Genomic DNA, 1,153,433 nt, shown 5'->3' with positions numbered 1-1,153,433 from the left:
ATAATAATCACATCATGGAAAACGGGGTATCCATTTCCTCAAGCATTTATCCTTTGTGTTAAAGACAATCCAATTATACTCTTTTCGTTATTTTTAAATGTGCAATTGAATTATTTCGACGATAGTCATCTTGTGCTATAAAATACTAGGTATTATTCATTCATTCTTTCAAAGTACTTTTTCTATCCATTAGCCATCCCCACCTGCCCCCAATCCCTCACTACCCTTCCCAGCCTCTGGTCACCATCCTTCTACTCTCTATCTCCATGTGTTCAATTGTTTTGATTTTTAGATCCCACAAATAAGTGAGAACATGCAACGTTTGTCTTTCTATACCTGGCTTATTTCACTTAGCATAACGACCTCCAGTTGCATCCATGTTGTTGCAAATGACAGGATCTCATTCTTTTTAATGGCTGAATAGTACTCCATTGTGTATATGTACCACATTTTCTTTACCCATTCATCTGTTGATGGAAACTTAGGTTGCTTTCAAATCTTGGCTATTGTGAACAGTGCTGCAACAAACATGGAATTGCAGATATGTTTTTGATATACTGATTTCCTTTCTTTTGGGTATACACTTCTGGTATACACCCAGCAGTGGGATTGCTGGATTATATGGTAGCTCAACTTTTAGTTTTTTGAGGAACCTCCAACTTTTCCACAGTGACTATACTAGTTTACATTCCCACCAACAGTGTATGAGGGTTCCCTTTTCTCCACATCCTCTCTAGCATTTGTTATCGCCTGTATTTTGGCTATAAGCCATCTTAACAGAGATAAGATGATATCTCATTGTGGCTTGATTTGCGTTTTTTGATGATCAGTGATGTTGAGCACCTTTTCATATAACTATTTGTCATTTGTATGTCCTCTTTTGAGAAATGTCTACTGAGATCCTTTGCCCATTTTTTAAATGGATATTAGATTTTTTCCTATAGAGTTGTTTGAGCTTCTTATATATTCTGGTTATTAACCCCCTGTCAGATGAGTAATTTGCAAATATATTCTCCCATTCTGTGGGTTGTCTCTTCATTTTGTTGATTGTTTCCTTCACTGTGCAGAAGCTGGGATCTCATTTGTCCATTTCTATTTTGGTTGCCTGTGCTTGTGGGATATTTCTCATGAAATGTTTATCCAGACTGATGCCTTGGAGAGTTTCCCCAGTGTTTTCTTTTAGTAGTTTCATAGTTTCGGGTTTAACTCTTTAATCCATTTTGATAAGCCTTTAATCCATTTTGATTTGATTATTTGATTGGAATCAAAAACCTTAGAAATTTGCCTGATGTTCTATTCTACTGCAGCCAAGCTGGCACTTAAACCGTAATATAAAGTCCTCCCACTCTCCCTCCTCTTTTCCATAGCAGAGGAGCCTCTCCCTGTAGGCACCACCATCAAGTTTCATTCTGCCAGGCACCGCCGATGTTCACTTAAAACCCAAGGATCCTGCAGTCAGCTTGTGGTAAATGCTGCCAGGCCTGGGACTCACCCTTCAGGGAAGTGGGTTCCCCTCTGCTCCAGGGCAGGTCCAGAAATGCTGTCCAAGAGCCTAGGCCTGGATTCAGGGACCCCAAGAACCCACTTGGTGCTCTACCTCACTGTGGCTGGTACCTAAGGTGTAAGACAAAGTCCGTTCACTTTTCCCTCTGCTTTTCTCAAACCGAAGGGGTCTTTCATCATAGCCACTACAGCTAGGAATGTGCTGGGTCACACCTGAAGTCAGCACATCTAGAGCCCAAGACCCACAGCATACTACCTGGGTATCACTGCTGGTTATTCAGGGCCCAGTTGCTCTTTGGTCAGGAGGTAATAAATCCTGCTAGGACTGGGTCCTTCCTTCAAGGCAACAGGTTCCCTTTTGGCCCAGGGTGTGTCTAGAAATGTAATCCAGGAGCTAGGGCCTGGAACAGGGCCCTCATAGCTCTGCCCAGTGCCCTCTCCTACTATGGCTGAACTGCTATCCAAGATGCAAGACAAAGTCCTCTTTATTCTTCACTCTCCGCCCCTTAAGCAGAAGGAAGGAGACAATGTCATTGCTACAAGCTGCACTGCCTGGTGTTAGGGGAGGGACAGTGCAAGCGCTCCTTTAGCTGCCCTGACTGGTGTCTTCCTAGGTCACGTGCCACTTTAGTCCTGTAGCTCTGAGCCCAACCCAGCACTAGGAGTTGCCTAGGATTTGCAGTTCTTGTGTCCTAGATTGTCTTTCAAGTTTACCTATGACCCCAGAGCACTTTGGGCCCCAGTGGCAAAGCTTGCCAAGAAACTTTAGGTCCAACCAATGGGATGAGTGGTTCCCCTCTGGCTAGGTCTGATCCAAGTTCTCCCTCGGTGCACCCGCACTGGCTGAGCGCAGCACGGCTTTACTCTCTGCTATGACAAGACAGTACTGAGTTCAATGTAAAGTCCCCCAGTCACTGCTCTCCCTCCTCCAATGGCACAGACTCTCCACACTACAAGGCTGCTGCCAGGGGAGGAGAGAGGCGTGGCATCAGCATTTCAAGATTTTCTCTCCTGCCCTCCTCAATGTCTCTTTCAATGATATGAAGTTAAAGACAGGTACTATGATTGCTCGCCTGATTTTTGGTTCTTATGATGGTGCTTTTCTGTGTGCAGATAGTTTTTAAAATTTGGGTTCCTGTGGGTAGTAGGAAGGATGTAGGCTTGTAGTCCGCCATTTTTCTCCACCCGCCTATTTCTTTTTTTTTTCTTTTACAATCTCCACGCTATCATGTCCCAGCCGCCAGGAAATCCTCCATTGGTGGCAGTAGTGGCGTTAATGGCAGCAACAGCAGCAGCAGCAGGGTCCACAGGCACCTAAAACTTTGTAGAATGGAAACTTTCTTCTCTCCTCAGAGAAGCTATGGTCCCAAGAGGATGGATCAACTCAAACAGGAGTTGATTTTTCTCTTCTATTTCCTCCTACTGCTTGGCCCCAGATGCGGGTGCAATTATGAGACTTCTGTGGCAAACTATGATCACAAAAGTTCCAGCTTTCTGCCTAAAAAGACAAAAATAGGGCCAGTGAACTGGAAAGGACCACAAAGATCATAGAAAGGAAGGAGCTCAGGAAAGTGACCACATGACATTGTTTATGAGCTCATGGACTCACTCTCAAACTACACATGTGGGATATCATAGACTTGAGAACTAAACTATAGGATAGACCACTGCTCAGGTCCCAGACTGACCAATGGATGGTGCACACATAAGACAGATTCAAATAGCACTTCAAAACCTTTGAAAGCAGAACTGACATTGAAACCATAACCCACAGAAGAAAGGTCAGAACTTACAGCCTGTATCCAAATGAGTGAATTGCCTACTAAAGCAAGAAGACCAACATTATCCATAGGATTTAAACAAGACCTAGAGTCTCATAACATATTATCATATTATTCAAAATTTCCAAGATATAATCCAAAAGTAATAAGCATATAAAGAATCAGGAAAATCTCAACTTAAGTAAGAAAACATGATTAACAGACACAAACATCAAGATTACACACATATTGCAAGTATCTGAGAGAGATTATAATGCAGCTAATGCAAAAGTGCTCCAAGAAGTATGGCAAACACTCTTAAAGCAAACAGAAAGATAGAAAATCTCAGCAAAAAAAAATAGAAGATAGAAAGAAGAACCAAATAGAAATTTTGGGGCTAATAAATACAATAGCCAAAATTTTAAAACTCACTGAAAGAGCTTAATAGCAAATAAAGATGACAGATGAATGCATCAGTGAACTTGAAGATAGATCAATAGAAATTGTTCAACAATAGAAAGAAAAAAAATTAAAAATATAATTGAGTGGAGCCTCTGTGACCTAAGGTGCTATACCAAAAAGCCTAACGTCTGTGTTATAGGAATCTCATCAGGAAAGGAAAAAGGGTGTGGGGCTAAAAAAATATTTAAAGAAATAACAGCTAAAAATTTACTACCTTTGGTGAAAGACATAAAACATAAAACTTACAGATTTGAGAACCAGTAAGCCCCAGCCCCAAAAGAAATACATGCCCAAATACATCATAATCAAATTGCTGAAAACAAAACACTAGGCCAGGCGGGGTGACTCACACCTATAATCCCAGCACTTTGGGAGGCTGAGGCGGGTGGATCACCTGAGGTCAGGAGTTCAAGACCAGCCTGGCCAACATGGCAAAACTCTATCTCTACTAAAAATACAAAAATTAGCTGGGCGTGGTGGCATGCACCTGTAGTCCCAGCTTCTTGGGAGGCTGAAGCAGGAGAATCACTTGAACCCGAACCCGGGAGGCAGAGGTTGCATTGAGCCAAGATTGCACCACTGCACTCCAGCCGTCAAAAAAAAAAAAAAAAAAAAAAAACCTTAAGACAAGGACAACAGTGCATTACTTATAGGTAAATAATGATTCAAATAATTCAGATTTCTCGCTGGAAACCATGGAGGCCAGAAGTAAAATGACATTTTTTTTTTTTTTGAGAGGGAGTCTCCCTCTGTTGCCCAGGCTGGAGTGCAGTGGTGCAATCTCAGCTCACTGCAAGCTCCGCCTCCCAGGTTCACGCCATTCTCCTGCCTTAGCCTCCCAAGTAACTGGGACTACAGGCGCCCGCCACCACGCCCGGCTAATTTTTTTTTTTTTTTGTATTTTTAGTAGAGACGGGGTTTCACCGTGTTAGCCAGGATGGTCTCGATCTCCTGACCTCGTGATCCACCCACCTCGGCCTCCCAAAGTGCTGGGATTATAGGCATGAGCCACCATGCCCGGCCCAGTAAAATGACATTTTTTACAGTGCTGAAAGAAAATAGTTGTCAACACAGAGTGAAATATCCAGTGAAAATATCCTTCAGAAATGACAGGTTTTTTAAAAAATAAATAAATAAATAAAGGACATCTCAGGCAAGAAAAAACATGAGAATTTACTGTCAACAGACCTACTCTAAAAGAATTGCTAAAAGAAATTCTTTAGACAGAAGGAAAATCATACCACAAGGAAACGTGGAAGATTAAGAATGAAGAAAGAGCAACAGAAATGTTAAATATCTGGTTAAGTATAATAGACAAATCTTCTCCTCTTGAGGTCTTTAAAATATGTGTGACAACCAAAAGCAAAAGTTATAACAATATCTGATGAGGTTTTTATTGTATGTAAATGTATTAGATAAGACAACTATGACATAGATTGTGGAAAATAAAGAGATGCATATGGTGGCAAGATTCTACATTTCACTTTGTGCTGGGGTCCCTACAACCACACTCAGGTTCATTGATTTGCTAGAAAGATTCACAGAACTCAGAAAAGCTGTTAATGATCATGGTTACAGCTTATTACAGCGAAAGGATACAGATAAAATCAGCAAAGATAAAAAATGCATGGGGCAGAGTTCAGGAGAAACCAAGAGCAAGCTTCCAGTTGTCTTCTTAATTTTCCCCACAATGATGTGTGAAAACACGTATGGCTGACTGCCAACCAGTGCCAGGATTTGGTGTCCAGGATTTGTTTTGGGGGTTGGCCACATAGGCATGAAACATCCATATGACAAACCTTACTCAGTCTCCAACTTCTACAGAGGTCAAACGGATACAACGTGGACAAGGCCCCAGTCATAAATCACATTGTTGGCATAAACTATCTGGCAAGGCCCAAGGCCCAGGTGTACAAAGATACTTCTATCAGACAGGATATTCAAAGGGCTTAGAGATTACCTCCCAGAAGCTGGTCAAAGGCCAGTCCTTTTTTGGGAATGTTCAGGCCTTGAACATTCCAAGCCTGCTGAATTAATCCTTTACTGAACATACTTGAAGAGGTATAATATTGATTCTAAGTAGAATGTAATGAGTTCTGTTATTATATATTATTTTGATGTTATTATAATCCCTAGATCAACTACTAAAAAGAAATACCAAAAAACGGTCAAAGACACAATGAATAAATTAAATAGAATACTAAAATTTGTTCAACTATCCCCAGAAAAGAAGCTGAAAGGGAAATAGAGAAATAAAAATCAGAGGAAAAACAGAACACATATAATAAAATGGTAGGTTCAAATTTAGATATTTCAATAATTACATGTAAATGCTAAATTAAGTGTAAATATTCTAACTATATCAATTAAAAGACAGAGATCAGAATGGATATAAATGGATTTAGAAGTCAATAAAAACATGAGATCACATGCTGCCTACAAGAAATGCACCACAAATATAAAGATATAGGTATGTTAAGTAAAATAATGGAAAGAATATACCATTCAAACACGAATTAAAAGAAAGCTGGCATGGCGTTATTAGTAACAGACAAAGTAAATGTTAGAGCCAGGGATAAAGAGACATTATACAATGATAAAAGGGTCAGTTCATCAAAAACACATAACAATCCTAAATGTGTATGCACCTAACAACAAAGCAGGCTGGACGCAGTGGCTCACACCTATAATCCTAGCACTTTGGGAAGCCAAGGTGGGCAGATCACCTGAGCTCAGGAGTTTGAGACCACCCTGGGCAACGTGACAAAACCCCATCTCCATGAAAAATACAAAAATTAGCCAGGCGTGGTGGTGCACACCTGTAGTCTCAGCTACTTGGGGGGCTAAGGGCAGGAGGATCACTTGAGCCTGGGAAGTTGAGGCTGCAGTGAGCTGTGTTCACACCACTGCACTCCAGCCTGGGTGACAAAGTGAGACCTTGTCACAAAACAAACAACCGAACAAGTAAAAAACATAAAGCTTCATGAACTGAAAAGTGAGAGAACTAAAAGAAGAAATAGATACATCCAAAATTATAATTGGAGACTTCTATACTCCTCTCTCCCTAATCAACAGAACTAGTAGATATAAAATTAGCAAGGATATAGAACAGAACAATGCTATCAACCAACTAAATCTAATTTCATTATAGGACATTTCATTCGACAGGTAGATTGTACATTTTTTTCAGATACTTATGAAACATTCACCAAGACAGAGTGTATCCTATAGATTTCAAAGAGTTGAATCATACAAAGTATGTTCCCTGACTGTAATGGAATTAAGCTAGAAATCAATAATAGGAAGATAACAGGAAAATCTACAAAACACTTGGAAATTAAACAATATACTTCTAAATAATCCATGGGTCAAAGCGGAGTTATCAAGGGAAATTAGAAAATATTTTTAACTGAATAAAATAAAACTACAATATATCAAAAATTATGGAATGAAATTAAAGGAGAGCTTAGAGGGAAATTTAAAGCATTAAATGCTCACATTAAGAAAGAAGGTCTCAAATTAGTTCATTTAAGCTTCTACCTGGAACAAAATAAATCCAATGCAAGCACAAGGAAGAGGATAAAAAAGTTAAAAGCAACAATCAATGAAACGGAAAAAAGAAAAACAGTAGAGAATATTAGTGAAACAAAGAGGTAGTTCCCTTTAAGAGATCAATACGATTGATAAGTTTCCATCAAGACTAAAAAAGAAGATCAATAAAATGGATAAACCTGATATGGTCTGGATTTGTGTCCCTGACTAAATCTCACGTAAAATTGTAATCCCCCTGTGTTGGAGGAGGAGCCTGGTGGGAGGTGATTGGATCCAGAGGGTGGATTTCCTCCTTGCTGTTCTCGGGTTAGTGAGTTCTCACGAGATCTGGTTGTTCTAAAGTGTGTAGCACCCCCACCCTCGCTCTCTCCTCCTCCTGCTCCAGCCATGTAAGGCATGCCTCCTTCCTCTTCACCTTCCACCATGATTGAAAGTTTCTTGAGGCCTCCTCAGCCATGCGTCCTGTATAGCCTGCAAAACTGTGTGAGCCAATTAAACCTTTTTTCTTTATAAATTATCCAGTCTCAGGTAGTTCTTAATAGCAATTAGAGAACAGACTAATACAAACTTCTAGCAACACTGACAAAGGAAAAAACAGAGAAGTCACAAACTACCAACATCAGGAGTAAAAAGGGTGACATACCGTAGAAATTAAAAGAATAATAAGAGGATGTTGCAAACGATTCTACACACATAAATTCAATAACAGATAAAATGGAGCACTTCTGCAAACCACAAACTAACAACTCACTCAAGATGAAATAGAAAACCTTGGGAAAATTGAATTAGGAGTTAAAAATCACCTGAAAAAGAAATCTTCAGGCTCCAGGTACTTAATTGGTGAATTCTACCAAAACCATTAAAGACGAAATGGCCAGGCATGGTGTCTCACCTCTGTAATCCTAGCACTTTTGGGAGGCCGAGGCTGGCAGATCACTTGAGGTCAGGAGTTTGAGACCAGCCTGGCCAACATGGTAAAACCCTGTCTCTACTAAAAATACAAAAATTAGCTGGGAGTGGTGGCACGCACCTGTAGTCCTAGCTACTAGGGAGGCTGAGGCAGGAAGATCACTTGTAACCCAGCAGGCAGAGGTTACAGTGAGCCAAGATCACGCCACTGCACTCCAGCCTGGGAGACAGAGCAAGACTCCGTCTCAAAAAAAAAAAAAAAAAATTAAGAAATAACACAGATTCTTTTTTCTTTTTTTTTTTCTGATGGCATCTCACTCTGTCACCCAGGTTGGAGTGCAGTGGCGCAATCTTGGCTCTCTGCAAGCTCCGCCTCCCGGGTTCACGCCACTCCCCTGCCTCAGCCTCCCAAGTAGCTGGGACTACAGGCACCCACCACCACACCTGGCTAATTTTTTTGTATTTCTAGTGAAGACGGGGTTTCACCATGTTAGCCAGGATGGTCTGGATCTCCTGACCTTGTGATCCGCCCGCCTTGGCCTCCCAAAGTGCTGGGATTACAGGCATGAGCCACCACGCCTGGCGAAATAATACAGATTCTAAACAAACTTTCCCAGAAAATAAAAGAGAAGGGAACACTTCCCAACTTATTTTATCAGGCCAGCATTACTCTGATACTAAGTCCAGACAAAGATACTACAAGAAAATAAAATGATATGCCTTATGAATATTTTTGCAAAAACACTCAATAAAATATTAGCAAATTTAATCGAACAAGATATAAAAAAGAATAACATACTGGTTCAATGTGCAAACATCAATCAATGTAACCCATCATTATGACACTCTAAAGAAAACCACATGATCCTATCAATGTATGCAAAAATATCACTTGGCAAAATTCAGTATTCATTCGTGATTTTAAAAACTCTCAGCAAACCGAAATAGAGTGGAACTTCCTTAACCTAATAAAAGGTATTGTCAGTGGGCTAAATTGTGTTACCCCAAAATTCATGTAATGCCCTAATCCCCAGTACCTCAGAATGTGACTGTGTTTGGAGATAGAACCTTTAAAGAGGTAACTAAATCAAAATGAGGCCGTTAGGGTGGACCCTAATCCAATCTGACTGTCGTCTCTATGAGAAGAGGAAATTTGGACAAACAGAGAAGCACCAGGGATAAGCCCGCACAGAGGAAAGACCATATAAGGATATAGCGAGAAGGAGGCCGTCCACAAGCCAGGAAGAGAAGCCCCAAAGAAAATAAACCTGCCTACACCTGGTTCTTGGACTTCTAGGCTCCAGAAATGTGAGAAACAAACTTCTGTTATTTAAGCCACTCAGTTGATGGTACTTTGTTATGGCAACCTCAGCAAACTAATACAAGTACCTACAAAATATCTACAGCTAACATTATATTTAGGGATGAAAGGCTGAATGATTTTTCTCCCAGGATCAGGAATAAAGCAAGAATGTCTGCTGTCATTGCTCTAGTGCATACGAAGAGGAGAGTTCAGGTGATTTATCAAGGTAGCCCATTCCAGAGATGTTATCTCCTCAGGTCAATACACCCCAAGACCAGCTACACACACACACACACACACACACACACACACACATATACACATACACCTGTTATCTGGATGTCTTAGTTAAAACTAATTTTCACCCACAATATCAAAATAGTTGCCTCAATTCACTTTAAGTGTCCAGAAGCAGCTTGGGCATAATGAGGAAAACGGACAGGGAATCAAATTAGCAGCAGGATTATGAGGTCTGCATAAAAGAAAACTTAAAAAGGAAAGAAGAATTTCAGGGCGCTCATATATGAAAAATTACAGCCTGCACATCCCTGCAGTGTTATAAAGGGTCAGGGTGCATTTGATGGAGCTTTCTAACCATTATGTTCTCTGGTCATAATATAATATCTGTATTCTAATTAAAAAGGAGAAAAGGATGATTATTTAAAAAGCACAAAGCTTCTTAGAAACCTCAGTTTCTGGCATTTATTTGAAGGTTTCTACTCTCCCCACATATAATGTATCTGAGCAATTTAGAACTATATCTAACAGGCTCCACTTCACATCTACTCTTGCAAGAAAAGGGTTTCATGCAAAATGTGAAAATTGCAGCTTGAGCCATTATGTAAGCTACTTAACCTATAGTAGGGGAGGTCTACATGCTATATGTTGCTCTGGATTGTCATGGAAAAAAAAGGTTCAAAAGAAAATAAGGATTATGTTCTGAGGCTGTTTTTCCCTGAGGCTCTTTAAACAATGCCTCTATCTGTTCCCCATTTTCCAATTGTCTTTTCCAGAGATGTGGCAATAATTTAGTTGTATTATGTGCTGTCACTTCTGCATTAGTAAACACCAGGACCTGCTGAGTAATTACAGAATAACCTCATAATAAAATGCAGTGAAGAGCTCTAATTAAATGTTAATGTTGCTTAAAACTATCCTACTTTAAAATGAAAATTTTCCATCCATGTATCCTAATGAGTTATCAGAATGCCTTACTCCCAAATAAAATGTACAAATGAGAAGGTAAACATAAAATATTACCACCAGTAGGCATGTGTGTGGAAACATTTATAATCAAAATTAATATACTACATTAAAATTACTGAAATATAAATGCATACCAAAATGCTGTAACAACAATGGGGGAAGATTTTTATGAAAGCTCATGCTTCACTTTGAAAGGGAAAAATGCCAAATTATTCTTCAGTCACGTAGTAGGCAATAGAGGTTAAAGCTACTTCTGAACATGGGACTAACACAAGTTAAACTGAGAACATCTACAACTTCTATAAAATAATAGAGCTAAAAGAAAACTCACTGTCTAATTGAGGAAACAAGGCCTTCCATTTACTTTATTCTTTAAAATCTGCCAAGAAGGGGTTCCCCTCCCATGTTATGTTGCTCTGCTTCTTCACCCACACATCATCCTTCTGGGCATTTAGTGTGCTGACCTAGGTAGACATGGTGAAAATCTATTACTCATAGGTATCTATACAAACCCATTACTCTTTTTGTTTTTTGTTTTTTGTTTTTGAGATGGAGTCTCACTCTGTCACCCAGGCTGGAGTGCAGTGGCACAGTCTTGGTTCACTGCAACCTCCGCCTCCCGTGTTCCAGCGATTCTCCTGCCTCAACCTCCCAAGTAGCTGGAATTACAGACGCCCACGACCACACCCAGCTAATTTTTTATAGTTTTGGTAGAGATGGGGTTTCACCACATTGGCCAGGCTGGTCTCAAACTCCTGACCCCAAGTGAGCCACCCACCTCAGCCTCCGAAAGTGCTAGGATTACAGGCGTGAGCCACTGTGCCCCGCCCAACCCATTTCAATTTTCATATCACAGGAAGAAAGTCATAATCATTCCTCCTTCCTTTATGTTGCCGGAATAAACAAGTCAATCCATTTAGTCTTTGGAAAAGACCTATCCCCCAACTCTTCTGCCATTATCTGCTGAAATCTGCTATACATTCTTCTCACATTTCTGTCAAACCACTTATACTGCTACTTCTCATAGGCCTAATTAATATTCTTTCATGTAATCAGTCTTAAAATACAATCACAAACCTAGTATAGTATTGCCTAAAGAATTCTGCAATATGTATTCCTGTTTTGTACTTCCTGTTAGCTTACTCTTCTTCTCCAAGATGAAAAACTAAGAAAAGTTTTATCATTGACAAATTTGAAATCTTTGTTTCCATTATCAGGCTCTTGTGTTATTAGGGATATGTGCCCACTTCACTGACCTGAGTCCTGGATATCTCCCACACTTGACCTTCCAAGCAGTGGAATCCCTCACATCCACTTATAATACAAGCTGTTGATGCTGCTATTGATAAAGATATTTGTTTACTGCTGACTGTGATGAGATATGTTGGGACCTTTTCTTCCCAGTTTACACCAAATACATAGAAGAAGTGACTTTTCCTAGCATTCCTCAGATTCTGTTTGGCCATGGCTATGTCTCTTTGGAACAAGACTAGATGCTCTAAGAACTTCTGCTGAACAGTTTGTACAGCCCGAGAGGAGAGGGAGGGAAGGCAAGGAGACATCCAGGGCCTGGCTGAGACATCTCATGTTCACTCCCATCACTGGGAACTTCCCATCTGTGTGCAGGGGATTGTCTGTGTCATGAAGAACCAACACGGCACTGACCACCAATCAGTCACCAGACACCACAAAGAGTTGTCGGCAAATGGCGAGACCTCCCCTGCTGCCCCTTGGAGAACAGGAAATAGATTCACTCGGCAGTTTTCAGGAGGATAATACTTCAGGACACAAGCTTTGGAGTCAGACAGACTTGAGTTTGCATCTCAGTTCTGATGCTTGCTAGTTGTGCCCCCTTGAGCAGTTTGCTTAATCTCTCTGAGCCTCCATTTCATCATCTATGCATTGAGAATAATGCTCACCTCACAAGATTATTATGAGAAATAGGTGAGCAATATATGACAAGCACTTGGCATGCTGAGTGATTCAAGTATTTAATTAGTGGAAGCTGCTATTATTACTACTACCGCCTCTATTAATGGTGTCTTTCCCCGCAAGTAGCAACACCTCCTGGCTTCTATAGTAACAATGATGTTCTTACCTTGCAAAACTTTCAAGTCATCCTTGCCTCTCCCTCAGTCCCCACATCCAAAGTCACCAGGTCTTATCAATCTATCCTCTCCTTTGCATCTCCATTGCCACTCCTCTAGTTTATATCTTCACTAACTCTCACCTTGACCTTCACTCAGTAAATGTCTATTAAAGCACCTACTGTGTGCTGGGCATGGTGTAAAATACACACATGTAAAATATCTCAAAATATGTATAATCTGGTGGTACGGCAAGGAAATACAGACATTTAGACAGGTAACCAGAATGCAAGGCCAAATGAAACAGCATGGAATATTTAGAAAGGTTTCACATACATATGATTCAACAACAACAAAAAAGATGTACAGGAAGGTTTCACAGAGACATTGCCCCTTGAGGGGAAACTTGAACAATGAATAAAAAGAAGAAAAAAAAGGCATTACAGTCTGAGAAAACAGCATGAGCAAACACAAGACCTCAAGAATTATGTCACGTGGAGAAAATGCTGAGTTATACAGTGGGACCAGAGTGGGTGGGGAGGACAGAGCCACAGCTGAAGTCGGAAACAGTCGGTCAGGGGAGTGGAGTGCTTCCAATTCCCCTTCAATGTGGATTCCTCCTGCCTCAAGGTGGATTCCCCTTCAAAGTCTGCCTCCACCCCTAAAGGCTGTACAGCTATAGAGAAAGTACTTACCTTCCCTGAGACTCATTTGTAAAATGCAGACAACAAAATACCTACTTCATGCTGTTCTTGAGGGGATTAAATGAAATAATGTAGGTAAAGAACTTTACACAATGCCTAGACTACAGTAGGCACTTCACAGATGGTAGTTACTGTTTTCCTAGGAAGCTGTCATGGACTGAATGTTTGTGTTTCACAAAAATGTGTATGTCAAAGCCCTAACCCACAGTCTGGCTCTATTTGGAGATGGGGCCTCTATGGAACTAAGGTTAAATGAGGTCATAGGGTGTGACCCTGGAGTCTTGATTCAAAAGGATTAGCCTTTATAGAAAGAAACACCAGAGAGCTTGCTCTCTCTCTCCACGAGCACCACCAAGTAAAGGCCACATAAGCACACAGTAAGAAGGTGGCCATTTGCAAGCCATCTGCCCTCACCAGAAACTGAACTGGCCAGAACCTTGAACTTCTCGCCTCCATAACTGTGAGAAAATAAATTTCTGTTGTTTAAGCCCCAAGTCTATGGTATTTTATTATGGCAGCTCAAGCTGACTAGTACGGAGGCCTTGAATGGCATTTTAAGGGGTTTATTTTTTATTTTGTGGACAATGGAGATGCCTTAAACATTTCTGAGAAGGCAAGAATTAACATTTATATCTGACTATCTGAGAGTTGAAGAGTAATGGGGATGTTCTCTTTACTGACCTCCTGCACCCTGCCCCTGCCTCTTCCCATCCATTCATGACAACCAGTCTATGACTAATATCTCCAATATGGTTCAGATGAGCTGCTCAAAATGTTGGCCTATAGAATACAGCCTGGATCCCTTAGTTTGGCATTCAAGCTGGGAAGATCAGACCCTGGCTTTTGCCACATTTGTGTCTTTGCTCAAACTGTTCCTTCCACCAATAATATTCTTTCCTACTGTTTTCAGACAGAATCTAATTTATCCTTTAAGACCAATGCCCATGCCACTTGTCTTATGATGTCTCCTCTCCACTGAACCCCTACCGTTTATGCCTCTAGCATGTCACGGTGGTCAACCTCTCTATTCTAAATAATGTTGTTTATAGCTCCTCCAGTAGACTGTAATGACCTGAGGTCAATTTTTGTGGCTTTCACATTACATGGCACAGAAAAGAATTTGAAGGAGGTATGAGGGAAAATCTATAAAGCAAGAGAGAAAAACATTAGGCTTACATAGGAGAGAGACAGTCTGGAAGAGAAGAGGGTTTTGGAGAGCAAAAACTCTTATTGAAAGGAGAATTAGAATCACTTGATGTGGGTGTGCATTGTGAAACAGATGAATTTCCCCACACCCCAATTCCCTACAGAGTCTCCATCTCCATTATACTCCCATACGTGTGAATTCTCTGAAATTCCCATGAGATACTAGATGGGAAAGATGGTTATTGGGTGACAATAATCATAATCATAGTTAACATCTGTTGAAGATACACCTGGTGCCTGGCGCTGGGCTACAGTACAGGTTTTCAGTATTCCATATGTTATGTTCTTTTTTAGTCCTGAAATGCCTGTCTTTCTGTTGGTATAATGTGGCCATTTAAGTGTTCTTTTCATCTGAAATTTTATTCACAGATTTATCCAGAGGATTATATGCTGCATTAAAACAATGAGTTCAGTCAGGGAGCATTCATTTAGAAAGTTTCTAACCCTATCCCTCCTCTGTTTAAGACTAATATTAAGACCCTTACTTAAGACTCAGGCACTTACATAACTGTAGTTTTAATTCCAACTTTCTGGCTTACTAATGAGGAAAAACAACTTTTATTTTGATTTTGAAAACATCTATTAAATCCCTATAAAATATCTTGGTTTTTTTAAAAATACATCTGAGATAATCTTTCCCTACACATATTTTAAAAACCTTAAAACCTTTTCCTTTTTTTAAAATGTTTTATTTCCATAGGTTTTGCGGGGAACGGGTGATGTTTGGTTATATGAGTAAGATCTTTGCTGGTGATTTGTGAGATTCTGGTGCACTTATCTCCAGAGCAGTATACACTGAACCCACTTTGTAGTCTTTTATCCCTCACTCCCTTTCCACCCTTTCCCCTGAGTCACCAAAGTCCATTGTATCATTCTTATGCCTTTCCATCCTCATAGCTTAGTTCCCACTTATGAGTGAGAACATACGATGGACAAACAACTTTTTTATGTCATTAGTCATTTCTATTTGCCCCCCAGTCTATCAGAGTCACTGGTGAAAACTGGCAAAGGGTGAAGGAGAACTCAGAGAGGAAGAGGCGAGGTGCCCAGGATTAATCCCAGCCCTTGGCATGGAGCCTGCCTGCCTCCCTTTTCCCAGGACCCAGTTCTGTCTCCCTCCCTCCCCTCTATTCCTCCAAGGCCAGCCCCAACCTTTCCTAAGATTTTTATTTTATCTAAAAACTTCCCAATAATTCTACTTGGAGATACTTAAGCCAGGAGGACAAAGGATCCACAGTCACAAGCCCGGCGTACTCGCAAGTGAAACAACACCCAGAGACAAAATTTATTTTTAAATGAAATACGGAGATTTCTCGTTACATGAAATAAATATACAAATTACCAGTATTCTCAATGGGCTTCGACATTTGTGCAGTTAGTAGCCATGCCCTTTGCTGAGAACTCTACTTGCATTATCTATGTCAGTCCTCATGGAGGGAGGTGCTGAATAATTACTATCTATCTCATTTAGCAATGGGGAGGGTAGGAAGTTACCCTGGGTAGATGGCGCAGGACACTGAGAGTCCTGTTTTAATTTTGACACAAGGAAAAGAGATTTTGCTATATGCCCTCAGCTAGCTTAGGTAGGAAAGGGAGACTCTCCCTTCTTATTTTAATCAATATGTGACTGATCTAAAGGAGCCTCAGAGGCCTTTAGCACTAACAAGGCCCAATCTCTAGGAATTTAAGAATGACAGTGAGTCTGGCACTGTGAGGAGCCTGATGCATGATACCACCGGGGCGCTGAAAGAACACGGCTTATATCACATCTCACACCCTGCCTAGAGAAAGTCACTTTTATTCTAGGCCAAATTCCAAAGTGAACCTGGCAATGGATTTGTTATAATGTTAAAGTTAAATAAAATTGTTCCCAGTAATACAATCACTTTCCTGCTTTTGAAATCTTTATTGTTTGTTATTACAAAAGCAAATAAAACACACAGAGACTGTTGCTGTGCACACCTGCAGTTCTTATTGCAAGCTCCCCCAACCCTCCCTGAGGGCTTTCTCTAGCAGCAGAAATTAGCTCACTACTGTGCAGGGCAGGCAGGTGCTGCCAGGCTGTAAGCCAATCCCTGTTGCCCCCATAACGAATGGGAGATGGAGGGTAAATTGCCCCTCGGGTGGGACAACCTGAGGTGTGTTCTACACAGTTTTCAGAGGCCCCCAGTGGGATGCAGATCCAGTTGCCCCCAGCAGTGACCTGCTCTGAAGTAGTTTCCTTCCTTTCCCTCTCCCTTCACCTCTGTCATCAGGGCTTCCTGGGATCACCTCCCAAATAAACTACTTCTGCATAAATCACTATACACATCTGAGAAAGCCCAACTCAAGACAATTGCTGTAGTTTGAATATATATATATATATATATATATATATATATATATATATATATATATATAGTTTGTTTGTTTGTTTGTTTGTTTTGGAGATGAAGTCTCACTCTGTCGCCCAGGCTGGAGTGCAGTGGTGTGATCTCGGCTCACTGCAACCTCCACCTCCTGGGTTCAAGCTATTCTCCTCCCTTAGCCTCCCGAGTAGCTGGGACTACAGGCATGTGCCACCCCACTCGGCTAGTTTTTTTTATTTTTAGCAGAGAAGGGGTTTCACCCTATTGGCCAGGCTGGTCTCAAACTCCTGACTTTGTGATCCGCCCAACTCGGCCTCCCAAAGTGCTGGGATTACAGGCATGAGCCACCGCGCCTGGCCCAGTAGTTTGAATATTTATCCCCTCCAAAAGTCATGTTGAAACTTAATCCCCAATGTGGCAGTATTGAGATAGGGCCTTTAAGAGATGATTGGATCATAAGGGCTCTGCCCTCATAAGTGGATTAATCCATTCATGGATGAATGGGTTAAAGCGTCAATGAATATATGGGTTACCATGGGAGTGGAATGGGTTGCTTTATAAGAAGAGGAAGAGGGACCTGAGCTCACACATTCACAGGCTCATCCCTCTTGCTGTGTGATACCCTGCCCTGCCTCAGTTCAGAGTCCCCACCAGCAAGAAGTTTCTTACCAGATGTGGCCCCTCGCCCTGGGACTTCATAGCCTCCATAACTGGAAGAAGTAAATTTCTTTTCTTTATAAATTACCCAGTCCATTTTCCATTGTTATAAGCAACATAACAATGCCCATATATGAGTTTGCTGAGGCTGCAATACCAGAGTACCACAGACTGGGTGGCTTAAACAACAGAAATTTATTTTCTCACAATTCCAGAGGCTGGAAGTCCAAGATCAAAGTGTCAGCAGGGTTATTTCTTCTGAGGCCTCACTCCTTGGCTTATAGATGGCCATCTTCTCCCCTTGTGTTTACACAGCCTTTCCTCTATTGTGTCTTTGTCCTCATCTACTCCTCTTATAAGGACACCAGTCATATTGCATTAGGGTCCACCTATATGACCTTATTTTACCTTAATTATGTGTAAAGACTCTTTCTCCAAATACAATCACATTCTGAGGTACTGGGATTAGAACTTCAGCATAGGAATTTGGGCAGGAACACAATGCTGCCCCTAACAGCCCAGTATAATCAAAACAAAGTTATATCAAATATTTATTGAAAACACATGCTTGTGTTGACTTCACCCAGCCAGTGAATGAGTCAAGCCTGGTAGGCTGTGGTGGGATGTTTGCTCTGAATCTGCATAGGCTTGTCTTCCAGAGACACATTTATATTCTGGTACTATAAAGCAACCATCAGCATTAAGGGAATTGCCCAGTTAGGAATTTAGCATAGATTAATCCAGGCTCCTTCATTCTAACTATTTCTACTGCCCTCTAGGGTGACCAACTCATCTTGGTTTGTCTGGGGCTGTCCCGGTTTTAGCAATGAAAGTCCTGCATTTTAGTACTTTTTCTGGGGCACACCAGGATGGTTGATTATCCTTAGTCTCTCATATTTGAGAAATGCGGGGATTTGGGGGAATCAGGAGTAGATAGAAAGAGAGAGAACAGATGACCATTTTGTTTGTCAGGCTGGGTTGGATTGGATGACTTCTGAAATTGTTTCCCGTTTCATTAGTATGAAGAAACAAAGATGTTATCAACTCCTTGGATATTTACCTCTGAAATTTAGTAGTTGGTGAGAAGGTGAGACCAAACATGATAAAAATAATAACTCTAGCAATATTCCAAGAGAAGCTGAAAGGAAGGTGAGAGAGCAGATAACCCCTTGGGAAAAGGTGTCCTCACACTTCCAGACAGAAGAGATCCTCTCTTCTTCTCCTGCCTCACTCACACACTCATGCTCCTCTCTGATTTCAGGTTATACTGGAAATCATCTGTTAGACTTGTCTGCATGCTTCTTTTTCCTACTAGATACCAAGTTCCTTGAGAGACTGGGTCTTATTCATCATTGAAGACCCTGGCACCAAACAGGTATAAATAATTACCTTTTTTCTTCGTATATTTTATTCACAATACATTGTGCTCCCAAAACCAGCATTACCTCCAGTGGGTATCAGGAGTGCCTGGAAAAGAACATTATTGAATGGGTGATCTCTTCCATAATAATCAAACTGATCCTATTACTGATAGAATTACTGATTAACAGTGCCCTTTCACCCCTTGAAGCTTAGTATTTGTGATAGATCTACACTGTGTCTTTCCATTTGATTCATGCAAGATCTACATTATTAGATTGTAGCCATTTCTCAGCCAAGAGTAATTCTGTTGCTTCAAGCTATACATCTATTCTAATAGATAGAGGTGTTTTTTGTTTTTGTTTTTTACCCAATCTTGTCTGAGGTTTTCCGTTGTTTTTGCTAGATAAGTCCAACATTTGTGAAGTACCCACTGAATATTTTGCATGAATACCATTGATTTAGTCCAAAAAATTGTGTTGGATATTTTAGGACTAATTACAGTGGCAGTGTGATATTATACAGAATCTCTGCCTTCAAGCAATGTCTGATCTATTGAAGGAAATGAGACATATATACATGAAAAAATAACTGATTGTGGATCTTATGTAAAGCAGTATATTTAATGTACCAGATGAGTAACATAGAAAATAAATTCCCTGAATTATAATTATTTTGTTTATGTTGCCAATTATACTGTGAGTATATTGAGAATATATTATTTTATAACCTCAATACCTGCTTTTAAGTAGACATCTGATTTTTAACAAGCTTCCCAGGTGATTCTTTTTTTTTTTTTTTTAGAAAGAGTCTCCCTTTGTCACCCAGCCTGGAGTGCAGCAGTTTGATCTTGGCTCACTGCAACCTCCGCCTCCCAGTCTCAAGCAATCCACCCCCTCAGCAGCCTCCTGAGTAGCTAGGACTACAGGTGCATGCCACCATGCCCGGCTAATTTTTGTATTTTTTGTAGAGACAGGGTTCACCATGTTGCCCAAGCTGGTCTCAAAGTCCTGAGCTAAAGCAATCCACCCACCTCGGCCTCCCAAAGTGTTGGAATTACAGGCGTGAGCCACCACACCCAGCCTTCCCATGTGATTCTAATTATGCTGAAGTTTAAGAATCACTACTGTGGACAATAGGAAGAGATTAAAGAATTTGGGCAATAACATGGCATGATAGAGATATTTGATGGAGATTCATCTGGTGGAGTGCAAGATAGAGCAGGGCATGGAGAAACTGAAGATAGAGGAGACAGAAAGAAAGCTGACTGCATTTTTCCATGCATGAGATAATAACACCAGAACATTAGGAATAGTATGAAGGAAAGAACGGGTAGGCTTGGAAAACATTGAGAAGGAGGAATCATTGAACTTGGTGACTGAGTGTTAGAGAAGAAGAGGGGGAATGAAAAATAACTTCAACATCTTTAACTTTAAAAACTGGAATAATAATAACAGTAACAGCTAACATATATTAATCACTGTGGCAGTCACTGTGGCCTGGCTGCCTCTACAACCATGCCCAACTCTCTTCTTTTATTACAGAAGCTGGAAAACTAGATCGTCACTTTCTTAGCCTCCTTCAAAGTCACGGGAGGACATGTGACTTAGTCCTGGCAATAAGATGTAGGGAGAAATCTTTTGGAAGGCTCCTGGGAACTGGGAAAGCTTTTGCTTTCCTGATGCAAGAGACAGTCGATGCCACCCCTGCCTTTCCCTCTTCTTTTTGCCTTGATCCCTGGAGCTGCAGCAGCCTGGTGACCTGTGATAGCCATGAAGATGAAAAGCTGACATGGGAAAGATGGCAGAAGGGAAAGAGAAAAAGACATGCAGTCTTTGGTGGCACCACTGAACTGCTGCAGCAAGGCTGGAACTTCCCACCTCCAGAATTCTAGTTATATAAGATAATTATGAGCCAGGTGTGGTGGCTCATGCCTGTAATCCCAGCACTTTGGGAGGCCAAGGCAGGTGGATCACCTAAGGTCAGGAGTTTGAGACGAGCCTGACCAATATGGTGAAACCCCATCTCTACTATGTTGTGGCATGAGCCTGTAGTCCCAGCTACTCGGGAAGGCTGAGACAGAAGAATTGCTTGAACTAGGGAGACGGAGGTTGCAGTGAGCCAAGATCGCACCACTGCACTCCAGCCTGGGCGACAGAGGGAGACTCCATCTCAAAAAAAAAAAAAAAAAAAAAAAAAAGATAAATGTATTTATTGCCTAAGCTATTATTAATTGGTGTTCTGTTACTTGCAGCCTAATACAACCAAACTAATACAAGCACTGACTACATTCCAGGCATTGGTCTAAACATTTAATTCAATGCTTACAACAACTTGATAAGGGATGTGTTATTACTACAAAGAGGAGGTAAGGAGGCACCAAGAAGTCAAATAACTTATCCAAGTCCACACACCTAGTAAATAGCACAGCAGGGATTTAAAACCCAGCAGTCAGCCTCCAAAGCCCTCAATTGTAATCACTATATATACAGTTTCTCAATAATCATGATAGCACAGATAGAAAATAAGGAAGTTGGGAACAGGTGTTAATGGCTGGAAATCCGAGTAGAAATATTCATCAAGGAGTTAGAAATGCCAAGTCTGAGGCAAAAGAATATAAAGGATATTATTTAGAATAAGGAGCCATCTGCATTAAAATAAGAGTTTATTTAGAGCCTACAGCGGTTCCAAATCCTCCTTATCTACAAGGTGAGATGAATAGAACCATAAATATATAGCATGGCCTGAATACTCTTTTGTTGACAAAATGCCTTTGACTATCCAAAAACTGGCTCCCTTGTTACTGCAAACCTTTAAATTCTGGCCTGTGAATACAGTAACATCATTTAAAGGAATGCTGTGAAGTGGGGTCCAAGGCTGCTCTCCACTCCTGGCTGCCAGGGAAGATTTTTGGCTACGCATAGCAATTCTCCATTGTAAGCCAATGCCAAACATAGCGTCAATCTTCCAGCCAGCTGCCAGTTTGCAAGGCCGTGGTGACCCAACAAAGCTACCCAGAATCTGAAGTGGGCTTCCAGGGCTGTTGACCATTCTATCACCTTCAACATCAGGCCAGCCTGTCCTCAGAAATGAGAACGGATGCTGTTTACCTTTATTCCAGTGCTATTCCGAGTAAAAAGTGAGGACCAAAAAGGGAGAGGGAGGGGGAAACAGATAACATTAATTCCAAATAATAAAAATAATGGTAATAAGAGCTTGCCGTTTTTGAGCACTGACCCTGTGCCAGGCTCTGTGTGGAGTGAATGCCTTTCACGGATTATCTCACTTGAAGCAAATTAATCTTGTGTCTGCTTCTATTTTAACAGACTCACAAGGTCTGTCGCCCAGGCTGAAGTACAGTGGCGCGATCTGGGCTCACTGCAAGCTCCGCCTCCCGGGTTCACGCCATTCTCCTGCCTCAGCCTCCAGAGTAGCTGGGACTACAGGCGCCCGCCACCACGCCCGGCTAATTTTTTTGTATTTTTTTTAGTAGAGACGGGTTTTCACCATATTCGCCAGGATGGTCTCGATCTCCTGACCTCGTGATCCGCCCGCCTCAGCCTCCCAAAGTGCTGGGATTACAGGCGTCAGCCACCACGCCCGGCCCAGACTCACAAGGTTTCTAAAGAAAATCGTTGTTAATCACTGAAGATACTTTGGCATTTGCCAGTTATTTTTGTCGTTGTTGGCTTGCTTGGGGTTTTGTTTGTTTTGCCTTCTTTATTCAAAGGCCTAACAAAGGTCAGCTGGAATATTCCACTGATGCCCATGGACACTGCAATAATTTTCAAACAAGGCTGACAACCAGAGCAATAGATCAGTCCTGTGGAAAACAGATTGGCCTACCTGGGAGAACTGAGAGGGCAATATATGAAAAAGAAACATCTATGAACTTCCTATCACCAACTTTGTCAGGTTGGTATTTACATAGTTCTAGAAATAGGGCCAGTGTAATCTTTGTTAATCCAATACAAGGATATAAATGCTCAGTGGCATTGGAAAAGAACTTAAAAAGGGAAAGATGTCTACACTACAGTCCTGGTATTGGTTAGAATGTTTTGTACTTTCCTTGGTGATGAGCTGCAATTAACCCAGTTTTGATCTGGACGTGCTGATCTTCATCACAAATCACCGATGACACTGGAACAATTTCACTGTCATTAAATGCTTAAATGATGTTACAATCACCTAAACAACTAAAGTACACAAATTAAAGCTTTAATTTATAATCCTTTTGCAAAAGCACTCCTGTTAGAATTTAATTTAAGATTTCTGTAGACTCACACTCTAAGTCCAATCATTACAATTAATCCAATCTCTCTAATCAAGGATGCATGTCTTTACTTACTCTCCCTAAAAGTAATGGAGATTATAAATGAATGAATTTCATTACTGTTCATGATTTTGGTCTCAGTTTCTCAGTCTGAGGTCATTTCTCTCTGGGAGGCTATTTGAAAGATAAACAACTCTATATTTAGATACTACCAACAACAATAACAACAACAACAAAAGACAAAAAATACACATCAAGCTTATTGCAGAGATAAGAATGAGACAAGCTGAGTCATCATTGAAGTGGTCAGCAGTCCAAGGCCACTCATCTTTCATAATCAGCAGCTGTGAAGGGCTTTGCCAAGCCCACTGGCCAAAGGGCAAGGGGTAAGAATCGCTCACGGCCTTAGAGAAGTGGTTCCCTTGCATTAGTGGCTAAATCCAGACAGACCAGAATAAAACCCGGCGGTGAATCTGATCCAGTATTTAAAAGTGCACAAGCAGGAAAGTAGTTAGCAAGTCCCTTCATAATTCTGCAAAAGTTTATTCTTTGTCCCAAAAGAAAATGAGGAAGTGTATTCCCCCCTCCTAGACTTTAAACTCAGGATAAAGAGATACTCCTAGTGGAGTATCTGGCGCATGATGGGAGATTAGTAAATGTTTGTTGAAACTAAAATTAACTAACATGTCCTATCATTGAATCTGCATAACAGCTTGACAGAATAGGTATTGTTGTCCTATTCTGTAATAAAATTGAGGAATTAAGAAAGATCAGTTTGGTAACTTGTTAACAAGGAATGAAGCCAGGACTCAAACTCAGGTCTTTCTGGCTCCAAAGTTAGCGTTCTTTTCATTATGTCATGCTGCTGCAAAACACCTGCTTTGCTAACTTAAGACCCTTTCTGTTTCTTTTCTAATTATACAATGCACAACACTCTTCTATAAATGTAAAGCCCCCTTCTATTCCAATCTCCTTATTCTCTGCAGATGATCTCATTGTTCCTTTATTCAAAATGTGGTGGTGCTTCTTCTACATTAACATCACTTCCTGTCTCTTCCCTATCTTTGCTTCCTTCACTGCTGTCCCAGATTAAAAAGTGACCTTCCTCTATTTCAAGGTGAAAGCCCCTCTTTATGGCTCTTAATCTCCCCAGTCTGACCACATTTTAATACTTCTTCATTCTTTCTTCTGTGACTTCTTCCTGCCAGTGTATAAATGGTTTGATGTGCTTCCCATCTTAAAATACACACATACACACACCCCACCTCCACTCACCAGGCTATCCCTTGAACTACATTCCTGTCTTTCCCTCCTTCCCTTCACTACCAAGTTTCTTTTTCACAGCCTTCATCTTCTAACCATCTCATCATGTACAGAAAATACTCTCTTGATAACAATTGAAAAATCAGATCTACAGATTTTCTTAATTTTCATTCTCCTCAGATTCTCTGCAGCAAGCCACTACCACCAATTCTCATTTCTTCACGTGATCTTCTCCCATGATTTGTATAAAGCTGTTCACTCTCAGATCTGCCTCTCATTCTCTGACTCCTCTTTCCTCTTCTGACCCCAGAGGTAATTGATGCCTTTGGTTATGCTCAGAGCCCATTTCTCCTCTCCACATTCTCTCCTTTGGGTATTTTACTCAGTCTTTTATAACAATCTTCAGTTTTGACTAGTGCTCCAGTCCACATTTCCAACTCCTGTTAGATATTTCCATCTGCCTGTTTCCTACTGACACCCCAAACTCACTATGCTCAAAATATAGTCATAATCTTTTTTCATACATATTTATTACATTGTAAATACTATTATCTCAGTCATTATGGAAAAAAAATTACCATGTTAAGGTTGCAGTGTTCAATGCTACAAAGGCCAAATATTAATCATAGGAGGTCTAATATTCAAATAGAACTCATTTTTTCTTTTGTTTAAAGATTATTTTCCAAAATTAATGCATTTTTCCAAAAGTAATGCATATGCTAAAAAGAATAATTCAAAAAATACAAAATAGTATATTACATACGTAAAAAGTAGGTTGTCTTCATCCCTGAACACCTTAAATCGAATTCTCTTCCTCAGAAGCAGTATTATTGGTTTTATCAGTGTTATCAGTTTGCTATAGAAACTGTGCCAGAAATATTCCGTGTATTTTCAAGTATATATGCATAGATGCCTGTCTTAGTTCATTTTCTGTTGCTTATAACAGAATACCTAAACCTCGGTAATTTAAAAAGAAAAGAAATATATTCCTGGCCAGGCACAGTGGCTCATGCCTGTAATCCCAACACTTTGGGAGGCCCAGGTGGGCGGATCACCTGAGGTCAGGAGTTCAAGACCAGTCTAGCCAACACGGTGAAACCCCATGTCTACTAAAAATACAAAAATTAGCCAGACATGGTGGCGGGCGCCTGTAATCCCAGCTACTTGGGAGGATGAGGCAGGAGAATCACTTGAACCTGGGAGGCAGAGGTTACAGTGAGCCAAGATCATGCCACTGCACTCCAGCCTGGGTGACAGAGCAAGATTCTGTCAAAAGAAAGAAAGAGAGAGAGAAAGAGAGAAAGATAAAGGATTGGATTCCTTCCAGTTATGGAGGATGAGAAGTCCAAGGTAGTGTGGCTGCATCTGATGAGGGCCTTCTTGCTGTTAAGGACTCTCTGTAGAGTCCCAAGGTGGCACAGGGCATCCCATGGCAAGGGGACCAAACATGCTAGCTCAGGTCTCTCTTCCTCTTATAAAGCCACCAGTCCTACTCTCATGATAACCCATAAATCCATTAATTATTTGACTTTCTCATTAGGGGGATAAGGGAGTCGGGGGAAATGTAGTGGGAGGACAAGCAGGAGTGGAACAGTCTTGGATTTTGCTAATGAGGGCTACCTGGAATAGTGTGAAGACCTCTGCAGAAAGATGCTAAAGATGTACGAACATATGTCCAAGGGATACTGAGGTCATCATAAGTGACCAGCCAAAGGAAGTCATTCAACCCTGTCAAGGCACCTGCAGGTGGAGATCCCCAGCAATGGATCTCTGAAGAAACCACTAAGGTGCCCCAAGGAAGTCTGATCACTACTAAATTCAGACAGACTTAGCCTAATACCTTCAAAGTCCAGGGAATAACAGTTGAGAACTTTCCTATTCCTTGCCTCTTTAACCTTGGATGTGTCAGATATCATAACTACTGGGAGCAGGGAGTAATAGGAGGTACAGCCGAAACTAAACTAATCTTACCTGATGCATAAGCATAAACCCTCAACAAATTATTGCACGTGTGCCCCAAGACTTATACAAGGAGGTCCATAGCAACAACATTTGTAAAAGCAAACTATGGAAACAATCTATCTGCATGTCCACGGATACATGGATCCAGAAGATATGATCTTTTCCTATAATGAAATATTATGCAGCAAAACAAATCGAGTATAGCTGCATACATCAACATGGATGAATCTCAAGAATATAATGTTTAGGAGGAAGGAAAGAAGGAAACAGACACAAACTGTACAATTCCATTTATATAAAGTTCAAAAACATGCAGCACTGAACAACATATTCTTTAAGAACATATACAGACTGGGCCGGGCACATTGGCTCACGCCTGTAATCCCAGCACTTTGGGAGGCCGAGACAAGTGAATCACTTGAGGTCAGGAGTTTGAAACCAGCCTGGCCAACATGGCGAAACCCCATCTCTACTAAAAATACAAAAATTAGCCAGGCACGATGGTGGGCGCCTGTAATCCCAGGTACTCAGGAGGCTGAAGCAGGAGAATCGCTTGAACCCGGGAGGCTGCAGTGGGCTGAGATCACACCATTGCTCTCCAGCCTGGGTGACAGGGCGAGACTCCATCTCAAAAAAAAAATAAATAAAAATAAAACATATACAGACTGGTACAATTAATTAAACAAGAAAGCAAGAAAATATTAAACAAAATTCAGGGGGCTGCTTCTGAAAGAGGGAAGTGGGGTGAGGAAGGACAATGGGAATTCTAAAATGCAGGGAATGATTCTAACTCTCAAACTGTGGGGTGGGTGGAGATGCTTGTTTTTGTTTTATCATCATTCTTTAAACCTTAATAATTTTCCTCATTTGCATATAAGATGTTACCATTCACTAAAGACCTTTAAAAAAAAAATCAATTTTCTACAAGATCCTGGTTTTTTCCTTTACAAATGTTTTTAACCTGTTCATTATTTAAACAAATTTTAGAAAAATATAACTATATATTTTAATTAATCTGAACATATCTTAGTTTTCTTTCATTTTCATAATCATGTGGAATATCCATAAAGTACCTAGCACAATGCCCAGCAAATGGGATCTATTTTTATTTGCCTTCAACTCACCACCTACTTGTCTTTGGGGGATTTAAAATATCCAACCCAAGAGTAGCGAGGGAATTTATTTGCTAAGTATAGGTGATTCTAGTAATACTGAGCAGCCGTAAGCCGTCTTAGGCCGTGTCAGCACAACACCCAGCTGAAGCAGGAAGGCTGGAATTATCACACTACCCTTACAATGCCAGAAGTCCAGTGGGAATTATCTTCTCATCAAAGTGAGTAAGTCTGTCCTTCCTGCTTGCAGCATTTGTGTTCACCTTGACAACCTATCACTGCCTGCCTGCATCCTCCCCACTCCAGAACCCTCAGTCATTACCTTCAGCATACTGGGTCAATGTGGCCATAGGTCCATTAACTGAGCACTACTCTGTGCCAGGCACTGCTGTCTCTTTTACTCACCAATATCCCACAGGGATAGTGTGTATTAATTCTATTTTACAGAAGAAAACAGGCTCAGAAGAGATAATCTGTCTAAAACCACTGTCCACAGCAAGTACTAGAGGCAGAATTCAAGCCCAGATCTCTCTGACTCCAAGTGCAAACTTCCCACCTGGCACCCAGCAATCTTCACCACAGGCTTCCCTTGACTATCTAATTTCCCAACCAACACTCTTCTTTGTTAAGTAGGCAACTCTCCTTAATGCCTCCTGAATAAGTCAGCTCAATTTGTGTCTATGCTTTTCCTTATGCTATTTCCCTGCTGCAAACATCCTCTCCTCCTTTCCTCTACTCACCTAAACACAACACTTCTTTCATCTTCATTTGGAACTGCTCTCCTTGGGAAGCCTTCCTGAACCAACTCAACTCCCAAGTGGTCTCATTTTCTCAGAATCCTTTCTATCATCTAGTTGTTTTATTAGCTAGACTATAGGATCCACATGAGTCAAAATGGTACCTTCCTTTACAGCATTTTGTTTCACTTTGTTTGGGGTTCTCCAGATAGACACACCCAGTGACTGCTAAATAAATGAAGAAACCAGTGATTTGGGTACTCTACAGACACAAATATAATCCCTGGGGCAGTAGTTCCAAGAAGACTCCAAGTCTCCCTTGAGGCTTTTTAAATGTACAGATGCCAAGCTCCATTCCAACAACCTCACAAGGCAGAATCTCCCAGGACAGGGGCTGGGGAGAACTGAGTATCTATATTATTTACAGACAATTTTTACGTGCACCCTCAGATGAGAATCTTAAGCGTTGTTGCAGTTCAGGACCATGTCCATCCAGATAAACACACAAGGAATAGCCATATGAAGACAAGTGTACCAAAATGCTAAGAAATGTGTGTTTATAAGACAATCAAGAAATCTATTTTCTGATAGGCATGACTGTTCTAAGGGAAAAATAAGGAAAAGGAGGAAAGGAAGAAGAGATGCAGAGAAAGGAAGGAAGGAGGGAAGGAGAGAGAAAAGAAGGAGGAAAAAGAAGGGAAGGGAAGGAGAAGGGTCATAGTCTGCTTGGGCTGACACAATAAAATGCCATAGGCTGGGTGGCTTAAACAACAGAAATTTATTTTCTCACAGTTCTGGTGGCCAGAAGGTTGGGATTGGGGTGCCAGCATGATCAGCTCCTGGTAAGGGCTCTCTTCCTGGCCTGAAGATGGCTGCCTTCTTGCTATGCCCTCACATGGCAGAGGGTGTATCTCTCTCTTCCTCTTCTTATAAAGCCATCAACCCTATTGGATTTGTACCCTCACCCTTATGACCACATTTAACCTTAATTACCGCTTAAAAACCCTATATCTAATACAATCGCAATGGGGGTTAGGGCTTCAACACATGAATTTTGAAGGGACATAATTCAGTCCATAACAGAAGGGAAGAGAAGGGAAGAGAGAGAAAGGATGTGGGCTGTGACTTTATGAAATTTCATAGAATCTCAAGGCAGCCCATTCTGCATTTGAGCAGTCCTGCTTGATAGGACTGCTATTTTGTGCCAAAATCCATCCCTATTACTTTAACCTCCGTGGTCCAAGCTCCTCCCTGACAGGTCTTACATGGCTAGTCTGCCTAGGGATTGCAAAGGCAAATACCTACAAGGCCAACAAGGATACCTAAATGAGTGAAGGCAGCAAGGTGTTAGACAGCAGGAAGTGGTAGGAGCTCAGCTGAATTATAGAAGGGGCACCCTACCTAAAAGAGGTAGCAGATAATCATCTCCATGCAGCTTAAGCGACCATTGACAGATCCTCCCATTTATCAAGAGAATTGGGATGTCTCACAATTTTTAAGTATTGACCATTGTTGTTGTTTGTTTTGGTTTTTTGTTTTTGGTGGGGGGGTTTTAGTGCTAGTCAAGCCTAGCTTCCACAGATTAAAATCCTCAGCTCTTCGACCACTTCCTCCTTAATACAGCACCAGGCCTCTTCTGCCTATAACAAAACACCGCTTTTCTAGTGCCATCTAATTAACAACAGAAAAGTGCTTCTATTTTTTTATTTTTATTTTTTTATTTTTTTTCTTTTCTATTTTCTTTTTTTTAATTTTATTATTATTATACTTCAAGTTTTAGGGTACATGTGCACAATGTGCAGGTTTGTTACATATGTATACATGTGCCATGTTGGTGTGCTGCACCCATTAACTCGTCATTTAGCATTAGGTATATCTCCTAGTGCTATCCCTCCCCCGCTCCCCCCAGAAAAGTGCTTCTAAATGCTGCCTTCTAGTAAGAAAATCTGAGACTACCATCAGATTTCATAGTGGCTACCTCACATTGTGCACACTAGGTATTTTTAATACATGCTATTGCTAAGCCATGTTTCCCCCCATCATAAACTACTACAGTTGTATTTCTTGGACCTAAATGTAAGACATTTAAGTTATTACCATTAAATTTACCTGAGCGGTTTCTGTTGCCCTACGCTGTCAAACACATTTTTTGGATTCTGATTCTGTCATCCAGTATATTTCCTATCTCTTCCATACTGGGTGGGAGGGAGTCCTTTCTCTACTCATTCAAATCACTGATTTAAAAAAAACTGTGGAACAAGAACAGATCACAGGGAAAGCTCTCTGACACACTACTGAACTAAAAACCACAATCTCATTAACCCATTCGATACAATCAGTCAACAAGAAATGAATCTTAATTGTTCTTGATTCTAGACTATATTGTTAGCAAAGATTCTGTGACAGAATGTGTCAAATGCCTTGCTGAACCCTAAATACAGTAAATGCATATTCCTGTTTTCTCTAGTAATCTATAACATTTCATTCATTCATTCGACATACCTCTCAACACTTACGATATTCACAACATCGAGCTAAACCCTGAGATTGCAGCCGTGAAGAAAACACTCAAATCCCTGAGTCCATGGAATTTACAATGTGGCAACAGAGATAGTCATTGAACAACAGTGTTCACAATTAATTATTAAATTATAATTATGATACCAAAATATTGGTGATTAAATTGTATAATGTCTAGGGGTATAGTTAAAATAAGGTTGACCTTGAGTTGATAATTATTTAAACAAAGTGACAAAAATGCAAGGACTTATTATACTATTCTCTCTACTTTTTTGTGTGTTTAAAATTTTCCATTAAAATTTTTAAATTATAGTTATAATAAGTAATATAAAAATGTATGGAGTTTTAGGAGAATACATAACAGTGAAGAGCTAAACTAATCTGATGAGGCAGAGAAGTTTTCTCTGAGGAATTGACTTTTAAGTGTAAATCGGAAGAATAAGTAGGAATTATCTAAATTGAAAGGGAAATGGAAGAGAAGAAATCCTTCCAGGAAGACAGAACGGCATGTAAAAAAATTACTTTAAAGCAGGAAAGAACAGTATATGTTCAAGGAAGAAGCCCAATGTGGCTGCAGTACAGAAGGTAAAAAAGAGTTGCTTGGTTTAAAAAGTGATCAAGTAGACAGATGCCAGATTATGGGGACCATCTGAACAATGTTTTTATCCTAAGAATAATAAATATTTGCCAAACAGTTCTAGTTACATGATCAGATTGGCACTTTTAGAACAGCACTGTATGTGTATATATGCTCCTATAACCAATAGTTGAACCTAGAAATCGTTCATGTATATCTATGAGTGAATATATATATATACACACACACACATACATATTATGTCACTATACATATTATTTTGAAATTAAGTTGTATAATATATATTTATTTTTTAATGGGAAGGTAAACTTTTTAAAAAATGGTTACCTGTATGGGGAGGGAGAGAAGGGGGTGATAGAGGGGAAAGAGCTAGAAACCAGACTTTTTAAATATATCTTTTTTATTCATTTGGCCTTGAAATTATGTCAGTGTATTTCATAATTATAAAATAAGTTAATTTTAAAAAATAAATCTCTAAAAGTTAAAGATAAAGTAAAATTATCTGTGTATTGCATTTGTAGCATGACCACAGAAAAGAATGTTTTCAAGTGTTTTAAAACATAATACTTTGTGAGAATTTTATGTAAATTAAAAAAATACAAAATACATAATCCTTTAGAGGAGAGGCTTCGAGATGACTGACTAGAAGCACCTAGTACTTGCCACTTCCATGAAGAGGAAGCAAACCAGCAAGTAGATAATCACACTTCAAATAGGTTATCCAAGAGAGAGCACTGTAACTCAACAGAGAAGAGATGGGAAGCACTGGAAGCAAGGAAGGACAAAGCGAGGCAGCTTCTTTGGCCAGGATTGGCTGAGAGTCTGGAGAGGCTCCCAATGTGGGGAAAGAGTAAATGAGAGACCCCCAGAAGTCTGCATTCCTGCCACAGATGCTTATAATCCCAGCCACAGGAGATCCTCTTGGCTCTAATGGGTCCTGAGACTAACATAGGGAGCTGCCTGGAGCCCTTGCAAAGGCATGGCTCCAGAAAGAGAGCTCACGCTGAGTTCCATAAACCCCTGAGTCCTCAGCAGCTACAGCACCCTGCCATTTTGAGAGCCCAGGACCCAGCAGACTGTGTCCTGCCCTGCTACCAGGGGTCAAGGCAGTAGCCACAGGCAGCGACTCCACCCCCACCCCCAGCAGAGGGGCAGTCACACATTTTCAAGTGCCCTGAAGACAAATTCCACTGCCTGCAACCACTGCTACAGGCTGCTATGGGGCCAAAGTACCAGCAAAGTCCAAAGTACCAGCAAAGTCCACACCTGCACCCCCCAAACCCAGGCTGCCAGCATATAGGCTGCTTCCAGGGTAAACAACCCCAACCTCCCCCACAGCACCACCACTGCCGTCCCCTAACTGAGCATTCCAACAGCCTGGGGATCACCCTGCCCCTGCCTACCACAGCCAGCACCCTGCAGTCATCACCTGGGGGACTGAGGGCAGGTTCACCCAGTCTGGTTTGAGTTCGATTCCCTCCTCCCAGTAATCAAGTATACCATCCAGGGGCCTGGGGATCACCCATCCACACTGTCTAGGGGCCTGGGATCACCCAGCCCAGTCCACCACTGGTGGCACCTGAGCACTCCACCTGGGGTCTGAGGTCCGGTCCATTCAACCTGCTGCTACCACCACAGCTGGCACCCACCTGCATATGCCACCTGCAGGTATGGGGACCAGTCAGCCGAAGCTGCCACACTCACTACCAACACCAGTGCAAACTGCTTCGGTCCCAAAGAGTTGTCTCACCACTGCTACTGCAATTGCCCACTGTTCCTGCTGCCCAGGAAGTCAATGACCTGCCCACCAACCTGACCCACTACTGCCATTTTTGGCACCCAAACAAGCCACCTTGAGGCCCAATAATTGGCTTACCTAGACCCACTAAAAATGGTGCCAGCATATACAACCCTGGGGCCCAAGGACAGGCCTGCTCAGCCCATCACTACCACCACTGAGGCCCAAAACTGGCCCGCTTGGCATCCCAGTCCCCAGAAAATCTTCTCCATAGCCTCCACTAACCATCACGACCTAAGCCACCAAGGAAACCACAGTATCCACTGATGCTGTTGACAGCTGAAAAAATCATAGAGACTAAACAAAGTCACAGACTCAGAATCAAAGCCAAAGTGCTCTAGCCAACCAACACCATAGATATATCTTCAGGAAAAAGTGCTCCCCTGTGAAAGCAAATTTTAAACATTGGAATAAGTAACTATTACACCAGATATGCAGATAACAACATAAGAATACAGGAAACATGAAAAAGCAAGGAAACATGACACCTCCAGAGGAACACAATAATTCTCCAGCACCAGAGTATAATCCAAACAAAATTTCTGAAATCTCAAATAAAGAATTCAAAATATTGCTACTAAAGAAGCTCAGTGAAGGATTCCTGGGCAAGATGGCTGAATAAGAACAGCTCCAGTCTGCAGCTTCCACCAAGACCAATGCAGAAGGCAGGTGATTTCTTCATTTCTAACTGAGATACCTGGCTCATCTCACTGGGACTGGTTAGACAGTGGGTGCAGCCCACGGAGGGCAAGCCAAAGCAGGGTGGGGCATCACCTTACCCGGGAAGCACAAGGGGTCAGGGAACTCCCTCCCCTAGCCAAGGGAAGCCGTGAAGGACTGTGCCATGAGGGATGGTGCTATCCAGCCCAGATACTATGCTTTTCCCACGGTCTCCACAACCCACAGACCAGGAGATTCCCTGGGGTGCCTATGCCACCAGGGCCCTGGGTTTCAAGCACAAAACTGGGCCGCCATTTGGGCAAACACTGAGCTAGTTGCAGAAGTTCTTTTTTTCATACCCCAGTGGCACCTGAAATACCAGTGAGACAGAACTATTCACTCCTCTGGAAAGGAGGCTGAAGTCAGGCAGCCAAGTGGTCTTGCTCAGCAGATCCCACCCCCACGGAGCCCAGAAAGCTAAGATCCACTGGCTTGAAATTCTCACTGCCAACATAGCAGTCTGAAGTCAACCTAGGATGTTCGAAGATGGTAGGGGGAGGGGTGTCCACCATTACTGAGGCTTGAGTAGGTGGTTTTCCCCTCACAGTATAAACAAAGCCACCAGGAAGTTTGAACTGGGTGGCAAAGCCACTGTAGCCAGACTACCTCTCTAGATTCCTCCTGTCTGGGCAGGGCATCCCTGAAAGAAAGGCAGCAGCCCCAGTCAAGGGCTTATAGCTTGAACTCCCATCTCCCTGGGACAGAGAACCTGGGGAAAGCGGTGGCCATGGACGCAGCTTCAGCCAACTTAAATGTTCCTGCCTCCAGGCTCTGAAGACAGCAGCGGATCTCCCAGCACACCACTTGAGCTCTGCTAAGGGACAGACTGCCCCCTCAAGTGGGTCCCTGACACCCATGCCTTCTGACAGAGAGACACCTCCCAGCAGGGGTTGATAGACACCTCATACAGAAGAGCTCTGGCTGGCATCTGGTGGGTGCCCCTCTGCGATGAAGCTTCCAGAGGAAGGAGCAGGCAGCAATCTTTGCAGTTCTGCAGCCTCTGCTGGTGATACCCAGGCAAAGAGAGTCTGGAGTGGACCTCCAGCAAACTCCAGCAGACCTGCAGAAGAGGGTCCTGACTGTTAGAAGGAAAACGAACAAACAGAAAGCAATAGCATCAACATCAACAGAAAGGATGACCATGCAAAAACTCCACCTGAAGGTCACCAACAGCAAAGATCAAAGGTAGAGAAATCCACGAAGATAAGCAAAAAACAGAGCAAAAAGCCTGAAAATTCCAAAAACCAGAATGCCTCTTCTCCTCCAAAGGATCACAACTTCTCGCCAGCAAGGGAACAAAACTGGAGAGAGAATTAGTTTGATGAACTGACAGAAGTAGGCTTCAGAAGGTGGGTAATAATAAACTCCTCTGAGCTAAAGGAGCGTGTTGTAACCCAATGCAAGGAAGCTAAGAACCTTGAAAAAGGTTAGAGGAATTGCTAACTAGAATAACCAGTTTAGAGAAGAACATAAATGACCTGATGGAGCTGAAAAACACAGCATGAGAACTTTGTGAAGCATACCCAAGTATCAATAGCCGAATCGATCATGCAGAAGAAAGGATACCAGAGATTGAAGATCAACTTAATGAAATAAAGCATGAAGACAAGATTAGAGAAAAAAGAATGAAAAGGACCAAACAAAGCCTCCAAGAAATATGGGACTATGAGAAAAGACCAAACCTATGTTTGATTGGTGTACCTGAAAGTGACAGGGAGAATGGAACCAAGTTGGAAAGCACACTTCAGGATATTATCCAGGAGAAATTCCCCAACCTAGCAAGACAGGCCAACATTCAAATTTGGGAAATACAGAGAACACCACAAAGATACTCTTTGAGAAGAGCAACCCCAAGACACATAATCATCAGATTCACCAAGGTTGAAATGTATCGGGGTACCACCCCCGATAATTCAACATAGGTTCTTTTCTATTTTCCTAAGTGTTGGCTGGTCTGAGAAATAAAGGGAAAGAGTACAAAAGAGAAATTTTAAAGCTGGGTGTCTTGGGGAGACATTACATGTTGGCAGGTTCTGTGATGCCCCCTGAGCTGCAAAACCAGCAAGTTTTTATTGTGGATTTCAAAAGGGGAGGGGTGTATGAATAGGGTGTGGGTCACAGAGATCACGTGCTTTAAGGGCAATAAAATGTCACAAGGCAAATGAGGGCAGAGCAAGATCACAGGACCAGGGCGAAATTAAAATTGCTAATGAAGTTTCGGGCACGCATTATCATTGATAACATCTTATCAGGAGAGAGGGTTTGAGAGTAGACAACTGGTCTGTCTAAAATTTACTAGGCAGGAATTTCCTCGTCCTAATAGGCCTGGGAGCGCTACAGGAGACTGGGGCTTATATCATCCCTTAACAGCAACTGTATAAGACAGACATTCCCAGAGCAGCCATTTCAGAGACCTCCCCCTAGGAAGGCATTCTCTTTCTCAGAGCTGTTCCTTGCTGAGAAAAAGAATTCAGTGATATTTCTCCTATTTGCTTTAGTAAGAAGAGAAATATGGTTCTGTTCCACCCGGCCCTCAGCCAGTCAGACCTGATGGTTATCTCCCTTGTTCCCTGAACATCGCTGTTACCATGTTCTTTTTTCTTTTCTTTTTTTTTTTTTTTTTTGAGATGGAGTCTCTGTCTGTCGCCCAGGCTGGAGTGCAGTGGCACTATCTCAGCTCACTGCAAGCTCCGCCTCCCACGTTCACACAATTCTCCTGCCTCAGCCTCCCAAGTAGCTGGGACTACAGGCACCTGCCACCACACCCGGCTAATTTTTTGTATTTTTAGTAGAGACAGGGTTTCACCATGTTAGCCAGGATGGTCTCGATCTCCTGACCTCATGATCCGCCTGCTTCGGCATCCCAAAGTGCTGGGATTACAGGCGTGAGCCACCGCACCCGGCCTCCTGTTCTTTTTTCAAGGTGCCCAAATTTCATATTGTTTAAACACACATGCTTTATGAACAATTTGTGCAGTTAACGCAATCATCACAGGGTCCTGAGGCGACATACATCCTCAGCTTACAAAGATGGCGGGATTAAGAGATTAAAGTAAAGACAGGCGTAGGAAATCACAAGAGTATTGATTGGGGAAGTGATGTCCATGAAATCTTCACAATTTATGTTTTTCTGCCATGGCTTCAGCCGGTCCCTCCGTTCAGGATCCCTGACTTCCCGCAACAGAAATGAAGGAAAAAATGTTGGCCAGGTGTGGTGGCTCACGCCTGTAATCCCAGGACCTTGGGAGGCCAAGGCAGGTGGATCATGAGGTCAGGAGATCGAGACCATCCTGGTTAACACAGTGAAACGCTGTCTCTACTAAAAATACAAAAAATTAGCTGGGTGTGGTGGCAGGCGCCTGTAGTCCCAGCTGCTCGGGAGGCTGAGGCAGGAGAATGGCATGAACCCAGGAGGTGGAGGTTGCAGTGAGCCGAGATCACGCCACTGCACTCCAGCCTGAGCAACAGAGCAAGACTCTGCCTCAAAAAAAAAAAAAAAAGAAAGAAAAAAGAAAAAATGTTAAGGGCAGCCAGAGAGGAAGGTTGGGTTATCCACAAAGGAAAGCCCATCAAATTAACAGCAGATCTCTCTGCAGAAAACCTACAAGCCAGAAGAGAGCAGGGGCCAATATTCAACATTCTTAAAGAGAAGAATTTTCAACCTAAAATCTCATATCCAGCCAAATAAAACTTCATAAGGGAAGGAGAAATAAAATCCTTTACAGACAAGCAAAGGCTGAGAGATTTTGTCACCACCAGACCTGCCTTGCAAGAGCTCCTGAAGGAAGCACTAAATATGGGAAGGAAAAACCAGTATCAGCTACTGCAAAAACAAACCAAAATGTAAAGACCATCAACACTATGAAAAAAACTGCATCAACTAATGGGCAAAATAACCAGCTAGCATCATAATGAAAGGATTAAATTCACACATAACAATATTAAACTTAAATGTAAATGAGCTAAATGCCCCAACTAAAAGGCACAGACTGGCAAATTGGATAAAAAGGCAAGACCCATCAGTGTGCTGTATTCAGGAGACCTATCTCACATGCAAAGACACACATAGGCTCAAAATAAAGGGATGGAGGAAGATTTACCAACAAAATGGATAGCAAAAAAAAAAAAAAAAAAAAAAAAACAGGGTTGCTATCCTAGTCTCTGATAAAACAGACTTTAAACCAACAAAGATCAAAAAAGACAAAGGGCATTACATAATTGTAAAGGGATCAATGCAACAAGTAGAGCTAACTATCCTAAATATATATGCACCCAATACAGGAGCACCCAGATTCATAAAGCAAGTTCTTAAGAGACCTATAAAGAGACTTAGACTCCCACACAGTAATAATAGGAGACTTTAACACTCCACTGTCAATATTAGACAGATTAACAAGACAGAAAATTAACAAGGATATTCAGGACTTGAACTCAGCTCTGGACCAAGTGGACATAATAGACATCTACAGAATTCTCCACCCCAAATCAACAGAATATACATTCTTCTCAGCACCACATAGTGCTTATTCTAAAATTGACCACATAATTGGAAGTAAAACACTCCTCAGCAAATGCAAAAGAACAGAAATCATAAAAAAACAGTCTCTCAGACAACAGTGCAATCAAATTAGAACTCAGGATTAAGAAAATCACTCAAAACCACACAACTACATGGAAATTGAACAACCTACTCCTGAATGACTACTGGGTAAATAATGAAATTAAGGGAGAAATAAATAAGTTATTTGAAACCAATGAGAACAAAGACACAACGTACCAGAATCTCTGGGACACAACTAAAGCAGTGTTTAGGGGGAAATATATAGGACTAAATGCCCACAGGAGAAAGCGGGAAAGATCTAAAATCGACACGCTAACATCACGATTAAAAGAACTAGAGAAGCAAGAGCAAACAAATTCAAAAGCTAGCAGAAGACAAGAAATAACTAAGATCAGAGCAAAACTGAAGGAGATACAGATACAAAAAACCCTTCAAAAAAATCAATGAATCCAGGACCTAGTTGTTTGAAAACATTAACAAAATAGATAGACTGCTAGCCAGACTAATAAAGAAGAAAAGAGAGAAGTATCAAATAGATACAATAAAAAATGATAAAGGGGAGATCACCACTGATCCCACAGAAATACACTACCGTCAGAGAATACTATAAACACCCCTGCACACATAAACTACAAAATCTAGAAGAAATGGATAAATTCCTGGACATATACACCCTCCCAAGACTAAACCAAGAAGAAGTTGAATCCCTGAATAAACCAATAACAAGTTCTGAAATAGAGGCAATAATTAATAGCCTACCAACCAAAAAAGCCCAGGACGAGATGGATTCACAGCCAAATTCTACCAGAGGTACAAAGAGGAGCTGGTACCATTCCTTCTGAAAGTATTTCAAACAACAGAAAAAGAGGGACCCCTCTCTAACTTATTTTATGAGGCCAGCATCATCCTGATACCAAAACCTGTCAGAGACAGAACAAAAAAAGAAAATTTCAGGTCAATATCCCTGATGAACATTGATGAGAAAATCCTCAATAAAATACTGGCAAACTGAATCCAGCAGCACATTGAAAAGCTTATCCACTATGATCAAGTCGGCTTCATCCCTAGGATGCAAGGCTGGTTTAACATATGCAAATCAATAAACATAATCCATCACATAAACAGAACCAATGACAAAAACAACATGATTATCTCAATAGATGCAGAAAAGGCCTTCAATAAAATTCAACACCCCTTCATGCTAAAAACACTGAATAAACTAGGTATTGATGGAACGTATCTCAAAATATTAAGAGCTATTTATGACAAACCCAGAGCCAATATCATACTGAATGGACAAAAGCTGAAAGCATGCCCTTTGAAAACCAGCACAAGAAAAGGATGCCCTGTCTCACCACTCCTATTCAACATACTATTGAAAGTTCTAGCCAGGGCAATCAGGCAAGAGACAGAAAGGGTATTCAACTAGGAAGAGAGGAAGTCAAATTGTCTCTATTTGCAAATGACATGATTGTATATTTAGAAAACCCCATGTCTCAGCCCAAAAATTCCATAAGCTGATAAGCAACTTCAGCAAAGTCTCAGCATACAAAATCAACGTGCAAAAATCACAAGCATTCCTATACACCAATAATAGACAAACAGAGAGCCAAATCCCGAGCAAGCTCCCATTCACAATTGCTACAAAGAGAATAAAATACCTAGGAATGCAACTTACAATGGATGTGAAGGACCTCTTCAAGGAGAACTACAAACCACTGCTCAAGAAAGTAAGAGAGGACAGAAACAAATGGAAAAACATTCCATGCTCATGGATAGGAAGAATCAATATCATGAAAATGCCCATACTGTGCAAAGTAATTTATAGATTCAATGCTATTCCCATCAAGCTACCATTAACTTTCTTCACAGAATTAGAAAAAACTGCTTTAAATTTCATATGGAACCAAAAAAGAGCCCATATAGCGAAGACAATCCTAAGCAAAAAGAACAAAGCTGGAGGCATCACACTATCTCACTTCAAACTATACTATAAGTTTACAGTAACAAAAACAGCATGGTACTGGTACCAAAACAGACATATAGACCAATGGATCAGAACAGAGGCCACAGAAATAACACTACACACCTACAACCATATGATCTTTGACAAACCTGACAAAAACAAGCAATGGGGAAAGGATTCCCTGAAACTGGACCCCTTCCTTAAATCTTATAAAAAATTAATTCAAGATAGATTAAAAATTTAAACGTAAGACCTAAAACCATAAAAACCCTAGAAGAAAACCTAGGCAATACCATTCAGGACATAGGCATGGGCAAAGACTTTATGACTAAAACACCAAAAGCAATGGTAACAAAAGTCAAAATTGGCAAATGGGACTAAAGAGATTCTGCACAGCAAAAGAAACTATCATCAGAGTAAACAGGCAACCTACAGAATGAGAAAAAACTTTTGCAATCTATCCATATGACAAAGGGCTAATATCCAGAATCTACAAGGAACTTAAACAAATTTACAAGAAAAAAACACACAACCCCATCAAAAAGTGGGCAAAGGATATGAACAGACACTTCTCAAAAGAAGACGTTTATGCGGCCAACAAACATATGAAAAAAAGCTTATCATCACTGGTCACTAGAGAAATGCAAATCAAAACCACAGTGAGATACCATCTCACGTCAGTTAGAGTGGCAATCATTAAAAAGTCAGGAAACAGAGGCCGGGCGCAGTGGCTCATGCCTGTAATCCCAGCACTCTGGGAGGCTGAGGCAGGCGGATCACGAGGTCAGGAGATCAAAACCATCCTGGCTAACACAGTGAAACCCCGTCTCTACTAAAAATACAAAAAATTAGCCAGGCATGGTGGCGGGTGCCTGTAGTCCCAGTTACTCAGGAGGCTGAGGCAGGAGAATGTCATGAACCCCGGAGGTGGAGCTGGCAGTGAGCCGAGACCGCACCACTGCACTCCAGCCTGGGTGACAGGGCGAGACTCCATCTCAAAAAAAAATAAAGTTAAAAAAAAAAAAAGTCAGGAAACAACAGATGCTAGAGAGGATGTGAAGAAATAGGAACACTTTTACACTGTTGGGAGTGTAAGTTAGTTCAACCATTGTGGAAGACAGTGCGGCGATTCCTCAAGGATGTAGAACTAGAAATACCATTTGACCCATCAATCCCATTACTGGGTATATACCCAAAGGATTATAAGTCATTCTGCTATGAAGACACATGCACACGTATGTTTATTGCAGCACTATTCACAATAGCAAAGACTTGGGACCAACCCAAATGCCCATCAATGTTAGACTGAATAAAGAAATGTGGCACATATACACCATGGAATACTATGCAGCCATAAAAAAGGATGAGTTCATGTCCTTTGCAGGGACATGGATGAAGCTGGAAACCATCATTCTCAGCAAACTAACACAGGAACAGAAAACCAAACACCACATGTTCTCACTCATAAGTGGGAGCTGAACAATGAGAATGCATGGACTCGGGGGGTGTGTGTGGCAAGCATCACACACCAGGGCCTGTCAGGGGATGGGGGCCTGGGGGAGGGATAGCATTAGAAGAAATACCTAATGTAGATGATGGGTTGATGGGTGCAGCAAACCACCATGGCACATGTATACCTATGTAACAAACCTGCACATTCTGCACATGTACCCCAGAACTTAAAGTATAATAATAAAAAAAAGTCTCCCAACAAAGAAAAGTCCAGGACCAGATGGCTCCACTGCCAAATTCTACTAAGATTTCAAAAAAGAATTAACACCAATTTTCTTCAAACTACTCCAAAGAGTTTAAGCAGAAGAAGTTCTCAGCCAGGCGCGGTGGCTCACACCTGTAATCCCAGCATTTTGGGAGGCCCAGGAGGGCAGATCACGAGGTCAGGAATTTGAGACCAGACTGGCCAACATTGTGAAACTCTGTCTCTACTAAAAATACAAAAATTAGCCAGGCTTAGTGGCACACGCCTGTAGTCCCAGCTACTTGGGAGGCTGAGGCACGAGAATCACTTGAACCTAGGAGGTGGAGGTTGTGGTGAGCCGAGATTGAGCCACTGCACTCCAGCCTGGGCAACAGAGCAAGACTCCATCTCAAAAAAAAAAAAAAAAGAGGAAGAAGTTCTCCTTAAATCATTCTATGAGGCAAGCATTACGCTGACAATGAAACCAAACAAGAACAAGGACGCCAACAAAAAAACTAAAGGCCAATATTCCTGATGAACAGAAATGCAAAAATTCTCCACAAAATACTAACAAACAAAAATCAAACAGCACATTGAAAAAAAAATCCCCAAGTGGGATTTATCTTAGATATGCAAGGGTGGTTCAACACACAAAAATCAATAAATATGATACATCACATCCACAGAATAAAGGACAACACCATATGTTTATCTCAATAGATGCAGAAAAACAATTTATAAAATTCAACGTCTTTTCATGATAAAAACTCTCAAAAACTACACATGGAAGGTGAGAGATGAGGTAGATCTATTTAAGAAAAACTACACATAGAAGGAATATACCTCAACATAATAAAAGCCATGTATGACAGACCCACACCTAGTATCATTCTGAAGAGGGGAAAACTGAAAGCCTTTCCTGTGATCTGGAACACGACAAGGATGTCCACTTTCACCACTGTTATTCAGCATAGTACTGGAAGTCATAGCTAGAGCAATCACACAAGAGAAAGAAATTAAGGTCATTCAAATTGGAAAGGAAGAAGCCAAATTATCCTTGTTTACAGATGATATGATCTTATATTTGGAAAAACCTAAAGACTCTACCAAAATACTGTTAGAACTGATAAATTCAATAAAGTTGCAGGATACAAAAGTAACACACAAAAATCAGTAGCACTTTTATATGCCAACAGTGAACAATTTGAAAAAGAAATTAAAAAGTAATCCCATTGACAATTGCCACAATAAAATTAAATACCTAGGAATTAACTGAAGAAGTGAAAGACCTCTACAAGGAAAACTATAAAACACTGATGAAAGAAATTGAAGAGTACACAAAAAATCGAAAGATTCTACATTCACGAATCAAAAGAATCAGTAATGTTAAAATGTCCATACTACCCAAAGCACTCTACAGATTCAATGCAATTCCTGTCAAAGTATCAATGACATTCTTCACAGAAATAGAAGAAACAATCCTAAAATTTATATGGAATCACAAAAGACCCAGAATAGCCAAAGCTATTGCATAAAAACAGACACATAGACCAATGGAACAGAATAGAGAACCAATAAACAAATCCACACATCTACAGTGAACTCATTTTTGACAAAGGTGCCAAGAACATACATTGGAGAAAGGATAGTCTCTTCAAGAAATAGTGCTGAAAAAACTGGATATCCTTATGCAGAAGAATAAAACTAGATACCTCTCTCTCACTATATACAAAAACCAAATTAATATGGATTAAAAACTTAAATCTAAGACATCAAACTATGGAACTACTATAAGAAAATATTGGGGAAACCTTCCAGGACATTATCTAGGCAACAATTTCTTGAGTAACACCCCATAAGCACAGGCAACCAAAGACAAAATGGACAAATGAGATGGTTAAAATGCTTCTGCACATCAAGGAAAACAAACAACAAAGTGATACAGAATGGGAGAAAATATTTGCAAACTACCCATCTAACAAGGGATTAATAACCAGAATATATAAGGAGTTCAAACTCTATAGGGAAAAATCTAATAATCCAATCGGAAGATGGGCAAAAGATTTGAATAGACATATTTTAAAACAATGCATACAAATGGCAAACCAAAGACATATGAAACAGTGCTCAACATCAATGATCATCAAAGAAATGCAAATCAAAACTATAATGAGATATCATCTCACCCCAGTTAAAATGCCTTATACCCAAAAGACAGGCAAGAACAAATGCTGGAGAGGATGTAAAGAAAAGGGAACACTTGCACACTGTTGATGGGAATGTAAATTAGTACAGCCACTATGGACAACCGTTTGGAGGTTCCTCACGAAACTAAAAATTGAGCTACCATGTGATCCAGCAATCCCACTGCTGGGTATACACCCAAAAGAAAGGAAATCAGTATATCGAAGAGATAGCCACACTCGTGTGTTAGTTGCAGGACTGTTTACAATAGCTAAGATTTGGAACCAACGTAAGTGTCCATCAACAGATGAATGGATAAAGAAAATGAGGTAATTACACACAATGGAGTACTATTCAACCTTAAAAAAGAATGAGATCCAGTTATTTGCAATGACTTTGATGGAACTGCATGTCTTTATGTTAAGTGAAATAAGCCAGGGACAGAAAGACAAACATCACATGTTCTCACTTACTCGTGGGATCTAAAAGTCAAAACAATTGAACTCATGGACATAGAGGGTACAGGGATGGTTATCAGAGTCTGGGAAGGGTAGTGGGGACAGGTAGGGGAGGTGGGGATGGTTAATGGGTACAAAAAAATAGCTAGAACTAGTAAATAAGACCTACTATTTGATAGCACAACAGGTGACTATAGTCAATAACTTAACTCTACATTTTTAAATAACTTAAGAAGGTAATTGCACTATTTGCAACTCAATGGATAAATGCTTGAGGGAATGGATACCCCATTCTTCATGATGTGCTTATTTCACATTGCACACCTGTATCAAAACAACTCATGTGCCCATAAATATATACACCTACTAGTGCCCACAAAAAATAAAAATTAAAAAATTGAAAAAATACTAAAAACAGAGCTACCATATGATCCAGCAATCCCATTGCTAGCTATATACCCAAAAGAAAAAAGATCAATATATTGAAGAGATATCTGCACTCCTATGTTTGTTGCAGCACTATTCACAATAGCCAAGATTAGGATGCAAACTAAGTGTCTATCAACAGATGAATGGATAAAGAAAATGTGGTAATTATATACAATGGAGTCCTACTCAGCCATAAAAAAATGGGATCCGGTCACTTGCAACAACACAGATGGAAGTGAAGGTTATTACGTTGAGTGAAATAAGTCAGACACAGAAAAACAAACTTCGCATGTTTTCACTTATTTCTGAGTGCTAAAAACTCAAAACAGTTGAACTCATGGAGATGGAGAGTAGAAGAATGGTTACCAGAGGCTGGGAAAGGTAATGGGGAGGCTGGGGATAAGTAGGAATAGTTAATGGGTACAAAAAAATAGTTAAAAATAATGAATAAGATTTACCATTTGACAGCACAACAGGGTGACTATAGTCATCAATAATTTAATTGTACATCGAAAAATAACTTAAAGATATAATTGGATTGTTTGTAATACAAAGAATAAATGCTTGAGGGGATGAATACTCCATTTTCCATGATGTGGTTACTGCTTATTGCATGCCTGTATCAAAGTATCTCATGTAGCTGGGTGTGATGGCGTGTGCCTGTAGTACCAGCAACTCGAGAGGCGGAGGTGGCAGTGCCGCTTCAGCAGAGGAGATCAAGGCTGCAGTGAGCTGTGATTGCACCACTCCACTCCCTCCTGGGCAACAGAGCGAGACTCTTTCTCAAATAAAATAAAATAAAATAAAATAAAATAAAATAAAATAAAATAAAATAAAATAAAGGAAACTATCAGTACATTCTCATGGTATATTTTATCTTTAACAAAATTAAAGTGATTAAAACTTTCCTGCCCTTCACCCTGAAAACATCTGTAAAAATAACAATTCCTGTAGCAATGAATGTCCTCAGTGCCCATATGATATGCTCTGCATATCATTTTCCACTAAAAGAAGTAAGGGTCCCTGATAGTAATGGTCGATTCGAGGTCTGGGGCAGTAAATGTTCAAGATGAGCTTGGAGGCCAGGCGCAGTGGCTCACACCTGTAATCTCAGCACTTTGAGAGGCCAAGGCAGGTGGATCACCTGAGGTCGGGAGTTTGAGACCAGCCTGGCCAACATGGTGAAACCCCGTCTCTACTTTACTTCAACTCTCTGAGAAGGTGATTTATTACTTATGCGGGAGAACGCTCAAAATCTGGTGCTAGAATGGTAACAGTGATTTTTAAGTGTTCAAGGCATTTGCATACTGCATCTCACTTGAGACTCTCAAGACTCACCCCAACTTTACCAGTGAGAAAACTAAGGCTCAAAGAAATTAGGCGATTGTTAAGAACAAATGCCCTAAAAACCATACCCTAACAGCCCAAAACTCCCTGTGACACTGGAGCAGACCTGCCTTCTTCCAACTGACCACTTCCTCCAATATTAGCCCTGGGTCACCAGTCAGCAAAAATCCTTATTAAAAAGTTGAAAGTTGAATGTCTAATTATAGTACTGCAATTCACATTAAGGTGTGGATTTTAATAGGTTGATTTTAAAAGGCATTTTAATAAACTAATTTCTTAAATCTCTGGAGTGGTAGGAAAAGGGAAAGGATTGTTTTTGTTTTGCTTCATTTTTGTTTTGTTTTTGTATTGGCATACTCAGGATGATTTCGGAGAGAAGATCTGGTCAGGATGTTCCTTCTCCATACACCTTAGCTACATTTTTACACCTTACAGAAAGGCAGGAGTCAGGAACTTGTTCCCCCTTCTGAAAGTTAGCTAACTCCAACTAAAAGCTAAAAAATACTTGATAGACTTCTTTTCCATTCCTCTTCCATTTTCTAGCTCTACTTCCCCTACCTCCACTCAGAGTTAAATGTTAAAAAATTTAAAAACTCTTGAATAAATAGCTTAATAATATTTAGTGGCCGGGTGCAGTGGCTCACGCCTGTAATCCCAACACTTTGGGAGGCTGAGGCAGGCAGATCATGAGGTCAGTAGCTCAAGACCATCCTGGCTACTACAGTGAAACCCTGTCTCTACTAAAAATACAAAAAATTAGCCGAGCGTGGTGGCACACACCTGTAGTCCCAGCTACTCGGGAGGCTGAGGCAGGAGAATCGCTTGAACCTGGGAGGCAGAGGTTGCAGTGAGCCGAGATCGCTCACTCCACTGCACTCCAGCCTGGGCAACAGAGCTAGACTCCATCTAAAAAAAAAAAAAAGATTAAATAAATTTGGGCTTAGAGAACTCTGTTTCATTTTATTACCATTGAGGTCCCATAAAATTGACATAAAGAATCAGGTAATCACAGAAAACCAATAACATCAAATACATAGTTAGAGTTGATTTATATTGGGTCCTAAATGCGTTACAGATCTGCTGTCCCAAATCCCAAAGCTGCAATGAATACCAACAGCATGAATTTACAAAGACATAAACAGAGTAGTACCAAATTTACTGGATTTATTTATGGGACAGTCACCTGTCTCTCACTCCTAATTACCAGAGACAGTTCCAAAAACTTAGTATCCTATTGTTCATTCCAACATTTGAGAAATATTTAAAATCATCATCAAGGAATATTTATAAATAATTCACAGAAGAAATACAAATGATCAGATTGACAAAGGTATTTCTTAAATGATAATATTTTGTATAAGTATTTGAGAGGTTTAGAAGTCCTGAACTCTTAAATACTACAGCTAATAATATTAACTGTAATAATTTTTTAAAGTAGTAATAGCTGCCACTGAGTACTTACTATGTGTGAGACACTATGCCAAATATTTTAAAACAATGTATTCTTCTATTATCTCCATTTTATGGATGGAAACTGATGCTCAAAAACATTAGGTAACATACCCAAGGTCACAAAACTAGTAGAAAAAGAAAACAGAGCAAGAAGGCAATTAGGCATGAGGTATCAAAAGCCTTCAAAATTTGTGTATATTTGGAGCCAGCAATCCTCCTTGGAGTTTATCATAAAGAAAGAATTATAGGCCAGGCACGGTGGCTCACGCCTGTAGTCCCAGCACTTTGGGAGGCCGAGGCAGGCGGATCACAAGGTCAGGAGATCGAGACCATCCTGGCTAACATGGTGAAACCCCATCTCTACTAAAAATACAAAAAATTAGTCGGGCGAGGTGGTGGGCGCCTGCAGTCCCAGCTACTCGGGAGGCTGAGGCAGGAGAATTGCGTGAACCCAGGAGGCGGAGCTTGCAGTGAGCCGAGATCTCACTACACTGCAGTCTGGGTGACAGAGCAAGACTCTGTCTCAAAAAAAAAAAAAAGAAAGAAAGAATTACAGAAATATCATACAATTTTGGCCAGGTGCGGTAGCTCACACCTGTAATTGCAGCACTTGGGGAGTTTGGGAGTTCGAGACCAGCCTGACCAACATGGTGAAACCCCGTCTCTACTAAAAATAAAAATTAGCCAGGCGTGGTGGCAAGCACTTGTAATCCCAGCTACTCGGGAGGCTGAGGCAGAATTGTTTAAACCCAGGAGGTGGAGGTTGCGGTGAGCTGAGATCGTGTCACTGTACTCTAGCCTGGGCGCAAGACAGGGAGACTCCGTCTCAAAAAAAAAACAAAACAGAAAAGAAATATACAGTTTTATTTTTACAACAATGTCCATTGTAATATTATTTATAAAAATGAGAAGTGCAAACAACCTAAAGGTCCAACAAAAACCAAATGGCTAGTTTCAGTATATCCTGCATTGATGTAACAGAACACTATGCAGCTATTTTAAATGATGGTTTAAATGTATATTTATTGGAACAAAATCTAGTCCCATGTTACATGGAAAAAGCAAAATACAGAGAAGTACATACAGTATAAGGTTTTACTTTAAATAGCATAGGTAGAAAAAAGTTAAGAATAATATACTCCACAATGCTACATCTTGTGGTAAGATTTTAAGTGATGTATTTCTTTACTCTTATATACTTTTTAATATTTCTATAACAAAAATTAACTACCTATATAAACATTTGTTTAAAAGGTCCTAAGAAAACTCTATATACTGCCCGTGGGAATGCAAAACAATGTTATCATTTTGGAAAACTGGCATTCCTTATCAAATTAAGCACAACTGTGATATAATCCTATCATTCTACTCTTCAGTATGTACCTAAGAGAAATGAAAGTCTATGCCCACACAAATGTTTAAAGTAGCTTTATTAACAAGAGCCAAAAACTGAAAATAATTCAAATATCCATCAACAGGTGAATGGATAAACAAAATGTGGTACATCCATACAATGGAATACTACTTAACAAAAAGGAATGAAATATTGATATATGCCTGGATATACACATGCTTAACCCTCAAAATCATTATGCTAAGTGAAAGAAACCAGACACAAAAGAGTACACATTACAGACATATCTTGGAGATACTGCAGGTTCAGTTCCAGAGCACTGCAATAAAGCAAACATCACAATAAAGCAAGTCACACAAATTTGTTTCCCAGTGCTTATAAAAATTATGCTTACAGCCTGGTGCGGTGGTTTATGCCTATAATCCCAGCACTTTGAGAGACTGAGGCAGGTGGATCACTTGAGCCTAGGAGTTTGAGACCAGCCAGGGCAACATCGTGAAACCCTATCTCTACAAAAAATACAAACAATTAGCCGGGCGTGGTGATGCATGCCTGTAGTCCCAGCTACTCGGGAGGCTGAGGTGGGAGGATCACTTGAGCCTGGGAGGCAGAGGCTGCAGTGAGCCGAGATCATGCCACTGCACTCCAGCCCAGGTGACAGAGCGAGACCCTGTTCCCCAAACTCAAAAACAACTATGTTTACATGATACTGTAGTCTATTAAGTATACAACAGCATTTGTCTTAAAAAAAAGTGATACTTTAATTTTTAAATACCGTATTGCTAAAAAACGCTACTGATCATCTGAGCCTTCAGCAAGCAAGTAATAATAGTTTTGCTGGTAGAGGGTCTTGCCTTGATTTTTTTTTTTTTTAATTTTAGAGACAGGGTTTTGCTCTGTCACCCAGGCTGGAGTGCAGTGGTATGATCATAGCTCACTGCAAGCCTCAAACTTCTGGGGCTCAAGTGATCCTCCCACATCAGCCTCCTGAGTAGCTGAGACCACAGGTGTGCACCACCATGCCCAGCTAAATTTTTATTTATTTATTTATTTGTAAAGGCAAGGTCTCCCTTTGTTGCCCACGCTGGTCTCAAACTCCAGGCCTGAAGTGATCCTCCTACGTTGGCCTGAAAAAGCGCTGGGACTACACGCATGAACCACCACGCCCAGCAGTGCCTGGATGTTGATGGCTGCTGACTAATCAGGGTGGTGGCTAAGGCAATTTCTAAAATAAGACAACAATGAAGTCTGCCATATTGATTGACTCTTCCTTTCATGACAGATTTCTCTGTAGCATGCAATGCTGTTTGATAGCATTTTACTTACTGTAGAAATTCTTTCAGAATTGAAGTCAATCTTCTTAATCCCTGCCACTGCTTTATCATCTAAGTTTATGTACTGTTCTAAATCTTGTGTTATCATCTCAACCACATTTGTAGCATCCTCACCAGAAGTAGAGTCCATCTCAAAAAATCACTTTCTTTGCTCATCCATAAAAAGTAACTCCTCATCCTTTCAAGTTTTATTATGAAATTGCAGCAATTCAGTCATGTCTTCAGTCTCCACTTCTAATTCTAGTTCTCTTGGTATTTCCACCACCTCTGTAGTTCCTTCCTCCAGTGAAGTTTTGAGCCCTGCAAAGTCATCCATGAGAGTTGGAATCAACTTCTTCCAAACTCCTGTTAATGTTGATATTTTCACCTCCTCCTATGAACCATAAATGTTCTTAATGGCATCTAGAATGGTGAATCCTTTCCAGAAAATTTTCAATTTACTTTGCTCAGATCCATCAGAGGAATCACTATCTAAGGCAGCTATAGCCTTATGAGATATATTTCTTAAATAATAAGACATGGCCAGGTGCGGTGGCTCATGCCTGTAATCCCAGCATTTTAAGAGGTCTAGATGTGTGGATCACTTGAGGTCAGGAGTTCAAGACCAGCCCGGCCAACTTGGTGAAACTCTGTCTCTACTAAAAATACAAAAATTAGCCAGGTGTGGTGGTGCACGCTTATAATCCCAGCTACTCAGGGGGCTGAGGCATGAGAATTGCTTGAATCCAGGAGTCAGAGGTTGCAGTGAACCAAGATCATCCCACTGCACTCCAGCCTGGGTGACAAAGTGAGACTCTCAAATAAAAAAGATGAAGAAGAAGAAAGAAGGAAGAAGAAGGAAGAAGGAAGAAGAAGGAGAAGAAGGAGGAGGAGGAGAAGAAGAAGAAGAAGAAGAAGAAGAAGAAGAAGAAGAAGAAGAAGAAGAAGAAGAAGAAGAAGGAGAAGAAGGAGAAGAAGAAGAAGAACAACAACAACAACAAAAACAACAACAACTTGAAAAATTAAGATCAAGGAAAAATTATTCCTTAATCCATGAGCTACAGAATGGATATTGTTTTAGCAGGCATGAAAATATTAATCTCCTCATACATCTCCATTAGAGCTTTTGGGTGACCAGGTGCACTGCCAATGAACAGTGATATTTTGAAAAGAATATTTTTTTCTGAGGAATAGGTCTCAACAGTGGGCTTAAATTGTTTAGTAAATTATGCTGTCAACAGATGTGCTGTCATTTGGGCTTTGTTGTTCCATGTATAGAACACAGGTAGAGTAGACTTAAAATAATTCTCCTTCTTTGAGATAGCGTCTCACTGTTGCCCAGGCTGGAATGGCACAATCATGGCTCACTGCAGCCTTGGCCTCCCCAGGCTCAGGTGATCCTCCCACCTCAGTCTCCCAAGTAGCTTGGACCACAAGCACACCCACACCTGGCTAATTGTATATTTTGTAGAGACTGGTTTTCGCCATGGTACCCAGGCTGGTCTTGAACTCCTAGACTCAAGTAATCCACCCACCTCAGCCTCCCAAAATGCTGGGATTACAGGTGTGAGCCCTCACACTTGGCCAACGTAATTCTTAAGGGCTCCAGGATTTTAAACATGGTAAATGAGCATCAGCTTCAACCACATGTCACCAGTTGCATTGGCCCCTAACAATAACGTCAGCCTGTCTTTTGAAGCTTTAAAGCTAGGTGTTGACTTCTCCTCTCTAGCTGTATAAATTCTAGATAGCATCTACTTCCAATTTAAGGCTGTTTTGTCTACATTGAAATTTTCTCCAGTGTAGCCACCTTTATCAATGATCTTAGCTAGACCTTCTGGGTAATTTGCTGCAGCTTCTACATCAGCACTTGCTACTTTAGGTAGTACTTTTTAAGTTATGTCAGTATTCCATTTTATGGATATACCATATGTCGTTTATTCATTCATTCATCAGTTGATAGACACTTGAGTTACCTCCACTTTTTGGCTACTATGAATAATGCTGCTATGAACATTCATGTGCTTTGATATATAAATCATACATACTGTTTTGTTGCATTTATATGAAATTCAAGAATAGGCAAAAGTAATCTACAGTAGTAGATGTCAGAAGAGTAGTTACCCAGGGGCAGGCAACTAGTGTTTACTGAAGAAAGGTACCAAATAAATTTTCAGTAGGAATAGAAACATCACATATTTTCATGTAGGTGGAGGTCACAAAGATGTAGATAACTTAAAAGTCATGGAATAATGAGATACCACTTCACATCTATTAGAATAGCTATAATCAAAAAGATAATATTAATTAATTTTAATGCTTAGTAATAATTGGCCGGGTGCAGTGGCTCACGTCTGTAATCCCAGCATTTTGGGAGGCCATGGCGGGCAGATCACTTGAGGTCAGAAGTTCAACAATGGCCTGGCCAACATGGCGAAACTCTGTCTCTACTAAAAATACAAAAATTAGCTGGGCATGGTGGTGCGTGCCTGTAATCCTAGCTACTTGGGAGGCTGTAGCAGGAGGACCCCTTGAATCTGGAAGGCAGAGGTTGCAGTGAGCCAAGATCATGCCATTGCACTCCAGCCTGGGCAAAAAGAGTAAAACTCCATCTCAAAACAACAACAACAACAACAAAACTTAGTAATAATTGTTAGCAAAGTTGTGGAGAAAAGGAAATCCTTGTACATGTTAATGGGAATGTAAAATGGTGCAACCGCTCTGGAAAACAGTTTGGCAGTGCCTCAAAATATTAGAAGTAGAGAACCATATGACCCAGCAATTCTCCTGGTATGTAGCAAAGAGAAATAGAAACACATGTCCACAGGAATACAATTGTTCATAGCAACATTATTCATAATAACCAAAAGTAGAAACAGCCTAAATTTTCATCAACTGATGAATGGATAAATAAAATGTGGTACATGCACAAAATGAACACTATTTGGCAACAAAAAGGAATGAAGTTTTGATACTTGCTACAACGTGGATGAATCTCGAAAACATTATGCCAAATGAAAGAAGTCAGTCACAAAAGATGACACATTGTAAGATTTCATTCCTATGAAAGGGCCAGAATACTGTAGTGAGCCATGATGTCACCACTGCACTCTAGCCTGGGTGACCAAGCAAGACCTAGACTCAAAAAAAAAAAAAAAAAAAAAACAAGGGCCAAAATAGACAAATATTAAATATATGGAAAGAGCAAGTAGACCAGTGGTTCCCAAGAACTGGCAGGGTAAAGAGAAAGGGAGGACAGGAGCGACTGCTAATGGGTACCAGGTTTCTTTTAGGGTGATAAAAATTTTCTAAAATTAGACTGTGATGATAGGTATAAAAATCTTTAAATATAGGCCACACGCGGTGGCTCACGCCTGTAATCCCAGCACTTTGGGAGGCCAAGGCAGGTGGATCACCTGAGGTCAGGAGTTAGAGACCAGCCTGACCAACATGGAGAAACCCCATCTCTACTAAAAATACAGAATTAGCAGGGCCTGGTGGTGCATGTCTGTAATCCCAGCTATTCGGGAGGCTGAGGCAGGAGAATTGCTTTAACCCAGGAGGCGGAGCTTGCGGTGAGCCGAGATTGCGCCATTGCACTCCGGCGTGGGCAATAAGAGGGAAACTCTGTCTCAAAAAAAAAAAAATCTTTAAATATACTAAAAACCATTGAACTGTACACATTAAACAGGTGAATTTCGTGGCACGTTAATTATATCCCAATAAAGCTATTTTTATTAAGCCATTGAGCAATACATTTAAAATTTGTATATTTAAACATATGTAAATTATACTCTAAGGTATTGATCAAAAGACATATTATGAACCACTAAAAATAAAGTAAGAAGATCTAAGTAATAGAATCATGGAATTTTATGGAAGGATGAGGTCTTGGAGATCATCTGGTCCAGTATTTCGACTGGATAAATAAGAAAACTGAAGTTTGGGGAAACGTGACTTGTCTATCTCGATGGCACAATTGAATAGAAAGTCAAAGAGTAAATTTGATGATGGGTTGCCAGGATATATACTGAATATCCAAAAACAGGTTTCTAGTATAACATGTATAGATTGCTATATTCAAACATAGAAGTTCCAGAAAATACCTGCGCTCGCGTATATAAAGCAATATTTGTTGGAAAGTATTAACTGGTCTTCTTAGCATGGCCTGTCTGACACATTCTCTTTCATGCAAGTCCCTTAAGAATAAGACTTCAAGACTGGGCGCGGTGGCTCACGTCTGTAATCCCAGCACTTTGGGAGGCTGAGGTAGGCAGATCATGAGGTCAGGAGATCGAGACCATCCTGGCTAACACAGTGAAACCCCGTCTCTACTAAAAATACAAAAAATTTGCCAGGCGTGGTGGCAGGTGCCTGTGGTCCCAGCTACTCAGGAGGCTGAGGCAGGAGAATGGTGTGAACCCAGGAGGAAGAGCTTGCAGTGAGCCGAGATTGCACCACTACACTCCAGCCTGGGCAACAGAGCGAGACTCTGTCTCAAGAAAGAAAAGAATAAGACTTCAGTGGAAAAGGATGTAAGAACAAACATCTTTTATGTGTGCCACTTTAAACCATTCCACTTTCCCTTTCCAGTTGTTATCCATTTCTCTGGATATTGTTCTTTTCCATTGCTTCTGATTGAAAACATTTTAAAATAGTTAGAAACTGAGTTCCAAAGAAGTCAAATAATATGTAGCAATTAATGACTAAATATAAGGAATGCAAAGTTGGATAATCCAGAGCAAAGATAACTTGATTTCATCTTTCAAACATAGTTAATTAGGTATATACTTAACTAAGTATTTCCTGGGTCTCTTAAAATGAAATTCTTCAGGATGCAATATTTCTGTCACCTCCTAGGATATCTGTAAATATGGCCTTAGAATTTTATACTAATAAATTTAGAGAAAAAACAAGACCATGAAGCTGTAGAGTGGATTTCCTGGGATTTATTCCCTCCTCCATCACTGAATAACTTATTTCGTTTAGAGATATCTATTAATATTTGGTCTCCTTGGGCCAATGTTCCCAACTCCGTAAAATAACATGATATAGGATTGTTCTAAAAATTAAATGAGATTTGTTTCTGTTTAAGATGATGGAAGAGCTATAAGCTTTTTGTTAGTCCCTCTGAAACTTTATTAAAATGACAGTAAAAGTTATTTTCAGGGTATAAAAGTGCAATATTGAAGAGAAAGAAAGGAAAGCCATCAGCAAACAAGTGATTTTATCAAGCTTTTGGAAAACACTGAGTTTGGAGGACTGATCACTGATAAAGGAGGAACCACTACTTAGAAAATGAGTGCATAGCCAGGAGCAATGCCTATAATCCCAGCTATTTGGAAGGCTAAAGAGGGAGGATCACTTAAGGCCAGAATTCGAGACCAGCCTGGACAACATGGCAAAAGCCCGTCTCTACTAAAAATACAAAAAAATTAGCTGGGTGTGGTGTCGCATGCCTGTAAACCCAGCTACTCAGGTGGCTAAGACAGGAGAATTGCTTGAACCCTTGAGACGGAGGTTGCAGTGAACTGAGATCGCGCCACTGCACTCCAGCCTGGGCAATAGAGCAAGACTTTGTCTCAAAAAGAAAAAAAAAATTAATAAAAATTAGCCGGGCATGGTACCCAGGAGACTGGGGCAGGAGGACCCCTTGAGCCCAGGAGTTAGAGGCTGCAGTGAGCTATGATCAAACCACCGTACTCCAGCCTGCGTGACTGTGTGAGTATGAGTGTGTATAAGTGGAAAAGACTCTCCAATAGAAGAGTACACCAATCTTACCTGGAGAAACTTCAAATGCTTAGATTCAGAAAATTCAGTTAGGATGAAAAAGAGGAATGAGACCTGGGAATGAAAGCAGGGTTATTATTTAAAGCATGTGCTATGGTTTGAATGTCCCCGCAAAACTCTTGTTGTAATTTAATTGCCTGGCTAGGCACGGTGGCCCACGCATGCCTATTATCCCAGCACTTTGGGAGGCTGAGGCTGTTGACCAGCCTGGCCAACATGGTGAAACTCTGTCTTTACTAAAAATACAAACATTAGCTGGGCATGGTGGTGCACGCCCGTAATCTCAACTTCTCGGGAGGCTGAGGCAGGAGAAATGCTTGAACGCAGGAGGCGGAGGTTGCAGTGAGCCAAGATCATGCCACCACACTCCAGCTCCAGCCTGGGCGATGGAGCAAGACTGTCTAAAAAAAAATAAATAAAATAAAATAAATAAAAAGAAAAAGAAAAAAAGAAAGAAAGAAATTCAATTGTCCATGTAACAGTATTAAGAGGTGAGACTTTAACAGATGATTAGGTCATGAGGGCTCCACCTTCATGAATGAACTACTACTATTATCATGGGAGTGAATTTGTTATCTCAGGAGTAGATTCGTAATTAGAAGGAGGGGGTTTGGCCAGATTTCCTTTCTCTGTCTTGCATGCTCACTTCTGCTTTCCATGTTTCTGCCCTGGGATGGCCCTCACCAGATGCCAGAGCCATGCTCTTAGACTCCCTAGCCTCCAGAATTGTGAGATGAATAAACTTCTTTTCTTTACAAATTACCCAGTCTCTGGTATTCTGTTATATCAATAGAAAATGGACTAAAATAGCCTGTATAATATAGAGTATATAAAAAGCACCCACTCCACTCCCACTAACCAGTAAGCAAAACATCCATCAAGCAGGTGGTTGTTCTCCAGGCAGAAAATAATAGTAATAGGCCAGGTGCTGTGGCTGACGCCTGTAATCCCAGCACTTTGGGAGGCCGAGGCGGGCAGATCACGAGGTCAGGAGATCCAGGCCATCCTGGCTAACATGGTGAAATCCCGTCTCTACTAAAAATACAAAAAATTAGCCGGGCGTGGTGGTGGACGCCTGTAGTCCCAGCTACTCTGGAGGCTGAGGCAGGAGAATGGCGGGAACTCGGGAGGCGGAGCTTGCAGTCAGCCGAGATCGCGCCACTGCACTCCAGCCTGGGCGACACAGCGGACTCCGTCTTCAAAAAAAAAAAAAAAAGGAAAGGAAATAATAGTAATAATAAACGTAAACACAGTTTTCTATAAAGAAGTTTATTGAACCATCTAGGAAGAATTAGGGCAGCTAAACGGGGCACTGCTGGCCAAGAAGCCCATTCAAGTATGAAAAGTTCAAAGTCAATCTTTCTATTGCTTCATTCTTTTTTTTTTTTTTTTTCCCCGAGACGGAGTCTCACTCTGTGGTGTGATCTCGACTCACTGCAACCTCCACCTCCCGGATTCAAGAGATTCTCCTGCCTCAGCCTCCCAAGTAGCTGGGACTACAGACACCTGCCACCATGCCCAGCTAATTTTTGTATTTTTAGTAGAGACAGGGTTTCACCCTGTTGGCCAGGATGGTCTCGATTTCTTGACCTCGTGATCTGCCGCCTCGGCCTCCCAAAGTGCTGGGATTACAGGCGTGAACCACCGCACCCAGCCTATTGCCTCATTCTTAAAAGTGGACAGATTATCAAAGATTGCCAGACTTTTAAGGAAAATCTGTAATGTGAATGAGAAACACAAAAGAAAAGAGAGGAATGTGTTAAGAGAACTAAAGATAAATTCATAAGACAATTCATAAAACATAAAAAACTTTTTTAAAAAAAGATTAGGCTGGGCACGGTGGCTCACGCCTGTAATCCCAGCACTTTGGGAGGCCGAGGTGGGCGGATCACCTAAGGTAATCAAGAGTTCAAGAGCAGCCTGGTCAACATGGCGAAACCCCGTCTCTACTAAAAAAAATACAAAAATTAGCTAGGCATGGTGGTGTGCACCTGTAATCCCAACTACTCGGGAGGCTGAGGCAGGAGAATCGCTTGAACCCGGGAGGCAGAGGTTGCAGTGAGCCAAGATCTCACCACTGAACTCCAGCCTGGTGACAGTGCAAGACTCCATAAAAAAAAAAAAAAAAAGAGAGATTACTATGTATCCTCAAAAATATACAGAAGATACTACATTTATGAAACAAGAACCAGCTGCTATTAAATTTTTAAATATAATAATTCAATTAAATAACAGAAAGAGTTTTGGGAGATTAACAATTTGATGGCTGAAAAAAATAGAGGTTAGAAGGTAAGGTCAAGAAAGTCTTTCAGAAAGAAGAAACAAGACAAAAAAGCACACCAAGAAGAAAGTTAAGGCCAAGCACAGTGGCTCACACCTGTAATACCAGCACTTTGGGAGGCCAAAGTGGGAGGATCACTTGAGTCCAGGAGTTAGACCAGCCTGAGCAACATAGGGAGACCTCCATCTCTACAAATAATTTAAAAATTAGCTAAGCTTGGTGGCACATGCCCATAGTCCCAGCTACTTGGGAGGCTGAGGTGGGAGGGTCACTTGAGCCCTGGATGTTGAAGCTGCAGCAAGCTGTGACTGTGCCTCTGCATTCTATCCTAGGCAACAGAGCGAGACCCAGTCTCAAAAAAAAAGATGAAAGTTAATACACATGAAGACCAATCCAGAAGCCCAATATTTAACTAAAATGATAATTCAAGAAAAAGAAAATGAAAGGATTTTAAAATTAATAATACCAGAAAAACTCCCAGAATGATAGATTGGACTCGGGAAGCTGAGGCAGAAGAATTACTTGAACCTGGGAGGCAGAGGTTGCAGCGAGCTGATATCACGCCACTGGACTCCAGCCTGGGCAACAGAGTGAGACTCCATCTCAAATAAATAAATAAATAAAAACACACAAAAATGGAAACATATTCCATTTTCATGGATTTGAAGATTTAATACTGTTAAAATGATAATACTACCCAAAGTAATTTACAGGTTCAATACAATCCCTATCAAAATTATAGTAACTATTCTTCAAAGAAACAAAAAAAGCAATCCTAAAATTTACGTAGAACCATGAAAGACCCCAAATAGCCAAAGCAATCCTGAGCAAAAAGAACAAAGCTGGAGACATCACACTACCTGTCTTCAAAATATACTACTACAAAGCTACAGTAACCAAATCAGCATTGTACTGGCATACAAACAGGCACACAAACAAAAGAAACAGAATAGAGAACCCAGCTATAAATTCACATATTTAGTCATTTTCAACAAAGGTGCTAAAAACATATATTGGGGAAAGGATATGTTCTTCAATAAATGGTGTTGGGAAAACTGGATATTCATAAGCAGAAGAATGAAAACAGATCCCTATTTCTCACCATATACAAAAATCAAATCAAAATGGATTAAAGACTTAAATCTAAGCCAGGCGCGGTGGCTCACGCCTGTAATCTCAGCACTTTGGGAGGTCGAGGCGGGTGGATCACAAGGTCAGGAGATCGAGACAATCCTGGCTAACACGGTGAAACCCCGTCTCTACTAAAAATACAAAAAATTAGCCGGGCAAAAGGGAAAAGGAAGGCAAAGCAAGGCAGGGCAGGGCAGGGCAGGGCAGGTCAGGAAAGGGAAAAGGAAAGCAAGGCAGGACAGGGCAGGGCAGGGCAGGGCAGGGCAGGGCAGGAAATCCCAGAAACAGTGGATCCAAGTTAAAAGAAAAATGGAAGATAGTCAAGATGAGAGTTGAGCAGCAGGCTAGAAAATACTGAGAATAGATTAAACAAATTGACTCCAAAAAAGTTATTTAATACCCAGTGTCCAGATGTCCAGACATTTTTTTCTACTACCATTTTCCAATAAAAGAAGACATTACTGATTCTAGGTCTGGAGAAGGAAATATAAAAGATAAGTCTTGAGCATCTTGTAATACCAGAAAGTAAAGTACTTTAAAAAATGATGGGAGTGGCTGGGTGTGGTGGCTCACACCTGTAATCCCAGCACTTTGGGAGGCCGAGGCGGGTGGATCACTTGAGGTCAGAAGTTCTAAACCAGCCTGGTCAACATGCCAAAACCCTATTAAAAATACAAAAATTAGCCAGGCATGGTGGCAGGCGCCTGTAATCCCAGATACTCGGGAGGCTGAAAAACGAGAATCGCTTGAACCCAGGGGTAGGGGGGTGGAAGTTGCAGTGAGCTGAGATTGTGCCACTGCACTCCAGCCTGGGCAACAGAGCAAGGCTCTGTCTCAGAAAAAATAAAATAAAAAATAAATGATGGGAGTATGTCAAAGGGACACAAGAACCAAGGGAAAGAAGATCCCAATTGCCAAAGCTGGAACAATTTGAACAACAAAATTTAAAAAGTACTACTGAATTATAACCCAAATTATAAAATATATATCTATGAGTCTATATTCATATAAATGATTGAATAAATTAATTTATGAGGGAAAAGAAACAAATCTCTGTTTCAGAACAATTTCAAATAATTTATGTAGATACTCTGTCCTCAAGGAAGGAGGAACATAAATGGAACACAAACCTTCACTCCTTAAGTATAGATTACACACAGTTACTTCCCCAAAGCGTTCAGTGTGGAAAGGTTGGGGGAGAGTGGAAGAATAACTTTACCGTAGAAAAACGACAAACACTATCTCATCCAGGTGATCAACGTCAACATGAACAGTGATTAAATATGTTGATAGTATGTACCCTTGATATGATATAGTAAAAATGACACTTTACGTGTGTGGTCTTCCTCCCAGAAACGAATTAGCCAGTATCATAATGAGAAAAACATCACACAAATTCCAATAGACGGGCATCCTACAAAGTACTTGACCAATACGCCTCAAAGCTGTCAAGGTCATCAAAAACAAGGAGAGTCTGAGAAACTGTCACAACCAAGAGGAGAGTAAGGAGACATGACAACTAAAGGTAATATAGTATCCTGGATGGGATCCTGGAAGAGAAAGACATTAGGTAAAACCTACATACAATATAGACTTTGGTTAATAATGTAACAATACTGGATCATCAGTTGTAACAAATGTACCATACTAATGCAAGATGTTAATAATAGAGCAAACTGGGAGTAGAGTATATAAGAACTCTCTACTATCATCTCAAATTTTCTGCAAATCTAAAAAGGCTTTTTTTTTTACAGGAGGTATCTAGAAAAGTAAGAGATGCAAGAGATTTGATATTGTCCTTAAGAAGTTGGAAGAACTTAAGGATGAGAAAAAGGTGGGAATACCCCCAAAATGGACAGCAAATAACCCCCCATCGCCCAAAAAAATCTCTACAAAAAGACTGGTAATGCCAATATACTACACATAACAACCTGTGCAATCACCAATATTTAAATAGTTGTAATAATGTGATCACTGCTTGACGTTTAACCTTTAGAATAAGCTTATAGAGGAAACAGATGTCATAAATCAGATTAATTAACAGAATGCAAACTTATCAGTCTGATAATGTTGAAGTATGAGGAGACATTAAGCATAAAGGAAAGTTAAGAGTACTAATTAGACTATTTTGTAATATGAGTAGTCAGGAGAAATGTCCTATAGTTGTAATAAGAAATCAAAGTGTAAGTTCATCATTTCATGGTTTTGTTGTTTATTTGTTTGTTTGTTTTTGAGACAGAGTCTCGCTCTGTCGGCCAGGCTAGAGTGCAGTGGCACGATCTCGGCTCACTGCAACCTGTTTCCTGGGCTCAAGCAATTCTGTCTCAGCCTCCCAAGTAGCTGGGATTACAGGCGTGTGCCACCACACCCGGCTAATTTTGTATTTTTAGTAGAGGCAGGGTTTCACCATGTTGGCCAGGCTGCTCTCAAACTCCTGACCCCAGGTAATCCGCCCACCACGGCCTCCCAAAGTGTTGGGATTACAGGCATGAGCCACTGCACCCGGCCCATCATTTCATGTTTTAATAATAGCCAATAAAGAAAACCAAAAAGAGTTTTGTAATGGATGGAAAAAAGAGATGCAGGAATAAAGTGAGTTAAAGCTTTATCAGAGCTAACTTGACAGGTAGAAGTCTAAATAATGGAAATTCCCGTATTATTTAAAGAATGAGGACAATCAATAGATACACTAAAAACAGACCTTAATAGGCAACATCGGTCTCCCTGGGGAGCAGAATAGGAGTGGGACGTGGGAAACAGTGAAAAAGAGGATTGCTAATTTTTATCATGGTCTTTCTATACTATGTAATTTTGCGACTATGTTTATGTATTGCTTTGATAAAAGGATTTTAACTTTCTAAAGAAACATTCTTTGTAAAGCATTTAGCACAGTGTCTAACACTCAGCAAGGAGCTCACAACCTTGGCAAAAATTCTTGGATCCATGCATGGCACAAAAGCTTCAAATCCTACTTTGGTAAAAAACAGTAAACAGAAAACAAAGAACGCCATTTCTCTACTCACATCCCATTTCTAGCACAAATTCTAGAGTGTTTTTCCAACACCAACAACCAATTCTCTGATTCTCTGGACACAAACTGGGTGTCCAATAATTCAACTCAATACTGAATTCAATTCAATTCAATACTAACTACCTGGAGTTAAAGCAGACCCCACAGGTTAAGAGCTCAGTCTCACAAGACTGCTCCCCACATCCAAGTCCAGGCCACCTGTACTTATGACCAACTGGGTATAAATCAGGGGATCCCACAAGCCACTCCTTGGGTTCAATAATTTATTAGAACATCTCATAAAACTCAGAAAAACAATACTTAAATTTACAAGTTTATTATAAAGCAAACAATTCAGTGAAGGAGGGGTCAGAGCTTCCATGCCCTCTCCAGCTGTGCCACCCTCCCAGCACTTTGATGTATTCACCTGGAGGCTCATCAAATCTAATTATTCAAGTTTGTATACAGAGGTGAGTGGGTGGGGCAGAAAGTTTCCACCTTCTAATTACTTGGACTTTCTGGTAACCAACTTGATCCTGAGGCCTTTTTGGGGCCCCACCCTAAGTCGCTTCATTAGCATAAACTCAGATGTATTCGAGAGGCTCCTTGTGAATAAAAAGGACACTTATGTGAGTTATTTTACAACTCTATTAATTGTAGATAACTGATAGCAATACAAAACAACTCTTGCCTCATAGTTTTTTAAAACTTTTGTAGAAATGGAGTCTCACTATGTTGCCCAGCCTGCTCTCCAACTCCTGGCTTCCAGCAATTCTCCTGCCTTGGCATCTCAAAGTGCTGGGATTACCCATTTGAGCCACTGCACCCGGCCTTCTCTTTGGCTCATCTCCACAATCCCAATACTTTGGGAGGCCAAGGTGAGAGGATTGCTTTATGACCAGCTTGGCACAGGGAGACCCCATCTCTACAAAAAGTAAAAATAAATTAGCCAGGTGTGGTGGTGTGTGCCTGTAGTCCCAGCTACTCAGGAAGCTGAGGTGGGAGGATTGCTTGAGCCCAGGAATTGGAGGCTGCAGTGAGTTATGATTATGAGTTATGATTGTATCACTGCACTCCAGCCTGGGCAACAGAGTGAAATCCCGTCTCCAAAAAATATATTAAATACATAAATTTAACTAATTAAAGAAAGAAGAGAAATAATCCCATATTAGGCCTTTTATCAGCCAGTGTGATGGTACCAAGTAGGATGGAAGTAATAGTAGGAGAGACAGACACAGAATTTCTAAATGGTTTGTTTTGGCTCTGCTTCATCAGTTAATTCAGAATTGTTGGTATAAACTTGTCCTTACATAACTAAAAGTATTTGCCTTTGGTGCTGAGTAGTGCATTTCAATTAGCTAGTGACTATGAATTATAATATTAATTCTGTGGAATAGCTTATGTAAAGTAGTGTTATTCTTAATATTTTGGAAGAATTCAGTGGGGAAGTCATGAAAGCTGGGAATTTGTGGGAAGTCTTTAAATCATAGATTCTATTTTTAATTCTTAAATTTTAGAAATATATTAAATCACACACCATAAAAATCACCACTTTAAAGTAAACAATTGAGTGGTTTTTTTTTGTACACTCCAAAGTTATGCAACCATCACCACTATCTAACTCTAGAACACTTAAATCATCCCAAAAAGGAACTCCGTATCCATATCCATATGCACAGGAGTCCTCAACCGCCAGGCCACAGACCGGTAGTGGGCCATGGCCCTTTAGGAACCCAGCAGCACAGCAGGAGGTGAAACGTGGGAGAGCAAGCATTACCACCTGAGCTCCACCTCCTGTCAGATCGGCAGGGGCATTAAATTCTCATAGGAGCTCAAACCCTATTGTGAACTGTGCATGCAAGGGATCTAGGTTGCATGCTCCTTATGATAATCTAATTAAAGCCTGATGATCTGGGTGAAACAATTTCATCCCAAAACCATCTGCCCTTCACCCCCAATCAGTGGAAAAATTGTCTTCCATAAAACCGGTTCCTGGTGGCATAAGGATTGAGGACCACTCACCATTCATCCCCATGCCTCTGCTCCCCAGTCCCTGGCAACCACTAATCTGTTTTCTGTCTCAATGAATTTAACTGTTGTGGATATTTCGAGTTAATCTTATACTAGTGATTAACACGGTGATTAACTATTATGGATGTTATGGATATTATGTGTACGAACATTCACGTACAAGTTATTCTGTGAGCATACCCTTTCAATTCTTTTTTTTTTTTTTTTTTTTTTTTTGAGATGCAGTCTCGCTCTGTCATCCAGGCTGGAGCGCAGTGGCGCGATCTCGGCTCACTGCAAGCTCCACTCCCAGATTCATGCTATTCTCCTGCCTCAGGCTCCCGAGTAGCTGGGACTACAGGCACCTGCCACCATGCCCGGCTAATTTTTTGTATTTTTAGTGGAGACGGGGTTTCACTGTGTTAGCCAGGATGGTCTCGATCTCCTGACCTCGTGATCCCAAAGTGCTGGGATTACAGGCGTTAGCCACTGAGCCCGGCCCCTTTCAATTCTTTTAGGTAAGAATGAAATTGCTGGATCACATGGTAACTCAGTTTAACTTTTTGAGGAACTGCCACACTATTTTCCAAAGTGGCCGTACCATTTCACATTACCATCAGCATTATATGAAGGTCCCAATTTTTCCACATCCTCATCCTAATTGTCATTGTCTTCTTTTCAATTATAGCCATCCTAGTGGATATGTAGTATCCCATTACAGCTTTTATTTGCATTTCCCTAATGACCAATAATCCTGAGCATCTATTCATGTGTTTACCAGCCATTTGTGTACCTTTGAAGATATAGCTATTCAAATACTTTGCCCATTTTTTAATTGAGCTATTTGTCTTTTTATTCCTGAGGTGTAGAATTTTTTCTATTCTGGATACAAGTCCCTTATCAGATAACATGATTTGCAAATATATTCTTCCATTCTGAGAGAGTTGTCATTTCATTTTCGTCATAGTGTCCTTTGATCACAATTTTTAAAAATTTTGAGGATCTCCAATCTGTTTTTCTTTGATTGCTTGTGCTATACACGTTATATCTAAGAAACCATTGCATCATCCATAGTCACAGATTTACATCTATTTTCTTGTAAAGAGTTTTATAGTTATAGCTCTTACATTTAGGTCTCTATTCCATTTTTAGCTTATTTTTGTATATAGTATGAGGTATAAATTCAACTTCATTCCTCTGCATGTGGTTACCCAGCTGTCCCAAATAACTTCAGCTCTTTATGTTTTCCTTCCTTCTTTGTGCTTAATTTGCAGTTTTTATAACTTACTGGGATAAATGCTCAGCTTATTGATGTTTGCCCTTTATTCTTTTCTAATAAATTGAGATACGAAGTTCCCTCTAAGGACAGCTTCAGCAATATTCCATAAATTTTGATGTTTTATTATTATAATTAAAATATTTTCTAATTTTCATTGTTTTTTTTCCTTAACCCAAAGTTCCTTTGGAGTATGTTTTATAGTTTCTAATCATGTGGTGCAAAAATAATTATGGTTTCTGCATTGTTGGAATTTGCCATTTGATACTGGAATAGATCTTAAATAAATGTGGTTATGTTATACATCATTTTAATGGGCATTTTTTGCTTTATTGTTTTTGCTAATGACTTATTACTTGCTATTTATGTTGATTTTAAACTATGGAAATGATGTTAGACAAAAAGCAAATTTGAGTGATTTTCTTATCTGAGTTCAAAATGCATAGTGGCCGGCCATGGGAAGTTGACAACAACCAATTGAGAGCAATCATGGAAGCCGATCCTCCTATAACTGCCCATTTCTCCATTGGGTTGTGATGTACCACAAAAAGTGGATTTTATACAACAACCGGCGATGGCCAGCTCAGTGGTTGGACAGAGAAGAAGCTCCAAAGTACTTCCCAAAGCCAAAGTTGCACTAAAAAATGGTGATGGACACTGTTAGATGTCCTACTGCCACTCTGATTCACTACAGGTTTCTAAACCCCAGCAAAACCCTTCCATCTGAGAAGTATGCTCAGCAAGTCAATGAGATGCACCGAAAACTGCAATGCCTGCAGCCAGCATTGGTCAACAGGAAGGGCCCAATTCTTCTCCACAACAACGCCCAGCCATACATTGCACAACCAATGCTTCAAAAATTGGACAAATTGGGCTACAAACTTTTGCCTCATCTGCCATATTCACCTGATCTCTTGCCAACCGACTACCACCTCTTCAAGCATCTCGACAACTTTTTGCAGGGAAAACTCTTCCACTCTTCCAGCAGGATGCAGAAAATGCTTTCCAACAGTTTGTTGAATCCTGAAGCACAGATTTTTATGCTACAGGAATAAACAAACTTATTTCTCATTGGCAAAAATGTGTTGATTGTAATGGTTCCTATTTTGATCAATAAAGATGTGTTTGAGCCTAGTTATAATGATTTAAAATTGTCTGAAACCACATTAATTTTGCACCAACCTATTAAATATATGAAATGTCTAACCATTTTTTCTAGCTTACTTTAATTATGATCAGAGAATATACTCTGGATCGTTATAATCTTTTGAATCTTATTTAGACTTGTATTATGGTATAGCAGATGGTCAGTTTTTGTAAATGTTCCACATGTACAGTAAAAATGTGTACTATAGGGCCGGGTGCAGTGGCTCACACCTGTAATCCCAGCACTTTGGGAGGCCGAGGCGGGTGGATCACCTGGGGTCAGGAATTCGAGACCAGCCTGACCAACATGGTGAAACCCCGTCTCTACTAAAAATACAAAAATTAGCTGGATGTGGTGGCAGGCACCTGTAATCCCAGCTACTCAGGAGGCTGAGGCAGGACAATCGCTTGATCCTGGGAGGCAGAGGTTGCAGTGAGCCAAGAATGTGCCATTGCACTCCAGCCTGGGCAACAGTGAGACTCCATCTCAAAAAAAAAAAAAAAAAAAAAAAAGAAGGTACCAGGCATTTGTTTTCTATAAATGTTGACTAGGTCGTTTAATTGTATTTTCTGTATCTCTGCCAACATTTTTGATTGAGTGTGTAATCTTCCTTTATGGTTGTGGATTTTCTATTTCTCCTTATAATTCTCTGATAAATTTAGAAGCTATTATTGAATTATACGTCTAGCATTGTTAAACCTTCCTTGTGAATTAGCCCTTTTATCATTAGCAACTGTTTCTCTTTACTAAGTCTTTTGACTGAAATTCTACTGTTTGATATTATCATAGCCACAGCAACTTTCTTTTGGTGTTTAGACATCTTTTTATAACCTTTCCTTTTTATCTTTCTCTATCTTTGCATTTTATGCATCTTATAAATTGGCTGTATTATTATGTTTCTCTTTTATTAGAGGATTTAGCCTATTTACATTTAATGCAATTTCTAATAGATTTGCCTTTAAATTTACCACCTCACCAACCACTTTTCCCCATATGCCACTCTTTCTTTGTTATTTCCTCTTTCCTACCTTCCTCTGGGTTGAGTGCAATTTGTTCTGTATTATCAAATTTTTGTCCCATTAGCTTGGTGGCAATACTTTTAAGATCTTAAAAATCTTTTAGAGTGGTTACCCTGAGTATTATAAAAGCAACTTTGAATATTCGAGCTTAATATATCTGTAGGCCAGGGTTGGAAAGGAAAAATAAAAACTTTAAAAAAGAAAAAAAGTTTAATGTAAAACTACAGCTTAATCTTTCCTCGGAAAATAAGGCCATTAAAACATTTTAACTTGATTTATCCCTCTCCCAAGTTATATGCTTTTTTTTCTTTTTAAAATTCAGATTCTCACTCTGTCACCCAGGCTGGGCTGCAGCGGCATGATCTTGGCTCACTGCAACCTCCACCTCCTGAGTTCAAGCAATCCTCAAGCCTCAAGCCTCCCAAGTAGCTGGGATTACTGGCATGCACCACCATACCCAGATGATTTTTGTATTTTTAGTAGAGACAGGGTTTCACCATGTTGGCCAGGGTGGTCTGGAACTCCTGGCCTCAAGCAATCCACCCACCTTGGTTTCCCAAAGTGCTAGGATTACAGGTGTGAGCCACTGAGCCTGGCCTGTTTTAAAATCACTATTCATTTATGCTGGGTGCAGTGGCTCATGCCTGTAATTCCAGCAACTCGGGAGGCTGAGGCAGAAGGTTCGCTCGAGGCCAGAAGCTCAATATCAGCCTGGACAACATAGTGAGACCTTGTCTCTATAAATTTTTTTTTAAACTTAGCTAGGTATGGTGTTATGCACCTGTAGTCCCAGCTACTAAGGAGGCTGAAGCGGGAAGATTGTTTGAGCCCAAGAGTTCAAAGCTGCAGTGAGACATGATCACATCACTGTACTCCAGTCTGAGTGACAGAGTAAAACCCTGACTCCAAAAAAAAAAGAAAGAAAAACAATCACTATGCATTTAATCCATATATTTACCCTTTTAATTCATATTCCTTCTTGCATCTCCAACCTTCTATCTGGTAATGTTCTCCCTCTGCTTAAAGGCAATTTTTGTGTGTGTGCAGGATTTGTTAGGGGGAAATTCTCATTTTTCGTGTGAAATGTTTTGGTATTTTTGCTTTTTGTTTTTTGAGACAGAGTCTCACTCTGTTGCCCAGGCTGAGTGCAGTGACACGATCTCAGCCAACTGTAACTTCTGCCTCCCAGGTTCAAGCATTTCTCTTGCCTCAGCTTCCTGAGTATCCCAAGTAGCTGGGATTACAAGTGCACACCACCACATCCGACTAATTTTTGTATCTTTAGTAGAGACAGGGTTTCACCATGTTGGCCAGATTGGTCACAAACTCCTGACCTCAAGTGATCCATGGGCCTCAGCCTCCCAAAGTGTTGGGATTACAGGTGTTAGCCACTATGTCTGGCTGAAACGTTAATTTTTCCTATTGCACCCTATTTTTAAGGACAGTTTTGCTTATTATAGACTCTAGGTTAGCAGTTATGTCATCACTTTGAAAATGTCAGTCCATTATCTTCTGATTCCCATTGTTTGTATTGAGAAGTCAGTTGTCACATTTTGGTCCTTAGAAGGTAATATACCTTATTTTTGTCACTGCTCTACAATTTTTCTTTACTTTTCAACTGTATTAGTAATATTTGTATGTGTATTTTTAAAATTTATTTTGCTTGAGGTTTGCAGAGCTTTTGAAATCTATAGCTTGATGATCTTCATGAGTTTTATGAAATTCTTAAGCATTAACTCCAAATATTCTCTACTTTGCTCTTTCTAGAACTCCAGTTGCTTAATGTTAGCCCTTCTGTTACATTGCTTTCCGGTTCTTTTCCTTCCTTTTGTCTCTGTATGTATCATTCAGAATTTTTTTCTTCTGACCAAACTTATTTCACTATCCTCAGCTTTGTTTCATCTGGTTTGAAACTCATTCATCAAAAAAAAATTTTTTTTTTTTTGAGACAGAGTTCTGCTCTTGTTGCCCAGGCTGGAGTGCAATGGCATGATCTTGGCTCACCACAACCTCTGCCTCCCAGGTTCAATTGATTCTCCTGCCTCAGCCTCCCGAGTAGCTGGGATTACAGGCATGCACCACCACCCCTGGCTAATTTTGTATTTTTAGTAGAGATGGGATTTCTCCATGTTGGTCAGGCTGGTCTTGAACTCCCGACTTCAGGTGATCCGCCCACCTTGGCCTCCCAAAGTGCTGGGATCACAGGTGTGAGCCACAGCACCCGGCCTCATCAAATTCTTAATTTTAGCTCTTGCTTTTTTGCTGTTGTTGTTGTTGTTGTTAGAATTTCCACTTAGGCTAGGCACTGTGGTTCACACCTGCAATCCCAGTACTTTGGAGGCCAAGGCAGGTAGATTGCTTGAGCTCAGGAGTTTGCGACCAGCCTAGGTAGAAATGGCAAAACCCCATTTCTACTAAAAACACAAAAAACTTATCTGGGCCTGGTGGCGCATACCTGTAGTCCCAGCTACCCAGAGACTGTGGTAGGAGGTTCGCTTGAGCCCAGGAGGTCGAGGCTGCAGTGAGCCATGATTGCACCACTGCACTCCAGCCTGGGTGAAAAAGTAAGACCCTCTATTTAAAAAAAAAAAAAAAATCTATTTAGTTTTTCAGTTCCCAGTTAACTAAAACTTTCAATCTTGTCTTTTTTCAAGCATACTACATTGTTATTTTTAAGTCTAAAAATAACTGAATGTCTGAGAGCTTCATGTGGTGCCTACTAACTCCAGAATTAGGTAGACTAACCCTCCAAGTCACAAGCAGTACTGGACCCAGGACAAAGGCCAACCAATTAAGACTTAAGAATGAACAAGCAAAGAACATATATGGTCAACCCTCACACCCATGGATTCAACCAACCATGGATCAGAAATATTCAAAATTAAAATGCATCTGTACTGAACATGTACAGACATTTTTTCCTTGTCATTATTCTCTAAACAATACAATATAACAACTATTTACATAGCAGTTACATTGTATTAAGCACTTTAGGAGGCAGAGGCACGACAATTGCTTGAGGACAGGAGTTGGAGACCAGCCTGGCCAACATGGTGAGACACTATCTCTACAAAAAAAGTTTAATTAGCTGGGCGTGGTGGCATACACCTGTGGTCCCAGCTACTCGGCAGGCTGACACAAGAGGATCACTTGAACCCAGGAGGTCAAGGCTGAAGTAAGCTGTAATTGTGTCACTGCACTCTAGCCAGGGTGACAGAACAAGACTCTGTCTCAAAAAAAAAAAAAAAAATTATAAGTAACCTAGAAATTAAATTATTTAAAGTATATGGGAGTATGTGCATAGGTTATATGCAAATACTGTGGCATTTTATATCAGAAACTTGAGCATCTGGATGTTGGTATCCATGGAAGGTTCGAAACCAGTCCCTCATGGATATCAAAGGACTACTGTACTCTGAAAGCAGAGTCACTCCCAAGAGAAAGAGAAAGCTCATCTGATTATGCTTATTTTTTTCTTCCCATTTGCTACTCCCAGGAACTCTTAGGATCGTTCTTTTTTGTGTTAAATTATTAGTCCGGAGATTATCGTGCAGGTAACTTTTAAGTGTCTGGTTAGCCCCACATAAGCACAGACCTATGGCTACAAATTCTCAGGGAAAAGAACACATTTTCCCCCACCCAACCAGAATCTAAACCAAGTCATCCAAGTTTTCTCAGTCACTCTTTACTATAGGCCAGATTTTTCTAATCTATTCTTTTTTTTTTTTGAGATGGAGTCTCACTCTGTCGCCAGGCTGGAGTGCAGTGGCACGATCTTGGCTCACTGCAGTCTCCGCCTCCCAGGTTCAAGCAATTCTCCTGCCTCAGCCTCCCGAGTAGCTGGGACTATGGTGCGCACCGCCATGCTGAGCTAATTTTTTTGTATTTTTAGTAGAGACAGGGTTTCATCATGTTGGCCAGGATGGTCTTGATCTCCTGACCTTGTGATCCACCTGCCTCAGCCTCCCAAAGTGCTGGGATTACAGGCTTGAGCCACCACGCCCGGCCCTAATCTATTCTTTCACTAAAGAGAGCAGCTCTTTGAGATGCTGTGTATGCATAGATGTCAGGGCTTTAAGTACCATGCTATTGGAATGGATGACGGGAAATCACAAAAGATATTAGACAACAGAAGATGATCAGATTTGATGAAATACTTACTGGAGCTACAAGGTAAACCCCTCAACCATACTGTCAAGCAGCTTATATTCCAACAGAACAATGGTTCTCAACTGGGGGCATCTCCAGCTCCAGGGACTATCTGGCAATGCCTGGAGAGATTTTTGGTTGTCACAGCTGGAAGGATGCTGCTCACATCCAGTGGGCAGAGGCCAAAGATGTTGCTAAATATCCTACAATGCACACAGGACAGCCCCATAAGACTTATCCTACCAAAAATGTAGCAGCAGAATAACAGAGAAACAAGCACAGTAAAAACACACATAATATTAGTCTGTACGATGTACAGGAGAGCATGCAAGTGGGCAGGGGAATCCATGAAACACTGTAACAGGCACCTAAAGCTTAAACTGAATTGGAAATGATTTAGGAAGGTAGGGGGATCAGGCACTATAAGCATGAGTATGAAAGTAAGAGGTATATTCTTCCACATGTTTAGTGCACTACAAATAACTTGGTACCCCTAAAACTCAGAGGCAAAGAGTAATGGGGCAAGATAAGGCTAAAAAAGAAGTCAGGGGCCAGATCACGAAAGTCCTTACTTACTCAATGAGGAGTTTGGACTTCACCCTATAAGTAATGGGGTGGGAGGAGGTTGGTATTAAAGGTTCATGAAGAGAAAACAAGAAGAAACTTATTTTCGAAAGATCACTCTGCTAACATTATGGAGTACGGTTTGAGGGCAAAATAAGATAAAAGACCAATTAGTAAACCACTGCAGTAATCCAGGCCAGAGAAGACTAGAAACAGGATGTACCAAGAACCAATATAGTAGCATAGACTGATAAAAAGTACGATAGCCAGTCTTTAATGACAATATGAAAAGAAGTTCTAATCCCAATTTTCAAGCCCCATTCACAGAGATAAGAGTATAGAAGGAGAAAATTTAATGAAAAGATAATGAAAGATAAAGCTATCCCATTCAGATCACTTATTAAAAAGCTATGCAAGTATATAGACAAGATTATTACTAGGGCATATATTAGCAATATCTGTGTCCTGGTGCTTTGAACCCTGATACAACAATGAAAATATTTTAAAATCTTTCTCTTCTACTTCTATTATCATACATCATACATGTATTTATCTTACTTCCTGATATTTCGTTACATTATTTTCAATAAAATAAAACACCAATGTATTTTTTTATTTAAGGATTTGTTTAATGTTTTAAAATTCAAAGCACTTTAAATTATTTTAAGACAAAAGATTAATAAAAACAACATTACCTTTCAAATACAACTTTATAACAGCACAGTGGAAGAATGGTAAACAGTCCCTCTTTTTTTAAAAAAAAAATCAGTACTTAAAACCAAAGGAAGGCTTATATGTACAGCTAATTCAGAAAGGGAACAATGACACCTAAAGACATAGATAAATGCTTCATTTTAATCCAATAAATGTCCTACCTACTGGATCTTAATAATGATGTTTTCAATATGCCATTTAAAATAAACTATCCTTGAAAATAAAGTTTTAAATCATTCAATATAATCTATGAAATAGCATCTAGTTAACTAGATTACCTTAAATATACCAAATATTATAATCAGCAAAATAAAAACCAGTAAATCAATTTGCATCTGAAAGCCTGATGTTCCAATCTACTGGATTTTAATTTTTTTTCCCCTAAGATTAACAATATAAACAAATCTTTTGGGTACTCAACATATTATGACAAGCTCAGGCATGTTCAGGGTGGTATGGCCATAGACAGTACCAACATATTAGAAGGAAATTACCTATTTATAACTATTAACTTTCAAAAATATGACTCACCACTGAACACCAGTACAATATTTTAGCAATCATCTTATGTGACGTGACAAGTGGAAAACAAATTTCTCAACAATAGTGGGTCACCATATTCCTCCATCTAACAGTTACTTTTAAAAAAATTAAACTTTGGAGGCCATGACGGCAGGAGTGAGAGGCCAGGAGTTTGAGACCAATCTGGGCAACATAGCAAAACTCTGTACCTACAAAATAATAATAGTAACAATAAATTAGCTGGGCATGGTGGTACATGCCTATAGTCCCAGCAACTCAAGAGGCTAAGGCAGGAGGATCGCTTGAGCTCAAGAGGTTGATGCAATAACCTATGATCATGCCACTGCACTCTAGCCTGGGCAACAGAGCAACACCCTGACTTAAAAAAAAAAAAAAGATTAACTTATTTTCAAAATCTCCATATAACAAACATGATTAACACTTTAAAATTAAACTGAAATAAGCTATGAAATTTCATTTTTCCTTTTACACAAAGTATCATAAGTAAAATTGTGAACAAATTCTAAATATTTCCTTGTTGTTTTTAATTGTTCCTAATACTATTTGTTTAATTATTTATTTAACCGCTTCTTTAGATTCTCAAGGTGTTCCATATTAACATCTTGTAATGCCAGTACCATTGCTTTAGACAAGGAAGGATTAAATGAAATAGTCATTAGACAGCACAAATCTATTAGATCTCTTTGACATTTCTGCAACCCTTCCAGGAACTTTTGGTATTGAAGAGGATCCTTTTTTGACTGTTTCATTTCTGGTACTGAGAACCCTATCAAGCTAGTAAGTATTTCATCCACAAAGTCTACATCTAGATATGCAGTACCATCAGACACCTTTGCAGTTATACTCCAAATGCCACCAGAACTTGAGAGATTTCCAGTTAAGGTTACAATAAATGCTTTCACTTTCACTGTTGTAACTTCCTTTGGTTTGCTGGCCATTAGAACAGACAAATAGACAAAGGGTGGAGAATACAAATCCATGGCAATAGAAAGATTAATGCTATTCTCTGATGATCTTAAAGAACAACTCTGTAAATTACGATCATTTTCATTAGAAATTTGTGAACTCCTTTTCTGTACATAGTTGACCACCTCTCTATTTAATATTTTATTATTTAAGGAATGTCCATCTGAACTGCTGGTTTGTTTTATTTTATTATCTGTCTCTAAGTTCTTTTCTTTATTTGTAAAATCATGGGCTAAGGGTACATTACAATGAACTGAAAAAATACTCCTGTTTTGGTCTCTAACAGATGGACAACCAAATGATTTGTCTTCATTAGTCATTTGTTCAGATACATTTTTTTCACTCCAATTATTGTTTCCATTTTTGCAAGTCAAAGAAAAGTTATTCGTAGTATTAGGATTATGTGAAAATCTCTCTATACTTCGATCGGCATTTCTGTTAAAAGTCAATGGTTGCAATTCCTTAGTTTCCATCTGTTCTTTCTGGACAGTTTCTTCTAAAAGCAAGGCCTCCTCCAGTGAAAAGTCATCTAATTCTCCATCCATTACATGCATAGATAGGTTTGATGGTTCCTCTTTTGGTCTTGGAGAAATAACAAATTCTGGCTCAAAACTTGACTGTCTTGTGGGAATGGTATTTGAGGAACTACCTGTGGTGAAACATCTTTCTGAGGAAGTGTCATTATTTGCTGTAAGCTCATCATTTTCATCAAGACTTGCCAAGAGTTCTTCATCAGAAGGACCTAATGCAGGATCTAGAACATCTGTAACTCTGGGAATGTTTTCGTTAGAATTGTTTGGTATGACTGAAACTACAAGATCAGGTTCCCCTATTAATCTTGCAAGTACTTTTTCTTGGGCATATTCTTCTAAAAGAGCATCTACTTCACCTCCTAACACTTTCACATTTTCTGGTTTCAATAAGAGAACACCAAGACGGAAAGATATATTTCCATAAATCAAAATTTTTGTACCTGGAGGAAGATCACTATGAAGAATTGGAATAGGCTGATATTCCATTCCCTGTATTTGTACGATTCCATCAGTTAGCTGCAGCATCAACATTCGTGAAGGCTTTGCTTCCCAAGGTTTTGGGGTTACTTGTGCTTCAGCTGTAACTAGATCATTTGTTGTATTCTTTCCTCTCAACTTCTGTATCTGGGAGTATGCAGGCTGACTTACATCAACCAAGGAATTAATCTGCAGAGCATAAAATCCATTTAATTCTCCTTTTGGAATTTCTAAAATGCCATCGGGTAAAAGAGGATGCTCCAAATCCCTCAGATCAGTAAGGAGCCACTGCTCAAACACTTGTTTATTCATTTGGGCCTGACTCAAGTTAATATTATTATTTTCTTCTTGAATCCAGTTAACACAAGCTTCCAGCCACATCGGAGGTACTTTAACATGCCATGTAGCTAAAAGCCAAGTTTCAGCTCTTAATGCAATACTAGTCACATTCATTTCTTTTAAATAAAAGAAATAATATGCATCTATTACCTGAAAACAAAAAACAAAAAAATTAGATAATTCAGTATATTTGAATACAGCTTCTGTAATTCTCTGCACAGACAGGCACACCCTTTAGATTTTTCACTCTTCAGCATCTTACATGGTCGAAATTGAAACACTACACATAATCAGATGGTATAATGAGAAAATCAAAAGGTTTGAGACAGCTATACCTAGGTTTGAAAGCTGGCTCTGTCAAGTTACAAGCTATGTGACCTAATATAAAATTCTCAACTTCTGTAACCACTTTTTTCATCTTAAATGTCAACACTACCATCTATCTTATAGGATTGTTAACAGGATCACATGAATTATATTTGTAAAGCATAACGTCAGACCTATAAAGGATATTCAGTAAACAGTAGTTACAGTAGCCTCCCTTATCTATGGGGAATATGCTCCAATACCCCCAGTGGATGTCTGAAACTCTAAATATTATCAAACTTAATATATACTATTTTTTAAAATCCGATAACCAACCAGCTACTAAGTGACTAAAGGGTGGGTAGCATAAACAGCATAGATATGCTGGACAAAGGGATGATTCAAGTCCAGGGTATGATTTCATCACACTATTCAGAACAGCACTAAATTTAAAACTTATGAATTATTTCTGGAATTTTCTGCTAAATATTTTCAGACCTTGGTTGACTGCAGATAACTGAAACCACGGAAAGCAAAACCACGGAGAAACGGAGACTACTGTATAATATATTATAATTGATCTAATAATCACATTCTAATCATTTAAAATTTAGTTAAGAAACAATGTTCACTAATGTTCTTTATGTATGTGCAATAGTTCTAATTTAACTATTAAAACATACCACTGTGTCTGTCCATTTAGTACTTGAATATGTGGTATAAAGATAAAATTATAACAAATAATAGCAGACTCTGAGCTGACAGATGTAAAGCATCTTATTTGTTGGGCTAAATATTTTCAAAAGTCTGGCCAGGCAAATATATAAATATTTAACTTCTGATTTTCTCAGTATGATAAAGCAGTAGCAAAACAGTAAAGCCCAATCAATCATGTGTTCACAAAAGTATACTTTGTTCCTTCTACAGATGAAGATATTTATGAAGTAGAATATATTAAAGTTTTACTATGTCCATAAGAAAACTTACCACGAGGAATAGCAGCACAGGATTTGATGACAGAATTTGGAACTGGTTGTTAGTGGATTACTTGAAACTTCCACTGCTCAGAAATAGCCCTGGGAGATAAGACAAAAGGCAGTAAGAGTTATAAGATGAAGTTGTAGAAAGACTGGACTATTTTCTTAAGTGCAAGAGTTTGATGGTATGGTTCATGGGGATCAGAAACAAGCGACCATGAGAAAGTTACACATTCTCTCTAAGCCTGTTTCCTTTTCTATATACTTACCTCATAGGCTTACTGTGAAAATTAAAGAAGATAAGAGGTATAGTATTTGATGTTAAGAGTACATCTCTGGTGCTAGACTTATAAACTCTTACTTATAAACTCTGACTCTAAACAAGTTACTCAACTTCATGATATCCTCCTTATCCTTATCTGATTTGTAAAACAAGAATAACAGGATTTTCCTCAGGCTTGTTATGAAGATTAGATTAATATGAAAAAAGCAGCACCTGGCACACAGCGAGAACTCAGTAAATGTATACTATTATTAGACTTACAGTGCCTACTACAGCAACTGGCAAAAAGCAGCCACTCAGAAACTATACTTATTGTTATTTTATTTATTTTATTTTATTTTATTCTATTTTATTTTACTTTTTTGAGACAGTCTTGCTCTGTCGCCCAGGGTGGACTGCAGTGGCGCAATCTCGGCTCACTGCAACCTCTGTCTCCCAGGTTCAATCGATTCTCCTGCCTCAGCATCCCCAGTAGCTGGGACTACAGGTGTGCACCACCACACCTGGCTAATTTTTGTATTTTTAGTAGAGACAGGGTTTCGCCATGTTGGCCAGGCTGGTCTCAAATTCCTGACCTCAAGTGATCTGCCCACCTCAGCCTCCCAAAGTCCTGGGATTACAGGTGTGAGCAATCGCGCCCAGCCATTATTTTAGACTGAATGACCAATTCCTACATTGGATATGTTCTACACTGCTCTGAAATTACTGAAATGAGACTTTTTTGTAGGTTCTCAAGAAAATAATACATACCTACCTGAGATTTTAGAGGTTTAAACCCTGAAAATGCTAATACAGCTCACCTTAAGCTACTGCTGTAACAAAACTATTTTACATTGCATCCCCAGAAACAGCTGAAAGAAATGCAGCACATGCCTGAGAAATGGAAGGAACTAAAACTTCAGTTTATTGCTGATTCTAATGCTAGCAGTTGAACATCTTTTCATATTTCTCAGTGACATGGATTCCTTATCACTGCCTCTAAACAATTTCTCCTCTTTTGTTCTGTACTTCTGTCCTAGCACATAGTAAATGTATGTAAGTGCTTGCTACCATTAAAAATTTTTAAATGTCCCATAAAAGAAGACATAGAAGCATATAGTTCTCAGGAACCTATAAACAGTGGGTACATTAATTTAATTTAATGGATGATTAGAATTTAAAGGACATGGGGAAGTTAAGGTCATAATTATAGAACTGATTAATCTTTATATTAAAGAAAATGAGAGTATAAACTTTTTTAAACTATATGTAAAAAACAATGTAAAAATTCAAAAGTACAAAAAGTCTTTACTTGTTGTGATAAAGATAAACTATGCAGGTCAAATGAGCAGGTCTCTTTAACAAAGAAACCAAATCTCCATGCCAGCTCTCTGATTTACCTAATGGAAATACTTCCTATCTTGGCTGGGCGTGGTAGCTCACGCCTGTAAACCCCAGCACTCTGGGAGGCCAAGGTGGGAGGATCACTTGAGCCCAGGAGTTCAAGACCAGCCTGGGCAACAAAGCAAGATCCCATCTTTAAATTTTTTTTTTTTAATTAGCCTGAGCATGGTGGTGCATGCCTGTAGTCCCAGCTACTAGGGAGACTGAGGTGGGAGGATTGCTTGAGCCCAAAGGTCGAAGCTACCGTGAGCTATGACTGCACCACTGTACTCCACCTGGGTGACAGAGCAAGACCCTGTCTCTCAGAAAAAAAAAAAAATACTCCCTATCTTATTAAGAAAAGCAAAGTATAGGTGATATGGTTTGGGTCTGTGGCCCCACCCAAATCCCCAGTGTTGGAGGTAAGACCTGGTAGGAGGTGACTGAATCATGGTGATGGATTTCCCCCTCAGTGCTGCTCTCATGATAGTAAGTGCTCCTGAGATCTGGTTGTTTAAAAATGTGTGTGGCACAGATGAGGAGAAGAAGCCCCTATGCCAGTTTTCCATGTGACACCCTCCTCCCAGTGGGTGCGGAGCCCTCCTCACTCCTCTCTGACCCGCCCTGTTACACAGCCCACCAGGGTCCAGGGAGGCATTTGTTCTTGCTTTAAGTCAGGAGTAACAAATAATTTCTTTCTTTTTTTTTTTTCAATTAAGGGAAAAAAAGGGCCGGGCACAGTAGCTCGTGCCTGTAATCCCAGCACTTTGGGAGGCCAAGGTGGAAGGATCACCTGAGGTCGAGAGTTCGAGACCAGCCTGACCAACATGGAGAAACCCCATCTCTACTAAAAATACAAAATTAGCTGGGCATGGTGGCGCATGCCTGTAATCCCAGCTACTCAGGAGGCTGAGGCAGGAGAATTGCCTGAACTTGGGAGGCAGAGGTTGTGGTGAGCTGAGATTGCGCCATTGCACTCCAGCCTGGGCAACAAGAGCGAAACTCTATCTCAAAAAAAAAAAAACAAGGGGGGGTGTTGGACTCACCTCTACCTTTAAAACCACCCAGAGCCCTGCCAAAAAAAAAGGGGGGGGGGAATCCACCTCTATCTTTAAAACCACCCAGAGCCCTGCATCCCGCCCCATGTCCTACGTTGTTGCTAATGACAATATGTTTACTCTGTTATTCAAAAACTATTTTTATGTAATTAATGTATGCTTTGTTTATAAATGCCTGATTAAAAAAAAAAGTGTGTGGCACCTTCTCCCTCTCTGCCCTCCCCCTGCTCCGGCCACATAAGATGCGCCTGCTTTGCCTTCACTTTCACCACGATTTTAAGTTTCCTGAGGCCTCCCCAGCCTGTTCCTGTACAGCCTGCAGAACCATGAGCCAATTTAAACCTCTTTTCTTTATAAATTACCCAGTCTCAGGTATTTCTTTACAGCAGAACAAGAACGAACTAATATAATAGGATATATAGTATACTAACTTCTGTATACAAAACAAAGGAAAATAAGCACATTATTACTGAATAAACATAAAGTACCTCTAGATGGATATACAAGAAACTAGACAAAAATTTAAATATTTAGCTACACTCAATAACGAGAGTAAGATCTTCATGGGTCAGGAACAGATGACAAACTTAAGAGTGGTTAAGTGGGCACTAAAGCCGTGCAGCCCCCAGGAAAAGGGCACTTAGCTAAAAACAGTGTAGCTAAAGATACAAAGCTCCAGAAATCCAGCATGCCATGGATGGGACAGAAGACCAGAAACAGACTCCTTGCTGGAACTGGGCCAAAAAAAGTTCCACCCAACACCTACATGTGGCGGGAACGGAGTTACCCTGAGAATAGACACTGGGCCTGCATAACACATATAACACACGTAGTGTGGTCCAGAACTGGGCTATTCACTAAGTAAAAACCCAAATTCCTAATGAAACAGCTGACCTAGAGCTATGTCAGCCAGAGGGACAGGTGGAGTAAACTCTAAAGCCACACAAAAAGGGTAAAACACACACAGGAAAAAACAATCCAACGTGAGCCTGCAAACCAAAATTATAATATACTTTAGGAAAATTACTACCAATCAGCAGACAGAGCAAACAGAATTTACACTTGAAGACAGTTTTTTAAATGAAAAATCTTAATTTTTTTTAATCTCTTTGAGCATACTAAATATACTTAAGTGGGACTAACATCCTAAAAGAAGAATAGAAGATAATTAAATGATCACGGGCATGTATAAAAAGAATCTACTGCAAATCTTGGAAACAGAAAATGGTCTCTAAAATTAAAATCAATAGATGGGATAAACATCCAGCTAACAACAAATGAGGAGATAACTTATGCATTAGAAATTACCTAGAACACAGTATAAAGAAAGATTAAGATATTACACGCTGGGCGCAGTGGCTCACGCCTGTAATCCCAGCACTCTGGGAGGCCGAGGTGGGTGGATCACCTGAGGTCAGGAGTTCAAGAACAGCCTGACCAATATGGTGAAACCCCGTCTCTACCAAAAATACAAAAATTAGCCAGGCGTGGTGGCATGTGCCTGTAGTCCCAGCTACTTGGGAGGCTGAGACAGAAGAATTGCTTGAACCCGGGAGGCGGAGGTTGCAGTGATCTGAGATCGTGCTATTGCACTCTAGCCTGCGCAACAGAGTGAGACTCTTGTCTCAATTAAAAAAAAAAAAAAAAAGATATTACACAATGAGGAAAAAAGAACTAAGAAGTAGGGAACATAGTTCCAACAGTGAAATAATTGCAATTTCATAAAGAAAAAATAGAAGAGGTGAAGGAAATGTTTTTTAAAAAGTAATGGTTGAGGCCAGGGGCAGTGGCTCATGCCTGTAATGCCAGCATTTTGGGAGGCCAAGGCAGGTGGATCACGAGGTCAGGAGTTCAAGACCACCCTGGCCAACAATGGTGAAACCCCATCTCTACTCAAAATACAAAAATCAGCTGGGCATGGTTGCACGCACCTGTAATCCCAGCTACTCGGGAGGCTGAGGCAGGAGGATGGCTTGAATCTGGGAGGCGGAGGTTGTGGTGAGCCGAGATCTCGCCACTGCACTCCTGCCTGGGTGATAGAGTGAGACTTCATCTCAAAATAAATAAATACATAAAGGTTGAAATTTTTCCAAGATATTATTTTCTAGGTTGAAAAAACTCTCTACTGCTAATCAGTATTTTTTTAATCTACACTTATACACAGTAACATGGCAAAATACAAAACATTAAGGATAAAAAAAAGTATCAGAAGACCTAACAAGCTGGATGTAAAATATAAGATAACAAAAATGTGGGAGCTAGACGTGGTGGTTCATGTCTGTAATCACAACACTTGGGAGGCCGAGATGGGCAGAACGCTTGAGCTCAGGAGTTCAAGACCAGCTTGGGCAACATGACAAAACCCCATCTCTACAAAACATACAAAAATCAGCCAGGTGTGGTGTCACCTTCTGGTGGTCCCAGCTACTTGGGAGGCTGAGGTGAGAGGATCACTTGATCCCAGGAAGTATCTGGTCAGTCTTTTGACAATGGTGCCAAGACTCCACAATGGAAAAACGATACTCTCTTCAGCAAATGGTGTTGAGAAACCTGGACATGCCCATGTAAAAGATTAAAGATGGACCTTATCTCATACCATATACAAAAATTAACTCAAAATGGATTACAGGTCTAAAGGTAGCACCTGAAACTATAAAATTCCTAGAAGCAAACATAGGGAAAAAGCTTCATGACATTGAAATGGGCTATGATTTCTTGGATATGACACCAAAAGTACAGGTAACAAAAGCAAAAATAGACAAATGGGACTACATCAAACTGAAAAACTTCTGTGCACCAAAGGACACAATCAACAGAGTAAAAAGACAATTTATGGAATGGGAGAAAATATTTGCAAACCACATATCAGATAAGGTGTTATTACCCAGAATATGTAAAGAACTTCTCAACTTGATAATTCACAACAAAAAATAATCCAATTTGAAAATGGGCAAAGAGCTTGAACAGACATTTCTCCAAAGATATACAATGAGCTGATAACAGTGGCTCACACTTGGAATCCCAGCACTTTGGGAAGCGGAGGCAGGTGGATCACTTGAGCCCAAGAGTTCAAGACCAGCCTGAACAACATGGCGAAACCCCATCTCTACAAAAAAAATACAAAAATTAGCCGGGCATGGTGGCGCACGCCTGTAGTCCCAGCTACTCATGAGGCTGAGGTGAGAGGACTGCTTGAAGTCAAGGCTGCAGCAAGCCATAAGTGTGCGACTGCACTCCAGTCTGGGCGACAAAGCAAGACCCTATCTTAAAAAAAATAATAATAATAATAAAAAGATATACAATGGTCAACAAGCATATGAAAAGATGCTCAACATCACTAATCATAAAAGAAATACAAATCAAAACCACAATGAGATCTCATCCTCATACCTGTTAGAATTGCCAATATCAAAAAACCAGAAAACAACAAGTATTGGAGAGGATGTGGGAAAATTGAAACCCCTGTGCACTGTTAATATTATCGTAAAATGGTGAAGCTACTACGGAAAACAGTATAGAGCGTCCTCAAAAAATTAAAACTAGAACTACCACATTATCCCACTTCTAGGTGTATATCCAAATGAACTGAAAACAGGATCTTGAAGAGATATCTCACAATCCACGTTTGTTGCAGCATTGCTCACATTAACGATATAGAAACAACCGAAATGTCCACTGATAGAAGGATACACAAAACATAACATATACATACCATGGAATGTTCAGTATTATAAAAGAAGTAAATCCTATCATACGCCACAACATAAATTAACCTTGAGGACATTATGCTAAGTAAAATAAGCCAATCACAAAAGGACAAGTACTGCATGATTCCACTTACATGAGGTACCTAATATAATCAAGCACATACAAATGGAAAGTAGAAGGGTGGTTGTCAAGTGTTGTGGGGAGGGAGAAATGGGTAGTTTCAGTAATGCAAGATGAAAAAGTTATAGATAACTGTTGCACAACAATATGCACATAATTAACAATGCCATAAATTGTATTTAAAATTTGTTGAGTGTAATTTTTTTTTTTTTAGGCTACTCAAGTAAAGCACTGGAAATGGAGAAGGAATAAAGAAATCTATAATTGGTTGTGATCAATTAGTTGTAAACATCACTGCAATCACACCAGTAGGTAAATTTATTTGATGTGCTTTTCACTACAATTTTAAAAAGAGAAAAAGATGGAAGAGAGAAAAAAGGAATAATTAAAGTACCCCTATTTGCCAATGACATGAATATTGATGAAGAAAATGCCAAAGAATCTACAAAAAAGCTCTATCACCTGAGTTAGCAAGATATAAGGCCAATATATAGCACAAAAGTCAATTTTATTTTTATATAATTGATCTTCATTCACAGATTCCTTATTTGCCTACTCACTAAAATTTATTTGTAATCCCAAAATCAATATTTGCTGCACTCTCGTGGTCATTCATGAACATGTGCAGAGCAGTGAAAAACCTGAGTCACCCAACATGCACATTCCCAGCTGAGGTCAAAGTGATACTGTGCCTTTTTGGTTCAGGTCTCATACAATAAACAAGTCTCCTTTTAGTGCTCTACTTAGTGCCATGTTTTTATGCTTTTTTTTTTTTCCAGTAGTTTTGATGTTTAAAATGGTTCCCTGGCACAGTGCTCAAGTGCTACCTAGTGTACCTAAGCACAAGAAAGCTGTGATCTGTCTTGTGGAGAAAATATGTATTTTAGATAAGCTTATTCAGGCATGAGTTACAGCACTGTTGGCTGTGTAAGTTCAGTGTTAATGATTCAATGATATATATTAAATGAGGTGTCTTTAAACCTTCAAATAAGGTTGCCAACTGCACAAGCAACGGACAAAACAGTGTATTTTATAATAGCACCTAAAAGGCAAACACTATGCTGAAAACTATAAATTACAGATTAAAGAAATTAAAAACAACCTAAGCAAATGGAGAGATATGGATGTGTTCATGGATTAGAAGAGTTTACCTGGTTAAGGTTTTAGTTCTCCCCAAATTCATCTATAGATTCAATGCAATTCCATTCAAATCCCCAGCAATCTTTTTATAAAAAATAACAAACTGATTCTAAAATTTATATGGAAAGGCAAAGGAACTAGAATTGCCAAGACAATTTTGAAAAAGAAAAACAAAGTTGGAAGATTCACACTATCTAACATCGACACTTCATATAAAGCTACAATAATCAACAGTGAGATGCTGACAAAAGGATTAACATACTGGAAAATAGGAAGAAAGGACAGTCTACAAATAGACACACATATATATGATCAATTGATTTTCCACAAAGTTGTAGAAGTAATTCAACAAAAACAGGACAGTCATTTGAACACGTGGCACTGAAACAACTGGATATCCATATGCAAAAAAACGATGAGCTTCAACCAACACCTCAAACTATGTATAAAAATTACCTCAAAATAGATCACAGAGCCAAGTGTAAAAACTAAAACTACAAAATATGTATAAGAAAGGTTTGCAGAAAAAATCTTTGTGACCTTGGTTTCCTAAAAGTTTTCCTAGAAAAATGACACAAGGCTGGACGTGGTGGCTCATGCCTATAATCCTAGCACTTTGGGAGGCCAAGGTGGGAGCATCGCTTCAGGACAGAAGTTCAGGAGCAACCTGGGCAACATAGCAAGACCCCATTTCTACAAAAAATTTTTAAAACAAACTGGGGTATGGTGGCATACATTTGTAGTCCCAGCAACTTGGGAGGCTAAAATGGGAGGATTCCTTGAGCCCAGGAGGTTGAGGCTGTAGTCAGCCATGTTTGTGCCACTGCACCCTACCCTGGACACAAAGTGAGAACCTGTCTCTAAAAAATATTAGTTAAAAAAAAAAAGAAAAATGACATCAAAAGCATGATCCATGATGCATAAAAGAAAGAAATTTAAAACGTCTGTTCTATGAAAGACACTGTTAGGAATATAAAATGACAAGACACACACACATGCATATTAGTCTAAAAGAAACATCTAATTGACAAGAGAAATATCCTGAATATCCAAAGAATTTTTAAAATTCAGTAAGAAAACAAATATCGTCCAGGTACAGTAGCTCAGGCCTATATTCCCAGCACTTTGGGAGGCTGAGGCGTGTGGATCACCTGAGGTCGGGAGTTCGAGACCAGCCTGACCAACGTGGAGAAACCCCGTCTCTACTAAAAATACAAAATCAGTTGGGCATGGTGGGACACGCCTGTAATCCCAGCTACTCTGGAGGCTGAGGGAAGATAATTTCTTGAACCCAGGAGGCGGGGGTTGTGGTGAGCCAAGATCGTACCATTGCACTCCAGCCTGGGCAACAAGAGCAAAACTCCGTCTCAAAAAAAAAAATAAATAAATAAAAAGAAAGAAAGAAAGAAAACAAATATTAAAATAAGCAAAATACTTTTTATTGATACATAATAACCTACATATATATGGAGTACACGTGATATTCCGATACATACATACAGTGTGTAATGATCAAATCAGGGTAATTAGGATATCTATCACTTCACACATTTATCATTTCTTTCTGTAGAGAACATTCCAAACCTTCTCTTCTATTTTGAAATAATAAATTATTGTTAACTATAGCCACAATGCAGTGCTATCAAACACTAGAACTTATTCCAATTGTATTTTTTTTTTTTTTAGACAGCATTCTAGCTCTGTCGCCCAGGCTGGAGTGCAGCGGCGCTATCTTGGCTCACGGCAACCTCCGCCTCCTGACTTCAAGCGATTCTCCTGCCTCAGCCTCCCAAGTAGCTGGGACTACAGTCACGTACTATCACGCGTGGCTAATTTTTGTATTTTTAGTAGAGACAGGGTTTCACTATGTTGGCCAGGCTGGTCTCGAACTCCTGACCTCGTGATCCGCCCACCTCAGCCTCCCATGCTGGGATTACAGGCATGAGCCACTGCGCCCGGCCTCTAACTGTATTTTTACACCCATTGACCAATCTGTCTTCCTACCCTTTGACCCCCTACCCTTCCCAGCCTCTGGTAACCATTGTTCTACTCTCTACCTTCCCAAGATCAACCTTTTTTTAAATCCCACGAGTGAGAACATGCAATATGTCCGTGCCTGGCTTATTTCACTGAACATAATGTTCTCCAGTTACATCCATGTTGCCGCAAATGACAGGATATCATTCTTTTTTATGGCTGAATAATATTCCGTGTATATATAGCACATTTTCTTTATCCATTCGTCTGCTGATGGATTCAGGCTTTTCCATATCTTGGAAACTGTAAATAGTACTGTAATAAACACTGGAATGCAGATATCTCTTCAATACATTGATTTCCTTTCTTTTAGTTTATACTTTGCGGTGAAATTGCTGGATCATATGGCAGATCTATTTTTATTTTTTTGAGGAACCTCCATACTGTTTTTTACAGAGGCTACACTAATTTATATTCCCAATAAAACTGTCCTACCATTCCCCTTTCTCTTTATCCTCACAAGAATCTTTTTTATTTTTGTTTTTTTTTTTTTTGTCTTTTTGATAGCCATTTTAACTGGGGTGAGACGATATCTCATTGTGGTTTTGATTTGCATTTCCCTGATTCACGATGTCGAATATTTTTTCATGTACCTGTTGGCCACCTGTACATCTTCTTCTGTGAAATGTCTATTCAGATCATTTGCCCATTTTAAAAATCAGATTATTTGGCTTTTTGCCATTGTTTCAGCTCCTTATATATTCTTGTTATTAATCCCTCGTCAGATGGATATTCTGAAACTGTTTTCTGATTCAATAAGTTGTCTCTTTACTCTGTTGGTTATTTCCTTTGCTGTACAGAAGCTTTTTAGCTTAATATAATACCATCTATTTTTGCTTTTATTGCCTGTGCTTTTAAGTTTTTACCTCAAAAAAATCTTTGCCCAGAACAATGTCCTGAAGCATTTCCACAATGTTTTTGCCTAGTAGTTTCACAGTTTCAGGTCTTACATTTAAGTATTTAATCCACAAAATAAGAAAGAGATTTGAAAGGATACTTCAGTCCAGGCATAGTGGCTCACACCTATAAGCCTGGCACTTTGGGAGACCAAGGCAGGAGGATCACTTGAGCCCAGGAATTAAAGACCAGCCTGGACAACACTGAGATCTTGTCTCTACAAAAATATAAACAAAATTAGGTGGGCATGGTGGCATGTGCCTGTGGTCTCAACTACTCAGGAGGTTGAGATGGGAGGATCACTTGAGCCTGGGAGGTCAAGGCTGCAGTGAGCCAAGGTCACACCACTGCATTCAGCCTGGGTAACAGAGCAAGACCCTGTCTCAACAAAAAAACAAACAGAAGGCAAAAAGAAAAACGATATGGAAACTTCACCAAAGAAAATATGCAGATGGCAAATAAACACAGGAAAACAGTTCAATATTATTAGACATTAGGGAAATGCAAAATTAAAATCAAAGGTGATATCACTACCCATGTAAAATAAAAAATAACTGACAATACCAAGTACTAGAATTCTCATTGCTAGTGAGAATGCAAAATGGCACAGCCACCGTGGAAAAGAATTTGGCAGGTTTCTATACACAGGAAAACAGTTGGGCAAGGTGCAGTGGCTCATGCCTGTAATCCCAGCACTTTGAGAGGCTGAGGAGGGCAGACTGCTCGAGCCTGAGAGTTCAATACCTGCCTGAGCAACACAGCAAAACTCTGTCTCTACCAAAAATGCAAAAATTAGCCAGACATTGTGGTGCATGCCTGTAGTCCCAGCTACTCAGAAGCCTGAGGGAGGAGGATCACCTGAGCCTAGGAGGACAAGGCTGCAGTGAGATGTGATCATGCCTCTGCTCTCCAGCTTGGGCGACAGAGCAAGACCCTGTTTCAAAACAAAACGAAAGGAAAACAGTTTAGCATTTTCTTAGAAATCAAAACATACACTTACCATACAACCCAGCAATGCAACTGCAAGGTATTTACTCAAGAGAGTAAATAATTTTGACATCCATTAAAATCCTGTATGTGGCCAGGTGTGGTGGCACACACCTGTAATCCCAGCACTTGGGGAAACTGAGGTGGGAGGGTCACTTGAGGCCAGGAGTTCAAAACCAGCCTGGGCAACATCTCTATCTCTCTATCTGTTACAAAAAATTAAAAAACTGAGTGTGGTGGCACATGCCTGTAGTCCTAGCTACCCAGGAGGCAGAGGTAGGAGGATCACTTGAGCCCAGGAGGTTGAGGCTGCAGTGAGCCGTGTTTGCACTACTGCACTCCAGCCTGAGTGACAGACTGAGACTCTGTCTCAAAAAAAAAAACCCCACCCACATGTCCTTCATTTGGTCAACGGATAAACAAACTGTGATAATATCCATACAATGGAATACTATTTAATAATAAAAATAAATTATGGACACAAGGAATAATACGCATGAATGTCAAATTCAGTATGGTAAGTAAAGGAATAATTCCATTTATATGACATTCTGGAAAAATGCAACACTATACAAACAGAAAACAGTTCAGTGGTTGCCAAAGGCTGGAAATGTGGAAAGAGGTTGACTACAAGGGGCAAAAGAAAATTTTTGGGGTGATGGAATTGTTCTATAACATGACGATAGTGGTGGTTGGTGGTTACATGACTGTTATCTGTTTATCAAAACTCAGAACTATACACCAAAAAATATGAATTTTACTGAAGGTAAATTATACTCCAATTAAAAAACTGAAGGTAAACACCAAAAGAATAGAAATGTAACAACTACCTTTCAAACTAGCTGAGGAAAATATAAAGAAAACAATCTAAAAGAAGGCACAAAAGGAGCAGAAAAGTGATAAAAATAGAAACAATAAGAAGGCAGGCCGGACGCGGTGGCTCACGCCTGTAACCCTAGCACTTTGGGAGGCCGAGGCGGGTGGATCATCTGAGGTCAGGAGTGTGAGTCAACATGGTGAAACCCCATCTCTACTAAACATACAAAAATTAGCTGGGCGTGGTGGCACGTGCTTGTAATTCCAGCTACTCAGGAGGCTGAGGCAGAAAATCGCTTGAATCCAGGAGGCAGAGGTTGCAGTGAGCCAAGAGTTTCCCACTGCACTCCAGCCTGGGTGACAGAGTGAGACTCCATCAGAAAGGGAAGGGAAGGGGAGGGGAGGGGAGGGAAGGAACCCAGCCATGGCTCTTAGTTGCACCAATTCAATAAGGTTCCTATTTCCTCCAGTAAAATTTAAATAACACAGTGCTGGCAAATGGACCTAGTATAATTTTCAAAGGTGTTGTAAAAATGTGATGACAGACATTAGATTAAGTAAACTGAAATGAGGACAAAGTGTACTTTCAGTTGACTTTGAAACTTCAAAAGAAATGAATCAGTAAGAAAAGAAGAAAGACTGATTGGTTATGAACTGAAAAGGTCAAGGCTGGACAGAAAATAAGAATGAATTTCAGAGATATTAATCCTATATTTCCCAGCAGGTACAGATGTATAAACAGAGAAATGAAGACTTTGCTGAAAATAAATTAAAACCTATTTTGTAAGACTTAAAATTTTTTTAAAGATATCAATAAAAAATGTACTTCTACATCTACAATGTTATCTAAACCTCAAAACAGTAATTTTTTGATAGAAAGGGTATTCTCATCTATTTTTGACAATGATGAAACTAAGGCATGAAGATTAAGGCATACATATCATACCCAACAGCAGACCCAGAACTAGAACATAAATTCTGCTAATCTCCATTCTTTTACCTTTTTCTGTCAACTTAAGTGGAAAGAGGAAGTAAAACCAGTCCCTCAATTCATCTATAAAACTCACTTATGTATAAAATCCACATATAAACGGCCATTCTATAAGAGTGGTTTGCTGCTACTATAATGAACAGAATTCTCAGATCTCACGTAAATAACAAGCCCATCTAATGCATTCTAAATTGTTTCATTTACAAAATCAAATGAAAGAAAAACTTAAAAATATCACCTACACCTACTATATTTATCTTTGTGATAGCTTCGACATAGTGCTGCGGTTAAGTACTACTTTTCCTTTTGCTATAACTACTAACATAGCACATAAAATAATTTTTACATTTTTTGAATATTACAAACTGATATTCTAAGGCTCATGTATCAGTTTATTTTTTAATTTTTTTTTTAATTCCAAACTTGCTCTTCCTGGTATATGCTATTGTTTTGGTGGTTTTTTTTTGGAGTCTTGCTCTGTCACCCAGGCTGGAGTGCAGTGGTGCAATCTCGCCTCAGCCTGCTGGGTTCCTGCCATTCTCCTGCCTCAGCCTCCCAAGTAGCTGGGACTACAGGCTCCTGCCACCACGCCCGGCTAATTTTTTTGTATTTTTAGTAGAGACGGGGTTTCCCCGTGTTAGCCAGGATGGTCTCGATCTCCTGACCTCGTGATCTACCCGCCTCGGCCTCCCAAAGTGCTGGGATTACAGGCGTGAGCCACCGCGCCCGGCCGTATGTGCTACTGAACACCGCAAGTGGCAAAACTCCTTTCAGCCAAGAGTTGGGATGAATTCTGAAAAACACTGCTCAGTGAACCCCAACAACTAAACTGTTCCATTAAATGTGTCAGTCCTAATTAATAACTCTAAGAACCACCCTCAACTTCTGAAGCTGACATACTATAAATTTACAGTAATGTTATCGTAACTGGGCAAAGAAAAAAATTCCATTGACTAAACACCCAAAAGATAACCAAGACACCTGTAAAACACAAGCAAATGTGGTAAGAGATACTTAACACTGTACAAGCATTCCAATACAACTATTCTCAAATATTTTACCAAAAAGTCAAGAACTTTAGGGGAAATAAAATAATTGCTAACATACATCTGTTACACAGATTTCATCACTTAACAACAAAGTAGAAAGTAGGATTGATCTAGGATACGGATATAATTCCTACAACTGCATGTCTTAATTATAATAAAAAGATGATGTGTAATAGGTTATTTTTCCTACAGATTAGAAAGAGCTTATTAAAATGTTTAATCAAATGGAAAAATATTATGTAAGATCTATATTATAAAGTTTAGACTGGATATTAATAATTGAGACCTTTAATAATTTGGTAAATTATATTAATGGCATCTAGTCCTTCAGATAATTCCTAAGGTTTTCATCCCTTCTTTGCTTAGGAAATTGGGTAACCATAGTCACAAGCAGGTAGAAGCAGCTCAGAGACAGAGGTTAGCAAGGGCAGCACAAATTCCCGTGTGCAAAGAACAGCTCCTGATCCTAAAGAACTCCACTGTCCAAGAAAATAATAATAAATTTGGAAAACTGTCTTTTAAATTATACATTAAGATATGTTCGGGCTGGGTGCGGTGGCTCATGCCTGTAATTCCAGCACTTTGGGAGGCTGAGGCGGGTGGATCACCTGAGGTCAGGAGTTCAAGACCAGCCTGACGAACATGGAGAAGCCCATCTCTACTAAAAATACAAAAAAATTAGCTGAGCCTCATGGCGCATGCCTGTAATCCCAGCTACTAGGGAGGCTGAGACAGAAGAATCGTTTGAACCAAGGAGGCAGAGGTCGCAGTGAGCCAAGATTGTGCCATTGCACTACAGCCTGGGCAACAAGAACGAAACTTTGTCTCAAAAGAAAAGAAAAAAAGATGTTCAAAACTGGTAATCCCAGCACTTCGGTAGGCCAAGGCGGGTGGATCACCTGAGGTCAGGAGATCCAGACCAGCCTGACCAACATGGAGAAACCCCATCTCTACTAAAAATACAAAAAAATTAGCCGAGCTTGGTGACACATGCCTGTAATCCCAGCTACTCGGGAGGCTGAGGCAGGAGAATCGTTTGAACCCAGGAAGCAGAGGTTGCGGTGAGCCGAGATTGTGCCACTGCACTCCAGCACAGGCAACAAGAACGAAACTCAGTCTCAAAAAAAAAAAAAAAGGTATGTTCATACCATATTATCCACTTCTTTTACTTTCCAGAATTAAGGACATAATCATAAATAAGGACAAAAAAAGCCATATATTTAAGGAGATAATATCCCTGGTACTGTGATTTGATCTTTACAAATTAAGTGAATATATTAAATTATCACATATACCCCAAAACTATGTACATCTTTTATGCATCAATAAGTAACAAAATAAATAAAGACAAAGATTTATGTGGCAGAGAGTTTACCACTGAGTTTTTATATTTTGAAAAAAACAAAATGTTCAAAATGGGAAAAAAAGTTAAATACATAGCACTACCACCATGAAATGAAAAGCTATGAAATCTTTAAAGAAACCATTTTTAAGAATTATTTAATGACAAAGAAATATATTCACATTTTGTTGGGAAAAAGAACACATATAAAATTACATACAGCTTAATCCCCATTAATTTTATAATCAGGAAAAAACATTTTTAAGAAAGCTGATTAGCATTGTATGAATGATAAACTTGGCTGACCACACTAATCTGCATTCTAGATCTGAAGTGCCAGGAACTGAACAAAAGAAAATAAAGTGGGAAAATTTTATCACCTACCACGAAGGTCTAAGCATATTTGATTTACAGATTAATTTTCAGTCAGCCTCATATATTCCAATTTTTTTTTTAATAAAAAGCAAGGCAGGAGTGTCATCCTTTTGGACCTTACGTGTGTCATTCTGACAATAGCTGAGACTTAAAAGCACTAACGAATATTTAAATCTACTCCACATTTCCATTATCTTCATCTAAACAATAAAGGTAAGTCTACATTTTAATTCATTGAGGATGAGTTCAAGGTAATCCTGGAATTTTTGAGAAGATACTCCAAAAATTAGGGAGGAAAAATTTATACCGTATATGACTGAAATTAGAAGAAGTAATCAGAGGAGATTTTTGTGGATCCTCCATAACCTAAAGTAAGGAAAAGACAGAAAGAGAATCTGGAACCCCATTTTGCTATGTGACCTTGGATATGTTCCTTAGCTTCTCTTAGTGCTAGTTCATTCGTCCACAAAACAAAGATAACTAACAACTTGCTCAAAGAACTCTAAAAAGTATTAAACTGCCAGCACAACGTTTAGCACACAGTGGGGAACTCAGGAAATAGTAGTTATAAATACTATTTTAAACAATAATGCAGCTGGATAGTGTACATTCTCAATTATATTAGCCCATCTAAAGTAAATCCCCCATCTAAGTAATATTGGGTCTAAATTCAGTGAGTCCAAAGTGATCACTACACCATTACACCATTGTACCAATCACACAAGACTGGAGTCAATGAATGTATTGGTAAGTTCTTGAATGAACACGGGTATAAAATTATTGGGTTGAAAAGTCTTAATTTCAAACAGAGAATAAAAGGATGGAGAAAAAAGACTTCCCTGTTATTTAAAGAGCAAACCTAAAAATTAAAAAGACGTAAAGAAGAAATCAAATGGGGGAAAAATAGCAACCATCCCACAATGGCATCTAGAGGGGATGAATAATTTACACCAGTCGAGGTCCAGTCTGGACAATCAAACTGGGAGGAAGAGGTTCTTTTTTTTTTTTTTTGAGACAGGGTCTCGCTCTGTCGCCCAGGCTGGAGTGCAGTGGCGCGATCTCGGCTCACTGCAAGCTCAGCCTTCCGGGTTCACGCCATTCTCCTGCCTCGGCCTCCTGAGTAGCTGGGACTACAGGCTCCTGCAACCACACCCGGCTAATTTTTTTTTTTTGTCTTTTTAGTAGAGACGGGGTTTCACAATGTTAGCCAGGATGGTCTCGATCTCCTGACCTTGTGATCCGCCCGCCTCGGCCTCCCAAAGTGCTGGGATTACAGGCGTGAGCCACCGTGCCCGGCCGGAAGAGGTTCTTATATAGGGCTGCTTACTTGTGATTCCCACTCATCACTCCTTATCAAGAAAATGACTGCAACATAAATACTAACTTGAAAGAAAGCACAGCATCATCATTACCGTACCGCTATTTGTGCATATTAGTGTCAGTGACATGTCTCAGGTTTTAAATGACAAACTCAATTAAATGTTGCAAATACTAACTGGCGGATTAAATCTCTATAATCCAAGTATCCTAAGCCCCTACATAAACTCATCAGTTTTGAATATTTAATAAAACTCTGAACTTTGTGTTTTAGAACTGAAATGCGAGTTAAGTTTTACCTACCCAACAAGACTGTACACTCTTCATGGTGGGGACCATTTAAAAAATTATATTACCACTTAAAGAGAACTTTTATAAACTCCACAGTCCCGGACATTATGTTCTAACAGCATGTGTTAACGTATCCTCCCAGAATGTAAATACTGGTGTTTATCATGAAATCCTCAGTGCGCCCTAACAAGAGTTTTCCTCTAATCAGTCAAGTAAAAGATGCTGGGTGGATGCAATCATGGCCATTTAAAAGAATGCTGGTATATATGTTTTGCAAATTACCCAAGAAGGAAACATTATAACAGGAATGAATCAGCACAAATTCATCAACACTAAAATATATGCATGTATTCGGCCAATGGTGGATTTCGCTTTATGTGCAGATTATGACATCTTTATGCTTCAAAATGAGTTTGGGATTGTGGGCGGAGGCTGGAAGGTTGACGAGTAAGGATGTGGAAAGCGGGTACCACCAGGGCTGGAGATTTCCCAGGGCTGTCACCGATTGAATGTGACCTTATGTGCCTTAACAAAGGAAGTCATGAAAGCTTGGCACAGGAGCCTTAGAAGTAAGGAACCGAATACAATGCAAGTGTGCGCTGAACCCGCTAGAACAGGAGCACGTTTGAGAGCAAGGGTTTTTGTCTGTTTTCATCACTGCCACAAGGCAGGCGCTTTGAATGGAACGTGGAGGTCTGCAACGTATTCAGCCATACGCATTCATTTTAGGAGACAAGGGCAATATTTATTGCCTAAAAATTTTATCGGAATAAACTACAGCGACGACACTACAAAATACTTCCATCTCAGGTCCCATTACCCAAGAGGAAAGTCTCAGAACCGAGAGCCCTGTGAAACCGCCTGGGCCCTCTCGGCGAGAAGTTCTCCAGTACTCCCAGGCTCGCCCCGCGTTTCCCCGGCTCCCGCCCCGGCGCAAGGCAGGCCGAGAACCGCCAGCTGCGCCCCCGGGCCCGGCCTTGACTGACGGACGCCCCGGACCATTACAAACAGCGGGTTTCCGAAGCGTGGGCCCGGCCCAGCGGACGCAGACGGCCCGCACTTACCGCGCCGCAGCTCGTCCCGCAGCCCACAGACCACAGCCCGGGGCGGGGTAAGGGGCTTCGGGCACGAGTGTGGGCTGTGAAAACAAGGGCATAAGTCTGGGCCGAGCACCGACCTGGGCGTCCCGCATTTTCCTCGCGCAACATCGGTCCCTGGGCAGCGCAACCGTAAGGACAGGAACCGCCGCGGCGCGCTCCCAGATCCCTTTTTGCCTCTTCCCGCCCGATTTGCCGCGCGCTCGCGCCCCTCCTCCAACCCCAAAAGGACTCCTTCGGGGCTGGAAAACGCCCCTTCCCCGCCCCCTCCCTGTGCGCGTGAACTAGGCAGTTGTTAGATCTCGCGAGAGGTTAGCCCCCTAGCCGCCCCTCCCCCCAGCTAGTGAGTGCGCGAACGAGAAAGGAGGAGGGCGCTCCAGGCGACAGCACTGCAGACGCCATTATCCTCTGTTTCTCTGCTGCACCGACCTCGACGTCTTGCCTGTGTCCCACTTGTTCGCGGCCTATAGGTAATTGGAGTTATTGGAGCTTGGGTATTGCTGATTCGGGTAAGGGTTGGGGCTCCCTGGAAGGCTGCGTTGACTTTTCCCAAGCCCGGGTTTTCTCGAGCCCTTAGTGGCCTCCCAGCCCGAAGGGAGGCGCTGGCGGGAGGCGGGGTTGTCGCCTCCTCCGTCGCCTTGATTGACGTGGCCTCGGGCCAATCGCTTCGTCCTCGCACCATCGCTGAAGCCCTGGCAGCCAATAGGGCGCGACGGCGGGGAGGACGCGAGAAGGCGGGGGAGGGGAGCCTGCGCTCGTTTTCTGTCTAGCTCCGACCGGCTGAGGCGGCGCGGCAGCGGAGGGACGGCAGTCTCGCGCGGTGAGGAGCAGGGTTGGGGGAGCGGCTCGTGGAGGTGAGGGTCGGAGCCCAGTTTTTCCGCTTGAGGGAGGCGTCCTGGGAGCCGCTTTGGTGTTTGGCCGCTTCTCCGAGTGGGAACGTTGCCCGGTGTCCCCTCCCCCACCTCCGCCATTTCCCTGAGCGTGTATCCGCAGTCCGCGTTGTGGTCCTAGAGACTTGGGGATTCGTGAGGCATGTATCTCTAGGATGAGCTGGAGCTATGTGGCACTGGGAACTAGGAACCTCGTGGAGGAAGGGAGGCCGGTGCGGGGAGAAGGTCGCGCCGCCGCTCTCTTTGTGTGAGCCCCGCCTCACCTTGGGTCTCCCGGCCCGGGGTCGGAGCTGGAGCGGCGGGGATGGAACGGTCAGGGCTGCCTCGACGGCTTTGTCTCGGGCAGTGGGGGGAGGATGCGGGGGATGAGACCTCGGGACCGCGTGGTGGGTGGGGGAGGGGGTCGGCGCTCGGCTCCGCCTAGTAGCACGTAGTCGCCATTACGCGGGCCGCCATTTCCTGTCGGATCCGGGTGAGGAGAGGTGCGGTGGTTCTGCTGTCGACTTTCGCTTTTTCCCGTCCTGTTACCCGGCTGTTTCTGATCTCGGTACCGGGAGGCGGGGAGGGGAGGGCGCGTTGGCGCTCGGCCAGTCGAGCACATACTTAGCGGATTTTTGAGGCCTGGGGACTAGTGACTGCAGGACCCGAAGGGTGAACGGCACGCGGCAACGTTATTCTTACAGATAAGCCCTGCTGTTTTTGCTTAAACTTTCTTATCCAAATCTTCTCCCACCACACCTCAGAAATTGCTTGCTGGGCCGGAAGGATGTCGTTTCAGTTGTCGTTAGGAGAGCAATAAGTCGACCAACGGTATGGGAGAATGGGAGGCATAAATGTGCCTCGCTTGTTGGCTCTTTGCTGTCTAGCCAACCTTCTAGTAGAGGCCGCTTGTCAACTCCTAGTCCCGACAAGAGGGAAGCTTAAAAAGGCTGTTTGCAGTCCTATCGACCGTTTTGGCACGTAGACACTTTAGTTTTCGTGTTACAGGCGTGATTGTCGTGTTGTACTCTCTTAAGCCTAATTTAAAATAATCCGCTAGTGACTGTTAGTTTTCAAGGGCTCCATTTGTTTCGCTGATTAATAATAGACTGGTAGTGTGATAGTTTGGGTCTGGTCCTATATTAGATGTTTGGATTTATCCCTCCGGTAGATTGTTCTGGTTGTTGGATGTGTTCGCAATTGCCGTTGTATTTGTAAACTTTAGAGATGTCACATAAGATCGCTTCAAGCATGAGTCGAAAGAAATAGAAAAGCAATTGGAAGTTTTAATATAAAATTAGTTTTTCCAGTGAATAAGATGCATTGTAACTTTTCATAAATGTATGCTTTGTGGATGACATTTATCTTTTCAGGCTTTTGGGAATGTGCCGTATGAAACAATTCATTGCTGTGGTGGGACTTAATCCAGTGGCTAAAAGTTATTGTTCTAACTTAGCAAAAAATGAAACCAGGCTCCCTTGAATTTTGTATTTTTTAGGCAGTCATTTGAATTGTGAAACCCTAAAATGAAGAATCAAGTTTTAGAAACAGCTGGTTTTTTGGGTTCAAATCAGTGTTCACTGTGATCGGAAACAAATATTCAGTAATAAGAATAAACAAAAGCAAAACTGATTTGTGTTGGTTCTTATAGGCTACTGCAGCACTGGGGTGTCAGTTGTTGGTCCGACCCAGAACGCTTCAGTTCTGCTCTGCAAGGATATATAATAACTGGTACGTTCTAGAAGCAATGTCTTTTTTTTTTTTTTTTTTTTTTTTTTTTTTTTTTTACAGCTTGCTTTCCAATAAGCCAAATGTACTAGCTGCTTTATTTTTCCACAGATTGGTGTGCCAGTTTAATAAAAGAATATGGAAACTGAACAGCCAGAAGAAACCTTCCCTAACACTGAAACCAATGGTGAATTTGGTGAGAAGAAATTTTAGTTTTAACAGTATTTTTTTATCCTGTTAATAAATTGCCTTTTTCTGTTAATTATTGCCTTAGGAGTGTGTGGTGAATTTTTGGTATTACTGCTTAGGTAATTTTAATTCTGCGATTTATCAGTAGTTACATCTTAGCTTTTATTTATGAAGTAGAAGTAACTGATTTGCATATAAAGAATTTTTCTTGCATTTTGGGATTTCAAATCCTTTGAAGTATTTTGTCGCAGTATTTTGTGTTTGGTGCATTTTACTAGATGGAAGCATAACGTTCAAGTCTGTAGCAATGCCTTTGGTCTTTTCAAAACATGCCTAAGATTAGCAACAAGTCTCTTGAAACAGAATGGAGTTACTTTGGAGACTTCGCTGCTTTCTTTGAAATCTGAACTGTTAATTTTTAGGTAAACGCCCTGCAGAAGATATGGAAGAGGAACAAGCATTTAAAAGATCTAGAAACACTGATGAGATGGTTGAATTACGCATTCTGCTTCAGAGCAAGGTATAAATTTTACTCTTGAAAATTTGAAGGTGGTTCATACTCAGGTAGAAATTAAGGTCTGGTTTGGCTTTCTAGAAAGTCAAAGTTTTACAGATTGAAGAATATAAAACATTTGGTTCTTTCTAAACAGACTCGAAGGCTCTGGTGGTTTTCTTATTCCACTAATAGTTAAGATTAAAGCCTTTGCTGTAGTGAACCGCCACTACAGGTCAAACTAGGAGGAGAGTGTGATTCTTAAAGTGTTAATAGATTAAATCTTAATTATGTGTGGACTCCTTAGGAAACTGCTTGGTTGGCAGTTTATTGTTTGATCACAGGTCACAATATGAAGGTACCTACTAATACTAAATTAATTGACTTACTTTACCAAAGGGTGCTATAAAATCTGTGCTTAGTTTTATTTTATACTTGGTGTTATTTCTGACATTGAGTACTCCAAACTATCTAGTCCTCACAGCACTTAGAATTATATTTTGATTTTTTGGTTTGGTTTTGGCCTGGTCGTTTTTACAACCCCAAATAGATTTTTATTCTTAAAACAAACAGGTTAGAGGATTTTTTAGCAAAATCTAAGAGCGTAGGTAGCCATTAATTTTAGGGAAAGGCAAAATAATTTTTTGTCTTTGTATCTTCTCCAGAATGCTGGGGCAGTGATTGGAAAAGGAGGCAAGAATATTAAGGCTCTCCGTACAGACGTAAGTATTAAGAGTTTAAACTACTACACAAGCAGCTTCAGTTTATATGTCTATAGAAATTTAAAGATTTACATCCTAGAAATCATTTCATAGTTTAGCTACAAAGACATTTGTAATAATTCATTATTACAGAATTGATTTCGAAGTTATCCATTCCTGTTTTAACAAAAGCCCAGATTGAGCAGGGTGGGGGGGTGGTTTCTTTTAAACCTCTTCACATTTTAATAAGAGTCCACCAAATTATTCACTTCATCAAGCAAGATAACATCTTAATTAGAAATAGCGACAAAGTGTAAAAATCCTTGATTGCACCATTTCCTGTGTGTGAATCAATTACAGTATTACTGAAAACCATTGCAGGTGGCTGGTTAAATCCAGAAAAATTTTTTTGTTTTCTTTGGGAAGAAAAATGTCCATCTGTTCTTTAACAGCTTGCACATGGAGCACAAAGAATTTAATGTTGAGGTTGCATGATTTAAATATGGGTAAAGAATAGAGTAGGCACTTAATCTTATAATTGGGAAAACTGTTCGTCAATGCCTATGATTTGTTTGAGTCTTCATTTTACAGTGGGTTGACTCTTGTGATTAGACACATTAAATGTTGGCAGTGCCAGAAGTGAGCACATTTATAGGACTTGGCTACACCAAAATTTCTAAATTTTTTTTCTCATAGTGTACACATTTCTTAATGTTTTTCTTGCTAAAAATGAGGCAAATAACTTTGTGTCGAGTACTTATTTGACAGTATTTCATTTCTCTCTTGGTCGCAGATCTTTGTATGTTCCTCTTGATTACTGTAAACTGAACTTGAAAATTTGTTTAAAATTTTACAAACTTGCCTGTTAGGATCTAGGAATGCGTTTCAAAACCTCCAGAAAACCAAACCAGTCTTATTAGTTAGGGTTTTTGGTGGTGTGGGAATTTTTGTTTTGTCTTTTATAAACCTCTCTCCTCTTAATCCAGATGTTCTGTATAATTATCTGGGTTATTAATTTCCCCATTTCCTCAAGAATTTCAGTAAACTTTGAGTCAGGTTTTGTGTCTACCCTCATGAGCCAGCCTGCTACTGAAACATCGTTTGTTTTTCTTAAAAAATAAAAAAGGCTAGAACCATCATTTGAGGTCCTTAATGTTAAGCCACAGTCAGATTTAGAGAAGTCCATTATTGTGTTAGTCTTCAGAACAACTTAAGCTTGTTTCATTGAGAGTATGAGTATAGTTTGTATTAAATTAAAATTTATTGCTTTTCCCCCTTTTCCCTCTCCTTGTTTTTTTGGCCATATATCTCCGTTGCCCATGTACTGGATCGACTTACCCCTGCGTTGCCCACCATGACGTTGGCCCATCCGCCCCTGAACGCCCATGTGAAAACCCTGGTTGGCTATGCCCAAAAATGTGCTCGTTGCCAAACGGGTACCATACTTGACAACTTCTGATTGAATGCCCATGCCCAATGCCAACATCCACGAACGCCAATGACCAATGCAGTACAATGCCAGTGTTTCAGTCCCAGACAGCAGTGGCCCCGAGCGGTATGTCCCAACAGTTTATGCCTCACTGCCTGATTAGAAAGAGAGAAATGTATTTTATTACCTGCCTTTTATATAATTAAATAGTATCCCCTTTAGACGGTGTATTGTTTTTCAAGTTTCTGTCTTATTTTCCCCATTAAGTCTTTTTGTCACTGAACTTTTACCGTGAGTTGCCCACCCAAACGATCCACTAATTTTATTTCGATGGAAGGAGCACAGCTTCAAGTGTTGCATATTTGCCGCATTGTAAATCAAATTGTTACCAAAATAGTCTCTCGCTCTGTCTTTGTGGCCCACCTTGCTTCCCAACATTGCCTGTTCATAATTTTTTCTGATGAAATGCTAACTCTGGTTCACTTTCCTTCACTTCTCATTTGTGTTGTCTTTGTTTTGTCTTGCATTTGTATTTGTTTTCTTGCAGAGCCCATTAGTGATCTAATTTCTAACTGGTATTCATAACCTTACTCCAGATACAATGTTCACCACTTGCATATTCCCCCACTTTGCCTAAGAGAAGGTGTGCCAGTTTTACCAATGTAACAGCGAGGGTATCCTTAACTTAGTGGTGGCGGGGAACATAAATATTCAACTCTGCTTCAGTTCTGGTCAGTTTATTGCCCACTTAATCTGAGCCCTTCCAAAAGCCCATTCTCTCTGTCTCTCTGCAAGTCTCCTAATATTGTTATCATGTCTGTATTGGGTATAAAACAAAATGCATGTGAGAAATCTATAAATAGGCTACTTTAAATGGGGAATATTAAATAATCATGTGTTACATCTCTGTAAAAGTTTGTATGATTTGGTGACAAACAAAACTCATTTTTCTTTTCCGCCTTTTTTGTACTATCTGGTATTTGTGGTGTTTGACAGCATATTGAGTATCAGTGCTGATATTGAAACAATTGGAGAAATTCTGAAGAAAATCATCCCTACCTTGGAAGAGGTAGGCTCATTTTTTAAAAAATGTATTTGACAATATGAGGGGGGAATGTTTAAAGTATGTTGTATTGGGGTATGATGGGGGAGGTGGAGAGACAATGGATATGACAGTTTGTAGCAGTATCTTAACCTGCTACATAATTTTGTACATGCGTAATTTGTTTTTTTTTAAAAAAAAAAAAAAACAGGCTGGCCACTCCTGGAGTAAATGTGAACTTACCTGTGGTCATGTGCTTTCATGGGTTTAGTATGTATTTTATGGGCTTTAGTTATCAGAAAGATTTTTAAAATTAGAATATCTGTGGGAATATGTTGAAAAGGAGAATTAGTTAGATTTAGTTAGGATTTTAAGACTACATAATTCACTAGGTGTATATAGAGAAAAGTATTTTATGTTTTGAATCGTCTTAATAAAGCAGTTTCTTATTTAATAATATAGATTTAAAATATGTTGTAGTAGCTTTACCAATATATGCGACAATAGCCTGATCACGCTAGACACTTAACCTATTACTCTTATTTTTCTACTTTCAGGGCCTGCAGTTGCCATCACCCACTGCAACCAGCCAGCTCCCGCTCGAATCTGATGCTGTGGAATGCTTAAATGTATGTCATAGTGCCATTGAACCCCACTGAAGTATGGAGCCTGGCCCATAGGATCGATTATATTTTTAACATAGTGTGCTTTTCCCATCTCTATAGAAAAAGGCTTAAAAACATGATACATGAATGGTCTTACAACTCACTGTTGACCCTGCTCCATGCTGCAGTGGGAATTAACTACATTTGCAAAGTGCTTTGCAGTCATTTTTATTATGGTGTTATTTGAATGTTAATAATAATTTTGTGGTAACAGCGACATGCTAAATGGCTGCAGTGTGGGTATGGTGTTGCAGGACCTGAAAATAAAATAGTTTTTTAAGGTGGTGCAGAATGTCCTTTTTGGGCCTGGCTATTGAGGATAATAAGCACATAACTGGTAAAGTTATTGAAATATAAATTCAGGTTGCTCACTGCAACAGTATATTATTGTTATGCTTATAGCAGATAAGTGTGTATTGGGGAATTGTTGATTTGAGACTAAAATTTTATAATTCTCCCTCCACAGTACCAACACTATAAAGGAAGTGACTTTGACTGCGAGTTGAGGCTGTTGATTCATCAGAGTCTAGCAGGAGGAATTATTGGGGTCAAAGGTGCTAAAATCAAAGAACTTCGAGAGGTAAAAAAAAAAAAAATTCTGCTGTATTCTTTGCTGGAAAGTAAATTTTCATATAGACTTGTTTCTGTGAGCTTCTCTTGCTTCCCCTCTCAGTTCCCTCCAAAGATTGCTTATCACAAATGACAAAAAATGTCTGGCACTGCTAGACATGTTATTTTGTCAAAATTTTTATACCATTGCAAAGCCCTGTGATAATTAATGAAGTTTTTATATTGTGGGGGGTTAATTGTTGAATTCAAATGCAATTTTCACTGAACCTAGGAAAGCTAATTTTCTTCTAATTATTATTTTTTTTTTATGATCTTACTACAGAACACTCAAACCACCATCAAGCTTTTCCAGGAATGCTGTCCTCATTCCACTGACAGAGTTGTTCTTATTGGAGGAAAACCCGATAGGGTTGTAGAGTGCATAAAGATCATCCTTGATCTTATATCTGAGGTACTTCGGAACACTTTTTGTTTACATTTAATTTTATGAAACAAAGTGATAACCTTCTGCAAAAGTAGCTTCAGAGCATTTAGTCTAATAGTCTTCATTTGCCCTTTCCCTAGCAATTTTCTATCACCTGGCTTCAGCCATCACTTTAATTTAAAAATGGTTTTGAAAAAGTGGAGAGTGGTAATTTGTTGGTGGTATTTCTATAGCCTTTGAGCCTTTGAATGAATTTCCTATAGTGTTGCTTGTGTCTTTGTAACTACGCTGCAGGGCTTCCTATCTCAGGTGCCTCAGTATGGATTACAGGCTTGCCAAGACTGATCTCTTCAACTCTTGTTGTGAAATGTGCATTGTAGTTTGTCATGTGTAAAATGGGAGGGCTTTGTGGTTTCTTACGATCTAAGTGTAAGAGCAAGCTCTTACTTCTCCCTGTACAGGCAATAGAACTCACTTTTGTTTAGCATTTGCCAAAAGTATTGGATTTCTTTGGAATCTTTACTTTGCTACTTTTAGCGTTGACATAATTCCTGTTTCTGTCTCTAGTACCTCCTGATGGGGGAAAGGCTCTTATATTTTGTTTGATGATGATGATGTTAGAAGGATTGGTATGAAGCAGGACTCTTTTTCTTCAGTCTGTAAGTTTGTTCCATCTCTGTTTTTAGTCTCCCATCAAAGGACGTGCACAGCCTTATGATCCCAATTTTTACGATGAAACCTATGATTATGGTGGTTTTACAATGATGTTTGATGACCGTCGCGGACGCCCAGTGGGATTTCCCATGCGGGGAAGAGGTGGTTTTGACAGAATGCCTCCTGGTCGGGGTGGGCGTCCCATGCCTCCATCTAGAAGAGATTATGATGATATGAGCCCTCGTCGAGGACCACCTCCTCCTCCTCCCGGACGAGGCGGCCGGGGTGGTAGCAGAGCTCGGAATCTTCCTCTTCCTCCACCACCACCACCTAGAGGGGGGTAAGTTGTTTTTTTTGTTTGTTTGTTTTTTCCCCCCATCTATGAATTATTAACCTGCGAGAGGCTGCACTTAGTGGTAGACAAGGTAGACTTTGATTTGATATGTGTGGCATGTAAACAACGTTTAGATTACAACAAGTACTATGCTTGCAGAGACCTCATGGCCTATGACAGAAGAGGGAGACCTGGAGACCGTTACGACGGCATGGTAAGAACTTTGGTTTATTACCAGTGTGTTGGGTATGTGAGGGTTGTCACAATGTAGTTCACGTTTTGTTGAAGGTTATAGTGATTAAAAAGTTTTTCTTACAAGTAAATTTTGTTTGGATTACTAGTTAAATAATTCTGTTATTTGCTGCTGGAGGATTACGACTTTATTGAGCTTTGTTCCCCTCGATTACATAATTGCTGCCTATATATGTACCCTCTTGTTTTAATGTAACATGCAAATTAGGCATATTAAAAACAGCTCTATAACAAAATACAATGCGGGTTCATGTTAATGTTTTTATCTCTAACAGGTTGGTTTCAGTGCTGATGAAACTTGGGACTCTGCAATAGATACATGGAGCCCATCAGAATGGCAGATGGCTTATGAACCACAGGTTGAGTATCATAGTTGTTCGTGTGTATATCAGTGATAATTTAAGATGCTTACCTGCTCTCCAGTAAGTTTTTTATTCCCCTGAGGATACTTACTGAAAATAGGATACAGGAGGACTTTGGTTTCCTGAAGAGGGATTTTATGAGTATTAAAATACTTGAATAGTGAAGCTGGGTGCAGTGGTGCTCACTCATAATCCCAACTACAAAAGAGTCTGAGGCAGGAGAATCACTTGAGCCTGAGAGTTTGAGACCAGCCTGGGCAACATAGCAAGACTCCATTTTATTAAATGAATTTTTTTAAAGTACCGGTAATAATTACAACGGCAAAGTAATTTTCTATTTTTTTCTTTCTGTTTTTAGGGTGGCTCCGGATATGGTAAGTTCTCTCCTTTGTGAAGTCAAACATTAATTTCATACTTTTTAAATGAACTTACTGCTCATTATTTAAATCAGATTATTCCTATGCAGGGGGTCGTGGCTCATATGGTGATCTTGGTGGACCTATTATTACTACACAAGTAACTATTCCCAAAGATGTAAGTATCTTTAATACTACCAGGAACATTTTATCACTTTTATGATTATTTCTCCTTTCTGTATATTTTTTAATTCAGAAAGTTTTAACAAAAATACACATTTAGGATTGAGGTTATGTTAATGGACTTTAGTGAGCTGGGTTTTCAGCTGTTTGAGTCTTGTCAAGTAATCAGTGCTATTAATAAAAGTAGTTAAGTGGGTTTTGAGCCCTTAACTAACTAAGGGAAACATTAGTAAGTGTGACATAAATACATTATAACTCAAACCTTGACAGGTTTAGGGAGCGTTAGATAATCAGTTAAGAGTCTGAATGAATAAAATTAATAACTTCATGCTCCTTGAAAATATAGGTAGTAAATGTTAAAAAGTATATCGTAAACACATACTTTTAAAAAATCTTTTCAGTTGGCTGGATCTATTATTGGCAAAGGTGGTCAGCGGATTAAACAAATCCGTCATGAGTCGGGAGCTTCGATCAAAATTGATGAGCCTTTAGAAGGATCCGAAGATCGGATCATTACCATTACAGGAACACAGGACCAGATACAGAATGCACAGTATTTGCTGCAGAACAGGTCAGTTTAAGTTTAGCTTTGTGTTAGCTTATACATACTAAAACCTTTAAAAAGCTTTTCTTCTCAATTGATTTTTTTCTTTTAGAAGCCATGGTGTCTCAACCTTTTGGGGACCTAACTTCTAAACATTCTAATAGTTTGCCTTAATTTTCTTCTGCTTTCTTACTAAAAACGAAGACATTCAATACTAATCTTGCTGGAAGAAGCCTTAACCAAGCAAACTTCTCATTTCTCTGGTGAAAACTGCTGCCAAAACCACTTGTTACAAAATTGTACAGAGCCTGTAGAAAATATAGAAGATTCATTGGATGTTGGCCTAGTTCTGTGTGGAAGACTAGTGATTTTGTTGTTTTTAGATAACTAAATCGACAACAAATCACAGTCTGCCATATGGCACAGGCCATGCCTCTACAGGACAAATGATTGGTGCTGTAAAATGCAGCATTTCACACCTTACTAGCATTCTTTGTCTTTTCTACCAAATATTAACAACTTTCAATTCCGTTTTCTTAATTCTGTTCTACTAATGTCCGATTTACTACTCCTCATTTTTCTTGACACTTAACATTGCTTTAATTTGTAATTGCTAATGGTTTTTGAACTCTTCTAATTGTAATGGACATGTTTATCATTTTAATTTAGCATTGCAATTGTCTTGATGTTGATTAAGATGTTACGAGCAAAAATTCTAATTCGCACTTTTTTTTCTTTTCTTTTATAGTGTGAAGCAGTATGCAGATGTTGAAGGATTCTAATGCAAGATATTTTTTCTTTTTTATAGTGTGAAGCAGTATTCTGGAAAGTTTTTCTAAGACTAGTGAAGAACTGAAGGAGTCCTGCATCTTTTTTTTTTTATCTGCTTCTGTTTAAAAAGCCAACATTCCTCTGCTTCATAGGTGTTCTGCATTTGAGGTGTAGTGAAATCTTTGCTGTTCACCAGATGTAATGTTTTAGTTCCTTACAAACAGGGTTGGGGGGGGGAAGGGCGTGCAAAAACTAACATTGAAATTTTGAAACAGCAGCAGAGTGAGTGGATTTTATTTTTCGTTATTGTTGGTGGTTTAAAAAATTCCCCCCATGTAATTATTGTGAACACCTTGCTTTGTGGTCACTGTAACATTTGGGGGGTGGGACAGGGAGGAAAAGTAACAATAGTCCACATGTCCCTGGCATCTGTTCAGAGCAGTGTGCGGAATGTAATGCTCTTTTGTAAGAAACGTTTTATGATTTTTAAAATAAATTTAGTGAACCTATTTTTGGTGGTCATTTTTTTTTTAAGACAGTCATTTTAAAATGGTGGCTGAATTTCCCAACCCACCCCCAAACTAAACACTAAGTTTAATTTTCAGCTCCTCTGTTGGACATATAAGTGCATCTCTTGTTGGACATAGGCAAAATAACTTGGCAAACTTAGTTCTGGTGATTTCTTGATGGTTTGGAAGTCTATTGCTGGGAAGAAATTCCATCATACATATTCATGCTTATAATAAGCTGGGGATTTTTTGTTTGTTTTTGCAAATGCTTGCCCCTACTTTTCAACAATTTTCTATGTTAGTTGTGAAGAACTAAGGTGGGGAGCAGTACTACAAGTTGAGTAATGGTATGAGTATATACCAGAATTCTGATTGGCAGCAAGTTTTATTAATCAGAATAACACTTGGTTATGGAAGTGACTAATGCTGAAAAAATTGATTATTTTTATTAGATAATTTCTCACCTATAGACTTAAACTGTCAATTTGCTCTAGTGTCTTATTAGTTAAACTTTGTAAAATATATATATACTTGTTTTTCCATTGTATGCAAATTGAAAGAAAAAGATGTACCATTTCTCTGTTGTATGTTGGATTATGTAGGAAATGTTTGTGTACAATTCAAAAAAAAAGATGAAAAAAGTTCCTGTGGATGTTTTGTGTAGTATCTTGGCATTTGTATTGACAGTTAAAATTCACTTCCAAATAAATAAAACACCCATGATGCTAGATTTGATGTGTGCCCAATTTGAACAAGGGTTGATTGACACCTGTAAAATTTGTTGAAACGTTCCTCTTAAAAGGAAATATAGTAATCTTATATATTTTTCTGTGTAAAGTGTTTTTCTAGCATTTATAAGTGAAAGCTGGCAGGGGTGGTAGTTGGGCTCATAATTTATTAAAGTGGTAATTTAGCAAAATGAGAGCCTAGTCATCCAATTTTTTTTTTCTTGTAGTCAGCCAGAGCTTTCCTCATTACCTGTGAGAAATTTTGAGTGAGTTACTTGGTTCCTTTCTCTAAAATAGCTTTAGTTTGATGTTTGAGAATATCGGAGATAATGTAAAATAACTGCAGAGTATGGTTCCCGGCTCATATTCCTGAAATACTACTTACTAACCTCCAGCTGTCCAGAAAGCTTGAAAACTTTTTGTTTTGTTTTGTTTTTTGAGACAGTGTCTTGCTGTTTTTCCCAGGCTGGAGTGCAGTGGCATAATCTTGGCTCACTGCAACCTCCATCTTCTGGGCACAAGCAATCCTCCTGCCTCAAAACAGATGAACAACTATATAGGAAAGGAGTCATGAAGGTAATTATTGAATTTAGGTCAGAGGCTTGTGTATAATAAAAGTAACAGTTGGGCAGTTCTAGAATTCATGTAAGTATTAATAGTATGAACAGAATAATGTCTTTTAAGGGAAGTAGAGTTGAGTGACATTTAGTTTGGGGAGGGGTGTAGAGTGATCTTTTGATTAACGAAGAACATAAAATAAATGTCAAAATATTACTTAAAACTAGTGAATGCTACCTGTGGTATGGTTTCCCCAGTGTGGGTGAGTTGGGGTTGCTCAGGGTGAAATGAGCCCTTACCCCTAAAGAAAAATGACAAGGACACTTTAGTCAAATTGTTAATCCTACTGGAGGAAAGCATCCCTGGAGAGAACACTGGCTTCCAAAGCTTTTATCTGTTACCTGTAAATGAGTTATGTAACACATGGACCATTAGCTGCAAATGTTTTCACTTTTGCATTTTACAATAATTTCAGACCTTAAACACATCATTCTACTGAAGACTTAATGGATTGAAGAATATCTGGTATTGATATCTTTGATATACAGCTTTGGGAGGGAGAGGGGCCTTTTGCATTGCCACTGCTATTGATTGGTAAATGGTATTTAAAATTTGGGTTAGAATCGGGACGGGTTGGGAGAATTTTCACAAAGGGTGGGAGAAGTGAACATAAGATCTCTAATTAAATGGAATATTGAGACAATTTTGTAAGAAGTTACTGGTGCATAATGCTTAGTTTCAAAAATTTAGCCTAACTTTTTGTAAGTTAATTACCAAAATGCCAACAGACAGAAACCAAGTTGTACTAGTTATCTGAAGAATTTAAAACCTTTCCCTATTAATTCAAATTTTGTTTGCCTTTTATTGTACTGAGACATATAATGTAAAATACTAAATCTGATCTAATAGCAAAGAAAAACCAAACAGCAAAATTTCCTTTTAAAAAGCCCTTTCATTAGTTTTAAGGTTTTTTAGTACTCAATTACTATCGTTCCACGTGAATTAGGTAATGAATTGCTTCAGATTGCTGTGATTCGAAGTAAATTTAATTAGCCTCATGCAGTGGCTCACACTTGTAACCCCAGCATTTTGGGGGCCAAGGTGGACAGATGGCTTGAGCCCAAGAGTTTGAGACAGCCTGGGCAATATGGTGAAACCCCATCTCTACAAAAAATTAGCCAAGCATGGTGGCGCATACCTGTAGTCCCAGTTAGGAGGCTTGAGGTGGGAGGATCGCCTGAGCCCTGGAAGTGGAGGCTGCAGTGAACCTTGATGGCACTACTGCACTACAGCCTGGGTGACAGACCCTGTCTCAATCCAGTAAGTTTTTATGTTAAAGAGAACCAAAAAAAGGAGAAGAACTTTTTTTTTTTTTTAAGGTGGTCTGGCTGTGTCGCCCAGGTTGGAGTGCAGTGGTGCTATCTCGGCTCCTGGCTCAGGCCATCCCCAGAGACCTTCCTATATTTCAGCCTGGGGCAAGAGCAGTGGGAGATGATTAATGAGAGAGCAGAAACTCCAGATGGGTTGAAAAGGACGCCAAAAGCGCAAAAACAAGGCACTAGCCTCACTTCTAATTTGAAACCCTGCAAAGTGTTCCTATGACCACATGGGATAGAAAGCACAGAAGACCAAGAGATACACAATGTTTGGCACAGAGATGATCTGAGATTACAGACACAAACACCCCACAGAATTTTCCTTTGATTCCCAGATGTCGTAAGAGGGACATCACTTGAGAACCAATGGGACTTGTGATGGGGTCATTATGGTGAAAGATAGGGTTACTGCATAGTAGCAGCTGTAAGATAAAGAGCCCAGCTAGTGGCTGGACACAGATGGCAGAATACCAAAGATTTGCAGTACCAGTGAAAGCCAAGGCGAGATAGTCAAGGAGAGACCACTGAATTGAGTGCCAGTTATATTAGCTTTGGCGCACACCTGTAATCCCAGCTGCTCAGGAGGCTGAGGCAGGAGAATTGCTTGAATCTGGGAGGCGGAGGTTGCAGTGAGCCGAGATCGTGCCACTGCACTCTAGCCTGGGCAACGAGAAAAACTCCGTCTCAAATAAATGAAGACCAGTTTTTTCTGCTATCAGTGGGAATGGGAATTTATGAGAAAACTCACAAGGCATATCTAGGAATTTACAGACCCTGGAATTCCCAAGAAACAGGAGAGTTAAGACTAACGCTATCAAACCATAAATTCTAGGTGGAGGTGATCTCACTTGGAATGGGCCTTCAGATCATTTATTCATACTTTGTGTCTCAAATTGGTACCAATTCTGTGTATAGTTCAGACTCCGGAACTCGGGATCAGGCTGACACTGCTGAGACTGCATCATGGTTTGACCAATTTTCCCTGCCCTGTGCTCCTTTCCTCATTCTGCTTCAACTGAGAGCACTCTCGAAGTGAATCAATTGCACAAAAATCCCTGGCTTAGGCTCTGCTTCTAGGACTTGATCTAACACAGTTAAGCTGAAGCTAAAGCAGAAATCTACATCACCCACATATCCTGGACTTGATTGTGATGCAGCAAATAATGAGACTGGGTTGTCTCCCTCAGAAGAGGGGGTGAGAAACTTATGAAGAATAACTGCATTATACTAGTATTTCTGAAAGTACATGAGAAAAAAATTCTTGAATGCTGAACAGCTAAAGGGTGAATTATAATGGACATCTTGTTAATACCACATCAGTTTCCCCTTTCTAATTGCACACAGTTTTCCTTGAGTTTTTCTCTCCATTGTACATAGGCTTGAGGAGAAAAAAATCCTGGTCCTTACGGGTTATTTTGTCACCCCAGAGGGTGGACATTTGATTTAGGCTTGGCCAACCAGACTCTTTCTCCTGGGATTTTCAATCTTGAGGAGAATGATGCAAGCAAGCTGTAATGCTTATAGGTTTTTTTGGGGTTTTTTGTTTGTTTGTTTTTTGAGACAGTCTCCCTATGTCACCCAGGCTGCAGTACAGTGGCATCTCGGCTCACTGCAACCTCCGCCTGCCAGGTTCAAGCGATTTGCCTGCCTCAGCCTCCGGAGTAGCTGGGACTACAGAACTACAGCCGCCACACTGAGCTAATTTTTTTTTTTTTTTTTTGAGACAGAGTCTCGCTCTGTCACCCAGGCTGGAGTGCAGTGGTGTGATCTCTGCTCACTGCAAGCTCCGCCTCCCGGGTTCTCGCCATTCTCCTGCCTCAGCCTCCCGAGTAGCTGGGACTACAGGTGTCCGCCACCACGCCCGGCTAATTTTTTTGTATTTTTAGTAGAGACAGGGTTCCACCGTGTAAGCCAGGATGGTCTCCATCTCCTGACCTCGTGATCTGCCCGCCTCGGCTTCCCAAAGTGCTGGGGATTACAGGCGTGAGCCACCGCGCCCCGCCTTTTTTTTTTTTTTTTTTTTCCAGTAGAGACACGGTTTCACCATGTTGGCCAGGCTGGTCTTTTTTTTTTTTTTTTTTTTTTTTTCTGAGATGGAGTTTTGCTCTTGTTGCCCAGGCTGGAGTGCAATGGCGCAGTCTTGGTTCACTGTAACCTCTGCCTCTGGGATTCAAGCAATTCTCCTGCCTCAGCCTCCCAAGTAGCTGGGATTACAGGCAGGCGCCACCACACCCGGCTGATTTTTGTATTTTTAGTACAGACGGGGTTTCACCATGTTGGCCAGGCTGGTCTCAAACTCCTGCCCGCCTCGGCCTCCCAAAGTGCTGGGATTACAGGCGTGAGCCACCACACCCAGCACAGACTGGTCTTGAACTCCTAAACTCAGTTAATCCGCCTGCCTTGGCCTCCCAAAGTGCTAGGATTACAGGCATGAGCCACCATGCCCAGCCTATAGTTCATTTTTTAAATAGCACTAATTAGAAGACAACTTTGGACAGTTTCTGCTCTCAAAACTCTAAAGCTGCCTGTTTTCTGTTTATGAGTCTGGTTACCCAGCCTTCTCTTCCATCGTGTGAGCTTTCTCATAACCTTTCAAAACATTCCTCTCACCGCAAAAATAATAACTGTGAGGTAATGCATTTACTAATTAGCTAGATTTAAACATTCCACAATGCAAATATACTTCAAAACATCATGTTGTACATAAGTACATATAATTTTATTTGCCAATTAAATTTTTTGTTGTTGTTGTTTTTTGGAGACAGTCTTGCTCTGTCGTTCAGACTGGAGTGCAGTGGCGCGATACCAGCTCACTGCAACCTCCGTCTCCCAGGTTCAAGCGATTCTCCTGCCTCTGCCTCCTGAGTAGCTGGGACTACAGGCACGTGCCACAACGCCCAGCTAATTTTTTGTATTTTTAGTAGAGACAGGGTTTCACTGTGTTAGCCAGGATGGTCTCACATCTCCTGACCTCGTGATCCGCCCACCTCGGACTCCCAAAGTGCTGAGATTACAGGCGTGAGCTACCGCACCCGGCCTTAAAATTTTTTTTTTTAATTTTGCTTAGCCATTCAGTGGCTATTACATGCAGCCCTTCAGTTAAAGAGGTTTATCTTATACAGGCAGCATTGCTAATTTAAGGGAGGACAGCAACAAAATAATGGATGACAGCCCTTGCTCCACCTTAGCTGCCACTGCTGCCAACCAGTTTCACTAGACCATAGTTATGCCATGTCTGGGGCTGATCAGTCATTTCCTAGAACGTGCCAGGCTCTACCTCAAGGTTGAACAGGCAGGACAATGAGTAACATACCTGGGCTTTTTTTTTTTTTTTTGAGATAGGATCTCACTTTTTTGCCCAGGCTGGAGTACAGTGGCAGGATCTCTCCTCACTGCAACCTTTGCCTCCCAGGCTCAAGCCATCCTCCTGCCTCAGCCTCCTGAGTAGCAGGGACTAGAGGCGCGTGCCACCATGCCCAGCTAACTTTTTAAAAATTTTTGTAGAGATGGGGTTTCACCATGTTGCCCAGGCTGGTGTTGAACTGATGGACTCAAGACAATTTGCCAGCCTCGGCCTCCTATAGTGCTGGAATTACAGGTGTGAGCCACCATGCCCAGCCCATACCTAGGGTTTCTGGCTTTTCCTTCACTTTCAGACTTGGATAAAATGCCACACCTCACAGGGATATGACTTCCTGAGTAACCACCAAAGGAGCTGGATGATGCAACCTGGAATTATGGAGGAGTTAACTCCCTGTGGGGCAAACTGTAACCAATGGGAATTTGTTTTCCTTCCTCCCAAAAACTGCCCTGAGGCAGTTTGTCCAGAAAGTTTGTCGAGAGACTTCCCCAAAGACTGTGCCAGCACTCCTACTGAGTGACTAGCTGTGTCTCTCTGAGCTCACCATGAAGCAGTGGCAGGACAATACAGTGTCCCCGTCAATGTCCACGCCCAAAGATTGCACCTCATAGATTAAATATCAGCACTTAACCCCTGCCCCAGATTCTGTTTTCAAGGGAATCCAAGTTAAATAATCCTTTGTACCTGTTTATTTTTGTACTGTTTTAAAATAATACTTAGCTCTTCCTCCTAAGTAGGAAATATTAACTTCGCTAATTAAAAGCAAAATATGGGCCAGGCACAATGGCTCACGCCTGTAATACCAGCACTTTGGGAGGCCAAGGAGGGCAGATCACGAGTTCAGGAGTTCAAGACCAGTCTGGCCAACATGGTGAAACCCCATCTCTACTAAAAATACAAAAATTAGCTAGGCATGGTGGCACACGTGTGTAATCCCAAGCTACTCAGGAGGCTGAGGCAGGAGAATTGCTTGAACCCAGGAGGTGGAGGTTGCAGTGAGCTGAGATCACGCCACTGCACTGCACTCCAGCCTAGGCGACAGAGTGAGACTCTTTCTCAAAAAAAAAAAAAAAAGCAAAATATGGTTCAAAAAACTCTAACTGGTTTTGAACTGTAGTAATGTTAATGATATATAATGGGAAACAATAGATTTATTCCATTATAATTTAATATTTTAAATCAGAAATTGAAGTAATTAATAGGCATGTTTTTCACAGAAAGATTCCATTCTATCCCTAAGTCATATCCTATAAATAGGAAACATTCCAAACTCAGTAAGGAGAGAGTAGGAAGAGCTTTCAATGACACTAAGAAAACCAGGATAATATAAATGCCCTGCAAGCCAACGGAGAATTTCAAGGAAGTGCTCGATCTTAAATGCTAAATATGGATAAATCAAGAAGAAAAGGAACAGAAAAATTACACTGTAGTGAGCCATATCTCTTTTCTGCTATGGCTTCATGGGGATTCAGTCTGTCATTTTGTGTATATAAAAAGAAATAAAAATAAGAGATGTCTTACCTCCACAAAATCCATTTCACTTCTATGCATAACTCTTTGAGCATATATGGGAAACTATGTCCTCCCCACTAGCAGTGTCTATTGTCCATCCACTGCTCTAGGCAACTTTTGCAACTTCCTCTGTTGCCCAGGTTGGAGTGCAGTGGCACGAACACAGCTCACTGCAGCCTCGACCTCTTGGGCTCAAGCGATCCTCTTGCCTCAGGCGCCTAAGAAGCTGAGACTATAGGCACATGCCACCACACCTAGATAATTTTTTTTATTGTTTTTTGTACAGACAGGGTCTCACTATGTTGTTGAGGTTGGTCTCAAACTCGTGAGCTCAAATGATCAGCCCGCCTTGGCCTCCCAAAGTGCTGGGATTACAGGCATGAGCTACCACACCTGGCCGACCCTCCATTTCTTTAATGCTATAGCCTATCATAGAAAATAGAAGATATAGCAATAATCATTCCCAAGAGCTTGACATGTAATTTAGCTAATCAAAAATGATGACTCTCTTGATGACTGGAATAATCTAACTTGGATACTGTTCAAGGGGGGAAAGTTATATGGACACATCATTGATCATGTCTTCCTCCTTTGTTAACCTTTAAAATGCAAGCTTAGAGGTTATTTAGAGGTCATCACTATCTCTTCAAAAGCCTACCCCTACAAGGCATAGTAGCTCACGCCTGTAATCCCAGCACTTTGTGAGGCCGAGGCAGGCGGATTGCTTGAGCCCAGGAGTTCGAAGCCAACCTGGGCAACACAGCAGACCCCATCTCTACAAAAAAATTAAAAATTAGCTGGGTGCAATGGTACATGCCTGTAGTCCCAGCTACTCAGGAGGATCACTTGAGCTGGGGAGGTCAAGGCTGCAGTGAGCTATGACTGCACCACTGCACTCCAGTCTGTGTGACAGAGTAAGACCCTGTTTCAAATAAATAAATAAAGCCTATGCCTACGGGGTACAGTTTCTGCCAAAGATTTATCTATCTCTATGAGGAGATAGAGACCATCCTGGCTAACATCGTGAAACCCCCGTCTCTACTAAAAAAATACAAAATATTAGCCAGGCATGGTGGCGGGAGCCTGTAATCCCAGCTACTCGGGAGGCTGAGGCAGGAGAGAATGGCCTGAACCCGGGAGGCGGAGGTTGCAGTGAGTGGAGATCGCGCCATTGCACTCCAGCCTAGGCGACAGAGCGAGACTCCGTCTCAAAAAAACAAAACAAAAAAAACAACAAAAAAAAAAACCAAAGCCGGGCGCGGTAGCTTATGCCTGTAATCCCAGCACTTTGGGAGGCCGAGGTGGGCAGATCACGAGGTCAGGAGATCGAGACCATCCTGGCTAACCGGGCATGGTGGCGGTTGATAGAACCGGGGCGGGGAGGGGCTGACGCAGGAGAATGGCGTGAACCCGGGAGGCGGAGCTTGCAGTGAGCCGAGATCGGGCCACTGCACTCTAGCCTGGGCGACAGAGCGAGACTCCATCTCAAACAAAACAAAACAAAACAAAACAAAAAAACAAACTCAGGTTGCCATCAAAAGGACTGCAGCAATTCCAGGCCTTACATTCAAGGTCAATCAGGTCCAGAGGGAGCCTGAATCACTTCTGAAAATTCTCCTGGAAGAGTGAGGAAAAGCTTTTCTGCAAGCATTCTGCAAATCTTGCAACTCACTGAGGTGAACTGGGAAATATGCATAAACCTAATCCAGTTGCTGGCAAGAGGGTGATATTACCAGTCCTGACTACCCTTGAGTCTGAGGATGCTAAACTAAGCTACAAGGGAGTGCGGTTGAGAGATGGATTCCTAAACAGTATCACAGTATCTATTGGGAAGGAAAAAGCAGGAAAACCATGTTCAGTAGGTGAAGAACTCACTTTTTTTTTTTTTTTTTTGAGACAGTGGGTTGCCCAGGTTGGAGTGCGGTGGTGCCATTTCAGCTCACTGCAACCTCCGCCTCCCAGGCTCAAGGGATCCTCCCACCTCAGCCTCTGGGAGTAGCTGGGACTACAGGCTCCAGCCACCTGGCTAATGTTTTCTTTTTCTTTTTTTTTTTTTTTTTGTAGAGACAGGGTTTTGTCATGTTGCCCAGGATGGTCTCGAATTCCTGGGCTCAAGTGATCCTTGGCCTGCTAAAGTGCTGGGATTACAGGCCTGAGTCACCACGGTCAGCCCAACTCACTTTTTGTATTCTCAGCATCTTGTAGACACACTTAAAAAAACAAAAACAAAAATCCCAGACACACACAGTTTTGATTTATCTCAACGTTGAGTGAAGGAGGCATGTTTTATTCTTGTGTATACTACTTTTAGTGCTTAAATACCTTGAACATAGGCAGGAATTTGACTTTTTGGGTGGGAGGGGGAATGGGGGGGGTCTCACTTTTTCTCACAGTCTGGAGTGCAGTGACACGATCTCACCTCACTGGAATCTCTCTGCCTCCTGGGCTCAGACGATCCTCCCACCTCAGCCTCCCTAGTAGCTGGGACCACTGGCGCATGCCACCACACCCACCTAATTTTTTGTGTTTTGGGTAGAGACAGGGTTTCCCCATGTTGCTCAGGCTGGCCTCGAACTCATGCACTCAACTGATCCACCCACCTTGGCCTCCCAAAGAGCTGGGATTACAGGCGTGAGTCACCACATCTGGCCGGCATTTGACTTTTTTCTATCAATAAACCTCAGTGAGAGAAAAGGGTCTAAGTTATTTACCCTTCTGGATTATTTTGCAGATTGCTAGATTTCCTTGCTAAATCAATTTGTCTCCCAAGACTTAGGTGCTGTGGTAGAAAGGAAAAATCCCAAGCCAACAGACTTACATTTCCTTAACAACTGTATTAATGTACTAGTGACTTTTTCTGGAAAACGTATCATAGTGGAGTCCTTAAAGTTCCTTTTTCTTACCAAAATGAAGAAACTGGAGTGATGAAGATCTGCTTTTCTAGGGTAACAGCTGTCAAATTTAAAAGCTCCATTTGGGGCCAGGTGTGGTGGCTCATGCCTGTAATCCCAGCATTTTGGGAGGCCAAGACAGGCGGATCACCTGAGGTCAGGAGTTCGAGATCAGCCTGGCCAACATGGTGAAAACCTGTCCCTACTAAAAATACAAAACTTAGCTGGGCGTGGTGGCGGGCACCTATAATCCCAGCTACTCGGGAGGCTAAGCCAGGAGAATTGCTTGAACCCAGGAGGCAGAGGTTGCAGTGAGCCGAGATTGTGCCACTGCATTCCAGCCTGGACAACAGAGTGAGACTCCGTCTCAAAAAAAAAGCTCCATTTGGGAGGCCGAGGTGGGTGGATTACCTGAGGTCAGGAGTTTGAGACCAGCCTGGCCCACATGGGGAAACCCCATCTCTACTAAAAATACAAAAATTAGTCAGGTGTGGTGGCTGACACCTATAATCCCAGCTACATGGGAAGCTGAGGCAGGACAATCACTTGAACCGGAGAGGTGGAGGTTGCAGTGAGCTGAGATCATGCCACTGCACTCCAGCCTGGGCGACAGGGTGAGATTCTGTCTCAAACAAACAAATTTAAAAGCTCCGAATCCTCCAAAAATACCAAGATTTTCCTGTCGGTAACTAGAGATGGGTACTGATGATTATTTTTAATAGGTGATTTTCAAAGGTGTGAATGTTATCCATGGAGATTTAAGTCTCCAAAAGGAAAAAAAATGCATACCTTTATACTAAAACTTCATCACCAGTCAAATTTGGATCATCACTAAATTGGCTTCTACACCTCTCTCCTAATATAAGGTACTTGTATAAGTTTGCAGTTGTGAGACACTTATTTCCTCATTTTTAATGTCTTCTCAGTAGGGCCACTGATATAGTCACTATTTGACTGACCAGAATGGTTGGCACTGGTGATTGGCTCATAAAGTGCCCTCGATTTAGGGGGCTCAATTATCAAAGGTTTAAATCCTAGCCCAAACCATTGCTGTTGATGGGGGTTAATCAACGAACCACTCAGCTTCACTTGCAAAAGCGGGATCACAATAGCCGCTTTCGTCATGACCCAGCCTAGGTGAGATTTAGTACTTAAGTACACTGCCAGGCACACAAGGTTAATTTAACAATTTAACACATTTGTTTCCTCATCCATTTCTCCAAACCTTCCAACTAATCCTAACGTTCGTTCGGCCAAATGGGCCAGGAATTCACTTAACAAAAAGAAAATACAAACAAAAAAACACTCCCTGGGGCTTGGGGAAGGAGGCACCGCCGCCCCATGTCGCAGTCTGGGGGTGGCTCAGTCCTCAGCACCCAGATCTACGGCCATAATGCTCTTCGAGGCCAAGGAGCCCGGATGCGGGGCGTTGCCGAGGGCGTCTTGCCCAGGCTGCGGGAAAGGAGAGGGGTGGGGGCATCGCGACCCAGGGCAAGGCGGCGAGTCGCCGTCTTCGAGTCCCACCTGTCCGAAGCAGGGTGAGAAAAGGCACAACATGGCAAAGCCATGCACCTCCCAGGGTGGGCAACTCACGGCCGCTGAACGCCGGACCCCTAGCAGTTTCCAGACCTTTGGAACCGGAAGCGGAGCCTGGGAGCGCGCCCGAGAGGGCGTGAACGGGACCGCTTTCCCGGAAGTGCTTGCGGCCTCTGCCCAGCGAGCTGCCCCGGGGTCTCTCCGGTTTCCTAATCAGGGCAACGCCGCGGGAGAGAACCTTTACCTTGGCTGCACTAAGTTCTCGGTGCCACTCCCTGGCAGGGCGGGACCTTGTTTAGGCCCTGTGATCGCGCGGTTCGTAGTAGCGCAAGGCGCAGAGTGGACCTTGACCCACGTAGGGCGGGAAGAGTTTGGCCCGCCGGGTCCCAAAGGGCAGAATGGACGGACTCCTAAATCCCAGGGAATCCTCTAAATTCATTGCAAAAAACAGTCGGGATGTGTTTATTGACAGCGGAGGCGTACGGAGGGTGGCAGAGCTGCTGCTGGCCAAGGCGGCGGGGCCAGAGCTGCGCGTGGAGGGGTGGAAAGCTTTTCATGAGCTGAACCCCAGGGCGGCCGACGAGGCCGCGGTCAACTGGGTGTTCGTGACAGACACGCTCAACTTCTCCTTTTGGTCGGAGCAAGACGAGCACAAGTGTGTGGTGAGGTACAGAGGGAGAACATACAGTGGGTACTGGTCCCTGTGCGCCGCCGTCAACAGAGCCCTCGACGAAGGTTGGTGCCATACTCGCCGTCGGACCTAACAGCCTTTGAGGTTTCCATTTACTTGGGGTGTGTGTAGGGGAGTTCCAAGGAGCGGGTTGGGAGATGGAATAATGGAAAGCGAACCTGAAGTTCGTTGCAAGTCTTTATGCTTAAAATAGAAGTATGAAAAGGGGCATATTTTAGTGGAAAATGATGTTAATATTTATCATTGCAGCATAAAAGTTACAGTAGCATAAAAGTCAGTTTTATAAAGAATGCCATTTGAATGACACCTGAAGAACAAAAGGACCGATGTTATAAAGCAATTTACTCAAAATACATCTGATGTAATATTGCAATAGTTAGAAATGGGTGCATAAGTACAGATGAACAAGTAGAAAATGAGAGTTTTGCTTTAGATTTTTTATTCTTCCACTTTTGGTGCATTCCTATAACACTCATTTGGTTTCATATTAATTCCATGTTGTAAAAGCAAGGGTTTAATGCATATGGAAGTATGACATTGGTCCTCTGAATTTTATTTTTTCACTAAAGGGATACCAATAACTAGTGCCTCGTACTACGCGACAGTGACCCTGGATCAGGTTCGGAATATACTTCGTTCTGACACAGACGTTTCCATGCCTTTAGTAGAAGAGAGGCATCGGATTCTCAATGAAACCGGGAAAATTCTGCTGGAGAAGTTTGGAGGCTCTTTTCTCAACTGCGTCCGAGAAAGTGAGAATAGTGCGCAGAAGTTAATGCACCTGGTGGTTGAAAGTTTTCCTTCTTACAGAGATGTGACTCTGTTTGAGGTGAGTTGCTTCTGTTGCGGATTTTAGAAGTCTTAATCATCTCAGAGTTAACTCTTTTACTTCCAGAACTCATTTTAAGAATAAAAACTTAAATTTTTAAGTGTATTCCTTGTGGAAGAAACTAACAAAATCAAGTAGTGTTTCAAAGTCATTTCTTATGTTTTCTTTTGAGTAGAGACGGGGTTTCACTATGTTGGCCAGGCTGGTCTCAAACTCCCGACCTCGGGTAATCCGGTCGCCTCAGCCTCCCAAAGTGTTGTGATTACAGGCGTGAACCACCACGCTGGCGTCATTTCTTTCCTTTTTTTTTTTTTTTGAGATGGAGTCTCACTCTGTCACCCAGGCTAGAGTGCAGTGGCGCGATCTTGGCTCACTGCAAACTCCGCCTCCCGGGTTCAGGTGATTCACCTGCCTCAGTCTCCCGACTAGCTGGGATTACAGGTGCCCGCCACCGCGCTAGGCTAATTTTTGTATTTTTAGTAGAGACGGGGTTTCACCATGTTGGCCAGGCTGGTCTTGAATTCCTGACCTCGTGATCCACCCGCCTCGGTCTCCCAAAGTGCTGGGATTACAGGCGTGAGCCACTGTGCCCGGCCTTTTTTTTTTCTTTCCCTGAGATGGAGTCTTGCTCTGACTCCCAGGCTGGATTGCAGTGGCACTATCTCAGCTCACTGCAACCTCCGCCTCCCGGGTTCAAGCGATTCTCCTGCCTCTGCCTCCTGAGTAGCTGGGACTACAGGCGTATGCCACCACACCTGGCTAAGTTGTTTTGTATTTTTAGTAGAGATGGAGTTTCATCTCATTTCTTGTGTTTTCTAATCAATATTTCATTCTTTACTTCCTTTTTTTTTCCTTTTAAAATGTTTCAAACCTAAAAAACATGGAACCCTCCATGTAATGTTCTCCTTATGGAAAAGTAAGGATTTTTAGTACTTCAAGAAGGTTACTTTATTGGTTGAAGATCAGAATGTATACTAACCTCCCCCTAATAAAAAGTATTTCTGGCCAGACTCGGTGGCTTACGCGTGTAATCCCAGCACTTTGGGAGGCCTAGGTGGGTGGATCACCTGAGGTCAGGAGCTCAAGACCAGCCTAGCAACATGGTGAAACCCCATCTCTACTAAAAATACAAAAATTAGCTGGGTATGGTTGCACGCACCTGTAGTCCCAGCTACTTAGGAGGCTGAGGCAGGAGAATCACTTGAACCCGAGAGGTGGAGGCTGCAGTGAGCCGAGATTGCACCACTGCACTCCAGCCTAGGCGAGACAGAATTAGACTCTATCTCAAAAAAGTATTTCTTGAAAAGTTCAGTGTACTGTATATATATTTTGTGTTTTCTTTTTCATACACAGTGTACTTGAACAAATGATCATTTTGTTGGACCCTCACAGGCTGCACCCGGATTTTGTTTTCGTGAAATTCTTTTGGAATCTTTTGAACCTGGGAGGGGGAGGTTGCAGTGAGCCGAGATTACGCCACCGCACTCCAGCCTGGGCGACAGAGCTGGACTCCATCTCAAAAAAATAAAAGAAAAAATAAAAGAAATTGGCTTGGCGTGGTGGCTCACGCCTGTAATCCCAGCACTTTGGGGGGCCGAGGCGGGTAGATCACAAGGTCAGGAGTTCAAGACCAGCCTGGCCAACGTGGTGAAACCCCGTCTCTACTAAAAACATAAAAATTAGCCGGGTGTGGTGGTGGGTGCCTGTAATCCCAGCTACTCAGGAGGCTGAGGCAGGAGAACCACTTGAACCCAGGAGCTGGAGGTTGCAGTGAGCTGAGATCATGCCACTGCGCTCCAGCCTGGACGACAAGAGCAAGACTCTATCTCAAGAAAAAAAAAAAAAAAAAGAATTCAATTGTATTAGTCTGTTCTCACACTGCTATAAAGAACTGCATTTCATTTATAGCACAGTGCTTTGGTTTTGCTTTGCTGAATAGTTCAATTTTTAAAAAATGTACCAGAAAGTGGCAGTATCTTGGCTCACTACAACCTCCACCTCCTGGGTTCAAATGATTCTCCTGCCTCAGTCTCCCAAGTAGCTGGGATTACAGGCATCCGCCACCATGCCCAGCTAATTTTGTATTTTTAGTAGAAACAGGGTTTCACCATGTTGGCCAGGCTGGTCTTGATCTCCTGACCTCAAGTGATCTGCCTGCCTCAGCTTCCCAAAGTGCTGGGATTACAGGCTTGAGCCACCATGCCCAGCCAATCTGATACTTTTTTTTCTTTTTTTTTTTTTTGAGACAGAGTCTCACTCTGTCACCCAGGCTGGAGTGCGGTGACACCATCTTTGCTCACTGCAACCTCCGCCTCCTGGGTTCAAGCGGTTCTCTGCCTCCGAGTAGCTGGGATTCCAGGCACCCACTACCACGCACAGCTAATTTTTGTATTTTCTTTTTTTTTCAGACGGAGTCTTGCTCTGTCACCCAGGCTGGAGTGCAGTGGCGCGATCTCAGCTCACTGCAAGCTCCGCCTCCTGGGTTGACGCCATTCTCCTGCCTCAGCCTCCCTCGTAGCTGGGACTACAGGTGCCCGCCACCACGCCCGGCTAATTTTTTTGTATTTTTAGTAGAGACGGGGTTTCACCATGTTAGCCAGGATGGTCTTGATCTCCTGACCTGGTGATCCACCCGCCTCGGCCTCAAAAGTGCTGGGATTACAGGCATGAGCCACTGCACCTGGCCTAATTTTTGTATTTTTAGTAGAGACACGGTTTCACCATATTGGCCAGGCTGATCTTGAACTCCTGACCCTGTGATCCACCCACCTTGGCCTCCCAAAGTTCTGGGATTACAGGCGTGAGCCACAGCGCCTGACCTAATCTGATACATTTTTAAATGAAAATTGGTACAGAAACCATTTCTCATGAGTACTTGTTTCTAAAATACAGTTTTACAGAAAAATCCCCAAAATGGGCTAGGCATGGTGGCTCAAGCCCATAATCCCAACACATTGGGTGGCTGAGGTAAGAGGATTGCTTGAGCCCAGGAGGTCGAGACCAGCCTGGACAACACGTGAGACTCCATTTCTACAAAAAATTTAAAAACTAGCCAGGCGTGGTGGCATGCCTGTGGTTCTAGCTACTCAGGAGGCTGAGGCAGGAGGATCGCTTGAGCCCAGGAGGTGGAGGCTGCAGTGAGCTGTGATAGTTCCACTTTACTCCAGCCTGGAAGAGCAAGACCTTGTCCCCAAAAAAATAAATAAATAAAAATAAATAATTTGCACAAACTAGTCATGTGTTTTTAATGTATACCTATTTACTGAGATTATCATTCATTTTTAGACATGAACAGATTAATAAAGTTAACAATTTTTAATTTAGATAGATTTAGATCAGTGATTTCCCAACCTGGCTGTGCCCCAGAATCACTTAGGAGGCTTAAAATTCAGATATATTTCCAAAACACCACCCTCAAAGAGCCTGATGAATAGGTGAAAGAAGAGCTATTTTTTAAGCTCTTCAAGTTACTCTGATTTAGAGTAATGCAGTAACTTTGTAAAAGTTCTAATTAGCAAATTGGTTTTCTTATGACTATTACTGTTACTGTGACATACTGATAAATATAAAAAACATAAGCTTTTTGATATTTCAATAGATAACATTTTATTTTTTATTTTTAGTTTTTTTGTTGTTGTTGTTTTTTGAGACAGAGTCTTGCTGTCACCCAGGCTGGAGTGCAATGGCGCAATCTCGGCTCACTGCAACCTCTACCTCCCGGGTTCTAGCGATTCTCCTGCCTCAGCCTCCTGAGTTAGCTGGGATTAGAGGCGCGCACCACCACGCCAGGCTAATTTTTGTATATTAGTAGAGATGGGGTTTTACCATGTTGGCCAGGCTGGTCTCGAACTCCTGACCTCAGGTGATCCACCCGCCTTGGCCTCCCAAAGTGTTGGGATTACAGGCGTGAGCCACCATGCCAGCCTTTGTTTTTTGTTTTTTGTTTTTTGAGATGGAGTCTTGCTGGCGTGCAATGGCACAATCTCGGTTCACTGCAACCTCCGCCTCCCAAGTTGAAGCGATTCTCCCACCTCAGCTCCCGAGTAGCTGGGATTACAGGCACCTGCCATCATGCCTGGTCAATTTTTATATTTTTGTAGAGGCAGGGTTTCACCATGTTGGCCAGGCTGGTCTTGAACTCCTGACTTCAGGTGATCTGCCCACCTCGGCCTCCCTCCCAAAGTGCTGGGATTACAGGCATGAGCCACTGCATTTGGCCTATGTTGTTCTTAACTTTTGTAATCCTTGAACTTTCTATTTATTCATGATAAAATTATGGAATAATTTTTTCAAAAAAACTTAACTGTCCAGGTGCGATGGCTCTTTCCTGTAATCCTAGAAACTTGGGAGGCCAAGGTGGGTGGATCACTTGAGCCCAGGAGTTCAAGACCAGCCTGGGCAACATGGGGAAACCTCATCTCTGCAAAATAACAAGAAAATTAACTGGCCTTGGTGGTGAACACCTATAGTCCCAGCTATTCAGGAGGCTGAGGTGGGAGGATTGCTTGAGCCCAAGGAGGTCAAGGCAGCAGTGAGCCGTGATTGAGCCACTGAATTGAGCCACAGCCTGAGCGGCAGTGAGGCCCTGTCTCAAAAAAAAAAAAAAAAGAAAAAGAAAAGAAAAAAATTAACTCATGGTCATAGAGCTTTTTATTGACAATTATTTTATAAAGGTACGATTTAGAAAATATTTAAATCACAAAACAATATCATGAAACATGTAAGCAATTGTTATTTGGAGATTTACTAGTAGTTTTAGTGATACCAGTTAATATTTTAGAGATCCAGAATTTGATTACAAAAATCATTTGATTTCTAAAACCATAATGAGCTTACCAAGAAAATGTTTTATAGATGGCCGGGCGTGGTGGCTCATACCTGTTAATCCTTGCACTTTGGGAGGCCGAGGCAGGTGGATCACAAGGTCAGGAGTTCGAGACCAGCCTGGCACACGTGGTGAAACCCCGTCTCTACTAAAAATACAAAAATTAGCCAGGCTTGGTGGCGCCCGTCTGTAATCCCAGCTACTCGGGAGGCTAAGGCAGGAGAATGGCCTGAACCCGGGAGGCAGAGGTTGCAGTGAGCCAAGATTGCACCATTGCACTCCAGCCTGGGCAACAGAGCAAGACTCCGTCTCCAAAAAAAAAAAAAAAAAATAGGAAAATGTTTTACAGATTACTTGAATTTATTTTTGATTCCTCCCTTAAATTTTTTTGTCCTTTTTTATATTAATATATTATTATATCTATTATAATCTATTCTTTATATATACTAGTCTGCTACCATGGAAACAGCAGTGACATGATAATTTACATGTTTTCTTAGATGCTAGCACTGATTTTATTTTTATTTTTTGTTTTTTTCCATGTGGGTTGCTATGTAAGTTTCATTTCTAGTTTTTTCCATTTTGCTCTATGAATCTTGTTAAAAATAGCAGATAATGGCTTCTATCTATTATAATAAACTTGATGGTGTAGTAATTGTGTTTAATAGACATTTTTATAAGTTAAGTCTTATGTCTTGCTGGGTTTTTTGTTTTTGTTTTTGTTTTTCCCTTGAGACAGAGTTTCACTCTTGTTGCCGAGGCTGGAGTGCAATGGCGTGATCTCGGCTCATCACAACTTCCGCCTCCCGGGTTCAAGTGATTCTCCTGCCTCAGCCTCCCGAGTAGCTGGGATTACAGGCATATGCCACCATGCCCGGCTAATTTTGTATTTTTTTTTTAGCAGAGACGGGGTTTCTCTATGTTGGTCAGGCTGGTTTCAAACTCCCAACCTCAGGTGATCCACCCGCCTCGGCCTCCCAAAGTGCTGGGATTACAGGCATGAGCCAGTGCACCCAGCCATGTCTTGTGTTGTTTTATAAACTAGACTTGAACTAGAAACCTGGTTGCCATATATAAATCCAGTTTATATAGAGGAACAATTGCCAAGTTGTCATATTTAGATAGGTTTAGGAATATAGGGTGATAGCATAATGTAGGAATGTTTTAAATTGTGATTTGTTCCTTCAGCCCCTTAATTTAATTTAGAGACATTACACCATTTTCTCAGAAAATGAGAATGTATATTTGCTCTGGAAAACAAATTCTGACTTTTTTTTTTTTTTTTTAGTATTTATTGATCATTCTTGGGTGTGTCTCGGAGAGGGGGATTTGGCAGGGTCATAGGACAATAGTGGAGGGAAGGTCAGCAGATAAACATGTGAACAAGGGTCTCTGGTTTTCCTAGGCAGAGGACCCCGCGGCCTTCCGCAGTGTTTGTGTCCCTGGGTACTTGAGATTAGGGAGTGGTGATGACTCTTAAGGAGCATGCTGCCTTCAAGCATCTGTTTAACAAAGCACATCTTGCACCGCCCTTAATCCATTTAACCCTGAGTGGACCCAGCACATGTTTCAGAGAGTAAGGGGTTGGGGCTAAGGTTATAGATTAACAGCATCCCAAGGCAGAAGAATTTTTCTTAGTACAGAACAAAATGGAGTCTCCTATGTCTACTTCTTTCTACACGGACACAGTAACAATCCAATCCCTCTTTCCTTTCCCCACATTTCCCTCCTTTCTATTCCATAAAACTGCCATCATCATCATGGCCCGCTCTCAATGAGCTGTTGGGCATGCCTCCCAGACGGGGTGGCGGCCGGGCAGAAGGGCTCCTCACTTCCCAGACGGGGCGGCCAGGCAGAGGCGCCCCCCACCTCCCGGACGGGGCGGTTGGCCGGGCGGGGGGCTGCCCCCCACCTCCCTCCCGAACGGGGGGGCTGCGGGGCGGAGGGGCTCCTCACTTCTCAGACGGGGCGGCCGGCCAGAGACGCTCCTCACCTCCCAGATGGGGTGGCGGTCGGGCAGAGACACTCCTCAGTTCCCAGACGGGGTCGCGGCCGGACAGAGGCGCTCCTCACATCCCAGACGGGGCGGCGGGGCAGAGGCGCTCCCCACATCACAGACGATGGGCAGCCGGGCAGAGACGCTCCTCACTTCTTAGATGGGATGGCAGCCGGGAAGAGGCGCTCCTCACTTCCCAGACTGGGCGGCCGGGCAGAGGGGCTCCTCACATCCCAGATGATGGGCGGCCGGGCAGAGACGCTCCTCACTTCCCAGACGGGGTGGCGGCCGGGCAGAGACTGCAATCTCGGCACTTTGGGAAGCCAAGGCAGGCGGCTGGGAGGTGGAGGTTGTAGCGAGCCGAGATCATGCCACTGCACTCCAGCCTGGGCAACATTGAGCACTGAGTGAGCGAGCCTCTGTCTGCAATCCCGGCACCTCGGGAGGCCCAGGCGGGCAGATCACTCGCGGTCAGGAGCTGGAGACCAGCCTGGCCAACACGGCGAAACTCCATCTCCACCAAAAAATACAAAAACCAGTCAGGCGTGGCGGCGCACGCCTACAATCCCAGGCACTGGGCAGTCTGAGGCAGGAGAATCAGGCAGGGAGGTTGCAGTGAGCCGAGATGGCGGCAGTACGGTCCAGCCTCGGCTCGGCATCAGAGGGAGACCCTGGAAAGTGGGAGACGAGGGAGAGGGAGAGGGAGAGGCAAATTCTGACTTTCTTAAATGTAGCTTTAGAAGTTTTAATTTATTTAGTATAATAAAAATAGGTCTGGATCTGTTACAATAGGCATATCTTAAGGTTAAGCAATATTAGGTTATTTCTTGCTATGACAGGGTATCATTGGCATTTTCTTAGTAAATAAAAGAATCTGTAGTGTCATCTTAAGGAATTTTTATATAGAGCCTTTCCTTAAACTTTTAATCTCGTATTTATTTGTTTATGTCATTTTTACAAGTTAAAATATTCTCCTCCAAGGTGGTCAGGATATATTTTGGGAGCTAGTAATATTGATAAACATTTATAAAACATTATTTAAGGTTATTACTATTGGTATTAGGACTAGTAGTTGATTGTAATTATCTATGTTTTTCCATAATCTAGGCTGATTTGCATTTGTAGATTTACAGAGTGTTTTGGGGGTGTTGTTTTTTGAGATAGAGTCTCCGTCAGTTGCCCAGGCTGGAGTTTAGTGATGTGATCACAGCTCACTGCAGCCTCTACCTCACAGGTTCAAGCAAACCCCCTGCCTCAGCCTGGTGAGTAGCTGAGACTACAGGCACGTGCCACCACTCCTGGCTAATAAAAAAAAAAAAAAAAAAAAAAAAATTTGTAGGCCAGGCATGGTGGCTCATGCCTGTAATCCCAGCACTTTGAGAGGCCAAGGCACGCGGATCGCCTGAGGTCAGGAGTTTGAGACCAGTCTGGCCAACATGGTGAAACCCCATCTCTACTGAAATATGAAAATTAGCCAGGTGTGGTGGTTGTAGAGACAGGGTTTCGCCGTGTTTTGTAGAGATGGGGTTTCATCGTTTTCCAGGCTGGTCTTGAACTTCTGGCTTCAAACAATCCTCTGGCTTTGGCCTCCCAAATTGATGGGATTACAAGTGTAAGCCACCACACTTAGCTAGAATTTTTTAGTTAAATTATAACCCACTAATGCTTGGTTAAATTTGTCTTTTCTATGTATAAATATAATTGGCTATTTTATTTTCATATTTGGACTTATGTATCAACTTTGAGCATTTCCAAAATTGGTAAATATGATCATTTTCTAGCTGTTGATCAATTAATGTCTTTATAAAATAAGTTAATCATATTATCTGAAAGGAAACAGTTAAAAATGAATGTTGTCGTTCTCTTCAGACCTGAGCTTATGGATGATTATTCTTTATATGTTGCTGTATTTTTTTTTTTATTATTTTTTTTGACAGAGCCTTGCTCTGTTGCCCAGGCTGGAGTGCAGTGGTGCGATCTCGGCTCACTGCAACCTCTGCCACTCAGGTTCAAGCAATTCTTCTACCTCAGCCTCCTGAGTAGCTGGGACTACAGGCGATCGCCACCACACCCAGCTAATTTTTGTATTTTTAGTACAGACGGGGTATTACCATATTGGCCAGGCTGGTCTCGAACTCCTGACCTCGTGATCCTCCTGTCTCAGTCTCCCAAAGTGCTGGGATTACAGGCGTGAGCCACCATGCCTGGCCTATACTTGGCTGTATATTATACAATTAATGTGAATTATATTCCAGTCAGAAAAACAGACATGTGTTTTAATTTAAGAAACTTTCAAAAGGAATGCTATCTACACATTTAAAATAATAAGCCCTTGGGCCAGGCACGGTGGCTCACGCCTGTAATCTCGGCACTTTGGGAGGCCGAGGCGGGCAGATCACAAGGTCAGGAGATCGAGACCATCCCGGCTAACACAGTGAAACCCCGTCTCTTCTAAAAAAATTCAAAAAATTAGCCGGGCGTGGTGACGGCGCCTGTAGTCCCAGCTACTCGGGAGGCTGAGGCAGGAGAATGGCGTGAACCCGGGAGGCGGAGCTTGCAGTGAGCCGAGATTGCGCCACTGCACTCCAGCCTGGGCGACAGAGCAAGACTCCGTCTCAAAAAATAATAATAATCATAAGCCCTAGGATTATATTGCAGAAATCTGTATATGAAGTAATGCCATTGAAAAAGAATAGTAAGTAGTATCAAGATTACATAAATTGTATTTTATGTGCCTTGAAAAATGGGAAGTGAGTTTGGAGTGATAGAAAATTTAATGTTCATTAAATCCTTTTGTTTCCTGTAAAAGATCTATGAATTTTTTTTTTTTTTTTTTTGAGACAGGGTCTCCCTCTGTAACCCAGGCTGGAGTGCAGTGGTATGATCACGGTTCACTGCAGGCTTGACCTCCCAGGCTCATGCGATTCTCCCACCTCACCTCCTGAGTATCTGGGACCATAGATGTGTGCCACCACGCCCGGCTAATTTTTTGTTTTTTGTAGAGTTGGAGTTATGCCATGTTTCACAGGCTGGTCTTGAACTCCTGGGCTCAAGCAATCTGCCCACCTCAGCCTCCCAAAGTGCTGGGATTATAGGCGGGAGCCATGGTGCCCGGCCAATCTATAAATTCTTACCAACAAAGTAAGATTATTCTGCCTTTTAAAAAATGTTTCAACTGCACCTTTAAAAAATAGCATATATAAAGCTTTCAGATACTCAAATAACGTTTATATTCTCTTCATTCATCAGGGGAAAAGAGTTTCTTTTTACAAACGAGCCCAAATCCTTGTAGCAGATACGTGGAGTGTATTGGAAGGAAAAGGAGATGGCTGCTTCAAGGACATCTCCAGTATCACCATGTTTGCTGATTATAGATTACCTCAGGTTCTTGCTCATCTTGGAGCCCTGAAATACTCTGATGACCTACTGAAGAAGCTTCTCAAAGGTTTGCAACTTTAAGTCATTCTTTGTTATACTATGAATTGTTGGATCTCGGTTTAGTTTCTTTTACAAAAGGTCTCCTTTGCTTTAAAAAAAAAAGTACTATTTATTGTTCATAGTATATGTAAAGGAAAATGCAAAGACAAAATGTAGAGAAAATGATTTTTTGTTTACACTGTGAAATGTGGATATTGTAGAAAATTGTGCTATTTGAACATTATAATTTCATAGCCTAATGAAACCTAAATTTATGTTACATGAAAGTATGTAACACTGACAGTTCATCAGTTATAGTATTTGAAGAGTGTTAAGCTGAAGAGCACACTACATGGTTATATGAAGGTAGGCTGAAAGATAGGTAATATGAATTGGCTTTTGAGTGAAGAGACTCCAAGGTCTGCACTGGGATATCTTGCACAAGTCACTCACTTCCCTAGGCTTATTCGCCATTATTGGATATGATTATTGATATCAAGACTAGGAGCCTTATGATATATAAGCTTAGGTAAATTGGGTTGAAAAGTTTGTGTGAAAATTAGCTTATAACATTTCCTTGTATGAGGAAAATAATTATATGATTTTCATGTTAATTTCTCTTTTAGGTGCAAAATTTTCTGCTACTTTTTTCTTTATTTTATTTTATTTAAAAAATATGTTGCCCAGGTTGGTCTTGAATTCCTGGGCTTAAGCAGTCTTCTCACTTCAGCCTTCCAAAGTGCTGGGATTACAGGTGTGAGCCACTGCACCTGGCCTCTTTATGTTTTTTTGTTTGTTTGTTTGTTTGTTTGAGACAGAGTCTCACTCTGTTGCCCAGGCTAGAGTGCAGTGGTGCGATATTGGCTCACTGCAAGCTCCGCCTCCCAGGTTCAGGCCGTTCTCCTGCCTCAGCCTCCCGAGTAGCTGGGACTACAGGCACCCGCCACCACACCTAGCTAATTTTTTGTATTTTTAGCAGAAACGGGGTTTCACCGTGTTAGCCAGGATGGTCTCGATCTCCTGACCTTGTGATCCACCCACCTCGGCCTCCCAAAGTGCTGGGATTACAGGCGTGAGCCACCACCCCGGCCTTATGTATTTTTTAAAAGAAGTAGATTCTATGATTGAATAATTTCCTCTTGTGAAATAGATTTGAATCCCCCAGATCAGAATAACACAGAATATAAAGGTACCATTATTCCTATGGTTGGCTCTACTGGGTTTTTATGCTGCCATGGGCAATCTGTTTTGTCTTCCATTTCCTCATTTGAAAAAGAACATGCTATTTTTTGTCATCATGCGCATGTCAAGGGTCACTAATTGTTGGATACCTTTAAAAGGGACAACATTTAGCAATCAGGGCTTATTTTTCATATGGCCATATTAAGCTGCTTTTTTTTTGTTTTGTACACACTGTTCATTCCTGTCTCTGAGTATTCTCTTACATGGTTTCCATCGTCCAGTGTTCTTTCTTTTTTTTTTTTGAGACGCTCTGTTGCCCAAGCTGGAGTGTGGTGGCGTGATCTCGGCTCACCAGAACCTCCGCCTCCCAGGTTCAAGCCATTCTCCTGCCTCAGCCTCCTGAGTAGTTGGGATTACAGGCGCATGCCACGATGCCTGGCTAATTTTTGTATTTTGAGTAGAGACGGGGTTTCACCACATTGGTCATGCTGGTCTTGAACTCCTGACCTTGTGATCCACCCTCCTCAGCCTCCCAAAGTGCTGGGATTACAGGCGTGAGCCACCGCGCCCAGCTTCTTTTTTTCAATTCAAATCCTATACATCACAGAGGCTTCACTCAAATGCTGTCCTCACTTATAGTGATTTGTCCATCTCCTTCTCAGTTTTTATGGCACTTAATTGTCTCTGCTACTATGAGAAAAACCCTAGTGAGAAGGGATCATCCAGCATAGTTGTACAGAGATGTCAGAATTTTCTTCTCCCATCCATTTCAACTCCAGAGGCTCTTTTCCAATATCCACTGGCACTCATTACTGCCTCCATTTATGCCTTGCTTCTAAAAGGGTACTCTCCTATCCGTAGCTAGTTTGATACAGGGTGGACAAATTCTTTTGCCACTTAGTGCATTTAAGTAAAATTTGGATTTTGTTTTCCAAAAGGTATGTTACTGCAAAACTAGACCAAAAATAAACAAACTGTAAATGTAATGTAACAAACATAAGTATAGTGTACTCATTTTTAAAAACTACCTTAAGTGAAATCTAGGACCAGCTTAGTTTGACCAGGTGAGGTAGGACCTTCCTTAACTGGCTTCCAATGGTACTTCCAAACTTGAGGATTTGCTACATTTATATTCCTTCCCTTCTCCCCTCATCTGGGTATCTCAGGGACAGCCCTTGGAAGTGCCACTTAGATTTCTGTCCACTGTCTTTAACCCATCCCTTCACCAAAGACATAGTACTTGGCCAATTATAAAGACTAACAATGCAATTTAACTAAATTTAGCTTTTCACTGTGATTCCAGGGCCAGTTTTTAGACCAAATACCTGGGCCATATTACCTTCCCTGACTCTAATCTATGTCAGTCCACTTAAATGTCTTTTTCTGTCTGAAGTCTATGTTCTATCCCATACTGTAAGTTGCTGCATTAGTTATTACATTAGTTTCCTAGGGCTGACATAACAAATTACCACAAACTAGATGGCTTCAAGGAACAGAAATGTATTGTGTCACAGTTCTGGAGACTGGAAGTCTGAAATCAAGATGTTGGCAGGACCATCCTTCCTCTAAAGGCTCTTGGGAATAATTCTACCTTGCCTCTTTCCAGTACCTTGTGGCTCCAGCAGTCCTTGGCATTCCTTGGTTTGTAGCTGCATCACACCAATCATGGCCTTCTTATCCTTGTGTGTCCTGTCTCTTTGTATCCTCTTTTCTTCTTCTTTTTTTTTTTTTGAGACGGAGTTTTGTTCTTGTCGCCCAGTGCAATGGCGCCATCTCAGCTCACTGCATCCTCCTTCTCCCGGGTTCAAGTGATTCTCCTGCCTCAACCTCCTGGATAGCTAGGATTACAGGTGCCCACCACCATGCCTGGCTAATTTTTGTATTTTTAGTAGAGACAAGGTTTTACCATGTTGGCCAGGCTGCTCTCGAATTCCTAACCTCAGGTGATCCACCCGCCTTGGCCTCCCAAAGTGCTGGGATTACAGGCACGAGCCACCGCACCTGACCTGTATCCTCTTCTTTTCTTGCTTGCTTTCTTTTTTGTTTAGAAACAGGGTCTTACTCTGTCATCAAAGCTGGAGTGCAGTGGCATGATCATAACTCACTGCAGCTTCAAACTCCTGGGCTCAAGCGATCCTCCCTTCTCAGCCCCAGCCTCCTGAGTAGCTGGGGCTGCTAGAGGTGCATACCACCATGCCTGGCTACTTTTTCCATTTTTTGTAGAGAAGGGGTTTCACCTTTCCTTCATTGGCTTTAAGGTTGATCCTAATCCAGTATGACCTCATCTTCACCTGATTACATCTGCAAAGTCCCTATTTCCAAACAAAGTCAAAGTCACAGGTACCAGGTGTTATGACTTCAATGTATCTTTTTATGAGCCACAGTTCAACCCACTACTATTATCTATTGCTGTGTAACAAATTACGCTAAAATTTAGTGGTTAAAACAACAGACATTTATGATCCTGGGTCAGGAACCTGAGTGCTGCTTAACTTTGTACCTCTGCCTCAAGGTTACAGTCCAGCCGCCAAGTGGAGCAGTGTCTTACCTGATAGCTCTACTCGGGTGGGAGCGTCTGCCTCCGTGGCCACTCTGTTGGTTGATTTGGCAGTTTTAGCAAGTTGATAGTCAAATTTGGAGGAAGTGATTAACAGCAAAACTGAAGAGGAAGGTATGGGCTTCTATGCTAGCACCTGGGGCAAAGTAAGGAAATGGAGGAATCTGGTTAATCACTATTTCCCCACCTGTTCCACTGACCAGTGCCTAAGCTCATGGGAGAGTTGGATGGAGGGGGCATAAATAACACTACTTAAGGTCACAAGATATCCTGGGTACTGTGAGACTTTGTGCACGGGTGCAGTTTGGTGGCCAGAGGCCAAATACAGCTTGCAGTTGTGTTAGGTTTGGCCTGAAAAATGGCCTAGCAATTTTTAATTAGTTTCCAACACTTGAAAATTAGGAGATTTCACATAAAAATCAAACTTCCTGACTTCTCTCATAAGAAAAATATGGAAACACACAGTACCTTTGCATAGGACTATGTACACTACCTAGCTCACTACAGTTTGCATCTGGCTGCTGCATATAGACATGGGTCCATGAGTCCTACTCTAGTCTCAGTGGTAAGACACAGCCAGTGCCTACCTTGCAGGATCAGATATTCCCAAAATAAATATTTATTTATTTTGGAGATACGGTTGGTTCTGTTGCCTAGACTGGAGTGCAATGGCGTGATCTCGGCTCACTGCAACCTCTGTCTTCTGGACTCAAGCGACCCTCCCACCTCAACCTCCCAAGTAGCTGGGACTACAGGCAGTACTACCATGCTGGGACTACTACTCCTGAGTAGCTGGGACTACAGGCACATATCACCATGCCTGGCTAATTTTTGTATTTTTTGTAGAGACAGGGTTTTGTCATGTTGCCCAGGCTGGTCTTGAACTCCTGAGCTCAAGTAATCCTCCCACCTCAGCCTCCCAAATTGCTAGCATTACAGAGGTGAGGCACTGCACCCAGCCTACAATAATTTTATTTCTGGTATCAAACCCAATTTTAAATTCCATCTTTTTAATAACTAGCAGTCATAGTTTTAAATTTATGGTCGCCACTTACTCATTTATCAAATATTTATTGGGGAGCTAGTATGTGCAAGGTGCTATGCTAGCTCCTGGGAATATTGAGACAAGCCAGATATGGCCCCTGTCTTTGTGGAATTTAACTTGTAATTTAAAATCAGTGCAAAAGTTTTGAAATGATTTAAATTACCAAAAATAAAGTCTGAGATTTACAGTTTTAAAATGAGTACCATTTAAATACTCTGTTTTGTTCTACAGGAAAGTTCAAGTAGATTATGTATCATTGACTATTAATTTTTCTTACTGCTTTTCCCCCTTGCAGGAGAAATGCTCTCATATGGAGACAGGCAAGAGGTGGAAATCAGAGGGTGCTCGCTTTGGTGTGTTGAGCTGATCCGGGATTGTCTTCTGGAGCTTATTGAACAAAAGGGTGAAAAACCTAATGGAGAGATCAATTCCATTCTTCTGGATTATTACTTATGGGACTATGCCCGTGACCATAGGGAAGATATGAAAGGAATTCCGTTTCATCGCATACGTTGCATATATTATTGACCTCAAGTGTAAACTGATCCAAAGAAAACCCCCTGCGTTTTATATCATATCATCTGTACAGTTTTGCTTTGATATTTAGAGAACATGATCGAGGTTATAGGAAATTGATTACCCATTCTCACTTGAAAAATACTTCCTAGGCCGGGCACAGTGGCTCATGCCTGTAATCCCAGCACTGTGGGAGGCTGAGGCGGGTGGATCATCTGAGGTCAGGAGTTTGAGACCACCTGGCCAACATGGTGAAACCCCATCTCTACTAAAAATACAAAATTAGCTGGGCGTGGTGGCACGTGCCTGTAATCCCAGTTACTTGGCAGGCTGAGGCAAGAGAATCGCTTGAACTCAGAAGGTGGAGGTTGCAGTGAGGCGAGATTAGGCCATTGCACTCCAGCCTCAGCAAGAGTGAAACTTTGTCTCAAAAAACAACAACAACAACAAAACTTCCTAGGCCAGATGTGGTGGCTCATATGTATAATCTTAGCACTTTGGGAGGCCAAGGCAGGAGGATTGCTTGAGTCGAGGAGTTCAAGACCAGCCTAGGCAACATAGGGAGACCCCCCATCTCTATAAAAATTTAAAAATTAGCCTAGCGTGGTGGCACGCTCTGTAATCCCAAATACGTGGTAGGCTGAGGCTGAGGAGGGTGGATTGCTTGAGCCCAGGGGTTTGAGGCTGCAGTGAGCCACAGTCACGCCACTGCATTCTACCCTGGGCAACAGATGGAGACCTTGTCTCAAAAAAAAAAAATTCCTGACATCGCTATGTATTCCCAACTTTATCATTTGTCTGCCTGTTTAGTTTTGACTTTTTTTTTTTTTTTCCTGTGGACATGTAGTTGACAGAAATCGTGAAGGAACTTTAATATTTTATTTAAATTTCCTAAAACTAATCATGCCTTATGTGACTAATCTTCAGTGATAATATTTCATCTATTGATATATTTTCTTGAGGTGTGTAATTTTCAGTATACCTTAATCATTTGGTATAAAAGAGAGAGAGGTTTTTGATATATGAATGCTGTTCTTGTAAAAATCAATCTTGACACTTTATTTTAAACTTTTTATTGGTAATGACAGTGGGTTTTGTACATCATGATTTTCAATTTAGGATATCTGTCTAATTTGTTTTTTCAGAGTAACTATATTGGAATTCAATAAAAATATTCAAAATTTTTCTTAAACCTGGAATGGATTATTTCATTAAAATAGAATTTACCATATATAATTTTAAAAGGTTTACTGTAAGTTAGATTATTTACCTTCTGCTGCAGAACTCTCATTACCTGTCAAGTACTCATTTCCCACCACCCCCGCCACATTCCTTCTAACAGAATCTTGATTTTGTTAGGTATCTACCTTGTCTGCTTGCTGTGACTTCAGAAAAGTCAGAAAAAGATGCCCTTTTCCCAAGCACTTTACTGCCATCTGCTGGAAATTTGTCATAATAACCTTACAAATGACTGACTGTGAGTGAGGCCTCCTGGAGTTGTGCAGTACACAACTTGCACAACCATAGTAGTGGTCCTGTGTCTATCCCTGTCCTGTGTGACTCAGGGGATGGTGATCCCATCCCCAGTTCTGGAGGTAGATCTTGTATGAATGGTTTACTATTCCTGGTCACTTTACTCTCCTTGCCTGTGGTTGCTTTGATAATGGGTATATAATCTAGTTCTGGACAGTGACACTGGATGACAAGTCTGCTGGGAAGCTTCTAGAAAAGGATTCTTCACTTTTAAGAAAGAGATATAGGACAAAGTTCCCTTTTCTTTCTCTGAGCAATGCTTTTAGCATGATACCTGCTATCATGCAGGTAGCCATTTTGTGGCACTAGAGCCCAGCTATACTTTCCATGCCTGAGCCCATCCTATCCATGGACTTCATACTTGAGATAATAAACACATTACCTTATTATTTCCAGCATCTTGAATTAGTTTTCTGTAACTTGTACCAGAAAGCATCATAACAGTTTCCAGTGTAATCTCTGGGCCTCTGCTCCTGCCACCCTTCCGGCACTTCCTGTCTTCCCTTCCCCCTTTCCCTCTTCTCCTCCCCTTTGCTTCTCTGCCCTCCTCCTTCTTCTTCCCTTCTTTCCCCTCCCCCTTCTTTTTCCTCTCCTTCTCCACTCTCTTTTTTTTTTTATTTTTTATTTTTTATTTTTTTAGAGATGGTCTCACTGTCACCCAGGCTGGAGCACAGTCGTGAGATCATAGCTCACTGTAACCTTGAACGCCTGGGCTCAAGCAATCCTCCCAAAGTGCTGGGACCACAGGCGCATGCCACTATATCTGGCTAATTTAAATTTTTTGTAGAGATGGGGGTCTCACTATGTTGCTCAGGTTGGTCTCGAACTCCTAGGCTCAAGCAATCCTCCTGCCACTGGCCTTCCAAAGCACTGCGTTTACAGCTGTGAGCCATGGTTTCCCAGACCCAGCTGCCTTTTCTCTTCTGCCACTGAGCATAACCTGGAATCAATCCTGGATGCCTGCATTCTAATCTAGGCAGCAGGATTGAAGCAATAAAGAAGAGTAGAAAGAAAGGGTTGAAGCCAGGTGCAGTGGCTCGCTCCTATGGTCCCAGCCACTGCGTGGTGGGGAGGAACTGAGGTAGGAGGATCCCTTGAATGTAGGAGTTCATGTCCAGCCTAGGCAATGTAGCGAGATCCAGTCTCTTAAAAAAAAAAAATAAGGAAAAAACAAAAAGAGTTGACAAGAAAGGCTCTAGTAGCCACCACATTCCATTTTGGTTTCATCTTACTAGAATTTAGTCACGTGACCACAACTAACTGCCAAGAAGGCTAGGAAAGTGGCATGTATTATGGGCATTGGATACCAGCTAAACTGTGTAGAGAGTATGGATGGGCCTGGGCACAATGGCTCATTCCTATAATCCCAGCACTTTGGGAAGCCAAAGGCGGGATGATTGCTTGAGCCCAGGAGGTCGAGGCTGCAGTGAGCAATGATCACCACTGCACTTCAACCTGGGCAACAGAGTGAGACCCAGTCTCGAAAAAAAAAAAAAGTATGGGTGGATACTGGGAAACAGCAAGAAGTTTTTGCCACCCATTACGTGGATTTTATAATTTTCTTACCTGATACAGACTAAGAGCATTAAAATAACATTTTGCCTAATGGCTTTAACAGCCATTGATGATTATTTTTCAGATCTATTATTTCATTAGGGATTGCAAAATGGTAGTGTTCTAGTTCTAACGTTTTTGGTTTTTGGGGATTTGTGTGGAGATAACATCCCTCTTGGATTTCAGGGTAGTCTGGGGGAACATAATTAACATGGGGCTAGCTCCTGACGTTCCAGAAGAGAATTTAATGTAGAATTAAGTTCTGAAAGTGTTTTCAGTTGTGTTGATTCATTCTGCACACCCTTTTAAAGGTAATGAAAATGTGCACAGCCTCCTGAAACTCCCTGGCACAGTCCTCCATTCAGAGAAGTCTTTTCTAATTCTTTGGTGACTCAGTTTCCTTTAGTAGCCTTTGATTTGCCATCAGTTATAAAATGTTTTGTAAACAAATTTCAATTATTTTTCTTCAGAGGCCTCCTAATGATTTGCCTCACTCTACGAACTCAAGTTGTTTAGCCAAGGCACCTTGTCAATGCTTTCCAACCAAAGTAAACAGGTTAGATTTATTACTTGTAGCATGGGGTGACTCAGTAGGAGGATTATTTGAGGCAGGGTCTAAGGAAACTGTTCTGTTGAGATTGGATACTCTCAGAAAGCAGGATCAGTTATACTATTGGCTGCTCTACCATTGACTGCCTCAAATTTTTTCTATAGGGAGGGCAGACAAGAGTAAGGATAAAGCTGTCATTGGTAAAGAAGTCAGCAGTCACTCATTTTAGTGGAGATAGGATGTTTGGGTACTTTGTACGGCACGATGCCCTTGTATTTTTCTGTGGTTAGGCAAAATTCTGAAGTGGCCTTATTTAGTCTTACTTTATCATGGTCTCTGAGTAACCTTTCTGATCCAGTCTCTAAAAAAAAAAAAAAAAAAAAGAAAGAAAGAAAAAAACAAAGGGTTGACAAGAAAGGCTTTGGTAGCCACCACATTCCATTTTGGTTTCATCTTACTAGAATTTAGTCACGTGACCACAACTAACTGCCAAGAAGGCTAGGAAAGTGATTATGTCCAACAGAAGACTAACGTGGTATAGCTGTGGGTGCCAGGTCAGCTTTTTTATCAGGGGCTGCTTTTTTTCCTTTATCAACCTTAAACTTCTCCCTAATTAGCACCAAAGCAAATTAATAGATCTCGTTTCATTCAATTCAGAAATCATGTATTGAGCTTCCTCACAGTGTCCCCTCCCCTGAAGCTGAATGGATAATGGCTTAGTCGGGCTGGCACCCCAGTCTGCCCCAGATGCGGATTTAATGACTGTATATGACTTAGGGGATCAGCTTTGAGGCAACTAGACCTTCCTTTTCCTTGCAACTCTGTGACCCGTCTTTCTCGAGGTGTGCTTGAATTTTTTTTTTTTTTTTTTTTTGCTTTAGTTTAAAATTTCCAGCTTTTTGGTGGGTGCTATAGTCAAATACAAAACCTAAACAAGTAAGGGAATTGATCTATTCAGGCTATTACAATAGGAAAAGCACTCCAAATCCAAAGATCAGAGTCTCTTGGCAGGGTGGTTTTGCCTTAGACTTTTATAGAGAGGAGTATACAAGTTACAGGTGGAGGACTTACACGTGGGATTGTTTTGCAATCAGAAGTCTCAGTCAGTTGCCAAACAGGAAATATTTATCTCTGTGTCATGCTGTTTTTAGGTGGACAAAGAGTTCTAATAGAGAGACAAAGAATGAGGAATTGGGCTGAGCATGGTGATGCACATCTGTAATCCCACCACTTTGAGAGGCTCACACGGGAGGATCACTTGAGCCCAGGTGTTCAAGACCAGCCTAGGCAACATAGCAAGACCCCGTCTCTATGAAAAAAAAAATTGTAAAAAAGAATGAGGAATTGAAGGGTCTGTGTCTGGTCTTGTCCCACTGGGATGGGATAATCTCATGCGATACCATATACTATGGTGTATGCAGTTCATGGGTGACCAAATCATTGTTATGTGATGCATGCCTGTAATTTGTAAAATTCCTTGCAGGTATACAATTTATTGATTAAACAATTGGAAGTTTGGAGAAATATATTATTGTGCCATTCATCTAAATTTCTCTTTTTTCCATACACTGTGTATCTTTTCCTTTCTTTCATCCCTTTGGGTTAAGGATGTTTTAGTTTTAAATGAAATAAATCAAACTAAAACTAGCATAGTGAAAAAGCAATTGTAGTGATCAACAAAATAAGCCCAGGCATAGAGCTGGCTTTAGCCATGATCATGTAACTAGTTACAGTCTAGGGATTAAAATGCACAAAGACCATACCTCATATTTCTTTTCTTTTTTTTTTTTTTTTTTTTTTTGAGATGGAATGTCACTCTTGTTACCCAAGCTGGAGTGCAATGGTACGATCTTGGCTGAGATCAGGAGAATCACTTGAACCTGGGAGACAGAAGTTGCAGCAAGCTGAGATTGCATCATTGCACTCCAGCACTCCAGCCTGCGCAATAGAGCCAGACTGTCTCGAAAAAAAAAAAAAAAAAGGAAAAGAAAAAGAAAGCACTAATCCAACTTCCTGTCTGGAGACAGGACAAACCTAGGAATTCTCTCCCTTTCTTCACCATTCCCATTTCGCCACTCTCAAGATAGACTAAGAGTCAGTTGATATAGAATACTAACCTGTATTTGGTTGCAGGAGTAGAATGCAATTATTAAGGCTCAACAGCTTTGTTCCTTTTTTAAAAAAACATAAACATGTTGCTTTGGCCGGGCGTGGTGGCTCACGCCTGTAATCCCAGCACTTTGGGAGGCCAAGGCGGACGGATCACAAGGTCAGGAGATCAAGACCATCCTGGCTAACACGGTGAAACCCTGTCTCTACTAAAAATACAAAAAATTAGCTGGGCGTGGTGTCGGGCACCTGTAGTCCCAGCTACTTGTGAGGCTGAGGCAGGAGAATGGCGTGAACCTGGGAGGCAGAGCTTGCAGTGAGCCGAGATTGCGCCACTGCACTCCAGCCTGGGTGACAAAGCGAGACTCCATCTCAAAAAAAAAAAAAAAAAAAAAAAGTGTTGCTTTATTTTTTAGAGGCAGTGTCTCACTCTGTCACCTAAGCTGGAGTGCAGTGGTGTGATCACTGCTCACTGCAGCCTCAACCTCCTGGGCTCAAGCAATTCCCCCACCTCAATCTCCCAAGTAGCTGGGATTACAGGCGTGCACCACCATGCCTGGCTAATTTTTATTTTTTGTAGAGATAGAGTCTCACTAGGTTGCCCAGGCTGGTCTCGAACTCCTGACCTCAAGTAATCCTCCTGCCTCAGCCTCCCAAAGCATGAGCCATTGTGCCCAGCCAAGGCTCAATAACTTTGACGAAGCCTGAGTCAGTGAGAAGAAACAAATAGGTCACAATGGTATTTAGAGAGAAGCCTAGAAATACTTTGAGAACCAAAAATAGTATTTTGAAAGCAAGTAAAAAAATATAAAAAAAACTATGAGTTCATAGTTACCCTCCTTCTACCACACACGTGCTCCAAAGAAAGAAACCATATTGTTTGATTTTGAAGGTTGGTAGGGACCAATTTGTAATTCTGAAAATTGGTAAATAAAAAGGAAAAAAGCATTTATTCTGTTATTCCTGTACTAACTGCATTTCAGGATAACCTGATAGAGGAAAAGCTCTTCTTTATAGAACAATACCAGCTAATGAATGCAAAAAGGAATATTAGAACATTACCATTGTGCAATCCCTAATGAAATAACAGATATGGGAAATGATTCTCAATGGCTCCTAGGTAAAATGTTAATGAGGAACTTTTTTTTTTTTTTTCCCCAGACAGAGTCTCCTTCTGTTGCCTAGGCTGGAAGTGCAGTGTGGTGCCATCTCGGCTCACTGCAACCTCCGCCTCCCAGGTTTAAGCAATTCTCTTGTCTCAGTCTCCTGAGTAGCTGGGACTACAGACATGTGCCAACACACCTGGCTAATTTTTGTATTTTTAGTAGAGATGGGGTTTCACCATGTTGGCCAGGCTGGTTTCAAACTCCTGACCTCAAGTGATCCACCCGCCTTGGCCTCCCAAGGTGCTGGGATTACAGGCATGAGCCACCATGCCCAGCCGATGAGGAACTTTTTAATGGATGGATTATACTGAAAAATATCTGTACTCATCTATAATCTTAAGATCACCAAAAGCAGAATATGCAGACATTACATGCCTCCTGGTGTGTTGCAACAGGAAGTACATATGCCCATCTATGAATTATTCTTGCCAGAAGAATTGAACCTGAATCTAATCAAGAATCTAGATCTAACTTACTGGTTAACAGGAAATGTAGGAAACAGAGGAACAAGTTAAATGAGAATACAGTATATGATCAGCCAATTCTAAAGTGTGAGAAATCCTATAGGACAAATAGCAGCTTGCTTGCTTGCTTGCTTGCTTGTTTTCTTTTTCTTTCTTTCTTTCTTTCTTTCTTTCTTTCTTTCTTTCTTTCTTTCTCTCCTTCTTTCTCTTCTTTCTTTCTTTCCTTCTCTCTCTGTCTGTCTCTTTCTTCTTTTAAGACTGGGTCTCGCTCTGTCACCCAGGCTGGAATACAGTGGCATGGTCACAGTTCACTGTGGCCTCAACCTTCTGGGCTCAATTGATCTTCTCACCCTCAGCCTCCCAAGTAGCTAGGACTACAGGCACTTGCTACCGCAACCAGCCAATTTGTAAATAGTTTGTAAAGACAGGGTCTCCCCTTGTTGCCCAGGCTTGTCTCAAACTCCTGGCCTCAAGCCATCTTCCCGCGTCAGCCTCCCAAAGTGCTGGGATTACAGGCAAGAGCCACCACACCCGGCCCCTTCCACTTCTTAAAAGGACACTAATTCCATCATGGGGTTCAACCCTCATGACCTCATCTAAATCTAATTACCTCCTAAAGGCCCTACCTGTAAATACTATCACATTGGGATTTAGAGTTTCAACATATGAATTTTGGGGAACACAAGCATTCAATCCATAGCAATAATCCCCAAAACTGAAAGGTTCTCAAAGAGATATTTATGCATGCATGTTCATAGCAGCATAATTAACAATAGCCAAAAGGTGGAAGCAACCCAAGGGACCAACAGTGGACGAATGGATAAACAATTTGTGATACATACATACAATTGAATATTAATTCAGCCTCAAAAAGAAAGGAAATTCTGATATATGTAACAACATGGATGAAACTTGAGGACATCATACTATGTGAAATAGTCACAAAAGGACTAATACTCTATGATTCCACTTCTATAACCTAGAATAGTCAAATCCATAGAGACAGAAAGTAGCATGGTGGCTGCCAGGGGTCAGGGAAAGAAGGAAATAGTGAGTTATTGTTTAACGGGTGTAGAGTTTCAGTTCTCCAAGATGAAATGAGTTCTGGATATTGGCTGTACAACAATGTGAAGGTACTTAACCATTTTATGTATGTATGCATGTATGTATGTATATATTTTTGAGATGGAATCTTGCTCTGTCGCCCAGGCCGGAGTGCGGTGGCATGATCTCGGCTCACTGCAACCTCCGTCTCCCAGGTTCAAGTGATTCTCCTGCCTCAGCCTCCTGAGTAGCTGGGATTACAGACATGTGCCACCATGTCCAGCTAATTTTGTATTTTTAGTAGAGATGGGGTTTCGCCATTTTGGCCACATAGTCTTGAACTCCTGACCTCAGGTGATCCACCCGCCTCGGCCTCCCAAAGTGCTGGGATTACAGTGTAAGCCACCACACCCAGCCAGTACTTAACAATTTTAAAGTGTACAGCTCAGTAGTGTTAAGATAGTCAATTTTATGTTATGTACATTTTACCACAATTTTTTTAAAGGTGAGGGTAATTGTTACTGATTAAAAGAGAATTAAGGTACATATCAATCAAATGCCATATATGGTCCATGTTTGGATCCTGATTGGAGCCAATCAGCTGCAACACAAACAACAAAACTTGAGATTCATTATATAGAATACTGCAGCTCTGCTCAGCTCAGCCTCTGGGGAGGTGTGTTGACTTTGTCATCCGACAGATGGAAGCTTCAGTCTTGCCTTTGCCACTTAACCATGTAGGCTTGAGCAAGTTACTTGTTTTCTGTTTTTAAATTTTTTTATTTCCATAAACATTCATTGACTCTCTGGGATGTGCTTATTATCTATTATGTATTAGACATTGACTGTGCTCAACAATAGAGACATAAGGTCGGGCGCAGTGGCTCACGCCTGTAATACCAGCACTTTGGGAGGCCGAGGTGGGCAGATCACTAGGTCAGGAGATCGAGACCATCCTGGCTAACACGGTGAAACCCCATCTCTACTAAAAATACAAAAACATTAGCTGGGCATGGTGGCGGGTGCCTGTAGTCCCAGCTACTTGGGAGGCTGAGGCAGGAGAATGGCATGAACCCGGGAGGCGGAGCTTGCAGCGAGCTGAGATTGTGCCACTGCACTCCAGCCTGGGCGACAGAGCAAGACTCCGTCTCAAAAAAACAAAGAAACAAACAAACAATAGAGATATAAAGATAAATAACAGGTTGGGCACAGTGAATCACACCTCTAATCCCAGCACTCTGGGAGGCCAAGGTGGGAAGGAAGGCTTGAGACCAGGAGTTCAATACCAGCCCAGGCAACATACAGTGACCCTATCTCTACAAAAAATTAAATTAGACCGGTCGCAGTGGCTCACACCTGCAATCCCAGAACTTTGGGAGGTCGAGGCAGGTGTATCCTGAGGTCAGGAGTTTGAGACCAGCCTGGCCAACATGCCAAAACCCCATCTCTACTAAAAATACTGGGCATGGTGGCGGGGGCCTATAACCACAGCTACTCAGGAGGCTGAGGCAGGAGAATCACTTGAACCCAGGAGGTGGAGGTTGCGGTGAGCTGAGATCATGCCATTGCATTCCAGCCTGGGTGACAAAAGTGAAATTCCGTCTCAAAAAAACAAAAACAAACAAACAAAAAACAAATACAAAAAAAATTAAAATATTAGCCAGGCATGGTGGTGTGCACCTGTATCCTAGCTACTCTGGAGGTTGAAGTGGGAGGACCATTTGAGTCCAGGAGTTCAAGGTTACAATGACCTGTGATCAAACCACTACACTCCAGCCTGGACAACGGAGTAAGACCTTGTCTTTTAAAAAAGTCACAACGTTTAACTCCACCATCCAGAGATGATGGTGGTTATCATTTTAGTGAATTTTGTTGAACATTTTTACATCTTATGATTTTTTATTTTAGTCTTAAAAATTATTTTACTTTACAGACAGGGTCTTGCTCTGTCACTCAGGCTGGAGTGCAGTGGCTCAGTCATAGCTCACAGCAGCCTCCCACTCTTGGGCTCAAGCAATTCTTCTGCCTTAGCCTCCTAGGTAGCTGGCACTACAGGTGCAAGCCACTATGCCCAACTAATTGTTTGTTTGTTTCTTTCTTTCTTTTTTTTTTTTTTAGAGAAGGGATTCACACTGTGTTGTCCAGGCTGGTCTTGAACTCCTGTCCTCAACTGATCCTACTGCCTCGGCCTCCCAAAGTGCTGGGATTGCAGAAATGACCCACTACACCTTTGGCTTTCTTCTAATCTTCTGCCTTCTAGGTCCACATGGTCAACCTATGGTTTTGTCCAGCACCAGACTGGACAAATGTGTAAGTTAGCAATGCAGACATCATTGAAGATTTTGCAGGGGAGACAGAGGAAGGGGTTTGAATTGCACACTTCACAGCAGGAACATAAAGGCCACCACTGGGTGGGCGCGGTGGTTCACGCCTGGAATCCCAGCACTTTGGGAGGCCAAGGCAGGCAGATCATGAGGTCAGGAGTTCGAGACTAGCCTGACCAACATGGTGATACCCCGTCTCTACTAAAAATACAAAAATTAGCCAGGAGTGGAGGCGCTTGCCTGTAATCCCAGCTACTCAGGAGGCTGAGGTGGCAGAATCGCTTGAAACCGGGAGGCAGAGGTTGCAGTGAGCCGAGATTGTGCCATTGCACTCCAGCCTGGGTGACAGAGCGAGACTCTGTCTCAGTCAATCAATCAATAAATGCCTCCATTAGCCATTCCCAGTGTCCCTGGGATTCCCTTATCAGTTATTCTCTGCCTCCTCTCTGCTTCAGCTTCTCCCAACACCACCCCCTTCCCCCATCTTCCTCATTCCTTCTCAAGAGCAGTCAAATAATTCTTCCCCTTGTCTCATATGAGCAACACCACCCTCCTCTCTGAAGCTTGGGTACCAACCAAATCAGGCTTACGAGGCTTATCTTCCGCCTAGGGGCAGGCTAGCAAAGCACCTTCTCAGCAAAACTTTGTCTGTCCACATATAGATTTCCCATTCCAGCTGTTAAGGAATAGTATTCTCCATGCCATCACAGGAAGGCTTTAGGCAAAGGACAGACAGTGAGATTCATGTCCTAGATAGATCAGTGTAGAAGGTGTGGAGGGTGGATTTGTAAGTGCAAGACTGGAGACAGGGGGACTAGTTGGTAGGCTGTTGCAGTAGTCTAGGTGAGTGAGTGTGAAATCTTGAACTAGAGTAGAAAGGATTTGAAATATTCAGATGTAAAACAAGCAGAATTTGGTGATTAGAATAGGGAATGGGGTGGAGGCGGGGAGGAAATAAAGGTAGACTCCAATGAGTCCTGCCTCCTAGTATTCATACTTTCATGCAACCTGTCTCCTGAATGTGGGATAGACCCAGTGACTTGCTTCTAATGAACAGAATGTGGCAAAGGTGATGGGATATCCTGTCTACAATCAAGTTATAAGTGACTCTGACTTCTCTTTTGCTGGTTTTCTTTCCATGGCTCATCTTACATGCTCAATGTGATGCAGAGGGCCACCTGTTCAAGGAACTAAGGGGAAGGAACTGAGGGCAGCCTCTGGCTAATAGCCAGAAAGAATGTGTCCCTCAGTCCAACAACACTCAAGAACTACCACCAAACACTATAGAAGCTTGGAAACAGATTCTGCCCCAGTTGACCCTGAAATGTTCGTGGCCCTGACTGACACCTCGATTGCAACCTTGTGACAGCCCTGAAGCAGAGGATCTAGCTAACCCATGCTCAGATTTCTGACCTATAGAAGCTACGACATAAGAATTTTTTTTTTGTTTTTTTTTTGTTTTTTTTTTTTTTTTTTTTTTTTTGAGACGGAGTCCTGCTCTGTCGCCAGGCTGGAGTGCAGTGGTACAACCTTGGCTCACTGCAACCTCCGCCTCCGGGGTTCAAGCAATTCTCTGCCTCAGCCTCCCAAGTAGCTGGGATTACAGGCATCTGCCACCATGCCCAGCTAATTTTTGTATTTGTAGTAGAGACGGGGTTTCACCATGTTGGCCAGGATGGTCTTGAACTCCTGACCTTGTGATCCGCCCACCTCGGCCTCCCAAAGTGCTGAGATTACGGGTATGAGCCACTGAGCCAGGCCAAGAAATTTGTTTTAAGCCACTAAGATCTGAATAAATAGTTCAGCAATAGATAAATAAGGTAATAGGTGTATAATAGTGTTTAGTAGATGAAAATGTCATTTTTCATCCATTTTCAGCCAGATTGTTACCTTAGACCAGAATATTTCAAATTGCAGGCTGCAATCCATTAGTAGGTCATGAAATCAATTTAAAGGGTTGTAATCAACATTAAGAAAAATTGGGCTGGGTATGGTTGCTCATGCCTGTAATCCCAGCATTTTGGGAGGCCAGGGCAGCAGGATCACTTGAGGCTAGGAGTTCAAGACCAGCCTGGGCAACACAGCAAGAATCCATCTCTACAAAAAAATAAAAAATTAGCTGAGCATGGTGTCCGGTGCCTGTATTCCCAGATACTTGGGAGGCTGAGGTGGGAGGATTGCTTGAGCCTGGAAGGTTGAGGCTGCAGTGAGTCATGATTGCACCACTGTACTCAGCCTGGGTGACAGAGTGAGACCTTGCCTCAAAAAAACAAAAAAAAATTGAAGTAGAATAGGGCCAGGCATGGTGGCTCACTCCTGTAATTCCAGCACTTTGGGAGGCTGAGATGGGAGGATCACTTGAGGCCAGGAGTTCGACACCAGTCTGGTCAACATAGCAAGATCCTGTCTCTAAAAAAAAGAAAAGTAGAATAGAATAAAATAAAATACATAGAACGTTACACTTAGTAAAGGTAAGTATTGTTTCCCAAAACTTTTGTTTTCATTCATTTATTATTTATTTATTTATTTATTGAGATAGAGTCTCGCTCTGTCGCCAGGCTGGAGTACAGTGGTGCAATCTCGGCTCACTGCAACCTCTGCCTCCAGGATTCAAGTGATTCTCCTGCCTCAGCCTCCCGAGTAGCTGGGATTACAGGCTCGTGCCACCACACCCAGCTAATTTTTGTATTATTATTATTATTATTATTATTATTTTTTTTTTTTTTTTTTGAGACGGACTCTCGCTCTGTTGCCCAGGCTGGAGTGCAGTGGCGTGATTTTGGCTCACTGCAACCTCTGCCTCCCGGTTTCAAGCGATTCTTCTGCCTCAGCCTCCCGAGTAGCTGGGACTACAGGCACGCACCACCACACCCGGCTAATTTTTGTATTTTTAGTAGAGAGGGGTTTCACCATGTTGGCCAGGCTGGTCTCGAACTCCTGACCTCAAGTGATCCACCCGCCTTGGCCTCCCAAAGTGCTGGGATTACAGGCATGAGCCACTGTGCCTGGCCTTGTTTTCATTTATACACATACCTGTGTATTGAGTCATGATGTCAAGGGAATTTCTGACAGTGGCTCAGTATCAATCAAATTCGAAAGCCACTGTCCTGGGCTTGCTTTTCAGATTGGGGTGATGGATTATTTCCTAGTCTTCCAAGGTTCCCCTCATGATTGGTGGAGATTGTGGTTGCCCAATTTGACCATAGGGCCAAGCAAATCCACCTGGCACCAGTTGACAGGACCCAAGCAGTACGTTTCCTTAGGAAAGCTAACATTCTCTGCACTAAATTAAGGAGCCAAAGGCAAAATGATGGCACAGAAACCACCCCCCCCCCCCGCCTTTTTTTTCTCAGACGGAGTCTCACTCTGTCACCCAGGCTGGAGTGCAATGGCATGGTCTCGGGTCACTGCAATCTCCGCCTCCTGGGTTCAAGCGATTCTCCCACCTCAGCCTCCTGAGTAGCTGGGACTACAGGGCCATGCCACCACGCCCGGCTAATTTTTTTATTTTTAGCAGAGACGGGGTTTCACTATGTTGGCCAGGCTGGTCTTGAACTCCTGACCTCATGATCCACCCCGCCTCAGCCTCCCAAAGTGCTGGGATTACAGGCGTGCACCACCGCCCACCCCCATTTTTAAAGAAACCCCATTTTTAAAGTATAAAGCTTCTTTTCTCCCTGCCAGAGAAATTAAGGGAATTCATCAAACATTATAGCAACATTAAAAGAATTTAAAGTGGGAGAAGAGGTATGATCTGTGGTTTCCTTAATACTTCCTTTAATACTTCCTTTCTTTCCTGGATCCAGCTTTTCTCAAAATATGGGTGAGGGAAGATGATTTAGGCAAAAAGGGCACATATTTCTTTATTTAATTTGGTCTAGCTGTAATCTTCTGTTTGTTACTGCTTTTCTGGTAAAGTGGACTGGGCATGGATGTTTTTCTCTGTAGGACAATCAGCCCAAAGCTGGTCTCCCATGGGACGTATGCAGAGTTCTTCAGTGGACCTGAAAGATACAGTTCCCTTAAGGAGAAGACCTAGTTCCCTTAAGAAGATCCAGCACTGGCTCAATTACTTCTGCTAATCCCAAGCCCAGCTCCTCCCACTGCCTCTTACTGATGGGGACTTATCTGCGGGAGACAGTCCTCAAGACAATCTTCATGGGGCTCAAGCTTGGGTACCCTCCAAAGGATCCCCTGGACCATGAGCAAATCACAGCTTCTCCCCCTGCTAAACTGCAGGAACACAGGCTGCTCTACTACAGCAACATCTCAGTTGCTTCACTCCATTCTTGAGAAGAAAATCAGCTTACTTCTTCCCCTAGTTGCTCCCACCAGAAGGCCAGGTTTCCTCTTCTAGCACATCACACAGGGTTTGCCCGTCACTCTTAGAGCCTCCTTTGACTTAGGTGCGAGGCCTCTTACTCTCCAACCCACAAGGCCCAAGACCCTTTGACTCCACTGCCGAGTCTTTCTTACAGAGACTTAAAAAAGAGAGGATTGGAATTTGAATGGAATTAGCTTAGTCCTGCTATAAATCCTAGGGAGGAGGGGTTGGCAATGACTGGCATTCACTTTACAGTGTGGGGAACTTAAGTAACTCCTTTTCTCTAACTCTGGACTCAAGACATCAATTTGGGGACAATGGAAAATGCCCCATTCTAATGCTGTTAGGCATTTGCTGACCTCTCTGCAATTGCGTGGCCTCTTGAGAACTTCTGTTGAGACTTCTGGGTATTCCTAGACTTAAATTGTTACGTACTATTAATTATTGAAGCTTTGTCAGCAGACCAGTCTGACTTACCAATTCACAGTCATGATGTGAGTTTTTGTTTGTTTTCAAAGAGTTCTAAAAATGCAACTTGCCCCTATGGTCAAATTGGGCAACCACAATCTCCACCAATCATGAGGGGAACCTTGGAAGACTAGGAAATAATCCATCACCCCAATCTGAAAAGCAAGCCCAGGACAGTGGCTTTCGAATTTGATTGATACTGAGCCACTATCAGAAATTCCCTTGACATCATGACTCAATACACAGGTATGTGTATAAATGAAATCTTAGAATTTTAAAAATTATGTATTATTTATTATTTTTTTGAGGTAGAGTCTCATTCTGTCACCCAGGCTGCAACGCCATGGTGCAACAACAGCTCACTGCAGCCTTGACCTCCCAGGCTCAAACCATTCTCCCACCTCCGCCTCCAGAGTAACTGGAACTGCAGGCATGCTCAGCCACACCTGGCTAAGTTTTGATTTTTTGTAGGGATGGGGGTCTCATTATGTTGCCCAGGCTGGTCTCAAACTCCTGGGCTCAAGTGATCCTCCCAGTTCAGCCTCCCAAAGTGCTGAGATTACAGGTGTGAGCCACTGTGCCCAGACTGAATTTTTAAAATTTTAAATAATTCAGTTAAAAGAAAAAAAATAAAAACTATAAATAAAATAGTCAGCTTTTTTCCCCCACCTTCATTCCTATATTTCATGAGAGAAGGAAGGGTTTTTGAAGATGCTTAGATTGTGCTACTAAAAACAGGAGGCATTAAAGCATTTAAAACTAAATTGGTAAAGTTAAATATTACCATACGACCCAGCAATTCCACTCTTAGGTCCATACCTAAAAGACCTGAAAACAGGTTCGACGCGGTGGCTCACGCCTATAATCCCAGCACTTTGGGAGGCCAAGGTGGGCGGATCACCTGAGGTCGGGAGTTCGAGCCCAGCCTGACCAACATGGTGAAACCCCGTCTCTACTAAAAATACAGAAAACTTAGCCAGGCGTGGTGGTGGCGCATGCCTGTAATCCCAGCTACTCCAGAGGCTGAGGCAGGAGAATTGCTTGAACCCATGAGGCGGAGCTTGCAGTGAGTTGAGATAGCGCCACTGCACTCCAGCCTGGGCAACAGAGCGAGACTCCATCTCAAAAAAAAAAAAAGGAACTGAAAACAGACATCCAAATATTGTATGTGAATGTCCATAGCAGCATGGAAACAGCCCAAATGTCCACCACCAGCTGAAGAATGGATAAACAAAATGTGGTATGTCTATATCCATACAATGGAATTTTTTCAGCCCTAAAAAGTCCTGATAGGGCCGGGCAGGGTGGCTCATGCCTGTAATCCCAGCTACTCCGGAGGCTGAGGCAGGAGAATCGCTTGAACCCATGAGGTGGAGGTTGCGTTGAGCCTAGATGGCGCCATTGCATTCCAGCCTGGGCAATAAGAGCGAAACTCCATCTAAAGGGCCCGGTGTGGTGGCTCACGCCTGTAATCCCAGCACTTTGGAAGGCCGAGGCGGGCAGATCACGAGGTCAGGAGATCAAGACCATCCTGGCTAACACAGTGAAACAAACCCCGTCTCTACTAAAAATACAAAAAATTAGCCGGGCGTGGTGGCACGCGCCTGTAATCCCAGCTACTCGGGAGGCTGAGGCAGGAGAATCGCTTGAACCCGGGAGGTGGAGGTTGCAGAGAGCCGAGATCACGCCACTGCACTCCAGCTTGGGCGACAGAGCGCGACTCCGTCTCAAAAAAAAAAAAAAAAAAAAAAGAAAAAAAAAAAGAAAAGAAGTCCTGATAGATGTTACAACATGACTGCATCTTGAAAACATTAAGCAAAAGAAGCTAGACACAAAAGGTCATATACTGAATGATTCCATCAATAAAGAAATGCCCAGAATAGGTAAAGCTATCACAGAGTCAGAAAGTAGATTAGTGGCTGGCTGGGGTTGTGGGGAGAGGGGAACCAGAAGGAATGGCTGCTAACTGGTTTGGGGATTTTCTTTTGGGGTTATGAAAATGTTTCTGAACTATATACAGAGGTGATGGTTGCACAACACTGTGAATGCATTAAACGCCACTGAATTGTGAGTTTTAAGATGGTTTATGTTAGGCAAGTTTTACTCAATAAAAATAAAAATAAACTGAATTGGTAGCTAAGATATTGAAACACGGTGTGGAATCGTTCTCACTCATTTCACGAACCCGTAGAAAGATGTTTGCGCTCAGGCCTCACAGACCGGTCCCAGCGCGTTGGTGGGACACAACTCGGATTTGCAGGCAAGCCCAGGGGCCCGCCCTTTGCGGACTTCCTGGGGACGCAGGACTCCTGCGCGGCGGGCTTGGGGGCGTGGCCAGGATGGGGGCGGGGCCAGGACGCGGCATCCAGGAGAGGACGCGGCGGGAGGCGGGCTTCGCCGGTTGCCAGGAGAACTCGCGACAACAAAAGACGCGGGCGGCGGCTGCGCGGTGTGGCAGAGCGAAGCTGAGGAGTCCAGCGCTCGCCGCCAGGGGCTTGGGCTGTCCCGAGCCGGTCAGTGTTCGGCGGGCCTGGCCGGGCGGTGCGGGGAAGTGGGGCGCCCTCCCTTCGCGGTGCCCGCCCTCCAGCCCGCCGCGCCCGCCGCTCCCGCGCCCCCATCCCGCCGTTGGGACTAGTAGGCGCCGGCTTGGGGTCGGGGCCGCCGCCGGGGGGTAGCGGAGGGTGGGCGGTTGGGGCGCCAGCGAGGCCTATGGGGGCGTCCGAGGGGTCTGGGGTCGGGGCTGGGAGCCCGGCGAGCGACTAGAGGCAGAGCGCCCCTTCCGGAGGAAGTTGGGTCAGCCCTGAGGAGCGGGTCCCGGGGAACACCGATCGACCGGAACGCGGGACCCGGCCCCTCAGAGTGCACCCTGTGTTCGTCTCGTGTCGCTGCACGGCGTGAGGTGCGACGCGAGGGCCACCACCACCGAGCGCTTTGTTTTATCGCAGGCGTTTTTCCCACCGTAGAGGTTGAAACTTGGGCGCATTTCCCACCGTAGAGGTTGAAACTTGGGTGCATTTCCCACCGTAGAGGTTGAAACCTGGGCGCGTTTCCTACCGTAGAGGCTGAACCTTGGGTACATTCAAGCCCGAGAGCTCCCTCCCTCGGAGGCAGGTGACTATGAAGAGCAAAGCGCCCAGATTCTTTCTTTGAAACACCTTTTAAGTAACACCTTTTAAGTCTCCAGTGTTGAAAATCCTTGTTGTTTGCCCTTCTTTACTCTTTTGTCTTCTTTACGCATTTGGGGCCTTTTCCGAGCTCCGTATGCGATTTACTATCCATCTACTGGGAAGTTTTTTATGAAAATAATTAACAAACCACACATTTAAGACAACCACTTCTTTCTGGGAAATCAAGGGTACGGGATGGCAACGGTTTTTGGAGACACTCATTCCTGACCAGTGACATGACATGAGGGATTCAGTATTTCTCTTGCCTTTGCTCAGATTTCAAAAACCCGTTGAGTATACTTAAATACGACCAGTCAATCAGATTTTGCTTTTTTTAAATCATTTATTGGCGACATAATACGTATGTTTCTGATGACTATAATTGATCAGAATCTGAAGTATAAGTGCTATGGATTGTGTAAAAACTTTATTTCTTGTATATTGATGTTTTACAAGCCCTATGTTTGTGGACCATTATTATTGTTTGTTTGTTTTGTTTTGAGACAGGGTCTCGCTCTGTTACTCAGGCTGGAGTGCAGTGGCACACTGCAGCCTCAACCTCCCGGGCTCAAGCGATCCTCCAATCTCAGCCTCCCAAGTAGCTGGGACTACAGGTGCGTCACCACAGCCTGGCACATTCTTGTATTTTTAGTAGAGACAGGGTTTCACCATGTTGCCCAGGCTGGTCTGGAACTCGTGGGCTGAAGCGGTCCACCTGCCTTGGCCTCCCAAAGTGCTGGGATTACAGGCGTGAACCACTGTGCCCGGCCCCATTATTATTTTTTTTAATGCTTAGAATAAGTTTCAGTTGCCTTTATAACCAAATTCTTTATAGATATTACCATTAAAAACCCCAAGAAATGAGGCTGGGCATCGTGGCTCACATCTGTAATCCCAGTACCTTGGGAGGCCGAGGCGGGCGGATCTCTTCAGCCCAGCAGGTCGAGACCAGCCTGGGCAACATGGTGAAACCCCGTTTCTACTAAAAATACAAGAATTAGCCGGGCGCAGTGCCTGTAATCCCAGCTGCTTTGGAGTCTGAGGCACGAGAATCGCTTGAACCAGGAGGCGGAGGTTGCAGTGAGCCGAGATGGTGCCGCTGCGCTCCAGCCTGGGTGACAGAGGCAGACCTTGTCTCAAAAACAAAACAAAACAAAAACCCAACAAATGAAAATATCCCAATTTGGCAATTTTTATTAGCAAATTCATTGGAAGCACTTAGGTTTGGCTTAACATAGTCCACGAGTTTTGCTTTAATTTGATGGCATACAAAGAAATAAACTAATCTGTATGGTAACTTCAAATGTTGGTCTTCAGAGACATTTGGAAGAATTAACTCAGCATTCCTGCAGTTGGAAAAGTTTCCAGTACCAAATGATTGTAGAGTTCTTTAAGATCCAAGAAAGGATTTATCAAACACATGAGCATTTTTTTTTTCCAGTGTAAAACTCATTAGAATGATTTAAAAACTGCTAAGGTTAGGTGTATCTTTGTTTTAGCCATTAAAGATAGTTTGTTGACTCTGTTTTGGGATTTTACAGCCCAAGGGACCTGATTTTTTTTATTCTCAATGGGCTTTTAGAAGAGTGATGTAAATGTTTTTTGTTGTGATCCTCTTCACGCCATCTACTCATAGAATTACAAATGCAGAGTACTGTTGCAGAGTTTTGTTTTGTTTTTGACAGGGTCTCGACCCTTTCAGGATCAAGGGATCCTCTCGCTTCAGCCTTCTGAGTAGCTGGGATTACAGGCGCACGCCACCATGCCTGCCTAATTTTTGTATTTTTAGTAGAGACAGGGTTTCTCCATGTTGTCCAGGCTGGTCTCGAACTCCTGGGCTCAAGTGATCCACCCGCCCTGGCCTCCCAAAGTGCTGGGATTACAGATGTGAACCACCGTGCTGGGCCACGGTTTTTTTTTTTTTCAAGGGTAGTGAATATTATCAATTCATTGTTATTAGTGTTATTAATAAAATATTATTTCAGTCTAGTTGTCTGTGTTACTTAATGGTAATCTTCAAGACTCAGCAGCTTTTCCAAAGAACCTAACCTCACCTCAAATTCATTACTTTTCATCATCTGCACTTAAACATTGTCATAGATTACTTGTTAAATTTAGTATAAGCTTTATCCTTCCAAAACTGAACATTTGTATATAAGTTTTTATGCGAACACAATGTTTTCATTTCTCTTGGGAGTGGAATTGCTGGATCAAGTGATGGAGTGGAATTGCTGGGTCAAGAGATAACTGTATGTTTAAATTTTTGCAGAAATGTCAATCTGTTTTCCAAAGTGGCTGTACCATTTTACCTTCCCACCAATAGTGTATGAGGGTTCTAATGTGTTTATACCCTGCCAACACTTATGATCTGTCTTCTTTATTATAGCAGTGCTAGTGGATGTGGATTGGTATCTCATTGTGGTTGTTGTTTGTTTGTTTGTTTGTTTGTTTGAGACAGTCTTGGTGTATAGCCCAGGCTGGAGTGCAGTGGTTCGATCTCAGCTCACTGCAACCTCTGCCTCCTGGGTTCAAGCGATTCTCCTGCCTCAGCTTCCCTAGTAGCTGGGATTATAGGCGCCCACCACCATGCCCGTCTAATTTTTGTATTTTTAGTAGATACGGGGTTTCACCATGTTGTTCAGGCTGGTCTCGAACTCCTGACCTCAGGTGATCCTCCCACCTCGGCTTCCCAAAATGCTGGGATTACAGGTTTGAGCCACTGCGCCTGGCTAATTTTTGTATTTTAGGTAGCGATGGGGTTACACCATGTTGTCCAGGCTGGTCTTGAACTCCTGACCTCAGGTCATCCTCCCACCTCAGTCTCCTAAAATTCTGGGATTACAGGCATGAACCACTGTGCACCTGGCCTCTCATTGTGGTTTTGATTGCATTTTCCTGATAGCTAATGATGGTGAGCATCTTTTCATGTGCTCATTATTCATTTGTATATCTTCTTTGAAGAACTGCCTTTTCAGATGCTTTGCCTATTTAAAATTTTTAAAAAACTTTTTGAGTTATAATATTTATATATTCTAGTTGCAAGTTCCTTGTTAGATATATGTCTTGCAAATATTTTCTCCCATTCAGCGAGTTGTCTTTTCACTTTCTTGGTAGTTTCCTTTGAGGCACAAAGTTTTTAATTTTGATGTCGTTTTTCCTTCCCTCCCTCCCTCCTCTCCCTCCCCGTCCTGCCCCCCCCATTTCTCTCGTTCTCTCTTTCTCTCTCTCTTTGAGACAAGTTCTTGCTCTGCTGTCCACGTTATAGTGTTGTCCACGTTATAGTGCAGTGGTGCAGATACAGCTCACTGTAACCTCTGGCTGCTGGGTTCAAGCCAATCTCCCGCCTTAGCTTCCCAAGTAGCTGAGACCACAGGTGCGTACTACCATGCTGAGCTGATTGAAAAAAAAAATTTCTTTGTAGACATGGCGTCTCACTATGTTGCCCAGGCTGGGTCTTACTTATTTTTTAATCTATACTTCATCTTTATTTTTTGTTTTTATTATTATTTTTGTTTGACACAATCATTGTACATATTTATGGGGTACAGTGTGGTTTTTCAGTACATGTATACAATGTGTAATGTTCAAATTGGTATTTTTTATTTTATTGCTTTTGGTGTCATATCTGAGAAATTATTGCCAAATTCAAGGTCATAAACAGTTACTCCTGTCTTTTAAGAGTTTTGTAGTTTTACTTCTTATGTTTAGGTCTATGGTCCATTTTTGGTTAACTTTTGTATATGATATGAGGTAGGGAGTCCAACTTCATTATTTTATCCATTGTCCCAGTGCCATTTGTTGAAAAGAGTATTCTTATACTTCAGTTGAATTGTCTCGGCACCTTTGTTGAAAATCACTTGCCCATGAATGTGAGGGTTTATTTCTGGATTCTCAATTCTATTCTGTTGATCTATATGTCTGTCTTTATGCCAGTACCACACTATCATGATTACTGTTGTTTGGTTTTGAAATTAGGGAAATGTGAGTCCTCTTACTTTGTTCTTTTTCAATATTGTTTTGGTTATTCTGTGTCTCTTGAGTTTTTGTGTGATTATAGGATCAGCTTGTCAATTTCTGCAACTAAGTCAGCTGAGATTTTGATAGGTATTGCATTGAGTCTGTAGATAATTTGGGGAATACTGACATATTAATATATCTTTCAATTCATAAACATGAGATGTTTTTTCATTTACATCTTGTGCTTTCTTCTAACAGTATTTTATAGTTTTCAGACTATATGTTTTACACATCTTTTGTTAAATTTATTTCTAAGTATTTTATTCTTTTTGATGCTATTGTAAATGGAATTGTTTTTTACATTTATTTTTAAGAGTGTTCTGCCACAGGAAGGGGAACATCACACATCGGGGCCTGTTGTGGGGTGGGGGAAGGGGGGAGGGATAGCATTAGGAGATATACCTAATGTAAATGACAAGTTAATGGGTGCAGCACACCAACATGGCACATGTATACATATGTAACAAACCTGCACGTTGTGCACATGTACCCTAGAACTTAAAGTATAATAAAATATATATATTTAAAAAAAAAAACGAGTGTTTTGCCGGGCGCGGTGGCTCACGCCTGTAATCCCAGCCCTTTGGGAGGCCAAGACAGGCGCATCACGAGGTCAGGAGATCGAGACTGTCCTGGCTAACACGGCGAAACCCCATGTCTACTAAAAATAGAAAAAATTAGCCAGGCATAGTGGCGGGTGCCTGTAGTCCCAGCTACTCCGGAGGCTGAGGCAGGAGAATGGCGTGAACCCGGGAGGTGGAGCTTGCAGTGAGCCCAGATCGCACCACTGCACTCCAGCCTGGGCGACAGAGCGAGACTCCGTCTCAAAAAAAAAAAAAAAAAAGAAAGTGTTCATTGTAAATGTAGTTACCAATTATTTGTTTATATATATTTTTAGCCAGGAAACTACAGCCAACAATTTAATTTTTAATGTATTAATTCTAGCAGAGATCTTCAGAAATAAGTACAACATAATATTTAGAAGTAGAAAAAGCAGTTTTTCTGTTAGTTTTGATTATTTTTGAATAAAAATTTAGTTTTAAATTTATGTTGACTTATTGAAATTCTTAAAACTGTTTTCATGGATTTATTTCTAATAATTGTGGCAAAGAGGAGATGCTATTTTTCAATGCATAGCTATAAAATCTAGTACTAATGTTTGTTTTTAACACATGTACAGGCTGGGCAAGGTGGCTCACGCCTGTAATCCCGGCACTTGGGAGGCCGAGGCGGGCGGGTCACCTGAGGTTCGGAGTTTGAGACCAGCCTGGCCAATATGGTGAAACCCTGTCTCTACTAAAAATACAAAAATTAGCCGGGTGTGGTGGCGGGCGCCCGTAACCCCAGCTACTCGAGAGGCCTGAGGCAGGAGAATCACTTGAACCTGGTAGGCAGAGGTTGCAGAGAGCCGAGATCTCACCACTGCGTTCCAGCCTAGACTCCATCTCAAAAAACAAACAAAAATACGTGTGTACAGTTCCTTACTTATCTCCTTGCGTTAATTTTCTAACTCCCTGGTTATTTAATATTTAGATTAATGAACTGGGAAACATTATTACTGTAGAAATAAACGCCCAATGGAATCCCATGTACTTACCACCTAGCTTCATCATTTATCAACTCATGGACTCCACACCTAGATTATTTTGAAGCAAACCCAAGACATGCTATTTTGTCTACAAATTTAGGATGTATTTTACAAGACAGGTTTACTCTTTGTAACTATGTTGTATTGGAACAAAACCTGTTGTAATTGACTTTGCTTTAGAAGGTGGTTAGTTTATTGGGATACAAGGAATCAGTAATTAAAATTTGCTTTTTATTTTTGATACACAGGAATCCAGATCTTACATAAGATGGAAGTCTCTCACACTAGATACTGAACATTAAATAGAAAATCTATTTAGTAAAATCTAAGTTGCCATGGAAGAAATACCAGTAAAAGTTGCTGTAAGAATTAGACCTCTGCTTTGCAAAGAAGTTCTTCATAATCATCAAGTTTGTGTGAGAGTTATTCCAAACAGCCAGCAAGTTATCATTGGGAGAGATAGAGTCTTCACTTTTGATTTTGTTTTTGGCAAAAATTCCACTCAAGATGAAGTTTATAACACATGTATAAAGCCCCTAGTGTTGTCACTCATTGAGGGCTATAATGCAACTGTTTTTGCCTATGGACAAACTGGATCTGGGAAGACATACACCATTGGAGGGGGCCATATTGGTAAGATTCTCATACTCTTTGACTTTTATTTGTGACGCTAGAAAGAAGCTAAAATATGACCAATACCTGACACGTGGTAGGTATTTAGCATATTGATTGAATAGTGAAGGAATGAATCATGTAATCAAATGTGATCATAAGATCATCATCTTTGAAAGATTCGTTTTTAAATATTGAAGTTTCATTAAGCAATCTAACTTAGGATTATATTTGCTTGAGGAAAGAAGTTTAAAATAGTTTTCAGTGGTCAGCCCTTGTTATTTTGAACAGAATTTAAAATAGAGATAAATGAGTTAACATGATTAGATTTTGCATTCTTTAACAAGCCAGTTGTAAATATTAAGAGTCCTGCAATCAGGACTTAGGGACCGTAGGAAAAATTTATTATGTAAAGTATCTTTTCTTTTTCATATTCTAGCCAGATTTCTTTTTTAAATTCTGAACATTTTAGGACATAATTTCTCCTGCTTATAATTATAGTTTGGAAAAGATGGAATCATAGGATCTCATATAGAGCTGAAGGGAACCTTGGAAATCATTTTAGTTAAGTGTCTGGTAATAGAGTGGGGGAATTGACAGCCAAGTCCTCTGTTAAGATTGTTTACTGTATTTATATTTTTCCACTAAAAACAAACTTTTGAGTAGTGCACATATGCATCATTGTCTAAAGTTTTAGTTAGTATTCTCTGTATGAATAGTGGCTCTCAATATTTTTCTATTTTCATATTTCACAAATGTAAAATATATGGCTTTCAGAAACTTTTCTCTAGCTGTTCAGATATGAGCTGAAACAATAAAAAAATAAAAAATTTTAAAAAAGAAACTTCTCTCATTAAATGCATGGATGGGAGGTGGCTCAGAGGGTGGTTGTGTAGTTTCAGGAAATCTTTATTCCAAAGATTAAAATGGAGGAGCCTTAAGAAGCCAATACTCTCCAACTAAAAGAAAAAAATCTGTATATTCTGCAGGATTAGGAGATCACAGATACTAGATTGTTTCAGCATCTTACAATAAAAAGAATTCAGTTTTTCTAGTATAAATTGTGGCTTTTCTTTAGGATTGTAGGGTTTTTTTTTTTTGATTGGCAAATGTTTTATAATCCTAATGATCCATTATGTGCTTTATACCAATAGGAGTTATAAATGTTCAGAAGCTGGTGACTTAATTATAGCTATCTTTTTTTTTTTAATTAAGAGACCATGAGTACTATTTTAATTTTGTAAGGGAAAAAGTTATTGAAGTTATCTATTGTCCTAACATATTTTAATTGCTCTAAAGTTCCCTCTATCAGAAGAAATAGAGGACCATTAAGAACATTTTGGATGGTGTTTTCTTTCTACTTTTTTTAAATTAAAGAAATATTTATTATAAGAAGGATTGCAGGTGATGCATAAGAAATTAAACAAGTGACAGCTCCTCTCACCCCAAAGAAATAAGTTTGATGCATATTACTCACTTGTGTAGTTTTTTGGGTTTTTGTTTGTTTAATGAGATATTATACCTGTGATTCTGTAACTTTCTTTTTGCATTTAACAACGTAAAATATCATTTCAGACCAGGCGTTGTGGCTCACGCCTGTAATCCCAGCACTTTGGGAGGCCGAGGCAGGCAGATCACTTGAGGCCAGGAGTTTGAGACCAGCCTGGTCAACATGATGAAACCCTGTCTCTACTAAAAATACAAAAATTAGCTGGGCGTCGTGGCACATGCCTCTAATCCCAGCTACTTGGGAGGCTGAGGCAGAGAATCGCTTGAAGCTGGGAGGCGGAGGCTACAGTGAGCCAAGATCGTGCCACTGCACTCCAGCCTGGGCAACAGACCAAGACTCTGTCTCAAAAAAAAAAAAAAAAAAAAAGTTGGATTTATTTTTTTGATGTTTTAGTGAGCATTTTCTGTTTCCCAGAATGTCTCTATAGGACACCAATTCTGGGTCAGCTTTTTGGTTATTGACCATGCAAATAATGTTTTCTTTTCCCCCTCCAGTGAATATTTATTGAGCATCTGCGGTGTCTAGGTTACCGTGCTGGGCACTAGGGCAGAATGAAACTCTCTTATTTTAAAATGTATTTTACTTTATTTTAAAAACCTTTTTGTAGAGACAGTCTCACTTTGTTTTTTGTTTTTGATTTTGCTTTCAGATAGGACCTTGCTCTGTCGCCCTGGCTGGAGTGCAGTGGCACAATCACAGCTCACTGCAGCCTCAACCTTCTGGGCTTACGAGATTCTTCCACCTTGGCCTCCTAAGTATCTGGGACTACAGGGACATATCACCACTCCCGACTAATTTTTTTTTTTTTAATTTTTTGCAGAGACAGGGTTTTGCCATGTTGTCCAGGCTGGTCTTGAACACCTGAGATCAAGTGATCCGCCCTGCCTCAGTCTCCCAAAGTGCTGGGATTACAGGCGTGAACCACCACGCCTGGCTTTATTTTTAAATATGATGCTTATTTAGCTAATATTCATTTTCCTGCTTTTCAGAACGTTGGAATTACCTTTACAAGGTATAGCCTTTTCCAAAAACTTTTGTGTACTCTTTAAATACCATATAATAGCTAAATGAGAGTTGTTGAGGTATAAAACTTTGCAGGTTTTCTTTTGGAAATGGTTTATTTCAGGAATATAAGACTAACATTGCAAATTTTATATTTAAATTATCAAGATACATATTGGAGCTTTATTATAAATATTTGAAGTTAAGCTTTTTGATACATCTTTTAAATTGTGCTTTGTTATCTATAGATGTGGGGAATAACTGAACTATTTCTGGTCAATTATTTATTCTGGATAATCAAGATTGCTTATCTATACTAGAGTTTGAAAGGTTTAGATATTTCCTACAGGCTAGTTCCTATAAGCTCTTAAAAGGGAATCTTCCTTTGTACTGTATTAGAAGAAAACCCACAACTTACTTTACTTGCCACATGATGGCAGTCTTGCCTCTTAAATTAGGGGAAAGGCAGCCATCAAAGTTGATGGAAACTCGGATTTTCAGGACGATTGTTGCCAAAAACCAGAACTTTGGTAATCTTCGACTTGGAAGCAAGTTGTTTTGAAGTTTCATTTGTAAGTCAACTCTTTGTTGCTTGGAATACATTTTCCATGGAACAATGCTAAAAATGATGGGCAGTTTTCTAAATTAGCCTACAGAAACTTTTAAAGTCTCAGCTTTTCCCTCCACTTATTTTAAATTTATCTCATACACTTTTTTTTTTTACTATTTTTACAATTGTGATAAAGTACATATAAATATAAAGATCACCAAACTTACCATTTTAACTACTTTCAAGTGTAGAGTTCTGCAGCATCAAATATACTAATTGTTAATGCAATAATAACCAGTATTTCCAAAGTTTTCATCACCGAAACAGAAGCTATGTACCCATTAAGCAATAGCTCTCCCCGCATTCTCTGATAATCCCTGATTTACTTTCTGTCTCTTTTAGTTTGCCTATTCTAGGTATTTCATGTAAGTGGAGGCCAGGCATGGTGGCTCACTTCTGTAATCCCAGTACTTTGGGAGGATCACCTGAGCTCAGGAGTTTGAGATCAGCCTGAGCAACATGGTGAAACCCCATCTCTACTATAAATACGAAAAAATCAGTCAGACGTGATGGTGTGCGCCTGTAATCCCAGCTACTGGAGGCTGAGGCGGGAGAATCACTTGAACCTGGGAGGCAGAGGCTGCAGTGAGCTGAGATCGTGCCACTGCACTCCAGTGTGGGCAACAGAGCAAGACTCTGTCTCAGAGAACAAAACAAAACCAAACACATAAAAGTGGGCCGGGCATGGTGGCTCACGCCTGTAAGCTCAGCACTTTGGGAGGTCAAGGCGGGTGGATCATGAGGTCAGAAAATCGAGATCATCCTAGCCAACATGGTGAAACCCCATCTCTACTAAAAATACAAAAATTAGCCGTGTGTGGTGGTGGGCGCCTGTAGTGCCAGCTACTCAGGAGGCTGAGGCAGGAGAATCGCTTGAACCCAGGAGGTGGAGGTTGCAGTGAGCCAAGATGGCACCACTGCACTCCTGGGCAACATAGTGAGAGCTTGTCTCTACAAAAGCAACAAAAAAATTAGCTTGATGTGGTGCCACATGCCTGTAGTCCCAGCTACTTCAGAGGCTGAGGTGGGAGGATCGCCTGAGCCCGGGAGGTCAAGGCTGTAGTGAGCCATGATTGTGCCACTGCACTGCAGCCTGGGTGACACAGTGAGACCCTGTCTCAAAAAAGAAAAAGAAAAGAAAAAAAGAAGTGAAATCATACAGTATTTTTCCTTCTGTGTCTAGCTTCTCTCTCTTAGCATGTTATGTCACCTATCAGAACTTCATTCCTTTTTCCAAGAACATTCCATTGTATGTATATACTGTGTTTTATTTATCCATTCTTCTTTTGATGGACATTTGGTTTGCTTCCCCCTTGTAGCTCCTGTAAATAATGTTGCTGTGAACACCGATGTAGAAGTATCTGTTTGAGTCCCTCCTACGCCTATTTGTAAAGCTGCTCTAACTCCTTTTTGAAACAAGTGGGAGCAGAAATAAGTGTTTACTCATGATGTTATGGTACCGGTCTGTGTTCTGGTTTGTAGAAGCTGTGGGCTTAGATAGTGCTGGAGGAGAAGAGGTGTAGAGATGTTTCCTTCCTCATTCTTGAACTGAGGGTCTAGGCCTGGGCATAACTGGCCTTTCTGCACCTGTCTTCTGCACACATTCTCTGTCGCCATCAACTCTGGCTTACGTCCCTGTCTTTTCTTGTTGTCCCTTTCTACTCTCAAGCTCCTTGCACCTTTTCACCCCATCCAGAAATCTCAGAACAGATAAACTTGGTGACGTGAAGAAATATGATACAAGAATTTTTTTAAAAAAGCATCCTTGCCAACATAAATGAATTGTGCTCCAGTGATTGGGATTCCACCAAGACCATAATAAATGATCTAAAGAGAAAGATATTTTAGTGCAAAGGACTGTGAAATAGATTGGTCTTACCTAGGGTCAGTTTCCTGCTTTTTACAGCTCTTTTCTGCTTTAGAAATTATATATTATCTAAAAGCACCAACATTTTTATAACGTGGCTCCCACTAGTAGTAGTGAATATCCGAGAGGTGGAGTGGCTTTGGGCCGGGGAAGCCCTTTGTGTAGAATGATGTTTTATGAGCCAAGGGCCACCTCTCTGGATCTAGTATTTAATGAACAGTGAATTGGGAAAGATTATGTATGTACGTACGTACGTATGTATGTGTGTATGTATGTATGTATGTGTGTATGTATGTATGTATGTGTTTAGAGAAAGGGTCTTGCTCTGTCACCTAGGCTCTGTCTCCTGGCTTACTGCAACCTCTGTCTCCCAGGCTCAAGTAATCCTCGCTTCTCAGCCTCCTAAGCAGCTGAGACCATAGGCATGCAACACGATGCCCAGCTAATTTTTTGTATTTTTTGTAGACAAGGGGTCTTGCCATGTTGCCCAGGCTTGTCTCAAACTTCTTAGCTCAAGCGATCCACCCACCTCGGCCTCCCCATGTGCTGGGATTACAGGTGTGAGCCACCACAGTATGGCCTATTTATGGAATAAAATGCCACCCCATATAGTTTTATCATTTATATTAAAATGTACATTTCTACCATATCTACCTGCTTTGAAATTCACCTGTACCACTTAATGTCTGTTTCATTCCTGGGTCTTTTCAAATATATTTTCTTATTAAATCTTTTTTTTTTTTTTTTTTTTTTTGAGACAGTTTCCCTCTGTCGCTCAGGCTGGAGTGCAGTGGCGCTGTCTCAGCTCACTGCAACCTCCACCTCCCAGCTTCAAGTGGTTCTCTTGCCTTAGCCACCCAAATATTTGGGATTACAGGCATGGGCCACCACACCTAGCTAGCTAATTTTTGTATTTTTAGTGGGGACAGGGTTTCACCATGTTTCCCAAGCTGGTCTTGAACTCCTGGGCTCAAGTGATCTGCCTGCCTTAGCCTCCCAAAGTCTGGGATTACAGGCGTGAGCCACCGCACTCGGCCTCTTTCAAGTCTTTTCTCAGATGTCACCTTCTGAATGATGCCCACCATGACCTTCCTATTTAAAGTTGCAAGCATCTCTCGGCTGGTAGTTACACTTCTAGTACCCTTACCCTGCCGTATTTTTTTTCCTCCAGGTACAATTAACGCTTTTTAATATGCCATATAATTCACTTATCAGTTATTCTTTTTTGCTATTGTCTGTCTTTAGCAGAATCTCACCAGGGAAGGGATTTCTTTTCTCCCTGTTTTGTTTATTGGTGGATTGCAGAGTCCTAGAAAAGTGCCTGGCACATAGTAGATAATAAATAAATATTTGTTCAATGAATACATGAATGAATTCTTGGTAAGGGGATACATGTGAAAACTTTTACTTGTTAATTTTATAGTTGTGGTTTAAAAGAGTTATAATAGCCTGGTGGTGGGCATCTGTAATCCCAGCTACTCAGGAGGCTGAGGCAGGAGAATTGCTTGAATTTGATAGTCGGAGGTTGCAGTGAGCTGAGATTGCACCACTGCACTCCAGCCTGGGCAACAGAGCAAGACTCTGTCCCCCCGCCAAAAAAAAAAGTTATAATATATAGAAATGTAGTAAAATAAATTAACTATAAATTTGGGGTTGTAGCTTTTCTTTTGTTTTAAGTTCCAGATGTGCTTTCTTTTTCTAAATTTTCAGCTTCAGTTGTGGAGGGCCAAAAGGGTATCATTCCTCGAGCTATTCAAGAAATATTTCAAAGCATCTCTGAACATCCTAGCATTGACTTTAATGTAAAAGTATCTTATATAGAAGTGTACAAGGAAGACCTAAGAGATCTTCTAGAATTGGAGACATCCATGAAGGATCTTCACATCCGAGAAGATGAAAAAGGAAACACAGGTAAAGTAGCCCACTTAATCAGTTGCCTTCAATAGCAAACAGACATGCTTTAATGCTTTAATTAAGTTTCTGGATATATTCCAAGGAATCTTTAAAAACAGATGCAGAAGCAAAATGAATTTATTTTTACTTTTAAATTGAACAGCTTTATTATTAATCCCTCTCTCTTTTTTTTTTTTTTTTTGAGATGGAGTCTCACTCCATCACCCAGGCTAGAGTGTAGTGGTGCGATCTTGGCTCACTGCAACCTCTACCTCCTGGGTTCAAGTGATTCTCCTGCCTTAGCCTCCCGAGTAGCTGGTATTACAGGTGTGCACCACCATGCCTGGCTAATTTTTGTATTTTTAGTAGAGACGGGATTTCACCATGTTGGTCAGGCTGGTCTCGAACTCCTGACCTCGTGATCTGCCTGCCTCAGCCTCCCAAAGTGCTGGGATTACAGGCGTGAGCCACTGCTCCCAGCCTGTTAATCTCTCTTAAATCACTCAGATGAAAAAGTAGTTCAGACTGGTTGGTAAGGTGAAGTTATTGATTTGTAATGCAAGATACTGATTTCCTATCATTGTTCCCTCTAGACTGACTTCAGATGAGACTGTGATATAGGCTAAATTTGTTTTTGTATCTTTCTTCCTCTCAGCTCTACCGTGAGATTGGAGGTGGCTTTTGCTTTAAGTGTTTATCAAAGTTGACCCAGAACTTGCCTTTCTTTTCTTTGATTTTTGTCCCAGCACACATACTTCTTCCTCTTTTTTTAAAGTTGAGAGTTTATATTTTTGTTTTTTGATATTGACATTTAGCTGTTTTTTTGTGTGTGTGTTCCTCAAGGTCTGACTTTCTGCATTAGTAGCCTGTTAATTTCATTAACCAATACCCATTTGTTGGAAATGGGAGAAGGTTAGAATGGGAGGCTCAAACTGCAAATATTTTAAAGAATAACAATTTATGCTTTTCTAGTTTAAAAGCTAACATGTTCATCATAGAGTATTTTGAAAACAGGAAAGTATAAGGAAGAAAGTTAAAAGATTATCTTTAATCCTAGTGCCTAGAAATACCAACTTCTCTTTTTGGTGGGTTTCCTTCCAGAATTATTTTTCTATGTACATATTATTTATTTATTTATTTATTTATTTATTTTTGAGATGGAGTCTTGCTCTGTCACCCAGGCTGGAGTGCAGTGGCGCGATCTGGGCTCACTGCAAGCTCCACCTTCCGGGTTCACGCCATTCTCCTGCCTCAGCCTCCCGAGTAGCTGGGACTACAGGCGCCCGCCACCATGTCCAGCTAATTTTTTGTATTTTTAGTAGAGACAGGGTTTCACCGTGTTAGCCAGGATTGTCTTGATCTCCTGACCTCGTGATCCTCCCACCTCAGCCTCCCAAAGTGCTGGGATTACAGGCATGAGCCACCGTGCCTGGCCCATATAATTTTTTAAAAATGTATACTTGCAACCCTACACACAGTTTTGCATTTTATATTTCACTTAATATTTATATTTTGAATATTTTCACATATGATTAAATATTTTTCATACTTATGACTCTTCATGTTTATATGGTAATTTGTCTTATGAATGTGTTTATAGTTATTTAATATTCCATTGTTGGACATTTAGGCTGTTTCTAGGTTTTAACTATTATTAATAATATTGCAGTGACTATTCTTTTTTTTTTTTTTTTTTTGGGGGACAGGGTCTTACCTCTGTCAGCCAGGCTGGAGTGCAGTGGCATAATCACAGCTCACTGCAGCCTAAACCTCATGAGCTCAAGTGATCCTCCTACCTCAGCCTCCTGAGTAGCTGGGACTAACAGGCGCCCGCCACCACGCCTGGCTAATTTTTGTATTTTTTTGTAGAGACGGGGTTTCACCATGTTGCCCAGGCTGGTCTTGAACTCTTGGGCTCAAGAGATCTGCCTGCTTTGGCCTCCCAAAATGCTAGAATTACAGGGGTGAGCCACCATGCCTGGCCTATTCTTGGATGTCTTCTTCCCCTAAAAACCATATTTAGTAGAACCTTCCTGGAGAACCTGCCAGAGGAGGGAATTTCCTAGCAGTTAGGAAAGTTAGGAAAGTAAGATGGCTTTAGTCATTCAAATAGCAGGCTATAGGAGGCAGCAAATTCTTGCATCTTTATAGCCCTGTCCTGGCATTCCTGCATGGTTGAGGAAATTGTATTTGTTTTTGTTTTTTAAGAAGAAACTATATGTGGTAGCTTATGGTCTTATTAGATAGTTCAGTACAGTTTATCTTTTCTGGATAGAATTCAGACTGATGTTTTGAGCTCCTTTATCTTATGGAATACAATTATTGAATGTTTTCATCTTTTATCAAAGTTACAAAAATAATACATGCTTCTTTGTAAAATATCAAGCAGGATAGAAGTATATACACTTCACCATCACTCTTGATAAACTTGATCAAAATACTTCATATCTGATATCAATGCTGAAAAAATTTTTTAAGGATGTTACAAATGATCTTAAATTACAGTATGTCTTATATAATTTCCCACTCACAAGTAAAGTGCATTTGTTTGACATATTTCTTTAGAATCTCTGTGTGAAGCAGTGATGTCCATGCTGGCTGCCACACAATTAGTACATGTGGGAAGCTTTTTAAAAATACTGATTTCTGGGTCCTACTTCACAGGGATTCTGATTTAATTGGTCTGAGATGGTACCTGGGCATTGGCACTTTCTTTTTATAAAGCTTCCAGGTGATTTGCATCTGGATTCGAGAACCGTAGTGCTAACTTATAGCCTAACATTGGAAAAATTTAATGAAAGTTTTACTATGACTTACAGGACTTTAAATGAACTGGGTTGTTTAAAAAGTGTCATGATGGAAATAATGAAACTGAAATGATTTTTTTTTTAAAGAAATAGTGATGTGACAGTATCTGAGTAAAGAGGAATTATGGCAATATAATTTGAGCATGAAATCAGGAGCTTCTCTTCTCTGATTCAATTCCTAAGTCCACCTACTTCTCTTTGAAATATTTTTGGATATAGGCCGGGTGCGGTGGCTCACGCCTGTAATCCCAGCACTTTGGGAGGCCGAGGCAGGTGGATCACGAGGTCAGGAGATCAAGACCATCCTAGCTAACACAGTGAAACCCCGTCTCTACTAAAAATACAAAAAATTAGCCAGGTGTGGTGGTGGGCGCCTGTAGTCCCAGCTACTCAGGAGGCTGAGGCAGGAGAATGGTGTGAACCCGGGAGGCGGAGCTTGCAGTGAGCCGAGATTGCGCCACTGCACTCCAGCCTGGGGACAGAGCGAGACTCCATCTCAAGAAAAAAAAAAAAAAGAAATATTTTTGGATATAAACAAATAATGCGGGTAGTAAATGTAGGTTATTTTTAGTTCATTCTGCGATTGAAATAAAAACTTTTTTTTCTTTTTTGAGTATGGTACATTATGGTGTTCAAAGTGTTTTCTTTTAATTGCCATCTCATCTGTTTACCTTGCACTCTGATGCAAGGTAAACAGATACCTGTTTTTAAAATGAATAACCAACTTTATTTGTAAACCATACCTGTTTTTAAAATGAATAACCAACTTTATTTGTATTGAATTTTTTACTCTTCATTGATTATGACCTCATGATACCAAAAAACATAAAAACTAAGGATGGCTTGATTATTAACAAAACTGAAAAAAAAAACGAATGCCTTTTAATTGATACTAATTAATTCTTCTAATCTACTGATTAACTTTTTTGAATTATGTATTTGATTAATTTATAAAAGATTAATCTAGGCCAGGTGCAGTGGCTCACACCTGTTATCCCAGCACTTTGGGAGGCCAAGGCAGGTGGATCACCTGAGCTCAGGAGTTCAAGACCAGCCTGTCCAACGTGGTGAAACCCCATCTCTACTAAAAATACAAAAAAATTAGCCAGGTGTGGTAGCGCATGCTTGTAATCCCAACTACTCAGGAGGCTAAGGCAGGAGAATCACTTGAACCCGAGGTAGAGGTTGCAGTGAGCCAAGATTGTGACACTGCACTCTAGCCTGGGCAACAGGCCGAGACTCCGTCTCAAGAAAAAAAAAAGGATTAATCTATTAGGCTTTACAAATCAAAAGACTGGAATGAAGGGTTTTTCTTTTGTCAGTCATTTTAAGGAATTGAGTGTGACTCATGACTCAAGATAAACTAGATTGTTTTTTCAAAAAATTGTAGCTTTTAGAATATAAACATCAAAATAAGTGCTGTCTGTTAAAATAGTTTCTTTGGGAGATTATCTAAAATTATTTGATGATGTTGCTGATGTTATTATTATTATCTGAAATGCTGTTGACTTTTTAAAAAAGGGACTATCTTGGCCAGGCTGTTTAGCAAATGGTAACTGTTAACTATACTAGGTTTTGATGAAAACTTGGCTTAAAAACATGTTATTACTATTTTAAGTGATTGTTGGGGCCAAGGAATGCCATGTGGAGAGTGCAGATGAAGTGATGAGTCTTTTGGAGATGGGGAATGCAGCCAGACATACAGGTACCACTCAAATGAATGAGCACTCCAGCAGATCACATGCAATTTTTACAATCAGCATTTGTCAAGTTCATAAAAATATGGAGGCAGCTGAAGATGGATCATGGTATTCCCCTCGGCATATTGTCTCAAAGTTCCACTTTGTGGATTTGGCAGGATCAGAAAGAGTAACCAAAACGGGGAATACTGGTGAACGGTTCAAAGAATCCATTCAAATCAATAGTGGATTGCTGGCTTTAGGAAATGTAATAAGCGCTCTTGGGGACCCACGCAGGAAGAGTTCACATATTCCATATAGGGATGCTAAAATTACCCGGCTTCTGAAAGATTCTCTGGGAGGCAGTGCTAAGACTGTCATGATCACATGTGTCAGCCCCTCCTCCTCGAATTTTGATGAGTCCTTAAATTCTCTCAAATATGCCAACAGAGCACGGAACATTAGAAACAAACCCACTGTAAACTTCAGCCCCGAGTCAGACCGTATAGATGAAATGGAATTTGAGATTAAATTGCTTCGAGAAGCTTTGCAAAGCCAGCAGGCTGGTGTCAGCCAAACTACCCAGATCAATCGAGAAGGGAGTCCTGATACAAATAGGATTCATTCTCTTGAGGAGCAAGTAGCTCAGCTTCAAGGAGAATGTCTGGGTTACCAATGTTGTGTAGAAGAAGCCTTTACCTTCCTGGTTGACCTAAAAGATACTGTCAGACTAAACGAAAAGCAGCAACACAAACTGCAGGAGTGGTTTAACATGATCCAAGAGGTCAGGAAGGCTGTCCTCACCTCATTTCGAGGAATCGGAGGCACTGCAAGTCTGGAAGAAGGACCACAGCATGTTACAGTTCTCCAGCTGAAGAGAGAGCTTAAGAAATGCCAGGTACTTAGACATCACTTATTTATTTATTTATTTATTTATTTTATTGATGCATAATAGATGTACATATTTTGGGGGTACATGTGTTAACATATTTAGACATTGTTATGGATAACTCTTTTAAGGACTAAATTTATTTGGGCAAGTAAATTCTAAGAGTGATTTTGGAATTTTAGGTTTTTTAAAAAAATGATTTATATATGGAATCCCACTTGCCTCTCTTACTTTGTTCTTTCTACCCTCCCCTTTCCTATTGCTTCCTTCTCACAATTCATACCCTTCTTGGCTCCTCCTCCTTTCTCCTTTGGTTAAAGTATATTTTAATTTGTTATATTTATTAAATAGAACTTTTTGGACCTGGTTGTCAATTTAGAGACTGAAAATAAACTTGTTTTGGAAATAAAACTTAAGTTATCTTTTACTGAGTTTTTCTCCCTCTCTCGGTCAGTAGTTCTTGAAAGAAAAAAATACTTCCTCTCTTGTGTTTGGAGTATAGGTTTTAAAAAAAACCAACAAATTAGCATATTTATTAATGTTTAAGGAATGTAGGTATGTACATGTATACATGTTACATGTACGTGTATTGAGTTCAGATTTACATTTCCCCACTTTTCATTCAGAAACTGTTTATTGTGTGAAGATTGTATGTCGTGGGAATAGTGGAGGACAGGACACACCTAGTTACTGCTTGCTTGGGTGGAGTTTGCAAGCTAGTGAGCAAATGAATGGTCCTTCAGTTGTTCCAGAGACAACATGGTTCCCAGCTTCCATGGTTCTGTCCATTTTTCAAAATAGGAAAACTTAAAAAGATAGCTTTTTAGTTAAAAAGGAAATATAGTTAAGTATATTTCCTTTTTTTTAAGCTCTAAGCTTATTTCTCTATCTAGCTAGACATATTTCCTCAAAGCCTTTTTACATGTAATATTATAAAGAAGGCATTTGTATTATCCTCTGTTACAGCAGTGCTCAAGTTCTCAAACTTTTTGATCACAGGATGACTTCTTTACACTTTTAAAGTGAGATCCCTCAAAGAGCTTTTGTTTATGTGGGTTATATCTATTGATATTTACTGTGTTAGAATTAAAACTGAAAAAATCTAAGCTATTTATTCATTCAAAACTAACAGTAACCCAATTCCATGTTAATATAAAGGGCATTTTTAATGAAAAATATTCTCTTAACAATTTTTTTTTTTTGAGATGGAATCTTGCTCTCTCGCCAGGCTGGAGTGTGGTGGTGTGATCTCAGCTCACTGCAACCTCCGCCTCCCAGGTTGAAGCAATTCTGCTGCCTCAGCCTCCTGAGTAGCTGGGACTATAGGCACATGCCACCATGCCCAGCTAATTTTTGTATTTTTAGTAGAGACGGGGTTTCACCATGTTGGCCAGGATGGTCTCCATCTCTTGACCTCATGATCCGCCCGCCTCGGCCTCCCAAAGTGCTGGGATTATAGGCATGAGCCACCGCACCCGGCCAACACACAAAAACATTTTAGTAAGAGTAGAATTCCTTTACATTTTTGCAAATCTCTTTAATATCTGACCTAATAACAGACAGTTGGATTTTCTTATCTGCTTCAGTATTCAGTTTGTTGCAATATGTTTTGGTTGAAGATTGTAAAGAAAATTCAGCCTCATAATTGTATAGTTTGAAGGGAGAAGTATTTCACTGATTTTTTCAGATAATTGTGGATGTTCTTCTTTCCTATTACACCAAACTCAACAAGCAGAAATTTCTAGTTACTTGAAATATGAGATTTGAAACTATCTTGTTACATTAAGATCTATACATTAAAATGTACTAGTCTCAGCCAGCACAGTGGCTCATGCCTGTAATCACAGTACTTTGGGAGGCTGAGGCTGGAGGATCGTTTTGAGCCCAGGAGTTTGAAACCAGTCTGGGAAACAAAATGAGACCCCTGTTTCTACAAAAAATCAAAAAACTAGCCAGGCATGGTGGCATACGCCTGTGGTCCCACCTACTCGGGAGGCTTAGGTGGGAGGATTACTTGAGCCCAGGAGTTCAAGGCTGCAGTGAGCTATGATTGCACCACTGCACTCCAGCCTGGGTGGCAGAGTGAGACCCTGTCTCTAAAAATAAGTGAATAAATAAATAGTAGCATAAAAACAGGTAAGGTAATACTTCTTAAATCTTTTTTTAGTTCTTTTTTTTTCTGAAAGGTAATAACTGTCTAGGTAGAGCAGGCCCTTCCTCATTAGTATAAGAAACTGGTGGAATAGGAAGTACTGGTAATTGGAAGCTTGAATGTTGGAGTTGGTTTATATAGGAGTTGTGATATATACATATATATACACGTATATATACACGTTTTATATATATACACGTATATACACGTGTATATATATATATACATATATATATATGTGTATATATATATACACATATATATATGTGTATATATATATATACATATATATGTGTATATATATATATACATATATATATATGTGTATATATATATATACACATATATATATATGTGTATATATATATACACATATATATGTGTATATATATATACACATATATATATATGTGTATATATATATATACATATATATATATGTGTATATATATATACACATATATATATATATGTGTATATATATATATATATATATATCACAGTTTCTTTATCCATTCGTTGATTGATAGGCATTTGGTTTGGTTCCACAATTTTGCAATTGCAAATTGTGCTGCTGGAAACATGCGTGTGCAAGTATCTTTTTTGTATAATGACTTCTTTTCTTCTGGGTAGATACCCAGTAGTGTGGGATTGCTGGATCAAATGGTAGTTCTACTTTTAGTCCTTCAAGGAATCTCCACACTGTTTTTCACAGTGGCTGTACTAGTTTACATTCCCACTAGCAGTGTAGAAGTGTTCCCTGATCACTGCATCCACACCAACATCTTATTTAGTGAGATTTTTAAAATGCCAAGCCAATATGTGGAATGAGGCTCTCGACAAATAATTTTCTGTTTATTTAATTTGAAAACTACTTTATTATTTACGTATCCCGAATGTACTTAAAAATCGGCAAATTTACTAGAAACCAAAAAGTAAAACTGTTTAATCATTTTTAGACATCTTCAAAATATATCTCTTCATAATGAAAGTGTACAAAATCAGCAAATCTGCTTCATTCAAATGCCCTAATGTATTCTTATAACCCTATTTGTCAATTTGGAAAATGTGAGCTCTTTGATCCACATTAAAATCTCATAGCAGTTCTAGCAAACTTGTAAAAATCTTAGCGAAGGTACTCTAGAACCAAAACAACTAGTTTTTATATACAGGAAGTAAAAATCAGGAAAATCTTCTGTCTTCATGGTAGTGAATTTGTGTGTTATAGCAATTGGTAGGTTCTCTCAACTGTTCCTGCCTTTCTTAGAAAGAAATCAGAAAAAGTTGAAAATGAAAAAAATTTATGAGACATCATCAAGCTATAATCAAATCACCATTTTTGTGTTATCATATGGGGTTTCTTGATTATTTTCCGTGGTGAATGTCACTTGTGCCTTCTTTCCCCACTAGTGTGTGCTTGCTGCTGATGAAGTAGTATTTAATCAGAAGGAACTGGAGGTGAAGGATCTGAAGAATCAAGTGCAGATGATGGTACAGGAAAACAAAGGGCATGCTGTATCTTTGAAAGAAGCGCAAAAAGTGAATAGACTGCAGGTAGAGTTTCTTAATGCATCTAGCTCTGTAGATTTTCTTGAAATAGTACCTAACTAAACACAGTAGCATTTTAAATGATAAATGGGAACTTAAAAACAGGATGTTCATTTGAAGAGTTCTGAACATAGGCACCTGAAAGAATTATTAGTTTTTCCTGTAAATCTGCTTAAATGGAAACATTTTTATTGTTAGCCTGACTTTGGTTTTAGAAATATAAAGATAATACCCAGGAAATTAATTTATAAATCATATCATGGTTATTTTTCCATACTTTTCCTTCCTGTTGTTTGCCAAGGTATTAGGAAATGCAATATTGTTAGGAGTTGGATGGTAAATACATAATTTAAACTTTAAAATGTATTAAATTATCCTCTTACACCTCGTGAGTGATTTGCTTTTTAACTTTGCTTACATCTTTCAAATTTTCTATCTTAGCTTTCCTATTATATTAACATGGATATGTCTACAGTATAACATAGTATGCTTCTACATATTATACTCCCTGGCTGTGGCTTCTCCCATCACCCCAAACAGTTAATATCATTTAAAGCCTTTAGCTTCCTATCAGGGAATAATTAATGCCCCGAGGAATAATCTGATCCAGCACACATCAGATTTTGATTTACGTTGTTTGATTTTTGTTTTCTTTTTTAACCCTTCTAATTGTATTTTGTTGTTGTTTGTTGTTGTTGTTTTGTTTGTTTTGAGACAGGATCTCATTCTGTTGCTCAGGCTGGTGTGCACTGGCACAATCACAGCTCACGGCAGCCTTGACCTCCCAGGCTCAAGTGATTCTCCCGCCTCAGCCTCATGAGTAGCTGTGACCACAGGTGCATGCCACCGTGCCCGGCTAATTTTCTGATTTTTTTGTGGAGACAGGGTCTCACTGTGTTGCTCAAGCTGGTCTCAAACTCCTGGGCTCAGTGATCCTACCACCTCAGCTTCCCAAAGTGCTGAGATTGATTACAGGTATGAGCCACCATGCCTGGCCCTAATTGTATAATAATTTAAAAACATAAAACTAAAGTATATACAAAACAGTACATATTAATCAGTGATTTATCACAGAGAGAACAGCTGGGTAACCACCACCAGGTCAAGAAATTGCTAACTGCCAGCGCCTCAAAATTTTTAATGCCTCCTTACAATTATTATTCCTCCCTCTTCCTCAGAGAGCCACTCTCTTGACTTACATGGTAATCATTTCTTTGCTTTTCTTATGGTTTTACTATCTAAATATGTATCCTTCAACACTACAGTTTAGTTTTTGGAATTTTTATTAATTTATTCAGTATCTGGCTGCTTTTGTTGAACATTGTTATGATTCATCCACTTTTTAATCGTAATATTTTTTCTGTAAATTCTAATATTTTATCTGTAATGTGTGACTGTGGTTTGTTTAGTTTTATAGCTACATAGGATTTTATTGTATGACTATACCACAATTTATTTTCTGTTCTACTGTTTGATGGACATTTGTGGCTTTCTGTGAAATTTTCTCGTGAATTTTCAGTGTCTCTCGGTGCACATGCACATACATTTCTTTCAGATTTGTGCCTAAGAGTTGAATTGCTAGGCCATAGGGTAGATATATCTTTAACTTTTGTAGGTGATACCAGATTGTTTTCCACTTTATACTCCCACCCAGCATTCTCACTATTCCATGTGAGCATTCTCACTGTTCCATATGCTTCTCAACATTTGTTATTAATTTTTAAATCTTAGCCAATCTGGTAGGCATGTAGTATCATTTTATTGTGGCTTTAGTTTGCATTTCCCTGATGACTAGTGAGGTTGAGCATTTTTTTCATATGTTTTTGGCTATTTGGATATCCTCCTTTGTGAAGTACGCATTCAAGTCTCTTGTTTGTTTTTCTATTGAGTTAACTGTCTTCTAGATTAATTTGTAGAAGTTTGTTGTATATTCTGGGTGTGAGCGCTTTGTCACTTACATGATTGCAAATAATTTTTCTGTGGCTTGCTTTTTACTCTCAGTGGTATCTGATGAAGAGTTCTTATTGTAATCAAATTCGTCAATCTTTTCCTTTATGGTTGATGGTATTTGTTCTCTATTTAATAAGTTTTTCCTTTCCCCAATTGTTTCCTCTGAGGATACTTTCTATATTATCTTCCAGAAGCTTTATTGTTTTGCCTTCCACATTTAGCTGTATAGTCCTCCAGGAATTGATTTCTGTGTATGGAGTAAAGTAAAGATCAAATTTCGTTTTTTAAACATATAGATATTCATTTGTTCTAGCATCATTTATTGGAAACCATCTTCTCAACTGTTTTGAGTGCTATCTTTATCATAAATCAAGGTCCATTTGTGCATGAATCTCTTGTCTATTTCTTGGCCTTCTATTCTGTTGGTTGATTTGTATCTCCTTGAGCCAAGATCACATTTCTTATTTATTGTAGGTTTATAATAAGTCTAGATATTTTGTAGAGCAAGGCCTTCTGCTTTTCTTCTTCCCTCCCCACTCCCCAGTTGTCTTGGTTGTTCCATATAAATTTTATTTTAATTTTTAAATTTTTAAAATAATTACTTTATTGAGATATAATTCACATACTATAGAATGCAGCCCTTCAAATATACAATTCAATTTTTTTTATGTATTTACAGAATTGTTTAACCATCACACCATCTAATTTTAGAATATTTTTATCACCCCAAAATGAAAATGAAAATATTGTATCCACTAGCAGTCACTTCTCATTTTCCTCCTTTCCTCAGCCCCTGGCAAAAACCACTTTACTTTCTACTTCTATGGATTTGCCTATTCTAAACATTTCATACAACTGGAATCATACAGTAAGTGGCCTTTGTGTGTGACTTCTTTCACTTAGTATGCTATTTTCATTTATTTATTTTTTGTGGTCAAATAATTTTGTATGTTTCTGGGATACAGTGTAATGTTTTGGTGCATGTATACATTATAGAAAGATTCAATCAAGTTGGTTAACATTAATTAACTAATTAACATTGAATTACATTTATATATGTTTAGAATTAATGAACATATTTTGATTGAGTCTCCTAATCCATAAGCATGGTATTGTTCTCTGTTTACTTAGATTTCCTTTATTTTTTCTCAGTAATGGCCTGCATTTTTTTGTGCAGAAATATTGCAAATAATTTATAGATTTCTTTTTAGGTACTTGATTTTTTTCTGTCACTATAAATGGAATCTTTAAAAAATTTTATTTTTCAAATTCCCTAATTGTTGGTATGTGGAACTGTACTAATTTTTAGATATTAATACATTATATATCCAGCAACCTGACTAAACTCAGTTTTTGATCAGGAGTGTCTACAGTTATCATCAGGTGGGGAACCTTCAAAATTCCCAAGATAAATGGAAAATATCCAAACTTTTTGGAAGTAATTTCTTTTTTTTTGTTGTTTTTGAGACGGAGTCTCACTGTGTCACCCAAGATAAGAGCGCAGTGGCACAATCTCCGCTCACTGCAACCTCTGCCTCCTGGGCTCAAGCGATTCTCCTGCCTCAGTCTCCTGTATAGCTGGGATTACAGGCACCCGCTGCCACGCCTGGCTATAAACTTGTTTTTTTTTTTTTTGAGACAGAGTCTCACTCTGTCATCCAGGCTGGAGTGCAATGGCATGATCTCGGCTCACTGTAACCTCTGCCTCCTAGGTTCAAGTGCTTCTCCTGCCTCCGCCTCCCTAGTAGCTGGGACTACAGGCATGCACAACCATGCCTGGCTAATTTTTTTGTATTTTTAGTAGAGACAGGGTTTCAACATGTCAGTCAATCACTCCTGACCTCAAATGATCTACCTGCCTTGGCCTCCCAAAGTACTGGGATTACAGGTGTTAGCCACCGTGCCCGGTCTATACTTGCTTTTTAATTCTAATATTTTATCTGTAAATTCTTTTGGATTTTCATTTATAATTATGTCATCTGCAAATAGTAACAGTTTCATTTCTTCCTTTATAATCCTTTCACCTTCTGTATCTTTTTCTTCTATATCTTCTATATTGTATACTTTAAATAGTTGGATTCTATAGTATGTGAATTTTGTCTCAATAAAGTTATTATAAAAATACCTTCTTGTATTTGCTGGGATCTCCAATGCAGTGTTGAATACAAGTGGTGATAGAAAGCATCCTTGTCTTGTTTCCAATCATAGAGGAAAAGCTTTCAAAATTTCACTCTGAAGTATTATATTTTCTATAGGTATTTTTAATTTACCCTTTCCCAAACTAAGGAAATAACTGAGAATTTTTATTGTGAATGGATATTGATTTTTATCAAATGATTTTTCTTTATCATATGATTTTTCTTCCTTATTCTGCTAATATGGTGAGTTACACTGATTGACCTGATTTTTTTTTTTTTTTTTCGAGACAGAGTCTCACTGTGTCACCCAGGCTGGAGTGCAGTGGTGTGATCTCGACTCACTGCAAGCTCTGCCTCCTGGGTTCATGCCATTCTCCTGCCTCAGCCTCCCAAGTAGCTGGGACTACAGGCGCCCGCCACCACGCTTGGCTAATTTTTTTTTTTTTTGCAGTTTTAGTGGAGACGGGGTTTCACCGTGTTAGCCAGGATGGTCTTGGTCTCGATCTCCTGACCTTATGATCTGCCCACCTCAGCCTCCCAAAGTGCTGGGATTACAGGCGTGAGCCACAGTGCCCGGCCGATTGATCTGATTTTTAACCAATCTTTTATTCCTGGAATAAACCCTTTTTGTTGTTGATGTTGTGATGTACTGTTGTATTGGGGGTTCCCCAAAACCACCCTCAGATTGGATGACGTACTAGGAGAACTCAATATATATTCATTCTCCTGGCTAGGATTTATTACAGTGAAAGGATGCAGAGCAAGATCAGCAAAGGAAAAAGACACATGGAACAAAGTCTGGAGGAAACCAGGCACAAGCTTCCAAGACTTGTCTCTCAGCAGAGTCACAGAGGATGTGCTTAATCCCCCAGCAATGAGTTGTGACAACACCTATAAAATGTTATCTGGCAGGGAAACTAAGTAGACTCAGTGCCTATGGGTTATATTGAGGATGCGTGGGTCATGAAGGCACCCTTTGCCTAGCATGAACCAAAGTCCCAGACTACAAGGAAAGCAGGTGTACAGCATAAACCACATTGATTGTGCAAACAGTTGAGCACAGTGAGTCAGTATTATCAGAGTGTTTAAGAACACTCCCAAAATCCAAGTTCTCAGACATCTGACAACCTCATAGCAGGTCTTCTAAAAGATTGCAGTCAGGTCTGCTATGTTAACTCTTCTGCACAATTGACCTAGATTTGGTTTGCTAGTGTGATGTTTATATTTGTCAGTAAGTTTGTCCTATATTTTTCTTTCTCATAGTATTCTTGTCAGATATTGTAACAAGTTATGCTGGCCTCATAATATAGATTATTTAATTCCCCCTATACCTGAAAAGGTGTGTGAAAATTGGTATTATTTCTTAAATGTTTGGTTGAATTAGCCTGTTAAGCATTTGGGACTGGAAATTTTCTTTGGGGGTATGTTTTATGAATTAAATCATATTAGTATTTTCTTTTCCTCCAGTTTTGATAAGGTTTATTTTTCTAGGAATTTGACCATTGTATATAATTTTCAAATGTATTGGCATAAGTTTGTTTATGATAGTCTTTTATTCATTAATATCTTTATTGATGAATAAAGGGGACTGTGTAGTCACATGTCCCCTTTTTCATTCCTGATTATTTGTGCCTTCTCTCACTTTTTTTCTTGCAGTTTCACTAGCTAGTAAAATTACCAATTCATTAGTCTCTTCAAAGAGACAATTTTTGACTTTGTTAATCCTCACTAGTGTATGTTTGTTCATTATTTCATTAGTTTGTTCACTATTTCACTAATTTCTGCCCTTTATTATTTAATTCCTTCTACTTTTGGGGTAACCTCCTGCTATCTTTTTAACATCTTTAGATGAATATTTAGTATATTGATTTTTAGCTTCTCTTCTTTGTGAGTGCAAGTCAAGATAAGCTTACATATTTCTAAGCTTATCTTGACTTGCACTCCACATTGAGCTCAAAATGTTTCCTAATTTTCATTGTGACTTTTTTTTTGACTTGTGAATAACATAGTTATTTTATTTACAGGACATGGGGGATTTATTTTTGTTTAATCAATTTTTATTGCATTGTGATCAGATAACATACTATCTCTGATTTCAGTCCTTTGAATGTATTGAAACTTGCTTTTTGGCTCAGAATAAGGCAAATGTTTGCAAATGTTACAGAGGTACTTGAGAAGAATATGCATTCTGCAGTCATTGGGCACTGTTAATCCTATTATTCAAATCTACATTTTTTACTCACCTTTGAAGTCTTTTTGTTATATCAGTAATTTATAAAGTGATGTTAAAATCTCCCACTATGACAGACCTCCACTCTGTCACCCAGGCTGGGGCACAGTGGCACGATCATGAGGCACTGCAGCCTCGACCTCCTGGGCTCAAGCAGTCCTCCCACTTCAGCCTCCCGAGTAGCTGGGACCACAGGTGCACACCACAATGCCCTGCTAATTCTTGTATTTTTTGTAGAGAAGGGGTTCTTCACCATGTTGTCCAGGCTGCTCTCAAACTCTTGGGCTCAAGTGATCTACTGGCCTTGGCTTCCCAGCGTGCTGGGATTACAGGTGTGAGCCACTGTGCCCAGCCCTACTATAATTTTGGATTTGTCTTATTTCTCCATGAAGTGCTGATAGTTTTTGCACTACAAATATTGAAGCTGTGTTATTAAGTGCATACAAATGTAGAATTGTTATACCATCCTGGTGAATTGCTCTTTTAATCATTTTTACCTCTTCTTATCTAATGAGTTTTGCCTTAAAGTCTACCTTGACATTACTATAGCTACACCAGCTTTCTTTTGATTAATATTTACATGGTATCTCTTTTTCTATCTTATTTTTAATCTTTCTGTGTCTATTTTAGATATGTTTCTTGTAAGCAGCATATGGTTAGGTAATTTTAAAATCCTTTCTGATAGTCTTTATCTTTTAATTTCATTATTCATTTATTAATTTAACATAATTACTGTTTTGGTAAAAATCCACCATTGTGCCTTTTATTTATCCTTCCTCCTCTGTGTTCCTTTTTCCCTCGTTTGGATCATTGGTTATTTTTTCTTTTTCTGTTGTTTTCTCCACTAACTTAGAAGTTATAGTTTTACTCTTTTTTAGTGGTTATCCTAGAGAGTATACCATGCACCCTAATATTAATTGGTACTTTTATCCTTTTCCCAGGCAATGTAAGAACTCCATTGAATCCTTTGATGTTGTATATTTTAATTATCTGAGTACGTGATTTTTAAGTAAGGTTGCATTTTTATTGCTCAGCATTTATACAATGAAAATGTAAGGTTTTTTTTCCTATTTCAACATTGTAGTACATGTGAAGTATTAAGATGAATGACTGTTTCTTATTTACATAAATTTGTGCTTGTAAAACAAAGATTGACATTAGAGCTTTCTAGATTTGATACACTTCAAAAATTTTCTTTAGAGGATACACAAAAAAAACTAAACCACATATACACAAACACACACACACATTCCTGATATACAATTTTTTCTGCCTTTGATTTCCAAGTTCTCCTTCCTCTCAGGACTATCAGTTGGCTATCTTCTATCTGTCTGCTTTTGGCTTCCTTTTTCACTAAGGCTTTCACTTCCCTGCACTTGTTACCTCCTTCTGCCTCCTTTGCTGCAAACTCTGCTGCCTACAATTCTTTCTCCACTTTTTGAACTTTCTTGTTTCTTTTTACTTCTTGGATTTCACTCAGAAAGTCCATACTTTAATAAAGATAGCTAATCAAAGTGCTTCAGGTTGGCAAAGCAACCAGTCACAGTGGATGGCGTGTTATCTTTGAGTATTTGACTTTTGACTTTTTTGGCTGTGTTTGTTGCTCCTTACTATTAAAAAGGTTTTACCACTCAGAACAATGTTAGTTACTTGTGAACACCAGAAGGCTAGTCTCTGGATAAATGAGAATTGACTGTATTATTAAAGTAGTTATGATTTTGATCAATGTAAAATTCATTTTTAATCATAATCTGAATGTACTGAAGTGCTCTATTTTAAAAATTTTCATCTCTCTTCTACAAAGAATGAAAAAATAATAGAACAACAACTTCTTGTGGATCAACTGAGTGAAGAACTAACAAAACTTAACCTGTCAGTGACTTCTTCAGCTAAAGAAAATTGTGGAGATGGGCCAGATGCCAGGATCCCTGAAAGGAGACCATATACTGTACCATTTGATACTCATTTGGGGCATTATATTTATATCCCATCAAGACAAGATTCCAGGAAGGTAAAGTCCAAACAATCTTTTCCTTATTTGGAGATTAAAAAAATTTTAGCCATGTGTAATATCACAAGTGTATTTATACAGTCTCAGCAGATTTTTTTGTTTGATTTTATGGAATTTTGTGTATACCTTTTCTTTTAAGCATACTTCTTTCTAATAAAAAAACTAATAAACAAGAGAATACACAGTTATGTTTGGAGGGAATAGTTGGATGGAGATAATGTCTATACTTCATCAATGTGAAAAAGGTATCCTTTGCCATATTTTCAGACATGACCAAGTTTAATATCTATATGAATTTATTTCTTCCTTTAACCACACAAAGTTGAGATGTTAGAGGATATTTATTTCAACTTGTTTGGTCTGTCATTATTTTTGAAATAATATTTATATGCTATTCAGTCTTACCAAGTAGACATAATCAAGACAATATAAATATCAATATAAATTTTAGTTTGTGTGTGGTTGGTAAATATATACACACACAGTTTTAAGAATTATCAAAGAATCTCTATTATGGAAAAGACTTAATTAGCAGATTCATGAGTTTTGGTTTAGCAGGTTCATGAATTCTGGTTTCTGTTTCCTCATTTTATGAAGGGAAATGATTTGTTCACGTGAGATCCATCTGGTTGTTACAGTCAAAGGGATAAGAAATGAAAGGCAAGTGATACATGAGCAGTGCCATGGACTTTGCATCAGGCAGCCTTGGGTGGTATGAATACTATAATAGCTCTGGACATTTGGTTTTCTTTGTAAAAAGAAATTTTAAAAGGAAATTACAATCCCAGAGAACGAAGTTGGACTCTGAACAAAGATTTTATTATTTGCTCCTTAAATAATTCCCAAACTCTCACAAGAGAAAACTAGATGCCTGCCAGTTATGGGATAAAATAGCCATGTCTAGTATGTTGTATTTGTTAGATCAGTACTTTTTGAGTTGGTTCTTCTTTAAAGAATTCCCCTCCCTCATACCCCATTGGGAGGCCACCTAAAAAACTTTATGCCCATCTATCATGATGCTGATGTGACAGATGATCTAATTAGGTGACTGACAGCAGAAGCACAAAAATCAGATATAAGATGATTTTCAGAATCAGGTAGGATTTTTTAGGAGAGAATACATGACGGGGGCCTATTGTCAAGTGATTAAATCCTAAACACTGTGTGATACTCATATTCTACTATATGTTATAATTTTAACAGCTTATAATAATTTATATTGATAAATGGACTGTCTCCTCTAAGATTTTATTGCCTTTTGAGAGAAGTCATCTTGAGATTTGGTTACAGAGATGGTGCAAAGGAAATATTTTGTAATAGAAACCAGAACAAAGGTATAAAGGCAATTTCTAATTTATTGTTGTTGTTTTCCAAGGTCATTTTTTTTTTGAGAATTTAAAGTGCATTTCCAATAGAAGAATGTTGTACTGTAGAAAATTCCCAGGCTAGCCATACGATTTTATTTGTCCTATGACATATATTAAATATTTTTCCTAGAGCCTTAATTCAGCTATACCTGACTACCATGTATAAAGAATAAGTATATACATTGTGGTATTCAAATTAGGAATATTGCCCTGGCAGAGGGAGTGGAGACGGCTCTGGGTTTCTTCCTGTGGTAGGATTTGGATTGGAGGGGATGCAGACCTTTGGCGGCAGCACCACAGTTCTCCAGGTGTTCTGAACTGGGAAGATGGGGAAGAGGGCACATTTGTTGGGGTGTGTCTGTGCTGTGTTTAAGAGCTAGGATGTTTTCCATGCGTTCTTTTGGTTTCATTTTTGAATACTGTTTTCCGTAAGTGAAGATAGAAGAGTTGTCCAGAAGAGAAGGAGCTGTGTAGATTCTGAAAGAAGTATTTGTCTGTGAGGTGCAACAGTATTGTTAAATTAATTTTGACCTTTGTTTGAGGGGAGCGTTTTCCAGTGATTGGCTATTTTAAGAGTGCCAATCTAATAACCCCTTTAAAAGCACTTAGAGTAATAGGATAAAATTAGACTTTTAAAATATCACTTTTTTTGTTGTTGGGTGGGGGAATCACTTGCAAGGTCCACACAAGTCTGCCTATGTACTCTCTGGATCGAATATTTGCTGGATTTCGAACACGAAGTCAGATGCTGTTGGGTCACATAGAAGAACAAGATAAGGTCCTCCACTGCCAATTTTCTGATAACAGTGATGATGAAGAATCAGAAGGCCAAGAGAAATCTGGAACTAGGTATGTTAAATATACACTGATTTAATAAATATTTAGAATTATATGCTGCAATAAATATAGAAGTGTAGGTTTTTTCCATCGGAGTATATCTTTTATGTTTAATAGAAGAGTAGGTAACTTTTGCTAAATGTACTATCATCTAATGTGTTATGAAAATAGTATTTGAACACAACTCATCAGTCTTATAACTGAAAAATAATTTTGCTTTTAGAGCTTTTATAGTAATGAGATTCTAATTTTCAGAGGTTTTTTTTTTTTTTTTGGATTTCCTTATTCTGCTGCCACGTTGGCAACAAACATGACTTTTCTACTGGATTCAACATGGATGGGGGGGCATCCTTTTATTTTGAGCAATATTAGTAACATTCTGTTTTTATATGTAACTAATAATTTTTTTAACATTACTTTCACTTTTTGGGGAAACTAATTGAGGGCAGATTAGAAAACACTAACAAATAAGTTAACTTTCTGATTTTTTTTAAGATGTAGAAGTCGTTCATGGATTCAGAAGCCAGATTCTGTTTGTTCCCTTGTTGAATTGAGTGATACTCAGGATGAAACACAAAAGTCAGATTTGGAGAATGAAGGTACATAGATTTTCTTAAATAATGTAGACCTAATGGTTATAGGACACTTATCTTTTTCCTCAGTTGATAATTTAACAAACATCCAGGAATTCTCAAAGACCAGAATTTGGCACAAATGCTTTCCTAGTTGGTAGAACTTCTTTTATGTTCTCTGTTTTACCTCTTTTACTCTTTTACTCCTTAATAAAAAAAGATTTTCTATCAATTAATTATGGCGAAAGATATAGGCTAACTCCCTCAGAGTAAGGATTTTTATATTCAGACCTGAATTGATATGCTTTGTATTCCTGATGATGTTAAAATACAGTATAAATGTGCTAGGTGTCTACTCCTTCACTGGGACTTGTGCCTAACGTCAATGATGTATTTGGCATTAGAGCCCAATTAGTGTACTGGGTGTTGGTAATGTTTTAGTACACAACTGCTAAGAATTTTTATGCATCAATAACAACATCAAAAACATTTATGAGCCATGCATAGTAGCTCATGCCTGTAATCCCAGTGCTTTGAGAGGCTGAAACGGGAGAATTGCTTGAGGCCAGGAGTTTGAGGCCAGCCTGAGCAACATAGTGAGATTGTCTCTCTACAGAAAATTAGCCGAGCATGGTGGTGTGTACCTTCTCAGGAGGAAGGCTGAGGTGGGAGAATCGCTTGAGCCCAGGAGTTCGAGGCTGTATTGAGCCGAGATCACACCACTGCACTCTAGTATAGGCGACAGAGCAAGACCCTGCCTCAAAAAAAAAAAAAAAAAAATCTCCTACTACCCTATAGTTTTCACAACTTTTTTTTTTTTTTAGACGAAGTCTCTCCCTGTCACCCAGGCTGGAGTGCAGTGGTGCAGTGTCGGCTCATTGCAGCCTCCGCCTCCTAGGTTCAAGTGATTCTCCTGCCTCAGCCTCCCAAGTAGCTGGGACTACAGATTTGTGCCACCACACCCGGCTAATTTTTGTGTTTTTAGTAGAGATGGGGTCTCACTGTGTTGGCCAGGCTGGTCTCGAACTTCTGACCTTGTGATCTGCACACCTTAGCCTCCCAGAGTGCTGGGATTACAGGCATGAGCCACTGTGCCCAGCCGGTAGTAGGAGATTTTGTTAACTCATCTCTCTTGGTCAATGCGTGGTTGACCCACAAAAAATAAGGGAATAGGGAATATAAATAATACAAGTGCTACACTTTGAAAATATAGAGCATCTCTTTAAGAACCTATACGTGGCTTTATGAGCCAAAAATTTAAGTATAACTAAAATAAATTTCAAAATGTGGAAATAATAAAGGTAAATGCTACTCAAGCAGCCATGCTTGAGCTGTTTGTTACTGCTCTGCAACCAGGAAAAAAAAATTACTTCGGAATGTAAATGAGCTTACACTAGTTCCTTCCTTGAGAAAGTCTGGCTATGAAAAAAATGTCACCTGAACTAAAGCAGTGTGCTTAGTGACATAGTTGATTTACATTCTGGTGCAGGACAGTAACAAACAGTGCTAGACCACACTCTGAGTAGCCTGGTATAGTCTGCATTCTCCAATTACAATAAAAGTAGAAGTTAATAGGAAACAAATTCACCCCTCTCTCCATCTGGAAATTTTACACCTATCTCAAATAACGCATGTTAAAGGCAATGAAAAACTGTGTGTCTGAACCTATGGGATATTAAGAAAGAATATATACATACATGTATTAATTTGTAAGAAAATAAAAACTCTTACTGTAAGCTGGAATGCTAGAGTCCCAGTTGCTGTGTATTTTTCCCCTTTTTCCTCCCCTTCCTTTTTGTCTCTTCCACTGCCACCTCTAAATTGCTTTTGAGTCTGCTTTTCTTTTTTTAACTCTACTTCTGTTGAATATTTTACCAGCAGATAGTTTTATTTCTCCATTTTTTTAAAAAGATTTAAAGATTGATTGTCTCCAGGAGAGTAAAGAATTGAATTTGCAAAAATTAAAGAATTCAGAACGCATACTTACTGAAGCTAAACAAAAAATGAGAGAACTTACAATTAACATCAAGATGAAGGAAGATCTGATTAAAGAATTAATAAAAACAGGTAATAGTATCTTGTGAACCAGCTTAAATGAGAAAGAAAACTTCTAAAATTGCTTCTGATGTGGTAACAGTTACTTTAGTTTTTGAAGCTCAGGTCTATCCACTTAGCTTGGATTGGTGTAACAAGGTGAGTTTTTAGGCCGATATGTGGAGGTTAGTTATCAGAAGAATTTTGTTCTTTTGGGATTTCACCTCTGAATTGTTCTAACTGGTGTGAACTCTGCATTGTGCTGAAATTCTGTGGCACTTAATGTACCAGTTACAACATGTTTATTTTATTTTTTTGAGACAGGGTCTCACTCTGTCACCTAGGCTGGAGTGCAGTGGTGCAGTCATGACTCACTGCAGCCTTGACCTCTGGGGCTCAACCAATCCTCCTACCTCAGCCTCCCAAGTAGCTGGGACTGCAGGCGTGTGCCACCATGCCCAGTACGCATCAGTAGTTTTTATAAAAATTTTTTTGCAGTGTATTAGAATTGATAAAATATAGTATAGATATTTTATCTATAAAATAGATAAAATATAGTCTTGTTATTATTAGTTGGCAGAAGCAGCTGCTATTCAAGAGAAGTCTTCAGTGAGAGGGCATTGAAAAGTAAGCACTCATTGACACTTTTGATAGTCACCATCTCTGAGGATTTTTAGGAAAGCTCCAAATTGCCCTTGGTTCTAATGAGCAAGAAAAGGGTCTTCTCTGTATAAGCTCTGGTATCCTCTATTTTAAAACAACCACGTTGGGTATACCAGGCTACAAACACATGCTTGTTTAATGAGATCCATAGTAAGATAACCTTTCTGAAAGAAAGTCATTGATTCTAGTGGGTAAATATCCTCAACTTCCACAGGCAGTACCCTGAAATCTTGGGAATGGAGAAACCGTTCTAGATCAGCTCCTAGATACTCCTAAGAGGGGTCAACTGGTGTTTGATCCTGCCTGTGGGGAAGCAGCGTGGTCAAACTCATTTAAACATCTGGGTAGCTGGAGCTAGGATGATGCATAGCACATATGTCACTAGGAATGAGAAAGGAAAAAGCTTTGGGAAAGTAGCTAAGCAGAGGATGCTTCTTAAAAAATGTCAAAAAAAACACAAAAACGCAAAAAACTTAATGCCCTTAATGCTCTCTCACTGAAGACTTTTCTTGAATAGCAGCTACTTCTGCCAACTAATAATAACAGGACATCTATACTATATTTTATCAGTTCTAATACACTGCAAAAAAAATTTATAAAAACTACTAATGCATACTGGGCATGGTGACACACGCCTGTAGTCCCAGCTACTTGGAAGGCTGAGGTAGGAGGATTGATTCAGCCCCAGAGGTCAAGGCTGCAGTGAGTCATGATTGCACCACTGCATTCCAGCCTAGGTGACAGAGCAAGACCGTCTCAAAAAAATAAAATAAACATGTTGTAATTGGCACTGTATTTTTTTTAGTGGTTCATAAAATATTGGTGTGTTGAACAATTAATGAATAGTCCAAAATGATTTGTTAAAATATAGTAGTTGTATGTATTTTAAAGTTAGTCAAGTAATCATAAATTAGAGTCAGAGGACAGTTCACACTGCATTTAGTTAAATAACTTTTATTAAAAAAAGATGAGTATTTTTGGATAGCAGTATAACCAGCTATATAAATAGTATAATAGGCTGGGCACGGTGGCTCACGCCTGTAATCCCAGCACTTTGGGAGGCCGAGATGGGCAGATCATTTGAGGTCAGGAGTTCGAGACCAGCCTGGCCAACATGGTGAAACCCTGTCTCTACTAAAAATACAAAAATTAGCTGGGCATGGTGGCGTGTGCCTGTAATCCCAGCTACTCAGGAGGCTGTGGCAGGAGAATTGCTGGAACCCAGGAGGCGGAGGTGGCAGTGAGCTGACATTGTACCACTGCACTCTAGCCTGGGTGACAGAGTGAGACTCTGTCTAAATAAATAAATAGCATAATAAACTGTCTCTGGTGATTATTCATCCCCTGAGCTTTAGACTCCTGTTTTCTACTGCCATGAGTTTGCCAGTCTAGTTCACGGACGGTTGCCTATTCAGAGCAAATCAAAACCAAGCTTTTAGGGTCACTAGCTGGATTTAGAATCAAAAGAGATATAGAAATATCTTTATTCTATTTTTTCTGTTCTATATATTAATAAGAAAAGAATTTAAAAGGAATTAATCTTGAATAAGTTCAGGTTAGTGAAAAAGGAGAGAGTTAGCTTTGGATGAAAAGATTCTTAAGAGACATAACAAATCAAATGTATTGTGGACCTTGTTTAGATCCTGATTTAAATAAACCAATTGTGAGACATATTTTGAGGCAATTGGGGAAGTCTGAATATGGACTGATTGGTGTTAATATTGTTAGTGTGATAATGACTTTTTGGTTATGTCCATATTTTGTGTGAATGCCGATTGCAGTATGTGTAAGTAAAAAGAGGAATTTAACAAAATGAAGTATGTATAGGTGAGATGAATGACATTTGGGATTGCTTTATAATATTTAAGCAAAGTAAAACAATAGGCATATTTGAAGCAGCTGTGACAAAATCTTGATAACTTTTAAATCTGGGTGATGGGGGTTCATTTTATTATTTCTTTTGTTGTATGTAAAAATTCTCATAATAATTTAAAAAAGGAATTCAAGCAGACAGATTATTGGTAGCAGGAGGCTGGAGTATACTAAGCAAGAGGACAAACAGTCACTCCAAATATCCTTCTTAACTGAGTTTGATGCCAGCAAAGCTCAACTACAAATTCAGAGGACCAGAGATGTCACTCTAAAACGTCAAACATTGAACCAGTGAGACTGCCTGGCAGCAGATGGGAACAGTCATTAAGGAACTAATCATTAAGAGGCCTGATGGCAAGCTGTGTTTGATGGGGGTGGGTAGGGACAACTGGGTTTTTAATGCTATGCCTTAAATAGTATCACTGCCTGGCTGGATTTTAGAGTAGAGTATTTTTATGTTTTTGATGTTTAACTTCTTTTTACATAATTTATACTAATAATAATTATTATTACGGTTAAGGTAATGATGCCAAGTCTGTAAGCAAGCAGTATTCTTTGAAAGTAACAAAGCTAGAGCATGATGCAGAACAGGCAAAAGTCGAACTAATTGAAACACAAAAGCAGCTACAGGAGCTGGAAAACAAAGATCTTTCTGATGTTGCAATGAAGGTAAAATTACAGAAAGAGTTTCGTAAAAAGATGGATGCTGCAAAGCTGAGAGTTCAGGTAATTAAAAAAATGTAATTGAGAAAACTTATTTAAGCTTTCTTGCTTCTGAGGATTCTTGTACTGAGTTAGGAAAGAAGTGGGATTCAGTTTATACCAGCAAGAGAAACTGGGTATCAACTTTTCTTTTGTAGTGTGCTGGTCGATTTACATATTTTACAATCTGGGTAGTATATTTCTTAATTCAAGAAGTATCTTCTTTCAGTCATCATATCAAAAAACCACATGGTAAGAAATAAACATAACCACGAAACAGTGTTTATTTCTGAAGGACAAAGGATTAAATAATGATTAAATAATACAAATAAAACAGCTGGTACATATATGACACTTTGTAGACACTCAACAAATGGGAACTATTTCGAGATATGGTTTTCCCAAACCATAACTGATTGGCTTAAGAAAGGTTAATAACTTTGTGTACTGCAACTCATCCTTAACTTCCTAATGCCTGGTTTTAGCTTTAACTTTAGAAATAGCTACAGTTAAAAATTCTATTCTATGAGAAATATTCCATCACATGGAGATTTTGTGTGATGAAGCCATTTCCAGGTGCTTTGGAGATAGTCACAGTGCTTTGTTAGTCTGATCATAATGAACTTTCTAGGATGTGTCCTCTATTTCTTTATCTCTCATGGTCTACTGCTTTCTTTCATGTTATAGAAGCATTTTTATATTTTTCCATTTTAGGTAGAGTTGTAATTAACCTATTCACAGCATTATTGTTATTATTGAACTATGCCACAGTTATTTGCTTTAAACAAAATAGATGTTTACAATATACCTCTGGTGTGCCTGGTATATTGTAATATACCAGTATATTCTGGTGTGACAGTCCAGAAAAGTCTCTCCTGGGGTTTCTAATGCCACCTCAAACATCTGGATATTTCCACTAGAAGTTGTTACCTAAATAGCTTCTCAGGTCAACATCAAGTTAAAATAATACGGCTTGAATGTTTGAACTGCTTAAAGGAGGACATAGGGTGGTTATCTATGTCACACCTTCCATTTTCCTTCAGCGTAGTTATTTCCACTTTGGAATTCACCTTTCCATGCTTTGCTTCCTGCTGTATATCCTTTTCTGCTAAGAGTACTGATAAGGAAAGAAAATGAAAGGTGTAGAACTTTACCTCAAAAGAAACATCTGATACAGCAGAGGACAGAAACAAGACATAGTTTTAGAAATTTTGTACCTTTGACATATCCATGCACTACTCATGGGGATAAGGATGATAAGGAGGATGAGGAGGACAGTAGTTACCATTTGTTGAGGGCCTATACATACCAAATGGTTTATACTGATTATTTAATCCTTTGAAGTGGGCATTTTTAGCCATTTTACAAATGTGGAAAGAAAGGTTTAGAAAGGTAAAATAACTCAGTCAGAGTCCCATAGTGGTGATGACAATACCGGTTTTCAGTTCTCTAACATATCATACTTTTTTTTTGAGATGAAGTCTTGCTCTGTTGCCCAGGCTGGAGTGCAGTGGCATGATCTCAGCCCACTGCAATTGCCTCCTCCCAGGCTCAAATGATCCTCTTGCCTCAGGCTCTCAAATAGCTGGGATTACAGGTGCCTGCCACCACGCCTGCAAATTTTTGTATTTTTAGTAGAGACGCAGTTTCACCACATTGGCCAGGCTGGTCTCAAACTCCTGACCTCAAGTGATCCACCCGTCTCGGCCTCAGAAAGTGCTGGGATTACAGGTGTGAGTCACCGCACCCAGCCATAACATGCTGTTTTAAAATTTTGAAATACTAGTAGTTTTATTGGTATAAAACAGTTATTTCAATTTTTGAAACAAAACATTTTAAATTAAAAACTTCTAAAACCTATATTTTAATGTCTTAGGTATATGTAGGGCATTACATCCTGCATTAATAGTTTAATGCTGACAGATGCACTTTTGAGCAACTATGAAATAAGTGCAAAAGACAATGGCAACAGTATCTCACTCTTAAGTAAGACTTTCAGGATGTACACTGATATTTTTAATATTATGTGAAAAAGACACTAAAATGCTGGTATTATAATTTTTGCTGCAGTGTTGTAATTACTGTCAATTCTAAGTGGCAAAGCCAGTGTCCAAATTTAGGTACTGGAAACGGCAAAGGCCTGTGGCCTCCAAGCCAGTGGTACCCAAAGTAGTCCACCTGCCGATTGTTCTTGTTCTGTGATGAGATAAAGGTCAATCATTGCACAGCTTCCTTGATCAAAAAAGTCTCACATGAAAACGTCAACCGAATCTTAACAGTATGCTGAGGAGTGCAAATTGACAACGTCTGTGAACTAGCACTGGTCCACAGATCACATTTTGAGTAGCACTGCTCTAAGCAGCAGTGCCTCTTGGATACTTAGTTTAATTAAAACAAAACTTGCCTATGCTAACACTTTATTGCCAAAATAAAAGAAATACTTAATTGTGATCTGCATAATTTATGAATGACATCCCTTTACCTTTTTTATGCCACCTAATTGGTACTTAGTGCAATGCTAATCACATTATACAAGTTTAATATATGTTTGGTCAGGACTAAATTGTAACACAAGTATTTTATATTAGTGGTGTGAACACTTTGAAAGTCTAATGCTATCTGTACGTAATTTTAGTTAGATGAGAAGGAATTTAAGATAAATGTTAAAATAGTAATTATAATGGTTGGTCACTCTCAGGGAAGATGTTATCAGCTCTGATCATCCTAACTCAGGGATTAACGATTTAGGCTATAGCTGTAGCTAAAAAAACAAGAGCACAGTGGAATGCTGCGCAGCCACCTGGAACAAATCTATATGAAAAGACTTCTGAGATAAGTAGGAAAAAAGGGAGACAGTAGTCTATATAGAATACATATGCAGCTATTTGCATGCATATGCATACATTTTTTTCTGGAAGAATATTTAAGAAATTGATAATTTTGTGTTGGGAAGCAGGACAGGTAGATTAGGGGTGTATGACAAGAGTGACTCTTAAAATATAAATTCAGTTTTATACTGTTTTAACTATTTTTTAAATTAAAATACTTATTAATGAAAAGCAAATCATCTGTTTCATTTTGTTTGTTGTCCACATCAGGAAGTCTCATGATTCTTTATACTTTTACATATGTGATACAAATTATGATGGTTTCCCTAATTGCAAAAATGGAAATGTATGATAGTAAGCAATTGTTTGTGAACCTGTCAAAAATAAATGAAAATCTAGGGAAAATTTCTTCTTTTACCATCAAATGAAAAGATTAAGTTTAGTTGAGGATTGTGAGAGATTCAGTTTTTCATTTTGAAATATTCCATATGATCTCAGGTCTTGCAGAAGAAGCAACAAGATAGTAAGAAACTGGCATCACTGTCAATCCAAAATGAGAAACGTGCTAATGAACTAGAGCAGAGTGTAGATCACATGAAATATCAAAAGATACAGCTACAAAGAAAACTACGAGAAGAAAATGAAAAAAGGAAGCAACTGGATGCAGTAATTAAGTGGGACCAGCAAAAAATCAAAGTAATATTGTCATACATTCCTGCTAAGTATAATATGAAATGTTAAACGGCTCAGAGCTAACGAATCCATGGTCTTCATTCAGTTGGCTTGTGAAGTATCTATCCTTGACCTGCCCTTCACTGCTGTCCTTATTCACTTTAAAGCTTTGTTCATCTACGTAGTAAAACCTACTTATTGAATTTTGAGTACTGTCTTGAAGGCTTTGACTTCACAAAAGAAGGTACAATGATAATTTCTCTTAGTAGGATCCTAACTTTAATTGAAGCTGTCAAAAACATACATTTATAAAGCCAGCTTTCTAAATAATACCTATCATTTGAATAGGATTTTCTGTTTTCAAAGTGCTTTGACATGCGTTGTCCATGTGGCTAGACAGAAAAAGTACCAGGTAAAGTGGTACCATTTCATTCACAGTGAGCAGAAAAATGATCAGACCTGTATGCACAGCAGTTCTAGAATAGATTGGGCTGGGGAAGAACTTAGTGGTGTCAGCCTAGGCTCTTTGACCAGGCTATCATAGGTTCAAATCCTAGCTCACTCAGTTGCTGGCTGAGAGATTTATTGAGAAAATAAATTTTCTCAAATTTCTCAAAAATTTTACCCTCTCTGAGTCTGTTTATTCTCATCTAAAATGGCCTTAATCCTACTGGTCCCACAGGGCTTTTTTGAAAAAGATGATGATCATAATAACAGACACTTATCTAGTACTATGTGCCAGGCTCTGTTCCGTTGAAATGTTAAGCTGAACCCAAGGCGCGGGACATAATTGGAGATTTCCTAGATACTTTAAAAATTAAGATTTTATTTTTTTAGAGCCGTTTTAGGTTCACAGCAAACTTGAAAGGAAGGTACAGAGATACGCCATATACTCCCTGTCCCTGCACATGTTTAGCCTCTCCTGCTATCAGTATGCCCCAGATTTCCTAGATTTTCAACAATGGATATAACCTATTTTCCGACCTTAAAAAAAAAATCACAGAATTCAGCAATGGAAGGGAACTTAAAGAGCATTTAAACCAAGTTACTCATTATTTATTATTAATTTTTAAGTTGTGGTAAAATATATATAACAAAATTTACCATTTTAACTTTTTTTCCTTTTTTTTTTTTTTTTGAGATGGAGTTTCACTCTTGTTGCCCAGGCTGGAGTGCAATGGTGTGATCTCGGCTCAACGCACCCTCCACCTCCTGGGTTCAAGTGATTCTCCTGCCTCAGCCTCCTGAGTAGCTGGGATTATAGGCGTGCACCACCACGCCCGGCTAATTTTGTATTTTTAGTAGAGATGGGGTTTCTCCATGTTGGTCAGGCTGGTCTTGAACTCCCAACCTCAGGTGATCTGCCCGCCTCAGCCTCCCAAAGTGCTGGGATTACAGGTGTGAGCCACCGTGCCCAACCCATTTTAACTGCTTTTTAAGTGTATAATTCAGTGGCATTAATTACATTCACAATCTTGTGCAACCATCACCACTATCTATTTCCAAAACATTTTCATCACTCCAGACAGACACTCTGTAATATTATGGAATAGCTCCTCATTTTCCCCTTCCCCCAGCTCTTGGTAATCTCTAATCTACTTTCTCTATGAATTTGCTTATTCTAGATACTTCATATAAGTAGAATTATACAATATTTTACCTTCTGTGTCAGCCTTATTTCATTTAGCATAATATTTTCAAGGTTTGTTCACATTGCAGCATGTACAAGAACTTCATTCCCTTTTATTGGCAAGTAATATTCCATTGTATGGATATGCCACAGTTCTTTATCCATTCATCCATCAATGGACACTTGAGTTGTTTCTACCATTTGGCTATTGTGAATAATGCTGCAGTGAATACTGGCATACAAATAAGTCTCTGTTTTCAATTCCTTTGGGTATGTACCTAGGAGTATGTACCTAGGAGTAGAATTTCTGGGTTATATGGTAAATCTGTGCTTAGCTTTCTGAGAAACCACTGTTCTCCATAGCAGCAGCATCATTTTACATTTCCGCCAGCAATGTGTGAATGTTCTAATTTCTCCACACTTTTGTCAACACCTGTTTCTTTCCTTTTATTATAGTCATCCGAGTAGGTATGAAGTTGTATCTCTTTTTTTTTTTTTTTTTTTGAGACAGAGTCTCTCTCTGTTGCCCAGGCTGGAGTGCAGTGGCGTGATCTCGGCTCACTGCAAGCTCCGCCTTCCAGGTTCACACCATTCTCCTGCCTCAGCCTCCCAAGTAGCTGGGACTACAGGCACCCACCACCACGCCCGGCTAATTTTTTGTATTTTTAGTAGAGACGGGTTTTCACTGTGTTAGCCAGGATGGATGAAGTTGTATCTCATTGTGGTTTTGGTTTGCATTTCCCTAATGACTAATGATGTTGAGCATCTTTTCATGTGCTTATTGGCTGTTCATAAATCTTTGGAGAAATGTCTGTTCAGGTTCTTTGTCCACATTTTAATTTGGTTCTTTGTTGTTGAGTTGTATGAGTTCTTTACATATTCTGACATTAAATTCTATCAGATACGTGATTTCCAAATATTTTTTCCTATTCTGTAGGTTTTCTTTATACTTCGATAATATCCTTTGATATGCAAAAATTTTTAGTTTTGTTGAAGTCCAATTTATCTATTTTTTTCTTTTGTTGCTTGTGCTTTTTGGTGTCATGTCTAAGAATCCATTGCCTAAATCCAAGGTCATGAAGATTGATGTTTTCTGCTAAGAGTTTTATGGTTTTTGCTTTTATATTTAGGTCATTGGTCCATTTGGGGTCAGTTTTTGTATATGGTGTGAAGTAGTGGTCCACATTTATTCTTTTGCATGTGGAACTCCAGTTGTACCAGTACCATCTGTTGAAGAGACTGTTCTTTCATCCATTGAATGGACTTGGCACCCTTATCAAAAATCAGCTGGAGTGGGAAATAGGGAAATGCTGATAGGGGAAACGGGGAGATGTTGGTCAAATGGTACAAAGTTGCAGTTATGTAGAATAAATAAGTCTAGAGACTTAGTGTACAGCATGATGACTATTGTATACTGGAAATCTGCTAAGAGAATGGATTTCAGGTACTCTTACCACAAAAAAAAGCCAAAATGCTAACTATGTGAAGAGATAAATATGTTAGCTTGACTATGGTAATCATTTCACTATGTATACCAAAACATCATGTTGTATACCTTACATATGTACAATTTTGTTTTTTTGAGACAGGGTCTCACTCTGTCACCCAGGCTGAAGTGCGGTGGCATGATCATAGCCCACTGCAGCCTCCAATTCCTGGGCTCAAGTGATCCCCCTGCCTTAGCCTCCTAAGCAGTGGGACTACAGACGCACACCACCACACCTGGCTAATTTTTTTTCCCTACTTTTTATAGACAGTGTCTTGCTATATTTCCCAGGCTGGTTTTGAACTCCCGGCTTCAAGTGATCCTCTGGTCTTGGCCTCCCAAAGTATTGGGATCACAGACCTGAGCCACCATGCTTGGCCCCAATTTTTATTTTTAAAAAATCAACTGGCCGTAGATATATGGTTACTAAACTCTCAGTTCTATTCCATAGGTCTATATGTCTATCCTCATGCTAGTATCACACTATTTTGATTACTGTAGGTTTGTATTAAGTCTTGAAATTGGGAAGTAAGTCCTCCCACCTTGCTCTTCTTTTTCAAGATGATTTTGGCTATTCAGGGCCCCTACAATTTTCCATGTGAATTTGAGGATGGGCTTTTCCATTTCTGCAAAAAAGGCCATTGGAATTTTGATAAGGATTGTTGAATCTCTAGATTGCTCTGAGTAGTATTGACATCTTGACAATATTAAATTTTCTTATCCACGAGCATGGGAAGTCTTTCCATTTGTTTAGGTCTTCATTAATTTCTTTCAGCAATGTCGTAATTTTTAGTGTACCAGTAGTATTTTACCTCTTTACTTAAACTTGTTCCTAGATATTCTTTTAGATGCTATTATAAATGGAATTGCTTTTTAAATTTCCTTGACACTATACGATAACCCAGTGAAGAGTATGAGTTTAATTGCAGCTATGGAAAAGTATTCTATACTCACCTGGGATGGAGTATAGAAGTTAAGAGGGCAAAAATCAGAGCCATGAGGAACTCCCATATTTAAAAGAACTGGTAATAATAATAATGATATTCATAATAATGGTAATAATAATTATAGCAATAGTTAACATTTATTGAGATTTATATTCAGGCAATACTTTGCTAAGCATGTACATGTCATCTTTTATCCTTTTTTCTTATTTTCAACTTTTTTTTTCTTCTGGATTTGTCTTTAAATATCTTAGTTTTTTTCATCCTAAAATTATCCTCCTTCAACCTTTTTCCCCTCCCTTTCTTACCTCCCCTTTGTAACCAAACTTCTTGGAAAAGTTGACTGCATTTGTTTCTGTTACTTCGACTTTCATTCATTCTCTTATCCTCTCCAGCTGGCTTCTGGCTCTATCACCCACTTCACAGCTCTTGAGAAGTTCACTAGTGCTCTCTCTGTCACTAAAGTCCTTATCTTAATACTGTGCATCCAGCACAGTTCAGCACTCCCTCCATCTTGAAGTATTTTCCCCTTGCCTTTGTGACGTTATACTTTCCTTGTTTTTTCCTCTCTTCCTGATTGCTTGTTCTCTGTCTTGGCTAGCTCATCCTACTCCACCAGTCCTTTTAAATATGGGAGTTCCTCATGGCTCTGGTCTCTGCCCTCTTCTATACTCCATCCTAGGTGAGTATAGGATACTTTTCCATGGCTGCAATTAAACTGAAAATTTCCAAATTTAATGCTTAATCCCAAGTCTGTTCTTTGAGCTCCAACCTCTTCCCTAGGTTGTCTTATAGATGAATTAATGATCTTCCTTGCTTACCTTTCCATGATTCCCCACTCCCTGCTCCCTTCATGGGGGAAAAATGTAGTTCTCCAATGTGCCTTACATGATATATCAGTTGGGTGTGCTAGAAATTTAGGCATCATCATTGGCTCTTGCGTCTTTCTTATGCATATCCAATGAACCATTAAAGCCTTCAGAGTATATCTTTAAAACACCATGAATCTGTCCAGTTTTCATTTCTGCTGCCAACAACTTAGTCTGTTTTGTTTTAGCTCTTCTTCCAATGTGAAGATCAGGCCAGGCTGTTCAGTGTTGTGGTCTTTGGATTTTAACTCCTCATCTCTCATAGGCCATGGCTTAAACCAGCAAGACATAGCACTCTCTAAATCCATGCTTAGGGAAAAGAAGACACTGTCTTCTTCAAAGAGTAGAAGTCTGCTGAAATGCAACTCTGCTTGTAACTCAAACTTTTACCTTCTTATCTAGTGCACTTTTTTGTTGTTGTTGAGACAAGGTCTTGCTCTGTCATCCAGGCTTGAGTGCAGTGATGTGATCATGGCTCACTGCAGCCTTGGCCTCCTGGGCTCAAGGAATCCTCCCACCTCAGCCTCCCAAGTAGCTAGGACTGCAGGCACATGCCAGCATACCTCACACATTTTTTAATTTTTTGTAGAGATAGGGTCTTACTATGTTGCCCAGGCTGATCTCGAACTCCTGGGCTCAAGTGATCCTCCTGCCTGAGCCTCCCAAAATGCTGGGATTACAGGCATAAGCCACCACACCTTGCCACCTAGGGCACTTTTATTCCATCTTGCCACATCTCTAATTTTAGTGAAATGACCCATTTATGGGGGATGTCAGGTATTCCAGAAAAAGGAACAGACTTTCCCAAAGATACATTGATGTATCCTCTACTTAATGCAAAAACAGAAAACCTGCTTACAGTCCTAAAGGATAAAATTTGCTGTCTGTTTGGAGCTAACTCTCTGAGACTCCTGTCTCTTTTCTACTTGACTAAACCATTTCCAAAGAATAGTACAACTTCTGCATAGGTTCTCTTCAGAGCAGTAGTTCTTAACTGAGGTCCATGGATAGGCTTTGAAGAAAAGATATGAGAACTCCTGAAATTGTGGGTGGTGGTGTGATCTTAAGCTTTTTAACCACCCATTTCCTCATCTATAAAATGGATTTTATAATAGTCCCTATATCATAGGATTGTTGTGAGGGCTAAATGGGATAATTAAATAGATACAAAAAGCCTAGCACAGTGCCTGGTACACAGTTATTTTAATATGTATAACAAAGATTACAATGTAAGAAAAAAGGCATTGTCTGGAGCAACATGTGGAAGAGGGAATTAGAAGTACTCCTGTGTCCTTTTTTTTTTTTTTTTTTTGACACGGAGTCTCTCTTTGTTGCCCAGGCTGGAGTGCAGTGGCGTGATCTCGTCTCACTGCAAGCTCTGCTTCCCAGGTTCATGCCATTCTCCTGCCTCAGCCTCCCAAGTAGCTGGGACTACAAGGCACTTGCCACCACACCCGGCTAATTTTTTTGTCTTTTTAATAGAGACAGGGTTTCACGGTGTTAGCTAGGATGGTCTCGATCTCCTGACCTTGTGATCTACCCACCTTGGCCTCCCAAAGTGCTGGGATTACAAGTGCAGTATACTTTTAAAGTGTATGTGGACAAACAGAAATAGTAGAGAGTCAACTCCAAGTATAAGCTCTCTTTATTTAAGGTAGCTTTATTTCATCATCCTGAAATGTGTAGGACTATCACAGGGGCTAAATTATAGCTATGAACTAGAACTAGGGAAGCATCAAGAACTATGGGTGGTAAACATAATAGAGTCCAAATTCACTCATAACTCAGATGGGTGTAACATTTTTCTTTATTTAGTCTATAGCACCTGTCTTCTTTGTGAGTGCACTTCTCTTCTATCCATGTCATGATTATTGCTGGAAATATGGTGGAAACTAATCAGATGTTCTCTCTGTTCAAACCTTGTTCTAAAAATGTAAACACTTCCTTTAAATACTTCTCAGGTCTTTTGAATAAGAATGCTCAGTCTCTTAGCCTCCTCTTCCCTATGCTTCTCTCCCTAAGATGACAGCCAGTGTATGTTGTAGTTGGGGGTATAGCCTTCTTTTATCCTATGCCTTGGAGTTGAGGATTGTGACCAGCTGGAAATTGTGCTCCCTTGTCCACCTTACCCTGCCTAATCTGCTGGCCCCTGATGATGAAACCCCTGGCTGGTATAACTCGCAGTTTGATCTTGCTTCTGGTTTAGAGCATGGGGGTGCTTTCCCTTCATCTCATCTCCCACTAGCATTATAAGCCCCTACTGAGGCTACTAGGCATTCTGTCTAGCTTGCTAGCCCAGTGGCCTGTCCTTATACCTAGTTTGGGAGCCAGTTCCCCACAGTGACTACCTACATTAGCTCTCAACTCAGGATCCATGACTACCTACATTAGCTCTCAACTCAGGATCCATGCCACTTGAGACCAAGGAGTCCAATTGGGGTCTCTTTCCTAATCGTACCTCTCTGCTTTTTCAGCAAGGCTGGGCAATTGTATATGGGTGTGGGGCTTCTGCACTGCAGTCTGCATTTTCTCTCCTGAATAGTTTAGGAGCCCATCTCTCCCCATTGATACCTTTACTTATCATCCCCCTTTCTGGACCAAAACTCAGACAGAGGACAATTGGGAAACAAGTCTTCCTTACTGTCTGTTTTCTCCTTTCTGCCATTCCCAGGGCTGGAGAGCACTAGGCTTTTCTTTTACTTCCTATCAGTGCTTCTGAAATTACTTGTGGAGAAGGTATAATTTTTATTTTGTTATAAATTTGTCACAGCCTAACACTTTTATAAAACATGAATTAGTAGAAAAGTGAAATTTAAAATATACAAATAAAAGTCCATTTTAAAAATTGTTAGAGTCATCAGACATAAAATTATTCTGTCAAATTGCTATAAAAGTATCTCAGCACTTTCAATTGTGTACTTATCCATCACAGACCAGTAACAGAGAGTATGTGAACTGGCCAGCTTTGACTCATGGCCTCCTTCCTGTACTTCTAAGCTTTAGTGATGGACAACATCATTTCTAAACCCCTAGAAGGCACCATGAACATTGCGCCTTTTGTTTTGTTTTGTTTTGTTTTGAGACGGAGTCTCACTCTGTCACCTAGGCTAGAGTGCAGTGGCGCGATCTCAGCTCACCGTAATCTCTGCCTCTCAAGTTCAAGCGATTCTCGTGCCTCAGCCTCCTGAGTAGCTGGGAATACAGGCACACGCCCGGCTAATTTTTGTATTTTTAGTAGAGACGGGGTTTCCCCATGTTGGCCAGACTGGTCTTGAACTCCTGACCTCAGGTGATCAGCCTGCCTCGGCCTCCCAAAGTGCTGGATTACAGGCATAAGCCTCCACTCCTGGCCAACATCGCACCTCTTGACTTGACCCTTAAGATGTGGATGGAGGCTGGGCGTGGTGGCTCATGCTTGTAATTCCAGCACTTTGGGAGGCTGAGGCAGGTGGATCACCTGAGGTCAGGAGTTCGAGACCAGCCTGGCCAACATGGTAAAACCCTATCTCTCCTAAAAAATAAAAAAGAAAATACAAAAATTAGCCAGGTGTGGTGGCACACGCCTATAATACCAGCTACTCAGGAGGCTGAGGCATGAGAATTACTTGAAACCTGGGAGGCGGAGGTTGCAGTGGGCCAAGATTATGCCATTGCATCCAGCCTGCGTGACAGAGTGAGACTTTGTCTAGGAAAAAAGGTGGAAAATGCACTTCATAAGACCATGATCTGTCTTCCAAGTCTATTCTCATATTGCAAACTCCCATTTTTGAACACTAGAAATTGAACATTACTTTTCTTTTTGCATTTCTACATAATAAATTTTAATATACTCACAGCAGATGGATGTCTTGGGTGGAGTAACTATGAAAGTAATAAGCTCAGAAAGGCAGAAGAGAATAACCCACTTATAAATTTCAGACTCTTATCCTTGTTACGCTAATGTGTAACACTCACGAAGAATGAAAAAAACGCTGTTTTGTTAGTAAATCCTAATTTTTGCAGTTGTATTGTATTGCTTCAGTAAGAGCTAACATTCCTTTCTTCTTAGATATGCTAATTACCCTGGTCTGATCACTATACGTTATATGTATTGAAATAATCACTGTGTACCTCACGAAAATGTACAATTATTATTTGTCAATTAAAAATTAAGGTTGAGCATGGTGACTTATGCCTATAATCCCAGAACTTTAGGAAGTTGAGGCTGGAGGATCACTGGAGGCCAGGAAGATCACTGGAGACTGGCCTGGGCAACATAACAAGACCCCATCTCTACAAAAAATTTTTAAAAAAAGTTAGCTGGATGTGGTGGTACACACCTGTAGTCCTAGCTACTTGGGAGGCTGAGGTGAGAGGATTACTTGAGCCCAGGAGCTTGAGCTTACAGTGAGCTATGATCACGCCATTGCACTCTAGTCTAGATACAGAGTGAGACCCTATCTCTAAAAAATTTTTTTAAACAAAAAAATCCGCACATTATTTTCTTCTCAAATAGAGCCCCAACTGTCATCTACTCATTTTCTCTTTCTGTGACTAAGGAAGTAAATGTTAAGAAAATGTGGCTGGATGGCTTGAGCCCAGGAGTTTGAGGCTATGATTGTGCCACTGCACTCCAGCCTGGGTGACAGAGCGAGAGCTTGTCTCCAAAAAAAAAAAAAAAAAAGAAAAAAAAAAGAAAATAATTGTCATCAGCATACTTAATGGTTAGGTGTAAAAGCAATAAGGTGTTTTCAATTTCTTTTTCTATAGGAAATACAATTAAAAACAGGACAGGAAGAAGGTCTAAAACCGAAAGCTGAGGACCTTGATGCATGTAACTTGAAAAGGAGAAAATGTTCGTTTGGAAGTAGAGACCATCTCCAGGTTTGTCAATTCTATTTAGTGTTTCCTGGTTTCTCTTCAATCTGATGGTTGTCTAAATAGAGGTAAACTCACACCTGTAATCCTAGCACTTTGGGACGCCGAGGTGGGTGGATCACCTGCGGTCGGGAGTTCAAGACCAGCCTGGTCAACATGGTAAAACCCCGTCTCTACTAAAAGTATAAAAATTAGCTGGGCTTGGTGACAGGCACTTGTAATCCCAGCTACTTGGGAGGCTGAGGCAGGAGAATCGCTTGAACCCTGGAGGTGGAGGCTGCAGTGAGCCGAGACCATGCCACTGCACTCCAGACTGGGCAACAAGAGCAAAACTCCCTCTCAATAAATAGATAGGTAGATAGATAGATAGATAGAGAGATAGATAGATGTAAAAACTGGTGGACTCTGAATAAAACCTTCAAACGCTAGATGCCGCCCAAATGCAAAATTTCTAGTATTTGTTTTGAAACTTTTATTATTTTTCTTTTCTTAAATTTTAGATTCAGGGATACACATGCAGGTTTGTTACATGGGTATATTGTGTGATGCTAAGATTTGGGCTTCTAATAATCCTGTTGCCCAAGTAGTGAAAGTTTTATTATTACAAAATTATGTTCTCATCCAGAAATGTGCTGTATTTTTTGTTTTTTCTTGCTCTCAGCAGAATCAATATATTCTTATTTCAGTAGAAATGAGTTGATTTGAATGTTGTAGAATATAAACATGAAATCCATGTTCACTGGACTGTATTTATTCCCATCTCATGAAGACGAGTATATTTTATTTTTTTTTGAGACAGAGTCTCGCTCTGTCACCCAGGCTGGAGTGCTGTGGCACGATCTCAGCTCACTGCAAGCTCCGCCTCCCGGGTTCACACCATTCTCTTGCCTCAGCTTCCCAAGTAGCTGGGACCACAGGTGCCCACCACCATGCCTGGCTAATTTTTTGTATTTTTAGTAGAGACGGGGTTTCACCATGTTAGCTAGGATGGTTTCAATTTCATGATCTGCCCGCCTCGGCCTCCCAAAATGCTGGGATTACAGGTGTGAGCCACCGCGCCCAGCTGAAGACAAGTATATTTCTAAAAATCAGAACTCTACATTCAAAGAAAACCAAATTGTATATATACTTTATATATTAAAAAGCCATTATTTTAGTGCCACCTTTTAAAAAGAAAGTCATAATCCACAAACTAATTTTGAAGTTCAAAGAAATTGAAATTTTAAATTTTATGTAAGCAAAAAATACTGTATTTAAAATACCTAGAATGCAGTTATCTCTACCTTACTTTAGAAAGATTTATTCTCTCTTCATAAATTTTACATTACATTTTCTTAGTGACATTTAATAGTGACATGGGTACATTCCCATACAAACCCATTCCACCCAGAAATGTCATCACCAGTTGTAATTTTTTAGGCTTTTTCCTTTTAAGTGGAGCTTAAAAAGAGTCTCTTATTCATCTTTCAAACCCCACTCACAGTTTAAGAATGTTTGTAGAATATATTTAAGTAACTTGCTAGACTTCCTAGGATCTCCTACTGGAGTATTTAAGGATATGACAAAATTAACATTTTTATAGTTGCTCTTTCTCTTCCTAATAATTGTAGAGCTACTATAATATTTTAGGCTCCAGTGTTATCTGGACATGATAGTGCTTATAAGATTATACTATTAATATCTTGGTATTATTGGAAGACCGAATAGCTATGCATCTTCTTTGTCTTGGCCATTTTGCTCTCTTTTTCTCATATATATTCACTGTCTCATTGTATGATAGATTTCCAGAAACCCTTTCTATAAGGTTCATGAAGGACTAGGAAATAATACTATATGGATTTCTTTTCCTATTTATTTGTTGTTTTGGTGGCAGTGCTTCATTACCATGTCCACTTGGTAGAGTTCCTTTTAAACAGTCATATTCCATCTATATTTATGTTTGTATTTGTTTCCGCATATCCTTAATTCAAGAGAGTACTCAGATGTCTGTTTTGGAGATCTTTTCAGCAATTTTTTATTTTTGTTTTTTTCTTTTTTAAAAATAATTATTTGAGGTTGACAAGCTACAATGCAAATTGGCTTTCCTTCCATCCTCCATCATCTGTGTCTTCCACTGTGTGTATTCATTTATTCACTTCATTGACTGACTGAATCAGGCATTCATTCACTCATTCATTTAACATTTTATTGAATGCCTACTGTGGCCCAGGCAATATACCAGCCATGTGGATAGACGGGTAAAAACTACAGCCCCTGCGATCAATCAAGGAGCTCAAGCTGGGGAGATAGATACGTAGGGCAGCCACCAGTGTAAGTGCTGTGATGGAACTGTGCACCACTACAACAGAGTAAAAGACTCCAGCATGTTCTTAATATAGGCATAGAAAATTATCAGCCCTTTCTTCGTCAGGCTAAAAAATCCTAGACTGTTTAACATATCTGGGGAGTAAATTTTAATTCTTTATAAAACAACATAGCTACATCTTGACTAGAACCACTGATGTCTTTAGGATCTCAGACAGCTACCTGAGTTACTCTGAGTGATAGTTTTTAAATGTTCATTTAAGAGATTTCAGCCAATCTGAAATTCTATTATTACCATATAATTTTTATGGCAGAAGGAAAAACAAGTAACTTTTTTTTAATTTTAATGTAGAAATTGGATGAGCAAAAGAAATGGTTAGATGAAGAAGTAGAGAAAGTTCTGAACCAACGCCAAGAATTAGAGGAGCTGGAAGCAGACTTAAAGAAACGGGAGGCCATAGTTTCTAAGAAGGAGGCTCTGTTACAGGAGAAGATTCACCTGGAAAATAAGAAATTGAGATCTAGTCAGGTATTCTGTTTAATACACTACTTGATTCTGGTTGTAAACCACTCCCCACTCCCCACTAGGATGGCTATAATCAGAAAAACGTAGTTAGAAATGTGTGGGAGGAGGTGGAGAAATTGGGACCTTCATACACTCCTGGTGAAATTGGAAAATGGTGCAATTGCTTCGGATAACCATTTTGTAGTTCCTCAAAAGGCTAAACTTACGGATACTATGTGACCCAGTAATCTCACTCCTAGGGATGGGTGGGAGGGTGGGTGGGTGGATTAATGGATGGATGGATGGATGGATAGATGGATAGATAGATAGATAGATAGATAGATAGATAGATAGATAGATAGATAGATCGATCGATCGATCTATCTCTGTATGTATTTCTCCATGAGAAATGAAAGCATGTATCCACACAAAAACTTGAACATGAACATTCATAGTAACATTATTCATAATAGCTAAAAACTGAAAACAACACAAATGTTCATCAAGTGATGAATGGATAAACTGTGATTATCCATACAATAGCGTATTATTTGACAATAGAAGGCAATGAAGTACTGATACATGCTACAACATGGATGAACCTTGAAAACCTATGTTAAGTGAAAGAAACCAGTCACAAAAGACCACCTTTGTATAATACCATTTGTATCAAGTCTCCAGAATGGGCAATTCCATTTCTGTCCAGAGACAAAAACTAGAATAGTGGTTACCTAGGGTTGGTGGGGGATTGCGGGGGGAAATAGAATGCCTACTAATAGGTGTGGGGTTTCTTTTTTTTTTGGGGGGGGTGAATAAAATATAAAATTGATTGTGGTGATGGTTACATAACTGTGAATATATGAAAAACCATTGAATTATATACTTCATTTTTTTTTTATTTTTTGAGACTGGAGTGCAGTGGCGCGATCTGTGCTCACTGCAACCTCTGCCTCCTGGGTTCAAGCGATTCTCCTGTCTCAGCCTCCCGAGTAGCTCGGATTACAGGCACACACCACCATGCCCAGCTAATTTTTGTATTTTTAGTAGATACTGGGTTTCACCATATTGGTCAGACTGGTCTCGAACTTCTGACCTTGTGATCCGCCCATCTTGGCCTCCCAAAGTGCTGGAATTACAGGCATGAGCCACCATGCCCGGCCTTGAGTTATATACTTTAAATTGGTGAACTGCATGGTATGTAGATTATATCTCATTAAAGCTATTATGTTTTTTGAAAAGCCATAAAAGGGAAAAGACAGTAGAGGAGATAACAGAGGACAAAAGATTACAAAAAAAGAAAAGATGGAAAGCAAATAGATGAGAGCTTATTAACTTAGCAGAACAGAAGATGCTGCATTCCAAGTACCTAGAGAGACACAAATGAGAGCCAGGCCAAGACCCTACATATATGCTATCACCACACATCTTACCAGCTTTTTAATACCTGACTCTGAAATGTGATGGGCATTTTAGGAATGCTTTAGATGTTTTCCTTTTTTAAAAATAACAGTTTTAGAGAGATAAAATTCACATAGAACATCAAAAAGACTCAGAAATGAAGGGACCAAGATTTTCAGAAGGCAGGAGTAGCATAAAGATGAAAACAGGGCATAGTCATGAAACTATTTTTTCTCACTCTGGGACCGATTTATTTTCTGAAGATTGAACCAGGCACAGCAAAGGTTGTGATAAGTCAAAAAAACTCCAAATAGGGAATGAATGCAAGTCTGCATATGAATCGTGAAACATCTATTTCCTAATCTCTACTTGGATCTAAGAATGCTGGCAGCCAGATTTATACTTCCTAGCCGGAGATTGGCATATTTTCTGAAACATCTAAAAAGATATGAAAACTCTTAAATTTGGAAGCCCCCACTTAAATAAGTGGCCCACATATATGCTTTTACCACAAATCTTATCTGCTTTTCGATACCTGACTCTGAAATATGATGGACATTTCAGGAATGCCACTATTAAAGACAGAAAACAAAACAAAAGGAAAAAATAAACTCAGAGACATTAGAGATAGAGCAAGAAGCCGAAAAAAACTTCACAGAAATCTTAATATCCTCAATGTGGTAAAAGATGACTATTTGTAAATAACTACAAGTTATTAAAAACATGAAAGAACTCTTGGAAATTAAAAGGGTTGGAGGATAGGCAGGGCGTGGTGGCTCACACCTGTAATCCCAGCACTTTGGGAGGCCAAGGCGGGCAGATCACTGGAGGTCAGGAGTTTGACACCAGCCTGACCAACATGGTGAAACCCTGTCTCTTCTAAAAATACAAAAATTAGCCAGGCGTGGTTGTGGGCACCTGTAATCCCAGGTACTTGGGAGCTGAGGCAGGAGAATCACTTGAACCTGAGAGGCAGAGGTTGCAGTGAGCCGAGACCATGCCATTGCACTCCAGTCTGGGTGACAAGAGCAAAACTGCATCTCAAAAAAAAGGGTCAGAGGATAAAGTTGAGGAAATATTCCAAAAAGTAAGTAAAAATATAAGTTAATAGAAAGTAGGAGCAAAACATTTTTAATTGGCAGATAAATCCAGAAAGCCCAAGATCCAAGTAATGGGAATTCCAGAAAGATACAACAGAGAAAACAGAAAAGAGGAGAGTATCAAAGACATCATATAAAAAATTTTCTCAACACCAGTAATGTGAGGCTCTAGGCCTCTCACGTGCAGAGACACACATAGGCTCAAAATAAAGGGATGGAGGAAGATATACCAAGCAAATGGAAAACAAAAAAAGGCAGGGGTTGCAATCCTAGTCTCTGATAAAACAGACTTTAAACTAACAAAGATCAAAAGAGATAAAGAAGGCCATTACATAATGGTAAAGGGATCAATTCAACAAGAAGAGCTAACTATCCTAAATATATATGCACCCAATACAGGGGCACCCAGATTCATAAAGCAAGTCCTTAGAGACCTAGAAAGAGACTTAGACTCCCACACAATAATAATGGGAGACTTTTAACACCTCACTGTCAACATTAGACAGATCCATGAGACAGAAAGTTAACAAGGATATCCAGGAATTGAACTCAGCTCTGCACCAAGCAGACCTAATAGACATCTACAGAACTTTCCACCCCAAATCAACACAATATACATTCTTCTCAGCACCACATCACACTTATTCCAAAATTGACCACATAGTTGGAAGTAAAGCACTCCTCAGCAAACGTAAAAGAACAGAAATTATAACAAACTGTCTCTCAGACTACAGTGCAATCAAACTAGAACTCAGGATTAAGAAACTCACTCAAAACCGCTCAACTACATGGAAACTGAACAACCTGCTCCTGAATGACTACTGGGTACATAACGAAATGAAGGCAGAAATAAAGATGTTCTTTGAAACCAACAAGAACAAAGACACAACATACCAGAATCTCTGGGACACATTTAAAGCAGTGTGTAGAGGGAAATTTATAGCACTAAATGCCGACAAGAGAAAGCAGGAAAGATCTAAAATTAACAGCCTAACATCACAATTAAAAGAATTAGAGAAGCAAGAGCAAACACATTCAAAAGCTAGCAGAAGGCAAGAAATAACTAAGATCAGAGCAGAACTGAAGGAGATAAAGACACAGAAAACCCTTCAAAAAATCAGTGAATCAAGGAGCTGGTTTTTTGAGATCAAGAAAATTGATGGACTGCTAGTAAGACTAATAAAGAAGAAAAGAGAGAAGAATCAAATAGACGCAATAAAAAATGATAAAGGGGATATCACCACCAATCCCACAGAAATACAAACTACCATCAGAGAATACTATAAACACCTCTATGCAAATAAACTAGTAAATCTAGAAGAAATGGATAAATTCCTGGACACATACACCCTCCCAAGACTAAACCAGGAGGAAGTTGAATCTCTGAATAGACCAATGACAGGCTCTGAAATTGAGGCAATAATTAATAGCTTACCAACCGAAAAAAGTCCAGGATCAGACAGATTCACGGCCGAATTCTACCAGAGGTACAAGGAGGAGCTGGTACCATTCCTTCTGAACCTATTCCAATCAATAGAAAAAGAGGGAATCCTCCCTAACTCATTTTATGAGGCCAGCATCATCCTGATACCAAAGCCTGGCAGAGACAACAAAAAAAGAGAATTTTAGACCAATATCCCTGATGAACATGGATGCAAAAATCCTCAATAAAATACTGGCAAACCGAATCCAGCAGCACATCAAAAAGCTTATCCACCATGATCAAGTGGGCTTCATCCCTAGGATGCAAGGCTGGTTCAACATACGCAAATCAATAAATGTAATCCAGCATATAAACAGAACCAAAGACAAAAACCACATGATTATCTCAATAGATGCAGAAAAGGCCTGTGACAAAATTCAACAGCCCTTCATGGTAAAAACTCTCAATAAATTAGGTATTGAGGGGACATATCTCAAAATAATAAGGGCTATTTATGACAAACCCACAGCCAATATCGTACTGAATGGGCAAAAACTGGAAGCATTCCCTTTGAAAACTGGCACAAGACAGGGATGCCCTCTCTCACCACTCCTATTCAACATAGTGTTGGAAGTTCTGGCCAGGGCAATCAGGCAGGAGAAAGAAATAAAGGGTATTCAGTTAGGAAAAGAGGAAGTCAAATTGTCCCTGTTTGCAGATGACATGATTGTATATCTAGAAAACCCCATTGTCTCAGCCCAAAATCTCCTTAAGCTAATAAGCAACTTCAGCAAAGTCTCAGGATACAAAACCAATGTGCAAAAATCACAAGCATTTTTATACATCAATAACAGACAAACAGAGAGCCCAATCATGAGTGAACTCCCATTCACAATTGCTTCAAAGAGAATAAAATACCTAGGAATCCAACTTAGAAGGGATGTGAAGGATCTCTTCAAGGAGAACTACAAACCACTGCTCAATGAAATAAAAGAGGATACAAACAAATGGAAGAACATTCCATGCTCATGGGTAGGAAGAATCAATATCGTGAAAATGGCCATACTGCCCAAGGTAATTTATAGATTCAATGCCATCCCCATCAAGCTACCAATGACTTTCTTCACAGAATTGGAAAAAACTACTTTAAAGTTCATATGGAACCAAAAAAGAGCCCGCATTGCCAAGACAATCCTAAGCCAAAAGAACAAAGCTGGAGGCATCACGCTACCTGACTTCAAACTATACTACAAGGCTACAGTAACCAAAACAGCATGGTACTGGTACCAAAACAGAGATATAGACCAATGGAACACAACAGAGCCCTCAGAAATAATACCACACATCTACAACTCTCTGATCTTTGACAAACCTGACAAAAACAAGAAATGGGGAAAGGATTCCCTATTTAACAAATGGTGCTGGGAAAACTGGCTAGCCATATGTAGAAAGCTGAAACTGGATCCCTTCCTTACATCTTATACAAAAATTAATTCAAGATGGATTAAAGACTTAAATGTTAGACCTAAAACCATAAAAACCCTAGAAGAAAACCTAGGCAATACCATTCAGGAAATAGGCATGGGCAAGGACTTCATGTCTAAAACACCAAAAGCAATGGCAACAAAAGCCAAAATTGACAAATGGGATCTAATTAAACTAAAGAGCTTCTGCACAGCAAAAGAAACTACCATCAGAGTGAACAGGCAACCTACAGAATGGGAGAAAATTTTTGCAATCTACTCATCTGACAAAGGGCTAATATCTAGAATCTACAATGAACTCAAACAAATTTACAAGAAAAAAACAACCCCATCAACAAGTGGGCGAAGGATATGAAACAGACGCTTCTCGAAAGAAGACATTTATGCAGCCAACAGACACATGAAAAAATGCTCATCATCACTGGCCGTCAGAGAAATGCAAATCAAAACCACAATGAGATACCATCTCACACCAGTTAGAATGGCGATCATTAAAAAGTCAGGAAACAACAGGTGCTGGAGAGGATGTGGAGAAATAGGAACACTTTTACACTGTTGGTGGGACTGTAAACTAGTTCAACCATTGTGGAAGACAGTGTGGTGATTCCTCAAGGATCTAGAACTAGAAATACCATTTGACCCAGCCATCCCATTACTGGGTATATACCCAGAGGATTATAAATCATGCTGCTATAAAGACACATGCACACATATGTTTATTGCGGCACTATTCACAATAGCAAGACTTGGAACCAACCCAAATGTCCAACAATGATAGACTGGATTAAGAAAATGTGGCACATATACACTGTGGAATACTATGCAGCCATAAAAAATGATGAGTTCATGTCCTTTGTAGGGACATGGATGAAGCTGGAAACCATCATTCTCAGCAAACTATTGCAAGGACAAAAATCCAAACGCCGCATGTTCTCACTCATAGGTGGGAATTGAACAATGAGAACACTTGGACACAGGAAGGGGAACATCACACGCCGGGGCCTGTTGTGGGGTGGGTGAGGGGGGAGGGATAGCATTAGGAGATACACCTAATGTAAATGACGAGTTAATGGGTGCAGCACACCAACATGGCACATGTATACATATGTAACAAACCTGCACATTGTGCACATGTACCCTAGAACTTAAAGTTATATATATATATAAAGAAATAGCCCATCAAGGGGCCAGCAAAATGAGTACCCAAAAGATATCACTGTGAAGGTTTGGATACACTGACTGAGGAAAAAAGAAGGTCCTGAAAGCATCTAGACAAAAAAGACTACTTGTAAGTTGCAAGAATCAGAATGGCATTGGACTTCTCAGCTTTCCTCATTAGAAGTTTAAGATCTGAAGCAATCTTTAAACTCGTGAGGAAAATTAAGTCTAATAAATAATTTTCTTCTTAGCCAAACAATCAAATGTGAAGCTAGAATAAGCATTTTCAGGTAAAAAAAAAAAAAAAAATCTCCCATCAAGCCCATCCAGGGAAACTACTAGAGAATGTGCTCCACAAAAATAAGGGCACAAACTATGAAAAAGGAAGACTCAGGATTCTGAAAATGTGCTCCAACATGGAAATTCTCAGGAAATACCAAAGGGAAGACCCAGGACAACTGGTCCAGTGTGGAGCAGGAGGATGGATGCTCCAGGCAAAATGTTTCCAGAAAAGAACAGATTGAAAAGATTTCCTGATAAGTTTGATCAAATGAAAAAGTGTTGAGGAATTTTATAGTTCTGTTGGAGAAGAATTAGCTATAAGGTGCAATAAAAAGTTGTATCAAAACAGAAGCATGATCATTTCACACTAGATAGTTCACCTATGAATAACAAAGTTATAATAATGAAAATGAATATTGATTTAACTAAAAACTGTAATGTAACTTATATTGGGAGAATGGAGGAGGTTGGGAAGTAGAGTAGGTATAAGAGTGCTAAATCCTTATCTCCCATAATACATAGTCAGTAGACAATGTCTAAAATTGATAATGCCATTTAGAAACATGGACATAAACACCAGAAGAACCAACTGAAAAGGTTGAAGGCGGCCGTCTTGGAGTAGGATTCAATTAAAAGCTTGGGGGAGGGGAATGCTTTTTTGAAATTATAAACCTTATGATAGTACGTGTCTCTATAATAAACCTTATGGTAGTATATACAAATAATTACTGTGAAAAGTATTTTACAAATTACCTGAAATTTGACCATAGTGAACATCTCCATAAATCTGACCATATTTTCTGATTAGAATGAAATACGAGTAAAAACAAATTATATGTTTAAGCCAACCAATCATATGTTTAAACACACCACATCTCAACCCCTAGTAAATTGTAACATAATTCTACAATGTAGAATGTAAGCCAAGAAAGAAAAGTTCAATTTAGAAAATAAGGAAAAAGAAAAATACTGCCTCTGAAAACCTAGTCAAGGCAATTCTTGGTAGTAAACTCAGAGTTTAAATAGACTTTTTTTTTAAAAAAAGTCATTCAACTTAAGATTTTAGAAAATGAACACCCCGGTCGGGTGCAGTGTCTCACGTCTGTAATCTCAGAACTTTGTGGGGCTGAGGCGGGTGGATCACCTGAGGTCAGGAGTTCGAGACCAGCCTGGGCATATAGTAAAACCCTGTCTCTACTAAAAATACAAAAAATTAGCTGCACGTGTTGATGAGTGCTTGTAATCCCAGCAACCAGGGAGGCTGAAGCAGGAGAATCGCTTGAACCTGGGAAGCGGAGGTTGCAGTCAGCTGAGGTTGCACCACTGCACTCTAGCCTGGGGAACAAGAGCAAAACTCCATGTCAAAAACAAAAAAAGAAAATGAATACCCCCTCCCTCAAAAAAATCCATGGGAGAAAACAATAATATAAAAACTAAAAATATATTCATTTAGCAATTTTCTCTATGTTTTTCCTAATTTTTATGCAGTCTAGATTTCTAGTAACTGTTTTTGGGGTGGCTGGTGGGTTGTATCTTTTAGGCCTTAAACACAGATAGTTTGAAAATATCAACTCGCCTGAACTTACTGGAACAAGAGTTGTCTGAAAAGAATGTGCAGCTCCAGACCAGTACAGCTGAGGAGAAAACAAAGATTTCAGAGCAAGTTGAAGTCCTCCAGAAAGAAAAGGATCAGCTCCAGAAACGAAGACACAGTGTGGATGAAAAACTTAAAAATGGTAGAGTGTTATCACCTGAAGTAAGTCAGTATTCTTTGGAACTGGAGGTGCTGTATGATGGATCACTTGAGTGATTTCCTCAGTCTTTTTCACATAATCATAAATATTATCTGGTAAACTTGGTTCCGTGAGATTTTGTCAGATGTAGTGAGTTCACCTGGCACTTATTTGGCACCATAAACCACGCTGGACTAGAGACTGAGATATCCTTACATAGTGGTCCATGGACATGGCCCCTTCCTGGCACTGCCAGGCATTTGGAAACTATTACTTTCCTTGAGTATATTTGCCTTCTCAGCTGGGGTTTCTCGTCTGAAATCACAGAACATAGAAAATGATTTGAGGGACTCTTCTGGAGGGCACCTGACTTTTCTCTATACATATTTCTTGAAGGATACTAGGTAATTTATTACATACAAGAGATGCCTAAGGAATTAGGGGTTAATTCTTTCCATGAAACCTTGGTTTAGAAGGCCCAGCGTCCATACTATGTCCAGCCAAATAGATGCACAAAATTCCAATCCCAGTAAAAGACCTTTTAGTTATAGTTACAGTTTTTTTAAAACTATAGTTTTAGTTATAGTTTTTTAAAACTATGTAGAAGATGATTCATTTATGGGCTGTCAAATTGCCCCAGACTTTGTCTTTTTTCAAAATTTTCAGTCAGTTGGCAGTGGTACCTTTACCTTACTTCATCAGAGAAAGATGAATTTTTGAATCTGAACTTCCTCTGCAAATATTTATTGTTGGTGTCTCATCATTACCAAACCAAGGGAAAATTGCTAAGAGAAGGTGAATAGCTGAGAATCACACACAGTGGTGAATCTTATAATGTTTTAGTTTGGAGCAAGTGACAGGAAGTTATGAGGGCTAGTTAAGAAATAGGAGCAAGGATAACATTAGATTGTTGCTCACTGAGAATTGATGAAAGGATTGACTTACAAATCAATCCTTGATTGGGGGCTAAGTGGCAGTTGAAAGGAACATTATAGACCTCTGTTGCCCTGTTTTATAACTTAAGCTAGGTAGCTGTGCAGAGGAACAGAGAGCCAGGCTGTCCTCCCAAGGTATTAAATTGGAGCCCAAGGGTTATAGATTTGAAGACATGAGAGCCTAAGATACAGCAGAATTCAAATATTTAAGGAATTCTGCCTGCCTGTGACTATTACTAAGCTCTATAGAAGATAGAAGAAGCAAAAAAAAAAAAAAAACCCAAAGTATTATGTTTCCCTTGAGAAATTAATACTCTATTTGGGAAAACAGATAGAAATATAAGAAAACTCTAAACTCTGAAGGACATTGAAAATCAAGTTGTGGATAACGTATTACAGCTATACCTCTTACATTATTTATTCAAAGCAATGAAGTGATCATTTGGGGGAAGATTCATCAAGGCAGCCTCAGTAGATCAGAATCTTGAGCTAGATTATGAAAAACATGATATGCACTGGCAGATACAAGAAAGAAGTCCGTTTTAGACAGAACATCTTTGAAGAAGGCACAGAGATGAGAATTAACAAATTATGTTTGCAGTAGGGTAGAGTTCCATTAATATCAAGAAACATTTAGGTTTCTATTTCATGTGGGATCCTGTAACAAAAAACATTATTTACAGATTTGTGGTGAAAATATAGTACGGTGCATGATACCTATTTTGCAGCTATTCTGGACTGGGGTTTGAGGGAATGATGAGCCTCCTACAACTGGTAGAGTTCTACTTACTCACATGAGCTTCTATGCACCTTTCTTCCACATGGTTGGTTCTTAGTGTAGCTCTCAAGTGAGGCTCTGCTCTTATCACGATTTTAAAGCCAAGGTTAATATTCCAAATAGATCTGTCACTAGCAGATGATCGAGAACATGAGATTCTGATGTGACACAAGGTATCAATAAAATCTAGTTGGAATGGTTTGCTATCTTAATGTCTTTAAGCTTGTTTAGGATAATTTTCTCTTTCCACAGTAAATTAAAATATTTTTCCTAATTTTATTACTTTAAGGAAATGGATAGAAAGATTTTAGATCGTTACACTAATAGAAGATTACCCAACAGTTTACTACAGACAAGTCACACTGCTTTTTTTTTTTTTTTTGGTAAAATCCAGAAACTAAAATTAAAGAATACCTGAACTTTAGATTTCTAATAATACAGAGTAGTTGCTTAATAAGTAGGGAGGAAAATATAAGAACTATTATGTTTATCTAATCTTTTAAACTTTTAATTTCTCATTTTATGATGAGAACATACTTTTTTTTTTTTTTTTGAGATGGAGTCTCACTCTGTCACTCAGGGTGGAGTGCAGTGGTGCGATCTCGGCTCACTGCCTCCATCTCCTGGGTTCAAGCAATTCTCCTGCCTCAGCCTCCCCAGTAGCTGGGATTACAGATGTGCGCTACCATGCCCGGCTAATTTTTTTTTTTTTTTTTTTTTGAGACGGAGTCTTGCTCTGTCACCAGGCTGGAGTGCAGTGGCGCGATCTCAGCTCACTACAACCTCCGCCTGCCTGGTTCAAGCGACTCCCCTGCCTCAGCCACCTGAGTAGCTGGCACTGCAGGCACGCGCCATCATGCTTGGCTAGTTTTTTGTATTTTAGTAGAGATGGGGTTTCACCATGTTGGCCAAGATGGTCTCGATCTCCTGACCTCATGATCCACCCACCTCGGCCTCCCAGAGTGCTGGGATTACAGGTATGAGCCACCGCGCCTGGCCTAATTTTTGTATTTTTAGTAGAGATGAGGTTTTGCCATGTTGGTCAGGCTGGTCTCGAACTCCTGACCTCAAGTGATCCACCCGCCTCAGCCTCCCAAAGTGCTGGGTTTACAGGCCTTGAGCCACCACACCCTGCCGAGAACATAAAATTTACAGGGAAATCTCTGCAGTGCTTGCTCAAAAGTTGTTGTTAGTTTTTTGTTTCATTTTACTTGGTCTCTGGACCAGCAGCAACAGCATCACTTGGAGGATTGTTAGAAATGCAGATCCTCAGGCCCCAAGTGGACCTGCTGGATCAGAATCTGAATTCTAGTGAGCTCCTGGGTACACATTAAAGTTGAAAAGCAGTGCTCTATCATAAAGCAGAGTCAACTCTTGATAAGCTGTGGTTTGTATTGTGGCAAATTTTTCATCCCAGGATAGTTACTTACCCATTGACACGTATCTTGTCAGCCTACACCTATTGCTGAGTTAGAGGGAACTGCAAACACTGATATGCTGCAACCTCACTGGAGCGGGCTGTCCTTGGGTTTCTATATTCACACTACCTTATATTATCTCAGTACTTCCTTAACTTAGATCCAAAACCATAGAAACTGAATTTATATGAAATTGTCCTCAGCCATGTATAAAGGCAAACTCTTCACATTTGTTTTTGATAAAATATAGTCACAGTATAAATTCAAAAGTCAAGTACAGTAAAGTCCTCACTGAACATTGTGGATAGGTTCTTGGAAATTGTGACTTTAAGAGACACCATGTACATCAGGTCCTCAAATTACATTGTTTTCCTTCAACATAGTTGCTTTTGTTACAAAGTTAATAAGAAAAAAAATTTGTTTCATTATGTATTGTTTCTCTTAAAGTCACAGTTTCCAAGAACCAATTGATGATAAGGACTTACTCTATATTGGATAATTCACTTTTATTTGTGGCTCCTCTTATTCGTTCACCTAAGTACATTTTAGTATTTAAGGGGTTTTTTTCTTGAAAAGGTGAATATTATTTTATTCCTTATGGAGCAATTATCAAACCATCAAATTCCATATGGTTAGTGATTGCACAGAGAAATAGAATGGCTGGTGAACATTTTTCTTTAGGTAGATCAGAAATATTCACACTATTGGCCAGGCATGGTGGCTCACACCTGTAATCCCATCACTTTGGGAGGCTGAGGCAGGGAGATCACCTGAAGTCAGGAGTTCGAAGACCAGCCTGGCCAATGTGGCAAAACCCCTTCTCAACTAAAAATACAAAAATTAGCTAGGCGTGGTGGCATGCACCTGTAATCCCAGTTACTTGGGAGGCTGAGGCAGGAGAATTGCTTAAACCCAAGAGGTGGAGGTTGCAGTGAGCTGAGATCCCACCACTGCACTTCATCCAGCCTGGATGACAAAGTGAGTGAGACCCTGTCAAAAAAAAAAAAAAAAAAAAATATTCACATTATTTTCCTTTGGGGTTTTAGGGGAAGGAGTGGAGAGAAATAACATGGGTCCTGTAACCAAGGACACATGAAACTTTTTTCTCTTCTTCATTAAGTCAACAGATACTGAGTTCAAACTGTGTGATAGGTACTGTGCTAGGCAATAAGGGTGTGCAGATGGACAAGATAGTCTGCCACAGGAACTTATCGAGGTGGCCTCCACAATAGGTATGGGTATACAGAAACATATATCCAAATCTCACCAATCTGAAGTAATTCCTTACCATAGATTTGTATCACCAACATAACACGTATTTGGATAGTTCAAAGAACTGGAAGAGCTGGGCATGGTGGCATGTGCCTGTAGTCCCAGCTACTCAGGAGGGCAAGGTAGGAGGTTCGCTTGGGCCCAAGAGTTTTGAGTTCAGCCTGGGCAACACAGCGAGACCCTGTGTCCAAAAAAAAAAAAAGGAAAAAGAGAACTTGTAGGTTTTCCTACAGGGATTCATCGATCTTCTCTAGTATGTGAAAAAATACTACGTTGCCCTATTTTTAACACCTACATTTTCCTTCTGATAACATTTCATAGGAATCTTATGAAATATTTCAGATACTTAAATCCTCACTACTTTTTTATGCCATATTGTGCTTTTTTATTACTAGTTCTTAATAACTTATTCTAACATTTAGAATAAGTTATTCCCTCTAGGCAGTATATTGTTTTGATAGATCACTGAAGGGACAACAGTGAGTCTCTAGATCTCACTAGTGGAAATATTGACACACATTATGCACTTTAGGGGTTATGGGGGAGATATATGACAATACTGCTAATCCTATGGGCTTAGGCTTTGTTCAAGTATATTCCGTGGATTAGATGATCAGTATTTGTTGTATAACCTTGGAACATTTCAGAACTCCCCTAAACTTCTGTGTTTTCCATTTTACTCCATCAGGTTTATTGTGACGGCTTAATGATTATGTTAATATGTTGTGTGTGTGTGTTTATGTGTGTGTATACACACATGTATACACACACTGCATTATGTGGCATAGCAAGCGCTCAAAAAACATTTTCTTAAAATCTAGTACAAGAGTGGTAATATCCATTAGACTCAAATAGTTTAGTAGGATCTGAGTATATGACAAAGTCAAAGTTATACTATTTCATTTAAAATGAGTGATTTCTGTTATATCTAGGAAGAACATGTTCTTTTCCAACTTGAAGAAGGGATTGAAGCTTTGGAAGCTGCAATTGAATACAAGAATGAAAGTATCCAGAATCGCCAGAAGTCACTTAGAGCATCATTCCATAACCTCTCTCGTGGTGAAGCAAATGTCTTGGAGAAGCTAGCTTGCCTGAGTCCTGTTGAGATTAGAACTATTCTTTTCAGATATTTCAATAAGGTTTGTTTTTGAGGGTCAGAATATTTTTCTTATAAAGATGGGTCAAGATGCTTACATCCTATATTTATTTTGAATTTTTAAAGAAATTGAAAGGCTTAAAGATTTGATAATGTAACTACAAATTTAAGCATGATTTCTCTTGATAGAACTAAATGTTGTCATCTGAAAGCTTTGTGATTATCCAAATATGTAGGCCTAACTTTGTGAGGTTCTTAAAGTTGGAGGGCCTTTCAAAAGAAGTCCTTTTTGAAAGTTTTTAAAACCAAAGAATTTAAGTTATATTCCTTGCTCATTATTTCTTGGATGTTTTCTAGATTTGGATGTTCTACCTGGCACTCATGAAAAATCAAGGGCCCTCCAAGTTTTGATTCCCTTTCCTTCATTGCTGCAGGGTAGGGGAATCTGTACTTTCTCATCATGTATGAGTTGAAATGAAGATGAAGTGGTGTATCAGTGGCAAAGATAATAGTAGATTTTATTAACCTGAATGTGCTTAAATCAATTAAAATGTATTTTTTACAGATCAATTTACTGATCCAGAGATGTTTCATAGCATTGAGAACTATATCCGTCTTTTCTCTAATGTCTTTTCCACTTAAGTTATATATTACGAAGTGTTAAACAATGAGATAACTCTTTTCTGAAAAGTACATTCAATTTATGGGAATATCAGACAATTAATGAAAAATAAAACACTGATATTTTAAAATAAAGTCCTAAGGCCAGGTGCAGTGGCTCATGCCTGTAATCCCAACACTTTGGGAGGCTGAGTCAAGAGAATCACTTGAGCCCAGAATTTGAGATCCTTTCTCTACAAAAAATACCAAAATTAGCCGGGTATGGTAGCATACACCTGTAGTCCCAGATACTTGGGAGGCTGAGGCAGGAGGATCACATGAGCCCAGGAATTTGAGTTTGTAGTGAGCTGTGATCACTACTGCACTTCAGTCTGGGGCAACAGAACAATAGCCTGTCTCAAAAAAATTAAATAAAATTATAATTCTGTGAAATAAGATAAATGAAAATGTTATGCACAGCCTCCTCTTGGATAATCATCATCAGTAGTAAGCTACTGTTATTGATGAGAGTGCATCCTATTGCTGCATGTTTGGAGGGTAGAAAGATAGTGGAGTGCTTTGACATAGAGAACTTTTTTTTTTTTTTTGAGACAGAGTCTCGCTCTATCGCCCAGGCTAGAGTGCAGTGGCGTGATCTCGGCTCAGTGCAAGCTCTGCCTCCCAGGTTCACGCCATTCTCCTGCCTCAGCCTCCTGAGTAGCTGGGACTACAAATGCCCGCCACCACACCTGGCTAATTTTTTTTGTATTTTTTTTTTAGTAGAGACTGGGTTTTACCATGTTAGACAGGGATGGTCTCGATCTCCTGACCTCATGATCCGCCTGCCTCGGCCTCCCAAAGTGCTGGGATTACAGGCGTGAGCCACCGCACCCAGCCTGATATAGATAACTCTTTATGCTGTTCTTTTATATTTTTTTCCTGAGATGGAGTCTCACTCTGTTGTCCAGACTGGTGTGATCTCAGCTCACTGCAACCTCCACCCCCCCGGGTTCAAGCAATTCTCCTGCCTCAGCCTCCTGAGTAGCTAGGATCACAGGCGTGTGCTGCGATGCCCAGCTCATTTTTGTATTTTTAGCAGAGATGGGGTTTCACCATGTTGGCCAGGCTGGTCTCAAACTCCTGACCTCGTGATCCTCCCGCCTCGGCCTCCCAAAGTGCTGGGATTACAGGTGTGAGCCACGGTGCCTGGCCCTTGTGCTACTCTTAAAGCAAGGCAACCTGGCTAAGGTCAGTGGATTTTCTGATCCTGGGAACCCTTGTATTAATGATTATTTTTCTGGAGAGGTCATTAGATTATTAACAAGTTCTGTGATATAGACATTGTCTGAAGTATTTTTACTTCACATCAGCAGGGAAGAATCTAGTAGACAAAATGCATAACATGGCTGGGTGTGGTGGCTCACGCCTATAATCCCAGTGCTTTGGGACACCAAGGCAGTAGGATCACTTGAGGCCAGGAATTCAAGACCAGCTTGGGCAACATAGTGAGACCCTGTCTCTACGAAAAAATTTTTTAAAAAACTTAGCCAGGCATGATGGCATGTACCTGTGGTCCCAGCTATGTGGGAGGCTGAGGTGGGAGGATCACTTGATCTTAGGAGTTGGAAGCTACAGTGAACTATGATTGCACCACTGCACTCCAACCTGAGGTGACAGAGTGAGACTCCATCTTAACAATAACAACAACAACAACAAAACACCCAAACTGTCACTTATTTATAACATCCATTCTGGAGTTAAAACTTGGAATTGTCTAGATGTTTCAAGAATCTTTACCCTCTCACTATCCACTTAGACTAGAGAAATAAAGTTACAGAATTATTAAATGTAAACTGCATAGATTACATTTAAGAAATTATGGAAGGGTGATTATTAGAGCAACAGTATATTAAAAATGAAAGTGTCGGCTGGGCGCGGTGGCTCACGCCTGTAATCCCAGCACTTTGGGAGGCTGAGGCAGGAAGATCACAAGGTCAGGAGATTGAGACCATCCTAGCTAACACGGTGAAACCCCATGTGTACTAAAATACAAAAAATTAGCTGGGCGTGGTGGTGGGCGCCTGTAGTCCCAGCTACTCGGGAGGCTGAGGCAGGAGAATGGCATGAACCCGGAAGGCGGAGCTTGCAGTGAGCTGAGATTGCACCACTGCACTCCAGCTTGTATGACAGAGCGAGACTCCTTCTCAAAAAAAAAAAAAAAGAAAAGAAAATGTCATCAATTCAGAATTCCAACAAATTCTTTTTTTTTTGAGATGGAGTTTTGCTCTTGCACCCAGGCTGGAGTGCAATGGGGCGATCTTGGCTCCACTGCAGCCTCCGCCTCCCAGGTTCAAGCCATTCTCCTGCTTCAGCCTCCCAAGTAGCTGGGATTACAGGCGTGCACCACCACACCCAGCTAATTTTATATATTTTTTAGTAGAGACGGGGTTTTACTATGTTGGTCAGGTTGGTCTCGAACTCCTCACCTCAAGTGATCCCCCCCACCTCAGCCTCCCAAACTGCTGGGACTACAGGCGTGAGCCACTGTGCCTGGCCTGAATTCCAACAAATTCAAAAGACTGTTAGGTTGTTTTGTGAATATGTTACAAAGCATTTGCCTAAGGACCCAATACCTGGCAGGAATCATTTACACTATGGAGATTAAGGAAGTTCATCTCGAAGTAGCCTAAGAAAAGTAGATTATTATATTAGCTTATCTAAGACACACTTAACAGGTCAAAATATGTATTTGTTAGGTGGTGAATTTGCGAGAAGCTGAACGGAAACAGCAGTTATATAATGAAGAAATAAAAATGAAAGTTCTGGAACGGGATAATATGGTTCGTGAATTAGAATCTGCACTGGACCATCTAAAATTGCAGTGTGACCGGAGACTGACCCTCCAGCAAAAGGAACACGAACAAAAGATGCAGTTGCTGTTACATCATTTCAAAGGTAACTTCCCCTTTTGACAGTTATGTAAGGTTGATGTGTAGGTGTGGGTACTGAAGGAAGATAGGACAGAATTTGATCACTTAAAAGGTCAACATGTTTAAATAGTTGCTACTTAGACAAGTTTTTGGGCTTTACATGTTTTGGTTGCCGCATTTTGGGACAGTTGACTTTGTTGTAGGGCTATTCGTGCTTGGAATGTCATCCCTTCTGCCTGCCTCCAGTATGCACATAAGAACTGCTACAATCCTGTCAGCTTGTTGTTGGTCTAGTTTTTATGTAGAAATGTGGGATTGATTCAGGCTTTTTGGTATACAGTTGAATTATTTTTATTTCCCAGGGATATAATACTATCATATTTAAGTTATTTTCACTCACAAAATTAAAGTGATAGGTTCTGTCATATTCCTAGTTATATTTCTGGTTATAATTGTCAGTTGATTATAAAATTTTATGCATTAAAGTAATATCTTCGGTCAAAATTATACTGCCATTGATGGGCACATACCATTATCAGTGAGCAGTAGTTCGCCACCAACTCTGATAGAAAACTCTGAGAGTGATCTGGCCTCATTTTACCTAGGCATATGACCAGTATACAAACAGCTACTATGGCAGCAAAATCATTGTTAGGTGATACTGTTACTCCTTCAATTCAGGCTGCTTAGTCTTGATTCTCATGAATCCATAGCTGAAAATAGATCAAAAGGGATCTGGAAGAAGCAACCTGAGTAAGCAGAAAATTGGAAAAATCTGTGAATTTGAGTGTTGCGGCAATTTGCTTCTAAGTTAATTCTGTCACTGGTTAATTAGCAACCAGTTGCCTAATGACAATTTCCTTGCAAGATCTCACACATCATTACATTCAAACACGCTCTCCTTACCTTAGTTTAGTTCCGAAACTGATATTTTAATATTTTTTAAAGTGACTGGGATTATACCACAAAAGTTCATGCTATAGCCAAATAAGAATATATAAAAACTTGGCCAAATATGGTGGCTCATCCCTGTAATCCCAGCACTTTGGGAGGCTGAGTCAAGAGGATTGCTTGAGCCCAGAAGTTCGAGACCAGCCTGGATAACATGGCGAAACCCCATCTCTACAAAAAATACAAAAAACTAGCCAAGCATGGTGGCACGTGCCTGTAGTCCCAGCTACTTGGGAGGCTGAGATGGGAGGATCACCTGAGTCCCAGAGGTTGAGCCTGCAGTGGCTGTGGTCACACCACTGCACTCCAGCCTGGGTGACAGAGTTAAGACCCTGTCTCAAAAAAAAAAAAGTAAAAAAGTCATTCATTTCTATAGCTGTACAAATTGTTCATAACAAAGTTGTGGCTGGGTGCAGCGGCTCATGCCTATAATCCCAGCATTTTGGAAGGTTGTGGTGGGAGGCTTACTTGAAAGCAGCCTGGGCAGCATAGTGGGACCCCATCTGTATTAATCAAGGATCTCTAAAGGGACAGAATAGCATATATATATCATATATGCATATATGCATATATTCATATAGCATATATGATATATATATAATATATAGATATATGTATCTATAGATATATATATTATATAGATATATATATCTATAGATATATATATCTATAGATATATATATCTATATAATATATATATCTATAGATACATATATCTATAGATAGATATATATACATAGATATATATGTATATATGCATATATAGATATATATAGATATATACATATCTATATCTATATATACATATATATAGATATATACATATATATCATATATGCATATATAGCATATGATATATAGATATATGTAGATATATATAGATATAGCATATATGATATATAGATATATAAAATATATAGGATATATAAAATATACAGGATTTATATTATATAAATATATATATAAACATAAAGGGGAGTTTATTAAGTATTGACTTACATGATCACAAGGTCCCACAATAGGCTGTCTGCAAGCTTGAGGAGCAAGGAAGCCAGTCCGAGTCTCAAAACTAAAGAACTTGGAGTCTGATGTTCGAGGACAGGAAGCATTCAGCATGGGAGAAAGATGTAGGCTGGGAGGCTAGGCCAGTCTCACCTTCTTATGTTTTTCTGCCTGCTTTATATTCATTGGCAGCTTATTAGATGGCGCACCAGATTGAGGTTGGATCTGCCTTCCCCAGCCCACTGACTCAAATGTTAACCTCCTTTGGCAACACCCTCACAGACACACCCAGGATCAGTACTTTGCATCCTTCAATCCAGTCAAGTTGACACTCGGTATTTACCATCACAAGTCCATCCCTTGTCAATTTGAACTCATACACATCTCCTGAGATCATACATAATCTTCAAATAAAGACAATAATAAGGTTATAATTACACCTCACATAATACAACTATCCTTCGTACAACCGGAAATGCACCAATCCCCAACCCAAATGCTATTACATAAACTTAACAGTACTTAAGTGCTGATGTGAAGTCAATAAATCTTATGTCACATGATAAAGGAAAAAGGAAATAAAATGAAGATATTTTCTTAGTACAAGTGTATATGTGCACAAACATGTTTTTAACAAAATAAGGAGCAACTATGACAGTTACAGTCCTCGTTTCTGCAGCTGGTCACATGGTCGTAGCTGGTATTGATGACCACCTTCTTCTGCTACCCATTCTGTATTCCCTTTGCCTTTAGCAAGCAGCTCAGCACGTTGTGGGTTTTCCTCCTAGTGGAGTGACCCAACCCTTCATTCCTGAAGGGTCTGGACCATTTTTAGTCGTGACTGGATTGGGCTGTTGTAGTTTCCAATTGACCTTAATCACAGAGCATGGTAATACTAAGCGATGCCCTAATGGATCTCCTGTATTTCTTGCATACTCTTCCCTTACCTCTGTTATGAAGTAGTAGACTGATTTCATCTTGATAGTCCAGGTCAGTCACCCCAGCCAACACTGTAACTCCCTTCTTAGCCTGCTGACTTAACGGTAGGTGAAGCCCAAAGTGTCCAGGTGGCAATCTTAACTTTCAGTTTAATGGAATCATTGTTGTGTCTCCTGGTGGCAGTGTTTCTTCCTCTGAAACAAAGACCTCTAGGCCAGCAGAACGTAATGTTGCAGGAACAGGAAGCAAAAATGTTGCTAATGGATCACTAGGGGTGATGGTGGGTGGTGCCACTTCCACTTCCACCCCTTGGTCCCTGGACTTGTGAATCCTGACTATGGAAGAAGCAGTACCATATACTGGATGCTGATGCAGAGCATACACAGTCTTCTGGAGAACTTTGTCCCAGCCCTGCAAAGTATTGTCATGTAATTGGCATTGTAATTGTGACTTCAAAAGGCCATTCCACCGTTCCATCAATCTAGCTGCTTCAGGATGATGAGGACCTTCATCCCGTGAATGACCAGTGAATCCCATGAGCATGAGCCTACTGCCACACTTCTTTAGCCATAAAGTGAGTAACTTGGTCAGAGGCAATGCTGTGTGGAATACCATGACAGTGGATAAGGCACTCTGTGAGTCCATGGATGGTAATCTTGGCAGAAGCATTGCGTGCAGGATAGGCAAACCCACATCCGGAGTAAGTGTCTGTTCCAGTGAGGACAAACCTCTGCCCTTTCTGTGACGGAAGAGGTCCAATATAATCAACCTGCCACCAGGTAGCTCACCGATCATCCTGAGGAATGGTGCCATATTGAGGGCTCAGTGTTGGTCTCTGCTGCTGGCAAATTGGGCACTCAGCAGTGGCCGTAGCCAGGTCAGCCTTGGTGAGTGGAAGTTCATGTTGCTGAGCCCACATCCCTGCCACCATGGCCACTTTGTTCATGGGCCCATTGGGCAATGACAGGGGTGGCTGGGGAAAGAGGCTGAGTGGTATCCACAGAATGGGTTATCGTATCCACTTGATTATTAAAATCCTCCTCTGCTGAGGTCATCCGTTGGTGAGCACTCACTTGGGATACAAATATCTTCACAGTTTTTGACTACTCAGAGAGGTCCATCCACATACCTCTTCCCCAAAATTCTTTGTCACCAGTTTTCCAATCATGCTTCTTCCAAGTCCCTGACCATCCAGCCAAACCACTGGCTACAGCCCATGAATTGGTATATAACCGCATATCTGGCCATTTCTCCTTCCATGCAAAGTGCACAACCAGGTGCACTGTTCAAAGTTCTGCCCACTGGGAAGATTTTCGTTCACTGGTATCCTTCAGGGATGTCCTAGAAAGGGGCTGTAGTGCCGCAGCTGTCCACTTTCAGGTGGTGCCTGCATATCATGCAGAACCATCTGTGAACCAGGCCCTAGTCTTCTCTTCCCCTGTCAACTGATCATAGGGAACTCCCCATGAGGCCATCGGTGCAGGCTGGAGGAGAGAAGGCAGGGTGGTGAGTGGAGACCATGGGCATTTGTGCCACTTCCTCATGTAACTTATGCCTTCAGGACCTGCTTGAGCCTGATCACATATATAGCATTTCCATTTGATGATGGAATGCTGCTGTGCACGACCCACTTTATAGCTAGATAGGTCAGAAAGCACCCAGTTCATGATAGGCAGTTCAGGTCGCATGGTGACTTGATGACCCATAGTCAAACGTTCAGTTTCCACCAAAGCCCAGTAACAGGCCAAGAGCTGTCTCTCAAAAGGAGAGTAGTTAGCTGCAGAAGATGGCGGGGCCTTGCTCCAAAATCCTAGAGGCCTCCACTGTGATTCACCTATGGGGGCCTGGGAGAGGCTCCAAACAGCATCCCTATCTGCCACTGACACCTCAAGCACCATTGGATCTGCTGGGTCGTATGGCCCAAGTGGCAGAGCAGCTTGCACAGCATCCTGGACCTATTGCAGAGCCTTCTCCTGTTGTGGACCCCATTCAAAACTGGCAGCCTTTCAGGTCACTCAATAAATGGGCCAGAGTAACACACCCAAATGAGGAATGTGCTGCCTTCAAAATCCAGATAGGCCCACTAGGCATTGTGCCTCTTTCTTGGTTGTAGGAAGGGCTGAATGCAGCAACTTATCCTTCACCTTAGAAGGAATATTTCGACAGGCCCCACACCACTGGACCCCTAGAAATTTTACTGAGGTAGAAGAGTTCATCATTTTCTTTCATCACTTTGTCCACTGAACTTAGGAGCAACCAACCAGCTTCATTATGTTCCTTGGTTCTCCACATATGGTCAAATTTATTACACAGAGTCACTAAACTCCTTGCCTCTCATGAGCAGTGAATCAGGAGTGTCAAATGCATTTATTTTGCATAATTCTATAAACAGTTCATGTCAAGGACTACCAGTGTTCTCCATACTATTAGGAGTAGAGTCCTTAGCATTTTTGGGTCTAATCAGATTAAACAGCCAACTCCAGAAACCCCAAAACCAACAAAAGAACTCCATCCTTAATATTCTGTTCCTTTAGAACCACTCCTGGTACCAAAACCTGTATTAGTCAGGGTTCTCTAGAGGGATAGAACTAATAGGAGATATATAGATATAGATATAGATATCTATATAAATATAAATATATATAGCTGTCTATATAAATATCTGTATCTCTCTCTCTATATATAAAGGGGAGTTTATTATTAACTTACGCAATCACAAGTTCCCACAGTAGGCTGTCTGCAAGCTTGAGGAGCAAGGAGAGCCAGTCTGAGTCTCAAAACTGAAGAGCTTGGAGTCTGATGTTTGAGGACAGGAAGCATCCAGCATGGGAGAAAGATGTAGGCTGGAAGGCTAGGTCAGTCTCGCCTTTTTCTGCCTGCTTCATATTCACTGGCAGCTGATTAGATGGTTCCCACCAGATTAAGAGTGGGTGTGCCTTCCCCAGCCCACTGACTCAAATGTTAACCTCCTTTGGCAACACTTTCACAGACACACTCAATAACTGGCATCAATACTTAGCATCTTTCAGTCCAATCAAGTTGACACTCAGTAGTAACCATCACACCATCTCTACCAAAAATTTAAAAAATTAAGCCAGGCATGGTGGCATGTGCCTGTGGTCCCAGCTACTCCGGAGGCTAAGGTGGGAAGATTATTTGAACCCAGGAGGTTGAAGCTGTAGTAAGCCATGATTGCACCACTACACACTCTACCCTGGGCAACAGGGTGAGATGCTGTCTCAAAAATAATAGTAATAGAAAATCAAATAAAAACAAAGTTATAACTGACAATGTAAACAATTCATGAATTTTCTAATTTCAACTGAATATCAGACATAAAATTAAGTTGATTAATATGACATACTTTATGGGGATTCTGATTTATGATCTCATTAATTTTAAGTATTTTTTAAAACAAGATGATGGACTAATTTAAAATATACAAATACACTTAAACAAAATTCTACAAAACAGCCAATTGTAACCAAAGAAAATCACAAACCAGTAGGATCATTTTATAAATATGCCAGTAGGGGAGAGTAGGTCTGAAATTATGTTTTTTCTGAAGGTTAGTAAACTGGATTTCACTGGTTCAAGAGCATAACCCAATGGAGACAATGTTAGACATTCATAAATATTAATGAAAATATTAATAAAGTTTCTAAACTTTATTACCTGTAAACTTAAAGTTTAGAAACTTTAAGTTGTGTTGTGGCATAAACTAGAACTTTATGCTGGATTATATTCCCTCTTCTTTTTCTGTGGTGTTTTCCTTTGTGATTTAGTCTTTATGGCCTCTTTTAACAGGTTTTGGTTTTTGTGGGGGTTTTGGCTGTATATTTCTTGGGCCTATAAATCCTAGTCATGTGACTTTTTATATAACCACAGTTCCTGATACAAACTTTACAGAAGATACTAAAGCAGCCAATGAACAGAGTTCCAAACTTGAACTTTTTATAGAAAACACCTTACTTCTGGTGTTCTAAGGATAGGTCTAGTTGGTAGCTACTGCAAAAAAATTCTTATGAAAGTGTGAGGGTTGGTAGGGGGTAGGATGGAGGTGACTAAGGGCTCTCAATCCTACTTTGGGAAATTTTACAGGCAGAAAAATCCAAATCGTAGCTGAAAACAAACCCATTCAGGTAACAGATATGTGTAACATGCTTCTTATCCTTTAAATATAGTCCAGGGCCTATGTTAAAACATAATTTTGCAGCCGGGCACGGTGGCTCATGTCTGTAATCCCAGCACTTTGGAAGGCCGAGGTGGGCGGATCACGAGGTCAGGAGATCGAGACCATCCTGGCTAACATGATGAAACCTCATCTCTACTAAAAATACAAAAAAATAGCCGGGCGTGGTGCCAGGCACCTGTAGTCCCAGCTACTTGGGAGGCAGAGGCAGGAGAATGGTGTGAACCTGGGAGGCGGAGCTTACAGTGAGCCGAGCATATCACGCCACTGCACTCTAGCCTGGGTGACAGTGCGAGACTCCGTCTCAAACAAAACAAACAAACAAAAACATAATTTTGCATCATTTATTTAAAACTGATTTTAAATGCAAATTTTTGTTGTATAGAACAAGATGGAGAAGGCATTATGGAAACTTTCAAAACATATGAAGATAAAATCCAGCAGTTGGAAAAAGATCTTTATTTCTATAAGAAAACCAGCCGGGATCATAAGAAGAAACTTAAGGAACTGGTAGGGGAAGCAATTCGGCAGCAACTAGCACCATCAGAGTGTAAGACTTTTAGTGTTGTCACTCTTAACACTGTTTCTCTACCATTTGGTGAAGTCATGCCAGCTTTGTAGTGTAGCCTTTACCAATTGATTGGGTTATTTAGGATTAGATACTTCTATTTGTCTCTGTAAACAAAAATCGTTGTCTAAGGTAGAACCACATGAGAAGTGAATGAACAAATTTATAGATGCAAAGGAAATGATCAATTGTTGATTGTCTGCCATGTGCCAGGGGCTTGTAGACCTTATCTCATTTAATCCCTAAATTAACTATATAATCTAACATAGCTGTTGTTTTCCTATTTTATAGTAAATTAAGCCTTCTGATTATCACAAAAAAAGATGTATGGTAGGTAAGAGTAAAAGTATGTATTTTTAAGATAAATCAGGTCTTTTTATATATCATGAACCCTGGAAATTAAAAAATGTAATAGAACCTATTTTTGAGACAAAGATGTTTCCTTGTATAATTATATGTAGATATGTAGATTTAGTGCATTCCTAAATGAAATAACATGACAAAATATACTTTGCAAAAATAAAAAATACTATGAAGGTAATATATTGCTATGATTAAAATATACCCTCTTTAAGATAGCTGAATAGAGAGGAATCAATATTTCTAAAATAATAAAGTCTACATTTTATAAAAGAATTAGCTAATAATTTCTAATAATTCTAATAACTTCGATAATTTAAGTATGGTTTATGAAAAGTTGACTTTAAAATCTTTTAGGCACACATGTATTTTTTACCTGGAAAGAAAACTACTTAAAGATGGGCACACAAGATGTAAGAAGACCAGTGAAAAATAATATGGAGGAGCAGTGAAGTGATATATGCTGAAAATGTAATAGAAGTAGAATTGGCTAGGTGCGGTGGCTCATGCCTGTAATCCCAGCACTTTGGGAGGCCAAGGCGGGTGGATCACTGGAGGTTAGGAGTTCGAGACCAACCTGACCAACATGGTGAAACCCTGTCTCTATTAAAAAATACAAAATTAGCCGGGTGTGGTGGTGCATGCCTGTAATCCCAGCTACTCAGGCGGCTGAGGCAGGAGAATCGCTTGAACCCGGGAGGTTGAGGTTGCAGTGAGCTGAGATCGCAACATTGCACCCCGACCTGGGCAACAAGAGTGAAACTTTGTCTCAAAAAAAAAAATGCTAACTTATATTTGTGACATTTATCATGTATAGACATTTTCAAAAATAATTCCCTTTAGCCCTCAAACTCAGGATAGGCTGGGGTCTGCTAACTCCATTTTCAGATGAGGCAATTGACGCTTAGAGAAGGCAAGTGACTTAAGGACAGAACAGTAACTATAACATAGTCTAATGTCCCTCATCTTCTGACTGCTGGTTCAGTATTCCAAGATAAAAGTTGTCTGAGGATAAAGACGTGATACAAACATACAAATCCTGCCAAAGAGATTACACTTTCTGATTCTCAGTATAGTAATACAGAGGTGTTTACTGATGTAACTCATTTACTTGAAATACTGTCTGCTATATATAGCTAAAACTTTAACTTGAAACATTACTTGCCAAAAATTAAAAAGTAAACAAGTATCAAGTAAGAAACAAAACAGTCAACATAAGACCACTTTAGCTTTGAAAAAAAGTCTACTGTCAAATTTGAGGTATCTGATATTAGACATCTAGTTTGTAAATGGCCCATGTTTATGCCACCGAGTCTACTAGACATTTCTTTAAAATGACAATGTAGTATGGTGGTATACAGGTTTAAGAAATCTGGATCTTCATCCTGCTCTTTAACCAAACAAACAGACAAATCTAAAACATAGTTAATCTTGGAGAGATGTAAAATGAGAACAACACTGTTCTGACCAATTTACCCAAGGAGTCTAGTCTTGATAATAACGTTGGAGATGCTATTTCAGCTAATTTGCTATTCTACCTAGAAACATTTAAAATGCTTCTATTTTTGGCTATAAAAATAATGTATAGTCATTATAGAAAAATCTGAAAACGAAGAAAACAAATCAGTTATAATCCTACCCACATTTGAGCATAATTCTTTTCATATTTTGCCCATGCTTTAAAATATACAGTTGCAATTATATTGGGGATATAGTTTACACTATATCCTGTCTCATAATGCTACTCTAATATAATGACATGAAACAAGGTTTGTTTGAATTATAAAATATAGCAATTTATATCAAACCCTGAGTTCCATAAAATGTTTTATATGCTTAATAATCAGTATCCTAGTTAATAACTATCTTGGTGTTTGCTGCAGTGTTTTTTCTGTTTGTTTGTTTTTTGTTTTTGAATGGAGTTTCACTCTTGTTACCCAGGCTGGAGTGCAATGGTGCTATCTCAGCTCACTGCAGCCTCCACCTCCCAGGTTCAAACGATTCTCCTACCTCAGCCTCCTCAGTAGCTGGGATTACAGGCGCCGCCATCAGGCCCGGCTAATTTTTTGTATTTTTAGTAGAGACCATGTCGGCCAGGCTGGTCTCAAACTCCTGACCTCAGGTGATCCACCAGCCTTGGCCTCCCAAAGTGCTGGAATTACAGGCGTGAGCCACTGTGCCCGGCGGTTCAGTGGGTTTTGATAGAAGACTGCCTACAAGACTTATATTTTCTTTGAATATTTTTGGCATTTTCAAATTGCAGAAAAATTCATCTTTTGACTAAAATATCTTGGTCACTTGATGGTCATCCCTCTGTTACAGTGTATATGTTTTCTAACATGAGGATAAAATCAGTTTTATATGAACCTACATTCTCTCTACTTGTATTTAAACCTATCCTTGTATCAATTTAAATCACTATAAAACTATATGTAAGGATAATAGAGTCAAAAGATCTGGGTTGGAATCCTTACTTCTTTTACTAGTTGTTTGACCTTGGGCAAATTAATCTTTCCCTAGTCGGTTCCCTCAATTATAAAATTCTGGAAGAGGGAAACTTTCTTGTAAAAAATCCAAGTGGGCTTTGGAGTGAGCCTCAACAATGAGCCTCTTTCCTTAAGATCTTTTCAAAATAAGATGCCTTACTCCTTCCCCCAGATACTGTCACCTGGGGAGCAGGATTTTTTTTTAGAGTTGGCGTCTTGCTCTGTTGCCCAGGCTGGAGCTACCGGTAGTGGTACATTCATGGCTCACTGTAGCCTCAAACTCCTGTGCTTGAGCAATCCTCCCACCTCAGCCTCTCAAGTAGCTGGGGCTACAGGCATAAACCACTGCACCCAGCTAGGGAGCAGGATTTTTTAAAGCTTCCCAGTGACTCTGATGTACTGCAGAGTTTGGGAGCCACTGTCTGTGGTCAACTTAGTATGAGTTCCATGTACGAGGATCTAGATCATTTGCTAGTTCAGGTTATTTGATTTTGAGAGAATTTTAAAAACTAGAGAGTCAGTTATGTTTTAAACCAGGGGTTACAAACTAGAATGCCTACCTGAACCAGAGTGAGCAGTGGGGACTGCAGCAGTCATCTAAATGGTCAGTGGCAATGGTGTTCCAGCTGCTGTTGCAATTCAGAAACTGTTAACTCTGATAGTTTTTCTAGAAAAGCTGTAAATCTATATTTTTATATGAAACTTTTCAAATTTTAAATCTTGGGTCAAGTATTACTAACATTATAGGCCAAGCAAAACATGTCTATGGGCCAGATTTGGCTTGAGAGCTGCCAATGTGCAACCTGTGTTTTAAAACTTTGTCTTGGCAGGACTGGGCCAGGTGCGGTGGCTAATGCCTGTAATCCCAGCACTTTGGGAAGCCAAGGCAGGCGGATCACCTGAGGTCAGGAGATCGAGACCATCCTGGCTAACACGGTGAAACCCCATCTCTACTAAAAATACAAAAAATTCGCCGGGCGTGGTGGCGGGTGCCTGTAGTCCCAGCTACTAGGGAGGCTGAGGCAGGAGAATGGCGTGAACCCAGGAAGCGGAGCTTGCAGTGAGCCGAGATCACGCCACTGCACTCCAATCTGGGCGACAGAGCGAGACTCCGTCTCAAAAAAAAAAAAACAAAAAACTTTGTATTTGCAGGACTGAAAGTGTACTAAGCATGCATCAATATACTGAAGTTGGCATTTTTCATCGTATTAGGTCTAGTACCTGTATGCATTTCCCTTAAGCAAGTTTTTGTCTTTGCTATTATTCTTTGATTTAAGAACCTCTAGCTTTGATCTCTTCACTCTAATTCCAGTGGGGTGTCCCCACCAAGGGCATATTCTCTCATCTCCATTTCGATGACAGAAATTGTGGTGCACACCCCAGAGTACATCCAGACAGGAGAACCCCGCTATCATGCTGGGAGTGCCAACAAAGGCCAGATTTCCACACATATAATGCCAAGTCCCAGAGTTTTCCCTCGAGATATGGGGCAGAGCCAATATTATCCAGTGCTGGCATCACTTGGCCATGATTTAGAATTCACTAGTAGCAAGAACAGCAGAGAAGGCAGGCATGGAAAGGCACCAGAGGTGCCCAAAGCACTCTTATGTTTCCAGGGAGTACCAAACCCCCAAAAGACTATTTCTCAATTCGTTCCATGAATTAAAGTTGTGAGTTATTCACATGCAAGATGCCTATAAGTGAAATAAAAATATTCATATTCACACATCTGTTCATCTAAAATAAGTCATTTAACAAAAAAGTTGAAAAACATTATGCATATTGGGTGACAGTAATGTATTTATGTTAAGATGTTTTGATTAAAATACCCAATTTTGAGGAAATAGTATCTAATTTTTTGGTTTGGGGATTATTTTTAGATCAAGAGGCTGGAGATGGAGTCCTGAAGCCAGAAGGAGGAGGCATGCTTTCAGAAGAATTAAAATGGGCATCCAGACCTGAAAGTATGAAATTAAGTGGAAGAGAAAGAGAAATGGACAGTTCAGCAAGCAGCTTAAGAACACAGCCAAATCCTCAAAAGCTCTGGGAAGATAGCCCAGAATTACCTCCAATTCATAGTTCTTTAGCACCCCCCAGTGGGCATATGTTAGGTAATGAGAATAAAACAGAAATAGATGATAATCAGTTTACAAAATCTCACAGTCGACTGTCATCCCAAATTCAGGTTGTGGGAAATGTGGGACAACTTCATGGTGTCACACCTGTAAAACTGTGTCGAAAAGAATTACGTCAAATTTCCGCCTTGGAACTATCATTGCGACGTTCCAGTCTTGGAGTTGGCATTGGATCAATGGCTGCTGATTCCATCGAAGTATCTAGGAAACCAAGGGACTTAAAAACTTAGACATTGAATAATAGAACTTTTGGTAGATATGTAAAAAGATTCCTTTTTCTAACCTGTTAAAAACTAAAGCTCAAGTTCACTACCTCTTTCCTCAGAATAAAGGAAGAAGGGGAGGAAGGAATCCCTAATTCTTTTATATGCTATAGATGTGTACATCTTCTATATATTTTCGGGGAGTTTTAGTTTATATTCCCATAGTAATCAAACATGTTTTCCAATACTTGATAACATTTAAATATTTACATTTATAAATACGCTTAAATGTTTTTCCAGGCATATTTGAAGATTAAAACTAGTAATAGACTAAAATATCTATCAAGTATGTATTATTATATAATATAAATGTACATCATAAAAGTATGTTACAATATAACTGTATTATTGTTATTCTCAAATACAAGTATATTGTTTTTTTTTAAAAAGATCCAGCTAAATCTTGCTTTTCTCAGAGGGAGTCATCTGCTGCATATGTGGGCTAAGACAACCTCTCAGCTTTATGGATTGAGGCTCATTTACAGTCCTCAGAACTCACAGAAACGGTCAGTCTTGACTTTTTAAACATGCTCACTGTTCTGTTTCTGGAATCTTTTTGGATTTTTAAAAATTTATAATGCTATCTTTTTTGTTTGCTAATATTATGCAATATAAGTTTTCATGTCTTTCCTGCTCTATACACTCAATATATCTCTCATTATGTTACTAAAATTGGGAGAAATGAATGCTGTTCCATGGAACACGGAAATTATAGAATAAAACTAAAGCACTCTAACATGTCAAGAGAAAGAACACTGGTTATGACATCTCTGGTCACATGGAGTATGTCTGTAAGGCTTGAAGTCTTGCCAAAGCATCTTTAATGATTTGATGAGCTTAAGTCTGATATTTTTTTCTATAACCTGCTTAGTCAGGCTTTGCACACTGGCCAAACTACACTGGGGCTGTAAATATGTCAATAAAATTTTTACTAAAATCTCCAAGTTTTTCTGGTCAAAATTTTACTGTATAATGTACAATTTAGTTTGGAATTAAGAACGAAACAGTTTGCACACCAAATGTAGTTTGTACTTTTTAACCATATTTTTCAGTTATAGGAAACATCCATTGTAATGACCTGAGGAATTATTTTGTTACTTATGTTGTTCTTTGTTACTTTTCCAAAACACTTGTAAACCGAAGTTGAGTTTCTTTAATTAATGTTTTGTTGGGGGCTGTAGCAAAACCATCCTGACATGGATGCTTACTCAGAGTCACCCACTTCCTTGCTGAATCCATTTTTTCTGATGTAGTGCTGCTACAGACCTTTTCCTTTTGTCCTTTCCTCTGTTGCTGTGGATTTGATCATCTCACATAGGACCCAAACTGTCACCCTGTGCTCAAAGACTCAAGGCTTCCTTTCTCTCATTGCTAGCCCCTAGGGAGTAGAGTTTCTTGGTCTCCTTGCTAAAAACCAGTTCCTTTAGGAAACAAACCAAAACAAAACAAACTTATAAAAAGGAAAATATCTCTTAAGCATGGTACTGAAATTTATTTAAATTAAATAGATTTCTGTGGACTTACCTGGGAATGAAACAATTTATAAATATTGGTCCAATGAGATACTATTTTCTAAATTTCAAAAAACTAATTTACAAACTTAACTGGGAAATTTTATTTTTACCAGGGACTGTTTGAAGTCAGATTCTGGTTTCCAGCTAGTCTTCCACTTTTATAAATTTATGTATATTTATATATAAATATAAATCATAGAAACCAAAGGTAAAACATACACATTATAAATATGTATAAATGCACTGACCTTTTGCCATTATTATATATATTTCATATATATATGTATATACACTTGTACATATACAAGTATATAAGGAAATGTGTTTGTATTTCCATAGGTAAAACAAGTATGTGTAAATTAATTATTTCTAACTAAGGCATAGCACATAATCTTACAAGGAACTTATAATTAGGATCTTTGTTAATAAATACATATTTATTTAAATATATTATTGCTGTGCTTTGTTGAAGGCAGACCTTTTACCAGTATAATATATACACTTGTATATAAACACTTGTATATAGATAGTATTATATATATACTTGTATATAGATATGTTATACATTATACATTATTTCACTTTATAATACATTATTTCATATTTTATATCATGATATATCATTATATAACTATAATGTATATATAGATACATTTGTATATATACATAGATATAGATATATATAATGGCCAAAGGTCAGTGCCCTTAGCAAGCACAGCAATATTTATAAATAAATATTTATTAATGAAGATCCTAATAATAAGTTCCTTATAAGATTAAGTAATGTGCTATGCGTTATTTAGGAATAATTCATTTAAGAATGTATTCTGATACTGGAATCCTACTTGCTCAAGAAATTAACACATACTTGTTTTACCTGTGGAAATACACATTTCCTCAAAGCCAACTCACTAATAAAGCAAGAAAATTTATATCAAAACAACAATGATTAGGTTTGACTATGCAATTGTGAGTTGATTTCTAAATAACAAAGGTATGGTGTTTTTCTTCCTTTTGGTTAAACATATATCCTTTATATATATGACATTTCATGCCACATATGCAAACACACATATAAATAACGTCGTGAATAATATATTCTGGAAATGAACCTCTGGTCATTCTAGTTTAGTCGGTGTTCTCACAAAGGAAAGAAAAAAATTAGACACCTACCCAAGGCAAGTAAAATTATTTTTTTACATATACTAATAATGATTTTACTTTTTCACATGCTTTTTCTAAACATTTTGTCACTTTATTGCCTTTTTGCATGTATATAAAATGTTTGTGGTTTTCTTTTTTTCGTTCATTATGTTCTTTTTTCCTCTTAACTGTAATAAAGCATTTGAAAGGAAAAATATTTGTAAAGTACTAGTTACTTTCCTAACTCTAGAGTGTTATAGCTAACAGAGATGGAAAATTCTCTACGTTGGGAACCACAGGTGGTGAGAACATTGATGAAGGTGCTTTTGTGCTTTAATGTTTGCTTTCTTTTTGTTAATGTATTTTTTTGTTGTTGCCTCAATTCTTCATATCTTCATGAACCCAGGGTCCAAGGAGTCAGCAAAAATATGATCTTCATTAATTGTGGATTAGATTGCCACTAGCCATTGCCTTGTTCAGTCTAGGCCAGTAAAGTGAGGAATGCTTATTTGAGACTAAATTCCTTATATAGAAAAAAATAAAAGTCTTATACTAAGTTTTGGAATGACTATCAGGGAGTGAAATCCTTAGTGGGAGTTCGGTTCTGTGGTCAAAACAAATTCTCATACATTAAATGCAAGTATGACATATTTTGATCTTTCAGTTATTTCCTTAGGCACCTACTCGTGACTTTAAAGCAGTGGGGTATCAGTATTTGAAAGTTCAGGTAGAAAGTTACTTATGTCCACAATTCCTCTCTCAGCTTCACTGGACTTTTTAAAAAAATTCATTATGTATATTTTAAACATTTAAAGTTGTAACAGATTGTAGGCTGCCTTGATTAACACTGGTAATATATTCTTCTACATTTATATTTTCAAAAATTGAAAATAAAGGTGAGAATGAGATCCATTTGCAATAAGCATCTCAAAAGCATTGGGCATGTAGTACTTTTGAGCTTATGTTGGCAGAAGTACACCAAGGGTAGGGTACTGGGGAGCCTCTGCCCGATAAGGAGAAGTATTTTATCACTGTCATTGCTGCTGATAAAAGCAGGCTGACTTTTCATAGGTTTTGTTGTTTTTAAATTATCTGTAAACAATGCACCCCTTATTGCCTACACCAAGGTTGACTGCTGTGATTCCTTCCATTCCTTGGAATGTACGGCATACAAAGAGAAAGCATCAAACACTGGAATAGTGTTTGATTTTTATAATGGCTTTCATGTTGACCCCAACATGACTCCAACATGGAGGTAATTAGAACAAAGGAAATTATGAAAAGAAATCCCAGAGAAAGTTGATGTTATAATGATGGCTTTTGATATTTTGCATAGTTCTCATTTGTCTGTTTTTATATTTCCTTCTAGGAATTTCTGCAGTGAGTCAACAGAATTGGCACTATTTGAAATGCTAACAGTGTAATTTGAACCCAAATATATTGAATTAGATATTATGTTCTACTGGTTAATTATAACACAGAGCTCTATTGAGTTATCTACAGTACTTTAAGAGAAAAATACAACAATCTCACAGTCTGTTATAATGAGCAAGATCCCTATATGCCCAAGGAACAAAACCATTCACAACAGAAAAGAATAGAAAATTAAATATTTTTTAAAAATGTATACTTAATGATTCTTGGAAATTTAAAACTATCTATTAATAATTATATAACTAAAGTAGAAAAGGAATTATTTTAAAACCTTATTTGTATACTGTATTATTGTGTTTTCAAGCTTACTACAGTACTTATATAAAGCAAGGTATAATTTTTCAAGTCCAATGTGGTAAATATTGTTAGAAGTTACGTGATTGCATGCACACGTATGTTTATTGCAGCACTATTCACAATAGCAAAGACTTGGAACCAACCCAAATGTCCAACAATGATAGACTGGATTAAGAAAATGTGGCACATATACACCATGGAATACTATGCAGCCATAAAAAATGATGAGTTCATGTCCTTTGTAGGGACATGGATGAAATTGGAAACCATCATTCTCAGTAAACTATCGCAAGGACAAAAACCAAACACCGCATGTTCTCACTCATAGGTGGGAATTGAACAATGAGAACACATGGACACAGGAAGGGGAACATCACACTCTGGGGACTGTTGTGGGGTGGGGGGAGGGGGGAGGGATAGCATTAGGAGATATACCTAATGCTAAATGACGAGTTAATGGGTGCAGCACACCAGCATGGCACATGTACGCATATGTAACTAACCTGCACATTGTGCACATGTACCCTAAAACTTAAAGTATAAAAATAAAATTAAATTAAAAAAAGAAGTTATGTGATCGGCCAGGCACGGTGGCTCATGCCTGTAATCCCAGCACTTTGGGAGGCTGAGGCAGGTGGATCACGAGGTCAGGAGTTCAAGACCAGCCTGGCCATGATGAAACCCCATCTCTAATAAAAATACAAAATTAACCGAGTGTGGTGGCACACACCTATAGTTCCAGCTACTCGGAAGGCTGAGGCAGGAGAATTGCTTGTACTCGTGAGGCAGAGGTTGCAGTGAGCCGAGATCGCGCCATTGCACTCCAGCCTGGGCAACAGAGGGAGACTCCGTCTCAAAAAAAAAAAAAAAAAGTTATGTGGTCTGTCTTATTTTTAAACGAACCATTCCTTGGACCCCACGCCACACTTACCAACAACAAATCATAGGCATGTACTTACTTACCTTTCATTTCCCACAATGATCCAGGATTCCAATAGCTCTAAGACAGATGACTGGAGTGGGAGGGAGACGGGGGAAAGAGGTTTATTTGAAAGCATTCCATAGACAAGCAAAGGATTTTCAAAAAATATTTTGAGAGAATATAATTCTCTGGCATAAGGACTGAAACTTAAATTCAACCTTTGGCTATCTCTAAACACTAAAGAATACTCTTGGTTAGTACTGACTTTGCCATTAAAAAATAACTTTTTTATACTGGTTTTTATTTTTTATACTGGTTTTTATTTTTCATACTGGTATATTTTTATAGTGGTTCCTTTTCCTATGTTTACTATTCACTCAGGATATTATGAAAAGCCATCCTAGATCGAATTTGAATAGAAATTGTGGAGCCATTCAATAGAGAATTACAAGAAATAGCAGTTTGTGGTAAATTCCAATGGCCTAACAACATACACTGAAGGAAAGCAGTTAGGACTTAAGTGATTTCACCTTTGAAGAACCATGAATGATATGCCAAAACAAACAAAAAAATTGCTGTAGGCAAAATGGGATTTATTTTTGTAAAACAATGATATCTCGACTATTTTGCTTATTTTTTTCCCTCTGCTAAAATGTCCCTGAATTTGTCTACCGAAAAACCTGTGTATAAAAAAAACTTTAATTCAAGATTACAAACCAGCAGCTACTCGCCTGCCTTGAGGGGCTGGATTAATATTATTCATTTCCATTTGCGGGCTGTAGTTGCACTTCACTGTCTATCCTCTAGGAATGAAAAGGAGTGAGGAGTTATCCGAGTTCAACTAACTGATAATTTTCATAATTTATAACTATTAAAGTCAAAGTTTTGTTGTTACTTTCTAGCATGCTTTTTCTAGATGGGAATAATGGGAACAGGGCAAGGCATTTTAATACTGAGGAGTTAATCTCCTTTTGAAATTCCCATCACCTGAGAGGGTTGGATAGCATCTGAATTGTTCCATTCAAGGCCTGGGGCTAAGCCCATCTGTTTCACTAGACATTTTCCTAGCTAGCTCCAGGTGTCACCAGCTGTTAGACATGACTAGAATGACACAGGCTGTAATTTTATTAATAGAGTATATTAAATGACATTTTCTAAACCAAACAGCCTTTAAAAAACTATGAATCACTACCCTGCATTTAATATCAAAATCATATTTTTCAAATGAAACACAAATTAGGGAAATTACTATTTTTGTTACATAGTGAATATTTTTGTTACATAGTCTTGCTTTATCAAATAAATGCTTTATCAAATGAAAGCACTTTGAAAATTGAAGCATCATATATGTTTAAGATTAAATTATAAGTAAGTTTTCCATACAGTTGGATGTCAAAATGGGATAACTGTTTGGAACACATGGTTGTTTATTTTACATATATGCAAATCATAAGACATCTTCTAAACAAATTCTCAGTTTTAGTTATATATATCTTCTAAACAAATTCCCAATTTTAGTTATGTATGTTTCAACAGTATAAATAAGAGTATTCTCTGGGAAGATTAATGTGAATTCTAGCAAAAATATTTTAAAGACTTGCTGAATCTATTTTTATAGGCATAGAAGTGCTTCATGACTATTTCTTTGATTTATGAGTGAAAGAGGATGTTTTTTACTGGATCTTTGGCCACCAGTTTTTGGCTATTTATTACTTATTTTTTTAGTAACAGTTACATTTGTGAGCTATTGAACTATGGCTGGAAAATAACTTTTCTTAAAACTGATAAGAATTTTAAACTATTTTTCCCCAAAGAAACTATAAAACAAGAAGTTAATTTTTTTTGCACATGTATAGGTATATGATCAAATAAAAAGCAAATCAGTCCTCATTTAGCATCTGAGACTTTTAGCTCCTAAATACAACAAGTGTATTAAATTTAACATTACCACAGTGGCCTCTCCTTCATAAACATTCAGAAGGAAGCTCATTCCCCTTAGTTTGCAAGTATCTGCCAGTGTAAGGAACATTTTGTCTCTAGATCACAGCACCTATGACCTGAGCAGCCAAGGAAAGAGAAGGTCAAGACTTTAAGGGTAATGGAACCTACAATCATAAGTATTCTAGTGGATTGTGAACAAATAAATCAGAAAAGAAGAATACTAACATACAGTTTTCCTGAGTTACCTTAAGTGGTATGAGGTATTCTTAGTAAGGTTTATTACAAAATTCAGTATCTCCCATGAGAAAGGAAGCTAGGTTTAAGCATTTGATTATGTGAGTTTAGTTGGCCCTTCACCCTTCAAGACATGGGCCAGTACCGTGGGGTTTAGTTCTTATATGGGAATAATCTGTACCTCTTCCAAAGGGTGGGCTGGTAGCTAAAGTTATTTATTTCCTGAAAATATAAAAAAATGGCATCTATATGTAAATGCTAAAATGTAAAGATGGAAATTTCTACAGGCTTTTGATAGGCATTTTCCTGCTTTATATTTTCTATCAACCTTTGTATTTTTGCTGATAGAGTTGAAAACTAAAAGCCCTATCCCTCAAGGAACTTATAGTCCAGTGATATTACTTATGGAGAGAGTAAAGCAGGGTAAGGAGACAGAAAATTAGGGGTGCTTTTTCAGATGGAAATATGTTTCTGAGCTCACATATATATAAAGCTGTAAGAACTACATGTAAACATACTGATCAAAAAATGCTCTTCTAATGTATGCATGCTCAAAAGAAGCAAGTATCATAAATTGTATCTGAACATGGAAATCACATCCAACCAGCTTTGATGGAAGGAGAAGAGCACTTTACAGTTTTAAGTCTTACATTTGGGTCTCTGATCAATTTTGAATTAGTTTTTGTACATGGTATGAGTTAAGGGTTCAACTTCATTATTTTGCATGCAGATATCCAGTTGTGTCAATACAATTTGTTGAAAAAAACTATTATTTCCTCATTAAATTGTCTTCATACATTTGTTGAAAACCAATTGACCACACAGGTTTATTTCTGGACTCAATTTTATTCCACTGGTCTATATGTCTGTCCTATGACAGACCATACCACACTGTCTTGATTATGTAGTAAATTTTGAAGTCAAAGTGTGAACCCATGAACTTTGTTCTTCTTTTCCAACATTTGTTCATTATTTGGGGTCCCTTAAGTTTCCATATGAATTTTAGGACCAGTTGTCCATTTCTACAAAGAGGAAGATGGAATTTTGATAGGAATTGCATTGAATCTGTAGATCAATTTGGGGAGTACTGCCATCTTAGCAATATTTAATCTTCCAATCCATGAACACAGGCTATCTTTCCATTCTTTTAACTGTGTTTTTTAGTTTTCAGTGTACATGTCTTACACTTCTTTGGTTTAATTTATTTCTAAATATTTTATTCTTTTTGATGCTACTGTAAGTGGAATTGTGTTCTTAATTTCATTTTCAGATGGTTCATTGCTAGTGTCAAGAAATACAACTGCTTTTTATATATTGATCACCATTTATTTTTAGTGGATAGTAAATTGGTTTAAGAACACATGCCATGAATCAAGAAACTTAGGTGGTGCTTACCCATACAAACTAATTTAATGAGCAGAAACCCCAACTACTTTTTTGTTGTTGTTGATAAAATTTTAGCTGGTTATTTTTAAGACTGTTTCTTTCGGAATTGTTTCTATTTTATTTCTAGGTTAAGGGTGGTATGAGCACAGTAGGTCATTTGGCATTTGTAGTCTGTAGTATGAGATCTTTCCTATAAGTGAAACACAAAGGAATAATCCTGAGCAACCCATGTCTCTCTGTATCTTGAGAATACTTTCTATATATTCTTCAATGCTATATACTGTATTTTAAAGATTAATTATTAATCCTGACAAATTTAATTTATTCAATAAACTTCTGTGTGCTAGGTCTTCATGCTGAGTGCTAAATGCTAAAAGAAACAAAGCTTAATAAACCACAGATCCATCCACCAAGGAACATACAGCCTGTTGAGGAAAGACAGACAAGTAAATAGGCAGTTACATTTGAGTTTGTTCATTCAACAACCATTTGAATGCAAACAATGAGCCTGGCACTGTAGTGACATACCAGTGAGTAAAACAGACCCGGTCTCTGCTTTTAAGGGGCTCACAAAGTAAAGAGGAATATAATGACTCTGGTAAAAATATAGAGGGTACTGTGGGAGTATGGAGGAAGGGCATCTAACTTTTAGGGGTAAGGTAAGTGAGAACACATGGTATTTGGTATTCTGGTTCCTGCACTAATTCGTTTAGGATAATTGGCCTCCAGCTGCATCCATGTTGCTGCAAAGGACATGATTTCGTCATTTTTTAGGGCTGTGACTATTTTTCCTGGAGGTTTTTATTCCCTTTCTTCTTCTTCTTAGTTGTTTTTTTGTTTTTGTTTTTGGTTTTTTTGAGACGAAGTCTGGTGTTTAGTTACTATATGCAATGACCTTGGAACGATAAGAGATGGTTGGAGAGTGGAGGCTTGAATTAAATTAGAGGAGGAGCTGTAGTTACCAGTAATATTACAGTGTAAGGAATGCATATGAGAATGGATAATTGAGGTACCAGAGGGTACGAGATCCTTTGAAGGGAGGTCAAGGAATTGAGACACAGTAAGGATTTTGAAATGAACATCCACATAGTTATATATATCTATTATACATACATACATACATACATATATACACATACCCCTCACAAAGAATTACCACAAGAGTGATTCCACAATAGTGTTGTAGTAGTGAGTAGTTTTGGAGAGAGTGATAGTAGCCCTAGTACTAAAATCTTTAATCTATGAGTGAGGGGTTGAATTCTTCAAATTAGGCTGCACAGGGACATCAGTGGTTTAATATGTTAAACTCTTGCAAATATCACATTTCATTAAACAGATGCTTTTACATTTTATGTTGCTAAAGTGAGATTTCTAATTGCTTCTCTCTGACCTCTCAAATTACGATGGTAACTGTCTTCTTTTACAGGAAATGCCCATCTGTCTGTATTAAACACCAGACACATGCCAGGTTTTCCAATTTAAATGACAGTGCTTTAAAACTTGTCATAGACTACTCTGTCCTACCTCCAATGTGTATTTCAAGTAGATACATCTACAGATGCTAGCTCTGCCACATCAAACAATGCACAGTGAATGTTCAAAATCTACATTAAAAACCTCGGTTATAAAGAGCTAGATACCCTGTTTTACATGATGTGATTATTACACATTGCATGCCTGTATCAGAACATCTCATATACCCCATAAATATATACATCTACTGTGTACACACAAAAATTAAAATTATTATTATTTTTGAGATGGAGTCTTGCCTGGTCAACCAGACCAGAGTGCAGTGGCACAATTTTGGCTCACTGCAACTTCTGCCTCCCTGGTTCAAGCAATTCTCCTGCCTCAGCCTCCCGAGTAGCTGGGACTACAGGTGCCCACCACCACGCCTGGCTAATTTTTTGTATTTTTAGTAGAGACAGGTTTCACTGTGTTAGCCAGGATGGTCTGATCTCCCGACCTCGTGCTCCGCCTGCCTCGGCCTCCCAAAGTGCTGGGATTACAGGCATGAGCCACTGCGCCCGGCTCTTCCTTCTTTCTTAAGTTGCTTAGTTTTATCTCTCTCTCTCTCTCATTTTTCTGAGACTGGATCTCATTCTTTCACTAAGGCTGGAGTGCAGTGACGCGATGATAGCCCACCGCAGCCTCAATCTCCCAGGCTCCCACCTCAACCTCCTGAGTAGCTGGGACTACAGATGTGCACCAGTACTCCTGGCTAATTTTTTTTTTTCTTAAGGTAGAGACAAAGTCTCACAATGTTGCCTGGCCTGGTCTCAAAACTCCTGAGCTCAAGCCATCCCCCTGCCTCAGTTCCCAAAATGTTGGGATTACAGATGTGAGCCACCACACCTGGTGGTTGCTTAGTTTTCTCTATATCTATCACCATTACATCTCCGTATTTTCCACCAGAGTTGTGAAATTTTGTTCAAAAGGTTCAGACATATTAGGTAATCCATCATTTCCATTTTATTTTCTTGGAGACATCCCTTCTAGAGACTTCCATCCTCTAGTGTGCTCTCCAGGCCTGCTACACAGCTGACTTCCTGGAACCTTCCTTCACCTTCACCTAGGGCAGGGGTGTCCAATCTTTTGGCTTTCCTGGGCCACACTGGAAGAAGAATTGTCTTGGACCACAATAAAATACACTAACTATAGCTGATGAGCTAAAAAAAAAAATCACAAAAAAGTATGTTTTAAGAAAGTTTACAAATTTGTGTTGGGCCACATTCAAAGTCATCCTGGGCCACACACCACGGGTTGGAAAAGCTTGTCTAGAGAATTCTCTTTGTTTTCTGCTTTGTTGGAGTTCTGGTTTACCAGATCCCATGTTTTTCTGTTTCTCTTTTTCTCTTTTTTGAGACGGACTCTCACTCTTTCACCCAGGCTGGAGTACAGAGGCATAATCTCAGCTCACTGCAGCCTCCGCCTCTCAGGTTCAAGTGATTCTCCTGCCTCCACCTCTCAAGTAGTTGAGATTACAGGCATGTGCCACCATATCGGCTAATTTTTTTTTTTTTTTTTTGTATTTTTGGTAAACACGAGGTTTCACCATATTGGCCAGGCTGGTCTCAAACTTCTGGCCTAAAGTGATCCACCTGCCTCAGCCTCCCAAAGTTCTGAGATTACAGGTGTGAGCCACTGTGCCCAGCCACATGTTTTTCTGTTTCTTGATATACACCTTTACTTGGATGGAGTGCTCCTTCCAGCAGTTTCCTGAGTGAGAAGAGTATATGGAAGTTAAAATTTTTGAGAATTTCTTGATTTTGACATGTTTTCTGGCTTTCTGCACTGCTTTTATGTCCTCCAAGTTCTTTTTTTTTTTTCTTTTTAGAGACGGAGTTTCACTCTTGTTTCCCAGGCTGGAGTGTAGTGGCATGACCTCAGCTCACTGCAACCTCCGCCTCCTGGGTTCAAGCAATTCTCTGGCTTCAGCCTCCCAAGTAGCTGGGATTACAGGTGTGTGCCACCACGCGCAGCTACTTTTTTGTATTTTTAGTAGAGATGGGGTTTCACCATGTTGGCCAGGCTGGTCTCGAACTCCTGACCTCTGGTGACCCACCCACCTTGACCTCCCAAAGTGCAGGGATTATACCACACCTGGCCTCTAAAGCTCTTTTTTTTCTTTTCTTGTTTGTTCATTGTAGGTTCTGTCTTTCATGTAAGGAGGTTTCTTCAAATAAATGGAGATCATCAACTGTTCACCACATTTAAGAATGAGGTGATATCTGGGCATCGTGGCTCATGCCTGTAGTCCCAGCTACTTGGGAGGCTGAGGCAGGAGGATCTTTATTATTATTATTATTATTGTTATCATTATACTTTAAGTTCTAGGGTACATGTGTACAATGTGCAGGTTTGATACATAGGTATACATGTGCCATGTTGGTTTGCTGCACCCATCAACTCATCATTTACATTAGGTATACCTCCTAATGCTATCCCTCCCGACAGGCCCTGGTGTGTGATGTTCCCCGCCCTGTGTCCAAATTCTCATTGTTCAATTCCCATCTATGAGTGAGAACATGCGGTGTTTGGTTTTCTGTCCTTGTGATAGTTTGCTGAGAATGATGGTTTCCAGCTTCATTCACGTCCCTGCAAAGGACATGAACTCATCCTTTTTATGGCTGCATAGTATGCCATGGTGTATATGTGCCACATTTTCTTAATCCAGTCTATCACTGATAGACATTTGGGTTGGTTCTAAGTCTTTGCTATCGTGAATAATGCCACAATAAACATACGTGTGTGTGTGTCTTTATAGTAGCATGATTTGTAATCCTTTGGGTATATACCCAATAATGGGATTGCTGGGTCAAATGGTATATCTAGCTCTAGATCCTTGAGGAATCGCCACATTGTCCTCCACAATGGTTGAACTAATTTACACAGGCAGGAGGATCATTTGAGGCCAGGAGTTTGAGGTCAGCCTGTGCAACACAGAGATACCCCATCTATGAAAAACTTGTTAAATTTGTATTATTTTTAGAGAGGGTCTCACTCTGTTAACCAGACTGGATAGTGGTGCAATCACAGTTCACTGCAGCCTCAAACTCCTGGCTCAAATTATCCTCCAGCCTCAGCCTCCCAAGTAGCTAGGACTACAGGTGTGTACCACCAGGCCCAGCTAATTTTTTATTCTTTTTTGTAGAGATGGGATCTCACTATGTTGCCCAGGCTGGTCTTGAACTCCCGGGCTCAAGTGATCCTCTCACCTCAGCCTCCTAAACTGTTGGGATTACAGGTGTTAGCCAGTGCGCCCAGCCAAAATTTTTCAAATAAAAGAATGAGGCAATAAGATGTTGATGAGAGCCTCTGTAGGAACAATCAGGGATTGCTGACTATTGGGCTGACTGTAAAAGACAGTCAACAAGCCACACTCTTCACCATGGGATCCCCAAACCTCAATATTTGGAGACCTCTTCTCTTGGAGCAGCTGGTTTTCCCATAAGAGGAAGCTTCCAGTCTCTTGACAGGATCCCAGCATTCTAGGATCTGAATTTGTGAATGAAGCTGGGGGAAAGGGGTCTGCCTTATAATTTAATATGCACGACTTCACTTAATTCTGCTTTTCTGTGTAGTGAGTCATCCCTGTCTTCAGCTCTGCCTGGTGCCTAAGAGAGCTCTGAGTCAACCTGTCCAGAAAGTAAACCATCTATCTTCTGGTGAATTCGGGCAGCATGGAATGGAGTAGGGAATCCAGGGGAGGCAGGATCTCATTCTCTTTAGAAAACATTCACAGTGAATTCTCCTTTTTAGCCTTGCTCTCCTTCTGCTTTCGGAGAGAAAGCCACTCTAGTTTTAGAGCCTTTCCAGGGTGCTGTGACATGGATAGGCTCACTTCTGGCTGGTTCTGCCTTCTCCCAAAAGCTGAAGTAGTCACTTTGGCGGCTTTGGTAAGTCAGTGATCACTCATCCATCTGCTTTCCATGTTTCTAAGTTTTGTTGGCATTTTATTCAGCTGGGATCTCTTTCCCTGTTTGCTTTTTCTTTATAGATTTATATCTTTTTTATTCCTTTACTGTCATTTTAATGAGATCTCTGGAGTAAGTGGAAACAAACGTGTGTTCAATGCACTATGCTTAACCAGGAGTCCCCCTGCCACTGGGTCTTAACATGTACAGATGCAATGAACATTTTCTAAGTAGGAAAAGTCCATGTATAGTTAAAGCAATTCCATAATAATTAGAAATAAGTATGATAATAGAATAACCATACCTAACTTAATGCTTATATGTACTTGCAGTCTTTAGAATGGTTGTGTGTGTGTGTGTGTGTGTGTGTGTAACGTGTCTTATCCTCACAATAACCTCATAATTCTACCCCTAGCAGTCTGAGCCCAAAGCCCCTATCTTACATAACATGGTACATCATTTCCCAAGCTACAGGTAATCTTATTTTCAATTTATCTGGTCTTTAGCCAGTCCCTACTTACTGTTAACTTAAGCTATAACTGAAGTTTTAATTTTTTAATTTTTAATTTTAATTTTTGGCCCGGGTACTATAGCTCATGCCTGTAATCCCAGCACTTTGGGAGGCTGAGGTGGGTGGATGACTTGAGGTCAGGAGTTCGTAACTAGCCTGGCCATCATGGTGAAATCCCGTCTCTACTAAAAATACAAAAAATAGTCAGGTGTGGTGGCATGCACCTGTAGTCCCAGCTACTCGGGAGGCTGAGGCAGGAGAATTGCTTGAACCAGGGAGGTGGAAGTTGCAGTGAGCTGAGACTGCACCACTGCACTCTGGCCTGGTTGACAGAGCAAGACTCCATCTCAAAAATAATAATAATATTAATTTTTGTGTGTACACAGTAGATGTATATATTTATGGGGTATATGAAATGTTCTGATACAGGCATGCAATGTGTAATAATCACATCATGTAAAACAGGGTATATAGCTCTTTATAACCGAGGTTTTTAATGTAGATTTTGAACATTCACTGTGCATTGTTTGATGTGGCAGAGCTAGCATCTGTAGATGTATCTACTTGAAATTCACATTGGAGGTAGGACAGAGTAGTCTATGACAAGTTTTAAAGCACTGTCATTTAAATTGGAAAACCTGGCATGTGTCTGGTGTTTTATACAGACAGATGGGCATTTCCTGTAAAAGAAGACAGTCACCATCGTAATTTGAGAGGTCAGAGAGAAGCAATTAGAAATCTCACTTTAGCAACATAAAACGTAAAAGCATCTGTTTAATGAAATGTGATATTTGCAAGAGTTTAACATATTAAACCACTGATGTCCCTGTGCAGCCTAATTTTAAGAATTCAACCCCTCACTCATAGATTAAAGATTTTAGTACTAGGGCTACTATCACTCTCTCCAAAACTACTCACTACTACAACACTATTGTGGAATCACTCTTGTGGTAATTCTTTGTGAGGGGTATGTGTATATATGTATGTATGTATGTATAACAGATATATATAACTATGTGGATGTTCATTTCAAAATCCTTACTGTGTCTCAATTCCTTGACCTCCTTTCAAAGGATCTCGTATCCTCTGGTACCTCAATTATCCATTCTCATATGCATTCCTTACACTGTAATATTACTGGTAACTACAGCTCCTCCTCTAATTTAATTCAAGCCTCCACTCTCCAACCATCTCTTATCGTTCCAAGGTCATTGCATATAGTAACTAAACTTCAACAATTCTTCAACCTCATCAAAAACACCAATTCAGTCACTCTACCATCTTTCCACCATTCTTCACTCCTCTCATAGCTTTACTTCTTACCACTTCTGAAATTATAAGGCCTCCTTTGCCTCTATCACCACCAACTCTGCCCTTATCTTCCCCTTATACTTGCCTGGTCAAATCTCAGTCCTGGTTACTGCCAAAACTGCCTACTCAGTGCCTGCACATGAGCAACTGAATATGGCTAGAGAAAATTGCATAATCAAGTGGCTAGCCTCACTATAAATTCATGACCACTTATTCAATGGGGCTCTTAGTAATGCCTGGAAACTTTACCATGTTCTTTAGTCAGTTCACTCTCCCTCACTCATAAACTCTGATTTCACCTCCCTTCTCTCTTCTTTTCTCAGTACTTTCCGTTAAGGACTACATTACCTAGAGTAGGCTAAACTGCTATAAAAAATAGACTGCAAAATGTTACGGCTCCAACTCAATAGAAACATATCTTGCTCACATAATTGGGTGTCCAGGTCAGTGGGTAGTTCTCCTTCATCCAGGCACCTTCTTTCTTGCGGCTCTGCCAACCCCAGAGGCTTGTGGTCATCTGCATAATTGAATCAGAGTCACCGTGTCCAGGGTCCAGCTGGCAGAAAGGAAAATGCATGAAAGAGGCACAAGTACTCTCAAAGTAAACGCCTTGGCCTGACAGTGGCAGACATAACATCTGCTCACGTTCTATAACTTAATACTTGACCATATGCAACTGAAAGAGAGGCTGAGAAAAGCAGTCTGTGTTTTCAGGGAGAAAGGGAGACTAAATTGTGATGGACAATTAGCAGTCTGCCAAAATGATCTTGCTCCTCACTTTGCTGAGAAAACAGAAGCAACTGGAAGAGAACTACTTTCTCTCACTGTCAAATCTATCTACTTATCTCGACATGTCCCATATACGTGGGAACTGGGGAAGATGGGATGGATCCCTAGACTAACCTTGACCAGAAAGGGGATCTTTCTTCCCAGGCTTTCAGTGAGAACAATGTGGTCTTAAGGACCCTACTACCTAATCACAAAGTGCAAACATACCTTCTTTCCTTGTGCTTTTCAACCTCTGTGGTTTTGGATATTGTTGAGCAACACTCCTTCCAGCCCTGTTTTTGTGAAACTCCAATTTACCTTGTCTTGATGATTCTGCATTACCCTATTCTCCTCCCATTTTCTGCTCCACCCCCTTTCTTTGCTGGCTTGGCTCACCTAGATCAGAGCGTCTCAAACTTTTTGATGTGACACAAATCTCTTCGGGTTCTTGTTAAGTTGAAGATGCTGATTCAGCATGTCTGGGGTGGAGCCTGAGATTCTGAGTTTCTAACTAACATCCTCATGTCCGTGCTGCTGGGCCACTGACCACGTTTTGAGTAGCGAGACTCTAAAGAGGGTGTTTTCCAAGATTCTGACCTTTGTTTTCTTCTTTTATCTCACAGCAATATCACTCCTAGGCTGATTATTTATGAGTCTATTTTCTAGTTCAGTCCTCTTTCCCATATTACAAAATCTTTATTTCTAACTTATTAGTGTCCATGTCTCTCTGGCTGTCTTGACAACCCTTTGAATTCTTAAAATGTCCAAATCTAAACTGATCTTCTCTCAGGAAGTAGCTCCCTCTCCTTTCCTTTGTAATTGTCTCTTTTCTCTCTTGCAATTATCTAGAAACTCAAAACCTCCACTTTCTTTGATTTCTCTCTTCCTACCCACAATTAATCAATCAGTTGCCAAATTCTATAGATTCTGCATGCACATCATCTCTCAACTATGCTCTTTTAAATTCCCCTGGCTGTCCCTTTAGGTCAGACTCATCATTTTTACCTGGCCTACAGTAGATCTGTCAGTTTTTCCACCTCTAATTTCTGCTTCCCCTCACAGATAAATCACTAGCACAAAGAAAAAAAAAAACCTTCCTTTTCTTCCCCCAAACTTCTGAATCATAAAAACTCAAAATACTGAATTAAATATAAATTCATCCATTCGGTATCTTAAGCCCCATACTCCTTTGTCTTTTCTACCTCTCAACATACCCTGGAGTCTTTGGTCTTTCCCCAACACAACTTTCACTGATTCGCCTTCATATATATTCTCATGCTATCCCTTCTTGCTGTAAAACTCTCCCTGTCTCCTTCAAGGTCAATCCCAAATGCCTACTCCTTCATGCTGCCTTTCTTTCCTTATCCTCAAGACAGATACACACGGTTCTTTGATTCCCGGCAGTACTCTGCCACTTTTCACGTGGCACCTATCATGGTTTGTCTTTTATTGTCTGTTTTATCTTTGTTTTATTCCTTACTTCTTTGAAGGCAAAGGTATCTTCAACTCGCCTCTAACTCTGAAGCATCTTACCCGTGGGGCGTCTAATATTAGTCGAATCAGGGGGATTTATGGAGATAATGGGATGCGCTGGTAAGCTCACAGAATTGGAAGCCAGTACAGCTGGGTGCCGGCTCTGCCGTTTATTAGCTGTGAGGTTTTGGGTAAGTCACTTAACTTCGCCTGTAAAGTTAGTCCACTACGACCTGATGGAGAACCAAGGGAGATAACGTCAAAGCGCCCTGCAACTCTACAGGGAACTGAGCAATGTTAGTTATTTTCCTTACAGAGATCTGATGCACTCTTGCTACTGGAATCTTGACTTGCAGGACCATCCCTACTTCATTGCCTGGAGGTCGAACCCCAAGTTGCAGGGAACCCAAGCTACCAGGTCCCACTGCCCTTTTCCACTCCAGGGCCCTCTAACTGCTCTCCGCATCGCAGGTGATCCTGCCTTGCTGCGGGGGAGTGGCCTAGAGTCTCACTCCCTCGGGAGGCCTCCCTCCTTCCACCCGCTTGAGGAGAGCCCTTCTCTTCCCTGTGACCCCGAAGACCGTGGCGCCGCCGCCTACGTGAGGCGTTTGGACCCTGCCCGGCCCCCGTAGCTCCCCTTCTCCAGCAGGTGGTTCTGGTCCTCTCCCCCAACTCGGGCGCTCACGTCACCGGCGAACCTCTAACCAGCGCCAGCGCCGCTACCAACCGCGAAAATAAACAAACCCCCGCGCTCGGCCGACGCGCCAGGCCCCGCCCCCGCCCCCGCCCCGAGGCTCTCACGCCGCCCCCTCCGCCCGGGCTTCCCTCCACCCTCCGCCCGCCCGCCTGCTCGCAGCCGCGCTCTCCCCGCCCCTCACCGCAGCCTGCAGCCGCGCTCACCGCCGCGGTCCGCCCCGGCGCCCCGGGACCCGTTAGTGCCCAGCCTGCGGGCCGACCGCGACCCCCGCCCGGCGCGAGCCTGCCCCCAGCTCTGCCGACACTTGACCCAGACCAGTCCCAACGCCCAGTGCGGCCGCCCGGGGAGCCGCGGGAGAGGCGGCGGCGGGGGGAGGAGGGAGAGGAGGGCCGAGCCGGCGGCCCGGGAGGCCCGGTGAGTACGCGGAGGCGGGCCCGCCTCGCGGGTGTCCGCTTCGGCACCCCGGAGGCGTAGGCAGCGGCTCGACAGCGCTCCCCTCGGCGCCCCGGCCTCGGGTGGCGGGGACTCGGCCTGAGGCGACGGGCCCCACTGGCCGGAGCCGCTGGGCACAGGGCACGGGAGGGCCGCTCGGCGGAAAGGGCCGCGGCCCGACGCTCGGCGCAAGGCTCGGGGCGGCGGGGAGGGAGTCGCACCCGACTCCCAGGCCGGCGACCGCTGAGCCTCCCGAGACCCCGTGGGGGCCGCTCGAGTGACAGGTGCCACCGTCCCCTCCCCGCCGCTGGCGCCCGCGCTCCCTCCCGGGGAGCCGGGCGCTCGGAAATTTCTGGAGCAACGACCTGACTCGTTTTCTCCCTTTCAGGTTTTGAAGCCGCTTCTCTGCCCGAGTTAGGTTTCGCCCAGCGCAATTTCTTTCTCTATGTACTTTGCGAATAAGTTTCGGAGCATCGGTTAACAGCCTATGGGTGAAATTTGGCTTTCATTCATGAATGAGGTATAGTGAATTACTTTTTGAATATAGTGCTCCTCCTCCTCCCCCGCCAGCTTTTGAAAAGTGATTTTTTTTCTGTTATTGTTTGGAACAGCCTTACCGAATTTTTGTCAGATCTCGAGCATTAAGGTGCTTCATAAATATTGAACAGTAACGACAAAAATAGTTTATCAAATTGGCTGATTGCCTTTTCTCTTCCTCCTCTTTTTCACTCTTTCCCTTCGCCAGATTTTTCAGAGTAGATGCTAATGCTTTCATTAGAAGGACTAATGAAAGATTGTCTGTCTTATACTAAGAAGCCGGAGACACTTTTCTTCACCATTTAGCATTGTCTGTTGTGTGGTAAATGTGCTTGGGATTGTAACTGGAATCATTTAATAAATGTGACTTGTAGCTATAAAAATATTTGAGAAGCTTTTTGGCAAATTAAAATATTAAAAATCTTCATAGAAGTCTAGATTTTTTTTCTCAACAGATTTATAACACTATAGTAGCTTCAATTCTGGAGTAAGAGCAAAACCCAGAAGTTGACCAAAAGAACCTTGTGGGCAAATGAAAATAGATGTATTTTACTCGTGGGAGAATCCCTCAGGTCCTCACTGAGTACCTGCCTGTATTTTTTGTTTAACTTTCTTGGCCTGCAGAAAGTGGGAGCTGCAGATTGGAGAGGGATCTCAGTACTTAACTATGAGAAAAAAATGGAGTTTGGGGCATACCCATTGGGTTTACATCACTTACAGTAAGTGTGTTTGGAGCAGAGTTTTAGTATGCACTTCACACTTGCTGATTGTGAACCCTATTTTTTTTTTTTTTTCTTGAGGCGGAGTTTTGCTCTTGTTGCCCAGGCTGGAGTGTAATGGCGCGATCTCGGCTCACAGCACCTTCTGCCTTCCAGGTTTAAGCAGCTCTCCTGCCTCAACCTCCTGAGTAGCTGGGATTACAGGCGCCTGGCTAATTTTTTTTTTTTTGTATTTTTAATACAGACGGTGTTTCGCCTTGTTGGCCAGGCTGGTCTGGAACTCCTGACCTCGTGATCTGCCCGCCTCTGCCTCCCAAAGTGCTGGGATTACAAGTGTGAGCCACCATACCTGGCCTGTGAACCCTAATTTTTAAGAAGCTAAAGTGAAAGATGCTGTTTGGTTATTTGAAGAACAGAACATGAAATAACACAATTTTTTATTTCACCAGGTGTTAAATCAGTGATACTTGGTGCCATTTCATATTACGCTCAGTTAATTTCGATCTAAGTTATATTTCAGTGAGGCCACACTAATTGGCATCTACATTAATACCTTTTTTTGGTCAGGCTAATTGGTAGTGTTAATAGAAGATGGCTATCATTCATCTCATAAAAAGTAATATATTTGGTTGTTCTTGATTTAAGGATTTTATATATATAATTGTGTGTGTGTGTGTGTGTTTTCTGAAGTTCCCTAATTGTGGTCTTCTGGACTGAGATATGGCTGCTGCTGTCTGTCTTGATTCTAGTGAGGTCATAGTGTAGAGGGATAAGGTCATAATGGCAATGTGCCTCCAAACCTTGATAGAGGCCAAGACTACCAGCCACTTAGGAATTCTTCTGCTTGGGTCAGGCTTGGTGGTGCATGCCTGTAATCCCAGCACTTTGGGAGGCCGAGGCTGGAGGATTGCTTGAGCTCAGGAGTTTGAGATCAGCCTGGGCAACATAGTGAGACCCCATGTATACAGAAAGAGAAAAAAAAAGAAATTCTCCTGCTTGTAGCTTAGGCTATTCATTTTTAGAAGCAGTTTACTTAAGCAGCCAATACATCCTAGTTCTCTTAAATTAACACTTTTGTTTTTCATTTTTTTGAGACAGTCTCTCGCTCTGTTGCCAGGCTGGAATGTGGTGGTGCAATCTTGGCTCACTGCAACTTCTACCTCCCTGGTTCAAGCGATTCTCCTGCCTCAGCCTCCCGAGTAGCTGGGACTACAGGCGTGCGCCACCATGCCCAGCTAGTTTTTGTATTTTTAGTAGAGATGGGGTTTCACTACGTTGGCCAGGATGGTCTCAATCTCTTGACCTTGTGATCCACCCGCCTTGGCCTCCCAAAGTGCTGGGATTACAGACGTGAGCCACCATGCCCGGCTGGCTTAAATCAACACTTTAAAACCAAATATGCTTCCTAGACAAAATTGGTTGTGGCAATTAGTTTGTTAGAATAGTACTTACCGTAATGAAACAACTTTGAACTGCTAATAATTGCTCATGCACATCTGCATTATGGGAATTGAGGATTGTCTATTGTGCACTTCACATATTTTTCTACTTGTAGAGCACATTTTTCACTGCATAGACAGCTGTGTACTTGAAGAATGTAAACATGAAGAAAACACTAAGTTCAATAAATGTGTCTTCTATGTGCCTGATCCTGTGGTGTTTGTAAGGGATAGAAACTCTTGTCTTTCAGGATCTTGAAATCAGGATCATAGGGGCTAGGCACAACAATAAAGAGAATTTTTTTGGAGTCCATTCAATAATAGTAAGTTTAAAGTATGGAAATATTACAGAGGAGGGAATGTTTAACTTCAGGAACAGGTCAGAGAACGCTTCATAGATATGCTAGCACCTGAGCAGGATTTTGAGGAATAAATGGAAGTTTTCAGTGGAAGAGATAGATGGCATTGTAGACAAAAGAGAACAGCATAGTTAAAGATATGAACAAGTAAACTAATTGTGTGTTCAAGAAATTTCAAGTTGTTTTTTCTTGGAGTACATGCAAAATCTGAAGAAAGAGGGTTGCTAGAGAAAGCCCTAACGTATGCTATTACATTTAATAAGTCAAATAATTGGCTTTTTGGGTATGAAGTATATGTAAAATAAAGACTTTGTTATATTTTTGACATTGCTGCCATCTTTTTTTTTTTCTTTTTCTTTTTTGACAAAGGGTCTCAGGCTGTAACCCAAGGTGTAGTGCAGTGGCACAATCACTGCTCACTACAGCCTCGACCCCCAGGCTCGGGTGATCCTACCACCTTAGCCTCCCAAGTAGCTGGAACCACAGTCATGCACCACTATGCCTGCTAACTGTTGTACATTTTGTAGAGAAGGGGTTTTGCCATGTTTCCCTAGCTGATCTTGAACTCCTGGGCTCAAGCAATCTGCCCACCTCAGCCCTTCCAAAGTACCAGGATTACAGGTGTGAACCACCATGTGTGGCCTGCTGCCATCTTAAGTATAAATTAATAGTTTTTACTAGTGGTAGTCATTACATTATGGAAGATAGTAGAAGATATATTTATTTATGGTGAACTGCCTGCATATTGAGAATGTGTGTTTATTTCACATTTTGCCCTGAAACATTTCTGTTTTTAAAATTATCTTGTGAATTTATTTTGTCTTCCTTCAACTATACATTATCCTTGAAATTAGTTTTATCATTTATTTTATGAGATAGGGTTTTGCTATGTTGCCTGGGCTGGTCCCAAACTCCTGGACTTAAGTGATCTTCTGCTTCAGTCTCCCAAGTTGCTGAAATGACAGGTGTGCACCACTGAGCCCAGATATCCTTGAAATTATTTTTAAAAGGAACTCAAAGGGAAGAGGGGAAAAATATAAATAAAATAATCATTAGATTTCTGCACCAAAAACCTGATTTGTGTAGTATTTTAATAATATGTAAATGTTTAATATACAGTATTAGCCACCATATTCATAGACTAATTTATGTAACTTAATTGGCAGTCCATTGTATTTTCATTTGCATTGTATGGCTTAATTATATTATGTGTATATAAATGTCTAAGCATAGAAGCATCTAAATTTTAAAGACCAAGTGTATTTGAAGGAGAAAAAGTGTAGAGAGGGAGGGAGAAGAGCTGTGTTTGAATCTATTTATCCTAACATCTCTTAGATGTGACTGTATGTGGAGATGCAGAAGTTTAGGACACAAGACTGAAGGAATACTAACCCTAGCCATGACCTGAAATATAGTATCTTTTAAAAGCCTAATGTTTTCCTAGTCTCCCTATTTGTTTCTTCTTATCAAGATTTAAAAAAAAAGTTACAGAGGAATTCCTGGATTGCATAACATGACTATCTTTTTGAAAATTCTGAAAAATTAGTTAACGAGGGTAGTGTTCTCTTAAAAGTATGCAACATATTAGTCTTCGATAGTTGCTGTCATTTGACTTGTCCATCACTGATGTGAATGGCCAAAGGCATCTCATTGTCAATTCTGACCTGTAGTTGCCCTTTCTAAATTTTGACACAGGGCAAAAAAATCAATATTGTATTGATTACATTATGCTTAACTTTTTCAACTTGAGTATAGATAACCATTTTTTCTTTTTGAGGTTTTTTTTTTTTTTTTTTTTTTTAGAACTAATATCATTGTAGAGCCGGGCATGGTGGCTCATTCCTGTAATCCCAGCACTTTGGGAGGCTGAGGTAGGAGGATTGCTTGAGCCTAGGGGTTCAAGACCAGCCTGGGCAACATGGCAAAACCCTGTCTCTGCAAAAAATTAGCCAGGCATGGTGTCACGTGCCTGTAGTCCCAGCTACTCTGGAGGCCAAGGTGGGAGAATCACCTGAGACCAGGAAGTTGAGGCTGCAGTGAGCCGTGATCACACCACTGTTCCAGCCTTGGTGTGCGAGTAAGACCCTGTCTCAAAAAAAAAAAAAAATATATGTATATATGTGTGTGTGTGTGTGTGTGTGTGTGTGTATATGTATGTATGTATGTGTGTATATATATGTGTATATATATATTTATATAGTCATTGTAGAATATTTGGGGAAATAGTAAAAACCGTAGAAAGGAAAATAAGCATAGTGAGTAATCCCATGCATTTCTTTCTTCATTTTGGTATGTGTATGAATAATAGACATATTTACAAATTGGGAATTATTTTCATGTTAAGTTTTATTCCCTTCTTTCATTTAAAATTACATTTCCTTCTCTTCTACTTCTGAAGTACTGGTCATTGTACCTTTTGATATAGTATGTAGATTTCTGTCAAGGCTGTTGCAGTAGATGATGTGTTGGCTATTTTTTTTTTTTAAGTGTAGCATAGCACAGATGATTGAACCCTTCCAGTTGTTTCATCTCCTATCCCCTTAGCTGCAGATTAAGTAGTGCTATTTTTTGTCTTTAATATTTACTGTTATGTAAAGTATAATATAATGGGAAGTGGCTGCCACTGTCTTACTCTTTTTGCACTTTACCCTGATCAAACAAGGGGTCATTGAAGGAGCATTTCCCCCTTTCCATTTTGGCTTTTCAGAAGTAACCTTCTGACAGAAGTACGCTTTCAGACATGTTAACACATAGGTTGCTGATGTGACATAGCATAGGTAGCTGCTTTACCAGAAAAATAATTTTGTCTTTTGAGTGTTTGTCATTGGTTCTTTTCTTGATTAACAGTATTTGTCATAATACTTTCTGTTTGCTTTGTGTTTGTTTTGTTACTTCTTTTCATTCATTCAAGAAACATTTAGTATCTATTGTATGCCCACTATTTAAGATATAGTCTCAACTGTGACTCTTGGGTTTCTGGTAGATAGGTATTTTCCCTGGTAGATAGGTATTTTCCTTCCGTAGTATGTTATGTGTAATCTTTAGGTCTTTGACTCTTTTTAGTGGCTGACCACTCACCTACTACTCAATGCCTAAAAACTTTTTTATTTCAAAGATTAAAGCCTTAGCTTGTATAGGGGCCAGATGTTGATAAAGTTTCAAAACACTTTTCAATGGAGTCAGGCATGCTTAGTCAAATTTTTAGATAGTTTGTACCAATTCTCCTATGCCTCATAGCGCCTCATGGCACATTTCAGTCTAATAAGAATAGTAAGAACACCCATAAATGCTTATATAGTCATGTGCTGCAATAACTATGTTTTGTTTTGGTCAATGATGGACATATATAAAGCGGTATTTTTATTGTACCTTTTCTTTAGATATACAAATACTTACCATTGTGTTACAGTTGCCTCCAGTACAGTCACAGGCTGTACAGATTTGTAGCCTAGAAGCAATAGGCCATACCATGTAGCCTAGGTGGATAGTAGGCTGTACCAGTTAGGCTTGTGTAAGTACACTGTGTGATACTCATACAATGATGAAATCACCTAATGATGTATTTCTCACAACGTATCCCCATCATTAAGTGATGCTTGAGTGTATTGAATGCTTCTGGCTACTGTTCTAAGTACTTTATGTATATTAACTTATTCAGTTTTTACAACAACTCAAGAGAGATCAAGTAGGTTGCTCAAGTACTTACGTTAAGTAGCAAGTTGGGTGTGATGGGCATTCTGGCTCCAGGTCAGTGGTCTTGTGCTGGTGCTCCCTGCCATTTGCCTTTTGCATTACTGACATAAAGAACCAGAGGCATCTCATTCTCCCAAAACTGGAAAGAGATTTAAAGGTGTCTGTACTGAACTAGATGGAAAAAAATGTGAAAAACGTTTTCGTTATAGTATAGGATAAGTAAAACGTAATATAAATTTATAGGAAAGATACTAAATGTTGAATTTCTATAAAACTTCAGACTCTTTTCAGGGTTTCTAATGAGAGAATTGTACTTGCTTCTGTGAACATTAGCTTTTCATTTTAAAATCAGTTTATCCATGAAATAAGAATATTTAGTTCCTGATCTAGACTTTTAAATAATGATTTCTTAGAATTAATTGAGTGCCCATTACAATTTCATTTGTATGAGTAGGTAATAAAAACAAACAATTTTTATCTAAGCATTCAATAATTTATAACAGTTGAAATTATTTTTAAATGATCTAACAGCTCTTTTCATCAAAAATGTAATAGAAAATTTCTTGTGATAAAAATGAAAGGATTTGGGGCAGTTGCGGTGGCTCATGCCTGTAATCCCAGCACTTTGGGAGGCTAAGGCGGTAGGATCACTTGAGCCCAGGAGTTGGAGACCAGCTTAGGCAACATAGGGAGACCCCCATCTCTATAAAAATATAGAAAAAATTAGCCAGGCATGGTGGCACACACCTTTAGTCCCAGCTACTCAGGAGGCTGATCTGGGAGAATCATTTTAGCCCAGGAAGTCGAGGCTGCAGTGAGCCATAATCATGTTACTGCACTCCAGCCTGGGCGACAGAGCGAGACCCTGTCTCAAAAATAAACAAATGAATAAATAAGCGAATGACAGGATTTCAAATTCAATTGACCTTTCTAATTTCAAGTGTTTAATGACAAAGCTCTAGGTGACAGAAAGCATATGCATTGTTTGAGCAGTCACCTTGCAGCTAGATTTGATGCTGCTGAAAATGCATGTCACTGGCAAATGGGTAAAAATATAATCAATATAGAGATTTAAGGCTGTTGCTTTAAGGAAACCTTGCTCACTAGATTTTGGGCTCCCCCATTCTTGACTTGCTGCTTATTCTACTGTGTGCCTTGCTGTTTAGGCACCTTGAACATAATCTTCCAACAGTTTCACAAGCCTGTCTATGATAATGGGTAGCAGTGCATTCTGCAGTTGTCTGATGAGGTAGATTACTAGGACTTGGAGCACTTCCCTTTTCATAGTTGACATAACTCCAGAGCAGCATGTGCAGGAGCTACCCACTGAGGAGCACTGGATGAGGTTTCTTGTATCTGGAAGTGACTGGAACAGAGGCTTTTACTTTTTCAGGGGTTTCCTGGCTGCCCCAAGGCCCAAGAGAAACTTTATCTAAGGATACCCTGGTAAGATAGCTCTGCCTTATGCTACAGAAAGAAAATTTCTATGAGCCTTGGAGAGATGTTTCAGAATAGACATTTATGAACATTTTATGCATGCAAATAATCCATATATGAAATTCACAGTTTTCATATCAGTCCTAGAATGGGAAGAAATTTTTTTGTGTAAGATGTAAGTCTTGATAAGGCTTCAGTAGCAATCTGAAAATCTCAGCAGCTGAAAGCAGCAAAGTTGCTTTCTTGCTCAAGCTACCATGTCCACCACAGGTTAGTAAGAGGGCTTTGTTCATTGTGGTTGCAGACTTTATTAGATCTGGCTGATAGAAATTCCATCTCAGTATATGCTTCTGCAATTGCAGAAGCGGGAAAAGAGAATATGTTGAACCACACACTGACTTGTAAAGCTTTTTAAAGTTTATATTTCGCTGGCCAAAGTAAGTTACCTGGTTATGCCTGCCTTCAACAGAGAAGTGATGTATAGTATAATTCCCCTTCAGGGAGAGACAGTGAATATTTGTGAACAGTAATACAGCTGCCACTTGCAATTAATAGTCCCAACATTTAAAATCGAATATTAATGATAGTTGAACAACTACGTAGGATAATTGTACCTTGAGTGCTCAAGAAAGTAAAATTTTATATAGGATTATTTTTTTTTTTTGAGAGAGAGTCTGACTCCGTTGCTCAGGCTGGAGTCAGTCGTGCAACCTCGGTTTGCTGCAATCTCTACTTCCTGGATTCAAGAGATTCTCATGCCTCAGCCTCTGGAGTAGCTGGGATTACAGGCATGCATCACTATGCCCGGCTAATTTTTTGTATTTTTGGTAGAGACAGGGTCTCACTATGTTGCCCAGGCTGGTTTCAAACTCCTGGCCTCCAGTGACCTGCCCACCTCGGCCTCCCAAAGTACTGGGATTATAGGTGTGAGCCACTGCACCCGGCCTATAAGGTTATTTTAATAAGATATGTTGAGGTTGAAGCAGAATTCATCTTTTCCATAATATTTCTGGAATTTCTTTTCCATTTTGAAACATTTTCTCGTTTGTAATAACTTATGAAGCATTCATTCTCATGCTTGTAGAAAAGATTGGAGCCAAAAATCTGTCACAGTTTATCAATGTGGTATCATCTCTGTACATTGTGATATTTTATCTTGATTTGCATATTTCTAGGCACAGGAGCAATTTGTCTTAACATGATACTGTAATAAAAATGCTATGACTTAATGACGGCTAGATGGCATCTTCAGACATCAGTTCTTACTGTGATTTTTCTTCATTGCATACCAAAAACTTGAAAGATTTCCAGATATTTTTCTGGTTACTTAAGGTGGAAGATTGAATACATACTTCTCATTTTTCTTCCCTCCTGAAAACATACAAACGGTAATGTGTGGTTAGCTTTCAGAATGGATCTTAATAATCCTTACTTCTTAGTATTCACCTTTACATAGCCCTTTCCCGCAATGAATAGGGTGGACCTGTGTGATAATGTGAATATAGTAAGAAATATATATGTAACCAGTGGGATATTGTGGAAATGACAGCAGTTCATTCAGATATGATCACTGTGAATCAAGGCGTAGAATAGAACTATAAAGAAAAGCAAAGCAGTAAGTTATACAAAAATCAGGATACTTGTTATCTCTGGCTGGTGCAGTGGGGGAGTGCAATTGGAGAGAAGCATAGGAGTCAGTTAACGTTTTGTTAACCTTTGTGCTGGCTACTTGGAGTGTTCATCTTAATTTTTTCAAATTGAATATTTTATTCAGTTTTTACCTGAAACATTTCAAAATACAAATTTCTGAGTTGCCATTCTGTTAAGACAATCTTTGTCTTTTTTAATTAGAAGAGCACTTAGTCTTCTGGTTGTTACAGGGCTTCTTAATTTGGACTTTCAGAATAAGGTTCAACAAATCTAGGTCCAGGTGGAGACTCAGCCACTAACTTCCAGAAAGAACTAAGGGAAGTCACATAACCAACTTAAACTCCACTTACCTTAGCTGTATAACTAAAGGATTTGGATTAGGAACTACTAGGGGACTTTTAAGATCCCTTTTAAGTCTAAACGGTTGTGGAAAAGCTGACAGCACACGGAATGAAGCTACACTGACCTATGCTTGCATGGAAACTAGTGAACTAAAACATAATGTGGAAGGCATTTTGAAAAGTTTCCTTTGGTTGAGAGAATTTAAGCTCTTTATTTTTGCTGTCAGTTCTAAATCACAGTCTCTAGAAGCAAACCTATGGTAGTATTTTATATATGATAAGAGTGGTATTCTGTCTTTACTCCTTTTTTTCTTGTATTGGAAGTTGGGAGTTAACATGTAGTTGGACTAAAGGTCTTTTTTTTGTGTATCATGAAAAAATGATATTCTTTTCCACTGTAAACCATATTGATTTAGGATGTTCTCTATAACTATGTATATATTTCAGAATGATTGAGAGAGGAAGACCGTGAATTTTTAAAGTATACATGGAAAAATGAGTACATTATATCTGTGAAATCTCATATCATTTTTCTATTGTAAAATGTTATATCGTTTACTTAAATATAAAAGTATGTTATTGCTAATAGTGCTGTGGGTATTAATCCAAATTTACTAAATCCAGTGTCAGAAGAAATTTATTGTATCTACATATGGTTGTTTTAGAATCTACAACAGATTTTACTCTGTGTTTGTTTACCCATCTGCCTACTCTTCTGCCTCCCCACAGAAATTATTCTTGACAGAAGTATTTTAAAAGAAAAATCTTTACGATGGCCTCAGCAGTACTTAGTTCTGTTCCCACCACCGCTTCTCGTTTTGCCCTGTTACAAGTGGATAGTGGCAGTGGCTCTGATTCTGAACCTGGAAAAGGTAAAGGTCGAAATACTGGAAAGTCTCAAACTTTAGGAAGCAAGTCAACTACAAATGAGAAAAAAAGAGAGAAAAGAAGAAAAAAGAAGGAACAGCAACAGAGTGAAGCAAATGAGGTAACACAATTATTTGTGTTGTCTGCTTTCCCAGTAGATGGTAATCATCCTGAGAACAGATACTATCTTGTTCCCCTATGTATCCATAGTACCTGTTCCACAGGTACTCTGAAAATATTACTTCAATGAATGGATGTGAATTTGTGTACATTTAAAATCAAATGTAATGATCTTTTTTTTTTTGAGACAGGGTCTCACTCTGTCACCTAGGCTGGAGTGCAGTGGGACGATCACAGTTCACTGTAGCCTCAACCTCCTAGGCTCAAGGTATCCTCACACCTTAGCCTCCCAAGTAGCTGGGACCACAGGCACACACTGCCATGCCTGGCTAATTTTTGCATTTTTTGTAGAGATGGAGTTTTGCCATGTTGCATAGGCTGGTCTTGAACGCCTGGGCTCAAGCAATCTGCTTGCCTCAGCCTCCCAAAGGGTTGGGATTACAGGCGTGAGCCACCACACCCTGCCTGAACATTTTTAAAGTACGTTTTTTCTGACTGTGGAAGTTTGTGTGTTCATTGCATAAAGTTTAAAATAGGAAAGTCTTAAAAGGAAACAGGTCATTTATAGATATAACCGGAGATATAACCAATTAATATTTTGGTATGTGTTTTCTGTACACATATATAAATTTATATGAATATATACATGTATGTATATATCCTTCTAATACTTAAATGAAAATGGGGTTATATAATAGACTGTTTTATAACTGGCTTTTAAAAAAAATTAACCATGAGCGGTTTTCCATATTGGTAAATACAGATCTCTGTTATTTTAAATGAATCCACAGTTTACAATATTTAATTACATGGTTATTTCATACTTTATTTAATTGAACTCATGATAAGCATTTGGGTTGTTTCCTACTTTTTACTGTTGTAGGCAAAAATCATATGACTAGTTGTTTTTGTTTTTTTGAGACAGGGTCTCACTCTTGTTACCCAGATTGGAATGCAGTAGTATGATCTCGGCTCACTACAACCTCTGCCTCCCAGGCTCAAGTGATCCTCCCACCTCAGCCTCCCAAGCAACTGGGACCACAGGCACACACCACTACGCCAGGCTAATTTTTTGTATTTTTGGTAGAGACAGGGTTTCATCATGTTGCTCAAGTGATCCACCCACCTTGGCCTCCCAAAGTGCTGGGATTATAGGTGTGAGCCACCGTGCTGGCCTCTTTTATTTTTTTTTTTAAAGAGAAGACAGAATCTCTCTCTGTTGTCCAGGCTGGAGTTCAGTGGCATGATATAGCTCACTGTAGCCTCAAACTCCTGGGTTCAAGCAGTCCTGTTGCCTCAGTCTCCCAAGTAGCTAGGACTACAGGCAAGCACCACCGCACCCAGCTAATTTTTTTTTTTTGTAGAGACAGGGTCACAGTACATTGCCCAGGCTGTTCTCAAACTCCTGGCCTCAAGCAATCCACCTGCCTCAGCTTCCCAAAGTGCTGAGATTACAGGTGTGCAACACTATTCCTGACCCTCTGTAACTCGCATTGAATGTACATTTTTATGCATTCGATGGTCATTTTTTTTTTTTTTTTTTTTCTGAGATGGAGTCTTCCTCTGTTGCCCGAGCTGGGTTTTAGTGCCGTGATCTCAGCTCACTGCAACCTCCTCTGCTTCCCAGGTTCAAGCAGTTCTTCTGCCTCAGCCTCTCGAGTAGCTGGGACTACAGGCACGTGCCACCACGCCTGGCTAATTTTTATATTTTTAGTAGAGACGGGATTTCACAATATTGGCCAGGCTGGTCTGGAACTCCTGACCTCGTGATCCGCCTGCCTCGGCCTCCCAAAGTACTGGGATTGCAGGTGTGAGCCACTGCGCCTGGCCCATTTCTTTTCTTTAGAGTAAAAACTGTATGGAAGGCCCTTTTTTCCTAGACATCCTTAGCTTTACTTATATGACCAACATTTAATATGCCCATTGTTTTTAAAAGAAATGCTGAGCTACAACTCTAGTATGTGTTTTGTTTAATAGAAGGAGCCGTTGGGTATATAAGGACCTTTCTTTTTATTATTTAATGAAAGAATAGTGTTTTATTCTCATAGTAATGTCCCAAGACTTAGAAAAAAGCCTTTTCAGTTTATTTTTTTCTGTTACATTTCCATCTCCATTGCTTTCTAAATATTCTTTAAAATGCTATCCACACAGTAACTTTAAAGGAAAGATATTTTCCTCACTGGATGATAACCTTTCAGAAGTCAGATCTTTCAGAACTTTTGATTGCCCACTATTTTCTTTTAGGAATTAAGATGATTTGGGGGAAACAGAAAATAAGGCAATAATGGAGTTTATATTAGAGAATAAGAAAATATAAAACAGAATGAGTGTGAAGGATCCACCCTTTCCACTTCAGCCATTTGCAGTTCTATAAGCCTTTACTTTCTGTAAAGCAAACAGTAGCCGACCTACCAGTGTTTCATTTCCAGCAGCATCTCCTTCTGAATGTCCTTTCCAAATCAGAAACCAGCTACTTACAGTGGTGTTTCTATCTTACTCCCTTTTGCAGAACAATGTATTTGGTAAAAACCACAATTACTTTGCACCAACCTAATATTAACAGTTAAAATTGTTGATCCTCAGTTGAAATCCTCTTTATTAGTTTCTCAGGGCTGCCTTAAAAAAAAAAAACCACAAACTTGGTGGCTTAAAACAATGGAAATTTATTTTTTCACAGTTCTGGAGTCTAGTAGAGGTTCAAATCCACAGATCAAAAGGGCCATTCTTTCTCTGAGACTCTGAGTAGAATCTTTCCATGCCTCTTCTAGCTTCTGGGTGGCAGCTGTCAATCCATGGCATTCCTTTGGCTTGCTGTGTCCTCACCCCAATCTCTGCCTGTGTTGTTATGTGGCATTCTCTGTGTATCTGTGTCTTCACCTCTTTGTATAAGGATACCAGTCATATTGGATTAGGGCCCAACCTAATTCAGCATGACTTTATCTTAACTTGATTACATGTGTAAAGACCCAATTTCCAAATAAGGTCACATTCAGGGACACTTGGAGGTTAGGGCTTCAAGGTATCTTTAGGGAGGATACAATTTGTTAAAAACTTAAGACAAATTAAATTGAACACTTCAAATGCGCAAAGACCGATTCACAATTCAGCAGCCCCCAGAACCAGAATAGATTCAGAGCTACTCCTGGGCTGTCAGTTGGTCAGATAGTATTTGTGGACAGAAAATGGAAGTGAGGTACAGAAACAGCTGGACTGGTTACAGCTCCAGCTTTGCCTTATTTGAACATGGTTTGACAGTTGACCACCTGTGATTGGCTAAAACTGGGTGATTGGTACAAAAGTAGGTTATAGTTTGTTTATACATTGTTAGGTTACAGTTCACTATGTATGGAGAAACTTTCAAGTTGAACTTAAAATATGTAAGGAGGCAGTGGGGGCCGGGCGCGGTGGCTCACGCCTGTAATCCCAACACTTTTGGGAGGCTGAGGTGGGCGGGATCACCTGAGGTCAGGAGTTCAAGACCAGCCTGGCCAACATGGTGAAAACCCATCTGTACTAAAAATAGAAAAAGTATCTGGGCGTGGTGGCATATGACTGTAATCCCAGCTATTTGGGAGGCTGAGGCAGGAGAATTGCTTGAACCTGGGAGGCGGAGGTTACAGTGAGCAAGATTGCGCCACTGCATTCCAGCTGGCGACAGAGCGAGACTCTGCCAAAAAAAAAAAAAAAAAAAAACGTAAGGAGGCAGCTTTAGGCTAAACTTTGTTTTTTTTTAAACTGCTCCTTGCAGAACAGGGCTAACTCATAGGCAGTATGCTCAGAGTCTGCTGGCTAAACTTAAGAAATTCAGTTCATAACAGCCTCTCAGTATTTTTCTCTCTTGTTTCAACTACTTTGTCTCAGATTATTTTTATTGTTGGGAGTGGCTTGGCCCATGCTGTTTTAGTTGATTATGTTACTTTGTGGACTAGGCCCTGTATTTTTCAGGACTAGGAAAGTAGTTGTCAGAGTTGCTTAGGCGATCTCTCATTATTTAAACTTTTAAATGTGTATGCTTTCTGAACTGTATTGTTTTGCATTTTATTTTATTTTTATTTTTGAGACAGGGTCTCACTCTGTTGCCTAGGCTGGAGTGCAGTGGCATGATCACTGCTCACTGCAGCCTCAACCCCCTGGGCTCAGGTGATCCGCCCACCTCAGCCTCCTGGGTAGCTGGGACCACAGGTGTGTGTCACCACACCCGGCTAGTTTTTTTGTTGTTGTTGTATTTTTTGTGAAGACTGGGTTTTGCCACATCTCTGAGGTTGGTCTCAATCTCCTGGGCTCAAGCAGTCCACCTGCTTCACCCTTCCAATGGGCTAAGATTAGAGGGGTGAGCCACTGAGCCCAGCTGTGTTTTGCATTTTAAAAGCACACTTGTTTTACTGTTTTCTACTCCTATAAACTTCTTTTTAGTAAAGAAGAATGATTAAAATGGTGGTATAATAGAGTATAATACATTTTTCACTTAATCATTTTATATATAGATCTACCAACATTATCTCAAATGCTGGCAAAATTAACATTCTACAAAGATTATAGAAAACACAAATAACTTTAGCTGTGTGAGTTAGCAAAACGAGTGGTTGGAGTAGAAGTATAAAAATATCATTGGTTTTTTTTTAATTAAAAAAAAACATTAGTATCCCAGGATTGGTAAACTGAATTTAATATGTTTTTTGTTTGTTTTATAGCTCAGGAATCTTGCTTTTAAGAAAATTCCCCAGAAATCCTCCCATGCTGTTTGTAACGCTCAACATGATCTTCCATTGTCAAACCCAGTACAGAAGGATTCACGAGAAGAAAATTGGCAAGAGTGGAGACAAAGAGATGAGCAGGTACAACTAAGTAAATAAAATTGCTTTGTTTTTCATTGAATTTATGGACTTTTCAGATGGCAGTGCCTCTGAATTCATGTCACCACTGTTCTGAGAAGCAATTTGTATTGGATTAATTCATATTTGTTGCTTTTAATAAGAGGTTCTGTTTTTGATCTACTGAAAAACAAAAGTGATACATTTGTTGTTTATGTTAGTTTTGGCAATACGAAGCAGTTATTTTGTGGTTTTAAAAATCATCTGCCTTTTACAAATCAGGGAAAGACAGGGAAGGTAGGGGAACAGTATTAAATTATTCCAAGTAAGAAAATCACATTTGTAGGGCAGAAATCTCTTGTTAAAAATACACAGTGACTAGGCTGGGAGTGTACAGCCTACAGGTGGCCCACACCTGTAATCCTAGCAATTTGGGAGGCTGAGGCGGGTAGATGGCTTGAGCCTAGGAGTTTGAGACCACCCTGGGCCACAGAGCAAAACCCTTTGTCTACAAAAAAATAGAAAAATTAGCCGGGCATGGAGGCGCACACTTGTGGTCCCAGCTACTCCAGTGGCTGAGGTGGGAAGATCACCAGAGCTCAGGAGGTCGAGGCTGCAGTGAGCCATGATTTTGTCACTGCACTCCAGCCTGGGCAGCAGAGTGAGACCCTGTCTCATAACAAAAAACAAATAATACCCAGTGACAGTTTTGCTTAAAAAAGAAATCCTTTGGGAAACTTTACCGTTGTTTGTTTCTTTAACCTGTTTACATGATATTTTGTTCTTCTATGTCTCTATTAAATGTCATTAACAACCAAATAAAATAGATAACTCATTAAGACGAATACATATCTTTTTTGTGTGTGGAGTCCAGGAAAATAACATACTAAGCCTGGAATGTACTCTAGGAGATGCTATATGTATAGTAAGTGATGAATTATTTATTTGCCTGTCAAACTATCATTTGATGCATTCAGAATGAGTATCATTCTAGCAGATGTTAGGTCTAGTAGAGTGGCTATTTCTATCATTCTTGGATTACCAGTTTTAAAATAAATAGACTATACTGAGTTATTCTCTTAACATAAACTATGCTAATTATAACATTTTCTTTAGGATTTTGCAGTGCCTCAGGCTCATCATTATAAGCATTAATTATTACTATAGAGCCATGCAGTAGTGCTGTTCAAATGGCAGTTCCAGGTACTGGTATACTGGATAAATCATCTTGTACTGTTTCTAGGGGTTGATTCTTTTTTTTCTTATAAAATATTCATTATGACCGATTCTTGTTTACAAATATAAATGTTTTGATGATCTACTTGTTTAGCCAGTAATAGAATTTACCAGTGTCTTCATTGGAGAGAATTTCTCCCAGTGGCCTAAAGTTTACTGGAGAACTAATGAAGGAAAACTACTCAAATTTGCACCAAAATAAATTCCATGCAACGTGGGAACTTGATCACAGATATCTGATTGCCTTTTCTTCTGCTCCCACTGATTGCTGCTGAAATGAGCAGGTAATGATGAAAAGGAAATAGTGTGACTTGGCCCTGATCCTATATAAGGATGCCGTTGAAGGCCCAGGAACTTTGATGAATTTCTGCTGAGTATACTACTGATGGGTCACTTAGGAAGACCTGGAACCTTATGTGGGAGACTCACTTGGAAGAAAATAATGTGTGGAAGTAGAGTAGATCTTGGGATAATTACACTGAGAGGTGAGGAAAAGATAAGGGCAAGCCTTGCAACTGATGGACAATATACTGTCTGGAATCTATTCTATTATTATTATTGATAGAGTAATAATAGATTTCAAAAGTAGCTACGTTTACAGGGATCAGGCAATGACTATATACTAGGCAGAAAGCATACAATGTAGGGGGTGTTCTTCCTGACACAGTATGAGAAATTTCAGGGATGGAGGGCTGAGCATGAAAAACTTAGCTGTTACTTGGCTGCTTATGTCAAACACGAAAGAGAAATTATGCTAAGAACAAAGTTTCCTACTCCTAAATCACCATATTGATAATGCAAATTTACATCAACTAAGCCTTAGCATACAATCTGAGAGCTAGAATTAAACACCTAACCAGATGGACAGTAGGAAAGCACTCAGTTCACCTGTTTATGAGCAAACACTGGATCTCAGTTGATCTTGTATCAATGGAAGAAAAGTTTCTGCCACATGAAGGAAAAGAACACTGTACTTAGTGTCCGGAGTGAAAGCACACCTCGAAAAAGATTTGCTGCAGGAAATGGAAGTTTATTTTAGATAGCACCTATGTTTTGCTTTAATAAAAATCAAGAGGCTAGAACATTTTGTAAAAGTCAAGGGGATAGTAATGTTATATAACAAAGTAAGATAAAATAATGCACTAAAATGAAAAAGTGACTGAGAGAAATTAAAAGGGAGACGGGTGAATTAAAACTGAGATGGGGCCGGGTGCGGTGGCTCACACCTGTAATCCCAGCACTTTGGGAGGCCTAGGTGGGCCAATCACCTGAGGTCGGGAGTTCGAGACCAGCCTGACCAACGTGGAGAAGTCCCCGTCTCTACTAAAAATACAAAATTAGTCAGGCGTGATGGTGCATGCCTGTAATCCCAGGTACTTGGGAGACTGAGGCAGGAGAATATCTTGAACCCAGGAGGCAGAGGTTGTGAGCCAAGATTGTGCCATTGCACTCCAGCCTGGGCAACAAGAGTGAAACTCCATCTCAAAAAAACAAAGTGAGATGGGTGAATTTTAAAATTTAGGAAATAAAATCATAGCAGATTAAAAACTTAATTAGAAGGACCAGAGTATCTACTAAAGAAAGCTGAGCCAATTGTGTGAAGGAAAATTTGAGATAAGTTTTACTGATAAAATTGACATGATAGATTGGAACACTGAATTTAAATCCAACAGAGGCATAATTAATGTCCCTGAAACAAATAGAAGAGACACAGGTATTAGAGATTATGTTGATAGGCCGAGTGCAGTGGCTCATGCCTGTAATCCCAGCACTTTGGGAGGTTGAGGCAGGAATATTGCTTGAGGCCAGGAGTTTGAGACTGGCCTGGGCAACATAGTGAGACCCTAGCTCTAAAAAAAGAAAAAAGATTATTTTGATAAAATCTAAGCTTGAAAAGAACACCAAATTTAAGTCTTTTAAGAATTAGATTCTAATTTTAAGAATGAGGAATAAGGAAATAGTAGTATAAATATATACACAGGAGAAAACTGGTTGCCTACACAGGATGAAGAATCAGGCTGGCTGCTTTAATCACCAGAACCAAAATGTTAGGACCAAGAATTTCACATCTAGCCTAGAAGTCATTTGTGTGAATGTGAAAGAAACACACTCAGGCCCAGTGCAGCAGGTCATTCCTGTAATCCTAGCACTTTAGGAGGCCAAGGTAGGCAGATCACTTGAGCCCAGGAGTTCGCGAGACCAGCCTAGGCAATATGGCAAATCCCCATCTCTACAAAAAAATGCAAAAATTCACTGGATGTGGTAGCGCATGCGTGTAATCCCAGCTACTCAGGCTGCAGTGAGCCGTGATCATGCCAGTGCACTTCAGCCTGGGTGACAGAGCGAGACCCTATCTCAAAAAAAAAAAAAAAAAAGACACTCTCAGACATAACAATAACTGAGAGAGTATACCACCATTGTCCTTTCTGCAAATTTTTCTGAGATGTGCTCCTGTCAATTAAAAAGAAAATCTAAATAAAGAGCACAAACAATAAAAAAACACTAGTGGTGAGTATTTAAGCTAGTTCAATAAAGAATTAACTCTAAGTAGTAGCTAACTTGTATCTATCCCAGCACACTTCATTGTGGAAAAGTGGTCTTATATTCCCTACTCATTTATTTGCTTAGATGTATATATCAAAAGATGTGTATGTTTCTTAATTGAAATGAGTGTCATATGATATATGATGTATAAAATGATATGTAAATTATATCCCAGTAAAGCTGTTTTTAAAAAAATATGTAGGGCGTGGCTTTGACTTGGTTGTATGCATAATTTTCACTTTTTTTTTTTTTTTTTTTTTTTTTTGAGATGGAGTCTCGCTCTTGTCGCCCAGGCTGGAGTGCAGTGGCACAATCTCGGCTCACTGTGACCTCCGCCTCCCGGATTCAAGCGATTCTCCTACTTCAGCCTCCTGAGTAGCTGGGATTACAGGCATGTGCCACCACGCCCGGCTAGTTTTTTGTATTGTTTTTTAGTAGAGGTGGGATTTTACAGGCCAGGCTGGTCTTGAACTCCTGACCTCAGGTGATCCTCCCCTCCCCACCTCCACCTACCAAAGTGCTGGGATTACAGGCGTGAGCCACCACGCCCAGCCACTGTTTTTTAAAACGATTAAATCAAGATCAAGAAACATATTGTTCACCAACAGCTGTTGCCTATGAATGAATCTCTGTGTAGATGTTTTTCAGGTATAATCTGCTTTATGCATGATGCACTGATATTATTGACTCCAGTGTACCTTTTTTTAAAAGTCATGACTCAAAAAATAAATAGAAAAATCTCTTTTTAAGGGTTTCAGTGATTAACAGACCAAATTTTATTGTGTATTTCTTCTGTTACTGTATTGATTCAAACTCTACACGTCACTGGTATTTTTCTCACTCTGAAGTGAAATGTCTGTTACTATGTGCACAATAGCAAGTTCTCTCTTACGTGACATCCTTCAGTTCATTTGATAAAGGTTTTTTTCCAAAAGCTTGTTCTGGTTTTGTTTGTTTGTGAGTGTAATATTTATCATTAACTGTGTGGTTGGTATAATAAATCCCTTGGCAGTAGTTTGACTACCTGGTTTCCTTATAAGGAGTGTAAATTCAAATAAATCCATTGTATTTTTGGCTCTTTAGCAATAAAATTAATCACTTTTATGCTGGAAAGCATTACTTAGTAGTTGTTCTGGAAAGACTCCTACAGGTCCCTTGGCTTTGTTTGAAAGTGAAACAAAAACTGTGATATCTTCAGGCCACTGGTCTCACCAAGTTTCTTTCTCTCTTTTTTTTAATTTTCATATATTTTTTGAGATGGGGTCTTACTCCCATCGCCCAAGTTGGAATGCAGTGGTGTGATCATGGCTAACTGCAGCCTTGACTCCCAGGCTCAGATGATTCTCCCGCCTCAGCCTCCCAAGTAGCTGGGACTACAGGCACACTCCACCATGGCTGGCTAATTTTTTGTATTTTTAGTAGAGATGGGGTTTTGCCGTGTTGCCCAGGCTGGTCTTGAACTCCTGGTCTCAAGCAGTCCACATACGTCAGCTTCCCAAAGTGCTGGGATTGTAGGCATGAGCCACCACACCCAGTCTTCTGACCAGATTTCATGACAGGTAGCTAGGAGCAAATAGATGGATGACTCAAATGAAAAATTTAAATATTCATTATCTTAATTTTCTGTTTATAACTTTCCTTTTCTGCTCCTTTTGTGACATCACTCTCATCCTAACACATACACGTTTATATTCTATATTCACTGTATTGGAGTCCTGTTAATTTCAAAATTTATTGTGTTTTTATAAGTTGCATTATTTACGGTTCTATTTTCATTACTACTTTTAATTCTTTTGTGACTCATTAACCATTTTTATTGCTTGGAGGTGTGATAAAGCATACAACAAAAATACAGACTTAGTAAATGCAAACAGCACTCAGAAGACATAAAAATACATTAGCTGAGATGAACTGAATGTGGTAATGAATGTGAATTATATATGTCATTTTTGTAGAACTCTGACAACCTTTAGAATAATTATGTTCAATAAGACTACTGTAAGATTTCTGGGAAAATAATCTTGCCTTCCAAATTACTGAAAGATATGTAGTCTACACTTTGAAAATCTAATGGGTTAGAGGACCACTATGCACTACTGCTATTAAGTCCAATCAGTTGGCTGCAAGTGTTAGATGTCTTCAGAATGGTGATCTCTTTTGTTTTATAGTAGCTATATTTCCGTGTTGCCTATGAGAATTGAAGACTAACTCTTCATTTGGAATTTATTTTGTTTGGATTTAAATGAGTAAAATTGTAATGGTACTTAGACTTACAAATTAATTTTTAAAAAATGTTAGTACCAAAATATTTACTGTCCTTTAGGTTTTTCATTGGTTCTTCATACTCTTTAACTGATTGAGCTATAGGTTTGCTTAAATAGAAAAAAAAATGTTTTACTACTAGATGGGGAGTAGGAGGCAATGAGGAAGTCAAGAGGAAGGGGATCTGAAGTACTCCATCTTGGACACATGTAAGTATCTTCTTGAATTCTGTAGGCATTTTAGTGCCTGCTATTTCCTCTTTTTCTTCCTTTCCTCCTACTCCCATAAATAAAAAGAAAATAATAAGGAACTTCCCATTCACAAACTTAAACAAGGTACTTTTTTAAAAGTATGCTTTTATTTGCATTTTATTGCCTGGAGCCTGTCTTATAAGCCCAGTCTCTGTCTCTGTCTCCCTCTCTCTTTTACCTATACATTTACTGATTAAGTAGATTGTCAGCTATATTTATAGCAGTCTTTGACAGAGAATAAAGATATGTTTAGAGAATTTTGAATCACATTTTCTTTCTCTTTTCTGATATGTGTTAGTCTTGTGCTACCATTCTCCCTATTATCTAAGGTCAAAAACCTTATCTTTGAATCTTTCACACTTCATATTATCAGTGTTCCAAAACTTGATCAGTCTCTTCTTTATTTTCTGCATTGCTACATTTTGGTCCAGGTGCCCATATGCTGTCTGAGATTACAATGGCTTAGTCAGACACATTGATTCTAGGTTCTCATTCTTCTAATATTCCAGTTTATATCTTAAAAATTACTTTTATTTAATATTAGCATTCCTCTTTTATCTGCCCCATAGACTTAAATTTTAGGAAGTGTCTGGAACCTTATGCTGCCCTAACTGAGCAATCTTATTTTCTACTATTCTCCAACATGGGAGAGTAATTCTAATTCATTTGGTACTGCTCTTATGCCAGGAACTGTGCTAGGTACTTCATACACATTACAACTTTAAATCCTTAAAACTACCTTGTACAGTTGATATTCCAATGTCCTTTTTAAATGTTCTGAGATTCACAGGAGTTAATATAACTTGTTCAAGGTCACAGCTAGCATGGGTGGAATAGGAATTTAAATTATCCATTTCTGTGATCTCCCAAAGCCTGTGTTTTTTCCACATCTTTCTCTTGTAATGTTTAAAATTCACTTTTTGTCAGAATGACTTTCCTTAGTATCCCATAGTATATCTATTCTTAATATTATAACATTAACATAATGTGGCTCTTCCTGCAGTTCTATTTCTGCCTATCCAAATTGTATCTATATTTAAATACCAACTTAAAAGGATTTTTTTTCTGTATTCCTGAATTACATTTGTTGTTGATCTTCTTTTTCTCAACTTTTGTAGCTCTTTTAATGTCTTATTCTATTTCCTGTAGTTCATACACGTTAATCTTACATCCTCAACTGGGTAGGAATTCTTCAAGGGCAAAAGCCAAATTTATGCCGCTGCTTTAAATTAAGCCCCATAGGCAGGGAGGGCACAGCCCCTAGGAGACTCTAAATGAATCCTTAGTGGCTGATTGGTCATACAATGAAATTTTTGGAAGATTTGTTCTAGTTTTCAAAAATTTAAATTTAAATCATTTTTGTCTACCTGCATTTTCTTGTATACTAGTTTGTGTTAACAATTAACAGGTAAATTTAAAGTCTGAGCTACAATTAGAATCAGTTGCTGGGAGGGCCATATTTTTTTACTTTAAAATTTCTATTTCTATTTTCCTTTTTTTTTTGAGACGGAGTCTTGCTCTGTCGCCCAGGCTAGGGTGCAGTGGCGCGATGTCGGCTCACTGCAAGCTCTGCCTCCCGGGTTCACACCATTCTCGTGCCTCAGCCTCCCGAGTAGCTGGGACTACAGGCGCCCGCCACCACGTCCGGCTAATTTTTTTTTTTTTTTTTTTTTTTTTTTTGAGACGGAGTCTCGCTCTGTCGCCCAGGCTGGAGTGCAGTGGCGCGATCTCGGCTCACTGCAAGCTCCGCCTCCCGGGTTCACGCCATTCTCCTGCCTCAGCCTCCCGCGTAGCTGGGACTACAGGCGCCCGCCACCACGCCCGGCTAATTTTTTGTATTTTTTAGTAGAGACGGGGTTTCACTGTGTTAGCCAGGATGGTCTCGATCTCCTGACCTCGTGATCCGCCCACCTCGGCCTCCCAAAGTGCTGGGATTACAGGCGTGAGCCACCGCGCCCGGCCATTTTTTTGTATTTTTAGTAGAGACGGGGTTTCACCGTGTTAGCCAGGATGGTCTCGATCTCCTGACCTTGTGATCTGCCTGTCTCGGCCTCCCAAAGTGCTGGGATTACAGGCGTGAGCCACCGCGCCCGGCCATTTTTTTGTATTTTTAGTAGAGACGGGGTTTCACCGTGTTAGCCAGGATGGTCTCGATCTCCTGACCTTGTGATCTGCCTGTCTCGGCCTCCCAAAGTGCTGGGATTACAGGCGTGAGCCACCACGCCTGGCCTAAAATTTCTATTTCATTCAGTTTTTATCATGCGATTAGAATGAACTGCCTTAACATTTAAATTCTGTGAATTAATATGAAAAATAAAAATGACATCTAACAAGACTTCCAACTTCCTAACCTGTTCTGCCCACTAACTTATTTCTGGAATATCATCAGACTATGTGACATATTAGAAATAATCTCAAATGCCCTTTCTATAATTAAATGTCATTAATAGGGATTAAAATTTTAGTGGCAAATTGAAAAGCTTTGTTCAGAATAAACAAGTAGTTTTGTTACTTTTTCTTTTTTTCTTTTTCTTTTTTTGAGACGGAGTCCCACTCTGTCATCTAGTCTGGAGTGCAGTGGTGCAATCTCAGCTCACTGCAACCTCCGCCTCTGGGTTCAAGTGATACTCCTGCCTCAGCCTCCCGAGTAGCTGGAACTACAGGCATGCACCACCATGCCAGGCTGGTTTTTTTTGTTTTTTTGTTTTGTTTTGTTTTGTTTTTTGTATTTTTAGTAGAGACGGGGTTTCACCATGTTGGCCAGGCTGGTCTCAAACTCCTGACCTCAGGTGATCCGCCCACCTCGTCCTCCTAAAGTGCTGGGATTATAGGCGTGAGCCACTGTGCCGGCCTAGTTTTGTTAATTTTTCAGTTAGGATGATTACTGTCCTTTAAGTTTAGTGAAACATTTTATTATCAGTTTGCCATGAGGTTAGGTGGAGAAATTGATGGAAATTTCCTTTTACCTTATAACCGTTGAATACCCATGTACATAAGTGTATATAGTAAGACTAAAAGATTAATTTATTACTTTTTCTTGCTAATTACTAGTTTAGAGTAATTCTTCAATTCTTTTCAGTTATTCCGTAAAGTATGTATAATTTACACTGGACTTAATCTGATTTTCTAGTTCTATATATCCTTACTTGCCATTTTAATTCTAATTGTATTTTTCTGCGTTGGATTGTTTTTCTGTGTAAGCTTAATCTTTTTTTCCTCTCTTTTTATTGTATCAGCATAGGATTAGATGCTTTCAAAGGGATGACTTTGCTTAGAAATGTTTAGTTCATAGTGTCCAGTATTTTTCTAGTTTTTAAGGTTTCTCTTTGAAACAGATCACTTCTTTTTGGAGTTGGTTTCTATTTTAGTTTAGATTTTTAAAAATCATTAAGTAATAGAAACAATTATGATTAACTTAGACAAAAAAACTTTTTTGAAGGATACTGAGTGATTCACAGATCTGAATTAAAAACTAAATAATTAGGTCTTGGCAAAGCTGGAAACCAAGGAATTTGGGAGTGCTCAGAGGCATGAGCTAGTAGATGTCATTTTTCGAGGGTTATCATCAGATAATTAAACCCCACCTGCTTTTTCTTTGTTCTCAAAATTTAATTCCTGGGAGGAAAAAAAAGGAATTGGATCACTTGCCCCCACCTTTGTCATTGGTGATGACAGCTTGGGTGTTTGTGTGGTATGGTAGTGCTTAGTGTACAGAATTATGCGACTGGCTATTCTGCTGAAACCATGGGACTTTGGAATGAAGTGCACTTATTTAAAGGAATCGAGGAAGGGATTCTGGACAGATAAAAACAAGAGATGCCCACTAAATTTATGCTTTTGTTATCCTGTACACATAGACACATACATGTACACAAATCCAGGATGTTTACCCATGTCATGTTGCAGCTATCTTGTATACAGCTGCAAACCCACTCACCTTATGCCCAGTAGTGGACAACTCAAAGTCTCATCCAACTACTGCAACATTCTGTTTGGCAATTAGGAAAAGTAAGTCTTGTAGAGATTAATTGGATTGGAGGGTGGTGAAAACTGGATTTTAAAAAGTTAGGTGAGATTGATTAGTGAAAAAGAGAAACAAATACATATCACAAAGAATCATTATTAGATGACTTAAAGCAACCATATAGTTTATCATTTTGAGAGTAAAAATATGCACTGTGAACAATTATTCTGTAACACCTGGCATATGCCAGGACATTTGGCAAACTTATTTTGTACCTGTGGTTTTTTCTATATTCATGAAATGGTATATTGTGTTTAATAATGCTTATTGAGTTATTTTTTAGTATTCTTATATTTTTGAGTAATAATCACTCATAATTTTTAGTGTCCTAAACTGAATGTTGCCTTTGACATCTATTATAGTGCCAATTATTTGGTAAGATTTTTTTATTAAGGTAAAAAGTAAGATTATATCATATACAATAGATAATTAACAATGAAGAGGAGAAATGGAAATCTCAAAATTGGAAGTTTGTATTTTGATGTCTTCTACAGAATATAGGCTTCCTAGTTTGGCATGGTTAGATAACTTTGGAGAATCCATATTGTTTTTTAACATATTTGCTTTCTTTTCCTCTGTATATAGTAATATGTATGGTTATTTTGCTCATGTGATGTAATGATACTGTCTGTTTATTGTGAAACTTTTTTTTTTAGCTGACATCTGAAATGTTTGAAGCAGATCTTGAGAAGGCATTGTTACTAAGTAAACTAGAATATGAAGAGCACAAAAAGGTATTTACATACTTACTGATTTAGATATTTTAGAAGTTTAAGTGGTGAGAGGTTAAAATCAACCTACTTGAATTTTACATAAAATTTTTCTATAAAAGTTTGTCCAAAAATTCATTACCATAATAAAATATTACCAAGAAGTGTTTATAATAGGATTCCTTCTCAAGTTTTGAGGTAGAACAGAAACAGTTGGAATTAAGCTTTGTCCGGTGACTTGGAATGTTTAGTTAAGGAATTTCCCCACCCAAGATGAAAGGAAGAGAGAGAATAAAATTCACAACAGATGATTTTAATTTAATTTTATTTACTTTTATTATTATTTTTTCTTGGGACCGAGTCTCACTCTCTTGCCCAGGCTGGAGTGCAGTGGTATGATCTCACCTCACTGCAACCTCCGCCTCCCAGGTTCAAGCGATTCTCACGCCTCAGCCTCCTGAGTAGCTGGGACTACAGGCGTGAGCCACCACACGCAGCTAAATTTTGTTTTTTTAGTAGAGATGGGATTTCGCCACGTTGGCCAGGCTGGTCTCGAACTCCTGAGCTCTGCTGATCCACCCACCTTGGCCTCCCAAAGTGCTGGGATTACAGGTGTGAGCCACTGTGCCCTGCCAATTATTTTAATTTTAAATGAACATAGAAAATAAGTGGATTTAAAATTTTAATATGGGCTATTACAGTACAGGGGCATTTATTGAGAGACCCTCTGCCAGAGTTGCACTACAAATCAAATAAAGTAGAAGGCCATTTCTGAAATTTTGGCCTTGAAAACTCAGCATTTGTCACTGAGCTTTGATATTAGGTTGTGTGTTGAAATGCATTCTATAGCTTGTTATTGAAGGAGGATTTAAGTAAAAAGAAGTGTTGGTTTCCAGTTTCCCTATTTAAATTGTGTGAGTATTCATTACGTTAATATCATTTAACATTTTATTCCGTAACATTTATTGGGATTCTTTTTTGGTTTATAACATTTGTTCAAGCTGTGATTACTCAGTGGTTGATCATAAATGGCCTCTGGTCATCCTTAAGACTTTTTGGCCATGTGCTTGTGCATTAGTGTCTTTATCCAAAATGAAAAGAAGTGAATAATTAAAATTCACAGCAGCTACTCAGGAGGCTGAGACAGGAGGATTGCTTGAGGCCTGGAGTTTGAGACTAGCTTGGGTTAACACAGCAAGACACTGTCTCTAAATATGTTTTTTTTAATTAGCTGGGCATGGTGGTGTGAGCCTGTATTCCCAGCTACTTGGGAGGCTGAGGTGGGAGAACCCCTTGAACCCAGCAGTTAGAGGATGCAGTGAGCTATGATCATCCCATTGCACTCCTCCCGCCTGGGCAAGAAAGGGAGATCCCATCTTAACAAAAAAATTCACAGCATTGATTTTGCTAGTTATTTATAGTTCAAGGGAAAAAGAAAAAAGTTGCTAATAAAGTGGGGTGTATATATTATATGTGTTTCATTTCCATATCCCTTTCTGTTACCCCAAATAACAAAAAATGAACTGTAACCATTATTGTTACATACCCATTTAGACACAAAGCAGGAAAATTACAAAAATTGATACAGCTAGTTTTACTATGATTTAATCATTTAAATGGACTGTCAGGTTACACTGGAAAAGTAATCCTGTCTTGCTCAATTAGGAGATAAAATTTATCAAATAGAATATTATACAAAGATGACTTCTTGCTGTTAGATTTATGGATATATGTCTAGATTCTAAAGCTAGAAGGATTACCTGTATCCTTAGAGGAGAAATAGAGTAAATAGTGTTGATAAAATGTCGTACTCCCAGCCAGTGTTCTTTGCACAGTCATAGGTGTAGTACTCAAAATCATTGATTTTAGCCAACAATAATGACTAAGAGAAGGGAGGAACTTCTTTTGTATGCAATGGGTAGTTTGATGTGATTACATCGATGGGTAGTCATTGAGATAAAAGTCAATATTCAATAAAACAACTTTTAATACAATTGTTTTAGCCTAAGGATTTTTATTACAGATAACTAAAGTTTGGGATGGCATTTTCTTTTTCTTTTCTTTTTTTTTCTTTTTCTTTTTTTTTTGAGACAGAGTTTCGCTGTTGTTGCCCAGGCTGTAGTGTAATGGCGCAATCTCGGTTCACCACAACCCCCGCCTCCCGGGTTCAAGTGATTCTCCTGCCTCAGCCTCCCGAGTAGCTGGAATTACAGGCATGTGCCACCACCCCGGCTAATTTTGTACTTTTAGTAGAGACGGGGTTTCTCCATGTTGGTCAGGCTAGTCTTGAACTCCCGACCTCAGGTGATCCGCCCGCCTCAGCCTCCCAAAGTGCTGGGATTACAGGCGTGAGCCACTGCGCCTGGCTGGGATAGCATTTTCTGTTCTATTCTGTCAGTTATTCAGCAAATAATTATTGAATAGCCAAAGTGTGCCCCTTGAGTGTAGTGGAGGGAGACATAGTGTATAGTACTGAGAGATGTATGTTCTCAGTGCAGTGGAAATTCAGAATAATAGAAGGCTTTTCAGTGCCTTTGTTGGGGATGGGTTTTAGGAAAGGATTCTTTAAAGAGTCTTATTACATGTGTTAGAAGTTCATGAGGTAGACAAGAGGAAAGTAGGCATTCTGAAGGAAGGAGTGGCAAGTATATAAGATGTGTACATGTGAAAGAATATAGCATATTTGAAAAACTGTCATTTAAGGACCTAGAACTTCTAGAGATACAGCCAGAAGGATAGGACATAAATTTCTTCATGTACTAGGCATGGAGATTGGGTTTTATACATCCATTGGCAGAAAGCTGTTTAATCATTTTAACTTTTAGATTGATTTTGGGTTTTCATTTTAGAAACTCATGTGTAGCAGCGTAGAAGATGGATTGAGGAGCTAAAATTGGAGACTGTTGCAGTATCCAAGCAAAAGGGAGATGGGGGAATGACAGAATGTACAAAGAACAGAGAATGAATTTAAGATATCTTCAGGAGATAAGTTAAACAAGACCTAGTAGTTAATTGGCTGTAAGGTGTGCAGGAGAGTAGGCAACGATATTCTGAGGTTTCCAACTTAGACAGATGTGCAGATGGTGGCGGCATAACAAGGTACTTCATAAAGGATCGAGTGGGGAAGGCAGGGTAGTGAGATGGAAAGATAGAATACATTTCGTGTGGAGATGCTTATTGAACATTCCAGTTCAGTTGTCTGTCTATACAGAAATAATTAGTTTATTGGTAGAACTTTAAACTTTGAGATTGAAGAGCAGTGGGTATAAAGTATTAAAAAAATAGGTTAAGAGTGGGATAATGTGAACAACCGCTATGCTTTTGAGAAGGTTGAGAAAATAAGCCAGCAAAGGAAACTTAGCAGTAGTCAGAAATGTATTAAGAAAACCAAGAGATGCTTGACAAAAATAATGTGTTTTGGATATGGCAATAAAGAGGAGATTGACCTTAATTTTAGTATCAGAGACCAGCAGAAGCCAGATTTCAGTGGGATGAGGCAGGAAATTGCTGATTATTGTCTTAAATTTGGTCTTGAAAGGTAGAAGGTAGCAATGAGGAGGGGGTTATAGGCCAAGGTATGACTTTTTTGTTTTCATTTGAATGTTTAAGATGTAAGGGATTGAGTAAATGAATAAAGAGGTATCCCTTTATACAATTTGGCTAGCCTAAATTTTGGGTTTTTATTTGCCTTTTATCTTTAAAAAATAAACTTTAAGAAACATATTACCTTTTGGTGAGTTTATTTTACAGTTTGTAAACTGAACTTAATTGTTGTTGGTAATTCTTTTTAGGAGTATGAAAATGCTGAAAATACTTCAACTCAGTCCAAAGTTATGAATAAAAAAGATAAAAGAAAGAATCATCAGGGAAAAGACAGACCTCTCACAGTATCACTAAAAGATTTTCATTCGGAAGGTAATGTATATACAATGCTATTATGCTAAAAGAACTATTCTACGTCTGTTTTATACTTCAGTTGTAAATGTCTTTCTAATTTTTAAACAATAAGTAAAAGTTATTCATGTATCATGTAGAATGTAAAAAATGTAAACTTGTGTCTTAGTTCATTTTGTACTGCTGTAACAGAGTACCTGAGAATGGGTCATTTATAATGAATGGAAGTTTATTGGCTCACAGTTCTGGAAGCTGGGAAGTCCAATATCAAGATGCCAGCATCTGGTGAGGGCCTTCTTGAGGAGTCATCACATGGCAAGAGTGAGAGCAAAAGGGGGCCAAATTTGCCCTTTTATAACCAATCCCACCTGTGAGGGTAGAGCTCTGATAGCCTAATTACCTGTTGAAGATCCTACCTCTTAATATTGTTACAATGGCAATTAAATTTCTTTTTTTTTTTTTTCTTTTTTTAGATGGAGTCTCACTCTGTAGCCCAAGCTGGAGTGCAGTGGTGCAGTCATGGCTCACTGTAACCTCCGCCTCCATGACTCAAGCAATTCTTATGCCTCAGTCTCCCGAGTAGCTAGGACTACAGGCCTGTGCCACCATGCCCAACTAGTCTTTTGTATTTTTTAGTAGAGACAGGGTTTCACCGTCTTGCCCAGGGTGGTCTCAAACTCCTGAGCTCAGGAGATCTGCCCGCCTTGGCCTCCCAAACTGCTGGGATTACAGGCGTGAGCCACCACACCTGGTGGCGATTAAATTTCAACATGAGTTTTGGAAGGGACAAAACTGTTTGGAAATAAACTAAAACCATTTGGGGTTTTAAAGTAATTTAAAATCAGTCATTAAAACCCCATAAAACTTTAGTAAGAATTTATCTTTTTGTATTTTTGAGTTTGTCTCTTTCCTAAAACTTACTGAAAATAAAAACTGACATTTGTAGTTTGAGTCATCTTGAAACATATTATTTTCCTTATACATAAACTGATTTGGCTTACAGTAGGCCAGGAATAGTATTTTCATATTTCAGCCATTGTTGGTCAACCTCTTCAAGTTATCTGGAACTGCATCTTAGAAAATTAAAATACAAATTTTAGAATGAGACTTATTACCAGAAAAGTGTTTATAGTATCATTTGTATTTTTTATCAAATGGAGAAGACAGAAGGAATTTTACTATCCACTAAACTTTTGAAGATAAACTACAAAGCACATTATATTTAATGTGTGAAATGTTAAAAATACTTAGCCTGTGCTGTACAGTATGGTAGCTACTATTCATGTGTGGCAGTTTAATAAAAATAAAAATGAAAATGTTTCTTAATTGCATTAGCCATATTTCAAGTGCTCAGTCACATATGACTAGTGGCTTCCATGTTAGTCCAGCTATAGAACATTACTATCATCACAGAAAATTTTATTGAACAGCGCTGTGTCTATACCCGTCAGAATAGTTGCTCACCGTATGAACAGCTATTTGTTCATTGGCAGAGCATTTTATTTGACTCATATGAATTCAGCCTTAGTACATTGGGCATTGTTCTGTGAGGATAAATATTACCATAGCAATAATTTCAAAAAGAAAAAAACCCAAATACTGCTTTCAGAAATAAGCCTTTCTTTGAAAATCAGAGAATATATTTAGAAGATTATATTGTTTTCCTTTGAGGATCAAGGAAGTTTTTCCCTGTAGGCTGCCAGTGATTAAGTTGCTTTGCTTTGGGGTTAAAAGAACAAATACATATTAAAATTTCCAACTTTTGGTCGGGCGTGGTGGCTCACGCCTGTAATCCTAGCACTTTGCGGGGACAAGGCAGGTGGATCCATTTCAGGTCAGGAGTTCAAGCCCAGCCTGGCCAACATGGTGAAACCCTGTCTCTACTAAAAATACAAAGAGTAGCTGGGCGTGTGGTGGCGTGTGCCTGTAATCCCAGCTACTCCAGAGGCTGAGGCAGGAGAATCTATTGAACCGGGGAGGTGGAGGTTGTAGTGAGCCAAGGTCGTGCCACTGGACTCCAGCCTGGGACAACAGAGTGAGACTTCATCTTTAAAAAAAAAAAAAAAAAAAAGGCTGGGCGCGATGGCTCACGCCTGCAATTCCAGCACTTTGGGAGGCTGAGGCAGGTGGATAAGCTAAGATCAGGAGTTTGAGACCAGCCTGGCCAACATGGTGAAACCGCATCTCTACTAAATACAAAAAATTAGCTGGGCGTAGTGGTGCATGCCTGTAATCCCAGCTACTCAGGAGGCTGAGGCAGGAGAATTGCTTGAACCCAAAAGGTGGAGGTTGCAGTGAGCCAAGATTGTGCCATTGCACTCCAGCCTGGGCAACAAGAGCGAAACTCCATCTATCTCAAAAAAAAAAAAAAAAAAAAAAAATCCAAGTTTAGTAAAAAAGATTTCACCTAAGAAATCTATTTTGGGCTGGATGCAGTGGACCATACCTTTAATCCCAGTGCTTTGGGAGGCCAAGGCAAGAGATCACTTGAGGCTAGGAGCCAGAGGCTAGCTATAGTGAGCTATGATCATGCCAGTGCACTCCAGCCTAGGCAACAGAGTGAGATCTTGTCTCTTAAAAAAAAAGAAAGAAGTGGCTGGGCACAGTGGCTCACGCCTGTAATCCCAGCACTTTGGGAGGCTGAGGTGGTTGGATCACGAGGTTAGGAGATCAAGACCACCCTGGCTAACACAGTGAAACCGATCTTTACTAAAAATACAAAAAATTAGCTGGGCATGGTGGCACGCGCCTGTAGTCCCAACTATTCGGGAGGCTGAGGCAGGAGAATCGCTTGAACCCGGGAGGCAGAGGTTGCAGTGAGCCGAGATCGTACCACTGCACTCCAGCCTGGGCGACAGGGTGAGATTCCATCTCAAAAAAAAAAAAAGAAGAAGAAATACATTTTTTTAAAAACTAGGCAGAAACAAGGAAAGAATGCTTTCTAAAACTCCTGTTTTCCACATTTGATTTCTTAAATGGTGTGTAAATTTGAGAAAAACATCAGTATGTTATTAAAGAGAACCTACACAGCTTTTGCAAGTCATGATTAACACAGTTGAGGTTCTTAGGTTCTGGCATCACTGTATGCTAAATAGAACATGCTAGAAGAGTGACTGTCTAATTTACCAAGATTTGGTAGTTTGATCTGAAGTTGGTGATTTTGGCATTTACTGTGTTTATGGACACTATTCTGATCAAGAAACTCTTTAGAGAACTGGACCAGCTTTTAGATTTGCAGTCATAAGAAAGTTATATTATTTTTAGTCCTTGAGAATAGAAAATTTCTGCTGTACACAAGAAGCATTGTTAAGTGTTAGATATCCTGATCATCTCTACTTTAAATAAGAATACTTGCTCACTATTTGTACTTTATTTAGAGACAGAGTTTTGCTCTGTCGCCCAGGTTGGAGTGCAGTAGCATGATCCCTGGCTCTCTGCAGCTTCCGCCTCCTGGGTTCAAGCAATTTTCATGCCTCAGCATCCCAAGTAATTGGGATTACAAGTGTGTACCACCATGCCTGGCTAGTTTTTTTATTTTTAGTAGAGATGGGGTTTCACCATGTTGGCCAGCCTGGTCTCAAACTCCTGGCCTCAGGTGATCCGCCCGCCTGGGCCTCCCAAAGTGCTGGGATTACAGGTGTGAGCCATCGCCCCTGGCCTTATTTGTACTTTAGATTCCCTTATGCTTTCCTCATTCTGCTCTTGATAATTCCTTTCCAGAAATGCTGTGTTGTTTCTAGGCCAATAATTTGTTTCATCTAGATGTATTTGTTATGGGTTATTTTTTGTGTTAATTCTATAAATATGTATCAATTTTTAGGTTTTTTAATAGTGCTATTATGTCACCTTGATATATGCTTTTAAAATAAAATAGCTAGTAGTTTTAAAGGACATAAATTACTATTCTACCTTTTCATTACACAAAAGCAGTAATGTGAACATTTTTTATAGTTATAGTAACCTGTGATTTGATTTTGGACATATTTGTGTCCCCTTGACTTGCTCCCCCAACCTCCCAAATTATGTGGAACCAAAAAACTAGATTATGTGGAACTCATATGCTTAAAATGCAGTAATATCCCTTGATATGGGTGGGATTTACTAGGATTAGACGTTCCTTAAGCTGAGTAAATTAGTAATTATATACTGAATTTTAACATCTTAAACCTAGAAAAGTAAATCAGATGAGAATCCTAGAAAACTCTTAAATGACTTCTATAACTCATAGGAGATAATTTTGAAATTCTTTCAGTTTCTTTTTTTTTTTTTTTACATTTTTGTATGTTAAATTCCTTCAATAAAGTTTCATCTTTGTTTCTTTTTCATTTACAGATCACATTAGTAAAAAGACTGAGGTAAGTCTTATTGTAGCCATCTTGTAGAAAACACTGATGATTTTAAGAATAATACTTAAATATTTAGCAGTAAGTCTTTTTTGAGACATAATCATTTAAAGGACAACCCATAGGTTTGTCTTGAGTGAACCCAGTCATGTTTCTGCCATTATATAAGGATGTAAAATGCATTGTTGTAGAATAAAAATAAGATTATTTGCATGAAGCATAATATCATTTGGCTTTATCATCCTAATTTGTATATATATGTGTATGAGCCAAAGCTTACTTGTGTGTGTGCCAAGCTTAAAATCTCAGAGAAAAGTGGTTTAATCTCTCACTCTATATTTTAATCTTTATTAAAAACTTATCCTGAGAAGATGTCTCATATTATTTTGGAATTATGGAAGTTTGAAATAAACTGTGATTCTTTAGATATACTCATGGGTAAAAGTAACCTGATTATATACTTCTCTTACCATTCACTGTTAGTGTAGCCTACACTTCCTGGTGTTGGGGATTTGGGGTTTTTTGTTTCTGTTATTTAAATACTATAGTACAGCCTCTCCAGATCTTTTAGTTGGGAGATTGTGCCATTAAAAAAATCCTCTAACATTGAGGAAGATACTAATAAAATGTTAAAATTATTTTTATCTTTTAAGGTAATAATTTCAAAGTTTTATTCTTCTATTATGTATGTGTTCTTATTAGGCATTCCATTGTTTAATTTTTTATGGTCAGATGGTCCTCGATTTCACTTTAGAATATATATGTGTGTGTGTGTGTGTGTATATATATACACATATATGTGTGTGTGTATATATACACACATATGTGTATATATATACACACATATGTGTATATGTGTATATATATATATGTGTATGTATATGTGCGTGTGTGTGTGTGTATATATATATGGCTTCTGACCATTTTTTTGTTTGTTTCAAACATTTGCTTGACAGGCTAGGAAAACGAAATCTATCTCTTAAAAAAAATCACATCTAAATAATTTTGTGATTATATTAATAATTTAGTTCCTAACTACTATGCATGCAAACACAGAATTGATTTGTTGTTGAAACAGATGGTCAATTTTTTTTAAAGTTATTTGCAAACCATTGTCATCATTTTTTAGATTAAAATTTAAATGACTACATATATAGACTGAATATTAATTCCATGTTTGAAAGTGGAAAACATACTTTTGAACTGATTCCAATTTATTTTTGTCCATTGATTTATTTGGGGGATAGTGTTATACAAATAAGAAAGCAGATACACATGGTGTACCTGCTCCTAAGACAACTCTATAAACTGTTTGATGCTTGCGTTTTCTTCTTTCCTGATTTGAAAGAAGACAAAAAATGCAAAATGACAAGATCCTACCTATTTAATATATTAAAGATGAGTTGTATTTAAACAAGCTTCTGTATGTAGAATAATATATCTTGTCTTTCCTTATAATTTTAGAGCTGTGCTCTGTCTTGTTAAATAATCTGATATATAATAAAATTCATTTTGAAGATTTCTAATGATTAAGTTCCACATTTGTAAATACAGTCTAATTATGATTTATTTCCCTTACAACTATATTAAGAATTTGGTTATAAGAATATGTAATTCACGTTATCTTTATTTTTGTTTTTTAACTTTTAAAGTTCAGGGGTACATGTGTAGGTTTATTATATAGGTAAATTTTGGTCACGGTGGTTTGTTATACAGATTATTTTGTCACCCAGGTATTAAGCCTAGTACCCATTAGTTATTTTTCTTGATCCTCTCCCTCCTCCCACCCTTCACCCTCTGGTAAGCCCCAGTGTGTCTTGTTCCCCTCTATGTGTCCATGTGTTCTCATTATTTAGTTCCCACTTAAAGTGAGAACATGCAGTATTTGGTTTTTGTTTCTGCATTAGTTTGTTGAGGATAATGGCATCTAGCTCTATCCATGTCCCTGCAGAGGACACAGTCTCATTCTTTTTTATGGCTGCATAGTATTCCATGGTGCATATGTACCACGTTTTCTTTATCCAGTCTACCATTGATGGGCATTTAGGTTGATTTCATGTCTGCTATTGTGAACAGTGCTTCAGTGAACATATGTGTGCATGTGTCTTTATAATAGAACCATTTATATTCCTCTGGGTATATACCCAGTGATGGGATTGCTGGATCAAATGGTATTTCTGTTTTTAGTTCTTTGAGGAATCGTCACACTGCTTTCCACAGTGGTTGAACTAATTTACATTCCCACCAACAGTGGATAAGCATTTCTTTCTCTCTGTGACCCTGCCAGTATCTGTTATTTTTTGACTTTTTAGTAATAGCCATTCTGACTGGTGTACCTTTTGATACTTGTTAAAAGTATGCCAAAATTATGTTCCATTTCCATTAGAGGCATTACTTTCTGGGACTTAAATGTTTAAATGTTACAACGGTTATACCATTGATCTAGAAATTTAGAAGATCTTTTTTTCCACAGAGAATCCAAAAAAGCCTAAAGAAAATTCCAATTTGAACTCTCAAACAAAATGTTATTTGCTCCTACAAATGTACTAGTTTTGTTAACATTGTATGCTGAATGATTAATTTAATTCATTCCATCTTTAATATATTACTTAGGCCAAGGGATTTTTTTTTTCATGGCTACTCTTAAGTTCCTAACATCTGTGGCAAATAATATTCTTCTTACCTACCTCCCCTTAAATCAGATATTTATTGGATAACATTCAGAAGGGAAAATATTTCACTTTATTGATGGGTGATGAGGTGTACTTGAACTGCATATATATTCTTGGTGCTACCTAAACTTGTTCTCAGGTTAATTTCATTATTTCTTTTTTCTTCTGTCTAGAGTAGGTGCTTGTACATACCTCTTTATAATATCTCAACAAATCATGCCTTTTCAGGAGTTTTATTTGATTCTTAGTCTTTTTTCTTCTGTTGGACTGAAGTTGTTTTGTTTTTTAATATGTTGCTTTTTAAATGCCAGAACTGTTAGGAAGGGTATCTCATAGATACTCATTTCTCTCTAGTCCCAATTTTATCTGGCCTTCCAAACTCCAGTCCTTCTAGTATGGTTTTAGTTTTAAAAATCTTAGTGATCATCATATGTCTTGAAGTGTAAATGATCCAGTCTTCAATATGCTTGAATGCACTGTCATTGGAAGAGTACCCAAGAAACTGTAACAGTGGTTGTCAAAGGTGGCAGTGGGGGAGATATTGGACAGAGGGATATGAGAAATAGCCTGCCTGCTTTTTACAGTATAAGCTTCTGAATTTTCTATCATGTCCGTGTAACACTTATGTAAAAATTATATTAAAAATAAAAAGGACTGTGTGAAGAAAGGAACCAGGGAACAAACCCAGTCCTGTCTCTACAACCTACTTCCTTCTTATAGCACTGTGCTTTAGCACTATGCTCCACATGTCTACCTTTAGCTGATTATGAGCGTGGACAAATAATTTATTCACTTTAGGCCCTAGTTATATTATGAAAAGTAATGTTGGATCTGTTGATTTCTAAAATTATGATAAATGATCAGAATGCAATTGAAATAAAGAATAAAGAAAAATACGCTAAAAAAAATGAACCCTATAGTTAATGCTACCAACACACAGGAGTGTAGCAGTAATAAAATTAGACTATTAATTTTATTTTTCTTTCTGAGATGGAGTCTCGCTATCTTGCCAAGCTGGAATGCAGTGGTGCAACCTCCACCTCCCGGGTTCAAGCGATTCTCGTGCCTCAGTCTCCCGAGTAGCTGGGGTCTACAGATGTGCACCACCATGCCCAGCTAATTTTTGTATTTTTAATAGAGGTGGGGTTTCACCATGTTGGCCAGGATGGTCTCTATCTCTTGACCTCGTGATCCACCTGCCTCGGCCTCCCAAAGTGGGATTAGAGGTGTGAGCCACTGCACCTGGCCTAAATTTTTTATTTTGTTTCTTTTTTTTTTTTAGGTTATTAAATTTTAAAAGCAAATAAATTTAATCTAGCTTTAAATAAATCTCACCTAGAATCTGGTTTTACCTAAAGATTCAACCTATTTTCTATTCTTCTCAGTGTTTTGAGCTCATTCTTGTTACTAAGCCTTTCCTTGTTTGTATGTGTTACATTTGTTAGCTCTCTTTGGTTGTAAGCAACAGAAGCCCAACTCAATCCAGCATAAACAAAACAGAGACAGTTATTTGGTTAATGTAACCACATCATGGAAGAATAGGGAGAGAGTTGACCTCATAGTTGACTGGATCCAGGCATTTAGACAGCTTTAGGACTCTCCATTTCACTCCCTACTCTCAGCTGCTATCTGTTCCTTCACTTCAGGCAAGATCACATGATTACTTGGGGGTCTCGGGGTTATAGCTTTACAGAATTTCTTATAAACTGTTAATTAGCTTTTGAGGTTTGATAGATTCATTTCTTTTTTTTTTTTTCTTTTCTTTTCTCTCTTTTTCTTTTTTTTTTTTTTGAGACAGAGTCTCTCTGTGTCCTCCTGGCTGGAGTGCAGTGGCGCGATCTTGGCTCACTGCAACCTCTGCTTCCTGGGTTCAAGCGATTCTTGTGCCTCAGCTTCCCGAGTAGCTGGGATTACAGGCGCCCACCACCACGCCCAGTTAATTTTTTATTTTTATTAGAGACGGGGTTTCACTGGGTTGCTCAGGCTGGTCTCAAACTCCTGGCCTCAAGTGATCTACCGGCCTTGGCCTCCCATAGTGTTGGGATTTCAGGAGTGAGCCACTGTGCCCGACTCAAGTTGTTTTCTTTCAAAAAAAAATTTTTTTTCCGTTTTAACATCTGCCAAGGCTCTGTCATCCATCAAGTTGTTTTCTTGAGGAGTTGAGGGAGGCAAGAATATTTCCTAGATGGTGTGATATATTTCCTATCATATCACATCGGGGTCATAGAATATGAGGTTATTTTTATGATGTTAAATTGATTACTGGTTCTAAAACCATTCTCCAATAAAAGGAACCAGGACTCCTTGGAGAAATGGCTGTATCTAGGGCGATGACAGGGAATATACAAGACGAGCCCAGAGCCAGGCATGGTGGCTGGCGCCTGTAATGCCAGCTACTCCAGAGGCTGAGGTGAGAGGAATGCTTGAGGCCAGGAGATCCAGACCAGCCTAGGCAACATAGTGTGATCCCATCTCTAAAAATTTTCATAAACAAAATTAGCAGGCTCAGTGGTGCACACCTGTAGTCCCAGCTACTCTGGATGCTGAGGCAGGAAGATCATTTGAGCTCAGGAATTCCAGGATGAGCTATGATAGCACCACTGCACTCTAGCATGGGCGACAGTGAGACTTCATCTCTTAAAAAAAAAAAAGAAGGGGCCGGGCGCGGTTGTTCACCCCTGTAATCCCAGCACTTTGGGAAGCTGAGGTGGGTGGATCACGAGGTCAAGAGATCGAGACCGTCCTGGCCAACATGGTGAAATCCCGTCTCTACTAAAAATACAAAAATTATCTGGGTGTGGTGGCATGCACCTGTAGTCCCAGCTACTCAGGAGCTGAGGCAGGAGAATCGCCTGAACCCGGGAGGTGGAGGTTGCAGTGAGTCGAGATCGCACTGCTGCATTTCAACCTGGCAACAGAGCCAGCCTCTGTCTCAAAAAAAAAAAAAAAAAAAAAAATGGTTTTCTGTTTACTCTATTGATAGTTTCTTTTGCTGTGCCGAAGCTTTTTAGTTTAACTAGGTCCCGTTTGTCAAGTTTTTGTTTTTGCTACAATTGGCTTTTTTTTTTTTTGAGACAGGGTCTTGCTCTGTCACCCAGGCTGGAGTGCAATGGCACGGTCTCAGCTTACTACAACCTCTGCCTCCCAGGCTCAAGCAATCCTCCCACCACAGCAGCTGGGACTACAGGCACATGCCACCACTCCCAGCTAGTTTTTTGTATTTTTGATAGAGACAGGGTTTCGCCATGTTGTCCAGGCTGGTCTTGAACTCCGGGGCTCAAGTGATCCACCTACCTTGACCTCCCAAAGTGCTGGGACTACAGGCGTGAGCCACCGTGCCTGACCTGCAATTGCTTTTGAGGAGTTGGTCATAAACTCTTTCCCAAGGCCAGTGTCCCCATTGGTATTTCCTAGGTTTTATTCTAGGATTCTTGTAGTTTTAGGTCTTACATTTAAGTCTTAAATCCATCTTGAGTTAATGTAAAGTAGGTATAGACCAGGCACAGTGGCTCACGCCTGTAATCCCAGCACTTTGGGAGGCCGAGGCGGGTGGATCACTTGAGGCCAGGAGGTCGGAGACCAGCCTGGCCAACGTGGTGAAACCCCGTCTCTACTAAAAATAGAAAAATTAGCCGGGTGTGATGGCACGTGCCTAGAGCAAAACTGTCTACAAAATAATAATAATAATAATAAAGTAGGAATAAGGTGATGTTAACAAATATGATTTTTGTTAGGTATGATGATGATAATATGGTTAAATTGGACAATTTTTTATAGCTGCATGTGAAAGAATTTCGAGATGAACTATCATAATAACTGCACTTTATTATAAAATACCTAGGCCCAAAAAGGAGGGCTAAATGTAGAAAGTCCTTAAATCTAAATGTAGAGTATATGGGTGAAAATTTTCATAATAAAAAGTTAAGAAACCAAACAAAATGAAATTATATTATTTAGTGATGCATCTGTAAAACAACAAAAACATGGAAATGATCAACACTAAGTTGAGGTAATGGTTACCTTGTCGAGGCACGAAGATGAGACTAAGGGAAGAGTATATAGATGGGCCATAAGGTCTGTAGGTAATATTCTAGTTTTTAAGTAGAATGGTGTGGGATCAAGTGTGTTTTTTTTAAACAACTGTATTGAGTTACAATTTAAATACTATAAAATTCACCTATTGCAAGTATATAATTCACTCATAGTTGTGCAGCCATAAACACAGTCTAGTTTTGGAGCATTTCCATAATCTCAGAAAATTCCCTCATAGCCATTTGTAGTCAATCCCTACTCCCACCTTCAGCCCCTGGCAACCACTGATCTACTTTCTGTCTCTAGAGATTTGCAGTTTCTTGTAACCTATAATGGACTCATAGAATGTATAGTCTTTGTGTTTGGCTTCTTTCACTTAGCATAATGTTTTTGAGGTATATCCGTGTTGTAGCATGTGGCAGTAGTTATTTCAGCTGTATCACTGAATAGTATTTCATTGTATAAATGTTGTTTATTCACCAGGTTATAGGCTTGCTATGCACATTTGACGTATGTCTTTGTGTGGATGTGTTTTAATTTCTCTTAGGTGGTTACTTAGGAGTGAAATTGCTGGGTTGTATGGTGAATTTATGTCTAACTTTTAAAGAGTCTGTCAAATTGTTTTTCAAAATGACTACCATTTTTCACTCCCACCAGCAATATATGAGAGTTCTAGCTCCTATGCATCCTTGCCAACGCTTGATATTGTCTCTTGTTTTGATTATAGCCATTCTAGTGGGTATGTAATGTATTTCATTGTAGTTTTAATTTGCATGTTCCTAATAACTGGTGATTTCAGACATCTTTTCATATGCTTATCAGCCATTCTTATATCTTCTGGAAATATCTATTCAAATTTTTTGCTCATCTTTGTATGTTTTCTTATTGATTTGTATGATTTCTTTGTATGTCTGAAAACAAGTCCTCTATCAGATACATGATTAGCAAATACTTTCTTCCAGGCTATGCCTTGCCTTTTCTTTTTAATTTTTTATTGATACAAAATAGATGTACATATTTTGGGGATGTCTTTTTGGTTTTTTAATTGTGTCTTTTGAAGCACAAAAGTTTTAAATTGTTACCAAGTCTAGTTTGTGACTTTATGGATTGTACTTTTGGTGTTCATTAAATAAATCTTTGCCTAACACAAGTCATGATGATTTATTCTAGAGGCTTTATAGTTTTAGTTCTTCCTTTAAGAGTCTGTGATCCATATTTTGAGTTAATTTTTGTGAATTGTGGCATATGCGTAGACACTTCTCCCAGCACAACACTCTTATATCCTTAATAAAATACCTTGACCCCTTTTTAAAAAGTAAATTTGATCATAAATATGAAGGCTCATATCTAGATTCTCAATTCTGTTCCATTGATCTGTATGTCTATACTTACATAAGCACCATACTGTCTTATTCATTGTATGCTTGGTACCAAATAGGTGTGCAGAATTTGAATTAAACTGAAATTGAATTGGCTAGATTTATTATGTTAAATATTTTATGTTTTTACATTTGCCATATTTTAATCTTTTTTTCTGGTGTGTGTGGTGTGTAGTAGTTGATTTATTTTTGCTTTTCTCCCCCCTATAGTTTGTTATCAATATATCTTTTGAAAAAAATCCCATCTCTAGATCAAAAAGAAACTTTGTGCCTCACTCAAAAATACTTAAGGGACAGAATGCCCTTTGTGATAGGCATGATGTGATGGTAATGGGAGCAACTATCAACAAGCAGGGACATTGGCTAGAATTATAATTATAATTATAATCTCTAGTGATATTAAATCCAGAGGCTGATTAGTTGCTAGCAGTATGTTATTCTTTCCACAGAAGCTCAGCAGTGGTTTTTAGCATTTCTGTATTTATTGCTGTAAAATAAAATCTTACAAGAATATACTGGAACTGTTTTATGAAGCAGTAATTTTAGAGTTATGTCTGTATCCCTTAGCAATCGCACATGCATTCTTAAGGCCATAATTACTTGGGGGGGAAATAATACTTGCTCATCAACTTCTCATGATGTTTATGAAATTCAGATAAGGTAATGTTTGTTTAAGTGCTTTGCAAGATATAAAGTGTTGCACAATCATTTTTAATGTCATTCATATAGTAAGCACTGGTATACAAATAAATTTTTTTCAAACACTTTACTTTCTAAGATAATGTGAAGTGAAAAGTATGAACAATTATTGAACCTTGGGGTCGTTTGCCCACAGATACAATTGTGAATAGCTGTAGTTCAAGAATGTGGGGACAGGCATGGTGGCTAACACCTATAATCCTAGCAGTTTGGGAGGCTGAGGCGGGTGGATCACCTGAGGTCAGGAGTTTGAGACCCGCTGGCCAACATGGTGAAACCCCATCTCTGCTAAACAAACAAACAACAAAAAAAATTAGCCAGGAGTGGTGGCATGCGCCTGTAATCCCAGCTATTTGGGAGGCTGAGGCACAAGAATCGCTTGAACCTAAAGGGGTGAGGGTTGTAGTGAGCCGAGATCGGGCCACTGCACTCCAGCCTGGATGAGAGTGAGACTGTCTCAAAAAAAAGAGAATGTGGGACATAGGTGAAACCAATGAGTGAGAGGAATATTTTCTTCAGTCTCTGTCTTCATAACAGGATGTTGAAGAGGAAATGCTCCTTTTCTTGGAGAATGTAAAATTTCTAATATATAATTGGATAGACAGTGATAAAAATCTTATCTTTTAAAAATCTTCTATTGGCATGTGGAATTTATATAAAAATTATTTTAAAATGTAATGTAACGCCGGACGCAGTGTCTCATGCCTGTAATCCCAGCACTTTGGGAGGCTGAGGCGGACAGATCACCTGAGGTCAGGAGTTCGAGACGAGCCTGGCCAACATGGTGAAACCACGTCTCTACTAAAATACTAAATTACCCGGGTGTGGTGGCACATGCCTTTAATCCCAGCTACTCAGGAGGCTGAGGTGGGAGAATTGCTTGAACCTGGCCTGGCAGGAAGAGGTTGTAGTGAGCCGAGATCATGCCATTGCACTCCGCCTGGGCAACAAGAGTGAAACTCTGTCTCAAAAAAAAAAGCAGTGTAAAAGATTGAGCAACATAAAACTATAATAATCAAGACAATCTGGTACTGGCATAAAAATAGACATTTACAGATTGATAGAATAGGATTAAGAGTTCAGAAACAAACTATTGATTTTGGACAAGAGTCCCAACGCAGTTAAAAGGGCAAAAGAATAATCTTCTCAACACATGATGCTGGATATTGTCATGCAGAAGAGTGAATTTCGACCCTTTCTTCACACTGTGTACAAAAATTAACTCAAAATGGATCACAGAACTAAACACATGAGCTAAATCTGTAAAACTTTTAGAAGAAAATATAGGAGTAAATTTTTGAGTTAAGCAATGGTTTCTTGGATAAAATTGGACTTCATCAAATTTAAAAACTTCTGTGATAGAAAGAATACCATCAAGAATATGCGAAGACAACCCATGAAATGGTAGTAAATGTTTGTAAATCATATTCAATAAGATACAGACATTTAGAATATATAAAGAACTGTTACAACTCAAAAAAACAAGTAACCCAGTTAAAAAATGGGCAAAGGATCTGAGAAGACATTTCTCCAAGAAGATATACAAATCTTCAATAAGCACACAAAAGGGATGTTCAGCACCATTCGCTGTCAGGGAAATGCGACTGAAAACCGCAATGAGATAGCACTTCACACCCGGTGGCTATCATGAAAAAGGCAGATAACAACAAGTGTTGATGAGAATGTGGAGAAATTGCAACCCACTTGACTGCTGATGGAATTGTAAAATGATGGGCTGCTTTGGAAAATTATCTAGCGATACCTCAAAAGGTTAAACATAGAGTCACCAGCAGTTCTACTCTTAGGTATATACCCAAGAGAATTGAAAATATGTCCACACAAAATCTTGTGCATGAATATTATAGCAGCACAATTCATAATAGCCAAAAAGTAGCAACAACCCAAATGTCTATCAACCAAGAAATGGAGAAATAAAATGTAGAATGGGATATTTGGCAATAAAAAGGAATGAGGTGCTGATACAAGCCATATATGGATGAATCTTGAAAATATTTTGCTAAGTCAGAGAAGCCAGTCAAAAGTTCACATATTGGATTATTCTGTATATACAAAATGTCCATAGTAGGCAAATCTATAGAGACAGTAAATAGATTAGTGTTGCCTGGGGCGGGTGGCAGGTATTAGGAGGAAATGGGGAGTGACGGCTAATGGGTACAGTTTCTTTTTGGGGTGATGGAATTGTTATATAGTTGATTGGGGTGATGGTTGTACAACTCTGTGAATATATTTAAAAACCAGTGTCTTGTACACATTAAATTGGAGAGTTGTTCAGTATGTAAATAACAGAAATTTAAAAAGCAATATCTAAGTCCAAAAAATATGAAGTATGAAAGGAAATTTCCAGATGTGTCTCTACTGTTTTATCTTCTGGAGATGGAGAAGGATCAAGTCGTTAATTGTCTCTTAGCTGTCATTTTTCTTTCTTTTTTTATCCTTCTAGTGGTTGACTAGTGTACTAAATGCATATCCCTTCTTGTGGTTGACTAGGTGTATTAAATGCATATCAGCGCATGTTGAATGATAGTAAATCGTAATTCATTTTTGGCAGGAATTGAGTTCTTCTCAGACTTTATCTCATGATGGAGGATTCTTCAATAGACTGGAAGATGATGTTCATAAAATTCTTATTAGAGAAAAACGAAGAGAACAGCTTACAGAATATAATGGAACAGATAATTGTACAGCTCATGAACACAACCAGGCATGTAAAGTAGAAAATTCTCTTAAAATCACGGTGAAATTGAAATGTAATTTTTATTTTTTAAACAAGTAAGCAGTAGAATCAAATTGTGATTGTATAAAGTAGTAGTTTAGGATATGATCTTAGTAATTATCACGCAAAGATATTTATATTAAAAAGTATGAAGTATACTCATACTGTATGACTAGTTCATTCATTGATGACTATTTGCTGAGCATGTGCCATAAGCTATGTACTGTTAGGCACTCGTATGAGGGAGTGGAAACACAAAGATAGATAAGACCTTTCTTCCCTTAGACACTCAGAGTTGTGGGGATATGGAGAGGTAGACCTGTAAAAGGATCATCATTCAGCACAAATGAAAACTTTAAGGGAGATATGAACAATAAAAAAGAGGTTTTGAATAGCAAAGGTAATTGATCACTGCTTGGGTGAATTGTGGTGGGTATATAAAAAGTGACATTTGGGATGGAGTATGAATAGTGAGGAACTGTATAAGCTGAGAAATAGAGAAAGACTTTGGGTCTAAGGGAACTGAGACAACAGACGTCCTGAAATATAAAAGGCCCTAGACCAAATGTTTAGGAAACTGAAAAATTCTGCAACTAAGAAGTTTACAGTTAAGCAAGTGTGAGATGACATGACTGGAGAAATAGATTAGATTTATGTCATAAATGTCTTTTCTGTGAAACTAAGAAGTTAGAATTTTATCCTATACAACAGGGCAAGTTATAGCCCATGAATCAAATCTGGTCAGTGGTCTGTTATTATAAGGACTGTAAGCTAAGAATGGCATTCATATTTTCAAAATACTACTTAAAAAGAGAAAAGAGCCTGGCACGGTAGCTCATGTCTGTAATCCCAGGAACTTGGGAGGCTGAAGCGGGCAGATCACTTGAGGCCAGGAGTTCAAGACCAACCTGGCCAACATGGCAAAACCTCATCTCTACTAAAAATACAAAAATTAACCAAGCATGGTGGCACATGCCTATAATCTCAGCTACTTGGTAGGCTGAGACACGAGAATTGCTTGAACCCAGGAGGTGGGGTTGCAGTGAGCCAAGATGGTGCCACTGCACTCCAGTCTGGGTGACAGAGCAAGACTGTGTTTCAAAATTAAATAAATAATTTTAAAAATTAGAAAAGAGAGAATATGGCTGGGTGCTGTGGCTCCTGCCTGCAATCCCAGCACTTTTGGGAGACTGAGGCTGGCGAATCACTTGAGGTCAGGAGTTCGAGACCAGCCTGGCCAACATGATGAAACCCTGTCTCCACTAGAAATAAAAACAAAAATAACTGAGCATTGTGGAGGGCGCCTGTAGTCCCAGCTACTCGGAAGGCTGAGGAGGAGAATCACTTGAATCCAGGAGTCAGAGATTGCAGTGAGCCAAGATCACACCACTGCACTCTAGCCTGGATGACAGAGCAAGACTCTGTCTCAAAAAAAAAAAAAAAAATATGTGACAGAGACTGTATAAAACCCATAAAGTCTAAGATGTTTGTTGTTGGACCCTTTGCAGCAAAAGTTTGCCAGCCTCTGCTACAAACCAGTGTTACCCAAGATATATTATCTGAGGGAGAAAAAGATGCTTTCTCTCCTCATACCCCAGTCCTGGATATATGGGACCAGGAAGAGGTGAGACCTACTCCAAGATCCTCACTGCCACATCTTCAATTCCATCATACAGAGAAAGTGTGTTACCTCTCAGACCTCTATGTCTGCATTTATTTTTATCACCAAAACCACTAGTCTCTTACTTCGTCTTAACTATGAACCTGTTCTTGACCCTATATTGACCTCCAATCCATCAATTCTCCTAGCTTGAAACTTGTAATTTCACTAATGTCCCCATGAACACTTTACCCTTACTTCCTTAATTTTCTGTGATTCCTTTCTTGCCAGTATGTAGCACTGGCTCGCACAATATTGTCTACCTTGCCTGTTTTAATTCTCCAGCCAGCAGGTGTTTAAAAAGTATTTTTAAAAACACTGCTAATGTTCTCATCTGAAAATCAGTACTATGTAACTTTTGCCATAGTCTCATTTCTGCTTAACAGTCCTTTGATTGATCTCTTTCTGAATTTGACAAATTCCTACAATAGCCATTCCAAATTCGAATAATCTGGTTCCCATTTGTTTCTATCTTTTCCTCTCTTCAATGGATGTTATCGCTTTGTTTACTACAAAGACTGGTAAATTCAGTCTTACAGCAAATTAACACCATCTATTAACATTTGTGTTATATGGTATACAGGAGAAGCTTTAAGAACTTTTTACTCTAATGCAGCAATAAGGTTTGTCTATAAATAACACTGTTTCTTATGGAAAATCTATTTTCGACTCAGTAGTGGGGAATCCTTGCCTACCCTGACGTACTCGTGAGGTTCTTTCTGGCATTGAATTAAATTTAATGTTTTCCTGTCTTTCCTCAACTTCCAAATTTTATGTACAATCCAAGCGTATTAGTCCATTCTCATGCTGCTATGAAGAAATACCCAAGACTGGGTAATTTATCAAGGAAAGAGGTGTAATTGACTCACAGTTCCACTTGGCTGGGGAGGCCTCAGGAAACTTACAATCATGGTAGAAAGCACCTCTTCACAGGGTGGCAGGAGAGAGAATGAGTGCCAAGTGAAGGGGGAAGCCCCTTGTAGACCATTAGATCTCATGAGTATTCACTCACTATCACAAGACCAGTATGGGGGAAGCCACCCCCATAACTCAATTATCTCCCACCTGGTCCCACCCTGTACTCATGGGAATTATTATAATTCAAGATGACATTCAGGTGGGGACACAGCGCAACCATATCATTCTGCCCCTGGCCCCTCCCAAATCTCATATCCTCACATTTCAAAACACAATCATGCCTTCCCAACAGTCTTCCGAAGTCTTAACTCATTCCACGATTAACCCAGAAGTCCAAGTCTAAAGTTTCATCTGAGAAAGGCAAGTCCCTTCTGCCTCTGAGCCTATAAAGTCAAAAGCAAGTTAGTTACTTCCTAGATACAATGGGAGTACAGGCATTGGGTAAATACGCCCATTCCAAATGGGAGAAATTGGCCAAAACAGAGGGGCTACAGGCCCCATGCAAGTCTGAAATCCAAAAGGGCAGTCATTAAACCTTAAAGTTCCGAAATGATCTCCTTTGACTCCACATCTCGCATCCAGGTCTTGCTGATGAAAGAGATGGGCTCCCACGGTGTTGGGCAACTCTGCCTCTGTGGCTTTGCAGGGTACAGCCTCCACTTACTGGCTGCTTTCACGGCTGGCATTGAGTGTCTGCAGCTTTTCCGGTGCAAACCGTGGGTGGATCTACCATTCTGGGGGCTGGAGGACAGTGGTCCCTTCTCATAGCTCTGCTAGGCAGTGCCCCAATAGGGACTCTGTGTGGGGGCTCTTGACCCCACATTTCCCTTCCACACTGCCCTAGCAGAGGTTCTCCATGAGGGCTCTGCCCCTGTAGCACACCTCTCTACCTGGACATCCAGGAGTTTCCATACGTCCTCTGAAATCTAGGCAGAGCTTCCCAAATCTCAGTCCTTCTCTTCTGTGCACCCACAGGACCAACATCATGTAGAAGCTGCCAAGGCTTGGGGCTTGCACCCTCTGAAGCAAAAGTCTGAGCTGTACCTTGGCCCCATTTTTAGCCATGGCTGGAGCAGCTGGGACACAGGGCACCAAGTCCCTAGGCTGCACACAGCAGAGGGGCCCTGGACCCAGCCCAGAAAACCAATTTTCCCTCCTAGGCTTCCAGGCCTATGATGGGAGGGGCTTCTGTGAAGGTCTCTGACATGCCTGGGAGACATTTTCCCCATTGTCTTGGTGATTAGCATTTGGCTGCTTCTCACTTGTGTTGTAGACTTGAATTTCTACCCAGAAAGTGGGTTTTTCTTTTCTACTGCATTGTCAGGCTGCAAATTTTCTGAACTTTTATGCTCTGTCACCTCTTGAATGCTTTGCTGCTTAGAAATTTCTTTCACCACATACCCTAAGTCACCTCTCTGAGGCTCAAAATTCCACAGATCTCTAGGGCAGGGGCAAAAAGCCACCAGTTTCTTTGCTAAAGCATAGCAAGAATGACCTTTCCAGTTCCCAGCAAGTTCCTCATCTCCGTCTGAGACCACCTCAGCCTGGACTTCATTGTCATTCAACAAGTCTCTAGGAAGTTCCAGATTTTCCCACATTTTCCTGTCTTCTGAATCCTCCAAAGTGTTCCAGCCTCTGCCTGTTACCCAGTTCCAAAGTCATATCCACATTTTCAGGTATCTTTATAGCAGCCCGACTCTCTGTGGTACCAATTTACTGTATTAGTCCATTCACACACTGCTATGAAGAAATACCCGAGATTGGGTAATTTATAAAGAAAAGAGGTTTGACTCACAGTTGTGCATGGCTAGTGAGGCCTCAGGAGGCTTACAATCATGGTGGAAGGCACCTTTTCACAGGGTGGCAGAAGACAGAATGAGTGCTGAGCAAAAAGTGGAAGCCCCTTAGGAAACCATCAGATCTTGTGAGAACTCACTCACTAACCGGAGAGCAGTATGGGGGAAACTGCCCTCTCCACCTAGTTTCACCTTGACACTTGGGGATTATTACAATTCAAGATGAGATTTGGGTGGGGACAGAGCCAAACCATATCACCAAGCAACCATGTTAATTAACATTTATGGTTAGCATATTCACTTCTTCCTTTTTCATTGATTATGATTTTCCTTTTTCATTATGATTTTCCCCTTTGTAGAATCTTTTTTAAAGCCACCTGAGATCATTTTTGGATAGAAGGAATGATATTTGTATATTTCAGCACATACTTAGGTTCCTCAAGGCCTTTATAGAACAAAGTTGGGTATATAACTTTATATTAACAAGTTTAAATAATTAAGTAGCAGTATGATTTAAACTGAAGTGATAGTTTGACATAGTGGAAAGAGAACAGACTTTGAAATCAAACAGTTTTATCGATTATTACATTGGGATGAAATTACCTGCCTTTCTTACACTATTAGGAAAGTTATAGATTATTATTTAAAATGTTTAGCAGAACATGTTTTCCACAGTATGCACTCAATAGATAATTATTTTTGTACAAGCAAAAAATGGTGAGCCCCAGAAAAGATACACTGTTAAAATGCTATAGTAATTCACAGGAAAGGGGATCAGAGATGGCTTTGTGAGGAGAAAATAGCATTTGAATGAGGAACTTAGAGTAGAATTTGGGTTTTCTTTGCTCTTTTTAAAAAAATTTTAATTTTTGTGGCTACATAGTAGGTATATATATTTATGGGTTCCAAGAGATGTTTTGATACAGGCATGCAATGCTTACATAATCACATCTTGTAAGCATTTATCCTTTGTGTTACAAACAATCCAATGATACTATTTTAGTTATTTTTAAATGTACAATTAAATTATTGACTAATAGTCACCCTGTTGTGCTATCAAATACTAGGTCTTATTCATTCTTTCTAACTTTTTTGTACCAATTAACTATCCTAACCACCTGCCCACTCCCTCACTGCGTTTCCCAGCCTCTAGTAACCATCCTTCTACTTTGTAACTCCATTAGTTCAGTTGTTTTGAATTTTAGATCTCACAAATAAGTGAGAACATGTGATGTTTGCCTTTCTGTGCCTGGCTTATTTCACTTAGCATATGACCTCCAATTCCACCCATGTTGTTGCAAATAACAAGATCTTTTTTTATGGATGAAGAGTACTCCATTGTGTATAAATACCACATTTTCTTTCTTCATTCATCTGTTGATGTACACTTAGGTTGCTTCCAAATCTTGGCTGTTAGAAACAGTGCTGTGATAAACATGGGACCCAGATAGCTCTTCAGTATACTGATTTCCTTTCTTTTGGGTATATACCCAGCAGGATTTTTGGATCATGTGGTAGCTCCAGTTTTATTTGATTTTTGTATATGGCAAGAGATAGGTGTCTAGTTTCATTCTTCTGCAGATGGATATTCAGTTTTCCCAGTGCCATTTATCGAAGAGACTGTCTTTTCCCCAGTGTATGTTCTTGACACCTTTGCCAAAGTGAGTTCACCTCAGGTGTGTGGATTTGTTTCTGGGTTCTCTGTTCTGTTCCATTGGTCTATGTGTGTGTGTTTATGCCAGTACCTTGTTATTTGGTTACTATAGCTCTGTAGTATAATTTGAAGTCAGGTAACATGATTCCTTCAGTTTTCTTCGTTTTGCTTAAGATATCTTTGGCTAGTGTGTCTTTTGTGGTTTCATATATATTTTAGGATTGTTTTTCTATTTCTGTGAAGAATGTCATTGGTATTTTATTAGGGATTGCATTGAATCTGTAGATTGCTTTGGGTGGTATCGACATTTTAACAATATTCATTCTTCTAACCCATGAACATGGAATATCTTTCCATTTTGTCATCTCTTCTTCAGTTTTGTTCATCAGTGTTTTATAGTTTTCATTATGGAGATCTTGTTTGGTTAATTCCTAGGTATTTATTTTTATTTATGGCTATTGTAAATGGGAGTAAATGGGATTACTTTTGTTGATTTTTTTTTTCAGGTTGTTCTCTGTTGGCCTATAGAAATGCTACTGATTTTTCAAGGTTGATTTTGTATCCTGCAACTTTACTGAATTTATCAGTTCTAATAGTTTTTTTGTGGAGCCTTTAGGTTTTTCCAAATATAAAGTGATACCATCTGCAGACAAGGATAATTTGGCTTCTTACTTTCCAATTTAGATGCCCTTTATTTCTTTCTCTTGTCTGATTACTCTAGCTAGGACTTCCAGTACTACGTTGAATAACAGGGTGAAAGTGGGCATCCTTGTCTTGTTCCAGATCTTAGAGGAAAGGCTTTCAGTTTTTCCCCATCCAGTATATTACTTGCTGTGGGTTTCTTGTGTATGGCTTTTATTATGTTGAGGTATATTCCTTCTATACCCAGTTTTTTGAAGGTTTTTATCATGAAGGGATGTTGAATTTTATCAAATGCTTTTTCAGCATCAATTGAAATGATCATGTGGTTTTTGTCCTTCATTCTGTTGATATGATGTATCACATTGATTGATTTGCATATGTTGAACCAGCCTTGCATTCCTGGGATAAATCCCACTTGGTCATAATGAATGATCTTTTTAATGTGTTGTTGAATTCAGTATTTTTTGAGGATTTTTTGCATCAATATTCATCAGAGATATTGGCCTCTAGTTTTCTTTTTTCGATGTTTCTTTGTCCGGTTTTGGTATCAGGGTAATACTGGCCTCATAGAAGGAGTTTGGAAATATTCCCTCCTCCTCTTTTGTCAGAATAGTTTGAGTAGGATTGGTGTTAATTCCTTAAGTGTTTGGTAGAATTCAGCAGTGAAGCCATTGGATCCTGGGCTTTTCTTTACTGGAAGACTTTTTATTATGGCTTCAGTCTTATTATTGGTCTGTTCGATTTTGGATTTCTTCATGGTTCAATCTTGGTAGGTTGTATGTGTCTAGGAATTTGTCCGTTTTCTCTAGATTTTCCAATTTATTGGCATATAGTTGCTCATAGTAGCCACTAATGATCCTTTGAATTTCAGTAGTATTAGTCATAATGTCTCTTTTTTTATCTCTGTTTTATTTGGATCTTCTCTTTTTCTTGATGTGGTTAAAGGTTTGTCAATTTTAATTTTTCTTTTTTTGATGTTTTTTGTTTTAATTTTTTAATTTTTAGGGTTTTTTTCAAGTTTAATTTTTCAAAAAATCAACTTTTGGATTCTTCATTTCAATTTCATTTATTTCTTTTGTATTGCTTTCTTCATTTTAGTTTCATTTATTTCTGCTCTGATGTTTATTATTTCTTTTCTTCTAATTTTGTGTTTGGTTTGCTCTTGCTTTTCTAGTTCTTTAACATTAATTGTTAGGTTGTTTATTTGAAGTTTTTCTTCTTTTTGGATGTAGGCACTTATAGCTATAAATTTCCCTCTTAGTACTGCATTTATTGTATTCCATAGCTTTTGGTGTGTTATTTCTATTATCATTTGTTTCAAGAAATTTTTCAGTTTCCTTCTTAATTTCTTCATTGACCCACTGATCATTCAGGAGGATATTGTTTAATTTCCATGTATTTGTATAGTTTCTAAAATTCCTATTGTCCTTGATTTGTAGCTTTATTTCATTGTGGTCAGAAAAGATGCTTGATATTATTTCAATTTTGTTAATGTTTTAGGACTTGTTTTGTGACCTAACACAGGGTCTATCCTTGAGAATGATCTGTGTGCTGAAGAAAAGAATGTGTATTCTGCAGCTGTCGGATGAAAAGTTCTGTCAATATGTATTAGGTCCATTTGGTTTATAGTGCAGATTAAGTCCAGTGTTTCTTTGTTGCTTTTCTTACTAGAAGATCTGTCCAATGCTGAAAGTGGAGTGTTGAAGTCACCAGCTATTATTGTATTGGGGCCCATCTCTCTCTTTAGCTCTAATAATATTTGCTTTATATATCTGGGTGCTCCAGTGTTGGGTGTATATGTATTTAAAATTGTTATATCTTCTTGCTGAACTGACTCCTTTATCATTTTATAGTGACCTTCTTTGTTTCTTATAGTTCTTGTCTTGAAATCTATTTTGTCTGATATTAATATAGCTACTCCTGCTCTTTTTTGGTTTCCCTTGGCATGGAATATCTCTTTTACGTCTTCATGGGTGAAATGTGTTTCTTGTAGGCAACAGATCATTGGGTCTTATTTTTTAATCCATTCAGCCATTCTGTAAAGACAATAGAATTTGAACTGCAGAGATGAAGAAGAAGAAACTGGGATGCCTTGAGTAAAAGTATGGAGGTAATGAAGTATAAACCAGTTTAATTAAAATAGAAGGTTTATAGAGGAATGTAATATAAATTTGAAAAGTTAAGTTGGAAAAGACTGTGGCAAATTTAAAGGCTGGTTTATAATTTAGTCAGCAGACGTTAAATAATTTTTGAAGGTTTTTGAGCAGAAAGCAAAGTTTATTACAGTAATATTAATTTCACTGCAGTGCCTAGGAAAAAACCGAAGGAAGGTAAAGACTACTAATTATTAGGAAGGATATAGAACAGCATTAACATAACTAGTGGGAATGTAAATTGGTATAACCATTTTGAAAAACAATTTGGCATTCACTTTTAAAGTTGAAGATAATGGGCATGACCTTATGTTCTAGAAATTCTACCCCTAGATTAAACCCTGAAGACATGTCCAAAAAAATTGTTCAAAACTCAGTTGTTTGTAATAGCAAAAGAATAAGAGAAGTGAATAAGTTGTAGTTATACATAGCAACATGGATGATGCATATCAAGAGCATAGCATTTAATGAAAAACACAAGTCACCAAATAATAATTTGATGACAGTCATATAAATTTTTTTTAATAACCCTGTCTCTACAAAAAAAAATTATCCAGGTGAGCTGGCATGCATCTGTAGTCTCAGCTACTCAGAAGGCTGAGGTGGGAGGACTGATTGAACCTGAGAAGTCAAGGCTGCATAGGGCTGTGATCATGCCACTCCCTTCCAGCCTGGGCATTGAAGCAAGACCCTGTCTCAAAAAAATAAATAAAAATTAAAAATAGAAATTTAATACATTATTTAGGGCTTCATATACATGTAGTAAAATACTTTAACAAAGGAAAGGAACGACAAACAAAATCTGTAATCATGGATATCCTCAGGAGAGGAGGGAAAAGGGGTATGATTGGGGAGGGGCTGCCAAGGTATTGGTAATGTTCAAATTATTAATCTGCTTTTTGGTTTATTTTTCTTTTTACCTAATGTGTCATACATAAAATTCTTTTGCGTATGTGAAGTTTTTCATAAATGAAAAAATTAGAAGTTTTTCATAAATGAAAAAATTAGAAGTTTTTCATAAATGAAAAAATTAGAAGTTTTTCATAGCTTTCATTAAGTGTAAAGGAGAGAAAGGAGGATTCATGCAGTTTAAAAAAATCTCCACTTCTCTTTCTGTATATACTTCTTTCCTCTATCCAGTGTGCTCCTTTCTCAGAGAAAGAAAGCTCTTCTGCTTTCCAAGGTTAAAATCCTTTTTAACTGTGCATACATTAATATATTAGGCATTTTTAAAGGTGAAAAGTAAATCAACCCTAAGTCTGTCTGTCATTCAGTTTTTTTTTTTTTGGAGATGGAGTCTGTCACCTGGCTGGAGTTCTGTAGTGCTATCTTGGCTCACTACAACCTTCACCTCCTGGGTTCAAGCAATGCTCCTGCCTCAGCCTCCCAAGTAGCTGGGATTACTGGCATGCACCACCATGCCCAGCTAATTTATTATGTATTATTTATTTATTTATTTAGTAGAGACAGGGTTTTGCCATGTTGGCCAGGCTGGTCTCGAACTCCTGACCTCAAGTGATCTGCCTGCCTCAGCCTCCCAAATTGCTGAGATCATAGGTATGAGCCACTGTGTCCAGCCTAGTTTCATTTTTGAATTGTGTTTTTCTAGGAAAATGCCTAGATGCATAGGTATTTTAAAATAATTACAACAATAATGAATCTAGTTTTCTAACCCCTTTTGTAAACCAGGTGTTATATCCTGCCAAATCAACATGCTGTAAGTTGCTTGGTATTTGCCCTATTATTGAACATTGTTTAGAATTGATGGCTTGATATTCACTGATCATACATTTAATTTTTTGGTGAATCATTTCCTTGGAATCGATTTTTTAAGATAATAATTGAATCAAAGGATATAAGCCTCTGTGTTGCTCTTGGTGCATTCAGCATATTGTCTTCTAGCAGCAGGATGTGAGATTACTAATTTCTCCACAACTGCACCAACGCTAGGTAGATCAGTCATCCCTGATCCTGTCCCCTCTTGTGGCCTTTGGGGCTCTGTTTTATTAATTACCTTTGCGGCATATTCCATCCTGTTGTTTGATGGATACCTTAGTCTCACTGTGTTCAAACCCAGGCTCATCATCTTCCTCTCCATACCAAGCATTTGGCTTGACTTCTGTCATTTCAGTTTTTGGTTTCCTCATTTTATCTAGATATCCAGATTCTACACTTTTTTTTTTCACTTTTCTGTTTTTCAAGATTTTTAGAGTTTTAAATCTTTGAAATATTTTTCAGATCTATCTTTGTTTCCATTCTTACCAACATTTCTCTAATTTAGGCTCTCATTATCTCTTACTGGCATTATTTCAGTAATCTAACCAATCTTTCTGCTTCTTGCCTTTAATGCCATATAATGTGTTACACCCTGCTAACTAATGCCTTTTTATAAATCATTACTTCCATCATGCCATGCTGTGCCTTTAAACTTCAGTGTCTGTTGAATTAACTACAGTGTCCTTGACCTGACACCCAAAGTCCTTAGGCTATGCTTTTCAAACTGAGTTTCCCAACCCATTCAATAGGCCCTAAAATCAGTTTAGTAGATTGCTACCAAAAAAATGGGACAGGATAAAATGTCAGAGTATGTGACACCTATTTATATTTTGTGAAATTTGTTTCTATGTGTGCATGTGTTTGTATAAAACCTATCATACGTCACTGTCAAATAAGTTTGAAAACATTGTTATACAGGATATCCTTAAGTTAATTAACTTTAGCTGTTTGTACTCTTCCAATTTTTCTTCCAGCTGGAGCAGACCACTCCTGTCACAGAATGCTGAGTGGGTCCCAGCTTTATTCAAGGTTCATTTCATTCATTTCACATGCCATCTCCTCCCAGAAGCTCTCTCTCACTGCCCCAGCCAAACCCCAAACCCGAGACACAGAAAACCTGGATATAATTTTCCTTTTTCTATACTCCATAGCATTTTGTTTTTCTTATGGCACATTTCACACTGCACATTTTCCCTGTCATTTTTAATAGATTACAGATCCCTTGTCAGCATAGGCTTTACCTTGTACATCTTTTCATCCTCATTTTAGTATAATATTTTCTACTTAGAAGATACTTTTTAAAAGATATTTATTGAAATATAGGACTTCATTGAAAATTAGTGTACATTAAAACAATATGACTTTGTTTTAAAAAGTAGTATCTCTTGTAGAAATTTTGGGAACTACTGATAAGTAAAATGAAGAAATGATAATGGCAAAAATAAGTATTTGAGGGTTTGCTATGTATATGCCAGGCACTGTGTTAAGTACTTAAAATGCATGATCTCATTTGATTATTAACAACTAACTATGAAGTTGGTGGGTATCATTATCATCCCCAGTTTTCAGACGTAGTGGGAGAAAAATGACCCTAATCTCATTCACCTAGAGAAAACTACTACAGTACTGATAATTTGGTGTGGTCTTACTATGGATATATTCTTTTTCCCTCATTAATGTAGAAACTGTTAGATGGACCACTTTTTCAGTTAAATACAAATGATGAGCATTCAGGACATTAATTCTTTTTGTTTTGTTTTCTTTTTTTTTTTTTTTTTTTGAGATGGAGTCTCACTGTGTCGCCCAGGGTGGAGTGCAGTAGCACAATCTCAGCTCACTGCAACCTTCGTCCTCCAGGTTCAAGCCATCCTTGTGCCTCAGCCTCTCCAGTATCTGGGATTGCAGGCATGTGCCACCACACCCAGCTAATTTTTGTATTTTTAGTAGAGAATCACCATGTTGGCCAGGCTGGTCTCAAACTCCCGACCTCTGGTGATCTGCTCACCTCGGCCTCCCAAAGTGCGGAGATTACAGGCATGAGCCACTGTGCCTGGGACATTAATTCTTATACATGATATAATTCAGTTTATAGGTAAATTGCCTCTAATTACACTAAGAAAAAAAAATTTTTTTAATGTACCAGTTTGGCTGGGTGTGGTGGGTCACGCTTGTAATCCCAGCACTTTGGGAGGCTGAGGCAGGTGGATCGCCTGAGATCTGGAGTTCAAGACCAGCCTGGCCAACATGGTGAAACCCTGTCTCTAGTAAAAATACAAAAATTAGCCAGCAGTGGTGGCAGGCGCCTGTAATCCCAGCTACTTGGGAGACTGAGGCAGGAGAATCGCTTGAACCTGGTAGACAGAGGTTGCAGTGAGCTGAGATCACACCGCTGTACTCTAGCCTGGGAGATAAGATCGAGACTTTGTCTCAAAAAAAAAAAAATACCAGTTTGATAAAACCTGGATTTGCTTACTAGTGAGATTGTACTTTTTTTAATGTTTGTTGGTCATATGTCTGTCATATTGGTTGCAATTTATTTTGTTTTTCCTTTACCTTTTTATTTTGTTACAGTGGTTTTTTTTTTGAGATCTTTCATCAAATCACATCTGTCAGTCTTTTCCATTTTTCCTCTTTTTTTTGATGTCAATTTCAGAAGGGCTTCTTATTCAAAGATAATAATCATATTCATCAAGATTTCTAAAAATACATATATGGTTTTATTTTTATTCAAAAGTAAAGCAGTATTATTCCATGATTATTTACTCAGTATAAAATAATTTTGATAAAAGGAAATTTTAAACAATAAAGCAAAATCTTTGATAATCCCATGTTCACGACAGTTAAAGTTTTGGTGTATGTTCTTCCAGAATTTTTTCTTTGCACACATTACAACTTTGGAATCATGCAAATATTATTTTGTAGCTCTATATCACCATTTTTAGTGACTTAGTTTTCAGTTTTTGAATTTACTATATATTTAACCTATATCCTATTGTTTGGCATTTAAATTGATGTCCAGTTTTTTGTTGTGATAAATCTACAATGAACACTTTTCATAGATACTTCCCTACCTGATTTATCTATTGGAGATAAATTCCTAGAAGTGAGATTCCAGAACTTAATAGTAGTATATTTCTAATTTTGACCTACTCACCTCATTGCTTAAACTAGAAACTTAGATTGTAGTGTTCATCTTCCTCACCTGCCACATTCTTTAAACCTTTCATCAAATGCTACCTCCAAATTATTTCTCAAATATACTTCTCTCTATTTATACTGCTTTCACCCTAATCCAAAGCATAATATTATTTGACCCGGGGTTAGAGTAGTAATTAAAGGATCTTTCTACCTGTCTTACCTCACTCCATTTCATTTCCACACAGCATGAAAAGGGATCCTTTGCAAACATAAGTCTCACACAGTCAAATCTAACCTAGCAGTCCTGTTCAAAATCCTTCACTGCTTTCTGTTTTACTCAGAATAATGTGCAGACTGTTCTTATGGCTTACAAGGCCCTCCAGGATAAGTTCTCTACTGGCTTTTCCAAAGTCATCTTGTACCATCTTCCCCCTCACTATCTTACCATACTGGTTTATTTTTTTCTTCAAATTCTCCAGGCCCTTCGTGCAAGGCCTTTAAACATATTGTTCTTTCTACCTGGAAAGCTCTCACTTCCCCTTTTTACTTAGCCAGCTCCTACCCATCACACAAGGTTCAATTTAAGTGTCACCACTTTAGAGAGCTTTACTAATCTAGAAAAGAAACACAGAATCTTTTCAGTTCTGTTCACCATGGTGTACCCAGCTCCTAGAAGTTAGATGCTCAGTGAGTATTTGTAGGGTACTACATTGATGTTGCCACATTGCTCCTTAGATAAATAGAACCATTTATATTCTCATCAAAAGTATGACTTTGGGGTGATTTTTTGTTTACACTAAATTTGTTTATTTTGGTATATGGTGCAAGATGACAGGGATTTAACCTGATTTTTCCCAGTTAGCCATTTGTCCTATAACCTACCATTACTCTGTAATTCAGCATTTTCTCACTTTTTAAAAGTATCATCCTTACATTACGATAAATTCTTATATCTGAAGTCTTTCTGGATTTCTTTTCTGGTACATTGTTCTGTCAACCTAGGTTCCATGATTTTATTTATTTTGCCTTATATAATTGATAGACAAATCTTTCTTCATCAAATTAACTTTTTGTTTGCGTCCATCCTGAATTCTCCAGATGAAGTCTTTACTATCTTTTTAAGTTCCAAAGAACAACATCCTATTGGGATTTCTATTGAAATGTTATTGAACTTACAAAGTAACCTGTAGCCTTCCTATTTACAAACATACTTTGTTCTGTGTCATTTTCGAGATTTTATAAATTTCTTAGTGTTGGTCCTGATCACTTCCTAGTTTTATTGTTCTGGTTAGCTTTTCTTGCTGTTGTGAGGAAATTATTTTTCTAGTTCTGTCTTCTACCTGTTAATTGCTAATATAGTGAAAAGCTATTTATTTTAGTTTTCATATTTTTTATTAATTTTGTATTTGTAGTCATTTTTTTGAATTTTTGAATTTTTAAGATAGACTAATAACAACAACTTGTCACAGAGCACTTTTAATATGTTTGTTCCAGGATAGAAATATCCTTTGAAAGCCCTGATATTGTTTGTCAGTATGTTTGGGTTAATTATAAATACTTCCTTGCTTGCACTGTATGTATTAGGATTATATAATTGAGTGAAAGTAGAAATGTAGTCAGCAGCATAAGGTGGCCTCAGAAAATTAAGGTCAGAATTTTTCCTCTTAAACTTTTCACAAAGGAATACTATAAACCAGAATTAGCGGAATAATCAAAGTCCTAAAGTGTTGTTTCTCTCTTTTCAGGAAGTGGTTCTGAAAGATGGAAGAATTGAAAGACTAAAGTTAGAGCTTGAAAGGAAAGACGCTGAAATCCAGAAGTTGAAAAATGTAATCACTCAATGGGAGGTTTGTGTCCATTTACTGTTGTTAAAGAAAATAATTTTATAAATTTTCACGTTTTCTGTTTTTCTTACATGTAAATATTTTTAATATGCAATTCATGGGAATAGTCATTCTGTTTTTTATGTTCTTAAACTCTTTGATTAATGGTTTAAAGTCTGAATGATTATTTATTTATTTATTTATTTATGTTGTTGTTGTTGTTGTTGTTTGAGATGGAGTCTCATTCTGTTGCCCAGGCTGGAGTGCAATGGAGTGATCTCAGCTCAGTGCAACCTCCGCCTGGGTTCAAGCGATTCTCCTGCCCTGAGTAGCTGGGATTACAAGCATGAGCCACCACGCCCGGCTAATTTTTGTATTTTTAGTAGAGACAGAGTTTCACCATGTTGGCCAGGCTGGTCACGAACTCCTGGCCTCAAGACATCAGCCCACCCCAGCCTCCCAAAGTACTGGGATTACAGGCATGAGCCACCATGCCTGGTTGTGTTTTGTTTTTTAAAAATCCACTTTATTGTGGTATAGTTTACACATAGTATAATTTATTTTTGTTGTTGTAAAATACATGTAACATAACCATTTAAAGTGTACAATTCAGTGGGGCATTAAGTACCTTTACACATAGTATTGTGTAACCATCACCACTGTCTATTTCCAGAACTTTTTCATCATCCCAGGCAGAAACTCTTAACCCACAAAGAACTCCCCATTCTCATTTTCCACACCCCGGTAACCTCTAATTTCTATGAATTTGCCCATTCTGGGTACCTCATGTAAGTGGAATCATACAGTGTTTATCCTCTTATGTGTGGCGTATTCACTTAGCATAATGTGGTTTTTTTGTTTGTTTGTTTTTGTGAGACAGAGTCTCGCTCTGCTGCCCAGGCTGGAGTGCAGTGGCACAGTCTTGGCTCACCACAACCTCCACCTCCTGGGTTCAAGCACTTCTCCTGCCTCAGCCTCCCAAGTAGCTGGGACTACAGGCATGTGCCACCATGCCCGCACCACCATGCCTGGCTAATTTTTGCATTTTTAGTAGAGACGGGGTTTCACTATGTTGACCAGGCTGGTCTTGAACTCCTGACCTTGTGATCTGCTCGCCTTGGCCTCTCAGGGTGTTGGGGTTACAGGCATGAGCCACTGTGCCTGGCCTAGCATAATGTTTTTAAGGTTCATCCACGTTGTAGCATGTGTCAGAATTTCATCACATATTATAGCTGAATAATTTTTCATTGTGTGTATATATTTTGTTTACTGGTGCATAAGTATCTGAGTCCTTGCTTTCAGTTCTTTTGGGTATGTACGTACCTAAGAGTGAAATTGCTGGATTATATAATTCCACATTTAACTTTTCAAGGAACTGCCAAACTTCTATGGCACCTGTGTCATTTTACATTCCCACCAGGAGTGAACAAGGGTTCCAGTTTCTCCACATCCTTTCCAGCACTTGTGATGTATACAATGTATTTTTAACTACAAATCTTACCTCTCCCCTTAGGTTTTTTTTTAATCTATTTTTTAAATCTGTTATTCATATCAAGTGTCATTCCTTTTTGACTAATATGAATTCACTCAACAATTATTTATTGAGTGCCTATAATGTGCCAGATACTTTTTGCACCCTGTGTATGTGGTAGTGAAAAAAAATAAATCAAGTTCCAGCCCTGATGGTTCTTACATTTCCCTTCTTCTTCTACTCATGCCTTTAAGAATCATCCCTACTAAAACTTTTTTTGACTGCACCCACTCATTTACCTTAGCTTTTCATTTACATTTCCCTTCGCTTTTTTTGTACTAGACACAGAGAATACAAAGATGAGTTAGCAAGAAGCTTGTAGATTAGTGGGGAAGATAAACATGTAAATAGTTGCAGTACAGTGTAGGATATGACAGAATGCTCCAGAAGAACAGACAAAGGAATGAATGAGTTGCTGCTATCAAAAAATTGGTAAAGATCTCATAGAAAAGATGATTTTTCCAGGTAGAGAGAATTGTATGTACAAAGGCATGGGAATATGATGGAAGGTACATTGTGGCTGACATTCAGAGAAATGGGAAACTAGAAGTTGAAATTGCAGATATGAGTTGGGTTCAGAATTTGAAGGCATTTGGATTTTAGAGAGGTCTTTAGGCCGGGCATGGTGGCTCACACCTGTTAATTCCAGCACTTTGGGAGGCCGGGGCAGGCGGATCACGAGGTCAGGAGATCAAGACCATCCTGGCTAACATGGTGAAACCCTGTCTCTACTAAAAATATGAAAAATTAGCCGGGCTTGGTGGCACGCACCTGTAGTCCCAGCTACTTGGAATGCTGAGGCAGGAGAATCGCTTGAACCTGGAAGGTAGAGGTTGCAGTGAGCTAAGACCGTGCCATGCACTCCAGCCTGGGTGACAGAGTGAGACTCCATCTTGAAAAAATAAATAAAATAAAATAGAGAGGGCATTAAAAATCTTTAGAAGGTAAGTGACATGATAATTATTAAGTAGCTGGCACGTTACAAGCATTGAATAAATAATTTTTACATGAATTAATATTAGTCAAAGAAGAATACTTGAGATGAATAATAGATTAAAAAATAGATTTTTTAAAAAGCCTAAGGGAGGAGGTAAGATTTGTGGTTTAAAATAAAATGTATACATAACAAGTGCTGGCAAGGATGTCGAGAAATTGGAACATGTTCACTGCTGGTGGGAATGTAAAATGACGCAGCTGCTGTGGGATGATATTGAGAAGATATTTGCGATGATGATGCATGTTGCTGAGGCTTGGAGTGAAGACAGTCTGCTAAAACAGTGGATAAGTATAGAGTGTAAGAGGAAGAGCACGTCTTTAACTGATTTGGGGAATGGGAACTAATAGATTTCATTTTGGATATGTTGTGTTTTAAATGGCTACTTTTTTAGACAGTACAGTAACAACACATGTGTATTTAATTTTATCAACTTTGTATGCTGTCTGTCATGAAATTAAATATGCTAGCAAGAATGTTATGTATTTCATATGTGCTCTTTATTAGCTAATATGTTACTGGTATTTTATACATTTATATTTTTATATATGCAGTTTTTAAGCAATGCAAATAATTGTCACAGGTAATCATGCTCATTTGCAATTTTTGCTTTATGAGCTATTTTAGACCGTAAACCTTGAATAAGAGGTACCTCCATGAAGACTGATCTGGACCTTGAACAAAGGCTTGAGCCAGAGATAGAGTTTGGTGAAATACTAACATAGGTTGAAGCCCAGAGGGCGGGAATTTCATAGTGAGTGTAGTTTCATATTCACAATGAATATTTCTATATTCATAGCGAATATAGTTGTAGTTGAGTGTATGTGTTTTCCCCCATTATATTTTTATGTTTCCATTTGACTGGTCTCCCTTGTTCATTTCTGAGCTTCTCAGCAGTCTTCCTACGTTTATATTCAGTATGGTGCTTTACTTCAGTTTATTGTATTCACTGCAGTATTACTCAGTAAACATTATTTACTTATCATCAACAATTTAATGGACAGAGTACTATTTAGTAAAAGCCATCTTTATTGGACTTAAAACACATTTTAATTTGTTTTTAAAAAAAGATTTGAATCTGGTAACTTCTATACATATCTATGTATATGTTGAGAGGAAAAAAATGATTTTTCTTATATTAATGTTTTCTTTAGGGTTTTGTTTTTCTATATTGTGTTAAATGCTTTGTTTTCTCTAATGTATTAATGTATTAAATCTTTATAAATGATTCAGGCCTGGGCGCAGTGGCTCAGCCTGTAATCCCAGCACTTTGGGGAGGCCAAGGCGGGTGGATCACTTGAGGTCAAGAGTTCAAGACCAGCCTGGCCAACGTGGTAAAACCCCATCTGTACTGAAAATACAAAAATTAGCCAGTCATGGTGGCACACACCTGTAGTACCAGCTGCTAGGGAGGCTGAGGCAGGAAAATCACTTGAACCCAGGAGGCGAAGGTTGCAGTGAGCCGAGATCGTGCTACTGCACTCCAGCCTGGGCAACAGAGTGAGACTCCATCTCAAAAAAAAAAAAAAAAAGTAAATAAATAAGTGATACAGAGAGTGTTATAAGACATGTTTAATAAGGGTAGCGTGGGGTAAAATTGCCTAAAATATGGATGTTAATGTGGGAACACAATCCTTTTTGTTCATAAATGTATACTTGTATCATTTATGTAATGTGAGAAGAAGCTAAGCTATCTGGAAAAAGAAATTGAAAAAGAGTTGAAAGATATTTGGGTAAAGTACTAATTCATGCCAGCCAAAAATTATAACAGTGATTATTTAGTTAGTGAAATAACAAACGATTAGTGAATCTTCAACTGAGAAGGTATAGAACTGCCCTATAAAATTCAATATCCACTACAAGTCTATCACATTTTAAATTTAAAATTAAAGTTTAAAATTAAAAATTCATTTTTCTCAGTCACACTAGCCACATTGCTAGTGTTCTTTCAGTAGTCGCATATTAGACAGTGACAAATACAGAGCAGATGTAGAAAGTCCTAGTATATTGCCGGACAGTACTGCTTTAGAACTATGGCTCATTTTTCTTTTGGTTTTCATTTAAATTATTTTGAATTGTATAAGGGTTTTATCTGAGGAAGAAAAGAAGATTATTTAGGAAAATTTAGTATTATCTTGAGTTTTCTCCACTTTTATCCCTCTCTTCTTTAATTTTCAATCACGTATAATAATGATATGTATTATTGTGCCAGGGACTTAATTTAAGTTGTAGATAGTTCCGAATACATTTTCCTCCATCCTGTTTGTTTCTAAAGTAATTATATCTTTGAGCAAGCCAAGAATTCAGAGCTCTGTAAGTTGACAGTAAATCATTAATTATATCACTTACTTTTAAAAAAACTAAATCTTTTTTCTTTGACTATTAGGCAAAGTATAAGGAAGTAAAGGCAAGAAATGCACAATTATTGAAAATGCTTCAGGAAGGTGAAAGTAAGTGGATTTTATGTTTTTGTAATTAAAAGTTTATCTTAAATAATATCTGAAGGTACTTTTTCAAATGTGTGATTTACCAACTCAACAAAAGTGTTTGATAGCACAATAGGGTGACTATAGTTAACAATAATTTGTATATTTCAAAATACCTAGAAGAAAAGATTTGAAGTGCCTACAACACAAAGAAATGATAAATGTTTGAGTTACTGGATATCTTAAATACCTATTTGATCAGTACACTTTGTATGCCTGTATCAAAATATCACATGCACCTCATAAATATATATTATTATGTGCCAATAAAAAAAATTGAAAAAAAGACTCAACAAAGTAGAAAGGTTTCCCAGAGTGATATAAGCTACATAGTTGGCCAAGCATGGTGGCTCACCTGTAATCCTAGCACTTCGGGAGGCCAAGGTGGGCAGATCACTTGAGGCCAGGAGTTTGAGACCAGCCTGGGCAACATGGTGAAACCACATCTCTACTAAAAATAAGAAAAGTAGCCAGGCGTGGTTGTGCACACCTGTAATCCCAGCTGCTTGGGAAACTGAGGCATGAGAATTGTTTGAACTCTGGAGGCAGAGGTTGCAGTGAGCCGAGATTGCACCACTGTACTTGCAGCCTGGGGAACATAGCAAGACTGTCTCAAAAAAAAAAAAAAAAAATGCTGGATAGTTGCTGATAAAGTTATTATTACAGGTCACTCTTACAGCACCTTAGTTTTATACCAGTTTATAACTATTCAGGTAAAAGAAACTCTTAAAATTTCAATTCTTATAACTTACTGAACTATATTTAGAGGGAAAACAAGCCTAACATTTGCTTAGGATTCTGCTTTTTCAGTTATTGAAGGAGGCAGCCTGTCATCACTTTAGGTTTTCCTTTTTGTTTCCTTATTTCCCTCTCCCCTCCCCACTGCTCTTCATACTTTTGCTGCTACTCTGTAGACTTTTGACAAGAGGTTACCAGCAGGAAGCCAAGGAAATCAATAGAAAAAATGATTGCAGATGATAAGATTAGTAAAGCTGATATACAAAAGCCTGCCAAATCAGTTGCATTTCTCACTGTGTATATACCTAGTGACATTTATCTTGAAAGTTTTATGAAAATTTTCCATTCATAATAGAAAAAGAAATATATGTTAATTTTTTAGTATGAGACTTAGGCAAAGGAAATTATAAACCACAAAAGAAACACAGATTAAGACATAAAGGAGAAAATCTTTCTCTGAATAGACAAAATTAAATGTAATCAACAGTTTTCCTGTTAATAAATGCTAATGAAACTCCAAAGATAGCTCCTGTGAATATTGTATAGCTCTTAAGAAATTGTGAAATTCACCTTGAAAAATGAAAAAAACAAAATACCAAAAATGGTTTTCAGATGTGAAGGTATAGTCAGCCCTCCATATCCGTGGGTTCCCCATCTGTGGATCAATCAATTGTGGATCACAAATATATTTGTTGAAATTGTACATGTGCAGACTTTTTTCTTGTCATTACTCCCTAAACAATAACAGTGTAACAACTATTTACATAGCATTTATGCCATATTAGGTATTATAGGTAATCTAGAGATGATTTTTTAAAATTGTTATTTATTTATTTATTTATTTTTTGAGAAGGAGCCTTTCTCTGTTGCCCAGGCTGGAGTGCGGTGGCGCTCACTGCAAGCTCCACCTCCCAGGTTCACACTGTTCTCCTGCCTCAGCCTCCCAAGTAGCTGGGACTACAGGCGCCTGCTACCACGTCTGGCTAATTTTTTTGTATTTTTACTAGAGACGGGGTTTCACCATGTTGGCCAGGATGGTCTTTATCTCCTGACCTCGTGATCCACCCGCCTTGGCCTCCCAAAGTGTTGGGATTACAGGCATGAGCCACCGCGCCCAGCTAGTAATCTAGAGATGATTTAAAGCATATAGAAGGATATGCATAGGTTTTATGCAAATATACACCATTTTATAGTAGGGACTTAAGCATCTTTAGATTTTGGTGTCCTTGGGACGTCCTGCAAGCAATTGTATACCAAGGGATGACTATACTTGGAATATAACTGTCCAAACAAAATTTAAACTACATTCCAAAATAGTTGTCAAACAATGAGTAAAAATCAGAAATCATGTCCAGTTGAACAGAAAATGAATACTCTTGAAGTAGGTTCAACCTTATATTTTTTATAACTTAACTATTACACAAATAGAAGTTAAAGAATTATCGGGGGAGGCCAGGCGCAGTGGCTCATGCCTATAATCCCAGCACTTTGGGAGGCCGAGGCAGGTGGATCACTTGAGGTTAGGAGTTCGAGACCACCCTGGACAACATGGTGAAACCCTGTCTCTACTAAAAATATAAAAATTAGCCAGGTGTGGTGGTGCTTGCCTATAATCCCAGCTACTTGGGAGGCTGAAGTGCAAGAATCACTTGAACACAGGAGGCAGAGGTTGCAGTGAGCCAAGATCATGCCACTGCACTCCATCCTGGCTGATAGAGTGAGACTTTGTCTCAAAAAAAAAAAAAAATTACAGGGAAAAACATTATTTGGACATTTAGATGTCTACATCCTGAGATTAATTTAGACCTGTGCATGTTATTGATCTCCATGTGGGTCTTTTAATGAACAAAATTATGAAAATAAAAAATTAAGTTATTTAGAAGATATATTTCTAAGTGCAGAAATGAAGAGTATCATTGCGTATTGGATGTATAAATTCTAAATATGTAAAAATAAAATAATATTTTCTCCCCATAAAACACTGTGGAAATTGAGAAAGTTAACTGATAAAAGCTTGCTCTCAAAAATAGATTAAAAATCGCTATCAGTAACAACAGTGTCCATAGCATAAGTAATCCAAGTAGAATTTTATATAGGATCATTACATGAAAATACTTGTAACACTTATAATGTAAATGTAAATATGGTCAGTTCTGTAATAATGCAGCATGTGTTCCTAAAAATCACTAGTCTCTGCAAAATCACACAAGATGGCCAGGCACAGTGGCTCACACCTGTAATCCCAGCTTTGGGAGGTTGAGACAGGTAGATTGCTTGAGCCCAGGAGTTTGGGACCAGCCTGGGCAACATGGCAAAACCTTGTCTCAAAAATTATATGTACAAAAATTATCCTGGCATGGTGGTGCATGCCTATGGTCCCAGCTGCTTGGAAGGCTAAGGTGGGAGGATTGCATGAGCCCAGGAGGCTGAGACTGCTGTAATCCTGCCACTGCACTCCAGCCTGGGCAACAGAGTGAGACCCTGTTGATATGGTTTGGCTCTGTGTCTCCACCCAAATCTCACCTTGAATTGTAATAATCCCCAATTGTCAAGGGTGGGACCAGATGGAGATAATTGAATCATGGGGGTGCTTTCCCCCATGCTATTCTCATGTTAGTGAGTTCTCACGAGATCTGATGGTGTTATAAGAGGCTTCCCCCTTTGCTCAGCACTTATTCTCTCTCCTGCCACCTTGTGAAGCGGTGCCTTCTACGATGATTGTAAGTTTCCTGAAGCCTCCCAGCCATGTGGAACTATTAGTCAATTAAACCTCTTTTCTTTATAAATTACCCATTCTCAGGCAGTTCTTTATAGTAGTGTGAGAATGACCTAATACACCTGTCTCAAAGAAACAAAAAATCCCCACAATACTTACGAGAAAAAGGAAGGTTAGAAGCACAGCACTTAAAATCGTTGTCAGTGACACATGAAAAAAAGATGGGAAACTAACAAAAACAGTAACACAGTTTTACACATGTTAAAATGGTTAAATACATAAATATTACATAAATATGGCACTTTACCTTGAAGAAAACCTGAAGTTTGCTTGTGGGGAAGTAGGTCTCAGAAGGGTTATAGCTTGTGTGTTACTGCTGCATGGTGGAAGGATGGAAAGTTGTCAGACCAGATGGGTGTGTTTCCTAATACACAGTGAACCAAGGTAGCTGGTAGATATTCAAGGAGTACATGTGGGTGTGGTTTTCTCTGTTCATAAAATTGTACATAAGTGTATTGAAAATTTGTGTTATGTTCAAGTTGTTACCTAATACATCAACCTCATTGAAACAAATTTGTGTTTCAAAACAAGCATTATAGGAGAACTGATTGTAATTGAAATATTACATAACTCTTTAAAATCACTAGTTTTCAGCAAGTGTTTATAATCCTGGGGATGGAGGAGTAGAAAGCATAATTTGTAAAAGTTCCCAGGTTGATTCTTGAGAGACTGAATTGATTCTTGATAGGGTGTTTCATCTTATCATATTAAACTATGAAAATGAATTTGAACTACAATCTTACATTGGCAGAGCTGTGGTGATATCAGTACTCATTTTCCTCCTTTGCTAATTTTATTACAATTTTACCTCTCTAGTCTCTCCTAGTTTGTTTTCAAAGTGAGGAGTTAGTTTTTCATACATTAGCCATTACCATGAGTTAAGGAAGTTCTCAGCCATGTGAAAATTTCTGAAGCTTAGGAAACATAGGGCCAAAGTATAGATACCTCGCTTCTCCCAAGAGAGAGAAGCCTCTAGAAAAAATGAATAGTTCTAAGAGACCACACATGTCATATGATCATTTGTGATCATATGAGCTACATTTAATTGACATTGCCTTATTGGTATGAAAACTTATTCAGAGAAATATAATTTTGTTGGCATTATAGTATGCTCACCACCCCAACAATTCAACAAAAAAGCCCTCTACATTGTTTTTATTTATTTATTTTGAGACGAATCTCACTCTGTCACCCAGGCTGGAGTGCAGTGGCGTGAGCTTGGCTTACTGCAGCCTCCACCTCATGGGTTGAAGTGATTCTCCTGTCTCAGCCTCCCGAGTAGCTGGGATTACAAGAATGTGCCACCATACCTGGCTAATATTTGTGTTTTTACTAGAGACAGGATTTTGCCATGTTGGCCAGGCTGATTTTGAACCCCTGACCTCAGGTGATCTGCCTGCCTCAGCCTCCCAAAGTGCTAGGATTACAGGTGTGAGCTACCATAATTGTTTTTAAAATCATGCCTTAAGATTAGTCAAGGTATTTATAAAGTTTTTTCCATATGTGAAATTTTGTTTCCTTGTATCCTTGTCCTATTTAGAGTAGATGTAAAAATTAATCTTGCACCATATTTGTGCAATTAAAAAATATGTATTTTTTTATTGACAGAGTCTCTCTCTGTCGCCCAGGCTGGAGTGCAGTGGCACCATCTTGGCTCACAGCAACCACCACCTCCCCAGTTCAAGGGATCCTTATGCCTCAGCCTTCCAAGTAGCTGGGATTACAGGCATCCGCCACCACACCTGGCTAATTTTTATATAATATTTTTTAGTAGAGACAGGGTTTTGCCGTGTTGGCCAGGCTGGTCTCCAACTTCTGGCTTCAAGTGATCTGCCCACCTTGGCCTCCCAAAGTGCTGGGATTATAGGTGTGAGCCACCATGCCCAGCAATAAATATTTTAACACCACAGAAAATGTAAAATTTCTAAGAAAAAAATGCTGTGGTGATGATGATCAGAATTTACTGGTGAAAATGTAAAACAAACAAACAAAAAAGAATTTACCAGTGAAAAGTAAGAGCTGTGCAAGGTCAAGAAGTAGATTCTTTAAGTATGACAAGAAATCATTGTTCTAATTGCACTGCTATGTCTTAGTTCCCTGAAGTATTGTTGAAGTATTTGGGTGACTGGAAAATCTATACTGCTGTTTTTCCTTTTTTGTCAGTGAAAGATAAGGCAGAAATACTTCTGCAAGTTGATGAATCACAAAGTATCAAGAATGAGCTCACTATTCAGGTAAGGAACTGTGGAGCATACATGACTGGTTTTCTTAAGCTGTCTTTAGTCTTGAATTATTAAACTTAACTAAACAAATACAGCTCATCAACACTGTAAGGAAGTAGTATAAATTATACTTTATTATTATGTAATAGCCCATGAATGAAGATACTGTTTACAGCACTAAAAGAGGTAGGTATGTCCTTCCCCCTGAAGAATGGGAGATGATAAGGCTGTATTTTAATGAACCATGAATTTAGAGACAGAAAGAGCAGATAGAACTTACCCTGTATCTGGGCTTGATTTTTCTCCCCTTCACATCCTTATTGTCTTCTTCTCTCAGGACAGTTTGCCCCATCTTTAACATAGAGCTGTGTACAATACCAAATGGAAATTATGGGGGGAGCTTCTCTGTTACTCATCCATTTAGTTGTCAAAAACCTATCATTGTGAATATGTTAAGAATTGAGTATTTGCCAAAAACCCCCCAAATTTTTTCTTATTGAATATTTGGTTATAGGTGACTTCACTTCATGCTGCATTAGAACAAGAAAGATCTAAAGTGAAAGTATTACAAGCAGAGTTAGCCAAATACCAGGTATGCTTTTATAATTTATAAGTGTTTTTATCACAAATAATACATTTGGAGTAGATACTGTGTGAGAATAAATGCAGTATTTTATTCTTAGGCCAAAATTTATTCACTAAATATATTGATAATTTTATTATCGGTCATATAATTTACAATGTAGAAGATGTTATTCTAGACATTGGTATATACAGCAATAACTAGCATAATTCACGAAAATTCTTGGTACTACATAGATGATACAGCATACATGCCATTGAATCATATTGGGGAAAGGCACAAAAGGACAATTGTCCTGTTTATAAGGTTGATCACTTGGATACAGTGATATCTCCTAGATATCTCCATTGTAAATATATATTTTCCCTTTTATAATTAATATGTGAGGTGATACTTTGAGATTGTATGAATACCCTTTTCATCTAGTGGCTTTAGCATCCATTGATATTTGTGCCTTTTTTTGTGATTGCAAAATAGTGATTTTCTAACTCTGTCATTTCTTCTGCATTTACAAGCTAGCATTGAGCAGTTTGTTCCAGGATGAAGCAATTAAAAATACCAGTGCTTTTGTGTGTGTGTGTGTGTGTGTGTGTGTGTGTGTGAGATATATTTATGTGTGTGTATATATATGTGTTTCTAAATCATAATATAAAATACATTAACTGGAATCATAGCCAAAAAATCTCAAAAGCCACTCATGGTGTGGAGAACATAGCAGTTGATTAGCCGTGGCTTTAAAACTGAATCAGTCCCAGAAAGAGAATTCCCTTTACCTGGGATACCTTGAAAAGGATTCTTGTGTGTTTGTTGTTTTGGATTTTTAAGAAATCTCATCAAGAAGCATGGTAGGAGTTTTATGTATAGTGGGTGGGTATCTATTTCAAAAAATATTTTTGCTAAGTTTATTTTTATTTTTCTGCTAACTGGAAATAAATCTTGTTTTTAATACATGTCATTACACATCTCCTGTTCCAAAAAACCTATTCATACTGTTTTTCTCTGAATAAATCTTGGCAAAATTTTTATATGGTCAGGAGTGAATGACAGCATTCTTATGCTCGAGTATTGTTTCATTTTGTTTTATAATGTTGATGTTGAAATGGTTATTATAGTCAGAAAAAGAATGAAAGAAACAAAGAGAAACTGCCATCATTATCAAATGAGTCTGAGCTCCATATGCCCCTGATACAACCACCTCTCTTTGAGAGATGCACTTCCACGGAAAAGGTAGTTCCCAAACTTGGCTGATCATTGGAATCACTTGGAAACTTTGAATTAAAGATTGTTAGCCAATTAAATAGGTGTGGGACAAAGCCTAGATGTCAGAATTCTAAAAATATTACTGCTTAGGTAATTCTGATGATCAACTAAGTTCGGACACCATTGCCATAGTTTTATAAAAATGGGAAAAACTATACATACAACTGTTATAAAGTAAATACATTAAACCATTATTTATGGTTAAATTGAAGGGGGTAGAGTAGCTATTGATGATTTTAATTTTATTCTTTGCATGTTTGTACTTTCCATATTTCTATAATGAGTATTTGTTTTTTAAATCAGAATAAAACAGAAAACGTTATGTTATGTTATGTTAAAATATTTATGTAAAACCCTTCTTGTCCTTTATGCTGCCTTTCCTTTGCTTTGGCTCAAGTCAAATACCACAAATGATGTTTCATATGGAGCAAATTAAATACAAATTTATATATGCAACTAAGCAATATGAAAAGCATAACCTAGTTTTCAATCCACTAATGAACAAAATAAATTTCTAATGCTAATGTGAGCAAAACTCGACAGAACTTGAATTATAAATTGAATTACCCAAAAGGTAATGAACTGAATTACTAAATTTGCTGATCATATGGAACAAATTAAGTGTACTGTTTATTTTAGTATTGATCAAAAACTTCATTTTTAATTCTGGAACAGTCAAAATGAGTTCTAAAAAAATAAGATATCGGTGAGCTTACTAAGGCAAGACTCTTATTCAAATAGAAGTAACTTTTCTAAAACAAACCTTAACCATTTATAAAAAATAACCATATTAAAATAATGTAGGTATGTACACTCAAATTTACAACAAAATCAAAAAAGAAATTGCTTCCTTCTCATACCCCAAGATGCCTTTGGTCTATATTTTTTAAATGAAGTGGTCCCAAAATGGTATGTCGTAAATAATTTTCCCTATTTTTTTTTTTTTTTTTACAGGGTGGCAGAAAAGGTAAAAGAAACTCTGAATCCGACCAGTGTAGGTGATTACATTAGCCTTTGAAGTCAACACAAAGTTTAAAACTTCCAGGATTTTGCAAAGTTGTATATATTTAATGCTGTGCAACTGCTAAACTATGCAGTTTTTGTTGAAGGAACTAAAAGCAGCTAGCTCCCTAATGGTCTATAATTTTATTTCTTTTGGCTTAAAGTGAAAAAGAAGAAATAGTGAATTCCAGCAGAATTCAGTGGTTGTCTACTATCCATACTTCTTATCACTTTAGTTTTTCATCAGTCAATAAAATTAATTTACTCTTCCACTAATACGTTTGATTTGTTAAGTTTCAGAAACATGAAATGAAAGTATTTTTGCTTACAGCACAGCCAATCAGTTGGGTCCTTTCAGTTAAGTGAAAATTTTCTCAGCACTTTCCGCACACTAAACCCTGCAGGACGTGCAAGATGAAATATGGCTGATACCCTCAAATAGCTTATGCTTGGGGGAAGTAGAAGGTGGGAGTGGTTAGGCTGGGTGTGGTGGCTAACACCTGTAACCCCAGCACTTCGGGAGGCCAAGGTGGGCAGATCACTTGAGGCCAGGAGTTTGAGAGCAGCCTGGCCAACATGGTGAAACCCCGTCTCTACTAAAAATATAAAAATTAGCCAGGCATGGTGGTGTGCGCCTGTAATCCCAGCTACTCGGGAGGCTGAGGCAGGAGAATCGCTTGAACCTGGGAGGCAGAGGTTGTAGTGAGCTGGGTGACGCAGAGAGACTCTGTCTCAAAAAAAAAAAAAAAAAAAAAAAAAAAGGTGGGGGTGGGTAAAACAAGAGCAAAAAATAATTACCATAGATAGTAGAGTGTGAAATCACATTGTTTGGAGATGGAGAAAACTTGCATGAAATAGCTTTTAAAGGGTAGATATTTTTTCTGTAAATTTATTGACAGGCGGTCCAGGCAGGCAGAATGAAAAACAGTCTGTGGGCTGGGAATGGTGGCTCATGCCTGTAATCCCAGCACTTTAGGAGGCAGCGGTAGGAGGGTCACTTGAGCCCAGGAGTTCAAGACCATCCTGGGCAACATGGTGAGATCCTGTCTCTAAAAAAAAAATTAGCCAGGCATGGTGGCATGTGCCTGTAGCCCCAGCTACGCAGGAGGCTGAGGTGAGAGGATCACTTGAGTCTGGGAGGTCAAGGATGCAGTAAGCTGTGATCTTAACACTGAACGGATGACAAAGAAAGAAAAGAATTAGGGCTGGGTGCAGTAACTCACACCTGTAATCCCAGCACTTTGGGAGGCTGAGGCGGATGGATTGTTTGAGCCCAGGAGTTCGTAACCAGCCTGGGCAACATGACGAAACCCTGTCTCTATAAAACTAATAATAATAATGTCTGTGAATGCTTTCACCATAAGATAAGGGCTAAGCCAAGATTGTCTCATCTCCACACTTCCCCCATGTCAATACTGTATAGATGATCCTACCTCATGCAGTAAAACAAGAAAAAAAAAGTGTACAGATTGCAAACAAACAAAAACAATTTGGCTTGAGAATAATAACATGACTCACTGGGAATAGAAAGAGTATTTGTAGCTGGGTTTGGTGGCTCATGCCTGTAATCCCAACACTTTAGGAAGCTGAGGTGGAAGGATCACTTGAGTCCAGAAGTTCAAGACCAGTCTGGGCAACATAGTGAGAACCCATTCCTATGAGGAATTTTTAAATAATCAGCCAGTTGTGGTGGCATGTGCCTGTGGTCCTAGCTACTTTGGAGGCTGAGGTGGGAGGATTGCTTCAGCCTGGGAGGTTGAGACTGCAGTGAGCCGTGATTGCAACACTGCACTTCAGCCTGGACAACAAAGTAAGACACTGTCTCAAAAAAAAAAAAAAAAGTCGGCGGGGGCTTTGGTGTGTAGGAGGAATAAAAGAGAGATTTTTCACTAGTCTAATCAATTGCTATAATAATTAGTAGTTTATGGGATTCAACTGTTTTTAGTAGAGGCAATAAAATACAATTATGATTCATTAAAATACAGGATTTTAGGCCAGGCACAGTGGCTCATACCTGTAATCCCAGCACTTTGGGAGGCTGAGGCAAGTGGATCACTTGAGGCCAGGAGTTCCAGACCAGCCTGGGCAACATGGTGAAATCCTGTCTCTCCTAAAAATACAAAAATTAGCCAGTTGTGGTGGTGTATGCCTATAGTCCCAGCTACTGGGGAGGCTGAGGCACAAGAATCGGTTGAACCCCGGAGGTGGAGGTTGCAGTGAGCTGAGATCACACTGCTGCATGCCAGCCTGGGCAGCAGAGCAAGACGCTGTCTCAAAAAAATAAAAGTAAAATACAATTTTGTGTGTGTGATAACAAAGATGAACACATAAATGCTGGTCTTCAATTGAACAGAATAGGTAACCCAGAAATAAGGCCGCACACCTGCAACTGTCTGATATTTAACAAACCTGACAAAAATAAGCAATGGGGGAAGGATTCCCTATTTAATAAATAGTGCTGGGATAACTGGCTAACCATATGCAGAAAACAGAAACTGGACCCCTTCCTTACACCATATGCAAAAATTAAGATGGATTAAAGACTTAAATGTAAGACTCCAAACTGTAAAGACTCTGGAAGACAACCTAAGCAGTACTATTCTGGACATAGAAACAGGCAGAGATTTCATGATAAAGACACCAAGAGCAATTGCAACAAAAGCAAAATTTAACAAACAGGATCTAATTAAAGAGCTTCTGCACAGCAAAGGAAACTGTCAACAGAGTGAACAGACAGCCTACAGAATGGGAGAAAATTTTTGCAAACTATGCATCTGACAAAGGTCTAATATCCAGCATCTATAAGGAACTTAAATTTACAAGAAAAAAAAAAAACATTAAAGAGTGGGCAAAAGACATGAACAGACACTTTTCAAAAGAAGACATACAGCCAACAATCATGAAAAAAAAGCTCAACATCACTGATCATTAGAGAGAGGCAGATTGAAATCACAGTGAGATACCACATCACACCAGTAAGAATGGCTGCTGTCAGTCAAAAAATAACAGATGGCTGGTGAAGTTGTGGACAAAAAGGAATGCTTATACACTCTTGGTGGGAGTGTGAAATAGTTCAATCATTGAGGATGATAGTGTGGCGATTTCTCAAATAACTAAAAACAGAAATACAATTTGACCCAGCAGTCCCATTACTGGGTATATATCCAGAGGAATATAGATCGTTCTGTCATAAAGACACATGCACACATGTGTTCATTGTAGCACTGTTCACAATAGCAAAAATGTGGAATCAACCTAAATGGCCATCAATGGCAGACTGGATAAAGAAAATGTGGTGCAAATACACGATAAATACTATGCAGCCATTAAAAAAAAACCAAACAGCATAATTGTGTCATTTGCAGGAACATGGATGGAGCTGGAGGCCAGTATCCTTAGCTAACACAGGGACAGGAAACCAAATACCTCATGTTCTCACTTAACAAGTGAGGGCTAAATGAAAACACATCAATGCATAGGGGGAGCGACATACACTGGGGCCTACCAGAGGGTGGAGAGTGGAAGGAGTGAGAGGATCAGGAAAAATAACCAGTGGGTACTAGGCTTAGTACCTGGGTGATTTAATAATTTGTACAACTCCTGTGACACAAGCTTAGCTATGTAACAAACCTGCAATGTACCCCTGAACTTAAAATTTTCTAAAATGCCGGTCTTGGCCTCCAAAACCAGGCTTATATGAAAAATTCCACTTCACGACAGTCTTTGAAGAAAAAAACGCAAAGGTAATGAAATTGTCATCATTGCTTATATATGTCTGGCCCCTCCCATGAGGTTATATGAACATTGCAAAGGAATATAGTTGTAAGGCGTATAGAAAACAGCAAAATGACAGAAGTCTTATCAGTAATTACTTTAAATGTAATGGACTACATAATCCAGTCAAAAGACAGAGACTGGCAAAATGGATGTAGATAAAAACCATGATCCAACTAAATGCTCTCCACAAGACGCTTTAGATCCAAAGACACCTGCAACTAAATGCTCTCCACAAGACACTTGATTTAGATCCAAAGACACAAATAGGTTGAAAGTAAAAGGATAGAAATGGATATTCCACACAAATAGTAACCTAAAGAGAATAGAAGTGGCTACATAATATCAGACAAAATAGACTTTAAGTCTAAAAAGGTTGCAACAGACAAGACATTATGTATTAAAATGTCCAATACAGCAAGTAGATATAATAAACATTTATGCATCTAATAACAAACTATCAAAATATACAAAGCAAAAACTAATAGAATTGGAGAAATAGCTCAACAATGATGGTTGGAGATTTCAATATCTCACTCTCAATAATAAATAGAACAACCACACCAAAGATAAGGAAAATAGAGGACTTGAACCACAGAATAAACCAAATGAATCAAACAGACATATACAGAACACTCTACCCAACAACAGAATACCTATTTTTTCTCCAGTGCATATGGAACATTTTCCAGGACAGACCATATATTAGGCCACAAGCTAAGTCTCAAAAGACTTTCCATTTTTTTTTTTTTTGGTCTCATCTGACTCATCTTCCATCAATAGACTTCAAAAGATAGATGTCAAAGTATCTTGTCCAGCCACAAAGATAGGACGTTAGATATCAGTAACAAAAGAAAAATGGAAAAATTTACAAACTTGTGGAAATTAACACACTCTTAACCAATGGAACAAAGATGAAATTACAAAAGAAGTTGCAAAATACTTAGAGACAAATGAAAACAAAAACACAAAATACCAAAACCTATGGAACACAGTGAAAGCAGTGCTAAGGGGGAAATTACTATAAGTGTTTATATTAAAAAATAAGAAATCTCAAATCAACAACCCAACTTTGCAAAGTAAGGAATTAGAAAAAGAAGAACAAACTAAACCTAAAGCTAGTAGAAGGAAGGAATCCAAAGACTAAAGCAGAGATAAATTAAATAAAAAAAGAGAAAAATAATAGAGAAGATTAACAAAACCAAAAGTTGGTTTTTCTACAAGATTAACAAAATCGACTTCAGCTAGATTAAGAAAAAAAGGAAGAAGACTCAAATTACTAAAATGAGAAATCAAAATGGGAACATTACTACAAATTCTACAGAAATAAAAAAGGATAAGAGTACTATGAGCAATTGTACACCAACAAATTCGATAACCTAGATGAAATGGAAAAATTACTAGAAACAGAAAATTCACCGAGATTAAACCACAAATAAATAGAAATTTTTAATAGACCTATACCTAGTAAGAAGATTGAATCAATAATCAAACTTTTGTTTTAAGAAAGAAAAGCCCTGGACCTGATGGGAGACGGATGGTGGTGATAATTGTACAATATGAATATACTTTATGTCACTAAACTGTACACCTAAAAATGATGAAGATTTTAAATTTTATGCTATGTGTATTTATGTTATATGTATTCCCTACCATAAAAAAGTAGAGAAAAAACAATATTAGGCTCTTCACATAAAGAAAAATCTAAATGGCCTGCAATCCTATGTACTTGGGATGCTAAGGCAGAACAATCACTTGAACCCAGGAGGTGGAGGTTGCAGTGAGCTGAGATTGTGCCATTGCACTCCAGCCTGGGCAACAAGAGTGAAATTCCGCCTCAAAAAACAAAAACAAAAACAAAAACAAAACAAAGAACATACACAGAAAGAATTTAAATGACAGTAATGCAGGAAATGAGAAATCAAAACGCTATAAGGCATATAGAAAATAAACAGCAAAATGACAGCAGTTTTTTCTTATTAGTAATTACTTTAAATGTAAATGGACTAAATAATCCAATCAAAAGAGACTGGCAAAATGGATGTAGATAAAAACCATGATCCAACTAAATGCTCTCCACAAGACACTTGCTTAGACCCAAAGACACAAATAGGTTGAAAGCGAAAGGATAGAAATGGATATTCCACGCAAATAGTAACCTAAAGAGAATAGAAATGGCTACATAATATCAGACAAAATAGACTTTAAGTCAAAAAAGGTTGCAAGAGACAAAGAAGATTTTATATATTAATAAAATGTTCAATACAGCAAGTAGATATAATAAACATTTATGCATCTAGTAAACTATCAAAATTTATGAAGCAAAAACTAATAGAATTGAATGGAGAAATTGTTCTACAATGATAGTTGGAGACTTCAATATCCCACTCTCCACATTAAATAGAACAACCACACCGAAGATAAGGAAAATAGAACCACAGAATAAACCAATTGGATCAAACAGACATATACAGAACACTCTACCCAACAAAGAATTCCTCTACCAACATGGCAAAAATTTAAAAGTCTGATAATAACCAGGATTGGTGAAATTTGGGACCAACCAAAATTCTCTTACAGAACTGGCGGTAGTGTAAATTGTTACAACCATTTTGGAACATATTTTGGCATTACCTTGCAAAGCTGAAGATTCATGGATCTCATAACCCAGCAATTCCACCCTTAAGTATGTATACCCTGAAGAATCTTATGTACATATTCATAGAAGCATCATTTGTTATAGTAAAAAACTGGGGAAAATAAATCCATCTGAAATAGATTAACAAGCCTCCCCTATATAGTAACAATATGGATGGATCTCAAACAATACTATGTGAAAGAAGAAAGAAAAAATACAAATAGTATGATTTTAGACATATGAAATTTGAAAATAGGCAAAATTAATTACATATTGATATTTTACAGATGATAACATACAAAATCAAATACATGATTATCATGAAAGTCATTTTATTGTTTATCTCTAGGGGCTGGGAGAGGATTATGATAGGAAGAGACACACCAGGGTAATCTTTTGGGCTGCTGGTTCTATTCCTTGACCTTGGATACAATTATATATTTATGCATATCTTAATATATATCTAAATTATATATATGATGTGCTTTATGTACCACATAATATATATCACAAAATTAATTCTTAAAAGGGGGACTGTTTGCAAGCATCTCTTATCTTAAATACTCTCCATAAGGCAGTTACATGTTATGTTAGAAAACTAAAATAATCCTAGACCCTAGACCCTTAAATAAAATAAACTATTTAAATATTTCCAGGAAGAAACAATTAGGCTTTTTCCTCCCTCTTAAAAACATATGGATGTGTCTGGGGCCCTGGAAGACTCTAAATGTTTATTTTGCCTTTTTTGTGATTTTAAAAATATTCTCGATTTTGCCCTTTTGATAAATAATGAGCAAAAGGGGGAATTTTTGAACACCATGTAAATTTTAAAAGTGTACTTTAAAAAATATACATGACTACAATTGGGAATACTATATGCTGAGTAGTAATCTGTGATTTAAGATCACAGTAATGCATTGGCCATAGCTCTTACTTGCTTTAGAGCGTTGATTGTGTGCATCTTTTCCCAGGTTCATACTGAGTAATGTCGTATCATATTGATATCTTGAAATTGAATATGGTGGAATATTTACAGCATGGAAATTGGCAAATGATACAAGCTACAAATGCACCCCCTTCCCCACCCCAGCCATTTCTTAAACATTTATCAGCACACCACTACTTAAGGACTAAGAGTTCTGAATGTAAGTTTAAACTTTTTTTTCATTAGTTTTCGTATCTTTGGAGAAGCTTAATCTGCTTGACAAACAGCTCTGTCAAGGCAGTCAAGTATTTCTTAGGACTAAAACAAATATGCATCTCTAACAAGATAATTGGTGTAAAACTCAGAAAAGAATAAATTGAAATGTAGAAAAAAAAGGAAGAATAAACACAATTTGGCCTGCCTTAGACCATGCCCCTCCCATTTTGTTGCTAATATGAAAAAGAAAAATTACTGAAATAGTCTCCTTTTTAGGCAGTTTGCTCAGCAGTTGAGTTCTACTTCCAACTGCTCCATTTAGGAGAAAATAAAACTGTCCTCTGTTCTTTGGAGGTGAAAACATGGAGGCAGTTTCTCTATTTGGAATATCATGAAATTTGGGGTGAATGTGTTTAATATTTGATGTAAAGTTTTTTTCTCTTTGTCCCAGCTCCCTGAAGCTATTTAATAAAGGCCTTTACACGGGCGCGGTGGCTCACGCCTGTAATCCCAGCACTTTGGGAGGCGGAGGCGGACGGATCACGAGGTCAGGAGATCGAGACCATCCTGGCTAACACAATGAAACCCCGTCTCTACTAAAAATACAAAAAATTAGCCGGGCATGGTGGCGGGCGCCTGTAGTCCCAGCTACTTGGGAGGCTGAGGCAGGAGAATGGCATGAACCTGGGAGGCAGAGCTTGCGGTGAGCCGAGATTGCGCCACTGCACTCCAGCCTGGGCGACAGAGCGAGACTCTGTCTCAAAAAAAAAATAAATAAATAAATAAAGACGTTTACAGTTTTATTGCTCTTGTATTAATCAGGGATACAGACGTATTATTTATCCAGCTTTTCCATCAAATGGAAAACTTTATAATAGCCCTTCTAAAGTGAGATGTAGATACTACATGCTTGTGAGATGCAGTGGCCTTTAGTGAGTTAATGTCTAATGAAGGAAAATGGGATGGAAATCCAGAAAACCCAGACTATGTTTTGGCTGTGTTGACCATTTACCCGATGACAGCAATTTAGTTGTCCTTTGCCTCAGTCTCTTCATTCTAAGACTTAGACTTACAATACTGGTCATATAATTCATAAAGATTTGCACTTATCTTTTGGAGCATGTTGGGATAGAGGCAGTGTTGAAGTATGAAGTGGTAAAATAGATTTAATGGTCCAACACCAAACAAGACAAAAATAACTTCTGCATTTCAATAAAGGCTATGTTTTCTTCCTCCTCTTCCTTTTTCTTCCCCTTCTCCTCCTCTTTCTCCTTTTTCTCCTCCTTGTTTCTTCTTCTTTTTTGTAGAAGTGGCGGTCTTGTTTTGTTGATCAGGCTGGTCTCAAACTCCCGGGCTCAAGTAATCCTGCCTTGGCGTCCTGAAGTACTGGGATTACAGGTGTAAGCCACTTCACCCAGCCTCACCCACTTTTACTTTTGTGCCTTGTGATCTATTTCTTTTATTCTTTTTTTTAACTTTTATTTTAGGGTCAGGGGTACATGTACAGGTTTGTTATATATGTAAATTGCATATCACGGGGGTTTAGTGTACAGATTATTTCTCCATCCGGGTAATAAGCATAGTAACTGATAGGTAGTTGTTTGATCTTCACCCTTCTCCCTCCCTCCACCTTCAAGTAGGCATTGGTGTCTGTTATTCCATTCTTTGTGTCCGTATGTACTCAAAAGTTTAGCTCTCACTTGTGAGTGAGAACATGTGGTATTTGCTTTTCTGTTCCCGTGTTAGTTCACTAGGATACTGGCCTCTGGCTCCATCTACGTAGCTATAAAGGATGTGATCTTGTTCTTTTTTTGGCTGCACAGTATTCCATGGTGTTTGTGTACAACATTTTCTTTATCCAGTCTACCGTTGGTGGGCATTTTGGTTGATTCCATGTCTTTGTTGTTGTGAATAGTGCTGTGATGCTGTGATGAACATACACATGCATGTGTCTTTATGGTAGAATGATTTATTTTCCTTTGGGTATGTGCCCAATAATGGAATCGCTGGGTTGAGAGGTAATTCTGCTTTGAGTTCCTTGTGAAATCGCCAAATTGCTTTTCACAATGGCTGAACGTGTGTGTTTAGTACACTGAACCTAAGAGATTTGGCTTCTACTTTGCAGAAAAGCTACTCCTTTTGAAAGCATACTCTCCCTCCTGCTCCTCCTCCTCTTTTCTCTTCCTTTTTCCTCTTCTTTCCTCTCTCCCTTCCTCCCTTGCATTGTACTGGCTTGCTTAGCAGTGAATTTTAAGATACAGCCTTCTAAAAAAAAAATGGCTAGTTGTTGTGTAAGATATTTTACAGAGTCTAAACTCCTACAAAAATAGGTCTAAGCCCAGTCCAGCCTGCCTGTAAAGTTTTCATTTAATTATCAAATTCAGCCTATATTTAGAATAACATTCTAATTACACTGTTCACTTAGATGTATTTTTGTACTGATTTTTTTTAAATTCACAGTTTCATAGGGGAAACAGCCTCTTTTGAGGTTGAAAAAACAATATTTGTGCTGAAAAATTTTAGTTGCTTTTTTCTCCACCAGATTTTAAAGTGAGAACTACGTTGGAGGTTGCCAGGCCCTGCTAGGCTCAGTCAATACAAGAATCCTTCTGTAGCATCATGTAATATACCCATGTAACAAACCTGCACGTGTACCCCTGAATCTAAAATAAAAGTTGAAATTATTTTAAGAAAAAGAATACATACATTAATAGATACATTTCCATCTATAATTATATCTATACTGAAAACCATGAGTTCAACTGATTCTAATCCAGTATTGTAAATTTCATTCTAGTTTTCTCGCTTACCATATTTGTAATTCCCTTCTCAGACAGTAAGAGACCTGGCTCCCATTATCCTTAATATCCTTACAATTGAGTCTTATTACTCACAGTAGTTACACTCTATAAAGTCCCCGGGAACACCGAATTACTAAATACTGAACAACTGGTCAGAGAAGAAGCAGAGTTTGGTTCCTCCAAGTCTCTGGTCACAGCATTTCTATCCACTGATCAATATGTAACCTTCTTTTATGTGTGTTTCTATTTAAGGACCCTTATTTAATATATATTGTTCATTCATTAAAATTAAACTCATGGCCACAGCACTATAACTCATGCCTAAGCAAAGCTTGTCTACATATGTGTTTTCTCCATAAGGCACATCACAGCCTTCTTGTGCTTAAGAATGCTAGTCTGCACTTCAGCCCTATGCTTGGGGCCATTTTAAACAGTGAAATCGCCACAAAAAGCAAAAAATGCCTTTTTAAAAAATTTGGCACTAAATAAACTGTGGAAAAGATACTTGTTTACAGTATGAGAGCTGAAATGAAACAAGAAGGCCTCAGCTGGGAATGTGTATATCCAGCAACTTAAGTTTTTTGTTGCTATGTGCATGTCCATGAATGGTCATGAAAGCATCACAAGTATTGATTTTGAGGTTACAAATACATTTTACCAAGTAGGCAAATTCTCAAATATGGAATCCACAAGCAATGAGGATCAATTGTATTTATGTCATGAATGTCCTCATTTGTAACCGATCTCCTATCGGTGCTGCCTCCCCACTCCACTGTGGGAATGCCCTTCTCACCCTGCTCAGTCTCTGACACTCAGCTCTGGCTATAGTGCCTGCCACCATGCCCCCCTACCTTCTTCTCTTACACTCTTGAACCCACCTGTTGACTTTAGGACTGAATTAGGAAGAGAAAGGAGAAGGATACTACTTCACTTTGAAAGTTTAAAAAGAATCTGTCTAAATCAATGAGGCATTTCGCAGGTAGGGAAGAAATAAAACATGTATGTCTCACTGAGCTTAAGGAATAAAGTAATACGGATACAATTGAGGCACATCTTTCCATGTATTCTTCCCCAGTTCCATTCCCTTTCTCTCAAAGGTGTTACTATCTTCATTTATTTGTTTTTATTCCTATTCATGTTTTTATACCATAATATATTGTTTTGCATATTTTAAAACTTGATATAAATGATATACTATATGTAGTGATATACGACTTGCATTTGTTTCTGCTGAATGTTTTTTAGATTTTGCTAAATTGATACCTATATCTCTGGTTTGCTGATTTTGCTTGCTGTATCATATTCTGCTATATGAATATGATACATAAATATGTTATTTCCCACTTTAATTATTACAAACAGTGTTGCAATAAATATTCCTGTACATGTCTCTTGTGATACTATAAGGGAGTTTTCTAAGGCCTATACTTAGAAGTAGAATTGCTGGATTGTTGGATCTGGGTATCATCAACTTTACTGGATAATGTCAGTATTATTTTCCAAAGTGGCTATACCAATTTACACTCCCAGTAGCAGTATGTGAAACTTCCCTTTTCTTTACATCCTTAACAACACTTACTATTGTCAGATTTGTTTTTGCCTATAAGTATAATGGGTATGAAATAATACCTTGTTTAAATTTGTATTTTTCCATATAAACTAATGAGATTGAGCATTTCTTAGGCGTTTACATTTGAGTGAAATGCTCATTTTTCTTTTAGGTATTTTTTTCTTATTTATATGCAGGTATTCTTGATATATTCTGGATACTAATTGTTGTTTATGTGTTTCCCACATACACTTTGCAGCATATGGCTTGTCTTTTCATTTTGTTTATAAAGTTTTTGATGTACAGAAGTTTTTTATTTTTTATTTTATTTATTTATTTATTTTGAGACAAGGTCTCACTCTGTCGCCCAGGCTGGAGTGCAGTGGTGTGATCATGGCTCCCTGCAGCCTTGAAGACCTCTTGGGCTCAAGTGGTCCTCCTGCCTCAGCCTCCTGAATAGCTGGGACTACAAGGCACGCACCACCACACCTGGCTAATGTTTTTTCTTTTTTCTTTTTGTAGAGATTAAGTCTCACTATGTTGCCCAGCCTGGTCTCAAACTCCTGAGCTCAAGTGATCCTCTTGCCTCAGTCTCCCTGAGTGTTGGGATTATAGCTGTGAGCCATTGCACCCAGCCAGAAGGTGTTTTGTTTTGTTTTGTTTTGTTTTGTTTTGTTTTTTGAGACGGACTCTTGGTCTGTGGCCCAGGCTGGAGTGCAGTGACACAGTCTCTGCACACTGCAACCGCCTCCTGGGTTCAAGCGATTCTCCTGCCTCAGCCTCCCGAGTAGCTGGGATTACAGGTGCAGGTCACTGCGCTTGGCTAATTTTTGTATTTTTAGTAGGGACAGGTTTTTTTTTTATTTTAATGTAGTTATTTAAGTGTTTTTGTTATGATTTGTGCTTTTTGCATCTTTTTAAAGAAATCCTTTGCTAGCTTCTTAAAGTCACTAAGTTTTGCTTTCCACATTTAGGTTACCAATCCCATACATAAACTTCTTGCTTACCCCACTCAAGCTATGACACCATCTTCCAATGATGGTTTGGATGTGGTTTGTCCCCACCAAAAGTCATGTTGAAATTTGATTCCTGATGTGGCAGTGTTGGGAGGTGGGGGTCTAGTGAGAGGTGTCTGGGTTATGGGTGGCAGATTTCTCATGAATAGATTAATGCCAAGTGAGTTCTTACTGTTAAGGAGTGGATTAGTTCTCTCGAAAGTGGGTTGTTACAAGGTGAGGTTGCTCCTGTTTGGCCCCCCTTTGTGCATGTCCACTGCCCCCTGTGACCTTCTGCCATGTTATGACATAACCAGAAAACCCTCACCAGAAGCCAGTGCCATTCCCTGAACTTCCCAGCCTGCAGAACTATGAGTGAAATAAACCTCTATTCTTTAAACATGACCCAGGCCTAGCTATTCTGTTATAGCAACACAAAACAGACTAAGATAGTCAATATGTATATCAATACAGTCATACTCTTCAGGGATTGCACCTTGATTATACACAATTGAAACAGAGTGCTTAATCTTTCATGAAACTTCAGAGTTTGTCTTATAAACAGTTGAGCATTTCACCCTAAACTTAATTGAAGACTATTAGGAGGCCAGGCGCAGTGGCTCATGCCTGTAAACTCAGCACTTTGGGAAGCCAAAGCAGGTGGATCACCTGAGGTCAGGAGTTCGAGACCAGCCTGGCCAACATGGTGAAACCCCATCTCTACAAAAAAATATAAAAATTAGCTGGGCATGGTGGTGCTTGCCTGAGTCCCAGCTACTCAGGAGGCTAAGGTAGGAGAATTGCTTGAACCCAGGAGGCAGAGGTGGTTGCAGTGAGCCAAGATCACACCACTGCACTGCAGCCTGGGTAACAGACCGAGACTCCATCTCAAAAAAAAAAAAAAAAAAAAAAAAAGAAAAGACTATTAGGGAGTTCTTACAATTAGCATTTTTGTAAACCTTAGTAATTAAGTGATTTTCTTTTTTCTGTAACTCTAAATTCTCCCAATGTAGGGAATGTACTTATAAATAATAAATTAATTAAAGTGTTGCCATTTCTTAACTGGAATTATGCTAGTTTGAGGATCTTATTCTATAGAGTAGCATGGGCCAAATCAGATCTGCTGCCTGTTTGCCTACAGCCTGTGAGTAATAATGGTTTTTACATTTTTTTAATGGTTGAAAAAAAAGAAAAATATTTCATAACATATGAAAAGCAGAAGAAATCCCAATTTCAGTATCCACAAGTGAAGTTTTATTGTAACATTGATTGCTACACTGATTCATTTACATATTGTCTATGGCTGCTTTAGTGCTTACAACAGCTGAGTAATTGCAACAGAGACTGTATAGTATGCAAAGCTCAAAATAGTTACAGTCTCACAAGATAGTGTTCCCTGTGAGAGCAAAGGGCAGGAAGGTTTACTGCCTATTATAAAAGATTTGGGTTCCCTAAGCTCAGAGTTCCTCTCTTGTAATGCAGTCTACTACATGTACTGATGACATTTGGCCCTCTTTGAGTTGCCACAACTCTGGCAACTAGGCCTTGGGGAACTGGCACACTAAAATACTGATATTTTGCCTACTGTATTGCTATCAGTAATAAAGTCCTTTGTTTCAGGAGTCTTGTGTCTTCTATCCACATCCATAAAATTGTGGCAGACTAACTTGTTTTTTGTTTTTGTGTTTTTTTTGAGATGGAGTCTCACTCTGTCACCCAGGCTGGAGTGCAATGGCATGACCTGGGCTCACTGCAACCTCTGCCTCCCAGGTTCAAGTGATTTTCCTGCCTCAGCCTCCCCAGTAGCTGGGATTACAGGCATGTGCCACCGTACCCAGCTAAGTTTTGTATTTTTAGCAGAAACGGGGTTTCACCATGTTGGCCAGGCTGGTCTTGAACTCCTGACCTCAGGTGATCTACCTGCCTTGGCCCCCCAAAGTGCTGGAATTACAGGCATGAGCCACCATGCCTGGCCTCAGACTAACTTGTTAGTTGGCATGTAGAGTAAAACCTCAGATGCTTCACAGTTCTTGAAAGTTTTGATACCCAGGGTGGGATGCTGTCAGAGACGTGGCTTTTTGGAAGAGGAAAGATAGGGGTCTTGTGGCCTCATTAATGGGATTTTCGGGAATCATCAGGAAGTCCAAAGGAACCTATTGATTAAATTGTATTCTCAATCAGGCTACACATCGTTCTCCATTTTACTGCCTGTTAATGAGGAAGAATTGGAAAGGTGGTCGCAGGCCAACTACTGGGAAATAGGTTTAATGACAGCTACCCAAATGGTGGCCTGGTTGTTGCTGACTCTCCTCTGGGTGAGAGAACTTCTTTGTCAATCTGCAAGTTACTCCATTGTAACTACAGCTAAATTTTGCCTTCTTTCAAACAATGAAGAGTATGCACTTACATTGAACATAAAAGGGAAATATGCAACTGCTATGGGCAGAAACCAAGTAAATTTTTAGAACTTTTGACTGGTTTACTTGGGAGATGAGGGTGTAGGTGTGTAGTGTTTGATAAGAAAGGCAACAGCTAGGCTATCTTACAGCTCAGGTCTTCCTTTAGTCTATCATGCTAATCTTAGATCCATCTGGAGATGACAGTAAAAAGTCTTGGAATTTTTTGCAGTGCACATGGACTGCTACAAAAAGCTTTGGCCCTCTGAGAGAGATTTTCCTGAGACACATAACTCCTGTGGGAAATGATAAATGAGGCATTCAGATTACTATTAAGGCTCTAACAAACTGCCTCAGACTGAGATTACAATGTTGATGAGGTAACCAACTGAAGAATGAGAAACCCAAAGAAATCTAGATAACTTCTTGTAATTAGCCCTGCCGTCATGGAAAACTCCACCTATCACTTATGTTGAATTTAAGAAATGTTATTTTGATAATGGGGCAGCAGATATCCCAGATTAAGGTGGACTCCTCAAAAAGGTCACGTTTTGTGAGCCAAGCCCTAAGGGCACAAACCCCAGACATACTTGGAAAATGTGGTTCTGGCTGCCACAGTTCCCAAGGCTGAAATACTATGAGCAAATTAAGACTTTGCAACCTTATATATGGCTTTCAGTGGATGGAAAACATTGGAAGTTTGTTTGGTTAAGCTGTGGTCAGCCACTGCATAGCTTAAAATGCACCTTGCTTACTGTGCATAGTCACTCTCTCCTGTGCCTCTCAATCTGTCCCTCCCCCACTACCCCAGCCTGCTTTAAGGAATAGATGATTAGGAGTTTCCTGGTCACCAAGGGGGACTGAAGATCTATGCACCTGTCAAGTGTGCTGGGGAACTTTGGGGAGGGGAGGAACTCCAATTCTTATGGTTTTGCTGGATATAGGCATCCGAGTCACTATTCTACCCATTTCCATGGGAGGCACTAGCATGTGGATTCAGCTAATGGAATCTGGGCAGAGTTCACCTGGTGAAGGAGAGCTAATAGGTCGGTGGGACCCATGGTTCAATCAGTGTATTGTGTATTGCTTTTACATATGAACGTATAATAGGAATTGATGTGTTTTATACTTGTGGTCCCTCATCCTGTAAGTGCCATAGGAGAGTCTCCTGATTGGGAAAAGCTGCAGGTAGAAAAGTGCTAGTGCCTGAGGCACCATAGTCCTAACGACCCCTCTAAGTTACAAGTTTATGTGACTGATGATTTTGCTGATTGAAGCCTCTGACAAAGGGGGGAAGCTTCTATCTGGAGGTGCCCTTGGGGTTTGGGACTCATAGCCTCCCTGACATGGCAACCATATATATCCATTTTGAAAAGCACCTGGTAGTTTGCTACTGGGCTCTTGTTGAAACACAACGCCTGACTGATAAAGGCCTTTTGACTTCTAGCCTGATATTCCCATTTTGGGGAGCATCAACTTGAACAGAATGACTAACAAGGTGGGAAGGGCTCAACAAGCCTTGTTTGTCAAATGGAAACAATATATTCAAGAATGCCACTGTTCTGGCCCTAGAAGCATCTTGGCTTTATAGGAGAAAGTGGCACCTATCTCTCTGGGAGAAACCTTATCTTTCCCCTTTCCTCCTGACTTTTCTGTCTGAACGAAAGCCACCAGCTCAGTGATGCCTTCAATTCACAATTCATCATCCTAAATGCCTGTGCCTAATTCACTCATGGTTTGGCCAAACTGAAACCTGATGGGAGTTCTCTGAGCTGTTGTAGCTGTTCAGCCCCAGTGTTGACTATGTAGAACCAAAAATGGATGTGGTTACTGTATTAGTGGGCAGAATTCAAGGCCAGTCTCTTACCTGTGACCATAGTCCTTTTGATGAACCTTGTTATATTAATACTAACTCTTGGGCTGTTGCACTGCCCTGGCTCTTTGGTCTGCACTTGGAAACTACAAACTAGCAGACTGAAAACTCTCCTCTTTGGGGCCATGAACTGTGGAAACAAATCACAGCTGCTGACTCAACTATGTGGGTGCCTCAAGTAGATGTCCATGGTAAAAGCCCAATCTCTGATGAGGCTGATTGGAGTCAAGCACTGATCAAGCTTGGACTGCCCTGACACCATTGTTGCCTCTGTGCATCATTGTTCTAGACATGGTACACACTCATCATCATAGACAGGGCAGAGTAATCTATATACCTGATGCAAAGGCTACCACTGCATGCCAAACCTGTGACTCCTGACAAAAGTTGACACATTTGTCTCACAGTGAATGAGACCATGCTCCTGACATATTAATTTCACTGGACTTTTGACCCCCTCTCATGGATATTGGTGGTGCCTAACTGTTGTTGACACTATTTCACGTTATTATGTAACTGGTTCAGTCCAATCAGCTGACTTTAGCCACACTGTTGTGGTCCTTGAAACTAATTTGCATCATGCCTTTGAGTTTCTGGACCATTTGCAATCTAGTGCTGCTGTGCCTTTTATGGCAAAAGCCACTCAGTGGGCTAACAATCAAGATACTTAATGGACCTTCCATGCTCCCACTATCCACAGACATTTGGTATTGGTGAGCATTGGAACAATTACCTCAAAAATTAACTCAAAAAGATGTCACTCTATCTCTCACATTTCTTCTTAGTCCACACATTTTGGTACTAGGTATTTTGGTCACTGAATGGGGCTGTCCCCATAAAGGGATCATCTTTTCTTGGCCACTTCCTAGATAATGATCAGGACGAAAGGGATGGGATTGGGTGGGGCGTGTGTTGCTTATAAATCTGCCTTGCTGGGCGCAGTGGCTCACGCCTGTAATCCCAGCACTTTGGGAGGCAGAGGCGGGTGGATCACGAGGTCAGGAAATCGAGACCATCCTGGCTAACATGGTGAAACCCTGTCTCTACTAAAAATACAAAAAATTAGCCGGGCATAGCGGCAGGCGCCTGTAGTCCCAGCTACTCAGGAGGCTGAGGCAGGAGAATGGCGTGAACCCCAGGAGGCAGAGCTTGCAGTGAGCCGAGATTGCGCCACTGCACTCCAGCCTGGGCGACAGAGCGAGACTCCATCTCAAAAAATAAATAAATAAATAAATAAATAAAAAATAAATCTGCCTTGAAAATTCAGAATTCCACCCTGGGAATTCCTGGGCATGAAGCTTCTCTCTTTACCCTAATGGCAATCACAGGCCGACCCAGTTGGTACATCCTCTGGGTGGCGGCCAGCCAAAAGGGGGCCTAAGGGATTTAATTCTGGTTCAGCTACTTAGCTCTTGTTTAACAAGGTCCCAGGTCATAAGGATAATGACCACGTGGTTGGGAACATTGCTCCCTATAGTAGCCCATGTGGACCAAAATGGGGGACACAATGGGTCTCTATATGTTTTAGAAAAATATCCTTTTGTTGTTGTTGTTACACCTTACCTTTCTGGATACAAGATCTGGGTGTGAGAAGGAAATTATTTGACAAAAAGGTGACGTTACAGCTACTGGATTGAGACACATTGATTTTTTTTTTTTTTTTTTTGAGACGGTGTCTTGCTCTGTCACCCAGGCTGGAGTGCAGTGGTGCAATCTTGGCTCACTGCAAGCTCCACCTCCCAGATTCAAGCGATTCTTCTGCCTCAGCCTCCTGAGTAGCTGGAATTACAGGCATGTGCCACCATACCTGGCTAATGTGTGTGTGTGTGTGTGTGTGTGTGTGTGTGTGTGTGTTTTAATAGAGACAGAGTTTCACCATGTTGGTCAGGCTGGTCTCAAACTTCTGACCTCAAATGATCCGCCTGCCTTGGCCTCCCGAAGTGTTGGGATTACAGGCATGAGCCACTGCACCCGGCGTGGTGGTGGTGGAGGTAGATTAAACAACCCCAGCACTAGGAGAAGGAACATCTTAGAGCTTGGGAGACATAGGAAAGGTAGAAATATCAATGATCTTCTATCTTTCAGAGCCATCACTGGTTCTTTACTCATGAAGGAAAATAATCTGGTGAGGCTCTCCTGAACTAGCAAACACTTCGAATATGACGGACTACTGCGTCTGCCACATCCTGCCAGACAGCTCTGACTGCAGTTGATTGCCATACTCCTTCACCTTAATAAGAAAACTACTGAAAAGAGCAGAAAATGGCCCAGCTCCTGCATCTCTCATGCAAAACATCTGTCAGCACCTCTGGGTATCTTTCCCACTCCTGCTCCTGTAAATTTTGCTAGTCATTCTATAGAGTAGATGAATACCACCTGGCTGGTGGCACGGACAAATAGAATGGTATGGACTGAAGGCCCTCGGGCAGTCCCTCCATAAATAAAAACTAGGCTCAGTTATTCAAACTGCACTGGGAATCCTAAGGCCTACCAACCATCTGGGAGGCCCTAATGCGAATCATATGTTGGGGGCTCCAATAATTATAAACAATGTTTTCTTTCCAGGTGCATCACATATACTCCCAGGATTTAATTAATTAATACATTTATTTATTTATTTATTTTTTGAGGCAGTTTCACTTTGTCACCCAGGCTGGAGTGCAGTGGTGCTATCTTGGCTCACTGCAACCTCTGCCTACTGGGTTCAAGTGATTCTCATGCCTCAGCCTCCAGAGTAGCTGGGACTACAGGTACACACCACCACACCCAGCTAATTTTTTTTATTTTTAGTAGAGACAAGGTTTCACTATGTTGGCCAGGCTGGTCTTGAACTCCCAACCTCAAGTGATCCATCTGCCTCATGAATTTCTTATGTAGAAGTCAGCCAGTAACTTGCCTTATCTTAAAAACACCTTACAGGCTGGGCGCGGTGGCTCACGCCTGTAATCCCAGCACTTTGGGAGGCTGAGGCAGACAGATCACTTGAGGTCAGGAGTTCCAGACCAGCCTGGCCAACATGGTGAAACCCAATCTCTACTAAAAATACAAAAATTCACAGGGCGTGATGGCACGCACCTGTAGCACCAGCTACTCAGGAGGCTGAGGCAGGAGAATCACTTGAACCTAAGAGGTGGAGGTTGCAGTGAGCCGAGATTGCATTGCTGCACTCCAGCCTGGGTGACAGATTAAGACTCCATCTCAAAACCAAACCAAACCCCAAAACACCTTACAGTGACTTACACTGTAGGGGTGGTCATAAGAAATCTTCAAGTGTTTAAGGAAACACCATCAGTAGATAACTGGGAGAACTATGCAAATGAGGCTACTCTAGATTACTCAGAGGATTTTCTCAGAGGGATAGCTGACTTGCTATGTATATATGCACCTGCGCCAGTTATTCCTACAATGTGAGCCCACCAATTAAAAGAATGAAACAAAATTTTTCCTAACTTTAGCTGAAATGATCAGTGATATCATATTGGCTCTGGAAGGGATTCAAATCCACCTCACTTCACTGCTTAGGGTTGTTGATTGATATAACTGCCCTAGATTTCCTTCTTGCAGGCCATGATGAAATATGTGCAAATGCTAATACATCTTGCTGTACTTGGATATATTCCTTGGGCCAAGTGGAAAAAATCAATTCATAAACAATGCCAAGGAGGCAGCCGAAGTAGACCCTAAAGCTTTATAAGATTTGTTCAGCCGATTGTGCCTGGAACCCTGGGAAACATGGTTATTAATATTGCAGGTTGGCCTTATCTTGCTACCAGTAGTCTTGTTGACAATAGCCTTATTAATGCTGTATGAAACAAATTGAATAGATTTGGTCTCAGCCTCTGGTGAAGATTCATCAGAGTGACTTAACAGTGTGGCATACTCATGGGAAAGTTTGCCAGAAGTCAAGAAAGTACAGAAACAAGGGGTGGATGTTGAAAGACAATTCTCTATAGGTCTTCCATGATTCTGCATATCTGGTGAATAGAGGCACTGCCTGGCTATAGTGGATAGAACAATGGCTGCCCAAAAATGTCCACATTTTAATCTGCAGAATCTTTGAGACTGGGCACAGTGGCACAGGCCTATTATCCTAGCACTTTAGAAGGCTGAGGTGGGAGGATCACTTGAGCCCAGGATTTTGAGACCATCCTGTGAAACACAGGGAGAACGCATCTCTACAAAAAAAAAAAAATTAGCTAGGCATGGTGGTGTGTACCTGTAATCCCAGCTACTGGGGAGGCTGAGGTGGGAGGACTGCTTGAGCCCAGGAGGTTAGGCTGCAGTGAGCTGTGATCGTGCCATTGCACTCCAGCCTGGGTGACTGAGTGAGATCTTATCTCTTAAAAAAAAAGAAAAAGAAAAAGAAAAAAATAACCTGGCTGGGCGCGGTGGCTCACGCCTGTAATCCTAGCACTTTGGGAGGCCAAGGCAGGCACATCACGAGGTCAGGAGATCGAGACCATCCTGGCTAATATGGTGAAACCCCGTCTCTACTAAAAATACAAAAATTAGCCAAGCGTGGTGGCGGGCACCTATACTCCCAGCTACTCGGGAGGCTGAGGCAGGAGAATGGCGTGAACCCGGGAGGCAGAGCTTGCAGTGAGCCGAGATCGCGCCACTGCACTCCAGCCTGGGTGACAGAGTGAGACTCTGTCTCAAAAAAAAAAAAAAAGAAAAGAAAAAAAGAAAAAAAGAACCTTTGAAAATATGTTACCTTACATGCAAAAGTGACTCTGCAGGATGCAATTAAGAATATTAAGATGGGGAGAGAATCTTGGATTATCTGGGTGGGTCCAACATCATCACAAAGATCTTTATGAAGGAAAGAGGGAGGCAGAGAGTCAGAAGAGATATGACAATGAAAGTAGAGGTTGGAGTGATGTGGCCACAAGCCAAGGAATGTGGGCAGCCTCTAGAAACTGGAAAAGGCAATCGATTCTCCCTTACAGCTTCCAGAAGAAACACAGACTTTGATTTTAGCCTTTTCAGATCAATTTTGGACTCCTGATCCCCAGAACTGTAAGTTAATAAATATCTGTCGTTTTAAGCCACTAAGTTCATGGTAATTTGTTACAACAGCAATAGCAAACTAATATATTGTGTTTCTTCTGGACAATTGTCTTTTTTTTTTTTTTTTTTGAGATAGGGTCTTGTCTGTGGCCCAGGCTGGAGTGCAGTGGCACAATCACAGCTCACTGCAGCCTCAACCTCTGGGTGCAAACAATCCTCCCATCTCAGCCTCCTGAGTAGCTGGGACAACAGGTGGGTGCCACCATGCCTGGCTAACTTTTGCATTTTATGTAGAGATGGGGTTTTGCCACATTGCCCAGGCTAGTCTTGGTCTCCTGAGCTCAAGCAGTCTGCCCGCTTCCGCCTCCCAAAGTGCTGGGATTATAGGTGTGAGCCACCAAACCTGGCCTGGACTATTTTTCCAAGGGTATAGTGAACAGTCTTAGAAGATAAAGTATCTTCCTACAAAGCAAAGGGAAGTCATGCTTACTGCCCATTATAAAAGATTTGGGTTCCCCATGTTTGGATTTCCTCTCCTGTCATGCAAACTACTGTGTGTACAGGTGTCACCTAGCTCTCTTTGTATCACCTTGTGGAAATTAGGGCTTGGGTAACTGGTGCAAGAAAATGCTGACACGGCAGCCACTGATACTGCTGTGAGTAACAAAGACCTTTGTTTCTCATGTAGGAGTCTTGTGTTTACAGTTTGAAACTGATAGCTTGTAAGTGGGGACTCAGATCCTTCTCAGTTATTTGACATATTATAGAACTTGGATAAGCCACAGGTTCTGCCTTGACCTTTCAACTCATTGACCATTCTCAAATGGGAAAAAAGGCTGTAAGAATTATTCAAGTGCAATGAATGACGGGAAGACAATACTTTCTTCTTTAAACACCTCTCAGCTTCCAGAAGCGTTATATTTTTCCCCCCAGAAGCATTAGTATCCTCTGGAATTCTTGGATGATTGGCATCATACTACAGATTTTGAAAATTCCTAACCTTCTTTTCTGTGTCCTCAGTAATCACCTAAAATTTCCCCATGGCTCATTTGCTTAGTTTATACATGACGGCAGACTCTTCACATAAGCTAACCTCCTAAGGTCAAGAAACACATTCCAAGTATGTTTGTTTTGAATACATTTGTCCACTGAAATCACCAGGCTTAGAGTTTTACACACAAAATAAGACCAAACCTGAGTCTACTTATCAAAATATATATCCTTCTATTCATATGTTTCCAGGAGAACCAGTCTTAACGCTTCTGCAAGATATTCAATGCTTGCCTTAGGGACTGTGTCTTAGGTTATCAGCAGTAACCTGTTTGTAAGAGAGGTCAAAGGAGAATAGTCTTCAAATATTTTCAGGCATTTTCATAAGACCTGAGTAAATTCCAGACTCTTGATAAGGGATGAGTAGGTGAGATGCAGTAACTCAGATTAAGTTTATAATGGAATCCTGGCAAGACTTACCATCTACTGGGAAAAATTCGCAGTGAAGTTTATCTTGAGTATTCTAATAGACTCAGAATTAAAAAGACTTTGAAGTGAAATATCATTCTTTGATACTTGATAACATTTGCTACTGCACTTTGTAAGAGGGGAAATAAGAGGAAAGATGCAGATGGTAAGGATGATTCCACTAGCTTTCTGTACAGCAGTGGTTCTCAACTAGGAGCAATTTTGCCTCCTATGTGACATCTGGCGCAGTCTAGGGACATTTTCTATTGTCATGACAGGGGTAGGGTGGGACTGCTACTGACATCTAGTGAGTAAGGATTCTGCTAAACATCCTACAATGCACAGAAAAGCCCCCCACAAGATAAAATGACCTGACCCCAAATGTCAACAGTATCAAGGTTGAAAAACCCTGTAATACAGGAAGGATTAAAAATAGACTGGTGATAGAATAATTCTGTATGTTGACTGCAGTGATGGTAACATAAATTTATGTATGGAATTTTGCATACAGCTACATGCATACAGACACACACATGCAAATGAATGCAGGTTAAAAATATGATACAACCAGTAAGGTCTGTAGTCTAGTTAACATGTCAATTTCCTAATTTTGATATTATGCAACAATATCAAATGCCACCACTGGGGGAAGCAAGGGTACACAGGACTCTGTTCTATTTTTGCAACTTCCTATAATTACTTCAAAATAAAAAGCGAAAAAACGAATAGAGCCCCAGCCATGTTCTCCAAAGAGGCTGCTATGTCTCCTTACCTTGTGCCGCTGCCAGCCCCCTTTGCTTCTGTGTGTTATGCAGTGCTTGGTACAGCACCAAGAAAACTATGGGATCCTACTTAGCAACTTTTATCCAAAGTTTGTAGTGGCTGTACATATATTAGGTTGGTACAAAAGTAACTGCAGTTTTGTCATTAAAATATGGCAAAAACTGCAGTTACTTTTGCACCAACCTAATATTTGCTCCTTCTACCCAGTGTCTAAAGTTTTAGTTGGCAAATTAATAAGCACCCATCTTTACCACCACCTCTTCTCCAGCCCGAAGACTCAGAAACAACTGGAACACTTCATTCCCTTTGATTCTGAAGTAGCCCTAGAGATATTTATGAAGTGTTCCAATTGTTCCTAGGCTATGGACCCAATTTGAGACTGGTGTTCTAGGAGAGTTTCTATTCCCCATTATGAACTCTTTCTCAAGACATCGTCCCTCTCAACATGCTTAAAATCATATCCATTCCTTAAGGGCTGGCTCAAAATCATTTCTTTCAAAAGCCTCTGACTTTTCCACCTTCCCCTGCCCCAATGTTTTATTTCTTTGAACTTCTATTGTAAAGCAAATAAGTTCTAAGGCATGTATGTATACATCTATCTTTCTTTGAATTAATCAATCTTCTATCTATGTCACTATACTATAAACTTCGGGAAAGACAAAGGAGTATAAAATATGATCTACTGCTCTAAAGGAGTTTCCTTTCTGGTGGAAAACAGGATGGTTCAATAATTCATTTCAACAATAAATGCTCTCATGCCAAGAAATCACACTGGGCACTGTGTGGTATTAGCTTGGTGCAAAAGTAATTGTGGTTTTGGACTGTGAATTTTAAATCATTATAACTAGGCTCAAACGCATCATATTAATCAAAATAGGAACCATTACAATCAACACATTTTTGCCAACGAGAAATAAGTTTGTTTATTCCTGTAGCATAAAAATCCATGCTTCGGGATTCAACGAACTATTGGAAAGCATATTCTGCATCCTGCTGGTTGTGGAAGCGTTTTCCCTTCAAAAAGTTGTCAAGATGCTTGAAGAAGTGGTAGTCGGTTGGCGAGAGGTCAGGTGAATATGGAGGATGAGGCAAAACTTCGTAGCCCAATTCGTTCAATTTCCCAAGTGCTGGTTGTGCAATGTGTGGTTGGGCACTGTCGTGGAGAAGAATTGGGCCCTTTCTGTTGACCAATGCCAGTGGCAGGTGTTGTAGTTTTTGGTGCATCTCATCGATTTACTGAGCATATTTCTCAGATGTAAGGGTTTCTCCAGGATTCAGAAAGTTGTAGTGGATCAGACCAGCAGCAGACCACCAAACAGTGACCATGACCTTATTCTGGTGCAAGTTTGGCTTTGGGAAATGCTTTGGAGCTTCCTGGTCCAACCACTGAGCTGCTTGTCACTGGCTGTCATATAAAATCCACTTTTCGTGGCACATCACAATCCGATCGAGAAATGGTTCACTGTTGTTGCGTAGAATAAGAGAAGATGATACTTCAAAATGACAATTTTTTTTGTTTTTCGCTTAGTTCACAAGGCACCCACTTACCAAGCTTTTTCACCTTTCCAATTTGCTTCAAATGCCGAACGACTGTAGAATGGTCAATGTTGAGTTCTTCGGCAACTTCGGGTGTAGTTATAAGAGGATCAGCTTCGATGATTGCTCTCAATTGGTCACTGTCAACTTCCGATGGCTGGCCACTATGCTCCTCATCTTCAAGGCTCTCCTCTCCTTTGTGAAACTTCTTGAACCACCACTGCACTGTGCGTTCATTAGCAGTTCCTGGGCCAAATGTGTTGCTGATGTTGTGAGTTGTCTCCACTGCTTTATGACCCATTTTGAACTTGAATAAGAAAATTGCTCGAATTTGCTTTTTGTCTAACATCATTTCCATAGTCTAAAATAAATATAAAACAAACAGCAATGTTATTAGCAAAAAAAAAAAAGAAATGCACATTAAAATGATGTATAACATAACCACATTTATTTAAGAATGTATTCCAATATCAAATGACAAATTCCAACAGTGCAAAAACCACAATTACTTTTGTACCGACCAGCAGTTCCCCAACCTTTTTGGCACCAGGGACTGGTTTTGTGGAAGACAATTTTTCCATGGACTGGGGGTCAGGGGGAGATGGTTTTGGGATGAAACTCTTCCATCTCAGATCATCAGGCATTAGATTCTCTTAAGGAGCACACAACCTAGATCCCTCACATGCCCAGTTCACAATAGTGATCACGCTCCTATCAGAATCTAATGCCGCTGCTGCTGCTGATCTGATGGGAGGTGGAGCTCAGGCAGTAATGCTTGCTTGCCTGCCACTCACCACCTCCTGCTGTGTAGCCCAGTTCCTAACAGGCCACAGACTGGTACTGGTCCATGGCCCAGGGGTTGGGGACCTCTGGTATAAATGATGATTAAGACTTGATCCCTGTTTTCAAGGCCTTTATCTAATAAATGAGATATGCACAGACGTATGATACAAGACAGAATGTGGTAAGTGACATCAAAAAGTAATAAAGCTATATGGGAATACAGAGGATTTAAAGACCATTTCGGATCCAAAAAGGGTTATTAGGGAATGTCACATTTGAGTCTTGCAGGATGGGTAAAATGATGGGGTCAAAATAAGGGGGAAGAATTTCTACTTGCAGTTGAAGCTGTAAAGTGCAAGACATGCTTGGAGAGCTTAGCTGACCAGTTTGGTTAAGGATAAGATATGAGTGAAGAGCAAGGTCTTTGGTTTACAGAAGACCCTGGACACCATGCCACAAAGTTTAGACATTACTCTTAACACTTTGGTGACAGTGACTGGAAATTTTCAAGCAGGTGTCATAATCAAAGCTTCGTTCTAGTATAACATGGCATCACTGGAAAATAAGAGTTGAGGATGGAGACTTTAGATTGAGGCAGAGGAATCTGTAGGAGGTTATTGCTGTAATCTAGGCCAGAGCTAATGAAGGTGTAAACTAGACTGGTAGCAGGAGAAAGTTTCAGATAATAGAAGCTGTGCTACAAGTAATGAATGGTCAAGTGAAATGTGCAGGTAATTATGACGGAAGGTCAGATTCTGTAAGCTTGGGTATTCAAGGAGTTTCAGAAAGCAGGTAGCAATAATGGGTACAAGGAGGTGGGTGTAATGACTTGAAGGAATGATCAGAAGTAAGAAAAGTATAAGTGCTTCTAGGGATGGTAATAAAGGTATTTGACTGGAATGGAGCATATATATTGAGAGCAACAGGAGTCAACACTAGGAGTTACCTGTGGAAGGCCTAGTTAGGAAGCTCTGGGCTGGGCGCAGTGGCTCACACCTATAATCCCAGCACTTTGGGAGGCTGAGGTGGGTGGATCACCTGAGGTCAGGAGTTTGAGACCAGCCTGGCCAACATGGTCAAACTCTGTTTCTACTAAAAATACAAAAATTAGCTGGGCGTGGTGGTGCATGCCTGTAATCCCAGCTGCTCAGGAGGCTGAGGCAGGAGAATCGCTTGAACCCAGGAGGCGGAGGTTGCAGTAGGCTGAGATCATGCCATTACCCTCCAGCCTGGGCGACAGAAAAAAACTGTCTCCTAAAAAAAAAAAAGCTTTGGCTTTATTTTCTAGGCAGTGGGAAACTTATGATAGATTTTTCAGTAGCCTAGTAACATGATGAAGTCATGTTATTTATAGCACTTACATGACATATGTACTACCTCGTATTAAAGGTATGTTCCTGGACACAAGATTAGAGGATTAAAGTTTGTCAGAGGATACTCAATGAATTCTTATTGAGTTGACTGAATCATTTTGTCAAAAAAGAATTATTCTATCATGTGAATAATAACCTTCTATCAATATACTTGAACTCTGAATAATGGATTTTCTCAAAATGGGACTTCTTCAGTTGGAGCTGGCTCATACTGGCTTGTGAGGGCTTACTGGTAAAATTTCACGTGTTTTGTGAGGCAGAGGATCTCAAGTTGGTAACCATTTGCAAGTATTTACATCAAGGAAATTGGCAAATGTAATAAAGTTTATTTTCAGGAGGACTGGTTATTAGTCATTTACCAGGACATCACTGCCAGTTTCCCTCCTATCCCTCACCCCCATCATCCAACTATCACTTCAAGTTTTTTGACGGCAGAAACTGAGTCTTATTATTCTTGTATGCTCAATATAGTATTATACAGTATTAGGATACTGTAATAAAATATGTTCTTAAAATTTTCTCCAGACAGACCATTTAACAAACAAAAACCATTCGGAAGAAAATGCCACAAATAAACATCTAGACCTGGGGTTGGCAAACTATCTTCTGTAGGCCAAATCAGATCCTATGTCTGTTTTTGTTTTGCAAGTAGAGTTTTTAGTAAACATAGCTATGATTATTCATGTATGTATTGTCTATGGTTACTCTGTGATACAAGGGCATAGCTTAGTGTTTTAGACTGAGATCCTGTGGCTCACAAAGCCTAAAATATTAGGTTGATGCATAAATAATTGCGGTTTTTGCAGATTTTTTTTTGGCACCAACCTAATATTTACTATCTAGCCCTCCCAGAAAGTTCGCTAATCTCTGATTTACACCATAGTGCCCCTACCTCCGATTCTCATGCAGGTCAGGATTATATCTAAAAAGTGCCATAACAGTGGATAACTATATGGTATCTTCTTACAGGTAAATCTTATTACCTTATAGTGTCACACACATCAAACATTTTTAGACAATAATGTAGACACAGATAATTGCAAAGTCCATAAATGCAGGGAGACAGACACACACACACACACACACACACACACACACACACACACACACACGGTATTTGTTGGAGAATCAAGGGAAAAACCGTATCTCTAAATGGTAGGGAGTGAAGTCTTCCTGGGGCATGTGATACAGGATGAGTAGAAGTTAGACAGGTGAAGGCAAGGGGAAAGTCATTGTAGGTAGAGGAAGGCAGCCTAGGCAAAGCATGCAGGTAAGACACAGCATGACAGGGAAAAACAGGTAATGAGGAGCTAATGAAGTTGAGGAGAAATTTTATTTAGACATATGGAAGAAATTCCAAATGACTGGTTGTCCAGTTGTGGCACTTTCTAGCTTTAGAAGCAGTGATTATCTCACACCTGGACATAACCAAGTAGTCATCCTTCATTAAGCAGAAGGCCTTGTTATTGAGCCATGCTGCCAGAAATTTAGGTGATATCAAATGATGTCTATACTGAAATCGATACCCTCAGAATTCTCTTAGACCCAGATTCCATAGAGCTCTGCTAAAAAGTCGTGTTTATGTAACAGTATTTATTCTCAGAACAGGTTTGGACGGCTTAGGAGCAGAAACGTAAAATGTATCTTTGCGGATTTGGGTCACAGTGGGCTGTCAGGATTTAAATTGTGCAACATTGATTAATAATGGGCTGGTTTGTACATTCCTTGCAAGTCATCTTTAAAAGCCAATGACGTCATTTCAAATTAGGATTCTCAGAGATAATTTCTCTCTGTATTACACTGAAAATAATTTTGGAACTATCCTTAATGCCACTTACAGCCTGAAATTGACCAGTAACTTAATTTGATAGAATATAAGGCGAACACCTCAACTATATTAAATTGTCCCATTTGGATGGACACTCCTCGGGCACCCTGTTCCGCCCTACACACAGATAATCTGGGGGCGCTCGCGCACAGCTGTCATCGTAGCAGCAGAGGCCACTGTCAATACAGGTCGCCTGACTGATCGTCTGACCAAACCAGGCTAACCCGAGGGCGGTAAATAAGCTCTGGCCATGAAGCAATGACTCCGCAGGATTGCGCAGGCCAGTCACGGGCGTTTACTCCATTTTCTGTTCGTTGTGCTGAGGCCTTTCCACCATTAATTTACCCCAACTCCCCCGCATAGGGCAGTACGACCCCTCCAAATATCAAACGCTAAGCATATTAAAATAACAAAATACCTCGCCGCTATTTTATCACCAGACCCTCCTCCCAGCGGGGAACGCAGAGTAGACAGAGAGGCAAGGGAGGGCAAGGCGATTGTGACAGCGCGGATGGGTGAACACGGCCCAGCTGGGCATGAGGTAAGGTGGGGAGACTACCTGGACAGCAAGCGCGCAGGCGCAGCCGCGGCCGCAGGGGCCACTGGTCCCTTTCTAGTAATTTCGCTAACCGTGACGTCATCTCGGTGCGCCGTTACAGCGCTTAACTGGAAACTGCGATTTAGTTTTTGGTGAAAGGAGTGGAAAAAAACCCATGAACTGACCTACCCCGCCCCATTTTGCTTTTAGTCCTTCATACTGGCTTCGCCTGCACTTTGGGCAATGGAGCGGGAAAGGAAAAGGCACGTACGCTGAGCTCAAAGCTGCGCCAGCCGGGGATGACTCGGCGACGCCGCCAGGCGCGTTACCCGGCGTGCTCCGCGCGGCGCCGGCGAAGGGACGTGGGGGAAGGGGCAGGGAGGAGGAAGCGGTGGCTGCTGCGGATGTCGGTGTGAGCGAGCGGCGCCTGAACACACGGCGGCTGCCGAGCGCCTGACCCGGGCCTGCGCCAGAGCCTGCACCGAGCTCTGGGGCCCCACACCCGCTACGGTGGCCCTGCGCCCGTTGCTACTGAGGCGGCGTGCTCTGCATTCTTCGCTGTCCAGGCCTGCCGGCTCTGGTGTTTGCTGGCTCCTCCTTGCTCGCTTGCTCCCTCCTGCTTGCCTGAGTCACCGCCGCCGCCGCCGCCACAGCCATGGCCGAGAGTGGTGAAAGCGGCGGTCCTCCGGGCTCCCAGGATAGCGCCGCCGGAGCCGAAGGTGCTGGCGCCCCCGCGGCCGCTGCCTCCGCGGAGCCCAAAATCATGAAAGTCACCGTGAAGACCCCGAAGGAAAAGGAGGAATTCGCCGTGCCCGAGAATAGCTCCGTCCAGCAGGTGAGGCCGCCTGGGGCTCGGGCCGGGATGGGGTGGCGGCAGGACCTCCGCCCGCCGCCCCAGGAGACGTTTTGGAAGGGCCTGGGAGAGGGGTCGTCCTCGGCCATTCTCCCGGGCGTCGTCCCAAATTAGATCACACCCAAGTTCGTGGGTTTGCGCCTTGGGACACCGCAATGGTTTGTGGCGTGGCGGCGCGGCCTGTTTGTGGGACGGGCCGATGCAGCTTTTCTCGGAGCCTTCCTTCTCTGGTATCCGCCGACCCTCAGCCTCCTCCCCCAGTTCCCCGCCCTCCGTCGCCTCCCCTCCAACTCCTCACAAAGGAAAGGGACCCACCGCCAGGCTCCGGGCGGGGTGGAGGCTGGGCGGGGGCGAGGGTTCGCTTTAGCTCAGGCTGCGGTTTTGTTTCATGAGTTAAAAAAGGGGGTGGGTGGGATCCTCGTTGTTTTACGTGCCTGCTTGTTAAGGTGGGTTTTGGGGTGAGGTGCACGTGTATATTTAGTTCTGCATTTTAACTCCTGAAATCTTTCCCACCTTGCAACCTTTAAAAAAAAATTATGACGTAGAAACTGTTTTTAGCTCCATCTTAAGTAATAGTGATAGTACTAGGTTTAAGGAGAAAAGTGAATGACTTTCTTTCACTGATGACTTGCTCTTTCCCTTTTAGTATGTTTATCATCTCTTAGATGCCAATCATTGGGTAGGTTTTTGTTTGATTTTAGAGGGGCGATAGCTATGTTGATATTAGCGGTTGCAATCAAATAAAAGAAAATTGGAGTTAATGCAGAATATTACTTAAACTTGGTTCAGGAATACAAATCTTGCAGTTAATTAAGATTCTTGGTGGAATTTAACAAATAATTTTAGTGTATTGTTGAATACGTCGTGTTTTCCATAATTACTGACTTAATCTCTGAAGATCGCAAACAACGTGAACAGTTTGTGACAGGAAACAACAATTCCTGAAATGTACCTATCAGTTTCCCCAGGGACAGTAGGTGATTGGGGTATTGGTTTAACGAGTTCCAAAGGTAGTGTATTTTGTGAAGCAGTGAGGTGTGTAACATCAAATGAGAGAAACTTTTACCACCAACAGAATTATCACTTTTGTTTTTGTCTCCCAGTGCTTGTAAAAATTTTCCTTACCATTTTTGTGTTTTCAAGCATGCGGAAAGTTGAAACAATTGGAAAGTGGATACACATATGTCCATCATCTACAATTAGCATTTTACGGTATTATAATCGATTATCAAGTTCATTTAATTTTGGGGAGCAATTCAGAGTAAGTTGCACGTATCAGTAGATGACACCAGTACGTGTCACTTCAGCATTGTGAACTTATTTGCCTAAGTTCAACTTCATTTTTTTACGTTTTTTGACGTTATTTTGGCAGCAGTGAAATGCATATGGTTGCCATTCCGTGAGTTTTCACAAATGCTTACACCTGTGTAGCCCAAGCTCTTCTCAAGATATAGAACATTATATTTGACTAGAAAGTTTTTTCTTGCCTTTTCCCAGTCATTTCAGTCACTTGGCCTTTCCATCAACCACCCACTTTTTTTTTTTTTTATGCCATAAGTTACAGAGTTGCCTGTTTTAGAACTTAACATTAAATGGGATCCCATAGAGTCTATAGTACTGTGTGTATTTTTCTGGGTAAGGCTTTTTTTTTCCCACTCAGCATAATGTTTTTGAGTTTCGTCTTTGTTGCGTGTATCAGTAGTTCCTTTCTTTTTATTAGTGTGTAGTTTTCCACTGTATGTATATACCATAATTAATCTATTCACTGTTGAAGGTCACCTGGGCTGTTTCCAGTTAGTTACTATGAACAGTCTTATACAAGGCTTTTTGTGGTCTTACTCTTTTATCTTTCATGGTTATATACTTAGACTTGGTTTGAGTAGGTCATAGGGCAATTGTGTGTTTCAGTTTTGTGAGAAACTATGTTTTAAAAAATGCTTCTGGGCCGGATGCGGTGGCTCACACCTGTAATCCCAGCACTTTGTGAGGCCGAGGCGGGTGGATTGCCTGAGGTTCGAGACCAGCCTGGCCAACGTGGTGAAACCCCGTCTCTACTAAAAATACAAAAATTAGCTGGGCGTGGTGGCAGGCACCTGTAATCCCAGCTACTGGGGAGGCTGAGGCTGAGGCAGGAGAATCATCGCTTGAACCTGGGAGAGGGAGTTTACAGTGAGCCGAGATTGCGCCATTGCAGTCCAGCCTGGGCAACAAGAGCAAAACTCCGTCTCAAAAAAAAAAAAAAAAAAAAGTAGTGCTGGCTTCAGCAGCACATATACTGAAAAATGCTTGTATCATTTTACCATCCCGCCAACGAAGATATATGGGAGTTCCTGTTGCTCCATATCCCGCTAACATTTTGATATTGTCAGTCTCCGTAATTTTAGCTATTTTAGCGGGTGTGTAGCCATATTAAGTTTTAAAGCTCTCGGATCTCTTTTCTAGGATTCCTAATTCATGCCTCCACCATCCTGGGTGCTTTCAGCATTTTACTGCAAAAGATTAGAAATAATCAGTATTTTATAAATAGAAAAATTCCTTTCAGTCAATATATGATGTTATAGCTGTGAGGATGTTTTTGCTTTTTGTGATGTTAAAATTATAAATTTTGTGAATGCTTTTATTTTACTCTGCTGTAACCAAAGTGAGATTTTTTTTTTTTTTTTGAGATGGAGTCTCTGTCACCCCCCAGGCTGGAGTGCAATGGCATGGTGTCGGCTCACTGCAACCTCCCCTTCCCGGATTCAAGGATTCTCCCGCCCCAGCTTCCCTAGTAGCTGAGACTACAGGCGCATGCCACACCACACCTGGCTAATTTTCGTATTTGTAGTAGAGACAGGGTTTCACCATGTTGGCCAGGCTGGTCTCGAACTCCTGATCTTGTGATCCGCCTGCCTCGGCCTCCCAAAGTGCTAGGATTACAGGCGTGAACCACCGGGCACCCGGCCCAGTACGAATTGTTAATAGATAAAATTAAAGTCTTTCTGAAGTAGCCTTTTCTGATGGTAGTTTATTTTTAAATTCTTGATCATTGTTTTATGTTGAAGCAGAAAATGTGATAAAAATTGACGCTTACCACCACACCAGAGAACCTGTAGACAAGTTGGGCTTTGTATATGCAAGGGAAACAGATACAGGAAAATGTGGAAGAAAAAGAAAAGCAGTTTTCAAATGACCTATTTGTAAAATCTACTTGAAGCACAAAAGATATGCCATTTTATAATTTAAAAATTTTAAAGGGTTTGATTGAAACTGTTTGTTACTAATGAAAATTTGTCATTAACAATACTTAATGACATTAAAATTCCACTGAAAGTGTCCAGTTAGAAATTGGGAAATATTTAGTCTTTAAAATTTGTACCTAAGTTTGGAGGGTCAGAGGGTAAGCCGAAGACCTCCAGAGGATAATATTGAAGGCTTATGCTCTGTATCAGACAAATTCCGTTTTCTATAAGTTAAAATTTCTTTCAATAAGTATTTCTACGTAATGTAGATTCCTTAACACATTATACCAAAATGCTGTTTATATGAACATGCTGTAATAAGTGATTAGATGAAATTACGTTAAACTTCTTGGGTAAATTGTAAGGTGGTAATTTATTTTCCTATTTTTCCATTGGTTTCTGGTCGTGAGTACCAACAGGCAGAAACAGGTTGCCTTAATTTTTTACAGTGCTATATACATTTGGTATTTAATAATGTTACTTGTTCAAGGTTACTAATAAAGCTTAAGCTTTTTTCCAATTTAGAGTGAAATTTATTATTCACGGAGCACTCAGAATCAACTAACATAAATTTTTACTTACAGGTTGCTAGAATAGGTAGTGAGAATATAAACTGCACTGTGTACATTCCAAGGTGCTGTCATTAATAGAGATTTTTGTAATACAGGTTGAGTATCCCTTATGGGAAATGCTTGGGACGAGAAGTGTTTGGGACTTTGGATTTTCTTTTTTTTTGGATTTTGGAATATTTGTATATACATAATGAGATATCTTGGGGATGGCACCTAAATATAAACATGAAATTCAGTTATATTTCATGTACATTTTATGCACAGAGCCTAAAGGTAATTTTATACAATATTTTAAATAATTTTGCGAGTGAAACAAACTGTATACATTGAACCATCAGAAAGCAAAGGTGTTACATATGGTATTTTTCCACATGTGATGTCATGGTGTTAAAAAATTTCAGATTTTGGAGCATTTCAGATTTCATATTTTTGGATTGGGGATGCTCAACCTGTATGTAAGTAAATAGATACAAAAGCATAAATGTGTAGTGGCACAAAGTCCCTGTGTATGAGATTTTTTTTTTGTTAATTATTCATCATCAGCTATTGAAAAGAGCTTTGAGGATTTCCAAGTATCCACGAGCAAGATAACATCTAGAAGAATGGAGAGTTATATATGTGAGACATTAGTGCAGATAATGGAGGGGAGTTTCTGTATAACTTCTAATTAGCTTATTTTGGGATTTCATAGACTGTTAGGTTATGTGTAAAATTTTGAAGTACATTTACTTGAAATGTTCAGGCAGTATATACTCTGGTTTTAGAAAGTGCCTTCTGTCAGTGCAAACTTCTGGGAAAATATTAATATACTTAGACATAATTTAAACGTATTGAGTCAAATTGAGCCTTTCTTTTATAAGGGAACTTGCCTTAGGGTCATCATCACACACATGATTTAACGTTATACTGTATAGTGTGGATCTAGAACTATACTGTCCACTTTGATACCATCACCCACATGTGGTTAAGTACTTAAAATGTGGTTGGACTGAAGTGAGATGTGTTAAGTGTAAAGTTTATACCAGATTTTGAAAATTTGGTATGAACAAAATAAATATCTTAATACTTTTGATATGTGTTGAAATAGTATTTTGCAGATTGTGAGTTAAGTAAAATATCAAAATTAATTTGACCTTTTATTAAAAACTTTTTTTCAGTATGGCTGCTTAAAATTTTTAAATTACTTGTGGCTTATATATATTTCTGCTGGACAACATCTTATCCAGAAGGTTGGATTGAATCAGTATAGCAAGATATCTGAGAAAAAAAATGTCTGTGAGATCATTGTTTTCTTATTTGCTTTGTTCTAATACTGGACAGCTGAAAAACTCGTTATTTAATGATTCTGATTAACAGAGATTGCTTAGCTTTTTTTAAGAAAGAGCATAATTGAAGTACAATTTGCCTACCATACAGTTCACCATTTTAAAGTCTGTAATTGATGTAATACATTCACAGGGTCGTGTAGTCAATTTTAGAACGTTTAGAACCCTCAAAAAGAAACGCTGTACTCTTTAGCAGTTGCCCTTCGTTTCTCCCTGGGCCCCCCAGCCTTAGGCAACTACTGATCTATTTTTTGTCTATAGATTTGCTTGTTCTGGACGTTTGTTGTAAGTGGAATCATGTGGTCTTTTGTGATTGGCTTTCACTTAGCATAATGTTTTCAAGGTTCATCCCTGTTGAAGCATGTGCCGGTACTTCCTTCCTTTTTATTGCCGAATAACATTCCATTGTGTTGCCAACAGCATTCCACATTTTATTTTTCTATCACGTGGTGGACATTGGGTTGTTTCTACTTTCTGGCTATTATGACTAATGCCTCTGAACACTCATGTATAAGTTTTTGTGGGGACATAACGTTTTCATTTTTCTTGGGTGTAGATCTTGGAGTGGAAATTGCTGGGTCAAAGCTCTATGTTGAGCTTTATGAGGAGCTGCCAAATTATTTTCTAAGGTGTCTGTCCCATTTTACATTTCCACTAGCAATGCATGAGGATTCCGATAACCACATTCTCGGTAATACTTATTACTGTCTTTGTGAGTATAGCCATCTTACTGGCTGTGAAATGGTATCTTACTGTGATTATTTTGCTTTTTATTTTCATTATTATTTTTGCTGGGGGCACTCTGAGGAAAACTGGAAAGCCTGCTAGACAAATTTGCTTTTTGTTATCTGAGCAGTAGTTCTCATTGTGGTTTGGGGAGTCCCCATACCCTGTTAAGGGGACCATGAGATGAAACTATTTTCATAGTAATTCTGAGATGTTATTTTTATTTTTCAGTCTAATTTTCTCAAAACTGGGCAGTGCACTTGGCTAGAGTCTTTAAGGTGTGGGATATGACAACAGATGTGAAAATCCAGCTGTCTTCTATTACAAGACTAAAGTGATTTCCAAAAATTTAAAATAATGCCACTCATCACTGAGAAAATAGTTATTTTTCATAAGGATGTTATTTTTATTAATATATAATGTATTATTTTTAAATGAATTTATTTTTAAAGATTATTCAGTTTTAATTTCTAATATTATAAATATCAACAGCTATAACCTAAATAAGCAAAACTCTTTGGAGTTCTGAAGTTGTAAAATGGTGTCCTGAGAGCAAAAATTTCTGTGGTGGCGTATTTTATAGATTACGTACTTAAAATATCGGGTAGTGGCTCCACTAAGTTGCCATTACCTCTTGCCTAGAAACTGCAGTAGCCTACTGGTCAGTTGTCTGACTTTTCTATAACTCTCCCACCAGCCATTCCAAGAGTAATCTCTGAAAAACGTTAATCAGAGCATGCCACCCTCTGTGTAAAGCTAATGGCTCCCTATTGGTCTTAGAATATATAATGGAGTAGCGAGGCCCTGTGTAATACGGTTCCATGCCCTCTCCATTTTTTGCAGATGCCTTCTTTTTTTGCTTGCTTGGCTGACTACATTGACCTTCTAGTTCCCTGACCTGTTAATACTTTTTTTCCTGCCTGAGGACTTTTGTACAGTTTGTTCTTGCTACCTAGAATGCAAGAACACTCTTTGCCCATTCCTTTTCCAACTTTAAATCTTAATGCAAAGGTCAGTTTCTCCAGGTAGTATCTATTTCTGATTGTCCAGACTGGATTGGGATCCCCTGTTGGATTTCTCACAGTAGCCTGTTTTTAATAAGAATTCATCACAACTTAAAATTGTATATTTATGTGATTCCTTCTCTTTAGAGAGGGGCTGTGATTGTTCACCATTGTGTTACCAGAGCCTAGGGCTCAATAAATTATTTACAGATGAATCTAGTCCATTATGTACAATAATACATATTCAGTAATAACTACTTGTTGTTGAACCTTTACTGAGTGTAGTATGTACATAATCTGGTAGCTCCCAGTCCTTTTGTGGAAGCTTCCTCTTAAGCTGTTCCCCCCAGGTCACCACTCTCCAGGCACAACTCTTGACTGCTTCATGATGTTCATTCTTGCTTCTCTGCCTGGAACATTACTCTTCTAGAACCACCTTTCTTAGCTGGAGATTCTCATCTGAACCACAGAGCACAGAAAGTGATATGAATAGCTATCCATTTCTTTCAAAGATGGTTCATAATGAATATAATTTTAGATGTATAGAAGTTAATTCATTACATAGTGAGTGGTTTGCTGGTAAATGCTGGTTTATCAACCCGTTCTTCAGGAAAAACACTGATTTGTAGTGTTTGCTGGATTTCCATGATGTAAATATTCTCACTGTGGCAGATTTCAAGATACTGTTATTAAACTGGCTCACAAAATTTATGAAAATTTAAGAGCCATTGCTTATAATGGGTGCCTTAGGGCAGAGGCCAGCAAACTGGTAGTCGAAATCTACTGTGCCCATTTGCTTATGTGTTATCTATAGCTCCTTTCAGAATAGACCGTGTGGCTGGTAGAGCCAAAAATATTTACTGTCTAGCCCGTAACAGAAAGTTTGCTTACCCTGGTATTAGGGCTTCCTGTTACTATATCTTGTTCATCAAAACACTTCTCATTGGAAATTTTTACCATGACTTATTTTTTATAGAAATACAATGTTAGCTGGGCTCAGTGGTTCATGCTTGTAATCCCAACACTTTGCGGGGCCAAGGTGGCAGGATTGCTTGAGCACAATGGCTCAGTGATCATGGCTCACTGCAGCCCCCACCTCCTGGAGTTCGAGACCAGCCTGTCTACAAAAAAATAAAAATTTAGCTAGGTGTGGTGGCACACACCTGTAGTCCCAGCTAGTCCAGCAAGGTTGAGCCCAGGAGTTTGGAGGTTACACTGAGCTATGATTGCACCGCAGCATTCCAGCTGTGGTGACAGAATGAGACTTGGTCTCTTAAAAACAAAAAACAGTATGAGCCACATATGTAATTTTCCTATTAGCCACTTTAATCAAAAGGAAGGACTGAAGTCAATTTTTCGATAGTGGTGGCTCACACATAACAAAATTTATCATGTTAAGCATTTTTAAGGGTTCACTTCAGTGACATTAAGTACATTCACATTGTTGTACAATTGTTACCACCATCCCTTTCCAGAACTCATCTTGCAAAACTGAAACCCTGGACCGTTTAAACAGTAACTCCCCATTTTCCCCATTCCCCCACCTCTAGCAACCACCATTCTTCTTTCTGTCTCTGAATTTGACTACTCTAGGTATTTCATATAAGTGGAATAAGACAGTGTTTGGCCTTTTGTGATTAACTTATTTCTCTTAGTATGACGTCCACAAGGTTCATTTATGTTGTAGCATGTGTCAGAATTTACTTTTTTTTTTTTGAGACAGGTCTCACTTTGTCACCCAGGCTGGAGTGCAGTGGCACAATCATGGCTTGCTGCAGCCTCCACCTCCTGAAGTTCAAGTGATCCTCCTGCCTTAGCCCCCCAAGTAGCTGGGACTGCAAGCTCACATCACCATGCTTGGCTACTTTGTATTTTTTTGTAGAGACAGGGTTTCACCATGTTGCCCAGGTTGGTCTCAAACTCCTGAGCTCAAGCGATCTGCCCCCTTGGTCTCCCAAAGTGCTAGGATTATACAAGTGTGAGCCACTGCACCCAGCCAGAATTTACTGTGTATGACTGAATAATATTCCATTATATGTATGTACCACATTTTAAAAATCCATTGATCTGTTGCTTGTCGCTTGGGTTGCTTCCACCTTTTGGCTATTGTAATTTTAATATGCTTTATTTAACCCAGTATGTCTAAAATATTTTAAGGTGCAATTGATATAAAGACTATAAAATATCTTGCATTTTGAAATACTAAGTCTTTGAAATATATTTTGTAATTTACACTTAGGCATACCTCAGTTTGAAGTAGCCACATTTCAAGTGCTTAATAGCCATATGTAGCTAGTGACTGCTAAATTAGCACAGCTAATAAAGCTTTCAGGATGTGCTTCCACCTGCCTTTTCTCCTGTTTTCATTGCATTTCAGCCAGTTTGTATTGTCTCTTCCCCTACCCTCAAATATCACTGGCTCTTTCTTCCCCTTTTTGAACCTTTGCAAATGCTGCTAATGACAATGACATAATGGCCAATATTTATTGTAGGCATGATTTATAAGGCATGATGCATTATATTTTTTTAAAATGTCACGTAACTTTATGCTGAAAGCACTATTATTATCCTTTTTTTTAAAAATGAAGATGCTGGCCAGGCATGGTGGCTCATGCCGCTAATCCCAGCACTCTGGGAGGCCGAGGCGGGTGGATCACATGAGGTCAGGAGTTTGAGACTAGCCTGACCAACATGGAGAAACCCCGTCTCTACTAAAAATACAAGATTTGCCAGATGTGGTGGTGCATGCCTGTAATCCCCAGCTACTCGGAAGGCTGAGGCGGGAGAATCGCTTGAACCTGGGAGGTGGAGGTTGCAGTGAGCCGAATCGTGCCATTGCACTCCAGCCTGTGGGATAAGAGTGAGACTTCGTCTCAAAAAAAAGGGTACAAAAAATAGCCGTGTGTGGTGGTGCATGCCTGTAGTCCCAGCTACTTGGGAAGCTGAGGTGGAAGAATCGCTTGAATCTGCGAGGCAGAGGTTGCAGTGAGCTGAGATCTTGCCACTGCAGTCCAGCCTGGGCGACAGAGGGAAACTGTCTTTTTTTTTTTTTTTTTTTTTGAGACAGTGTCTTGCACTGTCGCCCTGGCTGGAGTGCAGTGGTACAATCTCAGCTCACTGCAACCTCCACCCCCTGGGTTCACACAATTCTCTTGCCTCAGCCTCCTGAGTAGCTGGGATTACAGGTGCACACCACCACACCCGGCTAATTTTTTGTATTTTTAGTAGAGACGGGGTTTCATTATGTTGGCCAGACTGGTCATGGACTCCTGACCTCATGATTCGCCTGCCTTTGCCTCCCAAAGTGCTGGAATTACAGGCGTGAGCCACCGCGCCTGGCCTATGTCTTAAAAAAAAAACAAAACCAGAAGATACTGAGACTCATATTAATAATGTGATCAAATTCATACACATATTAAGTAGTAGACTGTAGATTCAAACCCAGTACGTACTTGGGAGGCCTCACCGATCCACTGCCCCAAACTGCCTTGACTTTCCTTTGACTGGCTTTTCAGTCTTTAAAGTTCATTGAAGAGCTAGGTGTGGTGGTGCAAGCCTGTAGTCCCAGCTAATTGGGAGGCTGAGGTGGGAGAATTACTTGAGCCCAAGAGTTCCACGCCAGCCTGGGCAACATAGCAATACTCTGTATCTTTTTTAAAAAAGTTTATTTAAATATTAGTTCATCAGAGGGTAATTGGACTCATCAGTCTATGTCAGATCATTGATTATAATCTCTGATAACATTTTGTGATTATATGGATTGTCTCCTTCACCCAGCCCCCCTGCCCCCGAGTACTGTAAGAACTTCAGGGGCAGGGACTGTTTTGCTTACTTTCTAATCCCATGTTGCCTAGCATTGTGTCCTGGGCACACACTGAGTAGACAAGTATTTATTGAATGACCAAATAGTGTTTTAAATATTTATCTGCAATATTTTGTACCTAGTTGGGATTTTTTTTTTTTCCTTTTTTAGACAGAGTCTTGTTCTGTCACCCAACCTGAAGTGCAGTAGTGCAATCACAGCTCACTGCAACCTTGATCTCCTGGGCTCAAGCGATTCTCCCACTTCAGCTTCTGGAGAAACTGGGACTGCAGGCGTGCACCACCTTGCCCAGCTATTTTTCGTACTGGGTTTTTTAAAAAATTTTTTTGTTTGTTTTTATAGAGACAGGATTTTGCCATGTTGCCCAGACAGGCTGGTCTTAGGAATATTTTAACAATGTGATTTTGAAAAATTGTGTTTATTCTTAGTCAACTTAAGTGTCTGATGGCATTATTACAGTTACTTTCCTGTACCAGCAGCTGCAACTACAAAAAAGATAAGAGAGGTGATAGATATATTAGCTTGATTTAGTCACTCCACATTGTTTACATATATCAAAACATCATGTTGTACTTTATAAGTGTATACAATCATGATGGCAGGCGGATTATGAGGTCAAGAGTTTGAGACCATCCTGGCCAACATGGCGAAACCCTGTCTCTACTAAGAATACAAAAATTAGCTGGGCGTGGTGGTGTGCACCTGTAGTCCCAGCTACTGGAGAGGCTGAGGCAGGAGAATCGCTTGAACCCGGGAGGTGGAGGTTGCAGTGAGCTGAGATCGTGCGACTGCACTCTATCCTGGCAAGAGAGTGAGACTCTGACTCAAAAAAAAAAATTAATTTGAAAAGTGAAGTGAAACTATACAAATACCATTAAATTGAGATTAGGAGCTTTTTTTAGAGGCTGAAGTTGATACTTAAATCTGCTGTTTGCAGAGACTATTGGATTAGCATACTTCACAGATTCTATTTATTATAGGCATGAAAATATATGTGTGTATTTGCAGAATATTGTTGCTAGACCTGAACTCTGATTTTTCCAGGTAAATTTATACAACTATGAGTTAGTTTGATGTCCTGTAGATATGGCAACAGTCTGCCTGGTTTACTGGTTAAGCAGCTGCCATGTAGATGTCTAAAACTTGGGGGTAATTTTTTTTTTTTAACTCTTTAAAGCTCTCTCCAGTTTTCTTAAAGGATATAACTTTTACATTTAAAAAATACCTTATACATATTTTTACTTTAAAATTAAGAAATTCAAATGATGTTGAAAAGTATAAAAAGGGACTGGGCACGGCGCCTCACGCCTGTAAGTCCAGCACTTCGGGAGGCTGAGGTGGGCAGATCACAAGGTCAGGAGTTCAAGACCAGCCTGGCCAATATAGTGAAACCCCATCTCTACCAAAATAATAAAAAAATTAGCCAGTGTGGTGGGGAGCACCTGTAGTCCCAGCCACTTGGGAGGCTGAGGCAGGAGAATCACTTGAACCTGGGAGGTGGAGGTTGCAGTGAGCCAAGATGGCGCCACTGTACTCCAGCCTGGGCGACAGAGTGAGACTTAGTCTCAAAAAAAAAAAAAAAGGTGGGAGGGCCCATTCAGGATAAAAGGTAAAGTTAACTTTTTTTTTTTTTTGGGTGATTCTGTCCAGAAAGGTATTTATATGTTCATATATAATTTTTACCTTTTGTTAAGCAAATGGGGTCAACCACCCACAATTTTCTTTATCTTACTCTTTCTACTTGTATTACCTTGGTAGTCTTTCCATGTAGAACTAGCTCATTAGACTATTACTTATTATTTTTATGATTTATTGTTTTGGTTTGCTTATTAATATTTTGAGAAAGGAGAGCATGAACCTTAGAATTGGAGAAATCTGATGATGGGTAAGGAGCTTTAATCATCTCAGCCTCACTGGCTACATTTTTAACGTATCGTGTAATACCTGCTTCAGTACATTGTTTGGAGGATTTTGTGACATCGTATGCATAAAGTACCTGACTCAGAGTTTATATGATTTACTTATATTGGTTTCTTTCCCCACAGCCTTTTGTTCACCGGTGAATTGAGTTTTAAGTTTTTGCAATAGAAGGAAGTATATCTATCCTAGCATGTGAATAGTGAAACATTTAGTTTGTTATTCTTGTCAGATTTAAATTAGAGAGAAACTAAAAAATAAATTTTCTAAACGATACACTAACATTTGTGGCTGTGTACAGTTTTATGAGAGAGTGCCCCTTTCTCATACGTGTTACATATTCAGTGTAGTAGTTTCTCATACTTGGCATCCTTGTATAAAGGGTTATGCAGTGTTTTAAATAAGACTACTATAAGGTTAAACATCAGACTCTTGGAGAATGATAACTGACAGAACCATGTATATGGATGATTTATGGACATTTTTTCAAATACTATTAGCAATATTGAGTAAGGAGCTAATTCAAAAATAGACTCTTGAAGGATCTCTGCCTTAAAATACTGAAATAGCAAAGATTTGAATACAGTATTCAGATAACTATTTAGAGAATCCTTGCTAAATGCTGTTAATATGTGATTCTGTGGGAAATGAAATTGTGTATGTTTTATCTTCAGAGCTGAAGTAAATTTTACTTTTGGATAGGTTGATTCCCAACTCCCCGGATGTTTAATAGGTGAGATAGAGAATGGTTGTTTAAAAGCAAGTTTGGATGTTTGGACTTTGAAATGTTTGTAAAGGGTGACAATGTTGCTTTTAAAGTCAGATTAACTCCATTTTCAGAGGGTTTACAGTTTAGAGTTTATCCTTGCATAATTAGATTAGCAATATTTGAATGTCTTAGTGAATGAATTGTGCCCAGGAAATTTCCGTATGTCTCTTAATTCTCCCATCAGCCCTGCAGAATAAATATCTCTATTCCTGATGAAGAAACCAAGGCTCAGAGACAGGTAACATCCTCCAGGTCACACAACTAGTATGTAGCAAAACCAAGATTTGAATTCAGGCCTACATGTTTCAAAAATACTCTTTCCTAACCTTGATTCTCCTCTCTTTCCTCCATATGTGTGTCTTATTTTCTTCTCGAAAACCATTGAGAACAGGGAGTAAGCAAAGTCAGCCCTCAGCAGCTGAGATTGGCACCATAAAAGTTGATACACTAAATCTTGATACGTTTTCATTTCAGGACAGCATTTCACATTCTTTGCGTACTCTTATTTGATACGGTTTTCTAACTTCTCTTAATTATTTGCTGCTTCTTCCTCAGATTAAAAATAGAAAATTTAGGGGAGAAAGAAGGTATGCTTTCAAGACAAGAACTTGACAGTCTGGTTAAAAAAAAATAAGAAAAAGAAAAAGGCAGATACAGGATACCTTGAGAGTCTGGACAGTTATCACTATATTGCAGAACAGCAGTTGATATTCACACCAGTAACTCAGCATTATCAAAAGTTAAAATTACATTCAGTAGAATGGAAAACAATTTTGGTGCTCAAACAGAGGTGACCTTCAGTTAGCTGGAGAATCCACTCATGTACAACACCTGGCTTTTGGATGATGTTGAAAAAAATGAGGGGTTGCTGAAAGTTGTTTTGTCTGTGCTGGGTTCATTTTGAAATCATTAAATTGCTTATTCAAGGTGCATTAGAATTTTGATTCTTATGGTTGTTGAGAAAGAGTTTAGTAATTCTCACCTTTCAGTTCTCTGGCCTGTAGTTATTGTAGGTTATCAGTGCAAGACCAGAGTTGGATGTACATTTGTAGAAAATATGGATACTTTGAGGCCCATTCTATCATGTATCTTTCATTTTGAGTTAATAGTGACCACATAGGCTTAAGGATAAAAATAAGTTAATCTAGGTAATCTTTTTAATGGAAATTACAAAAATTCTTCCTTTATGGTTCTGGCTATTCCCTAGATGAAAATATTTTTTTATTATTGTTATTATTATTATTTTTAAAACGGAGTTCCGCTCTTGTTGCGCAGGCTGGAGTGCAATGGCGTGATCTCAGCTCACCACAACCTCCACCTCCTGGGTTCAAGCGATTCTCCTGCCCCAGCCTCCCAAGTAGCTGGGATTACAGGCATGTGCCACCATACCCGGATAATTTTGTATTTTTAGTAGAGACGGGGTTTCTCCATGTTGGTCAGGCTGGTCTCAAACTGCCGACCTCAGGTGATCCGCCTGCCTCGGCCTCCAAAAGTGCTGGGATTACAGATGTGAGCCACTGCGCCTGGCCGAAAATATTTTGTATAATTGTAATAAGTTTTATTTTTCTGCAGAGGAATAGTGTCAGTGAGCTACCTCTGTCTAAACAGCTTTGAGATTTTCTAAGATGGCTAATTAAGTTTTTCCATATCAATACTATTTAGTTTCTGATTTCTGCTGTTGTATGATAAAAGTGTAGATTAAACAGACAAGGAAGTTACGTTCAAATGTTAGAGATAAAATTTCTAGAAATTTTGAAGACAGTGTAATCTGAAAACTTTCTCTTTATTCTGTAGGAAGCAGAATAGAAGTAAAAGATATTTGAAGTACGTGCAGAATTTTTAGCTGTAGGACAAATTCCATTTAGATAAAAACACTACATTATTTAACTTGATTTAATTTTCTAAAATATGGTTTATTCGGAAAAGTGTACCATATCTGGCACGGTACAATTAAACTTAAGATTCATTTACCTTTGTTTCAAATAGAGTGGCAGACAGCTAAACTTACAAAGTTGCTTATCTCTTGGTTTTTGCTTGCTTGTTCCAAGTTTTGTATATTTTTTACTCAGAACAAATCAATTTAACAGTAGCCTTCTACTTGGAAGTGGTTCTAATATCTAAATTAGGTGACATTGGTGGTTTGAAATTTAAAATAAGAACTGAATTATAAATGGTAGTCATATGCAGTTGTCTGTAGTTCCCTAGAACTGTACTGTATGCTATCACCATTTTTAACATGTTTTCCAACTTTTAGCATGAAGTGCCATAAATTCATACTTCAAGACTAAGATACCCCTCCAGAACCAAGAGTTCCATGAGGTTGGAGGATCCCAGTATCTATGACATTAATTGTCAACAGCTCTGTAATTTTGTGAGTGAATGTGATTTCTCACATGTCTGTCAGGACTTTGGTTTGGTTTCTTGAGGTTTTGTTGTAAGGAGTGAATGTGAAAATGTGTGTGTGGTGCCAGGTACAGCATAGCTGTGTAATAATGATTAATGGAGGTAATTTTCGAATGTGTGGTGTAGTGTCCTACTCTACTGCATCTAGGACATTGTAGAGAAGCCCTTAGTCTGTCCAGAAAGCCCTGATTATCCTTCAGGTACTGATACTGACAACTCATGGTTAGGAGACTCCTGTCTTTAAATGTTACCAGAGGTTCAAGTGAGCTATATTCATTGCTGTTCTATTAGATTTTGAGATTACAGCTGTTTTGGATATCAGGTTTTAATTGTCTCTGCCACATACGATGTTAATGGATCATCTTTTAGCCTTTGGTGATTATCTCTGTTGTCATTTTCATGTCTTATATCCAGTCTGGTCTGCTACCTAAAACTAAATTCTCTTCATTCCATTTCCTTTCAGTTGACCTGCCCAAGATGAGGCATATATATATGTATTATATGTGTGTATATATATATATATATGTATTATATGTATATATATATATATATATGTATATATTGTGTTTGTTTTTTTTTTTTTTATTTTTTTGGGATGAGTGCCTCTCTGTCACCCAGGCTGGAGTGCAGTGGCGCGATTTTGGCTCACTGCAATCTCTGCCTCCTGGGTTCAAGTGATTCTCTTGCCTTAGCCTCCCGAGTAGCTGGGATTGCAGGTGTGTGCCACGATGCCTGGCTAATTTTTGTATTTTTAGCAGAGACGGGGTTTCACCATGTTGGCCAGGGTAGTCTCGAATTCCTGACCTCAGGTGATCCACCCGCCTTGGCCTCCCAAAGTGTTGGGATTACAAGCGTGAGCCACTGCGCCCGCTCCCATTGAGGCATATTTTAGCTTTGGGGAAGGGAATAATTTGAAATTGAAATACTCAGGAGAGCTGGCTGTGTTTCGACTTCTTGATGTTTCTGTTCTTGTTTTTTTTTTTTTGAGACAGAGTCTGGTTCCATTGACCAAGCTGTTGACCAAGCTGGAGTGCAGTGGCACGATCATAGCTCACTGCAGCCTCCAACTCCTGGGCTCAAGCAGTCCTCCCATGTTGGCCTCCCAAAGTGCTGAGGTTACAGTCATGAACCACCACGCCCAGCCCCTGCTGCAGCTTAAAAGTTCACAGCCAACTTTTAAAACTATTTTTATTAAAGTACAGTATAGAAGAATACATGTGTCATAAATGTACAGGTTCATGTTTTAGCCTAAAGGTCGAGAAAGTAGAACATGATACCAACTCCCAAGAAGTCACTTGCAAACTTAAGGTAACCACTCTTCTCACTTTGGGCACCATGGATTTTGTCCCCAACCCTTAAAAAAACAAAAAAACTCATATAAATGAAATCATACAATTTACATTCATTTGTGACTGGCTTTTTCGCTCGTGTTGAGGTATCCGTGATGATATGTGGCAGTAGTTCATTTGTTGTCATTGGGGGTAATCTATCAAATGACTATACAGTTATAGTTTATTTTACGGTTGAGGGACATTTGGATTGTTTGCAGTTTTTGGCTAATACAAGTAATATTGGTTCGAATGTTGATTGTATTTTTTGTGGACATGTAGTTTGTTAAATAGTGGAATTGTTGGGTCATAGGGTAAGCATATGTTCAACTTCTGTTGCAAAATGTTATTCCAAAATGTACTGATTTATACTTGTACCCACAGTGTGTGTGGTTTCCAGTTGCTCTGCATCCTCTGTAACACTCTTTAACAGTCTTAAACTGAACCATTCAGTGCATTTGTTACTGGTTTTAATTTAAAGTTACCTGTGTTGTTTGCCATTTAAATGAAAAGGATTTCATTTTTGTGAAATTCCTGTTTCAATTTCTTGGCCATTTTTCAATTGGGTTGTGTTTCTTGGTGATTTGTAGACATTATGAAATCTGGATTTGAGCTGTGCTGGTTGTGTTGCAAATTGTCTCTTTAAGGGCTTATCTTTTTACTCTGCTAATGGTAGTCCAGTATATGGTGCCCCTTTAAAACAATGGTTAGGTCTTTTTGTATCCCACTTAGGTCATCTTTTCCAATTGATCAACACTTGATTTCTTGTTATCTTTTTGGTAGTTTAATTGCATGTGGTCACAGAGTACAACTTGGTCAGATTTTAATTTTTTGAAATATGTTGACTTTCTTTATGGCCCAGCATATGTAGTCTAATTTAGTAAAGGCACTTAAAAAGAATGCTTATTCTGTAGTTGTTGGGTTTGGTGATCTGTGTATGCCCAGTTAGGTCATATGTTAATTGTTCATATCTTTTCTATTTTTACTAATTCATTTTTGCCCATTTAGTCTGTCAGTTTCTCTGAGATAAATGTATCACATTGTTTATAATAGCCAAAAGGCAGAAACAACCCAAATGCTCATCACCTGATGAGTGGATAAGCAAAATAGATGGTATATTCATACAATGGAATACTGTTTGGCCATAGAAAGGGATGAAGTATTGACACATGCTGTGACATGGGTGAATCTTGAAAACATGCCAAGTATAAGAAGCTAGTCACAAAGACCATATGTTATAATATTGCATTTATATGAAATACTCGTATGGAAACAGAAAGTAGAAATTACTGGTTTCTTATGGTTGGAAGTGATGAGCCATAGGTGGGTGATAGCTGTAGGGTATAGATTTTTTTTGAGGTAATGAAAATGTTCTGAAATGGATTGTAACACATGTCTGTGAATACTCCAGAAACCATTGAATCGTATACTTTAAATGAGTGAATTACGTGGTATGAGTTATGTCTCCATAAAGCTTAAAAAATACTATTTTTTGGTAGGTATTTGAAAGGATGTAAGAATAGATGCATGTCTTTTTTTTTGAAACGGAGTTTCGCTCTCATCGCCCAGGCTGGAGTGCAATGGTGCAATCTCGGCTCACTGCAACCTCTGCCTCCCAGGTTCAAGCGATTCTCCTGCCTCAGCCTTCTGAGTAGCTGGGATTACAGACATGCACCACAATGCCCAGCTAAGTTTTGTATTTTTAGTAGAGACGGGGTTTCACCATGTTGGCCAACATGTTCTCTATCTCCTGACCTGTGATCTGCCCGCCTCGGTCTCCCAGAGTGCTGGGATTACAGGTGTGAGCCACTGCACCCCGCCCGATGCATGTGTTTAATCTAGTATCTTACCTTCAAATCCTAAAATACGATAAAATGCTATATAACTGTATGTTCAATAATTAAGTCACTTATTTCAGAATAACGAGGGATATCAAAGATTTTGGAAAGGATTTCTGAGTTTAAGGTTAAGAAACACAAATCTAGTTTTACCCTCTCATTTTGCATATGAAAAATAGTTAATCTGGATAGGTTTGTCTTTGAAGTCAAATCTAGGTTTGAATCCTGAGTACCAGTTTATTAGCTGTATCAGTGTGAGGGGAAGGGAGACATCTGTAACCTCTTTTTCTGTGTCTGAAATAGGATTAAAAACTCTTTTCCTCACAAAATTGTTGAGTATTAAGAGAACTGGCATAGTAGTAGCTACCATTTATTGACTACTGCCTATATACCTGATGTTTGCATTTATATGCATTCTCCTTTAATTCTTACAAACCATTTGTTCTGCCATTCATTATATTACTATTTCGGATAGGTACTAAAGGGAAAAATGAGATGTCTAATAATGGGAGTATAGTTAAATTATGACCTGTTTCTAGATATAGAATATCATGCAAATGGTGTTCTATGAAGATTTTCTGTTAGTTACTTGGAAATTGCTTATCTTAGATAAAAGGATTATGTATCATAGGATTTCAAATAAAGGAAAGAAAATGCAGATGGAAAAGCTTCAAAATATTTACTGAAGTATAGTTTTGTGTTATCTTTATGCTTTTTTGGGTATTTTTCAAAATGTTAGCAATGTGTATGGGAGTTGACAAAGGTAAAACAGATTTTTAAAAAATCAGTTGTTTATATTGGCTGTTGTAAATTGATTATGGAAAATTTTATTCATACACAAATGTAGAGTGTTAGGAACTTTCATGCACCTATCTCTGATTTTCAACAATGATATATAGCTTATCATGTTTTTTATATATGCCTTCCCTTCCTTGTCCCCACAAGATTTTTTGAATCTCAGACATTCTGTCATTTAATGTCTTTCCGTTTATCGTGACAACCAGAAGAATGCCCCTATATATTTCCAAAACACCTTCTTGGCAGCAGTTTCCTCATCTATTGAGATCCACTGCTGTGGGACAGTGAGGTAGAGTGGTTTGAAGATGTGATTCTTTTCTGAATTTGGACTGATTTCTTGAGCCAGTCATTTAATGTAGATTCCTGGGCCCACTCTGAAGCTTTCCTATTTGGACAGTCTGGTAAAGCCTAAGCATACTGGTGATTTTGGTAAAGATCTGAGAATAGTATAAGTAAGTTTTTCTTTATAGCATGATGCTCTTTTTCTCTTGTCTGGTTTTATGTGTCTGGTCCCTGGAAAGCCTTTCTTCAGGTTTTATCGGCTACTTTCTTTAGTAGTCTTTCTTTAGTTTTCACTATGGAAAGCTTTCCCTGACTTCCCTTTATGCTTCCTTTGGACTTCATGGTTTTACTTGACTCTCATTGGACTGTTCACCTTCAGGGAGAGTTGTGTCTTTTATCTTTGATTTTCCATAGTACTGCTTGTTAATAAATATTGAATAAAGTAAGTGGGAAGGATGGTCAGTATAATACAGATTAAGTATACTTTATCCAAAAACTTTTTTTTTTTTTTTTTAAACAGACATACTTGGGACCAGAAGTGTCTCAGATTTCAGATTTTTTGTTTGTTTGTTTGTTTTTTTTGGATTTTGGGATATTTGCCTTATGTACTTACTGGTTCAGCATTCCTAATTTGAAAATCCAAAGTTTGAAAATGCTCCAATGAGCATTTCCTTTGAGTGTCATGGATACTCAAAAGTTTTGGATGTTGGTGCATTTCAGATTTGGGGTATTTGCGTTAGAGATACTCCACCCCTAGGCCAAGAATATGAGATTGGCTGTGTATACTGTATTCAACTAGAAAGAAAGGAACAGGACTGAAGATGGAAGTCTGAGGAATGGATTATTTTGGACGTGGTAAGAGCTAATTGTGGCTCGAACTAAATTTGGTCTCATTAACATAAAAAGAATAAGGATATTGGGAAGCAATGCATTGTTAGGCCTTAGCAGAGGATCAAATATAGGATATGTGCACCTATAGTAGGACCTTTGTGTTAGAGATGAAGTAATAATCATTTCTTACTAACATCAAGATACTGACATAAAAAGGATGCATCTCTGTATTGTTTTGAATCGGGGATTTTTTGTTTTGTTTTGTTTTTAGAGGCGGGATATCACTCTGTCACCCAGGCTGGAGTGCAGTGGTGTGATAATAGCTCACTGCAGCCTCGAACTCCTGGACTCAAGCAGTCCTCCTGCCTCAGCCTCCTGGAACATTGGGATTACGGTGTTTGAATTGTAGCGTCTGTAGTAGGGGCCTCTATGAGGTACCTGTAGAAACTAGACTGTATGGTGCTGTGCAAACAACTGTAATACGTACTTATTTTATTTTTATTTAGTTTAAGGAAGAAATCTCTAAACGTTTTAAATCACATACTGACCAACTTGTGTTGATATTTGCTGGAAAAATTTTGAAAGATCAAGATACCTTGAGTCAGCATGGAATTCATGATGGACTTACTGTTCACCTTGTCATTAAAACACAAAACAGGTATGGTTTTGGAAGATGTACAGCTTTAAAATCGTGGATAAATGTTCGTACTTCTAAAAGTAACTAGTGTTGGCTGTAAATTACTTTCCCTGTCATTAATATTTAAATAGTTAAAATTCTTTCCTTGCTGTCGATAACAATTTTTTTAAAAAGTGTGATTCCATGTTAATGCTTACATGATTGTCAGATAACCATTTCATATTTTACAAGGTTCATTGGTATTTAGTTATTATATCTAAATTATTTGCATTAGAACAGGCAAGTTTTTAGCTTTTCTTTTAGTAAGGAAATTTTTAGACAAAGATCATGAGTAACTTATCTCCTTAGCAAACCACGAATTGATAATCATATTTCATTAAGTCTAAGGAACTTTTTTTTTTTTTTTTTTTAAGAGACAGAGTCATGCCATGTTGCCCAGACTGGGCTCAAGTGATGCTCCCATGTCAGCCTGGGACTGTAGGTGCGTGCCACAGTGTCCAGCTGGCACCACCAGTTTTAAAGAGATACCTTTGTGTATCACTAAGAAAGAATACTGCTAACTGAATTGATGTTTTCTTGTCACTTAAAATGTTTATTTTATACTTAGTGAAAGAGCTCCTTTAGACTTACATGGGTATGGAATTTTATCATATCACTCTTGCATAACATACAAAGACTTAGTTGTCAGTGTCCATATTTTTTCATACAGTATCAAACTCTGTTCTGTCAAGAGTGTTGGTGGTGTAGCATTGCTTAAAAGAGCTCTCCAGTATTTTCTCCAGGATTTTGTTCCAAGCCATTAACACTCATTCTGTAAGTTTTTATGCTGGTATTTACCAACAGCAAATACTTGCTTTACTCATTCAACATATTCCTTCTATTTTGGTGCTATTCTGAATACATGGTAACTTCTGTCAGTGCCAATTAATAGTGTAATTATTTTGAAGACACTTAATGTGGTAATTAAGCCCGTTACGTATGATACAACAGTGTACCCAGGCATTCAGTTGAAGTCATGTAGACTACATGTGCAGGCATGTAGTTGATGCCTGGCTGTCAGCAATTGTAAGACAGATCCTGATTTCGGAGATGTTAAAATAGAAAAATGTGTGCCTTAGCTAAATTCAGGGAAAGAAGCAATGAGTGGGATTCAAAACTCTTATGTGGTATCATCTGGAAGGGTTTTTTTATTTCCTTACTTTTTTTTTTGAGACGGAATTTCACTCTTGTTGCCCAGGCTGGAGTGCAACGGTGCGATCTCAGCTCACTGCAGCGTCTCCCTCCGGGTTCAAGCGATTCTCCCGCCTCAGCCTCCCAAGTAGCTGGAATTACAGGCATGCGCCACCACGCCTGGCTAATTTTGTATTTTTAATAGAGACGGGGTTTCCTCATGTTGGCCAGGCTGGTCACGAACTCCTGAACTCAGGTGATCCGCCAGCCTTGGCCTCCCAAAGTGCTGGGATTACAGGCGTGAGCCACCTTGTCTGGCTTATTTCCTTTTAGAGATAATACTAAGTAATAATCAGGCCAGGCGCGGTGGCTCATGCCTGAAATCTGAGCACTTTGGGAGGGTGAGGTGGGCAGATCACCTGAGGTCAGGAGTTCCAGAGCAGCGTGGTCAACATGGTGAAACCCTGTCTCTACTAAAAATACAAAAAATCGCCCAGCACAGTGGTGTGCACCTGTAGTCCCAGCTACTCGGGAGGCTGAGACAGGAGAATCGCTTGAACCTGGGAGGCGGAGGTTACAGTGAGCCGAGATCATGCCACTGCACCTCCGGCCTGGGTGACAGAGCAAGACTCTGTCTTTAAAAAAATAAATAAATAAAGTAATAATTATTAATCATATTGATTTGTTGGCTTTCTTTTGGTGAAGTCTCTCTCTTTTTATTGTTTTCAAGAATTTCAAGGGCCAGAGTAAAACTGGCTCATAACCCTCAAGAACTAGAAGGGGATAGATAAAAAAGTTGTGGGTTTTTTGTTTGTTTGTTTGTTTTTCAAGAGTCTCTCTCTGTCACCCAGGCTGGAGTGCAGTGGCGCAATCTTGGCTCACTACAACCTCCGCCTCCTGGGTTCAAGCAATCTTCCTGCCTCAGCCTCCTGAGTACCTGTGATTACAGGCATGTGCCACCATGCCCGGCTAATTTTTGTACTTTAGTAGAGACAGGGTTTTACCATGTTGGCCAGACTGGTCTTGAACTCCTGACCTCAGTTGATCGCCTGCCTCGGCCTCGCAAAGTGCTGGGATTACAGGCGTAAGCCACCGCCAAGATAAAAAAGCTTTTTATATAGTCAAGCTTTGTGGGTGTAACTGGTCATTGGCTTCCCTCTTATGAGATAACCTACCTCCATCTCTTACATAAGCAATATGATTGAAACTAATGAAATATTTGTGTACGTTATACTCAAAGAGGAGGGGCAATTGCAGCATATTTTGTATTTTGTAGGGTTTTATTTTATTTTGTATTTTTTGTTCCTAATGCTTAGTTTTCTCAGGCTTTTTACCAAATGATAATTTGATTTGGTCTGAGAGTTTACCCTTTATTTCTAGATGTCAGGATTTCAGTGGTTCTTTTTTTTTTTTTTTTTTGAGACGGAGTCTCGCTCTGTTGCCCAGGCTGGACGGAGTGCAGTGGCGCGATCTCGCTCACTGCAAGCTCCGCCTCCCGGGTTCACGCCATTCTCCTGCCTCAGCCTCCCGAGTAGCTGGGACTACAGGCACTCGCCATCACGCCCGGCTCATTTTTTGTATGTTTAGTAGAGATGGGGTTTCACTGTGTTAGCCAGGATGGTCTCGATCTCTTGACCTCGTGATCGGCCAGCTTCGGCCTCCCAAAGTGCTGGGATTACAGGCGTGAGCCACTGTGCCTGGCCTTCGGTGGTTCTTTTAAAAATAATCAGCTCTACTGCTTACTCTGTGATTAATTATTTTCCCTAGGCCTCAGGATCATTCAGCTCAGCAAACAAATACAGCTGGAAGCAATGTTACTACATCATCAACTCCTAATAGTAACTCCACATCTGGTTCTGCTACTAGCAACCCTTTTGGTTTAGGTAAGTGTCTTTAGTCATTCCAGTAGGGTTGGGAAAAAATACTCCTTTCCCTTCCTGGGTAGTTTCAGATAAAATGAGAAAATAAAACATTATGTCACTTTAACAACAAAAATTAAAAAAAAAAACACATACATTCCTATAATTGTAGATATTAAGGAAGTAGTTGGGGATATGGATATTCTTACATATCAGTTGGTGCCTTTCTTTTTAATGATGAAAGAGATGTAGTTTGTGTATACCTGATCTGACTACCACATAATTTAGTATGAGTAAGATTAGCTGGTTATTAATCGTAAGCCAGCGTCCCTGAATAATAATGTTTTCATTTGTAAAAGGAAGGGATCAGACTGCATTAGTTATTTTGTAACTGTCCTGAACACATGGAAGGGGGTCTGGGAAGCCAGCCTAGCCTAAAACTGCTTTTGTTTTTCTTATATTAGTTTTTTTTTGTTTGTTTGTTTTTTTAAGAGAGGCAGGATCTTGCTCAGTCACGGAGGCTAGAGTGCAGTGATGCCATCCATAGCTCACTGCAGCCTCAAACTCCTGGCTTACGGTGTCCTGCTGGTGTCCCAAAATGCTGGGTTACAGATGAGAGCCACTGTGCCTGGCCTGTATTAGATTTATATATTGAGGTTCTGTGGAATATATATATGTATATTTTTTGAGACAGAGTCTTGCTCTGTCGCCCAGGCTGGAGTGCAGTGGCGCGATCTCGGCTCACTGCAACCTCTGCCTCCTGGGTTCAAGCAATTCTTCTGCCTCAGCCTCCCGAGTAGCTGGGATTATAGGAGTGTGCCACTACGCCTGGCTAATTTTTTTGTATTTTTAGTAGAGACTGGGTTTCACCATGTTAGCCAGGATGGTCTAGATCTCCTGAATTTGTGATCTGCCAAAGTGCTGTTATCCATTTTCTTTTGATAATAGATAGCCAAACTCAGTGGCTTATTACAACAAAGCTTCATTTCTTGCTGCATTTTTCTGTATGCTACTTGCTTTTTACCGGTTTGTAAGGTGCCCATCCATATAGTCCCTCAGAGACTCAAGCTAATGAAAGTCATTTTTCATTCTGCTGTATTATAGCTCTACCATTTGGAACACGGCAGAAGAGACAGCTACAGGGTTTTAAGTTGAACCTGCTATACTTTGGCCAGAAGTGGCATATATCATTTCTTGTAGTCCTTTGGCATTTCACATAGGCCTGTCCAAGTGCAAAAGAAAAAATAAGGCTGCAAAATGAAATGTTTGGTGAGCACTGCTATCTGTTACTGTAGTTAGTCATACTGAAGTTTTTGTGGTTTCAAGAATGCATTAATACATTTATTTTTGTGCTTTTTGTATATGGTGTTCATTGTGCCTAGTATTCAGTCCCCCTCCTAACCTTCTTCACGTTTCCTTGCCAAAGTATTTATGCTCCAGACTCATTAAGTGTTATCTCTTCTTCTGAAAGTAGCCATTCCACTTGGGTTATATTACCATATGTGAATATTCTTTACTGAAGTACTTAGCATCTGTATAGACATTTATTTTCTTGTCTGTCTTTCCCACTAGATTGAGTTCTGAGGATGTTTTTCTTGTTGCCTTATTCTCAATACATATGTAACACAGTCTCTGGCATATATAAAAAGTGCTCAGTAAGTGAGAACTGAATGCATTTAGTTGGTTATGTAATTTTACGAAGTACTTTGTGATAAGCACTTGGTCATCCTGTTGCTCTGTTAGGTTTCTCCTTGATTGAAGTCCTCCAAAGAGAAATCTATTTCCAGGTATTCCCTGGCTTTCTGTCTCCTTGCCTGGCAGTATCAGCCCTCTTGTACCCAGTGTTTATAGGTGAATTCTGCTTCCTGTTAATAAAACTTTAACTAGTCTTTTGGAAAGATTATTAGAAGCATAGTCTGGTGTGTGTATTTATTATTTCTTCCTTTAGCTGGCATAATCTGGAGTGTTTTTTCTGACACCAGCCAATTGTCCAATACCAGCTCTGTGTCCAAGATTCAGCTTCATTTCTGATACTACCTACTTACAGTTAGTGTCCGATCTCACAAGTTAGCAGACTCAGTCCTGCAAGACTGCCCCTACTTCAGATACTGGTCACAAGTTCTGGGCCACCTGTACTTCTGACTGACCAGCTCTAAGTTGGGGGTTCCCCTGACCTCCTCCTCAGGTTCAATAATTGCTAGAATGGCACCTAGAACTCAAGGAAACACTTATGTTTACCTGTTTATTATAAAGGATACAACTCAGAAACAGACAAATGCTTGGAAGATAATTATTAGGGCACAAGGTATGGGTATGTGGGGGATGGAAGTTGGGCTCAAAGGTTCCATCCAGGTTTCCTCAGTGCACAACCCTCCTAACACTCAGATGTGCTTTTCATTTTGAGTTTTCTTAATCTTATTGTTGAAGAATTTGCATAGAGCTCCATCTCCACCTCCCTACCCTTACTTTCTTGGTGGGTGGGGCTGAAAGTTTTAGCCCTTTAATCACTTTGTCTTTCTGGTGACCAGCTCCTTTCTGAGGCTATCCAGGGGCCTAAGTCACTTCATTAGCATAATGATCAAAAGGGCTTGTAATGAATAATAAAAGATACTCATGTCACTCAGAAAATTCCAAAGTTTTAGTAACTCAGGATCAAGGAGAAAGACCAAATATATTTATTATTATACTACATACATGAAAATATATTTTGTTGATTTTATTACTTTAATTACCAAAGTGTAAATTTTTGGCTAATTTCAATGATAGGAATTAAATATTAGTAATAGGTATTCGATTTGTTTTTAAATGATTTCTTGTAATAGACTATTGGGTCAGCTAATACTTTTTTGCGTCTTCATATTTTATGTCATGTTAATGATAAATTTTCTGACTTTGATTTGTATGTTTTTGCCCTTTATCCTCTTAGGTGGCCTTGGGGGACTTGCAGGTCTGAGTAGCTTGGGTTTGAATACTACCAACTTCTCTGAACTACAGAGTCAGATGCAGCGACAACTTTTGTCTAACCCTGAAATGATGGTCCAGATCATGGAAAATCCCTTTGTTCAGAGCATGCTCTCAAATCCTGACCTGATGAGACAGTTAATTATGGCCAATCCACAAATGCAGCAGTTGATACAGAGAAATCCAGAAATTAGTCATATGTTGAATAATCCAGATATAATGAGACAAGTATGTGGAAAGTTCTTTCAGTTCGTTTAGCTAAAAAATGATATATTTGTTATTTAATTTTCTATGGTTAACGAGATTGTCCTGTATGTATGGTTAAGCTAAAGAGAGAAATCCTTATCTTGGTTTAAGAAAACTCAACAAAGCACTAATTTGGCTATTTGAACTCTGAATTTTCTGTTAAATTGAAGGATCTTTGTAAATAGTTTATTTTGAAGGCTTAAGAATCAAAAAGTCCAATGCTGGAGATGGGAAATTTACTCATAACAAAGTGCTTCCTTCTTTATGTTATTTGAATGCTAAGTTGCTTTTTTGAGGTGAAATACACCAGGGATTATTTAAAATAATCTCCTGCCTTATATGTTGAATACAAAATTGCAACAACTTTAAAGCTTTAATTGGTTTTTATTTGTGATTCTAGAATCAGACAACACCTCATTTTATAAAATAAAGTGTTGTCGTGAGCTGAGCAGAAGAGGTTGGCTTTATAGGCATAAAAGGGCTGAAGAAAGCAAAAACAAACAAAAAGCAGATGGGTCATTTCGAAGTTACTTTCCTAATAGGGTTAAAATGGAGGGAACTCTTTCTTGTTACAGTGACTCACGTTGACTGCAGCTTACTATGGTTTTGGGGGGGAAACTGGCCCCTTTCATAGTTCACTTTGATTACATGGCACTTGGCACAAGTGGCTCTATTTTGGTTTGTTGTGGTCTGCTGGGGCATAGTGCAGGAGGCTGGTCCAAAACAGTGGCCTCCTGGCCGGGCGCGGTGGCTCACGCCTGTAATCCCAGCACTTTGGGAAGCCGAGGCGGGCGGATCACGAGGTCAGGAGATCAAGACCATCCTGGCTAACACGGTGAAACCCCGTCTCTACTAAAAAATACAAAAATAATTAGCTGGGCGTGGTGGCGGGCGCCTGTAGTCCCAGCTACTCGGGAGGCTGAGGCAGGAGAATGGGTGTGAACCCGGGAGGCAGAGCTTGCGGTGAACCAATATCATGCCACTGCACTCCAGCCTGGGCGACAAAGCAAGACTCCTTCTCAAAAAAATTAAAAAAGCAAAACAAAACAAAACAGTGGCCTCCCATAAACTTTGTTTAATGGCAGTTAATAAAGTAATTAATGTAATTCATGTGTATTTCAATGCCTTTTTTTTTCTTTTTTTCTTTTTTTGGAAATATTTTTCTTAGACGTTGGAACTTGCCAGGAATCCAGCAATGATGCAGGAGATGATGAGGAACCAGGACCGAGCTTTGAGCAACCTAGAAAGCATCCCAGGGGGATATAATGCTTTAAGGCGCATGTACACAGATATTCAGGAACCAATGCTGAGTGCTGCACAAGAGCAGGTGATCCACTGGCTCCAAGGTTCAGGCCAAGGAGTAGCTTCTGTTTTAACACAGATATGTGTATGATTGAGGGTAGCTTTTATATGAGTAATGTGGTTTTCAATTTTTAAAAAGTTCAGTGGCCGGGTGCAGTGGCTCACACCTGTAATCCCAGCACTTTGGGAGGCCGAGGCGTGTGGATCCCGAGGTCAGGAGATCAAGACCATCCTGGCTAATACGGTGAAACCCCGTCTCTACTAAAAATACAAAAAATTAGCTGGGCGTGGTGGTGGGCGCCTGTAGTCCCAGCTACTCGGGAGGCTGAGGCAGGAGAATGGTGTGAACACAGGAGGCGGAGCTTGCAGTGAGCCGAGATCGCGCCACTGCACTCCAGCCTGGGTCACAGAGCGAGACTCCGTCTCAAAAAAAAAAAAAGTTTCATTATCTTATTTAAAACAAAAGCTTATTCTTTGTGATTTTTATGTCTTTTATTACAGTTTGGTGGTAATCCATTTGCTTCCTTGGTGAGCAGTACATCCTCTGGTGAAGGTAGTCAACCTTCCCGTACAGAAAATAGAGATCCACTACCCAATCCATGGGCTCCACAGACTTCCCAGAGTTCATCAGCTTCCAGCGGCACTGCCAGCACTGTGGGTGGCACTACTGGTAGTACTGCCAGTGGCACTTCTGGGCAGAGTACTACTGCGCCAAATTTGGTGCCTGGAGTAGGAGGTATGCTTTTAACAACTCAGGCTTTTTTCTTTGTTGTCCTCATTTACATAATTAAAACATTGTTTATACTCTTATTCTTTGTGCTTTTGTGTATATGTATAGTGAGTATCTTTTATAAACTATCTTTTTCATGTTGCTTTTGTTTTGTTTTGTTTTGTTTTGTTTTTTTGAGATAGAGCTTCGCTCTTGTTGCACAGGCTGGAGTACAATGGCACGATCTCAGCTCACCGCAACCTCTTCCTCCTGGGTTCAAGTGATTCTTCTGCCTCAGCCTCCCGAGTAGCTGGGATTACAGGCACCTGCCACCATGCCTGGCTAATTTTGTATTTTTAGTAGAGACAGGGTTTCTCCATCTTGGTCAGGCTAGTCTTGAACTCCTGACCTCAGGTGATCCGCCTGCCTTGGCCTCCCAAATTGCTGGGATTATAGGTGTGAGCCGCTGCACCTGGTCACATTTTGTTTTTTAAAGGAAGCTTTAAATGTAGAGAGAACACTTATTTACTTGTGTAGTTGTTACTAGTTACCTGTGTAGTTGTTACTAGAGCACATGTTTGCTGTCTTTAGCCTGGTTTTGTATTTTAGATCAGTAGATTGTCAAGCACCCGTCTTGAGGTCAGGGCTATACTGGCTGCATCAGAGCACCTGCCAGGTTTATTAAAAATCACATTCCCAGATCTTACCCTCAGACTTTGTGGAGCCAAATCTTTCATAGCGGGGTTAAGATCTGTGTTTGTGTGAAGCAGATTCTCATGTGTGAACAGGTTAGAAATTTAACTTTTGTCCGCTTTTCTGTAGACTGGACTCAGATGTCTTCCTTTCAGCTATTCAGATACTACATGCGGATGTTTTGTCCATGAATTAGGTCCAAGATCATTAGCCATAGTGACAATTTTAGTCCTAATACTTGGCGTGTAAGTAGGAAGAAATGGAGACATGGGAGCACTTCTCTAAGATGAGACAGACTGGGCATGTTTTAAAAGATGCCTGTACTTTGGCAGAGGAAGTGGAAAGATGAGGTGCTGGATGAAGAATTTTTAAAAATTCATTGCTGAAAGAAGAATCAGAATGAGAAGAGTAATTAATGATCACAGTTGATATATATTCTTTTATAGAATACAGTGGATGTCTTGAGATTTATGTTTATAATATAGGTTTTGTAAAACCTGAAGTAATACCATTTTTAAATCAATAAAAATATTCTGTTCTATATTCTACTTAATCCTTACTTTGATACTAACAATCTTTTGAGAGGGTTGCAATGTTCTTACTTTAAAGGGTATAGAGCAGGCAAAGATTTAATCATATTTCCTGACTGGTTAAGCTGTTGTTTTCTTTCCCTTTACCATGATTGTCTACAGTAATAACTTTTGTCTAAAAAACCAAAAACCAAAAATCAGTTTTGCATCCTTTTACTCAGATACTTAATGGTTTGATACTTTAATATTTCATGTTAATATTTCCATCAAGGGAAAACAAGAAATAGCAAGAATGAACTTACTCTGCTGGCCTATCAGATTGTCATCATATTTGTACAGTATTATGATTCTTACTCAACTGTGACATTTGATGCATACATATATGCACACATACACATGTAGAGATGAAATTCTTGACTCTTCTTTGGTCCTGTAAGCACCTACTCTAGAATGTAAGGAAGTGTTAGAGCAGGAGTTGACAGATTTTTCATGTGAAGGGTCAGATAATACTTCAGGTATTGCTGGCCAAGAGGCAAAATGGAGAATGTATTACATCAAGAGACAAAACAAATTCCCACAAATTTTTTAATTGAAAAAATAAAAAAAATTGGTAATATTTAGTTACAATATTTTCCTTGTATCTACTGATAAGAGGAATGGGACTTCTTTGGGGGAATAACATTTTGCATAATTGGGGTTCAGTGTTCTGTTTACCAAAATTGCAAAGTTCATCTGTTAATACTGATATGTAGTGAGATTTGACTGACTTTATTCAAAATACGTACTCATTCCAAAAGCATTTGATTTTAATAGCATATTTATCAGTGTGGAAGGCATTTATAGAATTCCATTAGATAATGTTGTTTTTAACATGCCATTACATTCAGATTAATCACTTCAAAGTGAAAGGTAGTAGCTCCTCAATTGCACAGTTAAGTGAACTTTGAAATGTCAGTTGCCTTTGCATTTGCATTGAGGTCTGAAAAATGTTGCTGGTGGTATGAGCTCAAAAGTAAATCTGCAAATTTGTGAGAATGGAGGTCTTGCTTCTTGTGATTTTTTTTTTTTTTTTTGACGGCATAGGAAGTCTGTAAAGCACCTTGACATTGCTTGTAATTCAAACAATTTTAGTTGTCAAAATGACTTTAGTATGATCACACATAAATGCTGCTTTGCTTTGTAGTTTTAGGTTGAATTCATGCATAAGCATTACCAAGTCTCTAACAAAAATGAATTCATATAGTAATTCAATGTTTGGTTGTTGGTTCTCATTTACTAAAATTTTAATCTTTGGCATGAGCTAATAAAATAATGCAATGAAACTTTACCTCTGCTAAGCCACCATCAACCTTCTGTGTGGTTAGGCATGTCAGAATATTGAGTTATTGTTAATAAAAATTCATGAAGTTGACTGGTTAAGTTTACAGGAGTTAACAGTGCTCCTCATTGATACTCCTGGTTCAGTAACATGATAGATCCAAATATTTTCCAGAGTACCTACTGATGAATAAGACAGTCAATAACTATAGTCTTTAAATACCTTACATTTTTATATGCTTTGAAACTATGTCCAACTAAGTCGTTTTAATTGTGCACGTTTTTGCTGCCATGAGATGTAGCACATCTTAGCAGATTCTACTTCAAGTTGTACCAAATTCTGATTTCTCAACTTTTTAAAAAATGGTCTACCCTGGTTGTTCCATTCAGACTATTTATAGAGGGTAATTTTCCGGTCACTTCAGACTTACCATTGACTCCTCATACAATTGAGCAGTATCAGTAACATCTGTCAGCTTATCAAGAACTTAGAAATAGCACTCAGAATCATTTGCGTTGTTTTTAAATTGAGTATTGACATCCTTAACTCTGAGCAAAACTGTTCTTCCTGAGAGCCGAGTAGACTTCAGTGAGTTTATTTTCTCTGGACACATTTGGTTATTGCAATCAAGATTTAATTACTGTTAAATTAGTCATCACTAGTACTTGGCTTTCTTTGGCTAACAAGCCACTTGGAAACTTAACTTTGGTTGCAGTCTTGTTTTCATTTTTATTTTTTGTGAAAAAGTGGCTATGATGAGATAGTTCATTCTAAAGTTTATATTTCTTCTGACCATTGCTTTTCTGTGAGTGGGGAGTATTGTGATGAGTGGTTGGTCCGGCAGTGCTTATATATGTTGTATTCTTTTAGTGTCATTGCATAAGAAACACAAGTTTTGCCATCTCATTTAGTAAAATATATTCCACTGTGCCTTAAAAACCTGACATTTGTAACTCTCTTTCTTCCTTTTTTCTTGTTCTGGCATGATTGGTATATACTGGTTATTTTTTTTTTTTTAATGCTGCAGTGATTTTGTGCTGCATGAGTATAACTGATTCACTGTTTTGTAGTAGTATACTGAACAACAGTACGAAGGAGGCCAGGTGTGGCATGGTGGCTCATACTTGTTATCCCAGGACTTTGGGAGGCCAAGGTGGGTGGATTGCTTGAGCCCAGGAGTTTGAGACCAGCCTAGCCAACATGGTGAAACCTCACCTGTACAAAGAAGACAAAAAGTAACCGGGCATGGTGTGCAGCTGTAGTACAGCTATTTGGGAGGCTGAGGTGGGAGGATTACCTGTGCTTAGGGAGGTTAAGGCTGCAGTGAGCTGTGATGGCATCACTGCACTCCAGCCTGGGAGACAGAGCGAGACGCTGTCTCAAAACAAAACAAATAACAGTATGAAGGAGTGACAGTACCATAGACAGTTTCTGTTGCAAGTACTCACTGCTTTTGTAAAAGTGCAAAACACCCATAGACAATAAGTGAGAATGACTGTTCCAATAAAATGGTATTCATGGGCATTGAAATTTGAATTTCAGATAGTTTTCACATTTCACAAAATATTTATCTTGGATTTTTTTTCCCTTAACTATTTAAAAATAAAAACGTAAAAGCAGGTTTTTTTTTTTTTTTTTTTTGAAGACTGAGTCTCGACCTGTCACCCAGGCTGGAGTGCAGTAGCATGATCACGGCTCACTGCAACCTCCGCCTCCCAGGTTCTAGAGATTCTCGTGCTTCAGCCTCCTGAGTAGCTGGGATTACAGGCACCCACCACCACACCTGGCTAATTTCTTTGTTTTTTTTCTTAGCAGAGACAGTGTTTCACCATGTTGGCCAGGCTGGTCTCAAACTCCCGACCTTGGGTGATCTGTCTGCCTCGGCCTCCCAAAGTGCTAGGATTACAGGTGTAAGTGACTGCACCCGACCAAAAATTGTTTTGGTTTGTTTTGTTTGAGACAGAGTCGTCGCCCAGGCTGGAGTGCAGTGGTATAATCTTGAGTCACTGCAACCTTCTTCTCCTGGGTTCAAACGATTCTCCCTTCTCAGCCTCCCCAGTAGCTGGGATTACAGGTGTGTACCACCACACCCAGCTGATTTTTGTATCTTTAGTGGAGACGGGGTTTCGCCATGTTGGCCAGGCTGCTTGAACTCCTGACCTCAAATGATCCACCCGCCTCAGCTTCCCAAAGTGCTGGAATTAACAGGTGTGAACCACCATGCCTGGCCTTGAAACATAAAAGCAATTTTTAACTCATTAGCTTAGCAGAAACATGTTGTAGGCCAGATTTGTCCTGCAGGCTGTTATTTGCCAGCCTATCTTAGAATACAGATATACCTCATTTTGTTGTGCTTCACAGATAGTGTGATTTTCACAGTTTGAAGGTTTGCAGTGACCCTGCATTGAGCAAGTCTGTTAGTACCATTTTTCCAACAGCATGTGCCCACTTCATGTCTCTGTGTCACATTTTGATAATTCTCACAATATTTCAGGCTTTTTCATTATTCTGTTGTGGTGATTCTGTAATCAGTGATCTTTGATGTTACTTTAGTAATTGTTTTGGGGTACCAGGAACCACCTTGTACCTGGCAAACTTAATCAGTAAATGTATGTGTTCTGACTGTTCAACTGACTGGCTGTTCCACTTGTCTCTCTTCCTCTTCTTGGGTCTCCCTATTCTCTTGAGACACAACATTGAAATTGGGTCAGTTAATAACTCTACGGTGGACTCTAAGTATTCAAGTATAAAAAAAGACTCCTGCATCTCTTACTTTAAATCAAAAGCTAGAAATAATCTTGTTTAGTGAGGGAGGCATATCAGAAGCTAAGACAGGCTAAAAGCTAGGCCTCTTGCACCAAACAGCCAAGTTGTGAATGCGAAGGAAAAGTTCTTGAAGAAAATTATAAGTGTTACTCCAGTGAAGACATGAATGACAAGAAAGCAAAACAACTTTGTTGCTGATGTGGAGGAAATTGTAGTGATCTGGATAGACGATCACACCAGCCACACTATTCCCTTAAGCCAAAGCCTAATCCAGAGCAAGGCCGTAACTCTCTTTAATTCTATGAAAGCTGAGAGGTAAGGAATCTGCAGAAGAAAAGTTGGAAAGTAGCTGAGGTTGACTGGCTTAGGTTTAAGGAAAGAAGCCAACTCCGTAACATAAAGGTACAAGGTGAGGTAGCAGGTGCTGTTGTAGAAGCTGCAGCAAGTTATCCAGAAGATCTCCTAAGATCATCAAGGAACGTGGCCACATGAAACAACCAGTTTTTAATGTAGGTGAAAAACAGCCTTCTATTGGAAGAAGATATCATCTAGAATTTTCATTTCTGGAGAGAAGTGAATTCTTAGCTTCAGTTCTTCAAAGGAAAGGCTGACTGTTGGGGCTAATGTGTCTGGTGACTGAGTTGAAGCCAGTGCTCATTTATTATTCCAGTAATCGTAGGGCCTTAAAAATTATGCTGGATCTATTCTGCCTTTGCTCTGTAAATAGGAAAAAAAAAAAAAGCCTGGATGACAGCACATCTGTTTACAGCATGGTTTACTTAATATTTTAAGTCTACTGGTGAGACGTTGCTAAGGAAAAGATTCCTTTCAAAATATTAGTGCTCATTGACAGTGCGTGTAGTCACCCAAGAGCTTTGATGGAGATGTGCAAGGAGATTAATGTTGTTTTTATGCCTGTTAACTAACACAGCATTCATTCTGCATGCAGCCCATGGATCAAGGAGCACTTTCAACTTACAAGTCTTATTTAAGAAATACATTTAATTAGACTATAGCTGCCTTAGTGAGTCCTCTAATGGATTTGGGCAAAGTAAATTGAAAACCTTCTGGAAAGGATTCATTCACCATTGTCAATGTCATTAAGAACATTCCTAATTCATGGAGAGGATGTCAAAATATCAACATGAACAGGAGTTTGGAAGAAGTTTATTCTGTCCCTCATGGATGCCTTTGAGGGGTTCAAGACTTCTCTGGAGGAGGGGACTGTAGAAGTAGTGGAAATAGCAAGAGAACTAGAATGTGAAGTGGAGCCTGCCAGGTGTGTTGGCTCATACCTGTAATCACGGCACTTCGGAAGGTTCGGGCAGGAGGATCCCTTGAGCCTAGGAATTGCAGGCAGCAGTGAGCTATGTTTGTGCCACTCCCCTCACTCCAGCCTGGGTGACAAAAGCGAGACTCCATCTCAATTTAAAAAGAAAAAAAGAGGTGGAGCATGAACACTGACTGCGTTGCTACAATGCCATGAAAAAACTTGAACAGATGAGGAGTTGCTTTTTGTAGATGAGCAAAGAGTGGTTTCTTGAGATAGAGTCTGCTGTAAATGAAGATGCCGTGAACATTGTTGAAATGACAACGAATTCAGAATGTTTCATAAACTTTGTTGATAAAGCAGTGGCAGGGTTTGAGAGGATTGGCTCCAATTTTGAAAGTTCTACTGTGGTAAATGCTGTCAAACAGCATAGAGTGCAACAAAGTTTTCCTGATGTGGCAAACTTCATCGTTGTCTTATTTTAAGAAATTGCCACAGCCACCCCAACCTTTAGCGACCACCAGCTGACTCACTGTTAGCAGCTTTCGGCAATAAAGTATTTTTATATTTATGTGCAGAGTTTTTTTTAGACCGAAGGCTGTGGCGTACTTAATAGACTACAGTATCATGCAAACAACTTTTGTATGCGCTGGGAAACCAAAAAATGTGTGTGACTTGCTTTATTGCACAGCAGTCTGGAACCAAACCCACAGTATCTCCAAGGTTGGACTCTAGGATGTGAAAAAAAAACTAAGTTAAAATTTACAACATGAGAAAATAGGAAAAACAAGAACTATTAAAAACAGAATTATAATAAACTAGAAAGATAAGTGAGAAGAGTCAGATGTCTTAAGCCTGGTATAACTGGATGGAATAGCAGAAAAGAGATGAAAAACCTAATGAGTTGACTTGGCATAGTAAGTTTGAGAATATATTTGAGTTTGAGTGTATCTAGTTGGCAGTTGAAAATCTAGGTGTAAGTCAAGCAAATTAACTTAGTTTTCAAAGAAAATTTGCCTAAATATACAGTTGTCATCACATATGGAATTCACATAAATTCAGCTGCAGCCCTTGGCAGTAAAAGGAAAAACAATAATCATAACAAGTGCTTTGTACATTAATTTTCTTACAACCACCCTATGAAGTAGATACTGCTTTCTCCGTTTTACAGATGGGGAACCTGAAGTATGAAGATGCTAGATAACTTGCCCAAGATCACATGGGTTAGATTAGATTTGAACCCAGGTAATCAGGCTCCTGATACTGCTTGGAGTCACTATGCTCTATGGTTTCAAATGTTAAATGTGCCTACCATTTTACTCAGTGAGTGGCAGTACACAGTGAAAATGGGTGGAGGCGCATTACATCTTTTGTTGCCTTGGACATGAAGGCTTCCTTCTTTCATAAGGGTGGGCAATATTAAGTGCCGAATATGATTCTAATTAATTCTTTGCAGTCTTGGAGGAAAAGTTGGCTCAGTCCTTTTCACTTTATGGAATTTTTCAGTGGTACTTTTGACCATACATAATTTTTGCCTTAAGTTGACTTCAGAAGCTAGCTCTTCATTAGACAAGATTTTACTGTAAATGCAGAATGTTTAAACTCATCAGTCCTCTTTTCCTGGTATATGTTGGGCATGTACTTTTAGAGATGTTTTAGTTTTAAAGTTCTTTCGTAGTTCAGTTGATACATAATATGTATAATCATTTGTACTTGGTGAAATTAAGCACAGTGCATATTATATTTTAAAGCTTTAACTTTTGTTTAAGTATTTTTCCTTAATATGTCTTTTTTAAAAACAAACTTTCAGCTAGTATGTTCAACACACCAGGAATGCAGAGCTTGTTGCAACAAATAACTGAAAACCCACAACTTATGCAAAACATGTTGTCTGCCCCCTACATGAGAAGCATGATGCAGTCACTAAGCCAGAATCCTGACCTTGCTGCACAGGTGAGTTTGTAATTGTATTGAAAAAGACTGTGCAGTGTGAATTAAAATAACCTAATCTAGTAATTGTGATTTTGGCACATTTGTGTTGTGTATGATACCTTAATACACTAGAAAAATAAGTAAACTGTGTCTCCAATTTTTTAGACCATGTGTTTCTTTGCAGTAAATTAATACTTCATATGTAATTAAAACAACTTTATCTCTGCCATTCATTGACTAGAAAGAAGTGCAGGTTTAGTTTGTTTCTACGTATGTTGAGTTAGGAGACAAGTACAGAGTTCTGGAATTCCCACTCTTTTGAAGATAAACTACTTAATGAAATGTAAATCTTGAAAGCAATTAAGAGCAATGTTAATACATTTGAAATACTTTTATTTAGTAGATCACTCAGATTATAATAGTCATGCTCAGAATGGCAGTTGTAAAATAGCATGAAGTCATTTATTAAAGACGGGAATTTGTCAGAACAATGTTCTCCTTCTTTCAACTATTGATTCCCCTGCTGAAGATCGTATACAGGTCCCTTATTAATGTATTCCTTTTTCTAATTTGTTTCTAAAGAGACCACAGCTAAGAAAATTGGGGATCTTAATGCTGGCTGAACACTCAGGATCACTTGGGAAGCTTTATAGACAGTACCGATGGTTGGGCCCCATCCTTAGAGATTTTGAGATAATTGCGTCTGATAACCCTTTCTCCCTCAAGTTGCCTAGGTACTATCTAGGTTCCATACCACAGGGCTTGAAAAACCACGGAGAATGTGAAATAAACCTTGATAATCTGTAGTTTATATTTGCTGTTCGTTAAAAATGGCTTCTGTAGTGTGTCAGGAATTTGGAAGACTTTATAGTTAATCTCATCCCTTAAATTTTAAAAGCTTTAAGTCAAATGAATGGTTTTTATTTTCTAAATTCTAAAACTATATTGATTGAAGTATCTTTGATGTATAATTCTCAGTAATAACTTATGCCCTCACCAAATTTGTGGAATTGGAAATAACACATTTTAAGAAGAATTTTTGTGTCTGTGATTCTCTATATTGGAGGTACATTTTATGGAAGATTGATTTATGCATATGAAACTTATCAGACTGAGTTTTAGTATTAAATGCTTCAATTTACCATAATAAGCCATTTTAAGTGTGTATTTGGCTAATACTGAATGTGCATCTTGCTTTTAAAATTTGACTTTAACAAGCACATGCGTTGCAATTTTGTAATAATCTTACTTTAGTAAAGTGACTTGAGCACTCACATACTATTTTTTTACTCTAAAACAAAATGTTGCTAGTACTAGATTGGCATGTCTTTTATTACAGATAATTTAGAAACTATTACAATGTTCTTGTTATCTGCAGATTAAAATTTGTGGTTTTTCTATTCTTTTGATTTTTAAATATTTAAAAAGACTCTTGAGTGTAAAAATTGTGGTATAAGCACTCAGGTAAGTTATAAGAAATATCTAATAAGATGATTATCTGTGAAAGGATACGTTTAAGATGACATGCTTTTTTAAGATTAAATGAAGTGAATTCCAAAAGATATGTGTGATAACCTCGTTAATATGTTAATGATAAAGAAGTATTTGGAACCAATAAAGAAGCAGGTTTGTTGACCTTAAGCCGGTATGAGTTTACTTACTGTGAACTTACTGGTCACTTTGAAATAAATACTGTATGTTCCTGAAAGGTTGTCTGACATCTGCTTTTGTTATTGTATTGAAATTAACTAAAAGATCACTTTGCAAGAATTGGGGCGAATTTTCTCTACCAGCATTTACATTGCTCTTAAATACGGTTAACTTCTTGAGGGCAAGGATCATTTCCTCCCCAGACTTTGGATAGATAAATAGGCTATCAGTAAATCCTTGTTAGTTGACTTTTTACTCTGCCTGGGGAAAATGATATAAAATGTGTCTTTTGAAGCTATGAGAATTTATTAGCTCTGGTTATGCTCCTTGTGTATTTTAATCTTATTTTCAGGTATATGACATCATACTAATAATGATCCTGATTTTTAAATTCTTAACGTTTATTTGAAATTTAGGAGATGCCACTTTTCTCATCTCTGGTGGTAGTGAGGTGAAATCCAGATGCTAATCTTGGTGTTCTCAAATGGATTTACATCTTTTAGGTCTTAAATCATTTTAATACTTTTCCCAGAGGACTATTGGTGCTAGGCCTGACTGATTTTCACCTAGCAGCTCCATTTCTCTGGCAAGTTGGTTGCTGTTTTGCGGTGTTATTTTTTTGGACCTAATATTAGCTGTTTTGTAGTAGGCAGGTAGATGTAGTGGTCCTTTTCAGATCTAGATTTTCTCTGTGCCTGCCACTTGTGTGTTGAGGTTTCTAAGCAAGCCATGTTACATAGTTCATGTATTGATGTTTATGTTTATTCTGCCAGTGTAGTAGAAAATATATCTTCATGAATGCCAGTTACTCCCATTTTTCTTTCAATGGCATATATTCACGTTTGTTCAAGGAAAAGCCTAAGAAAATGATTGCTTTTATTTTTTAGGATATTGCATGTCATTATCATAACCACCATTCTCATTGAGAGAGAATATGCCTCATTTTTTTGTTTTGGTTCTTCTGGAGATCCCTCTTGTGGACAGTATCTTCCCTTTTCCTTTTTTTGTTTATGTTCTACCTTCCTCCCTTTTAAGTGCCAGCTGAGGCACTTGGGGGAAGATAGAATAAAACAAGGTACATTACTTGTTTCAGATATTTCCAGTTAAAATTGTTTGAACACTTGCCCCATAGATGATGCTGAATAATCCCCTATTTGCTGGAAATCCTCAGCTTCAAGAACAAATGAGACAACAGCTCCCAACTTTCCTCCAACAAGTGAGTAAGACAAGATGTTAGCTATCTTGGGTAATGATTTGCTTGAAAAAATTTGATGATAAACATTTTTCCTTGCTCTTCTCTGGCTGATAGCAAAACATAGAATAGAGACCAATAATGCTGTCAATTCGTAGAGAATTCAGCTTGATCTTCACTGAGTCCCATTTCACTGCTGACCTTTTGCTTATGTTTCTTAAACATACGTTCTGAGGAAAGAACATTTTGTTTTTGCTTTTGAGGACCGAGGATTTTGAATGCTTTGTTAATACCATAAACCATTTCCTTTCATTGTACTAACTTTGAAGTGCTTCCTTGTGTCATGTTACGCTTTATGGTTTAACTAATTTTGAGTAACAGGAAAGAGCTACCCTATTCTATTTTATAGGTTGTTTTCTTCCAAATTAGTAGAATGCTTTTTTTTTCCAAGGGGTAGATCTCATTTCCTCAAACTCGGGATTAGTAAGATTAAAATAGTCAGTGTTGTCATATAAGGAAGTAAGGAAGGTTATATTATAAACGAGTACTTGAGATTGCCATGGTATTTTATTATTTAAAACGACAAAAGAGAAGTCAGTCTTGGTGTTTTGAAACTGGTACTTCTAGGGCCTCATGTATTATGCAAATGACTCTCAGACCTGTAAACCATTTTCCAAGGTTGGTGTCCTTGATCTATTGTAATGATGTAAGCCTATCTTTGGTTAGTCAGATGGTGTATATTTGGAAGTAGTAAAGCTAAACTCAGGATACATGTATTAACGTCAAATTTGGAACTGTTTTAGAGTGTACCTTACTGGTAAAATTGTTATATCAGTAACAGATAACACTTGGTTAGGTGGAATATGTGGCTTTTTACCATATCCACGTCGTAAGAATTGTGCCTTTGGAGGTTGTGTCTTAGAAGTAATGCTTTATTTTCTGTTGGAGAAGGGGAATAGTTGTGGCTTCCAAAGTAGCTCCTGATTTTCTTCCATTATGAAAATGGCTTTCATGATGGACTTAGGAGGAGGTCAAGTAATAATTTGCACACTAGGTTTGCTGTCAAAGAGGAGATACTTGCGTTTATTTTGGGAAAGAAATTATGGATTACCAGTGTCCAGGAGTAAGGTTTTAGATTTTCTCCAGAAGCATAACAGAGAAAAGATTTAAAAATTTACGTTCACTGATTTTAATTCCTTTGTAACCACTAGTTTTCTTTCTTCCTTAGATGCAGAATCCTGATACACTATCAGCAATGTCAAACCCTAGAGCAATGCAGGCCTTGTTACAGATTCAGCAGGGTTTACAGACATTAGCAACGGAAGCCCCGGGCCTCATCCCAGGGTAGGCTTATTTGGGGAAGATAATGAAAGTGTATAATGGTTACTTTCTCTGAGAATTTCAGATTTAGTATTATTCTGCCTGCCTTTTTTTTTTTTTTTGGTGAGATACAGGGTCTCGCCCTTCGCCTAGGCTATGAGTGTGGTGGCGCAGTTGTGGCTCACTGCAGCCTCGACCTCTCGGGCTCAAGGGATTCTCTCACCTCAGCCTCCCAAGTAGCTGGGACTACAGGTGTGCACCACCACACCTAGCTAATTTATATATATAATTTGTTGTTGTTATTGTTTTTAGAGATGGGGTTTTGCCATGTTATCCAGGCTGGTCTCAAACTTCTGGGCTCAAGTGATTTGGCCTCCCAAAGTGGGATCAGAGACATGAGCCATAGCACCTGGTTCTCCCCCACCATTTTTATTTATTTATTTACTTATTTATTTATTAAGAGATCGGTTTTTGCTCTTTTACCCTGGCTGAACTTGAACTTCTAAGCTCAGGTGATCCTCCCACCTCAGCCTCCCCAGTAGCTGGGACACAGTACCTGGCTATGATTGTTTTTAAGTCAGGGTTTTCAAAGTTAAAAATGATTATTATTATTTTTTAAATTCCTTTTAGAGATAGTCTCACTCCATCGAGCAGACTGGAGTGCAGTGGTGCAATCTCAGCTCACTTCAGCCTCTACCTCCTGGGCTAAAGCAATCCTCTTACCTCAGCCTGCCAAGTAACTGATACTACAGGTGTGCACTAGCACACCCAGCTAATTTTGTTTTTATTTTTTGTAGAGATGAAGTCTCAACAATGTTGCCTAGGCTGATCTCAAATTCCTGGGCTGCTGGGATCATCGGTCTCCCAAAATGAGCCACTGCACCAGGCCAAAAGGGCTTATTTTAAGAAGATGGCTTAGCTTATATTATATTAAAATGTAACTGATTTACGGACTGGCTTCTGGTTTTGCAGGACCTTAGGATATTTCCTATTTGTGCTTTCTGTAGGTTTACTCCTGGCTTGGGGGCATTAGGAAGCACTGGAGGCTCTTCGGGAACTAATGGATCTAACGCCACACCTAGTGAAAACACAAGTCCCACAGCAGGAACCACTGAACCTGGACATCAGCAGTTTATTCAGCAGATGCTGCAGGCTCTTGCTGGAGTAAATCCTCAGGTATCAGTTCTTTTCCATTCAAATTTTGTATTCCTTAATGTTGGAAATTTAGAAATTTCCAAAAAGAAGGAAAAAGGGGGAAAAAAGGAAAGCAGTAGTTCTTAGGTGTTTAGATTAATGAAAAATACAGTCTTAAGGATATTGAGTAAGAAAACAGGCATTACAAAAATTGTTGACTTTGGTGCTGAGACACTAAAGGAAACATTGTTACGGTTGTAGAGAATACATGCTACAACCTAAAGTCTTATTTTTTAGAAATTGCCTTTAAAAATGCATTTTTTGTTGTTCCTATTTGAAAATCATTTGAAATAGATTTTGCTTTAAAAAAGTTCTTAGGGAGGAATGGAAACTTGGTTATCCCAAGTACCTCCAGGGCAGCTGTATTCTAGTCTGTCTTTTGACTGGAAAAAAGTCCTAACTACCTTAACTCCACCCATGACACCACCTCCTGCGGTAGCTTGTGTTACATATATATATATCTCGTAAATATGGCTAAAGAATATGGACCCCCTAATAATGTGGTTGCATCTACAAACATACATTGGTTTTACTAATGATGTGCCATTATATAAAGATGATCACCAGTTTAAACCTGTTTTATTAGGTTGTCCCCAAACTTCTTAATGTCTCAAGGTCTGTTAGGTGCTTTCTGTTTTCTTTTCTGGGTTTCTTTTTTCTTTCCCTTTCTCCTTTCCCCTTTCCTTTTCCTCCTTCCTCTTCGCCTTTCCCTTTTCCCTTTCCTCTTCCCCTTCCCCCTTTCCCCTTTTTCCTCTTTCCCCTCTTTGCCTTTCCCTTTTTTTTTTTTTTCTTTCCCTTTCCCTTTTGACAAATTGCCCAGGCTGGATGCAATCACAGCTCACTGCAACCTGCACCTCCTGGGCTCCAGCAATCCTCCCACCTTAGCCTCTGGAGTAGCTGGGATTATAGGCGCAGACCACCACACCTGGCTAATTTTTGTATTTTTTGTAGAGCTGGGGTTTCACCATGTTGTCCAGGTTGGTCTCAAACTCCTGAGCTCAAGCGATCTCACCCGCCTTGGCCTCCCAAAGTGCTGGGATTACAGGCGTGAGCCTGGCCTGCTTTCTGTTTTTAAGCCTTACTAAATATAATAAATAGGGTAGGGTTCTGTCTCATACATATCTGTATTCCTGATAAGCTAGCGTAGCATAGTTTCTGGCTCTTGGTAGGTACTCAGTAAATATTCATGGAATAAATAAGAAAGAAGGATTTGGAGTATTAGAATTAATTGTGACATAAGTTAACTTACAAGCCTCCAAATTATCAGGTAGGCCTAGGATTGATTGGTCATTTATATGGAGATTTTTTTTTTTTAACTTCATTTCTGAAGAAAAGATTTGATGCTGCTGAAATGTCAGAATTAAGAGTATAATTTTGGGCCTGAAACTGAAGCTCTTTTCTAAGAATTGACTGTCCAGTGCAAAAATTAAACTCACATTCATTCGAAGAATCGTTGAAGCTTTAGAATTTTATACATGAGGATACCAGCTTTTATAGTTACTCAGTTGGTCAGTAGCTACACAAATCATCTAATTCTGAACTATCTGTGTGTGTGTGTGTGTATATATATGTATATATATATACACACACACACACACACACACACACAGGTTTTTCTGCATGTACGTGATCCTCTAAAATAATGGTTGATGTTTATTAAGCTTTTCTCCCCCTCCCCCAAAGTAGAGTCGTGATCTATTTGATACGATTATTTAGGTACAAACTAGACTATTTAAAATAAAGTGCTAATGGACTTTTAAATATGTTGGATAAGTTTCAAGAGGTGGGCAGTGTTTTTAAAGCTCAGTAGATCAGCATATGTTATAAAAAAGCAATTAAAAAATTTTAAAAGTCATGTGTGGCGGGGACTGGTTTCCTTTAGAGTTGGATTAATTTTTTTTTTCTTTAATAGCTACAGAATCCAGAAGTCAGATTTCAGCAACAACTGGAACAACTCAGTGCAATGGGATTTTTGAACCGTGAAGCAAACTTGCAAGCTCTAATAGCAACAGGAGGTGATATCAATGCAGCTATTGAAAGGTTACTGGGCTCCCAGCCATCATAGCAGCATTTCTGTATCTTGAAAAAATGTAATTTATTTTTGATAACGGCTCTTAAACTTTAAAATACCTGCTTTATTTCATTTTGACTCTTGGAATTCTGTGCTGTTATAAACAAACCCAATATGATGCATTTTAAGGTGGAGTACAGTAAGATGTGTGGGTTTTTCTGTATTTTTCTTTTCTGGAACAGTGGGAATCAGTGCTTTTCATTTAAGGCTACTGCATGCATCACTTCTGCATTTATTGTAATTTTTTAAAAACATCACCTTTTATAGTTGGGTGACCAGATTTTGTCCTGCATCTGTCCAGTTTATTTGCTTTTTAAACATTAGCCTATGGTAGTAATTTATGTAGAATAAAAGCATTAAAAAGAAGCAAATCATTTGCACTCTATAATTTGTGGTACAGTATTGCTTATTGTGACTTTGGCATGCATTTTTGCAAACAATGCTGTAAGATTTATACTACTGATAATTTTGTTTTATTTGTATACAATATAGAGTATGCACATTTGGGACTGCATTTCTGGAAACATACTGCAATAGGCTATCTGAGCAAAACACCTGTAACTAAAAAAGTGAAGATAAGAAAATACTCTTAAAGCTGAGTATTTCCTAATTGTATAGAATCTTACAGCATCTTTGACAAACATCTCCCAGCAAAAGTGCCGGTTAGTCAGGTTTGTTGAAAATACAGTAGAAAAGCTGATTCTGGTTATCTCTTTAAGGACAATTAATTGTACAGACACATAATGTAACATTGTCTCAACATTCATTCACAGATTGACTGTAAATTACCTTAATCTTTGTGCAGACTGAAGGAACACTGTAGTATACCCCAAAGTGCATTTGCCTAGGACTTCTCAGCTTCTCCCATAGGTAGTTTAACAGGCATTAAAATTTGTAATTGAAATGTTGCTTTCACTGAAAAAGTGTCTTGATGTTTCAGTTATTTTTAATCGCCATAAAAAAATAGAACTATCTTTTGGGTTTATCTGTTTTCTCATGCACAGGCAATACACAAATTTAAAATGAGTTGTGAGCCAATTGTTTCTGAAGTGTTTTGGTAGTTCTATTAAGAAATAGTTAAATATTGTGCTTTTCAGAGCCTCAGAGAAAGGGGGACGGGGTGGGGGGGCGGGGCAGCGGAATCTGTCCTGGATGGGGCCAGCTTAAATAATACTGGCAACCAAGATTCTGTTAGGATTTCTGTGCATATAGTGTAGTAAAGAAGTATCATTCAGGGGTGAAAAACAAAGAGCCGTTTTAATGATGTTGAGTACATTTGGCTGTTTTATAGCCTTTTTCTTCTCTCCCCAAAGAATTCTGTTTGCCTAACTCCCAAACTGTTGGGGTGGTACATTCCTTTAGGACCAATTAAAACATAATTGAGGGTCAGTGATACATTTGGCTGACTCTGGTTCAGTATTCTCTTAGGTGATTATATTCTCTCATGTACAGTTACAGGAAATTAAAATGTTAAAGTAACCTAAAATGAATTCAGATCAATAAAATCAAGGGAAATACAAGTTGATTGCATTACTTCTGTATGTTGCTTGCTATTAAAAAGGTTAAGAGGCCAGGTTACCCACCAGTCCTTGCACTGTTCTGACACTTTCCCCAGGAGGAAAACAAGTACAAAGGTTACGGTGGAGGCATAAGTAGAAGAGATTGTTAAGAAGGGTATTCATGTGTCTTTGCTCTTTCTGCTTTATGCCTCAGTTTGGTTTAAAAACTTCTGTACTGGCAAATGGTGGTATTCAGTGTGGGATAGTGTCATAACTAATTTGACAATTTATTAATCACAAAATAACAATAAATCTCTAGCTTTTACACTTGATTTGTCTTGCCTCTTTTGTAGAAAGAAAAAAAGTCTTTAACTTTTGCTAACCATGTGTTTTAAAGGCTGTTGGAGTTGATTTACCCCAGATTTTGTCACATTTAACATTCTTTATTTTTCAGGTTTTCCAATTAAAACGTCACAGTCTTTTGTGGTGTGATAAAAAGATAGCACACTGGGAAGGTAGGTGACTTGAGCTCCACTTTTGATCTTGGTACTTGACTAGTTATGTGACATTGAGGGGTCATGGTTTCTTTATTATACATATGGTGGTGAGGCTTATAGGTGTGCTGGACTGGGCGATAGGCTCTGAAGTACCTTTAAGCTACTGCAGTGGTATGGTTTTTGTTTTTAATATGTTTAATATGTTTATTTAGGTCTAAGTCTAAAGATAAATATCTACATCTTAAGGGGTTCAAAATACTTAAAATTCTTATCAGCACTTAAAGGATGTTTAAAATACTGTAGGCTTAAATTGTTCTCATATTGAGTGATAATATTTAGTACAAATTGAATAAAGAATGGGTTAGTGAAAATAGCATTTCAGGGTTTTATTTCCCAGTTATAATATTTGTGATATCCTAAACAAAGTCTAGCAAATATTGAAAAATCAGATAAATGACACCTGGCCTCTGTGTGTATTTAGAATCTTGAGTTTCAGACTTGGTTTAAATATAATAATGAAAAGAGTCTTTTATTCTTACTATGTTAATTTAATAGGCATATATCACAGCAAAATATAACAATGGATAACAATATGCTAGTGACAAAAGTGAAGCTAAGCCGTGTGTGCAATGACATACACATGATTAACAAAAAAAAAAAGACTGTGTGATTAATGCAGGGAAATACTGCATATTGTACTTCTTGTAGAGATTAATATTAAACATATTACAATCAACAGGAAGTCTTACATGAAAGAAGTCTATTTAAAGTTTTATCAGCCTTTTCCAGTCTCACTATACCATCTTTTAACTATTCTTTAAGGTGATGCTGTATACAATGAACACCCTTCCTATACTTCGTGTATCTACCCTTCTCTGGTGTTGCACATGGTATTTATCTACTTTGGCTCCTATAAACCCTACCATTCTTTCTGGGCTCAGTTCTGAAGGCGTCCTAAACTTTGCTGATCCAGTGTTTGGTAAACTCTTAACTGTTCATACTTAGTCTTTACTGTCAATTGCTGCATTTTGCTCCTGCCATTCACCTTGTAGCATTTTGTTTTGTTTTTTATTTTTCTGCTCTAAAATTGTCTTGGCAATTACCTAAGTAACATCAGTTGTTCCTCTTCAACTTCTCTGTATCTTTTCTCATAGGCAACTATTATGTCAGAAAGTCAAATTATTGAACATCTACTGAGTGCCAGGTTCTTTTCCAATTGCTCAGAGTATAGCAGCAAATAAAACAAGATTCTGTCCACATGGGGCTTACATAGTAGAATGTAGGGAGATAGCAAAACATACAGATTGCCTGCCAGGTAATCAGTGCTTTGGTGAAAAATGCTGCATAGTGGGGAGACCAGGTCAGGAAGGTGGCGTTCTTATTTTATATAAGGTTGTCAGAGAAAGCCTCAGCTCATTGAGGAGGTGACATTTGAACAGAGACTTGAGTATCTGGAGGGGTGAACAACTTTTCCAGGAAGAAGGACAACTAATGAAAAGGCCCTGAAATAGTGTCCTTGAGTGTATGTCAACCTAAAGGGAAGAAGCTGAGGCACAAAATATAATTTCGAAAGAGTTTACTTGAGCCAAAGTGAGAACAGCTGCCAGGGACCCATTTCAGGTTGCCTTGGGGAGTACTCTGTTTGGTATAAGCAGGTTTTTAAAGGCAAAGGGGAACAAGGAGTGGGCTGATAAAAGTTTTGACAGGTATTCTCATTGGTTTCCAGAGATAATATTGATTAGCCATTGGCTGTACGCTGTTGAACATAGGGTAAAAGTTATGGTGTCTACTGTATGACATCTTAATGGCTACTTGGTGTCAGTCCAGAGCCCACATAGTCAGTTGCTTCAAGAGGTAATTATTTAGCTCAAGAGGGAATGAGACGTGACTGATGTCACATTTTAAATGCCTCTCTGAGCCTGATAATTTAAAGGGGTTTGCATTCCTCAGATAAAAACTTTTGTTTCTTTCTCAGTATGTTTGTAGAACACAAGGAATCCAGTGTGGGTGGGCAAGATGAACAAGGGGGGAAAGCAGGGTAGGAAATAGGAGAGAGATGGGGTGGTTCAGGTGTTTGACATGGAGGACTTGGTAATACACAAATCTTTATGACCCACCCCCAGAGTTTGTGATTAATAGTTATGGAGTTGGGGAAGAATTTGCATGTCTAACAAGTTCCTAGGTTGGACAACTAATGAAACAACTAATGAAAACCACTGCACTACAGGAACCAGGGTGAAAACAGGAAGACTTTTCGGAGGTTATAATCTAGTGAGAGATCACAAAGACTTGGACTGGGCTGGTGGCAGTGGAGGTGGTAAGAAGTTGGATTTGGGGTATGTTTCGAAGGTAGAGCCAATAGGATTGACTGATGATAGAGGTGTGAAGTTCAGAGTAAGAGAGGAGTCAAGCAAGGCAAACAAGGTAGAAAGACAGGAGAAGGAGTGGAAATCAGGATTTTGGTGTTGACATATTAAGTTGAATGTACTTGATGGAACATTTAAGTGAAGACGTTGAGGCAAGTGGAGGAGCTCCAAAGGAGAGGAACAGATAGGTCATAAGGTGAGAGTTAAGAGAGGTCCTGAAAGCGGATGATGAAACTTACTAAGAAGGAGAGCGGTTCAATACACTGCTGCCTCAGGTTCTCATCATGGATTGAGTGTTAACCCTTTGCCTTTAGTAAAGAAAGGACCCTCATGACTATGACTATAGTGGTTTAGAGTGTTGGGGTAAAATTGTGGTTAGAGTGGACTGGCAGGAGGCACAGTTTGGAAGAGAGAGAAACGGGGCAGTAGCGGTGGGGAGGGTGCTGTGGTGGTGGTGTAGAAATATGCCTTTTTTTTTTAAGATGGGAAATACTACAGCATGTTTTTATTTTAATTGTAATGACCAGTGTGTGGGGCATGGGGGAGGGGACTTGCCCAGGTAATTGTCTTCTACCAAAAGAGAGAAATGTACAGAGAGAAACGAGTTACTGCCAGCTTTTGATTCCCGGAAGAGGTTTTAAAAAATAAAATCGGCACCTTTGTTACATGGGCTGAGATGTGAGAGAGAGGGTTTCTTTGTCTTCCAGCCATCATTTGCCTCAGCTGGGTCTGCCTTTTCTTGCCAGTAGAAGTGGCACCTGCCCAGCCCATCTGAACTACACTTCATGGTCAGCACTTTCTGAAGTATAGGAAAAGCACCCCTCCCAGCTTTTTTGCTTGGGTAAGATCTCATTGAACAAAATTGAGATTTCCTCTAAGCTTGGACAGTGGTGAAGCACACCCTCAGTTTGTAATTCCAGCCTGTGCCTGATAACATGAGTATTTCTGACTTCCAGTCAGCTGTCTTGCTTACCACTTTATGCTTAGACAAGGCTAGACACATAGAGGAGCTCTCATTAGTTTCCCTCAAAGACCAAAGCTGAGTGTGGGAGCCTAATTCTTTAATGGGATATATACTAGACACTTGGGTATTCAAGCCAGATTTTTTTAAAAAGGTATTTCAGACACATTTTCAATTCCTTATATTTTACAGAGAGGGGAGGGAATTTCCACTGTGTTGTGGTTATCTAATGCTTTATAACAAAACTACACTACAGCTTGGTGGCTTAGAACAAAATCCTTCATTTTGTTCATGAGTGAGCAATTTTGGCAGGGCTTGGTGAATACAGCTGGACCAACTTGACTGAGTCTGGAGAATTTACTTTCAAGAGGGCTTATTATGCACATGGATGTTAAATTGGTGCCTGCTTTTATCTGAGAGTGCACTCAGGGTCTCAGTTCCTTTCCACATGGGCCTTCCAATAGGGCTACTGTGCTTCCTTACAACATGACTGGTGGGTTTCAAAAATAAGTATTTTAAGAAAAATGAAAAGTGCTGTTTTTTTTTTAAGTTCTGGGCTCCTAACTGGCCCAGTGTCATATCTCCAGTATTCTATTGTCCAAGCAGTCTTAGCTTGCCCAAATTTAAGAGGAGGGTTCGAAGACCCCACTGCTTGTTGGGAAGGATGTCAAATAATTTGTGAGCATCTTTATCACACACTGCAATCCCAGAAGGAGGAAAATGTTGGAGGGGTACACATTTCTTCTCCACTGTTCCTCCCCTTCTAAGGGAAGTAGTGACATGGCTGCTTGTTGAATAGTGTAGAAGGAACTAAGCATAACTATGAACCCGTTTGGGAAACTGTCCAAAGGGAAGCATGCATGCTAGTCTACTTCCTGCCACAAGGTTAGTGAGATAGGCTTGACCCCTACGGGGTTTTTTTTTTTTTTTTTAAATTGTGGTAAAGTATACATATCATAAAATTTACCATTGTAACCATTTTAAAGGGTACAATTCAGCACCATTAAGTATATTCATAATGTTGTATAACTACATCACCATCCTTCAGAACTTTCTTATCACCCCAAAAGGAAACCTTGTAGCCAGTAAGCATTCAATCCCTATTCCCTCCTCACCCAACCCCTGGCAACTGCAAAGTCTGTTTTCTGTCTCTCTGGATTTACCTATTCTGGACATTTTATATAACTGGAATCATTTAATATGTGGCCTTTTGTGTCTGGCTTCTTTGACTTATGTTTTCAAGGTCCATCCATTTTGTACTGTGTAATCTCATTCCTTTTTATGGCTGAATAATGTTCCACTGTGCATTTATGCCACATTTTATTCATTCATCTGTTGATGGACCCTTTTCACCATTTTCCTATTGTGAACAATGTTGCAATGAATATTGGCCTACAAGTTTGAGTTTCCGTTTTCAGTTTGTGAACCTGAAAAATCTAAGACAGATGTCAGTTCATTTAGAAAGTTTATTCTGCCAAGGTTGGGGATGCACGCCCGTGACGCAGCCTCAGGAGGTCCTGACAGCATGTGCCCAAGGTGGTTGAGGCATAGCTTCATTTTATACATTTTAGGGAGACATGAGACATCAATCAATATATGTAAGATGTACATTGGTTCCGTCTAGAAAGGTGGGACAACTCAAATGGGGAGGGGGCTTCCAGGTCACAGGTAGGTGAGAGACAAATGGTTACATTCTTTTGAGTTCCTGATTAGCCTCTCCAAAGGAGGCAATCAGATACGCATTTATCTCAGTGAGCAGAGGGGTGACTTTAAATAGAATGGGAGGCAGGTTTGCCCTAAGCAGTTCCCCTCTTGACTTTCTCTTTAGCTTAGTAGTTTTGGGGCTGTAAGATTTATTTTCCTTTCACAATTTCCTTTGGGGATATATGTAGGAGTGGAATTGCTGGGTCATAATGGTAATTCCATTGTTAACTTTTTGTGGAACTACTGAATGGTTTCCATAGTGGCTGCACCATTTTACATTCCCACCGGCGTTGTTTGGGTTCCAGTTTACGTCTTGCCAACACTTCATTCCTCCTCCACTTCCCTTCCCTGTTTTTTTAATTACTGCCATTGTGGTAGGTGTGAAGTGGGATCTCATTGTGAGTTTTTTTTTGTTTTCTTGTTGTTTTTGAGACAAGAGCCTTGCTCTGTTGCCCAGGCTAGAGTGCAGTGGTGTGATCTCAGCTCACTGCAACCTCCGCCTCCCAGGTTCAAATGATTCTTCTACCTCAGCCTCCTGAGTAGCTGGGACTACAGGCATGTGCCACCACGCCTAGCTAATTTTTTGTATTTTTTGTAGAGACGGGGTTTCACCATGTTGGCCAGGCTGGTCTCGAACTCCTAACCTCAGGTGATCTGCCCGCCTTGGCCTCCGAAAGTGCTGGGATTATAGGTGTGAGCCAGCACCAGGCCTCATTGTGGTTTTGATTTGCATTCCCATAATGACTTAATGATGATGAGCATCTTTTCATATGTTGTTGGCCATTTGCATACCTTTGGAGAAATGAAGTCTTTTTCTATTTTTCTTTTGTTGCTTGTGCTTTTGGTGTTGCAGCTAAGAATACATTGCTAGGCTGGGCGCTGCATCTCACACCTGTAATCCCAGCACTTTGGGAGGCTGAGGTGGGTGGATCACCTGAGGTCAGAGTTTGAGACCAGCCTGGCCCACATAGTGAAACCCTGTTTCTACTAAAAATACAAAATTGGAGGCTGAGGCGGGTGGATCACCTGAGGTCAGAGTTTGAAACCAGCCTGGCTAACATAGTGAAATCCTGTTTCTACTAAAAATACAAAATTAGCTGGGCCTGGTGGTGCATGCCTGTAATCCCAGCTACTTGGGAGGCTGAGGCAGGAGAATCGTTTGAACCCGGGAGGCAGAGGTTGCAGTGAGTCAAGATCGCATCACTGCACTCCAGCCTGGGTGACAATAGCGAAACTCCGTCCCCCGCTCCCCCCCCAAAAAAAAACAATACATTGCTTCCCCTTATATTTTCTTCTAAGAGTTTTTTGGTTTTAGCTCTTCTATTTAGGTCACTGATAAATTGGAGTTATTTTTGTTTATAGCAAGAGTCGCAATTTGTAATTGGTTTTGTGGTTCTAGATTTGCAAAAGGAAGACCAGAATGTTTTACCCATTCCCACCCTTCTCCTTCAAGAAAATAATAAAAACAAAACCTAGAAAGACCAAGGACAAATTATGGCTTAAAGATAACATGATACTAGATACTAAAATGTTGCTGATTGTAGAGCATGCTCTTGACCAACTGAGATCTTTGGTTTTCCCAGGAAATTGTTTAAGTTCTTTACTTCCTCTTCTCATTTCTATGTCTTCTCCACCCTCATACACTATCACCCAGTATGACTTCCATTCTCTAGTCTTAATGAAGGTGTGATTTGTATCATATCCGCAGACACTAAGCCTACTTCATACTCTTGTACTGTGTGCACTGTGAACGCTGATCCCAATTTTAATGTAGCACTGTTAGAAGTCTCAGTATCACATATAAGCGGTGGGTACAAACCAGCCTAATAAAAGCATGTGGGTGAAATCCATATGGAAAGAATGTATAAATGATGTTAAAGACATCATTTGTTAAATAAGTTAAAGATGGAAAACATTGATTAGACAGTGAGGCAAGTGATAACTTTGTGTACATCCTCATGAAATTGAAGAATTAGTTGAGGGCTACAAAAAATGTTAATCAGCAAAGAGGTGGTAATTCTCAACCCTTGCTTCACATTAGAATCAGCTAAAAAGATTAAAAAATAAGGCCATCTCAGACTAAGTGGAATTGTATCTGGGTGAGGCTCATGCATACATTTTAAAAGCTCTTAAAGTGATTGTAATGTGCTGCCAGGGTGTGACTTAGGCAGTGGTTTTCAGCTTTAGTTGTGCATACAGATCACCTGGGACCTTGTTAAAATGCATATTCTTATTCGAAAAGTAACTCAGAATGGAGCCAAGACATGAGTTAAAGCAAAAAACTCTTAGAAGAAAACATAGGTGTAAATCTTTGTGACCTTGGGTAAGGCAGTGGTTTTTTAGGTAGGACACCAAAAGCACAACCAACCAATGAGAAATAGGTAAATTGGACTTCATCAAACTTTAGGGTTTTTTTGCTTCAAAGGAAATGATGAAGAAAGTACAAAGACAATCCAATTCACAGAACGTAAGATAACATTTGCAAGTAATATATCTGATAAAGAACTTTTACAACTCAACAATGAAGAGACACTTTTAAAAATACAAAGAATTTGAATAGACATGTCTCCAAGGAAGATGAACAAATCACCAATAAGCATGTGAAAAGATGCTCTTCATCACTAGGGAAATGCAAATCAAAATCTTGAGATACCACTTCACACTCACTGGGATGGCTGTAATCATGAAGACAGACCAATAACAAGTGTTGATGAATGTGGAGAAATTGGAAGCTTCTTACATTGCTGGTGGGAATGTAAAATGGGGCAGCTACTTGGAAAACAATTCAGCAGTTTCTCAAAAGATTTAACTGCATAGTTAGCATTTGACCCAGCAATTTCACTGGTATGTATATACCCAAGAAAAATGAAAACAATATGTCCCCACAAAAAACGTGTACGTGAGTGAATGTTCATGGCAGCATTATTCTTAATATCAAAAATGTGGAAACAACCCAAATATCCATGAACTGGTGAATCCATTTCTTAAAATGTGGTATATCCATGCAGTGGAATATTATTCAGCAACAAAAAGGAATGAAGTACTAATACACCCTAAAGCAGGGACAGACATTTTTACATAGGCTCTGGGTACTTCTTGGACAAATATGTTGGCTGGAGTTGGGTGAGATGGGATAACTTCTCAAGGTCTTCAGTTCCACATAGGTTAGCCACAAGAGGCCAAGTGATGGAAGGGGAAGTGGTATATGTACTGGGACATTAGTCCACTAGTCCATGTCACTCAACCATCTGGCCTCGGGGTAGAGGTCAGCTACTACAGCCTGGCCCTTGAGTGGGAAACCTACCAAATTCTAATTTTTTGAGAAGGGAAGTTAAATCCTCCCATCTGAACTCCTGGTGATTCTAAAGATAATGTGTCCCAGACTTTCAAATTGAGGCCTAAAAGATCTTAGTGACAGTGACAATGATATCTGACAGTGAGAAAAAGAAAAGTAGTTCCTGTCATCCAGATGCTGGCCTGGTATTAAAAGCTAGGCCTTCATGTCCTGCTAAGCATACACAATTTCACAGGACACCTGCATCAGAACAAGACTGCTTTTCAGCCGTGGTGGGTCAAGACAAAGGAACATTTCTTTAGTCATGTCAACACCGAAAAACATGAGCATTTTCCAAGATGCAAAAACGACCGGACATCTCCCTGTCCTGGTTAATGTGCTTCTTAACCAGTTATACCTTTAGCTTCACTTTCTTCTTCACACTTTACTTTTTTTTTTTTTTTGAGACGGAGTCTCTCTCTGTCACCAGGCTGGAGTGCAGTGGCACAATCTTGGCTCACTGCAACCTCCGCCTCCCAGGTTCAAGCAATTCTCCTGCCTCAGCCTCGCGAGCACCTGGGATTACAGGCACCCGTCACCATGCCCAGCTAATTTTTGTATTTTTAGTAGAGATGGCGTTTCAGCATGTTGGCCAGGATGGTCTCTATCTCTCAGCCTTGTGATCCGCCCGCCTTGGCCTCCCAAAGTGCTGGGATTATAGGCGTGAGCCACCGCGCCCGGCATATTTTCTTAAGATAACCAGTTATCCCCTACTTCCTGACAGCATCCATTTAGAGAGCCCTGCTTCCTTGAACCCTACTCAGGACTACCTATCATGCATCCAAACCTTAAATCCTTTCTGACATCTTACTGAGTCTTTCGCGCAGTTTTTGAAGGTGTGTGTTCTTCCTTATACAGTGAGCAGTCAACCCAACTTGTTCAGGGCAGATTGTGTTCCTGTGTTATCTGGTCTGGAGCTGCATAGTTGTTGCCCTATTCACATAGTGTGTGCATTTTTAATTTTGTCACAGTCTTCAGTCTCCCATATCCCACTAGTGTTGGTCACATTCTTTGGCCATCAAATTTGCAAGTCTTGCCATGGACTGTCATGGGATGAGGGCATTTCCTTAGGCACCATCTGATTGGGTCCCTGATTAAGGTATGTGTTAGATACTCAACATCAGGTCTGGGGTCCTCCTAAGTGATGACCAGTGACTTCAACCTCCCACAAAGTGGACTTCAATTTGCACAGCATCCAGGGTAGGTTGCTGGGGGGAAACTGCTGGAGGGAATGATGATCATCAGGAAATCAGCACCAGCTCACATTTCACACATGAGATTTTGTGAAGCTGGGCTGAAACAACTCCACACACTGATGCTCAACACAGCTTATTGGCTGAATGCCTAATCAGATCCTAATTCCTTGGTAATTGCTGGCCCATGATACAGTTAATACCCTGATCTTGAATATATCTTTGATCAGATATATTCTGAACAGATGTGCTGTTCAGTGAAGGGATAATAAACTTGCACATTACAGTTTCAGAAAATTAAAATCCCTGGTGGATGGTGTCTTTAAGTCAGCTTGTTATAGTTTCCTCCTGGTTCTTGTACTCTGTCCACTGAAAAATAGTTTGCTTACCAGAGCAGACTCTAGAGAGGCACAGGATGTGAGCACTGGACCTTGGCAGCATCTAGTGACATCCCCTAGGGCTGCCTTATCTGTGTCACCCAGCTAGTTTACGCCAGTGCTATGCCTTGAGCCCATGTTTTTCTGGGTCCTGATTCCAGAGCCGGCTGCTCAGCTGATTGCTGGATCATCCCATGCTTCAGGGACCTCATCCTAGGCTCTGCCTGATGTAACCTGCCCAAGGGCTGGGGGAAGGGGTGTGGAAGGACAGAGACTCGGTGGGGAGCTAAGCTATCAGAGCCAAAAGACTTCATTCTTACGAGGCAGGTGATACCCTCATTTTACAGGAGAGAAAAATGTTTAATCTGAAATTTTTCTGGTGGTGGAAATGGAGACTTGGAGGGGGCGGGTGGAGAATCCTCCCAGAGGAGAAGGTGAATCTTTTATCTCCATCCATTTTGAGCCACTGCAAACCATCTGGCCCTTCTTCCCTGGGTTCTTTGTGCTTGCTGGGTCTCTCCCACCCCGGCCACCAGAGGGCAGTACCGGTCCACACCTCGGTCTCCCCGGGACCATGTTTGGGAAGATTAGAACAGTGCTCTCAACCCACCAGACTCCTTTTCAACACCTGCTTTTTAACAACTATTTTCCAATGCCCCTTTACTATCACAAAATGAGATTGCTAACAAAACGTACCTAAGCAATTAATAAACATAATGCCTTAGCTCTAATGTAAAGGACACATGAAAGTACGAATAAGGGCCGGGCCCGGTGGCTCACGCTTGTAATCCCAGCACTTTGGGAGGCCGAGGCGGGCGGATCACGAGGTCAGGAGATCGAGACCACGGTGAAACCCCGTCTCTACTAAAAATACAAAAAATTAGCCAGGCGTGGTGGCGGGCGCCTGTAGTCCCAGCTACTCGGAGAGGCTGAGGCAGGAGAATGGCGTGAACCCGGGAGGCGGAGCTTGCAGTGAGCCGAGATCGCGCCACTGCACTCCAGCCTGGGTGACAGAGCGAGACTCTGTCTCAAAAAAAAAAAAAAAGTACGAATAAACTTTCAGTGTGTACTGCTTGAGCACGACTATACTAAATGAACACGATGGAGTCGTTATATGCTTGTGCCCATTGTGGGGTCACCCCTGAAAGAATGCAAGTGCATGTGGGTATGTTGTGTCGGTGACAAACACGTGATTTTCTAAAATGGTAAACAATTCTTGGTAAAGTTAAAAAATAAAATGAGGGCCAGGCACAATGGCTCACGCCTGTAATCCCAGCACTTTGGGAGGCTGAGGCGGGCAGATCACTTGAGGTCGGGAGTTTGAGACCAGCCTGGCCAACATGGGGAAACCCCATTGCTACTAAAAATACAAAAACTAGCCGGGCGTGGCGGCATGCACCAGCTACTCGGGAGGCTGAGGCAGGAGAATCGCTTGAACCTGGGAGGCAGAGGTTGCAGTGAGCTGAGATTGGGCCGCTGTACTCTAGCCTGGGCAACAGAGTGAGACTGTCTCAAAAAAGGAAAAAAGAAAACTCTCTTCAAACCCAGCACTCATTGTTAGGTGTCAAGTGCATGGGAGCTGGACGCAGGCCTACTCTCCAGCTCATAGACTTTCTCCAAGTGTGATGGTGGGGAGGCGCCTGTGCTGGGGTTGCGGCCCTCCTCACAGTGGTGCATTCACTGCATTGATTTTTTTTTATTGAGATAAAAAATTGCCAGTATCAAAAAATGGCAGATAAAAATTTATACACCATAAAATTCATTTGAAAGTGCGCATCAGTGGATTTAGTGTATTTTACTGTGCTGTGCAAACATCACTACTATTGTGTAACTCCAGGATATGTCCATCACCCGCAAAAGAAACTGTGTACCTGTTAGCCAGTCCCAAGTCCCGCCTTCCCCATCCCAGGCAACCCATCCGTCTGTCTCTGTGGATTCTTCTATTCTGGACACCTTTTCCCTTATCTCTCTGTGTGTTCACTTCATCTGAATGCCTCATTGACTATTCCCTGCTGTTACACCAAGAGAAACAATTGAGAGGCACACCCATCTCTTTGGTCCCTTCTACCTGCTACCTGCGATCCCTGCCAAATCAGCCGCTTTACACAGTTGGGGGTTAGGTGCTCCCCAGCCTATCACCAGCCCAAAGCACCACTTTAGAGACTGCACTTCATCCCTGGCCTTTCGTGAGTTGTCCAGTGGGTCTTTGGCGAGAACTAATCCAGTCCTAAACTTCACCTTCGTCAAGATTCCCCCAGCTGCTGCCATCTAAGTGGGCTCAGCATGAGCAGGGGATCCAAATGGGGTCCTGGTTGTCAGACCTTACCCTGAGGCTCCCACCCCTGGCTGCTCACCAGAGTCAGCTGTGGAGCTTTCAGAGGTGAGACCAGGGCCCCTCATGACAGACGCTGCTTCAGTGGGCTTGGAGGAAGCAGGAACAGGTCTGTGCTTTTCAGTTCCTCAGGTGACTCTTAACAAGCAGTCGAGGTTGAGAATCACTGCCTTCCTCAATTTTTCCTGTTTCCTGTCACCATGACAAAGGGGAGGCCAAAGGCTAGTCCAGCTGTGGAGCAGCTGTGGGGGTCTTTAGTCAAGGAATGTGCTTTGGCATTCATTATGGGGAGAGAGCTGGGACAGGGGCACGATCCAGCCAGAATGGATACTTTTCAGCAGTTCTAAGTCCCCATGGTCAAGGGCCTTGTTGCGTCCTTTCTGTCCCAGGACTCTAGCTGGTGCCAGAGAATATGCGATGCCTTATCTTTCACCCCAGCTGGAACCACCTGACAGCCAGGGCTTTGTGTCACAAGCCTCAAACCCTCCATGGTGCCTGTCACATACAGTCTGGACTCACTACTAAGTACAATGGATTGGTTGATTTCTCCCTCCACACGGCAGGGGGACTTACCCAGCTGGGATGTGTTAATTTGACAACTTCAAGTGCCTGGCCCCCAAATATGAGGGTTGATGTAAACCAAAGCCAGCCAGAAGCTACTCCAAATATCTTGGCAAAGAGAAAAATCAAGGGCTCCACGTTTTCTTGGGCAAGGACCATCCACCAATACAGCCCTTTTATTCCACTGGCATGTGATTTCCTTCCTTCCTTCCTTCCTTCCTTCCTTCCTTCCTTCCTTCCTTCCTTCCTTCCTTCTTTCCTTCCTTCCTTCCCTCCCTCCCTCCCTTCCTTCCCTCCCTTCCTTCCTTCCTCCCTCCCTCTTCCCTTCCCTTTTCCCCCTTCCCTCTCCCCTCCCCTCTTCTTTCCCTTCTTCCCCCTCCCCTCCCCTCTTCCTTTCCCTCTTCCCCCTTCCCTTCCCTTCTTTCTTTTCTTTCTTGATGGGATCTCTCCATTGCCCACGCAGGAGTACAGTGATGCAATCATAGCAAACTTCTTGGCTTAAGCAATCCTCCAACCTCAGTGCCCCCTGAGTAGCTGGGACTACATGTGCATTCCACCATGCCTGGCTAATTTATTTTTTTCACAGATGGGATCTTGCTATGTTGCCCAACCTGGCCTCAAACTCCTGGGCTCAAGTGATCCTCTCTCTTGGCCTCCAGGGTCACTGGGGTTACAGGCACAAGCCACTGCACCTGGCTGTAGTTCTTGAGTCAAGTATGACATATGCTGGTGAATAGAAACAGGTGAATTGGTTCTAAAACTCAATCTCTGGCCAGAGCTAACCAGTGGGCCCACAGGGTGGCCAGGTCCTGTGGCCCTGGTTGGGACAGAAGGATAAAGCATCTTCCTGGAGTGTGGGGAAGGTCTCAAACCTGGCCCATGTTGGTCAGATTTTGGCCTGCACAGCTGGTGCCCAGGTAAGCTGCATGCCAGGAGGGCACTGGCACTTCTCCCCTCCTGCTCTGCATCCCCCAGCGCTGCTGCCGTGGTGCTAGTGACACATCACTGTCCACTGGAAAGTTTCATTTCATGTCTTGGCCATAGCAGCTCTAGTGCTTTTTCTTCACCTGCCTAGGGTCCATTGCTGATGACTTTTACACAGGACAGCAAGCAGGTGGACATCAGCCTAGGCTCACGGAGGTCTTTTAGAGACCTCTGGTTCCTCTTTGTAGAATGAGGGATATACTGGGTCAGCGAGTCTCTCACTTCATTCGCCTGAGTTCCACCTTGGCAATTTTGTAATGGATCATGTACTTTTTATTTATCTTGAAATGACCCAATTTATATAAAAATGTTACACTTTCAAAAACTGTAATGTCACTACTTTCAATGGAAAATGGATGCTTACCTTACACAGAAGGAAAGTAAAAACAGAAACAAGAACCAGATAAAGTGATTAAATTGTGGGGAGACCGTGTGTCTGCCAGGGGTCTGAGCCTGCGGCTGCTCTCTTTGTTGAAAAGGAAGGTTGACAAGTGCTGGAAAGGGGTGAAGACACTTATACGAAACAGACACTCCCCATGTCACAGACAGGCAGAGCAACAGAGAAATATAAGGGGGATCCCTTCTGATCACATGTGTCATATTATTTAAAGCCACACCTGAAATCACTGACATCTGAAATCACATGCCTTGTATATTCCCAGCAGCGCTGCCACACACTTAGGACTAACTGCTGAGATCTGTCTCCAGTTCTGATATCTGCAAATTCACAGGGTGGAGTAGGGCCTTCTCAAATGATCTATGAGGACAGCTCCCCTACTTGAAAAGCAATGTTTTTTTTTCAGCTAAAATAATTGTTTTCAATATTTATTCCACCAAAATGATGCTTTTTGTTATCGTATCAAATTTTGTTGAGCTGGGCACTGTGTCTCATGCTTCAAATCACAGCAACTTGGGAGGCTGAGGTGGGAGGATCACTTGAGGTCAGGAGTTTGAGACCAGCCTAGGCAACATAGCAACACACTATATCTTAAATTTTTTTTTTAATTAGCTGGGCGTGGTGGTACATGCCTGTAGTCCTAGCTACTTGGGAGGCTGAGGTGGGAGGATCACTTGAGCCCAGGAGTTCAAAGCTGCAGTGGGCTATGATCATGCCACTGCACTCCAGCCTGGGTGACAGAGCAAGACCTCGTCTCTAAAAAAGAAAAAAAAAAAGTCAAATTTTGTTGACCAAACTCTAATTTTTTAAAAATTGAAACGGAGTCTCACTGTGTCACCCAGGCTGGAGTGCAGTGGCACAATCTTGGCTCACTGCAACCTCTGCCTCCTGAGTTCAAGCAGTTTTCCTACCTCAGCCTCTGGAGTAACTGGGATTACAGGCACCTGCTACCACGCCCGGCTAATTTTTTTTTTATTTTTAGTAGAGAGGGGGTTTCGCAATGTTGGGCAGGCTGGTCTTGAACTACTGACCTCAAGTGATCCACCCGCCTCAGCCTCCCAAAGTGCTGGGATTACAGGCGTGAGCTACCACGCTGGGCCCAAACTCTGCTTTTTAAGTAGCAGTTAAGTTTCTACGTTTAAATTACACACAGATACATAACACACAACCACTCAGCACAGAGCTGGTGATCAGCAGAGACAGTTTGAGTTGACATAATTTTAGGCAAAAGGCAAGAAACTTGGTATTGCTACTGGTAAGTATGTTTGCATTATGCCATTTAAGGAACTGAACAAAGTTTGCTTGTTCTGCAGTGACTACCTTTTGAGACCTTAGCTTAAGAGCCACTATTCTGAACCACAGCTCCAGGACAGAGAGAGGATTAGGAGGTGTGTGGTGTGCTGGGTGGTGGGTAGATTATGTACATGTTTATACTCCCAACATCAATTTCCAGGGAATGCCAAGGACAGCCAAGTTTCATTTATTTGTGCAAATACGGGCATGAGCAAGAATGTTCTAAACAATGTAACGATTTCCAGCATCGATTACAGAATTTCCTCTGATCATTTGATTTGGTTACAGATGAATTTAAACTTCAATTTAAGCTTGACTTTTAAAACTCCCCCTCTGCTTCCCGATGAACCAGCATAATTCCTAAAATTACACCTAAACAAGTCTGTCTTGACACATTGGGGTTTGCCTTTAGAAACATTTAGAATCTAGTATGGGCAAGGCGGCTGGAACGAGGTTTGGGATGGCACAATGATTTATGCTTAGTTCTGTTTGGACCACTGATACAAAATGATTCTCATTTCATTTTTAGGGTTTCCATAATTGTAGCAATTATCTCTGAAACATTTTTGTCCACACTTATTTGGATAAAGTTTTCTGGAGCTGCTGGGGGCTCCAGAATCTCAAACTGGGACTGCAGTAATTCAGGGGGCATAAAATGTCCCTCTCTTTTGAGTAAGCGTCCAGAGATGACCTCAAACGACCCGCTCAGATGGACCACCAGGAGCTGCATCTCAGCCTGCTTTGCTTCCTTTCCCGACTCCTCACACTTCAGAGCTACACCATCTTTTCCTCGTGTTAATATGTCTCTGTACATTTTCTTCAGGGCTGAACAGGCTAGAACCACATGCTGTCCCGAGGCTACATCTCTGTTTAGAAAAAGAAAAAAAAAAAAGAGGGAGGCTAAAGAAGGAAGACATTTAAAGTAACCTCTGTCAATTCTAGGTGCAGGACTCTAGTCCTACTTCCTGCCAGTGGAAGGCATTAGAAAATGGTGTTTAAGCATCAGGCAGTCCTAGCATCGAGTTAAATATCTTCTGCTAGTAAAGGGAACAATCTTGGGCGAAGGCATTTACCTCTCTGAGCGTCAGTTCATCATCTGTTAAGTGGGGCTACCTAGGGTACTTGCCCATAGATCTGTCAAAAGGAAAACACTGTTCGAGATCTCTGATACACAGATATGCTCAGTAAGTGTTAGTTCTGCTTTGATGGATGTCAGACGTTGCTCTGTCTCAGCGTGTGGACACAGGGCTGCCGGCATGCCCCTGTGCCATGCAAACGGCCAAGCTCAGGTCCTCTGCAGGATGTTCAGGGATCTGCGTTCTACAACTGGATTCTCCCCATTCCTACTCTACAGTGTCTGGGGGAGTTGCCAGGTGCAATGCAGAGCTGGAGAAAGCGGGAGAGAAGGGAGCATCAGCCTCTCTGTGGGCAAGGTGAGCAGCATATGAGAGGTTCCTAGGGATGCACTAAGGAAAAAACTCCAGCCAGAAACAGAGGCAGACACAGCAGCAATAAGGGGAAACCGGTGCGGCCAGAGACCACACAGGAGAGTGAGCCACAGCTTCCACTTGGCTGCTGAGTGTGGGAGGCAGTCATCCTGGGCTCAGGACAGGATTCTAGAGTTAAGAGGTGGTGCATAAATTCTGGCTTGGGGCTGGCTTGGGGATCCAGTATAAAGTTCTCTTCAGAATGAAAGTTCTGAAGGAAGGGGCCTCCCCTGCTTTTTTTTTTTTTTTTTTTTTTTTGCAGCCAATACATGGCTAGTAAATATAAAAATGAAGCCATACTCCTTTTTTATGACTATGAAATGATAGTACTGTAAAAATAGACTCTCATGAGTGTATTACGTTAGAAACCCAGGTAGGCAAAAATTTTCAAACCTTGAAACCCAGAACCATAAACCCCTAAATCAAAACTCAGCCATGCAAAAAGACAGGGCTGCCAGCCATGTCAACGGGTGTGAAAAAAGCAAACTGAATTTATGTTCATTTAAGTATATTATAACTTCGTATGGCCTAGATGGTTTTAGATGGATAAAATATGACTTCATCTTAGAAAGCAAGATCCATAACCCACTCCCTGCCTTTTCCTTATCCTTCTCCATGTCCCGACCAGGATTTCCACTGGGGTCATGGGTGCTGTTGGGGGGGACCCTGTTCGCTCAGGGGCATGCTGCAGAGCTGGGCAATGTGGACTCTAATCCTGGTGGCGAATTACCTGTTCACTCACAAATGACCTCAGGCCTTCCTGGTAGTCACAGCTTGAAGTAAAGGGAAGAAAAATTGACTGAGATAGGCAATAACAGAAGTGGCATCAGTGGACACTTTTTGAGCACTTACTATGTATCAGATACTGTTCTGTTGCCCACTCACCAACTCACTTATTCCTTACAAAAATCTGTGAGTAGGAACTATATTAATTCCCATTTTACTGATGAAGAAACAGACTTATGGAAACCAAGTAGCTGATCAAGACTGCTAGCTAGTAACTGTGTGGAGCTGTCTAGAAGGTTTGTCTCCAGAGTCCGACTAAACTCCATGCTGCCTGTGGCTGGTTGAAATCATTGTGGTTACTTGATAGAAGTGCAGCCAGTTTCTAGAATCCTTTACCATCAGTCAGTTGTGATTTCAGGAGTGTATTTTTTTTTCCCTGTCTTTTCTGAGGGTTTTCTTTACCTGCTGGCTTTGGCTTATGCCAAGGCCTGGTGGTCTCTTACCTTAGTAAAATGTCATGCAAGTTACAAAGCCATGGAATCCGGTCCTGAAAAAAACAAAAACAAAAACCCAGACACAACGTGACTTCTCCAGGTATTGTTTGTTTGTAGAGAAACAGTTATATCATGTTCACAAATGTTAAGGTCCAGCGAGAGCTCAGTGGTGTGAGGAGTGGGCCATGCACAAGGCTGAGGGGCCAGCTGCTGGGCAGAAACATTTTCTTTCAGCTGGTGTCAGTGGCTCTTTTCATAATAATAAAAATTGCCCTAAAGTACCAGTATATATCTCCCCATATTAATCTCCCCATTTTACATGTGTCCTCCCTGGTTCTGATATGTTTACAAATCTTTTATTGTACTGCCTGTATTCTTTAGGTATCTCTGATCTCAAATGCAGAGAGATACTCACATAAACCCTTACGTCAGCTGTCCCCGGTCCTATTCTTCAAACCCTCCAAAGAACAAAATTCCCCTCAGATAAAATTATTTTAAGAAATTTATATTTTTGCCAAAGAGAAGACAGATGAAATTTACGTAGCACATGCTACAGTGTTTCACAAAGAAATCCTCCTGAGACAAGTAAATTCTCTCCTTCCTGGCGCAAATCCTGATTATTGGCCATAATGCATTGGAAAACAAAACAAAACAAACTTTCTATTATTGAAAAATTTAAACACACTGAAAAGCAGACAAAACAGTACAAAGCAAACCTCTGTATACCAATACCCAGCTTCAGCAATTTTCTTTTGAGATGGAGTTTCACTCTTGTTGCCCAGGCTGGAGTGCAATGGCACAATCTCGGCTCACCGCAACCTCTGCCTTCTGGGTTCAAGCGATTCTCCTGCCTCAGCCTCCTGAGTAGTTGGGATTACAGGCATGCACCACCATGCCCGACTAATTAATTTTGTATTTTTAGTAGAGATGGGGTTTCTCCACGTTGGTCAGGCTGCTCTCGAACTCCTGACCTCAGGTGATCCGCCTGCCTTGGCCTCCCAAAGTTCTGGGATTACAGGTGTGAGCCACCGCACCCGGCTGGCTTCAGCTATTTTCAACCCACTATTAGTCTTGTTATACGTATGCCCCCAACCACATCCCACATCCCAAATAATCCCATCCTAGGTTATTTTGAAGCTGATTCCAGAAACATGATGTGTTTTTAAAAGTCCTTGCTTTTAGGCATTTGATTACTACCGTTTTATTTAGAATTTTTGATTTTATATACTTGAGATGGGCCTATATTTTAAAAATATGGTCCATATTAAATGTCGGTATCAGGGCTTTACTAGCTTTATGAAATGAGTAGGATAGTTTTCCCTTTTGTCCTGTTCTTTCAAACAGCTTGTATATAATATATTATGTTTGATAAAACTCATCTGAAAAACCCTCTGGGCCTGGGGCCTTTTTTGAGGGGAGATCTTTCATTACAGATTCAGTTTCTTTAATGAGCATTGTATTGTATTCAGGTTTTCTATTCCTGATTCACTTTTGGTAGCTACAACATTTATGATGGCAGGAAGAGACCACACTTAGACAGGTGAGCCACTATCCCTGCCCTTCCCATCTCTTACTGCATCCTCTTACTTGGCTAAAGTATTAGGAACTTGGTGGAAGCCAGGCAGCCACACAGCAGGAGCAGATTCAGCTCATTTCAGCCCAGCTTCCAGGCCTCCAGAACCTTGAACACAGTTCGTATCTGTGGGTTACACTTGCTGTACAAGATAGTCACTTTTTATCACCTTTGTCATTACTTCAAAGGAGTAACATAAACAATCCATGCCGTTACTATAAATTATACAGCTCTCTGGACCTGCTGCTTAAGCCAAATGCAGCACCAGAATGGTCACAATTTCACTGGGGAAAAAGCAGGTGTCCCTAAGCAGTATCTGCCACTAGATCACTGCCATCCAACCCCATTTTCCCCAGTCTTGATATTTTTCACTGAAATTATTCAATTTTGTCTAAGTCTTCAAATTTACTGGCATCTGGTTTTCCACATCCCTCTTTTCATTATTCATCTCAATTGTGCTTCTTTCTTCTTGATGAGTCTCACTAGAGATCTATTTTTATTTTGTCAAACAACTAGCTTTTGTTCATAGTTTATTTTTTCCCATGACACAGCCCTCAGGAGATCCTGAGAACATGTGCCCAGTTTGTTTTCACTAGCATTCATTTCTATTATTTCCTGCATTTATTTTTTTCTACTTGAACTGAGCAACTAGCTTGTTACTTTTCATTCTTGTTATTTCCCAAAAATGTATTTAGAGGCTAGTTTCCCTCTAAGTAATATTGTAACTGCATCCCACAAATTTTAATTGATAGTACTTTTGTTGTATATTACTTAATATTCTATAATTTCCATTGTGACTTTTAACATAAATTATTTTTATGAATGTTAATTTTTAAAAAACTTTGCTTATTTATAGAGTTCCCAACCATTTTGGTGATGTGTGTGCATTTTTATTATTGATTTACAGTTCATTATAGTAAAAAATGTGAGTGGTATGATACTGATTCTTTGAAATTTGTGGCAATACTCTTTGTGGTCTAGTACATGTCAATTTTTATAAATGTCCCACATGTACTTAAAAAGAATATTATTTTTCATTAATGCCTATGTCAGGCTTGATGCATTTATTCAAATCTTCTATGTTCTTACTAATAATTTCTTTTGTCTATGTATCAATTTTTCAGGTTATTTGAAATTCCATTAGACTGAGAAGTTGACAGTCTACCTTTCTGTCTTTGTGTATGTTAGAAAATGTCTTTATTTTGTGCTTACTTGTGAATAAGATTTTGTTAGTTGGTGAAGAATTCTTGGTTGACCGTTATTTTTCAATAGTTTGAATAATTATTTCATTTTGTTTGGGCCTTTATTGTTGAGAAGTCTCTTTTAGTGTATTAGGCAATCCTTTAGAAAATATATCTTATCTCTGGTAGCTTTAGGTAGGAAAAAGCCTCTTTGTCTTTGAGCGGCTTTGCAGTTTTATTCTTGCCCTGCTCAGGACTTATTTTGCATATTCAGTGTGAGTACTCATACCCTGGAAAAGTTGTTACTACCTATTTGAATATAGCCTTTCTCCTATTTACTTGGGTTCGTTTTAGCTATACAGGAAGTTTGACATTTTATCATACACATCTATTCATTTTTCTTGAATATTTTCTGTTTAGCTCTCTTCTTCATCCTGGGTAATATCCTCCAATCTGCTTTTCTTCTAATTCACTAGTTCTCTCTTCAGCTGTACTAGTTTATTGTTTAATCCATCTATTGATTATGTTTTATTTCTAATATTTTTATTTCATTTTCAAATTTTCCTATTCTTGTCTTCCATTTGATTCTATTATGTCTAGTTCTTGGAGAACAACATCTTACCATTAGTGTTTTTGCTGATTCTCTCATAGTGGTCCATTTTCCCATACAGTTTATAGTTTCTGATTGTAGTTTCATCTTCAGCAAAGGATTTTTTTTTTTTCCTTTGTGGGAGTCCTAAGTTTTGGAAACACTTTCACGGGCAGTTTCACCAATTCTAGAACAGTTTTATGTCAGTTTATAAGCTTGGTGCCTCTTTGTCATATAGTGTGAATTTGGGTGTAGCCAGAGCTCAGGTTTCTCAAGGATGATTGTTTTTTCCCACCTGTGGCCCAGGGAGGCAGCTAGATTTTTTGCTCCTTTTGAGTTCAGTGGGTGGCAATATTTTTAGTCCTCATTCAAAGACAGCCCTTATATGAGGACTTTATACTCTACTACTTGACATCAATGCTAACAACAACAACAAGACTTTATGTAAGATACTCAGGTCCAGCTCCATGCTTCATACAGGCTTACAATCTTATCTCCCATCTCTATAGGCTCATCAAAACCTCAGCCTCCTGCTCTCCTGGCTTTTATACAGTCAAAAAATGTGGGGGAGTGGGTTATTCTGGTTTAGTTCAGCCTTGCCACACTTTGATTTTGGCACATGAGATGTTCTCGTTTTGCTTTGGACTTTGGCCACTTTTATTTTCCTTTGATCTTTTCCATGAGGAGCCTTTTAAGCTCTCCAGCTCTGGGTAACCACCTTTAGCTCCTGGGTATCTCCCCTGGGCTCAGGCCATTTCTTATTCACAGTAATTTATCTTCAGTAAGTGCAAGGTCATTCTACCAAGGCTATCACTTTGTGCTCAGCAAGTCAAAAACCCTCTAGTTACCTGGATCCACCCTCCATAGAAGGAAGAGGAGAATTAGAAATAATATTTCTTTTTCTTCATATCAAATACAAGATTATTTTTAAAGCACTGCGTGCTAATGTAGGATTGAGGGTCCCGTAAGTTTACTAATCATAGAACTCTTAAGACTTTACTTCCATGCACACGCTATTTAACCAGATATCACTTAGGAGTTCAAATGTAATAGCTACAAAAATCACAAAATGTACAGATCAAATGATGACAGTCACACAGTTTACACAAATTATAATCTAAATGTCAATAGCTACATAATTAACAGAAATCATTACTCAAATCACAACAGTTACTGTCATGTATGTACTTAGAGCTGAAATGTACTTAACAAATGAAACATCTGTTTATGTTAGCACTTGTCTGGGAGGTGTATTTAGTGAAACAAGTGTGGTTTTTTGTAAATGCAGTAACAAGATGATGAGGCTTACCAGCTCCATATTTGCAGACCACATGGTCAATTTTTTATAAATGTCCCATATATACTTGAAAATAATATGGTTATTTACTTTTCATTAATGCCTATGTCAGACTTAATGCATTTATTCAAATCTTCTGTATCCTTACTCATAATTTCTTTTGTCTGCTTGCTGTATAAATTTTCACGAAAGGTTTTTGAAATTTCTCCATTAGACTGAGAAGTTGACAGTCTGCCCTTCTGTCTTTGTGTATGTCAGAAAATGTCTTTCTTTTGTAGTTAATAAAACACAAAATAAAGTTATTAATGTTAGAATATATGAGGAGACTTTATGTGCTCTTGCAGAAGAGTGTATATATTTAATGCTTATTATTGGCAAGGTTTTCTAGGACATCCTACTAAAAAACTAGATGTTCTGGACACTCTGTGAAGAGAAAAAAAGTTGGGCAGTCTACATTTATGCAACTTGAAACTACCATTGCAATTCAGTGTTTTCTGGGCTTATGGTGGGGAATGGGGAAGAAGGCTGTCAAGGATTATAGGCTACAGGGACAATTAGCTGGATTGACTGACCTCTGAAGTATTTTTTGATGGAAAATTGCCCCTGGGGAGAAGCTGCCCTTTCAAGCACAAATTTGGATTTCCACTTTCCTTTATCCATTTATAAGTGCTTATTGTGTGTGTAGGGAGACCCAGCCACTGTTCTAGGTGCTTCTGGTCCAATACCCTAGATATGATCATTCTAAGTTTGAGTAATTCCTAAGGTACCATTTGAACTCATCTTTCTAAATTCCTTTCTTTCTCTTATTCCCCTTGTAATTAGCCAAGCTTTTCTACTACATTCACAGGCTAATGGAGATGAAAAAGATAATACTGCTATATATCAGCTTTTTATAAAAAAAACCCTCTTGGATATATTTTCTAAAACAGCTCCTCTAACAGACAGTTGTAATGAAAGAAGGCACTGGGCCTTGAAGCCTCCCACATTAGCAGGAGGTTCTACTTCCCACTCTGGGATTCAGTCCTATAAAAATGTGGCATGTACTGGCCCGCGTAGAATAAGCATTTAGGGGACTGATTTCTAACCCCAGAGTATGTTTTACATGAAAATGGAGGCATCTGCCTTCAAATCAGAAATTATGTCAACTTCTACAAAGCTATGAGTCAAAGGATTTATCTTCTTTGAGAAAATGAGGACCACAGCGAGGTGCTTTCCTAAGGACTTGGAAAAGAAGGAAATAAGATTGTTCTCTAAGGGTTAAATTTAAAGATCAACAGTTAAAAGGAAGGGGCAGCGATGTGTAAGGTCATGCGAAGGAGTTAGAATGACTCCCAGGCTAGCAAGACATCACTGTGATCCATCTTAATATTTTCACATACCTAGAGGAAGCATGTCTGTCCCAGGCAGTCTGTGTAGGCAAGAAGGCCAGAGCAGGGCACTGTAGATTGAAATGTGAAGCACTGTTCAGTGGACATGGTGCCTTGGCCATTGGCCTTTGAACATCGTATTCTCATTAGCAAGCCTTTTCCTACTAATGCATGGTCTCGTGCCACCAGATTCTTTGGTCCTAACTCTCCCATGTTCACTAAGAAACCTCTGTATGTTGGTTTCTGAAAATGTGGGTACTAATGTGATTGTTACAGGCCACGTGACAGGTGTATTTCTTTTGGTACATTGATCAACTGGCATTTTGGTTTATGCAGGAACTTGTAAACCTGATTGGTAGGGGTCTCACATGACAGATGAATCCATGTTCAATGTGTTGACAATATCAAGGGGGCTGGGCCTGCAAGACAGAGAGCCAGCCCTGGAGTCCCAGCTGGGTAGTCAACCAGCCTTTTCCAAGGTGCACCCCTTGTCATTGTAGAAGTCTCTGGATGGGACTTTAAGACTTTATTTAAGACTAGTGCCATGGGCTGCGAATCTCCATTCAGCAAGAAGAATGCTTTAGAAGAGGAAGTGATTGGAAAGTTCTGAGGGCTGAATGCTAATTTACATGATCACATATCTACTTAGAGTTAAGGGGCAATTCGAACTATGAATTAGGACTGACTCAGAGATGAAATACACAGAAAAAAATTTCTTTTTGGCACGAGTAAATGTTCATAATGAGTTTGGGGTGAACCAAAGAGAGAGGACAATTTGTTTAAATACCAGAATTTCTTTCTTATTAGCAGAGGCACAAACTTGCATTTTGCTATTTTGCTCAGATTATACATTCCGCCATTCCATCTGCACAAATATTTCTATTTGCTTGTGCTGTGGAAATGGAGATCAATCTCTGTATTATTTTATGGCTTAGGAAACAAATATACTTTTCATTAAGCTGAGTGTTGACTATCTTATTCATTATACTTTATGTGCCTGAAATATTTCATAAGAATGAAACAAACAAAAATTACAGAAAACATATTTAGGTAATAAGTTTTCTATCTTGTGTACAAAGAAATAGAGCTTTACTTTGAATACATGTTTTTTCATTGTTTTAATAGTGCCTTAATGGATGCTTTAGTCAATAATAAAGCACATTGCTTCATCTAGTCATAATAAAGTTTTTCAGAATCTCAACTATGAAAGCCATAATAAATTTCTCTTCTGAATTCTAACCCCCAATCCATAGAGTCCACTTAACAAGCATCACTTGTGAAGAAGAGGAAGACTACAGAAATTCCATTTTAAAATCTATCAATTTTGGTTGCTTTATTTTGTTATTTAACTTACCTTTTATTTGCAGTCACCAAAGAGAAACCTAAAATAACACTGGCACAGTCACATTTTATACACTCCCTTAGAAATGGTTATTGGCGTGTATATATGATTTATGTTGTATGTGTATGGTTAGCAATAATTTTAAAACGTGATATTTATTGAATGCTACAGGCACTTTTCTGTGAATATTTTTTGTATTATCTCATTTAATACTCCCAAGAATCCAATCAAATAGATCCTGTTACCATTCTTACCCCACAGGAGAAAAATGGGGCACAGAGAGACTAAGCCCTTTGTCAAGCTCCTACAAGCCTGGTGGTGGAACCAGGTTGCCTATGTTTATTATCTCTAGTTTAGTATCAACATTATTACTACTCTTTTTTATTACTACTCTATTATACTATTATTACTCTCATTATTATTACTCTCTTTTATAGTTCTATTGCCCTAGCTTCTAAAATCAAATGTTGCAAACCTGTGATGATTCAAGGCCTGAAGCACTGCAAACTCAAGCTGTACCCCCAATAACAAAGAGAAGTGCACTCTTGGGGTGCTCTAGAATAGACCTAATAATGGTTTAATGGCTCAAGGCACAAAAAAGAAAAAGACAGTGAGCTAGGGAAAGGACACCTGGGGGTGAGCCCAGCCCCACTGAAAGTGAAAACAACAGTGTTGGTCTGCGGCCAGTTCCATTCGTTCTTGCCCTTTGGACACACTTAGTGCGTGGCCCCAACCTTTGACCTGCCCTCATCTCTCCTGAGCTATGGCCAGTAATGCCAACGAGGACAGTTTGTAACTCTGGTGTGAGACACTCTAGGGGATGGCCTCACGGCCTGCACACAGGAGAGTGCTATTCATCCATTCATTCACTCGAAAACATGCCACAACTATTTTCTGATGTTTACTGTGTGTCAGGCCTGGGGGGTACAATGGTTAACAGAAACAGCCACAGTCCCTGCCCTTTTAGGGGTAAAGTCTAGTTGCAGAGACAAACATTAATCAAATTCTCAGACCGTCAGTTGTTGAGCTGCCACAGGGACAAGTGCAACAGTGAAATGGCACCATGAGAGTCCATCATGGAGGTTTCACTTCCCTGAGGAAGCGGCATGGGTGCTGAGATCAAAGGATGAGAAGGGCTAGCTCAGGGAAGAAGGGAACAGGGATACAAAGGCCCCATGGGAGAAGCGTTGCAGTGGGAGGGGCTGGAAGAGGCCAGGGAGCTCCTGTGGAGATATGGAGGCGCATGGCTCCTAAAGAGGCTGGAGCCATGTGGAGGCCATGCCATGCATGCTTAGCACTGTAAGTGTTTGGTCTTGATCCTGAGGTTGGTGGGAAGCCTCTAAAGGGTCACAGGCAGAAGAAACATGGCCAGCTTTGAGTTCTCAAAGATCACTCTGGCTTTGGGGTGAATGCTAGAGTACGGTGATGGTGGTAGGCTGACAGCACCTGGGAAGAGAAGATGAGGACTTCCCCATGTATGAGGCACAGGGAGCCTCTGACCTCTCAGGAATTACATTCTGCAGGTTAAAATCCCACAACAAGGTGTTTTGGCAGAGCCTGTTCAGGCTGGGGCAGAGGGTGGCATTGTTCCTGGGGCCATGTTCACACAGTTGTTCAGGACTGGAGCTAACATATGTAGAGGATCTACTGGGCACCTGGCTCTTTGTAGCCCCTGTACAGTGACCTTAGGACTCACGAACTCTACTACAGCAAGTGCTGTAGAGAGCTCATCCTGTCACCCAGGTGGAATATGTGTGATGGACACAGACAGCAATTGTTACCTGGTCATTGAGCGGTATGCCTTTTCCCATCTTCCTTCGATTTTCCTCCGGGTGATAATCATCAGCATCATAGAATTTCCATCCCAGCTTTAAGAACAAAGTGAAAGGGTGTATGTGGCAGGCAGATGGGCCAATGTGATAGTCATTGTGGGGTTACTAACAGGCAGGTGTAGAAACAATACCACCCGCCTGGTTCCCATCAACCTCAAGGACAACCCCCAGGAGGGAAGCACCTTGTCATGCCATTTCACAACCCCCATGACTGGGCTACCACAGCCTCCTTTAATTCATTACTTTTTTTTTTTTTTGAAATGTAGTCTCACTCTGTCACCAGGCTGGAGTACAGTGGCGCAATCTTGTCTCACTGCAACCTCCACCTCCCGGGTTCAAGTGATTCCCCTGCCTCAGCCTCCTGAGTAGCTGGGACTACAGTAGGCGCTTGCCACCATGCCCGGCTAATTTTTGTATTTTTAGTAGAGATGGGGTTTCACTATATTGGCCAGGATGGTCTTGAACTCTTAACCTCGTGATCTGCCCACCCCCAAAGTGTGGGGATTACAGGCATGAGCCACCGCACCCTGCCTATTCATCACTGTTTGTAATCACCAAGGAGAAAAACAAAATTGCTCCAATGGGGTTCAAAGCCATGTGGAAGTGTCTGTACAAAGCAGAAAAAAGGCAGAGATGCAAGGAGACCAGAACACAATAGGACAAGCACTCGGAAGGCATTAGGACAGGTTACTAACCTCAGATGCCAGCAGGGCGCCCACGGTGGATCTGTGGAGAGGACACAGATGTTCCCGTTACTGCCCTGCCCAACGTGTGGAGCTTCCTTCTGTGCAAGGATGTCTGGGAAAGGGACGGCTGCCTTAGCAGGAATTTAAACACCAATCACTGTGTAATCCTAAAGCAGTGATGCCCGTGACCGTGGAGTCTGGAGACTGGCCTTAGCTGATCCCCACGAATGTCAATGAAGAAATAATTAGTTAACACTATTTCTTTCTTAAAAGGCAAAATATAAGATCTCATTAAACCCAAGTTTTTTCTTCAGTAATCAGTTTTTGGTCCCTGTTGTATAATTTTTTTTTTTTTTTTTTTTTTTTGTGGTGGGGATGTTGAATTCATAGTGATAAAATTCTGCTGAAAATATTGAATGGAGGGGTCTGATGGAGGATTTAATCTCCAGCAGCACCCATGTAAAGTTCAGGACACTCATAAAAGCATAAAAACATTTTTGGAGTTTAAAAGAGACACACTCGTAAAATAAAGGACATGGGTCAATATCTCACGAATCACCGGCACTTGTTAAGACTGGGGGTTAAATGTTCTCTGTGTAGAGCATTTGGTAACTATCTGTTCATACTCTACCAGGCAGCATGTGCTAGTGAAAGGGGCTCGGGACTCAGTACTGGAGATGGGGCCACAGTTGCCTACTGCCACTAAATGACTGAGTGCTCCCAGCCAAGTCACCTGTTCCTTTAAACCTCAGTTTTCTCACCTGCAAAACAAGGGATCTGAGCCACATGATGTATCCATCCACCTACATTTCATTTCTTTATTGAACACCTACCAGTTCCCAGGATGTAATGGTAAGCTCACTGACACATGGCCTCAGCCATCCTAAACAGTCTAGTACATAGGGTAGGTAGGGGTGGAGGCCAGCAATGACCCATAAAGTGCTTTCTCGCTTTCAATGTTTAAAGTGTTGCCCAAATGCCAATTATTTAAGCACCATCTTCCTAATTTTTACCTATTCCCATACTATTTTATCATGCCCTCTTAAATTTTACATATCACCTCAACATTTTGATGTTTTTATTTAATTGCTTCACTTTTAAAAATTAAATAAGTGTGTTAAAGAAGGAAACTTTCTTTCATTCCCTTGCACAAGAAGCTATCATCACTTGCCTTGAATAGAAGGTACCTGAAAAGCTGTATATAATGAAAACAGAACAATGTGATTAAATTCTAGCTGGATACTGTTGCCTAACAAAGGTCCTCTTTCTTTCACTAAAAAGCTGTCAGAGAGGTGTTATACACAGTTGTACCAAACTGAGATCTGCTCCTGGATGTAACCAAAGGTTGCGAGAGCAGTGAAACCTTTCCCATTAGTTCATTCTATTGAAGGCTGCGCAGGGAGACATGCAGCCTACGGATGAATAGACCATCCCGGCCAAACTCCATGGCTGGTGAAGCCAGAAGTGTGCATAGCAGAAATCACACTTAAGACCAAGTTAGGTTGGGCCCCGTGGCTCATGCCTATAATCCCAGCACTTTGGGAGGCTGAGGCAGGCGGATCACTTGAGGCCAGGAGTTCGGGACTAGCTCGGCCAACATAGCAAAACCCCGTCTCAACTAAAAATACAAAACTTAGCTGGGTGTGGTGGTGCACGCCTGTAACCCCAGTTACTCCGGAGACTGAGGCATGACAATCGCTTGAACTCAGGAGGCAGAGGTTGCAGTGAGCTGAGATCACGCCACTGTACTCCAGCCTGGGCGACAGAGTGAGAGTCTGTCTCAAAAAAAAAAAAAACAAAAAACAAAAAACAAAAAAACAAGTTAGATTAGCCATGAATGAACATGCCAGCCAGCACTCATAATTTGAAAGCAGAGGTAAAGAGATGTGGGTGTAGACTGTCAGGAAGAAGATGGGAAAAGAAAAACCACTGTCTGTCTAAACCAGAGAACACCTGGACTCTTGAATATGCACCAAAGACCCTGGCAGAAATAAGGCACAGTGCTGGGCCCAAAAATACTGGTCAGACCCAGGATTACAAATCAAGATTTGGGGTCCATATGTCTCCCAGTGGGTTGGTCTAAATCAGGGACAAGGGACTTAAAAAGACAACACAGACCAATGGGGGAGAAGGAAGGGATGCAGCATCAATGAGAAAGATATTCAAAAGGTCTGAGCTTGTTTCATCAGCAAAGGGAAGGAAACCTGGAAGGAGATGTTAAGGGTGGCTTCACTAAGATTGTGAAAATATAAAGAAAATTAACTCTGCCACCCACTCAGATGCCTGCCATCTTCCATCCATCCATCCATTCATTAAGTCAACAAGTATTTAGTATCTACGAAATGCCAGGAACTGTTCTAGACACATGTATCAGTAAACAAAAAGGAAAATAATCCTTTACATTCAGGTGGGGGAAGACAGTAACAAACGTAGTGCTTGAGGTCACGGTGTTTTAACAGTGTTCTAAATGGAGCCTTTCTGTTTTGAGACTATTGTTCTCTTCAGCCATTAGGCTGTGATAAATATTTTTCTAAATGCTATGGAGTATAATTAAAAAATCCTGTAGGGCTCCAATAGGGGTTCACAAAGTCACTAAAGAACTTGATGTTGCTACATCCAATGATGAATATAATCAAGTCCCAGTCTTTTTATTACTCAGCTAGTCTATAACATTGAACACATCTCCCTGACCCTGCGCCACTGAAAGTCCTCAGGGTTCAGTTCTTGGCCAGCTTCTTTATCTACATGCACTCCTTTGGTGATCTCAACACCTTAGATCTTTAAGTACACCCACACAACAGTGATTCCCACAGTTAGATCTAAAGTCCCTCTCCCCTGAACTTCAGACTTGGACATCCAACCACCATCCACTTGACGACCAGTTGGCTCGTCCAAGTCACCATATCCCACACTGAGCTTCTGAGGTTGTCTTCCAAATCTGCTCTATCTACTGCTTCCCCAAATCAGTTTGTGGCAACTCCCTCCTTCCAATTACCCAGGCCTAAAATCTTGAATCATCCTTGACTTCTCTCTCGTCTTCTTACACCCAACATCCAGTCCACAAACACATCTTTCTGACTCTACCTTCAAAATATTGCCAGCATATGACCACATTCTCTTTACCTGCATTGTTTCTGACTTCATCTCCCATCATGCTTCCCCTCACTCAGCCACAATGGGTTCCTTCCTGCTCCTTAAAGAAGCCAAGCCTTAGCTGGGCGTGGTGGCTCACGCCTGTAATCCCTGCACTTTGGGAGGCTGAGACGCATGGATCATCTGAGGTCAGGAGTTTGAGACCAGCCTCGCCAACATGATGAAACCCCGTCTCTACTAAAAATACAAAAAATTAGCTGTGCATGGTGGTGGGCGCCTATAATCCCAGCTACTTAGGAGCCTGAGGCAGGAGAATTGCTTGAACCCGGGAGGAGGAGGTTGCAGTGAGCCAAGATTGCACCACTGCACTCCAGCCTGGGCAACAGGAGTGAAGCTCCGCCTCAAACAAAACAAAACCAAACAAAACAAAACAAAACAAAACAAAACAAAACAAAAAGAAGCTAAGCCTCAGAACCTTTGCACCTGCCATTCCCTCTGCCTCTCCTGCCCTTTCCTCAGCTATCCACATGGCAGATTCCTCAAGTCTTGCAGGTCTTTGCTGAAACGCCACTGCCCCAGAGGAGCCTTCCCTGACCACTCTGCCTGGCACTCTTTGTTCCACTTACTCCAGAGCATCTATCACCAACGCACACACTACATATATTCATTTACTCTGTCTCCCATACCAGAATGTAAATCCTTTGAGGGCAGGGATTTTATCTGTCCTGTTCGCTATATGACAATGACATAGAGTAAGGATTGAGCTCAATAATTACTGAGTACATGAATATCACAAGCTATACATCATAGGGATTAGGCCTCCCTCATCTGATCCAAGACTCAGAGGGGGTACATGAGCTGCCTAGGCTCACACAGCCAGACAGCAACAGAACCAAGACCTAGGGCTCTTCACTCCTGTTACATCACACCATGGCAATGATTTTACATTCTCCAACTGATTCAAATCATATGGCAGCTAGGGATTTGGGGGCTCCATGTTTTATTTCAATTGCAGTTCAAGATTTCTTTTTATCTTTGTGGCTGAGAACCCTACAATAATTTTGGAAAGCAAAACCCATCTACCTGGAGTAAATCTTTAATATACACCTGACTACACAGGCCACAACATGGGCCGTTCCTGATTCAGAAAATTCTAGAAGGGTCCTATAGGCCCTTGAAGGTTATGATGTTTTAGTTGATCAAGTTCTGTCCTTTGCTGCCTGTGGTCGAATGGTACAGCAGCTGTCTTTTCTGATAAAGGGCACAGTTAGACTTTGGTTTAAACAGGAAGCCGAATGTTAACTCCTCAGTCTCCAGGTGAGCACACTGGGCTACCTGTGTGGTTTCCACAATTCTCTTCTTTCTTTCCAAACCCTCAGGAGCCACCCTCCATATTAACGCTGTCTCCTTCCAGGTTAAGCTGATGAAAGGAAGGGGAAAACGATTCACTTTCCAAAATCGAATCGGGGAAGTCCAGGGCCTCACAGGAGGAGGCCGCTCTGTGTCCAGATAGCCAAAGGTCTGTGAGAGCCTGGGCCGTGGTTTGCGTCCTCTCGCTAGAGGCCGTGCGCCCTCCCGCCTGGCCCCGACAAGGCGCCCCGAAACCTAGCCCCGCGCCGCCCGCTAGGCCTCCACCTGCGCGGCCCCGCAGCCGCCTCTTCAGGAGCGGCTTCCTCCCTGAGCCTGCGGTCGCCGCAGCCTCCCCGTCTTAGAGCGGGAACCCGGAGCTCGGATGCGGTCCCAGGATGGGCGCCCCGCGAGCAGGCTGGAGGGCGGGGAGAGGGCGCGGCAGCCGCGGGCCTCGGTTTCTTCATCTGCAAAGGGAAGGGTGGGGGGTCCCCAAGACCCCAGTCCACCGGCAGGGACGGCGACGCGTCCGGCCTCCGCCGCGCCCGCAACACCTGTCCCGGGCGCCCCCCGCCCTCTCCCGGACCTACTTCCCCGAGCCGCTTACGCCCATCACCAGCAGCGCGCCCGGCGCCGCCATGACCCAAGCTCGGTTCCTTCCCGTCGCCTTCCGGGCCCCGCCGGCCCCGGCCTACCCGGCGCTCGAGGGGCGGAGCCGCTCTCGCCCCGGCCGGGGCAGTGAGGGCCGTGCCCCTCTGCGCCCTCCCCGTTTTCCCGCGCCCCTTTTCCATGCTTTCCGCCTCCCTTTCCCAACCTCCCGGCCTCTCTCTCCTGCCCCTTCTTGTCCTCTCCCCTCCCCTCCCTCTTTCCTCTTCCCGGAAGTGAAGCGCGCGCCCGGCCTGGCACTCGCGTCTCCCTGGGCTGGGGGGAGCCGCCCAAAGCCCCGCCACCTGTCGTTCTACTGCTCCGGCCCCTCTTGGTTCCAGAGGAGCCTCACCCTGGCAGGCCGGATCCTCATCCACCCATGGAAAGCATTCATTCATTCATTTATAAAAATGTTCTTGTAAAAAGAATAAACAGAAAATAAGACTCATAATTTCCCACACCAGGCAGCAATAAGCAGCACTTCCTAAAACGACTCCCCTTTCCCCGCGCCCCGTCGTAGATAGATGGGTATGAATATTTTGTAAAACTGGGATCAGGCCGTACACAGCGTTTTGTAATCTGGCCTTTTGTCACAATAATAAATGGCGGCCATCTTTTGGTGTCAAACTTAGGGTTGAGTGTTGACCGTAGCAGCATATGTCATGGCTGTATGGCTCTGCTGTTAAATCCAGCACTGGTTGGGGCTTTAAGAGGAAGGAGCACCACTTTAAACTGTCCATTTGCTTTAAAACAATGTTAATTATGTGTCGTTTGAACTATTTGATTAAAAGCACTTCTAACCGCATTTGGCATCACCTCCTTTGGTCTTTTGTTAACCAAGGTAGGTATTACTCTGTGTCCTAGAAAACAATAAAAGTGACATAAAAGCATTTATCTAATGAATAGTTCAATTACCCCTGCACTGCCTTTGTTTTTCATATACTTAGCCTGAGTAGGTGAGATTTCAATCTGGATGGGGGCTGTACAGATGAAGAAATTGAGGCTTGGAGAGAGGTCTTACAATTCAGTTATGGTCAATACACATTTCTTGAACATCTACCATGTGCTGGTTAATATAATATTAATATTCATTTAAAAGATTACCCTCTAGGCATTCTCAAGCTTGATAAGAGGAATAGATGTGTATGCAAATACTCTAACTCGTGCCTTGCTTCGCTAGCTCAGTATGAAAAAAAAAAAGCTCATATTTCTTTCAATGTTCAAATCAGAATGATTAGCAGAAAATCTGATTCTTCTCCTTGGATTTCTTTCCCCAGACATGTCCAAGGATCTTAAACTTGCTGTGCTGCTCAGGGTGGTGGCAGGAAACAGCATGCTCAAATTGGGGCAGGTGAACAGGATTTAACAAAGGGACTATTTGCACAGGTGTGGGTAGGGTCAGAAAAAGCAACTAGGGGCAGAGTCCACATCTGAGTAACCGAGAAGTGTTTTCACTCTTAAATAGAAAGGGGCTGATGAGAGGGAGCCTTTATATGGGAAGGGAAGAGAATGGAAGGAGAGAGACAGAGAGAATAGACCATATAGAAAGAAGTGTCTGACAGGACTGTAGCCTTAGGAAGAGAGAGATAGACATTCCTTGTTGACCCAGCAGAAAAATAATCAGGAGAATAAATAACCTCCCCTCCCCTCCTCTTGCCCTGTGATCTCCTGCTCATGGCCAAACCCCACCAGCCAAACCCAATTGGAAGGTGGAGAGCTAGGGAGTCCGGCGGTGCCCATGCATGCCAATTTCCTGGGCTCAGAGCAGGGAAGAGAAGGGTGGAGATTGTATCTGGAGGTACCAATGAAAGATACCCAGCATGCCAGTGTCAGTGAAACTCTGTGCCTGCTTCCAGGACAGCGGAACTTCAAAGGTGACCCTAAGAGCTGAATTCCACGTTTTTTTTTGCTTTCCAAAGAGTGCCACCTGCTGGTCCTGGTTGTCTTGGTGCTTCCCAGCTGTTACTATGGGGCAACCCAGATGCTGAATATTGGTCTGGTTTTAGGTCCTGTCTACTGCAAGAACTGTTGTACTGAGGCACATGGTACTCTGGAAACCCCGAGTCCCTAGCGAGGCACAGCTTCTTGCATGCGTTTCTATAGTCACTCAAGTCCAGATCACCCCCAGATTCTGGACAGCATGTACTGTAAGTCTCAAACAGAAATGGCAGTGCTCCTGTATGAAGCTGACCATTTCCACAGCGGTTAAACAGAGCTCAGTGACGAGCACCTTAATGCGCACAGGCACTTCCCTGGAAGGCAAATCATCCACAAAGATGGCTGGGTTGGGACAGGTATTCACATACCAGGAGCCTCACAGCTCTGATATGTCTAATTGAGAAGAGTTTGGATCTTCCCCCTTTCCCTTCCAGGAGAGTCCTTGATCCCAGTTTAATTCTGAGAGTTCAAATAGATGCATGAAAGAGCTTAAAAGTCAAATCCCAGGTCTTAGCCAAGTAGCTTGTTACACTTTCTTCTGGAAGTAATGGCTGTATACTTGCTTCACATCTTCATAATTAAAAGTGGCCACTTGAAAGATCCAGAACAAAGTTTGCAGAAAGGCAAAATGGTATCTATTATCTCAATAGATGTAAAACAAAAGCACTTCACGAAATTCAACTTCCCTTTGTGATCAAAATACTCAACAAACCAGGAATACAAAATTCCCAACTAGATAAAGAGTATCTGTGAAACCCCAGGTAACATCATACTTAATGGAGAAAAGACTGAATGTTTCTCCCTATGATCAGGAACAAGGCAAGAATGTCTTCTCTCACCACTTCTATTCTACATTCTGCTAGAGGTTCTAGCCAGGGCAATTGGATAAGAAAAAGAAATAAAAGGCATCCAGATTGGAAAAGAATAAGTAAAACTATCTCTATTTCCAGATCACATGATCTTGTTTATAGAAAACCTAAGGAATCCACAATAAACCTACTAGAGTTAATAAGTGAGATCAGGAAAGTGACAGGTTACAAGATTGGTGTATAAAATCAATTGTAATTCTAAACAATCTGCAAGGAAAAAATTAAAAAAATTTTCATTTACAAGAGCATCAAAGAGAACAAAATAATAAGAAATTTAACAGAAGTATAAAATGGTAGTCTGAAAACGACAAAACATTTTTGAAAGAAATTAAAGGAGGCCTAAATAAATGGAAAGACAGCCTGTTTTCATGATTTGGAAGACAATATTTTTGAGATGGCAACACCCTCCAAATTGTACAGATTCAACACAATCCTCATGAAAATCCCAGCTGGCTCCTTTGCAGAAACTGAGAAGCTGATTCTGAAGTTCATATGGAAATTTGAAGGAGATAGAAAAATCTTGAAAAAGGGAAAAGTTGGAGTATTCACATCTCCCATTTAAAAAACTTATTTCACTTATATACTCATAAAGTCAATTTGGTACTGACATAAGGATAGATGTACAGACCAATGGAATATAACTGGGAGTCCAGGAATAAATCCATAAGTTTATGGGAAATTGATTTTCAACAAGGGTGACAAGACAACTCAATGAGGAAAGAACTGTCTTTTCAACAAATGGTGCTACAACAACTGGATTTACACATGTATAAAAATAAATTTTATTTATTTATTAAATTATTATCATTATTTTTCTGAGGCAGACCGGGTCTCACTCTGTCACCCACGCCAGAGTGCAGTGGCACAATCTCTTCACTGCAACCTCCGCCTCCCAGGTTCAAGTGATCCTGCCACCTCAGCCTCCTGAGTAGCTGGGATTACAGGCATGCGCCACCACGCCCGGCTAATTTTTGTATTTTCAGTAGAGATGGGGTTTCACCATGTTGGCCAGGCTGGTCTCAAACTCCTGACCTCAAGTGATCTGCCCACCTCGGCCTCCCAAAGTGCTGGGATTACAGGCATGAGCCACTGTGCCTGGACTTGATTCACTTCTTGTCAATCATTTGTTTAATGGATTATCAGGGCCTTTAACAGAGTAGGAAAAGTATGATCTTTGAAGTTAGATTAATTGATGAATTAATTGATGGAGAAAAGCTGCAGAGATAGAAGGAGGATGTGGGAATGAGACTAGAAATGAAGGGATATGGGGGTTGCGTAGCCTCTGACAAAATAACTAAAAGCCTCTTTCTGATTCAAGATCTCTGCCTATAACATGAAGGAAGACAGGAGAGAATTACCTCAACAACACCTTTCATAGGTCTGAACACTAATTTCATCCTAATTTCTCTAGATTGTTCATATGAATAATTTTTGACAACTAAAACACACCTTCCTCAATCAAAAGACTTAACACAAGATCTTTTTGGAAAATAAGGGCAGGAAACATTTAAAACAGAACTAACAGTGAATGTGAACCTATGTCAAGCCATGCCATACCTTAAATGCCTCTAACATACATTTGGCATGGCACAACTGAATTAATCTTATGGAAGAGATAAAAGGCATGATCATTGATATGTAAAAACTGTGCATAAATATGCCATTTCAGGGTGCTATACTAGTCATACAAGAATCAAAAGAAGCATTAAGCCATTTATCTATCTACTTCAACTTCTGTTAAGCTTCAGAGTACTTTCATCCTCAACAAAATCTTCCACAGAACCTCAATATATAAATCTAATATAGGCCAAGTGCAGTGGCTCACATCTGTAACCTCAGCATTATAGATGCTGTAGGTTGGGACGCCAAGGCAACAGGATCCCATAAGTCAGGAGTTTGAGGTTGCAGTGAGCTATCATGGCACCACTGCACTCTGGCCTCAGTGACTGAGCAAGATCCTGCCTCTCTTAAAGAAAACCAAAAAACTAAAAAACAAAAACCAAACCAAACCAAAACAAAACAAAAAAACAAGCAAAAAAACTACTATAAGAAAAGTAAAAGCAGTTTTAGGCTGGGCTGGCTTCCCAGGCCCCAGCCCTTCCATGTATTCAGGACAGTTGCAAAAATAACTAATGCAGTCCCATCCCTTCATTTTACAAATGAGAAAATTATTACTCAGAGGTGCTGGCTTATGATGAACAATTAACTAATCTTACTCATGCTAAATTATGTGGTAGTCAGATCAGGTATACATACACTGCATCTTTTTCATTATTAAAAAGAAATGTGCCAATTATTGACCACTTATTAAATGTAAGGTAACCCAGGACATCCATATCCCCAACCACTTCCTTAATATCTACAATTGTAGGACTATATAAATTAGTTTTTAAGATTTTTGTTGTTAAAGTGACATAATGTTTTATTTTCTCATTTTATCTGAAACTACGCAGAAACAGAAAGGGGTATTTTTTGCATTTCTATTGGAATGACTAAAGACACATAAACCAAAAGGGTTGCCAGTAGCAGAACCAGATGTGGAGTTACTATCAGGAGTTGATGATGTAGTAACATTGCTTCCAGCGGTATTTGTTTGCTGAGCTGAATGATCCTGAGGCCTAGGGAAAATAATTAATCAGAGTAAGCAGTAGAGCTGATTATTTTTAAAAGAACCACTGAAATCCTGACATCTAGAAATAGAGTAAACTCTCAGATCAACTCAAATTATCATTTAGTAAAAAGCTTGAGAAAACTAAGCATTAGGAACAAAAAATACAAAATAAAATAAAAGCCTACAAAATACAAAATATGCTGCAACTGATCCTCCTCTTTGAATATAATGTACACAAATATTTCATCAGTTTTAATCATATTGCTTATGTAAGAGAGGGAGATAGGTTGGTTACCTCATAAGAGGAGAGTCAGTGACCAGTAACACTCACAAAGCTTGACTATATAAAAAACTTTTTTATCTATCCCCATCTAGTTCTTGAGGGTTAGGGGCCAGTTTTACTCAGACCCTTGAAATTCTTGAAAATAAAAAGCGAGAGACTTCACCAAAAGAAGGCTGACAAATCAGTATGAATGATAACTGATTATTACTTCTTTTTTCTTTTTTGGGACAGTCTCTGTCACTCAGGCTGGAGTGCAGTGGTGCGATCTCGGCTCACTGCAGCCTCCACTTCCCACACTCAAGCGATTCTCCTGCTTCAGCCTCCCGAGTACCTGGGATTCCAGGCGTGTACCACCATGCCAGGCTAAGTTTTTATATTTTTAGTAGAGGTGGGGTTTCACCATGCTGGCCAGGCAGATCTCAAATTCCTGGCCTCCAGTGATCCACTCTCCTTGGCCTCCCAAAGTGCTGGGATTACAGGCATGAGCCACCACGCCCAGCCAGCATCATATGTTCTATGATCCCATTTAACTGATAAGTCCAGAATAGCCAAATCTGTAGAGATAGAAGTAGATTAGTAGTTGTCAGGAAAGAAAGGGTGGCTGTTGGGAGAAAATGGGGAGGAAATGACAATGGATATGAAGTTTCTTTTTGGAGTGATGAAAAATTCCAAAATTGGTTATGGTAATGATTGCATAACTCTGTGAAAATACTAAAATCATTATATTGTATATTTTGGGTAAATTTTATGGTCTGTGAATTTTAAAGTAAAGTTGTTAAAAGATAATAGCAGGTCTGTAGGGCAACAGCAATGAAAGTGAAATTTATAAAAAGATACTATTTACAATATTACTGAAAATGAATTAGAAATAAGTCTAGCAAAGGTATGCAAGATCTTGATGAAGAAAATTCTAGAAATTTTAGAGGCATCAAAGACCAAATAAATGGTATGCCATGTTCTTTAATAGTAGATTCAATATTGTAAAGATGTCGGTTTTCTCAAAATTGATTTAACAATTCAACGCATTTTCAATCAAAATTCCAATAAGATATTTCATGAATATTCAGAAGCTTAATTCAAAATTTATATAAAAATGCAAAGGGATAGGAAGAGATAACTCTTGACGAAGAAGAACAAGATGGAAGGAGTGTTTCTACCAGATATTAAATTTTATTATAAGCCAGTCATGGTGGCTCATGCCTGTAATCCCAGCACTTTGAGATGCTGAGGCTGGAGGATCTCTCGAGTCCAGGAGTTCGAGACCAGCTTGTGCAACATAGTGAGACTCCATCTCTATAAAATAAGAAAAAAAAAATAGGTGGAGGTGGTGGTGTGTGCCCGTAGTCCTAGTTACTTGGGAGGTTGAGGTGGAAGGATCTCTTGAGCCCAGGATCAAGGTTACAGTCATCTATGATCATGCCACAGTGCTCCAGTCTGGGTGACAGAGTGAGACCCTGTCTTTAAAAAAAGAATAAATAAATAAATACATTTTATTATAAAAGTATAGTAAACCACACAGTGTAGCGTTGGCCTAAGGATAGACTTACAAACCAATGGAACAGAAGAGAAAGCCCACAGACCTTTCCACATATTGATATTTGCTATTTGAGAGAAGTGGCATTGCAGATTAATGAGGAAGGATGGATTCATAAATAAATGATACAGGCACAGGTGATTATCCATGTGGAAAAATATGAAATGGATTTCTACCTATATCTGTTAGCATTTTGATGCATAACAAATCTCTCCAAAAGGCAGAGATTTAAAACAACGAGCATTTATTTAGGTCTTCTTTCTATGGGTCAACAATTTTGGTTGAGCTCCTGGCTGGTTCTTCTGGCCCTGGCTGGGTTCATTCATGCATCTGTGGTCAGCTGTTGGGTCAGCTAGGGGCTGACTGGCCTGAGATGGCTTCACCCAGGACGTCTTGTTTCGGCTTCACATGGTTTCTCATCTTCCTGCAGGTTAGTCTGGGCTTATTCACGTGGTGGAGGAAGGGTTCTAAGACATCAGGAGTAATTGTATAGGCCTTTTGAGGTCCAGACTTGAAACTAGCACAGCAGCACTTTCCAGAGTTGGGAAAGTAGGCTCTGTCTCTTGATGGTAAAAACTGAAAAGTAACATTACAAAGGGACATGGATACAGCGAAGGAAATAATTGCAGACATCTGTGCACTCTGTCAATCACACTGCCCATATCTTACACAAGTCCAGGTAGATTAAAGGCTTAGCTGTGAAAGAAAAATTAAAACATTAGACCTTAGACCTTATAGGTGAGTATAGGATAGTGAAGATTTTTTTTTTTTTTTTTTTTTTTTTGAGACGGAGTCTTACTTTTGTCGCCCAGGCTGGAGTGCAATGGTGTGATCTCAGCTCACTGCAACCTCCGCCCCCCAGGTTCAAGCTATTATCCTGCCTCAGCCTCCTGAGTAGCTGGGATTACAGGGGTGTACCACCATACCCGGCTAATTTTTGTACTTTTAGTAGAGACAGGGTTTTGCTATGTTTGCTAGGCTGGTCTCGAACTCCTGACCTCAGGTGATCCACCCACCTCTGCCTCCCAAAGTGCTGGGATTACAGGCATGAGCCACCACACCTGGCCTAAGAATTTTTTAAACAAGATGCAGAAGGCAAAATCCATAAAGAAAAGATGGATACACATTTTTTAAGACCTTGCCATATATAACATGAAATGAAAAGTCACAGAATGAGCCTAGAGCTTTTTTTTTTTTTCCCCCGTGCAGGATTGGTATCGAGACTATTAGGAGGTCTCCTAAAATCAATATTAAAGAGACAGAAAACCCAATAGAAAAAAAAAAGAAAATACACAAACAAGAATTTAATAGGAGAGGAAACACAAGTGGTCCATAAACACAGGAAAAAATGTTTAATCTTAACCTTATTAGTAATTAGAGAAAAGCAATTAAAATTATAAAGGCCAGGCATGGTGGCTTGCACCTGTAGTCCCAGCTACTGGATGGGGGTGGGGAGGTGCTGAGGTTGTAGGGAGTGCTTGAGCCCAGGAAGTCGACGCTGCAGTGAGCTGTGATCCTACCACTGCACTCCAGCCTGGGCTACAGAGTGAGACCCTGTCTCAAAAACAAAAAACAAAAAACAAACCACCAAAATAAAATTATGAGGTACCATGTACATACGAAGCAAACTGGAAAAATACAAAGTGGAACAGTACCAAATGCTGGCTGGGGTGTGAAGCTTGAAGACACTCGTCCTCTGCTGAAGGAAATGTAAACTGTTATCACGGCTCTGGAAAAAACAGTTTCGCCTGTTAGAGTAAAACTGAATATGCACATATCCTATTAGGTTAGTGCCATTACTTTTTTTTAAAATTAATTACTTTTTAAAATTTTACTTTAAGTTCTGGAATACAGGTACTGAATGTGCAGGTTTGTTACATAGGTATACATGTGCCATGGTGGTTTGTTGCACCTATCAACCGGTCATCTAGGTTTTAAGCCTCGCATGCATTAGGTATTTGTCTTAATGCTATCCCTCTGCTTGCCCCCCACTCCGCCCAACAGGCCCCACTGTGTGATGTTCCCTTCCCTGTGTCCGTGTGTTCTCACTGTTCAACTTCCACTTGTGAGTGAGAACGTACAGTGTTTGGTTTTCTGTTCTTGCGTTAGTTTGCTGAGGATGATGGTTTCCAGCTTCATCAATGTCCCTGCAAAGACATGAACTCATTCTTTTTTATGGCTGCATAGTATTCCATGGTGTATATGTGCCACATTTTCTTTATCCAGTCTATCATTGATGGGCATTTGGGTTGGTTCCAAGTCTTTGCTATTGTAAATAGTGCTGCAATAAAGATACGTGTGCATGTGTCTTTATAGTGGCATAATTTATAATCCTTTGGGTATATACCCAGTAATGGGATTGCTGGGTCAAATGGTATTTCTAGTTCTAGATCCTTGAGGAATCGCCACACTGTCTTCCACAATGGTTGAACTAATTTACACTCCCACCAACAGTGTAAAAGCGTTCCTATTTCTCCACATCCTCTCCAGCATCTGTTGTTTCCTAACTTTTTAATGATCACCATTCTAACTGGCATGAGATGGTATTGCATTGTGGCTTTGATTTGCATTTCTCTGATGACCAGTGATGATAAGCATTTTTTTCATATGTCTGTTGGCTGCATAAATGTCTCCTTTGGAGAAGCGTCTGTTCATATCCTTTGCCCACTTTTTGATGAGATTGTTTGTTTTTCTCTTGTAAATTTGTTTACGTTCTTTGTAGATTCTGGATATTAGCCCTTTGTCAGATGGATAGATTGCAAAATTTTTCTCCCATTCTGTAGGTTGCCTGTTCACTCTGATGACAGTTTCTTTTGCTGTGCAGAAGCTCTTTAGTGTAATTAGATCTCATTTGTCAATTTTGGCGTCTGTTGCCATTGCTTTTGGTGTTTTAGTCATGAAGTCTTTGACCATGCCTATGTCCTGAATGGTAATGCCTAGGTTTTCTTCCAGGGTTTTTATGGTTTTAGGTCTTACATTTAAGTCTTTAAGCCATCTTGAGTTAATTTTTGTATAAGTTGTAAGGAAGGGGTCCAGTTTCAGTTTTCTGCATATGAGCTAGCCAGTTTTCCCAGCCATTTATTAAATAGGAAATCCTTTCCCCGTTGCTTGCTTTTGTCAGGTCTGTTGAAGATTAGATGGTTGTAGATGTGTGGTGTTATTTCTGAGTTCTCTGGTCTGTTCCTTTGGTCTATATATCTAAAAACTGCCATTACTTTTGCACCAATCAAATACAATCCTGCAATTCCCTTCCTAGGTTTATACACCAGGAAACATGTACTCAAATGTGCAAGAAGTCTTGTTCACAATACTCTCGAATTGGAAATAATCTGAATATCTATCAGTGGTGAAGTGGTTTTATAAGTCATGTCATATTCAAACAATGGAGCCCTGTACAACAAATAAAATGAGTAAACTACAGCTACAAAAGCATATCAAAGCCATATTGCTGATTGTAAGAATACAATCCGTATGATCCTCAATTACAGAAAATTTAAAAACAAGAAAATTAAGCAGTACATTTGTAGTTAAAAGACACACACACACACACACACACACACACACACACACACACACACTAAAACTATGCAGAGAATAAAAGAATGATTAACCTAAAATTCAAAACAAAAGCTCTTGGAAGAGGCACCAAATGTCCTCTAGTGAACTGGTAATGTTCTATTTCTTAGCCTAGATATTGATTACAGAGATGTTTATCTTATTCTTTTATTTCAAGCTGTACATGTAGATTTTATATACTTCTTTGTGTGTAATGTATCACACACACACTTAACTGGGATCTTCCCTGCTTAATTTACGGGTGCCGGCAGCAGTGAGCGACCCAGGAAAGTGTCCCCTGCGGGCAAAGCAGGAATGAATAATGTCTGGTATGCTAGAAATCTAAATTGATCTCAACCTTCCTCTCCTCCAGCTTGATTTATTCCCTAACTGACTGCTAGTGTTTCTGCTGACATTGCACTTGCTGGTTACTATCTCGGACACCAGTGACATTGCATAATACTCCTTCACAGGTGTTAGTATGTGAATACATGCCACTAAATAAGAGTTACATTTTATTAAAAAAAATTAAATCTACTTTAAAACAAAACAAAATAAAAATGCCCTTTAGTGTATCTTTGACAGAGTGTGTCCTTATCTCCTCTAACAGTGGCCACTTGATTCAGGCAACACTTTAAATGATGACATGCATTACCTATTATCTTCTTTTCTAATGCGCTTCAAGTACATTTTCTCTCATTCTTTCATCTATACAGTAATGATGATAATTTTTACAAGTACAAATTCCCCAGATAATTAAGCTTCTCAAAATTTTCTTTGAGTGGAAGACACAGTTATACTGCATTACTCTTATAAAAATAGCTTCCTCTTTATTCTTTATTCTCTTGAAGAAAAGTTAGTTGGCTATTCTTGGGTCAATCCAAGTATGCCAGCCTTTCAAAACTTTTGCTCATGTGATATATATTTTCTAAATTTCTTTTAAGGTCAATTTCTTAAATAAAAGAAAATGGCTAAATTGCTTATTATTTGGCCTTGCTCTCACACTCTTTTTTTTTCTTCTCTGTAATAAATTCTTAGTTAGCTTGAAGGGTAGGGGGATGTGGATTTCAACTCAATCAAATTTCCTTGTAGACTTAGCCTGAAGTGTAGGGGGATGTGGATTTCAACTCAATCAAATTTCCTTGTAGACTGAGAGTCACACCTATTGTCACACCGGGAATTTGAGTATACTAAGTCTTCAGTGATATTAGAAAACTTTCTGTAGTTGCATCTTTTATTGAAGATTCAGAAAACATGTCAGACCTGGGCACAGAGCTCATGCCTGTAATCACAGCACTTTGGGAGGACAAGGCAGAAGGACTGCTTGAGGCTAGGATTTCAAGACCAATCCGGGCAACATAGAAAAACCTTGTCTTTCTCTCTCTCTATATATATATAAAAAGAAAATATGTCAGAATATTTAAGTGCCCTGGGTCATTATAAATATCAATGATCATCACATAGGGTTGTAGTTACCTATTGCCACAATACAAATTACCCCAAAACGTAGCAGCTTAAAACAGCAAACATTTATTATAGTACAGTTTCTGAGGGCCAGGAATCTGGACTGGCAGTGAAGCTGTCAGTAGGGCTGCAGACTCATCTGGAAGCTCAGCTGGGGAAGGTGCTGCTTCTAAGCTCACTCACATATTGTTGGAGGCCTCAGTTTCTTGCTGGCTGTTGGCTGGAGACCTCAGCTGCTCGCTACATCTGTTTCTCCATTGGTTGCCTGAGTGGCTTCACAACATGGTAGTTGGCTTCCTCCAGAGTGAGTTATGAGAGAGAGACAGAGACAGAGATAGAGAACCAACATGAAAGCCACAAACTTTTATAACCTAATCTTGTGTCACAGTCACTTCTGGAACAATATGGGAGGGAATTATACAAGGGTGTGAATGTCAGGAAGTAGGAATTATTGGGGGTGTTGTCTTGGAGGCTGGCTACCACAGACAGAATTTATAATGGAGTAAATCCTCCTTTTTAAAAACATTATTAGTTGTAGTAAAAAAAGAAAGCCCCAGAAAACTGTCAAATACCATATGTTCTTACTTATAAGTGGGAGCTAACTAATGTGTAGATATGGACATAAAGTGTGGAATAATAGACATTGAAGACTCAGAAGGGTGGGAGAGTGGGAGGGGCTGAGGGATGAGAAATTACTTATTGGGTATAATACACTATTCAGGTGATGGTTATACTAAAAGTCCAGACCTCACCACTGTGCAATGTTTCATGTAACAAAATGGCACTTGTACCCCCTAAATTTATACAAAAAAAACCCCACAAAACAAAATTTACCACCTTAACCATTTTTGAGTGGACAGTTGAGTAGTGTTAAGTGTATTCACATTGTTATGCAACAGAGCTCAGAGCTCTAGAACTTTTTCATCTTGAAAAATGGGGTACTTTCTTTCCCCCAGCTGCCAGGTGTGTGTGTATGTGTTTTAAATTTCAGTAGGTTTTTGGGGAAACAGTTTGTGTTTGGTTACACGGATAAATTCTTTAGTGGTGATTTCTGAGATTCTGGTGCACCCATCACCTGAGCAGTGTACACCGTACCCAATGTGTAGTCTTTTTATCCTTCACCCCCCTCCCACCCTTTCCCCAGAGTCCCCAAAGTCCATTGTATCATTCTTTTTTTTTTTTGGGATGGAATTTCACTCTTGTCACCCAGGCTGGAGTGCAATGGTGTGATCTCAGGTCACTGCAACCTCTGCCTCCCGGGTTCAAGTGATTCTACTATCTCAGCCTCCCGAGTAGCTGGGATTAAAGGTGGCCACCACAAAGCATGGCTAATTTTTGTATTTTTAGTAGAGACGGAGTTTCACCATGTTGGCAAGGCTGGTCTCGAACTCCTGACTACAGGTGATCCACCCACCTTGGCCTCCTAAAGTGCTGGGATTACAGGTGTGAGCCACTGTGCCTGGCCCATTGTATCATTCTTATGCCTTTGCATCCTCATAGCTTATAGCTTAGCTCCCACTTATGAGTGAGAACATACAGTGTTTGGTTTTCCATTCCCGAATTACTTCACTGTACTTTGGCCTCTTTCAGCCATGGTTGGAGCGGCCTGGGACACGCAAGTCTCTAGGCTGCACACAGCATGGGGACCCTGGGCCCAGCCCACAAAACCACCTTTACCTCCTGGGCCTTTGGGCCTGTTATGGGAGGGGCTGCCGTGAAGTTCTCTGACATGGCCTGGAGACATTTTCCCAGTGGTCTTGGGGATTAACATTAGGCTCCTTGCTACTTATGCAAATTTCTGCTGCTGTCTTGAATTTCTCCTCAAAAAATGGGTTTTTCTTTCTACTGCATCATCAGGCTGCAAATTTTCCTAACTTTTATGATCTGTTTCCTTTTTAAAATGGAGTGTTTTTTCTTTTTTTGAGACGGAGTCTCACTCTGTCACCCAGGCTGGAGTGCAGTGGCACGCAGTCTCTGCTCACTGCAAACTCCGCTGCCTCCCAGGTTCAAGCAATTCTCCCACCTCAGCCTCCCGAGTAGCTGGGACCACAGGTGCGTGCCACCATGCCTGGCTAATTTTTGTATTTTTAGTAAAGACGGGGTTTCACTATGTTGGCCAGGCTGGTCTCGAACTCCTGACCTCATGATCCGCCCGCCTTGGCCTCCCAAAGTGCTGGGATTACAGGCATGAGCCACCGCGCCTGGCCCGGAATGCTTTTTAACAGTACCCAAGTCACCTCTTGAATGCTTTTCTGCTTAGAAATTTCTTCTGCCAGATACCCTAAATCATCTCTCTCAAGTTCAAAGTTCCACAGATCTTTAGGGCAGGGGCAAAATGCCGCCAGTCTCTTTGCTAAAACATAACAAGAGTCACCTTTGCTCCAGTTCCCAACAAGTTCCTCATCTCCATCTGAGACCACTTCAGCCTGGACTTTTATTGTTCATACCACTATCAGCAGTTTTGTCAAAGCCATTTAACAAGTCTCTAGGAGGTTTCAAACTTTCCCACATTTTCCTGTCTTCTGAGCCCTCCAAACTGTTTCAACCTCTGCCTGTTACCCAGTTCCAAAGTCGCTTCCACATTTTCAGGTATCTTCTCAGCAATGCCCCACTCTTCTGGTAGCAATTCATTGTATTAGTCTGTATCCACACTGCTGATAAAGACATACCTGAGACTGGGAAGAAAAAGAGGTTTAATTGGACTTACAGTTCCACATGGCTGGGGAGGCCTCAGAATCATGGCAGGAGGCAAAAGGCACTTCTTACATGGCAGCAGCAAGAGAAAAAGAGGAAGAAGCAAAAGGGGAAACTGCTGATAAACCCATCAGATTTTGTGAGACTTATTCACTATCATGAGAATAGCATGAGAAAGATTGGCCCCCATGATTCAATTACCTCCCTCTGGATCCCTCCTGCAACACGTGGGAATTCTGGGAGACACAATTCAAGATGAGATTTGAGTGGGGAGACAGCCAAACCATAACAAAGTCTTTGCCTAAGTCAATGTCTAGAAGCGTTTTTTTTTTTTTTTTTCCAATGTTATCTTCTAGAATCTTTATAGTTTCAGGTCTTAGATTTAAGTCTTTTATCCATCTTGAGTGGATTTTTGTATAAGATGAGAGATAAGGATCCAGTTTAATTCTTCTACATGTGGTTTGCCAATTATCCCAGCACCATTTGTGGATTAGGATGTCCTTTCCCCACTTCATGTTTTTGTTTGCTTTGTAGAAGATCACTTGACTGTAAGTATGTGGCTTTATTTCTGGGTTCTCTATTCTGTTCCATTGGTCTGTATGCCTGTTTTTATACCAGTACCATGCTGTTTTGGTGACTATGGCCTTATAGTATAGTCTGAAGTAGGGGAATATGATACCTCCAGATTTGTTCTTTTTGCTTAGTCTTGCTTTGGCTATTCAGGCTCTTTTTTGGTTCCATATGAATTTTGGGATTTTTTTTTCTAGTTCTGTGAAGAATGATGGTGGTATTTTGATGGGAATTGCATTGAATTTATAGATTGCTTTTGGCAGTATGGTCATTTTTTGTAATTGATTCTCCTCATTGAGGAACATGGGATGTGTTTCCATTTGTTTGTGTCATCTATGATTTCTTTCAGCAGTGTTTTGCAGTTTTCCCTGCAGAGGTCTTTCACTTTCTTGGTTAAGTATATTTCTAAGTACTTTATTTTATTTTTTTGCAGCTATTGTAAAAGGGGTGGAGTTCTTGATTTGATTCTCAGCTTGGTCACTGTTGGTGTATATCAGGGCTACTAATTTGTGTACATTAATTTTGTATCCTGAAACTTTGCTGAATTCATGTACCCAGGGGCTTTTTGGATGAGTCTTTAGGGTTTTCTAGGTATGTGATCATGTCATCAGCAAACAGTGACAGTGTGACTTCCTCTTTACCAATTTGGGTGCCCTTTATTTCTTCCTCTTGTCTGATTGCTCTGGCTAGGACGGATACTTTCTTATACCTGTATTTCTTGTTGATCAGACACTGGTAGACGGCATTACCCTGATTTTGTGCTCTGTTTGGTTTAGATACTTCTTTCTGCCCCTGTCTGTGGTCTACTGACTTAGTGGCCCCTTTTTTCACTCCGCTCTGTACGAACATCCCTTGCCCTTACCATGTGACTCTGCAGTCCTCTGTGTGAAGCACTGTGCCCCTTGTCTTTGGGCTTGGCCATCTGACTTACTATGGCTGATGGAATGAAGGCGAAGGTGACAGTGTGCCAGTTTTGAGCCTAGGCCTTAAGAAATGTCACTTTTTCTGCTTGACTGCTTATGCTTCTGCCATCACCTTGAGAAGAGTTTGCTGCTGCCTACGAGACTGTTATCCCCTGCCCCCCAGAATTGACACACATAGAGCAGATGTAAGCCCAACCTGCTATGAGTAGCCCCAACCAGTTAGACTTTTACCTTAAAGCCAAGCTGCCCAGCTGAGGCACCTGCCAATCAATCTGTAGATACCTGGGTGGGCTCGGCTGAGAGGGCAGAACCCATAGCCGTGTGAGAAGTAAATGCTGAATGTTGGGTGTTGCTGATATTTGTGGTTGTTTGATACAAACTGATGTTCTGCCCTTTTCCACTCTGACTTCTGCCCCACGGCTTCCCGGACACACTCACAAATCATCACTGTTTTTTCTTCTGCACTGTCATGACACCTGTCTACTGTTTGAGTTGACTGCAGCAGGTTCCAGAAGTAGTCTATTCACTGAGGATGAGCAGGAAAAGAATAACAGTCCCTCAGAATTACCGACATGAAAAGTACCTCAAGAGTTTCTGCACACGGGGTTTCTGGAAAGCAGCTGGTACTGCTGTGAATGTTCCTTTTCCTCCTGGGGAGCAGAGTCACATTCTGCAGAACATCCACTGAATATGCTGAGGCAAAGCGTTTGCCATGGTGATGTTTTGTGCAAGATGGTGCTTATTGATTAACAATGGCCTGGTTCATGATAGATAGTGATGGATTCAATATGGATGAATTTATCACGATTAGCAATAATGTTGACTTGATACAATATGCTGATGATTAGTTTATTTTTTCTATCTTAAAGGATCATTCATAACCTTTTCCATAGTCTTCTTCTGACCCTCTGCACCTCCTTCCCAACTTCCTCTAGGATTGTTTTTTTTGTTGTTGGTTTTTTTTGCTTTTTTTTTTTGAGGCAGTCTTGCTCTGTTGCCCAGGCTGGAGTGTAATGGTGTGATCTCTGCTCACTGCAACCTCCACCTCCCAGGTTCAAGCAATTCTCCTGCCTCAGCCTCCTGAGTAGCTGGGACTACAGGTGCCTGTCACCATGCCTGGCTAATTTTTTGTATTTTTAGTAGAGACGGGGTTTCACCGTGTTAGCCAGGCTGGTCTCGATCTCCTGACTACGTGATCCACCCGCCTCCAAAAGTGCTCGGATTACAGGTGTGAGCCACCGTGCCCGGCCAGGACTGGGGTTTTGAGAGGACTGGCATGTCTTTAAGTATATTTCATCCTTGATATGGTTCATGTTTATAGCACCTAGCACACTGCTGCATTCAAAATTAGTACTTGAATGCCAGTGACCTAACACAGTGCCTTTCATGGCAACTGCTCAACAAATAAATAAACTTATTGGTTAAATAAGGTAAAAAAGGAAATCAGTTCTGTTGGCTTCAATTTTCTAATCTGTTAGATCAAGGGGAGAGGGTCAGTGAAGTAGATGATTCCTAAGGCCCCTCTTTGGCTTGAGCCTTTATTACACTTCTGAGACACAGTAGCTGGGGTTCTGGGACACCTGGCTCTGCCTCTAGCTGTTGGTCTGACCCCTGAAATCCCACCACCTGGTGAGTGGGAGAGGGAAAAGGGGAGGCTTACAGTGATTCAGATGCAGGGCATGGCACTTAAATACATTGTCTCATTTACTTTTCACAGTGACCTTGTAAGATTGGGATTTAGCAGATGAGAAAACAGGCGCCGTGAGGTTGAAGAACTACTTAATAAATGGTGAACTGGGGGCTTGAAAAAATTATTGTCTGACACTAAAATCCAAAATCCTTTCAGTTTTAACCATAACATCACATGATTCAAGGTGATTTATATGAGGACCTTGCTTTTAATAGTGTCCTATTACAAATTTGGGATGGATAATTCCAAGCCCATTTGTTTTTACAATATATACCTTATTTAAAAATATATATGACTAAATGCAATTGAAGGGAGAAATATGCATGTAAGTACAAGATTATGTTAAAAAATATTTTACATTTAACACGAAGAGCCGAAGTTATGAAGGTAAAGAACATGCTGAACAATTCAGGAGAGACACACTCCTATGGTGTGCCATTTCATTATTTATGTGACATTGTGTTTCAGTATGTCATGCATATAGAATAGCCACAAAATCTTGCACATGTTGGTCATCTCTTGGGGGAGGATGTGGGTCTCAACAGTAACTTACTTGGCTGTTGGCCACATCTGAGATTGGGTTAAGAAATCAGGACTCCAGCTACAGAGGTTTCTTTTAGTGCAGGCTGAGCTAACTGGTGATTGTTGGGAGGTTAGGGTGGGGAACACCCCTTTCCTTCCCATCCCTCTACAAAGGGATGCAGGTTGAGCTCTTTACACTCTGGTACTCAGGTTCCTGGGCCTTTCACTTTATGTTACTAGAAGAACCCCTATTTTTCCATTCATGGGCAGTTTTTCTCATTATCTTCAACTCTGTACTTTTTATTGCTTTTTGGCCGCTTTCTATCTATAATGATTGTCATTAAAGAACAGCTAGCTGGTGTGGATTTTGTCTGAAATATATGTTCTTTCTCTCCGTAAACACTTTACATCTCTCTCTTTTCACATGTTCAGGGCAATTTCAACCATGGACAGAATATTGAATTGTTATCAGCAGAATCCCAGACATTTGTGCTAGAGGAGCTTTGTAAATCATCTCATCCAAAAACCTCATTTTTGAATGAGGAAACCTGTTATTCAACCGAGTGAAGTGACTTATCCAGAGCTGGGACCCAAACCCCATCCCCTGCTGCCTTGTCCAGAGCCTCTCGTACTATACCAGGGTCCTCCCTGACACAAATTTAAGGCATCCAGGAAAGTTAGAACAGGCCCATGTGGGCCACAGTCTGAACACGTCAGGCTGTATCTTGAGAAAGCAGTCTCCGGAAAATCGAGAATGTTGAAAATGTGGTATGTTTGTTCTGGTTCACTCAATCAACACATATTTATTGAGCACAAACTGTGTGCTAGACATTAGGTTCAAAGCTTGGCTGGTAGAGTGGGGGGAAGCCCAAATGTGGTTCTTGCCATCCAGGAGGTTACAGACTGGTGGAGGAGGCAGGCCTAAACATGAAATAAGGCGCACCAGAAATATTTTCCTTCCTGTGAAGGAAGAGGATGAGAAGCTGTAACAGAGGGACCTAATTTGGATTGAGAGTGGGGTAGGAAAGGCGTCCCTGAAAAAGTGACAATTTTAGCAAGATCAGAAGGATAAGAGGAGCTACTCAGGCAAGGAATAGTGGGGAGAGGACCCAGAGAGAGGGAGGAGCATGTTTAAAGGCCCTGGGGTGTGTGTGCAGAGTCTCACTGCTACCACCCCGTTAGTTGTTAGCAGTGGTCACTCTGTTAGTTGTCAGCAGTGGACCTTCGGTGGTAGTGGGGAGCCCAGCAGCAATCCTGCCCCCTAGACCATAGCCAATTGGTCCAGGGAAGGACATGAGACCCAGACTGAGCCAATCAGATTATTATCTCTTGGGAATTTGGAATGTGGAGCTGACCCTGGGAGATCCCCAAGCCAAGGCAGGTGAAGGGCAGTGCTCTAGAGCCCAAGGCCTCCTGTTGAGGCACCCAAGCTGTCCTGGTGCTGGCCCATCTCTAAACCTGAAGGCTTACCTCTTCTGTGGATTCCATGAGCTATCTCGACATGTTTCCCTATTGGTTTAGACTTGGTGCAGCTACTTATAACAGGCTGGAAACAGCAGTGCCTGAAATAAGGCAGAGGTTTGTATTTTTTCATGTCAAAGACTTTTGGAATTAGCCAGTGCAGGCTGGCGTGGAAGGTCCCGTGGTCATTGGGTACCAAGGCTCTGTCATAGGGTCACAGAATATTCAACGTGATAATACGTGTAAAAATTTAGCCCAGAGTTTGGCACAGGGCAAGTGCTCAGTACTGTTGTGGACTATGGTCATGGTTACCAGCTTTACCTTGTGACAGCCTGACTCTTGTCACTCAGTGTTGGGGCTCCTGAACACTCAGTGCTGGGTGGTTTTCTCTTCTCTTTCTGTTCTTCCTCTAGTTCCATGCCTTTCTGTGCATATGGAGAAACATATTCCCCAAATGTCCATTTTCCCTCATCTCCACACCACTCTTCTAGTCCAAGCCACCTGGTCCCTCTGAACTGCTGCAATTGCCTCGTTTTGTTGTCCTGCATCTACTCTTGGTGTACCCTGTGTCTCCTCACTCTAGTGATCTATTTTACATGTGGCGTCCAGAGGATCTTTTAGAAATAGACCATCGCTGTTGCGCTGCAGACGCTGGATGGGGAATCATCACACTTAGAATTAAATTCAGGTGCTTAACATTACCTGCAATTTTCCATGTGATCTGGCCCTTACCTACGTCTCGAGCCCTGTCTTTTACTGTCACTATGCACTGGCCTTAGTTCAAGCCCTTTAATTTTTCAGGTGTGTTCTCTCTTGGGCCCTTGCACTTGCTGCTCTCTCTGACTCACCACTAACTCCTCTTAACTCGGGTGTACACTTCAGGTCCTAGCTCACAGGGGACTTCTGTCACTTCCTTAGACAGGACTTCCCTGACTGCCCCTCTCCTATCTCTCCTGATCATAGAATCTGCTCTTTTCCTTCATAGCACGTGTCATGATTTATACTTAGGCATTTATTTTGTGTGTCTGGTTTAATGCCTGTCCCATGCTAGACTGCCAGCTCCATGTGGATCCTGATATACCTGTTTTCCTTACAATTGTGTCCCATTCATCGGTACAATGCCTGGCACAGAGAAGGTGCTCTGGGAACAAGTGTTCACTGCATAGATGACACCACTGTAGCTGCATGACTGCATGACAGATGAGGATTACTCCTGTGCCCCTGCCCCACCCTCCCAGGTTCTGATAAAAAACCAGGAAGAGAGGATTCTGGGAGCATAAAGAGGTCTGAGGGCACTGCCCAGGAGAAAAAGCTGTAGTATAGGCAAGGAGAACATTCCTCGGCCTGTGGGCAGGAGACATCCAGATTAAGCCCAAATTGAAATCAGAGTCCGGCTGTTTATGCAGAACTGCTGGATTGTGAGCCCTCTCTCGAGGCTGCCATCTGCAAGAGCTGATATGCATAGGAAGAACAAGGCTGTACTAGGAGGAGGAGCTCTGCTTGGCGTCTCAGGTAATAGACAAAGGAGGTGGTGGGAAGCACAGCATGTGTGCCCCACCAGGGCTTCCAGGATTGGGCCTGAGTCCTCGTACAGAGGTGAGCTGGGTCTCAGGTGGGAGACCCTCATCCTGTCTCAGCCCGAATCTCCTCCTGCCTCCAGGACAGTGAAGACAGCATGAGGGCCAGTGGTTTTAGGTCACGTGGGCATTGGCATCAGAAAGGATGTCCACGAGGAAGCCTAGAGGAGCCTGGAGAGCACCATCCCCTTCTCTTTCCAGCACTTTTCCAGTTTTCTGCAGAAACCATCTCACACTTTCTCACCTTTTCTCAAGTCTCAGGTGACCCTCCACCCAGAGCCTCCTTCAGTCTCCACAGATGACTTCCTTCAGTCCCCCATGGGCAGAGACAAAACAACCTTGGCTTCTTTCCACCAAACCTGTGTGCATCACACCCTCCCTGCTCTGCTTCTCTTGTCTAGGGCCAAGCCATCCACTTCTCTCCTCTCTCCAGTGTTTCCTTTGAATTGCTCCTTGTCACTGGAATTTAAACTTGCCCGAACTTCTCCCATCTTTTTTGTTTTGTTCTATCAGCCAGGCTAGAGTGCAGTGGTGTGATCGTAGCTTACTGGAGCCTCGAACTCCTGGGCTCAGGTGATCCTCCTGCCTCCTGAGTAGCTGGGACTACAGGCGTGAGCCACCACACCTGACAAACCTCTCCCATCTTGAATGAAACCTTCATTTGACTTTATTCACTCTCTTGTCCTTCATAGCCCAACGTCCTGAAATAGTGGACTGTACTTGGGGTCTCCACTTGCTCACTTTTCAGTTTTCCACTCTCTGTAGCCTGGTTTGTCCTGTCCCATTACTACCTTGAGAACATTTTCACCAAGGCCGTGATGGTGGGCTGAATAGTGGCCCTCTGAAGATATCCAAGTCCTAATCCCTGGAACCGTGAAGGTTACCTTATATAACAAGACAAGATACCTTACTACTGGTTTTGACTATGGAGGAATGGGACCATGAGCCAAGGGATGACAATAATGCATCTCTAAGCCCCAGCCTCCTTTCCCATGGAAATCTCTTACCTCTCTCGGCTCTTGCCTGACTTATCCTGTGGGTCTGCCGTGGGGAAGGAGGGCCTGGTTCATTTGTCTTTCTCTTTACCTCCTCTCTGAAGGAGATGGGGCATTCGAGAAAAAGTCCAGGTATTAACAGGCTGTTGCGCTTTCATCTGATGTCAGAGGTCTCTGGGTACATTGGAGCTTCTCTGCTGGGGCTGTTTCATGGGTGGTGGGTGTTAGAATTTGTATTTCTTCTTATTAGAGTTTGTATTTCTTGCTCCATTTGCTGGTTGCGAAGACTCCAGCCACTCATTCCTCAGCTTCCAGCATTCAGGAGTTTAGCTCTCAGGGTTTGTTCCCCAGGAAAGTTTCTTGGTCTAGTTCATTCTAAGATGACCATCTGTCTTCCATAAGGTCTAAGTCTGGCCCATGGGCAGCAGTGGGGCACCCTCATTCTGCCAGGCTCTGGAGAGGCTGCCTTTCACCCATCCTAGCCTCTGAGCCTGGCTGAAACTGCTCACCTTCAGACTTTCACACTAGATGCTAGATCTTGCATACCCCACCTCCCAGGAAACACATGTCAAACTCTCCATGTAGTTTTTTTCAAGCCTCTCTGGCTTGGTTAAGGTGAGAGTGTTGGAAATAAGAGTCATAAAGAAAATGAGCACTCAGCAAGGCAAATTTACTTCTTCAGAAGGGTGCTGCTTGTTCTTCTGGTCACTGAGAGAGCACAGCAAACAAAGGAGGGAAGTGGGTTTTAACCCTAATGCAGTCAGTCCCTGCTACTATGTTCAGTCCCCTTTGGCTGGGGTCGGGCCACACAATCTAAGCTGATCCGGATTAGCTACTTCAAATGGAGCAGGGGTGGGGGCTACAGCAGCAGGAAGAGCAGTTTCGGAACTAAGCGTGCCAAATAAGGAACAGATGTGGGTTGTTACAAATTGGGAACAGATGTGGGTTACAGATTGGGAATTGATGTGAGTTACAGATTGGGAATGGATGTGGATTACAGATTGGGAATGTCTGGAAGGTTGTTTGCCATAACTAGGGGCAAGGAGGCAAGGAAGTCAGGCTTTGAAAATAGAAGACAGGAACCTTTGAAGAGGAACTCACTGTTTCCAACATATCCCTCTCCTCCCTCCATGGAGCAGGCGAGGTGGGGGAAAGGACCACACAGAGATGAGTCTCTGGAATGCTGATATGAGAGCAAGCCTCATAGATATTTCCATGGCCTCTTCTATGAAGGATTCCTTCAGTGGAGAAGGTTCTTTCAACGCTGAAGCCTGGGGAAGTTGAATGCTCACATCAGAACCTTTGAACTATGTTACATCAAGACTGTTAATTCTATTAAGTGTAGAAGAAATAAAAGCCACAATTATCTGGCTATTCCTATACTTCAATATGTGAAGACAGAAAGGAGAAAGCAGGGAAACTGTGTCAGCGCTGTGTGAACCTTGTTCGTGAAATTGCTTGGTAAGTTGTGTAATGCAGAAGCCAGAGGCCTCCTGCTCTGTGAGATTGCTCAATCCCTGTCCTCACTCTAGCCTGTAGACTCTTCAGAGCTTCTCTTCTCAGTGTCATCTCTGACCCTGGCTCCTCCTTTCCCATGGCCCTGACCCCTTCACTACCTTGCCCAGATGAGGGATTCTGCCCCTCTGCAATTTTCCAGGAACACATTCACCTTATAAGGCCTTTGTGGTGGTAGCACACTAAGAAACTTGGCACAGACGCCCATGCAAACAACACAAAGCGGAGTATTAGACATCTTTTTTACTAACAGCCCTTGGCCTACCCCATGACTGGGATATTTCTTTGACTGTCTCACACTATATAATATTACACATGGCTGTCATTTTGAAGGCTCAGATATCTAATTCGGCTCAAAATTCTAGTTCCTTTCCCATGTAGAGAAATTTAGTCTTTGGTTGCCTTGACTCCTGATCCATGTCTTTATGTTCTCTTCCCCAAAAAGCTTCTTAATAGGTATTTTCTTCCAAAATAGAATTTTTTTTTTTTTTTTTTTTTTGAGACGGAGTCTCCACTCTGTTGCCAGGCTGGAGTGCAGTGGTGCGATCTTGGCTCACTGCCATCTCCGCCTCCTGGTTCAAGCGATTCTCCTGCCTCAGCCTCCTGAGTAGCTGGGATTACAGGCACCTGTCATCACATCCAGATAATTTTTTTGTATTTTTAGTAGAGATGGGGTTTCACCGTGTTGGCCAGGATGGTCTTGATCTTATGACCTCATGATCCGCCTGCCTCGGCCTCCCAAAGTGCTGGAATTACAGGCGTGAGCAGATTTTTTTTTTTTTTCTCAGATGGAGTCTCGCTCTGTTGCCCAGGCTGGAGTGCAATGGCGCAATCTTGGCTTACTGCAATCTCCGCCTCCCGGGTTCAAGTGATTCTCCTGCCTCAGCCTCCCGAGTAGCTGGGATTACAGGTACGCACCAGCACACCTGGCTAATTTTTGTATTTTTAGTAGAGACGCGGTTTCGCCATGGTGGCCAGGCTGGTTTCGAACTCTTGACCTCAGGTGATCCACCCACCTTGGCCTCCCAAAGTGCTGGGATTACAGGTGTGAGCCACTGTGCCTGGCCCAAAATAGATTTTTATTTGGTGGTTGTTGTTATCTGTTCAGATTGTAACATTTTCAGTACATGCCACCTGGGGTGGATTTTTTTTCTTTCCTGTTTTGTTCTCCAGCATCCAGAACAGTGCCTGGCACACAGTAGGCACGTTATTAATAGGTATCAGATGAATGTGGAATGAATTAATTTTCCCCATATAAAACATTTGCAGTCTCCTGCAAAAGTGCCCCACAAGGATTTCCCATGAAGTATGTGAATAGAAGACAAACAGCAGATTTAGCTATGGCACCTCTTTGAATCCTACTTGGGGTGGTGTTGTCCAGGTCCACCCAGTGAGGTCTAGATCTGTGGTGAGTTCCTCATCTCTCCTCTGGGATGCCAGCTTTCTGCACTAGGCCGTTTCCACGTTGGACAGGTGCTCTTGGGCCTGGGGGATGCACGGCTGGCAGAATTGCCCCTGCCTCAGTAAATGTCCCTAGAGATTCTGGGTGACTTGGTTTACTTCCAGCAGTGTCTTCTTGGGCATAAATTTGTCCTGTAGGGGGCGCCAAATTCCAACCTTTCCCTGGCTAGCCCTCTTCACTCTCAGGTTCCTGAGAATCCCCCCAGGTCTCTGAGTCCCTGGTACTTGGAAGATGTGCCTCTGGGTAGGCACCTGCCTCTGCAGCCCCTCCCTCCAGAGCTTTGGCTTCCTGGAAGTAGAAAGGTTGGGAAAGTCCGTGGAGTCCATTCTTTCTTGGAGACAACATGGCTCACCCCTTTGGCTTCTTTATCTCCCTTTGGCTTCACCTTCATTGTCCAACACCTCCCAGACAAGTTGTAGCTCCTATATAAGCAGGATTGGACTATTGGCATCTCACTAGAAATTTTCCCCTGCTAAACCATACACTAACATACACAAAGGAGGCATTTCTCTTCACAGTCTCAAGGTTTTCCCAGCAGAACATCACTATATAATTATGATTAGTTGCTTAATCTCCAAAACTTTCTACATTAGTGAATGCGCACATGAAACTTACTAGGCAAACTTTGTGCAGTGGCAGTATCATAGCCAATGAGGTTTGTCTGAGACACGATTATTGATAATTGAAAACTATTCCCAATACCTCACCAGGATGATTTGGCATATAGTTGGCATTGGCAATTTTTGACTTGGCAAAATAGTCTTTGGTTGCCTTGACTCCTGATTCATGTCTTTACGTTTTCTTCCTCAACAAGCTTCTTAATAGGTATTTTCTTCCAAAATAGTTTTGTTTTGTTTTGTTTTTTTTTTGAAACGGCGTCTCACTCTCTTGCCCAGGCTGGAGTGTAGTAGTGTGATCTTGGCTCATTGCAACCTACACCTCTGTGGAAACTGAGCAAAAAAAAAAGTACTAGGTAAATGATTATGGACAATATAACTCCTTATTCCAGGTGTTCAAAGTTTTTAAAAACTAAAAATTTCTTTTATTGAGGTATAAATTATATAAACACACATCTAAAGGGTACAACTCAGTGAAAATCTATATGTGGATGTAGCCCTAACCACTACTCAGATCATCACATAGCACGTTTCTAGGCCTCCAATGGCTGCCTATGCCCCCTCTCCAAGCTGATACCTCCCCAAAGATTGCCACTATTCTGCCCTATAGCAGATTAATTTTTGCCTGTTTTGGGGGAAATATACAAATGAAATCTTTAGAGATTACTGTCTTTTGATCAACATTACATCGTCCTTGTTGCTGTGAGTTGCAATGGTTTCTTTTTCTTTTTTTTTTTTTTGAGATGGAGTCTTGTTCTGTCACCCAGGCTGGAGTGTAGTGGCACGATCTCAGCTCACTGCAACTTCCGCCTCCTGGGTTCAAGAAATTCTCTTGCCTCAGCCTTCCAAGTTGCTGGGATTAAAAGCATGCACCACCATGCCTGGTTAACTTTTGTATTTTTAGTGGAGACGGGGTTTCACCATGTTGGCCAGGCTGGTCTCGAACTTCTGACTTCAAGTGATCCACCCACCTCAGCCTCCCAAAATGCTGGGATTACAGATGTGAGCCACCATGCTTGGCCAATGGCTTCTTTTTCGTTGTTGTGTAGTATTTCATTGCATGACTATGCCTCAATTTATCCATTTTACTTTTTATTTTTTTTGAGACAGGGCCTTGCCCTGTTGTGGAAGCTGGAATGCAGTGGCACAATTATAGCTCGCTTCAGCCTCCAACTTCTGCTCTCAAGTGATTCTTCTGCCTCAGCCTCCTGAGTAGCTGGGACTATAGGCATGGGCCACCATGCCAGGCTAATTTTTAAAATTTTTAATAGAGATGAGGTTTGGCTGTGTTTCCCAGGCTGGTCTTGAACTCTTGAGCTCAAGTGATCCTCCCGCCTCAGCCTCCCAAAGTGTTGGAATTACAGGGGTGAGCCACCCTGCCTGGCACCATTTTACTCTTGATGGACATTTCAGATGCTTCTAGTTTGGGGTTTTAATGAAAACAATGCTGCTATAAACATTCTCATATATGTCTTGTACATATAATTGCAATGAAGTCCAATTTATCAGTCATCTTTTAATGGTTAGTGGTTTTTATATATTTGTAGTCAGCATGTAAAAGTTTTGATTCTTGGCTTTGCAAGTCTATAAACTTGATTTCTATCAGCCTATCTAGTGTTGTTCAGGCCTAGAGAAGTGATTCAAAACCAGACTCACAAGAGATAAAAGTATTTTGTTGTCTAAAAATATCTATACAGTGTTATTTTATTTTAATATAAGATTGATGTATAAGTCTCAGAGATAATTTATGCATTTGTGATTTACAATCCAACCCATCTCATTTCAGGCTCCAAAAACCTGAGAAAACAATTTAACAATTTATCAATCAGAAGATTGCTTAGTGGACATGGATTTAGAGTGAGAAGGAATTGAATGGGCTCAGTAGATATTTACCATAAGCCATGAAAGACTCTAAGGAGCCATCACTATTGCTCTGTCGAGTTCACTATTTTCTGTTACAGGAATCACCGAAGACTTGTGTATTTGTAGCTGGGTAATAATACCTATTCATGTCCTTCTCCATTTTTTCTGTTGGTTCATTTTTTTTCTCACTGAATTATAAAAACCTCGGCCGGGCGCGGTGGCACACGCCTGTAATCCCAGCACTCTGGGAGGCCGAGGCGGGCGGATCACGAGGTCAGGAGATCGAGACCATCCTGGCTAACATGGTGAAACCCTGTCTCTACTAAAAATACAAAAAATTAGCTGGGCGCGGTGGCGGGCGCCTGTAGTCCCAGCTACTCGGGAGGCTGAGGCAGGAGAATGGCGTGAACCCGGGAGGCGGAGCTTGCAGTGAGCAGAGATAGCGCCACTGCACTCCGGCCTGGGCGAAAGAGCCAGACTCCGTCTCAAAAAAAAAAAAAAACCTCTTTGTATATTTGTTTGTGATTTCCCCCCAATTTATCTTTTATTACTTTATTTATAATATTTTCTTTTTGCCCAGGAAAGGGTTAAGATTTTTACCTAACATAATTTCTAGAATAATTTTTTAAAATGAAACTATAAGCCATGGCATTTTAATAGAATATACTGAAATATATTGACATTTATTTTGTCATGTCAACTAGGAATAATTTTACCAGAGAAAAATGTTTTATATCTGGCTGGGCACGGTGGTTCACGCCTGTAATCCCAGCACTTTGGGAGGTCGAGGAGGGCGAATTACGAGGTCAGGAGTTCAAGACCAGCCTGGCCAATATGGTGAAACCCCATCTCTAATAAAAATACAAAAATTAGCTGGGCATGGTGGCATGCACCTGTAGTCCCAGCTACTCTGGAGGCTGAGGCAGGAGAATCGCTTGAACCCGGGAGGTGGAGGTTGCAGTGAGCCGATATTGCACCACTGTACTCCAACCTGGGCAGCAGAGCGAGACTCCCATCTCAAAAAAAAAAAAGTTTTAAACCTATACATAATTGAAAAAATACATTATTAAAATATTCAGGAAATATTATTTTGTTATCAGCTTATTGTTTTAATCATTTACTGGTGATGCTCATTTGCAGACAAGATTGGCAGGTATCAAAAAACTTAGAAAATGTATGGAAGAAAAACATCTTGAGAAAATTCTGTCTAGAAACATATTATTGTTCTGTGGATTCGTAAAATATGAATTGCCATTGTAGTATTTTAGTGCAAAACATGTTGGTCCATCTCATGGAAAAATGAGTGTTCCCTATGACCCAGTTTGCAAACCCCTATATAGTATTTCTCAATTTTGTTCCCACTGTAGGCCCTTCATACAAAAGTTTGAAGAAACATGTGGATAAAAATCTTTCAGTTGCCCGGGCGTGGTGGCTTACACCTGTAATCCAAGCAGTTTGGGAGGCTGAGGCGGGCGAATCACTAGAGGCCAGGAGATTGAGACTAGCCTGGCCAACATGGTAAAACCCCATCTCTACTAAAAATACAAAAATTAGCTGGGCGTGGTGGTGCACTCCTGTAATTCCAGCTACTCAGGAGGCTGAGGCAGGAGAATTACTTGAACCAACCAGGAGGCAGAAGTTACAGTGAGCCGAGGTCGTGCCACTGCACTCCAGCCTGGCTGACAGAGTGAGACTGTCTCAAAAAAAAAAAATTCAGTTAATTACAAAATATGTCACAAATATTAAAATAATAACAATAAAGCAGAATAAAAAAATTGACCATAAAAATGATAATGGTTTCATATTAGTGGGAGGGTTGATATTGTTTGGAATCATTCAGAGTGTCTATGTATAGCTTGAAAAAAGCTTAAATTACAGGTTAGCACCTCATTGTTTTATTTCCTTTGACTTTACTTCTACTAATTTATTTATTTATTTATTGAGATGGAGTTTTGCTCTTGTTGCCCAGGCTGGAGTGCAATGGCGCCATCTTGGCTCATTGCAGCCTCCGCCTCCCAGGTTCAAGCGATTCTCCTGCCTCAGCCTCCTGAGTAGCTGGGATTACAGGCACGTGCTACCATGACTGGCTAATTTTTGTATTTTTAGTAGAGATGGGGTTTCACCATGTTGGCTAGGCTGGTCTCGAACTCCTGACCTCAGGTGATCTGCCCGCCTCAGCCTCCCAAAGTGCTGGGATTACAGGCGTAAGCCTCCACGCCCGGCCTACTTCTACTAATTTTGAGAATACCAAATCACAATGTTAAGTCATGAGGAACTGCAGCAAGCGCTGAGGAGCTCCGTCAGATGGTGCTGGCATTTACAGAAATGAGGGGCATAGCTCACTGGTGAGTGTGTTCAGTGCTCCATCAGATGCTAGATCAGCCAGCATCACACAGATGTTGTGAAGGAGAAGGATTCCTACTACAGTCTGGCTTCATTCAGCCCTGGAAAGTCATTCTTAATGTTTCCAGCATTTGCATATGATGTAAAAATATGCCCAACAACACGTGTTGATTTTATTCTTGAAACAATGAAGAAAACCATCAACTTTTAAGAAAGAGCCAACCCACGACCTGATGTTTACACAACAGGCCACTCTTCTTATGATGTCCTGATGTCCTTTTTTCATATTACAACTTGACAAATTTTGGCTCTGAATGAATACGTAAGACAATTCATTTGAGATCCATGGAGCAGGCCCAACCGAAATAAGAAAAACTGTCTTTACTCTGAACTATTGGTATCATGGAATGATACTTTTTTTGAAAATAAACAGAAATTTTTATGCTTGAAATAATTCAGAAACAGAATGTTCTGAATTATTAACAGAATGTTAATAAAACAAAAAACATTTTTTGATATCTGCTTAATGAATTCAGTACCTCATCATCAGTACAAAATAAAAACAATTAAAAACAAATTTCTCTTGATCATGGATTTTTGCAAAAAAGAATTAAAGCTTCTCTGTCTCTCCTGAAATTATATTCCAAATTTTAATGGAGTTACTATTAATACATCAGAAGTTATCTCTTCTTGGGAAACATATCACTTAAACTTTTAGAGCTTAGTTTCTTCTTAATAATTGGAGAATACTTGCTCTGTCTCTCTCATGGTTTGCTTAAAATGAAGGTGAAAGCAATTGTAAACTGCAAAAAGCTACAGAAGTGCTGGTGGTATTAGATGATAATTATTTAAAGTCCATTCCCATCCTAGCCACCATTTTAGATATTACCATATTCCATTAATAGTAATGTGCTAGTGAGGTAAAAATACTCCAAGATAAATTAAACAACAAAATCTTTGCAGTGTATGTAAAACCTTTTTTTTTTTTTTTTTTTTTTTAAAGACAGAGTCTCGCTCTGTCACCCAAGCTGGAGTGCAGCGGTGCGATCTTGGCTCACTGCAAACTCCACCTCCCGGGTTCAAGTGATTCTCCTGCCTCAGCCTCCTGAGTAGCTGGTACTACAGGCACTCACCACCACACCCGGCTGATCTTTGTATTTTTAGTAGAGACCGGGTTTCAACATTTTGGCTGGGCTGGTCTCATTTCTGACCTCAAGTGATCCACCCGCCTTGGCTTCCCAAAGTACTGGAATTACAGGTGTGAGCCACCACGCCTGGCCCATAGAGCTTTTATAAATGTAGAAAAAGTCATCCTTAATGACTATTAAGGATGTAATATGATGTCTGTGAAAATTAAGATAATTTAATATTCCATTTCAAATTTCTAAGATCTATGTAAACAAAATTATTTGATCACATTTGCCCCTGAAATAGCTGAGCTATCAAACACTGCTTGATAGACCTTTGGAGACCACCTGTGTATGTGGACCATTTGTGGGAACACAGCCCCACATGAATGGAATGGAATCTTTCCCCACCATGGGCCAAAATGGAGAAGACCTCTTGACTGCCATGGTTGTAGAACTGCTTAATGAGGCTCTTCCCAGCCTGCCAGTCTATTGCATGGCTACTTCAAGGTTTTGAGAGTTCCTGGCACATCTGTCCTTTAAACAGCAATGGATGTCTTGAATCAGAAGTACATCTTATTTAGGCTGGGTGCAGTGGCTCACGCCTGTAATCCCAGCACTTTGGGAGGTTGAGGTGGGTGGATTACCTGATGTCAGAAGTTCGAAACCAGCCTGGTCAACATGGTGAAACCTTGTCTCTACCAAAAACACAAAAAATTAGCTGGGCATGGTGGTGGGTGCCTGTAATCCCAGCTACTCAGCAGGCTGAGGCAGGAGAATCACTTGAACCTGGGAGATGGAGGTTGTAGTGAGCCAAGATGGCACCATTGCACTCCAGCCTGGGCAACAAAAGTGAAATTCCATCTCAAAAAAAAAAGTATGTCTTGTTTATAATAATTTTATGGGTGGGAAAAATAAGATGGAAGTCAGAGGGTTTCCCAGGGTCATAGGGCAAGTCATTAAGTGATCACCATTTAAATTTAACTCAGTTCTTACACTTGGGTGTGAGGTGATGTATGCTGGGTGTAGCAAGCCATTCTTCACTTTTTAATTTGACAGAAAACTCACTTTATACATTTATCCTCAATTTTGTTTCTTGATTTAACTCCAAATTTTATCATATGACATTAAAAGCAGACATCCGAATGAAACTTATCTTTGTTTTAACTTCATACACTACCTGACTTCAAACTATACTACAAGGCTACAGTAACCAAAACAGCATGGTACTGGTACCAAAACAGAGATATAGATCAATGGAACAGAACAGAGCCCTCAGAAATAATGCCGCATATCTACAACTATCTGATCTTTGACAAACCTGAGAAAAACAAGCAATGGGGAAAGGATTCCCTATTTAATAAATGGTGCTGGGAAAACTGGCGAGCCATATGTAGAAAGCTGAAACTGGATCCCTTCCTTACACCTTATACAAAAATTAATTCAAGATGGATTAAAGACTTAAACGTTAGACCTAAAACCATAAAAACCCTAGAAGAAAACCTAGGCATTACCATTCAGGACATAGGCATGGGCAAGGGCTTCATGTCTAAAACACCAAAAGCAATGGCAACAAAAGCCAAAATTGACAAATGGGATCTAATTAAACTAAAGAGCTTCTGCACAGCAAAAGAAACTACCATCAGAGTGAACATGCAATCTACAAAATGGGAGAAGATTTTCACAACCTACTCATCTGACAAAGGGCTAATATCCAGAATCTACAATGAACTCAAACAAATTTACAAGAAGAAAACAAACAACCCCATCAAAAAGTGGGTGAAGGATGTGAACAGACACTTCGCAAAATAAGACATTTATGCAGCCAAAAAACACATGAAAAAATGCTCACCATCACTGGCCATCAGAGAAATGCAAATCAAAACCACAATGAGATACCATCTCACACCAGTTAGAATGGCAATCATTCAAAAGTCAGGAAACAACAGGTGCTGGAGAGGATGTGGAGAAATAGGAACACTTTTACACTGTTGGTGGGACTGTAAACTAGTTCAACCATTGTGGAAGTCAGTGTGGCGATTCCTCAGGGATCTAGAACTAGAAATACCATTTGACCCAGCCATCCCATTACTGGCTATATACCCAAAGGACTATAAATCATGCTGCTATAAAGACACATACACACGTATGTTTATTGCGGCACTATTCACAATAGCAAAGACTTGGAACCAACCCAAATATCCAACAATGATAGACTGGATTAAGAAAATGTGGCACATATACACCATGGAATACTATGCAGCCATAAAAAATGATGAGTTCATGTCCTTTGTAGGGACATGGGTGAAATTGGAAATCATCATTCTCAGTAAACTATCGCAAGAACAAAAAACCAAATGCCGCATATTCTCACTCATAGGTGGGAACTGAACAATGAGAACACATGGACACAGGAAGGGGAACATCACACTCTGGGGACTGTTGTGGGGTGGGGGGAGGGGGGAGGGATAGCTTTAGGAGATATACCTAATGCTAAATGATGAGTTAATGGGTGCAGCACACCAGCATGACACACGTATACATATGTAACTAACCTGCACATTGTGCACATGTGCCCTAAAACTTAAAGTATAATAATAATAAAAAAAAACCATGGCATGGGAACCTCCCATTAGCATGGCCTTTAGGTTGTAAGGGAAAGGAAGAATCACTTAGCCAAGACTGAACAAAACATCAATCATTTGAAAAGATTGCTTGACCTCTGATGAACTAGAAAAGAGTTGACTCACTAACCTATATTTCCCTCTGCTTACACTATTAACATGCTTTAGTGACACAGTCTGTTCAGTAATCTGGATCCTTAACATAAAACACTTCACTTGACATTTTTGCTTTTTTAGTTGCGTGTGGGAGGTACATTGTCATAAGCAGATTAGAACAAGGGAGTAGATGTTGAGAGAGAAGTTGAAAGAAAAAAAATTCTGTCTCACAAATGTGGTTCTGATTACATATTCAAGATGAACAATTACAGTTTTGGGGCAATCCTACTTAGGAAAAAGAACACCTAAGAATACTTATCCAAGTGAAAGGATTCTTTGTTCAAATCCTGAATATTTGTTTACCTCCAAGCTAGGTGATTATTTTTACTCTCACTGGTTGGATGTAAAATACTCCCTACTTCTCTTGAAAGTCTGGGGTGGGGATGGGACAGATTCCAAATGAAACCACCAGCTCCTTTCAACTTGACATCAGGATGTACGCTGGGCAAAAACTGTGAAAAAATAAGCTTGTCTTTCTTGCCTTTACTTTAAGAAAATTGTGATTAAATATAACATGAAATTTATCATCTTAACCATTTTGAGTGTACAGTTCAGTAGTGTTAAGTACATTCACATTGTTGTACAATCAATCTCCAGACTCTTTCATCTTGTAAAACTGAAACCCATTAAACAATTCTCCATTTCTCCATCCTTCCAACTACTGGCAACCACCCTTCTAGTTTCTGTGTCTATAAATTTGACAACTTTAGATACTTCATATAAGTGGTGTCTTACAGTATTTGTCTTTTTGTGACTGGCTTATTTCATTTAGCAGAATGTCCTCAGTGTTCATCCATGTTGTCACATGTGTTAGAATTTCTTTCCTTTTTAAGGCTAAATAATATTCTCTCATATTATGTACCACATTTTGTTTATCTATCTGTTGATGGACACCTGGGTTGCTTCCAGCTCTTGACGTGGGTGTGCAAACATCTGTTTTTTGTTTTTTGTTTTTTTTTTTTTTTTGAGATGGAGTCTTGCTCTGTCACCCAGGCTGGAGTGTAGTGGCACGATCTAGGCTCACTGGAACCTCCACTTCCCAGGTTCAAATGATTCTCCTGCCTCAGCCTCCTTAGTAGCTGGGACTACAGGCGCACACTACCATGCCCGGCCAATTTTTTGTATTTTTAGTAGAGACGGGGCTTCACCATGCTGGTCAGGCTGGTCTCCAACTTCTGACCTTATGTGATCCACCTGCCTTGGCCTCCCAAAGTGTTGGGATTACAGGCGTGAGCCACTGCACCCAGCTGCAAATATCTCTTTGCGACCCTGCTTTCGATTATTTTGAGTATATACCTAGATGACAGACTGCTAGATGATATGGTAATTTTATCTTTAGTGTTTTGAAGAACTGCCATATTGTTTTCCATAACAATGACACAATTTTACATACCCACCAGCAGAGCACAAGGGTTCCAGTTTCTCCATATCCTCACCAACACTTGTTATTTTTTTTCTGTTTTTAATAGTAGACATGCCAATGGGTGTAGGGTGATGTTGTGGTTTTGTTTTGCATTTTTCCATTGATTAGTGATATTGAACATCTTGTCATATGCTTGTTGGCTACTTGTATATAATCTTTGGAGTAATGCCTATTTAGCCTTTATTTTTTTGCACTCTTTATCTCATTGGGCTGCCTCCCTCATCCATATCCCTTCTTAATTATTTATGCCTTATATAGATCCTAAAAGAGGACTTGTGGCAGCTTCCAAGGATATGTATAAGAAGACAAAATAGTTGAGGAAATGGGATAAAAGAAAGCACAGTGAGGAAAATAAGATGAAGCCCAGGGGTAGGGTTAGGGCACAGAGCATATTTCAATAGCCCTCTTAAGTTGCTGTGGCTGCAGGCTCCCTAGCAGCTAGGGCAGAAGGGAAAACATAGTAATTTGTTGTAAGGTAAACCCAAAAAGGCTTCTCAGGAGAGCACATCCCTTCCTGCCTCTGTGGCCTGAGAAGTTTTCCCTGCGGGACTGAGTGGGGGTTAGGACTTCAACAGATGAATTTTGATAGGGGGACACAATTCAGCCCATAACAGTTATTATACTAAGAGAGGAGAGGTTGTTAAAATCTCCAACTTTTTTTTTTTTTTTGCACAGGTTAGAGTCCAGTGGCATGATCTTGGCTCACCGCAACCTCTGCCTCCCAGGTGCAAGTGATTCTCCTGCCTCAGGCTCCTGAGTAGCTGGGATTACAGGTACACACATACCACCACACCCGGCTAATTTTTGTATATTTAGTAGAGATTGGGTTTCACTCTGTTGGCCAGGCTGGTCTCAAACTTCTGACCTCAAGCGATCCACCCACCTTGGCCTCCCAAAGTGTTGGGATTACAGGCGTGAGCCACCGCACCCAGCCAAAATCTCCAACTTTGATTGTGGATTTGTTTCTCTTTCTTTTCAGTTTGGTTGCTTTTGCTTTACATAATTTGAAGCTGTCATATTAAGTGCATACAAATTTAAGATTAAAAAAATCTTCCTGTGGACATTATTCTTTTATCATTAGGTAAGGTTCCTATTTATCTCTTACTTTCCACTTGGGCTATTCACTAGCCCTTTCTAAGGAGCCAACATGAAGTATTTAGTTTCCCTGATTATGCTGTGCACTCATAAACTTAAAAAAATCTAATTAGATAATACTTGTGTGGAATTTCTGTATTGTTTGGGATTACATTTGTGTGCATGTATCAGAAAACCAAAAAATAACAATAGCTTAGATAAGTTGGAAGTTTATTTCTAACTTGCATAAAGAGCTCTGAAAGTAGAAAGTTCTGTGGATGGTAGTTGCACATAATCGTAGGAGACTCACGCTCCTGTCTCTCTGCCTCTCTACATAGCGTTTCTTGGCCCAAGATGGCTGCTTGGAGCTCCAGCCATCAAGTCTGTATTCCAGGCAGCAGGAAGGAAGAAGAGAGGTGAGTATAAGCTCAATGCTGCTTACACTCCATTGGTCAAAATTTAGATGCATAGCCACAGCCAACTCCAAAGGATCCTGGGAAATGCACTCTTTGTAGGTAGCAATGTGCCCAGGTAAAAAGCAGGATTCTGTGAATAGAGAGGAAGAAACAATGAATGTCAGATTAGGCAAATAAGAGTTTCTATTACTGCATTATATTTAGAGTTTCTTCCAAGACTGCCCCCTTACTGGTTGGGTTCTTTGGATCCTTAAGCCTTTGGTCCTGGCTGCTCGCTTTGCTGCAGGAAGCACCTTGTTCCTCCTGGCTGAGTGGGCTCCATTTCACATGGAATGAGGCTGAGCTCTGGCGGTGGCATCCTGCAGGGCTGCCCTGGAGGTTTCTTGGCCCCCTCACAATCCTGCTGTGTCTTCCAGGCTGCTGCCACCGCCCACAAAGTTTACAACCCAGACATAGCAGGACTCAGGGTTTGCCAGTCTCCCCGAGAGGCTCCAAATGAGAGAAGTGATGTTCCTAGGGTTTTAATGAGGCTCTAGTTTAAGAAACCTCAGACTTAAATGAAAGGTGAATTGAAATGCTTTATTCTTGTTCCCTGCCTCTGTCTTTCATGTCTTTCAAGCCCCTGTGAGGCTTTATTTACTTAATTCAATAATAGAAGTCTATTATAATGATTAGAGCTAACACTGCGTGACACCTCATTTGTACTATTATCGATCCATTTCACGGATCAGACAGCTGTTGCACAGAGAGATCAAGTCCCACAGCAATGAGTGCAGAATCTGGACTAGAGACCAGGCATTTGGGCTCCTGAGCCTGCACCCTTATTCCCTGAGAGGAGTGCTGGCTCTCCCTCTTATTGTTTCTCAAGGAGAATTACAAGAGGTGTGGCACAATTTTAAAAGCAAAGTGAAATTTGCTTGAAATCTCATAAGACACAGGTTTCAAGAAACAAAACTTTCTGTCCATGACAAAGTTCTTTATGGAAGAAGATGAGTGGCTGAAAGGGGAGGTGAGAGATGGAGTGACAATACCAATACCCCCTTCACTGGACTTCCTCACTCTAAAATTAACGGGGATGAAAGAGTGAAGGCTAGGAGGGAGGCTGATTGGATGTGGAGGGAATATAAGAAGTTAAAATGCTCCTGGCTGAGACAGGGAAAAGAGGAGTAAGACAAGGAGGAGGAGGAGGAGGAGGAGGAGGAGGAGGAGGAGATAATCGGGGGAGGTTAAGAGACTCATTTTACCTTATTTATTTTATTTTTTTGAGATGGAGTCTTGCTCTGTCACCAGACTGGAGTGCAGTGGTGCGATCTTAGCTCACTGCAGCCTCCATCTCCCAGGTCCCGAGTAGCTGGGACTACAGGTGTGCGCCACCATGCCCAGCTGATTTTTTTGTATTTTTAGTAGAGATGGGGTTTCACCATGTTGGCCAAGATGGTCTCAATCTCTTGACCTCGTGATCCACCTGCCTTGGCCTTCCAGAATGCTGGGATTACAGGCATGAGCCACCATGCCCGGCCAAGAGACTCATTTTAAACAGAGCCTGTGGAGCCAAACACTTGGAAGTCAGGCAGAAGAGGAATCACTATCGAAGGAGGCTGAAGAGGCAAGGCCAGAGAGGCAGGAGGAAAACCAGGATCAGGTGGGTTCAGGGAAGACAAGAAAGAGTTTCCACTGGCTGCAGTGGCTCATGTTTGTAATTTCAGCACTTCAGAGGCAGGAAGATTACCTCAGCCCAGGAGTTTGAGAGCAGCCTGGGCAACATAGTGAGACCCCATCGCTACAAAAAATACAAAAATCAGCTGGCCGTGGTGGCATGCACCTGTAGTCCCAGCTACTTGGGAGGCTGAGGTGGGAGGATTGCTTGAGCCTGGGATGTCGAGGCTGCAGTGAGCCATGATTGGGCCACCACACTCCGGCCTGGGCTACAGAGTGAGACCCTGTCTCAAAATTTTTTTTTTCAACAAGGGATTATATCTAATGCAAGGGATTATATCTAATTTAGATTATATCTAAAGCAAGATGTAAATTGAAGTGTGTCTGATGGATCTGGTAATGTATTTTTAATTATACTTTGAGTAAAATGGTAAACATGTACTTTCCTTTGGAAAAAATATAATAGAAATGTGGCCAGTACGGTATTGTGAGAAAATGGGGCTGGCAGGGGGAAGGCTTTTGCATTACAAATTGCTGATGGTATTGCTAGAAAGGGCTTCTACCCCTCCCTCTGCTGGCAGGAATGGGACATGTCTGGTTCTATTTTGAGGGGAATCAAGTGTGAGTAGCGAGATGTTCTTAACACTGAAGTTTTACAAAATGAAATGTAGTCAGCATGTTATTTTTTTGAAGCAACCTAAATTTTTACCAGGACAAATTTTTGTGCAGAAAAGCCAGTAAAAATAGGAAATAATAGTTTCTCTAAAGCGAATTCTCAAAAATAGAAGAGATTGGAAAGCTATGGAATAATTTGGGATGGTAAATATGACTCTTGGCTCTGGAAATTAGTTGTAAGTCATGGTTAGTGAAGATCTTAAATATCATCTGGAGGGGACTTGTGTTTAGTGGAATAAGTTCAGTTTTTAAAACACATTGATTCATTATGAGTGAGACGTGCTCCATGTTCAAGAGGCTATAGGCTTATCGATCCCAAATTGCAACGTCTCTTACAACTTGAAACTGATTATGGATCTGTTTGAAAAATTTCCCCAGGTGCTTCATTAATTGTACCTGATCTCAAATCTAGGTCAAAAATGGTACTTCAATTTAAGAACAGAGTCACTGACACCATAAATAATGTTTGGGAACCTCTCCAAATGCTAATTCCAGGACTTTGAAGTAAAAATATAGCATCTCACCAACATTTCATTTTTCTTCTAAATTTGCATTAAACTTATTACCAAGGACATACAAAGTGAGTAACTTTTTGTTACATTTTTGCTTGTTTAGGTTAACAGATTCTGCTACGGAGAGTTTTATACCTCATCCAAGATTGTAGTTAGAGCACACTGTTGTATGTGCAAGTTGGTGATTTGACATTATTCCAATATAATGGGAGTTACTACCTTTTCTTACCCCAAGAATTTAAAATAAAAAGACCACTCTTTATTAAGTTATCCACAGTAAAACAGATACTAGGTTCCCTAATAAATCAAGTTTAAGAGCAAATGTACTCTAAATCCTTTTAAACTAAATAGTATCACTTTAATGAACTAAATTTAAGAATTGGAAGTTCTCTTGAAAATCCACTGAATATCTTTTCACTAAACATGGAATTCTTCCAATTGCAACATTTTCTGATCTGGGTATTTCTCAAGACTTGATTAAGATATTGCTTTTCGGCTGGATGCAGTGACTCATACCTGCAATCCCAGGGCTTTGGGAGGTTGAGGTGGGAGGATCACTTGAGCCCAGGAGTTCCAGTCTTTATGGGCTATGATTGTGCCACTGTACTCCAGCTGGGGTGACAGAGTGAGATCCTGTCTCTAAAGAAAAAAAAAGAGATTACTTTTTATTACTTATGACAACCTATTGAGGTATAATTCTTATATCATACAATTAACAGTGTATAATTCAATGGTTTTAGTATATTCACAGAGTTACGCAAGCATCGCTGCCATCAAGTTTAGAACATTTTCATCATTCTAAAATGAAACCATGTACCCATCACTCCCCATTTCTCCCCAACCACTCTGCCAGCTATTTTGGACATTTCACATAAAAGAATTCATACACTATGTGGTCTTTTGGGATTAATTTCTTTCACTTAGCGTAACTACACACTTCATTGTTTTATTGCAAAATAATATGCTATTGTATGAATATGCCACATTTTATTTATTCATTAATCCGTTGACGAACATTTGGGTTGTTTCCACTTTTTGTGTGTGGCTATTTTGAATGCTTCTATGAACATTTGTGTACAGATTTTTGTGTGGACATACATTTTTCCTTTTGTTGGACATATACCTAGGAATGGAATTATTGAATCATATGGTAAGTCTGTGTTTAACCTTTTGGGGAAGTGCCAAACATTTTTTCAAAGCAGCCACACCATTTTACATTCCCATCAACAGTGTATTAGGGTTCCAGTCACTCCACATCCTTGACAATACTTGTTATTGGCCGGGCGCGGTGGCTCACGCCTGTAATCCCAGCACTTTGGGAGGCCGAGGCGGGCGGATCACGAGGTCAGGAGATCGAGACCATCCTGGCTAACATGGTGAAACCCCGTCTCTACTAAAAATACAAAAAATTAGCCGGGCGTGGTGGCGGGCGCCTGTAGTCCCAGCTACTCGGGAGGCTGAGGCAGGAGAATGGCTTGAATCCGGGAGGCGGAGCTTGCAGTGAGCTGAGATTGCGCCACTGCACTCCAGCCTGGGCGACAGAGCCAGACTCCGTCTCAAAAAAAAAAAAAAAAAAAAAAAAAAAAAACTTGTTATTATCTGCCTGATTATAGCCTTCCCAGTGGATGTGAAGTGGATCTTGTGGTTTTGATCTGCATTTCCTCAATGATTACAGAAGTTGAGCATCTCTTCATGTGCTTATTGGTCATTTGTGTATCTTTGGAGGACTGTCTATTCAAATCCTTTGCCTGTTTTAAAACTGGGTTGCCCTTTTATTATTGAGTTGTAAGAGTTCTTTATATACTTGGTATACAATTTCCTTAACGGGGTGTAATTTGCAAATATTTTCTCTCATTCTGTGGGTTTTTTTCACTTTTTGGATGGTGTTCACTGAAGCACAAAAGGTAAATTGTTTTAGCATTTTAAAATTTATTTTATTTATTTAACATTGCATCTTTAAAAAGTAAACCTTTAATATGAAAATTTTCAAACAAACATGAGACAATATAATGAATCTCCTTGTTTTTAGCACCCAGCCTCAACAATTTGCTGTTCTTGTTTGATCTAGCCTCCCTCTCCACAACACTTTTATTTTCCATTATGCTTTATTTTCTTCTGAAGTTTTTTTCATTTAAAAAAATTAGTATTATTTTTAATTGACAAATCATAACTGTATACATTCATGGGGTACATTGTGGTATTTTGATATATATATATAATGTGAAATGATTAAATCAAACTAGTTAACATAACCATCACCTTACTTGATATTTTTTGTGGCAATACATTTGAAATTTCTTCCCTTGGTTATTTTGAAGTATACGTTATTGACTGTAGTCACTCTTCTGTGTAGTAGATCTCAAAACTTATTGTTCCTGTCTAGCTGAAACTTTGTACCCTTTCGCCAATAATTCCCCGTTCATTCCCTTGATCCCCATACTCCCAGGTTCTGGTGCCATCATTCTACTTTCTACTGCTATGAATTCAACTTTTTAAAGATTCCATATATAAGTGAGATCACGAGGTACGTGTTTTTCTGTCCCTGGCTTATTTCACTTAGTATAATGTCCTCCAGATTTATCCATGTTGTTTCAAGTGACAGAATTGCCTTCTTTTTACAGACTGAATAGTATTCCATTGTCTGTACATACATTATTTTTATTCATTTATCTGTTAGTGAACACAGGTTGATTCCTTATCTTGGCTATTGGGAGTATGGGAGTACAGATATCCGTTTGATACAATGATTTCAATTCCTTTGAATATGTTCCCAGAAATGAGAGTACCGGATTGTACAGAGTTCTACTTTTACTTTTTTGAGCAACCTACACACAATTTTTTCATGATGGCTATACCAATTTACATTTCCACCAACAGCATACATGGGTTCCCTTTTCTCAGCATCCTCACCAACACTTGTTATCTTTTCTCTTTTTGATAAAAACCATTCTAACAAGGGTGGCATGATATCTCATTATGGTTTTAATTTTTATTTCCCTGATAATTAGTGACATTGGGCATTTTCTTCATGGCCCTGTTGGCCATTCGTATGTCTTCTTTTGAGAAGGGCCTATTCAGATTCTTTACCTATTTTTAAATTGGGCTATTTGTTTTTCTTACTATTGAGAAATTCACTATTTGAGTTTCTTATATATTTTAAATATTAACCTTTATCAGGTGTATAGTTGCATAGTTGCAAAGATGTCTCTTCACCTTGTTAATTGTTTCTTTTGCTGTGTCAAAGCTTTTTAGTTTGATACAATTACATTTGCCTATTTTTGCCTTTGTGGCCTGAGCTTTCAGGGCCATATCCAAAAAACCTTTGCGCCCAGGCTAATGTTGTAGAGATTTCTGCCTATGCTTTTGTCTAGTAGTTTTACAGTTCCAGGTTTTATGTTTAAGTCTTTAATTCATTTTGAGTTGTTTTTGGTTCATGGTGTCATGGTGTCAGATAAGTTTCTAATTTTATTCTTTTGCATGTGGATATCTAGTTTTCCCAGCACCATTTGTTGAAGAGGTCATCCTTTCTCCATTGTGTGTTCTTGGAACCTTTGTCAAAAATCAACTGACTGTATATGTGTGGGTTTATTTACAGTCTTTCTATTCTCTTCTGTTGGTTGATGTGTCTGTTTTTATGCCATTACCATGCGTTTTGATTACAATAGCTTTATAACATACTATGAAATCAGGGAGTGTGATGTCTCCAGCTTTGTTCTTTTGTAGTTCCACATGAATTGAAGGATTTTTTTTTTACACTTCTCTGAAAGCTGACATTGGAGTTTTCATAGAGATTACATTGAATCTATAGACAATTTTGGGTAGTATAGGCATTTTAAACAATATTAATTCTTTAGCTTCATGAACATGGGATATCTTTCATTTGTTTGTGTTTCCTCCTATTATTTCATCAGTGATTTATAGTTTCCAGTACAGAGGTCTTTCATCTCCTTGGTTAAATTTACCCCTAAGGTTTAAATTTTTTTCTTGTTACTATTGTATATGTAATTGTTTCCTTTTTGAATAGTTTGTTATTAGTGTTTAGAAATGCTACTGATTTTCATATGTTGTTTTTGTATCCTGCAACTTTACTAAATCCGTTTATCAGGTCTAGCAGTTTTTTGGTGGAATCTTTGGGATTTTCTATATATATGACCATGTCATCAGCAAACAGAGAAAATTTTACTTTTTTCTTTTCTATTTGGATGCCTTTTATTTCTTTCTCTTGCCTAATTGCTCTGGCTAGGACTTCCAGTATTATGTTGAAAAGAAATGATGAGAGTGGGCATCCCTGTGTTGTCCCTGAACTCAGAGGAAAATCTTTCAATTTTTTACTGTTGAGTATTATGTTAGCTATGTGACCTTTATTGTGTTGAAGTCCATTTCTTCTGTACCTAATCTGTTAAGAGTTCTGTTTTTTTTTTACCATGAAAGAGTGTTGAATTTTATCAAATGATTTTTCTGCATTCATTGAGATGATCAGATGATTTTTATACTTCATTTTGTAAATGTGGTATATCACATTTATAGATTTGTGTATATTGAACCATCCTTGCATCCCTGGGATAAATCTCACTTGGTCATGGTGAATGATTGTTTTGATATGTGATTGAATTTGCTAGTATTTTGTTGAGGATTTTTCCATCTATGTTCATCAGGGATATTGACCTATAGTTTTTTTCTCTTGTAGTATCCTTGTCTGACGTTGGTATCTGGGTAATGCTGGCCTCATAAAATGAATTTCGAAGTGTTCCCTCCAGTTCAGTTTTATAGAAGCATTTGAGAAGGATTAGTATTAGTTCTTCTTTAAATGTTTGGTAGAATTTAGCTGTGAAGCCATTTGGTCCTGGGCTTTTCTTTGATGAGGTAATTTTTTATTACGGATTCAGCTCCTTACTCATTATTGGTCTGTTCAGATTTTTTTTTTTTATTTCTTCATAGTTCAATGTTGGCAGGCCGTTTGTACCTAGAAATTTATCTATTTCTTCTAGATTATCCAATTTGTTGGCATATGAGTGTTCACAGTAATTTTCTTTGATCCTTTGCATTTCTTTGCTATCTGTTGTAATGTTTCCTCTTTCATTTCTAATTTTATTTATTTTAATCTTCTCTCTTTTTTTTTCTAGTTAGCCTATCTAAGAGTTTGTCAATTTTATCTTTTAAAAATGCAACTCTTATTGTCATTAATTTTTTTGTCTATTATTTTCTGGTCTCCGTTTATTTCTGCTCTGATCTTTGTTATTTCCTTCCTTCAGCCCAATTTGGACTCAGTTTGTTCTTCTTTTTCTAGTTGCTTGAAGATTGTTTATTTGAGATCTCTCTTCTTGTTTGGTATAGGCGTTTGTTGCTATAAAAACAATAAAGTCCAGTTCTTTTCCCCCTTGTTGCTTGTGCTTTTTGTGTCATATCCAAGAAGGCTTTGTCTAACCCAAGATCACAGAGATTTATACCTATGTTTTCTCCGAAGAGTTTTATAGTTTTAACTTTTGCATTTAGGTCTATGATCCACTTGGAGTGTTTGTATATATGGTGAGGAATGGGTCCAACTTTATTTTTGTGTAGATAGATATCCAATGGTCACAGCACTGTTAGTTAAAAAGACCATTCTTTCCCTCATCGAATTGTCTTGACGTTCTGTTGAAATCAATTGACCATAAATGTGAAGGTTTATATGTGAACTTTGATTCTATTCTATGGATCTACATGTCTATTCTTATGCCAGTACCACACTGTCTTATTTACTATTGCTTTTATGAAATTGGAAAGTGTGCGTCCTACAACTTTATTTGTAAGATGATTTTGGCTGCTCTGGGTCCTTTATATTTCCATATGTATTTTAGAATTTTGCCAGTTCTGAAAAAAAAAGTCAGCTGGGCTTTTGATAGGGATTGTACTCAATCTATAGATCAATTTGAGGGTATTGCCATCTTAATAATATTCTTCCAATATATCAACATGGGATAATATGTCTTTCTGTTTATTTAGGCTTTTAATTTCTTTTAGCAATGTTTTTTACTTTTAAGAATTTGTAGTTGTTTTAAAAAGAAGTATTTTATTTTTTGATACTATTGTGAATGAAACTGTGTTCTTAAATGTTTAGATTTTCATTCCTAGCATAGAGAAATACAATCGATAGTGCATATTTTGTATATTAAGCTGGCAACCTTGCTGAACTTGTTCATTAGTTCTAATAGATTTTTTAGTGGATTCATTAGGATTTTCTGTATATAAAATCATGTCAAAATAGAGATAGTTTTATTTCCTTATTTCCAATCTGGTGCCCTTTATTATTTTTTTCTTGCCCAATTACCTTGGCTATAAACTCCTGTACAATGTTAAATAGAAGTGGTAAGAATGGACATCCTTATCTTATTATTGATCATGGGGGAGAGTATTTAATCTTTTACTATTAAGATGGACACATAGAGGGGAATAACACACACTTGGGCCTGTTGGAGGGTAAAGGGTTGGAGGAGGGAGAGGATCAGGAAAAATAACTTGTGGGTAGTAGGCTTAATACCTGGGTGATGAATTAATATGTACAACAAACACCATGACACAAGTTTACCTGTATAACATACCTGCACATGTACACTTGAACTTAAATAAAAGTTAACAAAAAGTATGATGTTAGCTGTGGGCTTTCTTGTAGATACTTTTTATTAGGTGAAGGAAGATCCCTTTTGTTCCTGGTTTCCTGAGTAGTTTTACCATGGTAAAATGTAGAGTTCGACAATTTTTTTTTTTTGCAACTATGGAGATGATCATATGGTTTTGTCTTTTATTATGTTGATGTGGTATATTACATTAACTGATTTTTGGCTACAAAACCAATCTTGCCCTCCTGGGATTAATTCTACTTGGCCATGGAGATTAATCCTTGTGTATGTTGTTGGATTTGTTTGCTAGTATTTTGTTCAGGATTTTTGTGTCTATAACTGTAAGAGGTATTGATCTGTAATTTTCTTTTCTTATGATGTCTTTGTCTGGCTTTTAGAAAATTTTTTATTTTTATTTTTTGTAAAGATGAGGTCTTGCTATATTGCCCAAACTCCTGGCTTCGAGTGATCCTCCCGCCTTGGCCTTCCAAAGCACTGAGATTATAGGCATGAGCCAACGTGCCTGGCTTGTCTGGCTTTGATATCAGGGTAATGCTGGCCCAATAGAATTAGTTGAAAAGAATTCCCTACTTTTCTATTTTCTAGAAGAGTATGTGAAAAATTGGTATTAATTCTTCCTTAAACATTTGAAGGAATTCATCAACGAAGCTATCTGAGCCTGTACTTTTCCTCATCGGAAGTTTAAAAACTACTAATTCAATCTCTTTATTTGTTATAGGTTTATTCAGATTTGTCTATTTCTTCTTTAGTCAGTTTCAGTAGTTCACATCTTTTTAGGAATTTATTTGACCTAAGTTATCCAATTCACTGGCATACAGTTTTGTGTGTTTATTGGACAAGTATATCCGCTCTTAATATGAGAACTCTCCCACCTCCATTCTCCGTAGTTTATAGTGGGAGAATTCCCTAGCCACATTTATAAGGAGTGAGCTGGGCTTCCTAACTACCGTTGATTGATCCATCTGACCAACTGGGGGTTGAGAAAGAGCTGCTTTTCCTCCAGTCACATGGGCCAGTAACCCATTAACTCAGAAGCTCTCAGAAGCCACATTTGACATCATGTTGCCTGAAAAATAGAGAAAACCATTCTGCAGCAAGAGGTATCAGTGAAGCTGACTGGAAGAGTACATATGGGAGGCAGAGGTTTGATTAGGACTAAACCCCTCGTTCTAGTTCATTATCGAAATTGAGTTTCATTCCTGCTAATAGTTTCACTCTCTCGCAGCCTTCTTTTTTTCCCCTTAAGTTCTTTGAGAGGATGTCTTTCAAATACAACTAATAGAATCTTGACTAATAGAGAGCTTGGTCCTAGGGAGCAGGCATTGTGAGTAACAGAGCTTAAGGGATGATTTCAACTTGAGGCAGCAAGACTGCATTCTGTTTTCAGGGTGATGTTGCAGTCAGTGGCGAGCTTCAGTCCCAGGAGCCTGGATGAAAGTAGACACAGAATGAGAGATCAAGGATGCAACAAGGAAGAAACATCTTCCCTGTTAGTACCCAGTGAACTGAGGCTGGGCTAGAAAATCACATCTGGTAAATAATAACAGCTGGACTCTCTGTTATTCCCCATCTCTAAAACTAAGATTGAGGTTTTTATGGGGAAGTTGGAGAATCAACAATTAGAAAGGAAAATCTTAGAGGACCTGGGTTTCCTGATACCCCTTTTTCTAGGTCCTCTGTTGGACTAAGGGATGCAGCTTCCTGGACCAAAATAGAGCCTTAGGTACAGAGACAATCAGCCAGTGTAATCTGAGAGAAAGCCACCTTGCTAACCTACCCCACATTCTATTAATAGTTTCCCACGTGTGGCCCCAAACCAAGGTCCTTAAATAGATACAAAGAAGGTGAGAAAATTCCTCAGTGTTTCTGCTAAGAAACAAGCTGCATGGTCATGGCCTTGTCCCTGGAGTACCATTTAGCAGACCTAGGACTTTAAAGGTGATGAAAAGATTTGTGTCATGGAGTACTATTAAATGGAGTTCTCGAATGGAACTTATCAGTGACCCATGAAATACACCAGTAATTTAATATAGCTTATTATCTCTAATAAAAAGAGTAAAATATGTATTTTTGGCTAGTGCCCATTTGGATTTTTTTTGGTAGTTATTTTGTTTTTCCTCCACATTTGTATATAGGGTAGAAGTTGGTTACATTGATCACACTTATCATTTTGTTTGCCAGTTGTAAAATCAGAAAGGGTCATACCTGGAGCAGATGGAAATTACACTAAAGAAATAATGGACATCACCTAAAGATCCTGAATGAAGAGCAGTGGTTCTGTGAAATCTCCTTTGGGTGCAGTAGCTGGGTGTGGCTTTGCCACTAGGGAGAAGATGGTTGTATTACATAAAGTAAGGTCATATTTGGAATTTCATGTGCAGCGGAAGAGGGCGTATATATGTTGAGCAGAAAAGAGAAGGAATGTATACTTATTGGGGTAATAGCCTTGCTATTTTTTAGAATAGCCTCCTTGTTTTTTAATCACACGCTTACAGTGGTGGAACTCTCAGCAGCCATGTTTTGAAAACAACACAGCCCTTTCGTCACTTTTGATTGGTTTAGAGGTGGCCATCTGACCCAAACTTGACCAAAATCCCTTTCTTGGATGCTTTTACTATTTCATCAGTTTAGTAATGGATGTCTGACTCAAGCTGGGAATGCTATGAGTGGCAAGGTGGGGGGTCAAGGGGAGGAGAGAGAGAGAGAGAGAGAGAATCGTTCTTTTCCTAATTACTGGACCAGTAACAAGTAAAGGTATTCAAGGTCATCATTTTTTGCCATATGGACTGAGGAGGAGAGGAAGCTGTATGCAGCAAGAGAGAGGAATGAAGGCAACACTCACAGAAGAGTAGAGATGAGAGGCAGAGAGACTAGTTGTGTTTAGGTCTCTGCTTCCAGCTTGCTCCTGGGGTCCCACTATTTCTTGCCATTAGGGTTTTGCAATCCAGTCCTTACAATCAGGTGTCATGCTTTGCTTAACTTAATTTTAGTAAGATTCTTACTTATAACCAAAAGAATATAACTAATGTAGTCTGTTAAAGAGACTAAAATCCTATTTGCCACATTTATGGTAAAATTTTTAGTATAATGATTTGTTAAATAAACGAAAACATGGCAATATCATTCTTAGCCTATAGGCTTTTTAAGTGAAAAAGAAAACTATAATTTCTCCTCCTCCACCATCTTCTTCCCATCTTCCTCTTTCTTCTTTTCTGAATCTTCTTCCTTTTTTTTGGTGCTCTTGGAGCCTAGAACAATGATGGGCATTAATAGATGCTCAATTAATGTTTATTGACCTAAACTGAACATAAATAAATAGGAAAATAAGAAAGAAATTCCTCCACAATCTCACCACTACATGAATAAAACTGTTTTCAGTCATCCCTGTACTTATCATTGTCCACATTCTTCCGTCATTTTTATTTTTCTGCAATCCCAGGATAGACCCAGTTTTGTATCCTACCTTTGTTCAATAACACTGTGTTATAAATACATTTCCATGATGGTCACAGCCTTCAAAATTGCAATTATTATTGTTGCTTCAATAACGGGAAAAGATAAATGTAGAAAGTATTTTTTATTGAATATTTCATAAGGCCAAACAGAAATGGAAAGTGCTTTCATTATAGTCAACAAGCCAAATCTCTGGCTTTTCTCTTGCTTCATTGCCTTTCCCTGAGAAACCACATCCTGCGCAAATCCAACTCTGCTCTTACTCCACGCCTGTTCCTGTGCTGCTGAACCAGGCTGGAAGAAAAACACAGCCACACATGCCTGTCTCACTTTCACTTCCTGACCACTCACCCCAAGAAGGCTCATAATGCTGCATAGCAATCATTCTGTATTTCTCTAATCTATTTACTCTCCCTTCTCTTAGGTGATTCTTTGCATTCTTTAACCTCCAAACTCTGACGCTGCCTCCTCCAGCCTCTCTCTCAGGGAATAACTACATATTCTTTCATTGAGAAATGAGAGGCAATGAAAAGAGACTTCACAAGGCCCCGGTGCCACCTCTCATCTACCTCCATTTGTTCTGATATACTCTGCTTTCCCTCTAGTTATTAAGAATGAATTGAACATGCTGCTCTTTCAGGCCTGTCCTTTCTCGGCACTGATTCTATCCTCTCACCAGCTCAAGGATTTTCCTCCAGCAATTCCCTACCATTTCCACTATCCCCATCTCTTGAAACAGTATTCTTTTCCTCTTTACTGGACTCTTCTCATTAGACTACAAATGTGCTGTTACCGCTTGCCTACACACACACACATGCGCATGCACACACACACACACCCCAAAAAACTTCACCATCTATCTATTGCTCCATTTCTTGTCTTCCTTGTCAAGCAAAATTCTGTGAGTACAGTGGTTCTCAAAGTGTGGTGTAAGGACCAGCAGCATTAGCATCATCTGGGAGCTTGTAAGAAATACAGATTCTTGGCCGGGCGCGGTGGCTCACGCCTGTAATCCCAGCACTTTGGGAGGCCGAGGTGGGCAGATCACAAGGTCAGGAGATCGAGACCATCCTGGCTAACACGGTGAAACCCCGTCTCTACTAAAAATACAAAAAATTAGCCGGGCGTGGTGGTGGGCGCCTGTAGTCCCAGCTACTCGGGAGGCTGAGGCAGGAGAATGGCGTGAACCCGGGAGGTGGAGCTTGCAGTGAGCCGAGATCGCGCCACTGCACTCCAGCCTGGGCGACAAAGAAAGACTCCGTCTCAAAAAAAAAAAAAAAAAAAAAAAAGAAATACAGATTCTTGGGCCTTACTCCAAATTTACTGAATCAAAAATTCTGGGTGTGGGCCCAGCAATCTGTGCTTTAACAAGCCTGCAGGTGACTGTGATCAATACTGAATGTTGGGAACCACTGTTTACATATAGTTGTTGACTCCAATTTCTCTTCTCTCATTCTCTTTGAAACACACTGCAGCCAAGCTTTAGGTTCCCCTGTTTCACAGAAATTCCTCTGTCAAGGTCAAGAATGATCTTCATTGGTGGGACCAGGTTTCTCATTGTCAGAGAGTAAAGTTACAGATGAGCAAGACAGGAAGGCTAGAATGAACTCTGTGGTACTGGGTTAAGGTCAGAGATGTCAGTATGGACTTCTGTTTAGCTGAATATATAATTTCTGTCTTAGCTAGATGTCTCCCTTGACCCCAGCCTTGTGTACCCAACCATCTACTTGAAATCTCAATTCAGATGTCAACACGCAACTAAAATTTAACCTGACTAAAACAAAGCTACTGGTATCTCCTTCACAGGCTTGCTCTTCCTGCAGTCGTCACTATTTTCATGAATGGCAATTGCATCCTTTTGGTTGCTCAAGTCAAAAACCTTGGAAGTCTATCTTAGTCTGTTTTGTGTTGCTAAAACAGAATACCGGAGACTCCGTAGTTTATAAAGAAAAGATGCTAATTTGGCTTATGACTCTGGTGGCTGGGTGGTTCAAGATTGGGCAGCTGCCTCTGGTGAAGGCCTCTTGTTACTTCTACTCATGGTGGAAAGTAGAAGGGGAGTGAAGAGGAGTGAAGTTTGCAAAGAGATCACATTGGGAGAGGGGAAGCAAGAGAAACCAAGGAAGCCAGACTCTTTTTAAGAACCTTTTTTTGCAGGAATGAATCCATTCCTGAGAGAGCAAGTGCTCACCTCCATGGGAGACCATTAATCTATCCGTGAAGGAATCCCCCCCAGCCTCAATGGCTCAAAGACCTCCCACTAGTCCATATGACTTACACTGCCACATCGGGAATCAAATTTCAGCATGAGTTTGTGCAGGGACAGACTAAATCCAAAACATAGCAGAGTCATTTTTGACTTTTCTTTTACCTTATGTGCAGTCTTTTCAGTCCTACTTTCAAAATATACTCCGAACCCAGTCACTCCTCACCACCTCCTTTGCTACCCAGGTCCAAACCACCATCATTTCTTGCCTAGATTACGGAAGCCGATTCCTAATTGGTCTCCCTGCTTCTGCCCTTGCCTCTCTTCATGTGTTCTCAACACAGCAGCAAGTGTTCCTGTCAGTTTGTGAGTCAGATCATGCCAAAATCTGCTCAAAATTCTTTCTTGAGTTCTCAATACTCTCAGAGTTAAAGTCAAATCCTTTCCATTGCTTATTGGTCCCTGTGTGATCTATTCACTTTGCAATGCTGTCTGACTTGAAATCCTGCTACTTTCTGTCTCCAGTCCAGCTACTAAGACCTCATGGCTGTTCTTCAACAACCCAAGCATATGACTGCCTGAGGATCTTTGTACTCATTGCATTATTTGCTGAGAACACTAAGTGTGTGATAATTTGTTATGCAACAGTAGAAAACCAATGCAGATTAAATCACATGAAATTGCCAGTAGTTCAAAAGTAATATATGACCTCGAAGATGGCAATTTCTTGTGATTCTATCTAATGAATTGCAACAGTCATCTTTACTCCCAACACCCCCATTTGCTTTCCCTGCTTATTTCCCCTCGGATAATTGGATCACCATCTAGTTTACTATTTTTCTTATGTATTCTGGTTATAAGTTGTTTCTTCCCACAGCAAGGTAATCAGATACCTCTATCTGCTTTGTTCATGCTGTTGTCCCAGTGCCTAAGGAGTGCCTGACATACAGTAGATACTTAGTAAATGTTTGTCAAATGTTGCATGAGTGAATGAAGGTAAGCGGAGGAGTTGGGAATTTGAGCAACATGAACCACTTTGTTGGACAAAAACTCAAACTGAAAATCTGATGGGAACTTGAAAAAGCCAGGAGCTCTGTATTCATCCTTAAACTTTGGAGTTTCCAGAATCCGACATTCTGGAGAATTTCAGTTTCTGTGCTGAAATGCCTTCAATTCAACACAAACCAACTAAAATAGAAAAATACAAAGTTCTCAGAGTAGGAATTCTGGGAAATACAATTGAAGTTGATGTTTGGGTGGGGACACAGCCAAACCATGTCAAGGAGTATGTAGAAATATGCTGAATTATATATTAAATTAAGTGGGGAAATCAAAATAATACCCATATTAAAATGGTAGCCGTTTTGAAAACACGTATCAAGTACTACTTGGCTTTCAAAAGAGACAAATCTTATCATTTGCAACAGCATGGATGAAACTGGAAGATATTATGCCTGGCCTCAGAAGGCCAGGTCAAAAAGTCTGGCAGCTAAATTTAGAGAGCTGGAAATGGAAATAGCAGCAATCAAATGGCTACTTTCCTTCCTCAATTTGAGGTCAATGGCAGGATGGAGGAAGGAAACTGCAGCTTCTGAGAACAGGCTGAGCACTGGGTGGCAAGTCCCCGTTTCTGTGGGCAGCATGCTCTCAGCCTCAGCTCCTGGGCCAGGCAGATGCCTGTGGGTGGGCTGGGACACTTTAGATTGGGTTGGGGAGAGTCTATTTATCAAAAATGAGATCCATCTGCAAGAGGAGGGATCTCTTCCAATATTATTGAAGTTTTCCAGTCCATCTAAGGTAAATGTTCTTCCTTAAGTAGATGGTATGCATTTTTAAAACATGGCATTAAGTATCTACATGTTTTCTTTAGCAGAGTATCGTACCTGAGCGCAGATATCTTCTTAGTCTACCTTCAGAAAGTCTCTGGAGCATTCAGGCTAGAATTTAATATCCTTCATGCCCATATTCTCCTTTTTTAAATAGCTTATTATCTTTGCAAAGAAAAGTTTATCTAGACTACTGCAGGAAATTGAAGGGTTAATCCTATCCCTTACTCATATTGGCTATTGAAATCATTTTCCAATATTGTGTCCAATTATTACCTCTATCTATCTATCTATCTATCTATCTATCTATCTATCTATCTATCTATCTTTTCTAACAAGTTGTAGTTGTTCACATTTATGGAGTATAATGTGATATTTTGATATATAGATCAATGTGGCATGATCTATTTAAACTAATTAACTTATCCATCATCTGGCTTACCTATCATTTTTTACACTGAGACATCTGAAATTTACTCTTACTTATTATTAAATATATAGTACGTTATTTTGACTATAGTAATCTTAATTGCAGTAAACCTAGTCCTCCTGTCTATCTGAAACTTTATACCTTTTGATCGATAATTCTCCATTCCCTTCTTCTCCACCCCACAGCGTCTGGTGACCATTGTTCTACTCTCTAATTCTTTGAGTTCGCCTTCTTTTAGATTCCACACATGAGTAAGATCAGGCAGTATTTGTCTTTCTGTGCCTGACATATTTCACTCAGCATAATATCTTCCAGATTCATCCATGTTGTTGCAAATGACAAGATTTCTCTCTTTTTAAAGGCGAAGTAGTACTTGATATGTGTTTTAAAAATATCTATAATTTTAATATAGATATTATTTTGATCTCCCCAATTAATTTAATACATAACTTGTCATATTTCTACATACTCCTTGAAATGGTTTGTCTGTGTCCCCACCTAAATCTCAACTTGAATTGTATCTCCCAGAATTCCCACGTGTTGTGGGAGGGACCCAGGGGGAGGTAATTGAATCATGGGTGCCAATCTTTCCCATGCTATTCTCGTGATAGTGAGTAAGTCTCATGAGATCTGATGGGTTTATCAGGGGTTTCTGCTTTTGCTTCATCCCCATTTTCACTTGCTGCTGCCATGTAAGAAATGCCTTTCGCCTCCCACCATGATTCTGAGGCCTCCCTAGCCATGTGGAACTGTAAGTCCAATTAAATCTCTTATTCTTCTCAGTCTCAGGTATGTCTTTATCAGCAGTGTGAATTTGGACTAATACAGTGAACTGGTACCAGTAGAGTGGGGCATTACTGAAAAGATACCTGAAAATGTGGAAGTGGCTTTGGAACTGGGTAACAGGCAGAGGTTGAAACAGTTTGGAGGGCTCAGAAGAAGACAGGAAAACATGGGAAAGTTTGGAACCTCCTAGAGATTTGTTGAATGGCTTTGACAAAAATGCTGATAGTGATATGAACAATAAGGTCCAGGCTGAGGTGGTCTCATATAGAGATGAGGAACTTGTTGGGAATTGGAGCAAAAGTGACTCTTGTTATGTTTTAGCAAAGAGACTGGCTGCATTTTGCGCCTGCCCTAGAGATTTTGGGACTTTGATCTTGAGAGAGATGATTTAGGGTATCTGGCAGAAGAAATTTCTAAGCAACAAAGCATTCAAAAGGTGACTTGGGTGCTGTTAAAAGCATACCATTTTAAAAGAGAAACAGAGCATAAAAGTTGGAAAATTTGTAGCCCGATGATGCCGTAGAAAAGAAAAACCCATTTTTTGAGGAGAAATTCAAACCAGTTGCAGAAATTTGCATAAGTAGCAAGCAGCCTAATGTTAATCCCCAAGACCATGGGGAAAATGTCTTTGGGCCATGTCAGAGAACTTCACGGCAGTCCCTCCCAGCACAGGCCCAGAGGCCTAGGAGGAAAAAGTGGTTTTGTAGGCCAGGCCCAGAGTCCCAGCCTAGGGACTTGGTGCAGCCTAGGGACTTGGTGCCCTGTGTCCCAGCTGCTCCAGCTGTGGCTGAAAGGGGCCAACATTTAGCTTTGACCGTGGCTTCAGAGGGTGGAAGCCCCAAGCCTTGGCAGCTTCCACGTGGTGTTGAGCCTGTGGGTGCACAGAAGTCAGGAACTGAGGTTTGGGAACCTCTGCCTAGATTTCAGAAGATGTATGGAAATGTCTGGATGCCCAGGCAAAAGTTTGCTGCAGGGGCAGGGCCCTCATGGAGAATCTCTGCTAGGGCAGTGTGGAAGGGGAATGTGGGGTTGGAGCCCTCACACAGAGTCCCTCCTGGGGCATTGCCTAGTGGAACTGTGAGAAGAGGGCCACCGTCCTCCAGACCCCAGAATGGTAGATCCACCAACAGCTTACACTGTGTGCCTGGAAAAGCCTCAGACACTCAATGCCAGCCCGTGAGAGCAGCTGGGTGGGAGGCTGTACCCTGCAAAGCCACAGGGGCGGAGCTGCCCAAGACCATGGGAACCCACTTCTTGCATCAGTGTGACCTGTATTTGAGACCTGGAGTCAAAGGAGATCATTTCGGAACTTTAAAATTTGACTGCCCCACTGGATTTTGGACTTGCTTGGGCCCTGTAGCCCTTTTGTTTTGGCCAATTTCTCTTATTTGGAATGGCTGTATTTACCCAATACTGTACCCTCCATTGTATCTAGGAAGTAACTAGCTTACTTTTGATTTTACAGGCTCATAGGTGGAAGGGTCTTGCTTTGTCTCAGATGAGACTTTGGACTGTGGACTTCTGGGTTAATGCTGAAATGAGTTAAGACTTTGGGGGACTGTTGGGAAGGCATGACTGGTTTTGAAATATGAGGACATGAGATTTGCAGGGGCCAGGGGCAGAATGATATGGTGTGGCTGTGTCTCCACTCAAATCTCAACTTGAATTTTATCTCCCAGAATTCCCACATGTTGTGGGAGGGACCCAGGAGAAGGTAATTGAACCATGGGCATTGGTCTTTCCCATGCTATTCTCCTGAGAGTGGGTAAGTCTCACGAGATCTGATGGTTTTATCAGGGGTTTCTGCTTTTGTTTCTTCCTCATTTTCTCTTGCTGCCACCATGTAAGAAGGGCCTTTCACCTCCTGCCATGATTCTGAGGCCTCCCCAGCCATGTGGAACTATAAGACCAATTAAACTTCTTTTTCTTCTCAGTCTCGGGTATGTCTCTATCAGCAGCATGAAAACAGATTAATACACTCCTCATAATAATGTCAGTAACTGTGCAAGATTCCCCAAGATTAACATATGGCCATTTCAATTTTTTTGGCCTTTTTATTGTAAATCATACTTTAGCACCCAACTTAATAGACTCTCCTCCTTTCCCAGATGGGAGTATGCAGAGCCAGCTCTAAGTGTTAACAGAATAACTAGTGGCTTATTTGATGCAAAAGGAGACCAATTTCCTAACTCCTTTTCCAAATTTCTCCATTGACCTGCCGTATTGCCTAAAATTCCCGTAATTGGAAAATTCAGGTTAAGACTTAAACTTCAGCTGAATCCATATTATTATTTTTATTTGGAAGGACAACACATAAGTAATTATCATCCATTAATTCTCTATTACTAATCAGTGTATTTGATTGACTTCTCAGTCACCAGGCAGACATTGAAGAAATGGGACTGGGACAGTCAGATTTTGACAGGGCGCTATGGGCAGTATCTTTGCAGGTGTAAATGTGTCTCAGGAGAGGGAACCCTGGGTGACTGGGTCCATCTGAGTAGCCCAAGATTCATGGCTAACAATGAGGCTCTAAGAAGAAGAGTCTTGTTCTGAGAGTGGATGCCCCACCCTTGAAATTGGCTTCCTTATGTTTCAGCTCTGGATAAACAACTTCCTCTAGATCCCGTCATTCTTCACAGTCTTATTCTGAAACTATAGCATGCGCCTTTAGTAAACCAAAGTGGCATCCACATCAATAGAAACTCTCTGACCTTAAGTCTTATGTGCTTGAGATGACCTGGTTTGGCAGGGTCCAGAGAACGCTTTAAGGACAGGAGTGGCTCCCTATGTGATTGGCTCAGTGGACTCTGCCCCTTACTTCCAGATCAAAAATAGCATCAGTGGTCTCTGGAATACTTCAGCGAATAATGAAGTAAGGGAGGCAACTGGAACAATTGTGTACCTGGTAAAATCTCATTATTATTATTATTCCCAGGAAATGGGCTCTCTGGATTAATGAGTCCCCACAGTGTTTTCATGGGAAAAATTAAATTAAATATCACTGGTGTTGACAGCCTGACTGCCAGTTAGCTCCCACCAGGCAGCCAAAAAGCATTAAATAGAATGTGTTTCTGACATCTGCTGCCTCTGCCTTTTGAGGTGATTATTTTTGAACTTTTGCCTGCTCAGTGGCCCCAAGTTGGTCAGCCTATGCCATCTTATGGCCTCCTGGGGTTAAAAAGCAAATGGTGGGCTCTGCATGTTTCCTGGGATGCACGTCGTACAGGTTCCTCACCTCCTGCCTTGGCAAGAGAAGCAGAGGTTCTTTAAGAAACACTTGTATTTTGTGCCAGCAATCAGAGATATCTTATGACTGAAGGGCTAGCTCTTGAGTATGGACAATGGACATGTGGGCATATGTCTCCCTCTACAAACCAATATCTGGCAGTTCAACATGGACCACATCACAACAAGATTTGGATCATTGAAGCAGACCAGAGATACTCTTTCCCTAAGATGTCAGAATAACGGACTCAGTTTTTTGCTTTGCTTTATTTAGGAAAACATGCACATATTGTTCTCAGTTGGGCTTTCCATATTCAGGTGTCAGGTTGAGACAGTGTGGTTGTAATCAGAATTTAATATTCACGTAAATATGCAAACAACAAGGAGAGATTGAGGCTGCTGGCCTTGACATTGGTGACTTCCCTAGAGCTTGGCATATATTAGGGACTTAGAAAATTCTTCTCCCTCTCTTTCCTCTTCTTCCTAGTTAGGTGGACTACTATTGGAGAGGAATGCTTAGGCAGTAAGTGGAGATAGTTGGAGGTGTATACAGCAGTGGGGATTATTATTATTATTATTATTATTTTAAATTGGATGAATTGCCAGTATTCTCAGAAAGTCAGTCAACAAACTTTTCCCAATGGTCTCCACTTTGATATGGCCACTATACTTACCAGATGCTTGAGGATTGGCCTAGAGAGAGGCCAGCCTCTGGGACTCCTGGAGGGAGAAGATGGGGTTGAAATCTGAACATTCCTTTAAATATCATGGCAACAAACTTTACACTGATACAGACGAAGGAAGGGCCCATGGTGATGAGGCGGGCACACTGAGTTGGCACTGTAAGGTAAGAATACTGCCAGGAGACGAATTTTAAGGGAACATGTCTGAATTTATACAAGCAAATCATTTGAAGTCACCTTCTAAAGACATATTCTTATGCCTGTAAAGTAATGCAGGTGAGAGTACTCTGCAAATCCCCAGGCATCTTGTGGTAGGATAATGTTTTGAGGTATTGACCAGTCTTCCCCAGCCCCATCATTATTTTTTTCCTCTTTAGTAGGAAGCAGCAGAAAGACGTCTTCTTCCTGGCTTTAGATTTCAAAAGCATGTCCTACGTGAGCTGGAGAGGACTCAAGGAGTAGTTAAAATGTTTGAGAGGGTGAGGAGGGATTCCTGCTCTTAGATTAGCTGGAGGAGGGAGTGGGAGGTGTTAAGAGAACAGATGGTAATGGAACCAGAGGAAGGATGGTTGCCTGTGAGGGCCAATTGGAGGGCACTGTGGGCTGGATCTGAGCACCCACAAGCCAGCTGGGAGCCCAGCCAGCGTCCACACACTCCAGAGAGCATCATTTATCATTGGAGCCCAGGGACTAGGCTAACCCAGCTTTTTGTTGGGGTCTAGTCAAGCCCTCACTTCCATTGCCACCAACCCTTTACTCAGAGGCTGCTCAGCAGGGCTGTCACACTGGGAGAACAGTCCCCCACTCTGCACTCACCCAGGACACCTGCATGCCTGAAGGAAGTGGTGTGGAGTCTTAGACACTCAGTAGGTGAGGGTGGAGTGAAGGGAAAGTCCCCAGACATATCCTGGGAGGTGTAGGGGTAGGGGGCTGAAAGAAAACAACTTGGGAAGCCCCTGAACTGGGAAGGTGCTTAATTCTCCTTCTGTCATAAAAGACTCTATCCTAGATGCCAGAGGACCTGGCTTTTAATTGCAGCTCTAGGTCATTGTGTAATTTTGGGCATAATACTGCATATCTTTGCGTCTCAGTTTCCACATTGCATTCATTCATTCAGCCTCTCATTCGTTTTTTTTTTTTCATTTAATCACTATTACTTACTTTTCAGCTCTTCTCTCATTCAATAACATTTATTGAACACCATTTATTGGTGAAACTCTGTGCTGGGGGCATTGGCCATACAATCAGACATGGTTTCTGTCCTCAAGGAACTTAGAATCCAGAGCTCCGAAATGAAAGGATCTAAGCCTTTGGCTTTTAAGTTTCTGCCAATTCTGACATTCCATAATTCTATTAGTATTGCAAGTTTAACATTGATATCTTGTCATAAAAAAGGGTAAAACCCTTCTTTCACAGAGCCTGTGGCTCGGTGACAGCAAATTCTTGCCCTGAGAGATTGGCTTCAATATTTGGAAATGGCTAAAGGTGATTTGGAGCCACGTGTGGTGGACAGGACAGCTAAGGTGTAGAACAGAACTAAGTCCCAGGTGGCCCAGTTGAGAAACGTATGTTCCTGCATTTATTTCTGGTTGAAGTCACCTTGGGCATAGCTTTTGAATGACCTGTGGTAGTCTGCCTAGGAGTTCCATTTTTGTTAAGCTTTCAAATCATCTCCCAGTGGTAAGCTTGCTGACTGAATGTTCAAGGGAGAGTCCTTCCAGCTGCTATAGCCACCTTGGTCAGTTGGGGTTTGTAGTCAGCTTCTCGCATCTCCATCTTTGCACAGTTAGTGCGATTTCACTTTCCCTCTCCCTTACCTTCTTTCAAAGATTGGCAACAAATTTCAAGTAGTCAAGGATACCACGTCTAAGGAACTACTTGTTATAAACAATCTAATCGCAATTCGTGCGAGATCTTCTATCTTCTGGGTGAAGGAACCTAACTAAGTTGTCATTCTTCCATTATTACTCCCTAAATATCCCGCTAGCTTGTTCTGTGAGTGTTCACTTTCCTATCTCATACCCTCCCAAGACCAGGAGCAATTTGATCCCATCCACTCATTATTCCTTTATTCTCCAAATATACAATAGAATAAATTATATACCCTGTACCAGGCATTGTGCTGGGCTGGATGATGCATAAGATATGATCCCTGCCTCATGGAGCTTCTGGCACTGGAGGAGGTATGGACGCATACACAGTGAATTGTGGTGCAGCTTAAAGAGTGCAGATAGAGAAGTATCTAGGAGATGTGTGGTGGCGTAGAGGAACAGAGGGCAGGCTGGGCTCTTCTTTGTGGCAGACTCTGTTCTTGTTTGCAAATATACATGCTCTTCTCTATTTCCCTACCCTATTCATGTCAGGGTTTTCCATGAGACTTTCCTTGGCTCATTAAGTGATGTGAATCATTTTGAGTCAGCAGCTTTAAAAGCCAGCATATGGTTTGCCATATTCTTTCATTTTGCCCTTTGCCATGATGACTAGCAAGTATTCCAGGTTGTTCTGTCAGCTTGGTTCCTGAATGGAAGCTGACATGTGATCATCATGTAGAATAAGCAATAAATAAATTGTTTAGGATTTGCAGATTTCAGGGCTATTTAGGATTTATGGAAATTTAAGGGCTATTTGTTACTGCAGCATACCTAGTAACTTCTGACCAATACACTTTCATTTGTCTTTATACCCCAGTGTCTGGTGCATAGCAGCCGCCCTGTAAATGATTGTTGAATGAAGAGCTGAAGGGATTAGATCAGCTTGAATGAGAGAGAGAGGATGAGGAAGGAAGGCTCAGTGGTGTCTGGAAAGCCTTATGTAAAAAAAATTCAGCAAGAGCTTGGCCATCACACATGTTAGAAGCTTTTAAAGCTGAATTTGACAGGAAAGGCTCACAGTGCTTCTGTCTTTCCTTATATCTTCTGTTTGCTTGTTATGTCACCAGAACCTGACTAGCAGAAAAGAAGTAACATTAAAAAGATATGGTGTAGCTCACAAAATCACTGGGCAGGGGGAGTCATTGCCAGAAAAGCAAACTTGGGGTTAAATTTCCAAGAATAATACCATGGAACTTCTCAGAGAAGGCAGTGTTTCCTAACTTCATTCTTAAGGATAAAAATAAGTGGCTGTAAGAGACATTCAAAATATAGTGGCTCAAAGAATATAGAAACTTACTTTTCTTTCATCTCAGTTCTAAGGTGACCAGTTAGGTCTGCAGTCATCTAGGGAGCAAGAATCTTTCAAAGTCATTGTTCTATCATCCCTAAGGGCATTGTCATCATATAGGTTATCAAAGCTGGGTGGCTTCCATATCTTGGTCCTAGCCAATGGGAAGACAGAAGAGGCACATTAATGGTCTTGCCTGAATCTGAAAGTGACATGTAACACTTCTGCTTATATTTCATTGGTAAGAAGTTAGTTACATGTCAACACCTAACTGTGAGGCACATGTAGTCTGATAAGGCAGCCATCTATCCAACAACAGCTTAATTGGTGTGTGTGTAATTCAGCTGTCATTGCACTAATGCTGTGTAACAAACCACTTACAAACCTGGAGGCTTTTAAACAACGCGCATTTATTCTCACTCTCACAAATGTGCACATTGGCTGTTGTTCAGCTGATCTAACCTAAGCTGAACGGGAAGGCTCCGATTAAGGCTACAGGTTGGTTGGGCATGATGCCAGGGTGTTAGTTTGGCTCCATGTACATTTGTTCTGGGGCCCCGGCTGAAAGGGCAGTGTCTCTTTGGGGCATGTTCTTCTTATAATAGAAGTGCACAAGAATGAGCAGAGATGCTTGATGCCTCTGGAGACTCAGACAGTGTGCTGTCACTTTCACTTAAATTCCAGTGGCCAAAGCAAGTCAGATTACCAAGTCCAACATCAATAGGGCAGGGAAGATACGCTGCCTGTTCTACTGGGAGATGCTGCAAACTCGCACTGCCAAGGTATGGATGTGTAATTTTAATACAGCTAGAGAATGAATAATCCAGAACCATAATTCAATTCACATTTTATGAATGAAGGGGATAATGTATTTTGGTGGACAGCTAGAAATCTCTGCCACATCCAACCTTTTCATTTCTTGTCATTTATAGAATGTGTAAAGCACATGGGGATGCATTGGAAGGAATTTGTGGCCATCAGCATGGGACTTAGTGATAAAACTCTGTATATACTTATAATAAGATTATAATAAGATAGATAAAATATAAGATATTAGGAAATAAATATTGAACAAGTATTAAACTTCTAAATAAAATATTTTTAATTTTTAATGAGAAACAATTTCACTTCTATGATCTGAATTATTTTATTGAGGTATAATTTATATATAGAAATATCATTTAAAGTGTATAATTTTATGACTTTTGACAAATTTATGTATAACTTCTTTTAGATATCAAGATTTATACTTGAAATGGCTACTTTCAAGTCCTGTGGAAGTTTGTCACATATAGTGATAGATTTTAAATGATAGGTTGAAACATATGGAACTGCCAATATTAGGGCACCCTTCACCTAGAAAATGGCAATTACATATGGGTCAACTTAACACAATTACATTTTGTCTAGTCAAGTGCAGGCATACATTGGAGATATTGTGTGTTTGGTTCCAGACCACCACAATAAAGCAAATATTGCAATAAGGCAAGCTGCACACATTTTTTGATTTCCCAGTGCATATGAAAGTTATGTTTACAGAATACTGTAGTCTATTAAATGTACAATAACATTATGTTTAAAAAACAATGTACATACCTTAATTGAAAATACTTCATTGCTAAAAAATGCTAATGATTATTTGAGCCTTCAGTGAGTCATAATCTTTTTGCTGGTGGTTGCTACAGCTTGGGGTGGCTGTGGCAATTTCTTAAAATAAGACAACTATAAAGTTTGCCGCATCAGTGGACTCTTCCTTTCTTGATAGATTTCTCTGTAGTACTTGATGCTGTTTGATAGCCTTTAATCCACAATAGAACTTCTTTCAAAACTGGAGTCAATCCTCTCAAACCCTGCTACTGCTTTATCAGCTAACTTTATATAACAGTCTAAATTTTTTGTTGTCATTTCAACAGTGGTCACAGCATCCTCACCTGAAGTAAAGTCCATATCAAGCAACCACTTTCTTGTTGTTGTTGCTCATCTGTAAGAAGCAACTCCTCATCTAATGAAGTTTTCTCATGAGATTGTAGTAATTCAGTCAATGTCCAGGCTCCACTTCTGATTCTAGTTCTCTTGCTATTTCCTCCACATTATGCAGTTACTTCCTCCACTGAAGTCTTGAACTCCTCAAAGTCATCCATGTGGATTGAAATCAACTTCTTTGAAATTCCTATTAATGTTTCTATTTTGACCTCCTCCTGTGAATCACAAATATTCTTAATGGCATCTAGAATGGTGAATCCTTTCCAGAAAGTTTTCAGTTTATTATTCCAGATCCGTCAGAGGAATCACTATCTATGGCAGCAATAGCCTTACAAAATGGATTTCTTAAATAATAAGACTTGAAAGTTTAAATTACTCCTTGATCCATGAGTGGCAGAATGGATGTTGTCTAAGGAGGCATGAAAACAACATTCATCTCCACATATATCTCCATTAGAGCAATAAAGTGAAGTATGCCTGTATTTACAAATAAAGTCAAAGCTTTTTTTCTTCAGCACATACAGATGTCAGCATACTAATCTTAACAATTCACTGATAAAATTGACTAATCATCACATGTGAACCATTTTCACTTTACTTCTCCAAATTTGGCATTTTGCTTTCAATCCCTAATAAAGGATTGTTAATTCACACACACAGGCGCGCACACACACACACACGTGCATGTGTTTTACACATTTTTAAATTCAAAAAATTTTTAATTTTCAATTTAAATGCAGATGCACAAAAATGTTAGTTAAGCTACTGTATTTAAGACTGTCCTTCAACAAATCTGCAAGGTGAGATTTGTTTGCAAAAAGTTCTTATTTTGGTGCATGTATTTTTGACAGCTCTCTTGCCTTGAATGCCAATACATTCTGATATAAAAAACAGAGTGATACTCTGATCTCATGCTTCACTGAAAACTGAAACCAGATGGACCCTAAGAGCTTGTATTTTGTTAGATTCACCATTTTAGTTTCATCATTCAATGTGCAATTTAGAGCCATAGGCAAACATTTACATATGAGAGCTTCTCTATGAATAAACAACATGTGTTACTTGAATCTCAGGGTTTCAGATAAAATCCATGTTGTATAGGGCCTTCACATCTTCCTGACATTGCAAACAAATCCTGAGTGCACAACCCCCTGCAGTGTTTCCATCATATTTCTTTTCGTTTGTCCCCCCAGATCTTCATTTCTTACCTCAAATAATTCATCTGCAATAGTTTGATTTAGCACTTTGGTTCGGGAACAAATAATTTCTCTTTGGACCTTCTAATTAGTACTCTAAATTGATAGAGTTACTCATATCTGTACTTATACCAATCAATTGATAATCTTCTGAATCTTCTGAGTTAGTGTGATTTCTACATTATACGAAATGTCATCCATGTGTCTGCTAATCCTGTTATCTGATGGGGGACATCTTTCTCTTTCTTTTGCTTCCAGTGGTCCCAATTAGGCTGTTGACAATTTCCATGCAGGCAGATAAAAAGCACAATTCTGCATTTGTGTGGCATTTTAGCTTCAGCAATTTTTTTTCATAACTTTGTAACCAGCGCTCTGGATTGTTGTTACCAATGTCATAAAAGAAGTTTATTTCTTATTTTGTGCATGTAGATGCATAAAAATAATTTTTTTCGTTTAATGTGTAGAAGTAGGGCTGAGGTGGTGGTGTAGTTTGCATGGCGCCATTGCTTCATTTGATAACTGCAAATATGATGCCTTGGAAGAGAAGACTTATCAGCAGATAAATCAAAATTTGAGACAGCCCTTATAAATTACCTAATTGGTAATTCAAACTCTTTTTTTTATTGCTTTGTCTGTCTCATGAATCTGATAGCTCTTAACATTTAATTTAAAAGCTTTTCATAAATATGCATAAAAAGTAAATATTTAAATATAAAATATTCCTTGGGACTAGAGACCTTCATAGCTTCAGAATATCTTTTGGTCAATATATTTTTAAGTCATTTTCATTCTTAAGAATGTTTTAAAATAAACTATTTCAAAAATTAAAGAATAAAATATTCAGAGACAAGATAAAAATTATTGAAACTTTAATTTTTACTTAATTCAATAAGGAAAAAAATCTCAAAAAGTTATACAAAATGTAAATATCACAATCCTCATATAGCCTAAAATATTTTGAAAAACGAATCTCCTGATGTTGTAAGGGCCTCAAATATCTCTTAATAAGTTGAATTAAGTAATGTTTATTATTATTTTTAGAAATACAAATAAATTCTAACAAGAATCTAAAATTGGCTAATTGAAGATTCCAAAAGCAAATTAAAAACTGAGAAACAATGGAGAGAATTCATAAAAAATCAGTCATTTAATAGCAAATAATATCCAGAATGAAAGACCAAAATATCTTTTACATTAGTAAAAAATGTGAAAAGAGCAAATTAATTAGGAAAGAAAACGAAATATTTTATATTCATCTGAAAGACAAATATAATTTCTCTGACAATAACCAAATTATAGCTAAATTAACCATCAGATGAATTGGGATGATCTAATGGGCAAGCCAAAGAAATGTACTATGTGTACGGCTATTGTCAAGAGCTTGCTGGCTGTAGGTCAATAATGCATGGAGTTATATGACCCAAAACAATATTTGCTGAATTCAGGAATTTCACAGAAGGTGGCCATGTAAATCACGTTCAAAATATTTCCAATGGTTATGTTTTAATAAACATTTTTCTTTCTTTCTTTTTTTTAAAAGGCTAGTGAAGCAGTGAAGAGTGGAGAGGGAACAAAGAAATCTGTAGGGGAGTGGCCAAGATGGCTGACTAGAGGTAGATAGTGTGTGTGTGGCTGTCATGGAAAGGAACAGAAGGGGCAAGTAAATACAAAACCTTCAATGGAAACGTCCATTGGGCATTGGGACTAATCAAGGAAACAATTTGACCCACAGAGAATGAAGAAAAGCAAGACGACAACAGCTCACCTGGGAGCAACATGGAGCCAGGGGATCCTCCCTGGACCAAGAAGTGAATGACCGATCCCGGGAAACCATGCTTCTCCCACAGATCTTTGCAACCCTTGGGTTAGGAGATCTCCCTGTGAACCCACTCCATCAGGGCCTTCAGTCCTCAGTCTGACAGACAGAGCTATGTGGAGTCTTGGCAGAGCAGCTGCTCAAGCATGCCTGGAGACCCTGGAGCCTTAGATACTTGGGCTTTCCTGCAAAAGTAGCTGCAGCTCCAGCAAAGTGGGAGGTTAGATTCCTGTACCTACCCATAGGAAAGAGGCTGAATCCAGGGGGCTGAGCAGTAATAGCCTGCAGGACCTAATTCCATGACACTTCACAAGATAAGAGCCACTGGTTTGGAACTCCAGCTGGCTACCAGTGGTGGCATTGCACCTCCCTGAGAAGGAGCTCCTAGGGGGAGGGGCAGGCTGCCATCTTTGCTGTTTGGGTACCTTAGCCATTCCAGCCTTGGGGTTTTGGAGAGTCTGAGCCAACCCAGGTTGAAGGGGTCCCCCAGCACAGCACGGGTGCTCTACCAAATTTGGCCAGACTGCTGCTTTAAGTGGGTGCCTGATCCCATTCCCCCTCACTGGGTAGGACCTCCCAACTGGGGCCTCCAGCCACTCCCACCCAAGCTCTCCAGCCAACAGTGATCTTAATTCCCCCTGGGACAGCACTCCCAGAGAGAGGGGTGGGCCGCCATCTTTGCTGTTTGAGTGACTTAGCCATTCCAGCCTTTGGGCTTTGGAGTGTCTGAGGTGACTGGGGGCCAAAGTGGACCCCCAGCACAGCACAGATGCTCTACCAAAACGTGGCCAGATTGTTTTTTTAAGTGGGTCCTAATCTCATTCCTCCTCACTGGATGGGACCTCTTAACTGGGGTCTGCAGCCATTTCTTATAGGTGGCTTTGGGCCAGCAAAAGGTTTGTACCTCCCTGGGACAAAGCCCCCAGAGGGAGGGATAGGCTGCCTGCTATCTTTGTCGTTTTGCAGCATTCACTTGTGATACCTCGAGGTTCTAGAAAATCCCAGGTGGCTGGGGACTGGAGTGGGCCCCAAACATACCACAGTAGCTCCACAGAAAAGTGACCAGACTGTGACGTGGGTGCCTGATCCCATATCTCCTCATCAGGCAGGTCCTCCAGGCCTGGGCCTCCAGCCACCCGCCACCAGAGCTACCAAGCCAGTACCAGTTCAGCAACTCCTTGGACACAGCCTCCGGAGGCAACCAAAAGCCTCTCTTCCACTGCTTCTGCAGTGGAACTGCCCTTGCCACCCTCAGACTAACAAAGGAGCAAAGACTTTAAGTGTCTTATCCACATCTCCATCAAGCTGCAGTCGACCCAAGAAGAGGAGGCCAGTCTGTCTCCCATGGGTCCCACACACCCTCCATGGCTTGTCACCAGACAAGGAAACATTGGCTTGGGCCCACAGCACAAACCGTTCATTTTGTGCTGACTGCATTGAGCAATTGCTGACCAGCATCTCTCTGGGGTGGAGCCCCAGGAGTCAAGCAAATGACCCTTGGCCACAACCACTACTAAGATCTCTTCCTCTGCTGCCTCTTAGCTGGGAAAGGAACATAAACACTGAGATCACACCAGAGCTGCAGTGAGCAGCCGATGAATGCTAAGTTGTGATTACAGCCAGCACTCAAGGTGGAGAGGAACCCACACTTTCAGAGCACTGAGAGGGAACACAGTTGCAACTGTGAGGAAACACAGGGGAGCCACACAATTAAGCAAGAGTCTACAAACTGACCGATGAGCCTAAGTGTTACTTGCTGGATCACACCCCAAAGCTTCAAAACCAAAAATACCTCACAAATATACCCCCCTATGAAACTAGAGATAAGAAGTCAGCCTCAAATAAAGCCACTACACAAAACCTTGGCCCAGTGAAAACATTCAGAAAAGAAGTCTATTGACTGTACTTAATCTACACTGCAGTTAAAGGAACACCCACATGCAGAGATGAGAAAGAACCGATGCAAGAACTCCAGTAACTCGAATGGCCAGAATGTTGTATGTACTCCAGATGATCATACCAGTTCTCCAACAGGAGTTCTTAACCAGGATGAACTGGTTGTAATGACAGAAATAGAACTCAGAATATGGATAGGAACAAATATCATTGAGATTCAGGAAGATGACAAAACCCAACCCAAGGAAAACAGAAATCACAATAAAGTGGTACAGGAGCTGAAGGACAAAATAGCTGGTATAAAGAGATCCTAATGGGTCTGACAGACCTGAATAACACAAAAATTTCACAATGCCATCACAAGTATTAGCAGCAGAATAAACCAAGCTGGGGAAAGAATCTCAGAACTTGAAGACTGGTTCTCTGAAATAAGACAATCAGACACAAATAAAGGGAAAAAAGAGATGAATGAACAAAACCTCAAAGAGGTATGGGATTATGTAAAGAGGCCAAATTTATGAATCATAGGCACCCCTGAAAGGGTACCTTCTTCTACACAAGAAGATCATCCCCAAGACACATAATCTTCAGATTTTCCAAGGTTGAAATGAAAGAAAGAATGTTAAAGGCAGCTAGAGAGAAAGTGTAGGTCCCCTACAAAGGGAACCCCATGAGGTTAACAGCTGATCTTTCAGCTGAAACCCTGCAAGCCAGAAGAGATTGGGGATCTATATTCAACATTCTTAAAGAAAAATATCTTCAACTAAGAATTTCATATTCAGCCAAACTAAGCTTCTTATGTGAAGGAAAAATAAGATCGTTTTCAGATAAGCAAATGTTGAGGGAATTCATTATCACCAGACCTGCCTTACAAGAGATCTTGAAAGGAGCACTAAATATAGAAAGGAAAAACTGCTGCTAGCTAATACAAAAACATACAGACCAGAGTAACTGTAAAGCAGCCACACTAACAAGCCAACATGACAGCCAGCTATCAGCATAATGGCAGGATCAAATGCACACATGTCAATGCTAACCTTGAATGTAAATGGGTTAATTGTCTCTCTTAAAAACTAGAGTGACAAGCTGAATAATAATAATAATAAAAAAGCAAGATCCAATGGTATGCTGTCTTCAAGAGAACCATCTCACCCAAAATGACACTAATAGGCTCAAAATAAAGGGATGGAGGAAAATCTACCGAGCAAATGGAAAACAGAAAAAAGCAGAAGTTACAATCCTTATTTCAGAAAAATAGTTTTCAAACTAATAAAGATAAAAAAGACAAAGAAAGGCATTATATAATGGCAAAAGGTTCAATACAACAAGAAGACCTAACTATCCTAAATATATGTGATATATATGTACCCAACATAGGAGCACCCAGATTCCTAAAGCAAGTTCATAGAGACCTACAAAGATACAGAGACTCCTGCAAAATAATAGTGGGAGACTTCAACACTCCACTGACAGTATTAGATTGAGGCAGAAAAGTAACAAAGATATTCAGGACCTAAAGAGAACACTGGACCAAGTGGATCTGATAGACCTTTATAGAAGTCTTCACCCCAAAACAACAGAATATATATTCTTCACATTGCCACATGACACATACTCTTAAATTGACCACATAATTGGACATAAAACAATCCTCAACAAATGTAAAAGGACCAAAATTATACCAAACACACTGTCAGACCACAGTACAATAAAAATAAAGATCAACACAATGAAAATTTCTCAAAACCATACGATTACATGGAAATTAAACAACAAGCCCCTGAATGACTTTTGGGTAAATAATGAAATTAAGGCAGAAATCAAGAAGTTCTTTGAAGATAATGAGAACAAAGATATAACATACCAGAATCTGTGGGACACAGCTAAGGCAGTATTAACAGTAAAATTCATAGCACTAAATGTTCAAAATCAAAAAATTAGAAAGATCTCAAAGTAACAACCTAACCTCGCAACTGAAAGAATTGAAGAAGCAAGAACAAATCAATTTCAAAGCTAGCAGAAGACAATAAATAACAAAAATCGGAGCTTAGCTGAAGGAAATTGAGACACGAAAAACCATTCAAAAGATCAATGAATCCAGGAGTTTTTTTTTTTTGAAAAATCAATGAAATAGGCCACTAGCTAGACTAATTAAGAAGAAAAGAGAGAAGATCCAAATAAACACAATTAGAAATGACAAAGGGACTGTTGCTACTGACCCCACAGAAATAAAAACAACCCTCAGAAACTACTATAAACACCTCTATGCACACAAATTAGAAAATCTAGAAGAGAAGGATAAATTCCTGGACACATACACCTTCCCAAGACTGAGCCAGGAAGAAATCGATTCCCTGAATAGACCAATAACAAGCTCCAAAATGGAATCAGTGATAATAGCCTATCAAGCAAAAAAAGCTTGGGACCTGATGGATTCACAGCTGAATTCTACTAGATGTACAAAGAAGAGGTGGTACCATTCCTACATAAACTATTCCAAAAAACTGAGGAGGAGGGACTTCTCCCCAACTCATTCTGTGAGGCCAGTGTCATTTTGATATCAAAACCTGGCAGAGACACAACAAAAAAAGAAAACTTCAGGCCAGTATCCTTGGTGTACATTGATACAAAAATCCTCAAGGAAATACTTGCAAACCAAATCCAGCTGCACATCAAAAAGCTAATCCACCATGATCAAGTAGGCTTCATCCCCAGGATGCAAAGTTGGCTCAACATACAACAATCAATAAATGTGATTCATCACATAAACAGAACTAAAGCAAAAACCATATGATTATCTTAATAGATGCAGAAAAGGCTTTTGATAAAATTCAGCATTGCTTCGTGTTAAAAACTCTCAATAAACTAAGTATTGAAAGAACATACCCCAAAGTAATAGATCCATCTATGACAAACACTCAGCCAACATTATATGGAATGGGCAAAAGCTGGAAGCATTCCCCTTGAAAACCAGCACAAGAGAAGGATGCCCTCTCTCACCACTTCTATTCAACATAGTATTGGAAGTTCTAGCCAGAGCAATCAGGCAAGAGAAAGAAATAAAGGGTGTACAAATAGGAAGAGAGGAAGTCAAACTATCTCCTTTTGCAGACAATATGATTCTATATCTAGAAAACCCCATAGTCTTGTCCCAAAATCTCCTTCAGCTGACAAACAACTTCAGCAAAATTCCAGGATACAAAATCAATGTACAAAAATCACTAGCATTCCTATACACCACTAACAACCAAACTGAGAGCCAAATCAGAAAGGCAATTACATTCACAATTCACACATGAATGCACACACACACACACTACCTAGGACTACAGCTAACTAGGGAGGTGAAAGATCTCTACAATGAGAATTACAAAACACTGCTCGAAGTAATCAGAGAAGATGCAAACAAGTGGAAAAACATCCCATGTTCGTGGATAGGAAGAATCAACATCATTAAAATGGCTATACTGCCCAAAGCAATTTACAGATTTAATACTATTTCTATCAAACTACCAATGACATTCTTCACAGAACTAGAAAAATTACTTAAAAATTTATATGGAACCAAAAAAGAGCCCAAATAGCCAAGGCAGTCCTAAGCAGAAAGAACAAAGGTGGGGGAATCATGTTACCTGATTTCAAAGTATACTACAAGTCTACAGTGACCAAAACAGCATAGTACAGGTATAAAAACAGGGACATAGACCAATGGAACAGAATAGAGAGCCCAGAAATAAGGCCACACATCTATGACCATCTGATCTTTGACAAAGCTGACAAAAACAATGGGGAAAAGTCTTCCTATTCAATAAATGGTTCTGGGATAACTGGCTAGCCATATGCAGAAGATTGAAGCTGGACCCATTCCTTACATCATATCTAAATGTCAACTCAAGATAAAATAAAGACTTAAATGTAAAACCCAAAACTATAAAAATCCTGGAAGACAACCTAGGCAATACTATCCAGGACATAGGAATGGGCAAAGATTTAATGATGAAGATGCCAAAAGCAATTGCAACAAAAGTAAAAATTGACAAATGAGACCTAATTAAACTTTAGAGCTTCTGCACAGCAAAACAAACTACCAACAGAATAAACAGACAACTTACAGAATGGGAGAAAATATTTGCAAACTATGCATCTGACAAAGGTCTAATATCCAGCATCTATAAGGAACTTAAACAAATTTACAAGAAAAAAAACCAACCCTATTAAAAAGTGGGCAAAAGACATGAACAGACACTTCTTGAAAGAAGACATATATGTGGCCAACAAGCATATGAAAAAAATGCTCAATATCACTGATCATTTGACAAATGCAGATCAAAAGCACAATGAGATAGCATCTCACACCAGTCAAAATGGCTATTATTAAAAAGTCAAAAAATAACTGATGCTGGCAAGGTTGCAAAGAAAAGGAAACTCTTATACGCTGTTGGTGGGAGTGTAAATTAGTTTAACCATTGTGAGAAGCAGTATACTGACCCCTCAAAGAGCTAAAAGCTACCATTCAACACAGCAATCCTATTACTGGGTGTATACCCAGAGGAATATAAAACATTCTACCATAAAGACACATGTACACAAATATTCGTGGCAGTACTGTTCACAATAGCAAAGACATGGAATCAACCTAAATGCCCGTCAGTGACAAATTGGATAAACAAAATGTGGAACATACACACCATGGAATATTATGCAGTCATAAAAAAGAACAATATAATATATTTTACAATAATATGGATGGAGTTGGAGGCTATCATCCTTTGCAAACTAATGCAGGAACAGAAAACCAAATACCACATGGTCTCACTTACAAGTGGGAGCTAAATGATAAGAACTTATGAACACAAAGAGGGAAACAAAAGACACTGGGGTCTTCTTGAGGGGGCAGGTTACAAGGAGGGAGAAGGGCAGAAAACACAACTCTTGGGTACTGGGTTTAGTACTTGGGAAATCTAGTAATATGTACAACAAACCCTCATGACACATGATTATCTATGTAACAAACTTTCACATGTACCCTCAAGCTTAAAATAAAAAAATCTGTAACAGATTGTGATCAATTAGTTGTAAATACTACTGTACTCAGACCAGACAATAGACTATTTTTTAGAGCACTTTTAGGTTTACAGAAAAATTGTGCAGAATGTACAAAGAGTTTCCAGATATCCTACCCATTACCTCAGTTTCCCCTATTTTAACACCTTGCATTAGTGTGGTATGCTTGTTACAATGGATGAAAAAATATAGACACATTATTATTAACAGAAGCCTATAGTTTATATTAGGGTTTGCTATGTATGTTGCACAGTTCTATGGGTTTTGACAAATGCATAATGTTAGGTATTCACCACTGGAGTATTATACAGAATAATAGTTTCACTATTCTGAAAATGTACTCCACCTATTCATCTCACCCACTCTCCTGAACTCATGGTAATTACTAATCTTTTTACTGCTGTTTGCATAGTTTTGCCTTTCCTAGTATGTTATACAGTTGGAATAATACATTCTGTAGCCTTTTCATATTGGCTTCTTTCACTCAGTGATATGCATTTAATATTCTTCCATGTCTCTTCGTGACTTGATAGCTCATTTCTTTTAATCATTGAGTATTATCCCATTGTATGGAGATACCACAGTTCATGTATCCATTCACCTATTAAAGGACATATTGGTTGCTTCTAATATTTGGCAATCATGAATAAAGCTGCTATAAATATCTGAGTGCAGGTTTTTGTATGGACAAAAATGTTTTCAGCTCATTTGCATGAATATCTAGTTGCACAGGTGCTACATTATATGCTAAGCTTATGTTTAGTTTCGTAAGAAACTACCAAACTGTCTTTCAAAGTGGCTGTACCATTTTACATTTCCACCAGTGATCAATGAGAATTCCTCTGCTCCACGTTCTCACTAGCATTTGGTATTGTCAGTGTCAGTTTTGGGTCTTATCCATCTAACTGGTGTGTCGCAGTATCTCATTGTTGTTTTAATTTGTAATTCTGTAATGAGATATGATGTTGAGTATTGTTTCATATACTTATTTGCCATCAGCATATCTGCTTTGGTATTGATTTCTAGTTTTATTCCACTGTGGTCTGAGAAGATATTTAATATAATTTCAATTTCTACACTTGATCTTAGCCAAAAGACTGAGAAGTGATATAATTTTGATTTTTAAAAATTTATTGTGGCTTGTTTTGTGGCTTAAAGTATGGTCTATTTTGAAGAATTGTTCATGTGCAGATGAGAAAAAAATGTATGTTTTGCAGTTGTTGGGTAGAATGTTGTATAAATGTCTGTTAGGTCCATTTAATCTAGAGTCTGATTTAAGTCCAGAGTTTCTTTGTTGATTTTCTGCCTCAATAATCTGTCTAGTGATGTCAGTGGATTGTTGAAGTCTCTCACTATTATTGCATTGCTGTATACTTCTTTTCTTAGGTCTAGTAATATTTGTTTTTATGAATCTGAGAATTCCATTGTTGGGGGCATATATATTTAGAATTGTTATATCTTCTTGATGAATTGATCACTTTATTTTATAATGATAGGGACAAACAGTAAAAGAAGACAACTTTAAATCAATACTTTCAGACACTTTAAATCAACAACAGTAAAAAAAGACAAAGAAGGTAATTAGATAATGATTATATAATAATTATGTATAATATTATATAATCATAATGACCTTTTTTGGTTATATTATGTTATATAATGACAAAGAAGGTCATTATATAATAATAATTATATGATCATTATATATAACTATATAATGATTACATAATAATAATGACCTTCTTTGTCTTTTTTTAACTGTTGATTTAAAGTGACTTAAAATATTGATTTAAAGTTGTCCTAACGTCTTGATTCTGTAATAATGAACTTGTTTTATTGTTGTTAATTTAAAGTGTGTTTTATCTAATATAAGTATAGCTATCCCAGTCTGCTTTTGATTTCCATTTGCACAGAATGTCTTTTTCCATGCCTTTACCTTGAGTCTTTAAATTTATTTAGCAGTTAGATGGGTTTCTTGTGAGCAACATATTGTTGGATATTTTTTTTCAAAATCCATTTCACCAATCTATACTCTTTTTTTTTTTTTTTGAGACAGAGTCTCACTCTGTCGCTAGGGTGGAGTGCAGTGGTACAATCTCAGCTCAGTGCAACCTCCGCCTCCTGGGTTCAAGTGATTCCCATGCTTCAGCCTCCCAAGTAGCTGGGATACAGGTATGCACCACCACACCCAGCTAATTTTTGTATTTTTAGTAGAGACGGGGTTCTACCATGTTGGCCAGGAGTGGAACATTTATTTTATTTACATTCAAGGTTAATATTGATGTTTGAAGCTTTGTTCCTGTCATAATGTTAATTGTTACCTAGTTGCTTTGTAGTCTCAACTGTGTAATTGTTTTATACAACTTGTGAGTTTTATACTTTTTATGGGTTTTTATGATGAAGACATTTTGTCTCTATGTTTAGAACTTCTTTGACATTTCTTATAGAGCCAGTCTAGTGGCATCAAATTCCCTTAGTGTTTGCTTGTCTGGGAAATAGTTTATTTCTCCTTCATTTATGAAGCTTAATTTTGCAGGATATAGAATTGTTGGCGGACAGTTTTTTTGTTTTGTTTTGTTTTTTGAGACACAGTCTTGCTCTGTCACCCAGGGTGGAGTGCAGTAGCACAATCTTGGCTCACTGCAACCTCTGCCTCCTGGGTTCAAGTGATTTTCATGCCTCAGCCTCCTATGTAACTGGGATTATAGGGGCTCACCGCCATGCCTGGCTAATTTTTGTATTTTTGGTAGAGATGGTGTTTCACAATGTTGTCCAGGCTGGTCTCAAACTCCTGATCTCAAGTGATCCACCCACCTCGGCCTCCCAAACTGCTGGGATTACAGGTGTGAACCACCATGCCTGGCTTTTTTTTTTTTTTTTTTTTGAAGACTGAAAATAGGACCCTTATCTCTTCTATCTGGTAAGTTTTCTGATGAGAAGTCTGCTGTTAGTGTGATGGGATTTCCTTTACAGGTGATTAGACAGTTTTCTCTTGCTGCTATTAGGATTCTTTTTCTTCATGTTGACTTTGGATAGTCTGGTGACTATACACCTTGGTGATGTTTGTCTTGCAATATATCTCCTAGGAGTTCTCTGAGCTTCTTGTATCTGGATGTGTAAATCTCTAGCAAGAAAAGTAAAGTTTTCCTCAATTATTCCCTCAAATAGGTTTTCCAAACTTTTAAATTTTTCTTCTTCTCCCTCAGGGATACCTATGACTTACAGGTTTGGATGGTTTATAATACCATATTTCTCAAAGGCTTTGTTCGTTTAAAAAATTATTTTCTCGGCCGGGTGTGGTGGCTCACTCCTGTAATCCTAGCACTTTGGGAGGCCGAGGCGGGTGGATCACGAGGTCAGGAGATCAAGACCATCCTGGCTAACACGGTGAAACCCCATCTCTACTAAAAATACAAAAAATTAGCCGGGTGTGGTGGTGGGCACTTGTAGTCCTAGCTACTTGGGAGGCTGAGGCAGGAGAATGGCATGAACCCAGGAGGCGGAGCTTGCAGTGAGCTGAGATCGCACCACTGCACTCCAGCCTGGGCGAAAGAGCAAGACTCCATCTCAAAAAAAAAAAAACCAAAAAACACTTTTCTCTGTATTTTTGTCAGATTGGGTTACTTCCAAAGACCTGTCATCAAGCTCTGAAATTCTTTCTTCCTCTTGGTCTAATCTATTGTTAAAGCTTTCAACTGTATTTTGTAATTGCTTCAATGACTGTTTCATTTCCAGATGTTCTTTTATTTTTTAAATCTTTTTCCTTAGTAAATTTTTCATTCGTACCTTGAATTGTTTTCTGATTTCCTTGTGTTGTTTTTCAACTTTCTCTTGGATCTCATTGAGCTTCCTTACAATCTATATTTTTAATTCTTTATCTGGCGTTTTGGAATTTTCATTTTGGTTAGGATCCATTGTTAGATATTTAGTGTGATCCTTTGAGGTTATCATAACACACTCTTTTTTTCATGCTGCTGGAATTGTTGTGTTGGTCCTTTCTTATTCTGAGGTGTCACTTCTTATTTTTGAATTTACTTTTGTTTGGACAAGACTTTTTATTTCTTCTTTGAGGATGACTGTAATGTATGTTGAATAGGATTGTTTGGCTTTGCTTCTTGGTGCTTTCAGGGGGCCAAGGCTCTGTATGAATTCCTTGGTTATAGATAACGTTAGTATGGTTGTTTTCTCAAATGCTGGTTGTAGTAGTGGTGTACTGGGCATGTGAGTAGGCTCTCAGTCTCCTGTAAAGACGGAGATAGAAGTCTTCAGAAACCTCGGTCACTAGTGCTGTACACTGAGTCAGCCAAATTTGTATTAGGTTGTGCAGTTTGACTTCCAGACCAGTAGGTGGCACTTGAAGGTAAGAGCTTCTATGGCAGACGCAGATGGGTATATACTTGATCTTTTTTTTCAACTGGGAGAAGCTCTGTGTTGTCACAGGCAATTATCTGGCCTGTGGAATACACCGTTCTCTGAGTTTCCTGCTCAGCCCTGGGTTGGGGAGTGGACAAAGCTGAGTCAAGCTGGACCGCCAGGCTTGTTCTTGGATAACCCAATGCCAAGCACAAGCACAAGCCCTGATGGGGTGCTTAGGGGAGCTTCTGGTGAAATGCACAAAGCTCTCCTCAGGGGGTCAGGGGGCTGCACCAGCTCCATGGTGCAGAAACGCAGTCTTCTTCCTTATCATGCCTCTGTCCCAGGGCTCATGACTCAGTTCAGACAGACACTTCTATCCTTAGGCCACAATGTAGCTGAGAGACATGGACAATGCCTTTCCTGTGGCTCTCTGCTGAAATGGCTTTGGTGTGGAGCCTCTTCCCTCAGCCCAAAATAGACAGCTTTATGGCTCACCTGTTCTTGCTGCAGGAATGCTGCCACTGTCTATACAGAGGCGGAGGGGCCCTGTCTTTTGTACAATCTAGGGCCCAGTGGGGACATTGCCAGTAAGGATGCAATCATCCTTAATAGCCCTGGAATGGCTGTCTACAGGTATGCTTAAGCCAAACCCTGGCAGCAGCAGCTATGCGGGAAGTAGGAGGCTTCATCTCCATTACCAGGCCCAAGCACTGGGGCCACCTGGCTGCTATGGCAGAACCACACTCTTCACCCACAGAGCCAAGCACAGTGCCCATGTCGCTGTTGAAAGGAGTGCAGTCACTTTCAGCACAGAAGTGGGGAGCTCTCAGGAATAGGAGAGCACACTCTATGGTTTCTTTTGTCCTAACAGGTGTTCCCTTGGCATGCTGCACTCTGCCTTTTCCTTGGAACAGCATGCCCTGAGGGTCAGACCCTCAGCTCTCCTGGGTCCAGCTGGCCCCATGTAGGTGCCACAATCTCAGTGGGTGCTGAGGGATGTCTGCAGGGGATTTGGTGATGTGGAGACAAAAGAACTGAGATTCCCTGGGCAAGATAGAGTCCCACAATGGGTGCACACCCAGTGTGGTGCCCGCTACCATAGCTCAAATTTGGGGGTTGCTGACAGCCCAGTGCAATGCCCTCAAGAAATTCCCAAATTGCCGCCCACACCAATGCATGAGCTTGTGAGGGCAGAGGAGCTCTTCAACAGTTTGGAAACCAGCAATCTGTCACAGGGGTGAGGGGAACCCAAAACATCCCCACTTACCCTTTCCATGGGACCCCAAGTCCTTCAGGATTCAATTTCTGCCAAATTCTTGCCTCCTCCTTTTTTCTGTGCCCTAGCTTCTGCTTGTGAATTTTCCAATAGGCCTTGGCACTCGTCTCTTAATCTTTTGAGTTATGATTATTCACCTCTAACTTTGGTTCTTCTTTTTTGGGGAAATTGGGTGATCAGTGTCTCCAGTCAGCCATCTTGAAGCTGCCCTAAAAGTTTTACATTTTAACTGAGTCCAACTTATGCTTTTGATGTGTTGATGTTTGTTGATTTTTATCACCAAACTGAAGATTACCTAAATTTTCCCTCATGTTATCTCCTAGAAGTTTTATTGTTTACATGTGAGTCAATGATTTATTTTGACTTAAAATTTGTGAACAGTGTGTGGTCTACGTCTATACTCATTTTTTTGCATGTAAATGTCTAGTTTTTCCAGCACCATTTGTCAAAAAGATTATCCTTTCTCCATTGGACTGACTCTGCTTCTTTGTCAAATATCAATTGACTGTATTTGTGTGGGTTTCTTTCTGGTCCCTCTATTTTGTTCCACTGATCAATTTGTTTATTCTTTTGCGAGTACCATACTGCCTTGATCACTTTGGTTTTATATTAAGTCTTAAAGTCAGGTAATATCAGTCATCTGAGTTTGTTTTTCTTCAGTATTGTGTTAGCTACTCTGGGTTTTTGCCTTTCCATATAAACTTTAAAAAAAGTTTGCTGATATCCACAAAATAACTAGCTCAGGTTTTGACTTGGGTTGCCCTTAACCTATAGATCAATTTGGGAAGACCTGACATCTTAACAATATTGAGTCTTCCTATCCATGAACATGGAATAGCTCTCCATTTATTTAGTTCTTTGATTTCTTTCACCAGAGTCTTGTAGTTTTCCTCATAAGGATCTTGTGCATATTTTGTTAGATTTATACCTAAATATTTCTTTTTAAGTTATCAATTTTAATGGCTGTAAAAGTGCTTAAAATGAAAAAATTCAAGATGCAATATTTACAACCATCAATCTTTTGTGGCCAGGCCACCTGTTATCTATTTGTGGCTTACCAAAGTGTTATAACCCATTGGTTAGGCATATTTTTTGGTAAAGAATATCAGTTACTATCACTGAGCATGAGACACTAATTAATCTCACCCATTGCCACTTCTTTAGTAAGAACTGGATTTGCAGCCACTGCTATGGCTGACATTCTAATGCCTCAAGTGGAGCCACCTTTCCTATACTCAAATGTCCTCTGTTTGTTGCCTGTTATCCCAGCTACTTGGGAGGCTCAAGCAGGAGGATTGATTGGGGCCAGAAGTTCGAGACCAGCCTGAGCAACATAGTGGGACCCAATCGGTAAAAAAAAAAAAAATAATAAAAAATAAAAAAATGTTTCTGGTTGTCTTTGGGGGACAGGTTCAGATTTGGGAATATTTGTACGGGGATTTTAGCCTGGCCTTTGTTCACCTGGCGTAGAAATCTTGTTTGTCCTATAGATCAAATTGAGTCCTAGGTGGATGCTTGGCCACCAGCAAAATCCCTATGAGTCACACCATTCGGAAGTCTACTTGGGTACCACTGCTTATGATTGTACCAAGCCCTCCCTGGCACTGAGGGTTAAGTCATGCACCACTATTTGTCTTCTGCCAGCCCAGGCTCTCATCCTTCCCATTTAAGTCAGGGAGCTCCTTTTGACTGCAGTGTCTTTCACAGCTGTCTCTTGCTACAAAGAACAGCCACTTTGGTGCTTTTCAAAGATGGCAGTCCTTCCTTTGCCAATGATTCTTTGAAAATCTTGGTGGATGCCCCCTCAGGGGACACAGTTAAAGAGAGGTAAGCTGGCCACATGTGGAAATACACTGCAATATTTCCATCTCCTTGATTCTTTGGATCTTTTCCTGTACATGTACCAGGGAATTTCCTTTTTCTTATCTTCATTTAGCTGAGTCCAGAAGTCAGTTAGTCAATTTAGATAGTACATTGAAACCAGAGTCATTGGGAAGTGAATTCAAATGGACAGATTCAGGTTTATTCACACATATACTCTTCAATGTAAATTAGCAGAATCTTGCAATTCTTTCTCTTCTTGGGGTTGACTTTATAGTTGGTCTCCTAGGGTGTGACTGAATCTGGTTCAAGTATTAAGAGTGAGAGTAGTCAGAGGTGGTGGGAGAGGGGTGGGAGGAGATCGGCTTCCCTTTCCAAGGTAACTGCCTTAAGTGAGTTCTGAAGAGGATCTTCAAACAAAGCAGGAACAGCCTCGTTACATAAGGAAGAGGGCGTGCTTCTGCTGCCAAGGGAGTTTGGGGGCTTGAGTGACTAGGAATCATTCAAGTTTTCTTTTATAGTCCTATTCTTATTCCCAGATTCCCACTCTTTCCTGCTGATAATTATAAAATCTTGTGAGGCCGATAATTCAATTGACTTTGTAATTTGGCAATTTGTAGATGAAATTGTGAATTTGGTTTTTCAGTTTTGGCCTTGTGGCTCAATTAACAAGATATTCTTTGAGCTCTGTTGTTTGTAAAAATACAGTTGTTTAAAAGTTGTAAGCTGAGAATTTAGGACTTAGTGCATCACTACTTTTCTTTAAGTGGTCCAGTTTTAAACTCATCCCTTGAGTTCATTCTTTGAGTTCTTCCTAATCTTCATATTATTATTATTATTGTTGACAATGGCCACTTGGTTTCCCAGAGCCTTGTCTTCAGTGGGTAGTTCAATCCAGGTGACCATACTTGGTAATTTACCTAGCTGTCATGCCAAGTGCTTCCAGAGCCTGTATTTTCATACTAGTTGAATCTCAGCCTTTATTCCTAATCAGGCCAGACAACCAATCTCAGGTTCTTCTCATTTCTTCAAAATTCTGTTTCTTACAGTCCCACATTGGGTTATCTTTATTCTGTCCTTTTCCCTACTGTCCTTGTTGGTCTTATTTTGCTTCCTTGAAATTTGGGGTAACAATTTTTGGGTATTGATATGACTCTTTTGGAGCCTAACGGTCACTATAATAGGATGGACAAGTGTGTGCGTGGTCTTAAAAGAAAAGCATGGACTGTTTGGCTGGTGACTTTTCTTTGATCTCTGGGCTGTCTGCTCTTTTGGCTAGCAGAGATGATCCAGTTTTCAACTTGGGGCAGGTCCCATCCCTGCCACCTCATATGTGCATATGGGGATTTACAGATTACAGCTGTAAGATGTCCTCCACTGACCCGGTGTCATACCAGCTTCCCAGCCACCTGTGGGATGAACAGGTGTTCTCTCCTTTGAAATGAGAAAAGAAATGGAGAGACTTTTCAAAGATCCCCAGGATTAGCCAGTAGCTGGGCCAAGAATGAAATCCACATCTTCCCATACCCTCAATACTGACCTCTCCATCAGGATCTGCCCTAACATTTGAAGGGCCCAGCTCAAGAGCCTACATGAATGCCCCATACTATCATCTAAATATTCATAAGCAATAGTCAGCTATTGAGTGCTACATAAAACATTCTCTATCCTCCTATCTTGACAAATTGTTGCAATTTGGAATTTCCAGGAGCAGATACTGAGACTGAGTTTGTCCTGTATGGTATTTATTAGTGATCAACAGGGAGAGGAGGCAGGAGCAGGCAGAGAGAGAAGTCCAAATGCAATGCGGACTCCCCCAAACCTCAGCCAACCCCACTAGGTGTCCTAGAGAATATATGGCCCACCAGACTGTCCAGGGCAGGTAAAATTTGTGTGCCACTCTTCCTCGACCCCCAGGACGGGGCATATCTTTGGATGAGGGGACTCTATGCAGGCACAAACCTTGAAAAAGCTGACAGCTGGTCAACACCTCCTCTTCTAACAAATGTTCCTTCCTAATGACCTGTTCTGCTCTGGCAAGAGCAGCAGGGTGAGAGGACTTCCATCTCTCCCAGCTCCTGGACATTCTAGTGCTCACATTCAAGCTCCATACCCCTGACTCAACAGCTGCCCCTGGCCACTCTCGGGCCTACGGTACCTGACACAGTGGCTCTAGCCACCTTGGGGACAACAGAGAGGCAGGATACCTCCTACCTTCAACACCCTGGAGGCGCGTGGGGAATTCCAGAGTCCTTAATACCCAGAGATTGGACTAAGACGGGATGGGGGCACATCTGCTTTGCCATTAGACCTCTTAATTCCTGAGCAGCCGGGAGCTGGAGAGGTCTGTAAAGCAGGGGAGTAGGATAGGAACCTATCCCTCTTGCTCGGGTCAAAGGTATGCTACCAAAGATCACACTAAGATGTTGGGAGATTTAAAGGAGGATTTGCACATGGAAGGCTCTTTTTTGGAGAAAGAGACTGAGTCCTAGCTAGCATTAAATAAAACAATGGCTTAAACAATCTCCATGAGTACCAGAGATTTTTACTATTAGCGATATTCCTGGTGTAGCCGTGTCAGGGCTGTCACTCTCTCTGTCACTCGCCCTGGGCCCAGCAATCCTTTCCCGAGGCGGAATCCCCCTGGCGGTGTGGGTCAGGATCGCTCTCCGTCCCCTACCCGCGCCAGGTCCCTGGAGCTGAGCAGAGCAGGGCGCTGTCGAGCGCGTTGGGGAGCCGGGGCCGGGACGAGCACGACCGGGAGCCCGAGCGACAGCGGCCAGGGGAGGGAGGAGGCGGTGAGGCTGAGGAAGGCAGTCGGGCCCAGCTTGACGCAGCGGCGGCTGCGACTGAGCAGGCCACCACCAGGGCACCCAGGCCAGCAGCGCCAGCCATCCCTCCGCCTCCTCCTTCAGCTGCTCGGCGCGCGTGGGAGTGAGTGCGTCGCGAGCCCGCCGGGGGTCTCAGGCTCTGGGCATCCTCGGCGAGCGAGCCCGGGCAGAGGGAGGCGCACGAGCGCGCGCGACAGAAGGAGGCGGGGAAAGGAGGGGGCGAGGCGGAGGCGAGCGAACAGAGGGAGGGACCCGCCCGCCGCGCCCCGGCCGCTGGGCATGTGTGTCCGCAGGCGCCCGACGCTGCCGATGTCCCGGGGCTGAGCCGCGCCCAGGTGTCCCGGACAGTGCGTGCGAGCGTGTGTGTCCGCGCAGGCGAGCACCGCGCCGGCCCTGAGCCTCCCGCTCGCTCCCCACGGCCGCGGTGCATGTTCGCCTCCTGCCACTGTATGCCGAGAGGCAGGAGGACCATGAAAATGATCCACTTTCGGAGCTCCAGCGTCAAATCGCTCAGCCAGGAGATGAGATGCACCATCCGGCTGCTGGACGACTCGGAGATCTCCTGCCACATCCAGGTGCGCGTGGAACCGGGCGAGGGCGCGGGGCACACGCCGGGAGCAGGGCGGGGGGCCTTTGCGGTGGGCATGCGAGAACAAGGAACCCACTCCCGGAGGGTATTGGGGGACTGCTAGAAAGCCAGATTTCGATTCCTCAGGCCTCTGAGGCTGGGGGGCCTTATCCTGGCGTGGAGGGGCATGGTGCCCTGCAAGCGCCAGGCACGCGTTATCCGCGCCCAGTCTCCTTCCCCTCGCGTGCACCCTGCGCGCGCGTCTCACTGCGCCCAGGCTAGGGGCGCGGGGCAGCTGCCTCCAGAGGGACTCTGGCCCCTCTGGGCCCTACTCCGCCAGGAGATGGGAGCTCCGAGGGCTGAGAGGGGCACCTGCATGTCGCCCACTGGTATTTCCTCCCTTCTTCCACGTGGAGAAGGCATGCATCAGCTGGGTTCACTCATTTCTGTCTCCCGCGCCCAGGCTCCGGAGACGCCCTCAGTCCCGGAACCTGCTTTCCGCTCCGTATCGGTCCCCCTCACCCTCCGCCGGTGGTCTTTAGTTCTCCGCGTGGGGCGGTGGAGAAGTTTCCCCAGAGTGAGAGAGGCCGGGCTGCCCTGGGCGCCAGCCTTGAGGGATGGAGCGCGCGCTGCGTCGGACTGGAGCTACCTCGAAAGGAATGTGTGAAGTCTGAGTGTTTTGGAGAAAGGAAAAGGGATTGTGAGGCCAGCAGGTGGGGAGCCCTGCAGGAACCTGGGTCCTGGGTAAAAGAGCCCCGTGGAATCTTGGTGGACATTCACTGTCGCCCAAGTTGGAGGAGAAGGCGAGTTGTTTGGGAGAAGGCAGCTTTGCTGGCAGCCCTGTCCTCGGGTAGTAAGTGCCTCTGGGCTGTCAGGAGAGCTAGTGTGAGGTGCAAAGGTGTGCGTGTGCGTGTGGGTGCGCGTGCGTGTGCATATTTGCGGTGGGTGAATATGTAGGCAGGTGGGAGCCCCTCTTCCAGGACCCCAAAGATGCCCCAGTCGGTGCGCACACAATCAGGAAAGGTTGTGTCAGGGCTCAGCACAATTAACTTCTGACTTCTAAATCTATTTAACTGTTTATCTCTGGGATTTCCTTTCTCACCTACCCTAGTCGAGTCTTGAGGCTCTGGGACTGAGCTTTTTTTTTTTTTTTTTAGTGTAATACAGGGCACACCACCCATGTCAGTGGGAGGGGGCAGCATCTCCCAAAGTAGGAATCAGCCTCTAGGCTGTGCAAACCATGAAGGAATGAAAGGACTTTCCCTGTTTTATTTTTATTTAATTTTTGTTAGTGGGAGTGTGTGACATGTTGGGGGCAGTTGCAATTAATTTGTAACCTGACAGCCGGACAAGTGTCAAGGTAGGAATGTGATGCCCCATGATCTCCCAGGAAAGTAGGCTCCCATTGAATTTTCTGGAGGAGCTTGAATTTCATTCTGAGCTAAGCAGCACTGCTAAACTTAATAATAAAAGGATTAGCAGGATAGGCAGCGTTTCTACTGCCACAAGGGTTGCACAGAAGCATCTGGCATGTACTAATAGTCTTGTGATCCAGAGAGTGTGGACTGTGCACTTTGCTTTAAGTCCTAAAGTGGGTGTACAGGTCCTTTAACCCATAATGAATGTGTAGATGATGGAGGGGCCGTCAGGGAGAGAGGCTGTTGAGTTCTCCTCTGTCTCTCAGCCCTCTTCTGCCCTGTACCACTTGGTGTTGACATTTTTTTCCCCTCCCTCAGGATGAAGTCTTCCTTAGAATAATAAATATTCCCCAAAGGACATGTATTTGTTGTCTTGTGTTTTGAGAAACAATAAATTGTAGCCAGTCTAACAACAGTTTGAAAAACTCCAGTGCTTATGACCCAACTAGTGCCAAAGAGGTTAAAATGTTATGTTTCAAAATGTTGGCTTGGGCACTGATTTTTAAAAAATTATGATGTTTCATTTTGTGATTTGTCTTTTTCTGCCCTTTCTGCCCCCAAATTACGGTTGTTATTTAACCAATTAAAATGAATTAAAAGATTTTATTTGGATAACTTTGGACCTCACACTTTCCTAGAGTACTCCAGACCAGGAATTGAAATTGCCCTTCCGGGTATCAGGTTACAAAGACTTCCCATTTGCTTAGAGTGAGAACAAAAGGATTAAAAAACAATGCGAAACAAAACCATTTGGAATCACTGGTACTTGTTCTGGGTGAATCCATCTGTGTTTGCTTCTTTCCTTCTATAGAACTACAAAGTTAAAGGATTGTATATACTGTCACAGAATGTCACCCTCTCTCCGTAGCCCACATCTGCCTGTCTACGTTAGGAGCTCTCATCCCTGGTGTCTGCCTGGCTCTGGAGCAGGGGTGTCCAATTTTCTGGCTTCCCTGGGCCACATTGGAAGAAGAAGAATTGTCTTGGGCCACACATAAAATACACTAACACTAACGATAGCTGATGAGCTAAAAAAAAAAAATCACAAAAAGTCTCATAATGTTTTAAGAAAGTTTATGAATTTCTGTTGGGCGGCATCCAAAGCTGTCCTGGGCCATGGGCTGGATGAGCTTGATCTAGAGGCTCTGTAGGAGGAGCAGGAGCTCTTGGACATGTGTTAGTTGTTCACTCCTGTTCACTACAGGAGTGCTGCCTATGGAGCCCCAAAATAAGTAGGGGAAACTCAAGCCACACATCCTTGGGAGCTCATTAGTCTGTGTTCTCTAGTAGGTAAGCATTCCAGATTCAAAGAAAAATGAGCCACTCAAACAGGTTTCTCTAGCAAGGTGCTGGAGAGTGGCCACACATGGTAGATGCAAGGGATGATAGAAACCTTCAGGACTATTGCTTGAGACAATGTGAATAGCTCTAGGTGCCATTTCTTGAGCATCTCTCATGAGCCAGCCTTTTCCACTCATTATGTCTGATCTCTACCACCAACCTTTGAGTAGGTATTATTCCCTTCTTTTGGGTAAGAAAACTGAGAAGCTAATAATTTAAGTGACTTGTTCAAGGCCACATCTCTAAAAAGAGAATGAGCAGCTGGAATTCAAATCCGGAATTGTCTGGATCCAAAGCTTATGTATGTCTTTGACATATTACCCCATAGTTAAAATAGCTGAAGTTTCAATAAAATTTCCAGACATGGAAAGAGGTAAATCCAAGGTAGGGGAATTTAAGCCAGTGACTGAAGGCCAGTTGGGATTCATGATCTGAATGGACAAAGCGACTCTATTTGCCAGTTTGCAAACTTAATGTGTCCTGAGTCTTCCAGGGAGGCTGGCATCCCAGAGCTGATTGGAATCCCACAATCCAAATGTCATTGGGGGCCATTTCCACCCCCAGAAACATGGTATTTGCCTTTAAAGAAACTATATGCATAAATGCCTTGTTAGGTTTGATACACTGTGTCCTTATATTTCAGACAGTAGTAGCCCCAAATTATGCCTATGCATCAAAAGATGAACCAAGCCAGAAACTAAGGGAGAATTGCCTAGTTGTGCTCTGATTAGAGAGTGTGATGGTGAAAGGGCATGTGTTTTGTGCCTCTTCAGTGTGCCTCCCACAAGGGGAGAAGGCAGAGTATTCTCCTTGTTACCTCCCCACCCCCTAGGATCTTTGCATTTACCACCGCATAGAGGATAGGAAAGAGCTTTTGCAAAATAACAGCTTTTAAATAATCCTTTTCCAAATCATATAATTTTGGTAGTATTTGGCCAATGAAAACTTTCAAACACACAACCTAGTGGTCCAGTCTCAGCAGACTGGTGGTCAGTTCCAATAAGAGATGTGGAAGTCACTGGCTCTGTCTCTTTTCACAGGATCTGGGATGCTGTCCCATCATATCATTTGCTTGTGAATGTTCAGGTAGGATGGAAGATAGAGGAATTCCAAATAGACAGGGAGTAAAGGGGAGTTTGGGTTACAAGACAGAGGCCTGGGGAAGGGAAGGAGTTGCTGAATGCTCCCTATTGGGCTTTTCCAGTTGAGCCAACCCTTGAAGTCTGGATTTTGTAGGAGGATGAGGTTTGACTCTAACTCTTCATTCAGCCTTGCTACTTCAATTAGAGTGGAGTCCTAGCCATCTTCTATCTACTTTTTTTTCTTTAGACACCGGCATTGTTATTCACAACTCTTGCTAATGAACTTGCCATTTTTAATACTGACTTTTTTGGCTTACATAGATTTTTGACATTATTCATACTTTGGCAAAGCCTGGTAAACATGGCTGACATAGTTGGAATTGGCTGAAAATTTGTATTTGTATTTGACTAAAAATCTTAGCATAGTGCTTTGCATACAGTAGGAACACAATAAATATAGATGTAGATTGAATAATTTTCTTTCTAGACTGTTAAATTCACAAGAGTAGGAACATTTTGATGTTCACCGCAGAGTCCCTGATATTTAGAATAGTGCCTACTATTCTATATAGTATAATATGTGTACATTAAACATCAGTTGAATGGATGAGTGCTAACCTTCCCAATATTTAATCTAACTCATTACCTGTCAACATGAAGGTAGCATGCCAGCATTGGATTGGGAATCAGATGTGTGGTTTAGTTATGTTACCAACCAGCTGTGTGATCTTGAGTGGGTCATTTGACATTTGGAGTCAATTTTCTTTTCTTTTGTAAAACAAAAGAATTTGGCTAGATGGATGCTACAGTTTAAAAAGTCTGTGGTTTTATTATTGACTGGATAAATTACATTTGAATGAAGCATTTCTGTTGACAAAGTGGTAGTGTACATATTATCTCATATGAATTTCATAACTATCCATTATCTCCATTTTATGGATGTTATTGTGTTACTGAGTATTATCTCAATATTGTATTACTAGATATGGAAAATGAGATTCAAAGAGGTTAGCAATTTGGGTAACCAAGCAAATAAGTGGATCAGAACCCAGGTCCTTTGACTCAAAATCCAGAGCTCTTTCATCTCTGGAGCACTGCCTCTCGGGACTGAATGATTAGGCTGCTTTTGGCTGCGAGTAAAAGAGTAGACAAGTTAAAGTGGCCTAAATAATAAGGACACTTATTATCTTAGCTGGCAAAAAGTCCAGAGGGAGGGTGACTTCAGGGCTGTTCCAAAGCTCTGCCTGGACTCAGTTGCTGCTTCCCATCTTTTCACTCTGGCATCTTCAGTGCATTAACTATGTCTCTATAGTCTCCATGATTATGAGGTGGCTGCAGTAATTTTAGATGTCAGTCAGTCACTACCACATCCACTGTCCAAGAAGAGGTATTTCCTCATGTATTGCCTTTTTATCACAGAGGAACACTTTCCCAGAGTCCCCATCAGTCTTCCTATCAGATTCCATTGGCCTGTATTGGATCATATGCCCATGTCCTAGCTGCAAAAGTGTCTAGGAATATATGCATCTGGCATTTTTCCTCTCTATAATGGGAGGTGGCTTTGCCATTATGGAAGGAATGGAATTATGTGTGTGTGTGTGCATGCACATGTGTGTGGTGGGGAGGAACAGCTGTCGGCTAATCATGCAGGAGCGTCTTTCAGAATACGTCAAATTAGGTTGCAATTATTGTTACAATAAACCTTTCATGAGAGTTTAGTAAGATGTCATCTCAGCCCTGGCTTTTTTTAGGCAATCTTTGTATGATCAAATTCTAGAACAAGAAAAATTATGAGAGAGTCCTTTGTAGTGTGTGTTGTTAAATATCATTTCTGCCCTTATGGAATGGGTGGGTTCTGGGCAGCTAAAAGGCATCTTGTTCAGAGCAGGCACAGCTCTCTATAGCAGACAAACTTTATGCTTGTTCAAGTGGCACGGTGGCACGAAGTGGTTGAGAGCATATGTTCTGGAGCACTGCTTGCTTGGGTTTGAACCCTGGCTCTGCCATTGACTAGCCAGGTGACTTTGGGGAAGTCACTTTTCCTCATTGGGCCTCAGTTTCCTCAGCTATAAAGTGGAAATAATAATAACATAGCCCTCATGGACTTTTTGTAAGGATTAAATAAGGATTATATGTCAAGTGCTTAGCTTAGTACCTGGCACATAGTGAGAGCTGAAAAAATAGTGACTGTTATCTTAATGTTTTGTGGAACTATATTAGAGGTAATCCTAAGTAGTGGGAAGGCTTTGACTTAGAATCAAATGACTTTAAGCCTAAACTCCATCACTTTATGATGGTGCAAGACCTTAAGCCAGTCACTGGGCCTCCTGTTCTTCAACTGAAAAATGAGAGTAATAATTCCTCAACTGCCAGTCTCCACTGTGTTGTTGAGATGGCTTATGTAAAAGCATGTTGTAAATGTTAAAATATCACCCAAATACAGAGTACTATTCTAATCAATTTAGTTGAAAAAAAGGATAGCTTCTTATCTGTTGAAATGGGAATGATATTATCATGTGCAAACCTATATCTGTGCTAAATATCAGGCCCCATGATGATCCTGCTGGTGAAATCCAAGCTAGGTCCAGCTGGCAGCCACAGTTTTCTGCTAGTAAGGACAATTCAACGCTTTTCTCTACCAAGCTCTTCTGGAATGCCATTCAGAGTCTACTGAAAATCAGACACAAAAGGAATAGAGGAGAGAGGCAGTTTGTTAAATACTGTGGCACAGCTCTGACGTTTTTAGACCTATATTATATGGGCCAGCTCTTTATATTAAGTATATCCTAAAAAAATGTAATGTTATTCCAATGGTCTGCTAAGATCTTATCTCTTGATATTTTCAAAGCAAAGGCAAAGTGTATTGACTTCAGGGAGAATACAATAATATTAGCTGCACATTGACGGTGTATCAGCTAGAATTCTTTTAACTACATGCAACAAATTCTAATTCAAACTGGCTTTAACATTAAGGACATTTACTGACTCATATATTCAGAAGTCTTGAATTATATATTTAATTCAAGGACTGTGGCTCTGTTTCTCTGGGGTTCCTTTGCCTCTTCTTGCCATTTGGGATGGCTCTATCCTCAGACTGGTAGTGAAATGGTTATAGTAGTGCCAGTTCTCACATTTTCATAGGATACCCTCCAGAGGAAGAGAGAAGCCACTTCCAATTCAGCATCCCAAACAGAAGTGTGCAGTCATTCTGATTGGACCTCCCAGGTCACATGCTTACCCCTGAAGCAGTGACCCTGACCAGGGGAAGATAATGTGCTGATTAGCTTAAGGTCCAGAGCTCGACCCTGGGACTCAGGGTGGGATCAACTTCCCCTGTGGTGACGTTCTGCCTGGGGAAGAGCAAATACCTAAAATAAGATAGGAGGAAGGGGGAAATGGCTCCTAAAAAGATAACCCACAATACCTACTGTAGATGCTTTGTCTAGGGTAGGTGGTTCTCAAAGTGTTGTCTGGGGAATCCTGGAAGTCCCTGTGATCATTTCATGGAGTCCATGCTATTAAAGAAAACTATTTTCAAAATAATACTAAGATATTGTTTGCCTTTTTGGATAACAGTTTTATTGAGTTGTAGTTCACATTCCTTGTAGTACGCCCACTTAAGGTATACAATTTTTAATATATTCAGAGAGTAGTGCAGTCATCACCGCAATTAATTTTAGAATATTTTCATCATCCCTAAAATGAACCTTTGCCCTTTAGCAGTCATACCTCCATTTCCCTCCAGACCTCCCAGTCCTAGGCAACCACTAATCTACTTCCTGTCTGTATAGATTTGTCTATTCTGGACATTTGATAAAAATGGAATCATAAAATATGTGAACTTTTGTGTCTGGCTTCTTTCACTTAGCACAATGTTTTCAAGGTTTATCCATATTGTAGCATGGGTCAGTACCTCCTTCCTTTTTCTTGTTGAATAGTAGTCCAGTCCATTGCATAGATATATCACATTTTGTTGATCCATTCATTAGTTGATGAACATTTGGGTTGATGGACATTTTGGCTATTATGAATAATGTTGCTATGAACATTCCTGAAAAAGTTGCTCTCTAGACACGTTTCATTTCTCTTGGGTGTATACCTAGAAGTGAAATTACTAGTCATATGGTAACTATGTGTTTAATCTTTTGAATAACTGTCAAACAGTTTTTCAAAGTGGCTGCACCATTTTACATTCCCACCAGCAGTGTAGCAGGGTTTCAATTTCTTCACATCCTCTCCAATACTTGTTATTATCTATCTGTTTGATTATAACCATCCTAAGTGGGTGTGGAGTGGGATCTCATTGTGGTTTTGATTTGCATTTCTCTGATGGCTAAAGTTGAGCATCTTTTCATGTGTCTATTAGCCATTTGTATATCTTCTTCAGACAGCTGCCCATTTAGATCCTTTGCCCATTTTAAAATTGGGTTGTCTTTTATTATTAAGTTGTAAGAGTTCTTCATATATTCTGGACACAAACCCTTTATGTAATAAGTGATTTGCAAATATTTTTTCCCATTCTGTGGGATATGTTTTACTTCTTGATGGGGTCAAAAAAACTTTTAATTTTGATAAAGTCTAATTTATATATAATTTTTGTTGCTTGTATTTGTGATGCCATAGCTGAGAACTATTGCCCAATTCAAGGTAGTAAGGACTTATGCCTATGTTTTCATTAAACAGTTTTATAGTTTTAGCTCTTATATTTAGGACTTTGATCCATTTTTAAAATTGATAGATAGTTTGCATACCATAAAATTCATCATTTTAAAATGTACAATTCAGTTGATTTTCTTATATTCATAAGACTTTGCAACTACAATCACTCCCTAATTCCAGAACATTTTTATCACCCCAGAATAAATCTGTACCTATTAACAGCTACTCCCATCTTTGATCCATTTTGAGTCAATTTTTGTGTATGGTGTGAGGTAGGGGTCTAACTTTATCCTTTTGCATGTGGATATCCAGTTGTCCCAGCACCATTTGTTGAAAAAAGCAACTCTTTTCCCTGTTGAATTGTCTTGTCACTCTGATGAGATGTTGTTTACCTTTTCCACTTTCAGTCTTTCAGAAGTGTACAGTGGAATTTTCTAGAGGCTACAAGATGTGTGATATTGCAACAGATTGAATGAAGAAGCATATGTGAGAATACACCTCTTTGTTGAGTCAGACATTAAAGATATTTGCAAAACAATGCTGCTTTTATCACTACTTTATTTTGTAAAATATAGCTATTTTTAAACAAAAATATGTTATTTACATTAATGTACAGTGGGTTTTGTTATTTTTAAATGAATCAATAATTGAATATTTTAAATAATTCTGTCTATATATAATATAAACAAAGGTTTTACAGATACTCAGTAGGTAAAGCAGTTTTGAGGCCAACATGCTGAAGAATTGCTGGGTGCAGTGGCTCATGCCTATAATCCCAGCACTTTGGGAGGCCGAGGTGAGCAGATTGCATGAGCCCAGGAGCTTGAGACCAGCCTGGGCAACATGGTGAAACCCTGTGTTTACAAAAAAATACAAAAATTAGCTGGGCTTGGTGCGTGTCTTTAGTCCCAGCTACTTGGGAGGCTGAGGTGGGAGGATTGCTTAAGCTGGGGAGATGGAGGCTGCAGTGAGCTGTGACTGTGCCACTGCACTCCAGCCTGGGTGACAGTGAGGCCCTGTCTCAAAAAAAAAAAAAAATTTGCTGGTTTAGGTGACTGTCCATTTACTGAACTTCCTGAAAAATTTAAAAAAAAAAACCCCAAACCTAAATAAAACAAAATAGAACTTATATGCTTCTTCTTTGCCTCCAAGATCATAAGTTACAAGTACACCAAGTGATGTCAATTAAATAAAAAACACTGCATGTTCACAGAAAATATGTATATTATATTTGGAATTCTTAGTAGTAACTATGCACGTGTGTGTGTGTGTGTTTGTGTGTGTGTGTGTGTATGTGTGTCTGCGTTTATATTCAAAATATTAAGAGTAGAAGGACAAGGCTAGGCTCTACTGTAATAAGCATTTTCTAATTTCACTTGCTCTCTAACTGAATCCTAACTTTTTAAACTCTAATAATTGCATAAAGCTGTGTCTTGTTTTGAGACCCTTCTTTTGATCATGGAAAATATACAGCTAAACATGAAGTGTTTAAACTGTAAACCATTTGAATCAGGCCCATTGGTCACTTGAATTATTAAGTTGTTACTTCTTTTTCTGAGTAGGCATTTTGGGAAAACAGAAAAATGTTGCAGGAATGGAAATATCAGAATTTATCCCATAAGAATCTGAGATTCACATGGCATAAGTGTTAGGCATTGGGAGGATAACATGACCCTCTTTTAGTTCTCACTCTGTGATGGAGAATTTCAAGTTGCTCTTCTCATGAAGTAGCAGAGAGCCAGATGTGGAGTCCAGAGGCAGGAAAAATAATGGGACTAGGGTCAGGAGCCAGTTGGGCAGATTTTACAGCTAAGGTTTGAACTTGACTCAGGCTCAGAAGAGTTAAGTTCAGCATTGAGCCCTGGGAGAGGTGTGTAAGTGCTTCTCGGTTGGATGTTTCTGTGGATTTTCTGTGCTCTTGTTCAAATGCAGACTTGGATTCAGGAAGTCTTGGGAAGGGCCCTGAAATTTGACATTATTAGCACGCTTCCAGGTGGTGCTTGTGTGGCTGGTCTGTGGACCACATCTGGAATAGTCAGACATCAATGGAATTTACCTTTCTCCTAATAATATTGTTAAGTTCCTCGAGTGGAGGAGTCTGTTCCTTTTGTTCCTCCCTCGATTGTGCCTCACTGGGTGCATTTCTTTGAGTAGATGTTCAATGAGTGTGGATAAGTGAGTGAATAAATAAAGAAATACATCCTGGTATGTCTATCACAGGTATAATGAAGTGCTGATTAGACACTGTTGCTGGGTATGGAATGATTCTGTTTGACTATTTCTTCCAACCAAATCGAGAGATTGTTTTTTCAAACAGGATTTCCCATGGCAAATCTGATGAAGTGTTGCATGTCCATGAGAGCACACAGGACTAGGCTTAGTGACTGCCTTCTCGTCCCTCTGGGCCAGGCTTCCCAGTCTTGCTTTCCTGTACCCTGGACTCCTGGTGGTATTTCTGAAAAGCTCTGGCAATATCTCGGCACAAACAAATCATTGTGTATAAGCCAGCAGTGCCTGGAAGCCCCTGGAGGCATAGGGGCCCTAGCTGTTCTTACTTGCCGAAGTGACTCTGAGGGACAATGACCCTGGAGGGCCATGCAAAATGCATTCCAGTTGTAACTTAAGCTCTGGAGCTGAGCTGTTTGCTTTGTTGATTCTCCCCGAAGGTGCAGGATGGAAAGGAGGGGACCACTTTAGCAAAAAGAAAAAAAAAAAAGAAGCTTATTCTAAAAAGGAAGAGCATTTGTTTTGATCAAGAAGTTAGGTTTTCAAAGGTAAATTAAAGTTTGTTTGAAACAACATCAATCTTATTCAATAAACATTTGTTAAATATCTCCTACATTCCTAGCACAGAGCTGGAAGTAGAGATACAAAAGAAAATAAAATCAGCCGTCGTCAAGGAGCTCGCAGTCAGTTGGGGGAAGATAGAAAAGATAGTGATGCGAGGATGAAATGATGGATGTAGAGACAGGTAAATGCAGGTGGAGGACTAAGAGGAGGCACCAAGAGCAGGCTGGGGCATCAGTAAGTATCTCTGATATAGATGAATCTTGATTAATAATTAAAGGACAAGTGGAAGTAAACTCTTTCAGAAGGAGAAAAAGGGCATTACAAGTAAAGTGATCTCTTGCTTGCTTGGTGTAAAACCCTAGGCGTGAAACAGGATGACTGAATCTGGGAGTTAAGGAAAGGAGAATCTGGGATGAGTTCCACATGTTTAGTTTCAATGATTGGGTAATGGCGATGCCATTCCAGGAGAGACAGTCCTGGTCACATAACTTGTGTGGTCCTATGCAAAATGAAAATGCAGAGCTCCTTGTTAAAAAATTATTAAGAATTTCAAAGTGATGATAGCAGACCATTACGCCAAGTACAGGGTCCTTTTAGGCACGGGTCCCTAAGCAAATGTGCAAGTCACACACCTGTGAAGCTGACACTGAGGAGATAGACTAGAGGAGAAGCAGGTTGGGGGAAGAGAGAATGAGTTCCATTTTGGGTACGTTGATTTTGAAGTGCCTGTAGGGCGTCTGAGTGAAGAATTCTCAATAGACAGTTGGATATAAGGAATGAAAGTTACCAGAGACACAGGTCTGACATAGAGACAGAAGTAAGGGAGTTGTTAATGTTCTTGCAAGTGGTGGCAGAAACCATGTGGTATGAATAAAACTTCCATGACAGGTCTTCCTTTTTTGTCTGTATTTCTGGTTGGGGCAGGCTTGTAGATCAATGAATTGTGAGCTCTGGAATTCTTTCCAATAGTACTCGATCGTTTTTCCTTTGTTAGGCAACTCTCATCTGAACCAGAGCTGGTCTCTATTTTCTTCTACAAATGGGGCAGCCAAACCAGGGTTGTCAGTGGAAAAGCACTTTTCTGTCCTTAATCTTCATGTCCTAGCTTGGACTTGCAAATGAAAAAGACCTCTTTCAGTTTTCAAGTTCTGAGTGTCAAAGCATACGATTTTCTTTCTAGGGAAGTTGCCCTTTGAGACAGTGTCAGGAGCATTAAGTAGATAATACATGTTAAAATCCTATCAACATGCTACAAAATTAAACATGTTATATGAGGAGCAGCTTTGCAAGTTATGCTGCAATAATTTATCTTTATTTAGTATTTATTTATATCTCAGATATCTCTTGTGGCAAATTTTGTTTTGTATGTAGTTTTCAGGGGGTTATTGTGAAAATTAAAATAATTCAAGTTCTACAAAATTGCTCAAACAACAATAATCTAATATTAATAATGTAATGACCTGAATCTTAAATGTACAATAGAGTTTTATCTGAATATATCTATGTTTTATGCTAACATTTGAAATATGATTATTCTGTAGCAGGGGAAAGCAATTAACATGTTAACAGATCAGGGTATGGCTTATAATCTCTCACCTCAGAAGTATAATTTGTTGCTTTAAAAGTCTAGTCCGTGATGCTAAACGTTAATCTGGAAAGTGAAGATTAACCAAACCAAGGTCTTTACACATAAACTGAGAATTCAAACACAATATTATTTACTAATGAATATAATGATAAAAATCAAGCAGTCTTTAAAAAATCAGTAACTAATTAGCCTTATTAATAGAAGAGAGGGCAAACACCTAATTAACTAGTTGGCTAATAATTCTTCCTTGATGTTTCTAGCTAATGTTATTTTTTGGCCAGTCTATACACATATTACTGTCCATTGTTCTGAAAATAATAATGCTAGTCTTTGTCATCTGTACCTTGTGTAGGTATTGTCTACAATGTTATGATATGTGGAGTATTTATTGGTTCTTTGTTTAGCAGCAAGCTTTCTATATACTTATAGTCCTCTTGATATCCTCGAGTATAATAATGATAATATGTATTAATTGATTAAATTGAGGTTGATTTAAACAGAGATGTTATAGGATTGGTCCAATGTCTCATATTTAGCAAGATTAGGATGGGGTATTGTGTCTTGTATTTTAGGTTTGCTCTTATTACACTAAATACCACCATTATTTTGTTTTTGAATGTTCTCAGTAATCTAAATGATATAATTTCTTTCCACTGACAACTTTTTTAATAGCTCAAGAGAAAAGCCATACACAGATCACACCTCTGGGTAGAAAAAGCACATTGATGTCTTGGAACTGTCATCCAAGGACACAGTCTAAATTCTTTCCATGTCTACTTTCTTTTTGTAACCTGTGGCTGAATGTACATCCAAATAAAATTGCAATCAACTTACCATGGTTATATGAGTATTTTGTCATCTAACATAAGTAGACAATTGAAAACTACCTCCCCTTTCCTTTTACATGTTTGGCATGGTACAAATATTGCTTGTAGTTTGAAATTTCAAATTAGCTCCCCAGAAGTTGTAAAAAGAGAAAAAGGAAGGGTGATGCTAATGAAATTTTCTATCTGCCCTTTAAGGTAATTTACCTTGTAGTTTTGAGATTGACTCTGAAAGTCAAAATCTAGCAATGCAGAGCATGGTATTTAGAGGACTTTTAGAAAAATAGGAAAACAATGTATTACTGTTATTTTTGCTTAGGCACTAGCCACTGCCATGTCAGGCTCTCTCTGTTTTGAAGGCTTAGGCAGAAGAGTAATAAACTCTGTGGAGTAGGGATGGAAAATACACTTCAGGTTATTTTATGCCACCTGGAACCTTATCAAGGATATCTTCACCTCCTGTGTTCCCAAACCTCAGGGGAGAAGTATTTCTGCTGAGGGTCATCCTGACACAGGGGGCACCTTGAGTGACACCTTTTGCCTCCAAGTTTGAAGACATAGTTTTCCCACCATGTATAGATGGCACTTTCTTGGTTCAGTGCTGATTAAAAGGAAAAAAAAAGAGGAAAAGTTATACAGTAATTCAAAGGCAGCTGTGAAGCCTGAGTTTGCAGTGCCAGCAGCAGTGTGGTAATTTGAGAATAGTAAATTAGACAGACAAAGCAGATTTTAATCATATGCCACAGAGAGGAAAGTGGTTTAGGTTTATCTCCAAATTGTACCTCCATTAGAGAAAGGGAAGCTTTTAATGCTATTATCCAACATATATTGTTAAAGATTACTTTTTTCCTTTCCCCAACCTTTCTTTAGTGTGTTTACTGGGTTAGAAATGGCAGCCTTTTTTTCTCTCTTAGTGTATTGAGCAGTTGTTAAATATAAAATATAAAACATTTTCTTGGTGTTATGGGAAATGCAGAGAGAGATAGAGAGGGAGAGATTGTGAGCTTCTAGTCTGAAGACAGAGCTGAAGACTTAAGAAAATATTTTCATCTATCTATCTATCTATCTATCTGTTCATCCATCCAACTATCCATTAATTCATTCATCATTTATCCACTCTCCCACTCACCCACCAACCCACCCATCCACTCATCCACTCTTCCATCCACTCATCCGTAAATCCATCCATCCGTCCGTCCATCCATCCATCCATCCATCCATCCATCCATCCATCCTCCATCCATTCACCAAACAAACATTTATTGAATACCTCTGTTGGGGACTGCTGTGAGTAGCAGAGATACAAAAAGACAAATAATAATTAATCCTTGCCAATCTAGTAGAAAAGACAGACAGACACATAAACAGATTCAGCATAGCACTATTGTGATAGAAAAATACTAGGATGTTATTGGAGCTCATAAAGGGGCCAATAGTAGAGCCAGAGTGTGGCTTGGGGGAAGGCATAACCTTTCTTTAACCTCTAGTGGCTCTCCTCCAATGTTACTACTTTAAAAAATATATCGGGCTGGGAGCGGTGGCTCACGCCTGTAATCCCAGCGCTTTGGGAGGCCGAGGCGGGCAGATTAAGAGGTCAGGAGATGAGATCATCCTGGCTAGCCCCGTCTCTACTAAAAATACAAAAAATTAGCCGGGCGGGGTGGCAGGCACCTGTAGTCCCAGCTACTCGGGAGGCTGAGGCAGGAGAATGGTGTGAACCTGGGAGGCGGAGCTTGCAGTGAGCCGAGATCGCTGCACTGCACTCCAGCCTAGGTGACAGAGCAAGACTCTGTCTCAAAAAAAAAAAAAAATTATATATATATATATATAAAATTTGTGGTTTATTTCTTTCTCCTTATTTATTTTTATTGCAGTAAAAAATGTATGTAATATAATTTACCATGTTAGCCATTAAAAAAAAATCTTTTTCTTTTGCGGTGCCTGTGCCTCGCACAGCTCTGGGACAGGCACAGCTGCCTGCCCCCCAGCCGCTGAAGGCTTCTCTATGCCCCTGTTCTGGCCACCGCGAGCAGAGGAGCTTGAGGTGGGCAAAGCTTAAGGCGACACCATGTTAGCCATTTTTAAGTGTGCAGTCTAGTGGCATTAAGTAAATCACATTGTTGTGCAACCGTAATCACCTTCCAAAGTTACTACTTACAAAAGAGATATTCTTTGAAATGAATTACTGATATTTTGTCACTCACATTTCAAGTGTGAATAAGAGAATCTTTAAAAACTTCGTTCTTTTTCTTGCAAATGTCTCAGCCAAAATTGTATCTTGCCATAAAATGTGATTTCAAGAGACGTCCCACACCCCCTTCCTTGGTTCCTACTAGACGTTCACCCTCAGCGTGTCTCCTGTGTAGATATGCTGGAGCAGCCACTGAGGGGCCCTAATCCAGCCTGGGAAGGGCCAAGAAGATTTTCTGGAGTAAATGATATCTGAGATGAGCTTTAAGGAAAATGTAGACATTGTCTGGCTAATAAATGGGGAAGTGTGATGAGAAAAGGTGCAGTTAGGGAAAGAAGGACATTCTAGCAAAGGTTGAGCATAGAGGAAGACATAACATTTATGAGGAACTGAAAGAAATGCATTATACTTTTCTAAATCAAGAAAGAGTTCCTTACTGTGCAGTGGGAAGTTGGCATTACCTGCTCAGACTGTGCAGACAGTGGAGTGGGGGTCAGAGTCTGGAAAACAATGATGGCCACTGTTTATTAGGGAATGATTAAGACAACTCCTCCATTGAGTCATGGTTTGTGACTAGCTTGGCTCACACTTGGGCAAGATTCGTTGGGTGTTTTGTTTCAGACTTTGAATGCCTTAGTGCTTTTTGAAAAGCCCCACCCTGAGGCAAACTGGTGTTTGCCAGTTCTTTTTTTCTGGAGAGGTGGTGACAGAGTCTCATTTTTTCACCCAGGCTAGAAGGCAGTGGCGCCATCATAGCTCACTGCGGCCTTGAATTCCTGGGCTCAAGTGATCCTCCTGCTCCAGCCTCATGAGTAGTTGGGACTACAAGTGGTGCCACTATGCCAGGCGAATTTTCTTTTTAACTTTTATTTGTAGAGAAGGGGTTTTGCTATGTTGCCCAGGCTGAGTTTGCCAGTTCTTTAGTTAAGGTTTTAAATTTCTATGTGCTGTTGGGATGGTGATAGTTTCACAACTTGTGACCTTCAGTGATGAAGCAAGTCTTTCTTAATATAGGCCAGGAAATTAGGAGACCTTTTCTTTTTTTTTTGAGATGGAGTCTTGCGCTTGTCACCCAGACTAGAGTGCAGTGGTGTGATCTCGGCTCACTGCAACCTCCATCTCCCAGGTTCAAGTGATTCTCCTGCCTCAGCCTCCTGAGTAGCTGGGATTACAGGTGCCAACAACCATGCCCGGCTTTTTTTTTTTTTTTGTATTTTTAGTAGACACAGGGTTTCACCATGTTGGCCAGGCTGGTCTCAAACTCCTGATCTCAGGTGGTCCACCCACCTCAGCTTCCCAAAGTTTTGGGATTACAGGCGTGAGCCACCGTGCCAGCCGGAGACCTTTTCAAAGCAACTTACCCCATTAAGCTGTTAGAGTAGTCATGAGCCCAGCTAGAGAGGGTCTGATGTAAGCAATTGCAGAAATTCCAGGAAATAAGTATCGAACAGTATTGAAAAGCCTCCTTATGCATAGTAGACCAGTGCTGTCTGGTAGAACTTTTGCAGTGATAACACTGTTCTGTATCTGTGCTGTCCGGTTTGGTAGCCACTAGCCTCAGATGGCTATCGAGCCCTTGCAATGTGACTGGTATGACTGAGGAACTGAATTTTCATAGCTATTTAATTTCAACTCATTACAATTTGTTTACATAGTTACACATGCTAGTGGCTACCACACTGGACAGTGCAGCAATAGTCTCTTAATGGTAGCTAACTCTGGAAGCAGAGAGGAATTGAGCAAAGATGGGAGCAATGCAGGAAAGCTTTGCATTACATACATCTGTGTCATCTGAGCCTTTGGTAAGCATGTGTTACTTTCATAATTTCAAAACTATAAGAAATTTTTCAGCAAATACATATGCCTTTATTTTCAGAGAGAACTTAGAAAGTTGGAAGGGATTTTAGAGTTTTAATCTAATGCCTGCATGTTTCTCAGGGAGCATCTGAAGTCCAGGGAGGGAAGGGATTAGCCTGGTGAGTGACACACAGATTGGGACCCAGGCATCTGGACCCCATTTTCATATTTCCTTTTTTTAATTATACTTTAAGTTCTGGGATACATGTGCAGAACGTGCAGGTTTGTTACATAGGTATACATGTGCCATGGTGGTTTGCTGCACCCATCAACTCGTCATCTACATTAGGTATTTCTCCTAATGCTATCCTTCCCCTTTTCCCCCATCCCCCAACAGGCCCCAGTGTGTGATGTTCCCCTCCCTGTGCCCATATGTTCTCATTGTTCAACTCCCACTTATGGGTGAGAACATGCAGTGTTTGGTTTTCTGTTCATGTGTTAATTTGCTAAGAATTATGGTTTCCAGCTTCATCCATGTCCCTGAAAAGGACATGAACTCATTCTTTTTTATGGCTGCATAGTATTCCATCGTGTATAAGTGCCACATTTTCTTTATCCAGTCTAACATTGATGGGTATTTGGGTTGGTTCCAAGTCTTTGCTATTGTGAATAGTGCTACAATAAACATATGTGTGCATGTGTCTTTATAGTAGAATGATTTATAATCCTTTGGGTATATACCCAGTAATGGGATTGCTGGGTCAAATGATATATTCTAGTTCTAGATCCTTGAGGAATCATCACACTGTCTTCCACAATGGTTGAACTAATTTACACTCACACCAACAGTGCAAAAGCGTTCCTATTTCTCCACATCCTCTCCAGCATATGTTGTTTCATGACTTTTTAATAATCACCATTCTAACTGGCATGAGATGGTATCTCATTGTGGTTTTGATTTGCATTTCTCTAATGACCAGTGATGATGAGCTTTTTTTCATGTGTTTGGCGGCCGCATAAATGTCTTCTTTTGAGAAGTGTCTGTTCATATCCCCTGCCCACTTTTTGATGGGGTTGTTTGTTTTTTTCTTGTTATTTGTTTAAGTTCCTTGTAGATTCTGGATATTAGCCCTTTGTCAGATGGATAGATTGCAAAAATTTTCTCCCATTCTGTAGGTTGCCTGTTCACTCTGATGATAGTTTCTTTTGCTATGCAGAAGCGCTTTAGTTTAACTAGATCCCATTTGTCAATTTTGGCTTTTGTTGCCATTGCTTTTGGTGTTTTAGTCATGAAGTCTTTGTCCATGCCTATGTCCTGAATGGTATTGCCTAGGTTTTCTTCTAGGGTTTTTATGGTTTTAGGGCTTACATTTAAATCTTTAATCCATCTTGAGTTAATTTTTGTATAAGGTGTAAGGAAGGGGTCCAGTTTCAGGTTTCTGCATATGGCTAGCCAGTTTTCCCAACATCATTTATTAAATAGGGAATCCTTTCCCCGTTGCTTGTTTTTGTCAGGTTTGTCAAAGATCAGATGGTTGTAGATGTGTGGTGTTATTTCTGAGGCCTCTGTTCTGTTCCATTGGTCTATATGTCTGTTTTGGTACCAGTACCATGCTGTTTTGGTTACTGTAGGCTGGTAGTATAGTTTGAAGTCAGGTAGCGTGATGCCTCCAGCTTTGTTTTTTTTGCTTAGAATTGTCTTAACTATGCAGGCTCTTTTTTTGGTTCCACATGAAATTTAAAGTAGTTTTTTCTAATTCTGTAAAGAAAGTCAATGGTAGCTTGATGGGAGTAACATTGAATCTATAAATTACTTTGGGCAGTATAGCCATTTTTACAATATTGATTCTTCCTATCATGAGCATGGAATGTTTTTCCATTTGTTTGTGTCCTCTCTTATTTCCTTGAGTAGTAGTTTGTAGTTCTTCTTCAAGAGGTCCTTCACATCCCTTGTAAGTTGTATTCCTAGGTATGTTATTTTCTTTGTAGCAATTGTGAATGGGAGTTTGCTCATGATTTGGCTCTCAGTTTGTCTATTATTGGTGTATAGGAATGCTTGTGATCTTTGCACACTGATTTTGTATGCTGAGACTTTGTTGAAGTTGCTTATCAGCTTAAGGAGTTTTTGGGCTGAGATGATGGGGTTTTCTAAATATACAATCATGTCATCTGCAAACAGAGATAATTTCACTTCCTCTCTTCCAATGTGAACATGCTTTATTTCTTTCTCTTGCCTGATTGCCCTGGCCAGAACCTCCAATACTGTCAAACAGGAGTGGTGAAAGAGGGCATCCTTGTCTTGGGCAGGTTTTCAAAGGGAACGCTTCCAGCTTTTGCCCATTCAGTATGATATTGGCTGTGTGTTTGTCATAAATAATAGCTCTTATTATTTTGAGATATGTTCCATCAATACCTAGTTTATTGAGTGTTTTTAGCATGGAGGGGTGTTGAATTTTATCAAAGACCTTTTCTGCATCTATTGAGAGAATCATGTAGTTTTTGTCATTGGTTCTGTTTATGTGATGGATTATGTTTATTGATTTGCATATGTTGAATCAGCGTTGCATCCCAGGGATGAAGCTGACTTGATCGTGGTGGATAAGCTTTTCGATGTGCTGCTGGATTCGGTTTGCCAGTATTTTATTGAGGATTTTCGCATCAATGTTCATAAGGGATATTGGCCTGAAATTTTCTTTCTTTGTTGTGTCTCTGCCAGGTTTTAGTGTAAGGATGATGCTGGCCTCATATATTGAGTTAGGGATGAGTCCCTCTTTTTCTATTGCTTGTAATAGTTTTAGGAGGAATGGTACCGGGTGCTTTTTGTACCTCTGGTAGAATTCGGCTGTGAATCCATTGGTCCTATGTTTTTTTTTTTTTTTTTTTTTTTGATTGGTAGGCTATTAGTTACTGCCTCAATTTCAGGACTTGTTATTGGTCTATTCAGGGATTCGACTTCTTCCTGGTTTAGTCTTGGAAGGGTGTATGTGTCCAGGAATTTGTCCATTTCTTCTAGGTTTTCTAGTTTATTTGCATAGAGGTGTTTATAGTATTCTCTGATGGTAGTTTGTATTTCTGTGGGATCCGTGGTGATCTCCCCTATATCACTTTTTATTGTGTCTATTTGACTCTTCTCTCTTTTCTTCTTTATTAGCCTGGCTAGTGGTCTATCCATTTTGTTGATCTTTCCAAAAAACCAGCTCCTGGTTTCATTTATTTTTTTGAAGGGTTTTTCATGTCTCTATCTCCTTCAGTTCTGCTCTGATTTTAGTTATGTCTTGTCTTCTGCTAGCTTTTGAATTTGTTTGCCCTTGCTTCTCTAGTTCTTTTAATTGTGATGTTAGGGTGTCAATTTTAGATCTTTCCCACTTTCTCCTGTGGGCATCTAGTGCTCTAAATTTCCCTCTAAACAGTGCTTTAGCTGTATCCCAGAGATTCTGGTACATTGTGTCTGTTCTCATTGGTTTCAAATAACTTATTTATTTCTACCTTAATTTCATTATTTACCCAGTAGAAATTCAGGAGCAGGTTGTTCAGTTCCCATGTAATTGTGCAGTTTTGATTGAGTTTCTTAATCCTGAGTTCTAATTTGATTGCACTGTGGTCTGAGAAACTGTTTGTTATGATTTCCATTCTTTTTCATTTGCTGAGGAGTGTTTTGCTTCCAATTATGTGGTTGATTTTAGAATAAGTGCTATGTGGTGCTGAGAAGAATGTATATTCTGTTGTTTTGGGGTGGAGAGTTCTGAAGATGTCTATTAGGTTTGCTTGGTCCAAAGCTGAGTCCAAGTCCTGAATATCCTTGTTAATTTTCTGTCTCGTTGATCTATTGAATATTGACAGTGTGGTGTTAAAGTCTCCCACTATTATTGTGTGGGAGTCTAAGTCTCTTTGTAGGTCTCTAAGAACTTGCTTTATGAATCTGGGTGCTCCTGTATTGGGTGCATATATATTTAGCATAGTTCACTCTTCTTGTTGCATTGATCCCTTTACCATTATGTAATGCCCTTCTTTGTCTTTTTTGATCTTTGTTGGTTTAAAGTCTGTTTTATTAGAGACTAGGACTGCAACCCCTGCTTTTTTTTTTTTCTTTCTATTTGCTTGGTAAATCTTCCTCCATCCCTTTATTTTGAGCCTATGTGTGTCTTTGCACATGAGATGGGTCTCCTGAATACAACACACTGATGGGTCGTGACTCTATCCAAATTTGCCAGTCTGTGTCTTTTAATTGGGGCATTTAGCTCGTTTACATTTAAGGTTTATATTGTTATGTGTGAATTTGATCCTGTCATTATGATGCTAGCTGGTTATTTTGCCCATTAGTTGTTGCAGTTTCTTCATAGTATCAATGGTCTTTACATTTTGGTTTGTTTTTGTAGTGGCTGGTATCGGTTTTTCCTTCCCATAGTTAGTGCTTCCTTCAGAAGCTCTTGTAAGGCAGGCCTGGGGGTGACAAAATCCTTCAGCATTTGCTTGCCTGTAAAGGATTTTATTTCTCCTTCACTTAATGAAGCTTAGTTTGGCTGGATATGAAATTCTGGGTTGAAAATTCTTTTCTTTAAGAATGTTGAATATTGGCCCCCACTCTCTTCTGGCTTGTGGGGTTTCTGCCAAGAAATCCACTGTTAGTCTGATGGGCTTCCCTTTGTGGGTAACCTGACTTTTCTCTCTGGCTGCCCTTAACATTTTTTCCTTTATTTCAACCTTGGTGAATCTGAAGATTATGTGTCTTGGGGTTGCTCTTATTAAGGAGTATCTTTGTGGCATTCTCTGTATTTCCTGAATTTGAATGTTGGCCTGTCTTGCTAGGTTGGGGAAGTTCTCCTGGATAATATCCTGAAGAGTATTTTCTAATTTGGTTCCATTCTCCCATCACTTTCAGGTACATCAATCAAACGTAGGTTGGTCTTTTCACATAGTCCCAGATTTCTTGGAGGCTTTGTTCATTCCTTTTCATTCTTTTTTCTCTAATCTTGTCTTCATGCTTTATTTCATTAAATTGATCTTCAATCTCCGATATCCTTTTTTCCGCTTGATTGATTCACCTATTGATTCTCGTGTATGCTTCACGAAGCTTTCGTGCTGTGTTTTTCAGCTCCATCAGGTCATTTATGTTATTCTCTAAACTTGTTATTCTAGTTAGCAATTCTTCTAACCTTATATCAACGTTCTTAGCTTCCTTGCATTGGGTTAGAACATGCTCTTTTAGCTCAGAGGAGTTTGTTATTACTCACCACCTTCTGAAGCCTACTTCTGTCAATTTGTCAAACTCATTCTCCGTCCAGTTTTTTGCCCTTGCTGGTGAGGAGTTGTGATCCTTTTTGAGGAGAAGAGATATTCTGGTTTTTGGAACTTTCAGCCTTTTTGCGCTGTTTTTTCCTCTTCTTCTTGGATTTATCTACCTTTGATCTTTGCTTTTGGTGACCTTCGGATGGAGTTTTTGCGTGGTCAGCCTTTTTGTTGATGTTGATGCTATTGCTTTCTGTTTGTTAGTTTTCCTTCTAACAGTCATGCCTCTCTTCTGCAGGTCTGCTGGAGTTTGTTGGGGGTCCACTCCAGACCCTGTTTGCCTGGGTATCACCAGTGGTGGCTGCAGAACAGCAAAGCTTGCTGCTTGCTCCTTCCTCTGGAAGCTTTGTCTTAGAGGGGCATCTGCTAGATGCCAGCCAGAGCGCTCCTGTATGGGGTGTCTGTCAACCCTTGCTGGGGGGAGTCTCCCCATCAGTAGGCATGGGGGTCAGGGACCTACTTGAGGAGGCAGTCTGTCCCTTAGCAGAGCTCGAGCACTGTGCTAGGAGATCCCTGCTCTCTTCAGAGCTGGCAGGCTGGAACGTTTAAGTCTGCTGAAGCTGCGCCCACAACCGCCCCTTCCCCAGGGTGCTCTGTCCCAGGGAGATGGGAGTTTTAGATATAAACCCCTGACTGGAGCTGCTGCCTTTCTTTCAGAGATGGCCTGCCCAGAGACGAGGAATCTAGAGAGTCAGTCTGGCTACAGCAGCTTTGCTGAGCTTCGGTGGGCTCTGTCCAGTTCAAACTTCCCAGCGGCTTTGTTTACACTGTGAGGGGAAAACCTCCTAGTCAAGCCTTGGTAATGGTGGACGTCCCTCTCCCCACCAAGCTCGAGCGTTCCAGGTCAACTTCAGACTGCTGTGCTGGCAGTGAGAATTTCAAGCCAGTAGATCTTAGCTTGTTGGGCTCCATGGGGGTGGGATCCGCTGAGCAAGACCAGTTGGCTCCCTGGCTTCAGCCCCCTTTCCAGGGGAGTGAATGGTTCTGTCTTGTTGGTGCTCCAGGTGCCACTGGGGTATGAAAAAAACTCCTGCAGCTAGCTCAGTGTCTGCCAAAATGGCTGCCCAGCTTTGTGCTTGAAACTCAGGGCCCTTGTGGTGTAGGCACCCAAGGGAATCTCCTGGTCTGCAGGTTGTGAAGACCACGGGAAAAGTGTAGTATCTGGGCCAGAATGCACCATTCTTCAAGGCACAGTCCCTCAGGGCTTCCCTTGGCTAGGGGAGGGAGTTCCCCGACCCCTTGGGTTTTCTGGGTGAGGCGACGCCTCACCCTGCTTCTGCTCACCTTCTGTGGGCTGCACCCACTGTCTAACCAGTTTCAATGAGATGAACTGGGTACCTCAGTTGGAAATGTAGAAATCACCCACCCTCTGTGTTGGTCTCACTGGGAGCTGCAGACCGGAGCTGTTCCTATTTGGCCCTCTTGCCTGGGAATCCCATTTTCATATTTCTTTCTACTTCATGATAAAGCATTATTATATGACTTTGGTTAATGTTGTAATGTTTTCTCTTTGTATGAAGAAATAAAGGACATATAATAATTAAGCAAAAGAAAGTTAACTCTTCAAACTTGTAATTACTGATAAGTTAACCATACTTTTTAATCAGCAGTTTCTCTTTTTCATTTATTTTGAAGATAAAATCTCTTCTTTGATAATAATTATAAACATAATAAAAATCAAATAATACAAAAGGTAATCCAGTGAAAAGTAAATCATCTTCCTACATCTGACCCTAGACGTGCTCCTCAGAGGTTAGTACTCTCTGCAGATATTTTGGGTGGAACCTTCCAGAATTTCCTTTTTCCTTCCAGAAAACAATATTGGCCATCAGTTAGTAGGAAGTAATACTAACTCCACTGAGGTGTAGTTTTGTGTGGCCAAATGACCTGGAGAAATGCTTTGTAGGGCTAGGTTGGCTCACACTTCCAGATCTAGAGGTAAGATTTGTTGGGTTTTTGTCTCAGGCTCTGAATGCCTCTATGAATGTGGGCGCCCACTTGATATTTTTGTTTCTCTGTGTTTCTCTAAGCACCCTTATTCTCTCTGGTGGGCTTGTATTTGCGACAGATGGTTGATAGTCACTCCTGGTTTTTGGGGAGTGTCTTTACTGCTTCTTTCATCGTGTCATTTTATTTCCCTGCTTCACAGTGTGACTGGGATCCATGAAGAATCATCTGTGTGCTCCCCTTTCTCTGCTCACTTCCGTGTCTTGCAGACTTAGGATGTCTTCAAAGTGGACCTTTCCTCCCAAAGGCCCTGTTTAAAATTCCACTGTCTCAGTGATGTGTGAAGAACAGTCAGAGATGCTGAAAGACACCTGAAGTGTAAGATTCCTCCCAGGAAATAGTGACTTTCTCAGAACCCAGGGGACTCCAGACAGTAGGGATAAGGGGAGGGGAGTGCTGGCCTTCAAGAAGAGGTGAGCAGAAGGGAAGGGCTGGAGATTTGTTTGCTTAGGTGGTACATGAGCATGACATGCAGCCAAGCGGGCTTGGGGTATATGCTACCACAGTAGTCCCTACGGTCATTTCTGCAGATGGGTTTAGAAAGGTTCTGCGATCAGTGGATGGATCAGCCAGTAACCATTAACTAAATCAACAAAGTTTTAATGCCCCAAGACACACACTATGTGAGTCTTCTCTCTAAAGTGGTACTCCCAGCCACTCTCCATCACATTACCATCTGTCACTTTTTATGGTTGTTCATTAACTTGTTCATCCCTTGTGTGCCTGTTTGTTTTCTGTCTTCCCCATAGACTGGCAACTCCATGAAGGCAGGGATGTTCCTGCACCCCAGTGTCTAGAACATCCCCAGTGCCCGGAACACTGTGGGTGTTTAATAAAAATATTGGTTAGCTGTAAGAGTAAATAAATGAGCACACTTTACCAAATAATAATAATAGCAGCAATCTGTTGAGCACTTAGTATGTGCCAAGCCCTGTGCTTTCATCTCATTTAATCCTCAAAAGCAGTCCTAGGAAGTGGGAATTGATGTCCCTATTTTACAGGTGTGGAAAATGAGTCCCAGAGCTGTTGGGTACCCTGTCGGTCACATAGCCAGTAAGCAGTAGACTGAGATTTGAACCTGAGTCTGTCCAAGATCTTGAAGTTTAACATATTAAGGTGTAATTTCTAGAGATGTCAATCTAAGCAGTCACTTCAGAAAGGGGCCCTGCAAAAGAAGCAGGTTTCTGCATTCCAGGTGAGTGCTGGACAGTCGGGAGCAGACTAGGCACCACCTGCTCCTCAGGATTTTAGCTGGAGACACCCCCACAACCCTGTCAACGTGGTCCTGGGAGTGGGTTCGTCCCTGACATGTGTCCCTGGTATTTTGAGCAGTTGTGAATTATTTAGGTGTTGTGGCAGACATGCTTCCCTGCATTGAATTCTAACTGAAAACTGTGCTGAAATGAAAGCCAAGAGGTACAGCAGCTACTTCTTTATTTATTTATTTTCTGTTAATGAATGGGGGAGAAAAAACTACTCTGAAGCCATCAGCCAGATACTTCACCTTCTTGGCGCTCTTTCCTGGCTCTCCAAATGGCACCTTGGTGCTTCTGAGTATTTTTATTTTTATGGTATCATATTTTGCAAAATACCTGAGAGCCATTTTCAACACTCTGGCTACCCAGAGAGCACTTCGTTTGATCCATTTTCCTACCAGGAGGGCTTAAGTGGAAAGAAAGGAGAGGCCTAACAAGCACCCTGGGCTCAGCTAACTCCCTCCTTCTCAGCCTCCCCCCTTCTCTGGGCCCTCTCTGAGCTTCACTGCTTTCTCTCTGGCTGTTATGCTACTGGGAAAATCAACAGAACCTATTATTGTGAGTGTATACAGTGCATTATATTTTGTAAAATGACTCAGGTTCTGTTTATTAGTCATTTCCTAAGTAAGTCACTAAATAGGGAAGGAGAACCTGGTAACATCCACCAGGCATAGATTAATGAGTTAGCCCTGGCCAGGGAAAAACTTCTAAAAGGGATCAAGTGCCTCTTCTTAAGGAAGGTTGGTGCTGTTGGGAGTCTGTGAGTGGGATCCTCCCACATCTCTTTTTTGAACAGCTTTATTGGGATCGAATACACATAACGTACAATTCACCTGAAGTGTATAATTCCATGGTGGTTAGTATATTCACAGAATTGTGTATCCATCAACACAGTCAATTTTAGGACTTTTCATCCTTCCAGAAGAAAACCCATATGGATCTTAATTGTCACTCCCTCCACCCTCTTCATTTCCCCCAGTCCTAGGGGGAATTTACCTTATGTTACTGTAGATTTGTTTTTCTTGGACATTTCATGGAAGCGGAATGATACAGTATGTGGTCTTTGGGATTGGCTTCTTCCCTTTAGCATAGGATTTTCAAGGTTCACTCATGTTTAGTGTTTATCAGTATTTCCTTTCTTTTTATTGCCAAATACTATTTCGTTATATGGACGTACCACAGTTAGTTGATCCATTCACTGGTTGATGGACATTTGAGTTGTTTCTACTTTTTGACTTCTAGGAATAGTGCTGCTATGAGTATTTGTGTATGGGTTTTTGTGTGGACATATGCTTTCATTTTTCTAGGAGTGGAATTGCTGGGGCATGTGGTAACTCTATGTTTAACCTCTCGATGAACTGCCCGACTGCTTTCTAAAGCAGCTGCACCATGTTACCTTACCCGCCAGCCATGCATAGGGATCCTGACATCTCCACATCCCCATCAGTAACACTGGTTATTATCTGACTTTTTGAGTGTAGTCATCCTAGTGGATTTGAAGTGGTGAAGTGGATTGGCATTGTGGTTTGGATTTGGCTTTCCCTGATAACTTCCATCTGCATCTTGACTACACATTTTTTCCTTAGGTAGCTGGGAGGTCTTTTAGGGGTTAACATTTGAACCAGTGAGAAGACTGTCTCTGGAGCCCTCCTCTTCCCAGGCTGCCTCAAGACTATGGGGCATCTTCATGCTCAAACCTCTTTCATCTGCGGGGCTGGAGGACACTGTGACCCAACCACTGCCCTGAACTTCACACCTTCAAGGTTGGCTTCCTGCTTTCCAGTGGCCATTTTTAATTATTACACAATCTGTATGAAAAATGAAGATTTAAAGCAAATTGCTTTCAAAAGTCAGTTACAGATGTCATCCTCTGTTATATTTACAACCTAAGTCATGAAAGTTTCTAAGGTCACGAGCTAATTTTTTTTTAAGACACTGTACACCAAGCCCACCACGCAGAGAATGTGCGTTTTCCATCTTTTCTAGGCTCTCAAAGAATGATTACAGCCCAATCTTTGGAACTGTGTGTGTGTGTGTGTGTGTGTGTGTGTGTGTGCGTGTGCATATTTTAATTAAACTCTATTTTGAGGTAATTGTAGATTCACATGCAGTAGTAAGAAGCAATGCCAAGAGATCCCATCCTTGGAACTGTTTTGTTGTGGGAGAAAGTGAAGACTTACTGAGGACTGCAAAATAACTCTGGAAGTGTGCCAGGAATCCAAACTATTTCTGTTGCCGTCAGCTCCCTGCTTTTTCCCAGGATAAGGACCACAGGACCAAACAATTAAACGAGCTGCTCCTGGGGAGTGGTTTCTTATTGACAGCAGCTATTCAGCTTTGTGATTTATTTCAGCTTAAAGTAGACAAACCTAATAACGTTACCCATTCTCTTTCCTCCCCTTTTTGCTAATATTGCATCTTTTTGGCTGTGGCTACTGCTGCTGCTGCCATACCATTGAACTTTTGAAAGAAATTGAGCCTGCCAGAGATCTCGTTTGAATTTAAACCTAACCCATATTGAAAAAGTCTTCTAGATGAGGCAAAGAATGTAAATGAGCTAAAGATTGTAAAATAGGTCAGTGTAGCACCTGGTATAACATCTGAGTTTGCTGTGCTCATCAATTCAACACATAAGTGACTGAGTATCTGCTCTGTGTTAGGCACTGCTTGAGGTGCTAGGGATACAGCTACGGAACAAAACACACAGAAATTCCGGTCCCCATGGAGCTTACATTCTCCTGAAGGGAGGCAAAAAATAAGTAAAATATTAAGTAAGTCTGTTTCAAAGTAAATGCTTTGAATAAAAGTTGGGGAGGAGGCAAGGAGGTTGGGGGGAAGGAAAGGCATTGGGGGTGATTCCAGTTTTAAATGAGGTGGTCAAGGAAGACTTCCCTGGGAATGGGATATTAGAGCAGGGGTTGGCAAGCTTTTTCTGTAACAGACCAGATAGTACACATTTTAGACTTGGCCAGCCAGCTACTCAACAACTCATGTGGTGCAAAAGCAGCTGTAGACAGTGCATAAAGGAACAAGTGTGGCCGTATGCCTGTAAAACTTGATTTACAGAAATAGGTGAAGGCTGGGATTGGGCACGTGCTGCGGTTTGTCACTCCCTGCATTAGAATAAAATTGCAAGGGAGGTGAGAAACCAGGCACTGTGGTGTCTCCTGGGGTGGGGGCAGGGAGAGCATTCCAAGCAGAAGAGACAGCCAGTGCAAAGGCCCTGAGCTGGCTTTGTGGCTGGCTTAAGAACAGGAAGAGAGTCAAGCATTAAACAGAGTAGAAGGACACAAGGTCAGAGAGATGATTAGGGCCAATTCTATGGGAGTTTGTAGGCCAGTGTGCACTCACAAACCATTTGTTAACAATAGTCAAAAGAATAATCTATAAACTACTTTTTTTCTAAACAGTTGAAGTAGGATGTGCATACAGTAAAGTATGCAAAGTTATATGTGTGCGTGCAGCATGATGTTTTTATAAATTGCATATTCTTGATGACAGCACCTAGATCCAGAAACACAGCATGGCTAACACCCAGGCAGCCCCTGTTATGCCTCCTCACAGGCACCACTTCCTGAGAGTAACCACTGTCTTGGCTTCTGACATCATAGGTTAGTGCTTCCTGTTGTTGAACTTCATGTAATTTCACATAAAAAGCATTGGGAAGTATATGCCCTTCTGTCTTCTCACATTTGGCTTCTTGCGCTCAGCATTATATTGGTGAGATTCATCCTTGTTGCTTATAGTTTTAATTCTTTAATTCTCACTGGTGTATGGGAGTAGATTCTATAAATGCAGTCAGGCACCAGACTGCATATAGGACACTGAACCATTGTAGCTCAATGTGTTACTCACCTGGTGTTAAACCTATTGCACTGCCAGTCATACAAAATATAGCACATATAATTATGTACAGTACGTAGTACTTGATAATGATAATAAATGACTATGTTACTGGTTTATGTATTTAATATAAATACATATACTATAATATACTATACTTTTTCTTGTTATTTTGGAGTGTACTCCTTCTACTTATATACAAAATGTTAACTGTAAAACAGCCCCTGGGATGTCCTTCAGGAAATATTCCAGAAGAGATATATATATATATATATATATATTTTTATTTTTTTTATTTTTTTTATTTTTTTTTTTTTTTGAGACGAAGTTTCGCTCTGTCACCCAGGCTGGAGTGCAGTGGCGCAATCATGGCTCACTGCAAGCTCTGCCTCCCAGGTTCATGCCATTCTCCTGCCTCAGCCTCCCAAGCAGCTAGGACTACAGGTGCCCGCCACCACGCCTGGCTAATTTTTTTTTATTTTTTAGTAGAGACGGGGTTTCACCTTGTTAGCCAGGATGGTCTTGATCTCCTGACCTCGTGATCCACCTGCCTCGGCCTCCCAAAGTGCTGGGATTACAGGCGTGAGCCACCGCACCCAGCCTTATTTATTTTTTTGAGACGGAGTCTTGCTCTGTTGCCCAGGCTGGAGTGCAGTGGCACAATCTTGGCTCACTGAAACCTCTGCCTCCCAGGTTCAAGCAATTCTCCTGTCTCAGCCTCTTGAGTAGCTGGGATTACAGGCATGTGCCACCACACCCAGCTAATTTTTGTATTTTTAGTAGAGACGGGATTTCAGTTTCACCATGTTGGCCAGGCTGGTCTCGAACTCCTGATGTCAAGTGATCCACCCGCCTTGGCCTCCCAAAGTGCTGGGATTACAGGTGTGAGCCACTGCACCTGGTCGATATATTGTTATCATAGGAGATGACAACTTCATGTGTGTTATTGCCTCTGAAGGCCTTTCAGTGGGATAAAATATGGAGGTGGAAGACTAGTGATATTGACACTCTTGACCCTGTGTAGGCCTAGGCTAATGTGTCTGTGTCTTAGATTTTAATAAAAAAGTTTAAAAAGAAAAAAAGTTAAAAAATATAAAAATAGAACAAAGCTTATAGAATAAGGATATTAAGAAAATATTATGTGCAGCTGTACAATGTTTTTGTTTTAAGCTAAGTATTATTACAAAAGTCAAAAAGTTAAAAAGTTAAAAAGCTTATAAAGTAAAAATGTCACAGTAAGCTAAGGTTAATTTACTTTTGAAGAAAGAAAATTAAAAAATTAATTGAGTGTAGCCTAAGTGTACAGTGTTTATAAAGTCTACAGTGGTGTAGAGTAATGTCCTAGGCCTTCACACCCAGTCACCATGCACTCACCCAGAGCAACTTCCAGTCCTGCAAGCTCCATTCATGGTAAGTGCCCTAGATAGGGGAGCCATTTTAAGTCGATTTTTACTGTACCTTTTCTATGTTTAGATACACAAATGCTTCCCATTGTGTTACAGTTGCCTACAGTATTCAGTACAGTCACATGCTATACAGATCTGTAGCCCAGGAGCAATAGGCTCTACCACATAGCACATAGCCTGGGTGCATAGTAGGCTGTACAGCTGGGTTTGTACAATGAAATTGCCTAACAACATATTTCTCAGAATGTAACCCCCTTGATAAATAAGACATGACTGTATTCCATTATTTGGTTTCTTTAAAACATTACTGATAGACATTTAGGTTGCTTCTGGTTTTGGCTATTACAAACTACTTTGCTAGCTTTAACTTTTAAAAAAATCATAAACTCTTAAATGTACACTGCCAGCCATATTTACAGGCTTTGGGAATTTTTGAAAAATAACTGCAAATGTGTGAGAACAACCGACTCATCCAGGGATGAAGTTATCTACTCTTCCTACTGCAGCTCAAGAGTTCAGAGCTGACCAGCTGCTTGGTGGGTGTTCATGGGGCGTTGGTGCAGTTTGCACAAGTTCTTGTTGGGGGACTCCATCTTCCCTTTTGCATTTCTCTAGCAGATGATTGTCTGTCTGTTCCAGAATGAAGCTCCTAGGTGGAGGGGCCTCTGGATTCTCAAGAGCTCTTCTGCAGCCATGATCTCTGGGATCATGGAGGACCTTCATTCTCCAAATCTGTAAACATGCGATGCAGGAAAATTATGCTAAGGCCACAACACTTTCGTCCCTCATCCTAGGAGGGAACTTAATTATTTAGGCAGCTCAGGATGGAATCTACCTATAGAAGGGAAAACTGTGCTTGTGAATGTTCTTCATGAAGTGCTCAGGCAGCACCATGAGCAGGTCACTTTTTGATGATTTTGAAGCTGACCTTTTTGGAAACACAGTTGTTGTGCTGAACCTGCAGGCCAGGTGCACTTTGCAGCTGTAGAGTCAGGAGGTGGAAATCTGATCACTTTGTTAGGAGGACCTTGGTGGCTCTCCCCTTCCTCCCAGCTCTCTCAGGCCACCTGTCCTATCGCCTCTCTACTCAGCACCCCCATCTGTAAGTAATCCTCTTAGTAAACAAAACGGCCCCAGCTGCCAATCTGGTGGCCTCAGCACTTGGCTGATCTTAGAGGACTTGCCAACTGGGGCTTATGTAGCCTTCAGTGTCCTTCTCGAGCACTTTCAAGTAGATAAATACAGAAAATAAGTAGGCTGGAAAAAATAAGAGAAAAGTCAGCCTTTTGAGTAGCAGTTCTGAGCTCTCTCACCTGTTTACAGATTTATATTGTATTTTACAAGATTTCACATTAGAATGGATATTTCTAGACTGTTCCATTGCTTCTATGTGAATCATTGTAAAACACCCATTGATATTTTACCTGGTGCATTATTGTAGGAGGGGGACTTTCCTGCTGTGTGGAAGAAAATCTCATGACAGGCATAGACACATGGCACAGAGTAAATGCATGAAAATTTTTTTTGCCATAAGAATGAATCAAGAAAGTAGCAACTCTGATACCTCACTATTTTGGGATCTTGAACCCAATATTGCGTGTTGTTTGATGTGAGCTGACCCAATCTGAGGACCCAACATCTCCCAGAAGATCTCCTGCCATTAATTCATTCATTTATCAATATTTACTGTGCAAGGTACCGTGAGAGGATGTTGAAATACAGATGTAAACAACACACATGCATGGAGCTTATATTCTAGTAGGGAGAGGCTGACAATAAGCAAACACTCATACAAATAAAAATTATCACAGGTGATGTGATGAGTTCTATGTAGAAATATAAAGTTGAGTAAGGGGGATTAGAGGATGAAGAGGTAGGGAAGAGGTACTGTTCTTTATAGAGTGGTCAGGGAAGGTGTCCCTGATAAGGTGGTATTTGAGGAGAGGCCTGAAAGAAGTGGTGGGGGGGAAGTCAAATGAATACCTGGGAGAAGAACATTTCAGAAAGAGAACAGATGTAAAGGTCTTGAGGCAGAAGGGAGCTTGGCGAGTGTGAGGAATGTGAGGGAGGAGGAGAGGACTGGGAAAGAAGCCAAGAGAGGGGGTGGCAGACAACCTGAGGGTCTTATAGGTCACTTGAAGAGCTTTGGAAGCCATTGGAAGGTTTTGGTAGAGAATGGCATGGTCTGTCTTGTGTTTTTAAAGAGGATCACGCACTTGCTCTGTTGAGAATAGGCCCTAGGGAGAGAAGAGCAAACACAAGGAGGCCCATTAGGAGGTGAAAACTGTGCCCTTGGATAGTGAGAAGTTTTAGGAAGCCCAAGACCACTTGAATGTCTACAGTCATTGGTGGTGCTTTCCGTTTGTGTGAAAGTCAAGCTCAGGAGATGATAAGCACTGGCCTGGCCTTGAAGGGGAAGCTGGCAAGGGCCGATCCCTCTTCCTTTCCAAGGGCCATCACCACAGAGCAGTACAAACCCGAAGGCCACGTAGCATCTGGCTTCAGCAGCACTCAGTGCACACCCCAAACTGCAGCAGGATGCGGAGTGTATTCTCTTCCGTTACCACCTCCCCACTCCTGCCCTTGTCACCAGCTACAGAGCAGCTGGTTCCCCTGAGTTGCAGGAGAGTTCCAGCTAGTGTTAATCACACAGGACCTTCTCAAGCTATATCTTCCTTTTCCTTCTTGCACGAATGAGTTGTGCCTTTTCTGTCCACGATTTCAACTGTGGTGCTGCTTTCCTCAGGCTTCTCTGAATCTGGACTCATCTGGCCCACTTGGCTGGTGGAGATGTGGCCCTGGAGTGTTGGCCCTTCTGATCCAATGTCTAATTTACAGTGCTTCATGATCACCCTTTGGATGCTGCCTTGGTTATCTATTGCTGTGTAAGAAATGTCTGCACACTCAGTGGCTTAAACCAACACCCATTTAGTTAGCTCTGTAGACCTAGACTGGTGTCTAGACCAGGATTCTGGGCAGGCTTGGCTGGGTTCTATACTCAGGGTATCACAAATCTGTACTCAAGGTGTCAGCAGAGCTGGGCTTTTCACTGAAAGCTGAGAGGCAGAATCTGTTTCCAAGGTTGTTCAGGTTGGTGGTAGAATTCAGTGCTTTGCAATTGTAGAACTGACGTCTCCATTTTCTTACTGGTTGTCAGCTTCTAGAGGTCGCCACAGTCCTTATCACATGCCCTTCTCTAACATCAAGCCAGCAGCGATGCATGAAATCCTTCTTGTGCTTTGAATCTCTCTGAATTCTCTTCTGTCATCAGCTGGAGAAAGCTCTCTGCTTTTAAGGACTATAGGGTATATGACCCACCAGGATAATGCAGATAATTTCCCTATCTGATGGCCAATTGTGCCATGTAACATAGCATAGTAACTGTGCCATGCAACATAGCACAATCATAGGATAGGTTCTGTCGTCATGTTGATAGGTTCTGGGGGTTAGGGCAGGACATCATTAAGGGGCCATTTTAGAAATTCTGCCCTTCCCAATAGTCTTTTGCAGCCAATATCAGTAGTGTTAGCAGTACTACTGCTAATTACACTGTAGTAATTACCAAAGTAAATCAGTCATGAGGGCCTATCTTTGCCCTTATAGTAATTACTACAGTGTGCTTTTATTTCCAGAACCCCAGTTTCTCCTTTTCCAGAGAGGCAATTGGCATTTTGAAGCCACATGGTGCACTGGAATCCAGCATAACCATCAGAAATCAGTGTTTAGTGTTTCTGTCTGACTCTGAATGGCAGAGGACAAAGGAAATGATGGCCTTTTATATCAATATATGATCATTAAAGCTTCTCATTAAAGCTAAAATTATGAGGGCTGAGATTTTCAAAGCATTTCTGTGGTTTGATTTGGAGTCCCCTGAATCATGAAATTGGAGGTAACCTCTGCTGCCCTTTGCCTCTGCTTCTTCCCCTCACAGCAAGCTTCCGGGTACCATCCTGATTTGTCTTCCCACCTCTTCTGGAACACCTCACATGACCTCTTCCATTCTTTAACAGGCCCATTTATTAAGAAATTCTTTCTTCTATTGGGCCCATGTAAGTTTCCTTCTGACTTTCGCACAGTGTACCTATTTATGGCTTATAGCTGTACCAAATAACTTATTTCTTTTCATAAAATATGGTGATTCAGATATTTAGAGGCAGATATCAAGTCTCAGAACATCTCTTCTACAAACTACACTTTAGCTTTAGCAGGCACCTGGCACGTCACCTCTACTTCTGGTACTGGGAACATGCCTTTAGAATGTACCCTCCATCAAAAAGGCAGGAACCTTCTCTGTTGCACTCACCACTGTGTCCTTAGCTCCTAGCACACTACCCGGTACACAGCAGGGACCAGTGCATATTTATTAACTGGGATGCAATTGCCCTTTGGAACTGAATTCGAAGTGGCCCATGCTTAGGTATTTGCGTGTTCTCCCTAATTGGCACTGCCCAGTCTTGTGATCCACCCCAGGTCCATACCTAAAACAGTTAATATTTTCTGTCTCACATTTGTTCCAGAACAAGACACATAACTCGATAAATAAAACAAGTTAATGATTCATGCACTTAAAGGAGTTGCTTCCATAAGTAACAGATTTTGGTGCTTGACTTAAATTGTACTTCATTTAGAGTTGCAGCAGAAAAGAGGAGGTAAATGCATTGCATAGAAAAGAGGATATTAAACGTAGAGTTGGCTTTCCTTTTCCCTCTCTACTCAAATGCATGGAGACACTTAATCAGATGCATCTCTTCATGTGAGCACTGGCTGCAGGGATGAAAATGAAGCCCTGCTAGCAATAAGAAATTCCTCTCAAGAACAAACAGGAGATGTGGTTGCTTTGCCGCTTGTTACATACCAATCATCTTGTTACCTAGAGGCAGCAAATACAGGTTTTCATGGTGTGCATTCGTTGTAATATTCTAATGTTCTGGCTCAGTTTAAAATGCGTAGTTTTGTATAATGTAATTATCAACACATTTGTATCATTTTTGTGTGGGAAAAATGTAGGTAATTATATCTGTAAGAAATTACAAATTATATCCCCCGGCTTTGTAGCTCAGCTCTATAGCCTGAATGTATTATAGTGCTCTCATGGAAGAACACTCCGTGTTTGTAAAAATTTCAGAATGTAGTCTGCTCTCTGAAAAATTAATGGGGTACCTTATATGTATATAAGGAGTCTTGCCCTGTCTTCTTGACATTTATCTTTCCTCCTTTCAACACATACTTACTGATTCCTGCTATATGCAAAGAAGTGTAGTTTTTTTTTTTTTTTGAGACGGAGTCTCGCTCTGTCACCCAGGCTAGAGTGCAGTGGCACCATCTCAGCTCACTGCAAGCTCCGCCTCCCGGGTTCATGCCATTCTCCTGCCTCAGCCTCCCGAGTAGCTGGGACTACAGAAGGAAGTGTAGTTTTTAAGTAGGATTTTCAAAGAAAAATCTCTAGTTGTATCATGTAAGATCTATAGAAAAGCAATTATAGAAAACAATTGTTTATTGACTTTTAACATTGATAAACATCAGAATAACTAAATTTCTTTGTTTTTGGCAACTTTGATTTGGACATAATGTATTTTGCATATATTATGCAAATTAATTTTTAAAGTAGAGCCAGCCCTTCTAGGCAGGGAATTTCAGTTAATTCTTTCTTTGTTACCTCTCCCAAGAGTATGCCTAACAATTAACTGGCAGATGATTATATAAAGCATTAAACTGTAAGTTAGAAAATGCTGCAGAGAAGCTAACCCCTATTCTCCACTCTTTTCCTCGCCTCCAAACTCATATTTTGCTGTCTCTAGATATTTGCATCTTGTTAGAGTCCACAGGATGTATTAATTCGGCAACATTTTTTTGCATTGACTAATTAATTGAATCTGTCATTCAGCAGATATGCATTGGGGCTCCCTGGTGTCTAGACTGGAGTGCTAGAGATGAAGAGAAGATAAAGCTCTAAAAGAGATAGAGGAGCCTTACCCTTAATGATCCTATAGACTGATGGTTCTCAAAGTGTGGCCACTCCTCAATATTGACATTGTGTGTGTGTGTGTGTGTGTGTGTGTGTGTGCATACACACCAAGCACTCTATGCAGGCTTATAGCCCTGAAATATGTTAGAGTAGGAAATGGATATTCAAGATGATTAAAAAATTAATACCATATTTTTAAGAGCAGTTGTAGGCATATAGAAAAATTAGGTATATAAGTATACGGAGAGTACAGAGGGTTCCCATCTACCCTCTCTCCTATTACTACCATCTTGTATTAGTGTGATACATTTGTTGTAATTGACAAACTTCTATAAATACATGATTATTAACTAAAGTTCATAGCTTACATTAGGGTTCACTCTTGGTGGTGTACATTTCTGTGGGTTTTGACAAATGTAATAGGTCCTGTATCCACCATTACAGGATTATACAGGATAGTTTCTCTGCCCTAAAAATTCTTAGTGCTCTACCTATTCATCCCTCCGTTCTTCTCCACTGACCCCTGGAAACCACTGATCTCTTTACTGTCACCATATTTTTCTATAATATATTGCTAGAATCAAAAGTTAGTCTTCTCAGACTAGTTTCTTTTATTTAGCAACACACATTTAAGGTTCCTCCAGGTCTTTTTGTGGCTTGATAACTCATTTCTTTTTATTGCTGAACAATATTCCATTGTTTGGATGTACCACAGTTTGTGTAACTATTCACCTATTAAAGGACAGCTTCATTGCTTCGAAGTTTTGACAATTATGAATAAGGCTTCTATAAACATTCATGTGTAGGTTTAAAAACCTTATGTGGACATAGATTTTAATTCATTGCTGGATCATATGGTAAGACAATTTTTAGCTTTTAAGAAACTGCCAAACCATTTTACATTCCCACCAACAGTGAATGAAGCTCCTGCTGCTCCAGATCCTCACCAGAATTTGGTGGCGTAAGCATTCTGGGTTTTAGACAAAATGGTGTAAAATGGTATCTCATTGTAGGATGAATTTTTTTTATACTGTAGGATAATTTTACAAGTCAACTGAGGCACTTGAGCATCATAAATGCACTGCACAGGTAGGCAGGAGTGGAAAGTGATGGCATACTAATGCATTCTGTTTCTGGGTCCCACACGTTTCAGAAAATACTTTTCATCATCATTTTTACTCATTAAGTTAGATGTTTTCAGTCAAGAGTCAGACAGCTGATGAGGCCCCCTCATCAGCTGTCCTGTTCATATGGAGTTCTTTTTTCTACAGCCTCTCCTTCACAGCTCCTCCGTTTGAAAGCACTGGGCCTGTTGGAATTTTCATCTTCTTGTCAGTGTGGTGAGATTGCAGCTGATCTGCCCTCAGGGGAAAAACATCTGTCAGGTGTATCCTAGTGTCATTTTGGACAGTACTGCACCCAGAATTTTTGTTTGCATAGACACTCCCGTGCCATTCTCTCAGTTGGATTTGCTTGGGTGCCCTGGCCAGTCAGTGTCAGCAACAGTTATGATCATCAGCTTCACCAGCTTTTCCTGTTTCAGGAAGATTTTTGCATCTTGGTGACAAAACCCAAGGACACAATACAAGGATATTGCCACGTTAGAGATAACATACTCATTTTGCAATCATGTCTTATCTCGAAAGCCTGAAGAGCTATTATCATATGGTAGATCTTACAGTAAAGCCTTTCTTTATCTAGTAGATATTTCTCTCAAGTGTTGCTTTACTCAGTTTTAGCTCATTAATATTAATGATAATATTAGTTGGGAAAGAGGACGGAAGGTCTTGTCTAAGAGCTGTTTTGAGTGGAAAATACACTGTTTTTTCTTTGATTATATGTTTTCTTTTTTTTTTAAAGGGGTGATAGCTTTGAGGGTAGATATTGAAAGGGTATTCTAAACTAGAGCTGTTCAGTAGAAATGTTCATGATGATGGAACTATTTTGCCCTGTTCAAGATGGTAGTCACCAGTCACACTTGTCTCTTGAACATATGAAATACAGCTAGTATGACTGAGGAAGTATTTTTTCATTTTATTTAGTTTAAATTAATTTCAATAGCCCCAGGTAGCCAGTGGCTGAGAAGTGTAGGGGAGCACATGAACTACTTGTTGACTGTGCATTATTTCCTCTGGCAGAATGATAGAGATTTTATGGAAGGTGCTAAATTAAAGTGGATAAACCTTTGGCCTATTATCTTCTATCATGGAATTTGAGATGGTTCTTTAAAAATGTTTCTTGATTTGATTTTCTGTGTCAAGTTTGGTCTCTACATGAGTGGATATTATCTGGGCAAAGCCATTGAAGTAATTCCCTCTGCTCTGGAGAGACTTCTGAGTTGGAAACCAGAGAAGTCAAGTGATTGACAAGTGTACTAGTCAGGATTGCTTAGGTTATGCTGTGACAACAAATTTTTTTTTTTTTTTTTTTTTTTTTGGAGACGGAGTCTTGCTCTGTCTTCCAGGCGAGAGTGCAGTGGCACACTCTCAGCTCACTGCAGCTTCTGCCTCTGCTCACTGCAACCTCCACCTCCTGGGTTCAAGCAATTCTCCTGTCTCAGCCTCCCAAGGAGCTGGGATTACAGGTGCCCACCACCACGCCTGGCTAATTTTTGTATTTTTAGTAGAGACGAAGTTTCACCATGTTGACCAGGCTGGTCTCAAACTCCTGACCTCAGGTGATCCACCAGCCTTGGCCTCCCAAAGTGCTAGGATTACAGGCATGAGCTATCGCTCCCGGCCAAAAAATTCATCCTAAAATCTCAGCGTCTTAACACCCCAAAGTCTCATCTGATGCAACCGGGCAACTGTGAAGAGCAGTTGTTCTCCAGGCAGTCACTCAGCTATCCTGGCTGTTTCCATCTTGTGTCTTCATGGAAGCCACCAAAATCCCTACAAAAGAGAAACAGAGAGTGGAAGGTTGCACACCAGCTCATAAATGTTTAGATCCAGAAATGACACAGTCCCTTCTGCTCACACCCCATTGGTTGTACATGACAGATGGCCCTGCCAACTGCAAGAAGGCTGGGCAATGTGGAGGAGCCCACGGGTATTTGGTAAGTAGTAAACGTCTTTTCCATACCCAATCCTTACACTCAAAAAATTTAAATACATTGGAATAATTTTGAAATTGTAAGCTATTTCCATTATGCCACTTAGAAGTAATTTGGGAGGGTTTGCAAAATATTTTATTTCTAGCTTTTAGTCTTACTTTGAAATTTAACCAGATACCCTATTTCTCAGTAATTTTCACTTCCATTTCATTTTGAATGTTTGGTGGTACAATGCTAATTTACCTTGAGATCTTTTGGGCACAGGTGCTCATAAATAAAAAAGTTATGGTAATAATTTCATTATCTAGCTGAACAATTTTTAGTTCACATCTTTTGGGATGTGAACTGAAATACAAATGGAAAGAGTATTGTGCACAATTCCCTTCAGCATGTACTGAATTTGGGTATTACTCTGACATTTTATTTATTTACTTTTGAGACACAGTTTCACTCTTGTTGCCCAGGCTGGAGTGCAATGGTACAATCTTGGCTCACTGCAACCTCCACCTCCCAGGTTCGAGTGATTCTCCTGCCTCAGCCTCCTGAGTAGCTGGGATTACAGTTGCCTGCCACCACACCCGGCTAATTTTTGTATTTTTAGTAGAGATGGGGTTTCACCATGTTGGTCAGGCTGGTCTTGAACTTCTGACCTCAGGTAATCCGCCTGCCTCGGCCTCCCAAAGTGCTAGGATTACAGGTGTGAGCCACCGCACCCAGTCTACACTGACATTTTATAAGTACACTCATTTGTTTTGTTTGTTTTTAGTTTTGTAAAACCCTTGTGCTACAGACCCTGGGGAAACAACAGTGTTCATTCATAAGAACCAGATTTAAAGTGGCAAACATGGAGAAACCACCTATGTTTTCCTAAATCTCCTCTCTCATCAGCTATCATTTTTTTTAATCTGCTTTCAAGGGGAACTTACATGGATGTACTTTCTGTCATTATATCCCTGATTTCTCTAGTCCTAGAAATCACCAGGGCATTTATCAAAAGTGCAGATTTCTTGTTGCCAGTGGATCTGAGATAGGGTCTAAGAGTGTTTATTTTAACAAATGCTCCTTGGTGATTTTTTAAAACATTGGGGTAGTTTGGGAACTTCATCTTATTTTAAGGTAATCAAGTTGGTTGAGTGGTGGGGAGTAGGATTCTTGTCACATATGTAGGTTAATGATGAAACACCAGCTAGTGTCCTTGATGAAGAACAGTTGATGAACGAGGTTGTATTTCATCAGCTTCCCAAACTTCAGTTTTTACTCTTCCATTTTCACAATTTTTGCAATAGTCTCATACTATTTATACAGTTATTTATTTAGTATTTTTTCATTCACATAAATCAACTTATTTGAATTTGAAATATCGTGTGAAATCATGACTTTACCATTAAAAAATTTGTGTGTCACTTATAATAATTTTAGATACTTCTTGTGGAGCAGGCACCAGATTTGAGGCACATGGTGTAAAATAATTCATTATGCTAGTGTAAGAAGGTCTCATACTTCTAAAGTACTAGCTTACGGATTTGTTGACTGAACTGTGTGTGCCATGTAAGCTCGAGACAGGCAAACATGCTTGCCCAGATTCAAGAATTTACTTTCAATTTTCAGCCATTGGTAGTTTTAAATCAGAATGTTTTTGGTAATGGTAATAAATACTCAGACTTGATAATAAATTGTCATTCCAACCATAATTTGTGAATTTACTCATGTGTTAGTCCTGCCTTGAGCTGCATGCATCCATCTCTGTGTTTATGGTGACCACACAGAAAAAATACTGTTTCAAATAGCCATGTTGTTTTGGTCCTTTTTCATGAGTACTATGTCCATTCACCATGACTTTTGTCGCAGAAAAGATGCTTACTATACCTATCATTAAGTACATGCAGGTACTATGTCCAGACAGGGAACATTTTCTGTGTTTTGTGGAAGCTTCAGTGAGGTAAATTTAAATGTATGCACTGTTGACATTTTTGTTAATTTGAAATAATACGTAATAACTCCAGCCTAGCTGACAGCTACCCCCTTTCTATTTTCCTGTATTTGCCATTATTCTAACACCCTCCCTTGACCTTACTTTCCCCTCAGTTACTTCCAATTATAACAAAATTCCTTGACAGACGATTTCTCTTCTCCTACATTTTATTAACCTGCTCCAGTCTGGCTCTGTCCCCTTACCAAGGGCACCAGCGACTTCCACTTTCTTCAATGCAGTGGTCAGTTCTTGGATCTCATCTTACTGACCCATGGCAGTTTTGGACACAGATGGCCACTTGCTCCTCCTGGAAACTTGTCCTCTTCTTGCTTCCAGGACCCTCCCCATTGCCTGAATTTCCTCCTCCCCTCTTGGTCCCCCAACTCTGCTTCCCAGCCTCTTTGTCTCTTCAGCTCCTTTTTGGGCTGGACTCAGAAAAAGAGAGTGCAATCATGACAAAGATAAATGTAGAGGGAGGTTTGTAGCCTAATTTATATAACTAAACAATTGGAAACAGTAGGAGAATGGTTAAGTAAATCATAAAAATGTTCATATGGTAGAATATTGTGCAACTGGTGAAATATATTTTCTAAGAAAAATTGATGACATTGGAAATATTTATGATCTTTTGTTTTATTAAAGTAGGGTATACAACTGTGTATACAATGATATGATTTTGTAAAATATCATATATATACACACACACACGCACACACACACACACATAAATGCACAGACAAAAGACCAGTATAAATGTAGCTGGGACTACAGGCACATGCCACTATGCCCAGCTAGTTAAAACATTTTTTTTGTTGTTGTTGAGACAGGGGTCTCACTATGTTGCCCAGGCTAATCTTGAACTCCTGGGGTCAAGCAATCCTCCCCACCTTGGGTTCCCAAAGTGTTGGGATTACCAGTGTGAGCCATTGTGTCCAGCCAGATGTTAACTATTTTAAAACATTCTAAAAGGAACATGTGTCACTATTGTAAAGAAAATAATTTTTAAAAAGAATGAAAGCAAAACCTGCAAAAATCTGAGAAAGACCTCAGATGGGGTGGGTTTCCAGGGAAGAGTATGGCAGGGGGCCAGTGGGGGAAACATCCCAGATTTTTCTGAATCACATCTTTTAATTTAAAAAAAAAATCAAATTGGCATGAACTTCAAGCATATTATGCACATTTTCATTCTAATGTGAGAAGAAAAATCCATGTGGAAAAACTTCATTTTTCTGAGTATTCACTATCTTAGAATATTTTGCTCCATTTCATTAATGCAAGTAACTGAAAAGTACTATACCACCTCCACACACTGTGGAGAACAGAGAATGATGAAATGCATTCATCTCATCCGTTCTCCCACGTTTATGTGTTACTAGTGAGGCAGGAAGAATGGGGGTTGGCTTAGCCTTTCCCAGTTGCCCGCAGCTGACTGTCACACCCATTTCATTGTTGGCACTGCTACACTCATGGATTCTTCTACGGAGGAGGCTAGGATAGTGGCTATTTGGTTTTTCCAGCCTCCATAGTGGAAATGACAAGGGAAGAGTTGGAAGTGGCTTTTGGGTCAGCGGGTGATAAGTGTAGCACATGAGATCTATGCAGCTGTACCTATGAGTTCACTAAGGCTGGTGGGAGGCGCCATCACAGCATGTGCTCCACAAAGGAGAGCATGACTGTGGCCTGGCCAGGAGGGGATGGGGAGGCTGGGTGCAAGGGTTCCTGAAGATTCCCTGAAGGGAGGGACTTGAGCTATGTGTGAAGGGATTAATAAGACTGGGTAAGAGCTGCCTTTCCCAAGTCTGATCTATGCGATCTGATCCTTGAGATGTTTATGGGGGTTCTGTGAGCAATAAGTTTGAGAACTGCTGCCTGTCATATCCCTGTCTTGGAAACTCACAAGTCACATTTACATCTTAAAGGCTCTGAGAAGTCCTGAAGTTAAAACAAACAAACAAAACCACCTATTTAGCTATCAACTGCTTAACTACGTTTTTAACTCGGAGCTTCCCAAAAGTATCTGGCCACTGGGGCCCTCTTCATAGGTATCAACTGTAAGGTTTCAGTGGAGCCAGTGTTTTGTGGAAGACATTTTGGGAAGCGCCAGGTTAGCTGGAGAGTAGAGGATGGCAGGGACTACGGGAATGCACAGATCACCTATTTCTCTGTATGACAATATGCAAGTGAAATTCTGCCTTGTTTTCCTGCACCTGAATCTGGAGAAGAAAGCTGAGGATAAAAGATATTGAGCTCCTCATTTCCTAAGCTTGAGGAAGTTCTGGCGGAGGGGGCCAGCCACCTCCCTGCAGGTCTTACTGAAAAATGTCAGTTTAGAAAAGGGGCCCTGCCACCAACATAGCCCCCAGTGCTCCCTCCTCCCCTCCAACTCCTGGGACTGTAAGGAGATGATGGAAAGAAGGTATGTGTGTGGGTTTTGTGTGTGAGGTCAGCGGCTTTTTGGGGAGGGGAGTGTTCACAGACAGAGGGAGAGGCAGTGGGTGCTTCTCCTCCCCAAAGTCAAGGGAGGGATTCTAGAAGGATCATTTGTAAAGCTGGAGGCATCTGCAAGAGCGGTGACTGGTATTTCATTTTCCTGGAGAATGTCTCGGCCCCTGGACTTGCTGCCCCACTTCTCTGCTCCCTGAGTAGAGGAGAAGGGAATGGGAGAGGGTGAAGAGGGGAGAGCTGTGAGGACGAGCTTGACGAATTTTCCATCAACCCATACAGTGACTCTGAAGGTTGCTGAACTTGAGTGCATTGTTGCCACCCCACCAGAAGGCTGCTGGTGAGGCCAGGAAACCCATGCAAATTGTGAGTGGTGGAGGCTGAGGAACTGGGTCAAGGTGGACACAGCTGGAACTGAGTGGAGAGGAGACTCTGGCAGAACCCTTCAAGGACTGCATTAATGCTGAGAGTTGGGGCACCTGCCCCCCAGAGGCCCCGGTGGCCAGACAGGGTTAGGTGGATGAACAGTAGCCACTAAGAGAAAAGGGGCTGCAGTCCTGCTCCCCCGTTCCTCCTGCCTGCCCCGGCCCCAGGGGAGCACGGGCGGAAAGGAGGTGCAGGTGGGAAGGAAGCCTTCCATTCTGTGCTGCGACCATCCTGGGTGGTGGTGATGCAGTACATTTGGGGCCAGTTTTGGGGTAAAAAAAATTCCCCAAACTCTTGCCGCATTTTTAGCCCAATAAGACAAGATTTCTTTTTAAAAATAGTTCATAATGTTTTTGTTATGAATGAGATTTCTTAATGGATGTGCCTTATTGTCATCTCCATGCAGCACTTCTGCATCAGCCAGTCCTCGTGGTGTAGTTTAATCTTAACACTGTCAACTCTATCAGTTTTAGGTTCTAGTTGAAAGAGGCTTTCATCAAATCATCCTCTGTTAGGACATTAATGAATGTAGGGCTGAAGTGTCCTGGAATGACCTATGGCATGACAGAAGGTCCTGATTCACTCTTAGTGTCTATGGGACTTTTTCCCTTGGGGGCCCAGGGTGTGATGCACACACATTTTTACATTCAAAATTAGATTGTATATTTTACAAATACATACAAGAGTAGATAATAACAAACACCATGAACTGCCATCTGGCTTGGGAAGGAGTCCATTAACAAACACCATCAACAGCCCCCTGTGGACGCCTGTCTCTTCTCATTTCTTGTTTTCTCCTCCCCAGGGTTACTTGCTATCCTGAATTTGGTGCTGCAAATGCATATCACTGTAATACGCTTTGAGTAGGACAACTTTTCCAGGCAACTATGCCCAGTTAAATAGAAGAGAGCTCAAAATACCATTTCCTGACTGAGTGTAACATAATCCCTTTCCTACCAGAGGTCAGGTCAGGAGGCATCCGAGGTGGTTTTCCTGACTAACCTTCCCTTTTTCCATCGTGCTGGCCCTGTGAGGATTTTTGTGGAAGGACAGGGTCACTAAAGCCTGTGGAGTTGCTGATGTGGCAGAATCTTCCAGACAAGTGACTCTGGATGGCTCATCACAGACTTGAAGTGCCCTATGCTGACCCCTGGGCATGTGGCATCTCTCTCCCAGATGGTCGAAAGGCTTGTGGCCTGCCTGTGTCCTGAGGATTCATTACTCAGGTAGGGCACAGCAAGGCCCAGGTATGTGCTGGAGGAGGCTCTCCAGTGTGCTCTGTGTCCCCAGGTCCCTGACAGAGAACATTAAGCACCCACGGAGTAAGAAAACTCGGCAAGCACTGTTTTTATATTGTCTCAAACCACATTTATGATCTTTTCTTGATCAGGGCTCAATTTATTATTGCAACCCTTCCTTCTTACACACCCATAGTGGAACAGAAAACGAATTACTGAGTTTTCCTTTTATCTCAAGTTCTGATACTCAAATGTCGTAGTTGAGGTAGCTAAGAGGAGGCAGAGTGGGTGAAATTGCATTTCTGGAAGTGTTCTAGGTATTACACAGAAAAAGAGATTTTTATGGGAGACTCAGGGTTAAATAAACTCATTAACCACAACAACTGCAGGACTTCACAGAGACTTCAATAGGCTAATATTTATTGTGATTATCCTAGAGTGAAATATAAATGTGGTGGTTGTCAAGGTCATTTGACCATAGAAGTTTAAAAAATGAAGCATCTTATGAAACCATGAGCTCAGGACATATTTTGGGATTGGCTGGATTAAAATATTTGATTTTCCTTACATTTTCACTTGTTATGTTAGCTTTCTAAATGGCTGCTATTGGCACTGACAAGGAATGGTGTGTGTGTGTGTGTGTGTGTGTGAGAGAGAGAGAGAGAGAGAGAGAGAAGAGAGTAAAAAACTGGATTTTTTATAAGCTATTTAATCTATCAGTCTGTATATTATAGAAAGCTCATTAAAGGCAATTTTCCCCCTAAAGTATTCTGTTTTTCTAGTATCCAAGTTTCCTACAAATCTTTTTTGTGCCAAATAGATTAAAAGTTAATTCCATTAAAGAATGTAGAACTACAGGCTGGGCACCATGGCTCATGTCTGTAATCCCAGCACTTTGGGAGGCCGAGGTGGGCAGATCACTTGAAGTCATGAGTTCAAAACCATCCTTGGGGAAATCCTGTCTCTACTAAAAATACAAAAAATTAGCCGGGTGTGGTGGTGGGTGCCTGTAATCCCAACTACTCAGGAGGCTAAGGCATGAGAATCACTTGAACCAGGAAGGCAGAGGTTTCAATGAGCTGAAAGTGCCATTGCACTCCACCCTGGGTAATAAAGCAAGACTCTGTCCCCAAAAATAAAAAATTTTTAAAAAGAAAGAATGTAGGACTACAAAAGGAAGTTAGAAAAATGCCTGTTTGTTTTTCCGTTGCAACCGTCCCCAGGGGTGTCCATCTTTGAATGGACTCTTTTGCTAATGGTCTAGGGCTTTTGACAGATTTGTAGTTCTGTTTCTGAGATGAGCAAGCCATGGGAAAGTGCCTGTAATGACTGGGGGAAGGCACAACTAGCAGATAAAAAGCAAGGTGATAGAACAGAAAAGAGGGGCTGGGCACCAGTGTATATTAAAGTTGGGGGAATTGAAGTTCTCTAGAGCAGGAAACGCACATCACATTTATTAGGATTGGAATAAAACTTGGTTGCCCTCTTGTGTTTGAAATCTCAGTGACCTGGCCTACTGAGTGTGTGTGACCTTCGAGGCTGAACAAAAGTCATAGGTCCTTCATTTCTCTGTGTTTATCGTACTGGTTGCCATATTGATTGAGATTTTGCTTAGTGAATTACCTACTCTGATGATAATGGCAGGGAATAACAGCTATTAAACGTGATTTTTTCTACAGATATTTGAGGTTTGATTCAAAAAGAATAATCTTAAACGTTTTAAGTTCTTTGAGAAATCTTCGAACTGCTTTCCACAATGGCTGAACTAATTTGGATTCCCACCAGCAGTGTATAAGCATTCCCTTTAGTCTACAGCCTCGCTAGAATCTGTTATTTTTTGACTTTTTAATAATAGCCATCTGACTGGTGTGAGATGGTATCCTCATTGTGGTTTTTATTTGCATTTCTCTGATAATTAGTGATGTTGAGCATTTTTTCACGTTTGTCGGTTGCTTCTATGTTGTGTTTTGAAAAGTGTCAGTTCATGTCCTTCATTCATTTTTTAATGGGGTTGTTTGTTTTTTGCTTGTTGAATTGTTTAAGTTCCTTATAGATTCCAGATATTAGGTCTTTGTCAGATGCATAGTTTGAGAATATTTTCTTCCACTCTGTAGGTTGTCTGTTTACTCTGTTGATAGTTTCTTTTGCTGTGAAAAAGCTCTTTAGTTTAATTAGGTCCCACTTATCAATTTTGCTTGTGTTGCAATTGCTTTTAAAGATGTAGCCATAAATCTTTGATCTTTACCAAGGCTGATGTCAAGAAATGTATTTCCTAGATTTTCTTCTAGGATTTTTATAGTTTGAGGTCTTACATTGAAATATTTAATCCATATTGAATTCACTTTTGTATATGGTAAAAAGATACCTCCTGTCATTTTAAACACACACATACACACGTGTGTAGGTGCACATGTGCGAGCACACACACACACACACACACACACACACAAAGGTATAGGGGGCTAAGCTCCAGCTGAGGGGAAAATGGGAGACATTCTGATGACTTGACAATCAACTCAGCCTCTGGTAGCCTACTTAATTTATTTCCCCCATTTTCCTTGTCACGTTTTCTTCATTATTTAATGTGGACAATGTCTAAAGTCATTTATCATTCATGCTCTTTAATCAGTCAACATTTAATGGGGTGGTGTTGATGGTCCCAGTTAGGCCTGGGAACTTGGAAGGAGATTTGTCAACGAATGAGACAAGGTCCCTGTCCTTAAAAACCTCACCATTGAGTGGGTAAACTTGTGATTAGCCACGGAGGTCTTTGTGGAGAAAGTGAATTTTGAGTGTGAAATAAAGTGAGGAGAATAATTCAAATATTAGGAAAGTGGAAGTATTGGCATCTGATTTTTTAAAACGGGGTCCCCTTTTCTATATTGTAGGCATTCTGTTTATGACTTCATCTTTTGTAATCCCACCTGTCCTAATCCATAGTTTTAAGTAGTTGGGTGCTTCCTTTCACTGTTGATCAATTTTCACTCGAGTTTCATGACTAAATTTGCATTTAAAGATGGCTAAATCAATGGAACTGTGTGAGATTCACATGTTATCTCAGGACAAAATGCAGAGTGCAATGTTATAAAGGGGCTTTGAATAAAATGCTTATATTTTTGTCCTTCCTTTTTGTGCATTAGCGCATTACCTCTGAGGAACCAAGTTTGAAAGGAAGCATATCACTCAGATGTTGTGCATCCTCCATGACAACTATTTAGTTGTATATAAATTACATAGCCGTAATAGGATTGCAGACAAGCATTACTGGTTAAGTAACTTTTTTTTGAAAAGGAGGCCAAAGGAGTATATATGTTGATGTATCCAGATGTGATCCATAATAGGTGCAAACAGGAAAAACTGTAGGAGTTAAAAGCTTGGGGGGTCTATTTCTATTGTAGCCATAACCCAAAATTGGTAAACCTGTAGTCTTTATTGTTCTTGCTTGGAAATTGAATGAAAATTTATTTTGAGCCAGGCTTAACATCACTGTGATGAACAGTTAACTTATGATAAGGTTCTGATTAAAGATATTTTGGAAAAATTTTATTATTTTGGGTTGTTGGATCCTTGAGTCTACCCCTTGTACCAAAATCTCAAGCCTATTCATCTTCTAAAGCCTTCTGATATGTAGTTAACCTTGGGGCATCTTCTCAAATTTTCCTAAGCCTCTTCATTGTTCTCTCCTCTGTGCTAGTTCACATTTTCATTGTTGCATGTTCCACAGGGTAATATTTGGTTAAATCTCTTTCTTCCTCTCCAGGCTTATAAGGGCTCTCCTAGCATGTCTGCATCCCCAGGAACTGGCTAGGGCTGGCACTTTTTCAGTACTTAGTTAACATTTGTTATATTAAATCTGTTACTACTGTAGCATTTGAAGTTCACTAACTCTAGCAGTAGCTTGGAGATCTGTTATTTCATCCCACCTATGGCTTCAGAAGACTTTTTAGCAGATATCTAAGATGAGGAAAAAGTGGTTCATATTAAAATAAAATTTCCCATAAGTAGAGAGAAATGTAATAAGAAAGTCTTAAGCTCTTTCTTATTCTGTGAGATAGGCTGTTTTTTGGGGGAGGGAAGAGAGGTGGTAAACTCTTGGTTTTTAGGAACAGGAGAAATATGAGAAATGCTTTTAACAAAGCCTGCCTGATTCACTTTGGAAGGTGGCTTTGCAGTGGCCTTTTATAATCTATTGCTAGTGGTATTTTTCCCACACAGGTTTGTGACTACTGGCATAAATTTTACTTCTTGATAATGATAACATGGGTGACACCATTAATATTCTCTTCCTTGCTCTGCTGAAAACAAATAGCATGTCAAGTGAGATGAATGGCAGGGGTTACATGGGAAATAATGCTATTTGCCATACAAGCAGTATTACAAGAATCCTTGCTAACCAGATGCTTAGACAAAACATGCTTACAGCAGTTCATGGGAGAATATTCATAATCAGTTTATGGCTTCATGTTGATTCCAGATGTCACTGTTAATGCAGGAGTTTAATTTTTCATGTTATTAAACTGAGGTGTAGAGTTGAATATTCAGTCATTGCTATCAAAGGACTTAGTGGGGTATATGTGTGTGTGTGTGCACATTTGAATTGAAACATTAACTAATGTTCCCTTATGGAAAGGAACAGAATAAGCCCCATTATGTTACACATTTTCATGGCTTAGAAATAGAGTTATGGGCCAGTGGAACCAGGCCCATAGTTTCTTTTGTAATGAAAAAGCTGTTTAATTTAATTAGGTCCCGCTTGTCAATTTTTGTTTTTGTTACAATTGCTTGTGAGGACTTAGCCATAAATCTTGGTCCAGGCTTATGTTGAGAAATGTATTTCCTAAGTTTTCTTCTAGGATTTTTATAGTTTGTGGTCTTACATTGAAATCTTTGATCTATCTTAAGTTCATTTTTGTTTATGGTGACCTCCTGTCATTTTAAAGATATAAACTAAATACATCAACTGATGTGATGGGCTGGGGAAGAGCTTGGCTATTTGAATGACAGGCCACCTAGAGTGCCATCTCTAGGAAAGTACATCTTGCTTTGCTGCCTGCTGGCTAACAAATGTATCTTCCAAGGGGCTATGGAGGCCCTGGTGGTCAAGTCCTAGGTGATTGTAATGTGGACAGCTTGGAAGAGATGCTTGGTGACAGTCATCCTTGGTGACGTCTCAGCATCATGAGTAGGCAAAGTAGGTTTTTATAGCTCCATTGATCTCAGATTTCAAAATTGTGCCTCTGGGTGGAATTCAGTGAATATATTCATAGGATATTATTCAATGTTGATCAACATAAATAAATATGTTCTTGAGCAAGGAGGTATTAATTCTCTGCTGCAGGATTGTTCATTAATATATTATATTACATATTAATGATATATCATAGTAGATGTATTATATATACATAGTATATGTATATAGATACATAATGTATATGATGTATGATATACAACATATACATTAATATATTAGAATCCTGTAAAATAGCTCTTTTTTTCCTTAAATTTTTTTGAAGGTTTTTAAGAATCATTGACCTGGAAGAGAATTTCGAATTCTCTTCGTTAGGTTCACCTAATTTTTACAGATAAGCAGTCTTCATGTGTGTGCATATATGTATGTGAATGACACAGTACATTAGTGACTGAATGGAGTTGGAAGTTGGGTCTTCAGGTGTTTTGCCTAACATTCTTTCTACTCCTTCATACTAACCTGTTCCTTCTTTGCCCTTCTCTGGTTGACCTGAGTCATGTCTGGGTCATGGGAATCCTGGAAACAAACACTTAGTGATTCCAGACAGTAATTTCTCTCTGTCCCTGAAGTGGGGAATCAGTGCAGGTTGTACCAGAAACCCAAGGGGCTTGACAGGAAAGCCAGCTTTAGATGTGAGACATGATGTGTCTCTTGTTCAGAATTTAATGACCAGAAGAACTTAAATACTTGCAAATTATTTTTCTCAGTTTTAATGAAATCACTTAATTTAATTAAGTGCTATGCAGCAGGAAAGAACGATGCACTGTTTATAGATCTCTCATCTCCTTAAGATCAAAAAGGGACTGGAAAATCAGTCATGTGCTTGCTAAATTATTTACGAATTACTCTGAGGTCTAATGAGATGGATGCTCGTGTTGAAGGCAAACCAGCTGATTTTCCACATCAAATTACTGAAGGGCATTTCAACATCAGAATTATTAACTATAAGTACACGGAATTCTACACACCAGGGAGCCAATGAAATGAGCGTAACTCAGGTTTGTTGTCTGTATGGCCTTTCCCAGCCCCTCTGGTGTGGAATTTTGATTTGGGTTCATCTGTCTGGTGTTGTCTCTAAGAGAATTTATTAGTGAAAGGCCCAAATAGAGCTATCATCAATATTTGTTTCTCTGGCCGAGGCCTTTGGGACAGAATTACGATAGACCTCCAGTACACATGGAAGCTAAGGCATTGACATGTTTTTATTTAATATCCACAGAAGTGGACTTTCTATTATGTTTTCCTTTTTGACTATCACACTGTGTGTCTCTCTAGACTGATATGTCTATAAGATGGAGTGTTTCTCTATATTGTTTCCTTCTTTGATTTTACTAGGATGCAGATAATATTGCCTAAGCTGGCATCATTTCTCTTTTGCTAGATTTGATATTCTTACATGTCTAATCATTGGTATTTGATTCCTCCTTAAAATTGGCAACACAGGCTGGGCACAGTGGCTCACACCTGTAATCCCAGCACTTTGAGAGGCCAAGGTGGGTGGATCACTTGAGGCCGGGAGCTCGAGACCAGTCTGTCCAACATGGTGACACCCTGTCTCTACTAAAAATAAAAAATTTAGCCAGGTGTGATGGCGTGGGACTGTAATCCCAGCTACTTGAGAGGCTGAGGCACGAGAATGGCTTGAACCTGAGGGGTGGAAGTTACAGTGAGCCGAGATCATGCCACTGCACTCCAGCCTAGGTGACAGAGTGAGACCCTGCCACACACACAAAAAGAAAAAAATTGACAGTATATTTGTAAAGTACCCGTGTCTATGTAGGACTCACAATCTGTCTTCCCCGGCTCTTGCCACATTTCCCCTTAATTAATGGGGGAATTTGATAACTTAGAAAAAATTCCAGTACATATGTTGTATTCTATATATTGGCAAGGAATATTATTTAGAAACATGCTGAAATGTGTGCCCCAGACTTCCATAAGATCCCCTTATGGCTAGTGTGGAAACACATAATGAACACTTGATCTGAATAAACTCTTTAAAGAGATTGATAAAGGATGTCAGAGGAAAGATTTGCACTGATTATTAAGTTGGCCTTTAAATGTATTCTTTTAAGGAATAAACACCTATCCTTAAGCTCTGAAATTTTTATCAGAAATTTCCTCTCTCAGTGAGAAGAATTGAGCAAATTCTCTTTAGTGACTCAGAAGGCCTATTACGTATATATCCTTAGAATCAGAAGCTTTTCTTGAAACACTTTTCTCATGGCCCTTGAGGAAGAGTACAGGCTCAGAACATGCCCTTGGATTCGTTATAGCCAACACATTTTTATTTTTATTTTTGAGATAAGATCTTGCTCTGTCACCCAGGCTGGAGTGCAGTGATATGATCACAGCACACTGCAGTCTCAACTTCTTGGGCTCAAGTGATCCTCCCACCTCAGCCTCTTGGGTAGCTAGGACTACAGGTGCATACCACCATGCCCAGCTAATTTTTCTAATTTTTTGTAGTGATGGGGTCCCAGTATGTTGCGCAGGCTGGTCTCAAACTGCTGGTCTCAAGCGATAACTCCCATCTTGGTCTCTCAAAGTGCCATATCCTCTCACTGTCCATGGTGCCACAAGTTACATTTGTATCAGATAAGGTTTTAGTTTCAGACGTTATGATCCACAATAGCTCATTTAAGCACACAAGGATTTAATCAGTGGTGTAGATAGCTGGCCATCTCACTGGCGGGGTGGAAAATGTAGATCCTGAGCTGAGCTCTAGGAATGACTCTATTTTAGTTCATTCTCACACTGCTATAAAGAACTACCTGAGACTGAGTAATTTATGAAGAGAAGAGGTTGAATTGACTCACAATTCTGCAGGCTCTACAGGAAGCCTGGTTGGGAAGGCCTCAGGAAACTTACAGTCATGGCAGAAGGGCAAAGGGGAAGCAAATACCTTCACATGGCAGAGTAGGAGGAAAAGAGCAAGGGGGGAAGCGCTACACAATTTAAAAACAACCAGATCTTGTGAGAACTCATTCACTGTCACGAGAACAGCAAGGGGAGTCTGCCCCCATGATTCAATCACCTTTCACCAGACCCATCCTCCAACACGTGGGGATTACAATTCAAATCACATTTGTGTGGGGACATAGAGCCAAACCATATCAGACTCCAAACCCACACCCCAGAACCAGATTACCCAAAGTGCTGCCACATCTGCCATCAAGGAGGTGGCTGCCATGCCAGGATGCCCCTGCAACAGCTCCTGGTCTGGAATCATACCTTCCTGCCATCTTCTAAACTTCCACTTCTTATATGGCTCCTGGGGGAGAGTGTAGGCTCCTGGGGGAGAGTGTAGTTCATGCCCGGATTCTTTGGCTCAGATTGGTTGGCTGGTGCCATCTGTGTTCCTTCCTGCCTGTATGTTTGTCATGCCCTTCTAGCTAACTGGAGCACCTTTATTTCTTCTCTTCTGGTTGAATTGCCATCATCTCTCCCTTGGCACATAGCCTAGGATGTCTTACTTCTTTCAAGAGTCTATCCTCAGCAGCTTCTGGCTTCAGGAACTTTCCTATTCTATAATGTCCTACCATCTTTATTGTGTATAACAATCATCGTCTTGTAATAATTTTAAAAATTCTCATTTCTTATCTTACTGACTAGCTTGTAATCCCACATTGTACACCTGTCTCCATCCCCGAAACCTAGCAGAATTTCCTAGTAATGACTGACAGATATATTTGCTGTTAGTGATACAGAAATATAAAGGCTAAAAGTGCAGAGTCTGATTTTTCTTGGAATATCCTAACAGCCCTCTCAGGCATTCTAAATAAATGTTTAATGGATGCTGTTGACCACCTGACAGACAGACTAGAGTACCAATCAATGTCTTCAAGAAAGAAAAACTCTTTTCCCATTATTTTTTTGTGAATTATACACAGTTTTTTGTCAAAATCATCTGGTAGGGAATTGAGCAAATAAATATTCTTCAAAGTTTTCAAACAGATGGGGTGCTACTTCCAAAAATGTACCCGGTAGGAGTTCACTGTAAACGAACGCCTTCCTTGTGCACAAGCCTTGTTGGTGATGGCTGAGGACCAAGTAATCGTGGAGACAGCAAAGAGCCATAAAAGAAGATTTCCTGGCAAAGTAATTTGCTGTCTTTTGTTTTCTTTTGTTTTATGTCTAATTTGTTAGGCTTCCCTTTATTGATCTTGTAAACTTACTTTGTTGTTGTCGCTGTTTTTTTTTTTTTTGTTATGAAACAGCACTTTCTATGTGTACTTTGTAGGTAGGATGTTGGTTTTCTAGATGCTCAGTAAAAAAAGAGTTATGTGGTCAAGTACCTTTGGGAAACACTACAGTCCCCCTCTTGGTGATCACAGTGCACATTAGCATATGAGGAGCTCAGAGAAGCCCTGCTGGAAAGAAGAAACTATAATAATTTTATTCAGCCTTCAGAGTTTCCCTTCCTTATTAGTTTGGTGACCCCTCTTTTCCATGTTACATTTGAATGTCCCATAGAATTATTCTTAAATTGAATACCCTGGAGATTTTGGGCAAATTAAAGTTTTACACATGCAATTTGGGTTTAAATAAACTATGGTACCATTTAGAAAATTTAAAATTGGACTCTTTCGAATGTGAGTAGTACCCTCTTCCATATTTTTTAAAATGTAGTTTATATGATCATATGTTAATCGTTCTTTCATGGTGCTATTGTAGTATTTGGTTTGCCTTTATGTGGATGATAGCCTTCTAAAAATCTTTGTAATCATCATTCTAAAAAGTTGGAAGCAGAATTTCTTTTATAGAGATATCTGTACTTTTGAAACAATCTACCTGGAGAAGTCATGTTCCTTCTTTATTTATTTTTCCCTAAAATCCCTCTAGCTACAAAACTGGATTAATCATAATCCTTAGTTCACGACACACTTGCATCATTGGAATATGCAAGGCCTCCCTTTTACTTATTTGTTTATAATAATGTAATAAACATCTAGAAACCTGCTGTCTAATATAAAAGCTGGGATCTTAACAGTAAAGTGACATCTAACTATATGTGCCCTTCACAATCCCATCTTCTTGCTTCCTTCTACCAGGGTACCATCAACCTGGATTCGGATAATTCAGAGTTCATCATTCCTTTGCTTTTCTTTCTATTTAATTTTCTTGCATCTATGTGTTTTCATGTAAAGCATTTAAAATATTTAGTTGTTTTTCAGTTTACAAAATGGCTGTATCCTGCTCTATGTAATCTTTTGGAACTTAACTTTTTTTCACTTAATATTACAGTTGTCCTTCAGCATCTGTGGCAGATTCGTTTCAGGACCTCTGAAGATACAAAATCCGAGGATGCTCAAGTCCCTTATATAAAATAGGTTGTATCTGCATATAACCTGTGCACATTCTCCTGTATACTTTAAATCATCTCGTGGCTCACGCCTGTAATCCCAGCACTTTGCGAGGCCGAGGCAGGTGGATCACCTGAGGTTGGGAGCTTGAGACCAGCCTGACCAACATGGAGAAACCCTGTCTCTACTAAAAAGACAGAATTAGCTGGGTGTGGTGGCAGGTGCCTGTAATCCCAACTACCTGGGAGTCCGAGGCAGGAGAATCACTTGAACCCGGGAGATGGAGGTTGTGGTGAGCTGAGATCACGCCATTGCACTCCAGCCTGGGCAACAAGAGCCAAACTCCATCTCAAAAAAAAAAAAAAAACAACCATCTCTAGTTTACTTATAAAACCTAATACAATGGAAATGCTATATAAATAGCTGTTACACTGTATTTTTTATTTATATATTTTTATTGTTATGTTGTTATTTTTGGCTTTCCAGAATATCTTTGATTAGAGGTTGGTTGAATTCATGGATATGGAAACCAGGGATATGGAGGGCTGACTGTACAATATATTGTTACAATTCAGTCACATTGCTGCAGGTTGTTTTAGTTCATTTGTTTTGACTGCTGAATAATATTCTGTTATATGAATAGACTACAGTTTATTCATTTGCTGCCCTATTTATGGGCATCATGATTGTTTGTAGGATTTTACTGTATGAAAGTGATGCTATGAACATTTTTGTACATGTCTCCTATTGTATTTCAACAATAATTTCTTATGGCATATATCTAAGAATGGAATGGCATTGCTAGAGTGAAAATATTCTACTTTAGGAGATAATATCAAACCATTTCCTCAAAGGTTGCACTAATTTATATGCTTACCAGAAGCATGTAAAAGATCCTGTGGATCGACATCTCTCCAACACTTAGTATTGTGAGACTTTTGATATTTTTGCCTATTGAATCATTTAAAGTGATATCTCACTGTGGCCTTGACTTACATTTTCCTATTCACTACTGATTGCGATTAGCTTTTCATTTTCCCTTCCTTCCTTCCTTCCTTCCCTCCCTCCCTCCCTCCCTTCTTCTTCTCTTCTTTTCTTTCTTTCTTTTTCTTTCTTTCTTTTCTTTTCTTTTCTTTTCTTTTTCTTTCTTTCTTTCTTTCTTTCTTTCTTTCTTTCTTTCTTTCTTTCTTTCTTTCTTTCTTTCTTTCTTTCTTTCTTTCTTTAACAGGGTCTTGCTATCCCTCAGGCTGGAGTACAGTGGCACAATCATAGCTATTTGCAGCCTTGAACCCCCAGGCTCAAGGATCCTCCTGCCTCAACCTCCCAAGTTATCTGGGACTACAGGCATGTACCACCATGGATGGCTAACTTTTCCTTCCTTCCTTCCTCCTTCCCTCCCTCCCTCCCTTCCTTCCTTCTTTCCCTCCTTCCCTCCTTTCATCCTTCCCTCCCTCCCTGCTTTCTTCCTTCCTTTTTCTCCTCCTCCTCCTCTTCTTCCTCTTCCTCCTCCTCCCTCTTCCTCTTCTTCCCCTTCTTCTCCTCCTTCTCCTTCTCCTTCTCCTTCTTCTTCTTCTTCTTTTAGAGACACAGTCTCACTTTGTTGCCCAGGCTGGTCTTAAACTCCTGGTTTCAAGAGATCCTCTCACCTCATTCTCCTAAAGTGCTCAGATTACAGGTGTGAGCCACTGCAACTGGCAAGCTTTTCTTTTTGCATTGGCCATATTTGTTTTCTCTCCTGTGACATGCCTGTTTGTGCCTAGTTCCTATTTTGGTACTGTGTTGTTTGTATTTTTCTTATTGACGTATAGTTTTTTATATAATTTAAAAATAATCTTAGTTTATTCATTGTTTTATTCAATTATTCATTTAATGACCATTGATTAAGCCATGTTCTAGGGACCCGTAGTGCATAGGTACAGTCTCTGTATTCCAGGGCTCACTTTCTAGTACAGACAAATAAATAATTACAACATAATATGCAGAAGCTCTGTCCAAGGGACTCTGGGAAACTGAGGGAGATGCCTTTCTCTGCTTGAAGGCAATCCTGTTTAAAGCTGAATTATATTGCATTGTATGTGTATACCACATTTTGAGATTTATTTGCCAGTGGATATTTGTGTTGTTTCCACTTACTGGCTTTTCTGAATAATGTGGCTGTGAACACTCCTGTACACATATCTTTTCTAGTTCCACTACTTAATTCTTTTGGGCATATACCCAGAAGTGGGATTGCTGGATCCTATGGTAATTCTGTGTTTAATTTTTTGAGGAAGTGCTATACTGTTTTCCACAGTGGCTGCACCATTTTACATTCCCATCAGCAATACACAATTTCTCCACATCCTCTCCAACACTTGTAGTTTTTGGCTGTTGTTGTTGTTTTCATAATAGCTATCCTAATGGGGTGAAGTGGTATCTCATTATGGTTTTGATTTGCATTTTTCCAATTGATTAGTGATGTCGAGCATCATTTTTCTTGAAAATTATGGGTTTCTGGATAGAAAAGTATGCATATGTTCACCACATTTTGCATAACAACTAAGGGGAAGGCGTCACAAACCCCTGAAGCCCATAGGAAAACAACTGAGCTAGGTTTAGAGCCCTTCTTATGGGAGGAACACTGTGGTTAGGTGGCTGTCTCCAAGCCATTGCTATAAAGAGAATGAACTGCATGGTTTTAACTTTTGTTAAGGTGTGTGAGAAACTGACCGTTCTAAATTGAAATGCAAGTCTTTTGACACAGGAGCTTTTGTTCTTCATGATGTAGTTTTTGGGGTGAGAGACAAGAGACAGAAGGGAAGCCAGTCCCGGGAAAATGAGTAGGGCTCTAGTTCAATGGAATTTTGTCTAAACAACAGAGAAGGGCAAATGTTTCATATTTTAGGATGAACTCCTGTAAGGAGGTGAGAGTCTGTTGCCTTTTTTCAAACCAAGAGCTCAAGCCATACCGGGAAAGGACAAGTAATGTGTGAATTCTTCTAAGGAAAGGTCCAAGCAAGGTTTAAGGCTTGGAATGTCTAAGCTGAGTGAGGAAAGTGTGGGTAGCCTGAAAACAGAGATGGGAAGCCCAGGCAAAGGAGACTGGAGATTCAGTCAATTAGTCAATTAGTCAAGCAGCTAAGTGAGTCATGGAGGAGATCTGGAAGCACTGGAGCAAGACAGAATACTCTTCCTCTCCAGGATCAATCAAATAATCCTAGGGGTTTTTCAAACCAAGAGCTCAAGCCATACCAGGAAAGGACAAGTAATATGTGAATTCTTCTAAGGAAAGGTCCAAGCAAGGTCTAAGGCTTGGAATGTCTAAGCTGAGTGAGGAAAGTGTGGGTAGCCTGAAAACAGAGATGGGAAGCCCAGGCAAAGGAGATTGGAGATTCAGTCAATTAGTCAATTAGTCAAGCAGCTAAGTGAGTCATGGAGGAGATCTGGAAGCACTGGAGCAAGACAGAATACTCTTCCTCTCCAGGATCAATCAAATAATCCTAGGGGATGAGACAAAAAACCTTTTCTTCAGTAGTAATAGAACCTTGATTTGGGACAGCCTCGGTGATTGCAGGAGCTGGTTATCTGGGGAGGTGGTTCTCAACCTTGGGCGTACATTATAATTACCTGCGGAGCTTTGCAAATCCCAGTGGCCCAGACAGGCTGCAGACTCATTAAATCAGAATCTCTGTGGAGGGGAGGTGGGAACCAGGCGTTAGTATTTTCTAAAGCTCTCCAGGTGACTCTGAAATGCAGCCAAAGTGAGAACCTCTGATTTAGGGGCAGACAGACAGTCATTATGCAATCCTGATTGGTTCTCAAATAATTTTGAATGTGGTTGAAACCAGGCTACTGAGTCGAATCATTTCTTGCATCTCCCTCCACTCATTCAGGGGAAGGCTTTCTTGGCCTAGTTGTCAAAAGTTCCTACACTGAGCCGGTGCTTTTCAAACTTTTATGTGCAGACAAAACATCTGTGGGTTGTAATGTAGTAGGTCCAGCCTGATAATTGGCATTTCTCACAAGCACTCAGGTGATGCTGTTGCTGCTGGACCATACTGTGAGTAGCAGCATTCTAGACTCATAACCACTGAGTTGATTTTACTTATTGTTTTATTCATCAGATTATTGAAAGGTGCTTACTACCTGCAAGATACTGTGCTAGTTAGGTACTGGGGATGTGGTTATGGACACAAAAGAGACACCACCTGCCCTCAAGGATCATAAAATCTAGGAGAAAAGGCAATGAACCTATTATTTCACCAAAAAATTACCTAAATACAATCAGAGTAAGGACCACAAAGGAAAAGTGTAGGCTGCTATGAAATCCTGTGATAAGGAGCCTTGATCTAGTTAGTAGGACATGATCATGACTCAAGGGATAAAGAAAGCCCCAGGAGACCCATGTTATGTTCTGATGCTCACTCTGGCTGTGGGAACCCATTGACTTCCTCCAGTTGCACTGGCTATATTTAGTTTATTGACCCTTCTTTCCTGCGGTACATTTTCCCATGGTGTCCTCAGCCATTCCTTGGCTTTCTTTATCTACCCGATCTCAACTTCTGCCTCTTCTCTGGGCTCTAGCTTTGGGTTTCTAATTATTGAGGCACATCTCCAACTAGTGGACATACTAGCATCTAAAACCCAAACTATTCTGGGACAAACTCTTCACCTTTTTCACTAAACCAGCACTTCTTCAATATTTCTGACAGTGTCACCACCATTCTTTAAGCCAGTGAGGCAAAATTCAACATATTCTTTTTTTTTTTTTTTGAGACAGAGTCTTGCTCTGTCTCCTAGGCTGGAGTGTAATGGAGTGATCTCGGCTCACTGCAACCTCCGCTTCCCAGGTTCAAGCGATTCTCCTGCCTCAGCCTCCTGATTACCTGGGATTACAGGTGTGCACCACCATGCTCGGCTAATTTTTGTATTTTTAGTAGAGACGGGATTTTGCCATGTTGGCCACGCTGGTCTCAAACTCCTGACCTCAGATGACCCGCCTGCCTTGGCCTCCCAAAGTGCTGGGATTACAGGTGTGAGCCATGGTGCCTGGCCAACATATTCTTTTAACTATATACTTTACTATTGTTGGCCCAAGGATACAGCACTTATTTTTGATATGGGACCTGAAATAGATGTATATTGCATTTGCTTGATTCATAGGTGACTAAGTTGAATAAATAGCCCACTGTAGACACTCAGCAAATGTTATTTACGTAAGTGAGGCCTGGGGGGAGGAGGAAAGGGACCTAACACTCATGTTTTCCATGTATTCTTGCTAGATATTTTATGTATCTTAGCTCATTTATTCCTCCCAATAGCTTTCTAGAACTTTATTAAGTGAGGCTTGTAGAGTGTCCAGAGAGTGCGTGATAGCAGCATGTAAACCTAGTTTTTTTCAGTTTCAGAGAACATCATGTTCTTTTGCTAGGCTTCATACCTTGTGCATGGTAAAGTGATCTCTAAACTGTTATTATTATAAATATGTTTTGAAAAAAGCTCTCTCAAATATTGGCTATGAATGTTTTTTCCTCAAATTTGGAAAATGTATTAATAAACTGTATCTGATGAAATGAAGCTTAGTTAGTTTAAAACAACTGTGTCTAGCCTGCATCATGTACTCAATACATATGAGTTCCCTTTCATAGATTCAAATACTCTGTTTTGGTTTTCTTTGTATTTTTCTGTCTTTTTCCTTTTCGTGTTCTACCCTGGGCATTTTCTATTGAACTATTATCTTCTAGATCACCAATTCTCTCTTCAGCTGGGTCTTTTTGCTGTAACCCATCTATAGCATTCTTAATTTCTTCTATTACATTGTATTTTTCAGTTCTAGAATTTCCATCTGACTCATATATATGAATATATATGTATTATATATATTCTAGTTCTTTGGTGAAATTGTCACCCATTTTCTTAAACATGTTAATTATTTTAAAGTCTATGCCTGATAATCCCAATATCTAGATCACCTGTGAATCTGTTTCTGTTGTCTGCTTTTTTTTCCTATTGGTTCTATCTCTTGGTATGCCCGGTAATTTTTAATTGAATGTTGGGCACTGTAAATAAAAAAATGATGGAGGCTCTTGATGGTGTATTCTTCAACCAAGGAGTGTTCTTTTTGAGCTTCTGGTAGGCAGTTAAAATTTTTATAATCTCAAGTCAATCTCCCTACCCAGGTGTAGCCTTTTAGGAGTCCCAAATGAAAGCCCAGATTAGATACCCAGGTCTCTCCACTTTGGTAGGCCCTGAACTCCAATTATTTTCTCTTCATCAGTGGGGACAGCTGTGCTTAGTTTATCATCCCTCTAGCAGCTGTTTTCTCCTTTGCTTCCCTTTCTGCTTGTGAAATTTACACATCAGTAAATGCCTCAGTGGTGGTGGTGGGGAGAGAGTGTTGGGTGGCTTCTGTGTGTCCTTACTCTGGGAGTTTGGACTTTCAGGTTATGGTTGTCTTGGTAACACCTAGATGCCCTCAAAGAGATGTTAATGTTTAAATTTTATCCAGTTTTTAAAATATGCTTATCTATTATTGCTGGAATGAGACATGTACTCTCTGTTTTTTAGGCTTTAAAATTTAAGTAAGGAGACTTGCTTTGGATTCATCACAGTGCCCCAGAAACAGGTGTCATTTAAACATGCAGGTGAGAGATCATTGTTTGCCTTGCAGTCTAGTCTGCTCCCTGCTCATCCCACAAGAACATTTGATTTTTCATAACTTTTTGCTTTGCATTCTGAGGAGGAAACTTGAAAATTAGTGAATTGAATATTATTTATGTTATCAGATGTAGAATGGTTGCTTTATTTAGCAGGGAACAGGGTTAAATAAATGATAGAGATAATAACTCATTAGGCTCAGATCCCTATTTTCATCTTCCAGATAGTAAGAAAGAACAGTAATTCTTCCACAAAGGAAGTGAAGGCCATGATGATTTCTAGTGGCTTTTTCATGCTGATGTTTTTGCTATACTCTGTACTTTTGAGGGGTTGCAAATTTGAAGGATGCGGTAGTGATTTTTTGAAGTGTTTTTCATGTTACTTTTCTGCATTTATATATATGCATAGATAATGTGTATGTATATAAATGCACATGCTGTACACAGCTCCTTGTTTTGTGTCCCCTTTTCTCAAAAAAGCGTTGAATGCAAAAACATAAGTTCTCCTCAGTCACAACCTCTAAGAAAGGAAAGAAAATTTAAAGCCAGAAGTTGTTAACCTCAGCAGGAGTTTATGACTGTAAGATTTCATCACCTTACTGTCTTATGTGGTATAGTTACATCTGCCCCAATTTATTTATTTTCCTGCTTCCTTCTCTGCCAGTAATGAGCCTGGAACTTGAAGGAGGGCAAGGTACATTCCTTGTGGTAATTATGAGGGAGGTGACCCATGTCTTTGGAAAGTGGACGTTGGCATGAATGCTTTCCTTCATGGCGGGTGAATTTTCCTACTTAAGTTCACTAGCTAGCCCGTGCATTCGCCCTGTTCCTCCTCTCTGTGTTATTCTTGTTGGCGAAAGTGTATGATGTACTTCCTGTAGAAAGTGTATGATGTACTTTCTGTTTCTAAGATAGAAAATATGATGTACTTTCTGTTTCTAAGATAGAAAGTGTATGATGTACTTTGTTTCTACGAAACTTGGAGTTTACTTGTGGGGAAAGTCAAAGACACATGAACATTGAAATATTAGTAGAAACAATTAAATAGCAACAGAAATTAATAAAAGGCGAAGGGCTAAATGGAATGCACAGAACCTGCTGTGGAAGGTAGATGAGGGGAGGACTGGACCGGAGTCATGTGGAATGATTCTGTGGACCTAAGTCTTGGGAGTTCTTGTGGATTTAGAGTTGGCAAGAGTGGGTGGACAAACTTGGCAGGGAGACTGGTGTGCACAGAGGCAGGGGATTGGGAAGAGGCAAGGTGGGCCAGGGGCTTGAGATGTCAGTGTAAGAGTCTAGGGGCTGGAGTCCTGTGGGAGAGAAAGCTCAAATGCCAGTAGCCAGGTTGAGTTTGGGTATTCCATATACAAAGGGGGAACATCTAAGTCTTTGAGGAATATAATAATGATTGATTTTGGAGGTTAAACTGGCAGGATGCAGAAAGCGTTGGAAGGGGAAATATTGTAAGCATGGAGCCGGGGAGGTTTCGCCACAATCCTAGTGAGTGTGGCAGGGTTGGTGACTGTAGAAGGGAAATGAAGAGGCAGATTAGAGAATAGTTTTGAAAGAACACTCATGACTTGACTGCCTATGAGGAAAGCCTATTGGCATTTTATGCAAGTATAAATTATGTGCATTTGAGGTAGTCCAGCATAAAACTATCAAAAAAGATATTTTATATGAGAAATTTAGAAATAACCCCAAATCCTTTCTTCTCATCGGTGGCAGAGTCAACTCTCATGGCACAGGCTTTCATACTTTGAAAAATTGATCCATTCACACAAAAAGTGATTCTTTCAGTAAGAAAATCTGACTTTTCTGTTGACAGTATGCTTTATAAAGGTAGAGATATGTTCTCATGAAATAAAAGTCACCGAATGGATATTGTGCTGGCCCCTAGTGAGGAGGAGCTGGGCTGGGCTGGTGTGGCGTTCCTTTGGGTGGTGTTCTACTTTCCTGGTAGCATTATCATTGTTTCTGGCTCCAGAATGTCTCCTCTGTCACCTAGGTAAACGCCAGTCAGGAAATGTCAGATCCCATGGGGTGACTGGGTGAGCCACTCGCTCCCATGTATTACTAACCTTTGTTCCTGATGAGCGTTTCCTGAACTCTTTGGGGGCATGTTTCACGTGTGTGTCATAACAGATGTTCCTTGAAGAATTATGCTTGAGAAATGCTGCAGGTTTTATTTCCCTCACCCTGATCTTCTCTGCAGCTCATAGCACACATCAGCTTATTTATGGCTCTTGGGCAAGTGAGCAAACTAGTTTGACGTTGTTGACTCCAGCTTTTCCTATACTTATTTGACCATGAACCACTATTTTTGCACTATGCTTACTAAGATCTGAGCGGTGAGTTCTGGGGAAAATAGGGCTGGGAAATGGAGTTTTTCCCAGTGGCATCTCTGGTAGCACCCTAGTCCCTTAAATGAATGAGCAAATGAATGTTCATGAGGCCCTTGCTCTGTGTTGTCACTATACAAGGTGATTTGCTTGTATTCTCACATTCAAACCTCAACAAGCCTCTTAGGTGGATTTAAGGAAACAAGGCTCACATGAGTTAGGACACTTGCCCAAAGTTACATAGTTAGGAAATGACAGGCCCAGAGCTGGAGTCCAGATCAACTCCAAGTCCAGTGTGGGACGCCATTGCTAGCTCCCTGGTGAGAATTTTGGATTCAGTCAGTAAAACAGCAGCCGTTTCATCACAGAGGTTTCATACTTCACCACTTAAACAAATACAAATGTTTCTGTTGGTAAAATAAACCTCCCAGGTCTTCTCAGAGACCATCTAGCCCATTGTGGTTAGAAAAGAAGCTTTGAACAAGGTGAATTTGCAATGACTGGTTTTTAGCCCTTTTCCCGGGAGAGGATGAGTCCCTGTTCTTCCTGATGCTCTCTCTTCCTTTGTGCGGAGCAGTATGGGCTTTCCTGGACCTGCTCATCCAGCCTTGCCTCCCTGCATTCAGTTTCCCAAGCTGGTGTCCCACCCACCCTCACTGACCTGCAACTGTGTCCTCATGCCCTTCCCTTGTGAATGATAGCTCAAAATGGTGAAAGAGGAACACAGTCATCTGCTGAGCATTATTGTGTAAGGCTAGATATTGATATGAGAAAATGGAGCAGAGCTGTGAAGATAGTTGCCTGTTTTTCCAGTTGCCTAATGGGTTGTTAGACTCCCTGATAGACCTAGGAATTTACAAGTTGCCCAGAATGTTTCAATTTCTTTTTCCTGCTTCATCTTTTCAGTATTTGTGCCAGTTTGACCAGCAGAGCAGAAGTCCAGAGCTGTTCTCTGTGCTGTCAAATCTGTTCTGAGTGTATCATCTTGAGGGAGTACGTGTTGGTCCATCTTTTATTCTCAATTTCCTCTCGCCTGTCTAGAGGCAGAGGGATGCCGCCTTCTCCCCCCTAAAATTGGAGCTTTATGAGACAGAGTTAGCTGTGAGCAGTTTTCCTCTAGTACTGAGGCAGGACCATTAAATTGTTCTCTACTGCTGTTTGCTTCTGTGTTTTGTTAGTAATCATTAATTAGTTTTAAAGATTTAGAAACTAAACAGATGGGGGAAAATGCTCCAGCTTGTGTAAGATCACATTTTTCAGTCACTTTTATTGCATGTGAAGAAAAAGGAGAATCACCCTAAAGTGAAATTCACAGGTTAACTCCAAGTCTTCTTTGAATAATCCAGCCTGCAAATATTCATTTATTATTAATCTGCAATGTGCAAGGCACCATGAAACATCTTTGACATCAAAAATCATTGTACCACATCCTACCAGATGAGCTTGTGTATTCTATTCATGAATCCAGACCTTCTGATCGGGACCCTTCTGGGACATCAAAGGTCAGCCTCAGGGTTAGGCACACATTGGTGTGCAGAGGATTGGAGAGCTATCACAAGGCAAGGGGGTTTTTGAGGCTGACAATTCAAATCCAGTCTCTGGCAGCAGCATAGTCCCTTAAACAAATGAACAAATAAACGTTTACTAGGCCCCCTGCCCTGTGTGCCACTCTGCAAGCTGATTTACATGTGTTCTCTCTCAAATCTCAAAACAACCCTCTGAGAGAGATCTGAGGTAACTGAGGCTCAGATGAGTTAGGGAACTTGTCTAAGCTTATATAGAAAATGGCAGGGTGAGGACTGCAGCCCAGATCAACACTAAGTTCAGCGTGTAAGCCATCACTCCCTCTCTAATGGGAAGTTTGGGTTCAGTTCAGTAAGTGCAGTGGGGTGAGGTCCAGAAGCTTCTCTGGGCTTTTCTAAATGTGCTCCAGTGGAGAGGGAACTATAGATGGAACTTCAGAGCAGCTGGAATCTGGGGCTGTGGTGCTTAGGTGTTCCCTGAGTGGTAGAACCTCTCCTTATTTAAAAAAAATTCTTTTAAATTTGCTACATCAGTTTCTTCTGGAAAACTGGGAATGGTTATGAGTTCATAGCTCCTCTCAGCCAGATTTAATGGTTTCAACACACCGGATCAACTGTACTTTAAAGAGTACAAATGCCTGGGTCCTATCCCCAGGGCTCTTCAGCCTGGGAATCTCTACTTTTATACAGCTCTAGGGAATTCAAACGTGCATAAGAGTTTGAGAACTAGTGGACCAGCAGCTGCTCCTGCGGGCTTTCTCCCCGCCCCCCATCTTAGTTTTCTGAGATCTCTCATTGGTGAGAAGACACTGGCTGCATGAGTTTTAATTATGTATGACCATGGAGCCTTTACCTGACAATAGCCGGTTTCTAATTCCCATCTGAGCTTTGAATTCAGGCATTTCCCTCTCCGCCAGTTTAATGTGTTTTTTTTTTCTCTTTGTCTCAAATAAAAAAGGACGTTGTTGCTCTTATTTAATTCCATGTTTTCCATGAGGTGGTTCATACATCCTTATCAATGACTTTGAAAAGGTACAATTATTTGGTTTTAAGTTTCTCCTCCACAAGTGAGTGATAGCGTCATGAATAAGAGATGACTCCTTTTTCTCACCAGGCACTTCCCTGCTGCCCCTGTACTCTCTCATTTGACTTTGACATTTTGACAATTCGAATTCTCCCTGGAAGGTGTGAAATCATGAAGTTCCTTGACCTGTAGGTATACCATCTAATGATTGTCTACGAAGCATCTGACTTTCTTAGAAGTGGCTTTGTCAGGTTTTGAGTGAATCCCTACTGGATTGATTTTGGCATAGTTGAGCTCTGTTAGAGTGACCTGAATAGCAGACCCTCAGCAGTGAACTGCTACTTACCACTCTGGGGATAAGATTTAATTTTTGTTTGCCTCTGTCTTTGATTTGGGTGGCTTTATTTGCTTGGCGATGGACTGTCTCCAGCTAGTGTAAGTCTTCATCCCTGCTCTCGTCTGTATCTTGCCTCATTTTAGTTTAACCTCATTTGAATGCTTTACTGTGTAGTTGGGCATTTGTACAACATATTGGGGCAGCATGCCTGGATTAGCTTTCATGGTAGCCGCCTCCCAGCTCTGAGCATTCCAGTACTGATCCCTTTTATCTGACTGGAGTGTTTGGATACATTCATTTGCTCATGATACTGTCTGGGTTTCAAGGTGGAGCTGGAAGTCAAAGCCACGGCCATTATATGGCTAGCTGGCTGCTCTCATGGGCTTGGCCCCAAAGAGGAGCTTCCCTGCTCTTCTCTACCCTCCTCCCAGATCCCATGTTGCCAGGGCTGTCTAGTCCTCCCCTTCTCCAATAGCTGAGCAAAGGTCTATGGTGATAAATTGCTGTATTTTTCCTTTCTGTTAATTGCCATAAAGTTTCCACGGACGCATTTACTAATCCTGCTATTGGGAAGGATGGGAGCAACTTACCAAGCCTCAAATATTCTGAGGAATCTGGGACAGTAGGGATTTACATAGCCAGTGACAGAGCTGAGAACTAAATCTAGCAGTACTTGACTTGTCTGGGCCATAAGCCTAATTAATTCCTTATGGTTAATAAAGAGAAGAAATGAACCGTTTAGGAACCTGAAGTTCTGTCCGACTCGATTGACCTCACTGTACTGCTCTTTGTGGTACTGCTCTCATGTGCTTCCAGAATCATTTGCTTCTGAAATCTGCCCACCTGAAATTCCTGGCTTGGTTACTTCTCTCCATATAGCAGGGATTCATTTAACATAATTTGAGAATGCAGCTTCAGGTGGTTGTTTTGGTTTTTGTGGGTGATATACCTAGAAAAGACATATAAATAGAATGACTTAAATCACATCTATTTTCTTATACAGATAAAGTTTGTAAGAAAGGACTGGTTTCTGACCTTGAATCTATCTTTCAATTTCTTACAGAAATGATTTCAAATGAATATAAAACCTGTAATTTAATTTCTTATAGAATTGATTCAATCAACTTATATATCCATATTTAATCAATTGGGCTTAGCTCTATGCAGTGCCACTGTAGCCTGTTGTCTAACAAGATATGTTATGAGCAATGAACTCATTTTTTGGCTGATGTCTTTATTCCCACTGATTTTTTTTTTTAGAATTTTCCTAAGGATAGCTGGGAATGAGGCCTAAGTATGATCCATCCCTGTCTGATGTTGTCTGATAGAGAAACAGAAAAGCTTGCATCTTAATATCCAGCAGGTTCTTGAACAATTAAAAGCATCTCATGTTTGTAACTTTTTAAAAAAACCATCAACCTATTTACTGTGACAGAAATTAGGAAATAGGATCTTGGTGGCAGCAAGATCTCTATAGGTAAACAATGCAGTATTCAAACTGCAGCAAGCTTAGATTGGAGCCCTAGAGCTCCCAGAGACAGAAGACGAGATGGCAGTGTTTTAAGGCACTAGCAGATCACGGCACTGCAAATCCTTTTTGTCTTGGCAAGGCACAAGGAGACCTGCTTATGCAGCTTTCAAAGGTATGTGTCAGTCAGCTAAAATGTAATCAACTCAGGTACGCTTTTATTTAACATAATGCATGTCATGAGTTACTATGCAATGTTTTGAATTATTTTCACTGAAACAAATTAGAAGGGGATGTGAAATTCAGGAGGGTCTCTTTTGTAGAGCTTCTGACCAGTATCTTAGAGGAGCCTTTTAGTTCCACTTAATGGCCTTTCAAGAAACCAAACCAGAGCTCTCTGTTTTATTATCTTTCCCCTTAGAGGAACATTTCTCCAAATCCCTTTAGTAATAATGGTTCTGAAGGTGGTTCCTTTCCTGACCAAAGCACAGACAACAGCCCTCAACTCCTGGGCTTCCTGCTGAGGTCAAGATCAAGATGTAATTATTTAAAATTGGCCAGACAATGTATTTTGGTTTGGATAACACCTGCCATTTTCTCCATAATTTGTAAGAGAAATCTTTTTACCATGAATGTTTTCTGTTATCTGCATAGCAAATAGTTTGGTGATTTTCCAAAGGATTAACAAATTTGAAATTCTTTTGATTGTTTAAGAGCCTGCTCAATATTAAGATGCAAGGCTGACAGTTCCTCTGTCAGACCTAGGTCTGGGTGTCTGTTACTTATTTGCAGTGAGGGAAAAGGTAGGTGGAGCCTTGCCTGTCGATGTGCAATGTGATATTTCTAGCTCCTCTTGTTTATTTCAGCAGAACCAGCATCTTTTTGGGTGGTCCAGATTGTACTATTTTAAACATTCTCCCAAACATTCACCATCTTTGCCTTACTTACCGAGCAACTGGACCTTTTGTAATTAACCTCCCGCACATGACCTATACACAGGTGCAAGAAGGTAGAAAGATGTTGGAATTGCCGAATTCTAAACTGCTCACAGGGAATCACAGTTAAAGTTCAACATGGCAGAGGTCTGTTTTGAAATGATACACCTCCAGGCACTGTTTCCAGCTCTCATTAGTTGCCTGCACCAGCTGGTACACATTTCCTTCACAGTCTTTTCTAGGGTACCTAGAAAGGTTGGCTCTGAGAGAGTGACTTGGTGGAATGCAGCATCTGTTAGGCAAACGCTCAGCACATGGCGTTTAAACTTGCTATTTTTCCTGATGAACATACTGAGATTCCTTTCTTAGAAATGTGTAGCAAAAAAGGTGCAACTGAAACCCGGGACTTTGGGCTCAGCGAGATTGTGGAACTCGGCTTCCTAGCCTTTCTGTTTACAGCAGAAATTTGAAACAAAACGGTTTTCCCACCCTGGTAGGCAGTCTTTGTTGCCAGAAGAAGAGCATCATGTCTTTTTGATGTATTTGCCCTAAACCAAAATGCCAATTCTTAAAGAAGTAAAATGCAGAAAAACCTAACCCACCTCTACTGATCATGGTAATTTCCTAGACAGGAGTTCTGCTTCCCTCGGGGATCCCTTGGTAGTTACAGGGAAGGCTACTAAGGGCCAGACTGAATTCCAGAGTCCTGATAGCAATGCTTGTCTTCTCTTATTTTGTTCCTTTTTGTTTTCCCCTTGGACTGGATGCTCATGGTGCTCATGTTGTTATGGGGTATTGATGAACCCAGGTGCTGCAGGAAGCCCAGCTGTTGGTGGATGTGAAAGGAGATGAGGAAATTCCAAGTGGTAACTACTTCTTGTTGAAAGTCCCAGAACAGTCTAAGTAGATGGGTCCTTGCAGGCACTTCCTGATTTATCTAAAGAGCCTAATTGTGAGTTTTGTTGTTGATCAGTTTAAAGCTCATGATTAAGACTTTCTCAAATTAAATTTTTTTTAATGAGTTGAATACAGCTCCAATTGATTCAATGGAAAATAAACAATAGTTTCTAGTACTTTCTTCCCTATTATCTACTGACTTTAAAGCTGAGAGATTTAATTTCAGTGCAGCGGACATAGCTGGCTGGCAGGGTATAGCATGTATACAGGTCCCACTGTTAGGTTCTTATATGATTTTTATATCACCTTTATTTCTGTGAGTTATGTGCAGATTTGCCCTCTCCAAGAAATTCAGGCATATAGAGAATGTAAATTGTACAGAAATCTGGAAAAATGAAAAACAAAGGAAAATCAAAAGGCCTGGTGTTTTTCTGTACTTTGGAGAAGGATTTGTGTGGAATCTGTGCTGGAGAAGGAAGACAGAGGAAGGAAAGAAGGGGGACTGGAGTTTTGTTATTTATTTATTTATTAACAAGATACAGGGTCTCTCTGTGTTGCCCCAAGCTGGTCTCAAACTCCTGGGCTCAAGTGATCCTCCTGCCTCAGCCTCCCAAAATTCTGAGTTTACAGGCATGAGCCACTGCACCTGCCTGGGACTAGAGTTCTGGGAAGAGCACTGGGACCGGAGTCAGGACACGGCTGTCGTGGACTTGCTGCGCACTCCTGGGGTCATGACAGTTTCCTCATCTGTAAAATATGGTTCATCTCTGTGTTGCCCTGTGAACCTCACATGTTGTTGGTGAGATTGAATGGATGATGTGTGTAAAATACAGAATGAAGGGCCAGTTCAGCTTAAAAGATTCCCTAGGAGCTGCTAGTTCCATCTCAAAGGCACCTCATTAAGCTTCTTCTTCTTTTTTTTTTTTCTTTTTGAGACAGAGTTTCTCTCTGTTACCCAGGCTGGAGTGCAGTGGTGCAATATTGGCTCACTGCAACCTCAATCTCCTGGGTTCAAACAATTCTCCTGCCTCAGCCTCCCGAGTAGCTGGGATTACAGGTGCACACCACCAAGCCTGGCTAATTTTTTTATTTTTTAGTAGAGATCGGGTTTCGCTATGTTCGCCAGGCTGGTCTGGAATTCCTGACCTCAAGTGGTCTGCCCACCTTGGCCTCCCAAAGTGCTGGGATTACATGTGCAAGCCACTGTGCCTGGCCAGGAACCTCAATTATCTTTGACCAGTTTAAATGTCCAAGTGGGAGAGACCCTCTCACAGTGAATGAAAACCCACAACCCAGGAATGAGGTGTCCACCAGAAAGAGTTGTAGGTCATTAAATTGCCTCTCTGACACTGATCATGGGTTTCGATCAGATTGAGGTGTGTTTGGGGAGCTTGCTTCAACTTTTTGCATCTTCCCTCCTCAGGAAGTGCTAAGCACTGTGATTCGGGACCTTTTGGGAGAGTGAGAGGATTTGCTGTTAGAGCAAAGAGGGGTGATGGTGACCCTTACCATCGTCCATCATCTAATGGGACAGCGCATGAGCCAGAACCTAGCTGGCCCCCTTGGGATAGATTGCTGGTTCCTGAACCAGCAGCTGTGACCATGGATTTGGGCTTATATCTGGAGGCGACTGCTGGTACCCATAGAGAATTTGGAAGGCAGTGGGTGAATGAGTCCTGTTTGATCAGGACACTACAGCCTCTGATCAGAACACATCGTTCTTTGCCAGCCCAGATAAAGAAGCTGTTAAATAATTCATGAGGCTTACCGTCAGCATTAACAATGGGAATGCTCCAATATGAAGTTCAAAGAGTGGTGGCTGCTCCTGGCAAGGTGATGGCAGGAAGTCTGATGGCCTTTGTTGCCAGTGAATAATGATCATTCATGCAGGGAGTGTGTACAGTTAGAGTTGGGTACTTGGACAGATATGCCAAGTGTCAGGGAAAAGCTCAGGAATCCTGAAACAAGAGGGATAGCAGCAGGGCTGGGAGGAACAGGAGGAAGAGGCTGAATCAATTCTTATGAGATGTAGTGACCAGGAAGAGGTGTCTACATGTCAGATGACATGTTCTCTCCTTGCCCTGCCTGGCAGAAGGTAAAAATTCAGATGACACACTGGCCATCAATGGGCAAGGGCCCAATTTCTTTATGGGGTGGGCAGCAGGTAAGCATTCTACCAGAGATGAGCTGCTTTGTCAATAATGTTGCATTGATTCTGAATGTGGGGTGGGCAGAGCACTTTCTTTCTAGGCTGGAATAGATCTTCTTGGCAAGAGCGAAATGGTTATTATTATTACTGATATGGTTTGGCTGTGTCCCGCCCAAATGTCATCTTGAATTGTAGTTCCCATAATCCCCATGTGTTGTGGGAGGGACCTGGTGGGAGGTAATTGAATCATGGGGGCGTTTACCCCTATGCTACTGTTCTCGTGAGAGTGAGTGAGTTCTCGTGAGATCTGATGGCTTTGTGAGGGGCTTTCCACCCTTTTACTCATTCTTTTTTCTGCCACTATGTGAAGAAGGATGTGTTTGCTTCCCCTTCTGCCATGATTATAAGTTTCTTGAGGCCTTCCCAGTCCTGTGGAACTGTGAGTCAATTAAACCTCTTTCCTTTATAAATTACCCATTCTCACATATGTCTTTATTAGTAGCATGAGAATAGACTAATACAATCATTATTATCATTATTATTTTGAGAGACAGGGAGAAACTACTTTATTGTTTTACCAATAAGGAATCCTGAATATTTCAGTGTGTAATGTTAACAACATCTTGAGCAAGATAGAAAAATCCTCAGAACAAAATGCTTGCTGATTGGCTCTGAGTCCCCCCATTCTGGTATTCTTATTTCCTTTCCTTCTCTTTGCTATCAGAGAATCCCCAGAACATCATGGTGCAATTTTTGCATCCTTCTTATGCAATCTAGCAAGATTAGGGTATTTCTGTGGCTTTTCAACCACCAAGGAGACATGACCATATGTTTGGATTATATAATACTGAGAGATTATTATTATTTTGGGGATAATATTTTTTAATGAAGTCAATTTTATGGCCATAAATGCTGAAGTAGTGTTGTTCCCTATTGAGGGAAAACAAAAAATTATCATCCCTGTTTCTGAAACATAGGTGTGCCAGGACAGTTCATTGAGATATTAATGAATAAACATGTGGTCTTCTTCTATTCCCTATTTTCCTCTCTGATCTGATTAGGGAGGCAGCCGAAATTGCTGGAAGATGGCAGCTCTTCCTTTCTTCTGTGAAAGGTGAAACTCTAGAAAGAGATATCTCCAAGTGTTCCTGATGGATGGAAATAAGAGCCTTTGAGATGCAGAGGGGAGTAAGAGGAGGGAGATTCCAGGAACCTGGAAAGCGGTTACCATGGAAACAATGTACTAGGGATGTGGTGGTACCACGGAGGAGATGGCACCATAGTAATTCCACTGCAGATGGATCTAGGAATATGGACTCCCAGCCTTGCCACAGAGCATGGGACCCTAAAGGTATCAGAACCACTGGACCTGAGATGCCAGGTGGGAAAATGGGCATCTTAGCTGTAATCATTGAGGACTAGAGGATAAGACCCCCAGGGGCCTCCTTGATGCTTAGATGCTTCAGAGACCGTAGGACCTTGGCATAACCTTGGCCAAGGTACAGGGCATGTATATGTATCAGTAATAACTGAGATCAAATTTCCTTCCAGCCCAGTGGTATGGGGGACCCGAGCCAGATTTATATGGCAAAAATGAGAACTGTTGTATTTCTTGCACACCTGAGTTTATCTGCTAAGTAGTCATGGATAGGCTTATGGTTCACCTAATCTAACTTCCTTATTTCACAAATGAAGACAGACAAACCCAGGACTGTATAACTTTTGCAGGTTTTTCAACTTCTCCAGGTCTTTTATTCAGGCTCTGTAAAATGAAGTGAGTTGGCTAATAGTATTCCTAAGAGAATCTTTGAGAAATTGCTGCCAGGCATTGGTGGCTTACTCCTGTAATTCCAGCACTTTGGGAGTCTGAGGTGGTTGGATAACTTGAAGTCAGGAGTTTGAGACCAGACTGTCCAACATGGCAAAACCCATCTCTACTAAAAATACAAAAATTAGCTGGGTGTGGTGGCAGGTGCCTGTAATCCCAGTTACTTGGGAGGCTGAGGCAGGAGAATTGCTTGAACCCTGAGGCAGAGGTTGCAATGAGCTGAGATCGTGCCACTGCGCTCCAGCATGGATGACAGAGTGAGACTCCATCTCAAAAAAAAAAAAAAAAAAAAAAAAAAAAAAAAAAAAAAAAAAAGGGAAATTCCTGAAGGAATTAAGATTTTTGCTGCTTTTAAATGCCTTGAAATTCCCTGAATACCACAAGGCCTTTTCATATGCTGCTTTTTCTTGGACCTCCCACCCCACAAACCCAGTTCATCCTTTAGGACTCAGCCAAATGTCATCTTCCCTGGGAAGCCTTCCCTGACACCCTGTGTTCCCTCAAGACCGGCATCCTGGGTTTATCCCATGTGTTAGTTTTACACTGATGCTGTAGCAAATTGCCATAAACTTAGTGGCTTGAAACTTAGTGGGTCTCAGTGGGCTACAAATCACAGTGTCAATAGGGCTGTGTTCCTTCTGGAAGCTCTAGGGGAGAACCTCTTATCTTTTCCAGCTTCTAGAGGTTACTTGCATTCCTTGGCTTGTGGCCCCTTCCTCCATCTTCAAAGCCAGCATCTTCAAATTTTCTCTCTGTCTGTGAACTCTGCTCCCTTCTTCCACGTCTAAGGACCCTGTGATTACTTTGGGCCTGTGTGTATGATCCATGGTAATTGGGTTAGTAACTTTAATCCCAGCTGCAACTTTCCTTCTCCTTTGGGCATTCATGAGTTGCAGGGATAAGGATATGGCCATTTTTGGGGCCATTGCTCTTTCTCCGACCCTATTGGTGCACTTGTCACACTGTGTGGTAAGTGCCTCTCACCCTGGCTGTCCCCACCTCTACACTCCAAGAGCTCAGGGGCTGTGTTTGTTTCCTGCTGCCTCCTCAGAAATGTGTACAGATGTGTCAAACTAGAAGCTCTAAGATGATGGTGTGATCTGTATTGTATAATAAATAGATTTAAATTAGTTACTAACATTTAAAAATTGGGATACTTTGCTTATATATTTTTAAGTGGAAGAATAAACAAAAAAATCTAATAAAGTTACCCATGAAGGGCAAGGGAAAAACAGATGGAAAGGATGGAAATTAGTCTTTTCTGAATGTACCTTTTTGGTATATTTGACTTTGAAACCATGTACATGTTTTACATCATTATAAAACAAAGTTAAGTTAAAATGAGACAAAATGAAAATGGATCCCTTTTTCAATGAAAATAAAAAGTTCCCATTTTTAAATGAAAATTATGGAACTGGACACAAGACACAAGGGATCTTGCTCTGCTTGGCCCTGTACCCCCGACACATTAACTGCTTGAGACCTATGGGCATTTGCACTAGGATCTGGGCTTGTAATAGGAACCCAGTAAATGTATGTGTTGAATAACTTGATGGTGAACTTAAAGTGTAGTTGATAGGTGGGTTAAATTGGGAGAGGGTTGAGAACAGAAGATGAGCTTGGGGAGAGGGATTAGTATTAGATTGGCAGAGAACATCTGGCCAGGTGGCATCAGAGTACCATGTCAGGAGATGTGCTGTTTTAGCTGGGATCTTGAAAGCAGGGCCCGAGAAGAAGCCTTATGTGCAGGTGATTTATTTGGGAGGTGATTCCAGGAAGCAAGAGTGAGGAAGTGGGGAGACTGAGGCAGGGAAAGAGTAGAACTGAGGCAGGGAAGGAGTAAGGATGCTGTTATGGACTAGATGTTGTGTCCCCAGCAAACTGATATGTTGAGTCATAACTCCTCAATGTGGAGCCTCTAAGGAAGTAATTAAGGTTAAATGAGGTCCTGAGGGTGGGGCCCTGCCTGATGGAAATAATGTCCGCATAAGAAGAGACACCAGAGAGCTTGTCCTCTTTCTCCTCTCCAGTGCGCATGCACTGAGGCAAGGCTATGTGAGGACAGAGTGAGAAGGCAGCTGTCTGCAAGATAACCGAGGGCCCTGGCAAGGCCGCTATCCTGCTGGCTCCTTGACCCTGGACTCCTAGTCTCCAGAACTGTGAGAAAATAAATTTCTGCTGTTTGAGCCACCCAGTCTGTCATATTTTGTTACGGCAGCCTGAGCCGACTAAGACAGATGCATGGTTGAGGTTACTGCTGTGGGCCATGGCAGTTCAACCCAGCTGACTTCTGAGGAGGCTTCAGAATTGTCAGCCCTGAGGCCAGGAGGCCAGGGCAGCGTTTGCCATCAGTTTCTCTCCCCTGTTGGTTGAGTGTGGGCCCTGAGAGTGTTCGTTCTCCTGCACTTGTGAACTGTGCATGTACACAGGCCTAGGCATCTCTCAGTAGCCTCTGTGGTCTTGGGGACGCCCCTGGGGAGAACCGAGGCTGCGAGGTACATGTAAGATATTATCATCTTGAAGTGAGCTGAAACCTCCACACAATGGTCCACCCAGACATGGCTGAAATTAGGGGTGAGGCTGAGAGCATGTGAGTCATGGTAGCAGACGTGTCTGCTTGTGGATACCTGCTCCAGGTCGGGAGTCAGAGTTCAGGAGGCTGGGGTAGGAAGTTGGAAGTGAACAAGCCAGATGCTTGGTGGGACGTTAAGGCCAGGTCAAATGGCCAGAGTTCTAGGGAGTGTCAGTGGAGTTAACAGCCACACAGGCTCTTAAGTGATGGACAAATGGAATCTATTGATTCTCTACAAGACTCAATCTCAGTTTTTCCTCTTCCTGCCTCTTGCATGATGTCACACAGTCTTTTACTGTTGTTACTTACATGAGTAAGATCAACTTCCAGGAGTTTTAATTTTTCTCTCTGTTTACTCTATTGGGTGGGTCCAGTTAATGAACAATAAAATAACTTGATGAACAGGTGGCAGAAAGGTAGCTGAGTATAACAAAATGTCTAGAATAATAAACATATATTAAGCAAATGAGTAATTAATTCATAAGTAGAAAATGGTGCTTGGCCAACTGACTACCTTCTTATTTTAGGTCTTCAGTTTTGTTTCTTTAATTTTTTTTCTGCACCAAGTCCCTTTTTTCATTTAGTGTCTGTTTTTTGGCTGATGGAATTTCTGTATTTGATAAAAATGACCATTATGCCTGTATCTTGATTTGGATATTTTCTGATGACTTGCATTTTGCTGGCTTTTGTGTTTGTAGATGTACTCTTCTTGTTTTCTGAATCTCCTTGCTTTTCATTTCTGTGGATGTACACCTCTGCAGGGCATCCTTAGGACCAGTCTGCCTGTCACAGGCTTTGTAGCTGATGATGTGGAAGGAAGCTCATTTAGTGGAGGTTTTCTCTTCGGCTTTATGGTAGGTGTGATTAGACGTGCAATACCCAGTACCATTGCAAGGGTCTTGAGCTGAGTAAATTTCTTGTCCCACTGATTTTAATCCTCATCGGCCTTATTGATACCAGATTTCAGATTGTTTTGTCTCATCCCTCTCAGTCATGGTATGTGATCCAACGGATATGCCTGTCAACGGACTCTTTGGCCAGATCCTGGGGTTACAGTACCTTTACTTAATGCTTGTAGAAATCTCTGTTCTTTGGCTTCAGTGGTTACTGACCACCCCCAAGCTATAGCCTTGTGTCCAGCAAATGCATGTTAGAATGAAGGTGAGCGAAGCCCCTGTCCATTTTCGTTCTTGGAAAAGCCACTTATCATCTATTAATCAGTAGTACCAGTGGTGTCTTTCATCTGGGAAGGACCTTAAAAATCCACTTCAATCTTTTCATTTTAATAGACAAGGAGCCAGTAGCCAAGGGGCTCAAGCAACTTGACAGGATTCACTTGAGCCAAGCCCTGGTTCAGAATCTAGGTGACCCAGCTCCTTTTTTTTTTTTTTTTGAGAGGTAATATGCTCATTTTATTTTTTTCATGGTTACTTATTTTATTTACTTTTTTCAGCTTTATTGAGGTATACTTGAGGAATAACAATTATATATGTTTGAAGTGTACAATGTGATGTTTTGATATATGTATACATGGTGAAGTGATTACCACAATAAAGATAACATACTCATCACCTCACATAGTTACAATTTTTTGTGGTGAGAGCACTCAAGATCAGGCCTTAGGAAATTTCAAGAATACAGTTAGCCCTCCATACCCATGGGTTCTGCGTCTGTGGAGCCAACCAACCACGGATAAAAAATACTCAGAAAAAAATTGCCTTTGTGGTGAACAGTACAGACTTTTTTTCTTGTCATTATTTCCTAAACAATGCTGTATAACAACTATTTACATAGCATTTACATTATATTAAGCACTATAAGGAATCTAGAGATGTTTTAAAGTCTGTGTGAGGATGTCCACAAATTATATGAAAATACTATGCCATCCTATGTCAGGTACATGAACAGTCATGGATCTTGGTATCCACAGGATCCACCCCCACTGTTGATCTGAAGGACAGGACAATCATGGGGTCAATGAGGGTGTGTGTGACATTGAGAAGAACCACTTTCTTTTACCCTTAATTTGCCCTTCATCTTCCTTTCTTCATCTTTTTCACCAGTTAAGTCCAGGAATGCTATACAGCCTAAATCAGCCACTCATCTATAGTATTGATATTTCTGAGTAGTTGAACTTCAGACCAGTGCTGGATGGTTCTCTCTGTATGTGAGAACACATCCTGAGTTTTTATAAAGTGTGTATGCGTGTCAACAATCTGAATTAGTTTATATAAGAGGTTGGGCAATATTGTAAGTAGATATTTGTCTTTATTGCCCAGATGAAGCTAATAAACCTCTTTATGGTATAGTGTCATGCCTTGAGTTTTATAGCACCTTCCTTTTAACAAACTTGGTGTTTCATTCTTTAGGCTTATTATATCTCTTAGCTTGCATTGTTTTTATTAATTTTTTTTTGAGACAGGATCTTACTGTGATGCCCAGGCTGGAGTGTGGTGGCATGATCACAGCCCACTGCAGCCTCGACCTTCTGGGTCCAAGCAATCCTCCCACCTCAGCCTCTCGAGTAGCTGGGACTACAGGTATATGCCACCATGCCCAGCTAATTTTTGTATTTTTTGTAGAGACAGGGTCTTGCCATTTTGCCCAGGTTGGTCTCAAACTTCTGAGCTCAGGCGATCTGCCCACCTTGGCCTCCCAAAGTGCTGGGATTACAGATGTGAGCCACTGTGCCTGGCCTGTATTGTTTTAAGTTACGCTTATTTCTTTTAAAATTCAGAATTTGTTAAGCATTTAAAACAAATTCATAAATTAAAACCTCATTGAGATACTATTTACCACGTAGTTTGATGAACATAACACATGGTGCATTACGTTGGCAAAAGCAGTGGGGAAAAAGATGCTTTTATAAATGTCTGGTGGGAGTTAAATTGTGTAACTTCTATTACACTTTTGTAATAGCTACCAAAATATGTTATTTCTATCTACCTCTCTCTCTCTGACTCAACAGTTCCATTTCTAGGTTTTGTGTTGTGGATATTCTTGAACATTGTGAAATGTATACAGGGAGTCTTCACAGCAGCACTGTTTGTTTCAAATGATTTGAAACAACCTCTCCATAAACGAGATAGGCTAAATCAAGCATGGGACACCTATACAATGGATGCGGCCATTAAAAAGAACAAGGCAGCTCATATGCATCAATATAAAAAGGTCTATAAACTATACTATCAAATGAAAATAGCAAGATGCTACCATTTCTATTAAAAAGAGGACAAAAATATTAATATATTCATGGTTGCTTGTCTATGTGGAATATTTCTGGATATATACATAAGAAGTTACATTGGTTACCTATGGGCAGGTTACTACTGGGTGGCTTGTGGGTGAGGGCAGGAGGAGGCTTACTTTCCATGGTAAACCTTTTTGTATATTTTGCAGCATTCAAAAATTCTAATTTAAAGTTTATTTTAGAAAAATGCCCCTATGTATACAAGTGATTTCCAAGTTCCTCCTTCAGTATTTTTAATGATTATGGAACACACTGAACTTCTTTTTTATTATTCTAGCTGTGAACTCTGTCTGCTGTATATATGCACATATATAATCATATGCAATATTTAAATTTATACTCATTTATATGTCAGTTGGGTGGTGAGTAAAAGAAAAATATATTTTTATCAGCAAACTTGGTAAATTGTTGAGGTTTCTGATATAGTCAGAGGTAGTTGCTTATCACAACATTAGGTAAGTTTTTAAAAACACCTATTTAAAACACACTGATGTATATATATATTAGTCTGTTTTCATGCTGCTGATAAAGACATGTCCAAGACTGGGAAGAAAAAGAGGTTTAATTGGGCTTATAGTTCCACATGGCTGGGGAGGCCTCAGAATCATTGCGGGAGGCAAAAGGCACTTCTTCCATGGCAGTGGCAAGAGAAAAAATGAGGAAGAAGCAAAAGTGGCAACCCCTGATAAGCCCATCAGAGCATGTGAGACTTAATTCACTATCATGAGAATAGCACGGGAAAGACCAGCCCCCATGATTCAATTACCTCCCCCTGGGTACCTCCCACAACCTGTGGGAATTCTGGGAGATACAATTCAAGTTGAGATTTGGGAGGGGACACAGCCAAACCATATCAATATACAATTTAAAAACATGTCAAGCCACATATTGCTTAGGGATATGTGGCTACGTAGTAAAAGTATAAAGAAGTGCACAGACCTAATACACATTAATTCAGTGGGGTCAAGGTGGGAAGAAATAGGATATGGAATTCAGGAGGGATGGGTACATGATTGTTTGTTACATTTTTCTTTATATCTTCTTGCATATTTCAAACATTGCATAATTAAAAAGTTAGTAAGTGTTACTAACTTGTCAGATATAGGCAGAGTTCTTTTAACAAACTCGGTGTTTCATTCTTTAGGCTTCTTATATCTCTTAGCTTGTATTGTTTTTATTAATTTTTTTTTGAGACAGGATCTTACTGTGATGCCTAAGCCTGAGTATGGTGGCATGATAAAAAGATGCAGAAACAATATAGGCATCAATGATCTGTGTTTTCCTTGTTCTCTGTCACATTACACTAGTACCTAAAACAGAGCCTGACAGAGGGTGGGCCTTAAAAAATGTTTGCAAAGATGAATAGACAGGCATAAAAGCCCTGCAAGCTACTGAAGTGGTGGCCGGTGGGTTGTGTGATGTTCCAGTGTGCCGTCTTGTATAATGGGACCCCAGGAGAAGAAGGGGACATACCTGATGATGTCTACAACCTTTCTGGTGGGTAAGAAAAAAGAACTTGGGAATTTCTCAGCAACCAGAAATAAACATGAAATATAGAGATGTGATTGGGTCTATAATAAAATTCAGATGCTACCTGTACTCCAGAATACATCGTTTGCAAAAGGCCTTTTCATGGCTCTCAGTAAGGCTGGTATTTTGTCTTCACATGTCACACTTAATGGCCCCCTTTGTGAATATATTTGGTTAAGATGGCAAATGTGGGTGTAACTCTTGATTCCCCTTAGCATTGCTGTTGCTGCCTTTCATGTATCTGTGCCCAGCCAAGAGCCAGGTTGTATGGGAGTGATTGGAATGACTGGCATTTACTGCTGCCCACTGGCAGTGGTAGAATAAATCACCTTTGTTTCTTAGGATAGCCATCAGCCATTTGGTTTCTATATTTGTTTAATATTTAGACATAGAATGAAAGGAGTATGGGAAAATAATTAACATTGTAATCCTACAATAGCTACAAAAGATGTACTAATATGTAATGACAATAAATGAATAACATGCTATTATTGTTAGTTACCCCACCATATTTAGCAAGCTAGAGCAGTGCTGTTGAATAAAATTATAACATAAGCCACATACATAATTTAACATTTTCTTGTAGCTACATTAAGACATTAAAAGAGCCGGGCGCGGTGGCTCACGCCTGTAATCCCAGCACTTTAGGAGGCCGAGGCAGATGGATCACGAGGTCAGGAGATTGAGACCATCCTGGCTAACACGGAGAAACCCCGTCTCTACTAAAAATACAAAAAATTAGCCAGGCGTGGTGGCAGACGCCTGTAGTCCCAGCTACTTGGGAGGCTGAGGCAAGAGAATGTCGTGAACCTGGGAGGCAGAGCTTGCAGTGAGCCAAGATCATGCCACTGCACTCTAGCCTGCGTGACAAAGTGAGACTCCATCTCAAAAAAAAAAGAAAAAAAAAAATTAAAACAAACAGGAAACAGGTGGAAATTAATTTGAATTAACCCAATCTAAAAAATTTTCATTTTAATACATAACCAATGTTAAAAAATTATGAATGAGATTTTATATTCTTTTTATCTGGACTAAGTCTTTGAAATTCTATGCATACTTTATATCTTCAGTAGGATGCTAAATTTTCATTAGAAATACTTGATCTGTATCTAGATTTTACAAAATTTACAGTTGAAAAAGTAGGTTAACATATCCTGTATCCAAACTATTCCATCATATGTGATAGTGGCTACCCTATTGGACAGGGCAGAGTTAGAACTTATTCATAAATTTCTATGTTAGATTTTTTTTTAATGATTCTGAGCATCTGTTTGTCAGTATGCTTTTGAGGAGATATAATAAAGCATAGACATAGTCTTGCACTTGAGAACCTTATAAACTAATATAACAAATGTATATCTTGCACTGTGTGAAGTTAGTTTTTTGAATGAGTGTTTCAGCCCTTTTGATGGACTTAATTTTGAGAACTCAAATTAAGATCTGAGATTTAAGGTAATAAAATTTTAGGCCAGGTGCAGTGGCTTATGCCTGTAATCCCAGCACTTTCGGAGGTTGAGGCAGGCAGATCACTTGAGGCCAGGAGTTTGAGACCAGCCTGACCAACATGGCGAAACCCCGTGTCTACTAAACAATACAAAAATTTACCAGGTGTGGTGGTGCATAACTGTAATCCCAGCTACTCAAGAGGCTGAGGCACAAGAATCGCTTGAACCTGAGAGGCGGAGGCTGCGGTGAGCCGAGATTGCACCGCTGCACTCCAGCCTGGGTGACAGGGCGAGACTCTGTCTCAAAAAAAAAAAAAAAAAAAAAAGGCAATAAAAATTTGGATAATTCTTTCACAAGTATTCTTAAGCTCTGGTTAAAAGATCTAAGAAGTAGGCCGGGCGTGGTGGCTCACACCTGTAATCCTAGCACTTTGGGAGGCTGAGACGGGCGGATCATGAGGTCAGGAGATGGAGACCATCCTGGCTAACACGGTGAAACCCCGTCTCTACTAAAAATACAAAAAAATTAGCTGGGCGTGGTGGCGGGCGCCTGTAGTCCCAGCTACTTGGGAGGCTGAGGCAGGAGAATGGCGTGAACCCGGGAGGCGGAGCTTGCAGTGAGCCGAGATCGCACCACTGCACTCCAGCCTGGGCGACGGAGCAAGACTCTGTTTAAAAAAAAAAAAAAAAATCTCAAGCATTAGTTCATACGGGGATGAGTAATTTAATTACTGAACATAAACCAGGAGGATTTGAAATTAGGCCAACTAATTTTTTTCTTTTTTACGTCAGGTGATGCTGTGCCTACGTTGTAACAAGGTTTGAGGGAGGCACACCTCACACATGGGCTTGAGCACCCAATCACCATGCTTGTGAACTACAAAGAGATCGGGCCAACTCATTCTGAGTATAGATTTGGTTCCATATTTTTGACAGCTCCCATATCACACAGGAGGATATCAATAGTGTGTACATATGGAGCATCTACCGCATCAAAGATTGAGTTAGCTAGAAGAGAACTGTTGGTGGAAGGCCACAGTTATTTGTTTCCCCATCAGCATGGCTGCTGGAAAGTTCTAAGAGCCCAGAAAAGGGGGCAAGGATTGATAGCCTGCCAGTCTCCCTCTGTTGACATCTTGTTAAGAGGAATCAAGTCCTGGGACTTGGGGTTTATATAGGAAATGGAATTAGTTCTTCCTCTTAAACTCACAAACCACCAAGTATCTACTGGGGATCCTTGACAGTTATGAATAATTTACAAATGTCTATTATGAACTATTAAATTATTAAATAGTTATTAGTTATAATAGTTATCAATTGTTAAATTGTTAGATTATTAATAGTTGTTAATAATTCATAAGCAGTTTTATCTATTAAGGTGAGAGGCAGAGAAGCGACCAAGTTCTGATTTGAGTGCTCTTGGCTGGGACTTGTCCTCTGGCCAGCTCATTTTGGGTGAGTGAGGGGATAATACTCTTCTCACCTCTCCCCTGACAGCTCCCACTTCACTTTCTTGCCTGGTCATACCTTCAACCTGATGTCACAACACATCCTGTAACAAGCTAGCCATGGGTATTCTGTGAAAAATTCATGCCAGCCTCCCTGTCAGGCTATTTGGCCCCAGGCTAAACTGCAGTGTGGCAGTGTCACCTGCACAGTGTTTTGCAGACAATCGCCTGGGTAGGTAATCATTGCTGCCCATTAAAATAAAGACGGAATGGGAGGGACTAGTCAGTACTTCTGTGTGTGTGTGTGTGTGTGTGATGTATGTATTTGTGTGCTTGTGTGTGTGTGTGTGGAGTGGGGCAGTTTAACATTTCTATCTATTGCTCTTTTTCTTTTTTTAAATTTACCTGCTCCCAGCACTGATATCTATTGCTCTGAAAAGAAGTTAAAATCTACCTTTTCTAATAAGTACATGTGTATTATGGAAAATACAATCTAACCTCGCTTAATCCCGCACCTCAGCATAATCACTGAAGTAGTATATTTCCCTTCAGTGTTTAAAAACTCTTCATGAAAAACTCTTTATGAAAAATTCCACTGACTTGGCTAAAAAAAGGTGTCTTTTGTTTTTGTCATAAAAACAAATTGCTCGTGATTTAGGGAACTCGTGTTCGTTGCTCTCAGGTTGAAGGTAATTTTGCAGTGGATTGCTGATGCCTCAGAGCACCTATACACACTTCACATTTGGGGACTTATTAAACAGACATTCATTAAAGCCTCATTTCCTACATTTTATCCATTCAGAAAGCTCACCCTTCCTCCAATTTGGAATAGTGTGTTTCTCACACTGCTCCGACTTTGAGTTACTCCATGAGTGCAGGCCCTCGGTTTCCCTGCTGCTGCTCTGGCACTTGGCTTGCAGCACGGTATTTTTCTAGAGAGTTTAATGGTTTTGTTTTCCCTGCCCAGCCTTTGTGGTTGCCCATCAATACCTGGTGCGAGTGGCATGGAGACTCCAGCCCTGCCATCTTCCTGGAGTCAGAGCCTTCCCTTTCCAGGGAGCTGAGGGTCTTTGTTCCAGGCTGCCACGTGGGGACTCTGCTATTCCAAAGAGGAGGAGGAAGAAGGCTGATAATATGCATTTTGCCTTTCACTGCCTTTTGGGCAACAGTCTTGGAATGAAAACACTAAAAACAGATGTAAAAACTGAGGGTGACAGTTGGGATCTCATTAACTTAGTGGCTGTCACAATATATCTGGGAAAGAGGCTTGTGTGCATGCGGCTGTGTCTGAGAAGCTGGAACTGCACGTGTGTGTGTGTGTCTATGTGTGTGTGTGTGTGTGCGCGCACGGGTGCACACACACACATGCCTGTGCTCCTGGAGGTGGGGCAGGCATTCCAGGCTTTGCCGTATAATTTTCTTGCTTAAGCTTTAAAAAACTGTCAGTTGGGTGGCAGCAGGCTTGGTTATTTTTCTTTATGGGTGCTTCTGTAAATATCTTTAAATTTCAGCTTAGGCTTTTTAGAGGCGCATTCAATATGAAGAATAAACAGATTATGGCTTTGCCTTTTTTTAAAAAAAAAGTTATTGAGGCATGAAATGCACCCAGTTAAGTGCTTCAAGTGCACTCTCTTAATTGAACAGCTGGATCAACATGAGAGTATTTCCATACATTACAGGGTACAGTGCCTCAATTTGATCACTTTGAAAATACTTGAGTTTCCAGTCTTAACATACTGCCCTTCCTTACCCTCAGTCCAACTTTCAATTCCTGAATCTTCATAGGAGCTTCTGAGATCAAGTCCATCACTTGGTTATAATGTCCCATCAACAAACATGAGTCTAGAGCTGAGATGCCTCTGCATCTGTTTTCACCTCTGGCAAAGCTGAGCTTGGCAAACTGTGCAATGCCACAGACATCAGAAGGGCCTGAGCAGGGGTGCATCTGTGGCCTGAAGGTTCTCAGAGTGGGAGCCAGAGGCCTGGGTTCTGGACCCAGCTCTGTCACTAGCCTGCAGAAACCTCACTGTGGTTTCTGAAGTCCTGTCCTCCAATTTGATGGCATTATGATTCTGGTGAAAATATGGCTCTTCATGTAAATACAATAAACCCCATGACCTCAGAGTTCAACCAGGAAGCTTATGTGATCCCAGGACCAGAACAGATGTCCTTCTTCTAAAAGATATTTTACAGCTGTTCACTGGCCTCATTCTGTCTTCCCGGAGGCAGTGGGCAGGCCTCTCAGCAGACCAGATGGAAGCTTGTAGAGCTGTTCATGAGTTCTGTGTTAGGTTTTCAAAATTGTAAAATGTGGATAATAACATTACTTTCTCCATGGGCTGTTGGTGTGACATACCGGAGTCCAGACTGGTGGGGCAATCATTTTGATTTGGTGGTCCTCTCTTGCCTTCCTTTGTTGTTAAATATTTTGAATATCATCCCTGGCCCCTGACAGCTTCCAGTGAGACCCCTAGGACATCCCCTCCATGAATGCTGTTTTGCTTCCTGATCTCCTTGCCCTCTGCAATGGCTCAGCAAGCTGTCCACTCTCAAACACAGCATGTTTCATACAGATAAGACCCCCAAGGCCCATTTTGCTACATCACAGTGAGCTGAGCAAGGCCACAGGCTGAAGGAGGCCTGGGAATTTGCAATGAGGTTGCTGTCTAGGTGTGCTCTGACTTGACTTCTTCCAACCGTAACAGTAAAGCTGAAAAGCATTCGAAGAGGTAACTGTTGGTCATTGCTCTCCCCACTGCTGCCAAGGCAACGTGAAATCTGTGGAGGCTAGAGGCTTTGAAGGTTTGGCTAGCTTAAATCATCTTAGCGAAAGCAGAGTGGAAGCTTGAAAATCAGATCTGCTTTCAAGCATTTTTTTTTCCCGCTCTGTGGTCTTAGGGAGGGGAATGGAGAGTGGCTCACAGGCCTTGATTTTCCTGAGTAATTGTTTCTCTTCTGAGATACAGTGGGGCTTTGGAAACCGAGCTGGTGCTGACTTGCTACCTGTATTGGCCACCCCTGGAAGACTGCAGATGCACCTCCATTTTCCCTCCCTACCTTGCCAAGGCTACCACTTGCCCGGTGCCACCTGAGGCCTTACCGCTGCTCTGCTGGGTTAGGCTCTGCTGCCATGGAACTATATTCAACCTCAGCAGTAGGGTAGTCCTCATGGAATCATAGCTGTATGATGCCATGATAGGGTTGGGATGGGCCATATGTGCTGTTGCTCTTCACCTCTGTGCAGATAGGGCCAGGACTGAGACAATAGGGAGCAGTGGGGACTGTGGCAGAGGTGGGTATGCCCCTCATCAAATATTATAATATTTTGAAGTAGGTAATATACTGTTTCTTAGAGAAGTGTATTTAAGAATGCCTATAGGAAGATTAGAAAGGCATGAAGGATGCAGCAGGGGAAGTAATGTTGAAATTGGACTCTCATACACTGAAGCACCAACTTTAGGTACTCAAACTAACAAAGAAAAGAAGAGAAGCAAAACAGATCTACATCTGGCATTTTATTTAGTTTGGGGCATGGAGCACTTGCAACTTCCAGTAGAGTCTTAAGAGAAAAAGACACATTTATGGAGCACCTGTTATGTGCCAGATAATGCATTGGCATTTTAATAAATAATATCTCATTTAATTCTCACAGCAATCCTGTGAACTGGGTCTCTTACTCTTATTTTTTAAATTAAGAAACTTGGGCACAATGAGGACAAATATTTTATTTGAGGTGACTCGGCCAGAACATGTTGGTGTTAGGATTTGACATCCTGACTTCTGTCTTTTAGTTCAGGAGCTCCTACCCTGTGCTGGAAAATCTATTGCTGGATTTTCTGGCCTCTGTGCCCTCTCTGGTCTCCTCCATTGTCGATGGTAACAAGTGCCCTCCCTGGGCCTGTCTGCCTGCTCTGGGCTGACCCTTGACCTCCTGTGCTTCAGGCTGTCATCGGTGGCCGGGTCGCTGCCAATTCTGACTGCAGGTCCCCTCACTGCCCCCATGACAGAACTCACCTGAGCCATCACAGTGCCTTGGGCCTACGGCTGGCCCGCATCCAGCCTGGCTCCTCTGAAAGGTCTGATTGCCTATTGTGTCTCATTGAGGTTTGGATTTATCTCTGGTTGGTGCTGGCTACGGCCCCTGTCCCCCACAGGGCCACACTGGATGGGAGGGCAGTTTCCCTGCTGTCATTGCAGGAGCTCCTCAAACATGGGGACTTAGAAACCCTGATCTGGCCGGGCGCGGTGGCTCACGCCTGTAATCCCAGCACTTTGGGAGGCCGAGGTGGGCAGATCACAAGGTCAGGAGTGTGAGACCAGCCTAGCCAACATGATGAAACCCTGTCTCTACTAAAAATACAAAAAATTAGCTGTGCGTGGTGGCGCATGCCTGTAATCCCAGCTACTTGGGAGGCTGAGGCAGGAGAATCGCTTGAACCAGGGAGGCAGAGCTTGCAGTGAGCCGAGATGGCGCCACTGCAGTCCAGCCTGGGTGACAAGGCAAGACTCTGTCTCAAACAAAACAAAACAAAACAAAACAAAAACCCTGATCTGCTGTCTGTGAGGAGGAGGGCTTTGAGGTTGATGAGTGGTGTGGGAGGAAGGTGTAATTCGTTGTTGAGAGTTGCATTTTCTTCTCATTTCACATATACTCGATTATAAATAAATTAGAACATTTAGAATCCGTAAATTTAGCACCCCATACTCAAGTGCCCCAGAAACACTTTCATATATGCAGAGTAAAGGAAGAACAATTGGTGTAAAGTACAAGAAAAAGACTTTCCTACTTGGCAAATCTTTTCTTTTCTACTTGGCAAATCTCATCTTTTCTTCCGTGTGGACGTTGCAGCAGACAGAGGCTTCCTTTTTTTTTTTTTTTTTTTTTTCGAGACCGAATCTTGCTCTGTCGCCCAGGCTGGAGTGCAGTGGCGCGATCTCGGCTCACTGCAAGCTCTGCCTCCCCGGTTCACGCCATTCTCCTGCCTCAGCCTCCCGAGTAGCTGGGACTACAGGCGCCCGCCACTGCACCCGGCTAATTTTTTGTATTTTTAGTAGAGATGGGGTTTCACCGTGTTAGCCAGGATGGTCTTGATCTCCTGACCTTGTGATCCGCCCGCCTCGGCCTCCCAAAGTGCTGGGATTACAGGCATGAGCCAACGCGCCCGGCCAACAGAGGTTTTCATTTTCGAGTGTCAGTTATAGTTTTGTTTGGAGACCTGTTAGGGTTACCCAAAGGCAGACTGTGTGGTATGAAGGCCGCTGGGCTCTGGCAGAAGGGCTGCTGGAATCAGATCTCACACACTTCATCTCCCGGCAAGCTCGAGGCCGGGGGCTGCCCGGCTGTTCTTTCTTGCTGTTGTGCTGCATACACACGATATGGATACGGCTCAGATTGGCCCTAGTGACCATGTTCTAATGGAAGGGATCTGTGTTTTTGTCTTCCCTCTGCCACTGAATAGTTGTGTACTCTTGGGACAAGTGACTAACCTCTCTGAGCCACAGTTCTCATATTTATGGAATAAGGAGAATAACAGAAACATACAGGGTCATTTTGAAGATTAAATGAGATAATATCTGAAGAGAGCTCCTTGTGAACTCTGAAATGCTGTGAAGTGCTGGCTACTATACACAGCAAGCCCTCACCACAGACTCTTAGGCTTTGGTTTGGGTGTTTATTCCAAATTGTGAAGTAGGTAGAGTGAATTCTGTTCTCACCCCTTTTCTTGTATCAAGTAGCCTTTTCACTTACAAGCTTGCTTGTCTCAGAAAAGCAATTCCTCAAAGTGCAAACATTCCTAATCCTCAAACATTCCTTAAATCTTTCATCAAACTCAATTGTCCTTTCTCTTAGTGTCTATTTTGTTAAATCCACACCTGTGCTTAGCTATGTATGATTAAACAAGATCATAATAAACTTATTTGCAAGGATAAATAAGGAGGCATCCTTCCTAAGTATATTTGCTTTACTCCTAAGAATAGGAGAAAGCCAGTTTTGCTAGATGAATGAATTTAAAATGTGAGCTGTCATGCAGCTGAGACTAGAGTGTGGTGGGAAAAAGAGAGGCCCCTTCCGGTGCCCTTTGGAGCATATCTTCTGGATGGCATGCCTCTGGTGTGGCTGCTGTCAGCCAGCAGTATCTTTATCTATCTATCTATCTATCTATCTATCTATCTATCTATCTATCTATCTATTTATTTATTTTTGAGATAGGGTCTAGCTCTGTCACCCAGGCTGGAGTGCAGTGGTGTGATCTCAGCTCACTGCAACCTCCGCCTGCTGGGTTCAAGCACCTGCCACCACACCCAGCTCATTTTTGTATTTTTAGTAGAGATGGGGTTTCACCATGTTGGCTAGGCTAGTCTTGAACTCCTGACTTCAAGTGATCTGACCTCTTTGTCCTCCCAAAGCATTGGGATTACAGGCGTGAGCCACTGTGCTCAGCCTTATGAATTTATATCTAATAGATTTTACACAGGATTTGAGTTGGCTAATAGGTGGTGCCGAGTAAAGTCTTAAGAAATAGTATAAAGTAAGAATAAGGGTAAATATAAAGTAAATGAAATGTTGAGACTGTGGGAAAGAGCCAACCGCAGGTATTGAGGCTGTATGACTTGGCATAATTGTTGCAGGATCATGCATTTGGCTTTGAACTTCCTGGAAGCAACTTGAAAAGGGAAATGTAATTTATCCATGAGAGAGAAAATCCATCAGTTCCCATGGAAGACAAGGATTTCTCAGTCTTAACTCCAACTTGGGGCTGCACAAGAAAATAGGTGATGGAAACAACAGCACCCTCAAGAGCATCTTACAGCAAAGGCAGAAGCAAATTTTTAGCCTGTTGTTGCTTTTCAGGTTCTTGCTTAAAGCTGAGGGCATAGGACCTCTAGAACCTGATGTTAGTGGTAGCCTGGTAGGTGATCACTTTGGGTCAATGTGATTCAAGTACACAGCATTCTGTGGCCATTTTGGTCCTGTTTTGGGACAGGGAGGACTAACTTCACTTCTGCAGAGCCAAAGGAAACATGAAATTTGAAGGAAACTCCGAAGATAGCACACATGCTTTCTATTTTGCCTGGAAAGATTTGAAGAGGAGGAGACTTAGCTTATTCCTGGCATGAATTTTCCAAGGCAATCTGGGCAGCCCCAACTGTCTAAGAAATCACCAACCATTACTAGGGATGTGGGAACCAAGCCAGACCTAAGCTTGGTTTTATTTGTAAAAATGGCCACTTTGGGAGAGGGCGGGGTCAGGGAGGTCATTGTCTGGTCAGGAGGAGCTTGGCTGGGCCTGGCTCTGAGCCCAGGTCTAGCCCGCATCTCCCATGTGAACAGGTCTAATGGCCCTGCTTCTGGGTCTCCCTGTCTTGTGCTGGAGTCATGCTTGTCATCACAGGCCCACTGTGGCTACAGTTGCCTGTTCACAATGTTGAAGGAACATCATCAGCACTAAGTGTGAAGTAGATTTTTTTTCTGTGCATTAATTGTAGCATTTGAACATGTTAAAAAGGAAGCAAAAATAAAAGAAATATAATTGTAGTGACTGAATGACCCTTGTTTATTCTGGAAGCAATACATGCAAATATTGAAAAAAATTAAAAAGAGCACAGTGGTCTCCTTCCATGATTTTGAAAAATATCTAGTGTTTCCTGCTTGCCAAAGAAACATACTCTCACCACAATGAGATGCCATCTCACACCAGTTGGAATGGTGATCATTAAAAAGTCAGGAAACAACAGGTGCTGGAGAGGATGTGGAGAAATAGGAATGCTTTTACACTGTTGGTGGGAGTGTAGACTACTTCAACGATTGTGGGGGACAGTGTGGCGATTCCTCGAGGATCTGGAACTAGAAATACCATCTGACCCAGCAATCCCATTACTGGGTATATACCCAAAGGATTATAAATCATGCTACTATAAAGACACATGCACACGTATGTTTATTGCGGCACTATTCACAATAGCAAAGACTTGGAACCAACCCAAATGTCCATCAATGACAGACTGGATTAAGAAAATGTGGCACATATGCACCATGGAATGCTATGCAGCCATAAAAAAGGATGAGTTCATGTCCTTTGTAGCGACATGGGTGAAGCTGGAAACGATCATTCTGAGCAAACTGTCACAAGGATGGAAAACCAAACACCACATGTTCTCACTCATAGGTGGGAATTGAACAATGAGAACACTTGGATACAGGGCGGGGAACATCACATACTGGGGCCTGTTGTGGAGTGGGGGGATAGGGGAGGGATAGCATTAGGAGAAATACCTAATGTAAATGACAAGTTAATGGGTGCTGCAAACCAACATGGCACATGTATGCATATGTAACAAACCTGCACATTGTGCACATGTGTAGAACTTAAAGTATAATAAAAAAAGAAACATACTCTCACCAGACGCAGTACAAAAAAAGTGAAAGCTAATAAGAATCATTTATGATTCCCCATACAGTGATATTCACTGCTAACATTTCCTTCCACTATTTCTATATTTATATATATACATACACATGTAAGGCCATATGTATTTTTATGTTGACATTCATATCTCCATAGATTAATGAAAAGTTTAGTATGAACATAAGACACAAGTATAGATTAGTATGAACATAAGACATGTTGCAGAAGTCTTTTTATGACTACTGAAGACTTTTGGTTTAGAAGGAATATCAAAGCATTTGGAAAAATGTAGAAATGTGAAAGGAACAGAATGAGATGGGGAGGAGAGGGGGAGATGAAAGGGAGGTAACTCACACAGGATGTATGTGGACTCTGTATGAGGGACTGTGCTGCTGTTTCACCCTGCACGCTGTGATTACTATTACCCCGAGAGGTGGTCTGGGGTTGGGAGTGGGGTGGTCGTGGAGGGAGAATGTACCCCCCCTCCACTGAGGATTCAGTGCTCAGGCTCAGGAGTCAGACAGATCCAATTTTATACGTTGGCTTTCCTCCCTATTAGTTTAGAACCTTATTTTTCTCCTGTGTAAGTTCCATGTGTAATCCCAGCACTTTGGGAGGCCGAGGTGGGTGGATCACTTGAGGTCAGGAGTTGGAGACCAGCCTGGCCAACATGGTGAAACCCCGTCTCTACTAAAAATACAAAAATTAGCCGGGTGTGCTGGTGTACACCTGTAGTCCCAGTTTCTTGGGAGGCTGAGGCAGGAGAATTGCTTGAACACAGGAGGTGGAGGCTGCAGTGAGCTGAGATCGCACCACTGCACTCCAGCCTGGGCAACAGAACAAGACTCTGTCTCAAAAAAAAAAAAAAAAAAAAAAAAAAAAGATCTGTATAAACCACCCTTTATGTGGTGTAAGGACTTAAAGATTGAATGTACACAAAGCTCTTACATCTGGCACTAGTAGACTCTCACCAATGGTAGCTGTTATTGTCACTGTTATTCCAAATATGAGCAAACTGAGTCTCAGAGAGGGTGATGCACCTAAGATCACTTGGCTAATAAGTGGTAAAGACAGGATTTGAATTCCATCAATTTGAAAGATGTGTCGGGCTTTAGTGCGCATGTTCTTTATGCTGTACTAGGTCAATGCCAAAGGAAACAGATTATATTTATTCAGTAGTCCGACATATTTCGTTTTCTACCTAAAATGTCTGTAAAGAAATGGATGCTGGTGCTTTGGAGTTCATACTGGCCTTTTTTTGGCAGTTTCAAGGAAAGCAAAGGATTCTGTTCTCTGTTTGTATGTAAAGCTAGGAAGAAAACATACCTCCCTTTCTGTCATGGCATCTAAAGCTGGTGGCATCCGCAGATAACAACCGAGGGAGGGTTAATGTGTGTGTTTGTTTTTGCCCAGGAAAATGGCAATGAATTTCATGCTTGGGGGTGCTGCCTACTATTTAGCAATGAGGCTTTTTTCCACTAGATTAGGAAACAGATGTTTTCTAGTCCATTGAGGAGTTTTAAATGCTGGAAATACTTAAGAGTAATTTTCCAGGGCTGTTGACCTCGATTCTTGGATTATGATCATTCTGGCTGGGGTCCAGTGCCCTCGAGCTTTTAATCTGTAGAGGCTCTTTTGTGTATTTATCTACTTGGCTCAATGTGACTTTTTAAATCCTTAATTCATGGAGGCATCGTTTAGATCCAGGAGCTGAGATTATTTATTTTTTCTCCTTTTAAGTCTAAATAACTAATGTGTCAGGATCCTCGACTGGTGAATTGCCTTGGGATCAACCTTGGGATCCGTTCAGTCGGAATCTGACTTCTCAGGCATTCCCACCTTCTTTTCAAAGGTGATATTTTGAAATAACAAAAACAAAATTCACATTATCTAGACTTCACTGGGTACTTAGTCTCTCGGTCAGCAGGGGATAGGTGATGCTGCAGTGACCAGAACCCCTCACAGCTCAGTAGCCGCATAGAACATTGATTTTCTTGTTCGGGCTGTAATGTCCCATGAGGGTCTGTTGGGGCATTCTTCTGATCGTGGTCACACAGTGACCCTGAATGATGGAGGCTTTATCTTGCATGCTACCATGACCACCGCAGTAGAGGGAAGGGTGTGTGGTGAGTCTCTCACTGGCTCTTTAAGCTTCATTGGCCGAAACAAGTCTCATGGCCAAGACCTACTGCAAATGGAGCTGGAAAGCACAATTCCGTCCTGTGCCTGAAGGAGAGGAGAACCAGAATGCAGCCCTAATGGCCCCCACAGCTCCTGGTGTCAGACTCTGCGTTACATGCCTCACATATACCATCTGTAATCTTTACCTCAATTATGCAAGGCACAGGCCCCTATTCCTATCTGAGAGATAAGAAAACGGATTCAGAGAGGTCAGGCAAATTGCCCATGGAAACACAAGGCTCAGATTGGAATCCAGTCTGTCTGCTAACAAAATGAGTGTGCTTCCCTCTCTGTTACACTGCCTTTGATAGCGTAGGTGTTCCCTTTCTTCCCCAGCTGAACAAATGAAAAATTGGATAGTAATGTTGCCTCTCGTCCTGTGATCCTTTTTTATGCAGTGTTGTATATTGCCCTGGAGGTTGGGGGTGACAATTGCTGATGGCCCTGTGGGAGTGGTCCAGCTGGGAGCTGATCTATTGAGTCATGTCTTTAGGGATATGATATGGACAGTCCAGAGCCCAGAAGTGACGGAAGAAGAATTAGGGATCCACTGGACCAGTCAGAAACTGGACCATTACTCTCTTTGGACACTGGATTATAGGGACTACCACATGACTATTACACTGATCACTGATGTATTGATTACATTTGTATTTACAAGGGGAGCTTTGTGTTCTATTAATCTAAATGACAGTTTGGTCCAATAAGTGCCTTGAACATGACTTGGATTTCAGAATTAGAGTATAGATGAAGTGCTCTTCTGACCTTAGAAATGACCCAGGCATAGGACCACTGGCTACAAAGAAATTGGGTCTGGTTTCCTCTGCTGGTAGAAACCAGAGAATCCTCTTGGGCAGCAGTCTGCACCAACAAACTTACTGATGCCCAAGACTTCTTCTGGTTTTTGTAATGGCTATTGTCAGGGAGGTAGTGCCACCAAGCTGAAAGTGTGTGTTTTGAGACCTTGAGATGGATCTTGGAAAGCAGTTCCCTGCTTGAAAAATTCCTGAATATAATGAAATGTATTTAATATAGATTAGTATTATATCTAGTCTTTCTACCAGTTTCTCCTTATTTTATTTTATAACTGCTAGCATTATCTTTGTTTACTTACTGCTTACTGCTAACTTACTGTCACTCACTGGCTAAATATCTTCTGATGGCTTGTCATTGCCCACAGGGAAAGTTTAAACACTTTGGGCAAGGCACATAGCTCTTTGTGATCTTGTCTGTATCTACTAATAAAATAATCATAATATGTATCTAATGATGTGTTCAGGACGTTTCTGCAAACAGAGAACCCATTTTCAACTGCCTGCCAAATAGAAAGTGAGAATTTCTGCTAAAATGGGGTTTCGTCTTTCCTCTCCACTCAGCAATGTGCTGCTGCTGCATAAAGAAGCCAACTACAAGAAAGATGGCAGACATAGAAGGGTCACATTAGGCGGATAGGTGCTTTGGTGTTCTGTAACCATCCAGTTGGCTGTAACCAGTGAAGACTGAATGCTTTCCCTGGCCCATTGCAAGCCACCAGTAGGCTCCTCAGAGCAAACCAGATGTGAAGAAGAAATGTTCCATGTGGTAACTGAGAGAAAAGGCTCCAGACTCAGTCATTATAGGGAGCTTCCCTTGGCCATTGGTCATGGGTTGTTACCATGTCCTCAAGGATGAAGAATTAGAAACCAATGTCCTAACTCTCTCTGGAGCCTGTATGGACCCTATCTATTTATGGACATTAAATGTTTTATGGCTTTCATGGCCCAAACAATATTTAACCATGTTCATCAAGTGTTAAGTGAAAGATAAATTACTATAATAGTTTCCTGGGCTGGGTGTGGCCCCCATTTGGTGATGAGTATCAAGACTCTGGGACTCAGAATAGGCATGTCCAGGTGAGCAGTGTCTCCTCACAGATGCCTTTTTAAAGGAACTTCACATGTGTATGGAGGTGCAGCTCCTGCAAAAGAGGTGAGGGTTTTCAGGCCTCTCCTTCCTTCCTCCAGAAGGGTTTTCTTTCTCTGGAGACAGACCTACGGCAGCCATTCATTTTGTGGGAGGAAGGCTATGCTGAGATGCAGCTCAGAGGCAGGAACAACTTCTCATGGCCCTCTCAGCTGTAGGATGCACAGAACACACACAGCAGGGAAGACTATTTCTACCTATTGCACCCAGCGAGGTTGTTTGGCCTAATTTAGGGGCTCTGCCCTGGGTCAGATCTGATCATACATCTGTGTGGACAAAATATTCTCTTTGCTGGATGCGGTGGCTCACGCCTGCAATCTCAGCACTTTGGGAGGCAGAGGCGGGTGGATCACCTGAGGTTAGGAGTTCGAGAACAGCCTGGCCAATATGGTGAAACCTTGTCTCTACTAAAAATACAAAAATTAGCTGGGCATGGTGACAGGCACCTGTAATCCCAGCTACTCGGGAGGCTGAGGCAAGAAAATGGCTTGTGGTGAGCCAAGATTGTGCCACTGCACTCGAGCCTGGGCGAGAGAGTAAGACTCCATCTCAAAACAAAACAAAACAAAACAAAACAAAACAAAAAACCAAACAAACAAACAAACAAAAAACTCTCTTCTGAGACAGGTAGAGTGGGTAGAAAGAAAGAGTTTGTGACTCTCCCTAAATACCATGTCAAGACCTATTTAGGACATCATCTGTAAGTGACAAGTATGATTTTCTCCAAATAGTTGGTGTTTATTTCAGCAATTTAAAAGCTGGAATTTCTGGGTTCTGTTTCTTTGGAGTAATGTTATATTCACTTCACTACCCCATATTTTTGTGGCTTGCTTCAGAAAATACATTTTCTTTTCTTTTTTTGGGGAAAATCCAATAAGGTATTTCCTTGAGTTAGATCCTTTCTTGGTATGCTTAATAGTAATTTAGCAGAAATTTTTAGACTTTTACTGGCACTTCCAGCCTCCCTGGGAGTCTGCTTATAGCACCAGAACAGCCGGTGTGTGGGAGGGGAGGCTGATTCTGCAAAACTGAGTGTGTTTCCCGCACGTGCCCTCACATGCCCCCTTCTCTCTTTTTATCCTGCACTCTCTTTTGTGCTCTTGAGGATCCCCCTGCTTCGCTCGCTTAGCTTTGCACTGTCACTGCCAGTGACACGCATGTTCTTCTAAAATGACAAGTCTCATACAAACTTAATGTCCTGGAGCAAAAGAGAAATCAAGTACTGGGATCAGGAAGATGCACATGTGTCCCGTCTCTCTTTTCTTTGTATTTTGTTCTACTTCCATGGAAGACCCATGTCTGTGTGCCTGGTTTATAGGCTCAATCTCAGCTGGGTCAGAGTGGTGGAATCTGCTTGGTATTGGTTGGAGGAAGAAGCACTGTGATTGTGGTCAGTAATGATGGATTAATGACAACTATATGAGCCAAATGGAACCTTCCTAGGCTTTGTGATATTTTGGAACTAATTTTAAAGCTCAGACTTCAGTGGCAAGACAGGGAGATAGGTGGACTAAATGATAAAGAAAATCTCAAGGTGTAATTTTCAATAAATTAAAAGTATGACTCTCATACAAATATAGAATGAGCACGAGTCAAAAATTTATTTAACTCATCAATGAGGGAACTAGCAGGATGGCAAAGCTGGTTTATGGTAAGTCTATATAGTCAATGAAACTAAACAATGCTGAGGTAAAATTTGCTGAGACACAGCTGAGGTATATAATGGACATAAGGTGATAAAACCATAAATGTTGAGTTGCTTCCTTTATAGGACAGAAATTATTTGCAACTTACCAGTCTTTTACAAGTTAGCATCTAATTTTACAGTCTAGACCTTTAAGATTAGCAAATATTAAGTCAAGCCAAGTTTGCCTCCCTAAAGCATCAGGTGACCCTTATGTGACTTTGATAGACAAGACTCTGTGTCACCTTGGAAGAGCACCTCATCGTCTTTTTGCCTTATTTCCAAATTTTGGATTTTACATGGTGGAACCATTGCAGATGAGGTTGCTGTGGTCAACATCTGAACAGTTTTCTGTTGTCTTGGCTGATGTTTACTCTGAAGGGTTATATATTTCAGGCGCATCTGTAGCTTGGGCACTGCCTCCATTTTGCTCTCACCTCTTTCTTTCCAGGGGGTATGTTGTGACTGTTTTCAGGGATATGGCTCCTAGGTAAATCATCTGGATTGGTATTCTTTTCCTGTCTAACTGTCTTGTTTTTTTTTTTTCCCCCCCTTGGTCCAGGTTGGAAAACTTCAGCCACAGAGTAAAAATGTATATCTTTAAATGGAATGGTTATTTTTGGGATGGCATAATTTAAAAGCAAAATTGTATTTTTGTCTAGGTCCAGGACAGAGTGTTAAATGAATCCAGTGAAGTAACTGGTTTCAATATAAGAAATGACTCTTTTATGTTTAAGTTTATAAGCAACATTTTTTTTGAATTGCAATATTTCAAATGATCTCTTTATTGCTTCCTGAAGCAAGATTTTCTTTGCTAGTTGATCTCTTGTGCATGCAGACACACACACACACACACACACACACACACACACACACATCTTATTAATTAAAATTTGGCAAAGGAAAAATGTGTGATTAATTTGGACACACTAGATTCTTATTTAGTAAAAAGCTAAAAATAGCAAAGCCCTTTGAGCCCTTTGTAAAGCCTGCCGTGCAGACAGTTTTATGTGTCAATGACTTTATTTAATTATGTTTCAGGAGCTATGATTTGACCCTTAGTGTGAGAGAACAACAAGTGGTTTTAATGGATTTCCACGGACATTTCTTTCTTTTGGAGCTGCTTTATCTCAAGGTGGATGCTGCAAAGTCAGAGTCCAAGATCAGAATCTCAGGAGAGGGATTGCCGGGATGAGGACAGGGTGAGCTGGAGTTAAGAGTGAAGGTAGGACTGTGGGTAGAGAGAATCAGTGTTGTGTGGGGCTGCTAGGGAGGCTTTGATGCACCAGAATTTTCCTGCTTCTGATTCCTGAACATGTGCATATTCTGGGTTCTCTTTTTTAAATAATTAGTTTGTGGGGATTTAACTTTTGTCTCAAGCCAAATTAAGGTTCTGGGGATTTTTGGGTGGCATATCCTGATCCAATTTCTCTCTATTGTGGTCTTAGGACCATGTTAAAGTCACTAGGGCAGAGGGTTGATAGAAAAAGGTATATTCTTGGTTTCCACCTCATATTTACTGAATCAGAATCTGGGGATGGGTTAGGGAATCTCCATTTGAAAGAAGCCCCTAAAAACATCTCAATTTTAAACAAAGTCATTCTCAAATCACCAAAATGTATTTGTCTTAATTCTAACGCCCCTTGCCCCTCAAACCCAAATAAAACTGGAACAAAACAAAAGGTTCTTTCATTGCAATCAACATGGCTTCTTGTTAAGCTAGCCAGGTTAAAATAATTCATACCAAGAAGTAACTGGCTAAAAGACAGCCTTCTCGGCGGTGGCTGTGGTTTAGGGAAGGACTCTGTGCCTTCTCAACGACGGCTGTGGTTTAGGGTAGGACTCTGCCACTCCAGATGACGCCCCAGTGAGGCCAGTGGTCAGGGAGCTCTTGATCTGGAACCTTGAGCACTCCTTGCTGGCTTTCTGGTTTGTGGTGGCTTTAGAGCTCACTTTTGAAAGGCACAAACTTCCTCTTAAGCAGGATACCTGATTTCATGAGATCCTCCCTTTTCCAAACTAGGATGGACCAAAGGATCTGCCAGGTGGGCCTGGATATTTGAATTCAGAAGCACACTGCACACTGTGTGTTGACTAAGAGGAAATCAAATGGAAGTCCATGTATGTAGCAGAGTGGTTCCAGTTTCCATAAGGGTGGCTGCAGAGCTGGAGAAACACTGAGCAAGGAACACTAAATAAGGGGTTCTGGCCTGGTGCAGTGGCTCACGCCTGTAATCCCAACACTTTGGGAGGCCGAGGCAGGTGGATTGCTTGAGCTCAGGAGTTCGAGACCAGCCTGACCAACATGGTGAAACCCCATCTCTACAGAAAAAACCTGCAAAAATTAGCCTGCTGTGATGGTGTGTGCTTGTGGTCAGCTACTCAGGAGGCTGAGGCAGGAGAATCACTTGAACCCAGGAGGCAGAGGCTGCAATGAGCCGAGATCATGCCACTGCACTCCAGCCTGGGTGACAGAGCCAGACCCTGTCTCAAAACAAAAAAAAAAAAAAGAAAAAAAAAAAGCAGAGGGATGGGGGAGGGGAGAGATTCAGATGTTGGCATCTTCTGTTAATTATAGTTTCCTCTTTAAACGGGAGGCCATACATTTCTGACCATGTTACAACACTTCTTTTCTCCTTGACCTCCACTGGAAACCATGAGAATCCCGAGGCTTTAAGACATTGGGAGAGGACTGTTGATAAGCATGGGCTGTGTCTCCTTTGGTTTGAGCTAGTTTGCTTTTAAAAGCTTGTTAAAATGACTTAATGATTCAGAAAACCCATTGTTCTACTACTGGGTAAGCAGGAAGGGATGAGTGAGTTTAGGTTTATTGGGCTTGTGAGTGCCATGGGCCAGGTAGGCTGCTGGGAGCTTTGTGTGCGTTCTCTTGTTTAGTGTTGGACATTTGTCCCCATTCACAGTCAAGGAAACCAAGGTTCAGAGAGCCAAGTGGCCTTTCCCAGGTGACACAACCAGGAAGGGCCAGGGCCAGGATGTGAACTGAAGTCCCCCTGTGTCTAACTCCACTGCCTTGCAGAACAGGCCACATTCTTTTTCTTCTGCCTGTGGAGACCATGGCACAATCTCCTAAAAGTGACCTCAAACTCCATCAGAGGCTCAGAGGACTGAGAGTCCAGTGGTCAAGGTACACCTAGCCAGGAGCAATCTTTATTTTTTAGTTTGGGGAGAATTTGATATTTACTAAGCAAACTGCCAAGCCTGTGAGCTTGAGGAAGGAAGTTTATGAAGAAACACTGTGCCTCCCTGCAGATGTCTTTCAGGCTTGGAGCTCCAGACAGGAAGCCCTCTGCTGCCCTAAAGAGGAGGTGGTCAAGAGGGAATTTGCAGAATAGAGCAAGATGGTGACTTTTGACACAAGTCCTTTAAGGCAGGGGTCCCCAGCCCCTGGGCCACAGACCAGTAGGAACCGGGCTGCACAGCAGGAGGTGAGTGGTGGGTGATCAAGTGAAGCTTCATCTGTATTTACAGCCACTCCCCATAGCTGGCATTACCACCTGAGCTCTGCCACCTGTCAGATCAGTGGTGACAGATTCTCATAGGGGTGGAGGCCCTATTGTGGACTGTGCATACAAGGGATCTAGGTTGCACACTCCCTATGAGAATCTAATGCCTGATGATCTGTCACTGTCTCCCATCACCCTCAGATTGGACTGTCTAGTTGCAGGAAAACAAGCTCAGGGCTCCCACTGATTCTACATTGTGGTAAGTTGTATAATTATTTCATTATGTATTACAATGTAATAATAATAGAAATAAAGAGCACAATAAATGTGATGTGCTTGAGTCATCCTGAAACCACCCCACTTCCACCTTGATCCGTGGAAAAATTGTCTTCCATTAAACTGGTCCCTGGTGCCAAAAAGGTTGGGGACTGCTGCTTTGAAGAGTTTGCCTGTGAGGAAAACATGAGAGGGACAAGGCACAGTTCTGTGGGAAGGCCTAATTCCCCTTCTCTTTTTCTTATGGTGTCCTAACCTCCTGCTTCCATTATGATCCCTGAGCGTGCAGAATTTTATGATGTGGTGAAGTTTCACTTCCACCTATGTTCTTTATTAATATCATGAACTAAGCGTGCATTAATTGCCTTCCTAGCCTCTTGAGATTTTTTTATAATAAGGAAACATTTTAAGAATGAAAAGCAATTGCAAAGATATGGAATCAACCTAATGCTCATCAACTGATGAATGCATTGATAAAGAAAATGTGGTATATATACACCAAGGAATACTACTCAGCCACTAAAAAGAAAAAAGTGATGTCTTTTTTGGCAACTTGGATGGAACTAGAAGCCATAATTCTAAGTGAAGTAACTCAGGAATGGAAAACCAAAAACCTAGTTCTCACTTATAAGTGGAAGTTAAGCTATAGGTATGCAAAGGCATGCAGAGTTGTATAATGGACACTGGAGACTCAGAAAGAGGGTAAAGGATGAAAAACTACTTACTGGGTACAATGTACACTACTTGGGTGACAGGTGCAGTAAAATCCTACTTCAGCACTATATAATTTGTCCACATAACCAAAAATGCTTGTACCTCTAAACTATTGAAATTAAATTTTTTTTTAAAATCTATTAAATCTATTTAAAAAAAAAGGATAATGGAAGAATTCCTTTCATATTAAACTTATATTCCTTTTATATTGAACTTACAAACAGATATTTATTCAGGCATTGGATGAGTGATCTATGACCTTTGTTTTATAAGTTTAACCTGCTGGGCTCAAAGCTTTAAAAATCCCAGAAGGCCTGAGGCAGTGGTGACATTTTCTGTGGTGGGGTGCTGGGCTTCATTGAAATGCACACATAAAACCTTGGAATGTGCGTGGACTGCTGGGGAGCAGAGGCTGGCCAGGCTGAGGGAGGGGGCCACACCACACAAAGGACACACAGTCACATTCCTCCCGGGCCACCCAGCAGCCTTGGTGGCTGCTTGCCATCTGGCAGTGCTCTCGGTATTTTCCTGGATTCCTTGGGGCAAAAGAAACATAGTGACCTGGCAGACTTGGCTCCTGGCTCAGTGGCAAGGCCAGAGCTGTAGAAGTGGTTTATGGAGGAGATTGCACTTAAAATGTCACTCTAGCCCATCCTTCCCTGTCATCATACAAGTTAACCAGCATCCTGGGACAAGGCTAGGCATCCAGAGGGCTGGATGTGGGGAAGACTCTTGCAATGCCGTGTTTTAAGTCCATTGCTTCCAGGTGTGTGGCAGTGTCCTTTCCAGCCACTAGATTGGGAATGCAATGAGGGAAGGGAGTTGGGTGAAGAGTTTAGTTAATAAATATTGGGTACCTAATGAGGATTGTCTATGCCTCGAGCTGCCACGGGTTACTTCTGAAGAGTGCTAGGGTTTCTCTGAAGAAGCCCAAGTCCCACATTGAACTAAATGTCCTCTCTCTGCAGAGTGCTGTGTCAGCAGCTGGCAAGCAAGCATGTTTATGAGTTAGTGATATTTTGATAAGAGCTCATTCCTGAAAGGCAAATGGAAACTTCCACCTAGAACTCAGGCCAGGTCAGGAGGTGAGAGTATGGAAAAATAACACCAAGTGCAGGCACAAAACTGGAGAAGACAAAATAGTAAGGGAGCTGTAATTGGGGAAGTTAAAAAGGGCCTCATGGTCAACAAATCAGAGACAAGAGAAGGACAAGTGACACTTTTGACACCTTTATACCTTCAGCAAAAGCTGATACTCTCAGAACCTAAAATAGCAGAGAAGTCAAATGTTTCATCTCATAAAAAAAAAAAAAACAACGCTAAACTTAACCACAAAACTGTTTAAGATTATACCTTGTGAAATACAAAGTAAAAAGTTAGGATAGGGAAAAAAATCAGAATAGAATAAGGAAGGAAAGGCTAGAGTATTAATTAAGATAAATTTAAATTTTTAGATTTTAATTCAGTTTGTCCTAGCATTTTTAAGAAAACAAAGATGATTTTGGAGGGCATAACAAGTCATTCTAACTCATATCCCTGAAAATGTAGGAGAATAAATTATCCACATGGGAATAATGAGCATTTGGAAGCACATGCGGCGCTAGTTTCATTGTGCAAAACACGAAATACATTATACCAATGTCATATTCATTTATGGCAGGGAGACTAGTTAGATGAGGGAAGGCGTACATCTGGAGTGGCTGATGTTCTCAAACATCCACGCTCTTGGACATTCCCAAGAAGCTGGAAATGCACAATCTGAAACGAACGTGCTCCTTCCATGAGTTCAATAAAGGGCCAATGGATCTCACCTAAAAGGATGTTTTGCTCAGAATGAACTTGCTGGACATGCTTTGCCTATCACAGGGCTCTAATACCACGGAATTACAATAAGATCTCATTGTTTATATGAGGGGCCAAAGCGTCAAATTCCTAGAGGGGTCAGATAGGTGATCTAAAGGAACTAAGTGGTGCAGGCATGAACGTGGCCAGAGAGCAGGGTGCGTGGCCTGGCCACAGGGACAGCTGTTTGTTACTCCTCTCCAGCCAGCTCCCTGCACAGGGGTGATGCCATGCTGAGCCAGTGCCAAGTGGTCAGCTGAGTTTTCAGGAGAGGCCAGCTTTTCAGATTTTAGGGGAATCTGTAATTTTTAAACATCTGTTTTTAAACATCGAAGATATGGACGTGGGGCTACCAACGGCTTTAAACTTTAGAGTGAAAAAGGTAGGTGAATGTTTGCTGGCTCGTTGGTGTGAAATGAAAGACATTTCTTAAAAAAAAGCAAGCCGTTTTATGAAAATAAAAAGTTTTTCTTTTATCATGGTCATTGTTTTATAATTTTAACAAGTTAAGGAACAAATATGTGGAGAGACTTATGATCTGCCAGCTTACTAATTACTCTTTTCTACTCTGAGCATTAGTCCGCGTTAGGTCTTTGTCATCTGCATGTGTCTAAACCCACATGATATACATTTACATGTACTTATACACATGTACAGGGATAAAAATTTCTCAATGTGGTGGCTGGTACAGATCACTCAGCTTCCACCAAATGGAGCTTCTACCAAATGGAGCCAATCTTGGGGTTTTATTTGGAGGTTACAGGGGGCTGCAGAAGGAGGGGCCGGCGTGGGACAAGGGTTGTGTTTTAGGAAGGTCTCTCTGCACTGGCTTGTAGGACAAAGAGGAGGGAAGAGATACAGGAGCAGGGAAAGAGTTAGGCAGGTGTCTCTTGAAGTTGTTTCAACTAGAGGTGTTGAGACCAAGGCTAGGGATAAGGTATGATCAGAAAGGCCTTGATTCAAGCATTATGTATAATATAGAATAAGACAGCCTTTAGTAAGTGATTAGTGATGGGGGAACAAAGAAGTTCATGATGGTTACGATATCCGAATTCTAAGAAACTGGCAATGGTGGTGGTGAGGAGAAGCAGTTGGTGAATAGTGGGTTCTCTGTGATCTGGGGATGGCTTGGGACCTGCTGACTTATGCGTGAAGGGTTAAGTCTGGATATTGAGTTTGAGAATCATTCGCATCTCTGCATAGAGGTCAGAGTTGGAGCCAGGGGGCTGAATGAGATCCCTGAACAAATGACAGAGACAAGAGACGAAGACCCAGGACCAGGATAAAGAATAAGGGGCAAAATGGAATCCAAGAGAGAGAGAAAAATTGTTAAGAAGGAGAAGACTAATAATCTCCCACTCAGCACCTGGCATCATGCACACATTCTCACAGAAGCCTCACGAAGGCCCAGGAAGAAGCATGATTATCTCAATTTTGTAGATGAGGAAACAGGGTTAAATGATGAGAGGGTGGCAAGGACGTGGGACCTTGGGACAGGCTGGGCTCCTTCTACAAGGTGGGCAGAGAAGGGAGTGGGAGAGAGAGCTTAGTGCATAAGAGCATATCAGAGTGAAAGCAAAGGGCATTTTTAAGGATGTCCTGGGGAGAATGTTTGTAAGCTGAGGAAAAAGATCAAAGGGAGAGGGAGAAACGGGCGATGAAAGCTGGAGATGGATTAATAATTGATAGGGCTCAGTTGCCAAGCAGGGGGCTGGAGCCAGGATCAAGATGGATCTTCCAAGTGACAGGAACCTGAAAGGAAGCTCTCATTGTTGAGAGTACCTGAGCCCCAAGCAATGGTGAGACATCACAGTAGGAGAGCTTCAGATGTGACGGGAGGCGTCGGCTCTGGAAGCTGATGGCCACTTGCTATGGCATGACTATGAAGAGAAATATTAACTGCTTATTTCCTGTTTATGTGAATATCTTCTGTGGATCATTCACGTTAATTCTCATGAATTATAGAACCTCAACACAAATAAATTTAGCCTACATTCAATAGAGATTATTTTAATTAGCTTTCTTTTTTTCCTAAGGAGGCCATGCTGTCCATTGTTTGTTGCTGTTACATATGAGTTGTGTGTGTGTGCGTGTGTGTTTTAGCTTCAATGAAGAGTAGATCTACATATCAAGGGCAAGGTTAGGAGGAATTAACTTGCTTTCATGCTTACATCATTATCAAGATAATGAGTAAAACATACACTATTGGGTTAAAGATCTTTCTGGAAAGAACTTCCTGTGATATGGTAGGAAGAACTTGGGCTTTGGAGTTAATGGGTGCAAATCTGAGCTTCAGTATTTCCAAGTGGTGTGATTTTAGGCTAAAGGCATCACCCAACTTCATCTTCTCCAACTGCGACGGAATGATTATACCTTACAAGGTTTTAATGATGATTAGAGATATGTAAAGAACACCCAGCACATGCCTTAATACATGGTATAAATAATGAAAATTATTATAATTACTAAATGAACTGAGGACTAAATATTTATAAAATACATCAGACCAACATGAGCACACATGTATATATACGTGTGTGTGTGTGTGGTTTATATGTGTGGATATGTATATATGTATATATGGAAGTATCCTTCCATTCTTTTGTCAATGGATGTGTGAATTGTTTCCAGTTTTATTCAATTACAAAGTATGCTACTATAAACATACTTTTTTTTTTTTTGAGACCGAGTCTCGCTCTGTTGCCCAGGCTGGAATACAATGGTGTGATCTCGGCTCACTGCAACCTCTGCCTCCCGGGTTCAAGCAATTCTTCTGCCTCAGCCTCCCAAGTAGCTGGGATTACAGGTGTGTACCACCATGCCCAGCTAATTTTTTGTATTTTTAGTACAGATGGGGTTTCACTATGTTGGCCAGGCTAGTCTTGAACTCCTGACCTCAGGTGATCCACCTGCCTTGGCCTCCCAAAGTGCTTGGATTACAGGTGTGAGCCACCTCACCCGGCCTATAAACATTCTTATACATATTTTCTAGTCATGTTTGCTACTCCTCTGGGGTTTCCATCTAGAAGCAGAAGTACTTACTATGTCCATCATCACCTCTGCTAGGTAATGACAAATTGTTTTCTAAACTGGTCGCGCTTACTTATGCTCCTATTAGCAGTGTAGGACGCTGTCCAGTTTCTCTGCATCCCACCAAACCTTGGAAATGTCAGACTTTAAAAAGTTGGCCAAGCTCATGAATAGGAAATGTTTTTTAATTATTGTTTTCACAATTACTGATCAGTTGAACATCTTTTCATATGCTTGCTGGCCTTTTAAGTTTTATCTTCTGTGAAATGCTTATTCATGCTTTTTGCTCATTTTTTTTTCTAGATTCATCTTTTTAAAAGGTATAAAGACACTGAGTTAGATATATACATATATTAATATATATATAAATACTTATATTTGTCAAAGTTCAAGAGTCAGTTCATTACTAACATTAACTAATACTTTCATCTGTCAGAGAACTCAAGTTTTCTTGCTTGTACCTATTAGGTGCCTGTACCTAACAGGTACTGAATGATGAGTATTGAATGAATCAAATATGGAGAGAGGAACAAGTCTGCCATTAAAGAAGTAAGACTGGCACATCAAGAATGACACCTTTCTGGGTCAGGTACTGAGCAAGACTGTTTTTCATGTTCTGTCCCCTAAGGGATGTGTGACCTGAACAACCTCTATAAAGAGCACATGGAGTGGAGTCAGCACCTTCCAACCTCTTGGGTTATTGTGACAGGGCCAGAGGGGAACCTATGACTTGCTGACCACCTACAGTGTTAGGAGTCAGGTGCTCTCCATCCCTCACCCACAGACCCCAGGTTTCCTGATGTGTGGAATCACCCTGGCTGCTTCCCAAGCCTATACTCCTCAGGCCATTTTCATGGGTTTCTGATTCCACAGATTACACTGCGGTCTGGGAACCTGAATTTTGAACAAATGCTCCAGGTAATTCCTATACTTAGGTGACTTTAAGAAACCCTGCCCAAGCCCTGTGCCTGGACTGAGATCAAGTGGTGAAGGTTCTTTGAGTGCTTTTCTTTTTACTCTTTGGCACAGATCTAGCTGGGAAGCAATGTCATTAAGGGGAAATAAGTTTGGTTTCACAAAACCAGCTAAGTTCCCTTCTCCAAGTTCTCAAGCCTGTGCCAGACAACTCTTGGCTCCCTCCAAACCGAAGCTTGTCTGGACCACCTGATCTCCTTGGTGTCCCTTCTGCCAAGTACAGTGATGTGTCTCAGGCCTGTAACTCAGAAGGTTCTACCTGGTCTTCCTCTCCACCCCTTCAAAGCTTCTCTGTTTACCACCTTGTGCCTGTTAGTCTGTGCTTCAGGCATGTTGATCTCTGCAAGCTGGGAATGTGCAACCATCCCTCTCACACCGGTCATTTTGCTTCTGCCGTTTCCTGTCTTTTAAATGCCTCCTCCCACTTATCCTCCTTTGGCTAACTCATCTGAGGTGGGCCTGAGATTCTGCATTTCCAGCAAGCTTCCAGGTAATACAGGATGTTGCTAAGTCTGGAAACCACACTTTGTGCCAAAAGACACGATGACACAGAGCATGCATCACCTGCTCCTCTTTTGTGCTCTTAGCACCGGGGCCGGCCTCTGCCATGCCTCTCACACTGTATCAGAATAACTGCCTTGTCTGTCCATATGTTTCTTGAGAGCAGGAATTGTGCCTCGGTTATCTTTACATTTGCAGTGCCAACATGTAGGAGATGCTCAACAAATGACTGGAACAATCCAGACAGATTTTTATCTGGCTGCATTTTGCTGTTGGTAACTGTTTCCCTACTGAGGACAATGGCTTGTTGCTTTACCAGGTGGTGCCCTCTGGCCTGAAGGGCTGGTTCCACTTTCTGTAATACCATGCAGTAGACCTTGCCAGGGGAGGAGCATGCGAGTTGGGGGTTAGTTTTGGCATAGGAAGAATTCAACTTTTTTTGTGTCTAATTTAGGTCAACATTAGCGGGTTTAAAATTAGCCCCAGATTCTGAATTTTCTTAGGATGGTTTGCTCACGCTTGTGAGCACATGTGCACACATTTCTTATGGACTAAGCCTGTGAGGTTTAATAATCTCTTCCTCTTCTAGCCCTGTTCTCCATGCAAGGGCCAGGAAGGTTGTTTTTTTTTTTTTTTTTTTGAGATAGAGTTTTGCTCTTCTTGCCCAGGCTGGAGTGCAGCGGCATGATCTCGGCTCACTGCAACCTCTGCCTCCTGGGTTCAGGAAATTCTCCTGCCTCAGCCTCTTGAGTAGCTGGGATTACAGGCATGTGCCACCACGCCTGGCTAATTTTTGTATTTTTAGTAGAGACGGGGTTTCATCATGTTGGCCAGGCTGGTCTCGAACTCCTGACCTCAAGTGATCCTCCAGCCTCGGCCTCCCAAAGTGCGGGGATTACAGGTGTGAGCCACTGTGCCCGGCCCATAGGAAGGTCTTTCTAAAATGCAAAGTTGGATTATGCCATTCATTTGGTGGCTTCCTCTCCTTTCAGAGAAAAATCCAACTCCCTAACATCAAGGCTTCTGAATAAGGTGCCTGCTGGACAGGTTTCCCCGAGCCAGTTCATGCATACTCCTGTTGTCTGTGAGTGCCCCCATTCACTCTCACAAGCGAGGATGATGAATGCTCTGATGGCCCCCACCTCTCCCCACAACCTCATGCCTCACTTTTCAGCCAGGTTGCTTGGTTGTGAGAACATGCTCATACCAGTTGTCACGTCCCAGGTTGTACTCTGGCTGCTAATTCTCATGCAGGGGACCTTGTTACAAGCTCACTCTTGGATTTTTCTCTGGATGGTTATTCTATAATCTAGGATATATATCTACATTAACCCATAATTACTGTAAATCCTGTAAAACCCAGCAAGATTAAATAATGAACATATTGGTTTATGTTTTCCCTCAGTGCTTTCAGCAGAAATCTCTTAATGATAAGATTAATCTTTTAATAGACAGATGGGTGAGCCATTCCACTTGCAGGTGAGTAAACTGTAGCTAGCTGGGAGAAGAGGCTGCCAGTCTGCAATAGTTATTCTGCTTACAGGGTGTCATTGCCCTCTTCTCATCTACTTGTAAACTAGTTTTTCATACTAGTTGGAGCAGTAGCGCAGGACAATAAAACCAGTATGAGTTGCAAAGCAGATAGAACTGAGTGAACCCCAGGCAGTTTCTTACTTTGTCTGAGAGTTGGTATTCACACCTGTAAAAATGAAAACAGTAAGACCTACTTTGTGTGGATAGTTGTATGATTAATTGGGATCATTTGGAAATGTTGGGTTATGTACACCACAGATATATCTGTCTTCTTGTTTTTAAAGATGAAACCGTGTGAGTTATTTCTGTTTGGAAACTGTGGCAATGCTACAGATAGATTATTTGGTATATTTATTTGTGGCATTTTTTCTATTGTGATGCAATTTTCTGTTTTTAAGCTTGGAGAGCGTCTTTCTTCTTTTTCATTACTCTAAATATGTTGTACTAATGCAGCCACATTGAATTTTTGTACATGCCTGTTTCTCTTTAAGATACCATTGTGTCCGAATGTACAACGGCTGCTCTTATCTTCTAGAAACACAGCTGCTTAAATTATACCGGGCAGGCTTTCTCTTAAGGAAATCTCCATTGCAGATAGTGTAGCGAAGATAGAGATTCAGTGGTCTGTATATTTTTGCTTCAAACCCTGGAATTTTTGAAAACCACATAGTGTAAGGGTGGAAGGGTAGACAAGGGAAAGTGATTCTGTATCGTCTAACATTCACTGTTTTATAGAACTGCAATTTGAATGTACAAGGTACTCTTTGTGTAAGAGCAGGAGAAATGTTTACCATCCAGCTCAAGGCCAGCGTTGAATGGGGTCATTGTGCCTCCTCCCTAGCCTCTCAGCAAGGGCCATGGCCAGGACCGTCTGCATCCACCTGGAGCTTGTTAGAAATGCAGAGACTCAGGCCCCTCCCCAGACTACTCCATAAGAAGCTACATTTTAATAAGATCTTCAGGTGATTTAAAGGCACATTAACGTTCAAGAAGATTTACTCTTGACTGGCGTGGTCCGATAGAACTTTCTGTGATGATAGAGATGTTCTGTATTTGCAACATCTGATAAGGTAGACACTAGCCATATGTGGCTGGGAACTTGAAACGGGGCTAGCAGAGCTCGGGGCCGTGGCTCATGCCTGTAATCCCAGCACTTTGGGAGGCAGCGGCAAGTGGATCACCTGAGGTCAGGAGTTTGAGACCAGCCTGGCCAACATGGTGAAACCCCAACTCTGCAAAAATACAAAAATTAGTTGGGCATGGTGATGCAAGCCTGTAATTCCAGCTACGCAGGAGGCTGAGGCAGGAGAATCGCTTGAACCTGGCAGACGGAGGTTGCAGTGAGCTGAGATCACGCCACTGCACTCCAGCCTGAGCGATGCGAGCGAAACTCCATCTCAAAAAAAAAAAAAAAAAAGAAACAGGGCTAGTGCAACTAGGGAACTAAAGTTTAAATTAAAATTTAAATAGCTACATGTGGTTCATGGCTACCAAATTGGGGCAGCACCATGTGAGACTCTAGGAGGCTTTGCTTATAGGATTTCTCCTGATGGCAATGTTGGTGCCCCATCCCTGCCTGGAGGTAATCAGTCCTCCTTACATGGCCCAGGGTTACCACCGCATGTTCTGGGGTCCTCATCTATGACTGTGGCTCTGTGCACAGTCCCTGGGATGAGTGCAAGAGCCTCAGCATTCCTGACACTCTTGCTTTCCTCTCTGGAGAATTTCAGCTGGTTGGCCTCAAAATTAGATAGGAAAATAAACTTAACAATGAAACACCTGCATTAAACAAATGCAAGACATTCAAAACTATCCTTGTGTAATCGTGTTATTCTTATTATTCCACAACTTTCTGAAGATCAGAGTACATACTGCTCTAGCTTGCTCCATCTATAATGTATATGTCTTAAAAATATCGAAATTGGTGCTTTTTTATTGGCTTTACTCTTCTTTATATTACTCTGTCCCCATGGAGAACTCTAGTTCAAATAATTTTAGTTGCTGTTCCCTGAAGAGGCCTTGAGAAACTTTGGCTTCTAGGTCTTTGCTTAAGCATTCGTTCCCTGGCCTGGTGGCCTAAGCAATCCTCCATCGGAGGCTTCTGCTACCTAAACATCACCTTTGTTACTGTGATGGTTTAAGCAAGTTCTGTAACTTTAAGACTCCTTTGTTTTTCACCTCTTCATGCTGATCATCTCTAATCATTGTTCCAAACTTAAAATTCTTTTGATCAAATTTGGCAACACACAACACTTCCCAGCTGTTCCCTGGTGGTACACGGCTAAGTGATGATGCAAACATCTGTTCTGGCTGGAGTCACTCTCATATTTTACCAAGCAGAGTTCTGTGATCATTTGTCCCTCCCTCCCACCATCTGATCCTGGGGTTCTGCTGAGGTGAGGGAGATTGAAGAGCCATTTGGTGAAGGAAAATGAAGCTTGCTATGAGAGGAAAGAACGTTTATTCTCACATTAAACTATTTACTGACAAATGTCCATTTGCTTACACTTCAGAAATGTGTTTTCATCAGGTATAGAGGAGCTTGTCATTGCCTTATGTTTATTTTTGTCCTTAAATATTGCTGCTGATCAAGAGGCATCCACACTTAGACATAACCTAAGAGTGGGAAGGGGCTAGAGTGATCATTTCATCGTATGGAGGAATGAAGAGCTTTCTGGGAATTGGTGGAAGAGTCAGGTTAGGAACTTGGATCTTTTGACTTATAGGTCTCTTGAGGGTCTTCAGGAGGCCCATGGGCCCCTACGATTTTTTTGTTTTGTTTTTTTGAGACAGAGTCTCACTCTGTTGCCCAGGCTGGAGTGCAGTGGCACAATCTTGGCTCACTGCAGCCTCTGCCTCCCAGGATCCAGCGATTCTCCTGCCTCAGCCTCCCGAGTAGCTGGGATTACAGGCATGCGCCACCACACCCAGCTAAATTTTGTATTTTTAGTCGAGACGGGGTTTCACCATGTTGGCCAGGCTGGTCTTGAACACCTGACCTCAGGTGATCCACTTGCCTCTGCCTCCCAAAGTGCTGGGATTACAGGCGTGAGCCACTGCACCTGGCTGGCCCCTAAAATTGCAGCAGTTTTGTGTGTATGTTCAGTGTAGAGAGAGTCCATTAGCATGTGTGAATTGCATGCTGTCTTTTCTTTTGAATTCCCCTGACTTTAGTGGTTAGTTTGACCTCCAACTCCTTACATTTAAGATAAGGCCTACAGAACATTTGCTGCCTAATTATGCTACTCAGAAAAGTTAGATTTCCTGGGAAATAACTTTGTATCAAACCATTCTGCCATTGGCAACTGCTGGCTCCAGGGAGGAGAGGGCAAGAATGTTTACCTGACTGCCATCAATTGTTATAAGGGAAAATAACCCTCAGCTGCCATCTTATGAATCAGGGGATGGAAGGGCCGTCTTCTTACTTGAAGTATGGCTCATTGCATGGTTTCTATGGGTTTTGGAGCCTGATGACCTATTCTGGGAGCTGTGCTCTGCTACCCCCTTTCTGTGTGACTGCTAGCAAATAATTTTTTCTGCATCTCAGTTTCTGCATATAAAAATATAAGGACAGTAATGCCTGTTTGCAAGGCCATGATGAGGATTCAATGCAAACATGTGAATTGCAAGGCCATGATGAGGATTCAAGGCAAAAATGTGAATAGAGTGCAGGGCATACAGCAGACCCTGTATACACGATTGCCTTAGTCCAGTTCCTGTTGCTATAAAGGAATACCTGAGGCTGGGTAATTTATGAAGAAAAGATGGCTCATGGTCTGTAGGCTGTACAGGAAGCATGGGACCAGTATTTGCTTCTGGTGAGGGCCTCAGGCTGCTTCCACTCATGGTGGAAAGTGAGAGGGAGCTGACATCACATGGTGAGACAGGAGGTGTGAGAGAGAGTGAAGGAGGTGCCGGGCTCTTTTTAACAATCAGATTTCACTGAAACTAACAGAGCAAGAACTCACTCATTATTGTTTACAAGGGATCTATCCCCATGACTCAAACATCTTCCACCAGGGCCCACCTCCAACATTGGGACTCATATTTCAACATGAGATCGGGAGGGTGAAATATCCAAACCATATCAATGATAATAAAAATTTTCATCACTCTCTGCCAACCATTTTAGAGCTGCTGAGGACCTGTGTCTTTCTAGATCCAAGGGTATCTTTTAGGTTTGCTGTTGCCATTAGGAGAGGGGTGGGAATCACCATTCCTAGGAAAGCCTAGCACTGAGCTGATTTGGGAATGATCATGGGATATGTATATTTGTTAATCTGAATAATGTAGGAGGTATGAGTATAACTGTGTTTGTTTATAGTGTCTGATTCCTTGAAGTGTAAATCCTCTGACACCCACGTCCCTGAAGCCAACTGGTCCCCTTTTTGCTGTTCAGCCTTTTGAGGGAGTTCAGGATGATGTGGGGGATTATTCTCTTCTTCACTCACTTTCCCACTTTCTATCATCATCCATGAGGCTCTCCCATCTGCCTGCTAGAATCCCGTTTCTGCAGTAGAGTTTACAGGGTAACAGAGCACACGCTATTATAGGAAACTAAGTGCCAGCTGGACATATCATTTTGGGAACAGAGCCATGAAGGAACCATGTTTTTGGCAAATGTTGTCTGTTTTATAAAGAAAAATTGGAGATGTACATTTCCATCTCAGGCTATTGAGGAATCTTTACTTCCAGGCAACATGCAAGGTTTCTAGTCCGTGGTCCACTTGAGGTTGTTTTGTGGCATAGTTCAGCTCACTCTCCCACATCTCTGAAAGAGAATTGCCTCCAAGAGCTGTTGTAAAAGATGAATCTTTGCTTTAAAAGAATAATAATGACAATAATAACAACAACAATTGTAAAACAAACTCAGGTATAGAGTTAGGGTTGTTGATTTGGTTTTTGTTAGAATTAGGTGAACACAGAATAGAAGGTGTGCTTCCCAGCTCTTTCTTGTTCTGTACCCCAGTACATAGCACACACACACATCACACACACTCAACACACATAAACACACACTCAATACATATGAACACATATCACACACATTCAACACACATGAACACACACATCACACACACTCAACACACATAAACACACACACTCAATACACATGAACACATCACACACATTCAACGCACATGAACACACACATCTCACACACTCAACACACATGAACACATATCACACACATTCAACACACGTGAACACACATATCACGCACACTCAACACACTTAAACACACACACACTCAATACACATGAACACATCACACACATTCAACGCACATGAACACACACATATCACACACTCAACACACATGAACACATATCACACACATTCAACACACGTGAACACACATATCACACACACTCAACACACATGAACACACACACTCTCAACACATGAACACACACACACACACACACACACTCTCACAGCAGCCCCTCAAGATCATGATACCTATAATGACTTCTCCCCACCTAACTTGCTTTAGCAATTGGGGAACCATCATAATGCCTGATAAAACTGCTCCTAACAAATATTTTCTTTTTTTTATGGTTAATCTTATTTGGGCAAACCTTTAAAAAATTTTTTAATAGTTTTTGGGGTACAAGTGATTTTCGGTTATACAGATGAATTACATAGTGGTGAATTCTGAGATTTTAGTGCCCTGTAACTAGAGTAGTGTACATTGTACCTAATATGTAGTTTTTAACCCCTGGCCCCCCTCCTACCCTTCCCCTTCCGAGTCTCTAAAGTCCATTGTATCACTCTGTATGCCTTTGTGTACTCATAGCTTAGCTCCCACTTACAAGTGAGAACATATGGTTTTTGATTTTCTACTCCTGTGTTACTTCACTTAGAATAATGGCCTCCAGCTCCATCCAAGTTGCTGCAAAAGACACTGTTTTCTTCCTTTTAATGGCTGAGTAGAATTCCATGGTGTATATATAAGAAAAACACATTTTATTTCTCCACTCATTAGTTGATGGGCACTTAGGTTGGTTCACAAAGGCTTCGCAATTGTGAACTGTGCAGCTATAAACCTACATGTGCATGTCTTTTCCATATAATGACTTCTTTTCCTCTGAGTAGATACCCAGTAGTGGGATTGCTGGATCGAATGGTAGTTCTACTTTTAGTTCTTTAGGGAATTGTCACACCGTCTTCCACAGTGGTTGTACTAGTTTACATTCCCACCAGCAGGGTAACAGTGTTCCCTTTTCCCCATATTCACACCAAGATCTATTATTTTTTGACTTTTTAATAATGGCCATTCTTGCAGGAGTAAGGTGGTGGTATCTGATTGTGGTTTTAATCTGCATTCCCTGATGATTAGTGATGTTGTGCATCTTTTTCATATGTTTACTGGCTGTTTGCATATCTTCTTTTGAACAATGTCTATTCATAATATTTGCCCACTTTTTAATGGGATTATTTGTTTTTTTCTTGGTGATCTATTTGAGTTCCTCATAGATTCTGGACACTAGTCCTTCATTGGATACATAGTTTGCAATTTTCTCCCTTTCTGTGGGTTGTCTGTTTACTCTGCTGATTATTTCTTTTTCTGTGCAGAAGCTTTTTAGTTTAACTAGGTCCCATTTATTTATTTTTATTTTTGTTGCATTTGCCTTTGGGGTCTTAGTCATGAATTCTTTGCCTAGGTTGATGTCTAGAAGAGTTTTTCCAACATTGTCTGGCTTTTATCCCTTAGCTTCATGAATATGTCCCCTTTTTTCTAATTTGAAATATCCACCCCCCCCACCCCAGTGTCTCTCCACTTTCTCCAGCGACTTTACTGGCTGCTCACTCCTTCCTTTCCCTGGCAAGCTCTTCAAAAGCACAGTGTTCACTTAATATCTCCCATTCATTTCTCAGTCATCTTCAACCTAGTTTCTGCCCATGTCAAATTATTAATGTAACTTCTCTAGGAAGCAGTGGTCACCAGCTGTCCCTAACTGCCAGATCTAATGCATGCTTGCTGGCCTTATTTTTATTTACCTCTTTGTAATATGAACACTATGACCCTTCTTGGAACTTCCTTCACTCCTCTCTTCCTTGGTTTTCTATATGTCTTGGTCTTCTTCCCCTGAACATTCCTTAAATGTTGGTGTTCCCCTGGGCATCCCACAGAAGATTCTTAAAATAATTTATACACTTTCTTTGCAACATTTTATTCAGTCCATGGCTTCAGCTTGCTGACTCCCAGATTTGTGTTTCCATTCTAAACGTCTTCCTGGAGCTTCACATCTGTATATTTAAATGTCTGCTAGACACCTCCTCTTGGATATCTGCAGGCACTTCCAGGTAAGGGGTGCAAAGTCAGACTCACTGTTTTCACTCTCTATAGAACTGTTTCCATATAGGAAACATAGGAAAATATAGGACTAGCTTAGTAATTTTCAAGCTATGAGTCATCACTCATTAGTGAGTCTGGAAATAATTTAGAGGGTTGTGATAGCATTAAAACAAACAAGCAAATAAACAAAAAATAACACACACATAGACACACACATACAGGTGAGTTTACATTAGAATATAAGCTCCCTGAGAGCAGGCATGGTTTACTCTTTTATTTTGTTTACTGTTTTATTTTTAGCACCTAGAACAGTGCTTGGCACATATACTGGCTCAACATATATTTGCTGAAAGAATGAATGAATGTGTACTCATTTGGTAGGTAAAATGTATATCCTACTGTGGGTTGTGGTCAAGAAAGCTGTTGGACCAAAAGCTAATGATATTTTCAACTCAAAAAATTATAAATATATGATTGTGTTATATTTTTCAATGCTCTATTGTTCAAGTTTACTGGTGGTTAAGGTCTACGGCAGGACTCTTGATATTTTTGCTTGCGTGGTGAACATTGGAGAGGCCTGGGTGAAAGGAGAAAGGAGTGGAATTTGGCGAATGTGGTTGGGAATAAGCAGTGGGCTAGATGAAACAGTGCGCTCAGATGGATGCATGTGGACTCACTGTTGAGATGACTGGCTTAGCACAACATTGAGTTTGTGATGTGAAGCAACATAGTGAACACTATTCCTGCTGCTGGCCAGCCAGCTTTCAGAGAGAGTGAAAGAGTAAGAGAGAGAGAGTGAGTGAGAGAGAGAGAGTGAGAGTGAGTGAGAGAGAGAGAGAGAGAGAGAGAGAGAAATGTTTTAGGGACATCCTGTAGTCTCTATGTATCACAAGTGGACTTACTATAAAGCTTGCTGAATTAGAGAGGATGGCAGACTTAAGGCCAGGTGGTCCCAATGGAGAAGTCAAAGAAAGGAAGTCACATGAAGTTGCTTATTTATTTAGCATACATTTAGCCTATTAGGTGCCAAGCCCCTTTGCTGAGTTGTAAGGATATTTGCTGAACAAGACAGATAAGATCCCTGTTCACATGAGTCTTTGTTCTAGTGGGAGAGACAATAGGCAAATAAACTGATAAATATACGAGGTTTTTATTTCAGATGCAGAGAAGGCCACTGCATAGAACAGCTTGGTTTTGATTTGTGCCATAATACAGAGAGGTTTGTAATAGGAAGCAAGTGAGTATTCAGTGTCCCAGCTCACCTTGTGGATGGAGGCTTGTGAAACGCAAGAATCCATAAGTGTGCTTCTTGATTGACACTTTTAAAACCTTTTAAGAAAATCAATGTAGACAACATCTTGGATCCTGCACTAATGGAAACCTTGGTTGAGAACTGAGTAAGGGTGAGTGACAAAGTGGAGAGAGTTGGCTCATGGCAATGGGCAGGGCAGCTCTGGAAGTGTGCTGTGCTGGAGGAGAAACGAGAGGAGAGGCTGCAGGTCCCTTACAGGCTGTTCAGACCAAGAAGTACCTGTTGTAGAGGAGATTTACTTGCTATTTCTAGGGGAACATAACCTTTCCCAAGTGCCCAGATGCCGGTTCTGAAGGGAGTTTGTGGAGCAAGAAGAAGCCATATCATTTACTACTAAGGATGTCTAATTCACTTTTGGACAGGAGTCAGCACCATGTCCAATCAATAGAAAACAAATTATGCAGGGCATTATCTTGGTTGGATATAGGATAATGAACCACTGCCTTTTCCTGTCTTCCTTCTGCTTCACAAATTACATATAAAAAACTAATATAATGTCTCTAAAGAATTTCCTTTTTCGGCCGGGCGCAGTGGCTCACGCCTGTAATCCCAGCACTTTGGGAGGCCGAGGCAGGTGGATCACAAGGTCAGGAGACCAAGACCATCCTGGCTAACACATGAAACTCTGTCTCTAGTAAAAATCCAAAAAAAAAAAAAAAAAAATTAGTCAGTCATGGTGGCGGGTGCCTGTAGTCCCAGCTACTCTGGAGGCTGAAGCAGGAGAATGGTGTGAACCCAGGAGGTGGAGCTTGCAGTGAGCCGAGATCGTGCCACTGCACTCCAGCCTGGGTGACAGAGTGAGACTCTGTCTCAAAAAAAAAAAAAAAAAAAGAATTTCCTTTCTCGGTCTCAGGAACATAGTTTTACTGGTTGTGGCACTTGTTCACTTATCTATTTCCTGTGTATTTTAAAAGGGATTCCAGGCAGCTTGCAGTGGTGTTCCAGATCTCTTCCATTTGCTCCTCCAGAGCCAGTCTCTGCCTTCTCTGCCCCAGATGGCTGACCTGATGGATGGCATTGAATAAGAGCTACCTTGTCCTTTGGCTTTCAGTCGGGTTCAACAATGGAAGCCCCAGCAAGGAGATCACAGGGAAGACAGAGTGAGGCCTGAGTATTTCTCCCCTTGCTCCCCTGACCTGTGAGGTTGCCTCAGGCTGATTTTATTCCTGGCCCAGTGATCACTCCTCCAGAGGTAGCTTCTCTGCCTGACCCTCTCCAATGGGTTCCAGTACTGCCCCCATCCCATTGCACCTGGCTATTGAGGGGACTGACATTTCTGCTGCTTCTCATCTGGCTCTTGATCACCTTTAACTCAGACCTTTATAAACAGTCCCTTTGGAAAGAAAACTTTCTTGAATTATTCTAAGTTGCACACACTGTCTGCCTTCTGTTGGGACTCTGGCAGATACAAATATCAAAACATACAACAAGGAGATAAAAACCATTAAACAAATCAGGAGGCATGAAAATACAGAACTAGAAATTGAGAGAGCTGTGACCATGATATTTGTGTAGTAAAAGGTACACACATTTATCAGCCAATTGGATAGCTATCTTTTGTGAACTACCTGTTCAAGTCTTTTGCTCATTTTTAAATTGGGTTGTTTGTCTTTCTGCTTATGTGTAGGAGTTTAAAAAAATATATATCCTGGACATGAGTCTTTTGTCAGATAAAAGTATTGCAAATATCTCTCCCCAGCTTGTAGCTTGGTTCTTCACTACCTTAATGATATTCTTTGTTTAACAGACATGATAATTTTAATTAAGTCCATTTTATCATTTTTTCTTATATAGTTAGTGCTTTCTGTGTTCCGTGTAAGGAATCCCTGTCCACTCCAAGCTCATGATGATGTACTCTTATATTTTCTTCCAGTTTAGTTGTTTTACCTTTCACATTGATGTTGATGATCTATCTTGGATTGATTTTTTAAAAACAGCTTGATTGAAGTTTAATTTACATACCATTAAATTTACTCATTTAAGAATACAATTCAGTGATTTCCCAGTAAATTTACAGAGTTGTGCAACCATCTTGCCAATCTAATTTTAGAACATTTCCATCACTCAGGGAAAATAAACCTTGTTCCCATTTGCAGTCATTCCCCCTTCCTTTGCCCAGCCCCAGGCAACCACTAATCTACTTTCTGTCTCTATAGATTTGCCTCTCGAATTTGTGTGTGTGTGTGTGTGTGTGTGTGGCGTGAATTTTATTTGAACACAAGTGTTAACTCTAAGCTTTCTGGAAGCTGAAGCAAAAAGGGAATTTCAACACTTTGTATGGTCTCCCGGCTGGTTCCTGCTAGGACTACAATTCTATCATTTCTTGGAATAATTATTTGTATTCTTATAACATTGGGTAATATAATGGACAATGCCTGGCTACATTCTGGCAAGAGATGTAGAAATCTCTAATAGTTTTCTTTTTGTTGCTTCTTGCTAAGAGTTAAGAAATTATTTGTCATCTAGTTGAGTCTGTCACCTAGTTGAGATTAGTGAAGGCAGTTTTGTAAAAAGCTACAATATTAAGATTTATGCCCATGGATTTCTGATGATCTAAATTAATACAGTGGAAGAACATAAGAAAGCTACAGAATGGGCAGGCAGCATGGTTCTGTTAAATACCATGAATCTCAAGTGGGCTTTTGGTGAGGCCAGATTACAGTAATTTTCACAGTTGGATTCTCTGATGGGTGAATGCCCAAAGTGCTGAAAAGCGATTATCATTTACTAAAAGTAGGATCCATGTGCTGTGTCTAGCCACCAGCCATACAGATGAAAGAACTGACATATTGTTGTGACATTCAGGGGCCCTGGTGCATCCTTGTATTTCTGCCCATCTATGGCTGGCACATGACTCCCTCGTGTATGGATGCTGGGGGACAGTGAGAAGAGCCAACATGCCCCACTGACAGGACCTTCCATTCTGCTCAGGCACTTGGAAAAATAGATGGCTGATGGTTCTTTAGATTCTACACCATAAAGTTTGAGAGAAAATGATTTGGTGAGCCTACCTGATTTTGAGAGAGTGGTTACCACTTGGCCATCTCAAAAGATGAATTTAAACTTTGATGTACTTACAGGATCAAAATATAGTTCAACATAGCAGAACGAATTGACTTGCTGGATAGAGTTACCTGTAGCCCACTAAATAGTGAAGAATATCTTCCAAATGCAATTATTTTATTGGAACCATATTTTTTTCTTTTTCTTTTCTTTCTTTTCTGTTTTCTTTCTTTCTCTCCTTTTTTTTTTTTTTTTTTTTTTTTGACAGAGTCTCACTCTGTTGCCCAGGCTAAATGCAGTGGCATGATCTTGGCTCACTGCAACCTCCATCTCCCGGGTTCGAGCGATTCTCCTGTCTCAGCCTCCTGAGTAGCTGGGATTACAGGCTTGTGCCACCATGCCCGGCTAATTTTTGTATTTTTGGTAGAGACGAGGTTTCACCATGTTGGCCAGACTGGTCTCGAACTCCTGACCTCAGGTTATCCACCTGCCTCTGCCTCCCAAAGTGCTGGGATTACAGGCGTGAGCCACCGTGCCCGGCCAGGACCATATTTTGATGCAGAATTTTTAAAGCATCCTTTAGTCAACAATTTCAGCTGCTCACAAAGGCTACTCCTCTGGTTGGTTGCGGCAAAAGCCGTATCACTGGCAGAAGGAAAGTTGCCTTTCTGTTTGTCTTAATAGTATTATAGTGGAATAGTATCCAGTTTATCCAAAAGTTATATTAATTAAATGTTTTAAAAAGACTTTGATGCATTACTAGTGGAAGTGTAAATTTGTACAGCCACTATAGAAAGTTATCTGGCAATATCTTCTGTAAAGAAACTCATACTATATATCTTAAAAATTCCACTTCTAGGCATATACCTAGTAGAAATACTTATATATGTTCACCAAAGGTATGTACAAATATGTTGTTAGCAGCTTTATTTGCAGTTACTAAAAACTGGAAACTACCCCACAGTAGAATGGACAAATGGATTGTATATTTATACAATGGTAATACTACACAGCAATAATGTGACTAAATGAGTGTTCACACAACAACACGTATGAATAGCAGAAATTATTTTAAACTAAAGAAGCAGGACACAAAGAGAACAACACTGTTGTTGATATTTAAGTGAAGGATTCCATTCAGTTAAATATCAGAAACAGGCAAAACTGTTTGATGACAAAAATCACAGTATGGGTACCTTCTGGGGAGGTAATAACTGAAAGGGATGGATGGTTTGTCTACTTTGCTGTCTGAATAATATAATTCCTTAAAAACAAGATGGGCAGCTAGAACATTTCTGCCTTATGTGTTGAGAATTATCTGATAAAAGTCCAATTCTATGCAGACTGATCCCAGAAATGGTGCAAATTTCGAAGAATCATGAATAACCAGAAATAAACTGTGAATGGATAGTTTGGCTCACTGGGACTTTCTGTGTATAAACTCAAAATTTAACACAGATGAATGAATGAGGTGAAAAATTGCATACTTCAAAAATTTTCAGTCCTTTTCGATGAGATGAAATAATATATAATAGTGAACAGTAGTGAAATAGTTCTATCACTGCTTACTTCTCATCGAAGTTATTAAATGAAGACACTCGGGTTTGTAGCCCCCACCCCACTACCACTGACAAGCAAGGGGGAATCCCCACTCCACTCACCTAGACAATTAGACACTCTGGCTTTACAAAGGAGTACCCAGCAGAGTCATGGTCTATGCTTTTGAGGACCTCCTCCCTTCTTTCTTCCCCCAAGGGATGGGTAGATAATACTTCAAACCATTGTTAGGGTGAGCCAAGAGTTGGGACAGACCTTCTTTAGAGTGAATCAGTTGGTGTGGATTGAGCTAAAACAATAGAATCTCCCCTCCTTTTCTCTCTAGCTGTTGTCTCTCCACATCAGTAAGGACTGACTTACACATTAAGGTATTTCAGAAGTTAGTTCAAGATGAGGATGAATACATTTTCATAGGGAAAATAGGCTAGCACCAAGAAGGTGAACTTCTAATATATTAACTGAAATTATATAGTTAGCCCCAAATTATCTACTCCCAAATGACTTTATGAAATGCCTGGGACAGGAAATGGCCTGCAGCCTTAGGCACAGAAGGAAATGGTCTGTTTAATATGCCAGGTCTCTAAGGGGCAGGTGATGTTCCAGCCCTAGAGAAAGGTGAGAGATGAGGATCTTCGCTCTTGCCCCAAACATTCTGCGGCACTCTGGGAAGGAACTCTGTCATTCAGAGTCATGTCCCAAAACACCCTGAGGGACAGCAAAATGTACCATTTGCCTCTGAGGTACAGGGATGAGTGATTTCAGTTACTAAGCAACTCACCCTTCTGAGCTGGCCTGGCCTCATTCTGGTCTGTAGTCGAGGTGAGCCGGGACGAGTCAGAGCAAATATGTTGCTTTTAGAAAGAGAATTTAGGAAGTCAAAAACAACAGATGCTGGTGAGGCTGCAGAGAAAAGGGAACACTTATACACTGTTTCATGAGAATGTAAATTAGTTCAGCTGCGGTAGAAAGCAGTTTGGAGATTTCTTAAAGAACTTAAAACAGAACTACCATTCAACCCAGCAATCCCATTACTGGGTATGTATCCAAAAGAAAATAAATTATTCTACCAAAAAGACGCATAGACTTGTATGTTCATCACAGCACTATTCTCACAATAGCAAAGACATGGAATCAACCCAGGTGACCATCAGTGGTGGAGTGGATAAAGAAAACGTGGTACCTATACACAGTGGAATACTATTCAGCTATAAAAAATGAAATCATGTTCCTTGCAGCAACATGGGTGCAACTGGAGGCCATTATCTTAATAGAATTAATGCAGGAACAGAAAACCAAATTCTGCATGTTCGCATGTACAAGTGGCAGCTAAACATTGAGTACTTATGGGCAGAATGATGGCAACAATGAAACTGGGGACTACTGTGGGGGAGGGAGGGAGAAGGGCAAGGGTTGAAAAACTACTTATTGGGTACTATACTCAGTACCTGGGTGATGGGATCAGTCATACCCCAAACCTCAGCATCATGCAGTATTCCTGGGTAACAAACCCAGAATCTAAAATAAATGTGGAAATCATTTTTAAAAGTAAATTAATTAATTTAAAAAGAGAGAATTTAGGGTTTCCTGGTTCTTCCATGTGTGGAAGGAAGGATATTGCTAAAAAGCAGTAAGACACAGGGATGATTTTGCCCCTTGTCTGATGAAAGCAAGATTAGGAGTCGTCTGACCTGGAGGAAAGGCTGCTGGTAGAAATGGCATTGAGGGCTGGGCATGTATGTATCTGTCCATCAGTTTCACACTTGATCCAGGGAATGCTCAGGAAAACTGTGACAGACCGGTTGGTTGGAAAACGGAAGAGCTTATTGAAAAAGAAGTGTTCTCAGAGTATGCACACCAATGTTTGAGGACCAGTGACTTGGTGGAAAAGAGCAGAAGCTTTAAAGAGGCACAGAAGAGAGTTCATGTCCTGGGTCCAGCTCTTACTTGTTGCTTGAGCATACATTTTCCCATCTGCAAAGTGGGAATAATAATCTTACTATCTACCAGAGAGACTGTATTAACGAGCTAATATATGTAAATGGCTCAGCACAGTGTCTGGCACATAATATGTGCTAAAAATGTTTGCTCTTATTAAGAAATTTGGGTGGTTGTAATTATACACAAGCATGTGCTGTGGCCAATTTCCTCTGAAGAGTCTCACATTCTTTTTCAAAAGTTTTTGTCCATCCTCTGAACTAACATGGGGAAAAGCTAGTCAAGGTTTCCCTGTGCTAATGGAGTGGTTTTTTGTTTGTTTGTTTTTGATGGAAGGCAGAAGTTGGGTTACAAGGCAGACAGCCTCATCTGGAGAGCAATTAGGAGCTTAATAAATAAAAGACCAGTTTGATAAATGCTAGAAGGGAACTTGAAAGTTAAGGACAGGAAGAGTGGGGAGCTGATCCCATTTTTGAACAGTAACATGCAATATTGAGAGTGAGCATTCAGTTCAATGCGCCTGGCTTCCTTCTTGTCCTGAGTTTGATACTGTGTGCTTTTAACATCTTCACGAGCCTTCTGCATCACATCCCACCTCAAATGGGGCTGCATTCTGGGAACCTGGTGGAGAAAAGGTTGACCTCCATGCCTGGGGACGGACAACCTTTGCTTTCCCGAGTATGCTGCTGACTTGCATGGAACTGATTCTTTGGGGGCAATAGAGAGGTGTATGTAATTTATCGCAGCATTCTTTGAGCTGCCTGGGTAGACTTTCAGGATTGCACACTATGTTGGCTCTCGCAGGGTTGCTGCTCTCTTCCTTCTCGCCTCTTTCTCAGGAGGGAATGGGAAATCCATTTCCAAATTGAGCTGTGTGTGGTCTCCCCACCATCTTCCCTGCACCTGAATGGTTAATCTTCCAGTTCACGTGTTTCTGCATGGATTGTGTCCGAGGGTGCCTGTGGTAGCAGCTTAACTCTGCTCTGGTAATTAGTGATGAAAGGAGAGGATGCAGAAGGCTCAAGCTGAGAGGCAGAATGACTTCATTGAAGAGTCAAGTCAGAAGAAATAAAATTTAGGGGTTGACACCAAGGTCAGTTCCCAAACCCAGGCTGGAAGAGATACAGTAATCTATTTTCCATAAATCAACCTAGTTTTCATATCAAGCCCCTTTCCCCCTGGGGTAGCTGGAAACATTTTCATGTGTCTTTTCTGAACTTTCCCCCACCTGGGGGTTGTGCCTAGTTTCTGGAGTCTCATTGGGTGCCAAGAAATGGGAGGGAGGCATGTTCATTATTGGCTAGATGTCCACATCAGCCTGTCCCTTGGGCCCAGTGGGGGTTCTTAGGACATGACAACCTGGTGAGGGCAGAAAGCCCCATGTTTGTGATATTTTTTTTTTCCTAGATAGACCATATTTTTCCTCCCGAATATCCTTGTGCCAACAGAGAGCACATCCAGGGAGCAAGCTTGGTTCATACAGCTTGTTCCTTTCTTCGTTTTAATCTGAAAGAAGAATCTTTTATTCCCCTGTGGCACATTAAATAAAGATAGCCATACATTCTTTGCTTTCATCTCATTGAGAGGACATGTTTAATTCCCTTTCCCTTGAATCCAGGTTGGCCATAGTGACTCACTTGTAATCGGTAGAATGCAGTGGAAGTGACAATGTGTGAAAAGCAACCTCTGCCTGGACCCTTTGGGAATGCTCATCTTGCAGGAGGCTGGCTGCTGATGGAGAAATCTGGCTTCCCAGAGACTGCCATGGTGTAAGGAAGCCCAAGCTAGCTACACACATGGAGAGCTGCATGGAGAGAAAGAGAAAGAGAAAAGAGAAAGATGAGAGAGAGAGAAAGATGAGAGAGAGAGAGAGAGAGAGAGAGAGAGAGAGGCTCAACAACCCCCCTCCTCTGCTGGCCAGACCAGTCTAGGCACCAGACATGTGAGTGAAGAAATCTTCAGTTGCTTCCACATCAGACTGCAATAATATAGAGGAACCCAGACAAGATCCATCCAGTTGAGCTCAGTCAATACAAAGAACTGTGAGAGAATACTTATTGGTTTTTGCTCCTATGTTTTAGAGTGGCTTGTTACACAGGAACAGATAACTAGAACACTTCTCATATTCTATTCTCAGTGGATTTAGACATATGAAAACAAAATCCAAGAGGTCTCACCAGCTACTAATTTTCACTCTGCTACATATAGCCTCCAAGGAGGGTAGGGATTGTGGAGCCGAATGCCTTTTTAAAGTGGGAGTGGAGGCTGGGGGAAATACAGAGATTAAAAATCCCCTAAATTATATCTACACAATTTTCTCCCATAATTTAGACTTCTAGTAGTATGCAATTCCACCATTATATCCTTGTTGGGGTTGGCCATTTTTAGAATTTTTGGATTTGGGAAGTGGATAGGTAAAAATGGTGCTTCGTTATGGTTTAATGAATATTTGTACCAAGTATTTACTGTGTGTACAAATTATCCTGTAAAGTACAATGAAAAACTTGATGAAAAATAAGTTCACTTGAGAAAAGGAAGCTTAAGATAAGTGATGAAACTGGAATTACACCATCATGAGAAATGACCGTGACAGTATTTCATCCATTTCCAAATGAGGTCAGAGGACAGAAAGGTCAGCGAGGGTGTGGGGAGTCTGTGAGGCCTCTCATGCAGAAGCAGGATCTGCAGCGAACTCTCTGCCAGGATCAGGTGAACACATCAGTGACAAAATTTTGATAGGTGCCGAGAAGGGCTTTATTCACACAGGGGAATGGCAAGAGTGAAACCAACCACGGTGGTGGGGCATTTTGCGGAGTATTTGGAGTGATAAAATAAACTGGAGGAAAATATGGAAAATAAATTAAACAGAAAACAACAACAGGAACAACAACAAAATAAAACCCAGCAACTTGAAGAAGAGATACATACAGTTTACATTTCTGGATTTCTCTGCTCTCTTCTATGGGCTGTGTCCTCACCGATGCTGGCTAACATTTACTGACCACCAAATAAGGACCCGTTGACAACATGTTAATTGCCCAATGGCAAGGAACCAACTCTCTGAGATGACGCATATAACTTGGGGGAGCAGCACTCGTGGGTTGAAAGTTACGTTCTGATCTGGGAGGGTTATCATCAGGACCTTGTCTTGACTCACAAGAGAAAAAGCCATCCTTCCTTCCTTTCCTGAGCTCTTTAAAATTAACCAGTGAGTTACCTGTGGGAGCTTTCCTCCATCCTAAGAGCCCTAGCTGGAATCTTTGGGCTGCTGTTTTTCTTTGTGTACACAAAGCATATATGTATAAGTTCTGCAGTGGAGACCCGGAGTAAGGCTACCCAACTGGTCCTCCAGACACTGCAGTTCATTGTGAGGAATTCCTTGGCTCTAGTAGCCTTTGACTTTTCTCCTTCTCATCTTCTAACTTGTGGCCATGATGATGGGAAGGAAAGATTGGGAGGCCCTTCACAGAAGGAGATGGGAACTAGGGGGTGTGGGTGGACGGAGGGAGGGGGAAGCAGGGAAGATTGGTGTTAATGACTGGAGGCAGAAGACTCAGAGGACTACTTTCCGTGCTGTGTGAGATCCGAAGACTCCTGCAGCTCCTTAGCAATGCTGTTTATCTGCTTTCTGATTTCCAACCCCAGCTGCCTTACATTAGTGGCACAGCCAAATTCTCAGTGTGTATGCTAGGGGGCAGTAGGAAGGGAGAATGGAATGTGATAGAATTGCTGGAAAAAAAAAAGAAATTGCCTATGTGAAATGAAACATAAGTTACTGTTTGCTTTAATCTGTGACCGAGTAAAATTGGCAGAATTTTCGTCAGGACGGAAAGTAAGAACCAATTATGCAGCTCAGCCCTACTCCAACAAACTGTCAAACTAAAAACCTCTGCCAGCTCTGGTCCCACCCTCACTGCAGGCATGGGCTTGGAGGGAGATGATGGACACTTTCTTTTTTTTTTTTTTGACTGAGTTTCGCTCTTGTTGCCCAGGCTGGAGTGCAATGGCGCGATCTTGGCTCACCACAACCTCCGCCTTCCGGGTTCAAGCAATTCTCCTGCCTCAGCCTCCCAAGTAGCTGAGATTACAGGCATGCGCCACCATGCCCGGCTAATTTTTTTTTTTTTTTTTTTTGCATTTTTAGTGGAGATGGGGTTTCTTCATGTTGGTCAGGCTGGTCTCAAACTCCCAACCTCAGGTGATCCACCCGCCTTGGCCTCCCAAAGTGCTGGGATTACAGGTGTGAGCCACTGTGCCTGGCCCTATGGATACTTTCAATCCTTCTCTCTGTATCCCAGAACCGCTCCTTCCTCATCCCATGATGCAACTTTTAGGGGACCCAGCTGATTGGGTTCAGATGTAAGTGGATCACTGTAAGCCCTGGGACAAAGCCAGGGTGGCGCTCTGCTAACATGGCATTGTGGAAACCCAGAACTGCCTCAGCTTGGGTCTGAGGCGGAGCTTCACCATTATCCAGTGCAGCCCACTGTTGCACACCTGGGCACTGGGAGGCCCAGAGAGGTTAATAAATTGCCAAGGGCTATCAGTTGGCAGAGGCAGGGGACTCTACCATGCACTTGTGCTTAAAACTACTGGGGTAATGTTTTAAAGGGGCCTCTACAAGGGGTCCCCGAAATGGAACTTTAAGATCAGAGACGGTCTGTCTTCACTCAGCCCATCGTCTCTTCCTTCTCTGCTCTCCAAAATGAAAAGGAAGCAGTACTTCTAGATAACATGAGAACTGGAATTCTGGTTTGTGAGTCTTAAGGATACCTCTAGTCCATCAGCCCTTGGGAATATAGGCTATGTCCCTTCAGAGAGTAAACCAGTGTCCTGTGCCGTGAAAAAGAAACACATTATCTTTACACTGATAAGCAACCCAATGCTCGTTGTTTGTAGGAAAGCTAGAAAATGCAAATAAAAAGGCACAAAGCAAAAACTAAAAATAACTTAACTCTTAACTCTCACAAATATCCCCATCAACATTTAGCTTTTTAGCCTTCAAATCTTTACTTTTTGTCTACATGTATATGTATGTATGTGTATGTACATATAAATATACACACAAACATAAAACGTCTGAGTTTTACAAAAATGGTGTATTCTGTCTATTTTTTTTCATTTTATATTTGTCTTGAATGTATGTAACTTCTTACGAGTGCATCCCTGAGAGGGGCTCTCATTTTACACCCATTTTTAGCATGCTTTTCTGCACATTCTTGTGGGTTTATGCAGTTCCATCAGGCTCTGCCATGATGCATTTCTAAACAATGGGTGAAAATGTTCTTTAGAAATAAAGAGCTGGTAGATTGGATGTGATATTTTCCTTCCTTCAGGAAGCTGCTGTCTGCCTCAAAGAGTTAAAAAAAAGGCAGAGGAGGCTTAAAGAAGAAAGCTGGCTTGTAATAGCCGATAATGGCGATTAAAATTCACATCAATCTTCCTCTACATTTTTAGTTTCATAAAAATGAAACACCCTCAGCTTGAGTTGCTGTGTAGTCAGAAGAGATGTAAATATAACCAAGATGTTTTTCCTCCTTAGTGACTAATCGCTTGAAGAAAGGGGTAGGTGTGATAGCCGGGGAGCCCAGCCTACATCTTCCAGTCTTTAAATATTTGTGACAAATTGTTCTTGTGTGCGTGCCTGCTTGTGTGTGTGTGTGTGTGTATGCAGGAATTCCCGCTGCACACAGAGCAGTTGTTTTAGGAATTCCAGGAGCTGTGTGGGTCACAGGCCTGCTAATTGCCTGACTACTGGGAACCTTCGGGTATGACACTATTGAAATGAGACATTAGACCTTCACAGGGTGGAGCTGTGGGCCATGCTGGGCTGGAAATAAGGAGTAGGGTTTGAGAGGGGAAAAAAAGTAGCTTGGAGAAATTAGCAATAAAGGTGGGTGGAAGTCATACATTTCTAGAAGGTCATTCGACCAAATAAGGCTGGTGCTAGGGTTGTTGGAAGGGTAAATGACATAATCTCTGTGGAGCACTTAGCACAGACCCTCATTTATAGTTAGTGCTCAGTAATTTGCAGCTGTTATTCCTATTATTGTTATGGCCTCTGTCATATTACTTATGTGAAGTACACTAGACTATAATTTCCTGTGGTGTGGCTGTGTCGAGCCACATGTATACCAATGAAGTGGAAGACATTCTGGAGCTAACTCCATCTTCTCGTGGGGTCTCCTCTCTTCCTGCTCAGCCCGTTATACTCCCAGCCTCTCGACCTTCTCAGGATGCTACCTAGGCAAGCTACACCAAGTATAACTGAGATATGCTTTGAAGCACTGCAGAAGCCCCTTTAAAACATTATCCTAGCAGTTTCAAGCACACATGTGTGTTCAAGCCACCTTCTGCCTGTCTCCCATTTCTCTTTCCTCCCGTTTCTCTCTCCTAGAGAGGAAAGATGATTTCTTATTACAAAAAATGCTACCATTAGGGAAGTTAGGGATGTGGAGAGAAAAGATAGTGCCTTGTGGGTTTGGCCTGGGGGAGGGAACTTGGAGTTTTTGACAATTGAGAGTCTTGCTGAGCGTGGTGGCTCACGCCTGTAATTCCAACACTTTGGGAGGCGAATCACTTGAGGTCAGGAGTTTGAGACCAGCCTGACCAATATGATGAAGCCCCGTCTCTACTAAAAATACAAAAATTATCCGGGCATGGTAGCGGGCGCCTGTAATCCCAGCTACTCAGGAGGCTAAGACAGGAGAATTGTTTGAACCCGGGAGGCGGAGGTTGCAGTGAGCCAAGATCGTGCCATTGTACTCCAGCCTGGGCAACAGAGTGAAATGCCATCTCCAAAAAAAAAAAAAAAAAGAAAGAAAGAAAGAAAGAAAGAAAATCGAGAGTCTCTGTAGAATCTCAAGGCTATGAGAAAATTTGAATTGGCTAAAGAGCTTTTGGGGAGTGTTACTGTGGTTTAGACCGTAGGCTCTCTTTAATGTTTCTTGAAAACTAATAAGAAGATTTGAATTTCTTTTCAAGTATTTTTGCTACTGACCTGTTTCTCTTTAAAAATGTGTCTGAGCCCTGCTGAGGCTGATACATGTGGACTTCCATGGTTATTTGAAGGCTGCATATATATAATCTCCTTCTCTTATCTTCATTTCTCTGCCCTTTTTTAGTTTTACTTTCTTATTAGCCTTGCATGAGGACATTTTCCCCCTACCCCAGCAAAGCCTAGCTAACTGTGTAAATGGTAATGCATTTCTAAATTTCTCCATAAACTATTCATCCATCCACTCTTGGTTAGGCTGCTTGACCCCATCATCCTAGTGGGGCCAAGAGCTGTATTGTCAGATGATTCTCAGAAACTGGAGAATCCCTCAGCCCAAGGCTTTTGACAGAGTGTGCAGAGGTTCTATGCTTAATTGGAGCCACAGGTTGGTTAGTTTGTTTTCCTTGACTGTTGAGTTCAGGGTAGCCATCTTGTATGCAATTTCAGGAGGAATTCTGTCTTCCTTGTTAGGCTCCTGGGGCATTAAGAATTCCACAAGCAGAAACCATCTCTTTGCTCTCTGGGTGTGAATGTCAGCTCCTGATTGACTGTTGCTATATTTTTCTTGGAGCTGTATACTCACAAATCATTTAAAAAATATGAGCCACAAGCAATTCCATTTAGACCGTGAACTCTAAACTCATGGAATGCCTTAAAATGCACATAATAGTTTAGGATTTATTATAGAAATGCCTGAGGCATATTCGTATTGATTTTAAAATGGCTGACAATATTATTTTAGGTGCATATTTAAAAAACAGTCTTGTGGAGGGCCACTCCAGCATGCTATGCTAATTAAACCCAGTGTTGGACTGAGCCCTAGTGTGATCGGTATTAGGATTATTTGTAAGCATTCTTTATTTCATCCTTTTAGGCACATGATGAAATTTTACTTTCTTACCTCTCTGTAGTTAGGCAAGATATGTATCTTATTTTGGCCAATAAACTGAAGTGATGCATGTCACTTCCAGGCAGAATGTTTAGAAGCCGGTGTGGGACTCACCACATTCCTTTCCTGCTGCTGTGTTGACTGTTGAAACAGCTGTTAAGAGGAATCCTTAATCCCTTCACATCTCAAAGAGATTAGGAGCAGAATTCTCCCCTGCCAATATTCATTGGCTATGCATACTAAGTGAGAAATAAACCTCTGTGGTGTTAACTCACTGACCTTTTGGAATTCATTGTTGCTGCAGCTTAATCTAGCCTATCCTGACTGATATATCTTGGCTCCAGCTCTTGATTTGAAATCTTAATTCCAGCACTAATTTGTATTATTTCATCTAAAATTCTCTGGGTCTCAGTTTCCCCATTTCTGAGATGAAGAGTTTGGATAAGATTATCTCTATAGTACCTTCCAACTCCAACATTCTGTGATTCTACTTTAAAAAATCTGAACATTATACTGCTTGCTAATGGTTAATAATTCTAGTCTTTTCTTTCTGGACTCTGAGAGACCTGAGTTCAAACCTGGCATTTTGCCATGTGCTTGCCATGTGACCTTGGTCAAGTTATTCAACCACCCTAAGTTTTATCTTCCTCTTCTTGAAAATGGGAACGCAATTAGCTCCTGGGGCTTACGTGGATGAAATCCAATGAATAGTTGAGGTAATCTAAATATAGTACATAGAACCAGGCACTGAGGAAGTTCTAAGTGAATGCTTGTTAATTAGGAATCTGAGAAGAAGAGGAGGTGATGCTAGCATCTCCTGATGTGGCTCAAGGAGATGGTGAATCCCAGAGAGTTTGGCCTTTCTGTTTCACAAGGCTTGTTAGAGAAGCAAATATTCCAGATCACATACTAGACTAAGAAAAAGAAGCAGATATTAAATGAAGATGTACTTAAGTTCAGGAAGCATTGATTAATAAAGATAGCTCATTTCTGAAAGCACTTTGCTTAAAATCTTGTCTCAGCTACTGTGGTCAGGATAACTTAAAAATATATATTTTATCCTTTGGGGACTTTTTGTCAGAAATCAGTTGACTGTATTTGTGTGAGTCTATTTCTGGGTTCTCTATTGTGTTTCATTGTTCTATTTGCCTATTATTTTGCTAATACCACATTGCCTTCATCACTGTAACTTTATAGTAAGTCTTGAAGCTGGGTAGCATCAGTCCTCTGACATTGTTTGTCATCAGTACTGTGTTGGCCACTCTAAATCTTTTGCCTTTTCACAAAACATCAGAATCTGACTGTTGATATCCCACTGGGATTTTGGTGGAGCTTGCATTGAATCTATAGAATAAGTTGAAAAGAACTGACATCTTGACAATATTGAGTTTTTCTATTCTGTTCATGGGTACTAGAATATCCATTTATTTTGATCTTTTATTTCTTTCATCCAAATTTTGGTAGTTTTCCTGATATAGATTTTGTACATATTTTGTTATCCCTAAGTATTTCATTTTTTGGGGTACTAATATAAATGGTCTTTTGTTTTTAATTTCAACTTTCAATTGTTCATTGCTGGTCTATAGGAAAACAATTTATTTTTGTATGTTAGCTTTATGTCCTGCAACATTGCACTTACTAGTTTATTAATTCCAGGAGTGGGTTTTTTTGGTAGATTCTTTGATATTTTTTACATAGACAATGAGAACATCTGATGTCATCTGCAGACAAAGAAATTTTTATTTCCTCCTTCCCAATCTGCATACCTTTTTCTTTTCTTTTCTCTCTTCTCCTCTCCTGTCTTTTCTTTTCTCTTCTTTTTTCTTTCTTGTCTTGTGTTATTGCATTAGCTAGGACTTCCAGTATGGTGTTGAAAAGAAGTGGTAAGAGAGGACATCTTTGCCTTGTTCCCTGTTTTAAGGGAAACACATCTAGTTTCTCACTATTAAGTATGATGTTAGCTGTATAGTTTTAATAGACATTCTTTATCAAGTTGAGGAAGTTATTCATTTCTTTTTAACAATTTTAAAATGTGGTAGACGTTCTTTATCAAGTTGAGGAAGTTATTTATTTCTTTTCAACAATTTAAAAATGTGGTTATAATAACCAAATATAGCAGTCCCAGGTTTAAATATTTACTCTGCCAGTTTCTAGCTCTGTTGACTTTGGGTAAGTTAATTAGCTTCTTTGAGCCTTAGCCTTAGCATGAAGAAAAAAACTCACTTTGTTAAAATCATAGAAAAGATTCAACTTGTAAAACTTCTAGATTATTCTGATGTGAGTGCTTTGAAGAGCTGGACCTGGCACAAAAATCTGAAACAAGAAGAAGAAGAAAAAGATGGAGAAGAAAGAACCTTTTGAGCACAGGCTGTGTGTGGCAAAAACTGCTAAGAAGAGCTGACAAGTCAAATATGATTCCCTAAGCATTGGGATGGACCTGTATGCCAGTCAGAACAGAAATGACCGAATGACTAGGAACAGATACACAAGGCATCTTTTAGAATGAAAGCCACAGAACGCAGTAGAGGTAATGGAGGCAGAAAACACCCAGAAGAGAAACAAAAAGAGGCAAACGTTACTAACTCCAAGCTACCTTGACTGATTATTCAACTGTGACACTCCTTCAGAAGACACTGTTTAGGATTCAGATGAAAAACTGACCAATGTATTCTGGCTGCTTCATCTTCTCCTGGATGCGCTATTTCTTTGTCTTTCTTCCTTAGGACCCTTTTGACTTCTCTAGCTTTAATACTATTAAGCCTCTTGCTGTGATGTTGACTGTATGTCTGTCTTCTCATAGTGTGTAGGGGCTACCATGGGCATTAGATAAGCAGTTGGGTTTTCATTCTCTACCACTGGGCCTGGCTGGGTAAGGAGGCTGTTTGTGTCTTGCCTTTATTTTTGTATCCAGTGCTCACTTTCAGGCAACTATTGATTTTGTTTCCCTCATGGGTAGCTGGCCCTGGTATTGTTTTTGTTGTTATTTTCTGTTTTTTAGGTCACTACTATAGTCATAATCCTCCACCAACTTATGAATACTTACTGGGCACAAAAATGCCTTTAATAAAATTTGCCTGTATTTGCAATTATCTTAGCTGTAGCTACTAATTAGTACTCTAAAACAGATATGTATTCAGAATTACATATTTCTTTCTTTTTTTTAAAAATTTTATTATTATTATACTTTAAGTTTTAGGGTACATGTGCACAACGTGCAGGTTTGTTACGTATGTATACATGTGCCATGTTGGTGTGCTGCACCCATTAACTCGTCATTTAGCATTAGGTATATTTCATTTTTCCCAAATCTTGGGTTTATCTTCCATACATTTGAAAATATTTGGATAACACAAATCAAAGAAACTTTTAATTTCTGTGTGAGAACCACAGATTCAACCATGAGAGGTTCCTCTATTCTTGTTTTTCTTTATATTTATCTCCCATTTAAATAGCTTTAATATTTCTCTCATATTCTTGGGATGATGTAATTTTCTGAATATATGTCACAGCTTAATATCTAATACTAGTTACTGTTTGCAATAGGAAGAATGCCAGTTACTGTTTGTAACAGTACCAGTTACTGTTAACAAAGCAATATATTACTTGCTGTTTAATAAAGGTTTTCTTATTAAAGAGATGCAGTTTTTGTTAAAGCTGTGGTCCCTAACATAACAAAATATGTGAATTTACACAAATAGGCTTGAGTTTTTTTATAGAAGAATATTAACAGAGCACTTTTATGTTGTTCAATCAAGCTACAATCTTTCTTATATTAATAAATGCTTGTCCTTGACAATAAAAGCAGAACTATTTAGTTCACCAGTTTCTCATTACTATTCTTTATTCATCTGCCTATGAAGGTAAATGAATCAAGGCCCTTAATTCACCAGAGAAATGTATCCATCTGTCCCTAGAAGACATAATCCTAGCAGCAAACTGAACATTTAGTTGCTGTTAAGGGCCTTGTAATTGGTTAGAAGCTCCTCATGGAGTTTCTGGGCATTCAGATGATTGGATTCTTCCTTCCAGGTAGAAGAATCACCAGAGACAATTCTGTTCTTTCCCAGATGTACATTTATGAAGTCTATCCCTTCTCAAAAGCAACTTCTGCAGGCATAAGGTGCCAAGCAACAGAGCCCTTTGAACAGGAACCTCACAACCCTCATAATTAGGAAATGAGGCCTCACAGCTCCCACTTCTGTTTATCATAGAGGGGTCCCGGAGGAACAGTGCCAACCCCAGAGCAAACTGTTCCCACCATCCTGGGGCTGTGCTTCCAACTCCTCTGGCCCTTGCCTGCTTCCCTCATTCCAGCGAGCCTCTCCCATGTCTCTGTTCTGTATTAGGTCTTTCTTCCTCCACTGGGTCCTAGGACCCCAGTTGTTGGGCAGCTTTAGAGGGCAGCCCAAAGCTGTGTCCGCTGAGGATGTTTCCTGGCTCTGAGGATGTACTTCCAAGGAAAGCTCTTTCAAGGATCGCTTTCTGAGACCTCTGTTATTGCCTCAGATTAGGGATTGTAAACTCAAATACCTCCAGTGATCAGGGAATTGAGGGAAATGGAAGAAGCAGAAGACAACAGGGAAGGCGGAAATGTGGTGGACTGCAGAGTTCATTTTTCAGGGAAAGGAGAAGCCAACCAGACCTTTACGGTCCAGCTTCCAAACCCTCCAGCTTTTCAAGGGCAGCTAGCATCCAGATTTTATGTGCAGTCTCCCCATTCAAAAACACCAAAACGCTATGCTGACTGATAGAACACAGCAGTCAATGGACTCTGCTCCTGGGCTCATCAGTCAGCCATGATCAGCTCAGTTAACACTATGCTGACTGAATAGAACACAGCAGAACAAAGAGTAGAGTCAATGGACTGCTCCCGGGCTCATCAGTCAGCCATCTCTGCAACTGTGTTTCACACCAGCATTATTGTTCTCTCTTAGCTCTTCTTGGCCTGAGGCATTGATTTACCTTCTCTCCGGAGTGAAAATGTTGGGTGCAACAAACAGAAAAGCCAGTCTGTACTTGCTGAAATAATAAGGAATTTCATGGGCATCTCCAAGGAAATTCACATTAACTGATTGACAGTCTGCAGACACAGGCTCCATTTCTCTGTGAATATTTCGGCTTCATCCTCAATCCCACTGCACCTCTGTGTATGGTCCAGAGGGAAGGGCAAGTCTCTTCTCGAAGCTCTTTCGGAAGAGTAAATAAGAATTATCCCAGAAGCCCTCGTAAAGTATTCCTCATGTCTCATTGGCCTAAGCTGGGTCATGTGTCCTTTCCTGAACCAATCAGACAAGAGAGGTGGGGTTACCCTCATACCAACCAAGCTAGAGCCCTCAGATGCGATTGGGTCATAGTTCCTTGAGGCTTATGCCTGTACCATGTGTGTGCGTGCATGTGTGTACACGCATGTGCATACCTGAGGAAAATCTGGGTTCCTTTAAGAAAGATAAAGGGATGTATGGTTGCTAAGCAGTTAACCAATGAAGTCTATTATAATCTGCTTTGTATTTTATAAAACTGCCTTTTCCCAGCCTGGTGGTGTTGTGGGTAACCCAGTGCTCCTTCCTGCCAGTGTCCAAATTCTAGTAATTGGAGAACTTGACATTGCTTCCAAATCCTCATATTGTTGTTTTCCTCTATCTCCACATAGAGAATGGGGGCACATAGGCCAACTGAGTTCCTAGAACAGATTCAGCATAGGTGTCAGACCTCGGTTTGACAGCCCTGTAAACAAACATAGAATTTCTGAGTTCATTTTTCCTCATCTGTAACATGAGGAGAATATTAACTACCCCAATGGGTTGTCAAGAGATCAAATGCAAAATATGTAGCAAAGTTCTTGATATACAGTAAGTGTTAAATGAATAGTAGTTCTTATTACTATGTTCATACCTTCATCCCTAAAGGTAGCTATTCAAACTCTAAACTTGTTTAGCAATATATTCAGTATTTTGGGGTTGGTACTGTTTTTTCCACTTAACCAGTGTCTAAAACGCTGAACAAAACCTCGCTTGGAGTTTTAGGAATTGGGGACTGAAATCTGCCAGACTTTTTTTTTTTTTTAATTGAAGAAAAGCTATTGCTGACTTGGGCAATTGATTTCTTTGCTCTTTTTCTTTAAGCACAAATGTATTGTTTTAATTTTACTGCTGAACTTGGGAGTTGAAGTAAATGCATCATCAGCAGTTGGCTGCAGAGAATCAAGGAAAGTTATCCTTAGCAAACTAAAGCAGAAACAGAAAACCAAATACCACCTGTTCTCACTTATAAGTGGGAGCTAAATGATGAGAACACATGGACACAAAGAGGGGGAACAACAGACATGGAAACTTGTAGCGGGTGGAGAGTGGGAGGAGGGAGAGGATCAGAAAAAATTACTAATGGGTACTAGGCTTAATACCTGGGTGATGAGATAATCTGTACAACAAACCCCCATGACACGAGTTTACCTGTATAACGAACCTGCACATGTACCCATGAACGTAAACTAAATTCAAATGAATAAAAAAAAGAATTGAGTTCTTTGTCTTTTTGTTCCCTTTTTTTTGAATCTAAAGAGGACAGTTCTGGGAGGCAAATACTATTCCACTTAACTTCCTTATATCTAAAAGGATCTGTAAAATTGAGACAAAGATTTAAGATTAAGATTATTCTTAATATTATTAATAATGACATCTAACATTGGTATAATACTTTGCAGTTTACAAAATTCATTCACATTTTACAAAGGGCAGGGTTTTAAGATCTGCGAGATGATAAATTTCTAGGTTTCACTCTTTGCTTATTTATAATCTCTATCTCAATGCCTGGTGCATGATAGGTGTTTAATAGATACACGAATGAGCCTTAGAATATCTAATTGGGGATACATCTGGAAGTTACCATCATTATTCTCCCATTATAGAAGGAGAAACAGTCTCAGAGGAATTTGGTGACTTTCTCAAGGCCACTTAGCTGATGAGTGGTGAAAACAAGATTAGAACACAGTGGCGTCTTCTGTTTTCCTAGTACATACTTTGGGGTGGGGAGGAAAGGTGGACTTTTCTGACAAGTAGGCTAGTTTGTGATTGTAAAAATTAGGTTCCATAGGGTGTAAAGGGGTAAATCCAACCCATTCTGTGAGAGAATGGTAAGCTCTCCTGACATCTGTGTTTGGTGGGACTTACTACTGACTCTGGTCCACTCAGCAGCCTTTGAAGAGAAGGTACTATGGGCATCAGAAGAAACAAAATCATCATATTACAAACAACAACAGTATATAGCTATCATTTATTGAGCAGCTACTATGTGTCCAACAAGATATTTACAAACATTGTCTTTAATACTCAGGTTACCCATTAAAGACTGCATTATTTAGAGTTTACAGACCAGGAGATAGAGATTCAGAGTAACTAAATACTTTTTTTCACCCTCTCAAAAGGGTTAGCCCACTCTTACCTAGCCATCCCTAATCAGACATGTGATTGTTTCACACAAATTCTTTTGAAATGGATCCTAGTTTGCCACATCAGTGAGTCTGTAGCCCAGTGAGAGAATTTGCCTTTTGAGATGCCCAGAATTATGCCAAGTATCCTGCCATACCCAGGAGACTAACACTTTCCACCCTGAGGGAAGATGAGATTATTGCAGGGGGTTCAGCAATCCAACACACACTAAAAATTGTCTGAAAGATGGGCAGAGAAGGTGAGAGAGAGGACACAACCCCCTTTACACTTTGGGGCTTGTGGACTAAAGAAATTGCAAACAGAACCCCCAAGCCTGGTGGCACAGTTTAGATCAGAGAGTCTCAAACTCTCAAACTCTCTGTGGGGAGACACAAGTACTAGATTTTTATTCCTCCAGTCTGCTTTGGACCAATATTTGTAAAAAAAAAAAAAAAAAAAGCAAAAAACAAACAACCACACACACACAATAGAATTAAATTGATCTTAATTTCTGCACTTGTTTTTTGGAGTAGGGGATCCCAATCCCTGGGCCTCAGAACTCAGCTGCATAGCAGTAGGTGAGCTGCGGGCAAGCAAGAAGCTTCATCTGTATTTACAGCTGCTCCCCATCACTCGCAGTACTACCCGAGCTCCACCTCCTGTCAGATCAGTGGCAGCATTAGATTCTCATGGGAGTGCAAAGCTATTGTGAGCTGTGCAGGTGAGGGATCTAGGCTGCACACTCCTTATGAGAATCTAATGCCTGATGATCTGTCACTGTCTCCCATCACCCCCAGTTAGTTGCAGGAAAACAAGCTCAGGGCTCCCACTGAGTCTACATTATGGTGAATTGTATAATTATTTCCTTATATATTACAATATAATAATAATAGAAATAAAGTGCACAATAAATGTTAGGTGCCTGAATCATCCTGAAACCATCCCGCCACCCTGTCTTTGGAAAAATTGTCTTCCGTGAAACTGGTCCCTGGTTCCAAAAAGGATGGTGACTGCTGTCTTGGAGGACCAGTCATGCACTGTTCATGTTCTGGCATAGTCCATGGGTCACATCTTGGCTAGCATTGGCTTATAGATTTTAACACATTGAAAATATTGCAATTGTCTTCACATTATTTTAGTACAGTATTTATAAAAAGAATCAAGTCACAGTGTACTATAGATAATAAGGACCAGTATTGAGACACAAGTTAAGTTGTGTAGTTGAACAAATTCTTTCAACTCTGTCAGTGCATTTCTGAGACCATACAACCTCATTTAGAGACAACATCAAAAGTCTATACTTATGCACATAAGGATTTTAAGCACAGATTATCAAATCCTACTGATCTTTGTATTAGACCCTGCTCACGCATTTGTATCTTACTACTTTTCACATGTATTAAATGCTGTTGTGATTAATAAAACATAATTTAGGTAACAGCTCTGAAGAATTTAAATTAGCTGCTTGATTTTTTTTTTCTCTACTCAATCAGTACTGCACGTAGAGCTGCTATCCTGTGGGAGAATCAAGAAAAGTCTGACATTAAAAAGAAATCCTTTTACTTGAAATCTTTGATAACCACTTCTGCACACAGACCTTGAGAGAGATGCATGAAAGTTGGCCAATTCCACTACATTTGTGGAATTGCCAATACCAGGACGCTATTGTCTCGCCCGGGGCTCTCTGTTAGTGCTGTGTGGGCTTGTGGAAAGTGCTTCCTTCTGTTCCCAGACCTCATGTTTTCCATGAGAAAAAAGGAAAGACTTCTTATTCATCTGGTAACATCCAGCATGCCAGGCACTGGTTTAGGCTGCAGGGAAGGAACCTCTATCTTCAGGAGGTTCAGGAGGAAGCATGTGGAAGGTTCAGGTCATAACCACTGTTTACTCCCCAGTCTCTCTTCTGATGTGAGGTATATGAGCAGTAGCTGGACTTCTGCCCCTCATGCACCTGACTCCTGAACCAGCTCTTCCAACCTTTGGTACTGGGCCTATGCAGGCTTTTGTTTAGTGCAAGAACTGAGCTTAAGGGACAAAAATGACAACAGTAGGAACTTAAATGGCTTACAGACTTTGGATTTCCAGGCGAAGAATGTGGGACTATACGCTGACTTCTTTGGCACCAAGCGGTGAGACATGGAGGGTCTCAGGGTGGTGAGGCTGGCTGGGCAACATGCAGAGGCTGGGGCAGAACTGCAAAGGGCTATCGATGTCTCCTGACAATGGCAGAGGCAGCTTGTGTACCCAAGGCAGGAAAGGACTGATTTTTCTGAGTTAAGGGAGAGACAATTCTCAAGGAAAAGGGGCTTTTTTTTTTTTTTTCTTTGTGGTGGTCCCTGGAGAAAGGTAAAATTTTGTGCTTTTCCCATGTTGTGGAAATCCTCCTGGACCAGTGCTTCTCAAACTTCAATGTGCATGCGAATAAACTGGGGATTTTGCCAAAATGCAGACCAGGTGCAGCAGGGCTAGAGCAGTGCCTGAGATTCTGTCTCCAACAGGCTCCCTCCTGGGTGAGACTGAGGCTGCTGCTCTGTGATAGTGTTGATCTGTAGGCTGTACCTTCAGTAGCAAAGACCTAGAACCCACCTGGTGGTCTGGAACCATGGGAATTGGCCTTACCTGGTTTTTGGAAGGCATTGGCCCCTGTTTCAGCCACGCTTGCCTGCTCTAATCACTGCGTTGTCTGCAGCAGCATTTTCTTCTCTCAAGGGTCTTCAGTAGTCAATGGAGATCTTGCTGGAGGGTGTATATTGGTTGCTGTGTTTAATCCTTTAAAAAAATCTTTGTTGTGCTGTTGAGTACATCTTCTTTAGGGCAAAATGACAGCAGTATCTGTCATGAACAATCAAGGCCTGCTCAATCCCATATTATTACAACGCACTGCCTTGACCCACATATCTGGAATATGGTAGGGAATACTTCCCTATAGTAAATCCTAATGAAGAGGGCTTTGCCATTCAATCATAAAATGATGAGCTCCTATGTTATGTTTGGTGAGGGGATAATGCTGCAACCTTTTAAAGATGATTGGATTACGGAGTATATGTGTAAAAGGAACTAAAGCCAATGATTATTTTCTGGGCATTGAATTCAGCTGTTAGGTATAGCTTTGTCATTTGAGCCTCCTGGATTAAAAAACAATTACAGACATTTAAAAACAAATTCCATTTTTATGTTTTGTCTCTTTTGAGCTATATCAGATGGTTTCTCAGGAAGGAAGTTAAAAACTTGAAGCTTATTCAAAATCAAACTCAAAAGTGATTTCAGGAAAATGGAGGTTTCATATCACACTGTGTGCTTATAAGCCCCCGTCCTTCACTCAGTGCAGCGCATCCCAGGCTTTTTGGAAGGCATTGACCCCTGTTTCAGCCACGCTTGCATTGTCTAATCACTGCATTGTCTGCAGCAGCATTTTTTTCTCTCAAGGGTCTTGAGTAGTCAATGGAGATCTTGCTGGAGGGTGTGGCTTTCCCATCCAACTTCCTGAGTTAATGGTAGTGGTCTTTAATGAAAAGATCATTATGTAACATAGACCAAACTGATCTTTCAAAATTATTTTTAGTGGATTGAAAAAGTAGCTCACTTAATGCCTCTAATTTCTTCATATATTTTAATAGGTCACATCTCTAAAACATTTCATGGGTCTGTCAGCGACTTTGATTGAAGCAGAAATTAATCTTATCAGATATCCTGATGAGGGCTTAGAACGGTCTTTGCTATGAAGAGATTTTTGTTGTAGTGGTATTTATGTTAGTCAGATTTGGCTGTTACGTCTTTCACTTGTAGAATTTTAGAAGGAAAAATAACCTAACTAACTTAGAAATAATCTAGTCCAACCACCTTATTTTACCGAAGTAGAAACAGCTAGGGGTTTACCCAAGGTCACACAGGCCTGTCTTTGGATCTTAGTCCTGGGATCCCCTGAATCTCCCACACTGCCTTTCTGTGTTGGTTTGTGGAAGGGATGCAGTGGCTCTGAGGACCAAGGAAGCAGGTTCCCCACCATTCCCGCTGAGAGCCAGGGAATTTAGTTGCCACTCACAGCATTGCCACTCTCACCAGACCCTGCCTCCTGGCAGAGCTGCAGTGGACTCGTGATTGCTCCAGGGGGTCAAAGTGGCTTGGAAGGAGCCCACATACTGCAGCCAGTTGGCCTGGCTCAAATCCTGTCCTGCTCCATTCAAGTTGTGTGACTTTGGGCAAGTCACTGAACCTCTTTGTGGCTCAGTTTCCTCCGATATAAAATGAGAACCTTCCTGGTAGGATCATTGTGAGAACTGGATGAATGAATATGTACCGAGGAATTAGAAAAAGCAGTTAGGCAGTTGTGTGTGTTACATGAGAGTTTCCAAATTGTGGACCTCCACAAGTTACTGTGTTGTGAAATTAGTACCCTGAGTCATAAATAGCATTAGACAAATTAAATGGCATATGGATTATTTTGACTGCTCTTTTTGGGGTCCTTTTGGTTCCGTGTATGTGTGTGCGTGTGTTTGCGTGTGTGTAATGGCTCATAATGTGAAATGTATTTATCATTGAGGATTTGTGGTTAAAAGAGTTTGGAAGCTCCTTCTTCAGGGACTGGAGTGAGCACATTTATTTTTCGGAGCATAGACCCATGGTGGTGAACAAGGCTCCCTGAGGATGTGAATGCACAAGGTGAGCTCTGGCTGAGACTTAAATGTGCTTCCTTTGCAGAGGGAAACCAAAGGGCAGTTTCTCATTGACCACATCTGCAACTACTACAGCCTGCTGGAGAAGGACTACTTTGGCATTCGCTATGTGGACCCAGAGAAGCAAAGGGTAAGAGCTGATTTCTATCTGGAGCCATTTTCAGGGAGTGACCCAGACTGTGGTGCACTGTGGGGGTTCCTCTCAAAGCCCTAGTGATGCCCTTGTTCTCACAGATTATTGGGCACATGAAACCCTGTGTGGGCAGAAGAGGCTGGCATTGTCCTCACTGGACTGGGTGGAGAAAGAGAAGGGAAAAGTTACCCTAGGCCTTTCCAGAAGGCTGCTCCCATCTGCTTAGAAGAGACAATGTCCCTGTCCCCTTTGAACCCAGGGTTTCCCAAAGTCCCTCAAACAATGGCTACATAAAATTTCACTATGGAGAATATCACCCCTGCCCAACCCCACTCACTGTAAAAAGCTATTGAGGCTGGGCTCTGTGGGTCACATCTGTAATCCCAGCACTTTGGGAGGCCTAGATGAACGGACCACTTGAACCCAGGAGTTGAAGACCAGCGCTGGCAACAGGGCAAAACTCCACCTCTACAAAAAATACAAAAATTAGCTGGGCATGGTGGCATGTGCCTGTCGTCACAGCTACTTGGGAGGCTGAGGTGGGGCAGAATAGCTTGAGCCTGGGAGGTCAAGGCTGCAGTGATCTGTGCTGGGGCCACTACACTCCAGCCTGGGTTACAGAGCAAGATCCTGTCTCAAAAAAAAAAAAAAAAAAAAAAAAAAAAGCTATTGGTAGGAAGAGTAATTGAGAAATAACTGCTTAATGGGTATAGGGTTTTCTTTTCGAGGGATGAACATGTTTGAAACTTCATATTGATGGTGGTTGCCACCAAAATGTACATTTTAAAGTGGTTAATTTTGTTATGTGAATTTCACCTCAGTTTTTTTCAACAAAGTTTTGAGAGATGAAAAAGGTTTAAGTCACTTCAGAAGCAGCTCCTTGGGCACAACTAAACTTGAAAGCCCCTGTTTTATTCTTGCTCCTGGAGACACCTACCCTTTTTGGTATCCGTTGGTGGGGAAGAGTGAGCAGCAGTCTTACCTTTTGAACTGGTGTAGCAGCCTAGGTGTGTTCAGTGTAGCATATGCCAGAACCACGTGATGTGTGCTCTTCACATCCAAATGACCCCTGGGGATCTCCACCCCTGGCTCCTGGGGCGGGTCCCAGCCATGGGCTCAGAGTTCCCAGCCATATGCTCAGAGGCTCAGTACACACTTGGGTCTCTGCTTCTTACTAGCAGGATAGTGTGTGAAGGGGTCACCTGGAGGTAGCCTGGAAGTGGGGATAGGACCCCTCTGCCTTCTTTAATTTGCTCTCCTCCTCCTCAGTGTCCCTGATCTTCTTCCTGTCTCCTCTTTCCACCCCAACACCTCACTTGGCTCTTAGTTTAGTGTTTACTGACCCAATACCATGAGGAGAGGCTCACAGAGTGTATTTCTGTAAATAAGAGGATATTTAAGGAATAGATTAGATTTGCATCTGATACATAGAGAATCTTATTTTGCTCTTGGAGTCCTAGGGACCCAAGTTTATATGAAGGGATGCAATGAAGTATTACAGCTCAGAAGGATTTTGGTTTCCTGTAGTACTCCCAGTAACCTTTGGATGGTCCAGGCATTTACCTGAGTGAGACGAAGGTGGCAGGGCAGTGGTGGGGATGTGGGACTGACATGATGTCAGGGATGGGCGTGTGTGGTGTTTACTGAGTAACACTGGTTCCCAGACCTGGCCCTGCAAGAAAATCACCTTAGGTGTTTGCATAGTGTGGACCCTATTCCAGACCTCTTAAATCAGAATCCATGGGGTTAGGGCCAGCAACATGCACTTAGCCTATTCCTAATCTAATTTTGATGCAGCCAAGCCAGCTTTGGTCTGGGGACCATGATATAAAGACATTCATAGCCATAACTTTTTATAGCCTGTGAAGATATTACACTTGTATAAGAGGGAAAGAAGCTCAAAGAAGTTGTTACTTGTCCCAGGTTTCACAGTTAATAAGTGGTAGAGTGAGTGTTTGAGTTTAGGATTATAGATCAAAGTCCCTGTGGACCAAATAAACTCTGGACTCTATTAGTCCTCTAGTCACCACTGCAAACAGGTTATTTTGTGCAAAATTCAATTCTAAATGATAAATGGCCAACCTGCAGAAGTAATTCTAGCTACTATTTAGTTGAGCATCTATCATGTACCATGAATGTTCTTCATTATAGCCTCGTCTTGCTGAAAAGCCTTTAAGGAAGGGGGAAACTAAGGCCCAGAGAGGGTCAGTGGCTTCCATAAGGCAAGACATTAAGGAACAATTGGTGTCACAAAATAACAATAGTATTGGATTATAACCCATAGAATGAAATAAATATCCATGAGTCCATCCTAATATAAATAATTAATTAAACAAAAAATAAAGGGAAAACTTGGGTCAGCTCTTCCATACAGAAGAATTTTAATTAATAAATGTAGAAGGAATGAGGGAAATAGAAAATCACCATACACAAAAATAATTATTGCAGGCAAGAGCTAAAATTAGTGTGCAAAAGTTTAAGGAGAAACAGGAAATTTGCAAAGTAACCCCTCCTTTCCAAGGCATTTTTTTGATTACAAAGGGAAAAATAATAACTCTATAGTGGAGAAACATGACTGATAGCACTTTAACCAAGATAACAAGATTAACATCATCAGTAAAAACACATGTTAACATCAGGTACCTCCTGATACCATGCACTGAGAAGTACACATCATCTCTGTGGCATTCTTCCCAATAATGCATAACCTTAATCAAATATTGAGAAAACATCAGGCAAATTCAATGTGAGGGACATTCTCCAAAATAACTGACCTTCAAAAGTGTGAGGTCATGAAGGACAAGGACAGACTGGATTCACAGTCAGAGATTGGAGAGACACGTCAACTCAAGGCAATGTGGGATCCTGAAACATAGACAAGTATAGTAGTGGGAAAACTGGGTGAACACAGAAAGTCTGTAGTTTAGTTAATGCTATGGTAGAATAGCATTAACTAAATTGGCTAATATTGGCTTCTCATTTTGATAGTTGTACTGTGATTACACAGGATGCTAACATTAGGAGAAGATGAGTGAAGGTTATATTTTATCATTTTTGCAACTTTTTTCATATGTCTAAAATTATTAAAATTTTAAACTAAAGTTATAAAAGAGAAGTCTTTAGGTTGTTTATTGTTCTTTGTATTTTGACTCTATTTAACGTAACTTTTAATGCCCAGACTTGGGTAGTAGAGTAAAGGAAAGGATGGGGGCCACCCTCAAAACAAAACTGTCTTATCTCATGTAGCCACTACATTGCTCAGAGGTGTTTCTGAATACTTCTCTCTGCATTATACAGCTGTTATAGCCTTTTGATTTTGAGGATACGATGTGAGTGTAGCTTTCACTTGGGTTGCAGGGTAGTTGCTGTGCACAACTGCAAGGACTTTGGACTCAGAAAGATATGAATTAAAAATCCCATCTCTCCTGATTAGTAAGCTGTGTGATCTTGACCAAGCTATGCAGCCTCTCTGAGTCTCGGTCCTGATGGATAAAGCAAATAACAATACCAACCTGTAGGGTTGATATGAGAATGAAAGATAAGGTATATCAATGCTTAGCACATGGTACACCTTGAGTATCTGGTATGTGTTATTTTCACTCTTGGTTGTTATTATTATTCTTACAGTTATTATGCATTGGCTAGGTCCAGGTGAGACATGAGGAAACACACTCATGATTAGTACCTCTAAAACCTAGAAATGTTTATAAGAACATCTTTTAAAGGCAGGGGGCACTACTATTAAGATCATTGGAGAGAGAAGGCAGAAAATGGGCCTTGGATAATTAGAAAAATGGACTCAAAGACATAAACAGAGACATGCTGGTATGCACATTTTAAACAGATATTAATTGACCAACATTTTTTTTTCCACCAGCTCCTGTATTTTTCTGAATGGCAAGTAAAACTGATGAATTATTTGGATAGAAAGCTAATTCAATGAGAAAATCAAGTGAGTTAGAGAAGCTGAAGTGAAAGTTACCTTTGCCTTGGGGGCTGGTGGTTTGCCTACAACTCGATTTACAGTAAACCATTGTTGAATATTAAATATTTAGCACGATTGCATTTGGAACACCATATGTTTGGCAAGATGTCTCATGCCCCAGATGCTCTGGAAATGGGAAACACTGAGTCAGGAAATGATGACTATCTTTTGCTATTTTGGTATCCAGGGCCCAGCATTTCCATTATTATTTTTTAATTTGATATAGGGAAGGATAGGTTGAATACTGGCCAGTAAAAAATCTCCTCAGTTTCTACAACATTCATCTTCTAAGAAACTTGTATAATCTTAGTTGCCTAAGATTAGGGAAAAAGTGGGTGGTATTCTCTCCATTTTACTGATAGAGAAAACTGGGACAATAAGTCTAGAAGTAATTCTAGAAGAAGGTAGTACTTGGCTTAAGTTTAGATTTTTTTTTTTTACTCCGGTATATTCTTTTTACCACTTCTGCTCAGGTATTGGGGTAACTTCCCTTTGGAAAGATGAAGTTTTGAAATAATTAGCTGGATTTCATAGCTCTAGTTTCCATAGCTATGGTTTTAGATGTCCATTGTCCTGGGTTTTCCCCTTATGTTCTTCTACCCTTTTTATTTCCCCAAATCCAGCTAAGGAAGTCACCCCTCACCCCATGCCTTAGAGCTGAGTGCCCCAGCTCCCAGCCCAGCCAGAGGAAGAATTACACTAGGACTGGGTTGTAGGATGCTGCTTTATGGTCTGGAGGGAGGTTGTATTCAATGCTTTTGGTTTTAACTTTGGAATTGCTAATTATCTGTTTAACCCATTTCCATCAGTGTTGTTGACTTTTCTGATTTTGACTCACACCCAAAGACACGGGATTCACTTTGGAAATCCACACTTTTGGGGTACACTCCTCAAGTGCCCAATGATAGGACATTGTGTCTTAATGTCTACCAGACGCTAGAGGATTTAATAGGTTTTCTGATAGGAGGATGAGCTGGAAATCATGGATGCAAGGTCATGTTCAGTCCTCATCCCCCACCGTCACAACCCTAATATAATTACAGCCCCAAGGCTTTTATGTTGGTAGCCAGAAGGAACTAGAGAGCCTATCAGTAAGTTTTATTAATAACAGGAAAAGACCTTGTCTATGTTAGAGCAATTTGCTTTTTCTAGAGGCACCTTGGGGAGGACGTGGAATGGAATAAAAGCTGGCCCAGTGATTGGAGGTTTCACTCTGGGGATGGTGCCAGGAAGCCAGATAGCATTATGTCCCACCAGCTGCTCCTGCCATTGAGAGGCTGCTTCCTGCTTCTCGGGATAATTACTTCACAGCTGCTCGTCACTAGGAGCAAGAGTGGTACCTAAGATTTAGGGCAGCCCTGCCCTGAAGAAAAGGGTTGTGCTGCTGCCTCAAGTCACTGATCACAAATTTGTCTGCTCAATGAGTCCTCTTTTGTTTACGTTTCAAAAGGTATTAAAGATCAAGACTTCTTGGGTGTCTGTGTGTGTGTGTCAGGGGCAGACAGGTACAAGTAACTTGGCTTTGTGGGAAAGGACTTTGACACTCAGGTTAAAAGGAAGACAGTACTATCGTGATAATTTGAAAATGGAATATATTGTCAGTGGTTCAACTGTGGCTCAAGGTATGAACACTGATGCATTTGGGGAAATTGTCAGATTCCTTCAGCAGAAAGCAGTACTTGGTCTTTAACTAAAAGGATGGCTCATAATTGACTCTGTTTACATCTGATATCCTCTCCTGAGGAGGGAAATGGATGCTTGATAAAATGTTGCCATCTAGAAGTCACTTAGCCAATGGAGATGTCCACATTATAGTGGAAGGGGAGGGGCAAACACGTGACCTGGTTATCTCATTTGAGCCAGAAGGCAGGGGCTGGGAAAACGCCATTTTATCCTTGTTTGAGTCAGGAAAAATCAGGAAGCTATCCAAGGTAAGAAGTTTTTCCTCTGTTGGTGGTGGGACAGCCTGGGTAGAAATCAGTTAGGGAAACAGGTTTAAATGCGATGGTTGAAGAGTAAAGTACTCACTGGAGGCTTCCAGCAGGCAAGAACAGTAGGGCTGACTAGAGACCAGCAGGTTTGGAAGTTTCAAATTAGTCTTAAAAATATCTAAGTCTAACTGGGAAGACTAGAATGTGGCTATGATGTATGACTTGGAGAAATAAAAACAGTATAGGTTAGAAAATGACTATTTTATTTCCTTCAAGATTCAGTAGTAGTTGTCTGTTACATGTGTGGAGGTTAATGACGAGGATCTAGTAGTTCTCATTATCTATTGCTGTTTAACGAGCCTTCCCAAAAGTTTGTGCCTCAAAACAACATAATTTTATTATATCACAGCATTTTGTGGCTCAGGGATTTGAGCAGGATTCAGCTGGGAGATTCTTCTGCCCCACATGGTGTTGACTGGATCACTCAGTGGTGTTTAGCTAGCAGCTAGTCCGATCTGGAGGATCCAAGACATCTTCATCCATATGCCTGGTGCCTTGATGCAGAGGGCTGGAAGGTAGGGCTCAGGGGTCCTCTCCCTCTGATGTAGTTTCAGGCCCTTTCCAGATGACCTCTCCAGCAGGGTGTTTGTACTTCTTACATGGCCGCTTAGAGCTCCGAGTATAGGTGGAGCCACTTACCAAATAAGTTGTACAGGAAAGAGAACAGGTTTTGGGGGAAAAGTGATAAGTTCTGAACGTTTTGAGTTGGGATGCATGAGAGAAGTTGAGGTGGAGATGTTTAGTGTATAGATGACAATATAGGTCTGAAGATTAAAGAAGAGTTTTGGGCCACAGATGGGGATTTGGGAGCCAGTGAAGTCTTTTATGACTTCGAAGCCCTGGGAAGAGATTCAAAACCAGCAAAGGAGATGGACAAAGATCAGACAGAGCAGAAAGAAAAGAATGGGCAGAGAGAAACATTCTGGGAGCAAGGATAGGTATAGACTCAATAAGAGGGAGTGAGCTGCAGTTCCAAGCAGGGAGGCAGGATCAGAGGACTGAGTCAGGGAATGATGACTATCTTTTGCTATTTTAGGAAATTGTTCAGGTGCTAAAAGCTTTGGCATCATGAAGACCAGGGCAAATCCTATCTTTGCCACCTGCTGGTTGTACCACTTTGAGCAGGTTCCTTACACCCTCTGTGTCTCAATTTCTTCATCTATTAAATAAGGATACTAATACTACTTATGTGATATAATTTTTTTTAATGAATTAACCATACTATCAATTTATATAACTGGTCTTTTTACTATTCCATGCTTTAAAGATGTTTAAAAGACCTAAGTCACATGATTACCTATGTAACAATCCTGCACATTCTGCACATGTACCCTTGAACTTAAAATAAAAGTTGGAAATTTTAAAAAAGGCCCATGAATCTAGAGGCTAGCTGATCTTTGACTTTAGAACAATTTGGTGGCAATGTTGTTAAATTTATGTGGCATGACAGCAAATGCTACATGGTAGTAAATTCCACTGCAACAAGCTTGAAAAAAATTCCATAATTTCATTTCATAAATGATTGCATTTTAGTTACTAGCATACTTTAAAATAAATAGTAATACATGTTTTTTTTTACATCCTATTGCATTTTCAAACTATGACTTTTTTTTTTTTTGAGTGTCTATTAAAGATTTCTTGGGAGTAGGGACTGGCATGCAAGGGTCAGGATGGCCTTCCAACTGTTTTTGTAAATAAGGTTTTATTGGAACTCAGCTAATTCTGTTCATTTACATATTGTCTGCAGCTGCTTTCATGCTCCAATAGCAGGGTTGAGTAGTTGTGAAAGAGATCCATGTAGATCACAAAGCTTAAAATATTTCCTATCTGGTCCTTTACAAAAAATAAAAATTGCCAAAATAGGGAAGGGAATGGAGGTTGCTTAATGGGTGAAGGAACACAAATGCTTTTTTTTTAGACTTCCTGGCCCCTCCCCTGATTTGTACAGTGTTTCTTCTTCTGGCTGTTATCTCTCTTTTGCCCATCCCTGGGACCCTAGGATACAAAAGCATCATGGCTAAAGGAGTGAAAAACACTACAGTGAAACAATGAAGATTTTCTTTTTTCTTTCTTTCTTTTCTTTTTTTTTTTTTGCACTCTGCCGCCCAGACTGGAGTGCAGTGGCACGATCTAGGCTCACTGCAACCTCTGCCTCCCGGGTTCAAGCAATTCTCCTGCCTCAGCCTCCTGAGTAGCTGGGAATACAGGCGTGTGCCACCACACCCGGCTAATTTTTTGTATCTTTAGTAGAGACAGGGTTTCACCCTGTTAGCCAGGACAGTCTCGATCTCTTGACCTCAGGTGATCTGCCCGCCTTGGCCTCCCAAAGTGCTAGGATTATAGGCATGAACCACTGTGCTCAGCAGATTTTCTTACATAGATTGATTTCCAAATGGAAAAACATTTTTGAGCGTTTGTGATCTACAGGTTTGTTGATGTTGTTGTTGCTGTTGTGTCATAGATCTTCTTGAAACTGGAATGGAAACCATGATTATTGGCAGCTAAATAACTAGGCCTCGCTATAGCCTTATAGTCTGGAACACTGATAAGGCTACATTCATCAGATGGCATTGTTTTTTCCCCAGAAGAGGCCAGAGGGGATAGGAATGACATAAATTGGCTGCATGATAACGCAGAGACTGAGTTACTCTGGGGCTTTGTCTAGGTGGATGCGAGAATCAGGCCATCTTTTTAGGGTCATCATGGGAATTGCTCAAATTTTGGATCTGGTTACTATCGAGGTGAAAAACAATCTCTTGTCTGGGGAAGTGCATTCATTCTTTTTAAAAGCCCCCTGGGTTATTTAACATATTTCTCTGGGCTACAAATTACTCTGGCTTAGGGTACCAAGGGCTTTGAGAAAGTAAACAGAGAAGTGCGTAATTTATTCTGTAATCGTACACTGAATCGATTTCAACAGAAGCCAAACATTTGAAGATAACTAAGTGCTTTATTTTTTACTTTTAGATGCAATTTTTTTTGTCTTAGTAGTGGCCAAATTAAAAATCAATCTTCTTAGTCACAAAGTACCACCCCATACCCACCTTCTTTTTCCCCAACCAAGCCAAAATGAGAATATATGAAAGATATGCACCATTTGTATGATAAGGTAGAGGAAAATGATCTCTTGGGGCTAAGTGCAGTTGTGCCTCGCAAAATTAAAAAGAAAGAAACATTCATTGGCAATATCCTCATCCTTCAGGTTCATAGACTCTGGACTGTTAGAACAAGGAATCTCAGGAGTTCTGGAATCGGCCTCCCACCATCTCCACCAAGATTACAGATAAGGAAACCAAAACATAGGGTTAGGAATCTCTCTGCTTTTTCACCCCCTTTGTGTAGCTCATCTTCTTTCTCTTGAAACTGCTCTCAACCAAAATAAATTTTTTCTAAGAAAAGTCTTGAAATGTGGTCAGGTAGATTTCAATAATTCTGCAAACTGGGATCTTTCACAGGGGCTTTGCAGGTTTCCAGGGTTTAAGCTTAAGGCAAAGGGAATAAATACCCAGGGAAATGATTTTAAACACCATGGAAGACAGCTTTTAGTGGAGAGTTAGGGAGGCTGTTTTAGGTCTGGTTTGAAGAAGCAGACCTTGAGATAAAAATTTCTGTATAAGTGATTTGTTAGGAAGTGTTTCCAGGAAAAGACTTGTAGGGGAGTAGAGGATTACAGGAGGGAGGCAAAGGAGGCCAAGCAAGTGTGTAATGCTGGGCAAAGTCATGTAGAGGGTATTTTGGGCTCAATCTCATAGGGGAGTTCTGGAATCAGTGTAGGCCATGCCTTAGAGTTGTGCCATCCAAGGGGTGAGGGAGCAGAGGTATTTATACTACCGCATCTGATAGTCATTAGTTAAGAGCTACCCTGGTTTGTGGAGGGTGAGGTGGGGTAGGAAGTTTCAATTCTCTACCCTGTGGTGGACTCCAGTAAACTGAGGGCATCCTTCCTAAAAAGCGTCAGGCTGCTGGGGCTTGACAGTATCTGCTGCAGATGCCTTCCTGGTACCTTCAAATCATACTAAGGGGTGAATCCACTGGTTCATCTTACTCCCCTAGTTCATTTTGTAGAATCAATGATGGGGTCTTAGCTTCCTTATAGCCTTTGGAAATTTTATTCTAAATGAGAGTTGAGGAAAAGAAGATTTCAGCTACAGTAAATTAGCCACAAATTCAGATATTTGGTTACCAGGTTCTCCTTTTTGCCTCTCTTAGGGAAACTCAGTTTCCAGTAAGGAAAAAGACTTAAAAATATCAGAACAGCATATATTCCAAGTAGCAATCAAAAGGAAAATAGCAATGCAATAAATGTTCTAAGACTTATATCTAATTACCAAGCGTGCCACATCATGGTGGTTATTTTTTCCCTCAAGTGTAATCCATTTGTACCTTGAATAATAGCAGGAGTTATTGGTGTAGTCCAGACTCCACTTCACTGGCCAACTCATAACACTAATTGGAAGAATGAGAAAAGAGAGGAGAGAGAGGAAGGGGATGAGGAGAGAGGCAAAGGGCTAACAGCTGGTATTGCAATTGTATAGATAATTAATCTCCTCATGTTGAACAGAAGGGAGAGTGAGATGAGGAGTCAGGGAGAAAGAGAAGGACAAAGTCAGGCTGGGTGTGGTGGCTCACACAGTTAATCACAGCACTTTGGGAGGCTGAGGCAGGTGGATCACTTGAGGTCAGGAGTTTGAGACCAGCCTGGCCTACATGGTGAAACCCCATCTCTACTAAAATATATATATATTTATATAAAATTTATATATATAGTATATATATAAATTATATAAATTATATAAAATATATATTATATATAATATACAAATTATATATAATATATAAGTTATATATTATATATAAATTATATGTAATATATAAAAATTATATATTATGTAATATATAAATTATGTATATTATATATTATATATAAATTATGTATATTATATATTATATATAAATTATGTATTATATATAAATTTTATATGTATATTGTATATATAAATTTTATATGTATATTATATATATATAAATTTTATATGTATATTTTATACATATAAATTTTATATGTATATTTTATACATATAAATTTTATATGTATATTTTATACATATAAATTTTATATGTATATTATATATATAAAATTTATATGTATATTATATACATATATATAAATTAGCCGGGCATGGTGGCTTGCACCTGTAGTTCCAGATACTCTGGAGGCTGAGGCGGGAGAATTGCTTGAACCCAGGAGGCGGAGGCTGCAGTGAGCTGAAGGCTGCTGTGAGCTGAGATTGTGCCACTGCACTCCAGCCTGGGTGACAGAGCAAGACTCTGTCTCAAAAAAAAAAAAAAAAAAAGAAGGACACAGTTAGACTCATGGAAACTGCCATGGTAGCAAGTGAGAAGTCTCTTTCATGGAGCCTAAAGATGGTAACAGCCAGTGCTTATTGAGCCTTCACGATGCACCAAGCTCTGTTTTAAGGCCTTCTTCATGAATTAACCCATTTAAACTTCTCCATGATACTGTAAGTGAGGAAACCAGGGAACTCGCTCTAAGTCCACAGCTTGTCAGTGTTAGGGCTGGGATTTGAATCTAGGCCTGCTGGCTCCTAGGTCTGACCACAATGTCAACCCTGTGTGCTCAGCTGGGTTTGATATCTGCCTATCATGTATGAACTCATTCAGGCTAATTTACATGAAATCTACTTTCATCCTCTGAATAGACATTTGCCGTCTTTTTTTAAAAAATAGATTTTTAATTATTTGTGTAATGTGTTAGGCTGTTCCTGCATTGCTATGAAGAAATACCTGAGACTGGGTAATTTATAAGAAAACAGGTTTAGTTGGCTCATGGTTCTGAAGGCTGTACAGGAACCATGGTGCCAGCATCTGCTTCTGGGGAGGCATCAGGGAGCTTACAGTCATGGTGGACAGCAAAGGGCAAGCAGACATCTCACACAGTGGGAGCAGGAGCAGGAGAGAGGAGGAAGGTGCCACACACTTTTACATGACCAGATCTTGCAAGAACTCATTATCACAAGGACAGCACCAAGAGGAAGGTGCTAAACCATTAATGAGAAATCTGCTCCCGTGATCCAATCACTCCCCATCAGGCCCCACCTCCAACATTGGGGATTACGGTTCAACATGAGATTTGGTTGGGGACACACATCCAAACTGTATCTTGCACCAGTACATGTAAAAAATTAAAGTTAAAACATCACGGAAAATACTGAAGTCATGGTTTTCTTTGGTTAACACTCCTAAATGTGTGTTTCCCTCTCCTATTATCCTTCCATTAGTCTCATTTTACTGTGTATCATTTTGGATCTTTACAAATATATTTAGATGCTTACATATGTATTTTTTGAATATATGGTAATGTTTATATCTTTTATTTTGAAAGAAAACATATTAAATATATGGTAAAGTAGTTCAAAGCCTCCCAAACTTTCTCAATTTCTGGCTCTCTGTTAGTATCTTAGTGATTATTTCATGGCCTCCATAGGCCAGGAGAATACCTAACAGTTTCATCTAATAAGAGTTAGATCCAAACAAGTAGTTACGTCCTAAAATTTTTGTAGTTATGTAAGACATTATACATATAAATTGCAGAAAAAATAGTATTTTCATTTCATTCTTAAACAACCGCAATTTCTTAATAACGGGTGCCTGTTGGGCACCCCTAGGATCATATTGGACACACTACCATGCTCATTGCTTGTTGCACACCTATTTCTGTGTGGTACTTGCCTATTATCACAGCAACTGCTAGAAACCAAGCTTTGCAAAATATATGTATATATTTTATCAAATATACATATTGGATACCATATATACATATAATATCAAAAGGAATATAGCACAGCCAGGTGTGGTGGCTCATGCCTGTAATCCTAGCACTTTGGGAGACCAAGGTGGGAGGATTGCTTGAGCCCAGGCTTTTGAGACCAGCCTGGGCAACATAGAAAGCCCTGCCAAAAAAAAAAAAAAAAAAGAAAAAAAGGAATATAGCACAATCTTATGTTGGAACTGTGTACTCCTTCGAGTTCATAATTCACATGGTGCTGACTGATGTCTACTGTGGCTGTGTTTCTCTGGGGTGATTTAGTGCACAATTTGAGAACTGATTGCAGGTATAATGATAAATTTTTCAGTTCACTTTTTGTATCCCACAATATGCCTCAGAGATCTGTCCATGTTACACATAAAGATCTCCCTCACAGAAAACACTGCTGCAGAATCATCCAGAATATGAACAGATCACAGTCTATTTACCCATTTTCCTGATGATGGCCATTAATGTTATTTCTAATATTTTGTAATTTTATATAATATTGCAGTGAAGATTCTTGTTGGGTACCTCTTTGTCCACATGGGTAAGTTGGAGAATAAATAAATTACTGGGCCATGGACCTGTCAGCTGGTTTTTTTTTTTAACTTTTTTTTTTTTTTTTAAACGGAATCTTGCTCTTGTGGCCCAGGCTGGAGTGCAATGGCGCCATCTTGGCTCACTGCAACCTTTGCCTCCTGGGTTCAAGCGATTCTCCTGTCTCAGCCTCCCGAGAAGCTGGGATTACAGGCACCTGCCACCACGCCAGGCTAATTTTTGTATTTTTAGTAGAGATGGGGTTTCACCATGTTGGCCAGGCTGGTCTCGAACTCCTGACCTCTGGCGGTCCACCCACCTTGGCCTCCCAAAATGTTGGGATTACAGGTGTGAGCCACTGCGCCCGGTCTTTTTTAACTTTTAAGTTAGGGGTACATGTGCAGGTTTGTTATATAGGTAAACTTTTGTCATAGGGGTTTGTTGTACAGATTATTTCATCACACAGGTATTAAGCCTAGTTCCCATTAGTTATTTTGCCTGATCCTGTCCCTCCTCCCACCCTCCACCCTCTGATAGGCCCCAGTGTGTGTTGTTCCCCTCTATGTGCCCATGTATTCTCATCATTAGCTCCCATTTATAAGTGAGAACATGTGGTATTGGTATTTGGTTTTCTGTTTCTGTGTTAGCAGTTTAATGAATACTAACAAGTTGAACTTGGCCCTCTTTGAAGAAATGATTTCCTGTAATTCCTTGAAACATTATTGCTGGCTTATTTTTCCTAGGACTGCATACCTCATGACTCTCCCTTTGGGGAAGAATAGCTGTTCTGGAAAAGTGTGTAGAGATCACCTTGTAGAAGTGGGTAACTGAGATACACCAGGCCTGAAAGGCAAATGTAGGGTGTGGTTAGGCTAAGAGGAAAAGGATGATAGAAACTGATCTGAAACTGCAAGGTGTATTTCTTAGGACAATAAGGAGGCCAGTTTATTTAGAGTAAATAATTTATTTAGGACACAGATGGCAAATACCTTTCAGGCATGCCTTACATGTTCCCTGTCTCCTCCGTGGCAGACATCGCCAATCTATAGTGGCATGGCAGACATAGCCAATCCATCACGGCACTCATTCTCTTAGAGCCTGCACCTGGTTTTGGAATCCTCCTCACAGCCCTGGTGTGGGCACACAAAATGAAACTGACTTGTCACCCCTGGAGTCAGAGTCAAGTTGGAGAAGCAGGATCAAGTTAGGCAAGAAGGGGCCGAGGAGTTGAAAGAATGCCAAACAAGGAGAATTTGGAAAACATATTTATATTTCAGACTTTATTAGCAAAATAACTGGTGATTCTCCTCTGCAAAACAATTGCAGTAAGTATTGATATTTTGCTGCTATTTGTTTTCTTACCTTAGTTCTAAATGATCCTATTTATTTATTTCTAGAAAAGTAATTTAACCACCAGGGGCCTCTTTCATTATTCTTCTCCATGAAGCACATATATTGAAAGATGTGGTCTACCAATTAAACTGTACCTATTAAATAATAAGAACTGCATCGGCCAACAATCATTTTATTGAGTATTTTCACATTTGATGCACTGTGTATATTACATTTGTTAACTTTTTAAATCCTCATAATGGCCCTAAGAGGTGGGTGTGATTACTGTTCCCATTTTATAGTCGAGGAAACTGAGACACAGAGAGATTAAGCATCTTGTACAAGGTTTATAACTGGTAAGTGGTATAATCAATGTGTCTTCCACTGTTCAGTTATAGCTATATAACTTCTAATTAGAAGGCAATAACGAGGGTCCTCAAATGAGTTGATATAATTTTAGCCAGAAGCAAAAAGACTTGTTTTTTTCAGTTTGTCTGTGCAACCTGGTCAGGGGTAAATATATGTTTTTTGTGTGTGTGTGACTTTCCATAATGTTGAAACTCTTATAAGGCTCCCATTATTGTTTTTGAAGACTGCAGAGATTTGACACCCTCAGTGGTTTCTAGATTAGAAACCACTAATTTGACGATTCAGTTTTTCAGCTCCTGAGAAAGTAGGGAGTGCTCACCGAGAAGAATATGCATTTTAGAGCAAATGATCAGCCAGGAGGCCACACAGTTGAGAGGTTAAGGGCCCATGCACCAGAATCCTGCTGCATGGTTGGCTTCACTGTTTATCAGCAGAGTGACCTTAGTCAAGCTGTTTAACATCCTGAGCCCCAGGCTTCTTATTTATAAGTGGAGTGGTAGGGAGGACTACATAAGATAGCACATGGAAATGTTTGAATGGCACTAGGCGTTTAGTAAGCGCTCAACAAATGCCAGCTCTTATTATGGTTATGCATTTACATCAAAGAATATGGATAACACAGGACCTGAGGCTTACTGGATAACACAAAGGAGATAGAGTGAGGTGCAAGAGCTCAATGGACGGTAAATTTGCTCTTCTGATTTCCTCTCCGGCATCAAGCAGGCGGGATGCCTCCAGAAGGAGAGCTCCCTGACCTCAGGATGGGTACCCCAGGACACCCCCTGTATCATCTCTAAACTACAGGTGTATAAAGTGACTCGAAGTGACATTCCCTGAGCAGCTTCAGGGACCTCATGGTTAGTGATCTCAAGAGCTGCCCAGCTCTCAGCATGTCGAAGTGATCTTTGTGTGTGCTGTAGAGAGGGCCAGCCACTGGGACCAGCGTGGTGCCTACTTCAAATGCCTGTCAGTAACATGGTTCTGAACTCCCCCAGTCTTTTGGCTTCTTTATTTTGTGATAGAGCTGATTTTTCTTCTTGATGACCTCAGGCCTCTGAAAATGAGATATTTAAGATCATTTACTCCTCCCTACTGTAAAGGAAGAATTGCCTCTGCATATGATAGGGCTAATGCTGGGTTGGCCCAATATTCCTCTTAAGGGAATTTGTCCCAGAAGCAGGACTGGATGCTGATGCTGCCTTGGACTGTGATTCTTTGAGGTCGTGGATGTCAAATGCTAAAAGTCTTTAGCCATATGCGGCTTTCACAGAACCATGCAGCTCAAAGAATCACCTAGGAGTCAATTAGGGGTACTAGAACATCCCATTTGAGAGCATATTCTCTCTCTTGTCCTTCTCTCCTAGCAACTGTCTGACTCACATATTGCTTGGAAAATGTTAACTCTGTAATTTATATCCTTGTCTGCGCTACGATTATTGCCAAGTTGTTTATGTTGGTCTTCAGAGTGTGGAATTCTGGAGAGTATCTATGGAAACCGAGGCTGTACTTTGGAATTCCTTTTAGTTATTAGGTATTCATTGTATGGTCCGGCAATTTGACCCCTGATCTCTGCTTTTTTTTTCCTCCCTAGCACTGGCTTGAACCTAACAAGTCCATCTTCAAGCAAATGAAAAGTAAGTGTCAATCTGTGACTTTACTTTTGCTATAATGTGTCCAAAGATAGATACTGTTCCCTGACAAACTTTCTCCTGCCAGGGGAATAATAGAGTTGAAGAGGTGTTGGGGGGTGTGGGGGCTTCTCTCTCCCCAGGAGAGCTCTGTATTTTCTCCCCTCTTTTTCTATGACCCTCGTCTGCACCAGCATCCTATAGTCTCCTGGGCCTCTCTCCCTCCCCCGCATCTTGCCCTCATATTTGATATCTGAGCAGGGGCTTTGGAATTGGATGGTTAAATACCTCTTAAACACAGCCACCAAGTACCTGGTTCCTTTTGATTATGAGGGTTGCTGGTTAGTCATTAAGTGTGGGAGGGGGTGCAGTATTAAGGAAGATGGGAGAAGCAGATGTGTTTGGAAACTAAAATTTTACCAATGACTTTGCTGAAGACTGTATCATTATTTTCCATTCCTTGAAAAACAATTTTTTCTTCTAGGCAATTGTTTTAAATCTCCGATGTTCTGAACTTTTTTTTTTTTTTTTTTTCCTCTCTCTCTCTTTTTAACCAGTGAGCTCTTGGGGAGGTTGGCTTGGATAACAACATCTCTCTAGCACCCCCTGGTCATCCACCTGGGACCCTGTGAGGAGGGTGATCACTGGTAGTCCTGGGTGACATGATGTTTTGTTCTGGTCACTCATGCCAGGCTGTAGCCAACCTGCTTTTATTTATGGTTTGGAGGAGAACTTCTGAAATGCACCTCAGAAACTTACTGCCTGCCCCCAAATCCACTTATCCCTCCACATCAACTTTCCCAGGGCTCTAAAATGCAGGTGATGAATCAGTTTCTCGTCAGAGATTAGGTGAATGCATATTATGTCACTTGTCATCATTCAAGGGATTCTTTCATTTTTTGAATATGAAGAAATTATTCTGGACAGGGTTTTCAGGTGAAAGAAGGAAGAAACTGAACATGGACTACAAACTAGCAGGCAGCGTATCTCTTCTTTAACTTTCTTCTTTTTCCCTGCCTCCCTGTCCCTTTCTCTCTCTCTTCCTCCCTTCCCATTCCTCCTTCCCTTGGTCCTTTTCTTTTCCTTCCCCTCCCTCTTCCATCCTTCAAGGGCAAACTCTGTCTGGCTAGTGAGGAAGGATGGTTCAGATTGCACAAGTGCAGCAGTGGGTGTGGAAAGTCCAGGGAGGCAAGGCTGCTGGGGCAAGGCTGGTGCAATCTTGGCTCACTGCAATCTCACCTCCCAGGTTCAAGCGATTCTTGTGCCTCAGCCTCCCAGATAGCTAGAACTATGGGCATGCACTACTGTGCCTGGCTAATTTTTGTATTTTTAGTAGAGACCGGGTTTCACCATGTTGGCCAGGCTGGTCTCGAACTTCTGATCTTAGGCGATCTGCCTGCCTCTGCCTCCCAAAGTGTTGGGATTACAGGCGTGAGCCACTGCACCCACCCTAAAACACATAATGTTTTATTAGAATGGTGTAAAGATTGGCATTTGACTACTGGCCAGTCTTTAATGACAAATGAAATCTGAATCTGGAAAATAGAATTGTATAAAATTCGGTGTCTGAACCAGGCAGGGAAACTCACTGATTCTAGGACTGCAAGGGTCTTACCCACCACCCAATCCCTGTTGTATTGCTAAAGACATTGCTGAACAAAAAAATTACGTAATTTTCTCAAGATCACAAACCTAGTTTGATTGTTGTTGTTGATGATGTCTTTCAGTATGAAGAATTTCTGTGTTCTTGTACATATGCCCTAGAAATATTAACTTTACTGTAAATTAGAAAATTTTTAAACTATGGCTTTTATATTGTTAATCCAGAGAAACCAAGTCCAACCCTGGGGACTTGTCCATGAATTTATCGAAAGAGTCTGGTCACAGAGCCCCAGTGGCTTCATCCTTTTATGCTCGTATCACCTTTCAGTAGGCAATGGCTGCAGAATTCCTTGGAGGAACTGTTTCTTACTCACAGAGGATGATAGGCCTTCAGGTTCGTCTCTCTGACCCTATTAAGATCCTTCTGACTATGGATGTTCCCAGGAATGATGTTTCCCGGGGTTGGCTGAAGGTCAGCTATCCTGATTAACAAACATGGCGTTATTATTTTTCACTAGTTAAAAAAAAAAAATCATGTTTGTGTTTTCTCAGTTTAGAAAGATTTAAAATGAAGACAAAAACTATTTCCTTGCTCCTCCCTCTATATCAAGCTCACCCCAAAGAAATAACGATTGCAAACAATATTTTGTATATCCTTCCAAGAATTTTTATGAATGTATATAATCCCCCAACATATATAAGTCCTTTGATAAACAGCAATGAGATCAATCTCTATATATTTTCTTCATCTTGTTATTTTTTCTTGGTTAATTTTAGAAATTTAAAAATATCCATAATTGATGATTGGCCTGATTTAAAAAGTGGTTTTCTGAGTTAATTGTATGTGTGTATTTTATTTATTTATTTATTTATTTATTTTGAGACAGAGTCTCACTCTGTCACCCAGGCTACAGTGCCATCTTGTGATCTTGGCTCACTGCAACCTCTGCCTCCCTGGTTCAAGCTCTTCTCCTGCCTCAGCCTCCCTGAGTAGCTGGGATTACAGGCACGTGCCACCACACCCAGCTAATTTTTGTAGTTTTAGTAGAGACAGGGTTTTGCCATATTGGCCAGGCTGATCTTGAACTCCTGACTTCAGGTGATCCACCCATTTTGGCCTCCCAAAGAACTGGGATTACAGGCGTGAGCCACTGTGCCCAGCCTATAATGTATTTATTAAGGGAGATCAAGGTGGTTTTGGTGGCTTCTGGTATTTTGCTATTGTAAAGTATACTGCAATAAACATGCTGTATACAGTACTGCATCTTGTGAAAGTACATCTGTGCTAAAAATTCCTAGAAATGGGCCAGGTGTCATGGCTCATGCCTGTAATCCCAGCACTTTGGGTGGCTGAAGTGGGTGCATTACGAGGTCAGGAGATCGAGACCATCCTGGCCAACATGGTGAAACCCTGTCTCTACTAATAATACAAAAATTAGCTGGGTGTGGTGGCACGTGCCTGTAATCCCGGCTCCTCGGGAGGCTGAGGCAGGAGAATCGCTTGAACCAGGGAGTCGGAGGTTGCAGTGAGCCGAGTTGGTGCCACTGCACTCCAGCCTGGGCAACAAGAACGAACTCTGTTTAAAAAAAAAAAAATTCCTAGAAATAGAATAAGTAGATCTAAAGATATATACATTTTAAATTTCCTTGGTGATAAATATGTAGTCAAGGAGCTTTTAGCCATTTAAATCTAATGACACAAAATGTTACCAAAAATCTAATGACACAAATGACACAATCTGACTCCCTCAAATGTTACCTGAGAATGCTTCTTTCCCCAAAACTTGTTGAAAATAGGGATAATTAAATTTATTTTTCAAGTTTATGAAGGAAGAGAAATGTCTGTTTAATTGAAAAGCTAATTAATTACACAGTTACTTAATTTGGTATACATTTTTACATTAAGTTGTTTCTTAAATCAAAGTCTTATTTCTCCTCTGAACTTAGAAGAGATGCTAATATTTTAATTTTTAAATTCATATAGCCTGTAGTCCCAGCTACTCGGGAGGCTGAGGCAGGAGAATGGCGTGAACCCGGGAGGCGGAGCTTGCAGTGAGCCGAGATGGCGCCACTGCAGTCCAGCCTGGGTGACAGAGCGAGACTCTGTCGCAGAAAAATAATAATAATAAAATAAAATAAAAAATAAATTAACATATGGTAAAATTGACTTTATTTTTGTGTGCAGTTCTGTGAGCCTTTACTCATGTAGATTTTCATGACCACAAACATAGGCAGGATGCTGAACAGTGTCCTGGTTTTCATCACCCCAAAAACCTGCCTGTGCTGTGCCTTTGTGGTGACATCACTGCCTTCCAACAACTCGCAACAACTGGTCTGTTTCATGCCAGTATAGTTTTCTTTTTTCAATATCATACAGGATGTAATTTTTGAGATCAGCTTTTACTCAGGATAATAACTCTGAGATTCATCCAAGTTGCTGTGTTTATCAATATATAATAGAAGAACACAATGGAAGTAGAAGCTAGTCTTTGAAAATATCAAGAAAATTGATGAATTTTTAGCAAAATGGAGGAGAGGAAAAAAAGAGGGAGAAGACACAAATTACCAATATCAGGAGCAAATGAAGGGACATTACTACAGATCCTGCAGAACAACTCTAGGCAGAGAAATTTGATTGCTTAGATGAAATAGATCTCTTCCTCAAAAGCCATGACTTACCAAAACTCACCCAAAATAAAATCTATAACTTGAGTAGTATTATAACTATTAAATAAATTAGGCTTGAGATTTTCCAGAAAAGAAATCTCCAGCACATTTGCTGTTCCTACTGTTGCAGCCAGCACTTCCTTTTCTATTCCTCAAGCCTTAATTAGGAGTATCTTCTGGAGTATTCTCTTTAGGAGCTGATGCTCACTTCCAGATGTCTCCTGGGTTCTGTCCAGAGGATACTGGAGGGAAAATCGTGGTGAATTTACCACTAGTTTAGCGGGGTCCTTTGCATTCTCATCTTCTTTTCCCATCTGCTTGCTACTATTTACTTTTCAGAGTCTTTAAATAGTTGCTGCATGTATTCTGCCAGGTTTTATAGCTGCATTCAGTGAAAGGGATGGGGTGGGTTGCAATTAACCCACTCTACCTGGAATTAGAACCTTAAAATCAAACTTTTAATTATTGCTTTTCTATTAGTTGAAAATGCAGGTGGGCTTCATGATTGGGCAGTGCTGAGGGAATACCCTTCTCATTTCCCTATGCCATTGCCATGTCCATAGGTACAAATGTGGACTGAGATGTTGATCCATTTTTTGTTTCTTTAAGAGTACGCGGATAACAGATTGCCTTCAAACAAAGTGTTAACTGAATTGCATATTTTTGAATGTTTGGTTTTGCAGAGTCCTTGCTTTTCATGAAGGAATGTTGCTATGCAACATAACAGTGACTTCTCACTTATAATTTTTTTTTGTTTTTTGAGACAGAGCTTCATTCTGTCAACCAGGCTGGAGTGCAGTGGCATGATCTTGGCTCACTGCAACCTCTGCCTCCTGAGTTCAAGTGATTCTTGTGCCTCAGCCTCCCGAATAGCTGGGATTACAGGCATATGCTACCACACCCTGCTATCACTTAGAGTTTTTAGCCTTGACTACATAACTGTGGAATGTGGCCCAATGTGTATACATGAAGTGGCACACATCAAGAGGACAGATATTGTATGTTCTACAGGATTTTTGTAGCTGCTCAAATTATATTAGCATGAAAAAAATTTTAAAGTTACACACTATGACTCAGATGTGCAGAAATGCAATATTATTTTCCTATGACTGAATTCAACTTGCTTGTGATTTTCTTCTTTCTTTGAGAGCAAAGCATTTAATCTTGTCACTTCAGGGTAACTCAGGATCTGCTAGTTTATTTTTTGTTTTTGTTTTTTGAGACAGAGATTTGCTCTTGTCGCCCAGGCTGGAGTACAATGGCACAATCTCAGCTCACTGCAACCTCCGCCTACTGGGTTCAAGCAATTCTCCTGCCTCAGCTTCCTGAGTAGCTGGGATTACAGGCACCTGCCACCATGCCTGGATAACTTTTTTGTATTTTTAGTAGAGATGGGGTTTCATCATGTTGGTCAGGCTAGCCTTGAACTTGTGAACTCAGGTGATCCTCCCACCTCAGCCTCCCAAAGTGCTGGGATTACAGGCGAGAGCCACAGCACCTGGCCTAGGATCTCCTAGTGTAGAATTTGGTCACTTTCAGAAAATCGCTCAGTCAATACGTAATTTAAATGTAATTGCTTGAAAACCCATACTCCATACTGGTTTTTTTTCTTCCATATGAAGAGCTTTTCCCTTTCTCTCCACCCTAGAATGGCATCATAAGGCCAGAGAAACTTATGTACTGTCTAGGTAGTGAGGGTGACCTCTCTCTCATGTACATTCCTCGAGTCTTCCTCGGTGTGTCTCAGGTTGTTGGCATCTTTCCCCACTGCATCCTCTCTGGATGAAACTGGTCCCACCTGACCTTTGAGTGGGGTTGGTGTGTGCTGCTGAGGCCAGTGGTTCCTGCCATGGCCTTAGGATGCAAGTCTCTAGACACTGTCCTCTTGTGGCCCCCACTCCAAGTCTCTTTCTCATTGGCACTCAGCACATCTGTATTCACCTCTGGGACAGGCAGGAACTGCTCAGCCTCAGGGAAACTTGTGTACGCTATCTAAGGCTTCCTCTCTGCCTAAACACACCATGCCACCATTTCTTCAGTACAAAAATGTCAGTAAAATTTTCAGAGTTCCACACAGAAGAGTTTCCTGCAACTACCCTGGGGTTCCTTTTATCTTGCCCCCTACACCTGACTGTGTTCAGCCAAGCCAGTAGTGTTGAGGGATGCTGGATCCTTCTCAGAGATCCAAATGGTGTCCTAAACTTGCTTTTGTCCTCTGTAAATCTCTCCAGGCTCTCCACTTGCCTTCCCTAGCCATGCCCTATGCACAACGAATGCCTTTTCTCTTTGGATACGAGATTAATATCCTAAAACAATAGCTGCCTTATACACAAGCACTAACTGTTTTTCAAATGTAATGGGGAAAAAGTACTATTATTTACAGTAACAATAACAAGTAAAAATAAATGTCTTATAAATAAATGTTAACAGATTCATGCAAGATCGGTAGGACGAAAATGTGAAATCCTACTGTAGCATTGTTGTAGAGTTGATAAAAAAGAGCAAAAAATGAAGACATCTCATATTTTGGTTAATATTCTTAATAAAGTCAGTTCTTCAGCAATTAATATATACATTCAATAATTCTCAAATTAAAAATTCAGTGAGATTCTTTACGGCATTTAACAATGTTCTTAAGACTCATTTGCAAAAGAAACATGCTCAATGCTATCCAGTAAATATATAAAAAGACCACTGGTGGGTCCTTGTTCTGTTGAATAGTATTACCAAGGCCTGTGAGCTATAGCAATTAAAGGAGACATAGTAAGAGACACATGTAGTAATTAAGATATAGAGCCAGAAATGCGAAAATAATCAGTGGAACAGAAAAAAGCAGTTCCCAGTCCCCACGCCAATCCATTATTTATAGAATATGGGCTATGGTAAAGATTGTATTTAATACATACAAGGGGCAGATAAATTTTTATTCAAGGCATTCTTTTAAGGCATGATTTTTGGATTGTTTTCTTTCCACTTGTTGGGGGATGGGAAAAAGGACATCGCTCACACAATTCACAGGATTAATTCTAGATGTACTCAAAAGCCAAATATGTTTAACAATTTATAAAAGTTTTAGGTAAAAATTTAAGAATATGTTTTATAATCATGGGGTAGCCCAGGGCTTCCTGAGGAAAATATAAAACCCAGAAACAATGAAGCAAAATCCTGACAAATTTGTGCAAAAGCTAAACTTTTGAACTAGAATGCTTTGTTTGTTCGCACAGAGTTGATTTTTTTTTTTTTTTTTTTTTTTTTTTTGGAGATGGGGTCTTGCTCTGTCGCCAGGCTGGAGTGCAGTGGTGTGATCTTGGCTCACTGCAACCTCTGCCTCCCGGGTTCAAGCAATTCTCCTGCCTCAGCCTCCTGAGTAGCTGGGACTACAGGTGCGTGTACTGTGCCCAGCTAATTTTTGTATTTTTAGAAGATATGGGGTTTTGCCATGTAGGCCAGGATGGTCTCGATCTCTTGACCTTGTGACGCCCCTGCCTCAGTCTCCCGGAGTGCTGGGATTACAGGCATGAGCCACCGTGCCCAGCCAGAGTAGATTCTTACTAAATGTTTGTTGAATGAATGACTGTAAAGCAAATTAAAGCACAGGGAAAATAATGGGAAGAACATTTGCCAAACATATAACGAGTAGTAATATGCAGAATGTATTATGTATGATGCTACAAACCAACAGATGAACGGCTCAATATAAAACTATGCAAAAGACTCAGAGAAGGAATAAAAATAAATGACCAAGAAGCTCACAAACAGATGCTCAATATCATTAGCTACAAAGGAAATGCAAATTAGAATAAGATTTTTATTTACTGTACTGAGAAAATTGTGATTATTGATAGTATCCAGTTGATGAGGATGAGGATAACACTTCTGGTGAGAGTGTGTAAACTGATAAAGCCACTTTGGAGAGTAATCTGGTTATATCTTTCAAGATTAAAAATGCCTATGTCTCAGCCGGGCGCAGTGACTCACGCCTGTAATCCCAGCACTTTGGGAGGCCAAGGCAGGGGGATCATGAGGTCAGGAGATCGAGACCATCCTGGCTAACATGGTGAAACCCCGTCTCTACTAAAAATACAAAAAATTAGCCGGGCGAGGTGGCGGGCGCCTGTAGTCCCAGCTACTCGGGAGGCTGAGGCAGGAGAATGGCGTGAACCCCGGGGGGCGGAGCCTGCAGTGAGCCAAGATCGCGCCACTGCACTCCAGCCTGGGTGACAGCGAGACTCCGTCTCAAAAAAAAAAAAAAAAAAAAAAAAAAAAAGCCTATGTCTCTTGGTCCAGCAAATCAATTTCTACAAATCTATCTAGAGCAAAATTTATTCACGCACAGGTATATATTATGCAAGGGTGTTTATTACAGCATTGCTTATAACACCGAGAAAGCAATAAAAAGGCCAGTAATTTTTGCAAGGATAAATTATGTGTGTATACATAGTCATTAAAAAAACAGGCAGACATGTATTATTGACATGGAAAGACTTATAGACATATTGTTGAGTTTAAAAATTGGATTAAAAGACCACGTAAATAATGATACTTTTATATAAAAATAGAATTTTTTTGTGTGACTATATAGTGCGTAGAAGAAGAACTGGAAAGATGTATACTTAACTGTGGTTACCTCTGGGGAAGAGAGCATAATATAGGGACATGAGGCTTTTGCATTTTATTATATGTAGTTATGTTACACTCATATCTTTTACCATGAGAATATATTCTTATATGACTTGGTAATAAAAATAAAATAAGCAAAAGGAGAGAAATCTTTATGCAAAACAAGGAAGGAAGGGAGGAAGGAGGGAAGGAAGTAGAGAAGGAAGGAAGAAAGGAAGGAAGGAGGGAGGAAAGGAAGGAAGAAAGAAAGCAAGGAAGGAGGGAGGGAAGGAAGGAAGGAGGAAAGAAAGGGAGGAAGGAGGGAAGGAAGGAGGGAGGGAAGGAAGAAGCGAAGGAAGGAAGGAAAAAGGAAGGAAGGAAGGAGGGAAGTAAGGAAGGAAGGAGAGAAGGAAGGAAGGAAGGAAGCAGGATGCATATGCATTAAGCATGTTCTATAGAAACAGACTGAGATGAAAGAAAGCTCACTTGCTCTTCTAAACAAGCTCTCCACTTAATCCTGGCTGGTGCCTGTCTGAGGCCTGATTAGCACAGCAAGGTAGTTAAGATCCTATTCTTGCCCTATTTACCAGAGACTGTGCTGCTCCCAAGCACCCTGAAGGGGCAGGGGTGCTTGGAAATGGCTTCTGCATGCAAATCAGGGTAGGCAGGAACCCCCAGCCTCTGCATAACACGTGCATACAACTCAGCCATAATAGCAGTACTGAGTCAAGTTGTTGCTGGCTGATGACAGTGGTGCTCAGAAGTTGTGATGGCATTCCCTGGAAACCTGGGATGGCGTGGAATTCCTGACTTTGATGGTGATAGTCTTGGTACTTCATGTTTATGTCTCATTCATTAGCTTTCCAACATCCCCCTTGGGGCTAATCTAACAAATAGCTCTCTTGCTAATGAATGATTTTTTGTCAGTAAGAAATTGAGATTGAGATTGAGAGAGAGAGAGAGAGAGAACCAACAGCATCGATTTTGCTCTGGTGTAAAGCCACGGGTCTCATACTCATGAGGCCAGCTGGGATGATTGACTCTCAACTCTACTTGTTCTTCCAGTTTTCCCCTTGCTGAGTGTGTTAGTTTCTTTGGTCATCCATAATAAATTATCACATACTGGGTGGCTTAAAACAATAGAAATCTACTTGCTCACAGTTCTGGAGGCCAGAAGTCTGAAACCAAGTTGTCAGCAGGGCCACGCTCCCTCCGAAGGCTCTAGGGAAGAATGCTTCCTGCCTCTTCTGGCTTCTGCTGGTTTCCTGCAGTCCTTGGCCTTTCTTGGCTTGTAGCTGCCTCACTCCACACTCTGCCTCCATCTTCACATGGTGCCTCCCTATGTTTCTCTGTGCCCTGTGTCAAAGTCTCACTCTCCTTTCTCTTATAAAGATATCAGTCAATGGATTTAGGGACCACCCTAACCTAATATGAATGCACTGTAATTAATTAATCAATTACATCTACAAAGACCCTATTTCCAAATAGGGTTCCATTCTGAGGTTCTAGGTGGACATGGGTTTTTTAGATCTCCTGTACTCTCAGCATTTTTCTTTAGCCTCTTTCTTTAGCTTACTACCTCTAGCCCCCTTTGTGTATGTTGTTCTTTTTTGCTGACCTTGGTCACATGCTTTTGACAGTAAAGCTTTGCACAATTCATTTCTTCCAATCCCTGTTGTGGCTGTAACCCTGCCTCCAGAGCGAGGGGCAGCCTATGCTATCATCCTCATTCGTATAACCTACTTGTCTAATCATAATCTCCAGCACTGGGTTTGGAGAATTTCTTCACCTGTTCCATGGCTTTGTATAAAATGTTATGCATGTTATTGATTCGTAATAAATGCTTTCTGACTAGGATTAAAATGCTCTTTTTACAGCACAGGTGGAAGTTCAAATGCTATTTTTTTTACAAAAAAAAGCAAAACATACAACTGAACACAGCTCATTACATAAATCAAAAAGTACAAAGTCCCCAAGTACTATGGTTTAGTTTTGGATGCCTTTGTTCTTCCCAGTTTTCTTCTTCCAAAGCTTCTTTCCAAGAAAACCAGCTATGATTTTTGTTTCAGCCATGGAGTGTCTCCAGCGTTGGACACCTGTCTGCTTACCTTGTTCTAGAGACAGCTCATTAGGTTGGGCCAGGTATCTGTTATTCTACCAAGTTCAACTGTTCATCAAAATTTTTATATTTGATCCTTCTCCCAGAAAGTTAATGCAATTTGAGCCTATAAATGGTTTCCATGTTGTGCTCTTTCTTTGTTTCCCAATATGGAAGGAGAGGACAGTAACAATAGTAATGACAAAAACCCTTAATTTTATAGCATGCAGTTCTAAATGATGTGCACACTTGACAAGCCATAGATTTCTAATTTTTAACTTTATGCTTATGCAATGGTTGGTGGCAACACTGACATCATTTTGATTGGGTGCAGTAGTGTGTGCAGGGGTTTCAGGGAGTACCTAGCACTCCTCATGGGAAGCGGGGTAGTGTGACAGGGGTAGTGGAGGAAGCAGAAGGAATAGGAGCCTCTCCTGGGGGAAGTCCTTATATCTCTGGGGCAGTACTTTCAGGGGCTTTCTTCTTCCTTCAGGAATGCCCGCATTCTTTCTTAGGGGCCCACACGACTCAAAACTACACATGTTGGCAGCATGAGTGTCTGAATGATAACATGATGGGCAGGAGGTTCCATGCTCGGTATGTGAGTACTAGAGGTGGTTCAAGTGTGGGCCAAGTGGGTAGGAAGGCTTTGTTCATGTCTCCCTTTGGTGGGAGAGCCTTTATAATGCCTGATTTTTGGATGCAACTTTATAGTATCAAATCTCAATACCAAGTTATGTAAGTAGTTGAATTTTTCTGTTACAGTTGTTATTTCTACATAGTGATTTACACCTATCAACATGACTCCAAGGGTCTGGCTAGTTATACAACATCAGCAGCAAAGAGGTTCCTGGGTCTCTTGCCTTCGGTTTCATGTGTTCTTGCTAACCTTTTGGCTAAAATGTTTAGGTCATTGTACCCTCGGCTCAGGCAGCAAAGCTGTCCTTTAGATGCCAGGGCTGCCAAATATCTCTTCATATACACACCTGTCTCATGCCCACTTCTTCCTCACTCCTCCCTGGGAGATGACAGCGCCCCTTCACTCTTTCAACCAAGGTAAAAGGCAAGGTAACATTGAAGGACTTGACTTTAACCATGTTGATTTCTTCCCTGCACTTTAGAGTAACAATAACTCCTGTGCATTCAGTCCACAGGTCTCAGCAGGCTGCAAAGTGCTTTGCAGTCATGAACTCATGTCATCCTTTATTGTGGTCTCTACGATGGGTCGCAGGCCACACCTAGTCACCACCTATGTTCATGTGGCCTTTGGTCTAGGAATAGGTTTCACATTTTTAAATGGTTGAAAAAAACCAAAAGATATATAAGATTTTTGTGGCATACAAAAATGATACAAATTCAAACTTCAGTGTTTTATTGGAGCACAGCTATACACACTTGTTTATGTATTGGTGGTGGCTGCTTCTCTACTACAACAACTGGGTGGAGTCGTTGAGACAGAAAACTCGAGCCTTCCAAAGTTGAAAATATTTATTCTCTAGCCCTTTACAGAGAAAGTTTGATGCCCTGCTCTCTGTGGTTGGTTCCATTATTATTCCCATTTTACAGATGAGGAAATGGAGGCAGGGAGTTTTAAGTTTGGACGCAGCAATTTGTTCAAATGACAAACTTGAGGTTAGAAGTATTGCACCCCAAAGTCTCTTTTCAAGCTTCTCCTGAGCAGGCATAGGCAGGAAGAGAATTCAGAGACCAAAGATTTGTGAGGCAACCACTCAGCATTCCAATCTCCCCTAAGAGAGTTCTCTGAGTGACTCTAGTCAGTGCCTACGTGTGTGGGTGGGCATGCCTGTGTGTGATAAAAGCATAGGAGGGAACTGTAATGAGAGGAAGATGAATTAAACATGATTTAAAAAACCTGTCTCTGCTTTGGAAGCTGGGGAAACACAGTGATTATCATTTCAGTAAGAGTGGGGGAAGGATCATCACTATTGCTGATGATGCTGATAGTAACAGTTGTTGTTTAATGATTATAATCATTTCCATGTAGAAGAGAGCAGTCATGAATGCAGCCTGCACTCTCTGTGGCTGGCTTATTTACACATATTTCTAGAGTCACAGTTGGAGAATGAGTGAGCAATGTTCTCCCCTTTAGGTGCTCAAGCGTCATTTTGCATATGTGCAGAGATAGTTTGTGCTTTCGAACCATACCATTATTGAATGCAGCACAGTTGAATCCATTAGCATCACTGTGCGTGGCATGTGCACAACAGGAATATAGGCAACAGTGACCAAGCTGAGAATAAAATCAAGAACTCAATCCCTTTCACAATAGCTACAAATAAATAAATAAATAAATAAATAAATAAATAAATAAATAAATACTTAAGAATATACCTAACCAAGGAGGTGAAAGACCTCTACAAGGGAAACTACAAAACACTGCTGAAAGAAATCATAGACAACACAAACAAACGGAAACACATCCCATGCTCATGGATGGATGGAATCAATATTGTGAAAATGACCATACTGCCGAAGGCAATCTACAAATTCAGTGTAATTCCCGTCAAAATACCACCATCATTCTTCACATAACTAGAAAAAACAATTCTAAAAACCATATGGAACCAAAAAAGAGCCCACATAGACAAAGCAAGACTATGCAAAAAGAAAAAATCTGGAGGCATCACATTACCCGACTTCAAACTATATACTATAAGGTCATAGTCACCAAACAGCATGGTACTGGTATAAAAATAGGCACATAGACCAATGGAACAGAATAGAAAACCAAGAAATAAAGCCAAATACTTACAGCCAACTGATCAACAAAGCAAACAAAAACATAAAGTGGGGAAAGGACACCCTGTTCAACAAATGGTTCTGGGATAATTGGCAAGCCACATATAGAAGAATGAAACTGGATCCTCATCTCTCACCTTATACAAAAATCAACTCAAGATGGATCAAAGACTTAAATCTAAGACCTGAAACCATTAAGATTCCAGAATGTAGCATTGGATAACATTGGATAAACCCTTCTAGACATTGGGTTAGGCAAAGACTCCATGACCAAAAACCCAAAAGCAAGTGCAACAAAAACAAACATAAATATATGGGACTTAATTAAGCTGAAAAACTCCTGCACAAAAAATAAATAATCAGCAGAGTTAACAGACAACCCACAGAGTGGGAGAAAATCTTCACAATCTATACATTCGACAAAGGACTAATATCTAGAATCTACAAAGAACTCCAACAAATCAGCAAGAAAAAAACAAGCAATCCCATCAAAAAGTGGGCTAAGGACATGAATAGACCATTCTCAAAAGAAGATATATGGCTGGGCGCGGTGGCTCACGCCTGTAATCCCAGCACTTTGGGAGGCCGAGGCGGGTGGATCACGAGGTCAGGAGATCGAGACCATCCTGGCTAACACAGTGAAACCCCGTCTCTACTAAAAAATACAAAAAATTAGCCGGGCATGGTGGCGGGCGCCTGTAGTCCCAGCTACTCGGGAGGCTGAGGCAGGAGAATGGCGTGAACCCGGGAGGCGGAGCTTGCAGTGAGCCGAGATCGCGCCACTGCACTCCAGCCTGGGCGACAGAGCGAGACTCCGTCTCAAAAAAAAAAAAAAAAAAAAAAAGAAGATATACAAATGGGCAACAAACGTGAGAAAATGCTCAACATCACTAATGATCAGAGAAATGCAAATAAAAACCACAATGTGATACGTTACTACTGCAAGAATGGCCATAATTAAAAATAAAAAAATAATAAATGTTGGCGTGGGTGTGGTGAAAAGGGAACACTTTTACACTATTGGTGGGGTTGTAAACTAGTACAACCACTATGGAAACAGTGTGGAGGTTCCTTAAAGAACTAAAAGTAGATCTACCATTTGATCCAGCAATTTCACTACTGGGTATCCAGTACCCAGAGAAAAAGAAGTCATTATACGAAAGAGATACTTGCACACGCATGTTTATAGCAGCACAATTTGCAATTGCAAAAATATGGAACCAGCCCAAATGCCCATCAGTCAATGAGTGGATAAAGAAAATGTTATATATATATATATATATATATATATTCCATGTATGTTATATATATACATAATATATATAATGTAATATATATATTCCATGTATGTTATATATATACATAATACATATAATGTAATATATGTATAACCATGGTGTATATATATATATATATAACCATGGTGTATATATATATATATATAACCATGATATATATATACACCATGGAATACTACTCAGCCATAAAAAGGAATGAATTAATGGCATTTGCAGGAATTGAAGACTCTAATTGAGTATTTCAGGAATGGAAAACCAAACATCGCATGTTATCACTCGTATGTGGGAGCTAAGCTATGAGCTAAGCTACAAGGCATAAAAATGATATGACGGACTTTGGGGACTCGGGACAAAGGGTGGGGGGTGGTGAGGGATAACAGACTACACATTGGGTACAGTATATACCACTTGGGTGATGGGTGCACCCAAATCCCAGAAATCACCACTAAAGAACTTATTCATGTAACCAACACCACCTGTTTCCCCAAACCTATCGAAATAAAAAAAATTGTTAAAAAGGAAATTGGGGAGATTTTTCCTAGCTGTAAATCAGAATGTGTATGAGAAACATTGTGAGTTTGTATGTATAGCCCTGAAATTACGCTTCTGATTTCTGCATGATTCTTTGTGATGACTGGAGGAAAACGTTTGGTTTTAAGAAAAAAAAAAAGCTGCTGGCCGGGCGCGGTGGCTCACGCCTGTAATCCCAGCACTTTGGGAGGCCGCGGTGGGCAGATCACGAAGTCAGGAGATCGAGACCATCCTGGCCAACACGGTGAAACCCCATCTCTACTAAAAATACAAAAAAATTAGCCGGAAGTGGTGGCGGGCGCCTGTAGTCCCAGCTACTTGGGAGGCCGAAGCAGGAGAATGGCGTGAACCCGGGAGGCGGAGCTTGCAGTGAGCCGAGATCGCGCCACTGCACTCCAGCCTGGGCGACAGAGCGAGACTCTGTCAAAAAAAAAAAAAAAAAAAAAAAAAAAAAAAAAATGCTGCTAAGTGATGCTTCTCTCTCAAAAAATCCTATCTGATCTTTAAAAGATTTGACTGAGGTTGTTGGTCAGAAATAGAAAGAAAGTCCCTTTTTCCCTTTCACCCAGGATCCTGCTCAATTAATCGTTTCCTATCAACTCCATTTCTGGGCAATGGCTCAATGTGGAGATGAGAAATTCTGTCTCTGTTTTATAAACAGCTGTACCTCTCTCCATGTTCTCAGTGTTATCAAATCAGCAAAATGATGCTACCCTGGAATTTGCTGACACAAAAGGGGCCACTGAGCTGCCCCGAGGAGAAACTTGGCTCCCCAGCCCTTGTCTGGCAGGTATCAGTTGGCTGTGAGAGAGGAGCCCTGCTGTTCTCAGTGCAATTACAAGCTCTTGGCATTTCAAAGTGGATTTCACTTTTTCCCCCTTCTCTGCTACTCTGGTGGTATGCTCTGTTTTTAGCACTTACATGGCTGAGTTAATGCTTTTCAGCTGTTGAGTTGAATTCAATTCAGTCTTCCCCATCCCCTCCCTCCTATTTCCACCTCCCATTTTCCTTCTCTTCTTCTGGTAGGAGTGTTTATCTCAACAAAACCCAATCTCACATTTAGATAATGCCCTGTGTACACGTGCCAGGAGCCATTTGGATCCACCCAAACACATCTGGAAGGTAGACATGATGGCTGGCACTGGCACTGTGACCTCTGCAGAGCTGGAAAGAGAAATTAGGTGGCTTTCTCAAGATCACTGTTGGGACATCCTCTTCAAAACTCAGGGGCTCATCCTCTGGGGGATTTGGGGTTTTCACCACCCTGTGTACCCCTGTCAAGGGTGCTGAAGCCTGAGCACCACATTAGACAGGGCCAGGATGTCTTCTCCCATGGGGTGGCCATGCTGCCCAGTCTAGTAAAGATGCACAGTGGCTGTTCATGATGATACCGTTGGGAGAGGGCTCCAATGCAGGCTGTGGGTTTGCGCAGATAGCTCCTTCATCAGACATTTCCTCTACTGATTCTGCACCAAATGTTTGGCACAGATAAGGATCTTTCTTTACGTCATTCCCCTTTCCCTGTAATTTAAGAATAAGAACACATGGAAGCTGGATTGCGTAGACGCTTAGCAGCTTGGAGAAGGGGTTAGTCATCGCTGCACAAGGGGATTCAGGACCTTGGACATGTCCCAGGGAGTAAGTGGGGGCTTCCATGTTGCATCTGAGAAGGCTCCTTTTCCAGCAGTCATACAGCTGGTGTGGGTGCACCACAGTGCTCAAATGCTGGACTTCTGACCCCAAACCATTGCCACCACACTTGGGGTTAAAGATGACCCCCAACCTCCTTGTTCAATGACTTACAATTTTAAATGATTTGATTTTTGAGTGTTTTATTTTTTTTCAAGGTAGTAAAAAGAATTGCACGTACTTCATGGGTTTGATTGGAGTGGGGATGGGAAAAGGGAGCAGAGGTGGCAGTCTTCTCTCATCTGTTACATCTTCTTGGCTTTATTCTTTCCCATAGCACATATGACCTTCTAATGTCCTGGTATTTCACATATTTATTTTGATTTTTATACCTGTTTACCCCTACTGAATGTGTCCTCCATGAAGACAGAATTTCTTTTTAACTTTTATTTTAGATTCAGGGTTTACATGCACAGGTTTATTAGCTGGATATTTTTCATGATGCTGAGGTTTGGGGTATGAATGATCCTGTTACCCAGGTACTAAGCATAGTACCCAGTAGTTTTTCAACACTTGCCCCCTTTACTTTCTTCTTCTAGTAGTCCCCAGCATCTGTTGTTTCCATCTTTATGTCCATGAGTACCCAATGTTTCGCTCCCACTTCTAAGTGAGAACATGCAGTGTTTGTTTTTCTGCTCCTGTGTTAATTTACCTAGGATAATGGCTTCCAGCTACATTCATGTTGCTGCAAAGGATGTGATTTTGTTCTTTTTTATGGCTGCATAGTATTCCATGGTGTATATGTACCACATTTTCTTTATTCAGTCCATTGATGGGCACTTAGGTTGATTCCATAAGACAGAATTTTTGGCCAGGCACAGTGGTTCACACCTGCAATCCCAGCACTTTGGGAGGCCAAGGCAGGTGGATCACCTGAGGTCAGGAGTTCGAGACCAGCCTGGCCAACATGGTGAAACCCTGTCTCTACTAAAAATACAAAAAATTAGCCGGGCATTGTGGTGGGCACCTGTATTCTCAGCTACTTGGGAGGCTGAGCCAGGAGAATTCTTAAACCCAAGAGGCGGAGGTTGCAGTGAGCTGAGATCACGCCATTTCACTCTCAGACTGAGCAACAAGAGCCAAACTCTGTCTCAAGAAAAAATAAAGACAGAATTTTTGTCTGTTCACAGCTGCTAACATTTGTGCAATGAATGTACAACATCTAAAACTGTGTCTGTTACCTATAAAAATAGATAATTGCTGATTGAACTAATCAATCCTGCCTCTAGAAGTAGCTATCATAACCAACTCCAGAGTCCCTGAATTTTATTCCAGATATTGAGTGGGAAGAACAGAAGCTGAGAAAAGAGGCTTTCAAAATGTAAATTGCAGGAATTGCTGTAGTGATCCAGATGACAAACTTTTCTAGATCTGTATTTTGATTCTGTCAGAGGGACCAAGGGATGAATGTGATGGCAGGGCCTCAGTGTTCCTCTAGACATCTGCCTCAGAGCCTGGGGTTTATTATTCACCAATTCATTTATCCACACACTCAGAAAATCAACCTTTTATCAATAATCAGCTCTGGGGATAAAAAGCTGAACAAGACATATTATTCTATACCCTCATGCATCTTGTCATCCATAACTAGATCAGCATTTTGGGGGAAATTATTTATCTTTTCAGCTTGTTCCAGCCCTGTGAAGGAACATTCTTTAGCAGTACTACTTTATAAAATAATAATATAATTTTTGCGTCTATTAATAGAACCTTAAGTAAGTTTCTTAAAGAAAAAATGTCCCCCCTCCCCCACCCCACTGCAGTGGCCTCGTCAGGCCTGGATGAAGACATTGACTTTCTCATCAGTTCAGGTCCCTGGCACTACTCCTGGATCACTGTGACAGAACTGAGTGGTTCTTCCAACTTACAGGGAAACTCTTCTTTTATTGGTGACATGGGGTCAATGATGTTGGCTAGATATGGGAGAAAAACACAGTAGGGCATATATGATGGTAGAAAAAAAATAGAAAATGTTAAACTTGAAAAGTGCCTCCTCTTGTTTTTCCTGCCGCCAGCTCTCATCCCTTCTCTGACAAGGGGTTCAATAGTGAGCATATCTTGAGCACCTTGTATTGATTTCTTCTGTGATCATATCCCAGCAAATGGAGGGAGATGTCAGGAACATAGTGGCTTGTTCTGTGTGACTCAGCAACAGCAGATATGAAAAGAATTAAGACTGTGGGCCTATTGTAAACTCAGGGTAAATCAACACTGAGAGGAGACCATTGACAGGAGACGACAATTATGTCCAGAATGAGGCTGGCAATCCTAGGGCCCCTGGCTTGAGGAAGCATAGAGCAGACAAGAATCTACTTAGGGTGGAGGGGCCGGCTGGTGAAGGCCACTCAGAACTGCTTCAAATGAAGAGGACCAGGATGTTTATTTTAGGGAAGACTCAGAAGGCCCACAAGTGTCATCTTCAGATGATGGAAGGACTCTTCATGTACGTGGGAGAAGCACTAGACCTTCCTGGAGCCTCAGAGCTTGAAGTGAGGAGAACTGGGTGGGAAGGCTTCCTACACTCAGACATAGTCAAGGAGAGCACTGGGGAGCAGTTCTGGGCCTCATTGCCTGATCCTTTGGAACAAGTGTGAGACACTATTTGTATCTGAGGAGCTCCGATGCTTATTGAAGCCAACTTACGACACTAAGAAGTTAATGCTTCAGGAAGGAGAGAAAGGACAGCTCTCGTTTGGGGCCATTTTCTGTGATCTTCCTTTTTATAAATTGCTGATAGTCAGGGGACTTTATTTTTCTGCTCTCTTTAAAACATTTTCCCATACCTATTGATCCAACAATTCAACTTTCGAGAGTCTATATTAAAGAAATAAAAATACAAGCATATAGCGATCTGTGCACAAGGATGGATATGGTTTGATGTAGAATAGTTTGAATTGCAAAAGTGTGAAAACAACCTAAATGACAATTAAAAGGGAATAATTGAGTACACTCTGGCGTATTCATAATATGAACTATTCTGTAGTTACTATAGACATTAAGTGAGATCTCTACTATCCTGGAGGGATGGGCAGGATATAGCGTTAAGTGAGGAAAGTGAGAGAAACATGTACAGTATGATCTTATTTTGTTAGAATAAATTAAAAATCTCTCCACATATATAATATAATCATGTTGGCATATATTTGTGTGAGGATGGCAAAAGGAGGGGAAGAATATAGATGAAAGTTGTTAATATGGGTTGGAGAATTTGGGGTGTAATGAAGTTGGGTAGGAACCTGAGACAGATGGGGCAGGATTAGAGACAAAGTGAATAATGAAGCAGGATGGCATGTCTGTCTGTCTATCTATCTATCTATCTATCTATCTATCTATCTATCTATCTATCTATCTATCATGTATCTATCAATCATCTATCTACCTATCTCTATCTATCTCTATTAAAGATGGTACTTTAAACAAACTTAAAAGAAAGCTGGGAAATATTTAAAGATAAATTATTTTGTATTAGAACTGAATTTCTAGATATCATTAAAGATGAATGATGTATTTTTCTAAGCTTTTTCTTTGCTATGTAGAAGGTATCTATTTTCTCCTAGTGCTTCAGGAAAAAAAAAAGGTTCTTTTCTTAAATCTTGGGAACATAGGAACAGGTTAGGAGCACTCATCTCAGTTAAGAATTTTGCTAGTTGTTGGTAGGGAAGTAGGGCGTTGAATGAAAAGAGTTCTAGTGTGTGTGTGTGTGCGTGTGTGCGTGTGTGTGTGTGTGTGTATGATCAGTTTTTCTCTGCTGAGATTATCAGCAAGATGCTGCTCTTTTTTTTGTAATTTAGATGCTATCAAATCCTTTTTAATAATTGTTTTTCATATTAAATTATTCTTATTATACATTCATATTCAAGAACCCTATGGCTCTTCTTATGTAAAGGATTTGTCTACATCTGGAGTAGTCCAGACAGTGTAGAGTTGGATGGCAGTTTAACCCCTGCATATCTTGAAAGATGAATTTGGGTAAAATAGGATGTTGTTTCATATTCATATTTGGATGTAGACTGAGAACTGATCCCAAGTAGCTTTACTGATACAGAAGCAAATGAGTGGTATGTCCGATCCATGGAAATAGTAATGCTAACTATTTTATTTCCTTGATTTAAGATGTTCATTTTATATGTTAACTGAAATCTGAATGCATCTCACTACACTGGTATGCGTTTATCAGTGTAATATTACAAGTCGTTAGTGATCTTATAATGGAAGGTCTTGGAAGTCCTGTAGAATCCCCATTAGCTGGGTGAGTTCTGGATATTTGAGGCAAATTAGAACACTCCAGAATCATGAACCTCAACCAGAATTGCAGCCTACATAGGATTTTCCCTTCAGGGAAACCAGAAAGTTATAAAATTGTTTTCTTTTCTTTTTTTTCTTTTCCTTCTTTTTTTTCTTTTTTTTTTTTTTTTTTTTTTTTTTTTTGAGATGGAGTTTCACTCTTACTGCCCAGTCTGGAGTACAATGGTACAATGTCAGCTCACTGCAACCTCCGCCTCCTGGGTTCAAGCAATTCTCCTGCCTCAGCCACCTGAGTAGCTGGGATTACAGGCATGTGCCACCACACCCAGCTAATTTTTTTTTGTATTTTTAGTAGAGATGGGGTTTCTCCATGTTGGTCAGGCTGGTCTGACCTCAGGTGATCCGCCTGCCTTGGCCTCCCAAAGTGCTGGGATTACAGGCGTGAGCCACCACGCCCAGCCGGCCAACAGTGTTTATTTTCACACAGGTGACTGCCTTTATAGATAGATAATACTAAAAATCTGCAAAGTAGGATCTCTGCATGGCTGACTCCATCTTTTAAACCTTAATTTTAATTCAGAGGCACCATCATTTTGGGAAAACTAGTCATGTGCAGTGACATTTTTTTTTTTCCACCTCACAGGCTAAAAAAATCTTTTGTGAGCCCAGTAATTTGAATGGTGCTTATGGGCAATTTGTTTGTCACAAGGGGTGGGAAGAATCAGAAGAGAAGTGTTCTCTGGAGCTGTGTGCTGGAGAGAATGAAGGAATGAAGGCGAGCTGTGATGTGGAAAAATGAGCTCACTGACTGGGTTGCTGGTATTTTACATTTGCGCTGGGAGTCCTGTCAAGCATTTTCTTTGAGTTTTGTTGTTGCTGTCACTTTGTTTTCTTGGGCATCATATCTGCTTCTTCCAAAACAATCACCCCCTCCTGGCCCCCACTCCCCAGGCTAGTCTGTCAGGCTGCACGGCTGCCTTTCCCGTGTGTGTGTGAGGCCATGGTCTTTTGCTGCTTTTCTCATGCCTTTTCTTTATGATGTTTCAGCTCATCCACCATACACCATGTGCTTTAGAGTGAAATTCTACCCACATGAACCCCTGAAGATTAAAGAAGAGCTCACAAGGTATTTTTTGTTTGTTTGTATGTTTAACGTGCGCCTTTAACCAGCCAGAATCTCTTTGGTTTTGCAGGCTAGATGGGCCTCCTGTCTAGAGCTGACCGTCTCAGCGTTGCAAGCTTGGAATTCAGCGTTTTTGCTTGGAATGCTTCTCTTACACTGAATTGTTTTGGGATTTTTTAAAAAAACGATTGTCATTGAGAGTGTAATTAACGGCAGAAAAAAACACTGGCTGTGATGGGGGAGGTGTTCTCTGAAAACATCTGACAGTGGGGTGCTAAAAATAAATAGGAGGCGTCTGTCTTCGAGACATGGGCAAATTCATACCCAGTACAGTCCCTAGTCTATCTTTTGGATCTCAGCTTTTCTGGGAGGGAAAAGATCGCCTGGCAGAATGCATTGTCTGTCATCCTGCCTTCCGCTTGCTGAATGACCGACTGGGAGGCAGGCTTCCCTCCACTCAGACTCTTCTCAGCCCAACTCTCCGAATTTTTGAGTCCTTGGACCTCCTCCCTTCTCACCTCCCTCTGTTGGGGCTACAGCTTCAGCGTACCTTCTGGGGGTTTGGCTTCCTTGAATAACCTGGGCACATGTTGTGAGCAGGATTCTAGGAGGATGGGAGAGAGAGCGCTGCTGTGCGCTTAGCTCTAGATGAGGCTCTGGCTTGGTGACCACAAAAATCACTTGCTATAATCATCTCTCAAAATAAGCTGCTTAGGTACAGATAGATGCAACAGAAAAGCAAGTGTAATCTGCTCTGATCATTGGCAGGGGGAGGTTTTGGGTTCTTGGATATTTTGCTTTCTTGTTATTATCCAGGGTCTCTGGTAAGCTTGACCATTAGTGGCATGGAGGTGACTTTGGGAGGGAGCAGATGGTTCTGCTCTCTATTATTAATTTCCTCACAGTCATTTAGTAAGGTTTGTGCTGGGTGTGGAAGATGGGGACAGAGGGTGTGTGTGTGTGGAAACGAGGGTAATAGATAATGGACGTTATAAGCAGTGGTTGGGATTTTGCAATCTGGCCTGGTTTTTCTTTTCATTGAGGTAAAATTCACATGACATAAATGTATCTCACCATTTTAAAGTGTAATGCAGTGGCATTCAGTACATTCACAGTGTTGGACAACCCTCCCCACCGTCTAGTTCTAGAAGTTTTCATCACCCTCAAAAGAAACCATGTACCCCATAGAAGTCACTCCCTATTCTCCACCCTAGTCCCCATCCAAGCCCCTGGCAACCACTAATCTACTTTTGGTTTCTATGGATTTACCCATTCTGGACATTTCATGTAAATGGAATGGTATAGTATGTAGCCTTGGTCTGATTTTGGATTGAAAATTTTAATTATTTATTTGATAAATTCGTTCTCACTTGCTGTTACTACCCAGGGGGCAGTGACTGAATTAGCTGCCAAAAAGAGAGAGAGAGAGAAGAGAGAGAGAGAGGAGAGAGAGAGCGAGCTATTTTTCCTGCCCTCAGGGTGCTAACAGTGTAATTAGGAAGATCAAATCAAATCCTAATGCCTCACTTTTGTCATTTGTTCTCTTTATAATTTTGTCTGGAGGATAAAAATTGAGTATGTGTCACAATATAAATTAAGGATGGACATTTTGTTGTTGAAAAAAGTCCCATTTGAAAGTAAAAGAGTACAGCATTTCAGTTAATAACCCTAGTTTCGCCCCTCTCAATTGTATTTGCTAACATTTTCCTACCTTTGACTAAATAGCTCAGGTATGAATAGTGAAATATCGTGACCCTTTCAGTTTCCAAAGGTAATTAAGATGTTCCACTGCCCTTATACAAGTAGAAATGGACTTTTCTTAGTCAACACAGTCCTTAGAATTCTAAACGAATTGAGAAACTGTGGAATGCCCCAGGTACTTATGGTTTGAATTCTTATCTTGAAGGCATTTAGTTTTTCTTGTATGATAAATTGTTATTTTATTATAAGATTAATCTAAAGTTTGAGAATTTAATATGTGAGAAGTTACAATCATATTCATGACCATGCTTAAGAGTAAAGAAATGTTAAGAAAAAGGCAAATTTAAAAACACAAAATAATAAAAATAACCACTAAAATGATATTTGAAATCATTTTTTATCCTTTATCTTTCCATATAAGCAATCATCTTACAATCCTTTAGATTTCTGGGGCTTTTGTAAATGCTCTATACAATTGAATGTTACCAAAAGAATGTTGATTTTAATTTTTTTTAGAAGAAGCATCTTCCAATCCATGTAGAGATGCAATTTTATTAATGGCAGCACAATAATTTATGACTCAGACCCTCATGGGTTTTTGTTGCTTAATCTTTTTATGCAGGAATGACACTAAAGGGAGATGCATTATTTTTTGGTAGCTATTATATAAAAATAATGAGCATCCTTAATGTGAAACCATTTACAAGACTCAGTGGATTATGTTGAATCCACAGTAATTCTTGATTATCTCCTGAGATCACTGATATGGGCACAGCCCCAAGCTCTGACGTGAAAGCTGCTTTTCTTTTCTCAGGAAGCTCTTGCCAAATTGATTTCTGAGTTGTGGGATTAGAACTCAAGCCTCTCATTTATCAATAAATAGTTATTTGAAACTATTTTTCATGGCCAAACTCATCAAAAAGTAGAAAGAAATGCTTTTATGTTTGATGCATACATTGAATACACAGAAAAGAAACTTCATGGTATTTGGCCTGGTAGTTTACAGTCCTTAAAAAGGGCTAAGATTTAATCATTTAAAGCATTTGTGTGACCTTGCTATTCTGCCAGTCCTCAAAGTGAGGTCCCTGGGCCAGCAGTGTCAGCATCCCCTGGGAACTTGTTATAAATGCAGATTCTTGGTGTCTGTCCAAGACCTACTGAATCAGAAACCTCCGGGAGTTGGGTCCAGCAATCTATTTTCGTAAGCCCTCCAGGTAATTCTTGAAGCATGCCAAATTTTGAGAACCACCACTCTAAGACAATTTGGATTTTCAAAATAGTTTATTTTGACAGATATTGAAGTGTACAGTTTAGTATGTGCACAGATTTGTGCCACTAACACCATGATCTGATTCCAAAATATTTTCATCACCCCAGTAGGAAATTTTGCACCCAAGTGGTCATCCAGTATTCTCTTTTCTCCCAAGTTCCTGGCAACCACTTATCTGTTTTCTGTCTCTATAGATTTGTCCATTCTGGTTGTTTCATATAAATCAAAGCATGCAATGTGTAGCCTTTTGGGTCTGGCGTCTTTTCACTTAGCATAATGCTTTCAAAGTTCATCCCTGTTGTAGCATCTTCAGCATTTCATTTTTGTTATGGTTGGATGATATTCCAGTGTGTGGAAATACCACATTTCTTTTATGTATTCGTCAGCTGGGGGACATTTGGCTTGTTTGCACTTTTTTTTTTTTTTTTTTTTTTTGAGATGGAGTCTTGCTCTGTCGCTCAGGCTGGAGTGCAGTGGTGTAATCTCTGCTCATTGCAGCTTCTGCCTCCTGGGTTCAAGCAATTTTCCTGCCTCAACCTCCCAAGTAGCTAGGATTACAGGCACAAGCCAGCACACCTGGCTAATTTTTGTATTTTTAGTAGAGACTGGGTTTTGCCATGTTGGCCAGGCTGTTCTGGAACTCCTGACCTCAGGCTATCCGCCTGCCTCGGCCTCCCAAATGCTGGGAGTACAGACGTGAGCCTCTGTGCCCTGCCCTGTTTTCACTTTCTAGCTATAATGAATAGTGTTATTATGAACATTCACGTACAAGTTTTGGTGAGGGCCTAGATTCTGATTTCATTGGGTCTGGGGTAGGATCCAGAAGCCCACTGGTTTAGAACCTTATTACTCAAAGTGTGGCTGATGGAGCTGCACCACAGCATCCCCTGGAACTTAATTAATTAATTAATTAATTAATTAATTTTAATTTATTTTTTGAGATGGAGTCTTGCTCTGTCACCCAGGCTGGAGTGCAGTGGCGCAATCTCGGCTCACTGTAACTTCTGCCTCCCGGGTTCAAGTGATTCTCCTGCCTCAGCCTCCCGAGTAGCTGGGATTATAGGCACCCACCACCACGCCCGACTAATTTTTTGTATTTTTAGTAGAGACGGGGTTTCACCATGTTAGCCAGGATGGTCTCCATCTGTTGACCTCGTGATCCGCCCAACTCGGCCTCCCAAATTGCTGGGATTACAGGCGTGGAGCCACCATGCCCGGCCCCGCTGGAGCTTATTAGAAATACAGAATCTCAAGCCCATCCAAGACCCTTTGAATCAGAATCAATTTTAACAAACTCTTCAAGTAATTCATGTGCACGTTAAAGTGTGAGAGGCACTAGATTAGGCAGCTAGTCTGAGTCCTTACCCAATGAGTATAATATTGTTCCTTTGACAGAATGCATAGCAAACTCCAAATTAGAAACTTATTAGGGACTGCCTTTATCCTCTGCACACAATTTAATACTAAACTGGGGACAAAGATTGTCATTTGAGCCTCCACCATGCCCCCAGTGCCCACACAGCACAGTGCACAGCATAAAGCAGATGTTAGACAAAGATACAGTGAAGGAAAACATCAGTGAGCCACTGATTCCTTCAATGGATCCAGTGTGCTTTCAGTGAACCAATGGCTCAGAAACAGTGAGCTCCAGTGCTCTGGGGTTGACAGAGTCCCTGTGACCTTAGCACACTAATCACTCTCTCTGATTCTCTATTTCTTTGCCTTTAAAATGGGGATTACGCATGTCGCTCTTCCTGTGGCTGAGTAAAGATTAAATTACTTGGGCACTAGAGATGTTTATTAGTTGAGGTTCTTTAGAGAAATAGAACCAATAGGCTACACACACACACACACACACACACACACACACACACGCACACATGCACACACACCCTTTCATACATAATGAGATTTATTATAAGGAATTGGCCCATGTGATTATGAAGGCTGAGGTATTCCATGATCTGCTGTCTGTAACCTGGAGACCCAGGAAAGCCAGTGGTGTAGTTCAAAGGCCTGAGAGCCAGAGGGTCAATGGTGTAGATTCCAATCCAAGTCTGAAGGTCTGAGAACCAGGAACACTGAGGATAGAAGATTGATGTCCCAGCTCAAGCAGTCAGGCAGTGAATTCAGCTTCCTCTGCCTTTGTGTGCTATTCGGTCTCTCAATGGATTGCATGAGGTCCACTCACACTGGGGAGGGTCATCTGCTTTACTCAGTCCACCAAGTCAAATGCTAATCTCTTCCAGAAACACCCTCGCCCAGAAAAAATGTTGAACCAGATATCTGGGTATCCCGTGCCTCAATCCAGTTGACACATAAAATTAACCTCACAAGGTGATAACTGGGACTGATTGAGAGATGCTCCCCACAAACCCCCAAGAAGATGAGAAGGAGAAAAAACATTGGTTTCTGAGAGTTAAACTCTAAAGGAAGCACGGAAAGAATCTGCACACATCTGTAAAGTTACTCTGCTCAGAAACAACAGATCCCATGTCTGAGCCTGGAATGAAAGAACCTTGAGAAGATGAGGAAATTGGAAGAGAGCTTGATCAGTGTGGAGTAACAGAAAGGACAGGGACAAAATGACCCTGAGCCAGGGGTTGCAAGCTGGCACCCTGCTCTGCTGCCTGCCTCCCACCTTGCTATTTTTCTGGAAAAACTGGACAAAGTGCTTTTCTAGTGGCAGCACTAGGCTGGAGCTGTGCGGTGGCTGCCCCCTTTCTAGGGAGCTGCTGTGTCCCATCCTGCTTCCAGCACTTCTTGCACCAGCACAGGTGACTTGCCCGTGTCACAGGCCACTGTGTGCCTGGCCTCAGTAGGCATCTGAGTGTGCCATCCCTGGAGTGGGGAGACTCTACACAGATGACAGCTCTAGTTGTGAATCAGTTGCCTTTCTGGCCTCATAATAACTGCATCTGTCTGAGGTTGATTAATGTGTCTCTCTGCCCCTAAGAAATGATGAGGCTGGCCTTATGTACGGATTGAGGCCGTTTCCTGGCTCTCCATTTGAAACAGAGCTTGGGCAGCATGTGCCTGAGATGCAGCTAGTGATGACGGTGGCCATGGCTGTCCTCGTGTGGGAGCTGCTGCCAGGAGCTCTGGCCACTGGGTCCTGTGGCTTTCCTCATTTCTTCTCGTGCCTCTTTGAAAAGGCCGAGCCTGCTCAGCTTTGGAGGCTGGTAAGATCTGCTCGGCAGACACTTCTGATTTTCTGAATTCAGAGGGTCCCTCTCAGCTTTCCTCTGCTTGTTCTACAAAGGGCTGGGCATGTCTAAGCCAGTCTCTAGAGCTGGGAAAAGCTCTGGTCACCATGGGAGCTAAGCATGAACAATCCTACTTCTTCCAGACTTCAGCCAAAAGTTAGGGTGACCATTTCTCCTTTTGTATTGCAGGTACCTTTTGTACCTTCAGATTAAAAGGGACATTTTTCATGGCCGCCTGCTGTGCTCTTTTTCTGATGCTGCCTACCTGGGTGCCTGTATTGTTCAAGGTAAGTCTGGCCACAGCTCACCCATGCCACCATTGCACTGTGGAGCTCCGGCTGTTTCAAGCCTCCCTTCTCTCCCACCCATGGCCATCCTGCCTGTGTCTGTGGCTGGGGAGACCATGTAGGGCTGGGTACATAGCAACAGAACCCCAACTCACCTTCCCTTCCAAGCCAGTGGGGTCCTGGTGAAAGGCTGGGCTGAGATGTTCACAGGAGCCTCTGCAAAAACAGAGTCGCTTAAGATCCCATGAGTCAGAGTCAGAAGCTCTCTTTCAAAGGGGCTGGAATGTGGAATGGGTGGGTTTATAAGAAGCTCTGAAGGGATGTGTGTATTGTATGTTCTGTGTTCCAAATGCTAGGTGAGAGGCCTAATGGACATATTGAGGGGGGAATCTGCATCTAGGAAGATAGGTGTTAAACAAAGGGGTCATCCCTGGAAGCATTTTTGTGTACATCTATCTATCTATCTATCTATCTATCTATCTATCTATCTATCTATCTATCTATCTATCTATCTAATCTATCCATCCATCCATCCATCCATCCATCCATCCATCCATCCTATCTATTCCTGTGTGTATGTGTATACATACGTACATGTCTATCATGTCTAATTCCTCAGCTCTTCTAGCTGTGGGCATGGTGAGGAGAGCACAAGTCTCATAAACTGTCACACCACCATTTGAATCTTTCTTCCCATTTCCTGGATGGTTCACCATGGATAAGTTACCAAGTTACCTAAGCTCTTCAGGGTTCAGTTTCTTCATCTATTAAATGGGATAGTCATCCTCCCTTACTGGCCATGTGATTTCAGAGACCACTCTGCACCAGGCCGGGGTAGCGCAGGCCCATTAGAAGTGACTACTGTTCTTTTTCCAGTTGAACAAACCCTAGGGGAAACAGCTAATGTGTTGATGTCGGTTGGGTTCTGAATGTTTCCACCTAGTAAGGAAAGTGGTTTGAGGGAAGGAGGCCTCCAGGGCCTGAGGCACCATATGGCCACAGATGGGCCCAACACCCAAGTGAAAATGGCTCAGGTGTTCTGTTCCCCTGGGTCAGTTGAGAGGCAGCTGGAGGGACTCAGATGATCCAGCTGTTGGTAGCATGAACATTAATGACATGTTTATGAGAGAGAAGGCAGGGCTGGGGGAAAGAGAGAGAGAGAGAGAGAGAGAGAGAGAGAGAGAGAGATGGCTATGTCAATCTTCCAATGGATCTGGAATAACACAGGAGCTTCTGATGGGCCATTAGCTGGTCATCGGTTATGATCATCTGCCTACCACAACACTGAGCTTGTCACTGATTGAGAAACCTGTCATTCTCCTGGGGACTCCCCTGTGGCCCACCGCCCTCCCTGTGGGATGTTCTGTGCTGTGAAATAGTTCCTTTGATCCTCTTCTCAGTTGTGTTTGGTCTCTCTGAGAATTCCGAAATGGGTGTATGTGTTGTTCTTCACCCCCTTCCCTGGGAACAGCTTCATCCTGGATAGCAGATTTTGGCAGAGGTGTTAAAACCCTTGGGTATTTTCCCATTTAAAGCACTACGGTTGATACTGTGATGGGAAACAGCCCTTTCACTGACACTGAGGTAGAGAATGTGTTTCTGAAAGCTGCCTCTCTTACCTTGGAGTGAAAGGACTGTAAATCCCATAGTTCCCTTCCTCCATGGTGAAGGCTGCACATCTTCAGTTATAAGAGACAAGGGAATCGATACTAATCCAAGCAACAGACCAGCATATGAGGATTTCAGAATGCATTTAGGCATTAGTGAATTACCATCAATTCTCCAAGGACACGCTTAATATGGATCTATAATGGAAAGCTCGCCATCCTGTTTTCTGTTTGAAATAAAGCCACCGAGCCTCCATCCAGACGATCAGGGCCCTATTTTATCCCTCATTGCTATTATTACTGACCACACTCACACAGACGCTGCGGAGAAAGTAGAGTGGGAAATGGACTGGCAGACCTCAAAAAGACCTTTTGGCTCTCAAATGCAGTGCTGTCTGTGGTCATTTATAGCAAATTCAGTAAAAGTGGTTCATAAAGGTCTGATTCTCGGGTGAGTACTTCGGCAGCACTGCAGGTCATTCACAAATACAGATATAGATGGGCATTTCAGAACTGCTTATTCTTACAGAGTAATAGGGAAGATGGAGTAAGTGATTAGCAATCAGGAGGCACTGTCGCCCCTCATCGTCTTGTTTGCTAATGCTCTTTCAAGGAGTATGTTTTAAGCTTCAGTATATTCTGAGTTTATAAAAAACGGTCAATCAAGTTGGATGTGGTGGTGCACACCTGTAATTCCAGCTACTTGGGAGGCTGAGGCAGGAGGATTTCTTGAGGCCAGGAGTTTGAGACTAGCCTGGGCAACATAGACAAGACCTTGTCTCCACAAGGAATACAAAACCAGTCAATCACCTGGAGTTTTGCTGCCTGTACATACTGAATCCAATGAGCATATTTAAGACATGCAATGCATTTTCTTTCATAATACAAATTGCAAAACAAACACAGAATCCTTGGGATCTAGTTATATTCTTTCTTGGTAAAAATATCTTTCCTGTTCCTTTTACAAAACAGCACCACAGAGGAATTCAACTTATCTCCTCTGCCTGGTATGTTTAACCCCTGTAGAAATCTTGACTCCTGCTGGATATTCAGAACTCAGTCCCGAAGTCACTTCCTCTGATAAGTCTACCTGGACCACTCGAGCTAAAGCAGCTCCCTCCTGCACGTCATTCTTTCTCAGAGCCCTGTTGTGTTTTCTTGCAAACACTTAGATCTTGAGTTGTTTTTGGGCTTATTGTGCATTTCCTCCTATATAGAATCTAATTCCATGGGAGTAGGATCTGGGTGCTTTTTCACAGCACTCTTCCTGTGTCTGGCACACAGCAGGTTCTCCACTAAATATGTTAAATGAATCGGGGCACTTGCCTGAAATGAATCGGGGCACTTGCCTAAACTCCAGGTGATTGACAGGTTTTGTATTTTTCTGTAGGCAGGATCTCACTATGTTACCCAGGGTGGTCTCAAACTCTGACCTCAAGCAATCCTCCTACCTCAGCCTCCCAAGTAACTGGGATTACAGGTGTGCACCACCACACCTGGCTTGATTGACTGTTTTTAATAAACTCAGAATATACCGAAGCTTCAAACATGCCCTGATTAACCATGGTTAATTGAATTAGTCACAACCATTTAACGTTTAGTTAAATTTAACATTTCGTTAAATGACTGTGCCTGATTCATTTAACATTTAGTTAAATGATTGTGCCTGATTCATTTAACTATGGGAAAGATTGGTTGGCCGCCTGCTGGGATGGTATCACTACCTCATTCATTTATTTGTTCATGTGTTCTCCAAATACTTCCTGAGCAGTTGCTAGGAGGCCACATGGCAATACAAAGTTCCTGTGGGAAGATGGATAAGGAAACAGGCCATTGTGACCCTGCATTGATGGCTAGATGGAGGAACACACAGGCCCGGTCCCTGCTATGAGTGTCCCAGGAGGGCTCCTGACTTAGCAAGCGTGGGTCAGGGAAAGCTCCTGAAGGAGTTGGCCCTGGAGCTAAAGTTCCTGCATCTCAAATTCTTTTGGAATGAGTCCTTTCCAAACCAGGGGAAAGCCTGTTGCTTTTTAGACTTACTGTTTCTGACCTTACTCACCCATTCACTTCAAACTCATTGGATTTTTCTCTTAGAATTGAATCCTTTTAGAAAAGTGCTAGAGCTGGTTTCAAACCGCAGGGCCTCCAGTTGTATGTCATTTGTCACGACTTCAACTTCCAAGTCATGACCAGGAGGGAGAACCATGGCTGCTTTCCCAACTCCTCTTGGTATGAATAGCTAGAAATCTTTATTCATTTTAAAAAACCTGCCTTCTGCTTAAGAAGAGGTCAGAGTTAAAGACAAGCTTTAGGGAATCAGAGAGCAGGGCCTGTGATGGGGACAGTGTTAATCTTGTCAGCAATCCGGTGCAGTCTTCACAACATTTCTTCTCTAACTTTTCTAACATTTGCAGTGTTTAGCATTGCAAGTCTATAGTATCTCACAAGACTTCCTGGAAAGAAAATGCACCCTGACAAACGACGCCCTCCCTCACCAACCACTCTGCAAGCTGACATTTGCATTGAAGATGACCCAGTTTCATATTGGTGGTCCATTGTCCCATCACCTATGGAAATTACCTATGGAAAATGGAAGCACTGGGATCGTCCATCTCCTAAATATTAATGCCTGTAGCTAGCTCACAGGGGCACAAGCATGTATGTGTGTACAGGTGGACACGTTACGTGTATTTCTTTTGAACATAGGTTGAGTTAATCATCAGTTTATGGCCCACCTCTCATCATTGGTCCCTTTAGGCCCATGGATTGATTGATTGATTGATTTCCCTTTTTCCATTATTCTCCATTTCCACTCCTAAGGGCAACGCTGGGTTCATATACATATCTTTGTCTTTGTATCCATCCTTATAAAATGATTAATATTGTTTTTTGTGTCTATACTTCTAAATTTCATAAATTAAATGATGCTATAGAACTCATTGTATTCCTTCCTTCTTACGCTCACAACACTGCTTTTGGGATCTGTCCATATTGCATACGTACATCTTATTTTGTTGATTTTAACTGTGACAGAGTGTCCCAAAGGGTGCGTCTTCCATGTTTTACTTATCTATCTGTCCCACTAACAATAAACACCCAAGTTGCCTCCAACTTCTGACTATTATGATTAATGCTGTCATAAAAAAAACCTTGAACATATCCTTTTTTTGCACCTAGAGTTTTTCTAGGAAAAATGCCCAGAAATGGGATTGCTAGGTCATAATATTTGACTAAATACTCCCACCTTGCTCTCTGGAGGAGCAACATGCATCTAGCACCCTTCAGCAGTGCACAAGTATTTTTGTTTTCTTGTGTCTCTGCCAACTTCCTGGTTTTATTGCCAATGTTATAGGTATAAAGTAACATCTTGTTTTGGTTTGCATATCTCTAATTATTCATGAGTTTGAGCATCTCTCCCTACACTGGCCCTTAGGGTTTCCCCTTCTTTGAATTGTCTGTTCATTATCCTTTGACCATTTCTCTATTGGTCTTCCTGTCCATTAAAAAATGATATGTAGGGATTTCTTCTTTATTCTAGATATTAGTCCTTGTCAGCTTTAGATTGTGAAAATATGTTCTTTCAAGTTGTCATCTCTCTATTACTTTGACTCTGATGTCCTTTATTAAACAGAAATAAATTTTAATTTTGGTATGATCAAATTAATCAATTTCCCCTTCGTGACTGAAAGTATTTTAGGTCTTATTTTAGAAGTCTTCCCTCACTGTGGTATATGTCCTAGGTTGTTTTAAGAACTCTGTAATTTGAATTTTGTCCAGAAGCTTTAAAGAGCTTTGATTTCCTCCTGGTTATATACTTTTCCAGTCATTGGATAATGTGACAATGAAGGGACAGTGGATACAAATTACAGAGTTGGATGTAATTTTTCAGATGCACTCAAGGCATACTAATTTTTTTTCTACTTCAAAGTCATGTTGGTCATCAGGTTCTTCTGATACAATTTTCCCACTATCTTTAGTCTACTCTCCTGGGCCATATCTTTTGTTTCTTCCAGAGACACTTGCTTCTTCTGGCTCATTTTCCTTAGCATGCTTGTGGAACCAATAGAAAGTATTCTTGATGTCAGACATCACCTTTGCCCCTCCATGCTGTGGTTCACACACCCATCTCTGCTTGGCCTTCTGGGTGCTCAGAGATGTGTAGGCATTTCTCTTTTTACCCTTGAAGATCCTCTGGAGGTGCCCTTTGTTAGTGTCAGCTGAAGAATCATGAAGTACATAAATTGGAAAGAAGAGCTTTATTTCTCACAAAGGGTTGCAGCTTGCAGGGTGGCCATTCTGACAGGTGGGGAAATGTAGACTCTGGCCAGAAGCTGGAAACAAGCACTTCAAGGGTGGGAAGAATAAGACAAAGATTTATGCTGAATGGGGTGGCCAAGTATACGTATTCAACAGGTTATTGTAGGAGCTATGAATATTCACAAAAGGAAGGCACAGGCATGCACAGTAGGCTAGCACATAAGCAACATGCATCCCGTGTTCACTTTTGGGTGGAGACTTAACATTTAAAGTATTATCATTAGGGCCTATACAACAAAAGGTGAAGCAGAAGACACAAAGGCCCTCTGTGCACAGCCTCCACAGACTGGCCAGAACCACTTTGTAGTCAGTGGTCTCTTACCAGGAAGGAATGCTGATCAGTTACTGTGTCAAAACCACAAAAGGGAGGGGCAGCATCGGCAATTGGTTGATATCAGTGGTGCAGTCTTTCAGAAGGGCTAGTTTCTGTTTAACCCTTGGTGTAGGAAACCTAATAGCAATTAATGAGGGAGGGGGTATAATGAGGTCTGACCTCATCATGTCTGGGAACTCAGTTTTTAAGGGTTCTCTGGGGCCTCTTGGCCAAGTGGGGGCAATGTTCAGTCTGTTGGGGGCTTTGGATTTTATTTCTATTTCTCATTAGAATCCAGCAACAACTTTAATCTAGTATGCTCTTCTGTTTTAGATGTATACTCCTTAATTTCAAGAGCAATCAATTTGTTTTTAAGTGCAATCCCGCTGGGTTCCTTCTAGTGATTTTTCAATGAATAAGCCACACCTGCATAAGCCTCAGAGCAGGCAGCTCCAGTCAGGGAATTCCTGACCCAGAGAATATTAGCTGTGAATGGAACCCTGAGGAATGTCCACTGGTTTCCATCTAAAGGTGGTACCACCTCCTATCCTGGGGAGCATTTGGAAATACTGGGGCGGGGGCATTAAATTTTTAAAAAATGTGAAACATTTTAAATCAATAAACATTATATATATTTATGGTATACAACCTGATGTTTTGAAATATGTATGCATTGTGGAATGGCTAAACCGAGCTTTACATATACATTACCTCATATACTTATCATTTGTTTTGGTGGTGAGAACAATTAAAAGCTACCCTCTCAGGGATTTTTAAGTATACAATACGTTGTTTCTAATTATAGTCGCCATGTTGTACAATGCTCTCTTGAATGTATTCCTTCTATCTAATTGAAATCCTGTATTCTTTGACTAACTTCTGGGAGAGAGCAGTTTTGATGGTCACAGTGCCTGGGTATGCTGCTAGCATCTAGTACCTGAAGGGTAGAGCTACTAAATGTCCTACAATTTCTTAGAAAATCTGAAATAATAAAATTGTTCAGCCCTCAAAATGCCAATGGTGTCCCCACTGAAAAACAGTAATTTAAGTCCTTTATTATACTGATAAAGAAGGCGAGACCCAGAGAAGATTCTCAAGATCCCAAGCTCACACAGCTCGATCTGAACTGGAATATGAGCCTCTAGACACTCAGGCTTTCTCTGGGTACAGATACATATTTTTGGGTGAGTTTATTCCAGCCTCTTCTTTTGGATGGCAGGAGGCATTCCATATGCACCCTGCTCATGTTATTGTTTTTAATCTTTCTCTGTCTCTTTATTTTTTCACTCATTTTAGCTGAGCTTGGTGATTACGATCCTGATGAGCATCCTGAGAATTACATCAGTGAGTTTGAGATTTTCCCCAAGCAGTCACAGAAGCTGGAAAGAAAAATAGTGGAAATTCATAAAAATGAACTCAGGTAATTACTGAGTAGACATTTGTGAAAATGATAAAGGGGAGAAAATATTCTTACTGCAGGGAATGTGGAAATCACATCGTGAAGGAGGAATATTTGTAATGTATGGGTGGGCTGTTTTGCGTGGCAGCGCAATTTTTCTGGGCACTGTCAAGAACACCCTGCTGTCCTCTGTCAATAACAATCTCAACAGTGTGGAGCCCCATGAGTGTCTGTTTATGATCCATCAGTAGTTATTAGATCCATGTATTTTCTTACACATATGGATTTCTAAACACCCTGAGCTTCTGAAAGTGGAATCTAAGGTAAATAAGTAAACCTTTCTGACTTGAATTTTGTGTTGTCTCTTTCCCACCGGTGGCCATAGCTGGAAGCACTGACTCCAAGTAGAATAGAATCCATTAGGAAGATTCCCTTTGCTGAGCTACTTTCAAGATGACAGATTTAGTGTCTGATCCTCTTTTTCTCACCAGCGATGCTTCAATGATAGCTGCACAGTAGCAGTGGTAGAAGCAAAATTGCATACAGCATTCACCACGTTCCTAACACTGTTCTAAGCACTTTGCACATATTAACTCGTTTAATCTTCACAACAACCTAGGAGATAGGTTATTGTTATTCTCATATTACAGATGAGGGAACCGAGGCACGGAGAGGTTAAACAACCTACCCAAGGTCACGGAGCTAGTAAGTATCAGAGCTGGGATTTGAATTCTGGCAGTCTTGGTCTAGAGTCTGTGCCTTTATGCCCTGTGTGATGGTTACACTCTACATGGGCTGCTGGGAATCAAATGAAGTGTGTGTAGGGATCATTGCCGACTTGGAATTTAGGTAATTCAAGTAGTCTAGTCTGTAACTAGAATTTAGATACTGTGCAAACTACAGAAAAAAAAATCATTTTGGTAATAGCAAGCATGGGCAGTGTTATGACAAGTGTTGATGAAAAACTGCAAGAACTGAGATGCTTCCATGTTCTAGGCCTCTGGTAAGTATAAAGAAAATTGCATCACTGGATTATGCATTCTGGAACAGACAACTGTCCCGGTGTGAGGAAATTGTTCTAGCTCCCTCCTTTATGCAGGCGCGCCCCCTACTGGTGAGTCTGGGAAGAGTATATGTGAGGGCATTCAAGGTGGCAGCTTATTTCAGCTGGGAAAATATGACGCTTAGTCTTAGAGATAAAGATGATTAGACATCAAAACATTGTACTACTTTCAGAAAGCAACATGCCATCTATGTGGGTGATTTTAGAGTATTGTCTCCTAATGAAAAGCCTTGTTGAAGATACATGAAATTCTCACTACTCTTTTGCTATTTTGGAGACAAATGTATTAGAGGTAGAAATAAAGTTCGATATTTTTGTGGAGGGGTTTGTGGCAGAGCAGTGTTCCGGGGAGCACAGGGTGAGAATCCCTGGATGAAGGAGTTGCACCCACTTTTTGAATTGATAGGAGATGGGAATGGAAAGGTTTTCTATGCCCTGAATTTGCAGGGCCTCTAATGCTCAGAACATATGATAATAATATACACTTATTGAGCATTTACTTACTAGATGCCAAAACATTGTGCTAAGAGCTTTAAGTGAATTATCCTACTCAGTTCTCCCAAACTCTATTAGATGGGCGCTATTGTTCTTTCTAGTGTGGGATGAGGAAAGTACAAGCTGAAGTGGTTAAAGGACTAGTGCTGAGTAAATAGTGGAGTCAGGACTTGAACCTTGGGTTACCTGGCTCAAGGTATGCCCATGCTCTTCTCCCTTTGTTGAGCGTTTAAAGGGAATCAGGTAGTCGGGTAGGTGTTTCACGGTGGTCACCATGTCAGCGGTGCCTGAGGATGGAGAACCAGGGCAGGAGGGCCAGTTAGTAATTTCTGGTATTCAGACAAGAAACGCGAAGGACCTGAAAAAGAATAGGAGTAAAGGAAATTGAAAGAAGAGAGTCATGAGAGGCATTGCAGCCAGACTTGGTGATCCACAATTTCATGAGAAAATGAGTGAATCACAGAAGATTCCAAGTTGTTTTATTAACATTCAGAAAGCTGTAGCTTGGACCCTGGGCCAGCACCTGGGCTTGTGGAGATCACTGAAAGTGGTCATCACGCACTCAGGGAAGACGGGGGTCATCAGTCAGTCACACTTTATAAATCTTGGAAGTAAGTTCTGTGGTTCGATCAAAGCTGCCATTCTATGGCACATGTGGTCCTGCACATTTGAAACATCCATTAAGCCTTTGTGAAGAGGTCGGAGTTGTATTCCTGAAGGATGAACCTGTCAGGAATCATATCACCTTGCAAGGACAGCTTCAGGGGCTATTTCCCTGTGTATTTTTGCTCATTCTAAGTAGTTCTGTATTTCATTCAGCATCAGTGCAACAGAGAGATACTTTTGGTTTGGAGGGTAAGACAAGAAGAGCAGAAGAGGCTGACAGTGCAGAGGGAGAGGAGCTTTCTTGCATCTGATGGGAAACCTGCTACAGGGACTGAAGGTGCTCTGGGGGTGCCCCCACCCCTTCATACACAGGTCAAGAAAGTGTTATCTGTCTTGTGTAAGGAATTGGGCCTTGGTTGAATTACTCTGCAAACCTGACCAAGCCAGGAAGGAGTCATGGATGGAGAAGACCTGTGCTTGGCTGCACCAAACCATGGCCATCCTGCTCTCCAGAGTCACCACAACACCCGTGACCCTCCCACTTAGCTAGGGATGGTGTGTGGCCGTCGAACTGCTGTTCTGAAGACTTCCTGAGAGGATTCCAGCTGGCTTTTGTTGGGGTTTGAGGGACCCAATAAATAACCTCCTTCTTCCTTCCTGCTTTCTGAATCAGCTGAGAAATAAAACACAACAGGTGCTCAAATATTAGCAGAAATGATGATTTACAGGGAGATCAACATGTTTACCTCAGGAGGGGGTGGTTTCACAACCTTCTCCCAGCCTTTTTATTGATTAGGATTATTCTGCTCCTGTGATCTCTGAGAGAGCAAAAAAAGCTGCCATTCTTGACAGAAAATTAATGAGAGAGAAAAAAGAAATTTCCTCTCCGGGAGGCTACAGACTGCTTGAAGGTGGGACCAAGATGGCCTGATAGATAGGCATGAATAACAGAGTTCTTTGGGGGATGGTGGGGGGAGAGAGAGAGAGAGAGAGAGAGAGAGAAAGAGAGAGAGAGAGACTGACTCTTCCTTGGAGTTTTAAGAAGACCAAGATTTTAAGAAGAATTTTCATGAACTAAATTAGATTGATGACTGAAAGTAAAAGTTCATGCTTGGATCAATGTTTCTTCTTCTGAGTCCTTCACTGTACTGGAGGATAGGGAGAAGCCACAGTCTTGCAAATATAGTAGCATATTATAGTTATCGATCATCTCTATATCAGTCAAGATCAGTTAGATTTTGCTGAGGAAACAAACACCCAATGCTCAGTGGCTTAGAGCAAGAAAGTCTTCTTTACTCTGCTCTGTGCCCACCAGAGGCCAGCTGGGGGGCTCCGCCCACCATTGTCACTCAGGGAAGTCAGAAACTTGGATTTGCCAGATGTTAAGCCACAAGGAAAAGAGCCCTGGAAGGTCATGCTTCATTTCGGAAGTGATTCATATCACTTCTACTTACAACTCGCTGATCAGGACTCATCCCAAGATCTTACCCAGGATCAAGGAAATGCAATTCTATGGTCTTCAGAAGGTAATAGGAGCTGGAAACAGTGGGCACCCAGCCCTTAATGGCCCTCACAACTCATTGACTAATAGAGTTGTTTTTCTTTTTTTAATAGACTTTATTTTTTAAAAGAGATGTTTAGGTTTACAGCAAAATTGAAAGGAAGGCACAGAGATTTCCTCTATACCCCTTTCCCACACATGCATAGCCTCCCTCATTATCAATATCCTTCCTAGAGTGGTACATGTATTACAACCGATGAGCCTACATTGATACATTATAATCACTCATAGTTGATAGTTTACATTAGAGTTCACTCTTGGTGTACACTCTGTGGGTTTGATGAATGTATAGTATCATTCCATTGCAATACCAATACCATTATAGTATCATACAGAGTAGTTTCCCTGTCCTAAAAATCATCCCTCCTTCTCCCCTAACCCCTGGCAACCGCTGATCTTTTTACTGTCTCTATAGCTTTTGCCTTACCCAGAATGTCATAGTTGGAATCATACAATGTGTAGCCTTTTCAGATTGGCTTCTTTCACTCAGTAATATGCATATAAGTTTCCTCCATGTCTTTTTTTGGTTTGAGAGCTCATTTCCTTTTGGCATAAAATAATATTCCATTGTCTGTATGTATCATAATTTATCCATTTACCTGCTGAAAGACATCTTGGTTGCTTCCAAGTTTGAGCAATTATGAATAAGGCTGCTATAAATAACTGTGTGTAGGTTTTTGTGTAGACATAAGTTTTCAACTCATTTGGGTAAATACCAAACACCATGATTGCTCTATCATATGGTAAGAGTATGTTTAGTTTTATAAGAAACCACCACACTATTTTCCAAAGTGGCTGTAGCATTTTGCATTCCCACCAGCAGTGAATGAGAGTTCCTGTTGCTCCACATCCTTGCCAACATTTGGTGTTGTTAGTGTTCTGGATTCTGGTCATTCTAATAGATGTGTAGCTAATAGAGTTTCATTTTAGAAAGATTTTTATACAGGCATCTTTGGGCCTTTTAATATCATGTGAACTAGATGATATGGAGATGTGTCACTTACATAACCCACTGAGCCAAATGATTCTTCTAGGTAAGGGCTAGTTAAATATTTTTGGCTTTCTGGGTCATACGGTCTCTAGTGCAGTGACTCAGCTCTGTTTTGGTAAAGCAAAAGCAGATATAGACAATTCTTAAATGAGTGGGCCATGATTCAATAAAACTTTATTGACAACACAGGTGGCAGGCCACATTTGGCCTATGGGTCCTAGCTTGCTGACTCCTGTTCTAAACACATGGCAGACCAGGTATGGAATCAATTTCTGCTTCACTCTCCTGCCTCTGTAGATAATTTTAAGTTATCAGGAGCCATATTTGTTTGTAAAACTATGTGTGAAAAATAATCTCTTGTAATTTTCAGACTTTAAGCTTGGTGTGCAGAGATGAGGTCCTACCTGGGACTGATTTAGAAATAGGTTATTCCTCCCTCTAGAGCCCTCTGCTGACTGGAGGAAGCCATTGCTGCAACCCCTGAGGACTTGATGGTCCTCTGTTTTTTTTTTGTTTTTTTTGTTTTTTTTTTTTTGAGATGGAGTTTTGCGCACCGCAACCTCCACCTCCTGGGTTCAAGCAATTCTCCTGCCTCAGCCTCCAGAGTAGCTGGGACTACAGGCATGCGCCACCATGCCGGGTTAATTTTGTATTTTTGGTAAAGACGGGGTTTCTCCATGTTGGTCAGGCTGGTCTCAAACTCCCAACCTCAGGTGGTCCACCCGCCTCTGCCTCCCAAAGTGCTGGGATTATAGGTGTGAGCCACCATGCCTCACCAGTCCTCTGTTCTTTTTGTCCCTCTTGGTTTCTGTTTTCCACAGCTTTAATCAAAGCCACCTGGGGTAAGAGGAAATACCCATTCCGTTAGTCCTGAGGGTGCTCAGAGGGGGTTTAAGATCAAGAATAAGATTGCTTTTACCATAAAGAACCCTGATAGACTTTGCTGGAGGTATTTCCTAGAGTTTCTACTCAGCTAGTCTTTTCTTCCTCTCATCACCAGTTCATCAGGTTTGTCATTAGAGACAGAGACATTTGCATTAACTTCAGTCATAGGTCATCAGCTTTTAAATATTCAAAAGGCTCAATTGGCAGTAAAGCAGTTTTGATGAAGTATATTCCTTGCCCTTAAAGAGCAGGAAAATCATCCAACTAGCCACACTATAATGATCCAGGGCAGTGAGGTTTGTGCTAGAAGCAAGAATGACACAGTGCGTTTTTAAAACAGAGTAATTATCTCTATTTCTTAAAGGTTATATTCTCTGTAAATCATGCGCCATGGCTATAGTTTAAAAAAATGGAGTTATCATTTTAAAAACGTCTAGCTTTCTAGAAACAAATACCCTGACATGAAAAATATCCTCTACCTTTGCTTCTGATGAATAGATCACAAGGGCCCTCTTAAGAAATGTTTTTGTCAGTTTTGAGAAGTGTGTTTATTGTGTAAAAAGAAGAAATAAATGTCTGGTTATTTTACAACCTCAATCTTTCTTAAGATGCGTTTTCTCTTTGTCATCGATCTCTCTCCCTGTATCATTTCCCTTCCCAAGTCCCTTCCAAACTCATAGAATCTCTCTCCCTGGTAGATTATCAGATCAATTTGCATTTTTTGTTGCTATTTGGTATAGCACCTTTCTTAGGAAGGGGGAAGATGGGATGATTTGGGATCAAATGCGTTCACTGTAAAAATGAAGTCCTTGCATTTTGTGGCCTAGGGTAAAGGACATTTCTAGGAAGGGATGGGCTGGGGCAAGTGGTGTGCATGTCCAAGCCATTCATGTTTTTTATACAGGTGAAATCTAGCTACGATGACCTTAAGGGGGAAAAAGCAATGTTACCAAAGTGCAATGTGGCCATGAAGAAGGAGAGAGGGTTATATTATTGAAAGTAGGAGTCAGCCATTACTTAATACATTGTCTGATTATATCTCACATGTGATTCTAACTTATGTGTAGAGCTAAAGATTCTTTGAACTTTCAATGAGACTATAACAGTGAATTTATCCAGAGGATATTTATCCATCCTTCTATCCATTTATATTTCATCCATACATCCATGCATCTTTCCATCCATCCATTCATACCACTAATATTTATTGAAGAGCAGCCTTTTGTGGGGCACTGTAGTAGTGTGGGATGGCCTAGCCCAGATTTTCAGCCATTTCATCCCCACGCTGGGGTCTCCTTCATCATCCACACTCCCCTGTGACCTCATGGTTTGAAAGATTTTATCCACAAAATAATTCATGAAGCAACAGTTAATTTGCCTGCTAATTTTTATTAGTCAAAGACAGTTTTGACTATCATTTAGCGCCTTCGACTATCAAGAGGTCACTAGCCAACAGCAAAGAAATTTGACAGCCAATTTCTATGCTTAAGGGATCCTTGGAGTCCAAAGCAGTAGTTATAAAATGACAGTCCTTGGACTATACTGTGACCCAGATGTATGTAGTCTGAGCCAAATAATAGCTGTAAAAAATGGAACCAGTTGCCATAAAGTTCTGGCTTCAGTTGCGACTGGGGTTTTGGTCACATGGCTCCCTGACTTCTGTGTGGCAACACTCAGCAGCAGTGCCTCTTTAAAAGAATCCTTTGTCTCTGAATTGCCACCATCCCTGCTCTGCCAACTTACCTTCTCCTTCCACTGAGTTTGCAGCCACCATTTTTTTTTTTTTTTTTACGGATAAGGAAACAGAGTTCTGAGAAATTAACTTATCCAAGGCTACACAATTATGAAGCAATAGAACTCGACCTGAAATTTGAGTTTCCGTGCATTGTGCGCTAATATCTTTCTAAGTTGCTGCTCTCCTATAAGCCTTGTCCCTGCATGGCCCCAGGGTGTTACCACTGTCTCCTTCATAGCGTGGCAGCTATCCAAATTTGCAGCATTTTATCTAATGCTCTGCATAAAGATGGCTCCTAAAAGGATTTGCAAGAGATAATGTCCCTCTCTAAGTGAAAAATTGTAAATGACAGACTGGGAACTCTCATTTCCTTTCCATTTAGGATGTAGAAAGGCATGAGATATTGATCTCTCCTAACACCAAAATAACACCAACAAGCTGGCTAAATTACAAAATCATATTTTTTGAACCCATCTGAGAGCTGAAGATGCAAATCGACCTGAATGTATTAAAATCCAGAATGTCTTTCTTAGGAGAGTGGAGACGCATAGCTGCTTTCACTTCTGGTGGAGTGACAGGAAGAGAAGGATTACACCCTAGGTCAGGGCTAAGGGCAACTAGGCAAACTTTTAACCAGCACGAGAGCTGAGTGAAATCCCCTAGAGGCACTCCAGACCTTCAGCCTGGGTGGGGAAGCCCTTGCTGATGGCAGGAGGCAGGATGACAGGGAGGAGAAAAGTCTTCTAAAGTCCAGAGAGCCAGGGATGACACTGAAGAGCAAAGGAATCTCTCTCCAGCCCACATTCCACAGGAATGCTATAAAGCATAGACAGCTCCCTGCAGTTGCTGAGTGCTAAAGTCCCAAGCCCTGCTGAAGGGCAAGTCTTGAGAGCACTCCCAAACATTCGAAGCCAGTGGTGTGGAAAATCTTTTATTCCAACAAAGCTAAATCTAAGTAAAGTTGCAACCAAGTTGCAGCAAAATGTAATCTAAGCCAAATTGAGAATTCTGTTTTTCAGAAGTAGAAGACCATTATATTGGTCTTCTACACCATTACATTGGTCTTCTGCCCATGAGTTTAATTCTAGAGCTCCTAGGCTCAGATGGGTCAGAGGGAACCAGAACCACCCCCTTCCCTGCCAACTGTGTTCCAAGCAGTCCAGCTCATTGCTGGCAAGATCCACATCTTATTCCACAATTAATGTCCACTAGTAATTGACATTTATTCCTGGGATGCTATCTGGTTTTGTACTGTATGTAATGGTATGCTAAAGGAGGATCAATAAAAGGGAGATTGTTCCTTTTTGTCTAAAAGTACTCAAAACTGGCAGAAGGGAGACATACAGCTAAATACACAATGACTTGACCTCATCTAATATATTAGAAAAGCCTATCTTTGGAGAATTGTTAGCTCTTTGAAAAGAAGTCAACTAATCACTGGTCTTTACCTTTAAATGTCTCATTAGAGACACTATTAATCTGAGTGGAACATTTCCTGATGCAATATTTGACGGACAGAAAATCATTATTTTCCATTACCAGAATTTTTGCCAGAAACAGATGCCCAGTGGGAGATTCAAGGAAAAAATCCCAACCTTTCTATTTAATTGATCTTAGTATCTTCCTGAAAAAATGGATCATTAAATGGTTTCTTCCTTGGTGAGTCTGGGCCTCAGGAGACTCCAGTCCTATCAGGGTCCCTGCCTTTTCTCCTTTGGTTTTGATCTTTTTGCCTTCTCTGAGCGTTTGCAGTTAGTTTTTCCCTGTGTATGACATTTTCAATTAAGTCTTTTAAATGCTTAGCTAGTGGAGATCTGAGGTTAAGCCCAAAGCAAATGATGCTTACTTGAGAATTATTTTAAAGATGGGCCTTTGGTTTGTGGCAAATATCTTGACATCCTGCTTGACATTCCCCTCAGCACAGTATTTCTGACTTCAGCCATATGTAGGGCTAGCAAGGGAACACATGGTAGTCTGAGGGCAAGGACAGAACATACTGTGTGTTAAGCACTAGTCTAACAGATTCACATCTGTTACCTGCTTAATCTTTGCATCAAATCTTGGAGGTAGGTACTCTTTTTACAGAAACACCTTCATTTTTTAGAATCAAATAGACATGGCTTCCTGTGGTTTCACGTTCCTGTGTTCTGGACCCAGATCACGGTTCAGAAAACCATTTTTTATACTGGGTCAACTAGCAAATATTTTAGGCTTTGTAGAACATACAGTCTTCATTGCAACTACTACTGTTGCAGCATGACAGCATGTGTAGACAATATGCAGATAAGTGGGTGTGACGATGTTCCAATAAAACTGTATTTATAGACACTGAAATTTGAATGTCGTGTAATTGTCATGAGTCATGAAATATTATTCTTTTGATTTATTTAAACTATGTAAGAATGTAAAACCCATTCTTAGTTTGAGGGCTGTACAAAATCAGGCGCAGGCAGTCCAGATTTGGCCTGCAGGTTTTAGTTTCAGATTGAAATGGAGATATCACTATTCGCTAATCGGATCTGAGTATCAGTTACCTGGAATGAATTGCCTTATCATTGATAAATGGCAATGTTTAGAATTTGAAAAAGTTGCAATTTAAATGAATTTTTTAGGTGGGTTGCAGTGGCTTACCCGTGTAATCTTTGCACTTTGGGAGGCTGAGGTGGGAGGATCACTTGAGCCCAGGAGTTCGAGACCAGCGTGGGCAACATGGTGAAATCCCGTTCTACAAAAAATACAAAAATTAGCCAGATGTAGTGGCATGCTCCTGTAGTCCTAGCTATAGGAGGCTGAGGTGGGAGGATCACTTGAGTCCGGGAGGTCGAGGCTGCAGTGAACTGAGATCGCATCGCTGCACTCCAGCCTGGGCGATAGAGTGAGACCCTGCCTCAAATAAACGAATTAAATAAATAAATAAATTTAAAAATAGATTTATCAAGTATAAGGGCCATTTTGTTACATAGATATGTTGCATAGTGGTGAAGTGTGGGCTTTTAGCGTAACCATCACTGGAATAGTGTACATTGTACCCATGAAGTAATTTCTCATCCCTCACCCCCTCCCACTCTGTCACCCTCTGAGTCTCCAGTGTCTATTATTCCACACTCTATGTCCATGTGACACATTATTTAGCTTCCACTTGTCAATGAGAAGATGTAGTATTTGACTTTGTTTCTGTGTTATTAATGGCCTCCAGTTCCATCTGCCTTGCTTTTTTAAAACATAAAAGGTGGATAGAAATCATGTCATTTTGAAATGCTACGCCATGGCACGCAGGAGAGCAGGCAGATGGCTCTTGACCATAAGATATTGGTGATGATGTTGGTACCAGCCCTGACAAGCACTTTAGAACCAGGTCAGCTTGCATTTGCATCCTGCGTTTGCCCATACATGACTAGTGAGGGCAAATGCCAATTGACCTTGAGCAATAATCTTGAGCAAGTTATTTTTCTCTTTGAATGTCAGAACTCTCATCCACAAAAGGGAAGATAAAGATTCCAAGTTTCTGAATCAGGGAAAAAATATGTATATGCTTGGCAACATAAAAAATGTTATGCTGCTTGGAATTGTGGAGTTTAGTACAAGATAGCTCTGCATATGTATCTATTATCCTCTTGATCAATAAATACTTAGTTTGGGGGTCCTTGTGGACTGCATAATATTTCATCCCATGATTTCTTTATTAAAAAGGCAGAAATTGTGTGTCTTTTCATCATTACAAAATGTATAATATGTAAAAGAGCATTTTCAGAGTATATACAATATATGTGGGATTTAAAGAATAATTGAAAAAACATCCATGATCCCCTAACATTGCTTGTGAATGAGAACATCACCAGCTGTTCTGAAGTCTCCTATGTGCCCCTCCCAGACCACCTCCCTCTCTCCTCCCATAGGTACACTTTTCTGAATTTTGGGTTGCTTATTCTCTTGTTTTGCTTTTATAAATTTACTTTATACATATGTATTAGTCAATGATGTATTGCCTCAGTTTTGCCTATTTTCACTTTCATATAAATGGACTCATACTGCATTCTCGTGTCTCATTTCTTCCCTAGCAACACTGTACTTATGAGATTCTTCCACAGTGATACATACAGCCATAGGTCTTTATTTTCACTTCTGTGTAATTAATTTTCTATCATATGAACTTCCCATGTTTTATGTATCCATTCTCCTGTTGATGAACATTTGGGTTGCTTCCAGGTTTTTGCTATTGCAGACAGAGTTACTATGGCTTCTTAAATAATTCTCCTAAGGTACATGTACAGGACTCCCTAGTGTAAGTACAAGCCTAAGTGTGGAACTTGCCAGAGTTTGCACTTTAACTTTTCTAGGAAATGGCAGTTAGGTTGCTCTACCTTATGTTCACACCAACAATAGGTGAGAGTTCCCAGGGTTTCCAGTGACTTTTAACACATTAGTTTTGCTTTGCTCATTTTTGAAAGCCATAGAAATAGAATCATACAGTGTATATCCATTTATATCTGGTATTTTAGCCTGTTTTTTCTTGCTATAACTGAATACCAGAGGCTAGGTAATTTATGAAGAAAAGAAATTTATTTTTTACAGTTCTGGAGGCTTGGAAGTTTAAGGTCTGGGGACTGCATCTGGTGAGGGCCTTCATGCTGGTGGGGACTCTCTGCAGAGTCCTGAAGTGGTGCAAGGCAGCACATGAAGAGGGCATGAGCACGGCAAACTGAATATATTCATGAAGGCAAAACCCTCACGAAATCAATCACCTCTTAAAAGCCTCACCTCTTAATACTGTGACTTTGGGGATTAAGTTTCAACATGAGTTTTGGAGGGGACAAATATTTGAACTGTAGCATTTGGCTTCTTTTGTCCGATGTTATTTTTGGGATATTCATTCATCTTGTAGTGTGTAGCTTTAAGTCAGCAATTTTCATGCCTGTATAGTATTCCATTGCCTATTCATTCTACTCTTGATAGACATTTGAGTTGTTTTCTAGTTTTTGCTATTACAAATAACACTACTATGAAAATTCTATCTATTTCTTGGTGCAACATGCACTAATTTCTGTTGCGTATATAACTATGAGTGGAATTGCTGTATTATAGGGTAAACATGTTCAACTTTAGTAGATAATGCCAAAGAGTTTTCCAGATTAGTTCCACCAAATTTCCACCAGAAGTACATGAGGGTTTCTTGTGCTGTACATTCTCACCAGTGCTTGTTTTTGTTAGTCTTTTTAACTGTAGCTACCAGATGGAGATGTTAGTGGTTTCTCATAGTTGTAATTTGCATTTACTGATAGCATAGAACATAGCTGACTAGATATAGGAGTATGTGCCTCCTTCACAGAGAGGAACCAGAATAATAAGTAGATATATTTCAAACAGCTAGTCTAGGAGAGACTTCTGGGATTCACCAGAGAGGAGATGGGAAGCACTTGAAGTAAGGAGAGGGTTCGAGGCAGCTTGCCCAGCTGGGAACTGACTAATAGTAAGGAGAGGTTCCTGGGCGTGGAGAAACAGTAAGAGAGAAACCTCCAGGGATCAGCTTTTATGATCTTGTGTATGAGAGAAACTCTCGAACCATTAGGGCCTAGGGCCTGACATGTGGAACTGCCTAAAGATTGCACATTCCTCTAGAAAGAGAACCCACATGGAATCCCACAGGCATCCAAGCCTACAGTGGCCTCTGCTGGGCAACATTTTGAGAGCCTAGATACTGGAGAGCTACAGACATGGTTGCTGCTGCAGAGCTGCTGCAAGGAGGAGAGAGGAGAATGGGTGCTCCTACATACCCCTAGGAGGATCCCTACTGCCTTGTTGTGAGCTGCGGTTGAGACTGAGCTGCACTCTCCACAGCTTCTTGTCTACACTGCTTGCCTGGGAGAGATCCCACCCTCCCTGTTCCTAGGCCCAAGGCATCATTTTGAGAGTTTAATGATGGACTGCCATTTGACCTTGGACTGTTTGGGTTGATATGGTTGCAGTTGCCACCTGGCCAAGGAGGGACAGGGAAGCCAGGCTCTCCTATCATATATAGGACAATGTGCACTGCCCTGCAATGGGCTGCTGTGAGACTGAGATGTGAGTGGACATCCACATCTTCTTGTCCATACTTCCTGCCTGGGAAGGGCCCTGGTCTCCCTGGTCATAAGTCTTAGGTGTCATTTTAGAGAGTTTAACACTAGGCTGCACTCCACCGTGGGCCGAGTTCAAGTTGTCATGGCTGCAACCACGTCCAGTTGAGGAGGGACAAGGAAACTAGGCTCTCTTTTGCATACCCAGGACAATACCCACTGCTCTGCTAGGGGCTGCTGTGAGATAAAGACTCAAGTGGACTGACACTCAAGAGGATATAACAATTCTAGATATATATGCACCCCAAATCCGTGCACCCCCATTCAAAAAACAGATATTACTAGACCTAAAGAAAGAGACAGACAGAAATACAACAGTAGTGGGAAGTTCAACACCCCACTCACAGTACTAGACAGATCATCAAGACAGAATATTAACAAAGAAACTTTGAACTGAAGTTGGACTTTAGACCATATAGACTTAGACATTTACAGAACGTTCTACCCAATAGCTACAGAAAATACATTCTTTTCATTAGTACATGGAAAAAATCTCCAAGATAGACCATATAGTAGGCCACAGAAAATGTCTTAACAAATTTTTTAAAAATTGAAATTGTATTAAATATCTTCCCAGACCACAGCAGAATAAAGCTAGAAATCACTACCAAGAGGAATGCTTGAAACTGTACAATACATATAAATTAAATGGCATGCTCCTGAATGATCACTGGATGAATAAGGAAATTAAGACAAATTTAAAAATTTTTTGAAATTAATGAAAATGAAAACACAATATAACAAAACCTGTGGAATACAGCAAAAGCATTGCTAAGAGGGAAATTTATAGCATTAAATGCCTACATCAAAAAAGTAGAAAGATCACTAAATAACCTAACATTGTACCTGAAATAACTAGAAAAACAAGAACAAACTAAACACACACTTAGCAGAAGAAAAGAAATAGCAAAGATCAGAGCAGAACGAAATGGAGATAAAAAATTACAAAAGATCAACCAAACAAAAAGTTGGTTCTTTTGTTTTGAAAAAAGATAAACAGAATTGATAAACCATTATCTAGACTAACCAAGAAAAGGAGAAGATCCAAATAACACAATCAGAAGTGAAAAAGGAGACATTACAACTGAAACCACAGAAATACAAAAGATCATCAGAGACTATTATGAACAGCTATATACTCACAAACCAGAAAACCTAGAGGAAATGTATAAATTCCAGCCTCACAAGATTGAACCAAGAAGAAATAAAACTTCTGAACTGACCAATAATGAGTAGTGAGACTGAGTCAGTAATAAAAAAATCTCTCAGCAACAGCAACAACAACAAAACAACAAAACAACATCCATCCAGGATCAGATGGATTCACAGCTGAATTCTAGAGAACATGCAAGGAAGAACTAATACCAATCTTCCTGAAACTGTTCTAAAAAATAGAAGATGAGAGAGTTCTCCTTAACTCATTCTGCAAGGCCAGTATCACCCTGATACCCAAAACAGAGAAAGACACAACAAAAAAGAAAATTACAGATCAATATCCCTGATGAACATAAATGCAAAAATATTCAACAAAATACTAGCAAATCAGATCCAACAACACATAAAAAGAAAATACACCATGATCAGGTGGGATTTATCCCAGGGATGCAATGATTGTTCAATATACATAAATCCATAAATGTGATATATCACATACAGAATTAAGGACAAAAACCACATGATCACCTCAATAGATGAAGAAAAAGTGTTTGATAAACTTCAGCATCTCTTCATGAGAAAATCCTCAACAACCCAGACATAGAAGGAACATATCTTAATATAATCAAGGCAATATATGACAAACCCACAGCCAACATCATATTTAACAGGATAAAGTTCAAAGCATTCCCTCTGAGAACTGGAACAAGACAAAGATGCCCACTTTCATCACTCTTTTTCAACATAGTACTGGAAGTCCTTGCTAGAGCAATCAGACTAGAGAAAAAAAAAGACATACAAGTTGGGAAAAAGGAAGTCAAATTATCCCTGTTTGCTGATGGTATGGTTTCTATCTAGAAAACCCTAAAATCACTACCAAAAGATTCTTAGATTTGATAAATGAATTCAGTAAAATTTTGGAATACAAAATATATATGCAGAAATCGGTAGTATTATTATACATTGTATTAGTCAATTTTCACACTGCTGATAAAGACATATCCAAGACTGGGCAATTTACAAAAGAAAGAAGTTTATTGGACTTACAGTTCTACATGGCTTGGGAGGCCTCACAATTATGGTGGAAGGCAAGGAGGAGCAAGTCATATCTTACATGGATGGCAGCAGGCAAAGAGAGAGCTTGTGCAGAGAAACTCCCATTTTTAAAACCATTGGATCTCACGTGACCCATTCACTATCACGAGAACAGCAAGGGAAAGACCCACCCCATGATTCAATCATCTCCCACTGGGTTGCTCCCACAACACATGGTCACTTGAGGTCAGGAGTTCAAGACCAGCATGGCCAACATGGTGAAACCCCATCTCTACTAAAAGTACAAAAATTAGCTGGACCTGGTGGCACATGCCTGTAATCCCAGCTACTCAGGAGGCTGAGGCAGGAGAATCCCTTGAACCTGGGAGGCAGAGGTTGCAGTGAGCCAAGATCATGCCGCTGCACTTCAGCCTGGGTGACAGAGCAAGACTGGATCTAAATAAATAAATAAATAATCCTGGGAAAATTGATAGCTACATGCAGAAGAGTGAAACTGGACCCATACATCTCACCATAAACAAAAATTAACTCAAGATGGATTAAAGACCTAAACATAAGACCTTGAACTATAAAAATCCTAGAAGAAAACCTAGGAAAAACTCTTCTGGACATTCACCAAAGAATTTGTGACCAATTCCTCAAATTAAAATGCAACAAAACAAAAATAGGCAAATGGGACTTAATTAAACTAAAATGCAGCAAAACAAAAATAGGCAAATGAGACATAATTAAACTAAAAAGCTTCTGCACAGCAAAAGAAATAATTAACAGAGTAAACAGACAACCTACAGAATGGGAAAAAATACTTGCAAACTATGGGTCTGACAAAGGGCTAATATCTGGAATTTACATGGAACTCAAACAACTCAACAAGAAAAAAAACAACCCCCCTTAAAAAATGAGCAAAGAACATTGAAGGCCATTTTTCAAAAGAAGACATCCAAGTGGCCAAGAAACCTGAAAAAAATGCTCAACATCACTAAACATCAGAGAAATGCAAATTAAAATCACAATGAGAGACCATCTTACACCAGTCAGAAAGACTATTACTAAAAAGTCAAAAAACAACAGATGTTGTCAAGGATGCAGAGAAAAGAAAACACTTATAACCTGTTGGTAGGGATGTAAATTAAAACAACTTTTTGGGGGAACAGTGTGGAGATTTCTTAAAGAACTAAAAATAGAACTACTGTTTGATCCAGCAATCTCACTATTTTCCCTTTGTGTATATATATCTACCCAAAGGAAAAGAAATCATCATATCAAAGAGATACCAGCACTCATATGTTTATTACAGCACTATTCACAATGGTAAATATATGGAATCAGCTAAGTGTCCATCAATGGAGAACTGGACAAGGAAAACGTGATATATACACACACACACACACACACACACACACACACACGTTATATATAATATATATAGCATGGAATACTATTGAGCCATAAAAAGAATGAGATCATGTCTTTTGCAGTAACATGGATAGAACCAGAGACTATTATCCTTAGTGAAATAACTCAGAAACAGAAAAGGCAAATACTGCATGTTCTCACTTATAAGTTGGAACTAAACAATGAAGACGCATGGGCATATAGAGGAGAGTAATAGACATTGGAAACTACAAGATATGGGATGGTGGGAGAAGGTGAGGGTTACAATGTTCACTATTTGGGTGACAGTTGCACTAAAAGCCCAGACTTTAACACTATGGAATATATGCACATAGGAAATCTGCACTTGTACCTCCTAAATATATAGAAAATAGACATTAAAAAATAAATAAAATAATTTACATTTTCTTGATCAAAGCTAAGCACGTTTTCATGTAGTTATTGGCTAGTTAGACGTCCTATTTGGTAAGTGCCTATGAAGTCTTTTGCTTATTGTGCAGAGGTTGGGGTCGTGGTTACTGGTTTTGAAACATATTTTGTTGCTCTTTATTGATTTATAGGAGTTTAAAAAATATTCCAGATAGGTGTCCTTTTTTGGTTGTACGTGTTGCTGACAGCTTTTCCCATACTGTAGCTTGCCTTTTTCCACCCTGGCTGGTATCTCCTGATGAACAGATGTCCTTGAGTTTAAGGGTGTGTCCTCAGGGGCTGTGTAGCACTGGTACCCTGCTGCCATCTGGGATTGGCTGTGATTGGAAATTAGATGCTCATCAGATTTAGGAAGGACAAGGAAGTGGTCAGAAAGAGACCACCTAGGCAAGGAAAAATTATTCACTTTTCAAAGTGAACATCCAAATGATAACCTTTCACAATTATCTTGCTCCTATATTGAAGAGGGTATGCTTTGAAAACAAACTTGAGTTTTATGAATAAATGACATGTAGCTTTTAAAAAGGTGGTGGCAGTTCAATGAATAATGAGAATGGCTAGCTCTGTAGATCAGAGGAGTTCTTATTAGTGGGTGGTAGAATGAGGGCCTTTCAAGTAACCTGGGAGGATCACCCCGAGCAAAGCTGATTGCCCAAGGCTATGGGAGGCACAGGGCTGCTTTGGCTCTGGTCCTGGTTCACTTTGGTCTTGGTCTGGGTCGTTAGGGTGAAGTTTTGCATTGAGGGCCAGAAGAGTGGGTTGCTGCTTAGTGACATGCTGGGTATTTTGACTGCTTTGTCCCTAGTTGGGAAGGTGAGATGAGTATACAAATGAGTGTGTGTGTGTGTGTGTGTGTGTGTGTGTATGCATGAGAGATGGCTCAATAATATGTGAATTCAATAAGTTTGTTTTCTGTATTTTTTTTTTAAGGCAGGATCTTTCTTGCTCTGCTACCCAGGCTGAAGGACAGTGGCACGATCGTAGTGCACAATATCTGGCTAATTTAAAAAAAATTTTTTTTAGAAGTGACCTTGCTACGTTGCCAGGCTTGTTTTGAACTTCTGGGCTCAAGTGATCCTCCCACCTTAGCCTCCCAAAGTGTTGGGATAACAGGCATGAGCCACTGCACCAAGCCTGACTTCAATAATTTTCTGTATGGTTTATTTGTTGGTGGAGAGTAAGATATTACTTCAAGAACTTAAGAGAGAGATGGAGAGAGAAATACCATATGGATTAAGAAAACCTTCCAGAAATCTCTTTTCCCATCCCTGTCAATATAGTTGTTAATTTTCCTGAGTCCATTGTTACTTTATCAAAAGGAAAAAAATTATAATGACTATGTCTTGAAAAGAAAAGAATCAAAGAAATGGCCCAAGATAGTAATTGCTGGATCGAAAGTGCCCACAAGTACTGATTGGGATGAATACATAAAGATATTCTCTATATACATATATCACAGTGAAATTTCAGAACACTAAAATGAATAAGGAAATCTTGAAAAGCTTTAGACTTTATTTTTCTAAAGCACAAATTTGACTTAATCCCTCAGGAGTATTCTGTAGATGGCTTTAAAAATGATCTTTTCTATTAAAAGAAAAAGGTGGCCAGGTGAAGTGGCTCATGCCTGCAATCCCAGCACTCTGGGAGGCTGAGGCAGGTGGATTGCTTGAGATCAGGACTTCAAGACCAGCCTGGCTAACATGGCGAAACCCCATCTCTACTAAAAACAAAAATTAGCTGGGTGTGGTGGCGGGCACCAGTAATCCCCGCTACTCCGGAGGTTGAGGCAGGAGAATCATTTGAACCTGGGAGGCAGAGGTTGCAGTGAGCTGAGATTGCACCACTGCACTCCAACCTGGGCAATAGAGTGAGACTCTGTCTCAAAAAAAAAAAAAAGAAAAAAGAAAAAAGGAGAAAAAAGAATAAGGTGGCATATATGTCAATCTTCCCTTCCTTCACCGAGTCCTTATGGATAACAGGAAAAGCATTAGAAAAGGAATAGGAGAAAATATCATCTTTGGATCAGAAATCCTGCAACATCTGTGGAAGATAGGAAACAGAAGGGATCCAGGCCAGACACAGACTTAGAATAGCAGTGGTTCTGGGTTTCTGGGTGCCTCCTGGAATACACACAACAGCCATCACAGTGAGTGGGCAACTACATTTGAAGCAAGTGGACAACTTTGACCCCTCCCTCTGTTGCTTTGTGCTGAGTCATGGGCAGCAGCAGGCTTGAGCAGGAGGTACCCTGTGTGCGTGCCTAGAACTAGAACCTTCGGCCCCCAGTCAAGTTACTGATATATGTTGTATTAGTTGTTCTTGCATTGCTATAAAGAACTACACAAGACTGGGTAATTAAGAGGTTTAATTGGCTCACAGTACCACAGGCTGAACAGGAAGCATGGCTGGAGAGTCCTCAGGAAACTTACAAACATGGTGGAAGGCAAAGAGGAAGGAGGCACATCTTATGTGGCTGGAGCCTGAGGAAGACAGAGCAGGGGGAGGTGCTACACACTTGTAAACAACCAGATCTTGTGAGGACTCACTATCCCGAGAACAGCAAGGGAGAAATCTGCCCCCATGATCCAATCACCTCCCGCCAGGCCCCTCCTCCAACATTGGGGATTACAATTCGACATGAGATTTGGGTGGGGACACAAATCCAAATCATATCACATGCTGTTCCACATGGCACATCCCACTCTTCCCTCAACCTCTGGAGGCTGATACATCAAATATAAAAATGAGAGTCCAACAGGAATCACCAAACACTTAAGGAAACATCAGCTCCACGAATTACAGACTCTGAGTCAGCATACAAAATGACCTTCACCAAGAAAGCAGCATTAATGCAGCCAACAAGATTGGACCTTAATAGAAATGAAGTGGTACCCTCAGAGGGATAAGAGGAATTCATGATCATGAGCTGAGAACAGGCTGCTATTTGAAGATCCACATAGATATTACATTGGAAATGAAATATTTCATTGATATTATAAAAAAAAATATCAATGAGAGAAGCAGCAGAATGTGCACAGCTGAAGAATAAGTTAGCAGGCTGGACATTTGAATTAAGAAATAATTCAGAGCATAGTACCAAAAGACAGAGATGTAAAGAATGAAACAAAGATTAAAAGACCTGGGACCTAGGAGTTTCAAGACCCATTTACTAGGGCCTCTCAAAGGAGATTAGAGAGGGAGTGGGAGAGAGAGAGAGTGGTGGAGGAAGTGGGGAAGGGAAGAAAAGAATCAAGAAATAGTCAAAGAAAGATATGCATTGTTGGATTAAAAGGATCTACACTGTGCGGATCATGATGAATAAATAAAGATGCTCCCTAGACATACCACAGTGACTTTAGACGTATCAGTGTAACTCCAGTGCACTAAAGGTAAAGAGATTGTGAAGGGCTCTAGGAATAAAGTAGATGGGATACTGTTTTGATTTAGAGGTATGATGACTCTTTGCTATCTTGAGGGGGTTGGGGGACAACCCGTCTTTGGGAAGGAAGTTAAGTGGAGATAGATTTAATATTGCAATATAATTTTACATTTTGAAAATAAAATGAATTCCTGTTGTTTTCTTTAGCACACTCTGCTTGGTTGCTAGAATTACATAAATATCCTTGGGGAATGATTGAGATTCTCTAAAATACATGTAGGATATTAATATTAGTCAAAGTGGGGTCTTTGAAATGTTGCATAGTCTTTCTTTAGATGTTAGCCCTGAAAGGGCTTCGCGGTCATCTATATTTGCAGCCCTTTTCTCCCCGAGGCCAAGACCTTGTTTACCACCTCGCAGGACAGTGCTAGGACTAGTGGTTGAGATTTCCTTTTGAAGTCCAGGGCTCTCTGTGGGATGGTTGACAATTCTTTTGGCCCTGATGGCTCTGTTTAGGCTTGTTGATGGGGTAACAGGATTGTGCATTTTTTTCCCTGAGCAAGAAGGCATGCCATTTAACCTAGATAATGTTTTTAAATTAGCAGAAAGAACAGATGATTAGTTTTATTTCGTATTAAGATTGAATTTGCAAGGGCCTGCTTATTGGTAACTTGATAACCTTGATTAACTGTACGGATCACTGGAGCGCTCAGAGTGCATGTGGGTTTGTTATGGAACAATTAACTAGAGAACACAAGCTCGGGTTCCTTAGCAAAGGACTCCTTGTGGTGAGAAATAATGATCAGTCTTACTGATTACTATTTATGTAAGGGTTTTTCTCTTTATTTAGCTTAGAACACCATACTTTATTGAATGAAGGGATTCCGAGTTTCTATTCTTTTCCATTTTAACTGCCTCAACTTTTCTTGTGTGATTTTAGGGGGCAGAGCCCACCAGTTGCTGAGTTTAACTTGCTCCTGAAAGCTCACAGTTTGGAAACCTACGGGGTGGATCCTCACCCATGCAAGGTAACTGACCCTCACAGCAGGTCACCGCCCCTCACAGCAGGTCACAATATAATGGTTGTTTTGCCCAAAAGAGAGTTTATCTGTATGCAGGCCTGGCAGAGCCTTGTTAAATCTTTCCCACAGCCTGGCCCACGGTCCCTCATTGGAAGGGACAACAGTGGGCTGCTGTTACATGTTTTGTCAGCTGATTTTCTCCATTGGAGTCTTCCAATTGTTCATTGATTGCCATGTAGTAGCCATATTTTCCTAAATTAACATCCATGGATTCACTCATCAGATGGATGGTTTGGCCCCTGAGGAGTTACAGGCTTCTGACGCATTTACTTTCAAGGCCATTGCCAGCAAGAATGCAGTCTTTAAAAAATGGGAAAGTGGAAGGAAAAAAAAGAAAGATTTCAAGTTGCATTTTGGCATTAGGAACACTTGTTTTTATTTTTTCCTTTACTCATATTTGACAGTGTTTCTCTCAAGGATGAAACACAGACTACTTATATCAGAATCTCCTGGACCTCACCCCAGAGCTACTAAATCAGAATTCTGGGGGTACAGCTGGGGAATCTGCCTTTTTAATCAAGCTCCCAAGGTGTGATACTTATAGGTACATTTTCCAGAAATGTTTCACTGAAGCAATGTTCTTCTTTCCATATATTAGACTATGCATCAGCCAGACACTAGTCCTAATCCTAAACTAAGCATTTTATCAGTTAGGCTCTTAAATATAAGTTTTGGAGTTTTAGTGGCACATTTCTTTACCCAGATTGGACTGCCTAATCTTATTTGGTAAAGCATTAGTCCTATAGGTCTCAGCTTGGGCTGCTCATTAGAAACACCTGGAGAGCTTCATTAGCACCTGCTGACCAGAACACATCCCACACCAATTACCTCAGGATCTGCTGGGGAGGGGGCGGGGCGGGGCGGGGCGGGGCGGGGCGGGGCGGGGCGGGGCGGGGCGGGGCGGGGCGGGGCGGGGCGGGGCGGAGGGCGCGGAGTGGGGGTGGGGTGGGGTGGGTGCAGCGACCAGGCTACCCAGGTGTTTCCAATGTGCAGCCGAGGCGGAGAGCCAGGGGTACTTGTCCATACTAGCATTTACATCCTCTTGTTCTGCCTACACAAATGTTGGAATATTTACCAGCAGCTCTTTCCTAGAATGGTATTAATCAGTTTATTCATTTTAGTGAATTTTATGCAGAAATTTGAACTGTATTTTATTTATTTCTTGGAGACTGACTTGATCTTTGTGTTGTTATTCCTTTGCCTTCACTTATCTACAAGATGCTTAGTTTTCCTGGTCTAGGCTGGAAGCACAGTAAGCTTTTCTGGAGATATTTTTATACTGAAATTTCCAGAAATCCTGTGAGAGATTGAATCAAAATTAGATGCTCAGGGCTTTGGTTTCATCACGTTAGGGTGCTAATGGCAAGCAAGAACAGTTTTCTCACATTACAAAGCAGACCTAGAACACAGGCAGCCCCAGAAGACACTGGGAAGTAGACATAGTGATTTGGGACTAATTCATATTTTTCCAGGAGGTTCCTAGAGGGCAGAAGGTCCGCTCCTCAAAGGGAAAAGCTACATATTCCTGAACTTCACCCAGACTTTGAAAGGCCTGCTCTTAGAAGTTCCATCTCAGAACTTAGTTTATTGCTACAATCATTGGAATTAGTCTAAAATTAACCTAGGGTGAGGATGAATAAATATATTGGTTATCATTTATTTTATTTTTCTCAGTCTAAACAGATTTTTCTTTTTTTTTTTTTTTCAGGATTCAACAGGCACAACAACATTTTTAGGATTCACAGCTGCAGGCTTTGTGGTGTTTCAGGGAAATAAGAGAATCCATTTGATAAAATGGTAAGTGCCTCTTTGGAAAACTGGCTTTCCATTTTTCTTAATCTTGATTCCTCCGTCCCCTCCTTGGCTTCTTGGGCAAGTGTCAGGTAGAATGCCTGGTATCCATTTCCTTGCCTTGGAACTTCATCATAAAGGGATGTAACATCTAGGTTGCCTTTGGTGGGGACTTGGATTTGCCAAGCTGAGGAGTCAACTTAGGAGGCGTGGGCTCAGGGGCTCTGCCTTCAAAGAGAAGGTATCCAGTGTTTCCTCACCAGTAGCTTCTACTGCTGTGGCCAAGGGGGGCACACGGATGGGTCAGGGCAGGTTAAAGGTGTGAGTTCCCATGAACAACTCAGGACCCACTCTCCCCAACTCACTTCTTTCCGCTCTCCTCCTCTTTTGAATCCTGGGTGCAAACTCACCCTTTGTTATCCACTGTATCCATGAAGATGCTTTTGGCAAAAGGTAGCAGGAATGTCTACTCATGATGGCTTACAAATAAGAGGACTAATCAGCTCACAGAGCAAACGTGGAGCAGTTCCATGGTCTGTTAACTTAACTGCCTATTAACTTAAATGCTGGGAAGGATTTAGGTCTCTGTTTTTTTTTTTTTTTTTCTCTGCCATTCTCAGGCAGGCGCATTGGTCCTGAGGCTCCTGCTCCTGAGATGGGCATGTGTGGGACTGGCCTGCACATCTCCCCATGGCAATGCCCGGAGCCTGGAGGAGAGCAGCCCCTTCCATGTGTCTCCTTTTCAAACAAGGATAATTTTTTAGAAGCCCTGTAGGAGACTTCCTGTATACCTAATTGGACAGAATTGGGTCACATGTTTCTATTTAAACCGGTCCTTGCTGAGAAGGATGGGAACTCCAATATATAAGAACACAATTCTTTTGTAAACAGGGAAAACAGGAGTGAACATTTTGCAGTGCAGTGGATTTGCTTCTTGGAAATGGATGCAGAAGGAGGAGAAAGTCAGATACTGTGAATCCGCATCATTTCATTAACTGAATCTGAAATCACCACGTTCTTCCCATCTTGCTAAGTGGGCTGGGCAATTAATATTGTTCTGATCATTAATGTTCATGAACACTAGAGCTTCTTGGAAGAACGATGCAGCCTGACTGTAAATAATAGAATAAATAATTATGAGCTGTGTGCAGATCCTCTCTTGGGAAGAGAATTGCTGTATAATTCACTCTAGGCTTTTCACTGCCCATTAGACCTTCACCAATGATAAGATAATACCTTGTTTCACTGCGATCTGCCTGGCATTTTTGAGTCAGATTCCTATGGGAAACCCAGGTACCTTGGTTAGCTGCCACTTTTTTTCTTCTTACCCAGAGATTTTCTTTTCTTAGGCCAGATGTCTGCAAATTGAAGTTTGAAGGGAAGACATTTTATGTGATTGGCACCCAGAAGGAGGTCAGATACTGCTTTTTTTAAACTGCCTGTTATTGTGTGTGCATGAGAGAGATTCAGGAATAAAATATGCCTTTAGTATTGTAGTCGCCAAAGACCATGACTTTGAAGTGTATGATGATAATGAAAGCTATACGCTAAAAATATTTTAGAGGCAAACAAATGAGTACTGGGTTTGTACATTGAACAATAAAGTCAGTGAGCAATGCTGATTGTACACCCCCATGTACAAAACAGACTGGGATAGACTTTGGAAATAAAAGATGGAACCTCTCCCTACCTCTTTTTGCCAAGATACAGACATGTGAAACAAATAAAGAATACTTACAAAGCTAAATATTCAACAACCAGTGCTCATTAGAGTGTTATAAACAGAGCCTATTAGTCCAGAGAGTCTTAAAACAAGGGAGTTACTAGATATAGATTGTGGATTCACCAGGGAATGCATTTGTGCAGAGACCATTAACAAAATATTAAGCCTCAGAGGTAGCTCTAGAAATTTGCGGGTTTTCTTGTCATGAGTTTTCAGCCCAAGTACTAGTTCCTCAATGATGGCAAATATGTTTTTAGGCTAATTCCAGTGTGACAGAGAGGTAGATGATGCCTGGAGTGTTGAGAAGCACTGTGAGGCTGATTTTGATCAGAAACAGGTCCTAGATACATTAGTGATATCTGCAAAGGGTGAGGGAGGGGTGAATACCATGTTAATAACACTGTAAATAACATAGCAATATGTTAAGTTACTCCAAGTCTGTGTGATAGGAGATAGGATACAAAGAGGTAAACACCTGAAAAAAAAAACCCATGGAAAATGTAAATGGTATTTTACGTGCCTTTTCTTGTTTTGTTATTTTTTAATTAGAAAAAAGCCATGTTGGCATTCCATACTTCAACACCAGCTGCCTGCAAACATCTTTGGAAGTGTGGAGTGGAAAACCAAGCCTTTTATAAGTAAGTGGCTTTTATTCATTTAATTATAGCTTTTAAAAGCACCCATGGAATTCTTTATGTTTTGCAAATGGCTGCATATTTATTTCTTTTAATACAGTTTTAAAAGTTATATTTAAGTAAATTAAAATTTTGTGCATTGTTCAGGGTGACTCCCGGTGATTGTTGGCTTGTTGGCCTGACCAAGTTCTGAGCTCTATGTTGGATGTTTCCTGTGGAATGGCTGTGGGCCACTGTGTGTGCGTGTGTGTGTGTGTGTGCGTGTGTATTTCAAATAGCTATTTCCGCAAAATATGTCACAGGATCAATTTTTGGTTGCCCTCCTCCCCCCACCCCCACAAAGCAGACCTTGAGATAGAGTTTGGTACAAGTAGCTTATTTGGGATGTAATCAATGGACATACCAGTAGGGGAGTGGTGGGGGGTGGTGAGATGGGGAAGCAATATAAGATGTATTATTGAGCAGGTCACTACTGTGGACAACTGGGCTCAGATCTTCTTAGGAACTCTGGGACATGGTATAATATGCCTCACAGTTCTCCTGCTGATGGGCAAAGAGGTGGGGCTGTTTATCTACCAATTCGCCATTTATTTTGGTTGAAGCCTGCTTTGGGGGCCAGAATTAATACTCTCTGATATTTCTGGCTTACTCTGAGTATGGGTTGGATGTGCTTTCACAACCAGAAAAAGAGACCTCTGGCAGAGTCACCTGTGTTCATAGTAAGAAGGCTTCAGTGTATTGAAAATAGAGCCAAAGGTTTATGGGTGGAATGCTGTCAGAGCCTAGGATCATAGAAAGTAGGTGCTGGAAAAGACTTCAGAAACCATCTGTAAAGCTCTCAGGTTTCAAAAGAAGTTCAAACTGAGATCTGTGCATGGAGTTACACCTTCTTCTCTGAGAGACGCTTGCTGACTGGAAAGGCAGTGGTAGTGGATGCAACTAAGAACCTAGTCCAGCCCTGCTCAGGCCATCAGCACTGTACACCCCTGGACCTCATCCAGGTGGCTTTTGATCAGTCCCCCTGCCCCTTACAGTGAGATTCTGTCTTCCTGATTAGAGTCATCTCCCTGAAAATGCTGTCTCTGAACCTCCTGGGCTTTGGCTGATGAGAACCATCAGGAGAATGATGGCTTGGGTAATGATTTTGAAACCAGTTTCGGCCACAGAATACTTTTCCTTAATCTGAAGTATAGGCAAAGTCCAGCAAGTAAAGGAGGTAAAAAGAGAAGTTGTGGTGGTAGATGGGGCCTTGGTTGGGATTGGAGATTGAAGGGTCTTTGCCCATTGTTCATTGCTCTTCAGGAGCTTGGGTGACCAGTTGTCCAGGTTGCCTATGCCTTTCCTAGGTTTAGCACTGACATCCCCATGTCTCAGGAAACCCATTAGCCCTGGGAAAATCCAGGAGCATAATTTGAACACCACTGGGTGAGATGACGCACAAAATGCTGTGCTAGGAATGATTGGAGAAGGTGATGTGTACCAGTAGACCTTCCCGTGACCACCACCACCTCAAGGTCTTTGTGAGCCTCCTGCATGTTTGGGGACTGATAAGGAAGGAGACCAGTTGGCCTTCGGAAAATCTACATGTCTAGAAGGCTTCACCCACATGAGAGTTCAGAGAGGGAAACACAGAGGGTTTGATGCTCTCAGTCTTTAGTTGGAGCCTCAGTGATTTTTTATTTTGTTTTTAAAAAAAAAATGTTTAAATGGAAATCTAATTTACATGCCGTAAAATTTACCCTTTTAAAGTATACGGTTTTGTGGTTTTTAGTGTAATTCACAAAGTGATATAGCCATTATCACTATCTAATTCCAGAATATTTTTATCCTTCCCCAAATAAACCTTATGCCAGTTAGCAGTCATTTCCCATTTCCTCCTCCCCCCAACCTCTGGCAACCACTAATCTACTTTCTGTTTTTATGGATTTACCTATTATAAACATTGTGTACAAGTGGAATCATAAACGATGTGGCCTTTTGTGCCTGTTGTCACAAAATGTCTCCAAAGTTCACCCATATTATAACATGTCTCAGTGCTTTATTCCTTTTTGTGATTGAATGATACTGCATTGTTTCAATAGACCACATTTGGTTTATCCATTCATCAGTTGATGCTCACTCGGGTTGTTACCTCTTTTTAGCTACTATGAGTAATGCTGCTACAAGCATTGGATACAAGTTTTTGTGTGGACAGTTCTCTTGGGCATATACCTAGGATGGAACTGCTGGGTCATAGGGTAACTCTATATTTAGCTTTTTGAGGACCTGACACATTGTTTTCAGTGCCTAAGCTTTTGGAACTCTTCTGTTCTTTCTTGAATGAAACCATCTGTTTCCTGTCAAAGGATAACTTACAGATGTTCAGTTAGTTATTTTCAGTGAATATTTTCTTGCATGTGAGGGAATTAATAAATGGAGTGAAGAAACAAGGCAAAAACAAGATCTACCATGACATGATTTTATTACAGAATTTTATATATCTGTACTATGTATCTGTACTACATCTGATTTCTATTTTTTTAACCTGTATTCATGATTTGTATTTAGGTTAAAGTCATGTAACATAAAATTAATTATTTTAAAGTGTACAATTCAGTGGCAGAGTATGTTTAAAATGTTGTCCAACCATCATTTCTATCTATTTCCAAACATTTTCATCAATCCCAGAAGGAAACTATATACTCACTGAGGAGTTACTCTCCCTTGTTCCTTTCTCCAAGACTTCTGTTGGATTGTAGATTTTTCCATACCAACATGTCAGATCTGTAATCAATTTGAACTCTCTGAGGGCAGGAACCAGGTTCTGCTTTTCTTTTTATTTCCTGAAGATTTCAGGCATTGAAAACATGTTTACTAGCTCAGATTGATAAGGCATGATTCCTGTCCTCAGGAGATTGTTATTTCATGTAAGAGACCAAGGGGGAAATGAAAAAAAAGAAAAAAGCTAGAGAGGAATCCAGAGGAGAGGGTGAATCTTGCTGCCAGGGGAGCTAGGAGGTAGAAGACCCTTTTAGGTGGAGGAAGGACATCCAAGCTCCCGTAGGGTACCACGACAGGAATGTGGAGGATGCATTTTGTGGGACATGAGTGGCTACAAGGTTGGAGCAGAGGGTAGATGAGGTAGAAAAAGAGGTGATAAGGGACCAGGAGGTCTTGAGGCCAGACACGGATGGCTCGACCAGTGCGAAAGAGGCAACAGAAGTGCAGTAGGTGTGGTTGATCATTCTTTACGTGCAGACAGACCTATGGGAGGGGGTGATACAGGAGAACACCTAGCAGACAGGCTTTCCTTTAGAGCCACACAGCAAGTTTTGCTTGGAAGGACTTTGGCACAGCCTTGAAGATACTTTAGTGAAATCACTGGGTCTGTATCAAAGAATAACTTGGAGACATTCATTTGCTATTTCACGCACGTTATTTTATCATGTATGAGGAAGTCAGTTGGGAGACAGAGTTAAATAAAGGCAAAAACAAAATTGAGAGGAGAAAGGGAGAGAAAAAACCTGCAATCTGGAGAATGTGTTTTACACATTTTGGGTAAGCAGATTAGCTGGCAGCTAGTAAGGAAGGTATTCTGGTAATTTTATCATGAACTAGGTAGGTCAACTTGGCATGTCAGAGAAGTCCCTTCCAGTCACTTGTGGATGCTTCAGAAGACTTGGAGGGTTTAGCTGTGAGCACAACTGACAAACTGTGTACGGTTGACCAGTCTTTGCATTGGCACTTTGGCTATAGTTAACCAAGCTACCCTCATCTTATTCAACTTCTAAACCTGAATATTTATAGCCGTCTGAGATTTGCCTGAACATTTTGTTCCTCCATTATCCCATAACCATCCTTGTTCCTGAGGAAGGAGGGGAAGTATCACTTGTTCAGGCCCAGCTGTGGGACCTTGGCCAGGTCACTTTAGTGCTGTCTGGCCTTAGCCTCCTCACCTGTAGAATGAATAGGCCTGGGACTGACCTGGGTGCATTTGCTTGTACCACTGGGGCATAGTGTAATGAGTGTGAGCTTTGGAAGTCAATGGGCTTGGTTCTAAGTCTTGACTCTGTCATTTATAGCAGTGTGGCCTGGAACAAAGCTGTTAATCTCTTGGAGCCTCATCTTTATTTTTCATCTGTGAAATGAGATTGAATTACCTGCCTTGCTGTGCTCAGTTCTGCCAGGCATATGAACCATTGATAAGCAGAAGCTGCTGCTCTATTACTGCCCCCTCTGCTAATGATGAGAGTATTTTGAGCAGCAGTTGGATGAAGAGCCCACTCCTTTTCATTTGGAAGACTCTGATTATGGTAACCTCAGGGGTATGCCTGCTTCCTTCACTGTGCCCACCCTTCCCTGGGCAGAGGTCCTGGCCCTGCTTCTAGCTCTGTCCTGCTGGCCCTGCATTTTAATGGTTTCAGCTGGCAGAGCAAGGCCCTAATCTTGTTTCCTAGATGGTTTGTTCCTTCCATTTTTACTTCACCTGCATGGGAGCGGGGAGGCCCCGGGGCCTCTGCTTGCGAATTCCCCAGTGTGCTTTTAGGACGCAAATGCGCTGCTGGTTGTCAGCTGGCCCAGGGCCACAGATCTGTTTTGAAAGCCCTGGCTCTGAGATCTGCCTGGGAATGGAGCCCAGACGCAGAAACTGATTTTTCCCGCCTACTCCAGACCCCAGGGGATCTCCAACACAGACTTATTCACCATTTAAGAGCTTCCTTTATACCATGTGTGGTCTGTCATGGTGCTGCCAACCCCAGAGCTCACTGTTTCTGGGTGCTGGTTCACTGAAAGCACACTGGACGCATTGAGGGATTCAGTGGCTCACTGATGTTTTTGTTAACAGCATCTTTATCTCACAGTTTTTGCTGTGTACTGGATACATGGTTGAGGCTGTATGACACTGTGTTCCCAATTTGTTTTGGAATTGTGTGCAAGGGATAAAAGCAGTTCCTAATACATTTCTTATTCAGAGTTTGGTGTACATTTTGTCAAAGGAACAGTGTTATGCTTGGTAGGTAAGAACCCAGACTAGCTCCCTAAACAAGTGCCTCTCACACTTGAATGCACACATGAATGAGCTGGGGAGCTGGTTAAAATGTGCATTCTAATTCAAAAGGTCTGGGGTGGGCATGAGAGTCCATATTTTTAATAAATTCCAGGGGATACTGTGCTGTGGGTCTGTAGAGCACACTTCAAGTAATAAGGTTCTAAACCAGCAGTTCTCAATCCTGACTACATTAACATCACCTGGAGGAGCTTTTAAAAACTATTAATACCAGTGCTATGGGTCCCTGCATCCTACCCCAGACCCAATTAAAGCAGAATCTGGGTCTTCATTAAAACTTGTGCACAAGCGTTCATAGCAGCATTAGTCGTAATAGCCAAAAAGTGGAAACAATCCAATGTCCATCAAATGATGAATGGATAAACAAAACGCGGTATATCCATACAGTGGTATATCATTCAGCCATAAAAAGGAATGGAGAACTGATACTACAACTTGGATGAGCCTTGGAAACAGTATGCTAAGTGAAAGAAACCATTTACAAAGCACCACATATTGCATGAGTCCATTGAAATGAAATATCTAAAATGGCAAATATAGCAAATATATAAACTAGATGAGTGGTTGCTTAGGGCTGGGAGTGGTGAGATGAGGAGGGGAATCAGGGAGTGACTGCCAATACCCATTGCAGTGACAGGTGGTTTCTTTTGGAGGTGATGAAAATGTTTTCGTATTAGATAGTGGTGATTGATTTTCGTAATTTCTTTTTTTAACTTCATGAATTATACTAAAACCCACCAAAGTGTACAATCTAAAAGGGTGAAATTTAAGGTATGTAAATTATATCTCGACAAAGCTGTTATTTTGAGAAATCTGAATCTGGGATGAGGAACCTAGGTGTTGGCAGTGCTAAAAGTTTCCCAGTTGTTGCTAACATGCCGTCGAGGGGTTAAGACATTGCTTTAGTTCAGTGATTCTCCCATCAGGTCCCTGGACCAGCATCATCACTCCCGGGATTTTTTGGAAATGCAGATTCTTGGGCTCTTCCCCAGATCTACTGAATCAGAGACATATGTTTTAAAAAGACTTCCAGGTGATTTGTTGCTCACTAAAATTTGAGAGCCAGTATGACTAGAGCATGATTTTTTAAATACTGAAATCAGACAGACTAGGATTTATAGCCTGGTTCCTGCAGCTTCTATCATGGAACCATGGTAAAGTGATTAAACCTCTCTGTGCCTTATTTTCCTTATGTGAAAATGTGGATCCCTTCCTCCTAGTAGAGAGCTGTGAGGATAAAACGAATTGTATATTAAAGGTGCTTTGGATGGGGCATTGCCCATATTAAAGGCTCAGTAGTAAATGCTGTTATTGTTATGGTTACTCCAGGAACTCTAAATTATGACTTCAATGGGAAATTGTGTTGTTAATTCTAGAGGTGGCCTCTTGGAGCACCACCCAATGTCCCCCCAGTACCTATCCTGATCTTCATCCAAGCCCCTGGAATAGCAGGGTTCAGAGGAGAAATTGCAGGTTGGGGAGAGGGGAGGTGTGCTCCTGCAGAGACGATCTGGATTTCTTTGTGAGGTCAGATGTTTGGGCATAGTCATACTTCTTGTGTTGGGACTTTGATGGGGATTTGGAAGTTGAAGTGGGAGACGGCAGGTGGAAAGGAAGGCAGAAGGCTGTAGGAGAGCGAATTGCTGTTCCACTGAGGCTGTGAATTCATTGCTTTCTGTGGGAAGGATACTCTTCCCTGGGCTTGCTGTTGATGGGAGAGTCTGGTAAACAGAGTGCTCAGAATATTTTGGCTGGAGTTAGAGCTCTTTTATTTGCTTTCAGAGTGTTTAACATGGTTTTCTGGGACCTCCATAATTTAGAGGATTGGCTTTGGTAGCTTCATAGTGAGAAGGCAATGAAGAGGTTTGAGACTGATATTAGGGAGGGAGGAAGGTGGGAAGGAAGGGAGGAAGGGAAACTATTATATAATGAGCAGGTATGATGCTAGGTGCTTTCAAATCATTTACTCTTGTGTAACCCTCCTGAGAGTACTATGAAATATTATGACACCCTCCCCCTTTAATAATATGTAGAGAAACCGAGGCTCAGCAAAGCCACATGGCATGACCAAGGTCACAGAACCAGACGTGAATAGGAATCTGGACCACTGTTCTTTCAGGTGAAATGTCACCTCTTGGGTCATCCTAGGAGAATTTGGGGGCACAGAGTTTCTCAAATGTAAGTGGACTTCTTGGAATCCCCTTAGGGTGCTTGATTAAAGTCAAGCCCCTCTTCAGACCCACTGAATCAGAATCTCTCATGATCAAGCCTGAGAACCTGTGTTTTTTATACCTACTGCAGGTGTCTGATGCCCGGCCAGGTTTGGGAACTGGTACTCCGGATTCATGTACTTTAACCCGGCCACCATTCTCTCTCCTCTCTCCATTCCCTTCCCCTCTACAGCCTTGTTTCCCAATTCCCAGGGCATGGGTGTCATTTGAGCTCTCAGAATAAACTGCCTGTTAACGTTCCATTAAAAATCTCAGCTGAAACATTCTGGGAGTTCACCTGGACATTTGGGAGGGCAGGGGATTCGTGGGAATGCTCTGAGGCAACTGTCTCTGAGCAAATCAGATCACCTGCAGATACTCCTCCAGGGGAACCCGCAGCCAGAAAGACGCACAGTCTTTTCTCTCTGCTCATCCTGAGCAGACAGCTACTGGCCATCTTTGTGAAATGTATCTTTTGACCTGCTTCTTTTGAGTCACTTTGAGGGTTTTTGGGAAGCAGTACTGAGACTGAGACTTCCCTCTAAGAGGCCAGTCTGGGTTCAAGCCGATGATAGTGGCTTCCTCCTGGGGCCTGGAAGGGCCAGAGCTAAGGCCAAACTAGTGAAAAAGAGCCACCTGAGTGGCCAGGAGGTTGACTCACGCCTGCGCCAGCTTCACCGGCTTCACGTGTCGCTTCTGTAGAATGGGCAAAGTGTTGAGTTTGAATTTTAAAAACCCAATTAAGAAACTCAAATCTTTTTTTTTTTTTAAGCCAACCACTTTGTCCCAAGGATCTTTAGGAACTTGGAATTTAAAAAAAACGCACACACAATAAAAAATAGAAGCTTCTTTAAAGCTTTCTCTTCTCCCAGTCTCTGAGGACTTGGGAGCAATCCTGCCAAGAAGATGGGGAGAGGGCAGAGGTGATTGTCCTTTTCTCAGGCTTCAGTAGATAAAGTGTCAGGCCACAGCTCTGTAGGGCTAGTGGGGAGTTTTAGGGGGTGCAGATGGACCCAGAGCAGGCATGTCCTCATAGGAGGTGGAGGGCACAGCTGGGACCATCTCAATGCAGCTTGCTGGGGGTTTCTAGCCTCGTGAGTGGATGTGGTCTGGAAGGAAGCTCCAGCCAGCACACTGCAGGGCCCCCCCAGGGCCATGGCTTTCACGTGCCTCTGTGTGTCCTCAGGGGTCCTGTACCATTTTATCTGGGCCCTGCCCTGACAGGATCCCCCTGCCAAGGCCTGTGCCCTCCCTTGCCCATCTTACTCTCCCTGCTTAATATTTGTGTCCAGTGCCCTTCTGTGTCATCTTTGGCTGTTTACACAGGTGGTGGGAAGGGGCTTCTTTGCAAAAGATTGTTCCTATGGCTTTCCATTGTTCTCTCGATAAAGACCAAGATCCTTAACAAGGGCCACTTAAGGTCTGGTCCTGGGAAATTGGATTCTGGCTCTCTGTCCAAGTTTGCCTTATTCTCCTTCGTACATCTGTACATTCACTTATCTTTATTAGGAAAAGAAAAAAAAATATGTGTGTGTGTAGTAATAATAACATGGGAAAATGCACATTGAGTCTTTTAAAAATGTATTTTATATATTTTTTAAAAATTTCAATACCTTTTGGGGTACAAATGGTTTTCAATTACATGGATGAATTATATTGTGGTGAATTCTGAGATTTTGGAGCACCTGTCAATTAGCGTATATTGCACCTAATGTGTAGTTTTTATCCCTGGCCCCTACTACCCTCCCCTTCTGAGTCTATAAAGTCCATTTATCACTCTGTATGCCTTTGCATACGCATAGTTTAGCTCCCACTTAGAAGTGAGAACATAGAATTTTTGGTTTTCCATTCCTGAGTTGCTTAACTTAGAATAATTGAGTCTTTTTAGTTCTTTAGATGTTTAGGCTGATGGCTTTGTGCCTGCTGGCCCTCTGCTGGGTATATCCACCACCACTTCCACCGTGCCCTGGTTAACACCTTCCAGCCCCTGGATCTCAACTCAGATGTCCCTTCCTCAGGGCATCTTCTCTGGCCCCCAGGCTAGATCAGCCATGTGTCTTTCTTGTGCTTACCTTGGTGTGTAGAGCAGGGATGGCACTCAGTTAATGATTGCTGAGTGAATAAAGGAAGCTTCAAGAGGCTCAAGGGTGGGGATCACTGTGCCGAAACTTCCCTGGCTCCGTGCATGTCTTTGCTCAGGATGCTACAGATCATATTGATTTTGTCTGTGTGTGTTTAAGATTTTGTGACTATCAATATTTTAAACGATGCTGAACTCTCTGAGACCTGTTCTTTCTAACTTGTTGGATTTAATTGTACAAGGCTTAACATGACTGCTGTAGAGCCATCCTCAGCTGTCACAGTAATTTAGTGCCCTGTGTGCGGCCTCCCGGCAGCCCAGGCTCTAGGCTGCTTTTCAAAGTGGTGTTGTTTTGCTCTTATTTACGAGTAGGGCTCAGAGGTGCTGAATCAGTTCTTGTCTGGGCAGCTTCTGCCTCGTGTATCTTAGTCATCTACCACTGTGGGTTCTTTTAAAGGGCACTGGGTCATGGTGACACAGAAGCCAGTGACCATTCCTGTGGTGATGCGGGACCCTTGTTCCCTCACTTGGGCAATGCACAGTGAGTTCTTCGTGGCATAGTCAGTGACCTCTGTTGCCAGGAAGCTGTTTTCTGCCTCACTGTGGATACAGGAATAGGCAGCAAAGTGCCCTAACAACCACGAACTTCCTGATGCCATGTCACAAAACTCCCTCTTCTCCATATCTTCAGATAGAAATTAGGGGAGAATTCCTTCTGATCATCACTGCCCCGTCCTTTTTGCAGGTTGTGACCCAGTAATGAATTATGAAACCCAGTATGTGGGTCATGAATTTAAAAAGAATGAAAGGAAATAGCATAGAAAATATTAGAATGCAGTACACATAGTGAAAGTAACTATTCTTTTGTGAAGCTTTTCTTATATTTTGTGTGCACAATGCAGGCTGAGTCACAAGGTAAATTACATTTCTTTCTTGCAGTAAAAATACCCCATCACCACACCTCTATAGCATGTTGTAAGTGGACTTTCCAATGTCCTAACCACCTGTGCTTTGCTTTTTCTTAAAGGTATGCAAAATCCAGTCAGATCAAGACTGTATCAAGCAGCAAGATATTTTTTAAAGGAAGTAGATTTCGATATAGGTGGGTACCAATGGTTCCATTTCAGTGAGGGGGTGGGGATGGGCAGCCACTTAAATTTCAAAATTCTGCTTGCAAATAAGTGGCCTTTGGCTTGTGCCTCTGTTTGAGTCTTCCATTTCTACTCCATTGCTGTCTTATGCTCACAGGACATCCTCAAACTCTACCGTAATTTTCCCCCTCATGATTTCTATAGCTGGGTCAGACACCTATGAAGTTAACAAAAGGACACTTGTGCATATCCCTCCCATTCTTCTCTGAGTATGTGTGCATACACATGTGTTTCTGTCTTTTGCAGTGGGAAAGTTGCCAAAGAGGTGGTGGAGGCCAGTTCCAAGATCCAGAGGGAGCCTCCTGAGGTGCACAGGTGAGTGGATGATCACTGTGGGTTCCAGGTGGCTTTAAAAGCTGGCTTTTCCAAATCCCCTATAACATCCCTTTGTGTAGTGACATACAGCATTAAAGAAGGACATTCTCACTTCCTTAGACATCTCACTCAGACAGATTTGGCTGGGCCATGGCATGAGCACAGCTGGGCTCCACTTTGAGTTATGTGCTCTCAGGAGAGTCATTGGTTAGGTCTGGAGCGTCACCTTAACAAGCAGGATGCTGTGCCATTGCCTGGGCAAACTCTGTCATCTCATCCTTTTAATCACCTGGCCAAACTCTGTCATCTCATCCTCTTACAAGTTCTCTGTTCCTGCCTGTATTCATCATATTTGGCCCGTTCCCATTGGCCTGACTCCGGGCTGACCTTTCATGGGGCCATTACTCTCTAGGGCCACGCAGAGGAATGAAGGACTTAGTCATTGTTGGCTCAAGAGTACACACCTCCATTAAGGTGACGATATGCAGTCATTCTTAAGAATTAAATATTCTCTTGCCATGTTGGACTTCACACTACCACAATTTACCCAAATCATTGCCCATCCTAAACCTCAAATATGCTGCATATCTGAAGCTCAGCATTCTCAACCTGTTGCTTCCCACTTTTTAAGGAAGATCACCATGAGCTAAATTATTTAGGAAGTCCCCCATACACTGGTTTGCACCTGCCCTTTCTTTCCCATCTTTGAAACCCAGAGGTATTTCCTTTATGCTTGGATTTTCCAGTTTCCTCCATTTCCAGGGTGACTAAATGAGCTGGGTGCCTCTCCACCCTGTCCCTTGGGGTTGTTGGGCAGGAGGAGGCTGTGGTCCCACAGAAGTGTGGCTAAGCCAGCCTGGAGAAGCATCCAGATGGCACTTCTCTCCCACACCGGGGAGCAGAAGTGCAGTTGGCATGATATCCCATGTAGATGTGTACAGAAGAAAATTTGTTCCTGCTTTGGGGTGACTTGGTGAGGAGCTGTAATGTGAAAGTCTGCAAAACCAGGCTATCACACTGTAAGAAGCAGAAGACTACAGGATGAGAGAAGCTGGAGAACCTTGGCTCCAGGCATGTTGGTGCAGATCCTGAAAGTGCAGCCTGCCCACCAATGAGAAAAGTCTTTATGGTTCCCTGCTCTTCCCCAAATTGTACTTATTCAATGCAGCAGAAATGAAGAGGAAATGATAAAACATATCATTTATCCGTTTCAGAATCTTTGAACTGGAAATGACCTCAGGGATTGCCTAGTTTGATGCTTCTGTTTTGTAGACAAAGAAACTTGAGTTTCACACAAGTTAAGTCATTTATCCAAGGTCCTGACTTTTTTTGATGGCAGACCTAAGCCTAGAACTCCAGTGTCCTGCTTCTGTGTTCTCAGCTCTTTTCTCTGTAGCACCCTGAGAGCACCTGGCATTTTCTTAGAAGCTGGTAGTGGAGGTGGAACTACCCCAAGTGGCTCAGCATGCATTTTATTCTTCCAGGTTGAAGCTCAAATATTTGATCTTAAATACTTGATGCTGAGGGAGTTCTCCTGGTAGCACAAACACAAAGCAGGACACTTTTTTTGCAATATACTTTCAGAGATACATATTCCAAAAAATAAGGCTTTTTGAGTCTCAAAGTTACCATCTTTGGATGGTTAATGAGGTCAATAAAGAATTTTTTTAAATGCTTCTCTTGTAAATTTTGGTTTGAATAACTTATGGAAACCAAGGCTTTCTAGCTCAGGGTTTCTCAAATTGTAACTTGCACAGGGATCACCTTGGGATTCTGTTAAAATCAGATTCTGATTCAAGAAGCCTGGAGTGATGCTTGAGAGTCTGTGTTTCTAACATTTTCTCAGATGATGGTCACGCGGCTGGTCCATGGGCCACACTTTTGAGTAGCCAGGCTCTTGGTAACAGGTGGTGGAAGGGTGAAGGGAGCAGGCTTGCTGGAGTGAAGCACTTTTCTTGGAGTAGACTGAACGCCACAGTGCAAGGAAAGTGGATACATGCTGAGGCATCCACCAAATCATAGTTTCCCTTTTCTGGAATCTTCTAAAATCTCCCAAGATATTACTGCAAACAAGGACCTGGGGGCCCTTGAGACCTGCTTTGAATGCTCTTTCTGTTCCACCTCCCCCTGGGTATATGAAAGACTGTTGAGTTCACATCCTTAGGATGCCTCCTTGGTTCTTTGCAGCATCTCTCAAATCTCTGACAACACCAGAAAGAATTTGATTAATGTAATGCTACAAAGCAACCTCTTGGAGGAAAGGACCGTGTCTATCTTGATCATCTCCATGTCCCCCAGCACCTAACACAGTGCTTGGCACATAGTAGAGGTCAATATATAGCTGTTGAATGAATGCATGAGCTAGGAGTATGGGATGACAGCAGCACCTGTCATTTTCTTTGATGTGAGATCTGTCCAAGATGCTGCCCTGGGGACCTCAATCTCCTCAGAGACAGCATTGTGGTCAAAGTCATAGTGATGTGTGAAACCTTCATTCAGGCAACTCCTCCTTCCATCCCAGTAGCTGGTTGTGTGGTAGAAAATTGTTCCTCTTGGACAATTGTTTGGTTTTCAAAGTATTTCAGCTTCTTTGAAGCTGCTGTCAAAAGTGAGAATGTAGTAATAAGCTCTCCTCTTGTGGTGGGCGTTCAGAGGTGATAGTCTGCAATGGTGGTGATAAGACTTTAATTAGTGAATTTTCTTCACATTCTGAGATTCTACTCTTCAAATAATGCCAAGTTCACAGACTCCTACATCTGCTGAGGTGTGTGTGTTTATGTAGAGAAACAGAAGCAGACTGAGAACACTTTCTTGGAATTTTTCTTCTTCAAAAACAGGAGCAGAAGCTAACTCTGATGTTTTCTTGCTGATCATCATTGATGACAAGATACCCAAGCCAAACTCTCCTGAACTGGCCACTGGGTGACAATCATCTGCCTGTTCCAGAGGCCCAGTGAGGCAGAGGGCTGTAGCTTGGTGAGCCGAGGGCTGGTTGTGTGAGCCACCTGGGCATAGCAGCCACCACAGCAGACACTCTGAGGCAGCATTTGTACCTAACACAAGCACCTGTGTAGGGGTCACGAGTGGGTTCTAATCTTAGCTGTGTTGTTTGCCAACTGTATGGCCTTGGGTAAATCACTTCTCAGATCATCAGCTTACTCATCTATAAAATGAGATTTACAACATCACTTTGCCCAACTTCTAGGCTTTGTTATGAGTATTAAAATAAAGCGCTTTAAAAATTCTAAAGTGCCATACAAATATGAGGTGTTGATAATATTACTACCATCTCTTATCCAAAAATGAAAAACTGGAATATGACAGATACATTCACATTAAAATCCCTCCAGGTGGAGTTTTTAGAGGCTGGCACTACTTCTTTTAATTTCAAGGAGGGATATAGGAACTCCAGGAGTCACTATTTTATGCTACCATTTTTGAGTCCTGAGTCTGCCTATATAAGCATCTTTTAGTTGAGTTACATAATGTCAGTTTCCTCACCTGTAAATATGGTATTTTTCTTGCCCATCTTACATGCACAATGAGAAAAATAAATGGGATAAATATATTCAAACCACATTTGCCCCAGTATTAGAATATAATTGTAGTTCCCAAAGGTAACCTTTCTATTTCAATAGAGTTCTTAATGACAACTTCATTTGGAGACCATTCTATGCTGGGAGTACATGCATGAGTGGGCTGCAAAGCGGGCCAGATGTTTTTGCAGAGTCATCTGATAGATGGATTCTGAGAGTGGAGAAACATGGCACGTATCCTAGCCTGGCCTGGGGGGACCTCAGGCATAAACACAGTTACCTCAGGAGTTCAGGTGGAAAGGCAGAGTGGAAGCTGACTGGGACATCTGCACATACTTAAGAAAGTGCCTGACACAGTGGGACCTCATGTAGCCAGAAACAGGAGGACAGTAGGGGTAGCAAGCAGAGTCTCTCCTTTGGGACATTGCAGGCCAAATCATGCAGAAAGGCAGTGTGCAGCATAGCAAAAGCCTTGGACCAGGAATCAGATTATCTGGCTTTGAGCTTTGAGTCCTAAGTTTGCCCATATAAGCGTCTTTAGTCACATTACATAAGCTCCCTGAGTCTCAGTTTTCTCATCTGCAAATATGACATTTACCTTGCCTGTCTTATAGGCAAGACACACTAAGAGAAAAAGATGAGGTAAATTTTATACAAACAACTTTGCAAATGAAAAGAAGATGGCCATTCAAATTTGCATATTATATTTGTCATTAGTTCAATTGGGCTGGTGGGCTCTTCCTTTAAATGAAGCCAGGATCAGTTGGCACCTTTAAAAAGTTTAAAGAGAGAATTAGGTAAGAAGGTGTAATCTTTAGTTTAAAGGAATTGGTAGATTTATTAGTCCAGTTGGGTTGCTATAACAAAATACCATAGACCGGGGTGGCTTATAGACAACAGAAATTTATTTCTCACAGTTTTAGAAGCTGGGAAGTCCAAGATCAAGACACCAGCAGATTCAGCATCTGGCAAACACCTGCTTCCTCATAGATGGTGCCTTCTTGCTGTGTCCTCACATGGCAGAAGGGGGAAACAAGCTCTCTCAGACCTCTTTTATAAGGATACTAATTCTATTCATGTGATCATGACCTAGTCACCTCCTGAAGACCCCACCTCTTAATACCATTACATTGGAGTTTAGGTTTCAACAAATGAATTTTAAGGAAACACAGACATTCAGGCCATCACAATAGCGAAAGGTGGGAGACTTGGCCTGTTGTTTTTTAATGTTGATGACTCTTTCCCCCAGGCTGTCAAAGTACCTCACATTGGGCTGGGAGCCCTGGATTCTTTGTGCTTCAGGGAAATCCCTAGTTGTATCCACCTTTGGGTTTATCTGAGTCTTATACTTATCCGGGAAGAGATGTTCTTCTCTGAGTCATATTATTGGAGAGTCTCAGGGTTGTAATCCACTGCAGGAGTCACCTGGTCTAATACAAGGCACGTCCTATATGCCCCTGTCCCTGGCCATGGGCCTCTGCTACAACAGAGCAACAGGAGCCTGTGAATGTAGGGGCCGAGCTGGCACCCTCCTGGCCATCTAATGCCAAGGCAGGCTCATACCTGGGATATCAGCCTGGCGAACCCAGCCTGTCTTAGAGCTATGCAATTGTCTGGACATTGCAATGTTGTGGGTTGGGGGCAGCAGGATGCTTGGTATCTCCAGCTAAAGAATGTTGGAAGGAGGTCTGATGGGGAGCAAAATAAGCTCATAAAGGCTCACTGAGGGCCCATCATTATAGCATAAGCAGGGATTCCTGGGGATAGGAACAGCAGCCAGTCCAGCTGGCATGGACGGTCAGAGGTGGAGTAGAGCAATTCAGAACTGCACGTGCAAGAATGGATGGATGGGCTTTTCAGAGGTCAGAAAGCTACACAGACCACACAGGAATGACAGTATGTTGTACTTTGCAGAGCTAGAATCATAGTCATGAGTGGCCATGGCCAGAAGAAATCCCAGGAGAGCTCAAAAACTGAGAACCCTTCACAATAAAAGAAGAAACTGCTCATGGTGAATTTTTATCCCTCCCTTCCTCCCTCCCTCCCCTCCTTCCTTTTGTAAAGATTTCTCTATCTACGGTTCTTTCCCTGTAGAAAGCACTGTGCTCACCAGAACAGCTGCAGGCCTCACCTCCCTTGGGAGATCACTCCTGGCTCTCTCCTCACTCACACAGGATTAGGGGCCCCTCCTTGGTGCTCCCATGGGACCCTGGCCATCAGTCACCTTCATGAGAGGCACGGTGTTCCAGCTGTGGCTACAGCACATAAAGGAGTCATGTGGCTGGGCGTGGTGGCTCACGCCTGTAATCCCAGCATTTTGGGAGGCTAAGGTGGGTGATCACCTGAGGTCAGGAGTTTGAGACCAGCCTGCCCAACATAGTGAAACAGTCTCTACTAAAAATACAAAAATTAGCTGGGCATGGTGGCAGATGCCTGTAATCCCAGCTACTCGGGAGGCTGAGGCAGGAGAATCACTTGAACCCAGGAGGTGGAGGTTGTGGTGAGCCGAGATCGCACCATTGCACTCCAGCCTAGGCGACAGAGTGAGACTCCGTCTCAAAAAAAAAAAATAAAAAATACAAAGTTGGGGGTAGTTATGAAATAAAGTAGTGATCAAGACCAGGACTTAAAATGAACTAGAATTTTAAAATAGTGGATTATACATAGATATGTAACTATTGTTCCATAAGACATTAATTTCAGTTGTGCTTCTTCCTGTGTGTGTTTGGGTACAGGGAGATTATATAAAATGTGTTTCTTGGGGCTGGGCGTAGTGGCTCAAGCCTGTAATCCCAGCATTTTGGGAGGCCGAGATGGGCAGATCACGAGGTCAGAAGATGAAGACCATCATCCTGGTTAACACAGTGAACCCCGTCTCTACTAAAAATACAAAAATTTAGCTGGGTGTGGTGGCACACACCTGTAGTCCCAGCTACTCGCGAGGCTGAGGCAGGAGAATCGCTTGAACCCAGGAGGCAGAGGTTGCAGTGAGCCGAGATTGCACCACTGCACTCCAGCCTAGGTGACAGAGCGAGACTCTGTCTCAAAAAAAAAAAAAAAGTATTTATTAATGTAGGTCTCAGACCAGAAAGCTTAAAAATTATGGTTCTAGACAGTGAGTTACTTAAGGTGAGGACTACAGTTCTCTGGAGCAAAGCATAATGTCCAATTTGTATATATCAGCTGCAGAGTAAATGGCTGTAAAATGAAATAATGAAGAAAAGGACTCCATGGCTAAGCAAGTCCTCATAAATTTCCTTTCTAGCCCATGCCAGCCATGGGAGCTTTTAATTCAAGATGGTAGCAGGCATCTTGCTGTTCCCCACTCCTGTTGCCCAACAGAAACACTCAGGCTAGAAGGTAGTCCTGCAGCCAGTCTAGGGAACACTCTGACCAGGCTGAAATGGCAACATATGTCAAGCCAGGATTGCATTCGGTGCACTTTAGTTTCAAACCTGAACACATTTTCACAAGATGCCAAGTGAGATGCACGAGTATGGCTGGCTCAGTCTCTGCCCTTAAGGTGCTTATCTAGGTGGGGATGATCAGTACACCAATAACTAGACAGAGACAGAGGTGAAAATGCAGTGAGTTATGAAAGAAGAGAAAGTAGTCAAAGAGAGGGAGAGGAAGGGAGAGAGAGAGAGAGAGACTGTGTGCATTGGGAGGAGCAATCTGGGAAGGCTTCCAGGGGAAGGAAACATTTGACTCCTTTTTAAAGTATGCACTGGTTTTGGTTTTGACAGGAAGCATGGGGAGTGAGGAAGGGTGCCCAAACATCCACCTGCAGGCAGACTAGGGCAAGCAGCTAGTATCTCTGCAGCAGGTAGGGCAAGCGGGCTCCCCAGCTGCCAACCAATAGGCTTAACGAGATACCTGCACAGTTTCCTTGCCATCTGTTGCTGGTCTCAGCCAGACACACCTGCATGCTCCTTTCCAGAGGAGAAAACAGAGCCATGGCCAGTTAGTGAGTAGGGTGTAACTTTGAGAATATTAAACACTGATATTAAACATTGGACATCCAGCAACACAAAGATAGCTTATAGCTGTAGAACATCTGCATCATCTGTCTGGCAGGGGTTTTTGTTTTTGTTTGTTGGTGGTTGTTAAATTTCTCTGAGCCATGCCCTTCATTCACCTTTCTGCATATCTAGTTCAGTGCTAGCTACCTCCCATGTCTTTTTGTTTCTTCTTTTTTTTAAAAAACGCCCAGGCTGTCACCTAGCATGCTCAGGGCTGGTGACGTATTGGGAACTGTATTTTCTTTCGTTGGGTTGCAGTAGAACATAGGGACATTTGGTCAGGACCTTAAGAGCAGAAAGGGCCATTTATCTTGAATGTTATGTCATCTTTACTACTGGCTCAATTCACTCTGTGTCTGGAGGTAGTTCCCTCTAGACACAAAATGGTAGCTTGGGCAGCCCGCTGAGATGGAGGGGCCAGCATTTGTGATGGAAACCAACTCTGTCTGGCTTGTGTCTGTTTTCAGAGCCAACATTACTCAGAGCCGCAGTTCCCACTCCTTGAACAAACAGCTCATCATTAACATGGAACCCCTGCAGCCCCTGCTTCCTTCCCCCAGCGAGCAAGAAGAACTTCCTCTGGGTGAGGGTAAGTCTGTCTCTTCATCCCAAATGCTGGTGCTGCAGTCTCCCTCTGGGAAAAACAAGGGAGGCACCAATTCTGCATATGATGGGTAATTGATTAGTGTATGGGGTGGAGTGAGCCATAAACTATGTTTTTAGTAAATAAGCTTTTTGCAGCTGGAAGGCTGTATTATACTGGGAGCTCTATTAGTTTCTCTTGGAGAGACTTCACTGGTATAAAGTATTTCTAAAATTATATATGAAAAGACTAATGGTGTTAGACCTACACCAGTCCAGTACACTAACCATTAGCCATGTGTGGCTGTATTAAACTAAGTTTAAATTCATTGTAATTAAAAATCCATTTCCTCAGTCACACTAGCCAGATTCCCAGTGCTCAATAGCCACATGTGGCTGGTGGCTGCCATATTGGACACTGAGACTGAGATAATTTCCTCTATCACTGAAAGTTCTATTGGATGGTGATGTCTGCCACTGTAATCACAATTAAATTGGTGGCAATAAAGAGTTCTCCACAAGTATCTCTACACTCGTCATCCCATTTATTCCCCCCAGGCTTCTTGTTCTTGATCCTTCATTTACATTGTCCAACAGTTTTGATACAAGCTAAAAAAAAGTGAAGTGTCCAGTGCAACCCCCACATTTGTTATATTTTTAAAGATAATAATAATATGTGTGTTTCTAGGCATCTTTGTTTTTAAGGACTCTCCTTATTTCAGGGAAGAATCTCACCACAATGCTTGCCGCAAACACCAGCAGACATCTCACATTTTATTAATTTCAAAGATTTGTTTAAATTAAGTTGATGAAATTAATTAAATTGAAAACAAATGCACACAAAATAAACTTATTGGAACCTTTGAATACAAACATGCTTTTTCTTAACTTTGTGATTCTGGTTTCATCGTTGAAAATCTGATACTGGGCAGTTTCAAGAGGGCAGATCACTCTGTCCCCAAAAGATCACCTTCACCTCCAGCTTCAAGTCAAGAATTTATTTCACAGGAGAAAACTTTTTAGTCTATAATAAGGATATGGCTTGGAATGCAGATACCCTTGAGATAGGTAGCAGCAACCAATTTGCAGTGACATCTAAAAAATTCTAGTAAATCTTTTCCTGAAAGGCAGCTTTGATGGTTAGAAGGAGAACTAGGCAACTGGATGCCCAAAATTCCATGGGTGGAGGAAAAGTGTGCAAAGTATGAAAGATGGGATCTTAGAAGACACTACTTGTCTTCAACTGGGCTACAAGAGATGATGATAATGAGAACACTCTTGTTATAAATGGCTTTTGTTATCTGTCTTAACAATGAACTCTGTAAGTTCCATGCCAAATGAATTTCCTTAGCCTAAGGGCCTCTGGGTCCATGTTGCTTGTCTGTGTTTTTCAGGAGATTATCTGTTTTTGTGTGTTTTGCAAATGAAAGAAAAGCAATTTTAATTTCTGGTCACTAAGGGTTTTCTGAGTTTCTTCCTATATGCTTGGAATATTGCTTTGAGTGAAAATCATTTTTTCTGAAGGTCATGATTATCCCAAGTTTAAATGAAGGAGGGTGTGGCTAATAGAGAAGAAAAGAGAAGGGACATCTCACAACTGGAATTGTGACTGTACCTTGTCTGCAAAGATGGAAGCTTAGATGGGAATGCAATTTGGAGGCCCAGATGGGTTGAATGATTATTATGGGGAATACGGAAGCCTAGGCCTACTGCCTTATGATCCCCCAAGATGTGAAAGGGAACCTGGTCAAACTTTCTTCCATACTCTTCATCCCATTCAGTTAGGGACATCTGTTTTGCTCCATTTTCTATAATGAGGTTCCACTGCTAAATACTAGGTGTGTTTTTGACATAGCAACTGTATGGACAATAGACAAACCATTGTAATTAACTGCAAAAGAATTTAAAGAATTTCATGACAGGATAGGAATGCATAAGCTACCTTTTCAATTTTCCCAGTTGTTTTAAAGAACCATCTTCAATTATTTTACCAGCTGTAAAGCCAAACTGATAGATCTCTCTCTTCAGAAGTCCACAATAGCTCTATTGATATCTAATAAAATTATTTTCTCCAGGAGATTTGTCCCCTGATAGAACATCTTTGTGGGTTTTAAAGTTCAGACAAGTCATGACAACTTTCAGGATATAGACTCAATTAAAAAGCAAGAGAAGTAGAAACAACAATATTGTTAATTTTTCAATAAATACAGTGATTCTCTCAATTTAGAGTAAGAGCAAAATTATCTTAGGTACCATAAAATTCAAAGTATGATATCCACTGGAGACATAGCTCTGTGTTCTGGATACCATTGTATCTCTGTTACTAGTCAAATTCTGCTCCATGGCTCTTGTCTTTGAATGTCAAGCAATGGGATTCAGGCATTTCATTAGACAGATACGTATTATATAGATTTACACTTCTCAGATTTATAAAGAGAAGAGAGACAGATTAGAGCTCTAAACAAAGAAGATGTTTTCATCTTTGTGAATGGGCCTTGTTTCTGGGCTTTTGAGTGCATGCACTATGAAGAATTTTGTTTCATCTCTATATTTTATTATTTCATTTCTTTTTATTTCTGTGCTAGAGCCAAACTTAAAGAGGCTGGGAATTCATTCATTCCTTAATGCAACAATTGTGACAAATACAAGTTGTACACCCTGTAGACCGCACTTACCATGTCCAAGTTCCTGTGGACTATAAAGATGAAGACATGAAGATGCTCTCTCTTCTGGAGGCTCACAGCCCACTGGGGAGATGGCAGTGGGATCACAGAGGCGATGACAAAGTTCTGCCTCTGCTGATTGAATTGTGTGCCCACTTTTCTCTGTGCCCCACTGGATATCAGTGCCTTGAGCTGCCTTGAGGGCATTTGTTCCTTTTTAGTCCCATTAGAGTGTCTGACATAAAATCAGTGGACTAAGGAATAAATGGGAGAGATGGACAGGAAGAGTTGGTAATGGAGTGGTCTGTTTCACCTGCATGAGGTGTGAGTGTGGTTTCAGGGAAGAGGGTTCTGGGGGATGGTGAAGGTGAGGTAGAAAGGTAGGAGAGGGCCAGATTATGGGCCTCATGTGATTTGTAGGAGAATTTAGACTTTAACCTGAGAGCAGCTAGGAGGCATTGAGGGATTTCAGGTATGGGAATGATATCAATGGCATGGGAGTTGTATTTTCTATCACTCTGGTGATGTGTAGAGAATGGATTAGAGGCAGATATGGCTGGAGCAGAGTTTTTCAACCTCAGAGCCACTGACCTCTTGAGCTAGACAGTTCTTTTTGTGGGATTCCTGTGCATTGTAGGATGTTTAGTAGCTTCCATGGCTTCTACCCAGTAGATGCCAGAAGGACCCCACTGGTCTTGACAACCAAAAATGTCTCCAGATACTGCCGAATTTCCCCTGGGGAGCAAAATAGTTCTCTGGTTAGAAACCACCGGGTTGGAGGCACAGACTACACAGGAACCACTGGAGGAGCCCAGGGAATAGATATGCAAGGGCTGAAGCAGGCAGAGAGAATGCAACTAGAGAGGAGGCAGTGCATATAAGGCATAGTAGGAGGCAGAGTTGTGGAGACAGGGTCACTGGTTACATGGTAGGGACACAGCCTGTGGACTCCTACTGTCCGGGTCCTGCTCTTATTTCGGAGACATTGAGTTGAAAACACTTCAACCTCTTTATGTTAAAGATGAGACTATAGAGACCCAGGAATGTTTCAGTGGTGTGTCAGCATCACACAGGGAGTCCATGGCCAGCATGATTTTGTTGAGTTTTTGGAGCCATTGAGAGAGTTACATAATACTGTTGCTTCTCAGAGCTTCAAACACAGAGTGGTGGAGACTCAGCATCACCACTTACCTTTGTTATCACTGTTCCCCATCTGGATATACTGGTTCAGATTCTTGTCTGGGGGTTTCAAATCACATATTTTGGAACTAGATTTGTAAACGGGTCAAGATCAGCAGCTTGAGCCCTGTTAGAAGTGTTGTCTAATGGCTGGGCGCAGTGGCTCACACCTGTAACCCCAGCACTTTCAGAGGCTGAGGCGGGTGGATCACCTGAGGTCAGGAGTTCGAGACTAGCCTGACCAACATGGTGAAACCCCGTCTCTACTAAAAATACAAAATTAGCTGGGTGTGGTGGCACATGCCTGTAATCCCAGCTACTTGGGAGGCTGAAGCAGGAAAATTGCTTGAACCTGGGAGGTGGAGGTTGCAGTGAGCTGAGGTCATGCCATTGCACTCCAGCCTGGGCAACAAGAGCGAAACTCTGTCTCAAAAAAAAAAAGTGTTCTCTAATTAAAAATTTTTTAAAAATCAGATTGGGAGAAGAAAGTCTTAACTTATGGAATCTCTATTTCTGTGAGGTCATGGGAATGTCCTGTCACCTTGTCTTAAATGGTGTGATTAGTGGGGACATCTCTGCCACTGCCATGGCCCTCTGGGGTCATGACCACCCATTTATCAGACAAGCTTTTTCCATTCTTTTCAAGTTTCTCAAAGACAGCTGGGCAGAGTATTATTGCCCAGATTAATGCAGTGGTGTTCTGGGAAAACGTGTGGCCCCATTCAGCCATATGACAGCTGGAGGATTAGGTCTCAAGTTGGCTGTGTCAGGGTGGAGAAAAAACAAAATCAGTTCCTAGGCACCACTGGGCAACGGGAATGTTTTCAAAGCCCACCCAAAAGTTGCTTGGTTACAGGATCTGAGAGAACTAGCGCTGTGGAAAACTTCAGATGAGAATGGCAAACCATTTGAAGAGTGCCACTTAGAGCTTATGAGAATTTCTGGAGAAGAAAAAAATTACAGTGGGAATTGTTCTAGGTGAAAATGACATTTTAAGGAGTCATTAATCTGAATAAATTCACAAGCAAAATGGAGCAGGTTCCTCATAGTGGAGATAGCACCGTGCTTCTGCGTTTTATCGGTAGAGTATATGTTCTCATTATGGAAGAATGCTGGATTGTAGTAGAGAAGGGGAGTGAAATTAATCATGTGAGACTTGGTAACTGGCAATTACAGACACACAATGAAGATCACTGGTGTCTGCCATAGCAGTGGTGCAGGCTGGCATAAACATGGTAGAAAAGCCATGCTTGGTAGGTACAACTATAATAAATAAGAGTTGAAAATATTTGTTTTCCCCTTACTGGTAAAATGAAGGCACAATGGAGACACCAGAATTTTTATAAAGAGGGTCTTGGGGGTGGCAATGGGTGTTAGATTAAAGGGTCATGTGAAGCTGCTTTTGCATATGACCGAGAAAGTATCTTTATTGAAGAATAGCTGGAAATTAAGAGAATGGTAAAACTAACTCTCACAAGCCACCCTTTAGCACCATCCCTGTAAATGTTTGTGTATGTGTTTGCGCGTGTTTGTGCCGAGTGTATATGTGAATGCACGTATGTGTTGTGCATGTGATGGCAAGTGTGTGTGGAAGGCAGAGGCAGGGGTGTTTAAAGGGTTGCTTACAGTGTCTTGCCCTAACCATAGATGGCTTAAGGTGGTTTCACTGAAATTCTAGAAAGTCTGTGTGTGAACATGCAAAGGCATTTCGTGCATGTAAAAAGAGTATTGTCCTCATCCATCAGGCATGCCATACTCTTGGTCCCACCCACCCTCCACCCGAACACATAACAGGTGACTGGTGGGGCTGCTGCATTGTCTATGCATATGTCTTTCATGCACTACACAGTTGCTCCGATCTGTCACTGGTGAAGTCTCTGAAAGCCCAAGGCTGCTGTGGTTATACCATGGTGAGTTCCTTATCTTACCCTCTACCAGGTTTGGTCTTCTTCCCTGCCTGTCTGACGTGAACATTCTCCTCCCTCTTTTCTCCCTTTCTGTAGTTCCATGGTCATGGTTCAGACAAATTTACCCTATTCTTATGGCTTCGGTGTCTTTCTTCCCACCATTTTCCCCCAGATGCTAAGCCATTTCTTCCCCTTGGCTCAGATGTGTCAGGACGTATGCATTAGCAGTGATGCACTGGGTTTTGTTTGTTTGTTTGTTTTGAGACGGAGTCTTGCTCTGTTGCCAGGCTGGAGTGCAGTGGCACGATCTCAGCTCACTGCAACCTCTGCCTCCTGGGTTCAAGCAATTCTCCTGCCCCAGCCTCCCAAGTAGCTGGGTCTACAGGCACACGCCACCATGCCCAGCTAATTTTTGTATTTTTGGTAGAGACGGGGTTTCACCACGTTGGCCAGGGTGGTCTTGATCTCTTCCCCTTGTGATCTGCCCGCCTCGGCCTCCCAAAGTGCTGGGATTACAGGAGTGAACCACCGTGCCTGGGCTGCAGTGGTGTTTTTGAAATTTCTTTTGTGTTATGTCCCATGAAACAGCAGAAGCTGTTTACGAATCCTGTGGAATCACCTTTCCCCTTATGGTTCCTGCTACCTGGTGATGACCAACCCGAGTTCTAATTAGACTTGTCCCTACCACAGGGTTTTGTGATTGCTGTTTGCTTTATTTTTAATTATAAAGCTAGTACATCAACTTCTAAAAAATTCAGAAATCACAAAAAAGCATAAATGAGAAAAAAAAAAAATTAACATCCTAGCTTGCCCCCTCGTAGAGGGAATCAGTGTTAATGCATTAGCAATTTCTTCCCTATGCATTTTAATGCAGTTGCAGTTATCCAGTATACTAAATTCTTAAAATTCCTGCTTTGTTTGTTTAATGTGGAAAACACTGGTGCATGAAAACACATCAGAAATTGAACTGGAGATCAAACAATGAATTGGGAACATATTTAACACAAATACAGACAAATGGGTTAAATGTCCTAAATTAGAAGGAACTCATAAAAAGTGCTGTTTTAAGCATCATTTTCGCATTGCACACGCTTGGATTATCCTGAACATTCTTATTTAATGGCATCTATAGTCTCCAGCTGCTGATAAGCACATAGTAGCTGGAGTTGCTTCTGCAGGAGCTAGGATGCCTCCACAGAACAGAAGGCAGCTCCTGTTTTTGTTTATAATTGCAGTATTGGATTAGCAAAATAAAAATTCAGAATTATCACAACTATTGGATTATTATTATTATTATTATTATTATTATTTTTTTTTTTTTTTTGAGATGGATTCTCGCTCTGTCGCCCAGGCTGGAGTGCAGTGGTGCGATCTCGGCTCACTGCAAGCTCCGCCTCCTGGGTTCATGCCATTCTCCTGCCTCAGCCTCCTGAGTAGCTGGGATTACAGTCACCCGCCACCACGCCTGGCTAATTTTTTTGTATTTTTTGTAGAGACGGGGTTTCACCATGTTAGCCAGGATGGTCTCGATCTCCTGACCTCATGATCCACCCGCCTTGGCCTCCCAAAGTGCTGGGATTACAGGCGTGAGCCACCGCGCCCGGCCAACACCTATTGGATTCTTGAAGACACCATCACACTTTGGGTCGGCAACTCCTCTAGGGTAGGAGATGCCAAGAACAGCTTGAGAACATAAAGGCCTGAGCACGCTCTGCAGATTCCTACTTTGCAGTCTTTTCAAAAGCTTTTTACCTTTTCTTTTGTGTTTTTCTTTGGAGCTATTCTCGTCTTTAGAACTCTGGGTTTTTTCTTTTTCTTTTTTTTCTTTTTTGTATTTACTGACAACTTAAGTACTCACGAGAAGTTTTTTATCACTTGAAAGGGGACTTTGAAATTTTGAGTGTTTACTGTGTTGTAAGGAAGCTCAATGCCTTGTTCCTGATGCAAACTCAGTGCACCTTATCTAGCAAACATTTTGTATTTTACATCTTAAGACACCAACAGTGTGCATCATTTCAATTTTGTAGTTGGCTAATTCTCCACAAATAGTTCATTTTATGAAATACAGCATTCCGCAGTGGAAGCATAGCAGTGGTTCAGGTGGCTGCTGTCTTTCTGCGTTAATGTCTCAGATGAAACCTGGTGTTGGCTCCTCTGCCAAGCAGCCAGGTGACCACAGACAAGACTATCCACCTTTCAGAGCTTCATTTTCCTCATCCACAAAACAAGAAGATTGGATTTGAGCACCACTCAAATGCTTTCTAGCTCTTAACTCTGATTCTTTTGCTGAATGTCAAGGTAAAAAAAAAAAAAGTCCAAGACTGTGGCTTGGGGTCTTTTTACTATGAGAATGGGAACTTGGGGACAGGAATATTTTTCATAGCTTTTGAGAGTTAAAGGGAATGTTGAGGAAGGTTTTGCACAAGGGTTAGCAATATATAGCCTGTGGCGGGCCCAGCACCACTTATTTCTGGCCTTCAAGTGAACAGTTACGTTTTAGATGATGATAAAAGTACCTATATAATATCCTCCATTTTGCCTCTTTTGAACCACCTTCAACTTTTCAGTTTTAAAATTTTGCCAGCAAAGCTTAAAACTTACAATCTAAGCCTTCGTAGAAAATGTTTGCTGGCCTCTGATCTAGCACATACCCTCAGGATTCTTCTACAAATGGGAAAGCCTAGAGAGATGAGAAAATTTGCCCAATGTTACATGGTTGGGTAAGTATTCTGGAAAGCTGGGATTACATCCTTATACTCACATTCCTGGCCCAGCTATCTTAGATGACATTGAACACAGCTAAAATGACTCAACTCCTTCTTGCTGAAACAGAATGGGTAACTAAGGAACTACATCTATTTTTCAATTATAGCAAATGAATGATCAAAAGAGACAACATATTTTATTTAAGTATGGGTGACCTCTGTGGTTCAATGAGAAGAGCTCGTGTGTATACGGGACAGGGTGCAAAGCTTTGGTTTTCCAGCACGGCATGCCAGGACCTGCTGACTCCTCAGAGACTTCCATCACCCTAGAAGGAGTGGTGAGAAGGCTGGGGACCGAGTGTGTTGCAGCAAACAGAATTCTTAGTAGAGCCAGGCTGCAGGGGAAACAGACTTCCCACAGGAAGCTCGCTCCCTTCTGGGAATCATGTTCTGGTTTTAAAGTTGAATTCATTAAATAAGGAATGACTCATTCCAGGGCTAGTTCTAATTACTCATTTGCTTACAGTCTGTGTTAAGAGTGGCTGTCTTCGTGGAAGCAATTCAGTAGCAGAGCTTCCCAAATCATTCCTCCTGTTCAGGTGAGCATTTTGCTACCCCACTTAATAAAAATTAATTGCTTCAAAGGACTTGGCTAGGGTGAAAAAATAAGTCAGTCAAGTGTCCTAGGAAGTAGTCTAGTCATAGTCCTTGAGGGCTGGGATTTGAGCCAGAGGAGAGTGTTGTGTGACCAGCTGTGACAGCCAGAGTGTGGTCTGCGGAGGGGAAGACATTTTGCTTGGCACTTAGATACATAGACACTCTCACTACTTCCCTAAGAAACCACAGGAGAGGAAAGGTGAAAATATTACTAAACCTATTGTTGCTAGAAAGCAGAAGCTAGAATTTTGTGAGTTTTAGATGCATGGGGTTCTATTTTCTTGCATTTTTGTCAGTGGGTTGGTAGTGAGTGTTAAGTAGATGTTCTTTGCAATCCCCAAGCTTAAATTGAGATAGGATCTCAGAGCCTCTCCCTCCGTCTCCTCCCTTCTCTTAAGATCCAGTGCCACTTAAATAAGAGAAAGTGTTGGGCAGTGTGTGCTGGTTACCATTCTTTTAGGTGGGCTCTTTATAATAGATGTGAGGCAATGCAGGCAAGCTTCAGAGAAGAGGCTCTGGTCAGCTGGCTCAAGGCTGAGTCTTGGAAGTGTACGCTCAATGCTGTAAACAGAGGAGTGCAGTCTCCTTCCTGGTTTGGCAGATGGTGAATTGGAGGTCCTAGAGCTGTGGCTTCCAGAGCAGGGTACATACAGTGATCCACTGGGGTGGAGGAAGCAATTATTCAGACTTCTACTGATATTTTATTTTTATCACCTCTTCATAAAATTTCTGTTGTATAGGTTTTATAATGTGCATATATACAATGACAGATATACATGTATCTAATTTATAAATAAATATGCAGTTATTTGTATGCACAAACATTTTTTCCCCAAAAGAAGATTTGCAAACAGCTGCTCTAGATCTTGAAGATGAGTCTACCAAAACGAAAAGGGGCGGGGGTGATATGTTTTTGAAACTCTGAAATCTCTGTTCATGCCAAAGCCCTAGATTCCAAAATAGATGTGAGAACTGTCTGCTCTAGTTACGGTGGTGACATGCCATTTTACATGCTTTTGGTCTATCACTCCGGTAAACCAGGGTGAGTCACCCAAACACAGTCAGAGCTTTTGCCAAGCTATTGGGTAGGTGCTGTGTCACTCTCATTTAAGCATCATATGGTGACCCCTAAGTCCCCAATATACACAGGTGCTGGACTGCACTTGAGTGGACACCGAATACAATATTAATGCGGATTCTCTGGTGGCGGGAAGAGCATTGGACAGAGAATGAGAGGGCCAAGCTTTGTTCATTCATTTGTTCACTTGATTAACATTTACTTCTTATCTGGCACGTGCTGGACATTGATACGACCTAGATCTTATTTTCTCCTCTGTAACACATGATGAGATTATTTCTGAGTTTCTTCTCCACTCTGATTGTTCTTTAATTATTCTTTCTCCAGATTGCTACTGCTCTTATTTACATGGTTTTAGATCACTGGTCGTTGCTTTTGAAAGCAAAAGGTATAGCCATCTTCTTTCTTGCTTTTTATTCTATGAAAGACGGTTTTATTTTACTTTTTTAGAAAATTTTAATTTAAAGTTCCAGGATACATGTACAGAATGTGCATGTTTGTTACATAGGTAGACGTGTGCCATGGTGGTTTGCTGCACCTATCACCTTATTACCTCACCTAGGTATTAAGCCCTACATACATTAGCTATTTATCCTGACGCTTTCCCTCCCCCGACCCCCTGCTGACAGGCCCCAGTGTGTGTTGTTCCCCTCTCTGTGTCCATGTGTTCTCATTGTTCAACTCCCACTTACAAGTGAGAACATTTGGTGTGTGGTTTTCTGTTCCCGTTGTTAGTTTTCTGAAGCTAATGGCTTCCAGCTCCCACCATGTCCCTCCAAAGGACATGATCTTGTTCTTTTTTATGGCTGCATAGTATTCCATGGCATATATGTACCACTTTTTTTTTTTATCCAGTCTCTCATTGATGGGGATTTGGGTTGATTTTTTGCTATTGTGAATAGTGCCGCAATGAACACACACTTGCTTGTATCTTTATAATAGAATGATTTATATTCCTTTGGGTATATACCCAGTAATGAGATTCCTTGGACAAATGGTGCCATCTTCTTTTTAAATGTGGTAACTGAGACATGAAAAATGGGGAACAATGATATTTAAAAGCAGGGTTTAATTTTTTTCCTTTCTTTTTGTGAGTTGCAAATTTCTAGCATAAAATTGAAAATTAATAACAGCTAGCTTAAAAGGTAATATAAAATGAATGTTTCTTACTTGAAAGAGCCCTCACTTCCTTTAGAGGCATCCAACTGGGAACTTTCAAAATCCTCATATCTCCACTTCAACATTAGAAATGTGACAATGGGCAGATGCTTTGGGTGAAAGAGAAATAAACAGGGTTTTCAGAATGACTCACTTGATAATCGGAACATAGGCTGGAAATTTTGTTATGAAGGAAAGGGTTATCCATATTTAAAAAATAGAGCATCCCTTGTGATCTGTGGTCTTCTCAGTACCTGCCTAGCACCTTGGCCTAGCTGAACAAATTGGCCCCTAAATACAGGCTTGGCCCCACCCCAGCTCTAGGACCAATTGTACCCTTACTGGGGAGGGAACTGAGAAGCCCAAGCCCAGCCCTTTGGATGGGCCCTTAGTTTGCTCTCTCTGTTGCTCTGTCCTGCTCTCTGGCTCTCATGCCCACCTTCTTCCCTTTCCTGAGTCCCTGCCCTGGTCCCCGCCCCGACCCCCAGCACTCTGCTCCCCCAGGACCTTGACAGCCCTTGTCTCTGGGGCTAGACCGGGCTTCTGACTCTGACCCTGTGGCTGGGGACGTGCCCCTGCTTGCTGATTGACAGTCCGCATGGGTCATCCTTCATGTCTTATGTCCCCTGGGGCCATGTTCTCTTTCCAGAACAGGCTCTTAGTAGAGTCAGACTTGTAAATGCTTGCGTTTCCCGTCAAACTTCTCCCATTGCCTAGTGGTCATAAGATATTGAATTGTCAAATTCATCTGTAAAATCCTAACCTTTTCAGTATAACCCAAATGTATTTCCATGGCCACCCAAGCCATGTGCAGCCCCTCATCTCTGTCTACTGGATGTGCAGTTATTGCCTGAGGGGTTCTCTGCTTCCACTCCTATCCCCCTCCTCTCATCCATATTTTCCATACAGTAGCCAGGGGATTATTTTGGTAAGTGGAGCTCAGATCTAGATATGTTAAAATCTCAGCTTCTTCCTCTGGCCTATGAAGCCCTGCTTGCTTTGCCTCCTGCCCCCCCACCCCAGACTGTTTCCCGTTCTCCCTTGAATAGGCCGAGCTCATGGCAATCTCAAGGACCTTTGCAAGAGCTGTTTCCCCCACCCAGGAGGGTCTTCTCTCTGGTCTTTGTATGGCTATTTCTTTTCTTTAAGTTTTAGCTCAAATTTCAGCTTCTTGGAAGGTCTTCCCTCAGTGCCTAATTCTGAGTAATTCCTCCAATCTACCTGTTTGCTCCCTCTCATGCTATCACCCTGTTTTATTTTCTTCAGAGCACCTGACACTATCAAACACTGTCTCACTTGTTTGTCTTCCTGTTTGTTGACTGCCTTCCCTAACTAAAACACCAGCTCCAAAAGAGCAAGGACTTTACCTTGTTTCCCTCACTATTCCCAGCATTTAGGGATGTTCCGGTATAAAGTAAGAGCTAAACTAATATTTGCTGAATTAATGAACAAATGAATGAATGAATGTATGGATTCTAAATGCAACCAGGACAGCATTTATTCATATAAAAGAAAGCATACAAGTAGAATATTCTCCTAGGATTAGGGTTTGCCAGAAGTCAAGCATGCTCTCTTGTTATGTTTTTTAGTGTGAAATCAAAAGCAATACTAGACCAAGTGTGGTGGCTCATGCCTATACTCCTAGCACTTTGGGAGGCCAAGGCAGGAGTATCACTTGAGCTCAGGAGTTTGAGACCAGCCTGGGCAACACGGCAAAACTCTGTCTCTACCAAAAATAAAATTGCCAAGGGTAATGGCATGTGCCTGTAGGCCCAGCTACTCAAGAGGCTGAGGTGGAAGGATCACTTGAGCCTGGGAATTTGAGGCAACAGTAAGCCGTGATCATACCATTACACTTCAGCCTGGGCATCAGAGTGAGACTCCATCTCTTAAAAAAAATACCATAGTCATTGTAGAAAATTTGGAAAATACAAAAACACAAATAAAATTTAAAAACCACCTGATACTAAAACTGTTATAAATGTGTAGAATCCATCTATATATTACTGACAATTTTTATAATTTTAACAAAAATATACTAGAGATGCTATTTTATAATCTGCTTTTTCATTTCACAACATAACATGAATATTTCCCATTACATTAAATATTCTTCTATAATTTTATATTCAATGGACATACAATATTCTACCACATAAATATGCAAAAATATTTCTTACCATCTTTCCTCCACACATCCCACCAAACTGTATATGAGAATATCTCTCATTGTAGCCCTGCAAAAACTGGATATAACACTTTTAAAAAATATTTGATAATTTGGCCGGGTGCGGTGGCTCACGCCTGTAATCCCAGCACTTTTGGGTGGATCACCTGAAGTCAGGAGTTCGAGACCAGCTTGACTAACATGGTGAAACCCCATCTCTACTGAAAATGCAAAAATTAGCCATGCATGGTGGCGGGCGCCTGTAATCCCAGCTACTCGGGAGGCTGAGGCATGAGAATCACTTGAACCTGGGAGGTGGAGGTTGCAGTGAGCTGAAATCGCACCATTGCACTGTAGCCTGGGCAACAAGAGCGAAACTCTGTCTCAGTATGTATACATATATTTGATAATTTGAAAGACAAAACCTATGGTGGTTGGCAACTTGTTTTGCATGTAGTGACCATTTGCTCTTCTCTTTTTGAGTCATAGCTAGATGCAAGAGAGAAAGATGCCCTTGGCTAGTGTTTTGGGTGTAAGGATTGGGTTCTGCTACCTCTAGCTTCTTGATTACATGACAGCAACACAAGGAGCCCACAGTTCCAGAAGAACCTGGGTTTTTCCACAGGGAGACACAGATGCCCTGTTTCTTAATACCATCTGCAAAGCTGTTGAGAAATATGGAGAACAAAATTAAAGCTTCATTTATTTATGTAATATAATGTAATTTCCTTTACTCAGAGAAAAATGCTTTAATTGTGACTTATGTCTGGAGGGAGTGAAATAATAAAGCAGAAGTGATGGAGAAACAAATTCATCCTGTATGGGGACAAAGGAAGTAGACTCTTTCTTGAGAGTATTACACAGGAACCAAAATAGGCTGTTCTAATTGGAGTCAGTAAGTTCAGTGTTGTTATCCATTTCCCCTCCAGGAAATCTTGGGAGACTACATTGGCATCTGATAAAAGTTTACCATCAATAGATTGCCTTGATGTATCCAAGTCATGGAACATCAAGGAATTCTTAATCCCTAGGTTCAACCAAGATAAAGGAAAAACACTTTGTTTATATGAGTTATAGGTAGCCTTGGTCACTGAGATAGTTTAATTAGCCAATAATTGTGCCTCGGATAAACCTCACTGGCTACAATACTGCCACTGTGCAAAGCTGAGATAATTTAAATTATACTACAAGAGAATTCCTCATGCATGTTTCTGAAGAACGCATTATAGTTGTGAAATTCCCTGTCTGGCCTTTATGGGAGCTTTTCAGCTGGTTTCATCCATGGACAGCTATGGAAGGTTTCCCTTCATGTTACTCCCACCCCTATAGTTGGAGTAAACCACAGGTATTCAGGCCCTAGTTTTATTCATGAGGGTTTAGTGTACCATGGGCTGTTGAGTGTAAGGGTGTTTCTTATAGTAGGTAAATCAGAGAGGAGATGGACAATTATCTTACTGCACAATCTATGGGTGGCTTGTTGCATAATGATGTTCACAGTATATGGTGCTTGATCCTTAGAGGTTGGGGGTCCCTTACCTCACCATCTCCTCTACTTGTGGCTTCTTCACGTTTCCCTTCAGATTATTTTGTCCCATCTGCAGGTCGGGGAGGAGGTCTTTCTGCCTTGGAGCAATGACTTGTGAAATTAGTGATCAGCTATTCATGGTCATTGTTTTATTTTTGGGTGGGCTAGTTTTGCTGCCTAGGCTGGGGATCATTAGAAGGCCTTCAGGAATTTTGTAAGCACAGGTGGAAGGAGAAGCTCATTGATCAGTATTTCAAAATACTGTTTTTGTTCTTCATTGGTATTTGGAGAGAGACAAGGCAGAGAAGTGGAGAGAAGGAAGTCGGAATCCCAGGCATAGTGTTTTCACAGAGTAAAGTGATCCTGACCTCCCCTCCGTGATCCTGACCTCCATGCCGACGGCTCAGTCCCATCCTACTGCTCTGTGCTTTCGGCTGCTTATTGGACACCTCCACCTGGAGGGCACATAACAGCTCACATTTAACGCATCAAGCTTAATATGTTTACAACTCCACTCATGACTTCTTTTTTCTCCAAAACCCAGTCTCAAACCTGCTCCTGCTGACTTGGTTGATGACATCACTATGTACACAGCTGTCCCAGCAAGAGGCCTGGAAGCCACCCTTGCCTTGTTACCCTTCCCCACACTCCACGTCTACTGAGACACCAGAGTCCTATGAATTCTATCTCAGAAGAAGTCCTAACCACCTGTTCCCTGCTATCTCCTCTTCTTCTCTTTCTTGGAACATTGCAACATCTTTCTTATTGATCTCCCTGTAGCCCATCCCCTGAACTCCTGCTACAGTCTTTGCTGGAAGTAGTTTCTAGAACCTGGCCATTGACTGCATGGAGAGTCCAATCCCATACAGTGGGGCCAGTGGTTCCTCACACACTGGCCTCCACCCTCCTCTCCAGCCTTAGTTCCCTGCAAGGCCTTTTGTCCCGCCTGGACCCTCTTATCCTTCTCTCTCAGACAAAGCTTCTCCTTCCAGCACCACCTGTCTGTGCCAATTCCTTCCTTCTCATGCTGGTTCCCTTGCTCTGGCTGTTCTTTTTTCTTTTCCTTGCTGCACCAGGTAAATTGATACTGATTTCTCAAGTGGCTCCTCCTCTATGACATATTTCTTGGCTCTTGACATGACATGGCATTAATAGTTTTCTCCTCTGTTTATTTCTTCCTCAGGGTACTTAAAACACCTCTTTCTAACTGTCAGTTTAAATATCCAGCCTAAGTGGTGCCCTGCCCTTGGGGACTGCTCAATAAGGGACAGATGACTGAAGGGAGAGGACTCAATCTAGCTGACTCTTCTGGTCCTGACCTGAAGCCCTAAGATTAAATATAAGTCCTGTGTTGTAGAGTAAAACACAAAATCCAGAGTTCTAATTTGCTTCCACTGAGAACTCATAATAAGTGCTGTGCATATTTATAATGCATCAGGCTTTTTATATCATTTAAAAAGAACAAATGGGCCAGGCATGATGGCTCATGCCTGTAATCCTTAGTGCTTTTGGAGGCTGAGGTGGGAAGATCCCTGAGGCTAGGAGTTCAAGACCAGCATGAGAAACCTAGTGAGATGCCGTCTCTATAAAAAAATGTAAAAAATTTATCCAAATTTGATGGCGTGTACTTACAGTCCTAGCTGCTTGGCAGGCTGAGGCAGGAGGATCACTTTGAAGCCCAGGAGGTCGAGGCTGCAGTGAGCTATGGATGGGCCACTGAACTCCAGCCTGGGTGACAGAGCAAGACCCTGTCTCAAAAAAAAGAAAAGAAAACACCAAGTGACTTTTTTGTATTTTTGTTCTAATTTTATTTTAAAGTGCATTTAAATGTTATCCTATTGGAGCAGAATATGATAATTTTAGACACTTTGTGCATAAATCTTAGTCAATTTCTTGGAGGGGGTGAGGAACTGTATGCATTCTTTGTAACATAGGAGCAGTGACTTTTTTTTTTCCCCAGGTTTTTTTTTTTTTTTTTTTTTTTTTTTTTTAGTATTTATTGATCATTCTTGGGTGTTTCTCGCAGAGGGGGATTTGGCAGGGTCATAGGACAATAGTGGAGGGAAGGTCAGCAGATAAACAAGTGAACAAGGGTCTCTGGTTTTCCTAGGCAGAGGACCCTGCAGCCTTCCGCAGTGTTTGTGTCCCTGGGTACTTGAGATTAGGGAGTGGTGATGACTCTTAAGGAGTATGCTGCCTTCAAGCATCTGTTTAACAAAGCACATCTTGCACCGCCCTTAATCCATTTAACCCTGAGTGGACACAGCACATGTTTCAGAGAGCACGGGGTTGGGGGTAAGGTTATAGATTAACAGCATCCCAAGGCAGAAGAATTTTTCTTAGTACAGAACAAAATGGAGTCTCCCATGTCTACTTCTTTCTACACAGACACAGCAACAATCTGATTTCTCTATCTTTTCCCCACATTTCCCCCTTTTCTATTTGACAAAACCGCCATCGTCATCATGGCCCGTTCTCAATGAGCTGTTGGGTACACCTCCCAGACGGGGTGGCGGCCGGGCAGAGGGGCTCCTCACTTCCCAGAAGTGGCGGCCGGGCAGAGGCGCCCCCCCTCACCTCCCGGAGGGGGCGGCTGGCAGGGCGGGGGCTGCCCCCCACCTCCCTCCCGGACGGGGCGGCTGCCGGGCGGAGACGCTCCTCACTTCCCAGATGGGGCGGCTGCCCAGCGGAGGGGCTCCTAACTTCTCAGACGGGGTCGCGGCCGGGCAGAGGCGCTCCTCACATCCCAGACGGGGCAGCGGGGCAGAGGCGCTCCCCACATCTCAGACGATGGGCGGCTGGGCAGAGACGCTCCTCACTTCCTAGAAGGGATGGCGGCCGGGAAGAGGTGCTCCTCACTTCCCAGACTGGGCAGCCAGGCAGAGGGGCTCCTGACATCCCAGACGATGGGCAGCCAGGCAGAGACGCTCCTCACTTCCCAGACGGGGTGGTGGCTCGGCAGAGGCTGCAATCTCGGCACTTTGGGAGGCCAAGGCAGGCGGCTGGGAGGTGGAGGTTGTAGCGAGCCGAGATCACGCCACTGCACTCCATCCTGGGCAACATTGAGCACTGCGTGAACGAGACTCCGTCTGCAATCCCGGAACCTCGGGAGGCCAAGGCTGGCGGATCACTCGCGGTTAGGAGCTGGAGACCAGCCCGGCCAACACAGCGAAACCCCGTCTCCACCAAAAAAAACCGAAAACCAGTCAGGCGTGGCGGCGCACGCCTGCAGTCCCAGGCACTCGGCAGGCTGAGGCAGGAGAATCAGGCAGGGAGGTTGCAGTGAGCCGAGATGGCGGCAGTACAGTCCAGCTTCCGCTCGGCATCAGAGGGAGACCGTGGAGAGAGAGGGAGAGGGAGACCCTGGGGAGACGGAGACGTAGGGAGAGGGGGAGGGGGAGGGAGAGGGAGAGCAGGAGCAGTGACTTAACAAGAGCAACTATCTTGAGTCACAATCATGCTTGTTGGCTTTCCTTACCTAAGTTAACTGCTTTGAATGATGTGCTCTTTTCCGTTTATAAATAAGTTGGAGAGTCAGGAAAATACAAGGAAGTAAGTCATGATAAGGAGGTCTTAGAGCTACTGAGAACAGTGGTGTTGAAGAATGCCCAGCTGTGCTGCTTGAACTATACTTTGTCTGCAACTGTATTCTCCAGAGGATTTTTATTGACCTTTCCCCAGACTCTACAAGGTGATGCTGGGCCCCAGAGAGCAGTGATCTCAGCTTACAGGCAGGAAACATTCAGTCTGATAGGGGAAATCATAAGAGGAACAGTGTCTAATATGCCAAAGCATCTTATGCATTTCCAGGGTTTTGTTCATGTAAGTTATCATAATTTGACACTCATGACCATTTCTTTGAATTGGATAGAACAGATACTGTTGTCTCACTTTCCAAACAAGGAAATTAAATTATACAAATGGTTGATTACCTGGCCATATGGTCCTTTCTCTCAGTCTCTCAGTGATGTTGGGAACAGCTTCCCTTTCTTTTTACTGTATACCCAAGAATATACCCCTCCTATCATAAATATATTATTAAAATTATTGTTTATATATTTTATTAATACAATCTTTAAAAAGTCCTCTGAAGTATATGTTAGTCCCAAGGACTCTTTATAATGGATACTTAATGTCTAACCTGATTACAAAGAACATTTAATGAATGTAATAATAATTTATTATCTTTCCACTTGGAGCTAGCAGTTAGCTAAAATTTCAGTGAATCTCTCAAACTATTTTAACTAATGGCTGACTCCACTATACTTATCAAGTCTCTTGGTTACTAATGTAGATAAATTGCATGATATTGATGATGATATAATTATAGTTAGTATTTATTAAATGCCTATTCCATGTCAGGAACCCAGTCATGTAAACACCCAGTATCCTCACCATTTCGCAGATAGAAAATTGCATTCAGCAGGCTTCTGTAGGTTTCCCAAGGTAATAGGCATGGCGGGGTTAACTCCTCACAACCAGCAATACTGCTACTATTGGGGAGGAGTAACTCCTAATAGTATGTTAAGACCTATGATTGACAGAAGGAAGAGAATCCAGGCTATTTAAAATCCTCACGGTCTTCCTCTTGAGCAGTTAAAAGAGACCAAAAAAAAAAAAAATGACCATGTATTGAAAAAAAATCGCTAACATTTATTGAGTAAATTGCCGTGCAAGGCACTGATCTGAGAATGCCATGTGTACTAACTTGATTAATCCTCACAACCACGCTTGGAGGTACACACTGCTTTTACATCTGTAAAATGAAAGCTTTTGTTACAGATGTGGAAACTGAGGTTCAGAGATGATAAACGATGCAGCCAGGATTGGAACCCAAGGACTGCTCCAAAGTCTGTGCTTTAAATCTTGCCTTCTACAATTGCTTAATAAGTTCTGGTTCATAGGAACCAGCTCTATGTTAGGCACTTGATATGTATCTCTCATTTCCTTGTCATAACAACCATAAGAGGAGTTGTTGTCTCCATTTTACAGTCAAGGCACCAGGGCTCCAAGATGTCCAGTAACTTCTAGCCACTCACAAAGTAGAGGCAACTTTGTCGCCTTTCCCGGGATCTGTGTCCGGTGGTTTGTGCAGGAGCAGCCATGGAATTCAGGCCCATGAACAGTTCTTATCACTGAGTGCCATTCTTCTTCTTTGGTTTCAGGCTGACTTAGCAAGCAGTGTTTCTGACATCTCATTATGGAAAATCGATTCTCCTCTTCACACATCTTCTGCTTTCTTTGGCCTCTTGTCACTGCCCAGACATGCATTCCCAATTCTCAGACAAACAAATGAATTGAAACAGGAACAGTATTCAAGGGCATCCAAATGTTGTGCTACTGATACTGTTCAGTTGAGCACCGTGGCCTGAACCAGAACAATGCTCACTGTGCAGGATCCTGCAGAATCTTTGGCTTGGTTCCATATTCCCACCTCTCTCTTCTTGTTCCTCTTGAAAGGTAGACACCCCTGTGGGCAGAGTCAGACAAGGTAGAGAGAAATGGCTGAGGCAATATAGAATGCTTGTCTTGCTAGCTTGTCTTTCTCCATGAAAGGAGAAGATCCATAAAAAGCAGGAGTAGAGGAATCTACTTACGATCTCTGAAAAGTAGCGTAAAGAGTGAGAGCAGGTTTAAGAGAGGGAAAAGTGAAAAACATGTGAAATGCTAAATATTATGACTGGCTATAGTTAAAATAATAATAATACTTTTGTTTGTTTGTTTATAGTAAAATAATAATAATACTTTTGTTTTTTGAGACAGAGTCTCACTCTGTCTCCCAGGCTAGAGTGCGGCGGTGAGATCTCGGCTTGCTGCAACCTCCGCCTCCCGGGTTTATGTGATTCTCCTGCCTCAGCCTCCCGAGTACCTGGGATTACAGCTGCCCGCCACCATGCCTGGCTAATTTTTTTGTATTTTTAATAGAGATGGGGTTTCACCATGTTGGCCAGGCTTGTTTTGAACTCCTGATCTCAAGTGATCTGCCGGCCTCGGCCTCCCAAAGATAATAATACTTTTAAAATGAAAGGTAGGAAGGAGGCATTTGAAACAATGGTGAGAAGTTAAGCTTGAGAATTATGGAGAATAACTATCCTGGTAGAAAAAAACAGAAATAAAATATGGTGATAGTTTTGTTTCAGGTTTTTTACTTGTTTTCTCTTTTGTTTTTGGAAGGTCTGTTTGTTTCAAGTGAGCTGTCAGGTCATATGTTGTTTTAACATGATGATAAACATAAAGATTTATCTATATTCCCTTCAGACAGGCCAAAGGGAGATTTCCTCAGTATTGAGCCATGGCCTACTGCCATGCAAATAAGCCCCCGTTAATCTATGAAGTTCATCACGTGTTACTGCAAAGTAGTGATTTATTGTGAACAGTGATTTTCAGATTTGTTCTTCAGTGTCCTAAAGATTTTTAGTAGTTCTTCAAGAACCATTGTTGGTGACTAGTGAGGGAGGTGTAGTAGATACTAGTCCTGGGCCCCACCTTTGCGTCAGTCTATCTGTTTTATACCTGGGGATTCTGCTCAGAATTATATCATCAGGGGGAATTGCAAAGGGTTGAAGATTTTGAGAACTTTTAGGGATATTTTCCTTTCAAGCTTCAGGGTTGAAAATTAACTAACTCCTGTGAGAGTAGGAACTCCTGTGCCACACTGGAGGCTGCTCACCCAGGAGAGGGGAGTGGGGGGCCCATTGAGGTCCCTGGAAATGGCCTGCCCCACCTCAGCCGCAGTGCATGGCTGGCAACACCCTTTTTCCCTTCTGGGATTTACTGTCTGGTCTTACATTTATCCTGTGTGCAGTTTTACATAGTCGATGCCACACCATTTATATAAAGATGCTTTTTTCAGTTAGTAGTGTATTGCAAGCATTTTCTCACATCATTAAATTCTTCTAAACATGAATTTTAATGTCTGTGCAATATTTCATCACATGTATTTAACCATTTTCCCACTGGAAATATAGGTTGACTTAAAAAATATTTTTGGCTATAATAAATGATACTCTGATGAACATCTTTGTCTTAAGATTTTTGTCAGCATTTCTGATTATTTTCTCAGGGTTAATTCTTAAAAGTGGAATTTCTGGTTCAAAGAATACAACAGCTATAAAACTCCATGTATTTTGCTAATTTTCTTTGCAGAAATGCTAAATCAATTTTATATTGATGCATAACAACATGGAATTTCAATTCCTGCTCTGAATAAACCTTTGTTTCATAGAGGATTATTAGAAAATCATCTTTTGGTGACAGATATTTAAAGTAGAAGAATGTATGCAGGCGTGTTGAAATTGTGTGAGGAAAATTTTTTCTTCTCATCCTTTTCATGAAAAGTCAGAATGTAGTGGTTGCGTGGCACCTGCATTTAAAACACTAACTTTAGTCAGCCGATATTAATTGGAAGCCTAGGTTCAAATCATGGCTTTGCCACTTACTAACTTCGTGATTGTGGTCAGGTCAGTTACTCTCTCTAAGTTGTTGTTTCCTTATCTGTAAAGTGAAGAAAATATTAGCATTGTTATGAGATGGAGATAAGCCATGTGAGGAATCCAGCACTTTGAAAAGAGCTGAGCTTACCATGACAGCAACCATATGTAGCTACTGAACACTTGAAATGGGGCTGGTTCGAATTGAGATGTGCTATACATGTGCAGTGTGCAACACACACTAATTCCAAAGGCTTAGTCCCAAGAAAGAATGCAAACTCTTTATTAATAAAAGAGTTGGTTAATTATTAATAAATTTTGATATCATTACCTGTTGAGATACTATTTGAATATCTCGATTTCAAATAAAACACATTATTAAAATTAATTGTAATACATTTATTTTGCTTTTTAAATGCTTTTTTTCCCTCTTTGAAGTGGCTTGTGTTATAATCTTACTGGACAGTACTGCTGTAGAATATAATAAAGGCTGGAGGAGCAATTTTTAGAAGAAAAAGTGGGTTATTTCTCTATTATGGAATTATCCAGTTGTCATCTTATCTTTTGGGGACATTTGATTCTTAGGAAATGGTGAGGCATTTGGACAGGGTCCTCTGTTTTGGTCCGGAAGGTTTAGAAAGGCTAGAGTAGGGATGATGCATAATCTTTCATTGTTTGTTAGAGGGGTGAGTGGAGAGTTTAAAAATAGCGTCCCCTCCCTCCTCCCCTCCCAATGCTGATCCCTCTTGAGTTATTTCTGTTGGCCGCATTAGGAACCTGACATTTGATTCATTCAGTGGGTCCTGCCTACGTCCTTTAAAACAGAATGGACTGTTAGGGAAAGGCTGCCCTGGGCCATGACAGGCCGAGGAGACCAAGGGGATTGGAATAACCAGTATGGCAAAATGCTTGGTCAAGATCCAGACTCGACGGAGCCTCCAATTGCACATGGTGAACCACTGCAACAGTAATGTGTTTGTTCGTCTGCTGAGACTCGGCTCCAAGGTCACAGCTCGTAACACTGGTATGTGTGGTGCCCTGGGCTGTCATCCTGTTCCTGAAGTGTATGGGCTTCCAGCTTCCTGCTCACTGCTGGTGGAGAGAGGCCCAGGGTGAATTTGGTGTCAGAGGTTTTTGATAAGGATGAAAAGAGAGAGAGGAAGGGAGAAAAGCAGAGACGAGTGGGAAGGAGGGTGAGCAAGCCAGTGCAAAGGGGAAACAGGAAGGTGTGTTCCAAATGATATAAAGTTGTCATAAATACAAATTACACCCTAGTCAGCAGTGAGTCAGGAGGGAGAGGGAGGCAGTGGTGGTGTGTACCTCCAGATTGTTCCATAACGTGAGAAGATTAGAGAGAAGGCAGAATGGATGATCACAACACGCTCCCCCTCCTTTCATTGTTGAAAGGGTCAGAGCTCAGATCTGCTTGCTTGCTGGGGTGAGGCAGAGCACCACTTTATCCTCAAGGCAGAGCTTTACTCAAAATATTGGCCAAAGAATTGGAACTGACCTTCTGCCAATTTCCTTTTCATTGTAAATATATTTTGTTATTTTATGGTCCTTGAGGGAAATAGGAATTGAAATAGGAACTTAAAAAGTTAGAGCTTACAGCAAGAAAGAAGCTGTGGCTATATGTGTAAATGTGGTTTTTACCAATTGATTAACACAAAGTACAACCTGGAAAGTGTCTGCAATTGGCTTTATCTCATGCACATGTGTGAAACTGACTTCTAAGTGAATTGAGATGAAATTGATTATATTTGTATAATGACATAAGTAATACATGATGTGTTCTTGTATAAAAGATTTTTTAAAAGAACAAATATATAGATGCTTTCCGTTAATACTCCCAATAGTTGATCTATGAATACTGCCACATGGGATATAGGATTTTTTTTTTTATAAATGGGATTGTTCAAGATATATTATTGCAGAATTAGTTTTCTTACTTTATCATATGACTTGAAGGACTTTCCATATCCATACATATTAATATACATCCTTTTTAGAAATGGCTGGATAATATTAGGTAATATAAAGATATCATAACTGAGTTATTTAATTTCCAAATTATTGTTGGAAATGGTTATGGCTCGTTTTCTGGCTGTAACAGATGGTACTGCAATGCATATGTATACAGAGGCATTTCTCTTTAATAGATGCTTCAAAGTATAATTGTTGGGTTGAAGGATATACAAATTGTAACTTTTAATGGAAATGGGCAAATTATCCTCTAAAAGCAAATTCTAACAAGGTGAGTATGAGCTTGTCTATTCCCCCACAGAATCACTCACCCTGATATGGCCAGTTTCTTAAAAGTTTTGCAAAATGGTTGAAAGGAAAATGAGATTTCATTGTTTTAATTTGCATATCCCTTTTTATCAGTGAAGATGAGGATCTTTTCAAATAATTGTGTATTTTCATTTCTTCTTTGCAGAACTGCCTATTTGTTTACTTAGTACATTTCTGTTGTGTTTTTGTCCTTTCCTTATAGATTGTAGTATTTCTTTTATAATGTGAATATTAATCCTTTATATTTTACAAATGTTAATGTTTTCTCTCCTAATTGGTTCTTGGCTTTCAACTTTTATTTAATGTTAACTTTATGACACAGGCACCCTTTTTTTTTTTTTTTTTTAGAGTCTCGCTCTGTTGCCCAGGCTGGAGTGCAGTGGCACCATCTCGGCTCACTGCAAGCTCCACCTCCTGGGTTCACACCATTCTCCTGCCTCAGCCTCCCGAGTAGCTGATAGATATTACAGGCGCCTGCCACCACGCCCAGCTAATTTTTTGTATTTTTAGTAGAGACGGGGTTTCACCATGTTAGCCAGGATGACCCCAATCTCCTGACCTCGTGATCCGCCTGTCTTGGCCTCCTATAGTACTGGGATTACAGGCATGAGCCACCGCGCCTGGCCGACACAGGCACTTTTTATATGCACAGAGAACTTCTGTATGTGCAAACTATTTGCTTTTTGTATATTTTAGGTTTCTTTTTTTATGTTAGTTTTCCCCATGCCAAGATTATAAAAGTGTTTCCTGTTTTTATTCTTCATAATTAATGCATTTACTTGAACTCTATGAAATTGCTGATAATAACTGCTTATGACCTTCAAAATTGGCAATTTCACGTGGTATCTAATTTTTTTTTTAGTTTAACCCTTTATCTTCCTAGGAATTTTTACACGTGCATGACATGGTGTAGGGATATACCTTCCCCGCTTCCCCCACAATTGGTTAGCAACTTTTTGCAAAACTTTTTCATAAACAAATTTTCCATTATATTAAAGGGTATATTTCTGAATTATATCTTTTATTATTCCTGCTCCATTACTATACAGTTAGTTTTAATATCAGGTAGGTCAGGTTTCCCCTGCATTGCTTTTTTTTAAAGGAAGTTATACTTTTAGAGTGATTTTTAGGTTCACAGTAAAATTAAAAGGAAGGCATAGAAATTTTCCACATATGGGGAATTTCCCTCACACATGCTCAGCCTCCCCCATCATCAACATCCCACACAAGAGAAGTACATTTGTTACACTTGATGAGCCTGCATTGAGACATCATGACTATTCAAAGTTGATCGTTTGCGTTAGGGTTCACCTTGGTGGTGTACATTCTGTGGGTTTGGACAAATGTTTAATGGCATGTGTCTACCCCTGTTGTATCATACATAATAGTTTGACTGCCCTAAAAGTTCTGTGTTCCACCTATTTCTCTCTCTCTTCCCCTAATTCCTGGCAACCACTGGTCTTTTTATGATATTCATAATTTTGCCTTTTTCAGAATGTCAATTAGTTGGAATCATACAATATGCAGTCTTTTCAGACTGGCTTCTTTCACTTAATAATATGCATATAAGCTTCCTCTATAGCTTTTCATGGCATTTCTTAGCACTGAATAATATTCCATTGTCTGGATGTGCTCACTGATTTATTTTCCAGAAGTTTTTGATTATTAATGTGTACATTTACCATTTGTCTTTTTTGAAAGTGTGTTGGGATTTCTATTGAAATTGCATCAAATTTTAGATTAATGAGAGGAGAGCTGAATTTTCGATGTATCAAGGCCACTATTCAGGAACAATATTATGTTTTTCTATTTATTGAGATTTTCTTTTATGCTACTTTGTTATATTTTAACATTGTCCTCATGCAAGTTTTTCAGGCTTCTTGTTATGGATATTCCTGGATATATATGGATGTTTTAATTTGTGCATTTGGCTATTTTGAATGATACTTTCCATTATCATTTTTTATATTGTCTCTTCTGTATGCAGTAAACCACCTGCTTTAATATGTTGATCTTGCATTCCAACACCTTTTTAAACTCTTATTAATTGTCCTGTTTCATTTTCATCTCTTTTCTATGTAGATAATTCTATTATCTGGAACTAGAGTTTTGTGCCTTACTTTCCAATATTTACACTTCTTAGTTTTTGTCTTCATCATATTGCATTAGCTAGGGCCAATACTGATGTGTGGTGATAATTCTTTGTAATGTTCCTGACTTTGGTGGGAATTCTTCCAACGTTTTGCTATTATATAATGTTTGCCATGACATGTAATGATTTCTACAATTCTCTAATAGATATTTCAAGTCCCTTCCTTTCAGGAGATAAAATTTTAGTGGAAAAACCCATAATAAATCTGCAGCACAGTGTAATGACTGACTGTGAAGATAAAGAGATCCAGAAGATGGTATGACAGCTGCATCACTTAGGATGCCATCATCAGCAAGTAATGAGGAATTCTAATTAGCACTGGTTTAAATAATAAGGTGATTTATTATCCAAGACAAGTCCAGAGTCAGAGAGGATTCCAGGGTTGAGAACCAGTTTCATTTTATCTCTACATCACTCTTCTCAGTCAGCCAAGCTTCCCCTCATGCCGTTGCTGTCAGCACCATAGGACGGCTGCCAGTTTCTGCTGTTTCTTTCAGTTACAACAATGTCAACAGATAAGGAGTCTGTACCATTCCAGGATGATCTTCTTAGAAGTAAAAACCTTTCTCAAAAATCCATCCTCTCAGGCCCCCTCCCCTCTTCCCCTTTGATTTTTATTTTCAGGGTTGGCCCATATGCCCGTTTTAAAACCAAATGTGACCAAGAGACTGGAATTACCATGACTGGCTTAGACTAATCATTTGGAGAGAAATGGGCCATAAGGAGTCAACCATGAAAAGTAGCAGATAAGTAGCATATATCTCAGTCTGGGAGTGGGGGATAGGAGAGCCTTCCCAGAGGACATAACACATAGGGTCTTAGAGGATGAGTAAGAGCTATCTGGGTGCAGAGGACATTCCAGGAAGAGGTAGCAGTCTGTGCAAAGACACAGAGGCATGACATAGCATGACACATATGGGAACCCCTCAATAGGTGGGCAGGGAGGAAGTGTATGTGGTAGAGTAATGCTTTTTGTACCAGGCTAAAGAGTTTAATATTTAACCTGAAAGGCTGAGAAACCTTTTAAGAAGAGGACTGATATAAATAATTAGGCATTTAAAAATGATTATTCTGGAAACAACTTACAAGAAGCTGGACTGAAATCAAGGAAACCAGTTAGGAAGCCATTGCTATCATCCAGTTAACAAGTGATAAGAATGGAGAGGCAGGGATAACTTTGAAAATGAAGAAGGTGGCAGAGTTTGCAGAAGTTAATGACAGATGTGAGCAGTGCATGAGAAGAAGTAATTTTGGCCAATCCTTGGATTGCTGATATAAGAAACTGAAGAAAAGATGGTGCCATTTACTACATAGTGTGTGTTATTGGAGGTAAAGAGTTGGGAGGGAGATGATGCATTTGGGTTTGGGTGTATTGAAGTTGATGTTCCTATGTACAGTTGCCTGGTAAATCTCACTGGAGGGTTCTGAGTTGAGATAGACCAGAGATTCAGCAACATGGATTTTCCAAACTAAGTTATGTTCTATGTTCTCTGGGAGAATTAATTTGAGAAATATTGAGTTACATGAAACTGATTTCTTCTATTCAGGACCTTGCAGACATTTGTATATACTAGTGGTAATATTATTGAGTGCTTACCAGTGTCAGGCACTTTACATGTATTAACTCAGGTATTCCTCTCCACACAATATCTGCATGCAGTGTGTGCTGAAATTTTCCCCATTTTACAGATGAGGAAACTGGGAATAGCACAATTAGGTAATTAAGAAACTGTCGGTGGCAATTAGTACAAAGCCAGGATTCAAACCCAGAAAGGTGACTTCAGAGTTTGGATTTTTAACCTTGATGGTAATATCCAAAAGAGTGATAGAGTGTGCAGTTTCCCAAACTTAGCTGACCATGGAACACTCTTTTCAAGGGACAGCTGGCAGAACCTTAAGGGACACTAGTGACCTGTAGTACCAGGTTGAACAATATTGTAATAGCATATTGGAGCCATAAATATGGTTGAAACACCAAGAAAGAGGGTACAGAGCAAGAAGAGCAGAGAGTTTAGGCCCTCACAAGTAGTGAAGAGACTGTGAAGACAGAGGTAACTTAGAATCATTGGATGGAAACCAAGAGAGCATGGAACCTCAGAGGTCGAGTGATCTGTAGGAGGACAGAAGAAAACACTCATTTGCTTTAGCAATATGGTGATCATTGGAGACTTTGTGAGAGCCATTTCAGCAGGTGGGGAGAGCAACTGACCATGGTGTCAAGATGGTCAGCAAAAGTAGAGGCATAACCAAGAGGCTGGCAAATGATGGCTACTTGGAGAAGAGAGAGTTTAGTCTGCAAGGATGAAGCCTAAGGATGGGGAAAGAAGAACAGGAAGAATGCCAGCCTATGCTGGCAGCCCTGAGTGCCAGGAGAAGATGTTTACGTGAGAGGCAGTGTTCCAGATTTCAGCCGGGGAGCAGCAATGGGAGAGTATTAGGATCTGCTCTGTGTGTGTGTGTGTGTCTAAGTTTCCTTTTGTGGATACTTTCCTGAGTCACTGGAATGACTCTTCATAGGTTTTTAATAGAATGAATTGGTGACTCCCAAAGATATTCAGAGGCACCAGGAACGTTTGTAGTATTAGATCTTCTGCAGTGTCCATTGCTGAAAGTAAAAACTCTCATCTGGAAAAGTAAATGTCATTCTTAGGATTTTTCTTTAAACCCATGGGACAGGAGTTTCGCTTGAAGTATTTAACTTTATCCTCCAAAAAGGAGTGATAAAGGAGTCACATGTGAGGTTAATGGTATACTATCTTACTAAATTTTAGAAGTCTGCATGCTGCTTATTGTGAATAGAAAACATTTGAGGGACTGATAGAACATGTAGTGAGTATAGTAATAAAGTTTATTTTATTTCTAACCTAAGTCATTAAGTCCCGCAACAGCCAGTGGTTTTTGTGTATGTGTGTGGCTTCTATCGTGGCTATGATACCATCACAGGAGAGCTTACTTATAATTAAGTGATCATAAAATTTATTTGAGAGTGAAAAGGGAATTTTAACAATACTGCCATACTGACACTATGACAGACATAGAGTGGGACTGTTCCAGGCAAATGGGGATGAATGGGCACCCTACATGTAAGGACACCATGGGTTCAGCAGATGAAATGGGGCCAGTAACAGAGAAGCTTCTTCCCCCTTAGTTAAGAAGTGAGAGTCTCTCTGGGCTTCTCAGATCTCCTTCTCTTCAGCCAACATGGTAAGTTTGGAGAAAGCATGGGCTTTGGAATCAGACAGGCATGGATACAAACCTCCGCTCTGTTGCTTCCTAGCTTTCTGACCTTAACTTGCCTATGCCTCATTTTTCTCATGACTTATGAATATCACATGCTCATATATTTAAACTATCCAGCCGAGTAGACATTTATTAAAAATCTTAGTGCCCTTGTCTCCTTTTCTCTTTCTACATATAACTTTAAGTAGGACAGTTTATGGACAGACATAGTCTAAGATGGAGCCACAGAATGCTGGACTGGGGAGGGTCTGGTCCATTTTGCAGGTAAAAAGTCCAAGACTATAGAACTGAAGTGGCGTGCCTGATGTTGTTCAGATAGCTGTGGCTTAGCTGGGAACCCGAGTCCAGGTGTCTTAGGCCACTGCTCTTTTCACTCCATCATATTTTCCAGAAGTGGAGTGGTGATCTGCTCTTTTTTCCTCTCCCACTCTTCCTTCACCTTTCTCCTTTTTACCCTGAATTCAAGAGTACAGCATGCCTCCCAGAGCAAGTACTGCCAAGATGATCAACATTAGATCACTCAGTTTAGCCCACCTCAGGAGGAATGGGTCTGGTTAGTAACAACTATGAGACATCTATAGAGACCTGACAATTTCACATGTGCTTGAGCTGTGGTTGTCACACTTTCAGGTCCAGTGTCCCCCTAAAAAACAAAAACCTTGTAATGTTCTCGCTACCATCCTGAGGTGTAACTTTTAGAAAACACAGTCTACCTACACTTAACTAAGTCAAAATAATGCTCTAACTGTAATATAAGGAGAAATTAGGAGAAAATTATTTATAATAAGAATTTCCAAAGGTTTTTCTCAAGCATGACTCACTAGAAGGCAGAATCAAAGTGTGAGATACTTTGAATAAGGGGAAAATGGGCATCAAGGGAACCACCCAACAGACGCAGGGTGGTGACATGTGCCATGAGGTAGGCAACTCAACTCCTTAGCATCCCTGATGATGATGTGATATTCTGAACTGCTAAATCCTCAGCAAAGATCTTCCCTGAATTTACCCAGTGGTTGTATTACTGAAAAACTTAAAATATGTTAAAATCACACCCCAAATGCTTTTTGTTTAAATGTAAAACAGAGGTAGATTCTAGATTCAGATCATTATAAATAGGTGTTCCATCTGTATGGATAATATCTGATATTTGACATTTGAAAGTTGTGTGGTATACAAAATAATTCTTCATTTTGTGAAATTCTCCTACACATTTCAGCATGTCTGGCATCCCCGACCCCTACGCATCAAATGACACTAGCCCCTCCAATCATTGTGGCATCTATAAAAGCCTCTATCATGTTCTAAAACACCTTCCTCCCAGCTGAATGGTGGTGCTTTCTTTATACCACTGCTCTGGAGGTTTAATGGGTATTCCATAGTTGGTTTAATGGGCATTCCATAGTTGGATGCCAGCATGGGCTGTCTCAGGGTGCCTCCAAGAGAACTAGTATGGTGGTTCCTAATGATGCCACCCACCAAAGCCTCCTAGCCTGAAGATAGGCTTCATGCTCACGGGGGAGAGAGCAGGAAGTAAGGCTGAAGAAATGTCTGCTGCAAAGTGAACCAGTTTGTTTTCAGCCAGATGACAGCAATGACAGTGGCAGATTTCACGTAGGAAAGACATTGCCATGTGGGTTTAGAGTTACTCCAAGGCACCCAGACTCCAGTCTTTACTTAGGAGGTTAGCAAAGTTAAGTGCAAATTGCAGATGATTCATTATATTCTAATGTCACCATATTGTCCCCAAAGTGCTTTCTCTCACTTCGATCCTTTCCACAGCCTTGTGAGATAGTTAAGTGTCATTAGTATCCTCATTTTAAGGCATTTGTTCTGCTGACACCCAATATTGCATTGCTTCCATCATAGAGATCATCACCCACAGGCAAACTAGACAAGGGCTGTTAGCCAGGCTCTTTAGCTGTTGTGTGCACGTACAAGCTGCTGGAAACCTCAGCTGTAGCATTTGGATTCTGTTGCAAATATGCTCAGGGTTAACAGAGAGGCTGGTTTCTGAATGTGAATGTGAGCACTGCTCCTTCCATTTTCAGTTACAATTAATTTTACTGTGCACTGAAAAGGTCTCTATATTTTGCTTCAGTAATGAGATGAAGAACAGCTTTTCTAGTAATAGCATCTATCAGTAGCTGCTGAGTAGGTTGTGTTGTGATGCCTGACATATCTTTAGGGCATGCTGTTGTATTGGGGTTTTCATGAGTGGTGCAGATGGGAATGAGCAGTGTCCAACCTGCTTGACTGTACGTGGCAGGCACTCTGTCATCAACGGGCAGTCTTTTCCATCAGTATCTTTTGATTATTGCAATTTCATTTTATACAGTATTTCTTCAAATTAAATAATGCCAACAATGGTATAAAAACATAGTTATATGGCTACACTAAAAGGTAATATTAGTTAACATTATTGAGTGTTTTCTATGGGTGAGAAACTTTATAGCTATTATCTATTTTAATTAGGCTGTGTAATTATATAAATTTGAAAGCAATTTCCTTTTTCTAAATCATTGTCATTTCACTTCTAAAACAAAAAATTATTAAACTTATTAACTGAGCTTTCTGAATATATTCAGGAGGCTTCTTGGATATGGATGAAGTAAATTAAATTTAGTGAAGCAGTGTAGACAATCTTACTAATTTAGTATTTTGGTGTCTTTGGAAATTCCTTTTTTTTTTTTAGAGAAAGAGAGAAGTTTGGCTTTAATTAATTTATCCAGAATTAGCAACCAGAAAATATAAAAAGAAGACATTTTAATTTCAAAATACTTGCAAGGCTTGTGTTTTACAATTTACACTCAAGATTTTTTTCCCCCTCAACTTTTAATTTCAAGGGTACGTGTGCAGGATGTGCAGGTTTGTTACATAGGTAAACGTGTGCCATGGTGGTTTGCTACACAGGTCATCCCATCACCTAGGGCTCAGCATCCATTCCTCCTGATGTTCTTCCTCCCGCAACCCCCTGCCGACAGGCCCCAGTGTGTGTTGTTCCTCCCAATATGTCCATGTGTTCTCATCATTCAGCTCTGACTTTTAAGTGAGAACATGCGGTGTTTGGTTTTCTGTTTCTGCATTAGTTTGCTGAGGATAATGACTTCCAACTCCATCCATGTCCCTGCAAAGGACATGAACTCGTTCCTTTTTATGGCTGCATAGTATTCCATGGTATATATGTACCACATTCTCTTTATCCAGCCTATCAGGGATGGGCATTTAGTTTGATTCCACATCTTTGCTATTGTGAATGGTGCTGCAGTGAACATATGCATGCATGTATCTTTATAATAGAATGATTTATATTCCTTTGGGTATAAACCCAGTAATGGGATTGCTGGGTCAAACAGTATTTCTGCCTCCAGGTCTTTGAGGAATTGCCACACTGTCTTCCACAATAGTTGAACCAATTTACCTTCCCACCAACAGTGCTCCTTTTTCTCTGCAACCTTGACAGCATCTGTCATTTTTTGACATTTTAATGATAACCATTCTAGCTGGTGTGAGATGATATCTCATATCTCATTGTGGTTTTGATTTGCATTTCTCTAATGATCAGGGATGTTGAGCTGTTTTTTTTCATATGTTTGTTGGCCACATGCATGTCTTCTTTTGAGAAGTGTCTGTTTATATCCTTTGCCCACTTTTTAATGGGGTTTTTTTTTTCCCCTGATAAATTTGTTTAAGTTCCTTGTAGACTGTGGACATTAGACCTTTGTCAGATGGATAGATTGCAAAAATTTTCTCCCATTTTTTAGGTTATCTGTTTGCTCTGATGATGGTTTCTTTTGCTGTGCTCTTTAGTTTAATTCGATCCCATTTGTCAATTTTTACTTTTGTTGCAATAGCTTTTGGCATTTTCGTCATGAAATCTTTGCCCATGCCTATGTCCTGAATGGTGTTGCCTAGATTTTCTTCTAGGGTTTTTATAGTTTTGGGTTTTACATTTAAGTCTTTAATCCATCTTAAGTTAATTTTTGTACATGGTGCAAGGAAGGGGTCCAATTCCAATTTTCTGCATATGTCTAGCCAGCACTTCCAGCACCATTTATCAAATAGGGAGTCCTCTCCTCATTGCTTGTTTTTGTCAAGTTTTTTGAAGATCAAGTGGTTGTTGGTGTGCAGTCTTATTTCTGAGTTCTCTATTCTGTTCCATTGGTCTATGTGTCTGTTTTTATACCATTACTATGCTGTTTTGGTTACTGTAGCCTTGTAGTATAGTTTGAAGTCAGGTAGCATGATGCCTCCAGCTATGTTCTTTTTGCTTAGGATTGTCTTGGTTATTTGGGCTCTTTTTGGTTCCATATGAATTTTAAAATATTTTTGTTCAATTCTGTGAAGAATCTCAATGGTAGTTCAATGGGAATAGCATTGAATCTCTAAATTACTTTGGGCAGTATGGCCATTTTCACAATATTGAGTCGTCCTATCCGTGAGCATGGAATGTTTTTCCATTTGTGTCATCTCTGATTTCTTTGAGCAGTGGTTTGTAGTTCTCCTTGAAGAGGTCCTTCACTTCCCTTGTTAGCTGTATTTCAAGGTATTTTATTCTTTTTGCAGCAATTTTGAACGGGAGGTTATTCACGATTTGGTTCTCTGCTTGCCTGTTGTTGGTGTATAGGAATGCTAGCTATTTTTGCACATTGATTTTATATCCTGAGACTTTGCTGAAGTTGCTTATCAGCTTAAGGAGATTTGGGGCTGAGACGATGGGGTTTTCTAGATATAGAATCATGTCAAATAAAGATAATTTGACTTCCTCTGTTCATATTTGAATACACTTTATTTCCTTCTCTTGCCTGATTGCGCTGGCCAGAACTTCCAGTACTATGTCAAATAGGAGTGGTGAAAGAGGGCATCCTTGTCTTGTGCTGGTTTTCAGGGGGAATGCTTCCAGCTTTTGCCCATTTAGTATGATATTGGCTGTGGGTTTATCACATATGGCTGTTATCATTTTGAGGTATGTTCCTTCATTACTTAGTTTATTGAGAGTTTTTAACATGAAGGGAAGTTGAATTTTATTGGAGGCCTTTACTGCATATATTGAGATAATCATGTGTTTTTTGTCTGTAGCTCTGTTTATGTGATGAATTACAATTATTGATTTGTGTATGTTGAACCAACCTTGCATCCTGGGAATGAAACCAACTTGACTGTGGTGGATAAGCCTTTCGATATGCTGCTGGATTCAGTTTGCCAGTATTTTATTGAGGATTTTTGCATCAATGTTCATCAAGGATATTGGCCCGAAGTTTACTTTTTTCGTTGTATCTCTGCCAGGTTTCAGTATAGGATGATGCTGGCCTCATAAAATGAGTTAGGTAAAAGTCCTTCCTTTTCATCTTTTAGGAATACTTTCAGTATAAATGGTACCAGCTTTTCTTTGTACCTCTGGTAGAATTCAGTTTCAGTTCTGAATCCGTCTTGTCCTGGGCTTTTTTTTATTGGTAGGCTATTTATTACAGCCTCAATTTCAGAACCATTATTGATCTATTCAGATATTCAGTTTCTCCCTGGTTCTGTCTTGGGAAGGTGTATGTGTACAGGAATTTATCCATTTCTTCTAGATTTTCTAGTTCATGTGCATAGAGGTATTTGTAGTATTTTCTGATGGTTGTTTGTATTTCTGTGGGGTGGTGATATCCCCCTTACCATTTCAGATTGTGTTTATTTGACTCTTCTATTTTTTCTTCTTTATTAGTCTAGCTAGTCTATCTAGTTTATTTTTTTCTAAAATTCAGCGTCTAGATTCATTGACTTTTTGATTTTTTTTTTGCGCCTCTATCTCCTTCACTTCTCTCTGATCTTGGTTATTTCTTGTCTTCTGCTAGCTTTGGGGTTTGTTTGCTCTTGGTTCTCTAGTTCTTTTAGTTGAGATGTTACCTTGTTAACTTGAGATCTTTCTAGCTTTTTGTTTTTTGTTTTTGTAAGTGAAAGGTATTTGGAATTTTATTGTGCAATTCTTACAACTTTATTATAAATTTGAAATATTTTTAAAATATTAAAAATATATAAAAAACCAGTGATTCCTCTCAGTTGTTTTTGAAAGTTTCTTTTTTTATTATTTTTTTATTATCATACTTTAAGTTCTAGGGTACATGTGCACAACATGCAGGTTTGTTACATATGTATACATGTGCCATGTTGGTGTACTGCACCCATTAACTTGTCATTTACATTAGGTATATCTCCTAATGCTATCCCTCCCCCTTCCCCCCACCCCATGACAGGCCCCAGTGTGTGATGTTCCCCTTCCTGTGTTCAAGTGTTCTTGTTGTTCAGTTCCCACCTATGAGTGAGAACATGCGGTGTTTGGTTTTCTGTCCTTGTGATAGTTTGCTGAGAATGATGGTTTCCAGCTTCATCCATGTCCCTACAAAGGACATGAACTCATTATTCTTTATGGCTGCATAGTATTCCATGGTGTATATGTGCCACATTTTCTTAATCCAGTCTATCATTGATGGACATTTGGGTTTGTTCCAAGTCTTTGCCAGTGTGAATAGTGCCGCAGTAAACATATGTATGCATGTGTCTTTATAGCAGCATGATTTATAATCCTTTGGGTATACACCCAGTAATGGGATGGCTGGGTCAAATGGTATTTCTAGTTCTAGATCCTTGAGGAATTGCCACACTGTCTTCCACAATGGTTGAATTAGCTTACAGTCCCACCAACAGTGTAAAACTGTTCCTATTTCTCCATATCCTCTCTAGCACCTGTTGTTTCCTGACTTTTTAATGATTGCCATTCTAACTGGTGTGAGATGGTATCTCATTGTGGTTTTGATTTGCATTTCTCTGATGGCCAGTGATGATGAGCATTTTTTCATGTGTTTGTTGGCTGCATTAATGTCTTCTTTTGAGAAGTGTCTGTTCATATCTTTTGCCCACTTTTTGATGGGGTTGTTTGTTTTTGAGATCTTTCTAGCTTTTTGATGTGGGCATTATAAATTTCCCGCTTAATGCTGTTTTAGCTGTATCCCAGAGATTCTGGTACATTGTCTCTTTGTTCTCATTAGTTTCAAAGAACTTCTTGATTTCTGCCTTAATTTCATTATTTACCCAAGAGTCATTCAGTAACAGGTTGTTCAATTTCCATGTAGTTGTGTGGTTTTGAATGAATTTCTTAATCTTGAGTTTTAATTTGATTGCACTGTGGGCTGACAGACTGTTACGATTTCAGTTCTTTTGCATTTCTTGGAGAGTGTTTTACTTCCAATTATGTGATCAATTTTAGAGTAAGTCTCATGTGGCAATGAGAATATATCTTCTTTTTAATTTAGGTGGAGAGTTCTGTAGATATCTACCATGTCCACTTGATCTGGAGCTGAGTTCAGGTCCTGAATATCTTTGTTAATTTTCTGTCTCCATGATCTATCTAATATTGTCAATGGAGTGTTAAAGTCTCCCACTATTATTGTGTAGAGTCTAAGTCTCTAAGCACTTGCTTTTGTAGGTCTCTAAGCACTTGCTTTATGACTCTGGGTGCTCCTGTATTGGGTGCATATATATTTAGGATAGTTAGCTCTTCCTGTTGAACTCTATCATTATGTAATGACCTCCTTTGTCTTTTTTGATCTTTGTTGGTTTAAAGTCTGTTTTGTCAGAATCTAGGATTGCAACCCCTGCTTTTTTTCTGTTTTCCATTTGCTTGGTACATTTTCCTTCATCCATTTATTTTGAGCCTATGTGTGTCTTTGCACATGAGATGGGTCTCTTGAAGACAGCATATTGATGGGTCTTGGCTCTTTACCCAGTTTGCCATTCAGTTTCTTTTACTTGGGGTATTTAGCCCATTTACATTTAAGGTTAGTATTGTTATGTGTGAATTTGATCCTGTCATGATGCTAGTTGGTTATTTTGCAGACTTGTTTATATGGTTGGTTCATAGTGTCACCAGTCTGTGTAGTTCAGTGTGTTTTTGTAGTGGCTGGAAATGGTTTTTCCTTTCCATATTTAGTACTTCCTTCAGGAGCTCTTGCAAGGCTGGTACAGTGGTGACAAATTCCCTCAGCATTTGCTTTTCTAAAAAGAATCTTGTTTTTCCTTCACTTATGAATCTTAGTTTGGCCAAAGATGAAATTCTGGGTTGGAAGTTCTTTTCTTTAAGAATGTTGAATATTGGCCCCCAATCTCTTCTTGCTTGTAGGGTTTCTGCTGAGCTGCTGTTAGTCTGATGAGTTTCCCTTTGTAGGTGACCTGGCCTTTCTCTCTGGTTGCCCTTAACATTTCTTCTTTCATTTCAAACTTGGAGAATCTGATGATTATATGTCTTGGGGATGATCTTCTTGTGGAGTAATGTACTGGGGTTCTCTGCATTTCCTGAGTTTGAATGTTGGCAGGTCTTGCTAGGTTGGGGAAGTTCTCCTGGATGATATCCTGAAGTATATTTTCTAACTTGGTTCCATTCTTCCTGTATCTTTCAGTTACCTCAGTCGGAATCAGGGATAGGTTCAGGCTCTTTACATAATCGCATATTTCTCAGAGGTTTTGTTCATTATTTTTTATTCCTTTTACTCTATTCTTGTCTGCCTGTCTTATTTCAGAAAGATAGTCTTCAAGCTCTAGGATTCTTTGCTCAACTTGGTCTATTCTGCTATTGATACTTGTGATTTCATTGTGAAGTTCTCGTGTTGTGTTTTTCAGCTCCATCAGGTCCATTATGTTCCTCTCTAACCTGGCTATTCTGGCTATCAGCCCCTGTATTGTATCATCGTGAGTCTTCTTTGCATTGGGTTAGAACATACTCCTTTAGCTCAGTGATGTTCGTTATTACCCACCTTCTGAAGCCTACTTCTGTCAATTCATCCATCTCAGCCTTAGCCCAGTTCTGTGCCCTTGCTAGAGAGGTATTGTGGTCATTTGGATGAGAAGAGGCATTATGGTTTTTTCGGTTTTCAGTGTTTTTGCATTGATTCTTTTCATCTTTGTGGGCTTATCTATCTTCGATCTTTGTGGTTGCTGACCTTTGAATGAAGTTTTTGTGGGGTCTTTTTTGTTGATGTTGTTGTTTTCTGTTTGTTTGTTTTTCTTTTAACAGTCAGGCCACTCTACTCTAGGGCTGCTGCAGTTTGCTGGGGCTCTGCTTCAGACTCCAGTTGCCTTAGTTTCTTCTATCCCTGTAGGTATCACCAGTGAAGGCCATGAAACAGCAAAGATGGCAGCCAGCTTCTTCCACTGGAAGCTCCATCCCAGGGGTGTGCTGACTTGTTGCTGGCCTGCATGCACCTGTAGGAGGTGGCTGGAGACCACCTGTTGTGAGGAGTTCCCACTCAGTCAGTAGGACTGGGCTCACAGACCCACCCAAAGAAGCAGTCTGACCTCTTTGGTAGAGCATGTGTGCTGCATTGGCCAGGATCCTTTCTCATTCAGACTGCCTCTGTTTCCAAAGCAGGCAGACTGGAACAGCTGAGTGGACCAAACCACAGAAATGGTGGCTGCCCTTTCCCCTGGGAGCCCCATCTCAGGGAGAGATCAAAGCTTTGTCTGTAGAACCCTGGCTGGAATGGGTGAAGCCCCCACAAGGAAGTCCTATCCAGTGAGGAGAAATGGATTGGGGTCCCACTTAAGAAAGCTGTCCAGCCACAATCTGGCAAGACAGCTGTGCTGCATTGTGGGGTACCCTTCCTCTTCTGGTCTATCTCTGTTCTCCACAGCCAGCAGGCTGGAGCAACTGAGTCAACTAAGCTGCATAGATGGTAGCCATCCCTTTCCCCAGGAACTTGGACCCATCTCAAGCAGACTCCAACCTACTGCCATTAGCTGGCTGGGATTCCAAGCCAGCAGGTCTTAACTTGTGAGGTGCCATGGAAGTGGGGCCCACAGAATGAGGCTACCTGGGTCCCTGGATTCAACCACCCTCCTAGGGATATGTACAGATAGATTTCCTGCCTTGCCAGGGATCCTGGGGCCAGAGTATGTAAAACTCCTGGGTCTCTGTGTGTGCCTGAGTGGCTGCTCTGCCGAGACTCCACACAGCTCTGTGTATCAGACCCAAGGCCCTGGTGGCCTGGGCTCATAAGGGCATCTCCTGATCCGCAGGTTGCAAAGATCCAAAGGAGAACCGTGGTTTCCTGGGTGGGGTCACACAATCACTCAACACTGCAGTTGGCTGGGGGTAGGGGTGGGGTCTCCTTTGCTTCTGTGCATCTTCCAGGTGGGCCATCACCCCCTCTTCTGCTTTTCTGTATTCTCTGTGGGTTGAGTTGTTTGCCCAGTCAGTCCCAATGCGAGAACCTGGGTATCTCAGTTGAAGGTGCTGCATTTACTAGCCCCTTTTTATTCATCTCCATGAGTGCTGCAGACCACAGCTGCCTCTAATTGGCCAGCTTGGGTTCCAGCATTCTGAGTACCTGTTTTCAAGTGTTTGGAGTATGTACCTGGGAGTGGTATTGCTGGGTCATCTGATAACTTTATGTTTGATTTTTTGAGGAACTGTCAATTTTTTTCTCACGATGGCCAGAACCATTTATAGTTTCACTGGCAATATGCAGGGTTCTAATGTCTTCACATCCTCACCAACACTTGTTATTTTCAGTTTTTAAAAAAGCTGTTGCCATCTGAGTAGGCATAAAGTAGCATCTTATTGTGGTTTTGACTTGCATTTCCCTAATGATTAATGATGTTCAGCATACTTTCATGTGCTTGTTGAACTTTTGTATATTTCTTGTATTTTTATGGTATTTTTCATTTGGCCTTCTCAGTGCTATCAGACTAGAGCTATCATGAAATATCTGTTGATTTTTGAATGATAAAACCAGTAAGTTATGCCTCTACACCTTGAAGAGAGAAAAATCACATAATTTCATTAAAAGCTGGTTTATGGTTCCCGAAATGTACCTGGCTGCCATTTTGATTGTATGGTAGATCCATCCTGGAGGACACTTCTTTGATGCTAACTTTATTTCCCACTATGGATCCAAGACTCAGAATTAGCAGAGTTAGCCCTAGGTCTGACCATAGGTAACTCGATTTCCCATCAGTAAAATGAGGCATTGAGAAACACCTCTCTCTCAATAAACATTAGGAAAAGTTCTTACCCTTTGATTAAGCAATTTCCCTTCTAGCATCTATCTATAGCAAATGAACTAAAACAAGAGGGGAAAAAAAGCTTTATATGTAAAGATGTCTCTTATAGCATTTTCTCCTTACAACTGCAAAGCAATCTAAATGTTTGACAATAAGCAACTAATTTATTGCATAACTAAATAAAAAATTCGGCAGCTTTTATAAATAATACCAATGGGAATTTGTTTAAACATAGAAAACATTTACATTAAAATTTTAAATGCAAGGAGCATGATTTAAGCTTGGGTATATAATATGATTGCAAATATATAAAACTAGAACACAAAATTGTGTCTAGAATGAAGACTAGAAAGCAATACATCAGAATAATAAAGAGATTGTCATTGAATGACAGATTCTATAGTTTTACTATAATATATTGGGTGATATTGTTGACCTCTAAAAAAACAGTGCTCATAATTAAGTGAATTTATTGTCATTTTATTCAAGCAAACATGGCCAAGTTTCAAAGTTTGCAGATCAAAATTGCACACCTAAATGTTGTAAATATTGCCAACCATTTGAGAAGTGTTGGTTAGTTTGAGTTTAGCATGTTGACCTTTGAACTTATGGTACAGGGTCTTTTACTATAATACGACTTTGTTACAACTTAGGGGATACCACAGAATAATTTCATAGATTGCTTGAATCCCATTAGTTTTTTGTTTTTCTGTTTCTTCCTGCAGATTTTTGTGGGAAAATCTGAAATTTTAAATTTAGAAAAAAAAATGTCTCTTTACAGGTGTTCCATTGCCTAAAGAGGAGAACATTTCTGCTCCCTTGATCTCCAGCTCCCCAGTGAAGGCAGCCCGGGAGTATGAAGATCCCCCTAGTGAAGAGGAAGATAAAATAAAAGAAGAACCTTTAACCATCTCTGAACTAGTGTACAACCCAAGTGCCAGCCTGCTCCCCACCCCTGTGGACGACGATGAGATTGACATGCTCTTTGACTGTCCTTCTAGGCTTGAGTTGGAAAGAGAAGACACAGATTCATTTGAGGATCTGGAAGCAGATGAAAACGCCTTTTTGATTGCTGAAGAAGAGGAGCTGAAGGAGGCTCGCCGTGCTTTGTCGTGGAGCTATGACATTCTGACTGGCCATATTCGGGTGAACCCACTGGTCAAGAGTTTTTCCAGGCTCCTTGTGGTGGGCCTGGGACTGCTGCTCTTTGTATTTCCCCTGCTCCTCCTCCTCTTGGAGTCAGGTATTGATCTCTCCTTCTTATGCGAAATCCGCCAGACACCAGAGTTTGAGCAGTTTCACTATGAATACTACTGTCCCCTCAAGGAGTGGGTGGCTGGGAAAGTCCACCTCATCCTCTACATGCTGGGTTGCTCATGAAGTTAATCTCTCACATGACTAAGGGCTATATTCAATGCTAGTGATTTTTTTTTTTCAGCAAATGCCTGGTTCTGAAGGGTCACGGGGCTGTCAACAGGTGTTCCTTACTCATAATTGATTATTCAAACCTTTAAGTTAGCTTTCCATAATTCACTGCACTTAAATAAGTTTAAATCAAATAGTTATTTTAGTTACAGGTTAGGAAGATGGTCTTTAAATAACCAAAAATATGTTTATTTTTTATTATAGTGTAGACATACCCTTCATCTATTATATCATAATACATGATACATTAGACTGAATTAGATTTTCCCATTTCTAATAGTTGGCACCATTATAAGCTATAAGGTTCAGAATCAGAATTTTAGTAACAACTCAAGAGAAAGTTGTTGAATATAATCCTTAGTGAAAACAGTGTCCTCTAACCAATGCCTATACAACTAAATTTATGCTGGGTTTTTGGTTCTGTTTTTTTAAAAATATTTTTATGTGTTCAAACTATTTTGGTAAATTTTTAGCAAAAAAAAAAAAAAAGAAGCCTCCTGGAGTTATTTACATGTATAGATTGTAAGACTAATGCACAAAAGGTATATCAGAATTTTTTTAATGTTTTGGCGCTACTTTGTTTTTAAAAATATTTTTGGCTGAACAATACCATAATTTGTTATGATCTGCATAGGAGATGGAAAATGGGTAGAAAGACACTATAGTAAGTAAGCTGCTAAAACAGAGGATGGAACTGGAGGATGTAGAAACTGAGAGCATCAAGTGGACTCAGGGTGGTCCATTTTTCAAAGTATTTGGACAAGAGGACTTGTTATTTTCATTTGTATTCTGTCCGTATATTTTGGCTGGAGAAAGAGATGTTTTAAAAAGAAAGTGAGAGTTTAAAGGAAAAAAGGTAACAGATGTGCTAGTCAGTTGCATCTCAGTGTACATTAACCCAAGAGTGAAGGCAGATAGGAACTGGAGAAATGGAAAGTGGCAAAAATGAGTTCTGGTGAGGCTGGCAGGCAAATGGTGACAGGCGAATGGTCTATTTTATGAAAGTGATGGTGATGCCAGCGTTTGATGATGTGAAGAGCAGTGCAGTCACTGTCCGAGTTAACATGAACATGTTTAAGTGGATCTAAATAAAAGTGGAGAAACTTTAAGGTAAATATTTTGATCCCTCATGCCATTTGTGGTGATTCTGTAGAAGAAACTTCAAAAGTGTGTTTGTATGTGAGTGTGTGTGTGTGTGTGTGTGAGAGAGAGAGAGAGAGAGAGAATATGAATGGCTTTTTGATACATGTCCATGATCATGTTTTGCCGTGGTCATTATACTCCTTTCCTTTCCCAGTTGTTTTAAAATTTGACTTCCATAGAGAAACTGGAGAGGCCTCATGAGATGACATACCAGTTCAGCCTGGGTAAAGTAGTGACATGACCCTAACCAGACTGTAGAGGGGACCAGTGCTCTAGTACCTTCCTTGATACCATTAAATCCATGATGGAAAGGATTTAATCCAACAATTTAATGGTATCAAGGAAGGTACTAGAGCATTGTACCATCAGCAACGTACTGATGGCTTCCCATGCAGACTACCTGCTGATACTGTGTTATGTGGGAGAAAGATAAGAGTCTAGAGCTTATGCCATGGAGCATAGAGCTTCTCCGTGGATTGAAAACATTCCACTGCCCTAATGTACAAAGATACAGGGCTCACTTGGAATCGCTCTCTCTAGCTAATGACATTCCAACCCTATCATTAGCATGATTTCTAAATTGGGCATTCCATTTCCACTCACTCAGTGGAGCTCTGAGTGCTTCACTGGACATTTAATTTTGGAAATGAGTTTTGAAACTCAGTTGGTGAAGCCTGCAGTCGAGCAAATGACTATATATTTGCCATTAAGTTTGAGGGGTTTCCTTTCCTATATGCTTTCAGTGATTTATTTTGCTCTTTAAATAAAGATTGTTTGTTTACTACCTGAAAGTTGATACTGATTTAGAAATATATTTTCTGTGATTGGAATCCTCAACAATTTATTTTGGAAGCTTGCAGATGGCTAGCTTTGAAATTGAAATTTGTGTTTTTCTCCTTTTCTCATACGACTTCTAAGTCATCCTTTCTGACATAAGGCAACTTCAGTGTAGTCTGCACAAAATTAGTCCCCTTCTGATCGTGCGTCATATAATTTTCTCTAAAGTTCTGACTATGACAAATCATCTGGCCCTCAGTCTTTCAAAATAATATTATATAATATTTTTTAAATTATGGAAATAACATTTTCCATTGTAAAATACTTAAAAATATGATAGTATAAATATCACATGTAATCCAACCATGCAGATTTATCTTAAGGAGTAATAAATATATTATTTTAACATTTCCAGCTAACATCTCTTTTCTCTTAGGTGGAAACTTCATTGTTGAATAGAAATGTTTTTAAGTGAAGAAGTTGACAGAATAGGGTCTGCTGAATTTAAACAGCCATCAAAAGTTAAACTGGAATCTTGAAATGCCATTTGCTCGGCATAGAATCAGAGCCTTTTAGAAACATCCATTTAAGTTTTGTTAGAAGATAGTCACCAGTTGCCTGAATCGAATGAGGAAAAGACTGCTTCCAGAGATGGACAGTATATTATAGAGTGAGATATAGAGTTTAAAGCAAGTGTGTGAGTATATGTATATTCCATATTATTGGTATATGTGTGTTTATATATGAATCTGTATATATGTATGTCTTTGAATAGACACAACATATATGCCCCTCATGCATAATTGTGCTTATTTTGCCCTAATTGAGGAATTTGAGATGTATTATTAGTTCTTCTCCCTCTCAGATACTATGGTGGGTAAAACCCACAGCCTGAAAGGGTTAAATTTTCCATAAATGCCACTGAGTGTACATTTGTGGATATAAATAAATATATATAATACACACACACATATGGCAAATACATATACACACACAATATTGCCTTTAGTGCTAATGCAAGTTGGATCATGAAAACAGTGTAGGTAAAGTATGTATTTGTCTGTGCTTGAAAAATATTGTAAAATGTTATGTATTTGGAATATATTTTGTGGTTTGTCTAATATTTATAAACACAACTCGGGGTGAATTCACAATGAGTTTATTTCATTGAAATACTAGAGATATGGGGGCCATGTTACTGTGATTGGAGCCTTACCTTTGTATAGTGAAATTTGCATTTCTATGTCAACATCCAGATTGTTTTATATGTTAATATGGTGGCAGGAATCCCTAATAAAAATACTCTGGGGTAAAATTTTTTGCAATCATTCAGTTTTATTTAAAGTTGTATAGTCAGGTTGTTGGAAACTATAAAAGGATTCCCTCTACGACCATGAAATGAGGTCAACATATAATGGTGATAGTATTAAAAAAAAAAATCCCAGGTAATAGATTAGATTAACCCTTTGCAGAAGTCATCCAGGCCCAAAGCAGGAATACTAGCACTGAAAATGTGCTCAAACATAAAATAAACCTTGATCTAATTCATGATATTAAGTTAACCAGAGAAATAGAAAAGCACAGAAAAAATAGAAGAGGGGTATTCTGACTGACAGATAGGAGCATGGATTTCAGAGTGCTAGAAATTAATATGTTATCATCACTGGCCAGAAAAGGGTGCCTTCCCACGCCAGAGAGAGCTGCATGAGACTCAACTCTGTGACACTTGCCATTAAACTTCTCTATCTATCTGTTCACGCACCTTGGAGGAATCTCAGGATTCCACTTCTTTTTTTTTTTTGAGATGATGGAGTTTTGCTCTTGTTGCCCAGGCTGGAGTGCAATGGCACGATCACGGCTCACCGCAACCTCCTCCTCCTGGGTTCAAGCAATTCTCCTGCCTCAGCTTCCTGAGTAGCTGGAATTACAGGCATGCACCACCACATCCAGCTAATTTTTTGTATTTTCAGTAGAGGTTGGGTTCCTCCGTGTTGGTCAGGCTGGTCATGATTCCACTTCTATCCTCCCCTCTGCCCAGCGTAGCCTTGACAGGTCTTCTGCTTAGGTTTCGTGCAAAGCTAACAAACAACTCTATACCTAACAGTTAAACCAAAAGGTGTTACTTGGAATGAAACAAAAGAGGTAGGGGAGTTCTCTTAATTGCAGGAATACAATAGAAGTCAAGCAGAATTGGCCCTTAGCTATGGTGGCCTCATGCCTTATTCAGCAGTCCTTAGAAGTACAGGCTCTAGACTACAGGCAAGAAAAGGAATTCAGTGATTAGCATTCAGATGTGAGGAAGCTTATGGACCTATAGTTCTGACTCCAGCATCTCAAGCCAGTGCCTTTGGGTTAGTGTCTGCTGACCCAAAAGGCTCACACAAAATGGCGCTTGGCCACTTACTTACTCATTGAGCAGTTCATTGAACTCCTGACCCAATGTCACTGCCTGGAGGAAACTCTTGCTTTATTCCTACATTTTCTCCTTAGCCAAATAGAGGAAGACTCTCCCACCAACATTCCCACCCTGGAGAAAAAGTACTGGGGAGAGTCTTCCACCCCTGGGGTGACTTCTGGGATGTTTGTGGTTGACGGGGCTTGAGTCCCTCTGGGCCATTCTCTACAGGGTGGAGACAATGTGCTGAAGGTTGCTGCTTACTTGTCCTCCTGCTTCTTTTCTCTCTCCCTCTCTCCTTTTCTCTTGGACCTGCATTTGGGCTTCCAGTCTCCATGCAGTAAACAGACCCAGCAGAACCTGCCCGTGGTGAGCTCAGCCAAGACTCGGCTCTCCATGTTCCAACCTCCGTCTGTGACTGGGTGGGTAAGTTCGGTGGGCCCCACCCAGTGGGCTCGGCAGCCGTCACTTCACAGAAGAAGAAAGGAACCTTGCTTAGGCCTCAGATCCCAGCTGTGCTCTCCAATCCACTAATAAAGCTGCTTTTAACCCTCTCCTGGCCATTGTATCTATTATCTACTGGGAACTGGGGTGGCGGCAGGGATGGTGGTGAATATTTTCAGCAACCTCCAATGTTACAAGCAAGGAGAGAGTGGAGAAGGATGCTCCTGGCTGAACCTCAGGCATCAGGGGATGGTCTGCCACTGACATCAGCCCTGAGAGTTCTTGCCAATGGGTGAGAGAGCTTATCCGTTATTATTAGTAAAGAACAGAAGGTTGGTTGGAATCACACATCCCTATTCTTTACCTTTAGTTGATGCTTATTCCAAATTTCTCTCTGGAAAGGGAAATGAGGCCATTTTCAATGTTATAAAGGAAAACTCTTAGTAGGACAAAAGTATGCTTTCTTTGGGTACCAAGTACCGAAACATGGCTTGCAAATTCCAGCAGCTCCTCCAGAAAAAACACCCATTGCCTGATTCCTCTCACCCACAGACTTATGATTATGATCATTGTCTTTCCACGGAGACCACCCTTCAAGGGTGAGAACACACAAACTAACATTAGTTTCTACTTCCCTTGGCAGCTACATTCTTCATAAGTTAGGAAGTTAGTGTTCTGATTTAAGCATCTGTCTCTTGGAATTTCCTTGGTTTGAATCAACTCCCATCCTCTCCTCAATCAGCCTGAGTTTCCTAACACCCTGATTTTCTGGTTCTGCAAGGTTGTGAACCAGATCCTGAAGAGGGGTGGCCACACAAACGCACTGCTCCCAGCTCATAGGGTTACCATATAATTTATCATTCAAACCTGAACTCTTTTGGGAGTAAAAGGGGATGTTTTTAATGATGATGTCATAGCAACAGGTGTTACTAGGACTGTTCCAGGCACTCGACCTGTAAGACTTTGCCTGATTAACTAGATGCCTTCTCTCAAAAACTCCTGAAGTATGTTTCTCTATAGTGTTGACAAAATAAAATAGGGAATTGTTGCTCTATAGTTGTTCTACTTCCCATCAAGAGTCAGATTAAAATTCACCAAAATTCATTACATCGTGTTTTGATGTGAGAGTATAAATTACAGAGAAGATTATTTTATGTGACCTTCTGGCATTAATGCTACATACTCAATTTGTTTGTTTGTTGTTGTTGTTGTTTGTTTGTTTTTTGAGACAGTGTCTCACTCTGTTCTCCAGGCTGGAGTGCATTGGTGTGATCTTGGCTCACTGCAACCTCTGCCTCCCCAGTTCAAGCGATTCTCATGCCTCAGCCTCCCCAGTAGCTAGGATTACAGGCGTGCGCCACCATGCCCAGCTAATTTTAGTATTTTTAGTAGACGGGGATTTCACCATGCTGGCCAGGCTGGTCTCGAACTCCTGACCTCAAGTGAGCCGCCCACCTCGGCCTCTCAAAGTGCTGGGATTATAGGCATGAGCCACCGTGCCCGGACTCAATTTGTTTACCATTAATAATACTTAATTTCTTGTTTAATGTGAGGTAGGAAGACAGAATAATCTCAATGCTGTTTTTACGTTCATACTGCTCAATTTAACATTTATGATCTCCACATACAGAACACTAACGATCAGTTTAACTGTCAGCAACTGACTCACACTAAATACACTGAAGACTTAGTTTCACAGAAAGCCAACTTGATCATTTATAATGAGAAGTGTCAGTTTTCTGGGCATTTGTTTGAAGCCAAATGTTCCATACACACTCTTCCCAGAACATAAGCTGTAATGTGAACCAAACACTATCAATGAGTACAAGGAATCACACCTAAAAAGCTGCCTTTCAGAAAGTCTGCCCCAACAGGCCAGATGTTCCCACATCTCTGCCTGTTTCAAGAGGCCGGGAGATACATTGTACACATTTTACTCCAAATTCCCCACTTTTGCAAATTTCTTATGGCAGAGGCTGGCAGCTAATCATCAAAACCATTTCCTCTTCTTCCTGCCATAAGATTAGACTACATTTCCTAGTTCTCCCCTACCCTATTTAGTTCAATGTGGCTATATCCCTGAGTCTTGGCCAATAGAATTTGAATAAGTAATTATATTGCTTCCAAGCCTTTGGCTAGTTGTCAGCCTCCATCTGTCACTAAATGTCGACACTTAAAGTGACCTTTAAGCTCCCAGTCGAGGATGTCAGAGCTGCCAGAAACTTAGAACCTTGAATGACTTTGTGGAGCAGAGCACTTACTTGTCTTAGTCCATTTTGTGTTGCTATAACATAATACCTGAGAATGGGTAATGTATAAAGAACAGAAATTTATTGGCTCATGGTTCCAGAGGCTGAACTCAGCAAACTGAATCCAGAAACACGTGGGAAGGATTATATACCGTGATCAAGTGGGAAGTTCAATATTGAGGGGACACATCTGTTGAGGGCCTTCTTGCTGCATCATAGTATGGTTGAAGGCATCACACAGATGAGAGACAGAGAAGGGAACAGGGCCAAAATCATCCTTTTATCAGGAAACCACTCCTTTGATAACAACATGATTATATTCCTGAGAACAGAGCCCTCAGGACCAAATCACATTTTAAAGGTTCCACCTCTCAATTTTGTTACATTGGGGATTAAGAGAATAGGAAAACAACAGGTAAAATCTATAAAACCAAAAGTTCGTTCTTTAAAATGAAAAATGTCAATAAAATGAACAAGCCTTTAGCTAGATTAACCAAGGTAAAAAGAGAGTATTAAAATTACTAAAACCAGGAACGAAATAGAGGATGTCATTATGGACCTTCCAGAAATAAAAAGGAATATAAGGAAACACTATGAAAAGTTGTGTATTAACAATTTATCTAACCTAGACAAAACAGAAAAACTTCTTGAGGGACACAAACTAAACTAACTTACAAAGAGATGGAAAATTGCAATAGATCTATAACAAGTAAAAGATTGAATTAGTAATAAAAAATTATTTCTTTAATGAAAAGTGCAGGTGATCATAGCTACACTGGCCAATTACACCAAACTCTTAAAAAACAAACAGCACTTCACAAACTGCCAAAAAACAGAAGGGAGGGGGCAATTCCCCATGCTCTGAGGTCAGTATCATTCTGATGCCAAAACCAAAGACATTACAAGAAAACAAAAGTGCTGACAAATGTATCCTATGACTATAGATGAAAAAAATCCCTAACAAAAAAAAAATTACAATTGAACTGAATCCAGCAACATATGGGAAGGATTACATACCTTGATCAAGTGGGATTTATCCCAGGAATGCAAGGTTGTTTAACACATGAAAGTCAATCAGTGAAATATACCATGTTAGTAGAATAAAGGACAGAAATTGCATGATCCTCTCAACAGACGCAGAGAATGCACTTGACAAAATGCAACACTCTTTCACAATTAAAAAAAATAAACAATGAATAGAAAAAAATATCCTCAATCTAGTAAAGACTCTGAAAACTCCACAGCTATCATACTTGAATTCAACTGAGGGGCGTAAGAGTGCGAGACTGAGCAAGATTTAGAGCAGGAGTGACAGTTTATTTAAAAGCTTTACAGCAGGAATGACAGGAAGTAAAGTACACTTGGAAGAGGGCCAAGCAGGGGACTTGAGAAATCAAGTGCACTGTTTGACCTTTTAACTTGGGGTTTTATACATTGGCATGCTTCCAGGGTCTTGCATTACTTCTCCCCTGGGTCTTCCCTTGGGCTGAGCTATCTGCATGCACAATGTGGCTGCAGGTGCAATATGTTTACTGAAATTGCACACATGCTCACTTGAGGCATTCCCTTACCAGTTTGTAGAGGAAGGTCATGTACCAGTTAAACTCCACCATTTTGTCTCTTATTGTGCATGATTGAGCCCATTTGTCCAACTCCTGAGATCTTTTTAGGAAGCTGCTGATAGCCAGTTTCAGGTTTTTTCTCTCTATTGGGAGATTGTCTCTCCCCAGTGTTGGCTGTGACCGATTATTTTAGAAAGACAGTTAAGAACCGCCTGACCATCACCTGATGTTCGCCTGACATTCCTGGTGTTTCCTGCCCCGTTCATGTCTGACTAGCTACTGACTGTAACAAGACTTGTACATTGTGAACAACAAAACTTCACTGAAAAAAAGAAGACCTAAACAAATGAAAAGACATCACATGTTCGTGGATGGAAAACTTAATATTGTTAAGATGGCAATACTCCTGAAATTGATTTTCAGATTCAAGGCAATCCCTAGCAGATGTCAGCTTCCTGTTTTGTGGAAATTGACAAATTGGTCCTAAAATTTTATATGGAAATGTAAAAGGTACAGACTAACCAAAATAATATTGAAAAAGAACAAAGTTGAAGGACTCGCACTTCCCAGTTTCAGAACCTAATGCAAAGCTGCAGTAATCATGACAGTGTGGTACCAACATCAGGATAGACATATACATCCGTAAAATAGAACTGAGAGTCCAGAAACAAAACTATGCATTTGTGAAAAATCGACTGTCAACAAGATGACAAGACAATTCTAAGGGAAAAGAATAGTCTTTTCAACAACTAATATCTAAGAGCAAAATCATAAAATTGGACCAATTTCTCACACTGTATACACGAATTAGCACAAAATAAATCATAGACCTTGTGTTTAATAAAATTTACAAAACTTTTAGAAAAAACATAAGATCAGATCTTTGTAACCTTTGATTAGAGAGGATGGTTTCTAAGGACAGCAAAAGCACTAGAGACAAAATAAAAAATAGGTAAATTAGATAGTAATAGATAAATTTAAAAACTTTTGTGCTTTAAAAGACACCGTCAAGAAAAGTGAAAAGACAAAACACTGAAGGGATGAAAATATTTTTAAATCATACATCCGATAAGGAATTTGTACCCATAATATATAAAGAATACTTACAACTCAGTAATAAAAAACATAACCACTTTTTAAAGTAGGAAATGTTATCACAATAGACATTTTGGTAAAGGAAATATGCAAATGGATAGTAAGCACACGAAAAGATGTCCAATATCATTAGTCATTAAAGAAATGCAAATCAGTGCCACAATGAGGTTCCACTTTACACCCACAAGAATGGCTATAATAAAAAGACAGGCCACGAAGTGTTGGTGAGGATGTGGATAAATTGAAACCCTCATATATTCCTGGTAAAAATGTAAAATTGTGCAGCTACTAGGCTGGGCGCGGTGGCTCACGCCTGTAATCCCAGCACTTTGGGAGGCCGAGGCGGGCAGATCACGAGTTCAGGAGATCGAGACCATCCTGGCTAACACGGTGAAACCCCGTCTCTACTAAAAATACAAAAAATTAGCCGGGCGCGGTGGCGGGCGCCTGTAGTCCCAGCTACTCCGGAGGCTGAGGCAGGAGAATGGCGTGAACCCGGGAGGCAGAGCTTGCAGTGAGCCGAGATCGCGCCACTGCACTCCAACCTGGGCGAAAGAGCGAGACTCCGTCTAAAAAAAAAAAAAAAAAAAAAAATTGTGCAGCTACTTTGGAAAACAGTTTCGCAGTTCTTCAAAAAGTTAAGCATAAGGTTACCATACAAGCCAGCAATTCCACTCTTAGGTATATACTCAAGAGAACAGAAAACATATATTTACACAAAAAAATGGGTAATTTTCATAGCAGCACTTTGCATAATAGCACAGAAGTGGAAACAACCCGTATGTCCATCGATTCGTAAATTGCATAAACAAATGTGGTGTATCCATTCCATAAAAATGAATGAAGTATTGGTACACGCTACACCATGGATGAACTTTGAAAACATTATGCTAAGTAAAAGAAGCCAAAAGCAAAAGGCCATCTATTGCATGATTTGATTTATATAAAATGTTCAGAATAGGCAAATCTATAGAGACAGAAAGTAGATTAGTGATTTCCACGGGTAGGGAGAATGAAGAATGACTGCTAATAGGTACAGAGTTTCTTTTTTGGGTGATAAAATTTTTCTTTGAATTATGTAGTTGCGATGGTCGCATGACTCTGTGAACAAAGACCAATGAATTTTATGCATTATTTATGGTATGTTAATTATAGCTCAACAAAGCTGTTAGCAAAAATTATATTTGTTGTGGTTCACTATGTTATTTTTTAACATATTTTATGAGGAGTACGAGTTGAGTAGCTTTATTATAACCAAGAGCCTTTCCATTTCTATTTGTCAGCAAGTTTTGTCAGTACTTAATTCTATCAAAATGAAAAATAGATAATGCTGAACCCAGTTTCATTTTAGCGATAAGTAATATTTGTCCATAAAGGTTAAATAATTTGATTTATACCATTGATATTTACTTCTAATAAATTTTTAACTTTTGTTCAATAGTTACTTAAGCTATTATGAAATAACTATTAATATTTTCTTATGAACTATTAATATTAATATTTTAATAGATTCTACAAAAACTATTAAAAACAAAAATTTTAATTTTTTTACACAAAATAATTTTGTGCATCATTATTAGTGCTTCTGTAAAAATGACAAAAGGCCAGAGTATAAAATTGCTGCCTAGGAGATACTGATATAAAGATAGAAGTAGCTGGCATATCTGGAACAGAAAGTTGGTGTAATATGATGGCTAAGAGCTCAGGCTCTCCAGCCAGATGGCCTCGGCTCTGGTCTCAGCTTTCCTGTTCTTCTTAGGTGTAACTTTAGGTAACCCATTTGATCTATTGAATTCTTGGCATCCTCATCTTTAAAATTATGTTTAACTACAGCACTTATCTCAGAGCTGTTGTGGAATTTAAAAATAAGTTAGAATTTGCAAATCCCTTAGCAGAGTCTTGGACATATAGTAACTACTTGAGAAATGCTAGGAGTTAAGGCCCATAATCTGGCACCTCCAGGTCATTCTAGACACATCGTAACCATTTCACTCTTTGAGGACATACTGTTCTACTGAAGTAATAGCGTCATGGTGGCAATGCGTAACAAAATTGGATTTGGAAGTTTCAGAAGATATAACAAGAACCAGAATTTGCTTCTAAAAAACATCTATTTTTCTTCTACATTTATTTATAAACAAAACATCTCGTTGCCTATAACGTGGATACACATCCAAAATAGTAAGACATCAGAAAATAGAATACATCAAAATTCCTTTCAGGAAGAAACTGTGTTTGTAAGAAAGAAATGTTTTTTTTCTAAGTTGTTCAAAGTAGGGAGTATATTGCAAATGTATAGTCAAGTTACAAATGCAAGGTCTCCTGATTTCTTTCTCTGCGTGACTTTCTTTTTTCTGGTCCTCTGTCCTGTGCTATTTATCTTTTGATAAATGTTCGATGTGGAAGTTGATTCTCAGAACCCTTGGCACAATAGCCTTGGTTACCCACATCCATTTCAAGAGCTCCTAACAGTTTGGAAACACTGGATCTTGCTTTGGGTGCAGTTGAGTCTTCAACCCCTGTGGTGAGACCTATTTCTATGTAGATTAGAAAGAAACAATGATAGCACAGTGATTGCGAAGATGAAGAAACAGGATTTGAATTCATTTAATTTCACCATTCAGTGTGACCCAATCACAATTTAAAAATTTTTTAATTTAAAATGTTTGCCAACTATGAAGTGTAATATTTTTGTTTTATAAGTGCAAATTTTATTTCATACATATTTTCTGAATATGATAACATTTTAAAATTGCAATGTATTCTTTTTAATTGTTAATTATTTGTCTTCAAACAAAAGAACAAATAAGAAAACAAAATCTCACATTAGTAATTGCCTAAATTAGGTCGGGCGCAGTGGCTCATGCCTGTAGTCCCAGCACTTTTGGAGGCTGAGGTGGGAGCATGGCTTGAGCTCAGGAATTTGAGATCAGCCTGCGCATCATAGCAAGAGTCCATCTCATTTAAAAAAATTTAAAAAGTAATTGCCTAAACTATACTTCCGCAGACATTTTAGTTTTATTTAAACCTAGTTATTGGACTGTCATTTACATAAATATTAATATATCAGACTGTAACCAAAGGATCAAAGTTCAGCCATTTAGGTGGATATAAAAATTAATAAAAAATAGTTGTAGGCATTTCCTTTTTATTATTTTAGAAACTTATATAATTATATATAAGATTATACATAGTTTAATAGAACATTTTCACTGCTTTGTTTTTCTGAGCATTATTTGTGTATATATATAATCCATAATTATGTATGATATTGTGAATTACATGTATTATAAAGACAAAATTATCATCATACTCATGGCCATTATTGAAAATAATTTTGTTGTATAGAGAAGGGAGGTGTTAAAAAATGACTCCTCCGGGTGTCACATATATTAGATATTCCACAGGACACAGTCTTGATATCAGCATGGTTCCTGAGAAGATTGGGAAGCTTGGAGTAGGGTCAAACAGTGACTCAGCGACTGATAGAATTGGCATAGAGTCACAGTGGGGGAGTCAAGTTTGATTTTTAAATGCCTAGTTTGGGTGAGTGGGAAAAGACAATGTCATTAGCCAGGCTCAGTTCCAATAGAGCCAGTGTTTTTTATTTATAATTATTTTTTTTTAAATTTTAATTAAAAAATACTGTTTTGGTGCAAAGATAATGAGTTAGACTTGGATCTAGTGAGCCTGAAGTACCTGTAGGATGTTTAGTTGGTCTAGAAACTCAGGTGTGAAGTTAGGGCTAGATTCTGGATTATATGCATTTGAATTTAGGTGCTACTAAAAAAACACTGGCTGGATAGCATCAGTTGCAGGGAAAATGTTTTAGGGCCTAATGAAGAGAGATATTCAAGGATACCTTAAGGAAAAGAGATTTTAAAAGTGAGAGAGATGGTCCTTTGATCTTTTTCTGTTTCCTCTCTTTTTGCCACACTCTACACAGACACAAAGCAACAGCTATTTTATCTTTAAAATAGAGAATCAAGATGGAAATCAAGAAAATACAGAGGGATTTCTTTGCACTAAGACTCAGTTTCCAGAAGCAGAAGAAGAAACTCAGTTTCAGAAAGCATTATGACTCGTTTTTAGGGAGTCAAGAAACTTCTCTTTCTTACGTTTAGGTTCATAGTCAAAGAAAGGCTGGATCCCTAAAGAGAATAAGTCAAAAGTTAAGAACAACAGTAAAGGCTGGATCCCTAAAGGGAGTAAGTCAAAAGTTAAGAACAACAGTAACATAAAAAGGCTGTGCGTGGAGCTTGCTCCTGAGCTTTTGCTATCATGCATATCCTTACAGGGCTCATCTGGAAGGCCCATTTGAGTATAACAGGGATGCTTTCTGGAGATCAGGTTGTTCCAGGTCAGCTGGCACCAGATTCCTGCTGCAGGGCTCCTCCTCTTAGCAACAGGCACATCTTTTAGCCTGCAGAGATGGTCCAGAGTTGCAGAGACTCAAAGCACAAATGTCCTGAGAGACAGTTACCTGGCAGTCAGTGTCACTGTGTGAAAATGAGTGAAAAGTACAAACAAAACAGATCAGAAGCTGGGCTACTGATCTCTCTCTCTTTCTCTCTCTCTCTCTCTCTCCATATATATATATATATTCCCCGTTGGGTGTAAAACATGTAACAGTGAATAAGCAGATAAAAATCCTAGCTATCATGGAGCTTAAATTCTAGTGGGAGGATACAGACAGTAACTAAATAAGAAATTCCTAAGAAAAGCATTACATAAAAAATATACAAGAAAAGTATCAGATAGTGATAAATGCAAAAGAGAAATAATAAGTGAGGATGGGGAAAAGAAGTGCTGGGGCATGTGGTTGGGGAGGCCTCACTTTTCCAGTGAGGTAGAGACCATGATTCTAAGTAAAATAACTCAGAAACAGAAAATCAAATACTGTATGTTCTCATTTGTAAATGGGAGCTAAACAATGGGTACACATGGACATAAAGTTGTAAACAATAGACACTGGGGATTCCAAAATGGGGGATGCCAGAAGTCAGGGGTGAGGGTTGAAAAATAACCTTGGGGGTGCAGGAGTTAACTGTGTGGGCATGTGGAGGATTGGCATCCAGGGTTGAGGGGGAGCATGATGGAATGCCTGAAGAACAGAAAGGTGCCATTGTGGACCAAACACACGGAGAGCCCTCCTGGGCACAGAGTATGGAACAGCAAGAGGGAGCCCTAACAGAGGCAGAATGGACATCGGTGGTACTGGGGAAGCTGCAATAGCCAGATAGGCCTTCTGTCCACAGAGTAAGGGTCACTTAGGTAGTGGATTATGTGGGTCGGGGGGCAGAGAAGCCTTTGTGCCCTCCAGTTTTCAGATCTATCCACCGGGACACTGCTGCAGACCTTACCTGCTCTGGCCTTTAAATTGAGCTGCAGAGGAGAGGGGGAGTGGGGGTGGCAGAGTTATCTGAACGAGGGGAGGAAGGCCCAAGCTAGGGCAATAGTGGGGCATGGACATTCCAGTGATTCCTATTCCAGTGGCTGCCATGCTGCTGAGCATGTGGTCAGGATTGTTGGTAGAAGGCTAACCTGGGTCTCAGAGATTCAGTCAACTATGGGGCCTAGGAAAGATATTCTATAAAGGTGTCCCTGCCTTGAACAAGGAGCTTGGTAAACATATTCTTCGGTGGAGGAAGTGATTTTAAGCAGAAAGAACTACAGGGAAGGTTTTGGAAAAGGGAATGTACCAAAGGAGGGAATTTAGGGGGATAGAGACCATAGTCAAATTAACTTCTGTGTCTTCCAGTGTGAGTTGGTTCCCATGAGTTGGAGAAGTGATATAGAAGACCATAGAATAGAAAACATAGCCAAGGCCATCTTCAAATATTTTTCCCTATTGGCACTTTTTCGGAGGGTTCAATCAGCCCTGAAACTTCCTTCCTCTTCCATGGGATAGTTTCTCCGGACTGTGCTAAGTCTTCCTGAAGTGGAATGTTCTTTGCCTTTCGGTTTTTCTCTCTTTCTATGTATGTGTGTACAGATACACACACACACACACACACACACACAAAAGGCCAGACATTTCTATAACTTATTCTCTAAAATTCACTTCATTTGGGTCTTTCATTACAAAAAAAGGCTCTGCCTTCTTTCCAATTAAAACAATTGATGATGAAAAGAATCCAGATCCATGGCAGCAGGCTTGATAAAGAATTGGTAAAGAAAGTTACAAATAGCAAAATAAAAACCGCCCATAATCTTACTCCCCAGAAATAACCAATGCTAACTTTGGATTTTAATTTTTCAGAATTGGAATAATGCTAAGTCCTTCAATGTGGGGCAGAAGGACTAAGCAGAGGGTCTCTCAGAGTGTTCTGCTTTATAGTTTTTCACAATGAAAATACACCTATCTGTCTTGATCCCAGGCTTTCTGCTGCTACCAAATGCCTACCTCTAACCTCCCCCATGGCAGGAGAGGCTCTCATTTTAGGAAGACCCTATTTACTCTGGCACATGACTTCTCCATTCTACTATTTTATGTATCCTAGTTGGCTGCAAGCATCCAATTCTTCTGACACACAGCCTCAGAATCTTGTCCCTGGGACCCAGCTGTTGGCCATCCCATGGGCCTCTTGGTGTGGCCCATTGCTTTAGTTCCAACCGCAACAAAAGTCAGTTTCTCTTTTCAACTGCTGATTTTTGGCTTCTCTAAACAGCATGCCCATCATGTCTTGGGCCCCTAGCCCACAGGTCCTGCCAAAGGATTAAGTTTCCAAAAGTTTGGCTTGTTGTGTCCAGATCAAATTTAAGTTGGGTGCAAATTGCTCCCTTCATGGGAGTCCACATGGACTGCTCTACTCCTCCACCAGCAGCAGATCATCTAAATCCTTTTGCAGACATGCTAATTCTAGCTTGAAGGAAAGAGTCTACGTTCCTCCAGGGGGGAGTTCCATAAATAGCTCCAAGGACAAGAGAAAGGCATGTGCCCTATCTTCTTCTTAGACATTACTTTCTATTTAAGTAGGACTGGCTCCCTTTGATCTCTGCCTCTTTGCTTGCATACAGGTTTCTTTTACAGACATGCTTCATTCCACTGTGCTCTGCTTTATTGTGCTTTGCAGATATTGTTGTTTTTTACTTTGAAGGCACACCCTGCGTCAATAAGTCTGTCAGCGCCATTTTTCCAATAGCATGTGCTCACTTGGTGTCTTTGTGTCACATTTTGGTAATTCTCACAATATTTCAAATTTTCTCATTAGTATTGTATCTGTTATGGTTGTCTGTGATCGATGATCTTCGGTGTTCCATTGTAGTTGTTTTGGGGAACCACGAACCAAACCCCCAGAAGACAGTGAACTTAATTAGTAAATGTTGTATGTGTCTTGACTGCCTCACTGACCAGCTGCCAGCTGTTCCCCCATCTTTCTCCTTTGCCCCAGGCCTCCCTATTCCCTGAGATACAGCAATATTGAAATTAGGCCAAGTAATTACCCTACAATGGCCTCTCTAAGTGTTCAAGTGTAAGGAAGAGTTACACATCTCTCACTTTAAAACAAAAGCTAGAAATGATTAGGCCTAGTGGTGAAGACATGTTAAAAACTGAGATAGGCCAATAGCTAGGCCTCTTGCACCAGTTAGCCAAGTTGTGAATGCAAAGAAAAAGTTCTTAAAGAAAATTGCAAGTGCTACTCCAGTGAACATACGAATGATAAGAAAGCAAAACAGCCTTACTGCTGAGATGGAAAAAGTTTTAGTGTTTTGGATAGAAGGTCAAACCAGCCACAACATTCCCTTAAGCCAAAACCTGATCCAGAGCAAGGACCTAGATCTTCAAGTCTATGAAGGCTGAGAGGGGTACGGAAGCTGAAGAAGAAAAGTTGAAAACTAACAATGGTTTGATTCATGAAGTTGAAGAAGCCACCTCCATAACATAAATGTGCAAGGTGAGGCAGCAAGTGTTATTGATCTCTAGCTAAGGTCATTGATGAAGGTGGCTACACTAAACAACCAATTTTCAATGTAGACAAAACAGCCATCTATTGGAAGAAGATGCCATCTAGAACTTTCACAGGTAGAGAGGAGAAATCAATACCTGATTTCAAACCTTCAGAGGACAGGCTGACTCTCTCGTCAGGGGCTAATGCAGCTGGTGACCTTAAGTTGAATCCACTGTCTGTTTACCATTTAGAAAACCCTTAGAGCCCTTAAGAATTATGCTAAATTTGCTCTGCCTGTGCTTTATAAATGGAACGACAAAGCCTGGATGAGAGCACATCTGTTTTCATCATGTCTTACTGAATATTTTAAGCACACCATTGAGACCTACTGCTCAGAAAAGATTTCTTTAAAAAATATTACTGTTAATTGACAATGCACTTGGTCACCCAAGAGCTCTGATGGAGATGTACAAGGAGATTGATGTTGTTTTCTTGCCCGCTAACATCACATCCATTCTGTAGCCCATTGATTAAGGAGTAATTTTGAATTCCAAGTCTTATTATTTAATAAATAAACTTTGGAAGGGTATAGTTTCCATGGATAGTGATTCCACTGATGGATCTGGATAAATGGAAAACCTTCTGGAAAGGATTTACCATTCTAGATGCCACTGAGAACATTTATGTTCATCAATAGCAAAGTCATGGAATCAACCTAAGTGTCCATCAATGTTTGATTGGATAAAGAAAATGTGGTATATAGAAACCATGGAATACTATACAACTTTTTAAAAGAATGAACTTATGCCCTTTGCAGCAACATGGATGGAGCTGGAGGCCATCATCCTAGGTGAAATAACTCAGAAACAGAAAATCAAATACTGTGTCTTCTCACAAGTGGGAGCTAAACAATGGGTACACATGCACATAAATTTGGAAACAACAAACACTAGGGATTCCAAAATGGGGGAGGGTGGAAGAGGGGTTGGTGAGGGTTGATTTCATGGGTTATACCTATTGAGTAGAATGCTCAATATTTGGGTGATTTGTTCACTTGAAGCCCAAACTTCACCAATGTGCAATATATCCATGTAACAAACCTACACATGTACCCCTGAATCTAAAATAAAAATAATAACAAAAATGAACATTGTGATTCATGAGAGGAGATCAAATTGTCAACATTAACATAAATTTGGAAGACGTGGATTCCAATCATCCTGAATGACTTTGGGTTCAAGACTTCAGTGGGGACAAGCACTGCAGATGCGTTAGAAATAGGGAGGAAACGAAGATGGCCGAATAGGAACAGCTCCGGTCTACAGCTCCCAGCGTGAGCGACGCAGAAGACGGGTGATTTCTGCATTTCCATCTGAGGTACCGGGTTCATCTCACTAGGGAGTGCCAGACAGTGGGCGCAGGTCAGTGGGTGCGCGCACCGTGCGTGAGCCAAAGCAGGGTGAGGCATTGCCTCACTTGGGAAGCACAAGTGGTCAGGGAGTTCCCTTTCCGAGTCAAAGAAAGGGGTGACTGACGCACCTGGAAAATCGGGTCACTCCCACCCGAATACTGCGCTTTTCCGACCAGCCTAAAAAACGGCGCACCACGAGATTATATCCCGCACCTGGCTCGGAGGGTCCTACGCCCATGGAGTCTCGCTGATTGCTAGCACAGCAGTCTGAGATCAAACTGCAAGGCGGCAGCAAGGCTGGGGGAGGGGCGCCCGCCATTGCCCAGACTTGCTTAGGTAAACAAAGCAGCCAGGAAGCTCTAACTGGGTGGAGCCCACCACAGCTCAAGGAGGCCTGCCTGCCTCTGTAGGCTCCACCTCTGGGGGCAGGGCACAGACAAACAAAAAGACAGCAGTAACCTCTGCAGACTTAAATGTCCCTGTCTGACAGGTTTGAAGAGAGCAGTGGTTCTCCCAGCACGCAGCTGGAGATCTGAGAAAGGGCAGACTGCCTCCTCAAGTGGGTCCCTGACCCCTGACCCCCGAGCAGCCTAACTGGGAGGCACCCCCCAGCAGGGGCACACTGACACCTCACACGGCAGGGTATTCCAACAGACCTGCAGCTGAGGGTCCTGTCTGTTAGAAGGAAAACTAACAAACAGAAAGGACATCCACACCAAAAACCCATCTGTACATCACCATCATCAAAGACCGAAAGTAGATAAAACCACAAAGATGGGGAAAAAACAGAACAGAAAAACTGGAAACTCTAAAAAGCAGAGCGCCTCTCCTCCTCCAAAGGAACGCAGCTCCTCACCAGCAACGGAACAAAGCTGGATGGAGAATGACTTTGACGAGCTGAGAGAAGAAGGCTTCAGACGATCAAACTACTCCGAGCTGTGGGAGGACATTCAGACCAAAGGCAAAGAAGTTGAAAACTTTGAAAAAAATTTAGAAGAATGTATAACTAGGATAACCAATACAGAGAAGTGCTTAAAGGAGCTGATGGAGCTGAAAACCAAGGCTTGAGAGCTACGTGAAGAATGCAGAAGCCTCAGGAGCCGATACGATCAACTGGAAGAAAGGGTATCAGCAATGGAAGATGAAATGAATGAAATGAAGCGAGAAGGGAAGTTTAGAGAAAAAAGAATAAAAAGAAATGAGCAAAGCCTCCAAGAAATATGGGACTATGTGAAAAGACCAAATCTACGTCTGATTGGTGTACCTGAAAGTGATGGGGAGAATGGAACCAAGTTGGAAAACACTCTGCAGGATATTATCCAGGAGAACTTCCCCAATCTAGCAAGGCAGGCCAACATTCAGATTCAGGAAATACAGAGAACGCCACAAAGATACTCCTCGAGAAGAGCAACTCCAAGACACATAATTGTCAGATTCACCAAAGTAGAAATGAAGGAAAAAATGTTAAGGGCAGCCAGAGAGAAAGGTCGGGTTACCCTCAAAGGGAAGCCCATCAGACTAACAGTGGATCTCTCGGCAGAAACCCTACAAGCCAGAAGAGAGTGGGGGCCAATATTCAACATTCTTAAAGAAAAGAATTTTCAACCCAGAATTTCATATCCAGCCAAACTAAGCTTCATAAGTGAAGGAGAAATAAAATACTTTACAGACAAGCAAATGCTGAGAGATTTTGTCACCACCAGGCCTGCCCTAAAAGAGCTGCTGAAGGAAGCTCTAAACACGGAAAGGAACAACCGGTACCAGCCGCTGCAAAATCATGCCAAAATGTAAAGACCATCGAGACTAGGAAGAAACTGCATCAACTAACGAGCAAAATAACCAGCTAACATCATAATGACAGGATCAGATTCACACATAACAATATTAACTTTAAATGTAAATGGACTAAATGCTCCAATTAAAAGACACAGACTGGCAAACTGGATAAAGAGTCAAGACCCATCAGTGTGCTGTATTCAGGAAACCCATCTCACGTGCAGAGACACACATAGGCTCAAAATAAAAGGATAGAGGAAGATCTACCAAGCAAATGGAAAACAAAAAAAGGCAGGGGTTGCAATCCTAGTCTCTGATAAAACAGACTTTAAACCAACAAAGATCAAAAGAGACAAAGAAGGCCATTACATAATGGTAAAGGGATCAATTCAACAAGAAGAGCTAACTATCCTAAATATATATGCACCCAATACAGGAGCACCCAGATTCATAAAGCAAGTCCTGAGTGACCTACAAAGAGACTTAGACTCCCACACATTAATAATGGGAGACTTTAACACCCCACTGTCAACATTAGACAGATCAACGAGACAGAAAATCAACAAGGATACCCAGGAATTGAACCCAGCTCTGCACCAAGCAGACCTAATAGACATCTACAGAACTCTCCACCTGAAATCAACAGAATATACATTTTTTTCAGCACCCCACCACACCTATTCCAAAATTGACCACAAACTTGGAAGTAAAGCTCTCCTCAGCAAATGTAAAAGAACAGAAATTATAACAAACTATCTCTCAGACCACAGTGCAATCAAACTAGAACTCAGGATTAAGAATCTCACTCAAAACCACTCAACTACATGGAAACTGAACAACCTGCTCCTGAATGACTACTGGGTACATAACGAAATGAAGGCAGAAATAAAGATGTTCTTTGAAACCAACGAGAACAAAGACACAACATACCAGAATCTCTGGGACGCATTCAAAGCAGTGTGTAGAGGGAAATTTATAGCACTAAATGCCCACAAGAGAAAGCAGGAAAGATCCAAAATTGACACCCTAACATCACAATTAAAAGAACTAGAAAAGCAAGAGCAAACACATTCAAAAGCTAGCAGAAGGCAAGAAATAACTAAAATCAGAGCAGAACTGAAGGAAATAGAGACACAAAAAACCCTTCAAAAAATTAATGAATCCAGGAGCTGGTTTTTTGAAAGGATCAACAAAATTGATAGACTGCTAGCAAGACTAATAAAGAAAAAAAGAAGAATCAAATAGACACAATAAAAAATGATAAAGGGGATATCACCGCCGATCCCACAGAAATACAAACTACCATCAGAGAATACTACAAACACCTCTATGCAAATAAACTAGAAAATCTAGCAGAAATGGATAAATTCCTCAACACATACACTCTCCCAAGACTGAACTAGGAAGAAGCTGAATCTCTGAATAGACCAATAACAGGATCTGAAATTGTGGCAATAATCAATAGTTTACCAACCAAAAAGAGTCCAGGACCAGATGGATTCACAGCCGAATTCTACCAGAGGTACAAGGAGGAACTGGTACCATTCCTTCTGAAACTATTCCAATCAATAGAAAAAGAGGGAATCCTCCCTAACTCATTTTATGAGGCCAGCATCATTCTGATACCAAAGCCGGGCAGAGACACAACCAAAAAAGAGAATTTTAGACCAATATCCTTGATGAACGTTGATGCAAAAATCCTCAATAAAATACTGGCAAAACGAATCCAGCAGCACATCAAAAAGCTTATCCACCATGATCAAGTGGGCTTCATCCCTCGGATGCAAGGCTGGTTCAATATACGCAAATCAATAAATGTAATCCAGCATATAAACAGAGCCAAAGACAAAAACCACATGATTATCTCAATAGATGCAGAAAAAGCCTTTGACAAAATTCAACAACCCTTCATGCTAAAAACTCTCAATAAATTAGGTATTGATGGGACGTATTTCAAAGTAATAAGAGCTATCTATGACAAACCCACAGCCAATATCATACTGAATGGGCAAAAACTGGAAGCATTCCCTTTGAAAACTGGCCCAAGACAGGGATGCCTTCTCTCACCACTCCTATTCAACATAGAGTTGGAAGTTCTGGCCAGGGCAATTAGGCAGGAGAAGGAAATAAAGGGTATTCAATTAGGAAAAGAGGAAGTCAAAGTGTCCTTGTTTGCAGACGACATGATTGTATATCTAGAAAACCCCATTGTCTCAGCCCCAAATCTCCTTAAGCTGATATGCAACTTCAGCAAAGTCTCAGGATACAAAATCAATGTACAAAAATCACAAGCATTCTTACACACCAACAACAGACAAACAGCCAAATCATGAGTGAACTCCCATTCACAATTGCTTCAAAGAGAATAAAATACCTAGGAATCCAACTTACAAGGGATGTGAAGGACCTCTTCAAGGAGAACTACAAACCACTGCTCAAGGAAATAAAAGAGGATACAAACAAATGGAAGAACATTCCATGCTCATGGGTAGGAAGAATCAATATCGTGAAAATGGCCATACTGCCCAAGGTAATTTACAGATTCAATGCCATCCCCATCAAGCTACCAATGACTTTCTTCACAGAATTGGAAAAAACTACTTTAAAGTTCATATGGAACCAAAAAAGAGCCCACATCGCCAAGGCAATCCTAAGCCAAAAGAACAAAGCTGGAGGCATCACACTACCTGACTTCAAACTATACTACAAGGCTACAGTAACCAAAACAGCATGGTACTGGTACCAAAACAGAGATATAGATCAATGGAACAGAACAGAGCCCTCAGAAATAATGATGCATATCTACAACTATCTGATCTTTGACAAACCTGAGAAAAACAAGCAATGGGGAAAGGAGTCCCTATTTAATAAATGGTGCTGGGAAAACTGGCTAGCCATATGTAGAAAGCTGAAACTGGATCCCTTCTTTACACTTTATACAAAAATCAATTCAAGATGGATTAAAGACTTAAATGTTAGACCTAAAACCATAAAAACCCTAGAAGAAAACCTAGGCATTACCATTCAGGACATAGGCATGGGCAAGGGCTTCATGTCTAAAACACCAAAAGCAATGGCAACAAAAGACAAAATTGACAAATGGGATCTAATTAAACTAAAGAGCTTCTGCACAGCAAAAGAAACTACCATCAGAGTGAACAGGCAACCTACAAAATGGGAGAAAATTTTCGCAACCTACTCATCTGACAAAGGGCTAATATCCAGAATCTACAATGAACTCAAACAGATTTACAAGAAAAAAACAAACAACCCCATCAAAAAGTGGGCGAAGGACATGAACAGACACTTCTCAAAAGAAGACATTTATGCAGCCAAAAAACACATGAAAAAATGCTCATCATCACTGGCCATCAGAGAAATGCAAATCAACACCACAATGAGATACCATCTCACACCAGTTAGAATGGCAATCATTAAAAAGTCAGGAAACAACAGGTGCTGGAGAGGATGTGGAGAAATAGGAACACTTTGACACTGTTGGTGGGACTGTAAACTAGTTCAACCATTGTGGAAGTCAGTGTGGCGATTCCTCAGGGATCTAGAACTAGAAATACCATTTGACCCATCCATCCCATTACTGGGTATATACCCAAAGAACTGTAAATCACGCTGCTATAAAGACACATGCACACGTACGTTTATTGCGGCATTATTCACAATAGCAAAGACTTGGAACCAACCCAAATGTCCAACAATGATAGACTGGATTAAGAAAATGTGGCACATATACACCATGGAATACTATGCAGCCATAAAAAATGATGAGTTTATGTCCTTTGTAGGGACATGGATGAAATTGGAAAGCATCATTCTCAGTAAACTATCGCAAGAACAAAAAACCAAACACCGCATATTCTCACTCATAGGTGGGAATTGAACAATGAGATCACATGGACACAGGAACGGGAATATCACACTCTGGGGACTGTTGTGGGGTGGGGCGAGGGGGGAGGGATAGCATTGGGAGATATACCTAATGCTAGATGATGAGTTAGTGGGTGCAGCGCACCAGCATGGCACATGTATACATATGTAACTAACCTGCACAATGTGCACATGTACCCTAAAACTCAAAGTATAATAATAAATAAATAAAGAAATAAATAAAATTTAAAAAAAAGAAAATTAACATCTCAAAATAAAATATTCAATTTTGTGACTAGAAAAAAAAAAAAAAGAAATAGCGAGGAAACTAGAATGACAAGCGGAACCTGAAGGTGCCACTGCATTGTGTCTATCTCATGATAAAAGTTGAACAGATGAGGAGTTGCTTCTTATGTAGAAGCAAAGGAAATGGTTTGTTGAGATGGAATCCTGGTGTAGGTGCTGTGAACGTTGTTGAAATGACAACAAACCTAATTGATCCGTCAGTGGCACGATTTGGGAGGACCGACTCCAATTTTAAAGAAGTTATACTGTGGGCAAAATGCTATCAAACAGAGAAATCTTTCATAAAAGGAAGAGTCAACAGCTGAAACAAACTTCATTGTTGTCTTATTTTAAGAAATTGCCACAGCTGCTCCAACTTCTAGCAACCACCACTCTGATAATTAGTTAGCCATCAATATTGAGGCAAGACCCTCCACCAGCAAAAAAGATTATGACTCACTGAAAGCTCAGATGATCATTAGCATTTTTTAGCAAGAAATTACTTTTAAAGTATGTACTTTTTAAAGACATAATGCTATTGCACACTTAAAAAAACTACAGTATCATGTAAATGTAACTTTTATATGCACTGGGGAACCATAACATTTGTGTGACTTGCTTTATTGTGACGGTCACTTTATTGCAGTGGTCTGGAACCTGAACCCACAACATCTTTGAGATATGTCTATATTTGCAACTAAGCTTCTAGCAAAACGAATTTCACAATTTTTCCTGACCGTATATCTTTCAAAGAAGGATTATCCCCTGCCCATCATCAAAAGACGATACTGGGGACTTTCTTCTGCTCACTATTTGAGAGCAGACTACCCACTACTGTCACTCTTCATGAATTACTCAAGTGACCATGAAAACAAAATCAGTTCTTCCAGAGCCCCTGCTGGCTGCCCTGCTACTGGGCTTGGGTTCTTCACTGTACTATACTAAAGATTTGGCTCCAAATACCAGTGCTATCACTTCCTGGCTATGTGAGCTTGGAGGTGGCATTTGACTAATTCATGAATGTCAGTTTTGTTGCTTGTAAAGTGGGGATAACCATATCCATTTGAGACAGCAATTTTGAGAATTAAATAATGTTGAGCATCTGAAACATAATGTAAGTTTGTCCTCCCTGCCAAATTAATTATCTACTCTGTTTCAAAAGGCTTCTCCCATCCCCCTCTTGAGGAAGACAGCCCAAAACTATTTTGCCACTTTGAAAAACCAGACGTGTCCAACAGCTGTCTACCATTCTACCTTACGGAGACCTCTTGGGGAGGTCATTGGTATTTCAGTTTAGTGTTTTCCAAAGTATGTTCTGTGGAATAGTTGCTCTGCAAGTCATTGTACAAAAAAGGTTTCACAGGAAATAAATGTGAGAAATGCTGTAAGTATAACTTTAACTTGAAGAGTCACAATATATATTTGCTTTCTAAAATTTCTGAAAAAAAGTCCTGCAGTAAAGACATACATTTAATCAAGTATTTTACACACTTATTTGACCATGGGTCTCTTTCTTATGTAAAATGACATTTATTATCCCAAAGGATATACTGTGGTCTGCTCACTTGGCCCTAACCTTCTCAGCCCTTTCACCTCCTTTTAGCAATAATTCATGATTTGGAAGTTTGAATTGGAGGAAGTGCATTCTACGTGATGTAGAAAAAGCTGCTCTTATTTTATGTTGCTAAAATAGAGATCATAAGCTGACAGAATGGACTCTTTGTGGTAATAAGATACCAAATTATAAACAAGACCTAAGGTGGTAGTAGGCAAGGGTTAAGTCCTACAGCCCCTACAGTTAAAGAATAAACTATTTTCTAACTGCCTCAAGGTTTTTCTTTTTCTCTATCAGCAAAACAAGCACTGGTCTCCAGATAAGCAATATTGAAACAATTGCAGCTCACTAACCACCAAACACTGACTAACTGACCTCGTGCTCCACAAGGCATAACTACAGCTCTGACTGGACAAGAGACTGATTTCAGTAACTTTCTTCTAAGAGACCACAGACCAGTTCTGGCTGATTCATAGAGGCTGAGCGTTGATTACTTTCATGTCCCTGCTTCACCTTTTGATGTGTGTGGCCTAAATTTGACTGTATCTTAATGTTGTCTCCACCCCAAAGTGAACATGTGTTGTATGTTACACACATGTTCATTCTGTGCATATGTATTGACTCAAATATTCGTAAGATTCTCCTATAACCTACTGAATATGTATGTATAGCTAATTTCCTTGGGCATAAATCTCAACCTCTCCCTTTTTTCCTCTGAAGTGCCTGCTATTGGTCTCTGCCAGAGGCTAGCTTCTACCTGTCAGGATGGCCACCCTGCAAGCTGCAACTCGTTATAAGAAATAAAGCCTCCTCTCCAAATTTAAGATCTCATGATTTTAAGCTGACAATGCCTATACATGAAATAACAGAAGTCAGACCTATAAACAGGTTATCAAAATAAGGTACAGTAAATGCATGAGGTCCTAGAGACCCATAGATTATCCCACTCTATTGAGCTGAGCGTCCCGTAAACCTCTAAGAGAGGCTATGCAGATACGACAGGTCCTGATTTTATAGTCATTGAAGCTATAGCGATCCCCATTAGCGCAGAATCGAGTCCTCTCTCATCATCACGCTGCCTGCTGAAGGTGGTCAGGTGAGGCTCATAGTTACTCAGGGTGCAGCCAAGGCTAACGCTTGGCTCCATCAATCCTGAAGTCCCACCTGATTGCCCAATGAAAGATAAAGCTCGGGGTTGCTGAGAAATAATACACGTGAACTGAAGGGCAGTGTAATGTTCCCCTCAAGGGGAACATTATTGCTTTACAAGCGTGGATTCTTTGTTCTGAACCCTAACTGTAAACTAGGAATTGGGGCTGGGAGCTTCTTCCATTTACAGCCCTAGGCTCTGCTCTGCATCCAAGCTCAGTTCCTAGAAGTGCTGCTTATATTATTAACCAGGCTGCAGCCGGAATTAGCTAGAAACCACACTGTCGGCTCTGCTTTGCGGAAGGAATAGGAGCGAAGGACGAGGCTGCCCCCCAGTGGGAAACCCACAAGAAGCAGCGACGCTTCCAATCAGCTCACAACTTTCAGTATTGCAAGGAGAGGAATGGGCTCCGCATTTCCAGCTCCAAGCACTCCATTTCAGAGCCGCTGGGGAGGATATTGGGGTGCAAATTCTTTTACCATTACGGGGTAGTGGTATGGCGTTGAGAAATAAGAATAGGCGAACCTCGTATCTACCAATCTCCCGACTCTATAAACGGCCCCTGGTTAAATCCAGATTCCGGGTCCTGGCTGGGAGATTTTGATTTAGCAGGGCAGGAGTGGGAAACTAGGGAGGGTTTGGGTTTTAAATCAGCGTAATTCTGATCATCTGGCAAATTTGAATATTCTGCGCTGGGAGGCGACTTTCTGCTTCACTTTCCCAGACCCCGGGCAGGGGTCAAGCCCTTGCGAGTCAAGGGAACCCAGGAGTTGCTCTCTTACCTCTGTATTCCCGCAGCCTCCAACTGCAACTCCGGCGTCGCCCGGGCAGCCCGACCCAGCCAACCTGCCCAGGATCCGCCCACCCGCCGCGATTTCCATGGCGACCGATGGCGCCGCCTTCCGCAGCCTTAGGGCGGGGTAAGCGGGGGACCTAACTCTGTCCAGGCACTCAGTGCCCGACCTGCAAGTGGGGACGGAATTCTCGTCCAGGACAGTCAGGCTAAGAAGTAACTTTTATTATTATTATTATTTATTACTTTGAGTACTTCTTGCGCCCATTATTAAAAATAAACTTTAAGTGTTTCTTTTTTGTTTTTGTTTGGTTCGGTGGGGAGAATATATGTGACATGTTTTTCTGGGATTTTCTCCTTAACATTTTATCTTCAGATTCAAATGCTTTGGACAGACTCACCAACTGCCCGGCTGAGAGAATCTGTGAGGTCTACCTGCCTAGCAATTTGCCTTTGCACGGTCCTCCTGTGAGGAGTGAGGACACACAGGTATGTGGCTTCTGTAACTGTCCAAGCTGGGATAGTTCCCAGACCGTCGACTTTCTGTCCCTTTCTTGACTGTCCAGTCTCACCTTTCTCTCAAACACTGCTGCTTCAGCCGAATCCAGATGTGGGAGGCCAGGTTCTCAGGTGGCCTGGTGGGAATGCAAGGGCGGTGCTCTCAGAAACATCTGGGGGCGAGCTTGCCACTCAGAAGCAGGGAAAACTGTTTCAACTTTCTTTATGAGAGAGACACACCTGGCTGGAGGTGCTGGTTTTTCTGCTTGACAACCCTGAGGCCTGGGCATACCTCAGAGATGCTTCAGGTAGCTTGGTCAGCATGTTTCAGCTAGTCAGGTCCTAACCCCACGGTCTGTGGGCTTTTAGTTTTGGAGTGGGTATGATGGAGTCCTAGGACCCTGGATGACCTCACATTCAGGGTGCTTTCTTGGGGGCAGTTTGGCTGTTCAAGCTGGCTGGAGGCCAAATGGAAATCTAGACATCTCAGAAAACTGGTTGATATGCTGGGTTAGTGAGGATGAGGGAGGGGAGTGTTGCTTTACATTTCACAGTAACCCAAAAGAGTTACCATCTATTGCTCTCTCCATTTTGTAGAAGAGGAAAGGGAGGCGCAGAGAATTTCAGAAACTCCCAGGATCTGGCTTCCACGCGCACACTCAGTACTTTGAATTTAGCTTAATTTTCTTTTTCCCTAATGGAGTGTTTATTCATGCTACCTTTCACCCACTCCTATTAATCTAGCCAAATTCATTCACTCATTTATCAGTAAGCTGTTTCATTTCTGCCCCCTCCCCTGTCACTGTAGTTCCACAGGACCAGAGACAACCACATGTGTTTTATGAAGTTATGTATCTGGCATGCAATTAGGCTCCAAGGAAAGTTTGATGAATGGATAAAGAGCAAAAGACAGTGAGTGCCTCAGAGTTTTTGCATTTATTGGATAAATTAGGAGGAGAAGGAAACATAAGTAACATGTATAATTACCTTTTTTGGACCAGACACCTAAGATATTTTATCCCCCTTTATTCCTGTACCGTGAGATAGGAAAAGTTTAAGACCCACTTCCCCACCCCCCAACTCTATTTTTATGAATGAGGAAACTGAATGTATTAGTCTGTTCTCACATTGCTGATAAAGACATACCTGAGACTGGGTCATTTATAAAGAAAAAGAAGTTTAATGGACTCACAGTTCCACATGGCTGGGGAGGCCTCACAATCATGGTGGAAGGCGAAGGAGGAACAAAGCCATGTCTTACATGGCAGCAGGCAAGAGAGTGTGTGCAGGGGAACTGCGCTTTGTAAAACCATCAGATCTTTGAGACTTATTCACTTTCAGGAGAACAGCATGGGAAAACCCACCACCATGATTCAATTACCTCCCACAGGGTCCCTCCCATGACACATGGGGATTATTGGAGCTACAATTCAAGATGAGATTTGGGTGGGGACCCAGCCAAACCATATAACCAAGGTTGAGTCATTTACCTAAAGGGACATTGATAGCTCATGGTAGACCTGGGATTTAAACCCAAAATTGTTTGCCTGACTCTAGAATCCACACATATTCTTTAAATATTTTTAAAAATTAATTAATATTTATTTATTTATTTTTTGAGACAGAGTCTTGCTCTGTTGCCCAGGCTGGAATACAGTGGCATGATCTTGACTCATTCCAACCTCTGCCTCCAGGGTTTTAAGCAATTCTCATGCCTCAGTCTCTTGAGTAGCTGAGATTACAGATGCACACCAACATGCCTGGCTAATTTTTGTATTTTTATTAGAGATGGGGTTTCCCCACGTTGGCCAGGCTGGCCTCGAACTCAGGTGATCAGCCCACCTTGGCCTCCCAGAGTGCTGGGTTACAGGTGTGAGCCACTGTGCCCGACTTAATTAATTAATATTTAAGGATGAGGTCTCACTGTGTTGCTCAGACTATAGTGCAGAGGCTTTTCACAGGTGCAGTCATGGCTCACTACAGTCTGGAACTCCTGGGCTCAAGTGATCCTCCCACCTCAGCCTCTCAAATAGCTGGGATTACAGGCATGTTCCACTGTGCCTGGCAGAATCCATGTATTTTTAATGTGCTGTACCACCTGCTGGAGCTTCCAAAATGATGAAGTAGTGGCCAAGGGGAAAGCAGAATATTTTTTTCCTGAGTGAAAAGTTAAAAATGAAAATTTGATTGTTTAGATCAAATTAGATTGATTCTTTAGCTAGTTAACAAGAGTGTATTGAGGTTCTACCATATACTCGGCATGAGAGGAGAGATAAATATATGTAAAATAACAAAGTACTGAGGCTGGGGAGAGAGTTCTTCATTTAGAGGAGACTGTTCTCTCACCTGGGTCCTGGCTTAGAGAATCCTGAAGCTTTAGCCTTAAAGTAGGGGTGGAGAAAATGAGGAGACTTTTATCCATCAGCTACTTCCGTTATAGACTTGTCTGAGATGGAATTGCAGGTTATTTTAAATGAGACAGATATTGTATAAGCACCAGAAATAGAACAACGGTGTCTGTTAGATTTGAGGAGGGAAAGTCTTCTTTTAGAATATATAGTGTTATTTTGTTTTACTTTTTATTTTTATCTTTTTTTTTTTTTCAGATGAAGTCTCACTCTGTTGCCCAGGCTGGAGTGCAGTGGTACAATCTCAGCTCACTGCAACCTCTGCCTCTTGGGTTCAAGTGATTCTCCAGCTTCAGCCTCCCAAGTAGCTGGGACTACAGGCACATGCCACCATGCCCCTCTAATTTTTGGATTTTTAGTAGAGTTGGGGTTTCACCATGTTGGCCAGGCTGGTCTCAAACTCCTGACCTCAAGTGATCTACCTGCCTTGGCCTCCCAAAGTGCTGAGATTACAGATGTGAGCCACTGTGCCTAGTTGTTTTCTTTCTTTCTTTTTTTTAAACGTCTGCATTGTTCATTGTTTCCCAGTTTATTGTACTAAAAGAAGAAACTATTTTGCGTTCTAATAATTTACCACTGTGCAGGTAGTTTGGCTTTTGGTAAAAGACAACCTCTGTTTCCAGTTTGTAACTGATGTATCATTCTCCTTGTTTTCCCTGCCCTTAATTTAATGTGGTTACGCTTCTGTTTTCTTTCCTTAAGTTCACTTGCAGCTTTTCTCCCCACTCTCTCTCTTAATGTCACCAGTTTTGCGTGAACCATTCCCTTTGCCTCTCACTTGACTTCTGCTCTGCCTGCTACAATCTTTGGGGTTTACAGCCCACTAAGCAGTCCCACTGGCTATGCTGGAGAAAGCAAGCATCTTTTTCATGCCTGTAGGTGGCATGTACAGACTGCACCCTGCAGAGGAGCTGGGAGGCAAAGCCTATTTCTTGGAAGTTTTCAGTCACTTGCAAGGAGCAGCTATGGACACAGTGAAGCGCAGAGGTCCAAAGAGAAATTCTGTCATTCAAGAAGGAATGAAATAAAGGCTTATTAAGCAACTATCTGTTTATCTATATATACTGACACTGTCAGTTGTATACAATGCTCTTAAGTAATTGCAAACCATAATTGTAAAACTTTTTCTTTTTTCTGTTTGGCTTCAGATATTTTTGTTTCCATCGGCAGACCAGTTTATTTGTGTTTGAATTAATGGCTTATGAATTTGGGTTCTAAAAATACAACTTGAGCTATACATTGGTTATGACAATGCAGAGCCAGCTAAATAATTAAAAGTGAGAGGTAATATATCCAAGAGTTAAGAAAAGCAAGACCTCTGAAACCAGTAGACTTGGGCTGAAATTCTGGCTTTCCCATCTACAGCTATGTGACCTTGGGCAAATTACTTAACCTGTCTTCTGTTTTCAAAGCATTAAGTGCTATCTGTTAACAGCTACTGTTATTATTGTTGTTATTGTTATTACACATTTGTCATATCTCTCACTGGACCCTGATTTTATATACATATATACATACATATAAATATATGTACACACACACACACGCATACACCCATACACTAAGAGTTTATTTTTTTCAATTTAAGTACTAGTTTCTGGGTTTCTGAGGTCCTAAGTATACAGTGATACTAATTATACATGAGTACAATTTCCTGACAATGGGTCTTCATGCTGTTGTTGTTTACAGTGAGAGAGCTGTGGAAAGAGCGCTGGGCTTCCAAAAGCCACGGGTTCCTTTATAAGTTGGCCACTTACTTCTTGTGGGCATAGCTGTGGTCCTACTCTCTGGATCTGAGTGTCCATCTCTAATAAGTGACAGGCACAAGTGGCCTAGACAATAGCCAAGTCATCTTTACTCCACTGTAGCCCTAATGACACCCTTATATGCATCATGATAAAAAATAAGGTTAGTTCAAGGCAATGTGCAATGTAATGAGAAAAGGGTAAAAAGCTGAAACCATATGGTCTTCAGACTAGTTTCCACAGTCCCAGTATCTCACTCCTTGATGAGCTAGTCCAGTCTGCTGAGATTATTGATTGGGGCCAGCCTAGATGAAATGTTCTTGGTTTCAAAGAAGAGCTGAAGAGTAAAGAGTCTTCTCATTCTTTGACTTTGCTAGAGTGTGAAAACTAGACCCTTTGGGAGTTCAAGTTGTTGCTGAGAACAACCAGTTCAATATCCCAGCGGAATCATGGCTACCTTCAGTTATGGAGTCTGGCTGACTTCATGCCTGTTGATCAGTTATTTATGAAGCACATTCTACATGGTTAAAAAATGTTATTGGTGCTCTAAAAATATAAAAGAAAAAAACCCATAACCTACTATATGTGCCCTAAATCAGAGAGACTAGATGTGGCTACCTTAAAAATTAGATACATCATTAAGTCAAGGAAAGACTGAGGATCTGTCCAGATTGAAGGAGACTAAAGAGGCATGGCAACTAAATGCAATGCATGAATTTGAATGGAATCCTTTGCTAGAAAGGACATTACTGGAACAACTGGTGAATATTGAATGGAGTATGAGGATAAGATGGTCATAATGTATCAATGTTACTTTCCTGTTTTTGCTGGCTATATTGTAAAGTATGAAAGATAATGTCCTTGTTTGTAGAAAATCTACACTAAATTATTCAGGGATGATGGACTATTAGGTTGGCAACTTACTCTCAAGGGGATAAAATGACTTTTTACTTGGGGTGACTGACCAGCTTTATTTGTCTGGGATAGTCTCAGTTTTAGCATTGATGGCCATGTGTTGGGGAAACCCCTCATTTCCAGGCAAACAGGGATGGTTGGTTACCCTATTTATACTATACCTACAACATTTTGTAAATTTGAGTTGTTTCAAAATAAATGTTTTTGTAAAACATTAGATAACTCAAGAAACAAAAATTAAAATGACCAATATAATAAGCATGAGTAAAGAAGCAATACATGATAGTTTCTAAGCAATGTACAGACACTAAGTCGTATCATTCGTAGAAGGTATCATTCATGGTGAGCTGGAATGGTCAGATATGGTAGATGATACTACATGAGAGATTGCAGGCGTGCTGCCAGTCTGAGGATGTCCCACTACTGTGGTGCAATGGAGATAGGGCCCTTATCACGCATGACCTTGCTGTTCTCAACCAGGCTGACCTTGAAGAAGTCACTTCATCATTCTAAGCCTCGGTCCCCTATTCTGCAAAGTAAGAATATTGTACAGAAGATTTCAAATGCTTTTTCATGGCAGTTGAATCCTTTCCTTAAAGGAAGTCTTGCCATTTAAAATGTACTAGAATTGCTCTAGTTGAAGTGCATGAAGGGTTTCAAATCCTGCAGTCCCCTTGGCCCCTTCCAAACCCCTTCTGTCATGATCTCTGATTTTCCTTGCAAATGTGGAGCTCTGCAGAATGCATTGCAAAAGCCACTGGGCTAGAAAGGATTTTTCATGTATAATCACTCCTCTGCCTTCTAAGATAGATGGCTCCTTTTTCTCGCGGAAAATTCCATGACGCAAATATCTGTTACTTCCAGAACAGACATGATGTCTTCAGAAATTATTTGTCAAAGTGCATAAATACATATTTCAAAGTGTCTATTTAGTGTTATTTAGTATCAACATTATGTGTATAAGATTATAACTTCTTGTCACTTAGCAACGCCTAAACATGCATTTATTTATGAGATTGATTTCCTATTGGGCATAGAGTCAAATGCAGCCTGAGAACACTAAACAGGGGTCAGGGAAGGGGGAGGGCACAGGCTAAGTCTAGGCCAACATGGACCATGACTTTTTTAATATAAAGTCATGGTTTCATCCTGAAATTTTTTCTCCAAAAGTGACATGACAGTCATTTTACTTTTCGTCATTATACTTTTAGTATAAGGATTAAGAAAATACACAATGTCAAAAGGCTTCTCTGAGTTCAGAAGTCATTTGCATATGAATATGTATTTCATGAATTGCAGTGTTACTTGTTTATTATTCAGGCATTTTTTTAGCTCACATATGGATTCTCCAATGACTTGCAGCAAATGTGACTCGCTCCACCCCAGGGGTCTGCAGCCCTTGGCCTGGGCCAGTTTCTTCTGGCCAAATTTGCTCATCTGGAAGCCTTCACACATGCTGTTGCTTCTGCCTGAAACAGCATGTATTTAAAAAATGTCTCTTTTTTAAAAATTTGCAGATGAATCCATTACCTCCCATACAGACTGCACATTCTCCACAGAATGAAGCAGACATTCCTCAATCCCATGGCCTAAAGCTCTCATGAGCCAAGTGTGTAACTTACTATGAAAGCATTGGGATCCTCAAGGGTGATTCTTCCAGAAATGGCAGCCAATCAGTGTTGATGGCTTCCCAAGACACCCAAGTGAACCCCACAGAACATCAGACCTTCAGGCTGAGGGGCCTTCAGGCGTTACCTCATTATTTAGCAAATGGAAAGAAACCTCTGCTCCTTGAAGTGTCCAAAATGACTCCCGGAGAAGCAGAGCAATACTGGGACCAGAGAGCCCAGTGGGGGCCCAAGAGAAATTGCTGCTGACTGAATGGCATTTCCATATGGTGGCTGATGCCTTTGTCCCTGAGGCACAGAAGCTGAGTCATGTTATAAATTGGGCCCAGAAGTTCTTGTGCAGCTCTCCCAAAAAGCACAAGTTGAAAAGTCCCCAAACTTCTGTAGGACTCCCTTGGTCTAACCTTTGCCAAAGTTCAAATGCTCTAGGAAATAAGAAAAAGGGTTATCTGAGATCGTCTGATCCTCCCTCTCTGCTCAGAGACCAGTCTGGTACCCAAATGGATATTCATAGCTTCCCTTTAAGCTCCCAGAACAACTTGTCAGAAATGGCCTTGTCTTCGGAATTTTCAAATTCCTTCCTGGAGAATTTTCCTGGCTATCAGTCTTGTGGGTGGCAAGAAACTACAGTTAGGAATGAGAGGGAGGGAGGAGCTGCCATGCCGCCTGCTAAAAGTCTTAAGCAGGAAGAGTCTGCTGAACAACAATATGACAGAGCAGGAAATAGACATATTCAGAACTCCAGTAAGGATGAGATGTTTCCTCAGAGGTCGGGGTTCAGCCACAACTCAGACACACCTATGTAGATAGTAAGGTTTTAGAGGAGACTGGGCAGAGCCCACCCAGAAATGGTTACTTCTGGGTCCACTGACAGACAGCTCAGAGGAGGAACTTTTAGATGAACCTGGGGGAGGGAAGGGAACTCTCAGAAGGGGTGTTCTAGGCAGGAAGTGCAGAGAGTTTCTAGGAATTTTCTTATCTCCCACAAGGGGTAGCACACTGGTGCCAGAAATCACTGTGCTGGAAAGTAGTGTTTCCTCTCCTGGAGACACACCCCGGGAGAGGATGTCAGGGCAGAGTTCAGAGTAAAGCCTGCAGGGACGCCCAAGGGTGCCATAGCAGGATGTCCGGTTGACAATTGCAGAGGTGACGACCCCATCCAGAGGCTGCCTGAAGGTCAACGTACAGCCCCTTGCGACAGCGACAGCTCCAATGGATGGAGAAAGGAATCAGACAATACAGCGTTCGCTTTAAGGTCCCCCCAGATTGATATTAACAATAAAAATGAATGGAGACATGCCACTACAAGAACAGAAGGAGAGACTGATGGGGAGCGTACCAAGAGGCGGTCAGAACAGTTGTGTGCAGAGTTCTGTTAAAAGCAGCCCTTGGCCAGGTGCGGTGGTTCATGCCTATAATCCCAACACTTTGAGAGGCGGAGATGGGTGGATCATGAGGTCAGAAGTTCAAGACCAGCCTTGCCAACATGGCGAAATCCCATCTCTACTAAAAATATAAAAATTAGCCAAGTGTTGGGGCACATGCCTGTAATCCTAGCTACCTGGGAGGCTGAGACAGGAGAATTGCTTGAAGCTGAGAGGCAGAGGTTGCAGTGAGCTGAGATTGCGCCACTGTGCTCCACCCTGGGCTACAGAGCAAGACTCCGTCTCAAAAAAAAAAAAAAAAAAAAAAAAAAGCAGCCCTACTGAGATAACTCTGAGGCAGTTTGATCTAGCACATCCTGAAAGTTATCGGGCCCGTCAAGTTGCCACCCTCTTGCTGAATGTTAGAGGGCCCCCTGGAGAATGTGGCCTTTCACATACATTCAGGCTCTGGTAACTTCCATGAACCCACTGCAGATGCACATGGTATATGCAGGGCAGCACTTGGTTTCACCAGTTGCCACCACCTGGGATGGACTGAAGATTAGTGCAGACACCCTGAGCGGAGACCCAAGGAAATAACTCGAGAGCAAAAGGAAAAGCCCCTGCCTTCAATTTATCCCACTTCCAGTGACTTTTTCACAACCGGTGTGAAGGCATCCTTCCCATTCCAGGATGTCTGTGATAGCCTCTCTTGGAGCAGAATATCCGTGATAGACTCTCTTGGAGTAATGACCCGTCCCGTAAACCAGAGCATGGGGCCAGTGTACTGGAGACATATTTCTGCTATTTGCATGTGCGGAGCAAGATCGGGGGTCTCTTTTCAGAAGAGGGAAACTCCTCTTTACCTTTCTAGGGTCCTAGACTATCTGAATCAGAGTCAGGTATCATATCTCCAGGAGGGAAAGGCAGGTCTGAAGGGACCGGCCTAGACGGGAAGACGCAACAGTGGAGAGATGGGAGCAGGAGTAAGGCAGCCATGGAAGGTAGGGGGAGCGCCCATCCCCAAGGAGAAGTCTGGGCCAAAGAGGCAGCTCTGGAGGTGAACAGCTTCTGGAAGCCTGAAGGCAACTATGGTATGAAATGAGAGCTGGGCAAAAAAGTCTCATGAGCAGCAATTTGTTGGCACTTGTATAACCTGTCACGTGGCCACTGGGGATGAGACACAGGCCTCCGGGCCTCTGGCTTCATCACGTACTCGCTGTTATTAAGACCTCTAGGCTTCATTTTCCATAAACACCAAATGGGGATAATTATCAGCATATAGTGTATACTGTAAGATGCTATGCCAATATTTGTTGTATTTTGTCAGACCAAAAGCCATCAGCTGGTTAAAAGTAATCTTAGTAAATCGTTATTCTGGAAGGTAAAAGCTACAGCATTTTTCTGATTGGATCTCCCTCTCTCTGAGGTGCTGGCATTTTCCATGAGCATGATGATTCTATTCATTTTGCTGTCTTGTCGTTTGTATGGAAATAAGTATTTTATGCCTGTCATCTGAAATACATTTTAATAACCCAGCATTAGAAAATAGAAATTTGCCTTTCCAGTTTGAATGCTGTGTAGATTAAAAACAAAGATTAATTCCTTTTTCTTTCATAGAATAAACCCAGATTAGGAATATAAAACACTTTGCTAGATCTTAATGAAAAAATATTCTTATTTGAATTCACTTTCCTTGTTTTTTGAACTAGGTTACATGATTTGTTATGAACAGTAGTAAAATATAACATTTCAAAGCTATTTTGAGAAATGGCTGAAATGGTAGAAGGTACAAATTATTAAAATATGCTTATAATATTTTTTATAAGATTTATGAGGTGGAGGGACATGCCTTTTTTAGTGCAATTAACAGAGGATATCTGCAAAATAAAATCTATGGGCTTAATATGAAAAGTGAAGGATTTTCAACTTCTTATTTCATATTTTTAGGGTAGTTATATTCTACTGCCCCCAAAATGATATTCAGAATGACCACCTATAGGAGGTCCTAGGAAATGTCTATACGGTGTGTTCATCTAGTAAATGTGGAGAGGAAAAGCCGAGGTTTGACCATTCTTTTGTTTTGTCGCATATTAACATTTTAAACATTTAAACATTTCAACATTGGCAATCTTCTGAGAAATTAGTTAGTATTCCAGTTTATACAGTGTGGTAAAATTGATTACGTATTGAAGGTCTACCATGTGTAAGATACTGTACCAAGGGAAGAAGAGATGCCTACTCCAGAGGATGAAGTTCTGTAAGAGAAGTGCAAATAAAGTGCCTGGGGAGCAAAAGAGGGAGAAGTGATTATCTTGGTGGAGTCAGTAAAGGTTTCATTTTGCAGATCATAGTGAGGGGGTGTTTGAAGGATGGCTAGGAGTTCAACAGGTGAGAAAAGGAATACCAGTTGGTAGAAATAGCATGAGCATAGTCATAGAGGAAGGTTGTATGGATTTTGTTGAGAAAGTAGTGAGATGTCCAATGTCATTGCATTTATTGGTCAGTATTATTTTGATTGCAAGTGATAGAAGTGCTACTCAAACTAGTGGGACAACAGAAAAATGTATGGGTTGCTTATCTGAAAATCTGTTTGTGCTTCATCTAGCAACTCTGCACAGTGATATCAATTCAGTACTCAACTTTTCTCCATTTCTTCGCTTTGCTCTCCTTCCAAGATGGCAAAAACCTTCATATCTTTCATACTGTATTTGTCCTCAGGCAATCTTCCATAGATGTATTTCTTAAAGCAAACTCCTCCAAAGATTTCATCAACTTTGTTTTGTGTTTCTTCTGGGATCCTTTTAACCAGTGTTGGCACACAGAAGATGAAGTCAAAGATTTGGATGAATCATGGCCCTGCCACTTGTTAACTGAGTATCTTTGGCTGAGTTTCTTAAGCTCTTTGAGATTTAGTTTTGACATATGTAAAATGGATATAATATTTGTCTCACCTGCTTTAAAGGATGATTTTGAAGATTATAAAAATACAGTATATGGAAGAGTTTTGAGAATTATAATTGGCAAAACTAGTATTAACAATATGGCTATTTGATACATAGCAACTTATCCTAGAACTAAATGATCTTTTTGGCATATGTTTATATCCATTTTGTAAAACAGTCCCATGTCATCATTGTTATCGGTATCAGCATCATCAAATCAGTGAATGTTTATTATGTACTTAGTCCATGTGTGCCAAGCATGCTAATTTTTTCTCATATTAAATTACAGTCATGTACTATTAGATGACATGTTTGTATGGTGTTTTTGAGCTTTATGACATGGAATCCATTTTTCTTATCTTGTTCAATGTCTTTGGAAAGTGTAAGTGGTCCAATTCTCTGAAACAAAATTTATCAAAAGCACTTTTCCCTGGGAACCTTTTCTGTCCCCTCCAGTGATGAGTTTAGCAATAGAAATCTTTTGTCCTTATAGGTTCTTAGGACCCATAGCCAGTGTAAGTGAAGGGCTTGAACCTTATATCTTGAATCCAGATGTGGCCTGTGAACTTCAGATACATACATACACCTTTATTGATATACCCATTTGAATGTTTCACAGGACTCCAAACTTTGCAAATTGAAACAACATTGATCAGTCCCTGCCTCACCCCACATGGTATCCCTGTGCCTGTGTCGTGTCCTCCATCTAGTGGCCAGCCCTGTGGTGCTCCCAACTGCCCAGGCCAGAACACCAAGGCTTCTTACTCCTTCCTCTTCCTCACCATCCATACTTGGTCCATCTCTAAATCCTGTCCACTGTTACCTCCTAAATGTTTTTGAATACAGCTATTCATCTTCATCCTCACCTTCTTACCATCTGCGCTCCCTGGAGGACTGCGACACTGCCTGCCTTGTCCTCCTTAAGCAATCAGATGCTCACTCAGGCTCTCACTTCGATCTGTTCTCCACACTGCCATCAAAATGAGTTTTTCAAATATCTTCGAATGGTACTCTGCAGTGAATTGCCACTGCCCGTAGAATAAAGGTTATCTACATCAGCATGTGTTTTGCGTTCTGAGTGTTTCCACCCCTGCCTCTCATCCTCTTGCTCCAGCCATAGGACCTCCCTTAGTTCCGCTAGCACCATGCACTCCCTCTCACCCCATGGCCTTTGCATTTGCTGTTCCTCCTGACTGGAGCGGCCACCCATAGCCAGCTCCTCACTTACTTAAGTGATACTCACCCTTCAGATCTGAAATTTAGGACCCCAAGAGAGACCCCCACCCTACCACCTTCAGAACAGACCTGGTCTACTTACCTATTTTCTCTCAAAGCACCCTGTTTTTCACTTTCAAGGAACTTACCTAAAATGTAATGGAATAGGCCAGGTGTGGTGGCTCATGCCTGTAATCCCAGCACTTTGGGTGGCTGACATTGATGAATCACTTGAGGTCAAGAGTTTGAGACCAGCCTGGCCAACATGATGAAACGCCATCTCTACTAAAAATACAAAAATTAGCCAGGTATTGTGGTGAGTGCCTGGAATCCCAGCTGCTTGGGAGGCTGAGGCAGGAGAATTGCTTGAACCTGGGAGGCGTAGGTAGCAGTGAGCCGAGATGGTGCCACTGCACTGCAGCCTGGGTGACAGGATGAGAGTCCATCTCAAAAAACAAACAAACAAAAAGGACTGAAATAGAACATAAGGAGGGTCTACAAGGGCAGGACCAAGTCTGTCTAACTCACTAAGAACTAGAAGTGCTCAATATTTATTTAATAAATAAATGTAAAAATAAATGTAAATTTTGCAGGAAACCACACTAATTTTTAATGGATTACTGTCTATTGTCCATTGATTATATATATGGGGCATATAATATCCATACATATAGATTCCATATATACAATAACTTCCATTTTGCTAGCTTTAAGAATTAAGAGTTGGGTCCATATAAGAGAATAATCTAAATAAGTACATCTTTTTCTTTTAAGTACTACTGTCCATTTACTTATTGTTAATTGACAAGTAAAAATTATATATATTATGGTGTACAACATGACGTTTTGATGTATGTATACTAGTAGAATGGCCAAATCAAGCTATTTAACATATGTAGTGCCTCACATACTTATCTTTTCTGTGGTGAGAACACTTAAAATCTAATTTCTTGGCTGGGTGTGGTGGCTCAAGTCTGTAATCCCAGCACTTTGCGAGGTGGGAGGATCACCTGAGGTGAGGAGTTTGAGACCAGCCTGGCCAACATGGCAAAACCCCATCTCTACTAAAAATTAAAACAAACGAACAAACAAACAGGCCAAGCATAGTGGCGGGCACCTGTAATCCTAGCTACTGGGGAGGCTGAGGCAGAATTGCTTGAATCCGAGAGGCTGAATTTGCAGTGAGCTGAGATCAAGCCATTGCGCTCCAGCCTGGGCAACGGAGTGAGACTCCACCTCAAAAAAAAAAATACTGCTTTCTTTTAATGCCATTTCTGGTTAAATTCATTTTAAAGTGCATTGGAAAGCTTTCTGTCATAACAGTGTGTGTTAGTTGTAGTTAAATATTAGCTTGACAATTGTTTTTCATTATGAATATTCATTATTTATAGTTCTGTTTGCTCTTTCGTTGTCATTGTCTATTACATCTCTGAGTCATTGCAGCTGCTTGACTCATGTCTTTTAGCCAATTTTCCTTTTAAGCTGCACAGATATAGAAATTAATTAAACATACTTATTAAGCTTATGTGTTAAATAATAGTTAATAAGGCTTTGAATGAGAACTTAAGGAGCAAAGTGCATGTTGCTATGATGGGTGGTTTTTCTTTTTTTTTTTGGATAGGAAGTAGGATTTATTGGTGGGCATTAGGAGGGAGCAGCACATGGGGAGCCCTCATGAGTGCAGGGCCTGCCACTTGTCCAGAGGGCCATAACTGGAGATGTACTTGACCGCACAGCCATCTGGGATGAGCCACTTCTCAGTCACCATGTTTTCAAATCATCTGCATGATGCAGTGTTATGTTAGCATTTTCATCTGTGTCCTGATCTGGCTTCTGGGTGCTTGAAGGAGTCAGACTTAGGAGTCTGATAATCTGGGAAGGGAGATATTATTGTATATATTCACGCCCTTAGGAGCTAAAACATTTAAAACAAAATGCTAAACTACTTGAGAATAGAACTGAAGAGACAACAAACCAAGCATGAAATCCTGCTGAGCATTTTTCCTTACCTACATATTCCAAGCATGAAATCATGCCAAGCACTATTCCTTACCTACATATTAAGTACAATTAGATCCCAGGCAAGTAACTAATTTGTAGTGAGGAGTAGAGGAATAGAAAAAAGTGCCATTAATATTTACATTGAGTCCAACTGCTATATTGGTCCACGTCATAATACATGTTTCATTCCAAAAACATTTCTCACAATTATAGTTTTTAAAAATTCTGAAATAGCACTAGATTGGTTAAGTAGTTGCCCCCAGAATCCACTTACTATTTGGGAGTGTCTCCTCCATTACCAAGGCCTCTGCAAAGAGAATATCCGAACTCTGGCATCCTCTACGTCCAAGGCATAATTCAAAATTATTTCAGCAAAACATGATGATAGGAATATGCTTTCCCCACTGCTAAGAACCCTGGATGGGCTTTTGCTTGTCATTCTCCAGCACCTTTTTGGTTCAAGGCCGAATGCGGTGGGCTGTGTGGAGGAGAACTGCGTTCCAGACAGGGACACATGGACAGTCTGGCTGTAACTTCTGTTCTGCCATCAACAGCCAGGGTACAGCAGCCTGCTCTGACTTGCTAGGCAGGTGTCCTTCTTCCCCAGCTTCTCCAGGATGCTCCCAAACCTGTATCATTGGGTGGGGTGGATGGCCTTTCTAGGAGGAGGAAAGCCCTCTTGCCTTCACAGGTCTACATTAGCTGCATTTCTCTGTTAGATCCTTTGATCAAACTCACTCCAGATATTGAAAGTCTTTATGTACAAAATCCTGGTCTATGGGTCTATGACCCTTTAAGAGAAGGGAGATGCTCTGGAGTGCTTGGACTCATCTTTGGAGCAAAGTCAGCTGGAGGTCATGTCCAGACTGGCAGCCTCAATGCAGCATCGTTTCCTTGGTAATCTGAGTAACTCCTAGCTCTTTTCTTACTTCAGGGAACCATAACATAGGCTATGACTTAACTAATTCATGTAGCAAGCTCACTGAGGCCCTGCTATGAGCTGACATCGCTTTAGACCCTGGGGATACAGCAGTGAACACAACAGACAAAATCGCCTCTTCCTTCATGGAGCTTACATTTCAGTGGAGTGAGACAAAAATGATGATGACAGGTGTTTTGAGGAAAATAAGGCAGCAAAGGGAGACAATAGCACTGGAAGGACTGATTTTTAAATACAGTGGCCGGAGTGTCTCGCTGAGATGGTAAATGAGTAAAAAACTCAGTGGGAGTTGATCTGGGAAAGGACCTTTCTGAACAGGGCCAGCAACAAGTTCAAGGCCTCTAATTGGGAGGCTTCTTGTTTTTGTTTGTGCATCTTTTTAGAAGGATTTTTTGTTTTTTGAGATGGAGTCTTGCTCTGTTGCCCAGGCTGGAGTGCAATGGCACGATCTTGGCTCACTGCACCCTCTGCCTCTTGGGTTCAAGCAATTCTCCTGCCTCAGCCTCCCAAATAGCTGGGATTACAGGCAACCGCCACTACACCTGGCTAATTTTTGTGTTTTTAGTAGAGACGGGGTTTTACCATGTTAGTCAGGCTGGCCTTGAACTCCTGACCTCAGGAGGGGAACTGGTTAAAAACACACCCGCCTCGGCATCCCGAAGTGCTGGGATTACAGACGTGAGCCACCGCACCCGGCCTTTAGAAGGATTTTATGTATATGTGTGTGCATATGCATCCTTAACAAATTCACACAGATGTCATCATTACAGAGCATAGTGTCTACCACTTTCTTACTTAAGCATGTCTTAGAGGTCTTTCCATACCAACAGACAAGCCTACCTCAGTTGCTAGGTGGCAGCATCATGCTCCATGGTGTGCCTGTGCTGTGTGTTTTTAACCAGTTCCCGACTGATGCACAAGGCTGCAACTAGCTCCTAGTCCAGTTCCAGGTCCAGGAACTCCAGAGGCATTTTCCCTGCCCATTTCTCTGCTCTCCTCTCCTGCCTCCTATATCAGATATGCATTTGTGTCCTTGGCCTCTCTCTCACCAGCACCCATGCCCTGCCTCCTCTTTTCCTTCCTTCTGAACTTCAGTTCAGGAAAGAATGGTCCATTTTTGTTCCAGTTTCTGAGTCTTCAATACAGTGTCAGCCTCTTGCTGACAGATGTTGTCCTTTAGGGCCTCATTTACCCACTGATTTGGATGTGGAAAGAAACTGCGTAAGAGGATTTAGAAGTGCATTTTGCTGGCACGTCACCTGCAGTATTGGTGTCACTCCCTGATGCTCTGGTGCTTCCTGAGTCTATATTTGATTTGCCTGTACATGACAGTCTCATTCTGGCCTCTAGTGGATGATGCTGTCTCAACATGCAGGCTGGCCGTGTTAGTTAGCAATCCCTGCTACAAACAGGCTGCGATGGTGCGAGCAACTCCATAGCTACAGATGCACTTTCTTTTGTAAAAAATACTTAACTCTTTATAGCAGATCTCTAACAGAAGATAAAGCTGACTTTGTCTTATGAGCTTTTCAAAGGTCAGGTGCTTTTTTTTTTTTTTTTTTTTTAAATTAGGGCTGTCCAGATGCCTCCAAAATATGTGAGAAAAAATGTAACCTTCTTAACTTCCAACTTCCGAATGTGCAAACTAGTTTCTTTCCTGACATAAAACTCATGCCAAACTTTGAAAAAGCATTGCATCTTTTTTCTCTTGTGGAAGGTCTTGGAAACCTTTGTGAAATTGCAATTAATAGCAAAAGTAATTGGGGATGAAGGCATTTCATTGCTTAGCATAGTTATTTGACAGTTGTCATGTCTCGTATGAGCCTGTATGCAGAGTGGCTTTTGTGGCAGTTCTTTTTGCTTCTTTCATTGTCTAAATATTTAAGATTTGTATTTCTTTCTATAGTAAATGTTTTCTCTACATTTATCCCTCCCCTACATTTATCCCTCCCCCTCATCTATTTATAACTTTCAAAATTGCCTGGGAACAGAAAGCTGCTCCTTCTGCCTTTTCTCATCTCTTTGGGCTTTGTCTCCTGCATCTCTGCTTGCTCAGGGACTGCAGTGTGCTCTGTGGAGTGGTCGCTGAGAGTGGAACAAGTTCTGTTTTTCAGGCTCATGAAGCAGGAGTCAGACTGCCTGAAATGTTGCAGGGCTGAGATGAACAGCCTGTGTTAAGTGCTAGGAGGAAACCTGAGTTTGTTTGTCTTCTCATTGATTGGCTTCTGTACTCCCTGTGGTGCTGCCTTAGTCAGTCCAGTGAGTTAACAAAATGGGGCCACTCCCTGGGGTCTGCCATCCAGACAGCTGGCCAGGCGGTCTATCCATGTGTAAGGACATGCAGAGAGTGGAGGTGAAAGGCACTGAATTATGTATAAGGAAAGAGGTTTCCTTATGCATGTTAAAGGGGACAATACTGTTGCCATTGCAGTTTTTAGACAGTAAAGAGAAAGAGAAAGGGGTAAATTCTATTGAGTAGTCTTTACCTAAATTGTATGGTAGGTTGTCTGTTTCCTTTGAGCATAAACTGGTATAAATGTTATGTAGTCATAGTTTTCAGGTGCCTTCCTATTTCTAAATTATATGTTTTGGGGTAATTTTGCAAGGAAAACATTATTTGGGGAGTCCTGATATTGTAGATCTGTATTAAAGGACTAATGAGCTGCGGTCTCTTAACTGAAGTGAATAAAATCATCCAATAAGTTATTTTGTTCTAGGCATGTTTCTCAGACCAGAGTGATGAGATTTTGTGAGTTTGTCATGGCATCGAGGAGATGTACACATTAATTTCCAAAAGACGATTCTCTCTGATAAGTAAGTGCAAAGCCGTGCTACCATTGAGCAATTAAATTGTTTCCTTGTGCTTTTACTGCTGTAGATATCAAAGCATTTCAAGACCAAGCTCAGCGGAAGCAGAGGAGAGACCCTCCACTGGGATTTATCCCGGTGCTTATGCTGTTGGTAGGTGGCCAAGTCGTTAATAAACCAACTGGCCTAATCTGTCAGACTAACGGAAGCAAAAAGGGAACAGTTGCATGTGCCAGCCCCAATTAAAATGTAAAATCCAGGAGGAGCTGATAAGGAGGAGTGAAGAAGTGGAGCTGACAGCCATGATTCTCCAAGTGCCCAAATGTTAGCATCACTCTTGGAAGAGTACTCATGGCATCTGTGGTCTCAGGAGGAATTTTTAAAACTTGACTTCCAAGATTTCTTATTACAGAACCATGGTTGAATGGCACCAGCCATTCAAAATAAATTTTTTAAAAAAATCATCATCTTTTTTGTCTCACTCCACTGGAATGTAAGCTCCATCAAGGAAGAGGTGATTTTGTCTGTTGTGTTCACTGCTGTATCCCCAGGGTCTAAAGCAATGTCAGCTCATAGCAGGGCCTCAGTGAGCTTGGTACCTGAATTAGTTAAGTCATAGCCTATGTTGTTGTTCCCTGAAGCAAGAGCATTATAATATCCTCTTACTCCTCTTCTTCTTACTGACACTTGAGGAAGGAGGGAGTGTCTGGCTCAACTCTAATAGCTCTGTGTGATGAGGGATCAACATGCCCATAAGAACCTCTGCAAAATCTCTCTGCAGATCAGTCTTTCTGTGGTTTCCATGGCCTGTGTTGATGTGATAATAGAGATGATTCACGCAGTGGTGAATTGACTACTGTGATCAAGGACTGTTCTGCTCCTGGTGAGAGCACAGCCTTCCAAGGAGAGGGTGGGACCATTGTCTGCATGGTCTGTCTTGGCCTTTGCCATGGGCCATTTTGTTCAGTGTTTTTGGTGACCACCAGCACAGAAGAAGAGCTCTTTCTTTCTGTTTAGGGAACCATATGTTCGTCGTTAAAGGAGCAGCACTAGAGACATTTTGTGGTTCCAAGTGTTGGGTAAAGATTTAATGGTTCTGACAGTGTTGGATTTTCATGTCTGCAGTTAGCTTCTTGCCTTCTGAGTTACTATAAACATTAATTTGCACAAATCACAGCCTGAAGGAAACTCCTACCAAGATGGGGAAATTTAGGGAGTCAATAATTAATACCATCCTCTTCCCTCCCCAGTTTTAGAATTAAAGGAGTCAGACAGTCAGACAAGGAGAGATTAAAATAGCTGCTTTATTATGCAGCAGCACAGCTGTGGTTATGGGTTCAAGTCAGCATCAGACTCATGGGACACAAATAGGTTTTAATATTATGTTTAGATGGCTTTATAGCAAGACACACAGCAGGAGATTCAGCAAGCACAGCATCCTCATCTTATCAAGGGGCCCGGTAGTGACCCACATACGAGACCTTTTTGCCCTGTCTCCCACTTGGGGTGTACAAGGCTGCTGTGGATGAGAGTCAGGGTTTATGGGGTCACCTTGGCACAGAGAGGTCATAGTTCCTTTTTCTTATAAATGTTTTATATTATTCAAGTCATTTGCAGTTCTAAGACCTACATGACAGCCCACAGCTCCCCCATCGTAGGTGCAGAGACAGTCAACAAAGGGTGGAAGAGACACTCCCCATTTATCTTAACTCTGCTGTTTCTTAGGAAACATTTCCAGGGAGACTAGGTTTTCGCAGCCATGACATTAACCCTTTCCTCTCCATTGCTCACTTAACATGTTTCAAATTGAATATGTTCAATTCCACTTGATCCAATTGATCCTTTCCACTTCAACCTGCCCCTCTTGTAGTTCTCCCATGTTGGTGAAGTCCAACTCCACCTGCCAGTCACTCAGGCGAAACACCTTGAAGTAATCTGAGGTTTCTTCTCTTTCGTGTGCCGTGTCCACTGCCACCCCTGGGTCCAAGCTGCCATTCTCTCTGGCCTAGATTATCCCAGGAGCTGCCCAGCTGGGCTTCTGCTTGCACCCTTGTTTTTTGCTGTCCCACTTCCCACTACTCCCATCAGTAGGCTGTTTTGAACATGCCTGACAATCAAAGTGATTCCTAAAAAGCAAGAAAGGAGAAGAAATATATTATTCCTCTGTTAAAAGTCATCTAATGGCTTCCAGTGTCCCTCAGAGTCAGTAGCTGTCAGAATTCAGCCCTTACCGCCTCTGTCCTCCCAGGCACTCTCCCGAGCCAACCTGCCCTGCCTCTTTATATCACTCATATATACACAAAAATAGATATGTATCACTTATATATCTATGTTTCTTTATTATCTGTATTCCCTGCTGGTATGTAAGCTCCATGAGGGCAGAAAATCTGTTTCTTTCTTGTCTGTTTTTCCACTGCTGTATCGCTAGTGCTTGGAATAGTGCCTGGCATGTGTAGGAGGTAAATAAGCATTTGTTGAATAAGGAACACACAAATGAGTGAATGATTGGTTGACTTAGCAGCATGGCCACAGTGGGCCTCCTAGGTCTCCACCCATAAATGAGATTGACTTTCCCACCCGATTGTCAGCTTATTAGATACCCCAGACCCTTTGGACTGTTAGACAACTAATCATTGCCCCTGCTCTTCTGTCAGGCATATTGGAGAGAGAGAACTCTGGAGGATTTGGGCAAACTCAGTTTCCTCTTTCAAAATCCCCAAGCAGGTAATTCACACTACCCCCCGTGGGTGAGTGATGGGTATGAGAGAGGGCAGGAAAATTACACAAACTGAAATCCCGCCACATAGTTGCATGAAGCCAGAGGCATAAAGGTTGCCTGTGACATATGACGATCTCAATTCAGAAAGAAGATGCGGGCAGCCCAAGGGCATGCTCAGGAGGAAGGCCAAGCCTGTCACAGACAGTTGTAGTGTGATCTCTGAGCGCAGAAAGTGAGGGGCAGCACTCAGTGCACAGGTCTTGTTTTCTAATACTATTCTCTGATAAAGAAACCAGGTCTCCTTGGAGAGATGGCCATTCTAGGGCTGGGGCAAGGAATATGCGAAATGACCTATAACCTTCTGTAGTATCAGAAAATAAGTAATTGCTCAAAGAGCAAAAGAATGGGGCATATCAAAGGGGCACAGGAGTAATCCTGAAAAGAGCTGATCAAAGCTGGAGCAATTTGAGCAGCAAAATAAAAAATGTAGTACTAGGTTATAACTGAAAGTATAAAATAAATGTCCCTGAGGCCATGCTGATACAAATGACTGAATGAGTGATTACATAAATGGGGGAGAAGAGATAAATCTTCCCTACAGAAGAATCCCAAATATTTTATGTATTAATTGTTAATGTATGCAATAAAGAGGTAGAACTTAGTCCTTCTTTCTGATTTGAGTGTGGGCTATAGTTAGTGTCTTATTGGAGTATATAAGGGGGAAAAAGTGATTTTCCAGGGGAGAAGCCTAGCAAACACTATGGCGGCCAGGTGGTCAAGGCTAACATCATCTGTGACGAGTCGTGTTGAAAGCTTCTACCCCTCATGGAGGGAAGGGTGCAGCACCTGTGTAGTGTTCTCCCTCCCACACCTGACCCCAGTGTAACCATGCAGAAAGCATTAGACAAACCCAAATTGAGGAGCAGTCTACAGAATACCTGATTATTACTCCTCAAAGTGTCAAGGTCATGAAAAACAAGAAAAGCATGAGAGGCTGTCCCTGATGAGAGGAGCCTAAGAAGACATGAAGACTAAAGGTAATGTTATATCTTGGATGGAATCCTAAAACAGGAAAAGGACATTAGGAAAGACACTAATAAAATCTGAATACAGTATGGAGTTTATTCAATAGTAATTTGCCAATGCTGGTTTCTTAGTCGTGACAAATATCCCATGGTAGTGTAAGATGGTAACAGGAAAAACAAAGGGAGGAGTATATAGGAACTCTCTGTATTACCTTTTCTGCTTTCCTGTACATCCAAATTATTCTGTAAGAAAAAGTTTATTACAAAAAGAGAAGAATTAGTAAGCTCTTTCACTTGCAGTCCACCTAAGCTCATTTACCCTCGAACTTCATAGGCTGACTCCTTGATCCTTGGGGGAGCTTTATTGAATGTGGCTGAATAGATCTAATATAAAAATGCCTTTGATTTCATCAGGCTTTATTCTAGATGTTTCACCTGTATATGCAAATGCTATATCCCTCGGTCCCTGCCCATTTGTCTTCAGTCATTTATTGCCTGATTTACATTCTCTGTCCTTATTTTCAAAGATATATATGATTCTCCTAGTCTCAGTTACCACATTCAATACCACAAACAAGCATGTATTTAGGTATTAATATGTATCTCCATATTTATGAGGCCACTTAGAGGAAGAAAACTACCATTTATTAGATGCCTGCTGTGTACCAAGAACTGTGCTAGGCACTGTTCCATTTGATCCAGATTATGGAGAGGATTTGAATTCTGCTTACTCCAGTAATGGATTTTCTCTCTAAAACTTGTTGAAGTACTCAGAGTTACTGGCATTCTAATTTTCTGCATAAAATTCCATTTGTCATAGTGATACTGGGGAAAAGATACTCATAGGGTGAGTGTCCACAGTACTTAAATTTTCTTCTTTCTCTGATTCTACATAGCTGTAGGTAGTTATACTTTAGACAAAGATGTGAACCCACTCTTCATTTTTCTCATCTTTCACTGCAGGGAAGGATTTCTTTATTGCCCTAGTGTAGGTCTATGTGAGGAGTGCGATGCTGGTTAAGGTATTTTGGGACAGGCGGGGCAGGGACCTGGCACTACAGCTGCCTGCCAGGAAGGCGTGTGGGAGCTCAGTCTGATGGTGCTCTATCCCATTTTCTGTTGTTGGCCGCTAGTCTTGTTGCGCTTCATTCGCAGAGGCAAAGTATCCCAACAATTCTGCATGCAAACATATCCATTCTATACTTCAAACCTCTAAGAGGTCTAGCATAGAAGTGGATGTATTCATTTAACTGCTGGAGCTTGTAACCTGTTTCTCGCTAGAATCCTGGGCACATTGGCCAACACACATTCTCATGGTTTTTCAACAGTAAAGTCATTTTTGTAAGAAATAGTAGTAAAACATCAGTTTGCATATTAGCATGAAATCCTCTCTTCACTGTTTCAGTCAATCTAGAGCAATTAGCTTTCCTCCCTTGTGATGTAGTGAGCAATCTTTATCACTGTTGTCATTATCTTTTTTTTTTTTTCTGGTGAAGGTAGCATTTTAATGGAATTTTTTTTTACTATTATTTTAGGTTCAGGGGTACCTGTGCAGGTTCGTTATACAGGTAAACTTGTGTCATGGGGGTTTGTTGTACAGATTATTTTATCACCCAGGTACTAAGCCTAGTTATCAATAGTTATTTTTTTCTGCTCCCCTCTCTCCTTCCACCCTTCACTGTCTGGTAGGCCACAGTGTCTGTTGTACACCTTTCTGTGTCCACATGTTCTCATCATTTAGCTCCCACTTGTAAGTGAGAACATGTGGTATTTGATTTTCTGTTACTGCGTTAATTTGCTAAGGATAATGGCCTATGGCTGCATCCATGTTCTTGCAAAGGGCATGGTCTTATTCCTTTTTATGGCTACATAGTATTCCATGGTGTATATGTACCATGTTTTCTTTATCCAGTCTACCATTGATGGGCATTTAGGTTGATTCCATATCTTTGCTATTGTGAATAGTGCTGCAATGAACATACACATGCATGTGTCTTTATGATAGAATGATTTATATCCCTTTGGGTATATGCCCAGTGGTGGGATTGCTGGGTTGAACAGTAGTTCTGTTTTTAGGTCTTTGAGGAACCACAACACTGCTTTCCACAATGACTGAACTAATTTACACTCCCACCAACAGTGTATAAACATCCCCTTTTCTCCACAATCTCGCCAGCATCTGTTATTTTTTGCCTTTTCAATAATGGCCATTCTGACTGGTGTGAGATGGTATCTCATTGTGGTTTTGATTTGCATTTCTCTAATGATCATCTAAAGCTCTCTACTGAGCTTTTTTAAATATGCTTCTTGGCCACATATCTAGCTTTTAAAAAAACTATTGTGAAATAATTTTATATTTACAGAAAAGTTGCAAAAATACTACAGAAAGTTCCTGTATACCATTCATCCAACTTTCCCTAACGTTAATATCTCCAAATAATGTTTTCATTCAAGTCACTGTAAACAAAACATTTTTTGACAGCGGTGAGGGAGGTGAGAGGAAGTGAACAGCAGTTTGATACTTTGAAGTTGGTAATCCCTCAAATCAAAAAAATGGTCAAGGTAAAGGCTTTTAAGCATCATGAGCTTCCATTTTCTCCAAGGGTTGGTGTGGAAGGGGCTTGTAGCTTTGATATAACTAATCACAGACCATGTGGATCTTTTCCATAGACTCTAAATGTTTAAAAAATGATGCCTGAATATTCTGACCAAGATATACCTTACAATTGTCAGATGAAATGAGGGAATCCATCCAGTGGCTTTCTCCTTTTCATTGCCTGGTATTCTTTTATTCTTAGTCTGTCAAGAAATAATAAAGGGGTAGCTATGAAGTGGAAGAGGCTGTTCCTTAGGGCATTGTAATTGGTGGCTGCCAGTTCATCACTCTGTAACAGGAAAACATAATCAAACTAAGATGTCTTCTGTTTGCTGAAAGGCCATGATCTTTTCTGGAGTCTTTGTTAGCAAATTGGTTTTCTCAGTGATTGAAAGTTTGAAATCTGCAGACTTGTCACAGCTTCCCAGGATAGGTTTTCCTTTCTTTGAATTGAATGTGGTTATTTACAGCTTCTTTGAGGTAGCAGGGATAGTCTCTCATTAGACTAGAGGGATATATCACTGTTTGGTTTCCTCTGTTTGGCCTTAAGTACTAAATTTCTTTTCTTCTTCTAGGATCTGTTGAAAAATTCCTTTGTAAGAATGTCTCTAAAGATGTGGAGACAGAAAATAAGGTACCCAGGCCATGCACTGAGTGAATAATCAACATCCTGATCTCATTATTATTTAATTTTGAATAATCCTAGCGTTTCCAAAAGGGAAAGACCTTGCTTGAGAAGGAAAGTCACTTGGTAATTTCCTGGGCATGGGACATGGTAGATGGGAGAGGCTGAGTCTGTGAATTGTGTCTTTTTTTCCAAAACCAGGTGAGGATTTTAGAGCTTTTCTTCACCAGTCATTGCTTCAGCAGAGTCATGGCAATTTGATTGAAAATGATTTTAAAGTAAATCATTGGCAATTATGTATATTAACAAGTGATTTAATGCAGGTGGGAACCTTGGCAAACAGCCATGCCTTTTCCAGGTGTTCCTGCTCTTATTTAGATACCCTTTAAAAAATTCTAATATGCAATGTTGGCATCATTAAGCACAAGATAAAAAGCACAGCTTTCATAAAGTAGAAATATTGAGTGTTGTGAAATCCATAATCATAAGTAAAATAAAAAGCTAAGAGTGTAAACCTGAATCCTCAAAGACTCGAGATAGCACATAAATGAGAGGCAAGCTCATCAAAGAACAGATGTTTTCTTGTTTGTCTCTGTGTGTGTTACAAATGCCCATTGATCCACTAGAACGAAATAGATAACTCATAGGTCTCTTTTATGATTTACAAATATATTTTAAAATGGTTTAGTTTTTTTAAAAAATCATATAGTGTACTTTCCCTGCTATTTTAAAGAGCATGTTTTCCATCCAGCTTATATTGTACATATAGTTTAGATGCTTCGTGTAACAGGGATAACAAATTTTAAATACAGGAGTACATACAGCGTTTCTGGCTTCTTGAATCCTAGAAATTTGTGTTGCTAATTACAGTATTGTGGGGAGAGCACAGCAGAATTCAAGAAAGTATAGGCCACTGAGATTTTATACTAGAAAGGAATAAAGCTAGTACAAGGAAATAATTAATCCAGACTGCAGGGGGAGGGAAGCGAAGTGGGCGAGCAGAACATTTGGGGCAGCTTAGAGAGAACAGCAAGAGCCTAGGCCACTCCAGAGTGAGAGAAGAAAGAGGGAGAAACAGCAAAGCAGAAGTTTTAAACATTGTATTGGAATTGGGTTCCCTTTCATATTTTTTGAAAGACTCCACTAAATATTTGAATTGCCTCTTATTTTTGATGGTTGAATTGATGTTTATTTACATGAGAAACAAAGGGACAGGCTGTAGAAAAGATGTAATTACATTTTTGCTACGTTAACATACAGGATCCTGGATTGGAAGTGAGCATTTCAGATTTATTCCAGAATTGAGACAAGAGCACAGGTTTATCACATCTGCCTTATTTATGTAATATATAAGATTATAGACTGGCCAACAATAAAACATGAAATATAATCAATTTTTGTTAGTTACTCTGAAATCCAGAAGGGCACCATGTTGAATTGGGATTACAGCTTTTCAAAGAATACATGGTTTAGAGCTAGATGTCCCCAGTGGAGACCCAGTTCTGTGTGATATTATGAGAGATCTCTAAAATGAGAAAGTCTGAAAAACTTCCTGATGTCTGATCTGGGAGGGGCAAGAAAGCTGGTGTATTAGTCTGTTCTTATACTGCTAATAAAGACATACCCAAGACTGGGTAATTTACACAGGAAAGAGGTTTAATTGACTCACAGTGCAGCATGGCTGGGGAGACCTCAGGAAACTTAGAATCATTGCAGAAGTGGAAGCAAATACATCCTTCTTCACATGGCAGCAGCAAGAAGTGCCGAGCAAAAGTGGGGAAAGCCCCTTATAAAACCCTCAGATGTCATTAGAACTCACTCACTGTCATGAGAACAGCATGGGGGTAACTGCCCCCATGATTCAATTACCTGCCACTGGGCCCCTCCCACGACATGTGGGGATTATGGGAACTACAATTCAAGATGAGATTTGGTTGGGGACGCAGCCAAACCATATCAGCTGGTGACAAAGATGCTTTGACCAATTCAAAGGTCTTGTCCAGCACCAGTAGCTGAGGCTGCCTCCCCTCATGTGGGCTGGGCTATGACTGGGGGACATAGTCAAACAGGGAGCCACAGAACTGTGGCTGGGGTTTCTCCTTGCCAGACATAGTAATATTTGTGGACAGTACCACACCACAGACAGATGTGGAAGACCTTGAGCTGTGGTTGACTAATACCAATAAGATGGCACAGAGTAGTGAACTCAAGGGGTTTAAAAATCTTAAGTTAGGCTTCTCTATTGATGTTTTTCATTTTGGTTTCCAAACGCTGGGATGTGGACTCTGTGTTGTGGGTGAGCTGGGCTGCGGTAGGTGGAAGGGAGGAAAAGAGATCCTGGTCTCTGTCCGGTATGCGTGTTTTGTGCAAATGCAGTGCATTTCATTTCTTTTCTTTTGGAGATGTGTGATCTTTCCCTGCTGCACTAGCCTTTTAATGGTACGTTGTCTCTTGTTCCATTCCAAGCACGCAATAGAGATGCCGATTTCTCACAGTGGCTACTACTGCCTGATGAAATATGGATTTGCATACTTTCCCTTCTGTTGCACAAGGAGCTTGCTCAGGTTGCACAAGTGTGTTATCACTTCCACCAACTTGCAAGTGACAAAAGCCTCTGTAAGCAGACAAAACAATATTTGAAATGAATGAACTATTACTGGGAATATGTTCATATATTGTTGTCAAGTTTGCCTTCTAATTTTTCTTTTGTCTAAAGAAAGTCCTTGGGCAAGTCCATTACACCTTCCTGGCCATTATCATATTAGTTAATACAATCCTGCTATTTATTCATTTGTTCATCAATCCACCTAACCTGTAAATTAGATGCTAGGGGAATATGAGGAGGATGCGTCATTGTCATGTACTTTTATGCTATCAGGGAGACAGACCTAAAATCAATGAATGGAGGCACAAGTATAATGGCAATAATAATAATATTAATAACCATTAGGGTTATTGAGTACTTAGTTATGTGTCAGGCATTACACTCTTTCATGTACTATATCTCATTTATTTATCTCAATAATAATATGAATCAGAACTTTCTCCACCCCCGTCTTGCAGATGAAGGAAGTCAGCCTTGGAGAAGATAATGATATGCTTACAGTCTCACGGCTGGTGGATTGTAGAGCTCTCGTGTTGCTGTTACACAGGGGAAAAGCAAAGTATCGAGTAGCTGTGGAAGGAGGAAATAATTCAGGAGGAGGTGGCATTGGTGCCACACTTTGAAGACTGAGTAGCATTTTGAAAAGTGGAGAAATGGAAGGTAGAGGGAAGAAGGGCACCCTCAAGAGATTGAATAGCATGAGGAAAACACAGGGCCATTGTATCAGCTGGAGATTACATTTGGCTAACTGGTTACAGAGACCTGAAATAACAGTGAATTAAACTAGGAAGGATTTTATTTTTCTCTCACATGACATGAAATTCAGATGTAGATTGTCCAGGACTGATTTAATTGACTTAATATCATCAAGGAGCTAGTTTCCTCTTTGTTTTTGTTCTGCCATCCTTAGGTCATGACTTTTATCATCAAGGTCACTGTAAAGCTACAAGGTGGCCCCAGTAGCCCCAACCATCATGTCATAGTTCCAGAAAGAAGATTTAAAAAACAAAAGAAAGAAAAAAGCAGGGAAGAGCAAAAGGGCAACTACCATCTGAGTAGACCCCATATTTTTAATTTTTTTTATGTGATGGCAGACAGAAGTGGCCAAAAGAGAAGACAGGAAAATAAAAGTATATTATATTCACTTGCCCTTAGAGACAAGAGGTGGGGCACGCCAGACAGGACTACATGGGAAAGATACCAGATAGTCAGGAAGCAGAAGACAGGAGAGAGAAGGCTTAGACCAGAGCCTTTATTGGGGTTTACATAGGAAGAGCGAGGCAAAACTGGGTGAACAGTTTAGGGTTTGCTAGTTTGAGTAATCTGAGGGGCTCTAAGCTATGGGCATGGTCTCTAGTTCCCTGGTGCCTGGCCCTGGGATGATTTAGGCAGAGGAATATCTTCTCCTGGGGTGTACAGGCCAGATGGAGCAGGCGGGGCTCTGGGTTGGTTAGTTTGCAGATCGTGGGCATGCTGGGGCTGAACCATTTGCTATCTCTAAGAATTGGCCAAGGTGTTGGTGGGAGGCAGTCTCTTCCCAGCTAGAAATGTTTTTTTTTTAAGATGTCAAAACATCATAATATATTGAAAATAAAAATATATACATATATTCTATTTAAAGATTGTTTCTCCTTAAATTTTAGAGAAAAAATTTTCTTTAAAAAATAAGTCATTTCCCATCCAATGACTTTCTATATCCCACTGGCCACCACTATTTACAAGGTAGGCTAGGAAATACTGGCTTTTTTGTGTGTGAGTCTATTGTCTTCCCCAACATTATGGGGATTCTGTTAGGAAGAAGAGGAGCAGGATACTGGGCACAGCAGTGTTTGCAGCAGGCAGAAGGAGTACTTGGAGGAGTGAGCATGCTGTGTGTGCAAAGTAGTGCAGGAACAGCGTGCAGGAGGAGGCTGGGGGCTTGCTGTGGAGGGAGTCCCTTAAATGTCATACTAAGAAGCTTAGATTTTAGATAACGCAGAACAGGGAATATTTAAATAACAGAGAGCATTTAAAGGATTTTGAGCAGGGAGTGGCTGTTTGGAAAGATCAGTCTGGAAGCAACATGAAATGTAGGGATGCATTTCTAACAAGGGACTGGGTGATGAGTGAAGGAGTTTCCTAATTTAGATTACTTTGCTTTTTAAAATAGCTTACTCCTGGGTGTTTGTTGTAAGCTTTTCCCCTAGGCAGCAGGAAAATTACAGGACTCCTCAAACCAGGGGTTCTTAAACTTAGATCATGAGCCAAATTTAGAAGCTACCTGTTTTTGTAAATAAAATGTTACAGAAACACAGCCACTCCCATTAGTTTCAGCAGATCTTTCTCATGCAAATGGTTGCTCAGGCAGCCCCTATACTTATCACTGTAGCTTCACACTCAACTCAGTTGAAAGGAAAAACGATGCAGGGATAAATCAGGAATTAACACCCCCCCTGCCCCCCCGCCACCCATTCCTCAATGCATGTGGCTACGTGACTGTGCTGGGCAATCTCCCGTGGTGGCTGCACCCCAGCATTTAACTGGGTGGAATCTCGGGGTTGCTGCAGTTTTGTGTCAGAAGTTCAGCTGAAAGTGTGCTTATGGAGGAGTGGTTGAGGCTTTGCAGTTCATCTGTTCCTCTGGGCACCTGAGATTATGTCCCTGGATTGAGTTCAGATCTTCAGGAGCTGCTTATCTCCCTGCCTTAGAGAGTCCCCTCAGAGGCATTGCATCTGGCCTGCATCAATCATCAGCTTATATTGAGAAACAGCCTTTGGAGACTCATTGTGTTTTGGGGAACATTCATGTGTGTTTTGTTGTTGGGAACATCAGACTGTAGGTTACACAGCCATCTCTCTATGAGGATGCTCCAGGAAGTCTCACTACCAGAAATCGTGCTTCAAAGTGACTTTTCTTCTGAAGGCACAGAATTGATAATTGACTGTGCTTCTTTAGAGAGCACAGAGTCCGATCCCAGGACTTTGGAAGGCTAAGGCAGGAGGATCACTTGAGCCCAGGAGTTTGAGACCAGCCTGAGCACCGTAGGGTCTCCACAAAAAAATTAAAAAAAAAAAAAAAAAAGAAAGAAAGAAAAAGAAAGCACAGGGGCCCTTTAATGGTCCACCTCTGACATGTATAAAGGATTTTGGAGGTATTTATTTTGCACTAGGCACAGTGTTGGCTCTATTAAGTTTTCCTATCCTTGCTTTGTCTTCAAAGCATTTTTTATTCCTATTTAAATTATTTTTATCATTAAAAATAATGATAAAAATGATCACTGTGCTATCTACAGACCCTTATAAGCTGTGTGAACTTGTTTTGGGATTCAGGCTTCGTAGAAAGCAGTGGTTTGTAAGCTTGACCACGTACCAGAATCACCTGAGAGGCTTGTTTTAAAACAGATTTCTGGCCCCACCCCACAGTCTGGGATTCCCTGGGTCTGGGGCAGAGCCTGGGTCTAGGCCTTTCTAACACATTCCCAGGGGATGCTGATGCTGCACGTTCCGGAACTGCCTGTGTGCCATTCTAATAAATAAAACCTCAACAACAGTTGCTGATTATATATTAGTAACCTGCCAATCAACCAGTGAAGAATTTTTTTTTTCAATTCTTATTATGCAGCTGGCACCAAACTGGACATTACAGGGTGACATGGTCCTTATCCTAAGATAATTTTCTGATAGGTTGCAGAGATGTCAAATACATGTAACTTAGAGAAAAGGGCAATGCCTAGCAAGGTGTAGATCGGGGTGGGACAGTTCAAAGTGAAGTTGGTCTTTAGAGAGAAACAGGATGAAATAGGGCTTGAACTTGTCTTTGAAGTGAGGATTGAGTTTGAGTGACAGAGTGAAGGATGGTGAGAAGGTCCTTTTCATTAGAGGACTAGCATAGGCAATGGTCCAGCAATGGAAAGAAAAAGCCCCCATAAAACCACGTAGGGCTGTGTGATGCAGAAGATGGAACTTCTCACTCCACAGAGCAGTGCGCCCTCCACAGCCGTGGAGAGGGGCATTCCCCACAAGCTAACACCGCCCTCCCATCTCATTTACCCCGGCTTTCCCTTTGATCAGATCCTCCGTTATTCCCTGACAACATTCTATACTTCCCAAGGCTGTTCCTTTGCCCCCGGTGTCTCCTTCACCAATGTACACGTTTCCCCTATCTTTACCAGTCTCATAAGGTACAGCTCAAATGCTACCCACCACTTAGTAAAAATGCTTCCTTGTCCCTCCCAAGCCCTACCTTAGTGATTGGCCAATAGCTTGCATTGACAAGAACGTCATTCCTTCCCCCATTGACTTGTGGCCAAGCTTTACTCATCCTCTGTCAATTCTAGTTTCTTCTTTGCTCTTCCTCTGTGGCAACTCCTGTTCTCCAAGTGTGGTCCGTAGACCAGCAGTATTGGCTTTCCTGGGAACTTGTTGAAGTGCAAATATGTCCCACCCCAGACCTGAATGGAAAACTCTGGGCATGGGGCCTGGCCATCTGAGTTTTAACAAACTCTCCAGGTGATTCTAATACATGCTGCTATATGAGGAAAGCTAATTATTGGCAAATGGCCACCAAAGCCCTCCCAGAGGGACTGCTTTCTGTTCTCTAATTGCTAACAGTCCATTTTAAGAGCTGAGATTTTGCATTTCTTACGAGATGAACAGTTTTAATTTCCTCAGCAGTTTGCTTTAAAAATAAAATGAGAATGTTTTCTCCATAAGTTTAACATTTCACTGACTTTATTAGTAGTACAAATGCCCTGACCGCTTTTTAAAATGATTATAATTCAAACACAGATAATGAATGCTTTGGACTACTGTAACAAATTGGATAATAATAATGATTTAATGGAAGTCAAGCTATCTAACAGTAGGAAGAAAAACCCTGCTGATTAATTTCGTTTTTCTAAAACTCATGTTCATTTATAGTATATTCATACCAAAAGTATTCCAGTGCCCTGCTTACTCCATGTCTAGTTTATATACTTTCTTATAGGAAGAATTGGAAAAATTACAAGGAACTCTTATCTAAAAATACGACATTGTTCAAAGATGTGAAATATATTGCTTATTTTCTAGTAAAATTGTAACTGCTTGGCCATATACAGAGTATGTAGGAATTTTGTTTTCCACTAAAACACAAATTTGTGTATATATATATATATATATATATATATATATATATATATACACACACAAATCTGTGTATCTGTGAGATCTAGTTTATATTCCTTTTATGATTTTTTTCTTTTTAAACTTTATTGAAGTACAATTAACAAAAGAAAAATGCATCTGTTTAAAGGATCCGTTGGATATAGAATATAATTTGATTAGCTTTGACAGCTACACTCATGGAACCGCCGTCACAATTAAAATATAGAACATTTCTGTTACTGTCCCAAGTTTCCTTGTTTACCTTTGCAGTCTATCCCACCCTTCACCCCGGTCTTAGGCAATAAAAATGGAGTAACAGCTATGTGTACTCTTTTGTGTCTGTCTTCTTTCACTTGGCGTGATAATTTTGACATTCATCCTTTTGTTGCATATATTGCATATATTAGTAGTTCATTCCTTTTCATTGCTAAGGTATGGCACATTCCATGATATGGATATATCATGTTTTGTGTATCCAAAAATAAAAATTTAAGTTTCTTTCCAAAGTTAGAGAATCTAACTTTTTTCACCAAATGTAAATCACCCAAATACTTGCACATATTTATTTTTTACTAGATTTTTATATTCTATTTTACTAGTCTGTTTGACCATTCTGCTAATGATAATGTAGTTGATTAATTGAAACCAAAATTTGGATATATTTGTCTAAGTGTTTACACTAATTCTGATGATGTAATTCTTTACTAGACAATTACTTTAGAATTAAATAGCCTTATTGAAGATGTTTTAATGAAATTATACTTAAATTGCAATTTTGTTAATTAATCACAGATTTCCTCTGATTTACAGTGTAATTTTTGGTTGTTGAATGACAGTGCAGATATGTGTGTGGGGAACTACCAATTTTGATGATCTAGTCAAAGGAAGATTTATGACCATAAACAAAACACTTCTGATGTGGTGCCAATGTCGGTGGATTGGTCTGAACTTCACCTGATACTTGTCAAAGATTCCAGTTTTTGTGACAGTGTCAGGGTGGAATTTGAAGCTAATAATTAACTCCCTGGGTTAACAAGAATGAATGGCTGGAAGCAGCACACTTGTGTCTCAGACCCGATGCAGCAGTGTTTGAGACACTGGGCATGGCGTTTTTTATAGTGAGAGGGACTCCTGTGCTTGCATCCTGCAGATGAGGCCAAATGTTTAGAGCTACCGCATGGTTACAGGATGGTCAAGGAGAATGTGTGGTCATCTTTGCGCCACCCCAGAGACTCCTTCATCTGAAATGCAATTCAAGTAGCCACAAATAAGAAGGGACTCTGACTCCAGGGAGTGTTCTGAGCAGGGGATGCTGGAAAGAGGGAACTTGTGCTTTCCTGTTTCCAAAAGTGGATCAATGCAGAAAAGCAGTCTGCATGGGATATTACCATAGAATTTTCATTTTGTTTACCAAAGTGTGTAAGAAAGTAGGTTTATAAACACTTAAAACCATTTTTATTATGTTACTTTCTACTTATTTACTCCCTGCTTTTTCCTAAACCAATTTGAGGTTTATAAATACATACAAATCAAAGAAATCTTATTTTATAAGATTGTGATATCAGGACAAAAGGAAAGTAAGAGTGAGATAGAAAGATAAAGGCAAAGGGCAAATAAATACATAGAAATGCCTGCTCTTTTTATCCTTTAATAACTGTAGAGTTGCTTCACAATTGACTGAATTTTCTTGGGCCTGGAAAAAGAGGTGAGAATGATGAATCTTCTTTTAAAAATCTGTTTCTTGATTTCCTACTGTTTTGTCCTAATCCCTGCTTTAGGTCTACCCTGCCTACTCTTGAAGATCTGTCTAATGGGAATCGCATCCCATGACTCTTAGCAAAACCTTTCAAAATCCAAAGATCTCTTCCATTTTGGTCCTTCCTCAATATGATTGAACAAGTCCAGCTGATGCTGATAAATTTCATTCCCATATAGAGATGAAATCTGCTCCTTGTAACTCTACCCATGATACTGATTTATCTCCTGAAATCACACAAAACAATTCTATCCCCGCCCTTCTCTTTAAGTGACTCTTATGCCTCTCAAGCCTCATGTTAGCTTTCTCTTGGATAAACTTCCCTAGTTTTCCCAGCAAATTTTTTTTTTTTTTTTTTTTTAAGATCAGGCTTTCCCCATTCTGAACATATACCTCCTGATGTTCTCTTGTTTGCCAAGATCTAGTATTGCCTTATAATTTACTTCTGAAAATTAGAACACATTTGAGAGTAAAAGGGGTGCCTAATAATTAAAATGAGACAAAAAGTATAAACAGGAACCAACCCAGGGCAAACCAATGCATAAGCTGTCCTGGCCAAAATATCACTTGAATGTGTCAGAAAATGAGGCAGACAAATTCTGACCAGCAGAACTGCACATATACTCTTACTTTCTGAGATCTGCATACTTTAATTTTTTTTTAACGTAGCTAAAGCTAAATGTTGTAGGTGAGTGTTCCTCTTACATGTCTAGTCTCATTTCCAATTTGGTAACTGCATCCCAATTTTTCTTTGGAGAAGCATTTCTCCCTCAGTTGAGTATACCCTGATTTCCAAGGGTGGATACATGACCCAGGTCTGGCCAATCAAAGCAACATTTCCCCTTACTTTACAATGACTGTTTAAAATTGAACAGAACATTTAACATCCACCACAGTGCCTGGCACAGTAATACAGTAAATGCTAGCTCCTTTCCTTTTCTTAGCTTTAATGATTAGTGCACTTATTAATGTGCTCTAGAAATTTTTCTGTGATTCATGCCATACTTGTTGACTAAATATTTATGAAAGATTTCCCCTTTTGTCATGTTTTGAAAAAAAAATTAATGTTTACCCATTTCTAGTTCTCTAGGAGCTTCCTCATTTACTATGGCAAGATACTGACTTGAATAAAACTGCTGTGATTTTTCTGAACCTAGAGACCTGGTTGAATTTAAAATAGTTGGTTACTCTTTTACCATATGCTTGCTTCTCACAGCCTGAAATTTCCTCCTTAGACATACTTGCCTTTAATTTTTTGTTTGATTCCAAGATGCAGGGTAATATTATTTTTAACTATCCTAATATGCAGGTACAGGTTATGTGACCTTTTAAAAACAGAATTATTTCCTCTCAGTTATGGACTCCTAAATTTTGTACTTGGCTTAAACCATTTTCTTAAAGTAATACAACTACATATGGTATATTAACATATGCATTATAGAAATTTAAGTTATATAAACAGGCATATAGTGAAAAGGGGTTTTCATCCTCTCTAGAATGAATGCACTCTCTAAGGGTGTATGTGCAGTTCTGTTGCTCAGAATTTATCTGCTTCATTTTCTGATACATTCAAGTAGTATTTTGGCCAGGAGAGCTTACTTGTTGGTTTGCCCTGGGACAGCTCCTGTTTACACTTTTTGTCTCATTGTAAGTATTAAGCCCTCTTTTACTGTCATTTTTAGGTAGTCTTCACTTTTACTCTGTATTTTTAGGTAGTCACTGTACGTGTGTGTGTGTATGTGTGTGTGTGTTTTACACAAATGGTGGCATATTGTACACACTAGGCCTTACTTTTTTATTTAGCAAAATATCTGGGTACTTTTAAATATAAAATATTTATCAGAGAAGCTTATTTGCAATTACAGTATATCTTCTTTTTAGACAGCAAATATTTATTTTATTCAGCAAATATTTAGACAGCAAATATTTAATTTATTCAGCAAATATTATGCACCTAATACACTATAGGCACTGTGGTTGATAGGATATGTGGTGGTGAATGAAAGACACATGGTCCTTGCCTTGATGCAGTGTGATCTCTGTCGGTTATCCTTTCCCATTGGACTTGTTTGATGCTATAGATACTAAAGGCTTTCTTTTTTAAAAAGAAATAAATGACGATACTCATTCCTTGATATAAATAAATAGTGTGTAAAAGGGTACCCAGGAAGGAAACAGCCTGATGCTTGAACCATAAAATGTACTTTAGTGGGACTAGAGGGTAGGGTGTATGCAGTGGGAGATAAAGTTTGAGAGTCCTTGCTTTATATACAATTCCTATGACTTTTCTCTGGGCCTGTGTGTTCTCAAGTATGGTAGGTGTACTAATGCTGTGATGCAAGAAGATTTTAGTGGTATACAGATAAACATTTTTTGTTTTAATAGCTATGAATTTATTTTTATGCTTTCCCTATGACAACTGACACTGATTGTTCAAATTCAAAGATCACATAACCTTTTGTTATAAATCTAAGTATGTAAATAATGATATAAGTACTATGAAAATAAACATGATGATGGTCGTTATGTCAAAAGTCATGAGGGTAGTAATCAAATGACTGCAGTTGGGGAACATAGTTGTAGACAATGCTGGTGCTAATGCAATAGTTTTGGAGCGGGGTAAAATAATCAGATTTGTGGTTTAGAAAGATCACTTTGTTTGCCCTGTTGAGACTGGATTGGCAGTAGCAGAATATGGAAGGTTATGCTAGCCTGGTTGGCAAACAGTAGAAGCTTCAACTAGGCAGGGGCATTGTGGAAGGAAACCCATTTCTAAAAACAATATAATGTGAGTTGAGAAGAGAGGCGGACCTAAGGAAAGCTCCTCAATTCCTAGTTTAGGTGGCTGGACACTTGGATGTAATCAACCAGAATATGAAATGTAAGAGAAACTAATGAACTTTGGAGAATAAAAGGAGTTCAATCTTAGATGTATTTATTAAATTCAAGGTGTCTGTGAGCACTTCAACAGAAATGTCTAGTATGCAGTTGGATTCGTGGTGCTGGAGCTTAAGGGGAGCTTTGGAGATATGCACTGGTAGTTAGAAGACACACATAGCAGTGGAAGCAATGGATGTGGATGAGGCTTCCAGGGCATCTTGAGTACCAAGAGAAGAGAGACAGTGAAAGGGCCTTTTTCTGAGTGCACCAGTACTTAAGAGTAGGTAGAAAGAAAGACAGCCATTTTATGGCTGGGAGTGGCTGGAATAGTGAAACTATGGGAAGGGAGAATTTCAAATATTAATGAATGTGAGCCATAGTGCCAGAAGAGAGAAGCAAGAACTATCTACAAGATTTGTCAATTAGCAGGTGTCTGCATAGTACCTTGGGTTAAGATATGTGGTGTTTTTGCTAGTCAAATGGGCTAAAGAAGAGAAGGGATTTTACCCCTGAAGAGGTAAACAATAAAAAGCAGAGAAGGGAAGTCTACTTCTAAAATGACAGCATGAAAAACTCTAAGAACTCACTCCCCATTGAAAAATAATTGCCGGTGAGAATGATAAAAAACAAAACAAACAAACAAAAAACAACCATTTAAAGTCTTTAGAAATTATCAGTATAGGGGCCTAACAGTAAATTTTTACTGGCAAAAGAAAGAATTAGTAAGCTTGAATAAATATTGATGGAGATTGTGCAATCCAAAGAGCAGAGAAAAAGGAAAGAATGAAGAAAACCGGTAAGCATGCCAGCACACATGTAATGGGAGTGCTAGAAGAAGAGGAGAGAAAGAACTAGAAAAAAGACTAGAAAAAATATTAGAAGAAATAATGGCTAGACGAAATAATAACTTCCCAAATTTCATGAGAAAATGTTCATCTCATATCCAAGAAGCTCAACAAACTCTAATGGGATAAATACGAAAAGACCCACCCACAGACACATCATAGTAAAATCGCTGAAAGCCAAAGATAAACAGAAAATCTTAAAATCAGCAAGAGAAAACTAAATGACACATCACATACAAATAAAAAAAAAAACAACTAAATGACACATCACATAATCCAATAAGATTAGCATCTTACCAGAAACTCTTTAGCAGAAACAATGGAGGCCAGAAGACAATGGAATTACATATTCGCAGTTCTAAAAATGAAAACAAACAACACCTGTCAACCAAGAACCTTATATCCAGGAGACAATCTTCCAAAAATGAAGATGATATACAGACACTCTCAGATAAACAAAAATGAGGAATTTGTTGCTAGCATAGCAAATCCACCTTATAAGAAATACTAAAGGGAATTCTTCAGGTAAGTGACTCTAGACAGTTTTAGGTTGGTACAAGAGTAATTGCATTTTTTTCTGTTCGTTTTAATTGCGAAAAACCACAGTTACTTTTGTACCAACCTAGTAATTTGAACCCATTCACACATGCACAAATAAAGAACACTGGTAAAGGTAATTATGTAATTATAAAAGCCAATGGGTATGCACATTTATTCCCCTTTTATTAACTGATTTAAAAAGCAACTTTACAAAACAATATGTATATACTTGTATTGTGGAATCTATGACATATAGAAATACAATGTTTACTAATAAAAGCACAGAGAAGGTGATGGGAATAAAGCTATATTGGAGTAAGAAAATGACAAGAGATGGTAATACAAATCAGTAAGAATAAATGAAGAGAACCAGAAATAATAAGAAGGTTACTATAATAAATACTATGAATACGTATTTGCTTTGTGCTCTTCTCTTGGCTTCTTTACAAGACATACAAGTATATAAAGTAATAAATATTACAATTTGATGTTGGGTTTGTACCATATATAGATTAATAGGTTAATATGTATAATGATAATAGCACAAAAAAGGGAAAAGGGTGATAGAGCTATAAAGGAGTAACATTTATAGGTCTCACTTGAATTAATTTAGTATAAATCTTAAGTCGATTTTGATAAGTTAAGATTTATATGGCAAACACTAAAATAACCACCAAAAATAACTTTAAAATATAGTGAAAAAATAATGGAAGGAATTAAATATTGTGAAAAAGTCATTGAAGGAATTAAAATGTTACTTTAGAGAATAAATATTCACTTAATGCTGAAAAAAGCAATAAAGGAGTAATAGAGGAACAAAAGAGAAATGAGATATATAGAAAACAAAATGTGGATAAATTAAATAATCCTATCAAAATGCAGAGATTTTCAGATAGGATAGAAAAAGAGACTCAACTATATGCTATCTATAGGAAACACACTATACATAAAGAAACATAGATTGAAATAAAAAGGTGAAAAAGTTATTTCACGTAAACCATAATCATAAGAAAGCTAGAGTGGCTAGACTAATATGAGACAAACAGATATTAAAACAGAAACATTAGTAGACAGCAAGATTTCATAATGATAAATGGGCCAATCTATGAGGAAGATGTAACAATTATAAACATACATGCACAGCAGAGCCCCAAATGCATAAAGGAGAATCCAGCAGATCTGAAGTGAGAAGTAAACAATTTCACAATAGTTCAAGACTTAAAAACTCCACTTTCAAAAATGGATAGAATGACTAGGCAGAATATCAACAAGGAAATGGAATAATTGAACAATACTTTACACAAACTAGACCTAACATACATCTATAGAACATTCTGCCTAGCATAACAAAAGCAGAATACACATTCTTCTCAAGTGCAGATGTAAAAATTTCCAGGATACACCATATATTAGGGTATAAACCAAGCTGCATAAGCTTCAGTACATTTAAAAGGATTGAAATAGGCCGGGTGCGGTGGCTCACACCTGTATCCCAGCACTTTGGGAGGCTGAGGCAGGTGGATCACAAGGTCAGGAGATCAAGACCATCCTGGCTAACACAGTGAAACCCCATCTCTACTAAAAATACAAAAAATTAGCCGGGCATGGCAGTGTGCGCCTGTAGTCCCGGCTACTCAGGAGGCTGAGGCAGGGGAATGGTGTGAACCCAGAAGGCGGAGCTTGCAGTGAGCCAAGATCACACCACTGCACTCCAGCCTGGGCAACAGAGTGAGACTCCATCTTAAAAAAAAAAAAGGATTGAAATAATACTAAGGATGTTTTAACCACAATGAAATGAAATTAATATACACAAAATATCTGCAACAAAATACTAGTAAAACAAATCCAGCATCATATATAAAGGATTATACACTACTACTACTAGGGTTTATCACAGGAATGCAAGGTTGGTTAACATCAGAAAAAAAAATTAGTTAAAGTCATATGCTGTATCAATAGAATAAAGACAAAAGGCAAATGATCATCTCTATAGATGCAGAAAAACAACTGATAAAGTCCAATGACATTTATGATAAAAATATTAAACAAACTGGGAATAGAAGAGAACCTCCTCAGCTTGAATAAAGATGTCTATGAAAAGTTCATAATTATTATAGTAGTCAAAAGTGTCAGAATGAAGTGTTTCCCCTAGGAAAGAAGCAAGACAAGGTGATCTCACTGTTTCTGTTATAATAGCTAGAACAATTAGGACAGAAAAAAAGAAATAATAGGCATTCAGATTGAAAAGGAAGAATTAAAACTATCTCTATTCATGGATCACATGCTCTGTTTTTTTGGTAGAAATTCTAAGGAATTTACTATTAAACACCCCAGTAGAACTAATAAATGAGTTTTCCAAGGTGATAGGATACAAGATCAATATAAAATTTAGTTGTATTTCTATAAACTCACATTGAACAACCTAAAAATGAAATTAAGAAAACAATTATATTTTTAAAAGCATCTAAATAATAAAATACTTAGAAATAAAGTTAACAAAATAAATGCAAAGTAGACTTTTACAACCAGAAAACATTGTTGAAAGAAATTAAAGAAGATCTAAATAAGTGGAAAGACATCTCATGTTCATAAATCGGAAGAGTTAACATTGTTAAGATGGCAAGTGGAATCAGTGCTCAACAAAATTTCATTTGGCTTCTTTATTGAAATTGACAAGCTGATACTTAAATTCACACAGAAAGTTAAGGGACCCAAATAGTCAAAACAATGTTCAAAAAGAATAACAAAGTTGGAGAACTCACACTTCTCAGTTTAAAAACTTACTACAAAGCTATAATAAACAAGACAGTGTGATATGGACTTAAAGATAGACATATAGATCAATGGAGTAGAACAGAGAGACCAGAAATAAGCCATTATATTTATATTAGTTGATGCTTTACAAGAGTATTAAAACAATTCAATGAAGAAAGAATAGTCTTTTAAATAAATGACACTATGACAACTGGCTATCCACAGGCAAAATAATGAAGTTGGGCTCCATCATATCATATATAAAAATTAACTCAAAATGGATTGAAAATATGAACATAAGAACTAAAACTCTCAGAATAAAACAGTGACAAATCTTCATGACCTTGTACTAAACAAAGATTACTAAGATATGTCACTAAAAGCATAAGCAACAAAAGAAAAAATAGATTAATTGGACTTAATCAAATTTAAAAATTTTTGTGCTTCCAAGGACACCATTAAGGAAGTGATAAGACAATCTACTGAATGACAGAAAATATTTTCAAATTATGTATCTAGTATTGGATTTGTATATAGAATATAAAAAGAACCCATACCACTTAATAATTTCAAGATGAGAGAGAGGCAGAACAAGATGGCCAAATAGAACCTTCATGCAAGCACACTTCCTGCAGGAACATCAAATTGAACAACTATCTACATAAATAAACACCTTATCAAGAACGAAAAATCAGCCCTCTAAAGAATTGGTACAAACAAGGCTAGGCTGTGAAGACTAAAATAAATACCTAACTTTTCTATGCCAGAAATGGACAAAAGTCCACAAGCATCAAGAACTTTCAGGAAAATATGACATCACCAAACAGACTAAATAAGGCACCAGTAACAAATCCTGCAGTGACAGAGATATGTGACCTCTCAGGGAATTCAAAATTGCTATCTTGAGGAAGCTCAGTGAACTTCAATATAACACAGAGAAGGAATTCAGAATGCTATCAAAGAAATTTAACAAAGAGATTGAAACAATAATAAGGAAATCAAACAGATATCCTGGAGCTGAAACATGAAATTGAAAAACAGAAAAATGCAGCAGAATGTCTCAGCAGCAAAACTGATCAAGCAGAAGAAAGGAATTAGTGAGCTGAAAGACAGACTATTTGAAAATACACAGTCAGAGGAGAAAAAACAATGAAAAAGAATAAAGTACATTTACAAAATCTAGAAAATAGCCTCAAAAGGGAAACATCTTGAGTTGGTGGCCATAAAGAGGATGTAGTGAGAAAAAGAAGTTGGGATAGAAAGTTTTTTTCAAAGAAATACCAACTTTCCAAACCCAGAGAGAGGTATAAATATCCAGGTGCAACAAGACACCAAGCAGATCCAACCCAAATAAAACTACTCTGAGACATAAAATAATCAAACTCTCAAAGGTTAAGGAAAATGGCAGGACTCTAAAAACAGCAATTGAAAAGAAGCAAATAACATATAAAGGGGCTTTGATATACCTGGCAGCAGACTTCTCAGTGGAAACCTTGCAGGCCAGAAGAAATTAGGATGACAGATTCAAAACGCTGAAGGAAATAAAACATTCAACCAAGTATACTATATCCAGCAAAGCTCTACTTCAAAATGAAGGAGAGATAAAGACTTTCCCAGACAAACAAAAGCTGAGGGAATTTATCTTACAAGAAATGCTAAAGAGAGTTCTTCAATCTGGAAGAAAAGGATGCTAATGTGCAACAATAAATCATCTTAAGGGATAAAAGTGACTAGTAAAAGTCAATCTGCAGACAAATTCATAAAACTGTAATGCCATAATAGTGATGTATCAACTACTGCTATCTTTAGCATGAAAACTAAAAGAGAAATCTATCAAAAATAATAACTACAATTTCTTAAGAGGTAGACAATATAAAAAGATATAAAAAACAAAAAGTCAGAAAATGGGGGAATGAAGTTAGTGTACATTTTTAAAGTTTTTTTCATTATTTGTTTCTTTTCATTGTGTCATTGGTTAAAATAATTTGCTATAGCTATAATGTGTTTTTAGTAAGCTTCATGGTAAGCACAAAGCAAAAACCCATTAATAGATATACTGAAAGAAAAAGAAAACATACCACCAGTGAAAATCACTTGTCCACAAAAGAAGACAGTAGGAAAGGAAGAAAGGAAGAGAAGGCATACAAAACAACCAGAAAAAAAATAACAAAATGACAGTAGTAAGTCCTTACCATCAATAATAATGTTAAATGGAAATGGACTAAATTATCCAATTAAAAGATGTAGAGTAGTCCAATTCTTAAGGCCACAAAACAATTTCAACAAGTTCAAAGAAATAGAAACTGTATCAAGCATCTTTTCTGACAAGAAGGGAATAAAACTAGAAATTGATAAGAAGATGAACCTTAGAAACTGTACAAACAACTAGAAAGTAACATGCTCCTGAATGAGTAACGGGTCATGAAGAAATTAAAAAAGAAATAAAAATATCTTAAAACAAGTGAAAATGTAAACACAACATACCATACCTATAGGATGACACAAAGCAGTGCTAACAGGCAAGTTTATAGCAATAAATGCCTACATCAAAAAAGTAGAAAGACTTCAAATAAACAACCTAACAATACACCTCAAGAAACTAGAAAATCAGGAACACACCAAATCCAAAATTAGTAGAAGAAAAGAATACAGATCAGAGCAGAACTAAACAAAATAGAAACTAAGAAAAGGACAAAGGATTCAATGAAACAAAAAGTTGGCATTTTGAAAACATACAAAATTGATAAACCACTAACTAGACTAACAAAGAAAAAAGAAGACCCAAATTAAATAAAACCAGAGACAACAAAGGAGATACTATAAAGGAGAAATTCAAAGCATCATTAGAGATTATTATGAGCAACTATATGCCAATACATTTCAAAACCTAAAAGAGATGGATATGTTCCTAGACACATACAACTTACCAAGATTAAAATATGAAGAAACAGAACACTTGAACATACCAGTAACGAATAACAAGAAACAGTAATAAAAATTTTCACATCATAGAAAAGTCCAGGACCTGATGCCTTCACTGCTAGAATTCTACTAAACATTTCAAGAAGAACTAATGCCAATTCTACTGGAACTCAGAAAAATGAGGAAGAAGAAATACTTCCAAACTCATTTTTGTGAGGTGAGCATCATTCTGATACCAAAACCAGACAAAGACACAACAACAACAGAAAAGAAAACTACAGGCCAATATCATTGATGAACATAGTTGCAAAAATCTTCAATAAAATACCAGCAAATTGAATTCAACCACACATTAAAAAGATTATTCATTATTATCAAGTGGGGTTCATCCCAGGAATGCAAGGATAGGTCAACATACACAAATCAACAAATGTGGTACATCACATTAATAGAATCAACGGCAAAATATATTTAAATCATTTCAATAAATACCATAAATCACTCAATGAAATTTAATATCTCTTCATGAAAAAGTCTCTCAAAAAACTAGGTATGGAAGGAACATACTTCAAAACAATAAAGGTCACATATGACAAACTCACATCTAGCACCATACTGAATGGGGAAAAATTGAAAGCTTTTCATCTAAGATCTGGAACAAGACAAAGATGCTCACTTTCACTACTCCTATTGAGCATAGTACCGGAAGTCATAGCCAGAGCAATCAAACAAAAGAAAGACAGAAAAGGCAACCAAATTGGAAAGGAAAAAGTCAAATTATTATTGTTTGCAGGTAATATGATCTAATATTTAGAAAAATCCTAAAGACTTCACCAAAAAACCTGTTAGAATTGGTAAAGGAATCCAGTAAAGTTGGAGGCTACAAAATTAACGTACAGATATCAGTAGTGTTTCTATACTAGCTAATAGTGAACTATCCAAAAAAGAAATCAAGAAAGCAATCTTGTTTATTGTACAATAGCTACCAAAAATTACCCAGGAATAAACTTAACCAAATAAATAAAAAATCTCTATAATGAAAGCTATAAAACACTGATGAAAGAAATTGAAGAGGACATGAAAAAGAAAAAATATCCCAGGTTCATGGAGAGGAAGAATTAATATTTTTAGCATCCATACTACACAAAGAGATATATAGATTCAACGAAATCTTTTCTAAAATATCAATGACATACATAAATATATATATATTTTTAAATCTGAAGTTTGTATTTAACTTCAAAAGACCCAAATGGTCAAAGCAATCTTGAATATAAAAACAAAGCTGAAGGCATCACATTACCTGCCTTCAAATATACTACAAAGCTGTAGTAACCAAAACAGCATGGCACTGGCACAGAATCAGACACATAGACCAATGCAACAGAATAGAAATCCCAGAAATAAATCGTTACATGTATAGCCAACTCATTTTGACAAAGGTGCCAATAACATACCTTGGGGAAAGTGCAGTCTCTTCAATAATAGGTGCTGTGAAAACTGATAGCCATGTTCAGAAGAATGAAACTAGACCTCTATCTCTCACCACAACCAAAAATCAAATCAAAATGAATTAAAGATTTAAATGTAAGACCTGAAGCTAGGAAACTACTTGAAGAAAATATTGGGGAACCATTTCAGGACATTGGTCTGGGCAAAGATTTCTTGAGTTAGACCTTAGAAGCACAGGCAACAAAAGAAAAAAAAGGGGAAATGACAAATGGGATTATATCAAGCTAAAAAGCTTATGCCCAACAAAGGAAATAATCAACAAAGTGAAGATGCAATCTACAAATAAAAAGAAATCTGACAATGGACTAGTAACCAGAATATATAAGAAACTCAAACAACTCAATAGCAAAATGATAAATAATCTAATTAAAAATGAGCAAAGGATCTGAATAGATATTTCCCAAAAGAAGACATACAAATGACCATTAGGTATATGAAAAAATGCTCAACATCACTAATCATTAAGGAGATGCAAATCAAAACCACAGTGAGATATCATCTTCCCACAGTTAAAATGGGTATTATTCAAAATCCAAAAACAAAACAAAACAAAACAAACAAACAAACAAACAAAACAAACAAAAAACCAACCAAACAAAAACCCAAATGCTGTCGAGGATATGGAGAAAAGGAAATGCTCATACACTACACTGTTGGTGGCAATGTAAATTAGCACAGCCACTATGGAAAACAGTATGGAAGTTCCTAAAAAAACTAAAAATAGAGCTACTGTATAAGATCAAACAATCCCACTCCTGTGTGTGTGTGTGTGTGTGTGTGTATGGAAATCAGTATATCAGAGATATTATTTGCACTGTCATGTTTATTGCAGTGCTATTCACAATAGTCAAGATATAAAATCAACCTAAGTGTCTATCAGTGAATGAATGGATAAAGAAAATTTGGTTTATACGCACAATGGAAAATTTTTCAGCCATAAAAAAATGAAGCCCTGTCATTTGCAGCACCATAGATTGAACTGGAGGACATTATGTTAAGTGAAGACAAATATTGCTTGTTCTCACTCACATAGGAGCTAAAAAATAATCATCTCTCGCTCACATAGGAGCTAAAAAAAAAATGATCTCTTGGAGGTAGCGAATAGAATGGTGGTTGCCAGAGGCTAGGAAGGGTAGCAGGGAGGGATGAGATAAAAAGGGGCTGGTTAACGAGCACAAGAAAACAGGCAGATAGAAGGAATAAAATCCAGTGTTCACTAGGAAAGTAAGGTGACTATAGTTAACAATAACTTATTGCATATTTCAAAATAGCTAGAAGATAAGGTTTGAAATGTCCCCAGTACAAATAAATGATAAGTGTTTGTCACTTTTGTCTTTTTAATAATAGCCAATTTAACTGGGGTGAGGTGATATCTCATTGTGATTTTGATTTGCATTTCCCTGATGATTAATGATGTTAAGCATTTTTTCATATACCTGATAGCACGTGTATGCCTTCTCTTGAGAAATATCTATTCAGATCTTCTGCCCATTTTTAAATTGGAGTATTTGCTTTTTTGCTATTGAGTTGTTAGAGTTCCTTATATATTCTGGTTATTAATCCCTCATCAGATGGATGATTTGCAAATATTTCCTTTTATTCCATAGGTTGTCTCTTCACTTTGTTGATTGTTTCCTTTGCTGTGCCGAATGATAAATGAGGTGATGGATATCCCAATTACTCAGTTTTGATCATTACACATTGTATGGTTGTATCACAATATCACATGTACCTCATAAATATGTACAATTATTCTGTATCCATAAAAATAAAAAAACCACAAATAACTCAATTTAAAGTAGTCAAATAACCTGGATAGACATTGCTCCACAGAAGACACACAAATGGCCAATAAGCACAGGAAAAGATGCTCATATCATTAACCATCAAGGTAATGTAAATCAAAACCATAGTGAAATACCATTTCATACTCACTATGCTGGCTACAATAAAAAATAAATCATAACAAGTGTTGATAGGGATGTGCAGAAATTGGGACCCTCATTCACTGCTAGTAGGAATTCTGGTGCCCCTTCTTTCAAAAATATTTTGGCAGTTCCTCAACTTTAAACAGAATTAACCATCTGACCAACCCAGCAGTTCCACTTCTAGGTATACACTCAAGAGAACTGAAAACATATGCCACACAAAAACTTGTACATGAATGTCCATTGAGGCATTATTCTTGTTAGCCAAAAAGTAGAAGTGATTCAAATATCATCAACTGGTGGGTGCATAATAAAATGTGGTATATGACTCCATATAATGGAATATCTTTCAGCAGTAAAAGGGGTAAGTACTGATACATGATGAATCTTGAAAACATTATGCTGTCAGAGAGCCCAGTCACAAAAGATCATGCATTGTATGATTTCATCTATATGAAATGTCCAGAATAGGCAAATTTGTATAGACAGAAAGTAGATGAATGGTTACCGGATTCTCAGGGGAATGTGAGGAATGGGATTACTGCTGAAGAATATGGGGTTTCTTCTGGAGGATGATAAAAATGTTCCAAAATTGATATGGTAATGGTTGCACAACTCTGTGAAAATACCAAAAACCTCTGATTGTATGCATTTAATGAGTGAGTTATATGTGTGTGAGTTATATGTCAATAAAACTGTTATAAAAGAAAAGAAATAAGAAGGCTTATAGTCAACCTCTGTAGAACGCCAGTTTACAACGTGCTGGTGTCTCCATCTCATGGGCTTCTATAGCAATCCTGTAGAGATTGCTATTGCTAGATCAAGTTGAAAAAAAAAAAAAAGGCCTAAAGACTTCAAGTGATTTACTCAAGACATTGGCTAACTTGTGGTAGAGCCAGGAAATGCCGGTCTCCACCCACTCAGGTCAAGCCTGGTCTTCTTTCTAATATATCAGATTTTTTTTTTTTCTGAGGTTATCTACTCATTCCTTATTTACTTTGCCTAAATTGCCTGATTTTGAGACTCAAAAGTCTGATTTTGTGTCAGGCACTGTTCTAAGCCCTTCAAGTATATTAACTAATTAAATCCGTACAAAAGCTCTGAAAAAAAAAGTGCTACTTTGATCCCATTTGCAGATGAGAAAATGGAAGTGGGGAGATTAATTTTCCCAGATCACATAGCTAGCAAACGGCAAACCTAGGATTTGCACCTCAAAGAGTCTGGAACCAGGCCCTATTGCTTTTAAACCCATGCCCTTAAAGAGAGATTCTCTTTCTTTAAGTCTCATATCTTAGATCTCAGTTTCCACTGTAAAACAAGATAAAGAGATCTGCTCTGTTTAGTGGTGCTGAGGTTTGATACTGGGGCTCTACCTGAGTGTGCCAGTGGCCTTGGGTTCCTCTGCACCACAGCCGAAGGTGAATGGTGGTCACTGAGTGAGTTCTCTGTCTAAGAGCTCAGCCAGGAGAAGTGTTTGCTTTGCACTAGCTAAATAAATCATTCCTCTGTCAGTCTGTCAGGTGACCAGGCTGGGGTGGGGGTGCAGTAGGTGGTAAGGAGAAGGAGCTGCACAGTTTCTATATACTCAGAGGTTGTATGTATTCTGTCCAATGAAACCATACAGCCACATGTTATTTTACACCCCGGCTGTCTGGGTTCTACGTCAGCGTGGGAGTGAGTCCTCAGCTAGTCCCTGGACTTGTCTTTCTGGTTGGTTGTTTAGAGAAGACTTAAAGGTGTAATAGTGCTTTTCTTGTGACTTTCAGTCTCTATTGACAACCCTGTGTGTCAAGTGTAATTAAGAGTTCTTGCCAGGAGACACAGGCTTCTTTCTCCTAGTGTGTCTGTACCTGGATTTCCCAGCCTTGCATACTTAGAAAAATTCCACTTGGTTGTAGTGTATAATTTTTTAAATACATTGCTGTATCCAGTTTGGTGATATTTTGTCGGGGACTTTTGCAGCTATGTTCATTAGAACTATTGGTCTGTAGTTTTCATTTCTTGTAATGTCTTTGTCTAGTTTTGCTATTAGGACAATGCTGGCCTTATAGAATGAATTAAAAAGAATTTCCTCTGCTTCTATCTTCTGAAACAGATCATAGAGGATTTGTATATTTTCTCTGTTAAATGTTTGGTAGAATTCACAGATAAACCCATCTTGACCTGATGTTTTCTCTTTCAGAAGATTATAAACTATTGATTATATTTCTTTAATAAGTATAGGACTATTCAGATTACCCGATTTTTCCTGTGTGAGTTTTGACAGATTGTGTCTTTCAAGGAATTGGCCCATTTCATTTAGGTTATCAAATTTGTGGCCGTAGGGTTTTTTAAAAATTGTATTTATTGATTATCCTTTTAATGTCTATGCAACCTGTAGTGATGTCCCCTCTTTCATTTCATTTCTGATATTAGTATTTTGTGTCATCTCACTTTTTTCTTAGTTATTTTGGGTAGAGGCTTATCTATTGTACTGAAGTTTTCACAGAACCAGCTTTTGGTTTCATTGATTCTCTGTATTGATTTCCCATTGTTAATTTCATTGACTCTTGCTCTAATTTTTATGATTTCATGTGTTTTCCTTACTTTGGCTTTAATTTCCTCCTCTTTGTCTGGTTTCCTAAGATGGGAGCTTAGATAATTGATTTTAGATTTCTTCATTTCTAATGTAAGCCTACAATGCTATTAATATAAATTTCCTTCTACTGCTTTGTTTGTGGCTAACAAAATTTGATAAGTTGTCTTTTCATTTTCATTCAGTTTCAAATATTTTAGAGCATCTCTTGAGATTTCTTCTTAGACCAGTGGATATTTATAAATGTGTTATGCAATCTCTGAGACTTGGGATTTCCTGGCTGTCCTTCTGTTATTAATTTCTGGTTTAATTCCTTTGTGGCCTGAGAGCAAACATTGTATGATTTCTATTCTCTTAAATGTATTAAGGTATGTTCTATGGCCCAGAATATGATCTGTTTTTGGTGAATGTCCCACATGTGCTTGAGAAGAATGTATATTCTGCTGTTGTTAAGTGAATTAGTTAACAATTGTCCATTATATCCAGTCGATTGATGGTGGTGGTGTTGAGTTTATGTCCATACTGATTTTCCATTTGATGGATCTGTTAAATAGTAATATAGGGGTGTTGAAGTCTCCAACTATAATAATGGATTCATTTATTTTTTTTCCTTGTAGCTCTGTCAGTTTTTGCCTTCTGTATTTTGATTCTCTGATGGTAGGCACATATACATTAAAGATTGTTATGTCTTCCTGTTATCCACCCCTTTATCATTATGCAATGTCCTTTTATATTCATGATAACTTTTATTGCTCTGTCCTCTACTCTGTCCAAAATTAATATAGCTACTCCAACTTCCTTTGATTAGTATGAACATGGTATATTTTTCTCCATTTGTTTAGTTTTAATCAATTTGCATCTTTATATTTAAAGTGTGTTTCTTGATATTTCTGACAATCTCTTTTGATTGGTACATTTAGATCATTGATGTTTAAAGTTACTGATATTACTGTATTTCCCATGTGTGTTACCATTGTCTGTTACCATTTTTGTTTGTTCCTGTTTTGCCTTCTTTTTTTTTTTTCCTTGGTGGTTCTAATTTGATTTTTTCTCCTGTCTTAGTAAACCAATTATGCTTCATTTCTTTAACTTTTAAAATTAGTTGCTCTAGACATTGCAATATGCATTTACAACTAATCCATGTCCACTTTCAAAAAACACTATAAACCTTACAAGTAGTGTGAGTACCTTATAATAAAATGATACTAATTTCTCCCTCCCATCCCTTATATCATTGCTGTCATTAATTTCACTTATATATATATATATATACACACACATATACAAATATATATATTTGAATATGTTGTCACTATTATTTTTTTGAACGGACTATTATCTGTTAGGTCAATTAAGAACAAGAAAAATAAAATTTTATTTTATCTTCATTTGTTCCTCCTCTGATGCTCATCCTTTCTTTATGTAGATAGATATAGGTTTCTGACATATACAATTTTCCTTCTCTCCTTTCTAAATGACTTCTTTTACATTTCTTAAAAGGTAGCTCTACTGAAAACAAATCCACTCAATTTTTGTTTGTCTGAGAAAGTCTTTATTTCTCCTTCATTTTTGAAGGATAGTTTTGTAGGTTACAGAATTCTAGGTTGGTAGGGTTTTTTTTTTCCTCTCAAGTAAGTAAGATTTGTTTTCTCTGTTTTTTTAAAATAGTGTTTTCTTTTTCTTTGATTCTCTGTAGTTTAAAAATGGTATACCTAGGTGTAATTTTTTCAGCATTTATTTTCTTGGTGTTCTCTGAGCTTCCTGAATCTGTAATTTGTTATGACATTACTTTGGGAAAATTCTCAGTCATTATTGTTTAAAATATTTCTTCTACTCCTTTCTCTTTTTCTTCTCCTTCTGGTATTCCCTTTACAAGACATTCCACACTTCGTAGTTGTTCCACAGTTCTTGAATACTCTGTTGTCTTTCTTTTTGGTATGTTTTCTCTTTGATGTTCAGTTTTGGAAGCATTGATTGAGATATTCTCAGAGATTTTCCCTTCAGCAGTTTCCAGTCTATTCATACCCATCAAAGGCATTCTTCATTTCTGTTTCAGTGTTTTTGATCTCTAGCATTTCTCTTTGGTTGTCTTAGAATTTTCGTCTCCTTGCTTATGTTGCCCATTGGTTCTTGCATGCTGTCTACTTTATCCAGTAGAGCCCTTATCATATTAATCATTGTTGTTTTATATTACCAATCTGATAATTCCTACATCCCTGCCATTTCTGAGTCTAGTTCTGTCTCTTCAAACTATGTGTGATGTCTTTTTGTAAGTCTTGTCGTTTTTTCTTGATACCTGGACATGAGTTACTGGGTAAAAGGAACTACTGTAGACATGCCTTTAGTAATGTGGTGATTAGGTGTATGTGTGTTGGGGGATAAGTGCTTTATTGTCCTACTATTAGGTTTCAGTGTTTTATGAGGCCATGCCTATGGACTGTGGATTGTACAAGTGTTCATAAATATTTTTCCTTCTCCTTAGGTGGAATAGGATGGATACAGTGGGCTGGAGTTGGGTATTTCTTTTCTCCCAGGTCACTTAGGCTCTGGTAAAACAATATTAGTTTAGGTTCTGGTTAAATAGTTTCTCCTGTGGGCAGACCTTGCTAAGAACAGAGTACACTGGCATATTTCAAAATGGTTACATTTCCCCTTCTTCTAATTGAAGCACAAGGGTATTTTTCTTTGATATTTACTGTGAGAACCTTGTCAAGTTCCTGGAGGTAAAGTTCAACCATGTGTGGGGGCTCCCCTTTGACTGGGTCCCCTGGAGTTATTTTTAACCCTCAGCCTTGTCTACACTGACCTGCCAGCAATTTGCCAATTACAGTTCAGATTTTCCTGCCTGGCAGTGGTTCCTGCTGTGGTTTCTGCTCATGAGTGTCTACTGGAAGAAGCTGGGACTCTCTATACTTGCCTCTCTTCAGTCTTTGGGGCAGCAGTGTTCCCTGTGTCCTCACCTCTCATACAGACCTAAGAAGAATTGTTGGTTTTTCAGTCTTTCAGCTTTCTACTTATTGTTTGGATGGAGTAGTGACTTTCAAACTTTCTACATGCTGGACTGGAAGCCAGAAGTCCTATAGCTACAAATTAATTTTTATATTTGTAGACCTGCAAAATATTTTTATTCAAAAATGATTTCCCAACAAGATTTTTGGTAAATACTAATTTATATCTGTATTTACCAAATAAAGGACAAAAATTACAGTCTTGGCTACACAGTCACATTCTTTAATTATTTTGTGTCTTTCTGTAATACCATCTCCAGCAGTTTTCTGAAGAATGTAATTTTTTTATGTGACCTTCTTTTTAAATAAAAATTTCTGTTATCTTCTTCAAAGATTCATTTTATGGCTACAAAATTGGAAATTATTGACACGTTTAATTGATTTTCCTTTGTAAATCATATTTTTATTGAATATATTATACTATGTTCTCTAAACCTGGAGACCTAGTGCCTAGATACCTAGTAAACCCAGAGTAAATTCTGCTAAAGGAAAGATAATCTCAATCTATTTTTTTCTGTATTAAAATTTATATGTATAGCGGCCATAATATTTTCACAAATTTTGTGCCTGTATTAGTCCATTTCCATGCTCTTGATAAAGACATACCTGAGACTGGGAAATTTACAGAAGAAAGAGGTTTATTGGACTTACAGTTCCACATGGCTGGGGAGGCCTCACAATCATGGTGGAAGGTGAAGTCACACCTCACTTGGTGGCAGACAAGAGAGGAGAGCTTGTGCAGAGAAACTCCTGTTTTTAAAACTATCAGATCTCCTAAGACTCACTATCATGAGAACAGGATAGGAAAGACCCGCCCCCATAATTCAATCACCTCCCACTGGATTCCTCTCACAACACGTGGGAATTGTCAGAGCTTTAGTTCAACATGAGATTTGGGTGGGGACACAGCCAACCTATCATTTGGCCCCTGTCCCCTCCCAAATCTCATGTCCTCACATTTCAAAACCAGTCATGCCTTCCCAACAGTCCTCCAAAATCTTAACTCATTTCAGCATTAACTCAAAAGTCCACAGTCCAGCGTCTCATTGGAGACAAGGAAAGTCCCTTCCACCTATGAGTGTGTAAAATAAAAAGCAAGTTAGTTATTTCCTAGATACAATGCGGGTACAGTCATTAGGTAAATGCAGCCATTCCAAATGGGAGAAATATGCCCAAACAAAGGGGCTAGAGGCCCCATGCAAGTCTGAAACCCGGCAGGGCAATTAAAGCTCCAAAATGATCTCCTTTGATTCCATGTCTCACATCCAGATCATGCTGGTCCAAGAGGTGGGTTCCCATGGTCTCAGGCAGCTTTGCCCCTGTGGATTTGCAGGGTACAGCCCCCACTCCAGGCTGCTTTCATGGGCTGGCATTCAGCATCTGTAGCTTTTCCAGAAAAATAGTGCAAATTGTCAGTGGATCTACCGTTCTGGGGTCTGGAGGACGGTAGCCCTCTTCTCACAGTTCCACTAGGTGCTGCCCCAGTTGGGACTCTGTGGGGGGGCTCAGACCCCGCATTTCCCTTCTGCACTCCCCTGACAGAGGTTCTCTATGAGGGCCCCACCCCTACAGCAAACTTCTGCCTGTGCATTCAGGCAAGTCCATATATCTTCCGAAATCTAGGTGGAGGTTCTGAAACCTCAGTTCTTGACTTCTGTGCACCTACAGGCTCAACACCCCATGGAGGATGCCAAGGCTTGGGGCTTGCACCCTGTGAAGCCACGACCCAAGCTCTATGTTGGCCCCTTCGAGTCACAGCTGGAGCAGCTGGGACACAGGGCACCAAATCTCTAGGCTGCACACAGCACAGGGACCCTGGGCCTGGCTCATGGAACAATTTTTTCCTAGGCCTCTGGGCCTGTGGTGGTAGGGGCTGCTGTGAAGACCTCTGACATACCCTGGAGACATTTTCCCCATTGTCTTGGGGACTAACATTTGGCTCCTCATTACTTTTGCAAATTTCTGCAGCCATCTTGAATTTTTCCTCAGAACATGAGATTTTCTTTTCCATTGCATTGTCAGGCTGCAAATTTTCCAAACTTTTACGTTCTGCCTCCCTTATAAAACTTGAATGCCTTTATCGGTGCCCAAGCCACCTCTTGAATGCTTTGGTGCTTAGAAATTTTTTCCACCAACCCTAAATCATCTCTCTCAAGTTCAAAGTTCCACAGATCTCTAGGGCAGGGGCAAAATGCTACCAGTCTCTCTGCTAAAACATAACTAGAGTCACCTTTTCTCCAGTTCCCAACAAGTTGCTTATCTCCATCTGAGACCATCTCAGCCTGGATTTCACTGTCCATATCATTATAAGGATTTTGGTCAAAGTCATTCAACAAGTCTCTAGGGAGTTCCAAACTTTCCCCCATTTTTCTGTCTTCTTCTGAGCCCGCCAAACTGTTCCAACCTCAGCCTCTTACCCAGTTCCAAAGTCTCTTCCACATTTTGGGATATCTTTTCAGCAGTGCCCCACCCTACTGGTACCAATTTATTGTATTAGTTTGTTCTCAACCTACTGATAAAGACATACCCAAGACTGGGAAATTTACAAAAGAAAGAGGTTTATTGGACTTACAGTTCCACGTGGCTGGGGAGGCCTCACAATCATGGCAGAAGGTGAAAGGCACATCTCACTTGGCAGCAAACAAGAGAGCTTGTGCAGGGAAACTCCTGTTTTTACAACCATCAGACCTTGTAAGACTCACTATCATGAGAACAGTGCATGAAAGACTTGCCTCCATAATTCAATCACCTCCCAATGGGTTTCTCCCACAATACATGGGAACTGAGGGAGTTATAATTCAAGATGAGATTTGGGTGAGGACACAGCTAAACCGTATCAGTGCCATTCAGCAAATATTTTTACAAGACAAAACTCATATAATAAATTGTGATTATTTTGAAAATTTTTTCAAATATAAATGGTGCAAATTTGTAGGTTTTCTCAACTGTATTTCATTTCAACATAGAATATAAAATTATGCAATTAAAAGATAGGAGCTCCATAAAATGTCTTACAATAAGTTGACATTTCAAACACAATTAGAAAATTTCAAAGCTAAATATTGTTTACCTTGAGAATTCTGATCATTTAATTTTTTAAGGTTCTCCCTTGCTTTTATAGGAAATTCATAAGCCTTGTTTTTATAATTGGAGCTTTTCAAAGCAAATCGTAAAAGCTGAAGTTTTTAGTACTTCATTCATTGCATACTTGACTAAAATATTTCAGATGATGCTGAACAAACCAAAACTTAGGGGACTTGTTCATAAAATTTTCAGTGTCCATGTAGAACACTTAAGGTTAATTTACAAAGTAGCTGTTAAAGGCTCAAGCTTTCCTAAAATTTGATTAATTGGATGTATCAAATAGAGCAAGTATATTCTGCCTTGCATATAAATTTCTTTTTCTTTTTTTTTTTTTGAGACGGAGTCTCGCTCTGTCGCCCAGGCTGGAGTGCAGTGGTGTGATCTTGGCTCACTGCAGGCTCCACCTCCTGGGTTCACACCATTCTCCTGCTTCAGCCTCCCAAGTAGCTGGGACTACAGGCACCTGCCACCACGCCTGGCTAATTTTTTGTGTTTTTAGTAGAGACTGGGTTTCACCGTGTTAGCCAGGATGGTCTCGATCTCCTGACCTTGTGATCTACCCACCTCAGCCTCCCAAAGTGCTGGGATTACAGGCGTGAGCCACTGTGCCCTGCCACATATAAATTTCAACATCCGCTTCAAGCATAACTTTGTAATTTATTTACCTACCCCAGGTGAGTGTGTGTGTGTGTATGTGTGTGTGTGTATATATATATATTTATATGCATATGTGTGTATATATATTTATATGTGTGTATATATACATATATGCATATGTGTATATATACACATATGCATATATGTATATGTACATAAATATATACATATGTGTATATGTACTTAAATGCATATATGTATATGTACATAAATATATACATATATGTATATGCACATAAATATATACATATATGTATATATTTGGACATATATACATATATGTATATATTTGGACATATATACATATATAAACATATATACATATATGTATATATGTGTGTGTATATATGTGTGTGTGTAGAAAGCTTGACAATGTGAATGTCTATTCTGATTAGCAGATGTCACAGCTTATCTGGTTCTAAATATACACTATGTTTGTACTACAACCAATTTCTAGTACATTTCTGCCTCATACAATTCTGAATTTAGTAAGAAAACTGAATTTTTACTATGACAGTTTACTTTGCCAAAATTTGTATTTGTACTATTATTTCAGAAATAATTTTATCTTCAATACTATCCTTTTAAATTAATTAACAGTGCATTCACAAGAATGCCAGATGTTTCAATTTTAGGAGAATAGTCTTCTAAAAGCTTTACTTTAATTCAATTAATTGGATGAAGAAAATAATCCTTATTGAAATAACCTTGCATGATTGTCCATTTTTAGTGTTTGACCATGTTGAGATAAAACTGGCATCATTTAACTATTATCATGTTGGTTTTCTTACATGTACAGAAAAACGTGGAATGAAAAATGAACTAAATTAATTTTTAAGAGCAGTGATTTAGTTTAGATGAAAATTCATGCTTTCCAGATGATATTTAAATCTACCTTTTGTAGTTCCATGTGTTGAATCATCTCTAGGTATAGTGTTCTTGCAATAACTATTATATTAAACTTGAATTAAGTGCTGATATTTCTTCAGCAGATTTGCATCTTCTGGTTTTCAAGTAGTCACTGTTATTGCAGCTCCATGGTGGATAGTAAATGTCAACATTTTGTAAATGTTACACTTTGATTATCAAATATTTTTTAGATTGGTAAATGCAGTGCTCAAGTTTTTATCAAATATGTGCTTTCATTTGTTAGCTCATTGTAGTTGAAAAGATTTATTGCAGAAATTAAAACTATATTATCAAATAATAAAATAAATAATTGTAGATTTATATTATGCAGCAAAATGAGAAAACTTCTTTATCTTAGTCTGTCTTCTGTTGTGATAACATAATACTACAGACTAGGTAATTAATAAAGGAAAGAAGTTTATTTAGCTCACAGTTCTAGAGGCTGGGAAGTCCAAAAGTGTGGTAATAACATCTAGTTGAGGCCCTTCTCAGTGCATTATAACATGACAAAGGGCATCACCTGGCAAGAAGGCAAGAACAAGAGAGACAGAAAGAGCTTACTCTTATAATAAAGTCACCCCTACAGTAACAAACCAACTCCTGTGATAGTGGCATTATTTCATTCATGAAGGCAGAGCCCTAGAGCAGAGGGATTAAGTTTCCAACACATGAATTTTGAGGGGACACATTCAAACCATAGTACTCTGTCACAAGAATATGTAGACTAATCTACTTGTAGAACTGCTAAGTCCCTGTTTTATGCATACTTTCATGCACACTCACCTATCACTTATGTTTCCCACAGATCTTAGTTTTGGCTACCTGCATCTTTGTGTGTCTTGTGGGCCATTTTGGCATTACACAGCACAACTGGCTGACTGTAGAAGTAGCTTCCAGTAGTTTTCCTAGAATTAGCTCTCACCAGAAAGAGTTAGCCATCTCCTGTATCTAGGACTTTAAAAAATAAACTAGCAAGTATCCTCCATGCTGTCCTTGAGAAAGAAGCACTAGTTATATTTCATCTGGAAAGTGTTGGGGAAAGAGAGATGAATTATTTAAAATGTATCCATGTATTACAGTGAAAACTGCTTATCACCATGCATCTTACACATTACTAGACAAAATCATGACAGAACCATGAAGTACAAAGTGGAGGTCTCACTAACCCATCCCAACTTAGCATAATTAAACTAAAAATGACAATGCTTTATTAAAGATGAGCAATCCAGGACTATCAGATGGGTTGCTGCTGAGACCATAGGCACAACCCAGAATTGTTCTGTGCAAGCCAGGAATGTTCTGGATAAACTGGGATGGATGATTATCCCACTGTTAGTTAAGTGAAGGTAGTCAAAGAGGCAGTTATATAAATGAGTGTGGAATCCCTGGGAGGTGCCTGTTCCAGATCTATAAATTTTGGAGTCATCAGTAAGTTGATCATATTTAAAGTCATAAGATTGGATGGGGCCACTAAAGGGAGTGAGTGTAATTAGGAAAGAAGAGGGGTTGAAGATCTATGCCCTGGGCATTCCACCACTGGTAGGGTAAAGAACATGAGGAACCAGCAACAGAGACTGAAAGCTGGAACTGGAACTCCAATTACAGAGTGTCCCTTTATCAGGTTGCAAACAGTGCTCAGACTTCAGAGAACCAGAATATTCATTGAGTGCTTGTTATCTGCTAGGAGCTTTCACATTTTTGTGGAATTCCTGAAGAAGAGGTTGAAATTAAATGACCATGGGCTTGAGGAGGGAACACAAACTCCAGATGCAGGTCAATATAAGATCAGAGAGAAGAGTATGTGTGTGCCAGATGGAAGAAGGCAGGCCTCTTCTAAAGAAATTTTTTAGAATAATTTTTGTAATTGTGTGAGACAAGGAAATTATCTCTTTGGACCAGATATGATGCATGGGCCATAAGTTTGTGACATCTGCTGTCTATAAAGTCTTCAAAAGAGATATTATTCTTATGTTTTCAGGCAGGGTAAAGGAATCCCAGGGCCATATAACTATTAAGTGACAGATCCTGGGATGGAAACTTGAGTCTGCTGACTGAGAGCTGGTGTTCTTTTTATCGCACCAAACTGCTGTCCTGGAATTTCTGAAACCAAATCATGCTGGCAGTTGACTGCTGAATCTAAGCACTACTTTGGCTCTGTCTTGTATGACTGTTGCAGTGAACAGATAAAATGGAGAAAATTATGTTTTGTTTGTTCCAGAATGTTCTCATTAGTACTTTTATAGTTCCACCTCAACCCATTCAAGCTCTAAATGGAAAATGAGGAAGCTTTGTGTATTTTTCACCAGAAGTCCCTTGTCTTTGAAGTCTGAAGGAAGTGTAGGGAACCCAATAATATGGTTTGGCTGTGTCCTCACCCAAATCTCATCTTGAACTGTAGATCTCATAATTCCCATGTGTTGTGGGAGGGACCCAGTGGGAGATAATTTAATCATGGGGGCGGTTTCCCCCATACTGTTCTCATGGTAGTGAATACATCTCACAACATCTGATGGTTTTATAGGGGGAAATCCATTTTGCTTGGTTCTCATTCTCTCTTGTCTGCTGCCATGTAAGGCATGCCTTTCACCTTCTGCCATGATTGTGAGGCCTCCCTGGCCTCATGGAACTGTGAGTCCATTAAACCTCTTTTTCTTTATAGATTACCCAGTCTTGGGTATGTCTTCATCAGCAGCATGAAAATGGACTAATACACCCAAACACAGATAGAAGAAGGGTCACAGAGCATCCAGGTATTCTAAAGGCCTTAAAATGTATTTATGGCCATGTAACCTGACTTGGGAATTGAATGGCTCCAAAATGCTGCCCATTGTTCTTGGACTCAGCTGCCTTTGCCTTTTATTCCTTTCTGGTTTACCTCTGGATTCAGCCTGCCTGTTTGTACTGGGTGACATAAGTGTTCTCCCTTGGCTGTGCCTCTTGTTTCTCTTACTAACTCACAAGAGGTGATGGGAAGAAGGTTAGCTCTGACTCAGCAGGCTGGTAGATGAGGCTAGACTTTGCTACCTCCTTTCTGTGTGATGTTGGGGCAAGCCATACAGAATTTCTGGGCCTCCTTTTTTCATTCTAAAGTAGGAGTGAAAATACCTTCCTCCATTATTTCCTTAGATAGTTGTGAACCCACAGTAAAGTGTTAGTTATTTCACCTACATGAGAACACTTTATTAATGCAATGGGGCAAGGATTCTTATTTTAAAAGCAAGCAGGAAGAAAATAGTATGCCAATGTAAAGACAGAAAAAGGCAGGATTTAGAAAAATTGGATTGTGAGCAAGGATATCACCATGGGGTAGAAAGAGAGATGGCCAACCTAGGTAGAGAACTTGTGGAAATCATGCTCTGACTCTTTGTGCTTTAGAAGTTCCTGACTTTTGAGTGTTTCAAAGGCCATCAGGTGCACTCAGGAAGTGGGAACACAGGGTCAGGGCAGAGAAGGGGAGGAGACTAGCTTCTTGCCCAGCTGTGAGTTTTCTCACTGTGACTCATGCAGAGAGAAATCTAGTATTCAGAAGTGCCTGGCCTGTCTGAAATTACATAACTGAAAATAAGGACTGTGGATGGTACTTTCAGTGCTGGGAAGAAAGGGTTCTAGAAAGGTTTGAACTTTCAAATGAGACCTTACGGTCAAATAGATAAAGCAAAGAGGCCAAAGGAGGGTGCCAGCCAGTCAATTTGCAGAAGACTGTATAGTTCACAGGGCTTTCCACATCGCTTCTGTCCTTTCCTCCTGACAGTGACATTATACAAACCAGGCAGGTATTGTCCTCATTTTTAAACTAAGGAATCTGGACCCCATTGATGCAAAGACCTGGTAAGTGGCAGAATGTACAGTAGAACTTGGGTCTGCTATCTTAATTTACTCTTTACTTTCCAGCTATCTGGAGTCTGTATTTGCCAACGCCCAGACAAGTAAAGCAACTTCCGAAAGGTCACACAGCAGTAGGTAGCAGAACCAGGGCTCAACCAGATGTTGAGACGCTATACCCTATGTATTCTCCACTATTCCATGCAGCCTGTCAAGTGGGTGGTGGAAATGTTGTTTGACAACTGTCAGGTACTCAGCATGGCTGGGAGAAATATCCTGACCTCAGTGAGATGACATTCCATGGCAGTAGGTGACACACTTGAGCCTATGATACCTGCCAGGGAACGTGCCACACAGTCCTCACTATATGGCTAGGCGAAGCTTCTGGAGTTTTATCTTTTTATTTCCCTTCTTAAGGCTCCCCTGGTACTGAGGACTAGAAAAGAACATCCAAAGAAGAGAGGCGTTAAACAGCCTTGTGCAACAGGTCTGGTATGAGAACTCTACTGGCAGGGGGTGGCATTTGTAAGTCTTTGACAAGTAGCTGAATTACTGGGTTGGAGAAGAAATGCTGTAACTTCCAGGAAGGAAAGAAGGCAGCTCAGGGTCCCCATGATGGAGAAACAAAGGAAAAGGGGCTCAGATAACTTTCTATTGATGTAGATCTTTTCTGAAGTTTTGATAGCATTAGAGAAGGTCTTCTTAAACTCAGCGACAATTTTTTAGGGTTTTGGGCAATATAAATGGTGGGCTCCTTTGAATGTGCAAGGAACAAGAAATTTCATGTAAGCAGTAACATATTAAAATGAAAAAGTGTGTTTAATCAGATATATACCATTTAATAAGTGCCTTGTGGAGAGAGCAATATGTCCTAAACTAAGAGAGGGAGAGTGAAACTGAGAGTGAGAACAAGAGAGAGAAAGAGAAAATATGCATATACACAGTGTATAAGGGAAGTGGTGATGTTAATAATGTATCTTTTAAGAGAAAGAATCGATGGGACCAGCTAAACTATGTCTTAACTAAAATCATTATGGTTGAGTTGAAATTTATCAAACATTTCTGATTCCTACTATATTTTATATTATATAGAAATATATGTAAAAACAAGTTTTCTGAAGTGGTCCTTCATGACAAAATTAAGCAGCACAGAGTATTTTATTAAGGCAGAGTAGAAGACATTGCCATACAAAGTTCTCCAATGATATGCTTTATTTTGGTCTGAGTGCAGTCACTAACTGCCATAGAAGGGGTGTCTGTGGGTAGCAAGGATTAGTCTTGTCAACAGTGCCTAAAGTTTTCCTAGTTATCTCTCGGTTACAGTTGGCACTATCAATACTGAAGACCAATGGAAAATAAATAAGTAGGTTATGAGTTGGGTTTCAGTTATAGTTTCCCGAGTGTGTGTGTGTGTGTGTGTGTGTGTGTGTGTGTGTGTGTCTGTGCGCACATGCGCATATATATTCAGAGAATCAAGTAGCCTTCATTGATCATTTTCAGTATGTTAGAACATAATGTGAAATTCCAAGGAAGGAACCACGTGGTATTTTTAAAGAGAGAAGCCTGGAAAACCCCCATACAATATTTTCATTTTAGTTCCATGCATGAAGAAAGGCAGTGGATTAAGGCAACGGATTTTTAGGCTTAAGCAGAGGCCTGGGAGGGAGAAGATGTGTATCAAATCCTAACTCACCTTCACCAAGATGTGGTCTCTTTCTCAACCTAGGGTTCCTTAGAATGAGGGGCTAGAAGAAGAGAGATGGTGTATAAGGGCCCTTCCAGCTCTTTATCTTTGAATCTGTGATTCATTGTCATGAATGAAGAGCAAAATACTAATTATTCAGGAATTGGTCATCCTTTCTGTAAAATTTTAGAACTAAAAGAAGCCATTTGGACCAACCTCAGAATAGTTAAACTATTTGATTAAGGCCACACGTTTAGTTTTTCCTAGAGTAGGGTCAAGATTTAGGTAATTGATTCCAAGCCTAGTGTCCCATCTGATTTTATCCTCTTACAATTACTGGGCACCTACCATGAGTGACACTCTGTTGTTAGGCACTGGGAATGTCAGAAGGCATAAAACTCAGTCCTGTTCTCAAGGAGATCATAGTCTTACTGGGGGAGGGAAGATAACTGTCTGGGGAGATATTGACAAACACCAGCACAAACAGCCTCTGGTCCTTGAAGTATCTTCCCCTCTTGGTTTTGCGACGCCGTGTTTTTGGGCTTTCTCTTACATCTCTGGCAGCCTTCTGGGACTTCCTGGAAAAAAAAATCTATATCTACAGGAAAAAAAAGTCTCTATTGTTCCTTCACACCACCTGCTTTTCAGGTCTGAATTCCAGCTGTCAGAGACTGACGTCTGTAGGAAGTTTTTCCTTGGCACAGCAGAGCCATAAGCCTTTGTGTTACTTTTCAGTATCTCCAGAGGTTTTAGGAAGGATGATGTCTTCTTAAAATGCATTTAAATTAAATAACTGGGTGCCCAGAATGAGGCCAAAAATTAATCCTGGCTCTTCTGCTAACTTGCTTTGGGAAAGTGGCTTAACTACTCAGTCTCTTGGTCTTCCAGTTGCAAAATGGAGATAATATTTGCCAATGTATCCTCTTTTCAATGTTGGAGTTCATTAAGATTTAGAACTATTATATAACACTGTTTCCCCAGGCAATGGCATCCATTCCTCTGGCTTCAGTCCTTACCTACATACTAAGAGGTCTACCTCCTACCTGCTGGCCCATCTAGAAAGCTGGGGGCTAACACAGCCCGTTTCTGGTCCCACCTGCATATTCAATCAGTCACCAAGTCCCACCACCTAAATTCCCTAACAGGCCTCCTGGAAATTCCTTGCTCTCTTTCAATTCATTCTCCACATCAGTGGTGTCCCAAGGGCTGGGTTGGAAGAGAGGTCTGTCCAGGATATAGCCAGGAAGGGGTACATTTACTGTAAATAATTTAAAAGCGATAATAAAACCTATTAAAAGTCAGTCTGTTTTTATTATCATTATGCGCTGGCAATTCTCAACAATTTCAGCAGTAAAATACTAATCCCTGAAAAAAAACACAACTTTTGATGGTCTAAGTTCTATACAATTACTGCAGTTGCTATTGAGTCTTAATAATATACCAGCTTCAAATTAGTTCATTTTTAATACTTACCTTTTAATACACGTGGTATTCTACATGGAAATTAACTCAGAGAGCTCCCAGTTACATAGTGGCTGACATGTGTGAATCTGGATATACACATTCATACGGGAAGTTAAGTTCATGATGATTTTGGGATCAGAGGAGCTCACTTTGGTTGCAGTTTTTGTCTTCAATTCTTCTGGAACTACACAGTCTAGCATTTCATCAGTAGATCCAAAATAAACAATGAGAATACAGTGACTATAAAGATGAATAAACAGAACTTAAATTTATTTCACATAACCACAGAGACTTTATATGTTTAACATTTATTATGGTGAAACTATGAGGTTTAATATCTTTGGTGTGTGCTCGTTTTAGTTCATACATGAAGTGATTTACTAAAGTTAAATAATGCTTTTAAAGTTGAGAGTATTGTTTTTAAAAGTATTATTTTAAAACCAAATAATTCAAGAGAATAATGATTATTACTGAAAATAATTTGCCCTTGTGGTATAATAAGAAATATATATCTGGTCTTTGTCTCCTGTTCCTGACACAGAGCTGCTCCTGAAATCCCTTGGAATTCCCTGAGTGATAGGAGTGTCCTTTGTTCTAATGAGATGAGTCTTGGTGGGCCCATAGATAGCTTAATTATGGGGGTGGTTGTCAGAAAGACCAAACTTTGATTAGAAGTCTGAAACTTTCAGTACCACACTTCAACCTCCAGGTAATCAATCTCACCTACATGATGAAACCATCATAAAAACCCCTAAACGATGGGTTTCAGGACTTCTGGATTTGGAGGGTGGCACCTAGAGAGCAAGGCAGCTCCACACTCCCTCTTCACACCTTGTCCTGTGCATCTCTTCCATTTGCCTGCTCCCGAGCTATGTCCTTTATAATAAAGCTGGAATAGTGAGTACAGTGCTGCACAACTTCTGTGAGTTGTAGCAAATTGTCAAGGTTGGGGGAAGGGATGTGGGAACTCCCCATTTATAGCCAAGTTGGACAGAAGTGTGGGTAACCTGGGGACTTGGTACTCACTAATCGTGTCTGAAATGAGGGTATTCTTGTGGGATAGCCCTTAAACCTATGCAGTCTGAAGTGACGTCCTGGTAGTTAGTGTTAGAATTGAATTGAATTCTAGATGACTTGTTGGTGTTAAAGAATTCAGGAATTGGTCATTGGTATAGAATCCCCCATCCCTAACATTTGGTGTTAGAAGTGCTGTGAGTAAAAACAGCTCACTGCCCTGTAGATGAGGGGGTGTTAAAAACAATCTGCTGCGGTTGGCTGTTGAGTACCTGACATGGTTGTCGAGTACCATGGTGCAGTGTTGCAGCTTCATGGGGTGGCCAGAGTTGAGATTTTTAAAAGCTTGGGTCTGATCCTTACTCAAAGCCACTGGGTTCAAGCCCTCCTTGTGGCCTCTCAGGCCATGCACAGTCTGCCCCTGCCTACCTTGCTGCCTCATCTTGGGTCACTCCTCCCTCACTGTCTAAGCCATGCCTTCCTGCCTCAATGCCTTCTTACACACCATTTCCTTTGCCTGGGGCAGTCTCCCTGGGTGCCATGCTCCCCTTTATCCTGTAATATCCAACCTCCTTCCTACTTCAGTGTAATGTCTCTTCCTGGGGAAAGCCTTCTCCAGCTCCCTAATGTAGCCTCCCTATGATCTCCCCACATGCTGTATTTCTTTAGCATTAATCAAGGGCCACTAAACATGGGACCATTTGATTGCTGAAAGCCTTCTACAGCTAGATTCTAAGTAGCCTGAGGACAGGCACAATATCTGTATGGTGACATTTCCACTGGGACTTCAATGTCTGTCCCACTGGTGCACCATAATCTTTATGGCCAATAAGAGGACACCTGGGAGCAGGCTCTTTCCTGGAGGAGATGACAAAAGGAGCTCTTTAAGGTCCTTGTGTTTTTGTTTTTCCAGTCTCTAGGGTGGCAGACCCCGATCACCAACTGCCTTGTCTTGGAAGATGATGGGGTGGTTGCTGTGGCTTGTCATCAGCCCCACTCTCTCACTCTGCATTGCTGCCATGGGGCCAGCCAAGCTGTGACAGAGCGTGGGCTGAAGAGGCTTTTCCAGCAATGCAGGGATGTTCTTCAGGCACTCAGCATTACCACTTTATAGAACATCTCTGCCCTCCCTGCCAGAGGAATCATGTGGACTGGATTTGAATGGTTTTCTCGCTGTCTTCTCCCCAGCTCCCCATGAAACAGTATCTCATTAGCAGGAGATTGTATAAAAAATATACTATGTTGAATGGGTACTACATTCACTTGGCTTAAAAAATTAACATGATATAAAAAGATATCCTTTGAGAAGTCTCACTCTAATCCACATCGTATCAGTTTCCAAGGGCTGTTGTAACAAAGAACCACAAACTGAGTGGCATAAATATCAGAGATGTATTGTCACACAATTCCAGGGGCTAAATCTGAGATCAAGGTCCTGGCAGGGTTGGTTCCTTCTGAGGGCCGTGAGAGGGAATCTGTTCCATGCCTCTCTCCCATCCTGTGGTTTGTTAGTAATCTCTGGCATTCCTTGGCTTGTAAAGCATCACCTCAGACTCTGCCTTCATCTTCACATGGTGTTCTCCCTGTGACTGTTCCTGTATCCAAATTTTCCCTTTGTATAAGGATACCAGTTATATTGGATTAAGGGCTCACCGTACTCTAACATTCTCCCATCTTACATGCTGGGGCACTGGGAATTAGAACTTCAAAATATGAATTTGGGGGATCACAGTTCAGCCCATAACACATATCTCACATGATATTTTAATATCTGATTAGACATTTTTGCAGGTAAAAAACACTTTATGATTTTCTGAACATAGAAGGTAACACTGATACAGATAGGAGGCAAGGAAATACTGGGTAGAAGAGGGCACTTCCCCAGCAAAGGCATCACCCTCAAGACTGGAAACCCTCAGACCTAGATGGGAACGGGCATTCCTCTTTTCACACCCAATTGTTAGCTTTTGGCCTGCCATAGCCTCCTATCCTGTACCTATATACACCTCAAACCCCAGGCTCCACAAGCAGATGAGCAGAAGAGCAGAGGAACAGAAGAGCAGCACAGCAGAGAAGGAGTGTCTGAGTGTTGAGAGGAATTTGGCTGGGGATGGTCGGAGAGGAGTTCGGTCGCGGGATGACCAAACTCCAGGGGAAGATCATCTTCCCACTCCATCCCCTTTCCAGCTCCCCCTCCATCCTGCTGAGAGCCACCTCCGCCACTCAATAAAACCTCCTGAATTAACCGTCCTTCAAGTCTGTGTGTAACCTGATTCTTCCCGGATGCCAGACAAGGACCTGGGTACCAAAAGGGCACTGAGCTGGTTGACATTTAAGCTGTCTGCAGATGGCAGAGCTAAAGGAGTACTGTAACACATGCTTACCAGGGCTTTAGGAGTCGCAGGCACCCACCCCTAGACACTACCATGGGGCCAGAGCCCAAAAGTGCTTACCCTGGATTGTATACCATCCCATCTGCATGCTGCCCCTCCCATAAGGGGTTTGAGTTCCTGGCAGCTGAACATATGTACCACACCCCTGTAGCATGTTCTGTAAGGGGGTCAGGGAACTCTCCTATTTCAACACTATTTTACATATAGATTCAAAGTAATTTTTGCACAGTTTTGATATGCGCCGACCTTCTCAGAAATGTAGCCACCAGATTTATTGCAGAAATGATGTGCTTTCGTTTGTTTGGAAATTTACCAAGAGTTGTTTGTGTCTTTAGAAAGTCATGTCATTAGCAGCACTGTGCATAGTATTTTTGTCACCAAGAGAACTTACCTAAAGCACTCTAAAAATATCAGGCTCCTGCTACTGTAAAAATGATCTGAAAATGCTTTCTGTTACATAATTGTTCTTTCTGAGGTGGAAAGAATGTGATTGCAAAATGTTCTAATCCGGGTTTACCAATATTTTCTCCAAAAATATTATGAGATGTACATATTTATATATATATATACTTATATATACACATATATATACATATATACTTATATATACACATATACATATATACATATATATACATATATACATATATATACACACACACACACACACACATATACACACGCACACACATACATTTGGTATATGTTACATGTTTGTGGCTCCTGGGAGGTACAGAGCATAGTCATATTGTAAAATGCTCTGAAGATTCTACTATCACCTTTTGTAATTTATACTAAGATTGTTAATTTTTGTTAGCTTCACGTCCATCACTCTCATCCAGTTGCTGGGGGCTCTGTCTGCTCTGCCTAATTTTGTTCCTGAGGTTTCAGAAGCCCAACATAATACTTGTGCCTTCAGTTAAGGATTTGTAATGGTGGGAAATGTTCCTGAGATTTTAGATACAATGACTATTTAAAACAGAAGGGTGTTAAGTTCCTTGTTTAGCATATGCACCCATACAATTTAGTTTGAAAATTTCGGTCAGACAGAAGCTGTCAAAAAGAGATTTGAATATTTGATAAGAGTTTTCAACTTTCACCCAAGTTCACAGATGAACAATTTAGGAGGGCAGAGGCTGTGTGCTCTCTGTTGACATTCATGGATCAATTGGTGTGCAAATATTGGATTCTTTCTTGCTGTAATAACAAGCAAGTAGCAGCAATTCTACTCTACAAAATAGTGAAATTATGAAACACTCAAAGGGACATATGTGTGTATGTATGGGTTTAGAAATCTTTTTTATTCGGAGAAACATAGCACATAGTAGGGGATTAGTAAAAGTTTAATTAAGAATCACACTTTTTTAGTTCTAGAAGGACCCTTAGGGATGATCTAGCCTATTCCACTTTTATATTTATATTTTATATTTTATATTTATATTCCACTTTTATATTTCCCTTTTTCAAGTGATGATACTGAGGCCCACAGAGGTTAACTGAATTGCTGGTGATTGTTTATATCGTTGCCCTGCTTTGAGACATCTTACGAAAAACAAACTTCTTGCTTTTTTATATGGATGTCTTTTGAGGACTTACCTTGTGGGCTACTAGATGGGTCTGCGAGGAGTACCCCCATAAGAACTCTATTTTTGGCTTCTTTAGCACTTCATTTGTTTGCTTCAAATATCACAGATTATGAAACTTTAAGGCAGATCCTTCTTTATAACTACATTTTAAATTATCTTGTTTATGAGGACCCATAAAATAAATTTCTCAGAAAACTCAGACCTAGGGATATTTGTTATTCTTCTGAGTTACTTGTTTGATATTACTTAATGGAAAGTAGGATTCTACTTTTTTCTTTGCCTTGGCCACTAGGGAATCCAGACTCAAATTTGTGAAATTAAACATCTTAATAGCACATAGGATGTTATAATTTTTATTTGGTAAACTAACCTAACTTGTGGCCTTATTTTATTTTTTTACCCATTTTCCCTCTTTATTTCTATTTTCTCTCTTCTTTATTTTTATCTTACTGAATTGTAGGTATTTTAAAGTTATATGAGATCCTTTTTAATATTAAGCTTAACAGTCTTCCTTGGAACTATTATTTATTTAACACCAAAACATGCTAGGCTCTGTCAATAGACCAACCTTAGAAGTTGTGGTAAGACAGGTTAAAATGATAGAGAATCTACATAGCTGTCTTTTTAGTATTGAAATAAATTTTAGGGCCCTACTGGGTAGAAAAAATAGAAACGAACTCAGGGTTATTTTGACCTCTAAGGTCTCTTGAGCTAAATGGGAAAATATAATATTTAATACCTATTAAAATATGATATTCCTTAAAAATATAAGAGTGAAATTAATTCAAAATTCTCTTAAGTGGTATAGTAACCCTGGATGGGGGATCTGGGCTCAAATCTGACTTGGAAATTCTGTCATGGTACAACTCCACTCCAGAGACGTGGACGTTTGATTATCTTCTTCTATATGTTTTATAGTCCTTGTTATAGCTATAAATAGGGTTCTGTCCTGTCTGTATTTTAAACAAGAATTCAGTCTGCATTCAAACTAATAATTATCTTGTTAAGAAATTTTTTGTGTAGCAAATTGAAGAGGCAACTCCAAAGATTCCTTGAAAAGGTAGCTTCAAAATTGTTTGTGATAATTAAAAAACTTTTTAAACAAGTTAATGGACTAATCCTAGAAACATTCAGAATTAAGACTAGAGATGTTTATGAGAATAAAAATCCATGATATTAATATTTTGTGTAAAAATCTATACAAATTTGTTTTGGCTATTTGCACTATTTTACAGTATTTGGCTTATTAAAGTAACAGATTATCCTTGTCATTCTGATTTAAAATGTATAACTGATTAAGTGTTTTATAGTTGTAAGCCAACATTTTAGTTCATGCCACTCTGAGCCCTGGTTTATCTCTTCTTCCATGCTGAATACTGTAGGGAGTGACTGTTAGTGTAACTCAGTTACCAGTAAGCAAGTGAATGTTTAATTTCTGGGTGCTGTTTCCTTTTGTGCACCAGCTGTCTAATTTTCCCTGGATGTATTGTACTTTTTCACACCTGTGTGTGGTTTTTCAACCTACACATTTGTTCCAGATACCCACCACCAGTCCTATCTCTGCTTGGAAAAATCCAACCCATCCTTTAAAGCACAGTGGAAATGTAACCTTGCCTGAAATCTTCCCCTTGTTCCTTCTCAAGCAGGATTTTTCTTTTCTTTTCTTTTCTCTTCTCTTTTCTCTTCTCTTTTCTCTTTTTCTTTTCCTTTCTTTCCTTCCTTCCTTCCTTCCTTCCTTCCTTCCTTCCTTCCTTCCTTCCTTCCTTCCTTTCTTTCTTTCTTTCTTTCTTTCTTTCTTCTTTCTTTCTTTCTTTCTTTCTTTCTTTCTTTCTTTCTTTCTTTCTTTCTTTCTTTCTTTCTCTTAGTGTCAGCTTTTATTTTAGATATAGGGGATATATGTGCAGATTTGTTACATGGGTATATTGCACCAGGCAGTGAGCGTGGTACCCAATAGATAATTTTTCAAGCTACAACCCCGTGCCTCCCTTCCCCTGTCCCCATCCTTACTCCCGTTTCTCCCTCCTAGTAATCCGCAGTGTCTATTGTTGCCATGTTTATGTCCATGTATGCTTAGTGTTTAGCTCCCACTTGTAAGTGAGAACATGTGGTATTTGCTTTTCTGTTCCTGAGTTAATTTGCTTAGGATTATGGCCTCCACCTCCAGCCATGTTGCTGCAAAGGACAGGATTTCATTCTTTTTTATGGTTGCATACTATTCCATGGTGTGTATGTACCATTTTCTTTATCCAGTCTACCATTGATGGGCACCTGGGTCGATTCTATGTCTTTGCTATGGTGAATATGGCTATGAACATATGAGCATATGTATCTTTTCAGTATAATGATCTGCTTTCCTTTGGTTATATACTCAGTAATGGGATTGCTGGGTCGAATGGTAGCTCTGTTTTAAATTATTTGAGAAATCTTCAAACTGCTTTCCACAGTGGCTTAACTAATTTACATTCTTATCAACAGTGTCTAAGGGTTCCCTTTTTTCCACAGCCTTGCCAGCATCTGTTGTTTTTTTGACTTTTTAATAACAACCATTCTGATTGGTGTGGGATGATATCTCACAGAATGGCTATTGTTAAACATTATTACTTAAGAATAATATTAACAATATTAGCAATAAGTTAAATATTATTATTATTAAATTGTGGTCTTGATTTGTATTTCCCACATTGTTAGTGATGACGAGCATTTTTTCATGTGTTTATTGGCTGTTTTATGTCTTCTTTTGAGACGTGTCTATTCATGACCTTTGCCTGTTTTTTAATGGGGTTATTTGTTTTTTCCTTGTTGCTTTAAGTTCCTTATAGATTCTGGATATTAGACCTTTGTCGGATGCATAGTTTACAAATATTTTCTGCCATTCTGTAGGTTGTCTGTTTACTGTTGATAATTTCTTCTGCTGTGCAGAAGCTCTTCAGTTTAATTAGGTACCACTTGTCAATTTTTGTTTTTTTGCAATTGTGCGAGCAGGGTTTGCTTCAGCCTCTGTGCTGCTCTTCACTCCTGCCTGAATAAATACCTTTGACTGTCAACTGTGGGATCATGAATCCTTCAAGGACAGATCATGACTTTGGCCCAGAATCTAGTCCGTAACAGTCACTTAATACCTGTTAAATTGAACCAAACTGATGCGTTTAATCAGCATAAATTAAAGATACTGACCAGCTAGATAACAGACCATTAATTACTTCACCAGCTTTTACTTGGGATCCCATAACATCATAGAGAACTCTGAGAGATGTGAAAGATAATCTAGTTCTGTCTGTTTTATAATTTTTGTGTTCTATGGAGAATTCTATTTGAAGAAAGACTTCTATATCCTAAAACAGCATGAAAGCCACTGATTCTTGATAAACTCCTTTATTTTTAGATGAGTAAGCTGACGTTTTTTAAATGTAAAAATAGAGATACCTGATTTCTCTTAAAAAATGAAAGGATCCACCAACACAGGTTCCCATCCTTGAAAGGTGTTAAGCTCCTAGAATCCTCTCCGGTTTGCTGCAGTCCTCACCACTCCCTGTAGTTTCTCTGTTGCAAAAGCTGAATATCAAGAGCAGCACTCAAACCGAGAAATGCTGACTCTGGCGTATCACGGTTGTACACTTGGCCTTCTCACTTCATTGATGTTACTTGCCTGTCACTGAAGATAGTTAAACTTCAGGCTCTAACTTTTGCAATAGATGTATTTCTTTGAAGTATTATGGGAAAAATATTGTTTACAAATCAAACTATCTAAAATGCATGTAGTTTGTTATTCAGAGGAATCAACTGTAAACTCTTGTACATCAAATAAGCACACCTGCTTATATTTCTATTGCTTTGACAAGAGCTGCAACTTAACGTGGCATATAATTCTGAAAGCTCAACTTGTTCTGTTAAAATTCTCCAAAAATTTCTTCCTTTGATGAGCATAACATTTACTTTTCCACAGGGGAAGCTTGACTTCAGTGTGATTGTTTTTTCTTTGCAAGTAATCTGTTTGTATGGCTTTCTTTTCCTGCATGAATAAGATCATATCACTTATAAAATTTTTATCACGAAAATAAAACTATTGCCAAGACAGGTTTAAGACTGAGCAGCATTAGTTTTTGCCAGGGACATGGTGAGCTCATTAGAGCTGTAGACTCCAACTCTCTTTCACACTGGAAAGTTTTCCTTTTTGTACATAGTTTTATAAAAACAGTTGTATTGGCATATAAATGTCATATAAAATGTACCCATGGTAAGTGTACACTTCAATGATTTTTGGTTTCAGAAATTTTCCATCATCCCAAAAAGTTCCTCTGTGCTTATTTAAAGTTATTCCCTACTCCCAACCCCTAGCTCTATGCAAGCCCAAGCCAGGAATGTACTTTTTCCAGTTGTGACCTCAACCTTGGGCAAGTCTAATTATTGACCCTCCCTCTCCCTAATCACCAAGACCATCACCTTCACCAATGCCATTGGGCACGTGTATCTCTACCACTCCAAATCAAATATCTTCACAAATATCTGTCCCCCGCCTGGGCAGACCTTGGTGAGTACCGAGCTGGAGGAGCCTGGGGAAAGAACTGGAGCAGCCCCGGACAAGAACGCCTCAGACTCCCATAGTTTTTACTTGAAGTTCAGCTGTTTTTAAAGCATAAATCCTTCAAGATTCTTGTTTACAGCTGTTTTTGGGAAGGGGCTTTGCAGACTTCACTCAGCCATAGCCAGAAGTCTCGCCTTTTCATGTATGTTAGATCTTTTCTTCCTTAATTTTTTCTTCTTTTTTCTCAAGGATGTCAGTGACCAACTGATGAGATCTTTGTGCTCTGTAGTCTGTTGCTATCTCTTTTTATCTTGTAATCTTCATCTGTTTTCTCATGGAGCTTTTCTAGTTGGTCTCTGATCTCACCAATTCTGCTTTCTGGGAGGCATCTTCTGTCCTGCACTGTCTTGGAGGAGGATTTTCATTAGCTATTGCAGTATTAGTTTCTTTACACTTGTTTAGTTCTTTACACTTGTGTTTTGTCCTGGCTATTTAACTTTTTTTTTTTTTTTTGAGATGGAATTTTGCTCTTATTGCCCAGACTGAAGTGCAATGGTGTGATCTCGGCTCACTGCAGCCTCCGCCTCCCAGGTTCAAGCGATTCTCCTGCCTCAGCCTCCCAAGTAGCTGGAATTACAGGTGTGCACCACCACACCCAGCTAAGTTTTGTATTTTTAATAGAGACAGGGTTTCGCCATGTTGGCAAGGCTGGTCTCGAACTCCTGACCTAAGGTTATCTGCCTGCCTTGGCCTCCCAAAGTGCTGGGACTACAGCCATGAGCCCTTATCTACTTTTTTATAACAGCCTTGCACCTCAGTTATTTCTATTTCCATCAATTTTTTCTTAATTTTGTAAAGTTATTTTCGTCTATGCTTTTGAAAATAAAAGTGCTTTCTAAATTATTTTTCTGATTCCTTAGTATTTACAAGAATAATTTTTCTCTGCATCTTTAGAGCAATAATTTCTTTCTTTGATGTTCAAATGTTGTATTTATATAATTTTCCTGATTACTCAACCTTGAATAAAGTGTGACTCTGTTCTGGTGTTTGCCAGCTGATAGGACCCACATATTCTATTTGGATTCTCTCACTGTCCACTAAGGTACCATCAGAGTTTGTTTTTCAAAATATAAGCTGGAAATCAAGCAGATACCCAAGCCCATAGCTTAAGTTGTTCATGTCTGGAGGACTTTTATCCCATTCAACGCTACTCCAAAGAGGCAGGACTACTTTTCTTCCCATTACCTAGTTTTCTATCTATGAGCCAGTGTAGTTATGACTAAAAACTTTGAATCAGCATTAGAGGTCTTGCTGCATTAGAGGTAAAATGTGGGGAACTTCAGTCTCTAAAGTGGATTGCTTCCTGTTTCTGTCCCCACCTGTATATGGCTTGACCTCACAGCATACAGTACACTCACAGAATGACCAAGTTTAATGACTCGGTATTATAGGCTTCAACATCAGTCTAGTAATGAAGCACTGAGGAATTCCCGGGGAGAATTCCTTCAGAAAAGAAGGTCCCCTTCAAGGAAATAGGTCTCCTAGCATCATCATGGTAAGTCTTCCTGGCTGTGTTGCTCTCTTTCAGAGAACCATATATGAGCTCACTGAAGACATTACTTAGTATAGTCCATCTACATTACAGTTAGTGCTAATTCCTCCCAGTCATTAAGAACATCATTGATTTATAGCCTTAGTTTCCACCGCTATTGTGATTTTTCCTCCATGTTGATATTTTAAAGTGGGAGGAGAAATTAGTAACCAATATAGTATTTGCTAACCAATTTAGTGTTTGCTAAAATACTAAAAATATCCAAATACTGATTAAACTGATGATATACTTTCATATTCAGAGAGAAGCTGTTTTCCATGACCCTTAAGATTTTTAGCATAAATTTCAGAAAAATACATTTTCTGCTCTAGTTTATACAGTTGACCCTTGGACAACACAGATTTGAACTGTGTGAGTCCACTTATATATGGATTTTCTTCCGCCTCTGCCACCCCTGAGACAGCAAGACTAACCCCTCCCGTTCCTCCTCCTCCTCAGCCTACTCATTGTGAAGATGACAAGTGTGAAGACCTTTTTAATGGTTCCCTTCTACTTAATGAATAGTAAATATATTTTCTCTTCCTTATGATTTTATTAATAATATTTTTCCTCAGTTTATTGCAAGAATACAGTAGATAATACCTATAACATACAAAATATGTGTTAATCAACTGTTTATGTTATCAGTAAGGCTTCTGCTCAATAGCAGGCTATTAATAGTTAACTTTTTAGGGAGTTAAAAGTTACATGTGGATTTGTGACTATGCTGGGACCGGGGTCGGAGCCCAAGCCCCCATGTTATTCAAGGGTCAAATGTATAGAGAGTAATATTTTGGAAGAATGTGTGCTAGAACAGTGAATCTCAAATTTTTATGTACAGTGCTTCTCAAACATGAATGTGCACATGCGTCTTCTGGGATCCTGTTAAGAGGCATATCCTGCTTGTCTAACAAGCTCCCTACTCTTATGATAAGGAAGGTGGCAGAAGATCTGGGGTGCTGTGTCCAATCATTCTTGTTCTGATTGCCATTCAGGAAGACACAAACTGGAAAAATTCTGCAATGCTGCCATTTCCAGACTTACAGAGAGCCTGATGTTTTGTGACCCCTGCTCCCAAAGCAGAAACTGTCACCAAATGGTTGCTCTGTCAATAATTGTGTGTCATTTCATGTTCAAATACTCGTGGCTGTTTTTTTTTTAATCTGGGAGGAGACTGTTAGAGTAAGGAGGTGGCAACCACAGATAAGTCTTATCATTTTCATGACACTAATCATAAGTTTTTATTTTTTATAAAGCTTCTAAGGGTTTGAAGTGGGGTTTGTTTATAGCAGGTGACATCTTAAAAATTCACAGACAGTCCTTTGAGGCTTTGGTTAGAGCAAGAGGTCTCAAAGCTCCACGAGGGGATTTATGAAACAAATACAGCTGTCTTTCAAATAGGAAAATAGCCAATTGTGTGTTTGGAGCTATGGGCAGACAGTGAGTGATCTGCTTTTAAGGAAGTGGCTCTGCTCTAGAACAGCTGACTTGATGCTTTCGCATTCAATAAAAATTCTCCTATTGATTTGCAAGATATGCTGTGTTTTCTACACCTCAAAATAGATTCCATTATAATTCTTTGTTTGCAAATTAGGGCATTTTTATGGTGTCAAGTTTAAATCAGAATTAATTTTCAGAATAAGATTGCTTTTATCCTCTTGTCTGCTTGACAGCATGATTACTTCCTTATTCTGATACGTTCTTTAGAGAACTGTTTTCATTGTTGACAATTTCAGTTTATGGGTTATGTTGTGGCTAAGAATTGCAAAGCATTTAGTTGGAAATATCTAAAAAGTAAACTTGGGACCTCATGTAAAAGAAAGATAATAGTGGTATTTTCAGTAACAGTGCCATCTGAAACTAGCCTGCTGGGATTATTTGGACAACAGATTCAGGCAGAAAAGCAACATACCAAGGACGTTTTAGACCTTAGATGCTTGGAAAAGCAGATTAATGTTAAGTACCACTGATGTCAATTCTGTAGACTTGGACAAATCATTGCTGTTGTTATTTAATTTCTTTTAGTATCTAGTATTTGTAAAGGATCTAAAAATTAAATTGTATCTATATCTTAAAATAGATTAGCTCCTTCTGAGGGTAAAGTTCAAGTTTGTATATCCTCTACCAAGGAAGTCAATCCTTTAAGAACCTTTTATCTTTCTCTTTAAGAAACATAATTTGTTGAGAGCTTAACCCACATCCATCTCTCGCTTCCTTTTACCTCCCTCCTGCCTCTGAGCATTTACTGCTTTCTATTCATTTTTTTTTCAATCACTTCATGTATAAAAATCCCTTGTGGCTGATCTACCACTCCCCACTGCATGTCCAGTCTCCCATCTCTGCCTAATCCCAGACTCTGCCTAAATAACCTTTTCATGCGTTTCCATATAATTCTGATAAAAAGACTTTCAGTGGCTCCCTGTCCCAGCTGACCTAGCTTCTGACTTCGTTCAGCACACCTTTTGATAATTATTTCTAGCACTCTGTTTTTCTTATTCCCAGCATGAACCCATCTATTATTGTCTTGCTGCCTTTAGCTCTTTCTCTTTGTCAGCATTTACCATTGTCCTGCTTTCTGTATGCTAAATGATGTCCCATGTTTTTCAAGATTAACTTTTAATACAGATATTTCACAACTTCTAACTCTCTTCTCCAAATTAACCAGTTGTTATGATTATTATCTTTTTATTACATACTTACTCTCTTACTTATTCATTTTGCATCCAGTGACTATGTTCTTTTTAAATATCTACTATCAGGTTCAGTCCATAAACCAACAATCCCCAAAGAGTATTTTGCTACATAAAAGTAGGAATACTAATTAATACCACAGACTGGAGAATACCAATATAGGGCAATTATATGTAGGCAAAACTGTATATGTTTAAAGAGATGAAAGAAGGAAGAATTGTTTAATATGGGCTATTACAGACATAGGATAACATTTCAGTAAAACAACCAAGGTGAATTCCTACTTTATCATGTTTCATAATTAATCTATATGAAATAAAGAAGTACGTATAAAAATCTCACCCAATTATAATAAAAACTGACAAAGGATAGAACTCAATCCTTTTGCTCAATATGTGGAAGAAGAATAACTTTTTCATTTTTGAAGAAGCAAAAAAAATTGTTAAAGGATGATTGACAGCTTCAAAAATAGACATGTTTAAACAGTTTATATAATTAAAAAAACCCAAGGTACTGACATAGTTAATATTTTGTAAATGTTATACCCATAAAGAAGACACCTAAAATTTAAAGGATAAATAAAGTGTAAACTATGCAAGGAAAAAACATTTTCTTGTATTTCATACGTAATAGATATGTAAAACAAATGATTAAATGAGTAAGGGGGAACGAATAGAAAGCACACTTTTAAAAGCTTGTCATTGCAAGAATAAATATGTGAAATAAACTCTGGACAGCTCAAATATGCCAAATGAAATCATTGTTAATTTATACCATACAATACCAGTGAGGTTGTAGTAGAATTGGTACATATTTCTTGCAGTGGGTCTTTAAATTGGTTTGTACCTTTTGGAAGGTAATATGGTAATTTGTAATAAGAGCTAATAATCCCCCATGCATAAATTTATCTTAATGAAGTAGTCAAGGTTAAATAGGTCATATGTACACATTAAATGGTATAAATATTTAACATTTCCATATTCAGTATCTATTTCTACATTAAAGGTGTTCAATCTGACTTTATTTGCAATACTATTAGGGGAATGGTTATATGCATTTTCACTTTGCGCAAAGGTATGCTATGAAACCATGCTAATAAAATAAATTCTAAAGATGTGTGAAGACTGTTTCTTAAGTAAAAGCAGAATGCAAATTATTATATGATTGTAACTATAAAGAATTCTATAAGTTCATAGAAGACAATATGCATACATGCAGAAATAAAAGCAGGTTTATGAGGGTGGTAGACTTATGGTCTTACTGTTATTGTTTTTATATATTTTTAATATTATAGCTTTAATTAAAATATACAAAGCAGTCCCGCTACTATATATCATATATATGTATATACATATACACATATATGCAAATTTTATTTACATTCTCATAAGCCTAGTAAAGCTGTTGTTCTCCCAGGGAAACTGTAATAATTACTTATTGACTAATAGATTTTCACTAACAGCATTGATATACTTGCTACTGAATATTTACAAGAGAATGGGAAGGCAGTTTTAACTAAGGGTTAAGGGGAGCAATTCTTTTGAAGAAATCCTTGGAAGAAATTATTTTGAAGCCTATTCTCCTCTAACATACTTGTGAAGCACAAAGCAGGTATTGGTTCCTGCATACAGAGCATGGGGCTTAGAGACATTCAGGTTGTGTTTGCATCATCAACAGATGGGACCATTTTCAAGTGGATTGACTGGTGATTGTCCATCAGTAGATAATTTTCAACATTGAAAATATTAACTGTACTTATTTTTATGTCTTGGATTTATGGGTGGCTTTAAAAATAGCTGGTTTATTGAGATGTAAATTACATACTATAAAACTCACCCTTTTAAAGTGTGCAATTCAGCATTTTTATTTATTTATTTATTTTTTAAATTATACTTTAAGTTCTAGGGTACATGTGCACAACGTGCAGGTTTGTTACATATGTATACATGTGCCATGTTGGTTTGCTGCACCCATTAACTCGTCATTTACATTAGGTGTATCTCCTAATGCTATCCCTCCCTCTTCCCCCCACCCCACGACAGGCCCCAGTGTGTGCTGTTCCCCATCCTGTGTCCAAGTGTTCTCATTGTTCAATTCACACCTATGTGTGAGAACATGCAGTGTTTGGTTTTCTGTCCTTGAGATAGTTTGCTCAGAATGATGATTTCCAGCTTCATCCATGCATTTTTAGTATATTCATAGAGTTGTGCAACCATCACCACTATCTAATTTTAGAATATTTTCACTACCCCAAAGAAACCCTGTACCCCCTAGCAGTTACTCCCCATTACCTCTCTCCCCAGTTCCTAACAATCATCAATCTACTTTCTGTCTGTATGAATTTCCTTAATCAGGACGTTTCATGTAAGTGAAATCATACAGTATGTGGCCTTCTGTGTCTGTCTTCTTTCACTTAGCATAAGGTTTTCAAAGTTCATCCATACTGTAGCATGCATCAGTACTTCATTCCTTTTTATGGCTGAAGATTTTCATGATATAGAGATACCATTGGTGGATGGACATTTGGGTGTTTCTACATTTTGGCTGTTGTGAAAATGCTGCTACGAGCATTTATGTACAAGTTTTTGTGTAGACATATGTTTATTTTCAATTCTCTTGGGTGTACCCTTAGAAGTGGAATTGTTGGGTCATATGATAACTCCGTGTTTAATATTTTGAGGAACTGCTAGACTGTTTTCTAAAGCAGCTGGCACTAGTTTATGACCCCATTGCAGGTAGCTCTTACTTTCTTCTTTTGTTTACTTATTCTTCTGTAATGGACATATATTATATTAATAATTAGAAAGAAGTAATTTTTTAAAATCTATGAGCTCCAATCTGTGGGTAACAAGCTGGTGTAATGAGGTTTTATTTCATTTGGTACCAACTTTGTATTTAAACTGAACAAAGGCCCTATCTTATCTGATATATATATATATATGCTATTGTGATCAAACAGGAACAAATTCTTTATTGGGGGAAAGAATCTGTTTGCAATCAGTGTGATCAAATGAGAAAGCTCTTTGGTAAAAGGTGTGGACTAAATGTTCTTCACAGGATTTTCTGGACAAGACGTGAGTTTCTATCCCATGTATTCTCTGTTACACTTCTCTGTGAAAGTACAGTAAAACCACCTCTGCTAGTCAGGTGGCTGAGAGTAGAGAGGGAGAGAAGAGGGATCAGAAAGCCTGGATGTAAGTGGGAAAATTCCACTTCAGTACATTTGGTGTATACCTATGTATGTTAATATTCATATCTGTACAGATATCTACATGTATGTCTATGTGTATACCCATACCTATATTGATACCTGTTAATGTTGACTATCATAATTTGGACTAGTGCAGAATCCTGAAGTGATTTGCTTTGATAAATAGATAAGTGTGATCTCTATGTAAGAGAATACCTCTGAATTGCATGGGGGAACTAAAATAAGCATTGGTTTCTTATTTGTCTTAATTACTGTGTATATGATGAATTGGTGGAACTCAATTTGTGTGAGTTTTAGAGCTCAGTAAGAGCACCATTCTGAGCCATATTGGAACCTCAGGGAAAGGGGAAAATCAGTATTATTGATAAATTTTTATTGAAAGTTTTGACCTTTTGTTAATCATAGATTTTGTTTGCATTATTTTGATTTTTAAAAACAATTGCACTAAATATTATTTAACTTGGTTACTGAGATTTTTGGTGTCCTTTTAAATTTTGCACTGATGGGGAGTGCATCATTGTCTTCATCCCAGTCCTAGCTCTAACTTTGACTAGACTTTAGGTAAAGGGGCTAGAAAACAGAGTGGCATTTTATTTGTGGAGAAACTGAGTCATAGGTTAGATCATTCGACGTATTCATATAGTGACTAATTGGGAATCAGATGAGTAACTCCTCACTCCTGTTCTTTTATCAAATCAGTAAGTGATACTCCCTTGTTATATATTTACTAAGGTTTGACTCCTTTAGCTTAATTACCATTTCACATATTTGATTTAAAAAATGAACTATTTCTAAATTTTTAAATGTTGTCTCTGGTTTTTAAACAATTAAAAAGTGAGCAAAATTTTCCTAATCACTAGTGGTGGAGTCCTTTCCTTGGTCTTCCAGGAGTTTCTGGAGAGGAGAAGTACTCTATTTTAAAGCCAGGTAAGGAACTGATGTTACACTGGAGTGGAGTTGTCTGCATAATTCTTTCATTCCTCTCAAAGAGGTTAGGAACAAAATCTCTCTCTCTTTCTTTTTTCTTAGAGCTTTTCAGTTTGAAAGTAAGATAGTCAGAAGAGCCAGAGGATTATGAAATTTCAGTGCATCGAAATGTTTGTTAAGCCCATTGGAAGAACAGTACATCCTGGAACTATTATTGGCAAAGCAAATAGTGAGTGACATTCAGAGTTTATGCTGTTTGCTCTGTGATACTGCTGGTATGAGTTTATGTCACACACAGGAGTTACCAAGAGGTGGCTCTTTCTGGGCTGGGCAATAGCTGTTTGTTCTTCAGTTTATTACCATGGTAAAGTAAAATCTTCATTATCTTTAGCTCAGATCACTGGAAAGAGAGAAATCTACAAATGAGAAGAGAGCATTAATTTAGCCCAGCATTTTGCAAAGTTATCCCTTGTTAATAGCTATAGAAATAGTTGCTTGGGGAAATAAATTGGGAAATACTGCATACTAATGTCAGTCTTGAAGATGAACATGCTCATTAGCATATGAAAGGCTCTGAAAAAATCCTGAAGGGGAAAGCAAAAATCTATAGAGTTTGGTTTAACCTAGTTTTGCCCAAATTTTGTTATGAGACCTCTTAGTATTGCTGTGAAACTAATTGCCCTAAAACTTAGAGGCATAAGACAATAATCACTTAATATCACCTAGAGTGTCCATGGGTCAGGAATCTGGGAAGGATTCACCTGGGTGCTTCTTCTGGCTTAGGATGTTTCAAGCATTGTAGTTAGGAGATTAGGAGGTGGCTGTCCAAAATAACAAGTGGCAAGAGCCACTGGAGACTTGCTGGTCATCTGTCTTCCTGCCATGTTAGAGCTTTTCCTTGTGGCTTCTCTATGTAGGCTAGATTGGGTTTCCTCACAGCATGGCTTTCTCCAGGTAAGACTATTACATGGTAGCTCCGAGTTCTGATGCCAGTATGGCAACTCACCAAGTAGAAGATGCCATGACTCTTGTGACATAATCTTGGAAGTGATGCAGTGCTGCTTTCATTGTATTTTTTTTATTACAAGTGGTCACAAGCCCACCCAGGTTTAAGAACAGGGGAATTCAATTCTACATCTTGCTGAGGAAGTAGTAAAGTTCTAGAAGAACATGTAGGATGGGAAATAGTGTTGTTATTAATACCATCTTTGGAAAATGTGTTCTATCACCAAACCCTCTTTTTTAATTTAATATTGGTTCTATGAAACACACTTTGGGAATGTTGTTTTAGACCATTATTACCAGAGTTGTCTCCAGGTAGAAAGATGAACTGATCAAAAAAGATTTGTCTTTACAAATTCTGTAGACATCCATATATGCAGGCCACAAAGGGATGATTTGGGTTGACTATATTAAAAGGTACCATTATTTTAAATCTTATATAGCTTAGAGTATACCCATTTAGATGTTTAGTTTTCATGGATCAGAGAGAGTTAATGCTGTAACTCCTACATCAGTGCCAATGACTGTGTGGAGTCTTGGCATTTATGTAGCTAGACTGGAAGGGATTTAGAAGTGATCCACTGCAATCCAGAATGGCCCTGGAAAATCTTCGCCGAGCGAGATGAGTCCTTATCAAATTGAATGGCTTCTTGGTAGTATAGCCACATTTTGAGAGACTTATCAATAAGCTTTCTATTTTTGAGATTATGTTTCAGTGTGATGAGCTGTCTTCTAACCCTCTAGCTTTCATATGTTGAAAATCCAGTCTACAGTGTTAGAGGATACCTCCTGCTGGGTGACACTGTCCTCAAGTCTGCCTTTTGGATAAATTGTTTCCTTTCAATCCAACAATACCCCTCCTCTTCTCTAACAACCTATCTCATAATTTTTTTGCCCTCAGATGCAAAATAATTTATTTTCTCTGTTATTGGCATTTATGTAATGCCATGTACAGTATTTGTTTCCTGTAACTTTTCTATAATTGCTTATTGGCCACATGACTTTTTTGTTCATTTAAAATATTTTATACATAGATGATCCTGTCATTTGTGAACAAATCCTGTTGTTCGAACAAACGCCCTAGGGTCAGAGTTAGAAAGGACCCAGGAGATCACGTTGTCTGATTGTTTCACTTTTTTTTCAGATGAGGAACTAGGAGCTAGAAGTAGAGTGTTACAGAAACATCACACTGCTAGCTAGTGTTAGAGCTAAAACCAGAACCTGAAACTTAGGATGCCAGTCCAGGACACTTGTTCAGTGCCTTGCACATGGTAAGCCTTCAACAAATATTAGGTGACAAGATAATTTAGTCCCTTTTATTCTCGAATTGTCCTGCCAGCTTTGGAGGAACTAGGACAACCTGGGTATTTGCTTCTTTGTCAGTGTTTTGTAGCACTTATACACATTGCTCATCACCCTGTGTGTTTGTAAGCTGTCTGGGTTGGGTATTGGTTTCCTTTCATGAGGCTGTGAGTCACTGAAGACAAGAACATTATATTTGTTTCCTTGTATGCTGACTGCTTGGCTCAGTGCTTAACACGCAGCAGGTACTCAATAAGTATTGAACAAATGATTGATTGAATGAATGAATAAAAGCTAGTGTGTTGCTCCCATGTGAGTCAGATGGTTTCAATACTGTGTCAGTGTGGTATTTAACAATTGATTCTCAGGAGAAAATGTGGTTTTATTCTGCTGAATAGAAAATTACACAAGATTTGTCCAAACCCATAGAATGTACAGCACCAAGAGTGAACCCTAATGTGAACTATGGACTTTGGTGATAATGATGTGTCCATGTAGGTTCATTGCTTTTAACATATGTGCAGTTCTGGTGTGGGATGTTGATAATTGGGGAGGCTATGAACATGTGGGGGCTAAAGGTTTATGTAAAGTCTCTAGACCTTCCACCCACTCAATTTTGCTGTGAAACTAAAACAGCTCTAAAAAGATAAAGTCTTAAAAAAATTACACAAGGATAGATTACAAAGTATTTTAAAAGATGAGATTATCCAGAAAAGCCATTTAGGTATCTGAGATTCAGGGGTAAAATGGAAAATAGAAAGACCGACTTCAAGAATGTGAGCTCTAAAGAATGTCATCTCTGAGCTTGGAACTCATATTGCCTTTCTTCACTTTGTGTTACTGAGGCAACTAACTTTTCTGAGCCAAAATATACCAAGGCATTTGGTGACATTAAAGCATTTGGTCACACCATGCCTTGGAACCTCATGGATACAGCAGACACATACTGCAGAACTTCCAGTCATTCCTATAACAAAATAAAATCTATTATGTACCTTAGGATGTATTGTTTCCTTGTGTTGCATATTTCTTTTAAGTCGACATGTTTTGATGGTTGTATGGTACTTAACTCAGAAATTAAAACCAGTGCTGTAGCCTTTGGCTCTCATCTGCAACCCTACTTGGAGAGTTCAGAGTGTGAGCAAATGTCCAGGATTTGAGGAGGAAGGTATTGAACTGGGTAGAATTTTTCAGTGACTTCAGTGGCTACCTGGATATTTTTCCTCATCCCATATGTTCTCCATAAATGCTTATTTTCAGGCTAAGCCTAGCCTAAGGAGGAGACACATTCTAAAACTAATGATCAAGCTTCTATTTAATATCACACTCCTGTATAAAGTTTTGGCTTAAACAGGAAGAGTGCAATTCTGTTAGAAATAAATACTCTCTATTTATAACAAAAACTTAAAGCAGTAATTGGTTAATTTTAATTGACTTTAAATAAAGCTACTTAGATTCTTTCTCACACTAGTGATGGATTTTTTTTTTTTTTTGAGGTGGAGTCTTGTTCTGTCACCCAGGCTGGAGTGCAGTGGTGCAATCTCAGCTCACTGCAAGCTCCGCCTCCCGGGCTCATGCCATTCTCCTGCCTTAGCCTCCCAAGTGGCTGGGACCACAGGTGCCCACCACCATGCCCAGATAATTTTTTTGTATTTTTAGTAGAGACAGGGTTTCACCATGTTAGACAGGATGATCTCGATCTCCTGACCTTGTGATCCGCCCACCTCAGCCTCCCAAAGTTAGTGATGGACTTTTACTGTGGAACCATTTTGGCCCCAAAGGCACTATTTGAAAGTCATCTGACAAAGGAGTATATAGTTTATGTCAGAAGATAAATGGAATTTTTAATCTTTGTTTTTGTTTAAAGATAACTGACCTATATGGGGATAAAATTAATTGATTTGAACATTTTTCTCTGAATATCTATATGCATCATGCTCTTTGGTGAAATATTGATTAACAAATTACTAGTGTATTAATGCAGAATTTTTCTTGATCACTTTGTCAGCTGGAAACCTCCACTGACTATGTCTCTGCCTGGGCCTCACTCGGCCATGCTACCTGCTACAGGAGGTGGCCCACCCACTCAGCCTGCCTGGGCTGTGCCTGACTTGTGCACTGGCTCAGCCCATGGCTGGGCTGGTTGTGCCCCAGCCCACTTGTGTTATAGCTCATACCCACGTTTGGTGGTTCCTGAGTTCTTGTCCTGTGTCCAAGAAGAATGAGGATATGCTGACAATTGAAGGGTGAAGAGGACAGAGAAGAATTTTACTGAGTGATGGAACAGTTCTCAGTGGAGAGGGGACACAGGGGTGGCCCCACCACCCAAAATTGGGTGGTTTATTTCCCAGTGTGTCTGGGTCCAGAGTTTTTATGGGCTCAGAATTGGGGACTGCATGCCGATTGGTTTGTGAGTATGCAAAAAAAAAAAAAAAGGCTAAAACAAAGGTACCACTCAAAATTGGGCACGACAGTGTAGAAATCCAGTTAGGAAAGGGTAGATATATATGAAATAGGTGAAGGGTGGGGACCAATCAGAGGAAAGCCACCAAATGGGAAGAGAGTTCTCAATCCAGTCTGAGGATTTACCCAGGACTGTCTTCAGCTTGAAGATCGGGTTTCACCAGGGATCTGCCCCATCTGCCTAGGCGTTTGACTGCCTCCTGCCATTGTCACTATGTGGTTCAAGGAACAAAGTAACATGGAATAAAAACTATAATATTGAAGCCATCGTTATTATTTTTAAAGAAGAGTTGCTAAGAATTGCTAAGATGCTTCATAATTCAAGCAGTATGTCCTCCCATAAGTTATAGAGTAGAAGTGGAAGTTGGATATCATTCAAATAGTTTTTGCAAAAAAAAAAAAAAAAGAAAAGAAAAATAAAAAAGAAAAAGCCCTTTATAGTAGCAGGTGTTTCCTGGCTCTATTTCTTGAGTTTTAGATCAAAGAATAGGAACAAATATCATCTCATCTAAGAAATATCATGGGAAATATTGTCCATCACTAGCAGGTTTGATTGTTGTTGAAACGCATGAAGAATTAGGAAAATCATCCCTAATTTGTTTTGGCATCAATGGCTACTGCAGGTTCTGGGGTATGCATCTTGGTAGACTTGCCAGGTTTCCCATATCCTTGTGGTTAATATCCTGTTTCAGAGCTCCTAGCAGACAAAGGATTGCCTGTCCCACCCAAGGACCCAGGACTAGGGTTGTAACTAACCCCATCTGTGGCGCTTTGGAAATAAAGCTCTCTTTCTTGCTCCCAGTCTCTTGTTTTGTTTATGTTCCCGCCTTTTCTTTTTCCACTCTTACTGGCAGCGCCTACATGACACTTTCATTTGCATTACTGGAATTTTTCTACTTGGGATCTCAGTTTCTCAATCTCATTCTCTCTCTTTGAGCCCTTTTCTTTTTTTCTCTCTCTTCAACTTTCCTTTCCCAGCTTATCCTAACAGAAGGGTAGCTAAAGTTTCAACTATGGGCTCCTGGGGACCCTAAATAAAATTCAAGAGATCTGCAAACATGGATAGGAAAAAAACACATTTATTTTTACTTCTGTCCTACAGAAAAAAGCATCTCCTTCTACTATGACTATAGGCAACCAATCATCTTGTATTAGCAAAACTTGTGACTTGGTCACCAATAGAAATCATAGTTATTTTAATTTGACATTATGGTTGTTGCAGAGTCTCAAAATGAAATTTATGCTTATCAGTACTTCAAAACTGTGGTGGTCACTGGATTAGTGGCTAGCTCATATTTTTTACTGCATTAAAGATGCCCATATATTACTATATCACAGATTATTTTTTCAACTTTTGGTAATGGTAGATGAAGATAGTTGGTTTTCTTTACAATTTATGTATTATATTTTATTCACTTACAAATATTATTCTGATATAGGTCCATAGGCATTACCAATCTGCTAAAGCAGTCCAGAGCATAAAAAGATCTCAAACTTTTCTGCAAAACAAGCAGGGCTGGGAATCCATTGTCTGTTTCTGTGTCTTTCTGGCCCATAATAGCCCTAGTAACTTAAAAAAAGTAATATGATATGTTAAAAGAAAATTATGTTTTTGATAATAAAATTGTGTTTTTAATAAAATTATGTTTAATTAAAATATATTGCACATGATGCTTTGGTGCTGATAGTCAAAAGAGAATGTCTGACAATGCTGGTTATTTGAATTCCAGAAGGTTGCAAGCTGCCATCCAGGGCAGTAGGTAGCTACTGAGAGTCCTCCCAGGGAAAGTGCAAAGCTGTAGATAATGCACCAACTTTAATCTTTACTGCCTGAAGCAGTAATAGGAATGAAAATCAAGATCTATATCTGAGGCATGGGAAGCTATACTCACAATTGTCTGTCCTCTTAATAATCACCTTCAAGGGAAAACCTGTAAGGTAGATTTCTGAGTCTGCTTGGGCTACTGTAATAAAATACTGTAGACTAGGTAGCTTGAAAAGCAAAACTTATTTCTAATAATTCTGGAGGCTGGGAAGTCCAAGATCAAAGTGAAGGCTGATATGGTTCCAGATGAGGGCTCTCTTTTGGGCTTGCAAACAGCCACCTTCTTGCTGCATTCTCACATGATAAAGATAGAGAGAGCTCTGGTATCTCTTCTTACAAGAGCACTAATCCTATCATAAGGACTTCACCTCTTCATGACCTAATTACCTCCTAAAGACTCTACCTCCTAGTACCATCACATTGGGGTTAGGGTTCAACATAAGAATTTTGGGGTACAGAAACTTTTACTCCATAGCAATAGGTTACATATTATTCTCCTTTTATATGTAAGGAAACAAAGGATATGAATGCTAAGTAATGTGCCTAGGCCACATAGCTCTTCAGTGGGAGGCCCAGGATAAATCCAGTTCCACAGGCATCCAGATTCCAGCTTCCTCCCTGCTAAACCAGCATTTCTGAGCTATGCCTTCATAGCACTGGTTCATGGATCTCAACACATGCTATGTGAAAAATTAAATCAGAGGTCACAGAACCTTTAGAAACTTTGGGTTGAGCAAAACTAAATGTTTTCTTTTACCACAGGACTTCTCAGAGACTTTAATATGTCAACGGACACAGTGACTCTCTAGTGGAAAATGTACCATCTGCAACTTTTCCAAACCTTATCTGTGTGTGCAGCTACTGCTCCTGGACCATCTGTTTATAGAGCCTGGGGTCCTACTGTTAGTCTTTCTTATAAGGGGCTAAAGAATAAAAAATGACTTCATTAACAATGTTTGCTTACCTATTCCCCACACTGTTGCAAAAGGGGAGTGGTGGATTTCAGAATGATATATGACAAAATAAGAATTTTAAGGAAGAAAATTGAGAAGAGTGATAAAATAAATTCAGAAAAAATTAGCAAATTGTGAGATCCCTGTGCAGTTATTAGATGTGGGAAGCCAGTGATATCAGTTTCTTACTGGTGCTATAACTAACTGCCATATTCCGAATGGCTTAAAACAACACAAATTTATTATATTAAGGTTCTGGAGCTCTAAGTCCAAAATCCATGTCAGTGGGCTAAAATCAAGGTGCTGACAGGGCTGTGATCTTTCTGGAAGCACTAGAGGAGAATCTGTTTTCATGCCTTGTCCAGCTTCTAGACAGTCCTGCCTCTGTGGGTGAGATGTTCCTTGTCCACTGTTTCTGTAACCTGGCTGGTGATGTGTGGAGGTGAGCCCAGCTGAAGTAGCGCACAATCTGGTATACCAGTATACCAGGAAACTGGCTCTCCCCACCACTGCCCTGCCCCTCTATCAAAAAAGCAAAACAAAAATCCAACAAAACAAAACACCTTATGTGTAGAATTTGCCAATTTGCTGAAGTGTAAATACTTCTATCATTGCTGATTTCACACTCCTAGTGTGACATCATTGAGCAGGCAGCAAGGAAAAGAAGCAATTGGCGACACTATCACACGACTGTTTGTAATCTTTTCATAACACCTCGGCTTGGCTTTTGGTTCCAGGTTTTGCTAATGGCCTGTTGTGGGGTTTTTTTCTAACTACCCCTGGGTTTGGAATGCATCCTAGAGTTCAGCATGGATCTCTGCCACCTTTGCTTTTTGTCTGAGACTGTTAGATCTGTTGTTCCCTTTCTCTCTTCCACTTTTCCCCATCTATGTTTTCCAAAGCTGACCAGAGAAAAGAAAAAGATAATCATTCAGTTTGTTTCTCTCCAGTTTTGCGTAACAACTGATAAGTTTCAGGATTTTTACTGACTCACAATAGGGCTTGAGCAGGGAGAGGGTAGTTTGGAGTCCCCAGATACCAAGTTGCTCCTCTCTGAGCCAGAATCTTCAGTTTGTACATAGTATTGTATCTTCAAGGAGGGAGAAACTGGGCAGCTTTATTTACCATCTTAACCCTGAAATCTCACCAGTAAGCATTTCTGACTAATTTATAGAACAGCTATAGCCTTCACAGATATTCTCATTTATATTGAGGTAACATCCCAGAGGAAGGTTTGGCCCATTTAATATGACATAGAATAGTATTAAATTTTGTCAAATGACTGAATTCTCCTAAAAAAATTTAAACAGAATTACCATATGATCCAGCATTTCTACTTCTGGGTGTAATACCCCAAAGAATTGAAGGCAGGAACTTGAACAGATATTTGTACACCCATGTTCATAGCAGCATTATTCACAATGGCCAAAAGATAGAAGTAACTTAAGGGTCCATCAACAGATGAATGGAGAAATGAAATGTGGTATATACCTACAATGGAATATTATTCAGCCTTAAAAAGTATGGAAATTCGAACACATGCTACAACATGAATGAACCTTGAAGACATTATGCAAATGAAATAAGCCAGTCACAAAAGGACAAATACAGTATGATCCCACTGACATGAGGTACCTAGAGTAGTCAAATTCATAAGACAAAAAGTAGAAAGGTATTTACCAAGGCTAAGGGAGAGTTAGTGTTTCATGGGTACAGAGTTTCAGTTTGGAATTATGAAAACTTCTGGAGATGGATGGTGGTGATAGCTGCACAACAGTGTGATTGCACTTAACGCCACTGAACTGTACACTTAAAAATAGTAAAAATGATAAATTCTATGTTACATACATGTTACTGCAATAAACAAAAAAGGACTCTGTTCTTGCTGTTACGTTAATAGTGTGGAAGCCTGATCAGTTAAAGAGGACCAGGATCCAGCCTGTAGTCTGAGGAAGTCAGATTTATTGACCTGAAATAGCAGAGGGTGGGGTGAGGGCGCTCCAGAAGACTCGAAGAGCACGGCTCAGTGGGAAGGAGGAGGGAAGCATCTGTTGGAGGGTTTGGGCTCCTTGCTAATGATTCTGAGGATGGGCTGAGGAAGCAGGATCAATTCTGTGTCTTTTGCTGTTTCTGAAGTGAGATTAGGAGAAGTGAGGATTAACCAGGGAAGGGTGCTATATGAGGCATGGGCAATTCAACTCCTGGGTATGTATCCCCAGTGTTAGATGGGAACAGCAAGGCAGGTCTCCCCAGCATTAGAAGGGAACAGCAAAGTGGGTCTGGGACATCACTGGTAAGAAAGCAGTAGTCACCTACAGAGGGAGTCTTTAGGACAGCTTATAGATAGGCATGACCTTGGGAGGGAGAATGCTATTCCTGTTATGGTCTCTTGGCTGCTTTTTTTTTTTTTGATGGAGTCTCGCTCTGTAGCCCAGGCCAGAGTGCAGAGGCACAATCTGGGCCCACTGCAACCTCTGCCTCCCGGATTCAAGTGATTCTCCTGCCTCAGCCTCCCGAGTAGCTGCAATTACAGGCACACGCCACCACACCCAGCTAATTTTTTGTATTTTTAGTAGAGATGAGGTTTCACCATGTTGGCCAGGCTGATCTCGAACTCCTGACCTCAGGTGATTCACCTGCCTCGGCCTGCCAAAGTGTTGGGATTACAGGTGTGAGCCACTGCACCCGGCCCCTTTGTTGAGTTTTGACAAGTGCGTATACCTCACCCCATTCAGATAGAGAATACTGCCACTACCTAGATAGCTGCCACTCATCTCTTCACACTCAGTCCCCCAGAAGAAATCACTGCTGTGTTTGTGCACTATAAATTGGTTTTGTGTTGTTGGTGAATAACATCATTTAGGCTATAAAATTAATACATATTTATTAAAGAGCTCTTTAAAATAACGTTTAAGAAACATAATGGAGATGATAAAATACATAAAACATTTTGTAGTCATTATTTTTACTTGTTTTCTCAATTAATTAAAAGCTCTTTATAAATATAATTTTTAATGGCTACATAATGGCTGGCTGTCTGGACAAGCTCCTATAGCACCGTAATGGCTCTTGAGGTACCTCCCGCTCTCTCACGCAATCTGAGGCCCTCACAAGGAGTGGGGGAGCCAGTGCACAGGCATGGAGGGAGACTGGCTGGCCTACAGAGAAATATACTAGCTTTAATTGCTCCAGTCATTTTCTCCCTCCTCCTTTGGCTGAGCTGCTTACACCTCAGCTGTTGGCTTCTATGGTGATTTCTCTCACTGCCTCACCCATTATGTTATTAGTTACTAAATCGCCTTTTGATTATGCCCTGATCAAAGAGATCCTGAAAGAGTTTTGATGAATGCTCACTTGGTTTTAACCACACAGGAGCTGAACGTGAAAAGCTGCAGGGGTCCTGGGCTCATGGGGGACAAGGTCCTGTTCCATGCTGGGGCCTTTTGCAGCTGACTGTCAGTAGTGGACGGGAGCTGGTCCAGGGCCACGGATGTGGGTGTGCTGGCTCTTGTACAAGGAGCCACAAGGCACCTCACCAAAACTTGCCCTTCCCTTCCCCCAATTCAATAATTGATAATAAGTTTTTAAAAATAATAACACTTCTTATTATGTACATGGCACTTCCTAAATACTGTATCTGCATTAATTATTTTAACCCCCAGAACAACTCTACAATGTAAGTGTGTATTCTTATTATTTTCCTCATTTTGCAATGAGAAAACTTGGGCACAGTAATGTCAAGTGACCTGCTTAACTTCATACCTATGGTAAGTGGGATAACTTGTGGGAACCTAGATAATGGGATTTCAGAGTCTTATTGCTCTCTGCATTAGTTCTGTCTCCTGCAGAAACAAAATAGTGAGGTCTTTTCTTTTTGACTTGACGTTTGGCTCTAATAGAGTCATCGTTTTTGTAGCGTCAGCTCTCTTAGTCTCAGTTCACAACCAAGAGTGGCGGGTTTCTAAATGGAGCATGAGCCAGAGCAGGGATCAGAGTGTTTTATCACTAAAGGGCCAGGGGAATAATTCAGGCTGCAGTGCCACACAGTCTGTCATAACTACTCAACTCTGCCTTTGTAGCAGCCATAGACAATATGTAAATAAAGAAACATAATACGTTTTAGTAAATTTTTGAATCAGATGGAAGGCTGCATATCTCAAGGGCCATGGTTTGCTAACCCCTGGTCTAGAGAAGTGCTTCTTAAAATGTAATGAGCAGCAATGTTTTTGAGAATCAGATGAAAGCAATAGATTCCCTCCCTATAATGAGCCAACTAAACATATACCTAAAACCTTTCATATTGATATCTGTGTCATAGATATCAATACATAGAAACATATCTAGATATATATATGCACACCATCTATATATGTCAACTGATATACTTACGTGTATATTATTAATGTGAAATATTTACATATGTTGATATATTGCCTTGAACATTTTTTCTTCAGAAAAAACAGAATATAAGTCAATCTTTACAAATAATTTATCTTGTAGTTTTCATACAAGATTTAATTGCACTCCTTGACAAACTGAAATAACTACAAATTATATAATTAAAATAGAAAGCAAAAATTAAATCTGCTCCAAAGCAACTGTAATATGAAGGCAGATTTTGAATGCAAACATCATCTTTAACTACTTAATGGTTGTGACCATTTTGTTCTAATGGTAACAAAACCTGAGAGCTGAGCCCTGGCCTATACAGGTGCATAAATGGAATCAGAAATCTAGTAGGTCTGCGTATCAGATGGTGGTTGATATGTATCAAGGAATTCCGGGTTTCTCAAAGGCTCTTACATTGAATTGATGCTGTATCACCTTCCTTTGTTCTTAAAGGAATAAGGTCTTCCTGGCAGGGTTTTTATCACTGTTACTGTCCATGGCATCAACAAAATGATTACCAATCTACATTTTTATTTTAAGGGTCATCTGAGTTGAAAGACTTCTGATTATCTTCAGACTTCTACTTGAAGAAACACTTCCTCTAGTAAGGAAAAGTTGGCATCATCTTTGTGTCAGTCAGGAAAAGCTGGATTATGTTGTGATAATGAACAACCTCCAATTCTTAGTAGCCTGAAAGAACAAAGGTTTATTTCTTGCTCATGTCCATCTTGGATGGGTTAGAGGCTTCATTCCACAGCATTGTTAAGCTTACTCCCAGGTCCATGGCTGGCAAATTCTAGGGCTAGGCAAATTCCATGACTGACACCTGTCTTGGAAGAAGGGAAATAGAATGTGGTGAGGCAGGCACTAGATCACAAAGCAACTGACTATATTTCCTGGCCAAAGCAATGAGCTCCATGGGATGAGGAGTTACAATCCCACCACATTTTTGGAAAGAGAGAGAAAAACCAAACATTTGTGGAACAGCACTCTCAATATCACAATTGACCTTCTCTAGTCACTTTTTCCTGGAGTAGGATTGTGGCCAAAGTAGTTTTAGTTTTCCATCTTCCTCTCTGACTGCCCAACCCCTAGGTCTGATGAAGTTGATGACAGATAATTCCTCCAGCAGTTGGCAAGGCTTCTTTCAGATTTGTTAACAGAATCTTAAATGTAAATATATGTCAAATGCAGAAAACCATGAGTCACTGTGGATTTTCCCTTCAAAGTAGCAAAATCAGATGTGTTGTGAAATATTACAAGCATGCGTTCTTCTTTCAAAAGAACTTTGTCCACAGGGTCCATAAGAACTGTGTAGGAAATACATTTAATATTGTTTTGAATATTCAATGGTTTTAATCACATTTTTAAAAGGTGAAGTTTGTATTTGAAGGTGTCTACGTCTACAAAACAGATGAAAACCAGGAAATAGCTACTATCAGATCTCATGAGACCCATTCACTATCATAAGAACAGCACGGGAAAGATTTGCCCCCATGATTCAATCATCTCCAACTGGGTCCCTCCCATAGCACTTGGGAATTATGGGAGGTACAAAGTGAGATTTGGGTGGGGACACAGAGCCAAACCATATCATGGCTGCACTGAGAGATATCAATAATTTTGTCCTGTTGTCTGTGTAAGGAGAGTGGTGCAGCTGCCAACTCCTCCATGGCTTGCTTCAAAATTGCCAGTGGTGTACTTGATGTGGAGGGGAAGTCTTCAGACCAGAGCTGTTGCTTCAGCTTTCTTCCCTTGCACCAAGCCATCATGTAGGATAACCATTGGTAAAGCACATTACTTTATTAAGGGTCCCCTGATAAAGCTTTTCAATGTGAAAAGTTTCCTTATAGGATGTTTTAAAGCAAGGACTTTGTATTGAAACAAATCCAATTTTTAGTAAAGTTTCAGCCTTTTAAAATTGAGCTTTCTTGGGCCAGGTGTGGTGGCTCATGCCTGTAATCCCAGCATTTTGGGAGGCCGAGGCAAGTGGATCACTTGAGGTCAGGAGTTTGAGACCAGCCTGGCCAACATGCTGAAACCCCGTCTCTACCAAAAATACAAAAAAAAAAAAAAAAAAAAAGCCGGCATGGTGGCATGTGCCTGTAATCCCAGCTACTCAGGAGGCTGAGGCACGAGAATCACTTGAACCTGGGAGGTGGAGATTGCAGTGGGCCGAGATCACACCACCGCACTCCAGATTGGGTAACAAAGCAAGACTCCATCTTTAAAAAAAAAAAAAAAAAAAAGAAAAGAAAAAGAAAAAATTGAGTGTCTTCTTTTTACAAAGATTTTTTACTGCTGATATAATTTTGTAAGACGTAGGATGCTATTTCAGCTTTTCTGATTTTGTGCATCCAATGAGATCCAATGTGTCATAGCAAAAGCACTGTGGCTTTTATGTCCTATTATATTTGGTGATAAATCTAAAATCAAATGTTATGTAAAACTCATATTTCATTTGTCAAGTTTTAGCTGGATCTTAGCTTAGTGATAAGCAAAGGTAATCTCTATAATGATCCTAATGTCATTGTATGCTTTTCTTATTTTATCTCCCATAAGAAACTATATGGCTTAATAACTTGGTGGTGATGATGGAAACTATACTTTAAATGACCACACCCAGGAATATTCCATATCCCTCATGCAGCCATATCCCTGCATATCTCATATGGACACAACCATATGGATACAACTAAAACCTTGATAAAATAATTTGAAATGAAAATATGTTTTCTATGCAAGCAAAAAAATCAAAGCAACAGGAAAGAAATACGAGAAATAAAAAATATGTATTTATGCCTGACTTATTGACCCCCTCATCCGAAAGTTGATCCATAAACCGAAATTAAACTGGATTATTTACCAAAACAAAATCCCTCTTTAATTATTTTTGAGGCTATTTGAATAACTAATGAACTGCAAGTTTTGGGTATAAAGTCCTTCTTTTTAAAGGAAAACATTACTGTGATATAACTTTTTTTTTTTAAACTTTCAGCCTTCAAGGACTCTCCATTAATGGATGCCAGACTATAGACAAAGCCATTAAAGCTTTAGCTAAAAAGTATGGAACCAGGTAATAATGTTAAACTTCTCATTTACATGTTACTTTACATTTATGCATCACCTATCAGCCTATAGAATGGATTCTTATATCTTATTTGTATTACATTATTTGGTATTTTATTAAGCACCCTTTGGAGTAGGCATCATCCACATTTGTCAGTTGAGTAAACTGAGGCCCAGAGACATTAAGTGATCTACTACCAAGCAGAAAATTACAGAAGTTAGACCTTCCAGTTTCAAGAATAGCCAAACTTGAAGCAAACATGTTGAAAACATTTCTGCCACCTCCTCCAGTTCTGCAGCACATTTATCATAGAGAAAAGCAAATCACAAATAACTGCAGACTTTCCCCAACATGATTTGATTTCCACTGTCTTGGGCTGAAAAAGTTAATACCATGCATTTACTGCACCATTATGGAAAGATCATTAAATGACAGTATCTTCAGGAGTTATCATTCTCCCACATTTTGGGGAAAAATCTATTCACCCACTAAGGTAGGATGATCACTAGCAGATGGCACCTTCATGAAGTCACTCTACACATACAGGATTCACAAATGACTGATGAGATTTGACTTCTTAACCTGAAGGCTTATCAGGCTGGGGTTTGAGAAATCTTCAGATAAGGTGGCATTAGAGACCCATGTCTGGTGCCAGAGCAGCAGCTATTGTTCCCACGCTCAGCAGGAAACATCTAGAAAGAACCTTAATGGAAAGCAATGTGGGCTTCTTTTGTATTTCTGAAGTGGAATGATCCTGAGGTTGAAAGATTTTCATTCATCTAATTTGAGTCAGCTTCTAATTTGTGGACAATCCAGAAGAAGTCATTTTGGCCATGGTGGAGACCAACGTATAGGCTCTATACGTATAGGCTCAACCCCTGGACAAACAGAACTTTGTCCCCATTGTACCTCAATAACTAACTCCCTGTAGAGAGAGGCTGCCATCTTCTCTTCCACTTTTTGTTTGTTTTAAAATACATTTCCCCAAGGCTATCAGTCTGGGAAAATCTAATTGAATAATATACTACTTGTGATGATACTTTAAAAACAAAGCAAATGATGGCCCCAACATGAGTTGAAAGTTGATTTATTCTCAAGAATTAGTTTGAATTGTCCTTACTTCAATCGACTCTCTTCCTTATAATTTTTATGTCATAAGGCATAGAAGTAAGTTGATACTGTGTTGCTGAGGAGTAGCTTGGGATACCCTAGATACTTGCTTAAGACTGGTTAGTTTGATGCCTTAGACTTTCTACTTTATAAGAAGAAAAATATTCTGCTAGATGAACCAAAGTAATTGGTCAACTTGTTACAAGGAAGAGGTGTTGAATAGATTATAATTTGCTTACAGAATGCCTATTCTTTACCTATTATGACATATTAATGATTTTTTTCCCAAATCCTTATCTTTGAAGCCATGTTTGAGTTACAGAAAAAAGAAGTGGGAATCACGTAAACCTGTTCATTATTTGAATTTGAGAAATTTGTGTATTTTCTGAGCCTCAGATAACTTATTTATAAAGTGTGGGCCATGATGATCAGGGAGAGCTGTTGCGAAAATTCAAAGAGAGAATGTATATAAAACCGCTAGTGACTAGTACTGAGCATGTGCTCGATAAATGCTACTTTGTTTTCTTCCAGCCTACTTTGATTATACCCTTCTCTGAATCCCTGTAGCAGATACTGTTCATTCCCAGTATTTCTATAAAGATAACCCTGTCTCCTAAACCAAGGTATAAAGCAAGAATACCTTATATGTCTGCAGGATTTGGCACAATGCAAGAAATAATTTGGGGAAACACCATGAATCCTCCCAAAGTCAATAGCCTGTGAATTGCGTAATAGCTTGTTCGGTAGAAAAAAAATCACCAAGGAGTGTGGCCCATGTCATAAAAATGATGCAGCTGGCCAATAAAGACCTCATCAAATTGAATTCTGACTGGCAAAGTATACAAGTAAATGAAGAAAGCCAACATTTCTTAAATAAATTGGCAGCCAAGTTGTGGTTTCTCCAAATTATCTTGAATCTTTTGAATCCTGGTTCTTGAAGAATTTTGACGTAAGTCAACATTAAATGGAATGATACAACTGGAAATGAAGCCTTGGCAGGGAGTTCCAAGAATCCCTGTAGCCATGGTTTCAAATCTCAACTACACTAACTTTGGAATATTAATGCCACTGCTTTGGTTCAAAAAAGGCATGGTATACTTTTTCTATTTCTTTGTTAAAACTGTTACTATTTAGATAGACATGGTTTTAATTATTTTTAATGCATAGGTTTTAAAAAATAGTTGTAGCTTTTTTAGCAATTTAGCAAATATTTTCCTCATTATTGAAAACTCAGCATAATTTTAATGTTAGCAGTATTTATAGCTAGTTCTTAAATTTTGAACATTTAGTTATTTCCATTATTTTAAAGTAAATGCTGTCTCAGTAATACTTTTTGCTTGTTTGTTTGCTTTTGCACAGAGATTTGCATCTCCCTTTTTATGACTGTGTATTTAGGCTAGATTTCCAAAGTAGATTTCTAGTTCTAATGGGGAGTGGTTGGTGGGGAAGGGGGGGCAACTTAAAATCTTGATTCACATATTCAAGTGTTCTCAAAGACTGAATTAATTTGTATTTCATCATGAATGGAAGAGAAGAAAACGCCCATTTATCACACCCTTGCCAGTGGCTGCTCTTTTGTTGTTGGATGGGAAATTGACCAGTGGGGACAAAGTGAACTTCAATGATCTGAGTAGGAAAAAATGTTGTGTTGTTGCATGATTGCTTTGATACTCTTATCTTTGATTACTTGGTTTCATATTCATCCATATGTTAGCTTTTGTATTTTTTCAAGTAAATTTTGTGTTCAAGTTCCCTTGAAGACATATTGGTTTTTGTAACAAATTTTATTCATTAACTTTAGGATAACATTCTTTACTATCTAGATATCAGGTTTATTGGGGGAACCAACCCCCAATATTTCAACATAGGTTCTTTTCTATTTTTCCTAATATCAGGGGAAATTCAGCTAGATATCAGGTGAAATTCACCCCCGATATTTCATGTAGGTTCTTTTCTATTTTCCCTAGGTGTCGGCCAGGTTGAGAAATAAAAGGACAGAGTATAAAGAGAGAAATTTTAAAGCTGGGTGTCTGGGGGAGACATCACATGTCGGCAGGCTCCGTGATGTCCCCCAAGCCGTAAAACCAGCAAGTTTTTATTAGTGATTTTCAAAAGGGGAGGGAGTGTATGAATAGGATGTGGGTCACAGAGATCACATTCTTCACAAAGTAATAAGATATCACAAGGTAAATGGAGGCAGGGCGAGATCACAGGACCACAGGACCGTAGTGAAATTTAAATTGCTAATGAAGTTTCAGGTACACATTGTCATTGATAACATCTTATTAGGAGACAGGGTTTGAGAACAGACAACCGGTCTGACCAAAATTTATTAGGTGGGAATTTCTTCATCCTAATAAGCCTGGGAGTGCTACAGGAGACCGGGGCTTATTTCATCCCACTGCTGCGACCATAAAAGACAGCCACCCCCAAAGTGGCCATTTCAGAGGCCTACCCTCAGGGATGCATTCTCTTTCTCAGGGATGTTCCTTGTTGAGAAAAAGAATTCAGTGATATTTTTCCCATTTGCTTTTGAAAGAAGAGAAATATGGCTCTGTTCCGCCCGGCTCACCAGCAGTCAGAGTTTAAGGTTATCTGTCTTGTTCCCTGAACATTGCTGTTATCCTGTTCTTTTTTCAAGGTGCCCAGATTTCATATTGTTCAAACACACATGCTCCACAAACACTTGTGCAGTTAATGCAATCATCACAGGGTCCTGAGGCGACATACATCCTCCTCTGCTTATGAAGTTGACGGGATTAAGATTAGAGCAAAGACAGGCATAGGAAATCACAAGGGTATTGATTGGGGAAGTGATAAGTGCCCATAAAATCTTCACAATTTATGTTCAGAGATTGCAGTAAAGACAGGCGTAAGAAATTATAAAAGTATTAATTTGGGGAACTAATAAATGTCCACGAAATCTTCACAATTTATGTTGTTCTGCCATGGCTTCAGCTGGTCCCTCCATTCGGGGTCCTTGACTTCCCGCAACACCCTAAGTGTTGGCCGGTCTGAGAAATAAAGAATACAAAGAGAGAAATTTTACAGCTGGTTCTCTAGGGCTGATGTCATGTATTGGTAGGACTGTGATGATGACCCCGAGCCACAAAACCAGCAAGTTTTTATTAGGGATTTTAAAAGGAGAGGGGGTGTACAAACAGGGAGTAGGTAACAAGGATCACATGCTTCAAAGGGCAATAAAGATCACAAGGTGAAGGCAAAGTTAGAATTACTGACGAGGGTCTATGTCCCACTGTGCACGTATTGTCTTGATAAACATCTTAACAGGAAACAGGGTTCAAGAGCAGAGAACCAGTCTGAGTAGAATTTACCAGGTTTGAATTTCCCAATCCTAGTAAGCCTGAGGGTACTGCAGGAGACCAGGGTGTATTTCAGTCCTTATCTCAACCGCATAAGACAGACACTCCCAGAGCGGCCATCTATAGACCTCCCCCCAGGAATGCATTCCTTCCCCAGGGTTATTCCTTGCTGGGAAAAGAATTCAGCAATATCTCTGCTACTCACACATCCATTTATAAGCTTTCTGCAAGAAGAAAAATATGGCTCTATTCTGCCAGACCCCGCAGGCAGTCAGACCTTATGGTTATCTTCCCTTGTTCCCTGAAAATCACTGTTATTCTGTTCTTTTTTAAGGTGCACTGATTTCATATTGTTCAAACACACATGTTTTACAATCAATTTGTGCAATAGTGGTCCTGAGGTGACGTACATTCTCACCTTATGAAGATAACGTGATTAAGAGATTAAAGTAAAGACAGGCATAAGAAATTATAAGAGTATTATTAGGGAAGTGATAAATGTCCATGAAATCTTCACAACTTATGTTCAGAGATTGCAGTAAAGACAGGCATAAGAAATTATAAAAGTATTAATTTTGGGAACTGATAAATGTCCATGAAATCGTCACAATTTATATTCTTCTGCCTCGGCTCCAGTCGATCCCTCCGTTCAGGGTCCCTGACTTCCTGCAACACAGATTATTATATCAATATTTTATCTTATTTTATTTCTTATATGTATGTTGAAAATTGACTTTTAAATCAATAGGAATTTTAAATACAGTGTTTTTTAAACTATAAAAACAATGTTTTTTTAATTAGAATCTACAGAATTACAGAAAAAAGGTTTTAAATTGCCCATAATTCTACCACCTAGTGATAAACACAGTTTACATCTTTGTAACTCCATTGTCTTTTCTCTATGTGTGGAAATTAAAAAAACAAAAAACAAAAAAACCCAAAATTAGCATCCCAAGTATAGAGTTTTGTATCTTTTTTTCATTAACTGCATTGACAGCATATTCACAATTGATCACTTCTGATTTATTCTCAGCTAAATATCCTTTTAAAACATACTTTTTTTTTTTTAAGACCGAGTTTCACTCTTGTTGCCCAGGCTGGAGTGCAATGGTGCGATCTTGGCTCACCACAACCTCCACCTCCTGGGTTCAAGTGATTCTCCTGCCTCAGGCTCCCAAGTAGCTGAGATTACAGGCATGAGCCACCATGCCCAGCTAATTTTTTTGTATTTTTAGTAGAGACGGGGTTTCTCCATGTTGGTCAGGCTGGTCTCGAACTCCCAACCTCAGGTGATTCACCCACCTCGGCCTCCCAAAGTGCTGGGATTGCAGGCGTGAGCCGTTGCACTCGGCCCTTAAAACATACTTTTTAAAGGTTACATGAAATGAATGTGCCAATTCACTAATGGATATTTGTATGGTTTCTAAATGTTTACTTTTATATGTAATAGGATGAAAAATCTTAAGATAGAGTCTTAGAGGTATAATTACTGGATTAACAGACATGAACATATATATTGTAAGATAGCTTTCTAGAAAGTAGTAAAACATTTACTTCACCAGAATGTGCAAGTGTCAATATCATCTCATTTGCTAGCGTTATTACATTATTATATATAATTTTAAATAAGAATCTGCTTATTTGATAGATTTAATTATATATTATGTTTGCTTTGCTGCTGCTCTTTAATAGCAAAGTTGAACATTTATTAATACATTTATTTATCATAAGTTCGATTATTTGCCTCTACTCTTTGAATACATGTTCATATTCTTTTCATATTTAAATATCTGTTTTATTTAAGAGCTCAGTATAGAGAATATTAGCCTCTATTACAGCTATTACAAGTATTATTTAATTTTGTCATTTATAGTTAAGAAATTTATGTTCAGAATTACAAAATTTGTTATTTATTAATTTCCTTTATGCTTTCTCCTATTGTTTTTAGTTTAAAAGGCTTTGATACCCTAAAATTATTTACATATTCATCCATTTTTTTCTGTTTTTCAATGTTATTTTCTCAACTAACTCTTAAGATATTATACTCGGAAACCAGAAATGCACCAAAAAAAATGACAATTGTATGTATTCTTTTTTCCTAACTTTATTGAGGTATAATTGACAAATAAAAATTGTATATATTTAAGGTGAACAATGTTATGTTTTGATATATGAATATATTATGAAATAATTACCACAATCAAGCTCATAAACATGTTCATCACCTCACAGTTACTTGTTTTTTTGTGATGAGAATACTGAAAATCTACTTTCTTAGAAAATTTCAGGTGTACAGTATATTATTATTAAACTATAGTACCATGCTATAATTTAGGCCTCCAAAACTTACTCACCTAAAACTGAAAGTTTATACCCTTTGAAGAACATCTCTCCATTTTTTCCACTCTCTCAAACCCTGGTAACCACCCTTCTACTCTCTTGTATTTATTTTTGGAAGAATTGATGTCTTGTCAGCATCTGAATCCTGCACATTGTCTTCAGATTTATTTTTGTTTCATTAAGTATTTCATTGCATGCAATTTGCTGTTTAATCTATCAATTGAGTTTTAAATGTTATTACACTGTTTTCTTAGAAGTTTTCTTTTTGCCCCCTAAATCTGCCTAACCAAGTTTGATTGTTTCTTGTTATTTGCTCATACTTCAATACTGTTATTTCTTTAGTGACATTGTGCATTCTTATCTCATATTCTGCATCTAAAAATTCCAGCATCTGCAGGCTTTGTGCATCTGAATCTGCTGCTGGTTGTTTCTCACAGTTCTTGCTTATGGTGTCATGTGGTTTGTGATTTTTTTTCATGTAAATTATGTTTGATGTTTCTTTTGGGAATGCCTGGAGAACTGGGTGAATGTACATTTCTCTAGTGGGGATTTGTTTTTTCTTTTTCCTGATTCCTGGAACACAACTAACCCAGAATTACTGTGAAAGAAATTCTTGGGGCTTTTCAGAACAAACAGGTGGTATAAATTTAGGCCACCAACAGCATGAGAGCCAGCTACTGATTGTGAGTAATCAGGTCAGGGAAGACAGACAATTTCTACTCTGCCTCCCTTTTTGGGGTGAACATGGTTTATTCTTTCACTGAAGAATCTGTTTAAGGCCTTGGCTCTATCTCTTCTGACTCTCCTCTTTGTGCATACTCTGGGCCTCATAGCTTGTCTTCTGTGGTGCCCTTCAAATATAAAGTTTGAAACAAGTCCCCACCTTTTCATTCTAAGTTAAGGTGCTAGACCATCCAAATAGGCCATGCCAAGAGATTATAATATTAGGTTTGCCAGCTCTTGGCAAACATCTATTCTCAGCCCATATGACAGGATGTGGAGGTTGAAGAATTGGGAGAAGGGATTTTTTAAAAAATAAATTATTGCTATACTCTGAAGGGGGAGGGAAGTGCCTGCTTGACCTCAAGCCAATTGGGAAGGGGTGATAAGAACCACTAGGAAAGTTTGTTCCATGTCCCCTGTGGTTTAGGGACGATAGGAACTAATGTCTGCCTCATATTCTTTTGAGTTTCTTTGGTTCCAAAATATGGTCGCTTTGCTGGTCATCATCCTTTTCATTTGAAAGGGCTGCTTTGCATAGGCTGAAGCATGCTAATTGCTCTGAGGCTTTAATAATGCTAACTACTAAAAATGAATACAACAGGAGTTTTGGTCATTTAATTTTCTTCAAAAATATGATTGTTTAAGTAATAAAATGTTTTTTTGATAAACTTATAAGAGTTGAGTATCAGCATGGATCTGTACATTCTTAGCACACAAATTGATACAAAAATTGGAAAATGTGAACTGAAGTGATATGTTTCTTCCACTTTAGAAGTTGATTCATTGGAATTAGAGAGATTCAGCCTCTTATGAATCCATAAAACCTTTTAACTGTTAGGAAAAATAATTTAGTCTTATTGAGGGGGGAATTTATAACATGTCTGGGAGGAAATGTACATGGCTTTTATAAAATGGGCTAAAGCTTGCACAGTGGTAAAAATGACAATTTTTGATTAACAAATTGTCAGCATGGGGCACTTTCCTTCAATTTTCAGCAATTTAAATCCCAGCATTAATCAGCTTTTGTAGATGCCACCCACTGTTCATACAGCAGCTATGAAGGCAGTAATGAAGAACTGTAAAATTAGCATTAGATCGGTGATCATGCTGACTGGAGTATTCTCATTTTGTGTGAAGATAGTTTTTCTTATTATTCAGGAATTGGTCAAAACATGCCATGTCCTCATTAAATGACTTCTGCGAGTGCTTTCTTTCAGGACAATAAATGGTGCTAATAAGTTGGCAGGCCTCCCACCAAGTAGACCTTTGATATATGTTTTGTGAGCACATTAATATGAAACCAGAGTTACAGAAACACAGGGAGTATTCTCTACAAATAATTGTCTTTTTCTGGAGTGGAACATAAACTATCATGTTGCTCCCAGGAAGCCTAAACCATTTATAAAATAATGACTTTTGTTTTTATAAACTGGCTTAATTCAGCCATTTCTTTATTACTCATTAGGTTCCTACAATGTGCAAGGCACCACAGGGGCTAAATAGATGCATAGGCATAGCCCTGCTGTAAAAGTGCTTACAATATCCACATACACTCCATTGTTTGGTACACATGTTTTTACTTCTTCTATATTGAGACTGAGGAATTGAATAGATGTGCCAATATTCTTCCAGCATGCAACACTGCTAATGAACTCCTTTGTCTGTAAGCTATTGCCTTATGGTTTTTTCAATATTGATGCTAGAGACTGCCAGTTCCTCACTTCTGGTGCTCTTGGTTTATCTTGGTACCAGACTACATACATTTTCAGAAAGGCTTCTCAGAGTTGGGTTATGTGTAGATTGTTCCCCTGAGGGAGAACAAAATGAACTGATAGATACAGGATGAGATATTGTGATCAGGATAACTGTTATTGTCTGTCACCATGAGTAGTTCTGTGGAACAAGCAAGGGTGTGAAATAGAAGTTCAATCAGATGTAGTTCAAAGAAAAGAGAGCCCACCTGTGGATGGTTCTCAGTAGAGTAATTTAGTAATTAGTGACAAAAACTGTGAACAGAAGGTCTTAAGTTGAAGTTTGATGACTATGCTTCAGAGAGTACATGAACTTCCTAAAATTATATCACGTTTTTTATTTAAGAAGCTGTGTTTTCTTGGGGAGATAATCTCTTAGCCTTCATTGGATTCTCTCAGAGATCCATGAACCCCCACAAAAAAATTCTGAACCACTGGCTTAGGTCAGGAGTAGGTGAACTTTTTCTGAAAAGAGCCAGATAGTAAATATTGGAGGCTTTGAAGAAGATACAGTTTCTGTCAACAAATGAGTGTGGCTGTATTCCAATACAACTTTATTTACAAAAACAGGGTTGTCCAGAGGGCCATAGTTCTCTGACTTCTGGCTTAAGTGCTCAAGTAAGTACATCCAAGTTTTCCCTTTTATATAGATTGTATCTGACATGAGGCATATTTATTTAATTTTGTTGTTTCTTTCTTATTGAGGTATAATTCACATGGGGTAAAATGAACACATCTGCTTGTACTTGACAAATTTTTACACATACATACACCCATGTAAACACTACCCAGACCAAGGTATAGAACATTTCCATCACCCCAGAGAGCTCCCTCATGTTCCTCTCCAGTTGTAATCTGCCCTCCACCCCTGGAAGCAACCACTTTTCTCTTTTATATCACCATGACTTAATTTTGCCTTTCCTTGAACTTGATTTAAATGGGATTATAGACCAGTGTGTACTTTTTATGTCTGGCTTCTTTGACTCAGCATGTTTTTGAGATTCATCTGTATTTTTCAACAGACAGATTTTTAAAACAGGTTTCCTGGGTCACTCATATTGTTGTTTCCAAAGACACTGCTCATTTAAACAAGAGTTTATTGGTCCTTTTGGTGTTTGGAGTGCTAGACTAGGGGCCACAAGAAGAGGCAGGAATATTTCTTTCTCCACCCTCCCACTACATGGAGTTAAACCATAAACACACATTTAAACATGTGAGTTTAAATACAAAGAGGAGAATGGTTTAAGAAATGAACAACAGTAACAGTGTCCAGGACTGCCTAAAGTATATAAAACAAAGCGTTAAATATGTCTGTTGATTTAGCTTCTATCAATAATTAGTGATCTTCATGAGAGTTGTTTTAGGAGAGCGACACTTCAAAAACCGGCTTGGCATGAATTGATGAAAATGGGAAATAAGAAAATGGAAATAGAAAACCGAGGTTTTGTCCAGAGGGCAAAAATGAGAGAGGAGGTGATGACTGCATAGAAATGTGAAGTCGAAGGAGCCTTTTGATTTCTAATTGATGAGACTTGAACATGCTCTAATTCCAGTGGGAAAGATTCATAGATTCATTTGAGATGGAACAATTGGATAAGAAAAATAGATGATAGTAGTGTATGTTTCTGGAAAATGCTAGAGTAGATGGGATCCAAGGATTAGGAACTGGCTCTGGAAAGGAAGAGAATTGTTCAACCAATGTAAGAGAAGTGGAGAAAGATGAAAAATTGCACAGAAGAATGTGGTGGTAGGTGTGGAGGGCTTTAACATTCTCCATGAAGTAGGAGGTCATTGGCTCTGAGGAAAGAGGAAGCTGGCACTCTATGGACATGTCTAGGGAGAGATGCCATAGATTTGGAGTAGACATTCTAGAGAGGGCAGTATGTTGACCAGATGAGTGTAACAGGTTGCTGCTCATTTGTTTAAAATGTCAGTATGTTGTGTGACTTGCTGCAGTGCAAGGCCAGAGAACATGGATAATGTTCATGTGGATTCTGATTATGCCAGACACGTGTGACAGGACCTTGGGATACTGGCCAGATTATCGCTGAAATTGTGGATCTGGAATTTAAGCAGGAAGAGAATGAAAATGAAGAAATTAGAAGGCTGATGGTAGAAGTGACAGTAAAGCAGATAATTATTTGGAGGCCCTGAAAAGGAGAAGGGTGGTCACAAAGGGAATATTTAATAAAATGGTTTATAAGTAGGAAGGAAAAGGAGACAGGGTCTAAATGTCAGATGTCCCGGTTAGTAATTTCAGGGTATGACAAAGTCTAAAGCCATCCTAGTGGAGCAGGTGGCTGATGGGACACAAAGGAGAAGATCAGGTCATGAGTGATAAGGACGTCAAGAGCCCAGGGTCAAGCTGTTACATGGGTCATCCACTTGGTTATTGAAGTCACCCAGGATGTTGGGAGGACTTGAGGTGGAGAGGAAGGGTATGAGCATGTGCTGAAGTCTCCCAGGAATGGTGGTGACTGGGGAAAAGGAAAGTGATGAGTCACTGGAAGGATGGCAGATGGCAACTGTCACACATGACATAGGGGTAGATGATCATTGTTGGCAAGGGGTGATGGGAAGCACAGAGGACAAAAACTCCACCTCCTGATTTTCAGCTACTTTGACAGTGAAAGAATAAACAGTGTTCACTTGTGAGGGATATGGGCAAGTATTTGCATCAGGGATCTCTCCTAAAACAAGGTGGAGGGATTAAGCAAAGAAACAGATACATTCATAGAAAATTAGTGTATGGAGCAGCATTTCCAGAGAGCTAGCCCAAGGATTTAGATGGATGGGGGAGGAATAGGCTGGATCTAGGGCCCAAAAGTACCAGGTAAGAGAGATGAAGGTGGAGGAAACAATAACTGACCAGAGACTTATACTTTGGGTATTCCTGATGAAAACACATGGTTGTTTGCCGTTAATCTCTTTGAGGGGAGTGGTCACTGGGCCTCATGTTTAGATGACTTTGGGCTTAGATAATGATGATCTCAGCAGCTGCTATTTATGTAGCCACTTGGCCTTGGGTGGTGTTCTTCTAGGCTGCAGTCCTGCAGCTGGCACATGGGATGGTGTAAAAGTCCTATTATTATTGAGTCTTATAACCAAAATTCCTGGCTATGATTATTTTCAGCTTTTGTGTCTTAGCATCATGCCCACTTGGCATTAGTTGGCTTGGATTTGTAATAATGCAAGCACACATTTTCATAGCGTTTACAGGCTTTAGAACAGTTTGCAATGTATTTTCAAGCACATGATCCCATATTATACCATGCATTTTCCTTTTATAAATGCAACAATTTTGTCTTAGTGTATTTGCTATTCTGGGAAAATTCAGGTCAAGAAAAGAAAATTTTATTTTCAGTTAATCACTTCTGTTAGATTAATTGGTTTGTCAAGTGAAAACACAAATACACTGAGAAGAATTTAGATTTGATAAATAAACTTGGGGAGTGACAGGCAAGGTACATTGTGTCGATTCTCAGCGACCCCAAATGAGTGTAGTTGAAACTAATCTTATCAAGTAGGACTTCCTGTCATTTTCTAGACTTGATAGTGGCTGCTGTCTATCTTTTTATTTATTCATTCATTATTTTTTTCACTTTTAACATAGTGCTGCTCAGTATAGGATTCTATACTATCTCATTTGACTTTGTGACTTTTTGAGGTAGGAAGAGGTAGCAGATATTTCAAACATTTCACTGATAATGTAAGCCTCAGTTTGGCTTCAGAAGCAGCAAAAGGTGGTGGAAAGAGCATGAATTGTTGAAATTTAGCCTCTTGTAGATGCCCAGCCTTGAGTAGGCTACATAGCAACTCCTAAACCTCATTTTCCTCCCAGTTAACAATGAAAATTATGAATACTTATTTAGCTTGTACCATCAATATGGACACTCAATAAATATGAAGCTTTGCTTTCCTCCTCCTAGCTCATCTATATTTCTTTATTCTTGTCACCAAAGTGAGGTTTGGAAGTGTAGAAGGGATGTAAAATGGTCTTTTGTTTAAAGCACACTGGTCCTGGTATTGGGCAAGTGCTAAATAATGTGACTCATATTTCACACTTTCTGGATATTCTGTAAGATATCCAGCAGTTTCAGCAGTTAAATGTTTTTAGAGAACTAACAATGTTTTAATATAATTGTAGGCTATATTGAAGTACACAAAGTTAAATGAGGGGTTTGAAAGTTGATACATCCTACCAAGAATGTAATGACTTGGGAAATGCAGAATAATTTGGTCAGATGAGGCAAAGATTTTTCAGGATCTGTCACTGAGATTTTCTTTTTATGGGAAGAAAAAGGAAATCATTCTTTGTAGTTCAGATGGACTGATACCACCAAGTATATTTATGTAGATTCATCTCCTGTCCTTTTCTGTGGCAGACACATTGGTTATTGAGTGCTCTGTGGTTGCATACAACATTTTGATTGAAGGGTCTCTTATATTGTCCATCTCTTTATTGCATGGACTGACTCAATGTTTCTCGCAAGGTCTCTCAGTTTCTTAACCATGAAGACACTATGAAGAGGTGAATCTCAGAGAATTGCTGATTTTTAAATTTTCTCTGTTGATTGACTTACAATTATTGTTCATGGATTTTTTTTAAGGATTCTTATTTGTTCAAACAAGAATAATGAATTCAGAGAAAAAGTTTTCTCAAGCAAAAAGTTGGTCATTTTATGGAAAGCTTAAGGAAATTCTTATGTAAAGCCAAAATCTAGTATATATCTAAAGAAAAATTCATTGATATTAAGATCAATGTATTTTCCTTTATCTTCTGTCAATAAGTCTTACAGAAATTTTCACACCAAGATTTCTGAGGGCTGTGTTTGGAGGATTCTTTCATCGCTTGGCACCGATAGAAATGTCATCTTGACCTTGTTTCTGAAAGATGTTTTAACCTCACTAATTAAGCAGCCTCCACTTGCTATTCAGTGAAGCTCTCTTGAGAGTGAAGGGCCTTTGATTGGGGAAATTCCCTAATTGAATGGGACTTCTCATCATGAAGCAGTCATAACATGTTGATTATAGTTTTACCGTTAGGAATTCTATTGCTTAATACAAATGTATTATAACAAGAATTTGATTAACCTAAGTCAATATTAGCCTATAGATATTTGGAACTAGTGAAAAGATCAAGTCATCTTAGCAATCCAGGGGTCTAAGGAAGAAGATGGGCTTTTGATTCACAATCATAAAAATAAGTCTTATACAATAGTGTTTGGGTTTTTATATAATAGTAATTCTCCAATGATTGCTAATATCTAATACCTCTTTTTTTCTGTGTCTTTCACCCTGCATTAAGAAATTGTTATTAGGCAAACATTCATGAATACTCAAAAGGAGAATTTTAGAATTAATTGCCCTATACCCATCATACACCTTTAATAACAACCAATATTTTTTTCAAATATTGAAAAGTCAGTCCCTTTCACTTTTTTGTCCATTTGCTGGAATAATTTAAAGCAAATCCCAAATATATTATTTCACTCATAAACACTTCAGTTTTCACCTCTGTCAATCTGTTTTACGCTGTTAAAATAACTATAAATACTAACACTTACCTACTCCTTTATAGTCTTAAAGTGCCTTATCTCATTATTATCATAAAAATTTGGTAGATATTATCATCACTAATAAGCCGATTGTTGAAAAGAACCTCAGAGGTTCTAAGTGGCTAAATGATATTCTCAGGGACTACTGAATGATGACAATGGGTTTCAAGCCTGGGCCTCCTACAAACACTTCACTCAGCTTTACACTCTGCAGTGTGTGTGACCATATCAAGCAAAAGGCTGCTGCCTTGGGTATTTGACTTCAAATGCTCAGAGCAGAGGATCCCTTCTTTTGGTTGTGTGATAACTGGGGACCCACTGAAGGAGGAGGAGGGCCAGAGGGAAGTGGCCCGTGTAGATGTACACTAAGCATGGCTTTTTATTCTGATGTTTTGATGTTTGGGGTCATGCTGACTCTGAAGAGACTGTCCCTCCCAGGGCTAGCCAATTCCTAGAGACAGCAAAGGACTCGGCTGCAAATGTGCTTTCCCAACCAGTCCAAGGCTTGTACCCCCCAACTACCTCCTTTATGTAGCTCTTACCTTTCCAAGCTACTACCCATCTGTCCTCATCACCCCAGGGCAGGGTACCAGACAATAAGGGGTGGCCCTTGTGCCCCAGAGCCTGGCAAAATTACTCAAACTAGCCAATCTTAAGCCTGCTTACCCTGCCTCTCCCATGTCTGTCTTCCAGTGGGAACCACATTGAAGGCTCTTGCCCACGTTTTTCCCTCGTTCCCTCTGCCTCCTGCCTGAACTCGTGTGTAGCCCTGGGTGATGTAGCATGCCCTCTCCTCTTAGGAGCTATGAGTATAAGAAACTCTCTTTTCCACACCTGCAAATTTGACTGCTTTCTAAAACATATTTGTAACCCCCATATCAATACACAAGGTCCTTTTGTGGCCATTTGCAGACATGTGTACGGCAGCAACAAAGCTGAATCGCTTAAGGTGTGTATTGGCAGCTAAGGTCCAACAAGATGAGGCTTTGCCTTTTTGTTTCTGCTCTTATACGGTAAAGAAATGTCCTCTGGGGGGCCGAAGTGGGTGGATCACCTGAGGTCAGGAATTTGGGACCAGTCTGGCCAATATGGTGAAAGCCTGTCTCTACTAAAAATACAAAAAATTAGCTGGGCGTGGTGGCGGGCGCCTATAATCCCAGATACTTGGGAGGCTGAGGCAGGAGAATCTCTTGAACCCACAGGCGCAGGTTGCAGTGAGCTGAGATCATGCCAATGCACTCCAGCCTGGGCAACAAGAGTGAAACTCTATCAAAAACAAATGTCTCTTTCACCTTTGTGCCATCTTTTTTTTTTTTTCACATTTTGTGCTTTTTCTTTGTGATTTCACTCTTTAAAATAGTCCCAAAACATAGTACTGAAGTACTAGGTGTTTCTGAGTGCGAGAAGGCTGTGATGCGCCTTACAGAGAAAATATATGTGTTAGAGAAGCTTCCCTCAGGTGTGAGCTATAGTGCCGTTGGCCATGAGTTCAGTGGTAGTGAATCAACAAGATATGTTGAATAAATGGTCACTAAACAGAAACACACATAAGACAAGGTTATATATTGATTGATTGATGAAAGTGTTGTGACCAGAGATGAAAATGTAGCAAGAACTTAACTGTTTTTCCCATAAGAGCTATGGTTCAGTATTCACTAATTCAGTGTTTACAGCAACGTTATGGAAGGTTAACTACAATGAATAACGGGAATCAACGTGGTGTGTATGTGCTGAAGATAACATGCCTAGAGAATTTTATCCATTCATTGAATCATTTACACACTCTTCACCTTATCGGCACTATATATTAACTTCTCAAATGTGACTTTATAATGCAGGCTTTCCACCATAGAAAAATAAAAATATTGTTCAAGTAACTTTAGTGACCTGCTCATGCATAGTGGATCAGGGTGCACAGTACGATATTTCACAATTTGTTTTCTTTATCAGTCTTCACAAAATAGAAGTATTTGGTTGCCTTGTGCTTACCACCAGGAGTGTAGGGTCCTTGGCCCTGCAATGTCCGCACCTGCAGACCCCGAATATCAGGAGTGTCCCCAAGGTTTCTGAGGCCTGCCTAGTCAGGAACCTGGAAAATTTATGAGAGGTAACTGTGCTTAATGTTGCTGTCTTCAAAATGGTGAGACTTTCTGGACTCAGAATGACCTTTTCAGTGGTCTCCATGTTTCTATATTGCCAGAATATAAGGCTAGTAATGCTTTTGTAGCTTCCTCATGTCATCGTGAAGTAATGAACTGAAATGCACATTTAAAGGGGGACAGAATCTCCTAGTATCTGTGTGATAAGAAGGGTTTGCACATTGGATTATGACTACTCAAAAAAAGAAATATTTGAAACTGGAGGAGCAAATGTAATTCTCCTAAGGAAACATTGCTATTTAGTAGGTAATATACCTAATAGTTGACCAATCAACTGAATCTTTTGCCATTTGTGTAACTGAACTAACATTTACAGGAATCAATAAAACTATGAAAAACATAAGAGATAATAACAATGATAATAGTTATCATTTATTGAGCCCATTCTATGTTCCAGGAACTGTACAAGGCACTTGTTATAATATTATTTCATTAACTTCCTCTCTTCGCTGTGTCAGAAGTAGCAGCATCTCCAATTTGCAGGCAGAATGATTGAGGTTCTAGGAGTTGCAAGAGGTATGGTACAGGTCACAAAGCTAGCAAGCATGGAACCAGGCTTTCCGATTTGTTATCATGAAATCCCATTGACTTCCTTCTGTATGGAAGGAGAGGGGGTATACTTCTCCTTCCAAATATGATTAGTTAAAAATGATATGACAATGAGATGGGCTGATTTTCATAAATTGAATATCGATTCACATAATGTTCTGTGAATTTAGAGTGGAGAGTATTTCTGGCTGAGAACAGATGATCACCATGTAACTTTTGTAAGCTTTGTGATACTGGTTGGTTGAAAGCCAGTGAAAAGATGTTCTGATGTAAGCAGCTGAATGAAAAATTTTATGAGTTCAGTTTTATCTTTTACTAGCTTCATCTTGGGCTCTGAGCTGTTCTTGCCTTGAATGCTCTCTGAAGAAGCAATGAGAGAACAATACTATATTTCTTTTTCTTTTTAATAGAAATGTCATATACTTGAAAGATGTTATTCATTAAAAGTTGAAAGTCTGTTCTCAGCTTGCTAGATGATGTATTTAGATATATCTGGGAAAGTCTTTCACAAGCTCAAAGTTCTGGGAAGAAATAAAGTCTCATTCTTAGTCTGTTTTCACTCAAAACTGCAAACACACAGCAACAGTAGCTTAATCTTACTCAATTTCTAGACATTCACTTTTAATGCACGAAAAACTCTTAAATTAACAATATGTACATAATGTTGGATTGCTTGATATCTTAAATAAGATGATGGATGCTGTGCTACTGCTTAAATTATTTGCATCTGATTTCATAAGTGCTGTATCACCGTAATATTTGAGGTCACTTAGTTACTTTAAGCATAATATGGGATAAGCACTTCCATGACTCTCTGATTTTTATTTTCCAATGGGGATTCTGCAGATTCTGGCACTAATGTATGCAAGCTCACAAATTTAGAGGCTGCCCCCAAAATATCTTTGTGCGTGCTCCAGGTGCTGCTCACCAAGCAAAGCACAGTTCCTGGGACAAGGTCAGTGCTTCATAAATGTGTGCTGAGGACTAGACTGAGACCAGGTCATCAAGACCATCTCATAGCAAATTATGTATAAATTGAAATTTTGTGAATCAAGTCTCATTTTAACTACTGAGTAAGGGCTTGCTATATTTTGGAACTATGCCTCAAATTATTTGTAAAATGAATAGCTACTTCTTGATTTGCCTGCTATATAAGTTTGACTTTCTCTTACATAAAATTACCTTAAAGGGTGGATCACCTGAGTATATGAGAAAATAACTTAGCTTAACACGGTATGGTGAACAGGATCTCGCCTATGATTTTCCATCTTTTTATGCCCTGGAACATCAGACCCTTTCTGTGATGTTCTCTGAATGCCAAGCTTTTCAATAAGTTCTTAAAAGAGTCATCATGGAAGAAAAACATGCTAACTTTGCCCTTGAGATTTTTTCAGCCTTTGGAGTTTAAGGTTTTAAAAGTGGGCTTTTGTAGTCACTTATGTAGAGAGCATAAGTATATATATGTGCACTTAAATCAGACTATAACAGGTACAGGGAATATTACAGCATAATAATGAGACATCATAGATATATGGATAGATAGAACATATAATAAATATAGATATATGGAAAGACAGAGATAGATGTCAGGGTGGATGAAGGATATAGAGGATTTGATTATCCTTTCTCTGTGGGTGTGTACATCTACAATAAGCCACTATTCTCAGATCCTGCTCTATTATAAATTATGAGAGGAAAAATCTGGGTCTGTGTTCAGTTCCTAGAACCATCTGATATGGTTTGGCTCTGTGTCGCCACCTGAATCTCACCTTGAATTGTAATAATCCCCATGTGTTAAGGGTGGGGCCAGATGGAGATAATGGAATCATGGGGGGTTTTCTCCCTTCCTGTTTTCATGGTAGCGAATAAGACTCACAAGATCTGATAGTTTTATAAATGAGAATTCCCTGCACAAGCTCCCTCTTTGCCTGCTGCCATGTAAGATGTGACTTTGCTCCTCCTTGCCTTCTACCATGATTGTAAAGCCTCCCCAGCCATGTGACACTGTGAGTCAATTAAACCTGTTTCTTTTTTAAATTACTCAATCTTGGGTATGCCTTTATCAGCAGTGTGAGAATGGACTAATACATCATCTTAGTTGCAATTAGGCACTTAATAATTTTATGATTATAATGATATTAGGGAGATAAAATCTTTCTGTCAACAGGGTAGAAAGTAGTCATAAACATGAGGGTTAAAATTATAAACATAGTAAACAGTAGTTAAACTAAGCGGAAAAATCACATAAAATCATGGGATTAATCATAGGTTAGATTTGATTTTTCCTATGTTTATAATCTTCCAGTTTGGTATATTTTGATCTTTTAATAACACTTCAATTTCTTAGTGTTTTATAACTCATTTTATTCTAATAATAATTGTAAATGAAACCTATTAGACCTAAACTTGTTTTTAATCTTAGAATCTTACAGCCAACTCCATATAAAATGGACTTGGCTAGTATTATCAAGTCTCTCTTAGTTGCTGATTGTATTAATAGAGAACCTGGTTGCTTGCATAAGATGACTGACTCTTATTAGTTTAGTTCTCAACCGAAAGTTCATTCAGTATGGACTCTGGAGCTATCAGCCCTAGATTTGACTGTAGCTTTGTCGTTTACTTAGGGATAACCTCAATGAGATATTTAACTCCCAGACTCACAATTTTCTTATTTGTAAGAAATAAGAAATAACATCTATTTTATAGGACTATTGTAAGCACTAGAACTAGTGCCTATAAAAGGCCTATCTAGGCATACTTAGGCACTTCTCAACTGGGAACTATAAATATGACGATGATGACGATGACAATGATGATGATGACGATGCTAACTCATCTGAACAAATTCATATCATGCCTCTAGCACACTTGATTTATTGCCCTGTCCTCTGTGTGCAGAAAGACCAGAACTTGAAAACAAGTCCATTCTAACTGGTGTGAGATGGTATCTCATTGTGGTTTTGATTTGCATTTCTCTGATGGCCAGTGATGATGAGCATTTTTTCATGTGTCTTTTGGCTGCATAAATGTCTTCTTTTGAGAAGTGTCTGTTCATATCCTTCACCCGCTTGTTGATGGGGTTGTTTTTTTTTTTTCTTGTAAATTTGTTTGAGTTAATTGTAGATTCTGGATATTAGCCCTTTGTCAGATGAGTAGATTGCAAAAATTTTCTCCCATTCTGTAGGTTGCCTGTTCACTCTGATGGTAGTTTCTTTTGCTGTGCAGAAGCTCTTTAGTTTAATTAGATCCCATTTGTCAATTTTGGCTTTTGTTGCCATTGCTTTTGGTGTTTTAGACATGAAGTCCTTGCCCATGCCACACCAGTTAGAATGGCGATCATTAAAAAGTCAGGAAACAACAGGTGCTGGAGAGGATGTGGAGAAATAGGAACATTTTTACACTGTTGGTGGGACTGTAAACTAGTTCAACCATTGTGGAAGACAGTGTGGCGATTCCTTAGGGATCTAGAACTAGAAATACCATTTGACCCAGCCATCCCATTACTGGCTATATACCCAAAGGATTATAAATCATGCTGCTATAAAGACACAAGCACACATATGTTTATTGTGGCACTATTCACAATAGCAAAGACTTGGAACCAACCCAAATGTCCAACAATGATAGACTGGATTAAGAAAATGTGGCACATATACACCATGGAATACTATGCAGCCATAAAAAATGATGAGTTCATGTCCTTTGTAGGGACATGGATGAAGCTGGAAACCATCATTCTCAGCAAACTATTGCAAGAACAAAAAACCAAACACCGCATGTTCTCACTCATAGGTGGGAATTGAACAATAACTACACATGGACACAGGAAGGGGGAACATCACACACCGGGGCCTGTTGTGGGGTGGGTAGAGGGGGGAGGGATAGCATGAGGAGATATGCCTAATGTTAAATGATGAGTTACTGGGTGCAGCACACCAACATGGCACATGTATACATATGTAACAAACCTGCACGTTGTGCACATGTACCCTAAAACTTAAAGTATAATAAAAGAAAAAAAAAGAAAACAAGTCCTTGTTTCCTCCTGTAGGTGAGGGATCAGCTCACCCATCTCACTGTGACACAGTGTCCTTAACTGGACAACCTGCTCCTCAGCTCCTGTCCTCAAGTAACAGTCATGAGCTTGGTGGAAATCAGCACTAATCTGCGAGCCCTCAGGTGCTTTTTCATGCGTAAGCATCTTAACCAGATGCCAGCAAAGGTGGGTCTGTTCAGTTTTATTTGAACTCTGCCCATAGAAATCTTGTTTATATTATCCTTAATGTCTTTTTTTAGATCATTCTTGTAATCTTAGATCACTGTTAGGATCATAAAATTCTGTGAAAATCTAGGGAAGGCTAAACTTCTCTAGATATTTAGAGCTCCTGGTGTTTGTCCAAGCAAATGTGGGGAGGATAGAGAACAGAATTCTTTTCTTGCTTAGAAAAGGGAGACTTGGGACAAGGCACAATGTGACTGGAATTGCACTGGTATGTTTCTTCTTTATAACAGCAAACTCCACTGAAGCGTCCTCTCAGCTAGTTGTCCAATTCTTGTTCTACAGATAGGAGAAGGGAAGCTAAGTGTGCCCACTTGTGAAAAGCCTCTATTAAGTCCTTTTTACTTACACTCTAGGTATCTCAATGTGAGTGGTTGCTGACAGATTACCAATGCAGGAATCCATGTGCTGGCATGGAGCTGTCACCAGCTCAAGTATGTGGACCTGAGCTCTACAGGGATAAGCAAAAGAGGGTAGGAAACTTACAGATTATATATTTTTAAAAAATCTGGTTGCTCTAAGAAAAGGGATCATGAATTAGTTATTCATTTCATTTTATCATTTTATGGGCACCTGTGAGTCTATAGTGTAGACTATGATAAGATAGGCCAAAGGAACATCTATAGATTCCTAAACAGAGAAAATACATGATAAATGCAAGTATGAAGGAAGGAGATTTATTCACTCAACTGTAAAGAGGGTTACTTTGTAAGGGGAATATATACAAATCAGGTATTTTGTATAGTCTGGTATGAACTGCTCTATAAACTTCAAATTAAAATATGGTCATATTTCTTTACTTTCATAATTAATTGTTTACTTAAGCAATTTCTGCTTCATTTATAGGAAATCCATTTTCTTCCTCTCTGGTTTACCTTCTCACTAAATTATACTAGATCCCTTGGGGCAACACAGTCTAAGGTGGGAGGGGTCTATCCAGCTTCACCCAAGTGAAGAGACTGAAATCTCAGTAGTCCACTACTGCCATTGCTTCCTGCTGCCATAGGGGTGATGGTAAAGATTCATGATTCACCAGATTCCAGAGTCCCCTGCTTCAGTGATGCGTCACTTGAGCCAACTGGGTTTGTTGAGATTCATCTCACTATCTCAGTTCCAAGCAGTGTGCCCCAAGACTGAGATATCAAGACTGTAACTACTGGTGTTTTATTCCTTAATTCTCTTATACAGCTACCTTCTAGTATATTAGTTGACTGATTACAACTGGTCTGGCACTTGTCAACTAGTGGTTCCAGAACTGCCATCTTTCTTCCTCCCCAGGTAGCATCTCCTTTTAAATTCTCAAACCATAAGGGTCCTAATTGCCCTTTCCCGGGATATTGGAACTAATAGGCCTCTCTTCCAATGGAGATTACTGCAGTAATTTCCAGGGACCCTACATTCACCAGTCTGAGGGAGATTCCCACGTATGCTTGGACATGAGGCTACCTTAATTATTATTGAGTAAAGTAAAAACTATAATATGAGAAACAAGAGAAACAAGTAGCCTAAGAATCACTACCAGGGTGTATGTCATTCCTGTAAGTAATGTTAATTAGCCAGGTCCCTTGTTAAAACACCAATATGTAATTAGGTATCATTTTCCCATTTAATAACTGGAAGTGCCAACCCCAGAGCAGGAGTTGTACACTATCCAGACTCTTCTTTTTAAATACCCTCATTGTATTTTGGTCATGTGCTGATTATTAGAATTTTTTTTAAAAGAAAACTTAACATTAAGGAAATCTAATGAGTTCTCTCTTTGATATTATATACGCCTGACTTTTAAAAGACAAAGAAACAAATCTGTAAATTCCTAGAGTTGATAAATAAAATACAGGTTTTGAACTGGTTTCAGACAATGAGAAGAAATTCCCAGGAAGTCTCTAGAAATGTATTTTCAATAGAAATATAAATCAATCTACATGTATAATTTAAAATTTTCTAGTAGCTACATTAAAAAAGGAATCATGAAAAATAATTTTAATAATATATTTTATTTTAACCTAATTGAAATATTATCATTTTAACATATAATCAACATAAACAATATTAATTAGACCTTTTATATGCTTTTTTTGTACTAAGTGTTCACAATGTTGTGGGTATTTCATATTTATAGCACATCTAAATTCAGGTGGACATATTTCAAGTGATCAAGATCCACATATGGCTAATGGCTATGATATTAGACAGTGCAAGTATAAACTATAGGATCTTGTGGAACAGGAATGGCATCTCATGATAGTATGTTTCCATTTCAATCACTGGAAAACCAGTTCCACAAAGCACCCTGAAGGAAAAAAATAGTTTCATGGTTAAGTAAATTTGAGAAATGTTGCATATTATCTTCTGAATAGAGATTTATAATAGATGACCCATATATCAAAATTACCGAGAAGTCTTGCAATAAAGAAGTCTGTTAAACATTTTTCAACCCAGTGTTTTATAACTTACTTGATTATGGGACTTTCAACTAACATTTATGAAGCTATCATTCTGTAGAATATACATTTAAAATGCTATCTCATACTGAGAGGTGACAGCATGCTGGCAGTCCTCACACCCCTCGCTCGCTCTCAGGGCCTCCTCTGCCTGGGCTCCCACTTTGGCGGCACTTGAGGAGCCCTTCAGCCCACCGCTGCACTGTGGGAGCCCCTTTCTGGGCTGGCCAAGGCCAGAGCCGGCTCCCTCAGCTTGCAGGGAGGTGTGGAGGGAGAGGCGTGAGCGGAAACCGGGGCTGTGCACGGCCCTTGCGGGCCAGCTGGAGTTCCGGGTGGGTGTGGGCTTGGCGGGCCCCACACTCAGAGCAGCCGGCCGGCCCTGCCGGCCCTGCTGGCGCCGGGCAATGAGGGGCTTAGCACCCGGACCAGCGACTGCAGAGGGTGTACTCGGTCCCCCAGCCGTGCCAGCCCACCGGGGCTGCGCTTGATTTCTCACCTGGCCTTAGCTGCCTTCCCGCGGAGCAGGGCTTGGGACCTGCAGCCCGCCATGCCTGAGCCTCCCACCCCCTCCATGGGCTTCTGTGCTGCCCGAGCCTCCTCGACAAGTGCCACCCCCTGCTCCGCGGGGCCCAGTCCCATCACCACCCAAGGGCTGAGCAGTGCGAGCACACGGCGAGGGACTGGCAGGCAGTTCCACCTGCAGCCTGATGCGGGATCCACTGGGTGAAGCCAGCTGGCCTCCTGAGTCTGGTGGGGAGGTGGAGAACCTTTATGTCTAGCTCAAGGATTGTAAATACACCAATTGGCACTCTGTATCTAGCTCAAGGTTTGTAAACACACCAATCAGCACCCTGTGTCTAGCTCAGGGTTTGTGAGTGCACCAATCGACACTCTGTATCTAGCTACTCAGGTGGGGCCTTGGAGAACCTTTATGTCTAGCTCAGGGATTGTAAATACACCAATCGGCACTCTGTATCTAGCTCAAGGTTTGTAAACACACCAATCAGCACCCTGTGTCTAGCTCAGGGTTTGTGAGTGCACCAATCGGACACTTTGTATCTAGCTACTCTGGTGGGGCCTTGGAGGACCTTTGTGTCCTTACTCTGTATCTAACTAATCTGATGGGGAGGTGGAGAACTTTTGTGTCTAGCTCAGGGATTGTAAACGCACCAATCAGCACCCTGTCAAAACAGACCACTCGGCTTTACCAATCAGCAGGACGTGGGTGGGGCCAGATAAGAAAATAAAAGCAGGCTGCCCAAGCCAGCAGTGGTAACCCACTCGGTCCCCTTCCACACTGTGTAAGCTTTGTTCTTTCGCTCTTTGCAATAACTCTTGCTACTGCTCACTCTTTGGGTCTACACTGTTTTTAAGAGCTGTGACACTCACCGTGAAAGTCTGCAGCTTCACTCCTGAAGCCAGTGAGACCACAAGCCCACCGGGAGGAACAAACGACTCCAGACGCGCCGCTCTAAGAGCTGTAACACTCACCGCAAAGGTCTGCAGCTTCGCTCCTGAGCCAGCAAGACCACGAACCCACCAGAAGGAAGAAACTCTGAACATATCTGAACATCAGAAGGAACAAACTCCAGATGCGCCACCTTAAGAGCTGTAACACTCACCGCGAGGGTCCATGGCTTCATTCTTGAAGTCAGTGAGACCAAGAACCCACCAATTCCAGACACAATACTACAGCACATTTTTATCTGGAATTTGGAGGGACATAATTGGTTCACGTTTGAAGATTTTCATGATAACTGAAGCTTTACAAGATGGGTCAGTGAAAATGACAGAGTAAGGTCCTTCAAAAATATCCCTCTCCATCATAGCAATTAAAAAACTGGAAAAAATAGCCAGAATCAACTTTTTTCAGAACTCTGACTTGCAGCACTCCTTGGGGCATTTATGCAAAAAACAAGATAAATAGCAAAAAAAAAAATAATAAAAAGAAGAAATGAAAAAGAATATAAAAATGTAACATAGCTGGATCTTAGTAAGAACAGTGAGCTTTGTAGTTATTGTTTTTAACTTACCCTAGTCCCATCTCCCTCCCCAGCTCAGTGGCCACTTAAAAATAACATCTCAAAATTTTGGTACTGATGGAAGCAGTAAACAATTCATTCCCAAAGAATTGCCATTGTTTGACTGTCTGGTAATTCCCTGGAAGACCCCACTCAAAAGACTAGTCATTATTTTACCTCACTCAAACTGAGTAGAGCTAAAATCCTCTTCCCAGGGATTGTTTGTTGAATGTTTTAATGTCACAGCTACTTGAGGCAATGGATAACAGCTGGGGCAAACAATACACTGACCAAAAATCTCAAAAGAAAAGGCTGAGGAATTAGATGTCCATAACGAGTTTATTTTTTAAAAAATTATTTTTATTTTTATTTTTTTCAGTCAGTGTCTCCCACTGTCATCCAGGCTGGAGTGCAGTGGTGCAATCTTGGCTCACTGCAGTCTCTGCCTCCCAGGTCCCAGTGTTTCTCCTGCCTCAGCTTCCTTAATAGCTGGGACTACATGTGCGCACCACCATGCCTGGCTAATTTTTTGTATTTTTAGTAGAGATGGGGTTTCACCATGTTGGACAGGCTGGTCTCAAACTCCTAACCTCAAGTGATCCACCTGCCTCTGCCTTCCAAAGTGCTGGGATCACAGGGGTGAGCCACTGCACCTGGCTAGATGTCCATAAGGACTTTGAAAGCTCCAGTATATCCCTAAAAATATGGAAGGTCGTGTGCAGGTATAGGGCTGTGTGCGTGCACAGCAAATACCTGAGAAAAAACCAAACACTCATGACTGGTTGATCTTGAGACTCTTTGCAAGTAGAAAGTGAAGTTAAAGCAGAGTTGAAAACCACCTGGCTGGATGAATGTTGAAAGCATGTCCCAATACATACACAGAGCCTGTCAGTAAATATTAGGAGATTTAATGGTTCTAGATATTTTAGGCACATTCTGTCCAATTAGTAGCTAACCATAAGCTAACTGAGCAGAGACTTCAGTGGTCATACGTGAGAGATAATATAGAACTTTATTATTATTCTCTGGAATAATAATAATAAGATAATAATAATAATTATTATTATTTTTCCAGAGAAGTCACTAAATAAGGAACACAGTAAAAACTAAAAGCAGCAACAACAAAAACTCTGGGGAGGGAAGATAATCTGATTTCCAGAGTTGCCATATTATATACTTTTAAATGTCCAATTTTTAACCCCAAATTACAAGGTATACAAAGAGACAAGAAAGTATGGGCCAGGTGCAGTGACACACCTGTAATCCCAGCACTTTGGGAGGCCGAGGTGGGAGGATCACCTGAGGTTAAGAGTTCAAGACCAGCCTGGCCAACATAGCGAAACCGCATCTCTACTAAAAATACAAGAATTAGCCAGGTGTGGTGGCATATGCCTGTAATCTCAGCTACTCAGGACTCTGAGGCAGGAGAATCACTTGAACCTGGGAGGTGGAGGTTGCCGTGAGCCAAGACTGTACCACTGCACTCCAGCTGGGCAACAGAGCAAGACTCTGTCTCAAAAAAAAAAAAAGTATGGCTCATACACACACAGGGGAAAGAAAGCAGTCAATAAAACAATAAGACTATCCTGGAGGAATCCCAGACATTGGGTTCATTGGATAAAGACTTTAAATCAGCTATTTTAAATATGTTAAAAGACCTAAATAAAGCCATGCCTAAAAAACTAAAGAAAAATCTGATAATAATGTCTCATGAAATAATGTCAATAAAGAAAATTATTTAAAAAAATAGAAATTCTGGAATTGAAAAGTATAACAATTGAAATGCAAGATTCACTAGAGGGGCTCAACAGCATATTCGAGCATGCAGAAGAATGAGTTGATGAACCCGAAGATAGGTTAACTGAGATTATCAAGTTTGAGGAAGACAAAGAAAAAAGAATGAAGAAAAATGAACAAATCCTCAGTCATCTGTGGGACACCATTAAGCAGACCAACATATGCATCTATCTATATCTATATATCTACATCTATCTCTATCTATCTATCTATCTATCTATCTATCTATCTATCTATCTATCTATCATCTATCTATCTATCTATCTATCTATCTATCTATCTATCTATCTATCTATCTATCAAGTCCCAGAAGGACAGGAGAAAGATCAGGAAGAGTATTTGGAGAAATAGTGGCTGAAATGTCCCAAATTTGATGAAAAACTAATCTGCACATACAAGAAGCTCAATAAATTTCAAGTAGGGTACACTCAGATTCACATATAGAGAAACTGCAATCAACTCTTGATACTCAAAGACAAAGAATCTTGAAACCAACAAGACAAACAACAAATCACCTACAAAGGATCCTCAGTAAGATTAACAAATGATTTCTCATCAAAATATGGAGGCCAGAAGACAGTAAGGTGACATATTCAAAGTGTTGATAGAAAAAGATCGACAGACTTCTCTATCTGGTAAAGCTCTCCTTTAAAAATGAAAGAGAAATTGAAACATTCACAGATAAACAATAGCCAAGAGAGTTTTTTACTAGCAGATCTTCCCTACAAAAACACTAAAGGGGCTTTTTAGGGTGAAATTAAAGGATATTAGATAGTAATGTGAATCAACATAAATAAAGAGCACTAGAACAGGTAACTACATAGGTAAATATAAAAGACAGTATAAATTTTTTTTGTTTATAGCTCATTTTTATTTCTATCTTATTTTTAAAACTCTATGTAAAACAATAATTATTAATATATGTCAAGGGAACAAAATCTATAAAGATGTAATTTGTGACAATAAAGCATGAAGTAGCAAGAGAACAAAGCTTTTTAGTGGCAATTTTTTTGTATACTATTAATATTAAATTGGTATTAATTTGAACTTGATTATTTAACAAGAATTGTGTTACTTGCAATTTCTAGAGCAATTACTTAGAAAGTAAAAAATAGTAAAATAAATTACAAGGGATTAAAATGGTAGACTAGAAAATATCTAGCACAGAAGATGACTGTAATGAAGGAATAGAACAAAAATCACTTGGCATAGGAAACAAATAGCAAAATGGCACATATAACATCTATCTATCAGTAATTAACTTAAATGTAAATGGATTAAAATCTCTACTTAAAAGGCTGACATTGGCATAATGGATAAAAATGATACAACTCTATGGTATCTCTTACAGAGATTCACTTGTGATTCAGACAAAAAATGAATTAAAAATAAAAGGATGAAAAAAGATATACCATGCAAACACTAACCAAAAGAGAGTAGGAGTAACTGTAATTAGTAGCTAGTAATATACACAAAATAGACTTTAAGACAAAATTTTTTGCTAGAGACAAAGACATTTTATAATATGAGTCAATCTATCAAAAATATTCAGCACTTAAAAACATATTTGCATCTAACAACAGAGGCCCAAAATACATGAAGCTTATTTGACAGAATTTATGGGAGAAATAGGCCATTCAGCAATATTGATTGGAGACTTCAATACCTCACTATCAATAATGGGTAGAACAACTAAACAGAAGATCAGCAAGGTAACAGAAGATTTGAACAACACTATTAACCAAGATAGTTCACATATTATCTGTGTATCTATCTATCTATCTATCTATCTATCTATCTATCTATCTATCTCTATCTCTGTGTATATAGATAGATAAGAGATATAGATATATCTAACTCTAGATATATAAATATATAGAGAGATACCTATGACTATATTTATATATAGAGATATATAGATATCTACATCGATATAAATATACAGAGAAAACACTTCACCCAACAATGGCAGAATACACATTCTTCTCAAATGGATATGGAACATTCTGCAGGAAATACCAGATACTAGGACATAAAACAAATCTCAATAAATATAAAAGAATTCATCACACAAAGTATGTTTTCTGACCACAATGGGTTGAAATTAGAAACTAAAATAAGGGAAATTCACAAATATGTGGAAATTAAATAACACATTCCTAAATAACCAATGGGTCAAAGGAGAAATCACAATGGAAATCAGAAAATAACTTGAGATCAATGAAAATAAAAATACAACTTACCAAACCTTATGGTATGCAGTGAAAGCAGTGTGCAGAAGAGAATTTATTCTATATATTAAATAACTCAAATCAGTCCCCTAACCTTACTTTTGAGAATATAGAAAAAGAAGAGCAAACTAAACCCACAGCTAGCAGAGGAAGGAAATAATATTAGTGTGGAAGTAAATGAAACAGAGAATAGAAACACAATAGAAAAAATGAATAAAACCAAAAGTTGGTTATTTGAAAAGATTAACAAAATTGACAAATCTTTAATCTAGACTGGCCAAGAGAAAAATAGACAAGACTCAATAAAATCAGGAATGAAAGAAAGGACATTACCCACCCTACAGAAATACAATGGATTAAAAAAACTGTAAACAATCACATGCCAAGAAATTAGATAACCTATATGAAATGGAAACATTCCTAGAAAAACATCAACTACCAAAATTGCCTAAAGCTGGAAGCCACCTTCAAGCTGTGTTCTCACATGGCAGTAGGAGAGAGAGAGAGAGAGAGAGAGAGAGAGAGAGAGAGGAGAGAGAGAGGAGAGAGAGGAGAGAGAGGAGAGAGAGGAGAGAGAGAGAACATTTGTATGAGCAAATTCTCTGGTGTCTCTTCTGATAAAGGCATTACTCCCATCATGAAGGCTCCCACTGTCATGACCTCACTAAATCCAAGTACCCCCCAGAGGCTCCAACTCCAAATACCATCACACTGTGGGTTAGGGATTCAACATACAAATTTGGGGGACACAATTCAGTCCACAGCAAGGTAACTTTAACAATTTTGTCTTCAATGTCCCTACCATTCCTCCCTATAATCTAGCTTCTATTGTAATCCCCACCCTTTAATAGTCAGACACATCTACTTCTTTCTTATTGGGTATTCAAGTCCCAAGGAAATCAGAAAATGTGATAAAATACTTGTTTTAAGTGGCTCTGTATATTCTATCACAGTTATCCTTTTTCGCAGCCAACTTCCAAGATGGCCCCAATGATCCCCAACTCCTGGGATTCACACCGTTGTGTAGTTCCTTCCAACATTGTATTAGCATTGGTCTGTGAGACCAAAGAATACAGCAGAAGTGAAGGTATCTCACTTCTGAGATTAGGTGATAGATGGCTCCATCCTGGGCTGCTTGATTTATCTCTCCCTCTCTTGTTCTCTTCTTTCTCTCTCTCTCATCACTTCCTCTGGGAGAAGCAAGCAGTCTTCTCATGAGGATACTCAGGCAGCCTATAAAGAGGCCCAAATGTTGAGGAACTGAGTTCTCCAGCCAACAGCCAGTGAGGAACTGAGGCTTGCTTGCTGCCAACGCTGTAAGGGAGCTTGGAAACAAACTCCCTCAGTCGAGCCTTTAGATAAGACTGCAGCCCCCACAGCAACTTGACCTCAACCTTGTGAAGCACCTTGAGCCAGAGACACCCAGCTAAGCTGGACCCAAACTGCTGATCTAGATAAATTGATATAAAACATAGTTATGGTTTTAAGCTGTAAGGTTTGGGGGTAACTTGTTATGCATCAGATAACTACTAATATACATTGAGAACTGTTCAGTATAAATATTCTGGCTTGCTGAGTAGGACACTGATGACCTCCAGACGGTTTCTGCTTGAGCCCATTTATCAAATCCAGCCCCTTTATGGATATTTATTTTAACAAATATGTTCTTGAGCTGAGTTGCTTCCTTATAAAAAAAATGAATCTACGATCTTTATTTTTCTTCTTGTTATCTTATTCTTGGATCTCTTCCAAATAGTTGAAGCTTCTAAATACATGGTCTCTGATTTTAAGATATTAATTCTACCTCTTCACATACGCATAACACCTAGCACATTTTGTACACCACTAGGTGATAATTCTTAATTGATTGCTTAAAGCATCTTCTTTGCCAAAGCCACCTGAAAGTTTTTTTAAAGATAAAAATAATGAAATGAAGAACACACAGGAGGTCTCAGTTTAGAATGTGTGCAGTGTGAAGGGTCACATGCACATCATTAGTTACTGTTTGAAGATTTGTAACTTTTTTTATTTTTTATTTTTTTTGGAGATGGAGTCTTGCTCTGTCACCCAGGCTAGAGTGTAGTGGTGCAATCTCGGCTCACTGCAACCTCCACTTCTCGGATTCCAGCGATTCTTCTGTCTTAGCCCACCGAGTAGCTGGGACTACAGGTGCATGCCACCACGCCTCGCTAACATTTGTATTTTTAGTAGAGATGGGATTTCACTATATTGGTCAGGCTGGTCTCGAACTCCTGACCTCAGGTGATTCACCGCCTCGGCCTCCCAAAGTGCTGGGATTATAGGTGTGAGCCACTGCGCCCGGCCATATAGTTTTGAGACAGGGTGTCATTCTGTCACTTAAGCTGGAGGGCAGTCACATAATCAGGGCCCACTGCAGCATCAATCTTCAGGTTCAAGTGATCCTCCCATCTCAGCCTCCTAAGCAGCTGGGACTACCAGTGTGCAGCCACCATGCCTGGCTAATTTTTGTATTTTTGGTAGAGATAGGGTTTTGCCATGTTGCCTAGGCTGGTCTTGAACTCCTGAGCTCAAGCAATCCACCTGCCTTGGCCTCCCAAAGTGCTGGGATTACAGGCGTGAGCCACTGTGTCCCACCAGCAACATCTTTTTTATAATGCTTGAATGATTTCATGTCACAGACATTGAGATTTTATATCTATAAAATGATAATGGTTTAGAATAACTGAATTTATAGAGAATTAATGTCTGACTGATTATAAGAAGTTGATGGCCTCCTGGCTTCTAGGTATTATTACTATTACTATTTTTAGTTTGAAGTAAAGTGGGTGGGTATGGTGATGGCTGTGGCTTACTGGAAGCAATTTTGTTTTCCTGAGAACATTGAATGATGTTCGTGTACCTACTTGTTCTTACTGGGATATATCTTTTTAAAATTTCAAATAAATAAAGGACCGCTTTGTGGTTAAGTTCATTTCCTGGAATCACAAAGCCGAGTATTCCTGAACTAGGTGTAGCAATGCAGCTCCTGTCATTCAATTTAATGAGCATATTTTAAATGTATAATAAGTTCAAAACAATTATGATGAGATGTTTGCAGTGAGGGATAGAAAAAATATCCAAGACAAGTTCCTCCCTCAAGATAATGATCCTTTAATTTGAGAAAAAAAATCATATACACATGCAAAATCTAAATGTCATACATACGTGAAGATGAAAGAAATGGACGTAGCTTTAAGAGTGGGGGTGTCTTCCTGGAAAAGAGTTTAACCTCAGATAGTCTTGAAGGACCAGCAGGATACAGACGGGTGGGAGAAAGGAAAAGGAACTCCAGATGAGAGCAAATTGTCCCACATTGTGATATATTTTTTAACAGTTTACAGTTGCCAATAGCTTCCCTATGCATCAAGTCGCCCCCACAATCCTTTGAAGTGCTTAGTGCAGGTATGATTATTCCCACCTACCAAATAGGACATTTTGAGTCAGAAAACTACTTGAGACCTTTCCAAGTTAATTCGTGTAAGACATGAGTTGGCAAACGGTAGCCAGCTGCCTGCTTTTTACAACTTGAAGTGGTTATATTTTAAATAATTATATAAGAAGCTATATAACATTTTTGATTGTGCCTCTTGGCCTATGATTAAATATAAATTAAACCCTGCAAAGACTAAAATATTTACTACCTGTAAGAAAGTGTGCTGATTACTAATTTAGGATCTTCATAATGTTTCAAATAAAACATTTTAAACTTACTGTAATAAAATAAATATTTTATCATAATGAAATAAGATAAAAAGATATGGCACTATTACAGTAGACTTAAGTATGGATCATTCTGTAAGTACAATTTTATCTGTGTCTTTTACATCTAGACTTATACCATGTTCTTGTTATCCATCATTTTTTCAAAAATATATTGATGCTTGCATAATATTCCATTATATGAATATAAAATAACTTATTTGTGTATTATCCTGTTGTTGAACCTATAGATTCTTCGAATTCTAGTTAGTAAAAATAACATGCTAATAAATATCCTTGTACACAGGTATTTGCATCTTTGATTGTTTCATTGGTATAAAGCCCTAGAAATAGAATTACTAGTTCAAAAGTTATGAACTTACCATTTTTAAGGATTGCAATAAATATTGCTAAGCTTTTTTAAGAAAGGCTGTACCAGTTTATTATTCTAATAGTAGTGTATGAAAGTGCCTATCTTGTTACACCAGAAGAAAATCCAGGGTTCCCTTAAATATGTAGCCAGCATTACATAGGGGGTGTCTTATTTTATGGTTTTGCTGATGATTCTTGACATTAAAAAATTTTAGTATTCTTAATGGCATTTTACATTTTTAATTTCTTTTGTATTTCGTGTGTGTATATATGTGGGTTTTTTGTCTCTTTTGTTGTTGAAATGTACATCTTGTTTCACAGATTCATAAGTAGTCTATACATATGATGATACTGATGCTTGGTTTTTGAAATATTTTGTAGATATTTGTCCAAGTATATCATTTTATGTAAAGTTTTTCACTTGATTCTCGTGTTTTCTTGATATATTGAGTACATTTTATGATAGAATATGGTCGAATGTGTACAAAATATATGCGTTTCAAAATGTGTTATAGTGATACATACATTCTTAAACCTGAAAAATCTCTTCTTAAAGATAATATATAAGACAATCATTTACCAGTTTGGATGAGATCAGGTGTGTTCATGGTAGTATGGCCATAGACCATTTACCAATTTGGGAGAGTCACAGACAAACCCCTTTACGGAATTCATCTGCTCTGGGGCAGAATTGTAATGTGTAACCAACTGACGTTCTAGAAAAAATATAACAATTGTTCTTGGTTCCTTGCTGTGGTACTACATATATATTAGATAGAGGATGCAGAAATGGATCTGAATGGAAAAAATAGGGCCATATTGGATAGGTATGAATTCGAACTACCCATGTATTTTTTGCTCATTTACTACAGGTATGTTTGCTACAGATATGTGTCTCTATACTTACAGATCACTGGGCACATGATCTTATATTAGATTTATCAGACTGACAACCTTCTACCTTTGTTTTCTACTTCACCAGTGTCATCCCTCTTTCTAATAATAGTTCTGTCCATTACCTCCTTCATAATTTATGTAACAGTTGGTAGAGAAAGTAAACTTGTCAGAGTCCAATAAACTTTTATATGAGAAAAACTGTCAAAACAAATAGAAAGGGAGACATAATATATTTACTCCATTGTAGCCTTGTAGTCTTATTTTAATGTAGGCCTAACTTGTTGTCTGTGTTTAAACCCTGTTACAGTTTGAAGTTTGCCTTTCTGTTTCTCTCTCTTTCTGCCTTTGTTCCTTTTTGTCTTGCATGTTGGACTATCTGGATAAAAAATTGTTGTTGTAATCCCTTTGATCAGTCTCCTACAAATGTTTGAATTTCACTTTTAAATCTGACTGAAATATAATGAAAAAAAGTGGTATAGGGTGTGCTGGTGCAAATGATAAAACCAGTTAGATTTGTACTACTGATTTCATCTGCTGAGATAAAAGTAGCTCCCATGGGTGATGTAGGGCTAATCAAGCGTTGTTATTCAGCTAGAACCATCATTCTCCCTGGGATACCAATGGTAGTGGGCTTCCATGAGTGATAGATAGGTCAGGTTCATTCTCTAATTAGGAAATTATCTTCATTTTAGAAGGAGGCTGTTTCTCTAATTACGTTGATGTGAAGTAGAGGTTGCAGAGAGAAAACTTCCTAAGTACGGATTATTGGCAACCGGCAGAACGAGGATCGTTTTTTCCATCCTGGCCTGGTTCCAAGGGCCAAGATCATACTAATTAAAGTACAGAGAAGAGAATGACCCCAGCCTTAAGAGCTTATTTTGCCACATTTTCAATCTCTTACTGACGCTGGGTGTCTAGGCTACATTTCCTGGTAACTATGGCAACATCCCCATTTTTGCTGGCTCTCCTGGGACTCTTTTATAGGATTATCTGATTTATGCCTCCTCAGTATTTTCCATTTATATTTTACTTACATGTCTTAAATAAAACATTTAATTGACTGAAATGTGAATTCAAAACCAGTTACATTGCACTGTTTATTGTACCCAAGCCTGTACTTCAGGAGTTTTATTTATGGAGAGGTGATCATGTTGGTAAATACATGACAGGTACTTGGAGATGCTGGTATCTCCTTGTTTTACTAAAACTCTCGGAGCAATGGTACCTCTTGAACCCGGCTGGCCTAGTTTAGCAGGATTTACTCTGTTATGAAGAAAACAATGTTCTATTCTAAAAGTGATGGGAACTTCCAACGGTGGTTGAATCATTTGAGAGAAATGTATTACAAGATATATAAAACCTTTCCTTATGTGGTCTTCCTCAGATGAGGGAATTTGTTTCCTTGGAAGAAAATGTGGAACATCATTCTTGTGTTCATGAAAATGCTCAATAGAAACCAGTGTCTCCATCTGGTGGTGCCATCACAAGGTTTTTATACTATTTTTCAGGCCAGAAATGAACAGGAACAATTATAAAACAAAACAAAACAAAAACCAGAGTCATGTCTACTCATTTACTAACAGACTATCAAGAATGAGAGGCAGATTACTTTTTTTCTGTACAAAACAATATGTTTTCTAACTAAAATGTTCAGAAAAAGACTGATTTCATGCTTGCACAAGTCCAAATCATCTGTTTCATTTACTTTGAAAAGAAGAATTGCTTTGGAATGTGGACTTTGGAGGCAGAGTCCCTGGTCCAGGTCCCAGCTCTTTAATTGTCGGTGTGACCTTGGATAGGTTAATCAAGCCTCTCTGTGCCTTAGTTTCCTCATCAGTAACATGAGGATGATAGCACCTGCCTGAGGATCATTGTGGGCATGAAGTAAGCTAATACAGGAAAGGTCTTAGTGGCTTGGAACACAGAGAGCACTCTGTTAGGCATTAGTATTTTCCTAATGCTATTGAGTTTTTCTTTATTTCAAAGAATATGCTTTATTTATTGTACATAAACTCATATTGCTAACTTAAGAAAAGGTGGTTATCCCTTCTCTTACTAACATTTTTTAAAAAACAAAAACTACTTAGTATTACTCAGTTGAAGTAAACTCATTATGAAGAATTTTGTATTTTCATAATGATTGCAGGGAACATTTATTTCCTGGATTGCACCAATCTAATGACTCACTGGAACCTAATGAGATACCAGAATTTCAGTACTTATAGATAGTACCATGAAATTTTTCTGTTATTAACAGAAGTTAAAGAAAATGTCCATTTTAAAGATGGGGAAAGAAATGTTTTGTGTATGTATAATTTTTTTAACATTGAGAGGCATAGATTTCTTACTAGATACATGTGTTCTATTACTGACACCTGAATAATTCTTTTAGGGAAAGTCCTTGGAAGTTTTCCATGCTCTTGTTAGCTTTATGAAGTACCCTCCTTAGTATGCTATGTGAAATGTTCAAAATCTAACCCAGGCCATCTTTGATAGTGTGTGCGGGCCACATATACTATCTGGCTCTATCACCTGGGGTGGGGCAAAGACCATCATACTTAGGATTTAACCAGGAAAGTTCCTTTGCCTTTGATGTTGGCACAGCCATATCTGTATGGAACTCTCTTACATTTCCATTCTTACCATCTGTGATGCATGACTGTCTCCTTTATGTAACAGGTCTGGGAAGTGGAAATATGTTTGCTACAAATCTACTTCCCCTCATTTCTTTCACTTTCCTCCTGTTCTCCACTCTCACCTGTCCTCCTACAGTTCCATAATTTTTGCATTGAAACCTGGTAACTAGCCTAACAGAAGAGTTTTAGATAGACAGAGGAATTCATGCTTTTGGAGGGCACAAATGTGGTACTGAATAGGGATTTTGTTTATTCCGAATTATTTTTAGGAAATCCAACCAGTGGTAAATTAAAAATATTGCTTAATGAGATTTTTAACCTTTCTACCTATACACTTATTTTAAACAATTTGTTGTTTAGACATATAATTTGTTAAGGTTGGTGGGATCTTTGAGGATGATTCTCTGACATGAGTATTTTTTTAATCATCATATCGTGAGGCTGTTAACATAGTTTAGCTATTTGTCCCTGCACAAATCTCATATTGAATTGTAATCTTTCTACCTATACACTTATTTTAAACAATTTGTTGTTTAGACATACAATTTGTTGTTTAGACATACAATTTGTTGTTTAGACATATAATTTGTTGTTTAGACATATAATTTGTTAAGGTTGATGGGATCTTTGAGGATGATTCTCTGACATGAGTATTTTTTTGATCATCATATCGCAAGGCTGTTAACATAGTTTAGCTATTTGTCCCTGCCCAAATCTCATATTGAATTGTAATCTCCAATGATGGAGGTGGGACCTGGTGGGAGGTGTTTGGGTCATGGAGGCGGATTCCTCACAAATAGTTTAGTGCTGTCTTCTTGATAGTGGGTGAGTTCTTAGAGTTCTGGTTAAGTGTGTGGTATCACCCAACTTCAAACTATACTACAAGGCTACAGTGACCAAAACGTCATGGTACTGGTACAAAAACAGGCACATAGACCAATGGAACAGAATAGAGAGCCCAGAAAAGGCCCCACATCTATGATCTTTGACAAAGCTGACAAAAACAAGCAATGGGGAAAAGACTCCCTATTCAATAAATTTTGCTGGGCTAACTGGCTAGTCATATGCAGAAGATTAAAGCTGGACCTCTTCCTTACACTCTATACAAAAATCAACTCAAGATGGATTAAAGACTTAAATGTAAAACCTAAAACTATAGGAACTCTGAAAGACAACCTAGGCAAACCATTCTGGACCTAGGAATGGGCAAAGATTTCATGACAAAGACACCAAAAGCAATCGCGACAAATGCAAAAATTGACAAATAGGATCTAATTAAACTTAAGAGCTGCACAGCAAAAGAAACTAACAACAGAGGAAACAACAGAGGAAACCTACAGAATGGGAGAAAATATTTGCAAACTATACATCTGACAAAGTTCTAATATCTGGCATCTATAAGGAACTTATCAAATTTACAAGAGAAAAACAAACAACTGCATTACAAAGTGGGCAAAGGATATGAACAGACACTTCTCAAAAGAAGACATATATGTGGCCAAAAAGCATATTAAAAGAAGCTGAATATCAATGATCATTAGAGAAATGCAAATATAGTTACCTTATCCTGCTGGGAAACTCCTAGTACTATAGCTATAAGTTAATTGGCAGCTTCTGATTGGTTAGCCTGAAGTTTCATTTTTCTCTGTTTTTTTTTTTTTCTTTTGACAGGGTCTAGTTCTGTTGCCCAGGCTGAAGTGCAGTGGTGCAATCTTGGCTTACTGCAACCTCCGTTTCCTGGGTTTAAATGATTCTCCCACCTCAGCTTCCCAGGTAGCTGGGACTAAAGATTCACGCCACCACGCCCGACCAATTTTTATATCTTTTAGAGACAGGTTTCACTATGTTGGCCAGGCTGGTCTTGAACTCCTGAGCTCAGGTGATCCACCCGCCTCGGCCTCCCAAAGTGCTGGGATTATGGGCTTGAGCCACTGTGCCCAGCCTCATTTCTGTTTAATAGAGGTGTTTACAAGAAACAGCTCAAGGTAAGTTTTGCTTATATTTGCAAATCAAGGAAGGCTGAGGTCACTTATGAAGCCTAACTGGCTTTGTCTGCTCAGGGGTTCTTCAGGCCTGGCCTCCATTTTAATTTACTTTGACAGCTGCAAACCATTGTATGAGGTCAGTGATTCTCAAGTTTTATCTGCATCAGAATCACCTGGGGGACTTGTTAAACACACACGGTGAGCCACACCCGAGTTACTGATTCAGTGGGTTGAGGGTGAGACCTCAAAGTTTCTAACAATTTCCCAGGTGGTGATGATGCTGCTGCCCCAGGAACTATCCTTTGAGAACTAGTGATTTAGGTTATACAGAGATCCCTTATCCCAGAAGAGGCCTTTTTGACTCTGAAATAAAGGTAAACATTTGCTTAAGAGGATCAAAATTGTCCATGATTTTAACAAATTCTGGAGTGGAGTTAGTTCTCATGTCTCCTTCTCCCCACCATCTTCCCTGTTTCCTGGGCTGCTGTTCCCTCCTACCTGGTTAATGTTAATTCAGGCTCTTCTAGTTCATTTGTGAGCAAAATTAACGTGTCATGGTATTATCCAAAACAGATGGTTCCCTCACATGAGTAATTCTGGTGCTAGAGGTTAAGATAATGATTATTTTCACCTCGTTATTAAATACACATGACGATGATAACGCTGTAAAAATTCTCTGGATTATTTCTCTAATAATCTCAAAATGAAACTCAGATGTCTTTAGATCTTTCCCTCTTTTTTGCTTTTTTTTTTCCCCAATGTTTTCATTTTTTGCAGTCTGGACATTATATCAAATGTCTTCAAAATGTGTACTTAAGAAGTTCAATTTGCATTTTCACTCTGATAGGGGAGGGGAGAGTGTGGATATGTCAGGGCTAAGGTAAGTTTGAGGGTCAAATTCAAGAAACTATTCATAAAAAGTATATTTAATGACCGATTCTAATAACTTTTTCATCCTCTTGTTCCTATCCAGAGGTTGTTCAGTGGCTAATTATTGTCATATTAATTTGGCATGTGTAAAATTCAGTTTCTGTTAGAATGTCACCCTGGATGCAGCTGAAAAACTTTGCAAAAATTGTAGATGATAAGAGAATGTTGATTATGCCCACTTGTGTCTCTTTTAGTCTTATTTGTCATCATAAAGTGAAGAGGAAGCCTGACATTGGCTGTGTACTGGCTTGTGTTTCTTCATAAGCCCTCATTGTTTCCATAGTATTAACACAGAATTGTAGCAATCATTAAGTATTTCCCAGAAAATAGCTTCTGGTAATTTCATTTAAGGATAAACCAAGTTTTCATGACCTTTCCAATAGCAGAAAATACATTAGTTTCTTCGTACTTTGCAATTCATATAAAAATTCCAAAGTGAAAAATATTTGGAAAAAATTAAAACTAAAAATTTTTCAGTCATGAGTGACTTCTGATTTTGGAATACTGTTGATCAGAATTATATAATAAGCTAATGGGAAAAAAAATCAGGACTTGTCAGACTTGAAGTTAGCATTTCAGGTGTCCCATATTTCAAGAATTATGTGAGTAGTCCTACTTTGCTCTGTGAAATCCAAGTTTTTGAGTAAAAGCTGAGGTTTTTGTAATGAATTTTTCATAAAATTGGGGAATCCATTGAGCAAACACTTCTATAGGGCACTCTGGGCCTTTTTAGATTTCAAAGCAAACAAAATAATAGAACAATTTGAGAAAATTTGGTTTGCCAATAGTAAATATCACCTAGAAAAATAAATAATTTGTTTATTGCTGGAAAACATTAACTGAGAGCTGAAAGGACATAATAAAATCTACCTTATCTTTAAAAATCTTCTGTAAAGGCATGGCATTCTCAACAAATATGTTGGTGGGGAAAGAATCTGTCTTCTACCTCATTTTGTGGCAAATGTGACCTTTTTTTTTTTAAACTAGACCTTCACTTTATCCACATATCTTCTATGATATTAAAGACTTGCAAAATCAAGGAATTCATGTAATATCATTAGGAATCTTGATTCTGTATTTCTAATTACTACATTAGTGAAAATTAGTGTCCTAGTTCATTGTTAATCTAAGACTCAAAAGTATTGGTAAAGAGAGATTTATTTGAATATCTTATCTTTTAAATACTGAATCATATAATGCTTTCCAGAGGAATAGGAATGGCTTTAGATTTTTTTTTTTTTTTTTCTGAGACAGTCTCGCTCTGTCACCAGGCTGTAGTACAGTGGCGCGATCTCGGCTCACCGCAACTTCCGACTCCCTGGTTCAAGCAGTTCTCCTGCCTCAGCCTCCGGAGTAGCTGGGATTACAGGCACGTGCCACCACGCCCAGCTAATTTTTGTATTTTTAGTAGAGGCGGGGTTTCACCGTGGTGGCCAGGCTGGTCTCAATCTCCTGACCTTGTGATCTGCCCACCTTGTCCTCCCAAAGTGCTGGGATTACAGGTGTGAGCCACCATGCCCTGCCGGCTTTAGAATTTTTTAGATCTCTTTCTGACTTATCTAGTTTGTCTTATTTTGTACTTCTGGGAACAGGAGCTTTAATCTTTTTTTTTTTTCTAAATATAGATGAATATTTTAACATCTCTTCATGTTATAGCATTGGTAACTACTTTCATGTCACACAGAAAATGTATATTTCTCCATTATTTTGGATGACTATGAATGTATCTATGATCTAACAATGTACTTATTGCATCCCCTAGAGCTAAAATAAATTTTTGAGTGTTTTGAGATCAAATTCATAGGCTTCCGTAGGAAGAAATCTATTGTGGTCTTCAGAACATAATTTGTCTTTAGTTAGAATATTAGCTTGGGAAAAAGGTGTGTCCTAAGCAGCTGTAAAATAGTAAAATAGGAAATGTTGACATGCCTATCATTCTGATAGTTCTAACATTAAAATGAGCATAACTGCCTAAGAATTGTTTATAATTATTTATAATGTATAAACCCTGTCTACTTTCAAAAAGACTTTGAGGCTTTTTATAAGTAAAAACACATACACACACACACATACAACTGAGCAATTCAAAATTATATTAAGAAAAAGTTGATTGGAAACCAATTACAGAAAGAATATAAATAGAATTGGGGTTAAGCTGAGAACTGCAGTTTAACAATGGAAGTCTATACAGACTCAATTCAGACTGTAAGTTGGAATTTGCTGGAAGGTAAGGCAACATGGGGAACAAAATAAACATCATGATTCTTTCTGCCATCTAAAAAGAGGCCTACCAATACTTCACAAAGGCAAAATTAATACTCTTTAAGGAGAATTGATCATAGGATCCTTCTGTAATATTAAGAAGACAAAATTGCATAAGGTTATGCAGATGATGGTCAGTTGGTATTTTCTTATTTTTAAAATTTTAAGTAAGTTAATATAATTTCCAGTCTTCCTGCATTCTACCACCATTTCCTTGTGATGACTTCACTTCTTTGCCTACAGGTTGATTACTATGTTTCTAACCAGTTTTAAAAAATTTTAGAGGTGCCAGAGGTAAAAGACTGGTTTGAAAATGAGAAGGTTCCTTAGCAATGCATAAATTTAACTTGTGCTATGAGAATACATGAAATGTGTTCATCCTTCCCTTTTTCCTACAGTGCAGGGTTGACAAACTTTCTGTAAAGGGCCAGAGGGGAACTATTTCAGGCTTTGCAGGCCATATGTGTGTCACAGCTACTCAGCCATTTTCTTGCAGCGTGAAAGCTAATGAGTGAGACCATGTTACAGTAAAGCTTTATGGACACTGAAATTTGAATTTCATATAACTTTCACATGTCCTAAAATATGTTTCTTTTGATTTTTTTTAAACATAAAAACCATTTCAGTGAATGGGCCCTACAATAGTGGGTCATGGGCTGGATATACTGACATCTGATATCTCTCAAAGGGCCAATATTCTTTCCTTTGGAATATGGCTGGTTTTTAACTTAGGTAGTCTCAACATCCCCTCACTAAACACAGACAGGTGATAAATTCTAAAAATAGACTTGTAATTCTCAAGTTTGATGCTACCTTTCTCCTTTGAGAAACAATAAGTACTAGTCATAGTCAAGGTTATTTGAAAGATTTTTCATGCATTTATCATGCTTAGAATCCAGGCTCAGCTGTATCCACTCCAGATAATCTGTGATCCTTTGTTTTCATCTTCTTTTTTGTTGTTGTTAGATTGAAGATTCTCCATCTCTATGGCTGCACCATCACTTCTGACCTGAGCAAAATAAAAGGAGCTTACGGAAGTGTCAAAGTATTTCATGACATATTTGCCCTTACCTGCTAACATTTTCAGGAAAATAGAGTTTCTGCCAACAAAGATATTGAAAATATACATAAATATGCCCAGGAGTTTTCGCCATTAAAGTGAGGTATACATTATTTTTCGGTTTGGAAATAATCAAGAAATAATTGTATGTGAAGCTTCAGCACCATACCAAATAATGCATTTTTCTATGCCAAACACCACCTCCTCCAAATAATGATAAAGTTAAAAAGTACTAAACTTTAAATATTGGTATTTTCTTGCTTGTTTACATTATTGGTTTGTAACGGTTTTAACTCTTGACCAAGATTACTACTAATTGGCATATTGTAATCTACTTTCCTTTAGCCACTCAACATATCATGAGAGGAGTAAGTCAGATAGCTCTAGAAGGAATATTTTACTCTTTAGTATTTAATTGTATGCACAGTGGCTTTATATGTACACTACAGCAAATACGGTATTGATTTCTGAAGGCCTTGTGCCAGGACATTGCAGTGGCTTCCAGATAGCCCACACATCACATAGGGTTCTTTCTCAACTGCACCCTTAGACATGAATCTCTAGAAAATATTGCATGCCAAGGAAGTGGTTGTACACTGCCTTCACTGAGTTACCATTAAGAGGAGGATTCATATCAGTGTGGAAGGTTAAGGGAAGTAAGAAAGATAAGCAGTAGTGCAACATTGACAATAAGCACCATGGAGGGGTGGGGTAGAAGGTGGGGTGGTGGGGGTGGTGACTTTGTCTCAGTATCATTGCTGAAGATTATGGAGATCAACCTTAAAGGTATTCTGTGTAGAGGGCAAGTGAGTTGGGGTATTTATTCTACCATGCATTGTTTATGGGCTACTTCCAGAGGGGATATAAATTTCCAGGCACCTATGGCTCTCTGAATACACAGGTAAAGCAAACCCTACCAGCAGGAGGGTACTCCTCCAAGAAGTGATGCAGGGGCTGGTTTGTGGAAGTGCATGGGGGACTTACGGGGATGGGGCTGAGCAAAACAGCATCTGCTACATGCGTGATGGAGAGAAATGTGCCACAAATTTGAACTGGGTGATCTGGGCTTGAACCCTACTTCTACTAGCTGTGTGATTTTACTTATATCACTCAACCTGATGCTTAGTGTTCTCCTCTCTAAAACTGAGAAACCTACTTTATGAAAGATGCTTAAAAGAGTAAATAACATAGCTGTGATGGTTAATATTGAGTGCCAACTTGATTGGATTGAAGGATGCAAAGTATTGTTCCTGTATGTGTCTGTGAGGGTGTCACCAAAGGAGATTAACATTTGAGTCAGTGGACTGGGAGAGGCAGACCCACCCTCAATCTGGGTGGGCACCATCTAATCAGCTGCCAGTGTGGCTGGGATAAAAGCACGCAGAAGAAAGTGGAATGAGCAGACTTGCTGAGTCTTCTGGTCTTCATCTATTTCCCAAGCTAGATGCTTCCTACCTTCAAACATAAGACCCCAAGTTCTTCAGCTTTTGGAATCTTGGACTTACACTAATGGTTTGCCAGGGGCTCTTGGGCCTTTGGCCACAGACTGAAGGCTGCACTGTTGGCTTCACTGCTTTTGAGGTTTTGGGACTCAGACTGGCTTCCTTGCTCCTCAGCTTGCAGATGGCCTATTGTGGGACTTCACCTTGTGATCATGTGAGTCAATACTCCTTAATAAACTCCCTTTCATATATACATCTATCCTATTAGTTCTGTCCCTCTAGAGAACCCTAATGCAGTAGCAAAGTGGCAAAGTGGGGAAAGGATACTGGACAGAGGAAACAGCGTGCAGGAAGTATGGAGTCTTAAAAATAGTGCATAATATTTTGGAAACAGTATTGCTGGAGGGCAGGGTACATGGGCAGAAGGTATGAGGATGGTGTTGGGGTCCTGTGGGATACTTAGAAGGGAAGCCTAATCTCTGTATGGAAGGTCAGGCAAATGATACTAAGTTAAGGACTAAAGTAGGGGAGGAAAATACCTGGTCAATAGGGTAGACTGAGCTGATGTGCGAAATACATCATCCTACTTCGAACATACAGAAATGTCGAAAATAATTTAAGAAAAAGATTAAAGATGGTCTCAAATTTTTAACTCCTCCTCCTGCATCGAGAGGTGGAGACTAATGACCTTCCCCTTGAGTCTGGGTTGGCCTTAGTGATGAATAGAAGGTGCCAGACCAATAGAAGGTAGCAGAACTAATGTTCTGGGACTTCCAAGGCTAGATTGTATAAGAAGTCTTGCAGCTTTGGAAGAAGACTCATTGAATATTCATCCTTAAAACCCTGAGACAATAAGACACCCACTTACCAGATGGAGATACCATGTGAAGAAGCCCTGAGGCCACATGGAAAGTGAGAGTTGGATTAGAATGAAATCCATCAGTATAATTCACCACTGTTAACAAAATGAAGGAAGCCGGGTGCAGTGGCTCACACCTGTAATCCCAGCACTTCAGGAGGCCAAGATGGGCAGACTGCTTGAGATCAGGAGTTCAAAACCAGCCTGGGCAATGATGAAACCCCCCATCTCTACAAAAATATAAAAAATTAGCTAGGTGTGGTGGTGTGCACCTGTGGTTCCAGCTACTCAGGAGGCTGAGGTGGGAGGATGGCTTGAGACCAGGAGGCAGAGGTTGCCATGAGCTGAGATGGTGCCACTGCACTCATGCCTGGGTGACAGAGCCAGACCCTGTCTCAAAAAACAAAAAAACAGAAAAACAACACGATCATTTAAGTAGATGCCAGAAGCATCTACTTAAAATGCAAAATCCACTCATGATAAATATTCTCAGCCATGTATGAATAGAGAATTTCCAAACCCAATAAAGGGCATCTACAAAAAGACCCTCTAGTCACCATCGCAATGGTAAAAGATTAAATGATTCCTCCCCATCCCCTGTGACTAGGAATAAAGCAAGACTATCTGTTCTTACTATTGCAATTCTACCTTGTATTAGAAGTCCAAATCAGTGCAACAAAGCAAGAAAAAGAAATAAAAGACATACAGATTGAAAATGAAGAAGCAAAACCGTCTTTTCTTCCCTATAGATGACATAATTGTGTATGGAGAAAATTCTAAGAATTCTATACAACAGCCACCACAACTAAAAAGTGAGTTTAGCAAGGCCTCAGAATACAAGTTCATCATTATAAAAATCAACTGAATTTTTATATACTGGTAACAATTGGAGATTGAAATTAAAGTGTTATGTCTTCTACAATAGCATAAAATCAGAATATACTTAAGGATAAATTTAACAAAATATGTGAAAGACCTATAAATCATAACCTACTCAACATTGTTGAGAGAAAATAAAATTAAACACAGAGATATAATCTCATTGATGGGCAGATTCAATATTGTTAAGATATCAGTTCTCCCAAAATTGAGCTGTAAGATTCAACACAATCATGATATCTACAGAATGTATTTTTGTGTAAATTGACAAACTGATCTTAAAATTTCTATGGTAATACCTAGGACCAGGAATATCCAAAACAACTTTGAAAAATAATAACAAATTTGGAAGACTGATACTACTTGATTTTGAGACTTATATTCAATTTATTATCAGGCAATGTAATCAAGACCATATGGTGTTGGTGAAAGAATAGACGAAAAATCAATAGAAAGGAATGTAATGTAGAGCCCAGAAAGAAACCCACACATATGTAGTCATTTGATTTCTAACAAAGGTGATTCAACAGGGAGAGGATAGTGCTTTTAAAAAAATAACACTGGAAGAACTGAATATCCATACAGAGAAAAGTGAACTTCAACTTTTTATTCACTTAATACACAAAAATCAACTTAAAATGTATCATAGAAGCAATGGTAAATAAAACTATAATATTTCTAGTAAGAAAAGGGATATCTTTGCAACTCTGGGTAGACAGATGCTTCTTAGATGGGTCATAAAAATACATACTATAACAGAAAAACTGATAAGTTGAATTTCATCAAAACCAAAACTATCTACTCTTAAAAAGTTACCATTAAAAAAATGTAAAGGCAAAGCACAGATTTTCAAAGTACCTATATATGTGACAGAGGACTTGTTTCCCGAATATGTAAAGAACTCTTACAACTGAATAAAATGACACAATAAAAAGTGGACAAATGATTTGAACAGACATTTCATAAAAGAAGATGCAAGAATGGTTGATAGACGTATGAAAAGTTGTGCAACATCATTAGTCAACAGAGAAATGCAAATTAAACCTATAGTCCATATTACATATCCATTAGAATTCTTAAAGAGACTGATGCTACCAAGGGTTGACAAGAATGTGGAGCAACTGGAATTCTCTTACATTTCAGGTAGGAATGTTAAATTGTACAGTCACTTTGGAAAGCACTTAGTTGCTTTTAAAGCTAAATATATACCTACCATATGACCCAGCAATCTTATTGCTAGGAACTTCCTCAACAGAAAATAAAACGTATGTTCCTTAATACAAAGACTTGTACAGGAATAGTCAAGGCAGTTTTATTCACAATAGCCAAAACCTGGAAATGACCCAAATATCAATCAACAAAGTAATTGATGCACACTCTGTGGTATAATGTATAATGTGATCCTATTCATTACTAGAAAGAAATGAACTACTGAATTAATCTAAACACCTTCTGCTGAGCAAAGAAAGCCAGGCATGGAAGAGTGCATAGTGTACAATTCTATTGACATAAAACTCTAGAAAAGACACATCACATTAAATCTATATTGAGCAAGAGTAGGTTGGTGGTGACCTGGGGTCTGCAGTTGGGTGAAAGAAGAGGAAGGGGGTCAATGGCAATTTTGGCATTGTGGAAATATTCTATATCTTGATTAAGTAGAAGTTAAACAGATATTTACATCTGTGCAAGCTCATTAAACTATACTTTAAAATCGGTGCATTTTATCGTATGTAAATTTTACCTCATTAAAAGTGATTAAGAAATAATTTCATTCTCAGTAACAGTGGTGAAACGCTCAAGTTTATGCTGAAGAAACTTAAGTACGATCCTTCTTAGTATTCTCACAGTTTCATAACACATTACTTCTTCTCTACAGTAATATTTGCTTTAAAGGTTTTAACAGTTTCTGTTTGCAAAAAGTATTATCAGTTGGACAATATTAAATGGCATGTTTACAAGACCAAAAATGAAAGTCCTCAAAAGCTACTTATTTTAACATAAACTTGCATGACAAATAGTTTCCAGTGCAACAACCTGTCATGTTCTGCAACCAGCCTTTTGTCAGAGTTTTGATCCTTTAACACTTACCTCCTTTCCCGTTTTTTTCTTCTTTAAGAAAACAAACTTACACTTGTGTATTAGTTTACAATTACTGTTAAGCAAATGACCACAAACTTAGCAACTTGAAACACCACTCATTTATCATCTCAGTTCTGTGGTTCGGAAGTCCAGGAATAGCTGAACTGTGTTCTCAGCTCAGTATCTCACAGTGCTAAAATCAATATGTCGATTTGATTTCAAGCTGGGGATGTCTTCTCATCACAAGCTCAGAGTCCTCTGCCAAGTTCATTCAGGTTGTTGGCAGGTTTCAATTCCTTGCAGCTATAGGACTGAGGTACCCATTTCCTTGCTGGCTGTCAGCAGGGTGACATCCTCAGCTCCTTAGAGGCTATCTTCAGGTCCTAGCCACCTGGTGTTCTCATGACATGGCAGCTCACTTCTTCAAAGCCAGGAGGGGAATGGAATCATATAACATAATGTAATCACAGGAGTGATTATCCCATCATATTCACAGGTCCTGCTCACTTCATGCAGAGCATGTACACCAAGGGGTGGGAACCAGCGTGCCATTGTAGAATTCTGCTTTCCACAGTTTGCTTTTTCTGCTGTCCAAAAGTGAACTGAGGTCCATTTATTTTTATTAGATTTGATTTCTCTACTTCTTGCATATATAATATGAAACAGCAACCAGGTATGGTGGCTCATGCCTGTAATCTTAGCACTTCAGAAGTCCGAGTCAGGCGGATCTCCAGCCAAAGTGTTTGAGACCAGTCTGGGCAACGTGGAGAAACTCTACAAAAAATACAAAAAAAATTAACTGGGAGTAGTGGTGCGTGCCTGTAGTCCCAGTGACTCCAGCGACTGAGACGGGAGGATCACCTAAGTCCAGGGAGGTTGAGGCTGCAGTGAGCCATGATCACACCACTGCACTCCAGCCTGCGAGAAAGTGACACCCTGTCACAAAAAATAAATAAATAAATAATAAATAAAAAACACAAACTTTTGTCTTAACTGAGAGGAGCAAGATGGATGAGACATACAGTTTGCTAATGTGGGAAAATGACATGAGTTTTGCTTAGTCATCAGAAAATGGAATCAGAAGTTTGAAATACAACACTTCTTGCTCAGTTCTAATAATGAACGCCAACTCTGCTCTGGTTCAAGACATGTAATGGTATTTGATATTGTTTGAAACATTACAGATACTTAATTTTTTTAAATGAAAGATTTTCCAAAGTCTGATAACTGCCAACACAACACATATACAACAATGCTATACATTAATTATAGAAACAATATGCAGTCAAAGGGGAAGTTCAGCTGGGTCTCTAATGCTTCATTTTAAAAAATAGATCTGAGGCAAATAGGATAGGATGTTCACATTTGCTAATTATGGATAGCAGTATATAAGTGTTATTTTCTCTTTTTCATGCTTTACATAAACGGTCAGTGGATCACTATGATATACGCTGACACATTCCTTTTCGCAAAATCTACCTTTTTCCTGTAGCTTCCTTAGGAATAGTAAGCTCTGAGTATATATTCATGAGAAAACTAAGACTCAGCTCTTACAGGGGTATGTATGTTTCAGAGTGTTCCTGAACCTACTAGTGGGTGCCTCAGTGGTATGCCATTACTAAGATATCTAGTTCCATTTTCAATGGCATTTTGGATCTTTCTGGGGCAAAGTAACTGCAGTGTTAAGTCATGCTCTGAGAAGCACTCTCGTACCTGAAGGAAATCTTACAGGGTGGATTACAATAGGTTTCCACTAAAAGCTTTCCCTACTTACCAATGAAAAGCAGGTTAAAGTGGTATTGCTCATTCCCGTTATGGGAAGTTGGGCTAATTTCTGATGTAGGAGCAAAGGATCACTTCTCATGACTCACCACCCTAGTCACTGTCTAACACGAGGTCTCCTCAAGTATGTTTTGAGAGCACTAAGTCTGTGGAAAGCTCACGGAAATTGAAACCAAACCAAACCAAAACCCCAAACTCAAAGTTACCATAGTCAAATACATTTAGGAAATATTCGATCGAACAGCTTTATCTCAAAGGAATATAGTAGGGTTCTTTCTAAAATTTATTTGTGTTTTACAAATGTATCTGATCACAAAATTATTTCTTTCCAAAGATGTCTTTTCACTGCTTTGAGAAACATGCTCTAACAAGATTATCTCTGATTTTTAAAATCTTTGAGCAGCCAGAAAGGAAGCCGATCTTTCAAAAAGTCATGCTGACAATCATGGGCAAGCTCTCCTTACCTACTAATTCATTGGCTCTCAAAGCCTGCTCTGTTATCTCCAGTTCTTGGCTAGCTGTTTCTGGATGCTAAAATAAAAAGAAGCACCTCCTATTTCTTTCTTTTCTCTTTGCTGTTTGTTGAAAATAATTAGAGACAGATTATATGACCGTGGCTTTCCCCTGAGTATATTGCTGGGGTTATTCAAAAACATTCCTGCTGCCTGATACCTGAACTGACATACACACTAAGTGATGTATTTGTGAGTGGCAGGTCACAATGCAATTGTGTACACGTTTGTAGAAAAAGCAGGATCCAATTCTTTTACTTAAGCTGGGAAATGGTTTGGTTAGACAGAAGAGAGAAAAGCTAAAAGATCTGCTTGATATTTACATTTTGTCCTGATAGTAAGGAGCTACTAACGTAATCATGTGATGAAGTGTGGCTTATTTGGGGGACAATAAAAGCCATGATAGAGACTAAAGGGTGAAATATTTGATCTATGTAGTCAGAGCAAATTACAGAGGGCTGTGGATGCTCGGATTAAGAGTTTACCTTTAGTTCTCTTTTTATTGGAGCACCACTGGGGGTTTATGAGTTAGGGTACAGGCTTCCTAAACCTCAGCACAATTGACATTTTTGGCCAGATAATTCTTTGTAATGGGAAGGAGGGGAGGCTCTGGCCTGTGCGTTACAGGATATTCCGTAGCATCCCTGCAGCTACCTACTAGAGGCCAGGAGCATCTACCCCTTATCAAATTAAGACAGCCAAAAATGTCATCAGACACTGCCAAATGTCCCCTGTGAAACAAAATTGTTGACTGATTGAGAATTAAAGAGTGGAGAATGATAGAATAATTGGTGTTTGAGAAGGACTGTCCAGCTGTGGTTGTGCAGAATAAACAGGATGTTAGGACAAGAGCCTGGGAGAATATATTAGAGGCTGTCCCTTTACCTTAGGTATGGTATATTGTAACAGTAAGAGCCTCCAATGAAGTACATTTCTCTGTATCCCTCTTTTTTTTTGTAGTCCCTTCCCACACTGACTTAGGGCTTGGCCATGTGACTTGCCAATGTGACTTGTCAATGGAATATCAGCAAATATGACACAAGCTAAAGCTTGAAGAGCACTTGTACACTGGGGCTTACTCGCTTGGAACATTGCCACCATGTGACAAAACTCATGCTAGCTTCCTGAAGACACATGGCCCAGCCAACAGCCAGCACCAGCTTCCAGAAAAATGAGTGAGACTCTATAACCATCCAGCCCCAGTTGAGTCAACAAGAAAACCACCTAAGAGATCCCAGGCAAGCCAGCAGACAAACCACCTAGCTGAGCCCTGCCCAAATTGATGATAATGGAATTATGAACAAATAAAATGGTAGCACTTTTATATCACTACTGTTGTTATACAGTGATAAATAACTGATATCGGAGGTCTGAAGTATATTAATATTGGTAGAAATAAGAATAAGAAAAATGCATGCACAAGACATTTGGAATAATTTGTGTGTTTTTTGTTTTTGTTTTGTGTTTTTTGTTTTGAGACATAGTCTTGCTCTGTTGCCCAGGCTGGAGTGCAGTGGCGCGATCTCGGCTCACTGCAACCTCTGCCTCTCAGGTTCGAGTGATTCTCCTGCCTCAGCCATCCGAGTAGCTGGGACTAAAGGTGCCCGCCACCATGCCCAGCTAATTTTTTGTATTTTTAGTAGAGACAGGCTTTCACCATGTTGGTCAGGCTAGTCTCGAACTCCTGACTTCAAGTGATCCACCCACCTCAGCCTCCCAAAGTGCTGGGATTACAGGCATGAGCCACCGTGCCAGGCCAATTCGTGTTTCTTGATGACTCTTCAATGAAGGGGCTTAGGGAAAGGGCAAAGCAGGTCACAGAACATAAGAATGCAGAAGTAATGAGCACAAAGGTCAGAGTAAAAATTCAGGAATAAAGTTGTGCAAGCAATCTTCAAAAAAGCACTTCTGCCTAAGCAGTTAAAAACATGAAAGCATCTATTTTTAAAGACATAGATATCCATTAGTTGCTAACAGTATAAATATAATAATAGTTCAAAGATTTAGTTTAATAAGTATATTTGTAAAGCTTTAAAGGCATTACCAAGCCAGCTACTTTTTAATTCATATGGAAAAATCAATCTTTAGAATAAACAGGAAAGCACATAAGCTCAAAATCAATAACAACTTATATTGCACTAATGATAAGATTCATTTCATTGTATTAGCTGTCCAACTGTATACAACTATATTCACTTAGCAATTAGGTTGTTAAGACCAGGACTTCTAATGGAATGCCTCTCATAATTTACCAGTTAAATTTTCAGATGGGGGTTATCAGTAGTAGTTACAGTTTAATAGAAGCTGTTAGTGTTGACCATGTTTATTGTACAATTCAAGAGGAAATAGTTCCTCAGATGTTTAGCACTTAATGTTTAAGAACACTAGCCTGGTAGGAACGTGTCAGTAATATCCCTTACTTAATGATCACATTTTTAAAAAATCAAAGTAATAAACGATAAAGAGAATCCAGAATGAGATAAAAGAAAAATACAGAGTCAGAAAGTCTAAAATGTGCAGGAAATGGATAATGTAAATAAAGTAAAAATGAGCCAAATATATCTTCACAGGCTATGAGAATCGCCTAAAGGCACGGTTACATAAGCCGTATGACAGACTGAGGGTCTCCTGGAAAAGGATGGAAAAAGTGTTTAAAAGGATCAAAATGGGTGGATTTTAAAGATCTCATATCCATTAAGCAGTGTTAAATAAACAATAGTATTGTCGAAAAAAGTGTTTAAAACCAAAGGGTAACCTACCTTTGGATATATAATTTCCATAAAGTTTGTTTAAATAAAAAAACCTACAAAACGACCTCAGTCTTTGTTTAAACAATGCTGTCTGCCAAACGATTTTGTTTATCAAATTTTTTCTCAGGTTTTGGAGACAAGGATTGAGAAAAAATGTGGAATTGGAGATCTGGAAGATCTGTGTTTAAGCAGTGGGACCTTAACGTTAGACGCACAAAAATGCGTTAACGAAAGCCAGTAAAATTGAGAATGGGGTCTTGTGGTAAATCTTGTACTTTGGTTTGTAAGAAACTTCTATATAAAGAAGTTTATCAAGTTTCGGGAATAAGATAATAAAATGCACTTAACCCATTCGCAATCCTACTCCTACCTACCTTACCTCTGTCCGGTTAGCTTCTGACGCGCGCGCCAGCACGTTCTGTGAAGCGGAGCGCTGGACTCTACCTGAGCAGCGCTTACGCCGAAGGGCAGTGCTCCCCCCGAATCCCAGTTCCGGCCAGCCAGGTCTCCCACTCCTGCGCGGAAAGCAGCGGTGGGCTCCGGGGCGTGGGAACTAGAGAAGCGGAGGCACGCGCTCCTCCTCCCTGGCTGGGCGGAGCCGCACCCGCCAGGAGAGTGGTGAGGGCCACCTCGGCGCGCGGGCGCTCAGTCGCAGGAGGAGCTACTTGGCGGTGCCTGGAGCCCGGGCGCACCCCACCGCTCCCGGGACCTGTTGGGGGCTGGCCCGAACCGTCGTCGAAGGGAGCCGCTCGGCCACCCCCGACGTTCCTCGCCCCGCCCGACGTTCCCTCAAGTGGCCAAACCAGCCGGACGAGCCAAACTCGCCGGGCCTCCCGGCGGCAGCAGGTGGCCCCGTCCTTCCAGGGAGGGCCCTGCGCCCCGTGGCGTTCCGGAGCCCTCTCGGCCGCCCCCGCCAGGCGGGATGGAGGCGGATGGGGACGGAGAGGAGCTGGCCCGGCTGCGCTCAGTCTTCGCCGCCTGCGACGCGAACCGCTCGGGGCGCCTGGAGCGCGAGGAGTTCCGGGCACTGTGCACGGAGCTGCGGGTGCGGCCGGCGGACGCCGAGGCAGTATTCCAGCGGCTGGACGCCGACCGTGACGGCGCCATCACCTTCCAGGAGTTCGCGCGTGGCTTCCTCGGGGCCCTCCGCGGGGGGCGGCGCCGGGACTGGGGTCCGCTGGATCCCGCGCCCGCCGTGTCTGAGGCGGGGCCGGAGACATACGACAGCGAGGAGGACGAAGGCGACGAGGACGCGGCGGCGGCGCTGGCCACCTCGTGGGGCCCGGCGAGTCCCGGCCGGGCTTGGCAGGATTTCCAGGCGCGACTTGGGGACGAAGCCAAGTTCATTCCCAGGTGCGAGTATGAGCTGGGGGCGGGAGGTGATTCTGGCGCTTCCTGCTTTCTTCTTCCCACTTACTTGCAGGTGTGCAGACCCAATGGCCCCCTAGTCTTCTCTGTGAGTTGCTTGTCTTCCTTCACCTACTCGCTTTGACTTTTCCAAGATCCGCTAGAGTTAAGAAAAAGGAGTCAGAGAGTCAGCGTTTAGGGAGAAAGTTTTACGTGCTGAATCCTGAGCCTGCAAAGGGCAGCGTGTTAATTACAGCAGCTCTCCTGAAATCTGCAGCTGCTGGCGCCCCGCGCGAGTTTAGGCGCGCGCCCCGCATCTCACCGCGTCCTGGTTACGTCACCTTCTACCCCAGGCCTTAGGCTCTCACCCCAGGGCTGGGGCCCGGGCTGTTTGCCAATTTGGCGTCCTCTGTAATAGTTTTCTGATTTGTCGTTTTCCTAAGACTATAGAAAAGGAAACTTTGTTGGGCTTTTACATTGCTGGACACAAATATTGATTGATGTACCTGCTAGGCATTTTACAGAGTTCACGCATTTAATTTTCATAACATCCCTAGAAGGTAGGCTAGCTTATTTCTGAACTTAGACCTAGAAATTAGACAGACGTTAAGGGACTTGCCCAGTTAAACAGCAGAGATTTGACCCAAATTTTGTGAACTGAAAAACTCACTTTTTCTGTGACGGAATAAAATGATAAAATGACACACTATATTCTCTGCTCTTACTGCTCTGACAGAAATAACGTGTCAAGTCACGGACTTAATTATCAGGAGGTAAGGGGATGCCTGCAGGTGGGATTTCAGGGCCTGGAGGGAGAGAGGCTCAGATTTTCTTTTTGAGTTTCGTTTGCATTTGTCCATGCCTTGGTGTGGTGGGTGTCTCCAGCTGCTCTTTTTCACTTCATGCCCCGGCGATACACACATTTCAGTGCTGTAAGTGTTTTTCTGCTTTATGTTTGGATTTTAGCTGAAATTTTGCTGAGCTCTGGCTGTCGTTATTAAGACGCTCTGAAAGGCATCATTTTGGTTGGCAGTTTGCACATCTGAGACAGAACATTGAAAAGGAAGTATCCCTGGAAGGTTGTCAGTGTGCTTGTTCATTGGAAGTCCTCACTTCCTTCTCCTCCCAACTTCTCCCTCCAGCTTGGAAAGTAAGGGGAGTATTGGGCATGGAGAGTGACTCACTGCCATAGAAGGGTTGTGTAGAGAAAGTGGGTGTGTAACGATCTTTTCTGTTATTTACAAATGAGTTACTCCCCAACCAGGGAAGTAGCAAAATTTAAACACTGCTACAACCTATACTCTTTATTTGAGTCATCTTTCATCTGTAACTTAGTTTGGGTGCAGCTAGTTAAAAAAAGTAAGAATTTTAGGAATGAGGCAGGGTGAGTCCACATCATATTGGATATGATGTATGCATACATGTGGATCTGTTTTTCACAGTTGTCTAGTCTCAGCAACAAATATTTCACACACAACCTTAAATGATTGAAATGACCTGGATCAGTGTACAAACCAGGAATTAATATTATTGGTGGAATTATTATTAACATGTTGCCTTTCCAAATTCTTCAGAGATTACTACATTTAATGGGCACCGGTGTCACCTGGTAGACTTGTGTCCTAAGCCTCACCTCCTGATGTGAGATTAACAAGTACAATATTTGTCTTCCTCTCATGTTCAAGTGGAAGAGATCTAAACTGAGTTCCTGCATCAGATTGTTACCATGGCAGCCATCCGCTGTTTTGGTAAATTGGATTAATTCTACTTCACTTCCTCATACAGCTGTTCACCTTTTCTTCCTTCCATCCAAATGTGATTTAAACACTTTTTTGTTATTGATAATGCTGTCGGCATTATTTCAGCCAAATGTATTCCATAAGCATTACCAATTGCCTGCCGTATGCCAAATACTGGCTTAGGTACTGTCCTAGGTTGCTGGGGACAAAGAAAAGGATGGTATGTAGTTCATGCCCTCAAGATGCTCATGGTGTGGATGAAACATTTTTCCAACAACTTCATCAAAGAACATTTAAAGGCAAAGAACATTTGTAGGAAACTCCCTGTATTGCGGACATAGCCCAACAGATGGCTGCAAGCAAGAATTTTCTTTGAAGTCTTGAGCTTTTCTTTAAAAAGTGATTAAGTTGTTCATCTTTGTACACAATATTTTGGGACTTGTTTTCATATAAAATAGAGTTTCTTCTGAAGGGAGAATTGTCTTTCTAGGAAGGTGTGCCATTCCAACTTGTGGCTTTGTTTCCCACCTGGCACTCAATCTTATCCCTGGGGACAGTCTGCCCCAGGGCTATCCTGGGGAGTGTTCACATCCAGTTTGAGAAGAACGGATATTAAATAGGAAAATGTTTGGTTCGTATAAAGGCAAAGCATGACACTGTTGATTTTCATTTAAAGAATCTTTCAAGCAAAATATTAAGCAATTTTGGGTTAAACTCCCCAGTCATCAGTAATCGTGATGTTAGAGGGAAGATAACATTGCATCATGAAGGGATGAAAGTAGCTTTTGGGATGTGTGTCATTGTTGAGTTCATTTTCTCTTAGAAAATTGAGGGACTTTTTGTTTTGAAGGCTGAGGAAGGAGTGTCCAAGGAGTTGTGTGACCGGGTAAGCTGAGCCTGGCAGATATGAAGGGTCTGCAAGGTCAGGATGGGCCTTGACCACTTCCTGGTCAGTTTGATAAGGTCAGCCAACAGGTGAAGGCAGCAGGACAGTGTGATTTAGTTACATAAGAGAATTTGGGAGGACGGGTGCTACCAGGCCAAGAAAAGTCCTGGAAGTAGGAAGAAAATGTGTGGGTGTTGAGGGTGGAGGGGCAGGGCAGAGAGCCAACTTATAATGTAGCCTTGCCAGTTTCTGATGCCTGGGTCATTGTCTTGGTGAAAGGGAGTTTCATACTCAGGAGATACTCAGTAGATGTTTGCCAAATGAATAGAATAAATCAGTATTCTTTGATTCTTGTTTCATATATCTGCATTTTGAGAGAGAGTGTAGTTCATGCTGTGAGCATTTTCTCCACTTCTTTTGCAGGTTCTCTCACTTTTTTTTTTTTTTCAGTTACTGTTATGAGCTAGTCTTGGTGTTCAAAGATTGCCAAGAGAAGGAAATAGGCTGTGTGTGTGTATGTGTGTGTGTGTGTATTGAGCATTTGATGGATGGCTGAGAGCAGGGATGAAGGCCTCTTCTCTGACCTCTAGTCAGAGCTGAAACTTTTCAGTGTTTTCTCAACTCCCGTTTGCAGCAATTTTGAGTGTTATCTGTGAATTGATTCATGCTGATAAATTAACTTAGAAAACCCCACATTCTCACAAACAGGAATGTGAGGGTGCAGCTGGCACTGGAACCACCAAGGGTCTGTGAGTGGGCACAGGTATCCCAAAAGTATCCAAAGGAGGGACAGCCTCAGGTCAGGTACCTGAGGGTGTGGCAGGTATAGTGATGGGTGACCTGCCAGGCAGTGCTAGGCTAGGATTTGTTGAGACGTCAAAATCAGCACCGTTAGCTGTTTCACATGGTTTGCGATGTTTCTACATGCACAATGTCGAAGGGGATTCTTTTATTTGGTAATTTAAAAACAAATTTAATTGAGAGGAACCAAAACTTTCCATATGTGAATTGTATAGAGATTGGTAAAACAGCTTACCTTATTAAACTCAAGAGGAAAGGCTCACCCATTGGACAGCAATCCCATTTAATTGGGAAATTTTTAAAAACAAGTAGCTGCCAGTAGGCAGAGGCGAAGTTTCAGTACTGGTGAGGGTTGCTTCTCCATTTCCCTTCCTTGGGTTCTAGTTTAGCCCTTTTCAGAATGATTGCCTTGTTTTGTAATAGTGTAGTTGCTTCACAGCTCCCTTAATTTACATGATACGGTGCTTGACAAGATAGAAAAGGGAGAGGAGAGACAGAGGCAAAGAAAGACATAAATACATCAGGAGTGAGCCGGAGAGCAAGAGAGAAGGCCAGAGATAGAGTGGCAGAGGGGGACATGGTGAGAGGGAGTGAAACACAGAGATCAGATGGAGGGGAAAGGAAGAGAGAATGATGGATTCCATCTTGCCTCGGTTTCCCCTCTTTCCGCTTAGTAGAAAGGTGGCCCTGAGTCACCTTGAGATGAGAGAGGTAAATCAGCTCTTTTCTCTTTGATCTCAGCTCTTGAGTATCTTCCACATGTGAGCATCTTGGTGCTTTGGGATGTGTTTGTGGTATTTAAAGACGAATATATATATATATATATGTATATATGAATATATGTATATACGAATATATGTATATATGAATATATGTATATATGAATATGTATATATGGATATATATATGTATGTATTTTTTCATGCTCATGGCCAGTAATATCTGGTTCTCATCCAAGAAGAGAAGATGTGTTCTAGCTTTGCAACATGGTGGTGGGCTACACCCAAGTCTTAGATGAGGTTCAAGGGTGCTTTTGACTGTATGGGGTATTTACCTTGAGTACCAGATTTGGGATCTGTCATTGTGCTCGGCATAGGTTTTCTGGAAGTTTCTTTACCTTTTCTGGATTCTGAACCGGGATCCTAACATCTGTGTCTCTGTTTATGTCTGTGTCTGTATCTCCTTGTTTTCTAACTGTTGCTATTCTGTAGCTTTTTGCTTTTTCTCTTTAATGTGTCCTCTGTCACAATTATGTGTATCATTACTCTGCTGAGTGGGAGAAACCTGTCTCTTGATAACTACAGCTCATTATTGGTGTATAGAAATGCTACTGATTTTTGTACATTGATTTTTGTATCCTGAGAATTAACTGAATTCGTTTATCAAAGCTTAGGAGTCTTTTATAGGAGTCTTTAGGGTTTTCTAGATATAAGATTATATTGTCAGCCAACAGAGATAATTTGACTTCCTGTTTTCCAATTTGGATGGGTTTATTTCTTTCTCTTGCCTGATTGCTCTGGCTAGGACTTCCAGTACTATATTGAGAAGGAGTGGTGAGAGCAGGCATCCTTGCCTTGCTCCAGATTGTAGGGGGAATGAACCTTTGATCCTTCCTCCTGGGCCTTTTGTGAATCTGTGCATGCCTTAGGTTTTATGAGCTTTACTTGCTGGGTGGTGGCCACTTCTGGTTCTGATATTTGAATTTAATCTCAAGGTAGTAATTTCTTTTTGGCTTTCAGATTTTGGAAAGGTATTCTGGACTTCTAGTCCTTAGAAGGCTCTCAGTGTTAGCCATCTGAGCAGTGGCCTGCTGTGATCCTCAGAATTCACTGATTGCTCAGAGCTTTGCTCTCAGAATTTGAAGAAAGATGATTTATTCTGTCCTTCTGGTTTGTGCAAAAAGAAAAAGGCTTAAAAAGAAAAAGTCTTAAAACTTAGTGTTACCAGGGAGACTGTACTCCCAGAACTACAGACTCTTCTCTAGCTTTTCCTCAAACCTGAACTTGTGATTTATTCTTCTCCAAAACTACTGTTAAATTCAGTTACACTACCCCTATCTCTTTAAGCGTGTACAAATCTTTATGTGTTTCTTATTTTCTGCCCAGGTTATCCAATCTTTTTTCATTTGTACAATGAAAGTAGCCGTATCATATGGGGAAAGGTTAGTGTGCCATGGTGATTCCAAGTGTGTTTTGAATCCTTTTTCTCTCCTAAGAGGGTATACACAGTATGCCTTCTTGCTTCATGTATCACTTATTACAATTTAGGTAGCACTTGAGTGCAGTATGTAGTCAGAAGAGGGAAATGGGAAGAGAATATTTATTCTGAGTGTTCAGGGCTGCCTCACCTGACTGTATTAGTCTCATATGAGGTTGTAAAATGGAAAGTAAACACTTGTCTGTCTCCCAGAGGGAAGTTCTAATGGTGGAATTTATCTATGACACATAGGATTTCTTTAGAATTATTTTTTCAAACAAACAAGTTCATTGCTTCAACTTGTAAATATTCAGGGTCTTCCAAATGATAACTGCTTTTGTCAGAGTAATTATAAGAAGAGTGAATTTTAACCCTTAAGGCCTTAGTCTGTATGTCTTATAAAAACAGGATATACAGCTTCAGTTGTGCGAATGTTTCTTTGATTCTTTCTCTAGTTCACCCAATATTGACATTGCGCTTGACATCTCACTAGGCACTATATATATACACCTGACCCTGACCTTGTTTCTCACCTTCTTAAATACTGAGGAGTTTCTAACACCTAAAGGACCTGGGATGTGGAATAATGAATGGGAAAATTCCTCCTGGCTCACCAAAACACCACTCGTTCTGGACTATGGATGTTTCACATCGAATGTTTCTCAAATTGGGAGCCATAGACCCTTCGGGGTCCTTACATATATCTTTGGGAGTTTTAGGAGACCAAATATTCTTATTTTCATTTTGGCAATAATGTAAAATAAGTTGATGTGAGCTCATTCCAAATCACCTGCATTGCAGATTTGGATGACTCTCGTATTACAGATTTGGCTACACAATTTCAAAACCTGCATTTGTGTTTGTGAGGCATCTCATAACACTGTGTGCATTGTCATGGGCTAAAAAGGAAGGCAGAAAGGTGGGCTGTGCATTGAGCCATGTGTTCACATAATCCGAAGGTGACTGACAACAGAGTGCTGGATTTTCTGTGGTCTAAATAGAAAAGTGATGGGAGAATGGGCTTTTGATCACAGAAATGTGCTCAAGGTAGCCGTGTATGAGCCAGTCCCACACTGACATTGACTGTGGAGCTGTAGCTTGGAAAACTGCATCCCCGTCAGGTTAGCTGACTATTGCTAATTCTGATGTCATTGATTTTGTAATTGTGTGTCGGTTTTAGAAACGTACTGATGCTGTTGGTACAAGGAAGTTCATATCTGATTTATGTTTGTTCATAGTTAAGTGTAATGTGTTATAAGCAATGTTTAAGTCAACTCTGGAATTCACAGGATTCTTTTTTTTTTTTTTTTTTTGGAGACGGAGTCTCACTCTGTCGCCCTGGCTGGAGTGCAGTGGTGTGATCTCAGCTCACTGCAACCTTTGCCTCCCGGGTTCAAGCGATTCTCCTGCCTCAGCCTCCCGAGTAGCTGGGATTACAGGCGTGCACTACCACACCCGGCTAATTTTTGTATTTTTAGTACAGATAGTACTATGTTGGCCATGCTGGTCTCGAACTCCTGGACTCAGGTGATCCGCCTTCCTCGGCCTCCCAAAGTGTTGGGATGACAGGCGTGAGCCACTGCGCACAGCCTCACAGGAGTCTTTAATAAGGTCTACATGTTAATCAAGTATGAGAAATATTCTAATGGGACTTGAAATCCTCAAGAACTATATAGGACGGAAAACATAAGTGTTTCATTTCTCAATGTGTATTTGTCTCCTCTGTCATTTAAATTGAGGGCATAACACTATGGAAAAAGTAAATGTTAAATCTCCCAATCCTAAACAAGGAACGTCTGTGTTATTTTCCCACAGAAGAAACTCTTCTCGCCCTTTTTCCTATTTTTCATTCATTCATTCATTCATTCATTCATTCATTTACTCATTCATTCCTTCACTTAAACATTTTTTTTTGTATCCACTGTATGCCCAGGACTGCACGAGGCACTGAGTACTTAGAAATAGTCTCCTGCCAGAAGTCCAAGTTGCTTGGCTGGTTTCTCTCTATTCAGAAGGTGATGACGTCAGTGAGGATATAAAGTAGCAAGAATCACGAGGTAGATGGCCTGAGTCCAGATCTCAGTGGTGGTCAGAAATCAAACAGACCAGCTACACTCAGGGAGTTTCCACCCCTCTACCACAGAGAAGTGACGCCTTCATGCCTTCTTTTGCAAGGTTGAAGTGTGCCAAAACTTTCTTTTGTAGTCCAGCATCAATAGGACTGCAGGTCCCTGTCAGATGACCTCCAAGCTCCTTCCGCTCTTACTCCACTGTGGGCTGTAATTGATGGAGGAGGGTTTACAAACATGGAGGCCTCCAGAGCCAGGCAGGTAATGCTGACCCAGTGATGTGGAGTCTACGGCCAGTAAGAGCCTCTGCTTTATATGCTGGGAGGAAAGCCACTTCTCAGCTCAGCCACTTTTCAGCTCTGGACAGCAGCTGCCATGCAGGATGCAGGTCCAATGTTGACAGTGATGCTGGATTTTAAGTGCAAATTTCCAATTTTGCATAGCTAAAGAGACAGTATGTCCAGTGTGCAACCTGTGAATGTGCCCTGGTTAATTCAAATGTTAGGTTTGATCTCATTTCGAAGATCCCTGTTGATTCGAACATGTTGTTCCATGACATCCTAACTTAGAACTTTAATGGTGTTACTTATTTCCCTTCTAAGTTTGTGGGATACCCTTTTGACCCAATGACAGTTTATCTTTACTTTCTTGTTTGCTCTTAGATGTTATTGTACTTTACAGAGTTATCTCACTCAGCCTCAACAGATGTTGTTGTATAATATTTTCTACTTCCAGGTTATGCTGCCCTAATGGGTATGTCCTAGGGGAGGAGGGCTAAGCTGTGAATGCATTGGGATGTCCAGGATACCTATTACTCTGATATTTTTCTTTCTCTTCATCTGAAGCTGGAAGTACTTGGCTGTCACAGTTTTTAAGATGTGTGAAAAGTCAATTGGAATGAAATGATTTGTGATAAAAAATAAGGGAATTTAGTTATAAGAGGTCATATTTTCTGGTATTGTAGTATTGTTTTCTTTCATTGTTGGAATTCTTTGTCCGTTAGGCAAAAGTTGTATTTTAGGGCTAAGAAATTTGAACAGCCACGAAAGCTATGTGTCTGGGTTACCTTTCCTCTTTTTCTTTTTCGTTTCTTCTTTTTTTGTTTTGTTTTAGAGTAGTCTCATAACAGGTTCAGTCAAGCTTTGTTCCTTAAATGTTCTCACATATATCTGTCCTTGTCTTCCATTTTTAAGTGACCAAGCAGAAACACCCAAGGTAATGGCATGTTCTGAGAGCTCCTTCCCATCACGTGCACACCAAGAGCAGCCACTATCTTCAATTTCAATTTTTAAAATTTTGTTTTGGGTTGTCTTCTGGGAATGTTCAGCCTTGATGCCCTCTGTGATCATTTACAACTGTAAAAGTATGGCACATGCTCAGATGGCCATTTCATCATAATAGTATCTTTGATCAATTATGTATTTTAAATGTCTAGATAGAAAGCAAAAAAGTATGAAAGGAGTTATTTATTCTGAAATCCGAATGCAGTGGTGAAAGTATCACCTATTGTTAGCTCCCTGTAGCTACCTGGTGCAAGGATGAGGGGTTTATGGGAGGTTTAGGCAGCATTTCCTGATTTGTTGCCCATCTGCCTAGCGTGGTGAACTCTGCCATTTCATCCCCTGGGATGACACAGTCACCTCATAATTCTTGCTTCTATCAAACAGAATTACAGTCTGCTCTGAGCTGAGGTGGAAGAATTCATGAAGAGCCAACCCACATTTGTTTAGAAAATCCATTTTAGGATATTCCTGTGTCATGTTTTCTGATGGGAATGCTGTAAACTAGTGTTAGTGTTTGTAGTGCAAAATACTTTTTCTTTTCCTCCTTGGGGATCTCTTGGTATCGCATGTACTTCAAACTGGCAGATATGGTTTGCTTGGGGATGCTAATGAATGAATTACAGTGTAGGCATTTCTGCTTGAACACAGTGTATACATTCCAGAAAAGCCTAGTGTTCTGCAAACATACACAGGGCATATGGAAAAAAAGGTAGGAATGGTGCAGACAACTCGATATCTATACTTCTATAATGAGAATACTCAAATAAGCAGTAATAATCCTAATAAAATACTAGCACAGTAAAAAAAGTCATGCGAGATTCTTAATAGACATAGAAATACAGTAGTTCAGAATACCTGTGGGTATCTTAAAAATGATAACTATTGGGTACTAGGCTTAGTACCTGGGTGATGAAATAATCTGTATAACAGAGCCTTATGACACGAGTTTACCTATGTAACAAACCTGCACGTGTACCCCTGAGCCTGAGTTAAAAAATAATCTGAAAAAATGTTTAAACATGAAAATATAGGATTTTGCAGGTTTTTTTTTTTCCGAAGGTGGAGGAAGCTTAATGGAGGTGTAGGGTTGTGGCTGCTTAGCTAGTGGAGCAAGGACAAAATGCACAAGGATCTGAGAGAACCCAGACAACACAGGTGGACAGTCTGTGCTAACAGTACAACCACAGTGCGAAACGGCATCAGGTCCACACTGCATTCCTCTGTAGCCTGCTGCGTGCAGCTGTTAATGGACTTGCATTTCAGTGGCTGTTACTTGGGGGCACACTGGGAAAAGTCATTTCTGCTTTAGCATACTTCATTTACTGACCTAGGGAGTGAGCTAACTGATGGTGCAGGTACCTGCATTATGGCAGAGAAGTCCTAAAAAAAACATCTTGAGTCCAGAACTCATGGGAAGCTCCAGCAAGGCACAAAGACAGAAATGAATGTCAGATTGATTCTGTGAACACAGATTCAAGGTTTTGTGTTGGTCTAAAAGGATAATGCATCACCTCTCTCCTAAGAGATTATAGCAAATGAGCTGTCTTCAGGATAATAAAAGTGCTTTAGTCCACAAAAGTTCAGAAATCTATTAGGTTGTTAGAGTCCTAATGACCCTGGCTAAAATGAAAATATGATGGGATAGCTGAGCACTTGGAGCCTTGGGAAGTGACCTGCCCTGTTGAATGATATTTAAAATTAAGGTTCTTATCAGTAACAATTAAAGTTCTTATTCAGCTCTTTTCATCAGTCCTAGCATACATTCACTGTGAAGCTGGTACATTGGTCTACATTGATTAGCCCCAATGAAAGTGCAGTGATTTAAGACATTTGTATTAGTTAGAGTTCTCCAGAGAAACAGAACCAATAAGATGTGTGTATGTGTACATACATGTACATACACACAGACACACATATAAAATGTGTGTGTTATATATATACCATATGTACACACATATCTCTTTACATATTATTTAGAAAGAGAGAGATTGAGAGATATTAATTTTAGGGAATTGACTCGTGTGACTGTGGAGGCTGGTAAGTCCAAACTCTGCAGGGCAGGATGGCAGGCTGGAGACCCAGGGAGGGGTTGAAGTTGCAGTCCCGGTGAAAAGGTCATCTGCTAGCAGAATTCCCTCTTCCTCCTGGGAGATCAGTCTTTGTTCTGTTAAGGTCTTTACTGAATGGATGAGACTCACCTACCCACATTATGGAGGGTAAACTGCTTTACTCGAAGTCTACTGATTTAAGTGTTAATCTCATGTACAGAGTACCTTCACAGCAACATACTCACATGTTTAAGCAAATATCTGGCTACTGTGGCCTAGACAAGTTGACATAAATAAAATTCACCATCATAGCCACTAAGAAAGTTTTTCACATATTCTCAGTTTTGAGATCACAGAGCATTTTTGAATGCTTCTAGCTTGTAAGTAACAGAAAATTCAAACTATTTGAATTAGGAAAAATTCCTATACATATATTATATTCCCCCACCTTCCAAATGCGTAAACACTCCACAACAAAGTACCAAATTTCTAAGTCAACTTTAAAGTTATTAATATTTTTTTTATTTCCCAAGAAAAGGCTTGCCCTACATCTGCTTATGGCTCTGAGATGCCCCTCTGGGAGGTCTTATTATTCAGCCTTGTTCCTACCCCTCTGTCCTCACCCTACAATCCCACTCTTCATCAAAATACTCATAACTTCAAACTGAGCACCTCACAGAAGATACATCTTGGATTTGGGCAGCCATAGCCATCCAGCAAGCCACACAAACATTTTGCTTTGCTGGACTTTCCTGGGCAAATTCACTGCTTTCTGGCTTCCCTTCTTCTTCTCCTTCCTTCTCACTTCTTCCTTCCCTCCTTTCTGCAAATGCTCTGTGAAAGGAAGACATTGTGCCAAGAAGTGCAAAGGCTGACATTTTAATGAGGAACAGGAAGAAATTTTTTCCAGTAGGAATGGGTTCTATCTGCTATGCCCAACTGCTAGTTTTTGTCCCCGAGTTGGAAGTTACTAACAGGGATGTAATAGAGAGCACAGGGAAGCCAGAAGTGTTCCACCAGGTATAGGTCCTAAAGCAGCCACAAGAGAGCTGCTAGATTCATTATTCAGTTCCCAGCAGCTCAGCGGGCGCTGGTGTTAAATCACATCTTCTCTCTGCTAGTCAAGGGCGTTTCTAGAAGTGCAAACTCTTAGGTCCCACCGCAGACTCACTGAAGCATCTGCATTTTAACAGAATCCCTGAATAGTTTGTGTGTGTAGTAAACTTTGCTGAGAAAATGAGAAGTGAGAGTGTGGGATGTGGCCACATCTGCTGGGCAGATGCTTTCAAAAAGGCAGAAAAGACCCAGAAAAAAAAATGCTGAACTGAGGTAGAAGAGATAAACTTCGCTGACTTCAAAATTTTGCCTAAGGGTGCTTCTGGTTATTTGGTATCTGAATTTTGAGATGTTCATGACTGAGTTTACCTTGAGGATACAGTCATTTATACTCCATCAAGTATTCTGTGTATTTTGTGAATGTATTCTTCAAAGACAAAACCACATGCAAAAAAAGCACACAGAACGTAAGTGTACAGCTTGCTGAGTTTTCAGATGGAATGCTTGAATAAATCAGAATGCAGGTGAAGAAACAGAACATTTTTTACTACATTGCGGAAGCCCAGGGTCCCCCCTCAATCACTGCAGACCCCTCTTTCCAGAGGAGTTATTGTCCTTTGCTTCTGTTTTGATGTTACATACATAGGTTCATACAATGCATTTGGCTTCTTTCAGTCACCATGATGTTTGTGAGCTTGTAGTTTAAAACTTTTATTTTCACTGATGTAGTCTATTCCACAGTGTGAAAATACCACAATTGATTTATCCAGTTTACTAAAAATGTCCATTTGGATAATTTCTATGTCATGGATGTCACACATAGTACTGCAGTGATCATCTCTCACAAGTCTTTTGGTAAGCATATGGACATGGGCAACACATTGGTCAGAAAAATTGTTTGCAAAATCACTGAAGCTTTCCGTGCTAACTCAGGGTCATCATGTGAAGTCTAGTTTTATCCCGGGAGGTAGTAGAATGATATCCCCAGGGATTTGTGGAGATGGTGGTTCAGCTTAGCATTTTAAGTTACTGTGTGGAGTGTTTGTCCTTGCCGTCAGGCTGCCAAATGACGTTTTACTATTCTCAGTACTTCCTTCCTTCCTGGGTCTTTTGTCTGTTGAAGTTTTGGAAAACAAATTATCAGATACATTAGAATTGTGTTTTAAAAGCACTGTTTGAATGTAGATTATTTCTGTACCAAGCAGGGGTGTCTCAGAGGCTGTTTTTCTTTTTTTTTCTGACTTTCCAACCTCCTTTTGGATTCTTCTTGGTGTCAGATACCTGAGTTTCAGATAGCTGGAGTGCTGCCATCATTTTGAAATTATAATATTAATATTATTTGTAGTTTTACTCCTGTTCCATTTTTATTCATACATTAACACCTTTTTCAATTTTGTTTATTTTGGAGATTCCTCAAGTAGATGCTGTAGTTCTAAATTATCTTTTTAGAAATTCAGCCACTTAGAGAGATAAGCACAAAACATGGAGTTATATTATTTTGAATACAAATAAGAAGTAGGTGCCCAGCCAGGAGTGGGCATGGTTCATGCTGAATGAATCCACTGGAGTCTGTCAGTCACCTCATATGTTGGTCACTGAAATTATTTTTAATCCTTTCTCTTTTGAGTCTTAGGGGAATGCTTAAAAAACTACACACCAAGATAAACAAATACTATTGCTTTCTGGATTCTCCTTGTCCACTCAAGCAAATTATTGTAATAACTTTATGACAACTTTCTGTATAGTTCTTGCATTTAAAGCAACAATTAGGCATTTATTCCTATTTTCTTTAGTAGCTTTTGTATTCGTTTTGCTGCCCAGAGGGTATGTTATTATCCAAGCAGGTGAGAGAGGAGTGCAGCTCAGACCACGGAACTGGAAACCAAGGGAATGTTAAAGGTTTGGGATAAAAAAATATAAACTGAGATAAATGTAAATATACAGCTTACCGAAATTGCTTTTTCCTTATCTGATGAACCAGTGAGTTAAGATGATGACTCAATTAAGGGAAGACTGGTTTTTCTTTTCTTGACTTTTCTTGGGGGTTGAGGTCAGCCTCTGTTGGCAGATGGTGTTTGCAGATCTGAAGGCTGTTTGCTCTTTTAGTGAACTGTGGCTTTGGGAACACAAAAGTGGACCAGTGGCAGGACAACTGATCCTTGAATAATGTGCCAAAGTCGGATTTTAATGAGATTTTTGGCTACCTTTTTTTAAAAACACACTTCAGAAAATCACCCTTCCGTTCTGCAGAAAATCAAATGAAAAAATAATTAAACTTTCCAGCGGGTTGCTGGGAAAGCAGTGGAGTGGACAGATGATGGGCAGTGGGGTCTGTCTCAGGAGGCTTCTGCTTTGTGGAAAATGTACCCCAAGCACCATGGAGTGAGACCGGGAGCCTCTCAAAGGGTCTTACTTAACTGTTGAAATGTCAAATTAGAGATGTCAGCAACATTTTATTTCAAAGGGGAAATGTGTTTAAGAAATTCATAAGAAAATCTCTACAACTAATTTTACTTGGTTTGATACTTTTGATCTATTTTTGTATCTTTTCATAAAACAGACTGGGACACTGTTATTGATTTATCTTTGTGTTTGATGGTTAGGCAGCAAGGTAGGTAGGTAGGTAAAAATCAGTGATTCTTAAAATTAAAAGTAGATTATAAAACTCGGTGACATGTCTTTTGGGACACTAAACAAATAATATCACATATATAAATAGTTTTAACATAATTCAAAGATGACATAGACAATAATTTCATGCTTAATTACATTAACTGTCATAGCAAACTAATGTAACCTTTGAAACAGGCTTTTAAAAAGGCCAGAGCACCGGGCACGGTGGCGCATGCCTGTAATCCCAGCACTTTGGGAGGCCCAGGCGGGTGGATCACCTGAGGTCAGGAGTTCAAGACCAGCCTGAATAACATGTTGAAACTCTATCTCTACTAAATACAAAAAAATTAGCCAGGCATGGTGGCGCATGCCGGTAATCCCAGACACTTGGGAGGCTGAGGTGGGAGAATCGTTTGAACCCAAGAGGCAGAGGTTGCAGTGAGCCGAGATCGTGCCATTGCACTCCAGCCTGGGTGACAAGAGTGAAACTCTGTCTCAAAAAAATGTATATAAAATAAAATAAAAAGGCCAAAGCAGGTTGTGTAGAATTCTAACAAATTTTCTTGCCAGTGTTATGTATATTTGAGCATAAGGTTTATTTAACTGTAAACAAAATGTGATGAGGAACCAAACAGTTATCTTTCCATGGTACCAATAATAATTCAGAATTAAATGCCAACTATTTAATAATCAGTGGTAGGTATTCAATATATAATCAGTGCTAATTCAGGAAATATATTTGCTATTGAATGAACAAGTAGAATGCACTTACATATTCCAGAATGTACTGATTTTGAAAGAGAAAGTGTTCTTTACTGGTATTCATGATTCTGTAGTATATTAATAAATCATTTGGAGATTTTAGAATGACAAGCAAATCCTTATCTTTTGTAGAAGCTATGGTGAGTTATCTATGTATGCAATATATTGTCTTTGTTGATCGCCATAGAATCATGTAATTTAATTGAGTTTTGGAACTCACATATATGTTATTAACAAATATAAATAATATTTTGTTAAAAATGCCCCCACATTTATTATTGAAGTATATTCAAAATATATTCAAGATTTGATACATTGGTTTAGCCATTCAGCTGATGTTGAGATTGCAGCAACCTCAGCCCACAAAAACACAAACCTGAGGTGGAGTGTATTCATCCATTTTCATGCTGCTTTGAAGAAATACCTGAGACTGGGTAATTTATAAAGAAAAAGAGGTTTAAGGGACTCACAGTTCCACATGGCTGGGAGGCGAGGGAGGAGCAAAGGCACGTCTTACATGGCTGAAGGCAAGAGAGTGTGTGTAGGGGAACTGCCCTTTATAAAACCATCAGATCTCATGAGACTTATTCACTATCACTAGAACAGCACCAAAAAACCTGTCCCCATGATTCAATTACCTTCCATCAGGTACCTCCCATGACACATGGGAATTATGGGAGCTACAGTTAAGATGAGATTTCGCTGGGGACACAGCCAAATCATATCATGGAACAAGATAAAGGGGCCTTTGCATGTCAGAAATAGTTCCAGATACCAGCAAGACAGACAGTTTCTTGAGTTGGACTTATTTTCAGCTTTCTTAGCGTCTGTTATATGGTAAATAGTGGGCGCATCCCCATTGAAAACAATGTGAAAGGAGAAAAGGGAAAAAATAGTGAAGAAGGCAGCAGCACGCTGAAGACTGGTGCATGCTGGTGCGTATAAAGTTCAGATGGAATCTGCTGTGCTTTCTAGAATCTCCTACTTTCTCACTGTGTTCAGCAGGAGAGACCCTTTTTATCTTGGCAATCATATTTCCCATAGTTAGTCCTCTCCCTAACCCTGTGCAGGCAAGGCTTAGCTGCTCACTCCTTCACACTGTTGCCTTCTTTATCCTCTCCGAGTCAGAGTTCTGAGCCTGTCGCAGATCCAGTATAAAACTCCACCTTCTCCACATCAGTTCACGTTGAGTCCTTCTTCTCCAGACCTCCTGCCTCCTTCCTTGATTCATTAATGGAGAAGCTGCTGCAGGTCAAACCTATAGGTGCCGGGTGCTACAGGGGATATGAGACTGATAGGGTAACTGGGAAGATAAAACATCCACAGAAAACTCAATACACAGAACTCAGATAAAGAGTGGCAGGGGATAGGAGGGGAGGGATTTCCCTGTGGCTGGAGTATTCAGGGCTAACTTTCAGAGGTGACTTTTGGGAAAGCCTTGACTGATTTGTAGCATTTGGCTTCTAGATAGCATATATGAAAGGCTTAGATTCTGATCAAAGACTGAGATTAAAATATACTTTGAAAAGGGAGGGAAGAATTTGTTTCTCAACTTTTGCAATCTCAAAAATTGAAAAAACAAAACAAAAAAACCAGAACAGTGATGTGAAATCAGTCAAGAAAACACGCTTCAGCTGAACTTTGTCTCCTTGTTGAAAAGTTACATATTTTGTATTGAGCCCTCTACAAAATACTTGAGGACACTGAGCACCTAAGGATGGAAAAAGAGTGAAGAAAATGAGACAGAAAACTAGAGTGGCCATAGAATTGATTCCCTAAACCAGGACTTGTTTGAGAATAAAATGAGGATAACTAATATACTTTAAATTATATAATTTTATCAAAACACTATTTTATTATCTGACAAATTGTTTTTATTATATAGTGGTCCTATATACTAGTTCTAGTCAAAAATTTTAAAAATAAAGTTATTTGTAAAATATATAAAAGGTTTACGTACATTGAAGCAAAAATTTTCTTATCACTTATGTGAATATTAAAAAGTGCACGTGCAAAATAGTACTGGAACATATTCATGTATTTTAATGTTAATTCTATATCTATTGCTAATGCCAGAATTAGTGGTACTTTTCTGAAGAATACATCTTCTTTCAATGTGGTCGTATTCTTAATTTTTTCTATAATATTTCTTGTAATCTTTAGAGTTATGCTTTCATTTTTTGACTATTAAATTTGAAATTGTTGACATCAGCAGTTGACTCTTCTGTGTAGATCATAATTTTTTAATTAAGAAAACACTCAAATGTTGAACTATAATTGTAGAGTAAATTCTAAGTGGAGGATATCGTAAATTCTTTTTTGTCTTGGTATTGACATGTAAATGTTAACATATGTGAATAATTCAGTCCACGATTGTCACAGGTTCTGTGTCTTTACCTCCTTTCAAAATACTTTCTTTAACAAATACTTTGACAAATTTATTAACATTTATAAGACAAGACTTACCAAGTTGTGTTAGTTTATGATTCTTTTAAATGTTTTCCAATACTTAGATACATCAAAATTATAGGACTTCTCAATTCCATCCTATTGTTACAGAATATAAATTTAATCAAGATAGGAAGACCCTCAAAAGATCTTTCTCATGAGTTCAGATATTCCAAATAATAATTACAGAATTTCATTTGTACATTTGAACTCTTATCATTGAATTTGTTTAATTCCTGAGTGTCTTCCTGTTTTCAGGCTTACTTTTCAATTAATTTCAGTCTGCAAAAAGCTTCAAAAATAGATGGTAGCTTTTATATGGTTCCTACTGTTGAGTGACTTGATTAAAGTTTTCCAACTGATTTTGAACAAAATGTAATGAAAGCTTAGAAGACTAGTTTACAAAAAAAAAAAAAATAGGACATTTACAATGATTTGCTAAGTAGTTCTTCAAAGGCTCAAAGATTTCCAAAATCTGAATGGTGATAAGCCACAATGAGAGAAAATGACTATTGCAAAAATGTTGAGATAATGTAATTATGTGTGTCAATATATTTGAAATTTTGACAACATTTCAGTCTACAGAATATTAAAGTGTATTTGGATTCAGTTATATGTGCCACCAATTCCAGTGTGTTTCTACTTCACAGATTTCTTAATTTGGTAAAAATATAATTTTTACTACAACGCTTTATTCTTTTATTTTTCATGGAATTTGTAATAGCGTTTGTAATAATAAGATTGTATGTTCTATCTTTGACAGAATGAACTTCCTGAACGTTGATTCCATTCAATGGATGGGGAAAAAAACAAACCAGTGCTGGAAGTGATGCAACTGTTTATTTATTTTTTTTTGAAGCATCTCATTGCACTGATATAAAACTAGCCTCATTTACCTTTTTGAAGTTCTTTCTCTGCTAGTGCAGGCAATATACACAGCTCTCATTTCACTCTTTGCATTTGTACAAGATAATCTGTAATAAAAATTTGTGCAGAATTAATTTGGAACAAGTCTCTTGACCTAAGAAAAAAGTCATGTTTCACAGGTGGTATGTAAGTAAGCCTTCTGCAGCTGCATGAGTAAAATTGTAGACTCTGAAGAATATGGTTGTCTTAAAAGACATAGTTCCTGTTGCTCTTCAGGAGATTTATATTTTCTGGTTTTCATGTGGCTAATGATACCACTGTATGTAGGGCACCATGGTATCACTTTAGGGGCACCATGGTGCACCATGGTGGAGGATAATACTGAGAAGCTTTTTTTTAAAAAAAAAACAAAAACAAAAAAACGAAGATGGTATAGTGTTCCTGTGTAACCTGTACTCACTTTTCCTTATTTATTAATATCTTGCTTTGGTGCAGTACAATTGTTACAATTAATGAACTGATTATTGATTGACTATTATTAACTAAAGTCCATATTCGGATTTCCTCAGTTTTTCCCTAAAGTCCCTTTTTTGTTGTTGTTCCAGCATCCATTTAGGACACCACGTTCCATTTTGTTGTCATGTCTCCTTATGCTCCTTTTGGCTATGACAGTTAACCATTTGGAGCAGTTATGCATTTATCTACTTTCGAGGTTGTTGCTGCCAGAAGAGTTTACTGCAAAATATAAAAGCATTGCCATCCAATAAAATAACTAGATATACACTTAAACCATATAAAAAAGGTCAACTCACTGTAGCAAGAGCATCCGAGGTACTCTCCATTGCTCTGAGGCAGGCCTATCCAACTTCTGTTTTCTGTACATATTTCATGTGCACTATGCTTGTAATTTTCCAATTTCCCACTGACTTGCCCACACGGCTGCCTGGCAGCATTTTGCACATCTTGCAGATAGGAGCACAACTGGCTGACTTTCCAGGTGGTTGGCCGAGGCAGCTGCTTCCAATCTTTCTCCACCACCATCTGAGTCCTGAAGGAGTTTTCTGTCTGCAGCTTCTCTTGTCCAAGCTTAATTTGTTTTATCAGTGAATGTGAGTGTTCTGCTTCCTGCCCCTGAAAGGAAAGTTTTAGTTACATTGTGTCTAGAAAAGGTCAGGAAGGGAGAGATGGGTTTATTCCTGATTATCTTCTGATTTAGCCACATATTATTCTATCTTTTCACTGCATGGATGTCTCACACACTAACAGGTGAAAAGTGGAGATACAACAAATTCACCCTGGATTATTTTAATGCAACTGTTAATAAGCTTAAATGTACAGTTGGTACACAGTTTAATAATAGGTAATACATGTTAATGCAACTTGTTGATTAAAATGAAAGGGAAATTCTAGTTAGATGCTTCATGTGGACAGGATACAGGACAATGAACATAAACTGGGACTGTCCTAAATCTTGGAAGGTGACAGATGTCACCTAAAGAGAAATTTTACATAAAAATCGATATTCCTTTTTTTCTTCTCAGCTCCTATCTTTTTTTTGCCAAAGCAGAAATATTTTTTCCATGAAAAATAACTATAATATACCTACTTGCGCTAACACTACTAGATTATGCCTACATTTAACTTCACTCAGGTTAAGTTGATAGAAGAGAAATACGGGGAGAGCAAATGTGCACTGCAAGGCAAGTGCTCTTAAATAAAGAGCTGCATATTCTTACATATACATGTACACACGTATAGCACATACATACTGTAATGTCAACAGAATGAACTTCTGTATGTGAAAAAGTTTAATCTGGACCTGGGGCACGATGTGAATAAAAGCCTGTTCATCTGAGTGTGGAAGGGTGAGGTCTGCATTGCCCCATGCACATTGCTATGCTCAGGGCCTTATGTTGATAGATGGTAACAGGGGTCAGCACAGCAAGGCTCATATATCCCTCTGCCTGTTAGTGTAAATAAAGTTTTATTGAAACACAGCCAAACTTATTCATTTATGCATTGTCTAGGCTGCTTTCACACTGCAGTGATAGGGCTAAATAGTTGCAGCAGAGATAGTATGTCCTGCAAAGCCAAAAGTATTTTCTACCTGGTGCTTCACAGAAAAGATATTATGTACCCAGGGACTATAACTTTTGCAGACTGACCTTGAACATGACCTAATTTAATTGTCCCTTTTCAGTTCCCAGAGTACTGCCACCCGTAAGACATTTCTGTCCATGGAGCTCCCATACTACAAGATTTTCTTCCTTTGAGCCTTTTTGAAACACCACCCAGACATGGACAGGAGACAACCATCTACTTCTTTTTAACCCAGTTGGGGAGTGGAGTTAAGAATAATAATGGATGGAAACAATGGCTGGCACTTACTGATTACCAACATTGTACCATGCACTGTACCTCACAGCTACCCTTTGCTACCCTTAGGTGGTAGGTTATATTGTTATACCCACTTTATGGTTGAAGAAGCTGAAGCTGGAGAGGTGAAGTGTTTGGCTCTGAGTCATAAAGCAGATGTGGTGGAGGAAGCATTTAAATCTACCCAGGCCATTCCACTTATCATGTGCTGTATTCATTTATGACTGCAGAAGCCCCAGTTGTTTTGAGGCTGTGCCTGCAGTAAAGCTTCAGCATGATGCTTCCTGCTGTTTCTATCTTTCTGCCTCCATTGGTGAACTCCCAGTAACTAAATATCAGTGATTGAAAATAGGAAGCAATTTGTAATCTGGATTGTTCCTAGACATTGAATGGATCTAGTTAACTCTCTCATCTTCCAGGGAATTTCCGTTTTAATACCTTTTGGGGAATGTTATAAAAATAGATACTTAGGTAAGTAATATTTCTCAAGATGACACAAACCCAGAAAGAATTTTACCTGCAGGAGATGTGTGTGGTTAAGGGGCCCTGGGTGAGGCATTTCTGGTTTAAAATGTAAATTAGAAACTCCTCTGATCAGACAACAGCAAAACTGAAGCCAGAGAAGCCTCAGCCCCTGGACCAGGTTGTCTTTCCAAGTCTGCTGGTTGCTGTGGCCAAGTTGAGGAGACCATTGTTTGTTTTCTCTAGATTGGAGAGCTGGATAGCCATTCTGTATGCAGATTGAGACCACAGCCAGTCGTAAGCAACTCTATTCGTGGGAAGAGGTCATCCTGTCTAGAAAGCAAGACTTCAACTTTAGAAAGGGAATTAATATTTTTCTGTTCTAGTAGCATAGCTGGATTTGGCCCTTAGAATTTATTTTCTAGTTAATTTGGGGTTTATTCTGGAAGCATGCATACTATGCAATAAAAATACATTTTTAGAAGAGTACTTTTTATTTAACTCATATGGGAGAAAAAGGATAAACCTTTGCACTTACTGACTAGACAAGTGTGATTCGTTGAGGGCATCGAACGAAGTAGGTTAACTGGTATTACATTAGTAAGAACATACTCCTTGTTCTTACCCAAAAAGAGAAATAATTATACTATCAGATTTTAGTTGTCTATAATTTACCTATTCTAGAGTAAAAGCTGGTGACAACTCCTGAAGTTCTACATTTCTGGATTAAATGATAATGGCCTTACATTTATTTTTATCTCTGCACATTTATTTCAAAATCCTTTGTTTAATTCCTTGCTTCAGCCAAAACTGTGAAAATGCAAACTCGATCGTGTCATCTCTTGCTTTAAATTTTGCCATGGCTTCCCATCCTTTCGGGACATCCCCGCCGACCCCCTTCAGTGCGCTTTCGGTCCTTGAGGATGTGCTCATCGGGCTCCTGCTAACTTCTCCAGCTCCAGCTCTCCTGCTTGACGCTGTGCACAGCCTGTGGCTATTGATGCCTGTAAGAGACCACCCCCTATTGCACCCCCTTTCTGCCTAGTTGACATCTATGCATGCTTCAGGGAATACCCCAAGGACTGGTCATGTTCACCTGTTCTATGCTGTCAGTGCATCTTGTACTTATTCCTCACAGAACTTTTCAGTCATGTGTGAGCTTTATGCAGGAAGGAATTTGGTTGGCTTCCTAGCATTTTCAAGATCTCTCATGGTGCCCCTTGGATTGCATGCATGTTTTCATGTCTCATGTTCAGATGCTAGGATCTTAGCATCAGTGTTCTTGTGGCATTCCTTAGTATAGAATGATGAAGACATTGGCATTTATTACTGTGTGCTTTTGTTTACAAAAACTGGGTTCTAGATGCATAAAACATACAGTTTGAGTAATTTAGCTCCCTATTTTAATGCTTAAATCAGCATGACTTGGGATCTAAAGGCCAGTTTTCCTAAGCATCCTACTGGATCACTGTGTTTCTTAATGTGGAGTGAAGTTGTCTGTACTTAACTGGTTTCCAGAGATGTTCTGAGATCAGTGGTGTCCAAGCATTCTACATACCAGCCCTACTGCATTCCAGATAGATAAACATAAATATATATGTGATCTTCTGAGTAAAATGTTAATCTTGTGAAAATGCATGTGTGACCTTTAAAAAGTTTTATACATCTTAGGTATACCTGTTTTCTCTTCAAGTACATATAATTTCCCACTCAGCTTCAATGGGAATATTTGCTATTTAAGGTTCTTATTTCCCAGGGATCATTTAAAAATTTTAAGTTGTGAAGTTTTCATCAATAATTAGCCATTGCTACTGTCGTTCATACAAATCATCATATAATTTATTGAACAAGAAGATAAATGACATCTAAAACATTGATAATTCAAGGTACATTTTTCTCTAATTGCATTTCACTTGATATCTTCAGACACAAATTAGGTATATTAGTGTTGCTTGCTCTCTCAGCACAGACGCAGAGACTTCTTTTGTCTTGACTGACTAATGCTTATGACTTGATCCTTAATCTTGCTTTACCTAGTGTTTGTCAAGTACACCTGTAAACAGATCTGCATGGTATTTGAGAGTGCAAGTGTAATTGCTTTAGATGAGGCCCTGGGTCCTTGATGAATTCAAAATGCTTTCAAGCCTTGTCACTACTTGTCACCCTTCTCAGCACTCACTTGTGCCAACTGGGTCAGGCCCAGAAGAAAACAGAGTTGTGTGTGTGGCCATTGTATCGTTTCTGCTTGTTTAACCTTTGACGTCAGAAGGTAGGACACGGGAAGAGGCCAGTAACTACTACACTCTTGTGAGGGAACAAAAGATTATCTTGGCACCAAGTAATGGTGCCAAGTTTATTGAGTTGAGAAATCCACAGGTATTTAGTTGCCCAGGCGAGGCACAGAATATAAATCTTATGTAGAGGGACCAGGTACTATCTTTTGCTATGATGAAGTATTTTTTGTTTTGTTGTGTTTTTCCTTTTCCTATCAGGTGTGAGAATTGCCAAGAGTGTTATGTTACAGTCTCTTGGCATACCCCAGAAGGTGCATCATTTCCACAGTATAGACCAAGCGAAGCACACAGGCAGATGGGGGCAGGGATGGAAGGTGGGACTGTGCCCACTGCATGTAATAGTCCTTCCCCCAGATAGCTTTAAGTAAACTAAATCGTAGAAGGTTATCTCATTTTTATCTTATTCATGCTTTCATTCTTTTAAGGAGTCCTCTTGTAACGTGGGTAATCCTTGTAGCAATAAAACATGTCCTCTTCCAAAGTAATTTTTTAAAAATCTTGTTATATTACATTTTCCTAAATGGAGGTATGTACTTAAGACCCCTGAAAACTGGCTTAGCACTTACTTTTGGTGTGAAGAGCTAGTTCTTCCCTAGAGAGCCCAACTCTGGAGCCAGGTGGATTGAGTGGGAATCCTAGCTCTGCTAAAGGGACGTACTTGCCTAAGTCTCCTCCTCAGTAAATAGGATACTAGTGCTAACATCTTCATAGAGTTGTCGTGAGAATTAAATGAATAATATATGTAAAGTCTTAAATCAGCACCTGGACTACATATATAAGGTGATCAATAAATATCTACTTTGGTATATGAATGCTTCAAGATAGCCTTTTGTTCCCTTCTAAAAAAGAGTGGGTAGTGATTGTTAAGACTTACCCTCTCATAAATGTTTTATTACATACTTAATATGTGAAGCTATCAAGTAAGGAGGTAAGGAAGTATGTTAATAAGGAAGAAGATGATAAAATACCCAAATAGGAAACCATAATGCCAACTTTCTAAGCTTAAGCTGACTGTAACAAAGAACTGGCTTTGTAACAAAGAACAAGTCTTACTGGCTTCATGCAATGCAAACATTTTTTTCTTACGTATCTGACAGATCAAGGTGGTCAGGTAGCTCTCCTGAGCAGTTTTCCACCATGTGGTGATTCAGGGATCCAAGCACATTCTATCACGAGGCTTAGCCATATTGGAGTTTTTCACTTCGGTGATGAGGATGAGGGAGAAAGTGGGAGAGAGTGAAAAGAGGGAGAAAGGTGGAAAAGGGAGAAAGAAGGAGAAGGTGGAAAGGAGAGAGAGAGAAATTGAGAAAGTGAGAAAGAAAGAAAAAAAGAAAGAAAATGTGCTGAAGATTTTGTAAGCGATTTTAGAGGTTAAGCCTAGAGGTGGCAAACACATACCATTTCTGTACCCACTCCGTTTTCTAGAACTAGTCACATGACTCCAACCTACCAGCCAAGGGTTCTGGGGAATCAGATCTCCCTGTGTGCCCTGTAATGCAAAGCAAGATAGTTGAGTTTCCGTGGTGGAGTCCTGGCACAACAGTTAACCATGTGACATATTTTCTGTTAGTGGCAGACATTTCCTGTAATTATTCTATTTGTATGCTTCACTGTAAACTATTTTTGGAATTCTCTGTAATGAATTCCAGAACCAACACATGACCCAAGAATTTACAAATCATTATGTTTCTTTCTCATTTTAGAAATTTGCAGAAAGTGAGGGAATCTACTGAGATGTGTACTTCTGAACATTTTGATGTTGTACGGATAGCCAGCAAACTAGGACTCTAGGTGACAGTATCTTTTTTTTTTTTTTGTGACGGAGTCTCACTCTGTCACCCAGGCTGGAGTGCAGTAACATGATCTTGGCTCACTGCAATCTCCGCCTCCTGGGTTCAAGCAATTCTCCTGTCTCAGCCTCCCGAGTAGCTGGGATTACAGGCGCCCACCACCACGCCTGGCTAATTTCTGTATTTTTAGTAGAGATAGGGTTTCACTGTATTGGTCAGGCTGGTCTTGAACTCCTGACCTCAGGTGATCTACCCACCAAAGTGCTGGGATTACAGGCGTGAGCCACCACATCCCCCGCCTCGGTGACAGTATCTTAATGACCCCCTGACAGGCAGGATTGTGTTAAAGAGCAGGTTTTTATGCTTTTTACCTTCCTGGTAGTCAGTAAATGACAAAGGCAAAGAAGTTAATGATCCATTGAAATTACGTCAGACAATCTAAGAGTAGAGATTTTTCTTTCACTGCCCCGTAATAAATACGGCTTACTATTGCAACCAGAATTTGTACTCAGCTCTGATGGGAAAGATAATGGCAGTTTTCTGTGTCTTATACCACCAAATAAAGAGACTTACTACTGCAGGTTTATTAATAATATTTTCCTTGAGCAATTCTTTTGAATCATGATTGGCCTCTGTACAGATCAAGCAGTTTGCCTCTGTACAGATCAAGCAGTTTGTTTATAAGAACAAGCCTGGGGCCAGGCGCGTTGGCACACGCCTGTAATCCCAGCACTTTGGGAGGGCGAGGTGGGTGGATCACCTGAGGTCAGGAGTTTTAGACCAGTATGGTCTCAGAGACATGGTGAAACCCCGTCCCTACTAAAAATACAAAAAAAAAAAAAAAAAAAAAAATTAGTTTGGTGTGGTGGTGGGCGCCTGTAATCTCAGCTACTCGGGAGGCTGAGGTAGGAGAATCGCTTGAACCTGGGAGGTGGAGGTTGCAGTGAGCCAAGATCGCGCCACTGCACTCCAGCCTGGGTGACAGAGAGAGACTCAGTTTCAAAAAAAAAGGCAAGTCTGGGAGAGTTTACAGCCACATGGACACACCTTGGGGCCAGGCTTAACTAAGCTTCAGAGTTAATGTGTCCCTTAGGTTTTTCAGCGTTTCCTAGGTCTGTGGATTGATTTTGAATCCCATTTCTTCTGCCAGAGTTTAGCTATTTAACACATAGGGAAGCAATATGATTTTATGGTTGATCAGGTGGCCCGCAGCGTGAGACTGAGTTTGAATCCTTATTCTGCCACTTAACCACCACGTTACCATGGGCCCTATACGGTATTTGTTTGCTAGGGCTGCCTAGGTATTTGTGGTAACAAGCATCACAAACCGGGTGGCTTAAACAACACAAGTTTATTTTCTCACAGTTCTAGAGGCTAGAAGTCTGAGATGACTGTATCAGCAGGGTTGGTTTCTTCTGGGGCCTGTCTCCTTGACTTGCAGATGGCTGTCTTTTCCTGTGTCTTTACATGATCTTCTCTGTGTGTATGTCTGTGTTCATATCTCTTTTTATAAGGTGACCAGTAAGATTGGATTAGGAGCTACTCTAATGACCGCATTTTAACTTATTTACCTCTTTAAAGACCCATTTCCAAATATAGTCACATTCTGAAGTACTGGGATAATAAAGGTACTTCATGATGTTGTGGTGAGCATTTGAAGAGAGGATGCATATACATTTCCTCACACATTACCAGGAATATGGTGACTACTCGCTACATATAACTATTTTTATTACAATTATAAATTGTATTCTATCTGACTGTCTTCTTTTCCAATTGTGAGATGGCTGTCTGCATGGCTTTTCAATTACTGAGGCCTGGGATTATTGTCATCTTTCTTGCGCCCTCATAGCATCTTAAAATGCTGCCTTCAACAGAGTAATAGGGCAAAAGCCCGAGGAATGTTGATCAAGTGGGTGGGTATGAATTTTGTGCTCAGGATTTCTGAGTAGTCTTCTGTGGCTGTTGCTTTGGTGTCACACCATAGGTGGCTGTGAAATGCTCTCAGACTTCTTGGTTCCTGGAGTGGGCTGCCCAAAAACTAGACAAGCACCTGGAGAAGAGTAATCTCTCCATGTCAGGGGCAGGAGACAGAAGTTGTTGTGCATTGTCAGGGGAGAAACTGTAAAATCACAGAACCAGATCACCAAACGTAAGAATTATCCAAACGTTGGAGATGATTTTTAAATCAGGCAGTGTGTCAAAGTGATTGGCTTTCCTGCAATTATTAGCTATCCCCAACATTTCTGGACTTAATGAGAATTGATAGAATTATTTGATGCTGGTATTATGGTAAGTTATCATCTCATGCCCAGAGAATTGACTGTTCTCAAAATTTTTGGTATTTCTTGTTTCAACTGGTATAAATGTTCTTTGCTTTAAAAAGTGTTGCTACTGTCACAACCCGGTCACAGCCTTTGTTAAATACTAGCAAGCAGGGATCCACTAGGATCAGAAGAAGAAGGCCAGATTGCAGTCTGTGATATAAGCTGTCCAAGGAGGCCAATATGCAGCCCATCAATCCGGAGAAGCATGGATACGCTGGGGAATAGTGTGCTTATTAAGTCTACACCTGGCTATAGCATCCATCCATAGCAGATGAGTTACACAGGCTTCATTAACTAGACACAAAGGGTATATTATTCATACATCATGCTAGATTCCTGTCAGTGAATCAGCTCTTAAACTGTGAGTCACGGACACCACCAGCCTCACCAACTAGCTCCTTTATCCTCTTTCAGATCAGCTACTGAATCTGGTTAATTATTCTTTTGAAATACCTCTGAAAATGTTTGTCTTTTAGTAAAAGATTTTAAATAATAACTATGAGGACTGTCACAAATAAATAGTGTGATACAATAAGAAATATGTAGTTGGTCTTTGTCCCATCTTACTGGAATACAGCTCCTAAAACCTTTGGAATCTCCAGAGTGATGAGTGTCATTTGTATGGTAGTGAGAAGGCTGGTAGCTGGGGACCCCTAGACCTTCAGGATGGGGGCTGGACATGATTAAGATTAAGAAAGACTGATGTGATTAGAAGGTTGGAACTTTCAGCCCCATCCCTGACCTCTGGGGAGGAGAGAGAAGCTGAAGATTGAGGTAATCACCATTGGCCAGTGATGTAATCTCTCATGTCTGTGCAGTGCAATCACCATAAAACCCCCAAAACAATAGTGTTTGGAGAACTGCTGGGTTGATGAACATACCGAGGAGCTGGGAGGGTGTTGTTGTGTGCACCCACACTCTGCTTCCATACCTTGCCCAAAGCATCTCTTCCATTTGGCCATCCTGAGTTATATTCTTTATGATAAACTGGTAAACCTAAGTCAAGTGTTTTCCTGAGTTCTGTGAGCCATTTAAGCAAAGTATGGAACTGAAGAGGGGGTCACGGGAACCCCTGATTTATAGGTGATTGGTCAGAAGTGTACGTGGCAACCTGGAACTTGTGACTGTCATCTAAGTGGGGAGCAGTCTTGTGGGACTGATCTCTTAACCTGTGGGGTCTGTGCTGACTCTGGGTAGTGTCAGAATGAAATTGGATTGTTGGACACTCAGTTGGTATCTGAAATGTTGGAGAATTGGTTGGTATGAGGAAAAAATCCACACATTTGGTGTCAGGAGAATTGTGACTGACATCAATGCAAATATATGTAAAACTGTGAATTTATATGAAGTTATTTTTAGCTGACCGTAACATAATAGGTATATTCATTGCTATGGTTTGGCTGTGTCCCCCTCAGATCTCATCTTGAATGGTTATCCCCATAATCCCCATGTGTCTAGGGAGATAGCTGTTGGGAGGTGCTTGGATCATGTGGGCGGTTTCCCCCGTACTGTTGTCGTGATAGTGAAAGAGTTCTCAGGAGATCTGATGGTTTAAGGAGGAGCTCTTCCTCCTTCACTCCTCACTCTTCTCTCTCCTGTCACCATGTGAAGAAGATCCTCGCTTCCCCTTCTGCCATGTTTGTAAGTTTCCTGAGGCCTCCCAGTCACGTGGAACTGTGAGTCAGTTAAAAGCTCTTTTATGTATAAATTACCCAGTCTTGGGTATTTCTTTATAGCAGTGTGAAAATGGACTAATACACTCACTGTTATGACGATAAAGGCTGAAACATGTCTTATCAGGGGTGGGTGAAACATGGAATTAAGTAACTGATTTAATGTTACCTAATTTTTCTGTAAATTTATATATCTATTAAAATTAAAAAATACACAGCAGGAACAACAACAAAATCCTTCCTTATTAGTCCCTTGCTGTGCATTTTCACTGTCCTCGCAGGCCCCATCTCCTATTGTGGGGAAAAATCCAACCATATCTCCTGACTGCTGTCTTCCCTTCCTTCCATTCATTCTGTGATTGCTGGTTTTTCTTTCCTTAGTTCTTTATTTATGTTTCTCTTTCTTAAAAGTCCCCTGCAGAGTTGCCTTTACAATTTTATAATTGGTTTAATTTTTATTTATTTATTTGGCAGAGAAGAGCAAGTTAGTACCTTGTACCAAAACATCAACCTTGTGGAGCCAAGATTAATTCAGCCATATGAACATGTTATAAAGAACTTCATCCGTGAGATCAGACTTCAAAGCACAGAAATGGAAAATTTGGCCATTGCGGTGAAGAGGTATTGAAGTCCTTCCTTTATAAGTGGCCTGTGGGTGCTTTAACTTGCTCTCTGACCTGGGTGGCAAATGGACTGAACTGCATTGTCACACTATGATATAGGTGGACTTCCTGAGCCTCAGGAGTCTAGAGCTTTCAAAATTAAGCCAGCAATGGAGAAGTAGGTCAGCTACCAATCAATCAGTAGGTCATCATGATCCTATTATACAAACTCTTCAGGATCAATGATGACTTGATACAGAACAATTAAGAGATTTATCTTACATCCAGCTGCTTGAAACACACAGGAAACTTTTATCTAGAGAAGTAGATGGAACACTATTTGAAGCCTGGCCTTGTTACCTACATTTATGAGACTTTGTGAGCAGGTTACTTAATTTCCCTGAGTCTCAGTTCCTGCAACTGCAAAATGAGGATGAATGTCTTCACGTCCTCCGGGTGTTAAGACTTAGTGGATGATGTCATGGGTGAGCCGCACACACTGCCCACCACGTGGTGGGTGCTCAGCAGTGCTGCTTTGACTCTCTCTACTCTCTAGCCCTCCTCACTTGGCCCTCCCCCTTTGAACTGAAAGCCAAAGAACTATTAAACTCTTACTCTAATACAGTTCATATAAGCCATAGCTAGCTTACGTAGGGTATCTTATTGGTGTTAACAGCTATGTCATGCAAAAAAACAATTTATATGTGTTGCAGTCCAAACGTCGGCCTCTTTGCCCCCTGGAAAAACTGCATTCCTTTAGCATGTATTGGGAAAGAGAGGGCATTGTGCTTGTCACAGTTCTTGTGTGTTGTGCCCCACGGATGCTCCTTGCTGTCATGTGCTCCACCAGGAGCTCCCAAGATGCTGTGCACCCTGCTGGTTTCTGCCTGGAGCGTATAGATGCAGCCCTTTTAATAGGAGGCTGCCCTGTCTGCATAGGGGCAGGTGACTTGTCTTCAATTCTGCTGTCTCTTTATCCGTCCCATCCACATGATGCTGAAACTATCTAGTTGAACCTTTGGTTCATTATAATGTAGAAAAGAAAATATTTTAAATTCTTGGTATGAAGTAGGACCTTTCTTATAGTCCTGGAGTCAAGCCAAGGTTGATCTATTCACAAGGGATTTCTTATGAACATTTTTAGTACTTGACTGACCATTTTTCTCTCAAATTAGCCTTCTAGGGGCCTTCTAGAGGATAAAGGGTGGTCCTCAGAACTCCAAAGTCTGTAGAGCATTCTGGAGTGTGGATCAGAGTCCCGGAGTTGGTCTCCTTTGAGATGTGACAGGCAGACACACACATTGATTCTTCAGAGCATCCAATAAGTATTAAAACAGACAAACTCATAGGTACACACATAGGTACACATATACAGACCCACACAGAGATAAGTGGGTACACACGCATACACATGCCCCCCATCTAAAGATAATACCATGTAAACCTACGAGGGAAAAAAACAGACTGGCATGCTTGATCTTCTCATTACCAGCTAGGCTGCTTTTTCATGGTGGAGTGAGTACATCATATTAATTTGAGCTGTGTTGGTGTCCCCATCCACTCTCTTCTGTGCTGCTGGAGGGATCCAGAGCCAGCCTCTATGCTGAGCTGAAGTCTCCTAAAGCCTCCTTTCTTAGCTACCAAAGACCTCAGGAAGTGTTTAAATGGCTACTTTTAAACCATTCCTTGCATGCTTAGCCATCCAGCCTCACTGCTATTTTTAATTGGGGGAGGGTTTTGGCCATTTTGCTCTGCACTGCACCTGAAGAAGGGGTTCCCAGTGTCCTGGTGGGAGCCCTGGACTAGGTCACAGTGGGCAGACATTTCACCAGAAATTAGAAATTGCTGGGGCAAGCACTCTGTGATTATGCATCACCCTGATTTGCAAAAGGAGAAAAATGTTGCTCAGAAGTGAAAAGGGCAGAGAGAGTCCATTATGGAGCAGTCCCAGATGCTTGGGATTGGATAGCTAGAAGAAGTAGGTGGGAAATGATCATAACAGAGGGAGAAAGAATATGTGCCTTAGCCATTTACAGTCCCAGAGTTGACCAAAAAACCACCAGACATTGATATGGAGATACACAATTTCTAGACTTCAAATAGCAGGTATTTATAAGCAGAAATGAACTGACTTCCCAAGCTTGGTTAACATAACCTTGGACAGGCTATAAGATGAGGAAGAAGTAAATAGGAACAGAAGATAATAATGTTACTGAAAATTTTGCTTTGGGGTCTTTTTCCTCCCATAATACTTCCTTGGAGTTTTATGTGGAAGTTGAACCAATGCATGAATAAATTGTGTTGTGAGGGAGTAAATAAGTCAAAAGCAGGTAAGTTGCTATAGCAGAGACCCATCAAACTAGAAGACAGAAAATCTTATATTTAAGCCCTGTCATTTATTAATAGCATGTCATTTGTCTGAATGAATCACCTCTAAAGCTCATGGTTTAGTTGCAAATCAATGTGCTCTGTCTCCATAGAGATGTGATTTATAATTGCACTCCTAACAGAAACAGAATTTTTCTAAAAGGTAACCTTATCTACAGTCTAGAACTTTAGGGGACAAATAAGAAATAATGATTGAGATCTTTTTTTCCCTTCTCACTTTAACATATAACATTGTGAGTTTTGTATAGTGAAATTTCAAAATTATATCTAACCATCACTTTGCCACGGAGTTCTTTTTTTAATCCAGGATTGTAACTCAGTCATGAGAGCAAAAAAAAATTCAGAATTTATTGAGAGCCTCCCAGCACTTTGATATCTTTACTGTTTGCCACAATCTAGTTTAATATCATTTTATCGAATTTATTCATTTATTTAATATAGTCAGGTACCAAATCACAATGTTTTGGTCAATAAAGGATTACCTAAATGACAGTGGTCCCATAAGAATATAATCCTATACTTTTACTGTATCTATTCTGTGTTTAGATACACAAATACCATTGTGTTACAGTTACTTCCAGTATTCAGTACAGTCCCATGCTGTTCAGGTTTCCAGCCTAGGAGCAATACGCTATTCCATATAGCCTAGGTGTGAAGTAGGCTTTACCAGCTGGGTTGGTGTAAATACTCTTTATGACGCTTACACAATGACAAAAATCTCCTAAAGACACATTTCTCAGAATGTATACTAGTTGTTAAGGAATGCATAACTGTATCTAGTTTTAAAATCATTTTACACCAAAATGGTCGAATTGCCAATCTCATTTTATTATGTAGAAGGAATGGGGAATCATTTTGAATGGGGTGTTTCTCTTCATCTGTAATATATAGGGCTTAACATAGATGAATCTGAAGTTTCTCTTCATGTTTCATGTTCAAGAGTATAATGAAAAGGTGTGCACCCTTTTGAATTTCAGAGCCCAGGACAAGGCAGCTATGCAGTTGAGTGAGTTGGAAGAGGAAATGGATCAGAGGATTCAGGCTGCAGAACATAAGACACGGAAAGACGTGAGTTTCTGGGTTGGCCATTCATTCAGCAGATCTTTATGAGGTGCTTTCTATGGAGAGGGCCCAGGCACTCTTCTGGGTGTCATGCAGGGGTACAGCAAGTCCAGGTTTCCGCAGAGTCTCCCAGCAAAGGAATTTTTACTGGTGGTGGTTTTTGGGGATGGGGTAAGAAGAAGTAGAAATAATAATCAAATAAGCAAAGCAAATAAGTTCAGATAGTGACAAGTGCAGTAAAGAAATAACGTGCGATAGTGACTGGGGGAGGAGGCTGCTTAGGTTGCGGGTAAGAGGCCTCTTTGAAGGGGTAACATCAGAGATGAGGCCTTGGGAGAAGGCAGAGGCAGCCTTCATAGAGAAGGTGGCTTGACTTTCCATACCTGTGTCTGCCCACACCTGCTGCCCACTTTAAATCTAGATTAGAGTGAAATTAAAATTCTGTCTTCAAACTTTGGCGTTTTATAATGGAATACAGTCATCACTTGGTACCCAAGGGGATTGGTTCCAGGACTCCCCTGCAACCCCGCATACCAAAATCTGCATGCTCAAGTTTTTATACAAATGGTGTATATTTACATACAACCTATGCATATCCTCTAGTATACTTTTAATCATCTCTGGATTACTTATAATACCTAATATTTAACACTATGTAAATGCTTTGTAAAGAGCTGTTACACTGTATTTTTATCTGCATCACTTTTACTGCTTAAAATATTTTCGGTCTTTAGTGGTTGAATTCGCAGATGCAGAACTTGTGCATATGAAGGGCTGATTGTATGCCTTTATTCAGCATTATAGGAACCATTTAAAGTTGAAAGTGATATGTTACCTTCAGTGATTTCCATTGAAGAAATAATTTTTTTATAAAATATTTTTGGGTGATTAATGTTTATTGAAAACAGAAAATAGACAATGCTAGGTTAAAACTTCCACCTTTGTTTATTAATTTGCCCTGTTAACACTGAGTGGCAGCAAAATAATGTACAAGTGGCCTGAACGTTGGCATCTGGGAGACCTTAGTTTGCATCCTGGCCCAGATCGTATCTAGGTGGCATTGGGAAAATAACCCAACCTCTGAGCCTTTGTTATTCCATCTCTAAAATGGGATAATGCAACCTACCTGCCTTCACAGGGGTTAAACATGATGATCTATATAAAGTGCCTAGCACGGTGCCTGCAGTGTAGTGGCTGCACCCTGGTTGTTACTGTCCTGCTTTTTCCTGTGGCTCTGTGTATTCTTGATTCCTTTGAGGTTCTTCACCTTAAATGGCTTTACCACATATATGCCCTGGGGTGTCTTTGTTGTCCTGTCTTCTTATAAAAAGTTTAATAAGAAGCTGGACATCATTTTCAACCACATAAATGGTTCAAGTTTTATGGTCCAGCTTCAGAGCAATGGATAACCCCTTCTTCAGCTAGCACTTTCCTTTTGGTAAAAAGGAAAGAGTGAAATCATTTTTCTGCCTTTTTTTCTCCCCATCTGCTGTGTTTAATCTGTGCACAAATTCATTCATCAAACACTTATCAAGCACATGTGTTATTCTGTCATCATATCTCATTGCTTCTTCCAGATAAATGCCTCCCAAATTTGTTGCTGGTAATGGGGATATTACCATGGCCCCCACCTTTTAGAACTTCACGTTTTGTTAATTACAGCATCTTCTTTAGTTTCCTTGGCTTCAGTCCGGTGGTGGCAAACCCATGCATCCACAGCATCATTTCTCTATTCCATAGCAATGACACATGTGGCCTGTCAGTCACCACATACATGTGGTCTCCACACCTCAGCACGCCAGTCCAGGACGTCACTGCCAGCTGAGCAGCTTTGGCACTGCGAGGAAACTTGTTTGCCTGTCCATCCTAGTGTCCGCCTCACACCTTTCTAAACACAGCTTCTCTGGAATAATGTGCCCAGGCCAGTCTAACATTTTTCCCTCATTTCCTTCCATTCCACACGGCTCCCCTCAGCTCCCCAGGGTTCTTCGCCCCCAGCCCTGGCCCAGTGGCCTCACTGTGCCTGACCCTGCTTTGGCTCCAGCTGTTTTCTTTGTCTTGATGATTATCTCCTCACTCCTTTCCTCCTTCCCAAATTCTGCAAAGCTCAGAGGAACCCTCACTTTCTTCTTGATGCCCTGCCCTGCTCCTGTAGCCACATTCACCTCTTCCTGTCCTTGACTCCTATGGCATATATAGCATATATTGCATTACTTCAGTTAGTTTTTTTTTTAACTGTAACAGCTTTATGAAGGTATAATTGGCATGCAATAAACTGCATATAAAGTACAGTATATGTGAAGTTTGGACATATGTATGCACCATGAAACCGTTCCCACAGGCAAGATCGTGGGCATAACTATCCACCCTCGAAGTTTCTTCATGCCCCTTGAAGGCATAACAAGCCTTCCTTCCTCCTTTCTTTGCCCCTTTTTGCCAGATAATCATTGTTCTATTTTCTGTCGCTGTAGATTAGTTTGAAGTTTTCAGAACTGTATAGAAGTGGAATCATGCAGTATATACTATTTCTTGTCTGGCGTTTTCCACTCAACGTAATTGTTTTGAGACTTATCCGTGTAATTAATAGTTTGTTCTTTTTCATTGCCAAGTAGTATTCTATTACGTAGGGGTACCACAGTGTTTAGCCATTCATCTGTAGAAGGACATTTGAGTTATTTCCAGTTTTTGGCTATTGCAAATTAAGGTGCTATGGATATGCATGTACAAGTCTTTATAGAGGCATATACTTTTATTCCTCTTGAGTAAATTCCTGGAGTGGAATGGGTTGATCATCTGTGTAGATGAATGTGTATTTTTGTAAGATACTACAAACCTGATTTCCAGAGTGGTTGTACAGTTGTATGATTCAATCAGCAGTGTATGAGAGTCCCATTCTTTCAGCATTCTAATCGGTGTGTAGAGGAATCTCACTGTGGTTTTAACTTGCATCTCTCTAATGACTAGTTGTGTGGAGGATCTTTTCATGGGTTTATCTGCCATATGTATATATATATATATTTTGCTGAAGTGTCTTATTAAAAATCTTTGGCTCATTACAAATACAGTTTTTTAAAAAAAATTACTATGTTTTGAGAGTTCTTTTATATTCTGAATGCAAGTCTTTTATCAGATACCTGATCTATAAATATTTTCACCCACACCGTGACCTGTCTTTTCATTCTCGTAACAGTAAGAGTATAAATTTTTAATTTTTTATGGACCATACTTTTTTTCATGGACCATACTTTTCAGGTGATCTTTAAAAATCTTTAACTCAAGATTTTCCCCTGTGTTTTCTTCTATAAGCTTTATTGTTTTAGGTTACATTTAGGATCCATTTTGTATTTGGTGCCAAGATATGGATCAATGTTCATATTTTGTTTTTTTGCATGTAGATATCCAATTGTTCCCACACCTTTATTAAACAAGACTAACCATTTTCCACTGAATTGCCTCTGCACTTTATCCAAAATCAGTTTATTCTATTTGTGTAGGTTTATTTCTGGGCTCTCTGTTCTGTTCCATTGATTGATTTGTCTATTGTTATGCTAATATTACATTGTCTTGATACCTATTGGTTTATAAGTCTTGATACCTATTGGTTTATAGTATGTCTTCATACCTATTGGTTTATAATAAGTCTTGAAATCAACTAGTATTAGTTCTTCTTCAACTTTGTGCTTTTTTAAAAGTTGTTTTGCCTATTTTAATTGCTTTAGTTTTCAAAGAATCAGCCTTTCAAATTCTTTAAAAAAAAAAAAAGCAAACAAAAACTAAAAGTCTGCAGGGAGTTTGACTGAACTTCATTGCATCTATAGATCAATTTGGAGAGAATTGACATCTTAACAGTATTGAAAATATGATTTCTCTATGTCTTCTTTCAGCAATGTTTTGTGTTATTCACTGTACAGATCTTGTACATCTTAGATATACTCAGTATGTCATAGTTTGATGATACTGTAAATAGTATTTCTAAAAATTTCAATTTCCGATTGTTCATTGTGAATGTATAGAAATACATTTGATTTTTGAGATTGGTCTCGTGTTCTGTAGCATTGCTTACATTGTTTATATGAGTGCCTTTTTGTTGGTAGATTTTGTCAGATTTTCTAGGATGATTATGAAATATATTAATAAAAACATTTTATTTTTCTTTCCAATTTGAATGAAGCTTTTTATTTTTCTTGCCTTATTGCACTGGTAAGAAGAATAAAGGAGATGAAAACATTGAATGTGATGTTAGTAGTGTAGTGTTCACAGATGCCTTTATAAATGCAGTAGAGTCCCTTCTGTTCCTAGTTTGCTGAGTATTATTGTTGTTGCTGTTGTTTTAGTCAGGAATGGATGTTGGATTTTCTCAAATATTTTTTCTGTCTCATGATCATGTTTTTTTCTTTTTTAGAATGTTAATGTGGTAAATTACATTGATTGATTTTTGAATATTAAAACAAACTTGCACTTGAGATAGGCCCTAATTAGTTATGATGTATTATCCTTTCTATAGATTGTTGAATTCAGTTTGCTAAATTTTACTTAATATTTTTGCATTCATATGTGGAAGAGATATTGGTTTGTACTTTTAATTCTGTTGTCTTATTTTGGCGTCAGGCAAATTCTGGTCTCATAGAATGAGTTGGGACGTGTTCCCTCCATTCCAGTTTACTGGAAGTTTGTGAAGAGTTGATCTGAACCACTACCATTTCTCACCTGCGTTACTGTAACAATCTCTTATCTGATCTCTCAGCATCTACCTGTCGCAGGTTGGGAATGAAATAGGCTAGTGATCGTTTCCTTTATTGAACTCTGGATAAAGTGCTTCTTTTTTTTTTTTTTGAGACAGAGTCTCGCTCTGTCGCCCAGGCTGGAGTGCTGTGGCGCGATCTTGGCTCACTGCAAGCTCCGCCTCCCGGGTTCATGCCATTCTCCTGCCTCAGCCTCCCGAGTAGCTGGGACAACAGGCGCCCACCACCACGCCCAGCTAATTTCTTTTTTTTTTTTTTTTTTTTTTAAGTAGAGATGGGGTTTCACTGTGTTAGCCAGGACGGTCTCAATCTCCTGACCTCGTGGTCCACCCGCCTCGCCTCCCAGAGTGTTGAGATTACAGTCATGAGCCACCATGCCTGGCCTGGATAAAGTATTTCTAAACCCTAAAATGTTTATGTTTGGTTTTGTGGCTGTGGATCTAATGAAGGGACTTGCAGTCAAGTCCATTTTGAGGCCAGGAAGGCTGCCTCATTAGCACCTCATTGTGAGGCCTTTGTGTCTTCATCCACATGTGAGGCAGGCAGTACTTGTTGCCTCACCTGTAAAGCTGGATGAAGTCAAGATAGCCCCTTTTAAAAACGTTACCTTAAGGGAAGATGTTGCTTTTCTGCCAAGCATTTCACATGGATTATTTAATTTACATGGATTATTTAATTTATATGGATTATTTAGTTTAATCCTCACAATAGTTAAAAAGAAAATGGAGACATGGATAAGTTTAGCAACTTGCCCAGCTCCACAGCCAATGAGTGGGCAGTAAGACGCCGCTACCTCTGGCAGGTATTCAGATGTGGGAGCATGCTGCAGAGAGGCCCTACCTTACTCTCTAGCAGACTGACTCCCTGTCACATCTCCCTGTTTTTTCTTTTTTTTGTATTATTTCCTGAAATTGCCTTTTTCTGTCTCCTCTGCTAGAATGCCTGAGAACATCAGTTTTATTGTCCCCCTCTCTGTCCCCATGTCCCCAGTCCCTTAGAACCATTGGTAGGTGATCAGCGAATATTTGTACACTGAATTTTACTGGCTATCAACATAAAACTATTCGAATACTGAAGGTAAAATATAAAATTGTATCATTTATTAAAAGAAAAGTAAATTTAGAGATGTTTCAGCCAGTGGGAGCTTCTGAATGGCAATCCCCTGACCTCCTGGGGTGCCTTATTGCCATTCTCTGCTCCAGAAGAACTTGAAGGGACACCCCCGAGAAGTACCAGGCCACAGGGAAGCACTTTGCATAGAAATTTGCAGTGATGTGATTGGGATTTAGATAAGACATCATCTCTAGGGAAAAGGGTGCACCCAGGATGCCTTCTTGAGTCCTGATGACATGATAGGATTCCGGTCACTGTGCCATGTCTTTTAACTAATTAGAGCAATAATTACTTAATTGATTGATGTGCTGTGGTCTCTATCACAATGTGAGTAATAGTCTTAGAGGTGTCACTCCTGGGTGAGGTGTGTATGTAGGTTGTGGGATCCTGCTCTTCTTTCAGTTTTGTAGGTTTCAGTTCCAAAATTGTGGTACATCTGAAGTCAATTGGTTTCCTTCTGATATCCTTTCTCACCTTCCCTGTGTAGGAGAGCTGAAGTCAGCCTTAATTTGATACAAAATGTTTCTCACCTGTGGGGTTTTGAAGGTTAAGAGGGTGAGCTTATTTAAATGAACAACATATTTTTTTTTCTTTTAGGAAAAACGCAAAGCTGAGGAAGCCCTCAGTGACCTCAGACGTCAGTATGAAACTGAAGTAGGAGATCTGCAGGTGACCATTAAAAAGCTAAGAAAGGTAGGCATGTGGCAGCTGGACTTGTAGGAACAGCCTCAGCATCTCAGGGTATCTAAGCCATTAACAACTAAAAACATTCGGAATCCTATCGAAGTGGCAGATAGATCAGATTTCAGATTTGTTTTGAGACTGAGTCTTGCTCTGTCATCCAGGCTGGAGTGCAGTGGCAAGATCTTGGCTCACTGCAACCTCCGCCTCCTGGATTCAAATGATTCTCCTGTCTCAGCCTCCTGAGTAGCTGGGATTATAGGCATGCACCACCATGCCCAGGTAATTTTTGTGTTTTTTGTAGAGGCGGGTTTCACCATGTCGGCCAGGCTGGTCTCAAACTCCTGACCTCAGGTGATCCACCCACTTTAGCCTCCCAGAGTGCTGGGATTACAGGCGTGAGCCACTGTGCCCAGCCTGAAAGACCTTTTAAGGGCCCCTGACTTCCTCTTCTGTTTCCAGGGGCCACCTGTCTTTTGCATAGATTTAATAATTATTTTCTGATCCCTTCAACCATTGTCCATAAAACTTCAGTTTGCTTTCCTTGGTCTTCACCAGCTTAGTACTCTCAAGTCCCTTGTGTCTGGTAGACTGCATGCTTCATGACTGTTTTTCTTGGTCATGTCAAATATCCCTGTGTCCCTACCCCTAGCTTATTGCAAAGTGCATGGTAAGTATTCAGGGAATATTTATTAAATGAAATGAATATTGTTCTTCTAAGTAGAAAATTTCAGATCTAGGGTACCCTGATCACCAAGAGTCACTAGTTTTTGAAGAAGAGCAGAACTTGTTGAAGTGTGAGCAAAGATGTGATAAGTTTGTTTGTTTAATGTGGTTGGTTTTTGGCTTTTCCTCTATTTGGTTTCTAATGAGCAGGTTCTGTTTTACTCAGTAATACTCTGGCAGTTGTTTAACAGGTGGCTCTATAGTGGGTGGAGGGGAGGGGAGGGATGTGTATCATTTGTTTATTTCCATGGTATAAATACTCCTGTCATTACTGATTTCATGCTACCAAGTTGATATTACTGAATTTAAGGTTGAGAAGAGATGCTTAAAGCAGACTCTCACCTGCTGGTACAGGCTGGCTCCAGCACTGTACTAAACACACTTCTTGGATCTGTTTTTGTTTTTCCCATAACTAATGGGGAAGTGTTAGCTAAAATGAAAATGGGTAATTAAAAAAGGATCATCCTTGCTGGGCATGGTGGCTCATGTCTGTAATCCTAATACTTTGGAAAGCTGAGGCAGGAGGATTGCTTGTGCTCAGGTGGTCAAGACCAGCCTGGGTGACATAGTTGAGATCCCACCACTGCAAAAATAAATAAATAAATAAATTTTAAAAATTAACTGCATGTGGTAGCACATGCCTGTAGTCCCAGTGACTCAGGAGGATGGCGTGGAAGGATCACTTGAAGCTGGGAGAGGAAGGCTGCAGTGAGTCATGATTATGTCACTATCTTAATAAAAAATAAAAAATCATCTCTGAAAGTGGTGATGAGATTAAGTGGCAATTAGCTATATTTTGTATTTTATACACTATTGCAATTTAAACCTCTGGGATGATTAAGAATTCTCCCCAGTAGCCTCCTTAGAAAATGAATATCAATTTGAACCTTATATCTAATTTTCAAAAGTTATTAGGCCATGCATACTATGCTTACATTACAGAATTGAACAGACCAATCTTCTGTTTATGCTAGAGCCACAAATTCACTGAGTCACTGCCCTGACTTATTTCTGTGGCTTCCCAAATCTTTAAAGGAATGTCTACAAGAAGAGATGCAGCGACTGATGAGGCCCAAGTGGTCCGAACAGTAAGAAAGGCCATGTGTCAGGAGACCTGAATCCTTGTCAAAACTGTACCCATTTTTCCCTGAAGCACCTCGGATAGTTCACATCATCTTTCTGATTTTTAGTTTCTGATCTATAAAATGCAATTATTAGTAAACTGTCTTTCCTAACCATAATGACTGATATTTTATTGACTTTGCAGTTCACTAAGCTCTTTTTCATGATTTAAAAAATCAAATTCTTAAACTTTCTCGGAGGAAGGTATAAATATCCTACTTTGAGAGATGAGGACTGAGTTCCAGGGAGGTTAACTAATTTGTTCAGAGTCACACAGCTAATAACTGATGAAGCCATCTTACTACACAGTTTGTGCTTTCTCACTTATACCAGACTTCCTGCATGCCTGACGTGGTTGTTAGGCAAAACAGCAAGATGTTTATTTGAGAGTACATTAAGGGCTATAGTTTACAAATTTGTTGTAATTGCCACTAACTGTGTCCTTGATTCTGAGAAACTCATTTTTTCCCGATGGTTTTTCTTCTCTGAAGTCAAAATGCATGTTTAAATCAATGGCTTTTCTCAGTCAGAGTCAGCCTCGTGGCAGTCGTGACGTTGTTATGTAAACACTATCCCTTTATAGCATCTGGCAAGGTGAAGAAGGTCCAGAATCAAAGCACTTAGACTTGGTGAAATGTGGGATCCATTTTGATCAGTGCATAAACATTCCAATAATGAATACCAACAGATCCCTACCATTCCCAGAGGATGTAAGCTGTTTGTAGGAAAGGCATTTTGTTGTTGTTTTTGTTGTTGTTGTTCTCCAGGTTATAAATGTGTGGAACCAATTTAGTCTGGTAATTGTAACGAGTTTGTAATTGCAATAGAAATGAGTCAACCAGCAAGCAAAGCTCATGTAGAAATGAGTTAATCATCAAGCAAAGCTTAAATGTAGATATATATAATCAAGTGTGTTTGTGTCTCTAGCTTCCTGTTATACTCAGATTTTATTGATTTTAGTTATTTAATAAGCATTTCTTGAACTCACCATGAAGAAAACATAGGTGAATCTGACACTAATTCTGCTCTTAAAAAATCTTGCTCTGTAGCAGGGAAGGTAAGACATTTCTAAATAATTGTAATACAGAATGGAAAGTGTTAAATGCAGATAATGCAAAGGAGAATAAAAAGATCCAGATTCTAATGTAGCATAACTGAAAAAAGCAAGAACTGGGTTGCTTAATAGTTGAATGATTTCCAAAAAAGGCTTTTCATCTGTTTCCAAAAAAGTTCATTTCACAACAAAACCCCTTTTTCAAATGTTTAAATTATTTAGAACAAAATTTCAAATCCTTATGGATTTTATGTAGTTTAATGATTTATAAAGTTGCATAATGTTGAAAATTGGTGACTTCTAGAATTCTCATATGTATATTCAAGGATAGTCCTAAACTTAACCAAAGCAATTCAAGTGAGTTTGTAAGCACACAACTTTTATTTGGTCTTTCAGCTCGAAGAACAATCAAAACACGTAAGTCAAAAGGAAGATGTGGCTGCATTGAAAAAACAAATTTATGATTTATCAATGGTAAGAATTACCTTTTCACTTACAGAAATGCACTTCCTGTTAGACCACATCCTCATGCTCTTATTTCAGTGTTCCAGGAAGAGCAGCTTAAAGAGAAGTTAATACTGTAGTTAGAAAAAGTCCTTAAAATAACTTTGATCAAAGATATTATTTATGCAGGCTTTTCCCTCAATAATATGCCACTTATTGTGAAAGCTTTTACTTATTTTTCATACAAAGTAGTAAAGACATAGTGCTTACATTTTATATAACGCAGTTAACCCTGTATTCTTCCATCATCAGCTCTGGTCTGTATTCCTGGCTTAGTGATGAGGGTATTAGTGCCTTGCCCCTTCCTCCAAGTTTTTTTTTTTTTCTGTCGCTTTTCCATCTTACGCCAGCCACATCTACTTTTAGTACTGACACAATTGATGACATTTGCATATCTTCTGTTATGAGTTTTATTTAGTTTGGTTTTAGCTTAACTCTCAAATTTGAAAGCAGATAAAGAGCATTTTCTTTCTTATGATTCTAAATATTTTCACTGCAGAGCTAAGAAATGAGTGAGGCTTGCATTTCTTTCTCTCCATTTATTATCTCTGATCCACTTAGAAAGTTCCCAGCTTCATGGTCAAATGAATTCCTAGTTCCAGATTTTTCCACATCTTAGTTGGCTTTGTATTTGGATAATGACGTTCTTGTAAAGTTATTTGTTTTTCTTGGATTTTCTGGTTGATTTTTTGGTTTCTTCTTACAAAAAGCGCTACCATTTTCATGATATCACTGATACCTTAAGACTTATTTAGTCTTTCCAATGCATGAAATTTGTTTAGTTTTTCTCCTTGAAAATATTAATTTTGGAGTCTATAAAATTTCAGTTTTTTTTTTTTTTGGGATGGAGTCTTGCTCTGTCACCAGGCTGGACTACAGTGGCATGATCTTGGCTCACTGCAACCTCCATCTCCTGGGTTCAAGTGATTCTCCTGCCTCAGCCTCCCAAGTAGCTGGAATTATAGATGCGCACCACCATGCCCCGCTAAATTTTTGAATTTTAATAGAGACAGGGTTTCACCATGTTGGCCAGGATGGTCTCAATCTCTTGACCTCGTGATCACCCGCTTTGGCCTCCCAAAGTGCTGGGATTATAGGCGTGAGCCACCGCACCTGGCAAAATTTCAGTTCTTATTGGACTGATTGTTTTTTAAACTTGCTACCCATATGTAATTTCTTTTCACTAGGCCTTTCACTGAATTGCAGCATTTTGCATATTACAATTTTTTGGGAGGAGAGGGTTTCATCCTCATTTCGGCATAGCGCATCCTCAAGAAACTTCTTCAGAAAGAACATGTGAGAGAGAAATTTTCTGTTTTTGAATATTTGAGAATGTCTACATTCCCCCTCACAATTTATTAAGTTTGTTTAGATAAATAGGCTTTTTTGGGACTCCTCTGGGATTTATTAATTTAATTATTTCTAGGTACCATTTTTTTTCAACTACCTGGCAGTTGTTGGTGATCTGTTCATATTTTAAAATGAAGGACTAGCTTGGTCACTTAAGGTAGCTGGTGTAGGATCCTGTGGGACGGTGTGAACAGATATGCTCACCTGAAGGCCTTTCTCCCAAGAGAGTGTCTTCCTAGGAGCTCTGTGTGTGAAGCTGGCAGGGGACCCCAGTTACCAGTGTGAGTGGGGCAGGGATATTCAGAGAGAAGCCTTAGCTTTTTTTACAGGAGCCACTTAGTTTTAAAAAGATAATCTCTGCCTTGTCTTCAGAATCCACTCTGGCTCTCTGCTGTTACTTGCTAGGGTAAGATAGGGAATGGGCTTGGTGGGAAGGGTGCCTTACTATACAGTTGTAATCTCTCTTTCCAACCCCATATCTGGTTCTGTCTTTCTGGGGTTCGGCCCGGTCACTTGTCTCCTTCTGGATTCTGTGTCAAAACCTTGAACACACTTCCTCTAATCTTCCATTTTCCCACTCTGTTCCCTTTGGCAACATATTTCCATCAGTTTCCACTTTCTAGAAGTGCATTTAAGTCACTTGAATGCTCTGGGCTGCTCTTCCATTCTTTTAACTGTTATTGGTTCATTTCCTTTGGCATTTCATTTTAGTGAGGTTTTGGAAGGGGAAAAAGACAAATTCATGTGCTCCATCCACCATCTTGAACGAATGTCTCCAATATTATTTTAAGAAAATACAGAAATTTTCAAATCACGCTGGTTTATTTTTAAGTGTAAAACTTAAAATATTAAGTGATAGAATTTATTTGTAAAAAGTAGCCAGTGTACCTGGTAATAGGTACTGTTGATTCCACAAAATGTTTATCAATAATTTTAAAGCGCTCATTAAATAAAGCAAGCATACGAATGGTTGGTGTCAGTTAATTTGCCAATAATGTGTTGAAATACATCATGATAAACCCTTGACTGTTGTAGTTTGGTGTCAAATATCAAGCATAAAAAAATGAAGAACGACTTTGAGGGTTTTGATTTTTGACACTTTATTAATTTATATTGACTTCAAATTACCTTGAATTGACAAGTAGTTCTTTGAACACTGAGATTTTGAAGAGTTGTGGAAGGGTGAGAGTGGTGTAGGAGGGTGACACGACACTTTACTTCATTTCTCCCAGGCAGAGGAAAATCTGAATCTAATGACCCCCACTTTTCCTTTTATCCAGGAAAACCAGAAAGTTAAGAAAGACCTTTTAGAAGCACAGACAAACATAGCATTTCTTCAGAGTGAGTTAGATGCTTTGAAAAGTGATTATGCTGATCAGAGTCTGAATACTGAAAGGTATGAACTTTGCATTTTATTTGTTAGTTTGAGTAGAATATTGAGATGATCATCCAGGCAAAAGAAGCTCAGCTATGGAATAATGAAGAGTTAGTAACTTTGCTAATATCTTCTTTACTTTCTAATGATTTTATTTTCAGTATCAGGTTTCCTAGTGTTTTTTATGTTTTTAATTTTTTTAAGCAAATAGAATAATTATTGTCTGTTTTGGCTAGTGCAGGGCTTAATAAATGTTTGAATTAACTGGGAGCTAAAAGAATATACCACAGTGTCAAGGGTTAGTACTTATTAAAGTGTTTTGAAGTCAGGAATCCTGGCCATAAAACATAAGAAAGGGAAAAGTAGGCAAGTCTACTTTCGTGTGTGTTAGTTTTGCAGTATGGTGTTAATACCATAAAACCTAATACACATACATACATTCACAGACACGTATTTATATATAAGGAACATAGACATGTATATTTTTATGTGGATGGTAAATATAAAATGCATAGATATGTGTATATGTGTGTATCCCCTAGGACATGTACACTTGGGAAAAATATCTTTTTTTGGGTTTGTTTGCAAACTTTAATCAGAATTAAGGTCTTACAAAACAGTGAAATATTATCGTTTACTACATACAAGTCTCTGAACTAGATAAGGAGTTATGAGTGGAGAATATATATATGTATATATATATACACACATATAAGTATATATATACACACATACATGTATATATATACACACATATATGTGTATATATACACACATGTGTATATATACACACACACATATATACACACATATATATATACACACATATGTGTGTGTGTATATATATATATAATCTCAAAACACAGAGCCCACGATGAGAACTTCAAATTTAGTTGGGAAAAAAAGCAAAAAGATTATAGGGTTTAACAACAGAAGAGCTAAAAAGTATCAGAAGTAGTGCCACTAACGTCGTCATGGTTTAATTGCTGTGTGATCACAGAAAAGGTTTTGTTTTAGTTCAGAAGAGGTGAAGAACTGCATTGAAGAGGTGATGCTGGAGGTGAGCCTAGGTAGAAAGATAGCTCTGCGCTGGGAAAGGGGAGAGAGGCAGCCCGGATGGCAACATCAGCAACTCAGAGCTGGTGGCACTGCTGCCTGCCAGGCACTGTCCTGGTCCTTTACAAGCATTAACTGATCCAGTCCACAGAACATCTGGTGAGACAGGGACCTTCATTATGTCCATTTTACAGATGGGAAAAGAGAGTCTCAGAGATGTTCCAGGTAAGGCAGTAACCAAAGCAGGGACCAGAACATAGGGAAGGATACGGCTTGGGGAAAGGTGATCAGACCACAGGGCAGAAAGAGACATTTTGAATAGAAAAGCAAAAGTTTAAAAAAAAAAATTAAAAAGTTTAAAAGCTAGTTTAAGGTTATCATAGAAGGCCCCCGAATTTTGGTTTAAGGAACTTAAATTCCTATAGACAATTAGGAAATGTGTACTTTTATCATCCAGGGAGCAGATGGACAGGTTATTGTGAACCAAACTTGATAGCCTGGGCATTTTGGGAAGCTAGTGATGAGGTTTGTATGCTCAGGGGGATAGGGGCTGGAGGAGAGGGCCAGTGTTCTGAGCAGTTTGGGGAAGAAGCCAGAGCTTCCATCATAAAGCAACAGAGGGATTGCCACAGAATGAGTGTCTCATGAGCTTAGCAAGCCTGGTTCTTTGGGGATCTCTGTGGTTTAGGTAAGGAGAGGAGGGAGAGCAGGAGTAGTGTGAGATGGAAAGAGGAAGGAATCACAGGAAAGGAGAAAATAGATGGAGTTGGGATTATATAAGGCTTTAGATGAGCAGGGAAGGTTCAGAGGATTGAAGGCACAGTTTCTGAGACGCCCTTAGAAGGGACTCAGGAGGTTCAGCCCTCATGGAGAACAGAGCTGGGTCAGCGAGCATGGGGATGGAAGAGCTGGTGGGTGCTGAGATGGGCTGAGGAGGAGAAGCTCTAGGCTTGTGATGTCAGAGGCGGGGCAGAGACTCACAGGAGAAAGCACAGGATGTGAGTGTGTTTGTGGAGTCGCAGAAGGAGAGGAGGCTGCTGAGGCCACAGAGGCCCAGAGCAGGAGCACGGGAAAGGTAGAAAACTGTGGCCAAGGACACTCATCTTTGAAAAAGGTGGGAAAGGGTCTGGGAGGGTAGGTATACGTGAGGCAGGACTTGACACCTAATTCTCACTCAAACATAAAATACAATTTTACAGGGATCTCCAGATAATCCGAGAATACACAGAAGATCGAAATAGTCTTGAGAGGCAAATTGAAATACTCCAGTAAGTCCTCAGATCAAATGCTCATTACATTTGCATTTCACGTATTTTTTTGTTAATAAAAGACATAACACATAGAATGTGAGTTGCCATGTTCTGAACACTGGGTTTGCGGGTCAGTGGGTGTTTCTTCTCAGGGTGTGCACTTGGCATCTCCTCTTAGCTTTCTGATGCTTATAATCCTAAATAAATTATTCAGATGTGGGAATAGAGTATAAATCTCTAAACATCTTGAGAAGTCAGGGGATATGTCCAGTGTGTCTTTATTATGCCTCTATAAAGAAAAATGGCCCTGAGCACTCAGCTTTCTCTGAGTTCTGTACCGTGAGTTTTTTTTGTTTGTTTGTTTGTTTGTTTGTTTGTTTGTTTTGAGACAGAGTCTTGCTCTGTCGCCCAGGCTGAAGTGCAGTGGTGCAATCTAGGCTCACTGCAAGCTCTGCCTCCTGGGTTCACGCCATTCTTCTGCCTCAGCCTCCTGAGTAGCTGGGACTACAGGCACCTGCCACCAGGCCCAGCTAATTTTTGTATTTTTTTAGTAGAGACGACGTTTTACCTTGTTAGCCAGGATGGTCTCGATCTCCTGACTTCGTGATCCGCCCGCCTCGGCCTCCCAAAGTGCTGGGATTACAGGCATGAGCCACCGCGCCCGGCCCGTACCACGAGTTTTTGAGGCTTCTCTTGTTAGTGGGGCCACAGGGTTCTGCCTCCACAATTCTTTCTCAGTTTGTTTTGTTTACTTAGAAGTATATTTTTCTTAGGTTTTTTTCCCTCTCCCCAAGTAGAAATATACCCACTCTGTCAGCTTTATGACTAGGTTATAGCAGTTCCATCCTCTGAGGGTCTTCCCCACAAAACCTACCCCTCTCCTTCCCCTTTCTTTTCCACCCATGCTGCATTGTCTTCTGGTTTCAGTTCCCCTCAATGAAGTCAGGTCAGGTTTGACCTTTTTGTTTTTCACCATTTTTGAATGCTTATTAAGTCTCACCTGTGGCAGTTGTAGAGTTCATGTATTTCAGTAATCCTTCAAGTTATTTTATTTATTCATTCATTCAACAGATTTGTCAGCACCTCTTACAGGCCAGGTATGCCAGGAGCAAAGGATAGAGTGGGAAGTGGGTGAAAAATCTCTTTCCCCTTATGGGGCTAGTTTAGGGGAAGAAGACAGAAATGGATCAATAATCATAGAAATAAATATAAAAGGCCAAACAAGAGAGATGCAGCAAAAGAAAGGTACATGTCCCCTAAGGGGAGCTTTGGCCTATCAAAGAAGGTCAAGGAAGTGTTCTGGAGGAAGTGAGGATTGAGCTAAGATGCGAAGGGTGAACCAGCCTTAAGCTGGGGAAGGTTAGCCACTCTGTGGTGTAGGAGCTGTGGAATCATAGCTTTGCTGTATAAGAGGGCGCTGAAGCTCTGACAGCTTGAATGACTTCTGTTAAGTCATATGGAAATAAGAGTTAGGATTTGAACCCAGACCTGACTGAGATCATCACCCAAGTGTTTACCTGCTACACGACGGTACCTGGTGGAACAGTGCCAGGCTGTGCATAGAATGCAGGAGCTGCCAGGAGCATGAAGCCTGATATAACACACTGTGTTCATCCCTGACCTCTGAAATGTGGGAACTGGCTGGCCAGGTTCAGGCATTGAGGGAGCTTTGAAAGACCTGCATGAAATCTGTTCAATCAGCGGGGCTACCTGAAGGAAGAGTGAGTTCCACAGCATAGACAGTTGATTCCTGCAAGGCCCTGAGACTTTTAAAGAGAGAGGAGTAATCGATTTAGTTCTTGTACTTTAAGTAATGAATTATCTCAGTTTTTGAGGTTTGAAAGGAAGTGGTGGAAAGTTGCAGAAGATGATAAGCTATTCCACATTCTGAATGTTACAGCTAGAAAAGAAAGTGATGACAGTGACCCCCAGTGATACTTTCCTTGTCTCTCTTTCTGCTTGTTTCTTTACCCTGCAGAACAGCTAACCGGAAGCTACATGACAGTAATGATGGCCTTAGAAGTGCCCTTGAAAACAGTTATAGCAAGTTCAACAGATCTTTGGTAAGCCACATAGTTTTACCATGTATTTCATTCTTTCTAGTGGTGGAGTATTTTGGTGTTGATGAAAATAATGTAATTTCTTAAAGGAGAGCATCAAGTAAGTCCTTATAATAATGAGAAGATCTTTCCATAAAATGAGGCAGCATTTTTCCAAATTAAAAAATATGCTACTCCTCTGAAGAAATAAGTGTCTCAATGTTAACCAACTCTTTTTATAGATGTTCTAGGAATCTAGAGATAGGTGTGTAAGATGGGATCTTTGTCCTGAAAGAGTTTAGACTTGTGAGTATTCTTTATGCCAGTGAGATGCTCAGAATGGGAGCCTTGGATTTCAAACCCTCCTACAGAAATCAGCTTAGCTCATTTGGAACTTTAAGGACCTCTCCCAGACTGCATTTGTCATAAGACCTCTTATCCCGCTTTTGGAAGTCAGCTTCATGTGTAAGATTCCAGGGTCGTATTGGGATATGGAGGAGTCAGTCACTAAGCCAAATTGTGGTTCAAGAAGAGACACATTCAAGGAAGTTGAGTTGCAGGATCCTGGCAGGATCCTGGCAAAGTGGGGAACCATAGTACTCCTTTATGGAATGTGCAGTAGGGTTTGGACGTAAGATAGGATGAGGAGGAGAGCGTACAATGGCAGGCATCTTCGTTGCAATGTTTCCCTTGATTTTTTGCTCACATTTGCTCAGGTAGTGTAACAAACTTTTAGTTACATTAGAAGTTTGAGTAGTGTGCTACAGTTTTAAAAAATGGGTTTGTGTGTACCTATGTGTATATAAAATGTTTACATGAAAATTACATGAACTAACAAATAATTACTTCTATATTACAGCATATAAATAATATCTCACCAGGGAATACAATTTCTAGAAGCAGTCCCAAATTCATTGGTCATTCCCCTCAACCTCTAGGCTATGACAGGTATGTTAACTCGTCCTAACTTTCTGTTCAAGTTCAGAATCACAGTTAAAAGGAAAGTAAATTTCCTTGGAGGTGGATTAAAATAATAGAATATACTTTGGTCACTAATTTATATTTTCTATGATGTTAAAAGTTCTGAAACATGAATCATGTAAAAATTAAAAGTGTTTCAGAGAGGGCAAAGTTATTTCCTGAAGATGTTATGAGTTAGTTTTATATATGCTCATCATTACCTCATCTCTAATCATGTCTTGTTTCTTAGAAGCAGACTCAATAAGAGATGTTTCAGGGAAACCAGCAGAATTATAGTATATGATGCTGCAGTGTTTCTGGTGTATAATGTTGAAACTATTGGCATGATCTGTAAATATTTAATAGCTCAGCATAATATTATATGAGCTATGTTGCAGAAAAGGGAAACTCTCAAAGCAAATATAAATATCGCTAGTAGATCCTTGTAAAATAGCTACTGTATTGAAGGAGTCACAGAGGCTTGCCAAAAGTTAGAATTTAGCCTTGTGTTTAATCAAATGAACTGAAATATTAGGCCTTGTTTTACTTGGGACCTAGTCATCACTTAGAGAGTACATGAGTGTATGTGTATGTTTATACACATATGTCCAGTGCTGCTAGTTAATTTTGTAATATGTCAAAAATTTGAAATTAGAAGTGAAAGCATAAACAAAAAGTTTCCAAGTCTCTATTTCTTTGTGACTTTCAGATTCGCGTCCATCCCCTTTTCATTTGGGTACTTTTGGTAAAAAGAATAATGTACTTAACATCCTGGTGTTAGAAATGGTCAGGTTGCCATTTAGGAAGACCTGTTACGAAGGCTTATTGGTGATTATTTTTAAGAAAATTCTATCAGGTTTAAGTGGTTTCTGCTGTTCACTGATTAGCTCAATAAAAAAATTTAATGGCTTGATTTATAGATGGCTGACTATTCTGTTATTGAGAAATAATCGATTTTTGAAAATGTGTAGGTGTGATGTCATTTTTGACTAATATTTAAAACTGATTCTAAGCAAATTGGGGGGAAAGGTATACAACTGAAAAGTATTTCAGAAATTTCACCATGATTCATTTTGGAAAGATTAGACACCGTGAAAGCCTCATAAGAACTGGAGTAGAGCTCATCAACGAAAGATTCTAGGGGACAAAGTCATCACGTCCCCAGCATGTTTGAGTGACGTAGCACTCATGTGCCTACCTCCTTGAGCTGTAATGAGAGGCCACCGTAGCCTCAACACCATGCCCTTTCTGGGTGTTTGTGTGGGGGGGGGGGTGATTATTTTGACATAAGAAGATAACATTTTATTTTCTTTTTGATGCTAATATAAAAATGTAATAAAAGCATGTTGTACATCAGATTAGATGTACAATAAAATTGTATTGTTTTTATAGCTTTGTTTGGTTTTAACTTTAAAATTTATTTTGGCTTTGTTCTTTGCAAGAACTCTAACAAAGATTTAATTTGTTTTGTACTTTTACATAGTTAATTATAATGAAATTATTGAGTGTTGGCAAGATGGTTGATTTTGAAAAGGATATGCAGTTCAATTGAGTTTGAGAAAGTTTGACCTGTACCTATGTTTTTATTTTTACTTTTAAAAATTTTCAACTTTTATTTTAGATTCAGGGGGTACATGCACAGATTTGTTACATGAGTATATTGCCAGAATGCTGAGTGTGCCTATATTTTCAATTTAGAGTCTAGATGTTTATTCAGGTGAATTCTTAATTCAGGACTTCATGTTTTCTTTGCTCCTTGTCAAAATACAAGTAGGCTTAAAATAAATCATAACCAGTAATGAAGACATGGAACTGAAGTAGTTTGTAGTATATTATAATTAGAATGGTTTTCTTATGTACTTTATAGATGGACCTAAAATCAGTTTCGGAAGGAGAGTTTTATAAATAATGCAATAATATATTGGCAATATATTTTCATTGTTATTGTTATTAATAGTATATATTAACAATAAATAAATTAATATTAAAATATATTAACAATATATTTTATTGTTATTGTTATTAACAGTATATTAACACACACACGCACACATGCACACACCTAGCTAGCTATATAGATTGAGTTATGATATAAAATTCTTGGCTCAGAATAAAGACTTTGTAATTGAGCAGTATTGAGAGAGAGAAAGTTAGTTAAATCATCTTTTTAATTAATTTTAAACATTTGCTAATGGCATAAAAATACTTTTGACTTCTCAGATTTACATGGCTCATACTTAATTATATTAAGCTTACCTTCTCTCATCTAAGCATATCCACTTCTTGTTTCTCATATCTGAAGACCTATGTATCGTGCCCATTCTCCCTTTCCAATGATTCGTGTAAGCAGATTGGTAGGATGGTGCCCAGGGTGTAGTGGGTGGTAAATAAGTCATAACCATAATTGGTAAACTTAGATTCTCATGGAAATCAAATGGAAAAGCTAAAGTAAACAGGAATGTATACAGTTTCTTATGATTCTCTTATTCGATGTGAATTTCTCCCTCACTTATAAAATCTTCAGAGTTTCACTAATGGTAAGATCTATAGAAGTCAGGAGTTCCAGCCTTTATCTGAGGCACCTCCCTCCCTATGAAACATCTCCCAGAGGGGTGTTTCCAGACGGTGTGTCAACATTTAGTGGCAGAAAACTTACGTGTCAAATCATACATTCCAGTCATGTTTCTAATTGCTTATTTTCATCAGAGGTTTCTAATTGCCTATCATTTTTTGCCATGTTGATTAGAAATATGACACCCAGAAAAGCTTATCTTATTTTGTCTTGTGCAACCTGAGAGGATGTGGTCTTCTTCATGTATCAGCTCTTCAAGTATTTGAAGAGAGAAACCATTAAGAGTTAAGTTGAGTACACTGAATCTTATTTTTCAGCTCTGAGGGTCTTGAGTCTGACATTGTGGTTGCCTTTTCTGTTTGGGCTCTCAGCAGCCCTTTTAAGTAGAGATGTTTCCAGAAATGGACACAATGTTGAGAATATGGTCTGACCACCTTAGAGTAAAAAAGCTCATATATTCTGCATACATTTTTATGAATACAACTTGAGATTGTGTTTATGTCTTAGGTACTCTAATTCTTTTTGTATCAGGAAATAAAGAACATGATTTTTTTAATAGCTTTGTTTGTTAAGTGTTTGATATAAGGGTCTTTATCTTAACTGATTGCTGCATAGAATGAACTGATGGTGCTTTGAGCATTTTATTTCCCCTAATGCCTAATCATGAAATAACACTGCGGCTCTTAGCCACAGTCGGCCTACTTGATTCCATCTAATAGCATGTGGTCTATTGACTGTATGTTCTTGAGCATTTCCAGCCCTCAGGTAAATTGGTCTTCCCCTTTATTACCAGGTCATCCCGCTCTTCCTATGTGGATGAGGACTGTGACTCCCTGGCCCTCTGTGATCCTCTGCAGAGGACAAGTTGTGAAGTTGACAGCCTGCCTGAAAGCTGCTTCGACAGCGGCTTGTCTACCTTGAGAGATCCCAATGAGTATGACTCAGAAGTGGAATACAAGCACCAGAGGGGATTTCAGAGGTCACACGGGGTGCAGGAGAGCTTTGGAGGTGATGCTTCAGACACAGATGTAAGCCCCAGAAACCACTGCTCTCCTAGGCCTTCTACGTGATTGAAATCTGTCACCTTATTTGCCTTCTATCTGTCATGGAAATCTGTTTTAAAGGTCATAAATGTAAAGCATAGTTAGTAAAATGCTTTTTCCTCCACAGAGTTAGGGAGAAATTCTCATAGATTGCCATTCAGTGTCACTCTATTCCCTAATATTAATAGCATTGACTGTTGATTTAGCTGCATAGTTTTCTTCTTTTTAATCCATAATGTATACATTTTAGACTTTGTATTTTAACTGCTGACATTTTTTAATTTAACTGCTGACATTTTTTAAAAAATAGGTTCCTGACATAAGGGATGAAGAGACATTTGGTTTAGAAGATGTGGCTTCTGTCTTAGACTGGAAACCCCAAGGGTCTGTTAGTGAAGGCAGCATTGTTAGTTCATCAAGAAAGCCCATCTCAGCACTCTCCCCCCAGGTAGGTGGTCTCCGAGACACTCCTATTCATGAACACTGCTTATTTTCTGTGCAGTGTTACTTATTAGGATGAAAACTGGCAATACCGTTATCATTCACTGTGGCTTTTCCCCCCAGACAGACCTGGTAGATGACAACGCTAAATCTTTTAGCTCACAGAAGGCTTACAAGATTGTACTTGCTGGGGACGCTGCAGTGGGGAAGTCTAGTTTCCTCATGAGACTTTGCAAGAATGAATTTCGAGAAAATATAAGCGCCACCCTGGGTATGGCTCGTATTTCGGTTGATAATGGGAAAATGACCTTCCTTAGCTTGATTTTCTCTTCTTCAGGGATTACATACACAGATGCTCAGTTAAACAGTTTTCTCTTTCTCTGTGTATGCACACATATATAAATGTGTGTGTGTGTGTGTGTGTGTGTGTGTGTGTCCTAGTCTATGGAAACGTCCTTCTTGTTTTGGCCAAGGCCTGCTTTTAGGAAAGGAAGATTAAAATGACAGAGATATCTGGCTGGGTGCGGTGGTTCATGCCTGTAATCCCAGCACTTTGGGAGGCTGAGCCAGGCAGATCACTTGAGGTCAGGAGTTCAAGACCAGCCTGGCCAACATGGCGAAACCCCATCTCTACCAAAAATACAAAAATTAGTTGGGCTGCTGGTGGGTGCTGGTTGTCCCAGCAACTCGGGAGGCTGAGGCTGGAGAGTCGCTTGAACCTGGGAGGCAGAGGTTGCAGTGAGCCGAGATCACACCACTGCACTTCAGCCTGGGTGATAGAGTGAGACCCTGCCACAAAAAAAAAAAAAAAAAAAGAAAGAGATATCTGCTTAGCCAATCAGATGAACTGAATCAAATTTAGAGCCTGAGATATCAGATTCATTTATTCAGCCTGTATTTCCTGAGTCCCACTAAAAACAAGATGCTGTTGTAGGTACAAACGATACACCATGAAGAAGGCTGACAATCCCAGCCTGCACTGCACTTACATCCCAGTGGAGGGAAAAGGTACAAAAAAGAAGTTTAGGGAGAGGTGCGGTTTTACACAGGGTGGCCAGGAAAACCCTTTCTGCTGAAGTATTTGATGTTGACAAAGTGACAGTATGGATTGCCACTTTGTCATTATGGTCAAAATCATAGCCAGATATATGCTCCGTTCCCCACCTTCACAACAGAACAATAGAACAAGTAGTATCCTGATTTCCCAAATTTGCATAATAATCAGTAAAAGGAGTTGAAGATATGCAAATTATCATTTATTTTTCTTCTTCGTCTAAAGAGTTCTTATTTTGATCACCCGAAATGTTAGAACAGACTGATTGTCCTCTTCACAATGAGTGTCTTTGTAAATTTATGGTTCTCTGATACACTCTTCAACGTAACAAAGCTGAAAGTTTACTTCAATTTGATTCATAAAAAGACTACATACAGTATTTGGTTCAGTTGTCAGAGACCATGATGCATGTAAATGTGTGTGTGCACTAACGTGTGTATATATACACACGCATATGTATACATGTTTAGATATACATACCTTTATACACATATACCTACATATACATATACATACATGCATATACACAAAACACGTATCTGCACCTACACATATACATACACACACGTATACACCTGCACATTCATGCATGCCCACTCATACACACATGTACACACACCCACACCCACACACACACACACACACACACAAATATGACTGAGTTCATCCAGTCATCAGGGAAAATAAAACAGATTTTTCCCTTGGCTCATAAATTAAATCATTCCCCAAGTCAGCCAACCTGCAGATGGTGCCTCTGCACACACATGTGGTCTGACTTTTCATTCCTATTTGAAGGTCACTCTCCTTAAAGGTCATGTTCATTCCTCCCTCCCTGGCTGAGCTGTGTATTATTGGCTTTTGCCTCATCTAAAGAAGGCTTGAAAGTAAAAAGCCAATGGAATTATTTACATCATGCTCTCCACTCTCACATTCCTTTTCAGGAGTTGATTTCCAAATGAAAACCCTCATTGTGGATGGAGAACGAACAGTTCTGCAGCTCTGGGATACAGCTGGTCAGGAGAGGCAAGTGCATTCCGCAGCGCTATGGGCTATCCTGGGTTTGCATTAACAAGCGTTGCAGGCCACTTGATGTTCTTCATACTCACAATTCTATAATTATAACATACTTTATAATTATATGCATAATTACATGTATAATTATAAAGTGTATTATAACTTCAAAATGCTTATATTCTCGCACATCTCCTTCATTTACCTATGACTCCTGTGAGAAGAGGATCTTTAAGCTTCTTTTGAGCCAATGTTCAGTTGAGACAGAGAGTGTTCTTTGCTAACATGAGAGGCAGCATTTTTGAGTGCAGTGACAGCCTGAGGAACTCCCTGGCTGTAGAACAATAAATGATGGAGAAGAGAACCAGTCAGCTCCCCTTGATTAAGGGCAGAGGCACAAACCGCATAGCAGACTTGCATCTGGTGATGGCACCTTACCTTGCATTCATTACCGATAAGCAGAGCATTAAGCACAGATTTTAATCTTGTTTAACTCCTTGGGAACAAAATCCATTCAATTGTTCAACCTGTAAGTATGGGGTGCCTGCCTCTGTACCAGGCATTATTCAGCATGCTAAGATTCAGTGGTGAACAGACAGGCACAAATACCTGCCCCCATGGTGCTCATATTCTCTAGCAGATTGGGAATTTCAACATATAAAAAATATTTGTGGTTGACATGACTGTATTTAAAATACTTATAAAATATTGCACTGGGTTTCGAGTTAGGGCATGTGTGTTGAGGTGTTCTCTTCCCACGGTGAATCCCCTGACCCCCATGTATGTAAAGTCCTGGTATGTTACAGCGTTCCACACTGGTAGTTCCTCCACCCACCCACAATACTCCCTAACCACCACCACCACCAAAAAGAAGTATTCTCTAGTTCGTATCTCCTTCCAGCCTCCTCTGTGTCCCACATGTGGGTTCTGGTAGCTTGTTGCTGAGGTTGAAATTTTTGGAAACTGTGCTCTCAACCTTGCCCTGGTTGTGCTCTGGGGATTGTAGACATTCTTGGGGTTGTTTGGTAGAGAGAAGGATTGGATTTTCTAAGTCGGTCACCCAGATTCTCATCATGTTACCTTTCATTGGGTCATTCGAGACCTTTGAAATGCCTATGTCTCAGTCATATATTGCAGTTAGAGTCTTCTCAACTGGTGTTGATTTTAGAAGATGAGAAAAAAATGAGCATAAAAGAGAAGAAGAATGAGGCAACACAAACTGACCGATGATGTGGTTTTCTCTTTCTCAGATTCAGAAGTATTGCCAAGTCTTACTTCAGAAAGGCAGATGGTGTTTTGCTGCTGTATGATGTTACATGTGAGAAAAGCTTTCTTAACATACGAGAATGGGTAGATATGATTGAGGTAAGAAATCATAATGGAGAAACAGAAAATTACACGAGGAAGTTTTAGGCCATCTTGGAAAATGCTGTCTCTCTTCTTTGTCAGAATGAACTTGATTAGGAACCATTGATCCAAGCCATCAGGAAGAATTGGATGCTACAGGCAGAACTGGTGGCATTCATCTCTTCCTCAGGATTTGGGCATATTTCCCTGAAGCCAAGGACACTAATGAAGGGAGCTTTGGGGAATAAAACTTCTAGGTTTTCTTACAGATAAAATCAGAATCCCATCGTAAGCAAGGAAAAATCCAGGTAGCCTAGGAAGAGGCTATTACAAACAAGGAGATGGTGTGGTTGGTTGTGTAGTGTAGTTGGGGGCATGTGGGGGCATCCACGGGCGTGGGAAGTACAGGTGAAACACCACCTGGATATGAGTGTGCGTCAAGTTTCAAATTGTATGGGAGCTCTCTTCTCTTCTCAACCTTATTCTGGTAGTGATTTGGGATCTTTAGATGTCTCAAGGTACTACCGAAATACCAATTGATATTTTAAACATGGGCATAGCTTCTGTGCTTTCTGTGGTTAAATAAGATGATGTCTTTCACCTGAGGAACATTCCTGTCCTCTGGTTTCATGGTAAATAATTTTTAAAAGTAAATGATTTTGACCCCATTTAGCATGCTGCCAACAGTTACTAACATAACACTACAGTTCCAGCTATGGTTCAGCATGCTCTCTTGAAAAATAAACTTTTCAACTAAGTATATTAATACAACTTTTCAACTAAGTATATTACCTGTAATTTAAGAAGGCATTAAATTGCAGTAGTGGCTGAACAGAGGACTGGTTGCTGTCTGATCTCAATTTAACTTCTGGCATTATTGTTCTCTTTCTAACTAAAGAAGTAGTGTGAGAAATGACTGATTGCAATTGGCAGTAAGACTTTGACAGTGATAAATATGCACTCTGTTCTACCAACTTATCATGGCTTAAAATGATTGTAAACACAGTGAAAGTATGTTTACATTTATGTAACATTTTTACTTCACAAAATTTCCCATGTTATAGTCATCTCTCTAGCATCTGAGAAATGAAATAAGAAACGTATTATCCTAAGTTTTTATGAGAAACTTGAGGCATAGAAAGCATAGGTAGCACTTGCTTAGAGTTATTTAGTGGTTAGGAATAGAATAGGGGCTCAAACCGAACCTCCTGATTCAACAGTGGTTGCTGTTTTGATAAAGCATCAGTGTGAGCAGAAGATTACTTGAAGAAGCCTCTGATATCAAGAAGGAATCCCAAGGACTATAATTCCAGCACTTTGGATAGTCAAGGCAGGCAGATGGTTTGAGCCCAGGAGTTTGAGATCAGTCTGGGCAACACAGTGAGACCCCATCTGTACAAAAAATACAAAAATTACCCAGGCATGTTAGTATGGACCTCTAGTCCCAGCTGCTTGGGAGGCTGAGGTGGGAGGATCACCTGAGCCCTAGGAGGTCGAGGCTGCAGTAAGCTGTGATTGTGCTACTGCACTCCAGCCTGAGTGGCAGAGCGAGACCCCCATCTCAAATAAAAAGGAATCCCAAGGTATAATTAGTGCATAGAGGAGCGGTGGCTACTCAAGTGAACAAATGGAGATCCCTGGGATGGAGCAATAAGTCCAGAGAATAACAGATAACCCCAACTCATCCATACTAGTGTTTAAAATCCACAACAAAACTGTTTTATTGTTGACATTTTGGATTAGTCTTTATTTAAAATCTTTGGGTTATGCTCAAGAAAAGGAGGCACAAAAGGCAAGATCAGCCACAGTGAAATAACCCTTATGTAGAGTGGCCCACTGCCATAATTTGCAAAGCAGCTTCACACGTTGACATCTTTTCCGCCATTGGTATCACATTTTCATATGGTCTGAAAAGGAAGAAAACTATGGAAGAGATGAATTCTTAAGTTTGTTATGGATGAAAAATTACATACTACTAATGGCATTTGACTTTCACCTTAGAAAAAGAATGGGCACAGTGAAGTTTCTCCATGGCTTACTGTTTCTAATTTGAGGAAATCCTACAGGGACAGTTTATATGGCCACTGTAAATATGGGCGGAAATGAATGGTGTGATCACTGGGGTAAGCCAGAGGATTGAGAAGCTGTAGACTGTCAGCGGTGAACAGACCCTCTGAATTAATAATTGGTATACTTCAATGGAAAACTGCTGAGTTAAAAAATCTTGTAATAGAATTATGGATAAAGTAAAATTATAGCAATTTGTTTATCTATCATGAATATTTTATTGATCGAATATTTGGGTAAAAGCTGAATGGAGATACTTGAGATGTAAGATCTCTTCCCAGTTTTAACACATTCAAAACTATTTTTTGAGTATCTACCTGGTTCCTGTGTAGTAGTCTGGGTTCTCGGGATATATCTGTTAAGAAAACAGAGCCCTGTCCTTATGGAGCTTGTGTTCTAGTGGGGGAGACAGATGAAAAGCAGCAAACATAGATCAATAAATGAAATGATATGCTAGAAGGTGATAATGTTATAGAAATAAAACAAGAGCAGGTTAAAAGGCCTGACGATAAGGAAGTGGGCTGCGGTTTTCTTCAAGGTAGCCTCGCTGTGAAGGAGATATTTAAGTCGAGACTTGAAGCAGGTGCCCTTTATCTCTGTGGCTTTGAGAAGTCATTTAGATGCCTGGATTCTTGGGCTTACTGAATTGAATATTTGACTAATAACTTTCAAGTGATGCCCCTTGCATCCTGAGATCATCAAAGAACACAATTAACGAGCGCATTAATGAGCGAAACAGCTAATTTTGGAGAGGGCCATTCATTCCCTTCCTTCCTTTGATTTTATTACACTCTGGAGCCTTCAGTCCAAGGAAAGTTGCTGAAGAGAAAGGAAGTCAATTATGATTTCATGTTGAGGCACGTTTTTTGATCCTGTATCAGGAATAGCCCCAAACCCAATGAGTACGCAGGTATCTTTAGTCACTGCAAAGAGTAATTTCCACATGTTTTCATCAGGGCTACCACTTCTCTTATTTAGGAACCAGAAACTTGTGTTTCTGTGCTAGTCAGGTTGTCTTCTTGTATTCTCATCATAGCCTGCTGAGGTGGGATATGCCTTCATTCAGTCCTTCATTTTACAGACAAGGAGACTGGAGCGGAAAGCTGCAGAGACTTGCCTGACCTCACACAGCCAGTGGGTCCAGCTGGTGGAGGGCTGGGTCTCAGACTTGACTCTGCCACACTCATCTCACATTCTGTGAGCTTCACTGTGACTGTGGGACCCTGTGACAATTGCATAGGCTGACATGGGAGGCTTATCTTAGAATCCATTACTTTGAAAGATTGGTACTTGACTCTTTCTTAGAAAAATGTTGACCTTCAGGACTTTTATATTTTGCTTTTGTTGTAAACCAGAGAGCAGTGAGTGTGGAACTTCCAAACTCTCTTTTTGTTTCATTATAGTTGAAAAATTACTGTGTGTTTTATAACTGTAATAATGAACTTGGCTTGTGATCACTATTGTTTAAAATAACAGTTGTAGAAAATTATGTGGGCAGCACAGCCAAATATGATTCTGTGGTCATGCCTTTTGAGTTTATATTGGCTTGTAGTGCTCTGTGTGCTGGAGATAAGAAATTAACAGATATGTGTTTCCTTTGCCGTAAAATTGATTAATCCCAGTGCCTTTTAGTCTTTTCATTAACCTAAGGATGGGGCATTATATAGAGGCAAGGGTTATGGAGTTAGTTTGGACCCAGGCCCTGACCCTTATACCTTCTTATTTAACCTCTCTGAATTTCAGTTTTCTCTTCTGTAAATGGGAAAATGTATGGCTGTTTTTAGAGATACTTTGAGGTTTAAAGATATCCTCTATATAGGATTTGGCACAAAGGAGGCAAAGGGAAAATGGTAATTGCTGTTGCTGTTGTTCTGTGGTCATCATAATGTGTCCAGTGTTTGATGTGTGCCCCATTTTTTTTTCTTCCTGGTAGGATGCAGCCCATGAGACTGTTCCCATCATGCTGGTAGGAAACAAGGCTGACATTCGTGACACTGCTGCTACAGAGGGACAAAAATGTGTCCCTGGGCACTTTGGAGAGAAACTGGCCATGGTAAGAGTGAGGATGCCTCAGAATTGGAAGAGAACATAGGGGTTTAATGGCTTTGAAGTCGGTGGCCTTTCACTTTTGTCTACCTTTGCTTGAGAGGTCCTTTGACAAACCTCCCCCATCTGAGGCATCTGTCCTTAACACAGGCAAAACTGCCATGACTCCCACCTCTTTTATGCTAAGGATTAAGTCTCTTGGGAAAATAAAACAATCACATAATCATTTTCTCCCATTGAGTATCATTGACAAAAAGGAACCCAAATAATCCCATCATCTTCCTCCTCCCTCTTGCCTAGTTCCTAGAAACCTTCTCTAGTTCTGGAATCCAAGTAAAGGAAGAAAATAGTGTCTTATTTTGAAAAGATGGCTTTGGTTTCAGAGGGTTATAATGCCAAAGGCAGAAGAAGGTACAGTGTCTCACCTGTGTGGAAGGGAATTGGATGACTTCTTTTCTTCTCTAAGATTTGTGTTTAGTTGATATAAAAAATCATTCCCATATACAAATGCATATGCATTTTGGGGTATACATTTGTATACAGGAATAAACTCATACCTATTCAGATTGTTGTCATGGGCAGTGCTTATTCTCCCATCAGTGTCATCTGTCATCATGTCAGAATGCTACCTGGCTCTGTTATGACCTGTCTTACCCATACAAGTAGTCAGATGCACTTTGGGTCAAATAAATTAATATTGCAGCAGTCTGATTTGATGTTGATAGTGTTGTCTGTCGTCAGCACCAGGAAAGGACTACTCTGTAGCATACGTATGTGAACTTCAAAAAGAAGTTTCAGTTTTAATATTTTAAGCTGGAATAATCATTCTTGTTTTAAAATTTAGAACTGCAAACCAAATGTGATAAATGTCAAAACTAGGCAATGAAATGCAGAAGAGATTCACTCAACCCGTATTTATTGGTATCCACCATGTAACAAACACTTCATTGTGTGCTGGGCCAAGAGCAGAGAACAAAGCAAACAGTCCTTGCCCTCGTATTGTTTACTGTCTGAGGGCGACAGATGTTAAACTCATGAAATCCACATGCTAGACATGGTCTCACACAGATACTTTGAAATCTAGTTATTCTTGGCTGCCTGCCAGCTTTATTCCCTCTCCATGATTTCGCAGAGTTCCCAAAGTTTGCTTCCTTATGCATCTCTTGACCTCCACAGTCCTGCATCCTCAAAGGCAGTCTCTGTTTCACCCCATATCATCCTGGATGTAGAAGTCAACACCAGCACTGATGGTTTCTACCAGAAATGCATTTACTTTGTGGTGTTTGCAGATTTTCTATGGATTTGTGGGCTTACGAGTAAAGGTCCCATTGTGGCATTTTTCCCCATTTCCTGGCTTTTCTCATTCTCCCTGTTCTAGAGCAAGTGTCACCTCCTTCCCTTGTCCCACACAGGACTGTTTAACCCACACCTAGGCCCACAACACTTAGTTCTCCTTTATTAAGAGAAAATGTCTCCAGCTAGTCAGACAGGCACACAAAAATAACTTGAGCAATTATAATTATGGCAGCTGCTGTGCATGAGGATTGCAGAGTGCTATGAAAGTTTATGATGGGAAGTCCTAATACAAACTTTTCAGGGTTAGGAATGACTGAATCTTAACTACAAGGAAGGATTACCTAAAAATCCCAAAAGTAGGTAGGTGTCAGACTGGTGGAGGGTGGAGGGAACCTAGGTGATGAGAAGAGTAGGTGCAAAGGTCCCAAGGTGGGAAGGCTTTGCAGACACTGGAGAATTAGAGGAAGGCCAGGGAAACTGCAGCTCTGTGAGTGAGGGGGGATAAGTGAGGTGGGAGGTGAAGCTCAGAGCTTGCCTGGGGCCACTTGAAGCTGGGCCTCATTGGCCATGGAAAAGCATTTTCACATTACCTAAAGACAAACAGGAGGCATTGAAAGGTTTGAAGCAGGAGAGTGACATGATATCATATGCTCTATGGCTGGGAGGTTGAATAATAGAGAACTAGAATGTGTCCATTGGTTTCAGCAAACGTGGAGGCTACTGGATCCAGAAAGGAAAAGTTAGCGGGAAGGAGGGTGTGTTAGCTGCTGGCCAAAGGGAAACAGACTCTTGATGGACATTTAATTCCTGAGTGGTTACCTTGAACTCATTTTTATCTGTCTCAGAATATTTGATAAAGAACATTTGGTAGCATGTGTTTTGACTGTTGGAAATAAAAACCTTCAAACATGAAATATTCTATTTTTTAAATGTAAAGTAAAAGTCCTCCAACTAGGAACTTTTCCTGGAGTAACTATGCTTAAACCATTTTCTCTGTAAGTACTGGAACTCTGAATTCAGTTTCTTAGCTATTAGTTACTCTTAGCATGCTCAGTAGGAACATATTTTTATTTTACTGATTTTAAAAGCTAAAATTTCAGGAAACTCAGTGAAGGGCTTCATTTAATTGTGTGTATTTCTTTTTTACAGACGTATGGGGCATTATTCTGTGAAACAAGTGCCAAAGATGGTTCTAACATAGTGGAAGCTGTTCTGCACCTTGCTCGGTAAAGTTTGGGAAAATGGATGTAGGATTGTATTTTCGCTTGTTGCATATGTCACATTTCTTTTCCATAATGTGCAGATAGAATATATGCGGGAAAACACTCTCTTATCTGTCAGTCATGGTGGGAGAAATAAATATGTGGACATTATAAAAACTGGCAACGTTGCTGTCAACACTGGCAAAATATCTTTACTACCAAACAAAAGAGGTGCATCTGAGGTGTCATTGACATTTCTGAAAAATGTCACCACAAAGCTAATAGTTCACGTGTATGAATCATTTCCAGGAAGCAGATTTTATACACAAGGGACTATTATGAATACAACTGTCTATTATGATATTTTCCCGGGCAAAAGGGGAAAAAGAAACAAAGCAAATTGTATGTCATGCCAGTTAGAAACACTTTGTCAGAATTATTACCCAGGTAATTATTAAGCTAAGGCAATAGTGTTAATAATAAATAACATTTTGGATGTACAATAGAATGAAAATGGCATCATTAAAGAACTTGGATATAAATGTATGTGTTTTAATCCTTGAAGTAATTCTTAGGAAATAACATTCTACATTAGATTTTTCCCTCCTACCTGGTTTTCTGCTATAAATGAAAAGATTATTCTTTACTGGCCTAGAGGGATTAAATATCAAAAAAAAGGAAAAAAATCAAAATGTGCATTACAAATTTCAGGGCAATCATCTTTAGTTGCAGACAAAGTTAAAATATAACTTTAGGCATGTCATTCTTTTTCTGATTATTTGTAAGGTTTTATAAGAATCTTAATTTTAGTATGATAATTGGCCTTTTCTGCTAGTAAACATTGATAGTTAAAATACTTTGCAATATCTTTAATGCTGTTTTTCAATTAATGACTTAGGGCCGGGTGCAGTGGCCCACACCTGTAATTCCAGCAGATCCCATTGGTTTCAGCAACATGGAGGCTGCTGGATCCAGGAAGGAAAAGTTAGCAGGAAGGAGGATGTGTTAGTTGCTGGCCAAGAGGAAACAGATTCTTGATGGACATTAATTCCTGAGTGATTATTTTTATCATTTTTATGAGAGGCAAGGCAGGAGGATCACTTGAACCCAGGAGTTTGAAACTAGCCTGGGCAACATAGTGAGACCTTGTATCTATTTAGGAAAAGATACACACACACACACACACACACACACACATACACATATGCACACATACATACACATATATACATTAATGACTTGGCATTTATAGTGCTTAATAAAATAGAGTTCTATTAATAGAATGTTTGGACTAGGGCCACAGGATAAACTGTTGCCCTCACTTAAGAGAATCAGGAAATGGACTTCGGGAGTCCTGCTTGGCATTAGTTTGTGGCAGGGTTGGCAGATGCCCTGTATTCACACTCAAGAGTCTTTGAACATTTCCCTCTTTGACATCAGTCCAGGAGAGAGAGTCACCTCCCCCTACAACACTGGAAGTCATTTTTGTTTAAAGCAAAAACAGTGCTAACCTTGAATGTGACCTAGCACATTTTTTCCTTTTGCATTAGGCTGTTTTGTGCATCTCTATAAAGGAATACCCGAGACTGCAATTTATAAAGAAAATAGGTTCAATTGGCTCATGGTTCTGCAGTCTTTACAGGAAACTTAGCACTGGCATCTGCTTGGCCTCTGGTGAGATCTCAGGGAGCGTTTACTCCTGGTGGAAGGTGAAGGGGAGCCAGCGTGTCACATGACGAGGGAGCAAGGAGAGGGGAGGGGCTACTCTCTTTTAAACAACCAGATCTCCTGTGAACTCAGAGCGAGAACTCACTCATCACCAAGGGATGGAGCTATGCCATTCATGAGAGAGCCACCCGCTTGATTCAATACCTCCCACGAGGCCCCACCTCTAACACCGAAGGTCAGATTTCCACATGAGATTTGGAGGGGACAAACATCCAAACCATTTCATCTTTTAAAAGAAAAAAAAAGTGAATATTTGAACACATATACATTCAACTAAATTCGATGGGTTTTTTTGTGTGTGTTTTTTGTATGTTTGTTTGTTTTTGGCTGTGAATAGTAGGAGAATCATGGACTAATATCACATTTGTGCAAAAAGAGTCAGAGTAAAACTTTTATCTGTCGGGCTGAGTAACAGATTCCACGCACTTATGGGTGCACAGGGAACACCAGCTATTTTGGCTCAACAAGCTACATTCAGTAAAGAGGGGAGAGTTCAGTAAAATGCAGAATTTGACTTCACTAAAGATCAAATAACTGTTGGATTGTCAGGATTTTACTTTTCAAATGGTGTGTTGGTGTTTCATTCACATGTTGCTGGGAACTGCTGGATGGAAGTGATATAGTTGCTGGGACAGATGGCAGTAGGGAAGGATCTGCAGGTCTTTGGAGCATCCCTGGGATGCCTTAGCCTTGGTCAGCGGAACACTGCATTGCTGCTCCCACGCAGTAGTAACAGATGCAGCAGGTCAAGCCTTGCATGTGGTTACTAGCTGCTCCCCAGCATGTTGGAGGATTATGGTGTCAGGAGGCTCAAAGTCCATTCTTAAATCTATTTCTAAATAGCTATGAGGTCTTGAACCAAGTCCCTGTATTTCTTTTGGCAACTCTAATCTGTAAAATGAGGGAGGGGCCTAAAGGAAATGATCTCAAAGGTCCTTTCTAATTCTAAGAGCCTATGACTCTGTATATGACAGTCCGTACTCCGCTGAATATCTTAATCACTGTTTAATGCTCAGTTGTCTTATGGGGTCATATTAAAGTTAAATGGCTCCAAAGTGCCCCGGTGAAGAATCGATTCTCTTTATTATGTCATAAAGATGGGAGAGGCTGTAAGTTTCCTGTGCCTTTCTCCCCATCTGCTCCTGTGTGGCATGTTGGGTCAGCCACGTGTTGGCCCTGCTTACAATGAAGCTTCGACACTAGCTTGTGTGTGTTTACTTAAAACACCTGGTTTGCAAAAGCATTTTGATAACTAGGTTATTTCAGCTGCATAATGGATAGGTTACAGTTATTTTAAAAAGCTTTAGACAAGTAAAGAAATAAGATAAGCTTCTTGCGAATCATTTATCATAGAGGTTTTTGTTTTATTGTTATTGCATTATGGCCTGGCTTTGGGCTTCTAGTGATGTTAGTGATGTGTTAAATATAAGAATTATAAATAAAGCAAACATATGAAGACCTTAACTGCTTTATACTTAGCCTTCAGATTGGCTTTTCAAAGTACTCAACCCTTAAATGGAAATGTTATAGTCTCCACGGGTAAAATTACCATTAGTTGAAGCTTTACAACCTTGGGAAATTTATGTATAATGCAAAACATATATGTTCTCAATTTAGATTTCATAGGGTGAGATCATATAATGTCATAAAACTAGGAGAAGGTATGGGTTTGCACTGTCTGAAACAATTTATTTTTAAAGGGAGGCCATAAATATTTGGTTAACAACCTGAACTACTCTGCATTTTCTTAGAAAATCTTTCAATCCCAGGAAGAGTTTCTCCTAGGAATGCAATTTCCATATAGTGCTGATAGGTCATCGTTCATAACCATTGTCCCATTAGTAAGTAAATTTTCCATCACCAGAACCACAGGCTTTAAACATTTTGCAGTAGATTCAAGTTCAAGAGGCATTTAATTATCAACTGCCTGAAATTGGAGAAAAACACAGAAAACTTAGGCTGATGTATCAGTTCAGCATCAGAGCTGAGCCCATTGGGTGTAAATCTGAGTCATTTAAACTGCAGTTTAATAAGACTGAGTTTAAACTGCAGTTGTTAAGCGTATGGTAGATTTTGGTGAGCCCTAATTTTCCCAGCCTTAAATCTGTTTTAGATGTTTGGAATTGTATCTTTATAATTTCCTTAAAGTGGAGCATGCCTGCATTTTTGGCTGAAGGCCAGATGAAAATGTGGGTATATACTTTCCCCCTTAATATTTGCTTTCAGGTTCAATAATGTCTGCATTATGGGCACTTAACATGTGCACAGCCCCATGGTATGTTCAATAGAGACATCAAGGGATTTAAAGACTGGCCTTGCAATTTAACATTACAGAAAAGAACATGACAATATATGACCAGGCAGCCATATGGTACGTAGCTGATAGAGGCCATTGGATCTACAAGAAGAGAGAGATGTGAATTGTTCAGTGAAGATGCTATGGTTATTGTACCCATTTTACAGAAGAGGAAATTGGAAATTAGAATACTTAATCTGCTTGCTCAGTGACACAGCTAGTAAGTGGCAATGTGAGGACTCTTCACCACCAACCTGGATCACTGGCTTGCTGCTTAAATGTTGGTAATCTCAGGGTCTCTGACTGTCCTCTCTTTCTTTTCACTCTGTCTGCCTAATGTCTTCCATCCACACAGCTTCTGGAACCATCTCTACCTGGTAACTTCCAGTTTTTGTATTTTTAACCCCTCACGTCTTTTTAAAATTCCATAAGCATAGAGTGAACCCCCACCGGAAATGCCATAGCCATGGTGACTCTGCATATCCAAATCCTGGTGTGTTCATGTGGCTTTAAGCTTGTTCCTCAGTCTGCATTCCCTTTCTCGGGAATCTACCAAAATTATAATTAAACAATAGTCACCTGGAGTCAGTCTTGATTCCTTTTCTCTCTTGCTTCACCCCTTGCCTCCAGTGGCTTCTGAAGGTCATCTTTCAGTCTCTTTTGAATCCATGCATTTTTCTCGCTTTCTCCCTTTTTCTGCTTTGGTTCAGGCCTCAAAATTCCCTACCTGGGCTAGTGCAAGAATTTCTGCCTCAGAGTTTCTCCAATATCAGTTCATCCTCTACTGTGGAATCAGGTAATCTTTATAAATAAAGATCCAGTTAATATTTACTTTCTTGCGTCCAACCCCACATTGGTGTCTTACTGACAACACAGAGTCCCAGCTCCTTAGCATGTGGCTGATAGCCCATCACAGCCTGATATGGTTTGGCTGTGTCCCCCCCCAAATCTCAACTTGAATTGTATCTCTCAGAATTCCCATGTGTTGTGGGAAGGACCCCGGGGGAGGTAATGGAATCATGGGGGCCGATCTTTCCTCTGCTATTCTCGTGATAGTGAATAAGTCTCACGAGATCTGATGGGATTATCAGCGGTTTCCACTTTTGCTTCTCTCTCGTTTTTCTCTTGCTGCCACCATGTAAGAAGTGTCTTTTGCCTCCCCCAATGATTCTGAGGCCTCCCCAGCCACGTGGAACTCTAAGTCCAATTAAACCTCTTTTCGTTCCCACTTTTGGGTGTTTTTATCAGCAGCGTGAAAACGAACTAATACACAGCCTGACCTTTCTGGTTGAATTTCTATCTCTTTTTCCCAAATGAATGATAATCTATAGACACAGCAAACTTCATCCAATCAGGCCAAGCTCTTATGCCTCTGCCTTTCTGCATGCCGTTCCCTGCATCTGGAATCTCCTTTTCTATTCTTTCAAAAGGTCTCTCCAATGTCAAAAGTCTCTGTGAAGCCCCATTTCCGTGAAGCCCACAACACATCTGTGGGCACAGAGTGCATCTGTGGTAGCTGCTGTCTCAGGACCATGAAATTATTTATTTAGACATCTGACTCTCCCTTAAAGCTCACTAGCTGAAGGTCCCAGAGCCTGGCATAAGTTGGGCATTTATTCAATGACACAACGACCAAGATTTTGCATTTGGAAGTTGTGTTACTCTTCCGTTGTCCTTGTAACGAACTCCCACAGATGTAGAGGCTTAAATAATGCAAATTTATTATCTGACAATTTTGGAGGTCAGAAACCTGAAATGAGTCTTCCCGGGTGTTAGGGTTTGAATTGTGTCTCCTCTTTCTTCTCCTGAGTCTCTGTTGCCTCATCTGTGAGGTGAGGATAGTACAACTCACCCATCTCCTGTTGGGTGTGTGTGTTTGGGTTATATATCAAATATGAAAAACATGTATATTGCATTTACCAGCTGTCCTATAGCTAGAATCAGTTTATTTTTTTCCCTGCTGAGATGTCTTCTTTCCAATTCACAGTGCAGTGGATTTTGAAAGGTAGGATTTATCAGCACCTTCTGCAGCTAAGCTGGCCAGTTTGGTAGCCACTAGCCACTCACAATGTGGCTAATCCAGTTCAGATGTGCTGTATGCATTCAATATAGACTGGATTTTGAAGGCCTTCTACACATTATCTCATTAATAGTGTTTTCATTGACCACATGCCGAAATGACAATATTTTTGCTCTACTGGGTTAAATAAAGTATATTAATAAAATTAATTTTACCTATTTCTTTTTACCTTTTAAAAATCTGGCCACTAAATAATTCAAACTGACATGTATGGATCCCATTGTATTTCTGTTGAGCAGTGTGGCTCTGCTGGAGACACACAGATTCCCGCTAGTTTCAGTTAAGTGCTTCATCATAAACCATCCCAAAACTTAGTTGCCCAAAACAACAACCAATTTTTATTTCTCACAATTGGCAGAGGTGGCTGGATGTCAGCCGGCAAGTTTCTTGACTGCTTTTGCATGAGTATCTCCTATGTTTGCAGTCAGATGGCCACTGGGGCTATGGCTCGGGCTGGATGTCAGCCACCAGGGTGCTTCTCGTGGCTTCACTCCACGTGGCATCTCAGTCCCCAGGGCCACTCTGGTGGCCTCTCTCCATTGAGGAACCCTGGACTCCTTGAACCCTGGACTTCAAAGGGGGTAGAGATTGCTGCAGCCCCGCATTATAAACACTTGGGTTTAGAAGCCACAGAATACCATTTCCTCCATATTCTATTGGTCAAAGCAGGTGGAGAACCAGCTCTGACCAAGAGGGTAGGGAATCAAACCTTCACCTGTTGATGGGAGAGGCATCAGGCACTGACAAGGAAGGGCAGAATTATCTGGGGCCATCTTAGGGAGGCACTCATCTTGCCCGCAGAGATAGCCGTTCAGCTTGTCTAAGGTGAGACTTCTGGTCTTCACATTTCACAAGCATCCCCAGTGGCTACACCTGGAAGGATACTTCCTTAGGGGGTTTTCATAAGATCTTGGAGAGTAAGACATTTTTTCGTGAGTCTTGCCTCTGGCAGTTAATACTGGAAGAAGCTTACGATGACAGAAAGGGATGGTGGTAAATCCATTGTTACCTCCATGATCATGTATAAATCAAGAATGGTTATAAAATCACCATTGCTTTTGTTAAGCTCAGCAACCATTACATGAAGCTGGAAACCTGGTTCCAGAGTGTTAAGGAGCAAGCTGTGTGTATCGCAGGTTCTGCAGCATCCTGAAACCTCAGGAGAGAGTGAGGGGAGAAGGGTGTGTGTGTGTGTGTGTGTGTGTGTCTGTGTGTGTGTGTTTGTGTGTGTGTGTGTGTGTGTGTGTGTGTGTGTGGCCTGGTACTCAGAAAACAGGTGCTGGAGCCAGCCTGTGTGGTTTTAATCCCACTTCTGTAGTCATGTGACCTAAGGGAACTGTCTTAACCTCTTTTTGCCCTCATTTCCTCACATACAAAATGGGGCACAGCAAATTTATATGGTTCTTATGAAGATTAAGTCAAGACCTATAAAGCATTAAAACAATGTCTATAAGGCTGTGCAGACACTCAGCATGGCTATTTTTATTTCTACAGAACCATCTGTGGCTTAGTTTTTATACCTCAGTAATCCTCTCTCTCTCTCTCTCTCTCTCTCTCTCTGTGTCTCTCTCTGTCTCTGTCTCAGAGAAGTGAAAAAGAGAACTGACAAGGATGACAGCAGATCCATTACCAATCTAACCGGGACCAATTCCAAAAAGTCACCACAGATGAAGAATTGTTGCAATGGCTAAATCCCAAACATCCTTGGCCTGTGAAGTCTTCATTTCCAGAATACTGAATTTGTGTGACTTATTTGGCTCTTAACAGGGTGGCACATCCTACTGACACTGCCCTATGGAGAGTTACAGTGCAGGAAACCTGAACCCTGCTCTCAGGTCCCTCTGGAACTTTGACTCTTCTTTGTTTTGTCTCAGTGAGTGATTTGGGCCCTCTGGCTGAATAGACTAGTCATGTCCTTACAGGTCTTAAAAGATAACATGTAAGTGTTTTTAAAATGGTAAAAAAAAAAAAAAAAAAGAAAAGAAATCACATGCTCAGATCAAAGCTGTAGAGGAAACTGACATAATTAGATTCATGTGGTAGCTGAATTAGGTTACCCACAAAGTCAGCATTTAAATATTTGATACTAAAGTTCTAGTAAGAAGGGATTCTCATCCTAGCTTTGCTGTTAACTGGCCTTGTGACCTTGGACATGTCACAAGCCCATGTCGGATCTGTTTCTTCATCTGTAAAATGTGCAGCTTGCCCTCAAAGGCCTTGCAGCCCTTGGCACCTCAGATTCTGTGGGAAGCAGTAGGACAGAGAGTGTGGTGGCCCACAGTTAATAATAGAACTATGGTTATTCCTGCTTTTTAATATTGGATTATTGATTTTTCTCACTTCTGAAATAAGGACAGAATTTGATTAAAAAATGGAAACAGAAATATCTATTTTTTATGTATAAAGAAACATGTTTGAGACAAAAATAGTTGTATATAAAAGGATATTTCATAATCTCAGAATAGTTACAAAGCTCACTGCTTGAATTTGGTGTTAAAAATTCTAATGAAAACATGTAAAGCCACATACTACTGAAAGCTCAATGCCCAGGAAAGTTGTCACTCTTCACTTAAGGGAGTGGTTGCCAGGGGCTGAGAAAGGGAGGATGGGGAGTGACTGCTAATGGGTATGTGGTTTCTTTGGGCGATGATGAGAATGTTCTGGAATTGGAATAGTGGTGATAGTTGTATAACTGTTTGAATGTACTAGGAACCACTGAATTGTATACTTTGAAAGGGTGAATTTTATGGTTGTGAATTATCTCACTAAAAAAAAATGCTAGTACTTAGAGTGATGTAACATTTTGCAAAATGTTCATTTTCGTATCCCTGCTGATTTCAAACCTTCCCATGGTTTAGAAGCATAACCTGTAATGTAATGCAAGTCCCCTAACTCCCTGGTTGCTAACATTAACTTCCTTAAGTAATAATCAATGAAAGAAATTCTATGCATGGTTTTGAAATAATGTCCTTAAAAGAGGAATCACCATTAGGAAAGGTGAGTCAGGGTCCTTTGTTTAATGTGACTAGTGGCTCATCATCACCAGTGACCTGGTTGGGCCTACTCTCCTTCCAGAACCTGCATTGCTTCCCAGACGTCCCCACTGAGATGCCTCTAAGAGCCAAAGGAGTCAACACCTGAGCCTAGGGTGGGGCTACAACAAAAGATTCTAATTTACCTTGCTTCATCTAGGTCCAGGCCCCAAGTAGCTTGCTGAAGGAACTTAAAAAGTAGCTGTTATTTATTGTATTATATAAGCTAAAAACATTTATTTTTGTTGAATCAAAACAATTCCATGTAGCAATCTTTTTTCTGTTCACAGTGTTTGTGATAGAACCTTAAATTCCGCAAGCATCAGTTTTTTGAAAAAATGGGAATTGACCGGATAGTTACAGGCAAAGATTATAAATAGCTACAACATCATTTAACTTTTATAAACATGCCTTCTCCCTATTGAAGACATCTGATATTTTTGCTGGAAAGTTGGATCTATCCTCAGTAACTCTGCCATGAATTCCTGTTTCCTGGTTCCAGAAAAAGAAAAGATTACATTTCTGATCATAAAGAATGTCTTGCATATGGGAAATTTTTCAAAATAAGGGGGGTATTATTTATGTGGCATGGCAAAACTTTTGCCATGGCTGTTTGTCTTAGTGGCATCTTTTGATGAGATTGGATCAGATATATGTAGATGCTGATATATGGGACACATGTTTAGGTTTTGGTGCAGTTGCACAAAACTGTGTTAGTTTATATGTTACTGTGTTGCCTTTATTTATTCTCTCCAAAGTGTCTCTTTATATTTGTTTTACAATCTGTAAAAGAGTATACCAGAATACAGAAGTATTTTCATAGTCTTTACCTCTGGATTGTCCTGTCACTATACCCACGTTGATGAGATTACACCAGTGCCTTTGATGGTCAACCAATCATCTTTAAGTATTTGAGCCCTGATAAATATTTTGGTAACATAATCCAAATTAGAGACTTAGAGCTCTGGTTAGCAGTCATGTTTAAAGAGAAGCTTCTTAAAGCTCTGTATGCTGCAATGCTGGGAGATTCATGATTATTACCAACGTTTTGATTTCATGAAGGTGTTCTCAAATTTAAAGCACATTTTCAGTAAGAACAAAAATATTTAATGTTTTTATCTTAGACTTGATACATTTGCATATTACTATGGAAGGTATTCACCTTGTCCCTGTTTTTCTTTAAGATATTTTAAAATCATAGTTATACTACAGTCCTTTTTTAAATGCATCCTGATACATTGTAAAATATTTTAATTTCATTGTGGAAAATAATGTTGGATAAGGAGATATTTTTCACTGTTAACTTTTAGCCCATGCATTTTCATAATTTATTTTTTTCACTTGCTGCTTTATATGACATATGTGACATTTGATTATTTAATACTTGATGTGATCTGCATAAACCCAAGTTGCACAACCCTCCTGCTGAAGATAAAATTGAGGTTAAAGATAAAGATTTATTTTCATATTTGTACAGTGATCGGCTTCAGTGATGGTTTTTGTGGGCATTTATTGTGTGTGTGTAAGAAATTTCATATGTATATATTAAGTAGGCCTCTGAGTATTGAATAATTGTTTTATGATTTTGATTTATATGGTTTACATTTTCATTGTGTGGGCCATATTTCGTTTATACTGTTTATTTCTCTTCAAACCTTAATAATTATACCATAAAGTGTAATTTTTATAGCAATGCAAATGTCTAAGGAACTACAAATATTTTCTACGTTGTAAATTCAATAAAGCTTGCTTCCTTTGGCCTTTTGAGTGTTTCCTTCAGCTTTACTGCAGATATCCCTGAAGTAATTTTAATTCTAGGATGTGTCTGCCTGAAACCATACCTCTAAAACACTTGTCTTTTCTGGCCATGGCAAGCCGAGTGTTGGGAGAGAAGAATGCATGCCTCGTATTCAGTGCTGTGGCACAGACAAGTCATCCTGGCCAACAGGGCAGCAGGTAGACCAGCTTGGGGCAGGACAGCCAGGAATAGTGAGGCCTCTGTAGAAGAATGTCAGTGTTCTGGCCATCCGCACGTCCTCTGAGGAGTTAGACCTTTTCTCTGATTCTCACCCCTTTCTTTCTACCCCCACATTCCCATGCACCCCAATAGGCTGAGGCTACCTGCCCTCACTCCTGTTGTACCTTTTAAAATGTGTCAACATCCTTCTTGTCCTTTTACTTATTACATAGACAGATGCCCCATGCCCTTAGCCACTTTTGTCTACTGCCACCTCCCTTCTGTTGTATGCAGTGCTTGATACTTTAATTGTCCTAATTGTTGAATGGATGGCCAAGGAATTAACTGGTTAAATAAGGTAGGCTTTGCAAAGAGTGTCTGCCAACACCCACCACCACCAACACACACACACACAGACACACATACATGATGATGGTGGACAATATAAGTACGAGGCAGTATAATGTCAATGGGTATGAGCTCTGAGGCCAGCCTGCCTGGTTTGAACCTGGCCTCAGATGTAGTAGGGTAACTATGAACAAGGGACTTAACCTCTGTGTATCCCAGCTTCTTTATTTGTAAAATAAGAATGGTAACAGTACCTTTCTTGTGGAGTTGTTCTGAGAACTAAATGAGTTAATGTATGTAAAGGGCTTGAATCATGTCTGACACTTTGATTGCCCTCAATTAAAAAAAAAAAAACATTTTGCAGCACCATTGGCTGCATCGGTCTTGTTCAAAACCCTGGGTACGCCCACCAATGAATAACAGAACTCCAAGAGTATGCCAGGTCACATGGGGGATAGAACATTTTAGAGGATTCTCTTTGACATTGACTACCAAGTTCATTGACTACCTTTCATGTACTTTCTTGGTGTTTCAATGGACACAAAGTTGGGGTATCATATAGGATAGGTTATTGTGTAGGGTGGATTAACAGAGGAGGAAACAATTGAGAGAGAAATAAGGGTCTGAAAGTTAGAATGGAAAAGTGTGAATGGAATCATGATTAGGGTAGGATCTCCATTTACTAATGGCTGCTAGGATCAAGTAGTGGAAGGAATGAGGAATATATTGGAGCCTGACTGGGATTTTGAATCTAAATGATAGCAAAAGTGGTAGTGGGATAATGGAATTCTCTAACTAAATGGAAACCAAACTTTATAATATGACTAATAGCTTGTTGAAAAAGAAAGATTGCCCATAGATACATCCCCAAATCCACACGATGGGAATGAATCCCCAGGAAAGCATACCATTTTGCAAGATTTAAAATAAAAAGAACAACTTTTCTTTCCAGATATCAGCATTAAAATATGTTTCCATAGCTGAAAATAGAGAAAAAGATAAAAATACTTCAACTTGATATTACAGGGTAAGATAAATTTTCATATGCAAAATTCTAGGAATAACCATTTTCTTTATTTTTCTCTGCAATTTTTTTTTGCATCCACATGTAAGATTTATTTGTGAGTTTATACTAATTTTTTGTAGAGGTGGGAATTTAGTTGTAAGGCCCTTTAACTTGTGATCTGTCTGGCTGGTAGTTCATGAGCCACATTTCACAGCATTTGACTTAAGATTTACAGAGTTCCTCATTGTCCTTGGGATGTTGGCTTTCTGAATATCTTTAAGTCCAAGTTTTCCTGCACGTTTTCCCATTGCTGGGCAATGGAGTAGAACTTGAGAGCTGGATAATTACCTTTTCAAAGAGAGTCTTATGAGTAGTTCCTGTTTGATTTTAAGGGTAAAATTTATGTTATTTAATTTGCCACAAATCTCTTCTTGCTCATTTTAGAAATGGGTGTTTTACCCTTTAGATAAAATCTAAAATCTTCTTAACATGATGTTGAAGGCTCTCTGTGATCTGGTTCCTGCCTGTTCACTCACCAAGTCAGTCAATATTTACTGAGCCCCACTGTGTCCTGAGTGCTATTCTAGACAGTGGGGATACACAGTGGATAAGACAGACTGTCAAAGAGATTACATTCTGTTGGGGGTCGACATCAAACTCGTAAACAAAAGGAAGATCCACATTCTGCCTCCTCCCACATTTCTCCATCCTGAAGTCTACACTGGGGCACAGGAAACTGTTCCTTATACACTCCATGCTCTCTCACCTCCAGCTGTTTACTTAGGCTTTGCTTTCTGCTTGGAATACCATTGTCCACTCGAGTTTCCCTACCCAACTTCTGTACATCCTGCACACCTCAATTCAGAGATCACTTCCAGCAGCTGTGTCCAACCCCAAAGTCTGAGCCAGATCCTCTCCTCCATGCATATCTGCCCCAGTGCCCATCACACCACTTTATTAGACTGGGTTGTCATGATCACTTCCCTTGTGTGCCTGGCATGTCCAGTTATTCCAGCCTTCTTTTACACTTTATTGAGTGGGGGATAAACTTTCTCCTCCATGGATGCACACTTCAGCAGGCTCATGACTTTTCTGATTCCTCTAGATCAGGGTTTTAAGATTACTGTGCCACGGACCTCTTTGAAGCCCAGGAACCTCTCAGAATCATGTTTTTGAATGAATAAGTATTTTAAAGAAAACCAATGATATTGAAAAACTGTTTCCAAAATACTTTTTGAAATTTGTGATACTAGCAGGATTATTGCTGCTTTAATGGCACGTGAAACTACAAGATCTGGTGATAGGTCTTAAAACCACCATGATTTTGACTTAGGGATGAAGGTAAACAGTATTTCAAGACATCTGCAAGACTTCGGTGAGCTATAAATATCTGTGATTTCTCTTGGTGACACTCACAGATGCTGATAATACTACCAAGGTTTAGTTGCCAGCCTTTCATATTAAATGAAATGTTAAGTTTAAGTTAGAGTTTAGTGAAAATAAACATGTAATTTTTTTTGTATTATTCAAGATCGAAATAGGGATTTCTATCTACAGACCCAATGAGCTGGTTCATGGTCAGGATCCTTGCTCTGGGTTAAAAACATAAACTATGTTTAAGTTGCAAACATATATATTCAGATGAGAATTCCCATGTAGTAATCAAAATGCCAAGCCCAACTTGGTGGTGCCAAGTCTTCTCCCTCCTCCAGCTCGGGTCTGCTTCAGCCTGGAAGCTCGCTGTGGGAAGGGAGGCTGGGCCCTCCTGCTTTGTCCTCCTCACTCCACCCCAATCTCTGTTTACTGATACCCTCCCCTCGAGGCTCCAAGCAAGGGGAGTATGGTGCTAACACCATGGGAGATAAATGTCACAGAAGAAAAAGAATGCATGTGGCCAAAACTCTTGCCTGCCAGGAGTATTGAAGGTCAAGTAAAATATGGCCCTTGCAGGAATATGTTTCAGCCCACCTCCTGCCTTGTTACTGCCTCGAAACCACTCTCATTTAATTAGCACTTTTAGAGCCATAGACACTGAGGAAGCAAGAAAAGGTAAAAGCAAAACTAAAACATACAAATCCAACAGCAAAACATCCACAGATTAGCAAACCGTGCATAAGATTGAGGGTAATTTGGTTAAGAATCAGAAATATTGAATGCTTTCTAGGGTGACATAGCATATCATTTCTCTCCTTCCTAAAATCCCATTAATAATAGAGTCAAAGGGACTTTTAAATCTATCCACAAGAACAGAAGACAATACCATCAAAATTGTGAAGCTGGAAAGCAGATGGATAATGGAATATTGATATAATTGAGTTCCAAGTTAACACACCTAAGAAAGCTGAATCCTAGGTCAGTCCTGGGGGAGAGTTGTGAACAATTCAGATATACATCCTGGATTTCTCAGAAGACTCAGGAAGTGATAGAAGTTGGTACCTCAAATGGTGCTGTGAGGCAAAGTGGTGTGAATGCAGTCTGAGAAGCAGCTCTGTCCTGCTGCTTCTCCCATGCTACACCATTCTCCCATGCTACACCATTATTACCCTGTGCAGAGTCTGGTGATGTGTTTTCTTGAGTGAGAAAAACAGAGGGCTTCTAGAGTGAGGAATGCCACTGGGTGCAGTCAAATGTGTTGGTGCTGTTCAAAATTTGGCGGAACTGATGACATCATCTATTCTGAGTGCCGAATGCTAAATACTAATACTCCTCACTCAGCTTTCGTAACACTGATCCTTTATCCTCCAGAGATTGAGAGACTTTTCTCCGAAGGGCTGACCTAACAAGAGGAAAGCCCTGAAGATATTGACATTAGGTATGTTTACAACAAATGGCTCCCCTGATCACCCTACAGTAAGGTTCAAAGTTGACAAGTTCTTCCCCACATTCAGAACTTTAAATCAGGTTTTTAGCTCCCCTGAGCAATCCAAGGATCACTGGGTATTTGTGGAAAGCCTCTTAACATGGAAAATGCAGACCAAAACAAACAAACAAAACAGAAAAATATCAGCACAGGGAAACAGAACGTATGCAGAGAGGAAAAAAAATCTATCAATGTATTCAGAGAGATAGATGTAACTATTGCAGCCAAGAAACAAGAACAAGGTATTATCAATAAGGACATTCATAGAACAAAAATAAGCTTTTAGAAATTAAAAACATGAGAGAAGTTACAACAACAACAACTAAATAAACTTTGGAAGATAAATTTGGGGCGCCTTGCAGAAAGAAGAGCACAAAGAGAAGACAGGAGAGGAAGGATGTCCAATGTCCAAAAACAGTTGTTCCAGAAGGATAAAATGGAGAAAATAGGATGGCATAATCATAAATTATTCAAGACAAAATATCCAGAACTAAAGAGTGTGAGTTGTTACATTGAAACAGCCTCCTAGAACCCAGGAGAATGGATGGAAATAGAGTATACTGTCAGTAGAGCCCTATGTCTGGAGAAAAATATTCTCCAAGTTTCCAGAAAAAAAAGAAATTAGAAAACAGGAATTAGAACGGTTGTATAGATCTCAACAGAAACACAGAAAGCAAGAAGACAGTGAAGCAATGCCTTCCAATTTCTGAAGGAAAATTGTTTCTAACCTGTAATTCTACACCCGGCCAAAATATTAATAAAATGTGAATAATAATGACATTTTCAAGATATTTAAAGTCTCAAAAAACCTGATCTCTCCTACACTGTATGAGAGGACTTCAAAAAGTTTGTGGAGGCCAGGCGCAGTGGCTCACACCTGTAATCCCAGAACTTTGGGAGACCAAAGTGGGCGGATCACCTGAGGTCAGGAGTTCGAGACCAACCTGACCAATATGGTGAGACCCCGTCTCTACTAAAAATACAAAAATTAGCCAGGCATGATAGCGGGTGCCTGTAACCCCAGCTCCTTGGGAGGCTGAGACAGGAGAATCGCTTGAACCCGGGAGGCGGAGGTTGCAGTGAGCTGAGATCACGCCACTGCTCTCCAGCCTGGGCAACAAAGAGCGAAACTCCATCTCAAAAAAAAAAAGTTTGTGGAAAAATAGAATTGAAAGATAAAAATTAAAAATATAAACTTTAGTTCTCAACATAAGTTCCATCAAGTTCAAGACTTCGTTAAGCAGTGATACCAGCCATTAGGCATCCCTAAAGAACGGAGGGTCCTGGGAATTTAAGTATGCCAATGCAATCTTTTTTACATGATGCTGCATTCTGGTTTTATCTGTCCCAAGAGAAAGTGTTTGGCCATGGAGAGAAAGAAAGAGAAAAGAGAATTGGAAGGGAAGGAAGGAAGAGGGAAAGGAGCGAAGGAGGGAAGGGAGGGAGGAAGAAGGGAAGGGAGGTGGAGAAGAAGGGAAAGAAAAGAAAGGAATAAAAGAATCACAAAGTGGCAAACTCTCCCTGCCTGTGTTGCTGCTGGATGTCCAGTCCTCAGCTCACACTCATCTTCCCAGGTTGCCCATCTCTGGTGCGCCCTGTTTCCAAAAACGAACCCATCAATTTTCAACTGATACACCCAGAGGGTCTCTTACAAACTCTTAGGCAGCTAAAATCAAGCTTGTTCTCAGGAAATAAAGGAAAAAATGAGGAAAAGAGTGAAAGAAGGAAAGAAGAAAAGAAGGGAGCGAGGGAAGAGGAAGACTAATGTTCTATGGAATGCAATTTGTAAACTTTCTTGGCCGGGCGTGGTGGCTCACACCTGTAATCCCAGCACTTTGGGAGGCAGAGGCAGGTGGATCACCTGAGGTCAGGAGTTCAAGACCAGCCTGGCCAACATGGTGAAACCCTGTCTCTACAAAAATTACAAAAAATTAGCCAGGGGTGGTGGTGGATGCCTGTAAACAGCTACTTGGGAGGCTGAGGCAGGAAAATCGCTTGAAGCTTGCAGTGAGTGGAACCTTGCAGTGAGTCAAGATCACACCATTGCACTTCAGACTGGGTGACAGAGTGAGACTCTGTCTCAAAAACAAACAAAAAAGGAAAACTTTCTCTAACATATATTTGCATTTTATTAAAACACTTTTACATCACTTGCCTGTGTTTTTAATAACTACAAGCAAATGAGTCTTCACCATATTTTAAATGTATTGATTAATAATCAAGAAATTAGATGACTCAGATGATCAGACCCTGTGGTAGACATTTGCCACTTCCTTTTTTTTTTAACTGGCATCTGGACACCCTTTTCTTTAAGGGGAGTCTCTCACTCTGTGAATATTAGTGGGAAGCAGAACTCTACACATCACTAGAGAAGCTGAAAGGAAAGAACACTGCCTCTCCCTATCTCCTGAACCTGGAGTTTAGGTGTGTAACCTAGGCTTAGCACAGACCATGCTTGAGCCCAGCACCCAGCTCTAAAGGAGCAATGCAAACTTGAAGGGCAGGTATTGAATCACTCACATCACGGTGCTGTAATGGCAGGCCAGCACAGGGAACATCCTGAGTGGACTCTAGACTCTCTGGGGCGTAGTGTTAGCTATACTCCCTGGGATTCTGAAGCTTATTGTCTGTAATCTGCACGGGGTTCTGTCAAGGCTTCCTATCAATTCTGTGAGTTACCCAGTGGCCTTTGGATGAGACTGTTTTGCTAAGGTTCAAAGATATAGGCTGAGCGTGGTGGCTCACGCCTGTAATCTCAGCACTTTGGGAGGCCGAGGTGGGTGGATCACCTGAGGTTAGGAGTTCGAGACCAGCCTGGCCAACATGGCGAAACCTCATCTCTACAAAAAATACAAAAATTAGCCAGACATGGTGGTGGACACCTGCAATTCCAGCTACTTGGGAGGCTGAGGTGAGAGAATCTCTTGAACCAGGGAGGCAGAGGTTGCAGTGAGCCCAGATCATACCACAGCACTACAGCCTGGGTGACAGAGTGAGACTCTGGCTTCAAAATATATACATAGTGTGTATATATATATATATATATATATATATATATATATATATATATATATATATATAGTGTGTGTGTGTATATATATATACACACACAAAATAGTATATATACTATATATAGTGTGTGTATATATAGTATATATATAGTATATAGTATATATATAGTATGTGTATATATTGTATGTATATATATAGTATACATATATACATACTATATGTATATATAGTATACATATAGTATGTATACATACTATACTATATATAGTTATACATATATACATACTATATGTATATATAGTATACATATAGTATGTATACATACTATACTATATATAGTATACATATATACATACTATATAGTATGTATAGTATATACTATATATACAATATATACTATATACCATATATATACTATATATACTATATATAGTACATATATAGTGTGTGTGTATATATATATATATATATATATATATACAATTCATCCATGAATTTATCAAAAAGCCAAAAAATTAGTCTGTTATATAGGTCTTGTTTTTCTACTTGATCTGTATTACTTTCCTATTGTTGCTCTAATGAGTCCTTACAAACTTCATGACTTAAAACAATGCAAGTTCTTAAGGCCAGAAATACAAAAATGGTTCTTATGAGCTAAAATCAAGGTGTCAGCAGAATGGCCTTCCTTCTAGAGGCTCTAGGGGAGAACCCCTTCCTTGTCTTTTCCAGCTGCTAGAGGCCACCTGCTATCCTTGGCTTATGGCCCCTTCCAGCCATGGCATCATTCCAGTTTCAGCTTCTATCCTCACATCTCTTCAGACTCTGAAACTCCTGCCTCCTTCTTTCCCTTACAAGGACCTTGTGACTGAATTGAGATTACCTGAATAATCCAGGAGAGTCTTTCCATCTCAAGATCCTAAATTACATTTGCAACATCCCTTTTGACAGTAAGGTAACATATTCAGAGTTTCTGTGGACTTGTACTATGGGGATCCATTATTCTGTTTATTGCAACATCTGTAATAATTATATATGATTATCTTTTTATTTTCACAATTTTCATGTTACTAGGTGACATAACTTTTTTAAAGGAAGAAAGTTTTATTCTTTAATATTTTTCTTTTTAACCTTCTAATGAGGTGTGTTGGTGATTTTTAAAAATTCCTAAATGTCCTTTGAGAGCAGTAAGTGAGCAACTTGTCATTTCAAACATTAAATTTATGTAAATGACCACAACTTGACTTGGCCAACTAAATATTTATACAGCAATGATTAGGAAGAGAAGTCTTTGAACTGCTGGAGAGAAAATAAAACAAAGAAGGTATACTTCTTATTCTTGAAGAACATATTGGTTAGTTCACAAGATCATAGAAAAGGCTATCTTCTCATCAACTGGAGAAAATGGAAGCAGTAGTAAATTCCAGCTGTTTAGCAGCAGGAGAATGTGGGTTCCCACAGGATTTCCCCACCAGACACTGGTTTGTCTTCGTACTTATTGTTTTAGAAGTGTTCAAATGGCTATAAACATATATGACCTTTGGAGAAATTTATAATTCCTGAGATTTTGGACTCAATGAAATGTCAATGGGAGTACTGATCAAGCACACAGAGAATTATTAACATACATGGAGGCATAATACAACTGACTGTGTGCTGATGGTCTATCATAACTGATGCTAGAAATCCACCCATAGAGTATCAATCAGACTTGTGCTTAGCTCATATTCTGGAAGGCACAGATAAGATATCCATTTCTTATTGTAGACAGGAAAGCTAGTATTTCCTAAGTGTTGACTGTGTCCTATAAGCTTTTGACATGTTTCCTCATGTTATGCTTGCAATAACTCCTGTTTTAACAGATAAAGAAACAGGCTTAGCCGGGTTGAGTGGCTTAGCAAAGTTAATTAAGGGCCAACATGACAGAGCTGGGACTCATACCTAGGTCTGGTAGAATCTTTGCACTACAGTACCCTGCCTCAGCCAATGCATATCTTAAAGATCACCCAGCCATGAAAAAGAATGAGATCATGTCCTTTGCAGGGCCATGGATGAAGCTGGAAGCCATCATCCTCAGCAAACTAACACAAGAACAGAAAACCAAACACTGCATGCTCTCAGTCATAAGTGGGAGCTGAACAATGAGAACACATGGACACAGGGAGGGAAAAAACACACGACCAGGCCTGTTGGGAGGTGGTGGAGTTGGGGGCAGAGCATTAGGATAAATAGCTAATGCATGCAGTGCTTAATACCTAGGTGATGGGTTGATAGTTGCAGCAAACCACCATGGCACACAGTTACCTATGTAACAAACTTGCATATCCTGCACAGTATCCCGGAACTTAAAATAAAATTTAAAAAATAAATAAATAAAAATAAAAGTTAAACAAAAAATAGATCACCCAGACTTTTAAGTCACAATGCTCTTGGAGAAGAAAATACCTCATGACTTAATGATTATAATGTGTGTTTTTAAAAAAAACCCGGGAACCATCCTCCCTTTCTACTGTCTGAACTCACCAGGCTGAAGTGCTTGGAAGGAGGGGATGACACTGTAAGGTGGCTAATATTATGTTTCAAATTCAAGGTGACCGTCTCAATGGTCTTTTCCTTGGGCTGGATCAGGACTCTTGCCGTTCTTGTTTTAGGAAGACTATAGTTTCTATAGGGTCTTTTTTCCCATTAGTCTTGGCTATTGGAAGCTCTGCAGTTCTAAGAACTAATTCTTGATTTCCTAATTTAGTGGGCAGTGGTGGGAGCAGAGACGGGGAGAAACTTTGTCATCTCCATAGATTCAGTCCATGAGCAGACTCTCAGGATAGAGTTATCAAGCACTAGTGCTGAGAATGAGTTTGGAGATTACGCACACACTTGTTTTAATTGGTGAAGTAGCTGGTAATCAGGGGTAGCCTGTGGTTGTCATTGTGGTTTCAGAACTGGACCCAGGACCCAGGCCTCCTGTCTTCAGACTGATAGCTCAAGACACCACACTTCCTCTTGCTTTGCAGCAACAAGAACCGACAGTGTGGGGTTGCTTTCCTCCACTCTTTCTTTTTTTGTTTTGTTTTTTCTCTCTTTTTCCTTCCTTCCATTCTTCCATCCTTCCTTCTTTGTATTTTTTTCTTTCTTTTTGGTGGGTACAGAGGGACATAGGGCTAAGCTTCAAGTCAGAGAAGGGAAGAAGAACTAGATGCATATGACTTGATTACTAGTGATTCTCTTAAGCATAGAAATAAAATTATTTCCCTCATTAACAAACAAGTAAACAAGATCCTAACCTAAGCTCCTAATGGCATTTAATGCACAGCACTGACTATCAGGTAATTTTCTTTTTAAAAAGAACCCTAATATGCATAAAGATAGGAAATTAATCACTAGACTTAGGGGAAAAGACTTGTTCATGTGAGACAGTTTTACAAAGGAATACAAATCACATAATGACTCATCAGAACATAAACTCAGGAAACTTAGCTGAGATGGCTATTTTTTTCTTTATAGAATATTTTAAATATTATGAAAAATCGCCTTCCTTCCTTCCCTCCCTCCCTCCCTCCCTTCTTCCTTCCTTTCTTCCTTCTTTCCCTCCTTCCCTCCCTCCTTCCCTCCCTCCTTCCCTGTTTTCCTTCTTTCTTCTGTGAAGTATGTACTTATTTACTCATTTTTTCATTAAGGCACTGTTGCAAATTGAATTATATTTCCTAAAATATATGCCAAAACCTAAATTCCAGTAGCAGTGAATATGACCTAATTTGGAAGCAAGGGTTTTGAAGATGTCCTCAAAATACAATGAGGTCATATTTGACTAGGGTGGGCCCTAACACTATGTGACTGGTGTCCATACATAAAGAGGGAAAAACATGTAGAGGCACACACAGGGAGGACACCATGTGACAGACTGGAGTGATGTGTCTTCAAGACAAGGAATGCCAAGGGCTGCCAGTAACACCAACAGCCAAGAGAAAGGGATCGAACGGATTCTCCCCTGGAGCCTTCAGGGAAGCCTGGCCCTGCCAACACCTTGATTTTAAACTTCTGATTTACAGAACTGGGAAAGGATCAATTTCTGTTGCTTCATGTGTGTGTGTGTGTGTGTGTGTGTGTGTAGTAAGGAGGAGAGGACCAAACAGATGAACAAGACACAGCTGCTGCCCTCTAGGATCTCACAGTCTAGCAGTAACGTTAAGAGCCTTTGTGATCGCTTCACTTTACCCACAGGTGTCTCCACTTTCAGAACAGCAGTCAAGGGCAGGTGGCCTCCATGGCTATATACACGTGTTAAACTTTCAATGAGGAAACTGATTGCAGGAAAAACTGCAAGGAAAGGAAATGTTAAAAATCTTTAGAGTTTACAGTAGGTAGAAATTGAGATTGGCATCGGAGAACTGAAGGCCACTTTTTTAATTATTTAAGGAATTACGAAAATATTTAGGGTTCTGTTTTGAGTTGCTTTGGGATCCTTAACCGAGATGAAGAAAACTGAAGAAATCAGGGAAAGGTAAGAAAGTTCTGTCTGAACGTACGTTTAGGGAAAAACGGGATGCAGAGAGCATAAGCTCCTTAGAGCCCTGGATCATACGCTATTTCTTCAGCATCCACACTTCCCGGCTTCTTTCATGTACTTTACATATTCAGGTTGGGTTGAATTAAGGTGTAGTCATTTCCCCAGGTCTTATTTCACACAGGAGAGCTGAGCTGGTGAAGGGAGGTGGGGAACCACAGTGGCCTCACCTTTTGTGCCAGTGAAGGTACTCAGGTGGATCTCATCCTCTAAATTCAAGGTCAGACCATTTCCTTTATGAACTTTAGAGGCGATGAAAAAGAAGATGGAGTAAGGAGAGTGGAAGTCTGGGGAGAGCGGAAGAGCAAGGAGCAGCAAGAGCAGGATGAGGAGATGGTTGGAACCCAATCAGATGGTGGTGGCCAGCCCGCTTCAGCCTAGTGGACACTTGGAGGTGGGCTCACACCTTGATAGAGCCCAATCTGAATGCTTTCCAACCTCTTCTTTGTAAAATAACTAGGGGTGGCTGCAATTTTAAAAGTGGCTGCCCGCCGATTGGTAATGTCAAATTTAGCAATCCTCAATTCTGAAGAGGTTTATATGTCTGATGGAAAGAGACAAGTAGACAAACAGGAGGCAACATGACACAGCACGAGGCACCCAAGAGCTGCATCAGGGATATGTCTAGATCAGTGTTTCTCAAGTTTTAAAACTTTTTCCCACAAAAAAGTCTTTTTAGGCATATTTTCCTAATTGTCCTCTGCCCAGGAAATGTTAATGCCACAGATATATTACATATATGTTTATGAACTGTGCACATAGCTGTGTTTTATACATTTAAAAAGTAAGGTTCCTTTCACCCTCCCCCCCGAGAAACAATTCTCTCCTCTTGGGGACAATGTCACCCCCCCTTGAGAATTCATGTCTAGATGACTTTTAAGACCTAGGAATTGCCGAGTTGGAACAGAGGTCATTGTACCCAATATTGTATACAGATGGGCTTAGGAATCTAACAGACCTGGCCTTGAATTCCACTTCTGCCACTTCCTAATTCTGTGACCCTGGGCAACTTACAAACATATCTTGAGTTTTAGTTTCCATATCTATCTCATCTATATTAGAGACTATTTAGATTAAAAAGTAAAGAAAGTTAAGTGCTTTGCACATTGCTTGACACCTGGCCGATGATCAGAGTGGATGTTCTTTCTAGTTATTTGCCAGGCTGTTTTCCCCATTCTCTGCATAGAACACTAAATGAACACCAAATGAAGTGAAGTATGTGCTAGTTAGGTCAAGGAGTGATACAAATGTGAGCAACAATTTGCAGAGATTTGTTTTTTCTTCTTAAAGAATCTCACCATTAAAGAGCATGACAACTTTACTCTCTAAAGGGATTTGCTCACCTGGGATCCTTGGGCCATTGGGAAGCTCTGTCTCCGCTTCCTCTCACCAGCCTGTCCTTACTTTGGAGAGGAGACTGCAGACCACTTCAAAATGTTAAAAACAAAGAAACGACACTCAGATGAACTGTAGTCTAGAAGAAAATTAGTTTCTCTTCAGTTGTGTTTCCTTAGCCTAAGGTGACTCTGTACATGGGTAATGGGAAAAAGCAAAAAAAGAGAAAAGAAAAAAGAGTGATTGAGGAACAGTTCTAAAGAGATGAACAAAAGCAGAAAAGCACTTCCTTCACAGTGCTGGTGGTGTCTAGGAAGGAGCTTAAGGTGGTAGTCATTTTCTAAATGAGGTGTTTAAATATATCAGCTCTCAATTCCTAGGAGATGGGGTGATGATGCATTTGGATAATCCAGGACGCTTGCTTTTCTTTTACCCATTAGACATCAGAATTTTTGCCATATTACAAAGTCTTAAAAGTCTGAGACCTGAAAGGACTTTGAGGTAACAACTACAGTTTTTTTGATAAATTAGTTGAGAAAACTGAGACCCCACCAAAGGAGGTTATTTACTCAAGGTCACATGGCCTGTGAGTAGCAGACTGATGTACATACCCAGGTTTTCTGATCCCAGATCTACTGGGCTTTTGGTTCCAAGGTAGCAGTTAGTAAAACTAGGACTCGGAAAAAGCACAGGGTGTGGAGTCCAGTTGACTGGGACATGGATATAGCTCTTCCCCTTATCAGAAAGGTAGCTTTAGAAAAATCATTTAATCAGGTTTGTTTCTGATAAATAACAGCATTGTGGAACAGCAAAATTCTGCCTGAGGAGCAAATATATCTGCACATTGTAGGTGCTTCATCAATGAGACCATATCTCAAACTTCAAACCCAGGTCTCTTGGTTGGTTCCCAGAATATTGATTGGCCCCTTTGATTGGAGGCCTCTCAAATGGGTCCTAATAAATTTACATCTGTGTCAATTTTTATCATAAGAAGTTTGTCAATATCATACATTATAAGAAAAATGCATATTAAAACCATAATGATATATCACTTTTCCTACTGATTAACTTGGCAATTGCAAAAAGTTTGACAGTAAATTTTGTTGGGAAGTATTTGGGGGAAACAGGCACATGCATAGTTTGGAGTATTAACTGATATCATCCATTCAGGGGGTGATTTGGCAATATCTATCACAATTTAAGGTGCACATATTCTGTAACCCAGCAGCTTCACTTTCACAGATATGTCTACACATATCCAAAATGCCTTATCATTGCAGCGTTATTGGAACACACCCTACATATTCATTTAAAAATGAGTTAAATATATTATGGTACATCTATACAATGGAGTATTATAAGGCCTCAGGGAAGAATGAACCAGCTTTACATATACTGCTCTGGAACCATGTCTAAGATGTATTGTCAAGTGAAAAAGAAAGCTACAGACTGATATGTATACTATGATGTGGTTTGTGGTATAAAGGATGTGGATACACATATGCTTACTTATGCATGGGCTATCTATGGAAGGATACAGAAGAAATTCAGGAGAGGAGAACTGGGGAATTGGAAGACAAGAGTTAGAATGAGATTACTGCTTGGTATCCCTTTTGGAACCTTCTGAGGTTGGCTCCATGTATATGTATTACCCATTTAAAAAAATAAACACAAAGCCAAAAGAAAGCCCAGCCATGCAAAATACTTGTGGTCTCCGGTGCTGGCACAGGCTGTCCTCCTTGCCCACCTACTCTAATCTGCTTAGCTAACCTTCTATGGCTCTCTAACCTCTTGGATCTTCACCTTGGCTCTTTCTCTTGATTTCCAATACCTACCACCAACCTCCTTTATCCTGACGACTCATTGCAGAAGCACACCTCTGGCTTCTATCGGCTGGCACGCTCTCCTGGACACGAGGTTATGAATGCTCTCTGGCTCTGTGGAGTTAGGCTTGCTGGAGCTGCCCACTCCTGATCAGGCCAGCTAGGTCACTAGTTAGCACATACATCCTGGCTCCAGACACTGCCTATGTACAAGGAGAAAATGGTCTACTTGTTTGTCCATTGCATAGAGGTACAAGCAGGGCTGCCTATGGCAACATTTTACCTTTGATTGGCCGGGGACATCTTGGTTTCTTCATTTACTTGTCTCCTCATTGGTTGATCTGTTGGTTCTTTTTTCAGTCATTCAGTCAATACTTCTGAATGAGAGGAACAAAAGCTACAGTCCCATGGGATTAGTATTAGGAGTATACCTCCAAATTTCATATTCCTCCATTTTCCTTTTCTCCAACCCAATGGATAATTTAGATTTTAATATATCCTGATAGCATGAGGCAATAATTAAAGCTATTGCCAACTCAATATGTTGTATGAACAGTGGCAGCTGTGAGGATTGATAGGACCTCCCTTTCACCCTCACTAGCTAGAAGGATCTACAAGGTACAACAAAGAGGCATTCAGTTTAATGACATTTGCAGATGAGCCTTATTTCCCTTGGCTGATTTTTTTTTGAATCAGTAATTCTTATTATTGAGTATTTTCAGGGTTTCAATTCTCTCAGAGGGCACCTTGGGAGGAACAATGAATGCCTTTGGCCAATTGACCACTTTCTGTCTTCAACCACCTGGGACCTAGGATGAGGTTAGAAGTACTGCCAGGGACCCCATCAATATTGAAAAATGCCTCTGGCTTGATTAAGCTTTGGAAACGCCTCCATTGATTCTATTCAAATATTTATCGAACACCTACCTCAGACCTGGTACCCTAATTGACCTCAGAAAAGTCACCTTTGCCCAAGACTAGGAGGAGGAAGTATACAGGAATGCTGGGTGGAAAAAGGAAATTCCTTATGGGTTGACTGAAAAATAGGTTAGTTCAGGTCCAAGCAGAGAAGGATCCAGGAGAAACAAACATTGGGTCTAAGAACAATGATAAGGGTTTATGGCCCTTGTTACCAGCTAGATGATCTGACCTGAACTGGAATCCAAGAAGTAAAGAAAGTCTTTAGAGTGGCAGCAGATACAAGCAACGACCTCACAAAATCACCTTTCTGAGACACCATCTTGAACGACTGCACAGAAAAAAGCATTACAGTCTCTTGACTTGTCCTATAGAAAATATTTTTCAAGGAGACAGTGTTAAATTTAGTATTTCAGAGTACAGACTTGAGGCTGGGCTTGGTGGTCACACTTGTAATATCAGCATTTTGAGACGCCAAGGTGGGAGGATTTCTTGAGGCCAGGAGTTGGAGACCAGCCTAGGCAATATAGTGAGACTTCATCTCAACAAAATATATATAAAAAAAAATAGCCAGGCATAGTGGCATCCATCTGTAGTCCTAGCAACTTAGGAGGCTGAGGTGGGAGGATCACTTGAGCCAAACAGGAGTTTGAGGCTGCAATGAGCTATAATCATGCCAATGCACTCCAGCCTGGCTGACAAAGCAAGACCTTTCTCTATAACAAAACAAACAAACAAACAAATAAGGACTCTGGAGACACACTACCTACCTGGGTCTGGATCCAGGCTTTACCTCCAAGTTTGCTTAGCCTCTCTGTGCCTCCCAATCCTCATCTGTAAGATAGAAATATGATAGGACTCATCATATGTGCTTGTTTCAGGACAAAATGAGTAAAGAACTGAGCTGGCACCAGAACCCTAGTGAGTCCTCAAAAATACAAACAGTTAACTGTGGCAAGTTTTGCCCTTCTGAAAATGAGCATGTATTCCAAGGAGTGGGATTGTTAATTTGCCTAGTTTTGAATTTTGTGCTTTGAAATTTTTGCACTGCCAAATACTATTTTTCCTGTTCTGTGGATTTGCTTTGTTGTCCTTTCCACATCATTTTTTGCTCTCACAGAATTTATGCAAACAAAGGCAGCCACATAGTCTGTAGTCCCTGGAATGCGTACATGTGCTCCTTAAGTTCAAGGAGGAGCCATTATTACTGGCTTAAAATGTCATGAAGAGGTTGCAGCTGAAAATCCCTGGGGTCAGGAATGATTTGTTTCAATTTTTTACCTGTTTCCTATTGCAAGTATCATTAATAATGTTGACTAAATCTTTATCTTTGCAAAAGCCTGCCGAAATTATCTTTTCCCTGAACTTGTGTTTGTATGAATACTGTTGAAATAATTTCTTCATGAAATACAAATTTCTCATGTTTATTTAAAATGGTTCGCATTCGTGCACAAATTGACATCGCCTGAGGAGAAAGCCAAATAAAGACTTTATCAACAAGAAGCCTTTTGAATTTGCCCTCAAGATAGTGACAGTTATCAGGAATATATCTGTCCAGTTCTGTCATTTGCAGAACTTAAGTATGCAACAAGTTGTCATTGGCTTTGTGCATTTTTCTGTCCCCACAATACTTCTTGTCCTCTGAATTGATCCTAGTAACTTTCCAATAAATTCCATTTTTGCAATCGAATTGCAGTTCTGACCATATGGACCTATTCAGACTTTTCAGTCTGACCTATTCAGACATTCCATTTCCAAATGATTTTCTGCCAATTCAGTTCAAGCTGCAAATCAAATCTAACCTCTGTAATGGAAAGAACTGCAGAGAAAACCGTTTTCCAATTGTCCCTCAGAACCATTCCTTAAAGGACCTCCCACTTTCAGGCCAATAATAATTTTCACAAACATACCCATGGTCATGCTTTTTGATTTCATAATCGGCTTTGTTTAAGTGAAACTGGGGGAACTATGTAGGTTCTTTTGCCCAGCCCCATGCAGTGGAAGAAAGGTCCCCTATTATCTCCACAGCTGCCGTTGCCCTGACAGCAGCAGGTTGGTTATCCTAGTACCTCTAGGTGGCAGTGCAGCCCAAGACAACGTACTAGGTCCTTGGCTTCCTCCCCTCCCCCTCTGTCTGGGTTGGCAGCACGGGTTGGATTGGCATGCAGGGAAAATAATCATTAAAAATAAATGCAATCAAAAGAAGTAGGTTATTATAGTGGCACATTGGAACTGCTTTTGTTAGAAGTCTGTCAGCCTCCCATTAGAAATATTTGGGAGGAGTTTACCACTCAGCTGCAAAAATTTGCTGGAGGTTAAAAATGACACTCTCTGGGACTCAACCTTGTTGCCTATTTATTCCTGAGAAATTTGGTTTTAGATGGTTGGGTGGCTTTGAAGTAGCATGCAAAGACACACGGATGGGTCTGTTTTGCTTAAGGCAATTCATAACTGTTTTTGTAATACTGAAATGCATTATGACCCAATGACATGCTGAGGTTTTATGGGCCACATAAACTTGGGGAATGGGGCCTTCATCCCCTCAAGCATTTATCCGTTGGGTTACAAACAATCCGATTACAGTATATATACTGTATTAGTCTGTTCTCATGCTCCTAATAAAGATATACTTGAGACTGGATAATTTATAAAGGAAAGAGGTTTAATTGACTCACAGTTCCACATTGCTGTGGAGGCCTCACATTCACGGTGGAAGGCGAAGGAGGAGCAAAGTCACATCTTACATGGTGACAGGCAAGACAGCATGTGCTGGGGAACTGCCCTTTATAAAACTATCCAATCTTGTGAGACCCATTTGCCATCACGAGAACACCACAGGCAAGAAGCGCCTCCATGATTTAATCACCTCCCACCGGCATCCCTCCCACAACATGTCCTTATGAGGATTTCAAGATTACATTCTAAAAATATTGTCTTGTAAGTAGGTAAAATATTATTATAAGTTGCTGCTTAGTAAAAATTTAGATAAGTTTAGCAACAACCCGGGTCCTCCACCTCATCTGAGGCCAGTCCCTTTCCCCACCCCTTCTTCTAAGCCATCCTTCCCTCTACTGTACAATGAAGAGTCACTTTCCATGAACATTAACATCAGATGTTAAGTCAGGATTATCTGCATCATGCTATGGCAACAAGTGAGCCCCAAATCTGATGACTTAACACCACCAAAATGTATTTCTCATTTGTACAGCCTGTCTGACTTGGGCCGTGGGTGACTCTGCTTCACACTGTCACTGAAGTGCACCACCTGGAATAAGGGTTCTTGGCCTTCTCTTCTGGACTTTGTTCTGGAATCCATACACATCACTTCTGCCCCCCGCTCATCAGTGACAACTAGTGACAGTTCCCCACTTCACTGCAAGGGAGTGGGGAAATATGAGGCAGACATCTCAGCCTCCATCATAAATCACTTTCAGCTCCGCATTTTAGGATTCTATGATCCTGATGGAGAGACAATCTTATTAACTTTTTAATGCTCCCAACTGTTAATACCAAATGGCTTGTTAATTTCTCAAAAACTAAATTTAATGGAATACCTTGAAGAACTCCCAGGCTCACATCAAGGGGCAGGCTCTTGTAATTTTTCCTGTGAAGTCTTATTCTCCTTTTCTAGACAAAATTAATTGCTTCCTCTTTGTGCTTTGGAGGTGCTATGTTCATGCTGTTGGCTTTGGGTTTGTCACAGCTCAATTTGTAGCTCCTCTATCTCCTCTGACAGAGTATACTCTCCTTGATGGGAGGTAATCAGTTTTATCTATTTTGTATTGCTGACCCCTAAAAAGATATGGATGAAGAAAAATGAAATGATGAAAAATGTTATCCTACGGAAAATAATAACAATAATGTTTTTGAGCTCTATGGGCTCTGATGCTAATGAAGTTTCAAACAAATGTAATATGCATAGATGCCTTGTCTCTTTCAATTCTTAGAGTAATCTTTGAGGCAGGTGGATGAGGGAACTGTATTTTCAGAGGTCAAATAACATTCCCAAATTTGTGAGGTAGCAAATGCTAGAGCTGAGACCCAAATTCAGGCCTCTTTGATTGTATTTCTGAACCACTATGCTAAATGCATAATGATTTATACCCTGATTTGCATGTCTTGATAACAAAAACATAATTAAAAACATTATAATTGAAAGAAAAAGAGTTCACCATGCAAAGTAATGTCAACTTGAAGTGAAACCACCTCTAAAGGACAAGAGACCTGGATTCTATTTCTGGTGCCAGTCCTACCACTTAATAGTTGTATGACTTTGAGCAAGACTGTTCATTAGCTTCACCCCAGTTTCCAGAGCTGTATGTTGAGATTTAAGTCTGGATCATTAACTTTCAACTTTACTGTATAAATTGGATACCTTGGTAAAATGCAGATTCTGATTCAATAGGTCCAGGGTTTCTGAGATGCTGCAGTTCTAACAAGCTTCCTGGTGATGATATTGTGGCTAGTCCATGAGGAACATTTTGAATAGCCAGGAGCTAGATGATTGCTAAGGCTTCTCACTATCTGATTTTGTGAGGGTTTAGGAACTGTTGGATCGAACTACTTCTTAATCTAAATAACTGGCACAAAAATATAAAGCAATTTATCAGTTATTCTCTCTTCTTCCAGCAACACATCTAGAGTTTCCTTGGAGATTCTCTCCAATCCTTAAAATCTATGTGCTTCAGGTGAAATTTGGAGGTATCAATGTTTAAAAATGTTCTGCCCACAACAATTGGTTCAGATTATGTCATGAGATAGATTTAAAGAGAGTAAAATACAATCAGATATGTTCCTTGGAATTTAGGAACAGACATAGAGACTTTTTCATGCCGGACTTGAACTCAAACATACTAGAGTAGCCTTAGCCATTAAACTTTAATGCCACAAGGATAGAAAGATACTCACGATGAGAAAATGCATCCAAGATGTGGAGGCAGAGGAGGCAAGTCCAGGGGAAATCTTTTGAGCTTTACTTGTAAAAGTAACTGGGGAGGCTCAACCATAAATAGTTGGAAACATGTATTAACTTGTGTGTATGTGTGTATACACACTTCTATTATGTGATTAGCTAGTTAGATGCCCATCACCTGGTAGGCCCAATTTCCTTCCAGATAAGGGCCTTGGGACCTGGGATCTGGGCTCAGCATTGGAGAATGGGCCTGAGGGGTGATTCCCAAGTCAGAATTTAAGGTCGAAGCCACCACTAAAAGCCAAACAGAAAATACAACAGAAGATTGGATGAAGCTGCAGAGTGGTAGAAAAATGGGAGGAAAGCCACAGAACCACACTAGAGATTTAAGGCCACAGCCTGAGGGCTTGAGAGCTAAGAATGGAGACTGCAGAGTCCCTGAGATGCTGGAGTCTGGCTGGGGTCTCATCCACAGGGCAAGTCTGCCTCTGTAGTGGGAAACGGAAGAATCAGGTGTGCCAAGCCAGGGGGACATACAAGGAGGTTGTGTTGCTCTCTGGGGCCTTAGTAGGGCAAAGACAAGACTACAGGCTGCAATTTGTTTTGGTTAGTGAACTGCTGCTTGCAATGCCTGTGGGGTGTGTGTGTGTGTGTGTGTGTGTGGAGGGGGGGGTGTTGTGATTATTTATTTTCCCGACAGAAGCAGTAATCTCAAATGGCCTCTTGAGACTGGGCAGCTATTATGCATGTCACAGATGAACTCCTCTTAGGACAGGCGACTTCACTTTGACCTGAGGCAAAAGCTATTTAAATTTTATTAGGGAAGCAGGCCAACCACCCTATTAGACCTTTGGGTGATTAAAAGAAAATCATCCTATAAAGCGTTCCATTATATACGTCTGTTAAATGGTCATGGCTTCCCGATGAATATAAAATATCTGATAGGCAGATGGCATAACAGGAATGATTTATCTGAATCAAACTAAACACTTGAACTTAATTTTATGGAATATCACGGGATCCCTGGTTTTCCTATTTATGAGCAATCCCCTTCCTTTTCCCCTGCCCACAAACATGGTTGCCTCAGCGTATTCTGAACCCCATGTTCCTGCAATTGTTTCTGTCTTGCTTCAGTAACTCTGGAGCATTTATCCATGTAATAGCATGGTCTTCCGCTCCACTGCTTATATAGCCCTTACGCCTCAATGAATTTGCTTGATGGGATGCAGACAAAATGCTGCTTAGTATATTTTATGTATTTGAATGAATATTTATAGCAAACAAAGGAGGCAGACATTTTTAAAAAGATATAATCGTTTTGAGGCAAATGGCTAATTAAGTTTTTATCATCTACAATAACTTGTGTTTTGTACATTCTTCATTTGCCTTGTAGGATGGGGTGTTGGGCCATATTTGAATAAGTTGTGTATACTGACATGTAGGCTTATTAAAAACCGAAACACATCCCAAAATATGATTTCAAGCTACTATTTTGAGTTAATTATTCTGCAATGGTCATTTACATGTGTAAAGATGTAGGTATAAGCATATTCTAAACAGATATAATTTTTTTTTGTGTGAGATGGAGTCTCGCTTCTGTCACCCAGGCTGGACTGCAGTGGCGCGATCTTGGCAAGCTCTGCCTCCTGGGTTCAAGCGATTCTCCTGCCTCAGCCTCCCAGGTAGCTGGGACTACAGGCACCTGTCACCAGGCCCAGCTAATTTTTGTATTTTTTTAGTAGAGATGGGGTTTCACTGTGTTAGCCATGATGGTCTCGATCTCCTGACCTCGTGATCCGTCTGCCTCGGGCTCCCAAAGTGCTGAGATTACAGGCGTGAGCCACTGTGCCCAGCCAATAATTTTTTTTAATGATTTTTTAATTAAAAAAAATTTTGTGGGTAGTTAGTAGGTGTATATATTTATGGGGTACATGAGATAATTTATGGCATACATTGCATGAGACATGCAATATGAAATGAGCACATCATGGGGAATGGGGCCTTCATCCCCTCAAGCATTTATCCTTTGGGTTACATACAATCTGATTACACTCTTTATTTCAAAATGTATAATTATTATTGACTATAGTCACCCTGTTATGTGGTCAAATAGTAGGTCTTATTCATTCTTTCTAACTATTTTATTGTATCCATTAGCCATCCCCACCTCCTCTCCAGATCCCCACTACCCTTCCCAGCCTCTGGTAACAACCCTTCTACCCTCTATGTCCATGATCTAAATGAAACTTTTTTTTTTTTTTTGAAGCAGAGTGTCGCTCTGTCACCCAGGCTGGAATGCAGTGGTGCGATCTTGGCTCACTGTAACCTCCGCCTCCTGGGTTCAAGTGATTCTCCTGCCTCAGCCTCCTGAGTAGCTGGGACTACAGGCATGCACCAATACACCAGGCTAATTTTTGTATTTTTAGTAGAGATGGGGTTTCACCATGTTGGTCAGGCTAGTCTCAAACTCCTGACCTCAGGTGATCCGCCCGCCTCGGCCTCCCAAAGTGCTGGGATTACAGGCGTTAGCCACCGCACCCGGCCCTGAACAGAACATTTTTGATTGAGAAAAATTAGACACAAAAATGTATCAAAAGGATGCCCATATTATGGTAGAGGCTCATAGTGGAATATAATACAGCTGCTAAAAATGAATAAAATAGATCTGTGCTTGCTGGCCAAGAAGGATTTCTAAAAACAAAGACAGTCTTATAATAGGTATGTGATATGGTTTAGCTGTGTCCCCACCCAAATCTCATCTTGAATTGTAGCTCCCATGATTTCCACATGTTGTGGGAGGGATGCCAGTGGGAGGTGATTGAATCATGGAGGCGTTTCTTGCCTGTGGTGTTCTCGTGATGGCGAATTGGTCTCACAAGATCGGATAGTTTTATAAAGGGCAGTTCCCCAGCACATGCTGTCTTGCCTGTCACCATGTAAGATGTGACTTTGCTCCTCCTTCGCCTTCCACCGTGAATGTGAGGCCTCTGCAGCAATGTGGAACTGTGAGTCAATAAACCTCTTTCCTTTATAAATTATCCAGTCTCAAGTATATCTTTATTAGGAGCATGAGAACAGACTAATACAGTATATATACTGTAATCGGATTGTTTGTAACCCAACGGATAAATGCTTGAGGGGATGAAGGCCCCATTCCCCATGATGTGCTCATTTCACATTGCATCGGTAAAATAATATATATTAATTTGTATTCTCATAAAACTATGAAGGAAACTACCAAATTTTTGTCAAAAAACAGAAGTAAAATAATGGGTTACTGCCCCCTTTCTAAAAATATTTTCACATAATTTTATTTTGGAGTTTATTGTATAATGTGAAAAACAAAATATTTTATTTCAAAAAGGGTCCCAAGTTGGTAAACATAGAAATAATTCTAGTCTATCATTTCATACATGGCCACTGAAATATAAGCTATAAGGTAAAATGAAGCAATGTCTACTGATGTTTATGGAAGAAAGGAGAAGACATTTCACCACAATAGAAATTTGTGAGCTGCTGGCATGGCAGGGAACTTGGAGACAGCAAATCCAACTCGTCATTTTGAGCATGGGGAAAATGAAAGACTGGCGGGGTTAATGTCTTTCCCAAGCTCATGCAGTCAACTGGTGAGGAGAAGGCAATAGTGAGGTCAAGACTTATAGGATGCTGAACCCTACGCTCTCTCCATGAGTATCTGCCTTCCAGTTTAAAGTTTAGTAATACCCAAGTTTTGAAATATGTCTTCCATTGCATTTGAAAGCTAAATAAATAAATAAATCTCAGCAGTTTAAGAATCCTAAAATATCTGTGTTTTCATTGCTTCTATTTTATTACTGTGCTGTATAATTCTGGTTTTGCATCTGAGAAATGAATTAATCATGACCTTTCCTTACAGCCCTACAAGGCAGGGAGCCCTTATTATGGTGCCTTCATTTTCCAGATGAAGAAACACAGCAGCAAGAGGGTAAGTGATGTGCCCAGGGTCACATGTTGGAAGTGGTTAACAATCAAGTCCGGATTGGAGAGTTTTATCTCAGATGGATTCTATCCTAAAACATTAAAAACAAGTCCTGAAAGTCCAGGACACTTGCCAGTGCCTCACAGATTCTTGTATTTTGGGAATCCAAAGATTGAATTTTTGTAGTAGAAAAAAAGGAAAGACAAAATGACAAAGTTAGAAAGGCAAAGTAAGTATGTAACAGGGATAGTACAGAGATAATTAACCCCTTCACCATTGAGCCTACGTTTACATATCTGAGATGACGGTAGTACTTATGGAATGCCTGTGCGTAAACCATCTGTTTCCATTCTCTGAGAAAGATACAGAAATACTCTTTTTGCCTTCTTTGTTCCTATGATGATGGACACAAGGTCTATAAAAAGGTTTAGAGTCGTCTATCTCAGATTTGAATGATGTAGCAATGAATTTATTTTTATTGGATCATTCTGTGAATAAGAATATTTCGATTACATATTCACAATCTAAATTAAATCCTCCATTAATTCGATGGGAAAGAGTCAGATAAGGTGAATCACATTATCCAGACTCTTCTGAGACACTCACACCCTTGATGAACCTATTGGGACTCTCAATTCATCAAGTGCTCTTGTTAGAATTCACAAGCAGGTATTTTTCCTCTTTCTTTCCTCTTTCTTTGGGAAACTTTATTTATATGTGCAATTCATTGTGGTCTTGTGCTTCCTATGAAACACACCCCTTTGCAGTAAAATGATTCCTTGTTGGTGGGATGAAATGAATCCCCCACTCCCTCAACCAGGCCAGAAACCTGGTAATTGGAGAGATGGCATAAACTTTGCACCAGTCATCATCTTAGCTGTCTCCAGGATTTTATACTGATTCCTGTCAAATAAAAGCTGACCCAGAAAGACAGCAAGTGAACCTTCAGAATAACATGGTCAGGAGGAGTTATCATCGGGTGTTGGGTTGAAGTTGGGTTTACAAGATCAGTCCTGTGAATTGCTCCCTGGATTGGGTGTGGGTAGGGAGACCAGTCCTCAGATACACCAGGCCAAGTGGTCTCCAGAAGGTGACTTAGGATGGAGACCAGCTATATTTGCCTCTGGGTTTCTTAGAAAGAACTGCCACCACCCGCACCTACCCCTTCACCCCTTCTAGTAAAGCTGTTGGAGGGAGGTGAGTGGAATTAAATCGCACTCTTCCTCCCAAGTAGAATCCACTCTTTCTCCCCAGAGTGAGTCTACAGAAGCCTCCATTGGTACCAGGTGAAGCCAAAGGCACTCGTGTATAGGGGACATGGAATGAGCTGGTCTGAACCTCTGTCATTCTGTGGGTGGGTGGGTGGCAGGGTGGGGGTTAGTTTGGTGTGTCCTGATAGACAGTTGGTGACATTCATAGGGAAGACTTAAAGAGAACACTGCAGGAGAAGCTGAGAGAGGATTTGGGGAGCAACGGGAACATAAAACATAAGGAAGCATTCAAGAAGTGCGTGTCATGAGAGAGGATACCCTCCAAAGACCTTTTGTCAGGGACTATGATGGGGAAGGGATTTAGGCAGGGAAACTAGCATGAATCAATATAGAAAGTAAATAGTTGAGGTATGACAACCATTTGTTACCATGGTTTGGGAGAATGACTCCAGAAAGCTAAATTGAGGCAGATTGTAAAACTCGTTTGGCATCTGTTTTTGAAAAATGGTTTCTGGTAAGCATTAGTTAGAGCCATTTAGAGTAACTCATTCACCTCATGGCCAGTATTACCTGCCATATTAATAAAATATATGATCAAATCATAAATACAAATAGAGATGTGGAAAGAATAACATTGTTTACATAGCATTGTCTTACATGTCTTTTTAGTACTGGTTATCTATACCCAGTGGAAGTAGGTAGCTTAGGTGTTATTCATTTCACAGGTGATAAAATGGAGACCCAGAAGCTGGTTTGAACCTCTGTCATTCTAATAACCTCGGTCACTCTAAAAGTTCTGACATATCCAAAGCTCCAGGGAAAATTAAGGGTGAAACTAGGATGAGAACCAAGATGTCTCTGCCCCAGTCTGATATCCTTTTCCATTGAACTGCACTGTCCAAGATTGCTTTAGCTAGAATCGTTTCCCTGGCAAATATTTCTCCCATTTCCTACTCTGTTCACAAACATAGAAGGAAAATATAAACCATTTGAGTGACAGGGTCACCTGGAACCAACAAAAAAAGACTGAATAATTTTTTCATGTCCATCATTCTCGGTAGGATGTATTTCCTCTCTTTTTTCACCCGCACTCTCCTCCCATCCCTCAGTCCCAGGCATCAGTCCTTTCTGTTATAGAGCTACTGAACCCAGCTTAATACAGTAGTTTGTAAAAGATTAGATTATATTTATTTTATCCTTCAGAGAAAAAAAATAATCACAGAAGAGTCTGTCTTTCCATTTAAGGGCATAGCTTGTCACATCTAGCTCAAGAAACACTTGCTGAAATTATTTATCTTATCTGGGCCCTGAAAAAAATTAGACATTGTTTTGGAACATCGTTGAGTTTGATCATTTTTTTTTTTTTTTTGGTGGAGAGTTGTTACTAATCTATGCAATTGTCAGGGTTAGCAATCAAGCTGCTTCATGTTTGAATGTGCACTTTGTAGAGTGAATTCCGCTTGGGTACCATAAGAGTGCAGGATTTAGAAATGTGTAATGAAAGAGATGATTTGCTCTTCTATTTATTTTCTCTCTTTCAAAAGAATGTGTTATTTGAAAAAAGGAGACTGCAGTGTAATCTATTTCATTCTATTTTGATGGTAACCTCCCCTTGTACAACATATCAATTTCAAATAATACAGATTTCCATCCCCCATAAATGCATAAACCTTTCAAGCGCAGAGATTCTAGCAAACGACTGACAAAGCCTTAACTTTACTGAACATGATGCTATAATTAAGGAAATGTGGACTTTGAAGGTAATCATTAGTTCTCCCATATGCGTGTCTAGCCTGGGATTTTGCCGCCTACTACGTTTCCTTCTTAATGACAATGTTGGGAGGCTTCCATGTAATTGAAATTGCCCCCTTTGAAGAATTGATGTGCTAAGTGATCATGTAATCTCATGATCAGCTAGTAAGAGAGAGATGAAGAAAATTTGTATCCTGGCACAAAGTGGAAACAGACAATTATGTGGGAAATTTCTATACTACTTTGCAAGTTTGTGCTATAGAATTAAAGAAGCTAGATGTTGCCCACGGCTGCATAAATTTAGAAAGATGCTTCTAGACTGTTTTAGGTAGATCATCAATAGATTGCAATTATACTCTATGAACTCAACCACTTGTAGTGAAGAACCTTGTGTATGTACATACGTCCATACCAGGAGCAGGCGTGTGGAGTGTATTGCTCAGCTATTTCTGCAACTGTGTTGCATTTTGAGCAACCTTAAAATTTGCTCACATGTCTATGGGTCTTGTGCACTTTGACTGGGTGAGGCTAGACTTTGGGATCCAGGCTCCAGGCCCCAGGCTGTGGCACATGTTGGGTTTGGGTCAGCTCCGTGAGTTTCTCATCCTCCTTGGACCAGCAACTCTCCAGAGCCTACCCTTCATATGACAAATGGCAGGAGTGCAAGAGAGCAAATGGAAACAAATAGCACCACCAGAGGCCTCAGCCCTGAACTCTCTCACTATCTCTCACCCACAACCCATTGGCAAATTGCATGGCCAAGCTCAACACAACTGCAGCAGGGCAAGAATTCTAAGTCACATGGCAAAAGGCATGGATACATAGAATTATATTATGTATAATAATTGCAAATAATGATTCCAGCTGCCAAGAGGCCAATAGTCTCATGGTGTCCATTCTTGAGAATTAATGGACTATACTTTGTTTATTTTTGTGGTCTCTTTATGCTCAGATTCTCAATACAACAATACAACTGTTAATACCACATTCACTTCAAGTGAAGATGAGAAAATTTGCTGGGGGAGAGGGGAGAGAGAATTTGCTTTACAGAGGGTCCTGTTTTTTCTTGGGGATTTGTTTATGAATATGTATAATTAGGTCAGAAGAAATGTTTAGGTTTTGTCTCAGTCACTAAGTACCTTTTAGAAAATAGGTAGGTGTTTTTGTTGTAGAAAAGCCCACATATTGATGAGCCCTCTCTGTCATGGGCAGTAGGGAGAACTCTCACTTCCTTCCTCAGCATCCTTCACTATCTGCTCACTCCTAAATATCCTGCCAGTCAGTACATGGCAATCCCAGGTGAAGGCTGGGTGCTGGCACTCTCCAGAGTTAGTGTCTGTCTTGGGAGAGCTACTCTCAACTGTCATTTTGCATGGGTATGGACTTGTGTTCAGTTACCTAGGAAAGAATTTAAGTATAGAATACATTTAATATTCAAATATGAAAATGTACAGTACATTTGCCTCAAGGAACACTTCAAAATGTACATTCTTTTGCAAATTTTTCTACATTATTATAAAAGAAAGAAAATAAGATTCAAAAGCATATGTGTTCTTCTTGTTTGTTGTGCATGTGGCCCTGATAAGCCTTATTGTACTCCTTGTTCCATGGCACTCAATTTATTTTTTTTTTACATTGTCTGAAGACTAGTTTTTTTTTATGTTAGACTGTCCACTAACCTTGAAAACATGTCCATTGATCTCTATATGAGTTTCCATTCTGGTAATCTCTCCCAAAATTTAAGCTCTAAGAAGACAATTTTAATCCACTTTCTTAATCTCAAGCTCAACACTACATATATGCATTTCACAAATGCACTTAGATTCTGGAATGATTTGGCTTCAAATACCTGGATGCAGAGATACAGAGGTGGAGGTGGCAAGAAGGTTTGGCTCCTCAGCTCAGCCCCTGACACTAGCTTTGTGTCCTAAGGAAAGAGAGAGAACCTCTGCATTTCTGCATGGAACATGGCTCAAACAAGAGTAAAGGGTATGCAGGACTGTCCTGTCATCTTCAGGGCATGAACCACTCTTGGTTTCCTGGAAGACTAAGAGCTAGTGGAGGTGGCTCTCTTCAAGGAGGGCACAATAGCAGTTTTCGGGTTGCAGAGTCATCCTCAGACAGCTTTGCTGACACCTGATATTCCAGGGGCTGCCAAAGTGGAAGAACAAATGAAACCTGTGTTTGAAACCCAGGCAAGACATCTCTGAGGGTTCCAAGAAAGTACTGGGAAGATTTAGCATGTGTGTAGATAGAGAGACTAAAGTGCTCCAAAAAGACAGAGCTATAATAAATCAGCAAATTTTTGCTTACCAATATGTTTTTATTTATGCTCACAAGCAGAAACCAAAGGCAATTCAAGGCACTCATAAATTGACAGATGTATTTGGTCAGGTATATATGTTGAATACCAACTGCTGAGTTTCTTGGCCTTATCCAAATAGTTCTCCAATGAGTGTTTAAAGGATGGTCATCAGTCCCATGAAAGCAACTCCTTGTTGCCACTTCTGTCTTAACATCCTTACAGTTCTTTGTTCTGGTGATTCTCCAGTTTGTGGCCATCCCACGCTCATGCTCTTCTTGCTGGGCAGGATTTTTAGAGATGATGTGTCTAGCTCCTATCTCATTCTTTGGTATGTCACTAAAACACTTGTTATCAGACCTCAGGAATAGAGAGATTATTTTTTGCCTGGTTGGAGGTGAGCATTTAGTGGGGGTCATTTCTATCCTTAGTGTGCAAAGTTCTGAACCCAATACTTTTAGAGCAGAGGTCTGAGACATTGCCTTAGGATCTGGCCAGTTCCTGATTTAGAAGATTTACATCAGCCATCAGCCACAATTCTTAAAGCAGCACTATAAGAACATATTAGGTACAGTTCTACTATGTCCTAGCATTTTGCTATGTGGTGCATTTGAGTATTTTTATGCCATATACATCCTAGAAGTCACATTTCAAATACAATTCAATTACTGACTCATACTTCTGCAATATAGATTTTGAAACATCTTGCCCACAAATTAGACTGAGTTTCCAGACTCCTTTAAAATCATCCAAAAAATGATAAACCATAGGTTTTTAGAGAAAATAATAGGAAATGAACTTTTTAAGTAGCATCAATGCTAAAAGAGTTATCCTGGAAGCATAAAACATTTTCAAGATTTTCCTAAGTGCTCCTTGAGACAATGGCACCTTAGTGATTGAGATTTGAACTCCTGTGATCTGCTTAATACTGACAAGGTTATTCTAAGGGCTTTGAGCCCTCAGATACGAGCAGCATTTCATTACCTTAGATTTCAACAGAACTTTTGAAATGCCAAGGGTTTGCCTACTGTTCCCAAGCTTAGTGAAATATAGCCAGGTCCATCGGGTCAGAGGATCTTACCTTTGAATGCAGCCCACCGTGAATGTGAAATGCTAACTCTTTATAGCCAGAGTATTTGAAATGGCCTTTCTGTTCTTAATTAGTGAATGCTTTCTCTACCACTGACTACCTGGGTCTGACATGATGGAGAATTTGCCTGGTTCACAGGGGGTCCTGGGAGAGCCATTATCAATCACAGTGTGTTAGAAATGAAAGATTGAAGAAAAGATGATTAAAGCCCCAGTGGCTGCCTTCACAAATGAACTTCAGGAGAAAAAGCAGTTTTAGTGTAAATGTGGTGAGTCTTCATACTGGAGCTTGATAAAATTAAAGGCAATGCCAGGTAATATAAACCATTGTTGAATCTTTCTTTTATTAAAACTAGGCTAAAACAAGGAGTAGATATTTGTCAGGTGCAGTAATTACTTTGGTACTTTACTGATGAAAGCTGTCTCAGGCAAAGCCCTCCCCTCATTTATTTTCCATTTCCTCTGAGTTCTACTTTCAGCTGCTAGAGGAGGATAAATACAAAACAAGGTGAGAGCAACTTCACAGCCTGTCTATTTATGGACTAAATATTTCTAAGGGCAACAGAGGTGGGTTTTTTATTCTTATACCTTACCCTGAATTACTACCGTGAGAAAATTTCTAGATTATCTGGTCCTCAGGAGAACATAGAAACATACATGTTAGTGACCATAGAAATGGAGGGAAAAAACTCCAAAAACCTGGTGAGAAAACACTGGTTGCATGTGAAAATAATATAACCTGGGTATTCCTGCTGGGGCAGGAAATGGGAGGAGGATACAAGAAATTGGTAAGGAAGGAATGAAAAATCTCTTAGGTCATTGCCATTCAAAGTATGGTCTGTGAAGTAGCATAAGCTTCCCCTGGGAGCTTGTTAGAAATTCAGAATCCCAGGCTCCAGAATCTGCAGTTCAATGAAATCCACAGGTGAGATATAGAAATGCCAGAGTTTAAGAGGCTCTGGTATATGTAAGGCCCTTAAACTAAGTGATACTCAGGGAGTATCCAAAGCCAGGGAGACCCATAAAACCCAGAAGAAATTCACAGTTTCTCAGCAAGCATTTGCAGAGGGCATGGCAGTTAAAGGAATTATACATGTAATGCTGGTGAAGACAGAGGTGTGTATTAGGTTAGTGCAAACTGAAAGTAATGGAAAAAACGCAATAACTTTTGCACCAACCTATAGCTAGTGCAATAGAAATTCACATGAAATTTTTAGATTTAAGACAACAAAGCTCTGTCTTTTAAAAGTTGAAATTTGTGCAATAATAAAAAGGAGTTAAAATGCTTCACAATAGATATACTGGTTATGAAAGAGTTGTCCAAACAATGGTGACATGAATGAGTATCAGATGTTGAGTTACTAGAAGCAGGAGAGATAGAATTAGCACCAGGCAAGAAGACAGGAGTGTCACCCAGGATAAAGATCTGCTTCTAATCACTTTTTGCTAATAGCTCTAACAAAAGCCCTGTGAGGTGAAGTTAACAATAAACCCAGACTATGCTTAGCCATGCTAACACTTTGTAATTTACTGAAAATCCTTATCTATTCATGTATGTCTTTAAATTAACTCTTTAATAAACTCTACATAATTCACCCATAAATGGGTTTTTTTTTTCTTCACAAGCACAAGCTCATTTGCCTGCTCCACTTGTATATGCTGGGAGACTTTTACCATCTGTATCTTAGCCTCCTTTGCTTCAGTTTCTTTAGCTGTAAAATGGGGTTAACAGTAGTACTTACCTTATAGGGTTCAAGGATCAAATAAACTAGCATGCATTATTCACTTAAAAGAGTGCATGACACAAAGTTAAGGCTTAGTAATACTAGTTATGATTATTATTTATGAAATCCTAAACTAAAAGTATCCATTTAGATATTTTAAGGAGAGGTAGCTAAACCAGGACAATTTAACCAGCGTTTGAGGTCACTCTGCTGGTACCCAGAGAGGACAGATCACATCAGGATGTATTATTTTTAGGGATACCTTAACTACGGGTCTTAGATAGGATTTGAGTAGTTATAAATGAACTTAAATGTATTTTCATAGAGCCAAGAAATGAATTCTTTGGAAATAGAAAATCCATCACTTATCTTTGCTTCCAGAAATCTCAGCCATTTTCTTGGATCCTTTTTTATTCTCACTCACTTTGAAGGCCAAGTCCACAGTAGTTGTTCCTGGATAAATAGTAATAGCTAAAGCAGAGTGGCTGAATTTCATTCTTTAAAATTTGATTGAGGAATTGAAATTAATTTGAAGTTGTATAATGCATCTTGTTTCATATGACAAGTATACTAGAATACAATTAAGATATGGTGAAACTGTAAAACTTTTAGGATCAGCTGGAACTCATTAAGAATAAGAGCTTATTCTTAAAAACAACTTTAATCAAAAAGTGGTTTGACCCAATCACTTTGCAGTACTTTTTAATGTGTATTTTGCGGATTTTCTTCCTCTATCTCCTCTTGTTCCTCCTTTTCTTCCTCCTCCTTGATCTCCTCCTTAATCTCCTCCTTGCCCTTTTCTTCTCACTTTTTCTTTCTTGAGTGGTATTTCTGCAAGGAAATGTCATTAATAAATGCAATTTGTCATAGATGATGACAGTAATCTCCCAAAGCAATGCATTTTAATAGCTTTCCTTCAGGAGGCATAATAAATGTGCAAAATAAATAAATTTGATCCATGCAGTGGACTGGTTATGTGAAAGCTTTTCTGTCTTATCATGATTCTTCTCTGACATTGTTTTGTCTTAAAGCAAGTCCATTTCCCTTCCTTAGGCCTCAGTATCTTATCTGTGAAATCTAGACTAAAATATAAAATCATATATCCAACCAAACTTAAAATTCTACTCCTTAACAATTAGGACCCTGCACAAAAGAATTATGAAAAGCATTTCTAACTAGTTAGTTTAATTTCAAGTGGTTTAGAAGAACTGGGGTCAGGAACCATCATGAGACTGCCCTAGAGTAGAAGTGTAAGTCTTTCCTTGAATATAGTACTTTCCTTAATTGAATGTAATTTCTGAGAGTAATTCCTGTTTTTCTTCAGACTGGGGCCATGTTGGTTAGCCTGTTTGTAATATGGGTTTTGATTTGCAAAGGTGATTTCCTCCTTCTGCTCTCTATATCATTGAAGATGTTCTTGGAAATCTACACAAAATTAGGAGAAAGAGGTCCTTGATGCTGATGCATTCCACTTATAGTCGCTTCGCGTATGTGGCTCAGATTTGGCAAGGAGGACATGGCAAAGACTCAGTGGAAATCCTGAACCATCAGGGATGACTGTAATTGATTTCCTGGGCAGCCCCTTTGCTGTCTTCTAGCCCAGGCACACTTCTTTACCTTTTTTTCTATTTTCTTTCTGGCTCCATAAATAATCTGCGAAGTGGACAATTGGCAGCCAGAAAATCAATTGGCCTTTATATCTTTTCTAATTAATTTCTCATTGTCAAGCATTCACAATACATTTGTAGGAAGTAAACTAACTCTTCTGCCTGTTACAATGCTTTTGATATATGACAAAACAAAGAAGGGTTCAAGGTGGAGCAAATAGCTGAAATTCTATAACTAAGTATGCTCTATGTGAGCTTCTTCTTATCTTGACTTGCATATCCGTAGAGGAAAATGTTTTCCTGAATAACAAATTATTAACATAAATAATAATTATTTAGAATTAAATATATTACGTTTTCTGTTCTCTATTCTTTTTTATTACATTTTAGTGTTGGATTACAAAAACAAACTGAGAACATTGTAAATACATAGAAAATAGGAATGACAAAATAAAAAGAAAAATTATAAAGCACATGAACATCCCTAAGGCTTTGAAATTAATGCATATGAGGAGCACAGCAGGTACATATTAGATGCTTAAAATATTTAATAAACTAATGAAATATTTAATATAATTCTTATTTATATTTTCATCTACTAGCGGCTTAGGATATAAACTATTTGCCTTACATTTGCCAATGGTGTACAATTCTTTTACATTTCTTTTTAATTTAAAAAGGCATACATTCAGGGCTGGGCACAGTGGTTCACGCCTGTAATCCCAGAACTTTGGGAGGCCGAGGCAGGCGGATCACGAGGTCAGGAGATCGAGACCATCCTGGCTAACACGGTTAAACCCCGTCTCTACTAAAAATCCAAAAAAATTAGCCGGGCGTGGTGGCGGGCGCCTGTAGTCCCAGCTACTCGGGAGGCTGAGGCAGGAGAATGGCGTGAACCCGGGAGGCGGAGCTTGCAGTGAGCCGAGATTGCACCACTGCACTCCAGCCTGGGCGACAAAGTGAGACTCCGTCTCAAAAAAAAACAAAAAACAAAAAACAATAAGGCATACATTCTTCCTACACACCTACATGAATGACTATAATGAAAAAAACGCTGAAGATCCCAAGGGCTGATGAAGATGTAGGACAACTGGAACTCTCATCCATTGCTGGTGGATATGCAAAATGCTACAGCAACTCTGGAAAACAGTTGGGCAGTTTTGCATAAAGTTAAATATTCACTTATCATAACACCTTGCAAGCACATTCTTAGGTATTTACCCAAGAGAAATGAAAATATGTGTTCCTACAAAAACCTTTACACCAATGCTTATAGTAGCTCTATTCATAATCACTCAAAAGTAGAAACGGCCCAGATGTCCTTCAGCTGGTGAATGGATAAACAAACTGGTACATCCATACGATGGAATACTACTGAGTAATAAAAAGAAACAAATGATGAGTTCATGTAACTACTTGGAGAAATTTTCAAGTAAAAGGCATTATGCTGAGTGAAAGAAGCCAATCTCAAAAGACTACACACGGCATAATCTTCTCAAGAAGTCATGTGTTTGCCAGGGGTTCAGGATGAGGGGAGTGTGTGACTACAAAGGAGAGCAAGAGGGAGTGTTTTGGGCAAAGTGAATCCATCTTGTATCCTGATTATGCTGGTGGTTACATAAATCCATACATGTGTAATAATTCATAGAGCCGTGCATCGAAAAAAAGCCAGTTTCATGGTATAATAATTTTAAAAACAAAATGAAAAAAATGCATTCTTATTGAAGGCTATTAAACAATAGGGAAATATAAAAGTAAAATGGAAATGCTTCATCCATCACCTCTCTGGGAAGTCAGACTTGGGTGGGTACTCTTTCAGAGCTCTCTGTGTTCTGCTGACAAGCTGAGCATCAACTGTGAGACACTGACTCAGGAGCAGATGGCCTTGATTTGTGCCCTAGACCTTCCACTTATTTATTGTAGCTCTGTGACCTTGGGCAAATTGCTTAACCTCTCTGTGTCTCAGTTTCCTTCTGTTTATAATGGTGCTAATGGCAGTGTTGTAGGCATTTACATAGCAAGCACTGTGTAAGTGCTTGCATTTTTACTACACAAATGTGTATTACATGCACACATCAAGTAGATTTGTGTAATTCACACCGTTTTTTCTTTTTTTTTTTGAGACAGAGTCTTGCTCTGTCGCCCAGGCTGGAATGCAGTGGCGCGATCTCGGCTCACTGCAACCTCTGCCTCCCGGGTTCAAGCGATTCTCCTGCCTCAGCCTCCTGAGTAGCTGGGACCACAGGCGGGTGCCAGAATACCTGGCTAATTTTCTATATTTTTAGTACGGACGGGGTTTCACCGTGTTAGCCAGGATGGTCTCGATCTCCTGACCTCGTGATCTGCCCACCTCGGCCTCCCAAAGTACTGGGATTACAGGGGTGAGCCACTGCGCCCGGCAATTCACAGGGTTTTAATGTTGAGTTTCTCCTTTTGACATTATATTGACATCCCTTCATGCCGGTATATAAAGATTTTCACCACTATGTATTACAAAGGCTTCACAGTAGTCTATCATATCTATAAACTGTAATATATGTAATATTACATATTATGTACAAATTATATGTATTTAATACATTTAATATTAAAATGTAATATTATATACCTTATTTAATGCAAAATCTATATACAATATATATTCAATAAAGTTCTTATTAATGAGGGTACCCCTTTTAACTTAAACCAATTTTTTTATTTTTTTGCTTTTGAAAATTTTTCTCCATCAATCCAATCTCAATGTTCCTTCTACCTTTCACATTTTGTTCAAACTTTATGGTTTATAGCTGGTGACATTTCCCCGCTTCCCATCCTCTTTCTCCTCTTAAAAAATATTTTCCATGAATCCCATAGGCTTTTGGGAGGCAGTGGAGATGATGTGTGTAGTCAGTCCACTATCTTGAACCATAAGCTCTCACTATCTCCTAAGATCATCTCTTAAAAAGGAGTTGGAAGAGATATTCGAGCAGAGGAGTACAGTTGGGGAAGAAAATGACTCAAGACAGGAAATTTGGGTGTTGATTCTGCATAGCAGTCAGTTAGCTGGGTGAAGTTGGGAATTCACTTTGTATTCTCTGGTTCTCAATTTCTTTCTTTTTTTTTTATTCTTCATCTAATTTTTTACAGTGTTTTTTTATTTTTTATATATATATATTTTTTATTATACTTTAAGTTCTAGGGTACATATGGACAACGTGCAGGTTTGTTACGTATGTATACATGTGCCATGTTGGTGTGCTTCACCCATTAACTTGTCATTTACATTAGGTATTTCTCCTAACGCTATCTGTTCCCCCTCCCCCCACCCCACAACAGGCTCTGGTGTGTGATGTTCCCCTTCCTGTGTCCAAGTGTTCTCATTGTTCAATTCCCACCTATGAGTGAGAACATGCAGTATTTGGTTTTTTGTCCTTGCAATAGTTTGCTGAGAATGATGGTTTCCTTCTTCAACCATGCCCCTGCAAAGGACATGAACTCATCCTTTTTTACGGCTGCATAGTATTCCATGGTGTATATGTGCCACATTTTCTTAATCCAGTCAATCATTGTTGGACATTTGGGTTGGTTCCAAGTCTTTGCTATTGTGAATAGTGCCGCAATAAACATACGTGTACATGTGTCTTTATAGCAGCATGATTTGTAATCTTTTGGGTATATACCCAGTAATGGGATGGCTGGGTCAAATGGTATTTCTAGTTCTAGATCCCTGAGGAATCGCCACACTGTCTTCCACAATGGTTGAACTAGTTTACAGTCCCACCAACAGTGTAAAAGTGTTCCTATTTCTCCACATCCTCTCCAGCACCTGTTGTTTCCTGACTTTTTAATGATCGCCATTCTAACCGGTGTGAGATGGTATCTCATTGTGGTTTTGATTTGCATTTCTCTGATGGCCAGTGATGATGAGCATTTTTTCATGTGTTTTTTGGCTGCATAAATGTCTTCTTTTGAGAAGTGTCTGTTCATGTCCTTTGCCCACTTTTTGATGGGGTTGTTTGTTTCTTGTAAATTTGTTTAAGTTCTTTGTAGATTCTGGATATTAGCCCTTTGTCAGATGAGTAGGTTGAGGAAATTTTCTCCCATTCTGTAGGTTGCCTGTTCACTCTGATGGTAGTTTCTTTTGCTGTGAGGTTCTCAATTTCTTTAGCTGTAAAATGGATAGACAAGGAAGCCTCTAATAATCTACAAGTGAGGAAACTGGGTCTCATAAAAATGAAATGATTTACCAATGATCAGCCAGTAAGTAAGATGCAGAGTTGAGTTTTGAATGCACAGCTTCAGATTTCACATCACTGCTACACCAAGCCGACCTGAGCCATCCCACCTGGAGATCCAGGGATCTGAGTATGAAGGGGACAGGAGGAACACCCTAACTGAGCACTGTTCCCTAACATAGCAAGGAAACACATGGATGTGGGGATGTGTGCCTGCACACACCAGGGCTATCGCAGGAGGTCTTTTTCACTGGGGCCTCCCACCCCTGCCCTCCTTTAGCAGAATTGTGTTCTAGAGCATTACGTGCCCTGGATCCTCCAAAGTGGGGTGGGGGAGCCGCTCTTGGCTTGGCCTAGCACCGAGAAGGCAGCCTGGGCAGATGGCAGTGCGGCTGGTTGCACAGTGGTCGGCCTCTCAGCGCTGAAGAGTTTGGCTGTGCTCATTTGAAGTCGCTCTGACAACATTCCTCTCCTGGCAGCCATGTACTCTCTCCTCCAGTCTTGTGCAAGCAAATGGCTTTGCAGCAGCTTCCCTCACATCTCGGAGTAGGCTAGGATACAAGCATTAGGCCTACCTATGCATTTGCAGACATTTCATTTATTTAAATCATTCCACAAGGCCTGCTCCAAATTTCATCTCCTCTTTTCTTTCCATGGGTTTCCCTTTGGGATGTCTGAACACAGTTTATTCTTTTTAGTTAATATTTGTTTTTTAAAAATAACAAAGAAATCCCCACTCCTCCGAATGCACAAATAAATAAGCAAACAGAAAATCAAACCAACAAACCCATATATACAATAAACCCATTAAAAATGCTTCTTTGCAATCCTCATCAGCTTCTGATTCAGAGACAAGTTTTCTTGTTTCTTACATGGTTTAAGAATCACGTATTTGTGTATTACTACACACCTTTAATTTCTTTTGTGTACAAGCTCCTGGGATCCTGATTTGTGTCTCTTCATTCTCTCTGTTTCCTATATTCTGGCCTTGTTCTTCCTCCCTACTTCTCCACTGTGTAGCTGCCGGTACCCCTGAATCGAATGCAATTATATAATGTGGCCAATCTCTTTGAGACTCCTCCAGACCAGTCGTTATCAACTCTAGTTGCACCTTAAAATCACTAGGGGATATAATTTGTCTTTGTTGGATCCTAGATTTGCATATATTTAAAGGTATCTCAAATGACTTGAAGGTAAAAGGAAATAAGAAAGGACAGCATTTGTAAATAAGACCAGCTTCCTTTTTTCTGTCTTCCTAACTCAACCTTTTCCTCTTGCAGTAGTTCTCAGAGAGGTAATAGGAGGTTCCAGGTGGGTGGTTGTTGGCTTGAGAGTGTTTGATCTGGCATTGCTTCAACACTCTGTGTGGGAGCATGGTGACACTCTAGGGCTTACTCACTTTCAGGAGTCACAGGATGAACACAAGGTACAGGTTTTTCACTTGCTTTTCTCTTAATGTTTTTAAACAGCTGTATTGAGGTATGATTGATATATTAAAAAACTGCCTTTGGGAGGCCAAGGCGGGGGGATCACGAGGTCAGGAGTTTGAGACCAGCCTGGCCAACATAGTGAAACCCCATCTCTACTAAAAAAATATAAAAAAATAGCTGGGCATTTTGTCATGCGCCTGTAATCCCAGCTACCTGGGGGGCTGAGGAAGGAGAATCGCTTGAACCTGGTAGGTGGAGGTTGCAGTGAGTCGAGATCGTGCCACCGCACTCCAGCCTGGGCGACAGTGTGAGACTCTGTCTCAAAAAAAAAAACTTGCATATATTTAATGTACACAGTCTGATGAATTTGGACATATGCATACACCCATGAAACCATTGCCACCGTCAAAGTAACAGATACGTTCATCACTTCCAAAAATTTCTTTGTGTCCTTTTTTTTAGTGGTAAGAACATTTGACATGAGATCCACCCTCTTAAATTGTAACATGCACAATTTAGTATTGTTAACTACAGGCGCTATGTTGTATAGCAGATCGCTAGAACTTACTCATCTTGCATAACTGAAACTTTATGCCAGTTGAACCACATCTCTCTATTGCTCTTTCATTTGTAATTCTGAAAGGAGTAGAAGAATGATGCAGGATTTTTAGACTCTTCAATAATCAGATAAGAAATGAGAAGGGGAAAGAGAGCTCTAGGTTTCAGAAATTCACATAGAAAAAAAGATTTGTTTCAGTCATTGTACATTACATTATTGATGGTATCACTGTTTGGAATGTTTTTGGATCTGGTTCTTTTTAAAATACTAGGGACATCCTGGCTATGAAGACACAAGGCATTTTGCACAGGTTGTGTGTTTAAGCTCATGGGAAGAGAGTCATAAAGCACATCTTCCATGTCCATCTTCTGCTGGGTATTGAGAAAACTCTTTTCTCTTTGCCTAAGCACCTGTGTTGAATTTGGTAGCTGTGATGTTTGGACTGATTCAGCTGTAATTAATCTCCAGGCTAATTATGAGCTCTGTTGTCATTTTGCTTGACGTAATTAAACTGCATAGCTGGAGAAAGTTTGGAAACTATGGTTTCCAAGAAAACTCTTCCCTGTAACTTGGCAAGGAGCTTCAAGAGTGACAACATAATCAGCCAATTAAATATAAGCTGGAAGCCTGATGTCCTTCAGGATGAGTTTATGGGAAGAAGACAAATGTGTGTTCACAAGAGACACCTGCTGTTTTACTGCTGCCTTTTTGGAGAGAGTTTAAAGTATTCTAGAGGTTTTCTCTCATTAATCCTTTTGATAGCGTTATTAAACAGTAAATGGAACAAGCATTTTAGTCCCTTTCAAACAGGTGAGATGATTAACATTGTGAAGGTTAGTTGTCAAAGGGTACAGTGACCACACATCAGAAGAGATTCCAATGATGCATTTTCTTAGAGAATATGATGCTTCTCTGCACAGATTTCTATAATAACTCTCAGATATATAAGAAGATTATACTAGCATGAAATATGAATATGTCCTTTGGTGAATAAATCCTTTAAGTCTTTTGGGGCCATAGTTTTATTTCATGTTTTAGTCTAAGGTAAGGAGCTACGGACCACATGCCAACTATAAGCTAATGGAGGGAGAATGTTGCTGAATCTCACTGGCCTTTGCCTTGCTCAGCCAAAAACATCTATTGTAATTGCAGTGTTTCTAAAACCATATCTCTGTGTATGTATGCACTCCCCTACTCATACTCAAGAACTCAGCGGCATATGGGGTGATACATGGACTCACATAGGTAGAGCTTTTAAATTGTTGTATTTTTCATAGTTACCTTATATATTTGACAATGGCTTTCTATTAACCATAGTAGGAGGAAAAGTCCTTCTAAAAAGACATTTATTATAGTAAAACTGTGAAATGTATAATATAAAATGCTAAATAATGGTCATTTGATTTGATATGTGGATAGAACCCAAATCATGAAGGTGGCACTTGAATGACTCAAGTTTGGGAAACAGGGGCCTCTATCCATTGTTTCCTACTCCTGTTAAGAGGTCTGTCTGCTGATTCCTTTGCTTCAACAGTAATTCATTTTGTGAAAGGCAGGTCAGATAAGAAATCTAATGTGTTATACTCTGAAGTTATCAATATATATGACAGTATCATCACAATAAAGAAAAAGTAATGGAAACCATACTCAACCTCTGTCTGGTGTCTCCTGATTAATTTTAGTGCCTAATCATTTGTCTAACCAAGGCTTAGATCTTATGAGCATAAGATTTAGTGCCTGCGATAACCACAGATTATGATTACGCCCTAAGAGTGTTTATCCTTACTTACCCTGGCATGCCAGGGAAACTAGCCATACTTACATCCTTTTATTCATAACTATAGACAACACTATAAATGGCCAGATTCAGGTTTTTCATATTGACTTTGGCTTTAGGAAACAAGGGAGACTCTAAAGGAAAATATCTTAATCCACACTTATTGAATGACTGATAATATAAGGACATAGATAAATCTTTTTTTGGGGGGTGGGGGGGTGGGTGGTGGGGAGGAGTCTTACTTTGTTGCCCCGGCTGGAGTGCAGTGGCATGGTCTTGGCTCACTGCAGTCTCTGCCTCCCGGGTTCAAGCAGTTCTCCTGCCTCAGCCTCCCAAGTAGCTGGGATTGCAGGCGCCTCTCACCACACCCGACTAATTTTGTATTTTTAGTAGAGATGGGGTTTCACCATGTTGACCAGGCTGGTCTTGAACTCTTGACCTCAAGCAATCCAAAACACCTTGGCCTCCCAAAGTGCTGAGATTACAGGTGTGAGCCACTGTGCCCGGCCAGCGCCCGGCCGACATAGATGAATCTTAAAGTGAAAGATGCCAAACTCAAAATGTTACATACTCTCTAATTATGTTTATATGACTTTCTGGACAAAGTAAAACTATCAGGACAGAAAATGTATTCATGGTTGCCAGGGGCCATTGGTTGACTTTGAAGGAGACTGGGAAACTTTTCAGTGTGATGAAACCATTCTTAATCTTGATTTTGGTGGTGGCTGCATGACTGTATCTAATTGTGAAAACTTCTAGGGCTGCACACTAGAAAGGGTGAATTTTACTGGCTATAAATTATACCTCAATAAACCTGACTGGAAAAGAAATATGTTTTAGTGTTTCATAAGACAAATTACAAGTACAATGTGAAGTAATAGTCAAACTAAAAAAAAAGGCCAGCCAATATCTGCAAATTGTTCCTCGAGGGAGGAGAAAGTCAGATTCAACCTTTGAATTGATTTACATCGATGGACATCCTCTTAATCTATATGACTAGATTGGAAATGTCCAGTGTATGCTTTTATACAAACTGTTCCCATTCAATCTTTTTGTGTTTGTTCATGATGACATTCATTTCAGTGTTACTGCTCATCATAGTGGGAAAAATGTTTAGGTTCTGGCAATGTTATGGCAAAAAGTAGTTTCCCTAGTTTCGTACTGGATATAGTAACTCAGCTGAAAATGATTGGTCTGTAGCAACTTTTTAAAATAGAAAACACCATCTTTGCTTTTGGTACAATTAGGAAATTCCTAAGAGTAAAAATTAGGAAAGCATAACCTTTTTGAGGAAACATTTTCAGAATTATTTGGGAATGACCAGCTTATTTAATCCTGTGATCAGGAGCAAATAGAGATTCGTTTCCATGTAAAAATAGACTTTTGCCAAGAGTTGGGCAAGTGATGTGAATTGTGAGATGCCAAGATAGACATGTGAGGACAGCCACCTGTGATGCTGTGGTGCAGCTCTTCCTGGAGGCTTGTCAGTTGCTGGCTTCTTGAAACTTATGCTTGTCCTCCAGTTTGGTGAAGTAAGAACCACTCAAAGCTTTTAAGGAGTTGATTAAAATTGCTTACATAAATAAGGTAATGTAAATTACGGCACTTGAGAAAAACCATATTGGCACATTTTTATAGGTTCCTACACCTTGAAAATATAATGTATTAACGTATAATGTATGAAGTTTAAGCATGTTTTCATAGACATTGTTTTCATAGGAGTAATTTATTTTCATTTGAAGGATACGTATATTGTTGGCAATAAAGATCATTCCACAGTTCAAATAAGAGTTGCCTTTTCCCTGTGGCTTTTCAGGGAAGTTCTTAAAACTGTAATACAAGAATTTCTGATTGATATGTGTTATTAGTCTAGTTTTCATAACTGTAAGTGTTGTGATTCAAGTGCTGATTTTTACAATTTCTATTTTATTTTATTTTCCTTTCTTGTTTTCTGATGATTACAAATGGTTAACCATGTTCACTTTCTGATATCTATGACACCATTTTTAAAGAATGCAGACCTTACCAGAGCAAGCTCCTGGCATTGTTTACTGATCACTGACTCAGCTAATTCTTCGCAAACCTTGCAGACAATCCAGAGCAGCTCCTTTTTGTTTACTTATTTCAACAAAAGATAAGTTGGTCCTCATCTGCTCCACTGGTGGGCGCATGAATTAGACCAGCCAGTCATTGTGTCCCATTCTTCCTCTGGCCCCAGTAACTCATTTTCCAGTGGACCGGATATAGTAAATCAGCTGATCACACAACCTATGATAGGCCATTAAGAATAAATTCATGATGTTTTGCTAACATTATGGAGAAGACGAGCTCCTTATCTGCTGGTGTTACTATCCAAGTGTAATATTTCTGGGGCCACCTTTAATCCTGCTGTAAGAGAACCTTTGGAGAATACAGAGAAAACCAGAGACAGGGGATGGAGAGAGAAATTCTTCTGTCTTCCTTAGAGAACTTGATTCAACTTGCCTGAAGCTGATATCAGGCTACTCCTAGGCTTAAGAATATACAAGACAATATTTTTTAACCTAATGGAAGTTGAATTTCTGCCCCTTACTAAAAAAAGATGACTGACTACAACACTCATTACATGCAAAGATTCTGGATAATAGATAAATATCTGGTTTCCAAGAGTTTACAATGAAAAGCAGAAAGTATAAAAGATAATAATATCCAGTTAGGATTACTATTCACAATGTACTATTTTTCTCTCTATCCCAGAATTTACTACTTTATGTCAGGATTATTTGCATGTATTTTTTTCTTTTGTGACAGATTACAGAGAAGAAATCCTGGTTATCTATTCACTTTCTTGTTCTTAAATATCTAGTACAAGTGCTTTGCACATGGAAATGTTCAGGAAGTTTTTATGGAACTTTATATGAAAAGACAATTAATATTACTCAGGGACTGATGGTATTGAATGAGTGGTTTAGAGCATGAGGTCCTATCATTTTGGGGTTAAACGGTATTTTTTTGCTGAGAATGATGGTTTCCAGCCTCATCCATGTCCCTACAAAGGTCATGAACTCATCATTTTTTATGGCTGCATAGTATTCCATGGTGTATATGTGCCACATTTACTTAATCCAGTCTATCGTTGATGGACATTTGGGTTGGTTCCAAGTCTTTGCTATTGTGAATAGTGCCACAATAAACCTACGTGTGTATGTGTCTTTATAGCAGCATGATTTATAGTCCTTTGGGTATAAACCCAGTAATGCAAGGACAAAAAACCAAACACTGCATGTTCTCACTCATAGGTGCGAATTGAACAATGAGAAAACTTGGATGCAGGAAAGGGAACATCACACACCGGGGCCTGTTGTGGGGTGGGAAGAGGAGGGAGGGATAGCATTAGGAGATATACCTAATGTAAATGACAATTTAATGGGTGAAGCACACCAACATGGCACATGTATACATATGTAACAAACCTGCACATTGTGCACGTGTACCCTAGAACTTAAAGTATAATAAAAAAATATATTAAAAAAATTTTTTTTTAAATGGTATTTTTTGTCCCCTAGTCAAGGTCCTCATTCAAATTGCTGCCACTAGATGATTTGTGCTTCACTTTGTTCTATGGAGCAAGACAGTATTTCTAGGGATCAGTACTAGACAGAGGCAGCTTTGTACTAGGATGGGAGAAGGGAAATTGGAAGACTAAGGCTCCAGGAATTTACATTTTTACAAAGAATATGCTTTATTATCCAAATAATGTTAAATTAACCTGTTCTTTTACCAAACTTACATTGAAGAATCATCAAATTCTAAGTTTAATAAGAAAAAGAACATGAAGAAAAAAAATCGCTCCCACAAACCAAAAATATGTGCAATAACAGTCATATCTTGATTGTAATCATTGTTTTGACCTTCTTTAGCTCAGTTACTACTAGCTAGTTTTACATAGTTGCATTGCGAACACACTTTCATAGTTAATTAAGATTAAATATACTGAAAAGGTCTGATTCTTTCTTCACTCTCAAGAGATATGAGTCTTTGTTCTTCCTAGAACAAACTGAAGTGAACTTCTTTCTTTGCTATTTCTCTGTCTTCAGAAGTGGAAGCAGCTGAAGCTCCTTTCTCCAAAGTATGTAACTAGATACTTGCGCTGAATATTTCTTTCTTTTAACTTTTAATTATACAGGCATGAATGGGAAGGTCTGCCTCTTACAGGAGTGTATATTTGAGGACAAAAGCAATGCTTTTATTACAAAAGGTAAGACTCAGAGAAAGAACCAAAAATGCCCAGGTGATATTCAAAATCTATATGCTCTTCATCTTAGATTATGCCATTCTGTGATATATGAAATAATGAGGCTTATGTTTAATAATTCCTTTCTATGATTTCATTAGATAAATAAGATTATATGTTTTTTGTAAGAAGATGACAGCTGGAATCAGACCCAAATGTGAATTCCTGCATCACCATTTGCTAGAGCTGTTAGTGTAGACAAGCCTCTTACTCCTTTTCAGCTTCAGCTTACTCATCTGTTCCCCACGGGACTGCTGTGAAGACTAAATGGTCTAATGACTATGAAGCCAAAGCACAGTGGTGGTGGGCAGTGGTTAAAAATCAGCAGGACTGGCCGGGCGTGGTGGTTCACGCCTGTAATCCTGGCACTTTGGGAGGCTGAGGCGGGTGGATCACCTGAGGTCAGGAGTTCGAGACCAGCCTGGCCAACACGGAGAAACCCCATCTCTACTAAAAATAAAAAACTAGCCGGTCATGGTGGTGCATGCCTGTAATCCCAGCTACTTGGGAGCTGTGGCAGGAGAAATGCTTGAACCCGGGAGGTGGAGGTTGCAGTGAGCCGAGATCGTGCCACTGCACTCCAGCCTGAGCAACTGAGGGAGACTCCATTTCAACAACAACCACAACAAATTAGCAGGACTGATCTCTACTTCCTTCCTAGGAAACATGATGTAAGGATAATTCTGTTGTTTTCCAGGGTTGATTGGGCAATATGGCTAGCTAGGTCCCCTTCTTCCTCCATACTCCAGGTGTGCCCCTCCAAGGATGCATATGCGGTTGAACAGGGTATCCTCTCAGGATGGAGAAAAACTGTTCCTCAGTTTAAGGCACATTTCCAGGGAACACGGGAATGAAAAATGGTATAAAAGAACTGGCCAATAATGCTGTCAAATTGTGAGAATAAACCTAACATTGATTTTCATGTAGCTGATTTTTTTTTTGTAAAAGGAAGTACATTTAAACAAAACCAGCTTTGATCAAAGAAGTGACCCATTTTTTTATGAGAAATAAGGATATTACTAAGAATTGAACAGTTTATTGCTAGAATAATAATAATAAACAGTTTGTTGCTAGAATTTCTCCACCATGAGTGGAGGAATTTTTGCCTCTTGTTCTTTGTTAAATCCCAGCTCCCAAGCCAGTGCCTGGCCTATAAGAGGCACTGAATAAATAATTATTGAATGAATAAATGCACTGTTGCTAAAAGAAAAAACAGGTGGACATGGGCTGAATTTTCAGCATGATAAATGTGGCCATGCAAAATAAATTAGATAGAAGTAACATGATTAACCTAGGAAACTGAAATTCCTCTTCTCTGAAAATCTCTAAGAGTAGGCTTCACGCTTCTGTTTCCAAGATTGTGTCAGTCTAACCTTTGAAGAGAAGAGGATGGCCCAAATACATTCTGAGGTTTGAAGGTTCTAGAAGTCTCATGGAAAGCTTCATATTTATTTGCAAGAGTTTTCCTCATCTTACGACTGAGCAATTTTTTCAACGCTACAGGAATATTTATCCATGGTAAATCTTCTACCCCTAATCTTGCTTTAAGACAAATTTTCTTTCTACAGATCCATATTGCTTCTTACACTATTTCATTGGAAGCCACTTGATATCTGTGTGTGCCGATGATAATGACCAGAGTGATATTTATTCATGGATCACCTTTCCTTCACAGAAAGCAGGAATCGGTTCCAGTATCTGGGCCATAAGTAAATATTAATAGCTGAATAACATTGTTGCTTTCTGTCTGCAGGCAACAGAGAAAGGAGTCTTGCTCATGGTTTCACAGATAATAGTCATTTTCTGTGTCCCAGACCGTCTTCAGTCCAGGATATCATAATATATGCATTATGGTTCTATTTTCCTTTCGAAAATAGTGCAGTAGATCAAAGTATTTCTTTTCTTTCTATGAATAATTCTTCATTCATTGAAATGCCTCCTCTGAAACATGTATTTCTACTAAAAGACTTCCTGGAAACTTTGTGTAGAAAACAGTGCTTACTTTATAATTGGTTTGAAATCAAATAATATTTTAAGAAATAATTTTCTTCTTATGTTGGGGTACTGATAATTTTTTAAGGAAAAGGTAACTAATTTGATAATTAAGTAGTCTATATTTCTATACCAAACATCTAAAAATGAACAGATTTCATGCTACATTTAGAATTAGTTTTTTTTTTTTTTGCTCTTACCAGAAACAAACTGCAGTCCAAAAGCCTCCATCATAGCCATAATACATCTCAGAAGGCACAGTTGGAAGACAAATTTGAAACAATGAAACTCACAGATTGGAAAGACACTCAATACAGATTTAAAGATCACACATCATCAAAAATGTCCTATGATGATGTCGATGAAACCGAAAAACTCAGTTTGCTACAATCAATTTTGTCACATTACCTATGTAAGTAAAAGACAATGCATATGGTGAAATTAAGAGGACTAAAATAGCAAGAGACATCCAATACTCTCTGGTTCACTTTGAAGGTATTATTTATGAAGGTACTTTAGGATCATATGTAATGCAAATGATAATATTTCTAGAAATATATTTGTGCTCTATGGATTCATGGATGATAATGCCTGGAGCATTCCAACAGAGGTAGTTGCATGAATTAATGGAGCACATCTGGGCATCAGTCCAATAAAAATGTTAGCTGAATGCTTCCTTGGGGGGAAAAAGATATTGAGAAGTAGATAGCTACAAGCAATTGATGCTGGTTAAACAGAACATCCTCTTTATTCTTTTTCCACTCACTTCTGAACTAGGTCAGCTATATGCCTTTGAGAGAGGAGGAAGGCTTCAAGGAGTAAGTTTACTTTAATGCAGTCACTTTTCAAGTAATTTACTTCTTTTTGGATAGACCGACATTGCATATGAATACCCAGGCTTACTAGCAAGTCCTTAATAATGAAGTCTCCACATTTAATGCTGATATCTCAGATTTATGCTGCACACTTCTTAGAAGATCAAAGTATAGTACTTAATTCTCAATTTCTATGGAACTATATATGTGAATACATTTATTTTGTGTTGAGAACAGTGGAAAGAAATAGAATGACATTAACCAGGCCTTATGGGAAGAGTTCCATTCTTTCCAGCTCACACTTTTTCCATGAGAACATAAGGAAATAAAAACCCTAGTCTCATAAGAACCTCTATGCCACACTTGCCAATCAGGAATAGAAGGCCATTGGGAGGGACTTTAAGTGATTTGTAACGGGAATAGCAGAAAGGACAAAGTGGTGTGGGATAGTTCACCCAGGTGGACTGGCACTTGATTTTTACAACTGGTCTGAAGGTCACCCTCTCCAACTACAGTCATGTAGTGATTATATCATTGCAAAAATGAAAAAAAAAAAAGACCTCTCCTCCACATATCACAATTATTTTCTGAGGCTCCACTGGAATACTGTGTGTAGAAATGTTTTGCTGATTGTAAAGAAAGATGCAATTGTGAAGTGCGGATGTTATTATCCTCTAATGGAAAGCTCCCTGAGGGTTTATACCTTTCATAAACCTCTTCCAGCTGCCTACTTTATTTCCCAAACACTCCTCCTTTGGCTCTTCCTTCTTTTCATTCTAATTACATCCATGAGGAAGCCTCCATTAGGAATTAATGAGCATTAGTACCTTAATTTACCATCTGCTCCCCCATTCCCCCCTTAACAAATGAAGGTGTGTCTCAGCTTCAAGACCTTATGTTGGTTGTAGCCAGGCGGATGGGAGTGATTCAGATGAGAAAGAATCTTTTTCTAGGGTACCGAGGTCATATTTGGATTCAGTGCTGCTTTTGGAAGCCAGATGGTAACTAGAAGGTGAGAGGCTCTCGGTTTAGAGCCCCTGCTATAGAACATACTGGACCCACTGGCATTTGTTTATTCAAGCAGGCATTTATTAATTCAACTGCATTTCTTGTGTGACTGGTATGTGACAACCCATACGCTAGACAGTAGAGATATAAGGTTGAATAAAACAGAGCTCTTTTCTTGAATTGCTCATAGCCTGGAGGAAGAGACAAGTACATGTACTCAGGTAATTGTAATGCAATGTTTGATATGCTATATAATAGTGATATAGCACTGAGTCTAGCTTTGGATGTGCAGAACTGAGCTACTCTCAAAATTTAGGCCTTTCAGAGAAAGTACTGTTCTCTAAGCTTCCCCCATGTCTATTAGCAAAGGGGAGCTGGTTTGTGGACCACTAGCCAACTGATAACCCCAATTCCATATCTCTCTTGTCTTTTCTGCCTATATATGCTATGTTAGGTATAGAATTCACCTCAGATGGAACTGCAGCATCAGAAGTATTTATATGTACAGAGACAGTATAATAATCTCCTTATAGCTATTTCTAATAACTATGTGTCATTTATTGTTTAATGAAGAGGGTGGTGAATTAGAATCCTAACAGAAAGTAGATGGCACTCAAAACTATTTACAAAGGTGTGAGTACAGCCTCCACACAAGGGATTGTATAGGAATCTGGGGATAGTAGCAGCTGAGCTGACACAACTTCTGTGTCTGAAGGGAAACAGAGCAATCAATTTCTGAAACCTGGAAGAAGAATGTCTTATAAAATTGGTCTCTGTGAGAGGCACAGTGGCTTTCTAGTGGAGGGACATGGCAGGCCCTTGTTGAGGCTATGTTGCAGAGAGAGAACCAGAAAACAAATGTCATGACCCCACTCTCCTCTTTTCTCCTTTAAATCTCCTCTCTGGTGCTCTCTATTGTCCAGACCACAGTAGACTGCATCCATGCAGGTCACCAGAGGGATGGAGAGTGGGCCAGGAGAGAGAAACAGGATAACTATCAATGAGAAATCAGACTCCCCAGCTATAACATGAAGGTGTGGGGGTACAGATTTGTCTGCTGTAAATATGCTTTTTATATATGCATATATAAAGTGCATACCTATATAATGTATGCATAAATATATATGCATGCATGTATGTATGTTTTTTGAAAATAACAGCACACGAGTTTTGTATAACTACTTTCTTACTTGAGATGCTTGAAGAGACATTTGAACCAAACATTGTAGTTTATCAAAAGCTTAGCTATATTTTCCTTGAAAAGAAAAAACAAACTTTTTTTTTTTTTTTTGAGATGGTGTTTCACTCTTGTCGCCCAGGCTGGAGTGCAATGGCGCGATCTCAGCTCACTGCAACCTCCTCCTCCTGGGTTCGAGCAATTCTCCTAATACTCCTGCCTCAGCCTCCAGAGTAGCTGGGATTACAGGCACCTGCAACCACGCCCGGCTAATTTATTATGGTAAGTTTCAAACAAATACCAAAGCAGAGAGAATGGTATAATAACCCCCTAAATATCTATTATCTTGATTCAACACTTGTCAATTCATGATCAATTGTGTGTCTTTCATACCTCGATTCAATCTCTCCACTCTTATTACTTTGAAATACATTCCAAACACCATAACTTCTTACATTTGGCTTTTGTTAGTTAAAATCTTGTTAAAATAATTTTGTAATGAACGACCTCTCTCAATCACAAATTAAGAATAGATGTACAAGAGCTAAATCATTGGCAGTATTTAATATGTTTTTTAAAAAAATCAGTCAGCCCTATTTGGCTATATTTAAAAATGACAAATAAATGATTGCAGAGCTGGGCACGGTGGCTCATGCCTGTAATCCCAGCACTTTGGGAGGCCGAGGCAGCGGATCACAAGGTCAGGAGATCGAGACCATCCTGGCTAACACGGTGAAACCCCATCTCTACTAAAAATACAAACAAATTAGCTGGGTGTGGTGGTGGGCACCTGTAGTCTCAGCTATCTGGGAGGCTGAGGCAGGAGAATGGCTTGAACCCGGGAGGTGGAGCTTACAGTGAGCTGAGATCGCATCACTGCACTCCAGCCTGGGTGACAGTGAGAGACTCTGTCTCAAAAAAAAAAAAATTGCAAAATACAATCAAGTCACACGATTTATGTAACTATTTATTTTATTGTAATTTAAGAATACTGGCTTATATCTATATTTACCTCTGTTTTTCTCTTCTTTCGTTTTTAGTTAAATAAAAGAAAACTAAAGAAAGCTTCATTTGGGAATTTAATTACCTGACCCTTCCCAAGAAAACACACTGGGAAGCTCTTGTGGGGCACCATTTAATGCAATGAACATGGTTTTCCTCTGATGTGTAATGTCACACCTTCTGTATAACATATTTCAGTATAGGAGTGGGCCTGCATTGGGCATCCCTTTTTATTCTGTTGGTTTACTATTTTTTTAATCAGTGTGCTAAAATCACACTGTCTGAATTAGTGTAACTTTATAACAATTCTTGATATTTGCTGTTTGAAGTCTTCAAAAGTATCCTGGCCTTTCTTGGCCTGCTCTTCCATAAACATTTTAGATGCAGTTTGTCAAATTCAGTGGGGGAAAAACAAAACCTCCAAAATCCTGTTGGTGTATGGCAGTTGCTTTCTAAAAGGAGCTGAAATGCAAGACATATTTCTTGAGAACTTTGAAAGTTTTCTGGAAGTTTCTAACCTGAAGACTGCATGAGACTGAAGCTTGAGACAAACAGGAATGAAATACTATTTTCTCTTTATTTCTGCATGCATTTTTTTTTTAAAGACAGAGTCTTCTCTGTCACCCAGGCTGGAGTGCAATGGCATAATCTCGGCTCACCGCAACATCCGCCTCCTGGGTTTAAGCGATTCTCCTGTCTCAGCCTGCCAAGTAGCTGGGACTACATACGTGCACCACCCTGCCCGACTAATGTTTGTATTTATAGTAGAGACAGGGTTTCACCATGTTGGCCAGGCTGGTCTCGAACACCTGACCTCTGATGATCCACCCGCTGTGGCCCCCCAAGGTCCTGGGATTACAGGCGTGAGCCATCTTGCCTGGCTTTACATGCATTTTTAAGCAACACTTGGCATGATGAAAAAAGAATATATCTTTCTAACATGAATGTTGAGCATAGAACTTACAGCTGTTTAGTGTAGCTTTCTAGTCACTTTAACATCTTTCTTTGTTACAAGGGCTGCCACAGTGACAAAAAAGACAAGGTTGAGAAGAAACATAAAATGGTTGACAGAACATCTCGGCCAGTTGTCTAGAAAAATGTTCACCATGGACTCCAAGGGCAATGCACTGATGGGCCAGATTCATTTGGTTGATGATTCAAAGATATCATTGGTGAGGATCATGGCTGCAACATAACTGAATCACCATTAGCTTCAAAATAGAGGACCTGAATGCTTAGGGATTGTATAACTTACTGCTGTGTAACAAATTATTGCAGACATAGTGGCATACAACAACCCAGGTTGTTGTTATCGCACAGGTTCCACGGTTCAGGAGTCCAGGGATGGCTTAACCGGGTCCCCTACTCAGGGTCTCACCAGGCTCCAATAAACAAGTCAGCAGACAGCATTTTCATCAGGACACTGAGCTGGGGAAGAATCTGCTTCCAAGTTCATTCAGGTTGTTGGCAGATTCATTTCTTTGCCTCTGCATGACCAAGGGTCCCAGCTTTCTGCTGGCTGTCAGTCAGAGGCCACCTCAGCTCCTCGCCACGTGGCCTTTTCCACATGGCTGCTCCTCATCCAGTCAGCCGGGAGAATCTCTGACCATACAGGGCTCAGTCCTTCTTTTCAGGGCTCTCACTTGACTAAGCCAGGGCCATCCAGTATGATCTCCATTTTGATTTACTCAAAATCAACTGCTTTGGGACTTACACCTGCAAAACCCCTTCACCTTTGCCATGCTTGATTGTTTAGAAAAAGTCATAGGTCCTATCACACCCCAAGGGAGGGGAGGATTATACAGGCTGTGAACACCAGTGGGGCAAGAATCACTGGGCCACCCTAGGGTTTCTCTGCCACAGGGCAAAAAGAAAATGGAAGAATAATTATCATTTGTGGTTACAATTCCAGCCACCTGTTTTTTCCCAAAGTAAGGGACATTTCTGGGATGAAACTTGCCCAGGCAGAGGGGTTCAAGGGCAATGTATCTCCAGCCCCATTTGGTTTCCTTGTGTTTGTGAGAAGTGTAATGCCACCGTTTAAGGAGCAGCCTCACTGAGCTGTTTAGGAAGGCTGTGTCACAGAGGTTGGGGAAATTGCAATGGGTTTTGTCCTCTTTAGAGGAGCAGATTTGGGGCCCATGGCTTCTACAGGCTGGCAGCAAAGGTCTTCTTGCCATCAGCAGCCAAGGGTAGAGTTAAGCTCCGACTTTTGTCCCCAAGCCAGGAGTTTTTGATTAGATGCTTAACTGTGATTGGAAGCTTATGTTTAGGGTATAGGCTTAGTGACCTGAAACATTCAGGAACACATTAGTAGCTACTCGTAAGCCTGCTCTCCAAAACATGAATAAAAGGAATTCTGGGGTGTATTCTTGGCACAAATGCTGAGCAAACAATCACCTTTCTGGCCATGCTACAATTCACTGTCACAGGTGATTTTGTTTGTGGCATTTCTGTTGTACATCTCCCTTCACCTTTCTGGCCCCAACCTGTGAAAAATTTTCATCGCAGTGGGGATTAGTGCCTAATGGCAAGAGAAAAAGCAATTAGCATTTCCTAACAGCTAACCAAACACAAAAGCCTCCCCAAGCCTTGGATGGAACACCTTTGACCATTCATTGCTCCTCTGCTGTAAAGCCAAGCACCTTACAATTTGTGCTTAATTACTCAGGAAAGGAGAAATCTGTTTCTCCGGGAGAGCCTCTGAGAACCTGTTGGGGAAAGCTTTCAATTTTAATTACAGACGAAATACTGGCTGAGGCAACGTTGAAAAGGAATTACCTTTCCCTTTTATTCTGATTTTGCAAAACAGCTGGCCAAACAGAGAACCACGGCTCTGTTTAGGCAACCTGTGCAGGGTGGCTGCAAGGCCGTGCTGGGGTTCATTTTGCAAATCAGCTGGAAAGATTTCTTTGGGGCTTAAGGAAGGCAATTTAAACATTGCCTGTGTACAGAAACTTAAATCCCTCTTAATATGTCAGCTGTGCCATCAGACAAGCAGACCTCCTGTGCTGGTGTACTCGAGAAGAAAACCAACACCGTCTTCATTATTCAAACCATCAGCCCATAGACAAAGGGAGAAACAAGAAACAAATCATCCTGGTGACACCCAGATCTTTCCTATTTCATCTTGACAGGGTTTTGTTTCTATGTTGCGCTCTCCCTCTCCCCCTTCCTGCAGCTCTTGCCTCCTGTTACTCTTTATGGTAATTGAAGCTGGGCCCCAAAGCCCTCAGAGGCTTGTATCTTCTTCTCACATGAGTGACGCTTCAGTGATAAACTTGAACTTAAAGTTACTGAGGCGGAACTGAGGGTTCATTTGATAGCTAGTGGTTTTCAGCAGCTCCGCGGGGCTTCGGAGACACAGCGTGAGGTAGATTGTTAATGTCCTGTGAGGGAAAACAATAACACATTTCATTAATGCGTTCATGTGTGAAGCATCCATTAGTGCACTGGAGGTATTAATGACGTTATGCTTTAAACTGACATGCGGGGCATGACAGGAATTGCAAGGTCAGATGGGAACAGATGACATGATGAATAAATATTTGAATGGCTTCATTTGCCTGCGGGTCAAATGGTGGGTACAAGGAATGGAGGGGGTGAGGGTGGGAAGGAATACTTTTGTAACACAGACCATTGGCAGCAAAATGAAGCAGAATAAAACATACATGTATGCACATGTGCCTCCCTCCCTGCACAGAACCAGGAGGGTGGGGGAAACGTGCATGAGAACTAGCAGGACTGGCTGAAAGCTGCAGGTCATGTGATGATTTGACTGTGGGAAGGGGCCGCACAGACTCTTGGCTGCTGGGAGACTTTCCTTAGGCAAAAACTTCCTCCAGAGAATCTCATCATCAAGCTAGGATAGAGACTAGGGGGTGCACTCTCTGCCCAGCCTGAAAATGAGGGACGTGAAATTCGCAAACATAAATGTTGGCCAATAGGATCATTGGATCCTTCATCTAGCCCCTGGCAGCCTAAGACAGTTACCCTACATTACTGGGAGAAAAGCATGAAGACTCAGACTTGACACTGACCTCTAGTAGCAGGCAGTTTGTTGCAAATTTAACAACTATGCAGAACGTGGTAAGTGTCGGAATGGGGGTTAGCGTGAAGTGTCTTGGGAAACAGATGAAAGTGACTAATATGTAGGGTAGCATAGATCTGGGTTTGCCACAAAGTTTTGCTGTAGGCGTGTTTTCCCAGCGTAACGACTGGGACTTTTAAAGGTATCCTAATTTGAGTTAAAACAAATCCCTGGCGTTAGGAGCCACGACAGAACATTCTAGGGTAATGTTCTGTTTCTGGTTCTAGGTGCTGGTTCCACAGGACTAGTTCACTGTGCACTTACAATTTGCACCCTTCTTTATATGTATGTGTGCATTTTTTTTAAAAAAATCATGGAATATAGCTTACTGAATTTTTTTGAATACATAAGCTGAATTGGGCAGTTACTGTTTAGCTTTTGCTCTGATAATGAGATGTAGAAAAAGTATTTATGTTCTTCCTGGGTTGCAGCAGGTCAGTGCTCACTGTGGATTCTGAGTGGGGAGGCTTTTACAGCTGCAGGTTAGGTGGTTAATGTCAGCAACACACATCTCAGGGCAACAAGTGTAATTCAACATGAAAGATCTAAGCATTTGGTGTGTTCTCTGAGGAGGACACCCTTGGCTTTTCTTACTCAGACTCCAGTGGTCTTTCTCAGTCAGAGAAGACAACTCCCTTAATGCTGTTGTAAGGCAGAATGAGGGCTGAGCCTGCACCTAAACTAGCAAGAGAGTGGACTTTGCATGCCGTGAGAATCAAATGCCACCTTGGGCTATCTTAAATGGCAATCTCCCCAACAAGAAGGCTATTGCAGGATTGAACCTCATTACTTGCATATCTTTTTCTTTCTTAAGGTGGATTTTAGATCTGTTTTATACTGTTCTAAGTGACCAGAGATTGGGGAAAATGTGCTTGAAACTATAAGGAGTTAAGATTGAGCCCCTCAAGATGTATTTAATCAATTAATATGACATTTGTCCCAAGACTAAATAGAAACATCTATGAAGCTTTAAGATGTTTTTTCTCCTCAATTAGAAGCTAAAAATGATGAATCTTTCCCGATGGTATTTTAATATTGCAAATTATTCATTGCAACCACTGGCCTTAGTTAATGTTGAAGAAGACAGCGTTACAATAAATCAGAATAGCAGGAACATGCCAGGGATGGTGCACATGGAAATTTTTTATGCCAAACATTTTTGGAACCAGGACTACCTAGAAGCTGATTCTGTCTTCACCACGCTCTCCCCTCATTCCACGGACCCTTGAACTTCTGTCTGGCTGCCTCTACGCATCCAAGATGCCATCTCATCCAAAAGTCTTCCTGAACCCCTCCAGTCTAGCTGGGCAGATCTCTGATATGTTGTTACCCATGAACCCAGTTTCCCTCTCTTATAGCCCTCATTGCAAGTCTGTATGTTTTACCAGAATATGGGTTACATGGAACTCCCATGGCAGACTTTGATATAGGTATTCAATAAATGGATGCCAAAAGGCAATACAAGAATAGAAATATATGATTTACACATATATTTCCTTTCATAAGGAAATTGAGTTTGAAATGTTTCTGAGATATTCAGTTATCTTGGTACACATGTCGCAGGTTTCAAACTCATAGTTCATGTCCTAGTTAAGAAAATATCAGTTCTGGTGCAGATGAACGTCTAAACTCTGGTAGTTCAAACCATATGGAATTGCTGATAATTAATGATCTTTCAACTTATTATTTTGCTCTCTACATTAACAGATACCATTTTAATTGCAAAAAAATGTGCTTTCCTTCATAGAGAATTTAGGAAGTTTTTGCCAAATGGGCACAAGCATCTGGATGCTTTTCTTTGTAAGCCAAGCTCAGAAGTTGTTGAGCTTTTGCCATCTCTAATTGATGATATGCGACTGTCTGACATTGACAGCGATAGTTGATGCTGGCTGGTGCTGGTGCAAGAGAGGTGAACGACATCAAGGAGGGAATCCTGGGTTTAGCTTGTTCCCTGGTGGCTTCATGAAGCTCAGCATCATGACCTTTCTGCCTAGGAGATGACTTGTGGCAGATGGCAGTGAGCTAAAGGGCAGGGTTGGCATTAATTAAGTCCAAAAAAATTAATCCTGAATAATTTGAGGAGAGAACATTATAGGGCTCCTTTTCCTGGTAAATGAGACTTTTTGTTTTTTTATGCAGAAGATCTTTGCTTTAGCAGAATTTCTGTCATTCATAGTTTAGGCACAGCAGAGAAATTTTCACATGTTGGAGAAGGAAACCTTTGTGTTGGAGGTGGAAGGAAGGGATTAATATGCCCTTAAAAAAGGGTAATAAAGAGCAATTACAAGTACCCCAAATGTGAAGAAGAGATGGTTCGAGGTATAGAGAACGGTGAGCCCAGGAAGTAACATCTGCTACACTATTCTGAGTACAGCAGTCTGACTGCAATTGATAACTTGTGAGATGACATCTTTTGAATGAACTGACCCCTGAGCAGAATGATAGGAAAGAGTGTTTCCGCAGCTACACTTTCCATCATGGGAAGAGCAAAGACATGCACAATGATAGCCATTCCCTCTCGTAGGCAGACATCACTAGTCAATGGCACCTCCCTGCTGAGCCTGAGCTCAGACATGACCTCAGAGTCCTTCTCAACACAGAGCTTTAGACAGCCTCTGTGAAGAAATCTACTTACTGTTCCTGCATGCATCATGAGTAGGCAAACTCTCAGAAAAATTGTGGCCAACTCACAAACAGACTGGCTCAACTTGCTGAAGAGCTTATCAAATTCAAATAATTTTCCCATAGCCTTTTTCCCTCCTTAATGATCTCCTCACCAGTTCTACACACTGGCATCCTGTGTACTGTAGTATTTGCAATTTATTTTCATCTGCTTTTCATGGAAACCTAAGAATTTAAAGTAGAAGAGTATTGAAAGAAACTTCATTTGGATTTTCTTCTAAAGATATTCTTAAAACTTTTATCCTCAGTGTTTTGAGGCCAGATATATTTCTCAACAGTCACTTATTTTTGTTTGCATTCTAAATATTTGAAGGTATAATTAAATTCTATTCAAATTTTATTGCCTGTTTCATTATGAGCAAGAAAGATGTTGCCTTGATAAATATTTAAAAAGTGGCTGTCAAGAGTGAACATTTAAAACACACTGAAATTCAAATATACTGAATTTATATTTATAATTGCTCTGTGTGCATTATTTTTTCTGTTCAGACTAGGTCTATGCTGGAGTAAAAAGTGATATTTCCTTCTCATTTAATTGTTAAATTCTTCCCTTCGAAACTCCAATGTTCAAAAATCAACATTCATTACTAATTCTAGTTCCCCCTGCTGCTTTTATGGAAACCAACAGAACATTAAATACTATAAAACAGGTTCATATTGTAATGAAACATTTTCTCTTCTTCTCATCAATGTATCATGCAGATGGCATCAAATGCATCCACTGCAAACAGCCAAGGCCTCCCCAGTTTATTTATTGGCCATGCCTTGAACTCAGGTGGCCCAGCACAAAACACAAACTGTAACCGTAAATTGAGAAATGGCTGGCTATTTGGCCATAGGATCTTGGTTGACTAATGCCAATTTATTTTTATTTTCTGTTTACTTGTGGTTTGAAACGTCAGAAATGATGGTGCAGGTAGAGAGTAAGGTAAGAAAAGGACTCTCCTGCCACTCTCTATCTCCTCTTTCCAAAGTATTCTTTTAGTACTGAAACATGGCATGTATTTTTCTTATTCTATTGTGTGAAGCAGACATCTCTCAGGCAATGCTGTCTATGAAAGGTGCCACAGGGGCTGGTGATTTTTGTAGCCTATGAATGTCTGGTTCAAATAATCTCCTGTGTTTGTTCAAGCAGGCTTTTCAGCAGTTGAGGCAAAAATTGGACTCATCTGGGGGCTTTTTGCTGTCTTATTTAGGCTCCCATTGAAAGTAAACTAGAACCACAAGTATACTCTCATTTTTTCCAGTTGTGGTTCTTTCCCAGCAACTCTTTGTATAAAAAGGTCATATAATGTAATGTTTCTTTTTGGTCGGCCAGAATTTTTATTTACCTTACTGGTCTGCTTTAATGTTGGCTGAGGCTACTTGTAACATAGGGAAAATGTAGAAAAATATAAGTGCAAGGAACCTACTGTTTCCCATCTCACATACCTCCAGGTACTTCATTTAGAGAGATGGTGTTTCCAAGTCCTTCTTAAAAGTGGATTTATTTTGGTCAAAAGCAGCAATGCCTGATATATACTGTGAGACAAATATGTAATTTAAAATTTTCTATTAACATGTTAAGAAAGAAACATCAAGTTAATAGGTACTTAAGTAAAAAGAAGCACATCAAATTAATTTAAATCATAAATTTGATTTAACCCAATATTTCCAACATATAATCAATACAACATGCAATCAACATAAAAAAACCAACACATAGCCTATATAAAACTTTTTAATGAGACAATATCTTTCATTCATACTGTTTTCAAAGTCTGGTGTGTGTTGTACACATACAGCACATCTCAATTTGGACCGGTCATATTTCAAATGTTCAGTGGCCACGTGTTTCTAGTGGTTACCATACTGGACAGCACAGGTCTAAGGCATTGAAGCATATAATCTGAAATTTTCTATTAGTTTTGTTAAAAAAGAAGCATATAAAATTAATAATTCCTTAAGTAAAAAGAAACACATCAAATTAATTTAAATCATATATTTGACTTAACTCAATATATCCAACATGTAATCAATTCAAAATGCAATCAACATAAAAAATCAACATGGAGCCTACATAAAACTTTTTAATGAGACATTTTATATCTCATGTCTTTCTTTCATTGAAGCAGGTGTATTCATCTTGGAGTTATCAACAGCAAAAGTGGCCTAGGAGAGCATGGAGTAATGAAATCCAGATACAATTTAGAGTTTAACGCTTTGTAGGGTTATTTCCCAAGAGTAGGAAGGAAAAATTTGAGTTTTATCCTCATAATTATTGGTCTACTTCAAATTATTTGTATCATATAGTGCTTTGTACTTTTTCAAAGCGTTTCTCATTTGCTACTGTTGACAACCTTATGAGACTGGGTGGGGGCATGTGACTATATTCTCTTCACTCTTTTGAGATGAGGAAACTGAGGCACAGTTAAGTGGTGACTCTGTCACTTGTATGACAATGACAGTAATCACTGTATGGCACTAGAACCCATGACTTCTGAATTCCTTCTCTCTGATAAATGTGCTAAAGTCACTGAGCTTCCGTAAAGTGAATAACAGAGAATAACTGGGAAAGTTCATTATTTGAATGATACATGCCTAAATAAAGGGAAACTGTCTGATATGGTTTGGCTGTGTCCCCACTCAAATCTCATCTTGAATTGTAGCTCCCATAATTCCCACTTGTCATGGGAGGGACCTGGTGGGAGGTAATTGAATCATGGGGGCAGGTTTTTCCTGTGTTATTCTCATGATAGTGAATAAGTCTCACAAGAGCTGATGGTTTTATAAAGGGCAGTTCCCCTACAGATGCTCTCTTGCCTGCCACCATGTAAGATGTCCCTTTGCTCTTCCTTTGTCTTCCACCATGAGTGTGAGGCCTCCCCAGCCATGTAGAACTGTGAGTCAATTAAACTTCTTTTCTTTATAAATTACCCAGTCTTGGGTATGTCTTTATTAGCAGCATGAGAATGGACTAATACAGTAAATTGATACTGGTAGAGTGGGGTGCTCCTGTAAAGACACCTGAGAACTTTTGAACTGGGTAACAGGCAGAGGCTGGAACAGTTTGGAGGGCTCAGAAGACAGGAAAATGTGGGGAAGATTGGAACTTCCTAGAGATTTGTTGAATGGTTTTGACCAAAATGCTGATAGTGATATGGACAATAAAGTCCAGGCTGAGGTGGTCTTGGGTGGAGATGAGGAACCTATTGGGAACTGAAGCAAAGGTGATTCTTGCTATGCTTTAGCAAAGAGACTGGTGGCATTTTGCCCCTGCCCTAGAGATTTGTGGAAGTTTGAACTTGAGATAATATAAAGCATCTGGTGGAAGAAATTTCTAAGCAGCAAAGCATTCAAGAGGTTACTTGGGTGTTGTTAAAAACATTCAGCTTTATGTATTCACAAAGATATGGTTTAGAAAGAGAACTTATGTTTAAAAGGGAAGCAGAGCATCAAAGTTCAGAAAATTTGCAGCCTGATGATGCGGTGGAAAAGAAAAACACTTTTCTGAGGAGAAATTCAAGCTGGTTGCAGAAAGTTGCATAAGTAATGAGGAGCCAAATGTTAATCACCAAGAAAATGGGTAAAATGTCTCTGGGGCATGTCAGAGGTCATCACAGCAGCCCTGCCCATCACAGGCCCGGAGGGCTGGGAGGAAAAAATGGTTTCATGGGCCAGGTCCAGGGCCTACTTGCTGTGTGTGGCCTAGGGACTTGGTGCCCTGCATCCCAGCTGCTCCAGCCATGGCCAAAAGGGACCAAGGTACAGCTCAGGCCTTTGCTTCACAGGGTGCAAACCCCAAGCCTTGGCAGCTTCCACATGGTGTTGAGCCTATGGGTGCACAGAAGTTGAGAATTGAGGTTTGAGAACCTCTGCCTAGATTTCAGAGGATGTATGGAAGTGTCTGTATGTCCAGGCAGAGGTATGCTGTAGGAGTAAAGCCCTCATGGAGAACCTCTACTAGTGCAATGTGTAAAGGGAAATGTGGGTGGAAGTGCCCATACAGAGTCCCCACTGGGGCGCTGCCTCATGGAGCAATGAGAGGAGGGCCACTGTCCTCCAGACCCCAGAATGGTAGATGTGCTGACAGCTTGCCCCGTGTGCCTGGAAAAAGTGCAGATACTCAACGCCAGCCTGTGAAAGCAGCCGGGATGGGGGATGTACCCTACAAAGCCACAGGGTTGGAGCTGCCCAAGACCATGCAAACCTACCTCTTGCATCAGCATGCCCTGGATGGGAGACATTGGGTCAAAGGAGATCATATTGGAATTTTACGGTTTAATGACTGCCTTACTGGATTTTGGACTTGCACGGGGCCTGTAGCCCCTTTGTTTTGGCCAATTTGTTGCATTTGGAACATGTGTATTTACCCAATGCCTGTACCCCCATTGTATCTAGGAAGTAACTAACTTGTTTTTGATTTTACCAGTGCATAGGTGGAAGGGATTTTCCTAGTCTCAGATGAGACTTTGGACTTGGACTTCTGGGTTAGTTCTGGAATGAGTTAAGACTTTGGGGGACTGTTGGGAAGGCATGATCATGTTTTGAAATGTGAGGGCATGAGATTCTGGAGGGGCCAGGGGCAGAATGATATGGTTTGGTTGTGTCCTTACCGAAATCTCATCTTGAATTGTAGCTCCCATAATTCCCACTTGTTGTGCATGGGTCCCACACAATGGGAGGTAATTGAATCATGGGATCAGGCTTTTTCCTGTTCTGTTTTCATGATAGTGAATAAGTCTCCTGAGATCTGGTGGTTTTAGAAAGGGGAGTTCCCCTACATATACTCTTTTGCCTGCTGCCATGTAAGACATGACTTTGCTTCTCATTCACTTTCCACCATGATTGTGAGACCTCCCCAGGCATGTGGAACTGTGAGTCAATTAAACCTCTTTCCTTTATAAATTATCCAGTCTTGGGTACGTCTTTATTAGCAGAATGAGAACAGACTAATACACTGTCTTTTATTAATCAGGAGTCCTTGGTTCAATTAGTCCCATGAAGATCATTTGTAGTGGTGACTCAGTGTCAGACACTCTTCCAAGAACATGTTGACTCATTTCAACCACAGGACAAATCTGAGCAGACAGCATCATTATTAGTTCCATCTTATGGATGGGGAAACTGAGGCACAGAGACATTAGGCAATTGACCTCAAGTTACACAACCAGGATGTAACAGCTTGAATTAGAACCCAGGCTGAACTGACTCCAGAGCTGTGTCTGTACTAACCACTGTGCTGTTCTGCCTCTGTTGTGTCTAGGATTGAGGGATTCAAAGTCCCCAAGCTTTCTCAGAAACACAGGGAGAATGTGTCTTTGGAACACATTGGTTTGAAACATCTTATTCAAAGGGCGCCTTTCCCAAATGGCCTGCTATCTAATTCCTTCCTCCCTCACAGGACTGGCTGCATTATTAACAAAACATGATTAATAAAATGCAATATAAGCTTAAGAAATTTCCCTCTGATGCTATTATTATTTTTAACATTTAATTTAATGCATATCATTGAGTGATAGAAGGGCAGTCCCTGTGAGAATTTTATTTTTCTGATGTTTTAAGCAGACAGACAGAGGATGAGAGGTTCTTCAGGGGTGTTGCCATCTGCTTGTCAGTCATCATCCTGAGTGGGACCAGTTTGCAAGTGGGGTGAGGAGGAGGGGCTGATGTTTGTATTTTTAAAATTAGAACATAGCTTGGCATTTATTTTATTTGCTTTTTGATCTTTTAAAAACAGCATCTTGTTTTAATTTCAGGAGTTATATATTCTTGCCTTAAATGTATAGACATCAGAGAATTATAGAGAAGAAAATAAAATCACCAGGAATTCCACTACTTGGAGACAACTTTGGTTAACATTGTATATTTCCTCCCTCGTCTATCTTTCTATCATCTGTCTATCCATCTATCTATATAATATATTCTTTTTCACTTAATATTTTATGCTTTGATAAATATAAGTATTTTCAATATCTCTGAAAGTTTTTCATAAATGTCACTGGTTTACAGAAGCATCTTGGTTTTGGGAAATGTAAACATGAACTGGTTTTAGTTCCATTACTGTTTTCCATTTACTCTCCTTTCTTGCTGAGGTGTTGGCACTTAGTGACATCTTGGTCAGTGTCCTCAGTTTTCCCATGGCTTTCCCTTTCTAGAACAGTCCTGTGTTTTGGTTTTTTAAGGCTGAGTGACTCCCACTGGATTTTAATACTCCAACTTCCAAAGCTTGGCTCTTTTCATCTTCCAGAGCAGGCTAACTCTTGTGAGACTGGTGCTGGTGAGCTGTGGGTGGTGATATTTTTAAAATAAATCTTCCTCAGCCAATCCGTATTCCCTGCTAAACTCCAAGTAGGAATCGGAAAGACTGCCTCATCTTGGACCCATAGGAATGTTGCAACCTTGAATAATGCTCCTGCCTAACAACAGAATTTCAGCATGCAGGTGTGAACATATGTCTCTGAAGGGGCTACACCTTCACCATTGGATTCTCTCTTAGTTCTTATCAAGTCTCCAAGCAGTATTTTTAGAAAACTGTGGATGAGATTGACATATGGGAAAGGGAGACATTAAAAGTTAAAGAGGCAGCTCTTAACAGAAAAAGAACAAAACAAAATTCACTCAACAAAACTTATTGAGCAGTTGCTCTGTGTGACGAACTGTATGTGGCTATTTGGGAAGCACCAAGGTTAGGAAGCATGCGCTTGGTTCTTAAAGAGCATCTAATCTAGCTGAAGGAATTTCTGAACCATTTTGTAATAGGAAGTCATGTGAGTTGGAGATCATTTGACTAGAATATCTTAAGAAGGATGCTTTACAGAAAGTAATGTGCAGTTTCTGCAAGTCTCTGGAGGTTTCTTGTAACAAAATCTAGAGGAAGTCTTTTAGATGTCACATTAGAGGTAGAAACATCAGAGAAATGTTTAGAAAGGATAGCTCCAAGACTGCTGAACCCATCCTGGAAGCCTCTTGGCAAGGAGGGGGCAGATATTTCACTGAGTCTCTTAATTGCAGTTCTACTTCATTAAGGATATTAATGATCCAGTATTTCTAACTGTTAGGAAATGAACTGAGCTGGAATTATGGTCTATAAGCATTATACATTTTTAAATAGATTCAAATGATAATTAGGTTATGCATGCACATTGGGGTCTGAGACAAAATGTGAGCCTTTCAGCTTTACTGAATTGGCTTATTTTAACTGAAATTAAAACTGGAATTTGCCAGGCAGCTGATCTCACTCACTCTTCCAGGTTGTCATAGCCTTGCCAGCTGCACTAGGTGTCACTGTGTGAACTTCTACTGAATGAAAGAATAAAAAAGGAAGAGAGAAGAAAGGTGAGAATATTTTAATCTGCTGACACCGTTTTATATTGAGCATTTCTCCCCTCATTTATTTTCTTTTTGTATCAGCTATTTTAAGATTATAGAACACAGCATATATATGCATTATTGAATGACTGTGTTGTCCAAATAAGAATTTTTCTGTCATTTGGGGGATTACTATCATTTCAGGATAGCTAAAAGAAGCTCTCTTTGCATGTGTTCGGAAGTCTAATAGATGTAAGATTTTATCTTTTAAAAATTAAGCCTTGAATGTCTTGCCCTGAGTCTTATTGTATTCTTTAAACAAAATTTCATCCTAAGGGCATTTCCCCTGTTTGGAGAAAAGAAAGGGAGTTATTCCATTATACCTGATATTAATGATGCAATGTGTAAAACTATTTGACTTTTAAAATTCCAAAAAATGATAGCTCTTTTCAAACACTTCATTTCATTTCCACTGCAAATTTTCTTTTTCTCCAATCCATATCATGCTAACATAATTGAAACTTTTATGATCCCCATGACTGTGGTCTGATATTTATAACATACAACATCATCTCATACGTCTGTGACTGCTCTCAAATAAGAGAGATCTTTATGCAATAATCCTCCTAGTGGAAGATATGCTTGGGTCAGCATAAAGACCAGCACCACATGTGCATTGTATAAATGCTGTGGAAAATTCAGATGTGGCACTGCTGAAGAAGAAACACAGACAGAACCCCTAAACACATCATAAATCATTACCATCCCTTAAAACTATATAATTTTTTTCCTTGCCTAAAAGCCTGGAATCTTTCATTCTGTGTTAAGTAACTCAGTAGCATCTTCCCTTAAAAATATATGACCCATAATCAATTAGGGCCTGGAGAGACTGTTCTTCTATATTTTGTGCAATGCCTACAGCACTTTGTAGTGGCCAATAAATATTTTATAATAATAGCTGCATGCCAGCTATCTAGTATGTGTCATAGATAAACTTTATTTTCAGGCAAATGGTGGAAATACATCTCAGTTTTTGACACCTGTGGCTTTTCATTTCTATAAAATTTGTGATGCCTGGGAATCTGGAGACTTTTGGAGTCAAATGATATCCTTTAGAGCTAAAGACAGTATACATGTGACTTAGCAGATGGCTATCAGGGACAGAAGTCATGCTTGAATCTAGGGGATACTCCTGGTGGCTTTTATATTATTATTATTATTACTACTAGAGTCAACACTTAAATAGTATTACTATGCATTTTCCGTATGTTGACTCCTTAATTTTTATTACAAACCATTGTCTGGAAGTAGGAACTACTATTATCCTTATTTTACAATGGTGGCACAGAAAGGTTAGTTTACTTTTCTGAGGTCATACAGCCTTATGGTGGCAGAGTGAAGGATTTAAACCCAAGGAGTCTGGCTCCATAGTCCCTGCTTGTCTGGAACCACTGAACTGTAATCCGTTTTAGGAACCTCTCATCAACCTCCTCCCAACAGCTCCCAGAAGTATCTAGGTCTTCAATTTTTTTAAGAATTGAAAGGACTGGTTATGGGCTAGATTCCTTCTTAGAGTTTTTTCTTCTCCAGAATCCTCACGCTTTGGTTCACAAGAGTTGTCCTAGAGGGTGTTCAATGAGATAATTTAGATGTGGTTTGGAACCTGGACACAGTGGGGTAGGAGGCGTCAAAGAGTCCTCATAGATATCTGGAAGTATGGCAATGCCATCAAGGGAAATGGAAAAGTCCAAGTCTGGCAAGGCTGTGTTTGAATTTGTGCAAGTTTAGTTTTTGATGGTGGTGAAACATCTCAACAGCTTCATGAGGCAACTGGTAACATGGTTCCAGAGCGGCATTTCTGGAACCACATGCATCAGAATCACTTGAGCCAGAAATTCCAAGAGAGACCTAGGAATCTGCATTTTAATGTGCTTTCCAGTTGATACTCGTGGGTCACTATTTGTTTTGTTTTGTTTTCAGAGATAGGGTCACAGCAGCCTTGAACTCCTGGGCTCAAGTGATACTCCAGCCTCAGCCCCCTGGGTAGCTGGGATTACAGGTACCAACCACCACGCCTAGCTGTGGGTCACTATTTAAAAACTGCTGGGTAAGAACTTTAGAGACAGCAGTCAGAGATGTCAATTCAAGAGCCACAAAATGTTGAGTTGTCAGAGGGAAAACAGTAGCACAAAAGAATTTTGAGATCTCAACTCACACTGGAGAGGTGAGCCAGAGAGGAGTGTGGGAAAAGGGAAGAGTGGCATTCGGAAATGAAGAGGGGTCAGGGCTGTGCAAAGAAGAGAAGGAGAAGAGCTGCCACTCTTCATGGACATAGGCACAGAAGGAACCATTTCAGTACAGGGATGAAGGCAAGGGGGAGACATGCTTAGAGAATCAGGAGGTGTGGGTGATGGCAAAACACAGACCCTGAAAATGAGGATTGAAATAAGATGGTGGTATGAAGGAGCATCATTGCAAGGGGTGGTTTTATAAGTTGAGGAAAATCTGAACTGGTTCGAAACCCTGTAGGGCAACATGAGACAGTTCTAGACGGGGTTGATACCACATTGGGCCAAGCAGGGTAGGACAGAGTGAGCAAGGACTTGGGTTTTTGCCCTTTCCTGTGTCATCCTTTCAGTAAGATTATTGTGGTTCAGTGATAAGTAATTGTTTTCCATTTATCTTTAATACTTTGATGATGATTGATATAAACTAGTCTTTAAAAGGAGATATTTTTGATGCATTGTAATCATGTCTGCGTAGGCTGAAAATACACCCCCTCCCCCTAGAAAAAGGATATCCACATTCTAACCTCTGGATCCTATGAATCAAACATTATATGGTAAATAAAGGGTCTTTGCAGATATGATTCAGTTAAGGATCTTGAGATTGGAGATTATCCTGTATTATCCAGGTAGGCCCTAAATGCAATCACACAAGTGCATATAAGACAGAGTTAGAGGGAGATTTGTTACACACACACACACACACACACATGCACGTACACACACACTCACTGACAGAGAAGAGAAAAGGGGGCAGAGATGGGAGTGAGGTGGCCACCCACGGAAAACCTGCAGTGCCTACAAGGTGCAAGGAGAAAGGAAT

At 40.2% G+C, this 1,153,433-nt stretch overlaps 9 protein-coding genes, 3 long non-coding RNA genes, 3 other non-coding genes and 2 pseudogenes across 75 annotated transcripts; 10 read left to right on the top strand and 7 right to left on the bottom strand.

The window, feature by feature from the left end:
• Positions 1–73,783: 73,783 nt before the first annotated feature.
• Positions 73,784–97,122, bottom strand: RMI1 (RecQ mediated genome instability 1). Of its 3 annotated transcripts, none has more exons than XM_019033330.4 (3): positions 96,982–97,122; positions 78,042–78,130; positions 73,784–76,898 (listed from the first exon to the last, which is right to left on the bottom strand). In XM_019033330.4, the coding sequence occupies exon 3, from the start codon at positions 76,860–76,862 to the stop codon at positions 74,985–74,987; it is 1,878 nt and encodes a 625-aa protein (XP_018888875.1). In that variant the 5' UTR covers positions 76,863–76,898; positions 78,042–78,130; positions 96,982–97,122; the 3' UTR covers positions 73,784–74,984. The 3 variants fall into 3 exon arrangements, with proteins under 3 accessions (XP_018888875.1, XP_063552567.1, XP_055206829.1); XM_063696497.1 differs by having other exon boundaries at positions 96,869–97,066; XM_055350854.2 differs by lacking the exon at positions 96,982–97,122 and adding an exon at positions 89,495–90,470.
• A 115-nt stretch (positions 97,123–97,237) lies between these two features.
• Positions 97,238–109,704, top strand: HNRNPK (heterogeneous nuclear ribonucleoprotein K). Of its 32 annotated transcripts, none has more exons than XM_055350867.2 (17): positions 97,238–97,371; positions 99,422–99,501; positions 99,610–99,694; positions 100,110–100,207; positions 100,846–100,902; positions 102,393–102,436; positions 103,307–103,379; positions 103,910–103,981; positions 104,484–104,597; positions 104,910–105,038; positions 105,698–106,005; positions 106,159–106,213; positions 106,527–106,610; positions 106,972–106,987; positions 107,080–107,147; positions 107,554–107,723; positions 108,445–109,704. In XM_055350867.2, exons 3-17 carry the CDS (start codon positions 99,637–99,639, stop codon positions 108,476–108,478), a joined length of 1,380 nt encoding a protein of 459 aa, XP_055206842.1. In that variant the 5' UTR covers positions 97,238–97,371; positions 99,422–99,501; positions 99,610–99,636; the 3' UTR covers positions 108,479–109,704. The 32 variants fall into 32 exon arrangements, with proteins under 32 accessions (XP_055206842.1, XP_004048236.1, XP_004048234.1 ...); XM_004048188.4 differs by having other exon boundaries at positions 107,065–107,147; positions 108,505–109,704; XM_004048186.5 differs by having other exon boundaries at positions 107,065–107,147.
• Positions 108,028–108,137, top strand: MIR7-1 (microRNA mir-7-1). Its single transcript, NR_106241.1, has one exon. It is a non-coding gene; the product is annotated as a microRNA mir-7-1 (primary transcript).
• Positions 109,705–120,804: 11,100 nt separating the features above from the next.
• Positions 120,805–139,188, top strand: QNG1 (Q-nucleotide N-glycosylase 1). 2 transcript variants are annotated; one of them, XM_063696496.1, is made up of 4 exons: positions 120,805–120,940; positions 122,199–122,458; positions 132,529–132,724; positions 137,776–139,188. In XM_063696496.1, exons 2-4 carry the CDS (start codon positions 122,285–122,287, stop codon positions 138,006–138,008), a joined length of 603 nt encoding a protein of 200 aa, XP_063552566.1. In that variant the 5' UTR covers positions 120,805–120,940; positions 122,199–122,284; the 3' UTR covers positions 138,009–139,188. The 2 variants fall into 2 exon arrangements, with proteins under 2 accessions (XP_063552566.1, XP_004048238.1); XM_004048190.4 differs by having other exon boundaries at positions 120,871–121,673.
• A 16,671-nt stretch (positions 139,189–155,859) lies between these two features.
• Positions 155,860–242,786, top strand: KIF27 (kinesin family member 27). 8 transcript variants are annotated; one of them, XM_063696490.1, is made up of 20 exons: positions 155,922–156,045; positions 156,478–156,643; positions 157,207–157,313; positions 162,553–162,937; positions 169,616–169,816; positions 174,224–175,182; positions 178,736–178,879; positions 186,996–187,202; positions 189,249–189,418; positions 189,902–190,005; positions 191,890–192,045; positions 195,068–195,273; positions 198,576–198,773; positions 208,428–208,541; positions 211,192–211,368; positions 219,730–219,945; positions 225,258–225,464; positions 228,778–228,976; positions 236,421–236,585; positions 241,330–242,786. In XM_063696490.1, the coding sequence occupies exons 4-20, from the start codon at positions 162,640–162,642 to the stop codon at positions 241,812–241,814; spliced, it is 4,206 nt and encodes a 1,401-aa protein (XP_063552560.1). In that variant the 5' UTR covers positions 155,922–156,045; positions 156,478–156,643; positions 157,207–157,313; positions 162,553–162,639; the 3' UTR covers positions 241,815–242,786. The 8 variants fall into 8 exon arrangements, with proteins under 8 accessions (XP_030870539.2, XP_055206818.2, XP_055206817.2 ...); XM_055350843.2 differs by lacking the exon at positions 156,478–156,643 and having other exon boundaries at positions 155,861–156,045; XM_055350842.2 differs by lacking the exon at positions 157,207–157,313 and having other exon boundaries at positions 155,869–156,045.
• LOC134756875 (uncharacterized) lies at positions 241,311–260,951 on the bottom strand. 5 transcript variants are annotated; one of them, XR_010130245.1, is made up of 8 exons: positions 258,957–260,951; positions 258,388–258,516; positions 249,106–249,214; positions 247,875–247,960; positions 247,199–247,248; positions 243,114–243,268; positions 241,672–241,785; positions 241,311–241,407 (listed from the first exon to the last, which is right to left on the bottom strand). It is a non-coding gene; the product is annotated as an uncharacterized lncRNA (long non-coding RNA). The 5 variants fall into 5 exon arrangements; XR_010130244.1 differs by lacking the exons at positions 241,311–241,407; positions 241,672–241,785 and having other exon boundaries at positions 242,863–243,268; positions 258,957–259,021; positions 259,125–260,951; XR_010130243.1 differs by lacking the exons at positions 241,311–241,407; positions 241,672–241,785 and having other exon boundaries at positions 242,863–243,268.
• Positions 260,952–261,013: 62 nt separating this feature from the next.
• GKAP1 (G kinase anchoring protein 1) lies at positions 261,014–344,767 on the top strand. 6 transcript variants are annotated; one of them, XM_055350849.2, is made up of 15 exons: positions 261,018–261,312; positions 261,719–261,850; positions 262,831–262,921; positions 272,235–272,493; positions 277,184–277,327; positions 288,277–288,354; positions 292,122–292,245; positions 296,557–296,579; positions 307,919–308,071; positions 323,566–323,667; positions 328,555–328,618; positions 334,332–334,402; positions 334,905–334,982; positions 337,188–337,231; positions 344,619–344,760. In XM_055350849.2, exons 4-15 carry the CDS (start codon positions 272,278–272,280, stop codon positions 344,647–344,649), a joined length of 1,128 nt encoding a protein of 375 aa, XP_055206824.1. In that variant the 5' UTR covers positions 261,018–261,312; positions 261,719–261,850; positions 262,831–262,921; positions 272,235–272,277; the 3' UTR covers positions 344,650–344,760. The 6 variants fall into 6 exon arrangements, with proteins under 6 accessions (XP_055206826.1, XP_018889818.1, XP_055206824.1 ...); XM_055350848.2 differs by lacking the exon at positions 262,831–262,921 and having other exon boundaries at positions 261,019–261,312; positions 344,619–344,764; XM_055350851.2 differs by lacking the exons at positions 262,831–262,921; positions 307,919–308,071 and having other exon boundaries at positions 261,014–261,312; positions 344,619–344,767.
• A 17,083-nt stretch (positions 344,768–361,850) lies between these two features.
• LOC109028376 (histone-lysine N-methyltransferase SETMAR-like) lies at positions 361,851–367,726 on the bottom strand (annotated as a pseudogene).
• Positions 367,727–367,790: 64 nt separating this feature from the next.
• UBQLN1 (ubiquilin 1) lies at positions 367,791–416,047 on the top strand. Of its 2 annotated transcripts, XM_004048181.4 has the most exons (11): positions 367,791–368,546; positions 389,908–390,059; positions 392,976–393,091; positions 395,994–396,256; positions 397,443–397,601; positions 398,078–398,312; positions 406,673–406,815; positions 409,577–409,660; positions 410,865–410,980; positions 411,964–412,132; positions 414,063–416,047. In XM_004048181.4, the coding sequence occupies exons 1-11, from the start codon at positions 368,367–368,369 to the stop codon at positions 414,213–414,215; spliced, it is 1,770 nt and encodes a 589-aa protein (XP_004048229.1). In that variant the 5' UTR covers positions 367,791–368,366; the 3' UTR covers positions 414,216–416,047. The 2 variants fall into 2 exon arrangements, with proteins under 2 accessions (XP_004048229.1, XP_004048230.1); XM_004048182.5 differs by lacking the exon at positions 409,577–409,660 and having other exon boundaries at positions 367,797–368,546.
• A 15,843-nt stretch (positions 416,048–431,890) lies between these two features.
• On the bottom strand, positions 431,891–449,749 carry IDNK (IDNK gluconokinase). 6 transcript variants are annotated; one of them, XM_063696495.1, is made up of 5 exons: positions 449,731–449,749; positions 444,303–444,333; positions 443,557–443,643; positions 434,436–434,479; positions 431,891–432,585 (listed from the first exon to the last, which is right to left on the bottom strand). In XM_063696495.1, the coding sequence occupies exons 3-5, from the start codon at positions 443,584–443,586 to the stop codon at positions 432,234–432,236; spliced, it is 426 nt and encodes a 141-aa protein (XP_063552565.1). In that variant the 5' UTR covers positions 443,587–443,643; positions 444,303–444,333; positions 449,731–449,749; the 3' UTR covers positions 431,891–432,233. The 6 variants fall into 6 exon arrangements, with proteins under 6 accessions (XP_063552565.1, XP_030870726.2, XP_030870728.1 ...); XM_031014866.3 differs by lacking the exon at positions 449,731–449,749 and adding an exon at positions 449,022–449,597; XM_031014868.3 differs by lacking the exon at positions 449,731–449,749 and adding an exon at positions 449,324–449,495.
• Positions 449,750–475,662: 25,913 nt separating this feature from the next.
• On the top strand, positions 475,663–475,803 carry LOC115935937 (U4 spliceosomal RNA). Its single transcript, XR_004071521.1, has one exon. It is a non-coding gene; the product is annotated as a U4 spliceosomal RNA (small nuclear RNA).
• Positions 475,804–534,395: 58,592 nt separating this feature from the next.
• On the top strand, positions 534,396–828,939 carry FRMD3 (FERM domain containing 3). 4 transcript variants are annotated; one of them, XM_004048176.5, is made up of 15 exons: positions 534,397–534,729; positions 682,931–683,035; positions 699,673–699,715; positions 722,246–722,324; positions 728,688–728,785; positions 736,319–736,442; positions 758,225–758,312; positions 760,075–760,163; positions 761,507–761,570; positions 762,430–762,518; positions 772,880–772,954; positions 773,250–773,318; positions 781,344–781,465; positions 823,427–823,888; positions 828,716–828,939. In XM_004048176.5, exons 1-15 carry the CDS (start codon positions 534,583–534,585, stop codon positions 828,727–828,729), a joined length of 1,668 nt encoding a protein of 555 aa, XP_004048224.1. In that variant the 5' UTR covers positions 534,397–534,582; the 3' UTR covers positions 828,730–828,939. The 4 variants fall into 4 exon arrangements, with proteins under 4 accessions (XP_018889766.1, XP_004048224.1, XP_055206821.1 ...); XM_019034221.4 differs by lacking the exon at positions 828,716–828,939 and having other exon boundaries at positions 534,396–534,729; positions 823,427–824,087; XM_055350847.2 differs by lacking the exons at positions 534,397–534,729; positions 682,931–683,035; positions 699,673–699,715; ... (1 more) ...; positions 728,688–728,785; positions 736,319–736,442 and adding an exon at positions 739,958–740,111.
• On the bottom strand, positions 620,581–620,683 carry LOC115935918 (small nucleolar RNA U13). Its single transcript, XR_004071508.1, has one exon. It is a non-coding gene; the product is annotated as a small nucleolar RNA U13 (small nucleolar RNA).
• On the bottom strand, positions 790,456–795,633 carry LOC134756876 (uncharacterized). The gene is made up of 3 exons (XR_010130248.1): positions 795,526–795,633; positions 792,818–792,915; positions 790,456–791,229 (listed from the first exon to the last, which is right to left on the bottom strand). It is a non-coding gene; the product is annotated as an uncharacterized lncRNA (long non-coding RNA).
• LOC115935940 (uncharacterized) lies at positions 796,058–796,138 on the bottom strand (annotated as a pseudogene).
• A 23,127-nt stretch (positions 828,940–852,066) lies between the features above and the next one.
• Positions 852,067–995,253, top strand: LOC129524638 (uncharacterized). The gene is made up of 6 exons (XR_008668513.2): positions 852,067–852,152; positions 852,488–852,609; positions 852,859–852,971; positions 972,486–972,656; positions 973,070–973,186; positions 994,972–995,253. It is a non-coding gene; the product is annotated as an uncharacterized lncRNA (long non-coding RNA).
• Positions 995,254–1,005,770: 10,517 nt separating this feature from the next.
• RASEF (RAS and EF-hand domain containing) lies at positions 1,005,771–1,083,404 on the top strand. Of its 2 annotated transcripts, XM_019032994.4 has the most exons (17): positions 1,005,774–1,006,721; positions 1,036,880–1,037,026; positions 1,040,373–1,040,463; positions 1,046,910–1,047,005; positions 1,050,292–1,050,369; positions 1,053,030–1,053,145; positions 1,055,380–1,055,448; positions 1,057,409–1,057,493; positions 1,058,329–1,058,417; positions 1,061,795–1,062,029; positions 1,062,355–1,062,492; positions 1,062,609–1,062,756; positions 1,064,481–1,064,562; positions 1,065,801–1,065,915; positions 1,069,898–1,070,017; positions 1,072,456–1,072,532; positions 1,080,198–1,083,404. In XM_019032994.4, the coding sequence occupies exons 1-17, from the start codon at positions 1,006,291–1,006,293 to the stop codon at positions 1,080,301–1,080,303; spliced, it is 2,223 nt and encodes a 740-aa protein (XP_018888539.2). In that variant the 5' UTR covers positions 1,005,774–1,006,290; the 3' UTR covers positions 1,080,304–1,083,404. The 2 variants fall into 2 exon arrangements, with proteins under 2 accessions (XP_055206819.2, XP_018888539.2); XM_055350844.2 differs by lacking the exon at positions 1,036,880–1,037,026 and having other exon boundaries at positions 1,005,771–1,006,721.
• Positions 1,083,405–1,153,433: the final 70,029 nt, after the last annotated feature.

The sequence above is a fragment of the Gorilla gorilla genome, chromosome 13 (assembly GCF_029281585.2).
Source record: "Gorilla gorilla gorilla isolate KB3781 chromosome 13, NHGRI_mGorGor1-v2.1_pri, whole genome shotgun sequence".
NCBI lineage: Eukaryota > Metazoa > Chordata > Mammalia > Primates > Hominidae > Gorilla > Gorilla gorilla.
Note: the sequence above shows the minus strand (reverse complement) of the source record. Positions and strands in the feature narration are given on the sequence as shown.

Excerpts from the sequence above, each read along its gene's own strand:
- RMI1 (XM_019033330.4), bottom strand. The coding sequence starts at position 76,862 with ATGAATGTGACTAGTATTGCATTAAGAGCTGAAACTTGGCTTTTAGCT.
- HNRNPK (XM_004048186.5), top strand. The coding sequence starts at position 99,637 with ATGGAAACTGAACAGCCAGAAGAAACCTTCCCTAACACTGAAACCAAT. Across the intron at positions 99,695-100,109 it reads TGAAACCAATGGTGAATTTG|GTAAACGCCCTGCAGAAGAT; the intron begins GTGAGAAGAAAT and ends GTTAATTTTTAG. Across the intron at positions 102,437-103,306 it reads GACAGCAGTGGCCCCGAGCG|CATATTGAGTATCAGTGCTG; the intron begins GTATGTCCCAAC and ends GGTGTTTGACAG.
- QNG1 (XM_004048190.4), top strand. The coding sequence starts at position 121,337 with ATGGACGGACTCCTAAATCCCAGGGAATCCTCTAAATTCATTGCAAAA. Across the intron at positions 121,674-122,198 it reads CAACAGAGCCCTCGACGAAG|GGATACCAATAACTAGTGCC; the intron begins GTTGGTGCCATA and ends TTTTCACTAAAG. Across the intron at positions 132,725-137,775 it reads ACTGAAGAAGCTTCTCAAAG|GAGAAATGCTCTCATATGGA; the intron begins GTTTGCAACTTT and ends TCCCCCTTGCAG.
- KIF27 (XM_031014679.3), top strand. The coding sequence starts at position 162,640 with ATGGAAGAAATACCAGTAAAAGTTGCTGTAAGAATTAGACCTCTGCTT. Across the intron at positions 195,274-198,575 it reads CTGCAAAGCTGAGAGTTCAG|GTCTTGCAGAAGAAGCAACA; the intron begins GTAATTAAAAAA and ends ATATGATCTCAG. Across the intron at positions 198,774-208,427 it reads GGGACCAGCAAAAAATCAAA|GAAATACAATTAAAAACAGG; the intron begins GTAATATTGTCA and ends CTTTTTCTATAG.
- GKAP1 (XM_055350848.2), top strand. The coding sequence starts at position 272,278 with ATGGCCTCAGCAGTACTTAGTTCTGTTCCCACCACCGCTTCTCGTTTT. Across the intron at positions 308,072-323,565 it reads CAGCTCATGAACACAACCAG|GAAGTGGTTCTGAAAGATGG; the intron begins GCATGTAAAGTA and ends CTCTCTTTTCAG. Across the intron at positions 337,232-344,618 it reads TCTGAATCCGACCAGTGTAG|GTTCATACTGAGTAATGTCG; the intron begins GTGATTACATTA and ends ATCTTTTCCCAG.
- UBQLN1 (XM_004048181.4), top strand. The coding sequence starts at position 368,367 with ATGGCCGAGAGTGGTGAAAGCGGCGGTCCTCCGGGCTCCCAGGATAGC. Across the intron at positions 390,060-392,975 it reads GTCATTAAAACACAAAACAG|GCCTCAGGATCATTCAGCTC; the intron begins GTATGGTTTTGG and ends TATTTTCCCTAG. Across the intron at positions 396,257-397,442 it reads ATCCAGATATAATGAGACAA|ACGTTGGAACTTGCCAGGAA; the intron begins GTATGTGGAAAG and ends TATTTTTCTTAG.
- IDNK (XM_031014866.3), bottom strand. The coding sequence starts at position 449,524 with ATGGAAAAGGGGCGCGGGAAAACGGGGAGGGCGCAGAGGGGCACGGCC. Across the intron at positions 444,334-449,021 it reads GCGGCTGCGGGGCCGCGCAG|ATCCACCGTGGGCGCCCTGC; the intron begins GTGGAGGCCTAG and ends TCCTCTCCACAG. Across the intron at positions 434,480-443,556 it reads GCATACCGCTCAATGACCAG|GACCGGATTCCATGGCTTTG; the intron begins GTAACAATTGCT and ends TGTTTTTTTCAG.
- FRMD3 (XM_019034221.4), top strand. The coding sequence starts at position 534,583 with ATGTTCGCCTCCTGCCACTGTATGCCGAGAGGCAGGAGGACCATGAAA. Across the intron at positions 758,313-760,074 it reads TGGATCCTCACCCATGCAAG|GATTCAACAGGCACAACAAC; the intron begins GTAACTGACCCT and ends TTTTTTTTTCAG. Across the intron at positions 772,955-773,249 it reads GGAAGTAGATTTCGATATAG|TGGGAAAGTTGCCAAAGAGG; the intron begins GTGGGTACCAAT and ends TGTCTTTTGCAG.
- RASEF (XM_019032994.4), top strand. The coding sequence starts at position 1,006,291 with ATGGAGGCGGATGGGGACGGAGAGGAGCTGGCCCGGCTGCGCTCAGTC. Across the intron at positions 1,037,027-1,040,372 it reads TTGGCCATTGCGGTGAAGAG|AGCCCAGGACAAGGCAGCTA; the intron begins GTATTGAAGTCC and ends TTTGAATTTCAG. Across the intron at positions 1,062,493-1,062,608 it reads TCTCAGCACTCTCCCCCCAG|ACAGACCTGGTAGATGACAA; the intron begins GTAGGTGGTCTC and ends TTTTCCCCCCAG.